Source organism: Stereum hirsutum (assembly GCF_000264905.1).
Source record: "Stereum hirsutum FP-91666 SS1 unplaced genomic scaffold STEHIscaffold_5, whole genome shotgun sequence".
NCBI lineage: Eukaryota > Fungi > Basidiomycota > Agaricomycetes > Russulales > Stereaceae > Stereum > Stereum hirsutum.
The window spans coordinates 1,036,847-2,014,035 of NW_006763135.1; the positions used below are offsets into that span (position 1 = coordinate 1,036,847).

The following is a 977,189-nucleotide window of genomic DNA, read 5'->3' on the forward strand; positions in this document are numbered from 1 at the left end:
ACCCCGACACCTTCGACTTCTTCGACTTCTTCGACTTCTTCTCTCCGTCACCATCCTCGTCCTCACTGTCGCCCTTATCTGCATATGCAGCCTCGACGCCTGCATCCCCAAATTCACCCTCACTTCCTGCATCCTCATCTTCGTCTTCGTCCGACTCATACGTCGCCACCTGCTTCGCCTGTCTCCTCCTCTTCTCTCCCGACGCATCCCCATCGCCAACTTCACTCTCCTCATCATCGTCCTTTCCACTCCTCCCCTTCGGCTCTGCACTATCGTCCACCTCCCCATCGTCGTCTCCAGCACCCGGGGCCCCATCCCCACTCGGCTTCTTTCCCTTCCCCAGCTCTGCCATCTGGCTCTTCAGATCTGCGTCCAACTTCTTCATCTCCGCCACGATCTCCTTCCTCAAAATCAACGGGAACATCGCGCTAAACACCGCCAAGACATCTTTCGGAGTAACGTCGTATTCCGTTGTGTATTCTGACGGAGGGAAAAACGCAAGGTCGATGGTGAAATGTTTCGTACGCGTAGTTCGGTCGTTGGGGTTCACGATCAACGATTCGGTGACGGTGACGACGTCGATGACTTGTGCGAGAGTCAACCGGGATGCTTTTTTGCAGAAGGAGTCGATGGTGGGAATGGGGATGGAGGCCGGGATGGTCATTGTCATTGAAGGGGTTTTGGGCTTTGTTGAGGCGGTCATGACAATTTCTCGGAGACGGGGGATACCGAGGGTGACGTTTGCTGCTCCGTGACCTGTTCATCGTGGCTTGGTGAGTATGTACACAGACGGAGAGACGGCGGAAGACTACAAACCGGCAAAATGGAAAGTGTTGAGTGTCATCTGGGTCGATGGCTCCCCAACACTGGACATGATAAGTGTCAGCGAAAAGAAAGCACGATAAGTGAAAACGTAAAATCGCATACCCTTGACCAGCCAATAAACCCACGGCCTCTCCGGGCTCTACCAGACTCCTCAGATACTTGAAAAGCATCAAGCTCTTCAAATGTTTCGGCGCTAATAGCGGATCTCTCCTCTTGATCTTTCTCTCTGCCGTCCCATCCTCCATCTCCGCATCCTCGTCCTCTTCCTCGTCTTCGTCGTCAGCGCCAGTCAATAACCCGTCAGGATTCGCCTTCATATACGCTTCCAACTTCTCCGCGAACTTCTCCGACGTAGCGCCCAAAAATAAGGCCGGGCTATACTTCTCCATCGGCGTCTCCAACGCGTCCCTCTTCGCCGGCGTGTCCTTATCCTTCCTCTCCGCCGACTTCTTCAACACTTTCCTCATATACTTCACTGCCTTCTTATCATCTATCACACCTTGTGGCCTATGGATCTGCAGCCTCTCGAGTAAAGACTTGAAGTTCTGCGCCATAAACGCGAACTGGTACAAATGCTTCTGCTTCGTCACGTCCAGCGCATCCCCTCCGTAATGGAACTGATAGACCGAATCGTCGCTCCCGCGCACAGTATTATCATAATGCACGCGAATGCCCTCCAAGTGCTTGATGAGCGACCGTTGGAGGTACCCAGACCTCGAAGTCTTGACAGCCGTATCGATGAGACCTTCCCGTCCAGCCATACAGTGGAAGAAAAACTCCTGGGGCTTCACGCCGGTCAAGAACCGACTGGCGACGTATCCACCCGCGATGGCCTTCGTTTCAAAAGGCTTGAACGAAGGGAGCGTTTTACCGCTCACCATCACCGGCACTCGACGACCCTCGAGCTCCTGCTGTCCGAGCGCGCACGAGATCTGCTGAGCATTCACCGCGCTACCTTTCGCTCCGGACTGGGTCATGGCCTGCATGTGGTTGTGCGGGAATTTGCGGGAGAGTCCGTTAGGCATGACGGCGTCTGCGATGGATTTGGTCAATTTCGCGAGCTTGGTCTTGACGGTCATATCGAGCCCGGCCATCTTGTTATCGTCGCGAAGAACGTCCCGGAGCAATCTCGTGAGCGCGGCATGTTTCTCGTGCGCAGGCGTATCCGCGAGCGAAGGGAAATTGTCCATCGCACCCTCCGTACCAAAGTTCGCTGCATTCCTGATCAACTCCGTTCGCTTCGCGTTACCCGCGTCCGTGAGCGTGAGATCGTCCATACGACAAGTAAAAGCGCGATGCTGCAAGAACTTGGTGAAGAGGCGGCTGAGGACACCGAGAAGACGGCCGGCGACGTCAGCTCCGTAGAGCTCGTAGACGGAATGCACGAGACCGTAGTCGCTCGCACCGAAGGCGGACTTGTCCAGTGTTCCGCAGAGGAGTTCGCCGTGCATGAAAATGACTTCGCCTTCCTGCGAGCCGGGTCCCCAGGCCGATTGAGGGACCTTGGCCTTGGCGGAGAGGTTGAGCCCTTGTGAGTGCGTCGGAGTGATGTTGAGCATGACGGTCGAGATCTATTTGACGGTAATGACAGTCCTTAAATGGTATTTGTAGAAAAAGTAAGAGGTAAACGCACAATTTGCTTTCCGGTCCACAAAGGCTTTGGCTTCCATATCGTCGGCGGCAAGGTCCTCAGCCTCCCACTCTCATGGAACGTATCGTCCTCAGGCCGTAGTGCTCCATAAAGGAGCTGAAAGTACTCTTCACGGGTGAAGAACGTCTCCTGGTTCGTCATCCAAAGACCGGCAACAACGTGATCCTGGATGAGACCACGGAGAGGCTTTCCCGAAGTCGGGACGAGGTACTGGTTGTCTGTGTTGGCAATGAGCATGGCCTCTGCTCGTGCGACCTCGTTCTGGGGGAAATGGATATTCATCTCTGCAGTGATATGTCAGAATGGGGCATATCATGAGGAAGATGAAGTGACGTACCATCACCATCGAAATCAGCTATGTAACCCCAATTCGCCAAAAGTCAGTCGCGTCCACATATACTAAGAGAACACGAACGCACCGTTATACGAGTTACTGCAATTACATACAAAGGCGTCAATACATGCCCAAGCTCAACAACACACACCCAATATAAAATCGCGAGCTCACCAATTAGCATAGTGCATTCGAATCGTTTTCTCGCCCTTCAACACCCTCGCCTTATGCGCCATCATACTCGGTTTATGCAACGTAGGCTGTCGGTTCAATATCAACATATCACCGTCCCTCAGATGACGATGGACCTTCTTGTTGACCGACGCTGTCCGCGTAGACAAGCCGAAGCCGGATCGACCGTTGGTGTTACCCTGTGGCGTCAAGAGCTGATTCGCGATGGCCGTTCTTTGCTCAACCGTCAGTTTATCCTGCACACCATCCGGTAAATATCATTAAGGTTTTTGTTTATCTCAGATATCCGAGTGAGAGGGAAAGGAGGGCAGACATACGAGGAACTGTTGGCTGCCGTCCTCATACTCGACTATCGAAGCGCCTGGGTATATCTTAGGCCCGTTGATGACGAGCTGCCGCATTTCGTGGATGTTGGCAGTGGTGACAGGTTCGGGGAATGTAAGTTTTCGAGCGAATACAGGTGGGATACCGATCTCGTTCGGCTCGATATTGACGTCCGGAGAGATGACGGATCGAGCAGCGTAGTTCACTCGTTTACCCTAAGATTTGATATTATCGAGACGGTCAGATCTTATTCTCATATTTTAGGGTGATAATAATGAAGGGCATACCATCATATGTTTTCGGAACAACCCCTCCTTCTTTTCCAACCCCTGCTTCACACCCTGAGGTGGCAATTTCCCCTGCTTCACCGGTGCCGGATTCTTACTGCTATCGATAAAACTGTTAACGTCGATCTGCAGCTGCACCAATGTCTCCAACAGGGTCCCCAATAATCTCCTCCTCTCCTCTTCGTTGAACGCCTCCTCCTTCACCGACGCCACCTTCAAACTCTCGTTCACGTCCCGCAGCCTATAAGTCGTATTCAGAACCTTGCCAAGCAGCTCGTTCTGTGAATGTTCGAAGATCGTATCGTTCATGATTGCTGGAGGACGGAAACGGGTAGGCGCAACGGGTACGACCTCCATGAAGAACATATCCGCGGAGGCCATAGATAGTCCTGCGGCATTGACGGGTGCAAGGGGCCCATGCCGTCCATAGAGCATAGCACACATCGTCGCCTCTTTATGGAACAGACGACGTAGATGGGCGCGGCATTCTGAAGGAGGCATGATGCGCTCGTTACGACCGCGGGCGCCTTTGATTTTACCATTGGCCGCTCGGGCCACACCTTCTACGCGGTCCTCCTGTTGTGCGGAATCGGATTCCTCGTCGTCGGAGAATGTAGCGTCGCCAGCACCTTCGTCTTCGGACATATCGACGTCCGGGTCTTCCACTGTAGAGGAGTCGGGTGCGGATGAATTTTTGGAGGTATGGATTTCGTGAAGAACGTTGGCACGTCGAAGACCAAGTGCGTCGTGCATAGCTTTTTGTTTTGGAGTGAGATCATACTCAATAATTTTCGTGTGGCCCTCCTTGCGGAAAGTATAACCGTGCCTAACCCAATGAAATTACCTGTCGGCTTTGGGGTAAGAACGACAGAAATGAAATCGGACTCACGCGCCACAGGGAGTGCACTTCTTCACAATGGCTGCCTTCAAGAATTCCATGATCAGGTCCTTCCGAGCTTGGAAGACCAGGCTGTCTTTGTACGCATCTCTCTTGCTTCCTGATGCGCGCGAGAGCGTGAGCCTGATGTAGAGTTCCAGGCGGGCTTCATACGCATCGACGGTTTCGCCAGGGGCGTCATCGTCCATTGCGTCTTCATCCGTCTTGGTAACGATGTTCATCTCGTCAATCATCTGGATAGCCTCCAACTGTCCTGCTTCAAGTAAGCGCAATTTTGCCTGGTATTTCAAAAGCTACTTTCCGGAAAGCAAAGTTAGGCTATCGCAGAGATGAAGAGAAGAGAGCACACGCACCGTTGGTCGGCTCATTTTAAATCTGTGACAGAAGAGACATGTGGCCCGGAGGAGGTTATACATGTTCATCATGAAGAGGGGGTGGAATACGGGATTGGGAAGTTCGATATGGCCGAAATGGCCTGGGCAGGCGAAGTAGTTCAGGTGGCATGTCGAGCACCTGGAAGTATCGAATGTAGGATGTAAGTAGACATTCAAAGCTCAAAAATATTGCGGTGCGCACAAATCCTCCTTTGAGGAAGGCCCAAGAGCAGGATCATAAAGACCGCCAAGGTTTGGTCTGTTCAGGTCATCGAGCAAGACGGGGTTGACTATTTGCTTGACTGAGATGCGGCGAATGTCTTCGGTGGTGAGGAAAGAAAAGGAAAGACTCGTGATGGTCGACGGGATGGGGCGTGAGATGTTCATGGCGTCGAAAACAAATATAGTTGACTAGAACATATAAAAAGACTGCAAAGACCAAGACTGAAGCCAGGGTACCGCGTCCGAGCGTGAGCGGGAGGAGGTGCAAACCAGAAAATTTCGCCAAGTTGGTGGGTCAGGAGAATCATTGGTCGGATCTAATCTTATCTTCGGATGGGTGGCACCAGCTCCGCATGATCTGTGAGAAGTGTGGCACCTTCTTTCGTTCAACTTCCACTGCATAAAGCCCAGCCGCTTCGCTTTTACCCCTGTTTGGGACCAACCAAAAGAATTATCTACCCCGCTGGTCCTTATAATTCCATGCATAATCGTAGATCAACTTTTTCTACTACTAGAGATTGATGATAATTACAGCTCAGAGATGACGATCGCGGGGACCCGGGATACAACTTGAAGGACTCGGAGCTCACTAGCGCTCACTACCCATACAAGGTACTCTCCTTGACTCTTCAGTTTCGTGGAGGATTATTAGTGAGATTCTCTGTCAAATGTGGAGGACACTTATACTGTTCTAGCAAACGCTCGTCAATGATTTGTCCGGCGTTCATACGTGTCGCCGACGCAGTAGCCTCCGTTGTCACCATTTCCCGATCATTTCAACTGCTGCACTTCCATCATCTCTTCCTCCACACTCGCTTCATATCAACCTTCCAACCTGCTTTTATATTGAAGATTATATCTTGCCAGTCACTCGTTAATTTACTTCCACGCTTGCAATGAGCAATGATTCCGAAACGGACCTGGATCATGAGCGTCTGCTCAAGCCTGAACTCGATCCCGTCTCCGACATGAACGATGCGGAGGATTCTCAACGAACTGACTTCTATAAGCCTGAGCTAGACAAGGTACAGAGACGTCTAGGTAGTACACATATCCAAATGTAGGCTATAGAGTAATCCTTTACATGTGGTTGACGCTTATCATTGTTTGCTGAACGTCTCAACAGGCTTGCGGTACGGAGTTCTTCTAGACACCCTTCGAAGCTCGCTTACAATGAGCCCTGAAAGATTGCTAGCGTTATAGGTACAGGGCTGTTTCTAGCCATTGGCAAGACGCTATCCTACACAGGACCTCTGGGCCTACTCATAGTCTTCGCTCATGTCGGCACAGTCGCTTTTGCGTGAGCAGAACAATTCTTTCGTTGACAAAAGCGCAAAGGGGTTCTTACATGCATGATTCTTGCAGCTCTCTGGCTTCCGTATCTGAGATGACCGCGTTTGCTCCGGTATCTGGCTCCTTCTCTCACTTCGGTGAGGGGTCTGGTTACCTTCCTTGACGTAGCGTTGCGCTGATAGAGTGGGTTTGAAAGCCGCACGATGGGTGGATCCTGCTCTTGGTTTTGCTGTGAGTGCGAATACAATAAACCCTTTTTCGACAGTATTACTACTGAGTACACCTATTACAGGTCGGATGGGTGAGTCCGCCTCAACACAATTACGACGGCAGCATCCATGACTTACATTTCTTCCATACCAGAATTACTTTTATGTGGGTTCAGACACCGCATCCTTACAACATAGTCATCCCATTAAATTGTTCTTGGGTTTACAGGCTTGTGCAATCACTCTTCCCGCAGAGATCTCCGCTGCTGCCGTACTTGTACGTTTCTGGGACAAAGATGTGAGTACTGTTTGTTTCCTCTTTCAACGTCCTGTATATTTTTTTGACGCAGTCTATACCCAGTCCAGTCATATGGCTGCCTACATTTCTCTCTTCGTCGTCATGGTCTTTATAGTGAACTTATTTGGTGCACGGTGAGCGTTGACCCGATGCCCTCTACTACTGAGTCGCTGATGAATCCACTACATGTTCGTAGGGCGTTTGCCAACAGTAAGGCACCCTGTATTCGACATGTCATTCCAAACTCATGTCGGTCAACTAGCTGAAATCGTCTTCTCCGCCCTCAAACGTGAGTTTGAATCTTCACATACAGTGCATGTTTCTGATAATGATCTATCCGAGCCCTCTAGTCTCTCTTATCGCGGGACTGGTACGCATTCTCGATGTGTTTACAATGATCAATTCAAGCACGGATGTTCTCCTCAAATAGATCATCGGAGGACTGATAATTGACCTCGGGGGTGGCCCGGACCAAACAAGGTATGCAATACACGATACCAACGTTCTCTAATAACAGAGTGACCTGTAAACTAACTCATGAGCCACAGCCACGGATTCGAGGTAAATAACTGGGACACGATATCATCCCATACACGACCTAACGTCCAGAAAGTATTGGCGTGATCCCGGACCCATGGTTTCCTGTAGGTCGCACTCGCTCAACGATACCTCGCATATGCTGACCCGTCCCTTTTCACTGGTAGCCCTCGAGCCCGGTGCCGCCGGTCGCTTCCTAGGTCTTCTATTAGCCACGACACCGGCCGCGTTCTCAATGGGAGGGATGGAGATCATCACCGTGTAAGCCGTCGCATACCTCAACATGACCTATCTCTTCTTGGTCATCATGCGTCGTTCTGACAGAGTTTCATCTGCAGAGCTGCAGCAGAGACAAAGAATCCGCGAAAGAATATCGTAACAGCGATGAAGACAGTTTTCTTTCGCATTTTCTTCTGCTATGTACGTGTCTATCCCACTACGACATTGATGATTTTACTATGTTGACTTTATGCCAAACATGTTTGTTTCCACAGATCCTCACAGCTTTCGTGATAGGACTACTCATTCCGTCCAACGACCCGGAACTCCTCAGGTATATTTTTCGACGAGCAGTAATAAGTTCCAATACGCGTACTAACTCGAACTGCTCTACTACACCGATAATAGCGTACACGAAGGCTCTGGCCAATCCCCCTTTGTCCTCGCATTCCATCGCGCGGGAGTGAAAGGTTGGACACTCGCTTTCCCGGAAACTTCATATCATTAACGCAATAATATACTGTCGCCCACTAGTCCTTCCCTCGATTATCAACGCCGTAGTCCTCTCGAGCGCATTCTCGAGCGCTAACGGCATGCTCTACAGCTCTTCCCGACTACTTTACGCGCTCGCTCTGCAAGGACAGGCTCCGAAATGGTTTGCTACTGTTACAGCCAGTGGTCTTCCGCTGAGGGCCACATTAGTTGCGGTGAGTCTGAGGCGCGGGCGTTGTCCATGGACGTGACGTTGGTAGATGATAAGATAACTCTGCAAACTACAAATCAGGGATCGTTTTCTGTTCTAGCATTCTTGAATGTCCAGACGGAGGCTGGGACTGTCTTCAGGTGATTTCTCCGCTGGGCAACGTGACATGCCACTAACAAATATATCCTAGTTGGTTTCTGAGCCTCTCAACTGTCGGAGGACTACTCAAGTACGTTCTCCTTTTGAAGCACTCAACATGCTCTGCAATTCAAAGCCTGACCGCTCCTTATCACACTAGCTGGTTAATGATTGGCGTCAGCTACTTGGCCTTCTGTGAGCTCTGCAACCTAGGTTCCTGCCTGATTTGTCGTCCAGACTTTCTAAATCGAAATCGTATCTGTACGTAGACAACGGCCTAAAGGCTCAGGGGATGGAAGGCGAGTTACGCGGCATCTATCGCTCTCGTTTTCAGCCTTACGCCGCAATATGGACTATTACCTGGTAAGCATTCACCACATCGCCGCCAGCACTGACATAACTTATCTGGTGAATTGGTCCTGCATCATCCTGTTACAAAAGGTCAACATTCTTCATCCTCGTTAGTGGCTTGTCCACAATCTGGACAGGAAGCACGTCCGACTTCGTAGCTGCATGTGAACCGATCCATCATTGTCCGTCTCCTTGAATTGAAAACTGACTGAAAGTGAATTATTCGCTATACAGACATCAACCTCCCAATATTTGCCGGCCTCTATTTCGGATGGAAGATCTACAAGGGAACGAGCATTGTGAGTCTTTGTTTATACATATACTAAACATTGAGAACTCTGACTTTGTGTACGTATCCGATAGGTATCTTTCTCAGAGATGGACTTCACGACGGTACGTGATGAACTTAGGCTCTTTATCGTCCTCTGACTTGTCAGGTCGTACCTCACTTTCAGGGTATTCCTGCCATGAGGGATATGGATTCAGAGGACACAAGCGATATGGGCCCTGCAGCGAACACTTGGAGAATGACGGAGTTACGATAGAACATGGAGTAAGTACGGCATTAGATGATAGTAGAGGATAGACGTCGGGGTTTCTTCAGTATTTTAGTCCAGCCAACATAATGCAAATCGATAGAAAACAAGAATTTATTTTCATATCGGCGTGCAGAAGAGCAGAGCAATAGTGGCGTGGGTCATTATCCTTGTGGCCCATCAGGCTGGCTACCCTTCGCTTGCGTTTTCTCCAAACACCACCTTCGAGCCCAGGCTGCCTCTCAGCTCGACGTGCTCATGGTCTCAGACAATTTATTGCCAGCGAAAGGCGGCATGAGCTATGCCGGCGTCTAGAGGACCTGACCACAGCTAATTATTTACCAGGATCTTCTTGCCAAGCGTGCCTCGCGCATTGACGGGCCTCAGTTTTTAGCTCATGTCGGAAAGCCGACAGTGGTATCTTCTGGTCAAATACTTGGTCGACCTATCAGACTCCTTCGTCGGCGGCTACGCTCACGGCGCTAAGCTTTCTTCCGTGATATAAAAGGCCAGGACACAAGGTAGGCGCGTCGTCTCCAGGTCCTTGAAGCTTGAAGTTCGGACGCTGGTGAGCTAGCACGGATTACCTCGAATTAGTGCATACCCCGACTTTCCTTCCTGTATAGAGTGTAGAGTGCATTGTCCTGATTAACGCAATTTCTTTAGCTGCAGGCCATTGAACAGCATCACTCACGCTCGCTCATAGATGCTATTCTCTTACTACGAACGCCCCGGGCTTCATTGGAGTCGACAACAAACTGTCACATTCGTCGACAAGCTCCGCGAGGTCGCCACACTCTCTTTCGGACTTACTTCCCCCGACCTTCTCCCGCAATACCAATGCCTCGTCTACGACGGCCTCAACGATAAAATCATCGTCGTAGCCAGCGACCCATCCGGTCACCTCCTTGGATTCCTCTCCTCCGTCCTCCTCCCTATACCCGGCCTCCAGCACCCAGTCATCCACATGGGGCTCATGTGTGCGCGCCCCGAAGCGCTGTCTCATGGCCTCACACAAAGACTGACCAGTCGGCTACTCCGAGGCTACCTGACAAACCACGTCGATGCCTTACTCGGCCTGCGCAAAATATGGTTCACGAATACTGCTTGTGTTTGTCGTACTTTGGGCGCTATAGCGCTCGAGCTGGACATGGTGTATCCTTCGCCCCAGTTCCCTCCATCAAACGGTCCACCGAGTAAAACACACGTACTCATCGCAGAAACGATCGCTACGTCCGACACTCTTCGCAGAGCGTTGTATATACCACCTTCTTCGGAGTATGATAAAACGACGAGCGTCTTTCGGGGAAGTGTGCCGGGGACGATATTCATGAAGGAGAAGGAAGACGAACGTTATCACCACCGCGACCCGGAAATCACCAAATTTTACCAGGAGTTGATGAATTGGGAGAATGGAGATGAGGTTTTACAGGTTGGAATGCTCAGCGTATGGGCTCTGGTGGCTCACTGGAAGAAGACTTTGGCGAAGTTATGACTGTCTGGCCGGGCAATATAATTTAGTCGACATAATGATGTAGCATTTATTTACACTGGCGTAGCTATCGAATGTTTTTATGCTTGGATGCCGCACTACTTTTACAATTGTAAAAAAAGCCGAGAAATGAATGCTATGTACGAGAGTCGGAATGGATGCTGCGTAGAAATCCTATTGTCCACTATGCCGATGACCACACCATCTATAGGATACCTGCTTCATCTAGCGCATCGAAGAGGGTACGCCACACAGCTAAGAAACCCCAACCCCACGAGAAAACTCCGGCAGATTCCTATGATACTCACAAGGCATCCTCCCAATCGCCATACCCTCTCCTGCATCCAATCTCTTCATCTTGGTCTCCGTCCTCCTCAACTCTACGTCGTCCGCTTCTCCATCCTCATCCCCATCCCCACGCATCCTTTTCCTACCCTTTCTACTTAGCCCAGTCCGAGAGGAAGAAGACCCAGAACCAACAGAAGAAGGTGGAGCAGGCACTCTGATCTTGACATAAAGACTCCCTGTATCTTCGTCCTCGAAGTGCCACGCGGCACAAACGCCTTCGCCGGGTGGATGAGGAAAGAATTCATCGTCGCTGATGGCGTGCCATGTTCCTTCGACCCCTCCCTCTTCATCATCTCCACCCTCTTCATTCTCTTCACCTTCACCCTCTGAATCCTCCTCACGCCTACTTGCCGCCCCACGACCCCTACGCCCAGAGGCCACATTGGCAGTAACAGTAGCAGGGCTAGCCGTAGCAACAGATGAAGGTAACGAAGAGCTCGGCGCTCCAGAATGTAATTCGGACTGCGTCGGAATGTATCGATACTCCCTCAAGAACGGATGATAAAGCGCATCCCTCGGGGTGATCCTCTTCGTCGAATCCGGATTCATAAGTTTCTTCAACAGATCCAACGCGTTGTCTATATCATCCTCGTACGCTGCTTGTTCTGGGTCTATCGATGGTGAGGACGAGGGAGCACGCGACGATGAAGCAACGGCATTATGCGGCTGACGTGACCGTGAGTTGGCTGAGGGAGGAGGTGGCGATGAGACGGTGACGGTCTTGTTTAATGTTCGTGGCAGACGGCGCGAGGAGGTGGATGGGGGTGCGGACATGGGTACTTGGAGCTGCCTCGATGAAGACGTTGTGGCAGTCGATGGAGAAGTTAACGTCCGAGGGGGACGACTGTCATTGTTGCGGTCGTGACTAGATTGTGAGGAAGAAAAGTTTTGATGGGAAGGTGCTATAGGTATACGTGTCACAGCAGGCTCAGAACGCGAGTGATATGGATAGAAGCGAGGATCGGCAGGACGTGGGATGCGTAGGTCGGGAGTCTGACGCTCAACAAAATCTTGCCAAGGCATGCCGTCTCTCTTGATCGTTGGAAGATTGGTGATGAAAGTCCGGCCTAAATTGTATCGTCAATCATCGTTGAGCGATGGAAGATGCGGTAAAAAATAGACTGACTGTGTAATGTTGCGACCTTCTCCATTTGCTTGTAACCAATGATAGTGGCGATTTCTACTAAGGCTTCCATATCGTCCTGGGATTGGAAAATGGGGAACTTCCCGGTGAGGAAGAAGAGCAGGATCATGCCTGCAGACCATACGTCGATAGCTAAGAGCAAATATACAACGTCAGCCACACTAAGATAACAAGAGAAGGATAGATCTTCGACGACAATCCCCACAAGGCAAAGAATTCTATGGTAAGAAAACAAAGTCACGTACCACCCGTTTGCTCGCCACACTTGAAGAGGACTTCAGGAGCGCGGAAGCCTCGCGTCCCTGCTCGATTGGCTTTAGAGTGTGGCCTACCTCATAATGCCAATTGAGACGTATATTGGGTGATCATCAGCTTTACATCATCTTAGATTCAGAAGGTTCGAACGCACCGATTGTCTTTGTCTGGATATCCCACTCTGTCTGCGGGCCATTTACTCCTCTGCCTCGCATCAAGTTGTCCCTCTTTGATTTTATCACGCACATCACGGCGAAATTCGGGTAGTTTACCGTGTGGGTGTTCTGGAGACGGAGGTCCATGAAGACAGACACCATATGTCTGATTCGTACTAGATGGCATTCGCTATGGTCGCAGAACAGTCAGATCCAAGACAGAGGTAGATGTATATATGCAGTGACAAGACTTACGCATGCCAGGCCAAAATCACATAGGGTCCCTACGCCAGTCTCGGGATCGAACAGGAAGTTTGCTGGCTTAACGTCTCGATGTATTATACGTCTCGAGTGTATGTCACGCAAGGCACGGAACATGCAGCGAAAATACGCTTTGACGCCTTCTAACGGTAGTACTTTGAAAAAGTCCTGCATCATGCGTATACAAGACAAAGGTCAGAAGTCATGACAAGAGCATATACGAACTGCCTGACGTACCCGAAAGTCTGCGTTCCGATGGTAAGGCATAACAGCGACGACCTGGTCCTCATGTCTGAACGCCGTGATGATCTGCGAGACATGCCTTGTGCCTCTACAATCCTCCAAGATCGAAATTTCATTCCGAATCCTCTCCGGATTGCTCGTCACGTAGATCCTCTTGATCGCCACAAAGACCTTCGCATCCTCCGGATGCGCCACACTTTGATAGTGGGCTGACGACTCTACAGGATGCCTGGCATGCCACGGCTTATTGTGCCACTTCTCATGATAGTGGAGGTCGATCGCCTTGTACACTGACGAGAACGTACCGGTTCCCAATCTGTCTACGATCTTGTAGTCGTTTGAGAGGCGAGGCATGGCTGCATGAAGGTCATCAATTTCTTGACGGATATTAGCCCGTTCTTCTGGGGGTTTAAGATGGATGGAGAGTTCTTCGTCGATAGAGGAAGAATCGGAGTCAGGGTCGGAGTCCTCGTCGTCGTCTCCAGATTGGCTCTCGTCGTCTTGCTCTTCGCACTCCTCCATCTTCTCGTCACCAGGAGCTCCGAAACCACCCAGGTCTTCCTCCTCTGCTTCTGCTTCTGCTTCTGCCTCTACTTCTGCCTCTGGCTCCGCATCTTCTGCCTCCATATCTTCCTCCTCTTCGCTCTCGTCCAGGTCGACCATTCGTGGTGGTTGGGGTTTCGGTTGATTAGTCACAGGAGCTCTGTCACAGACGATGTCGTACATTATAGGGATGAGACATTCCATTGTGAAAGAAAAGAAGAAAGGACGCACCGAATGACGGGGGCATCCGAGTCCACCACGCCTCGTTTAGCATTAGCTTTCCTATAAGAGCTCTTGTATGTCGCGTTCCGCGCGTCGGACGACGGGACCTCGAGCGGATTCGAAGAGTGATGCGATAGTGCCATAGCCATGATTATAACAAGTCGAGTTGAGTCGACAAAGTAGGAGCAAGGAGCGGTGATTATCGGTACGTCGTGGTCATAAATGAGGGAACATTTGCTAGAAATACTTTTGAAGTTTGAACCTACGCGTGGCGTCATGACACCGACGCGTCTTGCTAAAACATATCACGTGGTACGCGCTTGTGTCTTAGCGCCACACTGCCACAGTCAAGTTTTCAGCTTCCTCGCCACATTCCTCTAGGATCAACGATTGCGTGGAAGATGATCCATGAATCGTGTAGGTGGAAATTTGGGGTAACGAAACATGGACAAATAAAATCACAACCTCGCCCACAACGCCGCACTTTTCCTCCTTCTTCCCCTATCAGTATTCCTTTCCTCCTTCCCAACTCTCCTACCTTCCTTAATCCATCCGTCCGCCGCCAACACTGGGTCAACACCCTCCTTCTCACATGCCTCTCGCAGTTGTGGTACATGAAGAAGAGCCCAAGCTATTCGTTCATGCATCGAGGGTTGATTCGGAGCTTGGATGTCGAACGCTGGTGGGTGGCGATAGGCCTGCGCTGCTATGTGGATGAGGATCGCACTTATGGAACAAATATAAGGGTGTTATATTCGATGTGGTACGTGAGATAGAGGAGGGATGGGAGACGTACGAAGTCACGCCATAAACGGGTTTAACACCTCCCTGCTCCCTTCCAGTCAAAAACTGATGCATCCGTATATAATGCTCCTTATTCTCGTCACCGGTATCTTCTCCTTGCATTTCACCCTTTCCAACATGGCCATCATCTCTATCCTGATCCTGGATTCGACTCCCAACCCCAACACCACCGCCACAGTCATTGCTACACCGTCTCCTCGTCATAGCGTTCTTCCATCCACCGGATCCAGGTGGCCAAGCTAAATCACGATACGTATAATAGGACAGCTCGAACGAAGCCTGTTCTAGCTGCGTATCAGAGGCTTCCTCCCTAGCATCTTTCAGTGATGTTGATCCCGAGGCGGACGAGGCTGACGGCGTGGTGGAGGTGAAAGGTGCGGAAGTGGAGAGAAACGAAGCGAGTGGGTGAGAGAAGAGGGTGTGCACTTCGGGTGTGTTTAGAATGGGCTAGTCAAATAATGCGATTTGAGCATTGGAATATAGAGGAGATGGTGACGGAACAAAGAATTTACTCGGAGGGTGTTGTCAAGGATGAGAACGACTACTCTGAAACGGGATGTCAGTAAACGGCCCTATAAGTTCAAGGCTGAATGAAGCTGGCATACGGGGTCACGAGGATGTTGTTTCCAACCAGAAAGGGCTCCAAGACGCAAAGCAGCGGGACCTTATGCCTGTCTCTCGGCAAGCCGATCTGTATAGAGTAAATGCCATAGTATACTAACAAAATAACGATAATGGACGTACCTCTTCGAACGCTTCCCGTCTCTGAGAAACATTGAATGAATCAATACGAAATAAATGTAAAGCGAACACAAAATTGAGAACTCACAGCCGTATCCTCGATCGTCCTATCGTCTGGTTCGACTTTCCCTCCAGGTAGTGCTGTATCTCCGGCATACGACCTTAGGGTTTCCGCTCGTCTATTCTCCAGCAATACATTGACAATGCAGACGAATGATCACACGATTAGTTTGCATTTATGATGACACAGAGACACTGGGGAGTGAACGTACCTACCGACTCAGGAGGACGTAGAGGTCACCCATTCGGCCTGCACGCATGCAAACAAATGCAGTATCAAACGGAGAAAAGTCTCTAGCATTTCTCACAAGATACAAGACTGTTCATAGAGAGACGCTCACCTACGAATAATGCAACAAGTACCGCAGCGCACTGTGACCGTGGATAGAACGGTAACGGCGAACTTGGCCTCACCGAGCGACAGGACGCGAGGTTCCGTAGCGCACTGTGCACAATTATATCATGTAACCAGCAAGATGAATTAGTGTTAAATGCACAGGGAGAGTCTACAGAACACCCACTGCCTCGATTCGCGCTTGAGCGGATGCGGCGTATCGTGCAGGTTCAACTTCGGTCGATGAAATTTATACAAGTCTGAGGATTGTGTGCCCCGGCCGCTGGTGGGAGAAGATTTGGAGGTCGCTTTCTTGGACATTATTTACCGTGCAAATGAGTTTAGTTTGGTAGAATGTTTGAAGAGAGTGGATGACCTTGGTGTAGAGTTGACGTCCCCGTTGTTCGGTGAACGGAGGAGAGCAATGACGATCGTGTACCCCGCATTTCCGGTTACTTCAACGTGTTTGTTTGCCGGTGTGTGGCGTCGTTCTTGTGGCGTCGGTTCACCTCCAGCCTACCTGAGGCCGCATGTGTGGAATCCTGTCTTCAAGATCAACGGCAACGAGAACATAGCATGTCTTTAGCATATATATCACACTCCTGTGCATTGACAAGACCATAGGTTGCAGAGGGGCTCAAGGACGCGTGTATAGGGCGTGAGTGCCACCCGTTCTAAGTATAAGGCAGGTTATGAGCCGAGTTGACTGTACAAAACGAGGTAGTGGATCGAGCTGAAGAGATAAACACCAGGAGAAAAACATAAAACAAAGAGCCGGGTCAATACATACATAACCTCTGATCATAAAGGAGAAGGACATGACAATATACAAAGCTGAACTTGCTATACGAAGAAACGGAACACGAGACTACACAGTCCTGTCCACGGTCCAGACAACCTGCCAAGTCACCGACTCTGTACATTGCGTGAAGAGCAGGGCCGTATCCAAAGATAGCGTGTGCGAGAGCAGATACCTAAGCGTGTCTACGGTGAGAAGGTTAGGAGCGTGGCGAACGATTATGTTACAGACATGGATACCGAGGAAGAGAAGAAGGAAAGACAAGGGAAACGAGAAGTCCTGAATGGTGCAGTGCAGAGTGCCAAGATGGATGGTGCAGAAAGCGAGATAAGGTACAGGCCTGATATACACTCCTCGACCGACGTGATGTGCAAAATAAAGATGCCATCGACTAATGCGGAGGAATAACTTCGTCATCGACACCGGTCCAATCGTCACTGTCATCAGACCCAACTTCGAACTGCTCGTCGCCAACCTCAGTCGGAGCGCGCGACTCGGAAGACAACGAGAATACCTCATCATCGCTCAGCGCCGACTGGAACTCCATATCGCTCGGGAGATCATCCATCATGGACGGTGGCGACAAGAACAGATCCGTGCCTCCCATTGGGCTCATTGGGCTCGACATCCCGGCACGTTCGACGTCCGAGAAAGGTGACATGGCACCAGACCGGGGGGAGGTCGGGGAGAGGATATCATAGTTCGCCTCAGGAGAGAGTGCACGGTTAGGGGACGGTGAAGGCGAGGGTGCGATCGAGCGAGGGGCAGCAAGGGGCGTGAGATAGTTCGATGTGAGCATGGAAGAGGCGAGGAGGTCAGAGTCGGGTGTAGAAGAACGTGAAGGAATAGGTGAAGGAGCTAAGTACGTGAGATCCACGGCCAAAGGAGTCGAGGGGCTCGGAGTACGAACAGCTGGGAGATCGATAGGGCTGGACAAGGTGTCCGAGGATGTACTCGGTGGTGGAGATGGGTAGTTGAACCCTGGCTCGTCTGCGGTTGGAGTCGACAATGTCGAGGATGACTGCGCCCCAAATACCGGAGAGCTAGGGTAGTGGAACAGAACATCTCTATGTTCGCTGGTAGAGGGCTCAAGGGCGGGAGTCGATATTAAAGAGGTGGATTGCTGATAGCCGCCAGATCGTAAGAAACAATAGCTCTCTCGGATTCGACAAGGATTACGCACATCGTCGATAATATTAGGGCTAGACGCCGTCCGGCTTAGGGAACTGGGACCTCTACCATGCCTGAACCTAAGCCCGGACTGGTCCCCACCGATGTCGGCCCCACTCCTCCACTCGTCCATCTCCCTGGCAGCCAATTTCTCAAGCTCAATCGGGGAAGTCGAATATTCTGAGTCCAATGAGGACTTTCGACGCCTCCTCGTACTCTTCGCTTGACCCTCACCATTTCCTGAAGACGACGACGACGACCGCGAACTACTAGTCAGCGGCACAGCAATGGGCTGTCGGCCCCTGTTCCGTCGTTCCCTGAGACGAGCCTCCATAGTCTCCATCCAGGCATCCATCTTCGGACGAAGATGAGGTTCAAACACAAACTAGAGAACGTCATGGACGTTGTTTGACCAGATACCAGTAGGTCCATAAGTATACATCCTAGGATCCGATGACAGACGGATATAAACTGTGCGTACCTCCTTGAAAGCATAGGCCGCAGCAACTGTCCCAATAACGGCGACAATATATATCGCTGGCCCAGGCATATTTCTAGACTAAAGAGTGATTGACTCGGGAAAGAGGTGGGAGGGGAATATGGGACAAGCTGTGGTGCACGAAGTGGTGCGGGACAGCGAGCGTTCCTCCAGACATTCGTTCCGCAGGTTGCTTGCGTCCGTCCGCGGGCCGATCGCTCTCGCGGTCATCTTACTCGGCGTGGCACCACTCTAATCCCTCAGCAGTGGCACGACCACTGGCAGAATCCATAATCCACTTAGATTGCATAAATTCCTTCGACAGATTCCGATTCCTAAGTACTATTGCGACACGACGTCCGATATGCAGAAGTACGATGCAAAGGCGTCAACAAGAAGGACAACTAGAAAACGGTATGAAACAAGCATAAGACTAGAGTTACGACCGTTCGAACGTAAACTATCCATTGTCCAAACGAGCAGTACATCGAGTAGTAGAGAGCGGCGTCCGAGAGAGAAAGAAAGGGATAAAAGTTCTGCGCTGAAAAGAGAAGGATATACCATGAGATGGGGAGTGGAATATGGGACTTGGGGGGTTGTGGGGATGGAGAGAAAGTCCGAGCTATGATGAGTGTCTGAAAATGCAGGTGCGCGCGTAATTAAAGAGTGGACATAAACCAACGGAATGAACGAGCTAATGACGAAGGGGAATTATAGGGTCTGATGTCCATGACGGCACAGTCCATGCAAGTATACATTACGATACGATTCCATCAGAAGAGATGCGATGCCAGAGGAAGAGATGATAGGTGTGCGAGGGAGACAGCGTCAAGTTCGTACAAAGGCAAGAAGACTAGATGAAAGTGTCTCTACGCCTCGCGGAGGATCGCATCTATGGAGTCGTTCAGGAACTGTTTCCGTGGGGCCAGGTCCGCCTTCGGGAAACGAGCCATGATAGCCTCGCGTGCGGTTCTTGAAAAAAATCGAAGAAGTCAGTTTCGCCACTACTAGAGTCTCAGCATAAAGGCCACTCACTTCTTTGTAACGGTCATCAAGTCTTGGGTGCTGAGATAATTACGCAACGCCTGTGTCAACTCATCGTCCGTCGGATCCGTGCTGTTGCTAGGCCCTGCGAACGGATTCACCGAAGTCGCCAACGAGAACGTCGACATCCGCGGTTGCGCCATCCCACCCCCCATTGAAGGAGGAGCACCACCTGCAATTGACTGCCCTGAAGACATATTCCCCATTCCTGGAGCCATACCTCCGCCGAACGGATTTTGATTGAACGACATCATCGTATTCCTCGGCCCACCAGGTGGCATCATTCCGTAGACGCTTCCGGTCTGCTGGTAAGGCATACCCATCTGCATGTGGCCACCATAATCTGAACCCGCAGCGGACCCGGCGTAGCCCGTACCGAAAGGCATGAATGGCAGTTGAGGCATAGCACCGTACTGTGACATCGGCGGCTGCTGATGACCACCGTACTGAGACATACTGCCTTGCGACGGGTGGCTACGAAGGTCCTTCTTGGAGTCCATGACGTTTGTATCGCGGTAGAAATCGCCTGCTTGGGATCCGTACGGTGACTGTGCTCGAGACTGCGCTCTGGAATGAGGTGGAAGGTGCGACCCAGGCTTGCTGTACATGTCACCCTGGTGTGAACCTTCCCATGTCTCGGCTTCGTAATCTAAAGGAAACATAGTGAGGATGGAACAACCAAAACCAACGAACTAAAAGACGTACCGCTGAACTTCTTGAGCGGAATCATACTCTCGTGGAACACATCATCCTCGTTGACAATGACCTTCTTGTCCTTACCCTCGCCGACGATCAAACGTGTGCTACCCCAACCGAACTCGTCCATGCACCAGAAGGAGTACACTGGCAGCATGAAACTCCAGACAGGATAACTGTGGCCGAGGGGTCAGCGTCGAAAACATCTCAAGAAGCGAGAGGAAGGATACATACGACAACAGGTAAACAACCATCCACCCAACGAGCATGAACTCTCGCTTAATGATGAAGACCAAGGCCTGAAGACCGTAAACGGCGGCGATCATGATGATAGAGATGATGGGGATGGCCGCTCCGCCAATGGCGACAATGATGATCAGGTAGAGGAGCTGTGAGCCACCTATTAGCTTTGATTCAACCCGCTCAAACGGCAGTAAAGTCAACTTACGTAGACGACCGTAGCCGGAAGAATCTATAAAGTAACGACACTATCAGCCAAATTTCGTTACCGCACTGCATTGAACAAAAGTACTCACCAAAGTTCCCAAAAGATCAATGAAGACGAAGAACCTCATAGAGAAACAGCAGAAACCAAACAACTCAGGCAAAAACACCAGCTCGCAAAGATTATGAACCGTCGAGTTGATCCACCGACGCCTCTGGGACAGCAGCACACGCCAAGACTCAGGAGCGACAGTGTGCGCGACGGCATCCGGAGTGAACTTGGTCTTGAAAGTCGGGAAGTGCTTCATCATGAGCGTAGTGAGGTAACGATCTTCACCGAGGGAGAACAAGTTCTTCTTGTGGAGCGTGTCGACCAGGTTCTCCGAGTATTCATCGATGATACGACTGGAGATGATGACGGGACGACCCTTGTCGGCGGTACGGATACGGTACATGGAGAAACAACCGGGAAGACAGGTGACGGAGCCGAACAAACTCTCGAAGGCCTTGGACAAGTGGTGAGAGATGTAGTACTCGTATACCTGGAGAGTAAATTCAGAAAAAATGGGCAGAAGGACAAGAACGCTTATACGAACCTGAATCATGGTCCACCAAGAGCCTTCAGGGTTCTCCAATTTCGTCTCGCCACAGATACCGATGATACTCGAATCATCGGCGACCGACGCGACCAGACGATTCATAGAGTCGGGTGTAACCGTCTATATGGGGCAGCTCTTCGTCAGTCATGGCAAACAAGACAAAACACAACATGAACTTACAGTGTCCGCATCAACAGTGAAGATATACTCATAAAAGGCTGGATCTATCCCAATGACATTCCGCATCTGGTGGTAAATCTCAAGCTCCAAAGGTGCCATCGGGCTGTCGAAGTGGACCTTGTTGAGGTACGACATGAGAAGGATCTGACTGTCACGTTTCCCGCGGTTACCAGGCTTTTGACGTTCGCTCGGCTTGCCGACTTTGACGACCACCATGTATCTACAATACAATCAGTATGACAAAATATGTAGAACGAAGAGCAAAGAGAAAAGCTTACGGGACGACATGGCCCTCGAACTCATACAAACCGGAGTAAACCTTCCCGTAGTTCAGCTGCTTCGAACCTTCACCAATCGACCTGAACAGGAGAGGCTCAGGATCAAGCTTAGGGTCGACACCGAGAACATCTAGGACAATGCGAGGCGTAGTGCGGTCGTTGCCGCTACCAATGATATTTCCGTCGCAGATGATGAAGATGAGCTTTCGCTTGTCGTCGTAGTTCAGATTGGCGAGCGAGTCGATAGTACGACGGAGCGAATCTTCGCCTTCGGTATAACAGGGAACCTGGCACAGGACGAACTTGTCGAGCATCTCGGGATTGCGTTTGCCACCGAGCTGCAACGCGGCCAAGACTGAAATGAAAGGATAGAGATGGTCAGCACCAGTGATAATGGAGATGGAAAACAATCAGTAACTCACACTTGACCACCATGGAAGACGCTAGAATAATCGATGCCGCCAACAAGATGTAATTCTGGACCTGACACCTCGCCGACTTGCGGAAGTCGACCTCGCCGATATAGAACTTGTTGTTCAAGCAAGCCAAGTTTTGCGCGACGGTCGTGGCGTCCATCGATTCCATGACGCTGTTCAGCGTTTTCGTGATGTCATTGCCGGGCTGCTGTTGGAAGACGTCGGTGATTGAAGAATCGAGGAACTCATAGCTGGTCGTGGCAGAGTTCTGGTCGATGGTGTAGAAGTAGTCGGTCAGATCGTAGAGGTGATCGTTGTAGATGGCCCAAGTCCTATAGGCCACAAGAAAAGTCAAATGTGTTAGGATCCAACAGTAACGAACGAATGAAGGTGATACACTGACTTGGTGTCTGTCGAAGAAGAATCATCGTCGGAACTCGTAGCTTGCGATTCAATGGTCGATTTGGTGTACACCAAAGGTCCCTTGATATACTTCTTGATCACAGGCTGGAACGTCGATGTGTACCAATCACTATCCGAAAGCTTACTCGACGAATCCGTCGCCAAGGCGCCCGATGTATGTACCGCGGTAGTGACAGTGGCCGTAAAGTTGGCGTACGACAGCGTGAGCGTATCGTCGGAGACGAGGTCGGGGCAAGCGAGAATGAGTGGTGGAGGGAAATAGTTCGTAAGATCCTGCCCAGCCAATTCCTCAAGCGTGTCCGAATCGTTACTGTCCTCGCCGGAGATATCACTGTGCTGGCCTTTAACGAAGTTCGTGATATCGTAGACGTTGCCCTGGATCGCAACCCAATAATCGTTATCACCAGTGTGCTCGGCCACCTCGTCCACGTTCCACGCCTTGTCGGAATCGGGACAAAGCAAACGGCCGAACTCGACGATGTAGAAGATGATGAAACAGTTCAGGAGGAAGATGAGGAGGAAGATGGTGAACTTCTCGCGCCAGGCCAGCCGAACATCCGGGCGTTTCATCCGACCGATATACGTGAGCATGAACGTCGGAATCCACCAAGTCATGAGCCAGCACACCCGCAGCCACCACTTACGAGCAGTCGTGACAGGCGGGGTGTCGAGCGCCACCTCTTTAGGCACAAGCTCCTTCGTAGCCGCAGGCGTCGAGGGCATCTCATCGGTGAGACCCTTCTTGTCCGAGCCGTAGTCGTGCCATTGGCCGTCACCTTCATACTGGGGCGTAATGTTGACGTCCGAGTAGCCCACCGCCGCGTAGCCGGTCGCGGTGTTGGGAGCACGATACTGCGTGCCGTGGCTGCCAGTGCGCGCAAGAAGAAGGTCGTCGGCACTGTCACCATACTCTTCTCGTCGTGGTGTGGGTGGGTCCTGATGGTCATACTCGGTAGTGTCCTCCGGATATGCGCTCTCACTGTCGTCCACGCCCTCGCCCGACTCCTTCCTGTCCTTCTCCGAAGCCCGCAGAACATCCTCTACCGACTTCCAGGCGCCGTACGAGAGCCAAATCATCCTATGTCCGAGAACGTAATCCGTCCCTTCCTTCCACCCATTCGAAGACGCACATTGTCGAATTCGCTCCTCCTCGGACCCACGCATAGTGGGAACGTAACGGTCGCAGAACGCGAGTTGCTCATAGTCGGCGACATACTCCGTCTTGCGACGGGCGACGATGTCGGGAAGTAGGAGAGAGCGGATCTGAGCCTTCACTCGTCTCTTATCGAACGAATTGGAGGAACCAGAGTCGTTAGGCCGGATACACGAGACCGTCCATAGTCGTGTGCGGTCGAGAGTGGAGATGATCTCGGAAAGGTTGAAATTGAGCTGAGTCGTGACGGGGTAAACCTTCGTAGGGTCGAGATGGGGGTGCTCCTCCACTGTGGGAGAGCTCGAGCCGGAGGCAGGAACGGGGGTTGGATGACGCAACGGCCGCGAGGAGACCTGTGCCTGAACAATGGCGTTTTCGTCCTTGCTATGCTTCTCCGCGGCGAGTGACGGTCCGGAAAACAATTTGGAAACGAACGAATCGGATGAAGAGCGAAGGAGAGTGACGAAGGCGGAGTCCAGCATGTCCGTGTCCTTCTCCACGAAATCGGTGGTCTCGTAATTGCAGGGACCCGCGTAGTGATTGATACCAAACGTATTCGCGTCGGCACCGGTGCTGGCGACGAAGGATGCATGACCGCCGCACTTCGACACAATTTCCTGCAGCAGGTCCTCGTCCCTCTTGTCGCCGCTCTTGCCCGACTTGAACGACGAGCACGCCTTGTTCATCACCCCCAACATTCCCGCGGGCTTCTTGTGCGCCCGTTCATTAAGCTGAGCACCACGAATAAGCTCGATGCAGGCCGAGTTATCCATGACAGTGATGGCTGGAAGTGAGATGCCATCGCCAACGAGGTGTCCGTTGTAGCCCACACTATCTTCGAAGATATTCCGCACAACATAAGAATGAACCATCTCGTCTTGGAAGTTGATGCAGAACTCGTCGAACCCGTTCTGACCGTAGGCGTGGATGAGAGGAGCATTGAACATCATCGAAGCAGTCGAGGCGGGCCCACGGGATTGGAACCCAGGCTGGTCAAGGAGCACGACCTGAGTGTGCGGGGGCGGGTCCGAAGCGCTCGGGGCCACGCGGTGGTTGGCGGTCTCAACGACGAATGCGAATAGGATGGCGTACAAGTCGCGAACGAAATGATCTCGTTGTGCTGCGCTTTGTTGGGCGTTCATCAGAACGGTGTAGAGCTCCTTGCGGACGTAACTCGTCTTGTTTGTCAGCGTCTGGGCTAGGTCCTCCGAAGGCACACCGAGCAAACGGGCGGCGTGATCGAGGACGAGGACGTTCGCCACGTAGGCAGAGGCGTCCTTATAGTCGCCGTCACCGAACTGAAGGTTCCCGAGGAGGAGAATGGCGACAATGAGGCTGAAAACAGCGGAGATGTGCTTCGCCTTGAAACCCAACGTCCGCAACGCCACACGCAAATCCTCCATAGCGATTGAATCGTCGCTGAACGGCCCTGAAGGAAGACGATAGCAACCTGATGAAGCGAGGAGGGCATAGTCCGAAGGATCCTCCAGGTTGAACGCATCCCGCTCGGCAGGCGTGGCGCCCGCCAGGAGCTGGTAGAATATGTGGTACGTTCGCTCTTCGTGACTGAGCCTATTAAGGCGTGATTTGTCGAGACCATACGTGAGAACCTTCGCGCCACTGAGACGACCCCGCTCATTGAAGTGCAGCTCGAAGTATCGACCGTGGCGTGAGGCGTTCGGGTTGAGAAGGGTCTTGGCGTTGCCGAACGCATCGAGAACAGGAGCGAGAGCCCTGACCTGCTCTGCGAGCTTCAACTCGCGCTTGGAGTGTGTCGAGAGTCGAAGGATTTGGTTGATGAGCAGGTCACGACTGAATGACTTCCCGGAGCCTGTGATTCCTCTGAACGTGGCGGCATTAAGCCCGCTGGTTTCCAGTGGCCAAGGCGAGAAAGGAGACATACCGGAAAACGACCGCCTGAGACTCTGTCCGCCTCCGCATGAGCAAATACACTTTGGCCGCGAGATCATAGAGATGGGGTGGTAATGGTTGCGAGGAGCCAGTGAGTGGGAGGGAAGTGTCCTTGTAACACCGCTCCTCGTACTCTTGTGCGCTGACATCGTTGGTGTTCGCCAAAGCTTTGTAGGGGTTGACGACGACTAGGTGGGATGAGTTAAGTCTGCTATAAGGTAGGTCAGCTCTAAAGCGAGCCTGGAGAACGGCGAGAATGGCATCGTCGGAGGGGTAAACGGTCGCAGACGCGGAAGAAGAAACGAGGTCGACGAGGTCGCCAGAGTTGACGGCCGGAGACGACGACGAGGAAGAGGCCATGGCCGTCGAGAAGAAAGAAAGGAGAGAAGAGTGCGCCGGGCGCTGTCGAGGCTGGCAGCGACGAAGACCCTGGCTGGCTGGCTTGGGAAGAGAATCGAATCGGACGTGTGGGTGTGGTCCTTGCCCAACCCGTCATCCCCTCGCTCTCCCCACGCGGCATTCTCCGGTCGCTCTAAAGCTGCCGCAACGGCGACGGTCTCCCTTCCCGCATCGCAGTACTGCCCAGGAAACAACCATCACATTTCTTTTTCGGAAAAACAAACGGGTTCTAAGTGCTACATGCGTGGAACTTAGGGGTACGACGAAAACAGACACAGAAAGAAATGTCCCATGGATATCACATCGCACAAATCACGACTCCTCCTCATCCTCCTCAACAACCCCGTTCGGGACATTTTCTGACTCTGCTCCAGGTAGTCAGCGGGACATGGTTAGATATCATGACGGACAGGAGCAGTATCAATGTTGCGCACCTGCATGTGCGTCTCCGTTGATGGCGGGTGCCTCAACATGCACAGGCGAGTCCTGCTCGTCTGCCGCTGGCTCGTCGCCACCCTGCTCCTCACGCCTCAACGCCTCCTCCCAGCCCTCCTCGAACAGATCAGCCTGCTCGTCTGGCGACGCGATGGCAGCTGCAATCTTTGGGCGGTTCTTAGCCTTCAAGTCTCCGCGCCATGCTTCCACCACTCTCGGCACATGGCTGTGGTGCATCGATGTCAGCCATCAAATCAAGACACGCGGATTGAAACCAGGTTTTTGAAACGTACCTAGGGGCATAAGTACGCGCGAACATGGCTGCTTCAGGTATACGTTGTGTCTTCACCAAAATGTCAATGCAACCCTTCGTGTCCGCCAGCTGGAAGAGCGTAGCGAACGCGATGTTGTTCTGGCCCTTTTCGCCTATCCGGGGAGTAAATCATCAGTGTCAGAGGCGTGACAATGCGACGGCGCTGACGAGACACGTACTCGCTTTGGCGGCCAGGTCTTCCAGCCCGCTCCTGTCACCCGTTGAGAGCAGTAGCAGCATCAATGCGCCGAGATCGTTCGCCTTGTCAAAGCACTCCTTCGCGAGATCGAACCGCCACACAGCAAGCGCGCGATCTCCGACCGCCTTCCACTTGGACTCCGCCTCGGTCTCTGGTACCCCCCGCACAATCTCAAGCGCAGAGTCCAAATCATCCAACTGCAACGACAGGTCGAATTTGTGGTCCGGGTCGGTCGTCACCTGGAGCGCGAGCTCCTTGAGGTCTGTGGCGTGACGAAACTCATCAGTCAGCGGATCTGTGGCGCGTTCCAGTCAAGCGAGAACAGACCTCGGCCCTCAAGGAATCTTGCGACCTTGTTCCGTTGGTCCTTTGGAACCGTGGGCAAGATCTCAGCAGCCGCGTCCATGTCACCGCGCAGCACCGCCGTCTGGTACTCGATTACGCTCAAAGCCAGCGCGTAGCCATATACGTTCATGTCTTTGTCGGCAACATAAACTCGGTTGTGGGCAGGAATGTATCCGAGTAACGACATCGGCCTACACTCACGTTTAGCAGAAATAATCGTAGAGATGACAAAAACGCTTACCTGTCAAAGTTTGTGATGGAATACGACTCATTGCCAACGAAGTAGTTGAGGCGGTTGGCGGCATTGGTGTAGATGAAGCAGTCGCCAATCCACTTCGCGGTGCGGACGCTATGACCAGGTCAGAGAGTGAACGCAACAATTCAAAATAGTGAATACACACCTTTCGGGAACTTCAGCAATGACCTCGAACGCTTCCTCAACACCTTCATCACCAATATCCGCGCCTTCCTCAAGTTTAGCATTATACGCATCTCGGTCGAAACGAAGAATATAGAACGATTCTTCGGCCGCGACCGCCACAAGCGTGCCGGTACTCGACCAGTACAGCTAATCAAGAATAGCATGCCCGAATTAGATAGGATGCCACGCAGTCGATTTCTTGAGAACTCACGCTCTTCGACTCAACGTCGATCCTCCGCACAATCTCTCCACTCTCCCAATCCCAAAACAGAACGAACCCATTTCCGCGAGCCCCGAGCAAAGTCCCACCATGTAACGACTCGATGCCCCACGAGCCCGCGCCCTTCATGCCCGGCCCACCACGCTCCCTGAAGTTCTTGTACACCCTCACCTTCAGCTTACCCTCCAAAACGGCATACGTATTTGAGTCTCCTGCCCACGCGAAGGAACTTCCGTTGCCGAACGACTTGTTCCGCCACGCGAGAGCAGTGTAGTTGATGTATTCGCCGTCACCCACGACGGTAACGAACCGGCCGTTCGGAGAGTGCGTGAGAGATGTGGGGAATATTTCGGTGGAGCCCAGTTCCTTGATGGACAGGGATATGCGGGAACCTTCGGTGAAGCCCTCGTCCGAGACCGTTTGGAGGTTGGCAGAGAGGACGGAGTTATTGCGGGTGTATATGAGCTTTCCGGAGGGGTCCATCGAGAATGTTGGCTCGTCGCGACCAAGCTACACCGAGCGATTGAGAATTTGTTACTTGTACAATGCCATTGAAAGCAAACACATACCTTGATGACCACCGAACCCTCATCGAATCCGACGGCCACTTCGTTAGACTCCTTCCGCACGGCAATGCACCAAGCACGCTCTAAGCCGTAGCTCAGGGTGTTCTCCAAACGATATGTTCCACTGTTCCAGATCTTCACAGTCCCGTCCTCGCTACCACTGATGACAATAGGGAGGTTGGGATGGAACACGGCGAATGAGACGTTGTTCGTGTGGCTCTCCATAGTCTGCACGCAGCTCTTGCTGAGGTAGTCCCATATTTTGACCGTCTTGTCGTCGCCGGTAGTGACAAGGTATGGCTTGTCCGCACCAGGGTAGAACTCGACATAGTTGACGCCCTTGTCGTGCGCCTCCATGGTGAAGTTAGGAACAGGAGCGCCGAGAGACCAGATCTTGACGGTACGGTCGAGACATGCAGACGCGAAGGTATTGGCATCCTTCGGATTGATGGCAATGTTCATAATATAATGCGTATGGCCTTCATACGACTATAGCACCACCTTCATCAGTATACCGCAGTTTCGTGTGTGGCGATAGAAACTGAAATGGCAGACGCACCTGAATGCACTTCCATTGCTTATCCCAGTCCCAAGCCTTGATCGTCATATCATCACTCCCGGTGAGCACAATGCTCGCACTAGGATGCACCGTAAGGCATCGAATGTAGTCCGGGTGCGCTTCGAATGCGGTGACCTTTTCGTGCGTGTTGTAATTGAAGACGCGTAGCTGGAAGTCGTCCGAGCCCGCGACGAACCAGTTCTTCCGCGCAATGAAGCGACAGCACCGGACGGGAACCTCAGCAACCTCAAACGTCTTGACGAGGGCACCAGTTTCGTGGTTGTAAATGTTGACGGTGCCGTTGTAGAGACCTGCAAGGAGCCATGGTTCCGTAGGGTGGAAGTCGACGGCCTTGACGCGGTCTGACCGATTGAATTGTTTTCGCTGTGGGCACCGTGGTATTAGAATATTTGATGAGGATACGTTATATTCGACTCACTGTCACGTCCAGCAACATTAGGACAGCGCGGGCGGGGTATACTTTGTGGACGGGATGGATGAGGTCTGTTACTGCCACTCGGAAAGGAAAGCTTGTAAACGTGGCGTGGCCAGCTCGCGTTTCGCCACCGTCCCCCCTGCAACACGTCCATCACCATCTTCTATCTATATTCACCAAAAACTGTTCTGGATATTTGAGCCGCGTCTTTCAATATGTTATCCCACGATGAGCAGTCTGCCATTTCTGGGAACTTTATGGTACGCATCAACACGGGTCTAAGGCTAATAACCAGGATCCCTCCATAGCACTTTGCCTCTGTGCGCAAGGTTAGCTCAAGGTTAGCTGCTGTGTCTTCGGTCGTATGGAAGGCTGGAACATGAGCTTTGCATCTTGAAGAGACACACAGCAACACCTCACTATCTTCCTCATTCTGGGCTCGATCCCTCCTATGCTGTGTATCTACCACGCTTGTGATCATCCTGCTGGTCGCGCTCTTTTCATCTCAGGACGGACCGGATCAGGTCGACGACCAACAACTTTCAGGCAAGATTTCAACCACCCTATGACTTTGTAGTCAGTACGATGCGCGTTTTGTCAGTACACTGTGGGCTTTTTATCGTTGGAGGTTTTCTTCATGGACCTGTTCTCCAACTTCTTCTGGGTACCACTTTCCACTGCGCGAAGGATTGCATCTCGTGTAGAACACGCATTACTGATCACTTCGTATTCACTTCGTCACCACACGTGTATGTCGGCACCCTCTTCTTTGGAATGGAGTGCTCTCGTACTGTACCTCCATCTATGCCGGAAAGTAGAGGCGGCGCGCCTCAACGGTCATGCATCCTGCAGGCACCCCACTCCCTTGATAATGAGGCCTCGCTTTGCTCACTGCGCCCTCGTTCGTCTCTTCAGACTCCCATCTCATCACTTGCGCAGGCCTGGTGCTTCACCTCAGACAAACTCTTCACTTGATTTCTTTCTTTCACATTCCAACTTTTTGTCTATTCTATTCTGCCCGTCATGTCGGCCGACACTCGCAACCCAAGAACGTTCCGCTCTCGTATGGGCTCCGTAGGCTCTGTCCTACGACGAAGCTCTTCCTTTGGCTTCCCTCGACCCTCTTCACCCTCGAGAAGCTCCTCCGAGGCTGGATCCGTTAGGTCTTCCGTTGGTTCTTCTCTCAAGGTCGACTCGACCAACCTCGCCACCCCGGGCGTCAATGCCTCTCACACCATACCGAGCCCTGTACCAGAATCCCCTGCCGTCGATCCAAGCCCAGCGTCAAAGGCTTCTGCCGACAAGCCTGCTCCAGAGGCAGCTCCAGAGGCAGATCCAACTCCACCCTCACCTTCAGTCGAAGCCACCCCCAGACAGACGCAGCCCATTGACATCCCGAGCCCAAGAGAGCAGCCCGCTGAGGAGCACCCAGAACCTTTGACTTCAGAACATCCGATCTCAGAGACTCCTGCGCAGATGAGTCAGGCAACGAGCCCCACGAAGACTATTGAGGAGCAATCCCCGCCGGGCCCGGAAGTTCATGTCCAGCCCGCAACGGCAGAGCAAACACCCATGACCTCACCCATACCCCCGCAGTCCCAAGTACACGCGCCTTCCATGTCGTCAAGGGATACGTCGATGTCAAGTGTCGCTCGTGCAGCCGTCAATCCTCCCCGCGCCCAGCCTCCTGCCGAACCAAAGGCGCAGCCACAAGGCCAACCTCCCGCCGAAGGCCTACACGAGCGGCCCCTTGAGCATAATCCCTGGTCTTCGTCCGCCGCCAATAGTTCTGGCTACTTCGGCCAACAAGACTCGTCGTCCGCCAACGCGCCCACCAACGTTGACATTCCATCCACAAGCGACCTTGGACACGAGGAATTTACGAGTACTCAGACGACACCTCGTCAGAGCGACGAGCGCCACCCATATCCCAGTGTTCAGCAGGCTATGATAGGGAGGAGGTCTTCCGTCAGTGTGGGCAGGAAGCCGAGGGCCAGGGGCTCGACCGTGTCGTCTCAGGCAGGTCCAGTGCTGCCTCCTGGAATCAACGGTAGGGATTCTGCGAATGTTAGTCGGTCGTCGCTGGCGCTCTCGGAGGATCAGGATGCTAAGGACGACCAGGGCAAGCGTATTTTGATCGTCGAGCAGCGTGGTCGTGACCCTAGACCCTCGCGTGTTATGCGGTTGGTCATTTTCATTTCTTTCATCCGTTTCAAGGTTCCTCATACGGCTATGTAGCGTCTTCGGTCAAGATCCATTCGCAGACCCAGAGGACCCCGTCGTTGTGCTTCCGCGATCGGATAGTCCGGTGAACATGCCTGAGTACGCTTCTCGTCCCCCTGTTGTTGATTGCTCTGGATTAACACACACATCCTCGTAGACCGTCCGTGATTAACTCGCCGACTCACCCACCAGAACAAGCGAGTGCAACGGTTATGCCTAAGCCAAAGACGGAAGAGCCCGTGTTCTCAAGGTGAGTTTGATACAGGTTGCTTCTCGTCAACAGTCTATCTTTGACACCGTGCTAGGCCGTTTTTCAATGTAGCGGATAATGCTCCTCATCCACCAGAACAAGCGAGTGCAACGGTCATGCCTAAGCCAAAGACGGAAGAGCCCGTGTTCTCAAGGTAAGTTGATGCCGCTTGCTTCTCGTCAACAGTGCATATTTGACACTGTACCAGGCCTTTTTTCAATGTAGCGGATAATGCTCCAAGCACCGGCATTCCCCCTCCCACCATTCCCCCTCCTACTACGATGCCGGTCCCTGACAATGCCGGTTATGACACCGAGTGAGCAGACGTCCTCCCTTGCTCCCCGCCCGCATATATTGAAACTAATCGTGCCATAGCGAGACAAGGCCTCTTCTCGGTCGCTCATCCTCGACGATGGTTCCCGATTATGGTAAAGACCCTGAGCATGAACCTGCCCACCCCGTCACCGTCTACTTCCAACCCGGCAACAGCTCCATCTGGCCCACACCCGCTCGTAACTTCGAAGCGTTCGGATGGAAGGAGATTATGCTCCCCGATAGCAGCTTCTACTACTCTCACCCCGACTTGCACGTCACGACCGACATCGATATGAGGAACTACGTGAAGATGGAGGCGGTCACTGCGTATCTTGGGGGACGTGATACGGATGATCAAGGAGTTCTGCCTTCAGAGGGGTGGGAGTTGTGGCTGAAGGATGCGGCATTATCGAAGGATGAGTTCATTCCTGGGAGGGCTTGGGTGAACCACGCCAAGCGTGTCATTTCTCTTGAGAAGCCCGTTGTGGAGACGAGCGAGGTGCATGTCTTTGACGAGAGCCGTGAGTTCTATGTTGTTTCACTTTTGACTTCAAACCGATATAACTGAACGTCATAAACAAGGTCTCGACATGGAGCATCGATACTGGTCTTATATCGAAGCACACCCAGCCCATGCCCCTCTTCCCCCGAGTGCGGCGTCGGAGGCCATCAACATCTTACAATGGTCGTACGCAGGTCAGTATCATTCTCGTCGCGACTACCTGCTGTTTTCCTGACTTAGCGCTTGTCAGACCGTCTGCTTCCATCTTCCAAGCTTGCACTTCCGCCGTTCAGTCAAGAGGAATGCCAGGAATTAATGAGCTTGCTTCGGTCTCTTGAAGGTGCGCCGTGATCATTCCGCCACACTACTGTGTCGTGCTCATTCATGTATATACAGGTCCTGCGAATCAGTACGACATGCAGGCCGCCATTCGCACCCGCATGATAGCCAAGATCCTCCTCCGTATCAGTAAGTCGAATATCGGATTCCTCCCTATCCTTTGTTCATTGTCTATTCGAACAGCGGCGTGGCGTTTGGGCTCTCCCAGTTCCCCGAAGGATTCTTCAGCCGGCTCGTCGAAGACCAACGGGCATATCGAGCGCCGCATCCCTTTTCGAAGGACCATCCTTGACTTCGTAATCTCTATCGTATGCCTCGGCGTTCCCTACCTCTTCGTGGAACGTTCGCGTTACCACCGGGGTGACCACGAAAGCGGATCACGACCAAGCTCTGCTGGACCCATGCTCGTTATCGGAAGTTGTGCTTGTTTGATCGTGAGTGCAATAGTGCTTTTCCCTCTCGTTACGGCCAGATGTCTGACCCCAGTTCTCTTGCCTTCCAGGCTGCCGTCATCCTCAGCGCATCGGTCACGCTCATCTCACTGCCTGGGCTAGACGATTTCGCTCGTCTCGCAGGATTCATGGCCATCATCCTTTCGGCCTCGAGTATGTGCTCCTCCATCGTGGCCCTCCTGCGTTACAACTCCGACATCGGGCGCCACCACTCGACGTTCGTTGGAGAAGGCATGATCCTCGTCACGGTAAATAGCCTTTTCCTCTGTAACGAAGAGAAACTGACCTTCTTGATTTCTTTTTGTAGAGACGCAGCCTTTTGTTATCCCTTCCCCTCGTGTTCCTCATATGGGCAATCGTGGCATTCATCACCGGTATCACTTTGTACGCTTTCCGAGGGATGGACATCACCAACGTCGGCACCGTGGCTCGTCATTTCGAGCCTTATACGCGTTGGGCGGTGCTCGGTGTGATTGGAGGATTCGTATTCATCACGACTGTATTGTTGATTCGTTGGTAAACTTGACCCCGCCTCATCTGAACCATCTCCAGGGTTGACAAGGGTTGAGGGCTGTGCCCTGGAAGCGTTTTCTGCTTGCTATTTATGTGTACGACCGTATGTACTGCTGTCACCCATGCTCTCGTGTATGTTCTGCGGTATGCCCCTATTCTAGCGCCGTGTTAGATGTTGTATGTCGTTCTTTGTATGTCACTCTTTGCTCTGTCTGAATCTGATGAGCCACGCATACGCCACAACAGGGTTGCCTATAAACCTAACCCTGAACTGGGGTGTTTCTGACCTTGCAAGAAAGCTGCAATTGTCGTGGCCGACCACAGTATCCTTTGCCCTCTTCTGCCTTCGTGTACTAGTCTGTGCGTGGAGAACCTGGACGGGTCGTAGTTTCTATCTACCTCGGAATTGTCTTTGGTTGCATTGCTACTGCTAGCGCGTCTTACGGTCATTGGATTCAAATAAGACACCTGATGTCCAACTACCTCCGAGTCGGGACATTCAATAACCCTCCGTTGAGCATTGAGAAGGCTCACATTCTCAATGTTGCTTTCACGCTCGCCTATGTTGTCCCACTGTACCTCACAAAATACACCATGCCTGCATACTCTTCAAAGGAGCCAAATTGGCGTTGGAGAGACGATCCTAAGGTGATCAGAGCAAGAATGGCTTCGGTTACTTTGAGTACACTAGCTGTGTGTTCATACGTGTATCTCATCTTTCGCTCGAATGAGGTGGTGCATTCGGTGCGCAATGTCCACTCTGTTGATCTGTTACGCGACTGTGCTGATGATATGACCCGCGACCAATGCATAGGCTCCGGATTCAGCATGGACTTGGACTTACCCTCGACTGGGATTCATCTGGCATCCTAGCCTAATATGGCCTTGTCTTATTACACCAGCTCTATATCTCGGTCCTCTATATGCCCAATATCTCTCTAAGGAGCTGCCCCTTATGGCGCACTGGAGTTACCGAGAGCACATTGCGGACACGTTCTTCCATTGGAGAGGGTGTAGGAATTTCCTTGTGGTGCGTCTTATGCTCTTGTCCTTATTCTTCCAGCATCAAAGTAACGGAATTTCAGGGCCCCCTATCCGAAGAACTCGCGTGGAGGTCTTGCGTTATATGTGTATACCACCTCGCTGGGGCATCGACGAATTTCTTGATATTCTTCACGCCACTTTCGTTTGGAGCTGGTGAGCCCGATATCCAGTCTTCCGCGACTTTCTTTCCTCATCCTAATCTACGAACTTTCTCTAGCTCATCTTCACCATGCTTGGGAGGTATACAACCAATTCGGTCGAACATCACAAGCCCTGAAAAATGCGATTTTGTCTACGGGTTCGTCCACATTTCCGCATCTCATTCTGAAAGACCGTCCGAGCCGTCGTACTTAACCTCCTCTTTTGATGCCGCACAGTGTTCCAGTTCACCTACACAACACTCTTTGGTTTCCACTGCGCGTTTCTCTTCGTACGCTCAGGTTCCGTGATCCCACCACTCCTTGCGCATATATTCTGCAACGTCATGGGCGTGCCACAGTTACAGGCCGAGCTGAAGAGGCATGTCCATCACAGAACGCGTACGTCTTTGATGTCGATGGTCCTGGTGCTTTTATTCCGGTCGTTGATGTTTGACGTCGCGTGCTTTCAACAGATATAAAGATCGCCTATGGGCTGGGTATCGCGCTTTACATTTATACTATGCGGTACTGGACGCTTGTCAACGAAGGGGGGAATCTTTTCTGGCAAGCCAGCGCTCATGGCAAATGGTGAACCCTGTTGTTCGGCAGGATATAGACTTCAAATATGATGGTGGTGGCGTCCCACACTGCTGGGAATAGACCTTCGTCACTGGAACATCGCCTGTGTCATGGTAAGTTTGCCAAACATCCAAACGACGGTGATGCCTCACCACACAAGTATGGCTTTGTGGCTTCCATCAAGATATTCATAATGACCTGTCTGAAAGCTGGAGCCAGCTGTGCGTCGGCTGTTCTCAACACGTCCGCGCTGTCACGTCGATGCTGTCTATCTATCGACGCATGCTTCAGGTTCAAAATTCGTCCCCTTCTTTTTCTCGTACCAGCTAAAGTACGTTTGATCCTCGTATTCGAGTCACTTCAATTCTTTCCCCTGCAGATATTGGAGCTAATTGCTGATTATCATTCGAGTGTGCTCATTCTATGCGCGGGTGAAGTCGTCCTGTTGTTTTGAACATGTGCGCTCAGGACATCAGTCTATTGCTGCATGCAGCAGTCGCAAAAATGCTGGCTACCAACACCGTGACTTGCACAGAGCGTCTATATGTTTGACTGCGCGTCAAGCTCCGACGCTCTCCAAGTTCAACCTTACACTTTCCTCTTCCGATTGAAACTCAGAAGCTGAAGTAGAAAAAGATGGACTGCGCATCGGCCACTCAACAATACCGTCTCTTCGCTTTGCTTCCTTGACTTCCCGAACCCTCTCCTCGAGTCTCGCTCCCCTTGTGCACCCCGCCAGAAACATCAATGAATGATGGCCAATCCTGGCCAATCGCAGATGCAGCTCCGAACGATGTGCCTTTGCGCAGCGCCGTGCATACAAGATATCGGCGAAACGTCCTGACTCCATCGTCAATCGGAGAGCTCTTTATGGGACTGGCACAGTGCGCACTGTTCCATCAGGAAGGCTAACGGCTGGTTCACTGAGCAGCGATAGCAAGAGCGCCGTCTGATTCAAAATTTATTCTAGTCTTTGTCGTCTCAGCCACATTTCCTCCTTGAACACAGTTTCAATCGCGCCGTATGTACCGATCACCTGTGGCTGCCTAGTACCTCCTGACCCCCCATTCTATCATGTTTATAGCCACTCGTAGACCTCTATTGCTACAGCACGACACTAGCAATGTCCTCCGAGGACGTCGAATCGTCTTTCCTTGCTGTGCATTATTTGATCCCTTTTGTCCCGACTCCTTCGAAGACTATGCCAAGGCTAATACTCATGATATCGACCGACGTTAGTGGCTCTAATTGGAGCACACGGGCACGGGATGTCAGAGGAATACTATGTGGGCTTATGTGGGGTGGAGAACAAGTTACGCAGCAGTACTATTCGCGTACCCGGAAGATGTCGGATGGCCATAGCCTCGAGCTGTATTGGAGTCAATGTAACACGACGGGCACGGAGGACCGCGTCTGAGGGAGTTTCTGTGGTCATGGCTGGCTGTGTCTGGTTTTATGCGTTCAAAATATAGGGCCATAGTATCTGTATACAATGGCCGACTCGTTCAAGTTCGACATACTGGCCTCTGCGCAAAGCCTCATGAATGTTCGATCTGAGCCTCCAGATCGTCTGAAAGACCAGTCAACGATTGGTCAAAGAATGCACTCTTGTGCACTATGTTCCCGAATTTGGTCCAAAGCGCTTTCATTGCACAGCAGTGATGTCAGGCAGCAGCTATACTAGTCGTAGTAGGCGAGATGGGGTCCGATGCTGTCATGCATTGATGGACAGCGGGCTGCAGCCCTTATCAGGCCAGAGACAAAAACCCTGGAATATGTTCAACAATGTAGTAAGAATGATTTGCTCCGAAAGAAATTGTGTGCATTTCGCCCACCCGGATTGTGATAATTTCAAGGCAATTTACGATGCTAGAGTGCAAACGCGTGATCTTGGCAGAGCGTGGGAAAGCTATAGCATGAAAGTAGAAAGGCTGTGCATCAACTGACCTTGCCGCAAAGGCGCCCCGATTGAAGCAGTGAACGGGTCCAGATATAAAACGCCCACATCATTGCCTGCTCTCTCTTGTATCATTCCTTTTCACACCCACATACCACATTCAGTCCGCAGTATCTTGCACCTGCCTATAAACAGCGTCGAGTTCCCTCCAGGTATCCGTTACCCAGGCTACATCGAATTCATTCTCAGACGATATATATAAGCTGACCACAATCGAACGCGCGCTCCCACCCCCTGTTCTTCTCGACCCATCACCCCCTTTACCACAAGTCGAACGATGTCCTCTGCTGTAAACGGTGGCACTGACAGGAAGGACCGTCTTCCTTCTCCTACTGAGAGTACGTCTTCCCGAGGGAATGTCGTCGATCATTCAGCTCCGAATGGTTCGTCGCGCGAGGCTGACTTCGAACCTATCCTAACTGACGGACGTCTTTTCGAACCTTGGCGCTATACAGTGACTGACGATGTGGCCACCACTTCGCGTGCACCGGGAGAGCCTGGTAAGCATGTTATCAAGGTGCAGCCTTTGAAGAGGTCCGAGATGCAGGTAAGTACCAGAAGGACAGGAGCTCTTCAGTTCTTGTGTGAAATGATATCACGACACTCACGCTGGGCATCTACCGCTTTGTAGCCTTCGTATGCTCAAGACCTGGGTACCGGCGAGGTTACCCACGGTCTCTACGGCTCATGCTTGCAAGCACTCGGTGCCTGCGTTGGGGTCTGTGGTGCTATTCGTGAGTATCATGTTCTTACGCGGAATGTAGATTCTTTGGGATTTGACCTCTAACGCTCGTCTGGCCAATATCTAGCTTGCTGCCCGTTCCCCAACCCTTTCCGCGAAGTCAAGCAAGGTATATATTCCATCACATCAGATTCAAACAAGGATCGGATCACTGAAAAAGCATCCTTGATGTGCTACAGGCTCAGTCGGTTTGGTCTCCCGCTTTGGACAGTTCTACAAAGCCACAGACCCCGGCCTTGTGAACGTCAATGTCTGCACCGAATCTCTTCGAATCGTCGACGTAAAGATCCAAATATCGCCCATCGGTCGCCAGAGCGTCATCACGCGCGACAATGTCAACGTCGAAATGTTAGTATCTTGCCCCTTCCATACGAAGCATGGCTAATTATGTCTTGTGCCCCCGATTTTAGCGACTCGGTGATTTACTATCAGATCGTGAGCCCGTATCGTGCTGCATTCGGTATCACAGACTTGAAACAGGCCCTCATTGAGGTTAGTTTATCCCGCAACTTTTGCTCCCTGACCTGTCTCACACCTTATTATTTTTTTCTTTACAGCGAGCACAAACCACCCTCCGTCACGTCGTCGGTGCCCGCGCTGTCCAATCCGTCGTCACCGAGCGTGAAGCCATCGCCTTTGAGATAGCCGAAATCGTCGGCGACGTAGCCGACAAATGGGGTGTCGCAATCGAAGGCATCCTCATCAAAGACATCATATTCTCTGCCGAAGTCTCCGCCTCTCTCTCATCTGCCGCCCAGCAGAAGCGTCTCGGAGAATCCAAGGTCATCGCCGCACGCGCCGAGGTCGACTCTGCTCGGCTCATGCGCCAGGCAGCCGATATCCTCGCTAGTCCGGCCGCTATGCAGATCAGGCAGTTGGAGGCTTTGCAGCAGATGGCGAAGAGCGGGAACTCGAAGGTTATCTTCGTGCCGATGCAGTTGCAGAGTGATGTGGTAGGGCAATTGGCTCAGCAGAGTGCGGGAGCTGGGCCATCAGGGGCTACAATCAAGGATGCGGAAGGACAGGGCGTGGATTCGGTTGCAAGGGCAGGGCTGTTGAACAGCATGGCCGATATCTAGGAGGTCATTATCACTTGAATCAGTGCGACACCTTCGTGCTGCTGTATTCTTTTCTGTTTCATTCCATGCCTTGCCCTGCTCTTGCTTGTGTTTTGTCCTCGCCTTCTTTGTGGATCCTACCTTAATGATTCCCTGCGTCATATTCCCTTACTCTACCTTGTACTACCGTCTGTACGTTTGTTCTCCCTCATCCGTTTCTACGATGCCTTCGATTTAGCTACGACTTTTGACGTTTCTACCGACGTTTGTTACCCATGTTATGCTGGCTCATGTGTTTATTTGTACGACCATTCCTTGACCGGAAGCTGTGGAATCTAGTTCTTTGACTCCCAGATTTTTACCACGACTCGCTACTTGGCAAGGGCTGCGTCGAAGTCATCGGGACTTCTCCTCAGTCTTGACTATCGCAATGACTTGAATGAGGGCGTCACGTCGATCACTGAACTCGGGAGTCGTTGACAGTCTCGCGCAATCATGTAGATCCTTCTAGACGGGTAAAAATATCAGGGATGGGTCGGGTAAATTCGTTTGTGTATTCTCATCCATCCAACCAAGGATCCATCAACATGTACAAAATCTCGACACATTCCAATGGCCGAGCTACGTAAGCGGCCTTTGTTCTCAATCTACGCCCAGCCAACGTCTCGGCTCGGGAAAAGCCGCAGTGCGAGAAATATATATAGCATCCAAGCGTGCGAGTTGACCGACGTTTACACGCTCTACGCTGCGGTATGGCCGTCACCTCCCTTTGGTGGTCTAATCATCTGCAGAACCCATCTCAGTCAGTCTCGGTTCTTGAGGTATGTCTCCCAGAGGAACGCACCATCGTCACTACTATGGGATCCTTGTCCCATTGCGGATTCTTTTCTCCTACGGTGAACGTAGAAACAGCCTCGAATCCATGCGATTGATAGAATGGGACGTTAGTGACGCTGCTCGAGAATAACCAGGTATGTCTGTTATCCTTGTCGGCCTGGTCAAGGTGGTACCAGGAATGAAGTACGATCAGAAACATATACTGCGCCTCAACTCATCGGATAAAGCTCGATGGCGACTTACCTGCGAGACTACAGCACGAACGAGAGCTGAGCCGTATCCACGACCTTGAACCTCGGGGGCAGTACACAGACCATCTAGCGAGTAGAAGTGGTGGATATTGTCTCCTAATTGACTATTCAGGGTTCGAGCGATCTTTTCTGTGAGTTCGTTCCCGCGCTAAAGGAATACCCAAAAGGTTGGGTGCCTCCAAGAGCTAGAGAATAGGTAAGAAAGCAGACTCACTTCGATCTGATCGGGTGTGTATAGCCGTCTAATTATTTGATCTAGGAGGCGGTTTAGAATGTATAACAGGCCCTCCTGTGGTAGGAACTCATGGTTTCTGTTATGGATCATAGTTATATGTGTTAACTTCAGACGCCAATCCTGATGAGAACAGAGTCACCCACCCAAGAGCCCATGCGGCCCCATCCTCAACCGTCCATGCTACTGAGACTGGTCTTCTATATATGTTGTACAGGAGCTCCTTACGGATCCGGGTATTTCTGGAAAAGTCGGACAAAACCTTTCGCCATCCTGTTGCGTCCTGTGCCATTCAAAGATAGACAGTAATGTGAGATGGCCCGCGAACGGTTTTGGAGTGCCTACTTCAAGAGAAAATACATACCGGTGTATCTCGGATGTACTTCTGAAGTCCATCTGTCGCAAAGGCATCCTTCCAGGTTTGGACACCTCTAGGGATGTCGGCTGGATTATCTGACTCGTCAGATTCGTCTGTCTATAGATGATGTTAGGAAATGAAGCCTGCCACGAACCATAGCGCATTGGACGAGCTTTGACGGGCGGGTAGACATGTTCTTTCACAGGAAGAGGTTCATTATCATCCTTCAATACTGTACCACGTTCAAGGTCGAATTCAGGTAGCTGCATGTCGCGAGGGTATGGGTGGCGTATGCGTGGTGAAGGCGGCGGCTACAACTGGTACATCCCTTTTATGAGATTCTTGCACGCCACCGCAATTAGCGCAGCAGACAGTGGGTTAACAGGTACACAAGTTCTTCGAGTCATGGATTGTCCATACTTTGCTGAGCGTGAGCGCCGAGCACAACGAGATCCGGAGCTGCGCGTACGCAGTGCGCAAGCCTTATGGTATCGTACGGGCATGGCAGACGGCCACACCTACAGCATTAAAGGAGTCAAAAACATGTCATCCTCGAAATGACGGTTAAGCATCCAGCGTTGAAGTCTTGGCCCGGGAGGCGCTCCGCCGACGAGTTATATTTAGAGGGAATGTTTCGCAGGAGGAAGAGCTTGATGTTGACATTCCGCCTCTGTCATCTGATTAGCGCAGTGCCCACAAGAAACGAGAAATAACCCGAGCCTGAGAACAAAGCGTTCAAGACGAGTCGACACAACCTTGTCGCAGCATCGAAGAAAGATGCGGAGCCTCTGTTCACTCACTCGAGCGCGCAGCGCTAATGATATGAGTCAGCGACTCAGGAAATTCAACAGAAGAATCATTTTTGAAGCAGATACAACCGCACTTTGAGAATAGGAGGTACTGATCAAAACCCAAAGGCAACAAAAAACCCTGACTCCGAGTCTGTGAGCCCCAAATGCAATTGAAAACCACCAACCCAACCGCACCACGAGCTTTGTATGCTATACGACCCGCCTGAAAGACACGTGATTCAGCAAACAAACATTCGGAACCGAAAAGGATTCTGTTGCGTGGACATACCGATTCACCGACACTGAGCAAATCACCCAACCATAAACCGCCTAGTTGTCGCAAGTAACCAAGAAAGAACCTCCTGTGCCCTGCTCAGTGAGGCATGTATCCTCCGAGTCGTTATTGACTCTCTGGTCGTAAGGAGTGCCTTGGCAGTTCGCATCCGAGGCGAAGAGCTGAAGCGTACAGGCGTAACCGTCCGTGGAGAGCCACACGGAGGCGCCTTGCTGAGGGTAGCATGTCGATTGACCGGGAGTGAGGGCGAAGCTGGAAAGAGAACCGACACAGCTGGTACCGGTCGTTTCGCCGACGTAGGTGTTGGCGGCGAACGCAGTGGCGACGAGAGAGAGAAGGATGGCGGATCTCATGACGATAGTTGTGGCTGGTCTACGAAGAGTTGAGCGAGGTCAGCGAATCATATAGTTGCTACATGGGGCAGCAGGAATCTCGAGACTGATAGATGAAGTATGTACCGACCGGTGAGGACTTTGCAGGAAAGCAGGAGAGATGAGAGATTGCTTGGTTGAGAGAAGATGAGCTGTTGCAAGCTATATATGAGGGATCGGTTAATGGCCAAAACGGTCACTACTCTTCACTGCTCTGTAAGTACTCAGTGCTCGCATGAGCACGATGTCGATGGGCCTGGGTGCAATGCTCACCCGTCGGCGCTGTATGTGCGGGATACCTCGACTGCATGTAGCTTGGCAAAAAGCTGAAACATATCAGAAAATACCATACGGAGAGATTCTCGTGCTAACAAGCCTTCTGCACTACCGATAGATTTGAGCATATTCGGGCACAGGACACCGTTAGAAAGAGGAAGCGAGTGATGCGCTGACGGAACGGCGATGTGGAGTCAAAAACCTCTGTTTCACAGGAGAAAGACATGCACCAAGTCTCTATTCGCCGGGCAAAGAGACCCGCTGGATACGAGAAGAGAGCCTCGGTCACCGACAGCGCCCATAACTCTACCATCGCAAAGATCATCGCCTTCCGTAAAGCTGATGCTTACCTCTCTTCTTTTGACCAGTCCTGTTTTGGATCAATCATTCGGTCCTACGCAGAGTTGAATAGCTGAAATGTGTTCGAGCTTCACGCGTCATGAAGTCAAAGCTCGCTCATGTCTCGGACCAACGACAGTGAAGGCGTCTGAATGCGAGGTGGCCAAAGAGTAGGATATCCCTCGCAAGACAAACAAGTACTTACCGTGGCTAGTGTGATCGCATTCTAGGTATGGCGAAGACATATCGGAACTGCCGCGAGTCGTACATGTAAGGGCCCCTTCGGCAAGTCGAGTCGAGTCGGGTTGAGTTGAGTTGGATCGAGTTGTGCCTCGTGACCATGCGGAGTCACCTAGTGACAGTGTGTGATGGGGTCCAGGGTCACCCGGTAAAACAGGGGCCGGTCTACACCGTGCCTATCTTCCCTCATCGCCGCCCTCGATGAGCTCAACGATGGGGAAGGTGCTTTATTTGTAGAATTCTGTCCACCGAATGAAACTGAACGAGGCAAGTATCATGGAGAAGCCTCGATTATTCCACACATTTTGCTGTATTATTCAGATCTACAGTAAGTGCACCTTAGTGCCATCCGGAGATGGTGCCGGTGCGTGTGGGCTATCACGGACAATGCGCGGAAATGGTCGGGAAATCACGCAAAGCACGGACGACTCTTCCTGAAGTCCCCTCGGCTTCCTCCGTCCAAGAGTGACAACGGGCCTGTGATCCGACGGCAAGAGCAACTCGAGCTCCCACGAGAATTGGCGGGGAAGCCCAACTCAACCCAACTCGACTCGACTTGCCGAAGGGGCCCTAAGTGAGAGAAGCCAGCGACGAAAGGTAAATTACGATTTGTTCTCAACTTCTGTCAAGGTACATGGCACGTGGCCCAAGCAATTGGGCCACATCTCCTAAGAGGCCCTGCGCCACACAGTCTTTCTCCTTCATGATCAGACTCTCATGACGATGAGAATGACACACACTCCTGGTCATACTGTCTCACTCTCACCACAGAAACTGTAATGTAGGATTGCTCTTATAGCTACGCTTGCCTCCCATGCGCACTCTCACGAACCCACTCCGGCTGCTCACTCGCGGTATGGCCTCTTACGCGACTTCCATCGAGACGGGCATCCCGCCCGTCATCCATAAACCTGTCCTTACCGTCCCTGGAGCCAATCCGGAGTCTAAAGTGCTCCTGGAGAGTCTGCTCGAGAAGGACAGACAGGTGCATCACTGCTTTTGGGGTCGTGTAGGGTTCCACAACCACCTCAGTCACCAGTAAGTATGTTCTCGCCAGCTTCCCTTTCCAGAGACGCGAACTTGACTGGCTCGTTTCAAGCCTTCTAGCAGCCTATGACCTAGGTGCACCGCCTGCGCTACTTCAAGCAATATATGATACTGAGATAGTGGGGCTATCACCGGTGTTCAGTAAGGGAAGGAAGGACGCACCCATCAAACGGCAGGACGTCAAATTTGACCGAGGTAATTGGAAGCAGTACGTCGGACAGGAAAAGTAAGCATGCCTCTTTATAGATCCGGCCATATTTCTTTTCGTTGCTCCCGATATCACAACCCGTCTTGGACCTGGGACAAAATTTTACCCGCCCTTTTCCCGATATCTCACTCCCTTTCTCGATACAATGGTCAAAGCGAGCCATTATCAGGATACATTGGATGTGATAATTTCTAAACGCCATTGCTACAACCACAGTGAATGTCATGCCATCTTTCATCCACGCGACGGTGTTCAACGTCTTCGTTGCACCATCCAAGTGGTTGGTCCGCATAATGCTTTCTTAGTTCACCTTATTTGGCGTGAAGAGAACAGCCTATACCGTCAGGATGGTGCAGCCTACATACCGCTACTTCTCGCTACATTTGACGTTTAAACATCATATATATTGACCAACCCCCTCTGCTACCTTCTGTCACCAGATTCTACGCCAACTTCGTCGAGTTCTTCGCAGACGAGATCAAACAGACTGGTGCGGCCGCTACTCTCGAACACTACATCTTCTCGGAAGAGACAAACAGCGACCGGGGACTTATGATTGAACGGTTTGTCGGTGGAGCGTAAGTGTCGTTTCTTACTCTAGCATAGATTCACCAGTCTCAGCATGGCGATGGCTGATGGTGTTTCTTATATTGCAGGCTTCATCCGATGATTCAGATGGGGGTAAGTACGTGACACTTCCTCTGCGAAGGTGCATGCTGAACGGATGTTGGTCGGCAATAGTACGCCATAGCGTTTCAGAGCAATGCTATGGTCGCACAAGGTACGCAAATTGGAATATCTCAAAGCCCTTCACATGTTTTCGCTCAAAACCTTTCTCTTCGTTACTTTTATTTCTTGCATTGCGCATCTCTCCATACAGCTCTTGCCCAATGTGCTGTCCACGATGCCTTCGAACCATCCCTTTTCCCTTGGAACCCCGCCCCTTCGTCTACTGAACCGACGCCAACCGACTACCAGCCTTCATCACGTTCTTCCACTACGAAAACGAATGACACAACTGGTAGTATCGCTCATGCTAACCCTAACGTTTCCTCCCCTGAACCTCGCCTACCGTCGTCGGGTCATTCACTCTTATCCATCCTTCGCGAAATCTACGCCTCGGATATCCTTACGCCAGTCCTCCCTTACGACCCAGATGCGCTGTTGAGCCAGAGAAGGAAAGATGCGTTGACACCGAGGAGAATAAATGAGATCAGGAGGATATGTGGAATGTGGCATCCCGCCCTGGCCCCAGAGGCGTTCTCTCACTCTTCTGATTCCTCTGCGGCACTCTCGGAAATCGAGTCGAAAGACATGCTCGAACAGCTCGCGTTCTTTGCTACACTCCTCTTCGCCGGCACGTCTAAACCAAACCGTAAACCCCGCCTCGACTTCTTCCTCATGCACGTCCTCACGTCCTCCCTCTTCGTCGAACCATTGATGGGGGTGCTGAAAGAAGGAAGAAGTCGGAGGATGTTGCTTGCTGCGTATTTGCCGGTGGCAGTGGCGTATATGCTTATGAGGGGAAGGCCGAGGGTGGGATGTGAGGTGATCATGGGATATGAGGCGTACCCCGTGCCGAAGTCAGGGAGGTCTAATTCGAACGAGAAGGTCAATAGTACGCCGGCGGGAGTCCAAGAAGGAGCGAAGTTGCCCGGAGCTTTGGGCAACCCGATGAAGCGAGAGTATATGAATGCGTGGGCAGGAATGCTCCCGCATGTGTTGCCTGCCAAGGATTCGCATACCCTCAAGGCTTGGAGATCTCTTTATGTGTATGCGCAGAGGTTCGGAAGTGTGCCTCCTGGTGGTGTTATTGGCGCATTCTGCACGAAATTGGGCGGAGAGAGTCGGGCGGAAGTGGATAAGGGGTTGGAGGAGACTCTGCCTGGCGCATCGAAGTTGGATGGGAGCGTATTTGTGAGGGCGGCGGGTGTTTTGGTGGACACGATGGGATGGGTTGGACCGAAGGATATTGGTGGAGGAGACGAAGAAGGATCATGGGACAGGAGTGGATTGGGATGGGACGAGGCGTGGAAAGGAGAGGAATAGGAGCGTACAGAGTAGTGCAACGACGCGCTATGTGTTAGGTGGGTGGTAAGCGGTGAATAGTTGTGGTTAGGCCGAGCATATGTACGATAGGCTTATGCCAGTTGGTTTAAGTATCCAGTTTCGGTGTATGATTAAGGCGTATTACGACGAGGGCCATTCTGCATGTAATATCTCTTGTACTTGTACAGTATCTGAAACATGTACTTCAAAAAACCCGCTTTTCCCGACTCCCAATCTACGACTGGGAGATGCGAGAATGACCAGAGGAACGTCCCGAAGGGGTGGCTCGAAGAAAGATACTCGACTGCTCGGAATTCTCCGGCTTGATCCTTGTGGCGCACGACTGACTCGGACACGACCGTGGCACTGTCTCACAACTGAACCATCGTGACGACGAATGACTTGCGAATGAACAGAGCTCGGCCGAATTCCTAGCTTTCACCACCGGGAAAGCCTCACTGTCGTCCTTCTTGCTGGATCTGATTACACCTACGCTTTGCCCTTCGTTATTGCGTCCGAGTTTCTCGAGCTTTGAACTTGAAGTTGTTCCTTCTCCCGGCTCCCTAACCACCCTAGACTGAACCATAACACTGCAATCATGGCCCAACCTGAGCGAAAGCTGAGCCTTCAGGCCTTCCTCCAACTATTAACGTCCAATGGTTTACCAGTCAAAAGGTCTATGGCGGTCGCTGGAAAAATGTACGTGTGTCATGCTGTGCTCTCCCGCCATTCCCAGCTTTATCTTCAAGTTGCTGACCGGCAAAATGTGTGTGGTCCTCATCTTTATAGATACAAGGAAGTCAACACCCCGAACTCATTGGGAGAGCTAACAGATGTGAAGCTTGTCTCTCTTGGCGTTTCTGATAAGGAGGATCGTAAGCTCGTTCTGGGTGCCGTCTCCAAAGCAGGATATCGTGCGAAGGTCGTGGAGAAGGTGAAGACTGAGGAAGGACGGAAACGCCAAGCCTCAATTCCTTGTGCTTTACCACCTGGGAACGCCGAAGAAACGAAGTCATCGACGGCTACTGCTTCTGGGTCTTCCGTGGTGAGTACTGTACTCGTATCCGGGTCGCTGCTTGCGTACTACGGAAGGCATTCATGAATACACATCTATTCGTAGTCTTATCCTACTAAAAAGGCCGCCACGCCTCCTCCCACGAAGAAGCGCAAGGTTGCAAAGAAGAACGACCAGAACGAATTCCTTCCTGACAAAATTCACGAGCAAGGCGATGAAGTCGGCAGCCTCGAGTTCGATGAGATACTGGATGAGGAGGTCAGTGCTTGTCCTCCTTCTATGGTCGTATTGGTCTGAAATTTCTGAAACTATAGATGCTTAAAGGAAAATTCGTGGTCATCAATCGCGCGCCGATCATGATGGCCTGGTCATTCCTAGTCGCCGAACGAATGGGCTTCCAGCGCGAAGAAGCTTTGAGCATAGGTCCGTTTCCATTCCACTCATCGGCCCACCTTGCCCTTATCAGCACGGTGCTCATCCCTGTATCACTTCCCGTGCAGCCTCCGTCTACACAGAAATGAACGCCATCAGCAAAGGCGCCTCCCTCGGCATCTATCCCAAATCGTCCACTTACTCCCTCTCAGTTTTACCAAACGGCAAGGCTGCACCACACAATGGCGGAGCGCAACCGTATGTCGACCTAATGGGCCGCCGGATCCCACTCATCCAAATCTCCTCCGTCGACGGCTCACACGGTTCCGGCACCATCTCCACCTCTCCCTCCACTTCCAACGCTACATCTGGACCAGATGGCAATGAAGGACAAGGACAATGGCGCGCGCTCTCTCCAGAGAAGGGAATGCCCGTATCGCCCGCCTCGACATGCTCGTACATTACAAGATCGCTAAGACAGATGACACCGGCCATCATGGGCGCGATGAGATTATTGGCGGACAGTTATGCGAACGAGTTGAATAAGGTGGGATGGGAGTTGTATGCTGATTTTAGGCCAGAGGTGGATGGCTGGGGAAAGAGAGGGCAGGTTAGTTGTGACAGGATACTTGGTTTGAGGAAGAAACAGCGGCTGGCGAGTGGTAAAAAGGAGCAGATGAAGGAGGAGGGAGAAAGCGACTTGAGTTCTAAGGGGGGAGAGGCGAGAGGTGATGAAGATTCCGTCGATGAAGACAGACCCAAGAGTGATGCAATAGCAAACCCGCCAGAGCCCACAACGAGTGTTGAGGAGTACGAGGCAGCACTTGAGGACTTCGACGCGGACGAACTTAGTGCACTGCCGTAGTGTATACGAATGTTCTGATTGTGTGCATATGAGAAAATACAGTGTGACGATTACAGAAGATAGTTTGAGGGAACAAATGCGTGGCACAGATGCTATGTGCATGAGCAAGCAAAGAGAGCAGTACAGAAACGCGAGTGAAAATGTCCGTGCATGTAAGATGGAGCATAATAAGTCATGTAATAAAAGGGCAGTGGTTTGGGGTATAATATAGTGCGAAGGTGCGTATCCACAAAAGAAGGAAAAGGAAAATGTTCGTGCGTCGAATGCAATGCAAGATCATGGAAATGGATGCGGAGGGGAAAGTTGCAAAGAGAAAACAAATCAGAAAGCCCTCAACTTAGTCATGACCGCCTGAAATCTCTTCGACGCGCCCTGCTTGATGCTCTTCGTACTCCGCCTCACCCCAAGCGCCGGCCTCGCATTCCTCTGCTCGACGTCATCACCCAACGATTGCTCCGCAACCACACACGCTGGTGGAGTATCGGCGAACACAGGCGTTGCTGGAACGTCCCGACTGTCGACTGTAGTGCCGCGGGAGGAGGCCGTGAAGAGTGGTGTACCAGGAATGACTTGGCTACCTGTTCCGCGAGACGATTGCGAATACAACGACCCAGAGCTGTGGCTGTCCTCCTTCACCTCGTCGCGCTGAACCTCGACCTCGCGTTCGGCAGGTTGTGGCACCCACGGCGTCTGTTGTGCGGCGGCCGATTGGGCCACCCTATGCGGCGCGAGCGCAATCTCAACGTCCGTCATGAAAAACGTCTTGACGCCCATAATGTCTTTCTTCAACTGCGCGAGGCTGATGCGGCTCCAGGGGTTAACGCAAAGGGCGCGACGGAGGAGGACGTCGGCTTCGCGGGAGATGGGGAGCATGGAGCGGAGGTGGTTTGAGTTAGGGTCGAGGTAGCGGCGGAAGTGGTCGTCTTTCATGGAGGCGGTGCTCCAGGCGCAGAGTCCGGTGAGCATGTTGAGCATGACGACGCCGAGAGACCAGACGTCGTTGTGGGCGGGGGAGTAGGGGCCTGCAGCGTGTTCTTGACCTGCGATTGATTCTGTAGGGAGGAAGATCGTCAGCGAGTGCCGAACGAGGAAGAGTGGGAAGAACTACATACCTGGACTGATGTAGTATTGCGTTCCAACTCCGAACTGGAAGCTGACGGGATCCGTGGTAGCCAGACCAAAGTCGGCCAACAACACTTTCGAGCCGTCTTTCGAGCACAAGACGTTCTCCAACTTGATATCCCTAAAGAAGCAATATACATGAGGACAAGAACGATAGGGGCAAAAAGAGGACCGAGCGTACCTGTGATATACACCGAGGTTGTGGCAATACTCAATCGCGTCGACGAGCTGGATGAACGCGCGCCTCACCAACTCGTCGTTCTGCCAGAAAACGTGTCTCTCCGTGACAGCAGTCCACAGATCCCCTCCCGTGCACAACTCCATGACCAAGAACACGAAGTCCTCCGTCTCGATGACACGGTAAATGCTGAGAACGTTCGGGTGGGCGGCGACGGCGCAGTGCAGGTTGATCTCGTTGTCGCGCTGTGCTGAGTGCTGGACGTTTGAAAGACATTTGACGGCGTATTCGGCGTGAGGTTTGGGTGTGGAGAGGTCGACGGCGCGGTAGACGACTCCGGAGTGACCAGAACCGAGGATGTCGACGAAGAGAAGGCTGCCGTTGTCGAGGGCGGTGCCGACGAGGCTGGTGAATTGTGAAGTGGACATGATAGAAGGAGTTGAGGTGGATAGATGTATAGGGGGAGTGGATGCGAAGTATGGGGAGGCACGCAGTGAGGGATGAGGTTGATAATGCTTGGAATACGGAACTTAGCATGGCTTATATATACTCTTTGAACTTACGCTCGTCTTAGATGAGAGGAGAAAAAAAAAAGATAGGGGGACGGCACAGGCCATGTCAACTGCACTGCTTGGTTGTAAAGCCGTATTGTAGGAGTATTTTCTGCGGCTCGCGCGCATAAATGCGGAGGCATCACCAGAGACGACCGATCCCCGCGAAGTAAAGGCTGGCCCATCTAGGAGTCGACGAATGACTGGCACATCCGAGACACGGATGTTGCCGAACAGCGGCATGTTCTGCAAAAAATGGACTTGATTAGTGGATCTTTGGGATAACTCGGCGAGCAACGGTACCTACGAAGTGGTGTTAAGATATATAGGATCTTTGCAGCTTTACGCAGCGGTTAGATACTACGAAAAAAACATGATAGGCCTCCAGTACGAGGCATAGTCTAAGTGTAGAACGCAGCCCGGCCACTACCGACCAATCGGAAAGTTTCGGGAGTCCAGCCACTTCGGAGGTTTCAACTTGAACGTCAACTCCCGCGACGCGTAAAACGATGAGCCAGCGAAAATCAACAAAGAATGAGACATTCTGAGACAACAGACAGCGGAAAGGAATACGCGTCTAGGTCCAGGTCCTGGCGGGAGCAGATAAAATCAAGGAAACCCCGGTATAGATTGCATGTCCGGTCGAGACGGAAAACACCTCGATTGTATCGCAAAGTAGGGCTACAAGAAAGAGAACACATATAACCAATGTAAATGTCTACTTTTAGGCAAGGTTCTTGATGACGGCAGAGGTGAAGTCGGAAGTCGTGGCAGAACCTAAACCGCCGAGACAGGCGCAGAGAATGAGTGAGTGAGCACAGCAGTAAAGCGTCGTTGTCATCATCATTGACAATGAGTCAAGCGAGACAGAGACACGTACCGCCCATGTCGGCAGTGCGCACTTTGGTGGAGTTGATGACTTCGAAAGTGGCGCTAGCGATGTTGTTTGCGATGTGGTCAAGACTGGGCAACGCAATTGAGTGAGTGTGAGTCGAAAGATGGAATAATTCTAAAAACCATACCCAAGATGCCTGAGCATCATGGTGGCGGAGAGGATCATGGCAGCGGGGTTGGCCTTGTTGGTGCCCATGATGTCCTTCGCAACGTGACGACATCCAGGCTCAAAGAGGGCGTAATCCTAGAAGCAATATGATGGGATAAGTTGGACCGATAATATTTAGCAGAGCCACCCTACTTACCCTACCGACGTTGCAACCCGGGACGATGCCAGGACCACCGACGAGAGCAGCACCAATGTTGGAAACGATAGCACCGTAAAGGTTAGGCATGACCATAACGTCGAACTGCTTGGGCTTAGCCACGAGCTGCATGGAAGTGTTGTCGACAATCATGTCGTTGAACTCAATGCCAGACGACTTGTAGTCCTCAGCAACACGACGGAAGGTGTTCAGGAAGAGACCGTCGCCGAGCTTCATGATGTTGGCTTTGTGAACACAAGTGACTTTCTATAGAACACGAATTAGAGTATTTCTTTCAGAATATGGACGGAGTATAATGTCTGGACGGACGTACCTGGCGGCCATTCCTGAGGGCGAAGTCAAATGCGAAGCGACTGATGCGCTCGGCCTTTGCGCGGGTGGAAACCTTCAAACTCTCAACAACACCGGGGAAGCTCTGGTGCTCCAAACCGGAGTACTCTCCCTCCGTGTTCTCACGAATGATAGCAAAGTCGACATCCTTGTGGCGAGTGGGGAATCCAGGAAGAGACTTGCAGAGAACTACGGAAGCGTAGATGTCGAGTTGTTGACGCATGGCGACGTTCCACGAGATGTGGCCGGACTGGGAAATTGGAGTGAAGAGAATGCCTACCCGCCATATGTTTATCTTCACATTACGTTCTTAAGGCAGCAATGAATACGGAACGTACCCTTGAGGCCGACCTTGTTACGCTTCAAACTCTCCATAGCCTGCTTGAAGAGGTCCTCACCCTGCGAAGACATTCCAGAGACATTGTACTGGTCCCACTCAATGGGAGCATTTGCTGCCTCGAAGATCTCCTTGACAGAGTCGGTAATTTCGTTACCAATACCGTCACCGGGGATGAGGGTAACCTGAAGATCGAATAAAGAACGGGTTGGTTCTAGTCGTGGATCTGGAACGGTCTGGGGAAGAACTTGCAGTGTACACGCCACCGTACTTAGTGGGGAGCTGGGGTAATAGGGGTTTCGTTCAATTCCATTGAAAATTAGGACGAATAGAACAAGTTCTACGTACTCTCTCAGTGACTTTGGGGAAGCCGGCTGAAAGTGTGGTGGCCGTACGCTACATGTGATATATGAGACATAAAAACACGCAAAAAGATTGCAGAAAAGCGTACAGCCTGAGAGAAAGCCGGGCGCGCCGCTGCAGAGATCGCGTTGCGAATCATGGCCAGGACGAAGAGAGGGATGAGGAGGAGGAAGAGGAGAAGACGGATAGAAAACTGGAGCGTAGAGAACCGGCAGCTGTTCCGCTCGTCCCGAAAGCAGACCGTTCGCCACGTGCGGAATCGGCCGTTGAAGCTCTCAAAGATACTCCGTCAGGTGACCGCGGCTCTCTATTTCTGCTAACCATCTCCCTATCGTCCCCGCAGACTCGACTTAGACGGCGACCGTGTTCACGTCGAGTGGTAAGTCATGGTCGACCACAGCAAGGAAGAAAAGGCGGCACCTGCGCCTGCTCCCTGCATCTCAGAACTAGCCCACCCTCCTTTACCGCGCGATCTCTCGTTTTACATCGTGCTCTGCCTCACCGTTGTGCCTATCTGGAGCGTTGCGCCCCTGTCCTGGTTGTTCGTCGTCCACGCTTTCTGGACCGGTGCGGCACATTCATATACATGGCTTGGTACCCTTTGCTTAGCCTTTGCCAGTCTCGAAGTAAGCGTCTGTCCAGCTCATCGTATTCAACGACGTTGACCGAAACATCTACGTTAGGTTGTCTTCTCTATACACCACTTTTTCCTCGCTCGCCACGTCGATGGACCTTCGACTATCGGCTCTGGCAATCTAGGCGAACTGCAGAAAGCATTCGGTCGAGTCCTTCAAAGCGGACTGGCCAGTGACATATTTGGTGATACGGACGAGGAAACGCTGGATGTAAGCAGACCTTGTAGTCCGGAGGAGGCCATTGTCCAACTCGAAGCTCATGACCCTCGAGCTATCGACTTCCGGTGAGTACATCATGCGCGGTACCAGGACGTTCACTGATTCGTCCACTCAGTAATTATCTTCGAACATGGTAGGCGAGCAACGTAAACCATTTTACGTCCGTACCTCACCCCGTTCATCACTACAGGTTCCGTCAAATCCCTTGGTCTCATATCCACAAGTCCGACGTCGATGCATGGCTTTACTGGGCCATCTTCAACAGCAATATGCCGGAACCCCACGCCCTCCCAGAATCGCACCGCAATGTCCTCCAAGAAGCCCTCAAGATGGTTGAAAAGCGCGCCGGCAAGACCTTCCCTGAAGGATCCAACCCGCACGGTCGCCCTCTCCTCCTCAACATCGACCCCGTCAACGTCCACCAGCGTCCGTTCATTTGGTATGCCTTTGTCACGCTCGCTAACGTCATCCTCAAACGGTACTTCATGCACCGCTGGAACATGCGTTTCGGTTCCAAGGATGGTCTCGATTATCTCCTTCGCATCCCTGCAGGATGGAACTCGAAGACCGGGCCGAGACCTATCGTGTTCTTGCATGGCCTGGGACTCGGACTCCTGCAGTACAAGATGATTCTGTCCCGCATCCTACATAATTTCCCCGACCGTCCGTTGCTCGTCCCGCTCCAACCACACATCAGTCAGCAATTCTGGCATCCGAATTTCCTTCGGCCTATGAACCGGAGAGAGACGTCGCAGGTCATGCATGCACTTTTACGTGATCTCGGTTGGGCCGCGGAAGAGCGCCAGGTGACGAGTGATAGCGAGGATGAGAAGTCAGCCTTGGAGAATGAGAAGAGGATGATGGAGGAGAGGAAGGGTGTGACGATGGTCAGCCATTCGAATGGGTCGTATGCCCATGCGTGGTTCCTCAAGGCTTTCCCGAATAGCGTTACGCGTTCGTGTTTCGTTGATCCTGTCACGTTCTGTGGCTGGGAAGGACGTAAGTCTCGTTGAAATGCTCACGCTCAAGATGGCACGAACTAACACATATTTGGTAGACGTATGCTATAACTTCCTCTACAGACCAGCGACAACGGTATGCATTTCCCCTTCTCTATCTTTGCTTATTGTCTTGTTCTGTCAGTCCACTTATCGCCACTGTTGTTTCTTAGGGTATGCATCTCGTCATGCGGTACTTTGTCGGCAGCGAGTTAGGAGTCGCCAACGCCCTCCAACGCCACTTCGACTGGTCTTCAAACTCTCTCTGGTACGAAGAGATCCCCAACGCGAGAGATCCATCCCGGGCGACGTTCTTCCTGGGCGGTAAAGATTCCATCATCAACGCCGAGGTACGTCCCTTCCCTCCCCAGCAAGGATGAATGTCTGAGAACCCTGTGCTCATTGTTCTGTGGCATTTAATTTACAGCGCGTCCGTAAATACCTCACGGAGCACGGCGTCCGTAAAGGCCTGTTCTTCGACCCGGAAGGAAGACATGGCCAGGCGCTCCTCGCGGGTGGCGAAGGCTACAAACGGTTCATGTCTTGGCTGGCCGAACCCGCTGCGGATCCCTCACCATCGCCGTCCTCGCAGTAAAACATCTTCTATTCTATTCTATACATTTCTTCCTACGTCCCACTTTGGTCCATCCCGACCACCATCCATCGTCCACTGCCAACTTTACATTATCGTCATACGCAAACGCGCATAGGATTCTTCTTTATTCATCTTTTGCACTTTTTTTTAGATAGAAACTGCATTATACCCCCACACGACTACCAACTTTCGTTTTCGTCATCGCGACGTTGCACATATACATATTTTAAGTATTGCCAATCCCATTTGCGCGGACTCCTGGATCCTGAAGTCTTGAGGATCTCGTAGGTCTGATTGATTATGGTCCTGAGTCCGAAGCCGCCGTTATATGTCAGAATTGCTGAACCTCGTTAGTCCTTGGCCCGGACCATGTTCGTGTTCCCCTCTGACCGTCTCCTAGAGTCATTAGAGGTAGGGCGGGACTTTGCATGCATGCATAGATTTAGATGGTTGTTGTCGTTATCATTATACCGCCTTTTTAATGGTTACTTGTATGCTTTGAGCGAGGTGTGCTCATGTCTGCGTCTTCTAAGAATCAATCTTCGCGGCGATTCTCGCGGTTCAAAGCGTATGTGGCGCGCCACAGTGGCTTTGTGCCGGGATTCGGAAGGCTCGCCTTCGGCGGGCTTTCGCCCACTCTCGCTTATTTTATACTACACAAATACACTTGCTGTACCTCCCATATTTTGTGTGGTTCCAATATCGAACAAGACCAGAAGTTTCGACCTACTGAGCGTCGAGCACAGCAAGATCCATAAATTGGATTTATTTTGGTGTGGCACCAGCCTCGGCATTCGCCGCAGGTGAAGCACTCGAAATTCCATCAATGTCATTGACGAACATCACTTTGCCTCGAGTCTATCTTGCTTGGAGTACACCACCATGAATATCCGGCCAGCCACAGTCAGCATATTGTTCTTTTCATATACTTACGTGCTTGCTGACTCTTTTTGCACTAAGGTAGACGACCTCATGGGCATGCAGGCCTGCAATCTGCACAACCTTCCCGAGAACTACACCATGAAATACTGTCCGTACATACTACTCGACAATATTCATCCGACCTCCTAGTGAATCTGTCTGCATCTAGACCTGTATCATGCTCTGACCTGGCCATCTCTTTCCTACGTTGCGGTCGATCCCAAAGGACGAGTGGTTGGGTATATTCTGGCGAAGATGTACGTCAACCCAACCTTGATTCTCTCGTTCTCGACCAATATCGTGCTCGTGCAGGGAGGAAGACGTCGGTCCAGAGGATGAAATGCACGGACATGTTACGTCCATCTCTGTGCTACGATCATATCGACGGCTTGGTCTTGCGAAGAAACTTATGATCCAATCCCGTATGTCCCAATAAATCCTGACCCAACCACATATACTCATGTATCAATCTTGAAATATTATCTCAGAGGAAGCAATGGCGACAGTATACAAAGCTTCTTACGTCTCCCTCCACGTTCGCCGTTCGAACCGTGCAGCCTTAGGGCTTTACCGTGACACGCTTGGGTTCACGGTGAAGGATATTGAGAAGAAGTACTGTGCGTCTTATTTTTTCAACTCCTCACGGGAGAAATCGTTACATTGACGCCGAACACCTTCCTTTTCCGAATTTCCTTCAATAGACGCGGATGGCGAAGACGCGTACGCAATGCGACTCTCCCTAAAGTAACACACGGTCTCGCGATTCGACTTCGTCGTTCATCATGTGTGGAGTCGATCCCGTCGAAATCCGACAGTATCATCATACACTGTTGTACATACTCAATAAAATACACACATACAGCCTCCAGATCGAAAGACACGACTCCCTAGGACGTGTGTGGCATGTGGCACCCCTCCTCCAAATCAACGAAAAGGATTAAAATACAGATCGTCTACGTCTGTCGGCTGTGCTTTTTTCAATACATCATTCGAGGTCGCATCGTTGTCTCCCAGCGATATCAGATTAACTTCGTCGGCCAGTTGACCCGTATGCAGGTCTCCTTGCGTCTCTTCTTTCTCCTGTTGTGAATTATCATCACTCGGATAGGATGACCTGTCGCCTAGTCCTGGTTCACTCTTCCTGCTTATGTTTGCGTGCTCTTCGACCTGCCTCTTTTTCCAAGCATCCAACGCCCCTCTCACGATCTGCGCGACCTTCAGCCCCATCTCATAATATCCATCGTTCGTGGCGGCCTCGAACATTCCCATATGCGCCTGGACTTCGTCTGGTGCCGCTCCATTCCGCTGTTCGATGAAGTTGGTGCGGAAGTCATGGCTGTGGCGAGTCAGTGCCGACATGGACGGTGCAGTGGGAGGCACTGGCTGCGAGCTGGGTTTTGGTGGTGCTGGTGCCGGTGAAGAGGTACGAGACTGGGGTTGAGATCGAGAATGGGGGTTTGGTGAGGGAGTTGGAGACGGAGGAGATGGTTTGGTGGTCGGAGAGCGAGGAATGGTAGTCATAGCGCCAGGAGAATCAGAATGGGACGGGACCGAAGTCGATCGTGGTACCGGAGGTCGCTTCTGTGGCGCAGGAGGCAGGACAATGAAAGTGCGACGGCCGGGATAAGAAGGTTGGCGCGGTGGTAGAGCAGTGAAAAATCTGTTCCGTATAGATAGTTAGTCGTAGTCCCGTTTCGTAATAATACGAGCTCACGTCTTGAAAACAACACCGAGATCCTCTTCGGCTCTCGCAAGACCTTCCAGCCTGTCCCACATAGCCTTCTCATCCCACAGATTTCCAACATACTTCATATGATCCAATAATGCCACATATCCGCTACCTACGCCCTTAGCCACCGTCCCCACCCCTGTCGCGAGTTCCTGCTTCTTATAGTACGCAGTGCCAGCAGCGGCGCTCGCAAGCAGTGCACCACCTACTGCATACGCAGCAGGCGCCCATTTGCTCCAGCCCCCTGCAGATGAAGTCGAGACAGTCGAGGATGAGGGCGCGGGCAGGATAGCAAGCGGCGCCTTGTTGGAGGATGCGGAAGAGGTGGAGGATGTAACCGATGAGAACGTGGAAAATAACTCTGAAGCGGCTTTGTGAGCCGTTTGGATGTACTGCGACGCCTTGGTGGCACTGTTCTTGAAGACCTGGGGATGAAGGCCAAGATACTAACCACACATTACGTGAGTATAAGGGCCGGCGATAAAGCACCTTGAGACACTTGCGGGTGTATCAAAAGCAATGCACGCAATGATGTTTGGCCACAGAGGGGCTGATTTGTCTGGTCTCGTGTTGATGAACTCCAGGAGGCAGTCGGCAGCTAACAAACCACCCATGCTAGGGGGACAGATATGTGCTGTTAGAATGAACCAATATGACCGTGAAACAGATAGTGACCTCACGAACCTGTGACCACAGAGGACGACCTTTGCTTTGCCTGCTCCGCCTCCTGCACCGTTCGCTACCTCACGCTCCACGGTCAATGTAGTAAGCCAATCCGCAAGGCGGATGACAGCTTCAGTCTACATTCCGACATTAATTATGACAATCTTCTATAGTGAGGTGGAAACTATGCGCACTAGGTTTCCCTTCGTCTGAAGTGCATAACACATTTGTCAGAGTGATCGACAACTAAAACGAGATGGACGGGTACCTCATAAGCAGGAAATACGATGCATTCGACCTTGACATTATCAAGCGTCTCGGAGAGAATGTGCTGAAGGCGAGCCGGAAAGTTGAGAAACGTCAAATCCGTGCCTTTGAACCTATGTCCCAAGTTTCAGCTCGACGGATGTTTTGAAGTCAAACGCCAGTACTAGCGCTTACCCATGGATGAATACACAGAGCAGCACATCTGGAGGGTCAGAGCCGCCGTTCGCTGGATCACTTGTGACATACTGCGGGGCGATGGATTCTGTAGATTGGATATTCTGCCCTTCTTGTTTACTTCCTGGAGACTTTGCGGCAAGAGCCATGACGATCGTCGAGAACCAAGTGATGCTGGAATAATGAGATAAGATAAGATCCTTGAGCGAAGCAGTTGTTTGTCCTTGTTGAATTCAAAGGTCGTCGCCTTCCTGTGCCTCCGTCGGCTTCATCAGCTCTGATGTTTACCTTCCACAGCCATGGCTACCACGAGAACTACTGAGGCTGCTCGTGTGCTATTATATCTAGGCCTTCCATCTGACTACTCGCCCTCACCTTCTAATGAGCCTGTCTCATTTCTCTCGCTGCACATCCACCAACTACCGCCAGAGCTTCTCTCGGTTTTCTCGGCTCTAACCACCGCTCGCGAACGATCTACTGTTCCCGCTATACGAAACAGACGATTTCGCTACACACAATCAAAGCCATCTGAACTTAAAACCTCTAATGCCAAACGCTCATGGCCTGCTCTATGGGAAGGACCTCCAGAACCTCCAACCTCGGTAGGAAAGGACAGCGCGAGGGAAGAGCATGACTGGGTGGAGAGAAACTTCCTTGGCGGGAGCTCCACGAATTCTTCTGGAGAGAAGAGGCACCATGTGGGAAAGTTAGGCTCTCTTTTAGGAGGCTACGAAGAAGAAAGGGAACTAGAAAGGATTCGGGGACTTCGAAGGGACATGGCGGCGAAGGCAGCCGAAGAGTTCGTCCCCGAGGAGGATGAGAGCTCCGAAGAGGAAGAAGAGGCAGAAGTCCCGAGCAGAATGGAAGGACGCTCAAATTCTGGCGGCATACCACCGCAAAATGATTCAATAGAGGAGATGCAAGGTCTTTTTGACCGTCGTGTACGCGAGCAGTTTATCTATGGCCTTTTACAGGTATTTCTCCCGGCAGTTTCGTTATGGTTCCATGCTGACAACATCTGTCAATTATCATCTCATTTCGCGGACATCTACCCGGTTCCTCTTCAGTCTGACCTTTATGATGTCGTCGATTGGGACGAGCAGTGGGATGGAGACGGAGAAGACGCCCAGGACCGCTGGTTCGCCGATGATGACTGACGATATGACACCCTGAATTATATGTGTATGTTTTACTTTCGACTCAAGAGTGTATTCATAATGTACTAGTGAAACGTTACGCTTTCTGCGCCTCCAGCGGCATCGCACTACGCCACACCACAGCGGCTACGTGTTCAGACGGACTTTACTCATCAAGCGGGCCACTGTCACCGGCATTTCCTGGTGTACCTGAAGAGAACAACACCTTGCATAAAACCGTGAGTAGATATGCTGTTCTTGAATTCCTTGCTGACCAGCGTCGACTGACAGCAATCGCAACCGCGTAGAGAACAAAGGTCCTGCCCCGGAATCTGGACGGGAAAGGAAGTTCTCTCCGCTAGGCAGCGCCAGATTCTTCCGCAGGATCAGCGTCACTATCCTGTTCTGTTCGTTCATAGAAACGCACTGTTACACTTTCAAACCGCGTCCGCCGTGTGCCTCGCTTTGAATAAGCCACGAATACGGCACATAGCTCCTTGCCCTCACTTGGGCAAGGTCGTCCCAGGGGCCTGTCACTATCTAAACGGCAAGTCTTGATCTCACCTCGGATAGCAAACCCCCAGACGTGGTCTTTGGCAGGAATCAAATGCTTCTCATGAAGTTTGGTTGATGTACCCCGATCGTCGTTAAGCCCATGAAGCCTCGTAAGATGCTTTGTGACTGCCTGGTAAGGTCCTGTAGTGCGGTAAATCTGCATTCACGTACTACATGACTGATCATCATTCAGCTATACAGTCTGTCCATTCAACATCTGCCTTTAATTTTGGCTACACGGTACAGTTGTTGCTGGCCGATGTCTACGAGTGGATATGATTGTTAACGCCGTCTATTTTGGCACCAGGAAACACTGGGATAAGTATGCGTTCTCAAACACGCATCACCCGGTCACTCGGTTCGGCAGTGCCAGTTAAAGTACGTTGCATCACTGTATCACTGCAAGAACAGGGCCCTGTACCAGCCTCACTTCCGCGAACTTCACGGACCGCGTACTTGCGCGCCATGAATCTCCAGGTGCGAGGATCACCTTTGAACTCGTGTCGGCTCTGCTATCACGTACGGATGTGATTAGTCGTGTTGTCTTGAGCTTGGTTTATGCCGGTGGAGGTGGAAGTTGATCACTTCACCTAGCCACGTATGCACCTTTCCTCTGTGACACCTTCAGGTACATTTCACGTGCAGAGCCACACGCCCACTCCCTGTCTGTCACCAACGTGTCCATGCGGATTAGACAAGTAGATGTGATGTCAAAAGGAGAAAGCGCGCCTAGCTCTATATCTTCACCACAAAGAGTTCCAGGGGTGATCCAGTTACAGGCAATGCACTGTGAGTGTCTACAACCTATGCCTTTGCTTTCATGCAGATTTACTCAGTTAGTGCAACCGATATAGCGCATCGTGGCGGTTATGCGAACCTCCGATATCGTCTCGTCCGAGGATTCAAGTCAGTTTCGCTGAAATCTGATTCTTAGATTCCTAGTCAGGCTTGCACACGAAATTTCCGGGCCCGCATCCAGAAACCACACATGCAGCACACTGACAGTAAGCGGCCATCACATCCATGCGGACCGACTCCTCTCTCATGTCTCCATTTCAGATCATAGACAAGATATCCAAACAAAACTTCGTACAATAGCGTACGGCTTATTCTGAGCGCTCGTGGGACTATCGGAGAACGAGTTCCGTGACTTTGAGGAAGCGAAAAGGGGCGACGTCGTCACGGTCATCCTGTACATGCGTCTCTCAGAACGGCGGGCTCGGGCGTTTATCGCCGTTATTCAATCGAAGCTCTGGGAAAAGGTGATCTCCTCAACTCGCGCCTTTGCCTCGGTCACTTACAGCTCCGCGAGGGTTCGATGGCTTGGAGGCCGAACATCTACGCGCATGTGCAACGTGCACCGACGGCCTACAGAATGCCATTGTTCTTTCTCGGGAAGCTCGTTCGGGGTGAAAACGACCGTGTTCGATCCTTCATCATTCTTCGAGTTATACTGACCTCTTCGTCTGGGGATTAGTTGACCGACCAAGAGTCATCCCTGAGCCCAATGCGTCCACGACGGGCTTGCAGAAAAAGCACCGGACACCATATCGAGTCTCTGATCCTTGGAGCTGCTCTTTGTTCCCTCACAGGCTCACAGTGCTCAACTCAGTGATCAACTTCAGATCCATTCGAAGTCCCGACCATCTCAGGATGCTCATCAATGAAACGGTGCGCCAGCTTCTCTGCATCTGGCTGTCTTTGCCGACTCCAGACGACTGCCCACGTACGCTGTAGACACCGATGGGCATGAATCGCCTCTGGCTCGCCTGTCCTATCTCCCTCTTTTTTCCAATCATCGCTCTGACGTATGGGACTATCCCGCCGTGTTATAAAGGAGGCCGGGTCAGGAATTCTGAAAACCACAAGCACCCAGAGGCATCTTCTTAACACACCGACAGTGATCTGCCGTGTACTCGCTCGATGTCGACTATATACCATGTTGGTCCTCACTGGCGCGGATACGCTGGTCTCAAGAGGCTAGTCATCTTGTGAGTGACTCTATCCTCCCACACATATCGCACGACCTACTTCGCGCAGACATTATGCTGATGGCAGTGTTGATTTACCACGCTATTAGTGGTGACTCCTATAGCTACATCGGATATCACTCTCAAGCCCCACCCCCAACCGCCGCACGCCCCCTTGGTGTCAATTTTCCTGGAACGGTCGTCAACGAGCCCGGACAGCCAAATTGGGTGGGCCACCTCATCACCACCTACGCGCATGGCCAGTCCAATTTGCTCGTCTACGACTATGCAGTTCGCGGTAATGTGTTTCCGGCCTCTTAACAGGTTGTACTATAATCTGAACTTCGCTGCAGGTGATACTGCGCCTGGAGTCGCCCGGCAGATCAGGGAGCACTTTCTGCCCACCGTTGGGCGCAGACCGAATTGGGCTCGTTGGACTGCAAACGATACTTTATTCGTGGTAAGTACCTTATCGAATGCTCTTGCCAATCATAGACACCGCAAATCACTGATTTTTGACCCAGACTTGGATTGGCGTCCAAGACTGTAGGCTATTGTGAGTCCCTTGGTTACAGCCGTCATTCGTTTCATCTACCATGCCCAAAGCAAACAGCATTTGTGGTACAGTGTGGTTGAACGACGTCGACTCAGAGATCTATTGGTGATTGGGCGTCAGTTCGTGTCAACAGTCGCTGATGCTCAGCCCCCAGGTACACAAATGACAGGAGAGAAATAACCTACATCATCACTGCTCTATTCGCGGCACAAGAGGAACTATACACAGCTGGTGCACGAAACTTCCTCTTCGTCGACTGTCCCCCGATACACCGTTCACCGGTCGGTGAGTGGTTCAATAGCCCTGTGCTTTCAATGACTCGGTCCATGCTCACTTCGTGTTACATCAATCTCTTCTAGGTCCACCCGACGAGAATCCCGAGTCCGCACAGCCGTTCACGAATTGGAACCAAGAACTAGCCACAGCAGCCACCGCGTTCGCTCGCGCCCATCCCGATGCAACCGTACTCGTCTTCTCCGCCTGGGCCACATTCACTCGCATCCTGGATGACCCGCTCACTAATGGGTTCCCCTTGAACGCGAGGAGGGCCATGGGTGGTCCGATTTGGTTCGACCACCTCCATCCGACTAGTAGAGTGGCGAAGACCGTGGCGAGAGACATGGCAGGATTCCTCACTTCTATCCCGCCAAGCGGTTAGGCGGGCGGTGTGGATCCCCAATTCACATCGCCGTCGGTTCCGATGGACCACGGCCTTCACGGACGTGATATTTCAACATTTTTATCCTTCTGAATTAGAGTATTTTTCTTGTGCATTTCGAATACGGACTTTTCTTGATCTTCGTCTCCTACGTAGTACTTCCCCTTTCCTCGCCGGACGCTTGTTTATTCTGGGCTGTTTGGCGCCACCTTGGACATATTTCAGCCGTCCGTATATATGTTGATGGATAATGTCCTCCTGTAGCCATATATTCGATTTTAGCTTTCGCCCTTCTCGTGTCACATATATGTGTAGCTTCCTATAATGTGCATCTTTGATCCGTTCAAGTCTGTCTGACCGAATCTTTGATGAGAAACTCCGAAGTATCCTGATGCCTTCATCGTGGTCTTCGTGGTGGATGTAGGGAAGGGTCATCTTTTCTCATTGGCTCGTCTTTCCCGTCCAATAAGAGAAGAGAAAAGGCATTGAAAAGGAAGTGATTTTTCATGATCATTGCCGTGCCATAAGGGACATAATCTTCCGACAGAAAAGTTGCGCAGTCTGAACACTGGCACCTTTTTACTAGCAGGCAGTTCTTATTCCACAGCCGGAGAAGTGGTGGTAGCATCTTAAGATATAACCGATCCGATAACCTCACATCCGACCTCGTCTTACTTGCCTGATACCTGTAGATCCGCAAGGATCCAGGTGGTTTTTATTAGGACCCCACTCCCTCCCCTATCCAATCTACCGGGCCGCTCTGCTTTGGGACCTTCGATCTCAAAACCTGCCAATATCATCCCGTATTCCCTTTCATGGTCCAGACAAGATTAACCGATTTGGAAGCAAGATATTGATGGGTTTCTACGGGGATGATGGAGCTCAATCGCGCTGGAGCCGTGAGCCGTTGAATAACGTCGACCACTGGCACTTGCGAGGCTCATAAGCACATACATACGAGTACTCGGTGCCACGGGAATTATTTCAATGGTTGATCCGACCAGGACAGTGGATTCAGATGAGCAGTGTACGAACGCGCAACTGCGAGGAAGTGGAAAGCTCTATGACACCGTTGATGCGCCGGACAAGGCGAGTGTATCCTAACCTTTTTGGACTGTAGAGCACGGCGACAGCTCATATACGCACCACAGAGCCTTCGACCTTGAAGTTCTCCGTATAGGATCGCATTAATGAACGAAGAGAGCGCGCGTTGGGCGGTATAGATGACCATGACCGGCTTCGGCAATACAACAGGGAATCAAAAAAGTATTCGTGAGATAGCCCGACAGTTGACGGGCCTTGCTCTTTTTCCCTTCTAGAGTACAAAGGACGGATGGGAGTCGGATACCCATTGGTATAACTATGACGAACTGCGAACTGCGAACTGCAAGATGGCGCGTGCGCCACACGAGCCCCACGAGAATCTGAGAGCCAGAACTGTCTCCGCCCGGGTTCAAATTAATTCGAGCGATCCAGAGCGTTATATGCTGGTGGTGGATGGGATGGGTCAGAGTGGCGATGGCGAGGAGGATGAGAATAGGTAGATTCCTGTGTGATTTTTCGTCATGTACGGGAGGGTGGCGATACCTGGGATGTGTTTCAGTGATCAGAATAGCCTCCTCCATGGTTTGGGAGAAGAGTGTGGAAGGAGAACGTGGGACGATGCGCACCAGGATTACACCGTCCCCTCGCACAAACAGCATCGGTACTTTTCGTTTCGCCATCTAAAGCACGCGTGTCGTTTGGACGAAATCAGCTACAGGTACGCCGCGAAAGACAGTAGAATAAATAGAGAGAATGATGGACGTACGTTGACCACGCTCTGCGACGGTGGGACACCCTCTGGAGCATCAACGATCATGATGGTCTCTTCGACATCACTCAAGATGAGATTCATATGCCCATCATATGCCTAGTGTCACCAACGGTCATGCCATTGAAAGATTTCGGTGTGTGGACGACGGACGGTGGAGGCTCACGTACGTGCAGGATACCGGTGAGCTCTCTATCTCCCCGTAGTTTTACGAAGACGCGTTCGCTCAGGGACAGTCGAATGAGATCGAATGGTTCTTGGATGCCAGGTGCAGATGAATCCATGAGAGTGCCACAGTTTTAGTGCTGTATGATGGGAAGTGCCGAAATTACCACAGTTGAAGGCTCAACAGTCCGTAGAGCAAGAGCATTGACCAGAACGCGAGCGTACCTCAAAGTCTAAGTGAATGTTGTGCTGATGTGTGCCCGAAGTCTGTGGCGATGGAGGACGCGTAAGGAGAGAACAGGACGTCGACGTCTGCCTCGCCACCGCGAATCAGACCGGGGGTGATCGAACAAGGCGCCCGGCCCGCAGCTGGCCGCAACAACGCGTCGACCGCGCGACGCGCGTCATCGCTGTGCCAGGCAGCGTCGAAGGGTATCACAGAACCTCAAAAATTAGATGAGCGCTGCGTGTAAGCAATAAACGCCAGCACATCGCCACAATGCCACTTTGCCCGAGGTCGTAGGACTCGAATTCGAATCTGTGCGCTAGAGGAACCGCAAGGAGTTATACTGTCTATCGTCGTGGTGGCTGCCGCCTTAGCGCTAGGTGATCTTTACTGTTGACTTGATGGGGGTGATGGTTCTAAACTGGAGAAGTTCACCGTGTTTGTTGATCGGAAGCTCGCGTTGTTGCTGAAGGATGTGTGTGTCTAACGAAGGGCGGTGACCGACGTCGGGGACTTTGTTGACGTACGAACATGCTAAAATTTGCGGGTTTTGTGCACTTGTAAATACGTGGATTATCTGTTGAGTATATATATTTTCTGCACAGTGTCCAAAGATGAGTGGTGGACGGAAGAACCGAGTGCTACGGCGGAGTGGCGGGCGCAAAAGCTGTGCCACCGAAGAGGAAGTCGAAGGCTCGCCTCGTTACAGTCCCGCAAGCGAACCATAACAAGCGGGTCGCCGCGACAAGACCAAACAGCCAGCGAGCCAGCGACCGTCGCCCGTCTCTCCTTTCTTTCTCTTCCCCTCTCCATCGCTTAGAGTAGCTATGGATAACCGTCCCCCTCTTTCGTCCCAGAACTCCTCTAGCAGCCATAATGAACCCTATGGGGACCCCTTCGCGGACAGGCCTCGCGCCCTCCAGTTCAGCGAGCCGCAGCCCCAACCGTACGACTCCACCGTCTCTCTCCAACAGGACCGCTCTGGAAACTATTCAGATGAGGACTTTACTGAGAAACTCCCTCTGACGTCCGGACAAAACTTCTCTGGTGGTTTCTATCCTCCAGGGTGCGTTGCATTTCATTCATGCTGTCCGTTTGATGCCTCTCACACCACGACCACAGGCCTGTTGACCCCAATGAGTTCGGAGACCCCTACGGATCGCGCCCCATGTCGTCCGTGTCGTCCCTCTCGGGTGGTGTCGACACCGCTTGGCGTCGTCGGCAAACCATCAAGCGTGGTGTCACCAAGAAGGTCAAGCTTACGAACGGTAACTTCATCACAGAGTATGCCGTGCCCACCCCGGTGTACAGCGCTATCGAATCCAAATGGACCTCCAGTGTGAATACCACTGAGTTCTCGTCAGTGATAGATACCCCTCTCGCCCTCGTCGTCACAAAAACTGAGTCGCCCCTTTTGTCCTAAATATAGCCACATGCGTTATAGCGCAGCAACTGTTGATCCCGATGAGTTCAACGAGGCCAACGGTTGGTCTCTGCGGACGAAGATGTACAATCGCGAGACGGAGCTTCTCATCGCAGTCACGTCGTATAACGAGGACAAGACCCTTTACGCACGGACCTTGCACGGTGTCATGTTTGTGCCTCACTCTTCATTACGCGTGCCTTGTCGCTAAGCGTCCGTCACAGGTTAAACATCCGTGACATCTGCAAGACGAAGCAGTCCAAGTACTGGAGGAGGAGCGCAGAGGAGGGTGTCCCAGGTTGGCAGAGGATCACAGTCGCCCTCATCGTCGATGGTCTTGAGGCTATGGACAAAACCGTCCTCGATATCTTGGCGACGGTCGGTGTCTACCAGGATGGTGTAATGAAGAAGCAGGTCGACGGCAAGGACACCGTGGCTCACATCTTTGAGGTATATATTTATCATCTATCTGCATAGCCGCCGTTTAGAGACTGATGTCATCACCAACGTGTAGTACACAACTCAGCTCTCCGTTGATTCGACGCCGGCGCTCGTGCTTCCCCATGGCGATGACCCGAATAATTTGGTTCCGGTTCAGATCATTTTCGTCTTGAAGGCCAAGAACCAGAAGAAGATCAACTCTCACCGTTGGCTGTTCAATGCTATCGGCAAAATGCTCAACGTACGTTCGTTAGAATCTCTCAGGCCGTTTCGTCGTCTAATGGTAGCAAACAGCCGGAAATTTGCGTTCTTATTGACGCTGGAACAAAGCCAGGTAGGCTCGTCTCTGTCGACTTTCGGTTGCTGTGACTAAATCACCATTTCCAGGTCACAAGAGTATCTTCTACCTCTGGGTAAGCACCATATCCAGGTTTACGCAGTTGACCACGTTCAAATTTGACGTTTAAATCAGGATGCCTTCTACAACGATGCGAACCTTGGAGGATGTTGTGGAGAGATTCACGCTATGATCAATAAGGGCAGGAAGCTCCTGAACCCCCTCGTTGCTGCTCAGAATTTCGAGTACAAGATGTCCAACATTTTGGGTGAGCACATTCTCTCCATCTCATCCGACCAGCCGTACTAAAACACCTCCCTAGACAAACCTCTGGAAAGCAGTTTCGGTTATGTCTCTGTGTTGCCCGGTGCCTTCTCTGCATACCGTTTCCGTGCCATCCTTGGCCGTCCTCTCGAGCAATACTTCCATGGTGATCACTCATTGGCGGACCGTTTGGGAGCGAAGGGTATCTACGGAATGAACATTTTCACGAAAAACATGTTCTTGGCCGAAGATCGTATCCTTTGTTTCGAGCTCGTCGCCAAGGCTGGCGCTCGATGGACTCTGACATACGTCAAGCCATCGAAGGCAGAGACTGATGTACCAGAGACTGCCGCTGAACTCATCGGTCAGCGTCGTCGTTGGTTGAACGGTTCATTCGCTGCGTCTATCGTGAGCTTACCTCTTCATTCCCATAAAATTGGGATTACTAACACAGTGCCATAGTACTCCCTTGTGCACTTCTTCCGGTTATATCAGTCAGGTCACGGCATCATTCGCATGTTTTTCTTCCACGTTCAGGGCCTCGTCAGTATTTTCCTTTTCTCCATGGTCATGCGATGGATGGCTCACTGTGTCTGTATTTCTCAGTACAACGTTTTATCTCTGATCTTCACCTGGTTTTCGCTGGCGAACATCTGGTTGACTTTCAGTATCATCATCGACCTACTACCCGATCAAGGCATCGTCATTTTCGGCGGCAACAACAGCCTCGGCCAAGAAATCGTGAGTTTATACTGTCTTCCATGAGAAAACTACCGTGCTCAGACTTTCCCTATCTTTCAGACGCATTGGGTTAACCTAGCATTCAAATGGATCTATCTCGCTTTCCTCGCTTTACAAGTCAGTGTACCCTACTTCCTCTAGGCCGCGTAGTTCTGACGACTCGCACTCTCAGTTCGTTCTTGCTCTTGGCAATCGACCGAAAGGTGAACGAGCGACATACGCCATAACGCTCTGGTACGTCCCTGCGATCTTGCAACAAAGAACTCAACTGATCTGTTCCACAGGGTGTACGCTCTTCTGGCGGTTTACCTAATCGTCTGCTCCTGGGCGTTGACAATCAAGGCGTTTTTGGTGGGCAATCCGTTCTGTCCAATATTTCCTCTGGAGGTATACTGATCGGCAGCGTGTAGAATATTCCAAGTCAACTACAGAACAAGACGACGAGTGAGATCATCGCGACATTCTTCGAACCACCCGTTGGTGCTTTGATCGCCGCCATGGCGTCTACCTTGGGAATCTATCTCTTCGCGTCCTTCCTCTACGTGCGTTCCATTTTCAAATTGTTTGAGATTCATCTCTGAATCGCAGTGCACAGCGCGACCCGTGGCACATGTTCTCGAGTTTCTTCCAGTACTTGTGTCTCGCTCCCAGTTTCACGAACGTCCTCAACGTCTACGCCTTCTGTAACTTGCACGATGTGTAAGTCTCCGTTTTCGCTCGAGGTCTATTATTCTTATTGATCCACCATCGCATTTAGGTCTTGGGGTACCAAGGGTAGCGACAAGGCAGAAGCTCTGCCCTCAGTCTCGTCTTCCAAGCCCAAGACAGGCGACTCACCCGTCGTGGAAGACACCGCTCGTGTCCAAGAGGATCTCGATGCCGTGTTCAAGGAAACGGTCACCCGTGCTGTCACGAAGATCAACGTCGAGGAGGCTCCCGAGAAGCCGACCATGGACGATGAGAATAAGACTTTCCGTACTCGTTTGGTCGCAGCCTGGATGTTGAGTAACGCGGCATTGGCCGTCGCTATCGAGAACATCAACGGTCTGCAGGACGACACGACTACGGAGGGTATAGAAGAAGAGAACGAGTCGCTCCGCTCGAAGCAGAACATCTACTTCGCGGTCATCTTGTACTCGACATTCGGGCTTTCGCTGGTTCGATTCATCGGGGTGTGTGCTCTTCACTTTGCTTTCATTTGTCACGAACATGATGCTGACGGGTTCGTGTTGGGCAGTGTTTGTGGTACTTCTTCAGGCGAAACTTGTTCCGCCTGTGCAGGAGAGCTTGATGAGCATCTTTACGTACCTAATTCATACGTCCTGGGTCACGCTTTCTTCCCTCCTCTCTTTCATGGACGTTCACGTACAACGAGCTCTACACCATATCCCATCTTCCGCTATCCACTTGCCTCTGTGATTCCTCGGTATCGATACCATCTCTCTCATGACGGAGCATACGGAAACCTTTTCCTTCTTTCCTTTTTCCTTCCTTTTCTCTTCTCTTGAACTTTCACTTTTTCTTCTTCTTGCCTACTTACCGCCCTCTTACGTCTGAAAACCTGCCCGTTCGTCTTTCTTCTCCCGTTGCGGTGGCGATTCAGTATTCTCTAATCCGTTCCGTTCCTTGAATATGAACTTGACAAGTTAACTACATGAATTCGCACCATCCAACATCCAACCTTTTGCTCGCGCCTCTGTATGAATCACCACCACCACCCGCTTCTTCCCGGTCTCTTTCGTTCGCTCTCGTTGATTTTTTTTTCTGATCTGGTACTCCTCCCCTCTCCCCTCTTTTCGATCGACCTCGCTCTCTTTAATCGCGTGCATACTCAAATGGACAAAGAATGGACTCACTCAGACTAATCCGTGCTGCGTTGGTAGTACATACCACATACATGAATGACCTGGATCGAATCGTGTCGAGGGTTTCAAGCAAGCAAGCGTCCAATATCCAATTCCAAGCTCGGGGCTCAATAGGCAAGTAATTATCGAATAAATAAGGTGGGGAGGAGAGCACCACATCCAAATAAAAATCTAAGAATACATCCCCGCATATTCCCTCCTACCTTCCTCCTCACGTTCACGCCCCCCACCCACACCACCCGTCGACGACCCAAACATGAACCCAAAAGGCGAAGGACCCGCTCCTCCCTCCCCTGTTCCTCCACCAGAAAGATGAGCCTGGAGCTGTTCGAAGCTCAACCCGCCGCCCCCACCCCCACTGCCGAGAAAATCGAAAGCGGGCGCTGCACGGATCCGTTGGCGTTCTTCGCGGTAGGCGGCGAGGATGCGTTCCATCGCTTGGTCGTACGCGTCGTCTTCGTCGTCGGTTGGTGGGTCTGTGTTTGTTTGGGTTGGTGGGGATTCGGTGGTGGGGGCGGTGGCGGTGGTGGTGCGAGGAGGGGGGTCGATATCTCGGGATTTGAAGAATGAGGTGCGGCAGAGGGGACAGGAAGGGTGCTGTGTGATAGACATCATGCAGCATGGATCGTGAGTTCTAGTTAGGTCCCTTGTGAAGACGAAGGATGGACGATGATCGATGAAGCTCGAGACTCACGCCGTCTCGGATCCAAGTCAGGATACTACAATCGTCACGCGACGTCAGTCATACAAGAAGGATAGAGAAATAGGTGGATATGACCATAAACACTAATACTCAACTCTTTACGACAGAATAGATGGCCACAGGTACTGACGAGCCGCGTCACGCCGAGATCCTCCACGGGATGAGCGGGCGAGTCCATGACGAGAGCGACTGTACACGCAATGATCACGGCAATAGTGGGACGAATGGGATAATATGGGAATGTGTATGGCTGAGTGATGACCACCACCGTCAAAGACAGAGAACAAAGTTTCGTTTGGACGTACGTTCTTCCTCAGCGAGAGAAGCAAGGAATGTGTTCATGCAGATCGGGCATGATGATTCTAGTTCGATTCGAGCCAAACGCCAATACGATACGGGTTGAGCGAGAGCATGGATGAGTTACAGTTACAAGGCCGCGTAAGCATCAGCGTACCGTGATGTCCCAGGCTCTCTAATTGCTCCTCAGATAGCTTGGGCAACGTTGTAGTCAACTCCCGAATCTGCCTACGCAAAATCAAAATCAAAATCATGAGACGACACGACTCTCAGCAGGTATACACAAAAGTACAAGGATGCATATGCACTGACTGAGCCGTCAGACGTCCCCTCCCACCACCTTCCTGATGCTCAAGTATGGTCTGCAAGTCCCTCGTCATCTGTTCGTAGCTGTTACCGTCAAGACCGGCATTAGACATGCCTCTGCCAGCGGAAAGCCACGGAAGGTCTGAGATGTCCATCGTCAGTACGTGAGAGGATAAGATGGATGCACTTGTTGGGTGGGATGGTGAGTACGGCGTACGCGGATGACGCGGTTCCGGAGGACAGACGCGTGACGCAACTCCGAACGATGCAGGCGTGGGAAAGTCGGTTCATCCTAAGATGGCGGGGAAAAACAATCAAAAAGCTCAGGCTGACGCCGAGGTCGATTGACGAGACGAGATAGTACAAAGGAGGGGCATATATAGATGATGGTGGTGGATGGTGACGATGCTGGCGACGACGAAGGGAGAGGCTCAAAGCATAAATGGATAGCGAGATGGGCGGGAGCTTGTGCGACGAGGTGGAGGCGGAGGGGGGTAAGACGATCGTGAATAATAAAAAAAGGTCTGGTCATGAAGATGAAGATGAGCGACGCCTGCTCTATGTAATCGTACCAAAAACACCTTATACAAACTCCAGGAGGCGCAAATAAAAAGAATCTCCGAAGACTCCAAGAACAACAGTGATGGAAAATACAGCTCTATGGCGGCGTGTACATCGCATCGCATGCTGTTCGTCGGGGGTGCGTGAAGACAATAAATCGTAATGAGATTAGAAAGGATTGTCGTCTGTGTCCATCTTGTTCTGTGATGGTTCAACGGCGGGAGTCGGAAGATTTGATGAAGGTGCTGCCTCCGCGTCGTCGTCGTCGTCGTCGTCGTCGTCAGAGGACTCTGCACTGTCCTTCGCAGCGCTCAGAAGGTTACCCATTGGTTTGGCGGTACCCCTGAATGAGAGAGAAGCATAAGAATCGGCAGCCTCCATGAAAGGTAAAATGAAAGCGTACTTCGTGAAATGCTTCTTCTTTGCAGCGTCAAGCTTCTTGGTGCATGGTGTCAACATGTTGTCCGTAGGCGAGACATACGTTGGGTTTCTGTTCAAGTAGTTCAGCAATCGCCCAGCACACTGATACTTCTCAACAGAGGATACTCACTGTCCCTTAGCCATCCTCTTCGCAAGCAAGGCCCTCGCACCTGCTCCAGGCCCCATGTTCTTAGGACCATTGGTTGCGTTGCCCAACGGTGCTTGCGGGACAGCAACGCGTGCGCCGCCGTTAGGACGATGCAGAGGCTGCATGGGCGACTCGGTGGAAGAAGGCGTGGCAGACATTATGAAGGTGCGAATGTGAGTGAGCGTGCAGGTGAGTGCAGGTGGTGGGCTGGAAGAAACGAGAACAAAAGAACGCGTTTTCAATGTTCGGTTCTGAACATACCACGTGACCGTTGCTGCCCCACTACCGTGGGCAAGTGGCACAAGGTGGCACAGGCAATCGTAGTGGCCCGAGTTGGCCCTCGTCGCCTTCAGGCTTCACCTTAACTTCAAGGTCCTCAGGTCTTACCTCTTGACACCACCAGCGTCATTCATCATGTCTAAGCATGAAGGCACAACTGTGCCTGCAGTCTTCTTTGGGTAGCCTATGAACTGGTCTTGCCAAAGCCTATAACTCTGATAAATATATCCACAGACATTCCCTTTCTAACCCGCACTTCTCTCACAACGACGACATTAGCCTGCCCAACAGCAGACACGGAGATCCGGACATTCCTAGACAATCTTCTCTCGACATCCTCTCGACGCTACCCACTTCTGACGGTGGGAATAGACATCCTATACATTCTCGTGCTTGATTCAAAATCCTACTCGTTTATGTGAATCGTATCCGTCGCCAACGAACGTTCTAGCTTCCCCGTCGACCTCACCGGCGTCATACATGATACAACCGCCTCAAGGTCCCTCATATGATGATATCCGTGGCGAGATCGTGACGAGAAAATCCAAGCGCGCAGGAGTTCGGGAAAATTCTCCATCACATCACCTCGACGTCCGTCACGGTTTTCCTTCTTCCAGTCACCAACTCTCGCTCCGCACCTTACGCTTGGCCGACTTCTTCTCAGCTTCTGGCCGTCGACAGCCGTCGACTCTCTTGATGTCACAACCCCGAAATACTTACGCTCCGGCGCCACCCATGGCCAACTCTGCTTTCTTTGTCCTTGCGCACAGCTCTATTCGCTCGAGGGTGGCAGGCAAGGGCTCACCTTTAGGTATGGCCGGTGCTTCGTCGGAATATGCTATCGTCATTCATACTTCTTCCGACGTCGGCACCAGGGGGGACCGAAAGGTGATGTATCGTCATCCAGTCTCATCCAGTCATACTTGGTCTCCGCGCGGCAATGCAACGTTGGCGTGCCCTTCGCGACCTGAGACAGCTCGGGACTTGGGATTCGGATTCGTTCTTGGACATGTTGGCACGGCGGGCCCACCGCCGGCGGCAACATTTCTAGCTGTCCTTGTTGTCCATTTTTCAGGTGCATTGCTCATTGCTCGGGCGGATCCAGAGTTAAGTTACATATGTAGGTGGAGTCAAACTGCTCTTAACGTTGTTGCATTTCACTTGTGATACTCGAATATTCAATATTCAATAATTCCCCTTGCTGTTTCCTCAGGCCTCAGGGCGTACGCTTTGAGATCTACGATGCAACAAGCTCGAGTGTCGACAGGAGTACCGTGAATCGAGGGACACAGCGTAGCCGACCGGATCTCGTGCTACTGGCCATTCATTGGACAATTGGACGAAGTTCCGTGTGGTCGTTGGCTTGTGCAGGTCTCGTGGGGAACGGCGAAAATGAAAGATTGGTCGACGACAACGGCCGTTGGTAAGAAGGCAAGGCACTGGCACTCCGGTACGTACTGATGGTTTTCAATCACGCATCGAACAGAAACGAGTGGAGGGAAGATGGCGATAGAATAGTGGTATGGTGAGTCAAATATTAGTCGTCGTCCGTCACATGCTGAGAGTGGGCTCATCGAGCGACGAGGGCGCAGCGAGGACGGCAAAGGAAAAACGAATGCCGAGTTCCAGGAAGAGAAAGCGTGGACCGATGGAGAGATGGGGCGAAGGGGCCAGGTGATTCTAAATCCGATTATTAGGTAGTGCTAGCACTGTACGCGCTCGGGCGTGAAATTATCGATGGAATCAGACAGTAAAGAGGCACTCAGATGACACTAGTGAGCGACCGGTTGAGGAAGGTTGGAGCGTCGTCGGTGGGAGTGATGTGGCGGGTTATTAAATGAAGCAGGGCTGTCTCGTGGGCTGAAATTCCGGTGAATAAAGTGATCGTGTCGAGGACGTATTTGTGGGCGTCTGGCCAGATGGGATGGAGGGGTGGATGGAGGCCGGCGAGCCCGGACCGGGGTGTGGTGGCGGGTGGGGTGGATGGCGCAGGAATGCTGTAAACAATTTTATGGGTATGGAGAAAAGCTGGAGGATACGGGGAAACCGGCGGGTGTAATGAAAGAAGTGAACGTTGCTGCGGGAAGGCAGAATTTGAGTAGGCGGGGGGGTAAGCTGGCCCGGGCGCGGGCCCAGTAATTCGAATTGAAGTCGGTCGAACCGATCACCATAACACTGCTCACGCTCAGCTTATAACCGCCACTGCTGCATCCGCCGCCCCTCGCCCTCCCTTCCCTTCCTTCCTCTCTCCTTCCACGCCCCGCGACTTCACAAATGCCCGGCGACATCCTCAAAAAAAGAAAGATTGCCGTCCTCGGCTCGCGCTCGGTCGGTTCGTACGCTTCGTCCACTACGTCATCCTTCCTGAGCATTACAACCGTTCTCACAACACGCTCGCGTTTACCCAGGCAAATCCTCGCTCGTCGTCCAATTTATCGAAAACGAATTCGTCGAGTCGTATTATCCCACCATCGAGAGCACCTTCTCGAAGAGCATAAACTTCAAGGGCGTCGAGTACGACTGCGACATCATCGACACCGCTGGCCAGGCGAGTGTGCCCTCCTTCGGACTCACACGCCCGATGTCAACTCACCATAATCCCCAATTTACAGGACGAATACTCGATTCTCAATTCTAAGCATGCTATCGGTATCCACGGCTTCGTCCTCGTGTACTCCGTCACCTCGCGGAATTCGTTCGACATGATCCAGATCATATACGACAAGATCATCAACTTTTGTGGAATCAAGGAGATTCCGTGCGTTATCGTCGGTTCAAAGACGGACCTCCAACAACGGTAAGCATCTCATGCAGTCGACGTCGGAGCGGGCTATCGACCGCGCCTTCCCAAACCGTCTTCATGATTCCAACCTCATAGAATCAGCAGACAGGTGGACCCCAAGGAAGGACAGGCACTCGCCAATGAGATCCACGCAGCATGGGTGGAGACCAGCGCGAAGAATAACATCAACGTCGGTCAGTGTAATCCCCATTCATCTACAATCTCTCATGTCGCTTACGGCCACCTTCGCGTTATCGTTTCATTCGTTACAGCCAAAGTCTTCGAAACATGTTTGGGCGAAATCGAGCGGAACGCGCCACACAGCCAGGACGAGCCTCCAGTGAGCCGATGTTCGATTCAGTGACGAAAGTTTCCCGCTCTGGACTGTCGTTTCTTCCTTTTTGCAAAGTCATCCGTCTCTCGCCTCCCGCCTCCTCCGATATATGTCTCCCTATACAAACTACCCCCTCTTTTTTTGGGATCTTCGTTTTAGTATTTCCTTTATCCTTTCTTCTCCTTCTGCTCACTTATCGTCGCGCGGACTCGCATTGTCGCGGCTTTTGTTGCCTCCCTAGACTATCACCTTCTTCGTTTGTTGTTTTCGTCGCCCAATTCTCTTTCGTCCCGTGTATATCTTGTAACCTTTACTCATACAGTACTCCCTCCCCGGCGGCTCGTAATATCTCCTTCCGTCTCCGTCTCTGCCTGCATTTCCGCATCGAGCCTCGAACGCTGCCTCGCCGTGGTGTGTGCGACCGCAATATGAACGTGGAACGCCTGCAAGCACAACGTGTTGACAATGGACAAGCCGCGGTGATGCAATGTCCTCGTTCAAGTCCTCCCTATCGACGAATTATAACACGGCGTCTGTCACTACTGTCACCTCTAGTCACAACGCGGCCGCCTCACACTTATTTATGGGTATATGTGTACTCAACAGCACCACCAACCAACCACCAACCACCATCAATCATCATCATCGTCATCATCATATCACTACACCAAACCAAACCAAACCAGAAATTATGCCGTCTTGGCTATATCTGATCCTCTTTCACATTCACAAACGGCTTCTCGTCTCATCACAATTCGCGCGTTACTTCATAGCATAGCCAGCCGTTCCTTCTATCTCTATCTCTCTCCCTCGACCCCCTCGACCCTTAAGCTTACAGCCTTACAAGATACACGATCGATGCCAGCCCAGATAACCTAACCTCTAACCCTTTAACGCCCACATACGCCCACACGCTCACCGCCACCCACCTTTTTTTTCTTCTGGCTTCTAGCTTCTCGGTTCTCGCATCTCGCAGTTCAAGCTTCAAGCACTCCCATCTCCGAGGAACCGCGCCTTGACCTTCCTCCCACCCAACCCCACCGCCCTGATAATCTGGTCATCTCCCGGAACGAGGTCGATAGCCTGGTCGCTCCATTTGACCGCCTCGCCCTCGACGTCGAGCACGATTCCCTTGATGGGCCTCTCAGTCGATAGACAGAGAGACTCGCCGTCCTGCTGGGGAGTGATGGTGAGGCCTAGGTCTGAGACGGGCGGGAAGGTGAGGTATTTGAAGGGTTCTGGCCTGTTTTTTTTTGTGCGGGACGATAAGAGATAATCAGACAATCAGACGGTCAACAAAGGGAAGAACGAAAAAGGAAGGCAGGTGAGGAGGAGAAAACACAGTGATCCGCGCAGCGTTTTCGATCGCGGCTACGTCTGGGAACGGGCGCGATGGCAATGGCGGTGGCAGATTCGGACACACTTAGACAACGTGCTTACCAGTTCGAGTATCTGCTCAGGACGACACCGCTCTGTGGATCCATCAACCTCGCGCTCACGATAATCGGCCTTGGAACCTCGCTCTCCTTCGTCCTCACACCCTGGCCGGGCACATCACCCTTCCAGACCTCCGTACACGCGTTGGGCTCGAGCGTGATCTCCATCTCCCACCCATCGCGCCACGCTGTCTCATCCAGGTCGAACGACGTGACTTGGAGGGTGACTTGTTTGGCGGCGAGTGTGCTGTTGGTCGCCCAGATTTCGAGGACGGAGCGGATGGTGAAGAACGCTGCGGTGTGATTCGGAGTGTCGGCGTAGGTTTTGTGGTCTTTGCGCGTCATGCCGACGGTGTAGGGGAGGAGCTCGCGCGCGATGGAGAAGTAGGCTGGTTTGGGGCGGAGGAAGTAGTCTACGATGGCCCAGGAGGTGACTGGCCAACAGTCGTTGATCTATGTACGAATGCGCGGAGTTCAGCCGGTGATGAACGGATTACGGACTGTATAGGGCATATGCATGAGTGCTTACCTGCCAGACGAGCGCACCAGCTGTGTATTCCCTTCCTCTTCCCTTCCAGTTTCGTCTCCATAATCTGTATGCTGCTGCCAGCGTCTCGGCCTGCATTATCTGCGTGTAGTAGACATAACTTAACGAATCGAATTATCAGACCGATCAATCACGTCGCACGACAACGATAATAAGAATAAGACCGTGAACGGACCTCTCCATGTCAAAAGCATGCTTGAAATTCTCCACGAGGTATAATTCCAAACGGCGTTCAAAGCCAGATGCCTTGTTGTGGTTCACGGTCACTCTGTCATTGCGAAGATCAGGGACGGGAAATAAGGGGGGATACCCAGTGAATCGGGCACGTACCGCGACTGCGGGAACCGTTGGGACTTGTCGTCGCCAACCCAATAATCGACCGTCCGGATGTCAGGATACGCTTCCCTGCGGCAGACAATGGCGGTGCCGGAAGATGCATCAATACATATGTTCGTAGGGGTTCGGGACGTCTCCGAGAACAGAATAGAACAAACGCACATCCCGAATTCGGAAACGAATCGTCCCGCGAGGATATCCCAGTTATGCCATGGTTCCTGCGACCCATGCCAGACGTTCCACTGGTGCAGATCCCCGTATCTCTGGTCCGTCGTCGGCTTGCCACTCCCACTGTACGGCGAGCTGCGATGGTAATGGATGTCGGAATGTTTCTCCACGATGGACGGCAGGACCCGTTCATAGATATGCCGCGCTGGGAAGTTCGTCTTGCGGAAATCAGATTTCTCGTCGGAGTAATCCAGCTCGAGGTGAGAGGATTCGGCGAGCTGATAGTCTACATGAAGTTTCAGTGGAGCGCGACGTCAAGCCACGGTGTGTATGAGAGATAAGGCGCGAAAATGAAGCGGAAGTGAAAGACTGCTTGCCTTCATTGTTACCCGCTAAGGAACGATTGAAGCACCGGACGGTGAGTGAGTGGCCCCGAGGGCATTGACGAAGGCAGAGGCGCTACGTACCGAAGATAACGACTGACGGGTGATGTCTCAGTCTCTTGACGTTCTGTTCCGCCTCGACAGTGATGTTCTCAAGGAAAGAATTGTACGCCGGATACTAAGCCGCGATCTGTCAGTATGGCTGTGTAGCGTCAAGTAACTGCGAAAACACACTTGGCCACAGCCAAAGGCGAAGTCCTGCCAGACAAGGATCCCAAGCTCTAGGTAACGAAGTCAACGAAATGTCTGGCTAATAATAACGTGGAACACTCACCGTCACAGATCTCATAGAAAGCGTCGGCCTCGTAGATCCCACCACCCCACACACGGATCATATTTTGATTCCCGTCCACGAGCAGTTGGAGCCAAGCGCGGTATCGCTCAGGCGTCATGCTGCAGTGCGGGAGCGTTAGCATCTAAAACAGGATGCGGTAGACAAAGTCCTCGCGCACGTCGTCAGGAAACTATCTGCCGGTATCCAATTCGAACCTGCAGCGAAGTAGTCTGAATATCTCTGGCACTGTGGGTGACTAGCAACGAACGCGTACCTCCACAGAATATTCTGATATTATTGATCTCGAAGAGGAATGTAAGGCCTTCCTGGTCGGCAAGTGGCTCTTGCACCACCAACGCACGACGGAAGCCGATCTTCTGTGTCTGGGCTGCCGTCACTTGCCCGTGCTAGGATCCGCAGCCGAACGTGAGCACCGTCTATGAAGAACCTCGATTTGTGGATAGAGGACATACCGCGTCCTTGATCTGCACTCTGACTGAGTAAAGCGGTTGCTTGCCATACCCCACGGGATACCAAAGCTCCACTTCCTCCTTCTCCAGATGGAAGTGCTCTTTGATGTCTCCGTTACCTAGATCCACATCGTCCTTTTTCACTACAACCTTTCCAGACTCGTCTAGTAGTACGATGTCCGCCGCCCCAGAGAATGGGGTATCGAGCGAAATGCTGACATCGAGATCGACAGCCAAGTCGGAGTTGACATTTGAAGATATACGGATGTCCTTGATTCGTGTTGCATAAGAGTGCAGGTGGACAGGGCGCCATGGACCAGCGGTCATCAGGATGGGACCTGGTGAATATTATAGTCAGCGAGAGCAACGAATAAGGTGACTGCGCGCATACCCCAGTCCCAACCATAGCTAGAAACACAGTGGGTTTCTTTAGCAATGTGTGATGATAGTCAGGGGGCATCGATGTTCTTACTTATACTGAGCCTTCCGAACCTAGTATCCATTCCTTGGATTTAGCAAACATTTTCTCGGACGCGTCCTGAGACTCACGTGCAAACGGCTCGAGTCACCATTCCATAACTCGAGCTTTCCATGTTCCTCCTCCAACGCACGTCCCTACAGTCGACGAGTCCTGCTCAGAACTGCCAAGAGTGTAAACTGATAGAAGTAGGGACGTTACCTTCAAGAAGGCGCTGTCAAACGTCAGCAGGAGTTCGTTCGCCCCGACTTTGAGATGTTCCTTCACAGCAGCCCGGTACTGGACGAATTGATTCTCTGTGCTATGGAAGTCATCACCCCACACCCAATCTTAGTATGAACATGACGCTCTGAAAAGGATATCACTCACTCGAGGATCTTCTTCCCATTCTGTCCATAATAAAAGCGCGTGAGACTCCTTCTCCGTGGAAAGAGAAAACGAGGATGCGATAGTTGACAGTAGGGGAAGCGTAAAAGTGCTATAGGCCTACCAAGACGACGGTAGCAAAAGTGTCGAGGCCATCAAAGACGAGATCGACGTTCGGCAGAGCGAGCTCTTGCTCAGAGACGGAGAAGGAGCACTTGAAGGCCCATTCGACCTCTCCGATCCCTGTCATCGGCATAACCCATTTAACGCGGGTCGATCAGCCATCTTACCTCACTAGGACGGCCAACAGGCCAACAACGATAAATCCACTCACATTGCAGGTCCCACTCATGTAGCCCGACGAACTACATCACGGTTTTGTCAACAATCTACGCCAAGACAATAAGTGCGCTAACTCACCGGGTCAGGGATCCTCTTCAGCTTCAACAACTCCACATGAACCGTCGTCGGGAACTCAGAGACAGCCAACCATTCGCCGTTCTTAGTACCCTCCCCACCTCCCACCTGTGTGAACGACCAGCCGTCGTTCAGAGTACGGACTGAGCTAGTCATCCTTGACAGAGACTAGATTCGGTCTGGCTTATGGTAGAAGATAACCTGGGCGCAACCGCGTTATCGAAGAGACTGTAGGATATGACGTCTTTCTACAGGAAGACTTCAAGTCGCGCCAATGAAAGTTGTACGAGAGGGCGTGAGCGAGCAAGAGGATCGGAATCGAACGTTATATGGTACACCCTTTTATATGCCATTCGTGTCGAAGATTAGACAGGAGGTACTTTTAGATTGTCAGGTGTGCAGAGCACGTCCTCGAGGAATCTTCCGACCTTGCTCCGGGTTGCAAAAACCGGTTGAGATGCGCCACACGGAAGCGGCCCGCTGAGATAACCCCTGTGGCACCCTCATCCGAACCAACTTCAGTGACACTGACAGGAACACGATACAACACATAGGTGATATGTCGAAATTGGGAGCATTCGAGTCACGGCATTGTGCAGAACATTGGTATAACAATTGGGGGCATGCGTAAGTACTTCGGCGAGCGAAGTAGGTAATGGATCATGGAAATTCTAGACGGCTACAAACGGACAATATATGGTACATACGACGGCATTCAGATTGGGCAGGGATACAGTAACACGGGAAGTATTTATATTGAGTGATTGTGGTAGATGACGAGGAGATGGAATGGCGAGGTTGGTTAGCATAGATGGAAGACGACGGAAACATTGTACAGATGCAGAAATGGAGACGAGAAAGAAAGGCACGAGTTCACAGCAGCAGCCACACTGGCACAACACCTGAATCAACAGAAGTACATGACCTTGCCCGTGTTTGCATGCAACGGCTTGAATGCCGCACGGTATTGCTGGACCATCGAGTTCTGCTGGTCGATGTCCCCCAGCGAGTCGGACCCACCGGAGAAGTCCAAACCCTGCTGAGGATCGTAGTGGTGCTTCGCGCGAGAGCAAACGATGTCGGCGTCTAGCGTTGGAGGAATACCGTGGTGAATGAGCAATGTCAAAAATAAGAAGAAATCAGATTCTGGGAATGCTCACAGTAGACGGGTGCCGGAATAGACACGGAACGGGTCGCCCTCGCATAGACATGGCAGAGGGCAAAACTCAGGGACTGAATACCGTCGGCACTGTTGAATTAAAAAGCTCGCATGAGAAACTTTCTAGGTAATCTGACAGAGAGGGTTACAGACGTGAAATTGTTCTCATCATGAAGGACGTTGTAGTGCGATGGCCTGCTCGTACCCAACAGACCGCCGTGCGACTGAATGAAGCAAATACAGGTAATCGTCAGCAACGTACCTGGAAAGGAGAGGAGAAAAGCTAATATGCTTACCTGAAGGTAGAAATCGAACTCGACAGGGTTGGTGACCGCCTGGTCCACTACAAGCCCAGCAGGGCAGTTCCCACTCTTGTCGCCATCAGCCGGGTTCTTCGGGAAGAACCTGACATGGTGGCGCTTGCCGACGACGACAATCGTGATCTTGGGGTTGATCTTGAGCTCCGCGCAAGCAGCTAAAATATATTACGATGTAAGTGTGGCCCGAGGAAGGCCCGCAGTCCTAAAACAAAACTACACACCTTTGATGAGGGGGAGCTCTGTGGAAAAATTGGGGGGGAGTCAGTAATGGGTCAAGGAAGACACGTCGTCGTCGACTTACCGCGGTCGAGGACATGTTTGAACTGTCCCTCTGAGACTCCGTCTAGAAAATATAGGTAAGTACAAATAAGGTACGCAATGCTTCATCATTTTCTTACCGCGGTAGAGAATAATTCGCTTCGGAGCAGGGTTGGCTTTCTTCTCAACGACCTTGCGGTACGCCATGTACTTTTCCAAAATTTCCTGATGGTAGAAAGAATGACACGTCATGGATGTAGTCAGATTCGAAATTTCGAACCCTAACAATGTGGGACTGGAACATACCTTTACCATCCTCTGCATGGACAGGACGATCTCCTCACGCGAAGCCTGAACGTCGATGGTCGCCACGTACTTGGCTGTGTCACTGTCGATGTTTCCGACCACTGCGGTGAACGACGGTCGACCGTCCGAGCCAGGAGCGGGGTGCATAGCATCGACACCTGCGCCATACAGTCTCAGCGTTGTACTTTGTAGTGAACAAAATAAGATATATACGCACCCATCACGATGGTGGGCATCTGTGGAATCGATGATGAAACGAGGTATATAAGATAGAATCAAACACGGACAAACAGGTGGACGTACGTTAGGGTCGGAAAGGTCGACAACCGACCGAGGGTCAGGAATGGTGTTGATGCCCCCGAGCTTGGCATTCAACCTGAAAAGCCAAAGACAGTCAATTCGCCTATGTGAGTTTTGCCCTTCGATTCGAACTTACTTGAGGATCACGTTGCTGTAGTACTGATGCTATTGATCGTATGATCGTGAGTACATGTTGAGGATCTTGAGAGGATGAGGCACGTACATTTGCCCGGAAGCACTTCGCACTCTTCATACACTGCGTGGCTACGCCAGCCGAGATATCTCCAAAGCTGCACCACGAGCGGGTTAAAGACGAACTGTTTTATATAAGAAAGGGACGCACTGTTTGACGGCAGTGTATATGTCGTTGCCTACCTCGGGCAATACGACAATTATGAGCTGAGAGATGGTCAGGACTGAATACGACCTCATAGGCTGAAGGGAAACTCTACCTGAGGATGCTGCTTAGTCTTCTGGAAACAGGCCGCCCCCGAGGCTTTGAGAGCCTAACAAAACGGCCTCAGCATACTGGAATGATGACGAGAAAAAGGAACACAAATACCTGAACCTGTTCCGTAACCTGAAGAGCAGGACAATACCTGATATCAACGGGCCGCTTGGCCATGAACACCCCCAAAGCATTGCACGCGGAGGTGAAGCCAGCAATCATGTCCTCTACGGCCTGCATATTGAATCTTTGCTCCCTCTCGTAGATGACTACCACCCAACGATCGACTACAACCCCAGGCTTGTACACCTTCTTGTCTATCCTGTTTAATTTTTTTTTTATCAGCCTACGAAGAAAACGCCACAATGGAACGCGAACACCCACATGTTCCAACCACCGTTATTTGGTGTCTAGGGAAAGAATGATATCAGTAACGATTCGAGTCCAGAACACGGTAGAGACTCACGATCAAGGGTTGCTTGCTCTTTTCACCATACTTGAGCCTTGGAGGCTGAAGAACGCGAGCCTTGATGGACTCGATCTGCGGGGTCACCGTCATACCGAACTGGCGAACGTATTCGGATTGGCCGTAGGCAAGGACCTGGAAAGCACATTGTAAGCACTACTGGCTAACACGAGCGGAATATAGACAAAGGCTCACCCCAAGCCCGTTGCTGATGCTCTGCAAGCGTTGCTGAGGACGTTGGGTTGCGAACTCCAAGACACTCTTTGTCTTGGAGGCAGGAATTTGTTTCTTGATGATCTGACCGGGAGGGACATCACACAACTCCAGCGGGATGAGCGCGCCAGAGCTCAACTGAAGCAAGAAATAAGTCCTGGCGAAACTAATAGAGACGGGAAAAGGAGCTTAGGAAGAGCGTACCTCAGCGCATACGACATCGGGGTACTGAAGAGGCCGATTGAGGAGTTTCTTAAAGTACGCAGCAACCGTCATTTCTCCATCACTGCTCATGAACTTCATATCATTTGCACCATCGCGCGAGAGTTTGCGGACCATTCGAGACGGGCCTCCGGGTTTGCCGTACTTGGTGGTGATCTTTATGCCTGTGACGAACCGCTGGAGCTGCAACCGATTGCGATCAGTAAATTGTTGGTTGTGTCTCGGGGAAAGGTCGTTCGGTCGTCCGTCCTGTTTGTAGGACTCGACGCAAAGGGCTAGAAATGACCCGGCTGCATAGAAAGCGCCCGTACTGACCATAATATTCAGTACCGTTGGTCACACAAATATAAAGGTTTTTTTTTACCTTATATCGACGTTGATGAGCATCCTGCCGATCGACGGGCGAACCGACTGGAAGTACCCTCTCCAAAGCTGTGAAATGCGATTAGATTCGACGCTAACATCGACGAGAGTATCGCAGAGAGACGTACAATGATACCACCACCAATGTCTCGCGTCTCGTCCGGAGTGTAGAAGGACCGGATATTGAACGGATACGTGAGGTTCGGCTGGCGCGTCACCAATATTGAGGATGGATCATGCTTATGAAGATGTAGAGTATAGAGCGTACCTCCATGCGCACCGCGACGTTCAAGGCCTAGAGCGTTCACGGGAGAGACATAAGGACAAAGGAAGCAAATATGTAGAATGTCAGAACAAAGGAAGTGATGATGTAGAATGTTAGGACAGACCGTGATAGCAGTGAGAACATCGTTGTCGTGCGTTTGCTGACCACGAAGGAAGCGCGACAACGTCCTAGGAATATGATAAGCAATAGGCAAACGACTCTTGTGACCGTCTCAAGACACTCACTCTGGGTTGATCTCGGCGACATGGGTGAGCCTGATCTACAAAAGACATGAGTGACGAACAAACAACCGAGCTACGAGGCATAACCTACCTTGTAAACAGTTGGGCCCTTGCCTCCCGTGGACGGGGGTGGCTGAGCAGTCCGAGTGGCGAGACACACTGCGAACTGGAGCCACAATATTGAGGATACGGAAGAAAGGAAGGGGAACCGATTGAACTAACCTCCCCAGTGGCCCCAAACGAGAATCTGCTAGTCGAGAACATGTTCTTGCGGCCATCGTAGACACCGTGGGGAGTGAATACGTTCGGGGCGATGACGGTCTGCAAAGTTTTGATGATCTCGAAATTGAGAGCGGCGGGTAGAACCTTCTCGGAAGGGGAGATGACTGCGACAACGTTCAATCTCAACCCCAGAAAGAAAGAGAATGGAGAGAACACTGACCGACTATTCGCAGCGAAGCGAGATGAAAACGACTCGAGTCAGAAAGGGATGAAAGGGATGACACCAAATAGTGAAAGGGACAAACCGTCGTAATGGTGAATCGTAGCTTCCGGAATCGAACACGCAAAATGATTCGTGTTGACCTCGATCACCTTGCCCTGTACACCAAAGCCAGGCCTCTTGACTCCAATAGCTTCGACGTGCGACGCGATCTGTGAGGTCCCATTTGTGGGAGGTCCACCTCGCAGGGGCGCGCCACCCCGCACGGGCCCTCCAACCCCTCGTCCTCGTCCTCGACCGCGGAGACTGAGAGGGGATGCCATGAATATGATGTTGAATAAGGGAGGAGAAAGGTGTGTGAGAGTGGAATAGGCTGGAGAGAAGAGCGGACGGGAGAAAAGTAATGGGAGAGCACGAAGAGAGGACGCGCGAACTTTATACTTCCGTCGCGAGACGCGTCGAAGGTCCAAACGCCATGCACGTGGCCCTGTTCCGTGCTTCGATTGACGCGTCGTTGTCTGCTTTGAGCCACTTTCGCTTTGTTCCCATTTTGACGGGCGACGGCTGTTCGGCCACCTTCAAGCTCCGCGGCCCGGCCTTCACACCTTTCTTCTATCTGCTTCATCACAAAGCGTCCTACTCTTCCTCGAATATCGCGCCCAGTCCGAGTCGTCCAGCAGAAAGTCCGTCACAGCATCCGAGTCACTTGTAGGTCCAGAATTCTCAGGTGCTTCTCGTGCGCCTGAGAGCTCCGCTCGGTGTGAATTTAAATGCCGTTATAGCGAGGCGATCTGACCGCTGATAACCACCGACGCATCAACAGCTGATAGATTTCAGCAAAGTGTTCGAAGCGGTTGCAGGACGTACGCACCCTTAGATCTCGAGTCTTCTCGAGTTCCTTTTTACGAATATGGAATTCACGACCAGCCTTCTCTTCATCCTTCTTTGGCAGTGCCACCAGGTTGAAAGGTCCCCCAGGAGATGTGACGTGTCCATCACGACGAGACGCTTTGTTTCAACAGGGGCTGCTTTTGTTATACTGATATAGCTCGGATTCGCGATGTGATGGCCCTCGGGTTAATTTCCATTAGCGAAACAATGGACTTGGAAAGACAAATGAAGGTGAATGAAGATGGCAAGCCTGAGGCCGCAGATCTGCGGTAGTACCTCCCGATAACAGATTGCAGATATGTCTATTTTTGACTGTCTCTGTACTGTACGTGCCACTGCGTTTGCATGACCGTTTAAAGCGACGAGCGGCGGCTGAATCGAAACAGAACAAGCAGCAGCAAAAAAAGAACGCAAATAATTCAAACAAGATAATAAGGAGTAGGGGTTACATACACTGGGCTGGCTGGCATCATATACGCACAACAACATTTTTGTTCAACTTCAAGCTTCAACACGTACAACGGCCTTCGACTTTCGCTTTCGAATTTGGATTCCTTTCCGCACTTCTGTCTTCGCACCCGTCCCGTCGCTTTCGTCTTTTGGTTCGTGTTCTGATCCCTCTCCTCTCCTCTCCTTAACTTCACCCTTACCTCCAACCCCTAAATCCCCGCCGCGAGCCTAATCCTCACCGCATTCGCATGCGCTCCCAGTCCCTCACAATCCGCCAGCGTAGCGACGACCGGTCCGAGGTTCTTCAACCCCTGCGCGGTCAACTCCTGCGACGTGATATGTTTCTGGAACGAGAGCGTGTTGACGCCGCTGAATTGACGTGCGTATCCGTTCGTGGGCAGGGTATGATTCGTTCCCGAGGCGTAGTCTCCACAACTACAAGTGTTTGCACGAATGAGCACAAAAAAAACAGATAGAAACGAAACGAAAAGAAAAAAAAGAAAAAGAAAAAGCAAAAACGCACCTCTCAGGCGAATACGGCCCCACAAACACACTCCCCGCATTCTCCACCATGCGCACCCTCTCCCCCGCCCCCTCCAAATGTAAAATCAAATGCTCCGGCGCATACTCATTGCTGAACTTCATCGCCTCCTCCACGCTCTCCGTCCTTACGATGATCGACTTCGCGACGGACTGCCGCATGATGTCGAGCCTAGGCAGCGCGCGCGCCTGTGCGTCTACTTCGTGCTCGATTGCATCTAGGGTTGAAGGAGGGAGAGAGACGGAGACGAGGACGACTTGGGAGTCGATGCCGTGTTCGGCTTGTGAGAGGAGGTCGGCGGCGACGAATGCGGGGTTGCAGGTGTGATCCGCGATGACCTACACGTATGCAAATCAATAAAAAGGGTCAACATAGATGGACCCAAGACCGGTGCGAGAGAGAGACTGACGAGGACTTCAGACGGTCCAGCGGGCATATCGATCGACACCAACGCCGCCGTATCATTCTGCACCAACATCTTCGCCGCAGTCACCCACTGATTCCCCGGCCCAAAAATCTTATCCACCTTCGGCACCGTCTCCGTCCCATACGCCATCGCCGCCACCGCCTGTCCGCCGCCCGCCTTCAACACCGCCGACGCCCCGACCAAATGCGCGACATACATCACCTCTGGAGAGATACTCCCGTCGGGCCTCGGCGGCGTCGCGAGCACGATCTCCTTACATCCAGCCACTTGGGCTGGGATACCCAGCATGAGCGCCGTGGAGGGTAAGATCGCTGTCCCCCCAGGGACGTACAACCCCACCCTCGCGATCGGCCTCGCGAATCTCGAACACACAACACCCGGCATCGTCTCCACAACCAGCGCCGCGTCCTCCGCCTGGGCCGCATGGAACTTGTAAACATTAGCGTACGCGACGTCGATCGCCTGCCTCACAGAATCCTCGAGCACCATGCTTTCGGGCGGGTAAGGGGGGAAGAGGACGGTCGATTCGAGTTGCGCTTTGTCGAATTTGGCGGTCAGCGAGAGGAGGGCGGCGTCGCCACCGGTACGGACGCTGTCGACGATGGGCTTCACTTTGGCGATCATTTCGTCGAAGGCGAGAACGGGGCGGAGGAGGAGTTGAACGCGTTCGGAGGGGGTGACGGTGGACAAGTCGTAGGAACGCATGCGTATCGGGGCGTCGGGATCCTGAGGCGGGGTAGCAGTAGCTGCAGGAGGTGCGGGGAGTGGTTTATCTGCGTTAGAAGTAGAAGTAGACGTAGACGCAGCAGCAGCAGAGAACTGAGGCTTCGCGTTCCCCGGTCTACGCGTGACTTTCCTCGCCTTCGCCTCCAACGAGCTCTCGATATCCGCGATGCCTACCCCCGCCGCGACACACTTCGTCAGCGCGAAATAAATGAGATCCGCCGCCTCGAACGCGACGTCCTTCTTCGTCTCCGCTCTACAAAGCTCGTCCGCCTCCTCCATGATCTTCGACCTCAACAACCCCTCGTCCTCGAACAACCTCCTCGTATACGATCCCTCGGGCGCCTCCGCCCTCCTCGACCGCAACGTCTCCTCGAGCGCCGCCAGCCCGCCTATCTCCCCAAAACAGGACGTCCTTTCCAAATGACAGAATCCAGCTCCATGCTGCACGACGCTGAACTCTAGACAATCCTCATCGCAATCAAGCCGAATCCGCACGACGTCCTGCGTAGCCCCAGACGTCTCGCCCTTCCGCCATAGACCGTGTTTGCGCGACTGGTAGACTCCCCGACCGGTGATGATGCTCTCCTTGACAGATTCGGTTGAGGAATAGACGAGGCCGAGAGAACGGCCACTTTGGAGGTGCGAGGAGACGACGGTGGGGAAGAGGCCGTCTGGGCGGTCTGAAGTGACGGGTGCGAGGAACGCATCGGCAACATTCAAGTGTGTGGCGTCCGACGGCCCAATCGTGAGTTGGCTTGACGGAATGACGAGCGTCGCGCCCACTCCTTTAAGTCCCCTGATCGTCGACGGCGAAGGCAAGCCAGCAGAGATAGAGAGGACATGGATGGCCTTACCGGTGAAGAAGCGGGAGATGGATGATATCAGGTCGAGTTCGAGCGAGGGCGATTTGAGGAGCACGCCCGAGACGCCGTTCCGTACTTTTTCAGAGACGGCGCTAGCGGAGGCGACGTCGAGGAGGAGCAGGATGCGAGAGGCGGGGAGGAGGCCTATGAGTTCGCTCGCCCATGAGAGTGGGACGATCACTTTTTGGGCGCCGTGGTCGAGCCAGGCGATGAGCTGCTCGAGGTCAACAGACGTATCGTGGTCGAGGAGGATGTACCGGTTCGTGTACTCCGTGTGGGCATCGTCTGGTGTGTTGGGCAGACCAGGGATGGCGACGGGGCCTATGCGGGACAGCGCGGCGACGAGCTCGTCGTCGGCTTCGTTGTCGAGGAGAGGCAGAAAGACGGACATCTTGCCAGGATTACAGGAATTGTGGCAAACGAGCTCCGGCCTGAAAAGTGCTTCTGCTTTCGGAGTCGAGTCAAGAAAATTAATTTGCAATTGTGGCACCTTCTTCCGTTCGGGCCACATTCCTCTCTTCCTTGGACCATTATTTGACAACAAAATATGTAGTGCCATCGCTCACCGGGCGACAAGCCGTCCGTATATATATTCAAAGAAGAAGGGAAAAATCGTTCTCTCTATAGCACTAGCAATACGAAAGCCACGTTGCCCAAAGTATAGAATAAGTGAAAGAAAGTAACGGGGTCGGCGACGGGTAGACGGGTAGAGGCAGGCTTAGTTCGTCCGGTACAGAGCGCGCTTGGCGACCTTGACGATCAGTGGGGTGTCGGGGAAGGCGAGTGCCTCGAGGTTGGCGGCGTACTGGTTTGGTTACGATGTCGCGTCAGGATTTCATTCGTTGCAGTACGAGAGTAAAGGGAAGAAAGAACGTACGGGTGTGGGGATATCGGCACCGGTGACACGCTCGACTGGGGCATCCAGGTAGTCGAAAGCCTCGCTCTCAACGATCTGAGCGCAAATCTCAGAACCGACACCGAAAGCGGGGAATCCACCCTCGACGGTGACGAGACTAGACAACACTACATGAGCAATCGCCTACCTAAATAATCACAAAAAGAGGCTCACCGGTTGGTCTTCTTAACGGAAGCCTTGATGGTGTCGATGTCAAGTGGGCGGATAGAACGGAGGTTGATGACCTCGGCCTTGATGCCCTCCTTAGCGAGAATGTCGGCAGCCTCGAGACAGTGCGTGACCATCTTGCTGTGCGCGACGAGGGTGACGTCGGAACCTTCACGCTCGACTTTGGCTTTGCCGATGGGGAGGAGGAACTCGTCGGACATGGCCTCGGCAGACATGGGGAACGAAACACCGTAGAGCATCTCGTTCTCCAGGAACACGACGGGATTAGGATCACGAATGGCGGTCTGTCCGATGTAACGCGCCGTCAGTACGGACGAGGAAGAGTAGTGAGGACGCCACATACCTTGAGCAGACCTTTACAATCCTCCGCACTCCACGGGCTGACGACTTTCAAACCGGGAATCTGACCATACCACGACGCGTAGTCCTGCGAGTGCTGAGCGCCGACACCAGCGGCGGCACCGTTCGGACCACGGAAGACGACAGGGCAGGGGACGTTCCCGCCGGACATGTAGTATGTCTTTCCGGCCGAGTTCACGATCTGGTCAATGGCCTGCATGGCGAAGTTGAACGTCATGAACTCGCATCTGGTTGCACGAGGGGGTTACGAATAGAGAGAGATGATGAGAACGACGTGAAGACGGGTTGGTGAGATGGGGGGATGTGGCGTGCGTACATGGGACGGAGACCAGAGAGTGCGGCGCCAACTGCAATACCCGCGAAACCCATCTCGGTAATGGGCGTATCAACCACCCTCTTCTCACCGAACTTGTCGAGCAGGCCTTTCGTGACCTTACGAGCCAAAGTCCGATGAGTATTGTCCTGGCATGGCACAAGCCAGAGGACATACCTTGTACGCGCCGTTGTAGCGGGCAACCTCTTCACCGAGAATGAAAACCTTGTCGTCCCTGATCATCTCCTCCTCCATAGCAGTATTAAGAGCGTCTCGGACGGTCATCTGCAGACATTAGATTCGTAAGAATGTATGTATGTTTGTTTGTTGGATTTATTACTGACGGTATGCTGCTCTGCCTCTGAGGCGTACGACCGGGCAGCGAAACGGCGTGCAGCGGCGGACGGACCTGGCCTTGCATGTGAGAGCGCAGGAGCGAGACGAGAGAAAGCCCGTGCGGCCATTTTGCGAAAGTATGAGATGAGTGGGGGGGAGGAGGAGAGCTGGTCGACGTGGACGATACACCTAGCAAGGGCGCTGTCCTGATTTTTGGGGAGAACTCGCGGGTAGTTCCGACTCTGAACGCGTCCCGCGAAGGCCCGACGCGCTTTCTTCAGCGGCCGCAACGCCGTTGGCCAATCCGCGTTCAAGATGCCGCATCGTCCTCTCATCGCACTGACCGGCGCGTCAAGGTCGGTCGTTCATAATCAATCAGCGCCCTCGTTGGTTTTGATTAGCTGACGGATTTTGTCGTATGGTATCGTATCATTTCTATATTTCTATAGAGGGCTGGGTCTTGCCATCGCCAGAATATTGCTCGCTGATTTCAACGCGAACGTTCTCGCCGTCTCCCGCTCGCGCACTCCAGAGCTCGACGAACTCGCAAAGGCCTACCCCCAAGCTCTCACCATCGCCCAGTGCAGTGTGTCAGTCGCCATCCACCTAATCATATAATCCCCGCTCAAACTCTTCCTCTCCTCCTCCTCCTCCGCCACCAGCACCGACCAATCTGCTGTAACCCAAGCTCTCCTCCAGGCTGAACAGAAATACGATGCTCCTCTCGACGGCATCATCTTCAACGCCGGCACCCTCGATCCTCTCCGCCGCATCGACTCCCCCGAGAACACCGTAGACGCCTGGAAGTCCCACTTCGACATCAACCTCTTCTCCGTGTTCGCTACTCTGCAGGCCACCCTGCCCTCGCTGCGGAAAAGCGAGCGCGGGGGACGGGTCGTGTTTGTGAGCTCAGGCTCTGCTGTGGGCGCGACTCCGGCTTGGGCGGCTTATAATGGTTGGCCACTTACTGTTACATGGCGCTTGTTGTCTGTCGGTCATCAAGCTGATATCTCCGTCAGCTAGTAAAGCTGCGTTGAATAGTCTTTGCAGGACGTTTGCGCAAGAGGAACCGGGCATCGTCTCTGTCGCGTTGAGGCCAGGAAAGGTCGACACTGAGGTCTGTCTCTTATCCTTTCTGACTGCGCAACGATTCTCATATCGTCGTAGATGCAAAGTGCTCTACGAACCCAAGGAGCGGGCCACATGAGCAAGCAAGACTACGACATGTTCGTGCGCGAGCACGCCGAAGGTAAACTGAACAAACCCGAAGACCCAGGCTATGTCATCGCTTCGCTCGCGCTGAACGCTCCCAAAGCCATGTCAGGCTCGTTCGTCTCTTGGGACTCGGCGGAGTGTGCTGCGTTCAGGAGGAAGTAGGCGTGCCACGAATTGTAAGTGTATAGAAGAGTGTGCGGTTTGTACGGTTGTTGTATGAGAGTGCTGTAATACTACTACTTGACCTTGCGGCGAACTCGATCGATTCACGAAGATCCGCGTCCGTCCAGAAAAAGCCTTGCTATTTCGACATCATCTTCTCCGGTGATCTCCTTCGCTGCCGACCATGCCGGAAACTGATCCTCCACCACACGCTCTTCTCTCTTCAGTCCTCTCTCTTCTCTGTCTCTTCACCTTTCATCATCCATCTCATCCCATGTCTTCCACCCACACCCACCCCACACCCCCCGACCCCGGCCTCATCGACGTCCACCACCACTTCTTCCCCCCCAACTACACCCTCTTCAAACAAACCCTCTCCCACTCCCTCGGCTTCCGCACCCCACCCGAGAACTTCCCATGGTCCGCCTCGTCGTCTCTCCGCGCCATGGACACTCTCGGGATCGAGCTCGCTATACTTTCTACGCCGGCTGGGTATCCGCATCTGGAGGGCGAAGAGGGCAGGAAGAAGACAAGGGAGGCGAATGCACAGATGGGCGAGATATGTAAGTGTGAGGAGTGGAGGGGGAGGTTTCGGTTTTGGGGGTGTGTTGGGGATATGAGGGATACGCAAGGTTGGCTGTTCGGCCCTTTACGACTCTTTGAAAGTACGTTCTGAAGTGGCGTTTTATTTAGTGGCGCTGGAAATGATAAAATACTCGATGGACGAGCTGGGAGCGGTGGGAATCGCGGTCGCGTCGTGCTATGGGAATGGAAGCGACGCGAGTGAGTATTGAGTTATGTATCTACTCAAATCCTTCTTCGGACGCCCCTGTCCTTCTCTTCGCTGCCCTTGCCTGCCCTGAGAATTCAATGTCGATTCTATTCATTCTCCTTCGAGCGCTTCTTTTTCAACATCCTTCCATATCTGGGTATCTAGTCGCAGTCCTGTGCTGACTTCCTCTTTACGATTGTTCGCCTGAAGAGTACATCGGCGACGACATCTTCGATCCAATCTGGGAAGACCTCAACCGCCGAAGCGCGATCGTCTTCCTGCACGGCGCCCAAATCCCCTCCTCCACTCCCTGTCCAAACGAATTCCTCGGAGTCCCCGTCACAGAAGTCCCCAACGAAACAACAAAAGCCATCTCCCACCTCGTCACCTCCCTTAAAACGCTGCACTATCCCCAGCTCACCTTCCTCCTGTCCCATCTTGGCGGAACCCTCACCGCGCTCGCGCCGCGCGTTGCGGCGTTGGCGCGATATATGGGTTCGGAGATGAGTGAGGAGGCGATTTTGAGAGAGTTTGGGAGGTGCTGGTTGGATTGTGGGTTGAGTTGTGGGGAGGGGAGTTTGAGGGGGGTTGAGGCGATGACTGCGGGGGGAGGAGAGGGAGGAGGGTTGGGAAGGGTGGTGTACGGGAGCGATTATCCTGGTACGCGCGGTGTTGACTTTCATGGCAACGTTGACCATTCTAATTTTTTTCTATATAACAGCTGTGTCGATAAAAACGATCGAGTGGTTCAAAAAGAACCTGGTAGATTATTGTGGCGAGGACGAGCAGAAGCTCGACGGGGTCCGGCGGGGGAACGTCGTGAGGCTCTTCGAGTCCCATGGGATCGATATTCTCGCTTCTCGAGCATGACATTATGAACCGCCTGTACATAAGTACTCAGCTACACGTGTATGTATTCTAAGTTTTCAACAATCTTCCCTCTGGTGTCATTATTGCCCCTTTTCCTCTACATTTTCGTATTTGCACTCCTGATCCAACAAGCATAACGCACGCTGAAAGCGAGTGCTTATTCGCAAGCAGTCTTTTTTTTTTGGACTAGACTCCAGAAGGTCATCCTCATTGCGAGGCCCACTAAATAAAATAGTTACCACCCTGGCAGTGTTGGCGGGTTCAAAGACATCGCCAGGAGGCTTTTGTGATTGGGTTCAACGCTGAATAGTACTCATCAATTGCAGAGAAACGACCCGACCTTAATTTTGGTGGTTGAACATAGGGCGTACTTCCGACTTGAAGAGCTTGAAGTCTTGAACGCTTTGAACGTTGGGGTGCGGGTATGACGACGTCATGATCGTCGGAAACAGAGATCGACGTCCGCCACATCTCTCCGCCACAGGAGCTGGACAGGAGTGACGTGCGCCACAATGACATGACCCCTGTCGAGTACTTATAAATTCGACCTCAAAATTCAGCGACCGCGACAACGTTGACACCCCCAATACTTTCGCTTTTCGCTTTTCACTTTTCTTTCACCGACCTAACCGACTCGCATCCAATCTTTCCTCCTCCCCTTCTCTCTTTTCTCTATTCCATCCGAGTCACCGCGGTAACATTCTTCTCATATCCATTGACAGAACTATGTTGAAATCCGACGCCGAAGTCATCGAGGCCTTCAATGAACAGGTGAACATGAGCATCGAAGAGCTCGAGGCATGGCTTGATAGTCCAGAGAGCGAGAAAGCTGGTACAGGCGTCGGGCATGACAGCGGGCGGCGCATTGTCGAGATTTTGAAGAAGAACCCTGGGAAGGACCCGAAACAGTATGATGAGGTCCGTCTTAGCAGCATCGTCTAGTGTTTAAGAAACGGCACTCGCTGAGATGGTTGAACTTCAACAGGAGGACTTGCAGCATATGCATAAGGTGGTCGCGTACGTGTGCACGTACTTTCTGGAAGTGATGCTATGGAGGGCAGCGACTGAAAAGTATTTTCGGCCGAAATTTTCAGATACAATTCACGTCACCTCGCACAGGAAGACCATTTGAAGCAGACCAAGACGTTAGACGAGTTGGAGAAGACGAAGAGCACCATCAGGTAGTTCTCTCGCTCCGTAGTCGATAAGAGTCTCTTACTAATTCCCTGTCTCTTTCTAGCTTGCGGAACTGGGGACACGTAAGTGCATGATTCAGACCAACATACGCAGAGACGCTGAGCGGTATCCAGGACCCCGTGAAGGTAAAGAAACAAGAGGATGGCACTTCGAATACCAGAGACGACAGGGCTGCAAACAAGCAAACTGAGGAAACGCTAGAAGAGGAAGGAGAAGCGGACGGAGAGGGCGAGACCGATAGCGAAGTAGAAGGTGATCAGACTGGGGCCAAGCAGAATGAAGAAGTGAAAGCTGCAGGAGGAGACGAAGAGACAAATGGCGAGGAAGCCAACGGAGAAGTGGACCTCGAGGCCAAAAGTGGCGAGAATGAGGAGGTTGACATAGGGGACAAACGCAAGCGAGACAAAGCGGACGCGGACGCGGGAGCGAAGGACACGAAGAAACGTCAGACCGCGCCGAGCCGTAGAGCCAGAGGAAGCAAGATCCCAACAGCGACGACAAGGAAGACCAGGTCTTCTTCGAAGGCAGACGGTGACACCGAAGAATGATTTTTTTCCCCTTTCGAAAAATACTTAGACGGCCGTTCTTTTAACGGTGTACCTTGGTGGACGTCTTTTTGTATTCGTATGTATGAACACTATTCGGCCTAAGCATGGTCAACCGTCTTCAGCTGGCAGACATGCGGGAGTGAAAGCATCGGACGCACCTGGCTTTTTGTTCACGGTCCGAGAACAGGCTAAGACACGAGACCATGGCAAAGGGCACATAACTAGATTATGCCAACAGAGAGTGCGAACAGTGTAATACAAAGTAACATCTTGGACCGAAGTAATAGCACAGTGTGGAAGGAGAGAAAAGTGTGGTTAAAATGAAACAATCGGAGGCATACAGTTCAATTTTGACGGATTCAAGGTCCAGATCCGTGGAGGAGGTTCGATGAATAAACGAGATAGTTGAACATAAATGCACGGATAATAGAAGGAAGAAAGGGATCAAACGAGCTTGCAGCCTAGAATCCGGACTGTTCGAGCAAAACACGTTGTCAGTATCTGATTGAACAAAGTTGAACTCGTGAAGACGTACCAGTCCCGTCAGAGCTCCCGACACCGTAAAGCATCTCCATGGGATGGAAGGCAAGGGAGTTCGACCGAGGTATGAACCGCGAGGGGTATCCGCGCGTAGGCATGGCGGTCAACCCAGTAGGAACGTTGACCGTTGAGAGGGAGGCTGAATCCCGCGTGATAGGGTGGACAGTTGTGCGAATGTGTCTCCAATTTGTCGAGGATATCGCGGAAGACCTAAATGGAACGATAATAAATTCAAAAAGTCAGAGGAGAGCAGCCGTAGTCAAAGGAGAGGGGACGAACGTTGCAAACACACCCGTCCCTGGGTGGACAGAGAATGCTGACAGGCCAGTTGAGAACGGCTGCCAGCTCTCTACGACCCTTGTTGAGTTGCGAATATCCCAGAGCCTGATCTCTCCATCCAAGCTGCAAGTGCACGTCCCATGAATCAGCATTTGGATTTCTTGCCTTCAATGGGTGCAAGCGAAAAGCACGCACCTAGCTGAAAGGAACTGCTTCCCATGTGTCGGACTCCAACAGACATTCTGCACCCACGAGGCATGTCCACCGCAAAGATGAACCACGGCCTCGTCTTCCTCTAACCGTTTATCGAAGATTTTGACCATACCATCACCGAAACCAGATGCAAGCAGAGAGAGCGAGTTCAATTCCGTCGCCATAGCAGTGACAGGGCTGTCTGAGTCCGTTTGAAGATCCTATGTCTTGTGTGTCAGCGAAGTCCTCAAATCGATAGGAGAAAAGTGTGAACGAACCATGAGCTGCGACTCGGTGTGTGCGTCCCAGATCCTGATTGTCCGTGAATCGCCACCAAGATGTAGTTGCCCGCCCGCTTGTTTCCATTCGGCGACCACCCCACTTCCTCGCGGTGTTGAGATTAGGTGACCTAGGCCTCGGAACGAACTGACGAGCTGTACTGGTGTATTGCTTGTCGCCGGGTCGTAGTTTCGGTATAGGCGAACCATACCATCCGCTATCAAAACAAAATAGCGAGTCAATTCTGACTGTACGATACATCAGACGAATCGCCAGTCTGTCAAATGCGCACCGGAAGTGACCAAGATGATTCCGCCAACATCCTGGTTGATGATGTTCAACGAGGTGATCGATGCTGCTTTAGGATTGCCGTTGATAAATGAGGTTAGACGCTGTCGACGCGACCAGTCCCAAACCCTGTCACAGCCCATAATTGTTTAACACTACTCAAGCACGAGAAGGAGCGGAGATCGCGTACGTCACAGTATCAGTCTCGTTTGCCACCACAATATGGGGGTCGAACGAATGGAAGGCCATGAGCAGTGGTGTACCTGGGACATGGAAACTCGTAACCGGCCTGTCCCATCTCCGCTCGTCTTAAGGAGGAAGATTTAAGTGATGATCGTAAGTGCGTATTCTGCGTGAAGTCACGTACGAGCAATTTCCGCCTGAGCCTGGGTTTCAGCAATGACGTGCTCGTTCCGCTGCTGCCTCCAGGACTGGTAGTTGTATTCCACGCTCCCTGGTTCGTCTGCTTCCGCTTGCTGCATCATACACAGGTTACAAAGAGCGCCTTTATGAGACCTTGAAAATGTTGACTCACCCTCATCTGTGGTTCCTTGAAGTACTCACAACACCAATCGAAGAAATGGCTCTTCAGGGGTAATACATCCCGCACACCAGAACCCGTCCCCAAACCCAACATCACGCTACTTCCATTAGAACTATCCGAGAACGAACTCTCTGAAGGGCTCGGCAGTGCACCACTCGGCCCCAAACTCATAGTCATGCTCACCCCACCGCCTTGTCGTCGAGGATTCTGACCCGCCCGTCTCCGTGCTCGGAGCCGCTCCATATCCTCCTCGATAAGAGCTTCCATGACATTGGACGGTGAGAAGTTGGGTGCTGGCAGAGATTCCATAAGGGTGGAATGGGCGGACATGGTTGGTGAAGCCGGTGCACTGCGAGCGTACGCATAGCGTGAAGAGGAAGCATCGCCTTTTTCTTTCGACTCTCTTGACGATATCGAGCCAGTGTCGGAGGGAGGCAGGTATGGAGAGACGTATTGTGCAAGATTCAAATTAGGAGAAGGTGGTCTTGAAGGTTGGGTCTTGTCGGAGAGTGCGGGAGAGTTTGTAGGTTGGTGAGAGGAGGATGCCGGTTGGGGGTATGGTGACGATGGTCGACTCTCGTCCAGCGAAGGGAAGGCCATGCCTCCAAGGCTTTTGAGTGCGTTGGCGAATGAAGAGGTGCGTCTGATGGTGTTGGAAACTCCAGAAGAGATAGTGCTTGTCATTGTATCTGCGCGGCTGATATTGGGACGCGGTTGGGTGGGTGATGGAGGGCGTGTGAGTGCAGGTGAGGATTGGAGTGAAGAACGTCTGGAGCGTCCGCTGAATGATCCTCCCTCAAATTTGGGTGGAATGTTGAGAGATGAGTTCTCCAGCTTGGAGAAAGGTGATTCAAGCAGGAGGGCCATGACATAATCCACGATGGTCTTCGCATGGGTCGCTACCTCTTGGTATGGATCCACGTAAAGCTCGAGCAATGTCGACAGGATCATGAAGAACGAAGACAGCAAGATTCTGTTCTCGGCCTTGAGGTCCTCGTCATCTCCAAAGCCTTCCAACCATTCTTCCACTGCTAAACCTGTTGTGTCCTCCTCGTAAAGGGAGTTCCCACCCAAACTGCCCGACCTCCATCTCTTGTCCTCCTCCCAGTACAACCACGCACAAACGACGAAATAGCCTCTCCACTCCTTAACCAAGCAACTGATAATCACCAAGAGCTCCTTCCTCGCCATCGGACTTGCGTCTTCCTTGATTGCGAGGGTAGCACCGGTGACGACAGCGACCTCCATCCTACAATGCACTCTTTCGTCAAGATGCAGCATCGTCCCTGTCCCTCCGCCGCCCGACTTGCTATGATCAGTCGACCCGTTCGCGCCCATGAAGGTTCCCAGCGCAAATAACGCCGCTGTCCTCACTTCGGGTGAATCATCCGAGAGCAGCGCGATGAATTTATCTTGTGTTCCATGGTCGACTCCGAAGACCTTGATATCGTCATTCCCTGCCCACATCTGCGCGATACACAAGGCAGACCACTGGCGCAGGAGGAAGTCACCCTCGTCAAGACGCTCGAAACATGCGTGGAAAACCTTCTCCCGCCAGCAGGCGTTCTGGCCTTGTGCAAAGTCGCGGGCGATAGCGGAAAGAACGAAGGCACACATGGCTTTGTGTTCGGAGATATTGGGGATAGAGACGTGTTGTTGGTCGTCTTGCATGCAGAGGACGCTCGCGAAATACTTGTAACCTTGGTTGTTATACAGATCAAGTTGGCATGTCGGGTCGACGGCGAGGATGCGTGCCCAAATGAAGATGAGGACCGGGCGTAGATCCTGACCCGCGGCCTGTAGCAGCTTGGATATATAGGGGAATATGCCGATAGCCAGGGCGAGATGTACCGCCCATGGTCCTAAGTCAACGAACTGTGACAGAAGAATAAGTGCTCGCAGGCGATGAGGCTGCGACAGCAGGACCTGAAGGACGATGGGAAGCTGGTCTGGGGGTTTTCTCGGGACTAGGTGATGCTCGTTCTTGTCCAGATTGTAAATTGGCTGTGCGAGACCCAAACCTCCGTTGGCCGGTTCGCTATCGGCGTCTCCTTCGCCGAAGCTCGCGGGCAGGGACAGTGGCCCTCGCTTCGTGAGCGCAGACCCGCCACGAGAAATCCAAACCTCAAAGGCGGTCAATTGATCGGCGAAGAAACGACTAGGAACGTAGTTGTAGGGTCGTTCTCCTGGCGCACCTGCGCGAGGCACCGAGGCTTGAGCTTGAGCCTGCCTACGTGCTCGTATAGATGTGGCACCGGGGACGGAGCCAGGGTTCGGAACCGTATCGACGTGCTTTAGCAGCTCCGGAAGCTGTCGAAGACAAGCATCAACAGCGAGATCCCAGGATGCCCAAAGAGGATGCGTATTTGTTGGGGGAAGTGAGGGAGAGGTATGTGGCGTGCAGTGGTAGTTCTTCATGATACGTTCTGCGAGCAGGAAATTCCTGAATAGTGACGCCACGAGGAGATCTGAACGATATAGTCGTGTGAACAGCTCGCGCGAGAAGGACGTCCAAGCAATCGTGTCCGTGATGGCGGTGAATATCCAGTTGAGTTCTCCGAGAGGCGTCCGTCGATCCTTGAGGTCTCCCGGTAGCTGCATAGCCATATCTGCCGTGATGTTGTTCGGAAGTTGGTGATGCATGACGAAATAACGAAGAGCAATATCGATGGGGGAGGTCAAACAGGAAGTGAAGAGGTCGGCAGGGAGTTCGGGACAGGACGGCAACTGTTCGTTCGCTGCGCACGCTGCGAGCTGGATAGAATCGGTGAAGAGTCCTGAGTGTTCTGGCGCGTTTGCGTTGTCTTTGTCGCGTTTCTGCGCGAAAAGATTGAAGTTTAGAAGGAGGTTTCCTGCGGCGGAACAATCCCAAACGTAGACACATGGTGTTCCAACCCATAGTTGGACCTCAGCGAGTGAAACAGGAATGTACTGCGTGTAGTTTCGATTAAAACACCAGAGTTCACCACTTGCTGTAGGTTTCGGAACCCCATGACCGTTGTAGTAGAAAAGGATGGCGTCGTCCTTCGCCTGCTTGCGCAATGACGTGCAGAACCTTCGAAGGTCTTCGTAAGATGGGTCGAGAATGGGTTTGTACGGAATCTTGGGGCTCAAACTTTCGAACTGGTTTTGGAGATTCGTGCCAATGACCTCGAGAGCTTTGTGAGATGACATGGTGGAGGGGTCGACCCAGCATTCGAGCACAGCACATGGACTCGTCTTGACTATGTCCGGAGGGTCAACACCTATATTGAGACACAATACGAGAGCGGCGTTTGACGTCTTGAGTTTCCCGGGAGATGATCGCCAAGGGGTCATCTTGGGTGCCCATGGTGGCGGAGGAGTGGGTAAACCGGCCGTGATATGTCGCTTCGCGGACCAGTATGGCATGATGGGTACGGGGTCGGAGACGGTGATAGTGGACTCATTTCCATGACGGTCGAATTCTGAACTGCCATTTGCACCTGGTCCATCTCCGAGGGAGGTGCTGTTCACGTCGCGTTCGGTTTCCGAGTCGTCGTCCGAATGTGACCTGCCGTTCTGTCCTACATGATTATGATTCCAGCCATTTACGCCTATCTGGGGGAGTCAGCTGGAAGTATGGTCGAAGAATAACCAGGAGGTCAAACCAGAGTGGTTCTCCTGACGCTGAGCGGATCGCATGTACATTTCCCCTGAGGGTGTAGGGTGCAGTCTGCCCTAGACTTTGAAAGGTCAACGGTCAAACTAGAAACAAGCACAGAATTATTCACACCTTGTTACAGATACAATCCAAATCTCACCGTCTGATTTCTCTAACAGACAACACAGTGCTGAGGTTCTGCGTAAGTTCCGTGCTAGTACTTGCACTCCCGGAGCCTCTAAACGGAGCAACCCAGTTCAAGGGTTAGGGTCTGCAGTTGCTGTGGCGTAGGGCCACACGTATGGAGGTGGCCTGCGATCTTGCCTTTGACCCTCACACTCATGCTCACCTTCAAGCCATTGTCAGGTGCAGCGAAGTCAGACAGACTTGTTCCACTCGCGTATCTTCTTCAGGTCGATGACGTTCATATTTTACTCGATTGTGGCTCTCCAGACTGGTGTCCAGAGTTCGATGATGGCTTGAACGTGTCGGCCCACTGGGAGACATACTGCCAGTCTCTCAAAGAGTTCGTGTTCTCGCTATGTTCTCATAATACATGTTTACTCATTGGTTACATCTGTGCAGGGCTGCACCGACAATAGACCTTGTTCTTCTCTCTCATGGAGACCTTGCACATTCTGGTCTTTATCCCTACGCTTATGCACGATGGGGTCTGAAGGCTCCTGCGTATTCGACTTTGCCTGTCCAGGCTATGGCCCGAATTGCTGCTACCGAAGAATCAGAGAGTATTCGTGATGAGCAGGATGTAGACGCTGGATACCAATCAGACCAACCGCAAGATGGTGAGGACAAGGTAGAGGACTCAGGCGAGAGGGTGGACGAGAGCGGTCCCTCATCAGCCGTTCAACGGAAGGCCAAGTATGTTGCGACTCCTTCCGAGGTGCAGGAAGCTTTCGATTCCATCAACACACTCCGGTACTCTCAACCTACCCATCTTCAAGGTCTGTACTATGCACCCTTGGCTCTTCTATACTCAACTCTGCTCACGTCTCTCTTCACAGGCAAATGTCAAGGCGTGACCATTACTCCTTTCAACGCTGGCCATACTCTCGGCGGTACTATATGGAAAATACGTTCCCCTTCTGCTGGGACGATTATGTATGCGGTCAACATGAACCATATGCGCGAGCGACACCTCGATGGAACCGTGCTCATGCGCCAGGGAGGAGGAATAGCGCCCGGAGTATTTGAACCGCTTGCTAGGCCGGACTTGTTGATCACGGATGCGGCGAGGGCCGATGTGTTGAGCAGTCGACGGAAGGATCGGGATGCTTCACTGATTGGTGCGCAAGTCTGATTTCTCTGTACTTTCATGTACTCATCCATTCGGGATGTTCAATAGACACGATCACCGCGGCACTGTCCTCTCGTTCATCACTCCTTCTCCCTTGCGATGCTAGCACTCGGGTACTTGAACTCTTGGTTCTTCTCGACCAACATTGGTCCTTCGCGCGCCTCAAATATCCCATCTGCCTCCTCTCTCGTTCTGGACGCGAAATGCTCACATTCGTGAGAAGTATGATGGAATGGCTGGGCGGTACAGTTAGTAAGGAAGACGTAGGCGAGGAGGTCACGAGTGGTGGTAGAGATGGTGGCAAGAGAGGGAAAAAGAGGAAAAAGGACAACGACGAGGACGATGATGTTATCGGCGCTTTTGCGCTACGCTTCAAGTACGTTCACATCTACTTCTATAATTTTTGATTGTATTGATCTTACTGCATGATAATCCAGGCATCTCGAATTCTTCCTCAACCCACAAGCTCTTCAGCAGACTTATTCTTCCAAAGATCCCAAGCTGATTCTCGCAGTGCCTGCATCCCTCTCTCACGGCCCGTCTCGGTCACTATTCGCTGACTTTGCCTCTATACCCGATAATGTTGTCCTGCTCACCTCTCGGGGCGAAGAAGGAACGTTATCCCGTGTCCTGTTCGATAGATGGAACAACGCGCAGAGAGCGGAGGATAAATGGGACAAGGGAAAGATAGGGAGTAATGTGATGATGGATGGCTCGCTGTCAATCGAAGTCAGTCAACGCTACCCATACCTTCTCATCTCTACCTTTGGTCACTCGCTAAACAATGGCTCTTTGTGCCATATGCAGCTGCGATCGAAAGTCGCTTTACAGGGCACCGAGCTCGAGATCTTCCTGCAAAGAGAACGCGCCGCAAAAGAAAAACAGACCGCAGAACAGGCCGCTATGGCTCGCAACCGCCAGATGCTCGAAGCTGATGAAGACGACTCTGATGACTCTGAATCCGACTCCGATTCGGAGGACGAGGCGGAGGACGTGGAGCGCGCTCTTGGTGATGACGCTGGCGACGATGATGCTAATGGCATGCAAGTCGACAAACCTCCACCAGAAGTCAAGGCTCCACGACGACGAAGACAAAAAGGGTCATCGTTAGACGGCGACGGTCAGGACACTAATAAGGATTGGTCTCGCTCGTTGACTCTCGGGATGGACCTCGACGCCGCAGACGAGGGTGGGACTAGGCAGTTACTGTCGTTCGATATCTACCTCAAGGGGAATGTATCTAAAACGACTAGTTTCTTTAAAAGTGCAGGTGGAAAGGAAGGGGCACAGAGGTTTAGGATGTTTCCGTATGTGGAGAAAAGGAGGAAGGTCGACGAGTACGGAGAAGTGTTGGATGTTGGAATGTGGGTGAGGCGAGGAAAAATTCTAGAGGAGGACAGCAATGAAGATGCAAGAGAGGAGAAGGAGAAGGAAGAAGAGGCGAAGGTTGGTTTATGTTCTAGCCATGATTTTCTGCCGTGCCTTGACGTGACTATTTCTCTCAGAGGGCTCCGAGGGAACCACCATCGAAGTTTGTTTCGCGCATTGTGGAAGTACAGCTCGCCTGCCGACTTCTCTTTGTTGATTTGGAGGGCCTGAATGATGGACGAGCGACAAAGACGATCATCCCTCAGGTTAACCCCAGAAAGATGGTCAGTGAAGCTCTTCACGTCCTGCTTTTTCACGCTCATATTCTTGTAGATCATAGTACACGGTTCTCCGAGCGCCACCGAGGCCCTCATCGATAGCTGCTCAAATATTCGTGCCATGACGAAGGACGTCTTTGCGCCGTCAGTTGGAGAATCTGTGCAGATCGGCCAGAACACAAGCAGTTTCTCGATATCGCTCAGTGATGATTTGCTTGCGTCTATGAAAATGTCCCGAGTAAGCTATCCTCGAAGGTTTACCTGTTTCCAATGGGGCTTTCCCTGACCGTTGGCGTTTCCCAGTTCGAGGACAATGAAGTGGGGTACGTTACAGGGCGTATCGCCATCACCGCGAGTTCGACGGTGCCTATTCTCCAGCCCTTATCCAATGCTCCAACTTCGCCCTCTACCACCACATCAACATCTACAGTTCCTACTGTTCCCTCCACCAAACCCGAACAACCACAGGACGAGTCTTCACCTAGCCCAATGCCTCTCCGTACTCTTCCCGACCGTCCTCGCCCTATTGGCTCTCTGCCCACCCTCCGCCTCCCGCACTCAACAATGATCGGCGAACTGAAGCTTACAGCTCTGAAATCGAGACTCGCTTCCATTGGTATCCAGTCTGAGCTCGTCGGCGAGGGTGTTTTAATTTGTGGAACCAAGGGTGGAGGTGGATTGAGTCTCGGGGAGAGCTTGGGGGAGAGTGTTGCGGTCAGGAAGGTTGGGAGAGGTAGGGTTGAGTTGGAGGGAGGTGTGAGTGATGTCTATTTCAGGGTTAGGAAGGAGATTTACGGGTTGCATGCGCTTGTTGCTGCGTGAATGATGTGTCTTGGTCCTACTCTTGCCTTGTACCCGTGTAATCTATTTAGCTGAGCGTGCTCAGCACCGGACAGTGATAGACAGCTGTGCGCGATAGCTTATACCTGTAAGATTGTAACAGCTGTACTGCACCAACACTACGCTGACTTGCGTACCGTAGCGTGCAAGAACGCCACAAAATCGGGCAATTTGCTTCCGAGCCACGTGGGGACGGATCAGTCGGAAGCTAAAACCTTAAACTGCTGGAACAGTTCTGTTCGAGTCAACATCTTCTGTCAAGTACCATTCTGCCGCGCGAGTGTTGGAAGAGTTCGGGGCGTTGGTGCATACTTGTCAGTCACTTGATTATTCGGTTATCTGGATGAATGCATTGAAACATTTTCTGCAGCATCGTCCCTGACTTGGAGCTGGGTGAGAGCTGTGGCATGCCATCGCCACCGTCACGTACCGGTTCCAAGCCGAGTCAGCAGTTACAGTCTAGAGACGCCTCGCTGTTGGTTGGTGAGTTCAAGGCCCTTCAACTTCTACCACAGTACTGACATGGAATGACCTTACAAATAGGCTTGAATGGAGACTCGGCCCTACCTGTACAAGATGGCAACCCCGACGGCCGTGATCCTGCCACAAACATGAATGGCACGTTCGACTCTGGTCGCCGAGACTCAATCCAAAACCTTGCTACTAAACTTCCCCAGGACAAGACCCACGACATTGATGATGACCACGAATCCGCTGTATCCGACACTGGTGCCCTAACGATAATGCCTTACTGGATTGCCAAACGTCATACAAGCGCTGGACACCCAACTCCGCCACCTGCTTGGATGGCAAAGGCAACCCCTTGGCGTTCATCTCCAGTCAGACTCAGAACATCCCACGTCCTACTAGTTCAATGTTTAAAGATTGGTGCGCTGCCCCCCGACATCGTGCCCACGGATCCACGCGCCGTGCTGGAATGCTGGGTCGACCCTGCGTCTATCTTCGACTCCGAGTCGCAGAAGGCCCTCGAAATCATCAATGCTAAGTTAAGGGGACAATTCGACACTCTCAAGGCCAAGAATCAACAGCTTCAATATTGCGATCTTCCGGACCCGACTATGGCCTATCTTCGCCGTGTCTGTGTGACAGCCCGGCGCGAAGCTGGTCGCGATGCGATCGTATTCTACTACAACGGTCATGGCGTGCTTAAACCCACCATCGATGGGGAGCTATGGTGCTTCAACGAGGATCGTACTGAGTATAGTGCGGTCTCAATCTCGAAGCTGCAGTTGTGGCTAAATTCTCCTTGCGTGTATATTTGGGATTGTGCGGCGGCAGGACGGTTACTTTCTGGTTTCATTCACTCTGCACAGGAGAATGACAAAATAAACGCCACGGTACCAAACCCCCCACGCCCGTTTGCGGACTGCCTACAGCTGGCTGCTTGTGCCGCGGACGAACAGTTGCCCTCATGCCCAGAGCTTCCTGCCGACGTCCTCACGTCGTGCCTGACATCTCCGATACAGATGGCACTACATTATTTCATCCTCCGCAATAATCTCGTGCTTCCTGTTGGAGTTACGATAGATTCGGTCAAGGAGCTGCCTGGCGACGCCAGCAACCGACAAACGCCACTTGGAGAGCTCGAGTGGATATTCATCGCGATCACCGACGCTATTGCCTGGACCTCATTACCTCCTGACGTGTTTAATCGACTATATAGGGCTGACAAGATAGTCTCCTCTCTTTTCCGCAACTATCTGCTCGCGGAACGTATTCTAAAGGATTACGGATGCACGCCACATACCTATCCTCCCATCCCTTCGATGAATACACATCCTTTGTGGGATACATGGGACCTCGCCGTCGATGCATGCCTCCGTCAACTACCTGACCTTCTGAAGAACCCAGAAAGGACTCCCGACCCGTCGGCCATACCAAGAGACCCGTACAGTCGAGCGCAGTTGCGGGACGTGTTGTACCCACGTGCCGACTTGTACGAACCATACGAATACAAGCCCACTCGATTCTTCGCTGACACTCTTACCGCTTTTGAAGTATGGATCTCGCACGGCGGTATTGCGCCGAAGGCCCCATCTTTCCTCTCATCAACTCACCATACCTACAGTAACACAGACACTATTCTCGACCTTGGTTCTCGAACAGGCGATCTGTCTGTTCCTCTCATACCGCGCCCACCCGAACATCTTCCAATTGTCATGCAGGCTCTCATGACGCACCGACATCGTCTCCGCACTCTTATTCTGCTGGCGCAATTCATGGATCTCGGGTCATGGGCGGTTCATCACGTCCTTCGTGCGGGCTTCTTTGGCCCACTGATGAACCTTCTGAGACCTGTGACACCGAGGGAAGATCTACAGCCTGTACTTATATTCATCTGGGCCCGCATACTGGCCGTAGACCCAACCTGTCAAATGGATCTCTATAATGGCCAAGTAATCCGCTACTTTTCCAACGTTCTACGCATGCCAGACGACCAACTCCGGGCCATAATTCCTAATATTTCGGAGCACAAGGCGATGTGTGCGTTCATTCTAGCCGTCATCGCTCGGGGATTTCCACAAGGCCAAAACGCATGCTTCCGTGAACAGGTATTCCACGCATGCTTTCAGTGTCTCGACGCAAACGACTATCTGCTTCGTCAGTGGTCCGCGCTCTGTATTGCGCAACTATGGGCCACTAACGACGAGATCAAGGCATTCGGTGTGGACCACGGGACCCAGGATAAGCTCATCGCCTCGCTTTTGGACGATTCTCCGGAGGTACGGACGGCAGCGGCGTTTGCACTTGGAACATTTTTGGGCGCGTCAGGGTCTGCGCAATCGAGCCAGTGCGATAACGTCGGTACAGGGGCGATGCTTCATCTCGAGGAGAGGGTCCATTGTAGGATGGAGGTCGCTGTCGCCACGAGTGCAACGCTCGCAATCAAGGACGATGCAAGTCCAATGGCACGGAAGGAATTGGTTGTTCTCATAAGCTGCTTGGTGAACGAGTGGAAGGGGCATTTTGTCGTTTGTGCCTGGCTATATTGGGAGGAGGATAGGCGGTGGAGGTCGGTCAGTCCAGAAAAGAAGTCCTCTACTCGGAAGACTCTTTCGAAGTTTGCGGTGCAGGAGTGGTTAGAAGGTTGTGGGGATGATGAAATTTTACGAGAGGAAAATCGGGTCCTACTCTCATACATCTTTACCATCTTTTCGACGTTATTGGAGCTCTACGTCGACCCTTATCAAGAGGTAGCGACGCTCGCGAAGACCGTCGTGGACTATATCATGGCCCTTCTTCTCGACTCGCCCTTCACCAAACTAGAGACCTCGTCGCTCAAACCACCACCGAAACCGTATGATCGCCCCGCAAGTGGGTTAGGGAGACGTAACTCAGTACAATCACCGCAGTCGCTTGCACGTTCCTCTTCTCCATCCCTTTTACGCTCGACAACCGGCGTGCCTACCAGCAAGGAACCATCCAACTTGACCCAAGCACTCAGAAAGATGACGCTTCCAATAGTGACCACGGGCCGCTCTTCGCCAACACTTAGTAGCTCTTCTCGGTCTTCTCACTCGCCGCTTGGCTCCTATCCTCCGCCTCTTCGACCACCATCACCAAACTTCAACTTTACACGATACGTTTCGCCGTATGCGAACGATCCCGTATCTTCATCTTCGTCTGATCTCGACTCGGACTCTCCCCCCTCGCCGACATCCCCACTTCTTTCCTCCTCTCCACACACGCATTCACAGCCGCAGTTGTCCCCTTCGGATGTCATTGAAGCTCTCATCGAGGAGGATATAGAGAGACTGAGAACTCGGCGACGCAAAGGGCAGCGACACCAAACCTCACAGGGAACAAGCCCTTCAGAGAGTTCCTTTTCAGAGGGTTCAAATGCGAGTAGTGTGATACTGGGTCTTGGAACGGGGACAGGACTACGAGATATGCTACCCTTGAAGAGCACGTACTTTGAATCCTGCTGTGATTATTTCAGGGAACCTCAGATGAGAGTAAGCTTATATCTGTTTTATTGTCGTGGCAGGACTAACTCTTTCTTTGGCTTCTCGTGGTGCTTTTAGCAAGCGGAGGCCGACGAACCAGGCAGTATCGAGTATAATCATCAGTCGTGGCGTCTGCAGCGTAATGAACAGATGATTGCGCGAATTCCGGCCCAAGATGAGGTATCCAGTACGTCTATTCACGTCTCTAGCAGAGTTTCGTAGTGGTCTTACTGATGTGTGATGTCTAGCTGAGCACAAATGGGATAAAACCGTCACGAATTTCCGTGTGTCTGGCGCTCCGCTGCTTATGGCTTTTCATTCCTTTGATCCTCACATCGTAGTGGCCAACGGACCAGATGCTGTCAGGTACGATTGCTCGCGGTCTCGCTCAGTTCGGTGTGCTCATATCGATACCACTATCAGCGTCTGGGATTGGTCACGACGTCAACAACTGGCGTCCTTCATGAACGGCAATCCTCAAGGGACAGCCATCACCTCACTCCGCATTATCAACCAGGAGATTGGTGGCATCATCCTTGTGGCATCAGGTACGTCTCTCGTGGGCTCAGAATATACTGCATGTTTCACTGAATGTGACTTTCGTAGCGGATGGTATACTTCGGTTGTATCGCAACTATGACCCCGCCACCAGCAATGCACCGGTGCAACTTGTCAGCGCCTTCCGTGCGCTCAGCGAGATCGTCCGGCCTGTTCCTCACGGAGTCGGGACGATCGTAGACTGGCAACAGTTGACTGGCCATTTGCATGTCAGCGGAGATTCCCGTTTGATCAGAATATGGGATGCACACAATGAAATGCAAGTCATGGTATGTATCCTCTCGCTGCCTCATGTCCTTTTCCGATTCAGCTAGTGAGCTAATGACGATGCAAATAGGATCTGACAACGAGTTCGGGAAGTCCTGTTACCACGATAGCTTCCGAGAATCATCATCCGTCTCTCCTAGTCACTGGCTTCGGCGATGGCTCGATCAAAGTCTTTGACAAACGATTGAGAGAGGACAAAGCCGTTGTGCATGAATATATCCGCCACGCATCGTGGGTAGAAAACGCGCGATGGAGCCCTACGCATGACCGGCAGTTTCTTTCAGCCAGGTACGTCGTCCTTTCACCTCCCCGAACTGTTATCACAATGATGACCCAAATTTCATTAGTCTGGACGGTGCAGTACACTTATGGGATATCCGCCGTTCCGAGAAATCCGTAGGAACTTGGAACCCAGTTGCAGGTGGTCTCTCAGCATTTGATGTACATCCCAATTCTGGTGTATTCGCTGCGTGAGTGCTGGAGTCTTTGGATTACTGCATACTTGACGAACCAATTTCTCTTTCCTTTCAGGTCTTCTGTCGTCTCTCCCTCGAACAGGAGGAACATACGGACTGCTGTCCATGCAATCTCTTCCAAAACTATACCTCTTTCCAGTGTCACTATCCCTTCAGGCATATCGCCTATCACTAATCCGAGGTCTCTGCCGACATTTGGACCTCGAGCTCATTCTCTCGCTTTTCATCCTCTGGAAATGGTTTATGGCATCGGTAGTCCTGACGGGACCGGTACGTACAACCCCGTTCCTGGACAATTCTGATCTTGCTGACGTTGAACATGTTCTTCAGTGCATATTTTAGGTTGTAGGCTCAGTTAATTGAATGTCTTCTTATCCATAATATCTCTCTTGAATCCTTCACTACTCGCAATATCGTACATGCTCTATTTCTTTTATACACCGCTACGCACTCACCTCTTATGTTGTTTACCTATAATTGCCCTTTTGCTCTGCTACTGCTACTGCTTTGTCTTGTTGTCCACAGTCTGTGTTGTATCGGCTTACTCGAACGTACTATACTGCATCTTGTTAAGCCTCATTTTTAATACCATTATCTGTCGAAAGTACGGACTAGCCTGACCATCACAAGTGAGTATTCGATTTGGAAGCCCTTGTTGTACCAAAGCAACGACAAGTACATAGTTGAATCTACGGTTCATTCTATAATGCTGGAGCCACAGTTACGCAATGACCTCGAATCGTCACACAACAGGGGTGACGGCTTCCAAAATAAGGGGCAAAGAAGGCTTTCCATCCACTGTCGGAGATGCAATGATCGACATCGAAAATATGACCTTGGAGTGTCTGGGTGAGGGAGAGAAACGGAAGGCGCTGATGAGATCACACAGTACAGCCTCTGCAAGAGACAACATATTCATCAACGATTCGCAAATGCATGAAAAGATGAAGGCAGGCCCTTCCGACGATGACTATCGAGTCAACTTACTCATTTCGAACTGAGAGAACCTGAAACCCGGACAGGAGTTTTTTCCGGCACCGAATGTCATCCTGCAGTACCCCAAGTTTGTGAGAAACATGGCGACCGAAGTGAAGAAGGGAGCGTACAAATTCGAATATATGCCCGGTAACCGTGCGGATAACACACTCTCTGGTAGCTCCTCCATCCATCGCTCTGGCTTCCACTTCATCGCGTCCGGCCCCCAGAGCTTTGCACTCCGGTTCATGCTCGCGATACCGATGGTCAACACCGTGTCTTTCGGAATGAATATTTCATGGATCTCAGTACCATGAACGTCAGTTATGGGGGAATCAAGCGGCAAAACGGTGTCTTCGAGGGCCCTGCAGAAGAGTAAGTGAACCATTACGACGAGTTGTGGTCTCAGCGAAGCATTCAGGAGGGTTATACAGACCTTCTGTCGATATGAGGTGTCGGGGTATACCTGCGCGGCATATCAAAAGAGATGCGTCAACGTTCGCATCTTGCCAGCGTAGGACACGTCCAGTGGGGTGAAGTTCTAGATGAGCACTCACAATCGTAGTGTCTCCCGACAAACAGCATCCAAGAACTGCAATGCCTGTATCTCATCATGACTCAGATATCTGCTTTCCCCGCCCTCACAAATGTGCAGTGCCTTTACTATCTCTTCTCGCAGGCGTTCCTGAGCAGCAGGGTGTTCGGCGAGCAGGCTCAAGGTGCGACAGAGTGCCGAGGAGGTTGTATCAGTGGCGGCGAACACGAACGATCTGGGGCATGAGATTAATGTCTCGAGATATTTGATGATAGCAGAACAGAAGAGAAAAACTGACGAGATCTAGTAAGGATGATAACAGTGTCAGGACAGCCAGTGACTATCGACAGGGGAAGCATGGTCTAGATGGTGTTTGCATACCTGTGCCACAACCTCCTCGTCCTCCAACCGATCCTCTCCACTTGCGCTCATATTCGCACGCACTTTCAAGATAATGATGTATAAGGAAATGAACCGTCATATATTATGAAGATAACTCACTGAGCAGACTGATCAAATCCTTCTCCGCAACTTGCTGTAACGTGCTCTCGTCTCCCTTGGCCAGGGTTATCTTCTTTGCCTCATATATCTCCCTCGATGTTCTTTCAATCTCATCTACCATGTTCTTAGTCCTTCGAACATCTTGAAGTGGAAGCCGGTCGATTATATATTTCCAAGTTCGAGGTGTGCACATACGTGAAGCGAGGGGTAGGAGGTACTCCGCGCCTATCCGAAGGGAAGGTAACGAGAGAGCTGATCTACGTGGATAGAATGAACAAATTCCGGAGAGGGTAAGATCAGAGTTTTTTTTTGAGACAGAGAAGGCACTCACATCCCCTCCTTGATTGCAGTACCATAAGCACTTGACGTCTCTTCGATGGCCAACGAATCGAGTGTCTGCCCAACTCCTGCCTGTCCAATCATCTCTAATGCTGTCCTCGTGAGCCAGCTGAGCATGTCGACCTAGGTAGATGACAAACACGTCGATAACTTATAAGTATTTCCCTTGGTGTACGACCAACGTAGCAATATGAAAGGCTGCTCACTTCCACAGCGCCGTTAGTGGTCAATGAGCGTAAAGACTCCCGTAACTATAGAGGAAAAGGACCAGAGTGTTATCACGAGATATTGTAAACACAACAAGGCGACGGTCAAGCGTACCGTATGAGACACGCCGAAGAATATGGGCAACATTCTCTTGATGTTGCCCATACTGAACACGGGGTTCAGAAACTTACGCTGTTTTCGGTGTTTATGTCCTGTATAAGATGAAATTTCGGACGATAAATGTCAGTAAGCAACCTTATAATGAAGAGAGACACAATGGACTTACCTTCCGTAACGAGGACGCTGTGGGCCCCAAAGAGAATACGCTTGATGCTATTTACAGTCATGTCTCTTAGAGAGCACGGATCGATGTCGATCTTCAGCGAAATATGACGCACAGCATAAAACCTTCTCTCTCCTCAAATAGAGCCTCATCCTGACAAGAGTACCCCGAAATTGAACCATCGTACACGAAGTCAAGACGCCCAAATAGCATACCTTCTTGAAGATGGTATACAACGCAGAGGGGTCTGCCACGTAGATCATGTCATTGAACTAAGTGATGCAAGAACGGAGGTCAGGGTACGAAGTTTGGTTGAAATATCGCAGCAGTATGATCACTTACACCAATCGGGGTGGTAAGCCTGAAAACGCTGCAAGCTGCCATACAGGTTGCCCGGCATCGTCAGTCTATCTGTATCATGGACTGCATCTCCCACCAGTAAAATCAAGGCTTACCATCTTGTATGCTGTCGAGAAAAGGCCATCCGCGTTGAGGGTCGTATAACAAAGGCAGGTTCCCTGAATATTCACGTACGCCGACTTTATGAGAATTCGGGGACGGAAAATATAATTTCGATGGGATATACCGGTCCAGAATGAAACGGACTTCGGGGCGGGGATGTTCGCTATGCCCCTTTGTACTCGTCTACGCGACCAGATGAGATGCGCGACGTAGGACGCGATGATAAGTATAAGTGCAGTGAGTGCGTCTTGTAGTGGTACCATATTCGACGTTGTCGACTTGTCAGATCCGTACCCTACAGGCACAACTGCGATTGCCAGATACTTATACAAAAGTTCAGGAGTTGATATGGGAATCATGTCGCCCATGAAATGACTCGGGCAAGTCGCCGAATACAGCAGGGGACATGGCAAAGAAAGACCGGTCGGTTCTACTGCTGTCAACGTCTTGAATGCTTTCTTTTTGCGGTCCACCGAAGCTCAATTTACCTTGAAAACATCCATTAACGCAAAGTTATATGCGGCCTTGAGGACTGATCCAACTTACCTTAGGCTTTCAAGACCAGTTTACGGTCGACGCAGGTCACCTTTTGGCCTCGCCCCGTCACGCTCGAACCTTCCATGTTGACTTCGCCGGACCCGGAAAGGGCGTTCTCATACAAGGCAAGCACCGAAACTTGTTATGTTAGGTCCACCGTACCAGCGTGATTGAACGAGGCTGGAAGAGGTCGAAAAGTAACTTAATCAAGCTCGTCAACCACACGCAATAGATCTTCTTCGGTGCGGTCAACATCAGGCGACTCGAGGAACGAGGTAAGTCAGGCTACTCAAAGTTATATGAAGCATCGCAGAAGGACGAGAACTCACAGATATTCATTTCCTTCAGAATCTGTGGAGGTAGCAGATTGGTGGATTTGTGCTCTGTAAATTATTCTGGATCGGACGGGCAGAAATATAGCGGCGACCTCGTAGACATGCTCAGTTATTCTTATCCCCTCCCCAATCCTTTCTTTTCACGTAAATCTCGACCAACCTGTGTGGCACACCCATTGCGGATGTCTGGCGTCGACGTCAGGCCGTATGATCCTTGCTTGCCGGTTGAGATAGGGGCTACTCTGCTTTTAGGAGACTAGCGTCAACAACCGTCCTATCTATGAAGATAAGGGCCAACGAACCTCTCCGTGCAGTAATGATTTCGTCGACATGTATATGCACAATCTCGGCGAGCTGTGAGGGTCGCCTGAGGTCAGTGTGCGGGAGAATGTAAGAAAAAAGAAATCGCCTCATCGGACTATCCCGGCTCTGGATCGAATTCCGCGTCCCCAATATTCTCGGCGCTGCAATCGCCATGCCGCCTCGTTCTCTCCTTCGCCTCTCCTCCCCGAACCTTACATGACAAAACTCTCCAAAGCAGCACAGTAACGCATGCAAGACTCCCTCTGTCAGACAATGCACAATATAGTGCAGGGTTTTCTTTTCTCTAGCACCGAGACTAACAATGGGATCCGACCCCACCCGTCGAGGCGTCCCATAGACCTCAACGCACCCCGCACATCGAGAAAATGATCAAGAAGGGGAATGTGTGGGATCATAGTGGCGATAGCCTTATTACTCCGAACGCTGAAAGTGGGGATCGTGGACTAGTAGCGGGTCATTGGCGAGCCAGGGATGGTGGGGCACGGGGATTTGACCCACTCGTTACACCAGGCCCGGCTACCTTGACATATACATCTGTATTGCGGATACAGTTCACGGAATCTCAGTTGAGTATGTTGAGCATTTATCTCTGGAAAAGTGTCGCAATATAACATACTGTGCGCAAGTGAATCTGACTTGAATGTGGAATACATCCACCCTTGCAGACCCACAAGATCCTCGTTACCGAATGTAGATGTGGGTCACTGCCAAATGCAGACTTCTCATGGTCATGCCGCCACAGGAGGTCGAAAGGCATCTTGATCTTCATTTTCAGCTGCTATGACTTGTACTGAGTATGCGCACGCTTCTGCAGTCGAACAACGAATTAAAATGGCCATAAAGAAGTGGACCTAAATATGAAGAGATATATAAGCTCATGCACCTTGACCCATAAATGTTTCTCACAACTCCAAACCTTCATCCCAAGCATCCAGATAAACACCATGTCTGCTCCAACCACAATAACTCCCCAACTCCCCAAAACCTATTCTGCCCTCGTTGTTACCTCCACCTCCTCCCCTCTCATCGTCGAAACCCGTCCGCTTCCCACCGCCACACCAGGCAGCGCCCTCGTCCGCATCCTCTTCTCGCCCCTCATTTCCTACGCGGGCGAAGTCTACGCCGGAAAATGCGGCTATTCCTTCCCTACCCCCTTCGTCCCCGGCACTAGCGCCATAGGCCGCGTCGCCGCCGTCGGTCCCGACGCGACTCAACTCGAACCGGGAAAGCTGGTCTATGTGGATTGTTTCATTAGAGGAAGGGACGATCCTAGTGCGAGGATCTTGTTGGGGTTTAGTGAGGGCCTTGGGCGAGCGGGGGGAATGAAGAAGTTGATGAGTGGTGAGTGGAGGGACGGGACGTTGGCAGAGTATGCGAAGGTGCCATTGGAGAATTGTTTTGTGTTGGACGAGGCGAAGTTGACGCGTGGTGTGGGAGAGGGAGGGATGGGATACGACTTGGAGAGGTTGTCGTATCTGTCGACGTTGTTGGTGCCGTATGGAGGGTTGAGGGATGTTGGATTGCAGGCGGGGGAGACGGCCATTGTGGCGCCGGCGACGGGAGCGTATGGAGGTGCGGCGGTACAGGTGGCGTTGGCGATGGGTGCGGGGAAGGTGATCGCGATGGGTCGGAACCAAGAGAAACTAAAGAAGATCAAGAGCATCAGTAGACGAGTTGAGATCGTACCGATCATGGGCGATATCGAGAAGGAGACAGAAGCACTCGAACAATACGGCCCCGTCGACGTATTCTTCGATATTTCACCACCGGAGGCGAAGCTCTCGACGCATGTGAATAGTGGGATACGTGCGCTGAGGCATGGAGGGAGGGTGAGTCTGATGGGAGGGATTGGACGGGAGGTGCCGCTGCCGTTCTTTTGGATCGTGGCGCAGGATTTGCAGTTGAAGGGGAAATTGATGTACGAGAGGAAGGATATTGGGGCGTTCATTCAGTTGCTGAACTCCGGGGTGATGAGGCTGGATGGTGTGGAGATTGTGGCGAAGTTTGGGCTGAAGGAGTGGAAGAAGGCGTTCGAGGTAGCGAAGGAGAAAGCGGATATGGGGCAGGTGGTACTGATAGCTCCTTGACGAACGGTTAGACTTACGTACGCTCTGTGGACTCATTCCAATTGGGCTCATTGATCTATAGTCCACGTTAAAGAGCGTGTATTCAGTGTCGTATTGGTATTACAGATAGGTGCAGAGCTGTTCATGCTGTGTCCAGCTCCGAAGCTTCAGAGTGAGCACAAAGCTATAACCAGAAGTCGTGGAGAGGGTAGGGCATGGAGAACCTGACAAGAAAATTTGGCATCAGGAAGTATGGATATGGGACGGAAAATCGGAGAAGTTTGACCATAGCGCGGCAGACCCAAGAGATGATAATCAGAACTGTACCACGGAAGAGCCAGATGACACCATATCCAATGGGAGGCCGTTGGGCGGCTTGTGTCATGTTCGTTAACATAGCAGGGGCGGAAGAGCGAGATAGCGCTATCACGTTGAACGGGATATGTTTCGCACGTAGACAAGACAATGACAAGAGGTACGGTGCAAGGAGAAGGCGGGCGAGGACTCGGATGTTGGGGACCGGGAGGAAGAGACACTAAGAAGAATTTTGGGTCAGCCGAAGAGGCGTCATAGCATGGACCTGCCTGTGCAGATAGAACGATGTTTAGCTTTGGGTTGGGCGTCACCGAGTAATCCGAGCAACTGTGTATTCAGTGATAAATCGAGAGCAAGAGCTTACGGTATGGGCCGATCTCTGTGTGACAGACTAGCTATTCTAGCTGCGCTACGCAGCGTACATGAGCACGCATGCCCTTCAGCAGCCCAGGGGGGTCCGGCGACAATGACGGAATGTGTCTCGTACCCATAGTTAGGCCTCATGTGAATATTGTTTTTGCTGCGATTCAAAGGCGAGAAGAGAGAATTCTCCGGAATGCCCACAGGGAGCCGAGCAAAGACGCACGGGCAAATAGGGTGCATAATACCCCCTGAGTATTTTCGGAGCTGTGCTTGTACCGCAGGAAGGTCTAGAAAGAATCGAGGGCCTTGGGGACTCTACTAGAAGATGACGAGGCCTTGACGGTGACGATCTGCCAGCGTACATGTTGTCTTCTGAGCTGAGAAGGCCTGAAGTCTGAGTTTTGCGACCGCTATGATGAATCACCACCGGGCGAGCTGCATAGGAGTTAGGTGACGTTTCACCGAGTGCTTGGGTGAAGACATGGTCATGGTGAGTGTCGAGAGCATGAACCTGCATGAACGTGTCGCTTTCGCGATCGGCGAGCCAGGGTGAGCCGGGCACGCCACACCAGTCGCCACACATCGCGGGGTTCGACGCCGTTGTTATCTCTTCCGATGTTGCCGTCGAGCACAGGAACTGTCCTCGTTCGCGTGAGCAATTTGGAAGGAGCTCAGTCCGATCATGCCAAGGAAACATGAAATGTCAATGAACGCAATTGATGCGGTAAATTCAGGCCGTACCCGCTGTCTGCCGAAGTACTTCAAACGTCGAAAGCCCGGCGCTCTTTTCTTTCCTCCTCACGTCTCACGCCCGTTGTCCGTCTGAGCCCCGTCTCGCCCGTCCTCGACGCTTACACGTTCTTTCAACGTTCTTCACTCTTTCTCGCAGTCGTCGAGTGTTCTTCAGAAACTACTTTACCTCCTCAACTCTTTGACCTAGTCATACCCGCACTAACAACAATGCGTTCTGTCTTCGCCGCCCTCTCGCTCGCCGCTTCGGCTCTCGCCTACTCCATCAGCGAGCCCACTTCTACTCAGGATTGGACGACCTCAGGCCCCAACGTAGTCTCTTGGGAGCGTGTCGATACTGACGCGTCCAACTTCACCCTCGTCCTCGTCAACCAGGTGTGTGGCGTACTGAATCTATCACTTTTTTTGATCGTTGCTAAGTATGCTCCTCACATGTCAGGACACGAGCATCATGCCCTCGGGAAGCGAGGTCTTGGTTGCCTATGTCGACGGCACCGCTGGCACTGTCACCGCGAGTGCGCCCAGCGCAGGATGGCCTACCGGTAGCGGCTTCCAGGTCAACTTCGTCAAGGACACGACCAGCTTGAGTACTATCTACGCGCAGTCGAACCAATTCAACATTACGCAATCGACCTCGTCTGCTGCTTCCAGCACTTCCGCCTCTGCGTCTGCTTCGAAGTCCTCCGTGTAGGTTTTTAGAATTTATTATCTGACAAATGTATTGAATGCTCATTGTTCATCTTTCTAATAGCGCTTCCGGCTCTACCACTGGCACTTCCTCGAAGGCGACAGGCTCTGCTGCTTCCGCTAGCGGCTCCGCCACCTCCAGTGACGCTAGCCCCTCTGCTACCACCAGCAGCTCTGGTGCTGGCCGCGTCGAGGCTGGCTTGTTCTCCGTCTTCGCTGGTGCCCTTGCCATGCTCGCATTCTAAACGCACTATTCACCTAATTTCCTCACATATCTCATCCGTGTTCTTTTTAGTACGTACGAGAATTGTTTGAGGTCTAGTCTGTTTAGCCTTGATTCAGTAGACTTTCTTCCCGATGTGACGATCGCCGGACCTTGACGTACCTCCCTCCCCTCAGCACTATTCTTCCTTTCTTTTGGTTGGTTTCAGCTTCGCCTGTTGTTTTGTGTATGCCACTTCACTCTCTTAGTGCGTACGCGTTTTTTGGGTATTCAGTGATTTACGATACAGTCTCGACGCTCGTACTGGGTTGTTCGATGTATTGGACTTTGTTAGCGCGTCGTGTGTTATATACATACTTCTACGCCTATCTCCTCTCCCGTTACTCGGCGGTATGTTTACAAACATCATTATTTGAGTCCGATCATGTTGTTGAGTATACCACCAGCCCTTCGGACGCAGGGTCAAGGGCTAGAGGTGGTTGGACTGAAAGATGTCCATCTGTTTAGCAGTACGACAACAACCCTTTGCCAGCGCTAGAGCCATGTCTTCGTGTTCGCCTTGTTTTTCCTGAGTTGGCACAAATCAAAACGGTGGTTGGGTGTCATTGAACAGGACAATGGTAAGAACAATCGAGCCCATGGTCTGCTGTGTTCGTTATATTCAAAGAAAACAATTACAAGAAATTTCAGCGGCGAGTACTATGCGGGACCACGCATGATATTTAGTGAGATATTCACGTACAAGAAAGCCCCGTCGCGACTTGGTCGGGAGTGTTGAAAAGACAACGACCTAGCCCAAATAGGAATATTGGTTACGTAACTTACGCCACAGGGGCCGACAGTTTTTAATCAAGAAGGCCGAGATTAGATCTCGGATGGGCCTGTCTTATCTTTCCTTCAAGTTGTAAGCTTAGGTCGGGCTCTTCTCAGCTACCAGTACAGCTTGGTCGTACTTCGTTCTTTAGGTGCATCCCAGCCATGGCCTTATCTGCATACGAGCACCTACTTCCACCCTCTTGGAAAGCCCAAGTTACGGCATGGCTCGCTGAGGATACTCCTTCATTCGACTACGGTGGATTCGTCGTCGGTGAAGCTCATCGCGAGGCTTTCTTGCTCGGGAAAGGGTCGGAGACGGCTGTCCTGGCGGGCTCACCCTTCGTCACGGAGATCTTTGCTCAGCTGGGATGCGAGTGCGTATCATTCTGCCTATTTATCATTGCACGCCCTTCATATTGACTTGATTGTGAACGAACTCGCCGTGTCAGAGTAGAATGGCATGTGACGGAAGGTTCGACGTTTGAGCCTGTAAAGCATGTTGCCACTGTGCGCGGGAAGGCGAGGCATTTACTGCTTGGGGAGCGTGTGGCTTTGAACTTGCTCGCTCGATGCAGTGGAATTGCGACCAAGTACGTTGGTCCATAACTTGTTCAGTTGTTGACCAAAGAAGTGATGGAGGGGCGTCCATAGGTCGAAGAGGATCAGCGATATAGCGAGGGGGCATGGGTACAAGGGTATCATTGCTGGGACGAGGAAGACTACCCCCGGTACGTTTCAAGTGTGGCTGCTTTCTTTGATTTATCACCACAGTTGTTACGGAAGCTCAATTGTATTCACTCTAGGATTTCGGTTGGTCGAGAAATATGGCATGATTGTTGGTGGAATCGATCCACATCGGCATGATCTCTCGAGCATGATCATGCTCAAAGATAATCACATCTGGTCTTGCGGTTCGTGCACTCTTCCATCGTTCCCTCTTCAAGCAGCCGAATCCCTTCTCAACTCCAATGTCGCTCGGCCAATTATTCTCCTATAGGTTCCATCACTGCTGCAATTCAACAAGCCCGCTCCGTCGGTGGCTTCTCCCTCCTCCTCGACGTCGAAGTTCGCTCCGAAGCTGAAGCCGACGAAGCCATCGGCGCTGGCGCGGATGTCATCATGCTCGATAATATCGACGGCCCTGAGCTACAGGATGTAGCGAGGAGGCTGAAAAAGCGTTGGAGTGGAAAGAGGAAGTTTTTATTGGAGTCGAGCGGGAATATCACAGAGAGTAATTTGAACTATAGGGCTGTCGAAGGTGCGTTGTTCTTTCCCTTGTTTCCTCTGACTTTGTAGTATTGTTTGAGTGTAGAAGGTCGCGCTAACGCTTGGACTTGAATGCAGAGATCGACATCCTGAGCACGAGTGCGGTGCATCAATCCGTGCAGCATATCGATTTCAGTCTGAAGATCCAGATGCCGAAGACCACTTAACAAGACCGGGGTCGTTTATACTCTACGAGTTTTCCTTGATCCAGACGTAGATCGATTATGAAGAAATGGGGGAGGCTAGTGCTGTATTCATGACATTGGGGAGTTTTTATACATATGTAACTAAAATTGTTGTTATAGAGCTGTCGTAGCAGCGGTGAAGTCTTCTAACAATGCTAACAGAGGATCTTATATTGATGATTACTGCAGGCTAGACCCGCCTCCCGTTGCGCAGAGGTCTCGTGGGTGTCATAGCGTTGGGCCGTGGACAGCCAATTACTTCTAAAATGCTACTTCACTGCTCAACACATCCACGCGCAATGTTCATGAGTATTGGAGCAGCCAAATCAAAAAGCACGGATATATGTTCTCGTCACCGTCAAAGTCAGAAGTCCACGTTGCATGAAGATGAAGTATACAACGCACAACGACAGCCTAAGAGCTGCGGCTCAACTGCTCCTCCGCGTCCATCCATAAATCTCTCTGTGCCCACACTCCGACGACGGCTCCAACGATCATCCAACACGAGATCTCACTCATCCTCCCATCCTTCGATATCGCTCTTCCCTCTTTTTCTGTCTCATTGGTATCCTTCTTGTCCTTCTCGTCCGAGATGTCATTAGTCCGTGCGGCGTCGTCCTCTGACTCACGACGCTTCCGTTCGGCCTGGACGAATGATATACATGCCCGCGCTAGCGAACGAAGCCCGCTCACTTCGTCTGCAACACAAAAATCATCTACGCGCGCTAGAAGTGCGAATATCCAGCGTGCGTGTGCGTCCAATGGTGTATGTGCCGATGAAGACATCGGTGATTGGATATATAGATTGAGCCAATGTGTGAAATACATCAGGAGGTGAAGAGAAGTGCGCTATATGGACCGAGAAGCTCTCATCAGTTTTTTTTGGATACTTCGGAGGGAGAAAGAGCAAACGCCAGACGTACATGGTCGATCTGCCGAAGTAAACTGGGTGTCGGTTCCCGTGGTATCGAAGTTGGCGTATCGCTGACGGGTTTCGACATCGTGCCGTCACATTCTGGTGTTTGAGTGCCATTTTGTGGAGGAGGAGGTTTTGGAGGTGAAGGGAGAGCGGGAACGTCTCCACCCGTGACCACCCCGTCCATGAAGACCCCTATTTGCATCTGCACGGCCTCTTTCTTCACCTCAGAAACCCCATTCACAACATCGGCCTCTTCGTACGGGACATAGTCGCTCTGACCATATCCATACCCAGAACCAGCACTACCGTACCTACCCATCTTCTTAACCGCTTTAGGTTGCCGAGGAGGATCCCATACAGAAGCTGGAGCACCGGAGAGGAAGGACCACCACGCGTCGCGGTCTTTCTTTTCAGGCATCAATTTCTGACCATTGGCACTAGGGAGAGAGACGTTGATGGTCGGTTGTGCCATGTTCTGTGAATTTATATCATGGACAGCGTTATGATGAGTACTGGTCGCGAAGGCGAAGGGGACAAGTGGAAGTGCTGAACGGGGATGTACTTTACGAAAATTAACGAACCGTCGTTCGAACGTCTGCCTCCATTCTTCAGAAGGAAGTTTTGGATCGGAAGGTGGTGGTCGGTTCGGGTCGGCGGCTTCGACGTCAATAGAAGGAAATTTGTATGGATTGTCTACGCGTGTATGGTTGGGCAGTCGTCTGGCATCCCGTCTACGAAAGGCAGCAGAAAACGTTCAGGGGAATATTAGGCCATGAAGGCGTGGAGATACGCACCTGACGGTCCACAAATACTGCAACCCATCCTCAGGCTCGCCATTGAAGGTAGAGGGGAGGCTTGCTACAGGGAGAATCTGCTTCTGCATGGGCTCAGACTCCCCATTGTCGCCAGCTTCGCGCTTGCGTTTCTGCCCAGCTGGTGGCATAGTTATTCAAAGGATTGATGCGCGCGATGAAGAAAGAAGTGTTATGGTCGTGGTTTCCGACTTTACAGGTGACTCCACTGAGAGAGTTTGTGACTTGCTGAGAAAAGCCTTCGGTAAAGAACAACAAGCGATGAATTCCGAGTGGTTGTCAGATCAGGATAATAGCAGGCTCCTCTAGCGTTCAATCTATGTGAACGAAAATGGGTGATGAGAGGAAGGAGTACAGAATGAAGGCTTGAAGCAAGCTCGCGGTCATTGACCGCGTCGCGTTTCGAGCTGTGCATGTGTGGCGCGCCACATAGCCGTCGAGTTCAGCACAAGCCGACCTTTTCGTATCGCTTCAAAAGAAGAGTCTGACCGAGAATCCAGACATAAAGTTGCCCTTATAATGGCTTGAGGTCCATTCACCATACTCGCATCGGCATATGATACCAATTCAAGCCATTACACCACTGTTGTGGCAGTTCATCATGATGCAGGTATACAAACTTCACATTCTTCCGAATGTATATAAACATCCTCCGCCCTTATCCAAACCCAGACCATTCCCTCAATACTTCAAGCCATCCCACTGCCTCTTCTGGGAGGCGCTCGTCCCTTGCCCGTCTTCATTCTCTGAGCCTCTCCCACCAACTCTGCGATGAGGTTGTTATACGTCTCTGAGTCTTGCTGCAGTGCGTCTCGCGTTTGAAGCAGATGTGTGAGAAGGGCGGAGGTATTCGATGTCTGTGCGCGAAGGTTCGCCAGATGCTTTTCGAGTATTGGAAGAGGTAGCAGTGAGAGGTTATCTGCACAACGTTTGTTAGTCGATAAAATAGGAGTCAGGATTCCGAAGTCAGAGTAATAATCAACTGAGACGAACCTGGCCTGAGAGTCATCAATTCTGCTATCCTCGCCTCGTCTAACTTCGGCTTGGGACCGAGTGTGAGCTGGGCTGCAGCAGACGACCTGGTAGCAGACACGGGTGTCCCAGCCCTCGGAGTCCCTGCTCTCGAGTTGCTCGCCGACGCGTTGGATGCGTTAGCACCCCCAGGTGCAGGTCTCGGACCTGGGGGTGCAGACATCGGTCTCGTCGTGATCTGTAAGGCAGGCAACGCTTTCCCGTTCGCTCGCGGTAGGAACTCGTCTAGGTTTAGGGGGATGCCAAGCGTGAGGAGGTGCTGGCGTCGGATACGCGAACGCGTCCAATTTGGAGGTTGAGCGGATGGTGGTGTGGACGGGAAGAGAGTTTGGTATAAAGAGCGGCTGGAAATGTACGTGTGTCGCATCATGCCAAGGAAAGGAGGGAAAGAAGGAAGAACGCGATTAAGATATTCAGTCGTACACCGAGTATCCAAGGCAGAAAAACGCACAATTACCTCGCCGGTGTGATCAATATTTGATTTATACCTCCAACCTCCCTGATATCCTCATCCGTGAACACCTCATCCGGATTATCGTCTGCCCACAATGGGCTTAGGATCTCCTCGATCTGTTCTTCCAGCTCCGACCGCGACGGCATGTTATGCGGGTCGAGATGAAGTGGCTCCCAATCTCGGTATGTAGATGGTCCTGCCATCCGTACTTGTTCGTCGAACCCCACGTCGTCTGCGAACCCGCCTCCGAAAGCTCCACCATCCTCCAGTGCCACCGTCGATGAATCCTGCACATCTCCGAAGTCTCCAAAGTCCCCGAAATCGTCGTCTTGAGCCAGTGTTGGCTGGGTGGTGTCTGCTGGAGGACCAAAGTCGTCGAAGTCTTCAAACTGGTCGTTTTGTTCGGAGGATGTTGAAGAGGCTGGAGGAGGATGCAGTGGTGGTAGCGCGTCCTCGTGTGCGTGGGGTGAAAGCGTCATGGGCGCGGTGGCAGGAGTTGCCCATACGGACGAGCCAAAAGTGATATCCTCGTCCATGTTATACAGTATTTAAGGGTCTGAAGAACGAGAGCCTGACAAGCACGGACGGGGGACGATGAAGTAACGAACGAAGTGGCTTGAGGAGCGCGTAGCAAAGGCTATCGCCGCGTAAAGCAGTTGCCAAATAGCGTAACTCTGAAAACAGCACCAAGTTCGCGCGTCTTGCTCTACGCCTCGCGCAGACCGTCTCGATGTTCTCCGTTCGGAGCAGCTATAATCTGTTCCGGACATGCTTTTCAGCCCAGACACTATGCAACCCAGCCCATAACACTTTCCTGCGCCGGATGGCCACCGAGGTCCCTACCTCACTCGCCCCCACCGAAATCAACGCCGCCCTCCAGCGTTCCACCGCTCTTTTCAAAACATATAAACCCGTCACCCCAGGCATTCGCCATCTTCGTCGTCCTCTAAACCCACATCTTTGGCCAGGACGTCCAGTCCGTCTCCTCACCGTCCCACTACGAAAAAAAGGTGGCCGTAACGCGCACGGCAGAGTGACCATTCGTGGACGTGGCGGTGGTCATAAACGTCGAATCCGTATCGTCGACTTCGTCCGCGACGAACCCGGCATCCACGATGTCGTGCGCGTCGAATATGACCCCAACCGTTCCGCACATATCGCACTCGTTCGAAACCGGAATCCGGACGCGACGGGCAGGAAGAAGTGGAGTTATATTCTCGCTCCGGAGGGTATCAGGGCGGGAGCGCAGGTGGAGAGTTTCAGGCGTGGGTTTCCGGATGGGTTGGTGCCAGGTTTCGTGAACGACACGAGCAAGAAGGGCGTGGTTGCATCTACGAACGATACATCCGCATCATCGTCTTCGCTCACCATGGGTCTTCTCCGCGCACGCACTATCCGACCAGGCAATGTCCTTCCCCTCCGACTCATCCCCAACGGAACTATCATCCACGGTATTGCACTCCATCCAGACGGCCGTGGCATCCTCGTTCGCTCAGCCGGTACTTGGGGTCAGGTCATGGAGCCGGACGTGAACGGGAAGCACATGCGGGTGAGGTTGCAGAGTGGCGAAGTGCGCAGGATTCTGTTGGATTGTGTGGCGACCGTCGGGAAGGTCAGCAATCCTCTGTGGAAGGGTCGGATATTGGGTAAGGCTGGAAGGAACAGGTGGCTGGGAAACAGGCCGAAAGTCCGTGGTGTGGCTATGAACGCGTACGTTCCTCTCTTAGTCTCCTTTCCCAGATTTTCTGAATGTAGAAATCTTACATTGAAACCTTGTCTTTCTCTCCAGCAATGAACATCCTCACGGAGGTGGTCGTGGAAAGTCAAAATCGAACAAGCACCCGCGTTCACCCTGGGGTTGGAACACCAAGGGTAAACGTACGCGCAAACCTGGTCCTGACGGTCCCAAGAACAGCAACAAGATGGTCATTTCTGAGAGGCCAAGAGGAAGAGAGCGCAGAGGACAAGTTCTCATCACCTAGACACCCTCTACATATGCATCTGTCTTTGTTTTTTCCGTGGGCCACATTGCTCACATCCAGTTGTGATGTGAAATCATGACACCTTTTCCCTCAACTCACAACTCGAGCTCAATTGTCAGCGCCCTCTACTGAAATGAGGGTGTTAAAATTATTCATGACTGATCTCTGGCGTGCTTATTGTCCAGCATTGCATGAAATGCATTCAGAAAGATACTCTTTATTCCGGGTGAACGGGTTTGTTTGTTCGTGTTAGGATCGAAAGCTCTTGGCAAGACCCCGAATGCAAATAACTTGACTTCGACAGCGAAATTTCTTCGCGCAGCGCCACAACCATGGCAGAACCTCCGCACCTCCTCAAAACGCTACTGCAACTGCAGCTCGCCACAGATACCTCCGCCGTTCTACACATCCCGTGGATCGTACCTGCGCTTTCCCCAGCTTGCTTCACACCTTCACCTCATCTTCAAAAATGGACTACGCGAACCAACTCTCTCATACACTCGAAGGATCCAGGCGCGCGATGGGCTGGCCTGATACTTGCACTTCAGACAGCTGTATATTCGAGGGAAGTGATGATGGAGAATGCGCAGGGGTGGATAGGTGTCGCACTACCATCACTTTCAGTCTGTGTATCTATCCTACATTTCATGCTATACCAATCGTCCTCATAAAAAATGCTCGCTATATATTCTCGTCTGTGCCACAAAAGAAAGCGGAACCAGTACCTAATCTGAAAGCCGCACTTCGCCTGCTGTGTCATATATTCTCTGCGGCGACGGACATTCCTGAGTTCCAGCGACAACTGGCCACGCCGAACGTACCAAAGTTTAGTATTGCGGTTCTAACTTTGGCGGACAAACACCACGACCGAGAACTGCAAGTAAGTTGCTTTCCTATCGTATTTCCTTTCCATTGCGTAGAGTTTCTGATAATGGGCACACTCAAAGATATTGTCTATCAATACTCTCACCCACATCATCCCCCTCTTCCCGACCTTGCACCGCGCCCTGCACACCCAACTCTCCGCATTCTGCCTACGCTCCCTGAACGGCGCTACTCCAACACCCACCAGCACGAAATTCCTCGAAGCCTGCTCGCGTTTGTATGCCGTCCTTCCTGTCACGGGCGGAAAAGTCGGTGCTGCGGCTTTGTGGCGTAAGTCTGTGGACGAGACTGTTGCATTCACTTGGACCGCACTTGCGGCTCTCAGGACTACATTTCCCCTTGAAGGTCAGAACATTTTCAATTTGCGTATGTGGATGCCCTCTGAATTTTTTTTCAAAGGGCTCGGGAAAGTTGCGCAGCAGTTTCAACAGCCTTCGAACGAGGATCCGTTGGTCAATGTCCCTCTCAATGCCGACCGCCTGAGATGTGGCGTCACAGCACTCTCAGATCTTTTGAAGTATGACTTTTTCGCTTATTAGGACGTCATCTCAACGCTGATGGTATTTTTTATCTTAGGTTTTCGCACTCCCGACCGGTTACAGTCCCTGTAGGCTCTCTAGTGCAACTGTCGATCGCGCTCCTCAGTTGTACGAACGAAGATCAGGTACTCCCTGCTCCTATATCCTATCGAATTTTCTTTGTTCATTCAGAGGTATCTTTTTTTTTCAGAGAGACGGGCATGTGGATGTGGCGACACGAACCATGGAAGAATCAGTCTCGCCTGACATTTGCAGACTGGGCTGCGAACTGCTCATCAACATGTCGTCGTGGTATGTCTTCGGCCTTGGTTTCCATGTAAACTATATGCTGATTTTGGGGTATCAGCTCGAAACGCCACCTATCCGCCCATGCGCCGCGTGTTATGGCCATCGTCACGTATCATCTCGAACAACCGCTCACCCCGTAAGTGTCCTCTACAATTGCACCATCTCAGCGATCAAAAAGCTCATACAATACACACAGTACCCAACGTCTTCCTTTCCTCCGCCTCGCCACCACCATCCTCCAGTCTACCCTTCCCCTCCATCACCCGATCACCCCAACTCGCCTCACAAAAGCTCTCCTCTCCATCATCTCGGTCCTCCTTCCTAATCAGTTCGATATCTTTACGGACTCGTCTGCCGGTTCCGCTGGTACGGGTTCAACCAAGAGCAAGAAGGGAAAGAAGAGGGCCCGGACATATGAAGGGGATGAAGTGTTTAAGATTGCTAGTGAGGTGATCTGCCAGAGCGATGTGGAGGGAGAAGTTCTACTAGAAGCTCTTGACGGTAGGCCTCTACCTTACTAATTGGAAGTGAATGTATGTCCGGGCACTGATATTTGATCCTTCTTTTGCCATTTTCAGTCCTGAAGCTCATTCTCCACGACCCCTCCGTCTCACCGACAACCCACTCCATCGCCTCTCGAGTTCTGCTCTCCATCAACCTCTCCTTACCATTAGTGGCCCCCTCACACCTCTCTCCGGACCTTACGCTCTATACTTATGTCCGTGAGAAGATCCAAAAACTGTGCCTCGAGCTAGGTACCGGCACATCCAGCGCAATGAGCAAGAGTCTAAATCTAGTGCTCAATAGTGGAGATCTGTCCCATCTCGTGAGTCGCCTCGACATCACAACCTACTTTTCTGAGCTAGAGCATCGACTAACTATATGTCTGCACTAGGACGGTGCACAACGCACCATCGATCTACTACTGCATCCCCGAATCCCACCACTCGTCAGGACTCTCCCTCACGTTGAAACCTTATCACTCTTCAAAGCCGAAGAAAGCAACGAAGAAATTGAGGCCCGTACAGCTCTCAATATCGGATCTATGACTGATTCTCTCTCGGCCGCCGTACCTTCGATTGCGATGCAAGACGAACAAACATCATTATCAGCGCCTGCTCTGAGCTGGGGTCTCAATCATACTGGACAACAGACGGATCAAGCACTGAGGACATCGTCTACTGCGGGTGTTCCGGTCCCTTTCGCCGACACAGCGCCCCCGGTCGCCCATTCGTCAAGTACGACTACTACAGCCTTCATGACTCCATCTGCGCCAATAGGGTCGACAAACGTCTCAGTCCTTCCACCGCCTCCGGAGCCACTCCCTTCGGTCTCTTCTACCAGCCTTCAAAGGCCAAGTACATCAGTATCGTATAGTTCTGGTCCTGTGGTCACCCCGACCGTCGCCAGTGGAAGCGGAAGTGGTGGTGGTGTTGGCAAGAATTTTGCTCCGATGGACGAAGATGATGATGATGACGAGCCGATGCCGACTATTAATATGGATTCGGATTCAGATTGAGGGAGGTTGAGAGCGGTGGCTGAAAAAGTGATCGGTTAACGGGTGCGATGTATTTTCCGTTGAAATACACCATACCTAAAACACGTTGCTCTATGGCCGCTATGATCATCATGGAGCACTACGTGCGCATTCGTTTTCTGCGTTCGACTCCGGATGTCATCGTGCTCCCATGATCATCGTCCTCAGACTCATTCTCGTTCGGCTGTGCCTTCCGTCCCGGGGAATTATTGATTATATGGGGAAGCTAAGTAGATGCAGTAGAATGAAGATGAGTACCAAGACAATCATGGGTCGGCTTGCAAAGGGGTTAGAGTTCATTGTGGACTATACCTTGTCGAGGAAAGCTGACGCGACGACATTCCCGGGATCTAGAGCTTTTGCCCGCTCTAAATGAACTTGAGCGTCTCTTAGGCCGCTTGGGTCAAATAGTACTGGTATGAAAAGTCAGGGATACAAGCCAAAAATACGAAAAGCACGGTGAAAGAGCCATACCGGATGATGCACCATTAGAGGGCTGTGCGAGATAGAGGGAGAGCAAGCCTCGGTAGGTGTGGAGAACCGAATTATCTTGGTAGGGGAATGTCGTAAGCCATCTGAACAGAGCACAATATCAATCGTAATGATCGATCAACGGAACGCAAAAATGAATTCTTATGATTACAATTCGAGTTCCTCAAGAGCCTCCCTTTGGCGCTCCAAACTTATGAGCAACAACACAAGTTCCATCAGTATAGTCTCACACTACAAGGTACGCAGCGGGACAGTAGTTAGCACCGGAAACAGGAACGAACTGCGGCAGTCTAAGGGGCCCACCTCGCTAGGATGCTGCATTCTCATTTTTCTCAGATACTCGATTCTCGACTCTGAAGCCCGAGTATTGCCATTGCTTTCGCCAGTGTTATGGACGTCCGCTTGAGCATCCCCAAGCAGCAAAAGCCCGTATTTCCAAAGATCCTTCCAATCTATCTCCTTGCACCTTGCGAGGATACTCCATGCTCTTTTAGCTCTCGGGATGTCGTTCCGGAGGATACAAAGTTGGAGGATGTCGTACAGCCGCCGGATGTGCACTTTACGCGCTGTAGACCCTTGTTTGTCGCCGAGAGATGCGAAGAGGAAATTGTTCGAGTCGTCGGCCATGCCAGTCTGTCAGAGAGCGTAGGATTTTTTTTATGTCGCTGCTGCAGGATGCATGGCCTGAAAGCCTGAGGCTAGCGTGGAAACGACTGGTCAAGGTGGCGGTGGAGGCCGGAGAACATGAAACGTTCGAACCAGGGCGCAGCAGATCGCGGGAAATTTTGAACTCCGCGCTAGTACGAACTTGTGAGTGCCACCCGGGCGGGCATAGAGTGTGGCGCCCTACTCTACGGATCCAACACACATGTTAACAATTGTCTGAAAATACCAAGCAGTATATTGGAGACTACCTAAGTAAGCACTAGTAAGATGTCAAGGTAAGGAGGACTATCCCAGAAAGAGACATGTATTTTATTAGTAACCGCCAATATTGAAGCAGCTATAGCGAACGAAGTAAGAAGGAATATGGTAGGTGGTACGAGTTTTAAACCTAGGGTCGTATGATAAGCATGTCACTAAGCTCACTAAGTTAGAAATACATTGAGTGGAACTATGCCTGCAGAAAATAATGAAGATGATAGGATAGCAGAAGGGGAAATGCTAGCCTGTGCAGCCGCAAATATTTAAAGTTCGTCATCTTCCTCACGAGGCTTCAACACCACGATACCAGTCTCCTTGACCTGCTCTCTCCTCGACCCAAAGTAGCGAGGAGTCTCGAAACTCCAGACGAGATTACCGATGCACCAGTGTGCCATGCTGGAGATGTACAGGTGGGCGTCGGCATCGACCTTGGCCGAACCAAACGACCTCATCTTGGCTTTGTCGGCAACGAAACCATCCATAAACTGCTTGTACTGCTCTCCGACGTGGTCGCTGGCAGCCTGGAGGGTAAGTCCGTGAGTCTTGGTGAGGACGGTGATGATGTTGTTGCCCTCGAGACCTTTGGCCTGCTCCATGTTGTAGGAGTAGAGGTCCTATAGACACGTCGTGGTCAGGACCTTCGATGGCTTATCATATCACAGAAATGTGGACATACGTTAGACCAGCAGACCATATCAACACCGGCAAAGTTGATGCGTTCGAAGACAGGGTCCTCGACGACTTCGTCGGGCAGGTCGATGTGAAGGCAGTAGGGGATCAAGGCGAAACAGGTGAGTACTGCGCTGTTGTTACGACGGAGATCTTCGTAGGACTTTATGTCGAGGACCTCGTCACGCTCCCGGAGCCCAGCCTCCTCGACGACTGACGCAATGTAGTCGGTAGCGTACTTCACGAAACGGCGGTAGCTATTTGGCATTATCCCCGTAGAGGTCAAGCGATTCCTAACACTAAACAGACGGACAGGAAACAAGATTAATATCCCAATGGAGACACAATGTCATGATATCGATCACATACTCTTTGGTAAGCTTAGCGACTTTCGAGCCATCGTCCCAATTGGGGTCATTAAGGACGTTAATGAAGATCTGACCCGTCTGGCGTGCGCCGTCAGGGCCCTGGAGGTCGCTGATCTCGTCAATGACGAAAAGAAGGTTGACGAAGTCGCAGCAGGTGCGGTACTCCTCGTAGCCGGCGTATGGCCATGTGTGGGAAGCGAGGAGCTCGCTCTGCCCTTGGATGAAGAAGGCACGACGGCGGTCAGAGAAGACGTCGTAGCTGTTGACCCATGCCCTCGACTCTTCAGAGGCGCGTTTCCAGTGGGGGTTGAGCGCATCTGGGAAGGCAGATGACATAGAAATGAGGTCGGGAATGCGGAATTGGCGTTGAGCGACAGGCATTGTGGTAATCGATAGGATGGGGGTGTGTTACGGGTAGGGGTAGAATAAGTTGGGGGTGGGCGGTGGTAGCTCGAGGTCGAAAGTGCTGGTTGTTATGAGGATTGAAGCTAGACTGTGAAGCTCGAAATGGCTTAAGAATACCAGGAATAGGCAACTGGAGGAGAGGCTGGAAAGTGCGGTAGAACGGCTGTTGAGACGACTTTTGGTTGCTGTCCTCGGTCTTCATCCGTAGACCCTTTTATAATGTGCCACGGTCCCTCTGGGACGGTGTTCTGAAAATCTGACCTGATACAGGATCTGGACGCTCAAACGCGGATAGATCACAGGAGAGCGTGCCATACGGGCATCCATGGTCGTCTCAGTGGTGGTCGAAACGGATATTACTCAAGCCGACGCTTTACGACCTACACAGACAGAGTACATAGCATGAAGCGCACGAGGAAATTGGCGCCATTGGCGCTCTCCGTCGCCACTGCTCCAAGAGTCAACAGAGAGCGAAGGCGCTACGATGATGCCCGATGGCGCTGTGACTCTAAGATGATCAGACCTGCAAATTGTGCGTCGAAATGTCTGTGTTAGGTGTCGTCAAAATCATTTCGAGTCAAGGAGATATACGTCTCCACGGCCTGATCCTGGAGATGGTCATCCTCGGCGATGCCCTGATGACAGTCTGAGAAAATGCATGGAGATACAAAGTAGTACGCCTTGGTTAGGCGTTTTGGCGAAGAGCGCGTAGGGCGTTCACTACGCTAGGCGCGGGATACCACGGCGCTCAGCAGTACGGCACAGCGACAAGGCATTTCGGGGCAACGTGAAAGAGTCACTCGAGAAAGGCGACGTCCACCGACGCGGCGTCATAATAATGAAGCGCAGCTCGAACCCCTGCACTTTGACGCGCGGGGTCAAAAGTATTCACGGTCCGTAAGGGCCTTTACCTGCACTGTTGGTTAGACCACCGGTCGCTTGCGCAGATAACAGCATCCAGGCGATACATAATTGGGGCGGATGATATGGTGAGCGGAAAGGAGATACTGACTGTGTAACGTAAGGCTCATGGTGCCAGGAAACACTGAAAGGTCACAGCGGTCATCATATGAACATCGCATCGTGAACGATTCTATCCGCTCGGACCCGGATATCTTGCAGACCATCATTGCAAGACCAGATTCAAGAAAATCTTTCCACTTGCTTCGCCTAAAACGCTAAGTCGAAAACTTTAAAGGGAGTGCGTCGTCTGAGGCTGTTCGAGAGGGATAGCAACACAACGTGGCTAGTAACAAGTTACAGTCAATCCATTCTGATGGCTTGGTCTCCTGTAAATACACCGTGCCTTTGCGCGAGTTGCGATTTGAGGATCGCGGACCAAGAAAGATACCGCGTAAGGATGTGCCAGCTGCTGATAGGCTATCATATCGGGCTGACCAGAGTAGGGTGACTGGCTGCCAGTTACTGTGTAAAACAGGATCAAGCGACACTTACAGCAGACCATGCTCGATAGCAGTACCCCGTTTCTAAGGGGTATTCCCTGCCATGCCCGGGAAACACCGTTTGATTTGTAGCATTGTAAGAGCCATACCAGAATGGAGGAATTGTTGGGGTGTGACCGTAGGAAGAGAAATGATAGCGCCGCCACTCAACGCCTGAGAATTGTCGCACTTCTGCTTATGTAACGGACGCGTCCAAACTTCGTCGCCGCCACGGTCTGCCCTTGCAACTTGCCTTCACCTTCACCCCGCACCCCTTTTCTTCACCATGGTATGCTTCTAGCTTATATTTCTATGATGCTCAACCAAGTTCATGTTACAGGCACAAATTAGCACCGGGACTTCGGAGCTACGAGACATCACAAAGATGGAGCGCATAGGTAAACCCACGAATTCCGAAATGGCCACATTGTTTTCTCCCTCCCGTCGATTTGTCAAGAACTGAAACTGAAATCAAGATGAACAGGTGCCCATTCTCATATCCGCGGTTTAGGCTTGGATGACCGGCTCGAACCACGCGCAAATTCGCAAGGAATGGTCGGACAGGCAAAAGCGCGCAAGGCGGCCGGGATGATTCTGAAGATGGTGCAGGAGGGTAGGATTGCGGGACGAGCAATGTTATTCGCTGGGCCGCCTTCTACGGGAAAGACTGCTATAGCTCTAGGTATGGCCGTTTTATCATCCTTGGGCACGCGGTCGGCGAAACGGCTGTGGAAAAGTTGACATGAAAGGTGGCGCTTCTTCGCAGGCATGGCCCAGACGCTCGGGAACGACGTGCCCTTCACGATGATCGCTGCCTCCGAGGTGTTTTCTTTGTCCATGTCGAAAACAGAAGCCCTGACACAGGCGTTCCGGCGGAGTATTGGCGTCAGGATCAAGGAGGAGACCGAAATAATCGAGGGAGAAGTCGTTGAGGTACAGATTGACCGAAGCCTCACAGGCGTGCGTACTGTCTATGATATACTTCTGTTGTATCTTCATAATCTCACTATGCCTACAGGCGACAAAAACAGGAAAGCTGACTATCAAAACGACAGACATGGAGACAATATACGACTTGGGTACAAAGATGATCGACGCTCTCACCAAAGAAAAGGTCCTGGCTGGAGATGTCATTTCTATAGACAAGGCGTCTGGGAAGGTGTCAAAACTCGGGCGCTCGTTTACGCGGTCAAGAGACTACGACGCCATGGGCGCAGACGTAGGTCTTTCTTTTACCTCTTGATCCCGATCTAGCGCTTGACCACTCTTTCCCGATAGACAAAATTCGTCCAATGCCCAGAGGGCGAGATTCAAAAGCGCAAAGAAGTTGTACACACTGTCTCATTGCACGAGATAGACGTGATCAATAGCCGCACACAGGGCTTCCTTGCCCTCTTCGCTGGCGATACAGGCGAAATAAAACCCGAACTGCGTAACCAGATCAACACCAAGGTGGCGGAGTGGCGAGAAGAAGGCAAGGCCGAAATCATCCCCGGCGTACGTGGAGCTTTATTCTGAATTCAAAACTCATGCTAGCAGCTCACGTCCGTCATTGTGGGCGCTTAGGTCTTATTTATCGACGAGGTTCATATGCTGGATATCGAGTGTTTCTCTTTCCTGAACAGAGCGCTTGAAAATGACTTGTCACCGCTTGTGATTATGGCGTCAAATCGTGGCATGGCACGGATTCGTGGAACGAAATTCCGAAGCCCTCACGGACTGCCCGTTGACCTTTTGGACCGTGTGCTCATCGTCAGCACAAAAGCGTACGAGGAGGACGATGTCAAACAGATCATCGAGATTCGGTTAGTTTACCGCGTCTAGTTCCACCCGATTTCGGGTCTCGTAGCTGAAACTTATCTTTCGAACAGGTGTCAAGAGGAGGACGTTATCCTTACCTCGGAGGCGATGGCTGTTCTAACGTCTATGGCTCTTCAGACGACCCTTCGCTACGCACTCAATCTCATCTCTTGTGCACAGACTCTGGCAAGGAAGCGGAAGTCGGACAAAGTCGACGTTGAGGACCTACGAAGAGCGTACACATATTTTATGGACGAGAAGCGGAGCGTTCAGTGGTTGAAGGAACAGCAAGGCTTCCTCGTTTTCGAGGAGGTTGGCGATAGCGTCAATGAAATTATGGATATGGGTGCCTAATTTCTTGTAATACTTGTACTTTTCTTTTCTTGAGCATCTTCCAGCGCTCCATCGGTTGCGTCCATCTAAGGGATATGGCTCATGGAGACTGTAAAACGCTGTGCCATGACGAGATGATCTTAAACAGATCAAGGAGAGCTGATTGTCCTCGAACGTAAACTCCCGAAAAAGCGGCAAGCCATGGTGTCTAAACCCGTTTTGACAAGCGGCCGTGACGTAACGGAAACTTCGTACCGAGGACAGTACTGGTGCAACGAGTGCCCTTAGGCTATCCTTCTCGCCACTGGTGGGTACAAGCAGAGCAGCTGTATGTTATTCAAAGGCGATGTTAGCGTCTCCCTGGCAAATCCAGAGTCAGGAACGGGCCAACATACCGGTAAACTAAGAAGATATCCAAGGTGAGCCTCACTGAAAGCACTGCATGATGATGATGAGAGCTTACACGTAGTCATGGGCTCGTCAGCGGATCTAATTTGCAGCTGATAGAAATATGCTTGTCCATTGTCGCACTTCGGACAGGTCGCTTAATTGGCGCGTGTAAGCCCATGTCGAGGAAAAAGAAAAGGAAATAACAAAGTCAAGTGCTACCTGAAGTAGAGTCGGCGTCTTTCCAGGTATCAGCACCTCCGAGAACATCGTCAATTTCCTTGCGCTTTAGTCGTGTGCGTGATGTCATCTAGTATTTGACGGTGTGAAATACGAAAGGATTAAGCGACGTGGGCCACATAAGACCGAAAACCTGACCCACCTGTTTTGCGATAGGGAACTCGTAGGCGCAGGTATTACACGCCCATTTATTGTACCCTGTCTCAGATGAGATGACAAGAATATTGGCGCAGGTTGGGCAGAAGAGCATCGCGCGACGTGACGATCGTAAGTGGCAGGATCGTGCAGAGCGATGACACTCAGCGTGGCAAGTGAGAATGATAAACGGTGCCAGAGTCAAAGCTCTGGGGTCCTGGCAGAGGCCTCTAAATTCAACAAGCACAAACAACCTCGATCGAGAGCACGCGACCAACACACGGCAGTCTCCGACATTCTGCTTCACTTCACTACACGAACTGGCTGGGGACTTATACTACTTGAAGCCTTTGTCGCCTCAAATCTAGCCACATCATGGCTTCTGATTCTTCATCTGGTCTTGATTCTGCCGCTCAGGAAGCTTTGAAACTCCAAACATTCCAGGTACATGTCGAATTATCACTCGGTCTGACCTATCCGTAACCATTATGGTCATCAAGGGCAAATTCGACGTCAAAGAATTCATAGGACAATTTTCAGAGAAACTGATCACTCAGTCCAAAGAAGAGGCAGGTCGTACGTATACTGTTGTGCTGCGCACCAAGGATAGTTGCTCAGAATGTTGCCGGCAGCCTTCGATCCGAAGCCATTCATTCGGACGTTCGAGGCCTCCGTTGATCAACTTATCTCCTTGCGAAAAGACGTGCAGGCTAAGACGGAACAGATGGAGAAGAGCGTCCGAGTAGCTGAGCGTGAGTACTCGAAGAAAATGGCGGATCTGAACAGGGGTTTTGAGGTACGTCACCACAGCCCCAAGGCCGACATAACGCTGCAATCATTCCGTGCCGGCACAGGCTGTAGGGACATCGTTTGGCGGAATGGAAACGAAGATGAGTGAGGTTGGACGGACAGCTATCCGGATAGGTGCGGCATGCCAGTATTTCACTCGAATTAAGGAATTAAACGGTCACGCAGGTGAACAGTTGGAATCCGTTCATCTTCAGCGCCAGAGAGCGCAAGCTGCGTATGATCTAATAGATTACTACAACCAGTTCTCCAAGGATGATACAACACGACTAGACGCTCTGAAGAAGGAAGGAAAGGAGGGTCGACGACAGGTCGCTGTGTTGTTACGCCGTCTGAGCACTGTCGCTAAAGAAGTTGACCTCCCGACCGCAGAGAAGGTGCGTTCAACATCTAGGTTTTACTCATCGCCTGTCACTCATTTAAACTTCACTAGACCAAGGAGAATATTGATAAGTATTGCGAGAAGTTTGAGAAAGACATGCTTCACCTATTCGACCGGTGTTATCGCAAGGGCGACCCAAAGATGATGCATGTACGTGAGCGCTCAACGTTGAACATGGTCATTATACTGACAATTTTGTAGCATTGCGCTCAAACCCTGCTCGACTTCAACGGTGGCGCGTCTTGCGTCCAGGTCTACGTCAACCAGCATGACTTCTTCATTAACCGAGTCCCGGAGGAGACAGAGCAGGAGGATAAAACATTGTGCGTTTCAGACGTCGTTTTCCGCGCCTGTCTTTCCTCACGGCTGATGGTTGCAGGTGGGACTCGCTACCAGATCCGGACCAGATACCACCAAAGAACGAGTCCAGTTTGAAGGAACTCCTTGGCGAGATCCGCGCCACGGTCGGGCAAGAGGCCCAGATCGTGCAAGCTGTATTCCCAAATCCGCCATTCGTTATGCAGGTCTTCCTTCAGCGCGTCTTTGCACAATCTGTATGATATCGCTGTGGTCTTTTCTTCAAACACAGTCTCACGTTTCCTCGTTCTCTGGTCTAGATCCAAGAGCGCTTGGAAAAGCTGCTGACCCGCGCATCCGGAATTTCTGACCTCGCTTTCCTCAGGGTCCTACAACTGGTCCACATCCAGACATCTCTTCTCGTCGAGGACCTGAAAGCGTACGAAGTGCCTGCCATTAGTTCGCGGAGTAGCTCAGAGTTCTCGAGGTCACTGAGTGGCGCACCGACGGCAGGAGCTCCCTCCGCGACGGCGTCCATTAGCACAATCTTGGAGACAGCGATGGAAGAACTGTTCATACCATATACCGAAGGGCAGAGGTACCTCGAGAGGGAGAGTAAATGTCTTGGACAGCTCTACTCTAACTATCTCGCCACATTCACCAAATTTCATGTACGTCCATCAATCTCGTATTTCGTCCCGTTCGCTCACCGCTCGATCAATCACTCCTGCATTTAGGAGAAATCACATACAGTGAAAGCATCGATGTTTGACCGTATGATGAACCAACTCAACTCGACGGCAGCGGGGTCCTCTGGACCTTCGTCAACTGCTGCAGCTGCGTTCATGCGGTTCGGTGGTATCACAGGAGGAGATAAGAATGTTGAGAAACCTGCTGAGGAACAGCTAAGAGAGGAAGATGGACTTTTGAGTGTTGACTCGGCAGAAATCATGTTGAAGTGGCATGCAGAGGCTATCGGCAGATGCGTTGAATTAAGTCCGTCGAACGACGTGTGAGTCTAATCATTCTCCAGGTGTTGGGATTGTACTTATCAATATTCGATTAGACCCAAGAATGCATACGCCCTATTCCGAGTACTATCGGAAGCCATTGCAGAAGGTTATATGGAGACTGCTCTCGAAACGTGTGTATCTTTTCAGCCTTGCCAGGCTACCTTGGCTCCGTTACGCCGCACTCATCCGCTCTCATCAACAACACAGTGCACAATATCGTGTCGATGCCGTGGATCATACCAAGAACGAGCCCAACTTCCAATCACTTACTGTACTACGCTCCGTGGATCTCATCTGTCATCTCTGGCAGCAGTACGTCAACATCGCCCTCCTCCCGCTCGCCGCAAGTTCCGTGACTATCCGACGCGAGATGGTCGTATTCAACAATCAGGCTGTCAGCAAGATCGAGGGAACAGCAAACAGCTTGATGTCAAGGCTGACGGATGGTCCGTGCACTGGTTCAATATCGCTTGGCCTCATCACTGATCATATTGTGCTTTTTGGCCTGAAAATCAAATCTTATAGCTGTGCTCTCGTGGATCTCAACTCAACTCGCAAAGCAGAAGAAGACAGACTTCAAACCTCGTAATGATGACCTGTCGTTCGCGAGGGTGAATACAGAACCATGTATGGCGTGTTGCGACATTCTCGAGAAGGCTCGAGACGCGGCAAAGAAGAACTTGAGTGGCAAGAATCTCGAGGTTTTCCTTACTGAGATCGGCGTCTCGTTTCATGGGTATGTTCATTACTCTCGGTATTAGTGGACACGAGCGTTGACGGAGACATGTGCCTTGCGTATAGGTTGCTTTTGGACCATCTCAGGAAATTCCCCGTGAGCGCAACGGGAGGACTGATGCTAGCAAAGTATGTTTCTTACCTCATTTCCCCCTGTGCAACTCCCGTCATCTTAGCGTACCGGATGGCCGACTGAGTGTCTCATCTGCAGGGACCTCAAATCATATCAAGATACCATCGCTACCTTTGCCATTCCTGCACTCCACGAACGCTTCGAATTCATCCGCCAACTCGGCAACATCTTCCTCGTCCGACCCGAAATTCTCAAGTCCTACATCACAGAGAACTACCTCGGCCGGATCGACTCAGCCCTCCTGCGTCCATATCTCGCACAACGGTCCGATTGGGGTCAATTCGCCCAGGGTTTCGACGGACCAGGAGAATTAGTCCCTGCCGATGGCGCTGGCGCTGACGGTGTCAATGGTAATGGAGGCCTGAACGGCGGGGCGGGTGGCTTGGTTGCGACGAGCGAGGGCACGAAGGGCTTGAGAGACAGGTTCGGGATGGGGAGGTTGAGTATGATGATGAAGGATCTCGAAGGGCTGAGGCTGGGGAATATGGGAGAGGGCATGCAGATGCATATGCCGACTGGGATGGGGATGAATATGCCGAGTTTGCCGAGTGGGTTTTCAATCTCGACGAGGGCGTTTGGGAGGAGCGACACGCCGGTTTCGTGATTGTTTTGTTGTCTTCTTGTTCCTATATACCTGCGGGCCTGGTACGGACTATGACCGTGGTTGTGATTGTATTATGTATTGTACATTGGATGGATGCCACTTTGGCATGAGCATAATTGCCACCTTATTCATATAATACATGTCCTCCCAGATAAAGTCTCAACCGTTACTACGGGGTATACTGATGCTGCGTCAGTAATCACGCTGTTCATTCGCCCGTGAATGAAGGCAGTCTCTTCTCCTTGAAAGCCTGAAGCGCCTCTGTGCGATCCTTGCTCTTCAATAGAGGCTCGTATGCTGCGCGTTCAAAGTCCAGGCCTGTGATCATGACGAAGGTCATTGAGGTGCTTTGCAAGGTTTGTGAGCAAGATACGCACCAGTACCCAAAGCAAGCTCGGGCGCACGAGAGATAGCGAGCTTTGCCGAACGAAGGGCCAACGGAGCTAAATGATGATGATGCTCAGCAACGATTGCGACATGCAGGAGCAAGGAAGTCACCATTGACGGCTATTTGTTTGGCTAAGACCAATGCACGATCCATCCCTGTAGTTCCCTCATCAGCAACGTAGTTGAGGAGACCTGCACAGATAATACAGCGTTGATGAGCAATGTGGCACATGTAGGAAGGTAGCAGACAAACCCCATTCTTTCGCCTCCAATGCATCCAGTGAACGACCCGTAAAGATAAGATCTTTCGCTTTGGCTAGGCCTAGCAGACGAGTCGCTCGTTGAGTGCCACCCGCACCAGGGATGATTCCCAGCTTCGTCTCGGGCAGCCCTATGTGCGCTACAGTGCGTCCTGGTAGCAGGCACCAAAGATCAGCTCGACTCCGGGTTCATGACGCGAACATCTGTGTAGCCGACGATATTACCTGCTACGCGCAAATCACAAGCGAGCGCGAGTTCAAGCCCGCCGCCTAGAGCAGGGCCGTCAATGGCAGCGATGGTAGGCATGGGCAGATTCTCTAGCTTTCCAAGAGCGTCTCGAAGATCGATGAGGAATCTGGAGACCTGGAGTTGTGTCATGGAACGTCGTTCGATGAGGTCTGCACCAGCACAAAAGGAGCCCGGTACACTCGAGGCGAGAATAAGTACGCGGATGCTGCCAAATGTTCATGTTCATGTTCAGTACGCGAGGCGCCAACTGGTAAAGGCTTGGAAAAAGTAATGACCTATTGTCATAATGCACCTCTTCAAGACATTGAGTGAGTTCCTTCGGAGAGATATCAGTCCAAGTAATTGAACACGCTTTACATCCGTGCCCTACCTTCAGAAGTCGAGTCGAGATGGCATTCTTGCTCGCAGGGCGATTCAGAAGAAGAGCGGCGACGCCTGGGTGTGTGGCGACCGGACGCAGATATGCTTCTCCATGAGTAGGTTCATTCGATATAAATCTGTGTCCAAGCCCCGTTGTCCACGATTTTCTGCAAAGACTGGTAGAGGACCGTGCGACGGCGAACTTGAACATGACAGTTTCCCAACAAGGTGATGGTGACGAACGCCACGAGGCCGGCGCCACCTTTATGCCAGCCCCTAAACTGGCACTGGTACTCTCGTCCTGCCACAACAAGGTCAGAATGACCTTAGGAGCACCAAACAACATCGCACTCTCATCATACGATGAGTGTTGTATTTCTATTGCTCTCGCCACCAGCGCCTTGAAGGACCACCGTCCGGCAGGCGCGCCTAATAAATCAACAAATGTCTACGATAATGCCAATCGTATTCTACAGCACATCACCACACTCCTCACGACCGGGACGCTCGACGATCCATATGTTGCTCGTCTTGTAGCAGTCACTGCGAAGATCCAGCGTGAAATAATAGACACGCTCATCGTTACGAAGAACCCAACCTGGAAGGGACGCTCTGCTCTCGATCCCGGACATCCTTTGAGGCCCGAGTTGGACATCATTGAGCAAGCCGAGAATGACGAGCAGGTTCTAAAGAAGTGGGACAAACTCGAGTGCGTGCCTCTCATAGTTCTTTGTCTAGATGGTTCAGGGAGTTGACATCGTACAAACTCACTACTGTCAGTTATCCCACCTATTACCAGAATCTCTTCGCTATACTGGAAACGTTCCGCGATTCACCGATGTCCTCCACACCTCCCAGAGAGTTCGCTTTTCGCTGCGCTCGTTTCAAACTGTTTATTGTACTCCACGCTCAGCGAAAGATCGGTAGTCGCATAAACAATGGCCACAAGATCTGGAAACGTCATCCCATGGACACGCTTGCTGCTTATGATAAACAAATTCGTCCCAACGTCTGTTTGCCTAAGGACATCAAAATTGTTCAACGGGACGTGGCACAGTGGCTTCATGACGAGCATGCACTATCGCACTCGTCTTCCCAGGCTGGCTACGACTTTGTCTTTCGACTCACTACGGAAACCATCGGCTTATGGGTACAGGCCCTCACAGCTGCCTTTGCAGAACTCATGAACGCTTTGACTTATTTCGACCACGGAGGCTCCCCCCGGAAGAAATCAAGAAAGTAACCCTGTGGTTGTATAGGTTTCAGGGCCTATTGCAGTCTGGTATCGTCAATATATTATTGAAGGATAAAGATTTCGAGGAGGCGATGAACGCGAAGCCAGGCCATGGTACGTATCCATGCGTGCATCTGTTTGAGTGTGATCATTTATGCTAGGACGGCATGTAAAGGCAGTTTAGAGCACGCGTTCTTTGAAGATTCGTCTGTTCCGTCTTTACCCGTTGACTAATCAAGTGGCAATGTTTAGAGGATGAGGAAGAGGATGATGAAGAAAATGCATCAGACGAAAACGACGGTAAAGAGTCTGCCGACGATTTGCTCTATATTGTGGGTGTTGATTTCTGATTTAGTCTTTGCCAACGATCTCTCGTCATCACGGTCTCGCCATGCAATCGAACGCTACCTCAAGACGATTGTGTCTTGGATTGAAGCCGTCGACTCTCTGACCACGAGACCCTTGACGTACCGTATTCGCGCCCATGTTCTCCGCATGCATCACCCCGACTCCGAACGCGTCGACAATCACATCGAGAAGTTCATGGATCGTATTGTTCCTCCCTTCTGCGCGGAGGGTGCGATGGCGAACTTACGCAAGAAACTTCAAAATGCCGGCAACAGGGCACGCTGCACGCGGAGGCGACAATGATGGCTCTCGCACATTCCTTCTATTCTGACAAAATTGCGCAAGAAACCAGCAGAGCATGAGACATGAAAGCTAAGGATGAGGATGTGTTATTGAACATATTCTCGGTCCGTCGGCCTCTCTCTCTCAAATTGCGAATCTTGTTCCCCTATTTGACGACTTTGTTGCCTACCAATCTGAAAGGTCGATAAGCACTTCATCTCCGTTAACAAAAAATGTTGCTGGTGCTGCTGGAAGTTATATGAGCATCTTAACTTCAACCGCACGGCGGGTCGCCCCGACGAAGGACCTCCTCCGCCCGACCTTGTTCTTTTTGGCACTCACTTTACCATTTATCCATGGTACCCCCCTCCCTCTATCCCGGAAAACTTTCTTCAATCGCTGCGCGGGCAGCTAGAGTCTATGCTGGTCGGAAGACTGAAGGAGGAGTCATGGTATTCAGCAGGCAATTCGTCTGATCAGTCCTTTCCCTATGGCTCAATTGAAGATGGTCCCAGAGTGCCCGTCTTTGAGATAATGTGTAAGCTTCTTCGTATTATATACTTCCTGCTTTGTGCTGAATATATCTGCACAGTCGAACAGTAGAAGCCAATATCCAGATCTGACTGGTAACCTCACTTTGACCTCACTACTACATAAGTATCTCGTCCTTTTATATAAAGCACCCATATTTCCGTAATATATATATATCCTTTATTATCGACGCTGTTTGTGTATGTATACTCCAAGTTTGTCTTCGAACGCATACAATCCGTCCCTCGACAAGTGCGGCAGCTCGTGTCGGGGTTTTCATGACTTCCGGCGCGGTCCGAAGGTTCGGATTCCGTGCCACATTGACACCGCCACCTCCGCATCTCTTTCGTTCACACCATAACCTCCCGGTGGTATCCTCCTGCCGCTCTTGTTGCCCAGACTACTGTGTTACAGGACTGTATAGGGCGACTGTCTCAATGTATACTGGATGCTGCGTCTTTCTGCTCGACTGTTACTTCGTTCTCCAGGCGATCAAGATTTGTTTCCGATGGCCCGGTAGCTGCATCTCCCCTTTGAAGCTTATACTAGCGACATGCCTGAGGACACTCGTCGGGGTAGCTGGTGGTTTTGCTATGTCTCACAAAGCCTTTGCCGGAAGCTGGATGCCTGCTCACGGATGCTGCAGGGGGGGAACTCGCAAACCATCTTGGTCCTGACCGGCAGCTGAGGCAAGGTGAAACCTCCTCACTATGCGTATATAAAGCTAGTGTTTCCCCCTGAATTTCGTCCAGTGTTCAGCTCACCAAGATTATTGCTCTGTCACTTTAAGTCGTCTTGGTTCACTATGTTCGCATCTTCAGCCACGCCCGCTCACTCTGAGTTCGAAGCTTGTAACTACCGCCTCTGTCCGGACTTCTGTTTCTCCGACGGAAACATTATACTTGTCGCTCACACCACAGCCTTCAGAGTCCACCAAGGCCACCTCTCTCGCCACTCTGAATTCTTCAAGGGACTCTTCAACCTTCCACAGAACTTAATCAACCCCACAAACCTCCTCTTCGGCTGCCCGTCCGTCGAGCTCTTCGACGACCCGACCGACGTATATTTCCTGCTCAAAGCTATCTACGACGGCCTCCACTTCCGCAATCCCTTCCCAAAGGACTTCCCTTTCCTCGCTGGCGTCCTCCGTCTTTCAACCAAATACGTCCTCGATACCTTCCGGGACATATGCATCGCGCGGCTGCAGCGTGATTACCCTCCTACACTGGTAGGCTGGGACCAACGCGAACACGCGGCGACGGAGTACCGCCCTACTACAGGAGGCAACGGCAACACCGCCAGAGGTCGTTACATGCCTCGAGATGTGATCCCTAGTCCTATCGCGGTGATCAACCTCGCGAGGGAGCTAGGCATCGAATCGCTCCTCCCCGCAGCATTCTACGATCTAGCTCGATACAGTCCTTCCAAGACGGCCATTGGAATCCCCAAACCCACATTCCGCGACGAATCCCCGCCCTCTCCCACCCTCAGCAGTAGCAGTACCTCCTCCGACTCCGAGGACGGCCACCGAAAGATGCACACGAACCACATCTTCGTCTCTAACGCAGACCTCATCACGACTTTCCAGGGGCGCGAAACCGCCCAACGGTCCATCGCCTCCTTCCTCGCGCGCGAACTCGCAGACCGTGTGCCCACGCCGGGCACCTGCACCGCGACGGTGCACAAACACCGGCAGCACGAGACAGCATCGGCGGCGACGACGCGCTGCGCCGAGTCGTTCTACTTCATCCATCTGAACGTGCTGCGTTCGATAGGCGGGATCGCTGCGGGCAGGGACGCCGATCCGCTTTTCACGCTGCGGCAGGCGAAGGATATGTTGCACCGGACGGATTTCTCGGATCTGAGTGGCAGCGGGAAGGTGCAGGGGTTGAGGATGTGCGTGGGGTGTAAGAGGGAGTTTGGGGAGGTGGTTGAGAGGGCGAGGGAGGAGATGTGGAAGGAGGTTCCGGGGTGGTTTGGGTTTGAGAGGGGTTGGGAGGGCCTGTGGGGCGCGTCGGGGGAGGAGAGGGAGAGGGTTGAGAGGTGGTGCATTTGATGTATCTAGTCTCGGTAGATGCACGTCACAAATATATGCTCCATCTCTGTTACCCATTTAACATCTCTCTCAAACGAGAAGCGTGAATCGGCCGTCGTCTCTCCATATCGCCGCCAGAATAGAACAAGACACCTCAGGTTATATTGCGCCAATGAGAAAGTCCACTAAGCAATAATATAGGCTAAGAAATAAGAGGGGTAAACATATGTTGGGGAATAGAAATAGAAAGAAAGGAAACGAACGTATGCAATTTGCCACCAGACACCGAAAATCCGGCCAAAAATGTATATCATCCACCCGTCCAAAAAAAAAGTAGATACCTACGTAGAAATACGAACGCGCCACACGAACAGGCATGAAGAAAAGGGATGAAGACGGGAGAAACGAACGGCTAGCAATGACCCATAGGAAGCCTTGGCCAAGAATAAAAGGGACGAATGGAGAGCAAGGAGAGAGGAGATACAGCACCGGGGAAAGGCGGAGGAAATAAGGCAGTACCAGAGAAGGACGAAATAAAGCAAGGCCACGGCAAATGGGAGCATCAAGCCTGGAGAATATAAGCAAGAGGACGGAGATCAAGCAAAAGTCGATAGATCAACAGAGATAAGATGACGAAATAAAAACGCAGAAAAGAGCGACAGTCAGATAGATGAAGCTAGGATGTGAGAGAGCAAAACCAGAGACAGAAACAGGAACAGAACTGAGGGTAAAACAGGCGCGGACACTAGGCACGCAAACAGGGTAAACGTCCACACACAACAACAATGGAACAACAAGTCATTCCCCCCGGAGAAGAAATCTAAGCAAGCGGCGTAACCATAATCGACGCCCTCGCCGCCGCTCCCTTCTCCCTCTCTAAGAGACTTTGAAACCCTGTATTTCCACCAGAGCCAGAAACAGAACCAGAACTGACGCTTCCGCTGGCTCTCCCGTGGGTATATGGTCCATCCGAGGGAGTGACCGGAGGAGACATAGGTCTAGGTGCGTCGTCAACTTCTTCAGTAGAAAGAGCGTGAGTATCGGCAGCGGCGGTCGGGGTGGCGGTGTCAGCGGCTTTGGCGTTGACAGTGGTAGCGTTAGTGCGTTCACCGTCTTCAGCACTGCTGGGTGGCGAAGGGTATTTCTCGCCACTGCCGAGGAACAGCTCCACGAGGGACGACTCGATAGGAACTTGGGGCTGGGTATCGGCCTGCACATCTTTACTGACCGGCGCAGGAGGACTCTGCATAGTCGTCGAAGAGGCGGCGCCATGCGAAGACGTCTCCGTCCCCACAGGCGAATGAGACGCTGCAGACGCAGACCTCGCAGACGTAGGCGTTCCCACCGGTGTCGCCTGTTCTGTCGAGTTCGCAGTGGCAGAGGCAGGGGTAGTCGCAGCAGGAACCTTGATCCCCGCCCTGGCGAAAAACATATCCACCAACAACCTGCACTCGTCCGCGTTCGTCGCATTCCCCATCAATCTCCTCATATCCAACGCCATCTCCCTCGTCAACCCATTCGCAGGCGCACTCGGAACAACCACAGCCACCGCCTCCGCCCTCTTCGCGCTCGACGCCTGTGCAAGCCTGACCCCTTTCTCCGACGAGCCGGCCGAACCAGGTCTCGCGCCCCCTCCCTGTCGTGAACGCGAGCCCGGCCTCGAATGCGAGTGTGTGTGGCCAGACGACTTCGGCGCAATAGTAGAGGTTGCCGTGGTCGTTGTAGGTGAACCGTCCGCCTTGCCGCTATTACTGGTAATCGAAGGCTCATACATCGGTGGCTCCTTCCTCGCTATAACCCTCGGAAGCCCATTGCTCTGCACCTGTCCATTCGCCCCAGGCGACGGCGCCAACCGAGGCGAAGGCGTCGACCGCTCCCTAAGATCCCTCGTATCCGCCCTAGGCGGTGGCGGCCTCGACCTGAACGCATCGGCCATACTCACCAAATCGCCCTCGCTCGCCTTCGTCTTCAATTCCGATCCGTACGGACCAGGCATACTAGCCGGACTGAGTCTACGATGCTGATGCGAGACGGACTGGGACCGAGCCCTGAGACTGTCGAACCCTCCGTGCTGTGCGTGATGGGGAGGATCGTAGTCCCTCGAAGGAGACGCGGGTGGCGAGATCGGTGTCGCTATGGCTCCGGGGGGCGGCATCATGCGCGGTGGGGTAGGCTTGACGGCCATAGGGAGCGGGCCGAGGTTGTTGAACGAATGTTGGGAGCGCATGGAGGGCGTGTTGGGTGCGCTGATCGTGTTCGTGGAAGGCATACGACGGATGGAACGGCCGCTGCTGCCTACACTGCTGCCTCCGTCCTGATTCGCCTTATCACCACCCAGGCTCAACTTCGACATCATGCGCTGCAAACGACCTGAGCCCCTCTGTTTGGAGCTTTGAGAGGTCGAGAGGTCGTCGTGCATGGACATCGGAGGAGGAGACATCATTTCGGGCGGGGGTCCTTCAGAGAGGAAATCCATGAGTTCGCGCGTCGAAGCGGAGACTTTGACTCCGCCTGCGGTCGACCGGGGCGTAGCAGGCGGGCGCCCCATCGAGACCGGAGCAGAGGGAGGTCTGACGACGTCTTGGCCTTCGTCCTCATCCGAGCCGTTCATGATATCGTCCAGGTCCATATCGTCGATATTGCGCTGGATCCTCCGCTTACGGTTCGGCATCCCTCCGCCAAACACAGAATCGTCGTTCTTCGGCGGCACTCGAGGTTGCCTGTTCTGAAGAGGGGGCGGCATAGGAGCCGGTTTGTGCTGCATGGAAGCTTTGCGTAGAATCGTGTTCCCGCTGCGATTGTTGTTATTGCCGCTGGCATGAGAGGTGGACAGCGAACGGTTGCGACTAGGAGTCGGGGATGGAACGAAAGTTTGGTCGGACGCGTTTCGCCCGGAACGCGAGCTGGGAGAGGTGGTGAGGCTGTGGTTAGCGTGAGGTTTGCTCTTGGACTCTTCATATTCGTAGATAGAGTCGACCTCGCGGAACGACGTCTTGCGGACGCCATTGGGCGTCTTGGGTGTCGCTGCGACTGGGGAGAGACCGGATCCGTCGGTCGCGGGGAAACGTTCTGTCGAGTTCTTCAGGGCGGGTTGTCGCTTGCCTGCGCGGCCGTTCTTCTCTTGCTATTATTATTGTTGTAACAAAATCAAAAGTTGGAATCAGAACGGCGCCGATAGTATAACAAAGGGGTGGTAAAAGGACGCACGTCCATGGTCCTGAGTCTATCCGGTGTGAGGGACATTTTGACCGTATCACCCGCACGCATTCGGTTATCGAACTCGACAGACTCTTCGTCCTGATGAGGTTGGAAAACCCACGAACGGTGAGGGTGAGGACTCAGGAGGTCAAACATACGGAGACGCGGACAGGGACCAGAGCGAAGGAAAGGGTAGAGAGCAAGGAAAGAGAAAGGGGAACCAAAAAGGAAAAGGTACGGACCTCTCCATCCACGGACATCCCGCTATGGAAACTATCAGTTTGTCCACTCTGTCTCGGCGCGTCGGCGAATGACGGCCGGGATGACGGATCCGCCTGGGATTGGTCCCGATCGCTCGTGGTCCGACTGTGCGTCCTGAACAACTTTTTGGCTCGCGATTTGTCGAGGGAGGGTCTGCCAGATTGTTGTGGAGGTGCGTCGGAGGAGACCCTGGAGCGATTTGAGATGCCGGATGCGGTGGAGGAGACGTCGGGGATGGGTGAGGGAGCGTGCTCTGAAGGTGGGCCGGGTCTCGAGTTGGATTTGCTTAGACTCCTGCGAGGTTTTGACATCTTTGACAAAGTCTCGATCTGGTCATATACTGTGACAAGAGCGGAAGCATCGAGCAAAAGTCATGAGCAGGAACCGGAATGTTGAACCGTGCGGATAAACACTCACCCTTCATTGTTCTGAATAGGGAGAACATGGAATCATCCTCGCAGAGGGCCACGAAGAGATCCTCCAACGATGCCGTCGTCGTACTGCTGTCGCGGGTCGCGACGCGACCGACGTTAGAGAGGATGTGCCTAAAGAGGGCAATGAAGTCATAGGTCAGGACAATCTATCAGAAAAGCTACGCGTTCCATGAAGTGCTTACTCGCAGATGGACCTGGAACGTGCCCCGTATGCGATCAGTACCGTTGCCCGCTACCATCAACGAAACGAGAATGAGACGCACTCCAGCACCGCTGTCAGATACAGTGCCGCGGGGGCTACGAGGGCCGCTTTGCGCGGTGAAGGGCTCCCCAAACGAGCATTCAGACGTGCCTCAGTCTGCGGGTCCTCGTCCGAGTCGTTCAGTGTCGAGTAGGCCTCGCATTTGAGCCGCATCAACTGTATTTGATGGAGGGAAAACATGAGTCCTTAGCCGCGATAAAGAGAACATGTGCGGACGCACCTCGACGGCCCACTGAGCATTGAAGTCCTGGTCTGGCGCATTCTCGGCAGCCGTCTGCGCAGAGCCCGGTCTCGACGCGTTCGTGCGCTCCCAGTAGGCTCTCAGCTCGACCTCTGCCTCGAGCAGAGCCTCCTTGCCGAGCGTGGTGGGGAGGACCTTGAGGAGCCCGAGCTTGAGTCGTTCTGTGGTGAGCGCATGTGCTGCGACGATGATGGATGTGAGTATCTCGTCGAGGAGGACATTGAGGCAGCCGAGGGCCTCGATGTTGAATTTTATGGGACGTATGTCGGAGAGAATGACGTCTGCGGAACGAGGGGAGATGTACTTCGGCCCTGTTGTACGTGTGAAACACCGGAGGAAACGTCAGACGCTGCATGGACGGTGAGCCTAGGAAGGAAAGGAGCGCACCGATGCCAGCAGCCATGGTCGTTCGGGATGTTATGGACAGTGAGGAAGAGGGATAAGGAACGGATGCGGACGCTCAACCGCGAAGGCGATGGCGAAACGACCGTGAGCAATAAACTTGCGCGACATTATTTCGCCCGTTGCTAGCCCTAACCGAGAGCCCGCGGGGTCGGCGCACAACCTCCGGCGGACGCCGGCTACGCCAGCTGACAGCCTTCCTGCCCTTTTTCGCAGCGATATCAGGATGGAAAGCACCTTGGAAACAGCCCTTGGAGTTCTGTCCCTGCACCAGAAGCACGAACGTCAACGCTGGCCGTATGAAACACACGCTCCGGCACACCCACGATTTTCCCGCTGAATTAGAAGCCGAATGCACATGCACCCCGCCGGAAACGTCGATCCACTGACATGAAATGTGGCATGAAATTCAAAGCGTGTGAAAATCCAAAAGTTGCCGTAAAACTAGGTTCAGAAGGCGTACATGCAGGTACATACAGCGGATAGCAACGAGGACAGCAGATATGAACAGCATAGCATACAGTACAGGCACAACAGCGTTGACGACGCCCACCGCCCCTCCCCGACGTGCCCCTACGCTTTGAATGTGAACCAACAACAATCACGCGCTTTGAGCACCCAACGACTTCGAACGCAACCTTAAGGCTCTCAACCTACCCACGCTCGGCTAATCATTCATCCTCCCCCTCGCTACTTGCTCGTCGTCGGACTGACACTGGTGGAAAAAGACGGAGTTGAAAGATCAGGCCTAGGAGGAACCTTGAGCACGACCCGATGCGTCGGCGATCCTGATGTTATTGCTGATGATGGGCCCGCCACTGGTGCTGATCCTGATGCGGATGCAGTCGACCTCCAAGCTGATGATGGCAGCTTCAACGTCAACCTCCCATACCCGTTCTTCCGCCCCGGCACGTCCGAGAAAGAGTCGATTGGGTCGTCGTCCGATTCCAACTCATCGACCTCAATATCCACGTCTTCCTCTTCCTCACTTGTCACCTCGATATCCACATCCACATCCTCCTCTTCCTCTTCCTCCTCCTCTTCATCAGACCGCGCCACCTCCCACAGCCCATCATCCACATGCACCAAATCCTCGAACCCACCCACACTCCCACCTGCTCTCCTCGGCGTCCACTTATCCAAAAACTCGTACTGCTCCCCTAGTTTCAGCTTTAGATGGTCGACCGCGTTCGAAGCTGAATTCGAGTGCGCGCGCGGCAGCTCGTCGTCCGCCGACATCGCGCTGTTCTCGTCCGCCTGTGTTTGTAAGGAGGGATTATTCCGCCGGTAACTGCGTCGGATGGGCGACATGACGGGTCTTAAGGCCTCCCGACTGACCGATTCCATAGGGAACAGCTTCCTCAGCACCTACGCCAGTAACAACGACACGAACATCAGCACACAACCACACAGCGAACAACTCCTCGCCTGCACATAGCAAAAGGAAGGGGAAAAAAACACGCACCCAAGGCCCCAACGTCTCATGCCTCTCCTTCGATATCCTCGGCATGCCCACCCTCAACGTGACCGCCATAAAACTCGGCAACACCTCGCTCATCTCCGATAACGGCCGTCTCTGCAGGTCTGGCTTGATCAGTCGTTTCATGGATCTGCGCAGAGTGTCGCCGTTGGGGCGCTCAGCGCTCGGGAGGTGGTTGTGGCGATGGTGCGCGAGGAGGGCGGGGGCTTGGTCGAAGAAGTCGTCGCAGCCTGCGGGGAGGAGGATGAATAGAATGAGTGTTCTGTTTGGGTTATTGGTTTGGTGGGTATAGGGGATGTGTTGTGTATGGGGATTTCATTACCTTCGTATGCACAATAAAACCCGGAAGTGACATGTTCTCGGACATGCGCCTCGATCTTCGGAACTCTGTGTTCACAGCCGTTCCACTCACACGCGGAGCCCTGTCAACACCAAAGTAAAATCAGTAACCATCCCACCCAGTGCAACAGAATTTGTGGCAAGGGCGAACGAAACCTGGACAGGGAGTGAAACAGTGAAACTCACCATCTGTCCCTTCTCCGCCTTCGCCTTCTCCACATGCACGTCCTTCAAATGCTCCAACAGTTTCTCCTCCGAATCCACCACAACGCTACACTCGTGCCACTTACATGGCCTCAGCCTCAACCTCGACCTCGCCTGCCTCGCCGCCTTGTCTACACCCAGCGTCCGAAAGTTTTGAAAGTGGACGAGGTCACGTCGATTTTGGGGCGTGGCATGTCATGAAACAAGAAAATAATCATTGATAATCAGAACGCGTTCAACCAAGAGAATACAGATCTACTCCACTAAACAGACATACCGATAGCCTCTTCGTCCTCTCCGTCTACCTCTCGCACCTCCTCCATCACCTGTACATCCACCTCCCCCTCGTCGCTACTCTCCACCCTATTCATCCACCTCCCCTTCCTTTTCTTGACAGAAGCCTTCAAAGCCCTCTCCTTCTCCCTAGCCCTCTTGACATACTCCGGAGGCGATGGTATGAGCACGTACGCCTGTTTTCTAGCCTTGCCTTTGACTTTCTTCGACGTGGAGGTAGAGATGGTAGAGGAGATAGACCTCGGGACAGGAACAGCATCGGGTTGTAAGTCGTCAAAAGCGACGCTTGGACCCGCTTCTGCTTCTGCCTGGACCCGAGTGAAACGAGACATAAGGCCGGAACCGGAACCAGAAGCGGTGGGAGGGAGGGGAGCTGGCCGTGATACGGGCGGCCCGCCGAGCGTCGTCCATACTTTGTCTGAATCGTTCTGTACCGTATACGACGACGGACCCGAAATATTCGAATGTGGTTTCTTGGCGGAGGTAGACACCAGCAAGTCCGGTTTGTGCACGAAAGGCTCGTCGATATCCATTGGGGCGTCGCGAATTGGAGGCTGTGGGACGACTCTCGTGTCCACGGGATTTACTACCGCCGCCACATCCGCCACACCTTCTTCCTCTTCTTCCTCCTCCTCCTCCTCCTCCTCTTCCTCCTCAACGACGCCTTTGACCGTCTCAATATGAACCTCGGTCTGAGCTTCGTCCTCGATCACCTCCTCGATCCTAGGCCCCGACCCGTCGTCAACCGCACCACCAGGAATGAAGATCGCGTCTTGAAGGGGAAATATAAACGGCGGTACGTTGCCCATACCCATACCCATACCCATATCCATATCCAGATCCATATCCATACCCATCTGCGTCCCATCAGCTGTTTCCTCAGGCGGGTACGAAAGCTCGGGGATCATCGACGTCTCCCTCTCTTCTTCCTCTTCCTCTTCTTCTTCCTCGGGTCCGGTCGTTTCAATCACCCCATCGCTCTGCACGTGTAACTGCTCGACATCCTCCGTCAGATCAATCACATCCACCGAAGCCTTCTTCGCTCCCTGTCCCTGTCCCTGTCCTTGTCCCGACTGCAGTAGTGGCTCTGGCTCTCCACCCTCCGTCCTCATCCCATTCTCGTTCCCGACCTGCACGAGCGGCCCCCTCTCCCTCGACACAGACATCGAGTGCCTCTTCGCTTCTCTGCCATCGCCGCCTCTGCTGCCTACACTCGACCTGTCGTCTTCCTTCTCGTTTTCGTGTGACCGCTTACGTTTCTGGCCAGAATGATTCACAGTTGGAATCGTAGTCGAGGATGAAGCGGCGATAGCAGAGTTGGTAGTAGCGGCGGCGGGAGTAGGCGACCCTGACGTTTGTGGCGCGAGTGCTGGTGTAGAGACCGAGGGGGATGCGGAGGGTGTAGAACCCGACTTTGAACCTGCATTCGCGGCCTGCATGAGTTTGAGTGAGCGTAACAGCGAAGATGTGAACGTTGGTTTCGACTGAGGCGGCGATTGGGGCTGAAGGATTGATTTCTCCTGCACTGGCGCCGTTCCCTTCGATGGTGCAGTTGCAGCAGTGGCCGTCGGCTTCGACCATTGTGGTGCAGTGACAGGAACCGATTGGAAAGAGGAGGTATGTGGCGATGTGATGGGGACGGTAGTTGAAGAGGCGGACGGGGAGGATGTAAGGTACGGGCTGAGATGCGCGTTCGCATACGGCAGAGGCTTCGCCTGCACTGGCCCATCATAAGTCGCAAGCGAAGACGTTGAATCGCCATAGGGAGGCTGAGCGAGCGGGGGCTGAACGGTGGATGAAGTCCCCGAAGACGTAGTATCTCGATAGTGGGAGCTTGGTTGTGGACGAGAAGTACTTGACGATACTGCGGGAGCCGATGTAGGAGGATGCGAGAGCTGTACGCCATTCGATGAAGCTTGTACGTTCGGAGGGGTTTGTGCTTTCGTCTGAGCCGCCTGTGCTGTAGTAAGCATTTCTTGGAGTCGGCTTGGAGGTCGATTGAAGGTTGTGCTCGTTGGTCGAGATTGTGGGTTGGAGGATGACGGGGATGGTTGTTGAGCAGTGGATGTAGATGTCGGGGCAGTAGGCGTGGCTTGAGCCTGTGGCATGGGAATACCTGCAGCCGAAGCGTTTGCTTCTCCCAACAAGTTTTGTAAATACTCCTTATTGGACCCCGAGACGGAGGCAGAACCACCTTGAGCAGCGTTGGTAGATGAGTCGGGAGTGGCTATCCCATGTTCTTGCTTATATACCCGAATGATCGTCTCAAACCAATTCTGAGCGGTCTGCCGGGTGAGTGTCTTGCTCTCGATTTGCAGTTGAAGAACATTTGCAAGCTGCTCTCGAGCGCGTTCGTACCCATCAGACTGAAAAGACGGGTACGACAAAAAACGTGAGTAATGGATGATCGAAAAGGACGTGGGCTCTAGTTTATGGTGTCCCACCTTAGTACGGTCGTTGAATGCCTTCTGCAGACGGTCTGAGAAAAACAACGTAAGTTGACCGACAGGAGAAAGAGGTGATTCCATCCATCAAAATAGTCACTCACGAACAAGCTGAACGGAATCAGGGTTTGGTGCAGTGAAGGCTATCACACAAAGGATGTTCGGGAAATGTATTCTCAGGAAGGGTGATGGGAATGCGTACCTGTGGGTGCTTGAGCTGTAGGCAGGGTGCTAGGTCCTGCAACGGATGAACCAGCCTGCACTTGGTCTGGCGACGGCAGTCAACAAAAGAACGCGAACCAAGATGTAAGATAAAACGCACTCTGGAGATTTGAGAACTGCGCTGTTTGCATACTAGTCGTGTCCTGCGGCTGGTGTTGAGTAGGAGCTTGTGAGTTATAATGAGTCTGCGTGTTGACCGAAGATTGAGCGCTTGTCGACTGGTGTCGTCTTGGTACATATTGTGGTGCAGAAACTTGACCTGGGTTGCTCGTTGCCTGAGGAGCCCACTGGGACGTATGACGGTAGTGATCTTGCACTGGAGCCGGAGCTGCCTGACTCTGTATGGCGCTGTATGGCTGTTGACTTGGATGTGGCAAAGCGTTATAGTTGGCGGATGACTGGTGGGACCAACCGGTCACAGGCTGATTCTGATTCGCGCCACCACAGATGAGAAACGAAATGCACGACAGGGGTGATGAGTTCTGCAACGTACTTGGGTTGGGTATCGTGCAACCTCTGTCCCAACGGGAAGCTGTGGTGTAGCCTGACCTATCATTCCGTTCGAAGAGCTCGTGGCGTGTTCAAGCATCCTGATTGGAATATTCATCAATAAGTATTGCGCGGGATGGATCACCAAGACCAAACTCACTGGAGGTTACTCAGATGTATACTTTGTCTAAAAAAATCTCAACTGTCAGGGGTCAAACAAAATGTACAGCATAGCCAAAAGACTTACTGTGCCTGCTGTCCTTGGTAGAATGCTTGCTGGTAGAACCTCATCAATTCTTCCCGCGAAAAAGTGAAAGCCCCAGCCTGGGCCGGTGCAGATCTGTTCTGCACATTCCGCTGTCCATTCTGGTAGGGGTAATTAGGGTTTGGGGGCTGTCCGCCGTTGTTCATGGTGGTCAGGATGATGGAGGAGGCACCCAAGTACGCTCGAGACGGTCGTGATCGGCGAGCGGTCACTCAAGCGCGTTGGTCACAAGTGACACTCACGGTCACGTTATGGGGACGACAAATCAACGTCTTCATGTGGCCCATCGCATCCTTTGCGACAACTATCGAAATTGCCGGCTAACAGAATGCAGCACCTATCACGCCGTATACCCCAGTTCCGCTGCTCAACCAGGGCCTACGCATCACTCACTTCATCACCCATAAACCCCACTAGCGTCGGCCCCTTCCAAGTCTTCGACCGCAACGCCAAACGTATCCAAAAAGACCGAGCCGCTACTCGTAATGACGGTGAGGCTAGTCGGACGGTAGATTACGTGCGTGACGAGGTCGCAGAACGGATGATTGAACGATTCATGGTATGTCCGTACTTCCGTGTAGCTAGGACAAGGAGGTTGGAGAGCTGAATAGGGGCCATTGTATGGTCGGGTTGGTCTTGAAGGATGTGAAACGCAAGTTCTCGTCAGTCTTGGATATCGGATCCGGCTCTGGACATTTCTCGAAGCTTTTGGAGCAGGACCAGACGTCGAAGGTGACCATGCTGGATATGAGTGGTACGCAGGCTTCATTACCTTTCGTTCGAAACCATTGTCCTGACATGCTATCAGAGAAGATGTTACACAGAGATCCTGATTCAGAGTTTGAAGGTTCGAGCCGCCGTTCGCTCGCCCAGTTACGTGTGCAAGACTCATGAGTGCCTTCTAGTCCCTGTCGAACGTATGCACGCCGACGAAGAAAAACTCCTCGAGAACATCCCCCCAAACTCACAAGACGCCATTGTGTCCTGTCTCAGTTTACACTGGGTGAATGACCTCCCAGGTACGTCTATTCTTGATTCAAACCCCTTCAGTATCCCGTCTCACATAGCCCACCACACAGGCGTCCTCATCCAAATCAGAGAAGCCCTCAAACCCGACGGCGTCTTCATCGGTGCTCTCTTCGGCGGCGACACCCTCTTCGAACTCCGAACGTCCCTTCAGCTCGCAGAAATAGAGCGAGAAGGCGGTATCTCTCCGCACGTCTCTCCCATGGCCGGTACGCGCTTCCCCTACCATGTCTTCGTCATTGCCGTGATACTGAACGGCTCATGTTTGCTCAGATCCTCGAGATATGTCGAACCTCATGGGCCGAGCAGGATTCACGCTTCTTACCGTCGATGTCGACGAAGTCAAGGCGGGATACCCGTCTATGTGGGAGTTGCTTGATGATTTGAGGGATATGGGCGAGAGTAACGCCGTTGTCGGTCGGTGCGTATCGCCAATGTCGTTCATCCCCGGGCCACTGTGGCGCCACGCTATCACAGCAACGCAGAATAATGACTGAAAGTGCTTTCTTTAGCCGAAACGTCATTCACAGAGACACGCTCGCTGCTGCCTCCGCTATATACAAGGGTAAGTCAGGTATTTCTTGAGAATATATATGATCTGAAAACTGACTGCATTCTTTAGAGATGCACGGTGAAGAAAATGGGACAATACCAGCGACTTTCCAGGTCATCTTTATGGTACGTCCGATTGCGTAGCCAGCTAGGGCTCATACTCACGAGACAACAGATCGGCTGGAAACCTGCTCCTACACAACCCAAGCCCCTCGAGAGAGGCTCAGGCAAAACTAATCTGAAGGAAGTGCTCTAATAAGTTGTCGAAGATCACCACTGCATATAATATATGGACATCAAGCATCTGCCTCTCTTATACCATCATCCACGACACTCGTCTCTGCTCCTGCATCCACTCCCACCTCCGGCTCTAACACTGCTCCATCATCTGCCACTGAGCTCGTCAACCCCTTGGCCTCTACATCGCCGCTCTCGTCCCTGTCTTGTTCCTTGTCATCATATTCACCACCCTCACCTTCACCGTCCTCACCCCCATCATTGCTCTTCGCCCGCCCCGCTCCACCCTGCTGGAACTTGCGCTTCGGGATAACAGCATAAAACGCCTGCTCCCAATCCTTCGTCTCGACCCATTTTAGCAAGATCTCGAAGACTTGGTTGACCGTTAGAACTTTGCGGGTGGGCAAGTCGGTAAGGTAGCGACCAATTGGGAGACGTGCGGCGCGGATGCCGGAGGTGGTGGCTTTGTTCAGGCAGAGGTTCTGTATATGAATGTAAGCATGGATAGAGGTAAAGGAGGAGTGTTGCGACTTGGGATATATGGGTGGGCAGTGAGAGAGGGAACGTGCCTTGTAACGGTTGTGATCGCATATGCCACCGATGATGTATGTTTCGCCTTCTTTGAGCTCATTCAGCTCGTCCGACGAGTCGGCGGTGAGATATACGACGGTGTCTTTTGATGCAGAGCCTCTGGAGTTTACTTGCTTGTTCCCCTTCCTTCCTACCTTCTTCCCTGAAACAGGCGCTATCTTCGCTCCGTCTTGCGCAGCCGTTACAGCTTCCTCCCCGGTCACAGCGACCTCGTCTGATGCCACGGGAGTCTCGCGCCACAGATCTTCGTAGCTCTCAGTCCACCACTCCGTGCCCGTCCAACGCTTGTATCCTGCATCGTTCATGCTCTCAAGACGCGTTAATGTTCGGCCGTTGAGCGAAGTGTAGAGGATGTTGGAGAAGAAAGTGTCGGCATGTCGATTGGCGCTATACGTGTACGCGAGCTGAGAACAAAGCGAACTGACTTCCTACACACCACCCCACCAAACCACGACCACAGCCATATCCATAACAAACGAATGCATGCATGTAAATAACTACTTACACGCCTTGACCAGGAGGCTCCACGAATTGAAATGGGATATGGATATGGGAAATGCGAAGGGGGAGCAAGGGTCAACGAATAAAAAGCACCGCACCTTCTCGCTCATCTTATCGTCGAACCCCAGATCGACGACCACCCTCGCCCCGAATGCGTTCCTCGGAGCACCGTGACTGAGCTTGGCCCTCTTCTTCACCCTGCCATCGTCTTCAGCTGCAGTGTCGACGTCCTCCCCAGCAGCGATCCGCTCCGCACGCTCACGCTTCTTCTCTTTTTTCTTCTCCTTTTCGCGCGCGCGCCGCTCGAGCTTGCGTTCCGCGAGGAACTCTGCCTTGCGAAGTTTTTTCTGAGCCTTTTTGGAGAGGGGCTGGGGCTCGGATCGAGTCTGATATTCGGGTTGAGGCTCGTCAGTGCCCGTTAAGGACTGTTGAGCATTATTTTGAGGCTGATTTTCGGCGGTAGGTGGTGCGTCCACGTCAGGGGTCGGCAACTGTGAATTTGTAGTCGCCGTTGCCATAGCCAAGTGAGTGTGCGAGTGGGTCGGGTAACGGATGTGAGCGTGGTGGTCAGCGAAAGAAGAAGAAAGATGGATCGCTGCTGGTGGCGGAAAGTGAAGGCGTTCGTGCCAGTGACCGTTATGACTCTGGTTAGTAAACGTCCTCGGATCTCGCCCCAATCTCCTTTCGTTCTGCTCACTGGGTCTTGCTCGCCCTCCCCCTTCGCCTTCGTTTTTTCTTTTCTTATTCGCCTTTTGTACAGTTTGTTGCACGTCTATCTGTCTTCAGCGCTAAGAACGGTTTCGCTCGATTTATCTCGACCACGACGAAGACGATGCCGATCGCACCGCTTCAGAAATTGACGGTCGACGCACTGACGGATCATACGGCCACCGTCATCTTTGTCCACGTTCGTTGCAATCTCAGCGATGCGCTCTGTGCCTTTTAACCTGTTCGATCCGTCTAGGGTCTCGGCGACACCGGCCACGGATGGAAGCCAGTGGCGAACATGTTCCAAGCCGACCCGGGTCTAAGCCATGTTAAATGGGTGCTTCCCCATTCGTGAGTATTGTCCGTCCATGCCTTGGCTCACCGTGTACTTACTGACATCCCCTCACTCAGACCTTCAATCCCAGTGACTGCAAACTCAGGGATCGTAATGCCCTCCTGGTATGCCTTGCTCACCCACAAGCCCCTATTGTAACCCCTCCTCCAGCTCCATTCAACCTCTCTCCTCCTCCCCGTGCCCGTATTAGGTTCGACATCATTTCTTTCGGATTCGACTGCGACGAAGACGAAGCCGGCATCCTACGCTCCGTACACCAAATCGACAAACTCATCACCGACGAAATCGACTCGGGCACTCCTGCTGAACGGATCGTCCTCGGTGGCTTCAGTATGGGCGCCGCCATGAGTCTCACCGTCGGTCTTTCGAACGAGAGGAGGTTGGCCGGGATCGCGTCGCTGAGCGGATGGCTGCTCATGAGGAGGACGTTCAAAGCCGTGAGTACTTACCAAACCCCTGCTTCCTGTCGCTTTGCTTTGCTTCTCCGTCGAGATTCGCGCCGTTGCCGTTGCGGATCGAGTACATAACCAAGAAGAGTGGATGTTCGTGTTCTGGACGTACGACGAACGCCGTCATAACACATGGCGCTCCTGATCCGCTGCGTCCCAACTTCTCTGCGTTCCTCGATTTCATGCCATGCTTATGCACAAATTATTTATACATCCACTCGTCAACTTGCCCCATCCGCATTTAGATGGCCGGCCGCCACGCGAAGGAGCTCCCGATCTTCTGGGGACACGGCACGCACGACCCGCTCGTCAAGTACCACCTCGGCGTCGAGTCCGTCGCCGCGTTCAGGTCGCAGATCGGGATCGGGACGGCGTCGCTCGATGCGCCGGATGCGGAGGGGTTGAAGGGCATCTCGTTCAATTCGTATAGTGGCCTGGGGCATTCGACGACGGATAAGGAGTTGGACGATTTGAGGGGGTGGTTGAAGAAGGTGTTGCCGCAGGAGCAATAACAGGTGTTTAGATACGGTTTGGAGGGGAGGGGGAGGGTGTGCTAGGTGGTTCTTGTCTTTTCTTCCTCACACACGGTAAGACTTGCAACGTTTGGGACACTGTCGTACGCGCAGTACTGGCTAACGTGTTCACACTTGTCTCAGCATTTGTATTCTGACCTCATATGATCATACACGTCAACTTAGTATTTCTTGTCCTTTTACAACTTTTGGAATGTCTTGGGAGATCGTCAGGAGAGGAAAGTCATCACGAGCAAAGACCTGACCAACACAGATCTTGTGCCAAGAGTGTCATTGGTCCGCGGAGTCCACGAACCGTGCTGGGTAACTTCTACTTCCCCACCTTGCCTTACTTCATCTCCCTTGCGCCGCCACAAAATAGTATGGATTAGAAGGCATCTACAGACGAAGACCAGAGATGTGACCGACTGCGCGTTCGACCAGTCCGAGGAGTCCCACGAACACGACGCGGAGGAGGACGGAGTCGCTGAATCAAGCCCATTTTTCAGATCAGAATAGTACACGGATTCCCAGAGGTAACAGTCTATTATCATCATTCTACCTTCCCGTGTAGATCTGATTTTCCTCCAACAATAGGTTGGCAGACTAGAGTGTTTATATCTATTTATCGCAGTGTCAGAGTCGCTATCTTGTGTTGTAGCCGCTGTGTCACCGCACACTACAGCATGAGCTAGAAGAGTTCTCACTTCTGCAGATTTCGTGACAAACGAAAACTGACTAGCAAGCGCCTGAGAGCCCGAGGAGTCTCACGAACATGCAGAAGTCTTCACGCCATCTGCAGCGTGGTCCACCTCACTAAACCTCGCGTCGGAACAACACCCAGAGTCACTCGATAAAGCCAGGCTTTTGTTCTCATTCCTCTGAACAACGCTGACTCTATGTTTTCCATGCCGACAGGCTAGGCATTTGTTCGTTGTAGATGCTTCATGGACACCGTTCTTCGAAACATGCCCGCTTGAGAACTTGAAACCCGCTCTTAGCTGCGGTCTAACAGCCTAGCACGAACCTCCCATCTCACTCCATACCGGTTTCATACCCCATCCTCACACACTTCATCTCCTCTCCGTCCATTCACATCTCCCCGTATTCGTGTTCGTCCATCCACATCCCACAGCACCCGCGACGTACAGCCCCGTTCCGCCAATAAAGTCTAATAATTGCCTCGCCGTTCGCACGTTAGTGAGAACATCCGACCATACACACTACGGAGAAGTTTGAAAGCTTTCAGACGGCCTTCATGAAGTTTCATACGCAGGCCTAAATGGCGCAAGGGTCCTCCCACGAAGAGGCTTTCCATCCCGCACAGGCTCTACACTGAGCGAGAGTCCTTGTCGTCGGTGCAACCGCGATTGCCTCAGGTTTTCGATTGTGATCGCTAAGCAAGTCTTAGAACCCCAAGAACCCAAGACCCAACCGTCTGGTCCGTCTCCATCTTCATCACTGCGATGACAGGCTGTGTGTAGTGGGGCGAGGGGTGGGATGGTATATAAGCTGGATCGTGGGGGAGGAGAGGAGGAGGTCCCGACCACGAGAGTTCCTGCCCAGACCTTTTTTCTTCATCCGCATCTTTTCATTCGTCCTTGCTGAACCACATACAGCTCTGCCTGGTGCCAAGCTATAATCCTTTGAAGTCGTCGAATCTAAAAAATGCGTTTTGTCACCGTCGCGTCTGCTCTCTTGTCTCTCGTGTCTGTCGCGGTCGCACAGAATCAGACTGTATGTCCCCCGGTCCCTCTCTTACTCTCAATTTTACCTGCACTTTCACTAGCTGTTTCGTTATCCTCGAGCGTGGTTTGCTTAACATGTTGCTTGTCTGTAGATATCGGTCAACGTCGGAGGCTCTAATGGAGACCCCGAGTTCATCTTCTCGCCTAACAACTTGAACGCTTCTGAGGGCTCCGTCATAACCTTCATGTTCACCGGAGTGTGCGTGTTCTCTTTTCTCCTGTAAAAGTTATATAATAGCCGTGCATGCCACTGATCTGTGTTATTTCGTGTGTAGGCCTGGGAACCACACGATCACTCAGTCGACTTTCGCCGCACCTTGCCAGACGATGTCCGGTGGGTTTGACTCTGGGTGCGTATTCCTGGCCTAACTCATGCCCTTCACCGCCGTGAGCTAATGATGACTGGTGGTTCTGGACAATGTGTACAGCTTCGTGTTGATTCCCAGTGAACCTAGCATCACGCCTACATTCAACTTGACCATCACGAACGGGTCCGTGCGTGAGTACAAGCTTCTTCTACGTTAGATATCGACGCTCTAGTCACACCAGGCTAAATTGTCCACAATTAATATAGCGATCTGGTTCCATTGCAAGCAGCTCGCACCCTCGCCGCACTGCAACGCCGGAATGGTTGGGTGGGTGCCTCTCAAAATCGCCGACCTCTATATTATTTTTAATAGGAAGGACTGATTCGAATGTATTGTCAGTGCTATCAACGCACCCACCTCCGGAGCGAACACTTTCCAAAACTTCGTCACAGCCGCTTCTCAATCTCAAGGTCTCCCAGGCGTACGTTCTCTCCTCCTTCATCCACCCCCCATCCACCCCTTCTACCCACCCATCTCACTAATTAATTCATGTTTTCTTTTCGTACAACAGCAAGATGAAGGCGGTCTCGTCGGTGTCGGCGCCTCGGCCTCTACTGGACCAGGACCCTTCACCGACAGCGACACCGGACTCGGCGTGCCCACCGGAGCCAGCGCCCCCGCTGCTGCTTCTGGCACATCTTCGGCGAGCGCTTCGGCTAGTGCTAGTGCTTCTGCGAGCGGTGCGGTCGAGATGATGAAGGTGTCGATGACTGGGTTGGTTGTGGCTTTGGGCGTCGTTGTTGGTTCCGTTATTGCTTGAGTCTGGTGGGAAGGCGCATAGACGAACAGTTACTTCGCTTCGGGTACGCGTTAGTTACATATTATCGATCTTGCTTCTTTCTTTATGGACATGGACGGTGTACTCTCTCTGGCAGTGTCTTAGTAGTAGGAACCTGTGACACTTCTCTAATACGACGACCTTGTTCCTTGTTCACCTGTTTTCACATCGAGATGCGCTCGACATGTGAGTTTGTCCAGTCTATATCCGCCACGCTGATTGCAAGGATAGACGACCCCAACGGATAAAAATAGCGATAGGACGATACAACAAGAAAGCTTGCAGAGCAGCACGTATGTAGTACATACACACTACTTCACCTCCAACGACACCGCAATACCCATCGACGCCAGCTCCGCACAGAGATACCTAAACACATACGGAACCGCGACAATATCCAGATCCCCTCCCTTCCCTCCGCCATTACTGCCCAACACATGCTGTGACGGAATCGCCACCCTCACATCGTTTTTACCCACCCGTTCCGGGTTTTGCCCCGTCACGAGCGCTTTCCTCTCACGCTCTTCTTCCTGCTCTGCCGCCGCTCGACAGACGCGACAGTATTCGCCTTGTGGGCCCGAAGGTTTTGGTGCGTGTGAGTGTGAGGAAGGACCACCGAGGACGATTTCGCCGAGCTGGACGTCATCGTAGCCGAGGGTGATGAGAGAACCGCAGGTTCTGCAGACCCAGGCGGTAGAGTAATCGGAGCAGTTCATGAGACGGTCTTGGAGGAGGAAGGAGGTGCCGTGGGCGATGAGAGCGTCACGTTCCATTTCACCGAAACGGATACCACCAGCCCGTTTACGTCCCTGAATGACAGACATCCCAAATAAAAGACGAGCATGTTTGAGTGAGTTTGAGTGAGTGAAGCTAAACGGAGGATCGGAAGGGCGGAGTGGTCGTGGATCTCATCTGGAGAAATAAACGACGAACCTTCACGGGCTGACGCGTTAACGGGTCGACGGGTCCAGTCGTCCGCACTTGGAACTTATCGAGAACCATGTGTCGGAGTCGCTGGTAATAGACCACTCCAAAGTAGATGTCGGCAGCGAACTCCTGGCCAGTTATTCCAGAGTACATTGGCTCGCTTCCATGGTAGTTGTACCCAGCGGCGAGTAGCTGCTTTCCGAAATAATCAATCGCCGTGTCCTGTTCCGAGAATCTGGTATCGAAACAACGTCATCAGGAAAGGTACGAGTGTGTGCATGGGCGTAAAGACCAAAAGAGCCAGGAGTAGAAAATGACGCACGTAAATGGCGTGGCGTCCTGCGCAAGGCCGTGCATCGCGCCTGCTTTTCCCGCCATGCTCTCCACCAACATGCCGATAGTCATACGACTAGGGAAGGCATGTGGGTTGATAATAACGTCTGGCTGCATACCGCTCTCACTGAACGGCATATCGATGGCCGGCCATTTTTGCGAGCAGACACCTTTTTGACCGTGTCGAGACGAGAATTTGTCGCCGATGACGGGGGACCGAGTGATCCGTAGCGTGATATGGATCTTCTGCAGCTCAGCATCACCAGCGTCGGAACCTGCAGGTTTGGAAATATTAGTTGAAGACTACGGCCTCGGAGATGCTATGTCACATACCCAGAAGTCGAACTTCTTCGATATACGCAACCTCATCACCCTTGTACTTCACAAACTTGGTTCGTCCACCAGTTGTATCGTCCGTGTATGCAGCGATGGGATCTCCGGGATTCAATCTCGCGCCAATATTAGGCAGCCCATCGAGATCAAGAAATTCAACACAGCTGTGTTTCTTATCCCCTTCCGTCTTGATTTCGTACCCCAGTCCGAAATGAAGCGTGGGAGCACTGGTCGCTTTGATTGCACCCTTCTGTTCCTTCAGGTCGATGATCTGCGACTTGTAGACCGTACCGTAGGCGAAGCCTCGTTCGTGTGCCGACTTGTTGAGGATCATGGCGTCCTCCATGTCATACCCAGTATAAGAGATAACGGCGACGATGGCGTTGGTTCCGTTCGGGAAGGAGTCCATGCCGTAAGTGTTATGAAGGGCTGGGCGCACGACCGGACTTTGTCCACTCTGAAGTCGATAGAGCTTGTTGTCTGTTCGATGCCTCAACGCCGTCGCTGGTGTGCCCATGGTTTGCTTACCCATCTAGGATAGTATGATGAGGAAAAGAGGGGAGGAATGAGTTTGAGTTTCTTACCTGACATTGATAGATATTACGGGGACTCTGTTGGGTGACAAGTGAGAAGACGGAGACAAAAAATATGGCAAAAGTAGTTTGCCGCACCTGATTGAAGTCAGAGAATGGAGTCATATTCGCCAGGATAGACAGGAAATTCGTAGGCGAATGTTCGACATGCGACGAAACGCTAGGTTCGATCTCTTCTGGCGTGACGGCGATATCCATGTAGACCTGCTCGAACGAGCCGACTTGATCGTCCCGTCCGTTGGGTAGATACTTCACCGGCCGCATCATGCGGGCGCGAGACGAAAAGAGGAACAGGCCAGGATACTGTCCTCCTTCCGAGGCAGGTACGAAACCAATCTCTAGGTCCAATGGAACATTATGCTTTCCCTCTGTCTTCCATATTCGTAGGTTCGTTGCGAGAGTTTTGGCGACGAAAGGTCTTGCCCAGCCGATGACGCGGCCGTCGAGCTGGACGCAAAGGTTTTTACTACCGTCAACGGAGGTGGAGAACGCTTGTGTCATGCCGTGTTCAATGAGGAGGGAGGGAAGATGAGCAACAGCGAGAGGAGCAGTGACGATGCGACAAGTGCGGGAAAGGTGGTTTAGGAGACCGCAGGGAGAACCATCGGGGGTGTGCACAGGACAAAGAAAGCCTAGAAAGTGGATGCATAGTCAATCTAACGTCGTGGGGAAGAAGCATATGACATACCCCATGCTTCAGGAAGCAGTTTTCGAACTGTAGTAGTTTTGAGCTCGGCGAAGAATGCTCCACGGTGGATACACCTAAAATGACTGATGTATCTATGCCAGTTGAGCTTTTCGGCGACGATGGTAAAGCCAGAAGCCTGTTGAAGATCCAGACCTGTGGGTGACACAAGGTTGCCAGTGGCTAGGAAGTTCGACATCTTGGCGCCGATGTCGAAGTTCACTTTATTGATAATTTTGGTGATGTAACGGTCTATATGTGGATTTCAAATTAGCGTGAAAAAGTATCTCGTTTGGTCAAAACGAACCATTCTGAAAGTCCACCGAAGAATCTCCTCTCCTCACGTCAAGAGCGACTTGAGTACGAATCTGGTTCAATGCATCCTCGAGCTTTTCTTTGATGATCATGCCATAGAGTTGACCAGGGAGAAGAACTTCTTGGTGCTGAGGAGAATCGGGGTTGTCGACACAGCATGACTTGGAGACGATTGAGTACAATTTGCGTAGCATAAACCTACAGATGAAATGAGAAACATCCTCTCCGGAATTAGTCCCATTACTTACAGAAGCATCCTAAACTTCTCTCGGACATCGTCCAAGTGCACAAGCACCAATTTGTGGATGATCCATGCGCCAATGGCTTGGTTATTCCAGTCCTCCGGCAATCCGAGTACGACCCTGAACTTGTCGCCTAGATAGTCTAAGCACTGATCCCCGGTGTACAGACTGTACATTTTGAAACTGCGTAGGAGCAATTCGACGCGGTCGGTAAGGAAGGTATTGTCGTAATCCTGCATCATGACGCCTTCAAAGATCTCCATGTCCGACGCACTGACCAAAGCTTTGAGAATAAGCATGATTGGGATGACATATTCTTGTTTCCTCCAGCTGAAGCGGAACATTGCGCTGCCATTGGACAGGTAGTGTAAGGTGTTGGTAACAGCGGTTTGGTCCGGACGGACGCAACGAATCTGAACGGCGTAGGGAGTGTATGATGGTCCCCGGCCGACGAACGAAGGTCGAGAAAGAGCAACGACATGATTTCGTCGGGGAAGAATGAGATATCGAATGAGACGTTCGTTTCCATTGATGACGAAGTATCCGCCAAACTCCTCTGGCTCTTCGTGGTGCTTGACAAGTTCAGCAGACGACATCGAGCGAAGATTACACCGAACGGACTATTGAAAAGTGTAAAGTCAATTTCCACGCGAAGAGCCACAGTAGTATATCCGAAAGCTCAAAAAAGGTGTTCTTACCCGAACCATGATAGGGACCAGGCCACAATCCCGTGTGAGCGTACGCGGTTGTGGGTCAGAGTCCAGTTTCCAACATATTTTGATCGTCATACGACCACGGTACGATGTCAGTCGTTCTCTAGCCTAGTGTTTCAGGTCAGCGGCGGGAAATTCAGTGCTAGTTAGTGATTTAGGTCTTAGTGTGGCGTCGTGCGGTAGAAGGTACACACCTCGGTCGGAAATACCTTACGCTCCGTTGCTTGCCTGTCCTTGTCCGGAACCATCGGCCTCGCAATAGACACCTGTTCGATCCATACTTGGTTCCCGCATTGGAAAAGAGGAATGCGACAAAGCAGAGAAAGGCCGCTCACTGCTCATACGGTTACCCCATGAACCGGCTGCTGCTTTTGATGGATCTCGGTCAAACATGACCCGTTCTCCGATATCTTTCAGTCCCAAAGACAGAAGTCCATGGCCGTTACCGTCTCCCCAAGGCAAGCCTGAGTCGTCGAAGAGAGCATTGAAGGATTCGATGTGGGGTGCAACGAACTCCTGAAGGATAGGAACGGTATTGGATTTCGAAGGCGGCCTTCTGAAAGTCTTCTCCCGCTCGACGGTATTGAATGTATTCTTGTACGTAGATGTAGAGGGACCAGAGCCGTCGGGCATGGTGAATGATGCTGGACAAGCGAACCGTCGAGTGAGCAGGGAGTAAAGACAGGTAAAGACCGCCCTCGCCACACTCAAGTTTTTCGAAAATGTGGATTACGTAAGTAACGCGTTCGAACGCGTTTCAAACTCCGCTGGTCGGCAGCGTTCAACGATCTGCCCGCGCTCGTTGTCCGAGACAACATCCATCCCAATCCTTCCTCTTTCCCTCATGTTCGGAGCATCGTGGGGCAACCCACAGCAGAATCAACAGCAACCACAACAGCCACAGCAGCAGCAAACAGGTCTCTTTGGGCAGCCCGCTACTGCTGGGTTCGGAGCCGCTGGAGGAGGTGCGTACAATTGCTCACTTCGACTCGTCAAGACACGCGTATAAAACATCGCTCTTGCCGCGCAGCGTTCGGCGCAGGTGGGGCTTTTGGTCAACCACCACAACAACAACAGCAACAGCAAGCCCCTAATCCCATGTTTGGAGGCATTGGAGCGTCTACATCGACGGGCACAACCGGTGGGTTTGGTGCGTTCTCTCCCTTGTTCTCCTGTAATGGCCTTACTGACTTTTTCATCAGGTACCGGCGCATTTGGAGCTCCTGCAAATACTGGCGCTTCTGCATTCGGTGCGCCAAAACCTGCGACAGGATTTGGGGCCTTCGGTGGTGGTACTAGTGGTGGGGCTGGGGCGTTTGGCAGCGGCGGTGGTGGCACGTTTGGTGCCAACACCAACACGCAGCCTACCGGAGGAGGGCTTTTTGGACAGACCAACACCAACACAGGGAACGTGTTTGGCTCAGCAGGCGGATTGTTTGGGAATAAGCCAGCCGGAGCGTCTGCGTTTGGTTCACCAGGTGTGTATCTCTTCCATCAAGTCACTGCCATCAGCTCACCATTGGATTCAGGAGCAAATCCTCAGACTGGACAGTACGATGGTGTTCCTCCCGTTACGAGTGGTTCATCGAATCCCCCGTATCAGGTCTTCACCGAGAAGGATGGCGTAAATTCATCCGTGACTCTGCAGTATCAGAGCATCTCATGCATGCCACAGTATCGCGGCACATCATTCGAAGTGAGTCACTCTTACTGATCCAGTGTCTATCGTCCAACGCTGGACTGAGATAGGTGCTCAGCATCGGCTCCTTTCCGACTCGTGAAGACGATGGACGCACCACGTCACACCTGATCTAACATGATTTTGCATCGAACCAGGAACTCCGCGTACAAGACTATGCCCAAGGACGGAAAACAGCGGGCGCTGGCGTCGGAGCCTTTGGCCAGACTACCCCCTCCGGATTTGGCGCACCACAACAGCCAGCGACAGGTCTGTTCGGACAACCTGCTCAGAATCCCCAGCAACCTGCGGCTCCTGCCTTCGGTGCCTTCGGATCTACAGCTCCTTCAAACCCAGGCGGCGCATTCGGCTCGTTTGGCCAACCCAACCCAGCACCAGCTGCCGGTGCGAGCGGCTTCGGCGCGTTTGGCCAACCACAGCAGCAGCAGCAGCAGCCCCCACAACAACCCGCCTCGAGCTTCGGTGCGTTCGGCCAACCCCAGCAGCAGCAGCAGCAGCAGCAACAACAACAACAACAGCAACCTACTGCGAGCTTGTTCGGTGGCTCGTTCGGGGCAAATACCAACCAAAATCAGCAGAAGCCTTTTGGTGCCTTCGGTAAGATCATAATAAGGAGTTATATGTTGTACTGGCTGACCTCTATTGGCAGGATCTACCGGTACGAACACCAATGCTTTCGGTGGTGGTGGCGGCGGCTTGTTCGGCCAGAATACCCAACAGCAGCAACAACAACAACAACAGCCGGCCCCTACCACCGGTTTGTTTGGTCAACCTCAACAGACCACATCGACGTTCGGTAGTGCGTTCGGTAAGCTATCGTCCAATCATTCTTTTTCTTCGTGAACTAATAAATTCTGTCGTTCTGAATAGGAGCCAACAACAATGCTCCCAAGCCTGGTCTGTTCGGCCAGCCTGCTCAGAACACACAACCGTCTACTGGCTTCGGTGGTGGACTGTTCGGGAACACTCAGAATCAACAGAATCAACAGCAGCAGCCGCAGCAGCCTGCCGGTGGACTGTTTGGCGGGGGGTCAGCGTTTGGCCAGAATCCCCAGCAACAACAAAACCAACCCGCCCAGGGCGGAGGATGTACGTGTTTCCATCATTTATTTGTCGAGCAATACTGACGATCCACTTCGCAGTGTTTGGAAACTCTCAACCCACCCAGCAGCCCCAAGCGGGTGGCGGTTTGTTCGGCAACACCGGTGGAAGTCTGTTCGGTAACAACCAGCAACAGCAGCAGCAGCAGCAGCAGCAACCTGCTCAGAACAACTTTGGACTATTCGGTCAGAACAAGCCGGCCGCACCTGCGACAGGTGGGGGCCTCTTCGGCGGGGGATTCGGCCAGTCGACCACCAACACCAACCCTGCCCCTCAACAACAATCCACTGGGCTCTTCGGTAACTCTCTGGGCCAGTCGACGAATCAATCGACAGGCCTATTTGGCGGTGGCCTTTTCGGCGCGAAACCCGCGACTCAAACGCAACCACAATCACAACCACTAGGCGGTTCGCTATTCGGGAATTCGCTGGGTGTCTCCGCTCTCAATCCTCCCTCGGTTGGTGCTGGTGGTCAGGGTAGTCTCCAGGCGTCCATTGCGCAGCCTCAGTCCGCCAACTTGCCGATTTTCACCATGCTTCCCGCTACGGCCCCGAGCCTGCAACTCTCTCATTTGACTAGGAAGAAGACGCCATTCGACATACCAAACCGAGTACTGCCACCAAGGCCGCTCTCGTATGTACCCGGCGCCACAAAACTACGTGGCTATACCTCTATGTCCTCGAAGCCGGTATCTACCAATGGTTTCAATGGATCAAACAGCATTTTCGGGACATCTACTAGCGGGAAATCCGGATCCCTTGGCCTGAGCACGATGAACGGGCGTGCAGACGGGGCCGGTGCCAGCTCTGTGTTAGGCTCAGGGTCGCGCCGTAGCGTAAAGAAACTCATACTCGACAGGAAGGTCGACCCATCCGACTTGATGCGTCGTTCCAGCACGCCAGTATCCACCAGACCATCCAGCAAACCAACTTTCGTACCCGCTCTGGTTCACGCTGCCCTTCAACACGAGGCTCTGTCCACTCCTCCACCCGCTGCCACTCCTCCGCCTGCGACTCGTGGCAAAGGAACCCGTTTGATCGCGGACAATGTTACAGCGCCGCAGAACAGCGAGCCTCAGGAGGGCGAGTACTGGACGAGCCCACCCATTGACGTGCTCCAGGGCATGGGCCACCCCGAGCTCAGCGCGGTCTCCAATTTCGTCGTTGGGCGTGTCGGGTTCGGAGAGGTCCACTTCCTGGAACCCGTCGACCTCACGGCGTTTGGGAAGCTCAGCGATCTACTCGGGGATCAGGTTCGCTTCGATCCCATGGAATGCAGCGTCTATCCAGACACGAACGATGTCGACAAGCCACCTGTCGGCTCTGGTCTTAACGTGCCTACCAGGATCATGCTCTTCCGTTGTTGGCCAACAAACAAAGCCACTCGTGAGCCGATCAAGGACGAGTCGCATCCTGCGATGGCGAGGTACGTGAAGATGCTCAGCCATATGAAGGGCACGAACTTTGAGAGCTACGACGCGGAGAAAGGTACATGGACCTTTACTGTGGAACACTTTTGACGGAATATGATCATGTTGGTTTTTGGCAGCGATGATAGTGTTCTTCTTGTTTCTTTCTCGTCCCCTTTTTTCCTCGCAGTCGTTGTGGATGTGATTGTGATCTACTGCTCGTCACTTGCTTTGTTTCATATTCGCTTGTCTGTCATGTAATCGCCGCGGTATGGTCTATGCACAATTCAATATATTTTGGAAGCAGCGAACTCGAGAAGCATCTAAGCATAAGAGTAGTTTGCATATTGTCCAGGAAGGAAAGGTTCGTATATATACACAATAAGTACAACAAGAAAGTCCCGAGGAGAAATCGAAAGCCCCAACGGCGTTGAGCGTGTTCGTACGTTCGTTAATCATTCTAAAAGTCGCTAACGCTACCAAAGCAAAAGTCGATCAGTACTCCGACAAGCTTCGTGCTCTACACGATGAAGAAGTGTAAAAACTCACCTTCCCTTCACCTCCACGCAGAGATGCGCTCCGCATTCCCGGAGTCATCCCTGCATTCCCATTCAAAGCATCCCTTGCGCCGGCAGTGGCATGCGACCTCACTGTCCTCGCCGTTCCCGCCGAACTAGACGAAGGCAATGGTACCCTCGCCGCCGCAACCGATGTCGTCGTACCAGGCGTCCCGGGCAACCTTGCCCCTCCCGCAATCGGCGAACTTGGGTATTGAAGGCCTGGAGGCAAGTCTGCAACCGCGTAAGCCTGCCTCTTAGGCGTTTTCGCACCCTTGGAAGAAGAGGATGATTTCTTGCTCCTTGTTTTGCTGGAAGCAGTGGTCGGGGCACGACGAGCGTGGTGGGAGGGAGGAGGCGTGGTAAGAGTATCGTCGGAGCTTGCGATATCAGATCGAACGGCTATATCTTCGGAGTCGGACGAGCTTGGCTCGGGTCGTCCAAGGAGGCTCGGGGCAGGTACGACGACTGAGGATCTGGCGGTCGAGCTCGTAGATGGAACAGTCGGGTCAGATTCAAGCCGTGATTTGTTTCTCCTCGAACGGGTGCCCTGACCTGGTATATCGACATTTTCGCCTGGTATGACGGGCGCTGTAGGGTATGCCAGCGCTACTGGGGCTGTTGGAAACGCGACAGGGACTTGTGGCGTGCCCCAGCTGTTTTCGGACTGAGACTGATAGAGGGGTGACATCCCAGGCAAGTTGGTGGCGTTGGCCCTAGGTGAGTGTTGGGAGGGCGACGGGGCGCTGGGCATTGTTCCTCCGATCGGTATGAAACCAGGCGGCAGTTGCCCGTCTGCGGGCAAGGGTCGAGGTTCGGTGGATGGCGAGTAGGTGGAGTAAGACATGTGCGGGGCAGGACTTTTATCTACGGATGGCGTTTGACGGGGTGGTGCTGGATCGGGAGGTAAAGGCATTCGTGCAGCAGTCTCGGGGGTAAGGAATTCGCCCGTAAACGGAACAGGCGTTTGCTGTGGCGTCTGTGAAGAAGGGCGAGACTATAAATCGCAAATACCACGCAATCAGTTCTACCGCTTGTAAAAAGCCTAGGGCATTGAATGCCAATGTGTAGCTTACCGGCGGCTGAATTGTGATGTCCGGAACAGACGATGAACTTTTGCGGCGTAAGGTGCCGGAAGAACCTAACGGCGTCCGGGAAGGCGTCTCACTCTTGCGTGAAGAACTGGTAGAAGACATGCTTGGGCGACGATATATATGGTGGCTGTCTCGATCGTCAGAGTTTGCGAAAGTCGGTTGAGCTACTTGCGGAACCGGGACGTTCATCGGGACGGGATTAGGACTACCACGGCCTGACTGTAAGAAAGAGAAAAGAATGTTAAAAAGACCCAAATGTAGGATCAAAACTCTATACACGTACGCCTTGGGGTGCCACAGACCCTGGGCGAGAACTTGAGATGCTGCGAGTTCCGTACGCAGGGGTTGTATGGCTACTCATAGCCTCCGGAATAGGGCTTAGATGACTTCCACGCATCTGACTAGAAGAAGTCCCATAAGGCTCGCTAACCAACTCGAACTGAGAGATAGTGGTTGACCCTTGGCTCTCAGGGGAAGAGACGCGCGCAGGCCGGTGCTGACGGTGCTGGCGGTGTTCGCGACGAGCCTGTGGGTGTTGTTCAGGTGGGATAAAATAAGTTGAGGATCTACGAGATGCCGGATTGGGAACCATGAGTGGAGGGTCTTCCTCTGGGACAAGAGGACGGAGGGCTTCAGGCGTGGGAGGTGCCACCTGCATCTCGTGTGGTGGAGGAAGTCGAATTTGGCTGTCCTCATCGACACGGGGAATCCAGTTGTCAGGGGGGATCGCGTTTGCCGGGTGTCGGACCGGAGACATTATATTGTGTACCGGAGTAGGTTGTCTAGATGGCTGTTCGACAACGATTATCGGAGCGCGAGAAGAGCGGGGAGAGTCGTGAGGTGGCGGAGGTGGAGGACTAGGTGGTGTGGCGCGTTGTGGAGGAGGTGGTGGTGGTGGAAAATTGATCATGTCTTCTTCAATGGGAGTAAGGCCCTGATCTTCCTCTGGCTGGTCGATAGGTGGCTCATAGGGGGGTTCCTCTTCTAGCTGTTCGTCGTCCGCATAGACGGGACGACTGGTATCGCTCCGCGCCTGCTCATACCCCGCATAGCGTCCTGTGGTGAATCCAAGTTGTTGTCCTCTCGTGAGACCTTCCTGAAGGCCCAACCTCCTACCTTCCTCCCTGGCCAAGTCAATAAGTCTCTCCTCCTTGATTTGCCTAGCCGTGGTACGTGCTCTTGCTGCGCTGGCCTCAGCATCGAAGCGCTGCTCCTCGATAGAGTTCAATACCTCCTGGGCTCTATAGATCTCTTTCTGGGCATACTCGAGCTGAATCTTGTATAGTCGTAACTCTTCCGTTGCCCTTGCGGCGTCCTGTAGTGCGGCCACTCTGGCTTCATCTGCAGATTTGAATCGGAAGAGAGCCTCTCTGGCCCGTCTCTCGTTCTCATCTGCGCGCTGAGACTCTTCCTTCAACTGCTCAGTCACAGTGAGGACCATCTTCCGAAGCTCGTTTGCTTCACGCTCTCCGTTGACCAGCAAGCGTGCGAGGTCACGGCTAGAGGTCACATGAAGGTCCTTAGATTGAATGTCTGAAGAAGAACGTCGAGCCTTTCGTTGTCTGTCCACTGCTTCTCGACGAGTCGCGTGAGAGATGAGAGGTGATAGCGGAGGTGACTCGGAGTCCATCGTTCGAGATGAATCTAAATGTAGCTGTAAGCAGACCGTGGTTGCGCACACAATGAGTTTAAATGACACACCAAGTAGGTAGGTGCAGTGCTGATCGAGATATTAGGTCTGTTATAGAACATAAGTATCGATGAGAATACACATTGTCAGTAGGCCAGAATTTCGTACGTCGGCGTTGTTCAGCAAGGAAATCGATTATCCGGTCTCGTCTTCGGGTACCTCACAAGTCAATAGGTATAATACAGGTAAGAGTAACGAAGCTAGCCGAGGACAAAGCGAAAGATACCCCAACAACGAAGGCGTTTGGACAAGCGCTCTACGCGAAAGCCAGAGACGCGGTGGAAGGAGATGAACAGGAAATGAACGAGGCAGTCTCGTGAGCGCGTGGGATAGTGTGGCACGAGTTCGATTGACGGAAGCAATCCCAGTATTGTGGCGACTCGGACACCGTTGTTTTCCATACCCCCTCTTACTGAGAGACGGCAGGCATCGCGTCTATACACCGATACCGGCCTTCAGCAGACTTCAACGTGAGAGGCGTCTTGAGCCTTGGAGCCAAGGTAGTGTGCTTGAAGTGCCATTGACGATTTCTCTCATTATACTCCAAGATCGAGGACGCTGACTGATCTTTCGTGACATACGGAACTACATATATTTGTTGTGCTGTGAACTTCCATGGTCCTGTCTTGGGAGGTCCAAGAAGCGCATGGACATACGTACCGGGTTTGTGATTAATTCGCTCAGTTTTGTTTAGCGTACAATGTATACTTCACCGGTAGATTCACCTGCCGTTGATGCATATGCTGAGGGGTGGCTGACTGATAGACATGTCGCAAGGTTTCAGACATCGGGGTGCAGGTGTAGATCAACCCTCTTATAACGCAGATGTCTCCATTTCGTTTGGTTGTGTTTGCCGTTTTCATTTCTTTTTGAGGTGCTTTCTTGAGGTTCGAACTAAAATAGTCAGGTATTGCCATTCTGGCCAGTGCGCTAACGCACTTTGAAGGCATCGACGTTTATCCTGCAATTAAAGGTTAGTGCTTTCAAGCGACGACGGCGGTTAACCATTTTGGCCGTAAAGATTGCCCTCTTTTGGTGAGACCAGTCTGAGTTTCACACTGATCATCTCGCTTCTGTAGGCCGACTGTCCGATATATTTATTGACAAACGGGGCGTAGCTCCGGTAGGTCTTGTCACTTGAACACTTTTGCCTGAATTCACCATGTCTGAGACAATAGACCTTATATGTTTCAAGTTTACTTGAAACTCGTTGGCGGAAGATCTGTCCGATCCGCCAATGAGATTTCGCGAAAAGTTCCAAGTTTTCACTAACATATAAGCCCTAATATCGTCTCGCGGTTCTCCAGGACCGCCCTTGGTTCTTTTCCTTGCCCTGGCAATTGACACTGATATGCCGGTGATCTGAACACCAACGGGGAAACGAGATGAGATATGGCTCATACTCAGAACACTTGAGATTTTCCCTCGACCCTTACCTCGTGGCATAGTAGTCAGGCCCGGGGCATGGTCATCATACTTATAAGGTGCAGGAGAGGTTCAGGACTGGCGAAGGGAGCAGGGTTGCCTCTCGGTATGTTCTTCAGCTTCAGGGTAAAGGAGTGTGGCGATCATGAGCGCATAAGATCTTATAAGTATGTGATCTAGACGGATATTCGAACCTTGAGCGAGATTCCATGTACACTATGCATATTTATATCAGAATTCAGATATTTCACGGCTCGACTTAGGCTGAGTACTGCACAGGGTGCTCCGGCTCTGTTTATCCAACCCGAACTATGAGGCAATATCGAATTCATAGTGAGCAGCTGGATTCGAAGGCAACCTTGGAGAAGAGGCTAGTATACGGAGACATAGTGGAGTTTTTCCATGTTTTATGATTCATCTGCATAACCGCTTCTCGAAGTCCATAGGACAACATTTTGACAACCGGTGGGGGACCATCACACCATCATGTACCCATTTTCGTGAGAGCTAGATAAAACCGAGCGTTAGTGAGCAGTACAAAACCACGGTGACGAGGACGAGGACGAGGACGAGACGAGGACGCAAATGCTCAGGGGCAGGCCCATCACAGGAACAGACGTTTCTTGCCGCGGCGGCATTCATTAATCATCGGCCGGCAAGTAACGAAGTCGAATCGGGCACGAGCTTGAGTTGCCGGCGCTCGTCCGTGTCTGTTCGATATTGGACCCGCCGAATAAAAATGAGACGTACTAAGCTATACTCATGTTCTGTAGCCCAAATGAAAGTTGCAGTGGCAGCATCAGCACCGGAATCGGTCGAGTGGTTTGTTGTAGTGTACTTATCTGTGACACGGTCGAACATTGCACTACGAGAGGACTAGTTCCGATAGGACAAGTGCTGTGCTCATAAAAGATGCGAGCTCAACACAGAAGGGGCTGTTGCATTCTCGGGTAAGGCTTTCGCGACTGCGAAGCATCATGCGAACACGTAATACACGAGTGGCGATCTAACCTACTTCGATCACTAGCAATCACTAGTATTCGTACTGCCATTATCCCCTGCCAACAAATTGTGTCTCGCATCCGCGTCAGATGTCTTATATAGCCCATGCAAGGTGTTACGACCATGTCAACTTACGGTCTGGGTTTGAGAATCGACACATCTGCGCTCGGTCGTGTACCAGCCAAAATATTGCCAGCTTGAGGCGAGCGGCATTTCGGTGCTTTGCGTTCTCAACTTCCATCAATTGCGAGTCGGGAGCCGTCCGCGGTCCAGCTCAGGCACGATAACGCGCCGATCGAGCGGACAAGATATCACCTGGTGCGTGATATTCGTAATTTTGTGGTGCACTCGATAAGGTGCGGTCACGATTTGAGCGCACTCCTTCATCTTGAGGATATCATATAGTGGTCCGTGTATATCAGTCGGACAGGCGCGGTTCACGCAAGAAATTGGTGCTAGAAAGGTAGCGCGACTATACTTTCAAAGGGAGACCGATACTGACAGGCAACTGATCCATGTTGAGGCAGGTCGAACAGCCTGCTCGTCCGTGCCTCGACTCGTGAGTACAGAGGCATTCAATGATTCATTCATCGTGACATCCATCAGATCGTTGCGACTGAGTGTGGAACCCTGTGGAACCTCGGTATTTCGCCCAGTCATTTCTCCCGGCGGCAAGCCACGAAGCGAATTGAAAAGCCGTTGACCACAGCACCGTACTTGAACGGAAGCAAACCGGGGAAGGGGGAGGGGCTTTCGGAGAATCCCGAACGTACAAGCCTGTGGCCGGGCGGCCATGTACATATCTCTGCCGAACCATTTTGCTGCGATAGTAGATGTAAGTTTGAGTCCAACATGCATCTATTTATTGTCAGAATTAGGTGTCAATTACGTGGAGAGCTACTGACCGGGAGTTGATCCGCGCCGTCCCAACCCAAATCTGATGTGCGGGCGTGAGAAAAAGAATGGGCAGAAATGGGGTGGTGGACGAGAAATAGAACGCGGGAGCTAGCGAGACGAGAGTTTAGCGAAGTTGATGGAAGGAGATATTGGCTCTGAAGATCAGGAGAAGCCCCAGCACTCCCCGCCAGGCCGCCGGTTGCTCCATGGTTTATATCACAAAGTGAGAGTCCGACTACGGCATCAGTCCCGAGCCCGCAGATACATAACCAGGCGTCTTTCCCTCCCTTTGCTGAACGCCTACCCCCAGCGTCCCTGAGTTGTCCTCTAGACCCAAGCGCCGTTACAAAAACCGTTCAGACCTTCAAGTCACAGCTCTGGCCCTGCTCTCTTCAACGTTATCATGTCCTCCTCCTCCCGTTCCACCTCGCCTAGTTCGAATGTCAGACCCCTCCCCCTCACATCGCACCGTAGACAGTCATCCACCAATGCAACTGATGATTCACCTCTGCCACACTCGCCCACGCCATCAAACCTAGGCGGGTCACCTACGCCTAGCTCCGGCACGAGCAGTACACCCGGCACAAAAAAGCGTCATGTCTGCTCAGCCTGCCAAAAATCATTTACCACAAGTGGTCATCTCTCGCGGCACACACGCGTGCACACGGGAGAGCGTAACCACAAATGTCCTTTCCCTGGCTGCGAGACGCGTTGCTCGAGGCAAGACAATCTTCAACAACAGTGAGTGCCCGTTTTCAGTGTCGCGTCTCAGAGAATTGCTTCCGTGCGCAGGAAAGAATGGCGACTTTCCTGTTTGGTCATATTTAACCTTTCGAGCTTGTTCTGACATCCGTATTTTCATTGTTCCTCTCGTCACAGCTACCGCATTCACCTTTCTCCTGGCTCTCGTCGTACATCGGGTTCGTCAACTCGCTCCGCACTAGCGCGCGCGCAAGGCCCAGACGGCAACGGTGTCAAGAAGCGAGGCTCAAAGTATGCCGTCTTCACTCCCCCTCCTCCGCCTGAGTCCCCTCCATCTACGCCGCCGCCCCTAGAGCAGGCGTATCCCATTCTCTCTAAATCGCTCGATTTGCCTCCCCCTGTCACGACTTCGCATGTGGCCGTGCCCCTCTCCATACCTCCGGCGCATGATTTTCATTCCGACGGCTCCTCGTCATCTCCCGACAGTCGTTATGAGTCTGAATCCCCGCTTGTTCACCCTCACTCTGCCATCGACAGGCGGTCGACATCTTATACCGGATCCTTCGCTCCTGTGAATGGGCCCTCCTTCGAGCAGCCTTCTAGCGGCGAATACTCATACTATACGGAGTCGCACCCCGTGAGCCGAGGGACGTACCACAGCCAAAGCTACAATGGATACTCAACTTCGAACCTCGTTCCTGCTCCCGCCCCCGCCTCCGTCCCTAGCCAGAGAGGTTCCATCCACGGCAGCTCTGACGGCGAACAAGTCTTGTTACAGGCTACAAATAGTTCTTTCATCCCCTCACAGCACTACTCGCACCACCCGTCGTACCCCGCGTCGCATACTCCTTCTGACTCTCCCTCGCCCGCCTCCTCTCACTACTCGTCTTATGGCTCGACGCAGTCTTCCGCAGGGTACTCGATGCATGGTGCCATGAATCACAGCCCGCTCATGAACACTCGCGGAGTATATGATTCGTCGCACTACGGGCGTGTAGGTTATCCTACGGGAGCGCGTTATTCATCGCCAATGCCCGGTGTTTCCCATCTGCACGGTCACTACTCATCTATTCCGCCTTCGGAAATGGTCTAACTGAGTGGGTAAATATGGTTGTGAGATCTTTTTTTTCTCGTTATGCATATTGCCATTTACGCTAGTCGATATTGCTTCCATTCCATTTTCTTGTCCCCTCTCCTGTTTTTGGCAAGCGTTTGTCCCTTTGAATGACCCCCTTATGCGGGCCGCCTGTCTCCTTTTCATGACGCCTCACCTTGATTATGAATATGCACACATGCGTCGATGTAGAGACGGCCATCACGGACAATTCAACCATACCGTTCTTAGGTCTCTTCTTTCTCGTGCTATCCTCTTCTCTTCTCTTTTGTTCCTTCTTGGTTCGCTTCCGATCTTCGGTTCCTTGTCCTCTCGGGTCTACGTTCCTCCTTTCCTGCCCCTTGCTATATCTTTTGCTTGTCTTGCCTTGTCGTTCGTCGCATTATCGTGTTCACGTATTTATCAGTCAACTGTACGTTCTCGTTCTATATCTCTCCACTTTCGGCCGAGTCTGCCTGCGTGCCATGTATCTTTTGTGAACATTCTCGCCTCCTAGAAAGTTTGTCCAGTTGTCTTTTTCGTGTAATATGATGCAATGCTCGCTTCCCTTCGCCTCAAAGTCAGGTCCCCATCCCTCTGTGCAACCTACGAGCGCAAGCACGTCAGTTTGGATGAGAGTTTTAGTACATGGAGGCTGTCATCAAGTACGTACTCCGGGGGCTTTCCGGCGGCATGGCACGTTGACGGAAGCAGATCCAGTCTTCGGAGATCGCCGAGTGAGCGCCAAAGCGTATTACGTGATTCGACAGCTTGGTCTGCGTCGAGACCGCAAGACACGCGTCAGTTACGAACACAAGCAAACGTCCGAAAGAGCAAGGATGCCTAGCGACTTAGATAGGTGAGCGGCACAAACAGTCTGCGCTGTAGGTGGCCAATTGTCCAGGCATTCACTCAACTGATTGTTATCTTTATGTGATTGTGCCGGATAGGCAGATAGAACAGCTCGTCCAGTGCGAACCAATTTCAGAAGAGCAGGTCAAAAGACTGTGCATCAAGGCGCGTGAGATCCTCATTGAGGAGAGCAATGTGCAGGTCGTCGACTCCCCAGTAACTGTGCGTCCTCTAACACGTCTTTGACCATTGTTTGACGCGTTGTTCTGTGTGAGCTGATCGAATTTTGTGTAGATATGTGGCGATATCCATGGACAGTTCTTCGATTTGATGGAGTTGTTCAAGGTTGGGGGGACATGTCCTGAGACCAATTACATCTTCATGGGTATGTTTCATAGTGCCACTTCCATATCTCGCGCACTCATATTACCTGCACATACTCGCTTCCCCGTGTTTTCCACCCACCAAGGCGATTTCGTCGATCGAGGTTTTTACAGCGTGGAGACCTTTCTCCTTCTCCTCGCTCTCAAAGTCCGCCACCCAGACCGCATAACTCTCATCAGAGGAAACCATGAGTCGCGGCAGATTACGCAGGTGTATGGCTTCTACGACGAATGCCAACGGAAGTACGGCAGTAGTAACGTGTGGCGGTGGTGCTGTGAGGTGTTTGACTATCTCGCGCTTGGGGCGATCGTCGATGGAAGGGTGTTTTGTGTGCATGGTGGCCTGAGTCCGGCATTGAACAGGATTGATCAGGTACGTCCATGCTTACAGTTGCGTCAGTGGAGGGGTATCTCTTCGCGTTTAGGGGTGCAAGGCCGTCTGTTGAGATTGGCGGTCGCATTATCTCGGACATGGCACTAACATCTGTGCTCTTCGTTTGTAGATCCGAGCCATCGACAGGAAGCAAGAGGTCCCACATGATGGTCCGATGTGTGACCTCCTGTGGTCCGATCCAGATGGTATATCTTTCTTACTACACATCTCTCTGTATAACTTCTCCCTATCCGCGGCACTTATGCCATATGCTAAACTCACTTTTTTTGCATTCCTGCTCATATGAACTCTAGAAACACCTGACGGATGGGGCGTTTCTCCTCGTGGGGCGGGATACCTCTTCGGACCCAGTATCGCGAAGGGCTTTGCCCACAATAACGCGATTGACCTCATTGCCCGCGCACATCAGCTCGCTATGGAAGGCTACAAACTGATGTTCGATCAGACAATAGTCACTGTCTGGAGCGCACCTAATTATTGCTACCGGTACGTTTCTATCCGCTCCTCGGCACACGTTCAAATTCTCCTCCGTTTCTCTTGCGAGTCCAGACGACCGAGCTCCTGATAATGGTGTACGCGACATCATCTCGAGTTTTCTTCCTTTGCACTGCATTGTGCTGTGGTACACTGTCAATTACCGTGCCGTACTACGTAACTCTAACTTGGCTCAAACTCCCCGAAATCACCGTTCCTTGTTCTCAATTCCCGCAATCATGTTCCATCTTGCTGAATGAGTCAACTGATATACCATGGAAACATACAGATGCGGGAACGTAGCGTCCATACTGGAGCTCGACGAGCATCTAGCCCAAGAATATAAGGTTTTCCAGCATGCCCCATCCGTGAGTGGCAAGTCCATGGCTGCGTTCCATCTCCTTTCACAATGCAATGCGCTCGAAATATCCCGTCTTTCCCATCCCATCGGCGATCTCTAACCAATCGTATTATTATTATTGTTTCTCATTAATCACATTCGGGTGTCTCTTGACCCATTTGACATTTTCCACAATACTAACTAACTCGTGGGCTTATCTGTTTTCTTCCCGTCGTTCTTTTCAGGATGTCCGATCAGTCCCGCTCAAAAGACCGCCGTCAGATTATTTCCTATGAAGATGTTATGTTGCCAGACTACTGTGTTTCACGCCGCCCTTGTTGCTTCTACGACACTTTTCTATGCTCCTCGTCGCTGTCGTATGTTCTGCTTGATCCAAAACTGTAGCACTATTTCTCAGCACTCCGTGTTATTCGAGGGGTCCAGAGTGCTTTATCATTCACAGATCAAGATGAATACGGGACGAAGGAGTCCCAGGGAGGGAATCGATTTTCGAGTTACTGTTTTTCCGTAAGCACCGGGATCGGAGAGGAACTTCTAGAGGAGTTCCCGCCGCATGTAGAGCCATGACCTTCTCTCGCAGTATCATCTCCTTCGGAGTTCGAGTAACTCTCAGCTTTCACGATGGCGGTGAGTGATATATCTACTCTAGACATTATTGTTAAGTTGAATTGGCTTCCTGCTTCATTGTCCAGATTAATCCTGCTCTAACACCAACCATAGAACCGGCGCTGAAACTTGATTGAAGTCACCTGGACAACTCTAGCGACGTATGTATGAGCCCTACGGGTTTGCTGTTACAGCGAGGATCGCCGCAGAAGCCCGGATTGACTCACGCCCCATCCCGATTTAAACTCTTGCCAATTCACCCCTGTCTCCATTCCTTTCGTCGTGTTGCACGGATTTGATTGACCATGCAGGACTTTTCCGTCAGGTGGCGGCGGGGCGTTGCCTTGTTCCATTATCATGCTTGGACCAGACGCTTTCGTTTTGAAACGGACTTTTGCTCTATTATTCGTGAGATCGGCAATGCGTGCGATCACTCGTACAGAGCGCTCTATATGTCTGTATCTGAATCGCCAGCAGACCCCTCAGACTTCGAGTTCCGCATTCAATCTGGATTTCCCAATTCGAGCGAGGTTCTCCCTCGTCCTCTGCAGGCATGGGTACTCGAACAAACAAGGGCTTCCAGACAAACCGTGCTCGGGAGGTCGGGCACTGTATTCTAACTTAGCGTTTCACTGGGCGCTTTCTTTACGGCGATGCCCACTACCAGACCAGAAACGATGCTCCCAGCTCATGCATCTATTCTGCCTTAGAAACCCTCGTTCGCAGCTAGTCAGCGCTCCGCGAAGCGATTTAGTATGGCTGACAGGAGACAACTTTCTGCTGCCAACTATACTTGGAAACTCGCCGTATATACTAGCCATGCCAGTGATGTAGCCGTTTGAGCCAGGCCGCAAGGCCCCACGTCCTTCCCGTTGGGATTTTCTCGTAAATCACGAGAACTCAGACTTCTGTTCTCCATCTAGAAAGCCTGAGGCTTACTTGGAGGGACGTACCGTAACCAATCTGGCCTTTGTCTCGGCATGACGGTTTAGCCTTGTCATCTTGCTTTTTCTCGGAGCTTTCCAGAGTATATATGGCTTCGTGGTTTACGAACTGGTCTACGTGAGGCACTCGATTTCTCTAGAGGGTATCATGATCTTCCTTTATGATTAATCTTACCGGTGCTTACCAGTGGCACTCCGGATTCAGCCGACCAAAACCTAGTTTGAAAGCCCCGATCACCCGGACAATCCACTACAGTCCGACGCACTGGAAGTACCGTTGGCGATTATTATGGCCAAGCATATATCGCTGACTCTTCGCTGTCTAGCACAACACCACTCCATAAATGCCACCAACTACGCGCCTTCTCGTGCATGACCCATGCGATATTTCCGTTGGAGTGAACTGGAATCAAAGTTCCGGCTAGGTAACCTGCGTATGGGACTTTACCCCTCGAATATGACCCATAGAATGACCGCAAAAAGCTTGCTGTGTTAAGTACATGATAGCACATCTCTCTAGCCGTTGCTGACAATTCTAGCCGAGGCCGACCTTCTGACACGCTAATACCGTTTTGTGTTCCGCAATGCCGACTGAAAGATGATAAAGTGTTTCAGCTCAACATGGGATCGACTCCATTGATGAATGATATCGGTAGACTTTGTCCCACAGGACTATCAAAGGGGTGAGTTCTTCCCGAAATTGCTTTACCGTTTGTCATTAGAAATTTCACCTGCCAAAGGTGTTTTGCTGCCCACTAACCGTCCATCTTATAATAAAGAGGGAACCAACTGAAATGAATTCTAACGGGCCAGAGAACTCTGTGCGACGCAGACTCCTCAAGGTGTGTCTTTGAAGAGATGTGTGAAGGTGCGCACATCCGTCATCTACGTGTAGGTCCCATGTATCAACATCTCCGCCGGTTAGCCTTCGAGGTCACCATCGCTTTCTCAGAAAGGATATACTTCAGCTACCAGGTTGTCAATCATCATACTATCTGATACATTCGTGTGAACGATGCGGCGTTTACCTTCTGCACTCCTGTCATTTGGACCCCGTATCAGCCCGCCACCATCAGTGTTCCATCACGAGCAAGAAATTGTGGGTGCCATGACGGGCTCTCCGCCAGCCAGAACAGAGGTTTACAAGGCTCCCGACGTTCATCCCACAAAATGTGCATCATTTACCTTGTAATGCCTCCAGTACGGCAGCGTACGTATACGCAGCTGTTGCAATCATCACCGGCGCGAAATGATGAAAGCCACCGTACACCTTCCTCTTTTTGTCTGAAATTCGTCAGGTAGACTTACAAATCACTAGCTCTGAATAGACTTACTAGCAGGTTTTGTGGCTCATCAGAAATACCTAATAACCTTCCCGAAGAGTCTATTCTCTAGCTCAACGGCTTGTCCACCTAGGAGTTGGTGTCGTCGCTTCTGTGTATTCTTCTCCTCGTGTCTTCTGCCCCATATGAGCTTGCCGGTGGTATAGGTATCGTGGTCCAACAGGCCCGCGGCTACAGCGATCGACAAACTCAGCTTCCTCAGACTACTACGAGTAGAAGGGACCAACCAATAGGCGGTCAGATATCAACGCTTTGACGCATTAAGCCAAATTCACCTTCGTAACCGCATGAAGTCGCACTGCAATCTAAAACAATGGGGTCAAAGAATTCGCATGACGCCCTGCGTTTCATTTGCCATGCGGTTTAGTGTTGGGAAGGCCCCCTAGCTCGCCGGTTTCAACGGGTTGTGTGGCGTTGGTACCTACGACGTAAAGTTCGACTCGCACCGCACGATCAAGTCTTCTCACCACTAGCCCCCTTCTGTAGGGTCTGGGTGATTTGGGTAAATTATCGTGGAGGCTATCGACGACTACTTACACCTCGGCAGTTGACGGCCAGTACACGACATCGGTGACTTATCTGTTCTTCATCTGTATGGGTGGCGTTAGATGGACTGTGTCGTGAAAAATATGACGTTGAGGTTGACTAGAGCGTCCAACTCTTCGGCAAAGGTATCTCAATAGTTGGGCCCAGGACTTATGATCACCCCCACTTTCGGAATTGACGACAACGCGGAGGATGGATTATTATTCCTGAGGATGATCTTGATTTCGACCGTCGGATCGAAGAGGGCGCACCACAGGGTAGGTGAAAACAGGCGCGGACTCTACTTGAGTTCGGAGAAGGACAACCTGGGAGAGATTCCAACGCCCATGAAGACGATGTGGCTGACCAGGCTTGTAAGCCTTGAGGAAGGATAAGTACGTCGAATTGAGTAGACGAGAGGTGCGGCCACAGAACCTCATTACGCTTTCATCGTAGTCCTCGCCGTCCTCGCATGGTACGACGATCTATAAATCCTCGGCATTGTTCAGAAAGGAACTGAAAGCCGGACGATCGAAGACCTTATTGTGCTCTGGGTAGAGACCGACGATCGATAATGCCTTGAAGACAAACGGCTGCCAGGGGATCCAGAGAAGAGAGGAAGTCAGACAGGGTGTCCAGGATGGTAATTAAAGTGGCGTAGTATGGGTCGTGCCCATCATAAGTCGAGACCATCGCGCATCAAAGATGACTGTGAGAGTATAAAATTTCGAGGCTTGATACAAGCAAGAGAACGCGGTTTTGATCAATGGTTGCAACGATTTGTTGTAGTACTTGTCAGGAGTACATAGTCCTTCTGTTGATCATCATGATATATGTGAATAAGGAAAGAACTGACCACAGCAAACGAACTTCGGTCCCAGGTCGAACAACAGCGGAAAACACGGACCTTCAAAATTCCCATGCGTATCCATACATTGGACAATTCGTCGACCTTTGCTTTAGTATCGTTCTTGTTTGCAAACCCCTGAGGATGATAGGTTATCAAGTCATGCAGAGCTTTTCTGACAACACATATCATCGGCGGGACCCTTCGGCCACCCACTTCGTAAATCACCGCTCAGAGTTCAACATGCTCGGGGATCCAATCGAGAGGGAGACGAACCTGAGGAGTTTTCTCAAACATATAATGTTGACATCAGCATTTGTCTGTATTCGACACCGAGCGTAGAAGCAGTAAAAGTCACGTACGATCGGTGTAGCAGTTGTTCTTCACCATTGTTGTCTTCTGTCGCAAACCCTTATGGTTCAATGTTTGAGGACTAGCAAGACAGACTCCAACAAGACATGAAAAAAGTCCTTATCAAGGGACCATTACCGCACTGGTCTCAATGAACCATTCTTTCCAAAGAGAAAACCGACTAGGATACTGCGATGAGCTCGTGAGACACCGAATGGTCGAACAATGGTCTAGCAGACACACCTCCGGATGCTTCCGAACCTCTCCGAATGGCTCCTAACAAAAGTGGGGTGGCGTCCGTGTGGCACTGGCAGTCTGATTCGATCACGATCTCACCGTCGAATTGCCGTCGAAGCACAACATCCTCGTTATCAAAAGTCTGTATATAGTAATCCGGCAGCTCGTAAAGCAAAACATGGTAGCAAAGCAGGAGAGCGTGAAGGAAGGCACTTGTCATAGTAACTGGGACAGAAAGTGTTACAGGTGGTATCAAACTGGCACGGTGGGAAAAGGTAAACGATATACATTTGGACGAATTGCCGACTGAAGGATATTAGTACATCATGATACATGGTAGACAAACATTTGAGCATAAATAAGCCAGTACTACTGTACGGAACTGTGAAACATGTAACAGAATCGAGACTCATTTGGATAGCAATGGAGTAGCGCCAGCGCCGACATTCAGAGCGCATATACTTTGAGGACAACACATCTCAACGAGTGTCGCTCACCGATACGGATACATCGCTAGCTTCTCAGCGCTCGCGCTCGCCAGCCCTGAGATATCCAACGACTCGTTTGGATTGTAATGCTTATACGGACTTCCCGGCCTCATCGGCAACGATATATCCGACCCAAAGGGCGATCCACCCGCTGCCAGTGACATTCCCAGCCCTGGAACAGGGCTAGGTGACCTGCTCCCAAAACCAGACGGAGAAGCGCGTGGAGAGGGATACACGCCCGCAGCACCAATGACGGGTGAGATGGGCGCAGAGATGCGATTGATGTCAACCTTCTGTTTGCCCTTGTCCTTCTTCTTGTCCTTCTTACTCAAGCGACGGAAGATTCCACCCCCTTCCCTAGGAGGGCTAGAGTTAGAACTGGGATCGGGGTAGACGGACGATGAAGGTCCTGCTTGGCCAGAGTAGGGCACTGTTTGAGCGAGGCTGACAGCTGAGGCATTCCCAGGTACGGGTATTGGTAGGACAGGAGGTGCCGGACGAGGCGAGCGTCTAGGTGAAGGTGAGCGTGCCATCTGCCTTCTGGGTGAAGGGGGGGCCATAGTAGGTCCGCGATAGGGCGACCTGTGAACGGACGGCTCAGGGTGAGGGAGAGGAGCCTCACTGCCCGAACGAGAACGCGTCGAAGCAGATCGCGAAGGTTCTGAAACCTAAACACAATTGCATCAGTGTCAACAATCAGCACACTGCAATATACACACCACCTAGAAAATAGAACGCGAGCACGTACCTGCGCAGATCCCGGGCCCTGCGGAGCAGAATATATCGGATGACTCTGTGGCGGAGGCGGCCCTTGCGAGGCATAAGACACCGGTTGCTGTCCCGCCGGCATTCCATTCGCATTTGGTACCTGTGGATTCCCGCCATAAAATCTCGATGTCGATGCCCCCGCTCCCGATGCTGACAAATTCGAAGGCGAAGCTGCTCTCCGGCCTTCATTTGCGTTGCCATAATGAACCCTCCCGTCAGTCGAAGACGGACCCGTCATCGACCCTGCATATTGATGCGGACCCGGCTGCTGAGATGGGTGTGAACCCTGTGGCGGTATCTGATAACGCTGATGCTGACTTTGGCTTTGCGGTTGGCTTTGATGAGGTGCGTAAATATTGGGCGAAGATGGCCTGCCAGGTTGGGGTGGTCCAGGACCTGGAGGAGGCCTATCTTGCCGACTTCGAGAAGATGAAGGGGCGTAACCTGCAGCCCCGTTGTTACTGCTGTTTCCTACGGATCCCGCGTATTGCTGTGCAGAGTGATTGCTGGAGGAGGATACAGGAACCCGAGTAGGCTGGGAGTATTGTTGTGGGTATGGCTGCGATGATTGAGGTTGAGGAGCTTGGGAACGAGAGTTGGAACGGGAATGATGAGATGAGGAAGTCGATGGTGCAGGAACAAAGCCCGAGGGGTAAGAGCCTTGTTGAGAGAAACTCTGCTGGGACGGAGAATGTGGGGGCGGCACGCTTGAACCTGGTGCTGGTGCCTGCGAACCACCGTACCCATTCATGCCAGGACCGGGTTCGGCATAGAAAGGAGACCTAGGTCGGTTTCCTACATGGGACGAGCCCGATTTAGCCTTATAGCTTCCGGATCAATTACGAGCAGCAGAAACGATAAACGCACCCTCAGGCCTCCCAGTGCTCGAGCCAGACGGCGCATATTGCGCCTGCTGATGTTGGGGATACCCTCTCCCACTCATCGCACTCGAAGTCGATGCCGACCGAGAAACTTGGACAGGATTACCGTTCCCCGATGATGTCGCTTGAGGCACCGAATTTTGGCGTAGGTGTCCAGATGACCTCGATGGTTGGACCCGTTCTGGATACCGGGAACCAGAACCAGGACCATTGACACTCCCCGAATGGTTGCTGTAATTCGTGTTGTCCCCATTTTGACTCCCTGCGTACCCCCTCTCCCAACTCGGCACATCCGCACGAGAATCTCTCCGTTGACCAGGATTATTCCATGCACCATCACCCCTGCCACTACCATACGTTGAACCATCAGGAGTATGTGTTCTGAAACTCTGGTCCGGTCCTGCTCCAGCGAAGAATGTCGACGAAGACTCGTCGGGCCGCTGTGGGTACGGGTGCGAAAGAGCGGAGGGCGAACGGCCGGCCGTGGAGGAAGGCGTGGGTAGCTGTGGCGGTTTGTATTTTGAGGTGAGGTATTCCTCGTCGGCGTCGGAGTTCATCTGGGGTTGACTTGGTGTGGATCCGGACTGGTTGACGTATGTATTCGAAGACAAAGTGTCAGAAATGAAAAATGAACATATCAGAGAGGTTACATATAAGATGTGGGAAGTGGACAGAGTAGTGTGATCGAATGATGGTAAAGAGCGCAGAAAGAACGTACAGGAGTCTGAATCGCGATCGCGATAGGTTCAGTAGACTGCCCAGATCCCGGCGTCGCAGAAGCTTCTCCAGTGGGAGTCGTATACGGATTCCAACCATTATTCACGGAAGGCCGCCGGGAAGTCGACTGCATCGGTTGATGTTGTGGGGGCGGAACAAATTGTTGTTGCGGCGGTGGAACATATTGCTGTTGTGGTGGTGGAACGTACTGTTGCTGCGGTGGTGGGACGTACTGTTGCTGTGGTGGAGGAACGTACTGCTGTGGTGATGGAGGCACATACGGCTGTGGAGGCGGAGGCATCTGCTGTTGCACGGATGGTGGCGGAGCCCGTCGTTGTTGTGGCGGTGATGAAACCCCCATATGAGGCTGAGGGGCCGAGGGATGCCGTCGATGCGTATTCCAACTACCAGTCGACGACATAGACTGATTCCTTGAGCGGTGCTGAGTCTGTGGAGTCTCAGTCGCGCTACCGGAGTCTTGGCTAGGTGCGAGCGGTGCTGGTACGCTGAGTCTGACCGGACGGGGGCGCGGAGGACCAGTGCGTGGAGGAGAACGAGCGGCCTGTGAAATGCACAACGTCGGTTCAGTGAAGAATATCACGCAGAATAAGGTGACGAAAATGGGAACAGACCCTCGCAGCAGCTGCCCTCCTCTCTTCATTCGCTCCATCTCCTCGTATATAATCCGCAATATCCCTTCCATCGACTCTCCGCCCGCTCCTCGTTCTCCTCACAGACTCATCACCACTCAGATCTCCGCCATCACTGGCAGCAACTTCCGCATATTCACGACGGAGAGGAGCCATTCGTGGTCCCGGAGTAGAGCCAGCATTCGCTCGATCATTGACTACAACTGGAGGCGAAGAATGTGGCGGTGGCCCTCGTACATAACCACCTTCCTGATCATCATACCCAAACATGCTCTCTGGCGTTATCGGAACGGGTATAGGCTGCGATGAATCGGATGGTGCGGGAATAGAAGAAGCACCACGTTCAGAGCGGTGGGAACGGTGAGATTGATGTGAGCGTTGGGAGGATGTTCGGTGGACATTTACGCCATCATCGTCCACGAAACCGCTTCCGCGCCTCGACGGAGTTCTTGAGCTACTTGGTTCCGTGTTAACGACTTCGGGGATCACCGAAGGTATGTTGGGTGTCGGAATACGCGGGGCACGAGTCTGTGCGCTGAGATTATTGAGGTTGAAGTCTCTTGACGCGATAGGGAGCGTTGTCGTGGATGCACCAGACTCCGAACCAGACCCGGAAGCCCGACGACGAGGGCGATAGAGTTGGTGACGTGAGGGAGGGGTGTCAGGATGTATTTGTATTTCTTCGATGATTTCAGAGTCAGCAGGGCCGGGAACTGTAAGGTCGTTCTGGGATGGGATTTCTCGGTCGTTGAGACCTGGAGGGCCTGTTTCTTCTGGGACGGGGTCGTCATAGAGTGGATAGCCATCATATCTCTCCTCGAGCCCACCGCCTTCCACCATGACCAGTCCGTCGTCCTGAATGCTACGATCATCGTCAATCACCCGAAGAGGCCTCCGCCTCCGCTCTTCGTCATACCCTTCCTCCCGACCATTGTAAAACCCGACTCTCTTTCCCGCCCTGATCCCCTCGTTGAATCCTAATCTCCTACCCTCCTCTCTGGCTCGCCAAACCAGCCTTTCCTGCTCCAATTTCCTCGCCGTATCCCTTGCTCTGGCTGCCGCGGCCTCTGCATCCCTCCGCTGCTCCTCGTGAAGCTTCAGCCTCTCCTGAGCTCTATCAAGCTGCGCCTGGGCATTGGCCAACTGGACCTTGTACATCCCCAGCTCCTCTCGAGTCACTCCTCCCTGACGCGTGACAGATAACCGCTCATCGTCTGCCTCACGGGTCCGTTGTGTGAGTTCAAGGGCGAGGCGCTGAGCGCGGGTAGCACGAGCGCGAGAGTCCTCGAGCTGGTCCAGGGCGGCAGCCAGGACTTGACGCATGTCCTTCGAGTGCGATGAAACGGAGAGGAGGATGCGTTCATACTCTCGGTATTGTTTTTGTTTGGAGGATGAACTAGTGTGGCGCCGTCCGCTACGGCCGTGCTGGCCGCTCCCGCCACTTTGACGGTCATGGTTGGAGTCGTATGTGTGGCGACGACGCGGGCGGTCATGATCACGGTCGCGGTCTGAGCTGTGGTGATGTCCGTGAGGACGACTGAGTGATAGGGTGCTCACTGAGAGACGAAGGTCTGCAGGACCTCGAGGTGGGGAGGGCGGTGCGGAAGCAGATTCGCTTTGGGAATTTACTTCCGAGTGACGGTTGTGTTGGATGTGTTCGTCGGGGAGGCCTTTTGGGGGAGATTCGATGGGAGGCGATTGATGTGGTTTAGTATGTGCATCACTAGTGTGGGGTGTGCGTCGTGCAGGGAAGGGTATGCCTTTCGGATGGACGATGTCTTCCCGGATGGGGATGTCATCCAAACGTTCGTAGGAGGCTGCCGTAGAACGATCACTTGGGGATTCAGCTTGTATATGAATGTATGATTCACTAGATAACAGGCTATTGAGCGTTATATCAACGACGGAATATTAAGCAGCGCACTCAAGGTAGGAGCCGGAGGAACCGCTGTCAGGCATCGCGGCGGACGACGACGTTAGCCGATCTCAAGAGACTTTTCCGACAAAGTCAGAGCACTATACCACAGAGCAGTACAGACAAAACGAGAGCAGCGGGTGGCGCCTAACCAAGGACATGGGTGGGGATATATAAGGATCGCGGAGCGGTGTTCGGAAAGAGAACAAGACGGGCCACACACGAACCAAACGCGGAGTCCGCTTTGGGCACGCGCGGGGAGAAGTGGCGTGGGTTAGGGTCAGGCGTCAGAGCAAAGCGTGGGAGACCAAAACTTCGAGCCAGTCTCCAATCCCGAATTTATTTATCTGCATCGATTACTGCACGACCATCTTTCTGCCACTTCCCCCCACGGCCCTCACCCGTCCGACCGTTCTTCACCGTCTACGACCACAGCTCATCAGCACATATATAGAAGATGGCCCCCTCAGCCTCAAAGCAAAAGCGTCTCGCAGAAAAGGCCGCAAAGCAGGCCTCCAAGGGCACGGACGCCTCCACATCGACGTCTACACCCAATGGCTCGTCCTTCAATACCCCTCTGACCAGCATGTCTGCTGCCACCAGTCAGGAAGACCTGACAGGGATGGCCAAGCTGAAGATCTCCACCGATAGGTACCTTCGTTTTCGCCACATTTTGTATCAGAAAGTAAGAAACTGACGGATGATGGGCGGTTCACAGGAGTGCGTCCGGCGTGCTCGTATCCGACGCAAAGGGCCGTGACATTAAAATCGACTCCTACACCCTTTCTTTCCATGGCCGGCTACTCATCGAGAACGCTGAGATTGCTCTCAACTACGGTCAACGGTATGGTCTTCTCGGCGAGAACGGCTCTGGAAAAGTGCGTCATTTCGTCCTTTGCCCTCGACCCACATCTTCTGATCCATATCTACGTCCTGCATCACCAGTCTACATTCCTCCAGTCAATCGCCGAACAGGATATCGCTATCCCACCTCATATCGATATCTACCTTGTCAGCGGTGAAGCCGAGCCTTCCGACGTGAACGCCCTCGACTACATCGTCGCCTCCGCCAAAGCGAAGGTTGCGAAGCTCGAGGCCCGCATCGAAGAACTCTCCGTCGCAGACGACATCGATGAGCTCGCTCTCGAGGCCACCTATGAGGAGCTCGAAGAGATGGACCCCTCCACTTTCGAAGTCAAGGCGGGCTCCATCCTCCACGGTCTCGGTTTCAGTCAGACTATGATGAAGAAACCGACGAAGGACATGTCTGGTGGTTGGCGTATGCGTGTATCGCTCGCGAGGGCGCTGTTCGTCAAGCCGCATTTGCTGCTTATGGACGAGCCCACAAATCATTTGGATTTGGGCGCCGTCGTTTGGTTGGAGGCCTATCTTTCGACTTACAACCACATCTTGGTCATCACGTCGCATTCCCAGGATTTCATGGATAGCGTTTGCACGAACATCATGGATCTGACTATGAAGAAGAAGCTCGTCTACTATGCCGGTAACTACACAACCTACGTCCGGACCAAGGGCGAGAACGAGGTCAACCAGATGAAGGCGTACCACAAGCAGCAGGAGGAAATTCAACACATCAAGAAGTGAGCGCTTATCCTTGCTCCTCATTTGCTTGACATTAACCACCTATCTGCGCTACTAGATTTATTGCCTCTGCCGGTACATACGCCAATCTCGTCAGGCAGGCCAAGTCGAAGCAGAAGATCATCGACAAGATGGAGGCCGCCGGCCTTGTCGAGAAAATCGAGGTACCGAGACCTCTTCGATTCAACTTCGAGGATATCAGTAAACTCCCACCACCCATCATCGCCTTCGACAACGTCGCCTTCTCTTACTCGGGCAAGAAGGAGGATTACCTCTATGAGCACCTGTCTTTCGGTATCGAGTACGTGTCTCCTTTTGCCTCCTCATCCACCTTACTCATCAACATCCTTATTCTTCTAGCATGGACTCCCGCATAGCCATCCTCGGCGCCAACGGTACCGGGAAATCCACCCTTCTCAACCTCATCACCGGCGCCCTCCAACCCACCCAAGGCACCGTCTCCAAGCACGTCAGTCTCAAACTCGCAAAATACTCTCAACACTCCGCCGACCAACTGCCGTACGACAAATCGCCTCTGGAATACTTCCAAGCCAAATACGCCGAGAAGTTCCCGGAGAAGGACCTCCAGGCGTGGAGGGCGCAACTCGGCCGGTTCGGTCTGTCCGGGACTCATCAGACCTCGACGATCAAGCAGCTCTCGGACGGTCTGAGGAACCGGGTCGTGTTCTCGCAGATCGCGATGGAGCACCCGCATATCCTGCTCCTCGACGAGCCGACGAATCATTTGGATATGACGTCGATCGATGCGCTCGCCCGTGCGATTAAGGAGTTCGAGGGAGGGGTGGTCATCGTGTCCCATGACTTTAGGCTGATCTCGCAGGTTGGGGACGAGCTTTGGGAGGTCAAGGACAGGAAGATCAGGAATTTGACGAAGGAGGATATCTCGATCGTGACGTATAAGAAACAGCTGGCGCAGCAGAGTATGGCGGCCATCGAGAAGGCGAAGTTGTTCAGCAAGAATATGACCAAGTCGAAGGCTTGAGCGGGGTTGGGTGATTCGGGGCTAGGTGGTGCAGGTTTAGGTTTAGGTGTGGGTGAGGTGGGGTGAATTGAGTAGATGGTTGGTGTGTACTGGGCGCGTTGTAGGTTTGTAGGTCCGGAGAGATGAGATGGGTGTGTATGTGAGTAGTGTCCGATCATCGATTGAAGTCTATCGCCGCTGTATCATTACACGGACCACGGTTCGCTCGTTGCCTCGTTCATTGTTGTCGTTGTTCGTTGTATGTCGCATCCGCCGTCGTGTTTGTTTGTGTTATTACCCACATATACTTAGCATGATTTCGTGTGACGGCCAGTACATATCGCAGTTAGAGTTGAGCAGGTAGTTGTAGTAGTCGTAGTAAGTAGTCTTCCGTAGACCCAATATTCTTGTAGCTCCCTCTCCCGTCTTGTTACATGCATACCGATATCAGCCTCTTCCTTGTACACGTCCCATCCATGACCTCAACATCATTCTTCAGAGCAGCGGAGCATATCGTGTCGAGATAGAAAGATACATATTCAACGCTTCACCAAAAGCCACGACTGGAATACGCCGTCGAAAGAATGAAAGACCTCAATCAGGCAAAGAGCTCGGCCCAGACTACGTAGAAACTAATGTTGTCCATACAGTTATGTTGGTAAGCAGAGAACTTTCTATCGGCACGAATACGCTGACCGGCTGCGCCATCGAGTCGTTGAACGTTGAACGTTGACTCGTGTTGAGTCCGGGGCCAAAGCAGAAGGCGCTCGACGTTGATTTCGGCGCAATCTCCGTGGAGCGCTGATAGAGAATAAGAGTGAGAATAGAGACAAAGGAGGTTTTCCAACCATCGGTGTGGCGGCATGGAGAGGCTTTGTGTCTGAGCAATGCCTTGGAGTTGGAGAGGGGCCCACCGTCATAACCATACGGAGCTTACCCACTATTCTTCTATGTCGCCAGAGTCAACTAAATATATAGCCAGAGCTCCGAGAGAGACAGTCACGAGACGCCTTTATGATTCGAGCGCAAGAGTATCGGGCCCCCAGCCGAGTACCAAGCTGGCCATGACAGTGAAGCTGACTCGAGTCTTGCGGTCGATGACCTCCCCATGAGTGCAACGAAGACAGAAGTAGACACCACAAGACAAGGCATCCCAGAGCTCGAAGCAAGTCGACCAATATGTCCTCCTCCCGCTGCGCACGCGCTAACGTTGAGCGCCGACATTGTGTTACTGCAATGCGGAACCGATGTGAAGAGTCCGGGATGAAAACGAGATGAAACAGCCAGCAAAGAGATGGTATTATCGTGATCTGAAAGAGTAAAATATAGGTGCACGAGGGCTGTTATCGGGGATCATGATGAGGTCGTGTCTGTGTCGTGGTGGGCGTCTGGGAAGAGGACCGGGCGGCACGCCACAAGCTGCCACAAGTTCGTTGGAGGTTGCTGACATAAACAGACGCTGCATGCCTCTCGCACGGTGACCTCCTCACCGCTCTTCCCATCTCTTCCACCGACCGCCATCACCATCCCCGATGCCGGTAACGTTTAGTTCTCGTCCACCACGTCCGTCTTCGTCTCCAGAGCCTGCATTCACCAACGCCGACGACTCTATCGTCCTCTCCGACCTCGTTCGCTCCGGCGAAGCCTCCCGACTCCGCCGCCGAGGCGCTATCCGCGACGGCCCCCTTTCCTCCCATCGCCAAACTTCATCCATGTCTTCAGCACCAGTCTTCTCCCCACCAGCACCCACTTTTGCCGCTACTGCATCAAGATCAATATTCAGACCACTGTCTCCTGTCTGGCGAAATGACTTCCAGGAGTCGAGGGATCCAGACTTTCAGGGAGTGGATGATGATGTTTACCAGTATGACGATGATGAGGATGCGAATGGAGAGTGGCAGTGGGGAAGGACGCAGGGTGCGATGGACAGTGCTGGAAATGTAGAGAGGGAGGGTCGTCGACAGGCTCTTGAAGCAGACATCCGACTCGAAGACACTGATCATTCCTCTGGTTCTTTCATACTCCTCTGCGGCGCCGAAATTGCTCCCGACGCCCAGGATCTTTCGTCCCATTTCGCTTCGACTAGCAATGCACCGCGTAGGAAGCCCTCTGCATTCTGTCCCGTTTCGCCCGCTCAGCGTCCGCCCCGTCCACGACGGACCAATGGGTGTGGCGCCATAGTTCATCTCTCCGGTATACCACGGCGCCGTCATGGTGTCTGGATAGCTCGTGGTGCTGCGACACCGGATGTTGTTTCTATGCCCACCTCCTATTTCGACTGCACGGCAGTAGCCAAGATGATGAAGAGTGCGTGCGGTTGCGTGCGTGAGGGCGTAGGGTGTAGTGTTTGGTACGTCCACTAATCTTCGTGTCCACAGCCTCTATTCGCTACGCGTACCCTTTGTGTTCACCTCGCCTAAACCCCATACTTTCATGATACATAACGCCCCTCGGTTCTTCTTGATATGAATTCATTTTCTGATATCGCTTGCCTCGTGCATTATGCTACAGTGGGAATATTCTGGGCACTATCTACACTCCCTGTCAAGCCGCAGCCGACGGTCTCTTTACGCCTCCAACGCCCACTACCGCCCGACCCACAAGCGCAACCACAAATTCATCATCCACAAGGACGAATCACGCTCACTCACCATCCACGACAACTCCGGAACCTTCATTCTTCCCCTCTGGGCCGTCATACTGGCTCCCACCATCCCAGTCATCGAATAACCATCCTGCTCCTGCAACATCAGCATCCTCTTCATCAAAGAAATCGTCGAGTCCACCGCGGCTCGCAATCTACACCTTCTTCTCCACCCATGTCCGTTCTACAGTCCCCTATACTTTCCCTGCTGTTCCCACACCTCCGCCCTCTTCTTCCACACCTGCGCCGACACGTGCACCAGCACAAATATCGCAATACGATACTGCACTACCGGCAGCATCCTCCTCGTCATCGATATTGGCAGTGGGGTATGGCGCTGGCCCTCGGCCCTCTGTGTATCCGTACGGGGCACAGAGGCTGACGTCTAGCTCAAACATCTTCGGGCGCTCGAACGAGTCCCAACCGTCACGGTCTCAGTCGCTGTCTCTGTCTCAATCCCAGTCCCGCGCACAACTGCAGTCCCGACCGTCGTACCCTTACCCGTACCCGTCCCCTTATCCCTACGCGTCGCAGGCGCAATCACAGTCTCAGACAACGCTCGCATCGACGACTTCACTCGGGTCTGCTCCTGGGTCTACCGTGAATGTATCGGATCCGGCTCTGCCCACACCCCGCATGCCTGCTCCTCTACAGCGCCAGAACACGGTCACGAGCGAGAATGGTAGTGCAACCAATGGAGCCGAGCCCCTCCCAACACTGAGTTCCGCGTTTGATCCATCGCAACTCCAAACACAGACCCAAACACAAACACAGAATCAGACTCAGCAGACCCAATCATGGTCGAACTTATTCTCCAACGCCAGTTCTCCCCCACCTCCCCCGTCACTCCCACCTCCCTCTGCGGCTTCTCCAGCCCCACGATTCCCGCCTCTACGTCGGTGGACCTCATACGCTCTAGAGGACGTCTTACTCCCCTGGGACGCGTTCGAGAATATCCCCAACGGCAACGGCTCGTCTTCGGCGCGCAGTTCTCTAGAACAGCAAATGGAGGACAGGGAGAGGAATAGGGATACGGATCGGGAGAGGATAAGGTTGACGAGGAGGGGAAGGACGCGGATGCCGAGTTTTGCGGCGCCGCCTGCTTCGAGCGCTGTTTCGCCGATGGTGGGTGCTATTGGGGGTGTTGGTACGGGCACGGCGTCGGCGTCGGCGTCTACCGCGCAGTCGCAAACGCAGACGCAGACGCAGCTTACGGGGTGGGGCTCGACGTTGGGTGCGGATGTGCTTTTGGAAGTGGCGGCGAGGAGGAGCCAGAGGGAGAGGATTAGACAGGTGCGAACTGAGGATGAGAGGTGGAGGGAAGAAAGAGAGCGGCAGAGGGAGAGAGATAGGGAAGAGAGGATGAGACAGGTGCGATCTGAGAGTGATAGGTTCAGGGAAGAAAGAGAGCGGCAGAGGGAGATAGATAGGGAAGAAAGGGAACAGCAGAGGGCGAGAGATAGGGAGGAAAGAGAGCGTCAGAGGGAAAGAGACAGAGATGGAGACGTTGCTGATGAGGCTAGTGGTGGCGAGGGTGTGGCGGTGAATAATTTGGTGAATTTGAGCGCCATGTTTTCGGGGGCTGACGAGAATGGGGATGTGCGGGATGGGAGGGATAGTATGGAGGGGAGGGAGTACAGTTATGAGGAGATGAGGATGAGGGGCGCGAGTCCGGCGATGGATATGGAAGCTGAGATTGAGATGGTGGAAGATGAGGGTGTGCTCCTGGGAGATGAGGTAGTTTTGGATTCAGGTGTGTTCGATGCGGATGCGGGTGACGTGGGCGAGAAGCCGGAGGGTGCGTTGAGTCCTGGTGGTGGTGGTATGATGTGGGCGGAGCGGTAATTGGTGGGTTCTCTTTGTTTGTTAATGATGTTCATGACCATAGACACAATTCTCGTGCGTCGCTCTTCCTTTGGAATCGGGGTGTCGTGTTGGTTGTTGCCTCTTGTATAATTTTCTGTGGATTCCTATCACTTCGTCGTCCTTGCATCCAATCCCGTTCTTGATTTCATGATATTACATATCGTTGTCTACTACGGCGACGAGCACTCTCGCCCTCTCGCCATCTTCATTTTCCATGTTTATTAATGCTCGCCCCGGTCTTGTCACTAGTACTCCCATCCCCATCGATATCGCCCCTCCCCATGTGCATGTTTCATCTACTTATTTATTCGCTGCTCCGGTACTCACAACACGTGCATAGCTCTGAATCCCTTTCCCCCAAGTCCTCTCATCACCTCACCCGTCTGTTCTCTCTACCTATCCTGCTCGTCACTTCATGCGCATCCATATCTACATTCGTTAGTATTCTATGAAGTTTGAATCTCATAGTGTCACTGCGTTATTGGATGGCTGGGTCCACTGTAAGCAGAATGTCCTGCCCATTGACAGCCGGGTCCGAGTCCGACTGTACATGTGTCTGCCTCAGGTTCTTCGGTAGTTTGCCAATAAGCCTCTACTGCCAACAAACAATCCGCATGAAAGAGCTAGTACCACTCATCTGTTCTGGTTCCAACCTCTGAGTCCCTACGTCCAGTTATTCGTCCCTGTCCCAACGTCCTGTCTGCCCAGTACCACGCAGCCAGTTGAAACTTAGACTTGACCTCGAGAACCCATTTCGATATTCGGCACTCCTGTCATTTTCCGATGAAATGGTTTCGGTGGTGGCTTGTTGTGTACTCAAGTTAGAGGGAAATATCTGGGGTTAGTCGAGGCTCCTCCAGTACCGATCGCGATTCGTGACGGGCACCATAAACTCCGCATTCCTCGCCGCAACACTTTTGACGGCTCGAACCGCGTCAACATAACTCAAAAAAACTCACGCTGGCTGAAGGGCAAGGTAGAGTTCGCACGAAACCATGATCCATAATTGATAGTACTAGATGTCATATTCCCACTCCGAGGGAACCACGTAAAAGGACTCGAAAGATACAACAGAAAGAAAGGCTTCTCTTTATTTATCCAAGCAGATCACCTCCGACCGCATCATGCTCTACTTCCCCGCAGACTACCTCCATACCCCGCGTCGTCTACTGGTCGAGGATAGTGGTCTCGACGATGATGTCGGTGACACGGTACGGGTCTGCAACACAGTTAGAGGTCACGCGAGGCGAAAAAAAGGACGATGTCGTAGAAATGACGCGATGGTGATAGAATACGCACCGATGTTGGAAGCGGGACGCCTGTCCTCCAAGTATCCGTAGCCCTGCGCACCGACGTGCCTCGGGATACGGATCGACGCACCACGGTTGGCCACACCAGAGGAGAAAGCGCCGATATGGCCAGTCTCATGGCGACCGGTCAACCTGAGGTCGTTGTCCTCTCCGTACACGGCGATGTGCTCGTTATGCCTCTTCGACAACTTCTCGATAGCAGCGTCGATGGCCTTCATGCCTCCGGGCTCACGCATCTCCTTGGTCGAGTAGTTGGTGTGGCAGCCGGCACCGTTCCAGTCGCCCTGGAGGGGCTTGGGGTGGAAGGAGACCTTGACACCCCACTGCTCGGCGATGCGGACGAGGAGGTAGCGGGCCATCCAGAGGTGGTCGCCCATGGAGATACCCTCGCAAGGACCGACCTGGAACTCCCACTGAGAGGGCATGACTTCCGCGTTGATACCGCTGATGTTGACGCCGGCGTAGAGACAGGCACGGTAGTGAGCCTCGATGAGGTCACGGCCGAAAACCTTGCCAGTTCCTTGAATGGCGGAAGCGGATAGGTGTCAGAAAAAACCACCCCAAAGGAATGAATTAAGGGGTCACGTGAGAACAAAACGTACCAGCACCGCAGTAGTAAGGACCTTGAGGGCCGGGGAAACCACCCTTGGGCCAACCGAAGGGAGTGCCGTCAACGTCGAAGAGGGTGTACTCCTGCTCGATACCGAACCAGGGGACGACGTCCTTCGCGAGGTCCATGGTCTTCTTGGCGTGGTGACGGTAGTTGGTCATGTTGGGGGTGCCGTCGTTGTTGTAGCACTCTGCGAGGACGAGGATGTTGTCGCCCTTGCGGAAGGGGTCCTTGAAGATGGCAGCGGGGCGGAGGTAGATGTCGGAATCGTGGCCGGGGGCTTGGTTCGTGGAGGAACCGTCGAAGTCCCAGACGCGAAGTTGGCCGATATCGGTCACCTTCTTCTGGACGGTCTGTGGTGGGTGCGGATGAGCACCTCGCTCGAGCGAGCGAGGGGATCAAGCCAAAGTAAAGTAAGGCATACCGTGGTCTTCGAACGGAGACCGCCATCGCCATCAATCCAGACATCTGCAAGACGGCGAATTGAGATCAGCGTCGAGCACGGCCAAAATTGCGTCGCCGACAATAAAACGTACATTCTGCCTGAACCTTTTCGCCCTGGGGGAGCTCAAGGAAGGGGGCGAGGAGATCTGGGCGGTAGGTGAAGGCCATTTGTGTGGATGGATGGAGGTGATGGAAGGCGGAGAGGGAGTTTGATGGCTGCTGTCCATTCCGAGTCAATTTCTCTGAATCTAAAAGCGCTGTGTACGGCTGTTTACACCGGCGCTTTCGGGGGCCCCTCATTGGGCCGATAAGCCACGTGCCTTGCCGTCGCCCCCTTGCACTCTCCAGGCCCGCCTTCCGGCCCTCCTCCGTCCTTCACTATCCAATTATTTTCGCGGTATATCCGCCAGCAATCCAGTTCGTATCATTCTCAACAGCTCGAGCGAGACCCGGTCCATATCCGAGACTGCAGAGCAAATTTTACATTCTCCTCCTCGCCGCCATCTGATATGTTCCTGTCGTTCCTTGTCTTTCCCTTTTCTGTCAGCTGATCACCATCGCCACCCTCGACTATGACCATGCCGGCTCTCATACTGCCACCGTTCGAAGCTTTTGTGCCATCACAGAAGACTCCAGCCTCGGCTGACCATTGCCCAGAGCACCTCTGGCACTTGGACAAAGTTCATACCGTTCTGCACCATCGCAGACTTCTTGCAAATTGACAGTCGACGATTTGTCTGGGGTCCGTTCCGTTGTCCTGTCTGCCCACGGACCTCACATCGATGCTTGTCTATCGACAGCCCAAGACTGATCAAGAGAGATGCTTTCGCTCTCTAGGCCAAAACTAGGCCGGCTCTAGACCGGCGCAAAAGGTATACGGTAATACGCCACACGGCGGAGGCACAATCAAGAGAAGAGAGATAGTTCGGGCAATGCGAGCACTTTCACCGTCTCTTATTCTTTCTCTTCTTCCCATTCCCGTTCCCGTTTGCGCCTGCGGCCTTTACAGCACTCGCTCTCGCACCGCCGTTCGTTTCGGGCACGTCCGAGTCTAGCATGTCTGATTCGGTCTCGACGCCTGTGCTCTCGCCTTCGTCCCCCTCCGATGGTTCGGCCCGTCCGTTCGATTTCGGGTTAGGTGGAAAGAGGCGGGAGTAGGCTTTGTGGTAGAGCGAGGTAGCGAGGGTGATGAACCAGGTTCGTTTAAAGGATGGTGGGGTCGCGGTCGAAGCGTCAATGAGGATCATGTCGCCTCCGGGCTCGAGCTGTGAGTATTCTATCAGTAACACAAATGAGAGGGTCGACACGGCGCAATACGTACCATGTAGACGTGTCCCGTTCCTTGCACCGTCTCCACCACCATATCTATCGACTTCCCGAGCACGACATTCCCCGAGTCGTCCAATCTGGGTGGGCCACCCAAGTTCACCTTGACCTATAGACACATAACATATTCGATGAGCACAATATTCAATAGCAAATATGAACGACCAATCAAGGTGGAGGCTGACGCAAAGGTGAATGTAGAATTTGATGTGGAAGCAGAATCGACGAAGGTAGACTTACCTTCCTCCGCCCTTCAATAGGCACCATCTTCTGTCCCCACGCATTAAGCTTCGCCTCGCGGACGACGTGTTCTATACGAGCGGTATCCTTCTTGTAGTTCATACTCTGCACCATATATTGCAACACCGAGGTCAGCATGGTCAGGAATACCAACACGGTCTGTATATCAACAACGCAGGAAGGGGTTGTCGAATGTCGTGTGGCCCAATATCGTGGAGAGGTCACAGATGCAGGAAGGATCCATTCTAGTCAGCTATGATGTTGCTATATTGGATGTATGGAAGAGAAAAGTGCGCACCCCGAGACCAGGCCTGAAACGCGAGTAATAGTATCCCGTACCGCGCCAGCGCGGGACACCGTTCTTGTAGAAGAAGTCGTACCTGCAAACGATATATTGTTTGCAATGAGTGATGTTACGCGTATGAGGATATGGGCTGAAATGAAAGACGTACCGCTTCCGACCCTCCGTATTCCTCAGGATGGACGAAATGACGCCAAGCCTCGCGAACCGTTCATGAATACCCTTCACGCCAGGGTTCTTATCCGGGCTGTGACGCAGGAAGAAATCCGGGGCATGAATATTATATGGCGCGACATGCGACATGGGGGAAACAGCGAGAGGTACTGACTGGAGCAACATGCTCTTTTTACGGTACGCGCGGGCAATCTCTGCCGTCGTAGCGGTATCGGGGACGTCAAGCCATGAGTAGAACGTCGTTTTCTTTCCTATTTGTGCGACGAGTAAGAATATCATCGTCATAGTGGTGGTTAGTACGGTACGAATGAGGGTTCGAGCAGGAATTCGTGGCGTACCTTCTGCGGCCTCTAACTCGCTCACGAGGTCGAAGATCTCGTGGTCTTCCTGCAGATTGAGCGTGTACATGTCAGAAAGCTATGTAGGTATGGGCCATAATGTGGAATAATAGGTACCTTAGTCCATCTACAATCCCCGCATAACGTTCAGCATGCAATAAGTAAAGGCGCAACGGAGAGGAACATGTAAGTATACGCACGCAAGCACCGTCGTCGCCAACACCGCCAAGAGCCCAAAAAGAAGGAGGACCCTCATAAGTAGTCTATACTGAGCCTCAGATCAGCCCAAAGGAATGAAGATGGCTCGCAGCGCGCGATGGAAAAAAGCGAGCTGTAAGGAGACGTGAAGAGCCAGACGCGCTGTCACCGGCCGGAAGGATTATTCGAATTTGAAATTTCGTCGAGATCAAAGTTGGGTGCGGATGCGACGGGCCGAGAAGCCTTTGCCTTTTTGGACCACTCATTCTTCTTTGTATGGCACGTGTTTGTGTGTTCCTTCTCATCTTCCACCTCGATCGCCACTCGGTGGCGTAGTTGTGCTGCTATCGCTCGATACATTTATCCGGAAATTAGCGCACGGTTACTGATTTATATACAGCAGCCATGCCTCGTAAGTGCACGGTCTGCGGCTCGAAACAATGGCATAAAGAGCCGTCGAGCGGGCTCGTCATCTGTAGCGAGGGCCACATTCTCCAGGTATGTTACATTCTGCCCACAACCGTGTACTCTTTACTATTCTAGGCCCTGCAATCTCTTATGTTCTTCATCACGACTTTTCATGTTTAAAAAAATCGTTTTCGTACGCCGACTTGACCGCTTTTTTTAAATCTTCAAACGCAACAGAATTATAGAAACGAGACCCACGAAACACAAGAACTCGGGCCTCACACTCTACGTAAACGCAAAGTCCGCACAGGACGCAAAAAAGGCGAGAGGCAATCCAAAGCCGATCCCAAACGTTCGTTATCATTCCTCCCTTTTCGTATCATCGCTCTAACTCACGACTGATATTTGATATGATGGGACTCGTATGTTTTGTTGATGCAGTGTACCATGGCGCACGGGCACAGTACCACTATTTTCAGTGCTTGCAGCTGCTGTTAAGGAAACAGGTCGCGGCGCTGGTTAAGGCGTGGGATCTGCCACCTGAATTCGAGGTAAGTATCGCTCTGTCCTAACAAAATAAAACATCCTGACCGACGTTTCCTTCTTACTTTGGATTGTAGGTGATATGCAGGGACATATGGACGCTCTACCTATGTCTGCTTCCTTCACCGCCACCGCCAGAACCTCTGCTATACGAACAGGACATCGAGGGAAATAATCATAGAGAAGACTCTACGACACGCAGGGCACACTCTGCGGAGACGAAGACAAGTACGGCTAGAGACCACCAGGATGAAGAAACAAAGAAGAAACCCTCGGACGAGTCGGACCCAGAATCGGATGCCTGTTCAAATAAAGCCTCCTCTTCCGACTCAGACTCAGGCTCGGACACCGAATCGAACGACAACGACGATGACGATGCTGATGACAAACATCGCAAAAGTATCATGGACGAAGAAATGGCCTCTCTCCTCCGTGGACTCTCCGACTCTGAACCCGACTCCGATGACGAGCTCGAACCCGACCCCAATGCCCACGCAGGTCAAGGTGATAATACGCATGAGCATGAGCAAGATAGATCGAAGAGCAAGAAACGACAAGGTCATCGTGGTGGGAGGTACGAGAGCCCTACGTGCACGCTTGCGGTGTTGCTTGTGGCTTGTTGGACGATACGGGTGCCTGTTACGATTATGGATCTTATACGGTGGGTATCTCTGACCTTCATCACCATTTCTTCCTGGATATTTTTGTGGAATACGAAGCCCTTCGCTAACTTTTCGCGTCTTTATGCCCCTCTCTATATCCGACTGGCCGACCAATCGACCACCTGATTCCCCCGCCGATGATGGATGCTACACTCCCAGCCTAATCGACTCATACACTCTCCCCTACCTCGACCCGACGAACCATCTCCCTCCGGAAATGACACACCATCTGAACAAACACGCCCTGCAGGCGATCTCTCCGCCGGTCAGTCCAAGTTTCCCAATTTCCCAATTTCCCAATTTCCCAGTTCGCCTTTTATCCCCACTCCCCCCTTTTATTCGTTGAGCCCATACTTCACCGCACCGTGCAATATTTCGTCATTCCAATTTCATGGACACGTTCGTTTGTCTTTCTCTCCATGCACAAATTGGCGCTAGCTAGAGTGAAACGCCCAACACCCCATCCATCGAATGGTTCAGTGATAATTCCATTCATGCTGCGCTCTCGTCTGTTCCATGGTGCACTATTTGTGGTTCCATAGTTCCATGGTGCACTATTTGTGGTTCCATAGTTCCCTGGTGCACGAGCGGAGATATCTTTTTCGTTCCCTCGTTTCATCCTTCCATCGTTCCGTTGCAGCGACATGTCCATGTCCATCTTATTCGCCCGTCCCGTCATCATACGTGACCCACGTAACCCATCGACTATATGCACCCATCCTCGTCCCCATCCTAATTCTGACTACCCGATCCACTCGTCCGCTTGTCCCTCATCATTTGTCCCTCATCACGATCCACCAGACTCTTCCATCATACCTTTCGTCATCATCGGAACCTAGACCTAGTCAGCATCGCTCACTCCATTCACTACCTCCATTTCCTCCGAATTCACAATTAATTATTCAACCCGCCACACTCACACTGACAGTCCTCCAACCCGAAACAGCACGCCCCCTCCGCCCTCCTGCTACACGGCCTCGCCTCTCGCCTAGCGCGGCGCATGTACGCCACTTATGGCGTCTACACGCCCGAGCTTAATGCGGGTCCGTTGATGTGGCGTGTGGTTTGTGCGTTGGGGGGAACGCGTACGTTCCTCTCTCCTTCCCTGTATCCTATCCCCTATCTTACACAAACAAGAAAGAAAACGATATATTGCTCAAAACTAACCTACCCTACACTGATACATCCATGTGTACATCCAACAGCCGTCCTCTACACCCTAACAAAATCCCTCGCCCACCCCCTCTCGCTACCCCTCTCTCTCCACCCCCCCGGCCTCACACACGCCACACGACGCGAGCGAGCGGGTGCGTCGGACGATCCGGGGAGCTATAAGTTCGATGGGGCGCCGCCGGAGGTGGCGTTGATGGGTGTTGTGATCGTGGTGCTGAAGATGGTTTATGGATTGGATGGGGATGGAGAGGGAGAGGGAGATGCACGGAGGTGAGTGGGTTTTTTTTCGGGTTGTGGTCTTTCGTGGTTGGGTCGGTTGGTCGGTGTAATGCGAGGTAATGAGTCATGAGGAATGGACGGGGTGTTGCGGTTTGTGGAATGGGATGGGATGGAGAAATGGGATGGAGTATGCAAACAGGGGTTCGAGCGTGTCGAGGCTCTGAAGCATTGACGCGTCGAGAGCTAAGCGAATATGAACGGTGACGTCTGCTCTTACATTTACATTTGCTTTGGCATGGCAGGAACCAAGCAACAACGGCAACGGACGCGACGGATCCGGGATACGCATTACCTCGGCTGGAAGACCTACTCTCGTCGATCGCGAAGCTCGATAACGATCACGGACAAAGCCAAAGCGAAGAACATCTATTCTCGGCGCGGACGAACGTGTAAGTTTCGTTTGATGCATGCAATGCTTACTTACGATCCATCTTCACCGGTTTTGGGGTGCGGGCGGGCATTGCGGTGATTTGAGCTCGTGTTTGATATGAACGTTGGGACGTTTGGATGCACCGGCTGACTTGTGTTGTTCGTATGTTCATGTTTCGGATCGGATCGTATGGATGCGATGGATGGACAGGTCGACGGCGGAGATGGGAGATTCGGAGTTGGATTTATATTTAGGTTTTTGCGAGAGGGCGTTGTTGGGCGAGCACGAGCACGAGCACGAGCAGCGAGCAGCGGGGGAAAGAGAAGGTTCAGGTAAATGTGCCCACGCAACGCAACGCAACGCGCACGCGGCGAGTGGAGAAGCTGATACCGCTCTGTTTGCCTTTCGCAGAACGGAGGATCCTCGACGAGTACTTTCCCCTGAAGACGGGAGACCAAGACCGCAGGGTGGAGGGCGATCGACGACGAGCACAGGGACAGGAACTGGTGGTGGGGCGACGGAGGGCGATGACGATGACGGTGGAGGGACATGAGGAGGGTGAGAAGAACGAGGGACGCAAGGCTGGAGAAGGATATACGGTTTACAACACGCAAGACGTGCTAGGAACGGTGCCAGAGGACTATGCGCTGGTGGTTGGACGGGCAGCGCAGTGGACGGGGGTGGACGCAGAGTACATCTATGGGGTGGTCGAGCGGTACGAGCGGCGGCTTGTGCGGTGGTGGGACGGGATGCGACGACGGGGAAGGGTTTTGTGAGAGCGAGAGGTAGATGTAGATATTATATTATGTGATGTTGTGATGGGACGGGAGGGACAGGAACGAGGACGGGCATGTGCAGGGCTGAGTCAGCGCTGGCGGGAGAACAAGGTACAGGTTTGGCCGAGGATGAGCTCTGCTCTCAAAACACGTCTGACCATCGTCGCTCTTTTCGCCGTCTCTCTCCGATCTCCCCTCTTCATCCCTCCTCTGCTGCAAGAGCGTCTACGGCCTGTACAGACGCCGAAACCCGTCCAGTCCAGCGGCCTCTGTCCGGTTATGAGACTCTGACCGTGTCTACGCCCCTCTCATCCCTCATCCTCTAAACTATGCGTCGGATCGCCTCTGTCCTCGCCTCCAGGCGTGCAGACAAAGACAAGCAGTCGAAAGAAGACCCCAGCTCTTCTGCTGCCAGGCCACAGTCTTCTGCAAGGCCACAGCCCGCTCGCAAGGCTTCTCGTCTTCTCGCCGCTGTCTCCCGCTCCCGCATCACGGTTTCTACAGAGCAGCCTGTGCCACCACTCGACCAGGGTCTCTCCTCCTCCTCGTCTTGTGGCTCGAATTCTATCCAGACCCCGGACGACGACCGTGCAAGCCCCATCTTGCCACCCGACCCGGCAACACTTACCCCAGTGTCGAGAAAGGGTTGGAACCCGTGGGCGAACGCAAAGAAGGCTCCCACAGCACCTCCATCTTCCCTCCCACCGTCGTCCTTTCCCTCGTCGCGTTTGACCCCTCTTGCTCCCAACAACCGCAGTCCACGCGAGGCCCATCACGACACCGACGACGACGCCACCTCCGACTCCTCTTCCGAATCTGACGAGGCCGCACCTTCAAATCACAAACCACCTGTCACGCACGATCACGCGCTCTCCCCAATCGAGCACCTCACCTTCCTGACCAGCACCGGCCTTGTTCCCCCGTTCTCACCGTGTCCACTTCAACATGTTCGCGGCCAGCCTCTCTTCCCACGTTCGTGTAACCCCTCCCGTGCAGTTCTATTTCGGGAATCCCTCGAGTCCACAATGCACAGGTCCCGCCTGCTCCGCCGGCTAGAACGGGACAGCTCATCAGGCTCCCTGTCCAAGTCAGACAGACGCATGCTCGCCTCTTTCGGGCCCCGTCTTTCGCCTAGCCCGAAACGAACATTGCCACAGCCCGATGAGGGCGCATTTCCGGACGTCGCGGCGCTTGACCCCAGCGGTACCAGCCGCGGTCTCAGAGCCTGGCTCGCACGCGGTTATTTCGAGGAGAGGACGGTCGCATGGAAGCCTTCTCCTGACGGCTCTTCTGTCGCCTACTCCCCCGTCACTGGTTCTGGCTTCGGCGTGTGGGCCTTGGACGTTTCGAGAGCACTAGAGGAAATGGCTGGCGCTGAAGATCTAGAAGACGGTGACTGGCCTCTGCCCGTGCCCGTGCCCGTGCCCTCCAAATCCTCACCTCCACATTCGCCTGCTTCTGTACCGACATTTGTCCCAGACGCGCCATCTTCGCCATCCAGCAGCTCGTCTCAACGATCCAGTGAGTTCCCAATCCAGTGCTTTTCATAGCTTCTGCCGCATCGTGTTTTTGCGTTTCTGATCTTGATGCTTCCAGTCTCGCCACCAACACCCGTCACCGGGCGTCAAGCGCCTTATAAAGCTGCACCCTCGCCCCTGCGGACCGAGAGCGATCCTACCACCGGGACCGTCGTGAAACCGTCGCTCTCAGCACGATCCGTGACTGCGCCATCAGCCGTACCCATGCCGGAATCCCCCACGCCCGCCGCCGCCATCAATTCATCATCGAACCGCCGCGGTGTCCGGTTTGCCGAAGAAGAAGACGACAAAGAGGAGAACGTTCCGCTCGGTTACGTCCTCCGCCATAAGAAGAACAGGGAGGAGAAGGCGCAGTTCTTGCAGCGCCAGAAGGAGCTCCGGGCTCATGACGAGGAGAGACAGAAACATGAGGCGGAGCGAGCACGGTGGCAGAAGGAAAGAGAACAGTATAAGAGGGAGATGCAGGCGATTGAGGACGAGAAGAGGAAGAAGGCGTATGCGGAGGAGGTGATCGCGGCTAGGGCGAGGAGAGCGAGCTCGATGATGCATTTCCCTCCGTCGTCGTCGCCTGCGCTGCCGCAGGACGGAGACGGAGGTCGGGTCAACAAGTATCATCGTCCCGCATACGACCCGAAGAGTAAACCCGAGGAACATTCATCATCATCTCGTTCGCGTAACCAGTCTTCGTCGAGCTCAAGACCCGGAAGCACCTACTACTCGCCCAACAGCGGTACTACAGGCTCTCGTCCCGCTTCGACATATTCCGTCCACTCCTCGATGGAAGACGTCCGTCTCCGCGAAAACCGAACCAACAGTCGTCGAGGATCCATGGTCTCCGAAGCTGCCTCTCAGAACCACGCACGATCGTCGCTCTATGCTTATGGTTGGCCCAACGTCCCCGTGCCCGTTCCCCCGATACCCGCATTCCCAGTCAATGTGATACCCTCGATGCCCATCATGGCGATGCCGCAATATGTCATGGACATGCCGCTCTTACCGCCCAATCCTCCGTTTATGGGGGGACAACAATTTGGGAGAAGGTCGAGGTCGAGGGATTCGTCATCTTCGCCTGGGAGGAAGAGCGGGACGACTTCGGGGAGCCATACGAGTGCTAGTGGTGGGGGCAGCAAGGAACGACCAAGACAGTCTTCGTATAACAGTTCGCATGGGCACGGATCAAGGCAAGGTAGCAGCGGAGACGAACGCAATAGCCCGACGAGGACGGGGACGCCGTCTGCTGGTGGCCGTGAACAACATCGTTCGGGGAGGCCGACGACGAGGCTGCAGCAGACGGGGTCGTGGGGCGTGCAACCGCCGCCGTCGGCTATGAACATGTCCGTGGCGAATTTGTCTGCGCATTCGGGGTACAGTAATAGTGGTAATGCGAGGCCGTATCCTAGTCGGAGGATGACGGCGTTCTCGTGAGTGGGCGGGTTTGGGTTTGTGTCGGGCGTGTCATTGCATCTCGTATCGCATCGCTTTACATCGGACTAAAAACACTAGGACGTTCAACTTCGCTTTCAATTATTCTGATTCTGCATTTTCATGACATTTTAGTTCAGTTCTGTGTTCAAGTATCCCCACCCCCCGTCCTCCATGCCATGCCATCCATCGCCTCGCCCCATCATACGTACTTACTTATCGCTCCGCGCCGCTCACCTTACACTATACGCTCACACTCACACGTCCCTGAATTCTCGGAATTCTCGTTTTGCCCAAGTAGGGCACACACTCTTTTTAATACCAATCGTTATTTTCGTTGTTTTGTGTTCGTTGATCCTCATCTGTGTGCTTTTACTGTTTCTTCCTTTCTCTCACCTGAACTTTTTCTTTGGACGGTTAGCCGCTTGCGGATTCGCATTCCTCCGCCGTCACTGCTCACTGTCGGTCTGGGTTTCGTGTTGTGGTGTTTGTGTCATGGTTTCCCATCTCTATTATTCTTTTCCCCGCCCTTTGTCCCTTTCACCGTTTCGCCCGTTCTCCCGCATCTTTGCAGCAGTCCCTCTCATCTCCATCTCACTGGCTCGATTTTCACAGGCTTTCTTAAATATTACCCCCCTTCCTTTCCTCGTTCTTCCTTTCCTCGTTCCTCGTTCTTCATTCTTCATTCTTCATTCCTCGTTAACCTTACGCCCCTCCGCATTCACCTTCACTGCTCCGTTTCGTTTCTTGACGTCCGCAATTTTGGATCTTGGCCCGCACTTCACATGTGACATCACCATACCTCCGAGTCGAGTCAAAATTCGCCCTCAGTGCACAGCGCACACACAAACGTATCTTCACTCTTCAGGATTTCCGTGTATGTTTTTTTCTTGTTTTTTTCTTGTTCACTTTTTTCAGTTCAGCCTTTCTTGTTGTGAAATCTTGAATTCTTTATGACCACGGTTTCGTTTGCGTTTCGGTTTCGGTTTTTTATGGTTTCCCTACTTTTCGCTACATACTCTGTCTTTTTTGTTTTCGTTGCGCGTCATCCACCCATATTTGCTCCGTCCTACGCACGCGCTCGAGCCTACTGCTGCTGACATACATACATACCATTAACGATTAAACAAGCACCACCACCACCAGTCCCACACAGCACCGCCACCACAACACCAGTTCCGGTCCCGGTCCACCTACTGAATCCCTGAATCCCTGAACTTTGACTCTTACACTCTGAACTTTGAAATTTGAGGACTCGGAAGTACTCGATCGATCCCATCATTGACATGAACGGCTATCCAGCTATCCATCCATCCATCCATAATTATTAGTTTCTCTTTCGTTGGCGTTTTCGTTCTCGTTTCATTCTCGTTTCATTCTCGTACTCGTCTCGTCTGTAGAATTCTAGTCGTGATTGTCGGATCGAATGACTCGGAATTGGCCTGAATGGATCGTGAGTGTGACTAGAGACGTGGGTGTGGTTGTGATTCAGAATGAGTATTAGTGTAAGGCAAGGGTGGGTTGTGGTCCTGGACTGGGATGTGCATTGTGTGTGATCTTTCTGCTGGGTGTGTTGTATGTATACTTCCCGCGAGATGTGTCCCTTCAAAGACCGTGCCCACTTTCGTTACTACAAGCGCTGGCTTCCTGGAACAGGGTGTGTCACTCCGAGGCGCCGAATTGTCGGTCTCGAGTTGCTAGTCACGCCACGGAGCCACGGAAGCCTGGTTAAGCGCTGTGGCGTTCTCAGCAGCCTCTCATACTTGCACCCAACCACGAACGTTACGAACCTTTCTTTCTTTCTTACTCGCCGTTGAACATACGTTCTGCACAGGCAGGCGCGCCATGATCAACTATATTCTGCTCGTATCTCGGCAAGGTATTGACAATATCCTCTTCCTCCTCTTCCTGCCCTACGACCGGACTCAACTAACACCCTCCTTGCCCCCTCGCCCTCCTCTCCTTCCCGGGTCCATGTCCCTTGTTCATCATGACTTGACGTGAAACCGAAACTAGGCAAAGTCCGCCTCGCGAAATGGTTCACGACGATGCCTCCAAAGGCGAAAGCGAAGATCGTGAAGGACGTGACGCAGCTCGTGCTCGCTCGCCGGACGCGGATGTGTAACTTCTTGGAGTACAAGGGTGCGCCGCTACCGTCTCTTTCCACCCTTTCTCCCCTTTCGCCTCCGTTTGCAACATTGTCGTGAAATGGGAGGGAATTGGAGTGATTCGACGCAGGGTGCTGATAGTGGGTTGGGCTGAAATAGACACGAAGGTCGTCTACCGCCGATATGCCTCGCTCTTCTTCGTCTGTGGGATCGGTCAGATGGATAATGAGCTTATCACGCTCGAGATCGTGCATCGCTATGTTGAGGTGTTGGATCGGTACTTTGGAAACGTATGTCTTCCCCCCTCGCTTGTCTGGTCTCCTCCGCCCCTTGAAAACACAAACAAAATATTGAAAGCTGATGCGCACTGGATGGTATTCGGGGTGATAGGTTTGTGAATTGGACTTGTGAGTCGCTGTTTTGTTCGCATTTCGTTTTTGTCTGGATGGGATGGATGAGAGTTACTATGTAATTACTGAGATACGGGTGGGTATTGGACTTCATAGGATCTTCAACTTCCAAAAAGCATACGCTGTACGTCCCGTCCCAATCCTACTCACCAAACCCACACATACTTCCTCGCGTACTCAGACTAGACTCATTCGCGCTATCCTGTTTACAGATCCTCGACGAGCTCATCATCGCAGGCGAGCTCCAAGAGTCATCGAAGAAGTCTGTGCTCAGAGTCGTACGTCCCTCTCCTCCCTTTTCCCTCCTTCCTTCCTTCCTCAGTCACCACACCCCCCTCGTCCTATTCTAATCCATCCGGGCAACATCAGGTCACACAATCGGATAGCGTCGAGGAGCAGGAGAACAGCGAGGATACGATGGCCCGTCTTGGCTCGCGCGCACTCTCGTGATCCGACTCATACTTCGCCCTCGCACTATTACATTTTGGAGGACTTGATCCCTCAGTCGCTGGTTCTCCACGCGAGACCATGTCCGTTGGGTTTAGAGTTGGCGAATTCATGCGGTCGATACGTATATACTTACTTACACGCTGAGGACGGGGACGGGGATATTGTACGATTTTTACAGTATACATGGCTGATGGATGGATTGCGGGAAGCGTCATTTTATGGGATAAACTCAACTCAACACAACACAAGACTCAGAATGCGGAACTTCAGAACACAAGATGTCAGATTCAGAATACAGCGTACAACGAACTCGATAGCGATGCGGGACCACGACCCCACGACTCCACGAACGGACGGACGGATAAACAACACGGTGGTAAATCAAGACAGGGAAAGTACAGTACATATGTCCAGACGTGCATCAACCCCACGTATCGTCGAACAACGGCTGCCTCTTCTTCGGTTCTCCATCCCCTGTAGCTTTAACACCATGCGCCGGCGCCACCGCGCCCGTACTCCTCCCTCCCGCCCCCGTCCCCGATGATACTTGCGACCCAGCTGCCGCCCCCGATGGTACTTGCGACCCAGACCCAGACGCTGCTAATTTCTCACCAGCACCAGACGCCCCAGCCCGCAACTCCGGCGGCACCCCAGCGAGACTAAACGGCTTCGTCCTCTTGTTCAAAACAAAGAACTTGACGAGATCGAGGGTGGCGATGGAGTCTTCGATGGAGGAATGCCCGGAGGATCCGCCTCCGGATTGGATGGTGCGGTCGAGGTGTTCTCGGGTGCTATTCGTGGGGTGTCAGTCATCTAGTTGATTCTCCAAAGTCCGAAGTCCACAGAAAGGAAAGAAGGAAGGAGGGGGGAAGGAAGGAAGGAGCTGTGAGGGAGTAAGGGAAGCGGAGAGACGTACAGATCCCTCAACGCCCTCCGAAACGGCCACCCATTCCTATGCAAGAACAGAATCGCGGTATCCACACAACGATAATGCATCATCCTCAGCGTCTTCAGGTCATTATCGAGCGCGTGGCCGATGAGGATCGTGTGCGCGTTGATGTAGGCGTCTAGGGAGAGTCGGACGGCGTCGAGGGTGAGGACGGCGTTGGAGATGTAGTCTGCGGGGGAGATGCCGGAGAAGCGGGTGTTGAAGTCTCTGTGGGGTGTTCATTAGCGGAGTAGGATGAGAAGTAAGTGCGTAGATGGGGAACGAACATGACTTGGACGCCGTCGTCCATCTTCACCAGCTCATCAAACACTTTCCTCCCCTCGCCGTCCACGACGGACACGCGAGCGACACGGAACCCGCCCGTCGTGTACACCATCTCGCAGTCGAGCGCGACGAGATCGAGTGCCGTGTCCTTGTCCTTGTCGTCCTCCGAATCCGATGCGGGTCGGGTCGTCGTGAATGCATGGCGCGCATGCAGGTCGGAGTGTTCGGCTTCATAGAAGACGTGTGGTCCCCGGGAACAGCCTTCGCTCTCGGAGGTGAGCCGTGAGCAGCAGTTATATCTCCTATGCTTTTCGCCTGTACACCTCTAAAAGTGAGCGATCTGAACGGCCTTAAGTGAGCTGGGTAGTCGATTATAATGTGCACGTACCGTTCACTTTCGTGGTATAAGGTCTCCCCCAATGAAACGTGCACTCCTCGCCCGTGACGCCTCCTTCGCCCACAGGTTTCACGACATACACGACGTTGCATCTCTCGCATTTCACCCTCGTGTCCACCGCGCTCGGGCGATCTGAGCCCGGGCCCCATTCCTCCGGCACGTCGATGATGTAGCCCCAACGGACGAGTTCTTCACGGGTCAGTAGGAGGGGCTCTAGGTGTGCGGGGGTGAGAGTGAGGGAGGTGAGGGCTTTGGCGGCGGAGGCGCGCGTGGCGAGGTCGGAGGAGGTGCCTACGGAGGGGTGGGAGATGGAGGTTGGGGGAGCGCGGGATTTGAGGGATGCGATGGATGATATGACGGCCTTGTTATATGGGATAGTTAGAGGCATGGATGGATGGGAGAGGAGAGAGGTGAGGGGTCATACGTTGCGGTAGGTCGCTTTGGTGGTGCGTGCGTAGACCTCCTCTTCTTGACGGAGGGCATGTTCAGATGCGATGGACGGCTGCAGGGGGATAATGGCGTCATATAGGATAACGAAGTGTTCGTATAGCGACTTGAGTAGGGCCTGGGTTAGTAGAGAGACATACATTAATATCAATGATATGGTACAGGAATGGAGAGTCCATTGAAGTTTGTTTGAGTGCGGGTTATGGAGGAATGGTAAGAAGGAGGAAGTACCTGTCGAGTGGAGACGGGGACCTTAGACTGAGCAGCGTTGACTCTGAGGACGGGGGCCCCTGTCTGAAGAGGGACGTATAGGGGGTGGTCAGTCTCAGTGCCACTGCTGTAGGTATGTGTGGCGCACCGTCGAGGGTGCTGGCAGTGCTATCGGTCTGGCAGTTGTTGTACCAGTTTTCACGATCTTGCGTGGCGGTTCGGCTGAGACAGGTGTGGTACGTGCGGTACTCGGTGACGCAGATAGACCTGCTGGAGAATTAAGAGCGGGACGCTTTGCGGGGACGACCTGGCGTGGCTCAGCACTGCTGGATGGGCCTGCGACGGGCTGCTCATCGTAGGCGATGATTATCTGCTTCTCCTTGACGTGCTGGCTGTGCGAGAAGAGGCAGTTTGGACGAGCACAAGACCCACGGAGGGGACAGGGCGTGCTGTGGAAGAGGCCGAGGGGTGAAAACATGACCGGAACAGTTGCGAGGGCGCGCGTCCCTTCGCGTCGCGTCTTCTTCCTTTACCACGACCATGTCCTCCAAAACAAGCCGCAAAGGCAGAGGCCGTGCTGGCTCCCTCTCCGTCGAGTAACTATCCTCTCTCTTATTTTCTCGACAATATCACTCACATTCTACAGGACCGACGCAGGCCACCATCTCACAGGCCCCTTCCTGCCCCAGACGTACGCCCCTTCCCCACCAATTCACCCACCGGTGCTCACTGAATTTCACTGAAACAGGCCGCTCGGCACTCCCCCTCCCGTTAATGGCACCCGCCACTCTGCCTCCCCTTCCCCCTCCCTGCGTCCGCCCGCTCGTCGTCCAAAGTGGGCGGTTGGCATCCCTCAGACGAGGGGTTTCTGGGATGACATAAAGACCTCCCGTTGGGTCGTCGTCCCATGTCTGTCTCTTTCTCGCTTCAGTCCTGTCCCGGCACGCTGACACACACTTTTCAGCCTCCTCCTTCCGGTTACTCCTCGTCCCGATCGCCCTCCACCTCCAATGGACCTACCTCACCCCGCTCTTTATTGATGATCCACCTCCGAGCCCGTTCGCGCCCATGCTCTTCATATCTCACCCGACTCCGTCCCCGACCGATGATTCCGCCGACCCTCGCTATCGAAAAGGATATCTCGATCTTGTGTTCGTCGCGTACTATATCATCTTCTTCTCCTTCCTCCGCCAGAGCGTCACGTCCTACCTCTGTCGTCCCTTCGCTCAATACTTCGGCATACGCAAGGAAGCAAAACTCGCTCGTTTTGGCGAACAGGGCTATGCCGTCTTTTACTTCGTCATCTCGGGACTCTGGGGTCTGCATATCATGTCCCAGTTGCCCACATGGTTCTACCGTACGGAAGCATTCTGGATCGGTTCGTTTTTATTTTTATTTTTGTCATTGTCAGCTTTTAGACCGGTCGTGCAGAACTGACCGCCGTTCGTAGATTACCCCCATTGGCAGATGAAGCCCGATCTGAAACGGTACTACCTCATGCAGGCCGCATACTGGTGTCAACAGCTCATCGTCCTCCTCTTGGGGCTCGAGAAACCGAGGAAAGACTATCACGAGCTCGTCGCGCACCATTTCGTCACGCTCTGGCTCGTAGGGTATGTCGCAACTCGCATATTCAAGTTCTGCGCCGTAATGAGTACTGATGTTTCGTGTTGCTCAGTTGGAGCTACCTCATCAACCTCACGTACATAGGGAACGCCGTCTACATCTCGATGGACCTTCCCGATGTCGGCCTCGCGTTCTGTAAGGTATTGAACTACCTCCAGTTCGAACGCACGAAGAATATATCCTTTGGGATCTTCGTCGGCGTGTGGGCTTATTTCAGGCATTACCTCAATATCGTCATGCTTTATTCTGTGTACACACAGTTTGACCTCATGCCGTACGTCTCTCTCTCACCTCAAAAGCAATTGTGATTCTGATGTTTTTGCGGATTTGTTTTTGTTTTGTTTTTTTTGGGGGGATGGCAGTGAGACGAGCAAGCGCTGGGCACCGGAAGACGGGGTGTGGATGGAATGGTGGATGAAGTGGCAGATCTTCACGCCGCTTTTCCTCCTGCATTGTATCAATCTGTTCTGGTTCTACCTCATCCTGCGCATCCTCTATCGGTACGTTGTCATGCTTTCTCGCGCGTTCGACTCGACTCGATGATCTGACTTGTGCTTTACGCGCCACCTTCTTTTTCATATAATGTCAATAGCGCTATTACTGAGGTGGTAGTCGACGACGTGCGGTCGGACGACGAGGACGACGGAGACGAGAAGGAGGATTGAACTCGTTGAGATCATGCCGCTCTGACGCCCACTCACTCGGCTTTCTTTCATCAATCACCAGTCCACCGAGTGAGCAGAGCAGAGCAGAGCAGGGGCCGGGAAGAACGCGCGAAAAACGTTATTATGTATATATATATATGCAAAAGAACACAATTCGTCGGATACATACATCGCTAATCGATTTTTTTTCCTCTTTCTCTTTCTCTCCCTCTTCGCACTCTCTCTCGCTCTCTTCGCACCATTCCATTTCAAAGTTAACGACCTTCGAGATTCAAATTTTCGATTTCTTTTTAATTTGCATACTTCTCAGTCGCCGGATCAAAGCGACTGGGTTTTGGCTCTATTTATATATTTATCGTACCGTACCTTGAGGACGCAATGGAGGGGTGGGTGGGTACTGTACCAGTATATACCTCGAGTGTGAGAAGGGTCGAGTGGGGTTGGGGAAGGCGGATTGGAGTGTTCTTTGTTTATAATGGTGAAATAGATTGGCTGGATGTTTCGAGAACAATGACAGCAAAGCAGTAGCGAAAGGGAGCAGTGATAGATACATACAAGTACATGGACACGGTCATGATACTACAGCCCCAGGTTACATGCGTAGAACGGTAACGTACACGATACACGATACACGACTTGCGATATTTCTTCGATTCCGTTATGACTAGTGTTAGTCTGAGCCTTCTATAATACCTACACCGAACCACCGTCACGCAAATCCAAAGTTCAAACCCTCGTCTCCAACCAACCTACGCCGCACCCGTCCCCTCCTCCCCCTCCTGTCCCGCCTCCCCCTCCCCCTCCCCCTCCTGCCCAGGTTCATCCTCATCCTCATAATAACCCTCAAACTCATCCTCATCATCCGTCACGCTCGCGTTACTATCCACCTCGTACCTATTGAACTTGACCTTCACACCTTCGGCCCCGATGGCGCCAGCTGGGGTGTGGTCGGGCCAGCGGGCTTCGCGTTGGGCGTCGAGGGGGCCGGCTTCGGCCATGGAGCGGAATGCGAGGAAGGTGAACTGGGGATAGTATAGTCAGTTCAGTTCAGTTCAGTTCGGTTCGGTTCGGTTCTGTTCTCGTGGAGATAAAATAAACAAATATAGAAGGGAAATGGAGATGGAGATGGAGATGGAGATGGAGATGGAGATGGAGATGGAGTATTTGTGGTATGATGATAAGTAGGCACAGAGAGAGAGAGAGAGAGACGTACCCGTGCGTCATTCCCGGCGTTGTGGAGGTATTGCGTCGGGATCTGGAGGTGCCTGCACACCTGCTCGAGACCCTTCTTGTTCGCGCTTCCTTCGCCTTCTAGACCCGCGAAGAGGTCGGCCGTGTCGACGACGTAGAGGGCGGAGGGTTGGTCGTTGGAGGCGGATTCGCAGGAACTGGGGAGGAGGTAGGAGAGGCCGGTGAGGGGGGCGTTGACGTAGGCTGAGCGGAGGTATCTGGTCGGGAGTTCAGTGGGAGGTAAGTGAGTAAGAGATTGGGTGGAAGAGGGAGGGAGTAGAAGAGGACGGACTTGACGTCTTGGCTTTGGTCGTGGAAGATGAGGAAGAGGGGGCCGTTCTTTGAGAGTGTGTCGATCATGTCGTTTATTCGCTTTGCGAAGGCCTTCTTGGGTATAGTCTCGCTCTCGCCAAAGCTAAAGTTCTACGAGGGTGTGTGAAATGGTGAGCACGAATGACCGAAAGATACACTTACATCCCGGTTGCCCTGCACGAATCTCGTATTGATCAAATGTCGATTCTCTTTCACAATGAGATGTCCCGACTGCTCTTCCGGCTCGCCATTCACGAACGTCACGTAGCTCCAGCCGAACTCCGTCACCGTCATGTGTTCCCACTCGTACGCCTCAAAGTCCATGGCGCACCACGAGCCACGTTTCTCGGACCAGAGCGCACGGACGCGTTCGAAATTGAAACGCCGGTTCTGGAGTGAGGTGTCCAGTGCTGCGCCTTTCTTGAGTCGTTTGTTATTCTTGTCCATGACCTTCATATAGAAAGGAGCAAATGAAAGACGATTTACACGATCTGTTCAGGAAGTGCGCCCCGACTTGAGGTGACTTACCTTCAAGGCTTTCTTGAGTTCCGCCGCGGTCTTGTATTTGACAGGGGCCCAGTTTTGGAGGTTGGAGGACGTGAGCATGCAAGCTCTGTACGGAAGCGGTATCATCTCCTTCGTTAGACCTGTTTTGACGAGCCAGAGCCTGATATAGTCGATCTGGGCGGAGGAGTACAGCAGACGGGCCTCGCCGTTGTTCAAAGTGCCTGTACAATGTCATAACGCCACACAATTTCTCCAAATATCAGTCCGACCGTGACTTGGCGGTGAGAAATAGTGGTATGCAGCAGCGCACCGATGCTCAGCTCGATGCCATCGTGGCCTTTGCGTCGAAGTGGATGGTCTGGATGGACGAGGGTCTCGAACGCAAACATGGCTTTCATGGGCTCTTTCTGCTCCTCTGTCAAGACCTTTTCCCTAACGTCGCTTTTCAGAAGCATGTATCATTGAGGATACTGTTGAGGTACTCACCACTCCCACCAGATGTCAGTGAAGCGGTAGAACCCACTGATGGTCATAGTATCCACTCTGCTCATGGTGGTCGATGGGGGAGAGATGGAGATGTCCGCTTTGAGCAAAGGAAGAAACGCGGGGAACTTATCTGCGCCACTTCAATTGCCACGAGCGCCGCCACAGGCCGCCACTCGCGTTTTCGCACATCGATCACGTGGTCGCGTTTGACAGCCTCGCTAATGACTGCAATTCTCTCTCTCTCTCCGGTTGTTTGAGAGGTGTAAAGTTGCCACTTCTATAAAATCGTGCTCTCTAGAAACCAAACAGTCTGGTAAAAATAAGCAGACCATGGTGAAAGAAGCTTACAGCTGTGGCTCAAAGTTGATATACTCGTTATACGAGGAATAGCAAATATGCTTGAGCTGGAACCCACCAGGCGGGTGCCTCTTGTGGTGCCTCAGCTATAGGAGCCTCTCGACAAAATGATGGCATACGCAAAAGTAGGCAACCAGTGTCTACCAGCATAACTGGGGCTCACATTGAGCTTATGTTTACACCTAACATATATCTGTACAGACAAATATGTTCGTATCGAAGACTGGTCGAAATGTCTATGTCGGTCGGGCTCCCTGTATGTGACAAAATTGCAACACAAATACCACCTCCCATAGCATTTCATCATTTTCTGCAAAATACCCATGAGCATCACACAGAATATGCACAGTATGTAGTGTGGTATTCAGAAAAAAACAGCAGGATACAAGTACAAAAATCATATACCTCTAACCTACACGACTTCATATATGAGGCTTCTGCATACACTGAGTCACCGTTAAATTCGAACCCTCGTGTCCGTCGCGGCAGACGACCGAGCGTCGTGCGCACCACGACCAAGCGTACGCCGCACCCGTCCCCTCTTCCGCCTCTACCTACTCCCCCTCAGGCTCATCGGAATAGAAATGGTCAAAGAGTTCATCGTCATCTATCACACTCGCATTACTATCTGCCTCATACTTTCCCCACTCGACTTTCACAGCTTCAGCCGGTGTATGATTAGGCCAGCGGATTTCGCGCTGGGCGTCGAGAGGACCGCCTTCGGCCATAGACCTGAATGCGAGGAAAGTGAACTGTCGATGTTTGAGTGTGGTGTTGCGAGGAGCATTGGTTAATTCATGTTTGATAACACGGTCAATCAGTTCTCTCGGAGATAGGTGAACGTAGTAGAAATATAAATGGAGGTTTCTGATACGATACGTTTCTAGGGACGTACCCTTGCGTCGTTCCCGGCGTTGTGGAGGTATTGCGTCGGGATTTGGAGATGCCTGCATATCCGCTCGAGACCCTTTGTTTGCGTGCTCCCTTCGCCTTCCAAGCCAGCGAAGAGGTCGGCTGTGTCGACGACGTAGAGCGATGGTTGGCCGGCTTTGGCGCCGCTGGACGCTGATTCGCAGAAACTGGGGAGCTGGTAGGAGAGGCCGAGGAGGGCGGCGTTGACGTAGTTTGAGCGGAGGTATCTGGTCAGGAGTTAAAGGGGGAGGAGATATGATTTGCGAGCAGAAAATTGGGTGTGGAAGGCGGAGGTAGAAGAAGACTTACTTGACATCTTGGCTGTGGTCGTGGAAGATGAGGAAGACTGGGCCGTTCTTTGCGAGTGTGTCTATCATGTCGTTTATCCGCTTTGCGAAAGCCTTCTTGGGTATAGTCTCGCTCTCGCCAAAGCTATAGTTCTATAAGAGTTTGTGTATAGTGAGTATGATTATGCGACAGCCAAGATCTTAGCATGAGTACCCAAAATATACACTCACATCTCGATTGCCCTGCACCCATCTCGTATTGATCAGATGTCGATTCTCTTTCACGATCGAATGTCCCGACTGCTCGTCCGGCTCGCCATTCACGAACGTCACGTAGCTCCAGCCGAACTCCGTCACCGTCGTGTGCTCCCACTCGTACGCCTCAAAGTCCATGGCGCACCACGAGCCGCATTTCTCGGACCAGAGAGCACGGATGCGTTCGAAATTGAAACGACGGTTCTGGAGGGAGGTGGCTAGCGCGACGCCTTTTTTCAGTCGTTTGTTGTTCTTGTCGATATCCTTCACATGCAAAGGAGTATTGAGAGAGGAATTACACGATCTGTTCAGGAAGTACATCCTGACTTGAGATCACTTACTCTCGTGGCTTTCTTAAGTTCCGCTGCGGTCTTGAATATGGCAGGGGCACAGTTTTGGAGGTTAGAGGACGTGAGCATGCAAGCGTTGTACGGAAGCGGTATCATCTCCTTCGTCAGTCCTGTCTTGACGAGCCACAGCCTGATGTAGTCGATCTGGGCAGAGGAGTACAGCAGACGGGCTTCGCCGTTGTTCAAAGTGCCTGCACATATCATAACGCCACACGATCTCTTCAAATATCAGTCCGATGTATCTGGCTGGGAGAAATATGGTATGCAGCAGCGCACCGATGCTCAGTTCGATGCCATCACAACCGTTGCGTCGAAGCGGGTGGTCTGGATGGACGAGGGTCTCGAACGCAAACATGGCTTTCGTTGGCTCTTTCTGCTCCTCCGTCAAGACCTTTTCCCTAACGTCGCTTTCAGAAGCGTATCATTGATATTGTCGGAGCACGCACCACTCCAACCAGATGTCTGTGAAGCAATAGAACCCACTGATGGTCATAATATCCGCTCTGCTCATGGTGGTCGATGGGCGAGAGATGGAGATGTCCGCTTTGAGCAAGAAACGCGGGGAACTTTATCTGCGCCACTTCAATTGCCACGAGCTCGCGTTTTCGCACATTGATCACGTGGTCGCGTTTGTCTCAACTTTCTCCTGTGACTTGTCCTCCTTAGACATCTCTGGTTGTCTCTGCATTCTACACTCCCCCTCATCTCCTTCCCCCTCATATACTCTGTCCCTTTTTTCCATTTCCTTTCTGGAATTTTGATATCCCGCACAGGATGGCTCAAACCACACAGAAGAAGGTCAAGCGCAAACCCGGCCACAATTCTGACGAACACGATTCGAGTCCGCCTGCAAAACGCGCCAAGACCGGTACGGCGCGTAAATCCACGGGTGGGCGACCCCCCAAGGCTCGTGTATCGGCCGTATCAGACAGGGATGAGGACCGTGCAGAGGGACCATCACGTCGTGCGTCTTGTTCAGTGCTCTTCCCTGGGAAACAGAAGGAACTCATGCTTGTTGTTTTGATTGTGGCTCTATCTTCGGATGATGTGGGTATGTCTTTTTTTGGTATACTGTGTCGAAATGTGCAGGGAGATTGTCTGCGGCTACTGCAGCGGATGATTCACGGAAGAAGAAGAGGTTCAGGCCTGGGACTGTGGCGTTGAGGGAGATCAGGAAATACCAGAAGAGCACGGACTTGCTCCTGCGTAGACTTCCTTTTTCGCGAGTGGTACGTGTCTTTACTTACTTTTTTTATGTTCTTCATTGTATTCACGACGTTTGGCTCACTTCTCATGCGTAGGTACGCGAAATCGCGCTGGATATGACGACCGATCTCAACCAGTATGGCGACGCGGGTCTGAGGTGGCAGAGTACTGCTATCATGGCCCTGCAGGAAGCTGCTGAGGCGTATTTAGTGCATCTCTTCGAGGACGCGTGAGTCGAGTTTCACGCCCCACTACGTGCAAAAATACGAAATCCCGACTGATGCTGCTGCTGCCCTGTTTTGCGCACGATTAACAGAAATCTATGCGCCATTCACGCGAAACGAGTAACGATAATGACACGAGACATCGAACTCGCACGTCGCCTACGTGGTCGTTGGGGGTTCGATGCTTGACACCTCCTCTCCGCCTTTCCCCACATTCCCCACTTCGACTCCTGTTGAACTAGCCTTTCTTCCTCGTTCTCTCAGTGCTCTTTGACCATCTGTATTGCCATTTATTTACCGATCATCCGCAGCTCGTCTTTGTCTGTCCTTTCGCACGCTGTCGCTTTACTTACGCTCTTTCTTCCCTCATTTTGGTGCGATACCTCATCCTTTCAGACTTCCCACCGCGACACCCCATTTCCTCTCGCCCTTATCCCTCACCGTTTAATCGACAGACCCGACCGCTTTGCGAGTCATGTATGTAATGACACGATCTACCATGCATCTATGTGGTGATGTTACATGTTGCTTTGTCCGTCCGATAGTTCGCAAGTTCGCTGGTAGTTCGAGATAAACCTCATAGGTCAAAGGAAACACGTTGGCATAGGATATGAGGGCGTAAACGTCCGAGAAAACGAAGCCGCCATGCATAGTTTAAATCTAGTCTCTATTGCACGGTTAGCTATGAAACCACACTCGTATAGATACGCGTATGTACTCACTTTCGCAGCCGGTGAATTCCGAGTCAGACACATTCTCTCTCGCGTGCTAATCCTCTTTCTCGTTCTCGTCGCCATTGTTGTCACCTTCATCTTCATCGTCTGATCGGATGTCGGTGATTTTGACCTTGGTGAGAGCACTACATGGAGTTAGATTCCATGCAGGGGTTAGTATCTGCTAGACAAAAGTAGTGTGGGCCTGAGGAATGTGAACGTACCGATAGAGAACCCGAAGGATGAGGTAGAACCAAAAGATGTTGAGAGAGTGCAGAAGAAATAGAGGCGTGAATATCTGCCACTTCATCCACCAGACCATCCACACCCCGTCTTCGGGTGCCCAACGCTTGCTCGCCTCCCTGAATTCGACATAAAACAGTCAGCTATCGGAATGAGCCACAGAATTGAAAACAAAAGAAGACGCACGGAATGAGATTGAACTCGGAGTAGATAGACCAAAGTATGGCGATGTTCAAATAGTGGCGGAAGTAGGCCCAGATACCGATGAAGACCACGAAGCACGAGACTTTGGTGCGCTCGAGTTGGAGATAGTTGAGGATCGAGCAGAAGGCGAGGCCGATTTCTGGGATGTCCATGGATAAGTAGACGGCGTTACCGATGTAGGTGAGATTGAAAATGTAGCTCCAACTAGTCAAAGGGTGTAAGTAAATCGTGAGAGGAATAAACGGATAGCAGCATACCCAATAAGCCAGAGTGTAACGAAATGATGAACGACAAACTCATAATAGTCCTTCCTCGGTTTCTCAAGACCCAAAACGAGCACGACGAATTGTTGACACCAGAACGCAGCCTGCACGAGGTAATAGCGTTTCAGGTCAGCCTTCATCTGCCAATGGGGGTAATCTGAAAGCGGGCGTTAGCTCTGGACGTTCGGCCTAAGATTGAGAGCAGACGAACCAGTCCAGAAAGCATCCGTACGGTACCACCAAGTTGGCAGCTGCGACATGACATGCATACCCCACAAACTAGCAATGATGGCACAGAAGACAGCATATCCTTGTTCGCCGAACCGAGCGAGCTTTGCTTCCTTGTGGATACCGAAATGTTGGGCGAAAGGACGACAGAGATACAAAATAACGCTCTGTCGAAGAAAGGAAAAGAAGATGACATAGTAGGCGACGAAGACGATGTCGAGATATCCTTTCCGATAGTGTGGATCGTTGGGGTCATCGGTCGGGGACGGAGTAGGATGGGATATAAAAAGCATGGGGGCGAAAGGACTTGGAGGTGGATCATCAATAAATAGCGAGATAATATACGTCCATTGAAGGTGCAAGGCGATTGGTATGAGAAGCATACGAAGAGAGGAAGCTGCAAATGTCGAAGTCAGAGCTAAAAGTCATTATAACCAATAAGAATACATACTCGGAATGACGACCCATCTGGATGTCTTCAAATCATCCCAGAAGCCTCTAGATTTTGGAATCCCAACAGACCAATTCGAGCGGGAGGCTAGGGAGAATAAAGATGGCGAATGAGACACAGAGTTGCGGTGGCCCTTAGCAGGACTCTCGCGGGCTTTGGTGCCTACATGAGAGGCCATTTTGTCGCTGTGGTCGTAGTAATGAGTCCGTCGACATTCCTACCAACATAGTGTAGGCCAATATATATGTGTTCGTCTATTAGATCCATTCAACGCATGTGGATAGGGACACAATCCCAGTAAAGTCATTGTGGAATTTGATGGTCCCCATTGTTGGCCCCATTGCAAAAATGGGCTCGCATCTGATTCGTCCAAGATTCGTCACACCAGCAGGGCACCCTTGTGGTTTCTTCTTCGTGTCGGAAAAGCGAAACAACTCCTTACAAGCTAAACTGAAGTCCAACAGTAGTTCAGCACCCTCTAAGTTAGATAGGACACCGTGGAGTGTAGTCGAGATGCAGGTAGTTGTACACGAGAGGCGCTGTTGCGCGCTACGCCATGATCATGAACGCGCTACACGTGACAGTACATTCCCTTGTTTTTACCTGTTTTTACTGTAAGACGCGACTACGCGACACGCGGCCACCACCATCGTTCGTTCCAACCAACACAACAAAGCAGAATGTCTCAGCGTCCCCGCTCTGCGCGCACAGTGCGTCATTATATCTTTCCTACGACGATTTACCCTTCTAACTGCCTTGAAGTCTCAGCCTCCACGTCAGGTAGGCTCAAATTGACTTGGAGGCGACCGTTCACAGTCTCCTTTACAGACCTTTATAGTGATGACAATCGATCACTGTTCTAACGTTCACGGTCTGCCCGACACGATTAAAACCCGTATCGTGTCAACCCATACCATCAATGTGCGAGAAGGTTCAACCCCAACGATACTATAGACCCTTATGCCACCCATGTTCCTCGTACTCGTCTCCCCGTAAAACATAGTCCCGCCCCTTTCCTGTGCTCCACAGCGTAGTCGAAGAGTGGGCGGCTTCTGTAGACCCTTCCTATGTGCCCGAGTCTCAAGAACTACTCATGACCTTCCTGTCCGAAACAGGCGCGACCGAGGATACCCTTGGAGAGGCTATGGCAGCTCACAACCAGGAGATGATTGACAGATGCGGTGGCCGTTTGCAGATCAGTGGGGTGCGTAGCGCTAGTCTTATGACCATTTGCATAGCAGCTGATTAGTTGTTTCGCCAGCGTAACCCGGATGCAGATGACAGAAGCGTCATGTACTACGACATTCCAGACTCAGAACTCACGGTCCGTATCTGGGACGGCGGCGTGGATGACCTTGGGCATTACTGCCTTGACTTCTTTGACCCACGTGGTCATGGCAAAGCTGTCAACACTCTTAGGGCTTGGAAAATCACTTACGTCTCAACACCAGGTAATTTAATGCCTGGAAGACAGCTGGCTCCTTGGGAGAGGGCCTTCGGTGTCAGTCGTAGGGACACACCTCCGGGAGAAGAGAGGCACAGTGTCCCCGAGGGTTCGCGGCTCGCGCTCCTACGAGACGGACATCAGCCTCTCTATTTCCAGATCCCTACTAGAGCTCAGGGCAATATCACCTACCTTCAACCCCGACCTGCTCACCCCTAGACTGCCATGTTCCTCTTGACAGATCTATCTCCAGCAGTGACCTGCAAAAGAAAGTTGTCCACTCACACTTATTGACTCACTACATGTGTGCCTACTTCAATTCAAGTATTATTCAAATTCCCTGCTTTGCATATCCATCCCCTGTATGAGGGTTAATCGTCTTGGTAATCGCTTCTGTGCTCAACTATACAGGTAATCATCGTCTACGAGGAACACCTGCCTTGGATTCTACGGCCTTGCAGGTGTGGACAACGCCCACTTACATGACTTCTGCGTTCCAAGTCTCCTTCCTCCACTCCAAGTCCTGCGCACTCTGGTATAGTATGAGACATGTCTCGATACTGACTCAATGTTTCAGCATATGCGTCATACGAGGCTCGGAGGCAGAAAGGTGGTCAGGTTTCAGCTGCCGGCCTCATTCGTTAGTGAATAAATACAGCTTCATAGAGTGAGTTCTCCTCTAGTCCTTTTTGATTCCTCTCCACCATCACTTCGTCCGTTTTCCGGTCAAGAAAGCAAAGATGGCCCCATACACAGAAGAACAAATTCACGAGGAACGTTATACTCCAGATCCTTACGAAACACAACCTTTCTTCGCACGGCGCCCCTCCGACGCCCAAGCACTCACTGCCATGCCGTCCGACTCGTACTCGTTCGCATCGGGATCATCTGGTCTCCGTTCTCAGCCTCAGCCACGCCGTCCACTTAGACATAGTGTCTGGTCCCTCAAGATGGACTCCCAGCGCCGACCTAGCTTTCATATGGCCAGAAATAACAGCTATAGTTCGGAGCACACCTTGTCACCGATTGGCAGCGACGATGGTGATGACAGCGATAGAGATATCGTGGACGAGGAAGTCGGAGAAGAACCTCCAACAGAACTTCCGGTCTTTCAGGAGCAGAAGTCAAAGCTCGAGCGTGCGTACCTTACTCCCCGCTTTCCTACCTCCGGCACACACTCACAACGTCTCTCATTCAGTTGCATCCCAACGACGTTTATTCATTCGTTTCTTCGGCAAGGCTCTTCTCTGTGTTGGAGCACCGTCACACAGAATCGAGGCCCAGCTAAACAAGGCCGCCGAGACGATGAAAACAAAAACGTCCTTCGTCTACCTCCCTTCGATCATCATCCTCTCTTTCCACAACCTTTCCAGCAAAACGTCCGACCTCCACTTTGTCAAAGCCGGAGGGCGACTCTCACTATCTGCCCTTCACCGTGTACAAGACGTGTATGAGGCCGTTGTCAAAGAGAAAATCGGCGCCACCGCTGGTGTAGAACAGCTCGCCAGGATCATGAAGCGCGCTCCGATCTACCCAGTATGGCTTCGGTGCATGTTTGCCTTCATTTGTGGCGCAGTGATCTGTTTGCTGTCGTTTGGAGGGAGCTTTTTGGACATGTGGGTGGCCGGTGCTTGCGCATGCGCGTTGCAGTTCCTCAGCTTGCGTTTTGCGCCGCATAAGGAAGCGGCGAATATCTTCGAGTGGGTGTCTTAAGTGAACTCATAACAGTTTCACTAGCTGATCGGCGTCTTTTGTAGGATATCCATTGCAATGCTTATCTCCTTTCTGGCGAGAGGTCTGGCCACGATCCCTGGCCATTACTTCTGCTATTCCGCCATCTCATCCGCCGGCGTCGTTCTGATTCTGCCTGGTTTCGCCATCCGTGCGCTTCTTCTTCCTCTAGTATAATGACATGGATTTGATCGTTTCGTTCATAATAGTGATCAGTGCTCTTGAGCTTGCCTCGAGAAACATGTTCTGTGGCGCCGTCAGACTCGTCCACGCCATCATCTACACCTTCTTTCTCGTGAGTTCCCTTGCATAGCAGACTCTACATGCATGTTGACTAACACAATCGTTTTAGAACTTCGCCCTAACGTTGGGATCGGAACTCTTCATCGTCATCGTCCCTAGTGCGCAATACTCAATCTCCACTCCCGCTGGTCCCTCCGACATCATGCACGGCTATTTCGACACCGCCAATGGCACATCACCTCTCGACTTCACAGGCACTTGGACTTTTGCCACCGCCTCCACGAACCCCTCCCACGTCGCTAAGGGCTGCTACCACGATCCATCCTGGTCCTGGTACCGCCGTGGTATTCCCTGGTGGCTCGTCTTTGTCCTTGTCCCCATCTACTCCCTCTGCTCCTCGCTCCTCAACCTTCAAGCGTACAAATCATGGCGCCTCCTCGCCATGGTCGCCTTTTCCTGCGCGGCGTACACAGCCAACAAACTCGCCGGGATGTACCTTTTCGCGCGGTCGGACATCGCTTCTGGGGCTGGGGCTTTCGTGCTCGGGATCTTGGGAAATGTGTATGCGAAGTTCGTGAAGGGGGCGGCGTTCACGAGTATGATCACTGGCGTGCTTTTCCTCGTGCCGAGTGCGTTGAGTCAGACAGGCGCGCTGTTACAGCAGACGGAAGGGAGCTCGGCACAGCAGTATCTGAGCAGTTTCGCGCTTGGAGTCAGGATGGTGGAGGTTGCTATCGGAGTGACGGTAGGGCTGCTTGTCAGTCAGATGATAACAGGGAGCGGGATGCGCAAGGGCTTCTGATTTGTTCCGCCGTCTCTGCCTCCACTGTCTACTTTGTAGTCTGGCAATATAGCCTGCGGCGTAATAATTGCATACCAAGTTCACTGTTCTACGGTGTCTATGCTTGTTCATGCGGTTCCGACAGTATGGTGGTGTGACGGTGGCGGCATTCTACTCACAACTTCGCTCATGACGTCATCACAGAGTTCACCGTCTCGGGTTACAAACGCATCATCTCCACTCAATCGCCATTTCCATACTGACTCGCACCAACTTACCCCACCAAGTTATGCCGACTCTATCTCAGGAAGGTGGATGACTGCGGTGGGTGGTGACGATTTTATGACGACGAGTCTCCAAACCACGGCAGGAGTCCTTCCTACCGTGAATATTGGGTGTCCTTGTCAGTATATAAGGCTCCCTGTCCTGTTCGTTGACAGCACAACAAATTTCCCCACAACCCACTCATACCAACAAACACCTCCAACCCAAACTCACAACCACTTGAAATCACTATAATGCCTCTTTTCGGAAAGCACGACAACGTATGCTTCATCTTCTGACTGGGTGATCTCAATCTCAGCTGGGCTGACTTTTCCGTTGTAGACCACCACCGCCACCGACCATACCGGCCGCGACACCGCTCTAGGCGCCGGAACTGGCGGTATTGTGGGCCACGAAGGTCATAACGGTCGTGAGTATAGACATCTATCTCTCGTGTTCAAGTTTTTGACATACTGTTGCTTTGTATCTAGATACCGGCCGTGACGCTGCCGTTGGTGGTTTGGCAGGCAGAGAGCTTGGCCATCATGGCAATGGTACCGCGACAGGTATGTCCATCGATATACGCTCTTCCTGGTCGACACTGACGAGTTGCTTGATTTTACAGGGACTCACGGAAACCGTGACGGCCTAGTCGGAGCTGGTACTGGAGCTGCGATTGGTCACCATGGAGGCCGTAAGTTTCCTTTACTCCGGCTCTTGAGGTGAACGTCGTTTGACCTTGTTCTTCAACTGTAGACACCGGACGCGATGCTGCTATTGGCGGTGTCGGTGGCGAAGCGCTAGGTCGCCATCAGGGACACAACGCCCATGGTGCAGGTGCGACAACAGCCGGTACGGGAGCTGGCCTCGGCGCGACCGGTGCAGCTGGTCCAGGGGGCGCGACGTCGGGAGTCCACACATCTAACCCCAGTAAGGCACACGGGAAGCTCGAGGAGATTGGTGGAAAGATGGAGCGCGGTGTCGGTGAAGTGACCAGGAGCACCAACATGACGTGAGTTTGGTTCTTTCCCCCTTCACGCCACAACGCACTGATTATTCTTGGCCTTGCTCTAGTGTGAAAGGCGAGAACAAAATCATCGCTGGCCAGCGGGAGCAGCAAGCAGCTGCCGGTCACAGACAGGCTGATCTCCTGGAAAACCAGGCTGCTACCCACCGCAATCGTGCCGATGCTCTTCATCCGACTGGTGGGATCTGAGCGCTGCTTATGGATGATTGAGAAGTTATATTCCACCCCTCTGTATCAATAGTCATGACCGCTCGTTGTGTTTTGTTACCCCATGCCATATTCCCCAAGCACACGGTGTTTGTATAATATGATATTATGTTGCCTTGTACTTTCTCTTCCTGGAGAATAATATAAGCTTCAACGTCAAGAACATTCGAGTCGCACTATCCAGAATTGTCCGCCACATGTGGCCCGACGGCGATACTGTACTTGGCGACATAGGAAACATGTTCTCACGGGCCAGCCAAGCCCACCTCCTCCTCAGACCCACGTTCATCCCAAGATAACATCCTACCGCTGTCTACTCACTCTCATTATACTGCATCAATACCTGTGCTCCGAGGCGCTCTGTTCGGTGCGACCTGAGTTCCAAATCTTGAGCGTCCACACTGTCGGTGGCTAGGCGACCGTGGACAGCGAAGTTGGATAGCACATCGGAGTCGTGCAGCTCTTCTCATGGTACTTGGCACACGCGCAACATGATACAAATACCAATCTCAGGACTCGTAGTGCTTGTAGCTGGTCTCCTTTTCACCCCGTCTTTACGTTCTTCATCTTGTTCCTGTCGTCTTTGTCATCTCCGTCCTCCGCCGGCATCCTCGAATTCTTCTCCCGGGATTTGACCTCTCGTCAATAATCACACTGCAAAGCACGTTCGTTCCCAGCTACCTCCTCTTTTATGAACTAGCCTCGCCAGTTTTCCTCTCTCGAGCTCATCTACTGGCACATCGCGACCATGAAGGCGACCACACTCACTAATACCCTGCCACTCCTTTTCTTCGGGGCCAAAGCCTTCGCTGTTCCGGTTCTCGACGCTCGCATCAACGTCCTCCAGTCAGCCGTCCTCTTCGATGGCGCCGCATTTCAGTCTCCCTCGGATAGTAGCACCACCGTCGCACAATTGCAGGCCTTCGTCTACCTCCGCCAGATCGATATCTCCTCCCTCGTATCCGCCGCATCTTCGCTCTTCGCGGACACCTTCGGTCTCGACGTCTCTGACGGTGCCACGAATCTCGCAAGCCGTTTAGAGCTTTTTACGGCCATTGGGGAGTCGGGACAAAGTGTAGATTTGACGGTGACTGGGTGTGGGGATGTGGTGTTGGGCAAGACGGACGGACTGGGGAGTAATCTGGGAATGGTGGAGAGGAATGTGACGTTGGGGAGCTGTGATGGAAGCGATACTTTTGCTGCGACGGCGAGTGTGGCTTCTTTCGATAACAGAGACTTCAACACCACCATCTTCAACCATGCACCCACTGGATTTGGTGTCATCTCCGGTATATTCATCCTCTAATTTTGTTCTGGCCCTGGCGACTGTGCTTGCTCCCGATGGCGTTTACTCCGTACTCAAAAAATCTACCCACTCCAGATATCGACGACACTTTGAAAATCACAGGCGTCCTCGACACAGCAACGGCTCTCCAGAACACGTTCCTTAACGACCCGGAACCGATCGCCGGAATGCCCGACGTGCTCTCCTCTCTCCAATCCTCCCTCTCGGACCCCGCCGTCTTCTACATCTCTGGTTCCCCTTTCCAATTATACCCCTTTTTGCACGACTTTATCGACAGCACATACCCCGCCGGACCTATGTGCGTGACCTCGTTTCCCTTTCCGTTCATGATCAACGTTCACATGAACTGATACGCCTATCATGGATCATGGTCATGACAATCATCCATTCGCGGATCAGTTATTTGCAGAACCTGTCGTTCAGCGATATTTCGGGACTGGTTTCTTTCATCACGGACGACGACGAGATTTTCGACTACAAGCTGAGTCAGATCGACAATATCCAGGGGATGTACCCCGCGCGCACGTTCCTCACCATCGGAGACTCGACGCAGAAGGACCCAGAGACCTATGGCGCTGCGTGAGTGATTTCTTGAATTTCTTTTCTTTCAGGTGCAGCACGATGGTTGAATGTAACTGACTCAAATCGCCGTCCGTGCGTTTAGATTCCGTCTCTTCGGATCATCCTTCGTCTCGTGTATCTGGATCCACCTCGTCGACGGCGCGAACAACACTGATGCGCGGTTCGCGGCGGCATTCATTGATGTCCCAGCCACGAATTACAGGCTCTACACGGACGAGGATATAACGAACGGGACGTTGACTGGAATCGACGTCGCTGGGGGTAGTTGCTAGCACTCTCGTCTCACTTCTCCCTTTGTATCGGGTTCTCGTGACAGACTAGTCCCACTTGCTAGTGTCGTATTGGTTCAAAATGCTAAGGATACATACTCGTGTAGCAGTCTCTGGGTACGAATCAATTGTTTTTCTATGCGCACTCGAGGTGTATCAAAGCAACGGTCTGAACTTGTGCACGAGCAATGCACGACTTCGATTCGTCGCAGTCAAGTCACGGTGAGCAAACAATTGCTAGATTACAACCCGATCCAGATCGACGAAATAAAGAGATGCATGTGTGAAGTCAGAATGAGAGACAGGCCCGGTGGAACATACAAGCAATAGCAAAAGCGAAGAATCCAAGACCAGAGACGACAGGGGGAAGGGAGCAGGGGGAGAGATTCGAATCATTATTACGAGTTTGGATGTGAATCAGTATTTCAGGAGATGATTTATCAGGAGGTACCTTGTAACAGCATTGGGTGAGATGAGATAGAGAGAAAGTATTTGAACAGACGAGATATAGCAAGGGTATTTTGCGAGAAAGGTTCGAGATTGAATAAATAAGCGTTTCACAAACAGACAGAGACAGAGAGACACGCGATAGAGGCATAGAGATTCAAAGATCAGGAGAGAGGAGGTAGACTGGCTGAAAGAAGAAACCGAGTAAGGCAAGGACAAAAGCATGGTCATTCATAGGTAAGAGGCGACATTCAAGACATTCCCAATAGAGATACGTAGGTAAACAGAGATATACAGTAGATAGTTTCCAAGGACGTAAGTGCAATGAGCAATCGTCGAAATATGAGATTTTATACATATGATGGAGCTGTGAACGAAAACAGGAGAAACACATCACTCTGAGGACGTCGCCGAGCTCGAGGTAGGGGGAGCTGGCTGCTTCCTAGGCGAGGTGCCAGAGCCACCCAGGGTCTTCATGATACTCGATATCGCAGAACTTGCGATAACGGGTCGACTGCCCTGACGAGCATGTCGTACGGTCGGAGCAGCTGGCGGAGTGGATTGCGTACGTGCATGCTGCATGTTCGAGGTGTGAGGCGTGGAAGGACCGGATTTAAACGGTCTAGTCAGCGTTGGCCCTGGTGCTGGACGACCGAGAGTACGCGAGCGACCATGAGCGGGGTTGAACGAAGTGGTATTCGTGGAAGAAGAGACAACATCCCGAGCCTCCGCCTCTTTACGCTGCGAGAGCGCCTTGGGGGCGTGCATGGATGCTTCAAGCCCGGGTCTATCTGGAGCAAAGAGATCCTTTCGCGGTGGCCGCGCCGATCCTGTGGTCGACTTTGTGGCGCTGTCAGCAGACACAGGCTCCTTCACGGATGGCGATGTGGTAGCTGTAGCAGGATGTTTGGATTCCGTATTATTGCCTGTGAGAGCCGATGGCGACTCCGCCTTAGTCGGTTCAGGCTTCGGCGGAAGGGAGGGGTGAAGAGTGGTGCGAGAAGAGACGATTGTGGAGGGCGTGTGTGTGGACGCTGGAGACGGCTTGCTGGGATATCCATTGTTTACGGTCTTCGCCTGGGGAGTCCTTTCGGAGACACTTTCGATCGCTTTGGGAGGGTTGTCCTCATGTTTGACACCATTGTCTGCCTGCACGTTCGACTTCTCATCAGCAACGTCTGCCGGGAGTACCTTCGGAGAAAGCGCGGCCCCATTCACGGAAGGTGACTTGGACTTGTCGTCGTGTATGGGCAATTGTTTCAACGAGTCGTCCAGAATAGGAGACATCAGCCCCAGCATACCGGCCTCGCTCACGGTCGTCCCCAGTGTACCCGTGGAGTGGACTCCCCAGTCATCCAGGTCGGGTAGCGTATCGTCGTCGTCTCCTGCCCAGTCGATGTGGCTCCCGGGGGTGTGTGGGCGCTCCATGGCGATCGCACGAACGCGCTCGACGAGAGTATCGATGTTGGACTTGATGTCGAAGGTTTGGACGCTCGGACCAGCGGACAAATGAGGTGGCGCGTCCTTGACGAGGCCATGAGGAGATGGTGGGCCACTGGAGGCCTTGCGAGTCATCTGGGGTCTGAGTGCCGCCATAGCAGCCTCGATAGGGATAGGTTTCACGGACGAAGCGAGGGTAGGTTTCGGCTGGTGAGAACGTTTGCGACGAGGTGACTTGGCAGAGCCCAAAGACGCGGATGCAGGATGCCCATCGACGGGGGAAGCGGGTTCGATGTTCAGGGCGGGGGGTTTACGTGTAGAGTTCTGGTGGGAGATACGTCGGGAGGGAAGTTTGGGCTTTGAGGCTGCTGCGTCCGACGAGACGACAGGCCCATCGCTTGGTGCACCGTCTGACTTGGAGTTTGAAAACCCGCGCGGTGTGGTCTCAGAGATAGAGGTTCGCCCGCCACGAGTGCCACCCCGACCGCCTCGCCCTCTATCTCCTCCGCCTCTCCCACCTCGTCCCCTGCCCATCCCTCGAAAGGCCGACCCTTGGTCCGTGCCTCCGCCCCATCCCGCTCTTGGGGTGACGGTTGCCGTGGCTGTCTGTGGCGGACGCGAGGAAAGAGAGGCCATTATGTGGGCCTGGTAGAGCGACGAGATAGGGAGGAGACGGGGAGAAAAATAGTACTAGGAACGGTCGTGGCAGGTAGAGCGATATGGGCTGCTGGTTCAAGAAACGACACTTGTGGTAAACATCCGAGACGTTCCGAACCCGGCCCTTCGGAGAATTACTCACTGGCTTTGGTACAAAGTTACTTTGAAATATTCGAGAAAAAAAACAAGAGGAATAGAAGTTGTGGGTAGGAAGACTGGGCGAGTAATGGGGAAGGCTGTGGGGGGAGGGAAAGAGAGGAGCTGGACCGACACGAGACTTGCCAAAGCAGGTAAGCACGCGCCGCATTCTCGCTTCTTGCCCACGCTCGCGTCCTCCAAGCTCTCTTGCAGCCACCACCATCATGTCCAAAGCATCCCAGCCAGAGCTCAAAAAGGTGCTCATTTATCGTTATAATTTGCTCGCATGCAGAACTAATGTCTTCGCCCTTCAAAGTTTATGGACAAGAAGCTCTTTGTCCATCTACAGGGCGGCCGCAAGGTCAGTGGTACCCTCCGCGGTTACGATCTTTTCCTCAACCTCGTCATCGACGACGCGATTGAGGAGACAACTCCTGCACAAAAGCACCCTATTGGAACTGTCGTACGCCCCGCTATCTTTTCCCGCCGCGAACAATGCTGATCATGCTCTTATTCCTAGGTAATTCGCGGAAACAGCGTCACATCCATGGAAACGCTGGAAAGTCTCCGATAGCGATCTTCACATTCCTCGAATTCTACGATGCCCAAGAAAGACATTCCTGACAAAAGTGCTACCAGGCAATTGGACTGATGAGGGTCAGAGCGTTCGTTGCCCACATGTATATCTTCGCTTTGACAAGGAGCGTCCGAATAGCCATCGGTTTGTACGATTTATCACCCTGCTCCCTGCATTCTGGCAGCGCCGCGATGTCTCTGCACTTCATCTTGTTGTTTCTGCAGTATCACACTCCCGAAATCACTTCCATTCTGCAGTCATGCTCATAGTTTGTGGCGTGGATTCTACCGACGTGAAGTCTGCACAAGCGCTCGCGCCACCGGTACTGCTGGCCTCGCTCTCTCTGTCTCTGCCTTCACACTAGGACAACGGCCACAACCTCATGTCTGATTTTATGCTATCAGTCGGTCCTGACACCCTAGACGTGCTCTAAGTAATAGCTTCTGAACTCTCCGGATGCAACATTGTTGATGGCCGCGAACAGTCTTGTCTTTTGACCACCAAAAATAGCCTCGCAAAATCAACAGCCAGTGTCTTATGTTGCTCACGAAGATAACGGAGTCTCAACGGCTCAGGAAGAACAACTTTAATCTCCAGCTGCGCACTAGGATTCATTCTTTCGTAGCGTAACTCGTAAAAACATGCAAATAAAGTACATATCGGCAGTCCGACAAAACTAAAGTACAAGGTCGTGCGAAAGTAACCACCACAATCACGCACAAAACGTCCTAAATGATAAAAAAGAGCAACGTCCCCTCATCCACGTTATCACCGACTTCGATATCAGTAGGTGTAACGGACTGCACATTGCAAACAAATAACCGAGTCAGCAAAGAAGAGGCGGTCTCACCACAACTGTAAACACTCACAGTCCGGGTTTTCCTTGTCCGTCAGATCATCGAAGGCATGCCTATGCTCGATACGCTCTGCCGCCGGGTCTTCGCTCTCCGCCGCGAGCTGAGCCCGCCTCTTGAGCGCGTTGAGACGCATGAGACGGAGGCGGAGGAAGACGATGGTGACGAGCTGGACGCCGTAGACGACTATGTGGGCGATGAAGGCTTTGACGTAGCGCGGTGCATCGTTGCTTTGGAAGACTGGTTGAATGGAATGAGCGAATGAGTGAGTACACAGGAAGGACAGCCAAGGAGGGCCAGGGATATGACACTGACCTTGGGGTCCGACTGCATTTCCGACTGCCCAGGCACTAGACGGGATGAGAAGTAAATGAGTAATGCGTTAGATGTAGGAGAGGTCTGAGTCGCGTACATGAAGACCATAGACGAAACCATAACCTGCTTCGTACGACCGCCAATATTGTTCGACATAACGGCCAAATTGAGGACAGCGACCGCTCCAAAGCCTTGCGTGCAGCTATAGCCAAGCATAGCGAATCAGCCAGTCGTTCAAACGAACTGCAGTGAAGGATACAGGTACATACTAGAAGGCGATTAGAAGTCCGACTTTTGTGTGGTCATTCGTAGGGACGGCTAGAGGTTGCGGGTCAGAAGGACTACTTCCGAATGTATGATACACACTCACTTATGAACACAATCGTTCCTATAACATTCGGTATGGTATACAGCTACAATGGTAGTCAGACCACTAGCAGAAGACAGGACGACAGCCAGGATAGACTCACGAAGGCAAACATGAGCTTGTTCTTCTTGCAAAGATACGCTGCCGTGAACAAGAAGGTCATAATGACGCCGCCCTGGGCAATCGCGAGTAGATACGTCTGCAACGTTGTGTAGCCCTATGACATTTCATTGAAAGTTAGTCGTAATATGGATTGGGGCATGGGGATCCACGTACAAAGGCACTGATGATCAAGTTGGAAAAAGCACCCAGTCCTCCTGTGGGTAAGGCGTTCGTGAAGGAAATGAGGGTAACGGCCCATACGGTGGGATCAGTGAGAGCCTCAACTAGATAATAAAATACAGCACGTCAGGAATTTTGATATTCGAGAGGAATGGAGATGAGGAGCGCACTCATTTGGTATTTCTACGAGGGCGTGAATGTCAGAGCTGCATAGACATTGGCAATACAAACAGCATACCACATACCTTGAACGTCTTGTTCTGAATACCAGTCTCGTTCTTCCGCACCCGCTCAGTCATAAGTAATCGGTCCTCAAGCGAAAAGCAGCGAGCACGCATGGGAGAGTCGGGCAACCACCATAAGACAAAGCATCCCCAAACAACAGTGATAGCACCGAGAAGCTACGAAGAGTTGATCAGCCAGTGGCAGACAGCGGACAGAAATAAGTGTTGCATACCGTGAATAGTATCTGCCAGTTCTTGAGCACACCATGTTGGATGTGGTAGATCCCATATGCGATGAGACCGCCGACGCATTGTTGGAAGCCATTCATCGAGTAAAAAGCGCCGATGACCAGGGCCTGCTCTTCCCTCGTGTACCACATCGTTGACCTAGCCATTGTGTAAGGTATATGAGCATTATGAGACTGACAACGGAAGAGTGGAGTCACAAAGATGCACCCACATGAAAACGAAGGCAGGCTGGCAGACGCATTCGAAGATCCCCAGGAGTGTTCGGACGATAACGAGGCCAGTGAAGTTGTGGCATGCGGCGGTACAGGCTAGGACGGCACCCCAGGCGGTAATGCTGATGTTCAGATGGCCCCATAGATGAGCTCAATGCAACGTATTGAAGTTTAGAATAAGATACTGACTTGAACGCCAGTAGCTTCGCGATAGGAAGCCGTTGGATTAACCGATTGGCCGGAAATTCCCAGCAGAGGCTGTTGAGCAAAACAGTTCAGTATAGCACACTACACAACGTGCGAGTCATCACATACATTGCGATGTAGACTAGAATGACGGAGACCTTGTTGAGTTCGTAAAACATGAGAAGTCGAGAAAACGTCTACGTACCACATGTGGTCAGCCATGCATACTGCTGCCCGTGAAGCTTCGTGTCTTGTTGGATCCCCATGATGGAGGCAAAGTTCAAGGTCCTGTCTCAAAATGAGGGGTCTGCCATCGAAGTCGCAGAGGGTTATAACGTACCCCTTATCCAAGGTCTGTGCGAAGTACGTGACCACCATAACCACCAAGACGCGCTTATGGATCATCCACCTCAAGCGCCGATTCGTAGCGTCGTCGATAACAACGATGGGTTTGGTCACACCCGCCGCTGTCTCGTTGAAGAACTCAGCGATCTCTGCATCAATCCCTTTCATGGGTGCTGGCAAATAAGTAGCGGTCAGAACACTTCATCCCATGTTAGATAGGATGTCGAGGAGCTAACATACCTTCATCGACTCCTGGAGAACCGCTGCGGAAGGAGAACGTGTCTTTGCTGTCAACATTCTCCCTATGCACAGGGATCTCCGACTGATCCTTAGACTTGTCGAGGGAAGTCATAGTCGTGTTTTCGTGGTTTGAGGTCGTGAAAAATTGTGGGATACGTAGGAAAGAGACAGGAGTGACGTGCAGCTCGCGACGTGTCTGCGATGGAGGAGGATAGGACACCTGCAGAAGCCTCAACAAGCTCAAAACGCTCAGAAGACTCCCATCTTATAACTTGTCTTCTCAAAAGGTCCGCGAATGCCGACAAATTCTGACCAGTGTGACCCCGTGGGGCCCCACACGCGATCGTTCCTGGCACGGCCAATCAACAAAAAGTGAATCGCGGATGTTTACCATCCGGGCTCAGGTCGTTGAAGGTATGAAGCGAAGGAATAAAGTCCGCACAAAACCGGACCACCACGGATGATGAAAATATTAGCGCAGTTGAGTTGTTCCATATCATTGACATAGACGAACATAAGCAACTTAGACACAACCGCTTCGTAAAACGAGCTTCAAAATTCCTCCACTGGAAGCGCGGTCATCTGCCAGGAGAAAGACGACGTACAGAATAATGCCCCCACCTATGGCTCTCGCCTGTCACAACCTGCCAAGATTGTTTTCCCGAACACGAGTCCATTGCCTCACAACAATGCGGTCCGCGGCGGTCCGTCTCGCAGGGCAAACATGTTCTTGAGACGGTCATGTCTTCCAGGGGCCCTTGCTAGATAGCAAATTCCCGTACACTGAAATGAGGCGAGTATGAGGTGCATCAACGACATCGCCCAGATAGTAAGAGCAACCATCATCTCTGAACAGCCCTATTATCCGCGCCCGACTTCATAGTATCACACGAAACGCACCATGTCCGCAGCGAACATCAACCCGAAGAAAGTCGCACTGCTGAAGCAGATCAGAGGCCTCATCGACTGTTTAGTCAATATCAAGGATGAGACTGGAGAGTTCTTGATGACTCTGGAGGATGGCAGAGTCATCGACACGAAGGGTTGGAACGATTGGGAGGTGAGTAGCCCCTATTCACCTTCCAAACAGATCTCGTCTTTGACGCCACACCACTTTGTAGTGGACACATGGAGTAGGACTATACGGCCTCTTGAAGTTCCACGAGATCACAGGAGATGAAGAAGCGCTACGCATCTCCCTTCTCTGGTTCAAGGACCGTTTCGAGATCGGCACGACGAAGAACGTCAACACGATGTCTCCCCTGCTCACTGCAGCATACCTCCACGAAGCCAAGCATGCAGACTACCTCGCACATCTCGATTCATGGGCGGAGTGGGTCATGTACGACATGCCACGGACGGAAGAGGGAGGTCTGCAACACATCACGTACCTCGTCGACAACCACCAGCAACTATGGGACGATACGCTCATGATGACTGTCCTTCCCCTGACGAAGATCGGTCTCGTCTTGGGGCGACAGGAATACATCGAAGAGGCGAAGAGGCAGTTCTTGCTTCATATCAAGTATTTGGCTGACCCGCAGACCGGATTATGGTTCCATGGTACGTCTCCAAAAGCAGATTCGATACGTACAAACATCCTCATGCCCTGTTATGCAGGTTGGACGTTCGACGGCCGTCATCACTTCGGAAAGGCCCTGTGGGGGCGAGGGAACTGCTGGATCACAGTCTCCATCCCAGACTTCATCGAGCTCCTGAAACTACCACCAACGGATGGTGTTCGCCTCTTCCTCACTTCAGCCCTCAAAGCCCAGATCGACGCACTGGTGAAGTATCAAGACCAGTCGACCGGCCTCTGGCATACCATCCTCGACGACCCGACATCGTACCTAGAAGCATCCGCGACGGCCGGTTTTGCGTACGGAATCCTGAAGGCTCTGAGGATGCGTTTGATACCTAAGGAGGAGCGGTATCTGAAGGCGGCGGAGAAGGCGGTGAAGGGCGTGATGGATAATATTTCGGAGAAGGGAGAGTTACAGAAGGTGTCGTTCGGGACGCCGGTGTTTGATGATGCAGAGGAGTACAAGAAGATCCCGTTGACGTCGATGCCTTACGGGCAGTCGCTAGCATTACTGGCACTTACGGAATATTTGCGCACCTTTTTGTAGCTCTAGTCGTCGATTCAGCAGAGGACTTTACATCGTGATGTTTGCAGTGTGGCGCCTGGAGTTTGTATCCTGAATCGCATGGGCAGCTGGGTGCGGTAGAGATAGAATGAGATAGAGCACTGTGTTGCAGCTTTCCTGCCTCAATTATTCGAGTAGACTAAGCAGTAGTATGGAGATGGGCTGGAAAGTCCACCGACAGAGAACGAGGACAAACGGTTTAGAGCGGTGCCACGCTCGGATTTACTTACATGCTTATGTAATCAGCCCGTGCCACTCAACTGCTCTCGGTGAGCGCGACTGACTTGCGTCAGGCCTTTACCTCCTCGTTCTACCACGGCGACTTTGCTGCCATCCGCACCACTATGAGCGCCGCAGACGACTTCCTTGCTGACCTCGACGGTCTCTCTGACAATGATGACGAAGACCAGCCCGTCGAAGAAGGAGCCCTCGAAGACCTCGCCACACAGCCCACTGGCAGCAATGGCAACAACCCCCTCAAACGCAAGGCCTCAGGCTCTGACGCCGAAATGTCGGACGCAGACGATGGAGAAGCTCCAGACGAAGAGGCTGAGGGGAAGGCCAGAGGAGGAGGGTTGGTTTTGGATGGAGGTGTGAAGCCTGCGGAAGAACTGGATGCGGAGGATGTGCAGTTGATGGAGTTGGGGAGGGTCGAGGACGTGAAGGAGGTGGCGAAGTTGGAGGGGAGTAAGAGGATGAATGATATTTTGAAGGTATGTCTGTGCTACCTGCTACCGTCAAGAGTTCAGCGAAGTCTTGACCTTCGCGGCATGTCTAGGAAATCGAGAAGTACCAGGCCAACCCGTCTTCAATGGACACGATTTCATTGCCTATACACTCCAATCCAGAATACAATCTAATTGTCCAGGCGAATAACCTGTCAGTGGATGTAGACAACGAGATTCTTGTCGTTCACAAGGTGCGTTCTCCTGCCCTTCCCAACGAGTAAACAGATCACACATTGAAACCACGGTCTCCACAGTTCATCCGGGACCATTATGCTCCCAAATTCCCTGAGCTGGAACAGCTGGTCGCCGATCCTGCCATGTACATTCGCTCCGTGCGCGTCCTGGCTAACCACGAGGTGCGTCCAAATTCTTCTTGACCAAGGCACTCTTCAGCGAAACGAGACTGGAAGTAGCTAATGGTGTGTGTGCTCATCCAGGACCCAACGAAAGTCGAACTGCAAGGCGTCCTCCCTCCCGCAATTATCATGAGTGTCCTCGTCACCGCGACGACCACCTCCGGCCAGCCACTAGAGGAAGCCAACTGGAAGTCGGTCGAACGAGCCTGTGACCTGGCCGATCGACTGGAGGAGGCGCGCAAAAAGGTGTGTTCCTTCTGCATGCTGTTCCATGTCATAGTACACCGTCCAGCTTGGAATCGAAACACTCATATAATTGGACTTTGTTGCCGTGTTCGACGTGATAGATTTTCATGTACGTCAGTTCACGAATGAACGTTCTCGCACCGAACCTATCAGCCATCGTGGGCACAACTACAGCGGCCAAACTCCTCGGTGTCGCAGGCGGACTCAGCGGACTCGCTAAGATGCCCGCTTGTAACGTTCACGTATGTTTTCTCTCGTATCCCTCTCTCTCTCTCTCTCTCTCTCTCCTTCCCTCTCTATTTACCCACGCGATGCTGACACCCACGCGTACGACAGCTTCTGGGCGCACAGAGGAAGATCACCGCCGGTTTCTCGACGGCCACACAACGTCGGCACACCGGCTTCGTCTACCAGTCCGAACTCGTCCAACAAACGCCAGCAGAATACCAGCTCAAGCTCCAGCGCACAATCGGTGCCAAGGCCGTCCTGGCCGCTAGGATGGACCTGGAGAGGAACAAACGCGACGGCGAGTCCCCTTCTCTTCCTGCGCTGTGTCGTTTATGTTTACTAATGTACGTGATTTATATTTTTGGGGCCGGGGTATACAGGGAGCTACGGTGAAGAACTACGAGAGAAGATCGAGAAACGTTTGGATCGATTGACCGCGCCTCCACCCTCCAAAGTCGTCAAGGCCCTCCCACTGCCTAACGACGGCCCCAAGAAACGTCGTGGCGGTAAACGGTGCGTTTGAATCCCTCTCCTCTCTCCCTCCCTCCCTCTCCTCGACTTGCACCTCCCTCGAGTACTGATTTCTGCCCTCAGAGCACGCAAAGCGAAAGAAGCCTACGCGCAGACCGAGCTCCGCAAACTCTCGAACCGGATGGCGTTCGGCGAGGCCGAAGAAGAGGTCGGCGCGTTCGACGAGACGAAGGGACTGGGCATGATTGGGGTGTCTACGGGCAAAGTGCGCGCGAGCCAGGGCGAGACGAAGAGCAAGGGTGCGTTTTATATACTCTCCTCTCCTCTCCTCACTTCTCCTCACTTTCCTTCACTTCACGTCACTTCTCCTCACTTCACGTCACCTTTGTTTTGTCTCGCTCCATCCCGTGAAACTGAAACTGACTTGCATTTTCATTTTTATTCTTTCGTGGTCGTATGTAGCCAAAATGTCGAAAGCGAACAAGCTACGAACCGCGGCGCTCACCAGGGCCGCACAGGGCGCACAAACCTCGGGTACCGCGTCTTCCTTGGTCGTCACCCCCGTCCAAGGTAAGCTCACGATACAGCCCATCATCTCTGTCAAGTTCCGACCTCACACTTTTTGGGTCGATCTATTTTCAGGCTTCGAGCTTTCAAATCCTGCGGCGAGGGCGGCGCGCGTCAAAGAGGCGAACGAGCGTTGGTTCGGCGGCGGGACGTTCTCGTTCGTTGGGCAGAAGGGGTCTTGAGCCAATCATGAGCCAGACGGGTGTGCCCGGCGCGCCTTTCCGCTCGTCCGTTCGGGTTCGAGTTTTCGTTTGCTGTCTTCTCCTTTCGCTGTTGTTTCTTTGATGTGACGACTCGGATGCTTATGTTCACGCTTGTAATGTTATACGTGCTGATTCCTGATCGGAACCATGGAGAAACATGATGCATATAATGTAGCGGTGTAAAGTGCGGATGAAATGCTCGGTTATAATCGTACACAACGGATGGATAAAACGACCTCGTCAACAGCAACTCGACTCAAGAAGAACACAGCGGTATCATACTATGCGGACTAACACAACTGACGAGGCAAGAAAAAAAGAGACAAAGATGCGAGAAGGACGAAATTGGGTTTAGGCCTGCCCTGGGTGGGCGGTGGCGACGGTATCGCCGGTGACGACGCTCTGTGAGACATCGATGAAGCCCGCTGCTTTCTTCGGGTCCGACATCTTTGACCGCTTGGAGTGGTAATCCCTGATAGCGGCGCGGATTGCGTCTTCGGCCAACACTGCAATTTGAGATTATATAGTCAGTGACCATGCCCCCTAGCCCCTGAGAGGAGTGAGAAAGGATGAGAGAAAAGGAAACGCACTTGAACAATGGAGCTTGACTGGTGGGAGCGCGAGCTCTTTTGCGATCTCTGTGTTCTTGATTTTGCCGGCCTCCTCGAGGGAGAGGCCCTTGACGCGCTCGGTCATGTATGATGAGGATGCGATGGCGCTGCCACAGCCGAAGGTTTTAAACTTGACATCGGAGATGATGCCGTCCTCGTTGACGCGGATTTGGAGCTTCATAACGTCTCCGCATCTGTGGGACGAAGATGAGTCAGCGTGTGACGACAGGGGGAAAAAAGGAGAATGAAGTCGGGTGCGGTCGCTATCACACGCGAGAGATGGGGCTCCTTCAGCGAGGAATGTGTACTCACGCAGGTGCACCGACAAGACCGGTTCCAACGTCCTTGTCAGCCTTGGGTAATGAGCCAACCTGTGCGTACAAACGAGAGAGAGATTGTCAGATAACAGAGCTAGAAAGAGAGACGAGGGTGGATGACGCACGTTTCGTGGCTTCTCATAGTGTGAGATGACTTTTTCGTGGTATCCACGGGCGAGCGCAGGGCGGGCAGCTACTCTGCTTACAGCTGCAGCTGCAGAGGTAGAGGGGCGCGCAGACGCGCGAAGGACAGACTTTGCGACGGCAGAGCGAAACATTTGTGGGATGAATGCGGTGATGGCGGAGTGAGTTGGTGGTTGCGGTGGAAGAGACGGGAAAAAGGGCTGAGCTCGTTTGGGAGAACGTGATGGTATATAAGACGCGGCGGTGGAGCTCGGGCCAATCGCACGGCACCGGCACTCCCAGCCAATCACAGCGCGAGCGGAGGCTGCGAACGAGCGTTCCGCCTGCCTCTTTGGGACACAGCCAATGGGATGTGGGACGCTGTCCTGCCGAGAGTCGCCGTTATCTGATAAGTAACCACCGAAATCCGACGCGTTCGGTGCCCCTTGCCGCTCTTCAACGACGCGTATACTCGCGGCCAATCACTGCGCTCTCTGCTGAACAAAGGCTGGAACTGTTGCTTGTGTATTTGATTTCGACCTTCGCGTGTCAATCCGAACATAGTGTGGCCCATTTTCAGCTACTATCGTCAACCATGTCTCGAAACAACAACTCAGCCATGGACATCCCGCCGACTGCACGTGCAATCGCACTCCTCATTGCCTCCACCCCCGCAGTGCAAGACGCACAAATAGGCGTCCTGCAGCAGCTGCTAGAGTTTTCCCATCGTTACACATCCCAGGTGCTCTCTGACGCGTTGGTCTACGCGGATCATGCGGGACGATCAAATAAGATCGAGGCAGAGGACGTGAGCCTTGCGGTGCAGGCAAGGGTAGGCTGGGAGTTCGGAGGCAGAGTGCCGAAAGACGTTCGTATCCTTTCTCCATTCCTTTTGATGTCATCTGGGTTTCTCCTTTCTCTCCGAGCTATGCATGCGTTATACAACAATGCTAATTTAAATTGCGTGATAATAAACAGTTCATCACCTCCCTCGCAACCCAAACAAACGCCCAACCCCTCCCCTCCGTCCCCGAAACCTTCGGCCTCCGCCTCCCACCCTCCCCCGACTGCCTCACCTCCGTCGACTTCGACCTCCACCCCAACCGGCCCCCTCCCGCCATCAAACAATACGACGAGGAGATCGAGGAAATAGAGGAGTCAGGCTCGGAAGACGACGACGAGGACATGGAGCCTGCGCAGATTCCGTCGCATCCACACCCTCAATCTCAGGGGTATGGGTATGGCCAAGGTCAGGGGATGGGGATGGGAATGGGTCAGGCTCCACCGCAGATGCAGAGGCAGGATAGTGGGATTATGATGAATCCCGTGAGCGCGGTGCATACGCCCTCGGACGTTGATATGATCGGCGTGGAGGACGTGCTCGGTGGTGGGCGCAACGCCGGAGCAGTAGGGTTGGGCATAAGCGGCGTGCAGGCCATTCCGCAAGAAGCGGAGGAAGGAAGTGATGAAGAGGACGGGTTGTTCGGTGGTGAGGGTGGGGACGATGAGGAGAGTGGCGGTGAGGAGGGCTTGGAGGAGGTTCCGACGCCTGCGCCCGGTGGGGCACCGACTCCGAATGGGGTGAAGAGGAAATTGGTGGAGGATGATGATTATGATTGATCAAGTTCTTTGAGTCTGCGCTGTGTTGTGTTATTCTGTCGATGTTCGTGCTTGTACATTTATATATTTATCTTGCGGATTCGGCGCTCTAGGCCTTCAACTATCGACGACTCGTCAAGAAGACGGATCCATGTTGTAATATTTGAAAGGTCTATGATATATAAAACGCCGACCCCCGACCACAGGACCGAAAAGAAAAACAAAGCTACCCGAGCAGACAGCGATCCAAATAATAAAAATCCTTGCTCCCTGCAGTTCAAAGAACACCAGCAATATACATCTGCAACACAATCGCGAACAACACCGCAAATACACCCATAATCACGATCAACACCGTCGGCCAAGCTGCAAACGTCATACGTCAGCATTACGGCCAAATCACCAGGTAAAGGGCGTAGGAGAGAGCAAACGTACATGAATCCCCGAGTCCGTTCGGTATCGAGACTACGCGCACCGTGCTGTCCGCGCTTCCTGAGACGAGAAGACTCGAGCTTGGGTTGAAACGGAGCATTGTTGAGGGGAGTTCGTGGGCTTTGAGGATCGTTAGGAGAGGCTGGACAGAACGTTAAGTGTATCAGCTCGATAGAAATAGAAAGAGGAGTTGATTTATGGGAAGAGTACGCACGACTAGTGTCCAAGAGTCCAATACACCGACTGAACAATCCGACGAACCGAATGCTATCCATTTACCGTTCGGACTGTAATAAGGCATAGAACATCGGCCGTCAATAACTACTCACGCATGACCGTAACGTCGAACTTCCAAGGTAGAAGGAGTTGCATACCTGATATCAAACGACGCAACCCCCTTGTCTCCCACCTTCCTCACCCTATCCGCCTTCCACCCATCCGCATTCACATGCCACTTCACGATATACGCCCTCTTCGGTGCCGTCTTCACTCCCTTCTTCCTCGGTAATGTCGCGTTCAGGACGGTGTAGAATACGCGGGGCTCGAGAGGGTGAAAGGCGGAGGCGCGGAAGGAAGCGATGGCGTCGGGGCCGGCACCGGGGAGTTTGGGGGAGGCGATGGTGAGGAGGAGGGTGTAGGGTGCTGGGTCGGCGTCCGAGGAGGTGGAGGTTTCTTTGGATTTGCCTTTTTCGGAGTTTGATGAAGGAGGGGACGGAGATGAGGGGAGGGAGTAGACTAGAAGGTTGAGCTTTGTAGTGACTACGAGCTATGTGGTTGGAGGTGGATGGTCATTACGGTTGATGGATGGGGGCGAGGAGCAGGATGCGTCAATGGGACGTACTAAGGAATCTGAGAAGGAGACGTCGTAGATTTCGCCTTTGTCTAGGCGGATTGATGTAGGTTTGAGCTCAGGGAAGGTGAATACCGTCAACTGTGTAGTGTACGTATAAAGTCGACTTCGGTGAGCAGGAGTGACATCTGTGAGCGAAACAGAAGTCACGTACTTCTTGTGTACCCGCCACAGCGAGGTAACGACCATCTGGAGAGAATGCGGTGACACGCTGGGTGGAACCTCAGGCCAATCGTTAATGCACATATCTAGAAGACGAACATACTTGGTAGTCCTCCTCGTCTTTCATACTCAGTGTTCCGCGCATAGTGTCAAACTTCAACCTTCATTAGCAGAACATAAGTCATCCATCAGACAACGCTCACAAACCTAGAGCAGGTAGCAATATAATACGCACCTCATCCGCTCGATATTATAAAACCGACAGTTCTGATTCTCCCCCTTCTGGACCTTGTCCACCGCGCTATTCACGCCACACACCACTTTCCGTTCCTTCTCGACGCGTTAGAGACATTGCAGATCATAACTGTAGGATAACAGATGGTATATACCTCTGGATGTGCAGCCATGCTCATCGGCGCGTCCTCGCCACTCCCGAGTTCGGTCTCGTCTACGAGCTTCAGGTTGAGAGTCTCATCCATCGCGTAGAGCCTCTATCGCGTCATTCAAGCAACGTTAAACGGCACAGAATCAGCATCTGGACCATAGACACGTCAATGGAGTATGGAAGGGACCTACCAACTTATTCTTGATACCACTCTTCGTCGTACCACCTCCGCCGCCGAGAACGAGCTCATACGGCGAGAGAAACGCAGCGGAATAGACGGGGAAGCTCGCGAGCGCATGGGCTACATGTCGGGCGCGCATCTAGTTCAATAACCGATTATTCTGCACGAGAGCAGAGAGACTATGTTGCAGTTATGTGCAGAAGCGAAGGTTAGTGTTGTTGGCCTGTTGTTGTGAGGGAAGGCGCGTCCACGTCGTCGACGTCACGCTCGGCGAGTCGCGACGGACCAGAACATGATTCCCGATCGCCATGTTCCCGTCGTATGGCGTTGTTCTGTAAACGGAGGCAATGACGGTCATAATGTCATGGACCGGCTATTTGGCAGACGCAAACGTTCCTGCAACCGCGCTTTGCATGCTTGCTCCTCCGTTCCTGCCTCGGGTTATCTATCCTTCCCTTGTCCTTTCCCTGCAGTCTACATACCTATACCCGCTAGTCTACTCCGGTTATAGTCGAGCTCTTGTCCGAGCTCGTAGATTGACGAGCTACGATGTCGCCTCTTTCTAATGCTATGAACCTGATAATCGGCAATAGCAATAGCACTCGCGCTCCCTTCCCCGAACTAATGAACTCGACATCCTGGCACATTTTCTCGGGCCTGGAAGATATTGGCGCGGGATTCGGATTCCCTAATCTCTCTAGAAGCACCGTCGCGGGTATCAGTGCCGCAATCGCTGGCAATATGCTCATTAGTCTGGCGTTGAACCTACAGAAGCTGGCGCATCGGAGGTTGGAGAGGGAATGGGAGGAGCGGAACCCCTGGGCTGAGGAACATGCTAATGGGATGGAGCTAGATGGTGATGGTGAAGAAGATGAGGGTGACGGTGTGGATGGGGCTAGTGAGGGGAGTAGTGTGAGGACTGAAAGAGCTGTGAGGAGGGATGACGTTGATGATCGAGATAGGGCTGGGAATGAGGAGGAAGAGAGACGGAGTGTTGATGAGTTGTTGTTTAGAGAGTCGGAAGCTTGGAAGTCGCCACCTTCGACTGCATCGTTGACACTCTCACCGCTGCCGTCTCACCTTCAACCGGGCACTATAACGAATGCGGACGTCGACATCAATTCACAACCATTTCCTGCCGTTTCGGTCGTGCCTTCGCCCCTGGCCACGCCTCCCATTCAGCCCCAAAATGGACACCGCTCGTACGGTGCCATCGTCACTGAAGTTCCTACCGAAAATGTCAGTGTTGCGTCAAATGGTCATGATGCTGATGAAGGTGGAAGGGGACAGGCTAGGAAGGGATTGAGAACTTTGTTGAGGTGGAGGCCGACACGGAAAGTTAAAGCAGTGAATGGGAACGGAGAGACGCATGAGAGATTGAAGACGGTAGGTGAAGAGGATCCTCTGCTTGAGGATCATGAAGAGGAAGGTGAGAACGGGAATGTTATGAATGAGGAGGGTAGGGAATCAGAATCGAGATACCTAAAATCAAAGCTCTGGTATGTCTTTATTCTATCCCGTTCAAAGTACCGACTCTGTAATCTTATGTTAACTGTTCTGTGCGTGTCTAGGTGGTGCGGCTTCTTGCTCATGAACATTGGTGAATGTGGCAACTTCATCTCCTACGCGTACGCGCCTGCGTCTATCGTAGCCCCACTCGGAACAGTATGTGTTGAACATATAATGTTACCCATTCTTCAAAATCATGCTCTGATGCATCTTCTCGATAGTTCGCTCTGATAGCGAATTGCGTCTTCGCTCCTCTCATCCTCAAAGAACGTTTCCGTAAGGTACGGACTCTATTTTCCACCGTCCGCTCATAACTCCTGTCATAAGTTCACGTCTTACCTCCTTGAATCAAACTCGCGTACACAGCGCGACCTATTCGGCATAACTCTCGCCATAATCGGTGCAATCACGGTCGTCCTCTCCTCCAACACCTCCGAAACCCGCCTTTCACCTTCCGGCCTCATCAAAGCTATCTCTCAACGTGCATTCCTCGTATATTCCCTCGTATACGTCACGGCTGCGGTCGTCCTTGCTGGCCTGTCGAGGGGACGGTTAGGGAGGCAGTATGTGTTTGTGGACGTTGGATTGTGTGCTCTATTCGGTATGTCTAGTACTCGGGAGGCACTTTTGGTCTCTATGCATTTGACTGACTCGGTTGTGTATATATTTTGGTCATATTTGCACAGGTGGATTTACAGTATTGGCGACCAAGGGCGTATCGACACTGCTCACGATGGAGTGGATAAAAATCTTCACGGAATGGATAACGTATCCTATCCTTGCGGTATGCAAAACAACTATCATTTCAGCGAAGTTACTGAAAGATCTAAATATGGGTACGACACATTTGTAACAGGTCTTGATAGGTACTGGAGTCGGTCAAATCAAGTATCTTAATCGTGCACTCATGCGATTCGACGCGAAAGTGCGCACAATACTTCTCTAACACAATTTCACCCTCGTTCACTGAGTTGACCATTACTTTCTTTTCTGTGGAACTCCGTCTTACCCCCCCAAATTCATTAATTGCACATCCCGCACCACCGTATCACACTCATATCAACACCACACACCCACAGGTCGTCATCCCGATCCAATTCGTCCTCTTCAACCTCTCCGCGATAACAGGCTCCGCCATCCTCTACCGCGATTTCGAAAAAGCGCAGTTCCACCAGTTCGTGACGTTCGTCTACGGGTGTGGAGCCACCTTCGCCGGCGTGTGGGTCATCGCTTGGGACCCGAATTCGTCGTCGTCGTCGAGGAGCGCGTCAAATAATTCCAGATCGAGGACTGCGCCTGCTTCTGGAGCGGAAGACGGGGATCGACTGGCTGAGGAAGGGGGTGCGGAGTTGGAGATATCGATGGCCGTTGGAAGGGGGGCTGGGGCGGATGGTGGTGCGGGTGCGGGTGCGGGCGCAGGGCAAACCGCGCCTGGGAGCGTGGCGAGTAGCTATGGGAGGAGGCAGAGGACGGGAAGTATGGGGAGGAGGAAGGGGATTATGGGTGTGTTCGATTTGATGGAAGGGGAGGAACTCGATGTTGGAGCGGTCGGGAGTATGCCCGTGCTGAGGACGAGACATTCGGCGATCAGTTTGGTGGGAATTTCGCCTGCGCAGGTACGTTTTTTCACAGTTCGGTTCGAGTCTGTTTATTATCAGGGAGCTCGCTTTGTGATTGGCGGAGGCTTTGGTTCGCATCGCTACCAATGCTCCTCCTTCTTTGATCTATAATTGCCCGTTGCCATTTCACGGGACGTAGAGCTGACAGGTTCTGTTCGGTTCGTTTATTATAGCGGCTGCTCCTCGTACACACTCCTCCGCGGGACGACGACATTTGGTCATACTCCGGCTCCTCACCACACCAGGACGTCGAACGCGGGGTGACAGCCACTCCAAGCACGTCAGGCCAAGGGTTGGAGTCGCGAAGAAGGGCGGTTAGCTGGGTGGGAGAGGAACGGGGAGGGTCTAACAGCCCACATGCGTACGGACGACAGGGCGGCCGGAGGGCGCTTCGGTCGTCGTTACCTGCGCCTCCGGCTGGGATGAGGAACGCAACTGCGAGTGTTGGGAGCCCCGGTCAGCCTACGAGGACGCGGACGAGGTCTTCGACGAGAGAGAGGGCAGAAGGGAGCGAGGGTGGGAGTAGGCGCAGTAGTAGATCGAGGAGCTAGGACTTTCGTAGCGGCACAAGGACCTTGGAATGCATGATGTACTAGAGGTGTAGGAGTATAGTATGTTCCAGACGCAATACATTATTCACTACTGATCGTGGTGCTGCGTTACAGCAGTTGGTGCGAGTGTTCTCAATGGATGATGAGCTCATTCGGCTCGTCGTCGGGGGATGGGATCATTCTTCGAGGCATAACTTGGGCAGACACTGCTTACTCAGGAAATTGAGGCGCCTAGCGGAGCTGTGCGGTAGTTATGGATGTATGTCCAGGTCTTGCCTAGCGTTTGATCTTATGGAGTGCACATCAGTGGAGAGTTGGTGACGGATTTAGAGCACAAATTCGTCTGCTAAACACGTCCGGTAGGTGACAGAACGTATACCAAAAAGATGTCTGTGGAAGGTCAGTGGTTTTACTCCTGGAGATATGAAGGGCCTGAATGAAGTACTCAAGGGCAGAAGATGGACAGCGAGGGCAGGAACGACGAGGGATGGAGTGGACTCGGAGAGGGCCGAACGCGGCGAAGTGGAGATGACGTACGAAAAAATGACGTCAGTCGGAGGATGAAAAGGAGACAGGAACGCGGTCAGCCATCTTCTCAGAATCTTCCCGCACCGGCGCGCCTTCCCTCTGCCCACACCATCCTTCACGCACCTCATCCACAACCACCAGCCCGCCATGCCTCCCGGTACCGTCGTCGACGCCTTCAAGAGTGAGCACGCACCCTGCGCTCACCGTTCCTCTGTACACTCATCTTTACTCGCTTCAGACCTTATCCGCCATGGAAGGGCCCACAACCACAGACAAGACGAGTTTTCCGTACCCCCCTCGACGGTCTCTTCAACGCGAGATTCAACATCCTCACGCACATCGGCAGAGCCAACGCCGCGTACGAGTCAGTCTACACCGCAGTCGCAGACCCGCCAGCAGGACCGTGCTCAGGCTGAGAAAGTACAACAGCAGCAAGCCGCCAATGTTCCCGTCATTGCTGCGCAAAAGTCGTCCAGCACGGCTCAACAATACTCGAAAGAAATCGAACAAATAGTGCAGGAGGAACGCGCCGGAAAGGAGAAGATGCCGGTCTACAAGGGACTCGAGCGCTTCAAGCTCGTCGACAAGATGGGAGAGTACGTCCGCCCCATCCATCTCGATGACGACATGATCCTCATAGCTGACGTCCCTCTTCCAGCGGTGCATTTTCCAATGTCTACAAGGCCGTAGATGCTCAGACCGGAAAGAAAGTCGCCGGTATGCCCATTCTTCATTTTGCACTCTTCGATTAACGCTCACGCCTCCTGCTGCTACTAGTTAAGGTCGTTCGCAAGTACGAACTGACATCATCTCAGGTTAGCATTTGTTTCCTTGTCTCTTTCTCTTTTACTGTATATCTTCTTCCACGCTGATTCCGCTCCCCTTACTGTACGTCCCGTACTCGTACTATACGACATTACTCTATACAGGCTGGCGACAAACATCTAAATCCTCAGTTTAAGAAACGCCCCCGCGTCACAGAGGTGCAGTGCACTTCTTTTTTTCGTCGTTCTTTCTTTTTTTCTCGATTTTTAAACCTTTACCTCCTCGTCGGTTGCTGACGGGGTTTATCCTGTTTTTAGCGCGCAAATATCCTCAAAGGTTGAACCAGTTATCTCTTTTCCAGCAAGTGTGGTTGCTGACCACATTCGATACCTTTTTCAGAGGTTCAAATCATGCGCACAACAAGTCACCCGGGCATTGTCAAACTTATCTCGTTCTCAGAATCGCCAGAACACTACTTCCTCGTCCTTGAGCGTGAGTTGCCCGCTGGCAGAGTATCCAGCAGCTTCTGATTTTGTACCCTCCTGCTTAGTCATGGAAGGCGGCGAGCTATTCCACCAGATCGTTAAACTAACCTACTTCAGTGAGAACCTCGCACGGCACGTCATCCTGCAGGTGGCGCATGGTATCCGGTACCTCCATGAGGAGCGTGGCGTCGTTCACCGGTAGGTTGGATCAGCGCTCCACCGCTCAGTTCACACCTAATTTATGCTTGTAGCGACATCAAGCCCGAGAACCTGCTTTTCGACCGGATACCAATCATACCCTCTAAACACCCAGTACAGAGGCAATATGACGAGGAGAAGGAAGATGAGGGCGAGTTTATACCCGGCGTCGGAGGAGGAGGAATTGGCCGAGTCAAGATCGCAGATTTCGGCCTCTCCAAGGTCGTTTGGAATGAGGAGACAATGACGCCATGTGGGACGGTCGGCTACACCGCTCCAGAAATCGTCAAGGACGAGCGGTATTCGAAGAGCGTCGACATGTGGGCCATGGGTTGCGTTCTGTATACCCTTCTCTGCGGTTTCCCTCCCTTTTACGACGAAAGCATCAACGTCCTCACCGAGAAAGTTGCCCGTGGTTATTACACCTTCCTCAGTCCGTGGTGGGATGATATCAGCTCCACAGGTTTGTTCAGAATCTCGTTTCCTGTAGACTTCCACACTGACAATCGTATTTCAGCCAAGGACCTGATTACTCACCTACTCTGTGTGGATCCGGCCCAGCGATATACCATCGACGAGTTCCTCGCACACCCCTGGTGCAACGCCGCCCCAGCCCCACCGCCTCCTCCTACACCCCGCGCCGCTCCCTTGGACTCTCCTCTGTTGCAGGCCGCCCGAGGAGGTGGTCGCGACGTACGGTCACCCGGTATCGCTACGCTCAAGGAGGCGTTCGATATTACCTACGCTGTGCACAGGATGGAGGAAGAGGGCGCCCGGAGACGAGCATACAAGGGTCGTGGTGGGGCTGGTCAAGCTGGTTTCCTCCAGGGACTCAACGAAGAGGATGACGAGGATGACGAACTATCTGACCACGAGAATCATCAGCGTCAGCAACAACAGGCGGCGAGAAGTCAAGGACAGAATGAAGTGTACGATGGACGGGCCGGACAGCGCGATGCGCCGAAACGCACGCATGGAGGTGCTTTCGACTTGACGTTGGACGGTGCGACGTTGCTCGGAAGGCGACACAATAGGGGCGGGCCTAGGGGGCAGATGGAACCGAGTCCGTTGGCGAGGCAGGTCGTAAACAATGATACGATCGACGCGCCGCAAAGTCCGATGAGGATGTAAACCGTTGAGATTTCTTAGCTTATATGTTTCCTTACCCATCCTTGTTCACCTTTTTTCACTTTGGATCTCGTCGCAGCCGTCGTTGTTTTCCGACGAAGGAATTGAGGAACTCAGCCCTCTCTTTCGTTCAGAGTCGCTGCGCGGCTAAATACCGGTTGAGCTACAGGGAGCTAGCTCTCCTGGCCCATCATCTTCGTGCCATCTTCTCTCGGGCATCGCATTTCATATCTCACTCTTCCATTGTCTCCCCCTCGTCTCCCCGCTCCCATATGTTTCCATACTGTCCATACGGGCCATCCAATGTAGTAGGCCACCCAACGTCATGGACACCGACTTTACTGTTCCCTCTTCCTTGCTTCCTCCTGCGTTCTTACCTTTTTCCACTCCCCGCCTTCGGATCTTCGCCTTTCTCCCGTCCGTTCAAATAATTGTTATTCCCGCACGCACACGACATTTTTTCTTTTGGTTCTCGCTCATACACATCTTCGCTTCCGATCTCGTCCGTTTCGTCTCAGCTTCCAGTTTGAGTCGGTTCCTCCATGACCGACAAGTCCGGTCTTTCGTCCTTGTACTCGTGGTCTTACTTGTATATGAGTTGTGTATCATTCGTGTTTTGATAGCGCTATACGCAGTACCACATATTGTAGTCTGGATATCAGCCTTTCGATTGACAAGAAACGGCTGCGAATAACAAGAACATGATACTAGCAAAAGCGGATTCGAACACTTCCTCGAAGAAAATGGTATTTTTACGGCTATGCAACGGCGAGTATAGATGCTCCTCCGTCTGTCGTCACTCGCCTTCGGGTCGTCATCACGATGTATCCGCGGCCGATTTGAGCGATATCTTTGTTGGAATCCTTGTCCGAGGTCGAAGGGACTGTCACGAGGCCTGATGGCGCGAGGAGAATCGCTTCACCTGTCTGAATACGTAGATGTCGTGAGTCGAAGTTATCGTAACATGCAAACTTCGATAGGCTGTTGTGCACGAGCGGATGCTTACCTTCAAATTAACGACTCGATCGAACCCGTCTTGCTGTGAGAAGTCAGCAGAGACGTGTTTCGTGAGGTGTCCCCACCAAGTCGAAGAGGAGAACCGGTGTAGGATCACTACGCTACATAGGTCGATGAACACGGAAGGGATGACGGTGGGTTCTGTGAGCGTAAATTCAGTACGGACTCAATGGCGGCTAGGGTCCCTAATGAGAAACGTACCCTGTGTGCTGACGATGACGCGCATGGCCATATGTCGTTGTTGGCGGATAAGTGAGAGCAGGGCATTTGTCAGGCCCGAAGATGTTTTTGTCTGCGAGAGGTACTACAGCGATATCAGTTAAGTAACATAATGTCAGGAAATTTCGTGGAAGAAGTCAAACTAGAACATACTTTGTGCGCTTCATCCACGACAAGGACCTTTCCAGTGCCCACATCCGCACGCTCAAACAACCGGATGATGATCTCGAAAAGCCCACAAGCCGCAGCAGGATCAATGAACGGATCGGAGAGGTCGATGATGGTGATCTGCCCACCCGCGAAGCGAGCCTCTGCCGTTGGGCTTTTCTTCTTCTTTCGAGTGAAGGTCTGGAGCAGGTCTAACCTCTGTTTGAGGCTCCCTAATTGCGCGGGGTTCAGATCCTTCTTTTTGATCTCGAGCTCGTCCATGAAGGCTTTGTAGGTGTACTTTTCGCCCATGTTGCGTAGAATAGCCTGTGAAAATGGGGTTGAAATTAGCCACGAAGGCGTAAGTAGGGTGAAGGAGAACATACAAGTACGGTCTGCATATACAATGGCGCTGAGTCGGAGGAGCCGATGGCCATCATGGACAGAAACGCCTGTGCATCGAGCTCTGATTCGGAGAAGTAAAGAGGCTCCACCACGATTTGGCCTCCGAGACTGGCGTAGAGTCTTGTCATTTTATCCAAGGAAGAGGGAGAGACATATACGTGGATTTTGGGCGTTTGGACCTCCGGGAATGAGCTGATGGATAGAAACGCTGCTTCGCAGGGTTTGGCACAGGAACCTGTCTCGCCAAAGTGCAGTACGAGGCCAGATAAAGGGTTCGTGAGGGAGCCGACGGCGGGACAAGCGGGGATGAACATTGTCTCTAGCATTACTGAGACGGTGTGGGATTTCCCTGCGCCTTGGAGGCCACAGACGACGGCGGAGAAGGGCGTATTCTATCGCGGACTCAGTGCGGGCAGTTCAAGTTGGTGTGGAGAGATAAACTCACAGTGTTCAGATAGAACGAAGGGTCATCTGGAGTGGAGTAGACACCGCTGGCATGACTGGAATCGTAGTTAGCCCGACAATAAGTACAACCGGATAGGAACAGTCGAAGACTTGCTGCAGCTTCTGCATAGATCCGAGGACGCCATGTTGCCCGATTGCATCCTTCATGACACTGGTGTTGAAGGCCTCGCGCGAAAGAACTGGAGCTGTTCTGAGTTCGTGAACCCGATTATGGCCATCCTTAGGTTTATCGTTGAGCAAGTGCGTTTCATCCTACAGACAATGTTAGAGCTTGGTGGACGGAGAAAGGGAAGTTGAGCTCACATCAAGTGCGCCTAGGACTAGTGCGGAACCACGACCATTCACTTTTGGAGAAGTCAAGAAGGCCTAAAAAGAGTTCAGCAATGGATATCGACCAGATATAGGAGAGAAGGTGGCGCACGGCGGAAGGCATTTCGGGGGAGGTCGAGGTCCGTTGTGAACAACATGAAGGCGAGGGCCTTATTTATGGACGGCACTGGGACCCATATAAGTTCTGCAGATTATAATAAAATGCTCGTGCGATCCGCCATTTAACCTTCGATATGACTTTGACGCAGAGATCGAAAGGCGAAGTGAGGCAGTAATTCCATCAAAATAGTCCACGATGAGTTGATATTTCATAATCGACGGAGCCTAGAGGTAAACAAAAGCTCACAAAGGTGACACGAATACGCAGTAAAGGCATGTGAGCAAGGAGTTGAAGGAATGGGTAGTATTATTTCGGCACATCGAACGGGGAGGTGGTGACAGTTGAGGTGGCGGAGAAGTCGTGGCGTGAGAACCGTGGGATGAACCTCAGTCTGTCTTTGCTAACTTTGATTTCCTGTTTTGCTGAACACTATTACCTTGACTATGTCTTTCTTTGAGGTTCCTGGATGGTCTGTGCCCACCAAGCCTGCTCTAGACTCCAACTCGCGAAAACGCAAGCGGCCTCAGCCCGACGATGCAGACAAACTCCAAGGGGCGGAGGTCAACTTCGAAAAACTCATGAAGAAGCTGCACACGGACGATTCCAAGACATCAGACTCTCCTCGAACAAAGTCCAACAAGAAAAACAAGAGGGCACGAGGTGGTGACAAGGCTGACCATGGGAAGTCTGTCGCAAAGCAACAGACAGGGCATCAGGAAAAGGAGTCGCAGGAACGTCCACACGCTGCTGTATCCCCGCCGCCACAGAAAAACAAGTCCTCGAAGAAAGGCAAAGCTCCCGCCTCTTCGCCGACGAGCACACCTCCTACGCCTTCGAAAAAGAAGAATGCGCCACAGAAATCGAATGGAGGGTTGACAGCACTTCAAAGTAACATGAAGAGCGGTCTAGACGGTGCACGTTTCAGGTGAGTTACCTTTTATCTTGGTGTTACATTTTACCATGGTGTAGTTCCGCTGACAGCTGTGAGACAGATGGATCAACGAGGTGCTGTACAAGTCGGATAGTGAGAGCGCACACAAGATGATGAGAGAAGACAAGAACGTTTTCGACGAGGTGAGTTCATATGTATCATCCAGTCCCACTCAATATAACGTCTGCTCCATCAGTATCACAAGGGCTTTCGTCACCAAGTCGAATCTTGGCCTTCGAATCCTGTCTCACATTATATCGCGACATTGGCTTCGTATCCTCCGAAGAGCGTCATCGCAGACCTTGGGTGTGGTGATGCTGCACTAGCTCAAGCTCTCATCCCTCAAGGATTCACCGTCCTTTCTTTTGACCTTGTTGGCGACGGCGTCTTCGTCCTCGAGGCCGATATTTTTGGACGGCTCCCGTTACCTGGCTCGGAGGTCGCGGGTGATAACAGTGAGGTAAACAAAACCGAAGGACATGGCCATGTCTGTGACGTGGTCGTATGCGCTCTCAGTTTGATGGGCACGAACTGGCCAAACTGTATCCGGGAGGCCTGGAGGGTTCTTCGTCCTGAGTAAGCCTTTTTTTCTGCAAGGATCTAGCGTGTGGCTCACACTCCTCCGTGCAGTGGGGAACTCAAGATCGCCGAGGTCTCCAGCCGTTTCACTGATGTCGAGCGGTTCAAGTCATTTGTCTCGTCATTCGGGTTTCGTCTGAAAACTCATGTAGGTTTTTCGAACTCTATTCTTTCATCGTAAAAGCTGCATATGATCTGACCTTTAATCCGACATGGTTCTTCAGGATGATAGCAACTCTCATTTCACACTGTTCGACTTCAAGAAGATCGCCCGAAAACCGAAGCCAGATAGTGAATGGGAGAAGCTCCTCCAGCAAGGTCAGATCTTGAAGCCTTGCGAGTACAAACGACGGTAGCTTCTGTGCTTCTCACTATGCTCCCTCTGCCCGTTTTCGGGTTCCCTCTGCGAATGCATTGCACAATATATGTGGTCGACGAACCAACAGCGATATTTCTCCATGCCAATTGAAATGCATAAGCTGTTCGCACTGCAAGGTACCGGCACCGAACCTTTTCTATCTTTTTCGTCTGCCCCTTGCCATCAGGTATCATCCTTTAAGTTTATCACAGTTCTCATCAAAGGTCTACAGCATACACGAAGGCACGATGAATATCTTGCCCTGTTTCAGAGCCTCATGTGATCGAGACCGCCTACTTACAATACGAGATATCATCTCGGCGTTCTGTCGACATGCTCAGGACTGCTTTTTGTCAATCTTGCTGTGCTACCATGGCTGCATTCACCGAGCAGCTTCGTCGGTCAAAATACAATCTAACGCATACCGCACACATAGATACCCTGTGATAGAAAGTTCAGAAACTTACGGAGAGGACACGGGCGGCGGGATGAGTGGCCCTGGGGGCGCTTAGACTCGGCGCCCAGAGATAGGTGGAACCGTATCTTTTATGAACATATGTCCTTAAGGAAACATACCAGTCTTTGCTGCTTACCGTCCGCTGTAGGGATTTCGCCGATAGCTCAAAGAGAAGTTCCTTCCCTGCGATGACAGGGGTGCCAACGCTGTGCACTGGAAATAAAAGAGGGGTATGGGAAAGATCCCCCTGCGCTAAGACCCATCGACCTCTGACAACGTCAGCTCGCATGTCGGACTCGGAACTTAGTCTGCAGGAGCTGGTGTTGAGTTTCGAGACATCGTGAGTATGAATGTTTTTTTGTTGACTTATGGCCAGTACTTATTCGTTGATTCTTGGTACACAGCCAACTTGCCAATTACATCGTTCTGGCAGCCACTGGTGAGCACTAACCTGAACCTCCTTTGTTGATCCATGATTGCTAACGGTTCTGTCCTCGCCAGCGATATGGATATACGAATATAACCTCACGTTCTGGACGATGGAGATACCCATCGTCTGGCTTCAGCCATGGAACGTGATGTCGGTGTTGTATCTCGTCAACAGATACAGTTTTTTCTTCAGTTGTGTCGGTCAGACTATCATGCTGCTACTTCCCGGCCGGACTGAATCGTTGTAAGTGATTGGTTCGATCATACGTCTTCCTTAGGCATGCCATCCTCGTTGCTTACTTCCTGGCCACGCAGCTGCCATGACTTCTTCTACGCTCCCTTGACATTTCAGACTATTGCTTCGTTATGTACCTCTTGTGAGTTGTCTGACCATTCAGGCCGTATATGTCTTACGGTGAAAAGCTTACTCTTATCTGCCAACAGGCCTTTTCGTGTTTCGGGTGTACGTTCTATACGAGAGGTCATTGACGGTGCTCGTCGTACTAGTGGTGATCACCATCGGCGCACAGGTGCAATCCATAGTACGCCTCCTTCCCCACTTCCTCGTATGCTTTATTCATGCCTCGGACATTGTTAGTGGTCTTTGTCACTGGCTGTGGGCGTGGCCACAAACGATATACTCCAGACTGGGATTCCGGATGATACTGTATCGGTATGCGTCTTCGCTACAAGACTGGACTCGCAGCTCGAATTGTTTTCACGGTGCGTTCACAGCCATATGACATTCAATTTGTTTTACTAATACGTGTGCTGAGTTCAGAAGTAAGTATTCAAGGACATGATTGCGAGAACAGCAAGCTGAATTTGGGTGATATTTGTAGTACAGTTCACAGTCGTGGTGACGGAACTCCTGTTCGATGGTCTCATATTCGCCATGACGCTGAGGAAGACGTACCAGCATGCTCGCCAGATGCGATTGATGGGGGAGTCGAGTATCACCCACCTTCTGTTACGCGACGGTCAGTTCGATTCTCAACTTCTGCCACACTCTCTAATTACTCTACTATACAGGCACATTGTATTTCTTGTGGGTATCCCTATTCATCTTCCGGAACGGATGAGACTGAGGTGGCCCCGCGCGGTTAGCTTCTCGTTCTTGATTGCCATCGCTGTAACAGGAACACAATTGTATTCAATGACACACGATAATGCCGTAAGTGAATTATTCTACCTGCTGTTTTTTTTTGGCCTGTACTGATCTCGTTCGACGACACAGCCTACGGGATTAACGTCAAACTTCTTCCTGCTACTCACACCCCTATATAATGCGTACGTTCAACACCCGTCGAACCCCATCATCACTGACACTTGATTCCGTGCTCAGCACGTTGATCTTGCCAATTCTCATCTATTTTTACAGCCTTCCCAATATCCTCGTAAATCGTTTATACCTCAATCTCAAAGCCTGGCACACTGCCCCGGATCCGGACTCATCGTCTCGCCGAACAGGCCAACTCACCGGCATTGAGTTCGCTCCCGATAAGACTAGCAGGCTATTAGGAAATATCGGCGGCCCGCTACGGACTCTCGATGAAATTGGCCAATGGTCGGTCGATGAGAGTGGCTTTCGAGATAGTGAGGATACCGTGGGCAGTAACGGACCAGGAAACGGAACAGCGAATGCCTCGAGGATTGAAGCGGAAGTTGGGGACGAAGAGGCTGGAGTGCCACTGACCTCAAGAGAGAGTGCTTAGGCGTTACGGAGGATGGTTCACGAAGTGAGTTTTATAATTTGTGCTGTGCCTTGAGATGTGGCATCCTAACAGTGATCTTCCGCGAGATTAGGGTGTAGAGATGGTCCAGGGATCTTTCCGTCTTCTCGGTATTGAACCAACTCCCAGCGGTCTTCTCCCCTCTGTCGGATATCGCCATGTGTAGAAGGATGTACGATAGCTAGTTGCTTTACCAGTGTTGTGTTTGTTGGACTTGATCGAGAATAAGATAGAATAAAAATGTATTGCCGTTGTGGTCCAAGGCCGAGGCAACGGAATGTGGCGCGAATAATTGATCCAGTCCCGCTCCGCTTGGCCTAACTTTTCACTGATAACACTGAGTACTACAGATGTCTACATTCGGTCTCGAGTCAAGTCGTCGGACTTGTTGCGCTCGACGGCAGAGCCGACGACGGAAGACAGGCCGTAGGCGGGACGGTTCCCGCAAGGCGAATGACTTAAAACCCCTTGAGCGCTATTATGTTCAAAGTCTCCCTCTTATCGTCTCGCCACCCTACCCCCTACCACACTCCTCGCCTCGCCATCGCCTCGCATTTGACCGGGTGCTAGCCTATCCTATCTTCCACGTCGCCCACTTGTAACACAAACGGCCTTACAGTTTCAAAACTTTGAACTAAAACACTATGTCTAGCAAAGTCCATGTCCTCTCGCACCCGCTCGTGAGCGCCAGGTTGTCGAAGCTGAGGCTGACCTCGACATCGGCGAAAGAGTTTCGTGAGGTGCGTTCTTGCTTGACTTATAATCGGATCGTCATCTCATCGACGACTTGTCGGATATGTGTGTTTGTATAGGGCATCCATGCTATCGCTTCTATGCTAGGCTATGAGGCCAGCCGTGGACTCGAGACTGCTCCGTATGAAGGGGTACGTCTAGCTCATCGCACTAGCTCAGCGACGAAGTGTACTTACCACCGTCATGTTCAGAAATCACCTATCGCCACATTCACTGGCACGGTCATCACGCCCAGAATCGGCCTTACCCCTATCCTCCGTGCAGGTCTTGGTATGACTGAAGCCTTGTTGGAACTCTACCCGTGCGTATTTCGTAAAAAATTGTCCGGTCATGTCATTGACCTTCGTTGGCATATAAGTGATGCACCAGTCTACCACCTCGGCCTCTATCGCGAGAAAGTCACCCTCCAGCCCGTAGAATGTAAGTCCAAAGCTCAAGGCACCCGTCATCTTCATTGTAGCCATCAGGGATATGCTCATCCGGCGGACGCTTTCATAATAGACTACTCGAAGCTGCCCAGCGAGCCGCCTATCGATGAGTGTTGGATCTTGGATCCGTTGATCGCCACTGGAGGAACGGCACTGTCTGCGTTACACATGATTGTCGAATGGGGCGTTCCTCGTGCGTTCTTCCTTCTATTATGCAAAGAAATGTGTATGCTAATTTCCATTGCTTTACCAGTCTCAAAAATCAAGCTGTTGTGTGTGCTTGCCTCGGAGGACGGCCTGAAGCACGTCCAGGCGCAATTCCCAGACGTCGAGGTAAGCGTTCCGCTCGCTCAAGTAGGAGGTAGGAGATACTGACGGTCATTGTAGATCTGGGTCGCTGGGGTCGACCCGCTGTTGACTGAGCAAGGGTTGATTTCACCAGGGCTGGGTGACACTGTGCGTGTTTATTGCCTGTTCATGATATGATGATGGCTAATGGACGTTCCATAGGGTGACCGTCTCAACAACACGCTCCGGGACGCGTAATGATGACGAAGGCATGAGATTTCTTTTGGGGTAAATGTGGACTCTGTCTGTAGTGTATACACCTGCTGTAGCTTCAGATGTACTTGTGTGCTGTGAGTCGGCCGAGAATCAAGAAGATTGAGCAGATAGAATGAGTGGCGACTGGTGCCACACCCGCTCAGCGGCAATGCCCGTTCAAACACGAGGGAGGGCCGCGAAAGAATGGTGCAATCGACGGTCATCCTTCTCATTCCGAATTTTTCGTCGCTTTTTATCATCCAACCAAAAATGTCGAGTTTCTTCGTTTTCCTCTCCGACGACGACGATGGCCATCGAAAATCCTACCCCCTCTCCTAAATCTGATTTACGAAACGCACAGAAATCCCTGCACGCTGCGTCGGACATCGTCGAGCTCATCTCTTCCCGTTCGGCCACTGCCTCTGCCGTCTTCATTTATGACCTCGCATTGCAGGCAGGCTTCGGCTCCTTGACAGAGTCTTGGTCGCACTCCGATGACCAGACTGCACCTGTTGTATCTCTTCAGACCAGGGCAGGTGCTGGTCTTAGCTTGGTCGGCAGGCTTTCTCAGGTAGGTCTATAAATTTTCAAAATTTCATTTCCTCCGAAAATACAGGAAATTTATGCCTGGGTTGTTTATTGTAGAGCACCAGCAAGGATGCTGCCAATGGCTCAGTCCTCACATCCTACACAACTCCGACTGGGTTGGCGGGCATGATTCCATCGCTCATGTACCTGCCCGCACCGACGCCCACCAGCAGACTCATTATCCAGGTTCCTACCGTCACCCCTGTCGGGGAGAAATTTGCGCTCTCTTCCACCCTCGCGGCCCTGAACCCGTCGCTCTCTGTTCTTCCGGAGACCTTCACCGTTATTCTCTCCGCTACCCCTCAAGAATCCGTCGATTTAGCTGCGGCTGCCTACAAGCTCCCCACTCATGCCATCCATCTCTTTGACCACCATAGTTCCGCTCGCGAGCACGGCGAGCTCCAGGTTCCCGCCACACCTGCCAAAGGTGCCGTCGGTGCCAGCGTCCGGGATGTCCTGTCGGAGGCGGGCTACGAGTTCTTCGACTACAGCGGTGCCGAGGACGCGGAGACTGTTCTAGTCGCGTTGAACGGCCCGCTCTCTTTGGCGGCCAAGGCCATCGCAAAGCGTACCTCGGGATTGGGCGTGTTGACCGTTCGCGTTCTTCGCCCGTGGGATGAGGCTGCTTTCAAGGCAGTCCTCCCCTCTTCGGTCAAGCGCGTCCATGTTTTGGACGATGTGGCGAACGGCGGCCAAGGTTTCCTCCACTTTTCCGTCCTCAGTACCCTCTTCGATCCCATCAGCACGGGTCCGACCGTCCATACTCAACCGATCTCACCGGCCAACGCCTTGGAGTACGTGAACAAGCCCGCATCTTTCATCCAATTCCTCTCCAGCTTCGTCCCTGTGGTCCTTCCATCCGGGCCTTCGCTGGACGCGCCGAAGACGACAAAGCTCTTGTTCTTCAACTCCCCTGGCGCGGCTCTGTCCAACGTCTCTCAACTTGTGCAGAATACTTTTGCGGAGGCGTCCTCCATCTCAGCCCGCCTTCTCACAGAGCACGATGTCTTCTCTAGAGCAGGTGGCGTTACCGTGGATCGTATACTTCTTGCACCAAAGGACAGTGTCGCTGACTTCGTCCCACTACCAACCGCTCTACCCGTCACCCCGGGAAGCGAGGGCGTCTCCAACTTCCTGGCCGTTCTCGACCATAACTTGCTCAGATCTCATTCGGTCCTGGAGCATGCCAAACCTGGTTCACCCGTTCTAGTCGCTACGTCGTGGACCGCTCCGGAACTGATCTCCAACCTTCATTGGGACGTCGTCGCGCTCATCAAGGAACGAGGGCTTCGTTTCTGCATCATTAATACCAAGGAGGTCGCCACCCAGCTTCTTGGTGAAGGCGCTTCTACATTCGACAATTTGCAGAGCGTTGTCGTTCACCTCGCATTCCTTCGTTTGTACCTCGGTCAAGCGGCTACCCAGGCGGCGGTCGAGAAGGTTGCTCGTACTATCTACGGAGAGAACGTCCAGACAGTCGACCTGTCAAAGGTCAATGCCCATGCTTGGGCTGCTCTTGCTGAAGTTGACTTCTCCACCGCTACTGAATCCTCCGACGACACGCGCGAGTTGGACTTGAAGAACTTCGAGTTCAACGCCATCGCTGTCTCTACAGACGATGGAGACACGATCGTGAATGGTGCGAAGCTCGTCTCGTGGCACGATGCTGCGAAGCATTTGATGTTCTCCAATGCTTTCACTCCTCCTGCTCCTGATGCTGCCCCAGGCGAGGAGTACCCGCAAATACCCAACCTTCGCCCCGACCTCCCGGATCGCACATATCTCGTTACTTGCACCGTCAACCGTCGCCTCACTCCATTGGAATACGACCGAAACGTTTTCCACCTCGAGTTCGACACCTCCGGTACTGGGCTGAAGTACTCGATCGGCGAGGCGCTTGGTATTCACGGATGGAATGACGAACAGGAGGTTCTCGACTTCTGCTCTTGGTATGGCGTCGACCCCAACCGTCTCATCACCATCCCTGTCCTTGGCTCAGACACTCAGTACCACACACGTACCGTCTTCCAGGCCATGCAGCAACAGATCGACCTCTTCGGCAAACCTCCCAAGTCGTTCTACGCAGATCTCTCCGAACACGCCGCGCTGAAGACCGACAAGCTCGCCCTGCAGTTCATCGGTGCTCCCGAGGGCAACTCGACTTTCAAGAAGTTGTCGGAAAAGGACACGGTCACGTTTGCGGATGTTTTGAAGCGGTATGCGAGCGCGAGGCCCGGGATTGAGGTGCTTTGTGAGCTGATTGGGGATATCAAGCCGAGACATTACAGTATCGCTAGTGCGCAGAGCGTCGTGGGCGATCGTGTGGACTTGCTCATCGTGTCCGTCGACTGGGTGACGCCTTCTGGTACGTCGTCCCTTCTCCTTGAGCTGTATAGTCCTCTGACCTTGTCTCACATCCAGGCTCTCCTCGCTACGGTCAGTGTACTCGTTACCTTTCCGGCCTCAAGATTGGCCAGAAGGTCACTGTCTCTCTCAAGCCCAGTGTCATGAAGGTTCGTTCCGTCGTATCCATATTTTCCTATCCCCGGTACTGACCGTTCTTACAGTTGCCCCCGGATAACCTGCAACCCCTCATCATGGCCGGTCTTGGCACGGGTGCTGCACCCTTCCGCGCCTTCCTCCAACACCGAGCCATGCTCGTCACCCAAGGCGTTCCCGTCGGCCCCGTATACTACTATTTCGGTTCTAGGTACCAGTCGCAGGAATATCTCTACGGAGAGGAGGTAAGTCTACTTGATCCAACTTCGTTATCATACGTCCCTGCACTTTTATATGATGTGAACCATACCATGATTCCGAGCACATTATGCGGAAATCCATAAACAAAAATACTAAGAACAGCCAACTGATCCCTTTTTCTCTTTCTATATCCTCCTGACTCTCTTGCCCTTTGATCATACGCTGACCTCCATCGCTCCCTTTCATCCTAGCTCGAAGCCTTCATCGAAGATGGGGTCATCACCAAGGCTGGCCTCGCCTTCTCCCGTGACGGCCCGAAGAAAGTTTACATCCAACACAAGATGCTCGAAGACGCGGAAGACCTCGCCCGTATGCTTCGCAAGGAGGAGGGTGTGTTCTACCTCTGTGGTCCTACGTGGCCGGTGCCGGATGTGTACGAGGCGTTGGTGAACGCTTTGGTGAAGCATCATGATATGACGGCGGAGACTGCGGGTGAGTTCTTGGAGGGGTTGAAGGAGGAGGAGAGGTATGTGCTGGAGGTGTACTAGGCTATAGCGTGTGGTTTGCTAGTTTGTAAAGTTTTGTCGGGATTTATCGTTCGTTTTATCAGTTATTCTATGGATACGCTCTGCGTCTTATCGAGAGCACTTGCTTTGAAAGTATTCTCTCATCGAAGATGATCACGTATAGCATTACAAAAAGGCAATAGTGTCCATCAAGGTGCTTCGTAGCCAAATGTCTCGTAGCCCTTCCATTAGTAGGTGTGTATAGATGTCTACAACCACATCCTCGGAGCATCGTAGCCATTATACATGCTTTAGCTCGGTATAACACAACAAAACATTAAACAAAGCAAGTCGAGTAGTCATGATATGAAGACCAAAACATAGTTCATAAGTCCTCAACCAACCTTATTCCTCCTCCCGGCGATCAGTAAATACAGAGTCAACCCCACGATGACAAGTCCGACAACCCCAATGGCGACTCCCATCCCAACTTTCCCTTTCCACGATAGAGGCGGTATAGGACAAGGGAGCGCAGCGTCGCATGGCGAGCCTTTTGGCCGCGAGTAGGACCCGGCTGCGAGGGAGGTATAGAAGGGGTCCGAGGAGTCGTTGAGGACATGCCACGCTGCGAGGGTGAGCATGGGAGCGTTGTAGTCCAGCGCAACCTACAGTACCACCAATTAGAATAAGAAGAGGGCAGCATGGATGGATGAACATGGTGAAAGGACGTACTTCAGTCTCCACCCAATCACTTCGGATATCCCAGAACTTGTCTGAAGGATCAGGGCCGCCGACGACTGCTCCGTACAAGACATAGGCTTCTGTCTCAGGGTCTGTATCGATATTTGAGATGTCGTTGCCTCCGCTTGCCATCGCGCTGTGAGGATTCGCCGGCGCGTTCGGGTTCGTTCCGACAATGTAGGGAGCTGTGAGTGAAGGAAGTTGAGCGAAAGATATATCTAGACAGAGGTAAAAAGGTAGGGGATCGAACATACCGTTCATGGGATTCTTTCCGAGAACATAGTTCAGCTGTTGATTTGCAAAATTCTAGAGACATCGTTGAGATACACCTCATGAAGAAGAGTGCGCCCAAGCCACGCACCAGGTATGATGTCTTTTTGTCGTCTGTTGATGCAATTGGTGCATAACGCGCCAACAACATGGCTGCGTTCAACGCTGGGTTCAGAGACACCTCGTCCGAATCGCCAGGATACCATAGCAGACCACCTGAATATTAAAATCATCCGAGAAAAAGCTGTGTTCAGGCGCGAGTTCGTAATTCGATGAGACGGAAGCTTACCATCCGTCTGACTACTTCTTCCAGTTCCATTCACAATCGTATCAAAATAGCTCTCGGCCTCTGACTGCCACCCCGTCAGATTTCCCACTAGCCCCGGCTCTACTAACGACAACTGAGTCGCTAACACCGCAAACCCTGGACCCTTCGAGTCCCAGTTGAACACTTGATCCTGCCCGCTGAGGCCGTAATCTTGCCAATAACCCACCGCCTCTTCGTACCTGTCGCTCGAATTGGACGCCCATGCAAGCATGAGTGCAGAGATGGCGAGTTCGTCGCCGTAGGAAGATGAAGCGTAGGCTGTACCAGCTTCTGGGACGGAAGTTTGATAAGTTTGGAGGCCGGCAGTGGCGTTTGTCGCGAATTCGTGCAAGGCTTCGGCGTGCGAGAGGAGGAGTGTAGCATACGTTGAGTTTTGTAATGATGCAGGAGCGGAGAAAGGACTCGTGGTGGTGTTGGTAGTGTTGGAAGAAGTGCCACCCAATGCACGGTTGGCGTAGAGGGCGGAACAAGCGGAGAAAGCTGCTGCAGTCCCTGCAGCTGCGTCGGTACCTAGACAATGAGGATGGTCAACCAACGATTGGGTGGGTGGTACAGAAAATATAATGGCACCTGGGGCAGTGTCATTGATCTGGTAGGAAGGTCTTGGTGTAGGGATGCCTAGATCGCCACCCCAATACGCATCATCCAAGTTCCCTGTGAAGGTAGCGAAGTGTGTTGCGTCAGATAAAACGACACAGTCAACATGAATGGCCAAATTACCATCCGCTACTTGCACATAGAGTGTATTATTCGAGGGGTGAGCCTATAAGCGGTTGCATGAATGATGAATACTGCCTGTGAACGCTCATAGCTGACAAACCTTCATCAGCCAGTCCATAGTCCATCTGATCATGTCATCGAGGTAGGCAGTCTGGTTTGCTAAATCGTACCCTGAAAAAAATGTCAGCGCGAGCTTTGATCCATGCTTTGCAGCAGCTTGCCTTGGCCGAAATCGTTTGCACCCCAGCAAATTGACATGGCTGTGAAAGCCTAATTTCGTGTGAGTTGGTAATGGTGTCTTTTGAGGACGTGAACAGCGTACCAAAGGAAAAGTAGCTTTGATATAATCTTACAGGAAGAACCATCAGCATATAATACCTCTACAAAGTGGTTAACACCTTGTTCCATACCTCCAGCGTCATAATAACCACCGCTTAAATCGAGCCCGACGTCCTCTCCATCGTCGACCGCACTACTATTCCTCCATGACACTCGATTCGTGCTGGGTAATGTTCCGCTGCGTTGTTCTTCATAGAAATATATGAGATCTCCTAAGAGAGTTATCCATTGTGGGTTGGGAGACCTGTCTGTGGTCGATGGCACGGCACCGGAAGAAGCGTTCGGCGGCAGCCAAGGAGAACTTGGAAGAGAAAGCTGAGCGATAGCATTTTGTGGAACAAGAAGCACTATGACTAGGACATGAATAACATATGGGAGCATGTGTTTCACTCGAAGCACTAAAGAGCTGTGGTAGTAGAGGGTCGTGTACGTTGTGCAGAGGGTTGGAAGGAGAGAGCTTGCAAACTCGTGTTCGGCGAACGTGTGGGGTTGAACAGGGAACGCCAGTTTGGCTCGCGACCAACAAGGATTTGGGCTTGGCGCGGCGTAAGGTTCCCGCACCGGCGTCGATCATCGAAGGCCACCTGGGCTGATCTGGGCCACACTCTGCTCTCTCCGCCACACATCCCCGATAATTGCAATAGCAACATTGTATAAGAGTCAGCAGCTTCGTAAACCGAGTTCCTTTCGTTACTTTCTCCCCTACCGTCTCAGTCCAAACCATGTCTTCACCCGTCAAAACCTGTGTACTCGGCGTCGGCCTTGCTGGTCTCGCCTTCCACGTCCCCTTCATCCTCGCTCTACCTGAAGTCTTCACTCTCTACGCTGTTCTCGAACGCAACCCCACCTCGGAAGGTGGCAAGGTCAAGGAACGGTTTGGTGCTACCGTCAAGATTCACAGGTCTCTCGAGGATGTACTCGCCGATCCTGAGATCGAATTGATTATCGTGGGTACGCCCAACGAGACGCATTATGCTTTTGCGAAGGCAGCGTTGGAGGCCGGGAAGAATGGTCAGTGAATACACTCCCGTAACATTGGATTTTGGCGAGACTCACGCAGGGTGTAGTGCTAGTCGATAAGCCTATCACCTCCAATTTTAAAGAAGCACAGGAGCTCGGGGCTCTCGCAAAATCCAAAGGCCTTGTCATTTTCCCATTCCAAAATCGTCGCTACGACTCCGACTATCTCGCCCTTCGTAGTCTCCTCAGCCTCCCCAAATCTTCCCCAGAATCTCTTGGAGATCTTGTTGAGTTTGAGTCTCAGTAGGTCTTGTTTTCTTATCCGTCTCATGAGTTTCCTCTATACTAATTAGAAATCCGTACAAATGTAAAGTTTTGATCGCTACCGAGCCTCGCTCAAGGGTACGTGGAAAGACGAACCCAAGCCTGCAGCGGGACAGACATTCGACCTCGGTGCCCACCTCATCGATCAAGCCCTCACACTTTTTGGTAGACCGAAGTCCGTGACCGCTTTCATCGAGAACATCCGAGGCGTTGGAAACCCCGCCGTCGATGACTCTGTTCGTGATATTCTCCGTCATCTACCATAACATCTAGCTAACTACGACTTTGTGTTCCTTGACACAGTTCACTATCACTCTGCGCTACCCAGCCGGCGCCGTCTCCCCACACCCCTTCACCGCCATCCTCCGCGCACACATCCTCTCCGTCCGCACTTCTCAACCTCGTTTCATCGTTCGTGGCACCAAGGGTACCTACCTCAAATACGGCCTCGATAGGCAAGAAGACAGACTACGAGTCATGCCCAAAGCCGAATCCATCTTCGAGGCTGATTTCGGGGCCGAACCGGAATCGATGTGGGGCGAGTTACACAGTTTGAGGGAGGACGGGTCCGTTGTGAAATCTACGTGAGTATCCTTTTATCCGCTGCCAAGTTGATGACTGATCGCTGCCATTGTATCTGCGATCTTTACTTCACTTTTTGTCGCCGTAGGTGGCCGTCGAAAGAGCCAGGTGCATACGTGAATCTGTTCAAGAATCTCGCTGCTACGATCCGAGGGACCGCAGAGCAAGAGGTGAAGTGGGAGCAGTCTGCGGGTGCAATCGAAGTGATTGAGTTGGCGCATAAGAGTTCGAAGGAGGGAAGGACGATCGAGCTCTCCTGAGAACCTGGAATAAAGACCTTTGTCACGTACGAATAGAGGGATGGATAAAGCAGGGTGTAGAATATGTATAATGCTACACGGTTCATGCTGAGTGACTTGGGAAAGACGGGTGATCGTATTTGGCTCTCTTGTGAGCGTCTCTTCGGCTCGGTGTCATACAATCCCAACCCCTAGGTGAACATTAGAGTCTCTAATCGATCTACCAAATAGCCGTTTTAGCGGTGGCATTCGGGGGGTTCACTCCCTGCTTCGCGTATATGCATGCAGAGACACAGGACAGAATAGGCACTAATAGAGGGAAAAGTTCGTATTCACAAAACCGGTGGCACCAAGTGACACCAGCCCGCATACTTTTGAAGCCAGCATATACATCCGCCTATGTGCTCGTCTCGACAGCATCTCGTTAACCTGTCATATAACCACCTTCAGTTCCTCTTCGCAGCATTCTACGAGACTCGAGATTAGCACCCATCCGATACCGACAACCTCCAATAAATCTGGAGAGAAAGACTCACCAAGTACGACATCAACTGCCCATAATCTCCAGGAGGCGCACCCGCATTTCCATTAGGCGGCGGCGGATAGCTCATAGGTCCAGGCGGACCACCAGGCCCTCCACCTGGCGGCGGCATCCCATACCCTCCCGGCCCAGGCGGTCCTCCACCCATAGAAGAAGGCGGAGGTGGCATACCCTGTGCATGCGATGGACCCGAAGACCCTGGGTGTTGGGCTGCTTGAGCGTTCTGCAATAACGCCAGGAGGTTAGGAGGCAGGCCGGAGAGGGCTTGCGAGTTGGGAGGGCCACCGGGTAAGGGTGTTGCTCCATTCGAGGGGGGATGACCAGGACCAGGGAGCATAGATGGGTAGCCTCCCGGTACGGGAGGTGGACCAGAGCCGTAAGGTGGCATGCCGCCTGGTCCGGCAGAGTTGGGAGGTGTTGAGTAGTAGCCTGGGCCTGGAGGTCCTCCGTGGGGTGGTCCAGATGAGGGAGGTCCTCCTGGACCTCCTTGGGGTTGTTTCAGGGCTGCAAGGAGCTAGTGTAAGGGTGTAGTCAATGATCACGTCCTGCTGTAATGACTTAGAAGTGATCTTACTTGTTGGACTTTTCGTGCTTGGTCAAGACGTTCATCGACGGGCGGCTATACGAACGATGTCAGCTTCGATATAGTTCATCCAAGAGGTAGCCCAAGACTCACCGGAGCCATAGGAGGAGGCCCACCGTATGGTCCACCAGGACCGGGCGGAGGACCATAGCCGTCTCCACCACCGTAGCCACCACCGTTGCGACTATCGAATCTATCGCCGCCATAGCTTCCACGGCCTCCCCTCCCTCCTCCTCTATACTCCTCTTTATATCTCCTCGGAGGAGGCCGGTCCCTGTCTTCTTCCCAGTAACCACCACCGTCGCTTCCTCCCCGACGATCGTCATCGTAGCCGCCACCACCACCGTATCCGCCTCGGCCGCGGCCACGCCCACGCCCTCTGCCTCCTCGGAATCCACGATCGTCATAATCCTGGCCTCCTCTGAAGTTCTCTCGGTCGTCACGCCTGTATGGAGGCGTTCAGCAAGCGAGACGGTGAATAGTTGTAAGGCACTCACCGGCCACCACCGCCACCGCCACCGCCACCACCACCACTGTGAGGAACAGGATTCGCGGTTTCATCCCACGCCAGCATGATATCGACCGTCCCATCCTGCAGGCTTTGATGCCGTAACCGTCCGTAAGCTTCTTCCGCAGACTGGAGATCCAAAGCAGAGTTAGGCTCTGAGCAAGATAATGATCAAATATTTCGTGCATACCCTGATATCGAAGAATTCGACGTAGCATTGATCCGGACGGTCGCCGGCAGGCCTCACGGACTTGACATCGCCGAATTGCTGGAACTTGCGGCGAACTTCGCCTTCATCGATTGGTTGGCCAGAGGGAGAGTTGCGGAGGGTCACGAGGAGGGCGCCTTGCATTTCCTTGATGGGTGTTACGGCACTCAGTCACAGGAACAGTAGTCGGGGTAGCGAGAGCTTACTTGGTTTTGTGTGCCGCCCTTCTGCGAGTCGTCTCTGGGCAGCGAGTAGTGAACATCGATCTACGAACGTGTCAGCGCGACTCAAAGTCTACGCTATAGATACCATGGCGACTCACAGGTCTACCACTAATTTCGGATCCTTGTAACCGTTCCCTTGCCCTCTCGGCCGCGCGCAAATCGTACTAAAGGAAAGCTTTGAGTCGGTGACAGATCATGGCACTCAAAAACTTACGAATGTGACGAAGACCATACCACGGTTCGCAATCAGGTCAAAGAAGGTTTTAATCTGACCATGTTCCTCGAACTGTCTTCGGACCTCATCGCTGTTCGTCTCGTACTGCAAGCAATAAACACTTAGCTCGACCGGACTCAAAATGCGCGCCGACTCAAAGCGCTGTATTTCGAACTTGCCTTGATGTTACGTATGAACAGCGTGCGGCAGGGCCTCTCGCGTTGAATGCGTTCTTCGATTATCGAGTCATGCACTTTATCGTCTCTTTCTCGGCGTGGGCCGCGCCTTGGGGGGCGACTTCCGGGTGCGTTGTCATAGCCGGGACCTGATACAGTGGTGACGGAAACAATTCAGAATGGTGGATTTACGGAGATAGGATGAGATGATGAGGTTCAAAAACGTAAAAGGAAAAGACGCGTAACGGCAGATCATGTTGTCCACGGTGCGTCAATCCGTCACTGCTTCAAGAACTCAGTACGTCTTTTGCAATCTCAGGCCTCAGTGGAAAGCTGTATCACCGAGGTGAGGATTGAAAGTGCTTTCCTTTGACCCGTTCGCGCCAGACATGATTTCTCATTTAATGACCGAGAACCAGGGGACTGACAAGAGACGTTAATGGCGCGGAGCCGCCATGATGCTGAGAATTTAGTGAAAATTTATTGAAAAGCACTTCCTGACTGTGACGCACTTAAGCTGCTTAAGATCTTTATTGACATCAGGTGAACGATGAAAGCAACCATGGCGGGGCCGCGCGCGCGGGCAACTGAAGATGGCCTTCTCTGAATGTTCCAGACGAAGCATGAAAGTCAAGCGCCCAGGGCAAAGAAAGGAAGAAGATATTCGCTCTTTCATGCGAGATGGCCTCAAAATGTTCAAACTCAGTAGTCAAGCGTACCTTCATAACCATAGTTGCTTTGACTGTGTTCTCCGGGTGGGTACTGAGAGGAAGCTCCATAAGGTACGGTCTGATAATAGTCTTGACTAGGACCAGAGTCGTAATACGGCTCTCCCTGGGGAGGCGCTTGATCATATGCCGAGTGACCACCAGCATCATAACCACCGCCGTAGGAAGCACGACCTCTGCCACGTCCACCAAATCCTCTTCCTCGCGGGGGTCTTCCATCATAGCGGTGTGATCTGTCGGGGCCGGGACCGGAAAAATCACCTCTACGAGGCGGTGCATCATAGGGCGTCGCGTACGGATGATGGCGGCTCATGTTCGGTATTCACGTCTTAGCAAGAATCGTCGAGTGGTGGGAAGTGAAAACTTATTGACAGTGTGATCGAATAGTCTGAGGTAGAAGACTCCGTACAATCAGACAATGTCGATGAAGTGACGGCGCGAGTAGGCAGGTGCGTTTAGAGGGAGAATGTATGCTTGATTGCGCGATGGGGGATGAACGGGCGACACTAGGGAGGACGCGGTGGTGCGAAGAAGAGCAGGGGAAGCAACGTCGTGGCCGCGCAAAGGCAACGACCAAAATTGAAAGTCCGGCGCCAAAATACCGGGACTGACGCAACAGACCCGGACCTCGCCGGACCGGAGCGAACTTCCACGTAGCGTTGACGCGACTCCGATCCGCCACCCATTGTTCCCCCTCTTCTGCTCTCAGCCATTCTTTCAGTCCTTCACCGTCGCTCTCTCCATGTCGATCGTAGAGATCAGGGTAGAACTACCTACATACTCCCGCACTTTCCATGTTCACGTTTTGTCTTCTTGTACCGTGCTTGATGTGAAGCACGCTATCTTCTCTACCTGCCCAGGGGCTCCTCGTGTGGATGGTCAGCGGTTGCTCTGTCGAGGGAGGCTTCTGGCAGACCACGAACGCGTCGAGGATATTTGGAAGGTGCAATTTCTTCTACTAGCTTTGCTGACCTTCTCTAATCCACATTAATACGCACAGAACCCAAATGATATTCCTGTCGTTCTGCTCGCCGTGGGTCCCACGTCATGGACCACCAGTCCCACCGAACCGTCTTCTATACCGCAGAATTCTCCTGCTCCCTCTACTAGGCCTACTCTGCCGGGGCCTTCTCCCCTGCAATTCACGCGGAGAGCACAGAGCACTCCATCGCGACCATCTTGGGTCACTGTACTTCAAAGTTCATCTCGCTATGGTCAACCACCGATGATGCCCACATCTACCCCGTTACCCTATATCTCGATGAAACACCAGAATGCCCTCTCAGCACTTACCACAGGCCACATCTCCGCATCGGTGACCGCTGACTATCTCGAGTTCCTCAAGCAACAGGCCAAGGTCATACTCGCCCAGCACGGCTATTCGTGGCCTGCAATATTCGATGAATTGTGGCCCCCGCACCGTGAGAGTGATAAGGGCGTCACTTATCAACGAACTCGAATAGAGTACGTCTCACTATACCACGTCCAATTCCATGATCACTCAATTTCTCTCATAGTGGGCAGGATTATCTACAACTTGTCGATGATTCGGCTACCCCGACTCCACTTCAAGTGCACGCGCTCAATGTGCTATCCCATACCTTTCCGTTACTCTCGATTCCGTTCAACATTGTGCCCCCGCATTCGATTTCCCCACCATCACAATCCTTCCAAATGCCGCCTGGCATTCTCAACGCTCATCTCCAGCAACTCGGTCTTCCGCAATTACACGTCCAGCCAGAGCATGCTGCGATGCCCGAGATTCGTATGGTGCCCGAGATTCGTATCATCCCCCTGCGAGCGCTCCTCACACCGATGCTTGCCTTAGCATTCCGACTATCCTTCCTCATGCTCTTCTTCTCACCGTTCCAGAACCCAGTCATCAGCATCCTCCTCGGGCTGTATCTCATTCTCGATGCCGCTTTGACAATCTATAATGTCATTTTGAGGGATCCGGAGGAGAACGAGGGGCGTGATCGCGCAGCACGGGATGGTGCGAACGCTGATGGGGCGGGTGGGGCAGCAGGCTTCGGTAATGGAGACAGACAGGTGGCTCAGCAGGATAGGCTGAGAAGAGGTGGTGCTGGAAGGGCAGGCACGAGAGACTCTCCGTTCCATTGGTTACGGGAACAGTCGGATCCCATCGTTGACTATCTCGCAAAGATCAATCTGCGGAGCGAGGCGGCAGCATTAGATTCGAGGGGAACTCCAGCGACGAAGCCAACGATAGGGCACCGAGTAAGGTCTTTCTTCGTGCTGATGGCGTTGACTTTGTACCCGGAGATATGGAATCGGCGGAGGACTGCACTGAGGCAGCGAGAGGGGCGGATTAAGACTGAGGCAAATGCACGAGTGGCCCCACCGGCGTCTTCGCCTCAGAGCGAAGGTGGTGAAGGCGGCGAGGAAGATGTGCGGGCAGCGGCCAGAGAGAGGGCGAGGGTGGAGATAGTTGCTGCACACGACAGGCGTCCTGGGTGGGTGAAAGAGTACGTTGAGCGGGTCGTCGAGGGTGATTGGGTGGACGAATGAACTCGTTTGCTTAGTGTTCTTGCTTTCGTGAAAGGGTCGGAGTGTAGTAATTATTGTTTCATTCGGTGTATGTATCATTGCCCTTACCGCTTCGGAGTTCCATTGGACGGTCCATTTTACCGTTTTGGACGTGAAAGGACGCGGGATAATGGCGCTGTGGCTGAGCTACTTGGTTAGGTCTTCCTCTGACTCTATATATCTCCGTCCATGTCTGGCAGGAAGAAGATTGCAGCGCGCTCACGACCATCTCACGACCATTCATCGTCATCCAACGTCGAAAGCTGCTAGATAGCACAACAGCAACACTTCATAACACGCTAACCGCTTTCAGTCAAGATCATGTCCTCCACGTTTGAGGCTCTCATAGCGGACCTCACGAGGGACGCGACAAGGGTCCAGCCAAAAGACGCTCTCCAGTTCTGCTCGTCCTGGTTCCAATCCCGTCTCGAAGAGCAACGAGCTCGCCTTCGTGATACACTCGCCCGTCATCCTTCACTCCCTATCGACCATCTCGTCGACATCCCCATCAGCAGCAGCCTCAGCAATGGCTCTCTCCTCTCCAATCCTCACGGCAACGCCATATTCACCGACCCCTTCGAAGCCACCCGGCGAGCGTCTGTGCAACACGATCCTATCGCACCGAACACTTATAGTGCTCGCAGTGTGACCGGACGACCTATGTTCTCGAGCGATGGCATGCCCGACCCCACCACCGTCGTCGACGGGCCACTCCCAGCGTTCCAATTCGACGACGACCCCTTCCCGCCACACGATCGTGCTACACCAATGCAACCACCAGGTCCAGGTTCCTACCTCGCTCCTGCTGGCATCTTCGGTCGTCGTACGTCCATCAGCGCAGAGCCAATTGATGTCGACACCCCGTCAGGCAGCCCGCTCCCCGTCTTCCCAAAGACGGACGAGCAACTCTCACGGATCAGAGCCTCCATCCTTTCGAGACCGAACATTCTGTTTAGTGAGCTGGACGAAGAACAGGAGAGGGGAGCATTCGATGCCATGCGCGAGGTGCATGTCCCGAAGGGAGAGGTCATCATATTGCAGGGCGAGATGGGCGAATGGTTCTACGTCGTCGAGTCTGGTCTCTTCCATTGCTTCGTCCACCCCGAACCTCTGCCCGCCAACTTCGATCGAAGACCTCGCAAGATTGACGTGGACAATGCAGACATGTCCACGTTATTTGGGCCGCCGGTGGAGGTGGTGTACGAGCCTGGGGGTTCGTTCGGAGAGCTGGCATTGATGTACGGTGCACCCCGGGCGGCGAGCTTGGTGGCGATGGAGGACTCCACGGTCTGGTCACTCGACCGGGTTACCTTCCGGACCATCATCCTGAAGGCTGCCCATCGCAGACGGACGATGTACGAGCAGTTCCTGTCCTCGGTACCGCTGCTTTCGTCTCTATCGGACACGGAACGGAGCAAGGTTGCGGATGCTTTGGTTAGCGAGATATACCAGGACGGAGAACCGGTGGTGAGGGAAGGAGAAATGGGCCACACGTTCTTCTTTGTCGAGGAAGGGGCTGCTGTTGTCACGAAGGTTCAGCAGGATGGGGAAGATGGGGAGGTGAGACATGTTGAAGTCGGGACGCTTGCCCGAGGAGAGTACTTTGGAGGTCAGTATTTACCTTGGTAACCTTCCGGCTACGCGCTGCCGGTCCTTGGCACACGAACTAATACACTTTGTCCCCCAGAACTGGCTCTTTTAAAGCTCGCACCGCGTGCGGCGACGGTGAGCGCCGTGTATCGAGAGGATCAGACTTTGCCGAAGTTAAAGGTTGCGGCGTTGGACGCGCAGGCCTTCACTCGCTTGCTGGGACCATTGCGGGATATGATGGAGCGTCACGCTGGACAACGCTACTGAGAAGTTGATGTATTGCATACCATTGTCCGTATTTCCCCCGCTACTGTAGCCGTTCTGTTTTTCTTTTTATTCTTGGAGAATCCATTGTTTGACTGATTAGACACCGCCACACGGAGCGGGCATTGTGGACTTCGGGAGTGCCACATGGACGGACGCATTATCGGGGATGATCGGCGGCGACGGAGGCGACGGAAGAAGCACAATTGTTCCGGAGCACGTGTTCCTGCCAGCTGTTAGCCTCGTCATTGGCGGCGTTGCGTTGTCAACAAGACGCGGACAGAAGATGTCGGCCATATTGTCTTGCCCACTGGTGGAGTGGGAACACATCGGACCCTCCTTTCAACGCATGATCCCCTTTCCGACCCTTCTTTTATCCTCTTTCCCCAGTACCCTCACCAACTCACCCTCCGCATCCTCGTCCTCATCGCCACCCGCCATTGCGTTTCGGACATCCTCAAAACCTAGTCTCGGCGTAAGCTCGAGTTACACGTTCTTTAATCTCTTTTCTGTACTTGCACCCAATGGCCGTCCTTGACGTCGAACGCCGTGGACTCCTTGACGGCTGTGAGACTTCCTCCTTCCTTGCTTCGTTGAACACCGGAAGCTGACTTTTCTGTAGTGGGCTCTGCTCTCGATGGGTAAGGAGCACATCATCTCAGATGATTCGCAGACTGATATGAACGGATTTCTGCAGCGACGCCGGCTCAACGACCGCGACGACTACCAGCAGCAACGGGGGTCTGCTCAGTGGCCTCACGAGTGCCTTGAATCCTGTCACTAGCTCGACTGCGTCGACTACATCCTCGTAAGTTTCTCATTCCTCCGATGGTCGGTTGTAAATATTTGGCTGCTTTGATGGTTCTTACATTTCGCTGCACATGCTTTTTGACTTGTAGTGTTGCTACAACTACATCTACTACGTCGTCTACCACGTCTCTTACGACTGCCTCCACCACCTCCAGTTCATCGTCGAGTAGTACGCAGAGTACAACGTCCAGTACTTCATCGAGTAGCTCCTTGACCAGCTCCTCGAGTAGCACGTTGAGTAGCACGTCTACTACACCATCCACCTCTTCATCCCCATCTTCCACTGTGGCTGACTCCTCAGCCACTATCACCCCTACCGCTAGCCCGTCTTCCGAGTCGATCATCGTCACAAGCTCCCAGGGCCAAGTCGTTACCCTGACGTCCGTGGTTCAAGCGACGCCAACCGCCTCGAGCTCTCCGCAGGTCGCCACTTCTTTCCTCGAGAACAAATCCCTCTCGAGTGGTGTCTTCGCCGTCGTAGGTATCATCGGGTTCGTTATACTCGTCATCATCGGGACGATGTTTATTCGCCGTCGCAGCCGCAAACGGCTCGATAGGGAGATCGACGAAGTGGTCTCCTTCGAACCTACGACCGACCACTATGGAGAGAAGGACGGTACCACTGGTGGCGCTTGGCCCGCACGCTACAGTACCGGTAGCACTGCCCAGGGCTCTATCCACAATGGTAGCGACGGCACTCACGGTCAGCCTGGATATGGCGCTGCAATGCCCACCAACCGGTATTCCAACGGCCCCGCCTACGGTCAGCAGCAGCAAATGACCCAGAACGGCTACCCGGGCTATGGAGGAAACCAGGCGTATCAGGGGTACAACATTCCTGCCCAAAACCAAGCATATCCCGCTCCCGCTCCTCCCCGTTCTCCCGCTGTAGCATACGACCCCGCCCGCGCTGCATCCCCTCCCAACCCTATCGCTCCATACAGTGCTCCCGTGCTTCCCCAGTTGAACTTCGCGTCCACCGGCCCCCAATTCGTCAACATCGCGTCAGAGAAACCCCTCCCAGCCCCGGCTCTTTACCCGGGGCAGGCCCAGAGCAGCGAAGAGGCTTCTTACACGCCAGTTGAAAGGGCGCCCGCCGGTAACGCGAGCAGCGAGACTAGACATTCGCCCTCGAACTCTGTGGAACGCCAGCCCTCCACCCCCGTATTGGCGTACGCGGCTGCACCTGAGCAGGGATCTCGGCTTTCGAACGCTACGGCTTACGGTGGCGCACCCGCCAGCGTGGACGAACGTGCTGGTTATACCCCCGGTGGTCTGACGGTATGTGTCCCTCTGACCTTTACCTCTATCGTTGTCATCTGAGTCCTTGCTGATCGTCTTTCTTCCTCTCTTCCTCTACCCGCTTGATGCTTAGGTGGCCAATGCGTAACCGCGTTACATGTTGCCCGTCCACCTTTCCCCGTCATCGTCTCGGCCCCGATACCCCTTCTTCCCTTCACCCGCCTAATCCTACGTCAGGTCGTCGCCCCTTCGAGACCTCCTAATGAGATGTAGCCGCGTTCCCGCCTCTCAACTCTGTATTAGAGAACGTGACTTTTTATTATTGCTTTCCTTCGCATGTTTTACAGCTTGCTGCCTTACTCTTACCTTTGTATATACCCTGTTCTGAGGACTTACGTCTCGCCTTCGTTGTAGCATTCATACCATACCATCCGTTTTCGTCTGTCCTCATCCATGTCGTATTGATCTGCTGTGCACCTCTGACGAACATTTACTTACCTTCACGTTCCTTGTCTACCTTATTGCCGTCTACTCTTATTTCGGACTCTCGCCTAGTATCCCCGCTCTGCCTCCTCTTCCTGGTTCCCTCCCTCCCTCCTGCACCATTCCCTTCCCTTGAGACCTATTTTTGCTTTGGTTTTTTCTTTCTCTTCTTTGATATAGTTTATCAGGAAAGTAGAAGGTGGGGGTAGAGAAACTGTTCTTACGGCGGTTGAAGGTCGAGTGGAGAACGTGAGATCCACAAATTTGTATTTGTAGATTACGCCGCCGCTGTGTCCTTGCTTTTCTGCCTCCAGTGTGCGCATTATCGTTCAATTTGATCACTTTCGTGCAGTATGTGCACCGTATCCATTCGGAGGGAGGGGCGTGCGAAGAGAAGAGATGAACCCGCGGGTCCGGTTTTATGCGGATAGAGTTCACCATAAACCGAACGGTCATCATGGTGAGTCCAGAGTAGGTCAGGATATAACGCACTCAAGGTTTACTTTCGTTTTTAGACCGAGCGGAACTGCCTCACTCAGAACTTCTGCCTCTCGCATCTATTTATGACGAGATACTCACAGTACTGTGTCGGATGCGAATATCCTGGCGACAAGTCCCTCTCCCAGTGCGGCGTGGGCGGGACATGTATGTCACTCAGGCTCTTCGCACATCTCGCCTCACTGGCTCGTCCCTCCTTGGATACTTTGGCGAAGGAGCCACGAATTCCAAATGCTTCATCAGCTTGTCTGCCAAGCTCGCACCTTTACCTCACCTCTTCTTTTCAGCACAAGGCTGTTCTATGGGCCAAGGTGAGCTTGGGGTGCCGTGGAGACCATCCTGTGAATCTCTCCCGTAGGTTCTGGGAAAAAAGAGGAGGCAATGTCTCTTTCCCTTGAAAATCCTACGTTCCTGTTATTTCTGCATCCGCTCCTGGGATATTATGTGGATAAAGACGTAGACACGGACTCTCGGACGAAAACGAGCCTTGGCCCGCTGTGCATACGGTGTCCCGCAGATGCCTGTTCTCATAGCGCTCTATTGTCGTCTTTGACTCGCCAAGACTGCTCTTGACGATTCTCTTGCATCATTATGCTAGGAACCGCCGATAACGAGATGACTTCGGTGTCTCATAGTGGCAAGCACCATGCTCGATCTCTTAGATACCCGCCCGGTAAAATGTTCGCTCGGCTTTCTTACCAGAAGAGGGCGATTTTCAGCAGGACCCACCCAAGCGGAACGTTGGTGCTCTCCGACATTAGCTGAGCGCACTCTCAGGACGCAGTCAAAAAAGTTAACGTTGTCCCCACTGGATCAATACGACCAATGAGGGCCTCTTTCACTCTGCTACCTTTCGAACTTATGTCCCATTCGATCTCACGGTCGCAATACTTAAGCATTCCAACGACGTCCCTGGTACTCAGCACTGCCCAGTCGCACACAACATGATGTGGACAACCCTCCGCCGTGCCTTGCCTCTTGCTCTTCTCGGAGCTCGTCTCGCCATCGCTGAGCCGTCATGGACGTTTGAACTTCAAAACACGACGTCTGGTATCGTGGCATTGGAGGCCATAGTCGTCTCTCCTACTCTCGTTGTTTTCTTCGACAGGGCGAGCGATGACCCGCTGCAGATTGACAATCACTCGGCATGGGGCGCTCTGTGGGATCTCGAGACCAGCACGGTGCAGCCACTCAACGTTGTAACAAACTCCTTCTGCGCTTCTGGTGCTCTATTGAGCAACGGCACTATGGTGAGTTCTATTGACTGTCACTCGTATATATCCCTTATGCAGGAACCTGACCTTTTTCTGTGTTTGCTGCTCTGGACAGGCGAGTATTGGTGGTGATCCTCGTGGGTTCCCAGGTAACCCCACGATCGAAAATGGGACGACGGCCATTCGCATCTTCGAGCCGTGCGCAAGCCCCGACGGGACGGGATGTACTCTATTTGAGGATCCCCAGACTCTCAACCTCGCCGAACCGAGATGGTACCCTAGCTCCCTCCGCATCTTTGACGGTTCCCTGATGATCGTCGGTATGTCCGCTATATCTGGAACTTCCATTTCTCTCAAATTTGTCGCTCACTTACTTCGACCAGGTGGAACACACACGAACGCCGCTTTCTACAATGTCGACCCTGCTAACTCGTTCGAGTTCTTCCCACCGAAGGACAACGGTGTACCACGTCCGTCGGCTTTCTTAGAGAGGAGTCTGCCATCAAACCTCTTCCCAAGGTTGGTTGTTTTCTACGTCCCGGTCAGAAATGGTTTGACAATCATCGGATATAGAGTGTTCGCTCTTCCGGATGGCCGTGTCTTCATGGTCGGCGGCAACCAGTCTATCATCTACGATATCGAGGCTCAGACTGAGACCATCCTTCCCGATATCCCGAACGGCGTCCAAGGTACCTCTCAGGCTTCTTGACTTGCTTCCACATTCTGACTGCTGTATGTACCATTGTTTCCTCTTTGAAAAGTGACAAACCCAATGGACGGGAGTGCTATTCTCCTCCCTCTTTCCCCTCCGGACTTCGTCCCAGAGGTCCTCGTCTGCGGTGGATCACCCACTGACCCCGCCATCCAACCTGCCAACCTGTCTTCGCAGACTCCCGCTACGACACAGTGCAGCCGCATCATGTTGACGGACGAAGGCATCGCTGCTGGATGGCAAATTGAACATATGTTGGAGCCGAGGACGATGCCTGAGCTCGTCCATCTCCCCAATGGCCAGGTATACTTCATTTTCGCGAGGACCTTCAGTAATGCTTGTCGCTGAGCTTTCACACTCTGGTTTACTAGGTTCTGATCATCAATGGTGCTATGACTGGTTTCGCCGCACTCCACACCGTCGCAGACCCTATCGGTAACTCCAACTCTGACCACCCAGCGCTCACACCCTCAATCTACACGCCCGACCTCCCTCTTGGCCAACGCATCAGCAATGAAGGCATGCCCACCACAGACATCGCTCGTGTCTACCACTCCAGCGTCACATTGACGCCACAGGGCAATTTCTTGGTCGCGGGCAGCAACCCGAACGGGAACACAACACTTCCTGGCCCAGGCGTGAAATTCCCATCGGAATTCCGCGTTGAGATCTTGAACCCACCGTTCATGTTCGTGGAGAGGCCAACGATTGGAAGTTTGCCGGAAAAGCTGGCATTCGGGTCGTCAGTAACTGTGCCGGTGACGATCCCGTCGAACTTGACGGCGAGCTCGTTGCAAGGTCAGCATGCCCCATCGTCCATCGCGGATTCAATTTGCTTATCTATCGGCTGACTTGTGTTTGCTGGACAGTATCGTTGATGGACCTCGGATTTTCTAGCCATGCGTTCCATTCCAGTGCCCGCCTAGTTTTCATGAACGCCACGCTCTCAAGCGACCGCACCGAATTGACGTTCACGACTCCTCCGAACGGACGAGTTTACCCTCCTGGGCCCGCCACTATCTTCTTGACAGTGGACGATGTGTCTTCTCCAGTAAGCTCTCCGCTTGTTCAGTTGACTACGAAGAGGCTAACATGCGAATTTACAGGGTGTACGGGTCATGATGGGCAGTGGTGCGGCGCCGCCAGTGTCGGAGTGAACATTCCCTACTGCTGGGAGTTTTGTGTGGAGTAAGTTATATGGGCATGTCATGGGATTTGGATCAGAAGAACGGAACGAAGTTATATTTTTTTTGAAGGCTTTGTCACGTTATTCGAGCATCATCACACCATTCTGTTGGAAGTGAGGGAGTGGTCCAGCACGAGGTCAAGTAAACCGAACGCAATCGATGATTTTGGTGGACATGGGTTGAACATCAATAGTCAAAGAGTCGAACAAATATAGCGTTATTCTATTCGACGCGGCCGATATGCAGATGGAAGGAAGAAACATACATTTCGACTGGATGATCGTGTATGAGTCCACTTGATTGACAAAACGCAGTAGCGGAGGAAGCACAGCTGATGGCAGTTTGAGAGCGAGGCAGACGATAACATCAATAAGAGCGAAGCAAAGACCAAGATCAATCATTCTAAGGCCCATCCAATTCCCGACCCCATCCCCACACAAATCAACCCTCCTCTCGCGAGAATCTTGAGAGGAGGACGCCATCAGAGCTGTCCTAGCCCGTCCCTATTGAGTAACAAGGTAAGGTGTGCCGAACGGGCGATGTCACCGCCAGACCCGTCTCCTCCAGAGGAAGATTCGGGTCTGCGCTCATCGCTCTGCACTGCAACTTTCATCACTGGCGATTTTGATCGTGGAAGGATGAAGAAAAAAGTTACACGAAAATTCGCGTCGAGGGTAATGGTCAACGCTTATGTCATACTTTCCCAGACTTTTGGGCGATTCCGATGACGGAATCGACGCGTTGTGTGGCGAGCGCCACCGTCATCTTTCTCGGTCGGGATACATCACGAATTCAGGCTGTACTTTCCCACTTCGCAACTTATACTTGAACCACCGCATTGCATGTCTGCGCTGATTACTCGTCTTCTTTCTGTCTTCTCAGCTGCTCCCTACACCCCTCAGAACATCCACAAAGGCATCTCCAACCTGTCTACCATGTCCTCTACCACTCCCGAAGTTGCCACATTCGCGGCTGGGTGTTTCTGGGGCGTTGAACATATCTTCCTTAAGCAGTGGCCCATCAAGGATGATAAGGGCATTCTCAAGACTGCTGTAGGATACACAGGAGGCAAAGATGCGGAGGAACTGGGGGGCAAGGAGCCGGACTATAGGACTGTGTGCACTGGAGTGACGGGACATGCTGAGGCGCTGAGGATTGAATTTGATCCCAGCAAGGTATCGTATGATGAACTTGTCGGTGCGTAAACATCCTGATTTGGAGAAGTTGGTATGTAAGTGGACTGACATCTCTCCGCGACGTAGAATACTTTTACAGAACACACGATCCTACCACCGCCAACAGACAGGGAGCGGACACAGGCACGCGTAAGTACAAACACTCTCCTGTTCACATGTTTGCGTTGACACAAACGATCTTCAGAATATCGCTCCGCTATCTTCTTCAATACTCCGGAACAGGAGACCATCGCAAAACGTGTGACGGAGGAGGTCCAGAAGAAACACTTCGATCCTGTAGGCAAGAAGATCGTTACCAGCATCGAGCAGGCAAAGAAGTGGTACGATGCGGAGGATTATCACCAGGAGTACTTGTTCAAGAACCCAAGTGGGTACCAGTGCCCGACACACAGAGCGCACTGGTGAGAGGTTGATGTTCGACGAAGTTCTTTATTCTCTTTATTTCTCACCAGAGGGAAGGTCGAAGGGATTGTATGACTGAATTGTACAACAACGATCCGCACGAGTTATAGGATTTACAGTGGATGTCGGTTGTTTTGACGGTAATTGATCTAGCAAGGCTTGTCTTCGAAAGACTAGACAATATAAATATCCGTAGAAAGCTAAGCCAGGAGACGTGGATAACGAAATGACCTGGCATGATATGGGTGAAATTACAATAACGATACAGGGCGTGTGCGATGAATACAAACCAAGAGAATACAGCGTACAGCAGGATACATGATGCGTGGTAGACAGTTGGCCACGCAGGCCTCTATGTTGTCGCCTGTATTGTTGTAGCAGCTGTACCCGCAGGTAGCTGGAAGAGTGGAATAGTCCGTAGTTCGTTGGATGCGGGACCCTCGGCATCCATCTTTCGTCGTCCTCGATCTGTCTGCGAACATGCACAAGGGTGAAAGTAAACGATAGATCGATCAGGGAAGGGTGAAGTTTGGTACGTACGACCGCAACGTTCGCTAGCCCGCGCTCCAAGCCTTCGAGCAGTGTACAAGCTTTACAGAGGTCATTACTTGACATGTAGCCACATCGCTTGCATGTTTCTATTCCGTGTCCGCAGATAGTCAGTCGTCAGATCAAAAGATTTCGATCCAAATAATGGTTCACTGACGTTGAGCTTTCTGCGCCGCCTTCACCTCGTCCTTCACCTCAAAAGCCTCTCCTGAATGGATGATGTCAATAATAGCACTAGGTCGTGCAGCCTCGAGATCCTTTAGAAAAGCTCGTGCGTGTCCGCGATAAGCATCGGGGGAGTAGATGCATTCGGTGGAGAAGTAGTCGAGTTTCTTGAAGTACGCATACCTGGGTAGAATAGAACACGCAATATAATATGTGAACATGTTAGAGCTGATAGAAAGACGACGGAAATACGCACATAACAATCTCCTTCTCGTACGCGTACTTGAAAGGCTTTGACCGTTTGATAGTATCCTCCCCTTGAGTACATATCAACGTACACCGTCCCAGCCTTGCAATATCGCCTCTCATGACTATTGGTCGTTATATTAAACTTAAAACCATGACTGCAATGATGGAGCAACACAGGAAACTTACTGTTCATCAAGACTGTCTCCGCAATATCATCCGCATTGTGTCCCGTCACGATGTGATCCACATTGAGTGAAGACGCGCCCCGATCCAACGCTTGCCTCCTAAATACGCCACAGAACGTGCAGTTATTCTTCTTGCCTATTGTTGAGACGATTCTGTCCATTGTCCACCCATACAGCTCGTCATAGGAGAGGATCTTCAACGGCATGTCGTATTGCTGCTGATTGCGTTTAACGGTCTTCGAAGAGTTGGATGTGTGGCGTAAGTCGCTGGAACAATATGTATAAAAATGCGATATAGAGCGTACCTCTAGCGAGTCGTCTCGATAACCTGTGATGCCCTCGTCTATTGATAGAAGGAAAAGTTCAAGGCCGTAGTCATAGCGGTCGTTCAGTGTCTTCATCACATATGCCAAGACAGTGGAGTCTGAACATGTAATCCATTTCGTTTTAACAGACGCACTTCCCCGCATATGAAGTGAAAGAGACGCACCCTTCCCTCCTGAAGCACCGATTGCTACTTTGTCCCCGCGCTTGAACAAGCTAGCCTCGGTGATAGTATTATGCACCTCTGTCTCGAAGACATAGAAAAAGCAATCCTTGCATATCTGTTGGCCTGTCTTCGGCCTCTTCACAATAGCCCGCGCATTATTACAGAGCGCACAATTCCGTGGCGCCATGAGTATATGAGTGATTAGCAAGTAGAGATGTGGAGATGGAGGAGTGCGATGAGTGAGTTTGGGCCACAAAGCTGACAACTGAGTCGAAATTTCCGCGGGCCGGATCCCGGGGCCATTTTGGCTTTTCGATCGCTGACCGGAAAGGTCGTCCTTCCTTTTCCGTCAACTCTCTTTTCAAAAATTCCACTACTCCGCGTTCGTGTATTCTAATGCCACGCGAAAACAGGAAAAGAGGCAAGAAACATAAGAAACAGCCAGCCGAGGAACAAGTGGCTGCAGTCGAGGAAACCCAGTACGAAGAAGAACCCGAAGCTGGCCCCTCATGGATTGTTCCCGCAAACCGCGACGCACCGCAGGAGAACCCGGAAGCACCATTCGGATTTGTGGACGTGGATGTGAAGGCGTATTTCAGGACCGTGGATGTGCAGCTTAGGGAGTGGCAAGACAATGAGGAGCAGGCTGTGGAGGGTGATGAGGATGTGGACCCGAATGAGAGTACGTTCTTCCACTTGTTCAGTGTGGCGTTACGATTCTGACGGTCCTACGGTCGCTGGTTTCCTGTGGTTGGTTTATGAAGACAGGAGAATGTTTTTGCTTGCTTCGTTGCAGGAGATGACAGGGAAGGAACGAGAGCTGGCGACTGATCCAGATTGTTCGGGAGTCCTGGAGCGCATGACCTACTCCATGGATGACTTCGTGAGGAGAGTCTTCATGGACAGTTTGGCTGGTTCGTGAGTGATCCGTGCTTATAGACTTCATTGTTTTGTATTGTGTGACTTATGACGGGTGGATTAGTTACGAGCAGCTCGCGCGCCATCGCTTCGCCTCACATGTTGTGCAAACATTGTTAGATGTGGCCCAAGACACCATCTCGCGAGAAGTACGTCCCTAGATACACGTTCAAGCATAAATCTGCTAAAGAATTCACTACAGACAAGGGGCATTCTACCCGCAGTGGAAGACTCTCAAGACAAGGGTGAACTTCGTACATTAACACAGCTCGTACTCAGCTTCTGCGAGGTAGGTCACTGGCTACCGTCCAGTAACAAATCACCCCCAGCTCACACGTTCTTCGGTGTAGGAAATCCTTCCGTCAATATCCTCTCTAATCATGGATCAATTCGCATCCCACGTTATACGTTCGCTCCTCGTCCTTCTGTGCCCTGCCCTATTCACATCGGAGAAGTCCCAAAACACCGTCCGTTCGAAGAAGAGCACCGCATGGAAAGTGAAGCAGGGGCCCATGAAATCTGTCCTTACAGACGAGAAAGGAAGTCATGGTAAGGGGAAATTGTCGGAGTCCTCCAACACCAAGACGGCGACACCGAAGAAGTTTGGTGATGCTGCCAAAAAGATCGTCATGGCGGTGCGGAATGCCTTGGGAGAGAATGAGGTCAGAGCTTTGTCTGCCGACAAGGTGGCTAGTCCTGTGTTGCAGGTACGTATCTCCTATACTCTTCTATATATGCCCGCTTACTTATGAGTGGCCTTACCAATAAACCATTTTTTTAAAGATGTTGCTCGAGGTAGAAACCGACGCTGGTATGGCTGACGAGCCCGATTCCCTCATGGATCGTGTCCTAGTCGGTCTCATTACTCTTCATAGTACGCGTCTCGTTCATTCTGTATACTGTGATCAGGCATTTCCTCACCATCACGCACAGAGAACGATCTCACTGCCATCCCCGAACCTTCCGACTTCCTCTCCACTCTCCTTCGCGATCCCACCTCTTCTCATCTGCTCGAGACTCTCGTTCTTCGCTCTCCACCGCCCATCTTCAACATCCTCTGGTCAGTCTATTTCAAGGGCAACCTCGCGAAATTGGCCATTCATCCTGTGGCGAACTTCGTCGTCGCGAAAGCGATCGAGAGGGTCAGCGCAGAGCAGATGGCCGAGGTTATAGAAGAGCTGGGGGATGTATGGGGGAAGATCCGAGGTGAGGATTCGCCCTGGTTGGCGCACTCGGTCTTGAGTAAGAAAAGGCTCATATGACGTACCTTTTGTTTGGCAGCCTCGAGACCAGGTGTGCTGGTCGCAATGGTGGACCGTGCGGCAGTGTTGAACTCCATGGAGGCTGAGGTATGCAAGGTGAGATACTTTACCATCTTTCTCGATGCGTTTATCCTGAGCGCATACGACACAGGCAACCTGCGATGCATTCAGTCTCGTATCTCCAGAGGACCAGCTTTTAAGCGTGCCGTGCCTTCTACGCCTCATGACGCCTTCCGTGAGTCCTTGCAACATTCTGTATCGCCACTCCCGGCCACTGAATGTCACCATTCTCAGGAGTACAAGACAGCCCAATCCAAAGCAGAAGCAGCAACAGCCAACGAAATTTCCCCAGGCCAGCACCACCCCTCCGAGCCCCCCAAAAAGCGCTTCCGCAAAGACACAGCCCACTCCCCATACTCCCCCCTCGAACCCAAAACCGCCGGCTCCCTCCTCCTGCAATCTCTCCTCCGTCTCCCAGATCCGCACAATCAGCTCGTGCTCAACAGTCTCCAAAGCCTGCCCATAGAACAGACCATATCGCTCGCCCACAACCCCACCAGCTCCCGCGTTCTCGACGTGTTGCTCGATTCGCCAGCGGTGCCGTCGAAGGCGAAGAGAACGTTCTTGTTGGGTCTTGTGGGGCATTATCAGTCGCTCGTGGATGATAGGATCGGGAGTCGGGTGGGAGATAGGTGTTGGAAGGTCGCCGATCCGTATCTCAAGGTATGTTTTTTCTAGTCCAAAAATTTCACCTCACTCCTCCCCCCTCTTTTTGACGTGTATTGTATGCTGACGGTATTGTCATTTCACGAAAACACAGGAAAAAATCGCTCGCTCGCTCTTCGCGCACGAGTCGAAACTCGCGGGCTCGTTCTACGGAAAATACTTCGCGAGGAATCTGAACCTATACCTCCTCCAACGTCGCCCGGACGAGTGGAGGACACAACAGGCCCAGGCTCACGTACAGGCCAAAAGTGGAGCCAAACCCACCAACACCGCCACCACTGCCGCCGCACCTGCTCAGAAACGCAAGCGCGAGTCCGTGCGGGATGTGGCCACGAAAGAGGAGGAGGCGGTGGAGGAGGAGGAAAAGAATGTCGGGAAGAAACGTAAAAGGAGCGGGAAGGGTAAAGCGGACGATATCGACGAGTTGTTCGAGGTTGCGTTGGGGAAGAAGATGAAGAAAGGTTCATTGGCGGCTGTAAACGCTCCCGTTCCCTCCATGCACGATGACGTGGCTCTTGAGGCAGAAGATCAAGACGAGGGGGCAGAGCGCGCGGAGAAGAAGCGAAAGAAGGAGGAGAAGAAGGAAAAGAAAAAGAGGAAGAGGGATGGGGATGAGGGTGGTGGTGGCGGTGAGGATAAGACGCTCGAGGGTGTGTTGGGTGCGATCAAGGCGGCACCGAAGGGGCAGGAGAAAGGGAGGGGAAGAGTAAGAAGAACAAGGATCGGTGATCTTGCCTGAGCTGGCCGCTTCTGTTGGATAGATGCTGTCTCCTTGATTATGGCTGTTTTCCTTGGGCTTCCGTGCTTTACTGCGTGTTTGACGTCTAGATGCTTAGCTTGCCACAGTATGACTACGATCTCGTTCGTGCACGCGTACAACCAAGTTTTTATTCTCGCGCGGTGACCTCTTTCTGGAGCACGCAGCATCTTGAGAAAAAAGTTGGTCAAGCATGAACTGAGAAACGCGGGGCACGTCTCATGTCTGAGTTGCGCTGTAAGTGGGTGGCTCGTCACCCACAAGCCCAGTAAAATAGCACATGCAACCACAAAAGTCAACTAAGCAAAGAACCGCCACCACACAAAAAACACAACAAACTACCCTCGCCACCACCACAACTCCTCACGAAAGATCCATCGCCTCTCCTCCCACCGGCACCACCGCCTCCCCCCTCGCCACACTCGCCACAAGCTCCCTCCTCACCTCCGGCGAAATCTGCGGATGGGGATGGACCCTCGCTACATCCAACAGCGCGTCCTTCTGATCCGGCGTCATATCCGCCGCGTACCGCTGGCAGAACACGAGCAGGCTCTGATGCCAGAGTACCGGGAGCTTTTCTGGGGCGCGGGCGTGGGAGATGGTGGAGGAAGAGGTGGGGTGTTTGTGTGTGTTGGAGAGGCGGATGAAGTGGAAGACGAGGCCGTCGATTACTTTGTAGGGGAGGGCGTGTTTCTTGTCGAGCAGGACGCGGATGAAGAGGGAGTTGGGGCCTGGGGAATTGTTGTTAGATGGTGGATGGTGAATGGTGGGTGGTGAGCGGAGGAGTTAGTGTGGAATAGAAGGGGAGATAGGACGTACCGGTGTATTCCATACTCGCGATACGCAGAAGTGCGGCGGAGGAGTGCAATAGCGGTACTTTGACTTTGGCGAGCACGGAAGCGACGATGGCCGCTTCTTTCAACGTGCATCCGCTCTATCCAGGCGCGCACACAATCAATATCAGCGTCTCCATCAACCTACAAGTTCCAAGTTCAACTCACGTCAAGCATAGGGAACACAATCCCCTTGAAGAATGCCGCAGGCTTATACAACGCCCTCTTCAACGCATCATAATAATGCACATGCAGCTTCCTGTTATCCTTCTTGCCCTTATTGATCGGATTCGCGATATCTTCGCGGATCGCACCGAGCACGACACCCTCGAGGAACACGCGGGCCTGGGGAGGCTTCATGTTCGAGATGAATATTCGGGTGGCGGCGTGGCAGGCTTGGGGAGACCATTTTTCGGGGGAGGTGAGGGCGAGGATGCGGGCCCAGGCGGGGAGGGAGGGCACGATTTTGAAGGGTTTGGGGAGGGGGCCGGAGCGGTAGGATTGGAGGAGGAGGCCGACTCTGGTGTAGTTAGGTTAAGTTAGGGATACGAGCAAAGAGGGGAAGAAGGCGAACTTTTGGTATACTTCGACGACCTTGGGATCGAGGCCTTCTGCGGGATCTGGTGTGTGTGCACGACCGCCTAGCGCGAAGAAGTAAAGCGTCAGAGGTTACTTGAGGCTATGTTTGATTGGCGAATGAAACGGGAATGTGCACCTTCATGGGAAGAGTTTATTACGGCAGTATTGGATCCTGTCGGTGCCGCATCGAGTTTTGCAAAAATAAGATCTGCGAGTGTCTTTCGCTCGCCGGCATTGGAGGGCAGGAGTGAATCGAGTGCTCGGATATCACCGGAGTCGATTTGCTGTGCGCACGGTTAGACATAGAGGAGGAGGGGACAGGAGGGGCAGACGGACCAATTCATGCTCTTCATGATCGAGGTCAAGAAAACCCTCGTACTCCTCTGTGACTTCGTCCTCGTCCTCATCCTCCAGATCGTTCATGCGAGGTCTTGTGAATTCATCCTCGAAAGTATCATCGTCATCCGGCTGCTCCTGCAATTCCTCCTGCTGATCTCTTGCGAGTTCGAATATACGCTTTGAAGTTTTGGGATCGAGGATGACCTGTGGCGGTGTGGCGAGAAAAAAAAAGAAAACGGAGACAAGTTTCGGAAGAGATGAGACATGCACAAGAAGAGAGCACAGGTTTCGCACCTCATCATTTTCTTCGTCGCCGTGAGACCTCTTGGAGGCCTTTGAGCGTTTTGTGGGATTTGAGACTTTGCCGTATTTTGCGGTGACTTCGTCCTGCCTGAGCTGCACATGGAGGGGATCGTGTCTGGACTTTCCTGATGGCTTTGTTGCGCGGGGCATGTTCGGAAGGTGTTTGAGTAGTGGGCGATATGGAGGAGAATATTGTGTTAGGTGATTGGGTGTGGCGGAGGAAGGCCGACGAGGGAAGCGGAGATTGGCCGGATTGAGAAGGTATATAGCCGCATCTGGTCCCAGCTCGACGTTTGCGCAAATCAATTTTTGCCCTCTTTTTGACAGCGCCGAACCGTATAAATACCGCCGCCTCCATGTCGCGCCCCTCTGTCCACTCCCACTCCCACTCCTCCTCCGCAATCGTAAACATGTCTGTCCAGCCAAACCCCGAAGCAGTGAGTGCCCTCCATGCTGTCCGACCCGGTCCCGACGCGTGTTAGCCATCCTACTCACCATCCACCACAGATCAAGACCGTCGACAAGAACGGTAACGAGATCACAACCGTCGGCTTTGAGCGTTTCGGCTTTGACTGCGAGGTCCCCCTCGACGTCGTCCGTTCTCTCTATCTTCGTCCCCACTATGTCACCACCGCCAGCTCAAGCAAGACCGAGGAACTCGACGCAAAGGCAGACGAGGAGCACGCCCGCTTCACTCAGGGCCACGCAGCCTACCAGTCCAAGTCGATCTATCACCCAGACTCGCAGTCCATCTCCTACACCACCCTCACTCGCTTTCCCCCGGTCAAACTCCTCCCTCCCTCAAAGCGCAAGCGCGTCCTCGTTACCGGTGGCGCAGGTTTCGTCGGCTCTCATCTCGTCGACCGTCTCATGCTCCTGGGCCACGATGTCACTGTCATCGACAACTTCTTCACCGGGTCCAAGACCAGCTTGTCTCACTGGGTCGGTCACCCCAACTTTGAGATGGTCCGCCACGATGTCGTCGAGCCGTTCATGATCGAGTGCGATCGTACGTTCAGCCACTCTATCTACCTTTATCCGTGCCTTGACGCGTCTTTGCTTTGAATGCAGAAATCTACCACTTGGCCTGCCCCGCTTCTCCTCCCCACTACCAGTTCAATGCTGTTAAGACCATCAAGACCTCATTCATGGGCACCCTTAACATGCTCGGTCTCGCCAAGCGCACAAAAGCCCGTTTCCTTATCACCTCCACCTCTGGTGCGTCTTTACATCATCTTATTTGAGTGGCACAATGACTTATGCAACATATAGAGGTCTACGGTGATCCCGAGGTCCACCCTCAGCACGAAGAATAGTTCGTACCCTTCTATTACGTCCTTCCGACCACGGCTGACCCGCTTCTTCTTTTTATTTTTAGCTGGGGACATGTCAACCCCATCGGTCCTCGTGCTTGTTACGACGAGGGTAAGCGTGTTGCTGAAACCCTCACATACGGGTTCCAGCGACAAGATGGTGTTGACGTTCGCGTCGCCCGTATCTTCAACACCTATGGTCCCCGCAGTACGTTGCATCCAAGAACTGAATTAAAGGTTTTGTTCTAAGCCATTACATCATTAGTGAACCCCTTCGACGGCCGTGTGGTTTCAAACTTCATCGTCCAGGCTCTCCGTGGCGAAGACCTCACTGTCTACGGCGACGGCAAACAAACCCGTTCCTTCCAATACATCCACGATCTCATCGACGGTCTCATCGCGCTCATGAACTCCGACGAGACCCGGCCTACCAACATCGGTTCCTCGGACGAGTTCACGATCGGCGAGTTCGCGGAGCTCGTCAGGGATATCGTCGAGAAAGTGCAGGCGGAGGACGGCGTGCCGGACAAGGAGCGGAGGAGGGTCGAGGTGACTTATCACCCGATGCCGACCGACGACCCGCAGAAGAGGAGGGCGGACACGACGAGGGCGAAGGCCAGCTTGGATTGGCAGACGAGGTGGACGGTGAAGATGGGTTTGGAGGAGATGGTGAGGTATTATAAGGCGAAGATGGCAGAGGGGAGCTTGTAGATGCTCGCCGGGCCCCAGCCGTGTCATCCGTCGCCTCCGCGTTTCTCTTTTTTCTTTTTATTTCTCCCTATTCGGTCTTCTTTTCTCTTGGTATCTTGGATTGGCTTAACTTAAAATGTGGAGGATGGACGCGTCGGTAGGATGGTGTTTTCAGGCTTCTTCTCTGCCTTGTTTCAGTTGTTTTTTTGGGCTGTTGTTGTCGTCGCGTACGCGCTATTCCCCTAGATAATCCCATACATACAATTGCCTGTTGTTTCGCAACTGATTACATAGAGCACTATATATAGACTCGCAGTATTTGCTTGCAATTGCCGCTTCCTCCCTCTTCTGAAATGTGTCCGTATATACATCAATTACATAAAGCAGCGTAAAGTCTTGTCGAACACTCGCAATAAAACTCATCACCCTCTCGAGATTTTGACTGACGTGATGCATCCGTGCTGGGTTTTGTCGATCCATGATAATGCGGCGTCCTGGTGTCGAACTTCCGGGTATTCCAAGATGAGGAATTGTTCTCCGATGTGGTGTGGCATACAGCCCAAGAAATCAAAAGCGAAAGCGAATGCAATAAGCGAAAGTGAAAGTGAAAGTGAAAGTGTAAGGGATTTGAAGCTTTGAAGAGGGGGTATACTAGGTTTAAAAGATCAAAAAACGGCTATAGAGTACACACGAATTCCAAATGAATCGTCTACGTAGACCAAGGTTGAAAAAAAGGGATATATGTGCTTATTATCGTAGAGATCATGACGGTCGATGCCAGTGGACAAGAAACGAAAGATGAACGCGGTCGTATGTACAGTAACAAATGCAAGTTTGAGCGGTGTGTGTGTGTTCGTGTGGCGTGTGGCGTGAAAGAGTGGATGTGTGTGTATCTAAAGTTAAGTTATGTACGACGTAGACGTACGTGCGTGGAGAAATGACTGTGAGGATGGTATGAGCACGAATGTCCAAGCACGGTGAAGGAGCCAGGTAGGCGAACCGCAGCAGAAGGGAATGGCGGCCTGAAACAGAGTCCCGTATCGCATCTTATGCAACTCCCGCCACCAAGCTCTCGAGACTGATCCTGACTCCCCACTCCATCTCACTCTCATCATCAGGACCAACATCAATCAACAAATATAAATACTCCAGACCTCTCCCCATCAGACGCATGGGTGGTGGAACACACCGCTCAACCCACCCCTCTCCCGCCACCATTGCCTCCGCGAATAACACCGGCCACCGTCTTCCTCCTCGGAAGCATCAATCACCAGTGCATCCGAAAGAAAGACTCAGAAGAAGAAGAAGAAGAAACCGGACGCCATTTTTGATGAGTCCCCACTCAAGACTTGAGCAACTTCGTGAATGGCAATCCCGTCGCGCTCGCCACCCTGCTCACGCTCCCCTTGATCACCGTCCTCTCTACACTAGCGACCGTCTGCGGCGAGAACGCGATCCGCCTCGCCGCGTTATCCGTGATGAGCTCCTGGGACATCGTTTCTGGTGCATGGGCGCAGACGTCTGGACTGGCGAGGTCGTGTGCTCTTTCTTCGATAATGGGGATTTTGTTGCGGTGGGTAGGAGGTCTGAATTTTTCTGTGGGGTGGATGCGTGGCATCATTAGACAGTGTTGGCGCCGTTGGTAGAAGCGCACGCAAAAGGGAGACGAAGAAGGGGAAAGGCGGAGACGTACCGACGTAGGACCAGCCGTTTTGATCACCCGTGAACCAATGATCGTGTAGTCTCTCTGAGTATCTATGTTCGAGTAAACATTGTTCAGCTCGCAGAACTCTTTTACAATGGCTCACAGTCGAAAGAGAGAACAAAACTTACTTTCGCATAGGCCTTCCGTCCGAACCCAGCGGCGAGAAAGCCATACTTGCCCCAACAGCGACCCTCTTGATCATCTGCATCTGCGCCTTCTCCACCTCCCTCGTCACCCTCGAGAAGCTCATGGAGCTCCACGGGTTCCGATCCTTAAACCCATCCACGTCCTTCGCGAACTCTCCCAACTTGCGCAACGCGCGCTTCATTCGCTCGTCCGTGGGCTCCGCAGGCCTGCAGGAATCCTGGCGCTCGTGCCGGAACCGAGAGATCCATTTGTGTACGGTCTGGTTCGCGATGGACGCGGCGGAGGGGTCGACGGAGAGGTAGCCTGAGGCGCCTTTCATGATGTAGAGCATGGCACCGCCTTCGACGTTGATCAGGTCGTCTTTCATCTTCTTGGCAAAGTCGACGGGGTGTAGCTCATTCCGGTCGCCCTGTATGGGTTATACGACGACGCTCGCGCCTTAGCTGTGATGTTCGATGTAGAGAAGTGGTGTATGTGGAGGGACGTACGTGGATAAGAAGGGTTGGACATGTTATGGCTGCTAGCTCTTTGGGGGTGAGCGCTGTCCGCTTGAGAGGGAAAATGTTGTCAACTCTGGATGAGATTCGAACGAAACGGCACAGGAGCACTCACGTTCATGACGAGATTACTCATCTCTGCAATCTGAACCCTCTTCCAAGGAGGATAATGCATCTCCAGGTACCCTACCAACTGAGTAAACCAAAGAGAAGCAGGTCAGTAGCCATGAACTTCAAGCGAAGCATACCCGGACTTCGGGATATATACTTCAGAGAAGAACTTCCGTGCGTACCTCATCAAGAATATCGTCGTGGATGTCCTATTCGGGTCAGATCGCCCAAGTCAATATCATGCCATAAACCCCGAGACGACCAGGTGCAAAGTCCATAGGCGTGCGAAAGCCGAGAAAACGGTGCTCACGAAACCAATCAGGAGCTTCATTCCTTCCGCTAACGAGTGCTCGAGTGTATCCAGATCATCCGCAAACCCCCAGGTGTGAAGCAACTCCTCGAGACGGCCGAAGTATGCCGTCAGTCTGCCGGGAGGAAGAAAACAGAGTGGGGTAAAGCAGCCAACAGGACAGCACAACGGTTCGGGCACGATAAGCCATAGCTCGTTAGCGAATGTGTCATTGGAGCATTCAACATTGGACGGGGAACATCCGACGTCAACGGACTCACTCTGTCGGTGGCGGCACGGTCAAAATGACGAGACTTAGACACATTTCGGGGAAGCTAATGTGTCCGCGCGCCCGGTGCATGAGTTACGGAATGTGCGCATGCGTGAAGCGAGTGGAGTAAATAGACGTACAGTGCGGCAAGGCGAAGTGCGGTGTTCGTTGCGAAGGACTCTGAGGCCCATATGTGAGCGGGTGGCAACCACAAGGCCTGAAACGAATATGTACCGAGGGGTAAGACGAGGGAAGACAAAGTCGTGCGATTTTTGTGAGCTTTTCGGAAAGGAAGAAAGGTATAGGGAGAGAAGACGCACCTGGATGGCAAACGCCAAATCCGCAGCGTCCGTCCAGTGGTCATGCTTTCCATTTGGCCGCGAGTGGGTACGACCTGCGCAACGAGCATCGAACGCAATGATGTTGAAGTTGTGGTCTAGTCTTGGATCCTGGAGTTGGAGGTATAGCCATTCCGAGTCGAGGAAAATAGGGTGTAGCATGATGATGACTGGCTTGTCAGGGTCGAAGTCACCGACTGTCCCGCTGAGGCTGTTGGTGGTGTACCACAGCGAAGCATAGTCATCTTGTCCAGTCACGAGATCGACGTAGGGCATTTGGACGAGATATATAGACAAGCAGTTTCCTCACTGAGCATGTACAGCGAATGCAGAAAGGGAATATGGAGACGCTGGCAGTCGAAAGGCGGTTAATAATGGAGATGGGTGAGGAACATGAGAGTTAGGAGTGAGAAGAGAGAATGCGGATAAGCAGACGGGTCACCCCCGCGTCTCGGGCTAGTAGGCGCAGAATTGCTCAATTTTACAGTCAGACCCTGGAGTCAGGCGAGGTCGCCGCCTCTGCATGACGGAAGAAGCCCTGTGAGCATTTGATGGTACTCACGTTAACGTTACCGCGATTCTATTGAGGCAACGTACACCGATATACGGCGTGCTTTGACTGCAGGCTCGCACTCCCAAGCGTTCGACCGGTTCTGTTCAAAATTGGAGAGCAAAGTCGTGGGGCTATGAAGCTTCGGAAGCTCTCCATTCATTGGCCCCGCGATGGCCATCACCTCCGAGATATAAAAAGAGGAAACAGACAGAGACGGATAGCGCCGGAAGGAAGCATCTTCGTCGGCTTGTTGAAGCCCACGTGTACTCGTAAGCGAGGTACCTGCTTTATTACTCCCTTTACTTGCGGCGCCGGGTGCTCAGGCTGAGCACTTTTAAAAAGTGCTCACACCATACAGACACCGGCTGTATGGTCGGCCACGCCTGGACCCACAACAATTATGGCTATACGTATAATAGCCCGAGGTGGCCCATACTGTAACTCAACGCCAGAAATTCGTCGAGTGGTGGCTCTAAGAACTCACACAGCGCCCGCGGAGGAGCCATGTCGGATCGCTGGTGGTAGCCAAGGAAGCCTTGACAAGCTTTGACAGTGTAATGTTTGAACCAGCGAAGTCGAAGTCTCAGGCATCAGCTCTGCGGAGGGAAGGCGCCACATCCAAATCAAACCGACTCACAGGGGCTTGCTCCGTGAGTACAAACATCCCAGACTGGTCGTTTCAGCAGGTACAGGGTCAGCAGATACAGTCTTCCTATTGCAATGCAATCAATGATCGCCCTACACAAGAGGTCGAGAGCAGCCTCCACTTATCTGACAACAACTACTATTGTTGTGGGAGCGCAGCTGGCGCACGTGTAGTCCAAAAGTCGTTCGTCCAGAAGCCCGCGGAGTAGCTCGCTAGTTCAGAAGACGGCGGCATAGTCAAAGCAATAGTCAAAGCAAAGAACCCAGAACGGTCACGATCTCGGGCCTTCTGGCCAGTCAATACGAGCTAGAACATGTGCATGTCATATTAACAGAGTGTACATCCGCCCAGAGCTCCGGCAAATCAGATACAGATGATAATAAGTATAGAAAGAAAAGCAATAAGCACTATAGCACAAAGTGAGTCTATTAAGCTGACCTTGCCCCAGGCAGGGTAAATGAGTAGTATTATGTGGTTCTCCTCCGGCATAAACAACCATGCAAAGGGGTCCGTCCGGTCACTGCAAAAACTTGCTCAATGGCATTCCACTCGAAGCTACGACCTTGGAAAGAGAACCCGCGACGGCCGACCTGTCGACCCAGCTGGGGTCGAACTTCATCGGTTTCCGATTTGACTCCTTCACGAGATCGAGGGTAGGGAGATCTGAATGTCGTTTGTTGGAGCCTGACTGTGTTGATTTGTTGCCTGTCGCACCACGAGCGTCCAAAGTGGCCTCGCTGGCCACATGACCAGACACAGAAATGTTTCCTACGGTACGACGAATGTCTTAGTGTGCTGTACAAGGATTCAATCCAGGAACAAAGAGCAAAGGACAGGACGACTTCTTACCGGCATACGATGATCCGTCTGGTTCGGAATGGAACCAGTGCCCCATCTTCCGTTCTGAGAATCTAAGTCGCAACAAGATGGCGGGTCATAAGTATCGAAGTTATATAAATGTGCAGTGCCAAGGTGACATACTTTCGAACCGGTCGTCCATCCGGCCCCAGTGGCGAGAATGCGGTATTCTGTCCTCGATGGAAGGTCTTCAGGATATTACATTGGGATGTCTCGACGTCTAAGGAGACCATCGAGAAAGAGAGTGGTGACATCGCGTTTCTCTCCGCTATTGCGGGATTACCGACCAAATCAGCGAGCGTCTCGAGTGCAGCAGCCATCCGCGTCTCAGTTGATTTCCGTGGTCGGACCAGATCAGAACGAACACGAGGGAGCCGTTGGAGAAACTTGGTGAACGTTTGGACCAATATAGATGATGATGTGGAGAAGAGGCTGAGGTAGCCCTGGCAGCCTGCGCGACGAGTGAGTTGACTAAACAAAGCCGAGAAGAAGTAGGTCAACCTTTCATGATGAATACATGGGCACCGCCCTTCGCATTACGGAGTTTTGAAGCAAGGTCCTGGGCATATTTGACTGGATGCAAAGGGTTCTTGTCTCCCTGCGACGAAATCAGAAAGATCGTGACGGGAGAATCATCAATAACAACTCACATGGATGATCAGTACGGGCTGTGTGACTGCATCAAGCATATGAGACTGTAACGGCACTCTCTTTTTGAACACAGCGCATTAGAGTCCGCAGTTTCGGATATGACATGAGATAGGGAACTCACATTCATCAGCAGGTTGGCTAGCTCTACGAATCTTGAGCGTCGGAAGGGTGGGTAATTAGTTTGCCAATAGGCGACAATCTAATGGTCGCCATTCCGAGGTATTAATATCACGCAACGAACTTCGATGATACGAATCAAGAAGCACTCACAGAGTCTGACATGTCATCCTCGATGTCCTGATTGTGCCAAATGAGAACACAGGTCTCGGAATAGATGTCTGAGCATGAGACTCACCGAGCCAACAGTCAGTCCGAAAAACTCCATTACAGCATGCTCGAACGTGTCCAAGTCTTCCGCAAAGGACCACATGTTCATCATTTCGTCGAACGAAGCGAAATACGACTTGAGTCTGTGCACGGGTCAACAATCAATTTTGGGCCACAAAGGGCGCGTCAAAGAGATCTTACTCTGTTGGAGGAGCGACGGTGACGAGCGTTAGGCTGAGACACATCTCGGGGAACCTAGAGATACCGTCAAACACGAAAGTAAAATGGAGAAAAAGCGCGTCACGCACAGTATAGCGAAACGAAGGGCAACGTTTGTAGCCAGCGGCTCCTCAGCCCAAACATGCACAGAGGGTAATTGTAGACTCTATCATCCACCAAGCCCTTCGTGAGTTAGATTTAGTATAAGCAGCACCATTGGATACGCACCTGGCAAATAAAAGCCAAATCGGCAGCCTCCACCCAATGGTCCAACTTCCCACTCGGTCTACTATGCGACCTGCCCGCATATCGCGAGTCTATTGCGATGACGTTGTAATTGTCATTCAATCTGGGGTCGGCGAGCTGAGTAGTGAGCCACCTGGAGTCAAAGCCCATAGGATGCAACATCATGACAGTAGGCTTGTCGGCATCGAAGGAGCTGACATATTTCGTGAAGCTGTTAGTAGTGTACCAGATAGAGGCGTAGTCGTCTGTGGATACGAGGTCAACATAGGGCATGTGTAAAAGCCTCACGGGCAGGTAGGAGTGGGGAAGGAGGATGTGTAGGGGAGATGACGGTGGTCGGGAACTGAAAGCATGATGTTGAAGAGGAAGACAAGGTCCAGGTACCCACCGAGTTCACGTAAATGCCGATAACCGACGGTTAGACGCCCATGGGCCGTCCCCAAATGGCCTCATCCGCGTCAAAAATGCAGAATCGTTTATTCACGACACAAAAAGACCTCTCCTGTCAACAAAATTAGACTTTTTATGTCCCTCTTTCACGTCACCCAGAAACTTGCTCGGCATCATACTTCTATCCCTAGAAGGCTCTATGTATATACGCAGGAAAAAAAGGAGAGGTATTTGTTCGCGCAGTGAGGAAAACACCGGTCACAAAAGGGGAATAATTCGTGTCTGACTATTATTTGATGCGGTAAATCTTCTCCAAAACTCGATCAAACGCCGTCTAAGGACCGCATCTAAGATACCGACGTTAAACAAGCAGCTATTTACCAATCACCAATTTGCTCAGAGGGACTCAACACAGAGATAAGCTAGTGAGTCGAGACCGATTCGGCGACATTACGGGGAGGAAACGCTTTGAAGTGAGGGCAAAGCGTAAAAATGCGTAAGTAAGAGCTAACAGCTTCGACCGTGAATTCGAAGGTTAGGAGAACACCAACCGCTACTTCGAATGCCCGGCCAGAACGGGTTCTTAACCACGGGGTAGCGGGAGAGAGAGAAGATAGACACTCGTATCAAATTCGCTAGTAAACGACATTAGAACAGAATGTTCTACCAGGAAGAGTCAATATATCTTGAAATATAGCGAGCGTCCACATCATGGCATTCGACCACAACGACGAACGCCGTTGGAAGCATGGGCATCCTGACCAGTATCCAACTTCGAGCTGGAGAACAGTACGCACAAGCTTGAGTACCTGTGAGGAAGGCTTCAGTCACACAGAAATGGTCGTCTCTTCTCCTATCTATCATACCAAGTCGATCCCTCCTCTCGAGTGGGGCGCCTGTCAACCAGCAAGGCGAGGCGAGCTTCAAGCACCGTCATTCGATGTTGTCGCCACCAACAATGCCTTCTAGCACTCGCATGACCTTCTTCTGCTTCTGCAAAGAAAGAAAGGGTGACCGATTCGCTTTTAGTGCGTTAAGGAGATGTCGAAGACGCTACACACCTCCATATCAGACGTATTGCTGCCCACAAACATCGTCGGGACGGCGAGAACCTCGAGGGCCATCTGCTGTTTCGCGACCATACCATCCCACGCCACCAGTGCTCTTTCGACATCAAACTTGTGAAGTTCCTTGCGGAACGCGGTCGACATCATCTGAACAGATGTCCATTCAGTATAATCTCCGTATGACGCATGGCGGAACAGATATGATAGACGAATATACTTCGGCTTCATGTTTTGACAGGCCAGCGCCAATCATACTCGCTCTGCAAAAAAAGGAATCAAACAAAGCCATATTGGTGAGTATATATGGCTAGTACGCGGGCATGAATGAAAGGGGTTTTTTTTATTCACTTGGTCCTAGCTAACTTCACCTTCTCCTGATGTTTCCTCTGAATCTCCTGTCTCTCCTCCAACAATTGTCTCTCCAACTTATTCTGTTCTTCCTTCATCTATAGACACGTAAGAAGTAAACATGTCCAGTCTCCACAGTATAAAACAACCCTACCTTATTCACAGCATCAACAAACTCCGCATCTTCAGACATCTGGGCAAGACGCGGTAACGCCTGTTGGAACGACATCGCTCGAGCATCTTGTTTTCGTATGGGGGCCACCGATTCAGAAGAGGTCGACGAGGCCCGTGGTGGAGGGCTCGGGTTGGCTGTAATCACGGGTAAAGATGCATATGGAGGATGCACACGTACAGTCGTCGGGAAGCCTTCTGAACCAGGTGGTGATGGTGGTGGTGGTGCTGGCCGGCGCACCGCAGACGCCACAGCTGTCGAGGACTGCAGCTGAGACAACAAAGACGCCACAGAAGGATTCGAGCCCACGGCTTCGATCTCCTTTGACGTCGAGGCCAGAGAAGAATCTTCTGCTGAATGTGAGTGAGAGCCTGATACCTGGGACGAGGTCGAATTCGAGCTGGCCTCAGTACCAGTGACAGAATCGGTGAAAGCCTGTGACCGTCGGAGCGATTCAAGGAGGGCTTGTACCCCGGCGGGGTCCTACAATATTCAAAGACAAAACAAACCTTCTTCTCAACGTTCAGAAAAAATATGAACCAGGATGAGCCATACGTTAATCTTGGTGAAGTCCATGGCACAGCAGAATTCTAGAAGTAGGCTGACAGCCGCTTTACTTAGGAGCGATGAGCACGCTCTCCCTTTTTCATGTAAACCAAGCGGAGATACAAGCGAGTTGAGCAACGACGTCGAAAGGTGCACAAGGAGGATGTACGTTGAACTTCGGTGGTACAGGTCGTGGAGAAAAGAATTGATGTGGCGGTCAGTTCAGAATGTCCAGACGCCGAGAACTCGGCCGTGTATCAATAGCTCACGCCACATTCCTTCTCTGGCTGAGGCCGAGGTGCATTTCTGGTTTGCTCCTGCCGCACGGTCAGGTCATTACTTGTGATAATAAAAATGAATAGAATGAACCATCACAAATACTCGAAACTACGACTCTCTGAACCAGGCCGATAATACTCTGGCTCTACTCTGGCTCGAACGACCGTCGACGCCACAGATGTATGATCATGTAGCTCAACACCACTCAGAAATTATTATAACGAAAAGCGGTAACGTGTAAAGAGCCGTATGTATGAAAATGTATGCATGTACTACTAGGTATACACGAGTCGGTCGGATAATGAGGGGGGATCGGAATCCATCCAGGATAGGACGGAATGCGGTGGGATGGGAGTAGGAAGAGGGAGAGGGAGAGGAGATAGGTCTGAAATACAACAAAGCGAAGAGGAAGAGGATAGCGCATAGTGTTCATGTGTATGTAAGGTCGTAAATAGGGTCATTAAAAACATCTCGCATCTCGAAGGGCAACTCAACTAGAATCGCGATCCACCACCAACTCCACTTCCACCTCCTCAGACCGTACGAGGAATCACGCATAGCGTAAAGTAAGGGCCTGACAAAACAGGCCAAAAAAACGAGGAATCTATCCACACCATCTAGACGGGACTCGAGTAAAAAACAAGACAGACTACCTTCCCATCGCCACTCAAGAAACCAGTAATCGAGAACGGGCAAGATCATGATCATTGCGCCTTCTTCGATTCCTCCACAGGTGGCGCCCCGTTCGCCTCCTCCGGCATGCTCGGCACCTCTGAGACACCCTTCGATGCCAGCAGCGGAGGCGTCTTCAATTCAGGGACGTTCATCATGCCGTTGCCGTCCTTGCCTTCGAGCATGGGCGACACAGGCGTGGAAAGGTCATCGGGGATGATCGTGGGCGATGCGCCGGCGGAGCGAAGGTTTGCTTCGGCGAGCTCTTTGCGGAGCGCTTCGAGTTCGCGTTCGAATCTACGTGGTTGGCCAGTATAAGTATAAGATTAGGACTGGGATTGTGACTAGAACTAGAATGTGGAGGGAATGAAGGAATGGAGGGAGACGCACTTGCGACCGAAGACTTCGATGTAGAAACCTCCGCCGTTCCATGCGCTTACGGCGAAGATGAGAAGAAGGTAGGCGCTGCTCCAGAACGCGCTGTCGTACAGGAGAAAGACCGGGGGAATATCCGTAATCACGGCGTAGGCTAGAACATATCGAACAGTCAGTTGGTGAAGCAAAAGCATCATGAAATGGAAGGCTTGTACTCACCGAACTGGCCCGCCATGAAAGATTCTGGACGATACTCGGGCTTGATGGCAGCGAGGGCCCGCCCGATGAGCCCTCGTTTGTTGTTCAGGAGGAATGAAAGTGACGTCGTACGTTCGCCAGATTCGACCTTGGCGCGGCGGCTAACGTAGACGAACTACATGCCCAGAAATACAACATCAAGACGAAGAAAGAACATTTGATGAGGAAAGAGGACGCTTACCCTCCAGTACAGCAACTGCCAGACCAAGTCTGAAAAACCAGAGTATCAGTGAATTTCATGGGGATGTGGTGGTTGAACGTGGCATACAGATCAAACTAGACAGTAAAAGGGCTTTCCATGGGTTAAGATGCGGGAGTTCCTTGAGTGCAGGGAAACGCTCCGTTGCGCCAGGATAATAATGCCTGTACACCGATGTGAGCTCAGCCGTCCAGAATCAAGGAAAAGGACAGATCAAACGCACCTGATGACGGTAAAGACAAGTGGCGGGTACATATGCACGAACAGCGACGTGTTCTTATCTGAATCGTGGAAGACAAGACTATTCCGCCATGTAATCACCGCGCTCGCGACGGACCCATGTGATAAACAGTAGCACGCCACGAAGAGGGCAGGGCTCTGGGGGAGGATCCAGATGTAGACGAAGTTAAGGATGGTGACGTAGTAGCAGAGGTCGAAGAGGAAGTAGTGCCACATCCGCTTCTTGTATCTGTAGATGCGCAAGGGAAGGTGGAAGGCTGCTTGGACAGTGTAGGCGATGTGCATCCATCTGCGAGCAGAACAAGGGAGAAGGGACGTAAATAGGAAGCGGTCAATTATGTTGTAGGGAGTGAACTTACTCCGGTGCCATGCCGAAGAGGAGGGCAGTAAATAGCACGGTCATGACTCCGATAAAGAATGTGATCTTCTCCCTCGTTCGGACGATTCTGGCGGATTTCCAAGCTGTAGCCAAGGACGTCATCCGAAGTTGCATCTTTGCCACAAGACATGAGTACGAGCGAGTCGGAGAGCACGGACAGAGAGAGAGCCAACCTTGAGTTGCAACTTCTTGATCTCGCGGTCGATATTCTCCCTTGCAACATCGGCCTTCGGAGTCTTGATGGTGGTGAAATAGTCTCCGAGCACCTCAGCTCTTGACTTGAGCTTATCTGTTCGCTGGGAGAGCTTTCGTTGAAGGAGATCGATGCGGGAGTCCCAATAGGTTTCCATTGTGTCTGCAAACAAAAGTGGAGCGAGTTCGAGATCCGTCTTTTGTCCAAGAAGTGTAGTGTAGACTTTCACTCACCCAGCAAAGTGAAAGCGCTACTCATGTCTACGTTGTCGTCACGCACGAAGCGCTCGAACGGTTGTGTAAAATAGCCCATGGTGAAGAGGGTGTCAAAGCGGGACGTCGGAGAAGGCGGTCGTGAATTTGTGTCGTCGTCTGTGGCCATAGCAAAAAAACTGTTGAGATCAAGGCGGCAGACAAAGAGGTTGATCGGTATAGAGAAGAAAAGAAAAAGCTAGGACGGGCAAGCCGCGTCAATGCGTGGAGAGCTCTGTGTTACGGGGTGGGTGGTGAAAGCGGGGGAGGCAAGAACGACAGAGACGGAAGCAGGCTGGACCACTCACGTCAGGTCGCGTCGCGTCCACGCGAACGTTTGAAATTCAGAGCCTTGCTCCAGCCTCACGCGTGGCAATCGAGGGCCGTTGCTCGCTGTTCTCGACGACGACGACGACGACGGCAGGAGAGAAAGCTCCCCCCATCCCCCCCGCCGTTACTTTCTTTTCTTATACACACGATACGCCATCTCTCTCGCAATCGCTGCTTCGGACCGTTCTCAGCTGAGGCTCTCCACCGACTCACTCGCGAACGTGGCCACAGCGAGAGACACATCAGTCTGCCTCATCGTCTCTCCCCCGATCGAACGTGTTCGACTGATGCTCGCTGGTTCGCCTTTTCTCGACGCTCACGTTCGACTTTTCGCGCGCGCCTTTTAGTTTTTACTTCCTATCCCTGTCGTTCTCTGTTACCTCTCCTGCCACGAACTTCGAAAGCTTGACGAATAGAACGTCCCGCCGGTTTATCCACTTTGCGTTCTCTCAGCCTTAGGAGGAAGGTTCCATGATGGAGTAACACGGGTCACTATTTGTGTAACGGAATTGCATTCACACTTGGCCGGAATCGTTCGTTCCTCCAGAGCGGCACTAGTACTGTGGCCCACGGTCTCAGCTTTCCAGCCAAGGAACAGGTCCAAACTCCTCACGCCACATCAGCCACGTCTATTCCATGATGATCCAGCTCCGTGTTTTCTCCTTCTCCTCCACAGGTTTACCCCGACGACGAACGACGTGTCTCGTCTCGCAGTGCTACGTCCAACTCACTGACTCGTCAATGCAGTATGCACTAGCAACTAGTAGTAGTAGAAAGTCACCTATCCATCCGACTCCCCCCTCGTCAATCAATCTCAAATCTCAATTTCATCCACAACCCCACGAAACGGAACCCCACCGCACAATTGCAAGCTAACCTCAACAGGACTCCTACTCCTAAAAGCCTTATGTACCACTCGGAACCAGCCTCCGAGTCCCAGCACTCCGAAAATTTCACACCGCACAACGGTCGCCCATTCTTGACCTAAGTACCACTGTACCAGTGCGATCCATGCTACTGTACTGACAGCCGTTACTTAAAAGTTTTCATCAGCCGCTTCCCGTCGAAGGTCCTCTTCCGAAGTTTGTTCACTCTTGGGACTAGCTATAGGATAGACCGGGACATCGATTCACTGGACATCAAAGTAACCTCACTGTCTCTCGACGAGGCTTACTCATATCGACTCATCCATATACGCCAGCCACTCAACTTACTCAACACTCACTGAGAACATCAATCGCTACCGACTCTCGCTCCTTGACATACCACTTGAGCAAGTCAACAAACAGCATCCCATATATCCCACATGTCCCACGTATCTCACATATCCTTCGTATCCCAGGCATCTCACGTCTCACATCTCATGTATATATGCACGTATATCTGTATGTATGTATGCAATGAACATGAACATCATCATATCCCCTCGCCGTAACGCACCCCCGTGTATGTCTCAATGTGCGCGGCTGTACTAAGTAAAAAAAAAACGAAACTAAAACTAAAACTAAGACTTTAACTTTAGAGAGAGAGAGAGAGAGGGGGGTGAAAGAAGTAGTACAAAAAAGAAAAAAAGCGTACACATCTTTTGTTTTGTCGTGCCGTGCCGTGCCGTCTCATCTCGTCTGTCTCGTCTCGAATCAGAAGAATGAAGAAATGAAGAAATGAAGAGGGAAAGAAAACGCCACCTCTCGAAGTAAGGCAGTTCAGAGTCAGAGCGACCCGACATCGACATCCAAACGCCCATGCATCACCGTCCATGACCCCTAAGTACTGATCCAGATCCCCAGCCCTCCCTCAGCGCCCGATCAAGTCGATGACATCAGATGCGATCATTGTCCATGTCAATGTCAAAAACCCACGACCCATGGCCAGTGTGGCGTCCGCGTCCCGATGGGCGCAAGGTCGTGGCACTTCGGAATCCGTGGGGGAACGTCAGATGAATAAGACGGACGGACGAGACGCAACAAATGATGCATGAGCATGACGAGTGATCCGACGCAATCGTCCTCATACTACAAACGGCGATGAGGAGAATTTAAAGAAACAACGAAGCAATAAAAGTGACGATTTAGAAACGACAGCGTACACGGCACGGCAGGACGGGAGATTTCAGACGTGAAGCAGGTGCGAGCGGCGTAAAAGAACAAGGCTCGAAAGGGAAGCAGGCAGAAAGAAAAGGAAGAAAAAGCTACATGGGAAGATCGAGTCCATCGGGGTTCAGGGTCGCATAGGGGGCATGATATTTCTTGGATGTGTAGGCCATAGAGCGGCGTCGGACGGTACCACGCACAACGGAGTAGAGTATGGCATGCGAGGGGGTTGTGCAGTCAGGATGCTAAAGGACATACAAGAACGGTCGAAGCAGGGAGGGTACGACTCTTGTGTAATATATGAGTCGGCGGGGCTCGTTCTCGCCGGTGCGTGTATCGGACGGAACGAACAGTGCGTAGAAAAAACAACAACGAAAAAAAAAGTGAAGTAAAACTCAGAAAGCAAACGACAACGGGTGAATCAGTAGCCATATCCGCGATTGGACGCCGCGACGCCCTTCACCGCCGCGCTCGCTGGTGGTAAACTGACGTTGACGCTGACCGGCTGTGGTGGGTGCACGAGGGGTACACCACCCGGTGGTAGCATACCTGGGTTGACCGTCGCAGCCGCCGTCAGACGTGCGATCTCCTCGCGCGAGGCGACGAGGGCCTGCTGCAGCCTCTCGTTCTCCGCGCCGAGGAACTCGACCTTGGCTTGGAGCTGCGTGAGCCAAGCCTTTTTGCGCTGACGGCACTTGAGCGCGGCTGTATGGAGAACGTTGAATAGTGTACAGAGAGAAAAGGAGAAGGAAAGCATACCCTGCCGATTGCGTTCCAGGAAGTTCTTCCGTTTTTCCTCCTCCGTCTCTGGTTTCTTGTTTCCGTTCTTCTTCCCATTCTGTGCCTCCTCCTCCTCCTCCTCTTCGTCATCATCGTCGTCCATCGGAGAGGGCGGAGAGGCCGCGCTGCGCTTGGAGCCCCTGCCGTTGCTCGAGACAGTATTCGCCCTGGTGCGCTTCGTGCCTGCTGGTTTCGATTGGACGGATTGAGAGTCGGGACCTACAACGTTATTATCCTGCGGATTCCCAATGTCGTATGACTTGCGTTTCGTACCACGCTTGTTGTTGCCCCCACCCCCGTTCGGTGCGCCGCCCTGTCCCGCGCGCTGGGCCTCCTCGCGCTTGGTGAGCTCCTGATGGGCCTGGGAGAGGAGGAAGAGACCGTTCGCGGCGGAGTTTGCTGCATCGGCGGCATTGAGGGCGTAGTTCTGGGCACCGTCGCCGTTAGGGTGGCCGCCGTTGTGCTGCTGAGCCCCATTCGAGTACTGATTGTGGTTGGGCCGATCATAGTTGTTCTGCGGGACGTGGGAGATGGAGAGGGGATGGGGGGACTGGCCCGTCTGGCCGTGCGGGTTGTTGTTATTGAGGACGCCGGTGATGGCGCTGAGGGTGTTGGGTGTGATCGTGGCGGAGCCGCTGCCCGGGTTGTTCATCATGTGGAGGAAGGCTGCGGTGTTGGGGGAAGGAGGCGGGAAGGCGACAGGACCACCGAGGATAGGAGTGAGACCGGTGCCGGGGGTGAGACCGGTGCGGGGAGTGAGACCAGTGCGGAAGGTGGAGGGATCGAAAGTGATGGGTGGGTGGTCAGAGGGGTTTCCGTTGTTGGTGTTGCTGCTGTTGTGCTGGGGGCCGGCGAGCATGGCGGGGGAGAGGGGCCCGGAGCGGAGGGAGTTTGCGAGGGAATTGTTGTTGAAGCCCCATGTGAACTGGTCTGCAGGCGAGGAGAGGGAGGCGAGAGGCGGGAGGACGGGCTTTGGGGACGCGCTCCGGTCTGGATGGTTATGTCTCGTGGGCGACGGCGGAGAGCGGTTCTCTTGGTCGTGGCCGGACTGGGCGCTGTGTTCCGAGTCGCGGCGGCGGGGTTGTGACGAGCGCAGGTTGGACGTCGGGTTGGGCGGCCTCGCAAACGACTGCTCGAACGGGTTCGGCTCCTGGTCGAAGTTGGAGCGCTGTGAGCGGGGCTGGTTCGGTCTGGCGTTGGGACGGTCGTGGTGGTCGCTGGGGGTGTCGGTGGTGGAGGAGGGGGAGAGGGCTTGGTGCTTGACGTCAGGGGGCGGGGAGAGGCTGGCGGACATGGCGATGACGACGACGAGGAGCTGCCGTTTCGAGCATCGTGTTATGAGCAGCGGGCAGTCGTCATCACAAGCGAGGGACGGTCAACGGGCACTCACCTACCAAGGCGCGCTAACTCACAGGGCGACGATGACGGGGCTTCTGCAATGACGAGCTCTGACGTAGACCTCTCATATACCAGCGGACTTTCAATCCCCGGCTGCCAGCCACCGGCCTCTCCCCGTCCTCCGTCCCCGATGCTCATCTTGCTCGCATTCTAGTCCACAACGTGTACATACATCCATACATCTACTCTACTTCGGCCCTCGCACACCCATCCAGGTACTCCAGCAGTTCCTTCTCATACGACTCCTGCCTTTTGCGCCTGTGGTACAAAATAAAATAAAATAAAACACCTGGTCAGCTTCCACCCTGTCCATCCGAATCTCGCACGCCCCGAATCTTGGAAGCACCCCCTCCGTGTCCACATCTTACCAAGCCTCGCAATCCCCTTGCCGCTTGCTGCTCCACAGTTCAGTCCACGATGCCGCCGTCCGACGAATCAGAGTCGTCTTAGCAATTATCCCGAGGCTTGACTGTGAGATGAGATCGCGATCCTTATCCAGAACGCCATCTCCTTTGCGCCTCCCTCGCTTGCTTGCTTGTCCTCCCCTTCCCTCGTCCTTCCTCCCCATCATTCAAAGCAAACCGCAAACGAACGGCGATAAGCACCACAAACGAAAAAACACATCCACATCCGCCTCCCGCACACCGGATCAACGGATAAACCCCCCGGAGCGCAATACGGCGCTTGCGGTACTTTAATCGGCATATCGGACCCGCCCCGATAGCGTCATCTGAGATCCCGCATGCCACCAAAGGAGAGAAAAAAATCATTGCGAACAGGCCCCACCCGGCGGCATCACTATTTTCGACGACGGCAAACTGATCAGACTCGAGGAAGCCGCAACGCCGCGGGTCTCGAACGGTCTTTCTTTCTATGCAGAACAGGGACTTGAACGAGTAAGAACAAGCACTGCTCCCGTTACGCTCACCAAGGAGGACGTAGACACAGAGTTGGTCTCATGCACACAAAAGGGCGGACGGTTTCCAACAGAACCAACCGAAACAGCGTTGAAGGGTCCGAATCTCCCATTCGTGTGACATGAAAACCACCACCACCACCTTTGCGCACCCCTCGAAAAAATCATGTATCCACACAATACTTAGCTCGAGGTAGTAGATAAAAACGGCGAGGCTGGGGAGGCTAGGCAGAAGGCAGATGGCAAAGCGAGGCGAGGCAAACCAATGTAAAGCCGAATAGGCCACGAGGGCGTACCAGCTGCCGTTCCCCATCCTGCCCTGAACACCCCGGGCCTGAGCTCGCACACGTCCCCAAGCGATGAGAATTCAATGACCACCCTTCTGCCTGCGTCTGCGGATGGATGGTATGTAGATGTGCGATATGAAGGGACCTCTCTTCGACCTCGAGGTCGAGTCATTTCTCCCAGCTATGAATGCATGACGAGCCATACCTCCTGCAGGAAGCCTATCCCATATCCGTCTCGACGGATCACAAGCACACCGAAAATACCCCACAGAGACCACAGACCACCGAAAACCGCCCTTCATACTTCATGCCGAGGCCATGCACTGGTCAGACGACCAGAAGTCCAGTGCGCTCTTTGGAGCGACGGAACAGACATAACTTAGGCTCATAGGCTCACGGAACGTGAACGGAACAGGACTGTGTCCCAGCGCCTCAGGTCAACCCACAACGGTCAACCCACAACGGACTCCGAATCCAGAACCAAGCACCACCAAACCAAGTGACCAAGTGACCACCACCACCACCACCACCACCACCGCATCGAACCACCAAACCAAAACCGAAGTGAAGGAAAGAGCAAACAGAAAAATTCACTCACGCAGCAACCTCCCCCTTACTCCCCGCCAACCCCCTCACCGCTCCCGCCAACCGTCCCGGAACACCCCTCTCCCTCCCCAACTCCTCCATGCCCAGCGTATACACCCGGACGCTAAACACGATCGCGCCAGACTTGGGCAGTCGTCTCAGGGACTGTCGTTCGGTTCGCAGTCTTAGGTTCTCGATCTTTGTTGGGGAGGCGGAAGTTGAGGTCGACGGTGTGGGGGTGTGTGGCGTTTTCGCCCCCTGGGAGGAGGCGGAGGAGGAGGAAGCGGAAAGAGACGATTTGTAAGATGACGGAGGATGCTGGAACGCGTCTTCTGCTCCGACTTGCGTCGTCGCCCATGATAGCTCGGTCTGGTCGATAGAGCCTCTGTACCGCTCAGAATCGATATTCTGGATCGTCCAGTTGTTGCGCACGACGGGGGACGAGGGTGTGAGGCGGCGGAAGAAGCGCGTCATGGAGGGTTGGAGGTTTTCTTTGTCTTTTTGGTGTTTGTTGATGGTTAGTATGCGTGTCACGGTGGGAGAGGGGGACGAGAATTTACAGAGTGGGACTTCGCCTGTGTAATGGATTTCGTCGAGCGGCATCCCGATTTTATCGTCCAGACGCCACGTTCCTACGAAGGACCATCATAGTCAATAATCGGACGCAGGAGTCAAGGATCGTTCAGAGGCGGGACGTACCGGGAACGAGGATAGCCCCAGCCTGCAAATAATACTCCCCATCTTCTCCTTCAATCATGATCGCCATATCGTCCTGCGTCCTGCATCCCCATTTCCATTTCCATTAGTGCCACGAACACACATGTTATACGGCGTGCGCATGGGATATGTGAGAACGCACAATAGTCCAGCGACTTTCATCGGTTCGTCCTCGTCCAGATTATAAGGCACGCCCAGCGGCAAGATCGTGACCTCCTTGATGCGTCCATCGCCATACCACCCGTTCCCTTTCTCTGAACCAGGAGCGTGACGAGTAACAGAGTAGACCTTGGGATAGCGACGGCTCAGGAATTCAGCGAGTTCGTGCGCGAGTTCCTCCGCTACAGTCCGCAAAGCCCGAAAGAATGAGTACACAGCGAGATAATCATACAATCATACAAAAGGGAAGAGGGGAGAGAGGAGAGGAGAGAACGCACCGGCCTCAAAACCGCCCTTCACGACCCCGGGCCTATCAGGCAGAACTTGTACGACTTGCTCCTTGCGCTCGGCGACACGCTGTGTGCGGATGCGGTGGTACGTCGCGAGTTGGTCGTCTGGTTCGATCCATTCGTCGAAGGGCATTTTACGGATGCCCATGGTTATGCTGTGATTAGAATTAGGATTAGAATGGAGGGATGGGTTTGATAGAGAGTGGAGGGCGTGGGGAGGGTGATGTGGCGATGATGATCATGGCGGTAGTGAAGAGGGAGGGGGTGATGGAGTGTGGGAGCACGAACTGATATTCTCCCTCTTTGAAGGGTCGGTATGGACGTGGGGCCATGTCTTCTATATTCGTCTCGACGGGTGTGATGGAAGGATATTCGAACGGGTCCGGCGTCCATTCTATCGAGCACGGCCGACATGAACACACATTGAAACACAATAGAATGAACAGCATGGTTCGTTAGTCCAAATGAACGCAGACAGCGAAGACAGTGAAAGAGACGAACCTCCAAATGGACCCTGTGCGGCCCTGCTCTTCACTTTCGTCTCCTTCTCCGCCACTATCACCGCCTCCCCAGAAGGGGATAATACCCGCACCTGCTTGTTTCGACTAATCCACCATCTTCGCAACAAGAAACCGGAATAGCAAGCCGCGACGACGCCCAGCCCCACAACCTCGAGCGAAACCTCCGGGAGTGTCGAGAGCATAGTTGACTAGCTGGATACAAGACTCTCAAGCAGAGATGAGGAGCAGAGATGATGAGAGTTGCGAATCAAGGAGGACCAATGTTCACAGGACTGGTATAGACCCGAAACTTCGTGGTTCGGGCGTCAAGACGGTCAGGAAAGCGCCCGAGTAGACTACTTGCTGTACCCTGGGTATTTATTCTGGGAACCAACGCAAGCAAGCAAGCAGGAGGTGGGATACATACATAGCTCTCCGGCCCACGATATGTAAACGGAATGGAGGCGGATGCGGGAAGGCATTCTGTGTGTGTGATGTCGACGATAACGGACCGCTGCGTTGGCCATGGCCACCCCCATTGACATGTCAGTGACGGAAAAGAAAACGTGTGCCCCGTGTGTATAGGGTCGGCTTTGGTCACGATAGGGAACGACTTGGAGAGTGACGAGTGTTTAGGTGATATAACTCGACCGACGTCAGGGTACATGCAAGTATATGAGGTGGTGCCGACAAGACAAGAAGTTCGAAGGAGCAGTGAAGTAAAGTTCGGAACCCCTGTCGAGAATGAACCTGGTCTTGAGCAAGGTCAATATGCAGGAGGATTTCAGCAGGACAGACATACCTCGCCGGCCTCAACAGAGGAAGGAAGAAGATAGCTCCAAACTCAAGAAAGTCGTTGCGGACGCTGAACACGTCTTCCGCGCCACCATGACTTCAACGTCAACACGAGCGTCGGAAAAGGCAGGAGCGATCACTCGGCCATTGCCGCGACAGGCAAGCTCGTCCGAACCTCGAGACCAACGCCAACAACAAACCCGCTCGCTCTCTCCATACTTTCTCGTGAGATCCGACATATATTTTATCATGAACCGATAGTAATTTACTTACACTTTTTGCGCTCTATTCGTAGCGTGATGGCATCCAAGGCAGCCACGACAGCAGCGGTCGTAAGTGCCGTTTGTTTGTTGTTGCCGTATCCTCCCGGAGCTGTATCCCTTGACTGAACCTGCCCTCGTTTTACTAGGACTTCACCCGCATCTACTCCTCGCTCGGTCTTGGAAAAGGTTCTCTTTTTTGCCTCACAACCCTCTCCGCGTTTCTTCACCTCACATCACCCAACCTGACCACCTCTTCCTTCCCTTTCCCTGTCCACACGTACCCTCCACATCTATCCAGAGACCGTCGCGGCCCTCCAAGCCTTCCGCAAACGCCACTCCGATGCCCAGCGCATCAACGCGACATACGCCGCCCAACCCACAACGGTCGACATCGCGCACTACAAGTCCGTCTTGAAGAACCAGGAGATCGTCAATGAGGCCGAGAAGATCCTCGCGGACTTCAAGCCCGTCACTTACGATGTCAGCTCGCATGTGAAGGCCATCGAGACGTTCGAGGTCAAGGCGGTGAGTGTTGCTTATCCATTGTCTTTCTACCGTCTACCTCCATTGCGAGACGCGACTGATGGATTGGATGGTTGCGCGTTCCGGTTTTTTTTTCTGGGATATTCGTTGGGTGTGATGTGATGGTGTGAATAGGTTGCTAAAGCCAAGGAGACCGAGGCTCAGATCGACGTCGAGCTCAAGGAGCTTCAGGCTACCCTCGCCAACATCGAGGAGGCCCGTCCTTTCGAGGACCTCACCGTGCGTTTCGTCCCTACACTAGCCTACATCTTCAGCCTCGCGCCTTACTAACGTATGTATACATGTCGTACTCCTCGTACGCTACAGGCCGAAGACGTCGCGCAAGCCCACCCTCGCATTGTCGAGGCCGTCGAGACCATGCTCAAGAAGGGCAAGTGGACCGTGCCCGGTACGTGTTTTCCTTATTTCTGCTCTTGCTCCGTCCTCCACGGCCTCTTCCTGTACTCATGTTGCGTTTTTGTTCACGTGGGCCTACAGGCTACAAGGAGAAGTTCGGCGACCTCTCGATTATGTAGAAGGCGTGATCTTTCATGTTGTTGTCGGTGCTGTTGTCGCTGGATAGAAATAGAAAATATCGCGCTTGACGCGTCTGACCATGATTCTCTTTGCCGTTCACGATTGACGTCGAATTTTCTTGAGTCAGGAGTATAGTGTACAGTAAGTATCTTACCGTGGTCTTCTGCACAAAGACCATGGAAGTAGCAGTTCTTTGAAGTCCGTTGACTCTTCTTTTCTCAATCGACAAGCCAATCCACCCTCCATTCTACATTACCCTCGCTCCTCCCTCTCACCCCCTTATAAGGCTTATACGTCTCCCCCGTAACCTTCAGCTGGTCTACTTTCAAAGCTGAAAATAGGTGAGAGGATAATGCGAATGTTGTAAGAAGGGATCGCGAGGGTCGAGGACTTGACGCTCTGGATGCATTTTGGAGTAGACGAAGATGAGAGTCAGAATGCAGTAGGGGGAGACTGAGTAGAGAGAGGTGCGAACGACGATGTAAAGGTTCCCTGGAGGTTCCAACGACCAGATGAAGGATGGATGATGGGTATTGTCCAGCGCAGGACCTGTACAGGATCTAATGAGTAACAATAAAATAAAGGTAGTCTGGACGGAATGTAAAGCGGCTCACTTGTCTGGTCGGGATGTACGTCCATTCCGCACCTCCACCAACTGTACAGCTCGCACTCGTCGTACCCTCCCCGAGATAAACTTCCAGGACAAAATCATCTATCGTGCGTGTCGTAGCGCGAGACGTGACGGTGATATCGAGCGAGCCTACATCGTCGACGCCCTCGTTCAGTCACATACTCGTCGTGCATGTTCACTCAAAAATATCGACGCACCGCCATTATCATGTACTCTCAGGTTGGGCTTCACGATGAACGGGATCTGAACCTGAGTCTGCGCTTGCGCAGCGGCAGTAATAGGAATCGGCGCAGGTCCGGTAGTCGGGGTCGGTGCAGATGATCCTTTGGAACCGGAACTCTGTGATGCAGCGGACGGCGAATAGTGGTATTCCATGAGGGTAAAATGTCCGTCCGGAGGCACGAACGAAAGCACCTTGGACTGGGCGAAACGGGTGAGGCTGGTGTCCGTCTAGGCTCAGCGCTAGTGCGTACGGTACGAATAGGAACTGCGTACCGTATGCAAGGATGGAAAGCCGGCTCTGAGATGACATTCGGGTTTGTGAAGGTCAGGGAGAGGTCCGGTGTGCCTGGATATGCATATGAATATCAGGAACATGCCTGAGTGGCGTATGTGGCGGGTGTGGTGGATGGGCTCACCTGAGAGGTGACAGTTGGCTTCAACCTTGCCGAGGACAGTGCTGTTGATCACTGATCCAGTCCTGGTGAGCCCGATGAGGACGTAGGCGGAGACGACGCCTGAGACGGGTGCTCACTTGTTCGTGACCGCTTTCAGCACTTCGACGATGTCAAAATAGATCTCGTTACTGTTGTACCGGACGCCTGCCTTTCTCCATGGTATAGGACTAGCAAAAGCGCCCATGTTGTGTCCTCCCTGAGCTCCGGGCGTCGATAGACCGGCAACACCTGCCACGGAAAGGATCTTGTGGAGGAGTGAGGGCGGCAAGACGATGTCTTTGAGTGCGTTGGGCGACGTAGTGAGAGGATGCCCTCCGGAGTCCAACGTCTCTTCGAGGAGCTGGTAAACGACATCGAAGTTGTCCCTGATGGTAGGGCCGCTTATATTTCCAAAATAATCCTGGAGAATCTCGATGAAGGTCTGGAGGAACGCGAAGGCGTATAGCGGATCGACTGAACGAACAAACGGGAACTCAGCAGTCGAACAAGTTTGTGATTGTCAAAAACACAACGCACTGTCACCGCTAACGGGACACAAGAAAGTAAGGCCTCCGTGTTCGAGATGACAACATGCGCTGGGTGCATCGTTCTCAAAGGTGGGGACGAAGAGAACGGGGTCTACGTCCTGTCTGCGCTTTGCCTTGTCTACGGCGTGGATGAAGGCATCGATGTGGAGGAGAGGATATGCGGCCGAGAATGCGCGAAATGCGGTCTGGACGATAGGCCTGCCGGTGTTCTCGAGCACGATGAGGCCGTCGATGGCCATGCGTGTGGTCGAATGCTAAGGAGGGCTCCGGGTGCGCTCGCCGATCACGGTCTTTGTCGGTCCCCTGTCCGGATTTATCAAGTCGCTCAAATTCTTCCCTGCTTATATCCCCCACCCTCCACTTCTCCACTTCCCCATTCCCCACCCATGCCCCCCACAACCGCTCTCATGCACGCTAACCCTGCTAACTTCAAAGCCATCCTCGACGACATCGAGCAGCAGTTCGATCTCGACCAACATGCGCTCGATGTCATCACTAACAAGTTCCTCGAGGACTTCAATACCGGTCTAGGAAAATATGGCGAGCCGATGGCCATGATGTACGTGCGCTGATCTCCGATTCTTTTCTTGATCTGACCTACTGTCTGCATCACAGTCCAACTTTCGTCACCAGCGTACCAGATGGTACAGAGACTGGGTAATACTCCTTCCTAACACTCTTTCACCAAGGTCTCATAAGATGCCTTGATATAATCTACAGTACTTTCCTTGCACTTGATCTTGGAGGAACAAACCTGTACGCCATACTCTTTCTCTCTATCGGCCCTCAGTCTGACTTAACTTGTTCCTCTATAAAGCCGAGTGTGTGAGGTCACCCTCAACGGAGACAAGACCTTCAGCCTTCGCCAGCAAAAGTACAAGGTCTCCGAGGCACTCAAGACAGGAGAAGCCACCGTATTATTTGGTGAGCGTCTACTACCCTCCGACTAGTCGTTCGTTCGCTAACATCGCAATACAGACTACCTCGCCGACTCCGTCGATGCCTTCCTCACCTCCCTCGGCCCGTCCGCAAATTCCGACTCAGAAGCTACACACATCCCTCTCGGACTCACGTTCTCCTTCCCCGTCGAACAAACCGCCCTCGACGAGGGTGTGATTCTCACCTGGACCAAAGGTTTCGCTGCCAAGAACGCCATCGGCAATGACGTCGTCAAACTTCTTCAGGACGCCTTTGACCGGAAACACTTGCATGTCAAGTGCGTGGCGCTCGTCAACGACGTACGCATGCCTTTTCTGCTCACTGCATCCAACGCCCTCTGATAACCGTATCTATCGTTTCCCAATTAGACTGTTGGTGCGCTGTTATCCCGAGCTTACCAGGCCGGTGGATGCATTCTCGGATGCATCTTCGGTACGGGAACGAACGGCGCTTACGTCGAGCAGGTGAAGAACATCACCAAGCTGAAGAACTCCCCCGTCGCTGCCAAGGGCGGCGAAATGATCGTAAACACCGAATGGGGAGCATTCAACAACACCGTCAGTGTCCCTCCCCATCTCACTTCTCAACCTTTGGCTCATACTTACCCGCAAACCTGTAGCGCACCATCCTTCCCTCCACTCCGTTCGACAATAAAGTCGACCGAGAATCTATCAATCCTCGGTTCCAAGCCTTCGAGAAGTTCATCTCAGGGATGTACCTCGGCGAAATCACCCGCAACCTCCTGCTCGCCCTCATCGACTCCGCTCCCCATCCGATCCTCTTCGCCGGCAGAGCCAGTAAGATCATGAACACCCACTACGGCTTCGACACCGAATACATGTCCTTAATAGAGGCGGCCTGGGAGTCCGAGGAAGAACCATCCTCGGATCCAAGCGCATCTGGGCCGAAGCTCGCAGAGAAGAAGTTGTCGAACGGGAACCTGAAGACGATCGATGACGAGTCTTTGCTCGATTTCGAGAAACCGCTGACGGCGGAGACGATCAGGCCGATTACGCTCCATCGGTTGCAGAAGATTAGGGACGTGTTGGTCAAGAATGTGGGGTATGAGCCCGAACAGGTATCGTTGAGGGATGCGGCGATTGTGAGATGGGCCTGTGCGATTGTGGTGCAGAGGGCGGCGAGGTTGAGTGGGTGTGCGGTGGCGACGGTCATTAAGCAGATGGGCTTGGAGCATAGGCTGAAGGAGGAGCTTGAGCAAGGAGGCGGATGGATCTCTGTTGGTGTGGATGGAAGGTACGCAATCTCGATTCTTATTTTATTTTATTTTACGTTCCGTGGGCGCTTACCCACGACCGTTGTATAGTTTGATCCAACATTATCCGCGATTCGAGGAGAGGATGCGACACTCGTTGAGGATGCTTATCGGCGAGGATCTCGAGTCCAAAGTGGAGATCGGATTGGCGAAGGATGGAAGTGGTGTCGGTGGTAAGCGCAGTCCAGTCCTCTTCTCCATCCAACACCAGCGAACTGAATCCTCATTACAATATCACAGCCGCGTTGTGTGCGCTCGTCGCCACCAAGGAAGCCCTCGTCTCGAAGAAGGAGCTCAACTCATGATCTTTATCTCTATTTCGCGCAAGATAGTCGGAGGAAAGTATATTTGTATCCGAATCAAGAAAAGAAGAAGCAGAAGAAGAATTCGCCGCACTACAATGTTACTGTACTGTAATACTACTGTTGAGCCGTCTGTGATCCAACCACTCGTCACGCCACTCAATCATCCCTTACCCCTACCTCCACCTTCGCCACTATCCACTTTCGCCGCCCACTTTGTTTCAATCATCTATATTCGCCGGTGTCCCGTTATTGTTGTCTTCGTCGTTGTCGTCGCCACTGTTGTTTTATTCATAATTTTTGTTTAACTCTACGAGCGTGTGTAGCCCGTGCAGCCTTGCTCCAGCGGTCCCCCCAGCTGCTCTACCCCTCATCTCTACGATAAAGACATAGACTCGTGGTGGACCATAGTACATAGACCGAAAGGAATTCACGAATTAGAACGGATCCAGTATTTATCGAGGAAACACGCAGTAGTAAGTAGACTTCATTATGAAAATAGTGGATCTGTGGTGTACTGTCTGTCATTCGTGGTGTCCTATGTGTGGTACTAGCAGGCCTGGGGTGTTTCTCCCGTTTCAACACCCGTTGTCTGTCAGTCTGTAGAACCAACGACTCCGACTATCTGTCCTCCTGCATCAAAACTCTCGAACCTTGCACCACTGACGAGCCACCCCGCAAACGGCGCACCAGGACCAAGGAGGGCTTTGCGAGCCAACTGGTATGCACCGTCGGCGTCACGTTTGATGGTATGGTAGGTGTCGGAAGGACTGTTGATGATGGAAGAAGGTCAATGGAGATGCGAGATGGGGCAGAGGTACAGAAACGTACGAAGGTCTTGGAACATTTAGGGTTTTCAGTGTCAGAAGATGTAGATTCAGGAGCGATGTCTTGGACGTGAGGGGCCTTGAGGGGACGTCATATGAGCGAGTAGTACGAGTATTAGAAGAGTCAACGTCACGGCATATCGATAAGTCATGGGGCCCACCAGTATTTTGGGTTGGATCTATGTTTTGGTGCTACACCTCTTCGGAGACCATTGATAAGAACTTCGGGCGATTGTGGGTCGCCGTGGACATGGCAAAGAGCTGAAGAACGTTCCACCGTTCAGGTGCGCGCACGACTATGCATGGATGAAGGTGACGGCACGCACCGTCGTTCGAAGAGGTTGAGGCGCCCGGGATACTTGGTCGAGAGTGTATGAAAGGTCGGTCAGTGAAGCAAATCTCAGGACGAGAGATCCGATATTTTGTAGGTAGGCCTGTACAAATGTGAGCACGTCAACGCACTGAAAAGCAATTGAAGAGTGGGGAATAATGTCTACCGTTCAAGTCACCCAACCGGCCATAGAACGCCCTCCTGCAGTCCTCGCGAACAGCGGTTCTCATCTCCTCCGCAACCTCCCCGATGACGATCCCATCAACGTACACAGGCTCAAAGAGCCTGCTCATCAACGCTCCCTGCATCCCCAACACGTTCCATCTCGCGATTTTATCGCTGCAAGTCATGGATAACACAGGAGGTGCATCGGCACGTCCAGGTTTCGTACGAAGGACGCCCAGTCGGGAGTAGTCGTCGCGACCTCTAGAGGGGGCTTCTGAGGGGAGCGTAGGCCAGGAGTTTGCGTCCTTGAGAGAGGCCATGGTTGGATCTTGGAGTGAGGCTAAGAGGCGGGTAGAGGCATCTCCGCCTTCAGAACATACAGTCCGTGCAAGTTGGCAGGGGAAAATGACGGAAAACAGTCAAAAAAGTTCTCTGTTCGTACAGCGACCGAGCCTTACATGGAACAGTTGAGACGTAGAGGACGAGCTTGACACCGTCTCTGAGGCGGTACTTGCCTTTGCCACACGACTCTCTACAAATCCACGGCGACCGAGAACGACTCGTCGGCGTATCCTGAGAAGTATCAGAGGCCTCAGGCTGTTCATCCGCATCACAATCCCGCATAATCTCTTGCGCAAGCCAGCGTATAGCGCTCCTTCTGGCCAAGACCTCAGCATGAGAGTCATGCAGCGCGTCCCCAGAAGCCGGCAGCTTATCCCGGGGCAGACATTTAGACCCTGTCCCCAGCGACATGACTTGTATCCGTGTGGTCTCCGGTGGGCCCGTATGATGGACGAGGACGAAGGAGGCTAGGATGGTAAATTTTGTGGGTTGAGGGCGGAAGGAGAGTGCAGCGTAGGAAGCGAAGGTCGCAAGGACGATTTGATCCACGAGTTCCGGAGGAAGGGCTATAGTCATTGTGAGTTTCCTTGGGGAAAACTCTGTGCTCCACTCTATTCCCTGTCGGAGTGACTTTCTTCAGTACGAATCTCAAAAGAAACTTCAGCGACGTACAAGAGGGGTCTGGAGCGTATTGTGAGGCCTTGCCGCCCGGATTGAGATTAACCAGAGTAACACTGGGTATATTCACTGTTCGACTTTGGTGCCAAAGGCCGCTGCTGAGAGGTTGTGTGGTATCCACTGCTGCAAGTCCAGCTGTCAATGTTTTCGGCGGCGTCTAGAGAGGAGATACGGGCAAAGCATGTGAATGACTGAGTCATGTCCAATCGCTGGAGTTCATTCTCGCCTCAGCGGTTCTAGGGACAACGAATCATCAGCCCTGGGGCCTGCCTTTGACGTTGGATGGGGCGCAACAGGCGCAAGCCCGACTCGAAAGGAGATTGATCTCGTGACTTGGAAGCTTCTCAATTCGACAAGGCCAAACATAGGCAAACAACGCCTGTTGATTGAGAAATGAGCTCGGCGAGATCCGCAATTTGAACCACGTCATGAAAGTTGTGGCCACCCCTTCCGGTTGCTGTGGCGGCATGAACGCCATGTAGTACGTGCCCCTTGCAATTGCTGAAAACACTCTTTGCACAAACGTGTCTGATTATCCAAAGTAGTTTAGATCCATAAGTGTTGTACAAATGTACAATTGAGAAACTCGATGAGTTGTACCGACTCGAAATCGTGCGCGTTCTGGACTGTGTATATAGCAGTCCATAAGTGACTTGATATTTTCCAGTAAGATCAGAGAAATTCTTGGTCTACACATATGACCATAATGACTGTTTCCCGATCTGCAGAGTTCTGCCACGGGTAATCATGCGCAGAGCACCACTGGCCGCGCTGTACTAGGGCACGGCCTGTTATTGCTGTTAGGACGGTAAGTACCATTGGGAGAACAAAAGCCTTCTCATTTTGAAATTGATCTGACGTCGTCTCGTGACCGACGCGAAGCGCATTTTTCCTGTTGCTGCTTGTGTCTGCTCGCCGCGCGCTCGTCTACAGGCATCCACCGCCATCTTTCACTCATACAGAGCTTCCGTCTTGAAGCCAAGTACCGACTTTGAAGGTGTGTTATCTATTCTCTGCGGGCCTGATCGTGGACTCTTCTGTTCCCCTCGCTGTGACTCCTTCCCGAGCTCGCTCTTGTCGAAGTGAGCTCGCTTTGCATGTTGTCGATTGTATATGCGACACAACAGGGCCCCATGCAAGGAGCGTTGATCTGTCATATCCAGTAGCACTAGATTGTGTACTCAACGAGCCTAAACTCATCATCTACCTACACCTTCCAGATGACTCACCAACCCGAGTGCCCTCAATTCACTTTCTGCATGCCTACCTCTCTGTGTCTGCGCCGGCCTGCATCACCGGCAAGGCCTACTCGATCGACAACTTATGTTCCACATCGCGAGCGACATCCTCGCCCCCAGCATCGGACCACACGATACAAACGATCAACGACAAACGCTAAAATCCAGGATCGAGCGTACCTGCATGGCGAGGATCGAGAAATCTACCAATCAGTTCCACGAGGACCGCTTTTCTGGACGACTCACAAGAGGAGGATCATCATCGATATGGCAGGGAGCGGTTGGGGCGTGTTCATCGAGCGACGGCCATTCGTCAAGAGAAGACTGACGTACAGAGAGGATTTGATGGATGGATATGTGCGTACATGACACCATTCTAATTCTACCCGTAGATAACCAGAAATTGTCTGCCCTCAGTTTTCAACTACCATCGGGCTCTGGTCACCCCGCCACGACGAGGTATTCATCAGTCAACCGATCTTTCACCTCCGTTGGCTGACTCACCTACAGACTGTATCACACGACGTCGACATGACCGACGGATCATCTCAGGTAGCGGCCCCGCTCAATGTTGAGTCGACAGTCTCGTACAGTGGCCCTCAGCCGTGGGTAATGGCACACCAGCCTACGTTCCGATACCAGTCCCCCGTTCCTTCTACGATCAACGTCCAATCTTCTCACCACGATGTCCCTATGCTCGACATGGCCGAACAGTCTGATTCTTCCTTGCACCATTCGCTCGGGAATAACGACATACTCCCATATAATATTTTGTCTGCATCCCCCGAGCTGCACATATTTGCAGACATAGGCGACGACCAAGTCTTCTCCTCGCAAGCCTTGTCTGCCTCGCCCCTCCCTGAATCAAACGCATTGCCTCTGCAGGCCATCTGTGCATTGCGTATTTACCCCACTGAACCAGCGGCGTCGAAGCATGCTTTAGACCAGGCCTCAGATAGCTTGGCAGGTATTTCTGCGACGTCCGACGTCGCTATCTTGTCCGTTGCACCCGAACAAGAAGACCGTGCGTTCGAAATAGACCAGGTAGTCGCCATAGGACCCTCTGCTACTGGCACAGGTGCACCAACACCGAATCATCTTGCAGAGCAGGCTTTGTATAGCTTCTGGGATTCTCTTTCTCGACCCGCTCCATCTATTCCGTACGCCAGCACAGGAGAAATCGATCGCTCCCCCAGTGTAGACGAGGTCAACCTTGAACCAATAGGTAGCGAGGTGATAGATCTTCGACCCATGTCCGATATCGCTGTCCCGCCATCCACATTGGAACAAGAAGATGGTGGGCTTGAGCTTAACCAGGGAGCTGTCTCTCCCACCTCTGCGGTCCCAGATCTCGCCAGATTATCTGACGCTGACGACCAAGCACCCGACATGTGTCCGCCTCGACCAGCCGAGTCGGGGGAGGAGGAGGACGGGTTTCCCACTGCAGCTGCCGACCCCAGTCATGCTAGCGGCGAGGTCTCGTCTGTCGCCCAGGATAGTACCGACCCGGCGTGTATTGAACAAGAAAGCGAGGAACAGCCAAACGAGAATCAAGTCGAAAATGTCCTCGTAGATGATGAAGATGACCTCGACGGTCAGTCAACACTTCCCTTTGACCAGTGTACGCCGATCACTTACCAGGGAACTTGTTACTTTGCAGATTACGAGGATCCAGAAGCAGCCGCGACGGACGAACGAGTTCATGAAGATACTTCAGAGCCCGATGACGATGAGACCCTGCCCCCCGCTCCCCTGAACATCTTACACGGATTGTCCAGTCACAAACGACAGGAACTCCGTCAGGAGGCCCACGATTTCCTCCTCGACATCGTTGCCGACCTTGACCCATCGACCACATCTGACGAAGATGATGACCTGCTAGGTATCAGCTTCGACGTACTCGCGGTATGATAGCCTGGCAAGTTACTCCCGATCTGGCCTGCGCAAGTCTGGCGCTAGATGTCGCGTACCATGGATAATCGAATCCCCATAACGGACTCGCTGCTCGCAGATGACTTACGACACTCCCGATCTTATATTCACCTTGTGCTTTCCCCATATTTTCCCTATGCTTTCCTAGGACAGTCGCGTCCTATTTCTCTTCGCATTGATGTCTTTCTGCTCTGTAGCTCGTTGTCTTTGCTACCTCCACATTGTTATCGTCATTGCTTTTCTGCTGTAAATTTCTTCTCGAAGTTGGTCGTATCTGAACAGCAAATTTGTTGACATCCTCTTCTCTCTGAATAAGGAATTGTGAACATAGCGTAATCCTTGCGACGACCCAAAGATATTCGAGTTTGCGAGAGCGAGGGTCCAGAGTGGAATGGAATGCGGTGATAGGAACTATAACGACGAGCCGTCGAGGTGTTGAAAACACAGATCTAGTGTACACATATAGCTACAGAGATGTTGAACCCTGGGAGAAGTTCCATTGGAGTGTGCAGAGAATGAGAGGAATAGGTATGATGGAGGTTGAACCCAACGAGTGATAGCAAGCCCAGGATTTGTCAAGAAACTGTGATGCAGCCGTAAAAGAAGAAGAGGAAACAGAATGAGAGATAGAGGGGCGTAGATGTTGAACTTATCGTGTGAGATGTTACGTTCAACATGGCGCTGAGATTCTTTACACTCAATGGCTATAATCGTATCTTCAAAAAAGACGGTTGAGTAAGTGTCTCATCGGAAGATAGCAAAAGCATACTTCTTGTAGAAGGTCTCTGAATCGGACGGGAGAGCCTGCAAAACGACGTTAACGATTAGATATGAAGATGGATTGACACCCACGAGGTACGCACCTGATCACGTCTTGCGCCTCTAACCTTTCGTCCAGACTTCTCGAGCTCTGCTCTCTCCTTACGATCTTCCCTCAACCACTGGAGGGCGACCAGATACAATGACTGACTGTCATGGATTGCAGACGTGCCCCCGACAGGAACAAGAGGCCAAGGAGTCGGGTTCGTGACGAATGATCCAAAGCGCATGTGAGCGACGTGAGTTGGGAAGGAGGATAGTCCATCGAAGATGTGGGTCGCATCTGGAAAGCAAAAGTTAGTAGATATTGCCGTAGCCGTAATGTTGAGCACCTACAAAGGATCGTCGAACCCCGCGCCTCACTATCTTCTCTAAGAAATGTGAGAAGATCATCCCTGACTTGCACATCCAGGTCGACAGTGACCTAGAATAAGAATGTGTTAAGGGCCTGATTGTCGAGACAAGACAAAGGAATCACTTCGTCGAGCAGGAGCACATCCCACGGCGACATAAGGCCCATACACAATTGTACTCTCCTTCTCTCACCTGAATTGTACAAGAGTAGACCATACAGTTACTCACGGTGTTCTTGGAAACTACCAGCGCGATCGAAGGAGAACGCACCATCGGATATCTGGTGCATGCGCCAATCCAAATCCACATCGAGGATGTCGAGCAGATGATCCCTTCGTTCCTTATGTCTGTATCCACCGACACTATCCAGGAAATCTGAGACCAAGATATCGCCGCGAACAACAGGATTCATTGCCCTTCGCGCCAAATCCACCATATGAGAATCAGATATACCCAACAAGAACATGGAGCGTACCACTCTGTTCCAAGATGGGTAACACCTGGTGGGGTGTTCCTAAACACATCCCGCTCTTTAATGAACACCTTGGCCCCGTTGGCCGTCACAAGCTTCTTCCCAGCTAGGATCTGTAGAAGTGTAGATTTACCAGCTGTAGACCCGGATAGCATGAGCCCATCGACGTGAGCTACTCAGCGAACGGCAACTCACCGCCATTGGCACCAACGAGGATAGTCCTTGAGCCTGGCGGGAGGTGTATGGAAATGTCCTTGAGTGATGGTACAGTGGAGTTGTTATGATGATAAGTCAGGCCATCCACAAAGACGAGTGAATCATCTTCAAGTGTCATTTCGCCGAAAGTAGTTGACAGTAAACGAGGACGGAGGAAAGAGCGGACGGTAGACAGTAAGGAAGCAAGAGGCGCGGACGTTATACTCCCGACGCTGACTCGAACATCGATATTGCTCGCTTCCACAGGATCGCGTCATCATCCTCGAAGAACAGGTACGTTTGAATACGCCTTGATTATACACGAAGTATGGAATTTAATTACGTGATGTACAACTGTAAAATACAAGTGGGTGCGTGCGTATGTTGATATATGTGGAATGTCATCGAATTGAGTCGGAGCAAGAAATGTCAGGCGTCTGCTCAAGCAGAAGTGTCCCCAATCTTCTCATTCTGTAATCCTTGGAGCACACGCTTCATCTCATCTATATCCGCCTGGAATGCAGCACTACTAGCACCAGCCGGTCCGCGAGCACTGGCTGCGCCGTCTGCTAGAGTAAGCTTCCCGTCGTCCTGGGCCAACCACTTGTCCAACTGTGCCGTAATTGAGCGGGCTTTAAGACGGAAGTGGGTTCGGATGACGTCCCCGAAAGGCTCTGGAGGATTTCTGATGTTGCCCAACATCTATAATGGAGGGATGCCATGAGTGACGAGCTCTCAGCGTAAGAGCATGTGTACTGACCGCTGTACGGACCACCATCCTTCGCACATTTGCGGAATCTATAAATTGAGATGAGTTAACTAAGAATTAGATATAGCGTGCGGCAAACAGTAGAACGCACAAGCGATGGAAGGAGGTGTCCCAGCAGCGTTTGCCCAGCCCGGCTCGTTAAGATATGGTTCGTCGCACAAAATCATGGATTGGATGGATATGAGAACCTGACGAAGAAAGACGGTCAACGACAAAAAGAATGGGGATGAATTTAGACTTTACCTGCAGCAAAGTTGATTTTCCTGCAACCCATCCAGGACCTTGCCAGGTACCAAGCAGTGACAAGCATACTTTGCCATCCTGAAGAAGATGCGTGGGATAAAATTTTGTTGACTAGAATGCTTCAATTGTCAAACCACTTACCGCGTAAAGATTAGGATTGAACCGATACTTTCCCCCGTTCGTCTGCGAGGTGGAAATATGAACAGTGACATCGAGGATTGTTAGACATGAAAACTTACGGTCATATATTTGACAGAAGGCGGTGACTGGTTATAGCTGTTACCAAGGAAGATATCAAAAAGGTAGCTGTATCGAAGCAGACATGTTAGCCCTGCACCAGGCGAGGCCAAGGAAGCTACACTGACCAGCCGTTCTGATATCTGTATAGAAAGGCGATATAAACGTTGTTCGAACAAGACTTTCGCGAGGCGGACAGTACTTACGGTGTACCCTCTGGGCCTATGATCAATGCCTTGATGATATCGACCCGACTTTCGTCAACTCGAAGGAAAATCGATGAGTCCCACGCAACGGGCAAGTTTGTAGTGAGTACAGCGAGCTGAAACGCGGGCCAAGTCAGCTACGCTTCGCAAGATAAGCCTGTAGTGCTAGTTCGCACCTCCTTTGCAATCGCAAGTGAACGTTTGGGGATATCTGCAGACGCGAGCATCCTGGCTTCGTTGTTGAAATAAAACTTGTAATTTGGTGGCTCATCCGACGAGCGTCGGACATCGGATTCGGGTGCAGGTATTGAGAGGTCGCAATACTCGAATCGCACACGATTGGCCCATTCGACGTACGCCTTCTGTGTTGCCTCATCGGTTGCGTCCGCCTCAACATACACTTCTTCGCTTTTGTCCTCCGAGGCTCTGTGGATCCTTGGTAACGAGTCATGTAGGCGTTTCACGAAGCTGTCACCCTTGACTTCGCGCAGAGCACGGTCAATGGCGTTGGCAGTGGCTAGAATACGATTGCAGAAACTGAAGAGTTTCTCATTCTCTTCTGAAAGGGCAACGGCGGGGATCTCCTTGGTCTTGCCCTTCGTGTCGTTGGTCACCCGCTTCTGCTCTTCCGTCATTTCCGCAGGCTCAAGCTCAGCCTGCTTCGCGCCCTCCAAACCTTTGATAGCTGCTTGCGCTTGAATAACGATGGCTTCCAAGAGTTCTCGAGGGCCGGCACTGCCTTCATAGACAACTGCCTTTTCGCGGGGAGGTGGAGTACCATTGGCAGCCTTCTTCGGAGTGGTCTTTACAGATTGGACGACCATGATGGGCATGGCCATCATGCTCGCGAGAGCTTCGTGATTTGAAATTGTCTGCGAGAGTAGGATTGAGTATAGACACAAGAGCATAAAGGATTTGACTGACCTCTAGCCACTCGAACAATTCGAAATACACAGCAGATCGCTCGGACATATCAGTGAGAGAGTCGTTTCGAAGGAGAGAGCTGCAGATATTGTTGAAGCGTCGACGAAGATGAGCTAGTGCTGTGGGATGGACGAGATAATCACTGGCCTGTCCGCCACCATCTCGGTGGAGGTTAGGCAGATAGACTCGAATACGGGACATGAGGGCTCCGAGACTCTCATCCTTGGCTTTCTGCTGAGCCAAAGCTTCCGCCTGTCCAGTTGTCTGAAAGAGCCAGATCAGAAAATGGCCTACAGTGCGTATGAGAGCCTTACATCTTCTTTCATATCGCCAGCATAACCGATGCCACCCTTCGATTTCTTCACGACGCCAACGGGGAGTGGGTACGCATCGTCCTCGTCATCAAAATCCAAATTCGGAGGCAGGGAGACAGTCGGCGTAACCTTTCGTTTCTTGCTTTTTCGAGAGGCTTCATCTGACAACGTCGACACCTCGTTAAGTTGGTCATGATAGAGCTGTTCGAGCATTGCAAGGCCGATTCCGAGGGTGACTCCTTGGATATTCGAACAATGCAGTAAGTCGATATCCTCATCCGAGGGCGCTGATCGTCGGACTTTCTTATGATTGAACGGCTCGCCACAGGCTAGACAGAAGTCCTTCGAGCAGGTTCGACATTTAGCTCGGATGACGTCGCGTACATGTTCAATATATTCTGCGAAGGTAGGCTGAGACATGGTCTGTGAGTGTGATAAACAGAACGAACATAAACGCGGCACTCACATAAAGTGCGAAAAAGTCTGCCTTCTTGCGTGCGACACTCGTCCCACAACCGTGGGGACAAAGACAAGGCTCGTAGGATAGTTGATTGTAGAGACCGAACAAGTAGTTCTGCTCGCCACCTTCAGGACAACCTTTCATCCATTGACCTTGCGGCATGAGCTTGAGATTGGAGCTCGTCCCGGGGATATGATAAATCTCGAGTGGCTCTTCTACTTCAATGACTTCTTCTCGTCTGTCCTTCGAAAAGAATATACCTGTCCGGCGTTTAGATACAACAGCGAAAGCAGCCTAACAGGATGCACACCTGCATAGGGATCGCTGACCGCCCTAGAAGACTCGTTCGTGACTTTCACACCCTCATCCGAGTCGTAGTCCACATAGTCATCTGACCTCACAACAGCCTGGATTGAGCACCTGGTACAAGACTATCATGATAGAAACTGACCTTCATCCCCGTCGTCGTCGTCTTCATCATCGTCCTCCGCCATGTCGCCGGAGTCAGCAGGACCGTCTTCGTCTTCGTCGGGTGTCTGAAGGGTACGATGAACAGGATTCTCAGGGCAGCAATCCATTACTACACGCACCGCCAGACCGGACAACTTCACATCGCGCCCACTGGTCGAAGCACCGACAACAGACATCTGCGCGTCTCCATCCTCGTCTACGACATCATCGAAAGCGCCCTCAAAGATACGTTCAGCGGCCTGCATGACATCTTTGTATCGTTTGAGGGCAGCTCGCGCTTGGGCAGCGGTAGCCCCCTAATACTGTGTCAACAATAGTAAATGAATTGCGAGAGCACCGTAGACATACCATTTCTACGAGTTGATTCACCTCGCTCTCCATAATGATGTAGCTGAGATAAACAGAGCGTTTCGGGTGCGCGTTCAGAGAGGAGCAGCAGGTCAAATGGGAGTGTCAAAGAGCTATTGCGCGCGAAGGGCTTAAATGTGGTCGAAAGGAGCCTCGAGCTCATCGAAGAAACCAAGACGCTAGAAGCGGAGCCCGAAAGTGCCACTCAGTCTGAAAAAGTGGCGCATGACACCGTGGCTCTTTTGTGTGGCACCATTCGAACCTTCAAGGAGAGGCCGCCTCTGTATACGCAGCTGGGCATTTAATGCGTACTTAACAGCGTCTATGCATACCCTTCTAAACAACAGCTTGGAGCAATCCCGCAAGTAATCCATGATGAATCGTAATTACTACACGCGACCTGCAAGCTTTGGGGCGTTGTCTCACAGCGCGTAGTTCGGGACCACGGAGAGAAAATAGATCATTATACACATATAGACATAAATCACAGTACAGGTCCATTTCGTCAATAGGCGCTGTATCCTTCCACTCGATACAAATCTCACTTCCGCGTTGAAATCGGCTGCCCCAACCTGAGCCGAGCAGCCTTGCCCTTGAACATAAGCCAGACGACGGGGACGAAAAGAACCAGTCCAATCAATGCAAGCATTACGCTGAACAGGTGATACCCTAGGTTCTCCCCTCCTGTGCTGTAAAAAGGGAGGGATCAGCGATTAATGTGGGCCTGTATACGGTACACCAAAGCTACTCACATGGCCCAGAACCCAACTGATCCATGGCTGCGTCAGTATGGAGGAACGGTACCATTGCTTCTAGGCCACTCACCGGTCATACCCAACGTCTGACGTATGAAGTTGAATATCTGGGATATCTCTGAAGTCTGTGGTTTGTAGCCTGCCAAAATCGCAGTTAGGTACGTCCACCGGAGTGCAGCAAAGCATGGCTCACAATCTGTAGCGTAGCTGTAGACGACAGTCGTGACAATTCTGGAGAAGGTTGCAAGATCAGACATGACAGGCCGGGTATGCGCAGATCCAACTCACTGTAAGGCGAAGGACATGATACTGAAACCCATGGTGGGTCCGATCCATGGGGTATGGTAGTTTATCGTGAAGCCCCATATTAAAAGGCCGATCTAGTCAGTTCAAAGGGATCGATCAGTAGCGCTACGGCGGCTTCAAATGAGTGGAGGGCTTACTGGTTGGAGGGCAGCGCCTGCCCAAATCCCGTGTAACTTAACCTCTGGGACAATTTCAGCGTCGGGATGCCGTTTCCGGTGAATATACATGGTGCGATCCACGACGGTGCCGCCCAGCATCTCGCCCAGCGTCGTTCCGATCAAAGTGCCAACACCCAGTGCGAGTCCGACCTGGGAGGCAGTGAAATTGTATAACTCCGTAAAGATGGAGGCAGAGGTGACGGCCGGCAAGATTGAACTTATGGTGAACAAGAAGGCGTAGTACACGGCCAAGACGCTGACCGAAGGATATAGCAACCTACACCATAAAGGTAGGATGTTCAGTATACAAACACACCATGAAGTGTTATACTGGCCGCTCACATCTCGAATGGCCTCAAGAAATCCACTACCCTCAAATGGTGACCCTTCTGATGATAGCCCCACAACCTCATGCGCTTCAGGATAGGTCTTTTAGTCTCTACTGTAGTTGACCCGCGATGATAGAGGGTCTCCGGCAAGCAAAAGAGCATGATCGCGAACAGCGTGATATCACAAATGCCGGGAAGGTAGTAGCACCATCTGTAACTGACATACTGCCCGAGAAACTAGACAAAAAAACCCTGAGTCATGGAACAGAGGACAGGCAATGAAACACACGCACACCGCCAGGGATATAAGCGATGTTTGCTGAGTTTGTTAGACAGACGGTGAAAAGACCCATGGCTCGCCCCCTGAGGATAAATTGCATTCGACTTGAGCAGTCTCGTCATGAACCTGACAGATACGCACCTTTCATGAAGGAAGAAACAGTCCGATACCAGAGCCGCTCCAAGCGTGAAGAATGAACTGACGGCGAGGCCGTTGAACACCTGCAAGAATGTGAGTGGTAGAGCTACGTTACACCATGTAAATGAACGTACCCGGGAGACAATGAGTGTGCCCCAAGTCTCAGCTTTTCCAGAGCCTAGGCTAGAAGCTGCAGCGACCAAGGCAGTGAAAAGCATGACTGGTCGACGCCCATAGGCTGTACCAAAGATTTCTAGGTCAACTCTCTACGTCGTTATATGAAGAGACCAGAGCGCTAACTGTTTGCTAGGGGTACCCATAGAAATGCTCCCGATCCCGCGAAGGCGATGGCAATGGTAGTCTGATAACTGTAGAGAAACCCAAAGCATGATAAGTTATAGTAGGGGGCGGAAATAGAATATTCGCACCTCGCCGTCACCGTTGACACGTCGAAATGCTCGCCGAGAGGAACAAGGGCTAAAGTAGACTCAGGTCAGCTTTCCCATGTTTGAACGAGAATCGACCGAGAAATTACCTGGGTTAATTACTGCGGTATTAAACGGTCCCAGCAGTGCCATGACGGACGCTTGAATCAGGATGACGACCTTCAACCATTGAGGAAAGTTGAGAGGGTCGGAGGGATCGGAGGATGGCTGAGGCACTAAGGGCAACCCATTCTTGTCGAGCTTCTGTTCAATGCTCTCTTCACGGCCACTGCCACTCGCGTTATCGCCTATTGTCCACGAGTGTCAATCGTGCAGTCGACGAGGAACAAGAACGTTCTACGTACAATAGTCAGCCTCACCCTTGGGCTCTGGTAAAGACATCTTTCTGTGCAGCAGGCTAGGATGTCAGACTTCCCGCTGACCTACTGAACCGATAAAGTGGACATACCCGACAGAACGAGTTGGAAACTGAGAGGGATTGAAGAACCAAGGATCATGGGCGGCCGAGAGGCTCTAATTATAAGACACTCGCAAAAGAACACATCATCTGATTAATCCTGGCCGTCCGACCTCGCGCGCGCAAACCAGTAAGAAGTCACCAGCCCAGCTGTAAGGTGGTAGTGGATGAACACCGTGATTGGCGGTAGGCCTCGAGACCAGCCTGGTGATCTTGCTTCGTCCGCTGCGCAAAGTCTCACAGATTCTCACCTGTTGCGCTTCTAGAGGATCATAGATTAGATCGCATTAGAAAATCGGAATAAATCCCCAAAGCCTCTCGATGACGATTCTAACGGGCCCTGGGGGATTTCTTACCTTGTAGGGATATTGCCAGGTCGAAATATATCTTTGCACGGCCCAAAATCAGGGTTCATTGCGCTCCATACCTCGCATTTGCCTCGCATACGCACGGTGTAACGGACATAATTTATCCGCTTTCCCACCGCAACCTACTCGCGCTACGCGCCGCCAAACATAAGTTACGCATCGAACCTTTTGGTGGACGTCGGGCGTCCTCGTTGTAGGGTTGCTGTAAGCTCGGAAAGCAAGTAGAAGTCAGATTAGATCAGGGCGGCTGCAGCATTTGGATCTAATCCAATCTAATCTAATCTGACCCTCCACTCGGATGAGACTATGCGGCGAGCTCGAGTGGTGTCGTTTCGAACGCCCTAGCATGGATGTCAAAAAAAAGCTTAGTTTTGAAGAGTAGAGACACATATCGAACCAGAAATAGTGAATCCTTAATGGGGTAAAATATACGCACCTAACTTATCATCCTTCATTTTCTCACCGACCAAGATCGAATAACGCAACCTTAAACATAAATAGATACAAGGTACGCCGGCGATCTGGAAGAGGTATGCAAGCATCGTAAAAGCCCCACCGCTACCCACGGCGTTCCGAGTATGTGAGACTCGTCCGAGGGGATTCGAGCGCACGGACGGCGATGTTAGAGTCCTCAGAGATGGGTTGTGTCCTGGCCTACTTATCTCGGCTTCTCCTGATGCGCAGAACGGACTCTTCACAAGCAGGCTCCTTTGGGATTCCTAAGTTTCTCACCTCACCACGGTAGGCGTACCTTACTCCTGATCCTCTGGAGCGCGGGAGACGACGATCCTGCAGTTATGTGATGGGAAGATGGTCAATTGCGAAAGTGGTAGCCTTAGCACGAAGTAGAATCAGCAAAGGACAAACTGGATGCGGACGTAAATGTAAAAGAAAATAAGGCAGAATAAATGTACTCAGATGAAACAATGTGTGGCGATGGATGAGGCCGAGGCGAGACGATATGGATGATGCGACGAGGGTGATGTGGATTCTGAAGGCGATGAAGACACCTTGGATGCTAAGGATCGGGTCGATGACATGAGGAGAATGATGAGGGTGAGAGATGTGCAATTAGAGTCGAATAGTCGTGAGCATGAAGCAGATATGGGCTGAACGTGAAACATAAAATGTCAGTTAACGTGAAACTTCCAACCTCCCGCCCACCGACCATCACAACGAACAACAAACAACAACCGAAATCGAGCAAAACAACAACAACAAGGGGGAGAAGACACGACAACAACGCAGATGTATGTATGTTTCTATGTTCCTATGAATAGGTTGTTCAAGGCATGGCATGGAGGTGTTTTGAAAGGATGATGAATTCGGAGTCTGAATGCGCCGATAATCATGATGACGAGGCGAAGAGGATGGATGAATGAACGGAGAAGACGGGTGGATGGATGAACGGAGAAGATGGGTGGATGGATGATCGATGGAGGGTCGTGACGATGATGGGTGAATGGATGAAGTGAGGTATCATGCGCAAGGCTCGATCTACGAAAAGTGCGACGTCCTAGTCGGACTGCGCCCCCGCACGAGTAAGTACAAGAAGGCGAAGGCGAAGCAAGTCGGCCGTCGGACGACCGAGCAGATTCAAAGACGAGGAAGATTAGGAGGGGCAAGAGTAAATCAAAACCCACAGCATATATGCATTTTAGATGGAAGAGTCGAGCGAAGAAGAAAAAATCAACCATCCGCCCCCATCCCCCTCATAACCGCCTTCTTGCTAATCGCCCTCCTCGCCCTCACCTCGCTCCCCCTCCCATCCTCCAACGGCGTAAACCCAAGCCACGTCCTCTTCACCCCACTCGCACTCACTCCCGCACCCGCACCCGCTCCATTCACCCCCGCCACCTCCGCATCCGCCGGTGCCGGTGCCGCCAACCCACCAATAGGAATCGGTCGTTCATTTTCTGGAACCCATCCACCATTATCTCTTTCCCTCTCACTCTCCCTGTCCTGATCTGGTGCAGCAGCGGCGGCTCCGGGGACGGCGAGGTTGACCTGCGAAGACTCGAAGTTGCCCGAACGGACGGAAGGCGAGGGCGGGATGACGTCGAAGTCTTCGAAGCCCATGTTGGGTGACGTTGGGGTGTAGGTACCGGTATCGGGGTCAGCGTAGACGATAGGGATGGGTGCTTCGTAGGCCACGATGCCGAGCTCGCGACAATAGTATTGCACTGCTGCGTGGAAGGCCGTCTTTCGTGCGAGGCGGAGGCCCCAATCTTGCCATGTCCTACGTAAGTGTAACCAACCAAGGTTGAGAAGTGAAGAACGAAGGGAGAAAGAGAGAAGGGAAGAACGAAGGGAGAGAAAGAGAAGGAAAGACGTACCCGTTGTGGCCGATACCCATGGTGATCTCAAGATGCCTCTGGAACGTAATGTTCTGCAACATGATCGACGTGCTCGGCTGGAACCACCGGTTCTCGTCCTTCTGCAGCCACTCGTTGATGCACTTCTCGAGCTGGTCCAACTTCTCGATGGGCGTACGCCAGGAGAGTTGCATCGTAAGGTTCTCGAATGTTTTCTATACGTTCAAAGGAAACTGGGTCAGACGACGAGCAAGCCATAGCCATAAGGATCTTTGACTCACGTCGCTACGACGAGCGTTGGTACTGCAAGGTCGTGAAAGGAAGAATAGGGCACATCAATTAACGGGATGTGAGCAAAAGTGGATGCAATGCACGTACATGAACTTGTTGAACAGAATGCTGTTGAAATAATACGTCTCCGTTCCGTCTGCACGGGCGAAAATGGTCTGCAAGAAGCGTAATCAATGACATTGCATTGACCACGGCAGGGTATCAGATGCTTACCGCGAACAGACCCATCTTCTTGACAACCAGGTTCTCATCTAGGGAGGTCGTTCAGTCAGCGAGGTCAAAACTGGACAAGTCCGTGGGCAACTCACCATCGATGAAGACGCGATCACCGGTATCAAAAGGACTTGAACACAAAAACAAACGGTAAGTTAGCACACGTCACAACGAAAGTAGGCTGAGTGAAAGTAACATACTGTGTGACGAACAAAAACATGACCGAATCGAACGCATTACTCGCCGACGCACTAAATATGAAACTCGCCGCAATCCCAATCGTATACACACTCGTCAACGACTCCGTGAAATTCACTCCGAACACGCTCAACGAGATGAAGAACAGGATGATAGCGGCGAAGAAGAGGAGGATGCTGTCGAGAGTGTGTAGCGCGTTGCCGACATCGCGCATCGACCGTGAGAGGAATCGACGTTCCTTGTAGATCTTGAGTAGTGTGGTCTTGATCTCGGCGCGGGAAATGTCCCCGTTGTTGTCTGTGTCGAAGACGCGGAAGGCTTTTTGGGCTGCTTCGGGAGTGCCATATGCCGGCTCGAAGTCGGAGGGCAGAAGAAAACGACGTTTGCGATCTTTGAACGTGTTGTAGATCGACCTGGCCAGACGCTACAACCACAAATCAGTGTCAGTCCTCGGTAGGAGAGGCAGCAGCGAACGGAAAACAAACCTTAGCCTCATGCGCAGAAGTCACATCCCATACCAGTCCACCAGTCTCGCCCTCCTTACCCTGAATATTCCTCGCATCATGCAACACCGCGTTCTTCAACGCCTTCGCAGCCTGCATCACCACCATCTCATCGCTCCCATCCGACGTCCTTCTCTGTATACCGTCCGGCGACACCGGCGGATACCTATGCGGACTCGACGGACTGTCCATCGTACCTCTGGAATTCGCCATCGCCTCCGGATCAGGCGTCACCGTCCTAGTCGAGACCGCCGACATCCTATTCTTCTTATCCTTCGCTTTGCCCTTCCTCGCCTTACCCTTCCCGCCAGCGTCCTCGTCATCTGCGTCCAGGTGGTCTTCCTCGTCAGTTTGGCCCTGGGTGTGGCGAAGAGGTTCAGGCGTATCAGTACGGCTGCGCATGCCCCAGTTCATGTGATCTCGCTCGAAGGCGGGCGTCGTAAAGCCGAAAAAGTTGGGGGTACGTCCGCCACTGCGATGTTTGTGCTTTGGACGGTAGTCGCGCAGACGCTCGATCACGACGAGGGCCTCACGGAGGTAGTCTATACGGTCTTTGAATGCAGTTTGGTGGAATGCGAAAGCTATGGAGGTATGAAATGTCAAAACTTGAGGGGGAAAGAAATAGAACGGAATAACTCACCAATCATGTGGGACAACATTTTCTGAGCACACCAGACGAGAGCCAAGAAGAAGATGAACTCGATGACATCGAAAAGCTGAATAAAAGCAGAGGTCAGCAAGAGTTTCCTCGGGAGGACATAAAGCAAGACGTACTCGTTCAGTATAACTAGCTTGACTCTGCGAGGGATCGTCGCCGTCGTAGAGTTTGTATATGTGTTCGAAGAGGATTATCCAGCTAACCCAACCGCTAGCAGCATAAAAGAGAGGCTTGACGCTTCCCCTGACGGAGTTGTACATCTCGATGCGGGTTTTGATCTTCTCGGAGACATGACCCCAAGACAAAGCGACGATGCCGCGAAAGATGGCAGGGACGACGTCGATGATCATAGCGAGCCACCATGAGATGAGAACATTTGCGGCAGCCCAGAAGAGCCATGCCTCAATATTGTCCAGGATGTAGCGTCGATGAGCGGTCGGGTTCGGTTTGTACCAGAAGAAGTGGACAAGGATCGGTCCCGCCACAAGCAGGCCGGCAACGAACATTGATCCGATCAAGGAGCCGAACAGAAGGGTGAAGATCCTGTAACATCGCGATAGAAAATATCAGTACGTGTAAGTCGCGTAGTCGGAAACAGGGCACGGAGGGAGAGGTCGCTTCGGCGCGACGGGGGCATGTTCAATAAAACGACGGACCGTTTAGGGCCCCAGCCCTTGCGTTTCTGCTTGATGCCCATCTGACTCTCGAACTTTGCCTCCTCATCAACGAGATCTTCTTCGGCGCTCCAATCATAGTCCTCGTCATCATCTTCGCCGTCGTCGGATGTCGCATAGGACGGCTGCCTCGAATGCTGGAGCGGGAATGAGTTCGTGCGCGAGGGACCGCCCGCATACTCAGGAGCAGGACTGTTGGTATCCTGGTGGTAGTGCACTGTAGGTTTCGCGTTTTGCTGCTCGTTCGACGCGTCGTGCTGCTCTGGGAAGCGGCCCTTGTCGTCCAAGACGGGCTTCTCCATGAGGTCAATGGAAGAAGAGGAGCGATAGGGCGGAGTCGGTTGTGCGTCCGGCTTGAGATTGGATGTGCTGGGGACACGCTTGTAGGGGGGAGAAGGGAGAGGAGGAGCGAGGTCGTCTGTGTCAAAGAGACGGTCGGAGAGACGAAGGGGGCCGGGACGGGGATGTGACTGTTGGTTAGGAGGGAGATTTGACTGTGATTGACGATCAGCGGAGTGCGCAGGCTGGCCGTTCTGCTCAGCGGGGTCTAATGATAGACTGACTTCGGGTATCGGACTCGCATGGGAATTGTCCTCTGGCCTGCTCGTCATCGTGTCCGGCTTCTGTCGCTAGTGGGTCCCGTCCGTGCTCGCTGTGCCGCTCGATGCGAGGTCGCGTCAAGTGTTGATGTTGATGGTCGTGGACGAGGTCTACGACGAGGAAAATAAATGGGGATTTATGTCCGTGGACAGCGAGGGCTCAGGCACTGACCGTCGCAGCCTCGACGGGGTCGCTGCGTACATACTTGGCATTCCCCTCGAGCCGTCACCCCGATTCATGACAGCCACCCCCGCACTCCATATTTCATACCACCCTCATTGCTATCGTCTCCGACTCCATTTATCGCGGGATATGTGCTCTGTATCGCCGTTCCGACGTCTGTGGCGACAATTGAACGTGTGGCGACCGAGACATTCGGTCTCGGATGTAGTTGGCGACAACAGAAAAAAAATAGAACAGGAAGCGGTTTTTTTGTCTGCGCGTGACGTCATTGTGCATGTTCTCCGGGATATCTTCGTGGTTGGTGGCCCCGGCGCCAACAGCTGTCAACTAGCTGCAGCCACTCGCCACCTCGATCGACACTGACGCTGCGAGCAACGCTCCACTCACACCCTCGTCATCGTCCTCCAGACAGATAATTTAGGCTGCAACCCACCCGAGCACATTCACCCATCCATCCTTCACACCCCACTCACAAACTCTCACCACCACAATGTCTGTTTCCGACGACGCAAAGAGACTCGAAAAGGCCTTCGTCAAAGAAGCAAAGGCTGACGACAAGCAGGTCTCCGGCGCCATCAAGCATCTCAAAGCTGCCGAGAAGGCAGAGACTAAGGCCCACAAGGTATGTTCGAGGACCCTCTATTCTTCCCCTCCACCCATCCAACTGCGGCGAACTTTTATTCATTTCATACACAGGCCGTAGACCACGCCATCTCGACCGGCGAGAAAACAGAGAAGAAAGAGCACAAGACGGCTCAGAAGTTAAACGCGGCCGATCATGCCCACAACGTCGCCGTCCAGAACGCGCAGAAGGCGGAGAAAGAAATCAAGGTTTGTTCTCTCTCTCCCCTCACAAATATTGGCACAGTAAATGATATATATCCTGCGCACCTTGTCATTTGAATAGATGACCCATGAGCGAGAAGCACGTCTCCACCAGGAAACTCTCGCCAGGAAAACAGAGCTCGAACAGGTGCAGGAGCGTAAGGCCTCCGCCGACGTAGGTCACCTCCGTTGTCTTGTTTCGCTATCTTATGCTGATGGTCCGGTTTCGATCCCCGAATAGCTCCAGCGCAACAACACGCTGGATAAGGTGCTGCACCCCAAGAGCGCCGAAGAAGGAAACGCAATTTCGCCCACTCAGCCGACGACTGAGTCTCCTACTTCGATCTACCACCCTACTAACGGTGTGGCGTGATGCAGTGGATTTCCGTCTGCTACCTATGAAGTTTCTCTTTCTTTTTCTTTCTTCGACCGTGGAAGTATGACATCTTCAGCCTATTTCATCCTCTCTTATGCTTCATACCCACAATTCCGATTCCTTCCTCTCGAGTCCTCTTTCTTGGGGGTCTAATCCTGTTCGTGTACACATCTGCACTGTATCAAGGCAACCTTGTACTAGTATCGGTATCGATCACTGTCCTGTAGCTATTCTGTATTTTCTTCTGTCGCACCAATCGAATGAATGCGCAATGCGCAATGTCCAGAGTCTCCGCCGCGAATTTATCTATGAGGCAAGAAATCACTGTCCGCGTTCATCCGAAACGTTCACCTCAGAAGATTATATCAGTGCTTCTCACGAACTTACAGGTACTGTAAGCTACACACGCAAGACAGAATTCTATACATTTTTTGGCTTCTCCACCCACTCTCGCAGGACACCCGAGAGATAGTTAATACCAACAGCACGAACACCGCTCTATCCTCTCTAGACTTGACCGCCCGGACCAGGGTTCGCGGTCGAGGTGTTTGCGGCGTTCTCGACGGGCTTCATGGCGGGGAAGAGGAGAACTTCCTTGATGTCTATGTGATTTGAATCGGGTTAGTAATTGATTGCAAGATGTATGTAGACGTGTGGTTGTGGGGGGCAGTGAGATGAACAGAAGACGTACTGGTAGAGTCGGTGAGGAACATGACGAGACGGTCGATACCGATACCCCATCCACCGGTCGGGGGGAGACCGTGTTCCAGCCTGTATAGCGTCGACAAATAGAAGTCAAAAAAAAAAGATGGTCAGATCACTTGCGCATTCAGAGCCTTCAACAATGAAAGGGCAGGCAGGAGGGGCGCCAAAGATAGAGCAAGGTAAACAGCGAAAAACACGTACGCGTCTACGAACGTCTCATCAATATCCTGCGCCTCGTCGTCTCCCTGTGCCTTCTGCCTCACCTGCTCCTCGAACCTCGCACGCTGCTCAAAGGGATCGTTCAACTCCGTGTAGGCGTTGCAGATCTCCTTGCCGCAGAGGAAGCCCTCGAAACGTTCGCAGAGACCGGGGCGGGAGCGATGCCACTTGGCGAGAGGGGACATGACTTGAGGGTGGCCGACTGATAATGAAAGTTAAGGTAAGGTCAGATTGGTAAGGGGGTTGCGTGCCACGGATGAGTGAGACGTACCGATGAAGGCAGGTGAGATACAGAGTGGTTCAATATATTCGCCAACGAGCTAAGAGAAGATATTTTGAATTAAGGAGGAATCGAGTGCCTTTTCAGACTATACGGCATACCTTGTCAAGCAACCGTGCGTTCGTTCGGGGCTCGCTGCAATCAACGTTGTGCTGTCGAGTGAAGATCAGTCAGTATTATGTTCGGATCACAATTTAAGTAGATAAAACGTACCTTCTTGCACAAATCCCTCAAGAAGACATTGGTCTCATCGGTGTGAAGCTGGTCGCCCGCCGGGAACTTCACACCCAACTTCTCCTCCAACGTCTCAATCATGTCATACCGCTTCCACGGCCTCTTAAACTCCAACAAATACTCCTTCCCACCCTTCCCCTCCGGATGATATGTCAACGTCGTCTTGCCGTTCGTCAGGTACTTCACCATACCCTCGACCAAACACTCCGTCAAATCCATGACATCGTACATATCCGCATACGCCATATAGAACTCGCAGATCGTGAATTCCGGGTTATGCGTCATGTCGATACCCTCATTCCTAAAGACACGACCGATTTCGTATACACGGTCCAATCCACCGACGACGAGTTGCTTGAGATAGAGCTCGGGGGCGATACGAAGGTAGAGGTCGAGATCAAGGTCGTTGTGATGCGTGACGAACGGCTTAGCAGTCGCTCCGCCCGCAACCATGCTCGTTATCGGCGTCTCAACCTCCAAGAAACCAAGGTTATCGAAGTATCGGCGGATATAGTTGATGATGCGCGAACGAGTGACGAAGATACGACGGGTCTCTTCGGAGAGGATGAGGTCGAGGTAGCGCTTGCGGTAGCGGGTCTCGACGTCCTTGAGGCCGAAGTGGCCCGAGGGAAGCTGGTGAAGGTTGGGAGCGAGGAGAACCATTTTGGAGGGGGAGATGGAGAGTTCACCCTTCTTGGTACGAGAGGGAGTGCCCACGACACCGACGATGTCACCTCGACGGAAGATATCGTGCGTCTCGACGTAGGTGTCAGGGTTTTCCGCATCCCTTCACGTTAAGAGGAAAAAGTCAAACGAAGGTGGAAGACGGAAATAAATTTGTTGACGTACTGCAGGGTGGCCATGATCTGCACCTTCGTGCCCTCGCCGTGCAAGTCGTAGAAACGCAACTTCTGACCAGAAGCGCGTACGTTGTGTATACGACCAGCAAGAGCCTGCACCGTGCCTGCCAGCTTTTCTCCAGGCTTGATGATTGAATGTCTCGCCCTCACCGACGCCACACCCTTCTTGAGCAGCTCATCGCCGACCTTCTTCTCCTTCAACTCTGCGGCCACCTTCTCCTCCTCGGCCTTGACCTCCTCCTCGTTGAACCCGTAAAGTTCGACGTATTCGGTAAGAGAGATAGAGGGCTCAAACTTGTGAGGATATGGGTTTGGAGACTGAGTCTCTCGTAGCTTTTGGATTTGTCGAGACCGAAGCTCGAAGTATTGCTGTAACGAAGAGAAACCCACTGTCAGTATACACTCAGGAAACACCGCAGGCTTCATTTTCTGAATCGAGAAAAACACACGTTGGGGTTCAAGTCATCCTCGTTCGCAGCAGCGCTCTTAGATACGGCTGCTCCCTTCTTTTCCGGTGCAGGACCCTTGGCGGCCTTCTTGGCCTCCCTTTCACGTCTGTCCTTACGACGCTTCAACTCCCTATCACAGATCATACCGTTCAAAATGTCAGCCTCCACATCCATATATTCACCTGCCCATACCCTCACCGAAACAGAATATATAAAACAATAAAACAAGACATCACACGCACTGCTTGGACACCAGCTCGCCCGTAACCTCATCGAGGTGAGTCCCCGCTGCCGGAGGAGTTGCTTCTGCAGACATAGTGGCTCTGAAAGATCGGACGACGATTGGGGGGAAGCTAGGACGCTGGCGATTAAGACTAAGATGAGAGTGATAATGAGGGTTGTGGGTGTACGCCTGTAATCGAGTCAATCTTCTCAACATCCAAATCCGCCGAAGGCAGGTCAGACTTTTGTTCGGCAGATGCCGCTTCGCCGTTCACATGAATTTAAACTCGACGAAGTCAATACGCTTTGAAACGCCACCCTCAACGGTTACGACGATCCTTGTCTAATTTCATGTCAACACAGCTGATCTGGATGCTGGTATGAGCCGCTTGACTCAATCTATTACCACCAGTTCACCGACTCATGCATATCATGGATCATTAACGAAGTTAGTGATCTGGTGCCTCGTAACAGGGGCCACAATTCTCTGTTAGCAGGATTCGCCTCGATAATACCTACAAACCTGTTGTCCTGGCTGCGGCCTTCAAGTGTCTCTTCCAACCCACCAAGATAATGCCGTCAAAGGTGTCCAGCGAACAAGGCCATCATGATAGGGACATGGTACGTTTCGGGCGCGGGTCACTAAGAATTCATTGCAGCATTCATTCCTTCGCCACTTCTTTCGACGCTGCCTGCTCCTTCTCGCGCTTCTCCCGTCTTCGTTTGACATCGTAGTTGTACACCCTGGCCGTATTTACCTCCATCACCGTAATCTGCTCTCGAATAAACTCCAAGTCTTCTGTTGTGTTGTTGAGACTCGTCTGCGCCACCTGCAGCTTCGATTGTAGGAGCTCAATGGCCACTGGGATTTTGTAGGACAACATTACATTGGCCTAGATACATTCAGTAAGAATTATCAAGACATGACTGAATGTACGCACTCCTAGCCAGAGGTACACGGTGTCCGTCTCTTCCAGTTCAGCCTCCGCGTACAGAGTGTCGGCGAGCTCGAAGGTCGTCCGCAAAGCTTTAGGCTCTCCTTCGTCGGCTTCGTCTAAGTCATCATCCAGATCATCTTCATCCGTCTTCTCGGCCTTTTTGCCTTCCTACAGTAGCCGCGATCAGACGCTGTGATATGTAGCGGTCAAGGGAAAAGAGTCAGACGCACCCGTCTCTCTCTGAGATATTCCACCATGTTCAACGTCTTCTTGATATCCGGAATCTTCTCCTCCAAGCTTTGTCTTCGTTGACCGAGATTACCGTCCATATATCGGTACTTCCTGCATTATGATGAAGGGTGGCGAGGATCAGTGTAAGATCGCATGAGCAGAGCAGAGTGTACACACGCTATTGCTTCCTGGAATGCGGTCAGAACCTTTTCAATGTCGGCATCTGGACTCCCGAGATATTCCTCCACGTCGCTCTGAGTACAAGGTTGGGTATGTCAGTATGTGTTTTCGAAAGACATGGATCGTATACGCACGATGAATAGAGCTTTGGGGATTCCTCGAGGGTTTTTCTCCTCCTGCATCGTCTTCGCGGGCGTTGAGGATGCCATTTAGATCAGTCTGATACAGAAATTATGAGGATGGGAGCTCTTTGTAGGATAGTGATCGGAGGTACAAGCGAAGTGAAGTGTAATAAAACATCGTGACCTCATTTCACGTTCTGTTCAGCTTGCGGAAAACGCCGAGAGTACTTCAAACGCGAACCGCGACGAACGACGCGGTCTTATGAACTGCAGGTCCAACTGTCGTAAGCCATTTTTTGAGCCGGGCTCCTAGTATTGGTGGGTGAGAACTCTCTAGCCAACAGTATAACTACCGAGCAAGCTCACTCGTTGTCAAAATTTGTTTCGTTCATTTTCGTTACAGCTCTACAATTCCATGTTGAAGTCAGACCAGTAAGTCGTTGTACTTCTTCTCTCCATTGCAGATTGATCATTGACGATGTATATGTTTTGGTACTATCTTTAACGCGTCATCTTGGCCCTTCGTGCCCAATAGCTAGTTGCGCGTACACGATGGTACCACCACATTCCTAGTGTCGCGCATACGCTTCTTGCTGCACGGGACCGACTAGAACACAAGGTATATCGGAACCGAATCTCTTTGCCCCATGCGGCCGCCGTCTTCAGCTCTGATGCACCCAAAACATACATTTCTCGACAAGAATCTCAAGTCAGATACATGCCACAGCGGACGCTGTGCCTCGGTTATCAAAGTTATGTTGTATACAGAAACGTACGTCGTCCATTTACATTTCAATCCGCCCCGCATGAACTTGTCACGGCCTCCGGTCTCATCCAAGACGTCCCCACTTCAAATCGAAGGACGAAGTCAAGCAGACGTTCGACATGGTCTTGTTCAAAACGCACCTTCTCGGTCGTATGCACCAACCTGTCCGGCCGCCGTATTCTTCGTACTTGCGCTATTCCTGACCGTGGAGGTTGGTTCCGTGAGATTCAACTACCCATAGCAAACATCGATCCGTACGACGATGGTACTCGCCATGGCTAGTACTCTTCTCGGTCCTTTCCTCACGCACAAGCTCAATCCATGCTTCACATCGGTTCCATGGTGATAGTCCCGCTATGTACCACCAAAGGCCCCATCATCACGAGTCTCAACAGATCAGCATGGCGTATGTCACCATCTCAACCTACCTTAAACTACCGCTGGACCATACATTCCGCACGTACGTATGCATCTACCGCACGGTGCAGCGTTCCGTACCTCTCCACACTCTAAAGCTTCAAAGCTGTTCCGATCTAGGTCCTATCCATAGCTTTCTACCAATACGACACTCGTGCACGCCATCAGATCCACTCCCAGCTGCTAAGCACTTCTTTGCATATCGACTCGGACGCGCCACCAACCACACTTGACCGTGCCCATTTGACTTTGCAAAATGCAAATCTCGAGTTCATCCTCGCAACCCTCGCGAACACCGGAGTACTCTGGGTTACTTCACCGAGCCCAAGTCCGATACGGTCCCCGTCAAACGTTCTATCCTCCCACAGGATACAGGGCTAGCGTCGAAGGATTGCCTTATGCCAGAGATGACCCTGCCAGTATCATCATGGATGGATGTAAGTAAGAGCCCCGATGATCTTCAGTATCATATACTGCCGATCACTCCCGCCAGATCCTCCTCGAGCCCTGTCCATTTCTGTCTCGCTTAGAGACCCAAAGGGTCGACATCATAAAGATCTCATATGTATATTTATGAGCCCGATTATGAGCCCGATTTGCCCAAGGTTTTTGTGGCGCTGGAATACATATATTTTGTGGCGCTACGATATGTAATGGCATTGGAGATCTTCAGGGTGCCGGTGGTAAGTTCAAACGTGGCTCGTTCCTCTATAACTTACACCCTGCGATGTTTTTGCGGCGAAAAGAATCGGATTTTATGCTCCAGAAACAAGAAATAGGCATGACTGTACCTCATTCCCTCGCTCTCCCGCCGCCGAAACCTCTCGGAAAGACCAGGAAGGGAAACCACACATGTCTGGGCTTACGCTCCGTCCGGACTCATCGACATCTGTTGCTCCTTGCTCCTCGCCCCTCGCCGTGAATCGAGGTCTTGTCGCCCTTGGGTGGCAACCCTGGGGTCCTCCTCGCAGTTCCTAGGAACTTGAATCCTATTTATAAGTTAGGTTTTCATATTATTGACATCGACATGCCCTTTCCTGGCGCTCTTTCTGATACATACTCCTTCTTGACGTTGCGCGCGCAGTGCGTAGTAAGTTCCTTAGGGCGTCGTGCTCAGCTCTCAGTCCAGGTGAGACCGCGTCCAGGTCTTGGCCATCTGTGCGATTCATTTTTCGGGAGAGATCCTGTGATTCTACTTACGGTAATGGGCTGTCGAGTCGACTTCAGGTAATTGTTGCCTGCGCTTCAGTCTGCTGCCCGTGTCTGGAGTGGGAAAGATGGAGGAACTCCCCTTCCCTCTGGACGTTCCTACTTACTACTGTCACCTGACACCGTACCCGTCCCTTCCTCCCGACTTTCCCCATGTTTGGTCTACAGCATGTAGTATGTACCTAGCGACTCGTACATAAGTATGAAGTATGTGACCATCCCAGTTTGCAATCACGCCCAGATGTTTGATGTTCTTTTCATTGCCGTGTGTAAGTACTGTAACTAGTGCAACTACTTATAATGACTATCGCTCCAAGCTGCCAGACTGGCCGCGGCAGGCCTGCAACTTTCTCCGTGTAGTACGTATACGTATACGCCGTATCCTCCGAATCCGAGTCTATGCCGTAGACCGTAGACCGTAGACTATATGTCCTCGCATTTGCATATATGCATGAGGGATTCGAGGTCACGTCCAGGTCAACATCGTGCAACACAGACACATTGACACACATGTACAAGCGTATGGCTCACAAAACGAACGTGTGGCGCCCGACTGGGCTGCACCAAACAGTTCGGCTCCGCTCGCTGTGGCACATGTATGTTCGCTCGCTCTAGAGTCCAATGACTGTAAAGCTACTCACCACAAGTCCGAATGCACAACTGCATCGTAACCACCGCATCACCCCCCTCTTCCGGTAGAACCTTCCCTATCGTCAAGAGCTCGTACATCCTCCCCACGGGCCACGATTCGTGAGACCCAGGATTGGAGTGGTAATGTAAACTCGACCCCTTCTTTGATGGACCCTTAGATTGCCAGGGGTCCGAGTCTTTCATCTCTGTGCAGGTACATACATACATCCTGAGCTAGAGCTAAGTCCCCAACCCCACACCGGAGAAGAAGCCCACCCAGCCACCTTCCTTTCCGGGAACGCCCACCATCACGGCGCGGCGCGGCCACACGTGGCTCGCAACTCCGCCGCGCGTCGACTTGGACGCAAATTCGTCCAAGTCCCGCCGTGGCCCCAACGTGGCCCTGTCTGACTGCTCGTACTGTTGCTCTGAAGCTTTAGATACATATTGTAATGGATAAATATTACAAACTTAGAAGTAGCCGTGAGACGGCTTGCGCTTCTGCTTCACCTCAAGGTCTGCAGCATAAATCTCTCGCTTGGTATCCCAACCCTTGGTTCTCCCTACTTCTGCCGACAAATCTGCATCACGGGCAGTGCGTTTCACGGTCTTCTTTGGTGGCGTAGGTGGACGGGCCACACATATCTCTGGTACGGCATTGGTCTGGTGTTCAGCCTGAGCTTCGATTACGAGGCGCTTGAGCTGGGCGGCTAGGGCTTCAACATGTGTCAAGGCTACTTCGGCTCGGTGACGATCCTCATCATCTTTCTTGTTGAGGTGGGCGTACTGCAGCCTTTCGGCAATATCGAGTAGACGGGGGCCAACGCTCTCGAGGTCGTGGAACGTTCGGAGTAGTGCCTGCGCGTTCACAGCTGCTTGAGCGTCCCCAGCTCGGTGTTCATACACGGCGCTCGATCCCGTTCCCACCACCGTTTGATCACTCCCACGACCGTCATCTTTTTTCCCATCACAACGACGCTCGCTCTCCCCCACCTCTTCATCACTCCCACCACCATCTTCATCTCCACATTGGCCGTCGACCGCGCTCGAGTACTCTGAGATGTCCATGTCACTGGTGAGTTCGAGTCTTGACGGTATAGTAGGATCCGGGCATTCGTCGTCTGACAATAGTTCATCCTGGGAACCATCAAAGCCGCCCTCTTCCTCACGGTCGGAGCGTGCGTCTTCTCCCTCGTAGATTCCGTCTCCAACGTGAAGGAGGTCATCGACGACCTGAACTGCACGTATCAACGGCCCAGCTTGGCCATTAGCGGTCACCACAGCCTTCTCGACGCTGCGCGCCACACGCGTGGCCTCCAGAATTCGTGCGGCGTCGATGCTTGTCGGAATCGGAACATGTGGTACGTTCTTTCCCTGATCGCGTAGTGCATCCAAGCGTTTTAACGCCGCCCGTATGTGTTTGCAGGAACCGCCGCGTTGAGTGAAATCGCCACAAGAGCAGGTGGCAGCACCATCGACCTCCATCGTTATGGTGTAGACTGTGGGTAATACCTCGGCGTCCAAAGCAAAGGCCGAGTTACACTGGAAGGTAAGCCTCGCAGTCGGTTCACTGAAATCGAGTTCTGGCGCCCCGATCTGATTGCGCTCGAATAGAGCGGTGGCAGCGGCGTCTCGGGTCTCGTCAGGGCTGAGCCACGCTATTCCAGGACCTCGAAGGCTTGCGGTTCCAGAGCGTTTGATGAGATGCTCTGCCCCCGCACGCCGCAAGCGCGCTTCCCAGGCCCGCCGTTGTATCTGGTCGAGATTTCTCTGCTCGAAGATGGATGGGAGGACCTTGGTGATGAGAATGTTGACGAGTACATCGATCCGAACGCGACGACCGTTCCGCTGCCAACGGCGTAAGTGTTTGTTCTTCAAGAGATTGTTGAACGATTCAAGGTGATTGGTGGTCGGTAGGACCCAGTCGAATGAGCAGCCGAGGATACCGGCTGCGATATTTCGTCCGTGGTCCGACCAAGATTTCCAGATCTCGATTGTATTGATCCAGTGAACTGATAGGTAGTCCAAGTGTGCGATACCGCCGTCAGCTGCAAACACTGCCGTGGGATCAACAGTCTTCAGCTGCTCTAGCGTAGACCGCTCGGTAGCGACAAGAAGGAGGGCGTCCTCGTGTGACTTCGTGCGTATCAGCTCGTCTTCAAGTCGAGAAAGCCGGATGCGAACCTCACCAACGCCGGTGGCCGGTGAGTTCGTCTTGAGCAGCTGGCTTCGGTGATTCTTCCAGGCCTGACGAACGTGAAACTTGCAGAGAAGAAGCCAGATGTTAGGAAAGACCGCGAGGAGCGCATTGCGTTCTTTGAGATCTGTGTCGGTTATCGCAACAGGAGAGTGGAAGGCCGATCCATCACGAAGACCTAGTGATGACTTCCACTGTGAAAGCAGCTCGGTGAGGATTTCAGTGTCATATCCGGCGGGGGTGAACTTGTTTCCGGACGGAGCAGAGAACAGTAGAAAGGCAAGTGGTACACCTTTCTTCTCTTCGTCCAATCCCATGAGAATGAAGAGTAGAATTTTGCTGTTACAGACCCCGAATGTGCCGTCAAGAAGGATCTGTTGGTTATGTCCATACCGCCATGCCGCCTCCTTCATCTCCGGTGTCGCAATACATATCTTCAAGCGCTCCTCCGTTGACGCACGAGCCGAGTAGAAGAAAACTGCCTCTGCGAGGACGGGGTTATACTCGGGAGACGACGGGTTGAGCCAAGAGTCGATATTCCGGTGAGGCCTTTCGTTTACATCAACCCCCTCCTTCCGCTGCGCCTGACGATACAGCGAGCGCGAATCTTTTTTATTGAGCAGCCAACGATACGGCGAATAGGCCCAGTCCGCAGTCTGTCCTGGGTAAAGACACCCCAGTACGTACTTTCGATTCTTCGCCATGATTTCGCTCCACGTCGAACCATCCCCAAGTTGATCTAACGCGACCTTCCAGACGGCGGGGTGCACAGCGTGTGTGGGCTCGTTCGACATTTTTGCTGACCGGCAGGCTTCGTTATGGTCTAGGAAACCACGAATACGCAGGACCTTGAGAGAATCGAGCTCGTAGGTGACTTCGGCGTGAGCAAGACAGCCGGTATAAGGAAAGGTAACACGCCGAGTTTTGGTCCCCGCGCTCTCATCGTCATACCCGCATTTGCTGAACCATTACTGTGGTCAATGACCGTCCTTCTGATGTCGTAAGGAGCTGAATTCGGCGCACCATTGATACAGGACCCTCTCAAATCCACCCTTCTTCTTTCCTGTAGTATCCTTCCACTGTATACTCCAACGGCTGGGTAAGTCTCCTCTTGCCTCCATATCGAGGTCGTTGGCCGTGAGCTGATGTTTCGCCTCTGCTTGATTCTCAGCACTCTCGGGCAAATACAGAGAATCCTGTATTTTTCCATCACGGTATAGTGCTGCAACGGAGAGGGCCTGTTCATAGGATGTTACGAGGCGCTGTGTCGGGATAGTGGAAGCGATTGCACGGGCAGAGAGCCCTTTCGTTTTCTCGCCCTTTGCCTCGGCTTGCGAGTACACAACAAACTTTCCACGATTGGTGTTCTTGGATGTAGCATGGTGGGTCTATTCATCCCGCCCCAAGTCAAATTATCAGTCTGAGTGTGGTAGTAGAGAGACTTTGACTAGAACTCTACCTGATGCAGGCTGTTGAAGCCTCCTTTTGACCCGCCGAACTTGCTTGGAGACAAGTTGACGAAGGGATTTTCAGCGTTAGAATTACGGGTTGGAGCATTGTTTGATGGCGGCTGGATTGACTGCTCAAGGCTCATCGTGGGTCTCGGTGACTGGACGGGGGAGCTCGCTGTAGAAGACGGTCTCGAGGGCCGCTGTAATTATTTCACATATCGTAGCACGCAGTGTTGATTGACAGCTACGGTGCCGCCGAGGGTTGGCCGACGGCATTTCCATTGAGCAGGCTGTAGGGCTACTTATACAGATGGGATGTTTGGTATCATATATTCCTATCTATGTACTGTTCATATGAAAGAGCATGTAAAAGAGTTCGTCTAGAATGGCCGAGTATCAACGTGAAAGCACCAATGGTGCCACAGATTGAAGGGCCACGGCGGGACTTGGACGAATTTGCGTCCCAAGTCGACGCGCGGCGGAGTTGCGAGCCACGTGTGGCCGCGCCGCGCCGTGATGGTGGGCGTTCCCGGAAAGGAAGGTGGCTGGGTGGGCTTCTTCTCCCCCCACACCATCAACGCCCTGAAACACAGCTAAGGGCAAGTGCCTTGACGATTCACAGTGCACCTTAGACTCAGGCAGGGAAACGATTCCAAGAGTGAGTCTACTACTATCATTGACATTATAGGACATCGGACAGACAGAAGTTGTCGTCGGGACGGTACAGTAATACAAAACATATGTAAAATGCGTGCGCGTCATAATTTCCGTTTCCTTTCGACCGACACAAAAAAAAAAGGAAAATGCGACATTGAGCGCTGGCTGCTGCTATGTACCATGCGGTGAAGTGGGTAAGTATCCGAGTAGCTTCCGCTCGAGAGTGAGTACCAAAAACAAAGAAAAAGAAAAGGAAGAATGAGATCAGATATCGAACAGGAGAGAGGAGAGGTATCCGACCGTATCATGAAGAAGCAGAGAGAGGAATAGGAGCAGTACTGCGGGAGTGGGAATGAGGATTCAATGCAAGCGAATGAAGAAAACAGGATAAGATAATGCGTAAAACAGCGGTCATGAGAAGCAGGCAGGGATAACAGGGGCACAAACAAGCTCCAAGCACGGACGGAAACCAAAATGCAGCAGCGGGCGGCGGGGATGCAAAGCTTTATCGAATGGAGGGAATGAGAGAGAAAGAGAGGATCACAGGCCCAAAAAGGGGTAACACGGAGGGAGAGATACGATTTTGACAAAGCGAGAGCGAGCGTCTACAGCCAAGCCAGCTTATGCAGCCGTCTCCATAACCTCACCAATCAGATCCCAATCAATCATCTCGCCATCCACGTCGCTCGTATCCAGGCGACTCTCCGACGCCCACCCGTCCTCGCCGCCGTCCCCAAGTTTTCTCCGGTCGCTGGCAGCGAGAGATGTATCCTGAAGAGCGCTGCCGAGCGTCTCCGTCGAGAATGACGCCCTCCGAGGAAACATCGCGATCGGTGTCGTGCACTCGCTCGGGGGTCCCGGGGCGACGGGAAGAAGAGGCAGTGGACGCACTCGTGGTGCGCCTGTGGGCGTTGGTGTTGAGTCGGAGGAATGTGGAGAAGAGGGCTCGGAGTCGTAAGCGCCGGCCTCTTCGAAAGGCGGGGGCGGAGGTAATGGAAATGACGATAGTGAAATAGCCGAAGCGGGGGAGATCGTTGGTACAGATGACAGGGGTGAGTACGTTCGTTGTCCGGCGGGGACGGCGACCGGTGACTCGATGATCGGCGTCAAGAGGTCGATCTGTAATGGTCTTGACTTGACGTCGGAGTAGAAGGAGGAATCATCCTGAGTCGTGAGTGGAATGCAGAGCTTCGTGAAGGTGGGTATCGGAGGCGGTGAGGGCAGACGATAGATATTCTGCCGTGGGGAATATGGCGGTGCGGGCGTCGAAGGGGGCGCCGGGAACTCGGTCGTGGCTGGTGCGGTGGTTATTGGAGAGTGGACGTAGTGGATATCATCATGGGAGTGAGATCGTGGAAGGCGTGTGGGTCGTTGAGGAGAGGGGGCAATGGGAGATACCGTCGCATGCGGTGGGGGAGACATCGGAGGCACTGGTAGCGGACGCAGTTTCCGATGGGTTTGCGTCCGTGGTCTGAGGGTTGGGGTCAGATTGAGTGTATGAGATAAAGAAAGATGACGGAGAAGGACGTACGAGGGTGATGGAGCGATTGATGACGGTGGACTGGACAGAATTGATGGAGGGGGGTATGATGCGGATGAGGAGGCTGAGGAGGATGAGGAGGAGGTGGATTCAAACGACGACTCGGAGAACATTGAAGGGGTAAGAGTGCGTGTCCGTGTTCGAGAGCGTGTGGGGAGATCGAGTACAAATTGGTCTGCCATGGAGAAGGAGCTATCACGCTTTGAGCCGTAGTGGGCCAAGGACGAGAGGTCGGTTGTGCTCGGGAGGGCGCTGGGGGACGGGTGCTTGCGAGATGACTTGGAGTCCTTGCGGGGAGCGAAGGGGAGGAGGACTGCGTGGGATGTCGAGTAGGTCGACATTCGTGGGGGGCGTCAGGGGGAAGGGGGACGGGAGATGATGAAGGACGTGGAAGGGATAAGTAGTGGAACAGCAGCGCGAGGGGTGTTATGGGTCCTCCACCGAAGCGCTGATTGGCGCCAGTTGTGGATCCGGCGCTGGCCTGCAAGCACAACCGCGGGCCGCCATTCACGAATCTGCCTTTATAGCGCACCGGGGCACCCTCTCGGCGGTTCGCATGTGCAGCGCTTGTGCCTGCCCACATATCTCCAATCTCCGACTTGCAAGCCGCGGAAGATCCACATCTTACTATATTCGCCCGATATAATATCCCTAGTTGATAGCCTACGGCTGTACCAAGGAAATAGCGCATCTCTCTGCCGATGCTAGCACCTCTCGTTCACCAATGTGCATGCGGTGAACGAACAGATAAATAGTACGCACTCTAGTCTCAGCCTTCATATCCCGTGAGCGCCCGCTCTCGATCCCCGATTGCTATCGCATAATGCGCATAGGTGCAAAAGCCTGCGAGTCCGGAAGATGATGACAACAGGTGAGCAAGAGTGTCATCGACGAGTAAAAGTCAGGGTCGACGATCTCAACGTCGACCCAGACGATCGAGGGCCACATATCTTATCAGCCAGAGCCGATCTTTAATATTTCAAAGCGCGCCTCGTAGCCTCGCGCCACATCTACGCGTACTGCCCGTATTCGCGACAGCGAGCACACCGTCTCACGCACTAATACCACTACTCCCACCTGCTCTCGTTTTTATCAGCATGGCCATCGCACCCTCTTCAAGGGCTCCAAGCCCCACCTTGTCTGAGGAGGAAGCCCTTGATCTCGCCGATCCTCTCAGACATCTTCGTGGCTCTGATCATCCCCACTCGCAGTCCAAAAGCTCTTCCGATGATGCTACCTTTCTGCCAGAACAGCCACACTCGATACAGAACGAAACAATATCTTTGTCTTTCCCGGCTGGCTCAGGCAAAACTATATCTAATGGCGAGCCATCACGGCCCATTTCCATCAAACTTGCTGTGGATGCGAGTCCCGGGTGTGGCGGCATCGCCTGGCCTGCTGGGGAGGTTAGTCCACTTCGACCCATCAGCTCTGCCGCACGCATTCTTTCTCTATTGCCATTTGCGACCACAAAGTGCACCATGCGATGCTCTGCACGCTTAATGTTACTTGCCCCTATTTGAGCTTTGCCACATCATCAGTTCATTCGATCAGAGCGCGATTGACCCTGCATGATAATATCCTCTCGCTTTTCTCATCAAGCTGAGACTGCTCTCACCCCTTCTCCAACCCTCCGCTTTGACTCGCTTGCTAGAGCACCTAGGGCCACTTTGAAGTGCTCGCCGCAGCCTATGATTGGGGCAAGGGTGTCGTGATGAGTGTTCATGGAGCGTACACTAACACCACTGTTCATCAATCCATTGACAAAATACACAGGTTCTCGCACGTCATATAGCTCGACGAGCTGATCCCAGCAGCGATGGGGCCTCGTTCGGCTCGACGAAATCCCCGCTCGCGAATATAAACGTGCTGGAATTGGGAAGCGGGACAGGTCTGGTGGGACTCGTCGCTGCGTTGCTGGGAGCGAAACACGTATGGATTACGGATCAAACGTGCGCTGACATCCTCCCTCCCGCCTTGGATACGATGCGATTTGGTTGATTTTTGACGCATCTTCTGATTCGGTTCTGACTGGTCGACGATCGTCCAGGCCATTACTCCCAATCATGCAGCGAAATATCGAATTGAATGGCCTCCAGGATCGTGTAACCGCATCAGAGCTAAACTGGTATGGTCCCCTGTTTTCCAGGTCGACAACCTATCGAATAACTACTAATTTCATGCTGGTGTGTCATAGGGGCGAACCACTTCCTCCTAGCATTCCCCATCCACAGCTAATCCTGGCCGCAGATTGTGTATATTTCGAACCAGCATTCCCTCTGCTCGTCCAAACACTAGCATATCTTATTCCCGCGACAAAGCTCGAGCAAGGAGAGGATCCAGAAGTGCTCTTCTGCTACAAGAAACGACGAAAGGTGAAATATTGACCTTCGTTAAACGATCTTCAACTCTATACATCCCGTTCATATTTATTTCCGCTGCTGCTAGGCTGACAAGCGGTTTTTTGCCCTTCTCAAAAAACACTTCACCTGGAGCGACGTGCGTACTTTCTTTCACGAGTTCGTTATCTCCCTACATACCATCGTGTTCTTTCTTTCTTTCATTCCGCCTGCCGTTCCATTCATTCCTCCCACGAATTCCGAATTACATAAAATAAATCCCGCCCTCCACACATTCCCGTTCCGCATCGGTCTATCCCAACACTCCCACCACCACCACCACCACCCCCACACTGCTGCCCTCTTCCATCCATCCCGGCCGTACTCCGTATTCGTTCCTGACTCATCTCAGAAACGCAAACCATTGCACATTCCAAACAGGTCGAAGACCCCGAGCACGCCAACTACACCCGCGACTCCATCTCCCTCCTCCGTTTACACCGAAAACGGTAATACCGATCCCATTATTCCCTCCGACCTCGCCCACCGCTTCCGCTTCCGCTCCCGACCTGGAGCACCCTGTTCGATAAATTGCAGAATCATAACTCACACACACACACACACACACACACACACTCGGCGTATGGCGCCCAAAGCCAGCAAGCGAGGAATGCCGGACTCGGAAAATCGGGAGCGAAGATAACTGGGGACAGCTTCCGGAGGAAGCTCCGAGCTTGGCTTTGAAGCTTGAAGCCGCTTCGAGAGTTCCTTGCTTGGAACCTTGGCCGCGCATCGTGTTTTTCCTTCCTTCCTCTCCAGTTAGGCGCCCGCTCACCCGTTCGAGTTTGTCTGGTTCAAACGCCCGGTATTCTTATATTGAATCCGACAACACTTTCGTGAGCTGTTATGTAGACTCTAGAGTCGCGAGCTGAGTTGGATTGTGTCGTGAGTTTTGTGCGTCTGTGCCAGTCCAGGTTCCAGTGTGCCTCTCTTGTTCGTCTCGGTCGATGGTTCGTTGGGCGTCAAGCAGGTCTTGGCTTGGACTTGGTTGGCGTAGTCGGATGCGTTCGACGTGCGGGCTCGAGAGGGGCTTCTAGCCACCAGACGAGCCTCGAGGGCGTTTTAAGCAACCTTTTGTCCGATTGAAGGAGTATGGAAGCTGGGCTAGAGCAATTGCGTCTAAGGGTAAGTTACTCATGGCACCGTATGTACGGGCAGAGACGGTGGCAGTCACCAACTGTAGCGTTACGATAAGCAGGACATTTGGTGCGTATGTACATACTGCTTCCGCATTCAGGTCATAATGCATAATGGCCAGATGAACACACACACACACACACACAAACTCGAAGGATTCAGACGGCCGCCGTTTCGCCCATAGCGAGCCTGTTCGGAGGCCGTCCTTCCCACTGGGTATAATAAGCTCATATGCTTCCACGTCCGTCACCCTTAGACTTCCCTCGTCTCACAGCTGTTCTACTCGGTGTCGTCACCTAATATGTAAGTGTCACATACACACAGCAGTCAGTCCAAAGAAGCGCAAAAGATCCGCAAGCGCCCATAGCGACAGCAGTAGCATGCCACTGACGTTTGCTTCGAATTCTGAAGCCTGAAGCTTTGAACGGGCTGCGAAACGGCGCCGTCGTTTACCATATGTGTGCGTGTGCCCAAGAACCGTTTAGATTCAGAAGCTCCGAGAGGCGGCCTTGGGCGGGGCGCTATCTTTCCATAGACGGCTTCATGTCCATTGCCCACGCCCATTGCCCATTCCAAAACCCGTGTATGTTTCATGCTATGGCATTTGGAGCAGGGCATAATTGCCTTGGGACGGTACATGCGAAGAGAATTGGAGTAGTTTAGGTTAGGTTAGCATGTATGTATGTACTGCGCCACAGGAGGATGTGATTGGCCCGTGACCACAGTACATACATACCAGTTCAAGTGTTGTCTGTCTCTCTTTTTGATTCCGAGCACTGTGCAAAATGAAAATGCTGCTCCACCATCTGAGTCTGAGTCTCGTCGGGTGCGATGGAAGATGAAGACTTCCTTGAACGGCGAGCGCTCGAGCCCGGTCAGCGACGTCGATGCCGATCCTTCTCTCGCATCCACAGCCCAATGACTACAACAGTACAGTAGTCCTGCACGGCGACCCAGAAGAACCTCAGACAGGCTCGCAAGACAAGGCCTAGCATAGACCAGAAGACACCAAAAACAACACACACAGCTGAGCGCCAGACGGGCGTAGTATATAGAGCAAGAGAGTCACAGGCCGTACAGCCTGCTCACCTCGAGCCTTTGGGCGCCTGCTCGTCCGGTCTTCTAGATGGATGCCGGTGTACTCGCAGAGCGACTGGTGCCACCAAGTGCCTTGGGGTCCTGATCCCGGTGCGCTCCTCGGCTGATCAGTAGGTATGGCCGTGAGGATACGTCCCTCTGTGATGAGAGTGACGACGACTGTAGGAGAGAGTCAGAAGGGGTCTGACAGAAGATATTGTTGGTATTGTTGGTTGCTTGAGGATCAGACCGGTATTAGCGGTGTGGAGTATTGGCCGTGACGGCGAGGTGCAGTGGACCCCACGAATGAGAGACGAGGAGCCACTCGAGAGAAATTGTTGTCGGATTTAGTTCGCGATATGTTTAGTTGAGCTCCAGGATGAGATGGATAGACAACCGAGAACACCGCGGTGGAATGAAGACATATATTGGGTGTGTTGTCGCGCGGACCGTCCGTTCTGCGGCGAGAGATGTATGGCGTGGTACGCCCGTCACAATCGAGAGTGGCGTCGAGACTTGACAGCGGAGGTCGAAGGACGAAGGCCTCCGACATTTTGACGGATACTCGTGCATGTGCCACAAGAGCCACAATCGAGCGCCACCATCCGAAAAGACCGCAGCGCAGCGGCCTGCCGCTATTTTGCTGGCGAGCGTCTACAGCCAGAATAAAACACAGGTAAAACTGAAAAAGCGTTCAGCGTCAAAAAGTTTCTGGGGGCGAGCTCAGGCGAGTTCTCGAGACGTACGTCGTGTAGTCACCATCTCACCATCTGTTAATTAAAGGAACTTCTCGACAGCGCTCGACCAGCGCCACAACGGTAGATCCTCCTTAAGCGCCGATTATGACAAGGGGCAGCGCGCCGTTGACGCAAGTGCGGCATGCACATGCTCGCGGTGCGTAGACGGTTCCATGTGGAGGTCAAGTGGAGGTGCGAGGGCGTCGCAAAGTGAGCAATTGGCAGGCGCTGGCCTGAAGCGCTACCAGCGTCGGTTTGGAATACATGCTCTCCTGAAGTTGAGCATAATACGTAGGTCCTCGAGATGGACCAAGCAGGATCAGAAGATTTTCATCATTAACGGGCAGGTCATGAAAGACCGTCGAGGGAGTACGAGATGAGAGCTAGAAAAGTGAATGACATAGTGCATTGATGCTGGAACAATCATATCTGTCACAGGGCTTCACGATTACGGACACCAGCATGTCTATAACCAAAGGGAACAAGGGCGTCGGCTCGGTCCAAGATGACAGGAACCTATGAGTACGGAAAAGACATCACACTCACCGAATAGAGCACCCTGAGCGCATCCGATACCGATAGCACCGTGTTCGGGACTTGAGGCCTGAGGGTTGTGGCTATATAGCATAAGATCTGTCCGCCATAGGCGTCCAATCAACAATGCACAATGAACCGGTGATGTATGATGGGACATACAGGACATACGGCCGCCGACAGAGAGTTATAAGGGGTTTCGCTCCTATTGCAGGCTTGTCAGTCCTAAGGACCTCAGAGGTGAACGGAGGATGGCGAATCATGTCCGAACAAATCGTCGACGTTGACGATATCCTCGTAGCATCGTGTAGTCTGCACACCCCATGCGTCACTCTTCTAGGACTTTGCATTGTCCCAGCATTTCGCAGATGTGGGCAGAGAAATAGAACCAGAGGACTTAGAGGAAAAGATAATCAGAGCCTTCTCTTGATTCAGATCCACGTGTTCTTTTGCACTGGTACGTATTTCCCAAACAATAGAGTAGCCCAAAGTGGAACTCCTGGTTGACCAATGACCAACGACCATATCAGAACACGACGACAATGTGGAGCTCTCTTGAACTCTTCCGTAGGTGGTACCTTCGGTGCACGGACAGGCTCACACCGAGCGCTGTGCTGTGGATGTGCATCAAGCAGGGAAGCATGGCTACAATGAAATAGCGGTGTCTCAGACCCTCGTGAGCTCAGAAAATTGCACCGTGCACACCGGCTGTAAACAAGAACACCGATGTTGATGATCAATGGGAAGATCGGAGAGTATGGGAGCACACTGTGTCAAAGTGGTGAGTCGTTAATTGTGTCCTTCAGCATAGGAAACCGTGTCCTGGCGGAGGCGGAGTAGAACGACAAGGCAAGGATGAGTAGATGGCCAGCTAACATCGTAGAATATGGACGTACACGATATAAACAACGATATCGTGAGCCAGCGATGCTTATGGTAATCTGCAGGCAACGATACGGCCGTTGCCATCTTCGCGTTCTATTCTGTCCTACGAAGAGTTCAATCGCCGCCGGGCGCTGTTCATGAGAACAACATCCATCTTCATCGAGTGATGTGGAACTCGAAAGGCTACCGTGGAGGGTGCTTGGGGGCACCGAGAGCTAACGGACCGATGCCGATCCCGCATCACCCTAGAGTCCAATCCACCCGCATCGATGGCATCTATTTTTGAAGAGAGTTTGGCAGGAAGGATAACGCGTTGGAGTAGGAGCAAAGAAGACACCGGTGGGTTTATTTGTGTACTGTTGAATGTTACAAAGCAGAAGCAGACGGGAATGGCCGTCCAAAGATGGTGCACAACATCCAGTAGCTTCGTCAACATAGAAAAGTACGGCGTTGCGCCTATCGCAGACGACGTAGAGGTGAGCTAACATAGTCTGTCGGCATCAGGTATAGGGCATAAAGACCACCAGCTTTCCGGACGGAGTCTAGAGTACTAGCGCACCCATTTATAACACCACACATAGAGAAGGAGACTTTAACGGCACTCGAAAATTCCACAAAGGTCTTCTCTCAATGCTTGGCACAACGCTGTTGAAACGCTACGTAGTCGCTGTGTTCGCCGTAGCATTCCCAGGTGCGAGAAGCGGACGAGACTCTGAAACAAGAACAGAAACTCACAGTATCACGTAGTAGTTGAGAATCCATGGGGAACAAATCGTACAAATAGTGTAGGTCTAGCGGGTGTCTAATCGAAGGTCTGTCGGTCATTGGGGTATGGTTTTTAGCTGCAGTGCATGGTCAGCATCCTACGCCACCAATTGCAGAAGCTCATGAGACACGCACCTGCAGCCCATGTATCCCCTCAATCTCCTTCTTCAAAGTGTCGTTCACCATCCTATGTTGCTTTATCATAGGTATGCCTTTGAACGCTTCACTCTTTATTTGGATCGCGTAGAACGATCCGCAACCGCCTATCAACCAAGTTGAATGGCCATAAAGGGTTAACTTCGTCCTAAATTTAACCGACGATTGGGACGTACCAGAAACATCTTGCACGAGCAACTCAGAAGGATTGAACCGCTCTGTCAGCTTCTGGAATATTGCTTTTTCACCGTCATCCAGTCCTGTCGGTAGTGGTAAGGATGTTGCCGCGGCCGAGGAACGCCATGCACTGGAGTGTAACGGACGAGACCAAAGTACCGATGTCGAAGCTCTGCGAGAAAGTAGGGAGAACATAATATCTTTCGAAAAGTAACAGGGCGCGGAGGAGAAACGCGTCGCGACTTCGGAAGCGGGGGATTACTCATATCGGGCCCACGTGGATTTGTATTGGCCTGTGGCGTCATGGGGTTGTATGCCGATCATTGTGGCCCACACCCTAATTTAATGATTGCGAAGAGGACTCGGAGGACGTCCATGTGCAGTACGCCGAAGTCGAGATGTTTATATGCCCCAATAAATTTTACCATCGCCACGGACGGCCGTGCTCTGGAACGGAATGCCATGAAAAAGACGAAGGTCCCGTCGATATGCTATCAAGGTTGGACGCCGCGGCCGGAAAGTCGATGCAATCGCACCCCGCCGAAGTACATAACCTCTGAGCACCCTTCATCGTATCCCATCTTCGCCACTTGTATCTTTGCCCCATCACCTCCTCATCTCTACCTGCTTATCCACAAAATGCCCGGTCGTCTCCAATACAAGGTCAGACATACCTTGTTAACCATCTAAATCATACTCACACTAGCACTTCTTGACAGAGTGCTGTCATTACTGGTGCTGGATCGTAAGTCATCTTGAATGGCCTCCTGCATCATATGTCTTACATCTCCGCGGCCCCTCCAGTGGAATCGGTCTCGAAACCTCCATTCTCTTCGCTTCAGAAGGCGCCAATGTCATCCTCGCCGATATCAACTTTGAGGCCGCAGAGAAAGCAGCGGCGCTGATCTCGAAAAAGTCGCCAAACGTGAAGGCCATCGCTGTGAAGGCCGATGTCGGGAAGGAAGAGGATATCAAGGCCGCTGTGGATAAGGCCGTGCAGGAGTTTGGTCGTCTGGATGTCATAGTGCGTGCTACTATATTAATGTCCGAGTGGGACGGTAATTTGTGCTAATTTTATGCTCACGGTTCTACTTCTATAGTTCAACAACGCTGGTGAGCGACATGAACGGTGCTATTATTGGTGCTCGAACTGACTGGGTATATACTTGTTCTCGGTCTCGTGCAGGTATTATGCATCCAGCAGACGACAACGCCCTGAACACGGAAGAACGCATCTGGGACCTCACCATGCAAATCAACGTCAAGGGTGTCTGGTGGGGCTGCAAGTACGCCATCCTCGCCATGCGCCAGAACCCCACCGATGAGGCCAAGGGCCTGCATGTGGGAGGCAGCATCATCAACACCGCGAGTTTCGTTGGTTCAATGGGTGCCGCAACGCCACAACTCGCATGTATGTCGCTCTCTTGGCTGCTCACCTCTGTTCTCAAGCTAATTGTGGCGGGACCCTACAGATACATCGTCTAAGGTGAACTAGTTCGGCTGAATATTCAAATCAGGGGACGGCTTGTTGAATCTTATATAGGGTGCCGTCCTTGCGATGACCCGTGAATTGGCCATGATCCATGCTCGTGAAGGCATCCGCGTCAACTCCGTCAGCCCGTGCGTATTGTCACTCTTCTCCAGAGCTCCCTCACTAACTGTATGTATATCTGACATCTGTCTAGTGGTCCTCTGAAGACCCGTGAGTCTCTTCCATGGATGTTCTTGAACCGAGCGATTAACTGACTTCGCCTTCAGCCCTCCTGATGGACTTCCTTAACACACCCGAGAAGAAGGAGCGCCGCGTAGTCCATCTCCCCATGGGCAGATTTGGTGAGGCCGTCGAGATCGCCAAGGCTGCACTTTTCTGTACGTTCACCTTATTCCTTCTTCTTTCGCGCGGCGCTAAAGCCCTTTTGTCTACTCTCAGTGGGCACCGACGAGAGCAGCTACATGACGGTATGTTCCCACTTGTTGTTCGTGCGACTGCTTGCTCATTAACAATCATCTTTGCGCTCATAGGGTACCGACTTGAAGGTCGACGGTGGATTGACGTCAGCCTACGTTACCCCTCTGGGTGAACCCGTCCTGCCACCTCCTTCCAGCCTTGTTTAGAATTTGTTTGCTGGGATGAGTGGACGGAGAGAAGATAATGAGAACGACAGCCAAAATGTAGACGTGATCTTGTTCAATATATAGCTCGCCGGAGCACTTGTACGACTGTAATCCCAAGTCACCCAGTGTAGACGAAAGTGATTTCAGGGACCAGAACCGAGCAGTCTTCGACACGAAAGCTAGAGACTTGCTCGAAATCACAAACCGTACAAATAATCCTACAAATTACCAAGTCATAACGAGACCTCAAAAAAGCTCAATTACGAGGAGCCCTTTGGGAGCGACCGACTGGCGGAGATAGATATGTTCAACGGGGAGAAAGACAGCAACATCTTACAGCTCCTTCGCCTCCTGCGCTCGCCTCTTCTCGCCTTGCGCCTTCTTGAGAGCCGTAATCTCCTTTCCAATATCGTTCTTCAGGTCCCGATGTAGTTGAGGCTTGTATCCGACCTTGAAGAGCAACTCGAGATGAACGAAGAAGGGAGCAAGGACGAGGGCTATAACCGTGAAGGATACACCATCAGTCTCAGGGTATGAAATCTTGATTGATACTGCGTACCGCCAAGAAGATTGTCCAACAGGGCCGGTGCCCTCTTCTCCGCCACTCCGTGACCAATGAACTGCATAATCCACGAGAGAACGTTCAAGCCGGCTGCGATTTTGAAGTTGTCGGCATTTTTGGACGCTTGGACTGCCGTCAACACGAAGAGAACCATTTGTGGCGTGTAGATGAGCTGAACCACAACATCAGACTGTCAGCGCTCATCCTGAAGAAGAGGGAAATGATAGCTTACGGCGGCTAGTGGCTCAAGGGCGTAGTAGTACGCGAGATATAGTGCCATAGCGATAGTAGCCCAGTTGATTTCGAAGGACATGTAGTCGTTGAAAACATAGTGGAAGTCGGGGAAGAAGGAAGGGACCGGTAATAAGCTTCCAAGAACTTGGAAGGTCCTGTTATGATAGATCAGCGTGTGGAGAGGGTGCAACGAATAAGATATATACCAAAGTATGAGGGGTACGAAGCAGATATGGATAGCAATATTTGTCTTGTTCGAATGGTATGCACCATAGAACGTCAACTACATATTCCAAGCTTAGACCTGAGAGCGCAGAGATCGACAGCAGTATACGACGTACCTGATGCCTAATATTGAACAAATTAGAGGCTGACATGTGGATAGCGACGAGTATGGGTGTTGGGGTGTATTATTGGAGAGACAGCAAGCGAATGCACAGACTTTATGGCCCCTGTGGGGGGGCATGAAATTCGGGCCGGGTGAGTGGCCAGAAGTGACCGAGACCGTGGAATGGGACACGTGGGCCCGTATGCGGTCACTGCTTCGTTGTGTTCGCTGCACTCACCAAACCCCAACTCAGGTCCCTCTGGACACAGTGCACCATCATGGTTCGTTCAACCATCATAGTCCGAGCGTCAGATGCTCTTCCTCTCGCCGCCAGCGTCGACGACGAACAGGTGAGCCTCATGCTCAGCCGTAACACGGTCCCACGAAGGCTGAGCGAGACGGAGGATACGTAGACGGAGCATTCGCTTCAAGAGCACAAGCAGCAGGCGAAACTCATCTTTCGACGCATTACACCAAATTCTGAACCTCGCTTGTCAATAGAAAGCGCCGCGTATACCTTACAGTGCGTCACATTTGTTCGTCCTTATGCTTGCTGTCTGTGGAGCGCAATGTACTGACGGAATGTATACGTGGCTCAGCTACCTCATAGCGGATAATGTCGTATACCTCACCATAGCCGATAAATCCTATCCACGAAAGCTAGCTTTTTCATACCTCGATGAACTCTCCAAGGAGTTCGCCAACTCATACGGACCTAAGGTGGACGGAGTACGGAAACCATATGCGTTTGTCGGCTTCGGTGCGTCAAATGTCTTCTTTCCGTGCAGTCAGCCACTAATTCTGACACTCTCCATATAAAGATACTTTCATGTCAAAAACTGCGCGGTTATACAGTGATACGCGTACAGCAAACGCAGCCGGCAACGGTCTTGATAGGCTGAACGATGACTTGCAGGATGTGACGAGAATAATGACCAAGAACATGGAGGAACTGCTGTGGAGAGGCGATTCACTCGACAGTACGTCATGTTACCCACTTGACTACTCTATGGGATGCACTACGCAGATAGAGCACTGACGCCGCAAAACTTCTTCGTTCAGGAATGTCACATCTGTCAAGTTCGCTGCGTTCAGAGTCGGAAAAATACCGCAAGGCTGCAAGAAACATCAACTGGCAGGCTGCTCTGCGGCAATACGCACCAATTGGCGGTATCGTCCTCTTTCTCTTGATCTTCCTATGGTGGCGATTCTTCTAGAGTATTGTTTTTGCATACTATTCTGATCTCTCGGGCCGTGGACGTTACACTGTGCTTCTGTAAATATATATCTCGCACCTTGGACTCGTTGCAGACCGCTTCGCTTGCTTGAAAGTATTCACCGTGCCACCTTGTTCAATCATTCAATATTCAGGACCCGTTTCACCTCTCGCCCGCGCAATCTTGTGCATCTAATCTAATCTTAGTGCACGTCATGAGCATGATATATATTAGGAGATCGCTCGAAAGGAGCCGCACTTTGCTCCGAATGTATTGTGTGTGGTACTATCAGAAGCCATCTACACACGAGGCATCCGCTAGGCAGGGAGCCATCGCAGGCGTGCCCTCTTCTTTCATACCTCCACGACGAGTCTCTTGACTCCCTTCTCTTCATACCCACTCATTCCACAAACTCAAGAATCGTGATCCAGCCTTCGGAGGATTCAAAGCAATCATGGCGATGTATGGCGCTCCAAATGTCTACCCCAGCAGCCCCATCATGGCACCGTCGAGTCCTTTGATGATGTCGCAGCAGCAACCACAGCCTTTCTCACCTAACAATGGTCAGCCGATCCAGGCGGGGCAAATCACCTATACATCGACGACCACCCCTGAGGGCAGGATCATCTACCATCCTTTCAAGTCAGCACAATTCACTAGATTTTGTGCTTGTATTTGCCGTACTAACCGTCGTCGTACGATCGTTATCATATGTTCAGAGCTGTCCCAGCGAGGTATGGTGGGCCTGTGTTAGACGCCGTCGACGGAAGCTAATCTCGTCCGCGCAGCTATCAGACTCCGAATGGTGTCGTGACGGGCATCCAGTGGATCCCCGCGGAAGCAACTAGGTATGTTAGATTCTACGGCAAGCTTGCAGTGCTTTTGCTCACAACACCGTTCTTTGTAGTGTGGTCCCTCAAGGTGCTGTACCAGCGAACGCGGTAGCTATCACCCTCTTTCTTTGCGAATGGATTGAGCTGACGCACGTTTTAGGAATTCGAAGCCTCCTGGAGGGGTGGAAGTCATAGCAGACAAAGCGACAGGGCCCAGAGGGAATGGTTAGTACCCTCTGCCTTCGGGTAGGTGTATGTACTGACGTCATTACGTCACCACCAGGCAGAAGGACGAAGAGAGGCGCCGAAGGAAGGAGGAAAAAGAGGCAGCCAAACGAGTTGCTCAATGGGACAAGGAACGTCGAACCGACAGAGAAGACAGGGAATACCGCCGTGCTGGCCAGAGGCTCAGCGGGAATTATAGCGCCGTACCCGCGGTGGCTGGTTCCACTGGAAGTGGAGGCTACTCTAACCCCTACAGCACTGGTGAACTCGAATCGCGTCTCGACAATTTCGACGGTCTCGGACGCAGGGACTACCAACGTGAACGTAGGAACAGTGGCTATGGTCGCAACCGCCAGAGTGGTTCGTATGGCGTCGATGACCGCGGGGAGCCATACAGCGCCGTACCCTACAGCGCGAGTGCAGGTCCCTACACCTCTGCTGGCTACCCTGCTGGACAGCGCCCTGCCTCTCCTTACAGTATGCCGGGCAACTTTGGGCCTCCATCTCCTAGGGCGGCCTCTGCTCCCCTTGGATATCCCTCCTCGCCTTCGCGTGCGGCTACAGATATCTATCAGCGTTCTGCCTCGCCTTACCACGGACCCAGCACCATCCCCAGCGTCTATAACGATGGTGGTCAGCGCTCCAGAGCTCCGTCGCCCATGCCCATGCCAGGTGGTATAGGTGGTATAGGTGGTGGTATAGGTGGTGGCGGTTTCTCGCGTTCGCGTGCAGCCTCCCCCATCCCTGGTGCGGTCCCTTATGCTCGCTCCAGGGCTGCGTCACCCAACCCCGGCTATATTCCTCGCTCCAGAGCTGCCTCTCCCGTCCCAGGATACGGTGCTGGAGGATACGGCTCTGGGATGCCCCAGGCCACGATCCCCGGTCGTGGTCCCTCTCCTCGTCCCTCTCCTCGCATGGGCGGAAACGCCGCGTTGATGTCTTACCCGCAAGACACTCAACAACCACTTCGCCCTCCCGAGGGTTTCAACCGTCCACCTAACCTTGCCCAAGCCTATACCTGGTTCGACATCATGAAGATTCAAGACATGGACGACTTCTTCGATACTATGCCCAGGATGCCCCTCGTCTTGGTGCCACACGATGTGTACCACGAGGATTGGATCCGGTTCATGCAGGTTCGTCCTCGTTTCGTTCACCGCCAGAGCTAGAATATATGTATTGACAATGTGACATGTCGCTAGGATCTTGGTCTTGCCTGGGCTGGCAAGCTACCCACCGCCGATCCCGGCCGTGCGGGCCACAATCCCAGGCGCTCCAGGATGACCTCGGAGCTGATCGACCTGTGGAACACCTCGTTCTTCATCCAGCGTGGTGTCGAGGTCGTGCTCTTCAAAGGTCGCGAGCGTCGCTCCGGAACACACGCCGGCATCGTCGAGGCTCGTCTTCCTGGCTTCGACTCTGACGACGAAGATTCCTCCTCTGAGTCGTCCTCCGAGTCTGATTCTGATCTTTCAGACGATCGGTATGGTCGAGGCGTGGCGTCACCCTATGGCCCGTACGGCCGCCAACCGGACCCGTACTCTTCTGAGGTTCGGGATGCGAAGAGGAGGCGCCGCGAGAGGAAGCAGGAGAAGAAGCGTAGGCATAAGGAGAAGAAGGCGAAGAAGAAGGCCTTGGAGAGGGAAAAGAAGTATGCGTTGTACATCACCTGCGTTCCCCTCAGAGACGGCGGAGCAGTTTACTGAACGGTCCAGTGAGGAGCTTATGAAGTGATCCAGCACGATCTTGTACGTTTTCGTTCGTAACCTGCGTCGGCCAGCTATGATGTTGTTGTATATTATATGCCACTCGCTGCATGTCTTGCCCTACTGTTTGGTTTATCTATCCTCAGGACCTCTGTTGCTTCTCAATGTCTTGTATGCGCGGAATTGTACGGCTAGGATCGATGTACATATTAGAATTATGATTCATCTGGACAGTCATAGTGCAAGCAAACGGAAGCTTCCTCCATCAACAAAGTTGAGTCGTGCTATGAAGAGTCCACAAGGTAGTATACCACGAGGATGTGAATGACGATGGGGTCCGAGACATGATAAATACATCCTGAAGCCACGAAGATAGCATGAGGGCATAATTAGTAGTAACCGCCACGACCTCTGCCCCGTCCGGAGGAAGCACCATACGTGGACGATCCCCCACGGCCAGAGTAAGCTCCGTATCCAGATCCGTTGCTGCGATCGTTTGTGTAGCCACCGTAACCATCATGGTCGCTATATCCTCCTCCTCCTCCTCCGCTGTATCCCCCTCTCGGACCTCCTCGACCATACGAAGCACTTGACGAGCCACCATAAGCACCACCGTTGTACGAAGAGCCTCCCCTGCCTCCTCGAGCATTTTGATAGCCTCCATTGTAGGTCGACGCAGGTGGTCGAGAGTCGTAGTTTCCGTAACCGCCACGGTTTCCGTAGCTCTGAGGCAAAGGGTAGCCGCCGGAGGGTCGGGGAGTGTATGAAGGAGGACCTTGTTGGTACGTAGATGGCCCTCGAGAGTAGGAGCCGCCACCACCTCCGCCACGTGCTCCTTGTTGTCTAGCCGCACTGTACGAAGATGGCATAGAGCCGTAGTGCGCCTGGCTGGCAAATGTTGAAGCATGGCCACCAAAGTCGTTTCGGGGACCTCCCCGGCCACGGCCACGGCCGCCTCTTCTGGTGAGCTCAAGATCGTGAGACGTAAGAACTCGTGGAGGTCGTCGGGCACCAGAGAGCATAACAGAGCGATGTGGGGTTGCTTGCGAGGGGAAGATGTACAGGGCAGACAGAGTACGGTCATGAGGAATATCAGGCAGATTCTCGGAACTCAGCGGGCTGGTGTACGTCGACCCCGGGATACAGTCAGGATTTGGTAGGACGAAGCCGCTCATACCCTTGCTCGTGCTGGGATTCAAAGGGATTGGCTGAAAAAGAGAAGGGTGAGTTGTCAGCACTAAGCAATGGGCTTTCACTGACTCGAACTCACCTCCTGTGATTTCTTCTTCCCATACAAGGTCTCCAAGAATGGGTAGAGAGGATGCTCTTCCGACGTAAAGAGGACATCATGGCCCCACTGATTACGACGTACCTCGTCTTCACTGAGCTTGGGATAGTGCAACGCCATGGCGTCCAACAATCGAGCTTGGTCGATGAAAGGTAAGAGAGCAACACCTTGCCAGGCCATCCGCTTGCCGTTCATGTCAATGTCGAAGGTGAGAGGGTAGAAGTCGATGATGGGAGAGTCCTCTTCAGTCATTAATGGATGGAAGACCGAAGGAATGTGCTTCCGACTGTTACGTTGACAAGAATTAGTCTTTAAGCTATTTGTAGTACGATGAATCCGTACCTTGAGGTAGGGAACACTCCCATGAGTTGTTCGTATGGCTTGAACGGTTGACCTTTATCGAAGGTGATGGTCATGGATGCGACATCCTCGAAATCGGCCGCGAATGGCGCGAAGTGGAAAGGATAGTACCACTGCCACGAGGGCGTCTGACGATTTTATCTCAGTACCGATCATACCGGGGAGGGGGGTGTTGAGGAGCTCACCCCTTGGTAATAGTAACACAAAACCCATGCCAGTCCTTGGACGTAGCAATATGTCACCCTGGAAAACCGCGAAAGTCAGTCGTGATTTAGACAGGAAGATGTCGAGCTGGGACGCACTTTTTCCTAAACTCTAAGTCCGACCGGTCGACACCGAACTTTTGGAGATAATAACGCTCCTTATACCCGGGTTCCCAGAGCCTACAAGGCAATGTTCAGACGATGACGACAGTGGTAGATAGGCACAGCATGACTCACTTTACAGTGTCCTCCTGCTCGACCGTACCATCATTGTTCACTTTTAGGGCCAAAGCCTTCTTCGCCACCTCAGCGTCCTCTGGATTGTCCGGCTCATCGTCCGCATTCGCGATGTCCTCGTCGATGATATCGTCGGTAGCTTGTGTTTGATCCTGTTGTACCTCTTCGAAAGAGCGTTTCTTACCCACAACAGACAGATCGTCTTGATCCATAGGAGTATCCGTTCCAGTGTGCTCCGAACCAGCGTCATCGACGGACATAGGTTGCGCGCCTCCGAGACCAGACACGTCGCCCTGGACTGGCTCCAGTTTCACGAGAGGCAGTGAATCAGCGACAGGTTCAGATTTCGTGACAGGCGCGGGGAGAGAAGGGAGAGCAACCGCAGGCTTTGCCGGCAACGAAGGACGTTTTGCAGGCATCAAGTTGGCCATTTCGGCCTTCAATGTCTCAGCGGCGCTCATGTTAGCCAGCCGAATGGCTGCACGATTAGCAACGACATCGCTAGCCGAGCCAGCTAATGCCTGAGCTGCGCTTGATACATTGCGGGCCGCTTCCTCAGTCTTTGGGCCGCCAAGGCCAATGGAATCAGCCTTCGCAGCAAAATCTTCAGAAAGTACGACGGAGTTCGGGTTACTGGTCAGCTGTAGGTTGGGGGATGGTCCTTCGGTTCCAACATGTACGATCTTTGCCCGTTTCGTGGCTTGTTTCTGTCGTTCGCGCTCCTCATTGTTGGACTTCTGACGCTGCTCCGCTAACGTATCCAAGACGGACATTAGATCAGATGCCTGTAGGACAGTGAGTGATGTGCTTACCTTCACGGCGGCGGCGGAAAATTCCATCCTCTCGTCTTGCCAACGCTTCGAGTATGATCTCAGCGCGAGACAGAACGAGTTCTCCGTGATTGGTGACATATCCACCCATCCTGGGTAACTCATCCTTCCAAATCTCCAAAAGAGTGTCGATTGCCCCTTCACGAATTTCCAAAGAAGGCAGATGGGGCAGGAAGTCGTTTCCGACAAAGAAAATCAGAAGTACCCAATCATCGATCGCCATTTCCAAGTTGAATGGAAATGGCACCTGGGGGACGTTCAACTCTACTTCTAGGTATTCGCGCAAAATAGCGACGTCGAGGAAGATGAAAGGCTTCTTCTCCGGGGCCTTCTTTGCGACAGCGCCTGGCTTGGGTCCAGGACACTGAGCCGCATAATGACCGTCTTCGCCGCAGATGCGACACGCTTGACTGTTTGCTTGTGAGAATACGTCCTCGCGGAGGACTTTGAAATAAGGTTCGTGAGTAGCCAGGGCGAGCATAATCAAGTCCGCATCCTGAATAGAGGCTGCAGTTAGATTGTGTCGCTGTGTAGACGAGTGACAGCGTACCAGTCCATAGATGACGTGACGAGTGTTCGGATCGTGGCCCGCATGAGACCGTTGCCGCCTGATGTAGTCCATAATCTTGTGTTCACCTTCACCGGGAACACTAGCATCGGAGATGATGACTTCCAGCTAAACAACAGAAATCAGACTCATATCTAACGCGCCAAGTTTTCAGACTCGCCTGCTTCCACCCAGGATCATTATTCATCTTCTGAACGACCCAGTAACGCAAGGATGTCGCAAGGAAGTCCATGAACGGTGTACCGGGCGTGATGGCATTGGAATCCCAGGATTTCTTGTTCTTCTCTTCTTCGCTCAAAGTCTTGCCCATCGCTTCAAAGGTCAATAAATGCGTCAATATATGTCTAAAACAACTAGGGGCGCTTTTTTGTTGTTGCAAAAAATAGACGACTCACACTCCCATATAGCGATGGATTCCTTCCGAGCATCATCTTTGTCTTTAGCCTCCTGCGCAGAGCGGAATCGTCTCGACCTTTGCTGGTTCATCTTCGCACGAGGGGCGACACCATCTGATAGTACATTAACCGTTATGATGATAACAAGGATGCGGGGGAGAGCTTGAGACCGTACCAATTGCCATGAACAAGATTTTGCGTGGTCGGACCATGTTTACGACACGTTCTGTGTACTTGAACACCTCTACCATCATCTCGGCCTCAGTCTCCGGAGCAGGCTAGACGAAAGTAACATATATGTTGGCATGGACCGAGGAAGAACAGAGCTGCGCGCACAAACCTTGCCCTCCGGATGCGTGCATGGGTGAACCTGGGGACAAGCGCTGAAATGTCAGAACTAGCATCCGTGGAGACAAATAGCACGTACAATTCCGTTCATATCAAGGTATAGGTTGTCGTACTCCTCCTTGTTGGGATTCGGTTTCGTGATGTCGACAGGCACTGAGACCTCATTCCCGTCTTCGTCCATTATTTTCTCGTCGTCTTCCTCAGCTACCGGGAGAACTAGAGTACAAGTTTCATGAGTCCATATGAAAACTGTATTGAGGGCTTTAAACAGACCAATTTTGGGATATTTTTTGCTCAGCCATCTAAAGAGTGCGGGAACGCCCTGTAAAATGTAGGCTCAGCAACGAGACTCGAAAGCGCATCAATTGGAAACGCACCATGATGAATTACAGAGAGTTATGCAGATTAATACACAGCAGAAAGCAGCGCCAAATAAGTAGACTTTTAAAACGCTCGATTGTCAAAGAATGAAGAAAGAAGTTGAGAGACGATGGGTGTTCAAGCGCAAGGCTCGGACTGAGGCAAGCGGGAAATCTGACGTGATGCGTCCAGCCACGTGAGAGTTCCGTCCGAGTATGGTAACTGCTGTAAGTGACTCGAAAGCCGGAACAGAAAGTCAAGCATTTCTTGTCAACATCTCAGCTCTTCGAGGTACGCCGACTCAAAGTAAGTCGGTCAATGGCTTCTATGTCGCGATCTCTGTTTCTTATACCGATCTAGAATGTTGCTCGCACCCGTCTCGTCACCACTCCACACACCCCCTACCTCACATTCGCACACGAACGGTATGAATGGATCGAGCGGACTAAATGGCGCAGAAATTTCTGGCGAGCCCTCCATGTCTAAACCCATCTCTCAACATAATCTCTCCCATCCTCCACCCGCCAATAAATCGCAAAAGCAAATGACCAAAGCCGAACGAAGGGAAATGCAGGAAGCTCAGCGAGCAGCAAAAGCGGCGAAGACTGCTGCCGGCGGAGGAAGCCAGCAGGGAGGTGGAGGGAAGACTACAGGGGTAAAACAGGCACAACAACAACTATCAAATTCCAGTACAGCGCAGCAGAAGAAGGGTGGTAGGGGAGAGGGTGTAGGATCTACGAAGGGTGGCGTAGTTGTTACGGCCGCCACAACTGGTAAAATTGGGAAGGGAGAGTCTTCAAAGGCAGCGGCAGCTGGGTCGGAAATCGCTATAGGGCGCTCGCGCGGTCTACGGATCTTTTCACACTTTGCGCTTCAAAAGACTCAGTCGCATGTGCCAAAAGGCGATATACATCCTGCCATCGCGAGACTCGGCCTCAAGTTCGCGGAGTTTAAGATTTGTGGCGCAAATGCAAGGTGTATAGCGACGCTCTCTGCCTTCAAAGAGGTCAGCGTCTTTCGTCTTTTTTTTTTTCAGCTCACTTGGACGATCATAGCTGACCACTTCTTTCTGAATTAGGTCGTACAAGACTACGTTACGCCACAAAACAACACACTCTCGCGGCATCTCATGACGCATTTGTCTGCACAAATCAGTCATCTAGTTTCTGCTCGACCTATGTCGGTCACTATGGGCAATGCTATCCGACAACTGAAGTTAGAGATCAGCGGGTCGGACATAGACCTTCCAGAGCAAGATGTATGTACTCGTGATCGTAGATTATCATCCTCTATCATCGTTGACTGATGTCGCTCACGTACAGGCTAAAGACGAAATTTGCCTATGGATCGACAACTACATCAGGGATCGAATCATTATCGCAGATCAAGTAATCCAGGAAACTGCTGTGAAGAAAATCCACAACGGAGATGTTATATTAACTTACGCACGGTACGTCTTGCGAGCGCGCGCCTGTTCATACCACGCTAACGTATCGGTTTTGAACAGCTCATCAGTTGTTGAGAAAGTGCTCCTGGAAGCTTGGTCGGAGGGAACGCAGTTCTCTGTCGTCGTGGTCGATTCAAGACCTATGCTGGAAGGTATGCAACGTCGCTTCTCTCTCTATGGGATCCCACTCACGCAACACGTCAGGCAAACGTCTACTATCGGTACTCGCTTCTGCTGGCCTTCCTTGCTCTTATGTTCTCCTTCCCTCGCTGGGCTCCATCATCACGGAAGTTTCCACGGTATTCGTCGGTGCGCATTCAATAAATTCAAACGGAGCCGTGTACTCGCGAGCCGGGACCGCGCTGGTCGCTATGATGGCCAAACAACACTCCGTCCCGGTCGTTGTGTGCTGCGAGACGTACAAATTCAGTGAGGGTGTGCAATTGGACAGTTTCACGAAGAACGAGCTTGGTATGGTCGCTCCCGACTATCTCCGCGCAAACATATAATTAATCTCATACATTCATCCGTCCTCGATAGCTCCAGTTAGCGACATCTTTTCCTCTTTTCCCCTTAACAAATCGCCCGAGGCCCTCGTCCTTCACAACAGGCCGAACCTTGAAATTCTCAACCCACTATACGACCTCACCCCACCCTCAAGTATCACCGCTGTTGTTACCGAAGTCGGCGTCATTCCCCCGGATTCTATCAGCAGCATACCCCTCGCACTCGGCCGTCAGAGCATCTGATCCCGGCTCTGCTTGTATCTCGGCCTTTTTTATCTGCGCTATCTTCGTCATTCTTCCACAGAGTTCCTTTGCTTTCACGTTCTTCAATTACCAAAAGTTGTCCCCAATAGTAGTATAGTCAGAGCATCAAATTGTAGGAGTTGTATTCATCTTCAAGAGTTTGTTCGTGACATGTAACTTATCGCATTGTTGCAGTCGATAGTGTTGTTATAGCCGGTAGAAGTCTCTAAATGTATCTGATTGTAAACGACATCTGCCATCTGGCCTTCTATGGTAGTTTATAATGTAGCGCGCTAATCTCCCAGAATTCATCGTTTATATTAGCCTCGTTCAAAGTTGAGGTCGACGACATCAGCAAACGACTATTCGATAACTTTCGAAGAGCGTTTGATGGGAGCTCAAGAGCGCTTTTCGTGGAGATGCCGAAAAACAGCTCGATAACTCGCACGGCATCTCAAGCGCGGGCCTTGAGCCCACAACAAATGCTCTTAGACTCTTGTTCAGTAGTTATTCGACGGTCCACTTGAGCTTCAACTTTGAACGAGGCTTATTGCCAGCACTCAGCCTTGGTCCTTGCGCGCCACACTTCGGGATCTTCCGGAATCTTCAGTAGGTTCAACCTTACGCCACAGCGATCGCGAGCGCCACAGAACGCAAACAGAAAGGGTCAATATCGATATTGCACCTTGTCAAGGATGACCATACATTGATGAGATTCGACCACGTAAAAAGGTCCGTAAAACCCAGATAAGACATACACTAGACCCAAGCACGATACTTCACTAGAAACAAGTTCTCCCGCAAAGACTACATTGTAGTAAGGAAAGAAATTGAAGAATGACAGAAGATCAGGTCCTCTATGTCTCCTACTTGTAGACAGGCGTAGCTCAGGCGTTGAAGTGCCAGGTGATACCGTTGAGTACCCCAACGCTCTCGGGTTCAAATTCGGTAAAAACGGCCGGAGAAAGGTCTACAGAGCGGTATGATGAGGAGCCACCTTTGAAGCTTGCTAGTCTAGATTGATTAAAGGGCTCACCCAGGTCGTAGTAGCCGCAGCCAGGGCACGAGTAATAGTTAAAGGCCAGATTTACCGGGCTGTCTCGTCACCACTGAAGGACCCTGAAGGCGTCTGTCACGAGAAGAGGCCGTAGATGGGACAAGAGATAGAATTCTGTTATAGCACAGTGAGTATATGAACCGTAGATTTGTCCGAGTACATTACTCAAAACAAGTGGATCCAACAGCAACGAGAGGAGCGAATGCGTGGAGAATAACTGGTTCGTACCCAGGAGGAGAGACCATGGGAGCTACTAGGCGTCACTCCCAACCTAGATGATCATGACGAGCCATCAAATGCTGAAAGTCTGAAAATCCCGAGCTTAGCGTTGGCTTACTACAATGACCATAGAACCATCCAGATGACACTCGGCTTGGCATCGTTTCACCCCGAAGCTCAACCAAAACCTTCGAGCTTCGAAACCGGAGACCTTCAACCCGCTCATCAGGGAGGCGCGTTGTCTATGAAACTGCAAGGAGGGCATGAATAGTTGTTTGAACAGGCGCTATACGCGGGAAGCACTTCGGGATGGCATTTTCACTGGTCCGAACAAAATAAGATATGGTAAGGGTAGACAAACAACACGAGGGTCAACGAAAGTCTGGAAGTCTCCCTGGAGGCGCTCGGTCGCGGGTCATATTTCACAAAACAATCTCATCAGTAACATGAAGACATAGAATAGATTACTCATGAAAAGTTCTGCGGGTGTAGTCAAAGTATCCATATGTTCCGTGTTTCGCTGGCAGTCCTGATGCGCCGTCGGCTAGTCCAAGGGTAAAATCGACAGAGCTTTTACTATACGAACCGAATGTATTCTGGAGCAAGTCAAGTCGCAGACGTCTTGAAACTTTCCGATCAGTCCGCCTGACACGCCTCACAAATAGAACCGTCCTTACGCCACATGGCTAGGGACAAAACGCTGTATAATGACAAGAACGCGAACGGGCCTGAGATGGCACAATTCGGCGACTAGGATGCTATAACGCACTAGAATGACAATGTCAGAGATGGAAAAGTAGTGGGATGAGAAGGGGCTAAAGAATAAGAAGGAGAAACGTGTAAGTAGTACCGCGTCTGTGAAGACAAGAATCCAGAGTCAAAAGACGTGAGCCGAGTAGGAAAGAATAGGTCGCGTAAGAAGGCACATCCAGAACGAACGTACAACTAATCTGAGAGTAGATAGGGCAGGACAGGTCGAGACGGAGCAGGCCGCACCATAACTCAAACGCCGACCGATACAGGGGTCGCCTGAGTTTCTACCTCCAGTCTCCTTCGTTTCGCCGCTGGACCGTCTGAAGGTTCGGGATCATCGTCCACAACAAGAAGGGGGCTTGGTGGTGCTGGGTCCACGGGCACCTGAGCAGCGGCTGGTGTACCGGATGCTTGAGCAGGAATGTACTGAGGGGGTCTGCGCATAGGCAAAGGTACAGTTGTAAAAGGGCCTGACATCGGTATCCTGTCTTTGTCCCGTTCCCGTTTCACGCCCACTTTCGTATCACCGGGCCCGCTGGAAGCTTCTACGCCCTCCTTGACGGTTTTCACACCAGCGCCATTCTGGCCTGCCGCGCGCTTGCTTGCCTTGCCCTTGCCCTTGACCTTCCCATCCTTCGACTTGATCTTCTCCTTCAAATACTGCACGATGTGCCTGTGCAATATATCCAGAGCCTTCTGAGCGCCCAGTGCTTCGAGCTCTTTCAGCTGCTGGGGTGTAAGATGAGCGAAAATGGTCGGATCGAGGTAGAGCTGATTCTCGTGAAGGACAATCGGAGGAGTGGTAAGATGTGCCGACAATGAGCCTGAAGTCGAAGAGCCGCCAGTCGTTCCGGGAACCGGGCCGACGACGATGGGAAGAATGACAGAAGCGGGAATGGGCGGGATCCCGGTGGCAGAAGATGAATTTGTCGATGGTGAGGCATTGTTCGAAGAAACAGTTGCTGCTGCTGCTGCTGCTGCCGTCGAGAGGGTGTGCGGAACAGCAGGCGGCGGTGAAGAAGCTGCCGTTGACAATGATTCCGATGTGGATGCGGACGCAGAGTTCGCCGCTGGCGGTGCCTGTGGCGCTGAGGACAGATTGGGTGGCACACTGATGGGTTCTGTCTTGACCACGGGTTCCGTCTTCACGATAGGGGGTATCTGAGAAGGAGCAGGTCTGAACGCTAGGGGCGTCGAAGTTAAAGGCGGGGGGAGAGGTGCACCCTTCAAATCACCCTTAACACTCCGCTTCAAAGCAGGCTCGAGGTTCGAAGCTCCGCCCTTGGGTTTCTTCCCGCTGGTTTTCCCGGCTGTAGAGGACGTGCCAGAGTTTCCCGCAAGTGCCCGAGCCTCTTGCTCCTCGAATAAGCGTTCGCAATCCTCTGACACTGTCCAATAGTAGCCTTTGCCCCGTTCTCCAGCAGACCGCTCCTGCTTCGTAAACGCGCGATTCGAAGACAGGTTGTGTCGGACGGATTTCTATATGCGAGAGAAAAAAATCATTACATCGGGAAACGGTAAACATGTGATGAACAACGCACCTCCCAGGCTTTATCTTCGTTGAACCGATACCAATCGTAGTGGTCCTTGATCCAACTGAGAATGTCTTGCAGTGTTCCCTTGCCACCAAGAGTCTTGATAGCACGATAACAGAGCTGAGCGTAAGTGAATTGCGGCTTTGGTGGCATAACCTCGGGTTTTGGACGGGGTGGAGAGACATCTGCATCTGAGGCCTTGCGTTTCTTAGATGCCTGCTTCGACTTGCCAATGATGTTCGAATTAGGGAGTTGAGGAGGATCTGGTATGGGCGGAGCTTTGATTGGTGAAGCGGGCGTGTCGTGTACTGGAGGAGGTGACACGGAGGGAATGGAGGAAGGTGGCGAGAATGAAGTGATGTCCACGGATGGCGAGCGTGGACGGTTGAAGGAAGATGCATGAGATGACGGTGAGGGAGAGTCTTCCGGTATCGGTGGCGGCGGGAGCACAAAGTGGAATGTGCGGGATGCTATCTGTATCTGAGACCTGGCGTTATGGCCACAAATGAGTTGACTTGAGTCTTGGGCAAGTGAGGATAGTGACGTACCGTTCTCCCAAAGGAACCTTGCTGCCCTTCCCAGACCATGCGCCATCAACCCAAGCCCCGTTTCTTCCCAATACGGCGAGAACAAAACGTTCCTCATCCTCCTCATATTCAATCTTCGCGTGAAGCCTCGAGACGCTCTTCAAGGGACCCAGATCAACGTCCACCTGGGCTTGTTCGGAAGAGGAGGCAGTCGAGTTGGGAATGCATCGACGTCCGATGGTGACGGTCAGTGTCTGGAGGTAGTAGGTGAAGCTGGGAAAGACGAGACTGTAGTAGGCGCTGATCTTGTCTGGCATGATTTCTTGGCCTTCAAAGGGGGTGTCGCCAATGACAGCGGTGGCAGCAAGAGCGTCCGGGGGAGAGGCGGTGCGGGTATCCATTGTTGAGACGGGAACCTATGTGTTATAGGGCAGCTCTGTGGTGGTGGAGGGGAGCAAGTTCGTCAGTGGCGGACGAGAGACACAAATGACCGTTGACTCTACACGTTCGTCCCGAAACGGCGAGCACGTGAGCAAGTCCTGCCTCTTCCGTCCGCCTGCCGAACACAGGCGTCCCTTCTCCCTCCTCCGTCATGTCCACCTCCGAAGCTGTTTTTAACTCTGCGACAGACACAGTCAACGACCTTGCAGATCGCAATGTCGACAGTACTGAATCCGATGTACGACTCATAACTATACTCATTGGTTTTAAGTCCTGACCAGCTGCTTCAGGTCCGCTATGCCGCCTACGGTGCTCGGCTTCGTACCGCGTTGAGGGCCACCCACCGATACGTCGCATACGTTCGTACACTAATTCCTCCCATTATCCCTTGATCTTCACATCTCACTCACACTCAGACCAGTGATATCGGAGAGGCTTTCCGCCCCATCGTACCTCCTCGATTAGTCTCCGCTGCGTACGGAATCTCCTGGATGTACCTCATCGGGTCTGCTCCCTTTTCTTGCCTGCCGCCATCTCTGCCACTTATCGGTTCGACCTTTTCTCCAGAGATGTAAGCTACGAGTCTTGGAAGGCACGCAGACGAGGCCCTACTCCTCTCGAGGCTGTTCACTTTTCAGAACCAACACGCATAGGGATGGTCGCTGTGAAAAGAGCGGCATTCCAGAGTATTGCCTCCATGTAAGCGCCTACGTCATCACCGCATCATAGGATTTTTCTGACTGCACATCCATATAGGGCTCTTCCTGCCTTGACCATACACACTGCAGTGAAGCAGGCGAAGAAAGCCTTTGACAAATCCAAAAACACTCGACTCCGAGTCTGGGGTCCCACCTTCACCGGCCTCGCTATCGTCCCCGTCCTTCCGTATCTGTTTGACCACCCAGTTGAAGTAGCGACAGATCGTGCCTTCGAATGGATAGAGCGCAGGATCGCTGCACGTCAGGACGCGAAGGACGTCTGATCTACTCTGTTCTGGAGGCTAAAGTCTCCCTTAGACTTACCCAATCTTACAAGGACGGTTTTCAACACTTTCAGTGACTTTGTTTTACTAGAACCCAATACATCCCTGACATGCCGTGATCTCGACACAAGAGATCGTATTTCCGCTACGACTCCTTCTTCATCGTCTCAAACCTGATCGCGGTGTTTAAGGCGGCCGTCGACAATGCCGCTGGTCTAGCGGTAAGATGTTATCATGGTCTGAGCGCTTCATGCTTGCCACTTTTCCCACTGGGATCCCATCAACACCACACTCAAATGCATGAATTCCTTAATGCGCAGGAGAGATACAGGCCGCTCATTGACAATTCCTGCGAGGCAAATTGAAGAGGGACTCAGGTTCTCACAACGTTTGCATATTCAGAATGGTTGGGACCAATGCGGATACCAAAGCCAGATGGAATATCCCGACACATCAGCGTGAACCTTCGCAAATGATCAAACAGCCGTTTTCTTGCGCTATGCTCGGGGTAGAGGAATAGTGATTTTGTGACACAAATAAATTTAGCCGCTTGAGAACTGAACAAGCGCCACTGCAGGGCCACCGGGGTCTGCCGAAGGAAGTCGCGTTCGAGGACGTCCGACGACCGTTGCGCGGCAGCTCAACTGGTCGCTCCGTCACTATACCCTATTCTCAATTGCATACCCATTCTGCAAACCAAGATGACTCTGGTACAACAATATATGTATCCTTTGATGGATCCCATTGACATCATCGAATCCTTTGCCGACTGGAGCATCTCCATCACCCAACAACAACTCTCAAGACCCTCCGCCGACTTCGTCACCTACATTTACGCCGCGTGCGTCCGTCAAGTCACTGGAATACTGCAGGAGAATCTGGAAGAGGCGGTCACGAATGTACTGAGAGAAAGCGACGATCCCAATCCAGTACGTTCATGCTGAAGTTCTGACCAGCACATGTGGTAGAACTGACAATTATCTTCGTGAATTGCGAGTGTAGGACCTGTACGGGAGTGCTTTGAGCGCAAATCTCATGACATTCCACATGTCAGTCTTTCGAGGACTTCAAATCTGGCATGACCTGTTATTAACTGCTCAATCGTGGCAGAATGCGGCTGGCGGACGCTGCCAAGTTTCCGGACTTTACAGCAAAGGACCTCACCGCTCCCGATCCCTCTCGGACCCGCAACATCCTCTCAGCCTTTATCAACTTCATAAAGTTTACAGAACAACGCCAACCGTTCATTAACTCCCTACGAAACGAATCCGCACGTCTGGCAGAAGAACGGGCCACTGTGCAGAGACAGCTGGATATTACAAGGCGGGAACTGGCCGCAGCGAGGTAAAGACGACACACCGCCTTTTGAGTTTACAGAGTTCAGAATCTAATGTTTCATGCGTTTCTTGTCATTCAGGGCCAAATTGGCGGAGGACGCGCCTATGTGCGAGGCTCTGGAGAAGGAAAACGATGAAATGAGCGCCCAGATGATCTCGAAAAAGCAGATACAGGTGGCACTTATGAGCGACTGCAACTCGCTAAAGGAGGAGAAGAAGGCAATCATAAGAAGGAAGGCAAGTCCACTGTCCGGCCTATGTTATTCCTGCGCCGTTTTTACTCACGTTCACATTCCCACATCTTGTCCGGTTGTACTGGTCCAGGAAGTCATTCATAAAGAAAGCAAACTTGCGGCCGACGCCGTCAACCGCACGCGTCAGCGGATAGTGCAATCACCTGAGCGAATTAAGCGAACCATTACGACCATGGGTGCGACTGCGTCCGAAGACAAGAGAACTCTCGCAGCACAACAGGCGAAGGAGAATGATCTGCGATCAAAGAATAATGCGTTCCTCTCCATTGAGAAGGTAAGCGTCCTGTAACACTCTAACCATAGCTGCACACCTTCACCCAACTCAACTGAACGTCGACGCTAAACGATCTCTGTCACTTTCAGGACGTCGCATCATGTCTCGATCAGTTGAGGACCATGGAGAAAGATATCCAAGCGCTTGAGATCGCGAGGAAGAATCTTACGACGACTAAAGACCTCGTTGACCAGAAGAAGATTGAGCGAACAGAATTGGAACTTAGGATTGAGGTATGCAATCCGTTCTCTCTAGCCCTCCCGCACCTCACTGACCGCGAGTCAAAACTCTAAGCGCGTTCACAAGCAATTGTCGAATGCGCAGGAGAAGCTCGAGCGAGCTCAGAGGCACGCCGAGGATAAACGGACAGCGAGCCAGCAAACTATCGAGCGGCTACAACGTGAATACGAGGAAATGGTGTTGGAGCGTAGGGATAATGATAAGCAAGTCGAGGCTGTACGAGGAGAAGCGGATGATATTGAGCGCAAGGTATGCTCTATTCTTCACGGTCATTCTACTGCAGTCTCAGCTGACCGAATGATTCAAAATCGAACGCCAGATGGCCGCACATCTGAAAGAAAGTGAAACGGAGATCAACGGTCTGCTTGCTCAATACTGGAAGCTACGGCACGAGACAGGTTTGTTTCTTTCTTGCTGTCTACCTACTACAGTTTACTCAACTTTCGCCATTCTGCTACCGCAGAGGTCTACATGGAAACGCTCGCAAACAAGCTTGGGATCCAGGTCAGCGCTATTTGAGACACAGGTTCCTTGTTGCTCGTACTCTTGTATTTTAGGCTCTCTGCACTGTCTGTATTTGTTCGGTATACCCGCGCTTGCTCATTGTATTTCTCGTTACTCAACACTGGAGTCTGAAGTGCCATATCCACTTCGCTTCATTGGCATTTCAGAAGAACAGTCTTGTACCTTGAACCGCAGCCCTCACGCAAGATTTCTGTATGCGATGATACTTACATGATTCGCACTTCACGCCACTCTTTCGACCGCTTCACCCAGTCCAGACAGCAGGGCCAGCTGAGTACCAGTGGTTGAAGTTAATGGCTGGTAGACAATAAGACAGAAAGAACGAAACTTACGTGTGGAGTAACCGGTGAAATTAGACGGAAGGTCGTGGATGTCTAGAGGCTTGAGCTGAGTCGCGTTACATACAGTGATCCACCGGTCCTTTGGGCACCACTACTCCTTTGGGCAGTGTTGCTCCTGCCATGGGCCTTCATCCGGCCTACGACAAAATATAATAAAATTCAAAATCAAATCCGGAAGCATCGAAAGCTCCCCAAACATGTCCAATTTTACATGCATGCGGAATAAGAGGACGAGCCAAGAGGTGTGCGGAATTGGAATCGGGCACACAGCTCGGACATTCGGCTACAGGATTCTCACGAGGGGGGTTGTCGTAAACATGCCTCGGCTCCTTCTGAATTACCATTTTGGGCTGCGTGGCCGATCCGAGAGCGTCAATGTGGCCCGCGCCGTTCTGTGATATAACCATTGCTTCATGCAGAAATATCCTTCTAGGACTTCAATAGACCTTATATGTTTCAAGTTTACTTGAAACTCGTTGGCGGAAGATCTGTCCGATCTGCCAATGAGATTTCGCGAAAAATTCCAAGTTTTCACTAACATATAAGCCCTAATGTCGGTGTCTTACATCAAAATACATTGGTTCTGAAAAGTTAAATGAGCTGAAATACTCATGAGTGGCTCTCCAGACTTACAAACATCGCAGTGCCACTCGACTTCATGCGCGTCTGCCCCGCCGCTCGCATTGCGCAAAGCTGCCTTTTAGGGCAACGTTACGACAACCTCCCCCCCGTGGGAATCAAATAGCCGAAGACCTTCCCATGTCCGGGATTGCAATTCCGCACACCTCTTGGGACGAGCCATTGCGAAGGGGCTCTTTTCGGCATTCTCCGTTTTGGGCACTCTTTTTTACACTCTGCAGGTGGAAGAAATTGTTGTTGTCGTCCAGGTCAATAACAAAGTCGACTCTTAGGTTCATTTAGAGTAATTCAAATGAGAAGGAAATGGCTGAAAATGTTGTCTCGTGCGAGATGGAGGATGTTGCATTTTGCTGCCCAAAGGTCGCCGCCTCGCGAGTTTCGGTGCCGAGTCCCGTGACACGCGGCGACGTTACCTCAGTGCCACAAAGTCTTTTCACCATCTAATTTTCTTGCATACACGTCTCTGTGCTTTACCTGCTTGAATCTTGAACATGTCTACTACGGAAGTGCTGACGATACAGACCGCCGAAGTCCGTGTCAAGGACTCTACGCACAAGAAGAAACACGCTCGCACTGAAAAGTCATCCAAGACGCCACAGTCCGACCAGGATGGGCTAGGGCCTGAGGCGGAGAGGAAAAGGAAGAGAAAGAAAGAGAAGGATGCGGAGGCCGAAAATCCTGGACAGGAGAAGGATAGGAAGGCCAAAAAGCGGGCCAAACAGGAGGATAAGCAGCTTGGCGCGCAGACTGGTGAGCCCACTCAGGCTGAACAATCCGTCGGTGTGGATACGCCCGAACTCTCCAAAAAAGAGAAGAAGGGAAAGAAACACAGTGGGAGCGTGAAGTCAGACGCCGAAGAACATATTGTTCAGGAGGAGGACATTGGGGAGAGTCATGAGAGGGCTACCGAGAAGGAGCTGAAGCGTGCGAGGAAGGAGGCAAGGAGGCAAGAGAAAGCAGATCGTGTTGCGTCTAAAGATGCAGCGGCTGTAGATTCACCCGATTCCGTGGAGAAGAAGAAAAACAAGGATGAAAAGAAACGGAAACCCGAATCTGACGAAGCCGTCAAAAAACCCAAGAAACGGCGTACTAGTACTGGTGTGGCCCAGGATATCCCCAATCCCGAAGAAGATTCTGAGCTTCCCGAACAAGCTCGCAAAGGTGCGTTCTTTTTATCGTGTCTGGATTCACAATTAGGCAATACGTGATCGTTCTGATACTATGTACTGGATGATAGCGCTGTCGTATGCCTATGCTCAGTTCGCCGATGAGACAAACTGGAAGTTCAACAAGGCAAGACAAAACTGGCTGTTACGAAACTTGTGGGCAGAGAGTAACGTACGCGTTGTCCACCAATATTCCCTTCTCATACGCTCCAGTTTAATCTACATCATACTATGCAGATGCCGGACAAGTTCATGCCGCTCCTCAGCAAATATTTTGCGAAGGTCCAGGGTGGCGTCCGGGAGGCAAGTGCAATTCTCGAAATCCCTCCTCTATCTATCTCTACGCTGCCTTCTTCATCTGCTCACCCCAGAACTCTCGCAGAATCTTATTAAAACCTGCCAAGACCGCCTCGCCATGCCAGTCGCGGTGACCTCCTCGGAAGTCGATACCTCACCTACTGAGGCACCTCAAAATGTTACTGAACCAGCTTCGACCACTCTCTCTACAACATCGGAGGCAATGCACTCACGAGCGAGGACTATCTTGGAGGCCCTCGGTGTCAGCTAAATGTACCCATGCATCATGCATCTTTTGCACCTTCGGCCAAGCGTATAGCCATGATTATCATCTACGTCGATTCGGCTACAAATACGTTGAAGTTGTATACGTTCGGTCGATCCGTGAAGCAAAAGTCCGAGTCTGTGGTGTGAATCTCTGCCACTTGCTCCTCGTCACGATCCATTCTTGCATGTATGCCCCCACCGACTACTAGAGGACACGATAATTTCGACACTCCCTGCCTCACTTTTACCCAATGTGGTCCTCTTGAATCTGATAATGACCATAGGGCGACATCCGATGGGGCCTTCGCAAGAATGACAACCCAGAACATATCCTTCGTCTAGTCAAGTTCACGTCATCTAGTGCCGACAATGGAATATTGGAATAACGTACGAGTTCCCAGCCTGCAGGCCTGCCAACAGTGTCTGTTCTTGCGTCGGAATCTCTCTTGTGGGGCCTGCCCCACACCCAGATCTTGTCTTCAGTTACCTGAGGCATGTTACCTCTGCCTCGCTGCGAATCCTTGAATGCATCAATGAAGTGCTTGTTGAGCGTTAGCCATGCGGTATGAGGGAACCCGTCGACCCAGGCTTGACTGTTTGGTTGAGAACCGTGGATGGGCCCCATGTAGTGCGATTCGCCGTAATCTACATTGCCGACACGGTCAGCCGGACAGCAGCACATAAGCCAAGTGCGTGAAATGGGAACAAAGAACGCACCGTTCCAGGACAGAAGTTGGACAATGTCGATCTGCGAACGGCGGCTCAAAATGTACTCCCAACGGCGAACTAGTAGCCAATCGTCAGAATGATAGATCCACTGCATTCAGCCATTACAGTTTAGTAACAGCATAGAGAGAAGTCGCAGCAGTTAGACAGACGTTCTTGGTCCACGAGTCTTCTCCATAATGCTGTTTGCCAGTTAGCAGTCGCTACGCAGCCAGTCACTAAGTGTGCCACTTACTGTGAAGAACCATGGTGAGAGAGCGGCCATATAAGTTCGATCGCCAAGGTTAGCGAGGTGATAGTCGTCGCTATCTAGCTTAGGGCAATGAATATCCGACGGAGGAGAACGAGGCGATAGGTGTAAGGGCCATGAGCCATTCCACTAAAAGTATCACGATCAGAAGATGGCGACGACGAATACAATATGCGCAGAACTTCACATGGAATATTCCGTCGAGCTTCGAGAGACTGTGATATGTGGCGGGGTCGATGAAGAAGGCGGGGACGAAATGGATCTAATGAACGAGGATACATTTCAGTTGGATTTCGAGAAGTACGAGATAATACTTGTATACGGGGGTGATCTGTTTGAGGACGGAGAGAACATAACTCCAACCCTCTGCCATGGTATCGTGTCCGAACCTGATCCTACTGGTGAGCAACGCTTTATAAAATGTCGTGGAACACCCTTCTGACCTGCATTGATCCCCAGCAAACGTAGAAATCAATACCTTGCCTTTATATTTCATTTGGCAGGCATGACTTGCAAATCTCTTCACGTACTTCCGCAGAAGCTCGACGTCGTCAGCGGTGTGCCCTGGAATGGATCTGAACAAAAGACATCCATGGGGGCGACGTCGATAGCCTCCTCAACATTAAAGTCATCGTCGAGACATCAAAAGTGCACTTACGCCATGTCAAAGCTGAAGAATAGCTTGAAGGCCTCGCGGTCGGGCTGCATGAGTTTCTCAGCAGTGGCATAACAATCCGCCACGCGATCGAGTTGCCAATCTTCACTGCCAACGTTCAACGCAAAACCATCGCTAGAGCCGAGAGCAGACCTTGAGTAGACGGAGGGGACAATCGAAATGCCAGCCACTCACAAGCCATGGAAGCTCGCCAGCGAGATGTCCACCTCCCAATCCGCTTGTGTGTAGGTCTTGTACGAGGGACGATTGGCAACTTCATTGTGGGGCATTACACCGATGAATAAGGAGCGGAGCTCACGTATGTGTTCCCGACCATGAAACTGTAATTCAACCATGGTCAGGACTTCAGTAAATCACTTCAGGGCACCTGGAAGAGCGATGCTACGTGGTGGCCCACCAGTCCATACCACCCACCAGAAAGAAGAATACGTACTGGGCGACTACAAGTTTCTCTGTCAAGTTCAAGTTGGCGTTAATACTGGCAGTACGCAGCGGCGGTTTGTGACTTGTCGCTCTTATTCCCTTTGCTGGCCGTGCCAAGGAGTTCACAAGTGATGAAAACATCTTCAAGGTCGTGGTTGATATACTTCAAAGAGCCGGAGGTGAAGTGCTCATCGAAGTGGGTACCAGGACTGTCGCAGATTGAACGAACTTGGTCGGAGATCCGAACGGCGAAGTGTGCTCGATTATTGGCGGAGTTTTATGTAAATGTGTGTCCGCACGCCACTTCTTCCGATTCGCAGCGACAGCACCCAGTTCCTACCTATCGTTCTTGGACTGATTTTGGTGTGTAGAGCAAGCTATCAGACTAGACGAGATCGTCAACAGATGAGCAACGTGTATTGCAACGCCGCCACGACGAGTGGTACAACAAACGACTTCCTCCAAAATAAGTATATCCAAAAAGTCGACGCAACGGGAATGATGTCGGAAACAATGAACACCGTGCGTACGACATTGGAGAAAAAGCAACAGAACAACAAAATCGACGGTAACCAAGCAAGCAAACAATAAATGGACAGCGAACTGGAAGAAGGGACTTCACATTCAAGCCGTAGCCTCGACAGCGGTGGACGCGGGGACAACCAACTCCGGCTGCAACTCCCTGCGCGGCTGCGAAACAGCTGGACGAATGAGACCAAGTCCGACCTTCACCATCCTCGTCTGGTGCTGAGGCTCGACGACCGGGCCCAACAAGCCATCGAACTTGCTCCTCGCAACCCTAATCGCCCTCTGGTCCACCAACCTCATCTCACCCTCCCTCCTCGTCTTCGGCGTAACACCTCTCGTCAGACCCAATTGCTCATCGGACCAGATAGGCTCTACCGTCTCGTGAGACTCCATGCCAACGCCACATCGTCCACCGACAGCAGCCCAGTCGGCCTCCCGCTTGATACCAAGAGTGGCGAAGGTGTCATCGACGGCATCAATGACGTGTTCGAGCTGCTCAACAGTATGGCCGGGTGTGATGGTGAAACGAAGACGTTCCTCGCCACGGGCGACGGTCGGGTAGTTGATAGCCTGGACGTAGATGTTGTGGTGTTGAAGGAGATAGTCTGAAGCGTCCTTGGCCTGAGCGGCGTCGCCGATGAGCACTGGGACGATGTGACTGGGACCGGGGACGACGGGAATGCCACGGGCAGAGAAACGCTTCTTGACCTCACGAACATTCCACTGCATGAGCTGACGGTCGCCGTTGAACTCCTTTTGATAGACGATGGAAGCATGAGCGCCAGATACCGTGACGGGGGGAAGTGATGTGGTGAAGATGAAACCGGGAGCGTAAGAGCGGATCATGTCGACAAAACGGGTCGAGCCAGCAATGTAGCCGCCCACAGCGCCGTAAGCCTTGCCAAGAGTACCTGCATGAACGGTAAGCAAAATGTAAACAGAGGCAGTGGTCAGGCTGACGCTCACCGGTGATAATGTCGATGCGATCCATAACGGAACCGGGAATAGCCTCAGTAGATTGACCAGCAGCCTTGTGAGCCTCGTAATCGAGATGCTCAGCGACGCCAGCACCGCGAGGTCCATAAAGACCGACAGCGTGAACCTACATGTGGAAAGAATAGCGTCAGAGACGCCATCCACTTCATACGAGCTAGAGAAGGAGTAATGCGCACCTCATCCAAGAAAGTAATAGCACCGTATTTATCAGCCAGGTCACAAATCTCCTTGATGGGGCCAACGCTACCACACATCGAGTAGACGCTCTCGAATGCGATAATCTTGGGTGTCTCCTTAGGCCATTGCTGAAGTTTCGTCTCAAGGTCTTGCAGGTCGTTGTGTTTCCAGAGAACCTTCTTCGCACCCGAGTGACGAATGCCCTGGATCATCGAGGCGTGGTTGGACGAGTCGGAGAAGTAGACACAACCCGGGAGTTTGGATCCGAGAGTGGCGAGGGTAGCATCGTTCGCCACATAACAGGAAGAGAAGACAAGAGCAGCAGGCTTGCGGTGAAGAGCGGCCAACTCCTTCTCGAGATTGAGATGCCAGGAACCGTTGCCGGCGATGTTCCTAGTACCTCCAGCACCGTGACCGTACTTATCCAGAGTACGACTGTTGCGCAGCAGTTAGCTACGGATGAAGCAACGAAGAAGTGGGAACGGAAGAAGGAAACGGAGACGTACTGCATGGTCTCGAGGACGATAGGATTGTTGCCCATACCTAGATAGTCGTTCGCGCACCATACCTCCACCTCCGACTTGGGATTGGCGGTGTGGGCGACTGGGAATTTTGCGGCGAGGCGATTGATGTTGTTGAAGTAACGGTAAGAGCTGTCGTCGTGCTTCTTCTGCAGCTCAGCGGCGTAGAACTTCTCGTAGTCGAACCCTCCTCCGAGACGAGTGACAGGAGTAGGAGCCTTGGTAACGGGAGGAGCCGCCTTTGCAGGAGCGGCCGCATGGAAGGGGCAACCGGCGGCTTTGGCCGAGGACGCAGCGGAGGAAGAAGACGCACTGCTGCTAGTCTTTGCAGCCTTTCCAGCATCGGCGAGCTTCTTGGCTTGGGCGAGCTCCTCGGCCATCTTCGCTGCGGCGAGAGCCTTGCTGGCATGGGGGCACATCGAGACGTCGTTGGAGTTAATGATGACGCCCTTCTCCTGGTGGAACTTGTTGACGTCGATGTTACCGGCGACGCTAGCGTAGCCCGCGACCATCTGACCAGTGCGCTTGGCGAGAGCGGGGCCCATGACGGGGCATTCCGTAGCCTTCTCGGTGAGTTGGGTGAGGGTGGAGAAGCGGGGGGATGTGCTGGTCGACAGCGAGCGAAGAGTGTTGGACTGGGTGCGGCCGAGGAAGGGGCAAGAGGCCTTGAACCTGGCGAGAGAAGAAAGCTTGTCCATGGTGGACGAAACGACGAGGAACGAAGAAAGGGGGATGAAGTCAAGTGCCAACACTCTCCGAGCCCGGCCTCTTATATAGAATTTCTCAATTCGGAGTAGTGGTCACGCTATTCTCGGAATCATCGTGTTCTCATTGGCTATTACATAAGCTATTCCATCACCGACAGACAGCTCTCAATCACATCCACCGCTTGTCCTGCTTCGGCCTGGGTGATGTTCAAACTCGGTACCAGCCTCACACAGTCCTTCCCAGCGGTGAGCAACAGCACCCCTCGCTCCCGTGCGAGCTCGACGAGTCGTCCTGGGTCACCTTCCCTCTTGAACACCAGCCCGAGTATCATCCCCCTTCCGCGGATTTTCGGCGCCACCAGTTCCGGATACCAAGCTGACAGCTTCTCTAACCGCCCAAGCAGATACGTCGAGGTCTCCATCAAGTGAGAGACAAACGCTCGCTCACTCAGACGACTCAGGACGTGATATCCGACCGCACAGGCCAATGGGCCTCCTCCGAAAGTCGTCCCATGCGTACCTAATAAAAGTTACAGACCGTCCCACACAAGCGAATTGGTATCAGTAAACATACGCAGAACCCAACATCCTGTGAACAGAGTTACAACACTCACCCGCAGTCATAACTTCCGCAACGGCATCACGCATCATGACTGCTCCGATAGGGTATCCATTTGCAAGAGGCTTTGCCATGGTCACGATGTCAGGTTGGCAAGAGATTGGCCATGTCGAGTGGGCCCACAAGGAGCCGGTTCTGTAGAGCCCGCACTGTCGGATAAATTGTAGTCAGTAATCTGGACTGTAGCATTGGATGGCCCAGGCCCAGGGTACATTTCGAAGTTCGAGCATTCCAAACGTTCCACGTCAGTCGCACATAATGCAATGGTCACCGTGTACAACGGTCACCGTCGCCCATGCCTGCACCCACTGAAACCTCCATTGCAAGTACATGCACATACTCCGTCGGTCAATGTAGCGCTTTGAACATTCTTTAGCTGATACGGCTGTGTAACATCTTACTTAATAACACGGGTCTCATTGGTCCCCGACCGTGCGGGGCGGTGGAAGGAATGGATCGCCAGCGGGCGCAGAGCAAGTATCGCTCGAAGAAACGCCCATCACACAAAGCCGAACAGTCACTCACCTGGATCTCATCAAATATGACTATAGCCCCGACCTCCCGCGCGCGCGTAACCAATTTTTCCACCCAAGCTACATCAGCCGCGTTTACCCCACCCTCGCCCTGGATCGGTTCCAAGATGACAGCACAAGTGTTCTCATTCACAAGCTCTTCCAGCTCCGCGCCCGTGGTCTTGTTCACCTTACCCACCTTCACTCCAGGCAAGAGCGGCCTAAACGGGTCCTGATACTTCGCGTTGTTCGTAACGGAGAGCGAACCGAGCGTGCGACCGTGGAACGAGGATTCAAAGGATACGATCTCGGACTTGGACCCATCGGCAGGTCCTCGTGATTTTCCGACCTTGCGAGCAACTTTCAGTGCTCCTTCATTCGCTTCGGATCCACTATTCGCGAAGAAGACTTTGGCACCAGGTGCAGGAGAGGGCGCTGGGTTGTTGGCCGGGTAGCCAAGACCTCCCTCGGCCTGCGTGAGAGTAACGAGCAGGGACGCAAGCGGAGGAGCCCATTCGTTATGGTAGACGTTCGAGGCGTGTAGGATTTTGCTGGCTTGGGTGCGCATGACCTACACCAGAAATAACATAGCGTTAGTCCCTCAGTCATTCATTCCCTTGTAGAATATAGCATAAAGTAGTGCAACACGGTTTATTCACGTACCTCGACAACACCCTCGTCCCCATGCCCTAGTGCATTCACCGCAATGCCTGCGGTGAAGTCAAGGTACTTTTGTCCCGCGATATCCCACACCCATGCACCCTTTCCATGGTCCAGGACCATTGGTGGGCGCGCGTAGACGGGAAGAATGTACTTGTCGGCAGTCATGATCAGTTCCTTCGTGCGTATGTCAGTTTCCTCGAGGGGGATCATGCGGTGCGTTATCTCCTTATAGGATGTGCATGGTGTGTTCGGAATAGTTGATATGGGTTTGGGGTCCGACTATAGCAGCCCAATAGGGGATAGAGAAGATGGAATTACATGAGAGGTAAGCTTGGGATGAGCGAGAAACGCACCTCCGAATGGATCTCGGTGGACGTGGAATTATACCTCAGGAGGATGAGGCGCGAGCGTGGTAGACGCGCCAAACGAGAGGTTGTGCGAAGCATAGTGTACTTGATCCTGGGTACCTCCCAGACGAAGGTTTTTATAATGTAAAGCGAGTAGTATGTGTTCCGCTGCAAACGAATAGTGATACCGCAGAGTCAGTGAAGGGTAGCCCGACGAGCAAGGACTGGAAACAAGTTTCAAGACGCCTGAAGCATGCACCTGACTCCCCAACAAGAACCGAAACGTTTGCAAGAGCAAGTGCGAACGGCGCTTCAACCGTCAAGATGGGTAGAACGAACAGGAGTCGAGATGAAGCACTGTACATAAAGCGCCGGTGACTCTGACTGCAACTTTTGATGATAAGATCAAGAGATAAGATTGATAAGATAATTTTTCGACATTCTTTTACGTACGTGCCACCAGGTGCCGCCAGACACCAAGGGCACGAGCTTCTCGCTCACGACTGCATACATACGCGCAAAAAGAGGGAATCCATTACTGTCAACGGCGTGCTACACATCCAAAATATCTTCATCACAAACGTTAAATCTTCCTAACCAATTCTCTTCTGTGGGCTGCTTCGACGCTGCCAGTGACTACTTCAACTTCAAGTCCGACGTTTCAGTTTCCTCCGCTTTCGCTCCCCAAACTCTCATTGTGCTCGCATTGATTCTGCTCCACGCTTTCCCGCTCGCCATGACCTTCAACAGCTCCCAGGGCCATGTGAGATGGACGAGCACGAAGAACGGTATAGGGTCGTGAATATCCCAAACGGGGTCTGCTTCCGCACCCCGCGCATATTGCAAGAGGACATCGAGAGGTGAAGAATGTTTGGGCTGCGGTGATATCGTCGGATCGAGTGTTTGGGCTGTGGTAGAGGTAGATGAAAGGCAAGGATGAAGGATGCGGGCGAGACTTGTGGGCAGCAACAACGCAAGCGAGAGGGGTAAACTATGTGCGATCCACGATTGGGGAGGAGTCGTCGGTGATGGACGCGCGGTACCGGGTGTGGCACCGAGGTAATGAGAAGCCAGGCCCCGTACGGAAGAGAAGAGCGTGACGGCCGTATGCGCACGCTGCCAGACAAAATAGTCAGCCACGGTCACAAGTAGGACTGGAACGAACACACCGGGTTGCATTCGATAGGATACAACTTTCCATCCGCTTCATTCAAAATGAAATCCATGCAGAAATGGCCAGTGAGCTCGGTGGTGAACGAGGATTCTCCGTTTCCCGCCTCTTGCTGAAGTTTGGCTTTCCACCGCTGCAAGAATGTTTTGGTCCATTCCTCGGCCTGTACGCCGACCGCATACTCTTTCCGCCTCTCCTGCTCTGAACCCGCAGAAAATTGGGACTTCACGTCTACGTATCGCATGAGCATATCGCTACTACGACAGGTCACAAACGCGACTAGTTCCCCATCTCTGACGGCCGCATGAGTGCAGTACTCAGGGCCGTAAAGTAGGCGCTGAACGACATAGGTGTGGCGCTCGCTGATCGGCAATGGAAGCTTGTGAAGATGGTCTGCAGTTTGTTTGATGGTGGCGAGTGGGAGAGGCATCATGTCCGTTCTCGCCAAATCATCGAATGCGAGACATTTCGTGATGTACTGATTATTGCGGCGATGCGGGGTTGAGGAATGGAGGAACTCGGCCGCCTGACGTACTGATGAGACGAGTACGCTCTCAGGGACGACCATTCCCAACTCCGAACAGAGAGAGATAAAGTCATGCTTCCAGTGAAGGATGGATGTGAGGGTCGAATGGGGAATGAATGATGAGCATGCGGCTTTCGTTGTATTCCGGGCAATATCGAGAGCGACTTCGGCATCGAGGATGGTGTAACTCGGGCTGGAACACGGCAAGAAAAGTTCCACTTTCTCGCGATCGACGATGCACAAGATGGCAGACTTGTACGCTTCAGGGGAGTCTCCAGGGTCAGGAAGGCGGTAGTAGCTGTCGACGGAGCTGGAGAAGCGCGTCATGTTGAGGTGAAACCAGTCTGGCTCTTCAGCAACGACGACGCGGCACCCTTCGCGGTGAAATGCACGAGCTAGAAAAAGGCATTTCGTATTACGGGCTCCTGTGATGAGAACTGTCCTCCTGATGGGCGTCGGAGATATATGTGTGTGGATGAGAAAGCTATAGGTGCCAGCCAGTATTGTAAGAATGGCGGTGGCTGGTGCTGTGATCATCGATAGAGCGACCAAGAGAATTGTGCAGAGCGCAGACTGGATGTACGTCGGAGATGTCTGGTGCATGACGCCTGATTTGGAGGACGATTATTGGGGTGTCCTGGTCGGTTTGCCCGTCTAATACTCTGAATCAACCTCCTGACCCCTTCACCCCGCAAGCTAGAACGCGCCTCCGGATCGCACGTCGACTCGCCGTAAGCCCGTCTACAAACATAAATGGGGATGACGTCGAGGAAGATGAAGCGCATAGATTTCCTATATGGGCTGCTTACTACATGCCACTGCCAGAAGAAAGAAGGACCGAAGGGTTCATAGATGCTTCAAGGAGGGGCCGTGAGTTGACCGTGAGAGACAAGATTGTGATGGTTCGAGAAAGAACAGAATCAAACTCCGCAAACTGCTCTACAACACCCACTCGATTCCCACCACACCCTTGCTCATATGTCACTATCACCGCCATGACTCACTTCGCTCCGCTTTAGTCGTAATGGGCTTTTCCTGACAAGTCCTGTCGACCTCTTCATCATCTGGACTCAAGATCACGATGTCTGTCATGGGTAAAGCTGCGTTCCAAACTCGGCGAATGGCTTTTGGATCGTCACATTACAGTATGGGGCTCTATCCCAGCCCTCTTTTGTACCATTTGTATCTTCGTCAGTGCCTCGCCGAAGGGAGTGTTGGCTGAGACCTTTGATAGCGAGAAAGATGGCAATTTTAATGCGCGATCTTGGTACAAACATAAGGGCGTGGCAGAGGTACCAATAGCCGTCTTCGCTCTCCAGGACTACAACCATGTCTTCGTACCTGACCTGCACTGTCTCGCAAGCAAGAGAATTCAATGCTACTCTGCCTCACCATTTTGTCTCTTTGAACCAGTTGCTGGATGAAAGATCCGTCTCTCATCCTGATGTCGTCGTCGCTGGTTTCCCGGAATTGAGCGAATCCAAGGGATCATGGAATGTTTTAGAACTTAGTATGTTTTGAACCCTCTTCAATGTGATTAATCTAACGACAAGCACTGTTCCATAGCTTACTCTTCTCTCAGAGAAAGAGCCGACCAGCTCGCGACTTATTTCACCTTGTTTAGCGATCTCTCACAGCGCTCCCCTGAAGCTACTCAAGATAGAATTGTAGCCCTCATCTCTCCAAGTTGTGTCGACTTCCTGATCACGCTCTTCGCTCTCACTCGATTGGGCTACGGTGTACTCTTGATAGCGTGTGTATTTCGATTTTTCCTCTAGGTTTGAATATTAACTAACGACTGGTTTCACTTTACAGTCCCCAAAACACTCAAGATGCTATTGCACACTTATGCCGTAGCACATCATCCACTCATCTCATCTACCATCCCACTATGTCCCACAGGCGACGAGATGCCTTATCCGAGCTGAGCTTCGTCGAGATGCCAAGTCGTTCTATGTACTTTAACAGCTTTTGGCAACCTCTCGAGTACGCTCGCGACTTCAAAGAGGATGCTGATCGGACGGCAATAATCATGCATACCAGTGGCTCGACAAATATGCCCAAGGTGTGTCTCGCTTTTCTGAGCTGACCATACGGCGTTGACCTGTTGTCTACCCAGCCTATATACCAATCTCACAGGATATGGACCGAACCGCTTCCATGCATGCCCGGTCCGGCAGCTTTCACCACTACACCTCTCTTTCATGTGCGTATCAGGCTAGGTCATAAGTCGAAGGACTCGCCTTGACCCTCACATACAGGGCGGAATGTGCGATTTCTTGCGCTCATTCAATGCGATGTCCACGACATATTTCTACTCATCGCTATACTCCATTACCGCCAAGAACATTGTCCACTCCCTGAACGCTTGCAAGGACGTGGGCGGGTTTCTGTCCGTCCCATACATTCTCCAGCTTTTGAATGAAGACGATGCGGGCCGAGCTCTGTTGAAAGACATGAAAATTGTAAGTACGGGGGGAGCGCCATTGGGAAAAGATCTGGGAGACGATATGGTCCGTAGAGGCGTCAAGCTAGTTAGCCGATTGGGTTCAAGCGAGTGTAGCTGTAAGTGTGGGCTTGTTATTCATCGATTTTTTATGGTCACTAATCGTTGATATCCTTAGTCCTGATGAGTTCCGAGAGAGACTTTTCGGTCGATGAAGAATGGACTTGGCTAAGAAACAGCAGTCCCGTGGGATGGAAGCTACTTCGTTTTGAAGAGACAGGGGATTCCGGATTATTTGAGCTGGTTGTCGGCAAGGATTGGCCCACAAGGGTACGCATTTGCCACTCATACTATTGTATTCTCATCGTAATCCTCAATTACGGTCAAACAACTGTAGGTTGTGTCAAATCGCGAGGATGGAAGCTTCGCCACTGGCGATCTCTACACGAAGCACCCTACCGTTCAGCATGCGTGGCAGTATTTTGGTCGCTCTGATGACATGGTTGTCCTGGTTCGTTCAGTCGCTTAAATCTCCCTCGTCGTTGATGTTGATCACTTTTCCCCAAGACGAACGGCAAGAAAGTGCTGGCTGGACCCATAGAAGCTTCCCTTCGTTCTGCGCCTGCTATTGACGAAGCGATAGTTTTTGGTGCCTCGCGACCAACTTTGGGCGTCCTCGTCATCCCGTCCGCACTACCTCGGGTGGACCACAGTGCCATCATCCAAGCCGTACAAGAGTTAAACAAGATTAGCGCAAGTCACCAAGAAATACTGGATCAGATGATCGTTATTCTTCCAGTTGACTCCACCTTTCCAAAAGCCTCAAAGGGAACGGTGTTGCGCCCCAAGGCTTTGGACAAGTTCCGTGATGTTATTGAGGAGGTATACTCCCGTTTAGAATCTGGTCGAGTTCGAGGTGATGCCGGAGATGTCACTGTGGAAGACAATGACCTCACAGAATACGTCCGAAACGCGGTCAAGCATGGGTTACCGAATAGTGAGGATGAGATCAGGGATGACGATGACTTATTTGTCGCGGGAGTTACGTCGCTCAAAGCCTCGCAGATACGGGGGACGCTACACCAAGTGAGACGCCGCGTACACGTTTTCCTTCCGATGATGCCTCACAAGTCTATTCGTGACACAGGTGTTACCTCCGGGTGTGGCAGATTTGCCCCACAACGTAGTGTTCGAGTTCCCTTCCATCCGAAAGTAGGCTTTACTCCGCTCTTGGACCGTCCCATCACTTATGTTATAATTGCACAGGCTCACTGAGCTTTTGAGGCAACTCCGCTGCGGGAAGGGGACCAAAACCGCCAGTCAGGACGAGCTGAGACTCATGCGGAGGCTTGTGGCAAGCATAGGTACCTTTCCCGAGATTTCGGATCCCCTGGCCTTCAAGATCGACGATGCAAGCCGTCCCGTTGTCGTAAGCCGCCCGACCTATATTGAACTGGTCGGAAAACAAGCTCACGAGTCACTGATTAATCGAGTATAGGTCATTACTGGCGCCACTGGATCCCTCGGAGCGCATCTTGTGAACCAGTTCTTGATAGGAACCGAGTTCGACATAATAACGCTTGTGCGTGCGGAGAACGATGTTCATGCTATGGAACGTATGGACGATGCCCTTAAGAGTCGGGGCCTTGGAGGATTAAGCTCGAGCCAGTCACACTTACGCATTCAGTGCCTCGCTTCGCAATTATCGCAAGTCGAGCTTGGTTTGCAGGATAGGGTTTACCGCGAGGTTGCGAGCAAAGCAACCGTAATTATTCATGTATGTGAAGTCAGCTCCCCACCTCCCCTTTGAAGCTGAATTTCTTTACGTCAGTCAGCATGGTCCGTCAATTTTGTGGCGAGCTTGGAGAGCTTTGCGAACACACATCTTAGAGGCATGTACGCTCAGATGACCATTTGCTTCGCCCATCTCTAACCTCGTTGATCTGCAGGGCTCCGCAATCTCCTCGAATTTACCGCCAGATGCACTCGTCCAGCGCGATTCGTGTTCTGTTCATCGGTTGCCTCAGTCCTCAATGTTTCCGCATCTAGCCCAGACGGTGTAGTCCAATCGCCATTGGTGATCCCCGAGGCGATATCTCAAAATGCAGCGACAGCAAAGCCTATGGGATATGCCCGCTCCAAATGGGTAGCCGAACAGATCTGCACGAATGCGCACTCAAGTGGCTATCTCTCTGGGCGAGTTGCTGTGGCACGCATCGGCCAGTTATGTGGCGACACGGAGAAGGGCGTGTGGAACGAGAACGAGGGGTGGCCTATGCTCATCTCTACCGTCCGTGATGTTGCATGTTTGCCGATGGTAGACGAGGTCGGTGTTATCCACTTGTTGCATCTTTGGTGATTGACCTGTCCGACAACTAGCATCCATCCTGGCTTCCCGTGGATATAGCAGCTCGAGTCCTCGTCGAAATCTGTACTTCGGAAACTTGGAAATCCGAGAGTGCATCCGTTGATCCTTCCGTCTTCCACCTCGTCAACACTAACGTTTCCACCTCCTGGACCGACATCTTGGCTTACCTCAAAGAGTCGGGGCTCGAATTCACTTCTGTCTCGCCAGTAGAATGGTTGGAACGTCTCAACGGCATCGCTGACTCCTCCCTGAGTGTATCCGGTGGGAAGAATCTCAGGCTCTTGGATTTATGGAACAAACAGGTACATTATGGTCTCCCGAACCCCACTACTTATGTCTCGTGCTGAGTTTATTTCTCACTCGTGATGATGAAGTACGGCATAGTGAAGGTCGATGGCGAGCACGACGGAATCTCGGACAATGATGTCGTCTTCGATGCTTCGCGCGTGATGGAGGTATCGGACAGTATGAGGAACCTAACTCCGGTCAGTCTGGGTTTGGTGAAGAAGTGTGTGGGGTATTGGACATCTTGTGGATGCTTGTGAGATCGAGACTTTCTTAACAGCCTCTGTTGGATGTATAACATGTACATGGATATATTGACTTACTAGAAACGGAATGAAGGAAGGCGCAAGGATTGCTGAGAAAGTAACCAGCAAACCTCATACCAATGACCAAATCATCAAAAAAGCCAAAAAAAAGCCTGCATCGTTATGTCCTGTGTCCCTGGCTCTGTATTCGACATGCATTTACTTGGCTCATAGAACTGCTCGCTTCAAGCTGCACCAAATTTCGCGCGGACGGCCTTACTGATGATGTACGGTCAAAAAAGGCATATGTGAATACCTCGAGGAAATAAGCGGAGTCTAACGGCAGTGATGACCCGAACAAGATACAAAGCACAGCTGTAAGACACGGCACGGAACACGACTTCGCAAGCACGCGGGGACCAAAGGCTCAGCATGGAGGGTGCCTTTTCGCCTCTATTCACCCTTGCGTCTAATCAAAGTAACACCGTCTCGGATAGGCAGCAATACTTCCTCGACTCGGGCGTCGTTCCTGGTGAGGTTACATGGCGACGGCGTCAGTTACGAACAGCACTCGCCGAGCAAATAGGTACAGTCTTACCTGACGAACTGGTTGAATTCGTGTACGTCGCGGCCCATGGCGTACCTCTCAATATCGGGAGCCCAAGGTGTTGCTTTGAAAGTGGTATTATCAACTGCGATGAAACCGCCTGCTGCAAGAAGGTTAAGGTCCATGATGCGAGTGAAGTAATGCTTGTAGTTGGGTTTGTCCGCATCAATAAACACCTGAATGACAATCATCCATAACAAGCTCGATATGAGAATATAGGAGGCGCTGTACCATATCGAAGGTGGCCCCCTCTTTGGCGAGGATGTCGAGCGAAACCGTGGCGTCGCCGATCCGTACGTCGATCTTCTCCGACACTGTGGCCTCGTCGAAGTAAGGTCGATTATGCTTCTCGAGAAAAGCCTCGAGCTCGAGTGTCACGATTCTCTCAACGGTCGGCACGCTGGCAAGGGAAATGGTGGTTGTCCCCGTGAACATGCCAAGTTCAAGGATAGTTTTAGCCTATACAGACCGGTATTCAGCGAGAAATGGGGAGACAATGTGTACATACGGAACGCTCACCTTGGCCATACGAGCAAAATGGCAGAGAACGACTGCTTCGTAACCTCCGGCAGACATCTCTGGGATGAGGCGGAACTGAGTCTCTCCCTTCGCATGCAAATCGTCCCAATCAACCTCCATTCCGTGATCGACCATACGACGGACAATCGGGAGGGCGGGAGAGGAGTATGCAGTCAAATAAGTGTCATAACCGTCAACGATGCCTTTAGCCTCGTCTACGAGTTTCTGAAGAGTAGAATTAGACTGAAAATCTCCAAGTGGAAGAGAATGTATCTGATGATATAGATGAGTGATGATCTCGCAGAGGCGGTCATTAGGAGTCGCGGGAGGCTCTGAGACAGTGTCGGTCATGGCGGCAGGAATATCAGATGGTGGGGAAAGTGGGTACAGCTAGCTCAGACGCTTCAGTATACCTAAGCGAGCAATACATGAGTTTACCAACCGTCCTCTTCTGGAAAAGGGAGAATGTCCGTTCGTCAACGACCTCAGGCCTCGAGCTTCAAGGTCGATCTTTGCCTCAACTCATCCACCGTGTGGTGTTCAGTCGGGCCACGCTATAACCAGAAGCATGGCTACTTCTTGCGGGACGTATATAGAAAATGACACACCACAGAATACAAGAGATGTATCATGACCATGACCAGACTGACTCTCCAGTCGATGCCGAGCATCGCAGGTATGATGAAGGGAAATGGGACTGCGATGGATACGCTGACGAACTTGTTGTGGTCCCAGTACGGAAACAGCCGGCCCTCGCCTACGTTGGAGGACCTTCCGAGTTAGAATGAAGGCGTTCCAGGACCCCTGCATATGCGGAAGGAGGTCCCATCCTGGTGCGACAATTTTTGGCCCAAAAATCAGCCTTTGTCCGATCCATAGTGCGGACAAAAGCGCCTGGTCGCCCGCGAGGTACCATCGGCATGCGGACCAAATAGGGCTGCACATTTCCCGATATCGGTGGCGGCTGATGCCATTTATTTTCTTTTTTCGACGCGTTGCGTAGCCGACAGCATTGTTTTCGAGTTACATTCCGGCGGAGTGTACCTGCTGAGCTGTTTCTTTCAACAATGTCAAGCATTTCAGACCATAAATTAGGTTCTTTCATGAATTTGTCTATTCGCCAGCTCTCGCTGAGTGCAGTCCGAGAGTGTCCGAGTCTCTGTACCTGTACATGAGTTGGTTTGATCCTCGCGCCCGCCGGTTGAACCGATAGGCTACTCTGCTCAAGGAGACTAAGGTTGGTCGCTGATGGTCGCTGTTCAACGTTCAGCGTAGTCTCTGTTTACTCGGTCTGCCAGATTCTCTCGTTTCAATCCTCCAACCCATGCCCTCCTATCGCTAGCAATTTCGAAGGTCATCAGGCAGACAGACATCGACGTCGACACCTAAGGCCTTCCCATGACAATGAAACTGATACCTTAGGTATTGGCTTTGTTTCGGACCATATGCGCGCGTACGGGAGAAATCAACGATGTCGTTCGAGTCTTCATTGCAGTGCCACAGGGTGGCGCTGTGGCGCCACAAGAGGAGGATAGCTCGGAAATGGAAGAGGAGGTCGATTGGGGGCAAATTAAGGACGTACACCAGTATATGCAGTTCAATACCGGCTGGAGCAAATTTTCGTTGATTTTATATGAATATATGGAAGGAAAAAATGCGGATTTTGAGGTACCATCCCATCGTGCGGACCAAAAACGAAAATTTTGAGGTCCCATCCCGTTCTGCGGACCAAAATGGTCAAAATCCTGAGGTCCCATCGTCGTGCGGACAAAAAGGGGCCCAAAATCGTGCGACAAAAAGGGCAAAATTTGGGGATTTCGGATGGGACCTCCTCCGGCATATGCAGGGGTCCTGGCGTTCCCCTCTGTTCCTTTAGGTCTTCTGTATCCTTGGACATGATCAGACCTTGAAAATGTGCCGTCATCTATGAAAACTCATATTCGATCTTCGCCATAAAAACGATTTAGGTCTAGCAGACCCCTTGCTCGATCCCCAAAAGGATCTCTTCAATTGCCGTCTTTCTCCACCTGTGTCTCCCGAATCTTTTCGGACGCATCGAGGGTGTCTGCATTGGAGATGGTACTCCACAATCAATCGGAATGTAACATACGTGGGCCTTTTTGTATTCATTCAACCCCAATCAAGACCTTCGGTGGTTCGGCGCCCTGCCAGGATTGACCATCTATTTCCTAACAACTGCGACCATCGTCTCGTCCTGTCTCTGGACGAGAGCTTTGCGTTTGTACGAGTAAACATTGGTACCCTCGAATTTTGTTCTCGATGTAGTTGCCATAGGTTGCCAGCAAACTCGCACGAGGTTTGGCCGGACATATATCAATGGCGCGAACTTATGGATCAGTAGGCTTATTCCAACAACTACCTTCGTCCATTCTTCACCCTCATATTCATCATGAGCGAGCTCACCGCCGATATCACTACCACGAAGAATGGTTTTACTGTCGTTGGCAACGAGGAGATCAACTACGGTTTTTCTTATATCTATTGTCACGATTGTCCATTTACTCATAGTACCATGATTGACTTCATAGGGTTTCAATTCGTTGACAACATCTTCGATTCTAAGCACGACCATCTCGCGAAGATATACAAGCCATGGAAGCGGGTATTGCTCGTCACGGATACCAACGTCAACGAGCTTTACTCAAAGCAATGGTCCGCCTACTTTGCCCACCATGGTATCCCTCTGACCACGTTTATTATGAACGGTGGTGAGAAGAACAAGACCATGAACACCATGCTGTCCATCGTCGATGCGATGAACGCTTTTGGTCTGATTCGTAAGGAGGTTTGTTGCTTTATTTTATTGGTTCCCTTATATCGAACTCATCTCAATCCTTGTAGCCTGTTCTCGTGGTCGGTGGAGGTCTTTGTACCGATGTCACTGGCTACGCCTGCGCCTCCTACCGGCGCACCACGAACTTCATCCGCATTCCCACCACCTTGATAGGTTTAATTGATGCCTCGGTTTCGATCAAGGGTGAGTGATGGGTGTATCGTTCGACCACAGCAGTCTGATTACTTGTCTCAGTTGGTATAAACCATGGTGCTCTGAAGAACCGCTTGGGAGCATAGTATGTCGTTTCTTCCTGCCCGCGAGCTAATTCGACAGAGTTTACGCATACGCCATACAGTCATGCGCCATTGGTAACTTTCCTTGACTTCGACATGCTCAAGACCTTGCCTGAGGGCCAGGTCCGCAATGGCTTCGCTGGTTAGTGGGCGAGCCCACACTTCTCCTCTACAGATTTGGGAACTCATCCCCAAAACATGGGAACTCAACCCCACTGCAGAGTTGATGAAGATTACTTCCTGCGCTGATGCGCGTTCGTGGAAGTTGCTTGTCGACAACGGTCCTGCCTTGATTAAGACTCGCTTTGGTCGTGCTGATGGTAGCGACCCCGAGCTCAAGAAGATAGCCGACGAGATCACCTCCCGAGGTATCAAGGTCATGCTCGACGTCCGTATAACATTACTTATACACGTTTCAGCACGAACTCTAAGCCTTGCATTCTTATAGCTTGAGACTCCCAACCTTCACGAGATTCGCCTGGACAGAGTCATCGCATTCGGTCACAGCTGGTCACCGACGTTGGAGCTCGCTCCCGTCATCCCTCTTCGTCACGGCCATGCCATCAACATCGACATGGCGTACTTCGTTACTTTCGGATGGACTCGTGGATATCTCACGAAGACGGAGCGCGACGAGTACCACCGTCTCTCACACTCCGTCGGGTTGTCCATGGATCACGAGCTTTTCACTCGCGACATGATTGTACAGGCCACTGAGGCTATCATGTTCGTGGCTGCTTCGCTGCATCACCTTTACGATCTTGACATTTTTTCGAAGGAAAACTCGCGATGGGGCGCAACGGTTTGCTATCCCAAGGCCTTATGGATCATGCGTGTTCGTCAATGATGCTTCTTACGAAGAGCTTTACCATGCCCTCGACGTCCACAAGGCCCTCATCAAGGAGAAATACGGCAGCGGTGACGGAATCGAGGCAAGCATCTCTCTCTGCTTTGGCATGATACATGATCCTTACCACGTTGTTTTCCCAGGCGTTCGTCGACTACGGCGACCTCGGCATGGACCCTGCTCTTCTCAAGCAGGACGTGGCGAAGGCGAACGGCACGACCTCCAACGGACTGAATGGTACCAATGGTCACACCACTGGCACCCCAATCGCTGGGCCCCCCGTCGACATCGACATTCCTGCCCTTCCCAAGGTCGCGCCTGTTTCTGTGTGATTGTTTGTTCCTCAGGATGATGAGTTCGCGGTGAAGAGACCCTCATACAGGCATATACGTTACTGTATTGTGATGTACGATAGTGTAGATGATTTCCGATGTTGGCAGATTTATCGACCGAGCAAATTGTTGGGATGTCTTGTCTCTGATCCTCTACTGCGTGTTTCGGCTTCGGTACTTTGTGAGTTGTTCAACTTGGGAGGGCAAAGCAAAGCACAACAAACAAGCAAGGTGGATTCTCGGTCCAAACGACCGGCAAAATATTCCTACATCATCATAGCCGGAAACGAACTCAGACGGAGAATTTGGGAGCAGTTATTGATATCACGATCAGAGAAACATGCCATGTCCTAATCGCGGCTCCGGCTACGGGAATCGCTCCTGGAGCTGACACTCATGGAAGACGCTGAATCCGACCTCGCTCTCCTTCTGGGCGGTGATTGAGAGGGAGAACGGGAATCGCGGCCTCTCGATGCACTTCTTCCTCTCTTACTTCCATCAAGGCCGTCTTTGATATCGCGAGATGTCTTGTGCGGCGGTGCTGGGGAGCGGGCCCTCCTTGGAGGCGAATCGGACAAGGACCGCCCGCGGCGGGCGACGGGGGACCTGGAAGAGCGCGAAAGGGGAGATCGAGATCGAGAAATATCACGGCCACGGCGAGGCGGCGGCGAAGGCGACAACGGACGGCCAGGAGGCGAGCGTGAGCGTGAGTCACGACGTCGGTCTCGAGGAGGGGGAGAGCGAGAATCAATGCGGCGACGACGGGCTGGCGGTGAGGGTGATCGGCTGGGAAGGCGACGACGAGGTGGCTCGTCATCGTACTCGAGTGGAGGAGAGCGCCTACGAGGAGGAGGAGAGTCATCAAGGTCACGGCCACGGCGGGGAGGTGGGCTTCGGCTGCGACGACTGTAGCCAGAGTCCCTTGGTCTGTTTCGCCCGTAGGAAGGCGGTGGTGGTGGAGGCATTCTGCGACGGCCAGCATCATCGTCACGGGTCTTGCCTCCGACGCTTTCCATCTCTTTCCGCCTCCGATCTTCCTCGCGCCTTCGCAACCTGTCCTTCTCCTTTCTCTCCAGTTCCCACTTCTCCCTCTGCTCAGCGTATCTCTTCCTATCTTCGTCTCGCTTTCGGTCTCTCTCTTCGCGTTCCGCCATCCTCTTCATGCGATCCTGCTCCTGTTTCTCCTGGTTAAAAGAGTCTCCTTCCACATAATCGGAACGTGTCCCAAGAGCCATAGCCATTTTGTTCAACTCGGCCTTTTTGGCGGCCGCGAGGCCGTGAGTGTCTGATGGCTTGAGCGACTTCGCGTTTGTGGGAGGTGGAAGCATTGATGAAAGTTTTTCGCGCAGAGCAGCGACTTGTCGTTCAATCTCGTCCTCTTCGAACCTGAGTTGTCGAGCGCACTCGTAAGCGCCTGAATTGAGTTATAAAGTAAGCGAGACTCACTCCTTGTCTTCCAGTTCGAGTTGCAACTCCAGACACTTGACCTCTACCTTTCTTTTCGCTTCATGCTCCAAGATCCCTTGGTCCGGTTCCCTATGTTTTGGAGGTGCAACATCCCATGCGCTGGCACGGTCCTGGGCAGTGTCGCGAGAGCGAAGAGCAGAGAGGTTGCGAACGACGTAACCGTTTGTACCACTGAATAATCCGGTCAGCTACTATAGAGTATGTCCTGTACATTTACTTACCTTCCGCGAGGAGTCGTTAGTCCGATACCGTTGTACATCGTGCACTCTGTACTGGTTTGGTTGAGAAACACGGTTTGGCAGTGGAAACTCCGAACAGGATCGTTGGGAATTCGAACTCCCTTGAAGAAGCGCTTGTCGGAGCTTGAATTACTGTACGGGTGGCGCCCCAACGATGTGGCGTAGGATACGCAGAAGCTGAGTGTGTCTCCACCCAGGAAGTCTCCAATCTCATTCTTAAGTATTGTTTAATGGTTCTATATAATGAAGCAGACCTATGAAAGCGTAAACTACAATATCCAATAGGATTTCCCTCCTCAATCAGCACCGCTAAGGCCTCGACACCCACTGCGAGATCTATAAGGATATCGGTAGCAATAGTCGTGTCGACAAGGACTTCACGAGAGGCAGTAGATCGCTGGCACAGATTCAAGGATCTGAAAGCTCCGGCGCGTTGCCGATGGCGAGGGTCAGGGAAGATCCTGTTCTACTTGAATGAAAATACAATCTCTATATGTGGGCCTTTTCAACATGACGTTCCTCTACATCTAAGGCCTCTAGAGAGGTTCGTGCTGTTCTGCTTCACAGTTTCTGAGGGTGGAATGAAGGGTCGGATGCAAACTTCTTGTAGTCTGGTCGTTCAAGCGACTTGATGGCGACGAGTTTGTCGGTTTCGATGTCATCAATGAGAGCCTCTAGATAGTAAATCGACATATTTGGGTGAGATTTGGTCAGGAAGTCGGGAAAGAATATTCACCTCTGGACGTGTAGTCGAGTTCTGGGCGAATGTAACCGAGGACGATGGCCCGCATGTTATGCCCGTAGAAATCGGACTTGAACTCGTGCATGATATGGATTTCCTGGAGAAGCATTGGATATGAGCCACTATGCCTTGGTGACAGAGTTAAAGAGAAAGACGAACTTACAGCTGTCAAGCGTTCGTTCTTGTAGAACGGGTTCCACCCCAAGCTCATGACCATGGGCTGTACTTTAATGTCATCCTCGTGCAACACCGTCTGTTCATCATTAGATGGGGAGACTTGAGCGTATCCATAGTACACGCCGGTCTCGCAGACGCTGCTCATGGGAGCTATGGAGTCATCGGGCAGATTGGCTACAAGATAGTACGGTATGAAGATATGGATATGGATATGATTCATGCTTTCAGAAAGCTCACCAGTTGGACAACCAAGATCCTTTCCTCCTCTTCCAAATCCGCGTTGGACTGCACCAGACAGGTATATGGGGAATGGTTGCGTGGGGCTATCTGGACCGACAATAGGTGGACGGGATGCGCGAAATGTTTCTGTCCTTACAGGCGCATGTGGTCTCTCGGCAAGCATTTGCTCGGCCTCTGCAGTAGGGTGAGACATCACAGTATAAACTCGTGTATAGATACAGAAAGTAAAGAGCCGTCAGAAGTTAAGAATAAGTAACAGGAAGGAGGTACGATAAGAAGGTCTGTGAAGGTCTGTGATGGTCGGCGGAGTCAAGTTAGGTGTCGGTGGCGGAAGCAATACGGCGCGCCACAACTTGGCCACAAACGCTTCTTGAACCAGAACCACGATCATGTCCTCCACCTCTGGGCAAACGTATCCTCAGTCGTCCTCTTACGGCTCCTACTCGATGTCGTACGCTCATTATCCATCACAAACTCACTATCCAGCAGCAAATTACACGCAAATGCAGCCTGGTGTGGTCCCTTATACTGGCTACCCCGTTCCTCTGAAGACTTCTCCCGATCCGGAGCCCAGCGCGTCTGCTACCCCTACAGTCCCGGAAGTCACCCCTGATGTAGCATCGACTGCTCTGCGGCGACTGATCTCCTCTGAGCTACAGAATGAGGGATTTGATGCAGCAGAGCCTGCTGCGATGGGATGGCTTGAGAATGAGTTTGTGGCTTGTATGTGACTTCTACCATCGAAACCGTCTTAGAATTAACACGAGACTTTCTCTCTAGTCATTGACAATCTTCATCGTCGAGCTCAAGAGTACGCCAATCTTGCGAGTAGAGCTGCTCCTTTGGCCAAAGACGTTATCCTTGCTTGCGACGAGTTTGGACTCAACCGTGACGATCTGCGCACTTTGGCGGATGAAGAGAAAGAGAGGAAAAAATCAAGTGTGCTTCCTCTTTTGCCTACTTTCTGTGCAGTCCATAATTAAACCCACACCACAGAAAACGTTGTCCTCCCTAAACCGCTGACTGTTGTTCCTGCTCTTCCGGAGCCTCCTCTACCCGACCTTCTGCCATCAGACGACGAAGGCTCTATCCCTGTGATACCTGCTACGCTTCGTGCCATACCGCACTTCCATCCCGCCCTCCCGCCCAAACATACCTATCTTCGGACACCTGTACGTCTACTCCTTCATTCGGATATGCCGCTTCTAACATGATCCACCTCTATCAGCCTTCACCACCAAAGAAACAGGCACTTCCCTCCTTAGAGAAGAAGTTGAAGAACGCAAGTTTAGTCCAAGAGTCACTCAAGAACCTTTTACTTGCGACAGAAGACACGTCGGGCCCAGATGATGGCGAGTTGCTTGGTGCGATTGTCAATTGGGAAGCTCAAGGGCAACAGAGGAAGCGTTGGAAGTTGAGTGCCTAGTAGCTGCTTTCGATCTCTATGTGTTATTGTACTCCTCGCCTGCTGTGGTAGGCGAGATCTTGTATTTTTATTGCGGCATCTGCCCTCGCATTGCTATGCGTTACATACATATGACCATACAGCATCTTTTCGGATTAACACGATGCTGTTACTGGCTCCCAGCAAAGTGACAATGTATTCTCTGGGTATTCTACTCGACCGACGACAGGTCAGAGAGCTCGGTCATGTCGTGTTTGTTGCCACTAGACGGAGCCTCCGTCGAATTGAGATCGGACGCTGCAGTCCCTCGTACACCCCTCGAAGGTTGCCTACGAGTAGGTGCGGTGGCTGTTTTCCGTGGCGTTTTCCCCTTGCGTGGGGAAGGCGGTGAAGACGGTTGTTCAGCAACAACACTTCTGTCGTCAGCGTTCTGAGTGTCATCTAGAAGACAATCAGCATCGAATAGTTTACTTCAGTTCAGACAACATACCGTGGCTAGGCAATATGTCTGCAGAGCTACCTGTATTCGCAGAAAGTTCTGCCCCGCGTGAAGGGACTCGTCGTCGTTTAGGAGGCTCAGAGTTCGGAAGGATTGTTTCATCGGGGGCTGGCCGTTTTCGGGATTTTCGACCGGCCTTCGAAGTGTCTGCAGAGAGTGCAGTGGGGTTAAGCGAGGGAGGATCCGCTTTCTTCTTTCCCTTTGATTTAGAGGACCGAGGATGGGGCAGAACAATGGATTCTTCTTCATGCTGGGCCAGTGTACCAGTTTGTGGAGTAGCGAGCCCTTCGTCTGAATCTGCTCCCACGTGTGAGATGTTGGTAAAAACCGCTGGGTGTGGCGTCGCTTGGCTGGGCCCACCGTTATTGGACCCACCGGAAGGACCAGGTTGGGATACCTCAGACGGCTCTGCGACCTTCTTGCGGGGACGTGCACGAGGACGCGGGAGAGGGCGAGGAGGTACAACAGGTGGAGACGGATCTTCTGCTGATGCGACCTCGGGATCAGCAGTCTCAGGGATTGTGGCCTCGTCGGTGGGAGTATCGGGGACTGTGGCGTCAACTTGCTTCGGCCTGCGACGTCTGGCGCGAGGCTTAGAAGCGGCTTGTGTAGCAGGCTCAACCAACATGGTCGCAGATGAAGCGCCCACGGGAAGCGCTGCTCTTTTTTCCGCGAGCTCTGCGGCGGGGATTTTGTTGATTGGACGGGCGCGAGGTTTACGCTTGCGAACAGGAGGGGGTTCGTCACTGATTATGTCGACCTCAGAGGGACTTACGCCTGCCGCAGGCGCTTGCTGAGGAATGGCTGTCGATGTCGAGGCGATGTTGGGTGCTTCTGTAGTATTAGTATGCGGACTGGGCGTTTTTGCGTGTTCACCAGCGATAGACGTGGGTTTCTCTCTACGTTTCTTCGTTATTAGCTGATATCGATGGCGGCACTAGATTTCGCTTGTTAAGACGACAGACTGATCAGAACCAAGTTGCACATACCATATTATCTGTCCGACCAGTCCCAAGCTTTTCGCTGACAGCCTTCCAAGTAGCGTCTCCCAACTCCTCGACAGCGGCAAGCATTTTCGCATCTTCTTCCGGAGTCCATTTGCCCTTCGCGACATTCGGGTTAAGACGCTCGGACCACCTATCTCGGCATTGCTCGTTGTTGCGGCCTGGCATGACGGACGCAACGTCAACCCACGAGTTTCCGAAAAGAGCGACGGCTTGTCGTAAACGAGTATCCTCTTCGTCTACCCAATTACCCCGCCTGAGAGATGGATCAAGTGACCGATAATATCTATTTTGGCATTGTGCAGGGGTGACATCCTCGGATACCTGCCGGGCCACTGAGCACTTGTGCATTAGTTTCTGCGCAGAAGTACGGGGTGTAGAGCAACGGACCTAGGGACCAATTCTCCACTCCGTAGACCTTGACGGCGTCCAAGAGGCGTTCGTCAGCATCTCTGTCCCATACATGGACGGCCCTCGGAACTGCACGCCGCATAACATCCATTGCAGTGCGCTGGGTCTACACGACAGACGGTGAGTTGTGAAGCACGCCTGTAGCAGTAGGTATGTGCTCACTCCAAGCTGGTCTGCTATGTCAATCCAGTCGATTTGACCTCGAGGAATATCGGCAATGAGAGCCTTGGCCTTAGTCACCTCTTGAAACGTCCACTGGGTATGATTATACTGAGGGTGCCGATTTCCGAGCCATCGTATCTGGCATTCCAAGGCAGTCCGTGTACCGGTGGATCCAAGACTCGTGTTGACCTATCAGAAAGGAATCTAGTCGAGTAGACGCAGAATACAAAAGACGCGACATCTACCTTGTCTGCAACACGATCCCAATCAATCCCGTCCTTGTTCAATTCTAAATTTTGAGGCTGATCGTGTGCGCTGAAGAAAGGTGGTAATCCACTGTAAACCAATGTGTCAGAGCAACTCATTGTCGAATGTTTGATGCCTACTCACCGTCTTTGGGCCTCATAGGCGTACAAGCGATAGTTCTCCATGCGTATGGCCTCCGCCAACGCCTCATGTTCCTTGAGACTCACTGCCAAGATAAATAAGAGAGTAAGTGTGGCGCAGAGTGAAGAAGCTCACTAGGATGAGATTCGGTGGCCGTGAGGTATCGTTGGCGTCTAGCACTATCATCGTAGAATGGGGAGCTCTACAGCGAAATGTTAACGCTCATAGCTACAGGCCTTGTGCAAGGGGCATTTACCTCAGAAAGAAGTTCTGAAGCAGACAGAACGCCCAAGGGTCTTATTGCGCCTGGGATTTGAATCGAGCCTTGACCTTCAGGCTGATTGTCCTCTTCGGCTTCATCTTCCACATCTGCAAGTGCCTGTGAATATGAGCTGATGAAAAGACTCGAAGTGAAACAAAACGTACCAGGAATTTGTCAACTGTCTGAAGCTCAGCCTCTAATCGTTCCGTATAGACTTTGAGAGCGTACTGGTGATCCTTATTGTTCTGCAAGACCTTCTGCGCGACAGTCCTATCCTCAGTAGACATGCTATGATCGCATGTAAGATGGTGGCAAGAAAGGAGAATGAGTGGCGTTCTCACGCGAACGCGAACCTGTGTTGACAATCGGCCTCGCTCGTTGCTGTTCTCCACGTCAACCTTTGCGATGGCCAACGCATCCGCAAAACGCATTGGTGCGCTATGTTCGAAACGTTCTGTTCTCGCCCTAATGACTGTTACGCACAACAACAGCTTCACAAAATGAAACAGCACTTCAGAACCTGTTCTATGGGCAGACTGCTAGCGTCGTCCTTGCCTTCATTCTTCGTCTGCTCTTCGGGACACTTCTGAAAACCAAGAAAGGAATGTTTCTCTACACAACTACTGGAGTAGGTTCGCAGTATCTGTATACACGATTGAAATCCATGGGAACACCAAAGCGGGACGCAAGTGGTTCGATGATATCACCTGGAGAGGATCTCAATCAACCTGGAGTAACGGAATGGATGTTCGACGTTCTCTATATCTCATGTACGCTTTACCTTTCTCAACCCTTCCCTCAACCTCTAAATAGATCTTATTACCGCAACAGGGGCTGCTCAGGTTGGCAGCGCTCTCCTGGGTGAATGGTTGTGGTGGTTATACGCAGTGGTACGTCTGATCGTGACGCTTCGCTATATCTCAATCTTCATCTCGCGTGTATTGCCTCAGATACCCGCCTTTGTGATATATAAGTTCTGGGGTTTCATTGGACCCATGCTTGGCTTTGGAAGATCTTCGAGCAACGCAGAAGAGGCACCGGCTGCCCCAGAGTCCTTGAGCAAGAGACAGGAAAAGCTAAAGAAGCGAAGCGAACGAGGAGACCCCAGGGTAAAGATGCAGGCAAGACGATGAGGGGATGTAGTATATTGTGGACATCTCATGTTAGTTGTGCACAAATCCCATATTTATGTCCTGGTGCTCCGCGTACACCCGTCGTCAGGAGCCAGACTCGAATATCAATACTTCCTCGTCCATCAAGCGCCCTACAATGTCAAGCAGACTCGGCCCCAAGGATCACCTTTTCAAACGCCTCCCCGCAACCTTTCTCTTTCAACCAATCCTGCAACTCAGCCATCTCTCCTCGGTTACCCTTCTGTCCATGTCGAGTGATGGCCACCTCCTGCATATCTGCAAACTTCCTTGCAGTTGACGACGGGAGGCTTTGGCGCCATCGCTCGCTGACTTTCTTTTGACTGGCCGAGAGCGATGGCAGTTGTTATGGTTCAGTGAGCTACGAACGGGGATCACAAGTTATACGACGAGATGGGGTACGAACTATGACGGTATGTCGGCCCAGCTTCTCGTCTTGATGTCCTTCATGTAGTTGTCGATCTGTGTGGCCCCACCTTCCAAGCACAAGACGCCCGGTTTACCTGACATAAAAGTCTTTGAGATGAGTAGAACTGACAATGTGTTGTTCTCACCTGCGAGAACAAAGCCTGTCAGGCCATATTGGGGCTGTTAGATGATGCTAGTACGTCAATGTTTTGGTTGCGGTATGCGTAGTTCAGACGAACTCACGGCCCACTGTACAAGGTCTTTCCGCTTTTCTCTTGTGGATAGAGATGGAAAGTAGAACCAAACCCGGAAAAGGTTGTCTACTATATCTGCTGGAACGTCGGGTACACCCTCCGCCTCCAACAAAAGAAGAGCAGTGTCGCGGATTGTATCTATTGTGGCGTATATGTCCGTGTCTTCCAGCGGATGTCCATGAGGAATAGTCCCAGATGTAAGAGAATCCAGGGCAGATCGAGATAGATATGATGGTTTGCGAATTGATAGTGCAGGGGGCGGACTGTGGTCATGTTCTGTGGTGGGGTAGCGTAACGGTAGCCGTATATCGATTCGTAATGCTGAGGTGGCCCGAGGTGATTCAAGATCCAAAAACAGAGTAAGGTCCAGTGTGCTTGGGAGTGACTCTGCGGAGAGGGTGGACCTAAATTCCTCAATGTATTTTGGTATTGAAGGTTCGCAAATGAGTTCGCCTGGTAGGCAAAACATGGAGGAGAGAAGGTCGAATATCGAGAATTGCATCTCCAAGTGTTCCTCAGATAACGGCCCCATTTCGATGAAGAGATTGCCTGTTGGACTGCGAATGAATATGTCTCAGTGAACGAAGATCGAGATGAAAGCCAAAGCTATCCTGTCCGTCGATGAAATTTACTATACTGACATCAACTTGAAGAGATTCGTTGGCGAGCAGAGAATGTATTTGGATCAGAGGCCTAGGTAGTCTGGTAGATGCACACCGCCTTTTGACGATGGCATGGTGCCTCGACTCTGTAGGGAGTGGTTGTACCACACGAAAGCGGCCAACAATGGTCGTGACTGAGTATGTACCATGCCGCGGGGGAAATCGGAGCTCCTTCGGACAATCCGGAGCTCACAACTTGAAGCAGACAACATTCGCTCAGACTCGTCCAATATGATCCAAACGCCTTTGGTAGCTCTTCTCCGGTGCATTTCCAAGACTTATGAAGGTGCCAGATGTAAATAATTATCCGAAATAGCACTACATGTCTAGCATACAAATTCAGTTCTGGGTACAATTCTCCCAGCCTGACCAAGCGACAGAGTCCGATCAGGCCTGAGTAGCAAACCCGACTTGAGTGTTGCCGACGTCAAAGACTATCGTTTTCTGTTAGTGGATCAGCCGTTCGAAGAATGTATGGAAACACAAACCTGCGTAAACATTCTGCAAGAACACGTCTCCGGCGACCCAGACTATTGACAAGAAAATTTCAATTGAAAAATGATGGATCATGAAAGCAAAACCGACATACATGGAATACCATCTTCGCCGGTGATTCCGCCAACACAATCGGGGGAGCCGACAGCAACTTGGCCGAGGTTGAACGTGTCCGCGGAAATAGGAAACGCCGTCCCACCAAAAGTCAAGCTGACGTCTGGCACAGAAGCACATGGGACTAGTAGGAAGGGACTCTGAGCACGACTGTTAGATAAAATTAGATTTTGGAACATACATGTGAAGAAGCCAGCACCGAGGGTTTGTGAGGCGTCCTGGGAACCTGGGTAACAGTGATCAATTGACATCACTGTAAAGGTTCATGAGAAAACTGAAAACCTGGTACAGCAGCGTAGAAGGCCGCCACGTCGTCAGTGGGTCCGATGATCAGGGTAGTACCTATTCAGAACTTGAGCAGGAGACCACACAACAACAGAGAAATGGCCGTACCAGTATCAACAATAGTGGTTACGTCGGTGACAGCAGCTGTTCCGTCCGCTGACACAGCATCCATATTGACTTGCCAAAACCCCTATAAAACAAATTATGTGAGAAGCGGGAGCATATGTGGAAGGAGTAAAACATACGACGGGATTAACGGGGACGTTGGTGATGTCTCCAGTGAAGGCAGAAGTGTCAACGCCTCCCAAGAAGAGCTCAGAGCCCGTAGGTGCGAGTTTGACCCCGAATTCAGGAGCAGTGACAACGCCTTCTGCGACGAGCGTTTGGAAGAAGGGATTGTCGCCAAAGACAGATATTTCGGGGAAGCCCATACCCAAGAGACCGTCCGGGGGAAATTCATCGATTGCAAAACCCGCAGAGTACTGGCTGGAGTCGCCCACAGATTGACTGGTCGCCTGAAATTCGATATATTAGTGTTCAGTTATGCACCTTCGAGGTAGCAGATTATCTCACAGTTAGGCCCGCCACAGTTACTGTGTCGGTGAATACGTCTCCTTCAACCGTAGAGCCATCGCCGAATGCTAAGCTATATGGTTGGGCCTGGTCGGCTGCCGTAGCACTGGCAGAGGGATCGAACAAGGTGTGACCTTCACAGTTCACCGTACAGTCGACTCCTGGTAAGAACAGATCGCTACTACCTGATATGCATCGTCAGAACACTTTGGATTCTGGACACGAAAGAAGCCTTACCAGTGTCGAAATCAACTGAAATAGGTCTAACTCAGTCTCAGTGCTCTGTTAAAGTGGACAGTGACCGTACCAGTGAAACCGACAGGGGGCGTCCCAACGCTGATATCTCCTTGCCACAGTTCGCCCTCATCGTCAGTCAATGCGTCTGCGCCGGTGGCCCTTTTTGTAAGGCCCGCTATGTTGCTAGGATGAACGCTTCCTGTGTTTCGCTCAAACGCAGCGAAGCCCCGCTGAATCTTCCTCTGCACAGAAGATTTATGACGCTGGATGAAGGTCGTGTTCACTACACCACTGTCGTCCGCTAGATTGAAGCGACGTGACAACGGTATGACGGTGCCGACACGAGGAGCGGTACGTTCAGCCGCGGTTAAAAATGGAAGGGCCAAGACGAATGCAGCAAGCGCAGTGTTCATAATGGCTAGGCGGGAGGGGAATGGGGATGAAAACAGGGCCTGTGAGTAGACCGCCACCCTCTTTATGGCTGTAAACCCAGAGTCTGAATGCAACGCTGCGCGTCATGAGAAAGGAGTGATAATTGAGCACACCCTGGTAACACACCTCGGGTATGTAAATATATGCAACTTCCTCATGACGCGACTTAGGTATCCACGACTCGTCGAATAGAAAACGTCAGGACTCAGAGTGAGCATGGCGCTGTGAACGAAGATCCTAGTGGAGATCCATCGTAGGTGGCACGGGAAGGCGATGAAGGAGTCCTACCGTATCAACATGTGTCTGTATCTGGCGCAGTGGTACGTGTCGGTGTGAAGATGGGTACTTATGGTTATCGAGGGATGTGCCACAGTCCGGCAGAAAAAGTCACCTAATACTACGACGACTCCACTTCATCGTGGAACCAATGCGACCAACAGCATATCGAAAGTGAGCGAGCGAGCCCGGAGTGTCAAGTGACTTGCACTCGGTATTATAAAAGATATGACTGATGAGAGTGAGCAGCTGCGGTTTGCTATGTGTGGGACAAAATGCGAGTTCATGTTGCAGCTGTTGAACGAATGTTGACGTTGGGCATCAAGAACCCTTCCGGACACTGCCGATCCAACGACCCTATTTACGCCTTTCTGTTTCTTTCCCACGCACTCCATCTCCTTTTGACCGCCACGGTAACGTACAAAGCTCGCTACTCTCAAACGCATATATGAGCGACGACACTTCAGTACGTTTATTTGACCAGTCGTTATGCAGAAATGCTAAAATCCGTGTTTCTTAGCTCCTTGAACGGTGCGACGTGAGTCTCGAGAGACCGACCCGCATGGAAAGCGATCTATTGGGGGACCACGTCCAGGTATTCCCTTCTCGCAATCTCGTTCCGGCATGCTGCTCACAACGAGTCTCCTAAATCCCATGGAAGGACTTGGTGGATTCTGTGCATTCCTCCCGTCCCACAAGCATGGAACATAGAGTGAGTCTTCAGACCGTGCGGCCACGGTCCACGGTGGAGGCATGCTACCTTCTGGCCACAAGGCTACGTGCCGTCCATCATTTGGGCAATCATAGCGTGGCTGCACTATTTGAGGAAGGGAATAAATGGATAACTTGTCTCGTCTTCCCATCGTATCCACATTCCTCTGATGCATATGTTCATTGCTTAGAACGACTCCTACGTCGAGGATATCCCTTTCCGCGACTCTTCTCTCCAGGAAAGTGCGGAAGAACCTGACGAATCAATCGGGTCCTGGTTTGGAAGAACACTCGAGACCCGCCAACATGAACCGCATCCGAGCCCCTCTGTACCCTCGTCCTCTCCTCCACCGTGGGGTCTATCCAGTCCTCCTCGCGCAGTAGCAACGTCACCTCCGACCTCTCCACCTGATGCGCCAGTAGGGACGTCTAATACCATCAAAGAGGTGTGCTAGTTATGTTCGTGCTGTTTTAGGTGCATATATGCTCACTTTCACGATTGTCCAGACCCCCAGCTTAACGGATGAGTTCGACGGATCACTTCCCGTACCACATCGTCTGGAAGCTGATGATGCCCAGATAACAACGGTCAGTAGAAATAGCAATCTTCCAAGGTTATATGCTGAGGTATGTATCATCTTAAGGAGTCCGATGGAATCTCTCGGGATGGCCGCATATATCCTGACTTGACCGACTTTGCCGCTTGCCCCATCCCCTCTGCCTCTCAGTCTGCTCTCGCTGACGAAAAGTCCTTGCTTTCTGCTATGGCCACTGAGAGCACCAAGATACAAGGCCACTTTCTTACTCCGCCTCCTAACTCTCGTCTTGATGGCGGAGCAGAGGTTTCAGATCCTAAAGACAGCTCGAATCTCAATGATGTCCCTACTGCACTTGTTTCTCAGACGGCCAACCTTAGCAACTCCCCTCGCTTAGTTCATTCGCCTCGCCCACTGTTTCCCATTTCTCAAACATTCACAACTGCTCGCGATGAGGAGTCTACCATCCTGCCGCCTTCGAGTCCTTGTTACCCGGAGCCGTCTCATGCTCATGACCTACTACTTCCGCCTTCTTCCCTGCCTGGTTCTCCTATTTCTGAAGTTGCCCCGGACGCTTTTGATGAATCTTCTAGGACTCATTCCTCGCCACAGGCTGCTTCTTCCCCTCCTCCGGATCCTTTACCAGAGGTTCACAGTGATAGCATCCTTATGGATATCCCAGACGATGCCGATGACACATCTTCCTCGCGCATTCGATGCACAATGTCGAGCCCTGGACCTTCGATGCATCTCAATGAATGCCTACCTAGCTCTTCCCCTCCGCCTTTGTCACCTTCACAAGTTTCTCCCAGAAAGCGCGCCGTCAGCCTCACCGAAACCGACGCCGAAGAAATGGACGGACAGGCATCTAAACCTTCCAAACGCCAGGTTCGCTTCTTCTCACGCTCCGAGCCTATGTTCTCTCTCACAAATGTGTGACTTCATCCCTTTTCTCAGAGAATGGATGACGTCCGTTCTTCCCCACCTCGTAGCAGCACCCCGAATCCAAAGAGGCCGACCCTCGCTTCGCAGCTACGTTCCCACAAGAAACTGTCCACGCCGTTCCGCTCTCCTCTCACGAGCAAAACGGCCACAGCGGAACGCCAGGTCAAGCTCGAGGACGAATCGACTTCCACTCAATCCTCCGCTGGACCGTCACGCAAAACCCCCCTTCCGACGGTTCCAAATGTCAGGGCTACCATCGCAAAGCAAGCTCTTGCTTCTCGTGCCGCCAATCAGTTCAAGTCACCTCTCGCGCAGTCCAAGCCTTCTGATGGTTCACGTACGGTGATCTTGCCTACACCGAAGATACAGGCCCTGGAGCGGAGGATGACGCTTTTGAAACGTGCTGTGAAGATTCAGCGAGAGGGTGACGAGGACCATCTGGCGGAGTTGGCGAAGAAATGGAGGGATGCTGGCAGGGAGGCGGCGTACGAGCTATGGGAACTTGTCAGAGACATGACGAAGGGTGATGAAGGTGTCACCGGGGCTAACAAAGGTAGCCAGTGGGGATGGGGATGGGAAGAAGGGGTTAAGAAAGATGAGGAAGGCGATGAAAATATGAGCGTTGATAAAGTCGAGACGGAAGCTGAGAGTGAGGTGAAGGAGGAAGAGACACTTGGTCTCATGCTGAGGAGGCTCGGTATTGCACCTGAGACGTTGGGTTGGAATGAAGAGTCTGAGACGTTCGAGGAGTAGATGTCAAAGGGCTTCGTGGCGGATGTCTGCGTTCGATGACTTCTTGTTCTTCTTGTTGGAGCTGATAGCATTGGTGCTAAATAACAAAATTGAACCAGCTTGTTACAATGTCGGCATGTTTTCCGTCCGTGTACATTTAATAAGTTCAAGCGATGAAGCAAGTTGCAGCTAAGCAACTGGATCACTGTGCGGGCGAGATGATTTCGCCACCGTGTTCCTCGCCGCACGAATTCTTGTGGCGTTGCGCCTTCAACTTCCTCCGCTCTGTCCTCTCCACCAAATCTTTCTTCTGTTCCGCTGCATAGCGTATATACCGTCATGGCTGCTGGCCGAAAATCTACCATCCACGACCTCACCTCCCTCCGTCTACACCCAGACGGTCGTCGCGTAGCACCCAACCCTTTCGCACCAGGTCCCAGCAACACTCATGACAGCTCAAACTCCAAGGGAAAGGCGAAGGCCGTCTCTCAAGATCCCAAAGTGCCCGAAGACTTGCTCTACGTTCCCAGGCATGCACGCGGGCTCCATACGAAAAAGACGAAATACGTGGTGAAGGATGCGAGAGGGAATTGGATCGCGAGGGATGCTGTGGGTTTTGTCGGGGTACCGAGGGAGGTGAAGAAGCGGAGGAAGGGCGCAGAAGGGGATATCGAGGAGGCTGAGGAGTTCAATCCGGAAGCTATGGGGGAAGGAGAGGGAAGTTCACCTGAGTTGCAGACGGAAGGGGATGGTCGCAGAGCAAGAAAGAGACATAAAGGTCTTGTAGAGAAAGATTTCGATCTTCTTGGGTCTGGATATGAGAATGTGAATGTCGAAACCTCAGGTTCTGGCTCCGCTGGTACAAGTTTGCCTTTGCCGTCTTCCGTACGCATCTTTTCCTTGCTCCTCTTACTCCTCCAGTTCGAAAGAGGATGTGTACTCAAGCGATGTATTTACTTTGCGTCTTAGGATCTATTGAAATGCATCCACCATTTTGCAAGCGCGTACTACTCCTCACAGGGCCAACTCTTCAACGCTTCTGCCGAGGTCTGGCAGGAGAGAAAGGAAAGGAAGGCCAGGAGGCTACAGAGGCAGAATGAAGGCAAGGAGTCTGAAGAGGAAGAGGACACCGACGATGAGGAGGACGGTGCGACGATGAGGGATAGTGCGAAAGGGAAGGGAAAGGATAGCAAGAAAGAGATACGGAGAGATATGTATAAGAAGTTTGACGGGACGGCATTGATGGCTATTGGTACGTCACGTTTTGCCACTCGCCCACGAAGTACGTTTTCGAAATTGTCTTGTCTGCAGGCATGATACTTCAAGAGCATATGTCGCATATGTTGAAGGACAGTGTACCACCTCGGAGAGTCAAGAGGGTTGGTCCCAAGACACAACATGACGACGAGGAACAAGAAGAGTCCGGTAGAGGTGCAAGAAAAGAGGATATTGAGAGCGAAGACGAGGATGAGGACGGTGATGAGGGTGAGGGTGAGGGTGATCTAGAAACAGACTGAGGAGTCCCACTCAATGTCTTGACATACATCCACTCGCCGTACTATTATGGCTGGCTCCTCACAATCGTCTTGTTAGCCTACTGGTCCGGTGAAAGGATAGCAAGAGCGGATGGATAAGATGCCAACGACAACAAAGGAGAAAGCGAAAACAAGCTGGATGCTACCGCAGTGTGCCATCCTCCCACCGCTTCAAGATATTCTTCTGGAGCACACCCATATTGTCGTCCTCAAAAATCCGCAACCTTTCCAGCCTACGATCCCGTAGTTTGTTCTTCGGAAGCATGCCTGAAACCGCGTGGCGAATGATCTACATGGAGAGGTTCGAGGAAAAGACATGTTAACACCATAGGACTTGGCACGAAGAGGCAATGACAGACGCACCTCATCAGGTCTTCTCGCCATCATATTCTGGTACTTGACCTCCTTCAAGCCACCGGGAAACATAGTATGTGAACGAAAGACAAGCTGTTGCTCCTTCTTTCCGGTGACTTTGATTTTCTTGCAGTTGGTCACCAGGACGTAGTCGCCACAGTCAACTAAGTGTGTACGTACGTGTCAAAAGTGTCAGTAGTTCAACATATACTTGATAATTGACCGAACGCACCAGAAGGATCGTAGATGGGCTTATGTTTGCCCATCAGAACGATGGCAATTCGCTCAGCAAGTTTCCCAAGAATGCGGTCGCTGGCGTCGACATGATGCCAAACGCGTGCATACGCGAGCGCAGTCTAGTAAAATATAGCCTCAGGATCCTGCTGGTATATGTGATAGAAGAAAAAGGTACCTACGTTGCCAACGGCTTGAGACATGTCCAGTCAAGGTGCAATGCGCTCGATCGCGAGCCAGGAGGAACGCAAGCTGGTCGTACCACCGACACCTAACCCTATAGTTGGGTCTCAAGTCGTTCTCGCCACTCGTCGGCTCTTCAAGTTCTTCCTCTTCCTTTTGCCACAGTTCACCTCCTTTTCTGAGCTACTATCCAACGCAATATACTGCAATAGTCCACCAGGCTCTCCACAGAAATACTTCCAGCTATTCCGGCCTCGTATACAGCATCTTTACTGCACGAACGCGGTTCATCCTGGGTCATCAAAGGAGGGAACCAATGTCGGAAATTGCTCTGGGTCTTATCCACGACATCCTCACGCTCGAAGCCTGAGCTCGTAGATATGTCATGTGAACTGCTTGCGCATATAATGTCGACATCAAAATACTCGTTCTCTGGTGTTATTCGTCACTGTCCCTCGATAGTTCTGCATCGCACGCGGCCCATCACGTTTTCTCTTGTTGACAGGATATAATGGCTATCAGCGGTTCCAAAGAACCCTGAGATGGTATATATACCAAGAATGAGAAGGCAGAAGGACTTAGCATCATGGGCTTAAATGGCACCGACCTTGTCCCACTGGATCCCGAGGCATGGTGGGTAAAGGATGATGGACCCATCTTCCAGCAGGACGACATGACCGTCGGTAGAGGACAGCGTACCTTGGAGAACCTGGTAAGTCTAATTAGGCATAGCTATCCTTGTGGATCGCTCATGCCTTTCCTTTAGTCGCGGCAGGAGTCGAGTATCCAGCTGTTGTGGGATTTTGAAAGGCCAGTAGAGGTATAAGTGATTCTCCGGTACTTTGTCTCCTCGTGATTGAAATACAACATAGACGCGTCAGATCGTGCGGTCGCGATCGAGAGAGGCGCTCTATGAGGTAGACAGGCTGTGATGATTCGGGCGAGCATCTCCCTCTGAACTCATCATCGACTTTCTTGTTGTGCCCACCATGAACCGCGCAAATCCCTTCATCTTGATCTGCCCTGCGACCCGTGGTCTGTCTTTGGCCTTGACGAGGCATTACCTTCGTACAACCAACCTACCCGTCTATGCCACTCACCGTTCAGGCAAGCCCGAAGCCATCTCAAATGACATCCTCGCGCCTCTCAAACACGTTGATCCCAAGCGACTATCACTTCTACATCTAAACCTCGAGAACGAGCAAAGCATCTCATCCGCTGCTCAACAGCTCTCCGACTCACTTCCCAAAGACGCGGACTCGTTCCTACATACGGCCTTCTTCACCGGGGGTATCCTGCATCCTGAAAAACAGCCCGCCGACCTCGACGCCGCATCGCTTATCCAGGCATTCCAGATCAACGTCATCTCACATCTCCTCCTCATCAAGCACCTCTCGACGTTCCTCCCTACTTCGCATACCCTCGCTTCTGCTCCGAGTAACAGCCTGAACGGCGGGTTAGCACGCTGGGTCCACGTCTCAGCCCGCGTGGGCTCCGTCTTGGATAATAAAACCGGGGGATGGTACTCATACCGTGCGTCGAAGAGCGCGCTCAACCAGGTCGTAAAAACATTCGATCTGCAGCTGCAGATGAAGAAGATACCGGCGATGTGCGTGGGTGTGCACCCGGGCACGGTGAAGACGGATCTGAGTAAGAGGTATTGGGGTGGAGTACCGGAGGGGAAGCTGTTTGAGCCTGAGTATGCGGCTGAGAAGTTGAGTGGGGTGGTTGCAGGTTTGGAGGAGAAACAGAGGGGGAGAATATGGGACTGGGCTGGGAAGGAAATAGTGCCTTAGAGAACCACACGATGTACTTATCGATAAAAATTTTGATACCTGCAACAACACTGTGACTGTCAGCGCAGAAGAAGCCTTCATGACGGGAGGGAAAAGGTAAAATAAGAGACTCAAGATTCCCAGAGCGAGCTGAGGTCTGAAAAATTCGCAAGGTGACTTTGAGATGAGGCCTGTACACGGAATTTCCTAGTAAAAGGCGAGGAAATTGTCTGTTTGTATTGACCTCAGCCACCAAGTAACGTTGGAGCAAGGCCGCATCCCAACAGACAACTCTGAATTTTGCGTGGGAGACGGGTGCCAGTCTAAGAAGCGACGAGGCTGCCCCTGTTCGATCTCCGCGCGTCACTTGCCTCTCCTCCACATCGCAAGCATCATGTCTGAGGACCAGCTGAGGACTGTGGCGGCCTCGTCCATATTTTCTCTTGTATCATCAGCGAAGATATCTGCACCCATATCCTCCATCGACCTTCTCACTACCATCATCGCCGCAGGTACACCTCACGGCTTGCTCAGCTCTTCCCCCGCACCTTCTTTCCGTCTCACAGACTTGCCTCGTTTTGAGCGTATCCTCGACTGGCTCTCAACCCATTGGGACCAAGGCTCTCTCACTCTTTCTCGTGACGATGATGGTCTTACCGTCATGGACATTCATCTTGGCTCGGGCAGCAAGTTGGACGCTGCCGCCTTCGTAGCTGCGGGGAAGAAGCGCAAACGAGTGGTTGACGAGGATGCGGACTCAGCAGCAGGTAGCGGGGATGAGGCGGAGGAGTCTTACGAGGAAGTGAAAATGCCTGTGTCTGCACTTGAGAGCTTGACGAAGGATCTCAAGGAGGTCTATACCGTGCTTCAGAAGAGCACGGCTCGCGGGCGTCTACTTGCTGAGCAGGTCTGTCTCATTTCGGATCACTCTGGAAGCACTCAACTCATGGTTTATTCATGTTCAGTTCCGCTCAGCCAATCCTTCATTCGAACCCATATGCTCACATATCACCAAGTCAGACTGTCTGAAAGCGCGTTCTGCTGCGTTCTCCACCACCCCCGCCACCATCTGCGACCGCGTCCACTTCAGACCCCTCATTCGGCCCCATACTGACCCTGCCCTCGGACACTGCTCCTACCTAAATACCTGCTATTCGGAGCCCACATACGCTCAGTCACCGTCCATACCACCCCTACCGTCGTCGCAGAACCACATGAGCGCGCAGTGGCCCAAGCCGCAGCTTCCGTCAGGTCTGGGAGCTGGAGGCAGAGGGAAAGAGAAGGCTCCGTGCCGGTACCTGCATTACGAGGTGGACTGGGATGCGGGAGATGCAGGGAAGGGAGACGATGTGAAGAAGGATACGACCATGAGGAAGAAGCCTTATAGGTTGGGCATTGGTTTGGGACCCATGGGGAAGGGGCTGACCACGGTAAGTCACGATGCTTAATTCAAGCTGTCGTCACTGCAGTTAACGAACAACACTCGCGGTACAGCTTCCACCACAGTGGATCAATTGCGACCTTCGTCGGTTCGACTACTCTGTTCTTGGTAAATTCCATGTCATCATGGCAGATCCACCATGGGATATTCACATGAGCGTACGTCCTCCACGTTCTGTTGTCCTGACAATCCTCTGACCAAACATTTTCTCATAGTTGCCGTATGGAACCATGACGGACGATGAGATGAGAGCTATGCCCATCCCAGCTTTGCAGGATGAGGGATTGCTGTTCCTATGGGTGACAGGTCGCGCCATGGAAGTCGGACGCGAATGCCTGCGTGTATGGGGCTACACTCGGATAGACGAGGTCGTCTGGGTGAAAACCAACCAGGTAAGCTCGTTTTTGATCCATTCGATAATCGTCCGCATAGACCATTAGCTGAACAACTCGTTCAGCTTCAGCGCGTCATTCGCACAGGCCGTACGGGCCACTGGCTCAACCACACCAAGGAACACATGTTGGTGGGCATGAAGACGAATATCGACGCCGATGGAAACCTGAAGTTTCCGCCGTGGGTGAATCGGGGGCTCGATACGGATGTCATCGTTTCCGAGGTGAGGGAGACGAGCCGAAAGCCGGACGAGGCGTATGGATTGATTGAGAGGATGTGTCCTGGTGGGAGGAAGATTGAGATTTTCGGAAGGAAGCATAATGTGCGACCAGGGTGAGTCTGTGGTTGTTTATGAGATGTGGATTGAGGGAGGCTGACTTTTACTGGTGACTTCGGACTCTCCAGGTGGTTGACTTTGGGAAACCAATTGGGCGGAGACCAGATATTTGAGGAGGATCTGGCGACGAGGATCAGGACTAGGTGCGTTCTTGCTGGTATTTACATCATGACCAGTCTCTGAATGGCTAATACGGTTGATTCATCCAGGTATCCTGAGCGTGCGGTGAATGTATCTACTGTCCCCCAATATTCGTGACAAATGAGGCACGCATCCGTCCCTCCGTCTTGTTATCTGCTTTCTTGAACTGCACCTCGGACATTTGTCGATCATCTTGTGTAACTACCTGCTCCATCTCTGTATAATCATCACAGTCAACTCGAAATATTCGCAAGCTTTGGGCTCGCCACTGAGACTTCAACAGTTCAGCAATGTCGTTCGCAAGAAGTACCAGAATTATAGATGGGAGATAGATACAGAAGTTGAACATAGTAACTGATGAAGCACTGGTCGAAAGATACACGGATAGATCTCAAGTTCGCTGCCTCTTGGACAAATCTATTGTCAACCATCCATCCGTTCACCTTCAGCTTCGATTATCCTAGCGGTCAGCCATTGAAAGAACATACCGTCATAGCTCTCGTCATTTTCCCTCTTCGTACCTCTGTTTGCCACCCTGGGGTCCCGAGTGCGTTCGACAAATTGAGCGCCCGGAGGCGGGAATGGGAGAGCTCCATGATTACGAGTTCCTGGTCCTAATCCACCAAATAAATGAGTTCGAGAACGAGGGTGATTATAGTTTGCAAGCATTGAATTCTCACCTGGGCCATAGAGATCACGGGGGTGAAAGGCCCCTGGCCCGCCACGGGTGGTAGTATCACGCCGAGGCTGATTGTACCCAGTGATATCGCGTCTGGAGGGGTAGGAGTATCCTCCTGACGAGACAACAAAAGATACATGAGTACCAGTACAACACACCGTGGTAGAATCAACGAAACCTGGTCCTGAGTGTTGATGTTGTGCGTGAGGTATTCCGGGTGGGCGAGGGTATCCTTGAGCGCCGAGATTGTCATGCCCTGGCTCAGACTTGACAGTGTATGGGTATTCTGTACAGGATGATGACGTTCGACTTGGTACGAAGCTCATTCAGACGGCCTTGGACTTACGACGTGGGCCCGGTGGTGGTGGGTATAAGTTGTGTGGCTGATTAGGCTCGTGTTTCACGGGGGGATATCCTACTTAAAGAATCAATATGTTTATCACGACGAAATGAGTGAGGGAAAGGATCGTGAGACGAAGGCAGGCAACGCACCAGAGACGTTCGATGACGGGGCTGCTTGTGGGTTTTGATCTTGTCGCGCCGGAGGAATGCCAGGCTCTGGTTTGACCACAGGCTCAGTTTTCACAGCATTCGCCGCTGTTGAGGACGGCCCGGCTCCAGCTGAAAATTTGATATGAGATATGAGGCCAAACGACTCCATAACGTAGATGTACTCGATATACCTGAGTTCGTTGCAGGTGCAGATCCTCGCCATTGCAGGTAAGCTTCCAACAGAGCAGGAGAAGGTTTGTGCTCTGTACGAGAGTGAATTCGACGTCAAACGCTGTGACTAATCACTAAAGAGATTGCAATATACCCTCAGACGGTTCATCTTTGACGGATCCGCTTCCCGGCTCTCGTTTGACATGGTGATTAGAGCGAAGAGCCTGCAGAGAGGCCTCCTCTGGGGTGACTCGTTAATGAATGTTGCGCACGGGATGGCAAATAGAATGAAGTCACCTTGCTCGTATGGATCCATCTTCGACTTCAGTTTGGCTATTGCAAGGAACAGTAGCTGTGTCAGCCCTGGTTTGCAAAGCATGCCACCACACAGGCTCGAAGACTGACCTGATTGATCTTGGTGCTCTGCCTTGACGGTAGGAACGACGGACTTCACGTCCGCTTCAGTCTTCGGCTTAACATCTACTTCAGTCTTCGGCTTAACGTCTACTTCAGTCTTCGGCTTCGCGTCTCCTGGTGCTTCCGGTTTGACCACCGGTTCCGGAGTAGGGGAGCGCAACATATCTTGCGGCCACGGTAGAGCCCATCCCATCCTTTTAATCGGCTGTGATATCGTGTGACCCTTATACCTCTTAGGTCGAGGGTACGGTAAAGAAAAGGGTATCTTTGTGCCTTGTTTCAGTTCGTCCGGTATAGTCTCGGTCCAGCCATCTCCTGTATGAAGCAACGTTGACATTGTTAGTCGGGTTCAAATGGAAGACGTCGAGACCTACGGTTCGCCGGATTTCCCTTCGCCTTGTAGTCATAGAGGTAAACATTCGAAGGAGGCAAATTAGGCCTCGGCCCTATATGTTGTCCTAATACTGGAAGCGCGAACAAGTCATTGCCTTTGGGGATCTTGACAAGGACTTCATTTCTCTGTGGGCGATGTCAGCGATCCCAAAAGGTTCTCCGCATGCTATAAAACGTCATACCGTCCTCGTCCAATAAACGGCTTCAACGGGATCAAACTGTGTACCTAGCATGAATTTAAACCACGTTCCAAGCCGGGCGAAGCTCTGAGGGTCTGACGCCCTGTGGGCAGGCTGCGCCATGCCAATAGGATTCTCGACCACCAGGTAGTCAGAGTCCTCATCCTCTTTGTATGTTTTGACCATTAAGTTCAAGACGGTCAGAGACGCATGCACGTCGTCTCCAGACTACCAGACTAAGAGAAACACCGGAGCTGCTTACTCAAAACTCGCCACAAGATACGCTGAACGGTAAACAGGCCACAGCGCGATATCTACCAACCGAAGGACCCAGAAAATACGCAGTGAGCGGTTACGAACTTGAGCTGAAGCTAGTGATGCAGTCAAAGTAGCCTCGAGGCGGACCACAAAGCCGTCGATGATCGTGGCAGCGAAGCAGGAGTTGACGAACCTCACCGACGCCACACCATTTGGTGTACCCATTTCAAACTCCGCGCAATCGCAATTTCAAATCGCCACTCCGACGGTCGCGTTGGAGAAAACAAAATTTAATTCTACAGATAATGCATATTCATCTTGGGCATCCTGTGTATTTTATCCTGGGAACCTTAATGCATTTTCTCAGCCCCAAAGTCAACAGCTTGAGTGAGTATGGGAAGGGAAGCGAGAAAATGAATTAATTTAGAATGGCGGATTAAGGAGTGGGCCTACACTGTAGGTCGACGCCCGGCACGGCGGCAGCTAATGATTATCGTAGTGGGCCACACCAAAGTTCTGCCTACTCAGAGGCACATTATCTAGAGAATTCAAAACCTTCAGGCGGCAGAATTCAGACAGACTGAAAACCGCTAAAGCGTAGACCTAAAAGCATATTAAGTACAAGAGAGAACAAGACAACAACACATTCGTAGATTATAGAGTCCGAGTACACGTCCCAAGATGATCTAGCGATGAGAGACTCCCCACTATCCATACCACAACATGCGACAACCAGAGAAAAAGAAGGTGAAAGTCTTGGGACCATGGTTGAGCCAAACAGAGGAACGGGGCCCCTCAACGCTCTACCACGGTCTCCGACGACAGCGAGATGGAGGTACCGATCAATCACGATAGTCGAGTTCCTTCATGAGGAGCTTGTTGACGGCCTTCGCATTGTCGAGGTATACTACAAGGGGACAAAGAACCGGTGTGAGCTCTGGTGCACAGGGTATGGGGCAAACGAATGTGCGCTCTGGGTAGAGTAGGCGCAAGTATAGAACGCTAACGTACCATGGTGGCCAGCTCTGGGTACGATATACATCCTTCCATCCTCATTGCCAGCTGCGCGCATGTTATCTATGGACTGAACTCCGCCTTCTGGGTCCATCCAGTCATGCTCGCCGTCTATCGCCACGCAAAACGATCGAGAGTCAGTTTAGTTTAGATGCGCTTGCACTCCGAAATGAAATGAAAAGGCGGGGTCGAATCCGGTTAAGACCGGGGCTGAGATGTGCACAGGACTTACAAACGAAGGTGACTGGGATATCGAGTGCCGCGATTCGATCGACGAGAGGCATCCGAGCGTGAGCACCTGGTGCTAATATATGGGCTGCAAGGGAGTAGAGAAGGGCCGAAGTGACAGGTCCGTGTCAGTGATATGAGATATCGGTGAGAACAAGGCGAGCGAGGGAGTTGTGAGACGAAAAACGGAGCTGAAACTTACAAATGCAGTACTCCCCAGAACCCTTTGCCAATGTGATGTTCATAATGTAGTCATGCATCTCTCTCGTCTCCTCTTCGCTCAACGCCGAGAACCGTCGAGACGAGTACTGAGAATGACCATGGTTAATAGGGAGTCGAAAAATAAATGTTGGGTAAACTGAAATTACCTTGCCAACAAGCATGGGTCCCCAGAACAAAGTCGACCGTACAACCTGGAAAGGACTCCATCCTTCTTCCCATAGATAGGTGAACAATTTGGCCCTCGTACTCTCCTGTCTTTTCTGAGCCGCCTGCTCCTGCCTAACCTCGTTCACATTCCGTCTCGTCGCCGCTTCCGGCCCTTCAGAACCACTCATCTGCTCATCCGTCACCTCCCTCGAAGGCATCGTGGTATTATTCGGATCCCTCGGCACGCCCGCAGGCGAAAGCAAGACCAACTTGCTGACCCGAGTGGGATACTTCAACGCATAAACTACGCTGAGATATGCGCCAAGCGAGTGACCGACGAGTGTCATCTTCTCCAACCCCATTCGTTGCCGCCACTGCTCCAGAGAGTCGACGAAGAAAGACTCTGCCTCGGCGACCCTCCCCTCTATATCGTCGCGTCGAGCCTTGACGCGGAAGGGAACGCGAGCGGAGCGACCCATGCCGAGCCAGTCGAGAGCATAGGCGGGTGTACCTTGCTTAGACACCCACTGGGCCAAGGTTGGGAAGTTGAGGAAATAGAACCCGAGGCCGGCACCATATCCGTGAAGGAAGACTGGTGGTGGTGGTCCGTTGTGAGATGGGGAGGTGGGAGTGAAGGACACGGTGTTTAGGTAATGTTTAGGATTGTCGAGGGCGACCTGGGTACTCCGGGCGACGACCGGACCATCCTCGGAGAGAGACTGTTGTGAAGAAGACTTGAAGAATGGTAGGCGTCTGTTCATACATGAGTGCATGATAGATACGCTAGACAAAGTGAGGGACGCACCGTAGAAGACGCTCTTCACTATGTGCGCTCTGCTTCTCTCCAGCTGACCACCTGGATGGTCACCATTGGCGAGAAACTCTTTGGCGATACAAACAAGAGTGCGTACCAAGATTTGAACGATGCAGCGAACGTCGAGGGGATCTCGCGGGCTGGTGGAAGTGAGACTGTCGCACCGTCGCCGAGAGGGTCAGTAGCAGTAGCCATAAGTCTGAAGAGACGGGCGCGTGCAGCTGCTGAAGCCAGGAGGGGTGTTTAAGATAGTGGGAAGAGTGTGAAGGTAAATTGGGAGAGAAGGGAGGTGACGGAGGGAGAAAACGAGAAGGCAGCGAAAGAGGTGAAAGTGGGCCAAAGTGATATAGCGTGCCGGAGCGTGCGCAAAGCCGGCTGTGGCAATCGGCAGACGTCAGCGATTGATCGAGTTATGTAATCGTTAGATACAGCTTCGTGCCACCGCCACACCTCACCATCTTCAAACTGTCCTCAACACATTCTCTTGAGTCTCGACCCCGTCCATTCCCCAACACGTTGTCCTACTCCCCAGCATGCTGCATCTTGAACGGGTCAGGCGGCTCCTTGTGTAGAATAACAGTCATCGCGCTGATCCTCTTCACGTCCATTATCAGTGTCGCACCGTGGTCCCCATTCTTGTGTAGTGAACCTAGACTCACGACTCCAACGATGGGGATGAAAAGCTGCCCCAGTTTTGCATCAGGATTTCCAAAAGCCTGAGAACAGACCAGGCCAGAACATACCTCTACCGTCCTGCTCCTCGTACCACTTCGCATCGTACAGCAACAAGACTCCCTCATCTCCACCCATGTCCATTAACTTTCAAATCGCCGCCTCATGTCACTCTGTAATCCCAATCTTCCTATACGAGCATCACGTACGGCAATAGTGAAGCGCGCGCCAAGATGTTGTGGTGTTTGGAAGCGGCGACCATGCACGTCGAATCGTTCTCGTAGCAGTCAAAGCCAAAGGCCAACGGACTTCTGCTTCTCACTAGAGGTAATGCGTGCGAGAAAGAGAGGAGTCGGCGGAATACACAGAAGTGGCACCAGCAAGGATATTCGGCTCTTTCGCTTGAGAGGGACTTGAAGGAGGAGAGAGCGGCCAACTTTGTCTTGCGTTTCGTGATGGAGGTCAGTGCTTGGAGGAATTGGAGAGGATCGCATGTCGTGGAGATTTGTAGTTGGAAACAGTGTGTCATGACGTCGAAATCTTTGGCCGATCGCTGGACTGACGTCCTACCATAGAGAACGACCATAAGTTAACCGTGGGCGGTACCAAAAGAACCGACGACTCGTTCGTTGTGAATCAGGCTTAAGATTTCGAAGGCACGGTGAACGAAGCACCATACAAGAAGCAAAGCAAGGGATGAATATGACGGCCACTAAAATGCAAATAAACATAGAACGCAGAACGAGTCCTGCACCAAATAAACCAAAGGGGGGTCAGACCTCTCACAAAACGAACTCGAGCACAAGAAAAAATAACGCACAGAGGAAAAGACACCACACCCCTTCACAATCGCCTCGTCTTCTTCGCCCTCGTTCCACCAATCTTAATCGGCGTCTGGTCCGTCAGCCTATTCACCATCGGCCTCACCATCTCCCCCTCACTCGTCATCAACGCATTATACACCGCGTCCCTCCCGTCTCCGAACCCCTTGAACAAAATCTCGACCTTCAGGGTCGGTATCTTAATCTGCAAATCCTCCAGCCTCTTGAACGCCCTCACAACACACTGATACCCCGCCTCGTAGTCCCCCTTCTTCGAGCCCTTGAACCCGACCGAGCCCCCCGACCAACCCGACTTCGAAATCGGATTGCCCCGCTCGTTCGTGATCACAATCTGCGTGTTGTTAGGCCCGCTTTTGACGTACAGACGGTGTTGGACCACATTGGTCGCTTGTGCGCTGAGAGAGGTAGAGCCGGAGGACTGGGCGAGGGGATTGATGGGTATCGCGCCAGGAGGGGCTTCTGGCGGTCCTGCGTCCGAGGCCGGTAAAGCGCCTGTTGCTGTTGCTAAATGAAAGGCAAAGGGTGGGGTCGGTGCTGGTGGTGGAAGTGTAGAGGTAGACGTGGATGTAGAAGTCGAGGAAGAAGGGTACGCGGGTGTTTCCTGTCGTCGGTACAGCGAAGTCGAAAGCATCCGACGCGTCGTCGTCCTTGGTGTGATAGTGCGAGCCGACGCCCGCAGAGCAAACAACGACATGGCCCACCGCTTTTTGGTGTGAATTGAGTGAAAGGGTGAGTACTGAGCGAGCAGACGCGTCGGCCGGTTGAGATTTCGACTTGGTCAAAATCGCGAGGAAACCATTCGTCCGTTCGGGCTCCGCCGACTTCCCCATTTGGATGGGCACCTTCGGACGCGAGCGGAACGCAAGGACGAGCAACCTGAACCTCTTCACCGCACGCACGCACAACTAAAAGCCATGTCTGGGGTACGTTCTTTCTTCTGTTGTCCGTCGAACCTCTGTCACTGACATATAAACCATTTGATTAGCTCTCCAACGCGTTCTACAACGCTTTCGTCAAGCGAAACAGTGAGCCCCGCTAAAACCATAAATATACCAATCGCAAAGCCCTCACTCATCCTTCCCTTACCTTCTCAAACGAACAGGTGTCTACGTGAGCACTATCTTCGTCGGCGCATTCGCTTTCGGCGTCGGCTTTGACGTCGGCGTCACTAAACTCTGGGATACCTGGAACAAGGGGGTACGTCCACCTCTCCACCTCTCCACCCCTCCACCTCCCTCTGCCACCCCATCCCCCCCGACTACCACCCTCTCACTTCCCCGAACGAGCGGAACTTAACGCCCGAACGCCTATTCGGTTTTACAGAAACAATGGAAAGACATCCGCTCGAAATACATCACGGAGGAATGAGCGTCTGACTAGATTAGGCTCTGTTCGTCTCGTCTTGTATGTGGTCATGAGAATCCATTTTCTTTCTTTCTTTCTTTCTTCTTGGCATCGTTATGTCTTCCTTGTGAGCTCTGAGCAACACACATCCCGCGATCGCGACGAACCGAGCATATCGACCGACCACCACATCGACTTCAGCGCACCCTTCCCATCCCGGCAGACCAACTCCATCTCACCCACCCTACACATACCTCCAAGCCTTCGACCATCTATTGATGCCCAGCCCCTCAGCCTACGCAACCCTCCATCATCCAAGACGCAAGACGCAACCCAATGCCTTCTATTCAATAATTTAAGGAAAAGAAAAGAAAGAAACGAACACAGTCCCCAATATTACGTATGTATGTACATCCCGCCGTCAACAAACAAACAACCAACACCACGAATCGCAAATCGTTCGGAACGGCAGGATAAAACAAAAACAAAAACAAAAAAGCAAACTATTTCGGTGGACGGCCACCCTCCCAGGATCCCAATCAACCAAATAACCGCGAACCATGCACCATGCCCCGCCCACACACAGACAGAGAAAAATTCGAACCGTCTATACTGTAACAACCAAGATTTCAGACTGAGGGAATTTGAGACTTGGGCACTGAGTACTGAGATTGAGAAACAGAAAATATTTGGAGAGAGGAGAGAAGAGGAGAGACAGAAAGACAAGACAAGACACTGAGGCATGCATGCAACAATACTGGAAGAGAGAGATGGGAAAATGAGAGATAGGAAATAGGAAGAGAGGGTGAGAGAGAGAGAAATGACATTGGATTGAGCGAGACAATCGAGCAATGAGCGATAATGAGATGCGATTGGTAGAGAAATGAGAGAGAGAGAGAGATGCCAATGACGATCGAGCGCAAACAAAAACAAAATTAGAGTTATGCAAGTATGTATGTACATACGTGTGAGACACAGACGGTGAGGACTCGATCCGAGTGCGTCGAGTGAGACAAAACGAGGTAGGTGGGAAAGAAAGGAAAACGGATAGGGTGCCGCACGAGTTGAAACAACAGAAATAAAATGGTGAACAGAGAACGAGACGAGGAAAAAAAACAAGACGCAAAAAATAGAATCAGACAAGGCCAAAGCCATATGTGAGGAAGAACGAAGCCGCGAGCTGAGAGAGCCGAGAAAAGCAGGAAGAAGACCGACAAGAAGAGAAGTCACCACACTCAAGTCGACAACATCCCATCGTCCTCCTCCTCCCCCTCCTCCCCCCCACCCCCAAATATCTCATCAAAAATCTCCTTCCCCTGCACCTCCAACGCCGGCAACTGCTCCTTAACCACCTCCGGATCGTCCCTACTCTTCTTGATCCTCCTAATCCGCTCATCATTCCACATCTTCTCCAACGCCTCCGCCAGACTCTTCAGTCCAAACAAAAACCCCCGATCGGGTTCCTCCGGATAATGCGGCGGGAACCTCGCATAAATCAATCCCGTCTCCGGGTCGACCTCAGCATGGTACCCCTTCCCGCTCGTCATCTCCTGCACCGCGCGATGGTCGAAATCCGCCGGATAGCGCAGCCAGTCCCTGCCCGTCGTCATATGCGCAAAGTCGACGATCCGGATATTCACCTCCCCGCGCTTGCGTCTCCGTCCACAGCGCTGTGCGACGGGACCGCCGAGCAGGTCCTCCGAATGCGACCGCCGGAGCGTAGGCTTGTCCGATTTTTGCTCGGAGGCCGTACGGCGCGCCTGACGTTCGAGGGACTCACCGCGCTTGGTCCGAGAGGACGGGTGCTCCTGCATTGCGGAGCGGTACGCGTCCTGGACGTCGCCGTCGCCGTCGTAGATGAGGAGGAGACTGCAGCCGTAGAAGCGGAAGCCCTTCATGCGGTAGATGATGCGTGCGAGGGCGTAGAGCTTGGTGAGGATGACGGGGATGTGGTAGGCCATGAGCCGTTCGCCATTGTGCAGGAAGGACGCGAGCACGTTTGGGAATTCGTCTGGCTTGACCTCCCGTCCGCGATACTTGTCCTGCATCACATACGACTGGGTCTTCCGATTCCAGACCTAGAGGAAAGAAAGGAAAGGGATCATGGGTCAGTTTAGTCCACTGGTGTGCGAGAGGAAGCCGAAAGGAGGTAGATGGACGGAAAGAGAAAGAGACTTGCTTGCATCCCGCATATTCTCACGCCGAGCGCCCTGCTCGTCGTCTTGTCGCACTTCTTCCTCTGGCTTTTCTTCTTCGCGGGGGTCGCGTCCATGCCGTACTGTCTCGTCCCCATCTTGAGATCGAGCACACAGGAATGCTTTAGTCGACCGGTCAGGTCCTCCATCAGGATGAAGTGATTCTGGCGCGTGAACGGGTCCGCGCCGTCGTGCTCGTCCGGCGGATGCGGACGGGAGACGACGGGACCGAGTTTCGTGCGCCGTTCAGGTGAGCCATGTATCGACAAGCCGGCGCCCTTCATGTCCTCCAGAGACCGCGACCGACTCTTCCGTCGCCGAACCTTGTCCGTCTCACGAGCCCCGAACCGCTCCGGCGCATCCTCCTCCTCGAAATCAAACACTTCCCCGCCACCGCCACCTCTCCTCCTCCTCGCCTCCTCCCTCTCCCGTTCAAATTCCAACATCCTCATCTTCTCCGCACTCGCCATATTCTCCTCGCTCTGCACCCTCCTCAGCGGCTGTCCCAACAAGCCCCCACTCATCGCCGCCTCCTCCGCCTTGATCCTCTCCACCCTGCTCAACTTCTTCTGCCTCCTCCTCCTATGCAGATCTCCCCCAACTTTCAACACACCCCTCCCGTTCCCATTCCCATCACTGTCCGCCTCCCCGTCCGCCTCCGCATCCGCCACATCCCCCTCGTCCTCCGTCCTGACTCCGCCATTCCACCTCCCGCTCCTCCTCCTCCGGAACCTCTTCATGATCGTATTAAACACATGATCCTTCAATTTCGTATTCACCGTCGTCGACCCCAACCCCCCGAACCACCCGTTTCCTGTTCCATTCACCAGTGGCGACCCCGGAGCAGTCGGAACTTGAGGGTACGCAAAGTCCGAATGAAACGCCCTCATCGTCGGCCGTCCGTCCTCGTTCGTGGGCGACGTACTCGCCGTGGAGGACATGGCTAGGTTATTGAAAGTCGACGCACGGCCTGCGGCCAACCAGCGCGAAGGCACGTTCGGAGAGTTCGTCGGTGTGGTCGGTAACTCGCGATCTACCGCACGGACTTGAGTCGGCGTCGTGCTCGGATCCCCGAGATGCTGTGACCTAGAGAGCGGACTCGGACTCGGACTCGAACTTCCACCTCCACCACCACCCTCACCTCCCTGTCCCGCCGCATGACCACTCGAAGGCCCCGCCCGTCTTCCCCCTGGAGAACCCAACTCAGGACTACTCGCCGCCGCACCTAGGAAAGACCGCCTGAGCGGTCTCAGATGACGTCCATGATGGCTCGTCTGTCCTCCGTTCGTATTCGCAGAAGACTGCGACATCGCTCTGCTTCGCGACCCACGAAGCATCCACTCCGGAATAATATGCCTATTCCGATCCAGCGCGACTTCCGGGATCTCAGCAGCTTCTTCCTCCTGCTCGTCGTCCGCACGATCCGTATCGCCTCCACCACCTCCATCTTCGCCCTCACATTCCGCATCAGGTACGGGTGACAGTTCGTTATGTGCGAGTTGCGAGGGTGCTTTGGTGGTGGTACTGCGTGAATTATGCGCCGCGGCAGAGTCGGAGATGGCTTTGTGTAAGGGCGGACGTGCACGGCTGCGATCGGGAGGTTTTGAGGATTCGGTCGATTTAGGGGCGCGACGGTAGTTGACGAGCATGACGCCGAGGTAGCGCGGGATGAAGTCGAGGAGGGGAGGTGCTTCGCGTTCTACGGTTTCGTAGAAGAGGTTTTCGCGCGATACGAGAGGCTGCGAGTGATATGTATATAAGAGTGAGAGTGAGCAACACATTACGAACGGCAGTACTACACGATAGTGTTCGTCCATGAATATGAAAAGAAGAAGAAAAATTACCTTGCAGACGGCTCGCTTCGTGAACTTATAGATAGAGGTATGACCTCCGACTTGATTCCGAAAGGGCCTGAGCGGGACATGAGGCAGGTGTTCCTGCGAGAACGAAGGAAAGTAATCGTCCTCGACGAGTTCTCTCCCTTCCTCGCCCTCGAGCGGAAGATCGCCATCCTTAAAGACATCGTCGCCGAACGCGTGTTCTTCGTCTTCGTCGTGAGTCCAGGTGATCGCCGGGTCGGTCGGTGCGAGCGCTTGGGCGGGGGATACGGGGAGGGGTGAAGACGCTGAGGTGGTGGACGTGGTGGTCACGGAGGCGGTCTCCCAGTGGGATTCGTCGTCGTCTGTTGTGGACCATACGGAGAATGTTGAAGGTTCACGGGTCGAGGCGAGAAGACTGGGATCGACGGTATGCCGTACGGGAGTGGGTGAACGGGAATGCGATTCGCGGGGTGGGGTTTCATGAGGGGGAGAGAGGATGGTCGGTGGAGCGGGAGTAGGTGAAGGTTCGAGTTGCGCAGATGAAAGGGGTAGGGGAGGAATACTGGGTGAACGCGACGGGGACGTAGAGGAGGGAAATGTCTGAGAATGTGAGCTGAGGAAAGGTGTGGTGCTCTGCAAGTTGCGTAGGGAAGGTGTGGCAAAGTTATCTGGCTCGTCAGCTGTCGGCGACTGAACTTGGACGCCGGGGTCTTCTGACCACTGAGGTCTATCCCGCTGACGTCCACGAGAGTCCTGCTGCTTGATGACATCGTTGCGCCAGTGAACGAGGTCGTTCATGACGGAATCCCTGACGGACGACATCGTCCTGTCCTTCCTCCTCTGCTGTGGGGAAGACGACTCACGAACATCGTTGTCGTCCCAGATCTCTCTTGCGCTGCTCGCGCTTTCCCTCGTACGCACCCTCTCGAGTGCATTGGCGCTCTTGTCGCGCCGGATGGCAGCGGCCTCGCGCTCCCGTTCGGGCCAGTCTGAGCGTTTGACAAACTCGAATTCGGCTTGGCCGACCTGTTCTGGGGCGTGAAGGGAGCCTGCTCTACAGCGAGAAGGGGTTCCGACTCTGGGGAGCCCGAGGGGGTCGGCGTCCTCTGTTACGGGTGTGCCTGATACGGACTCTTTGAAGAGCTGGAGGGAGTCTGCGACCTTGCGACCTATGCCGGCCGGGGGATGCATGGGAGGGTGTGCGGGTGGAGTCGATGAGGAGGATGAGGAGGATGAGAGAGTGGACGATCTGGAAGAACGACGGGATAGAGTACGAAGTGACTTTCGAGAGTCTTGGATAGGGTCTGTTTGTAATGATTTGGATGAAGAGGGCATGGTCATGGAGCGATGTGTGGACGAGCGAGGGATGCGTTTTCGAGTGGATAACGAGGGCTGGAGACTGTCATTTCTGAGGTGAAACAAGAGACGATGAGTCAAAGCGAGGATGAATGAAAGGCAAACCACACACCCGTTGGCACTCGCCCGACGCACAAGAGTGGGTGAGGAGGAGAACTTATGGTCCGAGGGTTCCCAAAGAGGGCCAGAGTGCGAGCCAATGTTGAGCCTGAGAGAAGAAGAGGGGTGGGAGCTGGAGGAGGAGGGAGGAGGGGAGATGGGGAAGGGGTAGGAGGAGTTGCGAGCATCCTGGAGGGGGGCCATATAACGCAGGGGCCGCTGTGGCACGGCGGACGGTGATGAGGAAAGGAGTTGAGGGTGGGAAGCCGTGGCTATATCGTCGTTCGCCAGTGACGATGACTTGCCCAAAACAAAACGTTCGTCCTCCTCCCGACCCCCCGCCACCGACGGCCCGGCTATACCCGCCCACCCCGCCCCCCTTTGCAAATATTCTGGGCCACAGCCTTTGTTATCCATTTCCATCCAATTACCTCTCCATCGCCTCCAGCTCGACTCTCAGCAGTCCACTGAATATTCGAGCACACATATCTTCCCCAGCATCGTACCCGCCCCGGAGTTTGTCTCAGTGCAGCGTGGCTGTTTGCGTAATGCAAGACACATCGCACGTTCGTCTCCCCCTTTCTCCACTCCCTCTCTCGGCCTTTCCCTTCTTCTCTTCCTCGTATTTTTGGCCCTTGCAATCCTCCGACGACCACATCATCCCGTCGCCACCTCACTCATTTCTTCATCACCCGTCTATCCCCTTTCCACCTCCTTGCAGCGAATCACCACTTGCACGTCTCTCTTAGACTCTCCGCGTTCTACATCGCCACACACATTCCTTCATGTCCTCTTCGCAACTCTAACTGCGTCAACAACGCCCTCGATACCTCCGTCGTCTCCATCTCGGTAGCTTAGCTTCCCTCATCCGTCATATCTTCCTCTCATCGTCCACTCAATCACGCTTCTCTCCGGCGCAATCCCGCGGTCCCCTCCAGCCGCCCTTAACTTCACTTCCCACCCACTCATTCCTCTTCTTATCTCGCTGACACGCAATCATGAACGGATCGATAACGCCCTCTCCTGCGTCTGCCTCATTCTGTCGGCCTGGTTCCCTATTGCGTACCCATCCCGTTCAGAATCAACTCATCTCCGTTCGCTTTCAAGAAAGAATCGACGAGCCTCTCTACCTAAATAACCTTTGCGCACTCGTCACACCTACCACCCTATAGCTACTCTTGCGAAATGAAACTTCTGCGTAGCATCATACGCCAATGACATCTCTCGACTTGTGCTCGTCATTGACCACCATATATACCGCAAACAACCCACAGCCCCGATTCTTCCACACTCATTCTAAGAGCCCAAGTTCATAAAACACAACTCCCGCATCTGGCTACTCTATAAGCTTGCCACTCATCCACCTGATCAAAACCGCCGCTCTGTTGATCTGTTGAACGTGCTCCTCCTCACTGGCCGCACATACTTACTCTAGATCTCTCGCGCTCTAGTCTGGTCCTACCGACTCAACTCGACACGACTTCAATCTGGCAGATCCCGACCATCGCTGGGCTCCGTCGGCTTCAAAACACTTCAGTTTTTCCCCACACGCTCTCTGCACAGGATCTCGTTAGGGGGAGGACACGGTTCGCGTTAGAGTTATGTTCGTCCGAAGGCAAGGCAGTCGAAACTTTAACTGCTATCTGAACGTTACAGCAACTTGGGGTTCTTTTAAGGTTGTGGTATCGTAGTCGTGTGCTTTCCTTTTTCTTTGGCTTTGGCTTTTGATTTCGGTTTCTTTGCTTTTTCTTTTCTGTGTTATTTTGTTTTTGTTTTTGTTTTGGCATATCGGACATGGAGGATACAGACGCAGCGGCCCAAGTTGAAGCGATCGTACGCCCATTTTTCTCCTTCTCCCAGCAAGCAAGTCACTCACTTATCTGAATACCCCCTATCAACTGTAGCAGACGCTCGCACGTACATACGCTGCCGTATAGGACGCAAACCCCTCGCGAATCCCTCTGAGAAGCTGGAGAAGCCTTGGTGGATGATCAACGTTGACCATCCAGCGTCGAGCGTTTACCGCATACAGTGCACAACGTTTTGATAAAGTTCCAATTACCAAACCGAAACCCGATCCAGAAGAGGATACTACGATTTGAACCAAGAGTCCAGGTAAAACCGATTCTCCCCTCTCTCATCCTCTATCTTCTATCTTCTGACACTACGGCTGTCCTTGTCCTTGTCCTGTCCTATCTTTCTCTCAGCATATTTGTATCTTGTAGATACGGTGCCTAACGTCCAAGAAGTTCGAGTCGTGCGTTGACTTTACAACGGTCGAAGCGCTGCTGTTCATGTTGCATTACAGCTGCCACCTGTATACTCGAGTACGTATGTACACATTGGGGTTGAATGCAATATCAACTCGCTCCCCTCTGGCTCTGGCTCAACGCAGCTGCATAGTCCTAGGGTCGTCGGCACCTCTCACCCCTCACCTCAGCTCTCACGTCCAAGCTTAAGTTCTTCTTCTTCTTCGATCTGCGAAAGCCTAATCTCGACCAACAACATCCAAATTCCAACTTCCAACATCCAACTTGAACACTGGCATTGACAGATCCCGCGACTTTGTAAAATTTAACCTCATCCTTCTCACCCACACTAGAGACACTGTAAAACGCCATGCTCAGGCACTTTACGTATTATGGACCTACCTACACACACATATACGACCAAGTACAGCCAAGTACCTCTAAACATGCACGAAGTCCTTCGCTCGTGGTATGTAGGTAAATCATTCTTCTTCCACCTTCTCGATTCTCCTCGATTTCACCGCGCCGCCGGCTTGCTTATTGTGACTGTCTTTTCTGCAGATTTGGTTCGCACACGGGTTGTGTCGTGTCCGCCGGGATTATTATTATAATGGACCTGCATATAGCGGAAGCGAGAACCCGCCTGGACAGCTTCTCGTCTGGTTCAATCTCGTTGGTGGTAAGTGCAGAATCTTTCAGCCAGCCAAGGACTGGGACTGGGACGGACTCGACCCTACTAGACCACCACTGCTTCAACGTAGTACTAACTACAGGCTAATAGTGCAACGACGGCTTGTCTGTGCGGATCGTTAGCTTGAATGCTTTCACTTCTGGATCCAGCATGCGTCGTTCCGTTCGTCAGACGTCGTTGGACATATAACGAAGATAGACCAATAAACCGTTCAACTTCCAACCACCAGATATTCTAAACTCCTCACACCTTGGAAAAAAAAGACTAATCGCTTTATGTATCTTTAAACCAGGTACCTCTTCCTGATCTCGAACAAGTTTCTCGCCTGCCTCGTTCCGTTCTACTTATCGTCCACTGGCCGTAACCCCTCGTTCGCCTCTCCAACCTCTCCACCGGCAACCCGCGCGCCACTCTCCCATGGAGGCATGTACTACCAGGAAATACTTCGTGGCATCGACATCAACCAAGTTTCCCCGAAGTCTCTCCATTGTACCGAAAATCAACAAGGTTCACCCAATTCCAAATCGTGAGTCCTTCTCAGCCAGCAGATCTCCATCCATCCATCCATCCATAGCTCTATCTACCATCTATCTCTGGAACCCAATCGCAACTTTGTCCAAAGTCAAGTACTCCTTCTGCGCTGCGCGAACACTAACCACTAACTGCTTCCTCTATAGCTTCGCGGGCCGGTCCAGGGCCACTTAGTGCGACTTATCCGAGTCGTTCTCGCGTTCTCATGCTGCTTTTAGACTGCTAGGCCTAACCTGGAAGGAAGGAAGCTTTGTGGAATACAAATTTCTGGTGGATGGGGGTCTTGCTTTGAGTATGTTGGGTGCTAGTGAGTCGCGTGCGATGGTATCAGTGTCCGGGGTCTTGGAGGAGGATGGGGACGAGGATGGGCGCGGAGGATGTGGATGTGGATGTGGGTAGGTCCATCTTTTATTTGCTCGTGCTTCTGCTGCGCGAATCTGCAGCGCGGCCGGGAAGATGCACGAGGTCGTGGATGATGTGGGCATGGATGCAGATGTTGCAACTTGCCAGCCTATAATCCATGGCCGGGGATTGCTATCAGGTCCAACGTTCGCCCAGCAAGCGGGCGGGGAGGCAGGTGGGCAACGTTCTTCTCAGTCTTCCGCTGATGTTGACGTTGTCCTGTTCATAGGGGCTGACCAGCATGTCTTCATAGATTGCGCATCGTCGAAATTGATAGAGGGATGCTTAAGCTTACTTTCCCTATCTACCTATCTAGCTTACTGATTACTTGGTTTCGTCTTTGTAGGTTAAACCGATTGAATGAAACTGTAATGCTAAAGACTGAGTATGAGCTTGCCACTATAGTCACTCGGAGGCAAGACTCGACGGATCGCTCGCGCCACTGGCTTCTAATGAGGTAAGTATCCTGATCCCGAGTTTCGACCACTGCAATCTTGCCGCTGTCTCGACGAGACTGGGCAAATCGAGAGGAACCGCCTGGTTTTAATCGAACATGTATCTCCTTTTCCTGGGTTCAGAGGCATCTGCTTACTGCCGTTTGCATAGAAGACTGAACGCACCGTTTTTTTTCGCGCCGGGCGTCTGATCTCTACGTGACCGTGACGACGCGGTCCGTCGAGCGCCGACCATCTTTCTTGGGCCACAGTACGACTGCCGTTGTCGAGGCCGGTCAGTTTGTATGCCTAGTGAGGTAGGGAGCATGAGTTTAAGGACTCAAAAGCATAGAAAAGCTACTGGTTGCGTCGAAACCAATCAGACGAGATTACTTATATCCTTGTGGTTCGATACAGAGGTAAATTTCTACCAAAGTAACTGTGGCACCAATAGATTCAAGCCGACTCGCAACCGACTCGCATACTTACCAAGTCAACACGATGCCCTGAGATGCAGCAAATTATATTGTGATTGTCTGCATCTTGTATGACATTCCCCATCCCTCTGAAGTCGACACAGATGGCTCTGTAAATGGGCACGCTCTGAATTCTCATCACGGCACCCCCAATCTCGCCACATCACTCGGTGTCCTCGGACGGCGTTGTCACGGTCACAGAGCGCCAGGCACCGCGCGCACAAAAAAAGTGCGCGTTCAGTCTTCTATGCAAAGGGCAGTATTGGTACGCTTTAGTTCCGTAATCTCGGCACTGCTGTAGGTCCTCTGCAGCTACAGACTTTGCTCATGCTTCAAGCTATCTTCCTTAGAGCCACCTTCAGCACTACTCTGACCAGAACACTACTCACTCTGCCCTTATCGCCCTCAAAGCCGCCAGTCTAGATTGGCCCGGGAGAAATCTTCGAATTGTCACCGTTCCATCGCAATCCAACTCGTCTCTTCAACTTCCTTGTATCGTTGTTGACAGCGTCCGTTCTTCTGCAATATACCTCAAACCTAAACCTGAAACACTACCAGCTCAGCTCCTGAACTATAGCTATCCGCTGGCAGCCGACGCAGCCCTCGCACGTTCGACCCAGAGCTATACCCATCTGGCCTCTTCCACCAGATATTAGTGGCCTGATTAATTCAATTCGTTCGACCCACTTTTGTTCGTGTCACTCATCCTCGGTTGCTAATATACGCTCAGATCGGCGGGTGGACTCGGGGCTGGAATAACCTCTGAATCGCCATGTCTCGGAAAACTGCTCGAAGCGGAGAACGTTCGTCGTGGCGATGGCTACTACCGTGGCTACCTACCCACTCCTCAGGGGACCGTTCGCTCGCTCGTTTGACTGCTAACTTCTTTGCTCCGTCGTTGAAACTTGATGATCAGTTGCTACGGAAATGCTCTGACTCGGAGGGGCAGCATCAAATGCCACGAGCCTCGGACGCCACAAAGTTGCGAGTCTGCAGCACGTTCAACGAGTCGTCCAGATTCATCGCGTACTCACCCAAATTCCGCGTCGAGGTAGTTGTTCAGGAGCTTATCGTTCTAACTTGGTATTGTGATAGGATGATCCGGCGGGGAATTCGCGCACTCTGCTTATACTCAGGCTGACGGTGTGAATGGATGCCACAGCGTAGACTTGGTCCTGACAAGCTCTGGGGCCTTTATGGAGGTGGAAAGCAGGAACGTGCGGCGGAGGGTGGTTCAAGCGCGCAAGTAAGTCGGTTTTGTTTCTGCTCCTGTTCGCAGACGGCTCAATATATTGTTAATGGTCCGTGCGAGAGCCTCCTTGGGAGGCGACAATGTTGACCCGACTCCAGAGTAGTGCGTGTCTTCCAGTAGAGTGCGCTATGCATCAAGTCAGAATTGAACGTTATTGTGCTGGTATTTTCTGGCTGTGCACATCTGTGGCGGCTCATGGTTCCAACAGATGACCCATACATACTTATGCACTGGATTATCAGAGCCTAAGCGTCAGAGCTGTTCTGTCACACGCGTTAGAAGATCACGATAGCAGCACAATTGAGCATTCGATAAGTTCCGATGACAGTAAAAATTGTGATACATCATCGACAGTTACATAACTCGAAGACGACAACAACAATTTGAGACAACAACACGACAGAGCGCGTACAAGGACAGCGTCGCGATAGGAAAACAATAAGGAAAGAGCATAAAGAAGAACAAATACAAAGCGAGATATGTGAGACAGGAATGCATAGTGAGGAAACAGGTGTCGCGGTGAAGAGCGTGGGCAAGCAATACGAGAGCAACCAGAGAATATATGAGGATCCGCGAGTCCTAGGATGGCAGAGCGAACAGAGAGTAATCATCTTCATCCAGTGGCCGATGGTTCGTGCTTGAGGAAAGCCCTGACCTAGTAACGGTAGAGGCGCAGGAACTTCTTCGACGCATGCTCGGATACGTTGAGGATTTCGTGGAGAAGGAAGGCGCGGTGCGTCTCCTCGATGCGATCCCCTAAGGGAAACGGAATGCTTTCCCCATTCCAGGTGATGTGGGTCATTGACGTCGCTCCATCCCGAGCTTCTTTGGCGTTGTGGTTGCGCTCATCCTCGCAAAGTTTAAGCAATCGCTGGACAGGTGAGATAGGAACGAAGACCCGTCAGCAACGCACGAAACAAGACAAAGGGTGAACTCACCTTTCGTCCAGAGCTAGTCATGTAAACTCTCAAGGTCTGGGCCACCAAGAGAAAGGCTGTGCACGAATGCTAGAATTCAGACACAAGTAAGCCTCCGGAATGTCGTCGCCTCGAAAAGATAACATCTCATACCTGCCGGACGTCGAAGAGGGCGTTCAAGCTGCATTCGGGCTTACGATCGAGCCCGCGTTTGAAGGTCACCCTCTTTCCTTCTCGTTGCACGGCAATCGCCCACTGGAATCGACAGTCGAGGACTCAAGAACAGTGCATCATAAGTCCCAGCCATCGATACAAGGTACAAGAGAATGAGCGTACTTTGTCGTGCTTCAATGCGCGCGGCAGCTTTCCTAGCGCCGCAGAGGGCGAGGAGACTCCATTCGGTTTGTCTTCGCAACTCATTCTCATCGTCCGTGAGTGGCCGCTCACGCTTGGTTTCGTCGAAAATACTTAGTGATCGAGCATAGCGTATGTACCTTTCGGCATCTGGTCGCTCCATGGTCTTTTTCAGACCAATAGCGGAGACCTCGTCCAAAGGAACGGTCGGTAGGCTTTGCCATTCATTAGGGTAGAGGGACGCCGGTAGCAAGGACGTCGTGCTGGACACTGTGATCGTCTTGGGAATAGGTCGTAGTTGGATTTTCGGCGAGGCCGGAGAGGCTGGAATAGTGAGGTCTTTGCCAACGATACGCCCATCCGGGTGGTCGGATTGACCTGGAGGTCGCCGAACGGGCCTTGACAACGAGTCGGAATCATCTCTCTTCTACAGATAAAGATTCTCGTTCATATTTGTGTGGACAGACAAAATCATCGCCGATGAAATACTCACACGCTTGACGCCACGAAGGCCGGATTGCAAGAACGATGAAGCCTGTGAAAAGTAATGTTGGAATAGAGATCCGGACTGCGGAGAATAACATTGAAAGAGAGATGCGAGAATCCAACAGGGAGGATATGAGACATTCAGGGTCAGGAGAGTCGTAGTTCGGAAGACTGGATGAGGCCATATGTACTTACCATGGCTGGAGATTCTTAAATCTAGAAAATGATGTATAGATTGATCGATGATGAGGGAGAGAACAGAAAGCAGAGCGAGGGCTTCGGAAGAGACTCGCTCGTATATATACCCAGCGCTGGTCGGACCGGGTTTATGTCATAATATGAAAAAAGGACGTACCGTGAGACCTCACGCCACAGGCCACTGTACGACCTCTTGTCTTGATTCAGAAAATTGCCTGTTTTGGTAAGAATTGAGAAACACGAGGCCTGCTTCTGGAGCATACTGTCTCCAAGGACTGTAGTGGTTTGTGAGAGATATTATAGGTGACCATAATTCCGACTCAAAACGCTATGCATTGAAGACTGGGAGAGTCTCGCAAAGCGAGCGTAGGATTCCGTTAAAGGTGGTGGTCAAAGCCGCGTCCGTTTTGGGAACTGGTGCCTGGCCGGGATTATTCCGGCCAAGAGCCAAGAGGGCGCTGACCAAGCATGCTGACCATAAGCTGCAACGACTTGTTCCAGCTTGTTCAGCACCTTCACCAACCAAGTCACCCCCACCTACTCTCCACACGAAATGGGCCTCTCAGTCTCTTCATTATTCTCCTCGCTCTCTTCCTTGCTTAGCTGGAGCAAGGACCAGGACGTCCGTATACTCATGCTCGGGCTGGACTCAGCCGGAAAGGTGTGTACTTCTGTTCGCTGTCAGACGCGTGAGCCAGACGAGTGAGTGAACAGCGTTGCTGATGCGTTGTTCTTGGTAGACAACGATCCTGTACCGTCTACAGGTACGTATCACAGCATAGACGTATATCGGTCATGGAACCTCATAGAAGGGCTGCACGAGTAGATAGGCGAGGTTGTCTCAACAATTCCAAGTGCGTCCCCTGCGTCCTGTCATCTCTGAAGCGTGCTAAATCAGCCTTACAGCGATCGGCTTCAATGTCGAGACAGTACAGGTATGTCGACTTCCTTCTTCCTTCCTCATGCCTAGCTTCATCGTCGTCTACAGTACAAGAACATCAAGTTTCAGGTGTGGGATCTTGGTGGACAGTCATCCATTCGGTATGCCAAGCACACACACTCTTCATCCCTTGGATCCTCGGGCCTCATAACTTCAAACAACCCTCTGTGATCCAGACCATATTGGCGCTGTTACTTCCCTAACACCTCAGCAATCATTTATGTCATCGACTCATCCGACCACGACCGCCTTCAAACATCACGAACCGAGCTCCTCACGATGCTTTCAGAGGAGGAACTATCGGGCGTACCACTCCTCGTGTTCTGTAATAAACAAGACGTCGAGGGTGCACTAAAGCCGGAAGAGATCAGTGAACAGCTGGGACTAGCCGGTGGTGAGAAGGGCAGGGCTTGGAGTGTGAGAGGAAGTTGTGCTGTGAAGGGAGAGGGTCTGGAGGATGGTCTGGACTGGTGCGTTCCGTGTTCTTCGTCATGCTCCTCGTGATTAGTGGGAATATGAATGCTCATATCTGACTTGCTTCGGTTGGTCACAGGTTGGTGAACGCAATACAGAAAAAGTAACATAACTCGGATGCTGCCTAGGCATGTATACCCCACCCGTCGCATCTCCCAGTTTTGCACATCACAGACACAGACTCCACATATACATCTTTGTAATCCATAATCATTTCCATTGGTTCTTCCTGGGGCATTTCTCATATTCCTTGCTGACATTGACAGCGGTTCGCTGAACATCCAAGTCACATGGGCAATGATCAAGAATAACTATGCTACATAAGGATAATGCGTGTTAAAGACAAGATGAATGAATGCTCCACAAAACAGGCAAAGAACACTTTGCTACATCTAAAGTTCTGTCAATTTGCGCACGCCCAATCCCACTTCGCACTCTCCGGATCCTCTTCACACATTCTCTTTGCCTCGATATCAGGCCTCCAGACGCGCACCGTTCCATCGTCCGCACATGACGCAACACACCCATCTGCCCAATCCACCGCTCCCACCTCACCACTTTGGCCCCGCAACTCTACCGCTTTCGAATCATCCCCACCGCCACCAAGCGCAATACCAGGCCCACGACCGATCCTTCCAGTGTTTTCCACATCCCACAAGAATGCGCTTCCTCTTTGTCCTGCGCATCCACTCGCCAACCATCTTCCACAGGGACTAAGCCCCAGCCTCACGTAAAACGAATTACTCTGCATCCGCTCGTCCGAGAACGTGGTATTGTTGTGTGGGGATGGTGATGATGACGAGAGTGGGGATAGCGTAGGCAGGTGGTAGGTATAGATTTGCGAGTCTGTGCTGAGACCGAAGAGGAGGCCTGCGGTTGGTCCTGAGCCAGGAACGAGGGAAGCGAGGCCGCGAGGACGGCGGGATGTTTCGTTGAGTGCTGTAGGGTCGGTTTGGGAGACGAAGAGAGGTTCTTTGATTGATCGGGTGGTCTTTGCGCGACGGGATGGGGTAGGTTGGCGGAGATCCCAATAACGCAAAATGCTGCAATTGACGTCGAAGTCAGCGTGAAATTCTAGGACAGTGCAGGGGATGATACGCACCCATCGAATGAGCCTGAGCTAACAAGCCCGTACGGATGCTCCTCGCCGTACACTACGCTTGTGACTGTCCTGGCAGCAGGCACCGCGACTTTGAACTTTCTCTTCCCCTTGGGCGTTGCCTCCTTTCCGTGTGCTGCTTCGATCTTCATGACCGGATGCATCTCCCCGCCATCACCCGCTCTCAAATCCCAAACACAAATACCACCGTCCCTGCCGCCTGTGCTCAGCAAGGCCTCATTCGTAGGGTCCCAGGTGACGCACTTCACTGTGCTGGCGTGGCCGCGAAGAGTATGGAGTGGATTATTGATGGTGTGTGAGGGATCGAAAATGACAGTGGTATGGTCGCCTGACGCTGTGGCAATGTGGGTGTCCCGAGGAGACCATTGGACGTCGAAGATGCCGTTGGCGTGGAGAGGAAGAATCGCTCGTTGGGGTTCTGTAGATGTGTCGCGATGAGGAGGCTATCGAAGTTGGGAAAAGGAAAGGAATCACCGTAATCCCAGTCATTGCGTTTTGAGGTATCAAGGATGTGTACTGTTCCTTGCTCCGTCGCGACAGCTAAGACAGCTTTGCCTCCTCGTTTGGCAGCTAGAATACGCGAAAGTCAGGTTGCGGGAGTCAAAAAGCATAAGCAATGCATACGAACCGTGTGTATATGCACAAGCATATGGTGGTGTCAAATATGAGTCTTCGTCCTGTGATTGACACTTATACACGTCTGACTTATGCGAGGAGACGAAGGCCTGTAGAATTGGTCGCGTAGAGACTAAAAGGGCGTTGGTCACATAGCCAAACAACTAAGGCATTGCCACTCACAGTTCACTCTTTGTGATGATAACCCCGGTCTTCCCATCGCCCTCGCACCCATCATTCTCCAGGGTGTCCTCCGGCTCTGCTTCGAGGTGCTCGCGTCAACGTCCATCAAGTCAGCGTCTTCCTCCTCATCACTAGTCTCAACATCTGTATCCTCTTCCTCTTCGATCTCCTCGTCCAACTTGGCGCGTTTATTCGCGGTCTCCTTCGCGACAGCGGGTGCAGGACGTTTGCCTTTGCTGCCATCCTTCGAATTTGACGTGCTCGGACTGAAGAAGAACGACGAGACAGTGGTTTGAGTAGTATTCGTCCGGTTATTGAGCACAGCATGAGACGAGGCAAAACTAGAGTTAGGAGTAATAGCCATGGTGAGTGTCGTAGTGTTTTATGGTGAGCGTGGTAGCGAGAAGACAGCGACCGCGTCTGATCGCGGACGTAAATTGGGACGCGTCTGTGCCGTGGGACAGCAACAAACGACGCGACAGTCACGTGGAAAACGCGTCGCGAGCTCGTGCATTTTCGGCGCTTGGTCGGATTTCCGGTTCCTTCGGCTTTACTTGCTTGCAATTGACTAGAATTTAGTTATTGCTCTCATCCTCGACTTTCACTTGGTATAGACCTCTCGACTTCACAGAGGTAGTTCAGTCGACAACTGGTCATCATGGCATTCAGAGCACCACTCCGTTCGATGGCTACCGCTGCGCGGTCCTCTCTTAGAATTGGCTTGATTCCGGCCGATGGTATTGGGAAGGAGGTCATTCCGGTGCGTAATAAACATTCTATCTTGTTGAAAACGTACTGAGCAGTGTCGGAACGATATCATATAGGCAGCCCGAAAGGCCATCGAGGCTCTTGGCTCCGATGTTCCCAAGCTAGAGTTCTATGACCTTATGGCTGGATTCGAGCTCTTCACGAGGTCTGGAGAGGCTTTGCCAGAGGAGACGATAGAGTACGCTTTTCCTCCTTTCGCAATAACCACCCCAATGAACCGGATATCCAACCACTTAGAATCATGAAGAACGATTGTGATGCTGCTCTGTTCGGTGCAGTCAGGTAAGTTTTGTTTGTGCCGTTCCATCCACGCTGTGTGGCGTCAGGAATAATCATCTGGATAGTTCGCCATCTCGCAAGGTTGTGGGATACAGCTCTCCCATTGTTGCGCTGAGGAAGCACCTTGACCTGTATGCCAACATTCGTCCGGTTGCTGCGGTACGCTCACGCATCGTCCATGGTGTGATATCATTGAGCTTACTATGACGCATCGCAGGTCACCGCTAACCCAGAAGAAAAGTCCAACGTGGACATGGTTGTTGTTCGTGAAAACACAGAATGCTTGGTACGTCTACCCTCTTTGAATCTTATTCGGCGAAAGTTGAATCCCTGATCGACTTTCGTGACGCAGTATGTCAAGCAAGAAAATCTCACCATTGGCGAGAATGGCAAGGAAGCTCGCGCCACACGGCTCATCACAGAGCGTGCATCAAGACGTATAGGAAAGATGGCCTTCGAGACTGCTCTTGCACGGGACCGCAAAGTCCGTCTACTCCCCCTCTGTGTCTATATTTGTGGCAAGGCCCTAAATCTCGGTTTCAGTTGGTCACCATCATCCACAAATCCAACGTCCTTTCTGTTACCGACGGTCTTTTCCGGGAGACTGTTCGTGGAGTTCCCAATCTTCCGGAAGTCGCTGGAAAATACGACGGTGTGAAGGTCGCGGAACAGATCGTCGACAGTGCGGTATACCGGTGTGTTTCTTGCTTCTACTTCATGGAAGATGTTCACTTCGAGCTAAACCTTTCCCCGGGTGTCAGATTATTCCGGGAACCAGAGTATGCTTCGAGTCAATACTAAAGCCACGAATCAGCAGCTGATGGACTCCATACTTTTCAGAATCTACGACGTTCTGGTCGCTCCTAACCTTTACGGAGACATCTTGTCGTATGTTCCCCACATTTAGCTTCCGTTACGAAGATCTGAACTGAAGCAACATCACTAGGGATGCCGCTGCTGCGCTCGTCGGCTCACTTGGTTTAGTGCCCTCGGTAAACGCTGGCGACAACTTCGTCATGGGAGAACCGTGAGCCCTCTCTGACATATCGCCCTCGACGTATTTTCTGCCCCCATTTCTGACTCTATCTTTTCAGTGTCCACGGCTCCGCGCCTGACATTGAGGGCAAGGGAATCGCGAACCCTCTGGCTTCCATTCGTTCGGCTGCTCTGATGTTGCGTCATCTTGGGTACGAAAAGGGTGCTGATAGAATTGACACTGCGGTGAATGCGGTGATCAGGGAGGGCCAGGTGCTGACGCCTGACCTCGGTGGAAAGAGCAGCACGAACGATGTGGTGGACGCGGTTCTGAAGAGGATTTAAGGGTGTTTGTTTGAGCACTCTGCCTAGTCCATGTAGCACCTAGATTATATCTGAGAATCGAAATATGTGGAACATGAGGGTTGTGTGGCGATAGACGATAAATTTGGAAAAGAATGCCCACGCCAAGTGCTGTGGCCAACATTGAGCGCGTGGTTGAGGGTCGCACTCTTGCACTGCGCTCAGCAACCATCATCTGCCTCGCCACTGCCCAACCTCAATTGTCTCTTCTCACTGCTCACGAACCAGTCATGACACTCCCACCCTCACAGCCTGATTCTGCCGACACAAGCACCGCGAAGCGCCCGTCTACTCAAACTCGTTCCTCGAAGGAGAAGACACCACAGCCATCTGCACGAACCGTCTCCCGGCCCTCAGACTCTCACTCTTCGTCCGCACCTGCGACACAGTCCAAGAAAGATAACGCCAACAAAGACTTAGACTCCTCCATGCCGTCTGATCCACTTCAGTCGACTCTTGGCCCGTCTGCCCATGCTCAGGACTACAAGAAACTCGGCCGCAGGTCAAGCAAACCCATCATCGACTGGTTCCAGCGGAAGCTCGGAGGGACCGTTCGTGCTCGACGTGCCTCTGAAAGCGCTGCTCGTGCACGAGCCTCCAATGCTACTAATGCAAGCGGTGCCACATCCACCAGAGATAAGAAGAGGCCTCCCTTGCCGGACGGGTTCAAGGAGTTGACGAGGGTCAAGTCTACTCCTTCGAGGGGCCGAAAGAGCGCAGACAAAGAGGTGCGAAGGAGTGTTCAAGAGGATAACCGGTCGTCTCTTGCGCCTCCGCCTATCTCGCTAAACGGAGACGAACGCACCGCGTCGGACGATGGACACGAGGCTATTCAGGAAGGTGCGGCCTCGACATACAGGTCCTCTCTTGCCAGAGACTCGTTGTGGTCGCCCGCGAGCCACCTTGAGGCCGATGAAGATGCTTCCGTTCGTCCTTTGCCACCTAGCACCCCTCCTTCACCGTCCCCTTCGCGCTCGTCCTCGTCGTATCTCTCAGACCCGAGGACATTCAGGAGCATGGCCGCGAGCACGAAGCCCACCACTGTCCTTAGTATCGACTTGACTCCGAACGGCATGGCTCATATCGCTCAGGCTCCGCCGACGCCTATCACTGCTCCTCAAAGAGTACCTACGCACATGCGCTCCGGCTCAGGTGCTGCAGCTAGCTCTGGTCCTGCTTCCATAACCTTTTCAGCTCTCGCATCGTCGCCCGCCTCCTCGCGCCCTTCTTCCGTGCAGAATTCACCCAACGTCACCTCTCCTAGTCCCACCACTCCTAATCACCTGCATGTGACGACAGGCACTCAAGCGTCACATTATCCTCAGCATACCACTCATCATCCTCGTAACAACCCCCGTCCATCTTCGCCACCCAACGATGACGCCTCGCTGTTCACCCTCGCATCGTCCGCATTCGGTATCCCGGGCGCGCGCACGGCAATGCTCAACGGTGGCGCAGACTCCATGTCGGTATCCCATCAGTCGCATTTTGCAGGCTCTCGCATCCTCGGGGAGGATAGGTCGCTTCATTTCGCTCTGGACAATGATGGGGATCGGGATACAGATGCTGGGCACCTTGGAGACGGGGATATGGATCTGGACGGGGGAGCCGAGAGGGAAGTCGATGCTAGTGTGAGAGCATTGAGGCCCAGGAGCTCGAGGCGCGGTAGTTGGGAGAGCGAGGCCAGTGGCTGGAGTGCCCGTGTTCCGGGGGGCACTGGTGGTGCTGCTTCGAGCTTGATGGGTCTGCGTCCTGGGACACCGTCTGCGTGGAGGGATAGGAGTTTGTGGACTGGGACCAGTGTGAGGACAGGTGGTTGGTTGAGTGACCAGATGGACGCTGGTGATGTGAGCACGGATCCGCAATCGAAGGACGAGGGTGGTGCAGTGGAGAGCGATGGGTCGAGTTCAAACTCTGATGAGGCTAAGTCGGAGGACGGCACGCATGAAGGAGAACCGTCCCCTATCTCGTCCTCTGGACATCCACCGAACGCAACCACCGAGGATAAGGCGGATGTGCCCCCCGAGTCTACGGATGCTCCCGCCCCCTTGTCCGCTCTTGCCAAGCAGGAGAAGAAGGATGCAACCCCGACACGTATCGAGATGCCTGCTGCTATTGCTCACGGAGATGAACACGAAGCGCACAGTGCTGCTGGGACGGATGGTTTGACGGATGTTTGGCATTCTGCGCCATCGACGCCGATGTACTAGGCTGATTGCTTTTGGCCTTGGTGTGTACTGGTGTGTTTTTTTGGTGATCGTTCTCGCGTGGCTAACACAACGTCGTGTCGTCCTCTACAGTAGCTTCCTATGGATGTACACTTTCGTTTTATATTTTCTCCTGGTTATCTTCTTGGACCGTTTTGCTCGTGTCCTAATGACGCTCGTTCTTGTCTCCCCTGGTTATGAAACATTCCTTATGCCCCCCTCTCTTGCTTGTTTATCCGCGGATACCCTTCTGTGTAGTTTACTGATGACCGGTGTCATTCATAGTACATATCTGTATACTCACAGTCCGTGAAAGTTTGCCCTCGATATATGCCCTAATTCCAAACCGAACATTCTCCTCCCCGTCCTCAATTATCACAGTTACAGTCCGTGCAGGGTTCGGGAAATAAGGACCGATGACGTCGTTGGAGGACGCGGTCACGAGGGCTTCAACGCCCCGCCGTTTTACGCGTTTTTTGCTCTTCTCGTCCAAGTTCCACTGGCCTATCCACATCGAATCTTCGTGCAACTGCACATTTGCCTATACGCACCTCTTCGGAAACCTTTACCATGGCTATTTTTGTGCTCAATTCTTGAGGTCATTTGCAGTGTGACCAGATGAAAATCCTCGTTGGTGTACGTATCTTACTCGGTCCGGAAACGATATCGCACATGTGCGCGTATCAGCAGGCCCATTGCCCTCCCCTCTTGATGCGAACTGAACTGAAATTGGATTAATCTGGTTCGTAAATGATTTCCTTCGAATATCGGAAGTATTTAGAGATGATAAAAGGGCGCACCGCTCGACCCTCTCCTGAGAAGGACCAGGGTTCTTCGACTTCTGCGACTCACTCCTGCCGCGGTTCGACACGTCCCGGGCTAGTAGTGGTTGTTCATATCATTGTTCTCCCCGTTGTAGCTGCCTGCTTGTGTTACTTTGACGCCATGACGAAGATCGGGAGTGCGTTGAAGAAGGTTGGGTTGTTGGTTGGGGTCATAGGGACTGTGAGCGTTGCGGTGGTTCGAGCGGATTGTCCTGACTATTCAGACTATTCTTTGGTCAGTCTCTCGTTTCATCAGCTTGTTTGTCGTGTATTGATCTTAATTATGGGCGTGTGGCGATAGACTGCTCAAGGGAACCCGTCTTCGGGTCCCTTGGCTTTGCCCTACATGAGATTGAATGAGACGTGTCGTACGTTCAACAGTTCTGCTGTCGAGGTGAGTGGGGTCATTTCGCGACGGGTTCTGCATGGTGCGCACTGTGTTCTGATAGGATACGTTTTCTATAGCAAGTCATCTCAGATATGAGGTCTCGTTTGAAGGATCCGGATATTGCGAGATTGTTTGAGAACGCGTATCCGCTTACTCTCGGTAACTCAGATACTGCCTTCATCTACTGGAATTGGAGGAGCTGATGACGAGTCTATGTGGAACCTTTCAGATACTACCGTAAAATACTTCAACGACGTATGGCTATGATTCTTCGTAATGGATCCGCTTCAGTCTGACAATCGATCTTTCTTAGACAGAGAACTTAGCCTTCATCGTTACCGGTGTAAGTCTCTTGGTCGTCTGAACTACTCCGCAAACGCTAACTCTTCTCCCGGATCAGGACATCACGTTCGTGTGCTCTCTCCAGTGAATCAACTTCTCAGACACTAATTCATGGGTTTTAGCGCTCAATGGCTTCGTGACACTGCCAATCAGGTGTGCAAACCTTGATACACCTTCTTTGAGCAACTGGAGTTCTGACAACGGAGTAGCTCGCAGTGTATATGAGCCTCGTTTCGCAAGACTCTAATCTTCAATCACTCATCAAGGGCGTCATTAACAATGAAGCTCGTTATGTCTCTGCGTATCCCTACTGTGGTGCGTTCCAGCCTCCTCCCGAAAGTGGACTGGAGCCAAGCCACAACGACTACGCCGATCTCGTCACCGTTAATCCGTGAGTACTCTCTTGCTGGTGGCATGTTTTATTGTTGACCGGGAGATCCGTCAAAGGCCTGTCGACAATCAGACTGTGTTCGAGTGCAAAGTAAATTTCAAGCCTCCTTGAGCATCACCGACCACCACTGACATTTGCGCCGTTGTCTTCAGTACGAGCTTGACTCACTTTGTGGTTTCATCAAGCTTTCTCGGTCGTACTTCCAGAACACGAACGACTCAAGCATCATCAATGACAATTGTTCGTATTCCAGCCAATAACTGCATACCGTATGCCTAACATCCAGGCAACCTAACAGGGATAGCCGCCGTCGACCAAATATTCCAAGTCATCGAAGAGCAGTCCCAGGGTACCTTCGACGATGACTTCAACTTTATATCGTACTACAACTGGACGGGCACATCGGGTTCACTCTCCCCTCCCGTGAACAACGAAGGCAACGGAGAGCCTAAAGCGTACACTGGTCTGGTGGGAACACATCACAGGCCTTCTGACGACCTCAGTACTTTCGGTATGTACTGCATATTTGTTAGATGTTCATTCTCGTAACTCAAGCTGATGCATCCATGCGTGTGGCGTAGCATTCCTGACTCCTGCAAATGCGATGCTGAGCGTGGAATTGGGTTATCTTGCCGATATGTTGGACTCGACGGGACAGTTGGCGAATATCAGCTCGCTGGCGAGGAACTATAGTTCTGTGATCAGTAATGCTATCTGGAATACAACGGTACGCGTTCTGGGTCACGTTTACTGCTATGATTTCCAGGCTGACGGTTCTGCATATCTAGGTCGTCAACAATATCTTTGCCTACGAGACGAACGGATTTGGAGGTCGTTATGTGATGGATGATGCGAACGTTCCAGTAAGGATATCACGACCTTGCATCACATCCTAACTTTGTGCATGGCTGATATGTATACTTTGTTCAGTCGTTGCTCGCTCTCCCCTACATCGGCTTCCTCGAGAAGGATGATTCAGCTTACGTCGCCACCCGAAAGGTGCTCTTGTCCCGCCAAAACCCGTACTACGCTGCCGGCAGTAACTTCAGTGGAATTGGGTGAGTACCAGCTAACTTTTCCTATTACCTTATATTGCCCGTCTAATTAGCGCGATACTTCGTATAGTGGCCCACACGTCAATGCCTATTCCCCCTGGCCTATGTCCCAAATATCTGCTATTTTTGGTACGGATGATGACGATGAGATCACAAACAGCTTATACCTGATTGCCAATGTGAGCTTACCCATGATCATCATCCATGAAACCACATCTGACCATCCCTGTCTCTGTGGTACCACAGAATACGAACGGATTGGGTCTTATCCACGAATCTATCAACATCTACAACGGGTCGGATTATACTCGGCAGTGGTTCGCATGGGGTACGTTGCCACCTCTGCTTTGCTCCTGATTCAGCTGCAGATGCTGAGAAATCCTTGTCTTGTAGCGAATTCGTACTTCGCTGAGATGATGCTTGATCTGGCGGAGAGGAAGCCGTACTTGATCTTTACGAGCAATGAGAGCTATGTGCCAGGACAGTAGCCGCAGTCATACCTGTACATTTCGTTGATTCATGTGGGGAAAAATATGAGATCGGACTACACTACCCGGCATGGAAATGTTGATGCGGTATAAACGGCAAGGGAGCGTGTGGCGCCTATTAGCAAAGAGGTGCCACGGAGGGGTTATGGTTCCCGAAACGAGCTGTTCAAGGTGCGCGTCTTGGCATCGCGGCGGGCAGTGTCTTGTCTGGGACGCCTTTCATTCGTATATATACCCGTTCTCTCAGCTACTGCCACGTCCATAATTTCTTCTCGGATCTATGACTACAGAATCTCGCGAAATTGGTACTCTCATTGCAGTCATCCTCAAAGCTGTAAGCACGCGGCCTCATCCTCCCCCACCCCTCGAACAGGATGTACTCATTAGGCGAACGCTGCTTAGAGAAACCTTCCCAATAAAAGACACATCGGCAAACAGGCCCCTTATTGCACTGTCGTTCACAATGGGGAGACTCGCAGAACGAAGGCCATCAAGCGTGGTGGACAACATCCAGAATGGGACGAGGAGATCCGCTTCAACATCTATGAGGATGATGAAGATGAAGTAGCCCGTGCCGCCATCGCTGTTGGCTTAGAACCACCAGCCCCGCCACCTAAGAATGGAAAGGGACCAAAGAAGATCAAAGGAGGGAAAAATCTGGCACTAGCATGCTACGCAGATGATCCCAGGGAACCAGAGCTTATAGGCGAGGCGCTGGTGGACTTGACTGAGGTTTTGACGAAGGGCGAGACAGATGGTGCGCTCTCATATATATGTATTACTTTTGCATATCTAACCTAATCGCCATATAGAATGGTTTACTCTCCTTCATAAAGACAAGTACTGTGGCGAGGTCTATTTGGAGTTGACGTTTTGGTCCAATGTCAGTCCTGTTGGCAGCATTAGCGAACTACTTCGGCTGACCGTCTTCGCAGGAACGTCCTCCAGAGAAGAAGGCTGCCACGAAACAGCATAAACTCAGTAAACAATACGGCGGACCTGGATCCTTCGTACCATTAGCAGATTCGCCCTATGACGCCGACGGTCGACCTATGTCCGTGTCGGACAGCCAGTTGTCTATAGCCTCTCGGGACTCCGTACCAGCTTCTCTCCGGCCATCTGGTCTTAGCTCGAAGATTGATCTTTATGTGCCTCCTTACGAAAGCACAATCCGAGCACGGTCACAACAGCGTGAATCATCTGTCGAGGGCATAGCCAACGACTTCGGAGAATTAGGCATCCATCCACCAGGTCATCGTAGAGAAAGCTTTCCGGTATGCATTGCATTCCGCTTGTCACTACTAAATATCTACTCACGAAACTTCTTCAGCCCATTCATCACGCATACGGACGGTCCACGTCGTCTTCTGGGTCTTACATGACATCTTCTGTCTCATCCTCCCATGCCTATCCGGCGTCTGAGCATAGTTCGTGGACAGATACAGGACCGCCCTATACGGATGATCGTCCTCTGACGCCGCAACCTCCTGCGCCGCATCGATACCACTCGGATTCTGTCTCTTCCTCCCGGTCGTACCCTGCGCCTTCGAATTACCAACCACCGTATGAGTCTAATCAAGCGTTGGCACCAAGCTATTCGTATCAGTCTCCCGTACGACACAGTCGCTACAGCATACCGGCGTCCTCTTCTGGATTCGTGTCTATGCCTTCTGCATCTTCCTCCTCGAGCTTTTCTTCTCTACCATTCCCATCTTTTGCATCTGAACCATCTGGACTCGCGCCGCCTCCTGCGCACACCCCAATCCCTCCATCCGGGTATCAAGCACCATACCCACCGCCAACGCCAACGCCAGCCAACTACGCGCCGATGCCATCACATACCCCTGTTCCATCATCGTACATGACTGCGCCTCCCACTGCTGCGTATGGACAATACAACGGCTATGCACCCCCTCCACCGTCGTCAGCGCCTCCGGGCCATTATCCTCCACCTCCATCAACTTCCCCATTACCACCGCCGCCGCAGTCCGCTCCGCCTCAGTCATACCAAGGCTACCCTCCTGATGGGTACCAATCACAGGAGCCGCAACCCACGAACCCTCCGATGTCAAATATTCCACCAAGTAGTTCGTCGATGAGCACGAGTACCAGCTCAAGACCTCTACCCCAGCCCCAAGGATATGCACACAACGGTCTTCCAGCACCACCACCACCAGTTGCGCCCCAAAACTATGGCTATACGCAACCACCTGGCTCGCATTATGTTCCTCCACCACCGGGTCCTCCCTCACAGCAACCGAACTATGGCCAGCTCACCCAGCAAAGCCAGTCGAATACACCGCGTGATCCTCTCCCAACTCCTCCAGGCCCACCGGGACCTCTACAGCCAGGCTCCTATAGTCCACCACAACAAGGTGGCTCCACGCTGCCTCCTCCGCACGTGTACAACAATGTTCCACCACCTCCGCCGCTCCCGCACAATTCGTCATCGTCGTCAATTCCGTCTCAGGGCTACCATCAACAACAATTAACGAATAACGCGCCTACACCTAGTCCATCCGGTCCATTGAAGGTGCCGCCTCCGCCGCCTATACCTACGCAGAATTCGGGTCATACGCACCAACGTGTTGTGTCGCACAGGTCAAGCCTACCTTTGCCCCAACCTCCCGCCGGTTCACAAATCCAGCAGCCCATCTACCAACCCATCCCGCCACCGCCGATGCCCCCAGCGCTTCCAGTTTCCCATTCACAATCGCTACCTCAGGTCCCTACCCAGTCATCTATCACTCCCTCTCATAGTGGCTACTCGTTCAACCCGGGACCTCCGCCTCGTCCACCCATGCTCAACGGAGTACCGCCACCTCCACCGCCCCAACCTCAGAGCCCGTGGGTGACGCAGCCTCAGGCGTATTACCAGCATTGAAATGACGATTAGAAAAGCATGTGTTTGTATTCTCAAATTCATTTATTGACCTGCATTCATTCGTCTCGTTTCGTCGTCTCTCCCAAATATGTTCGCCCACCGTACTCATACGCCGTCGTTGACATTGTGCATTACTTGACTCAACTGTTGTTTCGTTATCTCCGTCTTCTTGTTCTCGACTCATTGCATACAAACATGGACATTCTCAATGTGATCCCTTGCCCAGCATTAATATATTTATTCTTTCCACATAGCACGTAGTCATATATACAGAACAAGCGTGTTGGCGAGGAAAGCGCGATGAGCACGAAAACAGACCGTGTATGATTACGTAGCGTCTAAAAAAGATGGCCGATTGGCTCATGGTGGCGTACTGGGTTCCTTCGTAGAAGCTGCCGCCACCAATGCCTCCTGTTCCTTCCTTGTCCTCCATTTCTCGATCTCTGTCTCGGTGGCCACCATGCCCTTACGTGCAAGATCTAGAGCTGCGGCTCGCCGTATTTCGCCCTCGGTGACTCTCTGACGTCTCTCGAATGCAAGAAGGGCATCGTCTGCGTATGTGACGAGACCAAAGACGGTGACTGCAAGGATGAAATAGGTGAGGTCTGAGAGGGTATTCGGCCGACAAAATAGGAGAGTACGAACATAGAGTTACCGCGAATCCCTTGATGGCGAGTGTCTGGCGCCTGGTTCGTTGGTGGAATTGGAGGGTTCATCGACTGATATAATACACCCTAGACGATATGAACGCACCGAAATGTGGGGAAGTAATAGTGCGATGCGGTTATCACACCGACGCCCAGTGCGAAGTACCGAGCTGCACCCTTCGTAAACGGGTCACAGGTTGAGGCCTCTAATTGTTTTTTTTTAAAAGACAGGGGTACTAAACGCACCATGAGGCCTGCTCTCGTTTGCAACTGGTGTGCATAGTCAATGTCCTCCTTCCGACGATTTTGCAAGCGAGACATCTATCGCTGAAAGTGAGCGCATTTCAGCTATTGCACTGTTATGGAACACTTACTTGTACGGGGCCAAAAAAGAATGGTGATTGAGGTGGTCAAGTTCGTCAACCCATTCAAGGTATTGAATGGCTCTAAGTGGCCTCAGTGCTTCCGTCTAGCTCCGTTCAGTCACAGCCACGACCACTGGAATTCCGAATTGAATGCCGTAGTCAAGACCGTTTGCTCTATAGGACAAGGAAATCTGTAGTAGTAGCGGACGGTGGAAGAGTTGTTGTGGTTAGTCGTTCGTCAATATTCAATGACGCAGGGCACTGTTTACCTCTGTTAGTCGGATCGGGATCGGGCCCGAGAAGGTGGGTAAAGCCCGTGCGGCGCCACAGAGTTCTGTGGTTCAACTTTCATCAAACTTTCATTTACTTATGGGATGGCTGTCTCTCGTTCATCTGTTGCTACGAGGAGCGATATCTACCTGTTTAATATCACACTAGGTATATTCAAAACGGGTTTATCTCTAAAAGACCTGAACAAGCTTCCAACAGGAAGACAAAGGCACTGCATGACATGACCTGTTCTGTTTCTGCGTCGCCACAGGGCCTGCAGGCTACCATCTCCAATACATCTTTGAGCCTTCGGTAGGCTTCCCTCGCTTGTCTATGTCTCTCAAGTCAAGAGAATCGACTCAATTGGCCGTCTAGCAATATGATAAGTATAGCGCCATCATACGAGCATGCCTTCGCATATTCTCCTGCCACTGGCGGCCGGAGTTTCAATGACCGAATATAGTCCTGCATGGCTGTCACTTCCTTTCAAATAGAACGGCGCATTTGTAGAAACCGTCCGCACACTCGGCGCGTGTGCGTCCAATGTACGTCAACTGTCTTCCTATTGTCCGTTCTTTTCAGCGTTAAAAGCACGCCGTTCGTGCTCCCCGCAATCGATGTTGATTATCTTCACCTGATCTTCTCCTATGCATTGACCATGATGCCCGGCAAGTACTTATACGCCCCGCCCGCACCTGTCGTGCACTCTCTCGCTTTTCATACTGCGAAAGTGGAAGAACCATGGATTGTTCTTTGCAAGTGAAGATTCCGACGTGCCAGGGACAATTGCTCCCTTTGCACCACTTTCTTGCCCGAGTGTGCATGACATACAGCTGTCTCTTTACGTCTGCTCGAAGGACTTTCGCTGCCTATCGCATATCCACAACTTTGCCGTCGGAGATCATCGATCAGGCCTTGAGATTCGAGCGAGGACGACCGCCCTAGATCATCTCGTTGTGAGAGCCTCCACACCTGCGTAGAGACCATTCTCAACCCGTGACCGTTGTCCGTCGCGATTATAGAAGTACCTCATTGCTATCCGCCGTTCTGCTGTGCCCAAACCGCACTATGAATGCTCCGAAGAATGGTCTTGGAGGCTTCAACTCGCTCAATTACTATCCGCCTGGCCACCGTGCCCTCTTCGCCTAACGAGAGCGCTGGCAAGAATACACATGCTTGTAATAGTCCCTCGCAGCAGCGTAGATCTTATCTACCTTTCTCTTCCCCGCTATGGGATATCCAGCACATCGTTATGGCTGGGTATACACACCCTGAAACTCCATAAATGAGCGTTTCAACTGTGGTTAATCCGACCATACGTCACCAATCGTGCGTCTAAACGAGCTTCAGAGAGCTCACACGAAGCACGCCGCCATGAGTTTCCTTGCCGCTCAATCGCCGCAGCCCTCAAACCAACCATGCCTCTCACAAACGAGCATCTCGCAAACTCCGACCTCCGAACTACCTTCCATCTAGATCATCTCAACAGAAGAATAGTGGATACGACATGTGCAATAGGTTCCATCCAGGCAGGCAGAAGAGGCATGTCGCACATCGACCCAGTCGACTGATTGACAAGGCTACTTACCCTCAGTTTGTGGGGCCAACATCCCCTCCCCACCTCGAGCCCTCCTCGCCCAAGTGTGAATTAAAAACAAGCCTGAAAAGGGCCGCAAGCCTTTTGTTATCGCTCACAGGCGATATGGAGAGGGCTTGTTCTGCTAGGACTGTATCGAGAAAAGACAATGCCGCCTTTATTTGGTCATGGCGTACCTGCATGCAACACGCCGTTCAGGCGTGTCTTATGTCTAAGAAATTGGCACAAGCCGTAGATGATCCGAGAGGGTGACCGGGCCTGAGAGTGATAGTTGTTCTGTCACCGCCACGAGATTAGATCTCTCTCAGAGCGTGAGTCTGTTTGTCGCTAGCTAACGGTGTATTCCCTGTGGCGAAAGGAACTGAAGCACCTTACACGGACGGGCTGTCTTCAGAAGCGTCGACGAGCGGCTGGAAGTAACACTCTCGATTTCTCCGTGCAACCCACGATAGAGCATTTGCAAAGGCTACACCGATAGCGCCGCGATCATGCAAAACGGACTCTGCGAGGCGCTTTCATGATACTCGGGTGCTCGGACGATGGAGCGAGAAGCCGATGGATGCTGCGAGGACGCTGTAGGAAATGGACTCTGGATACAGTGCTTAACGCACAAGACCTGTCTTCCGATTCACCGCAACAGACACAATTATTTTAAAGTCGGATCTCATGCATGCAGGCCTTGCTGACCGGGAAGACACGGGTCTCACACCAGGACGTTCCAAAGCCCGATCACGGGTCATTATCATGAGATCCATCCATGTATATTCTACAAAGCATGACGCAGAACGTTTCGGTCCGTATGAAGCACGTTGAAAGCAAACGAAAGCGACGGAGCAATTACCTTAGTCGCTCTTGGTCCAACCGCCGAGCTCGATGGCGAAGGCGACAGCGAGCTTAGAGAACTCAAGCATGTGAGTGAAGCTGAATTCGTCGGAAACGTCGATGCGGCTACAATGCTACGATGAGCACCTACAAGAGGAGATGGTACATCAAGGAACTTACTCGTTAGCCGAGTGGATGTTCTTGTTCGAGTTCTCAAAGGTGCTCTCTATAGAATAAGGTAAATCACAGTGACAAAGCAAACGGTGGACGATCACGAACCGATGGTGAAGGAGCTGGGGTATCCTGCCTTACCCCATGAGGCACTAGACAAAAAGCATTATCAAGCTATGATTATACGCCTTGATAACATGCACATACTGGTCACTGCAAGCATATCCACCTGGACCAAGTAATGAACGATTAGTGGAAATACTGGCGTGAGAAAAATATAGAACTGACATTTGGTCTGTAGGACGGGGTGGCGTCAGAACAAAATTAAAAACATATGTTATAGGCGAAGCGCACCTCGACGTAAGGGATCTCCAGGTACGAATCAACCAACTTCTTGTTGAAATCGGTCAAGCTAGAGAGAGAAGATCATCGCTCAGTCTATGTTCTACTGGATCGAATTTGAACTCCGCTGACCCCGAATCAACATAGTCAGTGATGATCCCCACTTCCTCTTTGGTACCGCGCTTGACCCACGCCGTCATGTCGAACTGGACAAATATATGTCTATCAGAAGGAGGAGCCTTGTCCTTGGGTGATAGCAGTAAGGCTTCGCACCTGACTCTGAGCGATCACATTAGCGGACCGCGCTTCGTAGTCTTTGGCGACAGCTTGGGATCCAAGAAGTCCACCTTCCTGTTTAAATGAAATCGTTCTCAGCGCTTCAGATCGGGAGCTGGGTTAGAGGGAGAAAGTGAAGGTGGGAATCAATACCTCGGCTGAATACCAGTGGAACTCAACGTGTTGCACGGGACGGAAGTCCGAAGTGATCAAAGCCCGATAGGCCTCGAGAATCGTGACTGTTCCAGAGCCTAAAACATATCTGGATGAAGAATGGATGTAGGATGAAAAGAACAAGATGAATCACCATCATCATCTGCACCTAATGCAGGAAGAAAAGTCAGTAATCGGAATCAGAGTTGAAAATGGAGAGCACCTGCTTACCCGGGGCAGGCAAGAAGGGCCACATATTGGTGCTGCGATACCGTAAGTGACCTGTGAAATGTACCCGATCGAAGAGAGCGTACCTGTCCTGGTGAGCTGAAGGAGATAGACCATTTATCAACCCAACGAATATTAATATTCATTGAAAAAAACCTACCAGAGATGATGACGATACCCTCATCGACCGGAGCAGAGCCATTGATACGGACAATCTGAGACGACAAGATGAGTATTAGGTAAACCAGGACAACACTGAGCTGACTGACGATGGAGTTCTGGCCCCAAGAATGAGAGAACTCAGTCTGGGTAATGAGATTCTGAAGGCTCTCGGGAGCACTAGCTTCGGTTATCTAAACTCTCGTTTAGCAACATAGAGAACGTTTCTGAGATGAAGGACGTGCCTTCGATATCTTCGAAGCTAGCCATTGTTGGCTTTGTCGACCCGTCTTTAAACCCCACTTCAGTAACTTATACATCTGGACGAGAAAGATCAGATGGTCGTACGTCACTGCGATAATCTACGGAGCGCATCAGCATGTATTGATTGCCGCAAAGAAGGAAGTGATATACATCTGGTACGGAAACTGGAGAACTTCTCAAGGTTCTCGATAGGCCCGTCGGTCGAAAGAGTCTTCAAGACGCCCTTGACCTGTTCGGTGGCGTTCGGGGTAGGGAAGCCTAATAAGACGTGTTATTAAGTAGGAACAACGTTCAAAGACAACGGCATGCGCACTCTGTTGCACCCGGAGACGAGCAGAAGAGCCTAAGTCGGGGGCATCGGTGCTACAACGCAGTTATGCATAAATAGTTGAGAATGGAGAACGAAGGGCACATGAGTTGTCACTGACATATCAAAGAACTTGAGCCCCTGTGCCTTGGTTTCAATCTGAATACGGAACGAGGGGCCGTTCAGTCAGTTGTGAGGGTACATGACCAGACATAATGCTCGCCTTATCCAACTCCGTCATCCAAACAGGAGGCTGGCCCTCCATTTGGACGAGCCTGCGGCTGCTGAGGTCGATGTCAAAGCCGTCGACATGGAAATCAGCATCTATAGGCTCATTCACAAGCAACGGAGACTGAGCTGGAATCGCGGCGACAGCACAGGCAAGAGAAACAAAGGCGAGTATGGACTTCATGGTGGTTACGAACAGGAGCCAGCAACGAGCAGGCAGCCTGAGCTCGCCGCGCGAGGACGCGTCGGCGCGCACGTGACGAGCGTCGCGTCGGACGTAAGAATTAGCGAGCGCTTGTGGAGGTCAACAGCAACGACGATGTCGAAGGGTGCGGCGAACGTAAAGGCGCAGGTCGTGGTGCGTCCCGTCCCATACTTCCAGCCGGCCGCTCTCTAATCCCAATATTGGCTGTCAGCGCATTCTCATCGCTGCGGGAAAGGCTGCCCCAACGCCTCCTGTGGGTCCTGCTCTTGGTGCTCGTGGTGTAAAGTCGATGGACTTCTGCAAAGAGTTCAACGCACGAACGGCCCACCTTCAACCTGGTATCCCGACCCCCACCCTCATTACCATACAGCCCGACCGAACCTTCTCTTTCGTCACAAAAACTCCGCCCGTCTCCTACTTCCTTAAACAAGCTGCCGGAGTTGAGAAGGGCACTAGCCGTCCCGGTCACGACATAGTCGGCACAGTCAGTCTCAAGCATGTGTATGAGATCGCAAAAATAAAGGCTACCGACCAACATCTCCAGCACCTCCCGCTGGAGGCTATCGCGAGCACTGTCGTTGGTTCAGCCCGTACTCTGGGTCTACAGGTCGTCCCATAATTTGTTCGCACTCCCTTCTATTGTGCGTCATTTGATCCCGCTCTTCGCAAATCGATTACAGGCTCACATATCTTTGTTCTTTCGGTCACGCAGCATCTTTCCCTTCGAGGACGCACTTTCGTGGGGCACCTTGACTCTTTCTGTCTTTAGGCTAGTCTGTACATATGGTTCACAGTAATTTCAGGTGTGTGCGGTATTGCCAGGCTCCAAGGCTCGTGGATGATCGCCAGCAGGATTGCAAGGGTCGGCCGTCGAGTCGGCCGTCGTATCGTCTCATTGGACTCGTCCGTCATTGCACAACATATCCTCGAGCCCGTTCTTTGAAATGTTGGCCGAAGAATGGCAGAGATCGCTCAATTTCCTTAGATCAAGATGATCGATTTGGTGGGTTTCAAAATTAAGCTTTTTCGTGACCTCGAGGCAGATGCGAGTACTGATGTCGAGCTCTGTCTCCTCTTTGCTAACCATTTTTCCGTGAGGGTGCTGCCTTTTTTTGCTCCCGTCCTCTACCCTCTGCTGACAGCGGACAGCCTGTGGCATGTATTTGTCAACGCAGCACCGGGCTTCAGAGCCGGGTCCAACCTACCCGTGGGCGAGCAAACAGCACCTTCCCTTATCGCTACCCGCTGCGTTGTGGAATGTGCTTCCCGCCACGCCGTTTACACGCACTGTCCAGGTGAGACGCAAACCGGGGGCATCGAGGGGCCACCTCCAAAATGTCGCTCCTGAAATTCCAAATTCAGGCGCTTCCACACCGCGTGGGGCATTGTCGATGGGCACCTCTCGCCTCCCCTTATTTCTCGATTGACCTGCTTGCGGATATATCCGTGCTTGTACTTTTGCGTGTTGCGGGATCTGGTGGGAGCTCGCGCCCATCGACTTCTCCGGCCTTTTATGTTTTGTTTTCCTTCTTTGACTCCATCCTTCACACCTGGAGGAGATTTTGAGCGCTTAGTTCTCCCTCGTGTCGTTGTCCGATCGAGCTGACCTCGACCTGGAGATGCCATCCGGATCCCTCCTCCGTTGAACAAGGCCTCCACGAAAACTTCGTCAAGGGCCACCTTCTCGTGCCGACACGCAGCGTTGCGTCCTCCTTTATCTGTCACCCCACGTTCACGTTCCCGATCGAACATTCACCATCAGGTGAAAACCAGAATGCCATCCCGGTCGCGGTATAAATGCGGGCTCGTTGTCTTGGACTAAGCAGCCCAAGCCCCCATCGGCCTCACCTCCCTCGACTCTTACCTGCCACTTCCGTCCGCCGTCATGTCTGCTGGTGCCAACGACGTTTTGTCCTGGACTGCTCAGGACCCCCGTCAGAGCCAACTCTTCAGCTCCTGGGGTGTGGTATACCGCTTCCATGTATGTCCTCCTTTACCCAAATCTACGTCGTTTCCCCCAGCGTATAAACTCTCGTGTTCGTAGACGGAAACAAATGGACAGGGCGTCAGCGTCACCACCGTGTGGCGAGCAATTCGTGCGAACAAAGAGGACCGTGTTGCCAAACTCGAATGGGCGCCCAACGGAGGTCTAGGACGCGCCGTCATCGGAAAGGTCTTGCTTTATTCTCGTTGAAACTCTATTATCAGCTGTTCTGACCCGAGTGCTTTGTCCACAGAATACCCTACCTATGGGTGACCTTGTCCGTAGAGAGCCACGCATCCCTGTATGTTTCTACCGCATTCGACACCATCTCCTTTTGACTTAAGCATCACCCACGCCTGCTCCCCCACTCCCCCACATTCTTCTTCCGTTCTCAGGACTGCAGAGTTTTCAACGGCCCGGACGGGTTCTTGTATCGTTGGAGGCCTAGTACAAATAATTCGGACACTGTGGTGAGTTTTCTGACTTCCGCTGTGGGAACTGAGAAGACTGGCCTTCGGATGTGGCGTCGACTTCTAATCTATACCCCTGCTATCGCCACCAGCTGCAAGACCCCAACGGCAGTATCATTGCTTTCATCCGCCCCACTCGACCTGTTTCATACCCCGGTTTCGGCGACGTTTACGCAGAGTTACACTACGTCCGTTCTGCAGGTGCAGGTGTTGTGGTACGCCTCATGTTCCATCGTTTGTCGTCATCACCCTCGCTTATCGTCTGCCCCGTGCCGCAGATGCATCCACCACTCATGGACACAGTCACCGTCACGGCCATGCTCTACCGATTCGCCCAGATGTACAACCTATGAGTTTCCTCGTCTTGACTTTTTTAGGGTCGTGGCACGAACGTTTCTCGCCATGAACCAGACGGAGGGCAGGCCCGCCGGTGACTGTAAGCTTGTACAGATCTCTCATTTGCTGTGGTGTCCGCGCATACTTCTTTCTCTGTCATCCATCCATCTCTCTCTCTCTCGCTATATCCATTCGCGCTGCTATTTGATTTGTGTACGTATGGGGGTGCATGTGTAAGAGTACGAGTACCAGTCTTGCTTGCTTGCGAAACACATCTTTTATCTCATCTGCCGGTCCTGGTCCAGGCGATTGCCATTGTTCGCGCCTTTTTGGATATCATCGCCATCATCGATCGCTTTCTTCGACGTAAACTGACGGGCGAAATTCCGTCAAGTCCGATAGTAAATTGAAAACACGCTTTGAAACATTATATGTCACGGCGCCTGGGAACGAAAGGACGGGTGGGTGCCGCATCGATATCTTGGTCGAAGTGGGGTGCCGGACACCTTCCGTTTACCGGAATCAAGAAGCATCAGGGTTTGGAAGGTTCTACACGTGTAAGTGGTAGACAGGAACTCATCCGGGCTCGAGCTCATAACTGGCCAGTGGTAGTACTGCTGACCGAGACATCTACACCATGGGTTCGCGTTGCAGGTGCAACTGCTGTTGGTCTTCCAGAAAGCGCTCGCGGAGCAGCAGTCGAATCTGAAAGAAGCGAATCTTAACGCCACCCAAGCATCGTGTCTGGCCTGTCGTGGCATCTGCAACTAAAGCAATACGTTATGGACGGATACATTCGACGAACGGTACACACATCTATATGGTCATCCGACCGTGAACAGTAGGTGTGGTCAATCCATATATCAGACCGAGGTCCGGAGAAGCCTTGCCAGGGTGTGCGATTCCTCAGAGCTTCGCGGACAACACGCCTTCACCTGCCTTTCCTCCTTCCTCTGCGGCTGGCTGTACGACGTCAAGGATCGAGTCAACGGTCCTGATGACCCACTCCGTCCCTTCGTCCGAGGACAACCATCTATCTTCATCGTTCAGGCCCTGCGCGTTCCGCGCTTTGAGAAGACCGAAAACGTGGCTGATGAGCTGGGGGCCGACTCTGCCCTCTGCGCGAAGACAGGCTGTACCGACGACCGAGCCAAGCGCACGGCTAAGATTTCCTTGCTCGCTTTCGCCACCAGGGAGAGGGGCGAGCACGGCGCCGTATGCTTGGATGATGAATGCTATAAAAAGGAGAGAATGAACGAATGAGAGGACAGTGGGATCAACGAATGGCCATCGCGCGAAGCCACCCGATGGCGTTGATTAACGCGATCGGTAGGGACGAGAGGATCGAGGGGCTTCGACTGGAGGTTCGATGGATGGACGAATGAAGGATGGGGAAGGAAGTGACCGGTAACTTACAGATGAAGTCTGGATGATAGGAACCGAGTTTGTCGTGCAGCTTCACCGCATGGGGCTCGTAGATGGACTTCCACAGCTCCTTACCGCGTGTCGTGACATTGTCGATATTCTCTGCGCTCGCAGCCCTATATGGGGTTCAAAAAGTAAGCACACGAGCAGGCGTTAGCATTCTGAAGAAAGCAGGCATCGCGGATCATGCGGGGGAACTGGAAGAACTTCGGAGCCTTTCCTTCAGACGACTTGCCTGTCCGGATGAGTTGTATTCCTGAGTTGGCCTTTCACATCGTCTTCAAGCGCTTCCATGAGACCCGCTAAGGAAAGAATCGTCTGAAGGCATCCATGCCGTTTCAAGATCAGCGTGTGGCCCAATGGCAGGAAAGATACAGACTCGCTTACCCGAGGCACGCCAACAAAGATAGAGCTCTTCACAGCAGCTTCGCGTATGAGAGCAGCCTTCTGCACCGCGCTGGCGACGCTCGTCCGTGAAGCAGCGTCCGCCGGATCAGTCCTCGTCGTGAATTTGTACAAATGTCCCATTGAGCTGGGTATATTCGACGTCAGGAGTGTGCAGGTCTGGCATGATTAGCCCACGGTCAGCATACGGCGAGGTCCACATCCATCAAGAATCATATCTGTCCCAAAGGAAGATAACGCATGATACGGCGAGAAGTAGAAGGAGCTGCTCACGCTAAGAACGAGCCATCCCGTCTCCGCTTGGCGTTGCTTTGCATCCGTAAAAGTCTTGTTGAGAACGCCATACAACCTACCAGCTGGCGGCCCAGCGAACGAGTTTGGATTGCGAAGCGTTAGGAGCTGTTTGACAGCTGGGGGAAGATGCTTGACCATGGTTGAGAACGTGAAAGGGAGAGGGCCGTGAGATTTCGTCTATATTGACATCTTGTGTTGAGTTTGCTTCTAGCTATGCGGCCTTCCGCATCTAACTTCAAGCGTCGCTTCGGACAACATCGGCCATGCGATGGATAGTTGACTTATCCCCACGACGGTCTCTAAACATCGCAGCTCACCGTACGCCGCGTTAGCATCTCGAGGGCATTTACAGAGGAAGCAAAAAGCAACACTCAAATTCTCAATTCCATACCACAAGAAAGTAAAGCAAAACCAACAATACCGCAAAACGAGAAAAACCCTCGGTGATATTTGATGATAGTACCCCGTACCATACATCGAAAACAGATGGGAAAACATCACCGGTGTCAAAGGGATTGCAAGAGAGTTATGTAAAAGTAAAGGATATCGGTGCAGTTCAAACGGTAATCCCCGACGCCCGCACAACAGGCCCCAGGATTGAGGGAGGGTATATATCGTAGGTAGGTTGAGGGTCGGAATGAGGAGCAGAGGGAGCGTGCAACAACGTATAAGACATCGTAAGTGTCCAAAGTGAGGGTGCAAAACGCGTTTAGTTATCGATGTAGTAGTAACCGAGGGAAGTGGGCAGGCCGCTGGACTCCATGAGGCGGTCAAGGTCGTTGACACCAGACATGTCGGTCATGACACCTAAAGAACAATGAGATGAATGTAAGACAGACTAACGAAAAATAAAAGACTAACCGAATGCGAAGTAGGCAGCAATCCACTCAGTCTCCTCCATCCACTGCTTCGTGGTCTGCATGAAGGTCCAGACATCGGCATCAGAGCACTGAGCACCACCGTTGAAGTTCTGTGCAGGCTCCTGTCAGAAAGTGCGAAAAAAGGACGAATGTGTGGGTCTTACCTGGCAAGCGTACTCAGTCACCCAGATATCCATGTTGAAAGCATCGTGGAAGCTGGTGACGTAGGTCTCGAAGGTGTCGGCACCGACGTCATACCAGTGGACAGCAACACCATCGAACTGCAGATTCAGGTTAGCTATCAACTTCTATTGGATCGCTTGACAAGGCAGATGTACGAACCGTGCAACCCGAGCAAGCGGCGAAGAAGTCCTTCATCCAGGTCATGCCGGAAGGTGCGGAAGAGGTGGCGGGGGAGATAAGCTTGTAGCCCTCGTTGGCCAAGGGCTGGATGTACGTTTGCCACATGCTAGCACCGGTAGCGGCGTCCATGTTGGATTGACCAGCCTCGTTAGGCCTAAAAATAGCGGAGAAATCTCAGAATCATCGCTATGGAGAGAAAAAGTGATACGTACTCGTTCATGCCCATAACGTACTCGGCGTAGCCAGCGACCACAGTGCTCTGGAACTCACTAACCTGGTTCCAACCCCAAAGCATGGGCATGAGGGTGAAGCCAAGTTCAGCGGCACCTGTGGGCATGGAGGGACTCCATGTGTAGAGGCTGCAAAAGTCGGGTTAGTATGGCGCAGCGACCGTAACATATACCAAGTGGACGTACTACTTGGTCTTGTCGGTCTTGAAGTTCGACAAGGACGAGTCATCTCCGAGGGCCCAGGCAATGCCGACTTTGCCACCGGAAGAGCTGGAAGCGGTGGAAGTGGCAACAGCTGCAGAAGTGCTGGTGGAGGTTGCGACCCAGGCGGAGGAGGAGGACCAAGCGGCGTCGGTGCTGGAGGTCCACGCAGCGTCGGAGGTTGACGTCCAGGTGGAAGCGTCGGAAGAGCTGGCGACGTAGGCGACGGCTGCGGAGGCAGTAGAGGACTCTGCGTCAGAAGAAGAGCGGACCTTGCAACGCTTAGCGTGAGGAGCGGAGTCGCGCCTCCTCTTCGCGATGCTGTCGTGGCCGCGGCGGGAGATGTGGTGCTCCTCGAGGGCGTTGACGGGAGAAGCGACAAGCGAGCAGGCGAGGACGGCAAGCGAGGCGACGGAGAGGAGGTTCGATAGTTTGTGGGAGACCATGATGAAGGCTTTGAGGGTAGGGGGAGAGAAAGAACGGGGATTCAAAGAGTGTCAGCGGCCGAGGCCAAGTTGGGGAACGAAGGCAAGAGGCGGGGGGAGGGAGGAAAAGTGTTCGTCGTCCTTGGCTACGACGGCGGCCTATATACCCCCGTACCTCAAATTATTACATAAGCCTCCACTTGGGCTTGGTCCATGCTGCCCACTCCGGGCTTGGCTCCCCTCAGCGTCCCTTTCCAGTACCTTGTTGTGCGCTTTATCTCATTATTCTCTGTGCACTTCCATACAGTACTTAGACATAAATCAGATATACAGGACAGCCCTCTGCGCGTAACGAACCCGCGCCTGCCGTGCGAAAGAAGGCAAGTACTGTAAAGGAACATGCCCGCCACGCGAGCGCTTAGCGGAGTTTGTTCGCGAGTAGAAAAGGGATGGGCGGTGCCCGAACGAGGCTTTCTCCTTAACCTCCAAGTTTGACACGCAGAAACCGGTTCATCAAGTTCATCCCCAAGTTCATCAAGCTCACATTCACCGCTCCCACCTCCTCAAAATGTCTGACGCCCCAGTCGCCCCCGTCGTCCAGGACGGCGAGCCTCCGGCTACGCAGGAGAAAGTCGTCGAAGAAACCCCTGGTTTCAAGGTCCGTTTCCACCCTCCTCCCTTTCTCCCTGCACGCCGCTCATCCCGCCCGCCCAAATCAGGTCTTCGCCGGCAATCTTGCGTACTCTACCACGGATGAAGGGCTGAAGACGTTTTTCGCGCCAGTCGCGAGCGACATGTGAGTCGTCCCCGCCAGTCGTCCTCGTGTTCCTTTCTCTTACGTCTCCCGCCTGCCTCGCAACAGCCTCACCGCGCAGGTCATCATGCGTGGCACAAGGTCTGCAGGCTACGGCTTTGTCGCTCTCAACAGCGCAGAGGCTGCACAACAGGCAGTCGAGGCTCTCAACAAGCAGGAACTCGACGGTCGTCCCATCATCGTCGAGGTCGCTAAGCCCGCCGAAGAAAAAGACAAGGAGAAGAAGGAGAAGAAGGCTCGTACCCGGCGTCCTGGCAGACGTGGTGCGAAGGCCGTTCCCGGCGAGGTCACCGAGGCTGAGGCCAACGGTGACGCTGACAAGGCTGACGGCACTCCCGCTGCTGGCGATGCTGAGAAGCCCAAGAAGAAGAAGAAGAAGGCCGCCGTGAGTCCCTTTGTTTCAGATCATCCCTTTCCATCATCATCATTCTCATCCACCTCTTTCCCATCATCTCAGAAGAAGCCAAAGCGTGCGACTGAAGGTGCCGAAGGAGAGGTCGCCGCTGACGGTGCCGCTGCCCCCACCACCACCGAGGGCGGTGAGACCACCAAGAAGCCTCGTCAGAAGAAGGCTCCCCGCCCAGCTCGTCCCGCGGGTGAGGACCCCTCTGGTGAACCCTCCAAGACGCTGCTCTTCGTCGCCAACCTTGGGTTCAACATCGACGACGCCGGTCTCGCCGCGTTGTTCACCGAGAGCGGCATCAAGGTTAACTCTGCTCGCATTGTTCGCAGGCGCTGGGGAAGGCCCCGCAAGAGCAAGGGCTACGGTTTCGTCGACGTCGGTGATGAGGAAGAGCAGAAAAAGGCCATCGAGGCTCTCGAGGGCAAGGACGTCGGTGGAAGGCCCATCGCCGTCAAGATCGCAGTAAACTCTCAGACGGAAGAAGAGGAGGAGAAGGCTGAGGGTGGCGAGGATGCTACTCCTGAGGCCGCTGTCGTTGCCTCTTAAATGTTGCCGTCCATCATCTCACGTAATTCGATAATCGCCCCACCCGTTCCACGACCCTGTTATGCCTTTGTTATCGTATTAAACCCCCCCTCCATCTCGTTAGGACGACTGTCCCATGTTTTCAAGTTCCACGCTCGTCCTTTCCGTCGGGCGGTAGCGCGTTCTCCAGTTCATAGTTCAGTTTGTGCGCTCTGCCCTCCGTTCATCGCCGCCCCCGCGCTATCATCGTAATGCGCGTTGTCCATACTGTTGATAACTTGTTATAGCCGTCGTTAGGTACACATTTTGGCAACGACGGTTTCGTTCATCGGTTTCATTCTTGTCTTGGAGCCTAAGTCTAAAGTCTCGTTCAAGAAGCAAAAGTAACCTTTTAGAGTGGCTTCGCACCCCGCAACGTCACCGTTCGAAGATGTCACGCGACTGGGGCGATCCTATATTTGATCTGAGAAAGGGTTTCATTTGAGCCCCGTAGAGGATTGAATCAAAGCAAAAAGTCATCTGCACGCGCTAAAGTAGTTCAGGATCGGACATGGCTTCGGACGACGAAGACGACTATCTGTCAGACAAGTTCCTCCTTCAAGCAACAGCAGCTGCTCCCTCCACTTCCCGCGCCAAGCCGACTACCTACTCCGATAAACGACGCGAAGCGCTGAGAAAGGCACAGTTGAAGAATGAACAGAATAGGACGAAGAGCAGGAGAGAGCGTGAGCTCGAGGCGAGGGAAGAGGGGCTCAGTAAGAGTTTGTTTGAGCGGGCGGAGGAGGAGCAGGCTTCAGGGAGTAATAAGGCTTTGGCTATGATGATGAAGATGGGGTTTAAGCCTGGACAGACTTTGGGGAATGTGGAGGACCGTGAGGAGGAGAAGGCGAAGGTGAAGGTAGAGAAGGAGGAAGAACCGAGTCCGACTCCCGTCACTGCTTTTGCCTCTGCGTCGCGCCGTTCGGTGTCGAGTACGCCTACGGGAGACGGTCGAGAATCTGTATCTGTGGAACCGCCAGATGGCAAGGTACGAGAGCATATTAAACATCTGGCAGAGCCGCTGCCTTTGAACGAGTGGGCAGGTGCGTCCTCGTCTCGACTGATTCAGAATGTTGGTAGCCCCTGAATGTACCCGTGTTGACATGCATATCACACACATTTCGTTGCATCAGGTCGTAAGGGCATAGGTCTGGGCAAACGTGCGGCCTCACCGACTGATCTCGAGCGACTTGCCAAAGCGGCGAAGGTAGACGAGGAGACGAGCAAGGAGTCGTTCAGGGATCGTACGCGGAGAGAGTTTGAGCAGAAACGGGCGGAGAATAGGTTGATTCCCGCTCAGAATACGTGTGTTACGCTGGATGAGAAGGTAGGGAAGCAGGTGCGTAGTTTACATTTACTTTCTTTCGTGAATACACACACTGAGACGACCTGGCGTTCATTTAGTTCAATGTCCTCTGGGTGAATGTGAACAAGCCCGAGTCGTTCCCAGAGGGTCTGCTCGAAGCACTGGCAGATTCGTCCGTCAATCTCGTCCCGTCATCAGACGATGGTACCATCCACGAACGGCTTCGAGCGCAGATGCAAGCAGACGCGCTACGGCCTCTCTCATCTCAACAAGATGCGGATGGAGAGCCTCAAGCGCCTCTGAAGGAGGCTCCGATAGATCCGGAGGTTGTCGAAGAGGTCGCTCGTTTTCTACGTTTGGGGGTAAGTCGCACGTTCGAATTGATCTTCTCGTCGGTTTGACTCACGGGACGATGGTAGCCTCAAGAACGACTCGGACGTGTGGTGGAGTATCTACGGGAGGAGTACTCGTATTGCTTCTGGTGTGGTACGCAATACGACGGTGCGGAAGAGATGGATGAACAGTGTCCGGGGCCGGACGAGGAGCAACATTGATTTGGGCTGATGAACTGGAACTTGGGGACGCGGTAGGGTACCTACTGGATGCTGACGGACTGAATGACAGAATGCAAAGGATATAAAGAGAATAAAACAAGTGTGAGAGAGGAGGGGGAGGAGGAATAAACATAAGGCAGGCGGAAGCAAATATGTCTAATAGTACACAGCACAGACAACAGGGGACCCAACCACGAAAACATGGCACACCGATGAACGAATAGATAGGTTGGGTGTAGAGCGAGTGTGGAAGATTATGCGAGGGTAAAGACTGGAAGTAATGTCCAGCATAATGATGGTGCAAGTCCGATGCGACGCGCAGATTGCGGTAGATGAAGGTAAGAGAGAGAAAGAACAATGTCCATTGAAACACACATCATGGTATCGAGACAGTGAGGGGAATATGTTACCGATGCGAATCTTGGGGAGTGGCTGAAATACGGGTGCCAGTACGGTGGTAGGATCTAGGGTCAATGTCCATAGAAAGGTGGGTCGACTCTGATGATGAATCTGTCGACGTGGGGGAAGCGAGAAGGAAGTGGGGTATGAGAGTGGGAAGGGCGGGTATTGCGACTGGAGCAGCGGGACTGTGGACGTCGGCGGGGAATACGAAGGATGTCGGTGAGGGAGAGGGACTTCGTGGCGACTTGCGTCGGACGAAAGTTGAAATAGGGGTTATGGCCGGGAGATCGGAGTCGATCCAAGGCTTCTGCCCTCGTCGCAAGGGTCTTTCAGATCGTGGAGCACGAGATGCCCGAGTTGAGCGTTGAGGGAAGACGGTGTCCAAGGGGGAATGAAGGGGAGAGGAAGAGGGAGCCTGACAGGGGCGTTATTATCACCTTCGCGACAAATGCAAAACATGGATACGGAGGAAATTAACATACCCGCGCCGGTTTGTCGAACGCCTCCACGGCGTCTAGAGATGGCATGCTCGCCTTTCGAGGAATCTGCATAACGAAAGGAGAACATGTCAGAGTAAGTTGGAGCATAAAATGTCAAGAAACACACGCTGGAGACGCCGTAGGGAGAGTATCTGCCCTTCCCACGGAGTTGGATACTCGGTTCGGTATCCAATTCCTTGCCGTAGTAGATGCGTTCATGATGAGAGGGAACCAGAAGGTATTTCCCGGCAGGATGAGTATTGTGGCGACGTCGAGGAGATCCAAGTTCATCGTCCGCATACGAAGAGGACGATGTGGTAGAGGAAAGGGAACTCGAGCGTGAGTGAGAGAACGGACCGGTCGCTCGCCTCTCGTCGGTGAGACCGAGAGACTGCATGAGCTCGACGAAGGAAGGAAGGGGAGTCCTAGCCATTGCTCGATAGCGCGACACTAAGGGTTCTGAAGAAGGGGCGGCAAGGGCGCAACATGGGTACGAAGGGGACAGATGATATATATACGAACGAGCGGTGGAGACAGACGCAGCGGTACGGGACGACGCGACGGGTGGCGATGCCCGTAGTTAATTGTCGTCAAGCCGATCCCTCCATACAAGAGCCGCTCGCTCGGGTCCGCGTGCCTGCGCCCACCATTTTACTGCTGCGTTCCGACTGCGAGCGTAAACAACCCTCGGCTCGGCCCCTGGCTTTCATTATGGAACGTCAGACAACCCCAGACCTCGTCATCGTAAAATCCACAGAGCGTATGTTCGCCGTCTCTCCTGTAGAATAAACACTGTGCATATTCTCCTTCGAGACACGCTACGCCCATCACAACACAGGCGCCAGAGAACGCGGGGCGCACGGAACCACGCCTCCAAGCCTCTCGGCGACCAGATCTAATCACCTGTACAACATAATCGATATCGTTCGACTCCTGCTGCATTGCATGGGAAAACCGCTCCGAACACAAGAAAAGCACGGTAGACATGTAACCTACCGACCGATAGCCGCCGGCGGTAGCAGAAGACAACCTCCCAGGGCACCAAGCAGCATTGTGGCTAGCCAATTAAAACTTCTTCAGGTTCATTATGCTCCGTGCAGCTGCACAACCAATGCACAGGATGTGCTCACACCAACGCCAAGGTAACCCTACGTGTTGTAGCATCAGACAGGAGGGACTGACACACTTCAGGATTTCATTGGTATCAGTTCCAACGTTGGTAGAGATCCCCTTGGAGAACTGATCTCCAAGCTTCTTGATGCTACTCAAGCCCGAGTCTACCTGTCGCTTCATCTCTGTATCACTCCTACAGAGAAGTCGAGAATGCCGGACCCGTATCTCCCGCGCACAACGCTTGAGCTTTACCGTATTGTCGGGAGTTGGAATAGGTTGGATTGCATCACTGCATCAGAGAAGGTGCCTCGATAACGACTGTGCTCATCTGACCACCGGTCTCCAAGAGATTGTTGTTTCGAAGACAGAAGACACGACACAAACGCCCCATGGGACACAAGCAGAAAGTGTGGTCAGCGTCGAAATAACCAAGGTGACCTTGTAACTCCAACACACCAGGAGCGTCGCGACCGCGAGATAACAGATGGTCGCAACAGCATCAGAAGGCAAGCGGAAGACGTGCTAGAAATATACACTCCATCCGTAGGAGGGTGCTAGTGAACTGCACCAGGTTACCAAGTCACTTCGGCGGGAGAATGAGTCATGAAAGCAATTCGTGCAACTGCCGGCCAAGAGATGTATATATCTGAGGCTAGATGCACAGTCAAATGTAGAACACGCATCTTTGTATTGAATATAACTCCGATGTGCCTCCAGCGAATCCCAGTGGGACGAAGGGGAAGTCCCTGAGTATAGCGGTCCGAAAATACCCCAGCAGCGTGGTATGTCGGTAACGATGGCTACCTTAAGCCAAAGCAGGTAGTTTTGATCGCAGAAAAGCCTCGTTCACAAGGTACAAGAATGATTGTCGAGGCACAGCATAAAATCCCGACTTGAGTGTGGGTGAGAGAAGTGCGTGTCACAGATCGTGGCTCGTCACTTTTCGTCACGTCTTCAATCGTCACACGCGTCCTGTCTTCTTACCACCATGAATAACCAAGGCGCCACAAACACGAACGGGTCGAATACGGGCTATATGGCCCCTCCAAGGCAGGATATGGAGTATCTTTGCGCTGGTCTGTGCACCTTTTCATGCTTTAGGTTCGTTTGTCTCATTCAAAAGTGATAGACTGTGGAGCCAAGAACGAAATCAAGTCCCGAGAGCCCATTCGGTGTCGAGAGTGTGGGCATCGTATCATGTATAAGAAGAGGACAAAACGAAGTACGTACCTTCATCTCTTGCCAAATAGTCAAGTCTAACATAATGGAATAGTGGTTCAATTTGAGGCGCGATGACGCGCTAAAAGAGTCGCCACACTCGTAAAATCTACACACCCGCACTCTCTACCACCCTCCTGCATGCGATCCGACGGTCCACAATCGATGTTTATCTGTCATAGAAATACATTCTCCCAGGCCGATATATCTGATTGGTCTATAGACCTCCTCCTCGGCTATGTGTCGATTCTCGTTATGGAGGTGACTATGAATCAGTTTGAGGCGGTAGGCTCGAGGGTGTGAAGATGGGAAGATGGGAAGTCATTGGGTGCCTTGGGGCTGGGTCGGTCTGTTCTTTCTGTACCTTTCTGCTGCGATTCGAAGAATCCATGTGTCTTTCGTCCTTGTGGCGTAAACGCCACCGTACCGCACGCCTGCTCCAATGCAACACCACTCATTGCTACCAGCATCAAGTTTCAAGGCTGCGAGTCTTTGACCAGATCCGCTACTCACTCCACGCTCACAACAGATCAATATAAATTTTCGAGGGGTCACTTCAACGGGAGCTTGCAATGTGTGCGGCTTACCGTCGCCCTTTGGTGTGCACTCATCACTGTCTACGGATTAGGCGTTCGCTCTACGATCATCTCTTTTTGCTTTCATGGTATGTCGATCTTCTATGCATTCAACGTGGTCATGGTTAGTGCAGACCATTGTGGCGGTATTCACAGGGCGTTTCCTCTCTAAGACCGGTTTTCTGACATGGACCACTATGATATTCTATCTGATGGCGTGTGTTCCAACTTGCATCCACTACCAAGCTATTCATCTCTGCTTTCGATGGATCAGATATCATACGTCAATCAGGGTATCGCGTGTATTTAGGGTGCGTGGATGGCCGATGTACACCGTCAAACAATAGCCGGAATTTGTACTCTGTTTCGCCACGATGATGATCTTCGACTACTTTCTTCCCATTACCGTGCTCCGCGAGTCCCAGGGTTTATTGCCTTTTCCCATAACGGACAGGCTGCACAGTCTCTTGCGGTTGTTATCCCGACATCTCGCACAAATCAAGTCTACGCGTGCAAACTGCCCATGCCGCCCATCGCGATGAAGGGAGCCACAAGGCATGAGATGAATGAATTAGTCGTTGTAAGGTACATGCAGTAAGTAGAGAGAATTAAGGTAGACAGACAGCAACGATGCAATACACGCTCGTACAAGCAAGTCGACCAACCCGCAGGTAATACAAAGGAGACACGAGTACACAGTAACACACTCCGCAAAAACGCGTAAGAAAACTGTCATCATATGATCGTGCAATCGTAAGAAATAGCCACCAAACGAGACACTGGCTCTACCACTGGCCCTGCCGGTTCATCCACGTATTGAGTAGGCAGGTCACGACGATTCGATCCAGGATGGGTTCGACCCGTTTTTCGACCCGTAGGGTGAGAGCGGTCTGGTTCCAAGACGCCACCGTTTTACCTCGAGAGTCAACGCACTGAATAGATATCATACATATCGGGAACCAACGGTAAACGTGGGACTGTACGGAGAAAGCGTGATGAGACGTACGAAAAGATCTTTGTTGTTGTCCGCCTTCTTCCACTTGTACTCCGAGCCAGATGCTTTGAAACGCCGGGACCTGGGAGCTCGATGCAGAAGGTTAATTGGGGAAAGGTCAGGAAATTTGGAAATGACTGACTTGCTATCCGCCTTCTTTGGTTTTCGAAGTTCTCTCATGGGTACCTGAGGTATGACGAGCATTGGTTCCCGGATGAGCGAGTTGAGATGTAAATAGACTCACCTCCTCAATCCCAAAGTGGGCAGTGGCGTTCGTTGCTGATGTCCAGTCAATCTCCCCCGCGGTCTCCCATTTTGCTGTGGCCATGTTCTTGCGGTGGAACGTTGTGGAGCCGAAAGTGAGTCCCGAATTCGGATGGTAGAACTGTCGGGAGAGAGCGATCGACAAACGTACAAACGCTATCCGGTCAGCGACCTCTGCAGGCATGCATGTACATATACGTGGACGACGTACCTTGTATAACTCGATGGGTCCAGATCCGTCGTCTGTTGGTCTGAACACGGTGAATGTTCGAGGATCTGGATTTGTCTCCGGCAGAGGAGAGACAAATAGAAGGACAAGTGCAGGTTGACTGTCTGGCATGGAGCGTAAAAGGCGGCCACGAGACGAAGCGAGAGAGGAGGGCAGGAATCCGAGGGTTCCTGAGGAGAATGGTGGCGCGAGCTCGAGGATGCTGGAACGGAGTGGATGTGATCTGGTACGCAAACATCGTAATATAAGAGATCCGGAACATCTCGCAAGGCGGCATCGCTCGTGCGCATTGTGGAGAGCGGAAAGCTCGGGGCAACAACCGAAGAGTCTCAGAGCCAGGAGATCCAGAAACATGAGGTAGATCTGCGCACACCTCGATCTCTGCAATCAGTTGAAAACGTATCTCCGAGCGTGCACCGGTTACGAAGGCGTGCGAGGAAAAAGAAGGATAAGAGTCTTCCCCAGGTTTGGTCAAGCACCGAATACTGAATCTTGGAAGACGAAAACGTTAGCCGAGCGGTTCAAAGCGTCCTCAGCTCAGCCAGCTGAGTGACGATGGGGACGTTGAGCGCCGAGGACTGGCGTAGAGTACCCACATATAGTGGGAGATGATATATCCACGGCCGAGTCATGTCATGAGGTCAACAGATGTATATTTTATGGACAGATAATGAGGAAGCAAAAGGATAAGTATGGAGCCAAGGGACGATTTGTATATACTGACGAGCAATTGGACCTGTTAGCGTTATCGATGGTCTTGCCGGGAGCGCGAGGGCCCTGCGATATGGTTCTGACGACATGGATGCGCCTGAGTCGAACGCAAAGTACGCTCAAATAGGTGCGACATAGATTTCGAGAACATCTAAATGGGCCACAAAAGTGAATTCGTCGGGAGGAGGAGAACGTAAAAATGCCGAAAGGACGCTTACACGGATGTGTCGATGATGTGTGCAACCAGACAACGTGAAGTGTCAGAGGTTCTAAAATGGGCCACAATCCAGGGACAAAGTCGATGCGACTGCGAGGAAAAATTGTTGTGGACAACGCCATAGAGATGAAACAGATAAAACGGGTCTAGCGTAGTCAGAACGTGTTTATGAAGCAGTGCAACTGTGGCATGGACTTACCGACCGTTGCGGATCGGGTGTGGCCCCTGTGAGGTTGTTGTGTTCCATCTCCGTAAGACGTAGATAGACTCGCCTCATGAAAAGGAGGCTGCGTAGTGCGCCTGAGGATATGTCGCGGATGTCATCGCAAAGAGTGTTACATATGTTTGAACCGCTGTGCGCCGCGATTTCGGAACAGGGCTTGCCGCGGTGCTGTTGCGTGGCACGCACAAAATAAGCTACGGACGAGGTACGAGATATCCTCAGCTGAGCTGAAGGACGTCAGAGCTTGCGAGCCAAGGGATACAAAAGAGGAGAGGGGGAGAAGGAAGGATATTACGTGAAAGTAGTCATAGAAGACGTCTGAAGGTTGAACAAAGTAAGTCGGACATTATTTACGGCTGTTTGCCTCGAAGCCGAGCCCATAAGCGGCACTGCCGAAATACGGGCTGAGCTGGCCTCCAGCCGAGCCGTGACCCACCGTGACCGTTGAAGGATATTCGCTGATATTCTTCTTCACGGTGAACTCCTCTGGGCGAGTCGTGTCTTTTGTCTATCTCCGAACAACCCGCGTCGTACAGTCACAGAAAATCGTAGCATAACTATGTCATCCCATGGTCGCGACCGAAGCGTGTCCGGCGAGATAGAGGTATTTGCCGAATATTCCTGAATATGCTGTCGTCAGCTCTCTGACTCAGGACCTGCAGGAGTCCGAGTTGGGCTCAGCTCACGAGAATGAAGGTTCACAGGAACCGTCATCTAGCAAACCAGGCCGCAAGAAAAATCCAAAGTCTGCTCTTCTTGCTTTGATTCTCCACTCATCTTACGTCCTGTCCCTGACCCCAAACCTTCGCGTTCACAGCTCACAGGCCGCACGGCGCGACCAGAACAGAATCGCCCAACGCGAGTTTCGTCTGCGCAAACAACAGCGTGTATGTCTGCCGTTTGCTCCATCACTGCGACCTCTCTATATCCATGGTTCGCGTCTTCTAGATCCGTGACCTCGAAGCTCGTGTCGAGATCCTTTCAGGAGGCAAAGATGAGGCTCTTGGAGAAATGAGGAAGATTCTCAAGGGTGCGTGCTTTTGTCTAGCTCGGTTCCTCTACTTTGTCGAACACCTCCCGTCAGATTTGATGGCTGAGAACCAGACACTCCGTAATCTCCTCCGGAGCCTCGGAGGGTTCATTGGTGATGGTGCTGGCGGGCTCCTCCCAAAACTCGGCTGGAACTTGCAGGATTTTGAGCATTTTATCAACAAGTCCGAAACCGACACAGCATTCGAAGGATACCAAGCACGTAAACAAGCTGCTACCGTCACTGGTTCGTCTGGATCAGGAAGTAACGCCAGGAAACGCACCTCTGAAGACGATGCTGGCGCGAGTAATGCGAAACGCTCTCGGGGACCAGGCGACCGAGATGATGGCAGTTTTCCCGCTATCATGCCCATGGATCCCGTCACCTCTGGAAGCGGCCTATATCCACCATCCACTCGTTCTCCGCATGAGAGCAGTCTTTTCACGGACCTGATGCGTGGTTCGAATGGATCACCCCTATTTACTCATTCTTCTTCCTCAACTTATGGGGGCACACCTCAACTACCTCCACCACCGGGCGTCTTTCCTCCGCCCTACATGGGCTCTGTCGGTCTGAACGTAGACGGCCCTATGGGGATGCCGTATTCCACTAGTGGCGCTCAACAGTCATCTCAGCGACTGTCTCCGCCCATACCTACCCCGGTTGAAGACGTGCGTGATTTGGACCCGAAACACGAGGAGGCTCAAAAGCTGATTTCGTGCGTATAACTTCGCGGATTGTGAGTCTGGACTGTGTTACGAGCTCACAGTTCGGGGTCACAGTTATCATCTGGACAATTACAAGCGCAACAGCGGTTACCACCTCCCGGCCTCTCTGCGTCCGACTTTGGTTCAGAGGTATGACCTTTCTGCCATTCATCATCAACGACCTGCTCACGCTAAATTCTCATGTGCTAGAACTGTTCCTCATGGTTAGTTGACATCGCTCTTCGTCGGCATACTTGGTGGCTGACGATATACATAGAGAGCGTTATCGACAGAATTGTGCATCCTGATTTGCGTGATAGACTGATACTTTTGCGAGGTAAGCATGTCATCCCGTTACGGACGTCGAGCGTCGAACTTACTTCAAATATCGCAGGACGCTTTAGTTTAGTGGATTGCATCCATGACTATGGCCTTGCAGTTACCATTCACGGAGATGACGTCCTTGCTCACGCAAACTGGGAAATCAACGAGTCGTGGTTGAAGAAATATGGGTTCGTACACTTCACTTACGGCCATATTATGTCGCGTCCAAGACGGTTTTACTAAGTGTCGTTATCGCCCATCTAGGTTTCTTCTCGAGCAAAATACGTTGAACATATGCAACAGATGGAGGAGAGACAGAGGTTTGCAGGAGTTGAGCCTCCGTGACATCGCTCCCAACGAATCTCAGGCGAGTATGTGAGAGTTACGCGGGACGTAGAACAGGCCCGTGGGGATCGTTATGTCTAGCGTTTATGGGTCACTGTGGGCTCGGGCAGCCTATGGGCTAAGTGTGATTTTGTACGGTATGTAAAGTCGGACTACTGTAGTACCAGCACGGACTGATAGAGAACAGTGAGATCGCAGGGGACGTCGATGGGTTTCGTAACGTACATACATATAAAACCATTATTGGGTTCTGGGATTATGTCCTTGCCTTTACCACGAGGCTTTCTTAACTCCAGGGATGAGGTTCTGACGTGCTTGGTCGCGGAATTTATGCTACGAGATTGGGAAAGAACGAATGAGGTTACTCCAGCATGAAGTCGAAGGCGACTAAGAGCATGACGTACCCTGCACAACGCGAATTCCCCAATAATACCTCTGCCTCTCCCTGTCTCTGCACACCTGTTCTTGACAACAGTAGGGTGCGTGTACCTGTCGAACGTGTTCAGCTGGAGTTGAGCCTGATACCGGACTTGAGGAGGGAGAGTTTGGTTGCGGGCCACGAAGAGGTAAGCGCGGCGGACGACTTCGGTATTGGCCACGCCTCTTCGTGCCTTCATATCGCGAGTAAGATGGACGTTCCACTTCATGGCTTGGGCACCGTGGGAGAAAACGAGTACGGCAGCAAGACGGTGGTGGTGGTGGTGGTGAACGACAGAGGTTTACGGTTGTGGCGGGCGCGTCTGCACTGAATTTGGCTATCGGAAGTCGCCGGACCATGGAGGCGCCGAAGGACAAGCCCGGCTGCAGCGAACACCCAACCAAAACTCCTCCTGGTCGTAAGCACCACCAACCCCTCCCTTCATTGCGAAGACTTACCCCCCAAAGGACATGGGCTATTAGGTATATATTTATATTGTCGAGGAAAGTTATTGTGGCTCATCGGTTGTGCACAGGCTGAGAATGGCATTGTCCAATACGCTACACCGTTTTACGAACCGCAACCATCGCTCTCTCACATCGTCCCTTTTCGGGCTCACATTCCTCGCTTCTATCATCACCGTCTCTGCTTCTGCAGTACTACCATGTCCCGTGCGTCCCGTACGAACCCGATTTGCGGACAACGGTGAACAGATCGGAGAAGACAAGGGGAAGGCATACTCTGCTGTGGTGGAGAAGAGGCCTAGGAGGTGGATAGAGGAGAAACCACCGAGCTCGTGGAGTTCATAGATGGCGAGGTCATCCGAGGTCAATAGGCTAGGGATGCTACCCAATAGATTTGTCTAATATCAGTGCGGTACGGCCAGGTACCTTCACCCTCCACATTTCGACCGTTAGCCGCATCAGGCAGCTGGAGTTCGTGCTATGCGCTGTGCTTGACTATCTTCTAATGCTTCTTTTGAAGTAGACCCTCTTGGAACAGCTCAGACTTGACGACTCTAGAATCATCCTGGGCTCTATCACTGGTGCAATTCGTGTGGTTTACACCTGTGGGACACTGCTCCCCACCCATACACTAGGAAAACAACAGCTGTCTGACGGGGCTACATGAATGTTTCGACAACAAAACATATAACATAATCGTCTCAATCTCTGCAAGTCCACACTAAATCGGAAAGCGCGTTCACGCCGTGTCATTTGCCTGGTTGCTCTCGTTTCTTCGGAACTGTGCCTCCTGTTCCTCGTGAGTACCCCTGGAAAGCAGCGGAACATGGAAGCCCTAGTCAGTGGCTTGAACAAGCATCGTGAGCAGACACATACGGCAATGGGTTCTCCTGTATCGGCACACAACATATTAACATCACCACACTTAACGCGGTTTGACAGATGAAGACGACGCGCAGAGCATCTGCATAGGAATCTATAGCTGCTTGGCGGTCGTATGGGTCTAATGTCGGTATCACCTCTGTTGAGTGTCTGTGTAACACACATATCGTCTCAGTATATAAAACAAGACTCGAGAATGACGACTCGAGAGGGGACATACCGGATGCTAGAGATTATCTACCGACGAGGATGTTCATCAGCATCTTCTTATACCATTAGGAAGTCGTTCCGACCGAAAACTTACTTCTCCAGCGTTAGGGCCAGTGATGCGCTCGCGAAGCTTCTGAAGCAGAACAGCCTGCAGGACAGTACCGCTGAGACTGACTCCGAGTACTTGTCCTGTCGTTCTGAACAGATACGTGATCCCTGTGGCGACCGCCAGATCACCTTTGGTGACCCCCGCAATCATAGCCTGTCATTCAAATAGCGAGCGTGTGAGCAGAACCTTCTCGTGCGCCAATAATGACGCTGGATAGACCCATACTGACTATGAGAGTGCTGGTGATGAGGCTTGCCATGCCGAATCCTTGTGGGACGATATCTAACCACAGGTGCCACTGTGGCGTGTCGTTGTTCCAAAGCGTGACGAGGATGTTTGCGAGGACGGAGAGCAGGGCGGATACAAGGGTAAGGGTATAAAGTTTCCCCGTTCGCCGCATCATCCTGTTGTGAGAGACCAGTACTGAGACGATAATATTTAGGGCATACTTGGATCATAAGACTTGCCATCCAGCGAATACACTGCCGGTTGAGAGAGCGATCTTCTCGGAGAAGATACCCATGGGGTAACTAATGTCAGCGATAGCTTTAACGCGGTTGGTATGAACGCCCGTACCGAGTGTGGAAGTAGATGCGAGCCTATATGAAGTGACTGTATTAGTACAGGGGAGGGACTATCTGAAACTGATGCTGCGTACCAGCATTTGCTGCAGTCGACAGTCTTACGGCGTTGAAGTACTATGCTCACCCGGTCAGCTTCGAGACGGGAATATAGCGTATGATGCTCACCAGTGGTACGTTGTAAAGCTGGAGAAACAATTAGCTGTGGTATGGAATGCAAGGAGTACGGTAACTTACCATGGAAAATGCAATCACACTGCCGAAGAAGTTTGTCAATGACACGGCGAGCGGAGTTCTCTGTGTAATAAGATGTAAGGGCATAACCGGATACGGTGCCCATCGCGACTCGACAAGCACGAAAAGAACACAGAAAACCGCGCTGGCGATGAACAGGCCATATATAAGTGGATTTGACCATGGTAGGTCCTCGGTCGTCTTAAGACTGAATCCCAACAACAGAGAACCGACAGTTCCGACAAGAGTGACTGAGCCGAAGAAGTCCATGCGCTTGATTCGATCGAACAGGCTTTGCTCTTGAACAGCAGCGGGCAGTGGTATGTCGACCTTTACTGCAACTAAAATGAAGGATATCACAAGGATCGGGATCTACAGGAAGCAGTATAATGAGTTGATGTCCGGAAGATGAGGGTGGTATATATTCCAGGATAGCATCGTTGCCAAACGAATACCAAGACTAACCTGGAACAGAAACGCCGATCGCCTGAGTACGTAGACAAAATGAGCGTTGAGGACGAGATCAATATCGAAGACTGGACTGCTTACCATCCAAAGGCATCATTCAACCATCCTCCAAGGGGTCCTCCGATACCCGCCCCCAAGCCGAATAATCTTTCACTAGCGTGAGCAAGAGGAAACAGCTGCGATGTCGAGTATATATAACTCACATATTTGCAAGCCCTTGATATAGCCCTCTCTGTTTGCTGTAAGACAAGGCATTAGACATCGCATGACACTGGACGTGTAAGCCGCAATAAGTTTGACTCACAGCGGTATAAGATCTGTCACAGCCACGCTTGACACTACGTATTGGGTCAGTAGACGCCTTTAAAAAACTTATGGCTATTACCTGTCATAACTCTAATACCAACCATCGTCAGTTGCTATTTCCATGGAAAGATCTGTGTTCGTCTACTGACCCACCTCCGCCCATGCCGGCGACTGCACGAGCAACGATTAATGCCTCCATGGAGGGTGCCAGGCCGCACATTGCAGTACCCAGGCCTGTACAAATGGTCTTAGTCATCCTATACACGGGTAGAACTACGAGACAAACCGAAGAAAGAGAGGCCCAGGAGCATCGCTCCTCGTCGGCCCAAAATGTCACAGAGGCGCCCTGTATGATCTGTAAGTCGGTATCCGTCTAAGAAAAGACATTGCGGTTGGTTACGTACCGTATAGAGGAGTAAAACAACACACGGACAATAGGAAACTAGTTCCGATATAAGATGCTTGGTTCGATTTGTGGAAATAGCTGCCAATGGGTGTCATGAGCGTGGCCACGATGGTCCCTGGATAGTGGTGGTTTAGCTTGTTAGAGTCGAAGACGTGTAGGAGGTACAAATTATTACCGTCGAGAGCTCCCAAGAATACAGCACTCCAGAGCCCGATGAGAATCCATGTCAGATCTGCTCGGGAGACTGGTTTTGTGGCAGGACCCGAAGACGGAGATTCCTCTTCGTGGTCCTCGAGGTCTACGGAGCCATCGACGGACTCGTATGTAGTTTGTGTTGCGTCCTTTAGCAAAGGCTGCGTCTCTGATGCAGATACAGCGAATGGAGATTGAGGTGACATAGCAGCCTGAGAGACGAAAAACGGGGAAGACAAGGAAGAACGCTCTGAGCAAGGAACTTCGGCCTAGCTTATAAAACGCTGCCCGGCGGTGGAGGCGTTCGCGATTGCTCTGATGAAGCTGTCGAGGTGGATTTTCCAATACTACTACAACGCGCTACTAGTCAGTTTGTCTTCGCAGGCACGACAGAGGGAAATACAGATTCCGAGGAAAGACTTCAAAAAGGCGATTGTCGATGTGCGTCATCCTCCGTACACTTCGGCGGATGTCTCCTGCCTCGAGCTCCTTCGGTTTTCCGTTGGTTTCCCATACAGTTTCTCCCAAATCGTCGAAACGCATATAAGATAGCTCTCACCGATACCAGTTCAACTGCGATATCCGGGTCGTCTCACGGATCTGGACAGACACATCCGAGTCGATTCCACGAGATTCCACGCTCGGCCACGGGTTCGCCACACGAAGACCAGATGACGCACACAGTGGCGGATATTTCGACTTTAGCACAAGACAAGGCTGCAGTAAACCACACCCGCGTTAGTTAGACCCAACGCCGTCCAGTCCAGGGTATGATCATGTCGTTACGAACGGTCCACATAGGTCCATACCAGTCTAGGACCAGTATCTCAATGCAGATAGAGGGCGATGATGGCCATGCAGCGCCACGCTTGCAGAACGTCAAGTTTCGCAGAACTCGCACCCAGTGTCCGAAGGCCCATGAACTTCTTTTCTTTCATGGAGATTTTCACAGATCAACGTAACTCACACCCTACTATTAGGCTCACAACTGCGCCCAGGCTGAACTTCGCCAACGCAAGGGCGCCAATGTTGCACGAAAGGGGAAGACAATCATCGTTCTTTATGACAAACTGGTACCCTATTGCACATAACCCCGTTATACGACGAGCGCAGTTGCACGATGAAAGCCTCTTTTGCGATGATCCGAACATATATGTGGTTGGTAAGTCATACCTGTAACCCATTCCTCGACCCACTCCATAAAACGATCTGATGTTATACTGGTTGGATGTAGGACGGATCTCGTTCAAACGGAATGCTGCGCTCACCCGCTGGGGCATTCGGGTCGTCTATCGCGCTATAATTGCATCTTACGCTCCGTAAAATCTCATCACGACTCGGTACCATTATGAAAGGTAATTCAGTAGGTCGTTCACGACGCTCAGCCACTCAAAGGTCCACTGCCTGTAGGAGAGGTAGCGTGTCAGATGGGTTCGAGAAACGTGCCGCGAGTCTCCTTTGAGTTGCGCGAATTTTTTTTACCCTCGGTCTGGTGATGGACATACAGACTTGCCATGATGGGCTCTTCACTGACCATGGTTCTGAAACAGTACGACAACATCATACGCTTACCCCTAACGAACAGACGGGCAGCAAGATGACCCTTCCGCACCCCGCTACCCCCACTCACACCAACACGACCTGTTCACGAGGACAGAACAGCGTCGGCCGCATCGTCACCGATATGCTCGAGGACCTAGACGTGTTCTGCGTCTCCGAGGAGTTCTTGCCTATTATTTGGGAACAAGGGTTTGTATCCGCATAGTATGGACCTGCAGAATAGGGAATTGTTGAACTTAGGCAAGTACCTCTGGCATCTGACTGGTACTACCATCCCTATTAGCTATGACTACTTTTCTGCAGCCTTACTGTCGCTGTTCAAAGAACGTTCACGTTGTTGTTTAGAACAACTTGCGTTCGTTTCTACTGCCTTCTTATTGTCACCTCAAACTAATTTGCTTCACTCGCAGATCGCCACCAGTCCACCGACATCATTATAAACAATAACGACCTTGTACTCGGGTCTGAAGGAGGACTTTATCTCATACCGAAAGGTATCGATTTCGAAACAGGTCTGTTCATGTAACGATGTTCCGCTTCGTACGGGTGTTAAGCGGTATACCTGCTCAGCATTGGCATTGACCATCTGATGTTCATCCTCAGCCAGTCGAACTAAAGGAGCATGGAAAGACGGCGTTTGAGCGGTTTATGTCTCCTTCGCTGTCCACCATTTCCTCCATACTCGTTCAGCCCGTCGTGCGAGAGAGCCGGCGGCTGGCCTATATAACCTGCTATGATTCCCGAATTATTATCTGCAACATTTCACCCGTCATGAGGGGATCACGAAGGGACCAAACGCGGGCTAGGTTCATCAAGTGTCGACGCCACTCCGAGGACTCTCGAGTTTTTCGCGAGCTACATTCATACCGTGGAAAGACGAAGGGGCTGAATGGAGCTTGGATGGACTTCGAAATCAAGGGGAAGACGGTTAGGCTTGAAGGTGCGGTTGACATCCTTCCGCTTTGCTATCAACTATTTTGAGCCACAAACTTCTTACCCAGCAATTCCAGCGTATGGAACCCTAAGTATTAAATAACGCACTCTCACTCGCACAGGTTGTCCGGTCAATTTCTGTATACTGCAAGGCGATTGAGAGACGATCACATCGCACAAGCTAACCTTTGCCGTGCCGTCTAACACTGCCCTCTCTCATGTCAATATTTCTCCAGCTTTCATTCTTCTACATCGCTAAAAGGCGAAGTCCTCGCGCACCTCTTCGCACGCTCTGCCGTGCGTTGAATCTATTTCAATGATACTCCAATGGGGTATCATTGACCTCTGTTATGCACGCTCTTCGCCGGGTTGAGCAATCACGGCGTCAACGACACTCCATTTGGGTCTCAGTCTTCTTAGACGTTCTGTTCACCGTGCCGCCGGTAAGGACGTATGATTTATGTTAGTGAGGTGTTGGTCCGATGCTTGGATGGCCTACATAACGATATAATTGGGTGCGGGAAACTATCTCTCAGCCGTACGGGTGGACATGACGACAACGCAACTCGAGCCCGTCTTTCTCACTCTCAAGGAACGCGGTTGTGAGAAAGCTCTGCATCGAGTCTCATTTAGTTTGACTTTGGGTAAGTCTGTCCAAAGCGGGGTTCTTTTTGGGACTTACGCTTCTTTGTCTATCTTAGGCCCGCTTGGTATTGCTTCCCGCCACGAAGCTGACATCTGCTTGTTTTCACGGTCATTGCCTTGGCCTTAGTGCCGAAGTTTCTTACAATAGACCTGTCTTAGTAAGTTCCTGTTAAGGTTACCCGTTTATACTCATAGCCTTCTTGAGAGAATCCAAGCAATGACGATAGTCCTATATATGGATGGAACACGCGGACTTTGAGAGCTGCCGACCTGTTCTACATAGTGCTTGGTGGAGGTGGCAGAATAATGCTTGGAGAAAATGTTCATCTAGTGATGGGGAATGCAAAAAAACACCGACGAGCGAATGCAAGTGAAGATGAGGAGGCCAGACGAGCCTGCGATGGTCCAGGATTCCAGAAGGGCTAATGGAGGTCGACGATGTCGATGAAGGCCTAGTGCCATATTTGTGGCGCTCATTTGAAGTGTACCGTAACGTTCCGATTTCATTGTGGGTGGCGAAGCGACGGAGAACGCCGGCCTCCCATCATCGCCGCTATTGCTCATGCTTACGAACAGCGTACTAAGCATGAAAAGAGTGTATACCGACCGAGAGCGTCGTCGAGAAAAATGTCAGCGAAAAAAGAGAGAGCAGAAAGCAAAGAAAGTCAATCGAGGTCGAGGACCAATTGGTCAGCTGGTGGCCGTTTTGGGTAAACGGGACTCCATAAGGATGGGTTCGACCGCGGCGGAAGAAGATGTAAAGTTACCGAGCTCACTGCTGCCCTGTCCCTTGCTCTCGACAACGACCGACGCCCGTAACTCTCGCCCTCGCCGTCGTCGACGTCGCCCACGCTCTCTCTTAGCCACCAATACCCCGCCCGAGCCGACCATGCCAGCGACCGCATCGCTCAAAAAGGGCCCCACGGCTTCTCCTGAAGGCACTCGGTCGCCTCCAAGCGGTCCCGCCTCTCCTACATCCCCAGGAGCTCCAAACTGGAAGTCCATATTTCGTATAGGGAATGGCTCGTCAAAGAAGCTCGTCATGAACGGCTCAGGCCCAGGGGGGTCCACTCTCACTCTCGAGACCGGCTTTGTCAACGGCGAATCCGTTCCTTCAACTCCCAATGCCTCACTTACACCCGCCTCTTTCGTCTCCATCGACCATGCCGAATCTTCCTCCTACTCGTACAACTCCTCCAGCTCTTCAGACTCGAACAATGGTCGCTCGCAAGCAACCCCAAGCACACCAGCTGCTTCCTCTCATACTTCCACCGACGCGTCAATGGCCGCTCCACAACCCCAGTCGCGGACAAGGACAAAGTCAGAGAAGGCCGGGCAAACAATAAAGGTCCAACGAGATCCTCCTGCAAGTGCATCAACTTCAGGCTTTCCTCGTCCGGCTCCGGCGACGACGTCGCGTTCGGGAGGCCCATTATCGCCTCGCTCGGTGGGCGCATCGGCTACTCGCTTCATCCGTCGTGTCGCATCAGCACCCAATGCCAAGGGCCTATTCAACCTGAAGCAGGGATCGGCCTCCACCACGAAGAATGGTTTCCTCGCTCCATCGAATGCAATGACTCCCGTTCCAGGAGGTGGCTTACCGACGACTGTGGCATCAGAGGCCGGAAACAACTCCATCGAGACCGTATCGTCTACATCTTCGCGTGGTGGACAAGCACCGCGCTACCTAAGCACCTCCGCATTATCAAAGGTATCGGAGGGTGCTTCTTCCCTGCAAGGACCGGGGAAGGTCGCGTTTCGTCGAACGTATTCCAGTAATTCTATCAAAGTCAAGTCCGTGAGTACCACAGCACTTCATCTCGGGCACCGCACTCTCCTTGATCTGTGTGATGTTACGGGTACGATGCTGGTATCGGGCCTGGGACTGATGTCCTCTTTCGCGTTAGGTGGAAGTGGGTCCCTCTAGCTTCCAAAAAATCAAGCTTCTCGGTCGTGGCGATGTGGGCAAGGTGTTCCTCGTGCGTGAGAAGAAAACCTCGAAGCTGTTTGCAATGAAGGGTGCGCGGATTTCATTCATTTTATCAGACCCTTGAACCTTGTTTTGCTACCATCCGATTGTTTCTGTGTTCGCTTATGTTCAACTTTCCACTAGTGTTATCGAAGAAAGAAATGATCCAGCGGAAGAAAATCAAACGCGCGTTGACGGAGCAGGACATCCTTGCCACCGCGAACCATCCGTTCATCGTTACACTACATCACTCGTTCCAGTCGGAAGAATACCTCTATTTCTGCATGGAGTACTGCATGGGCGGCGAATTCTTCCGTGCGCTGCAGTCGCGACCAGGAAAGTGTCTCCCGGAGGACGCAGCGCGGTTCTACGCCGCTGAGGTCGTCGCAGCACTAGAGTACTTGCATCTGATGGGTTTCATCTACCGAGACTTGAAGCCAGAGAGTGCGTATGGTCTTTTTGATCTGTGATTCGTGGAATGTCCCGGGGCATGTGTTTAGGAGCGTGAACGCTAATCGCCCATCTTTCCTTTGCATCAAAACACACACACAGACATCTTGCTGCATCATTCGGGCCACATCATGCTTTCTGATTTCGACCTTGCGAAACAGTCGGGCGTGTCTGGGGGAAGACCGGCCACGATTCATCAGTCAGAGCCAAACGGAGTGAGTAGTGGAGTATCTACCTACACACGCCCATCCATCCATCTATCTATCACCTGGAACGTCATCCTCACGCAAACACTTACTGATCTTGTTCGTTCGATCGAATTTTCAGATACCTATGATTGACACCAAGTCCTGTACGGCCGACTTTCGGACAAACTCGTTCGTGGGCACAGAAGGTTTGTAACGAGCTGTAGGCGCTTGCAGGTCCCGATCGCTCGTTGACGGTCCTTCTTTGCAGAATATATCGCACCTGAGGTGATCCAGAACTCTGGTCACACTTCGGCCGTTGATTGGTGGACACTTGGAATTCTCATTTACGAGATGATCGTGAGTTTTATCCGTTCACCTGCGTGTCTTGTGTTCACCATGATGACTGACGCCTTGTCCTCTGTCACGCAGTACGCCACCACACCGTTCAAGGGACGTGAGCGCAATGATACCTTTAACAACATCCTCAGTCTGCCTGTGCACTTCAAAGATACGCCGAAGGTATCACAGTGAGTGCATAAGCTCCTTGATCTACGTTTACCCGTCGAGCTCATGCTTCCTCGTGTCTGTTTTCTATCTGCCCTCGAAATCGCGTGAACTGCACAGGCCTGGAAAAGACATCATTGTGCGGCTGTTAGATAAAGAGGAGAACACTCGGCTAGGCAGCAAGAGCGGTGCGAGCGAGGTTAAGCAGGCCAAGTGGTTCGCCAAAATCAACTGGGGACTGCTGAGGAACACACAACCTCCGGTACGTTAGGCCCCTATTCTTGCCATGCTCCGAGCGAGCGTCGTGTGCTTCTCTGCCCCTCCCACGCGGCGAGTTCAAGGGCTTTGTGGCGTTGAGAAGCAGAGAATGCATGAAATGGCTGTCGGTTCTTACCGAGACCCATCTGATCTGGCTGCGAGACATTGAAACTTACTGATCGTGTGGTTCTTATTTTGTTTGCTTGCGTTCCCGTCCCTTTTTTGACACAGATCGTGCCGTCCTCGTCCAATGGCGTCGATGCAGTCAACTTTCGCAGGATGGAGGAGTCGAACTCGCTTCATCTCGAGAGCCAGTCTTCGCAGATCAAGGCTGTTGCGGGCGCTGGTGTACCGCAGACACCGGGTACGCCGGGCATGGACGATGGCATGGAGGCTGCGGCGGACGCGGATTTGTTCGGCGCGTTCTCGAGTATCACGCTGCACCATGACGGGGACAGTTAGTCTGCCCTGCCTCGTCTCGTTCGCTATCCATCTCGTCTGGATGGAAAGGTGCGCGGCCCTTCCTCACGAAAGACGGCCAGAGGTAGCTCTGACCGGGTGGAGTGGACCGCACGCGTTGTACTATTGACCCTATAGCCTTCTGAAATGCCCCTTTTGATGTTGTTCGTCCATACGCTCCTTCATTCTACTCTTTTCTTCCTCGAACCCCGGTGTAATGCTTTCCGTGACTGCTCACGCGTATGCGTACTGGATCTCCTTCGGCCCCGCTCTCTCCTCCCTTCTATTGTCCTCACTCGGAATCATTTGTTCGCTCATTGCATTCCTCTCCACTTTCCACTTCCCGTCCTGGGTCCTTTCCACTCCTCTCTCATTCCACAGGGTTGATTCCTGATTCCTTTCTGATGTCCCCACACTTGACCCTAACTAATCCGGCATCGTCTCGTCTTGTTTCTCCGTGTACCATCTTGCCTCATCCGGCTCCGTCCATGTTTCACCGTCCGTCCGTCCGTTCACGGTCTCACCGCATTCGTTTTCCTCTTTGATTCTTTTTCGTTCTATCTACACTCCAAGGCTACCTGACCTGAACTCGACTCGTCGCTCACACACATACATCTCCACCACCCCCACTCCACTCCAAGCAGCCAAAGACTTTGACCGTTTAGCTGCCCGGTTTTATGTTTCACCTGTTGCATGTTTGTCTGTCTCCGGTTCTCGTTCTCGTCAAGCTCTCTCTCGATTCGATTCGATTCATATTCCCCTTCATATTCATTCAATATACCGCTACCTACCGCATTATCTCATGGAACTTTTCTTTATTATTTTCACAGTTGCACCGATGCACTCACTCACCCCAGTCCACTCATTCCTCGTCACGCTCATTGCCTTGCCTCTATGTCTCTTTTCTCCCTCTGCCCCCACGTTCGTTTCACTCTTCGGGTGCCCGTGCCAGGGTTCGGGTCCTCGGATCGCGCTTCAGCTTAGACTTTTCCTTTCGTTGCGGTCGCTCGACAGACTTTCCTTGCCCCTCGTCCGTTGGTTTCGTTGCGTTTCCGGTCGGATTTTTACTCTTTTCATTTTGCATCCTGAATCTCCGTTCGTATCTCGTATATAAGTTACAGTACACAGGTATACATACAGCCAACCCTATTATTAACTCATCCATTCCAAACCACCACCACTGCATTGCGCTTCAGCCGCGGAGCCCTCGTCTGGTAAGTATGTATATGTAAACGTACGACGGACCAGAAAGAAACTGTGGAAAGAGTTGTGTAAGGTAAGGTAAGGTGAACAGGGGCTCGTTCGGTGTTTCTAGAAAAGTTGGGAGGCACGGAGGACAGTGGGAGGACTCGTCCGGATGTGGGGTTGTGAGCACGAGGTCACTACGTATACTTTTTTCTTCTTCTTTGACTGAGGAGGACAGTTGGCCTGCGGCCACGCGTTTTTGCGTGGTATTGTAAGACAAATACACGGAGAGGTAGCATGGTCTGGATCATTCGATGAGCGGTTTGATGTGGATGACGGTCTTGTTTTTCATCGGGTTTACGATTGGGTTAGAATGAGATAAGGGCGAGTAACGTTGTGTGTAGATGTACACATGTAACATAAGCCAGGGGCCATATGCCATGGCCAGCTGGAGAGGCGGAGGGAGCCTGAAAAGGGGGTTCGGAGGCCCAGATAGGCAGGTGGGGTTGTTGCGACTCGGAGGTGTATATTTGGGTATTGTTATAATTATGATTGTTTTATTGTCTGTATGTACGAACAACTTGAAGTCAGGGGAAAAAGAAGGTTGAGAGAACGTGGCGGCGTTGTGGGTCGTGCTGTATGACTCGAAGGGGCGAAGAAGACAGGCCCGGCGGAAAGAAGGGACGGCGGGGGGCGTCGCGTTCGTGAGGAAGCAAAGCGTCGAGGACGTGCTTGTACTTAGAAGATGGAATGGGCGATGTGCTGATCAATCGGGGGAACGGGGACGGGCAGCCACGCGGGGAAACGATCGCAGAAATGGGAATTGATGACGTGGGTAGGGCAAAAACAATTGACCGGTGAACCAAGAGGAGGGACCCCGGGAGTGGGCGGAGGAGAGGGTGAGGATCAGCGGGGGGTGGCCGAGTGTTGCGGCCGGGATGAATGGAAGGCTGATATCGAAAGCGGCTGGGGCACGGCTGGGGGCTCGCGTTACGGCAGCGGTGGATCTGCGATTTGGGGTGAGCTGGAAGGTTCGACGGAGGGCGATTGGGCGAGGGCGCGTAAGTTGCCGGCGGAGAGAGGCGAGCGACGGACAGGGTGATCGACCTCGGCGCCGAGGGTGGCGGACCAGTTAAAGGGCGCAGATGGTTCGGTAGATTAGCCTCCGTCGAGCCCTCTTAAACAACGCCTGCTCACGTCTTCCCTCAACAATGGCCGACTCGTACTACGCCCAGCGCAGCGCACCCACCCAGTACCAGCGCGACTACTCCCAGCAGCAGGTCGTCTATCCCCCCCAGCTCCTCTCCACCACCTCCTCCACCCGCTCCTCGCCGGAAGACGGCTCGCCCCACTCCCCCCCAAAATCTGACCAGCCGCCCCCCATGAACAAGTCCGACAGCAACGCCACAAAGCCCCAGGCCACCTTCCTCACAAAGCTCTACTCGTACGTCTTTTTTGTTTGTTTAACTCGCGTCCATTCACCAACCAGTCACACACCCAGCCTCCTCGAACGCCCCGAAAACCAGCACATGATTCGCTGGGACCCCGCCGGCGAGCACATCATCGTCGAGCGGCCAGAGCAGCTCGCGCTCCATGTCCTGCCCTCCATCTACCGCCAATCGCGCTTTGCGTCCTTCTCCCGGCAACTAAACGTCAGTCCTCCGTGCTTCGTGCTTCCTGCCCCTTCCGTCCGTGCTTACCTCCGTTCGTCCGCAGATCTATGGCTTCATGCGCAAAGTCAACCTCCGCAACGTCGACCCCGCCATCGACGATCCCGACGCCTCCACGTGGTGTCAGTCTTCTCTTGTCATTCTCGATGTCAGCCCAAAGTCCTGACAGCTTGCATGACAGCCCACCCCACCCTCAACCGGCACTCGCCCCCAGAGGTAGTCGCAAACTTTAAGCGTCGCGTCCCCCCTCGTCTCCCAAAGCCCAGAAAGCGCGTCGATGAGCAACAGATGCCCAACGCAGCTCCCCGCTCCGCCACTGGTCTTGGCTCAGGCGTCCCTCTCTCCATTCCCTCTGTCGACATGAACCAGTCCTACAAGGCCGGTGGTCGCAATCGCGGCTTTTCTGCCCCCGGCTCGTATACCCCTCTCCCGCAGCCGGGCAACTCCTGGGCCCCGAGCAATTACTCTCGTCAAGCTCTGCCACCGCTCACCGTCCCCTCCGACCCGCCGATGTCCCACGGCATGTACAGCAACTCGCCTCACTCGCTCCACCCCATACCCAGCGAGGAAAATGGTGGCCCCGGGTACAACTCCATTTCGTCGTACTCGACCTCGAGCCGCGATTTGATGGTCAACCCGGCCCAATACCCCTACGCCGAGCAGAACTCGTGGTCCTTCTCGCCCGTCAGCAGCGGCAGCTCGTCCGCGACCTCTGGCAGCCTTTCCTCCCTCCTCAACCCCAGCAGCTCGAATTATCCGCCCACCCGTCCGACCATCAACACCAACTACGCGCCTTCCTTCTCCTCCATGCCCCAGAGCGCGTCGTCTCTTTCGCCCGATAGTCGCCCCGCGACCGGCTACTCTGTCTCCTCCATGGGGTCCATCTCGTACGACGACACGACTCCGCACCATTACGACTCGCGGCCCGGGTCTGGCTACGCACGGCCGCTGACGCCCACCTCCTCCCGTCCATCGTCCTCCAAGGCGAACTACTCGACCACCACTGGCTCGCTTAGCATCCGGCGCCAAAGACGCCACAGCCAAGTCGTCGGACCATACCCCACTCCATACGACCACATCGATGACCGGGGGTCCTCATCGCCATCGGACCATATCGACGAGGAGCATTCCATGCACCGCTCGCGCAGTATGATTCAGCTCCCCTCCGTCGACCCATATGCCAACTTCAACTCGTCGCAGCCTGACTTTGCGTACACGGTCCCGTCCGGAGGAGGGTCGGGTGGCATGAGCTCGATGGAGGACGGGGCGTGGAACACTCGGTCAGTCAGGCCTTCGACGTCTGCAAGCTCAGTGTCCGCAGCCTCTCAATCGTCGTCCTCTCAGGCGCGAACCCCGCCGGTGATCGACGGATACGCAGAGGCGGACGTCCATCGTTGTGAGTTTCCTTCTATTCTGTGATTTGTCAGGCCGCTTCTCCACCCTCTCGGTGTACTTTTCATCCTCTCCTTTGCACCCAACCGACTTGAATGTGCTCACGACTGGGATGGCTTTGCTGACTTCCAGTCTATAAAACTCAGTCTCGCCCGACCTCGGCTACGTCTCCATGAGCGACCCGCTCGCGCACTACGCCGCGAAGGCCGGAGGGGACCCTTAGAGTGTTTACAGCATGCTCGCAATACCCGTCACCGTCACCGTCGTGATGCGTGATTTCTTTTGTCCTCCATCTTTGTCTTTTTCTTCTCCTGTTGCAATCTTTTTTCTCCTTTCTTTCCAGGACGCTTTTCTGTTATCTCGTCGATAAACTTACCACTTCCCTGGCTCTCCGTTCGTCGGCTACGGTTGCTTGTTTCCCCCCTTCATGCTGAGTTTGGACTCGTCCGCGTTACTGAACGGGTTGGGCTGTTGAAATGTCATGGAACGCGGCATGGTATATTTCCGTATTCAGGAGTTCAATTCCCAGGCCGTCGTCTGCGCCGTTTTTGCCTCGTCGCCCGTTGCTTTCCGTCCGTCCGTCCCCTTGTTCGTCGTCGTCGTCCCGTTGCCTTGGCCTTCCCATCGCCGACTCCACCGAGGCGGGGTTCCATCGAAGCAATTGTTATGTATATTTGTCGTCACACCCACCCCTCTCCTCTCTCCTCTCTTTGCTTTCGCTTTCCGGTTACCACTGCAATCCCAATCATACAATCGTCTCGCCGTGTAATATGGATCTCATCGTCTGCTCAACTCGCTCGCTTTTTTGCCTTCTACCTGTATGGGATAGTATACCTTTTTCCTGTCTGTGTGTGTCCAAAAAGATTTACCCTGTCAATTGTACTACCCGTTGCCCTTGCAAACACCCCGTCTGCCCTGCCTGACTGCCCCTGTCCCCTGACCCGCGTCTCGTCTCGCTCGTTCATACCCGCTCGCCGCCGACCAATAACGACCCGTCGCCCCAGTTTTTCCGTTCAAGGCTCGCGATGGTTATGGCTATGCGCACAGATACGATTGCACTTACTGCGATACGACACAGCTGGGCTACGCACCGACGTTCGGTCGTACGTGAACGCCGGTAAGTAAGCTGGCGAAACGGCCTATGATACATAGTAATGGTAATGGTAATGGAAATTTCGATGTGCCAGTGGCCATGCACATGCTCGTGCGTTCATATGTTCATGCTGCAGAGCTTCAAGCCTGTGATATTTACATACGTGGACTTGAGGCCAGACTCTCTCAATCCTCTGCGTGCGAGCGTGCGTCTTCGTTCCGTTCCCCGTTCCCTCGAATCGCCTCTGCTTAGCTAGAGGTAATTTGCATTCGAGATATCGACCCTGCATGCTTATGGAAAATGCAAATACGGGGACCTATGCGTATACCCTTAGTGCACGCGGTTTTTTGCGCTTGGACCGTTGACCGTTGGGCTTTCAAATTATTCGTCGACCATCGCGTCGCGTGCCGATGGCGATGGGCGATGGGCGATGGTCGGAAGGTCGATTTTGACTCTTTTTGCAAACAGAAAAACGGAGATTTGGGTATTTGAAAAGAACGGGTGGTTAGTTGATTGGTTGGACGGTCGGTGGAGGGAGAGGACAACGACGGTGACGGTGACGCATCATATCATCGAGACTAGCACAGACTGCTACTAGCACGGTTGTCCACGAGCAACGTTCACGTTCACGTCGACGACCGTCGACTGTAACTTTGCGACAGCTTTTGCGTACCGCTTTAACCGCTAAGCAGCTCAGCAGCACCGCAACGGTCACATAGAGCCCATAGCATAGCATAGCACGAACACCAACGCATCGACGGGCTCGGAAACACCATCCTGCCGGGGAGACAAACATCGCCTGAAACTCGAGACCCCTCCTTGCAATTGCAGACTTTTTTTTTCATGGATCACAAAACCGTGCTCTGGTCCGCCGTGTACGATATTATACCCGGAAATCGCCGGACCCACCTAAACGACTCGAAGCCCCCTCCCAATCCGGCAAAGAGTGGCTTGCAATTCCAGTTGATATGAAATGCAAAAAGTGGTTCCGTAATCCGTCTACGCACGCAGAGAGAGAGAGATATAACTTAAATTGCAAATTATGCTGGAACGTACGATCGAAGCTTCTCTTTTTACTTCCTGGCCCGATGGGATCTTGACGCGCTCGCCTGTCCAGCGTCCAATTTCCAAATTAAAAAATCTCGCGCGCATGTAAATCGTACGTAAGAAGCTTGGGATGTGGATGAGGGGGAATGACAGCTGTCGGTTTTGCGTTTGCCGAGGATGTGCCGGTGTTTGAATGAGGGGGGACCCCGGGGAGTCGATGTGCAGTTGTTTCGTTTTTGGATACACAGTTTGAATCAATATCAAGCTCGCGCACGATTGAATGTGCTGTCGGTCCGCGAAGAGCGAACGGGACTGTGATGTGATGGAGCTCAAGGTGGATGCACTTGCCTTTTGTTGACCGCGTACTTATGGAGGTGTTGGACGGGGTTCGGGAGGGAGGAGGGAGGATGGCGTCAGTGGATCGATAAGTTCACCATCAGTTTGAAGTCTCTGCGATACACTCAATATCACGGGAGGTCTGGAGCTCGCCGCTGCAAAGGGGATCACACACTTGCGCCCACCCCCATCCATCTGAAGACCCGACCACTACAGGTGTACTTACGCCACAAGTTACAGCAACTCACTGGGTAGCAGTGACTCCACCTCAATCGCCTATTTGCCTCAGACGATCCCAAGCCCATCTCGACATACGCATCTTCTCAATCTACATATGTTCTTCTGCCATCCATAAAGCCTCCTTTCCGAGATCAGATCAGCCTCGCGCGATTGACTCTCGAAGCTCGAAGCACCCACCCAAGACTCTCGAAGTCCCGTCTAATCAACCAACATTATCGCATTTCAAAGCATGCTCAAGTAGGTCACCGTGGAGGACAGATGGCATGGCGTAGCGTGGCGTAGTTCGAAGGCTTCGTGTGCGCCATTTGGTATTCCGCACGTTGACTCGCACTTGATCATGAGCAGACTAAACAATCGCACATGTCTGGATCATGCGTTCACCGATTGGACCGTATTGGATCCGGGACTGCGTTGCGACCCTGCTCGGTGTTACTCGCTGCGCTAGTACTGTCCTCGCCAGATAGGGGCTAGCAGACATCATCATACGGTTGGTCGGGTTGGGCCACCCTTTTGCAAAGCTTTAGCTCTGCATGAAGCGGATGAGCATGTGCGGCTCAATTGGTATTACTATATGTCCAACGGATTCATATGGCTCTACGACGTACGTAGCGAGTATCAGCGTGCGTCCTAAGGCTTGCGCCACACGCCACTGGCCTCCCTGCTGTCAGAAATTCGCATGCACGCATATGTACTTCACGACGCTCTTCACGGGTCACAAATCAGACTTCTGTGCGCTTTGAATTCGAACGGAATCCCCGCACGACGTGATGTATGATGCACGTCTAACGCTGCATGCTGCTACCTGAGCCGCCTTCCTGTGCATGACTGTCATTAGACGCATATGGACGCTCCATAGCGCCGCAGTGGTGTCGACGACGATCTCCTTCGGCGGATATCACGCCCCCAGCGTCAGATGGTGCCACCCGACAGTCCCTCGAAGTGTCATGCCATTGCATAGCCTACAGGACAAGTTCTTTACTTACCACGTCAAAGGTATACGTAGGTATGCGTAGAGGTTTCGAATTCCCCGAATGGTACAGTGATACAGTTGGCAGTGACGTATTTCAATTCCATGCTATATTCATGCGCTATGAAAGGATTTGTATTGAGCATTTGACAGGGGAAAGAAAGAGGATAAGGTAGACTGTGGTCAGTGATCACGATGGTACACAGTAGTGCAACATCCCTATATCCGTTTCCCCGCTTTTCAGGCATAATGCATGCTAACTTTACCTGCTAACTACAGTAGTACGTGGCCAAAGTCGTCAAACCATCATCAACGGTTGTATAGGGGTGCATAGAGCTGGCCCTCATAAAATTTTACTCGCCGTAAGAGCTCACAAGACTTAGTCGGTGGTGTTATTGCTCACGTACGTTACGCCGCGCCAGCGCCACACCACTTTGCGACGACAAAAAAAGTGGGGTGCAGGTCGTATCAGGATCCAATCATGGGTTCCACTTGAAAGCTAGCAAGTAGTAACAGCCAGCTGGCAGCCAAAGTCGAGGTACTGATGAAGGTTCTCGTTCAAACCTTCAAGTTGCTAGCATGCTCATGCTCACGATCATTGAACATTCGGGCAAAAGCCCAAACGTTTCAGCATCACGGTACGGTCCTACTACTCTGCGGTGGTCATTCATTCACGAGACCCCCGACGACCTACTGAACCATGAATGAGGGATGAAACCGTACTTGCAACATTGATTCTTCATCATGACGCGGCCGCGACTCGGTCAAATCAGTCGGGTTCGAAACAGATGGAGATGGTAAGTCGCGACGAAACTATTACCGGAACTCGATTGAGGAGAGCTATTAAGATAAGATACCCCAAGCAAAGAGAGTCCAAACAGATGACTAAAGTAAGGTTGGTTGAACGAGCGCGGTGAGCAGATGATCAAGTGAGCAGTGAAGGGGGTGAGAGAGCGAACGAAAAAGCGATAAAGCACCGAGTTGGTGGCAAATGTGCGACACTAGTGACTGCAACGCATCATCCCACCTATCCCGCGGACCACAGCCAAAGTGCATCGGGAATGGACCGTTCGTTAATGAACTCCGTCCGTGCGTAACGCTAACGCTGGCGGAAGAATGGAACGGCGAGTGCGAGGATGAATTGGGAAGGGATGATAATGACGGTGCGAAAAGTCGCAGTGAGAAGGAAAGATCCAGAAGACGGACGGTCCATAAAAGGTGTACTAAGTATAAGCATAAACAAGAGGGCGGCTCATCATCATTAACAAACGAATCCGAAAGTCCAAACGAATAGAAGGTCCATGCGGCGATAATCGCAACGCAGAAAAAAGGACGGGAGAGAGTAAATATACAATGCATGGAAGAGATTCGACTTCAAGACTTCATAACGCTATACCACATTTGCCAGCACGCACCCTCCTAGAACCGCATTCCGACCCCACGAACATCAACGCCCGACCAAAGACCTCGAAGGAGCAAACCAGAACAAATCGACGCCCACAATCACCCTCAGGCGTCCCCTCGGTACTCTCCCACGCCATCCCCGAGAGAAGAAGAAGATCCTCCACGGAAAGGCGAACACTCCCGGGTGCCAACAAGGATCGTCGGGGTCCCCGGCCGGAGTGGGACTTCCGCCATCAACGAAGCTCCAGGCCGAGCACCGAGAGCTTCGTTCACATCGTCCCAAGAACCATTGCGTTCGGCCAAAGGCGAAAGGAAAGCGATAGCTTCTTCGTCAGTGTGCGTGGGCAGCACTTCGTCGTCTTCCAATTCTTCGTCGACCGCTTTGCGAGCGACGTAGGACAGATAAATTAGGATCCCGACGCAGAGGACGATGCCACCGATAGTGGAGTAGTGTGCCAGCGCGCTTTCGTCTTCGGGTTCGACGAACTCGACCTCGCCTGAGCTGCCGTCTGGACGGGGTTTGACGTGGTGGTCGGCAAAGGAGTGGATGGAGGCACCGAGTGATGTGTGGATGATAACCTTGAACAAAGAGATAGCCGTACATGAAATGTACGTCCGCAGAGTCAACCTGAAGAACAAAGGAGTAAGATCACGAGTAAGCTAAACCATGTACCATACGCGTATACCAGGAATGACGTACGTCGGAGAAGCGCCCAAAAGGCAGTTCATGATGTTGTATGGATAGGGGGCAAGGCGGATTAAGAAAAGCAGCTTGGGTCGCTTCTCGATAGCGCGCACGACGCGCTTTACGGATGTGGCGCAAGAGAGCCAACTTGAGATTGTGTCTCGCAGAAGGTAGCGTGAAAGCAAGAACACAACGATGGCACCGGTTAGGGCAGCCCAGTAGGAGATAACGGCACCAGTCCAAGCGCCGTAGGTGTAACCCGAAAGGCCAATGAGTGTAGAATAGAGTGGTAGTGGAGCTGAAGAGACAGGAAATGTGTTCATGTCAGTCCTCCGGGGGGTTTTGCAAGTTAAGCTGTGAATACGTACGGAAACAAGTCAAGAAGATAAGGATGAATAAAACACAATAACCGAAGGATTCATCTTCCTTGAGCCATTTAGATAAGTCGTCCAGCCCTATGATACGTCGCCACATGTGCATCAGCATCTGAAAGCGGTGACTGCAGACTCTGATGGCCAGCAGAAGAAATGTATATGGTTGGGATGTACGCACCTCGGAAGACCTCTTCCTTCCAGAAAGCAATAGCCAAAAGAAATCCGAGAGATGTGCAGAGATACAGGATTAGAGGAAGCCAGGGCCTGAGTAACGAGTGTAGGCGCAATCGACGTGCGTGCGGGTGATTGCAATGAAGCGAGGGATGAGGCGAAGCGAACATGTTTGCCGAGTCTGGTGCTGAGAGACGCATTGCTGGTCTGCACGCAGGAGAATTGCGACGAGAAGATGATGGACGAGATGAAGACGGTTGGGAGAATGTCTGAGAGGGACTAGCGGATGATAGAGAGTCGAGTCGATTTGATCGTGAGCCAGAAAACTGATCATGGTTTGTCTCTCCGAGTCTTTGCTTCTCGCTGCTGCTCTGCTCGAAGTGGACATAGCGGAAGGGCGATTGTGAGTGCTGGTGTGGCGCTGGAGATGTTGAGACGGGACGCGCGGGTGCAGCTTGAGCAATGAGACGTGATGGACGACCTCTCGACGGTGGGAGATGTGGGGGAGCATCGGAATTATGTGTTGGAGGATTCATGGCAAAGTGAGGAGGGAATGTATGAAATGGCAAACCGGAAGCCAGTCAAACGAATTAGGATGAGATAAGTGAGCGAAATGTCGGTGCAGCGACAGCGTAAGAAGTCGCTATCGAAAGAAAGGGCGGGGGATCGCTGTGGAGGGGGAGCTCGAGGGGGAGAAGGAGAAAGAGGAGGGAGAGGACGGGAGGTATAGAAGAGAAAGTAGAATTTGAGATAGTTGACGTGCCAGCACTCGCGAATTGGGAGCCGAAAAGGCACTCCGCATCGCAGCTGGCTATCTTTCCCACGCCTCCTCCACGTTCCCCACAACTTATCTTGTCCTCCAGCTCGACGAGCCACCAACGTTCTCAATGTGAAGTCAGTCAGAGGAGGTCAATTCCGACAATCAGCTCTTGGTGCAACCAACTATTCTAGACACAGCACACAGGCTGAACCTCTTGTGCAGCGCTTGTCCAGGTTATCTGCCAGTTCGCCAACTCGCCCTTTACGTCATGACGTATCTACCTTTAACGGCTCGGACCCGCAGCCTGAGTGGGGAAGCCCTTCAAATATTTTCCTGCGATTGGTGTGGCCCTCGAGAGGAACAGCAGATGAATGCATTCCACAAAGTCTCGTGCCTAAAGTCATCAGGGGTACTAACGTACCAGCCATAATGCACGAGCTCTGACCCTCCAACGATATCAGCTTCGGAGGACCTGTAGCAAGGGGCATGAGATATGTCAAGGGACCCGCCACCGCCACCGATATGCTCGGAAACGGTCCGGCAGCGGACTGTCAATCGCGCCTAGACTTTGCCACATCCTGCAACTTGACAAGGAACATAGACCATGTTCAGCTCTCTTCCGCAGAGCCTCCGCTCCAGGCTAACATCTGCCACAATCACGTCGAGGAGGACTTTCAGAAATTCATCAACTCGATACAGCCAGCCACCACAACAGCATACTTCACATGCTCAGTTTTACTCTGACCTCCTCCCGGGTATGATTCCCGTCGCTCTGCTGGGTAGCGCAGTATACATGGTTCGTTCTCCTATTCTCTCGAACGCAGTCCTGTGATCAAACAAGAAAAAAACTACGGAAAAATAAAATTCAAAAATCATATGGTTGCTCATGCATTTGCTTCCGCCGCAGGGCCTGCAACTTCTTCAGTCACGCCTGTCCCACGAAAAGTATCTCGACGAGGCGCTCGTGCGCATTGACGAGCTCGAAGCCGAGCTTGCCACCCTGCGCACAGCCCGTAGTACTCCAGGAAGCATCGTCGCTGATCCTTCTCCGGCGCCAACATCGAACGGGTGGTTTGGGAGGTTTTGGTGAAGAAGACTCATCAGGCAGGGTGGCGTGTCCGATTCACTTGAGTTGCCGGAGAGATTCTCATGTCTCCAGATGGGATGGCTTGGCTCGACGAAAGGACACGGTTGTTTCTCCGGACGGTAGTACACGACTCAAGCAACGCATGTTGATGTTTGTTCGCCGGCAGCACTTCGTGATGCTTTCTATAGTGTATTAGCCTCCCAATGGGGACTTTCAGGCCTTCTTTTCACTCGGCGGCGGAACGTGTTGTACACCGGGTATCCAGATTCGAAAGAAGAGCATAGGGTAAGTAAGACGAAATAACAGAATCCTAAGATGGAGAGATCAAGCGCCAATGGAGAATGGGGACAGGAACAGGAACGAGAAGAGGAAGAGTCTAAGGGGAAGAACGCCGAGCAAGAAGTCAGATCTATCAACTCAGAAGCTCGACATCTTGGATTTGACAAGAACGTTATGGTGTCGATCATAGAGCTTCGCGGAGCTGTGAATCCGGTGAGTCAGTCTACACGCGGGACATGGAAGTGTTCATAGCGAGAACCAACCTGAGTGCCGCCGATGCCAGACCGGTGATGGCCTTAACGGAGTCACTGCCCCGCTTGATCTTGAACACATCGTATGCTGAGCGAATAGGTCATATGTCAGCACACAAGATTGAGGAAGGGAGATACAGGCAGCTTACAGACGAATATGAGATCCATCAACAGCTTCCATCGCTGGACCTGCAGCCAGTAATCCTGCCGTCTAAGTAGCTGCAATTCCTGCTCGTCTATCTTGGAATTGCGAGGAGTCGATTTGGCCGTAGCGCCCGTGACAGATTCAGTATACGCCCTATTCTCCACTGAAACTCGGTAGTAAGTCGCACAGAGGAGATTGTAAACCAAGGAAAGAGGGCATACCTTCACGTTGCGAGTTGACGATCATGCCTCGTTCGACTTGGTTCTCCACGAGATTCACCAGGGTACTCGTAAACCAGCACCAGTTGGCGAAGTTGCCAGCTCGCTCGCCTGTGCGCTTCCCGATAAGACCAAGCTTGGACAAGGTCGCAGTATCATCAGCAAAGCCGTTCATCAGCTCCAGCAGAACAGGGGGTGGCGCATGTAGAAATGTGTGAAGCAGAGGCTTTCCACTTGGCTTCGACATCTGTCTGCCATCACGAGGAGATATTGGGGCTGACGTCTCGGCCAATATTGAGGTCAGAGGAGTCAACCAGTTGAACATGATGAGGCATTTCCTGCAAAGCTCAGCTCAGCTCAGGACAGAATAAAAGACACTGACCACGAGCCTGAAGAGACAGACCTCGTCAGGGAGAGCCCGGCAGCAGTTGACTCCAGTCTCCTAACAGCCTCGGCCGCCCATGAAGAACCTGGAGCCTTCAAGGAAGAGCGTCGGGCCAAAGAATAATGGAAGACCAAGTACACGCGAATGGCGTACTGGATCAGTTTCTATTGTCGTCTCTTCATCAGTACTGAAGGATGATCTAGCACACAAAGTACCAATATATCTCACGAAGGCTTTGTCCCTGCCATTACTCGTCAAGACCATTTCCCGCCAGACATCCTCTCTCCGTACACGCTGCTTAGCCTTGGCCAAGGGAGAATTGTCTGAGTCATCAATCTCCTCTTCCAAGTCGACCGGTCTCTCTTCAAGTTCCTCCTTGCTCGTGAATACTTCAGAGTGGAATACCGTCGCATTTGGTGCCACAATAGAGGTTCGGGGTGTTCGTGGTGGGTGGGGAGACAATGGGTTTATTTGGAAGCCACCAGTGGACGATGACTCGAACGGCAGGTGGCTGTAGTATGGTCCATCCACCTCCGAAGAGGAAGACGATGGTGCACCTTGCGAGTATGACTGAGGAAATGAGACTGACGACATGGTGAACGTTATGTATGTACGCCGCCTGCAAGTTGTGGACAGGATCAAGCACGGACGAGAAGCGACGGTGGGTGGCGCTCACGTGGCTAGCGCGTCTTGAACAAACAAGATGCCAAACGAGTGCGGTGGCGACGACAACCGCGATGGCAGTCAACTCTCTCCTATTCCTCTTCACCACCACTTACTACAATGTCTAGCGGACTCCTTGCTGGAATGCGTTCACCCACTACCCCTCGCTCTGAATCGGCCCCTTCTCCACGGCCGAAGTTTGATTCAGAGCTGCTGAAGACTTATGTCAAGACATTGCTCTCCATGACTTTGCAGGGCGCGACCTGGCCAGAACCTCGAGAACGGGACAAGGTTCGGGCGTGGATGAAAGAGATAGGTGAGCGTGTTAAGGAGAGGATGATTGGTGCGTCTCTTTTTCATGTCCGTTGACTTCGTGTTCATGAATCGGCCTTTTTTCTTGCAGAGATCGAGCCTCGGGGCTTGTAAGTTTCTCGTTGAGTCTAGCTTGGATTTGTGTGGTGTCTGATTCACATCGATCTTCATCCATCCAGCAAGTATATCGTGCTAACACAAATCAACGAGAACTTGGGACAAGGTGGACGGTACGTTAATATTCACATGATACCATTACCCCTGTCTGATCATCCTGCTTGATCCACAGTGCGGACATGATATGCCATTGGGAAGATTCAGATACTGTTGTACAAGAGGTCCTCGTGAACGTACGTACATCCCCTTTTTGATCTTGCAATCTCAGTTCATCCGAGCTATCTGGTCTTTTTTTTTCAGGATTCCCTCATATGTATCTGCATTGCTTTCGCCGTCCGGACTGTGTAACATGTATCCCTCGCAAGGCTGACACACTATACCCGGTATTCATCACGCTATAATTCGCCCCGACTATACCCAACTCGACCTACATGCGATTCTAGTTGTTCGTCGATTAATGTCATTTGAACGCCCTCAAGGACCTATATGGATTTATTTCCACAGCCCGAGACTAACCTGATAAACGCGTCTCCTCAATCTCCGTGCAGCGCTTATGGCCCGGGTTCCATGGCTGGCTGATGACTCCAAATCTTGTCTATGTTCTCAATGTTCTCATGCAGCCTGCACTGGCCGCGGCCTTCCCCAATGAGAAAAGGCGGGGCTTCTCCTTCTGACTGGGTTCGCTCTTCTGCCGCCGGTGGAACAGATGTTCTGTTCAGATCCCACATCCCTCGGTCACGAGAGCCTTCTCCACTTTGTCACGAAACACGTCCCGTCCAATCCTCGCCAATCTCAGTCTAGACGCGTCTTTTCACTGACTTGCAAGTCCGCGCGCTCCGAGCTAGGTTCATCTACGCAGAGCGGAATGCAAGGCATGATGCATTATCTTCAGCTCCTCCCCTCGCGGACCATCCATATCGTCCTCATCGGAAAATCCAATCAGAGACTTGAGGGCGTTTCATGTAACTGGTATGGTATACGCGACTCTCAAGCCTCGACACGTAAAGCTCGCTACTCTACTAACTTTAGCTCATGCGACGTCTCATCAGAACTTCCATCTGTTCCGCTTTGGGTAAACCCTGTTCATTGGACCACCGTCGCTGCCGTGCGATCCCGAGGATGATGAAGGTTTCGAGCCATCCAATTCTATCCAAGAATGACAGTAACTTCAGCAGAGAGCGACACCGTCGTACCGGTTCTTCACAAAACTGATCCACCTCAGCTATACTTTCCCGAGGAGACTATGTGATATACGGAGCCGAATAATCTGCGCGTTGTGTCTATACCTCTTTTTGTGGTAGTCGGAGCCTGATGGCGGCAGATAGCATCCCAGTCCAAGCGCATCGTACGTACATCCCCCTAAAAACTGCTGTGAACAAAGCGCCTGGACTGACATACGATGGGCAAAAGGATCATGAGTGATTGCACGCCCTGAATGCTCAGCGATCTCGTTCACAGAGCCCCATCCGAGGTTTTGCACAGTGGTGTGGCTCGACGCGCAAAGCTGATGACGGTGGTCAATTCATTCTGTGAATATACACTCCAAGTACTGCTATGTTTAAACGAGGGCTTCTCTCTGCGAGACATGTCATCGAAAACGTTTCGCGACGATCAGGGTTGTTGTCTTCTGGAAGGGAAGTTTGAATGGATAGGAATCTGGACGGACGTCCGGCATTCAACAGGTATTGACGAGACCCATGACACCCTTGCTGAGGACGAACCGGAGATGAGCAGTCGAGGAGGAATGCTGCGTCCGAATGAAGCAGGCGTAGTATAACCTCTACCGAGCTAACCGTTTTCGGTCGACGGTCTTCTCATGGCGTCGTGGCGTTATCCGTCCGCTACATGCTCATCGACGCGGCATTCCGTATGGCATGATGAAGAGAGCCCTCTGCGCCTGTGATGTACAGAAAAGGATATAAAAAAAGTGTACCATGTCCATTCCATCTTGTTGGTGCATCATGACCGCGGGCGATGGATGATTGGCTCCGAGCCGGGCCTAGCCAACAGATTTCGTCCATCTTCCACAGAAAACAAGGAACAAGATGGCCTACATGATGTAGCGGTCAAAGATGTCAGTTAGGCCTACAGGCCAGTGCCAGAGCAGTGCTAGTATTCCATCGCTCGCCTGGGGCACATGCGTCGAGATCGATTGTGGAGTTATGTGGGCGAAAACTCGGACAGACCGCGATGCATAAAAATAAGCTCGCGCCCCCTACATCATCGACAAGGGTATTCACTGTATAGGTGCATTGTATGTTTAAGGCCTTCGAGACAAGTTATGACTCTAGCCGAACCATAAAGCACGATACCCTCTCGGCCGACCGCTGTGTATTCCTCCGCATCATCATCCTTGTGAAAATGCGCTTCCAAGCCGAGTGGCCCACTTCCACACAAACATCAGACGAGAGTTCGTAATGTCCTCCTGGATGAACAGTGTGTCGAAATCATCAGCAATCTGTTGATCAACCCAATTATTGGTACTCCACCGTACTTGACTGCTTATGGTGAGGGACTAAGCACCCTGTGAACAAGAACGGACCACACCTTGTTTCGCCAGGGCCTCCTGCTGTGATACTCTCTGTGTAGCACATTCAACGGATGTTTCCGTGCGTCGTTACCAGACGTTCGAGATACAGATGCCTAAAGCATGTCGAGACAGCGGCGGGGTTGCAAGCCTACGGATTGTTATCCCATTGATGCCGTACTTTGCCTCGGACCTATTCGGAGGCAGGTAAGTAAGGCCAAGAAACGCGCTCATGGTTGGGATAAACGTGATGCTAGATAGATAGAGGCCTATGCCTCTGCAGGGGCGCCCTAAACGTCAGTATCATAGCAAGTGGATGGCGAACTACCACCCACCACCGAGACCGTTCAAGCTGCTTTCGACGCGTTGTTTTAAGCCTAAGGCTCAAAGCGTTACCGTGACGTCGGACGCAGAGATTCTATACGGTATAGAAATCTCTGCGTCCCTTTGTCCGCTTGTCCTATGTTTGCTGGAGCGACCATCGGAGAGGTTGGCTCCCCTGAGTAAACTGTATTCACGGTCCAAGGTTGAAGCAGGCTCAAACCGTCGGATCCCGGCAAGGGTCCATGAGGGCGAAAGGGTTCTCTGGAGAAGGTCCCGGTGGATCGTGTGAGTAGGACCGTGAACGCTGGTCCTCGGGAATCGTAGGCACGCGCAGTGAACAACGTACTGTACTGATTGTTTGGTATGTGCTCATCGACACCAAGTTCAAGACTAATACAGAGGCTATTGCGAGATACTTGGTTGAGGTGTCGTGCTGGGCTGTTGCCTTGAGGCGTCTTGCACCAACTGAATCCGTCGTTCAGCAAGTCAGTGGTCTGGAGCGCAATACAAGCTTTAGGAGTCACTTACAACGTCATGAATTACTGAAAGAGAAAGTCAGCTGGATAACATGTAGCAGAGTGCCCCGTTATAGAAATATAGCGAACTGGAAGAAGTCGAACATCCGCGGGGTGGCCGGATAGGGTACGGTCACTCTACTCAGTAACATTTGGGGAATTAAAGCAAAGAGGTCAAGATGCGCGTGATCACCTTCACCGTTCGCTTGCCAGGGAGACTTTGTTCTAGACGTAGGCAAACTCTACAAGGGCTCAGGAACGAAAACATGATATTTGACATCTGGTGGACGAGACGAGAGCAGACAGGAGGTGTTTTCTCTGTCTGAGAAGAGCTCGGTAAGTGGTGCAGGTCCAAAAATCGACGTGATGAGTTACCTTTTGGGTAAGAGATTGCGTTGCTGGTCCGTAGATTTTATTCCTTCAGATACCCGACCATTCGGCCGCCTGACCTGCTCTGCTCAGTTGCAGTGTCGGACAATAGCGATAAGCCTTCCGTTCGTCAGCAGCGAACTCTGTGAGGCGGAGGATATGGCTAGCTTGTGGCAAGGTTCGCTCTCGTCGAACAAGGGGTATCACAATGGCAACCTGAGCGGCGAGTGTAGTCATCGGCGCCATGGACACGTAGCAGAGATTTCTAGGAGCCAGAGAGTGATGTTCCGCCATCAAGGACTAGCGCAGGGATGACTTTGGTAAGTTTAGGCCTTCCACCTCTCCGATTCGAACGCGAAAGCAGGTCAGCTATCTGTAGCCGAAGTGCAGACGACTGACGGCGCCATGGTCAGCTGGAGAGATAGATGTTTGCAGAACCAAACGTGTTGAGTTTCAACCACCTAGTTTTGGCTGCTGCATGATGCTCGTCCCGACACGTAGATTTGAAGTCGTCTGAGTCTCAGACTGAGGGCAGCTCTGACAGGCGAACCGTGACTACTGCCAGGGCCAAAGAACATGCCAACATAGCCAGATTATACGCGCGACAAAGACAGGTCATTATGGGGGGAATCTTGCGGCTAGCTGACTGGCCTGTTCTGTACCATTATGACTTGGCGAGGTATAAGAACGAAAATGAAGAATTGCTCGAGTGCCATGATCCTGGTCGCGTATAAGTAAGTGGTCCTGTGTAACGTATGGACCATTGAGACAAAACCATGGTCAAACGTAACGCTTGAGCATGCTAACCTCCTATCACCATGGATCAGGGTGTGTCTCGTGCGACCAGTAGCATGCAAGAGAAAAATATTGCCCGCACTCGGATTCGAAGGGGAAACATACGCTCCGAGTCCGTCGCGGTCCGAATGTCGTAAATTGGTAGTCACCGCAGTGATTGCTGCATACCCGTCGCAGTAGAGCCGTCCAGGGCGGACAGCAACGCCACGGTCAACTACGACAAACCAGATGCTGGACGGTGCGCGACTTGGTGATTGTGTTAGCGCGGATGTACACCGACGCTCTGTCCCAGGCTTCCCGATCTACGAACGGCCACGTGAGAGGCCTTTTACTCCCGCGAGCCGATCATGGCCATTCATGGCCTAAGATGACAGTCGTGCCTGCGCGGTCCCGGGTCTCGACTACGGAATCCGTTACTGCGTCGTTGCTCCACTTTTTCTCGCCTTTTCTACTACTCTTCAACTTCAACAACAGCCACGACCAGAACGGCCCACTAGGTGAGTGCTCTTCGGCACAAGGGGAGCTGAAGAGGGAACTGAACTGCTGACTCCCAGAGCATGGATTTGACTTCGTTCGGGCGACTATTCGCTGGGATGGCAAATGACGGCGTTAAAGGTGTCAGACGAGTGATCTCTGACATCCAAAACTCAGGCTGGGAGGAAGCATGGTGCGTACTTTACCTTCTCTGGATGTCTCCTGTACTCATTTGCGGTTAGGACGCGGGACCTCCCTCAGTATGACCCCGCAGAGGTACAGCCTCCGCTACGTGACCTCATTGTCTCTGGTGTCCTCGATTTGCCAAGAAATAGAGGAAAAGCATTAGTGCCAGGATGTGGGAGGGTGCGTGTTTAATATAATTTCGCTTGTATTCTGCCTTGCTGACACGCGACTGGTAAACAGGGCTACGACGCAATACATATAGCCAGCAGTCTTGGCCTGGATACGCTAGGAATCGACATTGCCTCCACCATCATTCTTGCTGCCAATGAGTGCGCTTTCGCACTAATTCATTCATATGTATTTGGGACCTTATTCTTCTCTCCACTCAAAGCCTTCTCTATTCAGCACCAGCTATTCGCGAGCCTGGCAAAGTCAATTTTCAAACACAAGACTTCTTCACCATGACTGTAGGGGACAAGGAGCGTTTCGACCTTATATACGACTACACGTGCGTGTTTTCTCTTTTCACACCTTTGCTTATGATTGAGTGGGTCTATCAGGTTCTTCACGTACATTAACCCCTCGCGAAGATTAGAGTGGGGCCGCCAAATCACTGCATTAACAAAACCTGGAGCGTTCTTGATCACCCTCATGTATCCATTAGGTCTATCACCAGACGAGCCAGGTCCCCCATACTACGTGACACCTGAGCATTATAACGAGCCGCTTGAAGGCTGGACGAGGATTATGGACCAGGTTCCGAGAGTTTCCTCACATGGTCATCTAGGGAGGGAGAGGATTGTAGTATGGCGAAAAAACACGGGCTGATACTCATTTCACATTGGTGAGTCATTGTCCGTTGCGCTTGCCAGTTTAACTTACCATCATCACAGTTCTATCGGGCACGGACGATCTTTCATATATACTACCCGAACATAATTTAGCGACGTCGATAGACATATGGATTGCGACGTGGGCCATTGTCGGGCTTTGGCCTCTCCATATGCATCTTCGGGGAGATTTATCTGGTATTGGGTTGATCATGTACGATATACCCTTTTGCTTCATTCACGGCATCATTTGTACATACAGCTTTGCCGCTGCACATACTTGGGCTTTGGCTTGTGTTCCTCTTCGTATTTTATTTGTGTCCACACATATTGTAGCACGGTGCCAAAATCTACTACATATTGCTTCTTGACTTCCTTAACACGACTTTATCTGGTTGGGCAATGTATGGTTCCTCGGGCCAAGGCAAACTCCTCTATGATGCGTATTCCTGTCAAGCACTTTGCGTCATCGTGTAGTATGTTACATAAGCTGCTGCGAACTTGTGCTAGCGCGACGAATCCTTGAGGCTTCCAGCAACCATTTCGTTTGACTGCGACCTCCCGATTTTTCGAGGGTGAGATGCGTTCGCTTGGCATACGCAAGTCAGATCCCGCTAACACCTTCGATTACACTTGGTTTCATTGTACGCTCGTTTTGTGCGGACTTATATATAGGCATCTCGATCAGATTACGCCCTGAACAATCTATCACAATGAACGGAAGACCATCCAATGCAGAGCAACGATATGCGGTCAAGAAGTTCGTCAAAGAACAAGGGGTGGATGGGTGGGAAGAGGCATGGTGCGTCTCGGCCTACGTGACTTTCAAGAACATATTTTTGTCCTCCGCCAAGTTCCTGAGTTTGACTTGTGGGTTTGTAGGAGGCGTGGTACGTTCACTCCATTTGGAAGAAACTCTGTTTTGTCCTGCTTATCTGGCTTTCTGATATTGCGGCCTCTTTATACGCAGGCATAACTCCTTGGGAGAATTTCGATGGGGCTCAACCTCCTTTGAGAGATCTAATTGTGTCTGCGAGGGTCCCGTTCAAGTCTCCCGGACGGGCTCTCGTACCCGGCTGTGGACGGGTGAGCAGTCCTCTGTCAACTTTCGCGATATTAGGCCAATGAAGGTAGTTTATAGGGCCTTGACGCCATTTACATAGCCTCGAGCTTGGGGGTTGATACCCTCGGGATCGATATTTCGCCAAGCGCTGTGGCGGCCGCGAAAGCGTAAGTATTTATTATTTTCCGTCAAATTGTCCTGCCCTCATGGTAGTTGTATGCAACTCAGACAATTATCGAGGCATCCTCAAGCGATTCGGGACCCGGGCAAGGTGACTTTTGAAGAACTTGACTTTTTCAAGCTTACGGTCCCGGAAGATGAACGCTTTGACATCGTCTACGATTATACGTGAGCCTTTATTATAATCTGCTGTTCAACTCCATACTCAAGATTTTTCTCAAAGATTCTTCTGTGCAATCCCACCGTCTCGACGGAAAGAATGGGGCCAACAGATAACGGCGTTGACCACGCCCGACGCCTATCTGGTGACGCTGCTATATCCACTCAGCGTGACTGCCGAGGATGGAGGACCACCATATCATATGCGCAGGGATCATTACAAGGATGCATTGCCTGGCTGGAAGAGGGCCATTGATGAACAGCCCAAGGCTAGCTCTCCAGGTCACGAAGGAGAGGAGCGATTGATGGTGTGGCGAAAGGTGGGCTTGAACAAGGAATCTGCGGATTGAAAGTTCAGAGCGGAATAGGATTTAGTCTCGATGATTTATACCCTTGTACAATGGCTACGCTTCTATCTGGGTTATATGACGTGGTATTTATTGGAATTGTCTATCTTCCTGACGGCTAGTTGTAGTTCTATGGAGTTGCTAGAAGATCCCGTCAAGTGCCACATCTGGTGCCACTCAAGATCGGGAACTCAGCTCACACGTGACGGACCGTTCCGCGATTTTTTGGTCTCGGACGAGAGCGCGTCGTGAAAGACGACGCCGACGCGGATGAGCGTCTGGTCTCCATGTCCAAACGAGCCATTCGAAATCTCAGGTTCAATAGGCCGCCATCAGCTTCATCCCTATACCCTTCACCTCATCGACATGTCCTACTCCCTTCGACATCGACCGCCACGGTGACCTCAGGCTCTCGCTCTCTGTCGACCTCTCTGTCTCTCAATGACTATATCTCGACTTTCTCATACTCCTCGCCGGAATCTGCTCCCAAAGATAGACTTCTGCTAGCTAAACAGCGAGAGCTTACCGACAGTCTTCGCGTGAAGGATCCTAAACCCTCGCGAGTTTGGGCCTACTACTTAGACCTTATCGACTTTATGGGCCACGAACAACTCCCTAAAGAAATTCACCAAGCCGTTCTTCGGAAATGCATACCCCCCATTGCCGACATTCGTTTTGCCATCTCGAAACCGAACCGCACATGGTATAATTCAACCGCTCCTCACGGCTATGAAAACCGGATGCGAGCCGTCATTCGTAACATCCGTGTGGGGGGCAATGTCCCGGACTTGGAGGACTACAACTTCATCCTGGAGCACTTCGCTGTAGTCGGTCACTATATGGGTGCGAGACAGGTGTTGAGGGAGATGGCATTTTTGGGTGTCGAGCCGAGGACGCGAACGTTTGGACTTGTCTTGCAGGCTTTGGCTCATAGGTTCACCTTTCCGTTCGCGAAGGATGCGAGGTCGTACTTGAGGGACGACGTGACGAGGGTATGCAGGGTGGTCATCAATTCTATGGGCAAGAACAACATCCCGTTTACTTCCGCGAACATGGATCTCGCGTTGCGGATTCTGAAGGAGACGGCGGATGTGGATGGGTTCCAGAGGTTACTGAAGTTTGGGTACGGGATCGACCTATCCTTTCCGGATAGTTCCCCTGCAGATGTGATAGGCGAGCGAGCCGATGCACTTGGTGACCAAAGTTATCAGCCCCTGTCTACCTCGTCTCTCAACTCCATCATCGACTTCTTGGGTTCTTCGGGTTCAATATCGAAGATGGTCACCGCCTTTGAAGTTTTGCTGCAACCCCTTCCACGAGAAAACGATCCTCGTTCCATTTTCGACGAAGATGACGAAGAGGATGTTTTCCCTCCTAGCTCTTCCTCTCAGCAGCCCCATGTGGCCGACGAATCATGGTCATCCAGTTCCAATGTCCAAAGCGAATCCGAACCCATTGCACCCGCCGAGCCACCCACTCCCAAAGGCCCTCAAACTCTACACCCCCCGCACCTCAAAGCTTACAGGCCGATGGATACCGGGACTGTCAGACCTAACATCACGACTTTCAATCTCATCATCCGCCACGCCTCCAAAGCAGGACACGCCACATTCGTTCGACACTACCTTCTTCATGCCGTATACTACGACCACGCCGAGGATAGCCAACTTCGCAAGAAGCTTCGCCTGCTAGCCGGCCGTCCTCCAGAGACTCTCGAGGCGCCACACATGAACATCAATCGAGGAACGCTGCTTGCAGCGTTCCACGAAGCTAACCATGACAAAAATGTGGAGCTTATGCGGTTTATACTGAAGATGACGAGCAGGGTTTTGAAGAGGAAGAAGGCAAAAGTGGCGTTCTATTCGAAGTGGAAGGCTGATTGGGAGAGGCGCGAGCGCATTGCGGCGATGGCGCGCGAAGAGGCCATACTGTCGGATTCTGTACCCGCTGACGAGGGCGGTGTCATGTCTGCCTCTGTAGAATCTTATGTCCAGGACACGGCCTCGACTTCTCCTCCAACCGAGGAGTCACCAGCCGACTCTGTCGTGTCCTCTTCCGACCAAGCTACCCAACCGTCCACTTTCTTCACGCAAGCTTCGGATCCGGCTAGCGACGAGACTCTATCGAGCTCAATATCGGATTCATCTCCTTCCTTGATCAAACGCCTCATCTTCCCTCCCGTTCCTCCTTCCTCCAGCTCATCTTCCGCCGCACCAACGTTGTCACAGGACCCATCCCCACCCCAAGCACCTCTGCAACTACCTCACGATGTCCCTGTTGCTTCTTCCTCGGCCTCCTCGTCCCAACCTTCTACAGTATCGAAAGCCCCACCACCCGAGGCACTCGACGTCGACATCGACGCTCCATTCTACACTCCTCCACCCCATAAACCGTTCTACATGAGCGAACACATCCGCATCCTTCGCCGTGATCTCGCCGAGCTCATGGACCTCGAACAGGTCATCGTCAATGCATTATCCAAGACACTATACAGGGTCAAGGAGAGGTTGGGTAGAAGGGTGTGGGGTGATAGGGACGTGTATCTCTCGGAGGTGCAGAGCAGAGTGAAGGTTGAGAGGGATGAGTGGAGACGGGTGGTTAGGTTTAAAGAGCCTAAAAGGGAGGAAGTAAGAGGGAGGTACACGTTAAGGGCGCCTAGGGGAGGAAATTCATTCCGGGGACGATGACCATGATGGTGAGTTGGCTGAGCTAGCACATCAACTCTGTCGACGTAAGGCTGATTCGGTTCAGGTATATTTATTCGGATCGTGCAATTAGAAGGTGGTGGTGGCTATGGCGGAGGCGTTGTGGCACCATCCTCCGCCGGGCTGCTGGGTTGCTTCATTAGTAGGTTCGTCTCGTGTCGTTGAATTCATATCTTTGATGATCGTTGACTGGCCGTTTAGTGCACGCCAAAATTATTCACACTGTTCTATACATTTTCTGAGATTAATTGCATTTGCATCTGCTCTCATTTCACCAAGTATCTTTTTGCTTTCGTGACCTTCAGCCCACCGGATGCATACGAAACTGAACCACAAGGCATATGGTATGGTATCGCTCGAAGCAAAGGTGATTCCAGTCGATCGCAGAAGAAAGGTGAACCCACATCCATGTATCCGCCCAAGCAAAACCATCAAGACAGAAGAAAGTCCTTGGAATATTATTAACACCTTGTTAGAAAATTCCGCCCCGACGCTTATTCGTCATCAAGTATCCTGCAGCCTATTCTCCCTTCTTTCCCTCCTCCTTCGAACCCATCGCCAAAAATACCTTCAAGGTAAGCCCCAACATCGCCTTCGGAAGATCCTCCGAACCATCTTCCCCCTCCTTCGGCCACATCATCGGCTCCATCGCCGGCCCAATATACCTGAACCCCCCAGCCAGTCCGCTCTTCGCGAAAGTGGTCTCGATGATCTCGCGCGTGAAACCCTGTTTGGCACGTTCGGTGATGATTTTCTTGATCTCGAGGTCGGAGGCTACATCGACAGGGATCGCGGTGGCGTCGGGTTCGGCGGGACAGTTGTCGACGATGATGAGGGTGCCGGTGGGTTTGAGATGGGAGGTGAGGATTTTCGTGCTCTCGAGGATGTCGGGGAAATGATGGTACGCCATGGTACACTGTTGGTGTTATGTTTGTTAGTCGTTGCTCTATAACGACTTAACCGAGCGACAGGGTTCAGCGATGCACTTACCAAGATGACGTCGAACTTCTCGTTCTGGAGCTCTCCTTCGTCGCCCTTGAGCAACTTGTGGATGGCGCGGAGGGTATCAGGCTCGAAGCCCTTCTCGACCGCACGAGCATTGAATATCTCAACCGCGGCCGGGCTTATATCCACCCCGAGGATGGACTTGACGTGCGGAGCGAGCTCGCGGGACACCAGGCCTACAATATTGCAATTTCAACGACGGCCACACAATGACATGGGCGAAGAAAGCGTACCGGTGCCACAGGCGTAGTCGAGCACCTTGGTGCTCTCTTTGTCGAAAGGATAAACCTTCGTGATGGTCTCGGCGAGATTCTTCCCGAATTTCTGGAAGAAAGGGTTGTTGTCGTATTTCTTCGCCTTCTCGGTGTCGTAGTGCTCGGCGTTGGCTTTCGCGAATGTGGCCTGCGCATCGTGCTGGTGCTGGTCACGGTCATGGCCAGAGTCGCCGTGTGGGTGATCATGGGTGTGAGACTGTGGCTGAGACATTGTGGTGAGAGCTTTGAAGCCGAGGTAGTGCTGGGGGTAGCGAGGAATGGATGTGAGGAGGCAGTTAGAGTGGATGAGGATGGTGAGGATGAGACTGGTGAACCGAGGCATGCTTTTATAGGGAAACCGAGGCTGCCGCTTTTATGGCGAGGGACCACTGTCATTGAGTATTGCTAGCGGTCACGGCAACCGTGTTGCGTGGCTTTGCAGTATGAATGCGAAGATGATAGATCATCTTGAACACGCCGCGTTACGTCGGGAGACGACCTTCCCAGTCATCACTCAAAAGTTGGCGCTGTGTCTGGATCGGGATCAGGAGAGTACCGCGCCAGTCATCGGTGAACCGAGGAAGACTGAGGATAGCCTTGTTTAGGAAGCTGACATAAGGTGAGTACCGCTCCGGTCGCGAGAACGTGGCCTCGCCGGTGTGCCAAATGACGGGTCACGGAGCAAGACAACGATATCGGCAATTCCGGTATGCGGTACTTACAAGTGCTGAAGAACGCAACAAGTAATAGACATTACTTGAATGTGCCATTATTTACACGACAAAGACTAATGCTACAAAAACTGCTGTATGCTGGTTGACGAATGATGGAGAAAAAATGCAGAGGAACCATAACGACAAAGAAACTCAGAGCAGAGGATGCAGGCATGCAGCTGCAGCTGGACAAACCATACGACACATCCACACACAACCCTCACTTCTCAAACCTCTTCACCTCCGCCTCCCTATTCTCCACCACCTTTTCCATAGCCCCCAACCACACCTCTACCCTTGTTCCGAGCCCCGCCATCCCCGTAAGGACGATCTGTGCTCCCCTCGACTTGCTCGTCCCGTTGACCCTTTGGGTGGGAGCTGGCGAGGGAGTGGTGGGTGGTGATGTGGCCATGGATTCGGAGACTGAGGAGGAAGCGGCCCGGGATTTTGCGGGGGGGACGTAACTAAGGCCGATGTACCGTGCATGAGCTAGGACGGGAAGACGTCGGAGGGATCGACCAGACATGCCTTGGTCCTGAAGAGAAGGCTACCTGGTCAGCACATCACGCAGAATATGAGTTCCATGGTCTGACGGTGAGGAAGACATACCCTACACTTCTGAGCCAATGTAAGCAAGCGTACGGATACTTGCCTCGCACGTTCTCGTGGCGAGATGGTGGATTGGTTTAGACTGGAATTAGAGGTGTTGACGTAGGAAAGTGCTTGATGAATCGGTGGAACATCCTGTGTCATATCAAATGGAAACAAAAAAGGTATTGGTTAGGACGTTGATTTGTAATGGTGCAAGGCAAAGGTTGAGAGGTGGATATATGCTATATTGGTGTAGCGACAAAGGAAGAAGTATATGAGTCGAAATGAGAAGAAACGCACGACAGGGGCTACTACGCCTTTGTTGATGAGCTCCAGCAGACATGAGCGGAGAATTTCGTATACCGCTTCTCGAGGTGGTAAATCAATATATTGTACGATGTCGGCTCGGTCGACAAAGGCCGTGTCTGCGTGAAGACAAAGAACAATTATTGTGATGAGAACGAAGTATACGTGAAAGTTAGGAGCGCATACCAATGGCTTTGGCAAGATTGCTGGTCGAGACTACGAGAACGTTCTTCTTGTACCGAAGTTTGTCTAATTGGGTGAGGAGAGCATTGACGACCTGAAGCAGAAACAGCGCTTTATGATGCAATGTCCATGCACGTAGACATCGGAGTAGCTTACTCTCAAAGCATCAGATGGTTCTGTTCCAGCCATGGCGCCAGCTCGAGCAGCAGTCAGAGACTCGACTTCATCTACGACAGCGACATACAAACATAACAGTTAGCTTCAAGATGCAATACGTGATGAAAAGACAATAAACCTATGAGCACCGTGACGAAAGTTTCTTCGTCTTCGACGAGATCCATGACACTGCTGAATAGGCCTTGGACAAGCTTTCCGGATTCCGAGAACCAGCGAGAGAAGAGCGAATGGGAGTTGATCTCGAGGAGGCGGGAGTGAGGGTATCTAAGTTAACATGACGTCAGACAAGATCTCCAGCTAGAATAGAGGAGGAAATAGATCACTTATGGGACAGTCGGATAGACAGCTTCTGAGCGAGTGCGCGACAAAGTGACGTCTTGCCTGTTCCCGGTGGGCCGTGTAAGAGTACTACTCGGTTCCAGGTAACAATATTGACTGTACAGAGGTATCAGCATCGAGCCGCGAAGGACAAAATGATACTCACAGTCAACGTCTGCATCACTGAACAAGACGGTAGCATATATGTAGTCCAACAGCCTCGACTTTGTGTCATCCGAAAAGATCAAACTATCCCAAAGCCCGTCCCACATCTTACTCGGCAATTCGCACACCGTGGCCGCCATGACCTCCTCGCCCTCCGCACCACCAGCGTTAGAGTATTCTTCTGGTGTATCATTTTCTGAGTATTGATAAACGTGAATCTGGAGAGCGATTTGCTCGATGGGAAGTGAGGTGGAGGGACAGGGAGATTCACAGGCGATGATGCGGTCAACGGAAGAGGAGAGGACGGAGTTGTCTTGCCAGCCTTCGAGAGTGGTGGGAAATGTGAGAGTTGAGTAGGACGACGTGATGTAAGTGTTGGCTGCGTTTCGGATGGTGTCGAAGCGGGTGACCACGTCGGGCTTGAGCCGGACCTCGACTGACAAAGGATGGTCAACGAAAAAGGGGTGGCATTATTCCAACGCGATACTCACTATGAAGGGGCCAAATGGCGTCAATGTTGCGGTCGTCTTCGCCGTCCATAGCGGTATCGTAGGTCAGTTGAGAGAGCAGAGCGTGGTGGCGAGGAGACGCGTCCCGAAATTACAGAACGCGTCAACAACGCGCTGCACCACGTGCTCGTGTCGCCAACAACGCCATTTCCTTGAACCTGTACGGACACCAAACGGACACACTGTTTTCACTGATTTCTCTGAGTGCTCGGAACTACTGTCATCTGGATGTACTACTTAGCGAATTATCGACATGGGTATTGAGAAATGCAGAACCCTAACCTTGAATTCGTTGCGCCATCCGCTGTGGCACGCCGCCATGCAGTACTTATGCACACTGGCTGGATCTAGTGACTTGTCTTACTATCATCACTACCATGGCCGCTACCAGTGATTGCGTCGACTGTGCACCCACTTCGAATCCTTTTGTTTCTTCGGAATCAAGCTCAGTTCCAACAACCTCTGACCAGTCCACGAAGCCTCACGACCCAATGGACCCGACAACATTTGTACCCCCTGGGCCCAGTGCTCCTGCTATCACGATCGAATTCTGTGATAGGGTGCGCTCATGCCTGGTTATCGTGGTTATGCAGAAAGCTTAAATTTCTCCTTTGTTCTTTTCCAGTGCCGCTGGTAAGCTTCGTTAGCCCCTAAACTCAGAGCCAGCATCTCGATTTGCTCAATATGCAATTGCCTCAGGCTGCACAGAGCCCAATGGGTTGCGACGGAGCTGTTCTTGACCTTCCCGTCTCCTGCTATCAAAAGCATCACTACCATCCCGCTCAACACGGATGAGACCGCTGGCCGATTTCGTGTTTGGCTAACGGTGGAAAGAGAGGCGCAACCGGTCCTGGTCTGGGATAGGAAGGTCGAAGGCGGATTCCCAGAGTTGAAGGTGCTTGTACGTGTCTGATTTTCAAGTTATACGTATAAGTATGTCGCTGATTGAGATGGGCTTTGTGCAGAAACAACGGATCCGGGACAAGATACAGCCTGGCAAGTCTCTTGGCCATTCGGACAAACACACGCAGGTAGCGGCATAGACCACACCTTGTAGAGAATTCCGTAGTTGTAGTATCGGCTGCCATGTCTGCATGCCTGTATTATTCGCAGCAATACTGTTTCTTTCTATTCTGCTTGTATGTGGACCTATATGGACCAATAAAATGGAAATGGCAAACTGACGAGTGGCGTGAAGACATGTGATCGGCCGTAGCCGAGCTGTGGGGAAGACTTTCAGCGCCCGAGCTTGTGCTTGTGGTCTCTCATCCGAACTTGTCTGCCATATGCAACGTCCCGACCACGTCTGTCTCTCAATCATCCCCTAACACTTCTTGCTCAAGACCGTCATGGACGACTCTCCCTATTCTGAGTTTATCCAGAAGATAAACAAGAACGGTAATGTCACATGCACACATAGCTCGCGCCGGCGGGTTCGTTTTCTGAACAGGTTGAACTGACGTCCGTGCGTCATATCTAGATGTTGACGCAAAAATCAATGGCGTCTCCAAGTTACAACAGCTCTTTGAGAGCGGCGTGGAAGTGCGTGATGCTCTTGTCATCCCAATCGAGCTTTTGTAGGCTTACCGATATCCATTTCAACGTACTGCAGGTCACGGACTCGGATCCAATCATTCAAGCCCTCAAAACATGCCTCCGCACATCGAACCAACATCTTCAGACCGCAACGCTCTCTGCTATACCCCCTTTCCTCTCTCTTATCTTGTCACATACCCTCAGCCGACCCTTGCCCACTTCCGGCCCCGCTTCTTCAACCGCATCCACATCTTCCGCTGGCTCATCTTCCATCGACACGCCAACTCTCCGTCAAATCCTTGCGGCATTCCTTCCTTCTCCTGGTATCATCGAGCGCCTGAGTGATGCGAAAGAGAAGAACAGAGACAAGGCGCGCGAGAGTCTAGTCGTCCTCGGCGGGTTCGCGTTTCGAACAGGCAGCTCTTCGTTGACGAAATCCGGAAGTGGAAAGGGGCAGGAGCCTCCTATGCTGATATTCGAAAGATATCTCAAAGAGAGTGGGCTTGGGAGTAAGGTTTGGAGAGTCCGCGAGCAGGTACGTTCTTCCTTAATCGTACTGGCCGTCGCTCGCTCGTTGACACTCCTCGTGATGCACTGCAGTCCATTCTGACTTTGGTTCATATCCGACGCAATCACCATATGTTCCCTCTTCGTCCTTATCTCTCGCTTCTGGTTGAGGCACTTGAAGATGGTGACAGTACTGTCCGCGAAGTTGCTCGTTCTTCTGTTGTAGAACTATTCACAGGACCCGGCGTGACCGACGCCGCACGTTCTGACCTCAAAAAGGAGCTCACCAAGAAAGGCGTCCGGAAAGCCATCATCGACGATGTTCTCGCTAAAGTGCTCGGCGGGCGGAGTGGAAATGGAAGTGAGATGGGATCGGAGAATGGAGACGCTCCTGCGCCGGCGAAGAAAGAATACATTCCGCCGAGCCTGGCTTTGCAGCAGAGGAAGAATCCGTCGTCTTCTTCGACGTCCACGTTGGAGAGGCCTGGCGGTGCGAGCGGTGGAATGTCGAGGTCGGTTAGTCAAGGGACCGGGTTATCGAGACCGCCCAGTAGGGCTGCTGCACTATCCTCGTCTACACCTGCAACTCCGGTGGGAGAGGGTAATTCAGACGTGCAGCCTGTTTATGTGAGTACAAACTTCATTGATATAGTATCCATGTCTGACACATTTCCCGCCAGATTGCTTCAAGCAAGGATCTAGAGAATGAGATCGAGAAACATTTTGGATCAGCATTTGAGGTGAGCGTCTTTGTGACAACATTGGTCTAACATATCTGACGAGTTCCAAAGGGCAAAGAAACCGAGCATAACTGGTCGGCCCGAGATCAAGCTGTCATTCGGGTACGAGGTATGCTCAAGGGTGAAGTTCACGTACACTTTCGAGAAACGTTTTTGTCACACTTGAAGCAGATAGCAGAGGCCTCGATTAAGACGGCAAGTACCGCTCTTTGGCCCTATGCTGCATTGACTGACATAGATTGTTGTAGCTGTTGAGTCTTCGAACCATCGTTGCCACAAGCACCTGCGCACTTTACACTGAGCTAGCCATTGCTCTTGGTCCGGCTCTTGACCCAGTCTGCGAAGTCATCCTCAGGAACCTGCTGAAGATGTCCGGTTTTACGAAGAAGATTGCTGCTCAATCCTCACAAGCCTGTGTTACCACTGTTCTGACTCACATATCTGCTCTACCCCGCGTGATCATCCCTCTCCTGGCTGAATTCACGAAGGAGAAGACAGCTCAAGCACGCCAATACGTGGCTGAACACCTCAATGTCTATATCACTACGCATGGCGCACGCTCGAAGTATCTTATTGAAGCGCACGGACTCGACAAACTCGACGAATCCCTGCGCAAGGTTCTTATAGATGCCAACCCGGGAGTTCGCACCAACGCTCGGATGGCCTTTTGGGCGTTCCAAGCTGTTTGGCCCGAACGAGGTGCTCTTATCATGGCAGCTCAGGATGCGACAAATCGCAAACAACTCGAGAAGGCCTGCCCGAACCCTGACATGCTCGAATCCGTCCCTCCTACTCCCGCTCCCGTGGCGAAGAAATCTGTGGCGCAGCAGATCGCGGCGACGAGGGCGAAGGCGAGGGTTATTAACCATGATCCTCCGTCATTGCGCCACCAGGCCACCTCAGCCGCACGGACGATATCTCCCCCTCAGAAACGCGCGATCTCGCCTTCGATGTCTTCCAAGAGCCTCAGCGAGCGCGCCCCGTCTCCCGTCTCAAGGCAGTCGACTGCTTCACCGTCGTCTCCTAGGCAGCGAATTGTGTCGAGCGGGAGTGCGACGATGAGCAAATCGAGGGTAGTGTCGCATTCGAGGACACCCTCGAGCGAGTCCGTTCCGTCCACGTTTTCTGTGCAGCGGCATCCTATCCCGACAATAACCCATCAACCTCCCCCTCCGATCTCTCCCCCACGAGCTTCCGTACTGAAAAGAGCGATGCTAACCGCCTTGCCCGCTTCGCCACCTTCTACCGTCCTCACACCGCCCACGCCGACACCTAGGAAGAATTTCGACATCCCTCCTATCGCTTCTCAAGAACCACCTCCCCGTCTCAATTTCAATATTCCCAGAGATTCTGATGCCATGGACTTCACCACCGAGCCATCGCTCCTCACCGCCATAGCTATTCCTCTACCCGAGGACGACAGTGACTCAGACATGGACCTGGACGACCCCAACCTCATCTCTTTCTCATCTCCCTTCGAGAAATATCCCCCTCCTTCAGGAGCTCATCCGCCTGTTCCTCTGTCTCCACAATCCCTGACGCGCTCCCGAAACAACTCGAACTCGCCACGTTCCACCGGCTCTAGACTCGGAATGTCGTCCCCTCCGGCCAGTGCTGGTCAACCTCTCGTGGAAGATGCCATGCGCGCACGAGCAGAGCAAGCCGAAAGCGCCGCCGAAAGGCTCCTCGAGCTCGTCGAACCCGACGAGACGATCAATCAAGAACCACAGCACTCCCTCCTGCTGAGCAGTAACTCGGCCACACAGAGGATGAAGCTGCAGCAGGTGACACCACCGAGGACGACGTCGGGGATGCAAGTGAGGCCGTTGACGACGACGGTGAGGGCGCCAGTGACGCCGCAGGGGAAGAGCACGATTTGGAAACAGGTGGCTGCGTTCCAGGATAGCCCGGCTTATAAAGGAGGGAAGGGCGCGCCTTCGCTGATGGGGGAGTTGAAGACCGCTGCGAGGTCGAAGAATGATAGTGCGTGGTGGAGGAAGAGGATGGCTTGTGAGTTCCCTCTTACGACCTATGCTGTTGCGATCCTCTGCACACGGCTTCTTGACTTTGATACTGACCGCTTGTGGCATTTTATTTCAGTGGTCACTCAGCGGAGGCCAACGAGATCTTCTGATCCGTTTAGCGAACTCCAAGGGTACATCTCTCAGCTGGAGCAAGGCACGGCAGATGTGGCCATGCTCCAGAAATTAGCGTTGTTCTGCAGCGCTCATCCCGCCACGGACCTCATCTCACCTCTCAGTTCGAATCTCTCCTTCCCATCCAGTCCTTCGCCCCTATCAAGCTCGCATCTGGGCAGCGGCAGTAGTTTGTCGAAGAAGGATGTGTGGTCCGCGAGCAAGAATTTCGATAGGCTGTTAAGCGGACTGGACAAGTTCATGGTACCGGAGCAGGTGAGTCGCGTTGTTCTCTTTGTTTGAACGAAGTTCCGAGGTTGATTTTTTTGGGGTTATGTGTAGCCTGACGAACTGTTGGAGTACGGCCTGATCGCACTTTGGGAGATGTTGGAGCATCAGCCTCTGCACGCTGAAGGACGCGAAGCCGACATCTTCACTATTCTCCTCCGGGTTCGATACTCCAACAAACAACTCGTAAGCACCGTCCGTCGTCCCAGTCTCATTCACAAAATTGATCATTCTCCCGAGCAGGTCATGGAAGCAACCAACACTATCCGGGACTCACTCGCCCAACAGATCGAGCCCGTCTACGGTCTAACGACGATGCATGCAGCCCTCCTCGCGTTCCAAGCCGAGCCGGCCCCCATCTCAGCTACGGCACCGGCGGAGACAAAGTCTGCGACGTATGCGTATGGGTTGATCGCACTGGGGAAGTTTATCTTGAGGCTGCCGGCTGAGATTTTGGAGGAGGAGCTGCCGAGGATGAAGATGACGCTTATCACGGTGCGTTTCTCCTCTCTCTTGCTCGCCTCATGGATGTGTTTGCTTACGTATATGTATATCGACTTGATCAGGCGCTGAATGATACCACCTCGCTCGTGGTGCGCGAGTCCGCCGCCGCCGTGCTCATCTCGGCACAGGTCGTCCTCAGGGACGAGACGCACCTCTTCGCGCTCCTGGATGGCCTGGCGGACGAGAAGAAGAACCTGTTGACTTATCTGTTCGATAAGCACGGGGCGAGGGGACAGGACGAGAACGGGAGCGGTAATGCGCATTCGCCGTATAATGGGCATGGGCACGGGCACGGGAATGGCGCGTTGGCGGCGGCGGGTGGGGTGGATAGGTTGGAGAGGGAGATGAGGAGGTTGGATGGGAGGACGAGTACGCCGCCGAGGGGGGTCGTTTGATCTTTCCTTCTACCCCGGCGGAGTGTATTGTATTTCTCTCGGTTCCGTTCCGTTCGTGCGCACGCATGCATTACAGATGTAAGTGACATTGTTTTTAGAAATATACCTCGCCTCTAGCGTTATGTTCGTTATATGTTTGCTTTGCCTCCTGTGTTCTTGTTCTTGATGATTATGCTTTTCTTTCTTCTTCTTGAAGTTTGCCAGTTTTGCCTACTACTACTAATACTTGGTAGCTTTCTTTTCTGATTCCCTTTGATAGCTGGCTCGCGCTTCGTCTGTGTATCGTTACCGTCCGGCTCGGCCGTCGACTACTCACTGTCTTTAAATGATACCTGAATTCGAGTCTCGTCTTCTTCAATCGAGCGAATAAAATCAGTTGAGATGGGAGTGTCGTGGATTAGATCAACCTCCACAAATAGCCGTCTCGTACTATCCCCCTAAGTCCTTGAAGCGCCCACCCGCCAACCCACCCCATCAAACCCTCAACCCCCTCATCTTCAACACAAAATACACCGCCCCGGCCACGACCCCCCCAATATGCGCCAACCCATCCGTATTCCCGATGCCCTTCTGGCCTTTACTCTCCCGCCAGGAATTATAGCCGTCGTAGGCGATGGTGCCGGCGACGACGCCCCAGGCGGGACAGGGCACGATGCCGAAGAGGAGGAAGGTGGTGCGGGGGGAGAGACAGGTGAAGAAGGAGATGATGGAGAAGATGGCGCCGGAGGCGCCGACGGAGGAGATTTGGTGGGTGGATTTGTAGGAAGATTGGGGGAGGGTGGAGAGGGTGTGGGAGAAGAGGGAGGAGAAGATTCCGCCTGGTTATGGAGTGGGGGTGGTGCAGAGGTTGTGAAGAGGGTTAATGAGGGCGAGTGGGAGAGGGTGGGAGGATGGATAGACGTACCGCCAAGGTAGAGGAAGAGGAAACTGGAGGTGCCGAGGATGCTGGCGACGGCGGGGGCCATAAAGTAGAAAGTCATGCCGTTGAAGAGGATGTGCGAGAAGCTCTGGTGTGAGAAGCAGGATGTCAATGCCGTCCACCTACATCACACCATGTTAGCATGATCAGGTACAGGTCAGAAAGGTGTTGCGGAGGTACTGACCAGCGGCCTGCTTCGTAATTCATCTTGCTCGACGTGAAATTCTCGGCCATGAACTTGTATAAAGTCTGATCTCTCGTTCGTTTCTGTGTAAAAGTACAATGTAAGCACATGAATATAGATATAAACAGGGTTTATACGGACCAGAGCGTCGATGGCGACCCACCACCCAGCAAAGACGATACCGTTGAGGGCCATGATGCCATAGACCACGAACGAAGGCGGGATACCGTCTAGGAACCTCCGAAGGGATGTGAAGAATCCAAGACCAGACCGTCTCGGAGGACGTGGGGGACCATTTTTTCCTGGTCTGTGATCACGGTGGGTTGCGTTGAGACGAGAGGAAAGACTGAAGGGCTTAGGGTGCAAGCCTAGTATCAAACGAGTCGGCTGCCGAGGGGTCTGGAAAGAGTTTGCAAGCAGACAAGACAGAATGGGGCTCGTTCTGGTGCTTATGAGCCGATATGGACGAAGAGAAAGAGGCGCTCTGGCGAGACGGAGAGGGTTGAGAGTAAGAGAGGCCATCGTCGTTGCACGCGGTCGGTGCCGCCACACACGCGTTTCTCATCTCCTGTGGCGGGAGCATCTCACGCCTTCAAGTTCAAGGTTCGCCACAACGGCCATCCTAACAGTTGTGTTCATCACAGACGACGACGATGTCCCACCATCTCTTCCTCCTTTCGCCATCCGACACTCCTCTCTACAGCCTCACCCACTTCTCTGCGAAACCGTCAGTGTCAGCGCCTTCGCCTCTGTCCTCAAATCTGCCGTCATGGTCGACCTCCGCGTTCGCAGGCACGCTCACGGCGCTCTCGGGCGCGTCCACGGTCACTCAGACGTCAGCGCAGGGAGGAGGGACGAGGATGGGAGGCGGACAGGACCGGCATGTGATACAGATGATAGCGAACGCGAGTCTGGACGTGATTGAGGACGTGGTGAAACGGAATACTGCGATGTCTGTATTTCTTTTTGCTGCGTTTCGTCCTGGAATGCACTGCGCACCTGTTGAACTTGGACTGCGCTGAATGGTTCTGTTATTGCGGCAGGTACCTCAAGTCTGTGGACAGGTTCAACGAGTGGACGGTCTCGGCGTTCGTTACCCCTGGCAGTAAGTACTAGTGCCACAGCTCCTGCAATTGCGAGCGTCGGTTGACGTGCGGCGGACAGACATGAAGTTTGTGCTGCTGCATGAGAGCAAGAACGACGAGGCGATCAGGCTGTTCTTCAACGATGTGTGGGAGCTGTACGTCAAGGTATGCTCTGCGCCACTCGTGGATGGCGGTGTATGGGGTGTACTCGGGCATGAACAGATAATAATGGATGTTTTTGTGGCAGACGATGTTGAACCCGTTCCACACGGCGCACACGCCCATCCGGAGCAGCGTGTTCGACAACAGGGTGCGAGCGAGTGCGAAGAAGTATCTGTAGCGTATTCAAGTTGTAGCATATTTGGGCCACAATTGCGGGGTGGTCGGGGTCATGGGGCACAGGGCCGGTGGCTGCGGTGGCAACGAGGGCAGACCCCGGAAGGGAGGCGAGCTGCTGGATGTGGACGGGGCACGGCTCTTGTCCTCAACTCTCACTCTCTCTCGCTTTCCTGGCTCTTTTTCTTTTCTTCTCTCTCCATATTCACATATTCTTGCCTAGCCGTGTCTCTGTCTCAGTCTCTGCCACAAATATCCATAAACATCTGAGTCCTGAGCTGATCTGCCTGGTTGGCGCGACGAAGTTGAGCGTTCATCGCAGCGGACCGAATATCGAAGGAGGAAGTGGGCCCTGCGGTAGCGGGAGGGTTGGCATAGTTGCGAACGCTCTGCTGTTGCTGTTGTTGCTGCTGCTGCTGCTGCTGCTGGCGTTGAGCCTGAGCGAGGAGCTCGGCCTGGTACTGCTGATTCTGCAGAGCCTGAGGCGTTGATGATGTAACGTTAGGCGCCGAAGGGCAGGGCAAAACATGAAAGAGAGGACGTACCTGCAACCGCATCATCTCCAGCTGGAGCATCTGCATCTGCAAGGCCTGCTGCTGAGCCTGAGCCTGAGCCTGAGCTTGCTGTGCCTGCCTCTGGGCCTCTGCCGCCTGCTGCATCCCGATCGTGTTGGGCATCGCCCTCGAGTACTGCTGCTGGGAGAATCTGTTGATGCCATCGACGGCAGCGGTCATCGGGGGCTGATGCATTCTCGGGGCAGCGGACTGGATGTACATGTTCTGGGTAAGCATGTCGGCGAGATCGTCGGACTCATCGGGGTAGTAGCTGTTGCTGTTGTTGTTGTAGGCCTGGGAGGCGAAGCGGGTGACGTTGAAGGACGCGCCGGGGGCAGCGGAGTGGGGGAAGTTGTGGGTGGGCCCGGAGGTGGAGCGGACGCCTCCTGTGCGAAGACCGGAGAGGAGGGAGGCGCGGGGGTTGGGTGCTGGAGTGGTGGCCATTGGGAAGGGGTTGAAGACGATTTGAATTAAGGGGAAAAGCTAAATGAAGACGACGATTTGTGATACAGCTGGGCTGGATGGGAGATCAGGGGTCGATGCTTATCGCAAAGATTGTAAGAATACGTACAAGAAACAATTTGGGTGCTTGTGGGCTGGCGGGAGTGCTCTCTGACGACTCTTCTGCTGTTCGATGGCTTTGGGGAAGAAAAGATGGGCTGAAGTGGAGACAATAGGACTATTAGAACGTGCTGTCAGAGGCGCTTTGATCTGCTCGGTCTCGCTAGCGACGAGCAGCACATGCCGAAGACAGCCGCCCTCAGCGGCAAGTTCGGCGTTCGCGGTACCGGCTATGGTAGCGACGAGGATTTCACGAGCAGCAACAGCAACAATGGCAGCAGGAATGGCGCATACCAAGTGCCGTCTGCCCACACCACCGTCATCTCCGGTGGTACGTCCCTTGGAACACCCACCGTCGCCAGTACTCCCATCCTCGGTGGCAACAACAGCAACAGCGGCTCTCCCGTCGTTGGACCCTCCAAGTCCGATGCCGCTGTGTCCTGGAGGCGCGGGGGAAACAACAACTCTGTCCTCAACGGCGCGAACAGGCCCAGCGTGAAGATCACCCCTCCGCCCTCGGACGCATCTTCCCCGCCTCCCTCGACCGCCGTCAGCCCGTTACGCACCCGTCCTCAGCCGCTCCATTTCTCCGCTGCGGTCTCGCAGCCCATGAGCAACGTCGCCATTGACGAGAGCGCAGACGAGGGAGACGAGTCTTCCGTTACCTCTTCGTCCAAGTCTGCCGCTTCGTCCGGACAGTCGCCCACGACACCCGACTCGGCCTCTTCCTCCACCGCGTCTGCCGATCAGCAGTCACTCTCGCCGCGCGAGGAGGCCGCGAAGAAGCTTTACGAGGGACTCGGGATCGGGAGGCCCCTTCCGGGAGGAGTGAACGGTGCGGGTGCAGGTGCGAGTGCGATGGGACGTTTGGGATCCGTGTCCGCTACGATTCAGAATGGTGCTGGCGCTACGCAGCGCGTGATGAGCAGCCAGCCGATGAGGCAGCCTCGAGGGCCGCCAAGCGGTGCGGACGAGCTGGGCCCGAGGAATTTCGCGACGAGGATCAGGAGGAAGGCGATTGGGGGTTTGGGAGCGCTCATGGCTAGCGCGAGGGAGAGGAGGGAGATTTCGATCGAGGCGTTCTGATCTGCTACGTTTCTTTCGTCTCTTCTTTCCCTTCTTGCGAACTTTTATGTGTTTTCGTTTTTCGGCCGGTGCGATTCTCTCGCTGTGCTTTGACACGCGCGACATGTCACCTTGCTGAGAGTGGGCACACAGTCAGTCGCGCTTTCCGTTACTCGTTCCGATCTCTCTCTCTCTTTCCTTCCTCTAACGATATGATCCATCATCATCGCTCCCTCGAGCGGACTCTTTCTCTTCCACTCTCTCGTTTTCTTAACCCTCTCCTGCTGGTCCTCTAGCGACCACCCCGCCTCTCCTCTCCACTTCTCCTGTTCCCTCACTTCAAATTCCAATTTCAACTTTCAATATAACTTTTCTTCTTGAAGAAAAAAGCCAGTCCGACGCTCGATCGACAACCCTCTTCGTTCCTTTACAAATTACAATCCACTTCTCACTTAAACCTGCCCTACTAGTGGGTGCAGTTTTAACCTTTATTTATCTGCCCTCCTTGTCTGTTTGCCTCGTCTCGTCTGTTTGCCTGCGTATCTCATATGTTTACCTGTCTGTCTGTTTTCTTTTCCTGTTGAGGTTGAGGTTTCCAAGTCCTGTTTACATAGTCTGATCTTTTTCTTCTCTGTCTTTTACTTTCCTTTTTCGTAGGTCAGGTCGGGTCGGGTGAAGCGGGTCGGATGAGTCGGATGGATGGATTTGGGATGGGTTTCGTTTGCGTAGACGTACCCGTATTGCGTATGCGTTCTCGTGCGTTTGTACGTTGTTGTTCAATAGGAAGGATTGGTTGATGACGATGGTGAGCGTGTGCGTGTGAGTAGGTGTGGGGTGGATGTGAATCCAAGTCTGCTATTGTTCGGGTAAGGAGAATAGAGTCCTCAGCGCAATTCATACTGTCATACTGTCAGGCATCTGTAAAGGCTGGGGCATCGATGTGCGGAGACGGCACAAGTATTCTTTGGTTGTTGTGTATATTTATGACAACAGCGACGAGGTCAAGAAACGAAAACATGAAATAGAAACGAACGCAAACAACTATTATGCAAACAGATACAGAGAAAAGAGTCCTCTGCCCTCTGACCGGAATCGATCCACAGCTCCTGCGTCGGTTTGCCGCGTTTTTACTTGCACCGTTGGCCGACGATGGCTTTTCCGTGTTCCTGCAAATTTCAACAGATAAATGATGAGTGTTAATGCGTTGAGTCAGAGCCGAACAGAAACGGGGTAGAAGGTAGTGAAGGACAGAACGAACCTGCCATTCCTCTTTGCTGATCCAAAGCTGGTGGAACGTGCCGAGGCTGGCGAGGATGCTTCCCCCGAGCCACCCGCCGTATCTTCTCTCCGCCGTATTCCCCGGTGCGTGGATCTTGACCTATTTTTGTTCATTCAAAAAGTCATCGGAGAAATCAGAAAGTCAGATCAGTTGATAAATTCCTTAGCCCATGATCAGCCAGACCGGAGCAAAATAAACACCATGAACGAGGCAAGAGAGAAGGGTGATATACCACGCGGAAAGGGGAAAGGGGAAGAGTCGGATGTGAAAACTGAAAACGCACATGAGGATAATGACGGCTGAGCTCAACGTTCAGTCTGTCCGCAAAACCGGAGAAGGAGGAGCCCCCGCCGGAGAGAACGACGTTGCCTGTGAGGACGCCGCGCATGTCGGGGTCGCAGGCGCTGAGAGCTTGGGCGATGAGACTGGGGATGGGTCGCGGGATGGTGGGGTTTGTTTCCTGTGGTTCGAGAAGTCAATGATGTGATACATGGAGTTCGAGAAGTCAGTTCTGTTGTAAGGAAAGGAGGTGCGAGTATGCGTACGAGTTCGCGACCATGGTTGAAGAAGAGCTCGCCGACCGCGAAGCGTTCTACGCCGAAATAGGTGTTGAAGCCCGTCGGGAATTCATACTGTTTTGGTGGATACGCTGCTGCTTGACTGTTATGCAGAACATTCCGACGTTAATCAACGCAGAAGGGTTTCACAGTCGAATTCAAGAAAGCGCACTGTTCGTTCCATCCCTGTTCCACTACCCCTGCAACACTCTGGATCCACTCGTCGACTTCGCGCGTCTCGTAGTATAGTCGGAGGCTGTCGGTCGTGTGGGGTATTCGGTCGTCGCGTGCGACGTAGCGCGGTGGTGCATTAGGTTCTACTGGCTGAAGTTCCAAGATATTTAGTGACTATATTTGGTGGAGCGAATGAGATAGAGGGTCATACTTCTTTGCTGGCGATGAGTTGGTAAGGGAGGAGCTCGATTGGTGGATGGTATTGTGCGGCGTTTGTGAGATGTTGGCGGGATCGTGCGTGGATTAGTTGGGGGAGGGTGGACCAGTGGAGGCCTGATAACATTATTGAAGTGATGGATAAAGAAATGAACATAGAAGCCCACCTTTTCGTAGAACGAATCCATCGACAACTGGAGTGACGCTTGCCTGCGACTGTCCAATATCTACGACCAGAGCGGAGCCCTTTCCAGAAGCAAACCTAGCCATAGACGCATCAAGCAGGCACAATAGACATGAGCTCGAAGAGATACCTACGCGTTCAATACGCTTGTGTTCGCGATGTAGAATGCAGGGACGTTGAACTCTTCAAACATGATCTCTGCCATCCTCTCACGGTTCGCGACAGTATTCCATGCCGGTTCTGTCACTAGAACTGGATGTTCCTCGAGATTTACGCGCATGACGTCCTCGAATGCGTGTCGGATGAGCGCAGGAATGGGCTTGAAATCATTTACTGACAAACACGAACCGACACAAGACTTATAAGTACTATACAGGGAGTGACAAGAAAGGAGACGCACTCAAGCCATCTTTCATAGGGTTTCCAATCTCCATGTTGGCCCTCCAAATCGAAGGTCCATGTTGCCCGATGAACAGTCTAGTCTCCTCCGCAGGAGCGGCGTCTTTTGGTGGCTGTTCACCGTTTTCTGCAGTCGCGTCGTCCATTGTTACATCTGGATTTGAACTTGCTGGTTGAGTGATGTAACCATATGAAGTAGGTATGATGGCCTTTGGGGCATCGTCCCCCGCATATCCAGCGCGCAGGGTAGACGTGCCAATATCGAGCACAAGCGCGGAGACTTCGTCTGTAGAACACCAAACACCCCAAGAAATCAGCGTAATACGCGTATAAATATGACATGTACAGACCGCCTCCATATTGGACCATGGTTTTGTGTCGGGGTGTGAGTGTGGTTGGATGAGTGGCTAAGAAAGGCAAGAGAGATCGAAGGAGGCGTTGAGTTTGCCCGATCGGATCTAAAGCTATTGGCTTTGAGCGTGGGAATCTCAAAAGTTCCTTCGAGCCCGACGCGACTTGGAAATTATTTGCCACTGTCTGCTCCGATCCCCTCTTTGCTTGGTCTTTACTTAAAATACCCCTCTTGGGTCATAGCTTGGGCATCTCCTTGCTTCATACATAGTCTCTCCATGGCTGTCGGTCTCGTTGCCAATGGCAAAAAGCGCAAGCAGGCGCCGGTAGAAGAACCTGTCGTCGAGGCTCTCCCTCAGGTTGGTCTGGATATGCACAGCGACGAGGAGGCGGAGGATGGGGTGGAAGGTTCGGATGATGAGGGTGTCGATGAGTTTCCGGAGATAGATGCGAGGAGTGATAGTGAGGGAGACGACGAAGGAGATGAGGAGGATGAAATCGAGGGAGAGGATGAGGAAGACAACGAAGGTCCCGAAGAGAGCGAAGAAGATGACGATACTTCGACGGATGACGATCTTCACATCTTCCCCAAATCTAAAACGGTGATATCAGACATCACTGGCCAACCAAAGAAGGTCTACCCGGAGATAGAGCCCGACTACGATTCAGACTCGTCCACAGAGGATGTGGGTATACACTGCCTCTTTTCCTAGCCAAGGTTTCTTATCACGCATTTTAGGCACCCAATCGTGTCGGTGACATTCCAATGCACTGGTATGACGACTTGCCGCATGTAGGGTATAGTATTGAGGGGAAGAAAGTGCTCAAACCAGCAAGAGGAGACGAACTCGACAAGTTCTTGCAGACAGTAGATGATCCCTCCGCATGGTACGTTTCTCCCGCTTTGTAGGCGAAATTAATCCACTAACTGTCCCTTTCAGGACTTCGGCGTTTGACAAGAATACGCAGATGGATAAACCCCTCACTGCGGAAGAACTCGACATCATCCGTCGTTTACAAGCACATGAAAACCCGGATGCGGAGTATGACCCTTATGAACCTACCGTCGAATGGTTTACGGGTAAGGGTAAAGAGGAGATTATGCCGTTGTCTGGCGCTCCTGAGCCCAAACGGAGATGGGTGGCCAGTAAATGGGAAAAGCAGAAGGTATGGTTGGTCTTCGTTTAGCTCGATGGGCCTCGGTCGTTTATGACGCGCAATTTACAGATCATGAAAATCGTGCGTGCGATCCGCCAAGGCCGTATTGTCCCCTCAAAACCAAAAACCGCATCCACCCAACCACAATTCTACGCCATCTGGAACGAAGCCCCGTCCGCACACGCTCCACCACTTCCTGCTCCCAAGCCTCGCCTACCTACCAATGCCGAATCATATAATCCCCCAGAAGAGTACTTACCCACCGAAGAAGAACGTAAGGAATGGGAAGCCACCGACAAAGAAGACCGTGAACGTGACTTCCTACCACAAAAGTACTCCTCGCTTCGACTCGTTCCCGGATACGACCAGTTCATACAAGAGCGGTTCAGTCGTCAGCTGGATCTCTACCTCGCACCCCGGATACAGCGTGCAAAACTCAACATTGATCCTAATAGTCTCATTCCGAAGTTGCCTAGCCCGAGTAGTCTGCGTCCTTTCCCTAATTACAGGAACTTGAGGTTTCCCCACACGAAGGGTCGTGTGAGGTGTCTGAGCGTTAGTCCCGACGGTGCATGGACTGTCAGCGCAGATGAGGAGGGCGTGGTCAGTTTATGGGAGGTGACGGTCGGCCGAGAACTCAAGCGGTGGAATATGGGTGAGATGGTTGGTGCGATTGAATGGTGTCCAAGGACAGACGTCAGCTACTTCGTCGTTGGAACGTACGTTTTCCACCTCATCATGGGATTAACATAGGCGCTGAATCTTCCTCTTCACAGTGACGAGAAACTGCATTTTATCATACCACCAAACGTGCCTCAGACAATTCTAACCGCCACCCAAAATCTCCTCGCACCAGCAACGCTGCCGCCAGCACCTGCAGCTCCATCACCAATCAAATGGACCAATCCTCCTTCCGCTTCTTCCATTTCCAGCGAGAAACCCATCTTGTCCGTCGGTCTCCCGCAATCGTCCGGAGTGCCCAAACAAATATCATGGCATCGTAAGGGCGATTACTTCGCCACAGTCTGTGAGTTATGCTATGTCCTGTTCTACTCAAAGTGTTCTCATGCGGAGTTGTTGGATCAGCGAACGGCGAGGGCGTCGGTGGCGTCTGGATTCACCAAATTTCCCGTCGCCATTCCCAAGCGCCTTTCAGAAAGGTCAAGGGAGCTGTACAGCTGGTATTATTCCATCCGACAAAACCTCAATTCTTCGTAGCCGTACGTTCCTCTTTCCTATCAGGTGCTGTGCGTGTTACTCATTATCTACGGTACCGATAGACCCAGCGTCATGTCCGGGTCTACAACCTCGCCGAGCAGAAGCTGCTGAAGACCCTGATGCCTGGCAGCCGATGGATCTCGTCAATGGACGTGCATCCCTCAGGAGACCATATTATTGTCGGTGGCTACGACCGCAAACTTTGCTGGTTCGATCTCGAGCTCAGCGACAAGCCTTACAAAATCATGCGGTATGGTCTTCGAGGTTCTACTATAGCCAACTCTTTTCTGACTTCGACTGGTCTCTTATATAGGTACCATTCGCGCGCAATCCGCTCCGTCCAATTCCACCCCACCTACCCATTATTCGCGTCCTCTTCAGACGATGGCTCCATCCAGATCTTCCACTCTCGAGTATACAACGACCTCATGACGGACCCGTTGATCGTGCCCTTGAAGATCTTGAGAGGGCATGAGGTTAAAGATAACCTTGGTGTTCTACAAATCAAGTGGGTCCCGAGGCAGCCTTGGCTGGTCAGTGCTGGGGCGGATAGCAATGTTGGCGTGTGGTGTAGTTAGGACCGTGAGTGGAACTGGGATTTGTTCGGATCCCAGTTATCTCTGGGAAGTGATGTTGTAGGGGGGAACATTTTGAATTCATCTGCCCTCTTTCCAAGCTTTACCCGAAGAGCTTGCTATCCTACTCACAAGTGCGCTGCTAATAGGTTAATTGCCACAGCCGTATGCAGCGAGCTTGAGCTTGAGTGATTGAGTCGTCGATGCCCGCTCGACTCGTTGTACGTACCTTTGCGATGAATTATTTCTCCTGTGCGAGTGAAATCCCCATTTTTGTCAGGATAACCGTCGTGTTTGCCACTCCGTGGGTGGCGGGTGGCCCGTCCACCGTAATAAATGTTTGTCACCATTCCGGACGTTTTCGTAATTGTTAATTTTGATCTCAGCGGCGACGAAGAAGCTTCCGATGGACTTGATCAAGGTGAATGGACAATTTGCCTCCGTGGCCTCCTCCGTCCTTGCACAGCAACGTCCATTCGTCCGGCGTCTTCATCCGTCTTGATGTGCGCTAAACGCTGTCCATCCGTCCATCCCGGTCAGCGTGTCCTGTTTTACATCACCTACTTCGTCTCTCATCCAAGTCATGTTTTCAATTCCATAGGACCCTCGCAACGCGCCGCAAGACTCGAGATTCACCCACGAGCATTGGCAGATGCTGAGAACAACCTATATTCGGTAAATGCCTTGTACTGAGAATGGAACCTCCTACGGTGCAACGGGACCGGTTCTCCACCTCACCTTTCGCTTGCGCCATATCACCGAGAATTCACACGGAGGCACAGGCTACACGGAGATGAGTCTTATAAGCTATCCCACTATCGTCAGTCTGTCGCTGCCTTGCGATGCGCTTGGAGATGTAGATGCGGGTATCTCTTCAGAGCGCCCTGGAGGACTGAAGATGCGGCTGCGACATCCGATATAAGGTAAGAGAAGTTACAGCGCGGGAACGAAGAAGTCCTGCAGGCCCTTTGTAGACAAAAAAGGAAGGGAGAGGGTGTGAGCTGGCGGGGAATGTCGAAGGGCCGGCGGTCAACGTCAGACTGCAAGATATATTACATCCTCATGTCATCCTAAACCCGTTTGGCGCTGCCCCCTCTCCTTTTGCCGTCGCACCCTTGTCAAAAGCGCTGTCCTTTCTCGAGCCTTCGTCGGTTCACCCCTTCCTCCCCGCCTCAGGCCGTCTTGTCAACTGCTGGCTCTCTCCCGATCCATCTCTTGGTCTTGAACCCACTTTCACGTTTCCAACATGACAGACTGGACTAGTGAAACCGAGCTTGCTACTGATGCCCGTATGTCAACGCGATCGTGGTGGGCTTGGTAGACGGTGTACACTGACCTTGGCATCTGCTCTACAGGCGCTTTCACCAAGATTTTGTTCACGTTCTTCGGCATCTATGTGTGGGAGCTATTCCAGACGAGTGACTTTGAAATATCTATTCTGCTTGGTCGTCGGAAGTTGCAATGGCCCATGGGTACGTTTTGACTGTGAAACTATATGTAGCTTGTGTCCTGACCCGCTCCGATGCAGTCTTCTTTTTCTTGTGTCGATATAGCATCTTGTGGTCACTCGTTGGATTGTAAGTTGTCTGCAACATCTCCGACGTGGACGAACCTAAACTCCCATTTGCATAGATTAATCGCATCGTCGGTTACGCAGCCCGTGAGTAACCATCCTCTGTCTGCTCAGCGCGTAGCTTTATCTGATGACCATATGCTGCAGATCCACTGTCATGTATGTCTCATGATTATCACCTGGCCTGAGCCTCGCAGGCTCGCTCATGACAGATTTCCTACAGGCACTCTATACCTTCACCACTGTACGTGATCTTCCGGTCTGCTCGAGTGACCCATTCCCTGACCCACCCCTAGATTGTAGGACAATTGGCGATCTTAACGGCTTCAACGTCATTAATGATTAGAACGTCGGTACCCTCGTGAAGCTTGATAACTCACTTTGCTCATAATGCTTTGTGTAGGTTCATTCTGTGGAAGAGAAAAATGTCTATCGTGATCCCGTTGACTGTGCTGTCTCTCGCACAATGGGGCCTTATCTGGCGTGGAATGTTCCTCGTCAACGGTAGTTGGAGCGACGATGTTCAAACTTGCACGGTGACGACCGTTAACTCGCAGTATCTCCAAGCCACCTTCTTTTATAGTGCGTTCATGCTGGTTCATACTGCTATCAATGACGATACTGATCATTGACCTCGCGTGTATAGCGATGGCTTTTGATTTCGTACTATTGGTTGCTGCTGGGTACCAGTTTCTCAGGCAAGCGGCCAGAGTCAGCATCTGGGACCTACTCTTCAGGGATGGCTTGATTTTCTTCATCGCTGCGTCTGCCTGTAACATTCTTCCTGCGGTGAGTCTTAGTTACGTGCTTCTACTTCGCTGTCGGCCAGTGCCTCATTGAGGATTCAAATGCTCTAGATATTCGCTATCTTGGACCTTAACTGTGAGTAAAATTTCCCTACATTAGTCTTTTTCGAGACTGACTCAAGCATGGAATACAGCTGTCATGAATGTGTGAGTCTGAAACAGCTCGTGGGCGTTCAAAATTTTGTTCCTCACCCCTGCCATCTGTCTTGCAACGAACTTTCTAGCATCACCGCCGTAAGCTCCTAATAGTCGCCTGCTTTACCTTTCTAAGTCTCACGAGCGCTTCCATTGTCCACATCCAGGTCCCCGCGGGTACAGTCTCGTAAGTCCTTCAAACGCCCTCGCTATCCTATTTCCCTCGGACTTCGACTCATTAACGCTCACCACGCAATTCTCCAGTGCCATCGCAGCTTGTCGCACAGTCATCCAGCTCAAAGACCTCCATGATGATATTTACACGCATACCGCCGCCATCATCGGAGGTGGGAACCGCAGGCCTACCCACTTCACTCGACCGGTGGTCAGCGTCAAGACTGAGCAGTTCGTCATGGATGACTTTGGGTTCGTCTTTTCATTTCACCTGTCTGGCAGCCTTCAATATTGATCTTACCGAACTTTCGACTGGTCTCGACGGAATGTCATGCAGGAAGCGACCGAATCAGCAAGACCATAGTCCTGCGAGCCGAAATTCGCTTGACTCCAGTCCTGGTGGTTTCAGCAACAAGGAGGCCCATGACACTTTGTGAATGCTCCCTTCGGCTTCAGGATTTATTTGCCTCCCCTTCCGACTCTCCCGCCGCCACGAAAACCGCCATATGCTACACGTTCTTCCTGGTTTTGGACTCTATCTGATTCGCCATACCTTACAAAAGTGGTATTGTTTTGGTTCTCAAGGTTGAATTGGATTGCCGACATCCATACCGTCCCGCTTCGTTCTTATTTCTCGCCATGTAGGACTCCAGTTAATGTGCAGCAGTGCCGCATAGAGTACAGTGGTTCATTTCCGAGTCGAGTCTCGGGTCTCGTCTCCATGCGTATTGATGTCTTCTTGCTTACCCCCCTCATTCCATCCGTGATTACGTTCACCCGTTCGATGTATTGTATAACTAAAACTACTTGCGAGGTCTTTTTGCCGTCTTGTATCTTGTCTTGATTTGGCGCGGTGCGCGCTACCCCTTACTCTCTCTTACCTTACGCTCCTTCGGCTTAAATTTTGTTGTGAATACCCAGTTCTTATGGTCGTATCCTTGCAATCGCGCAAGTAGTGTCAGTCAAAGGATAGGGTGGGTAAGCCCGACGACAGTATGATTGTATGCCATCAGATGCAAGAAAAAGCAGCGCCTACCAAGCCAAACATACAAGCTGGACACCAACTCCTACTCACCACCTGGTCGTTACAGACACGAAGAGCCAAAACCAGAGCCAATACAGAACGAAGCACTGCAAGGAAAGACAAATAAGAGGAAAGGAGGAAAGGAGTAAGAAAAAACGAATCGCGAGCCGTAGGCGGAAAATCCGACGTTTATCGCCTCCTATGCGACCTCCCCGACTTTCTCTTCGCAGCGACCGTCCCCTGTCTGTTCATACCCCTCGCCTTCGGTCTCGGTGCGAGGCCCTTCGAGGATCTCCACGATTCTCTCCGTGATTGTCTGGGTCCGTGTGTGGATACGCGTGTGGATTTTGATGAGGATGCGGCACCGTCCACATCCATGGTTTCTGAGAGTGGAAAGTATCGGAGGAGAAAAACGCATCGTCAGCCACAAGTAAAATTGAAGATGCTATGAGACTGAACGAGCAGAGAAAAAGAGATCGGAATGTGTGTGGGTATCGAAGTGTAGACATGTCGAAACCCTCTCAACTGCTGAAAGAAAAGCATGAGAGTAAGAGGGCATACGAAGCGCAAAAGCTCTTCAATGACAGCCCTTGGTCTGTGCTGAGCGCTTGATTCTGCGGCATTGCCCTGCTCCTAGGTCACCTTGACTAAAGGCAGGGTCACCAAGAGCGATAGCAGCCATAGACGTGAAAACCGACGAAGGGCCGCTCCCCAGAATGATTGAAGTCGCTGTCTGCGCCGTGACCCCACCATCTGCACGAAACCGCTCCATGACCTCAAGCGTAATATACTCCGGCCCCAACAGTCCAAAAGCCGGATAATCAAAGCCATCGTCGCAACCATCCCAGTCATTCGAATCTCGACACCAACCTTTTCCTTCTGTTTTCTCTCCGTCTACGCCCTCAGCGTCCGCATCCTCCATAACCTCGTCGCCTTCCGCATCTGCCCTCCCTTCCTCTCCTCCTTCCTCTACGTCTTCTTCAGTTGGAAGTGAGGCGACAGCTTTGAGTTTTGCGCTGAGACGGGCGAGACGTGCGGCTTCGATGGCTGCGTAGACGCCATCTTCACGCTTTTTGGCACGGTACGTGCGCTTGACTTTTGAGCGGGTGGATTTAGCCATAGTTTATTTGGGTGACGATGATGAACCGGAGAATGAGATCGGTGTAAGGGGTTCAGGTGGAAGGTGAGGATGAGGATGAGGAGCTCGAGTAGAGAAGAAAAGACTCGGAGTGAGTAAAAACGACAAGTGTGGCGTAATTCGCACTGCTTCAGCCGCACTGTGGCGCTGACTCCTGTGACCTTGGCCCACATTCGTTTTTTTTTCTGAGTCAATAATTTTTTAAGGTCACAGAGTGCTACAATACTGGGCTACATCATTTTGCGATAAATATCACAGAATTTATCGGTTTTACAAAGGCAAGTGAGAACATGATAACGAGCGACGGTAACGATAGTCCGAATGGTCATAAGGAGATGTCCGCTGGATCAAGCAAGTCAGAGCATAATAACGAGCAACGATAACAATGGTCCGAATGTCCACAAGAAAGAGTTCGCTGAATCAAGTCCAGCGGCTGCGGAAGTCTGTCAGATGCTACAAGCCGTCCCGTTCACCGTGTCCGTATATCCTGTGTACATGTCAATCGTCTTGATGTAGGTGTGGGTATCCTCGGTCGGGGGACCTGCGGACCACGTAGGGTTGCCGTTGCTCCAGACGTTCCAGATCCAGCCGCCTGGGTTCGTAGGGAGCTGTGTGGCGGGAATGAGAGGGCATGGGTAAGCACGCGGTACGGTAGGGGGAAATAATCGGAAAATGTGAGCAAGGATAAACGTACGTTGTCAGTCAGGCTTGCCACCTGGTTCCCATCAATGAAGAATGTTGAAGCAGCAGATGTCCACTGAATGAAGGTTTAGCCACCGTGACCGTGCGAAGAAATATGATCGTAGAACTTACGTCGATACGATACTCGTGGAAATCTTCAGAAGGATCAAACGAGAAGGGGATGATCTCGTATGTCTTGTTGCCTCCTTCAGTAGTGGCCTGGTTCGTTGCCCAAATCCCCATAGAAACATTCGGGCTGGATTTTAAGGCGGTCGTGGTCAGAATCTCGAAGTCGATTTCTTGATAATTGTTGACTAAAGCAAACACATTTTTGCATGAGCGAATGTCGTGACGGTAGTGGCGAATATGCGACTCACGATAGAAGAAGTTTCCCTCGACAATACCCTCAACGGGACTGGACTTGAGCATAGTCCTTACGCTGGCGTACTCAATCGAAACAGAGTCCGTGCCGACCGCGGCGCATATCACGTTCCCAGAAGTATACGCAGATACTTTCAAGTCCAACACGGTGAAGCCATCGACGGTAGATAGTGCGGCGTTGGCGGGGGTGAATGTGTGGTTGAGCGGGTCGTTGGGGACGGAGTAATCGCTAACATGCATTGAGTTGTTGCTACACGAAAACAATGAGTGTGAGTGTGAGGGTGAGGGTGAGGGTAAACACGCTAGATGGGAAAACTAACCCAAGGAATGCCGTAAGATTACCTCCAGCGGTGGCGGTAGTGAAGTCGGTGAAGTTCCTCATCGTGAAGCCGCCAGGTGTACCATTGAGGGTATACGTATCGCACTCTTGTCGAGATGCAAGGTGCGAGCGTGCCGGACTGGCCGAAGCAGCACCGAAAGAAGAGGCAGCGAAGGCAAGGAAAAGTGGGAGAGTTTGGTAAGAAGACATGATAAAGAAGATGGTGATGGCTCAAACACTGCGTCGAGGTCCCCTTCTTATACAAAAGATGAAGCCCGGATCCGCACGCTGACATAAAAGTATGCTGGCTCATCATTGGTTTATGACGCCTTTGCACTGCAAAAAAAAAAAACGGGTCTTGACTGAGTGGTGTAAAAACGTCATAAGCCAAGGATAATAATTTGGATCCGACTGTCTCATACAGGGCAAAAGCAGTTACGAGGGCGGACGGGCGAGACAACTAGATGGTAGATATTCTTCTCTATAGGAATTGCGGTAGCTAGCTAGCAGGGCAAGACTGATGGGCCAGTCATTCAGGCCAATTCCTGCACAGAAACAAGGCATATGGTTCCATAGTGAGGCTGTCTAGCATTTTACACCCAAGCTTTGTGGTGGTCTCGGAGGAAACCTGACGGTCAGGCTGACGCTCGCCCAGGCTGTCACAGCGCGGAAGGTCACAACCTGTCACGATCGGTCACGGTGACGCAGGAGCGCTTCGGATTCGGCGAGCTGGTGAAGAAATAATATCACATCAACTTTCTTTACTTCGCGATGGCCGACGACGCTGAATCCACGCCTGCACCAGACAATGTCGTCGATCCATCCATCGATGACAGCGAGGAGGCAGAGTCTAAGGTGCGTGCCCTTCGTGTTCACCCCTCTATATAGCGCTGACATGCTACGTCCTTGCCCGTCCTCCGCAACGCCCTTTCCCTATTCCCTACACCTTTTAACTATACATCACCGAATTTTGGACCAAAGGAGATCATGCTTATGAAACAACGGGTAGAAGAAATGGAGAGAGAGGCCATGAAATTGCGCGAGTTGCAGGCCGCTGCTGAGAGCGCGGACGGGAGTTCCGGACGGGAAGGAAGTGCTGGCGCCCCCATGGAAGGGGACGACGACAAGGCTCAGGCCGATAGTCGCAGTATATATGTCGGAAATGTATGTTTTAAACACCTTGACCACTTTACCTGTGTCGTTTCTCACGTGAAATCGACGCCAGGTCGACTATGCAGCCACGCCGGAAGACATCCAGGCCCACTTTCAAGCAGCTGGTACTATCAATCGGGTGACTATCCTCTGTGATAAGTTCACCGGCCATCCAAAAGGGTGGGTTCCATTGGTTTATCTTTTGCAACAATTTCTGAGCCGTCTGGAGTAGGTATGCGTACGTTGAGTTCGCTGAGCCCGAACATGTTGATGCTGCACTCGCGCTCGATAACTCCCTCTTCCATGGACGGTTAATCAAGGTATGATATTCGCTCTTCCTACGATCGTGTCACGTTGCTCATGATTCCTTTTCTCGATCGACCTCAGGTGACTGCGAAAAGGACAAATGTGCCAGGGTTCAACAGGGGGCGAGGACGGGGAGGTTATCGCGGTGGGCAGAGAGGTGGCTACCGAGGATACAGCCCGTACAGAGGCTCTCGGGGTCGGTGAGTAGCCAGCGGATTATGTCCAGGAATTATCCACTGACGTGCTTTATAGGGGACGAGGACGTGGTTTTTAGTGGTAAAAATACGGACTGTGGCCTCTATGTATTCTTCGCGTTCCTTGCCAGACAAACTTCGCACCGCGTATCTTGTTACCTCGCTCCTATCCGTATTTACTTATAAGCACTTGCTCTCTCTCTATGTTCTGAATGTATACAATATCTGCGCGTCCTCTACAGTGAAGAGCCGACCGTATAATCAACGAGACCGTGTTCGCGGTGCAGAATTGGGTTCAAATTATTGGCAAACTTACTCCGGCTGGTGCCGCGTCGAAGTCGCGAAGTCGACTTTGACGAGACGCGTCGAGCACTTGTACTTGGCCACCACCACTACCACCATGTTCAAGTTTTCTTCCTTGCCTCGTCAACTACAGCGGACATGTCGCTCATTATCCACCGCCGTATCCTACCCATATTCTTCGTCTGCTATCATCCCACCACCGCCCACCATGGCGCCCACTGAAGGCCTCCGGAAGGGCAAGGGCCTTATGGCTTACTTGCAAAAAACACTCCCAACAGCAGAGAAACAAACGCTCATCTCTACCTACTTCTCCAAGACGCATCCAAACCGACTACGGCCAGGGATGATCCTCACCGTCACGCTCGCGCACGCCCCGACGACGTTCTCCGGCGTCCTCATCTCCATGCGCCGACGTGGACCGGATACGTCTTTCGTTTTGCGGAACGTGGTGCAGAGGACGGGAGTGGAGATGCAGTTCTTTGTGAACTCGCCACATTTGAAGGATATCAAGGTGTTGAGGGCGAATGAGAAGAAGGCGGCAGCAGAGGGACAGAAGAAGGTGAAGGGACCGCGGTTGAACAAGTTGTTCTACTTGAGGGACTCGCCAGACAAGATGTCGGCGCTGTCGGCGGGGGTCAAGGTATAGACGTTGACATGGTATGTGGTCGTTCGTCTGCTATGTTTACAACGAAATTGATCTGACTTTACTGCCGTTCTTGACTGTTCTGCAGGTGCATGGTTCACTCTACTCTATAATACATTGCATCTCGAGCGTTCTGGAATGCTACCATATGACGTGATCCCCTTTGGAACTGTCCTTGACCGTGTCACAGATTTGGCCAATTGGGAGCGTCCCTGTTTGCAGCTGAATTTCGGTCATGCAATCAATTGTAAAGATGTCGCAGGGTGCTGTATGATGTTGTTGGCTGAAAGCTGGCAGATATGGGTCTATGGGTATATAACGAGGCTGCTCCCAACTGTGGCCAAGACCCTTCTGTAAATGCGGCTAAGACGAACGAACGTGAATTGAAAGAGAGCCGAGGGCGTGTCTTGCGGAGTGTCATAGATTACGGTAGCACGAGGCCGAAGCCGCGCTGAAGATATCGAAGGAGGTCTGATCACTACCGCCAACGTCTTTGCCTTTCCCTCATCTGTCCTCGTCCGTCGTCCGGACCCCTGCCATTCCTCAAGCTGGTCGTCTGATTTGCCCTTCAAAGCGTCGAAGCTTTGCTCTTATTACATTATCCGACCCCTAGGTTATTCAAGTCCCGAACAGTCAGGCTCATGCCGAAACCACGTTCACTGCGCTCGCTTGCCATCTCCACTAATCTCCCGAAACACAATGCGCCTCCAACTGGCAACGGACCCCCATCTCCTACGTTCTCGGACGCAACGAACGCTTCGGCCATGAATTTTGGTGAACATGGGCCGGCGAAGATCATTACGAGGATGGACCTGAAGGCTGGAATGCAGGCATACGAGAACGTGAGTCCGTTTCCACATGCTATCTCTGTCTCGGAAAGTGTGCATGGAGGAGTGGAAGCTGACGGTTGTGTTTGTATGATTTTGCTGGGTCTGTGATGGATGCTAGTTGCTCAATTGTTGTGCGAATTATCGGGCCACACTTATAACGATGTCGAGGGTTACTGCTGCTTTCGCAGATGCGATGGAGACTTGTGCAGGGTACGTCACTTTCGTTGTGTGGTTGTGGTATCCTTTGTCTCATCGTAAGGCCGTCATCACCCAGTCTGAAAGGTCCGACGTATGAGCAGGCCGCACGATTGCAGGCTGCGGGAGGCTTGCATTTCCTGATAGGGAACCATTGGCACGTCTTGGTATGCTGCTATTCGTCTCATTATTCGTGCGTTACATTGACAAAGAACCCATACTCCCTGAAAAACAAAGGCGGATACGCTGGACAAGAACTTCGAGAAGCCCCTTCGGCAACATCTAGAAACTTATCGGACGATAGTGAACGTGCGTCTACCCTGTCATTACATCTCTCGACCGTTCCTGAATTCTAGCATAGGATCGCTCTGCTGCATACGAACGAGCACTTCGTGAGAAGAGCAATATCATTCGCGACACGGAGAAGCGGAACATGAACAGAAAGGAGAGGAGTAAGTTATTTCACTCCCGAGGTCAGCTCCCTTGCCTGGATTAATGAGCTTCGGTAAGATTTGCAGAGCTTCCGAGAGGCGTTGAATGTCCTGCAGCGTCAGGTAGACGAGCTCGACGATTTGAAGGCACAGCATTATCAAGAGATCATCGAGCATGAGGAAGAGGTCTGGGACGTTGTGCAGGGCAAGGCGTGCGTAGTGGTGAGGTCAACATTGGACGTCTTCGATCGGTTCACTGCGAAAGCGTACGTCAACATACTTCCTGTCTTCGCCCATACTGCTGACCGGCATGATCCTACAGTTCAGACCCTGTAATCGAACCCATGTTACAATCCGTCCCAGACCCCTTCGATTCTTACGGCCAGCCATCGTCTGATGATCAAATCTTCAGCATACTCCCTCCATTTTCCATCATGGCCAACGTACCCTCCACATCCCCCAGCCCCATTACTGGCACACCACAAACCGAAACTGCCGACGTTTTTTCCACCACCAGCACCTCATGGACTCAACACACCCCTGAGTTCAACTCGCCAAATGGCTCCCCAGGCGGCCCTTACTATTCTGAACCCTCCTCAGACTGGGCAGATGCGACTTCTCCACCGACTTCCCCACCGCCATCGGGCTCAAATTCACCAACGCCACGCTCCCCTTCACCATCGAAAAAGCCGTCACGGCCTATCTCTCCCAATGGAGGGAGGCGAACGGAGAGCAAATTGCGAAGTGTGCTTTCAATAATCGATGAGGCTGCTGCCGGTGGTAGGACGGCTGGAACCTCAGCAGATGGCGGTGGTGGAGGTAGTAGTGGGAGTAATGGTCTAGATACTGCGGGCGCCTCGACAGTCGCGGAGAGAAGTTCGGGAACGAGTTGGGCATCGTTCCCGTTTGGAACGGGAACGCACTCCCAGGCTGGGACCCAACAGGATCATGACACCACCCCTCGAGTCTCGACGTTCTATGATATTGGGCTACCACCTCCTGAGATCCCGGAACGCAATCGAAGTCCACAGTCTGACGAGACGGCTATTCCTGCTTGAACGTTGAATGTTAAACGCTCACCTCACCCCACCCCCATTAGGCTTTTTTTCCCGCTTTCATTCCGCGACAGCTCAGCAACTCTTTCGCTGCCTAGCCTTCCCTCGGGTATTTCTGGTTTTCCTTCCTGCGTTCTTGGTTGTTCTCGGACCGTTCGTTTATTGATGTACACAGTACCCACTCACCCACCCAGCCCGTTCCGCACCGTTTTCTATCTTACTCTTCCACCTGCCATTCTCATCTTTGAATGCCACGCATCGTCCTGCTGCTCTAGTTTGTTCTGCTTTCATCCATCCAACCATCTTCTTTTCGTACTTTTCGCTACCGCTGAGACCTTCGCTCTCGCTCTTCATACATACACTTCCCAGACCCACCTTCACAGATCGACTCTTTTCAGTGACCTCCGTATGCGCTATTCCCACTCTCTGTCCTCCATTTCGCCTTTTTTATCGTCGGCCATTCACATGCTTGCCCTGCCTTTAGCGTCCTATCACATTCTGGATAGGCCTTGCACATATATGCACCGTTATTTAATGTAGCTTTGTATAAACATCCATCTTCTGTCTGTCTCCTGACCAACGGTGACCAGCCACTCAACATTACTGCACCCCCCGCTCGCCACACAAACATTCCAAGTATCTACAACCCTCGTCTTTTTCGGCGGATTGTCCCCACCTTCCGCATCAAGGATCCCTCCCACCAAATCCAAATCCCTACAACATCTCGATATTGTTGGGCCCCTCTTCACTAATCGAATGTCGCGAATGAAAAAGCTCGGGTTTGCGACTGTCGAACCCGAGGCTGAATGCCGTATTGTCGTAGCACGTCTTCACTGGCAACGGCCGCCGGGCTCTTGAACAGCAAGTCCGTGCCTGCACTCGTCTTTGGGAAGGCGATGACGTCCCGGATGGAGGTGGTCTTGCAGAGGATTGCCATCAGGCGGTCGAAGCCTAGAACACACATACACCACACATATAGAAAGAAAAGAAAGAAAAACATGACGGCCGGAAGGGGGATGGTGAGGCGGCGAGGATGTGGATACCGCAAAGGGGCAAAGAGACCAGAAGTTAGTATTGGGGATTGGGAATTGGGTATCCTGATTGGAAAGAACGAGAACGGGGGGCGTCGGGGTTTGAATAAAGAAAAAGGTAGGGGCGACGAATGGACGGAGTCGAAGGGCGAAGAGCGACGAGCGCAGAAAACAGACAAAGGTGGCTAGGGCTAGTGGAGAATCGAGAATACGCACCGAGAGCGATACCGCCGTGAGGAGGCGCGCCACATTTCAAGGCATGGAGGAGATGGTTGAATGTCGCCTTTTCTGTGTTATCGAGCTATTTATATTTATTGTTTTGAGTTCAATTTCGGAGGACCGGGGGTTCAGTGGCGAGCACCATGCCCGTCAGTATGCGGAGATGTGGCGCGTGCTAGGAGGAATATAGGATGAGGGCGGGAGCAGTGTAACTCTAACTCACTTTGAGTACGTTGGAGAATATGTGTTCTTGCATGGACGAGTCATGCACACGGACCGAGCCTCCACCGATCTCTACGCCGTTCAGGACGAGGTCGTAGTGCTGTCCACGGACCTATTCATAGGTATAGGCAGCAAACATAAGCATCGTTATTAAACTGGATAAGTAGACTCCTCTGCGCCCACGGCTCATCGCTGATGCGGTAGAGAAAGAACGAGGTAAAGGCCGTACCTCATCTACTCGCCCTGCATACAACTTATCGATGTCTTCCCACATAGGTGCGGTGAAAGGATGATGCGAGCTGCTCCATCTCCCTTTCGCGAGGAAGTCTTTGTCCTCATCCGCGTGCGTGAACAAGGGGAACTCGGTGATCCAGAGGAAGCACGGCGATATCGGAGGCACGTACGTCCCTGCCCACGAGAGCACAATCATATAAACACGGACATGCACACATCACAACAAGCAGGCAATCATGAGCGGGTATTTTTCTAGAATTGAACAGCATTTAGAGATAGTGGGCGTACCGGTGACTTGCGCTAAGTCGGCTACGCGCAATCGTTGGCGTCCCAGTGCGGTCGAGCCACCCTAGATACATTTTAGCCGTTCTGAGTTGGATGACACTGATAACCAAGAGTTACCTCTGGGCGTTGACGCCTTTTGGAGAGATATACGACATCTCCTGGGTCCACGGAGGGTGTCTGTAAGTCTGTTTGCAGGTTCTTCCCGGCCATATCCATGAACGTCCGACTCTCGGACAACCACGAAGATGGCGTCTGGTCTGTGATGAGGATCCGCTCCTGCACGACAGATGGATGGCGATGAGTGTTCGTGCATGAGCGGGCATCGATCGCAAGATGTATGAATAACTCACTACCGCATTTTCCAACGGACATTCGCGAGCCGCTTCAATGAATGGTGTATCTGCGGATTTGCGCACAACAAAACACTCCACAATCTCTGCCTTGGGAGAGGCAGGGGGCTGGTCGTGTTTGTTTGTACCGGTGATCTAGGGAAGAAGCCCAGACAGGACAACGTTGAGGTACATGCGATATGTTAGTGAGCATAAGACATGGCACAACTTTGCGCTGTGACAGAAAATAGACAAACCTCAAGGCCGAATCTCAAATCGGGCTTGTCGGACCCATACTGCCAGGATTGCACGTTTGGACAATGTTATGAGCAACGGCAAGGAGACAGACATGAAAAGGGAGTCACGCACACGAGACATCGCTTCGTTGTAGGTCATGACCCTGAACCTGTCGGGCAACTCAACGTCCTCAACCTTTGACCAAATAGCCCGAATAATGTCTTCCACCACCTCTCGAACCTCCTGACCACCGATTCGCCATCCATCTTCAGTATCCGGCTTGGCGCCCGACTCCGTGCCGTCATGATGGCGACGACCCCAGGAGACGAAGGCCATCTCGAGATCGATCTGCGTGAACTCAGGCTGCCTGTCCTTCCTCCCGTCTTCGTCGCGGAAACATCTGGCGAGCTGGTAGTAGCGATCGACCCCGCCCGAGCACATCAACAGCTGTTTCGGCTGTTGTGGCGACTGCGGCAAGGCGTAGAATAGAGGCACCTGAGCCTGCTCGGTCCCAACAGACGCTGGGCTGGCGTTTGCGTTTGCGTTCGGGTCGTCTGACGCTGACGGTGAGGATTTCGATAACCGGGTCGGGACGAGAAACTCTCTTGCGCCCTCTGGAGACGATTTGAGGAGAATCGGCGTCTCGATCTCAACGAAATCTGGACGGCCGCCGAAGGTAAGCCCGAAGGTTTCGATGATGAACAGTTGCAGTATTGGGCAGTGAGGATGCTCGGGACAGGGTCACAGGGGAAGTGGTGGGAAGTACCTCGGTCATCTAGAACTGAGCGCACGATATGGGCTACTCGGCTTCTTTTCCTAAGATTGCCGGAGAGCTCTGAGCGTCGAAGGTCAAGGTAACGATATTGGGCACGTAGGTCGTCGTTCGCCTAAAATAACATAGGAGCGCGTACGTACGATCGCCGCAGTGTCATCGAACTGAGATAAAGGAAAGGACACGTTCATGTTCGTTCGTGAACTCACCATATTTTGGGTGTCGGAGGGAAGGAAGGGCATGTTACGATCCGCGGGATTGAGCAGGGTGAAGCTCTTTACCTTGACCTCGATGTCACCTGCTGGCAGCTTTAAGGCAGCGGTGACAAATTGGCCGAGTCAAATAATGATACGAGATAAACATACTGGTCTTCTCTGGTTCTCGGGTCTCAAGGAGACCTGTCCCTGTATAAGGACAGTAGACTCCATTGGAACGTCGGATAGAGGCGCAAGAGGAGAAGGTTGGTCAGAGTTAGAGCCTCTGTACACAGTTAATTGAGTCTGGCCGAAAGAGTCCTTCAGCTGGAAGAAGGACATGGCTTTTGAGACCTTGCTTGGATGAAGATCAGGCCGAGTGGGTGGGCCACATAGTGTGGCAAAGGTTACCGTTCGGAGACAAGCCAGCCGGCCAAGACGACATTGGAGCCGACATCCTTGGAGGTTAGTGCGCCACAAGTATGAGTACGATTAGGGAAAGGCGCTATATTAACATGCAAGAGGTATCATGATGAATATTAGGAGGAGAGCAAAGAGCGAATGAGCACCCACCGGAATGAGCGCGTTGAATACTTGAACCGTGGGACTCGGATGTTGAGGCCAAGTGAGGCAGAGACGAAAGCGGTCGTGCGAACCTATTCAGGAGATAGCGGGCGTTCGGAACAATTGCACGAGCTGCAAGACGTAGGCTTGATGAAGATACGAGCAGGCTCATGGCCGACCCAAGCAAGAAGGACAGTCGCAGACGAGCGGAGAAAGAGAAGAGGGCGCGTGTACGTAATCAAATGAGCAAGTGTCGAGAATAGGACAGAGATGAAAAGAGTTGTGCCCTGATCTGTCTGTGTGCAGACTTTTGAGCGGTTGCTCTCAATCGGATGGGCTACTAGCCCTTTTCCTACTCTCTTTCTCCTTGGGGACCATCGCACGGCCTCGTTCCATATATACTCCTCCACTGCCAGCGCCAACCCGCTCGTTTATAACCCCTGCCACTCGCAGTCACCTCTTGTCATACCCATGTCTCTCCTCGCCCTCCCCGTCGAGCTCTTGAACGCCGTCTGCCAGCACCTCGAATCCGACGACCTCGTCGTACTCTCCCGCACATGTGCCACACTCTCCCCCATCGCTCAACGTCTGCTCTACCGCGTTCTTGCCATCTCCCATGCCACCCACAATCTCGATGTCGTCCTCACTCTCGCCGCTCGCCCCCATCTTGCTCTTTTTGTGCGCGAATTTTCGATCGTCATCGAAGCGAAGACGGTCGTCTTTAATTCCTACTACCGCGCTCTCGCCCATGCTCTTTCTCGCATGACCCAACTCACCTCCCTCAACATCCGCCTCGACACTCGCGTCAGCTGGATCCTCGGACTTACTCCGCCACAAAGACCACGTCTGCGCCACTTCGCCAGTTCCTTTCTTCTTGATTCATTCGTCGCCACATTTCTCCAACAAACCCCCGCTCTGGAAGAGCTTGAGCTAGACTCGTCCGCTCCACCCTCTGCCCATTCTGATACACTGTCATTGCCTTCGTCATCTCTCCCTCGCCTCATCCACTTCGTTGGGCCTACACAAGCCGCCAAGGTCATCGTGCCAGGTCGCCCAGTTCAGAGAATCCACGTTTGCGACGAGGGGATCACCGAACATGAAGTGGCGTGCTTCGCCCAGTCCACAGCTCCGATTGCTGTGCTTGACGCGATGACCACATCCCTCGTCGTCCCCCTCCTCCAGTCGCTTGCCCACCACCTCCCCTATCTCTCCTATCTGCGCGTCGCAGCACCATCACAATCGTCAGATGGTGGCTTCGCCCAGTCTCCACTACCAGACGCGGTACGTATTCTCGTAAAACCCGCTCCTGCCATCACTCTTCGCATCCAGGGATGATCATCCATGTGCTCATGACAGAACACGATGCTGATATCTGATCTTCTCATTTGCTTGTTTTTGTGTTTCGTGCAGACGTTCTACGAGCAGGTGTCCAGCGCGCTCACCATGCTGCCGGAGTTGTCAGAGTTCGAACTATCCGGTACGCACTGGGCGTCTCTTCCCGTGCACGAAAAGGGAGCCCACAAGGGCCCCGGACGCATGTGGCAACGACCCTCGTTCAGCCCGGCTCTGCCGCTCGTAGCGCCCAGAGACGAATATTTCGAGCACTTCTCCGACTTCGGTTTCAATGATTTCGCTTTTGGCTTTTGACTCGCATGTCAAGCTAGTGTCTTTGGATCGGGATCGGGACTGAGGAACCGCGAGCGACACTGTCAGCTGCTTACCGCTCTATTTTTTCTCCCCTTGCTCCACCTTCGTCTTCGTCCCGTCATGATGTTTCTTTTTTTTGTTTGTTACGGATGCTCTCTTTGCTTTGTAGCCTCTTCTGCTGTGAATATTCGTTCTGTCGTCTTCGCTTATTACTAACATACTTATTGCATCGCCTGCAGTATTTTATCACCGCTTTCGTATTCGCCTCTCCATACAGTATACCTCGTTCTCGTCGCACTAGTCTCTTCTTCCTCCACCATATTCCTATTTTTACTTACTTGTCCGATCCGCATGGCTTGTTCACATATACGAGGGCTTCTTGTCGATTGTATTGCTATTTTTTATTGCTCTGGGCTCTGGGAATCCATCCGTCTTATCTCTCCGGCTCTCGAACCGTACAATCTATATAGTAATCCGTAATACATTGATGTCCATCTGCCTTTCCTGAACAGACCCACCTTACGCCACCTAAACGGTACACTCTTCCCCCGTCAACGTCCTCACCGCCCTCCTCAAAAACATCCCCGCCTCAATCTCAACGACTTTACACCCTCCCTCTCCCTCTCCCTCCGAACCCACCGTCCTCGTCACAGTCTCCCCGTCCCCACCGGTGCACTGAGCCGCCACACCAACATACACCCCACTCCCCACCACCTCAACCTCAAACAGACTCACCTCCCAACCTCTAGGTACCTTCCCATCCACAGTGAACGTCCCATCGACCTTCTTCCCACCCCCACCACCACCCGAAGACCCCGCATCACCGACACCGACACCGACACCGACACTGGCACTAGAACTAGAATGGTTAACGCTAACGCATTCGATCCGAGCGAAATCGAAACCGAGCCCAAGTCCGAGCGCTTTCGTGTATGCTTCTTTGAGCGTCCAGATTTGGTAGAAGGTCTTTAGCGCTTCGTGTGTTGGCTTGGATGGATCGAGGAGGAAGGCGGATTCGGAGGGGGTCAGCTGGTTTGTGTGTTTTGTGTGTTTTGTGTGTTTGTGTGCACATTTCGTGGCGTGTCACGTCGGGAGTATGTATTGTCCGTGCCCGATCGACAGGTCGAGTGAATGAACCATAAAATTGATTGCGGTGGTTTTTGTGGGATGAAGAGTATGGTTAGTTGGTCTCTGTTTATGCGGGGCGTAGGGAGAGAGATGTGTGATGTGTGATGTGTGAAGGGAAGTGGGGAAGGAAGGAAGGAAGGAAGGAAGGAGTAGACTTGGCTGGATGGGGATAATGAAATCGGGCATAGATGCAGAAGATTGATGCAACGCTAATGCGAATGCGAATGCGATGCGATGGAACTCGGGGCCGACTAGCTCAGGCCGGTATTGGGTATGATACGATTTCAGGATTTCAGGATTTCAGGCCCGAAGCTCGGGGATAAGGGGGGTACGGGCGTCGCGGTAGAGATCAGGGGGCGACGAGGAAGTGAGGAATGAGAGTGTGAGTGGATCAGGGGGGGCAATAAGAAAGGTATGGTCGGAACGAATGGAACGATATCGGGAGGGTATGGCGTGGTTGGTGCGATATGCCCGAGTCAAGAAGGAGGTGTGAACGATTCAGAACGAGAATGAGACGAGCGCTTACCGCCTCTCCTACGGTGCGTACAAAGCTGCGAAAGGGCACTCGCAGCGGGAGTTGACACTTCATGATGTCGACGCCGAGACGACCGGCTCGCGCAGAATCGCCATCGCCATGCACGTCGGTATTCGAGTCCAGTGGGCCGAGGACCATGGCCACGAGTTCATTGTCATGAGATACGTTGAAGGCAAGGCGGGGGTTGAGATCTGGCGTTGTCTGTCGTACGGTGTAAATTTAGGGTTGGGTTGACAGCCAAGCAATTAGCGTTCACTTCATGAAGAAAGTTAAGACGTAGGTGTCTAGATGGTCGATAGGATGCGAGGCCCGAAGATCGAGGACGCACAAAGTACGGTTTGCCAGCGTCCGTTTTGTCGAATGTTATGGACTTGGCGGGGACGCCTCGCTCGCTGAGGAGCACTCGAGGGAGCAGTCTACCAATGAGGCAGCCTAGTGGTATTCTATATCGGTCACATGCTCTGTTCCATAAGTCTCCAGAGGCCACAAAAACGCACGACAAGAGTCCTCTCTGCGGAAGAACCGCTTAATGCGGGCCACAGAGTCATCATCCACCAAGCTAAGGCCGCGTTGGTAAAGCTGTCAGCAAACAGGGAGTCGATTTCAATCACTGCCAGATGCAAGACGGAGAACTTAAGTACGAACAGGTTCCGAGAGTTTCGTAGGATGGGTGACGACCCATACCTCCATGCTGGAGGATCCCAGCCTTGCTCCCGAGATGGTCAAGAACAAGCTTCGTAGCCGGCTGATTAGATTAGATCGTCGCTCAACTAAACATTTGATCGGTGCCTGTCGTCCTCGGTTATCTTATCTATAGCAGCAGTCATTTCATGGCCCTGGTCCTTCCGCCATGGCACTCAACTCCGTCCACTTTCCTCATTTCTTTTACTCACCTTCAAGTGGCCTGCATTAACTTCACCGCCACGTCCTAACACCCTCATTTATAGAACAGCAATGTCTTTCCGGGACTTTGTAACGCTTGGGTTATTCATCATCGATGAGTTCAAGTTCTTGGACGAGAATGGCGAGCCAACAGGACGAAAAGCTTCACCATCCGTACGATTTTATTGGAAGCTTGCTGCAACATCAGACGTACTACTTACTGCTACGATGGTTAGATTGGTGGTGGAGGCACATTTGCAGCTGTCGGCGCCCGTATATGGTACGCTCTTTCTGCTTCATCCCTGATCACAACTTAAACCCCTTTGCGCACATAGGTTACCTGCCGACCAAGTCGGCGGAATAGTAGACAAGGGTCATGATTTCCCCTCAGACGTAGACGCGCAACTCAAAACCTATGGAGAAGATATGTGGCTCTTCAGGGAGAATCTTGACAGACAGACGACGAGGGAGTTGAGCATTTACAGAGGAGAACATAGAGGGTCCGTCTCGCCATCTACACCTGAGGCACACGATATGCTGACAATGGAAACTTGCATGACATGATGTGCATTTCTGCAGCTACGAATATCTTTCCGGACCACGAATACAGCTAAGTCCACGAGATCTCATCGGGACAAGGATGGAACGCCCCAAAGCCTTGCACTTCTGCTGTTCGCCCGCACGAGCGAAGGACATCACGAGTCAGATCAAACTAGTCGAGGACTGGCACCCTACGACGATTTGGGAGCCTTTGCCCGTGAGTTGTTCACTCTGTTGATATGACCGCCAAGAGGCTGAATGAACGCTGTGGTTCCAGAATTTCTGTATACCAGAATATTTGCCTGCTCTCACCGAGGTATTACCTGCGATCTCCATCCTCAGGTGAGCCTGCTTTACTTTACCCACACCTCGACCTGGATCTACGCCTCCAGCTTTCGTTTCCGACCCGACATAAACTCGTCCGTCATTATTATAGCCCAAACGCCGAAGAGAGCTTCGAACTCCTCTCTCTACCATCCACTGTATCCAAATCCACCGTTGAGCACGCCGCTACCAAGCTCCTCGACCTCGGTGTCGGCGCCGACGGGACTGGCTGGGTGATCATACGTTCCGGAGGCTTGGGTGCGTATGTGGCGTCTAGGGGGCGTAAGGGAGAGTGGATTGAAGCATTTTGGAAGGATCAGAGCAAGGTGGTGGATGTGACAGGTGAGTTCAGAGACGCATCGTCATGCGGGTGGGAGGGAACTCTTTGAGATGAGTTGTTTTCGTGAAATAGGAGCGGGTAACAGTTTCCTCGGAGGGCTTGGTGCAGGGTTGGCATTGACGGGTGGGGATGTTGTTCAAGGTGCGTTCGTGACTGGTTTTGTATTTAATCACCAGGCCCAATGACGACCGCACGAAAAAAATGACAGCGACATTCCACGCCACGATATCAGCCGCATTCACCATCGAGCAACAAGGCCTTCCCCGCCTGACCTCTTCACCCTCATCCTCGTTCTCAGAAGAATCTTGGAACGACGACACTCCACGAAGGAGGCTCGAGGACCTCCGGGCGCACCATCCTCATCTGCTCTCACACTCGAACTGAGACCGAGCTACAGAAAGCTCGTGTACAACACTCAAGAGGCACACGTAGAATAATGATAACACGAATAATAAGCAAGAGGAGACAGGTATTACAAACGTACTGAAAGTGCAGGGGGCCATCTGGGCGGCTTGTCGGACGTATGCGGAATAGTGATACAGTAGGGTTTCAATCGCCGTGTGTAAGGCCAGCGGCGCAGCCTGAGGTTATGGAATGGTCCAATGCGAATGTCATGAGCGGAGTGGAAGGTCATTCGTCTATTCATCATTGCTGCGTTGACTGGAAGCGAGCACGACTTTGTGCGAAGAGGGCCTCTTGTTGAGCTAGTAGCTCTTCCTCTGTAAGCCCCGACTGCTCGAACTTCGAGACCTTCTTTTCCCGGTCCTGGATATGGGCGGTGTTAGAAGAGTATGCCGCATCATGCCTACAGTTTGGCAAGATATATTGACGCACCTTTTGCAGTTGTTTGTGGTCTTTCAGCACATCCTCCACCTCGTCCTTGAACTTGTCGAACCCCAGCCGCTGTATATTGACGTTCCATCGCAAAGATTATCTCGGTGACTTTGTAGCTGGAGAAGACAAACCTTGAGCGCGCCGATGATGTGTTCTGGTGCGATCGTTTTCTTCGACTCTTGTTCGCAGATCTCGTTTGCCTCGGAAGAGATCAAGTGAATGAACTCTGTATCAAGAACAACACAGAATTTGACTAGTCAGTGACGGTATGGAAAGGCGTTACGGCGGGGGAATGGCCTCTTCACCTACACAACACTCGATGACCAGATCACGCGTGTCCTTCGCGCATGTCACATCATTTGGCAAGAGTTCTAAGAGTTCGAGATGATTAGTTTACGAGGAAGTACCAACAAAAGAATGTGATATGATCAGCAAGCTGATATTCTGAGAAGGAGCGGGGTATTCAGACGCACCTGCAATCATCTTCGCGACAGTTGCCTTTGGTAGGGATAAATCATCGTCTGGCGGTGGACCGGAGTGCCCTTCGCGGTCGGACATGGCTCAACAACAAGAAAAGTATAGATATATATGATAGGACAAGGCTACTGTGCCGCGCGGGGGTGGAAATGGGAGGCCTTCACGGCCGAGGGGAAGGTTTATATAGGTTTATATCAGTATGCACCGAACGGGTCCCATTTCCAAAGTCCGCGCGCGCACGGCCGCACGTGGACGAGTTCTTCGTCTCGTACCTTCGTTTGCGACGTCCATCATGTCTGCCGTGCGTGTCTTCTTGCTGTTTTCTCTTCCAGTTCCTCTAAAGAAATCTGTGGACCGATATGATATATATACTGACGCGTACTCATTGGTGATTTTCGTCTTTTCGTTTAGGTCAACCCAGTCAACCCAAAACCTTTCATGCAGGAGCTGACGGGCAAGCCAGTGTTCGTCAAGCTGAAGTGGGGATTAGAGTACAAGGGCTTCTTGGTCAGCACAGATGGCTACATGAATCTTCAGGTGCGTCTTATTCTGCCTGAATCTTATGATGTAGCGTGAGCGCCTAATAATAGTGTGGCTCCTTAGCTTGCGAACACTGAGGAGTTCCAAAACGGGGAGTCGACGGGTACACTGGGCGAGGTATTCATTCGGTTCGTATATCTCTTTCTTCTCATGTCGTGGAAAACAAGGTCTCTAATTGTGGTTTTGGTATGTCTTTCTAGGTGTAATAACGTGTTATACATTATAAGTTTCCTATTTACTATCTTGCACGAGTGTAGCAACTAACATTCGTCTTCGTTTCTGCACAGGGAGGCACCAGCCGAGTAAACGCAGTGCATCGAATACTCATGCTAACGACTGCTCTCATGGTAGTCCACCTCACTTCGGCACGGCATGTCGAAGAGGCGAAAAGCGGATCGTCGAGATCTGGCGATGTATCAGTATACTTGGAGATGGTGAACGTGGTGTTGGCATGGATGTTCTCCCTGTATTCTTCCAATTGGTGAATCAACGCTTGCCCGTACGTCTCTGGTAACTTTCGTTTCCAACCGCTGGCCACCTACCGTGAAATTGCTCCCGCCAATCCTCCCGCCACACCAGCGTTCAAAGTACCCGCGTCGTGATCTGCCATCTTTCATATGCCCTTCCAGCGGGCCAATGTAGACGCCAAAAAGTCACTGGATCCATCGAAACACCGCTGGCTGACTGGACTGTGAACCCAACGCGCTTAACCATGACTTATCCCACTTGGCAGACTTTGTTTTTGGCATTCTGCCCTACTAGTGAGTACAATCTGGACGTTTCGTTGACATGTGCAGAGCGTCGGGCAGAAGAAAGACAGGAGAATGTTCCCAAGCCATCAAAGATTTCAAGATGCCACGTTGAACGCTTGGGTGCCATTCTCCGAACCGGCGTAGCCGGTGTGGATGAGACAAGATACGGCCTTGTGTTGGATCACTTATGGAGACGATACGCGCGGGTGAAATTGTGAGCACAATAGCATGGCGCTGGATGGAATGAGAGTTCGCTCGCAAGTGACGACCGTGAACCCAACAATTGCTCGCCACAATAAGGCCCGCGGAAAGGGGCAAATGGCGGTGTTGGGTACCATGGCACTATGACCACCTGAATATTCTGAGACCTGTGGTGACTTGTATATGGAGTGAGAATCGCAAGCGGCCAAATACGAGATATCTGAGCGTTAAATGTGGCTGTAGTACTAGTGTGTAGAGGGGTTGACTCGGATAAGTAGGCGGGCGGGCTGTGTGCCTTTCCTTTACTGCTCCCTCGCTCCGGCCACTCCGCGTGCACCGACCCATTATTTCTCGTCCCTATCCGTCCTTGTTCCCGACATCCACCACGACATCCCCATGGCCCACCAGACCAAGAAGAAGCGCGTCGACGACCAACAAGTCCCCGTCGACGTCGGCCAACGTCCAGTGCAGTTGCAGAGGAGAAGGGTTTGGAGAGCCTGCGAGAGTTGTAGGTGCGCATACCTTCGTCAGCCCTCTTATCCTACTCAGCTCAGTATCTGAACCTTGCCTACCCGGTTCTTAGGCGGAAGAAGATTAAGTGTGATGGAACCGAACCAGTTTGTTCTCAGTGCTCGGCTTCAAACTCTCAGTGCGTTTGGCTGCAGACCAAAGACAGGGCGGCTCTCAGTAGACAGTGCGCCTAAGTCCATCCTATTGTTTTCAGTGCCTGTCTCACACGAAATCCATCAGCTATGTCCAGGAGCTTGAGGCCCGTTTACTTCACATGGAGAACATCTTCAACCAGTTAGCCCCTGTCATTGGCGAGCTGGGACAGAACGCGGACGGTACTCCGGTTCTCTCTTTGCCTCAAGGTCTATCTATCTCCGCCGCCACAAACGCTGCCAGCACCTCTGTTGTTCACCAATCTACCGTCGACAACGACCGACAGTGTCAGCCAGCTGTTCAGACATCCAATTCTAATCCAGAATCTCCATCTTCTGTCAAGATCGAGGACGATGTTACTGATTCTCTTGGTCAACTCACCCTCGACGAGCATGGCCACATGCGATGGATAGGGGGTTCCTCGACGATGTCCCTCATACAGTCGTTCAGGGCGGCGACAGCTTCGTCCCAGTATCGTCTATCGCCTATGTCTGATAACGATCCCAGTACACCCGCGGGAAACGCAAATAAATTATACTTCCCGGCCTCTGTCTTCTTTGGCAAAGTCCGCGCGCTCCCTGGTCCTGAGGAAGTTGAATATCCTGAGCGAGATTTAGCGGATGCACTGGTACGTACGGCCACGAAATTCAGAGGGGAATGTAAATGCTCATATCCTCACAGGTTCAAGCTTACTTCTCCAAACTTCATTTCCTAATGCCAGTCCTCGACAAGCCGTCATTTATGCGGCAGTACGAATATCTTATGGACAGGACGACAGACCCCAACCTTGCTCGTACTGAAACTGCTTTCATCTCTCTTGTTTTTGCCGTATTCGCATGCGCCGCTCAACTCGTTGAGGACCCAAGGCTCAAGGGGGAGAGGCCAGACGACGGAGGCATGGGTATGCTATATTACGAACGGTTGGTCTGACCTATATTTGTCTTCTTACATTGACTTACATTACTTTGATAGAGCTCTCATCCTTCACTACATCAGTCATGCATCAATCCAAATGTCTCATGTTCAGTGTTTTGTTCTGATGGCCTCATTCTTGTGCTCTGTCAACTGTCTACCCCAAGCGTGGCTCTTGATAGGACAAGCCGTACGCATGGCTCAAGACCTAGGATACCACGTACGTGGTCCCTATACGAAGTGCTAACGTGATGCAGAGAAACTGATACTATGAACCAGCGATCTCCACGACGTCTTATGATCAGCTCAATCGAGAAGGAGACTAGACGTAAGCTTTGGTGGGGAGTATACACTCTCGACCGAATGCTTGCCCTTTCACTAGGCCGTCCATTAGGCATCGAGGACTGCGACTGTGATGTCGAGCTCCCGGTCAACGTCGACGACGGAAGCCTCCCCGACTATTTCGCAGGCGCACCAATGACCCAGGAGTCCGAAGAACTTTCGCTCATGACGGGCTTTATCTATCTCGGAACGTTATATGTGATCGCTGGGAGAGTCATGCGTCAGGTCTATAGCGTTAACTTGATGAGCACGGACAACCTGGAACCGGAAGGAAGGGCACAACTGCAGCGCGACGTCGAGATCCTAGATAAGGAGTTGACCAAGTGGCTGGACGATCTGCCCGTCGTGTTCAAGTCGAATCCGGTGAACGAGAGCCAGGTGTCCATGGGAGCCGTGCTATGTAGCCACTACTACTCCGTTCTGACTGCCCTGCATCGGAACCTCCTTCCCGTCAAACGCGATCAGCCTATCGCCCCGCGTTCCACGGCCAAAGCAGTATCCTCTGCCCGTGCATGCATCCGCCTCGCGCCGTTTATCAAGAGTGTCGTGCCTCCATCCCATCACCTGGCCTTCTTCATCCAGCATCTTTTCAGCTCCGCAGTCATCATCTTGCTGTACGCTATGCACGTTACAGATCCAAAGGCCGCAGATTTGGCCATGAACGAGGCTCAGAGTTGCCTGCCGGCTCTCGAATCATGGGAAGGCCATTGGCCTGGAGCTCGGAAGTGCAAGGAGTTGCTGGAAGAACTTATGGCCACCGCACGCGAGGCCATCCAGTCGGCGCAGATGAACCCGAATACCGAGGGATCTCGACAGTCCAATTCGCCGGCATCTCAACCTTCTTTCTCCGTACCTCGTAGTATGGAGGAACGCAGTCGCAAAGAGTCACTAACTGCACGGACCTCTTCGACCGGGCGGCCCATCAAGACTCCTGGAAAATTGAGTAGGAATCTGTCGCCCGATGCTGGACGTGCGTCCAGACAAGGCCAGCCTGCTTCTGCTCTACGATATCAGGGTAAGCCTAGTCCCATTCTCATGAACTGGGTTGCTATATTAACGCTATTTTTGCTGTGTACTCCCAGCTGGTCAGCGTGCACGCTCGACGTCTCGCAAACGTGGTCACGACGACCCCGAAGGACCCGATCAGCCTGGCCCTTCGAGTCCGTATGGCCTATCTTTCCCTCTTTCGTTCAACGGTGGGAAGACCCTGACCTCGCAAGAGTCGCCAACGTCTCAGACCTACCCATCGCCTCCTATGGCGCACATCGACACAGTTAATGATCATAACTCTGGGATGATGGCTGGACCGCCTCTGTTTGGCACCATGAACCCGCCATTATCGCCCATGTCGCGGGCCCCATCTGGCCACTCATCTTTTGAGTTCGACTTTTCAATACCCTCAACGGCGTCGAATCCAAATCCGTTCGCTCAACAGAATGCAGAAACTGTGCAGTGGAACGGTCAAGGTGGTCATTCCAATGGCACTAACGGCATGAGCATCTTTACGAATGGCGGACAGGGCAACGACAACATGTTCCAGCCCACAGCAGCGTATGATATTTCCTCCTCAGCCCTCGACTCTTCCTTCTTCCCGTACGATAACAACACATCCCAGCTTGGAGTCGGATTTCCTGGCATGGCGTCCATCGCACCTTCGACTCACTTCCCAGCACCAGGACTGCCGTTCCGTGGGCTCGATTTCATTCGGAACTTCGAGACCGGGAATGAGGGATATCAGGCGCAGGACTTGGGGCACGGATTTGATGCTGGTGCATTTAGGATGGACCCGGAGATTGGGTTCAGTCTGGCGGATTATACGAATTTTGACCAACCGAACGGACAGTAACAGTGACTTGTGTCGGGTATGTAATGAATCTATGGACCTTTCTGCGACCTTTGCTTCGTTTCGCTTTGTGAGGTGTTGTCCATAACACGCTAACGACCTATGCCTCGTCTCTTCGTTCTGTGCATGCGCATGGGTTTTGCGTTCTTACGCACAATCGTCACCCATGGACATTGCTGTTTTCTCTGCACTTCTACGTATATCTGTACTCGTATATGTATGCGGAAGTTTTATGTTGTTTTGCTGTCTTTGAGGGGGGAGAATGAATACATTGTACATTAGTTTTGTCAGTGTTCTTGTACGCGTTACTTCCACGGTTTTTTTCAGCCGGGGTATACGTTATTTAGAACTACCTTATAACCTTGCTTTTACTTCGTTTACTGTACTTCATACTTCTATGCCAGTTTCTCTTTTCGCACCTTGACTTGTGTAACTCCGTCATGCTCGTCGAGTGCTCAGCGCTCAGGCTCCAGCTAACAATCTGTGGGCCACAGTGGAGAAAGGCTCAGCGCGTGGCGAGAAACGGAAGCAACTGAAGACGCCGGCAACTTGTAGCCGAACCGGGGTATGCCACCGGAACCTGCTAAAGTGCGGGGTAGAGCACATTCAAGTTCGCCTTGTTCACAACCACGACCAGAATCTTTGCTTGAACACTTCGTAACTCACATTTATGGCCACCCACCCCGTCGCTCAGCTCACATCACCCGCTTCATGGGCTCTGGTGCGGCTCGTTCATGATTTTTCCATGAGTGTTGCTAAAGTGTAGAATGCCCTCGCCATGAATAGGTCGAGGACAAGTTCTCACCGTATGGCAAGGAGACACTTACGAAGCTCATCACATTCCTCGAAGTGCACATATTTCTTGACTCGCACGAGACGATGACATATACTGAAGCATTCTGGTTTTAGGAAGACGTCGAGCCTGCTGCCAAAGTCGCACGAGCACAGCTCCCAGCGGACCCCGTACAGCGATGGAAGACTGTTATTCCTGTCATCGAGGACTTGAAGGCGAAGGCTAAAAAGCTGGGGCTGTGGAACCTCTTCCTCAGCAAAACTCATTATCCAGAACATGGCGTACCCCTCACGAATTTGGAGGTAAGGATTATGGATATTATATTCGGAGTTGTTCTCTGACATCGGGTGGTAGTATGGTGTAATGGCTGAGTTACTGGGTCGTAGTGGACATATGGGTTCTGAGGCTGTCAACTGCGCTGCACCTGACACAGGGAATATGGGTGCGTTGCCATTCCTCACAGCGCAGAAGTTTTCAATATTCTCACCGGCCTTGACTTTGCAGAGGTTCTCGCACGTTACGGTAACGCGGAACAGCAGAAGAAATGGCTCCTCCCTCTGTTGAACGGGGAGACTCGCTCTGCATTCGCTATGACCGAACGGTTTGGTACGTTCAATCATGCGCATTCATATGAACCCGGCTTTAGCTCATGCCGGTCCTTCAGTCTCATCGTCGGACGCAACGAACATCCGAACCTCTATGGTTCAAGAGGGCGACGAGATCGTCATCAACGGCCACAAATGGTCTTGTACTTTCTCTCTTGAGGTATTCAGACATGTGCTTCTCTGACCCGGTGTTACCGTGAATTACAGGTGGATTAGCGGTGCAGGTGACCCCAGGACCAGACTTCATTTAGTCATGGGCAAAAGCGATCCGAAGAACAAGAACACGTATAACCAGCAGAGCGTTGTCATTGTCCCTGCAGATGCGCCCGGCGTGAAGATCATTCGTCCGATGAATGTCTTTGGGTACGATGATGCCCCAGAGGGCCATTGTGAGATCGTGTACGAGAATGTTCGAGTACCGGTGGGCAACCTTGTGCTCGGCTGGGGCAGGGGCTTCGAGGTGGGCTTGGAAATCTCACAGGAATTACCATACGACAACTAAACTCGTATACGATAGATCATCCAAGGTCGACTTGGGTACGCTCATTATCGGCGACTAGCTTGAATAGCATTGCTAAAATAACCGCCTTTATGTGCAGCCCTGGCCGTATTCATCACTGCATGCGGTCTATCGGTGCAGCTCAGTTTGCTCTCGACACCATGATTGAGCGGGTCACTGATCCTAGCCGGAAGACATTCGGAAAATTCTTGTACGAGCACGGTGAGTATACATTTTCAGTAAAGATACTCTGTTGCAAGGCTAAGCTATCGTCTGTAGGGACTGTCGTGGCCGATATCGCAAAGTCCAGAGCAGAGATCGAGGGCGCACGTCTCCTCGTACTGAGCGCTGCTCATCAAGTAAGCTGTATTCGTAGTATCTTCATCAACAGTTCGACTCATTTACTCTCCAAGATCGACAAAGCAAGGGCTAAGGGCGCTCTGAAGGAGATTGGCATTGCGAAGGTGACCATTCCGTTTTGTATTTCATGACATACGGGGTGCTGAAGTGAGATGTCATCTGTAGTTTGTGGTGCCATCTATGGCTCTGCAAGTCATCGACAGGGCCATTCAGTCTTTCGGTGCTGAAGGTGTCAGTCAAGACACTGAGCTTGCAAATCTATGGGCAGGCCTTCGCACATTGCGGATTGCAGACGTACGTCACTATCGCAGCTCAATTGGACCTCCACTGATAGCAAACCTGCGAATTCTTAGGGTCCTGATGCGGTATGACAACTTCTTTGAACTTGAATCCCTTGGAGAAAACCCTTTACTGACACCCAACTCACTTCACTGTCACAGGTCCACATCCAGCAAGTTGGACAACGGGAGCTCAAGAGAGCCCCAGAGCTGGCGAAAAAGGCCGCTGAAAAGAAGAAGAGGGAGACAGCATTGCTCCAGAAGTACAACATCAAGTTGTAATTTAGTGTAGGCATGCTGGTGGATTTCTAAGGGGATTTTGCGGACTGCTTTGTGTACTTTTATCATTAACACCCTCAACCCTGCTTGCTATCTTGTATTTAGCTATTCTCTGTGTATATGTCTATGGATTGGTGCTGGAGCATGAGATAAATTGCATGAGAAGAGTTGCACGCTGTGTTGTAAGTGTGGCCCACAACGATGAGTGCCACATCGCCACAAGCGCCGAAGACAGCAGTCGCGCTAATTTCAAGTCGCGCGAAGAAACGACCTCAACGGCGAACACCAACCATGTCCTTCTCCAAAGCCGCGTCCCGTAGCCTCCTCCGTCGAACGTCCACCCTCCGACGCTATGTCTCTTCCGAAGCGTCATCCTCATCCTCAACGCCTTCGTCGTCCTCCCCATCCACATCCGCTTCGACTCCCAATGCACCCGAATTCGCCCTGAGCGACGAACGCCTCCGCGCCCTCATCGCCCTCTACCACCGCTCCGACTCCTTCATCACACACGAAAACCTCTCCGACGCAATCGACGAAGCGTTCATCTGGGGGCCCTCACAGCATACTGCAACGCGCCAGAAGGACATGTCGTTCTTCGACCTTCTCAACCAGGTCAAGAAACAGAAGCTGGCGCCGAAGTTTGGCAGACCGGAGGGCGAGAGGCCGTTGAAGGTGAAGGATGAAAAGAATAGGAGGATAGAACAGGTCTTTCAGGCGCTGTATGGGACGGAGGCGGTGAGGAAGCCGGGGTTGGAAATTTTGCAGGAGAGGTGGGCGGAGGTGCAGGAGCGGTTGAGGCAGGAGCGTGAGATAGCTGAGGGTGAGGGTGAGGGTGAGGGAGGGAAGCATTGAGTGCGTAGTTTTCTCTTTTGTATGATACATCTCAGAAGCTGACGTTTGGGTGGCTGTTGGATAGTTCGAACCAGTCATCCTGCGCTTTCTTTCGGGGCTCTATGCTATTTTGCAATACCACCGCTATTCCAATCTGCTAGATATGATCGCCACGACCAGCAACTCCTACTACTCATACAGCGAATTATGCAGTCTTCGCGAGATACATCTCATAAACAGTCAATCTTGAAAGGAAAAGCTTTCGCAAGCGTCTTCTCGCATGGCCCCAGGAAGAGAAAATCCGCGGCCTCATCACCCTGACTACGTTCGAGATTGAACACGGCCACGCGTCCACCGTGGCTCTGGACTTCTTCAGCGTAGGCTGCAGCTGGATACACCTATGCATGACAGTGAGTCAGGGGGCTGGAGGAGCAGGGCAGCCTGGTATACTTACAGTCGAGGAAGTGCCTATGACGAGACAGAGATCGGCCTCTCCAACGAGCTTATCAATAGTCTCCAGATGCTTAGGTATTTCTTCAAACCATACGACCCCAGGACGCGCCAGGGACCCGCATTTCTTACACCGCGGAAGATCCTCGACCGGAATATCAGGCTCCATCTCTCCCGCCTCAACTAGGTCCTCCGTTCCCTGAAGCGCTTTAGCCACAGGAGACTCGAAGTTGAGCTCAGAGTGCCGACAATGTGCGGAAGTGCAGGTGAGCTCGAACAGTTTACCGTGCATCTCGAGTAGGCGGGGCTGTTCGCCAGGGGCGGGTTTGATGTCCATGCCGGACGCTTCGAAGGTGGCGCTGATGTCGGAAAGTGCCCGCTCACTCAGACCGTCAACGTTTTGCGTTATCAGTGTGAAGGTAGAACTAGGGGCTAGCTGATGCCGTAGGGGTGGGAGCGAGAGAAGTGTGAGTACTGTGTGTGCGTCGTTCGGGTTGGCGGATAATGCCCTGTGATATGAGATTGGTAAGTGAAGTCGGAGGACTTGAATGGAAGGATATGTACTTCTCGCGCCGATAGTGGTAGAATTGCCAGACTCTTGAGGGATTCGCGGCCTACTTGGGCGGACAAGTGAGTCCATGGTCAATATAGGGTATGCAGGAGGAGGGACAGGCACGCACGAAGGCCGTAGGGGTTGCGATGCTTATTGCATCGTATTTGCGCCACATGCCTCCAGCACCTCGGAAAGTAGGAATGCCTAAGAATTCACGAAGCGTTTGTCGATCCAACAGTGTCTATCAGAAGGAAGCTCGTTTCCTCTAAGAATATAATACTTACCAGATGCAGCAGATAGTCCTGCGCCTGCAACTGCGATGATGTGTTTCGAGGATGCGAGGACTTTCGCGAAAGCCTCCATATCTGAGGAAGGATGGTGTGAGGAGTCTTTGGACATAGTGTGAATAGTTTGTGAGGTTGAGTGAAGAGGTGTAGGTTGAAGTTGGGGAGGCAGATATGATTGGCGCCTAATGTTGGATGAGTTATTATAGGCAGGCGGCTCCCATGCTTGGACCTGCACAGGATTGCCCAGCCCACTCCAGAGTACTCGGACCTTCGAGCCTCAACGAGTCAGGAGCTGTTGGGCTTCATCTATGATGATGCAGTAAGGAAGGGAACTGTAATATGATATTAATGCTGGCTACGCATCCAACAGCAGTAACGAAGATTCCCATTCATGTAGTAGGAAAGCACGACACTTGGGATCCGTCTGACACTAGAATCTGTCACCGTCTATTCTGATTTGCCATCGTCCTTGGCAGTGATAGGCATGTTGAATCCAACGCGACGAGCGGTAGCTTCTATACGTTCCTCGCCTGTGAGGTCGATCAGAGGATTATATCGGTCTAGTAGAGTCTGTTCAGTTATTGGAGGGAGGATCAGCATGCATTGTCAACATGTAGATACTGAACACACGACACCTTGTACATTCTCTGTGATTCCAGAAATGTTATAGCGTTAGCCATGTCATATTCGAATGTTTTGGCCTTCGTGGCGCCTTGCTCGAAGATGGCACGGAAGTTGGTGGGGACGGTTTTGCTCCGTGTTTTCGGTGGCGAGATGGACTATGCGAGCAGGAAGATCATGAGATGAGTTGGTTTCGAGGGGATAGGTTAGACGAGTAGTTTACCGCTTTCGCGACCTCTCTGACGACCTTCCGGTAGGCCTGGATATGGGGGACGGTGGACATGGTGGACAAGACGAGTGTGGCAACGCGAGCTACTCCAGGCTGTTCCTTGTTAGCCGAGTGTGGCGTCGAAGTATTGACTGCTTCTGAGGCTCCTTTGCCACAGGCTTTCAGGTCTGCTCGTCTTGACCTTCTTTGACAGGTGGAAATCAATACAGCTGTGATGCTCATTATTTAATGATATAATAAAGGGCACACAGGGCGCGCACAAGGTCGGACGGAGGGCAGGTGGGGGGTCGGAAATATCCATCAAAACGCAGCCGGCACACGGACGGAGTGCTGACGGTGCTTGCAAGTTGACGGTCGATTGTCGAGCCGTCGTTCGTCTGTGCTCGCCTGCACATGGGATCTGTCTAAGATCACGCTCATTTCCCTTGTTCTAACCAGTCAGTTCTTTTGCTCTTGTCTGGATACCGCTATTCCAGAACATCGTTACTGAAGATGTTGCCAGCCGACAGCGAACACTGACCGAGCGTCATCACTATCCGACCGCACGATCGTCTTCAGCCGTGCTTCCTTTGAACGCGCTTGAGCGATCATGGCAAAGAGCGCTGCTTTGAACCCGACGTCGATGCCATTCTTCCCGGGCGGAATGCGCTCTGTAGACGACGACGGCGGCCCCACCATGGCCTTCGCCTCACCCACGGGCAATCACGACCAGGATCGTATCTCGCTCTCCATCTCTCCGACCGACTACCGCTCTCTTCGGTCCTCTCCTATCCCATCCTTCAACTCGGACGCTCCTAATGGCTCTCAGAACGCGGGCATTCGTTTCCAGCAGTCTCCGCCAGGTCCGGACTGGATGCAGGAGTCTCCCACACCTCGTTCGTTCGACAGCGACAAGGCTTTCCTACCACACGAAACACGTCTCGTCCGTGAATCGAGTCTTTCGAGCAGCGTCGACACCTTCTCTAGCGCGGAGGACAGGTTTTCTAACGCCAAGAGTGACGAGGGCTTCATGCCACGTACCGGTACCCCTCTGTTGCGCCAGGGCTCGGCCATGAACATCCGTAACACCTCACGGTCGCCTTATCCAGCTCATGTCATCGTGACTTCCTCCTCGCCGGTGTCGTCGTTGGATTCGGGTAGTCAGCCCGCTTCGAGCATCGAGCATTCGTCGGGTTTCGAGGCGCAGCTCAGGTCTTCCCCCCTAATTAATGAGTTGATGGACCGTCTCGCTCGTAGCGAGATGACTTCCAAGGAGATACAGAGGGAAGTAAGCGATCTACACGTCAAGATGGATTTTCTGGTGGAGCGAATATTGAATCAGGCGACTCAATCTCCTGCGCAACCCCTCTCTCAACCCGAGTTCAAGAACCCGTTCGCGCCATCTACACCTTCTATACCGCTCAATGGCTCCCGTCCATCGATCTCCCTGGCTCCCAATCAACCTTCGGACGATATCACGCAGATATCGCAGCGCCTCACTACGCTTACGAGCTCGGTCGGGCAACTCCTCGCTCTGCAGACTCAGCAACATATGCAAGCCAACAACGCCGGCCTCGGAGGTGGTCCTCTTTCTGCTCTCAGTCCTTCTCAGATCGACATTGCGCCGAATCAAATGCTGCCTCCCGCCTCGAATGCTATCATCGGCCACGGACTACCCAACCGGCCCGATCTTCGTGGACCGTCTAGGACTCCTAATCCTCCGGCACGCACTTGGTCTGCAGGCAGCCTCGATCTTCCCGTGCGGCCGCCTGATGGTGCGGGCTCCTTAGGTCGTCCCGACTCGCTATTGCGTGACAAACGTCGCTCCGTGTCCAATCTTATGCGACGGGATTCTGCCGGTGTACGTCTCTCCTCCCGTTCCGCCTTATTGGTCCACCATTTTAAAACCTTCTCTAGGTTGATGTCTTGTCGGGGTCTTCCCGTGAAGGCCCTGCACTATCAAAGTGGGACCAGCTTGCTCTCGCTCCTGAGCTACTTCACTCACTGACTAAGTTTGGGTTAGTCTTGTGATTTTTGTCATGGTCCATACGGTCGTTGAACCTTGATTCTCAACAGCGTAGGTCCTCCGAACAAGATTCAGCAACGCGCCCTTCCGTTTTTGCTCCGTGGAGCGGATATCATTGCGCAGGCACCACCGACACAGGAACGTATTGCCGCATATGTGATCCCAGCCATTCACGTCGCCCTCGTCAATACAACCGGCCGTCCGGCCCCTCGTGGACCCGTGGTGGTCATGGTGTCAACGACGGTGGACCAAGCTACCCAGGCTCAACGCATGATCCGCGATCTGGGAGGTCCTATCGGTATACGCTCGGCTCTTGGTGTCGGCTCGCCCTCTGCGGGCACTGATCTCACTCAAGAGTTACGCTTGCTCCAGCAAAATATGCCACATATTATCTGCGGCACACCACAGAAGCTCCACGCTCTCTTCACTGCGCCTGGAGGACTGGTCGGATCCCAGGTTCGGTTGCTCGTTCTGGATGAAGTTGATCAGCTTATTGCTCGTAACCTGCATGAATTCATCTTCAACATCGTCAAGCTTCTTCCCGCACCACGTAGTCGCCCACTTGGAAACCTGACTTCTTCGTCTCAGACTTCGCTGTCCTCAATGGACTCAAGTCCGTCGTCGTTGTCAGCTCCTTTCCCATCCAACGGACGCAGGTTTTCGGGCCTGAGCACCTCACCAAATCCATCCGAAGGAATTACCGGTCCATCGGGGACAATCGAAAGGCAGACCGCTCTGTTCTCGAACACTGTTCCTCAGGATGTTCTCAACCTCGCTACCGCTATCCAGCTCAGAGAACCTGTACGCGTTCTCGTTAGGCGCGACGGGAACGTCACACATGCGGACACAACCCAAGGGGCTCGTGGTCTTCGCCAATTTTATCTATACCTTGCTCTCACAGCAGGAGGTCGCTCGGATTCGGTCTCCTCGTCGTCCGGTAGTGGACTCGGGATTATCGGTTCCGGCCGTGGTTCGACGAACGCTGAAACTGTGCAAGCCCGCGAGTGGAAGCTTGACGCGTTGAGTGATTTGTTTGAAGATATCGAGGTAGGACAGGCGATCGTCCACGTAGGCGGTATGGCCGCGTTGGATGCTGTCGTCTATAGATTGGCGAGTCGGGGTTTGGATGCTATCCCGATGGTGCGTTTTTCTCTTCCGTGTGTCGTATGCGTGAGACTGAATTGAGTGGCGACAGCACGGTGATATGAACGCAGCTGCTAAGCTTACAGCCCTGAACAAGTTCCGTGGCACTGCGAGCGGTCTTATGCGTCCGCTTACGAGCAAGGCCCTCGTTGTCTACGACGTCCAGATCAAGAGCCCAGAGATTTCTCATATCCCACTCATCATTAACTATGGTCAGTTCACTTAGGCATGGTTCACCCTCACCTTTCAATCTAATGCATTGAATTCAAATAGATTTACCCAAGGCGGTTGAGGAGTACGCCCATCGGTATGTTCAACTATTGTGATGATACAATGGAACAGTTGCTGATCACCTTGTCCCAGTGTTGCGCCTGCGATCGCTCCTACCCATGCTCGTGCAGGGGTCATCGTGAACTTCGTCACCGCTACCGGTGGCGACGTTGAAATGCTTCGCTCCATAGAATGTTTCTATAAGTACGTCAATCGTCTTGTTGCACATTTGCGCGTTTCAAACTGACCTGATTTCCCATAGGATTAAATGCGTACGTTTTCAGATTAACCATCCTTAATCCCACACAAGCAGCTGACATGGTTTTCCCCTTGCAGCCTGAAGTTCCCATGAGTCTGCGCGATATCGTTTGAATGACTTTTCTTTCTTTGTCTCGATTCTTGTATCCCTAAAGCTGCTCTTGCTATCTCGTTTCTTCTCCGCTGCTGTTATATCACCCTGAGTCTCGTACATTCTGTGCTATACCCTCTTCCTGCTGCAACCCACAACATAACTAAACTCTGTCTCCTTACTCGCACCCAGCCCCCTTCCGGTCTCGCTACGAGATCGGGGGATGATATCGATCTCATCATCTGCCAATCCAATCTTGCTTGCTTGCTTCGCTCATACTGTATAATTTGTCCCTCCGCTTGCTTTCTCGATTGTCCGTCTGTCTTTTGTCTTTTGTCCTTGGATGCTCGTCTTGTTTCGTTTCCGAATTGTGTTTCGTTCGTCCCCTCCCACCCTTTTAACGCTCCCACGTATTAACGCCCACACCACACGCCACACCTCACCGCACCCTCTTCTCATCCTGCACGCGTCCCACCCCCCTCCCCAAATGATGGTGTTAGGTCCTCATTTTAATTCTCAACCTCTACCTAGCCGGATGCTTAGTATTCTCAATGTACCATCTTCACTACAGCTCGCCAAATGTCTCAATTCTTCGTTCTCACCCACGTCCGGCCGCCATGCCATCTGATAGATCTGGTCTATGTGCGCCATCCTGATAAAGCGTTGCCAGAGTTTCGTCAGAGGTGAAGTTAATAAGACGGTGCGAAGGTAAAAGAAGTGGGACAGGCGACGCACCCAGGGTTGACAATCGTCGAGAGCGTCCAGTTGGCTGGAGTGGCGCCCGTGTAGATATGGATGTGGCCCGTCTCGAGACCTACGGCAAGGACGCGTCTGAAAAACATACAAGCACAGTCAGCGAACACATAACAAACAACTAACGTGAGTTCCAAGTCAGACGCACTGGCTGTCGTGGTCCTTCCCAAATGCCACTGCCGTCGCCGCTTCCTTCAACTTGATTGTCGCCGTCGCCGTCCACTTTTCTGCGTCAGTGGTCTCTTTTAATGTCCATATCTTCACCTGTGGTACGTTTGTGAGTTAGTTTTGACATGGGTTTGACAGCCGATCGGAGTATGGGATGCGTACCGTTTTATCACGCGAAGCTGTTGCAAATATATCGCCTTGGGGAGACCACGAACAGTCCCAGATGATACGGGTGTGGGACTTGTCCGCGGCGACAGGGACGTATCCTGTCCAACAATACGAATATCACATAAGCTTTAACGTCTCCATGCTCTTTAAAGGGCAAGTTCGTACCCACGCCTTCCTCCTTGACTCTGAACAATCGCCACGTCCGGTCTCTCGAGACAGTCAGAACGTGTCTATCATCTGGGCTGAACGCGATCCGAGTTACGGTCAGAGCATGGCCTTCGAGAGGTTCGCCAACGCTGTGGAATTTCTCGGTGTCGTAGAGGCGGACGACGGCGTGTTTTGCGGTTGTGGCTCTGCAGGCTGTGGCCATGAGTTTGCGCGAGTTTGAGATGGAGACTGTGATTGACTGTTTAAGTTGGTCAAGGGTGATGAAGGAGGGGTCAGTAGTGTATCGAGAGGAAGGCGCTGAAGGGAGATAACATGCCTCGTAACCGTGTCCGAAGACCTTTTCAATCTCGGGCCATAGAGTCATGGCCGCTAATTCTCCTTCGAATGGGCGTCTGAGGTGTTCATCCTCGCCGTCAAAGGTAAAAGGCTGCGCGTTGGCTACAGAAAATATGAGTATTCCTGAGGATAGTCATTGAGGGAGGAAGCTCACTATCGTTGGTGGCCTTATTTGACAGCCCAAGAGGTGGGACGCTGGCTCCGACTGGCCGATCCGCCTGTGCCAAATCCCTCTTCAGTTTTTTCCGTATCCGCTACGAACAAACTATCTGCAGACAACGCATACCTCATCCACTCCAAGGTCAGCAACATCTAGACCCTTGACGGTCTTCACAAATGCTCTGGGACCTTCAAAAACGCGGGCTACTTTTTCATCCGCGACGCTAACGAGCTTGAGTACATCGATGAAGGCGACCCCGACGAGGTCGTATCCATGTACTTGAGGACGCGCGAGCTCGTGCCATGCTACTGCCTTCGTTCCAGCCGGTAGCAAGGAGGGAATAGCGCCGTGTATACGCGTCGTTTGGTCGATTCTACATGAAATATATAACCGATCAGCTCGTTACTCTCGTTTCGGTGAAACGAGTAAAACCATACCCAGTCGAAGCGAGATACTCTCCGTTTGGAGCCCACGATATGCCCCTAACAGGACCCGCATGTCCTGTAACCGCTCCAACCTCAGTCCACATCTCCGCCGCACCTCCTGCACCAGAAGATTCGTCGGCCCTCCATCTCCTCCACCCGCCCGCCCATCCCCACGCAAGTGCCTCCTTCCCACTCCTGGCCCAGATCCCACCGACGAAACCTCCCAATCGTTGACCGCCAACGTCTCCGAAACGTTGACGGTTGACCCAGATTGTCGTTGTTTCGGTTGGCTGATTTGGGGTGGTGAGGATGGGGGAGGGAGACCAGAGGATGAGGGATGAGTCTGTTGATGTGGACAGGAGAGTCAATGGGGGTGATGATCCGTTCGTAGATGATGAGGATGATAGGTCCGGTCGCCATGATAGAGAAGTTACACCAGCTTCATGGCCTACGAGGAGTGCATCGAAGGTGACTGAGAACTGCTGTGGACTGGGATCGTTGTTTGGTCGGTAATGCTTTCCCAGAGAAATAACGAGAATGGGACTGACCTCCCATCGTCGCCTGTGATGGTCAGTACATGCTTCTTCAACGAGATCTGTCTTCCACCCTCTTCGGCATTCGATTCACCCAACGACGCTTCGAAGGCATCAAGCAACTCATCCGTCAATTGAGGTTTTCCCTGGTTGTCGGGACGATCCGACTTTTGGGCTGAAAATGGTTCGATATTCCACAGACGGATGGTAGAATCTTGAGCACCGGAGGCGAGAATCAGAGGGTCTGACCGTACAGCAGAGTCTTGGGATGTCAATGGTGGTCGGAATGAGAGCGAACGGACCCAGTCTTCGTGGCCAGAAAGCGTCGCCGATAGAACGAACTATAGATTACTGTCAAGGATGTGATGAGCGGCAAATGAATGTGGGGTATACCTGATCCTCTGAACGAGTATAGATCTGGATGCTTGGGCTCGTTGTGCCGATAGCGAGTACTCTGGCTACACAATGAAGAGGTCAAAGGGTGCAGCTGAGTTACTCATGAACGGAGAGAGACGTACCTTTAGTACCAGGAAGGAAATCAAGCTCCACAGAGAGGGGATATTTATTCTTGAGTGAAATCGTTTGCACCTCCTTCAAGTCATCTACCCAATCATTTATTTTGTTATGTTTCAAAACAGCTACTGTGAAACGCAAAGAACGAACCATCAGGACCCAGTTGCCACACCTTGATTGAAGAATCTGAAGCCCCTGTCACCAAACATCCTTCGTGATATCCAAGTGCAGATATCGATTTCGAATGTGCTTGCACGTTCAGAGTAGATTTGAACTGGTTCCACGAACAGATGACAGGCGGGAACAGTGTAAAATTTCAGTACATGATTTGAACATATTTACAGTAAACGAGCATGCCTTGGTCCCCTCTCTTCTCCATATCCTAACATTTCCCGTGTCATCTGCACTGACAAGCCTACCCTGCGGACCATCGATAAATTTCAAGCAGGTTACGAGGCCAGTGTGGCCAACAAGAGTGGAGTAAACGCCCCGGTCGGAAGGATCCTATAGTAGCGTGTGTTATGATGAAAGGACTTTTGCGGTAAAATCACTGTTGATAATAAGCACACCTCAGTATCCCAGAGCGCAACAAACTTTCCAGAGCCATAGACGATGAGAGAGGACGAGTCATTAACTGCCGCATGATGAAATCTGTTCGCCGAGGCGGCGATGTATTCGACGGATGCCTCCGTCATGAGCGATGCGGAAAGAAATGGGTAAAGATGGTGGTATTTCAAGCAAGAATACAGAACAAAGACAGATGGAGTGGACTATGGCTGAGACAAAGTCTTCCTCTGATTCCTATGTACAAGTCGCGAGTGAACGCAGATCTCAAGACGCGTCAGAAAACACGATCAAAATGAGGTGCACGTGCTCTCAATCGGGCATCATCTGACTCGCCACTCAGTTTCTCTTGAGTCTGTTCGATGTGGCCTCACAGAGTTCAAGCAAGTGCTGGACGCACGAACGCACACTAGCTTCGTAGAATAATGTACCTTGCATGAGCCTTGGCACAAGGGTTGACGAGGTATATCTAGACGGGTTGAACGACGCCCTCTCGTATCTACGTACAATCCTCCTTGGACATTCAAAGTCTCTGAACCTGAGATGCAGTGCTTGAGGTGACGGACAGGGTAGTGATGGTATTCTCGTCACCGATAATGTATCATGATATCGGTGCGTCTGCGGTTCCACTAGGGCTCATAGCGACAGGATCTTCTTCAAAATCTTCTCGGGTCTTGTGCAAGGTAGCGCCTCCGTTATTCCCCCTAAACCTCTTCCTCATATCCAGCTAATTCAAACAGATAGTTTCCAAGCATGAGCACATACATCAATGTGTTGGAAACCCATTGGACGCACCATCCCCCGTTTGCACTCGAAGGTAGCCTGCCGTAGCTGGCGGCACTGCTCCGGAAGTTCGTTAATATGATTCTTCAAGCAATCCGATGGGAGTTTATTTTGTTTGAGGACGCAATCTGAGTGAAGAAGGCAGTCCTTGAGGGCTTGGACGAGTGGTTCGCAGTAGTTGGACATCGCGTTAAACGGTGAACAACGGTGGCCCCCTGCAGTTGCAGCGCCACGTCCGAGAGAGACCGGAACGGCGGGCCACGGAACGGCATGCCGGATGATGTCACCCGCCACTTCGCTGAGAAATCCAAGGCTGCTTGTTCGCCACCGTCGACAATGCCAACGACGCCAGCATCTGTTCGTTCGCTTATTCGTCGTACACCAACCTTAGCTCGTATCTCAAACAGAGCTGTTATATCTGTGTCGGGCTCACAGGCGTCTGAGTTTCTTAATGGCCTTCTCACAACGTCCGTGACTAATCCTCCCCATGGCCCTTTCTACTCTGCTTTTCTGCAAGCACAGGTGCGTTCTTCCTCGAAATTGCATGGTATTGTTGTATCTTATCATTCTTAACGGATAGGGACGCGTAATATACGATGTCTTTGTTCATACAACCCGCGATGCGAAGTCGCAACCGGCCTACCTCCTAGAATATTCTCCTCTTCCTCCATCCTCCACTGAGACAGACATCCCAGAGCTCTTGCCAATGTTGAAGCGTCATGTATTACGGTCAAAGGTTCGTATTCGGGACGTCACTCAGGAACATGATCTCTGGGCCGCATGGGGTGACTCCCATACCTGGGATAATCCCGCACGAAGATGGTCGTGGGCACGGAGTGGCGTCGCAGAACCATTATGGGAGACCGAGGAGTGGCCATGGGGCTCAGAAGATATGTTCATCAAAGACAGGAGAGCCCCTGGGATGGGAACACGAAGGCTGGTGAAGAAAGGCGAGAAACGTGAGCCCTTACTGTCATTGAATGAGTTCTGTTCAGGATCTTACTCAAGCAGCGCAGGAGTCTTCTTCGCATGACGAAGTGCCGTTCGAGGATTACACACTGCACCGTATAATTCACGGTGTGCCAGAGGGTCCGACAGATATTCCACCAGGACAGGCATTTCCTATGGACTCGAACATGGACTTTATGGGTGGAGGTATGTCTCGATGCTGCTGGACAATATACTCACGCAGCTGATCAAGACATGTGTTAGTTGACTTCAGGAAAGGCTGCTATCTTGGTCAAGAGCTGACCGTCCGCACTTATCATACTGGCGTCATTCGTAAACGAATACTGCCTGTTATACTTCATCGGTACGCTCATTCGTTCCGGTTCTCCTGCAGCACCAAGCTCACAAAGTCCTTATTTAGGCCATTATCCCCTGGTGATGTTCCCACCGATATTCCTACGTCATCCTCGACACCTTTCCCTTCAGGCCTCGACATTCATGCCTCCCTCACTCAGGCACCGACGGAAGGTCGTGTCGCTCGTCCTCGGGGCACCGGAAAACTTCTCAGTACAGTGGCGGATAAGGGTCTAGGACTTGCGTTGCTGAGATTAGAACATGTGGATGGCGTTATGAATGGAAGGTTAAAGTTCGAGTTACGTGACAAGACGGAGGAGGTGGCCGAGGAAAATAGATGGGGTGTCGTACCGTACTGGCCTGATTGGTGGCCTCAGAAGCCGCCAGAGGAGAGTGGGAGTTTGGATACGGAATGAATGATGGTGGTTCTTCATGCACCGGTCCTACAGGAGCTACATCAGTTAACATCCATATGCATGTCGTGAACTTTATGCTGTTCTTCACTCACACGAACTTCGGCGATTCTGTTAGTCTGCCGAATCAACCTGAACGAGGCTGAACCTATAACTGGTCTTCCCCATCATACCCTCTCAGCGAGTACGGTGGCGAAAATATATTCTCCATCGTGGCTCACAGATGCGTGCATCTTCATCACAGTGTTGTCCACAGGCTCGCCTCGGTCGACCTTCAACGGTCGATATTCCAGCACCGGTTTTAAGTTCGCGACGTCGTCATGTATCCTCAGGAACGTGAACTCTTTCCAAGTCGGTTTCATGACAGGATACACAGCTTTGTACGCTGCCTCCTTGATTGCCCACCTAGCATAGAATAAGAATAGAAAAGAATGACACGGTGCAAGAAAGGAGCCTCAGGAATCGGGAACACAGGTTCGATTGCCGGACAGACTTACCTGACTCCTAAGAATCGTAAGGAAGCATCTCTCTGGTCCTTAGAGTCATCGATCTCCTTCCAGTGGGCGAGTTCTTGCTGGCTAAGGATACGAGCTGCGAGGCGCGACGAACCGGATGTATGTCGGGAGGTCAACGAGACTAGACGTGGGAGGTGTAGGATGTCGACTCCAATGCCAATAATTCTGGTCATATGATGGCCTCAATCCTGCGGCACTGATCTGACTTGGGATCTGAAGCTATATTGCAGAGTCACCGGTACCAGTACTCGGAGGTCTTGTTGTGGTGCTTGTCGTGGTCACCAGTGCAGTCTTGGTATGTGGCGTCGACGAGAAAGTCAAGACTTTTGCCTCGGATGAGGCCAGCTGACCTCAGCGCGTGTGATTTTCAGGAGATCGTCTGGCCGTCGTTTAGGTTCTGTAAGTTGAACTTGAACGGCGACCTTTGTAGGATGTTCGCTTGCCAAAAAGGGCGCCACAAAGAGGGGTGGACGATCACGACCGTTACAGGTCGTTGTGCCACCCTTCCTCGACGCCACTTATTCTTCCAAAGATCTCTCTTCCCTTGGCAAGGCACGGGATGCATCGATGCCGCAACGTCCACCCCCCATACTCACAAGTTCAGAAACAGAAGCATCGACCATATGTTTCGCTTGTACCACCACGTTTCATTTTACCTCTACGTACGACCACCGTCATATCATGCTCCAACTTTCCGAATGTCGCATCTTCACGCTGCTTGTCTGACGGTCATGAGCCTGAGAGATGTTGTTGGATTATTCGGAAGGAAGGCCTTCCAGGGCCTTCCGATGATCTCCGTTTTTCCTTTCTTCCTTTCTGAAGTGACGACCGCCTGCAACTGGAGTCGGTTACCCACCTGCCGTCGTGCGCCACCGCAACATCTTTGCCAGGTATTGCATATTCGTCGTCGGAAGGGCTGTTGAAAGTTGGAGGGTTGTGCTCGGAATGGAAAGATTGTTCACATCGATGGTTAGAATTTCGAAACATTGACTCGGACGTGCGCGAAATAAGCTCAAATGGTCGAACAATAGCGCCCGTAGCTCCCCGTAGCCGCGGAAGAACGGGTCGTCCTATCTGCCCCTGAGCCACCCGTCAGACAATTGCAGGGATCGAGGAACGGACGTTGAACGAGCTCTTGCGAAAGTAGGGCACGATGCTACGCCAAATCTTCGATAGCGTGTGGCGCAGCGTCATGAAACATTCGTCTTCTCACACGAGTGAGCCACTACCGGTACTCCGGAGTAGTACATAGAAGATTCTATTCGTCTACGGCGTTTATAGCCGTGAGTCTTCTATTAAGACAAGGCATATGTTAACCGTGGAAGGCACACGGTGACGCAGTTGATGGTGGAAGACGAATCTCTATGGATGTCATTTTTGGAAGTATACGTCTGTAGTGGCTACAACTATCAGCTTAGTGTGTTCGCATCAACGACGACAAAATTTCTTTTTAGATACTGATACGGTGAAGGAAAAACGATGCGAGTATGGACGTATAGAGATGCGTGCGATGGTTTCTAATCATCGTCTTTGAAGTACGGGTATCGATATGCGGATTAGTGATGAAAAGGGTGGAGAAAGGCGACGGTATGAAAACAAATCGGAGATGCGGACACGGTACAAGATACATGAGCGACGAAACACTCCGGATAAAGAATACATTATATGGATACTGGAGAACACCATCTACGCAGGCGACGACGCTGACGGCAAGATGACGAACAGATCAGTTCCCGCCCCGACCAGAGTGCACACGGCTCGCGAGCCACGACTTTCCGTTCGGGCCATTCTCGCTGGGAGGAGAGCCGGTAGGAGAGCCGTTGCTGGACGAGTTCCTCGGAGAGGTACTGCCTGGCGAGCCAGAGACCTTCGTGGCGCCGAGCTTGGGAGAGCCTGTCGGCGAACCAGAAGGAGTGGCGAATGGAGAGGCATCGGGTGTGACGTGGGGGGACATGTGGCCGATGCTGTCGTAGAAGCGCTGCGAGTGAGAGTTGCGGCGAACCTTTGGACGAAGGTTTTCGGGCATAGAGGGAAGACCCATGAGACGTTGAGCGAGATCGTCGGCTCTGTAGAGAACAAAAAGAATGAGGTGTTTTCGTCAGTAAAAGAGGAGTGTACATAAAGTAAGATGACGTACTTCATGTCACCATATAGGAGGTCGTATACAGCCTCTGCGATCGGCGCCTTGACTTCGATGCGCTCCAGGAGCTCGTGAGCAGCCTTGACAGTTTCGACACCTTCAGCGGTAGATCCGAGGGTCTCGAGGATGTACTTGAGGTCCTCGCCCTGTCCAAGACGTCTTCCGACAGTGAAATTCCGCGAGTTCTCGGAGCCACACGTCATGAAAAGGTCACCCATGCCAGCCAGTGACAAGAACCTGTGCAACAAAAGCATCATGTTAGAACTATGAAAACGAGGCGGGAGAGCGGGAAGAGCCAACTTACGTCATTGGGTCAGCTTGGAATTGCTGGCCGATCATTTGCATCTCAGCGGACGCGCGAGTGACAAGGCCAGCGCGAGTGTTTTGACCAAAACCGAGACCAGTGGAGACGCCAGATGCGATGGCGTAAACATTCTTCAAGGCGCCGGCGAGCTCAACACCGATTGGGTCGGCAGAGGAGAATGTAAGGAAGTGGGGCTGGTGGAAGACCTCGCAGGCAAGCTCGGCATGAGTCGAAGAGAAGGACGCGATAGTAACTTGAGTGGGCATGCGCTGACAAACTAACAAGGAGAAAAGCCGTCAGTGGAGATTAGGATGACGACATAGAAAACACACCAACCTTCCTTGGCAAAACTGGGTCCCGAGAGGAAAGTCGAAGTACGGGCGACCTCCTTGCCCAATTCGCGCTCTACGGAAACGTCAGTAACAACTTATGATATCACCAGAAGAAGGACTGACCAATGATTTCGATGGGAAGGTAGCAAGAGCCAATCTCGATACCCTTGTTAGCGAAGACGAGCAGGGGCAGCCGCGAGTTCTCAGTCTGTTCGGCCTTGAACAAAGCCCCACATTTTTGGAGAATCCCACTGCGAGAAAATTAGTCTTGTTCTGAAGACCAGTATGTGGAAGAACGAACCCCATATGTTGCGTTGGGATGGCGAAGACAAGAACGTCAAATTTCTCGAGGTCTTCGAGAGGTGGGAAGTCAGGACCGACTGCCCGAAGGCGTTTCGAGAAGGCGTGATCCGTGAGATACTGAGCGGATACGAGGGGTCAATTTTAGTTACAGCGCCACGCTCAGAGCGGGAAGCCGCCATACCTTGTTGTTTCGGTTGTGGTTGTTGAAAGTGTCGACGGTCTCTTGACTTCTCGACCAGATACGCACGACGTGACCGACGTCCGCAAGATGGTCCGCAAGGCATGAACCGAAAGATCCTGACCCGAGGACGAGGATGCGTTTGAAGCCCACCGAAGGAATTGAGAGTCTGCGCTTGGGCGGAGTCGGACGGGGTGGTGCACCGTCGACCGGAGTCATTGCCATCTTTGCGAGAGAGGAAGCCATAGTGATAGAGTTAGACGGGATGTGGCGAAGGTGGTAGTACTAGTAGTGGTATTGGTGAAGGTGGTGGTCGAGAGAGAAGTTGCGTGCAAGGCGGTTGAAGTGAGAAGGAGAAAATAAGTGGGTGCTCGAGATATGAATGACGCTGAAGATAAAGGAGCGGACTCTCCACGTAAAAAATGTTGCTGGTGGCGCTGAAGAGTTGGCGGCCGACGGCGGCATGTGCATGTGTAGTTACGGCTTAGCAAATTAATGGACGTCGAGGGGCGTTGCGTTCGTTTGTCACGACGTCATCCAACCCCCGTAAAATATTTTCCTCGCTTTGTCCGCGCTCGGCAATCGTGTACAAAAAGGATCTGAGGTGCGGATGGATCGCGATCGGGTAAACGGATAGAGGCGCCTGCCCGAAGTGGAGACCTCAGCAAGTTGTCCGTAAAATAGATAATCAGTGTAGGTAAGGAAGTGGCGCCTGTGCTCCCCGAGCCATTTCCGCCCTCACGAGGCGCAGAAAGTTTCCTAGCGACCAGCGCGGAGAGCATGCAGCAGTAATTTTTCATTCGAGCCAGCTTGTGCGAGGAAGAAACGAGTTTGGGTACGGCAAGCGTTGTGGCGCAAGGCGGAGGTCACAGGCACCGAGCAGCTACGCGACACAGCCACGCATTTTGTCACCGGTGAGTCGAAAATCTCGGGACAGATTTGGACTGATGGGATCTTTGGCGCGCCCTCGGAGCGCTAAAAATGTTTATCTTGAGCAGCCGGAGAAGACCGCTCTCTTCCGCAAGGGTGTTTCGCCTGAGCCGCTCCAACGTCTCGTAAGCAGCGATGTCGTTCTACGTAGATTTGGGGTTCATTCGTGCCTGCAAAACAACTGTGACCACCATCTTGGCGAGCATCATCTATCTCCTGTTTTTTTTTCTGCCGTATTTATTACTAGAGCAGCGCCCCTTTTGACGTCCATTCATCTCATCTTCGCTCCACCTACTCAATATCTTCCAGTTTCGAGAAACAAGTAGAACTTGCCCTTTCTCTCTTTAACTGCTACTAAGAGCTGAGCATCATCCACCGAACCACCCCAACTCTCATCCCACCGATTAGACGCACTATCATGTCTTTCTTCAACTTCAACTCTCCAGTCACCTTCTGTCGCCAGCCAGCGGTCGCTGAGCTTGAGAAAAACCTTCTCAAGATCGTCGAGGCTCGCAAGTCGGGCGCCGTTGGTACGACGAAACCTCTTCCTAAAGCTGAGGACATCAAGCTTGTCCTCTCCGACGTTGACGGTACCCTCCTCGACGACGCTCACGACGTGAACCCGCGCACGTCCGACGCTATCCGCTTCCGTGAGTCCTTTACCGCATTCCAGACTCCTTTGTCTCCACCTTTGTCTGTTCGCTCAGTATAGTTGCTGACGTACGATTTTAGTCCGCCAAAACTACCCCCACATTCCATTCGTCCCAGTGACCGGAAAGCAGCGTGTCTCCTGCGAGTACGTCGCTCGGGTGTGCGGGCTGGAGGACATGCCCTCTGGCTGCTGCCACGGCTCCATCATCTATACGCCTGAGGGGAAGATCGAGTCGCAGACGGGTATCGGCCCTGAAGTCGTTTGCGCCGTCACCGACTTCCTCAAGGGGATCAACAAGTCGGTATTCATTTACGAGCACGACTCCGTCAACTGCGTCTACCTCGAGGATCATCCTTCGCTCGACTTCTACGCCATCACCCGCGGCTACGACCCATCAATCCGCGACATGCGTGGCACAAACTACATGGACCGTGTACGCAGTGGCGAGGTAGTTGTGACGAAGATGTGTAAGTGCTCATCCTCCTTTGTTGTTATTTGTTCGGGTTGCTTATCACTATCTTCCCTTTACCCTTAATTTTAGTCCTTCCGATGGAGGTCGCTCTTGTTAACGAACACATGGAGAAGATGAACGCTCACTTCAAGAACGGCGAGGACTACCGCATGACGCGCGCTCTCCCCGACATCATCGAGTTGATCCCCGCCACCATCGACAAGTCGGTCGCCCTCGCGTACTTCGCAAACAAGTACAACGTCAACCCCGAAAACATCATCACCTTCGGCGATGGGGAGAATGATGTTGGCATGGTTAGTCTCCTTCTTATATATTTTCCATAGCCGTTGGCTGACCTTTATTATTACTTCACAGTTCCGCGCCTCAGGCATGTCTGTGTCCATGGGCAACGCCATGCCGGTACCTACAGGCGCGTCTGACTACCAGACCCTCACCAACAACGAGGGCGGCGTCGGCGTCTTCCTTGATGCTATCTTCCGTCCCGAGTATGTGCCCAAGTCCGGCCACGACTCAGGCTATGCCACCCGTCAACACTCGCGTTCCCATTCTCCATCGCGGGCATGAACGTTGTCTTCGCAGTTTTTCCCTCTCTTCACCTACGCATATTTACGATTCCGGAGGCATAATGCCGACTTGCTTTATACTTTTAATGTTTGACGACGTTTCGACCACAAGAAGTTTGTAGTATTTATCCCTCCGCACACACTGCACCTACTTTTTCTCGCTCTCGCATACTTACCTACATGCACACCCCGCATCTACTGTCTCTCGTGTACGCCGCATTCCTTGTATGATCATCTACTAGAGGTTGGATTTGCACGATGCTGCATACAATGACGATACATTTTGTATATGCTCTCTCCCAATCCGCGTACCGCCACATGATCAACATCGATGGATGACGGCCTTCTGTCTTCGGCTTTGCCACATTCCTCGGGATTGGCGGACGACAACCGTGGGAACAAGTAACGAACTGTCCCAGAGTGGCACACCAGGCGTGGCAAGGCGTGGCAAGGCGCGCAACTTCGGCCTGTCCACTGACCTCCACTGGCTCTATACTGGTTCTGTCCTTAATCTCGTCGTAATAGTTCGAGTTCTGAAATGTCCTTAGCGTTGAGAGCGTTTCAACGACTGGCACGCTCGGTGCACACAGAAGCGCACCTCGCTTCGTCTACCGCGATATCTGTTGTCCCTCCAGCACCATTCTCCCCTTCGCAAACCGTCCACAGAGACGCTCACACATCTTCTTCCATCTCTGATCCCGCTACTTCTCCTTCCTCAAATGTCTCTGAACCACCTATGAACTCCTCGACGTCTACAAACGCTGAAATCTCTCTCACCCCACATCCCAATGATCCATCCCAACCCTCTGCAGCCGGATCCTCCACTTCGTCACCCTCGTCGCATTTACCGGTACCCCCCGACCATCCCCATCTTAATGGTGGTCGAAATACGAGGACGTCCGGACCGATATCACCCTCCACGTACCAGAGCCCTCCGTTTCATACCCATCAGTTCTTCAAGGTGCTCGAGGAGACATTCCCGACCGCCACAGCGCGAAGTCTGATGCGCGCGACGAGAGCTCTGCTTGTGGATCGTATTGGTCGCGTACAGCGTGAGGGTCTCACAAATAAGGACTTGGATAACGTGAGTTTTGATTCATATGATACCTGCATGTATGTGAACGTGACAATAATATTTGTACCTCTGGCGTTCACCGGACTGTCTTCTGCGGCCCACCCTTCGTGAAATTCACAGCAAGCGTACCTATTTCGTGCTGCTCTCTCAGAGGCGCGAACTGAGGTGACCATGCGTGCTCGTAGCGAGTCAGCCGGCATACAGACTCAGTCCTCTGCTCTACGGAGAGAGGTTGACGCGCTCGACGCGAAGATGAAAGAGGAACTGTCGACTCTCAGACACGAGTCCGTCTTTTCGCGAACTTTCTGCCTTTGTTGCTCATATCGTAATTCTCTCTTTGCTTCCGCTGAAATCTAGGATTCAAATGGATGTGGATAGTCGAAAGAATGAGGAGAAGAATGAAGAGAAGAAGCGAGACATAGCGATTGAGGTGAGTTCTTGGTACAGTCGAAAAGAGCAAAATTGTATTGAGGTCTGGTTATGGACTTGCAGGAAATCTTGAACAAGTCACTCGTTTCTCTCTATGAACTCCGCTCCGACATGGAAGAAGTGAGATGGGACAATATGCGCAAGTCTGTTGGTGAGTCATTCAATCCGTCGTTCGCTGTTTCTTACAAGAAGCCGTAACCAACTCCTTCGTTCCTTGCCAATAGCTGCATTATCTGCCTTCCTTGTCGTGATCATCCTGTCCATGGAACTTCGACCAAGGCCAAAGCCTGTGCCTCCGCAACTCGCTCAAGTTCCTCCCACCATGTATAATACTCAGCATAATCCTCAACCTCACTTCGAAGGCCTGGACAAGATGGACACGATGACATAACCTCTTGTTTATATGCCGAGGATGCGGGCATGCTCGGACAGTCCGGTTCTTTTTATGCTAGACCCGTGTGGACTTGGAATGTGGAAGACTATGTCCAGTGTATAGTAAAATGTCCTATAATCTTCTCGCCAACCCCCACTTCTTCCTGCCCACGCGATTGACGTCCACTCGCTTCACGAATTCTCCCGTCGCTCATTTGCTTAAATGATCACCCCCTCATCTGCATCCCACATACGTAGACCGTCGTCTACAATACTCCGAGTAATATCATGCTTATATATCCCTAGTCATACATAACAGACCCTGTATAACAGCCGTCTACACATCGCTCGCCTGTCCAGATTTTCCTTCCCATCCCGCATCAATTCATTGAACATCGAGCTTGCTCAACTTCTCTGCCACCGCATCCGCATCCGCCGAATCCGACTTGTCCTTCTCGCTTGTGTTTGGCGTATCCTGAGTATGAGCTGGACTAGCACTAGCACTGACGCTCTTGGCCCCCGACTCTCCTCTCGGCTTATCATCCTCATCGCTATCCCAGTTATCCCTGACCTGCTCATCATCATTCGTCTCTTTCTTCTTCTGCCTCCTCTTCTCGTTCTTCTTCTGTGCCTTGCTCAGAGCCTTGCCCTCACCACCCGCACCTCCACCTCCGCCTGACCCTCCAAGGCTAGGAAAGTCTCCTGCTCCTGGTACCCCGCGTGATGATGAAGATGAAGGCTTTTTGGAAGCGGAGGACGGAGGGACCCAGCCGGGGATATGGCCAGCTGGAAGGGCGCGAGACTCGATGGCTTGTTGACGAGTGGAGCGAAAACGCTGGACGTCTTCTTGTGGGGTATATCCCGGGCGTATCTTGAGTTGTTTACGCACACTGAGGACGTTTTATGTGCAAGTTAGATGCGAAGGCAGGAGTAGGGTTGATCATCGGCCGGACAAGTGGCGCGAACACGATGTGGCACCGAAAGAATATCGATAGTGGTATTGTGAAGTGAGATCGCCGTTTATAACAATAGAAGGCATGATTATAAGTTTGTGGATGTGTTTGGCTGGCGAGAACGAACAAAGGGGAGGATGATGTAGTGTTGGAAGTACCTGATCTCACCTTCCATCTGGGCGGCGTGATTCTGGGATGACACGCTCGAGTGTACGGGGATCGACAGCAATACCTGCTGTCGTCTTCTTCGGGTTGAGAGGTGGCAGAGACATTATATGACCTGTAGTGGATATTTGCAAGAGGTGCAAGCAGCGGCGGTGTGGTGGCTGGTGGTAGTTGCAGGTTGCTTACGTAAATTGCCCCTCAGCCACAATCTTCGCGCTCAGCTCTGCACGCTTGCTCCTCTCCATAACACAACCATCCTCTAAAAATGCGCTATGCAGTCTTCGTCACAGGCCCTGCCGGTGCAGGCAAATCGACATTCAGCACGGCCGTCATGACCCATCTACAAGCCTCAAAACGCACCGCCCACCTTGTTAACCTCGACCCCGCCGCCTCACCAGACAGCTTCGAGTATTCGCCGTCTATCGATATCAAAGACTTGATCTCGCTAGAAGATGTGATGAATGAGCTTGGTTATGGACCAAATGGTGGACTGGTGTACTGTTTCGAGTGAGTACGAGTGAGTGTCCTTTGGTTTGGATGTTTGGAGGAGCGAAAATGTGGCGCCGCCACTCTACTCTTGAATGCAAGAATGCGCAGAAGAAAAGACATTCTAGGTCCAAGTCATTCAAAATGGGATGGAACTGATTATGTGATATACCACCTGGCAAATAGGTATCTTTTACAAAATATGGATTGGTTCGAGGAAGAGCTCGGAGAGTACGAGGACGACTATCTCATAATAGACTGTCCTGGTACGCCCTGTTACACCCCCTTCTCGTCATCCTGCTACCTATAAGTCGTTCTAGGCTGATTTACGATGACCTTCTCTATTTGTAGGTCAGATCGAGCTCTACACACACCATCCATTTCTACCCACGTTTGTAAAAACGTTAAACCGCCTCGGAGTACGGACTTGTGCCGTGTACTTGCTCGAGTCGCAGTTCATGGAGGACAAATATAAGTTCTTCAGGTGAGCGTATTTTCAGTCATCTACATCATTCGATCTTGTTTCGGAGTTCTTCGTCCCTCCTTGCGTAAAACGCTATGCAAAATGTGCGGCTGCCTGCTGCGAAATTATTCTGAGAGAATCAGAACGGCCTGGCCTGCTCTTGAGCTTGCAGTATCTCTAGATAGGGCACCGGAAATGAATGTAACATTGTCGAGTCAGTCAATGTGCGGTAAACTGCCTGCCACAACACGACGTGCTTCCCCTTCTCTTCTTCTTGCCTCTGTTGCGGAAATCATCCTTCTCTAACACTTTCTAATGTGTAGCGGTGTTCTCTCAGCCATGTCCGCAATGGTCAACCTCGAAATCCCGTGGATCAACATCATGTCGAAGATGGATCTAGTTAGCGGAACCTCAGAAGATCCTGCAGGAGGTCGCAACGGGATCCGAACAAGACGAAACATTGCACGGTTCGTCCTCCCCTCCTTTTGGTCCCTACTTCTCTCCATCCCCATCTGCGCGCCTCTATATCTCACCAAAGTCAAGTATGGTATCTTGACGCCCGACGATCGCCTATTACCCACCCTCATTTCCGCCCGCTGGTCCAAACGCTCATCCAAAAATGTTGTTTGGGTTTGCCATTGGTCCATAGATATCTTGAGCCCGACCCTCTTCTGCTGGCAACACCACACGGGCAACGTGGCGAGGCCAACCCAGGCAACCCTCGATTCCATGCATTGAATCAAGCTATCGTCCAACTTGTAAGCATGTCTTCTCGTTTTCTCATCTTATCAAAAGTCGCGCCCCTCTAGTCCGTGAGAGGCGCCCTTCTGGTCTCAAACCATCTTCTCTTACGGGCATCTCAACTTGCGCTAGGCGTCATATGAGCGCCACATCAACATTTTGCATACGATGGGATGGTGTTAGTGGGGCACCCCTGCTTTCGACCTCGTCGGGTTGTGTAAACCTTGATATAATCAGTAGAATGCCCGGTGGTCTTGGTTGAATCGTTCGATCCCACCATCTGCGATAGAAAGGGCTCCTGATGCCTTTTCATTCGGGGCACAGCGCGCTCCTCTTTTCTATGCTCCCTTTCTTCTCTCCACTCAAAGTAATCTCCTCCGAGAAGAACGCTGATGAGTCCGCATCCTCCTTGCTCTCGCACTCCGTAACCTCACGCTGTCATGCAAACTATGGATTGGAACCGCCGGCATCCACGCATGACGTCGTTTTGTTCGTCCGTTCTGTGCATTCTCGCTCCCATCGCCTTCACCATCTACCCCTATCCACCATCCCATCTTTTCACAATTCTCCACAACCTCGTATCATCGTATCTTCGCTCCCGCCGCGCCGCAATCCCGGATACCCATCTTTTCGTTCTGTCCCTTTGCCATCGTCACACCACGTGCCATGAACATAGATTGAAGACCACCCACTAGTATCGTTCCTGCCCCTCGACCTGACGAACCCGGATTCGATAGAGATTGTACTGAGCAACATCGATTATACGATGCAGTATGGAGAGAGCGAGGAGCCGAAGGAGGTCCGTTTTACCACCATTCCCTTTTACCCGCGGTCATTTTGTGGTCTATGCTTTGTGTACATGAATGCTGACCTACAGCTGTCCTGGTCTTGTTACATTGCTGCCTCCGTCATCGCGTTCCTTTGCCACGCTTATATCGCGATGGATGACGGCTCTCCTGTCCTCCTCTTATCCTTTAACGCCTTCGTTCATTGGCCTTGGCCTACGACACCTCATCTCACACAACTCGTCACACTTCTGTCGATCGATCTCTGGTCTAATCCCATCCACACGCTTTACCGTTCTCCTTCGCCCATCCTAACTCTCGAACCTTCGAACGACCTCATGCAGCCCCATGATCTCGACGAAGGCGACTTTGCAGACCTCGAATAGGTTGGGCATACCCCTTCCGGCGATGCTAAATTGAATCGGGTTCTGTCGTCGGGGCATGGCAGAGGCGAGGCGTGGCGTGGCGTGGCGTGGCACCACGACAGCTGTCCTCTGCTGACTGTCGCTATGTGGGCGTCCGTTGGTGCGTGTGTGTGTACCTATAGTAGGGTTCAGTCGGTGCCTTTTTATAGCGCTACAGAAGAGATTGCAGCTGTATGTTTGATTAAATGAATGAGGTTTGGGTTCTAGGTTTTCCAATTGGTCATGGGCTGGTCGTGTGCCACTGTGGCGCCTGTTCTTAACCTGCACCTTCGGATTTGCGGCGCAAAGATTGACGGTGGCAAGGATAAGAATGTGCTGTGCGTAGTGTGACTGCACCTCGGGACTGGTAGAAGTGATGGTTGAGGAGTAACTGGAGCTTGGTACTGGTACCAAAGTGCCAAACCCGGGGATATGGACGGGCGGGACGGGCCACGGTACATGGGCTTCGTCGTCGAGGAGGCTGGAAAGGGATAGCTGGAAAGTCTTGTGCACATCGACGTGCGGAATGTGGTTTGGGTTCTGGAGCAGAAGTAGGCTAACGAACCAAATCCTGGTTCTTGATGAGAGTGAGACGGGAACGCAGGTCAAAGGACGGCGTACCTGGCTGAGGAGGTCTCTTTTGAGCGAAAGCCTACTGCGCGAGTTGTTGTAGTAGTGGCGTTGAGTTGTTGGTGGTGGTTGATGAATATGGTGATGTTGATGCTGGCGTTCTTGATGCGCGTGCTTGACGGGATGTTGGAGTCAAGTATTCACAGACTGGACAGGGGTTGGCCTGGCGTCAGGCGAAAGACTATGTGCAGAAACAGCCAGCAGAACGCATCCAGCCACCCAACTGCTTGAGCGTTCTTGATCCGGGTGCTTGACGGAAAGTTCGAGTCGAGTGTTCACAGGAAGGATAGGGGCTGGCCTGCTTTCGTCGGCGCGGGTTCACAACGGCCAACCTGGTACCAGGCGAAAGACTATGTGCAGGAACAACCCAGGAGAACGCATCCAGTAACAAAACTCACTGCTTGAGATAGTAGTGGGGGTACGGTGCGGAACGTTTGCAAGCCTGAGGAGGCCAACCCGATGCTTGACGAGACGGCCAATTCAGATCCTACTCCTATCCTCACCCGAAAGCCTTCAGTCAATTGAATCCGTAATCACCACCGCCTCAGAACGGGCGGCTCTATCAAAGGTTTGACGTCGACGACAAGCACAGCCTGGCACTGACGTATGCGATTTAAGGAGTACAAATAGGCGTAAAGAAACATCGAGTCATCTCGATAATGTGGGCTGTGAGTTACGGATGGACTTACCATTTGAATGTTCCGGGGGAGGCGGTGTAAGCCTCGGGACCCGTTGGGGTTTGAAAACGTCGGGGGGCATACGTCTCCGCTGCGACCCAATAGTCGAAACCGTCCATGTCAATACACGACCGTGAAGCGTTCCCGCTCTCCTTGGTGGGGTTGAGATGCATTGAGAAACTGAACAGATCAGCTAGAGTCACAATTCCTCAAGGGTATACGTGCTCACTACAAGGAGATGCGGCGAGCAAAGAGCTTCACCCCAAAGACAAGTGAAAGTGACACGCGACCGACTACAGTTCCGGCTAAGGCAATGCAGTGAGAAAACGTGTTCGCACCGGGAGTGAGCAGACCCGATGGGTATAGTTCCAGTTGGCCAGGTGGGGATGACCTGTAGTGAGCCGTAATCGGCGACAGCGCCGTATCGCTGAGTCGTTTGTCCCATCGGCGTCCAGTCAAGACCCAATATACATTGCGCGCCCTTACTCGCAGTCGAAGTTCTGAGCCCGTTGCAAAGCCGAGTAAGCTTGGAAGAGTAGCGCTGTGTCCATCGGAGGCAAAAGCGGAAGCGCACGGAGGCACGGCGCTTTGAACGGAAGTATACATCTTCATAAAGAATGGATCTGAGGACATGCGTGGAGAACATCGACCACTTGCAGGCTGGCAGATCCCCCCAAAAATTGGACGAGTAGAACATACTGCCTGCAGGGGACTTTCTGGCCCTTCGGGTTGAACCGAGATGGACCATGGTGCGAGGGTACATCGTCCGGATAGACGACTTTCATCGGAGGCCTGGATGCCTATGATTATTTGACCGAGTACAACATTGCGGGGTCGCCTCGATGCCCATCAATAAAAGCAGGGGGACGGTGCATATATGTCTTATGCACTGCCAGAGATGGTATTGTTGCAAAGGACCACGCAAGATAAACGCGTTTGCCTCCCGGAACAGATGCCCAACAAAGCAGATAACCTGTCCCGGGCCCGATACTTGTGATTATTTGTGAGGCCGGATCATTTGCATCAGTTTGATGCAGTGCTCCGTCGTCAATCATTCCCCGTATAAACACGCGGAAGAGGAGGACGCGACGGATTGAGTTCAATGAAAGGCGCTGCAGAATTCGTAAAATGTCGGCTGAAGAGCCCAAGCTAGAAAATTGAGAAGCTTCGAAGCGATACACAGCAGCTCCCAGAAAGTTTTCATTGCAAGGCGAAGAGTGCAGAGGCGGGGGGCGGTGTACGGGCTTGCGAGCACGAGGCACCGCCTGTCGTGCATTCTACACGAGGGAGCGCATTCCGAAAAACAATTTCGGGATCGGCTGACACAGCCCTGCAAGTGGGATGGCGGAGAGCAACGATGCGAAAAAAGACGAGAGCGTGGGCTGAGCACGACGTTGAACAATGAACGGGTGGGTTGACTGAGTGGCAGGTATATCAGAAAATTGGAGGGATGATGTGGGGAGACAAAGGAGGTGGGAAATGAAGGACAAGAAAGGAAGAGAAAAGGAAGAAGGCGATGTGAGGAACGGCGTGGGTCCCGGGAGATTGGTGGCGTTGAAATGGGAGGTTCTCCCTGGTTCTCCACGATTACGCCATGAGCCGCTTCTGCATATAAAGTCCTCGAGAACCCGTCGGCCGCCAATCTTATCCTCCTTTCCCCACATCCACCAACATGTACGCCCACAGCTCCCCCTCCCAACATCGCTCTTACTCTCGCTCACCGGGCTACTCGTACTCAACGGCCATGCACCGTTCGCCGTCGTACCAAGCTCCGTACCCGGGCAGCTCAAATCTTCAGTATTACCAACAAGCTCATAGCACACCTGGAGCCACATACTCCTCTCTCGATGGCGGCCATCGTCGCAACAACTCCTTCTCCGGTGGCACACATTATTATCCCACCAGCTCTTCTGCTCATGGTCACAGTCGTCACCGATCCGCATCGCACTCACACACCGGACACGCACCGACGTACTATGTGACACCGTCCACTCACCCAACTCACCACTCGAGTTCGAGCCGTCACCACAGACGCTCTCACAGCACAGGTGCACACGGGCACCGTTCTTCGTCTCGCGTACGTTCAGCTTTCCGTATCTGCTGTGTAATACACCACTGACACTTCTTGTCCGTGTCTTCAGTCAAGCAAACCAATCACTCGCAGCTACACTGCGAGCAAGTCGGCGATTCATAGCACTCATTATCGCCAGCCTTCTCTCGCTGAGCGCATCCGGCACTTCTTTGGCTTTGGCCACTCCAAGGAACGGTACGTGGACCCTCGCACCGGACGCGAAGTCGACCGCCATGGGAGGCCTGTCGTCCGCTACTGAGCAAGTCCTCCCTTTTGGCAGGCCCGAGCCACCGCTTCTCGTAAAGCGAGTGCGATTCCAGATCCCACATCCCACATAGTCCACCTTCTCCACCATCAGTTTCTGACTTCCTATTGCCCTCGACCCTCAAATCGACCCTGCATCTTCTTTTCGCGTCCGAACGACGAACCGAATTCGCACACGTACATCCTCATCCCCATGTGGAAGCAAATTGTCGCGTCTTCAACAACCTTCGGAGTGGGACGCGCCAACTTCCTCATCCCCTTTCGAGGACTCGCATCCCTCCATTCCGGTCATCACCCCCTATCTATTCTAATAACAGCTGGTGACCTTCACACCCGCCCGACCTTGTCCCGAAAGGTTGCGCCCTCGCACATAACGGAGAAGGAGGATCACGACGAGCTGGTCAAAAAGAGCATCTCGTTGTTCGTCATAGGTCTCAGGCCCGAGAAGTTTTGATAACGCTCTCTGGGGGCCGGGGCCTTCGCCTCGTGTTTTTCATATCATTGTCGTCCTGCTATTCCGTTACTCGAACCACCCCTACTGTCCAGTGTATTCCCCATCAAGCATCAATGTGCGTGTTGTTGTGTTGTTGTTGTTCTATTACCGTCGTGCCCCGTCTTCGCAGCCTTTTCCGCCATTCGTCGCATGCACGCCTTTCCCATTTCCGTCATCGCCGCCTTTACGTTGGTACTATTTAGTATGTATGCCTCACTTAGTACGCCTCCCTACGGACGGCTTCCTTTCCTTTCTCTTATTATGCTTATGAGTACGACGATGTGGACTAGGTCGCTTCGGTTTCTAGCCTTTCTCGCGTTAGTGGTGTTGTTGCTGATACTGACTCATGCTCCTACTTATGTACGCTCGCATGCTTCTGAATCGTCGTGGACCAGTCCAGTCCTTGTTCCTCCTTGGTTCCTACCCCTTGTACTACTACCAGCACTTACGCGTACTGTACTGCCCTACCTGATCGTCACGATGCCCGTGCTGTGCTTCATGCCTACATGACTTTAAATAACATACCCATCGAAACCTCGAAACTGTGTATCTGTAACTTACACACGCGCTCGGACACGGTCGCCTTGACCTCAAGCTGTTCGTTGCTTTGAAGGATGGGAAGTGCATCGACTGGATCAGCGCGATCACTCGAGGCTGCGTGGTGGGTTCACTACTACTGTGATTTGGTGGCTTGGCGTTACAGTGTTGAAGGTTCGGAAACGCTACAGTCAAGCTGTTCGTTGCTTTGAAGCATGGGAATCCATCGACTGGATCTGCCCGATCACGCAAGACTGCGTTGTGGGTTCACTACTAAGTACAGTGATCTGGTGACGAGTTCGAGATTCGGAAGCGTTACAGTGGGTATCTGCCTGCGCCCATAACCGTCCATAAGCGCCGAGTCTGGTCCTCCGGCCTTGTGAGCATTGGCTCCCCGGCCAGCACCCTAAATGCAACAACAACCTCAAGGCTCAAAACACAATCAAAACATGCACGTATTCATGACCTTCAAGAATGGATATTGGTATTGGTAGACAAGAGTAAAGTAAAAGCATTGATCAGCGCTTCCGTGGGACCAGTGTGGCTGAGCGCCACACTTGACAAAGAAAACCAGCAATGAGCAATGAGCCGAAGCTCGAAGTGAGTAATGTACTGCAGTGTGGATCTAGTGTAAGAACGACTCTATGAAGACGTTAGAACGAACTGAAGGCAGTAGTGTAATGGAAAAATCGCGACACCGGTGAGCAAGCGGACATATGGAAATGATGAAAGGAGAAAGTGTGGCGAAGAGCAAGAGAAGCGAGCAGGGGCAAGGGAGATCGGAAGATCCAAAGTCTAGATCATACAGCACCGTATGAATGTGACGAATCGGGTAGTATACAAGATAAGGTTAGAACGAAGTACGAGCACAAGAAGGAGGATAGGAGCGAAACTACGAGAAGATGAGTAGGGGCTATGGGAAGGGTGCAGGTAAAAAGGTATAGCAGAGAGCGTGCTCGTAGCCTCAAGCCTGGCCCAAGAGCGGGACAGGCCCTGGAACGGCTGGAGGACCTTCAATCTGTGCAGCGGAGGCGTCGCGCATATCTCTCGCCATGGACCAGAGCGAGAGCTGACGATTAATCTCCTCGATAGACTCTATAACTTCGGCGCGCGCAGATACTTGGCCGGCATCGTCTCGAACCCCTTCCCAAAGAACAGCAACACTGACTTCGACCTACACATGGATGACAAGTAGAAACATGAGTCATGACGGATGGACGACAAGTTGTGTCAGAACATAGCGAGGACATACCTTCTCAGCAAGATCGCGAAGAGAACCCTTCAAAGCGGCCCCGACGGATTCCGCGGCCTTAGAGAGACGTTCCATGACGGTGTCTGCACCGTCGTGGAAAATACCATCCTTGTTCTCAGCAATGAACTTGTGGAAAACGGCCTGAATGAATGAAACCAACACCGAATCCGTCAGGAAAAGAGACTCGAACACAGCCGATTCTTTGACAAACCTTCTGGCGTGCCACACTTCCTGTTCCACGTTCCTCCATAGCATCCTCATACCCTTCGACAAGCTGCTGCTGAACATGAGGTGCGATGCAACGCGACACTTCCTTCTGCTCGGCATTCATAGTGTCGCGAACGACATCGAGGATATTCTTGAGCGCGACGCGCGCTTCCTCCATACAGGCCTCGGCCTGCGTCTTGACACGATCCTTCAGCCCCGATGCGGCGGAGGACTCGATCTCCTTCAAAACCTTGGTGATAGTGGAATTTACGGAGGCATCGAAGGAAGCAAACAGATCGGCTTCGAAGACCTTTGACCAGGAGGCTGCGATGTTTCGAGTCATGGGGGAGATGAGCTCAACGTTCAGATCGCGACGGAACGATCCGTGGCGACGAAGGGCTGCAGAGCATGCGTGTAAGTGTTTGCGAGCTGGATTAGATGCGAGGCTCATAGAGGACGTACTGGCACGGTACGATGCCCAATGCATACTGCCAGCAAATTCATCGCTAGTTGCTGTTGCCATTTTTGAGGCCTGATCAGGACAGGTAGAGTTATCGTCAGCCAGTCAACAGCTATTCGAAGGGAAGTCAGGGGCATACCAATTCAGCGCTGGCTTCACATTTCTCCTGGAGGCCTTCCTTGAACTCTTCTTTCAGGTCTTGAACACATTTGTCCACGATAACCCCGAATTCCTGAGAGGAAGTCAATACACGGCCTTCAGTCATTTCGAGAGAAACATTACCTTGATGAGGCGGGGCGTTATCCCCACGGGCTGACCCCAGGCATCGACCTTGGGCGCACGGTCCTCCATGGTCAAGAGACCACGTCCGCCCAATCCATTCCCATAAACGCCGTTCGTCAGTGTCTGGAAGAAGTCGTTATCCATCCCGCCATCTGAACTATCATCCCAGCCTCCTCCACCGAGACCATACGGGTCTTCTTCATCCGAGTCGTAGCCGTCTTCACCGTTGCGGACATAGCCGCTCTCCCATTTCTCTTTCAGAGAGGCCCGGTCGGACTCAGTCACTTCGCCCGCGCATTCGATGTATTGGCGGACGGACTTGGCGAAGGCTTTGAGATGAGTGTGGAAGTTGCGTGCCGCACGCTCGCGGGACGAGACGGTAAGGGTCTGGCACCAGGTTTGAAGGGCGGGTATTCCTGTATCAGCGGCATTCGAGAAACATGTAGGGTCCCCATCGCCCTTGACTTGGCCTTTGAGCCTGACGTAGTCGCGAGAGCTACAGGTAAAAACTGGAAAACGTTTATCCCATTAATATGAGTGCTGTGAGGGAACGGAAAGTGGGACGTACCGGGAAGATCAATCGCAGCATAGTCGCGGAGATTCTGTGTGGGGTCAAAGCTATCGGGATCTCTCTGCTCGGCAGCGGCGTCTAGGACAGAATTGAGCTTCTCTTTCGTGAATCATCGAAAGGTACTAGGAAAAAACTAACCATCGAGCTCCTTGAGACCTTGACGGAAGTCCTCTTTGAGGACGTCACGAGAGAACTAGATGAAACCATCATTAGTAAAATACGAAGGCAGCAAGGGCGTAAGAGCCTACCTCCGAGCGCTTCAAGGAGCAAAAAGCGTTCTTGTCCCTCTGTGCCTTGACCTGCTTCTTCTTGAGATTGGAGAGCATATCGCTGGCCTCTTTCTTCGCCCTCCTTATCTCGTTGAGGCGCTCTCTCCCCGCCTTGATTGCTTCTTTCGTCTCGGTAATCTTCGCTTTCAGACTCTCCTCCGTCACTGGCTCATCAGCCTCCTCGTTCTCTTCGTCGTCATTCTCGGCATCAGATCCAGATTTCGAGGCGTCCGAGCCATCATCATCCTCACCCTTCTCGCTTTCGGAGTCGCTATTGTCCGAGGCGATGAAAGAGTCAAAGTCGTCGAAATCGTCCATGTCAGCATCTTCGTCTTCATGGTCGCTATCACCGCCTGTCTTGCGGCGCTTGGAAGATTTCTTGTCTCCATGGGTGTTCTTGCGTTTCGTACCAGCACTCGCCTTCTCTTTCTTGGAGGCTTTGCCAGTAAGACGGGGTGTGAACTCTTCACCGTTCTTGAGAGCCTTCAAGTGTTCTTCGTACTCCTTCCCCATGGCTCGGACTTGCTTCATCTGTTCCTCGATATCTGTAGATTCGGGTGTCAACATCATAGAAATGCGGTGCAGAGCGGCAGTGGACGTACCTTTGATCGTGTTCTTCGCTTCGGATTCCTTCGACTTCCATTCGCTCGTCTGCTCCTTACACTCGTCGATACGCTCTTCGATGGCCTCGAGCTCTGGCTCCTCGTCGAGTCCCAAAGCACCGATGACCTCAGAACAGGAGATGTCGTCGCACTTCGAGGCTATCAAGATACATAGGTCAGGACGGATCGAGAAATTTTCAAGAAAAGTATAATATACCAATGAATGTGATGGTGTGCGCATCGTAGCTGAAGAACGTGCGTTAGCATGTTTACACGGAGGCTTAATCGTGAGCAAAAGACACGTACTTTCCGTCTAAATCATTGGCAAAAGTGTCAAGGGCGATCAGAATTAGCATTACCTACTGTCAGCATCGACGACGTACCCACTACAAAGAAAGTCAGTACGCTGTAATTGAACATGAGATCTGAAATCACTCACTCATTAACTGAGACTTGAAGGCATCACCGAGGAGGTCTACGATGTGGGATGAATATGACAGCGTTGTGACGTTGTTCTGAAAGCCGACATACCTTTGGCCGTCTTGTCGTCTACGGCACGGGTGATCGGAGCCAAAATCCAAATACAGTTACATTTCTTCATGTAGTCTAGACAAATGCAAAGCATTAGCGGGAAATTTGGAGCAGTGACGATGTATAACGCACCTTTCGCAATGGAATTTCTTGCAGCATTTGCATCTGCCACACCAGGCAAGTCGACAAGTACCGCCCCGGTTGACAGCGCATGGGAGTTGCACCTTACGTTGACCTGACGAATAAGCGGCCAGAAGGCAGGACCCTCCGAATTGTCCTTGTCCTTCTTCGTCTTATCCTTCCCACCGCGGAGTGTATCCATAAGACTAGGACCCTCTTTGGCTTTCGCCTTCTCCTCGTCCTTCTTCTTCTTGTCCTTCTTGTCGCCCCGCTTCTGGTCTTTCGAGTCGATGTACTTAGCAATCTCGTGGGCGAAAGTCTTGGAGTCTTTGGCGACAATCTTCTTGGTAGTGCCTAAGATCTTAGCGATTCCTGGAGGGAGAATGAGATGTCGGAATCGAAGTTGATGTCGACAATAGACTTACTTGGATCACGAGCAATAATTTGGTCGACCGTCATGTTGCCGATTTGATCCTGAGTAATGGAAGGATATACTGCATGGACCTAACCAATACATTATTAGTGATCATTCATTTGCTTCATTCTGCATTCGTGCTCACCTTCGACCAGGCAATGCCTGCGTCGCTGTTCAAATTCGTTGTTCGCTTAATGCTGGAGGGAACTTAGCCTCCGAAACGATGTCATATGACGAATGTACGCACCTTCCGTCTTCGTCGACGAGGTCATCGAGAAGAACACCAAGCTCGTCGCGCCATTCCTTCAAACCGAGGAAGGCAACGTCAGCAGCGATGGTCTTCTCTTTATGGTAAGCAATCTCCGTCACGACGGCGGTACAAGCTGGATATATGCGTTTAAACAGTTGAGATTTCAGTGTCTCTCTAAGCTAGATATTGAGCGCACCTCTCATTCCACTGGTAGGGACGATGTTGTCTACGAAACCCTTGTCAGGAAGAACTTGCATGGTGAGTAAACAAAGACACATTACCATCCAAAATCGCGTTCAGGATAGAAGATTTCCCAGCGCCAGTAGCTGTGTGGAGACGATGGTTCTGTGTCATTAGATATCTAGACATGAAGTCGAAACAAAGCACGTACCTCCGCACACAGCGATCATAGTCGACGGCGCGCCTTGGCCCTGAAGACTGAAGGAGTGTCAGGCTCGCCACTTGGTCTAAGATCCTGGAATTACTTACCTCTCGATCTCGCGCAGCCAGACGTCCTTACGCATCTTGCTGCCTATCTCCATCTTCTTGACCTTGGACTTGAGATACTTGACCATACCAACACCCTCTCCTAACGCGTTCTCTGGGGTGTAGGGAATATCTTGAGCAGAAGCATATGAGGTATAGGTCTTGGGCTTGATGAGTTCAAGATTGGAGTGACTCCGTTCAAGGCCGGCCTTCGTAGGTTGAAGCGCATCGGCAGTCGGAAGAGTGTCCGACCGCTTTAAAGGTGCGCCAATGACACCCTGCATCATGATACTCAGTGTCGTCCGTCTCAGCACCAATAGAGCCTACTTACATCGCTGCCCTCGGGCTTCACGCGTCCGGCACCTGAGATGTTGCCTGTTGAATTCTGGCGCGTGGGTGAGCCTGCCAAAGGTATGGGCGCTTGGTCCTGTGGTTCCGGCTTGACGAAGGCATTCGCGCTCTGCTGTGAACGACCAACGCGACGCGTCTCGTTATCGGGATACGCGACATGGACAAATCGAAGCAACTCACGGTGGCGAAAGCGTTTTCTTTGGAGCCCATGGCTCTTGAAAGTCGCTATGAGGGGAAGTTGATAGAAATAGGTGTCGGTAAGCAAAGGAGACAAGACACTGTGGTGGTGTGGAAGCAAGAAGCGGAGTCAAGGTCACCGCGACGCGATACGCAATATCCGTAAATTAGGCGGGCGATGATTACGTACACCGACGCGCCTGTGGCTGAGGCGGATCACACCCAAACGCGGTCCGTGTACGGATCAACGTGTCAGTCCGTGTCAGACCCTGGGCCTTCGCCGTCGGTCCATGCACCGCGCATTTCCAGACTATGAATTTGAGAGAAAACTCACCGGTAAAGTGTAATATCACGCAAGAGAGGTCTTTCTGTGTCGATAAACACTCAGTAACGGAGCGGCTAAGGGGAATGAACAGGTCCTTCGACTCGGAAAAAGCTGGTTCCTTATATACCCTATTGAGGCTGCCATTGTTTGAGATTACAAGATGAGTACACCGTACCAGTGCGACGTGCCATCGATACAATAATTTATCCAGACAATGTAACGGCAATATCCGGCATTCGACAGTCAAAGCGAGACACCTCGACAAAGATACGACACAATAAGGATACGACGAACGACTGCAGGAGGTACTCGATAATCACAAGACAGAGAGCAACAAACCTGAAGAGAAAGAAATGTGTCAGATGAAACAATCATATCGTGCTGTAATATCTCTCCGCGTCGCAATCAGGTTCAACTTGAAGCTCAGATCATGATCTCTGAGGAAGCCAATGGTTTCTCAAAGATCGCGCAACATCCTCTTCAGCCCGCCAAACGCCCGCAGAGCGAGTACCACCCATCGCCAGAGTGTCACCACGAGACTCGCGGTCTAATCCCATTAAAAGTGCTCTTCCTTGTAAGCCCCACTGTCCTTCGTGCCCCTCCAGTGCCTCGGTTTCTGTATTATTGTTGTAAGCGTCAGGGATGTCTAGGAAATCCCCATGATCACTCCGCGAAGTCATCAAAGACTGTGTGAGCTGGAGATTTTCCTGTGGTGGAACGGTGTAGTTCTGGCCGTGGTCAGACATATAGTCCATGAATTCGACGCCATCATAGCCGCTTGCATCAAAATTATCGTCGACGCCTCCGGGCTGATAGTGATATTCGTCGTCGGAAACCACGGAGGAAAAGTGCTCATGGGCAGGGTAATCGTATTCAGTATGCATCCCCTGGTTTTCGATGTCGTCACGGAGGGAGTACGGTGTGAAATTGTCGTCTAGAAGGACCTCTGAGGCGTGCCCGGCTGAATCGTCCGGATAGATGGCGAGCAGATTCGATGGCATGAATTCGGCAGAGAGATAGGAGATAGGCAACGATGGAGAGACAGAACAGCGACTGATAGGTGAATATTGACGTCGATGATCCTGCAGGACATTGGCTGTGGATGAATTGTCATAGCGAAGCATACTCGAGAGAGATGTTTCCAAGCAAGGCTGATAGCCAGCAAGATCCGTGAGGGAGGTGAGGTCTCGCTCCAGAGAGTGGGACGACGAGCAAGCGCGCTGAATGAGTGGAGCTGCCATGGGGGAAGGTTGTCGTACAGAGTGCACATGATGGGTATGACCGTAGGAAGATAAAGAGCCTTTCTTGTCTTTGGAAGGTGTGGATATCAGGTTATTACGAGTTGGCTGTAATGACGTTGGTGGAAGATACGCCTGCTCATTGAAATGCTGTGACTGAATATTATGAGGCACTGTCTTCGACTCCACCAAGGGAGATTGATCTGTGAAAAACCTGGAACGCGTAGCCAGAGTAGCCCTTTGCTGTAGGGCATGCTGAAGGACCTGAGACGCAGATTCAGAGGGGCCTAGAGAAGAGTCGGACCGCACATGTTCTACGTGCAAAACCGCATTCTGAAGAGCGGTATCAGGAAGCTGAGGATCTTCGGAGAGTGTTTTTGGATGGAAAGGCGCAACAAGAGCATCAAGAGGATTTGAGCAAACGTGGTTCAACGGAGAGGGCGGAGCATTTCCAGTGTCTGAGTGATCGGCCGCATTAGCGCTTGCAACGGAGATGCCTGATCCCGAAGGCAAGAGACGGTCCTCTATCTCGATGTCCCAAACTTCAGAGGCTGTGTGACGACTTGGAGAGTGCTGAGGAGTGTGCTGAGGAGTGTGCGAGCCGGCGTGTCTCTTTGGAGCACTTGAGCTAAACTGAGAAGGCGGTCCTTTAGACACCCTAGCTTTCGGCGATGGTCTCGTGGCACGTGCGGAGGCTTTCTGCTTCACGACCCTGTGGGAAAAGAGAGGCGGGTCTGGATGTGTTGGTGAGCTGGAGGATGTCGTCGACGCGGAGTCGTTCGTCTCGTCTGAAGAAGGCTGGCGGCGTTTGCGAGAAGCAGATTGTCGAGTACCACGAAGAAATAGATCCTCGGAGAACCCATATTGATGATTTCCTGAAGCAAACTCAAGTCATTGATATGTAGACGGTGTTGCCCGAAATATGGACCATACCTTTGGAAAACGACTGCTTCCTGGCATCAGCCTTAGCAGATGCCTTGCCCCTCCCGAATACGCCCGGGGCAATTCTTGGATCGAGCTATGCGTTCAATCAGACCACAAGTGAGGGCAAACATATACTCTGTACAACGCACCGTAAGCCTATGTTTCCCTACATTGGTTGCCGAGAAACCATGCATAAGAGCAAGTCCTGCCGGCATCTTCGGAGCCTTGGCTTTGGTCTTCTTGCCCTTGGATTTCTTCAGAGTGATTCGCTCATCGTCGCCCTCGTCTACCCCTGTCTCGGATGGAGGTTGTGGAGCGGTTGGCTTCATGATCTCGCGCCTCGCACGTTTTCGCTCCCTTCGTTCAGTGAGATCTGTGTGGCGACGAAGGAGTATGAGCATGGCATAGCGGAATCGGGACGCGAAAAACATACGATGCGTTTGCTCGTCATCTGTGTCGTGCGCCGGGCGTTTCTTGAGTTCCTTCTCCGAGTTGCGCTTCTTGTTTGCTATGCGTTTGGGCGATAGGGCTGCTGGTCGTGATATGGCCTTCGCGGGTGGCGGAGATCGCGGCGGGGAGGTGCCCTTCTTTCTGCTCGTCTTCGTACTGATACGGGCGGTTTCTTCAGATTCTTTCACCTTCACCTGCGCAGCATTGATACGAGTACCGAGTTTGTCCTTTGGTTCGATGGTCCGAGCCTTTAGAACTGGCGTATCAAATCCAGACGTCCAGACAGAGGCAATAGGTGGGATAGGGGCGTTTGCTTTGCCCTGGGTCAGTTCGTTCGTGTCCCAGGATTCTCGAGCCTGACGACCTTCCGTAGCGTGAACTTTGGCAAAGCGAGCTTGTGATGTAAGATATGAATGTATATCTGGTCCCTTGTGTTGTCCGCACGAGCTCAGAGCGCGCAGATTCGGGGAGGTGAGCATGATGATGGCGGGTACTGTCTCGCAGCGGGCGTGAGATCCCTGACCTGTGGATAACATCGAAGGCAGATCAGTTCACACAAAAACAAAGTGTGTTTGGAATAGATGACTCACGAGAGAAATGAAGTGAATGTGAGTGCAATCAAGTAGTCGGACGCTGAAAGACCTCGCGCGGCGTGCGGTGAATGAGTCCCGCTGGGAGTTCTAAGCCGTTGTAGGGAAAGAGTACGAGTTTACCTCTTCAACAACAATACAGCTCAGTCCACCTTCAGTTTTACAGGAAGAAAGTGGCTTGTCGTAGCTGAGAGAGCAGCGATGAGTTCACTCGAAGATGATGGCGGGCGCACAGCGTGGGAATATACTGCCGAGAAACGTCACTTCATCATTGTGGCGCAGGATAGTCGTATCTGTGTGGCACTTGTATTTCATGCGGTCATGAGCATATTGTACATGCAGTCCAGTAAGCGAACCCTTTCAGGCAGTGTACACAAAGTATGGGTTCCTATGACATCCAAAGTTCAGATTGATTCCGTAGTAAATCAAGACGACCAAAGAAATCACTCACTGTCCATCCGTCAAATCCAAGAACGCATGTCTTTCGCGCTCCTTCTGTACATCTGCGTCCGTCCACCCATTACGCGCTTTCTCCGCTTCCAAAGCCGCGCGCTTCTTCTTGTTGAGGCGAAGGTTGATAAACCGAAGTAGGAAGCAGATGAAGAGCTGTACAGTGAGGAGGACCATGATGGCTACTTTGCCGGGAATGTAGGCAGGGGCATCCTTCGGCTGGAAGATTTCGGTACCGATGATATTACCGATGCTGAAAGTGAAGAGTGTCATGGCATTGATGGTTAACTGTAGGAGGAGATGAGCAACATTTAGACAGCGCATTTTCCGCGAGTACAGGAACAAACCTTCTTGGTGTATCCACTGGTATTGCTCGCATTATAAGCGTAGACAGTCGACAGAGCACTTCCAAACGTCTGAATTAGATATGTTGCTGATCTGAAGTTAGTATTTACATGCCTTACTGGATCCGAACGAGGACTTACCGAACAACAGCACGCCTTTCTTCCCCGAATTGTTGAGCCCGATAAGCATAGCTGTAAACACCGGGGTTAGTATATCGCCCTGCGCCGCATAACAATGTTCCCACTGACCAGTCCCAACGATGGTTGGTATAAGCGCAAACACGATTGGCAACATGCGCTCTCCCTGATGATTATGGGCGACGTCAGAAAAGGTTATACAAAGAGTTTTATAACGGGTCACTTACTCGTTTGTCAGAGTAATAGCCACACGCGAGGGTAGTTATAGCAGCGACTGCTCCACCCGGTGTGCTCAAGATTAGTGTTTGTTTGGAGCTATCGACGAGCGTCACAAACATCAGCAAGCGAACAGCTCAGGTTGCAGTGATGCTCACGTGTAGCCAAAGCTCTTGACAATGATGTTGCTGACTATACAGTGCTCAGCAGAATTCGTAAAATCAGGGTCGACACGCAAGACGTACAGTTACTCAGGGCTCCATTCGGTATACTCGCTGGAGAATGCAGCATCAGTCCTCTCATCGTCCCGAACAAACAGCGAAAAACAACGCACTCAACAACGTCGTCAGAACGATAAGCCACGTCCTGAGATCCGTCACAGCCTCCTTAATCTGCTCAAACTTCACCTTCTTATTCTCCGTCCCACCCTGATCATCACGAACGCGTTCAAGCACGGCGATCTTTTCTTCCTCGCTCAAGCGCTTCGCATGAACAGGAGAATCGGGCAGCCATAGTAGGATAGCGACGCCCACGAGGATTGCTAGTCCACCCAGGAGGAGGTATAGGATCTTATAGGGCGCGATATGCTTTCCGTCGTAGAAGGAGATGCCGTAGGCTACAAAGCCTCCGAATATTGCTGTGAGGCCGTTCTAGAGTAGACGATCAGCGCTCGATTAGAACGAAGTGATAAAAGTGGGCCATACCATCACGTAGAACCATGAAATACGGGAAGCCTACAAGTACATGCGTATAAGTAAATTATGAAGTTGCCACTTTGTGCGATGCGGAGGGAAACCACCGACCTGTTCGTCCTTCTTGTAGAACATCGATATAACAAGAATGAGAAGCGGAGCAACGCAAGACTCAAACATTCCTACATTGAACTCAGTCAGTCATGAAGCGGAAAGAGAGGCATGAATATTATGCGAGCGCACCAAGTAGGAACCTCAGGGCAAAGAACGAGCTGAACGAAGTCGCTGCGGCGTGCAGCATGAGCACGATGCCCCACAGTATGATGTTACCACCTGAATTAAGAGCTGCTTAGGACCGAAGCGCGACACAAGCGAAGAAGATTATACCGACCGAGATATTTCGCCAGTCGGAGTTTTTGGGAGATGTACACCGTGGGGAACTCCCAGACAAGGAAACCTACAGTAGGTCGCAACGTTGATCTGTCTATATAGTCTCGAAAGCTGGGACGTTGTTAGCACGAACCTAAGTAGAACCCCATCGAGATGAGGTTGTATTGCTAGAGCCATGGTCAGTCCGGGTCACTGCATCTTCAGAAAGTTTGGAGGCAGCAACATACCTGCCCGCTTATAGGGAAGTTCATAATGCTGTAGAAGAGCGTGAAGGTTGGCTCATGCATCCATAATGCAACCTATTTCCTACCTTGCATAGTTCAAAGAGGTCTTGTCCCTGCACATGTGTGAGTTGCTACGATACGTGACCAAAATCAAGTAACACTCACAGAAATTGCGTGAAGTAAACTGCTGCACACAGCGGTGGTATCCACCAATCCTACGGGAACGGACGTCAGCCTCCCGCCTTCAAGACGGTGTCAGGATCGAAGGCGCTCACCAGCTTCCTCCTCAGCTTCTTGTTGAACTCGTCACTAAACTCAGCCTGCCTCTCTCTTCCGACCAGCCTCAACGCCTCGTCCTGTTGACTCAGGTCCGACTGAGACTCGAGCACGGTCACATCCGCTTCATGTTTCTCATCCAACGATCCGTCCTTCGAATGCCCCCGCTTCTCTACTCCTGAAGAAACACCATGGTCAGCGAGAGAAGACATGATTCTTAGTCGGCGACGGGGTTCCGGGAGAGCGAGGAACGAGGAGCGCGAGAAGGAAGTGAATCGACTCACGGGACAGGAAACGAGGTCCTCAGGCTTTTAAGAACTCAAATCCTTCGTCGTCCATGCTATTCCGTCGTCAATGCTCCCACTCCTTCATAGATTGCACCCGTGATGACGTTCAGCGCTCAATCTTCAGATAACCTAGCTCTAAAGAATGGTGCTGCTTCTCACCAGGTACTTGTGTTTGATAACGCACGGCAGAAAGACGGCAGAGCGGAATATCAGCATGCGGTGTAGGTCCACCACTGAGAAGCTAGCATGTCCGGCCATGGGGAAGTGTTGATGTTCATCGAGCAAGGAGGTGTTCCGCGAACGATGCCGCATTCCGAGACGCTCTGATAAGGCGATGGAAGGACCGAGACGACCTTGCATGAATTATGAGCCGTGATCTTGGCATCGACGACAGTGTTCAACTGTTCCCATGCTTTGGAAACGAGAACGTCACAAATCGTGCAGAAAATGGCAATTAGACCATGCAAAGCATTAAATATTCCGGTGTATGAGCTCTATAAGAACAGGACGGACGACAGCGAAAAATACAGTAGTGAGCTTCTCCTTATTTTACAGCTTCTGGATAACGACAGCAGACGCGGCACCACCCTGTCGTAGAAGTGCGATTAGCAGGAGAATATGAAGGTAGAAGGCGGCAACATACCCCGTTGCAGATACCGGCAGCACCGTACTCGCCAGACTTCAGTGAGTGAACGAGGGAGACGATGATACGAGAACCGGAGTTTCCGATAGCATGACCGAGAGCGACAGCACCACTGAACAAGAGATACTGATTAGATTACGACAGACATCAAGATGATGTTCGACTCACCCGTTGACATTGATCTTCGCTGGATCAATCTGGAGAACCTTCTCTGCTACCCGAACGACGACGGAGAAGGCCTCGTTGATCTCCCACTGTGCGATGTCCTCTACAGAGAGGCCAGCGCGCTTGAGGGCAATGGGAAGGGCGTGTGTAGGTGCCTCGGGGAAGTCGATTGGGTCGACACCAGCATCGGCGTAAGCTGTACCGAGACGCTCAGCGATACGCTCCGATACTTTCGGAGATAACATTGAGACACGTACAGACGACCTTGGCCAAAGGCTTGATGCCGAGCTCCTTCGCCTTCTCTGCAGACATGAGGATAAGAGCGGATGCACCGTCGTTCAGGTTAGATGAGTTCGCAGCGGTGATGGTACCACCCTTCTTGAAGCTGGTGGCAAGGGTAGGGATCTTCTCGAAGATGACCTTCTTGTACTCCTCATCCTCCTTTACGATGGTGTCGCCCTTCTTGCCCTTGATGGTGACGGGTGCGATCTCAGCATCGAAAGCGCCAGCCTTCCATGCACGGTCGGCACGCTTGTACGACTCAATAGCGTGGGCATCCATGGCCTCGCGGGTAATGCCATGCTTCTCAGCGGTGTGCTCGCCACAGTTGCCCATAGCGAAGTTGTTGTAAACATCCCAGAGACCGTCAGACTCGACGGAGTCCTTGGTCTGGAATTTGCCGTACAAGGGGTTCTGGCGGGGGAGGAGGAAACTGAGACACGGAGGCAAACATAACAATAAGCCGAAGGCCATCGGATAAAGAGGAACAAGTACTGAGACTCACGGAGCGTTGCTCATGCTCTCCATACCACCTGCGACAACGACGTCCTTGTAGCCAGTAGAAATGGTCTGGGCGGCAAGCATGATCGATTTCATACCGCTAGCGCAGACCTTGTTGATTGTGGTCGCATCGGAGGTGGTCTTCAAGCCAGAAGCGAGGGCGACCTGACGGGCGGGAGACTGACCGACACCAGCCTGGACGACGTTTCCAAAGTAGACCTCCTGAACGACAGAGGGGTCGACCTTTGAAGTCTCGAAAGCATGCTTGAGGGCGATGGCGCCGAGTTGCGGTGCGGTCAGGGTCTTGAGAACGCCGTTGAGGGAGCCGACTGGCGTGCGGGACGCGGCGACGATGACAACTTCGGTGGACTGATATATTGATTGGAAATCAGCGAGTAGAGTATCTAATCTTTGGCCATACTCACCATGGTGCGGGCAAGAGAAAGTAGTTTGCGGGAGGAGGAACGAGGGGATGATGTGGCCAGGCGTAAGCTGAACATTCGTCTTTTATACGCGCGCGGGCGGCTATGACGCGAATAAACCGGTTCAACGATTGAAATGATACGATTCAGTATTGTGGTATGAACCAATCGTACGACTGCAACGCCCGGTTGAGCAGGAGTGCTGATATCGCCGCTGTAATCCGCTGGCTACCGCTGAACAACAAACGCAGTGCAAGCGGGGATGCCGCACCAGCTTTATACGCATCCCCATCCGGCGTCCGGTGACGCTCAACATGTGAATCGCCTCGCCTCTCCCTGCGGCCGTACGCGGTTCCATTTTCACAGACTCAATTCGACAAATTAGAACATTTCAGTCCACAGTGCGAGAGAAAGAACAGTTCGAATTTGTACTACGAATGCAGGTCGACCGTACTGCCCAATACCATAAACCAGACTTCCATCCATCTAACCATGCTGACCTCTTCTGACATCTCCTGCTCACTCATCGTGCTTTCTGAATTGATCTCCTCCGTCAGCTCGGCGATGGCCGAGGCCGTCTCGCAGGGATGAATATACCATGACGGCGTTCCCAGTGTCGGATGGTCACCCTGCGACAGGAGGGGCAAGTTCTGGTCGGGCAGGCTGAGGGCGAAGGACGTCGTGGCCGAATTCTCTGGAAACGAGTGGCGGCGAAAGAGGCTGGATTTCAGAATGTCGGCAAGGGGAAGTGGGGAGCCGGCTACATGGGGTTCAGCAAAATTTGTGATGTTGACCGAGGAGCAGAACATACTTGAATCATGAATAGTGAAGTAAAATGCAGGTACTTGAAACGTTGGCGAGAACACGACACTTTGATTGCAAACTAGGTGATCAAGCGCCGGAGACGCAGAGGATTCTGTGTCGTCGGGTTCCTCATCGGTTTCGGGCAGCAAGTCCTCGTCCGCGTCATCTAGGGCGCTATGTCGTGCGCGCGTAAAAAGGTGGACAGTTCGAAACATGTAGCCATATCCTGGTACGAGCTAACGCCAGCAGTCAGAAGTGGCACCACACCCAGCAGGAGAGTAATCGCACAGGATGATTTTTCCACTCCCATCCTCGGTGTTGAGCAGCAATCAGACCCGAAAGACCAGCAGCGTTGTATTTACAAATAAACGCCTTTGCAGCGAGCTCGAATTCCGGGCGAGTGAGCGTCGAGGAAGAGAACATCAAGGGTGAAGTGGCGTGGGAACTAAGCTTTACAGCTGGAGAAATAAGGTTCTCAGCCACCGCTGCCCAGGCTGGACGTTGCTGCTGCCGCCAACGCTCGCGCCGTCAAGCTACTCAAAACAAAAGCCCGTCCAAGTGCCGGCTCGCGGTTCCATCCTCACCGCAACACATTCCTTGACCCAGCATGGCTGTAGGAAAGGTACCGTGCTTTTTCCTACGTCGATAGGCCCAACCCTTACAGAGTTGTTGTCTCGTAGAACAAGCGCCTTTCCAAGGGCAAGAAGGGTATCAAGAAAAAGGTCGTGGACCCCTTCTCCCGAAAGGGTGCGTCTTGCTCGTTATCGAATTACCCATTGGTTCTCATTCACGAGCTCTTCAGACTGGTATGATATCAAGGCTCCTTCAATGTTCGAGGTCAAGAACGTGGGGAAGACCCTTGTTAACAGGTCGTCGGGTCTGAGTGCGTGGATCTCATCTTCTCATTCCCGTTCCATCGTCTAACCTCATCCGCTGTCTCCAGAGAACGCCAATGACTCGCTCAAGGGCCGTATCGTTGAGTTCTCTCTCGGTGACCTGAACAAGGATGAGGAGCAGTCTTTCCGCAAGGTCAAGCTGCGCATCGACGACGTCCAGGGCCGGAATTGCTTAACCAACTTCCACGGAATGTCCTTCACCTCCGACAAACTTCGTTCCCTCGTCCGCAAGTGGCAAACACTTATCGAGGCCCACGTCGACGTCCGGACGACCGACGGGTACCTTCTCCGTCTTTTCGCTATCGGCTTCACCAAGCGTCGCCAAACCCAGGTCCGCAAGACCACCTACGCCCAGTCAGCGCAGATCCGGGAGATCAGGAAGAAGATGTTCGAGATCATGACCCGGGAAGCGTCGAGCTGCGACTTGAAGGAGTTGGTCCTTAAGTTCGTTCCCGAGGCTATCGGTCGTGAGATCGAGAAGGCCGCACGTTCCATCTACCCCCTCCAGAATGTCTACGTCCACAAGGCGAAGATTCTGAAGGCTCCCAAGTTCGACGTGTCGAAACTCATGGAGCTTCACGGGGAGGTCACTGATGTGCGTGTTTGTTTTGTTATCATTTGCCTACTTTTGCTGACGTTCGCTGCAGGAGACTGGCACACGGGTGGCGAAGGACTTCAAGGAGCCGGAGGTTCTCGAGTCTGTTTAAAATCGTCGTCTTTTTGTGTTTCATCTGTATTGCATGCATCTTTCCTTTTCTTATGGCGGTAGTGTCCTTCTATGAGCAACCATGCGTATGACCATCGTCTCCTCCTCTTGCCCGCGTCATTAGTTCTTAAGCGGTCATACACTCCAACGAGCTCTGCACCTGTCCATCTGGCATCTGTGATGCGATATCCGACGCTGGTCGCAAAACTTTCAACGACATAAAATTGAGATCCCATATGTCCAGATCTGCGATCTTATCTGAATGGCAGTAATAGAGATCTGCAAAGATCTGCTAGACATCGGTTCGTATGCTACCTTTGCTTACCTCCTACCTACACCATGGCCGACATTGCATACTTGAAGAGCTTGTTGAGGCCATATCCCGACTTTCCTAAGAAGGTTAGAATTTCTGCCAGCCGTCCTAATCGTAAGGCGTCCTCACGAAAATACAGGGCATTGTTTTCCTCGACTTCCTCCCGCTCCTGCGAGACCCGATAGCTTTCGAAACACTGATCACAAACTTCGTCCACCACCTCACCTCGCACACCATCCCCAACTCTCCCAGCAAAAAGATTGATGTCGTCGTCGGTCTTGATGCGCGAGGATTTTTGCTTGGTCCGATTATTGCGCTGAGGCTTGGGGCGGCGTTCGTGCCGGTGAGGAAGCGGGGCAAGCTCCCGGGAGAGTGCATTCAAGCTGAGTATGAGAAGGAGTACGGTGTGGTGCGTATCATCCCTGTGATTTATTACGCTAAGCTACATATACTGAAAATTTTGAACGCTTTGATTACCCTTGTGTATAGGATGTTTTCGAGATGCAAGCCGATGCCATCGCAGCCGGACAAACCGTCATTGTCATCGACGATCTCATCGCTACTGGTGTGTTATATGACATCCTTCCTATACCCTCACGGAATTAATGGACATGAACAGGCGGCTCCGCGAAGGCCGCTGGTGAACTCATCACCAAGCAAGGGGCCACACTGCTCGAATCCCTCTTCATCATCGAGTTGACGTTCCTCCAAGGAACCAGCAAGCTCAACGGCCCCTCTTACTCGCTCATCAAACTAGACGACTGATATAGTTCTCTTCGTCATAAATTATCTGTACCATCCCTTATTTTCCGCTCACAGAGGCGAATGTAGAACCGCGGCGGCAGACAGCAGACAGCAGACGAGAATCGAGCCTATACCATTAGTCTTGTATTGAGTAACGGATGCCCGTTCAGATATAGAACACGATTAGAGTTCGGTGCAGTCGTCGATGATGACGTCGGTGTCGGAACCTCCTTCGTCGTACTCCCCCATCCGGCCGGCTGTGCATCTCCCGTCGACTCTAGAACGACCATTGGCTGCCCCAACCCATGCGTCTCCGCCAAATCCAGCATCGCGTTCAGTTCCTTCGAGTCCGCTCGCCGCAACACGGTGATGACCACATCGTCCAGCGTATCCCCGATAGCGTCTAGTTCGTCGTCGTCGGCGCCGGGGTTGATAGGTAGGTCTTCATCTGTAAGGACGACGACGCCAGACGCTCCCGCGAGCTGTGCGAACCGCAGCTTCTCGAGGAATGTGCAGTCACCGCGCTGGACGACGATAGCATCGTCCAAGTATTCCTGATCGTAGTGGTGACACCCTAGCGGGTTGCTTAGAGGAGCTCGTACGAGAGCGACGCCTTCTCCGTGCGCGAAGCGGAGTGGATAGCCGTTCGAGTCTACGGCGGAGAAGGGGTTTCCTCCGAACATGGCCGTGTGGCCCGTGATGAGCATATCTGTAGAGGCTCGGTGGACGGCGGGTTGGAGTTGTCGCTTGGGGTCTACGAAGTCGATGAAAAAGTGGAGGTCGACGTCAGGTAGACGAGGCTGAGATGTGGGTTGATCCTGCTTGTCCTTCGATGCGGCAAAAGTCAGGGCCGAGTCGTTGAGGTACACCAGCTGGCCAGTGTGGATCGTGTGAGGTCCCACTGTGGACAGAATCGTGGTGTATGTTAGTCTTGGGCGCGTGAAGAAAATGTGTGATTGACGAACGTTTTGTAACATCGTAGCCTTTGCCGTCGAGACGACTGACGATGCGCGCGCGGAGACCAGAGACGTTTTGGACGATGTAACCGTCAGACACAGGAGTGACTTTCTTCATGCTAGGACTGAGATCCTCAACCGTCGAACGACCGTCTGCCGATAATATGAAGTCATACGACTGTTTTCCAGACAAGAAAAGGTCATATGAGTCCCCAACCACGTCAAGCAGTCAAAGTGGCACTCACGAAGAGGTCGACTCCCGGCACGTCGCACCAGCCATTACTATGCCATGCGTACTCTTCATTCGCAAGGAATGGCGTCCCGATGAGATGCCTGACGTACTCCACGTCTGGGCGGGAGCCGATGCCAACCATTAGCCCGTTCTTTGCATCGACGCCAAAGAACATTGGTTGATATGCCGGGCATTGGTAGTTTTCTTTGCCGCGAAGCTTGCGGACCTTGGGAGAGACGGGCTTCAGATGTTCGTGGCCCAAGGTGAGGAGGTGACCCTCTGTCGTGAATACGTAGTTGGATCCATCCGAGTGGAGACTGTTCGATTCGTCAAATAATAAATAGAGATACTGTCGCACTTGTCAGTGCCCCCGTGCAGACATATAGTGGTAAGTTCAGCGAGATAGTCAGGGATGCCTACCTTTAGTGTTTCCGAAAGCACAAATGATTCCATTCGATCGTCGCGAGTGTTGTCTCGAAGGTCTTGAATCGAAGAAAGCCCGCAGTCCACTTTGGATCTGAGGGCAAAGTCGTGAAGGATCCGCTCCCCTATATCTAGGTATATGGTGTCGTGCGTTGCCTATACCGGGGAGTCTTAGTGATTGACTGTACGCTTTCGTGCCATCCGACGTACCCGATAGAGGTACCATGTGGACTCGATAAATTCTGCGAAACATCAAGTTGTCGATTCAAAAAGGAGTTTCCCGGAAAGGGGTGAGATAGCGAAAACTGACCTGGACGAAGTGGAAATTGTAATGAGGTGGCAACTCGGAAATTCATATCCCATATCTCTGGTAGCCCCGAATGTCGTTTCCAGAGATGCCAGTCTAGGGGGAAATACATGAACAATTACGACATTTCGCAAAATATACAACGACTTACAGGTCATGTGCGACTTGATAGCGTTTTCGATGTCTCCAGCAAGCACTTGTAGGCCAGGCCAAAACGCGGCCAGGGAGTCCATCGTGAAATACGCCACGTCACCGGTGTGTATGTTGACCCGACGATACTAACAGGCAAGTCAGGCAAGTTGATTCGCTAGAGTTTGGATGCTCTTACCCAGAATCCGTCTGCCGATCGCGCATATCTCATTATTGCGGCATACGAATCGTTCCAAACGTCGAGGAATTCGGGTTCACCTGGTGGAGCGTTAGCATGGAGACACGAAGACGATAAAGATGGGGCATACCACTCATAATATACCATTTCAGAGCATATTCGAAAAAGGAATCGATGCCAGCGCCGATTCCACTAACTTCTGGATATGTCCAAGCCTATGGAGGAACAAGTGGTCAGCGTCGATAGGTGAGGAAAAGAGATGATTATGAACCCCAGTCCAAATGTTGATAGTGTTCCCTACTAGTCCTATGTCCGACTTACGATTCCAGATGGCAAAGAAGGCCTTTTTGGCAGCCTTCTCAAATCTGTCATCGCCCGTAAGACGGCTTAAGGTGGCGAACTCGAGGATGAGGGAACCTGCCCCGGCGGTACCTGTTATGAAGATTTAAGATTATGGGCCACAGGCGAGTCGCTGAACACACTGACAACTCTCGATACTCTCGCCTCTTTGAAGGCCACTCCGCAGGTTTATCTACTTGTATCGATGAGGTGAGGTCCTATCCCTCGTAAGCACTAGGAGGACATACCCTTGCGAATGGAATGCCGGTCGGGGTGGCAAATGCTCTTAACAACCTTTCACCAAGATCCTTCGACATCGCCAGAAGTTCGCCTTGGTACCATGGTAGATGGAATGGTTGGCCCGTTTGGTTGGCGAAGATATGTGCAGAAAGAAGACCACCGAGGACACGGATGTTCGTTTCAAAGACTTGAGGTTTCGTGTTCACGTCGAAGGATACCCATTGGATTACCTTTTGGACGGCATCCTCGAACCCAGCCTTATCGTTGAGAACCACAAGCGTATCGAGTGAGTCAACAAGAGTGACAGAATAGTTGCCATCGACATCATTGTAGGCAATGTTCTCTCTGGGGCATCAGATAGGGTCAATATTTCGGGATACCGAGGTGAAGCACTGACCCACTCACGGAGAACGCCAATCAGGTCCGCGACCGCGACATGATAGGGGAGCAAGCTGACAGAGAGAGTCAGACCCATGCAATCATGGAAACGAGAACGCTAGGTACCTCATCCATCGGAAAGGCTTAAAGAGACATTTTAGATCGTGTACATGGAAAGAGTTGGAGAGCACGAACCATGCTTCATGTAATTATCGTATCCATGGTACCAGAGATCGCGAACTTGATTTCTATAGCCTCATTACATTCCGCGCAAAGGTTTAGTCTCTGAGACAACATACCGAGTATCCAACTTCCGTTGAGAGGTCCATTGGGCTGCATGAACTCCGATGCCACCGGTGAGAGGTGCGTTGCCAAATGTCCATCTATAGGCCTGGAGAGAGAGAAAAAATAAAACGAGAAACGTCTCTGGCCATCGCATGGGCGAGTACATGCAGTAGCAGTGCCAATAACAAGACGGTGAGGAACTGAACCAAGTTGTGTTCACGCTCACAAAGCAGATGGTTCAAGCAGACGTGGCATTGACAGACGCTGTGGCGGGGTGGCCAAGAACTCGCGTCGGACGCAATAACATTCATGACGCGCTCACGGCTTTTGCCATCTTTTCTGATTGGCTATACGCGGCGGACCAAGTATATTTAATCTCTCTGGCCGCCACCACCTTTGTCCCCCATCCACTCTCGATTCCATTCCACTTCAGCATCGCAGTCATGAGCAGAGTCATCAACGTCTCCAGCAAGCTGGGCGAGTACATGCTCCAGGGCTGGGTACGCCGTCTTGGTCAGATCCCAGACTGACTTTACTGACCTCAAGTCAGGTCCTAACCGACAAGTCTTGTCCAAAGTGCTCAATTCCATTGATGCGCTCACCGGATGGACGAACGCCACAGACGTGGTTCTGTGCTAACTGTGAAGGGAATGAAACTAGTGCGTGTATTGACTGCTCTTCCTCTGCCCTGTACTGACAGATAGTACAGCACACCACCGTACCCCGTCCAACTCTGAATCCGTTTCAAATTCGAGCGCGCATTATTCGCGACCGTCCACTCCTCCAACTGAAGTCTCTAGTACTCTGAGCTCCCCTACCTTTGCTCCCCCCATTGAGACCGCCGAGTCGATCCAGCGTCGCCAGCAATCTGACTTCGCCTCCAACGAGATCGGCAAACGACTACTCAAGGGATGGGCAATGTTAGCAGACGAATGTCCTGTATCCACTTGCTATGGCATCCCCTTGGTCCGCCCTCCGAAATCAGGCAGCGACAGGGATCCCAGAAAGGTGCGTCTCCTGTAATTTGAGACTTCGGTGTCGCTCAACAGTTCTGGCCCTTCAGGAATGCGTGGTTTGCGGGGGAATGTTCACCACTGAGAAAGATGCCCATGGTTTCGAAAGGCTTGTCCCCGGGGAGACCGCACCGACGGTCTCTGCTAAACGTCAACCCTCCACATCTGCTTCTGCTCTCATGGTCAACGGCTCACAAGATAAGGGAAAAGCCGCAGTGAGAGGTATCGCGTCACTGGTCCGTGTTCTGCCTCTCATGTTTAAATCCTCGGCTTATGCATAACTGCAGGATGCACCTTCGTCTCAGCCAACTGCAATATCCTCAGCTAACCCTTTACAAGTGCGTTCTCTCTCAAGTGTTCGCAGACTCTCTGACTCACGAGCTTGTCACCTAGGGCTCCCCTTATTCCTTCGACACCTCTCAAGCTACTGCTGTTCCTAATGCGTTCCGCGAAGTTCTAGAGGTATGCCATCACGCCTCTTGATGAATTCGAAGCACGTCTCATCACTTAGATTTCCAGTCCAAACCCACTGCCTCTTCACAGCCTGTGATTGATGCAACCACACGATCATTGGAATCAGCACTGGCAGTCTTGTCGAACAGGCTATCATGTCTCTCCGGTCAGTCAATCGTGGACCCAGGTCGTATAGCCGAGACCGCAGAAGCTATCGGAAAAGTGGCCCAAGCTTTGTCGATAGTGAAAAAAGTTCTATAGTATAAGTAGTGAGCATGCCATTGATCCCGTCCGTTCTTCGTTCCGTCCGTTTTCATCTATTTTTGTCAGAGATTGGCGTCCCGGGTTCTCCTGATGTTATTGCGGCTACGTTGTGTCCTCGTCTCTACACTATGGACATGTCCTTGTTTTCATCGACTCCTCAATTAATTTATCTCATCATAGTTGCGCCCTCATTAAATCAGCTCTATCTACAAACGGCTTTTCCACTACCTCGTGTGCCCCTCGAAGATATGGAGACGAACTTTGGAGTGCTTTATCCCCATTCTATCTCCCAGTATTTTGGCGCAGGCAGCGAGGCAATGCCCGAGATGATTTCCGGCACCGATCCGCGTGGGAGTCTCGTGCTCGCTTAGGCTTAGGCGCCAAACGCCAAAGTCCTTGTGTTGAAGTTTGTTATGCGTCAACCTACTCCTTGATAGCGCTTTCATATCCTCCCTACCCCTCGCCCTGAGCTCACGTCGACTTCAGATGGCTCGCTTCAGCATCTTCAGGTCAAGGAAGAACTCTAATGCGGATCCTGAAGACCGGAGCAGCGTTGTTGGAACGTACGATGAGATCGTACCACCGCCTGCGCGAAAACCCTCCTTGATGAAGCGTGTCCTCACTCGAAGACGAAAGGAAAAGGTGGCTCGTGCGCAGTGGAAGATCTACTCCAAAGACTTATGTCTATTATCTTGCAACTTCTTGTCAGGCTCCTTCTCAACGTGCTATCGAGGAACCAATCGAAGAACCTCCTCATGGTGGCCCTGACGAGGTTTGTGGCCCATCTTTGATTCGCCTTTTATTCGGCTACAGATGACTAAGAATGTCATATCTAGTGGCAAGTACTTGATCATCGTGGAGACAGTGTTCACGATGATGCGGGTAGTGATACACTTAACGAAGGATTGTCCAGAGCCAGGCATATCGTGCCATCAGACGGTTCGGATGACCAGGGTGCGATCCCAGTTGTACCAACTGTTCATCGCCAAGGTGTACAGTTGTATGACGCGCCTGTGCGCCGCTCATATGACCAGGCTAGCTCGATGCAAGGCGGGGCGTTATACGTCCCTCCACCTCGCAGTCGTGCCGACTCGCACGCACGACCTCCAAGGCAGCACGTCCGAACTCCTGCCAGTCGGACCCCTCAATCCCATAGTGCTGGTGCAAGGAGCAGAGCCGCTACGCTTCCTCGTCAGGAGTCCGCAGCTGCATCTAGGGCTGGAACTCTCCACCGTCAGGAGCAACCGCTCACTAGGACGGGGACGCTTCCCCGACAATCAGAGTTTGCTGCGACAGCGAGAACTCGCACTCGGCCGTCGCGGACTGCGAGTGTAGATCATACCATAAACAATCCAATGTCGCATAGGCCGACGACTGCTGGCAGAACTCGAAGCGTCTCACATGGAGGTCCTGCTCGTACAAGTTATACCTATGTCGGTATCTTGCTACCTCTCTCGCTTGGTGTTTGTTAGCCACTGACCCATGACGATATCACTTTGCAGGCCCCACAGCCTGCAAGTCCTGTGGACAGCATGTCCTCTGCTCGAGTGACATACATTTCAGAAGATGGTCGCCGTGTCCAGGCAAGTACTTTCTAGAAGGCGCAAAGTATCTATTCTGAGGAAACAAACATAAATATAGGTCCCAGCGGAATTCCGCGACGTTCACAATGGGCAGATAGGCGCTAGAAAAAGCACCTATTACATTGTTCCTCCCGGAATGGACGTCATCTTCCGAGACAAAAATGGAAACGAACTCACGCGGTACGTTGCCATGCTCGTCGTGCACAACTCGTCATTGAAGCATTGCACTAGCGTGGGGGAGTTTAGCAGGAATAGACCGCGGATCAAGTACCACGAAGCGCCTATCGTTGTTAAAGACGACATGGGGCGCACTGTTTACCGGTGGGCTTGACGATACTGGTACCTTGTTGAAAGGCCGTACTGACCTGTCGATACACAGGACCCATGGTTCCAGAGACTCAGGCTCACCTTACGACGCTTCCGATGTGGTTCATCTTGGAGATTTAGTACCGCCACAAGGGTCCATACCTTTCGCCCCCTCTATCGACATGGAAGTGATTAGTGTTGACGCCTGTTTGGTTAATAATCGTTTAGTACCTCTGCGCCAGTGACCGTGGATCTGGACTATCGAGGTTCTCATTCGTGAGTCTAAACAACTCAACTCAAACCCTTTCTACCGCTCACCATCCAACTCATCACAGTCGCCCAAGTGATGCTCGCAGCCAGCGCAGCCATCGCTCTCACAGGTGAGATTTTCTTATGCTCTCACTCTGCAGTTCCGCCGGCGTCACAGAAAGCTAAATGGTCGGTTGCAGGTATCCTGGGGACGAGGCACGAGTAATTAATATTTGAGTATTCTCAGCTCAATTTTGCCTCATTCCTCCTACATTATTAGAAGATTTTATGTATCCATTCTTATGTTGTCAGGTTACTATGTACGTCTCGGATTTAGGGGATCAATATACCCGTGCTCTCAATGACGCCAGTGCAATTGCAGACAGCAAGGGTCCAGGAAGGATAGCTAGCGATTTTGCGATGTGATACGGCGAAAAGTACCACAACTCCATTGCAGAGTTCACTACCTCGATCTTCCTCCACGACCTCTCCCTCTTCCCGATCCTCCCGATCCTCTCGAACCACGAGTCCCTCTTCCTGCGCCAGAGTCTTTCCTGCCATCAGATCCTGGTCCTCCAAACCCTCCTCCTCCTCGTCCACGCGCAGATCCCCTGCCACGACTGGACCCTCTGCCACGTCCTCTTCCGCGATCGAATCCTCCTGGTGGACCATTTATCGAATGAATCTCGTCCTTACTGAGCTTCAACATCCCTCCACTAAACTTGCCCACGCCCATCCTCATTCCCTTTTCTCGTTTCTTCGCCGGAGTGGGTTCAGAGGAGTCATCGAATAGCTTCTTGATCGTAGGGTGATAGTTTCCTGTATCCTTAGCCTAGCGAAAGCCATGAGTGCCGAGCTAACAGGGAGAGAACGAGTCAGAAAGGAGACGCGTACCTCTGCAAGCTGCTTTCCTCGTCTCTCAGCCTGCTTCTCCGCCATACCATCTCTAATCTGTTTCGATGCTCTGCTATGCTCCTTCGCGCGCACCGATTTCTCACCCTTTCCCAGTTTTGAATGTCCTGCTAACTCCTGTATTCGACCTGCGAGCGCTTTTTTGCGTTGTGCGGGTGTGAGGTTGAGCTCTGGGTTTGCTACACCAGACAGAAGTTGTGTGTGAACGAGTCGATGTAAGAGAGCGTCGTTCTGTGTGTTATTCCTGTCCAGGTGACGAATGTTGAGAGTTTATCCTAGAGATAGGAATGTGCGACACTTACCGCTCATCGTCGAGGTCACCGTCTGAATCTTTTGAGTTCCTGGCTGTACCTGTCACTTCTTCCCGTAATTTAGAGACTTTAGAGGACTGTGATGTTTGAGTAATAACAAGGCTGAGATATGAGACTGAGTTCTCACCATGAAAGCCTTGCCACTTATAGGATTTGAGGATGAAGTGGAGGGTTTAGACTCAGAAAAGACAACGACAGCGGGAGTTCTTATTGGAATAGAGCTACTAGCAGTGTACCCGTCGTCTGCACGAACAATTTAGCGGTTATCATTCGTGGTCAACGGAAGTACGACGCACCTTCAATCTCATCCCCAGAACCTGAAAATTCGTCGTCATCGACGCCCTCGTCCTTGCTTTCACCATCCTCATCCGTCTCTGCGTTGCCCTCGCCACCTTTCGAGCCGAAACCAGTCCATTCGTCCTCCTCGTCCTCATCTTGGCTTCCATCAGTAGCTTGAGCCTCCTCATAAACTATGCGAACTTTGGCCGAGTCAGTATGGTCATCCTTCGTGGCCCGTTTTCGTTTCTTGTTGCCAGTATGTGGAGGTTGAGAGAACGAGCTAAGGAAATTTTGTCCGTGAGCATTGAGAATGCTGAGCAGGTCAGATTCGTCAGGCATGTCTAGGATGACTTTTGCACTGTGTTTGCAGGGTGTGGAGGTGATTACAGTTGATCGCAGGCGTTAGGAGGTGGAAGGACTGGATAGGAATTTTGAGACGTGTTTCGCCAGATGAGTGGCCCACTTCCTCGCCACCTCACCACGACAAAATATTCCCACGTGTGTAGGTTCTAAGTACCGGCTGAGAACACGAGGTCGTTCCCCGCAATACTTGATCTTGGAGGTCCAGTTGGCTGAGTCTGATTCGACTACTTATTTGACTGTCCTAGATCCACACTATGCCTACGACACGATCAAATGCGAAAGCATCCTCTTCCAAAGCTCAGCTCGATGACAGGATCGTGGACCGAAGCGTCCATGAGGAAACTGAAGCTCCTGACTCAGATTTAGAGGTGCGTTGTCCTACCTTCCACGAACTAACTCTGTCGCTGCACCATCGATGAACCGTTCTTCTATAATAATCTTTCGTGCACGGCTCATACTGACATAGGCACTATCGCTTTGAATTTCAGGCACATATGAATGCCGTTGTAAAAGGCATCGATACTTACCGGCGAACCATTCATACACTTAAAAGGAAGAACAGCAAACTACAAGCTGAGCTCGATTCTCTGCATGAGGCTGAGGACGTCTCAATTCAACCACGGAAAGGAAAATCGGCTGGCCCAACCGTGGCTAACCTTCAAGCTCAAGTCAAAAGGCTGAAGCGGGAGAACAAAAAACTGGAGGAGGTAGGCCAATCCTTTTATTCTATTCACAAGTGGATGAGATTTCTGATAGTACTAATACCGGTGAACTTAGGCCCGAGAATTGGATAGGAGGAAGCTTCGAAAGGTGCCTACGCTTCCCATCTTCGTCGGTGCTTTGACCTTCATCAGACCATCTCAAACTTCCTTGTGTGACTTTCTTCTAGTACAGGATGAAGGAAGTGAAGGCTGATGCCGAAGAGCTGGGTAACGAGCTTTTCCATGGAGTCGTAGACACTTCGCACCATATGCTCAAAGTCTGCATCACTCCCACTGTTGTTTTGTTCCCACTAATTGCGACCGAATCAGATGCTACGGAGCTTCCAAGATACAATGGCGAAGGCCTGTCTGGAAGAGGATCAGGACTGTGCGATATGCTTGGAAAAAATGGTACTCGGTGAATGCCAAAGGTTCGCTCCTGACATCGTGACCCAATTCGCGCTATTTCTGATATCTTAGCAGCCTACCTTGCGAGCACATTTTCTGCACTGCTTGTTTGGTTCAGTACCAAGCAGGTTCTCCGGAACTTTCATGCCCCGGATGCAGAAAGCAATGTAAACGAGAAGATCTTGAGGTGGTCGATATGACAGCAACAGCACAATGGGATCATCTCTTATCACTGGCTCAAGACTTTGGCGTGATGGACAGTACTCGGGGCGCACAAGAAACTAGCGAGGAGGAGGCCGAGGAGGAGTTCATCGATGATGATCAGCCGGAGAATAGGCGAGTACCCGTTCCCGTCTTGTCAGGGTTTGGATTGCCGTCCTTGCGTGCTTACTTTATGACCCTTCAGCTCCACAATGTCAGCTGTTCCTGAGAGCGGACTTGCGGGTTCAGAACCAGAGGGAGAGCCTGAGGTTAACGAAGAGCTTCCACCAGCTGCACCCGCAGAGCAAGCAGATGATATTCCAGCGTCAGATGCGCCAGAGTCGAGTACTACAGCGTCGCAAGCTCAACCATTATCAGCGTCATATTCTCGATCTTCGTCGGCTTTGAAGCGGCAAAAGATGGAGGAACTAGCGGCTGAGCGTTTGCGGAAGAAGAGACGCTAGCATGGTAGAAGTACGATAGTTATCGGCCGGGTGTTGTACTACTATAGAGAACCCATGAATAGGAACCCGTAAACAGAACAATGCTAACTTCACGGGCGGGCCCGCCACTGCAAAAGGAGAAGGTGGCGAAGGACGTAAGTGGCTGGAGAAAGGAACGGTCACGTGGGAAAACGCGCTCGTTATGTTGAACAAAGGTCGCGTTGTCTTGTTGACTCTGCCTCTGCTTACGCTTAACACCCACCTCGAACGACGCGCCGCGCGCTCCCTTCATCTACCGAACATATCTACCGAGTCATCTGGAACACTTGCCCTCCGACCTCACCCACTCACCCCCACAAACTCACGGCCTCCCATTTGATCGCCACAATCGCCACTATAACCAGCCATGCCACTGTCAGAATCTCCACGGAAAGTTGTGCCACTGGCATTACCAAGCGATTCAGAACCATCGTCGCGCAGAACAACGACGACGAAGCGCATGTTCTTTTGTGGGGTCGTTGTAGAGAACGAGCCCGGCCAACCTTTGCCTGAGGGTGCGTCATTGATTCCGGCCACCCTGTGGTGTCGTATTGCTCAAACATCCTGTCCCAGACGTCCAAGAATTGGTCGCTTCCTTTGGAGATCGCATTTCAAGCTATTCAGATGGAGAAGTTCTTCCTGCTGCTCCGTCCGAGGCCGGCCCATCAATATCAGTGAGTTCTTTTCCTCCGCCAAGGTGGAGGAAGCTGCTCCCTCACAATCCGTTTCCTTATCTTCTCAAGATGGACCCACCCTGCGGACAAGACTCTCGGGGCTGACAGTTTGCGACTTTGCTCTTCTCCAGAATCCCAATACGCGCAAGCCAGTCACGACAGATGCTTCCCCGATACAGGACGTTATCAACGAACTCGTCTCAACAGAACGATCATATGTCAAGCGTCTACGAATACTCAAATACGATTATGCCGATCCTCTCCGATCCTTTGCACGGAGTAGAGACACTGCCATCATTCCCCCGTATGAAGCGAAGACCCTCTTCGGCAATGTCGACAATTTGCTTCCCGTCAACGAACGTTTCCTGGAAGATCTGGAGAAGATGGTTGCAGACGATGGGCCAGAAACTGTGGGATACGTTGGAGACGTAGCATTGCGGCATTTCAAGGAGCTTCGAGGATTTGACCAGTACAAGAATTACTATACAAAACGAGAAGAAGCCCAGGTTATATTTGAGCGGGAGATGGCTAAGAGAGGCTCGGGATTCGCTTCATATGTGGACGTACGTCTCTATGTCAGCCTATTTCCTAACAGCACCTTGATTTCCGCACTGTTCGTATAGCGCATCAAGTACTCCTCGACGGACTCCAAAAACCGAGTCGGTTTGCGCGAACTGCTCATGGATCCCGTCCAACGCATTCCCCGATACACATTGCTATTTCGTACGATGATCAAACGCATGCATCCTAACGACCCTCAGCTCGCCAAATTGCTAGAAGCAGACGAGATAGCCAGCAAGATTGCTTTGGCTGAGATGGACGTCTCGACCGTACGAGCTTCTGTCCTGTCTAGTCTAAGCACCACTATCGATGGCTTTCCACCAAATATCTACTCCAGTGGCCGCCAATTTATCGATTGCATCGACGTAGAGGACTTGTGCACGGACGGACTCACGCCAGGAACCTTGTCATCAGCGAACCCCCCGGATCCCCTTCCCTGCTCCCTATTCTTATTCGATGACAAAATAGCGATCGTCAAGCGTCCATCAGACAAGGGAGCAAAAGGTCTTGCTGGGTTAAATCAGCTGGACAGGGTGGTCCTCACACCAAGCACCCGATCGACTACTTCGAAGAAGACCGGCTTGTCTTACAAAGGCATATTTGGCATTACTCAAGTCGTTGCTACCGACGTCGGTAACGCTGGCGAGTAAAATTTCTTGACCGCTACTATCTTTTGAACGTGCTGACGCCACGCGCTCAGAATTCCACCTCTACCTCGAAAATCCTCCTCAAGACCAATCCGACCGATGGGCTGGCAGACCATTCCGTGCCTACACAGTCGCCATCCCCCCTGCTCCTGCCAATCTAGATCCTACACGCGCCCGATCTGTGAAGGAGAAGTTCTTGGAGAAGCTTTGGAACGCACAAGCCGTTCATCGAACAAAGCTGGGACAATCCGTCGTCCTGCTTGGCGCAGAGCGCGAAGTGGAGTCGCGAGGTGGACGCGTCACGAAAGCGCGGACATATTTCAACGTTTACGAGCGCACGCCATTCTTGAGGGAAGTGAACAAGGCAAGTCGCCAATCAGTCACTTTTAGACACCGTGCTAATGCTGCAGATTAGACGAAGGTCGTCGTCCATATCGATGTGACGGGTACCGCAGATCCCATCCCTTTCGGTATCGATGGCCCGCCCATGGTCGTAATTCGCGTACAGCCTATGGCTGGGGAAGTATCACGATACAGCGTTACTTCCTACGTTCCAAACGAGGAACCAGAGGATGAGGAGATCGTACATACGATGCGCATCCCTGAGCGTGTGGTCCATACAAGTGAGTTCGTCATGCGTGCTCGCCCTGCTTTGTTTTCTCACAAAGTCGTCGTGACAGTACACCAGTACGGACTGTTCAAATTTCAAACCGGCAAGAACTCTATCCCAACAACACCCACCGCCACTTCACGCTCCAAAGCAGCGATCTTCGGTCTTGACGTACTCTCGCGAAACCTCTGGCATGCGATTCCCGGGTCATCCAAGGGTGACATCTTCGGTGGTTCAGTCAACGGTCATCGACGAGCCAAATCTACCATCAGTCGCTCATCGATGTACACGCAATCGACCCAGACCACGGCCGACAGTTTGAGGTCCTCTGCACGATCAGCATCAACTGCAGGTACCAGCCTAGTTAGCGAAGACGGAGAGTCCATCGTCGAAAAGCCTTCAAGACGAACGCGGAACGTTCTAAGGCGACAGAGTCGAAGCAAATCACCTGGAGATACGATGAGCGAGCCCGAAACTTCCACTCCCAAGCGACCGACGCAGTCCCATGGGCGCTCGCAATCGTTCTCCGGTGAGGATTCCCTCTTCGATGACGAGACGACTGATCCAGGGCATTTGTACCGGCGAGAGGAAGAGGAGATGGATCAGTCAGAGTGGGATCTGACTCAACGTTTGGAGCTTGCGCGGCGAAATAGTCGGAATCAGCATGGTGAACCTCCACTATCTGCGACGTCTTGGGATAAACCGATAGAAGATACGATCTACGAAGGTTTGTGCTTTTGTATATCCTTGCGATCTAGCTTCTCATACGTTCAACAGAGGAGCCTCCACAAGCAAGTCTTCGACCGTTATCAAGAGCATCTGTTTTGCGTGTCTCTACACCAACACCACGACCCACGACACCTGACTTGGACACCGAAACTCCGCGCCGGCCCAGATCAGGCTCGCAATACTCGCTGGACGACCGGCCAAGAGGTCCACGAATTCCATCACCACTACCTCCTTCACTTTATTCTCGTCCCTCTTCCCAGGTCATTGAGACATCTGACGATGACGAAGGTGACGATGACGATTTACACTCTGCATTGGACCACACGCTGGTGAACATCAACAAACCTATCGTTGCGCCTGCTGCATCCCGGTCCAGGATCCCGCGACTCGGTCCTGATTCCTTCGACAACACACAGCAGACTTCGAGACCTCGTTCGCACACGTTCTCTCGGTACTCTAGCAGTGTTGTCGAGCCCCTTTCTATCAAGAAAAAGGGTTCCGTACGTGACTCGACTGATTCGTCCGTGCCGTCCTTACGGAGACCATATGTTCGAACATCACCAAAGGCTGCTTCATCGTCAAGATTAGTGACCGAGCGACGTGTATCGCCTCCTCAGATACGGCGTGCTCAGACGACCGGAGCGCAGCCCGAACTCGATCTCGACCTGGAGTCTGACTCTGAAGTTCCTTCCCAACCTGTCGAGTCCGTAACGTCTGTGGATGTCGAACGCTTGCTGAGTTTGTCTGGGACGGCGAAAGAAGACGTCAGTTGTGCCGCGAACGAAGCGTATTCGATATGCTTGCTGACTGTCGAGGTGTCTATTACTTATAGATGCTGTCGTCAAGGAAAGCCATGAAACGCATCAAAGCGGGCGCCGAGCGCATTCGCACCACCTCACCACTACCTGCTGGACCGTCAGACGATCGACCACAGTCTCCTGGCCTTCGACAAATGTCCCGTATTCCTCCTCCACGGCATAACCCACCCCCGGTACGTACCAGTCTACTAATTGGTCTGATATGATGCCCTGACTGTATGATTAGACAAAAGCTGCGCAAGAACGGCTGGAGGAGATGAGAAACCTCATCAGCAGACGTGTGGCTGGTGACGGCCCAAATCGTGCTCGGTCACGTAGTGTAGTAGAGTCTGCAGCACCGGCATCTACATCGTCTACATCACTAGATGAACAAGTGAAGCTCATAGACGACGCGGCTAACGAGGCAGAGAAGGATCTTCTCCGAGCCATCTCGAACCATGAAACACTCGAAACGGACTTGAGGCAGCTTGTCGAGGACTTCCGAGAGGTGAGTGCGTTCGGAACGGAAGAGGTAATACGACGCTGACTTTATAATTTAGCAAGCGACCCTTGTGGCCAGGCAGCAATTCGAACTTCGGGCTGCAGCGCGGCAGCGCGAACTTTTGAAAACCTTGCTCACGGACGTTACATTGGAAAAGGATATCACGTTCGATGTAAGGACTGCCCTCGAACACTCCATATCACGCATGAACTGATACACAAAACATATACTCCAGGCATTCAACGACGAGCTGGCTGGGTTTTTCGATCATGCTAACTTACCTGCAGACGAAGTATGGGACGCTATGGTTGAAGATCTTCAAAGAGCCATGGAACATCGGAACGCTGTCGATAAGGAAAACTTGTACGCTCCTACCTTTGTCCCCCTGCTGTAATTGGCTTACATTCCCACCTATATCCAGCCACCTAAGGCTACGACTCCAGGAGATGGAGTCAGAAAAAGAAGAGTAAGCTCACAATACCTATACCATGAGTGAATTCTCCTGCTAACGGCCCTTTAGGTGGGCTGCTCTTCTCCGGGAACACGGACTTATGTCCTAAATCTATATCTTTTCATGTTGTGTCAACATTTATGCGGACTATCATTCCTGGTCATTTTGTGCTGTATCATTGTTGCCTTGTTGTTGTGGTTTGTATATCTATATTCACTCACGTCTGCCGATCTATACCTGTGGGTTTCATTCTCTTCTGCTTTCCCCGTTCTCTTGACTCCGGGTACGATACCTTATAGCCTTACATTTACACAAGGTTCCTCGCGAGATATCGTGGCTTGGTCTTCTTCCTCTTTGAAGGCCATCGGTTAACCTTGTTCTCGCACATTTAGATGCTCTTTTTGACCCACTGTGTGGGCCTTTCCCATCCAGTCGCTTCCCAGCCCTTTTCCCGTAATACGTTTAGTGAAGACGGCCATGACTCAGTCTATTACCGAAACAGTTATACAAGTAGAGTAGCAGGCCAGATCGGAAGCAAAGAGCCAGAGAAGAACTAACGTACAATCGAGCGACCCGCGCAGATGAAGGGTATACACCACAAGAGACTCGACCCAAGAAGACAAGCAAAATGCCGATGCCAACGAACATCCAGATCACAAATGCGCGTCGTACCGACGCCACATCTCCTCAATCATCCGATGCCTCTTCACCGCCAGGTCGAAATCCCGCACTCCTTCCTCACCCTTCCAGAACGCCTCATACATCCTCCCGATGTTCCTCGCCGCCAACGGTAAATGTGCTAACTCGTCTTCGCCACAGTCCACCGTCTCGATCTTCCCCGTCTTGTGGTCGTGTAGTTCGATCTTCGTATCTGGATGGCCGACGTTCAGGAAGGGGGTTGGTGATGTCACTCTTAGCTCGCCGTCCTGCCCGAAGATACGCCACTCCATGATATGTTTGCCCGGTAGAGGTTTACCGTGGCGGAGGAAGAAGGTTACGACAGACCCGCGCTCTGTCTTCGCTTGGACAACGATCTGAGCGGGATCGTCTTGGTTGTGCGCGTCATCCCAGTCGAGTTTCCCATCGCGGTCAACGATGTCAACGAGAGGTTGGCCGTTCAGGAGCAAACTGTCGAAGGATGCGAATTCACCGAGCACTGCGACATCAAAACCGAACAACAATCAGAATCCGAGGAACGGCGTGAAAGAGAAGACAAAGCATACCGTATTGTATGTACTCGCTTGAATGTCCAAAGGTGGTAGTCAAGGGATTTGTGCCCACAGCTCTCTCCACGAAATACGAAACGTCGTCCTTCGCAGTTGGGACGTCGGTACCGACCGTAGCAAGATAAGAGCTGCTCAGCACCTTCCCGATTCGCCCGCTCCGTACAAGCTCCCTGAGTTTTTGAACAACAGGAGAGAATTTGCCCTGGAGGCCGACGAGGTTCTTCGCGTGGTGTTGTTTGGCCAACTCGGCCAGCTCTTCGGCTTCAGCAAGGTTGGAGCCTATTGGCCATTCAACGAATACGGCCTTGCCGGCGCGGAGAGATGGTGCGGCAGTGGGGAAGTGTCTCTCTACTCGAACGCTGGAGACGACGAGGTCAATATCAGGATCAGCGGCGACATCTGAAGGCAGAAAACATGTATTAGCGTCAAATTGGTCTGACAGGGTTGACGGGATCGAAGGCGTACCTTCGGGGTTGCCGTATGTCTTTGTGGTCTCGGGGAGGCCATGCAGCTTGACGGCTTCCTTGGCTCGTTCAACGGAAGTATTACACAAGGCGACGATCTCGTAGTGTTCCGAATTGAGTAAATATGGCAGGTGAGCGTTCGCAGTCCAAGCAGTTCCTTGCTGGCGCTCGGGTGCTGTTCCAGGCAGGCCGATCAATGCTACCCGGATAGGATGGGTGGGGGAGGACATGACTTGTGATTGTCGAGGGTTAGACGTGGATGAGTTGTAAGTTGGGGGCTGTAGATGGTTGCGCACCTGCGTCGTAGTCGTTGTGGGCCTTTATACCGCTGCGTACTAGAACGTGTAGACGCTCGGAAGGCAATCTAGGCTCGCATATACATCTTGCCCCGACGTGCGTGTGCGCGGCAACACAGGGGATAAGAGGAAACGATGGAGATGATTCGCTGACGGGGGTGTCCGGAGTGCAGATCCAAAAGTCGGGACGGTTCGGAATGTGGCGCTGATTGTTCATCAGCCAGACGAGCAGTGCTTGCTTTCTCCACACCTTCGCGGCATGTCAACAGTCCAGAACTGGCTAGAATACAGAGGCCGTTAGAATGAACCGTTGGGCATAGCGATGAGATAACTTACGTATTGACCCAGGCCGGAGCATGGTGTCCCCCAAAGCGAGTTGACAACGTTCACTCTGTATCACGACGCACGTCCTCGCACAGGCGTGCAGCCACCAGAACACGCTAAACTACTAAACAGGTGGTAGGGAGCATTCATAGAGGCTAGCGATATCATCCAGTACCCGCAAAGGCAACTCCGGAAGGCGCAACAGCCAGATCTCCTACATCTCGAGGCATGACAGGCCTTTGCAACGTACCGATAGCTCAGCACTTGCACCACTCCTTCGCTCATAAGTAGCCATCTAAGCGGGGGGAAAGAGTCCGGATCCATGATGAGAATTAACGGATAGTCAATTTCCAAGACACAGGTTATGATACTGGTAAGTTAGCTCGACGAAGACAAGAACTTGAAGCCGACTGGAGTTATTGTGATAGCTGTGGCAGTGTTTTGAGTGGCGCTGGTACAGCATAGTACGAGTAACATAGACAGCGATACTTCGATTATTGTTCGATGGAAACAATCAAGAAGGAGAGAGCGGCGCCACGCTGCTCGCAGAGCGCAAGAACAACAGCTTTGCAGAGCCACGTGCTCGGTGTTCGCTCTCCCAGAACGGAATGCTTTCTCATGTTGACCAGACTCGTGCTTTCGCTTGCTTTCCATTGACGAACCTGCAGCGCTTCCAACAAGTGCACAGAGTCATACCGTTCCTGGCCAATGCTATTGTAGTCTTCGTTGTATTTGTAGGCCGATAGCTTTCATTTCCTAAGATGCCGACCCTCAACCTCTCCATGATGCTTGCACACATCATCGACAAGGACGACCACCCTTGGCGGCCTAGCCCAATAATAAAGCACCGGATACCTCCAGAGTTTTGTCTTCCAGCAAACTTACCATCCACCAGTATGTCCTTACCTTACTCATGACTTCTCATGCCGACACGAGTTCAAGGATTTCTGCAGCGCGAAGCCGATAGCATTGCTCCGAAGTCACTATTGAAACAGTCACAACAAAGTCCTATACCACCAAGTCCTCACTTACTTGAAGATGCACTTTCAAGTTCCATTGTCGATGCATCTCCAATAAAGAGTCCATCATCACCTACTCTTTCCTCCATTAAGCAGGCAATGAGTCGTAAGGGGTCGACTAAGACTGTCCGGAAAGAGTGGAAGGAACCTGAGGTACGTCGAGCCACAGTATCTCGAAGCTTCTCTACTCACGCACTGTCTCCTATGTCGTGCGTAGTACTTTGAAGTTCTCAAAGCTATCGAGAAGAAGGATATAATGTATCTCATGGAGATACGAGACCGAGCATTTCATGTACGTCATTTTCACCTACCGAAACTAGTCACTTCTTCTGTCCAACTCATCTCCGTCCTCAGCTGCTTGTACGCCCATCAGGAGGCGTACCTCCTCTCGTACACGCAATGCGAATAGGCAAGTCGCACAACGAGGTAGCAATAGTTCTCCTTGGTGCTTTCTCTCGGTTCGTCAACCACCTGTCAGATGAGGATTTCCAGACAAAAGCGACGAAGGATTTGCTGAAGAGTCTTCGTGAGTAACTTTTGCCTATCCCGCTTTCATTTACCACTTGTTGATAGCTGTCCGCAGGAATATCACTCAAACAAGCCATTGACTTTGGTCTATACGTCGAACAGAGTGACTTGATAGCTTCTTTCATGCAGACGCTTATCATGAGCGAAGGAGACCAGTGGGTTGTCAATCAAGTGGCAGATGTTTCGCTTGCACTGCGGTCTGGAACAGCTGGAAAACCGGTATCTGTCGCGCAGAAGGCTGTGCGAAGGTTTGCAACTAAAGAACTTGGCAAAGCTAAATCTATTGCCGCACTGGAGGACTAGTAAGCACTATGTTGTTCTCCACGTTTATTTCCCTTCTCACGCAATTGTAGTGTGGCGAATGCTACAGCAGATTTACTGATGATGGGTGTGTGGCAAATCGCACTCGACACGATTGATGACGATGCATTACCGGTATGTGTCTGCCTCGCCTCAGAGGTGTCAGCTCATGACTCACGCACATCTAGTATTACTATTTTGCTCGCGATGATCGTGTTTATAAGGCGTTCATCGAGCGCTTGGACAGGCATAAGGGTGCTATACAACGTACGCTCAGCAGAAGAGCGAAGTGGCAAATCAGAGTGCTCAGAACAGGTTTGGAGGGTCGGAATACGACATGGAGGGTGAGTAACGAAGTGTCCGTATGATCCTTGTATGACTGAACGTCTGATATTTCTATCCACTCAGAGCAAGGTCGAACTCCTGGCTGCAGAACTCGATGAAGGTGCAGGCGTATAATACCACCACGGTCACTATGTGGACCACATACTCCTCTCGATCAAGGCACTCAGCACGTATCCCACTACCAGCTCTTCCTCCGTCGCTCCGCATTTATCCTCTCTCACTTGCATTATTTTCTGTGGCGGACCATCTTACTGTACTATTACTCACACGGACAATGGTTATCATTATCTCGGAAAGACATGACTGAGCACAGAATTCCCTGACATCCCCTACCCTATTGTTCACGCTCGTATAAGGTGCTACCCGGGTGCAAACCCACAACCCGTGTTGTAGCGTATCATCGAGCGAATATTCAAACTCTCGTGTAGCTCTCTGAAAAGAGACTATCGACCTTCCTGACCTCCTTCCATCATGCATCTGGCCTTTCATAGGCCGCTCTAATGTGATGGTGGCACTATTGATTGTTTTTATACTTTCCTTGGTCAGGAGACATTACGTTGTATATTATTCCTACGTGTTGGCACTTATTGTTATGTTCGGTCCGTCGTTTTCAATAAAATATAATTTCCTCGTCCAGATCAGTGAATACATCTCCGAGTCGAGAGAATCTAATTGAATGTGATCCGCAAACCCTTCAGATAGGTCCACATCCCGACCATAAACAAACTCAGAACCGCAGGGCCTAGTTCAAGCTGGACGATCGTGTACACCCAGATGGTGGCGAGTGGTGGGCTCTGGCAAGAACACGTTCAGTCAAGACCAGATTGTGAAATGCTTCTAAACGAGCCAACCTGTTCCATGTTCATCGTCCAGTTGCCTCGGTTCACTTGCCAGATCAGACGTCCACCACAAGCCAAGGAGAGCAAGAATAAGACGACCTGGGTACCTCGATTCTCCTTATGACGAGTGGCTAAGGAGTGCTATCAGCTCCATTTTCAGAGGGAGAACGAGAGGAATACGGACTATAGAAGATGAATATAGAAAGGACTGGTGAAAGAACTTGTCAGTGTGGCCCAACATGAAATATGCAGATCGACGTACTCGGGACTGCGCTCATCATCTTACCACCTATGACCCAATAGTCTGGTTGTTGTTTATACTGGAAGTTGATCATTCTATGCACAAGTATCAGTAAGGCATATCACATCCGGACAGGACATTCACCTACATGTTCATCAAAAGTAGCAGGAAGGAAAACGGTATGATGAGGGTAACTGCTCGAAACATCTCCTCCTCGAAGGGTGTAAGCGGACCATCCTCTTCAACAGCCACTTCCGGAGGAGATTTTGGAGGGATGACCCCGGTAGGATGCAAGTCAGATACTTTGTTCAGAACACCACTTTCTTGAATCAGACGCCACTGTTCGTCCTCAGGGATCTCGACTAGTGGTTTCGCCGGTGTTGGTCGTTGCTTAGGGCTTGTCCCCAAGCTACTGCCAGTAGCTTTGGCGTTACTTTTACCTTTTGCCATAGATGTAAAGAGGAGCGAGGATTTTAAGTCGAGTGAGCAGTGAAAGTAGTGGGAGAGTTGCGGCAGCACTAGCGTCCGCTCAGCGCTGCCGACGTGGTAAGGTGGCGAGATAGTGGGCCACTCATTCGGTGTGGCCCGTCAATGCATCACTTTTCGCCACCCAGCGCCGGGGTCAAATTGTGCGTGCGCGACTCACGATGACTCTGGAAAGTCCATGCTTTCTCGATGGTTTCCACATTCCACTCGCGACATAAGGACTCATAACGTTCACTTGTATACCATCTTTGCAAACCAAGCGCCATCGTACACTCCCCGACGTTTCTTCCGCCAGAAAATGCTCACAGGCGTGAACATCACCTTCCTTGGAACAGCGTCCGCTCAGCCCTCTTCCACCAGGAATCACTCAGCTTTGGCTCTGCGATTAAGCGGAGATGTCTGGTTGTTCGACTGCGGAGAGGCAACCCAGCATCAGATACAGAGGAGCAAAGTAAAGATGGGCAGGATTCAGAAGGTATTCATCACGCATACTCATGGTACCGTCCTTTTCGCCAAGTCTCTTGCACATCCTCGCGCTCATCGGCTGATTTTCGATACAATTCTCAGGAGATCATATATTTGGTATCTTGCCTTTGCTAGCCAGTCGCTTAAATGGGTCGGGCGGGATGGTAGACGACACAGACGACGTTCGCCTCGAAACTCCATTACAAGCTCAAGAGGTTCGTTGACTCGTTCACCACTCAGCCATCCCTAATCATTGCATAGCCTCTCGAGATATACGGCCCGCTCGGTACTCGAGCCTATATTCGTAATGGCCTGACCTACACCTATACCAACCTTGGATCCCCCTATGTCGTTCACGAACTTCGCTTCCCCACCGATCCTCAAGAGGGCGACTTCACCCTTCTCCCTGTTCACGCTTGCGAGCTTCCCACTGGCCGTAATATCACACAATCTCCCGATGGCGCATGGCACGACATATTCAAGAACGACGAAGTCTCCGTCTCTGCTGCGCCTATCTTACATTCCGTGCCATGCGTGGGGTACGTAGTGAATGAGGCTCCGGTCCCGGGGAAGATGGACCCCAAGAAGTATATCCCGCACATTGAGCGCACGAAGTCGCCGAGGTCTATCCTTAGTAGGTTACAGCGAGGGGACACCGTTCAGCTGGTTGACGGGACGGTGTTGGAGGGACCTGCGAAACGACCTGGTCGGAAACTGGGCATTCTCGGCGACACTTACGATCCGTCGCCCATCGCAGGCTTAGCGCAAGACTGTGACGTCCTCATACATGAATGTACGAACGCGTTCCTTCCTGGTCTGGACCCGAATACGAAGCAGGACGATACGTATGAGACGGTGGAGGAGAGGGCGAAATCCAGAGGACATTCGACGCCACAGATGGCTGGGGCGTTCGCGAGGAGGGTGGGTGCCAAGAGGCTGATTCTGAATCATTTTTCGGCGAGATATGCGGGGAACGATGATGTAGATGAGGAGGCGAGAACGATAATGGGGGCGATCAGAGCTTTGGCTGTAGAGCAGTACCAGGGAGATGTTGTCTGTGCACGAGATTTCATGAGCGTCGACGTAGAATACAATCAGAAAGCTTAAATTACAGGCCGCCGTCGATGTGTCATCAGAGAATGCAATCATCCCACCGAGATTTCAGTATACAACGATGAAAGAAAAGAGAACCAAGAAGTTTGAAAACAGGACTTGTGCGACCATTCAGCTCAGATATCATCGGGCAACTCTGACAGAGCGCTGCTCTCGTCACTGGCTTCTCCCTCTTCAAGTTCCTCCTCCCTGACCTTCTTCTGCTTCGCCTTCACCGGTTCCTCCGCGAGCTCACCCATCTCAATATCGTCGTCCGCGAGGGCTTTCGCATGGACCCTTCCACTCGAAAGAACAGATGCGGAAGATTGAGCTCTAAAAAGTGCTTGTACTGCGGGAGACCCGTGCCGGGATAGAATAATGGATTTTGCCCTGTTGAAGGCGGGATTATCCAGAGCACTAAGCGGGACATCGTCCGACGAAAGCTGGTCATCATCCTCCTCGCCCTCCTCCTTCTCCTCCTTCTCTTCCCCTTCCTCCTTGTCAAGGAAAGGATCGATCACAAGAGACGTAGATGCGGGTGTTGGCGATGGTGGTAGGCCAACGTCCGTCTCGCTTTGTGTAAGATCTAGGACAGGGGAGGTTTCTCGAGGCGTGTCGGTTTCCTTGCCCATGAGGCGAAGGGAGCCTAGGTCACCAATGATGGACATGAGGGCTGATTTTTGGGAATGTATGAGTCGCGTCTGGGTGTCATGTTCCGCACGGATGGCAGCCATGTCATTTTCGAGAAGAAGTATTGAGCTGAAAAAGGTGTGAATGAGTACGGAGAGAATTAGTTATTGGATGGGTGCGCACCGCCCGAGCTCCTGTCGACTAGGTAATGTGTTGATCTTCTCCGCCACCAGGTCATACTCTATCTTTTGTCTTCGTTCCATTTGAGCATGCTCAAGAGACGTCTTCAACTGCTCGATTTGGCCAACAAGAGAACCTCTCTCATCCTCTATCATGAAACACGTGAAGACCAAAGTCATAACGGATTGTGCCACGCGGACGCACCTATTCGCTGTCGTTCTCGGTGGTACACGTCCACTTGCCTCGCCTCTGCCTCGCAGACCATAACCGCCTTCTTCAACTGCAAGCTGAACGATGCTAACTCGACAAGAAATGCTTCTCGTGCATCTTCTATGGTTATAGATGATGTTGACGCGAGAGGCACAATGGGAGTGTGTGCGACGGAGGAATAGGTGTGGAACTTTTTGATTACACGCTTCAGAGTGCGTTCGTCGTTGGTAATACGAGAGTGAATGATAGCATCTAGTGCTGTGCATAAGAACAACGCGAATAATGTGGTCGAGCGTCCTCGTACCTTCTTCCTCAGCAGTGACTGGGGTCGGCTGTGGCGCAGGTGTCTCTGCTTTTGTTGGAGTGCTGGTCATTGTAGACAAAGTGCAGAAAGTCGAGCTGTTATGGAGCAAATATTGAGTACATAGTGCGACAACAAAATCAAGAGTACCACCTACCAACTAATAGAATGCAGTGGATGGACGATGGATGGTAAGTCGGAATACTGGAGCGTGAAGAAATTGGCAATGGGCCATGGCATTGACCTTTCAGTTGCACGTGATCGCACGTTCGATGGTCTCTGGACCCCGAGGGATGGCTCGGAGGATCCGCGGCGACCGCGAACGTTTATTGAAAAGAGTGTTTTTCAGAGCTCCTGACCGTCCTTCTTTTGCGCTCACCACCACCTCCTCCTTCGTCTAAACCCGACCTTTCCCTCCCCACCCAACATGTCTACCCAACCTCTTCTCCAACGCACGGCTCAGAAACGAATTGCACTCCCCGTCAGGGTCGAGCCGAAGGTATCATTTGCAAACGAGCGCACCTTCTTATCGTGGTTGCACTTCACCGTCATTCTCGGCGGGTTATCCGTCGGTCTTCTCAATTTTGGTGACAAAGTACGTCCTTTATATCTTTGGCTCTGGCCGGCCGACACGTACCTTGATTTCCATCATGTTCTTTCATGCTGATATACGGCCTTTCAGGTTGGGAAAATCAGCGCCGCTTTGTTCTCGATTGTCGGTTAGTGTTTCTCTAGACATGTAGTCCAATATCTGAATCTGCAGAAACCATCATATACCCCACGTCGATGCTCATCGTCCCGATATAGCTGTCATGATCATGGTCTACGCTCTGTATACGTTCCACTGGCGCGCCAACTCCATCCGCAAAGGAGGTAGAGGGCCGTACGATGACCGTCTTGGACCTGTGAGTCGCCTTTCTGTCTCACAAAGAAGCATCCGTGTTAACCCTAGTTGTTGTAGACGCTTCTCTGTATTGCACTGCTTGGTACGTCTGTTTGTCACTTCAGAGCATCAAAGGTGGCTGACGCTGATTTTGTTGTCCCTTCAGTCTCTGTTATCGTCAACTTCATTCTCCGGTTTTTGGAATAATTCGTAACCTACGCTGCCGAGTTCGTACCCCCGCCCACATGCTCACACCTCTACTCCCTTCCTTTCACACCCATACACCTGTACGCCTTCCCAACGGACTATTCCCTTTCAATGTATGATAAACTGGGTCCACGGACAGGATGAAAAAGTCCAACTCGCTCTAAAGCATGGATAACAAGCTTCCAAGCTATCTACCTCACTCTCTTCTTGGTGGCTGCCTTCCAGGCTGGTTTATCTTGGCGATTCAATTGATCATTATAGACGGATTTCGTTACCTCATTGCGATCAATCTCAAGGGCACTCGTGATTACATATCGCTCCTCCTGATCCATGAACGCTGTTCTTGTGGCTGTAGGTGTACGAGAACTTTGCGTCGGCTCAGGTTTCTAGAGCTCGAAGCTTTGTCAGATGGAGGACCTCCATGGGAACCAATCAGTTCACATTTACTGCTTCGAGGCGACGAGCCGTAATGTGGCGCAGAGCGTCCCATTCATTATTGCTGGGCCTCCCGCAAGATTTTCATCAGACGTACGGAACGAAAGCTCAGTGATCGTCTTGTGCCTCCAAGGCAAAGGATGCCAAAGTCTCAGACATGTGTATTGAACTGGTGCGTATACATTGACAAATCGTTTATACAATGTTCAGCCGAATATGGGCCGCTTGTCGTACGTTACCCGTGCTTCTCTGCTCACTCAGAGCTTCAGAGCATATAGGAAACCGTCGTACCCTTTTTGACCCGCCGTCCCCACCGTCGTCGCCTCCACCTCCTTGTCCTCCTTCAAATACGCGAGCAACTTCCTGACTCCCAAGTTTGGTTCCTCCACGTTCGTTGGGATACTGACGGTGCCGTTACGAACGACATTGTCGACGATCTATGTAAGACCGACACGAAACATGCATCGACATCAAAGGCAATCGACTAATCAGCACGACAAGTCTCTTGTGATGTTGGCTCGATGATGATGAAGGAAGAGGAATTACTAACGATGATGCCTCCCTTCCTGACCATTCGCTTCGCCTCGATGAAGTAGTAGACGTTGTTGACCTTGTCGGCGTCGATGAACGCCATGTCGAAGGGCTCGTCGGGCTGCAGAGCCGGAAGGGTGTCTCTGGCGGGTCCGACTAAGATCTTGACCTTGGAGTCAACGCCGGCGAGTTTCAGGTTCTCTTCAGCGACCTAGATAGCAGGTGAACGAAGGTATGTGGTCAGTATATCATGCCTGTTCGATGAGGTGCGCAGGTCGTGGAAAACATCCTACCTTGGCGTGCTTGGGCTCCAGCTCGCAAGTGACGACTTGGCCGTCTTCGGGCACCGCTCTCGCGAAACAAGTCGCAGAAAACCTGTAATTTGGGATACAACGACCGCCACATCGTCAGTCTCAGAGTCATGCTCGAATAGTGCGGCGAGTATCTAGAGGGGCGAAAGAGACGAACCCGCCGAGCGTCCCGACCTCCAGAACGCGTTTCGCATTGATCGTCCTCGCGAGGAGGTGCAAAAACTTGCCATGGGACCTGCTGACCTCGATATCGAGCAAGCCAGACGCGGCACTGTTCTTCATCGCGGCCTCGACGGCTTCGTCGCGAGGGATCAAGAAGGAGTTGTGGTATTCGTCGGAGCGGCACCAGTCCGCATAGGTGGTGGCGGGGAGGTCTCCAAAGCCCACGGACATGTTGAGAATGTGTTTGAAGCGTTAGTTGGTAGGTTAAAGGTGGATTGAAAGAGAAGATATGAGTCGCTGTGGTGCTGGATGATATTGGGGAGGTTAGATGTCTTTTTATACCAGATAAATGGTAGGCGCTTCTCAAAATGGTTTCTCCACCATGATCAAACAATCGAATTCTTTGGGAGTCATCACAGCGGCGCCGTGTACGACGTGTACTGCCGGCTGAGTCGTAGGTGTCGACTTTGTGAGGTGACTTGAAAGGTCCTCATCCGATCCAACGGTAATGAAAGTAAAGTGGCGCTCAGTAGTGATTCGAAGCCCCACTACAAAACCTTGTAGGTGGCCATTACAGTTACGCGGCCTCCGGCTGTAATGATCGAAGCACGATAAGTAATGACTCTAGCCCCGAGATGTAGTGCACTATCAAACTTTGCTAGTGCACCTTGTGAACGGAGTTGAAGGGTGTCAACGCCTCAGCGTAAGGATCTAAAGCGCAGCATGGAACGAGGGGCTTCTACGGTTTGTAGACCGTACAGAAGAGCTAGAAGTCGGACACTAGCAAGTCCCGAGCGTTTGTACGCAAAGCTACGTGCAATGTTGTAGTAGACGTCAAGGGTCCAATAGAACCCTACAAATGCACCCTATAAAGAAATGAAGCTGGTCAATGACTGAGTTCAACCCACTAGTACTAGTCCGCAGCTTCAGAGTCTGCCGAGCGATAGTAAGGTCGAGTCATTAGAAGTGATTGCAGCGGTACACGACCTTTCAAAGCGGGACTACTAGGAGTAAGAGCAGAGTGATAAGCACAGTTAGAAACGGAGAACTAGTGGAGCTACACTTGGAGAATAGAACGGGAACGTAAGGATCTACGTTCCGCCCGAAGCCAGGCTACAATGAGGTTGGTGTGGCGTAGTGGCGCTTCTACAACTACCCAAGGGCTAGCTACGCCACACCTCAATTGCAAGGCTTCTCTGAATTTCACCAAAGCAGACTCCTCGAGAACAGAACACTGGCGTACGTCAAGCCAGTATGATAATCAGGATTTGAAGAGGAGACACTCGGTTCATCTGTGTCAAGCCATCTAGAGTAGATGAGCAAATATTTCTCGGTGAATAATCGATCTCGAAGACAGCTGCACTTTTCACAGATCCATGTAATACTGCACCTCCATAGTCCACATACGCTCAGAGCGCAGGCGTATCGATGAAGGAAAGGTTGTTGAAATCACCAGGATACCTCTCACCCGGAGCCTCTTTATGAATAGTTTCCGCCAACGTCCTGAGCTCAGTGACCTCCTCCTCCGTCAAAGTCACGTCATTTGCGCCCAAGTTCTCCTCGAGATACTGTGATAAATAAGAGCAGGAATACGTGATAGAGAATGAGATAGAATACGGAGGCATACACATACCATGACCTTCTTGGTACCAGGAATAACGAAGACGTTGTCGCCCTGTGCAAGTAGCCAGGCGAGGACGGCTTGACCGGCTGTAGCACCGTGCTTAGCACCAACAGCTTTGAAATCGTCAGCGAGCCTGACGATCTTCGGGAAGTTGTCGGGGTTGAAGCGCGGTATATACTTTGCATAATGACCTATTCATGCATAACTGATATCAGCTCTGCTTGCTCAACCAAAAAAAAAATGAAAGAAGATGAGTCGCGCTGTAATACTCATACTCACCATCAGGCACATCCCCCGCGTTCCTAAAGCTGCCAGTGAGCAGACCACGACCGAGCGGCGAGTACGCAACGACCGCGATCCCGAGCTCCCTCGCAGTCCGGAGCAGCGCGAGCTTCTCGAACTCGATATCGAGCATGACGGACGAATACTCGACCTGGAGCGCGGCGATGGGATGCACTGCGTGCGCACGTCGGAGCGCAGACGCGGATATCTCAGAGACGCCGATGTGCTTCACTTTGCCCTTTTTGACGAGTTCGGCCATGGCGGCGATTGTCTTCTCGATGGGCACTTGGGGATCTCCTCTGTGGTGCAGGGAACACTTTTGTCAATAATGCGTTGTCCGAGAGGGAGTAAAGAAGGGAAGAGACCCACCGGTGGAGGTAATATAGATCGATATAGTCGGTCTGGAGTTTCTTCAGTGAATTTTTGATAGCAGTCTTGACGTAGGCTGGGTCGGCGTTGGGGAACCGCAACGGATCGGCGAGACCGAACTTAGTAGCGAGGAAGATATCTTTGCGCTTTCCAGTCCTCGCAAACCATTTTCCAATCAATTCCTCCTGCGTATCACATAACATATTAGCCTGTGGTGGGTCCTGAAACGCTGGACAGAACACAAACATTGTCTTGGTACGCGTCAGCGGTATCCCAGAACGTACTGCCGTGAGCATAAACCTCATCCAAAAACTGTATAAATTAATTCCAAAAGATTAGCATCAATGCGACCTGTGGGACGAGCCTGAGAAGAAACCACGATGAACCTTCAAACGCTCCTCTGTAGAACCCGTCTGGCCATAGCCCACCGACAGACCCATGGCGCCAAAGCCAATGGCCTGCACGGGGGTCCCGCCGATTTTTCGAATGAGACGAGACATTGTACATAGTCCTGTAAATGTGGGGAGCTAAGCCTAGATGTATCATGTAGTAATGCCTGCCAAGGAAGGACGAGCTGCAAAAGAAGCGATGATGAAAACATGTTGATCTCCCATAGCGCTTTTATACCTCGAAAAGCAGAGTGATCTGGTCGAGGCGATGGTTCACTCCGGTCAGCGACCGGAGAAAAGGTAAGGACGAAGAACAAGGCGCGCGCATATTTGACTGTCCTGCTCACTGAACAGGACAAGGAAACAACCAGACCCAGTCCGCCATCCACATCAAAGCGGAATTTGCTTAGTCAGCAATCGGAGGAGAGCTCGCTTTCCTTTCACTGACGGTGTTCTCTGACGAGAGCCTCAAAGTGTATGTTCCCAGAGACTCGGACAGTATTTTTTTAACTGCTGTTTCTATCATGATTTGTCCGAATTTAATGCTGCATATGCATGCCAACCAGCGCCACCAATGCGGTGAAACAATTGTGGCGTAGAATGGTTTCGGCATCTCCCGGCGAAGTTCTAAACGCCAGGGCCTTTGGCCGTGGACCATAGCGTTGCTCTCGTCCCCCCATCCTCCACATTTTGTGGATCGTCAGACAAACCATCAGTTGGGTTGGCTGGCCTGACCGTATGGTGATCCTTCCAGCGGAGGACGGATAAAAAAATGAACCGGTGTCATTTCGGGTGTAATTTCAGCCAGTCCTCCTGAATAAAATTTTCTTGCTTTCCTCCAGTTAGGATCAGGGGGAAAACAAAATGACACACCATTAAGACTAGCCCACCGTGGGGGTCGAACCCACAGCCTTCAGATTGCGTAACTGACAATCAACCCGCCAGGGAGACCGTAAGAGTCTGACGCTCTACCGATTGAGCTAGGCGGGCTTGACAAGAGGATGATAATTTGTGTCAAGTGTTGGACGTAGCTAGGTGAGCAGAAGCATGTTAAAGGAAAGAAAACGTCGAAGGACACCACACCGAACTTACCTCCGCACTCTTCTCGTTCTTCAACTTGTCCTTCTGCCAGTCACGGTTGTCGTTCAAATCCACGTCAAAGCGCACACGCAGGGGCTCCAAACCAAGCGGACATCACACGTCATCGTCATCGTCATCGTCATGCAAGCATGTATTCGGTCTCGGTCTCTCGTCGATGGTAGTATACATCATATATAGTTTAGAACTAGAACTTGTGCGGAAGCTTGCGGAGGGGTCAAAGGAGGACAACGGATTCAGAGGAAGGGACGAACGACGAAGCGAATTCGAAAACTTTGGATGATATGATGGAGGGCAATTGAACGAGGAATTGAGCAACTCGATAAAAAAGGGGGGATTCAAAAGAAAGGAAAAGAAGGGACATGCTGTCACGTCGGCATTTGTATTGTATTGTATTCGGTGAACAGTCAATTTGGGAGCAACCGCGAACCTGATTACGAGAACGGTCGGTTGGTCGAGGGGAAAACAAAAAACAAAAAATAAGTATGGCGGCCAGGGAGGTGAGGCGATATTGAGGAGATGTGTGCTGCAGGGAGACGTCACGAGGTTGTCGTTTGTGTGTCGGAGATGAGTTCGTTGGAAGATGGGTGCGTGAGAAAGGGAATAAACACAACAGACAACAAGGACGTCAAAACAGCAAGCATCATATGGACATGCGAGGTATGCGGATTGAATGAGAGGCGTGAACGGGTCGATATCAGAGTCAGGGACAATAAGCGTTGGATAACCAAAAGCAGAGCGCAAAATGACATAAGTGGGCGTAAGGTAACGTATAAGGGTCGGGAGGATGGACAGCACTAGTGTGAGCGAGGCAAGAGGGAGGTGAGATATAAACAGGGTAACCACCAAGGCGATAGACGTGGGAGAATTATGATGATTTCAACTCCGAGTATAGTGCCACTACGAGACCAGAAGAGAATGAGATATAAAATACGACGGCAAATATTGGAAGCAATTGAAGAGCAACGTGGAGTGGAAGAGATGAGGATGAACGAGACTGGGCAGACTTATAAAAATGTTTGGGTGTATGAGGGAGAAGAAGATAGCGACATCGAAGAATACCAAAAACACAAATGTCCGCCCCAGGAATATCCCCAGGATAAAGTGATGAAATACGAAGTGATGCAAAAGAAGCGATGGATCGAGAAGAGACTGTAAAGTGTGAATATTCATATAGACAAAACCGGTTCAAGACACTGATACATGCAAGGGATGGGTCATAGATAAGACGCTCATGCCGGCCTTCGACGTCTATGAGCTATCGTGCGAGAGGGCCGACATGGCGTTTGCGGAGGAATGCTGCTCGGGATCAGAAATGTAACTGCTTGCGTGGTTATGGTTATTGAAAGTGTTCGACTGCTCGGGTATAGTGGTGAGATGGTTATTGCCAATGGGGTTGAGTTGCGGAGATGGAGAGATGCCAAACGGTGAAAAAGTAGGGGTAGAAGACGAAGGGGACATGCTGCCCGTGGGTGAGGCCATGCCGAAGCTCTGGGCACCCATGGAGCGAGGGAACGCTCCAGGACCGAAAGAAGCATTGACCGGAGGCGGGGAGACGAAACGCGGAGGTGGTGGAGACATGCTGAACTGATATGAAGACGTCGGCGAGACCATCCCCGAGCCATCTCGCCGAGAACGAACGGACGTATCCAACTCAGCCAACGACTTTATCGGAACAGAGCCGTCAGTAGCGGGGGTGTTGGTCCCGTTAGACGCATTAGTCGGGGTGCGCACACCTAACGGGTTCTTCGAATACGACAGACGGATACCTCCGCCTTTAACGAGCCCGTTTAGTGTCGCTCCGTAAAGATCATTCAGAGCCCTGGTCGCGTAGGAAACGTCCGCGAACTGTAAATCAACGTCATTAGATAGGTCGAGCAAAAATCGAGGAGGGCATGCGTACCTCGACGAAACACATAGGCCCGTTGCTCTTCTGGCGGAAGCAGAGCTTGCGGAAGCCGGGTCTACGCTGAAAAAGCTCACGAAGGCTTTCCTCTAATTGATTGGGCGGCTGACCCGGCGGCGGGGGTGAACTAGGAAGATTCCCGACATATAGGGTGTTGATCTTTGAAACTCGTCAGATTGGACCGGGTAAAACACTTTAAAACGTGAATACTGACGGGTGGGTTTTGGTCGACCGCGCCACTTCGTGCTGAACTCGCTCCGGAATCGGGGCTACCCAGGGGTGGCGACGTCGACCCGAACCCATCAGCGATATTCCTCTCGGTGCTGATGGCCAACGAGGCAAGCGCGTCAGGCATCGACTCTTCACTACCGCCAAGTAGCGAATCGGCCACGCTTGAAGCACTAGAAGTGGGCATTGACCCAGACCCTTCCCCTTCCCGAACGGGAGAGATCTGTCGCGGCCGAGTGGGGAGCGAAGGATGCGGAAGAGGACCAGTCGAAGAGTTCGGAGAAAACGCGTCTACCGACGGGAAGATCGAAACGTCCTTGTTCGGAGGAGGGGATTGCTGATCTTTGCCCGGGGACAGTGGACGCGCGGGCAAACCGCTCGGGGCGGGGGCAGACATCTTGCGGAACCCGGGTAGACCGTTTTCGCGACTCACGGCCATGCTCCAAGGATTGGGAACGCTTCCTCGTGTCGCGAAGCCGTTGATACCACCGGGGCCACCAGGCATGGATGGGTTCTCGCCAGCAGTGGCGGCCAAAAGAGAGTTTCCGACGGGTTGCTGGGAAGAGGGAACGGAATGGAAAGCGTCGAAGGCCGACATGGGGTTGTTGGAGCGAAGACGAGCTGTTCGATCCGCCTCACTAGTTTCCTTCCGTTTACGCTCCTCCTCCTCCGCCCTCTCGCGCGCACCGCGAGTTCCAGACATTCCAAGCGCATTAGTTTTGCGCATATCGTTATCGTCCTCCCGGTTCTCCACTCGAGTGTCTCGACGCCCGTTCAGTCCCGTGAAGCCCATTGCACCTAGAGTACCTAGCTCTCGCTCCCTAGCTGCGAGTGGTTCACCACCTGGCATGGGCCCTCCGCCGTGCAACCCATGAATGCCCGGCAGACCGCTGAGAGCCTCAGGCGGAACCGTGCCGCCACCTGAGCCCATGATGTTGGAAAGCTGAGGAGGGAGAGGGCCGATCCCACGCTTGGTGTGCAAGTTCTTCTTCGCCATCTCGGCCTTCAGGACGGCACCCTTCTCGATGTCGACTCGGCGTCCCTGGAGGGTATCTCGAGCTTCCAGGGCTTCGGCTCGCGTCCGGAATTTAGCGAAGCCGATAATTTGCTTCCGGGTGGACAGATTGGCGTTTGCGCCCCCGGCGGAAGCGTTGGCCGTGAAGGATGCGAATGGTTGGTCATCGGCTGGTGGCCAGGAAGAGGTCGTGCCGTCCCTCCCGCCGTCGACAACAACACCGCCCTGGTTGATCGTAACGAGGTTGTACGGGTCGTTCGGCCCTCCGTGTACGTGAGGATACCCGAGAGGACCACTGGGACGAACGCTGCCGACTCCGGGGCCCGATGCTCCTGAGCCATAGGCCGTGAGCTCCTTGTTGGGAATCTTCAAAGTCGCCGCCTCGAAACCTGCAGAAAAAGTGAACATGTTCTGAAATTCGCGTTCCTATTATGGCAGATGATGACGACGTTAGCCTAAAACAGTAAACATTTCCCAGGAGAGTATGACGAGTCATACCTGCATGTCCTCGGGGAAACCAACGACAAAAATGGTGGAAATCTCCTCTTGCGCGGCCGCCTGGGTCGCGCCATTAGCGTGCGTGGCGTTACTCTGAGTGGGCGCAGGTGCCGATGGATTCGTAGCAGGAAGATGAGGACCATATGGCGTCTGAGATTGCATGGGCTGTTGCTGCTGCTGCTGAGGCTGCTGATGCTGAATGCCGTTCATGTAGGGCGCCTGCGGATTTGGATGGAAGCCGTTGAGCGGTGGCTGCGTCTGGGGACCCTGGACCTGCTGTTGCTGCTGGGAGCCAGGAGCGGGCATAATTCCATTCGGTTTGACGGTCTGGAGACCAGAGGTGCCGAATGGATCGACGTTGAAAACGGGCTTATTGTGACCAGCAGCAAAGCCTGATGGAGGAGAAAGTGCGCCCGGAGGAAAGTCGTAGCCACCCCGAGGCTGATGAATGACATCGAAAGAGTTGGGTTGGTTCTGATGGGGCAGTTGAGAGGGTGGTGGAGGCGCAGTGGAGTAAAGATCTACAGGGTAATGGTGAGATAAATTGGAGGTGTCGCGGAAGGTATGTGGGCCGGGAGCAGGTATGGAAGGCTGACGAGAGCGATTGTTGGGATATGCGTTGAATGGGGGCGACCTGAATGGGGCCGAAGAAGAATAGTCGCCGAGTTGGGCCTGCTTCTGTAGGTCGTATTCGGTGGGAGAAGCGAAGTCGGAAATGGAATGCATGTTATTGTACATCGAATTGAAGTTGTTGTCTTGGACGTGATGCTGCGGAGGAGAGTCTGGACGATGGGGAGCGTGCTGGAAGGGGAGATGGCGAATTGAAGACGTGGAGAGCGGCGAAAGGAAGTTGGAGGAATTTGCTTCAGAGTCTGAGGAAAGCGGCTCGGCGTCTGCCTGGGCGTCGAGAGAGTCTAGGAGAGAGCGATTGATGAAGTCCTCGTCCTGCGCACGGCGTGGGGGAGGGCCGTGCGAGAAGGGAGAGCGCGTCGAGACGAGAGATGACGCCAGGATGGGCAAAAGCGCTGGTGGAAAGGTGACGCGAGAGGAGACGAGAGCTTAGAGAGTGGACGCGAGAGAGCGAGAGGAGATGCTGCTGACGAACGCGGCTTTAATTCTTGGGAAGTGTGGCGGGGGACGTGGAGAGGTGGAAAGGGGGAGTTGGATGTGGTGGAGGAGCAAAGCAAGCGGAGCACGCAAGGGGCGGACGCGGCCGGTGCCAAGTCCCGCGTCCTGTCACACCCAGCCTGCACCGCAAAGTTCCCACGCACAGACCCTCAGTCAACGCGCAGCACGTGAGCACCAGCCAAAGAAATCACGTAAGCCCAAGCCAAGACCCAGACCCAGTCCCTTTGTCCGAGCAGTGTAGCCGAGCACGTCGTCACACACAATGAGCACACCCACAGACCACACGCCCCAGACAATAGCGTCTCTCGCGCCGCTTTTCAAGACAGGCGCAGCCATGCATATCCAGCCGTCGCCCCAGCGCAGAGACAATACACACCACCTACCAGCACAGCGTCGCTGAAGCCATTATCCGCCCAGCGACAGTAAGAGCCAGAAAGTGAGAATGCGAGAGTGAGACAACAGCGAGAAAAGCCAGCGGGAGAGACGGGGAAGAGGACGAGGGAGTGGTCGACGAAGAGTGCTTTGACAAGAGCCAGGCCGCGACGACCTTCGCAAGTGAAAGGGCTCGCTCTCGTGGCACCGGCCGGCTTCCCCGCGCATGCACCTCTTCCTACGCCCATCATTTTCGACCACACTCCGTCTCCGCCAGCTACAGCGACTCACCTCCAGCTCTTCGTTGTTGCCTCTACTGTCGACATCTCGACTGAACGGCATCGATGCAAAGTGGTCTTGACGACAACGACACAACGCCTCCTCTCCAAACGCTCGCCATTCGCGTCATCCCAAACGGAAACACTTGTCCCAATTCGACACCGTGCGTACCCGGATAGTGTGGTCCGTGCTCTTCCTGTTCAGCTGGCGACTCTGCTGTTCTATCGATGCCTGCAGGCTGTCACTTCCACTCTTCTCACCCCGGCCCAATCCCCCATTCTTATCCTGCGTTCGGACCCGGATTCTCCCACCTCAAACCCCTTCAAATACGGCCGTGTCTCTCGTCCTAAACCCCCCAGGCTCGCAGGCTATCGCCTTCGCGCCCACCTATCGATGAGCTATGGTGTCGAATGACCAATGTACGCTCGTTCGGACCGACTCGTGAGGATTGATGATACTTTTACGTGTGGTCATACACTGCGCCAGGTGCGTTTTCGTCTTGCATCTCTATCCATCCTTCTCTGTGTTTCGTTTTGCCCTGAGAACGTGCATCTGGTGTGGTCTTGGTCTGTTGTTCTCGTGTCTGGAATATGGCGTGTAGATGGAAAATTGCGGTTGGTCGATCCCCATCATTGTGGCGTATCATGTTGTCCCTCCCCATTCGTGTACAACGATGTACATAACTGCCATGGCCCTACGTCAATCTCCTTTCAACATATACCCTGTTCCAATGTGTCTTTGTTGAGGTCTTCCATGACTCTTCAAACGTTTGACCACCACGTGTCCCAGGACGAGACGCCAGTGCCACTGTGGCGTCTATGCTCACCAATTGTTTATCGAGTAGAGTACCCTCACAGTGGGTGTTAGCCCCTGTCCTCTGGGTGAGGGCGTGCAAGTGTATTGACAATACAATCATTCCCTTGTCTCCAACGGAGCAACATCTACAATGAGTTTGAACAAGTCAGTCCCTTCCGTACGTCGTTCATATGTCGGTGCCATGAGACTCTGAACCGCTAGGAGATTCGTTACTGAGACGCTGAGGTACAATAATGTCACCATCAAGATGCAACTCCCTATATCAGATAAGACCACCTCGGACCTCCTCCGACGGACATGTCTTTGCTCGTCTATCGTGGAGCTACATCCAAGTTCGCCATTGCACCACTTAGCTATATGGGGTTTGGGTCGCTCAAGCTCAAGGTCGAAGTCAAGACAGTTCCTAAGTGCTGTGTGGCTTTATTCCTGTTAGTGGTGTTCATGAAAATCTGGCCTCGTACGACATCCAATGTCGTTTCTGAGACTCTAAGTAGGAACGAATTCACGCCCCGATTAAACCTCCGAAGTTGAATTGCAATCACTTACTACGTTGATCCACACCACAAGATCATGATCCCATCCAGTTCAAAACGTTAACGTTCACCAGCTGGAAAGATCCTCCACCTTCTGCTTGACAACTGCTTTGATGGACTGTGGACTGGTTTGAACAAGCTAGTCATCGTGCGTGGACTATAAGTCGATGTAAGTGACGAAGTACTTATTCCTGCCTGTTCAAGTTCGGGCCAACTCGACGAGTCGTCATCGATGAAGAGAATGGTTATGCGGTCTCGTTCACACTGCAGCTTCGACCGTCTGGACCGCAATACTGCTTTTCAACGACCGTCTAACATATTGCTTCACTTTGCTTCCATCCGGGTACACCTGACACAATGATGGTTCTCCCCCTAGTCCTATTAATGGCCGGTATTCTTGCATTCTACCTATCTTCTCGTACCCCACATCGTGCACCGTGATTTAAAAGCGGCCCGGGAGCATCAGCCCGTCCTAGCGCCTGTTCCCACTATTCGTGATTAATGAATAGTAAATACGCATCGACGACCTAACACCGACTGCAACAAAAGCGATCCAATTCCCTATTTAAAGCTGATGGGAGCGTCGAAATATTCTTTGTCACTGCTCGGTTTATCAACGTTCGACGTCATGCAGGATCACCGCCGCGTAAACTCCTTCTCGTCAATGTCGGAGAGCACGGGTCAAGTGTGTGTGAGTGCGACGTTTGACTAATCGTCCCCATCACGTTGTTGATCCTGGCCTTGTCCCTTGCCCCATATAAGTAAACGGTGCTGCCAGTCGAAGCACAAAGAGCGCCCGCGCCGTCTTGTTTGGCTCTCGCCGACCAGGCACTGCCCGCGCGCACAATACATGATACATGCAACCTAAACACCCGTAGGTCGTCTTCCCCCTTTCTGTTTCCTCGCCTTCAATCTGATCCCCGACCTCCAGGCTGCCTGCGTCAACGCGCGAATGAGGGACAACAAGACGAACACGACTTCCCGTCCTACCTGCTCGAATTGTCGCAGGAAGAAAGTCGTTGAGTACCATCTCGTGTTTCTTCTTCCCGCCATGCCAATACAGCATACAACGTTTCCTGTCACTCTGACTCGAACTTACCCGGCTGATTCCCGCGATTTTTTTTTGTTCGTTCGTTCGTTCGTTCATGTGTGTAGCGCTGCGATGGTCAAACTCCTGAATGCGGACAATGCACGCGAAGACGACGACGCGATGGTCCAGCGTGCGATTATACTCCACCGGAGACCCCGATCGCCCCGGGCGAACTTCTGCAGAAAGGAGCGGCTTGTATCCCGTGCAGGTAAGTTAATCATTATCATAACTTCGTCCCGCTCATTTATCGGTCGAGAATCTAAATCTAAATCTGAATCGACAGAAAAAGCAAGAAGGTCAGCGAAAATGGGACTACTCATCCGCCGTTTCTTGTCCTCATTTTTTGTTTTTTTTTGTTTTTTTTTGGGGCTTGGTGACATAGAAATGCACGGCAGAGCATCCGATCTGTCAAACCTGCATTTCAGCACAGAAAGCCGATCAGTGCGCCTATGTCAAGCACGAGAAACCGCAGATCACGTTCGCCCCGTTCGAAGAATTCTATCCGCACACTGGCACAAACGGTCGTCTAAGACGGCTCGCACCACATCCTCCCCCTGCTCCCGATCCTGCACCTGCTCATGAGGTCTCCACTGCTTCATCCTCCTCGTCAGCGCACCCGCTACGGAGTGCTTCCATGTCCTCTGACGACGACTCACGGCACGGCACCTCCCGCACCACCACCACCACCACCGAGTCTTCGGTCTATTCTAGCAGCACGACGTCTGGATCGAGTTGTACGACACCTGACCTTTGCTCGTGGGCTGAAACGCCGCCAATTCCGCCTATATCTTCGCCTTCGATTTTCTGTCCGTGTCCGCCAGAACGCAGCTATGGGCGAGTACCTGACAGTGAGGTGGAATCGGTTACAGCGCACTGTTCGCCGTGTCAGCCCGGGCCTACGACGTTAACTTTCGTACAAGAATGTATTTCGGCCGGGGATGCCGCCCGAGTGGTGAAGGCGACGAAAACGTTAGCGCCGCCATCGGAATCACTGGCAGACCTGAATTATGCCCGTCAACTGTGAGTTCTTCGTCCTTCCCATTCCGAACGTCCCATTGACAAAGTGCGCCCTCTGACCTGACCAATAACGAAGACGCACTCGGTTCTTTGCACACGGCGTCAAGATGGGCGTACGGATGACTCAAGACAAGCTCGACGCAATAGCCCGCGGGGACCTCTCCGGCCAACTCGTCCATCCCGTCTTCGTGCACATCGCGCACCTCATCGGCTCCATATTCTATCACGGCGCCGAACATGGCGCTAGCAATCGTGCTCGAGAAGAAAGGGATTTGCGCATGGTGTTTCATGAAATCTCGAAGGAGGACGCGTTGCCCCGGTTTGCGTTTGTGCAGGTCAAGTCGCTTCTTGCGTACTACCACCTCTTCAAGAAGGACATTCCGAATGCGTGGGAGCGAATGCAGGAGGCCTCTGAATTCGTGCGGCGCCATGATATGCATATCGCCATTCATGAGCACGGTGCCGGTTCTGTACCAAAAGGTGATGGTCCGTTGACCGCTGCCGATGCGGCCGACGAGGAGGCCACTGCGCTTGTTCAGATGCTTTAGTATGTCCCTATCATCGTGGCGTAACTTCTTATACTGAAACGGCTGCAAAGTCGCGACAAGTGCAGTGGTATGATGATATCAGTTCCCTTGATGCCACCACAACATCTCGATGATGAGTTCCGAAATTGGACGGTGCGTCGCACTTCTTTGTTCAGATTGGACTAACGGACGCTCATCATCGTATTCTTATCTACAAAGTCAGCCAGTCTGGCGCAAGAGACGGACAATCTGATGATCACACGCACCATATGCGTCTCCCTTTTATTCGAGAGCAGAGCCTTCTTGCAGCAATGGGGAACCCAGCAGTCATTAACCCCAGGTGAGCTCCTTCTCGGCATTCGATAAAGTCCTAGTCAATACTGATGTATGTATGTGGATCTATCCGTGGCTGACTGACCCACCACAGAAAAGCAGCGCCCGTTGCCACCGATTCTATACGAGAATTGTTCGCATCTCATCCATCGCATCCAAGCGCAGCTCGCGCAGGTCTATCGCTCCTTGCAACCCAACATCGCCTCGAGCCCACTGCCAATGGATCGTCTAAGCACGCTCACGCGCAAAGGGTTGTGCATCATCTGCTGGACTGCGCTCATCAATATGTACAGCTTTTTGGGACATGGGATGGGTCATGAAGAGTCGAGGCGCAGGTTAGTCAAGGCTGCGACGGAGGTGGTACGCGTCTCGGATCCTCTGGCGGAGGCAGAGTATAATTTCTTGGATGCGATTATATTCGTGAGTGATTTGGTTTTTGGGATGGTCGTTCTCTGGTACTGACTGAGGGGGTTGTATAGATGTGCTGGAATATCGTCAGGGATGTCCTTCTGACGGAGTACAGTCTGAGAACGTTTGCTGGAACGGAAAGGTCCATCCAAGTACCCCTCGAAGCTGTCGACCTGCCACCACTGCTAGATAGTCTCCAGAGATATGCGCAGAAGCTGGCAAGTACAACACCTGGAGTGCCATCGGTCGACTAGATAGTTGGGGTCATTGGGTTGTCAATTGGTGCCACAAGTCGAACACTGACGTGTCGTGTTGGTAACTTGGTATCGTGTACATTTACTGTAATTTACCTATTTCTCGTCAATTGCATAATTCCAAAATAGCGTACCTCTATAATTACAATGACTCTTGCCAGCCAAAAGCTTTTGCTGCACTGAAATGTTCGTAGAAAAGCCATCGTCGAGATGAGCCTCGTGGACGAATCATGAAGGGACCATTTTGCTCGGGCCACAAACAGTCGCATTCGCCACCCAGAAGATTTGTCATGCAGACGTCGACGCCGCAAAGCTGAGGTTGGTCGTGCTCACTGCTCACCACCACCCAGACGTCGCTCGAACAGGCGCAAGCCAGGCCCACAAGACTTGCGGAACGGTCTCTGAGTCTGACAATCCCTATGCAGATCGATGTTCTCGTATTCTGATATTCTTCTGCATCCGCTTGTGCCCCAGATCGCGCCTTTGCTCATTCTCATTCTCGTCCCCCTTTTTATCCTCACTGGACAACGTCAGATCCTCGCTTGTATTGGCTGTCTGTCCTCCATGCTCCAAACACTGTCGTACGCGCTCCCATGGAACTGGGCATCATCTGGCCCGTCGAAGGCACCACGGTCTAAGCTGAGGAAGAAGCACGTCACCACTCGCGCTGCACAATTAGCAGCCAATGGACACGCCAACCAGAGTGCGTACTTCGTGCCGCCCATATCAAGAATGCATGCTTAATCTTCATAATTGAATCCTATATAGACGTTCAGGGAGAGGAGGGTTGGGATGTCTCGTCATGTTATCCTGGACTGGTCAACGTTTCTGGCACTTACTGCTTCATGAACTCGACGATGCAGGTAAGTCTGTCACATCTAACTCTCTTCATCTCCTTCATATGCCACCACACAGGCATTCGCTTCTCTCTGCTATCTACAACCTTATGTGGATGCTATACAAGCCAAAGCCGTGGCTCTTGACGTTCCAACACCCGTTACCGACGCGCTCCACGATCTCCTACACAGTGGGTATCTTGCTTTTCCATGATGAGTGTTTCGGCAACGGTGCGGTGCTAGTGGCAACGACGCACACACAATGTCTATGACTCCAAGTGCGCCTCTCGTTCGTCCACAACACTTCCCCGACGCCTGTCCAGTCTTCTCCTTGCTTATATTACGTTTTCTCATCTGTGTCCATAATGCATGCAGCTCTCAACAATCCGAAATCTAGCCCCTTCTCTTTCCGACCGCTCGCGATGATAGAAGCCTTATCGTACCCCGAGCCTGGCAAACGCAGCCCACTATTCTCCTCTCGAGAGCATCAAGATGCACAGGAGCTCTTCCAACTCGTCTCCGAATGCATCAAGAAGGAAGCGTCGGCCGTTGACAAAGAAAGCCTTCGTGACCGTGGCTTAGGAAAACTGCCCTCTCGAACTCTCCTGCTCGAGGCAGAACGCGGTCAGCTGACGAAGGGTGTTTTCGATGGGTTAACGGCGAATCGTCGGAGTTGTATGGAATGTGGGTACACGGAGGCGGTCATGCATTTTCCATTCGATAATTGGCAACTCAGCCTGCCGCGCTCTACGGTATGTCTCCTTTCGAGTGTCGGAGAAACACAGGTTTGATGGGTTATCTTCAGATATGCAGTCTGCAAGAGTGCTTGGGAGACTACACACGGCTCGAACCCCTGACGGACTGCATCTGTCGGAAGTGTTCCATGGTGGCCACACACGTCAAGTTGGATCAGGAGGCCCAGAGACTAACGGAACTGGCTGATTCAGATCCAAGTGCCTCGTCTTCGAAGAAAAAGAGGGCACGGGAGGCTCGGAAACTTGCCACGAGAGTGAAGGAAGCTCTGGAGCAGGGCAGAATAGAGGATGATATCAAAGGCGTGAAGATGGAGAAAGTCTTCAGCAAACTCTCTACTAAGCAAGCCATGATCGCTCGAGTAAGTATATCCCCAAAGCTGACGATACTGGGCGTGTTTATTGACTTTGTTTCTTACCAGCCACCTCCAGTTCTTGCCCTGCATATTAACCGGTCCATGCATTTTGGCAACTACGCATCGAAGAACAACACCTGTGTTCGCTTCCCCGAGATCCTTGATCTCACACCCTACACTACCTCTGGACAGCTCTCCACAGTCCCCTCCGTCCCTATTTCGACCCCAGAACCCTCCACTTCTCGTGCCGCGACACCCTCAATAGCATCATCATCATCGTTACCTTCCAGTCTCAGCGCAACCCCATCGCCGATGACATCGCCCTCACAAGTAGTGCTATACCGTCTCTCGGCCGTCGTCTGCCATTACGGACAACACTCCTTTGGCCATTACGTTTGCTACCGCCGCAAACCTCGACCACCAACATACTCGAACCGGTTTGCACCACCCACTGCACCTCATACATTCGATTGCCAGTGCGATAACTGCCGCAAATATGGCTGGGTGCGCGATGCTGATGAACCACAGCCGGGAAGGATGGGCACGGGCAGAGGCTGGTTGAGAATCAGCGATGCTTCGGTGAGCGAGTGCGGCGTTGAGGAGGCTCTGAATGAGGGTAGCGGAGCATTCATGCTTTACTACGAGAGGGTTGTGGAAGCGGGGGCGAGGCCGAGGCCGAGGATGTATTCTTTGGGTCCATCAGCGTCTCTGAGTTCGGAGGAGACGGTCAAACCTGACGGATCAAGGCTCAGTATTCTGCCAGACGGAAATGGTAGCGCAGGGCCTCCTGGCTTGGTTCACAATGATGGGTGGAGGGTAGGGGCAAGAATTGTAAGGAACGTTGCGGCAGGAGGATCCAGTACAAGGAGTCCATCTTCCCGCGATGTATCATCCCGGACGGAGGAGGACGTAAAGACCAGTGTAGCACCGCGAATACCACAATATGCGTCTTCCGCGTCGACAGGGTTCTCTGGCGATACCAATGTCGTGGAAGAACCTAAAGCTCTTCCAGCCTTTGTCAAGCCTCCACGACTATCAACGCCCTCGCCGTCATCACCCCCTCCTTTGCCGGCTCCAGTCGCTCAGCGACCGTCATCGTCATCACCATCGCCGAAACCCTCATCTTTCTCTGCTTCACGACCAGGCTCGACTACTACTCAGGGTCCACCGGCAACGCAGCAATCACCTCAGTCCAGCAGAGTAACGCGCTCGCATTCTAACTCAAGTCAGGTTCCTTCCGCGAGAATCATTGGACTTCGTGCTTAGACAGGTATCCAGGGTTGTTCTCGACTGTAGCCTGGGTGGATGTCGTCGTCACTGTTTCTTCTTGATTTATTCGCTTACATTACTTAGACTACATTTGGTTTTGACCGTATATGTACGATTTCGACACAGTCGTTCGCGTCCTGGAGAGCCACAAAATTAGCTTATAATTATGACGAGGGAGTGCCACCCACCGGCTATGTCCGCCCCTGTCTGGTTCTTGACGGTTCGATCGTGTTCCGATCGATTCGTTCCTGGCCGTTGATGAACGCCATGCCTTCCCAGCTGAGCTCACCATCTCGAACACCACCATCGTCCTCAAAGACACATCCACAAACATCTCATCTATCTCATATTCTCTTGTAAACATGGCTTTGAACTGGACAATGCTGAACCCTGACCGTACTCCGGTCCCACTTCTCGGGGAGACGACGGTGCTGACCATCGAATCCGGCGCTGAAGTGTCACTTACCATCCCAGATGCACCTCCGGGGACTGCTGATTCGGCTGGAGGGGTTGGTGGGACAAAGAAACTCAAGGCTACCGGGAAGCTGTGGGTGACCGAGAAGCGTGTACGTGTCGACCCTCTCCATCACATCTCATTAACCATCCGCTGACATGTTGTTCACAGCTTATCTTTGTGGCACCTCCCGTTCCCGCGGGAACAGTGGCTGCCTTCGAATCTCTCTCGGTGCCTCTTCACTGTCTGCTTTCGACCAATTATGAGCAACCACTGCTCGGGTCGAATTACCTGCTTGTGGAGATCAAGCCAACGGCTGACGGAGGGCTTACGGCTGGCACGAAGGCTGAGATCAGGTTGAAGGATCAGCCCCTGTTTCAGCTAGTGAGCGTGTTGAACAAGACGAGGGAAAGAGCCGTTTATATGCAGAGACAACCGATAGAGGAGGATGACCTCCGTGAGTGTTCTTTCCTGTTCTTCGACGCACGGCGCCTCTGTCCATCATTCATTATCTACCTTTCTTCTCTCTCACGCATTCGTACGCCGAACCTACTGTATTGACTTTATTTCTAACAGCGGCCTACGCGTCTCCTTCGGCCTCTACGCCCGCTGCATCCGCTTCACGTACACCGGTTGCGGAGACCCCCAGCGACGCTCCGCCAGGTTATGATGCGTGATCATGATATGGACCGTAGTAGAGAAGGTGTACGAGTGCATTTATTGCTATATCGTCCTTTGGCTTGGACGTATGTGTATCGATAGATTTACGTGATTCAGAACTAGTGCTCAGGGAGCTTCTCCCTTTCCACATTGTATCCTCTTCTTCCTGACCACCCATCATTGGGCGAAGGTTGACGAGTACTTGTTCTGTGCAGCTTCTACGCATGATAAGGAATGTTTTTCGTCATATCCCCTTCTCATAGCGCTCTATAGACCTTCAATCCGCGATCTCCAGGCTGTTCACCTCGCATCCTATCGTATCGCAAGCCTCGAGGCAAACGATAGAAGTGGCGAGCCTTCTTTATTTCGACCGGTGACCCTCACTCAAGGCTATCGGATAGTCAGCCAAGCGCAGAAGCACAAGCAGGGTTCCTTCCCACCGGTATCGAGATACATCGAATGGCTCAGGCCTTTGCTGTTAGAGACTCATGGATCTTTTAAGTTTTGTATAGTGCAGCCGTTGATTGTTGAGCCGCAGCAGGTATGACCGCGTAAGTTTACAATCGTCCCTTTCATCTTCCCTGATGGACCACATCTCCTGCAAGGGTATGTAACGATAGGTCCCACAAGCAGTATGTCGCCTGAATCCATACAGCGATCTCGAGTATTAGTAGAACCAGGGGTGGGCTATCACGACTGTTCAGTGGCACAATATTTAAATAAAAACATGTTGCCTAAAAATACGCTTGAATCTTCATGCTCACACAGCTGTTTCTATATTGTGGCTTCTGGGTCCTTTGAGCATGCAAACGCACATGAGCGCTGTGCGATTTTTACCATAAATAACCCTTTCTATTACTGTGCCCGGTGGTCTCTTCAGTTGGACAGATCCTCGATATCGTGCTTGGTATATGGCCGCCTTGCGATAGCTGGCCCCATACGTAGTTATTTGATGCGTGCATCGTCTATCTGGTTCAAGCTCACGCGATCTCGCTCGTCGGTAAACCCCGGTTGCTTGGGGGTGACTGCATGTACGTAGTACTTACCGCACGCTCACACTCTGAAGTAGTATAACTTGCGGAAGCGGCCTATCTTTCTGCGTTGATGTTCAACCACAACTTTTGCTTTCTCCTTGTCACTTCATCCGGGCCTCAGAACCTGATCCCCAGCCCGCTCTCGCAAGTCCGCTAGCGTGACCGTGAGGGTGTCTGCTCAGCGTTGCTGTCCACATAGCCAACCTGGAGGTGGCTCACAAGACCCGTGCTTATCATTGGATGATAGATGGGGTGCTTCACCGCCGAGCCATGCTCATAATAGTCATCGCTCTTGCGTGAGTTGTTTTCTACCACGCCGCTCACTGAAGTCGAAATAGAGCTCACTGCTGGAACCTAACAGATCGATCTCTGGAGTCAATGCAAGAGGAGCAGACGACGTGAGTGTCCTCACTCGTCAAACGTACATTGACCTATGGGTAACACGGTAAGTCGCATTTGCATGGAGGGTGACGTCGTAGCATTCGAATAGACAAAAACCGTGCTGACGTTCAGGATGACTGATGCAGTCTGTTCACCATTAGCGGGTATGGGCTGCTGGTCTTCGACTATCTCCTGACATTGTCAGACGAGGTCGCGTATATATGGCCGAGTCGATGGTCACCCGTCAAGATCATATACCTAGCCAATCGGTACGGCAATCTGTCTATGCTGGGGCTTATGACATGGCATATTGCTGGGGATTTATACTCTGAGGCCTCCTATGTGCGCTTGTTCCTTAGCTCCTTATTCCTCCACTGCTGAATACTTACACTATTGGTCGGCATACAGTTTTGTTTTGTTGCTACTCTTGTTACAAATATGGGCATGCTTCTTTCCTTCGCTTCTATCCGTGGTAAGCAGTTATTGCTCGTCGTCGGACAGTGGTCAATGAAACATATACATCTTGGAAACAGTCCTTATACTTCTCCGGGCTTGGGCTTTGTGGATACATCGACGACATGTCTTGGCTGCTATACTGGTTTTGTTCTTATCGTATAGCATCGTTTGTTCAGTCTTACTCTTGTGGGGTACCGTGACCGTATCCTACAGTTGTGAGTCACGACTCAGACTGCTCCTCTAGTAACTTGCTAACAATCATATCAGCGAACCCATATCCAATCGCCAATCTCGTTCGGACATGCGTTTCCCCTATTCCAGGTAGGTTGCTTTCTTTCTAGGACTTGATACATGTTGAATGCTGATAGTGTTTTGCCGAAGATTTTGGAGTACGTACTTTCCCTTTCGATCGTGCATTTTCGTACTGAGAGGCCCTTTCCTGTCCCAGTGGGTGCTGTGGCTTCCAAGGTAAATTCTGATTATTCAATAACTTTGTTCTTGGGCTCACCGTCATCCAGTATTCTTCTAGAGACAGCCCTTTTTGGCATCATACTTCGGACCATGCCGCAATACGGAGAGACTATCCTTGCGGGGGCCATTTATCGGGACGGTATGTGGCTTGCATATGCTGTAATGACTTCGGGCTTAACTCCGACACTTTTCGTACTCACTAGGTGCAATATACTTCGTTGTGAGCTCATATTTGTTCATATCATAGGCGCCATCACTAACATCATGTAGTGTTCTATGGGATGCAGTTTCTCTAATTTGATTCTATGGTGTGTAGCGCTCTCTGCATAAGCTTTTGAACGGCAGGTTCACCTCACTCCATCCGTCTCCTCCTTGCAGGGCAATCAGGCCAAATGTCGGTACAAGATCCGTTGCGCGTCTTCATCCCGATTGACTAAGTTTCGTACTCCAGAGCCCCCTAAACCTTCTGCCGTCCGTCGGCACACTTGCTGCCTTCAACATCGCTGGACAACGTTTGGTAGTTAGCCTTCGCAGGGTACACGCACGTCAACAGGATTTTTCCACTGGCCGTCTGGGTCAGATAGTGGGCGACATCGACGACACGACAACGGAAGGGGAAGAGTCGTATCATCACGACGGGCTGCAGCAGTTCGAACTGAGTCCAGTAGCGTCGGATAGACCACCACCGAGCGTATCCCCCGAGTCAGATAATCATCAGTCTATCACGGGTGTAGAACCGTAGCATGGAGTTGTGCTATCGTCTTGTTCACTCTTTCAATACCTTTCTGACAAAACCTACTGTATTATATATTGATCCTCTTGCGCGGTTGACGCAGCTCAGCGAGATGCTACACACTAGCCTCAATTGGCAGGTTCCATTGCGACTGTTGAAGGGGGAGCAATGGACCAACCACGGTATATCCGAGGTGCGTGTATATAAAAATGTCTAGATGTCCCCGCGATGAGTTGAACGCACTTTGTATGGGGAAGAGTGACTCATTAGCGGCACCTGTCAAAGGGATGGATATCTCAGTGATGCCCTTCATTCTCTCGGTGGGAACACACTGCTCCTTCTACCGTTAGTTTCGTTCCGTCATTGTTATGCGGGTCTTCCCCCGTAAGCCTTCCTTGACAAGAGTCTGAAGCGTCAAGATCGCTGTACCCTCGGCCAATAGCACGACGGTCAGCATGGTATAGGCTGAATGGTTGTCCCCGTCTATTGTTGCAATGTTGACTGCTTGGATCTTACAGCTCGCAAGCTACTGAACCCTATTGGGTTGCCCGTCATGAGGCGCCCTTATGACACCTTGAATGGCGCGCGACGCAGTATGGCCGTCCGGCCTAACAAAAGCGGGGTTAATCATTGCAAGCGTCACGCAAAGTGGCCCTTGCTCTATTGAAACGCGAAGCATAAAAAACTGTATCGGTGATATGGTGTGGGTCCGCTGGTATCTTGCCTCAGGTCGTGAGGTCACGATAGTATTCGATTTTCAGCAAAGAACATGATAGGCTACCGTCGGAGTTTCAAATCCCGACACTTCGTAGAAACGGACAGTGCCGCGGACTTTGAAGACACTCTTGATCTGGCACACAGGCTACATTCGAAGATGATGTCAGGCTCTCGCAGACCTCTCACTTGATTGAATCCGGGTCCTCTCTATAACAGTGCCCTTTTTGGCTATATGCCTCTTTTCGGCTTCGCGTTCGAAAGCGCTGTGTCAGCCCGCAGTCCGCTATACTGTACAGACCCCATGGCGCGGATCAGCAGCGCTCCACTCTGGTGCGTGACGGTCCATTTTCACCTGTCAAGATCCAAGACAGAATTCTGAATATCCGCGACTACTGACTGTATGAGCTCTTGATCTCTGGACAATGATACCCTCTATGGAGACAGCAATATGACACTCCCGGAGTAGTAATCAAGGCTTCGATGAACATCCGCGGACTCGTCCCCGATGTACGCCTTGTCTTCACTGCTTTACGGAGACAGAGCTGAACAGAACATGCGATACATAAGTTCTGATCCGTTTGGTTCCTACATGCCCTATTCACTTACCATATACCTGTTAGCGATAATGCTAGCTCTGTCGAGAGGTATCCATTCCTTAATCGATCCGCCCTTGCCTCCCCCAAACGAAATGCTCAAACAAGTCTATTCAATTTATGCTATACGCTCCCGCTCAACTTAGGGCATTTTTCTTTGCTTTCTGCTGTACGTCGTTCATATCGTTTGAGTGATCAGTATGCGCTTTGTTAACGTGCGGCATCATTGAAACACTTCCACCCCTATACGGTACGACCGGCGAACTATGCAGCCCTTTCTCTGTTGACTGCGAATCGGTGTATCCCCAACACCGAATAGTCATCAAGTGCACTATGATGCCCCTCTGGTGTTCACGAAATTCTCGCATCTTCTGTCAAACCTAACTTTGTCGTGTTTTCTCGAAATTCGCCACGGTTGACTCTGCGCTCGTCCTCAGCATTCCGCCTTCTCCCTCCTTCAAACAAGATGAGTATGCTCGCCTCGTTCCCGCACCCTCATTCCGTTTGGATGGCATGGTCAGAGTGTCTAACTCTCTCTACTAGGATTACATGACCGTTTCATCCTACATTCTCCAGCGAGGTATTGTATAAGAAGACCTAGCGAAGGATGTTGTTGTGCCATTCTCAGCGATTCCCTCGTATTCGCTTTCTCACTCAGCTTTTGCTCGCTTTCAATCACATCACTACCAACCCACCCACTTTCATAACTCGAGATGGCTGGCAGAGGTTTGTCCTGCAGCTCTTCCTGCTGGCTGCACAGATACTTACTGCCCGTGTCCAGACTGGATCAGGGATCTCAACAACTACTTGCAAAGTACTGGACAGTCTGCGGGGCTTTCTTGGGCCTTCACCCAGACCGGTCAGACCAACACAGCAATGCACTATGTTACTGCAAATTGTGAGTCCACTTCTGCCTTACCGTTCCTACCTCGTACCAACCCCGACTCTTTGTTTCACAGTGAACGGACATCCCATTGCTCGTGGAGAAGGAGTCACCAAGAGCGCTGCAAAGGCCATGGCGGCGCAGGAATATCTAACCAGTATTGGCCAAGGAAATTAAGCATGCACCTCAACGCTAGACTTCCGAAGTAAGTTGTCCAGCCTATAGGTCTCCGCTTAGTGACTTACAGTGCTTCCAGGATGCTTGTTGTATCCAGTCGCATAGCAGCAGCATTATGTTTCCCCCACAAGTCAGCCTGTATCATTAGAGATTGGTATTTGAATGTGTTCGATATAACTGTGTATTTATAGCGGTACCGCTTGGTCGATGTAGAAGAATCTGAGGCCCTGAGTTTTATCCCTATCCACATGCAAGAGAGTCTGGTCTAAGCTGTTCGAGAAAGCCGGCATTTGTCACCGTTGAATGTAGATGAACCAAGCTCGGCATTCGAAGTCCGCGAGACAGTGTCGAAACAGGTCAGTGGCCACAGAACGAAAGCCGTCTCGAAAGAATTCTTAGCGCTTACAAAGCGGATGGAGCGTACGATCCAATCATCATGAATTACGGTCCGCTGCAAGGGTCAACACGGGCATACGCAAGATAAACTCACGACCTGAGTCGACAGTGACTGAGCGAAGGAAGTGTATATAAAGAGCTCAATGTATACACGAACACACCTCCGAAGGTGTCGTGGAAGTGATCAGTAAGGCTTGAACTTTTTGGAAGCCCTTAGCTGCTCGACCTTCTCCTTGTCTTTCTCGAAGTTTGCTTTCAGATCCATAAGGTCTAGATGTCGCAAAATACGAACAATCAGTCAATATATCCATGGGGTTACCACAGATAACACTGGCAAAAGGCGTACCTTTCCTCTTCTTCTCGTGAACCTGGAAAGCGTAGAACGCCTCCTTTTCTTTCTTCCCCTTCTTCCGTTTTCTCGTACCACCGCTTTCGTCCTTTTTCTTCCCCGTACCGTCCATGAACTTTTTACTCGCCACTCCGACCCCACCGCCGACAGCCTGACCATAGGCCCCGCCTCTCGTGACCAGCGTGAAGCCATCCTCATCCACGATAGCCTCTCCCTTCCGGTACTTCGACTCCTTCTGTAGCGCACGTTTCCTCTTCTCGAGGTTGTAGTCGTACAGCTCTATCGAAGAATCTGCATGTAGACGAATGACATCCATAGGCGGCCGTGATACATCGTATAGAGCAGTATAATGCGCAAGACCGGATGGAGCTTCTGGGTCGAGGAGCCAAGGGCGAGGGTATGGTGGAGATGATGTCGATGCTGACTTCTTTTTTGGAGGTTGAGAGGAAAGTGAAAGGGCGCGCTCGAGGGATGAGGAGTCGAGGAAGACGACGTATGCGAAACGACCAGTCGGTCTGATTATGCGTAGAGGTGTGGATGGAAGGGGAAAGACCTGGGGCGCAGACAGGCGAGCACTCCGGCCGTCTTTGTCCAGTTTTCTGCGTTTAGAAGCTGGTCCTTTCATCGGCTCATCCTCTTCATCCTCCTCGACCTCCTCGTCATCCTCCATATCGGTGTCCTCGCTGCTCTCTCCGTCTCCTCCGTCGGCTGCGTCTGATTGTGGCGAACCGAAAACGACACGTTCTATTGTCCCACAAGATTTGAAGAGCAAAGTGATTTCACGCTCGGTAGCATCGGGAGGGGGGTTGACGATGAAGAGTGTCCGTCCAGAGGGAAGACTTTTAGCTTTTGCCTTAGCAGAGGAGCCGGGATTGTGCGCTCGAATGTAGAGAAAATGAAGGCATTCGTCCGAGTATGTGATAGGAAGAACGGTAAGATCGTTGATCTTTTGAGGGATCTTTTGAGCCGTCATAGCTACAGATACGAGCTTGAGCTTGGAGGCCTTTAGGAAGAAGAAGCAGACGCGAAGACAGGTGCAAAGCCCAAACGCGCTTCACTTCGAAAATGCGAAGTGGCACATATGACGGGAAATTCCCATCACGTGCCATGGACGCGCCTTTCAAATTGGGCCACAAAGGATTTCCTGTTTTATCCGTGTGGCTGACTTCGTCATTTTGCCCTTCAAAATATTCGGACTCATCTCAAGCGTCATCTTGAATATTCTTAATTTTGCAAAACTGTAAGCAGATCCAGCAATAACGAATCCGAATGCGTAAGTGGTACGGAACAGTAGTAAGAATACAGTCAGTCACGATGGTCCCAGGGGTGAGTATGCAGTTTCCGATGAACCAGAAAGATGTTAGGTATGATAGCAATAGGTGGGACAACAACAGCAATAAAAAGAAAGCATACAGAATAAATCATCACCACTTCGCCACATTGAGCACGAGATTTAATTCCTGAGTCGGATCCAACTCCTCTTCGATGTCGTCTTCGTCCTCACTGTCGGACTCCAAAAACCTTTCGATGCGTTTCATCTTCTCGATTTCTTCCTTTTCCTCCCTCTCTCGCCGTTCCCTTGTCTTCAAAACCCACGGAAACTCCTCGTCGGGCCAGTTAGGCACAGGTTCGGCTCGTGTTGCCCCATCCTTTCCGTTATGCCTCCCTCGTCTGCTCCTCTTCCCTGCCGATAACCCAATCATTTCCTGTACGTCCGTCGGCGGTTCGCCTCTCCGTTTCTTCGTTCGACGTTTCGAAGGTGACGACAGCTCTTCCTTCAACAACTCGGGTACACCCGTCCCGCTCAAATCCACCAACACTCGGCCCCTTCCCTCGAGTTCCACGGGTAGCAGCCTCTTCCTTCTTAATTCTGCCTGCTGTTCATCATCGAGCGGACCGCGCCTAAAAGCTTCCATTCTGCGTCGTCTTCGTAAGATCCTCTCGTCTGTAACATCTGCATCCGTCGCCACCTCGCTTCCCGAATCGACCGACGGCGTACTTTTCGATAGCCCGGAGGAAGGTAGACTTCCCCAAGATGTGGCGGAGGAGATCGGGAGTGAGCGGGGGACTTTCTGTGGATTTGTGTCGGTATGTTGTGTTTGTGGGTGTGATGGTGGTGCTTGTTGTGATTCTGATGGGGGGTGTGGGTGGGGTTCTGGGGGTACATTTTTTATGGGTGTGCTGCCATAGCCTCCGTATCCACCTGCGAACAACCTCTCCTCGAAGCTCTCGTCACTCGTCTCTTGTATCCATTCTAACCTCCGCTTTTTGACCGGCGAGTCAACGATGTTGAAGGTCATCGAGCGACGAGGTAGATGGGCAGATGATGAGGTTGGAGGGAATGAGGATCCCTACGCGAGACGCGCGCATTCGAGTTCGACTTTCAAACATCACGTGACCGTGTTCTCCGCGGTTCCGTGTCTGTGGCCCGGCCTTGCCTTTGTGGCGACAAACATCGATATCGGCTGCCTCGCAAAAGTTCTAGGTTCCTGTGGTCAACCATACCGGCGCCATATGGCCTTCACAAACGGCTCATCTCTGGATTCTCGGGGCTTGGGAAACAGCTCAGGCGTCAGGCACTCGGGTGCTAATAGATATAATCCGAAGTTGTAGCCTCCCGCACTCTTCTCTTGGCCTCGAAGTATGTTTCCAAGCGGAAGGTAGGAAACCACACGCTTCACTGCGGCTTGTCTGTTTGTCCAAGCTCCCGCTGTCGTTCCGTCTCAGCAATACCTGCTGTCTATTCGTTTAGTGTTGTCCGTTCTATATGGGTATTTTAGTGGGAACAAGGCACTCATTGAAACTCGAAGTTCCAGAGCAGCTGATCCGTCGTCCCCCTGCCACGCCTTTTCTCTTCCGACTCAAACCCGTCCGACATCAGATCTCTGTTGTCTCCCGCGTCCTTCGGTACGCCCGCGTGGGGATCTCCAAGTCTTGGCGTGCTATATAAACGGCGAGCTGGCATCAGACGGCGTCGGGCCACCGATCACTCCCTTGTAGCTGGCTAGTTGCTCGTCGACGTCTTGTGCTCACTGGCGAACGATGAACGCCATGCTGCTCGACTCTGGTCTTCCTATGGAGGTGCTTCTCGAGGCAATCCTGTATGGTACGCACAATCCGATCTGCAATCTATAATCTGTTCATGACGAGATGCGGATACTGCCAGGTGTCCACCTCGTCTGTTTCGTCACTGCGGTCTACTTTGTACAGTATGTTCAGCCTTACCTGACAATAGGTCTTCACTTACATCCTTCTTGTTCGTCAAGATACTTTTCCCTGCGGGGTTACACCACACTCCTTTGCACAATCACCCTTCCATTCGTTCTCTCGTCTTCACACCTCGTCAACAACATACGGATCTTACGCACCGAAGCGGAACTCGTCGCACATTTCGTGCCTCTAGAGGCCAGTCAAGTTGTCGCCGAATCCAGTCCTGCCGCTATCGCACAGATCTACTTCTTGGCTTTCAATGTGAGCTCAGATTCTCTTCGCCCGCCCAGGGACTATCTCTGATGATGATCACATCCTGACACCTTGACAGACCATATTCACGAGCTCCATCGTACTGTGGCGCGCCTCAACCAGTAAGACTGCAGCCCTGTCCGCCTGTCTCTCCGCTACTTTATTGTCTTTCACGGCCGGTACGCCAACTAGATTTTTTCCCACTGGAATGCAGCTCACCGAAATTGATCATCACCAGCCACGTCTCTCAGCCACGCATACGATTGCGCCTACACCGTAGAAGCATTCCATCATCCAGTCCCTCGCTTCTGGTCACATCGATACACCTCGTTATTGGCGATGTCATCCGACTATCTGGTCTTGCTGGCGAATGCCGTTGGGACTTGGGCAATTGTGCAACAGGGATGGTGAGCATATCGTTTTTTGTTTGCTGGCGTAAGTCGAGGGAGCTCCTTGGGCTCACTCTGAGATGCGACTATGTCGTGCCGGTGACACCTTCAGGTCTAGGGCGAGAGAGGATCGGAGAGGTATGCTTTGGTTGATGGCGGAGTCGGGAGGTGTGTTCACTGTGGCTCTGGTAAGTTCGAAATATGAACAATACTACACCGCCTCCCTTAAACGCTCCGTGCGTCCCTAATTTCTATATTCCTTCCCCAAGATCGCTTCGTCCATCCTTCGTCAGTACAACCATTACCTCAACACAGACGGCATCATGGTCCAACTGGCGGTATGTATCAGACGTCCTTCACATATCCCGAGACTATATCCAACTATCTGTTTCATTCACCTCACGCAGGGCATCTCATCCACCCTCATTCTCGCCACCTCGATCTACAAGCAATCTCCATTCGACATCCATCCTCATCTCGACCTCCCACGGTACTCAACCGTCACATGCACACACGCCACCCACTGTGTTCAGGTCCCAATCTACCCTTCAGCTTCCACCCCTGGCTGCATCGCAGCAAAGCAGCACCTCGACTTCGAGCCTGACACGAAGTCTGCACTCGAATGGAGATCGCAGCCCGAAAAATGGCCCGTGCATGAATGCTAGCAACTTCACTGACAACTCACGGCTCGGACCCGTCAGCAGTCAATCGAGATCGAGCCTCAAAGCTTATCAGTCGTTTAAATGAAAAGAACTCAGAAGACGGATGTACCTCGGACTCGAGAACTGACTCCACAACGTCAGCGCCGATGGATGACCATTGGCAGGTGTGTGCGTACTGTTTTTGAATACCTGACTATAGTCTATTTGTGTGGCATACCCTTATTGTCGGCGTAATCTTGGGACTCTGGGGATATTATTGGGACTTTGGTTCGTTTTCTTGTTTTGATTTCGGGAATACGTATGTAGGAAGTATAGTAATCTTATTCATTCGGTTTCGTGGCCCGGGCTGAAGCTGAATGCATGTTCAGAGCTCCCAAGTGTGGGCGTGTTAGTGTGGTGTGGTCCGGGACTGAGACGAGGATATGCCACGAGGCGCCACGTTCAAGTACGGTGATGTTGGACGGACGCAAGAAACAGTACAATTGCAAGAAAACAATGAGGCAGTCGGGAGGCAAGCTATGATACATGCGTGTGTGCTACAATACAAGAATGTGGATATGTTCTGTGATGTTGTCGTTTCAAGAAGCCGAAGAGGCGTGGTAGAATACAATAGCTCAAGGGTGTTCGAGGAGGTATCCGCCCTCAATGGCGACAGTCTAAAGGTGATAGAAAGGAGCATCAGTTCGTCGTCGATCACAGTTAATGGTGATGTAGGGAAACCCACCTGGCCATAGGCGTACTGATTGACGGCAAGCATCAACGCAGCCTGCGCCATATCTTCGTCTGAACCGGCACGACCTGCAGGAACGCCCTTCTCCTTCGCCCATCCTGCCTTGTCGATGTTCGACTTGTTGTACTCATCCGACTCGTCAGCTGTAGTAAGACAAGTGTGATAAGTGTCACTAATCATTCATTGACTCACCGGGGAAACAAATAAGTACGCACTAGTCATCTCAGACGGGAAGATACCGGGTGCGATGTTGTTGACGCGGACGTTCACACCGGGACGACGCAACTCCTGAGCGAGGAGGGTGGAGAGATGGATAGCGGCTCCCTTGGAGACGTTGTACTTGAAATGATGCTGCGATGTGCGAGTGATACCGCTCATGGATGTGATGTTGATGACCGCGGCAGAGTGGCCGGGCTTATAAGCAGCAGACAGGAGAGGGATGAGGGCGACGGTGGTGAAGAAGTGACTGACGAGCCAAATACTTAGGTCAGTGCATCGCTCGCAGAGACTTGACAAAAGAAAGACAAAAACATACCCAATAACATTCGTCCTATACACATCCTCCCACTCCTCAAACTTCTCACTCCAAAGCTCATCCCTCAACTTCCCCGCGCTCTCGTCCCCAATCTCCACACTGCTCGACCCCTGACTAATCCCCGAATTATTCACAAGAACGTCCACCCTCTTCTCCTTCCTCCCAATCTCCTCCGCCATCCTCTCCAGACTCTTCTTATCCGTGATATCGCACACGAGTGGTATGATCTTCCCGGACTTGTGTACGAGGTCCTTCCCGTGCGTTTCTGCGGTTTGTTTCAGCACGTCTTCGCGCCGGCCGAGGATGTAGACGCGTGCGCCGTTGTTGGCGAAGGCTTGGGCGATCATGAGGCCGATGCCGGTGCCGCCACCGGAGACGACGGCGACCCAATCCTCGACGTCGAAGAGTTTTTGGATGCTGAATTTCGCGTTGGACATCTTGAGTTTCGAAGAGTTTGGTGAAGATGAGAGATTCCTCCTAGTAGGACTAGTAAGGAGTGAAGCAAGTATAGGTCTCGAGTAAACAAGAGTTCTACGAGAGTGAGCTGAGAGAGTCAGAAAGGGGCGAACACAAGCTAGACGTGAAGACATTCGAGTTGGGGCGAGTCTGAAGAGGTTTAAGTACTCTGACCACAGACCATAGAGAGCGATAGAGTCGTCTGGATCGTTTTTAATGAAGCATACCGACGTCATTACGGGCAGAAGAGTGCATCATCCATGGGGAGCTGACGGACATGATGAGCGTATGAGTCGAGATCGTTGCCTCAAAGGATATCCCAGCCAAGATGCGAGTGGAGAACAAGCAAGTCCATCATTCTGTCATCCGGGCAATCCTCTGACGTGCCCTCCAGACGCTCGGCGCCACTGTGGCCCACCTCCAACCTAGAAATTGACAGCTCGGAGCTCAAACGAGCATGGCACTTCCACAGAACAAAATGACAACGTGATTGCAATTCATACTAATGATTAAACACAAAAAGAGAGGGAGGAAAACACACACACAGAATCTCTCGAAAACGAGGTACAACGACGACGACAAGGCAAAACGCCACGATAGCGAACAAAGTAAAGAGTTCGAAGGGGGAAAAAGCGGACGGGCAACGCAGAGTCTTTCTGCTACTTACGTGCCTAGCAACTGTGTACTTGTACTAATACTAAACTGAGCTGAGCTGAGCTGAACAGAACTGTCAATGATAAAACGAAGACAAAAGCGGTAAACCGACGACAAAGGTGATATTTCGGACTTGACTCTGAGTTTCTGGATGAGGACGAGTTATAGGCTGAGTTGAGCGAAGGAGAGAAAAAGAGAGAGAAGAGAGACATGGAGTAGCGGGGATCGCGAGAACTGACAGACTAAAACTTGAACATTTGGGAAACCATAGAGCGAGCGAGACACAAAAAAAGTGGAATATCGAGAGAAAACAGAACTTTGGAAACTGGGTAAGAGACATAGGAGGGACAGCAGACGACCAACGAGACTGGAATGTAGTAACTTGAACTAGAACTGGTACGGAGAGGAGAAAAGACAAAGTGATAATTGGATAGGAGGAGAACGTCGAAGATTCGATGAAGTTGCAGCACGAGCGTCATGATGGAGGTTTAAACATGGGTACAACAAACGATAGTAAACATGCGGGGGAAGAACAATCCCACAGTACTGCGCCACCGCCCGAGAAAGACGGGGACGAGCAAAGCGGTCGTCAATCAACCCCGATGCCAAAACAACGAACAGACTGATGCATGCGACAAGCGAAGCGGGAAATGGGAAACGCGGAGGAGAAACATAGACTGCTGCCAAACAGGAATAGCCAAACAAACAAAGTGACAGAAGGGACGGGAGGAAGAGGGAGCCGGCGGACGTTACTATGATAGTTTATTCCAAAGCAAACAAAACTTCAAAGCGAGGTCAATGAGACAGTGAAAGAAAGCTTCAACGCAGAAAAGAAAATACTCGTGTTATTTGTGTTATGTCTAGTCGTAATCATGACCAGGTTCAGGCTCCCCCGTGGACCTGTCCGTTCTCACCAGCGTGCCTCCAGGACGCGTGCTCGTTCAAGTCCAGGCTCGCGAGAGTCCCGTTGAGGTCGTGAATAGCATCGTGCTCGAAGTATTCTCCGCCGCGCGAGTCGCGGACGGGAGGCGAAGTCTGCCTCGGGATGGTCGATGACGGCGGGCGAGAGATGACGCCACTGCCGGTCGTCCTAGTAGACCCGTAGGTAGGGCCACTCTGCTCGAGGAACGACCCGAAACGCTGCGAAGCAGACGTGTTGGCAGGCCTGCCAGTGCCCGTGGGCGAAGTCTTCCTTTCGGCTCCCACACCGTTTTTATTCATCCCGTTGACATCTTGAGGTCCGAAGCCAGGGGCGTAGCTCCTCGAAGGATGAGGGAGCATCTCAGACTTCAGAGGCTGAGAGTCAGCGCGGGCCCTGGTCTCCTGGAAGCTGTTCGGGTCGGGGGAGAAAGGGGAGAATGACGACGGCAAGCTTGGTATACTGGAGCGGTGGTCGTGAAGGCTGCGGGGTTCGACCGACGCAGGCTGGCCGTTCTGAGCTAGGTAGGTGCTGGGAATGAAGCCTTCGTACGGGGCGGGTTCCGTCCTGTCAATACTTCCGCGGTGGACCATCAGAAGGTCTTGAAGCTCACTCTCGCTCAACGCCCTGATCTCGTTGGAGTCGTTGCCACCGTTCATGCCATCGTTCACACCACCGGCCTCACCGCCAGCGGGGCTGAGGAAACTCGTCAGGCCAAACTTCTGGAGGATTTGAAGAGCTTGTTCGGCGGTGATGGTCTGGCCAGACGAGGGAGGAGCTTGACTTTGAAGGTGAGCCTGGAGGGCGGCAGTCTGGGCGGCTTGCGCGGCCGCCTGTGCAGCCTTATCTGTGAGAGTACGTAGAGTAAATATCGGCGAAGGATAACGAGGTCGATATATGCACGTACATTGACTTCTACCCCAGCTCAATCTGATCCTACTCCCACCGATAGGGAAGCCTTGCATCTTCTCGATGGCTCGCTCAGCGTCAGCCTTGCGAACGAACTGCACGAAACCGCAGTGCTTGCCGACAGGGACCTTGACCTAATCAGTTCAGAATAAAGAAGGTCAGTCAACGACACTCGGGGACGTCACATATATACTCACGTAATGAATCTCTCCAAAGGGAGCGAAGAACGTCCTCAAAGTCTCCTCCGAGATGAGAGGAGACAAACCGCCGACGAAGACCGTAGTGTTGTACGGATCCGTAGAAGTGAGCTGCTCGCCATTCGGCCCAATAAGGTTCCCCAAGATCGCACGCGCCTGCTGCTGATGCTTCCACGACTCCTCAGTGACATTGAACTTGGAAGCGTTTGGATCTTGACCCCCAGCGAAAGCAGAGGTGATAGAGGGAGTGGAGCTGGCCACGCTCTTGGTGTTTCCGTTAGCGTACTGAGCGAGCTGCGAGAGAACGTTCGGCGGGATGTGGGCTAGGTCGTCTGCAGAGTTCGAGACGAGCGTGGTTGCGGATGCACTGGAGGACGGAAGTGACATCGAGGATCCGGAACCGTTACCAGAGCCGTGCATCGACCCAGTAGAGTTGGCTGAGGCGGCCTGAGGAGCCGCGACAGGAGAGGACACGCTCTTACTCGTCCCGTTGGCGGGCATAGGTATCGCAACGGTGATGGGTTGTCCGTCCATACCAGTCGACAAGCCAGGGATCTGAACTTGGGGAAGGTCGAGCGAGGGGGGAGGCTTGTACTTGGCAGTGGCGGGGGAGATGCGCACTGTGTGACATGTGAAAAAGGTGGATATATGCTATTAGAATTGAGACTTACTAGGTCGGGACAGACAATAGAGGCCATGCATCTCGATCAGGGCACGTTGCTGATCAGCCTCATCGGTGAAACTAGTGTAAGAAAATTTCAGGAAAATCAGGAACAATGGAAGTGTGTCACAAAAGGGGTGTCTACGCACCGAACGAATCCATAACCGCGAGACACGCCAGTGACAGGATCGAGCATGATCTTCGCGCTCTTACAACTCAGGAAGGGCCTGATGAACTTGGGCTCGCGGTCATTGCGAAGGCCGAGGACTGGGTTGCGGAAGACAGCGACGAGGTCGGAGTTAGACGCCTCGGGAGCCAAGTCGCCAACGAAGATGCTGTACTCCTTGGGGTACTGCTGCTGCTGAGCCGAGACACCTCCCGGCGGTGACAAAGACGGCGGGATGGGGGTGGATGACGCCCAGTTGAGAAGAAAGGGTTTCGTCGAGTTGGGCATAGTGATGGGGGTCCCGCTGTTGGTGGTGTTAATCTGATTGAGAACAGACGAGGCTTGGCCCTGGGTGGAGAATGTGAGGAAGCAATAGCCTGGATTGTTTGCTTGTTGACCAGTGACGGGGTCGGGAGCGGGATGAGGGACCTTGATGCTGAGGGGATCCCAGTTCATCAGACCACAGACTTGCTTTGCGTATTCTTCGTCCATCCAAGGTTCAAGTTCGCCCCACCAGAGAGTCGTGCGCGACGCAGAAGAAGCTGAGGTGAGAGGGTTGGCGGGTAGGGGAGCGTGCGTGAAGGTGGGCTGGTTAGGGGTGGACTGAGAGTGCCTGTTCGAGGAGCTAAAAGAGTCGCGTTCTTTGTAGGAGGGAGAAAAAGGACCGCTGGCGGCTGAGCCCAAGCCGATGTTCTGGAGAGAGTGAGGAGGGGAAGAGGCGGTGTTGGAGGAGAGATGGAGAGGGAGCTGGTGGTTGAACTGCTGGGAGAGTGGCGTGGGGGACCCGAGCGCTGTTTGGTGTCTGTTTGTGCTTGGGACGGATGCCCAGCCATCTCCGAGATTGTAATCGCGGTCGTGAATGGCGGCGGAGCGGGACATATTGGAGTGAGTTGGTGAAAGACTGAGTGCGCCGAGAGACGAGTAATGCGTGCCCGAAGGGAGTGCGCGGTCGGATAGGCCGTATCCGGTTAGCGAGCCGGCCTGATTCGGCTCGGTGTCGGCGTAGCCATTGGGGCGAGCCATGTTGAGCCCGGGAGGGTAGTCGTAGTCCTGCATATCGGCGCGCGACATCTCGGCGGACGGGCGGGAGTGCTGATGTGAAGTCGTGGATGGGGCGGACGGACGTGACGATCGATGGAGCTGATTATATGCTCGAAGTTCGTAGTAGCTTATTCTGTTTTTTTTTCTGATTGTATGCGGTGAATTGAGAGAAATGGGCAGCAGCAGGCAACGATGCAGGCCTGAATCACAAAAAAAAAGAGGAGCGAGTCGATAAGAGCGAAAAGCAATGGGCGATGGGGATTGAGCGAGGATAGGGCAGAGCGAAGGAAGCGACAGCGAGGAGAAAGGAAAAATACGAGGGAGATGGTGGTGGGGGGAAGAGAGGTGGGTGGTGCGGCGATGTCTTGAACTTATAGGAGGCGCAGTGAGGACTGTCGGGGGCGGAGAGGGCCTCGCGTCGTTCGGAGTTGGGAGAAAGGGCGGAGTCCGTATTGTCGACTAGCACGCCACTCGCTGTCGACGGCTTCTGCTAGGAAAAGGGACAATGCGGAGGCACGAGGCCCAAGTACTGTATCAGACACAATTGACTCCGTCCACACCGCCCTAAATCTGTCACTCGCAAAATCCGTGCCACCGCAGGCAGGCCCCGTGGCGAACTCTCTCAAGATCAACTTGCCCGCTTATCTTTCCTTGTGTCCTTAGCGTCTACATGGACCCACAAGTACAAATCAGCGCTTGCCGCCCCGGTCACGCCTCCTTCTCTCACGCGCCCTCAAACAGTACAAAGGCTTCCCGGCTCTCGCCCCGGACGTGCCAGTGCGTGTGGAGGGAGTCGCTTGAAAGCTGGCACTCGATATCGAGGCAAGACCAACACTAGTCTCCAAATGCAGACCTCACACAAGACAGACTAGACCAACGCTAGTGCGATCGGCTCAAACAGGACGCTTATCGTGCTCATTTTGCGAAGCTTAAATAATAGGCGATTAAGACGAAAACAAACTCGCCTCTGTCGCCGCCCTGCAAAGTTGCTGAGTCCACTGTCGCTGCTACAGCAACATTGCAGGCCCACCGCTGACAGTCGTGCATTTGTGGCCATGGTGACATCGCCGCCGTCGGTGGAAGAGCAGATGAAATATAAAGCCGCCTGGACCCTATAGCGCCTGACGTAAGCCGTAAAGACGCCCCCGTTGAGTGCATTGACTGCCGTGGGACATATCCCTTGCAGCGCCGTCTGCACTTGCTGTCTTTCCCCTCACGTCCTCTTCCTCACCCTTCATCTCTAACGTCCACGCCGTCGACCACAGCACCGCCTGTAGTCGGCTACGCATCTCTCATGGCCCCAGGACGCAGGCCATCTGCCTCCGTCGGCCATACCACATCTTCCACACCCGCAGCATCCTCATCTGCTGCCGTCAGAACACACAGGAGTAACGACTCGCAACATCACGCTTTTACTGCCCAGGCCACCCCGTATTCTTCCTCCTCCACCTCAGGCCTCTCCCATCAACAAAAGGTCATCCAGGTTCTTGTAAATAGACTCAAGAACAAGGTACGCGTCCGAGTACAGCCTTGTCCTTGCTCTGATTTCTGAAGCGACCCGTTGTTTCCTCAAGCTTCCCTGCCATTCAGGTCTCGAACTGCCGCTGATTGAGAACGACAGCGCAATAGAAGAGACCATCAGCTGCCTCGTTGAACTCTCCCGAGATTCTCTCGATGTCATCGCTCTCGCTCTCACCGAGCTTCTGGATAAGCTGCCCAAGGTACGTCGCGTTCAGCACCCCTCCACTTTCGCTCTAGCCAACCGTCGCCACAGCAAGCGGATGTCAATGTTCCGCGCACGATCGACGTCCTCCAATCCCAACTCTTCGTCCTCAAAGTCCTCTCCGTCGCCATGGCCTCGCGCTGGCACCGTTACGCGGACGAAGCACGTCTCAATAATAAAGGCAAATCCACCGCTCCTTTCTCCGCCCCAGAATCACCCATCCCCTCTACCGCCGGTCGTGCCAACTCGAGCTCCAACTCCAAAACCGGATCAGGCCGCCAGGCGACGTCCTCCGACCACCTCGCCTCGCCATCAGGATGGACGGAACCCCCACCGTTAGACGACAATTGCGCAAAATATATTCTCAGTCTTATGATCGTTCTCCTCCGACAGACCTCTCCACCAGAAGGACGTCTGATGTCCTCTGCTAATCTTTCTTTCGAGGCGACGTTCCATGACTTTGAGAGTATTGAGCTGGACGAGGTGCCGGCGCAACCTTCAGAATTCTTCGATGTCGATTTACCACCAGCGAACGCGGACGGTACCCCAGCTGAGCTGGAGGCGAACACCAATGGGAAAACCCCTCGTGCTCAGAAACCCATCGGAAATAACTCGTCCACTTCCGTGAACTCTGGCGGGTACAGCACGATGTCCATCCCCCAACTCAACGTCAAGTTCGAGAAGACCCACAAGATCCTTGCAAAGTCGTACTTCTCTCTCAACTCTCTCATCCTCAAGTTCGCGGGACGCATCGTCTACCACCTGTCTGCCTCCAACTGGCCCGTTGTCTTGCACAAGATCAAGTGGAAGATTGCTTTCTTGACGAATACGACGGAGGACAACCCGGACATTGTCGATTTGCATCTGATGAAGCATAGTGCACTCGACAAGACGCGACTCGTTCAGATTCTACAAGGTACGACTTGGTATATCCACAACTTGCGACCTAACCCAACATATTACTCTTCCTCTACCTCATCCATCCAGAACTCGGCTCCCAGCTGATCAACATGAAACGAGAAGCGAAAGTCGCCGTCGCCATACCTCTCAGAACGGCATGTTGGAACTGGATCGACCTTTTCCCAGTCGAGTTCAACGAAGCCCTTCGTTCTCTCAGACGTATGGACAGCGCACCGGAGCGTGTCTTTGATCTCCTTTGGGACCAGAGCGAGCCGACGACGGGGACTATCAACAACGCGAAAGCGGTGTGGCCGACTTTGGCTGTTCTCGGATGTATCTCGGCGGAAAGGATGCGGAACGAGTTTTCGAGTAATATCGTGGCTTCCGGACAGAGCAAGCACAACATAGCAAAGGTAGGTTGCTTTACGGTTCCCCGGTCTAGTTTTGTTTTCGCATTCTGACCTGTCTGTGGGCATTGTTTAGTTTATGTCTAGCTTGTTGAAGCATGGAGAGTCAAATTCGAAGCTGAAGGACGTGGCTATCGTGTGCTGCCTCGATGTCTGCAGAGGGGCGATACGTGTCCGTCCCGAGGGCGATCTTCCTATCATTTCACTAGCGTACGATATTATGCATGACGTCAAGGCAAGTGTCTCTACTTCTACTGTCACTTTGCCGTGCCAACATACTGATTTAAACACAACTTGACATGCGGTGCAACACAGAACATTGTGTTGAAGTACTATCAGAACAGACCGTTCTGGGAATCAACTGAAGAGATCGATGTGGCGCTGTTCGCAGATGCGCTTGTGGCTTTGTACCGATTCACACCGTTGGAGGATTCCATGGTGCTGCTCACGACGTGTTTAGAGCCCGAACGGTCTGATGCCGTTAAGCTTTGTGTGGTCAAGGCCCTGATCACTCTTACTACTGAAGTATGTGCTCCAAGCTCTTTTAGCTCCATATTTCAGTGTGCTGAACCATTTTTGCACCCTTCACCTCGTCAGGCCCGGGTGCTTCCATGGCAGAACCCCGTAGAACCATTGTACGCCCTAGCCCACCGTTTCCGAAACATCTTCAAAGTTCGTATCCTCATCCTCATCGTATTTTCATCTCACTGAGCGCATGCGAATACATCTCTTTTCGAACAGTTCGGCGGCGTACGTCGTACCGAGATCGACGCCAACGGCACGCTCCGACGAACAGCCTACCGTCCCAAAGCCAAACGCTTCACCGCCGAAACCGTCGCCGACCGCGAACTCCTCCTCATCGGGATCCTGCACCTCTGGAAAACCTCCGTCGCCTGGAGCTTCACGGACTTCACGATCGACGAAGTATCGGAATGGATGCCCATCGCCATGCGTGTCTGGGAGGAGCAGACGGACTCGAGCGTGCAGTACGCTATTTCGATGGCGTTGTTCCATGTGGGCAATCAGGTCGGGACGATCAAGAAGAGCGATCCGCTTTTTGACCTTGGGGTGGCGTGGCAGACGGTGGGACAGGCGGCGGCGTTGAGGACGGTGGCGTTGCAGATGTTGCATACGAGGATGGATCAGGAGAAGCAGAGGATGTGGGCGGAGATTGGGCATGCGTTGATATTGTTGTATATCCGTGATCTTCCCGTGCGTTTTCCATTCCTCCTTTTTCCTGTTTCTTTTTTTCTGTGGCCCTCCTTACAGACCGCGAACCATCTTTCGTTCTGACCATGTTTTCCTTCTCTAGGAGGATACAGTCTTTTACCAGACTAAGATGGCGGAGTCGCGCGTTCCCGCTCTCGCTCTGATGGAGATAGCGAGCGCCGTCTGTCTCGCCTCCGCCGATTCTGCCGTCTCTCGTCTTTCGGCGCACAATTTACGGGTCATAGCCTTGGCCGAGAGGATGGTGAATGTTAAGGTGCACGAGGCTTGGAGCGAAGAGGATCGTGTCAAGCGGTTCACTGCCTACGAACAGATAGGAGATCCTAAAATCATTGTCACAGGTAAGCAGTCTCCTCGCTCCTCCGCAGTGAGAGTGTCAATGAATCAATGTCTTTTTGTTTCCGGGGTATAGGTCGTGTGGCGTGGCAGAAAAGGCTCAGAAAGCATGTCCGGACGATGATATCGCCGACGCCGTTCACCGTTGCCATCTGGGAGGAGTGTTACTACCGCTGGTGTGCTCTGACGGAGCTCGTCATTCGAGCACCGTTGGATCCTCTCACTGCCGACGGGGTACAAGGAGGACACGTCCCGACTGGTGACAAGTCCTTGTCGCTCGAAGTACGTCTAGCATGATATATCACCACCAGTCAAGTCTAATGCTTTTTTTTTCTTCTCCTACAGGAACAACAGCATTCGTGGCAGAACCTGACGCTGATGCTCGCAGCCTGTGGGTCGGTGTGCTTAGAAGAGCAGCACGAGCCAGAATCGTTACAAGGAATCATCCCCGCCGAACTCTTACCCGACTCTATGCGTGTGCTCAGAGACCCGAGAGAACTGATCACCACTTTCGTAACCTACCTCATTGACTTATTGATCTCGGATTCGATCATGGCCAGGGAGATCTCGAAGGAGGCGTTGGGGACGGAGCTGAGTCCGAAGCTTTATGGGAAGCTGTTCAGGCATCTGGACGAGTAAGTTGTCCACATATGACTACGTGCTTTTCTGGTTGCATTGTGACAGTGTCATCTTTAGGGTCATTCAGGATATCACCCAAGGCAGCAATTTGGACTGGTCGGAACATTTCGCGATTTTTCTGGATCAGGTGCGTTTTGGCGCTTTTGCAAGTCATTCCATTGGGTTGCCGTTTAACCTTCTTTTCATGCAGTTCATTGCGGTCTTGAAGCTTTTGGTCGAGAACACTCAGGCGAGCGACGACCTTTTGGCCGTGGATATGACACCGACTTTGAATGCCCTCGCGGGCTTCATCACCCGGTTTGGCGATCCGGCGTCTTGGCGTGTAAGGCTCAAGTTCTGCCAGCTTTGCGATAGCGTGTATTCGAGAACGGATATGTTGGCACTGAGGAAGGAATCGACCACTCGCCAGCAGGTCCTCGATGTCGTCATGGACTGGATCCAAGACCCGCAAGCTGTGAGTATCTTCATTTACAATCCACGGAGTATGTTCACTAAGAGATCCTCTCGGCTGTGGACAAACGAAGACCGGCGACCCGGAGTTGGCAAGATTGCAGCATGAGGTGAACATCGCGAGTCTGAAGGCCGCGGTGCATTTCATGGATCGGCTGCAGTTGAGGCCGATGGATGGGTCTGGGAGTGATGAGTCGGGCCACGTCGTGTCGAGGTTGTTCATTCGGTATTCGAATCTCATCCTACGCCTGTTGGACTTTGCTCGTACCGATGCTGTGCGTTCCCTTTAGTTTACTCTGTTGTCGTTCGTTACTGATCCTTTCTCAATATATTAGCCTCAGGACGACGGTCTGTCCGAAGTGTCGTCCTTTTCGCATGTAAGTTCCTCTTCCTTCTTGGAGGGTTATTTAATACTGACAGCTCCTGATAGCGGACTCGTCTCTGGCAACGCGACGTCGAGTTACGGGACTTGGTCATCGAGGGTCTCGCTCGGCTCATCAGCGCGAACACCGAGAGTGGCGTCAAGCACAGTCTGCCGTTGGCGTACGACGGCGATACTTCGAAGAGGATCATCTTTGCGCACGTTTTTGCTCGGGTTATGGGACAGGGCGCTACCTTCGAGTCGGCGGAGAGCTCGGCTATTCTTGGGAGTCGGAGTCGGCTGTGCGAGGTATGTTTTGGAGTTTGTGCTTGTGGCTGTTGTGGATATATGCTGAGATTGCTTCATTTTGCTGTAGCTGGTGAAAGGTCCTGACGTATGTGTTGAAGCTTAGTTTATGTTTGGTCGTCCTTTGGTGGCTGATTCGTGTCTCGTAGATGGTCCTCGTTCTGGCAATCTGCGAAACTTGTCCTCCTGGAGAAATTGACCAGGTTATCCCTGTGCTGCTTAACATCTTCGACACTCGAACCTCCCTCATGAACTTGATGAAGGTCTTGGTCGACCGTGAAATCGCTCGTACAGGTACGTGTCTCGCCTACTTGCATTGACAGGTTTTTTTTTGATCTCAAATGCGTGCTTTTTATTATAGAGAACGAAGCTGAGCTCTTCCGTGGCAACTCGAGTTGCACTCGTCTGCTTTCTGCCTTTGCGCGCATACATGGTTACACATACCTCCGCAGCCTCCTCATTCCACTGATCAAGACTATGACCACTTTGCCGCCTGGGCGCGGTTACGAGCTCGATCCGTCGAAGGCTGGTGACCAGGATGTGAAACAGAACCAGAAGAACGTCGAGTTGGTCGCGTCGTCGTTCCTGGAGATCATCTCTGCGTCGGTGCCGGCTCTTCCTTCGTGAGTACACCCTTCTTTTGCGTCGACTGTTGCGTGTTTTCTGATGTACAATTTGGACAGGATGTTCCGCGAGCTTTGTGCGCATATAGGGAAAGCAGTGTAAGTGGCTCACGGTTGGATTCATCACCATTTTTTCTCTGAACATGGTGATTAGGAACCAAGTGTGGCCCGAAGCGAAGTTCGCTGCGTTGGGAGCATTCATCTTCTTACGGTGCGTTCAGTCGATCGCGACGAAACTAATCTTTGTGCTGATGTCATGCCCCAGGTTCATCTCACCTGCTGTGGTCGCGCCTGACATTGTCGATGTGGAGATACCGAAGGACGACGGTGGCATCATCCGTCGTGGGCTCATGGTCATTGCGAAGATCATCCAGAACCTTGCGAACAACATCTTCTTCGGCAAGGAGGCCTACATGGTTGCGTTGAATGACTTCCTCGGAAACAACATCATCAATGTGACTAGGTTCCTTAGCGAGCTCAATGCAAGTATCTATTTCCTACATATTGACGCTATCTTGTCGCTGAACGTGAATGAAATTTACCAGAAGTACAATCCTTTGCCAGGTGAGGAAGAGCCAGAGGAGTGGACTGGCCTCTCCTACGACGACACCGATACTATCGTCCTCCACCGGTTCTTCGAGAAACACGCGGACAAGGTTGGCAAGGAATTGCTCAGTCTCTCGAAGCCTTCGGCGGAAGGAGATTCGTCTGCGATCAAGGGACAGCAGGCGTGGGCATCTCTTTGCTCGGCGCTGGTCGACCTTGGCGCACCCATCGAGATTCCGCGACTTTCGATACTCTCTAGCTCGCAACATCGAGATTACCTTGAGCTTCTCAACAGGAACGACCGTCATAGTGTATCTTCTGTGCGAGAGATCTTCGTGGAGACTTTCACTGACAAGGTGAGATTCCTTATGTCGACCTGTCCCATTTCTGTGATGCTCAACGGTATGTTCAGGATGAGCCCGCCGTCTTCGTTCTGTTTGCATCGAAACTTGACGTGGAGACCGTGGACATCGAATTGCTACTGTATCACATCTTCAAGGTAGGCAATCGTGACCTGTTCACACCTCGACACGTACTCACACCTCTTTCACTGCAGACTTTGACAGCACCAGCGTACGAGAATCGGATGTTCGACATCATCATCGACTGGACTTCGTTCTCGTCGTCCTCGCAAGTACCCTTCCAGTGGCTGAAGTATTGCGTGGAGATGTTCCCAGCGGATGTTCGCTCACGTTTCCTTACGACGTATTTCCTCAATCCCAATGCGGCGGCGCATAAGTATTTGCGGAGGTTGTACAATATCACAGCCGGTACAGTGATTTTCCTCGCTATATTTTTTTTTTCGCTCTGCTTACATATAACCAGGTTTGAGCCTCTGTAGTGAAGTGCGAGCATGTTCGTCGACGGACGAGCTGCAGCATTATGTCCCTGCGACGTGTGTTGCACCGCTTGTCTACGCAAGTGAGTACCTGCATCATATATGCAATCCGTTTTTGAGTAGTAATTAACAGCAGAATATTTCAGCGAGCCTCGAGCAAGAATCCAATGAAGAGATCCCGCAGATCACGATGCGCCACTCGCATCATATACGGATCCCTGTGACGATGCACGTCGGGAATAGTCACATTCGTATCACCTCGGTAGGTCATGAATGAGCTTTCGTCCAAATGGATCCGCTGACCTTTCTGCGCAGGACAAAACTCAGCCCATCTCGCAGACGCTGGCATGCAAGACGGTCGAGATCATCCCTCTCTCGGAAGTCAGCGACGTTTACAACGTCTCCACAGGCCACGATCCATCGGAGTTTATCATTCGGAAGGCGAGAAATGCTGTTACCATGTACTTCTCCTCACCGGTGCGAGACCACATCGTCAAGGTGAGTTGTTCTGTGTAGGAATTGCATGACAGTGCTGACTGTTTCTTACAGTCGATCCGCGCTGCAAAGAGCCGCATGAGGCCTATGCCCTTCCCGGGAACCGAGCGATTCTCAAGGCTATCTAACGTCAGCGCGACTCTGCTCCACATTGCCTTCCTGAATATGGGTGTCGACGAGGACGAACTGAGAGGAGCTTCCTACGAGCTCCTTTCGGCCGTGGTCGAATCTTTCAACCTCGACCACAACCCGGTGTTGACTCTCAAAGGCGAGTCATATCATTGACCTCCCTTCGCTGTCTTCTGACAGTCCTTGTAGGTATCTGGGCTACAGGATCGACACTCCCCGTCCTTTCCCAGATGAGCGAGCGCATCTCCAATTTGGTCCCATATTTGACCCTCGATTTCATCACCGAAATCGTACGAGTCATGGAGAAGGCCGGACCCGCTCAGCGATTACACTGTCTGACGTACATGTGTCCCTGGCTCAAGAACTTATCCAACTTTGTCGACCCTACCCATCCGAACTATGATCACGCCAGCACGAAGCTTCGTGACTGTATACGCCTGCTCATCGAGGCGACGCTAAACGACGTTCAGGTGAGAAAAGTATGCAACCGTCTTTCGTCCTCAAGCTGATCAGCATGCACGAGTTCAGGGTCTGGCGGTGTCTCAGAAACTCATCTGGACGGAGATCGCAAAGGGTGACGCACAGTTGATATCCCTCGCTCTGGACGAGTTGATGCGAGCTGCGATCGATGGAGGTATCGGATCTTCGCGTTGTGAGAGCATCGCTCTCATTATGATGCCGCTCTCGTCGATCAATGTACGCGGTCAGATCCTGTCGAAGATGCGCAAGGTATGCATTGTTTCCAATTTTGCCCCGTCGGCTCCTGACTGCTTTGTGTAGGCGTTGGGCAAGACCTCCGTGAAGCCCACCAAGAACCTCGCCGACAACGCACATTGGAACGAAATCGCGTCACTGGCTCGGCTTGCACTGGTCGCGAGTCAGCAAGTCAAGCAGCCAGTCCTCAGCAACCTCTACGTCCCGGAAGTCATTCATATGGTCACCCTCATTGCGGCCACAGGGGACTCCTTGATTCGATGCACCGTCTGGGGCCTCGTCGTCGATCTCGTCAACTCCCAGTGGATCACGCGCCCAACGGATCCTGCAAGCCCAGAAATCCGTCTCTTGTTCGAAGAGTGTAGTGACCCGAAGACCCTCAAGCTTTTCGGTCTCCATCGCGCGTCCCGAACGAGCGAGCTCATTGCTCATGATCCGAAAAGTGATAAGGACCTATTGGACAACCAGGACGGCCTTACTCGTTTCCTACTTAGGATCATGGAATGCTGTGCGCAACCCAAAGGTAAGAACTGCAACATTGGAGATATGTACTCGAAGGAGGCTGACATGTGTTTGCGTAGGTTTGCTGAACGTGTGGCGCGCTCGTTGGATGAGTCTGGTTACTTCGACTGCCTTCCAAGTCTCTCCTGCCATACAATCTCGGGCATTTGTCGTTTTGGGCACGTTAGCGACGACGGAGGTGGACGATGACTTCTTCTACCAGATGCTCGTCGCGTTCAAGACCGCTTTGCAACAGTCCAGTGGTGAAGCAGACACTGCGTCGGTCGTCAGCATGTTACGATGCCTGCGCAACGTTGTCCCCGGACTGGTACCCGATTCTCGATATTTGGCCCAAGTATTCTGGCTGGCCGTCGCGCTCCTTCAATCCAGTTACATGGCGTTCTTCAACGAGGCCGCGCTTCTCCTCCGCGAGACGTTGGAGTCCTTGTACAAGCAGGGACTGTTACTCCGAGGAGTTTCTGTGACACTTCTCGACCACCGATCGCCTCTTGAAGAAGTGGCTTGCCAGCTGGATCAACTTTTAGGGGTTTCATTCGATTCCAGTTTCTCCTTCTCCCTCGCCGCGATCATTTTCAAGGGCCTTCGCCACCCTCCTCTACGGGATGCTGCCATCGAAGCTCTGAGGACGCTGCTCCGGGTCAGCGCACGAGCAGTACCGGAGTTTGAGGTTCAGAACGAAGGGGTGGGTTCAGCGATCGTCCCGGATGCTCTGGGATACTTCCTTGCTCTTTTGCCAGTATCCACGACCACGAGCAGTTTCCGCGAACTGCTGTCGGACGCGAATGCAGACGCGTATTGGCAAATCGAGGATGGTGTCACGCAACCGGACGATTCACGGGTTCCTCGTGTTCCGTTTGAGCTTCTCGGGATCACAGACCAGAACACGGCCGTTCTTTCCATCACTTTCATCGGCACCATGCTCGCAAATGCTCAAGGAGACGATGCGGAGACGGAGATCATCATGTCCTTGCTAGCGGATCTTGCTCTCAATTATCCTGAAATCGTGTCTCTGATGTGAGTTTTCTTTGCTTTATCATAATACACATGGAGGCTCAGACGAACTCTCTTTCTTTACACCCAGATATGAAGGGCTCCAGGACAAGATTCAAGACACTTTCGCCAACTCGTCCAAGCCAGCCATCCTTAGTGCGACTTCGAGCGTCTTCCACATGGTCATGCTTGATCCTACTCAAAGTAACCTCCGCGGCTCGGTTTCGACGCTGAGTACGGTCGATGAGACGGGTAACGGTAATCCAAGTCATAGTCGACACCTGATGTTGGCATTGGAGGAGCTGGGAATGGCTGGGCTGGCGAACAACTTCTCTTTCTTACCTTCTAATCGACCTCAAGCCACACGGAAAATCATCGACTGGATCTCTGAACTGGTTCTGCGCATCATAGAGTAGTCACCCCCCTTTCACGCTCACTTCTCATCGTCGTTTGTCTTCACGGATCTGGAATCATTCTTTGTTTTTATATATTTGCGGCTCTCTCTATTCCCTTGTGTCTCGATATTTGCTCATTCCCTCTTGACTTTTCGCCGAGGTTCTATTGCATATTTATAGGCTTCTGCTTTCGTTCTGTCTCTGTCCGTTGACCCTACTTTTCGTTAATTGAGGTGCTGTGTGTACATTAGACGTCCTTCATGTATCTACGATATCCTACTACCGTCGCTTTCAGCCTCCTTTTATTTTCTGCTCGTCCTGCGGGGCTGATCAACTCCCTGTCCTAATGTCGTGATCTGTGTTTCGTTTCGTTAGCCGGTTCGCTTCTGGCCTTCTTCGCGTCTGAGCTTACACCTGGGTCCTGCTCGCACCAAGCAGTTGAATGAATGAGGCATGCTCGGCCACGTGCTAGCGGAGGCTACTTCGGAGCGGACTTGAATGAAGGAGAGCTGAGCTCGCCACTAGTATATGTTCTCCACCACATCCACAACAATACTCAGCCCTAAGACCCTTCTTGAAAGCAACTGCTATATACTCATTGATATCCATCGTCGGCTGTTCTCACATTATATATGCATGAGCAACAAACATCGACGGACACCCTAACCCGGTCTCGCTCCACCAGTCCAGATTCGCCCTTAGCTAGCAGCTTATTCGACGCAACGGCAAATATCGATGACTTGACAAACTCCTTAGCCAACTTCTCTCGTGTAGATACACCTGAACCCGCCGCGGCCTTGACGTGTTGCTGTGGAAAGGAAGACTGCGAACACTTGAAGGCATGGCAGGCTTTCAAGGCTAAGCTCGAGAGTCGCTTGATCCTGAGTGCAGGTGCGTTCATTACGATATAACCCCGTCTACAATTCACCACAACTATCCCTGTGCTTTCAGAAGTAGGCCAGGCGCTATTACAGCGGCATGAGGCGTATGTTCGCAGAGTCCAGGTGCGTTCCACCATGAGTTTGCGATGACATTGGGGCTAAGGAGAGTAGCAGAGTTACAAACGCGAGCATCACCAAAACAAGTCTGGCGCCGCTGCCATCGAGAGCTTGCCGAGTGAACGAGTTCCATCCACCAAGGAAGAGCTGGAGATCCACGTTGCTGAACTTGTGAAAGAGAACGCTGTTCTTGAGAAGGTGTGCTTGTCCAGTAGATTTCTCCTTCTGGGCTGTTCGATACTAATTTGAGCATGAAGCGCTTCAATCAAGCGCTCCTGAATAGTGAGGTTGCCGAATCCTCTAACAAGACCTTAACACTTGAGCTTCAAGAAGTTCGAGACGCTGTTAGTCGGTTATCGACCGAGCATGCACGTTCTGTCGGATGGGAGACGCGGATGCGAAATCTCAGGCAAGAAAGGGACGATCTTCAGCAGGAACGTGACAACGAGGCTCAAAAGGCGAGGATAACAGAAGCTCGTTTGTCGGCTTTGAACGACAAGTGCGGTCAGTACCATTAGTGTCTTCGAATGAACAAACACGCTTATTGAGGCTGATAACTGGGAATCAAGCTCTTCTGCGGACACAGGTATCGAACCTGCAGGAGGAACTGGATCAGCAACAGCAGCATCGTACAGAGCTTTCTGAGGAGATACTGCAGGATGCACGGGGACGCTTGCAAGAGCTCAGTCTCTCGGTACGTTCACCCTTGGCATTTATACCTTTCATCGACAAACCTCCCCCTCAGCGGCACGGCCGGACTACATTAGATGATCATGACGAGGTCACCAAGATCATGGAGACGCTCGTCGCAGACAATGAGAGTCTGATGAAGAGTAACGCGGAGCTACAGCGTATGCTCGGCGAGTCTCGAGAGACTGTCAACAGTCTGCAGGAGGAGGCGGAGGAATACCGGGCATCTTTACGAACATCCATCGTACGAGGTCAGGCTTTGGCTTATGCTCGGTCAATACCTTCCTAACGGTCGTCACCACAGACGAAGCGTCTTTTGTGAGACACCGACGTACTCAAAGTAATCAGTCGATGTTCAGTACAATGCAGATGTCGTCTTCCTCTGCACAATCATCTCCGCATGGTACAGCATCTGGACCTGCATCTCCTGTAACGTTTGCATACCCACTCCATGGAAGACACCATTCGGTATCCGGGAGACGGCCGGCGAGCATCGAACCTCCGGGCCGTCGTCGTTATGTGTGTATCTGTACTGTCCAGTAACTATCATTACTGATCTTTCCTCAGCAGGAGCCTCTCACTCCTGAGACAACTCACCATCCGCTATTCCTCTCGCCTGATCACTCCATTTTACCGTCGAAAGCGGGCAGTCGCTCGCAGCCCGTATCACCCCACCTCAACCCAAACGATCTAGCGGACGACGACAAGAACTCAAGAAAACCTCGAATACAGAAACCCCTTCTCTTATTGACTCGGTCAAGAGGGGTTCAAACAGATCAATGGGCGGGCCTTCTTTCACCCCTTCCACCCCTTCCTTCCACTTTCGATCAAGCATCCTCGTCGGCGTCACCTCACGATGGTCAATCAGAATCATCTTCCCTGGCGGAAAACCCCTCCACTCTCAGCATTCTCCTAGAACGCATATCTGTGCTATTCAACCGTCTATCCCAAGCTGACGCGCTCACTCTCACGAACCGATTGAAACGGCAACACCTAGTTGGCGCAGATGTTAGCCATCTGTCACGTACCACCGTTGACGCCATCATCGCGGACGTGACCAACCTACGTACACATTTCCGGTCGTTCCTGGAGGACGAGAGGATTGTCACCACTTGCACGCGAAAGGATCTTCGGTCGCTCTTCAAGATCCTGCGGGAGGTGTTTCAGGAGATGGGCTCGATGAGAGTCACATTGAATGACGTCGTCCTTGATCCTTCTCTCGCTCCCAAGATTAGGGAGATCGCTTTGAACCCGTCGATGGCGGATACGACACCCCGTGTCGAGCGGGAAAACAATGCTAACTCGAATGCCGCAGGGTGGATGGCTCCTCTCACAAAGCTTTTTGGTGCTCCGGCAGCGCCGAAAGACAAGGGACCTTCCCCACTTATGCGATCTAACAGTCGTGGACAAGCACCATCACGATCCGCCAGACTCGTCCCAAAGATTGCTCCTGCAGCGTCAGCGTCCACGACCACCGTCAACGTAGAGTTTTCAGGGACTGGGCTCGGTCGTGCCGTAACAAGCACTTCCACACCCTCCGCAGCTACACTCACTACTCCAAGTATTGTTGCCCCTCGTCCTCAACCTGCTTTGCCTGGTCGAAAAGCCTCTCAGAATGTCATGGGCATCTTCCGTGGCGCTCCAACTCCTTCGGATTCCTCCACGGACCCCTGGGTCGTCATTCCTAACCGGAGAGCGAAAACACCAAGTGGACGACCTTCAAGATTGCCTAATGCGGCAGCTGGAACTAGGCCTACTGATGCGGCCGCCACGAGTCCAGTAAGGAGTAACATGGCGAGGATGTCGAGAAACGTCGAGGCGATGCTTGACCGCAAGGAAAACACCGGGTTCAACGCTACGTTACAACGGACGTTGCGCCCACGCGGCTTGTCAGACTCGTCGATACACACGACATACATGGCCCACGATAGTCCTACCGCAGACGAAGAGGGTGCAGGGAGAGAAGCACAGCCGATAGATGTTGGAGAGAACTCTGTTCTCCAGGCCCTAAGTCGCAAAGTTCAAGACTTCAAGACGGCCGCTGCCAACTCGTTCACTGGCTCGTCCACACCCTTCCCCACCTCGTCACCGCCTGTTCCATCGCACATCCGGAATCTGTCGTCCGGGTCGGGGAGTGGGACTCTACCACGAACGAGATCACCGAGACCGAGTGGGTTGCTTCCAGACTTGACGTCTTGGGCGACCGCTGGGGAGACATTGGACAGACCGGATGCCGAAAGGCCGTTCGTTGGCAGTCCAAGGACGAGGGAGAATACTGGGGAGTATCTTGGGAGACCCCTTTGAAGGGACATTCTCGTCCTTGTTGGAAACTCCGGCGAAGTCCCGCCACTGTAAGCTATGTATGTATTCATTATTGTGTGTTAGAATCGGGTTCGAGACAAGACAAAACATGATCCTTGTGTTCTTTATGGCTTCGCGATGTATGTCTTGGTTTTTTTCTCCTTCTTTTTTGTAGTGATATACCCTGTGGATTGCGATACATAGTGAATATACGCTTCTGGGAGGTGGATTGTGCAATCGTCTTGCGGTGTTGCCAGTTGTATCCACTGTGTGGAGGTGGAAGCTTCTGCATCACCAGTCGTTTGTAGATGGACACGGGTTCTTATCAATTACTTCCTGGGGAACCTGGTAGGATACCGCCCGTGCGGCATACGTATGCATCAGACTTCGAAACCACCGAGAAGAGTTCGGAACACCGGCTTATGCTCATAATGATAACCGTGGTATTGCAAGAATCCATCGTTACAAAAGGTCTCCCATCAACAATCCAGGGACCCCTATATTCCTTCGTCCAACCCCTCTCCTAGTGCTTGTGGATATGCCTCTCAACGTGATAACTGAAGTAGTCCAGCTGAAGCCTTCCAAGGCTTTCTTCGATAACCCCTCTCTATTCGAGACATTGCGCGAGGCCGTTCATGAGGGTGGAATTAACCACCAGTCATGGGCTCTGACTATCGAGGAGCCCAAGAAGCTGTACTGGCTTGTCCGTGAGTAGTAACTGAATATTGCTTACACTGATGCAAAGTTGAACTAACGAGAGATTTTGGGGCGTAGACCATGAATATGGTTTCAAGATCGAGGACTTCAAGTGGAATAAAGAGAAATACGGAGACATGCGCGAGAAACTCCTCGAGATCGCAGAAGAATACCCTGCAGCTGGATGGCTCCACCTGGAGGGCGATGTCTTTCCGGACGGTATCACCACAGCGCCCATTACCGACGTGGTAAAGTTTACCGCTCTTTGTGCTTCCTCACGAGCTCCTCCATGCAAGTATTGACGTCTGCACACAGGCAATCATACAGATGAAGGAGGGTTTCGATGAGGCGAAGTGGGCAGAGGTGATAAACTTCGCGATGGACGATGTTCGTACGGCGAAGGGGTTCCACAATGGTTGCTGGGCTGTGAGCAAAGGTGGTCAGACGTACGTGGTAGCTGGGTGGGACTCTGTGGAGGTGAGTGTTCGTGTGGATGAGGAAGTCTGAAAAAACGAACTGACAACCTTGCAGGATCATGAGGCCTATCTGAAGAGCGAAACGTCCCAGAAAGTGAACGAGAAAGTTATCCCTTTCGTCACCGCCGGAGGGGGAACAATCCACGGGAAGTTTGTAGACATTGTTCATGACAAGGCATAGGGATGTTTATAATCGTGTATGATCAATCAGGCTCGCAGCTTGCTCGCAGCAGTGGATGGCGAGGAAGAGTTGAAATTGATGTATGATGACAGTAGCGGAGAAAGTTGCGGAGGCCTGTGCCACACCGCCAACTGTGGCAAAGTCACTGTATATTGAAGACGTGTTCAAATAATTTCGAATATTGTGAGGTTATCCTCCAACCCCACTTGCAAGCTCCTACCGCTATGACACGCTGCTATCTGGACATCTGTATCGGTGATTCCGAAAAGTACACCAAAGCAAAGTCTTCTTACGATACAGCCTGCGCTCTTCTGTCTCAAAACGCAGCTACCTATGGCCTTCCTCCCACTCCCGAACAACTCTCTGAGGAACAGCGCCAGATATTGACTGAAATCGCCTCCAACCAACCTGCCTTAGAATCTACATCCAAATCATGGCTCTCCTCTGCGTTCTCTCGTAAACCAAAGGGATTGATCTTCCAATGTCCACCCTCGCTCCTCGCAGGCCGACTCGTGTTCGAGCTGAACTCGAATCCTGGCCTGGCGAAGACGACGGGAAACTTTGCCGCGCTTTGCACGGGAGAGAAAGGCGCGTGTAAAAACGCGCCGAAGAAGCAATTGTGGTACAAGGGATGTTCGGTGCACAGAATCGTGAAGGGATATGTCGCACAGGGAGGTGATATCACGAGGGGAGACGGCAGCGGTGGAGAGGTATGTGACGGTCTATCATTAACCTCCTACCTCGTGTATAGAAGGTCTGATTGTCTCCTCGTATAGTCCATCTATGGTGGAAAGTTCAATGACGAGAAGGAGGGCTTGAAAGTCAGGCCAGGTCGCGGATCACTAGCCATGGCGAATTCGGGCAAGAACAGCAACACTTCGCAGTTCTTCGTCATTCTCACCGATGCAGAGGCTCAGCTCGCCAAGATCAATGGCAAGTTCGTTGTCTTTGGACAACTCATTGACGGCTGGGAGGTGCTGGAACGCTTGGACCGGGTGGGCACAGGAGATGGGATGCCAAGAGAGCCGGTGTGGATCGAGGATTGTGGCCTTTACTGAAGGTGATTGTTCTTCGGACTTTGGGTTTGCGTGAAGTATCATCTTGGGTACGACACCCGACTGCTTGACTTATACGACGCTCTAATAATAAGGGAACCCGTTTGGCTACAGAATACCATTGTCAACGAGGTACAGAAACCTGGCAAGAACATCATGGGTATCGTTACGAGTCCGTCTGCTGCGCCCCTACATCCCGAGAAGTCTCAGGTTGCGATTCAAACCCTCCATCACGGATTGCACTTGCTTAAATCTCCTGACGCCACACTTGTCCGACTCGACGTGCTGCGTCAGCCCGCTAAGGCTCACGAAGTCTTCCTGACACCCAGGACAACAGTATATCCTGTCTTGATGCTTTGGGCTCTGGAGATGGGTGTTCAGGGAGTGAAGAGTTGCAAAGTTCTGCATAGGTGCGGTCCATCAGGATTGTGGCTCGCAAGCGACTTAGATGGAGGGGCTACTTACCCTATGGCACAAGAAGCACTCGTAGGCCGTGCCGTTCCACGACCTCTCCGTAGCCCACGACGACGTGGGTGCAGGTGGCTCATATGACCCTCCAGGCCATTGCAGCAGCCTCTGACGGTTCGTGATTACGTTGTGCCTATCCATATCTACCACCCTGCGATTAAGCATATCCCTCGTCGCCCCCGAAGGACATCTATTGGACTCGATGTGTGCGAAGAGGGCGGCCAGGTTGGGGAATCGCTGACTGCACTCGTCGAAGGGGCAGACTATGGTTCTGCCGGCATGGATGGAGGATTTGCGATGCGCGTCGTAATTATGCTGAGACGAGAAGAAACGCTGACAGTCTTCGCAGTACCACGTTCGTGTCAAGTGAGCCTGGCGCTGATGTTCGCTCAGGCCGATCTCGTTGTAGAAGACCTGAATTACAAAAAACCGTGGGAGGACCGTGAAGGGATACTCATCAGCACCCACGTTTCGTCGGATCGATAGGGGCTTGTAACTTGCGAAGTTACGACATTCAAAAAAGCAAGTAGGTCAACATACGTACCGTATCGCAATCAGGACATACAAAGTGTTCGTCAACGTCGTGATCGTCGAGATCCTCAGTGGAGGAGAAATGCTCGTCACAGCGGTCGCAGTAATTGTGGTATGGGCTCTGCTTCCAGTGTTCGATCAAGCCGTGGTGTGACGTGAAGTCTTTCCTATGCTGCCGGCAGTAGTGGTGCAAGCTGGAATTCTCGAGGTGCTGCTCTAAAGCATGGCTCGACGCAAACCAGCGGTCACAGCGCTGACAAGAGCTCATCTCGCAAAGACCAGGAGGACGAGTGACAGGTAGTCTCGGTCAAGGAAGACGGTGGCGGGTAGGCTCAGAGAACAGGGAGCGGGTGTGAGTAAAGAGAAAGGGAGCTCGAGCGAAGTCTGAGCCCTTGTCCCCTGCTTTATATGCCCGATAACGGACACGATGTGACGCGATCGGGGCGCGGTCATTTATCAAGTGGCTCCCGGGGTCCAGACGCTTGGCTCAACGGCATAGGAGCTCAGGAAAGTCTAAGGGTGGCACAGTGCAGGCTATCGAGTACCGGGGAATCACTTTGAATAAATACTGTCTTAGCTTGCAACCACATAGTCTCAGAGGGGCTCGGAGGGAAGATGCAGGGTGCAACGTGTAGGGCACAGTAGAGGCTATGGGTCTCAATTTCATTCTGTTCAGAATACATCGCGAGCCTGTAAGAGAGCTTGGACGGCCTTTGTCGTATTCTCCTTTTCCTCCTTGATAGCCCTCGCGAAGGATCTGAACTCGGGAGTGGAGGAATCACCTATCGTACAGGCGAGACGGTGCGAGAAATGTATACGATAACCGCTGATTAACGAAAAAAAGAGTCGTGCAAAACTCACGTTGTAGCTGGAAGAGCAAGCTTTCGCTTGTCGTAATCTGGGCCCCGGCCTGACGCATACGGGCGAGGGCGTACGGTACTTCCTCTTTGTTGCAACTGGAGACACCGTCAGCGAGGACATGGACGCCGTAGCCTTCTGCCAGGAGGTCCAGAGCGGACTGGAGAACGCAAACGTGCGACTGTAGAGCAAAGAACATGGTTCAGCCACGGTAAGACGCGGTTGTGGCGAGGAATGCGAACTTCGATGCCGAAAAGGACTATGGATCTGAACTGCTTCGCTCTGAGTAAGGAAGTCACCTCGGGCGTCATCATGGAGAACAGAGTCTTCTCGATTGTCCCGAGGTGCAAAGGACCTAGAGCCTCTGACGACAGTTCCGGTACTGTCGGACCCAAGGCTAGAGAAGGGCAATACATCTGAATTCGATGCAGAACGATTCAGATGTCGGGGCTTGAAGCATACCTTTTGGATTCTGCTCGGTGAAGATCACCGGGATCTCGAGGATCTAAGTAAAGGATGGAGACGGTTCGAGGTGCGCGTGTGTTGAAGATGCGAAGCTGCCTACCGTGGCAAGCTTGAGCATCTTTTGTGAAGTCAAGATGACCTCTTCAAAAGCGTGAATTGCGGTTCCTATGTAGTACGCCGCGGACGTGTCGCATTGAGTAATCTACCCTCGAATACTGGAGGCTTCAGGTGGAACAGGCATACGAAATTTCGTTTGCAAGTCGCACACAAAGAAAACTGTACGACCAGGGATGATCTTGACTACGGACTGAGCCATGATGGGACGAAGACAGACCGGAATACTGATGGAGAAAGGCAAGCAGCTGAGAGGGTTCCTGGCATCGGAAGGGCCTATCTACTCGATCCGGAAACCGGAGGATTAGCGGCAACGCCTCGGCGCGCTGGCTGCGTGGCAACCTCTGCTGCAGAGGAAATACATGCTCTGAATTTATGGAGAGTACAAGTCGACGAAGGAAAGGGAGAAGCTCTGATGAATCGAAGAAAGCGAGACAGTCTGACAAGGCGCGAGAAAAGATGGGGATGTGGGGACGGCTGCGGGAGGTGCCGGGCGGGGCGGGAAGAAAAAGGACGGGGTTCTGGTTCTGTTCACGGCTGGACGTCGCTCTGCTCAGCGCCATCATCCCACCCGTCGCTCCCAAAGGCGTTCCTTGCTCAACGGTCCACCCTTCCTCTCTTTAACCCCCCACGCTCACAAAGCACCACAGCTCTTTTATCGACTCTATACCAACACACCAATCAATCATGGACCACTCGCAAGTAGCTACCCAAAGGATCAGAGATGATGAGTTCGCCGCTGACAAGGCCAGGGTTCGTCTTATCTTTCATGACGCCCATTTCTCTATACCTCTTATACCAGCCGCTCATCGTTGTATTATATTACAGTTTGCATCCTTCCGGTTAGGCGCAGGCCTTCCCAATTCTCATTCCTCCCTGCCCAGCTCAAGACCATCGCATTCACGTTCTCACTCTCGCAACAACTCTGTTTCTACATCTCCCTCTCTTTCGTTCTCTGTTTCTAGTACCTCGACGAACGACATGTCTCTTTTATCTTCTTCTTCGTCATCCCATTCCATCCCACCCAACAACATCAGTGGCAGCAAGCGGCCGAACTCCCATCACCGCCGGCGCTCCTCAGTATCTACCCGCCGCGAATCCGCTGAAATCATGGGCGTTTCTCTTCCAGAGCTGCCCCCGTCTCACAGCGAGGATAACATCAACCTCGGTGACAAGGACTCAATCCGTCGTCGAGCCCTGTGGGCTCTCGAGGGAAAGTCAGATTCAGGGTCCTTCTCACGCGTGGAGATACCCGAGTTGAATACGCCAGAGCTCGAGAGACGGATTTCAGATTTCCGTGCGTATCGCCTTTTCGCCATTCCCCTGTGCCTGTCGCTCAGCGAGGTGTTCTCATCGTATAGCAAGCAAGCCATCTTTTCCTCCTGGGTTCGGCGGCAATTTCGGCTCGGGCCTGAACAGTTTGGCCGGCAAGCGCGACTCGTTCGGTAAACACCTTCCAACTTCCTCTTCCACCAAAGATCAGCTTCATACCCTCGTGGAAGAGGAGGAGGAAGAGGAAGAGCACGAAGAGGTGGCTTCGCCAATCGCTCTTGAGGCTCTACCGCGCAATGAGGCTCCTGTGTCGGCTCCCGGCCGTCATCGTCCCGTCGGACTTAACCTTCGCCCTCTCTCTCTGTTGCCAGAGACCTTGGGTTCTGCTGTCAACGGTGACCTGCCAACGCCCGATTACACCCCAAGCGTCAAATCTTCTGGGCTTCGGGAGCTGACTCTGGCTTCTTCGCCTAACCTGAGCTCATCGGCAGCTTCGAATGATACTAGTTTCACTGCGCCATCAACTCTTGCATCAAGACGCCAGTCCCTCATTCTCCCTACCAACGTTATTCCTTCCCAGGCTTTATTTCGCCGCTCTTCGCTGAACCTTCGCACCGACAGCCTTTCGTCCGTTTCCTCAGACGGATTCGAGTCCAAGAAGCGTAGCAGCATCTCTTATAAGCCTGCTGCCTACGGTACATCCTCTCAAGTCGTCGCAGGGCTACCCACTCCTGATTTGACGCCCACTTCTGAGCGTCGTACCTCCACTAGTTCATCCGATAGCGATTGGAGTGGAGGCCGTCCTTTTTCGAGTAGCGAGCAGTATTTTCTTCACAAGTCGCACGCCACACTCCTTGCTCGGATCACCGATCTGGAGCGCGCATTGTCCACCCGCCCAATCTCTCGCCCGGTCTCACAATCGTCCGATGCTACCATGCACTCCGAGCTTAGTGCCCCGGCCGAACCCAGTGACGAGATGCTGCAGCTCATAGCCGACCTTAAAGCGGAGCGCGACGAGCTGAAGAGGGATGTGGATGGGTGGCGTAACCGAGTCGCCGATCTTGAAAAGCAGGCCGGTAATCTCGCTCGGAGGGTCGACCAGGAGCGCAGAGAGGCATGGGTTGCTCGCGAACGTGTGGGCCTTCTTGAAGTCGAGAAACGCGCTCTCATCAAACTCGCTGAGGACAAGGCGCTCTTCGCCGAGGAGATGCACAACAAGTGTCAAGCCCTTCAGCAGGAATGTGCGCAAGTCACCGAAGACTACGAGAAGGTTCGAGAGGAGTTGGCGAGGGGTAAGGCGGCTGAAGAGGAGTGCATCCGTCTCCGCGCTGCACTCGCGGCGGAAACTCAGCGGAGGGAGGAGCTGGAGAGGGAGCTGGAGGGCGCTGGTCTGCTCGCCACCCCTACACCTGCTGCATTTCCTATCAAGCCCGTCCCCACTGTCATCAACCGTCGTCGGGGACTTGGCCTTCGTTCGATTGATTCCGAAGGTTCCTACACTGAAGTCGGGTCTGTCGACAGCATGAACAGCAAGACTGGTTTCGATCTCAGGGCCGTGACCGAGGAAGAGGAATACTCCGATGACGACGGCCTTGCTGGGTATGAGGATGAGCAGGACTCGGACGTGAGCTTCGGCTCCCCTAGTTGTTCATCTTCCGCCTCCATGGATGATCTTCCCCGCTCCATCTCCCACTTGGAGATCGATATTCCTGCCGACGCTCCTATGTCCGTCTCAGCTACGCCATCGCCACAGTCACCTTCTTCTCCCACCCACACCCGCGAAAACTCGCTGAGCAGAGCTTGGTCTTTCCCTGCCAAGGGTTCTGCACCTATCTCTGCCCCGCGTCGGGTTGAAGAAGTCGATCGATTTTTCGGCTGCTTGGAGGATTTGGAGGACTCGCCTCCTATCCCCTCGACTGAGAATCCTTTCTCGCGGAAGTTCTCCTTCGGTGACGATGAAGATGACGACGCACTCCCGCCCTTCGTACTTCCGGCTGACGTTGGGATCGAGGTTGAAGACTCACCGCGGATGTTGGATATTGTCGAAGAAGAGGAAGAACCCGAGGAAGATTCGTTCTCTGAGCCGGATGATGAATTTGTGGGCGAGGTCGACGATGGCGGAATCAAGTTCACTTTCAGCCTACCTGCTGACTTCGAAGTTTCCGAGCCAGAGCCTGTCAGCCCGTCCTCTCCTCGCTCTTCCCTCCACAGGAAACCCGTTCCGTTCTACGAACCACTCAGTGAGGATGAGGAACCTTTCTCTTTCTCGCAGAGCAGCACACCGGTCTCTATTCCTCCTACAACTCCGACCAGCTGTTCGCCTGTATCGAGACGGTCAGGAGACCGCTCTGTCTCTCCTTCCTCAATTCCCCGCGCCACATCTCTAAAGAGATTCGAAATGCCCACGAAAATTCCTGCTCCCCGGTTTACGCCCGAAGCAACAGCCAGTTCATTCACGACATCCTACACGACACGTGGCGCTTCTCGACCGTCTTTCATTCCACAACCCTCCGTGAAGGTCGTTGCCAGCCCTTCATCACCTTATACCAGTCCCAAACCGACTCCGCCCATGTTCCTACCTCAACCACAACGTAAATCATCGTCTCCCTCGTCTCAAGCCTCCACTGCCAACAGGATCAAACTCGGGCAAAGTGACGGTGTCCGTGCCGGTGTCACAGCCAATGGTTCGACCTCCTTTCAACCCAAATCGTCACCAAGTGCGCTCTAACGTTTTCAATTATTCCTCACGGATGGTTTTTCTCATGCAGGGCACACACTTAAACCCACATCCAGGTCTTTTGACGTTGTCGCGCTCGAATCAGAGCCTCTACTGAACGAAGAGGCGCCACAGCATGACGACGACAATACTGACACGACGATGACGAGTCCTTCCATGGCTGCACGACTTGCGTTCCAGAGTTTTACGAATATGATACCCAATCCCTTTTCTTGGTCTCCGCGTCTCGGGAGTCCAAGCGGGACCGGTACAGTTGCGGCCACCGCGGCTGCCTTGTGCATGATACCTGAGAGTCAGAGCTCGAGTACGATTATGTCTGGTGATAGTTTCGAAGATGGGTTTGGTAGAAGATCTTCCGAGGTGAAGGAGGTCAAGAGGGGCTATGTGCCGAAGGAGCGGCAGTTGGAGAAGCTGAGGTTGAGGATGCGGTCGGAAAGCGGTGAGCAGCTTGGACCAAGTATAGAGATGTCGTGCAAGCGGTGTAGAGAGGGCGTGATTCGTTTCTGAGGTGAGTAGGACGTCTTTCTCAACGAATTCCTGATGCTGATAATCTCCGCAGATACCTCACGCTCACTCCGCCCTTATGACTTCAATGACTTGTATCCTGCTAACTTGCCTTCCTTTTTCGCTTACTTCCTCTCCACTTGTTCGGCTTGTATTCCGTGCCACTGTTGTTGTTGAATCCCCCAAACCCCTCCACCCCTCCACATGTCTTGTTTCCAATTCTTCTTGACTTATTCCTTTGTGTTCCTTGTCATATAATGTTATTCTCTATTGGCATAGTGAGCTTGATGCTTCCTATTTCGTTTTCTGTTTCACTATGTTTGGTTCTTTTTTTTTTCTTACCCTTGTATATATCTCCCCCCCCCCCTCTCCCCTCCCCTTGATCAATTGACCACCGGCAGTGCCGACCACTCCTGATCCTCTGTGGTACATTTCATCAAAGCACTTTGTCAGTTGTATATGTACTCGCCTGGATTTGGACACTCTGCTAGGACGTTTTCCCCTCTCCCTCTCTGTCCTTCCCAAACCTCCCTCGCTTGAGGGTCTTTTACCGCCCGGAATCATTCGTTTGTTTTCGTCGACACGTTTGGTTCGGACAGTCATTGGTCGATTTTCACTACTAGCGTCCAACTCTCCTCTGTTTATCTGTCTCGCTCAGTTTTGTCGTTATACGTTTGCGATCTGCAATGGATCCAATATGATTATGTCTCATCACATGCTCTGCGCTGCCGTTGAGGAGGGCGCACGGTTGGCGTGATTCTGAATTCTTCAATTCTTGAGCTCGAACTCGGAACGCATGTGGCCAGTGTGGCCCAGACAGGTCGAGAGTGAACGGGAGAAATCGTGGGAATTGATCTGGCAAATTCCGGCGTTGGCGGGACGGCTCAGGCGTCTGGCACGCATAGACTGCACGAACACTCATTCACATCCACTCGCCATGGCTTTCCGCAAGACGTTCTTGAAGAACTGGTGGGCTATTGAGGTGTGTTTGATTTATATAGGTTTTTGGATTTGATGGTTGATCGCGGTATTTGTCGAGCAGGCCACCCCCATGTACGTTCCTACTCCTCCTTGCAACATATTCTCAGAGCTTTAATGAGAGTTCCGTCAACTACTTCAGTTTCGCCATTGTTGGCATGGTCGTCGCCGGTGGAGGCTGGTATCTCAGCCGACTTGCTACCGGCCCAGCTGGTGTGTAGATTATTTCTGCATGACTCGCCTTGCGATTCGCAGTAGCTGACGGCAGACGTGCGAAACTGTAGTCGTCTGGACCAAGGCCAACCCTACCCCGTGGAACAACGTCGAGCAGAATGAGCAGGTCAAGATGATGTCCGTCAACCAGCGTTTCGATAAACGGTACGTCCATCCTACAATCCTGTGTGGTTCTGAGCCTCCTGACCGGTGGTTTGTGTTGGCTCTTGGGATCACAGTTGGAACAGGGACAAGCTGTGAACGACGATCTGTATCTTCACGTAGACCTGATCCTATGTCCTTGCCTTTTTCTTACTTCCATTTGCGCCGTTGAATCCAACCAGCCTATATTATCCTTCCCTCTTGTAAGTTGTAAAGAGCTTCACCCTATTCGGCGTTGCCCCAGCGCTTGTCACGCCTCTGTTGTCATATCGTCACATATCAGCGCTAGCGTGATCGATTGAGCCATTGCAGCAACCACCACCTTCGTCCTTCCGTTTCTCCGTTTGACTTTTACTCGCAATGGTTGTTGCTCTCGGTTCACCTCAACCCGTGTTCACTGTTCCGCCGCTCGACACAATCCCAGATGGTTCAGACGACAAACCTCAACCCGGCCGTAATCTGGTCAGTCCCGACCCAACCTCCTATTTGCGCCCCCCTCCACTGCGCCCCCCCCACCCCTATCATCGTTCACGTTCTCATCGTCAGTGTTCTTTTTCTTTTTATCTCTAGGAGGTAGTTGGCCCTTTGAAAGTCTCGTCTTTGGTCTTTGGTGCGGCTGCATGGTCCCACTTTTATAATAATGACGCCTATTTGGCGAGTGATGTCCCCCTGCGTACCATCCGTCTCGCTCTTCGGTACGCAGGTAAAGCATCAGAGTACATGAAATTGGTCTAAATCCTTGAACTTGACAACGTGCGCAACAGATATGGCATCCGGACCTTCGACACCTCGCCCTATTATGGAGCGTCAGAAATCGTATTAGGCACTGCGCTCAAAGCGTTGGAACTCGAGTTTCCTCGGTCTTCATATCAACTGGTTATTCTATTTCGTCTAAACCTTGTGCACGCACGGTGTAGTATCTGACTCTGAAACATATGCGCTGTCATATCTTGACCTCAACAGATGACAAAATGTGGCCGATACGGATCCTCCGACTTCGATTATTCGCCGTCCACGATTCGGAAGAGTGTCGAACGTAGTCTATCTCGTTTGCATACGACGTACCTCGACACGGTTTATCTGCACGATGTGGAGTTCGTCGCGACGTCGGTCATGCCTCGTAAGGAGGGAAATCACATAGGGGCGTTGAGCGACGAGAGTGAGGTGTATGGGTTGAAAGAGGGGCAGGAGGGTACGATATGCGGGGAAGGGGATCAGAAGATTCTGGATGGGATTGCGGAGTTGAGGAAAATGAAGGAAGAGGGGCTGATCAAGAACATCGGGATCACAGGTGGGCAACACCCCCGCTTCTATGATTAATTGGCTGTGACGTATATTGTCTTTTTTTTCAGGCTTTCCCCTACCAGCACTCCTCCGCCTTGCCATCCTCGTAGCCAACACAGCACCCTACCGTCCCCTCGACGTCATCCTATCCTACTGCCACCTCACTCTCCAGAACAGCACCCTATTGGCCTTCCTCCCATCATTCCTCCAACGCGCCCGCGTCTCCCAAGTCCTGACCGCTTCTCCTCTGTCTATGGGACTCCTCACACCTACGATACCTGCTTGGCATCCCGCGCCACCAAAAGTGAAAGAAGCAGCTATAGTCGTAGTTTCGAAGTGTCAAGAGTTGGTAGATTCAGGAAAGGGAGGATTGCCGAACGTTGCTATTGGTTGGGCTGTGGAGAAGGCGGAGGAGGAGAAGATAGCGACGGTTGTGGGTTTGAGTAATCTGAGAGAGGTGCATCAGGCGGTTGGTGCATGGAGGGAGGTCAAGGAGGGTGGGAAACAGTATGAGCGGTTTGCGGCTCAGGCTATTCAGGCGTTCGAGGAGGCTGGAGTAAAGGATTGGTCATGGTCATGATACACAAGTTGCGAACGGGGATTTGTTACAATGACAGGTATCGCAGAGCGGGTAAGAATGTATTGATATGATGATACAGAGCATATGCAGTAAAAACAATTCCGCCACTCATCCGCAGTGGCAGCGTAGCAAATGACATGAATAATGCAAACAACACCCAGGAGAAGAAAAGTAATACTGAAAACACGGCAGCGATACATTCAGATCAAGGCTTCTTCATAACGTCCTCAACACGTCGATCATCCTCCCATCACCGCGTCTTGATGATACCAGCGTTGACGAGCTTCATGATCTTCTGGCGCACAGCGGGATTCTTCATATGGTCTTGCAGAGCACTTGGGTTACCCTGTGCCTGCTGAAGAATCGACTGCATGATGGGGTCGTTCATGATGCTCTGTAAGTCGAATCGAGGTAGAGATCAGTACACATTCGTCCTGAGGACCGGGAATGATGCAAAAATACATACTGCGACTTCAGGATCCCTCATAGCACGCTCAAGAGCCTGCTCGTCCGTCTCACCCGCTCGCTGCTGGTAGATGGCGTTCTGGATCTTGGTCATTTGTTGTTGGATCTCCGACGTGTGTTTGCCATCATCGTCCTGTTCGGTTGCTTCCTGGATGGCCTCGAGTGCCTTTTCGTAGTCGCGCATAGCGACGAGGATAGTGGCTTTGCGAATATAAGCCTTGACTATTCGGTAATAATGAGTTGTTAGCCAGGCGAAGAATACTCAACAAGGGAAACGAAGACGTACCGAACTTGGGGTCGACCTTGATAGCCTCGTTCGCATCCTTCAACGCCTCTGGGAAAGCTGCCAACTTCGTGTATACGAGCGCACGGTTATTGTACCCCCTTGCATCGCTAGGGTCACGCTTGATACTCTCCGTGTAGTGTTTCACGGCCGTCGGGAAGTCACCGTCCTTGAACGCCTTGTTGCCGTCCTCGCGGGCGAGCGCGCTCTTCTCAGGGTCGATGTAGGCCAAGCGGTCAGCTTCTGCCTTGGCCTTCTGGGTTTCGCGGAGCTTGTTGAGGATATCGGCCGTACGGTGCTCGGTGAGGGACTTCTCGTAGAACTTAACGGCGTTGGCGAGGTCACCTTTCTTTGAGTAGGAGGTACCAATGCGGCCGAGAGCTTTAGCGACGAGCTTGTAGTCTGCACGGAGCTGTCGAACAAGCCAAGTCAGAAAACTAAAAGTACACAATAATAGCACGATGAGACTGTAGAGGACGCTAGAAACTCACTTCACGGCCCTGGTCGACTGCCTTCTCAGCTTCCTCGATCGCCTTGTCGTAGTCGCCTTGCTCGAAGTACACCGCACTCAAGTTGGTGAGGAACGAGATATCCTTGGGCCACAAGTCCCACGCTTTCGAGAAATGCTTCCCGGCCGTCTCGAGGTCCTTCTTCTTGTAAGCTTCTGCACCGAGTTTCTTCTCCGCTTCTGCCTCCTTCTTCGCCTTAGCCTCCTCGTCATCAGTGTCCTCTGCGTCTTTCATTTCGACATCTGCGGGCTCGGCAGCGGGTTTTGGTGGTGGGGAAGATGTGGATGCGGATGGTTGAGGAGGTGGCGAGGCAGGACTGGACTTCGGTGGAGAGGTGGGGCGGGCTGAGAGGCCTTCTGGGAGATCTTCGGTGCCTTCAGGACGAGAAAAACCTTGCATATCGATACCCATGAGGGCACCGAGGACATCGATCATGCGAGGATCGCTGTTGAGGAGTGATTCAGCCATCTTAGGATTCTGCTGACAAAGTTGAATCTGCAGGAAAAAAATGTGAGCATAAGCACGAAAGGAATGAGAACGGCATAAGTATTCGTACGCGTTGAACGAAGGATGGGTCTGCGAGGTGCTTTTGGGTACGGGGATTTGCTGCGAGCTTTCCGAAGAGGTTGGGGTCGGTGAACATCTTGCCCAGACCAAGTCCCTCGGAAGCGGACTCAGAAGCTAATATGAACAAATTCGCTCAGTACAAAGTAGGAGACAAGCAAACTGACAGGCGATCATACCTTGTGCAGCCTTGACCTCCTCCAAACCTTTCCTAAGTGGCGCACTATCCTCTAACTTCAACCCACTCTCGTACGCCTCGATAGCGGGATCGAATCTCTTCAATCCATGCAGCGCAGCTCCCTTGCGCGCATAACCCTTTGCCCACGAAGGGTTCACTTTGATACACTAAACCAGACGATTATCAGGTCTCGCTACAACGGAAAAGGTGGCGCCGCCACATACTTGTTCGGCATCTTCGAGCGCTGCCTCGTACTGCTTCTTCCCAGCCTTTGCAGCGCTACGGTTAGACCAGAGCACATGGTTTGTTGGGTCGAGTTCGATCGCCTTCGAGAATATCTCGATGGCAGAGTCATAGTTCTTCGCCGCAAAGGCCTTGTTTCCCTCAGCTTTAAGTGCGTCTGCCTGTGCGGGTCACAGAAACATTTTGAGCGACTAGGTAAAGCTGGAAGAAAACATGAAGGTGAGACTTACGGAGGCCATTAGGGTATGAGTCTATGGAGTGGTGGACAGTTACTTACGCTGGTGGATGAGACGAACGCAGAGTTATAGTCGAGCTGCAGAGCGCTTGATTTCCCGCCTTTTCGAGAACGTTCCCTTAATCTAATCTCCGGCTGCCTTGATCTTGTAAACCCTTGCGAATTAAATAGGTTTGATACCAAATACATTTTAATCGGATATGGTGTAACGGCTAACATTGCCGCCTCTCACGCGGCAGCTCGGGGTTCGATTCCCCGTATCCGAATCATGAGCGAGAAATATTGCTTTTGCATGGTTTTTTTGCACCCGACTCTCACAGGCTCTTACTGGACTCGTCTGTAAGTCGACTTACTATGGCCCCGTCCAATTGTCCTAAGGCGACACATCCAGTTTCTCTGCCTTTCTGTGAGGCCTTACTGCATCGATCCGCATCCGACATGATTTTTTTCAATGGATCCGGTCACCTACTCAGGCTACTGTACTTCGTTCTGTTCTTCACATGCGATCTGCAGACGCTTTTCGCCATCATATCGCCGTGAGTAAGAGACCTGTTCACATCGTTGCCAGGCACTCGCAGCAAGGCTACGCTCTCCCTCTTGCACTAGACATGTTCTAGTTGTAGTGCTTCTGCTCGACGTCAATGATGTACTTATTCAAGGGTGAAAATTCTTGGCCACTGACCGACTGCCTTCGGTCAGAATTCACATAGACACTCCATTGACATCTCTTGCGGGAGTTGAGATGATTGGCTTAAAGAGAGCTCGGGTACAGTCCGCTTGCGTCGAATCTTCTTGAAAATCGGCATGGTAAGTAAGTAGTATTGATAGATACCTACTCCACTCCTACTCCTCCCTAGTTTCCCGCCAACTCTCCCCGAAGCTCGTCTCCTGTGCCTTCCATGACGACGTCTGTACCCAAGACCGTGCAGGGGATAGGACTTTGAAACTACCCTTCTATCATCGTGCCTCGGATCCTTCGTCGTACCTTCCGGGCATGTCTTTCCCATACTTAGCCGCGAGCAACAGAATGGACGCAAGGAACCTCCTATATTTCTTGGAGAGATTCACCAATGGGGGTTTCAGACAACTGGTCATGAGGATGATTGTCCTGATAGTTTTCTTGGCAGAAGATGAAGAGGCGAAATGCCCACCTTTCTGGGAACATCGCCGTCGAGGTTTTGCCTTATTGATACTTTCCGCAGAATTTCAGGCGTACCTTTTGCTGCTATATCGGACGAGCTTATTCTGATCCATCTCAAAGGCCTGTGCAGCACGCGACACAATAACCTATGGTTCAATTGGATCCCCATTTGATACCCACAGCACATCGTTCCACACTACACGACAGCAACTAAGTTGGTAAATCATGATCGTATTGCCAAGCATGCTGCTCTTTGCCTATCGAATATCCCATGGCAAGACGACAACCGTATAAGATGGCTGGGAGCAAGGCATGCGACTCGAATCATCACCCACCTCCAGGTCTCATCATGCTTTGCGACCTTGGACTAAAGCTCGTCGTAGCCCTTGGAGCTCTCAGTTTCCTCCAGAGCGTCTCCGGGACTCAGAATGCGACTCTCGAGACTAGAGCACCCACAGGATCGAACGGTGAGCTGTTCCTCGCAGATCTTACTCGTTGTGATACTGACAATTTTGAGGTTGCAGTTGTAATCATACAGGTTCGTAACACCGACGATATTAGAAACAGTGGTGCGAACTCATGCATGAGTCTACAGATGTTTGAATGGACCTGGGACTCTATTGCTGCTGAATGCAGTGACTTTATCGGTCCTGCTGGTAAGGGCGTGTGTGACTTTCAACTGACCAATGAGACTAATATACGCGTTAATGATTCCTTCAGGTTATGGTTTTGTACAAGGTATGCGCGCGGCTTTCATGCCCGCCACGAAACGACTCTTACCCTTGATTTTATCTAGTGAGCCCTGCTCAGGAGCATATCACCGGTCGGTACAAAGGTCCCTCTATCCATCAACAAATATTCAATATCTCATTGACAGGCACACAATGGTGGACGGATTACCAGCCGGTGTCTTACACCTTAACCTCCAAGCGCGGCAATCGCGCTCAATACCAGAACATGGTCAATGTAGGTCTTTTCTGGCGACCGAAGCCCGTATTTTGAGCTAAGCCTATTCTATATGGTCCCTAGACTTGTCATGCAGCAGGTGTAAGGTATGAATTCTGAGTGACCGAATAATGAAACCATATGAGGGGTCTTCTAACTATGTCATGCTTCGTCAGGGTTATCGCAGGTACGTTCTCGTTGTCATCCTTGACGGATCCGTTAATTCATGTGCGTCTCAAAAGACACAATCTTCAACCATATGACCGGAATCGATTCAGGTCAGTCTTTGACGCGTGCTATTCTTCCATCGAGTGCTGACACTGGTCTATGCTCCAGGTACTGGCACTGCGGGAAGTTGTACGTCCTCCCTACTGGGTTTACAGTGGCGTTCGCAAGAGCTAACGGATGGCACAGCTTTCACGCATTATAACTATCCGGGTATCTACCAAATACAGGTGCGTTCGTGTTTCTCGTGAGGCCAAATATTTAGTATTCACCATCAAATCACTGTTACTCGCAGGACTTCCACATGTGTGGATCCCCTGGTAACGATATCGACGACTTCAACAACGAAGAACAGGTCTGGGACTGTGAGCTCGTTAACTTGGCGGATCTTGCCACCGAGACAACCTACGTGCGAGGTCGATTGGCGGAATATGCCAATGATTTGATCAGCCTTGGTGTCGATGGTCTTCGTCTGGATGCAGCCAAAGATATCCCCCCTCAAGATATCGCAGCTATCTTGGCACAGTTCACTAAGACTGTATATATCACTCAGGAGGCGAGACCCATTTTCGTCACTATACGTGACCATTCATAACAGTCTGAGAACATCAGGTTATTTTCGGTGATGGCCAACCAGTCACTCCCGCTCTGTATACAGGAAATGGTATGCATATACAATTCTTGTCATGCTCACCTACCTATTGATTATATTCCTAATTTGTAGGAGACGTTATGGAGTGCGTAATGACTCCTGGGACCTGGATACAACATTAAACGAAGTCATCTGACGCATCTTTAGGTTCCGTTACACTACCGCCCTTCAGAGTGCATTCCTGGGCGGAGGCATTTCTTCGCTTCAGGACCTCGACAATCGAGGTGAACATTCCTTTCGTTCGTCTACGAACATTATCCACTAACACATACATTTGAAGGCTGGGTCGCAGGTACGGGAGCCAACGTTTTTGTCGCGGACCACGACACTGAGAGGGTACGACCTTGCATTTCGTCTGAGCTCATTCGTCATTTCTCATCGTCTGGGGGCAGAACGGTGGATCACTGAATGCCAACTCGCCTTCAAACACGTATACATTGGCCCATGTATTCTCTCTGTGAGTATACGTGCGTCTAGTGCTTAGACACTCCTCTCACTTGTCTGGCTACAGTGCACACCCATACGGCACGCCCACCGTCCTTTCGAGTTACACTGGGTTCACGAACACCGACCTGGGTGCGCCCAATGGTGGTAAGACCTCCTATATGCGTCGTTCAAACAGCATTCTGAGCCTTGAATTGGTCGCAACCGCTAGGTACCGGGACATGTTCAGGAAACACAGGGACTAACGGCTGGTACATCTACTCATGGGTTCCAAAACGCTCCATTACTGAAAAGGTTTCCTTTCACAGGTTATGTCAACATCGTTGGACGCCGATTGCTGGCATGGTTGGGTTCCGTAACAATGTCGGCTCGGCCGCTATAACGAACTTTGTGGCGCCCAGCTCCCAGCAGATCGCCTTCGGTAGAGGTGCTCTTGGATTTGTTGCTATCAACAACATCGGTTCGTTTATGACCTGCTCTTCTCACCGTACAGAGGGCGCAGCTAACGCCTTGGTATCGTAGACTCCGCTTGGACGACCACTTTCCAGACTTCTTTACCCGCTGGAAACTACTGCGACGTTACGACTGGGACAGCGTCTAATGGGGCCTGCAGCGGCGTCTCGTGAGTGGTTCAACCTACACACATCAAATCACGGCATTTGACTAATTTTGGAACGTGGCGTCAGGGTCACCGTCTCGTCTACGGGCACCTTCAGTGCGACCGTCCCTGCTCGTTCAGCACTTGGTTCGTGGGCTCGAATTTTGGTCAAAAATTTCAAGACTGATGATCTTGATTCGTTTTGCTTCTACTTCTACTATCAGGTATCCACACCGGCGCACTGGGGACAGGTTCAAGTTCGGGTGGCGGTGGCGGCACGACGCCACCTGCCTCTGGCACCGTCTCCGTCTTGTTCTCCGAAATTGCTCAGACGACATTTGGAGAGGTATGTCAAAGATCAAGTGCATAATTACCATGTTCTGACAGTCTTGAAATGAATACTCCCAGAATGTTTTCGTCGTTGGGAGCATTTCTCAATTGGGGACTTGGGACCCTGCCAGCTCTGTGCGTTGCCTCTTTTACCTCTTGATCCTTCCTAAATGCCAATATTTTGTTACAGATCCCGCTCTCTTCTGCTAACTTCCCGGACTGGGAGGTCACTGTCTCTCTGCCTGCCAATACTGCATTCCAGTATAAGTATATCCGCAAGGAGACTGACGGGAGTGTACGTCGGCCTGATCATCGTGCTCCCATGCTCTGCTATGAGTTGATATATTTATATTTCACACAGGTCGTATGGGAGTCTGACCCCAATCGTAGTGCGACAACCCCGAGCTCTGGGTCGTTGACTCTCGATGATACCTGGAGATAAACTAAGAGCACGGAGGAGTTCTGAGATAATAGCTGGTGGGACAGTCGTAGTTGTGTTCGAAGTTGTTGTGTATACCCGCTTTTCCTTGATGTCAGATCGCTTGAGCATTCGTTCATTTCGTGTAACGACGAATGATACGGGGAGATTCTGATCCTATAGTACAAGCCTAAGACAACGACGATAGAAGCTGAGATTTGTCGCACGCAAGCAAGTCGTTGAGAAATCTCATTCAGACGATGGTACGAGCACAGGTACACAGTTGAAATGTTCTGCCCCAATACGCACTGGAGTTGCATGAGTACAGAGAGGATATTATGTTTCTTCCGGAGACGATATATGTTACATTTGGCCACCCTGGCCTGCTGGAACTGATTTTCCCTGCCATCAAGACTTCAGCCGAGCTCTGCTGCAACGGAGCTTGACCTACAGACAAACCTTTGAATAAGCCAACAGAGGTGTACGAAGATAGAATATTTCAATCGTCCAAATCAAAGTCAGAGTCATCATCGTTTCTGTTCTGCTGGCGGAAGCGGCCCCTTCCAGAAACTGTGCTCGTCGCATGTTGGACAGTAGGCGCCACAGCAGGTTCCTTTTGTATAACATCTATGATGCATAATGGCGGTGAGAGCCGCATCAGCTCAACTGGAGGGATTGTAGACTCACCTGATTGCAGCAATCGGAGCTCGAGGGTGGCTGTTGCAAACTTGTCGCTGTTACCCAGCTCCTCGAAACCAACGATCCTTGTTGGAAGTCAGTGGACGAGCCCTGCTCCGAGGGCTAATATCGCTTACCTGTCTTTCGAAACGCCGTTCATGAAAGTTATAACGCATGGGAGGACTTTGATGCCTAGTTTCTCAACGAGGAACGGGACGTTCTCTACGAACACCCGTATGAAGAGCGTGTGAAAGTACTTCGGGGCGATCGCCTACCAGTAGCTCTCTCAATTCAGTAAGAATAGGGTAGTAAAACAACGAGTTGTGCGTACAGCTAGGTGTTTGTCCATGATCTGACATCGCTGAAAATTTGAGTGGTAGAAGTGGATAACGCAGCGTTCTTCGCGCCTGTAGCGGCGTAGAAAGACAGACCTGTTCAGCTTGACTTAGATGCGCGGTACACGAAGGAACTCACGCGCTGAGCTGTATTACTTCCTTCTCATCGGTGATCTCACTATACTTCCCGTGTTGATTCGCCTTCATTTCCTTCATATATTCGACCCTGAGGAAAGGTTATACTCGAGATTCAGTGCAGCACTCCATGAAGCCGAGATCGTACGCACTCTCGTCGCAGCTCCTTTATACCCTGCTCTCGGACCCATGCATCGTCATTCTCAATTTCTGCCTCCAACTCGGCGAAAATGTCTTCCTCGCCTAGCGCATCAGGGTCCGAACGAGGTTCAGAGGTAGAGGCGGCAGAGTTCAGGAGCTGAGCGCTGAGGAGCTCTACTTTGGGGTTGCGAGGGCCTGTGCTTCACGAGTGGAATACTCAGGGATCGTGATTCATGAGGGGAAAGGGCCGACTCACTATACTTCGTCGTCGGACATTTGGTTGGAGGTATGAATGAGGGTAAGGTTCAGCAAGGCGAAGGCGGTTGATGAGTGTGGCGCAAGGATGATTGAACTTGCAAGATGTGGCCCGGAACGACAGATTGTGAAGCCCAATCAGGCAGGCAAGGTTACTTTATCCCCACATTCACCATGAAGGTCGTTGGAAAGTTTATCGACAAAGAGAATCTCGTCAGTCTGTCGTTCCCTGCACATCATCGAAGACTCAAGTCTATGGTAGGGATATGTGACTGTCCGTCCAGAGGATGATGAGGATATGTGGCACCTCTACAACCTCATTCAAGAGGTGGGTTGCTTTACTTCTGCAGATGTTCCTTAGCTCACCATACTACAAATAGGGGGACAGAGTGCGAGCGCCTGCAATTCGGTGCGCAGGACTTATATTCTTGAACTTTGCTAGTATGCTCATGCAGAATACAGCCGTGTGCAGAATGTCTCCGCTACAGGCTCCACAGAATCTCATCGTATCCGTACAACCCTCACTCTCCAAGTAACCCGCGTCGAATTCTCTCCTTCCACAACAGCACCCTCGACAGAAACCACGTCAACCACCCCTCAAGTGCCCACAGCTTCACTACAGATTGCAGGGCGGGTAGCTGTGGAGAATCCGCATGTGAAGCTCGGTGCATTCCATACCCTCGACATTGAAGCCAACCGAGATGTTCGCATAGAGAAGCAAGAATGGGACAGCATATCTCTTGAACGCATCCAGGAAGCAAGCATTCCAGGCCGTGGTGCTGAGGTTGGCGCTATTGTGTGCGGCGAAGGCGTCGCTGCATTCTGTCTTCTCTCACAACACATGACCGTTGTTCGACAACGAATCGACGTACCGATCCCGAGGAAACGTACTGGGTCGGCAACCGCACACGAGAAAGGTCTGGCACGTTTCTATGACACTCTGTACCAAGCTTTCCTGCGACATATACCGTACGCAAACCCTTCGTTGCGTGCGATCGTTATTGCGAGTCCTGGCTGGGTTCGGGATGCGGTCTTTGATCATATAATGGCAGAGGCAGCACGGACTAGTAACAAGGCTTTGCTTGCGGCGAGGTCGAAGTTCGTGAGGGTACATGTCAATAGCCCCCATGTTCATAGTTTGGTCGAAGTACTCAAGAGTCCGGAGGTAAGCCATCCACATATACTTTTCTTCCAAAAACCGAATGCTCACTTCGAAACAGATCATATCTCAGCTGAAAGAGACGAAATTTGCGCGGGAAGGAATTATGTTGGACAGGTACGGTTTTTGATTTACTCTTTCCTATCGGCTATGTCTCACCTTTCTGCTCAGGTTTTTCAAGATGCTTGGCTCGGACGAACAGCGAGCATGGTATGGACCAGACCATGTCGCGCTTGCCATCGAACGAGGCGCTGTTGGTACCCTACTCATATCGGATGGACTCTTCCGAGCGAGCGATCCTACGGAGCGTAAGAAATATGTTTCGCTCGTTGAAGATGTCCGGGACAAGGGCGGAGAGGTCTTGATTTTCTCTAGCATGCACGAAAGCGGCCAACGTTAGTGTTCATTCTGTTTCTCTTGAGGTGCTTGACTCACCTCTCGCCCACTCAGAATTAAATCAAATTACCGGCATCGCTGCCATCCTCACTTTCCCCCTCGATGTGGAAGTTGTTGAGGCAGAAGAGCGTGAGGCGAAGGAAGAAGAAGCACGAAAGAAGCAAGAAGCAGAGATGGAGAGGAGTTGAAGTCTATCCATTGCAAAGGTTATTCAATCTGTGTATGAGTCGTCGACGCCTACTTGTAGAACACCACACACGCTGTATTCACTCCTGCGAATATGTATTCATCTCTATTAGAAGTTCTACCTCCCCGACGGCCGAAAGTTCTTGCCCAGCTTAAGCATGGCCCACAAAGGGTCATTACCTTGCAAAGAAAAAAAGCAGCATGATCCTACAAACATCGTACATCTAACGACCACTCTTACACCCCACATAAGAACCGCATTTCGAACACCGTTCGTCCCATTATTCCCGGGAAAACTGGGTCTCAGAACCCCATCGCCACTCTCCCTTCCTCGCACATAATATCTTCGGGCTTCCCAACACCCACATAATTCGCCTCCGGAGGCGACGCCGCGAAATCAGGAGGGGTGATCCCTTGAACGAACGCCTCCTTCTGTTTCTGAATGTAGGCTAAGTTCTGTGGCGTGGACGGGACGGCCGGGATATACATCACGGCGGAGTCACCGGGCCCATTATGATCTTTCTCGACGGCGTGCACGACGTCCTAATGATGAAGGAATAAAAGTAAGTCATAAGCTTCGATGAGGGGATTTCCGGGGAAGAGGAGACGCACAGAGTGCCAGAAGACAGTGTCTCCGGGGTTGACCTTGGGCACTGAGACCATGGTCTTCTCAAGCCTCATGTGCGGGTGCAACTCTGGACTAGGACGTGGGCCTGTGAAGCCCTGGTCTCGTGCATAGATTCCAGGGAAATCTGGGGTCGAGATGTCTATGCATTCTCATCGTCAGGAATTTCAGGCTTCTGATTAGGGAATAAAGCAGACGAACCGTATTCCCAGTTGTCAGCGCTGAGTGGATCATCGGAAACCGGCGTTGCCTTGGGACGGAAGAAAGGCCTGAGAATCATGTATGCGTTGGAGGCGATCACGTCTGGGAAGACTTGAAGCGTTCCTTCCTGAGGTCCAGTCTCGCTGATAGCCAGCCATCCTTGGAACGTGCGGAAGATGCTTGCCTGACGTTACAGTGGGTCTATTAGACACAGGCTGTACGGAAATAGTTGTATGTAATACGTAGGCGAGGAACTGACCTGGCCAGATCGACCGTAGATTGAGTGACGAGCCTTCATACGGCTGGACAGGTCGTAGGGATTGTGGTTTTTCCAATTGCCGTTGAGAATGTCGGCGAAGCATTTGCGGAAGGCTTCATCTTCCCATCTTTCAATGGCACCGCCTGATGCACCATACCGCATACACATCGATTGAGCGACATTGTAATGATCTGAGCTAAGGGCTCTTACCATCAACATGAGGAGGATGAAAAAGCCATGGGCCCGGGTGGCGAATACGAAAGCGGTCTGAGCAGGATGGGGAACCAAACACATGCGATGGCGTCATTAGTAGGCTACGTCTGGTGGTATAGAACATGCATACCCGCATAGGTGAGAGGAGTAGATAGTGTGACCCCATCGAGGCTGCCAGTATAGAGCTTGTTCAGCCACGCCGTCGCGGCTAACATGTTCGGGTGCGAACGAGCGAGGACTTGTTCTTTCGTCCAGCTGGGTTTCACTTGAGAACACATGACAGTATACTGGGCAATGTGACTACCTACTAGAGATGAAAGAACTGTTTGTCATTCTCCGGAAGACCTAGTTCAAAATCGTGAAGGTCAGTGCTCGTCTGTTGCGGAGAAACGTCGGAAGAACGGCGAACCTGGTACATCAGGATTGGCCTTAACAAAGTGCTCGAGAGAAGATTTCCAAGAGGCCGCCTCAGCATCATCTACCACATCGCGGATGACAACGGATCCCCGCTGTTTGATCAGGTCTATCTCCTCAGGCTTGAGTTTTCCCAGGTCCTCGAATCTGACTTGGGGAATGGTCTGATTTTTCAATGGATCAATAAGAAACCTGGCTTGTCTGTGGTAGAAGAGGGGTTTCGAGGAAGTGGGCGTGTCGTGTCGGTGTCTGTACTTACCTCCGAACCGGATTCGGCGACCTTGAGAGAGACGGCCTCGAGATGCTGAAGGATCTCGTTCCAGGCGGTGGTCACTCGGGCCTCAAAGTCAGGGTACGAGGAAGCGATTTCGTGTTTTAGGTCCACGAAACGAGCAGGCATGCGAGGATCGAGTTCCATAGACATTGCTGCAAACGAGCAATCAGTGAGCGTCTAGAGGGGGAAGGGGTGAGGGTAGGGTCTGTGCAGTTGATGAGAATTATTGCCTATAAATATTAGATTGCTTCGAACTTATCCTTAGGCCTCGGACCTCATGTCGAAAATGGGGCTGAGACTACGGATCCCCGCGGTAGACGTATCATGATCATGACCTCTCCAGTATTGTTCGAAGGTCAGGCGCGCATAGTCCGTGCCGAATGCTGGACATCGGATTGGAAGATAGGGGTTCACCGTAAGTAATTTCAGTTCAGCAATATCGAAGAACGCAGGGAAGGTAAGGTAGACCTTGAGTCAGAGTCTAGATTCTGAAAGCAGCCTGTCAATGAAATACACCATAATAAACACAGATTTTGCTTCACAACAACCATTTTACTTATTTCGTCAGGCCTGCTTGACCCTCTCCAGATATGCGTCCCACCCAGCCTTCCTATACCTCTCCGCCTGTTCCTGCACCTTCACCACATCCAGATTGTCCGCCTTCCCATATATGCCCCTACCCACGATAATCACGTCACATCCGGACTCAACGACAACCTGCCTCGGAGTCCTATACTGCTGTCCCATCGCATCACCCTTCACATCCAACCCCACACCGGGCGTCAGAACCAAGAAATCCTCCTCTTTCACTTCATCCGAAGAAAGTTCACCCTCCTTGAGGCCAACGCCGTTCATACGCCTCTGAGCGATGAATCCAATGACGAAGTCGCGGTGGGCACGGGCCATACGGACCGCTTCGTCGGTGTAGAAATCGCGTGCGAGACTTCCGGAGGTGGACATTTCGGCGAGGAGAAGAAGACCACGGCCGAGGGGTAGGCCGACGGAGGAGAGGCCGGAGATGGTGGAAGGGCCGGGGACGGGATGAGCATTGGTGATCTGAGACCAGGAGGCGATTTTGTGTACACCCGAAGAGTATTGAAGGGCTACGGTGTTGCCTGAGATTCGAGGTGGAGGGGTGGAGAGTGAAAAGAAGTCAGTTATGGAAAGTTGATTTAGAGAGAGCAAGGGGCTGGTCGTACCTATGTCGGCAAATTTGCGATCCTCAAAAATAAGGAAGTCATGCTTGCGACTGAGTTCGACCAACCGGTCAATGAGCGAGGTATCGAAATCCTCGATGATGTCTACATGAGTCTAGTCTTAAGCAGAACAAACACACCATCAGTACATACTCATTCATTCATTGTTACTCGTCACGTCGAACTGCGAAAAAAAGATGTAATGGGGAGGAAAAGATACGTGCCTTGACGAGACAAACATAGGGTCCACAGACATCGATCACGGCAAGAAAGTCAGAGGACTTGGAGACATCGACACTGACGCAGAGGTTCGATTGTTTTCGGACGATGGTCTCGAGGAGCTGCTTTGCCGCTGGATTGGTGAACTTCGAGGCGCGATGTTCGTATGTTTGCTTGTAGACACTCATGATGGGGGAACGAGAGAAGCAATTGAGATAAGATCGTGCCTTGGAGGGCCGATAAGATAGCATTTAAGAATCTTATCTATCCAGGTTAGGTACGTAGATCTCTTTCCTTCCTGTTTACTACAGTCAAGATTGAGTCAGTTAACGGCTTGTTCTCCGCGGTCATCGTCCACGTTGTCAAGCTCCCACTCTCTCAGTTTCTTCTGCCTATTCTCTTCTCTCAAAGCTCTCCGAGGAAGGTCAGTCTGCTAACCTGCGCTGATACTTTCAACATCTCAGGTTTCCCAGAAATATTCAAGACTCAGACTCAACGTCAACGCAACCGCTTCTTGTTCTTTGTACGCCACCCGCCATGATAATACTCAAAACCGCACATTGACCATCAGCTGCTTGCTCCTACAGTTTCCTTAAAACTCCTTTCTATATCTACACATATCGAAAAAATAAAAAATACACTTTTCTTGTACCAACGCAATGTCGTACTTTAACGATGATGATGACGGTGGGATGGTTTATGGCCAGGTGGACGATGCTACCTTGCAACAGGTAGAGGCCATCGTGAACGAGGATGTGGAGATGCTCGTCAGTCAATCTCTTCTCGCCCTTCGTTCCCGTGATTCAATCGTACTGATGTATATGTTCTCGCGTTATAGGCTCCTCCGGCGGATATGTTCTATCTCGTCCTAGATACGAACATCTTGATTCATTTCCTTGATACAATACAACAATTCGTCGCGGATGCAGAAGCGTTAAATCTACCCGTCATCGTTCTCATCCCCGGCGTCGTCGTCTCTGAACTCGACTGGTGAACCATCTCACTTTCGACCATCTCCGTCGGCTCAGTGGCTTTCAGTTCCTGCTCATCATTGTTGACCGCTTCTGTCATTCTAGGCAGAAAAACGCTCGTGGAGAGGAGAAGCGAGAGCAACTTGCCTGGGCTGCCCGTCGCGCTTCCACCTGGCTTTTAGAGAAAGTCAGGGGTAAAGATCCCAAGGACGCGCGTGAGAGGAGGTGGGTGAAGGGCCAGACCCATGAGGAGACGATGATGAACACGGGGAAGTGGAACATACGCGTTCCCGGTTACGTAGGTCCACTTTCGTCCATTGTCTTGGAAGATGAGAAGCTGAGTGTGGTGTCGGATTGTGCCCTCTGAACAGATGGAAGGAGCCTCGCGAGATCAAGTCAACGACGACTTAGTCCTTGACTGCTGCGACTATTATACGAGGATGATGTGCAATGGGTCTATCAGGAATGTGATTCTGTGCAGCCACGATACCAACATGTGTCTCATGGGGGCCAGTCGAGGTAGGCGAATATTTCAGCTTTTGGCCACGATTTCTGACATGAATTATCTCCATAGGATACACATTTGCTCGTCCTGAGGGACATTGGAGCAGTCGCAATATCGCCGATGTCATTTGGGGAGAAGATGTGTTGACACAGATGGGCATCTGGGAGTCATTCGACCAATATTCTACCAAGTTTGTCCGCCAAGCGGGCAGGAACAACATCCGGGTCGACTTGCCTCTCCCAGCCCCGGCTCACGACCCCGACGCCATGGACATTGACGAGACCGTACAAGACGTGGAGCCCACGAGCGCGTATCGGTCTACGGATCTCTTGAACGCGCTGCACGTCGAAGTTATCGACCATTTTACGGAGCGATTGCAAGAGCTCGTGCAACGTGTGGGAGGAACACAGATACCAGTCGAGAGGGTGTTTACGTCGATGCATGCTCCGTCATGGCAGAAGACGCTGCTGAAGTTCTGGACAGTGGGGGAGTGTATCAACTATCTCGTGAAGGAGAAGGGGTTAGTTAGAACCCCGCTAGTGGCGAAGCTGTACTCTTTCCTCCTCCGGCCGTACCAGAGGGACGAGCGGGGAGCTCGAACGGGACAGGACTGGCCTCGAGCGATGTGGAAAGACTGCGAGGACGCTCTACAGAGCATCGGGGAGAAATTCGAGGACGAGCCGATGCTGACGTCTGTGCAGCGACTAAGGCCGTACTCTGAGGAAATCTGGGGGAGACGCCAGCGGCCGGCGGGAATGTAGATGTACCTTTCTTTCGCACGAATATACCGACGTAAGCACGGTCCGAGGAAACCCTAGGATGGGTTTATGTGGATACGACCGAAAGCAGTAAGTTATAAGATTTCAGACGCGGCCTGCTTCGCGCAACAACAAGCCCTCCGTCCGTCCGCGCAGCCATGGCCTCCCGTCGCAGGACGTTCCAAATCATTCTCTCCATCCTCGCTCTCTTCCTGCTCGGCACCGTCGTCGTTCTCTCATCCATATCCTACTATTTATCTATCCCAGACGTAGCCTACATCACAGAGGACGAGCTCGATGCACCCTTCAACGAGCCCAAGTGGAACGCATCCGACCATGGAAAGGTAGAACGGATCCCGAAAATCCTTCACCAGACCTGGAAGTCAGAGACGCTCCCGCCGAAGTGGAAGGGCATCTCAGAGGAGTGCCGAGCGATGATGCCCGACTAGTATGTTTCATTTCACAGAGATATCACACTCGTGCTGACCCCAACGGTTTAGCGAGTACATGCTCTGGACGGACGCGAGCTCGCGCGAATTCATTGCAGAACAATACCCCTGGTTCTTGGATACCTTCGACTCTTACCCCTATCCCATCCAACGTGCAGATGCAATCCGCTACTTTATTCTTCACTACTATGGCGGCGTTTACCTCGACTTGGACATCGGTTGTCTCCGCCGTCTCGACCCTCTCCTCGTCTACCCTGTTATCCTTCCCCGCACCATCCCCGTCGGCGTCTCAAATGACCTCATGTTTGCCGAGAAAGGTCATCCCTTCATGGCACAGACCATCCACAACCTCGTTACCTTCAATCACAACTGGGTACTCAATTATCCCACCGTCATGTTCTCCACCGGTCCTATGTTCGTATCGGCACAGTACGGACTCTACACCGCCTCTCATCCCAATACCGACGAATATCCAGGCAGCGAAATCCGCATTCTTCCCAAGTCGCTCTACGGCAAGAACGCGAAGGCGGGCGAGGCTCCTCATTCGTTCTTCTCGCACTTCTATGGGAGCAGCTGGCACGCCGACGATGCTGCGTTCATCGGTTTCTTGGGCAAGTGGGGAAAGATCTTGATGTGGGTTGGTCTTGCCATCCTCATTATTGGAGTCTTGCGCATGTTCCTCATGTCGAGCAAGAAGAACAAGTATGGTGGTCTCAGCAGGAGGATGGGTGGAGCTTACGAGGTATTATTGCCCCGTTGGAACGAGCGGAATGGACGCTGGCGTCTCGACATAGGTTTCATCTCATTGCCCGGGCGCGTCACCCCTTCAGCGACCCCGAGCAGTCCAACATCCAGTACGAGCGACGACGAGGTGGCCTTACTCCCCCTTTCCATCGGCATGCGCCCATCATCGCCCGCACCATCAGAAGTCTCCACCGTCGATCAGAGTTACGGATCCTACAATCCAGCGTCTGGCATCGTCAGGAGGGTACGAGATGGCATCGCCTCTATCTTTGGAGCAGGATCAGAATCCTCCAGGTCCCGCTCTAGGACCTCCCGACGACGATCACGGCAGAGGGGCGTCCTCTTTTTCCTGCCCGCCTTTGCGACAGGCGGCGACATTTCCCTGTCAGCAGAAGAGGGTTCATCACGATACTCGCAAACCGCCCCTCTCGTCCCCTCCTTATCACGAAATAACTCCTATCCGGCGGACAAGCGCACATCACCGGATCATGCTGACGATGATATCGAGTCTGCACTTATGGGCGAAGACGCATCGTCGTCGTCCTCTGCGCCTCCTGCTGGTCTCCGTCTACCATCGTACGCCGAAGCTGCCGTATCGACATATAGGCCTCCGACGCCGGACGCAAGTAGTTCACGGAGACCATATTCTCACCAGAATGTGACGCCCTCGGGTTCATTATCGTAGTGGGCTCGCATCCTTGGTCGTAGGTTTTGGCAGTTAAAGGTGGAATACTTCATTTGGGCATCATGGGGAAATAGGATCATCGTTCAGGACAGTGGTTGAGTAGAAGCAGTAGCCGGACTTCAAGGACCCTGCTCTATTTAAGAAAGAAATTGGCCCGGCGCCGTATTGGAGCAGTGACAAGCTATCTTACCGTACGTACGCAACGCAACGCATCGTTATCGCTCCTTGAGAAATCGCGGTCTTTGTTTCCGTCTGCATCTGCACATCACATAGTTCATCAGAGTCGTCGAGCAGCACCAGAACCAAACAGAACTTTAACATTCATCCGCTCCTTGTTTCTTGTTTCCATCTCTAATCGTTTCTTGCAGCACTTATCTATCGCCAGCATAGAACAGACAGCATGAGACTTTCAACTATTTACAGCTTTCGCTTACAGCCTATCGTACTCCTTCCCGTTGCCTATTTTCCCTTCCTATTCTACACTTTCCCCTCTTGTTTTTCGTTCCAAGTCGCATGGCCCCTTCCAAGCACCTTTCCCCTATACATCATTGACCATTCTTCATCGGTTGCATGAGTGCGACGGCGCTCCGGATCCTAAGTGGGGCGCACACTTATACAGCTTTCCGTCCTTTCCCCCCGATTCATATTTGACGTTTCCGCCGGACCGTGGACAGCAATTCGCATTCACTCCCTCGCTGTCAATGGATCCGTACAGCCCCTGAACGGCACTACTTACGTTCATGTATTGAGTCATGTAGGAGCTCCTGTCAAAAATAAACACACACAAGGCCTGTGAAAGGCCCTGATACCCTTGTCATTTGGCTTTGACGATGCGCAGCTGGAGGCTCCAGCGGAGCGTAATGGTACAATTCCCTTCATCATGGACTCTAGTCCTGCCGATGCCGTGAACGTTCAAAGGCTCCTTTTGTTTGAATCGGGGCTGAACAGGAGAAGTGAACATTCGGACATGCATGGAACATGGAACAGCGGACTCGTGGACCCATTGACAGGCACGACATGAGTAGTTTCGTTTACAGTGTCCGCGCCACGAACCTCAAGGCAGCCCACTGCTTCTAGTGGTCGCTCAAAGCGCTGAAGAAGACATATCATGATCATGTATCACCGACGGCTTGCGCAAAGCTGCATTATCATGCCATAAGGGGCGGTGTTTGGATCACTGTGCAAGTGACGATGCCTTGTGTATTGCACGGCCCCTAGGGTGAATCGGTGCTAGCTCATGATGAGATTCTGTGGCTGAGTGCGATGGACAGATGGATCTATCGTGGGCCACGTACATTTGACGTGTCTTCGGGTTGTCTTCGGGCGTGATGCAAAAGTAGGAGACGCTGAAAGACTTAAGACGGTGTGAGAGAGTATCGAGAACTGGGAGCGGTGTATGCAGATTTAGATTGCCTGCAAAATCAATGTACATCATAAATATAGACGCCCCGAGAATAAAGAACGAGAACGCAAGGGCATGGACCGAGGGCTTCCGACGGACTGATGTCCCTCAAGCCACCCACTGTAAACCGGGCATCTTCCACTTCACTTCACTTCACTTCTACTCCGAGGTTGCACGCCCCCCGCATCGAACTCGATCGCACTGCTATATTACCGGCTACAAGCCTCGAGTGCTTACAATCCACGCCAGGAACGAGAGGAACTGATCATAATGACGCCGCCAACTTGCGCATGTTTATCGATAGGGCGAACATCAACGCCGCGCTGAGTGTATATGTCGTCGAGGGGCCGAAGGTCCAGTACGAGGCGCAGGCTGTAGAACAGGACCAGAACCGGTCGATGTTGGCCGGAGCGCAGCACGGTTGAAGAGGGGAAGGAACCGGAACGTCATGAGTATAATCCATGGATGGATAGCGGCAGGAATAACGGGAGGAAATCGGAGTGAAACGACAGGGTAGGAGCGTGATGTGATAGAGTGGGTAACGTAGGTTGATGGCCATATTATACAAGCAAGATGGAAGGAAGGAAATACGACATACCGAGCAAGGGTCCAATCGCACGGCCAAGTTGCCCTGATGACCTGAACTGTCCCAAGGCTTTTCCCTTCGCAAGTTCGGGATGTGTTGGTTCTTCAACCTTCTCCTTGATTGACTTTCCCTGGGCCTTCCCGTGCGACTTTCCATTCCCGTTCGCAGCGGCAGCTCCTTCAGCTGGCCCGCCTTCGTCACATTGTAACGATGCGTGTGCGGTTAGTGAATTGACCACAGTGGCGGATGTGAACGCCATACAGACGGCCGCTGCTTGGAGGAGCCGGAATGCGACTGTGGGATGAGTAGAAGTGAATTGTGGGAGGAAGGCGAGGCAAACGAGTCCCACGGCGCAGGAGGAGACACCACGGCGGGCCATATTAAGTTCGCCGACTTTGGAGAGAGCACGACGGACGTATCCGCCTTGGAGAAGTGCACTGACGATACCGATGGATCCTATGAGCTTTCCGTTTTGTGTGTTGTTCCAGTCGAATACTATACGAACGGAGACAAATAATGTTGTCAACACGGAAATCAGGGCGTATGGCACGAATGTGTGGCATTGATAAAAATACGCGCAAAGACTCACGGTCGAAGGTCAGGAACGTGAGTGTGAACTCAACTCCGGAAAAGAGGCCCAAGAATAAGAAATGCATTTTGCGAAGAGACTTCAGCAAACTCAATCTCTTCTCCACCGTCGTCGCACGGGAGGTCTTGAGAGCGTGGCCATTGGCAGCCGGCTTTGTGTCCTCGAGATCATCCAGATCCACTGCGGGGCCCTTTCCTCGAGTCTCCGGCAGAGCGATATGAAGGAAGGCTGTCTCAGCCAGAAGGAGGACGAGTGTCAGAATGGCTGGTGCGGCATAGACATTGAGTTCGATTCCTAGTGAGGATCCGAGCTCGACCGGTCGGGAGGCAAAGTAGGCGCCAATGGGTGGCCCAATCTGGAAGGCGAACATGACGTTCAGTCGAGATTCAGGTCAAAATGAAAGCCAGCCGGTACATACACAGAAGCAAATGGCAAAGGCAATGCCCACATGTGCCAGGGCTTTTCCTCGGTTGGCGGGGGTTGTGATGTCGGAAAGAATGGCGCTATAATAATACACCCTCAGCAATTTATCCAACTCGCGAAATGCACGAGTAGAGAACGAACATAGCAAGCTGGACGTTCCCTTCGCTCAAACCACCAATTACTCGCGACAACATGTAGGAAGCAAATGTCGTACTCTTGATCCATCTATTTCAGAGGCATTAAAAAACAACTCTTCCGGATACAGACTGAGACAAGAGGGATGAACACGTACACCAGAGCAGATAGTATATTACCGATCATGGTGATGAGCAGGATTCGTTTTCGGCCATATGTATCAGAAAGTGATCCAATGTACGGAGAGACGAAGAATTGGAGTGTGCTGAAGAATAAAGTGCAAGCTGAGTATGCAGGATGAACAAAGGCTGAGTTCGAGGTATGCTCACGAGAAGACGGATCCCATGAGACCGCCTATATAGATCCTAGTGGTAAGATGGAGAACATAGAGCAAGAGAGGTAAGAGAACATACCCAACAAAACTACATCCCATCTTTGGGGGTTGCCACTCGCTTTGGCGAAGAAGTATCCCCTAATGGCCGACACGAATCCTAACGTTCGTGATAGAAACCCGGTAGGGTCTGAAGACTCCCTCTAGTCATGTGCGCAGAAAGGTCAGACTACTGAGCGCCTTACAAGATCGTCGAACAAAAGACATGCCTGGGTGTACCACTCGATGATCCGAGGAAAGAGGGGCAATGGAATGGTGAAAGCTGGTTCGTTGAAGACAATAGTTCTGTGCGTCAGTGTTTACACGATGTGCCAGTTCATGAAGACTCGCACCGAACAAATCCAAAACCAGCGACAGAAATACGATGTGCTCGATTTTGGCCATCGTGCTAGCTGTTTAACAAACAAGTTGGACGAGCGGGATGGAAATATGGGCGCTTATGGACCTGCTCGTAGTGGGGATTATGCCAAACCGGTAGGCCTAAAGAGCGCTATGTATTGAGTCCTGGTATAGAGAATATAGATTAAGGATTGCTGGGTCGTCGTCCGTGAGCCAGCCGAGACGCGGTGAAGGGAACGGTTATAAGAAGAGTTCGAATAAAACATATTTCCGTGCGCAGACGAGTCGACAACAGCGTTTGTCGGTCTGTGCCAGTTGATTCCGACGGTTTGGCGAAGTGTTCATCTGGTGTGCACCATGGGTACTTTCGGCTCACGGTGGGTTTACACTGCTTTCTCAGGCTACGCGGCCAACCAGTCACCATCGTAGGAATGCGTACTCCTCGCACGCTTGCTTAGTGTGCGCACAGGACAGTATGGACACAATCTCAGGCGGCAACACCAACGTCGTGTTCAAACAGTACAGACGACGTGGCCACAACGTACATCTCCGCACAAGGAACGTACAAGATTTCTTATGCCTCGTCAGCTTCGCCCACAAGCTCAGCCTCTCCCACAGGCTCGGTTTCAACCGCATCCACGCTATCCACCACCATACTCTCATCAGCACCGGTACCAGCGCCACCTTCACCGCTGCCTCTAAATTGCTGATCTTGCGAGGCCTGTGTCAGTGCTGTCTGGAAGTGCGAGCTCGTCTCGGTCTTGGTGACCTCTCGAAGGGCCATAGTGGCGTATGCGGCCGTACCGAGCGTAAGTCTGATCTGAAGTGCGACGAATTTACCGTCCGGAACGATTGCAGGTGCGTCGTACCCGAGCAACTGGTCTTCATCTGACTGAGCCAGAGGGACGTCAGGGTCCGTGTATCGCAAGACAGACCACGAGAGCTCTTTTGGTAGGTGTAGGATTTTGCGATATGAGCCACTCAAGCTGTATTCCCTAAATACGCGAGGTAGGGGTGAGATTCATTTGCGGGAGAGGACAATATAGACTCACTTTTGACGGCGATGGAAGTTATCAGGATCGAGGCCATCCTTGCGCAGATACTCCTTGTACTTCTCGCCCAGTTCTCCACCGGGGAATGCTACGTCTTTACCAGGAAGAGGCATGACGATGTCGAAAATTGTGTACTTGTCGACGTCCTCTGCAGTAAGGACCTTGACCTTCGGGGCCTGCCAGGGTTTCCGATTCCTCCTTCCGCCCCTGGAGGGACCGTCATCGGCTGAGAGAACAGGTCAGTATTATGCTAGACAATATACTTTAGGAATGACGTGTACCATCCGCTTCGCCGTCTGAGCCAGCATCTATGTTAGATTCCTGAGGGGTATCGTCCATTACTAAGTCACCAGGAACTGGCTTGTCCGCTCCATACGTCCGCATACGCTCGGAGACGATCGCATTCCAGACGTACGACTGGTACGCATGAACATACATCAATCTCAAATTCCGAGGGATCTTCAAAGATAGCTCGGTCAACATGCGACCCAATGAGAATGGACGTGGTCGAAACATACCGTGGACAATGCTCCAAATGCATTACGAGTCTCACCATTCTGCTTTTTATAGCTCTCGAGGATACAGCGCTCAGCGACAACACGGCGAGGCATAAGTTCCAAAGCACGATCGAGGTCCTTGTCTTCTAGCCAAGCACGCCGAGCTTCCACGACCTCGGGATGTTCGCCAGGCCTGTTCCGCAGAATGAGAGAGACCGCACGGTGCCAGTCTTCTAGTAAGAGGGCGAGTCCGATTGAGTGGGTAGGGATCGATGCAGTACCAAATCGTTGCATGCCTGTAAAACGACGAGTTGTAAGTAGTCATAAGAGCCTTGAACTTTGAACGGGCACACCATAGTAGTTAATGAAACCATGGTCCTTGATAGAGTTCATGGCTTTGTCCAGAGTATCCATAGAGTCCACCTGTACATTTCTGCCTGGATATCAGTATCTTCCCGCTCAAAGACTTGATGAATCTCTTACCTCAAGGTGATAACGAATGCATTCCCTTTCAACATGCCCAAGTCCAACGCGGCCTTTCTGTAGTTGAAATCAGCGATGCGAACACCGCGCTCACCGCGTTCCTTCACTGCATCTTCTGCGGATTTTCGACCGGGCACGCCGTTCGCGAGTTTCCATACATCCTCCACTGTTTTGGCGCCACGGCGTAAAGCTACGCGCTGAACCGTCACGCCACGCTTGTCTTTCGTACCAGCAGTCGAGAGATCCTTTGTGGTGACATGCAGAGTACGAGCGAGGTACGCAAGTGCGTCTTGGGTGTCGCGGTTCGTCTTCTGGAGTGTGAAATGTATGTAGGGAGGGTAGTTCCCGCGTGCGGGTCGGTCACCCTTACTACCTACGAAAGTCAGAAAGAACACCAACTATCGGCAGTAGACGAGACTGCTCACCTCTGTCGCCACCGCCACGTCCACCACCGCGTCCACCGCCTCTGCCTCCACCCCGTTTAGACCATTTGACAACAATCCTCGATCCTTCATCATCAGCAGCAGGAGCAGATGTATCTGTCTCGCTATCGAGTTTGCCGCCGAAAAGCTCCCTCACGGCTTGATGGAACTCGGTTCGCTTGCTTTTTGATGCAATGGGCTGAATGAGACGAACAAGGAGGTGGAGATTGAGAAATTAGATTAAAATGAAAGAAAGGATGGGTGTCTAAGAGAATACAGACATCGGACACGACTTTTCGATGGTCTGCTCTCCCACCAGGCCTGCCACCGTTTCCCCCACCTCGTCCGCCCCTTCCACCCCTTCCACCCCTTCCGCCCCTATCTCTACCCCTCCCCCGGCCTTTGCCCTTCTCCTCTTTCGCGGGACTTTCCTTGACCTCTTCTTTGACTGTATCCTCAGTAGCAGCATTTCCATCAGCGCTCTCCCCTTCAGCCAGCTTCGAAGGCGCACGGCCGCCCCAGCCGGCGTCGGGAACAAAAGGTGGCTCAGGACCTTCCAAAAACATCTGCTTGAGTTGTGCTAGTTTCTCTTCAGACATGAAGGAAGAAAGTCGTTCTGTGAATGATTCCGGCCATGGTTCAGCAGGGGTGGCAGCTATGGCGGGGGTAGTGGCAGGAGCCTCGATGGATTCGGAAGGTAGGGTAACAGGAGCTGACTCCGAAGGCGCAGTGGCGTCGGCGGGCTCAGACACTAGAGCTGAAGAAGAGGCAGGAATATCAACTTTTTCTGGAGCCGCAGCCGGTTCAGCAGGGACAGCTTCGGTGTTGGGAGGTTCAGATGTAGCTGCCTCTTCCGAAGGTTTAGCGTTCTTCCCTGCAGACGTGGGCATCTCTAACGATTTGATGTGTACGACATTGTGGTCGAGGTCGACCTCATACACAAGAAAGTCTGTGAATCTGCATTGACGTTAGTCCAGCATCCAAGGTACTAGGAAGCCATGACACACCTCTGCTTGATGATGCCCTCAATTTTCGGGACATCCTTTGCGATGTACTCCGAGATGCCGACATCGGTCTCCATGATCTTTAGCATTGTCGCATCTTCCGAAGTAGCTGGTGGAGCTGTGCCAAGCAAGATATGGCTAGGGGGTAGTAGACTCTCAGTTTTTACTTGAGCTTTTTGGCCGTCGGAGGGTAGACTGGACGAAGCCTGAGTAGATGCAACTAGCTCCGTTTCGGTCACCATGGTCACGTCGGGAGTATCATCGAGTTTGACACGCTTCGCAGAGGGAGTAGGGTCGTGCTCGTCGGTGACATCGCGTTCGCGGACGCGAGGAGAGGTCGACATGAGAGTTTGAGTAGAGGTTGGGCTTTCTTGATTTTAGTGAATCGTCGCGATAAGATTCTCATAATCTAATCTCCCTGATCATGTTTGGCCACAAAGCAACCACAAAGTGGCGTGTATTTACTTCGTTCTTGAGGAAATCTCGAAAGAAAGTCGGACGATTGAAACGAAGAGCAAAGCTGCTCAAATTATGTGTGAGTGAGATATCGAGGCACCGAAACTGAACTACAATAGAGATATAATGATAATGTGTGCGTAACTGTATCCGCCTGGTCGTCGTACAACACCTCGCTGAGCGTACAATCCTCCCGTCTAAAAAGATGCGAACATGCACACCATAAAGCCAATATGCACACACAACCATCAGCCGACCGGCCTCGACGACGTGAGCCCTCCACCGAACCTATACCGAGACTGAAATCACAATCTTCTTCGACGGCGGGGGACCATCACCCCCTACTCCAGCGTTCCCACTCGTACCAACAGCACCATCGACACTGCTAATCTTTCGCTTCATGCCACCCGACCCCTTCGGTGAATCTGACTTCAGACGCGCAGGCACAGACGCCATTGATGATCTCGGAGGCGTCATACGCGACAAAGGCGCAGATGAAACCTCAGGTGTGACCGACCGACTCGGAGAATTGTTCGCGAACCCAAGGCGTAATTTAGCGGTGAGTGCGGTAGTTGAAGACAAAGCTTCAGCGCGACAGGTTGCATGGTATATCTGCAAAGAGAAGATCATATCAATACACCGGATGTGAAAGGGGGGAATGGCTAGGGAGACATACCCTTCCATCGACGTCGACGGCATTCTTCCACACCCACTCCTCCTCATCCTCCTGGAACTCCGACTTCAAAATTTCCTTACAGATTGGACAATCTACAGTCTTAGCCTCATCTCCGGGTGGAACGACAACAGATTGAGCACGCAGCTCTGCTTCTCGTTTCGCAGCGTCAGCTGTTGCCGCTGATTTGATATTCGATGGTCTCCATGGGCCTGCGGAGCTCTTGCCTTTGCCATTATTCTGAATCCAATCCTATGGGCACAAAAGGGTGACAGATCAGCTGGAGTGTAATGATGATGAAAGATAGCGTAGAAACGCACTTCGAGAGCGACAAACCAACTGCGACTATGGCCGCGACCAACGCTCTCATTAGCCTTACGGTTCTGCTTAAAATGCATGTCAAGATGTTCTTGCATGTTCTTTTTACCCATCACAGAATCCGCAAATCTGACGCCACACTGTTTACATTGAACAGGCAAACGACCATAAACATAAGAAATATCTGGACGACGTCTAAGGTGTGCGCGGTAGTCAGCGATGCTGCTAGAGAAAATCCAGAAGATGAGGACGTACCTATTTATGTCCGTAGAGTTGAGCTTGATACCCTGAGATAATATGGCATCCCTGTATACTCTGTCCTGCTCGCGACCGGAATCAACGCGATTGTTGACTTTGACATCCGTGATAGCTTCTTTGACATGCTCGGGCGTAACGGACTTTGATCCTGTTGAGGTACTACCGGGCGCGGAGACGACACCCGCTTTGATTAGAGTGTTGACGAGGCTGGTGATAGTGGGGATTGAAGGGACAGAAGCACTGGTGACGGTGGGCGGCGGCATTTGAGGTCCAGAGGGCGATGATCCTTCGAAGAACTCGGGAGACGAGGAAGACTGCTCTGACTGGGGCTGAGAGAGGACCGAAGGAGTAGAATGCTGACCAGAGGCCGCCTGGAGATGTACAGACGACGAAGATGTGTACTCATCAGCTGGGGCGGGTGTCACGGAGGACTGCGCTGATGAAGGTCGACTCATTGAACGAAGCTGAGTGAGAATTTGGCGAAGCTCTTCCTGGGAAACACCAGATTGCACTACAGCACGAAGCTAGGATAATTACCTTCGTCAATGTCGAGCCATAGTATTAAAAAGATGGGACATAAGACGAACCTGCTGAAGGACACTAGTATGATTTTGTGCCTGGCTGTCGTACGGATTGACATGTAGTGCATGATTCATTTGACCGAGAGCGACCTCAATCTCACTGATCACTTGAGACGGGGAGATGATGGTCACCGCCGCATTGAAAGAACTCTGATGCGGAGCCTTTGAACGGCGAGCGGACGTCGAATGGCGAGAGCTACGTACTTCGCCGCTCGATCCCGAGCCCCAGATAGTACGTTCGATAGCGAGCTGAGGACCGATACCAAAGAGTTCGCGCCTAGACGGAGAACCTGTGCGCCAAGTCAGGAGCATCTCCTCCATCTTACCGCGCGTATTCGGGTCAACTGAATCATAGCTCTCCAGAAAGAGAGAGGTAATAACAGAGGCGAACAGACGAGCGTAGGGTTCGTTGACGTTCTTCGAGATGGCGTCAAGGAGATACCACGCTGGAAGCTTCACCCAAGGTGGCACCTATGAATGCCACGATAATTTGAGTCAGTCATATATGGTCAATGCGAGTCGGATCAAGGGCCTTTGCTGCTCAACGACACAGGACACAGGTGCCAGTCCATGATCCGAGCTCACAGCGAAGAAACAAACTCATGAAAAGATAAAGAATCAGAAAAACTTACTCGCCGAATATGCTGCTCAACACATTGAACAACGATATCTGCATAACGCGAATAATCCTGGGCAATGGTTGAGAGAGACTGGATGATAGGTCTTGAGTTGACCGTTAACTCAGTCAGGCGTCCCGAGAAATCTTGGCGAAAAGCGTGTGGATTTAAAAGATATGTTGGTTGGACGGAGGGCACAGAGTAGGGATAGAGCGGCGGGAGAGAGACACGAGCTTGGGCATAAGCGTGCGATGGTGGAGTCACCTGCGGGTAGGTGGCAGTTTGAGAATACGACGACATTTTCGTTCTATGCTCAAGCTCTGCGAAAGACACTCAATTCACGATACGAAATGTTTAAACTAAAAAATTCTGCGACTGGGAATTGGGGCAGGTATCAGATCGAGGCGATGATGGTGGTTGAAGAACAAGATGAGTGGGGCGGGTCAGGCGCTGGTGACGAGTGACAGCGCTTTGTTATCCTAACTCAAGTGTTTGGCTTTATTTGTAGCCGAGGCCGGTGGCGCCAATTGGGCGGCAGAACTCAAACTATAGCGCAAAGCCCAGAAACCGCTGCCGCCGCCTCGTCCAGACAATAATCACTCAAGGTACGCCGTTTTGCTCACCTTACATGGATTCAGAGGCATCAGAGGAGGGTACAGAGACGTCTGAGAGGTTGTTTGGCGGAGAGATGGTTCTGAGGAGATGGATCGGGAGGGTGAAGTCAGGATGACATGCTGACTCTGGTCACTTTGCACAGATGCGGGACGTCCTCAAGACCGAAGAACTCGAGATCCCCGAAGGTGTCACTGTCGAAGTCAAGTCCCGTCTCATCAAGGTGGCGGGCCCAAGGGCGACACTCACCAAGAACGTCCGCCATGTCAACATGGACATCCGCCTCATCAAGGGCAAGGCGAACAAGGTCACTCTCGCCGTTTGGCAGGGCGGTCGCAAGCACGTTGCCTGTTTGCGTACCATCAAGAGCCTTATCCTTAACATGATTACTGGTGTTACCAAGGTGCGTCCCCGTATCCGCACTCTGTGCGTTCCTTGACTGACTTCATTGGCCTTCTCCAGGGTTTCCTGTACAAAATGAGGGCCGTCTACGCCCATTTCCCCATCAACTGCATCATCCAGGCAGACGGCCGGGCTGTCGAGATCCGGAATTTCTTGGGCGAGAAGGTGCGTCTTTGCTAAAGTCACGCAAGTCGGGCAGGGCTGAACTTCGAATTGCAATTGTAGACCGTTCGTCACGTCGACATGCTGTCGGGCGTCACCATCTCCGAGTCGAAGACGCAGAAGGATGAGTTGATTCTTGAGGGTGCTGATATCGACATGGTCTCGCAATCAGGTGCGTTTACCGTGTTACTAGCCCTCACACTCCTTGTTCATCATACTTCCTGTTTTTACAGCGGCATCTATCCAGGGCATCTGCCGAGTGAGGAACAAAGATATCCGAAAGTTCTTGGACGGTATCTACGTCTCGGACAAGACTACCGTCCTCCAGGAGTCGTGATTTGTTTCTCGGGGGGGCTCGCTGCATTTTACACACAAAACTCGCATGTCATCCGCCGTTCTGTTTTGGTACTCTCCTCTTATGACACCATATCCATGCGCCATGCTTTCATGCACTCAATCCTCGCTATCGCACACAAGAGTGAATCGCGAGATTCGACTGCACCCAATATGATGCGGTGGATCTGTATATTTATCACCCGACAAGAGGCATCATAGTGCCGACTCGTTTACGATATTCTACATATTGATCTCCGAAGAATTGCACCAGCGCCTTCTCTTCCGCTATGAAGCACTATTAGCCACCGCCGCGCAGACTTAGCATGGATAGTGGACGTACCTTCAACTCTGCGAGCAAAAAACCTCCACAGCAACACAAGGAATACAATGAAGGTTACTGTGTTCTGTAGGACCAGCTGCGTTCCTAGTGCCCAGTAAAAGAACCCTGCGTACGAAGGATGACGGAACCATCTGTAAAGCGATCAAAATTAAAAACAACTTAATGTACATATGGGCCTCACATACGCGTAAATACCGTCGGTCACTAGGCGGTGACCTTGTAACTTGCGAAACGCGACTGAATGGGAGAAATTGGTGGACGCGTGTATCATGGCTGCCGAGCGAACAGCCTGGCCAAGCACAACCATGAAGACTCCTGCACGCAAATGTCCTTGAGCAAGGAGAAGAAGGCGACCAAACAACACGAGCTACGGACCAACAAGAGAAACATATGGATATGATTTTGCGGAGGGTAGAAAGTAAAGCGTGAGGAGGTATTCGGAAAGGGCGATTCCATTAGCGATGTGGTACATTGCACCGTTGTCGAGCAAAAATGCTACATGAAATAGAGAAATTAGAGTTTGGTTCTACTGAGAGGAATAGTGAAACGTACAGTCGACGCTGCATTTCTCCCTGTTCCAACCTGCTGTAACCGCGAACTCTCCCCAATGAAAAGCAGCCCAAGCTGCGGCAAAGAACCCGAGCTGATAAGTTGACCACCAGAAGCGGTCAAAGCCTCCAGAGATAAATGTGAAGAGGCCGATAGCGAATGTGGATCCAAGCAAAAAGGAGATCGTAGACGCTGCCAAAGGGCTGTTCGGGATGGTTCCGTGAGGTTGCGGTATGTCCACTAGAGGAACGGTCTCGAGGCCATTCGTACGCTGAAAGGTTCGCTGGCGCAATCGCTGGTCAAATCCATCGGAGCTACTGTCTGAGGAGCTCATGTTGGGTAGAAAGAAAAGGACGGAGGGTGAGACGGAGAACAATAGCTTCGGTGTGGCGGTGGCATTACTTGGAGGTTTGTCCGCCAAGCCACGGGCGATCTTGTCTTGTTTGTCCTTGTTATTTTCAGAAGCCGTCGCCCACTTCGCGCTCACACCTCCTACCATTGCCCTATTGGGCCATGCCAATCTCCCCTCTCCTTCGAAGGCAGTTGCAACCCTTTTCGTGGCTCAAAACCAAAAGCTTTTGCAGATATGCATCGACATCCCGTCCTGATCCGTCAAAAACGCGTAACTTAGCTGTCGTAGCCCACATCGGTATGCCTGTGTCGTCCTTTGGCCATTCCCAAGAGCTGAACTGCAAGTCTGCCAGATTCTGGCAAAACCACTCTCACCGAGTCCATCCTGCTGGAGACCTCGTATCTCGCCTCGGCAGGATCCGTCGACACCGGCAGCACCACCACAGATTTCTTACCCGCAGAGCGTGAACGTGGAATCACTATTCAATCAGCAAGCATACCCGTTAAATGGAAAGACTGGAATATCAATCTCATCGATACACCAGGCCATGCAGACTTCGGAATGGAGGTTGAGAGTGCGAGCCGCGTCGTGGACGGAGCAATCGTCTTAATAGATTCTGTCGAAGGTGTAGAGGCTCAGACGAAGGGCGTCTGGCGACAGTTGGACAGGTAAGCAGGTGAGAACCTTCTGCATTTTTCCGTGTACTTCGAACTGACTCATGGTGGACAAGGTATGGCGTACCTACGCGGCTACTCTTTATGAATAAGCTCGACCGAGCCGGGGCGTCTTTTCATTCGTCCATGTTGTCTCTACTTTCACATCGCATTCACCCAAAACCTATGGCGCTTACTCTTCCCATCGCTTCGTTCAACCCCGAAGACTATACCCTAGCTGAACCCGGAGTAGAAGGGTTGGTCGACCTTGTCAAATGGGAACTGTGGAGATGGCATCCGGACGGTACCTCGACTAGGCATTCACTACCCACCGACGTCCAATCACTGGAGAAAACCGAGCTCTTTCCGCCTAATCATCCAATCATCCCTCATCTAACACCCGCACGGACAGAACTCATCGAGAACCTCTCCATGTTCTCTGAATCACTCATGGAGAAGTTACTTGACCTTCCTTCAACACCGTCGGCGTATCTCGGGCTCCCGTCCTCTCTCATTATTCCTCACCTTCGCGCCGCCACCTTACGTGCTGACATTCTTCCCATACTCTGCGGATCGGCTATGAAGCACATCGGTACAGAACTTGTTCTGAACTATGCGGGAGAGCTCTTAGCTAGTCCACTTGACGTTCCGCATGAAAAACAAAATCCAAAGTCGCCACTCGGACTCTTGGCGTGGAAGGTCACTTGGGACAAGAGAAGAGGTTGGATGACCTTTGTTCGTGTATATTCAGGTGTGTACACTTCTTAGATCTTGATCTGCTTACAAGAGGTAACGATGTGCCCAGGCACTCTGACCAAACAGAGTGTCCTCTTCAACTCAACCCGAAATCAGAAGGAAAGGGTCTCGAAGCTCATGCTCTTGTATGCCAATGAGGCTCAAGAAGTTGACGAGTTACCCTTTGGATCTGTCGGCGTCATCCTCGGTCTCAAACACACGCGTACGGGCGATCTCTTGGTGTCTACGAAGGGCTCCGCTACTTTCAAAAGCAACATCGCGGATATCACCCCTCCTCCAGCCGTCATGTCTGCCTCCGTCATCCCACAATCCCACGCCGACCTCGAAATTGTGGAGGAATCTCTACTAGCCTTGGCAAGGACAGATCCTTCCGTTCGAGTTGAGACCCAGGACGGACAACTGCTTGTTCATGGACTGGGAGCGCTACATCTCGAAATTGTCGAAGGTCGTCTTCGAGATGAGTGGAACGCGAAGTTCGAATTCGGACGGAGGAGGGTCAGCTATAGGGAAGCCCTTGGAGTAACTGAGGCGTCATCACTACCTTCCGACATATGGTCCACCACGATCGCTGGAAAGACTATGCAGGCTTCTGTGGCTTTCTCCATCCGTCCTCTGGATGACGATGAGACCGGAGACCCCATGTGGGATGGTAATGCTGTCTTGAAAAGCGATGGCATGCCTCTCGCTCTTCCTGATACCTTCATCGACCACAACGATCCACTACGCCACATATCCCAAGGCATCGCTAACACGCTCTCCAACTCGCCTAACTCGTCGCTTCCTCTTTCGCGCGCGCACATCACCGTCTCCACTTTTCAACATCCGCCCGAAGCCCCGACGTCCATCTTGGCAGGTGCCAGTGCAGTCATTCTGCGCAATGCGGTCAAGGCGAGAGGCATGGGTCAATTGATGGAGCCGTTCATCAACCTGCGGATCTCAGTAGGCGAAGATTCTCTGGGAAAAGTCGTCAAGGACTTGACTGAGCACGGAGGTGAAGTCCTTGACATGGAAGGGGCCAATGTCAACATGGACGGCGAAGAAGTCACATCGTATCCTCAAGAAGGACTTTACATTCCACCGAAATGGCTTTCCCCTTCCACGATGTCCGAGACGGGTCGGGACCGGCAAAGTGTGCGACAACGTCGATATATCCACGCTATCGCACCGCTCAGTCAAATGCTGGACTATTCAACACGCTTGCGTGCGCTTTCTGGTGGTCATGGATTGTTCGAGATGTCGGCTGCAGGTTTCCGCGTCGTGGCTGAAACTCGGAGGGTAGAAATTCTGAGGGAGATGGGTCGGGCTTGATGGACTATCGCGATGTACATAGATATGCTTCTACACGGACAGACTATCAAAGTTCCCTTTCCTCATCCGCATCCGCAAAGAACAATGCACCATCATATTCGTCGTCTTCCTCCACTCCGCCGTTCATAGTCCCTCCAGTTTTCAATACCTGACTGAACTCCATCATACCCCCGTCTTCGTCTGAATCATATTGACGTTCTTCCTCGGGTATATCGTTGAATAAAGGAACAGGTGGAAGCGTTCGCATCCTGCGAATGGAAGGGCCAGGTGTCTCCCCTCTGTCCTGATCATCGTCCGGTAAGAACAGGGGCGTTCTTTCCCTCCGAGCTGCGGCACCGCTGGGGACGAAATCGGGAGGAGCAATGCTAGGAGCACGAATCGTCGTCGACACCATGGGAGCGAGCGATGGCGCACGAGAAGCTGAACGTATAGGTGGCCAAGGCTCGACGACAACACAAAGACAATGTCCGTGGATTTGGAAGCCCTGATATTTGAGCTGAAGGGATAGTTTTGGTTTGGGCTCTTCGTCGTCTTCGATGTGGATTACTGTCTGGTGTGCTTGTGGCTTATTGCCAGCAACGGGTCTCTGCGTAGACGTCCCTGAGCCCTCGATGACCATGGCCTCTGTCTCTTCGTCTTTGATGGTGATAGATTCAGTGTCGATGTCGATACCTTCAGAAGGGTACGATGGTCCTTGTAACGCAGTAGTCCCAGTTTGAGCCGGTCCTGTTTCCTGTGTGATGATGTCCTCCTCAACATCCGCAGCTATGCCATCGGCCATATCGATATCATCCTCGTCTGTTTCCCGATAACTCGCTCCTATAGGTCTCCTAGCCCTTGTCGAGCGTCGAGGAGCTGCTGGTTGTGATTCTATTGCCTGTCCACCTTCGTCGATGTCTCGATCGTCCTCCGAGTCACTGAGGATCTCTATCTCTTCTTCACTCAGTTCCGCGGTCTTCCTCTTGCCTTGGACCTTCCTCTTTTTATTTGTGGTTTTCTTCGACGAGCGAGCGCCCTTACGTTTCTTCGGCTGAACTTGTGCATTTTCCGTTACTGACGGCGGAGGGGGTTTGGGAGGGTTTTTATCCAGGACGAAGTTCCTAGACTGAATAGGGGGTAAGAATAGAGACCACATTAAGGTACCACACTGCATCTCGCCTTCACAAGTACGGAGTGTGGCTCCGTGGCACGAAAGAAGTATGCGAACTGATATGTTTCTGAGCATACCAATTAGTGAATATACACACGACAGTGTCTTGGTTGGTTGTGAATTACTCACCTCCTCGGTGCACGTCAACAGTACCTTTCTTACCATGAGAGGAAGAAGCGCCGACAATGTAATCTGCATCTTGTTCAGCTTTCAGCTTAGGCATGATCCTGAGCAACCATATTATCAGAACAAAGTGCCCAAGATTTCGTCAATATACAGTGGTGTTAGTCGTACTTTGTTCGAAGATCTTCGAGTACATGCTGAAGTACGCGATCTGACATCCAGTTGATGTGCCGTTCATCGAGGTAGACCTATCATTGCACAGAGTAAACCGAGAAAGACAGCGTGAGGCCACGTTCGATTTAAGAAGCAATAGCAGAGTATAGCATAAGTTGCCGACATTACTGACATAGAGAGGCAGGATAGTGGAGGCAGATATTCGCAGGTAATACGCGTTGCGAGACTGAAACGGCATGTCACTGGAGGCGAAGGCGTGACTCGAACGCTGAGTAAATTTCGGATACTGTTAATCCCAGTTAACAGAGGCTGGGAGATGCTAGAGATTATTTAGCACAGAGTCGGACAGACCAACCACGGCGGCACGACGCGGTGTGTAACAACCAAGAAAGAACAACTTGAGCTCGAATGGGAGATCAGTTGAACGACTAGTGTCTCACGGTGCCACATGAGGTGCCACTGAGAGTCTCTTTCTCCAGAATCGGACGTTACTGTAACCCAGTCAACACGAACTGCGGAGAAAAGAGATAGAATGTGGTTTGAGAATATCCAGAGTACGCTGTCCGCGACAAGCAAATAGCACAACATCCGAGGACAAGTAGTAATACATCGAGAGACTACTTCGTCAGACGATTTCATTCTTCACCCCGTATCCAAACTTCCCACCATTTTTTTTACTTCCTTAGACGGCATCAACAGGGACATCGGGGCCTGATATGATCGCTTTGATCAACATCTTTCCGTCTCCTGTTTTTCCATTCCTCGTAGCCTGGAAGGCAGCAACGGCGTCCTTGAAAGGGAATCTGCGAGTTTATCGGTAAGAAGGAAGTAAGGATGCAAACAAAGAGAGAAATCGAACCTATGGGTGACCAGAGGCTTGAGGTCGAGTTTTCCCTGGGCGGCGAGCGCGATGGCCAATTTGTAGTCTCCGGGCTGGATGTAAAATGATCATGAGATAAAGGCTAAGAGGAGGCAAAACCTTAACAGCCGTACCCCATAACGGAACGAGCCCTTGTAAGTCATCTCCTTGGCCATGAGCATCGAAACGGGAATCTGGATGTCAGAGGCGCCCATTCCAACCTACACAACGGTGATGAGCACAAGTATGGCTTGGATACAGTGCAGACGTTCGTACCTGTACAAATGTGCCTCCGGTCTTGCCAATGCAGAAGCCGGTTTGAATGGAGACCTCGGCTCCACTGGCATCGATGACCAGGTCGATAGACTTTGCCCCTCGTTCAGTGATCCCAAGCTTCTCCTTCATCAGGGCGGCGTTCCTCTTTGAGTACACCATCTTTGATTCCCCTGGCTCTGGGGCAGGCGGCAGGTAGACATCCGTTGCAGCGTACGACTTTGCGAAGTCGAGGCGGCTTTGTACGATGTCCACAGCAACAATACGACGAGCACCAAATGCCTTGGCCACTGCCATGCAGAGAATTCCGACTGGGCCGCAGCCAAAGACGGCGATGGATTGGTTAGGCTTGAAGTCAGCCAACGTTGAAACCGAATGGACCGCGACCGATAAGGGCTCCATCTAGTCGGTATGATGAGAAAGTGCCATCGAAGCAAGCGTATAAGAACATACCATTGCGCCGTCCTCCAAAGTCATATTGTCGGGAAGTGCATAGCAGAGATCGGCCGGGAGTCGGTAGTAGCGTGCAAGAGTGCCGTCGTAGGGTGGGGTGGCCGCGAATTTCATTTCTTCACAGAGCTGCAATATTATAACACTTCTTCAGCATCGGGATCCAGGAGCAGGAGATTTGAAGACGAACATGGTACTTTCCACGTTTGCAATCTTCGCATGACCGACACGAGGCTCCAGGCTCCATAGCGACCCTATCCCCCTTTTTGAGGGACTTCACCTTCGATCCCACTGGACATAATGCATTCAGTCATAATACTAGTTGACGTGCAGGTGGAACTACCTTTGTTGATGACACCAGATGACTCATGACCCAGAACCTGAACATGCCAGATCGATTAAGAGAAGGAGTACCGATAGAAGAGGAGCAAAGTATACCATAGGATTGTCAACAATGAAGTCGCCAATGCGGCCATGGACAAGATAATGCACCTAGAATCCAGCCGAGTTAGTTAGGATGAACGCGATGGCTATATGCCTCAGACTGCCTACATCGGAGCCACAGATTCCTGTTGTTACAGTACAATGAGCAGGGGTAGCCAGAGTGACCTATCAAAAAGCTCACCTGTCTTCTTCACCTCGACCAAGACTTCATCGTCTCCAACTAGCGACATCCGGTCAGATTTGCCTCGATAGGGGCTGGAAGCTAAACGAACTTACTCTCAGGGATGGGACGTTCTTCGAAGGTAACCTTCTCAACAGCCTGGAGAATGAACGATGGATTATCAGACATTGTTAATGTTGTGGGGTAGAGATGGAGTGTTCACAGAGTCGACGGGAACTTGTCGGTCGAGGTGCTTAAATACCTTCCATGCTGGTTCCCAATAACATGACAGTCGGCGAACGGCCCGTTACCTGGATTTGTCTGGGCCGGTCTCCCGCAACGCTCCGGCGCACTGTCTTCCGGACTTTCCCCAAGCCCTCTCGCGGTTCACACAACTCAGTCACAAACTCTCCCATCATTCAGACTGACTGAAGATTGCTTGTCGAACCGTTCATGGTGCCTCAGCAATTATAGTTATCCTCATCGGGCTCGAGAATCGTCGGCAGACCAACAATACTTATGCTTCAGTGGCGACACACCCCGCTTCGCACTTATTTAACTCAGCACGGACAAGGTGGGTACATGTCAATAATGCATGCAGTTGCTTGCCTATTGGTCGGAGCTGTTGATTGCTCGCCATATCAAACTACTGGCCGGACATACATTTCGCCACTCTCGATCTAAAAGTGCCCGGAGTTTATGATATTGAGTTTTTGGGGGTCTGTATGCGTGGCACTCTGACGACGAGGAAACCATACAAGCGATCATATGGAGCCATGGCCAGATGTAGCCCCACTGGTAGCTGGTTAGGTGCCCGCTTCTTTTTCCCGGCGACCGGCGCCACCCAAGAATGTTCAACAAGTTGAAGTTGAGACAAGTCTCACAACGGATTGCCGAAGATGCTGACCTTGCTGGGGAAGAAACTCATTCCTGGTACTTGAACTTACTGGGCCGTGCCCACCATACGATGAAACGCGGTATTGGCCCACCTTGCGGTCTCTGACATCACTAGGAGTCTTAGCCGTTCCGTCGACTGCTGTCGGTCAAACATTGTCTCAGACTGCCAGCCTCAATTTGCTTTCTATGTGTTATAAACGTTCAGCTCATTGAAGCGTCCGTAGTCTAACACTCCTCTCAGCTCTCTCCTATTCTCCCTGCTATCCGTTTTGGACTCTGATTTTCAGCCGCGTCTATTCTACCTTCCAACGTTATGTCCTCTCGTGTATACGCAGACAATTCTGGTCGACGGGCCTCGGTAACGAATCATTCTCGCCAGCTTCCAGCTTCCGCCTCCAGCCCGGTCCCACCAACTACTGGTACTCCCAATCCAGGGCAATGGACATCCGAGTCTTCGTTTACATCGCCACTGCACGTCGACCTCGCTGTACCTCATCCCGTCGCAAGCCCACATCTTCGATCTACGACATGGCAGTCTCCCATGGCGAACCAGGAGCAGGACTACGCCAGTACATTCTCTCCACAACTCATGCAAGCTTCCAATCTGCCTACCATCGGAACTGCGAGGAACGACTCGCAACTTCAACTACGCAGGCGCAGGTCTCGACCAGAAGAAGAGGATGAAGACGAGCGTTCAGTCTATAGTTATGACAACGTCGCACTCCATCCAGAAGACAACAACTGCAAAGTCCGACGAGGAAACGAAGGCCCGGCTGTCGACGTGAGGGAGTTGAGCGACGACTCCCCAGGGTTCAGTCTGACCAATCTTTGGAAAGGCCTTGGGCCTTCGGACCATAACGATCCTGAGTATGGACGGAGGGCTAGTGGGCAGAGCGTCATAATGGGCAACGGCGAGGGTCAGGTAACGATGAGGAGAGAGTCATGGTGGAACGTCTTGAACGGCTGGACGCCGCAAGTACCAGCGGAGCCAAAGCCTCTAAATAGGAGGCAGCAGAGGCAACGAGGCAGGAAGGCGAAGGGGGCAATCGATGTCTGGGAGCTCACATATAATGAGCACGAAGATCGTCGCCTTCCGCATACGATCTCTGTGCATGCTACCAGTGAGTCACTCTTCGTGATTTCTCTTCAGTGATTTGCTAAACCTTGGGTTGATAGCCGTGCACTATCGACAAAAGTTCATAATCAAGCTCGCCAAGGCATTGATGACGTTTGGAGCGCCTTCACATCGTATCGAGAAGCAACTCCGAGAGATGTCGCGCACTCTAGAGCTTGAGCTCGAATGCATACACTTGCCGTCCGTCGTTCTGATATCGTTCAAAGACGATCATTGCCGGAGCACGGAAACATTCATGATACGTCAGGTGGGCGATTTCGCTTGCTCTTCTCCGCTCCTTTGTCTCACTATTCTCTCTGGCATCGCATGACAGCCTAGCGGCCTGGCTCTGGGAAACCTACACGAGGTTCATCAAATCTACCGAAATGTTCTGCACGACGAGATCGGCGCGAGGGAAGGTATCTGGCGCCTTGATGAGTTGATGGCCGGCAAACCAGCCTACAAGAACTGGGCACGGTGTTTCTTCGCATTCATGTTGTCCCTCTTGATTTGCCCACTCGCCTTCGGCGGGTCCTTCGTCGATATGTGGATCGCCGGACTTGGGTCCCTTATCCTTTGCACGTTGTCATTGACCGTGGTGCAAAAAAGCCAGCTATATGCCAACGTATTCGAGTAAGTCTTTGCCCTCATTCATTTCTCACCGCCTGCTAATCAGGTATACAGGATAACTATGACCATTGTGATATCCTTCGTTGCTCGAGCTTTGGGCAGTATACGCTCAGACATCTTCTGTTACGATGCCATCTCCTCCGCCGGTATCGTGTCTATATTACCTGGCTTCCTAATCCGTAAGTCGAGTGTTGTCTCCTGAACGGCGGCCTTTCACTGAGTATTTCCACAGTGAGCAGTTCGCTTGAGCTGGCGTCCAAGAACATCCTGTGCGGATCTGTCAAGATGGTTTATGCTCTCACGTATACCCTGTTCCTTGGCTTCGGTCTCCAAATCGGCTCAGATTTCTATCTACTGTTCGACCACGGTGCACGTACAAGGCTCGACATTCTCGCTGCCGCCGTTTCGAGTGCGACAACCTACTCAGCCAACCTCATAACCGACAACAGCACGATTTGGAACAGCACCTCCCCTCTTGTTGGCACATTCACCATCACGAATGCGAGTTACGTCCCCACCGAGCACATCATCGACGGTTGTATGCGCCCTCTTGATGCTCCGTGGTATCTCCAGCCTTTCCCGTGGTGGACGCAGTTCCTCATCGTGCCCCTTTTCGCGACTCTGAGTTCTCTGGCGAACTTGCAGCCTGTGGACCTGGAGTTAATTACGATGGTCGCAATCGCCTGCATCTCGTACTCGGCCAACAAACTTACAAACGTCTACATCCACAACCGGTCAGACATCGTTTCTGCCATCGGAGCGTTTACGGTCGGTGTTTTGGGAACAATTTACGGGAGGACTAAGCGTGGGACCCCCTTCACGGCAATGATCACTGGAATTTTGTTCCTCGTGCCGGTGAGTTTACCCTTTCCTCTTATTACACGCGGGTGAGACATGGATGAACTAATGCCTAGAATCTTCCTTTCTCAGTCGGGTCTTTCACAGGGAGGAATGATGACAAATGGCAACGGAATAGATATTGGCGGGGCCATGATTGCGGTCACGATTGGTATCACTGTTGGTATCTACCTCAGTCAGACGCTGGTGTATTTGTTTGGGGCGAAAAGGTCGTCGCAGTGGGGATTCTAGACGATAGTTTGGCTTGTTTTATAAATAATACTTGTCACGAAACGTGCCATTGACAGACGAGTCCCAGTTTGTACGTATCTGCCTGGAGATGCATGCATGTGAACCATATAATAGGCCGTTCAAAGCAAGGCCAAAAACGCTGATTTCCTAGCCCCGTACGTTAGCGTAAGTTTTGGTTTTGTCGATGGCGAGAGGCGGAAACGATGGTGCCATTTCACGCGAATTTCGTGCGGATCGATGCCGGCAAAGGCCGTTAGCGCTTGCGCCCCAGTATAACTTGACCCTTTCTTCGCTCTCCCGCTTTCCCCAACCCCCACCATCCCTTTTCTCTCTCTTCACCTTCGCTCTCTCAAGATGGTCGCTTCCAGTGTTCTTGGTTTCCCCCGCATCGGTAAATCTAATTTATCTTTCAGCGTGAACATCATCTGATGTCGAACCCCTCTCAGGTGCTAACCGTGAGGTCAAAAAGGCCGTCGAGGCGTATTGGGCGGGAAAAATTTCTGCCGACCAACTCACCCAGGCGGCGGCTGAAGTGAGGAAGACCAATTGGACTTCAGTGAAGTCCAAGGGTGTCGACTTTGTCCCCAGGTATGTCTGACTCCTTGTTATCGCCCTTCATCGATAACAGCTTCTGACGATGTTGTCGTTGCCGTCGTTGTCGTCGTCTTCAGCGGCGAGTTCTCTCTTTACGACCACGTTCTTGACCACTCGGCTGCCTTCAATGTCATCCCCAAGCGCTACGTCGGCCAGGGCCTTTCGCCCCTCGACGTTTATTTCGCCATGGGCCGTGGTCGTCAAGCTGATGGCGTCGATGTCCCGGCTTCTGAGATGAAGAAGTGGTATGTTTTATTGTTTATATCTATTTTTAATTTTCCCTGATTTCCTTTCCTTTTTAGGTTCGACTCCAACTACCACTTCGTCGTCCCGGAGTTCTCGGAGGAGACCGACTTCAAGTTGAACTTCAACAAGGCCGTTGAAGAGTACAAGGAGGCCAAGGCCCTCGGTGTCGAGACTCGCCCCGTCGTCTTGGGCCCCGTTTCTTTCCTCGTCCTCGGCAAGAACTCGAAGGAGGCCAAGGAGGGCTTCCAGCCCCTCTCCCTCCTCCCCGAGCTTCTTCCTGTCTACAAGCAGCTCTTGTCTGACCTCAAGGCTGCTGGTGCCGAGTGGGTCCAGGTTGATGAGCCGATTCTCGTCCTCGACAAGGCTTCCACCCTTGAGAAAGAGTTCGCCACGGCCTACGCCGAGCTTGCCCCCGTCGCGCCCAAGATCATCCTCACCACGTACTTCGGACGCCTCGACTCTAACCTCTCCTACGTCGCTAAGCTCCCTGTCGCTGGCCTTCACATCGATCTCGACCGTGCCCCTGGTCAGCTCGACGAGGTTATCGCCGCCGTCAAGCCCACGAACATCATCCTTTCTCTTGGCCTCGTCTCTGGCCGTAACATTTGGAAGACCGACTTCCAGGCCGCTATCAAGCAGGGACAGAAGGCTGTTGATGCCCTCGGCCAAGACCGCGTCGTCATCGCCACCTCGTCTTCGCTGCTTCACACCCCAGTCACCCTCGCCTCCGAGACCAAGCTCACCGCTGAGCAGAAGGACTGGTTCTCCTTCGCATTGGAGAAGTCCGCTGAGGTTGCCGTCATTGCCAAGGCCCTCTCCGGATCTCAGGACGCCGAGGTCACCAAGGCTATCGAGGAGAACAAGGCTTCCATCGCCAAGCGCCGTGAGTTCGAACGCACCTCCGACGACGCTGTTCGCAAGCGTGTCGCCGCTATCACGCCAGAGATGCTCGACCGCAAGAGCCCCTTCGCCGTTCGTAAGGAGATCCAGGCCAAGAAGTTGAACCTCCCCAAGTTCCCGACCACCACCATTGGTTCCTTCCCTGTAAGTTTGTCGATGTCTTGCTCCATCACCATATACTCATCCTTCTCGTCCACAGCAAACTAAGGAGATCCGTGCCGCTCGTGCTAAGTTCACCAAGGGTGAGATCACGGAGCAGGAGTACGAAGATTTCCTCAAGAAGGAGATCGAGAGCGTCGTTCGCTTCCAGGAGCGCGTTGGTCTCGACCTTCTCGTTCACGGCGAGCCCGAGCGTAACGACATGGTGCAGTATTTCGGCGAGCAGTTCAACGGCTTCGTCTTCACCCAGAACGCTTGGGTCCAGAGCTACGGTTCTCGGTATGTTTTATGGCTATTCTGTGCTCGTACTTACCTGATCTAATTGCTTTTGATAGTTACGTCCGTCCTCCCATCATCGTCTCCGACGTCAGCCGTCCCGGGCCTATCACTGTCAAGTGGAGTGCGTACGCCCAGAGCGTTACCAAGAGCCCCATGAAGGGTATGCTCACTGGGCCGGTCACTATCCTGAACTGGTCGTTCCCTCGTGCGGATGTCTCTCGCGAGCTCCAGTCCAAGCAGCTTGCCCTTGCCCTCCGCGACGAGGTCATTGATCTCGAGAAGGCCGGTATCTCCGCCATCCAGGTCGACGAGCCCGCTATTCGTGAAGGTCTCCCCCTTCGTCGCTCTGACTGGGACAGCTACCTCAAGTGGGCTGTCGATTCCTTCAAGCTCTCTACTGCTGGCGTTACCGATGCTCTCCAGACTCACTCTCACTTCTGCTACTCCGACTTCGACGACATCTTCCCCTCCATTCAGCGCCTCGACGCTGATGTCATCTCCATCGAGGCATCGAAGAGCGACATGAAGCTCTTGAACACCTTCAAGCAGTACGGCTACTCCAACCAGATCGGTCCTGGTGTTTACGACATCCACTCTCCTCGTGTCCCCGGCGACCAGGAGATTCGTGACCGCCTCCAGTCCATGCTCGACATCCTCCCTGACGGTCTCCTCTTCGTCAACCCCGACTGCGGTTTGAAGACTCGTGGCTGGAAGGAGACTGAGGGTATGCATCTTTGATTTCGCTCTGCTCAGTTCTCATCTGACATTCATCTGTCTTCAGCCTCTCTTATTAACCTTGTCTCGGCCGCTCGCTGGGCGCGCCAGACGCACGCTTGATTCAACATCTCACTGCGCTTCAACAGCGTCCACATAACGGTTAAGTTATGAGCTCTCAACAGCAGCTGCTCTGTTTTGACCTGGGTGGTAGTTGCGGCGAGATGATTATTATTTTGGTTCGCCCTTGCGGCGCTTGGGCGCACTGGGATTATGCTCTGCAGATGATGCAGTACATACGATAGGAGCGTGTGCCCTCCCTATGTGTCTTCATCTCATGGAGCATGTCGAGGGATGGTTATGGGCTCTTCGTGGAGGATGGTGGAAGCGTTATGTATGCGGTGTCGGCGGTAGTTACTGCTCTACGTTATGGATTTCAACAATCCCTGTCTTGGAATGATCAACTGCATTCCTCTTGAACAATTTTGTGCGTGAAACTGTGAACATCGGAATTGCTTGGATCGAAACCAAGTCAAAAAGTATGTGCGATTCCGACTTTGAGGTGATGCCATATACGTAGCACAAAGACGCCGACTTGCGGGTAGTGTTGCCACGGCTCGGCTCGGCTCAGCTTGGCTCGACTTGCAACGGCTTTTCCCACGCAGCGACTCAGCTCCGCTTGGCTGACGGTCTGAGCCGCGACTCAATTCTGCTCGTTGCCTAAGTGGGTTATGCATTCATACATGCGTACCCGCCCTCATAGGACACATTTTAAGCCATGTCGTATAACTGTATGGGTAAATACTGTCCTGCCGCTGTGTTTTTTGAGGGGATTATCGAGTCAGATCCAACAAACAAAGAGTCGTTTGCTGCTCATAATGATGTGGCGTAAATGTGGCGTGGGGTCGCGCGTCGGAAAAAGCCGTCACCGATACACAGATATCCATATTTGGAGTGGTCTGCAACTGTTTGCTGTCAAACATGAAGGCGAAAACCTCAAACACTCTACAACCTACGGCTTTGGAGGTTCTTCGATACATAGATCCTACTTGCAAGACAAATATTTGCATATAATGTTGTTCTGCAAGTGCGTAACGGCTTGAGCCGCTAGCTGCACAAAACCGTTGTAAGCCGTTGACGCGGCTCGGCTCGGCTTGCAAACGGCTCGGCTCGAGCGACTAGCGGTTTCTGAGCCGAGCCGTGGCAACACTACTTGCGGGGCACTGCTGCATATCCGCCACGTGCCATGACGGTTCCAACTTCCCATTCTGGTTCTGTGGCGTCGTGTAGTACTCCTCCACAGTTCAGTCTTGTCCGTCATGGTCGAATTATCTGCACTCGATCTCGATATCAGGCCAGGCGATGGTCTCGGCATGTTTAGTCTTGGTAGCCTATCTCCTTCATGATATGACAAACATTGCTCAACTTGCTGTCCTAGGTTCATCTTTATGGACGGTGCTCGACCTCCTGCGCACTCACCAGCATTCATTTCCCCACGTCGACGTCAAGTATGACCCAGATACCTCGCTCACGCCAGTTGTTCTCCATATACGTCCGCATCTCGACTTGCTTTTTTCTGCAACACATCAACGTCTTCACACCATATCTGTCCGTCGGCTGCGAGATCCTTCTCCGCCACTCACTCTCCGTTACAGAGACTCCGTCCTCTCATCCCCTCAAATCGAGCTTCGTCGAGTACAAGTCAATCTTTCTCTTGGTCCGACGTACGATGGCCAGGATTTGAGATATCCTGGGGTCTCATTCAGCTTCGACGAGGATCCGTTGAGCCACACTCATACGGAACGGATGAACTCACGGAAACCACCAGGTGGCACCGGTCAGGAGGATAGGATGCAGCAGGTTAAGCAGATCTTAATCTCACAGACGGCTCAAGATGGCGAAACTAGGGACGCATTGAGCGAGGTGGACGAGTGTAAAGCCATGTATGGCGAGCTCGCAGAGGCGATTGTGAAGGTAAGTCCAGTACTGACCTATCGCCACACTCCTTATGTATTAATTTATGTATCCTCCCGCCTGCGATTGGTCGTGCTGGGGATTTTAGGTTCATGATGGCGTCGTACTGCGATTCTACCCCACATCTTCGTCCGAGACCGTTCATGTCCGGCTTGGTGTAACGACTGCTCAAGACCTCATATGCGACTTGGGCCCGCCTCTGCGGACGTTTTACAAGGAGGACGATCGTATGACTATTCATTCTCGAAGCCGTAACGAGGTCAAAGGCCCTGAACCTTCATGTGCATATCATCAAGTTCTCTTCGCTGGCCCATTGTATGAGAGCGTACTCACCCTTCGTCATTTAGATTTCTATAACTACTTCCAGCACGGCATTGACTTCTTGATCTCGGAACACACTCACCTTGTGAAGAAGATCGTACTCCACTCTAACGTTGTATGTCTTCTTTTTCTATTTATCTATCTCATTTGTGCGTGCTATTTCACTGAACGCATACGGACTCTGCTTGTAGCCCGGTACGCCCCTATTTCAGCGATATCAGAGATGTCCCTGGCAAATTGAGGGACGCCCGGAGGATGACGAAGATGGTATGATGCGTCCTCAAGATAGACTCTCGTGTGTCGCTTACAACCTTTCATACTTGTTGCAGATTCTCCGCCCCGCGTCAAGTTTGAAGAACGAGTATGTTTCTGCCATCCTCCGCGACCTCTATCCGCACTGACCCAAAATATGAGCCTAGGTCGAGACTATCAGTCATTTTCTACACCCCGGCGAAGCTCCTCCGTCTATGCTCTACAATCGCACCGATGGGGAAGACGCGCTGACCTTACCTAGCCCTACTACACGTGAGCCTTCGTTGATCGTCATCCTCCGATATAGGGCTAACACTCCCGATGAAGGGTTGCTCGGCTTCGACGGCATTATCCTGGAAGCAACACAGACCGCCCAAGTTGTCTCAGTGACGTTGTTTTGAACCCTCCCGGGTTCTCCCTATTTATTTATGGCCGTTATATCGCATACCATCATCTTCGTACTCTTGTACTATCTGAGCCATCATTGCCGGCCTTACCTGGACCTTCTGTGGACAAAGCTTGGAGAAAGACTTATTTATATAACCAGACAGCCATTCACTAATCATGATTCCTCTACGACAAGCATCTAACGTTCGGTAGTACCGTGGTGTACAGTAGTTTAACCTTACAATGTATAGCAGTTATCAAGGCAAGGGGATGTTTATGTAGTACGGTCGATTCCAACGAGAACGCGAATACATCTGTATCAAAGCTATCCTCCGACTTGTACTCATGCGGTATTGCAACCGCACGCCTCAGCTCTCCTTTTGCTCTTGCACGAACAAATCTGGCCACACCTTCCTCAACTGCTGCAACTCACTCACCACCGCGATCTCGCCGACCTTCTGCGCCACTTTCTCTTCCGTTCTATCGTGTGGCAATGACGGAGTATCGTCGCCAATAGTCCGGAGCTTACCGCCTTCGACGGCCAGGAGGCCTGCTTCGCAGAAGTGAACGCATCGACCCCAGCCCTCGCTTTGTGCGGCTTTGACGTTTCCGAGGTTGTCGTCTATGAAGAGGATTTTGGAGGGATCGGTGACGCGGGCTTGTTTGAGGGCCTGTAGAAGCAGATTGATAATAGACGGATGAGGCATTGGTCGGCGTTAAGATATAAAAGGGAGTGAGTCCGAGATTGCCAAGAGGACGGTATTCAAATCTTGAACGTGTGACTCGGCAGCGAACAGGGAAAGAGCAAACATGCGCGAGACAAATAAACAACGAAAGAGGACGGAGACGAACCTGCTGGTAATATTCCGGCTCGGGTTTACAGGAGAAGTTGGGTTGAGAATAGTCACAGAATATCAAGCCGTCTATTTGATCATCTAAGCCCAGAATCCGCAGTACTCGTTGGGCGTGCTATACGGAGGTAATCAGTATGAGGCGTGGTAAGACGAGCAAGTAACGCCCGGGAGAGAGATTCAAGATGCTAAGAGGAAGACTAACAGTGCGGTACGCATTCGTGAGTGCCCATACTCGGACCTTTGAACGGTCGATGTCTTGGAAGAGCTGCCTGAGGGGTGGGTCATACTTGATCATCTGCTCGAGAGGCAGCGAGCCGTCACATTTGGCGTCGAAGTCTAGCGGGTCTGCAAGTCGTGGGTGTAGCGTTTTAGAAATACGTTGGACGTGGCATGGTAGAAGATAGATGCTTCACCTACGTTGTGATGCCGTGCAAGACCACGAAGAGCAAGGCCATACTGTGTATAGTACTTATGGTGCAGCTCGGTTGCTTCGTCGTCTGGTATTCCAAGACCTATGAAATATGCTGGAATGTCATTGATCACATTAGTACAACGTATTAGATTCGCAATGTGAGATTGATGTGCCCGTACTGTGTATACGTTCGCCCATAGCGTAAGAGATCTTCGAGCTTGCGGAGTAAAGGGTGTTGTCAATGTCGAAGAAGACTATGAGCCTGTCATCTGAAGCATGGGCCATCAGTTGTGTGGATCCACTTGAGTTATTGAGAGCCATACCTTGAGTCTGGTCGGCGGTCATATTGGATAGAAAATAAGCTGTGAGTAAGTAGCTGGCAAGATCTTGGTGGGCGTCCGGAAAGTGACTCTGCGGCCAGTGCGGCACTCTTCCGGAATTTCGGAAGGCCTACCCGGGCCGCCCTTCTACAAGTAGCTTGGGTGGCACATATGTGGCCCTAGCTTTCTCGGTCGATATTGTACCGGGATGAACATGAAAGCGGAAAATTATAAGGACTCGACTCAAAGAGAATTTGCATGTCTCTACAGGTCTTTTATACCATCTATTCATCGTAGTACTTATTAGATGGGCTACGTATGAGCGGGAGCTGACAAGACCAGCGAACGTTCACAGAAGAGAACTATACCGTACAATCTACCTGGTGCAGCGATTACGAATATCCATCCTATTAGTGCTCAGTACTGAGGCAATGTTCGACAATTGCAAGTAGGGAAACGAAAGAGAGCCGCTGCCCTGTGGCACCGGGGAATAGGCGCCACATCTGAGTCGCGTCAGCACGATGAGGTCACGGTGGCAGGGGCTCTCTGGCCGACTTGGGCGAACACAAGTCGCATCCACCAAATCCGCCGACCTCAAGAACAAAATCATAGAAGGTATGCCCCTCATTTCTATGATCAGTGGTGTCGTGGAGGAGGTTGTCTATGCTCTGGAACGTTTGACGGGGCTTCAGACGGAGAGAACGCGATGGATGGGTCTTGCTCTGTTCGGATGATACTGACTGACCGCCTACCTTCACTTATATGCAGATGGCCCGTAGCAAGGATATCGCGCCCGGCGTTGGACGCCTCTCCCGCTCCCAGGTCTTCGCCAAGCGTGGCCTCTTCAAGGGCCAGAAAAAATCAGAAAAGCCCGCCGCTGAGGAGAAGGCTGCTCACAAGGAGGTCGAGGTCGGCGGTGAGAAGAACGGCGGCAAGCGTCTCGTCCCCACTTCCAAAGCCCCCCGCTTCTACCCAGCAGAGGACGTTCGTCTTCCCAAGAAGTCCCGCAAGACTGCTAAACCCGCTTCCCTCCGTTCATCCATCACCCGCGGTACCGTCCTTATTCTGTTGGCTGGGAGGTTCAGGGGGAGGAGAGTGGTGTTCTTGAAGCAGTTGGACAGCGGGTTGTTGTTGGTTACGGGTCCTTTCAAGGTCAACGGTGTCCCTCTCCGTAGGGTGAACCAGGCCTATGTCATTGCTACTTCCACAAAAGTCGAGCTCGGCGACTTCCAGGTGTGTTTTTTTACAGCCTGCTCGTTGCGAGATCAGAAGTTCTAACTTTGTGGCTTTCACAATGAAGCTCGACGACAAGTTCACCGACGCTTACTTCGCCAAGTCCTCGAAGAAGTCTTCGACATCGGCTGAGGAGGAGTTCTTCTCTGAGGGCAAGCCCAAGGAGAAGGAGGCCTTCCCCGAAGCCAAGTCTGCCGACCAGAAGGACGTCGACAAGGCTGTCATCGAGGGCATCAAGAAGACCGAGAACCTCGCCAAATACCTCAAGGCATCTTGGGGTCTCTCGAAGGGCCAATACCCCCATCAGCTCAACTTCTAAGGGATGGATTAGGGGGCTTTGGGGCTTGGGTTCGCGGTGCTGAGGCGGGCGGCTGTCGGTCCTTTTTCATGCTTTCGGTCGGGAGGCAGAGAGGCGTATGGGGGAGCTAGCTGGGCTCATTCTATGATATGCTTTCATGTTTCATTCAACGCAATCCATTATGCGGCTTCCATGCGCGTTGTACGATTCTGAATCTTGAGACGCGTTGACCGCTCCGAAATACTTGACTGCACCAACTCGAGCTCGTTCGTGATTGGAAGGATGAGAAAATCTGGCCACAAAATTGTCCAGAACAGCACGTGATCGAACGAAGGTGGCGTGTGGCCGGCGCGTCGAACGTTGCGGAGAAAGTCGACTCGATGTTTGCGACGAGGACTACACGACTGAGGCTTACCCACAACCTCACTCGACTTCAGCATGCTCCAGTAAAAGGCTCGCGACGGAATATATCTTTTATACATGGCCTCTCCGAGGGGTTTCTCGACCTCGCACAGGCGCTTCCTCTTCCTCTGTCTCTTCCGCCGTACTCGACGACAATCATCTTGATTACCTTCGTCACTCGTCTGACCGTTACTGTTCCTTTTTCCATATGGGTGCGTATATACCTGAATCTGTAGTTGCATTTAATAATTCGCTCATTTTCAATCTCTTTACGCGTAGGCTAAGCGTCGAACATGGCGCATGGAGGAACTCGCTGTCCCGGAGCTCAAGGAAGCAAAACCTGAGGTCTCCAAGCAAGTCATCTCCCAGATGTCTGCCGAGGGACTAAAAGGCTCCCAAGAATTCTTGCGTGAAACATTCACCAAGCGTGCTACGAAAGCGGTATGGATTCATTCCTTCCCTTCTACATTCGCCCATTCTCCCTACATACCCTCTCCTTCCGACCCACGTCCTTTAGCCCAACCTGTTGTTTCTATCGTCTACTATGTTCTTACGTCCTGTCGATTATAGATGACGACTAAAAGGAACGAGCTCTTCCGCAAATACAAATGCACCCCCTTCGCCACAATGCTCATCCCCCCTCTCTCCCAACTCCCCCTCTTCGCCCTCACCTCAGTCACCCTCTCCCACGCCTGCCAAGCCCCCACAATCCTCGACTCCGAATCCTTCCTCACAATCACCTCGCTCTCGCATCCGGACCCCACCACCGCGCTTCCTATCGCACTTGGCCTGATATCGCTCGCGAACGTGGAGTCGGCGAAGTGGTGGGTCAGCGATGTGGCGAGGGAGAGGCTGGAGGTCGAGAGGAAGAAGAAGGAGGAGAATGAGAAGAGGGGGGTGAGGGAGATTAAGCCGAGGGAGTTGGTCCAGGGGGCGTTGAGGGCTTTGAGCGTGGGTAGGATATTGTTGGGGGCTTTGGTTCCTGGGGTAAGTCGTGCCGTGCCGTCCAATGTCCAATGGTGTTGGAAACGTGCTGACCACTTTTCTGGGGTGCTGGTAGGGTGTGTTGATCTACTGGGTTTCGTCGGCGGCATTTGGTCTGCTCCAGACATGGGCCTTTGATTATTGGGATTATAGGCGAGCACAGGCACGGCGACATCTAGAAGTCCAAGCTACGAAGACCTCGACTGCGAAGACATTGGCTCAGACTCCTCCACCAGCTCCCTTGCCGCCTAGGTCATTGTCGACCACTACGAAGCCATCAAATACCAAAGTATGGACGGTCCAGCCTCCGCGAGCCAAATCGTCGAAAGGGAAGAGACGGTAACAGCATGGGTGACTTGCTCTGAAGTAGTTGTGAGTGAACTTTCATTCTTTTCGCACTTGCGTGATTATAAAAAGTGGAAAGAGGGAACCGCCGCGTACGTTTAATCGTCGATAACGGCGGATGTCCGGTGACTTTTTTTCTTGATCTAATATGAATTTCTCTTTTTCACCTTTGGATGTTGAGAATCGACTTGCTGACTTCTCTTACCCGCTCTTTCGCCAGGTTCGTGGTGGTTATCGGTTATATTCATAGGCCTGATTCGCTATCGCACCGCTCATCTTTAATTCATCTCATTTTGCTTAACCTATACCTATATGTGCGAGTATGGTCGAGTCATGTCGGAAGTCTCAAAACGAGTCAAAGTTGACAGGAAGACGGATCGCACACAGTCGATATCAGAGCAGATGTGTTATATTTTAGCCCGACGCGAGTATACACGGTCAACGCCAAGAAGTATGGATTCCTTGAACCTCTATAGATACAGCAAGAAAGCGAGCCACGAGCGTGAGGAATAAATATGCGCAGTGGAGAGTAACTCTAGGTAAGTCGCCGTCTACGCCCAAGCGCGTGCACCAAAACCGTCCAAAGTGGATGATAAGCAAACTCAGCGATTTCACAGCAAAAAAGCGGTCTGAACGTTTTCAGTGATACAACCCACAACCCTAATGGGAGAAACCGACCGGAAAGAGACTTGCGGAACAACACAAGCTCTCGATCCACACACCCTCCCTTGTCCGCAGTACTCCTCAGCGTCTCACTCTCCCTTCTGTTCCTTCCGCCTCCTGCGCCCGAATATTCGGCCAACGTCGTAGCGCCAATCATATCATATAATCCTCCCGTCCCTTTTGTCAACATATCTCCCGAGACCGAGATGCCAAGCGACTCTCGGCGCCAACAACGACACCCCGAGGACCATAGTCAACCAAGACGTGCTGCTCCACATCTCGAAATGCCACCTCTCTTCGCCGAGAGCGTAGAGGGTGAGTACGAGATGAAGGACGTCTCCAATGAGGAGGGGCGTGAGGAGTGCGGAGACGATGTGTTCTTGCATCGCGGGATATTGATGAAGGTGTTTGCGGGCGGCGGAGAGGATGAAGAGATTGACGAGGCCGAGGAGGGCACAGACGTTGGCGAGTTGGATGATGGTCACGTTTGCGGCGAGGGGTAAAGAGTCGGGTGGTGGCGCGGAACGTGGCCAGGGTGCTTGCTGGTTGTACGTCTGGCAAGAATTACGGTTAGAGGGCGAGGAGGAAATCAGTACGAATATTTACTCGTTCCGGGTCTGATAGCGTGCCGACGAGCCCCGCGAAGGTGAGGAAAGGCTCATAGACTGCAAAGACAGCATAGTAGAAAGGAGGAATGGCGCTGAAACGAGAGAGGGACATGGCGGGAGACTCTAGAGGGTTGGGTTTCATTCAAAAGAGCAGCATGGACGACCGAGGGAGGGCGATTTTGTATGGATCAGAGCAGCGCTTATCACTCCCGCACCGCACATCAATGTTACCTTGACAGAGCAGCATGGGCCAAGGAAATGTCGAGTCAGCGCGAGCATCATAGCCACAAGCTGCACAGTCGGTGTCTTAGCCCCGCTACACGTTGTGCATTTGGCCCACGTATCGTTTCTAGAATTCTGTGTCTATTCTGAGAGTTTCGAATGACTGCAGTCGCCGAGAGGTCAGGAGCAGGATGTGTTCGGGAAGGAGGAGACGTGAGAGGACTGGCACGTTGGACGAGTCGGGCAACTTGCCCGGGTGCCACGCTCGCACCCAAGGCCTGCCCTAAACCACGCAGGGTACGCCCAGCCAGCGCCACACCCTCTCTTTTCTTTTCTCATCTTACATCACGGTCTTCTTTAACAGGGTAGCCTTTTCCACTCGCCTCCAGGATGAGCTACCCAATGGCGAAGACCAAGACAGACGATAGGGATGGATATAATGCTTGTACCGTACTGCCGCGGATTTCCTATCGGGTTTTTCGCTCGGGTCTGAGCTTCGCTTCCGTCCAACATTCTTTACTCTACGCTTTACGCTGTATTCGGGTCTTGCTTGGCCGCAATTCATCTATCACTTTGCCTTGCGCCACGGACCATTGCGTGATCATTCATCTCGGTCGAATATCGTATGTACGAAACCCAAATAAACACGAACACCCCCATCTATGGTATCCCTGGACATGGTTCAGTCGTCCTTGGGCGAGCTGCCTGGCCTCGGGACTGCAGATACGAAGAATCCCTTGGATTCCATCTCCTCTTGGTGCTTCTCCCTGTGAGCTATCACCGCCTTGTCGACACCTCTTCTCCAAAGTGGAAGGCCGATCTGTTCACGAGAACAGGACAGAAGATGGTCAACATGGTCCCCCTGATGTGCAGAGACGAATTCGGGACTCACCCAGCCTATCAGTCCAAAGATAAACTCCTTCAGCATGTTCGAGTTGTATGGAGTGCATCCTCGCGTGTTGGTCCGGAAGAGATGGGTGACGAGGGAGTCAGTAATATGGAAGTCGCCTCTTTGTAGACCTGGCGTGAGTAAGGATGTCCGTGGTGAGCTACAGTATAGGTACAAGGATGGTAGAGAAGATAGCGCGTACCACCATACAACCCTTCAGCTGCCTTCTCTGGTGAGAGCCCTTCATCTGCAGCTTCAAGTTCGAGTAAAAGTGGTGGTTTCGTCCGGTTCTCTTCGACATATCCGGGGCTGTGGATGGTCGCGGGGAAGTATATGTGGACGTCTACTGCATAGAGCAACATTTCTTGGCGCAAGGTATCCGCGAGGCCTGAACAACAAATCATCAGCTTCTTCAAGAAATAGACATGGAACGGCCAGACAAACCTCTTATGGCATGCTTGCCCGGAGTGTACGTCGAGTAACCGAACATGGACATATATCCCAGCACAGACGACACGAACACAATCTTGCCTTTCGTCCGAGTCTTCGCCATACGCTGTGAAGCTATCTTGGAGGGAGTGCTCAACTGCGTAGCCCATATTTCTCTACCGTCACACTCACCATAGCAGACCAAGCCGAGACCCAGTAGGTACTGTCCATCCCTCTCTTCATCGTCTCCGCATCCTGTTCCACAAAAAATCCTGGAGTTGCTTTACCGGCGCACAGGAAAACCGCGTCTGGACATTGACCACCGTGGGGGACGCAGGCGGCTTCCATGGCTCGTTCGGCGGCACCTGGATCATCGAGGGAGAAAGAGTATGATTTGAGGACTTGGTTAGGGGTTATCCGAGCTTCCTGTGGAGATTAAAGTGAGGTTGAGCTGATACGTGTTATGGTAAGTTAAAGTGAGACGCACCTCAAGCTTCTCTAGTGCTTTCTCTAGTTGTTCTTCATTGCGTGCTACGATGGATACATCTGCGCCCTTCTTCGTGAGCAATATGGCAAGAGCAAGGCCGAGTCCTGCTGATCCACCCGTCACGTAGCAGTGCTGGAGAGAGAAAGATAGATTCAGTCACAAGACTGCGATTGCGTGGAAAGATGTGATGTGGCGTACTCGGCCTCGAGGATTCCACTTGTTTTTAGACGTCGACGAGATCAAGAGCGTGATAGCGGCAACAGATAGGACAAGAACGGCCAGAGCAACAAACAGCATAGCGAGCGAGCGAGGCGTTGCACCGACAGACGCAGTGACCGTTTCGCAAACCCCGATAATTACAACGTCGATGTAGCCCAATAAGTTCGCCGACGGGTGGCACATATTTCAGAGGCTAAATATAGCACGACTACCCATGGCAAAGCTTCGCCCGGTTCTTGCTCCCCATCTGTCTTTTCCCTTTCTCCCTTGGCTCTGCTACATGGCTGCTGACCCACAGACTGTGGTGTCCGACCAAGCTGCCGTACAAAAGCCTAATGGCACATCTATACATTCCCAGTCTACACCGAGGCCCGCCACACGAACGCCTCCCCACGATGTCGAATCAGCACTTGAACACCATGGCAGTCTAACGGATGCAGAGTCGCTCGCGTCCATCGATAGGCCTCCCAGTCGAGGGGAGAAGGTGACCGCCCCGACAGCTAAAGTATATCCTCCGTTTCATCCGGAGGTCCTGGCTTTACTCGCTCCTGCAGCTGTGTTTGGGCTGCTTGCAAGGCTGGGACTGGATGCACTTGTGAAGTACGATGGGCAGGCTATATTTTCATTGGCGTATGCTCAGTCGATTGGCTGTCTCATCATGGGCTTTACACTACGACTGAAGGATCCTATTGGGAACTTGTGAGTCCTATGTCTACTTTGCTCGCGCAATATCTGTCTCATGCGTTGACTGTGGCGTAGCTACGGACCTCTTTACACTGCTATCACTACAGGTACCAAACCACGGCATCGAAGCCTGATGTCCCCTTTCTGACGCACCGTTAGGATTCTGCGGATCCCTCACGACTTTTTCGAGCTGGCAAATAGATGTATTCTTCTCGTGGATCAACGAGACTCACAGTCATCGTGACTGGCTTCGAGATGTATGGCGCCTCCCTTCGTTGGCGAGTATCACACAACTCACACCTTCCACAGGTTATCGACGGATGCTCCAAACTCTTCTTCACGCTCTCGATATCTTTGGGCTCTGTGACGTTCGGCGTATACCTCGGGTCCTTAGTCGCGCCACACATTCGCCCATTACGACCGCCACCGCGACTCTTCCGTTACAGCCTAGCGGTCCTGTCCATCCTCATATATTTCGCGACGTATCCTACCTACTTCCACCTCTCCTCCTCCTTCCGGCACCAAGCCACAGCCGCCCTCCTCTTCTGCTACCCTGGTGTCTTAACCCGTTACGTCCTCTCCATCAAGCTCAATCCCCTCCTCAAAGCTTTACCTCTCGGGACGTTCACGGCCAACATGTTCGGCACCGCTCTCCTCGCTATGCTTCATGTCCTCCAGGGCCTGCCGAGCCCAGTCTCGCCCAATGCGTGTGCGTTGTTGCAGGGGATCGGAGATGGGTATTGTGGGTGTTTGACGACCGTCAGCACGTTTGCGGTTGAGGTCACTACGTTGAAGGCTGGGAGAGCATGGGTTTATGCGGCGCTTTCCGTTGTATTGGGGCAACTGTTGGTGTTGGTGATCTGTGGTCCTTCGTTTTGGGCGGGACGCGTCAGTGCGCAGGGGAGCTGCACGTTTGCGGAATAATTCTGCGGGAGATATTATTGTTACAGTATACCATTTGTATTCTAATCCCCCTATTTAAAGTTTCGCACTCTAGCCCTAAGTAGATTATGCATACTGGTCGCTGGGCGTGCCGTGGAGTCATATGTGGTGAATTATCGTAGGTTGTATCCGGGCAGACGGCGAAGGACCAAGAACGATGATTGAACCGATCTGGAGCGGAGTGCGAAAAGCGTACGCTTTCCATGCGTCCGAGCGATAGAGACCGTACTTGATCAACAGCAGAGGAGCCCTCGCGATGGCAGACGATGCGATGAACATGGGCGAGGCCGATGCAGCAGAGGTGGGGACCGGTGCTGAGGAGGACGGAATGGAAGAGGCGGAAGAGGGCTACAGTAAGCTTTCAACGAGCTTTATGGCGCACACGGGTAACTAACACGAGGACGGTCCTCGTTCCCCTCTTCTCTCATTCTCTGCCGCGCACTTCCATTCGAATCCGCCGTTCCCGCACTCGTTTCACACTCGGTCTTTGGGCCCTTCCGTATTTCAATCTCGTCGTGTTTCAATCGCTCTCGCGTCTTGACGCCATCATCGTCCAACACGAAATCATCTGAACTCGAACCATCACCATGGACTCGCGCGACTCAGCGTCCTCGACGCCGACGTCTACTCTAACTTGGATAAGCTGGTTCTGTTCGCTCCCTGGACACGACTACTTTTGTGAAGTCGCGGAGGACTTCATCGAGGATGATTTCAACTTGACAGGGCTGAACTCTATGGTGCCGTTTTGGAAGGAGGCGATGGAGATGGTGTTGGATGTTGAGCCAGGTGCGTTTTAACTCTTCTCACTCCAAGTTCTCTCTCATTCATGTCGCGTGTTCTTGCATATCACCGCAGATGAGGATTCAGCAAAGATACCAGATGTGTCGATCGTGGAGGCGTCTGCAGAGTTGCTTTACGGACTGGTGCATCAACGCTACATTCTGACTCGGGCGGGGTTGCAGGCGATGGTGCGTGCTTTTGCATTCGTTCCGCTTGAAATGGTTACGAACAACTATCGGTGTATTAGGCAGAGAAATATGAGGCAGGGATATTTGGTTCGTGCCCTCGGGTGTACTGTCGAGGATGCAACGTCGTCCCGTGTGGACGGTCAGATCTTCCAGGACTGGACACCGTCAAACTGTACTGCCCCAACTGCAACGATTTGTATGTGCCACCAAGCAGTCGCTTCCAGGGTGTAGACGGTACGCATCACTTCGCCTCCTTTCTGTTTATTGTGCTTTTACTCCGGTCTCAATACCACATATCACTTCTATTGTTATTACAGGCGCTTTCTTCGGAACCACATTCGCCCATCTCTTCTTCCAGAGCTATCGCGAACTCCTCCCCGCCCCATTCTGGAAGCCACTTCCCGCCGACCCGATTGCACCAGGCCGATCTCCCCGAAGCACGACGGGCAGTAACTCCTCTACGACGCCACCCTTCGTGAACCCGAATCAGCACGGAGGACAGAAGCGCGCTGCGGGTCAGGTGTACGTACCGAAGATCTATGGATTCAAGGTCAGTGAGAAGGCCAAGAGCGGACCGAGGATGTTGTGGATGAGGTTGCGACCTGAGTCGCCGGAGGAGTTGGAGGATGTGGATTGGAAGGGAAGGTGGATCGATGATGAAGATGATCAGTATGATGACGACGAGGGCGAGATGGAAGATAGGCAGATGGAGGACTTTGATCCTGTAAGTTCATCACTCGTGGAATTTACTCTCCGACCATAATACTAACATATTTATTATAGGAAGTCGGCGAGGACGATGAAGACGAGGAGGAGGAAGAGGAAGAGGAGGATGCCCCTCCTGCGGGTAGCGCCCCTCCAGGCCGTCGCCACGCCGCACAGGCGCTTCCTCCACAGGAGCACACTCGGCCACCAGTGACCAGCGCCATCCTTTCCTCACTACCTATGTTCTCTTCAGGATCCAAAGTGAAGGTTGTGCGGCAGCAGCTGGGAGGCTCTCGTCCGATGATTGCTGTATGATTGTGTCGTTATTTACTGCGTGGTTTTTTGGGGTATTAATATTGAGCAAGAGACCAGCTGATGTACATTTTCCGAGTAGCTCTCTCTCTTGATTTCATTCGCTGTAAATAAGTTGCGAGTCAACGAATTAGATTCATGTACCCACACGAATATTGGTTCGGACGTTTGTGCCAAGGGTGGCGAAGTCGCATCGTGGGAATATCTGAAGAGCCAACTGTACAGGTGGTCAGCCACCGAATCGCGGCCCGTCACGCGTGACAGACCGAATACACCGCGCACCGTAAGTCTCGCCGACCGCCAAAAGTCGCCTCAAGATCAACGTCAGCCATGGCTAGAAACAGTGCGTACACGCCGTCTTTACCGTTGTCGAGCATAGACCTGATCTATGTTAACTCGTTGCGATTCTGTATGATAGACCTCCGTCGCGGCCTCAACCACGGCCACCCCACCACCCCCATCGAAAAGACCGTGCGTCCCAGCCAGCGCAAGGGCATCCAGTCCACCAAAACCAAGTTCGTGCGCTCGGTCGTCCGGGAGGTCGTTGGATTCTCGCCATATGAGCGTCGGGTCATGGAGCTGTTGAGGAACTCGAAGGTCCGTCGTGAAGTGCTGTCTTGAGTAGTAGCATGTTATATTGACCTCGGTTTGGGATGTTCTCAGGATAAGAAGGCCCGTAAGCTCACTAAGAAGCGGGTGCGTCTTGTTTCTTCATCCCTCCAGTCTCGATCCTACAGTTCCCTCGTCTGGCTTTATAAACTTGTTTCCTGACGCTTTGCGCATCGTTTCCTCCGTTCACTTAGCTCGGGACGCTCCTTCGCTCCAAGCGCAAGCTTGAGGAGCTCAGCACCATCATCCAGGAGAGCAGGAGGGCAGGCCACTAAATTCAATCTCCCCCTGCATCTTCTGTCTTGTTTCCACCGCTTTCTCGTCATTTCGTCGGCTTTTTGAAGATGGGCTATGCACCACGATATGTACCACTATGCCTCTCCGAATGCCACCCCATGCGCTCCTTTCATGGCCCTCTCTTTTGCATCTTGCTGCATGTTCGGGTCGTGCGTCTTTCTTCAAATGGAATTTGGCCTGGTCGAGCGACGGAGTGAGACGGATCGTGCTATCGTTCTCGATGAATGACTGACTCGTTTCTATCAATATCTGCGAGCTGATGTGGTTTCCCACAATCCTCTGGCTCTCCTCTAAGATTGTTGTGGTAGTTGTTCCGTAAACCTGAACGTGGCGCTCTTGTCTCGCGTTCTCGCATCTCGTTCTTGCTCTGATGTCCAATCTCATTTGCAGTACGGGCGAAGAACGAGGTGTGTTGCCTGTTAATCGCAAAATGAGTACCAGCAGCTAGCCCACTAGGAGGATTTCATTGCGAGTCAGAGGTATTTCCTCTGGCCGGACGCTACCATTCGAGATTCATCGAAATGCTACCACTACAAATACATGACGCTTTATTCAAGTGCAGCGACCGCTGCTTGTTGCAAACTAGGTGATCGCCGTTCAAGATGCAGAATCTACCGCTAAAGCGCTCGCGCAAGCCCTTCCATCTGCACAGACCATCCGTCTGCGGGGAATCCGGGTGCCACACCCGTGCTATTCTCCCAACCTGCCGCCATCATACCCACAGCAAGCAAAAGTGCGCCTGATGCTGGGAAGTACGGTGTAGGGACACGAACGCCACCTATGGGCATCCCGACGTCGTCGAACTGAAGAAGTGGATGGAGGAGCCACTCGATTGCTTGCTCGGGCTCTCCCAGACGTGCGGCCGACATTGCCAACATCGCGAAGTCCCATCTGGTCGAATTAGACAGGTAAGGAAGAGCGGTACGAGGGGCAGAGGACGTGGCTTACCCCCAAAAACCGCTCACGTTCCAACTGGCCCAGACTTTGTGTGTGGTCGCGTTCACGATATCGATGTCCAAGCCAGGCGTAGGCGGCAGCCATCCATACAACCCCGTCATCGCAGGATGATCGTTCGTAAACTCCGGATCCGTCCAGAAGTCCTCCGGGATACCCTCATACACCGCATATGTCCCATTCTGCACCGGCAATGGTGCCAATTTGCTGCTAACATCCTGCCACGCACCCCATACGCTATCATTCTCCCCCAACGCCTGCATCCATTCCGTGGCGAGGTTGAGACCCAGCCTCCAATATGCCAGTTCGAAAGCGGGGTTCATCGTGACGTTCGGGCTGGTGTCCTCGCTGACGACGTACATCGGAGGTCCGATATCGTACACGTTCGTAGTCGTATTCCAGAACGCGAAGACGGCCATCCAGTCAGCCGTCGCCTGTACGACATCTCTCCACCGCTCGAGGACGGCTCGCTCCTCTGCGGTACCTGGTACAGTAGCGCGTCGCTGGTAGGTGGCGAAGATGACCGGATGAGGTTGCTCCCAGATCAAGAGGTTGTTGATCTCGCCTGGTGCTGAGCGGCCTGAAGGGTCGGTCATTTTGGGCCAGCGGGCTCCGGATGGCCAGCCCTGTTCGACTTGAGCACGAGCGATGGAGGTTGGGAGAAAACGCTGGTAGACTGAAGTACAGGTGGAGAGAAGATCGGTGTTGGACCATAAGGCCCAGTGTGCGCAATGCCACCATATCTCTTCCATATGAAACTTCCCGTACTAAGGCAGGAAAAAATGAGCCGAAGAAATACGAGCAGGGTTTAGGATTTGAGGACGACATACCCAGCCGTTGTTGACGAGACCTGACTACAAGAGAAATACGTTAACGATGGGAATAAATGGTTCACAAGGACTGAACTTACCTCCTGTGGCGGCGTATCGGCACCAGCGTTGACCCTCATCAAGTATCGAGACAATATAATTCGTCTTTGGAGCTCATCCGCACGAGAGTCTGTTGAGTTGCTCACGACGTCCACGAATCCGTTACTCGTCCAAAATTCCTCCCATGTCGCCCTGGAGTCTTTGAAGACGGTCTCTACGGGCGAGACGCTTTCTGGCGGCTCTTGTGCGTAAGAAATGGAAAGGGAGAATGAAGACGCGTTGTTATTGACTGGGCGAGCAGTATAGTGATGCGTGCCGGGCGTGTCGAGACTGATGTTGAAAGCATCCCCTGCTATGGACGTGAAGAAAGTGACAGAATTCATGGTATGCGCGATTTGTGCTCGAATGTTGGTGCCGAGGTCACCGAGAGTGAGATTGGTCGTGTGGTTAGCAGTCATGTTGAACAACCCAACGAAAGGGTCCGAGAACTTGTTCGATCCATCGTTCCAAGGGAAATCGAAGAAGACACCCAGGCGCCCCTCAGACAAGAGTGTAGACTCGATACTGATTGCCACCGTGTCCTCGTCTGGCGCACAGAACGTATTGACGATGACCGGCTCGTTGTTAAGGATGAACTGACTGGTGATATTACCGGTCCATATATCGAGGGTTTGTGATGCGTTTACTATGTCGCCATCGGTAAGGTTCACCTCTGTTCTATCTGGGAGCAGTGATACAAGCCCGACGCGTCCCAGATTAACGCGGTTCGGATTCGCAATCAACCACTGCTCGAGCTCTGGCTCTCCTCCAAAGTCATACTCCACGAGCCTCCCATGGTTATACCAGCTCTCTCCGTGATAATTCTCGACATCCGCTTCTGTGCGATTAGCGGGCAAAGAATCGTTCTTGGATCCCCATGAAGACATGATGGAGAACGGCAGGATGGTTTGTAGGCCTGTCAAGTCAGCCCCAAACGCGAAGCGGCCGTTTCCGACCTGCATAGGGGTGGTGAAGTTGCTGACATCCCCGGAGCGAGAGGGATTATAGCGGGACACAACAGCGTGCCTGTCCAACGCGAGACCTTGCCTGGCACATAGGATGAACAATAGGAGAGAAAAGGTGAGAGTAGTTGGGAACATGAGTGCATGAAGTGGAAGAAATTGGTAGCATTTGGTTTTATACAAAATCACGGTACCAGCTGTGTTCGTCTTTGGCTCACCTGACCGCTCACGATGGTTCTGTGATAATTCTGGATGTAAGCTGCCATGTAACGGACCGCATCCATCGTCAATCACCAGTTGCTCTACCTCGTTGCCGGCCCGGGCAAAGTGAGGAAGAATAGCTTTCAAGCACAGCGGGTCTCTGACTGTCGCGAACTGCGAAAATATGTCGCCGTAGCGCAACCTTAACGATCGTGAAAAGGAAGCAGAAAGGCCTTAGGCCACATAAAAGCATGTAGTGAACATGGTACATGCAAACAAAGAATAACACGACACCTGGTGTCAATGACAGAGCCTTCATCCATCTACCTCCATGTCTTCGCCTGCATTTGACCTCTTCCGTTTTTTCTTCTCCTTCTTTTCTCGTTTCGAGACATCCGCGCTCTCCACCCCGTTGCCATCTACAAGCATCGCATCCTCCTCGGTCGCTGCTGCTCTCCGTTTGTGCTTGCGCTTCTCCTCCACTGTGGGTTCTGCAGTTTCCACTGGAGCAATGAAAGGCTCTGCACGTTCGGCGCGACGCTTTTCCGTCGTTTCCTCTTGCTGTACAGGTAAGAAAGATGAGCATGATGTATTTAACAGATGGGGGTCACAAAAAATGTACCTTTTGCTTTCGTTCCTTTTCTTCTCTCCGCTTCTTCTCATGGGGCTTGAGGAAGTACTCTCCGGACTCCAATTGCAAATCGACCTGGAAATATGCCACAATGCCACAATGCCCGAAATCAGCTCCTTTCACCGCAACCCATACTATACGCCAATCGATTAAAACATGCCAGCGTACCTTCCGCGGTTGTTGCGCTGGTGGGAACGGCGTGTACACTTTCTTCTCCTTCTTAGCCATCGCGCTTGGTGCCTTGTCTGGCTCCAATCCAGCGGCCTGGCGTGCATCGTTCTTCGTCTCCATCCGCTCGTTCTTTCGTGCAGTCTTTTCTGAAGTGGACAGATGCTTGCGTCGGAACTGTGGAAGGAAACGGTCCCAGGACTCAGTGGCAAGTTTAGGGTCTTTTGCGAGTTCGCGTTTTATCATGAGTTCCTGGATGGATTTTAGATTGAGAAAGCTGCAAAGGACGTAGAGTAAGAAATGGTATACTTTGATACGATAGATTGGATGTATGTTTTTCATACAATCCAGGACTATCCGCCGAACCTCCTTGAGAGACTTGTAAGGACCCATGACGCTAACAGTGCTTCCTTGTACCAAAACGTAACACTGGGTCAACAATTCAATGGCCTGTGAAGATATGACAGGTAAGCGAATGTGTCCGAGAGAAGTCCACTTCGGACACGCAGATGAGGGGACGACATCAGAGAACTAACAGACGAATGCGGCATGCACGGATACTTGATCGGAACATAGTAAATCAGTGCATACCTTCAACGTACTCCCATCCGGCCCAATAATTCTTTGTCTCCTCTTCACAAATCTCTCTTTGTTTCTCACAAGGTTTCCAATCTTGATGATGTCGCATGCAACGTTGTCGTCCAGAATCTTCACGGCCTGAGTCACGGCCACACCACGAGCGAGAAGTTTGATGAGATCGCGCGCCTTGAGGATCATGTATGGGTCGAAGGCTTTTCTTGTCGTTCGTACTGACATTGAACCGTGGATGAGGTCAAGAGTACAGGCGATACCCTGACAGTTCGGGGCCGGGGGAGATACACGCACATTGATGAGAACGAAAGACATTGGTGGGTAGAAGAACGGGATCCGATGAGATGAAACCGAGCAAAGAGATACGAGTAAACGTACATGTGGATCCAACGCTCTCGTCACAGCACTCCAAGCTTCTCTCAGATACTTTTCTCGGTACTTCGGAAAGAGGGTGGCGAAGGACGATTCCTCAGCGAAGGTGCCACCCTTGTTGTCGGCCGCGGTGAAAGCATCTACTTTCCACTAGCACGCCGTGGAAAAAAAGGATAGTCCGGATTGAGGTGTGATCCAACAGTGCACTCATGGCAGAAAGGTTCACTTACACTAGACGAAGCCGAGAGAAACATATGTGAGTACTCATGAAAAGCCAAAGCAGTGAGTGGTTGACTTCACGGAAAAACTCACTGGTCTATGTCATCTGTGTCCCATGCTGCATTCATAGCATACATTCAAGGGTAATGGGATCATGTTTAGTGCATCATCCTGGGGATAATGGCTTATGGGTAGGGAAACATACGTTTCTCCTTCCGAAAACGCTTATTGCTGTTCACGACAACAGTTTCTTCGCCCTCGGAAGCCATGATGGGTCAGAGTGTGTGTATTATACTTTTTGGCGTGAGATAAATGATGCAAAAAGAGAAAGCAGAGCAGGTATTGAGAGTGAACGTGAAGCCGAACAATGAGAGCAAACGAAACTTTGCGTACTTTCCCTGTACGGGTGCTATGGGCTGGCTCGGCGTTTGCCGTCCCATTCTTCTGGCCAAAGTCACGGTAAACTACCGAGCAGCTCTGAAGTCCTAACTTAGTATACAGGCATAACGGACCAAGGCAGTCGATATAATACAACAGGAGACTTCTGTTAATCGATATAACACAGATGACTGACAAGAAGTGACTAATCCGTCGCAGAAACTGGCGTTCGCTTCGTCTCATCATCCTTCGTACACTCGGTAGTACGGTGCCGTTTCCAGTCATTCTTCTGGCATGTGGAATTACAGTATCTGTTTAAATGAGCTCAGTAAACATGACGAGTGACTTCGAGCAAGAGCATCACGATCAATCCAAGCTCGTACTGACCTGACTTTATGGCAAACAGTGCATCGTTTCAAGACGGCGCTGGGAACCCCACACCAGGCGCAATGATATAATTGTGCCTCCCCATACTTATCCACCATCGGATCTGCGCCATTAAGCCGAATCCCTCGCTCAATATCTTCCATCGAGAGCGTTGCGTCGAGCCTGTCGAGAGCGGTGTCGACATTGGAAGGAATGGTTTGAGTGGTGTTTTTGGTCACATTTGGAACGTCAACTTGGGCAGATCCGTCGCAACGAGAGATGGCGTCGCCCCAGTCGGCCCAGGACTCCTTCATGCGATCCATGATTTTCTCGCAGACAGGGCGCTGGACGCAGCCGAGTAATGGTTTGCGTTTGAACATATGGTCGACATCGGCCGCAAGAGCAATTTTCTCTCTGTCGTCCTGCGGACGCAAGGTGGTTTAGTCACTGGGCATACTATGTTTGGATGCATATCTGCAGGGTTGTAACTTACAGAGAATTCTCCCAAGTCAGGACTGAGTTTATGACCGCGTCCCAAAAGCGTCATGGATATACGCAGATAAACCAGAATTGGCATGTTTTGACCATCAGGTGGGCAGTCAGCGAGGTAAAGCGTGGTGTCCGTTATGCCGTTGTTCACCAAAGATTCTATCTCAGTAGCTGCATTGAGGGTAGCACTCGTTGCCTGTGAGTAGCCTAGCAGCTTTAGGGACATGTTATGTGCCTTGAACGCGCATTGTCGAAGGAACCAGAGACGGAAGTATAAAGGGAGATCCGAACACTTGAGACCATCTTTCGCCAATCGGAGGGTAGCACGGTCGTCACTTTCAGATTCAGCCAGGACGAAGTAAAAAAAGGCGACCTGGGGGTTCCGCCGAAGAGCTTTTCTGGCCAGAGTGCAAGCCGCGAGGGTATGGTGGGTGGAGAGGAGGTATTCGATTTCGAGGATGTCCGCCTTGTCTTCGTTCGATGTGCCCCCGCGTTTACGTATGGCCTCCACACACAAAGGAATGGCATCGGCGAAGGTCGTGAGAGGTTTTCTGAAAGACGCCAACACAGCGGGATCGATACGGATTTCGGACGGAGAGTACTGCGAATCAGGATTCTGAGGACATCGTCGAAAGAACCGCTCGTTCTCCAACACCAGATGAACGAGTTTTGTGCCGAAATCGTAAAGATCGGGATCGCGTTGCGCCGCGAAGTCGTTCATGAGACCAAAGTAGGATTCTACAGTGCGTTTGTTCAAGACGCGTTCTGTACGGTGTCGCCCGTATGCATCAAGAGCTCGGCGAACATTTGGAGGCTCAGAGGTGGGAGTTATGAAAGGTACACCTTGAGCGTTTGGAGGAACCTCTACGTCTCTACGATAAAGATCATAGAGGGCGACTAGGGCAGAACGACGCCGTCGGATATCACTGCTGCGCGTGCATGCAACCATGAAGTCGACCGCGGTAGGCATGGATTTATAGATGTCGTGGCAAGAGTCGGTGGAGTTTTGGAAAAATAGGAGGATATGGAACAGAGTTTTCGATGCGTGCGTCTGCCGCATGACCATTAAGAAGAAGCGGATAAGCCGAGGTATGTGCACGCGGGGGAGCACATCTACTCTCAGACCTTGCTCGCCACCGGTAGCGAACATGGCGCTGTGCGAGAGCACGCACACCGTCTTATCCGCAAAAGTTATGTCGTCGATATTATTTTCTCCTGCTTGGAGGATGGTCGGAATCTGACGAGCGAGGGCCTCTAGGGCATCATCGGTGTTGTAGTGAGTGATGCTGCTGAGGCATCCCATAACGATGTTGCGACCGGACGAGCTTCTTGACAAAAGAGGAAGAGCGATGTCCAGGAAACCTATGCCCCAAAGGCAGGCGTGTCAGTAAAGTGCTCAGTAAATATAAAACATATCGGGCATGACTGACGAGCTTCGGCGAATATTCGACTTCTGAGTAATACGTCTTCCGCTAGACCTGCGTATATGGTGACGATGTTGCCTGATAGCAAGTCTAACCCTGGTAGTTCGTCGGCGCCGTAGCTAAACATCTGTATACGGTGCTGTACGGAAAAAGCCACAGCATTTAGGCGGGAGGAGATGGCGGTGAAGTCTGAATTGCACGTCTTCATTCCGCTTCGTGTCTTGTAGTCTGTCTGGACCGTCAGCCCAAACAACGCTAGGCCATGACCACAAAACGTACCTGGGACATGGATGAGGCGACAGGTCTCGTTGATGTAGTCGTGTCGCTCGCCACTAGAAAGCAGCTGAAGGAACGATACGACTATGGCACTCGCCTCTTCATCGGTTAGACTGTTTGGTGCACGACATTTTGAAGCCTTCTTACTGTGGCCCTTAGGCATCGTACTGAGCAGCTGGAGAGACTGCGCGGACTCTGGTGTTCGCGGACGTGGTGTGATCAGTGAGCGATACGCATGGATGGACGCAGATGCGATCAAACAGTCCGAAAGCGGGCGTTCACAGTGCTTTCGATTCTGATAAAAGTATCCTGTGAACTGACTACAATTGGTAAGTACTTCGACATGGATGGTGGGACTGTGGCCCCGGTAAGCTCCGACGTGTACACCAAGAAAGACGCCACACCTGCATAATTTGGCAAAGACATGATATGCTATATGGTCCTCATCCACGTCCAGTCAAGAAAGCGTCCAGCTCGTCGTCTAATTCCTGCTGGCTCTTCTTGGTAGGAGAGGCTCTCCCGGTACGCTCGCGGGGAGCCCGTTCAGGTGGAGAGTCTCTCCTAGCCCTTCTCGGTAGTCTCGCCACAATTCTATCAGCCAACGACGCCGAAGGATGACTCCGTAGCTCCGATGTTCTCTCCAAGAGACTCTTTGCCCTACCATGTCGTCCACCATCAAGGTAATCTGACCGCATCTTCGAAGGTGGCTCCTCGACCTCATCCTCGCTATCTGCCTTCAAAAAGCCCTCCAGCTCTCGGTCCAGCTCATCCTTCTTGTCCTTGTCCGTTTCAGTCCTCCGCCTCTTACTAGATACGTCTGTCCCACCGAGCCGAGACTCCAGCTCAGACCTGGGGTCTATCCGCGCCTCCAAGTCCTTATTTCTCTTCTCCGCTTCCTTCCCGGCATCCATTCCATATTTCCTGTAGAATGCGCTCTCCTCTTTCGCCCTCTTCTTCTTTACATCATCGATCCTGGCCCATCGCATAAGAATAGTGCCCTTCAAACCTTCACCTTTTCCTAGACTCGCGTTGATTCGTTCCTCTGCGGGCCAGAAAGCCATGGGAATACTTTTGGCCACAACGAAGCCCTCTTCATCTTCTGCTGGGAGTGAGTCCGGACCGACTTTAGTCTTCTGTAGTGACGAGTAGGCGATGCGCGCAGATGACGATGAAGGGAAGACGAGAATGCATGTTGTATCAGAGATCCATTCGAGACCTATGGGGTGGGTGTCGAAGTGGGTCGCGTAGGCAAAGATTCGAGCGGTAGGGAGATGGGTTATAGGTGATCCCTGTAGCAGTAGAGCATTTGCGCGTCTGTTGCTGTCTGCACAGATTGTTAAGCATCATTATGTATCAGGGGAAATAAGAGAAGCCTTGAGACTAACCCGCATCCATGTCCTCTTCGAGGCCTTCAGCCACATCTTCTGAAGCCGCTTCATCTCCTCTCTTCCTCTAACAATTTAAGTATTCCAAAATGTAATCCGTCATAAAATACACAAGTAGAAAACAGGTAGCCCCAACTGCTACATTAGAAACATGACCTCTCTGTTCGAGGACGTCAACGGGATCGAACTAACCTTGGAAGTCCTTGAAGTACTCGCTGATGCTGTGACATCTTCTAACAGATAGACTTTTCCCCTGCCTATGCGGTCCGCTAGAGACGGTCCATGTGGCTCAGTCGAAGACGACTCATCGAGGAATTCGGCCACGGACGTCGATTCTGATATAGTGGTTGGGATTTGTTCCGAATACGAAAGTGTGTCGTCATAGGAGAGCTCTGGAGTAGAGAAGAACGATGGGTCTGAGGCATCCATAACTGGTTTGGAAGCAAAAAGATAAACACCGTCCGAGTGGGCCTAAGTATAATCGAGCTGAAGCTTGCTGAATTGTGGTAAGGATGAACGAGACGAGCGCGGCCGGCAGACGCGAACTCGTGATCCGATAATAACAAATTCGGTGCCACTACAGTACGCCACCTTGTTTGTCTTTGCGTCAGAAACATTGCTCGATTCAGTCGTGACACTTGATTGCTTGCGAACCGTGCATACATACCACCAGGGACAATCGACTTTAACTTGTTCCACTGTTCAGTTACAATGGCACCACAGGCGGCCAGCTCTTCTCGTGCTCTGCAGGCTATTCTTCCCCTCATCGCGTCTGGACAAGCCTATGAAGCGCACCAGAAAGCGCGTACATTCGCTTCACGCTACCAGAAGTCATCGCAATACGACACCGCAATCGATGTGCTCTTCCAAAGTGCTCGGGAACTGCTCAAGGCAGGACAACAGGGTAGTGGCACGGATCTGACGGTCTTCTTGCTCGATGTATACGATGCGAAGGGAGAGAAGGTCGGCGAGGAGTCGAGAGGTACGTTTCCTTGTGTGGCCCAAGTGAGTTATGGTTCGCTGTCTGGTAGTAATGTTTCTGTATAGGCCGCTTGACCCAGTTGATTGCTCTGACTGGCTCTGAGGGCACATGGAGAAAGACTATCATCGACAAATCCGTTGTGTACGCCCCCATTACTCGTCGACACCTAGTGCCCTAACCCATTGCCCGAACCAATGCTAGATGGTCTGCGAAACACGGAATTTATCCCGCTGGAGATCCTGACCTCCATCATTACATTGGAGAGCTTTTATACAAAGGTTCGCACCGTGCCTGCTGCCTAGCCCCCACTCATCGGAAATAGCGGGACTAACATCATTTACTGCGCTTGATGCCCGCTGCTCTATTGAACCACGCTCTTCAACTAAAGAGGGCGTCGTTGATGCTACAGAAAGCCACCTGCTAGCGGCTGGAAAGCGAGACAGTGCTCGTGTATTGGCCCATGTGTACGTTGACTGGGCACAGTCAAGTACTGATGGAGTCGCCGCTCATGCTGGCTCGTTTGGGTTACGGGGAACGATACCGTGCGTTGACATATTTCTACACGATGCAGAACCCGTAACCTACGAAACCACTGACACGACTTTATACTGAAACCAGTTACCTCCTGAACGGAAACATCCTCGCTGCACGCATTTTCCTCGCCTCGTTTTTACAACTGCTTCCGCTTTCAAGTCCACCCCTTCAATCGCCCATCCAACCGGAGCCTCTTCCTATACCCTCACGTACTTCCACAGGCAAGACAGACGACGATGAGATCATTTTCACCAAGGATACAGCGCTGAACTTTGTTCAATTGGCGGTGAGAACGTGCCAAAGAGCCCAGGGGGATAAAAACAAGATCGCGAGAGAAGCGTGGGTTCGACTGTGCGGGACTTACCAGAGCCGTGGAGGAATCCTCGCCGCACCAGACGTTCGACAGGTACGCGCTCATCTTGCAAAATGATCCGCGATGCGTGGTATTCCTTCGCTTCCTCTTCTGCACGGCCTCTCGCTGCCGGCGTCGAACATTCTTTGAACCGCTTCTTAATTAATTTTATTTTCCATTCTATTTCATAGGCTTTGAACGAGATTGCAACCGTCTACTTTGCTATCCCTCCTCCACGCACGCAGCAGGCAAACCCATTCGGGGACATCATGTCGTCTCTATTCGGGGGTCCTCCAAGTGGCGTTGCTTCCGCGCCTACGAGAAGAGCCATCACACCGGGGGGTGCGAGTGGAGGGGCCATGTTGGACTGAACAAGGAACGGGCTCTTGTGGAATTTGACCTGGGCCTTTAATTTTCTGCTTCGGAATCCCGTTGGTAAATTGTATGATGAACGGTTGAATAGTTGTCCTTGGTACGAGCTATACGATCCATGTGAAAACGAATCAATTTTGAGCAGCCCAGCCTGAAGTTCATTACTTCGGAGCCATATGTGCCGAATAAGTCCCAGCATTTTCCACCAGTTTCTGCCTTGACATACCGAAACTACGCACCGAACAAGGCTGGCACAATACACTCCGCGGCCTCGCCGCATTCATACTCGGTAAAGTGTTCGCCTGGAAAGACCATGCTGAGATATTGAACGCGGACAGATCCATCGCGCAAGGTTGGTTATGTACGACAGGATGCCGCACAGTGCCTGCAGAGGTGCTCATGTCCGAAGTTGGAGCGTTGGCTTAGTTCCGCACACCCATCACGACAGGAAATTTGTAAATGCTATGGTTTACGTTGTACAAGCTGAAACATAACAATCCAAGGATCACGACGCGGTACTCCCGCTCCGTCGGGGAGGGCCTGGTGTATTCGTCGCCGTCGCTGCGGGTGACGATGGCAGGCTGTTAGCCGGATTGGTATCACCATTGATGATATCCTGAATAGAGGCCTCCAGTGCGTCCACACGACCAGACATCTGCATCACTGGAAAAAATATGACGAAAATGGAGGATCAGTCGGTATAATTAAACTGTGGGTGAGGCCGAGGAGTGCACAAAGGGACCGGTGTCTGTGGACGCGGAGATTACGCACTGCGGTCGAGGATCTGCGACGACATGTCGTCGAACTTGGCGTCGAGTTGCTCCAAGAGATTCTCCACCTAATTTGCAGGATTCCACAGGAAACAGATGTCAATGTACGAGGACCGGTCAGGCAGGTCCGATGCGGGGTAGAGGGAGGACGGATATGAGAGGGGATGCCGTACATAAGCAGTCAGTTCGTGAGGGCTAGATATATCAGAGGGGTCAGAGACCCCACTGGTCTGCTTGCCAACAGTCGATGCAGTTGCGGCGGGGGTAGTAGTACGCTCTGGCTTGGAAGGGGTTGATGTTACTTTGAGTGGTAAGGCAGCTGAAGACGCCATCCTGAGTTCAGTTGAGTGCCACAGAGAGTTGAGTGGTTGGAAGTTGCGGCTAGTTGCGGGCGGCAGGGCCACCTGGAACCAAATCCGGCGACTGTTTTCAAACTCAGCGCAACACGAAATTGCAAACACGAGGCTGAGCGAAAGCGAGCGACGAACGACATGCCTGCCCATGCCTCTGCTATAGTTTGGACCAAAAACACTTGGACGCTTGTTAAACGGTATTTGTTTTGTCAAAGCACTTACTGTTGTGGGTGAGTTCAATTGAATTTTGCACGGTTTCGCATCCTTACCGTACGTAGTGACGGTGGTGCTACCCGATTATTTACGCGGAATTCAGACTCCTCCAGCCCCTGTGTCAAGGCTGCCCTCAAGAAGCACGGCGCGGAGAGCGAGTACCGCGAAGGGCCACCCAAGCGGATGTCCGCGAATCAATACAAAGAGTGGGTTCTTCGACTACCGTAAAAGAGGGTATTTCTGCCAATATGCGATCATGCCGTCGGTGAGTTCACCGTCTCCATAATAGATCCCATGCATATGTGGCACTGCTAGCCACCCGCGAGCGTCATTCGCTCCAAAATCGTCGGCGGCCACATGGAGTGCCATCATTTCATGCCCTGATGTGATACCCAAGGAGTTGCAGTGTATCGGCCCACAGAGATGGCAAGGTTTGAGTGGTGCTCGCGAGCTGAAGAGTTCATTCTTCTACCGGTACATTTCCCAAGTTTATCCGTGGTCCAACCTTTAGGTGCCCTACAGGCAAGCCAAGTCTTATTGTCTTCCACTGGGCTCGAAGGGTCTCTTCTCCTTCTGTTCTTCAATTCTCTTCCTCCGGCATGGTATATGTCTATGCGCCAAGGAAGACTTGATCCAGTCTGATCCGCCGCGATTTCTGCGTTGCCGCTTTTCCTTACGTCGAATTGGTCGCGACAGAGAATGGCCTTCGTATGGAAATACCCCATGAAACGTGTTGAAAAGTTGCTTCACCGCTTGGTGACTCTGTTCCGAGTAGGTCTGGAACAGAATCATCAAACTATTTGTGTATCAGTCTGTGCCTTTTACGCAAGTCTTGCAGCTCATTACCTCTCGTAACCATGCCCGTCCGAGCTCAGTTTGTGCAGTGCTGAATCTGGTTGCGAATGCAGCTATGATGCCCTAGTCGGAAAAACCCACGGAATCTTGCTTCGATCTGAACCAACCCCCTAAATGAATGACGGCTTCGACTTTGCTTCTCTTCGGCCTCACAAGTAATCTGTGGACTGGGATCTTGCAACCAGTCCCGAATCCCACACACCACGCTCCAAATATTCGGAGGCTTTTCCTGGCCAATCCCCGTGGCGAACAGGCGCGAGCGCGGTGTATCCCCAAGTTGTCCAGATCTTGAATTTTTTTTTACCCCTCTGGGAAGATCCACCGTGTTTTGCCCAAAATGCTGGGCATGCGAGTCAGTGTCGTAGCCAGTGAGGCTGCACAGCGTTTGTGCAACCGACTGGGAATGATCGCCGCCAGAAGGTATAAAGGCAAAGCTTTAAGCACCGTCTAATCTACCGCGCCCATATAGTCTACTCTCTCCTGGAAAACCCCCCACACCATCTACTCGCCTCCCCTAATCCTACACCCTTAACTCGCCATGCCTCATTCCACCGTGCATTCACATACACTCATCTCCGACGACTCTGTTCTCCTTTTCCCTGATCTCATCTCATACTGTGCCTATCCTCTTCGTGTCAACCCATACGGCCGCTCGGTCGCAGATGATTCCGAACGATGGCTCCTCAATGGCGCACACCTCTCCGACAAGAAGCGCAAAGCCTTCCTACGCCTGAGGGCCGGTGACCTTGCCTCGATGTGCTACCCAGATGCTTCTGCCAAATCTCTACGTGTCGTCGCCGACTATATGAACTATCTGTTCAAGCTCGATGACTGGACGGACGAGTTCGAGGCTGAAGACGTCGACGGGATGCGTGACTGCGTTCTGGCGGCACTGCGAGACCCTCTTCACTACGAGACGGACAAAGCGGTGGGAAAGCTGGCCAAGTCGTGCGTGCAATTTATTATTAGCCCTCTATTCCCTAGTCTCTGAGTCATCATACTTGGTTGCATCGACAACTGTACTGATGACTGCCTTCCTATTCTCAGGTTCTTTGGACGTTTCGTTCAGCACGGCGGCCCACTTCGCACGAAAAGGTTCATCGACACCATGGTACTATTCTTCCGTGCCGTCCGGCAGCAAGCTCTGGATCGCACTTACGACGACATCCCTGATCTCGAATCGTACATCGCCCTTCGTAGGGACACCAGCGGGTGCAAACCGTGCTTCGCTCTCATCGAATTCGCAGGCGGATATGACCTCCCGGATGCCGTCGTCGAACATCCATCTATTCAGATCCTCCAAGATGCGACGAATGACTTAGTCACCTGGTCGAATGTGAGTAATCCAATGCCATCGTATACCCGGCATCCTCTTCAGGTCTGCAAGTCAAGGAGCATAGCTGACCCACTTCGTGTCCAGGATATCTTCTCTTATAACGTCGAGCAGTCGCGTGGGGACACACATAACATGGTCGTTGTCCTCATGCATGAACAAGGTCTCGCGGTCCAGGAGGCCATTGATGCCGTCGCGGATCTGTGTGAACGTAGCATCGACACCTTCGAACAGACCAGACGTTCGTTGCCCTCATGGGGTCCTATTGTTGATAGCAACGTGGAGTCCTACATCGACGGTCTTCAAAACTGGATCATCGGGTCTCTTCACTGGTCCTTTTTGACCGAACGGTCGGTTCCTCCATGGCGTCGTTGGTTACGTGATCGAAGCTGATGCCATTGCCTGCAGGTATTTTGGGAAGGACCGTCGGGACGTCAAGAGGAAATTGTTCGTCAAGTTGCTCGCGAAGAGGTGTTGAGCGATAGGTACGTCTTCTTTATTTTCGTTGCTGCCACCAAGCCTCTGACGAACAATGATGGTCTCAGCCTCGTCTTCTACCATAGTTCCTTAGTTTGCCTCCAGTCTCTCATACCAAACACTCCTTAATCCTCCATAGACTTATATCGTTGCTATAGTTCTTTAGCCCTCACACTCCTTACATAATTCTACCTTTCTATTACATCGGTCTCAAATGATCTTCGTTCTCTTCACAATGCTCCTCCCGTATGCTCTTTCTCCTCTTTCATTCTTCTTATTGGGGTCTGGCCATCACCTCTCCGCAAGGACCTTACATTCATACCTAATTCTTGTATCAATTTCTACGTCCTTAGTGACCTATGCCCTTTTGTAGCACTATTGTCGTATCTCGGTCTTCCTGCTTACTTGACTCGTTGAATGTTATACGCCCGTGTTTATTGCTTTGAGGCTTCGGTCCTAGGCTAAGCCTACTAATGTTTATACCCGGAGCTCTGCTGTTCTCCCACCCAGCTTCAATCACAGTGCTCTCCGCAGCGCTTCCGCATCGTGATGCACGCTCGTCAGTACACGCACGAACACGCACCGAAACATGCAACATCCTCAATGAGCTGGCCGCGAGATTTTACGCACAGGGGCAAAGTTTAGGTTGGCGTGGGGCTGTGACTGAGAAGTGAGGTTGTCTCCCAGGAACATCATATTCTCGTCAGATCCGAACAGTCAACAGCATCTTACATATACACGTAATCTTAACTCCTCAGCTCCCTCCACGTCTCGCCTGGACCATCCTCGCAAGTCAAGCAGAAGACCTAAAACTCTCACAGGATGCCACGCGAGAGGAGCACGACAGAATAAGCAATCAGGGTTTACCGCATCGGCTGGCGAGGTAGTCCCTTGCACGCTTTTGCTCTTGCCCTCCCACACCCTCGAGCTCTTCCGGGGTTTGCTCGTCTAGGTTCGTCTGCGCATAGTGCAACAATGAAAACGCGAGCAGTTGAGTGAAAAAAGTCCGGGTAAAGAGCACGAATGCATGAACAATAAGATAGGGTTCAAGAGAGAGGGAGGAAATACTTACACGGCTTCTGTCGGCCCCGGCTTCGACGAGCAGAGCCGCGGCCTCCGCATGGGCAGACTCCATCGCGAGGTGTAGAGGTGTGTTGCCTGTATTCCCCGGATAAACAAAGCAGGTTGAAACGAAGAGAGGCAGTTGGGCAGGAGTGAGAAATCCCGGCCCATCTCGCAAAACAAAGTACGAGAAATACACACCGAGGCGGTCTCCGGTGTTTAACCTTGGTTTCGGATGACCTTCACCGGGCGGATGCAGGAGAAGTGTGATAAAGCCGGTCGAACCGGTGGTGGCTGCACGATGGCTGCGTATGCGTGAGCGCGCAGAAATCACGGCCCCGCGATGCCAGCACAGAGCGTAGTAAAACGTATCACGGTGTAATCATCGGCGCCAGTAGACATAGTAACAAGGATGATGCACTTACAGGGGCAACTGATTCGCTTTGTCTCTGGCGTTGATCTAGCGATGCGAACCAAATAAGACCAGGTGAGTACGGGAAGGTTCACAAGATGCTCGCGAAGGAGAAGCCAACCACTGACGTCGGCTCCCCGCGAGATCAAGAACTTTCCGATCTGGATGTGTGGAAACATGTTTGAGAGCCGTTATTTTACATTGTCGAGCATGTGAGATGATGAGAGAAAAAGAAGGACCGACGTCGATTCGAGATTTGGAAGCTGCATAGTGTCTTCCAGGCAATCGAGGTTAGCGGTTATTCCCGGAGCAATACGTGAAAGAGATGCCTACAGTGGGGTGAGGCCTTTGTCGTTCCGCTTATTTACATCTGCACCTGCCCCGACGAGTTCTTTAGTTACATCCTCGTGGCCAGCGCTGACTGAAGGGACCAATGAAAAATAAGTATAGCGTCCGTCGTGTGAGATCAAGGCTAATGAATGGAGTCCATTGCACCTGCAATATGAAGAGCGCTCCACCCGCTCGCATCAACTTTGTCTATGTCCGCTTTTTGATCAACGAGGTACCTGGCAATGTCGACAGAGCCAGAGGATGCGGCCCAGTGTAAAGGTGTACGTCCATCCTAAAGTGGCACACATTGGTTGGCTGTGAAATTCAGTAGATTGGAGATATATAATGCTTACTGCATCTGCAGCATTGAGTAGACTTGGATTCTCAGAGACAAGAGACCGTAGCAGTGATAGTTGGTCTGTGGCGAACATCAATAACAGATCTAAGCCGTTATCGGACGTTACTTCACTTACTATTCTGCGCAGCTGTGTGAACCGAGAAAGAAGTCATGGTACTATTGACTGTAAGCAGTGGGTGTTAGGGAAAGTTTCCAAGCAGAACAAGGTGGGAGTTGCGGCAGTCAGAGCAAGAATACTAAGTGGCGAGACGCGTAAGTGCTGCTCTTCTGGCCAGTCTACCGGTCCCTCACGTGTGCCACGCGACGGTGTTCAAAGCGTGTTGCTCAAGACGGACTGCTGTATTCATCTGTCTCTGCCTCGCTTGCAAACATGCCTCGTCTTGACGCCGACCGCATCTAAGACATGCTGTAGCATGACCCACTACACCTGTTTGAATCCCGATACTCTCTAGACGTTTTAATCTACCTTGCTTCTCGTTGTGGCCTATCTCACGAACCAGACAGAAGGAAAGTTGGAAACATACTATCCGATCCCACCACCGGCTCACATCGCAACTACGACCTATACCCCGCATACCAATTACCTCTACCATCAGCACTCGTCACTAAGTTCATCATAATTTGGTCTGTGTTGGTCTCGACGTCTCTATCCATATACGACAAGCCATGACCGTACGACTCATCGACGAGCAAGATCCGCTCGACCGTCCACGCATCTTCCGAAGAGAGTGGAAGCCATCTAAACCAGTGAGTTCACACTCAATATCACTTAAACAAGTAATGCCTGGCTCATAGTGCACATATCTATCTGCTGTGGCAGCATCTTTCAAAGTCAACCTCCCTCCCAACGCTATTACTTGCCCCTCTGAATCGTCCTTTGTTCACCTGTCAGAACTGCGGGTCCTCCAACTCCTACGTTCCACTGTGTTTGTGGTGCACGTGGACATCTTCAGAAGTCTCACATGCATTCTGGCAACTGAGGCCTCGAGTACGCACGTTGAGCGCCCCCAGCAGAGAATTCAACCATACGACGTCTACACCGGATTCAACAAACCGTTCAAGCGACGATGACGTTAAAGAAGAAGAAGACGATGATCAGCGCACTATTGTTTTTTCGACTAATGTAAGTTTGTGCACATCAAATCATGGGGGCCCTCTGCTTTCGTCGCTTGCTCATGTTATTGCATGTGTACTTTCATCTAGACTTCTACTACAAATACCACGAAACGTACCTTTGTAGATTGTGATGACCGCCCTTGTTTTGGCACGTCTGTGAGGAAGCAACGTATTCGCCGAGTTCGACCATGTCAAGGTCGGTCCTTAACTTCACGCTCGTCACCCAGCTCTGCTGCGAGCGACGGCATGAGCCAAGTACAAGGCGCAGCAATGGACGTCGGTCCCGATTTCCCGTGCACAGTGGCGGACGCTCAGTCGCTCACCCTTCGTCATTGGCCTTCAGCGGACTGGGCTTCTTTCGAAACAAGGCCCACAAGCGCTCCCACACTTCACCAAAGTTGCAGTCAAGACTTTCTCTCACGAACCTCGTACTTCTCCTCCAATACCCTCGACAGCTCAACGCAAACCATCGCTCTATCTTCATCGAGTATACCAGGCGGTTCTGAACGTACGCTTCGACGGAAACAAAGAATGGTCGTCATGAAGAAGAAATCTTCCTGCTCTCTTCGAAGCCGTGCCTCCATCCCGACCATGTCCATTCCTCCCCAAACCCATGGACGTTCGGTCTCGGAGAACATCTCTTCCGCATCCATGTCTCGAACATCAGCTCCATCTGCCGTCGCCAATTGCAACTCTCAGTCTTCATTCGCTGAGCCAGACGTTCGCTTAGGACACCCCAGCCGGCCATACTATACTGCTATACGAAAGAATATGTCTCGCCCAAGCACGCCATTCGGGGATGGGCCCTTCCCCGTGACGCCGCCACGCACACCGGACCCCACCTCCGCCCGCTCATCTGTCTCTGTCCAACGACCAGCTATGAGTGCACTCAGCATAAACAGCGGAGAAAACTCGGACTGGCCGATGATGACAACAGGTAGAGACGGCCGTAAGAAGATGGCGAGGATCTCGCTGCCTGTGCCCTTGAAGTCGACAATGGGAGGAGGCTTCTCGATGAGTGGAGAGGTGGAACTGAGGATGGCGTTAGCGAGACGAAGGAGCGAGGAAGAACCCCACCGGATGCAAGAATATAAATTCCACGAGACGCCGAAGAAGGGTAGCGGGAGCGTGAAGGGTAGAGTGAGAAAGTTGGGGAAAGGACTGAAGGATTTCATGCTCGGACGAAGTTAATGAGGCATGATGAATACGGGACGATGTGACGGCGCTATGCGTTTTCTTTTTCTCGCCAGGTTTGGACTCATGACGATTTCCCCCCCACGAACTTGCACGACATCATATACATACCCCATGCTTATGCGAGTCTCCAAGTGCTCACCTTGCTCACACGTAACATAATACCCTTCATACCTCATACCTGCCTATGCTTTCTCTCTACTTACATCGCTGCTTTAATTTTTGCTTTCTGTACATCCTCCAACGTAGATACAGTCAAATTAATATTCGTTACTTTCGATGGTTCCAGCAAAAAGTCCAACTGATGCGCTGATGTGTGTGCTATACGAACAAGATACAGTAGACCGAAAGTGTTTGAAATAACAAGGATGTTCAGGTAACAATGAAGGGGGTAGAAGAAACCAAAAGTGTATGCAAAAGGACCGCGTGAAGAAAGCACGCTGCAAGGATATTCAGGAACAGAGAAAGAGGCTATAGATCGAATAGCGGAAACTAGGTAGACAGATAGCTCCACACATCCTCAATTGTAAACGAAAATACACCACACTATTTTTCAAATACACAGACTTCTTCACCTTCCCCGACCGCATATTCAACTCGGTCGCCCAGGTAACTTCTTCGGGGACGTCTCTTCTCTCAGGAGCTCTCGATATAACCACCATAATATCGCCCGTCATATTGGGAAGATAGTCGGAGCGGACGCGAGGTCTTCTGAACCTGTTCCGGAAATCTTCGTATCGAGGAGTTGCGGTAGTCACGGACAGGGGGCGGTAAATATGGGGTTACCGAGCGGAGATCGCTGATATGTTTTGCGACGAATAACTCTGGGGTTATGGTCCGCACGGCGACCATCGGCACGTTGGGATCGTCGAGTAGACTGAGCAGCAGCGACGCCTTCCAAAGCCAATGACTCGCTAGCGATGGAATGGGAAGAGGCCGACAATCTTCGTTCCAGCGGAGGTGTCGACGGGGTCCGGCCATGGGGGGAGACACATCAACCAGACTCAGAGCGTTATGATCTTTGGGAGGAAGCAAAGGAAGTAATGCCTTGCAGGACTCTGTGTGAGAAGTGGTAGAGAAGGTAATGGAGGTTCAAGAAGCGTCGACATGAACTAAGTACGAATGACTGTGTGACTGACTCGATATTGAAGCCGCGGTTCCTGCCTTTACAGTGATGAGTGTATATGACGAGTTGGAGGGGCCGAGCATCTATGGCATTGGTAGAAGACGAACCGAGGAGAGAAACGAGAGACAAAAAGGCTGTCCCAGGACGTCGTAGACGCTGGTGGTACAGTGGTGAACCAAACTTCGGCAGTATGAGGAGACTCTTGGAACGCACGGGAGCGACAATTCCAACTGTACTAATCTCCAGCATGCTGAATACTTCCGCCATGCCACCAAAAGTAGCCCACGAAGAAAGTGTGCAAGCCAGCTCCGAAGCAGACGCGTTCAGTGACCGAAGTAACTGGTGCGCTTCGAATGGTATCGCGAACTTCCAGGGTTGTGAGGCAATGTGACACAAGAGTATCCCAAGGAAGAGTCATACTCTCTGGCAAACGGGTCATTGACACTGACGTTGGAGAGTATAAGGAGCTGTTTGCGTTCGAAATGATGTGCAAAAAGTTCGGCGGTTACGTCCATCGCCCTCGTAATCATGTATTAATACCAAAGGACGAGACTTCGTCTGAGATAAGTATCATCTGGGTTCAGCAGCCAGCAGCACAGAGTATGCAAGACTATCATGATGGCGACGGGCGTGCAGATAATGAGCAACTATAGACGTCACGGTGTGGGACGGAGGCTGACGGAGGAGGCGACTCTGCCGCGGGCCAAGAACCCGGATCGGAACATTGATGGGGCCAGTTGCTTGGCTCTGTGGCACACACTGTGACAGACGGCAAACTTCGAAGACATGATATAAATAGACCTGGCATTCTACCCAAATCTTGTCACGAGCTTGGAATAAGCCTCAAGTTCTTCTACCTGGCCCATATACTACTTACACCATTCATACAAGGTGTGATAGCTCTGACCTGCACCTCCCGTCGGCTTAACGATGTTGTAGATGCCGATTGTATTATTGTGACCGGAAGCTAGCTAAAACTATAAGGCTGCCATATATAGACCGTGGACTTCCTCGGTAGGATGCAGTTCGAGATAAGACAACGCGGTAAAAGGGATGTGGCGGGTTGGTGGACAGAGTATAACTGGTTTGAAGAGTTGAAGAGGGGATCGTGGAAGAAAACCGTCTCTCACGTGCAGAAGAAAGCTCATATGGAAGTCGTAGACAGCGAAAAGGACGAAGGAGTTGTATCGAGGTCAGTCAAATGGAAAGAATGGATCGGCTGAGGTTGAGTGACAGTCGCTGAGGCGCACGATCCTATAAACAGATACGCTATGAGCAGCCCCTCCAATGAAGTCAGAATAGATACAGACCAACCTAAAATGATACACCTTGGCACATCCTCAAAACAAACGGAAAGTCGTCACGGCTTCCTTACTGATTTCCTCCTGTGTTTCCCCCGACCCGACCGTCACCGTCGATCGAGTCTTCCAAACGACTTCGTCGGCCACCTTTTTTCTCTCTCTCGTCCTCGGGAGCACCACCATCGCGTCGCACGATATATCGGGTAGGTAGTGAGAATCGTCGGAGAGCGAGTGAGACCCAGACGCGGGGCCACTTGACGATGCTTCAGCGAGTACCACGTCCATAAAGCGCGGTAAGTGGGCGAGCCGGCGATACGGGCTTTTCGAGAGTAAATCGGCGATACGTTTTGTGACCTGCGACTCTTGAGCTAAGGCCTGCGTAATGACTGACATCGCCATGTCGAACTCCTCGGCCGTTCTGGGACTAGATGGGAACAAGGAATCCCAAAATGAAGTGAGGTCCCTATGACCGCAGACTACCATCTTCAAGCTCGGTAGAGAGGTGAAGAAGGAACGACAATCTTCTTCCGTCCAGGACCAGTCCGGGAATGTCGATGGTAACCTTGTTGTTTTGGCTGAGGACTCGTCGGCCAAGATTAAGATACTGAGATCTTGGAAAGGAAGCGACGCGAGTAGAGCTTTGCAAAACTCGGTGGGAGAGGCGGCTGAATGGACAATGAACTTTAAACAGGTGCGATAACACGAGCTGGTGGCCAGTGAAGTTGCGTTGACTCGATAATGAAAGATGTTGTCCCCTTGTCTACACAGATGGGCATGTATGACAAGCCTGTGGAACTGAGCGCGAGGGGAGGCATCGACAAAAGACGAGTCTGGGAAGAGAGACTTCAATGTGTTGAAAAAACCGTCCCAAGCCGCCGTGGACAATACAGGGACGAAGGACTGTATTGTGAGACGTCGAAGGTTTGGTAGCACGAGGAGGCTTCCGAAACGGACGAAACTGGAGGTCGAAACCTTCCCAACATTCAGCACGGTGAGATTCGGGAGCTTGATAGTGCCACTGGTAGGCGTAGGACCCAAGAATGGCGTTGGACAGTTCTGAAGCCCAAGCGTTTGCAAGGAGGGCATGCGTTGCAAGGCTTGTAGCAGTTCCCGCAATTCAAAGGGTCGAGTCGTTTGTGAGTTCGGTTTCGAATAGCGAAGGCTCAAGGTGGTGAGGTGAGATAGTATGGGGGAGTTCCAAGGAGGAGTAACGTTCTCCAGAATGAGAGTTTTCAGGCGCGGAGCGCAGCCGGCGAGGAATGTGGCTGGTAGATGAACGATATACGGCAGGTTGTTATCTTCTGGAGCGGTTACATCGATTTCCAGACTTTGAAGCACAGGAGCAGGGCGGGCCATGGACAAGATGAGCGCGGCGCCCACATCGACGAGGTGGATGAATTGAACGCGGTCGAGGTGGTTTTCGAAGATATCGGTGGCTACAGCCTCATGTTTCTCGTATTCGTGCGTTATAGTCAAAGGACAAGACCTCGACCGGGATATCATCTCGCGGGCCCAAAACTCTCCCAAAAAGTCTATGCGTATATCGTCCCAAAGAGCTGAATCGGACAGTGCGACGTGCCGCCAATACTGACAGACATGGGTAAGGCGTATCCACCCGAGATATAACGGGTCCTCTCCCCCGTCGCATCTGCCATTTCTTGTGGTTGGGGGATCGATGCTCCGCGAGAAGTGTAGGATGATGGCAAGCAGTTCGGCGGGGAGGCGGTAGACCGGTCCATGAGTCACGACGCCGGTGTCTGCGGTGTCTGAGGCGGGAATGCGGCCTAAAAACGGATTCAGCAGCCAGGAGCCCAATGTAGACAATTCCATGATGGGTGGTCGGTGAGAGTGGACCAGGCGACCAAAGTCATGAACCAATTCGGCGAGTCATAGCACATCAATGGAGCCAGGTGTTCGGCTCTACTCGAGTAGCAAATCGAAGAAAGGCCCTTTGTGTTCTACGCGCTAAGGACTTACTGGAATAAAGGCTAAGTTGCATCTACACCGACAGGATCCCGCGCTGTGGGGCCAGCTGGTGTCACGATGAAATCCTGGATACACCACACGGTGTAATTACAATGGTCGACAAACATCTGAACAGTAACAAGCTATGTAAATTCTGGAAGGCGTCTGTAGTCTGTATATGTGAATCTATGACTGGGGCGACATGTTGGAGGTATTACAGTCTATAGATGATCGTGTACGAGCCTGAATGTCTATGGGTGTAAGTGGCAGGCGTTGTGAACTATGGGAGCAAGAGTCAGGGAAACCTCGAGCGCGAAACATACAAAAGTAAGTCAGAAGTAAAGACTGTTCATAAGAAGCTATAGAGAGTGCAAGAAGCCGGTGGGAGATGTCAATGATGAGTATTATAGAGTGGTCGTGTCGTGCTCAGCGAAAATCCCAAGGGTCGTGAGGGTGACGTGAATGTGAGAACCTATCAGTAGTGATAAACAAGATGAGATGGTACTATAAATGCGTGTGTAGTAAATAGTAATCCCAACGCGGGCGTGGGCAGAGGAGAGAGAAGCGAACAGGATGTAGAGCAGCATAAATAGAACAATATATAGACAGAATTGCTCGTGCATAGAACGTGATTGACATGAAATGCAAGAAAGATGGATGTAAATGCGTAGATGACGGATGAACAAGCGAACCAGGGGTAAAGGATAAACACAACCGCATACACGAGCGAGAGATAAAACAACAGACAACAAATCAAGACCAGACCACTCACGCTTCAGCCAACAACCCTAACAACGACCGTCCCCCCACCCTCCAACAACCCAGAAGACTTCCGTCCCCTCGTCTCACCCACAAACACCTCCGGCGTCCTCTCAAACGGCACCACCCTCCCCAGACCATAAACCTCTCCTTCAATACACCCCTCAGGCCTCAACCTCCTCCCTCCGCCCATCCCCTGTCCATCAAGCATGCCGACCAGCGCTCCCAAAGCATCCCTCACATCCGTCCCTTCGAAGTCAACATCCGCGACGCTCGGGACCCAGGTATACCCGACCTTCCTAGGCTTACGGACCTTCAGTCTCGGCTTCTTCGCCAGCTTCTTCCTATCCTTCTCGGATCCGACCCCTGATCCAGAGGAGCTGAGCTTCCTAGGCTGAGTGCCATGAATGTCACTGACGCCGAGCATACTCGACTCCAAACTCTCCCGGACCACGACCTCACTACTCGATCTCGCTGACCTCGAACCAGGTGATATGGGCGTCGACGACCCAGATCTCGAGAGCGGCGAAGTTGGTGACAAGGCGATCGGTGTTGTGGACAAGGGAGAAGAGGATGAAGGGACCATGGCACGTTTGAGGGAACGAACACCGGCGCGCCAATGGTCTTGAGTGCTGGGGAGTGCCTTTCCGGATCCTTTGTCGCCGACGACAGTGGTGAACTGAGCGTCCATCCATCCCGCGGAGTTGGAGTCGGATGGAGAGAGTTCAGAGATCGGTGATCGAGGGGATGAAGGCGTCTGAGGCTGGACAGCAGTCTGTGCGGGTTGAGGCCGCGAGAGTAATGCCTGGCCCGCTTCCCAGATCTCCCTACCTCCCACCGTGTCGAGAACAAAATCAAAGCCTCCACTCCGCAACGCTTCTTCGCTCTCCCCAGTCTCGCCAATCACTCCAGCCTCCATCTCAGCCTCAGCGACGTCGAGCCTCTCCTTCAAAACATTGATCACATCCACCGCCCTGCCGACACAGATCCCCGTAACGCCCCAAGCCCTCAGCCTCTCACAAATCTCGTCTAGCGCTCCGTCCCCTTCCCTCCCACTCCTCACATTGCCATCCGCGTCCTCCCACTCCAGCGCATCCCCACTCTCGAACACCAGCACATTCCCTTCACCCTCCTCGCCGTCCGAATCGTCCACTCCGACGATCGAAGCTTCCACCTGTACCCAGACCTCGGTTCCTTTATCAATAAGCAGTTGAGCAGCCATGCCGCCCACACCATCTTGTCCTCTCAGGATCAGAGCCCTTCCTCCGACCCCACGAGTTGTCGACGACGAATAGGACGGAGCCTCACCCTTGATCCCACCGCGTTCGACAGCGGCGAGGTAGGTTCGGAGAGCACGATAGGCCGGGACACCGATGAGGGGTAGAAGAGCGAGGGTCTGAAGCGAAGGACCAGAAGGTCGGGAAGGTAGGTTATGATGTGATTGTCTCGATGGAAAAAGTTGTGGAGTGGGCATGTAAGGTTGCGGCGCCCGGTGCAGTCGATGGCGTTCAAGTATCACAAACTCGGCAAGGGCACCGCACTGTATAATTGGACGAAATTATTAGCAGAGGAACAAGATACGACCCAAACGCACGACGTACCTTCTTCGGATCCACAATCCCAACGACCCAGTCTCCCCTCCGCGCAATCTCCTCTTTAACTTCCCAACCCACCTCCACAACTCTCCCCGCCACACTCCTCCCCGGGATGAACCCCGCCCCAGACGACCTCTTCACCTTATCGACCACGAGCTCCTTATCCAACCCCTCCAACGCAACCGCATGCACTTGTACAAGCACATGCGACGACGGACAATGCGAAGGTGGCGACAAATGCGACGTCAACGCCAAAGCGTCTGAAAGGCCACCCAGGCCCGAGCCTGCCTTCGTCAAATCGACCCTACTCGACGATCCGTTCCCAGCAAACAGCCAACTAGAGCGTTTTGCCGACGACCCGCTCCTCTTCAAGAGACCTCCCTTCCCACCAGGCAATGACTCTGCGACACCTCTGACGACCTCGATGCTCGCCATTGTCGTTTGGGCTTTACCCTCCCTCGCCAGATCGACCTTGCCGCCTCCTATCGTCCGCCAAGGATCGGCAGGCTTGTACGCCGCGCGTGGGAGCGTCATGGTCGTGTAACCAGACATGCTGGGTGCTGCCGTGGCGCCAAGGTCAGCTAACGCACCATCGTCGTTGTGGAGACCACTCGTCGTGGACGCAGGTGCGGGTACGGGCAAAGGAGTGGGTAGTGTGACGGTTCTCGAAGACATGGTATAGGGCGAACGGGTAGATGTGGATGTCGTGGCGCTCGCGACCGTCCGTACAGAAAGCGTCGCAGAACGTGAAGGTGGTGTCGAGCTTGTTCGGGGGCTGGTCGTGCTCTTGAGGCTATTGCTACGAGAGAGGGAAGGCGAGATGGAAGATTCTGAAATGGTGCGACTCCTCGCGCGAAGCTCAGATGTAAGTACGAGGGAATCGGAGAGAGCTTGGGTATGGCCGTGACTAGACGGAGGGTGCTGATGATGGTCGCTTATCGTCGTTCCGTCCTCGTCTTCCTCCCAAAGAGCCGTCATCTGCACCTTGGACCTCGGTCTAGCAGACGTTGTTCGGCTGCGTCCCTGACGCGGTCGACGGGGAGGCACGGGGAGGTCTGCATACTCGGAATCGTGGACGAGAGGTTTGTGCTTGTGTTTGTTAGCAGGTTTCGACGGCTTCAATGACGATGACGAGGTCGTGGAAGGGTCCAACCACCGGACCTCTTTCGCCCAGTCTTCGTCGGTGTACTTCAGACGAACTGGGGGCGGCGTCGGGACGGACGAGAACCTACGATGGGAACGTTGGTCCGACTGGGATATACGAGAGACAGCGGTGGAGATCATAGAGGACGAATGCACTGCGGAACGAGGTGCGGTGTTTGACGAAACAGGGATGGTCAACGATGGCTTGTCATTGACAGGATCAGGCTGTGAGCGCGGTTTTACGGCGATGTTAAGCTCGATAAGCTCGGGGGACACGCCATCGATGTCATCCACAGGAACGTTCTTGTGTTCCAGCTTGTCTTTAGCGGCGGATAGAGAATCATCCGAAGTAGGCGTGGTCGAGATAGAACCGTCCTCGGAATCGTTCGAGGAAGTGGATGAGGTGGATTCGCGTTGAACGTGGACGGGTCTCGGTGATGCGATTGGTGAGGGAAGGATGGAAGATATAGAGGCAGCGTCGATGACCATCGAGACGACGGGGGAGGTGAGAGGCGTATAGAACACGTCCGAAAGGGTATCGTCCTCGTCTAATTCTTGGTCTTCGTGCTTGTCTTGCCAGGAATGTTCCCGTGCTGCGCCGCTTGGAGATCGTCCGTCGTGACGATCAGGGTGAGTGTGATTTAGTTGTGGGTGAAGCAAGTGACGATCGGGGAGGGAAGGTAGCGCTCTAGCAGTCACCTCGGGATGTAATGGAAGAAGTGGTACGGGAGGAAGAGAGAGGAGAGGAGCCTGGGGCGGGTGGGAGTCGGAGGGAAGGTACGAATTTGAGATGAGGTCATTCTGTTTATTATAGGGATTATGCGCCTCTACTTGGAATTGGGGCCGAGGACGCGAAGCTGAGGGTACGATAAGCTCCGCGCGGGTGCTCTGTGTGGAGAACGGGTTAGGTATATTCTAGCTCGGATAAGCCCTTGATGGATGAATGATCGACTGAAACGCTCATAGCGCAGCAAAAAGAACGCAATTAAAGTGGACAAGACGACGACTCACATCGAGAGAACGCCGTGTGGATTGGTATTGCGACGGCCGTGCGCGCTCCTGCGTCGGCTCACTCGACGTGCTAGCACGACTGCTCGCTCGGCTAGATGATGAGGCTGAGCTCGCTGCTGCCCGGGCAAAGTCTTGCTTCGCCGAATGATAATCCTTCTCCGCGTAGTGTGCATACGACTGCGACGGCCGGTTCAACAGCGATTGTAGTAGGGTAGGTTTCGCCATCGTTGTTGTTGTCGTCGTCGGTTAGGATGGGCAGGAAAGAATAAAAAATGAGGAAGAGCAAAGGCGCAGTGCCTTGGCTGTCGTCGACGGCGCCCAGCAGTTTGTTGCAGTTTGTTGCACGCCGGCCGGGCTGTGTTTCGGATGCCGGCGTGATGTCATCGTCAAACATTTCTCCCGCTTCTTGGCTCAAACAAATCACTCTCCCGGCTAAAATCCTGGCTCCCGGGATCATTCGTTCCGAGCTTGCTATTTCAAAGCGCATAATGACAATGACTCTTCTATCGTGAACGTATATATAGCTGAGACAGCAAGCAAGCACAGAGCGCAACAGATCGCAAGATGGACTGTTCGAAAAGACTGCAGCAGTATACAATAAATCATCGGCAACGAAAACGGTATAGCACAAGGACAAGAGAATCAAGAAACAGTACTGTACACGAGATGAGGGATTCCGAGCAAAGCTTATCAACCGTGCTAACCCGCACTACAACGTCTATCAACGCACCTATCTGCGAGCGCAAGCCCACATCCTTTACCCACCCAAGAAACCAAGCACTGTACACAGGGAATCCACCCACCTCCGTCCAAGCAAGAAGAACATCCTTCACTGCGCCTCCTGGCGCGAGCACGACAACCAAGCGAACCACATCATGGCCTTCAACTGCAGCACATCCTCCTTCCACACCATTATCTGATTCTGTTCCCTGAACTCCTGCGTCAACTTCTCACACCTCGCCACGTTCTCCGGGCTCACGAAATCGATCGCTACCTTGATACAGTCCGCGAGGTTCGCAACCTACAATGTCCAACCATGTCAAACGGCCAATCGGTCAAACATGTTTCGAAGGATAAATGAGGAAAAAGCGCACCTGATGCGCACACCCAGCCGGGATAAACACCGCCTGCCCAGGTCTCTGATAAATCCTATGACTCTTCACCCCATACTCCTGGAACAGCTCCCTCCTCATCTCCCTGTCCAGATACACCTGCTGCCCATGAATCGGGTCGTTATTCGGCTGCCCTCCGTTCGGCACCCTCTTCCTCAAGAACTTCCTCAGCTTTTCAGAGTCGTCGGCGCGGAAGAGATCCCAGGCTGCGACGCCGGGCTTGCCGTCTGGGCCGTCCTCGGCGTGAAGCATGATGTTGATAGCGTCCGCCATGTCCATGTGAAGACGGGTAGAGCCTTTTGAGCCGGGGAGTTCAGTCGTTGCCATCGCGTTGTACATCTTAGGACCTGTATAGAACAGAATATCACTTAGTACAGGAAACGCAGAAATGAGAGCACGGAAAGAACGCACCAAGGTCAGGCGCAACCGCGTTCGCCGGGAAATGCGACGCGATGTTCAACGCCCCATCCCTCCTACAATACCTCGGCATCGGAACCGCCCTCTCGAAATCCTCATAAAGCTCCGGGAACGCCGTCTTGAAATCCATGCTCGGAGGCCAATCCTTCAACTTCCAGACCGCATCCTCTTTCTTCTTATTCCCGTTCGCATTCGTCTTTCCGTTCGTCTTCTCACTGCCATTCACCTTCCCGTTCGCCTGTCCCTCCTTCCCCTTCCCGCTCTGCGCACACACCATCTCCCTCCCCTCGTACTTCCCAAACATCTTGAAGAACTCGCCGACCGTCATCCTCTTGATCTGCTCCGTCTGACATTCCACGATCGAGCACGTCTGGCTCGCATACTTCTCCATGAAATACTCCGGCGTCCACTTCAACTCGAACTTGTCCAACAGACCCGTTACCATGAGCGGAATCCCCTGCGACCACACGGCGCGGAAGAGCTCCTCAGTGAGCTCGCCGTCGGTGAACCGATGGGTAGGGTAACATGGTATGTCTTCCGTGCCGGCTTGGGGGTCGTCGACCGGCGGGGGAATCAAGGGAGGCGACTGAGTAGATGTTGCTGCAGGTTCCGACGTAGTTAGCTGGACAGGAACAACAGGAGCCACCGAAGCGGACCCTCCAGCCTGCTCAACTACTTCAGTAGAACCAGAATCAGCATGAACTTCAGCCGCCTTCCCATTCCCCGTGTTCTCACCGGCATCAGCACCTTTCATCGATACATCTCCCTCAGCGTCCGCCTTGTTCGCCTTGTCCTCCACCTCCTTCAACAACTGCTTCATCTCTTTGATCGTACCAGCAAGCTCAGTCCTGTGGAACCGCGAAACGGCAGAGAAATCCTTATACGCGTGCTCGTTACGACGCGTGCAAGTAAGGAAGAAGGGGTTGGTGACAGCGTGCGATTCACGGCGAGCTTGAAGCGCCGCAAGCTCGTGCTGGGTGGCGTCCGGTCGAGGTTGAGTCAGCTCTCGGACTTTTTCAAAACACTCGGCGCACGTCTCGCGCCCGCACAGGCGGCACATCCACGACGAGGAGAAGATGGAGGTCATACAAGTATCTGTAACGTAAATTAATAATTGTTGAGCCAATGAAGAGGAGTGACGACACAAATAGGCACGTACCACAGGTTGCGCGCACGTCGCTTTCCCTCGGACGACGGATGATTTCCGGCGAGTTGAGATGCTCGAGCTCCTTCTGCAAAATCGGTAATAAAGCTCTCGCGACGGTGATCTGTTTCGCCATAAAACAATCACAACTCGTCAACATGACCCGTAACCTCACTACATCGTCGAAACGAAGAAATAGATGACGCACCTTCGTCTCCCTGATATGCGATTCCTCCAACCTCGTATTCCACGTAGTCGGGAAATTCATGTTCGGAGCGTCTGGCTTCTGATTCTCCACGAAGCTCACCCCAACGATGGTACCCTTCTGGTCCTTCAAGAAGAATCGTATTCCTTGGAAGCGACAGGTATCGCCTGCCCAACGGCGCGTGCACGAAACGCAGCGCGGGAACTGCTCGTGCTTATACCGGGAGGACATGCATCTGTGCAGCTGGAGTTCGGGAATGAGGCCAGCAGGAGGGGTATCCGCAAGAACTTTGGTGGTGCCTGTAAATAAACTGAGGACCAATTCTTCAGAGCGCTATGTGGCATGGACGCACCATCGGAAGGCCCTGTCTGCTTCACTTGTTCCGCACCCATCGGCGTATACCGCAGAGTACCTTGACTCTGCGCTGCGACCCCAAAACAAACCGTCAACGACACAGTCGATACCAGCGCAAACAAACTCAGAAACACACCATTCTGCATCGCCTCTTGCTTCTTCTTCTGGCTTGACCCTCTCCTCGAATTCGAAGCTACACCCACGTCCAGCGCCTGCATTCAATAAAAATGTCCATAGGGACCACTCATGGAGAAACGCACCTTCCGACGGAGGCGCCCTCGCCTTCTTCGCCTTTTTCTTCACACCATCGTCCTCCTCATCAGGCGGGGAAGCTCGCTTTTGACCCTGAGGCGCTGGTGGAGGGGGAAGAGGATGTCCAGGCGGCATATGCGGGTGCCCAGGCGGAGGGCCATACGCAATAGTAGCCCCATATGGGATATAGTAGGGGCCGTACATCTGAGGAGGCGCCAAGTTCGGGTCAGTAGTAGTTCGGGCCATGATACGCGTAGAAGCGCGTTCGGATGTTTGGTAAGCTATGTGAATTGTGAGCAATCATAGAACACGTCTAGGATATAGATTTGGATACAGACTAGCGGGATGGTGTGAAGGACGGGATTGTAACTGATGTGGAGAAGGTTGTTGTGGGTGAGGTGGCTGAGGCGGGGGAACATGTTGATGTTGGTGTGCATGATGTGGGGGACCATGTTGAGAAGGCGGTGGGGGTGGAGGCCCTACGTGTTGATGCGGAGGCGGATGGTGATGGACATGCGCATGAACAGGCTGAGGAGGATGTTGCGAATGATGATGCGATGACGAAGGACGTGATTGCGAATGGTGTTGTTGCTGTTGTTGTTGTTGCTGCTGTTGTTGATGTTGATGATGCTGATGTTGCAAATGTGAAGTGTGTGGGGAATGTTGGGGAGGATGTTGAGGATGTTGAGCGTAAGAAGAATGATGGGGCTGAGGGTGAGGATGTTGATGTTGATGTTGTGCAGCGTGAGCATGGGCCGAATGCGGTGAGGGTGTAGGTCCATGTTGATGATATGGGTCAGGATGAGGTCGATATCCATTCATATCAGTCCTATATGCCGCATGCGGAGGCGGAGGCGCATGAACATGATGCATAGGAGGAGGATACGGGTTCGAAGGCGGTGGCACTTCGCCTGGCGGTCCGGGTCCAGCTACTACACGTACGTAAACGACAAATGAAAGACCGCACTCCGCTCAACACCACTAGCCGTAAGAGAGTGAGAGAGAAGACGTACCTGCGCGTTCGTCAGAATAGGGAGTGGGCGGGACGGGGGGAGGACCGTAGGAAGGCCCGTCACTCGGGCTCGGGTGATTCCATGATGGAGGACCAGGATCCACAGGACCGGCGGGATGCGAATAACCACGGTCGTCCCTCTGTCTCGAGGGCGTTCTTGATGATGGGTCCGGATAGGAAGACGACGAGGAAGAAGATGGGGGTGGCGGGGGCGGTTGTGTCTGTGAGGCTGATGGAGGAGGCGGTGGCGGACCAGGATAAGGATGAGGGTAGGACATTGGGGCGGACGGAGGCTGTTGGTCATGCTTCTTCCGTTCGCTATCCCCGCCCTGATCCCAGCTGGCTGCACTGAGCTTGAAGGACCCCCCAGAGTGCTCCTCACGCTGTGGAGGCGGAGGAAGAGAGTGGTGGGGATGGAGTGCATAGTGAGGGGGGTCGTACGGGGCGGGCATAGTGCGGTGGTCGACTCTGTGAGCGGCGTGCGGGTGAGCAACGGGATTGAGGAGCTGGGGAATGGACGTCCGTCTTGTCTGTGTGTACGACTCTGGGGGATAGACGTTCACAGCCATAGAACGGCGCTTCGTGCGATGTCTTCTCCGCGCTGCAGACGACGACGACGACAGACGACAGACGACGTTGAGCTCAGAGTACGACGGCGAGCGATCAAGTGCCCTCGCGGAGTTCACACCAATTTCATCCTCCGACCAGCATGAACCCCACGTGTGACAGCCCGCGTACTCTCCGTGGCACGGCCCGCGCACCGCCTGCACGGCTCACATACACGCCTGTCACTGTGACTGACGCCCTGCGCTCATTCACGTCCCGCGCACATCACGCATGTAGAGGAAATCGTGTGTACTGCCTGTTATGCTGGGCAAACGGCAGAGAAAGCTATTGTAAAACGTGACACTGGCGACAGACAACGTATAGACAGGTACCGCAGAAGAAGAACGAAAAAAAAACGCGACAATGTACCTCCACGCTTATACAACACACCAGAGAAAAGGAACACCCATTGTACCCAAAAAGATGAATGCAAAATGTAAGCAAGAAATGAGTGAGAAACGACCCGAAGGAAAGACATGTGTATGTATATCACGAAAAGCAGACAAAAAAAAGAGGAAATAAGATCAAGTATGGAACAAGGTAAGGCAAAAAAAAGAGTGTATAGAAAGGCACGAGCAAAAAGTCTCAGCACGGCACAAGGAGCTCAAAACAACTTTCGAAACAACTCGGCGACCTTCGTATACCATGGGGTGAGCAACGGTGTAAAGAAGGGAGGAAATCTTCCGAAGGCCGCCCAATACCGTCATTGCGTCTCATCCGTCGTATGATGGCTTCGCCCGCTCGATGAAGACGTCGACGGGTTCGGACTCGAAGGCCCTTCACCCGTCCCGTTCACATCTGCAGCACTTGGCCGTTCTGCTTCCGGCTCCGTTGCTGGTGCCGATCCAGGCTCTGTCTCCGTCTCAGCCTCCACTTCCGTTTCCGGTGCAGAGTCGAGAGCAGGCGGGTCCGGGTCCAGCATCATAGCCATAGGCGAACGGGGCGACAACTCCTCCAGAGCAGTAACTGCCGTATTCGTATTCGTAGTCGCAGGCGAACGAGGCGATTGTTCTTCCAGCGCAGTCACAGGCGTCGTCGACTTCTCAGGCGAGGAAAACGACGGCGAAGGCAACGACTCGGCCGTTTCCTCCGTCCCAGATCGTTGTATTCGGGGAATCGGTGAAGGTGACGAATCTCCAGAATCTACTCGATGTATCCGGGAAGGAGGATCAAGCGAGTTTTTCCGGGAGGAATCTTCTGTGTGTACTTGCAAGGAAGTATCTATCGAAACGCTAACAGTCAGCATCCCAAACATCCACACAATGAAGCCAAAGCCTCACCTTCCCGCGAAGAAGGCCTCGGAAACTCAAAAGACGTCGGCGACTCCGAGATCTGCGCCAAATGATTCGCCAGCCCCTTCGCCAGCCCACTCGCAGGACTCGACGACGACGAACTCGAAGCCGCCAACGCCAACGCCGGCATCACAGGCACGCCACCACCACTGCTCGACTGCCTCACTTGCGAAGGACTCCTCGACGCCGACCGCGGACTTCCACCCGCAGGCGTCGCCCTCCCCTCCGGCACATGCAACTTCCTCGCCACATTCTGCGCCTGCTGACTCTGTCCCCTCACGACCTCCGGCCTGATATCGGCCCACATCTGCAGCGCCTTGATGGAGCCCCATTCGATGATCTTCGAGTTGAGCCAGATGAGCGAGACGGGTTTGGTCAGGAAGTCGTTGCAGCCTGCGGCTAGGGCGGCGACACGATCGGATTGGAGGGAGGAGGCGGTGAGGGCGACGATGATGACGGCGGAGCGGTATGGGGATGCTGAGATGCGGGATTCAGCATCGGAGGGGGTGCGGGCACCTTCGGATTGAGGAGTGGAGGGGAATCCGAGGGCGGCGTTGATCTTCTCGAGGCGGCGGATTTCTTTCGTGGCTGCGATTCCGTCCATGACAGGCATTTGAATGTCCATCTGTGGAATAAGGCGCATGTAAGGATTGGAAACATGGCCTTGTTTTAAAACTGGAACTCACCAGGATGAGGTGGAACCGTCCGCTCTTCCATTTCTCCACCGCCTCTTGACCGTTCTTGGCGACATCGTACTTGATCTTCTTCTTCTTCATAAACGTGGACAAGATCGTCTGGTTAATAGGGTTATCTGAATATAGCAACATCAGTCCAGTAACGATGAACACATAAAACAATGCACGACACTTACCATCAACCACCAGCACGCTAATCGGCGGTACAATAGTCGCCTCCTGTCCCCCTTTAGAACTCCCCACCCCGCCCACACCAAGCCCCGTCCCACCCTGCGCCCCCTTCTCCACCTGCTGCTTCATCTCATTACTCATCCCCCTCCTCGCACTCGCCCGCCTACTCATCGGCATCGAAGAAGTCGCACTCGCCGGCGTCGTCGGCGACACGTTCCTCGGACTATGCGGCGGCGACGTCGTCTTCCTCAAAGTATCCATCGTGTTCGACTTCCTCGGCGCAAGCAACCTCGGCGTCAACGGCTGCGGTTGCGGTGAATTCGAACTCTGACTTACAGAAGGTCCCGCCGGGATCGGGGTCGGCAATCCACTCGACGTGTCCGCGACAGGCGTATTAGGAGCCGGAGACGACAGTCTCCCCATCTTCGACGACGGCGGGCCTGACTTGCCCGCGTCCTCGGTCGAAGACTCGACGGGAACCAGCTGCACAGGGCTCCTCCGTGGCGTGGAAAGCTTGCTCGGTGCTGCAAGGTACGCAATCCCGACTCTTGTCCGGTCCCTATCCTCCGTCTCTGAAGTTCGTCTCGGAGATTCACTGGCCCTGTTCGACTTCTCGATACTGAAGAACTGCGGCTGACCTCCAGTGAATGACGATCTCTTCTCGCCGCCTGTCGTCCTGGCGCGCGCTTTGGGATGGAAGAAGATACCAGCGGGTTGACCATCAGGGCTCTGAATGACTAGCCCCGACGATGGCGAGGTACCCAACTTGACGGCGGCTTCGGAGAAATAGTCCATACCCTCCGACAGTCCCAGCGGTGAAGGAGGAGCGAGTCTCGCCTCAGTCTCCCCAGGGTGATCCTTCGGCGACCTCAACGATCTCTCTGAATTTGTCCTCGGGCTATTTGCCGGACGTCCGTGAGGTGACCTTGGACTGTTGCTGGGATAGGAAGGTGCCGACTGGACGGAAGGGCTCATGGGTGATGTGGCGATAGGGGAGAAGAATGGGTCGACGGTGGGCTTGGTCGCGGCGGTATGAAGGGCTGTCAATACCCGTCTTGGTCCTGCAGGCTTGGGAATGACGATAACTTCTGGCATTCGAACGATGGGAGAGCCATTGGGTCCAAGAGTCGTTTGAAGAATACCCTTCACAAGCTTGAAGTTCGCAAGGCTCGTAAAATGGATGATAACGCCCGTGTTCCGCGGTTGTGGCATCGCATTGAGACCCATTGCGCGAGCTACCTGTGGCGAAGAACGAGGACGGTGATGAGCCGAGAGGGATGGTCGCTTACGAGAACCAATGTGGAGAGGATATGGCTGTTGTTGTTCTGTCCTCATAGCACGCAACTGTGTCCGTAAGACCGAAACGTCATCGTCTATGAGGATGAAGGAAGGCTGTTGGAGATTTCCTTGACCTCCTGGGCTCGAGGCAGGACTCGAACCTGGGACAGGCCCCGCTTCTGGTAGTGTCTCCAACGCCGATCCAGAACCGAAAGACACCTCTGTCTTCATCGTTCCATTAGACAATTCCGGCGACTCTCTCGCGGCCTCTTCCTCTTCATCAACAGAATCCGAGGAGACGTGGCTCACATCTAAGCCCCACGCTGTCAGGTAGCTCGTAAGATGATGAGCGAATTCACCCTTCGAGCTGGCATAGAGTGAAGCCTTCTTTCCCCTCAACGTCTCGATGAATTGACCCAAATCTTCCAATGTAGGTTCACCCGCAATTTGGAACCCGGACAACGCCTGCATGAAAGGGTCGTCCTGCGCGACTACCACAGCTGGATTCACCACTGAGGGCGACCCACGATCCATAGTCAAGGTCAGCTTACACGTTCGAGTCGATGAGACGGCAGTCGAAGCCGGTTCCTCGAGTTCGAACAAAGCATCGATGTGCTTGAGCAAACGGGTGAGGATGAGTGAGTTCCACGAGGGTTGATCGCGATCTGACCAAGAGTCCACCAATGGATTTGATGAATCGAGGCGAGGAGGGAAGACGTGTGTGATGGTGAACGTGCAACGGAGGGGCATGTCCATATCGGGAGAGGTGGTGCCGCTGACTGGTTCTGTGTTATCCACATCGGCGTCCAAGGGTCTGTCTCGAGGAGGAGCGGCGATATAGAGCCCAATCTCAATACAGTCGCCACGGTGAGCTGTACTGATGATTTGTCGGATAATCTAACGTACGTGTCAGTAACGAGCGCGCATGCTAGTGTGAAGGCGGTAAGACGTACGTGGGAGAGCGTGTAGGATAGCCCGCTGTCGTCACCCCGGACTGCGATGTGCTTCATGCCGACGTCGCCATGAAAGAGTACAAGGTCTATGCCTGCTTCTGCAGCGATTCCGCTGACGGCGTCACCCACACTCTGTATGGCCTCGCCGATGTCAAAGTCGACGATCTGGACGGGTGTAAGGATGGACGCAGGGGAATGTGGCGGGGTAGGATCCTCGGGGTTGAGCTTCGGTCGTGGCGGTTGATGAGGCATGGAGAAAGAGGCGATATTGGCGGACATGTAATTGAGGTTCTTCATGGAGGTGAACATGGCTGTGATAGAAGGGGTAGGGATAGGGAGGGAGCATGCCGAGAACTGTTCCTTTGCAGGATCGAGGACTTGAGGAGGAGAAAGCTGGAGCAACATCTGAATGACCATCTGTACGGAGTCTGCGAGCTCTAGCGAGAGTTCGTGAAATTGGGAGAGCTCGGGAGAGAGCTCAATGGGACGCGGGGATGAGGGGTAATCGGCTTGCTCGGAGGTGGCGGTCGTTCTGCGGGGATTCTTGAGGTGGTCTACTTGGGAGGGAAGAGGGACGGAGAAGGCACGAGAGAGGCGGGGGAGAGGTGGAGGTGGCACTGCAGCCTGATCCATAGGGTTTTGCTCATTGTACAGACGGTTTGTGGGCGTGAAATCGGTCTCCTCGACATGGTCATCGGCACGTTTTCTTTTGACGACATCCTCCTTCTCGTCTGAGCTGTGCAGGAAGCCATTGCTTTCTGTCTCTGAGAGCCCAGACTCCTGGTCGGAAGAACTGAGGTCTGGTGGCCTGTCTGCGAGGACGGGAAGGGGGAAGGAAGCTGGAGGCTCTGATGGCCAGGCAAAGGAGAACTTGTTCGAGGGGGGTAACTCGACGACTACCGCCTCCTGGCCTTCGCTGTCGCCGTCTGCGTGGAGGACACTCGGGAGTCGGACGGCTGGAAGCTTGGACATGAGCAGCCGCTATCCGCACTTGGGTCGCGACGGAGAGGAGCGAACAGCCGAGCGCCTTGAGCGGCGCAGGGTGCGGTAGGAGAAGGGAGGGGGACGGCGCGGACGTCGAGGACGGTGGAGAGGGGCAGTTGGAGGACGGGAGGAACGGTGAGGGAGTGGCCAGGACAGCGAGTGGCTCAAACAGAGACAAATATCGCGCCTGTTCTTTGACGGCTCCTGTTCGTGTTGGGAGCTGCGCGGCTTACCCCCGTCTATTCTCGTCCTCGTGTGTGCTGCCTGCCAGCCCTTTGAAACGTATTTCTTTAAGCTCTTCTGACGAACCGGCTTCGCTTCGACGTCTTGCTGCTTCCCCACTGATCTTTTATATCTGGACACGATCATCCATATCAACCTATGGTAACCTCTGGCCCCAATGTTCCCAGAACGTGCAGTCACCCATCATCCAGAAACAGGGGCCACACAGCATGATGAACCCACTAGGGGCAAGACCTATCCCGTTTGCAGTCGCCGCTGTGACCCTGCCCCCCTTGAATTCCCATTACTCAAACCCTTCGCCACCCCAATCTTCACCTCGTCTGCTTTCTTTCCTTTCACGAGACGGCGCAACCTCAGCCTCAAGGATCATCTATGGTTTCGGGTATATGAATCTACACTACTGCCTCCATACCATAGCCCACGAACGAGTGCCGCGTGTATCACGAACTTACTCCAAGAAGTATTGAATACACACCGTGGTTCCTGTCGATGCGATCTCTCCACGGCCGAGTTGTGGCGAGACTCACCCGATCATACAACGGCTGTGTCGTACATACTTCAGTATGAGCTGTCTACTTACGAGAAGTTACGACCAGGCTCCAAGCACTCCAAGCTTTTCAGTTCGCCGCCAGATTCACAGCAACGGGTGAGCAGTGAGTAAAGAGCAAGATAACTAAATTGATCATTCGCCCGACGAAAAACCTCGCAAAAATGTACATACAAGAAAGTAAGAATACCACCTCAACGACGAGACCCGTTCCCAGCATGCGCATGTATCACAGGCAGACGAGAATATAGAGATGTCCCGCCTACCACAGACCGACAAACAAAGTACGTATCCACATTCAATACTGCAACTCCACATCCCCCTCCGCGACCAGATCCATATCATGATAGCTGACCTTCTTCCCCGCCGCAGCCCTCGGGTCCTCCTTCGCATCCGGCGGCGGAGGCGGCATAACCCCACCCACATCCGAACCTCTCCCGCCCCCACCGGCGCCCCCACCTCCACCTCCTCCACCCCTCTTCCTTCCGTTCCTCCTCCCTCCATCGTCCGGTAACGCCTGGTCCAATCCCGCCGGTTTCGCAGGTAAACCAGCAGACGGAGGCAACGTGCTCGGCAGACCACCAAGGTCCATGGAGCCATGACCATGAGAGTGTCCGTCGTAGCCAGGCGCATACCCACTGATGCGGTCACTCAGTCGTCGATGGTGGACGCCTTCGTCGCCGCGACGGGGTGGTGGGGGCATCGCGTAGCTTGGAGGACCGTAAGGATAAGCGTACGGGTCCCAGTAGCCTCCATTCGCGTAAGGTGGTGGTGGTGGAGGGTAGTACGAGCTGTAATACCCGCCACCGGCGACACTGGGAGCGTTACCTCGACCGTAGTCGCTGATGTGGCTGCCTGGAACGGCTTGGTGGCCATAGGCTTGTGGAGGGGGTGCTTGGTTCCCACCAGGGTTCGTCGTAGAGGGAGGGTGCGTGAACGGTTGGATGTGGTGCGGGTCGAGGGCGAAGTTGTTGAAGTAGTTGATATCCTATAGTAGAACACACGCAAGGGAAATTATTAAACATCAGAGCCTGAAGAGTAGTGGACTTGCGCTCACACTTACCAGGTCCAGATCCTTGATGACCTCACCATGTTTGTTCGCGATATGTTTCTCGACGAATGCAGTGGCCTTGAAGAGCTTCCCGCATTCCTTGCAACGATATTTGCCCTCGTCCTCCTGCTTGATATGAGGCTCGACGGCTTTGCTCAAGGCTCTATTCAAAGGGAAATTGATTAGTTAGATCCTGATCTCGGAGGAAAGTCGGAAGGTGACACGTACTCGTCGTAGCTTTTACCGCCGTACGCTCGAGGGTCCACTCCGTTCCTGTCAATCAGGAGCGCAACCTTGGAATCCAACCAGTCAAGCCAACGATCATCTTTTTGACAAATAAGTAAATCACGAGAATCTCACACAGGCTGGAAGGTTGATAAAAAAGAGCGTACCGTTTCTCCTCCAGTCCCTACTGACATCTCCCGTCCTCTCCTTCAACGTCACATCCCTCTTACTGTCCTTGTCCCTCTCCTGGTCGTCCTTCTCGGCCTTCTCGCCGCCATTTTGTTCGCCCTCCTTTTCTTCCTCTTGCTTGACTTCCTCTTCCTTCGAGTCCTCGTCCTTGACATCGTTAACCTTCCCGCTATCACCAGCACTAGCAGCTTTCGTGATATCTTCCTTCATAGCCTTCGTCAACGGCTTTCGAGCATGCATAATACATTTCCTCTGAAGTTCCTCCAGATGATCGGTAACAATCGCGCAGTAATAGCATGCGTGGAACGCCGCACGAAGATATGCCAAATACAGATCAAGCGCAATAGTCGTCTGTAAGCCCCGCGTCAACAACACCGTTCCCGAAAGAAACAGGACCAAAGACAAGGCAGAAGAATAGGCTCTCAGTGAAACGTCCCCACTCGCGGAAGTTGGATATAAACAAAGATGGAGACGCACCTTCTTAATACCAAACTCCACCTCGTCGTTGACATCGACAGTCCCAGACTCTTGCAACTCCTGTATGACCTTCTCAATCCTCTTCTCTACTGCCTCGGTGCCCCGCATCTTCGGCTCGGGATCCTCAGGGTCCTCCTCCACCTCACCATTGACGTCAGGCATTGCGACATCTTGCGACGGGGAAGGAGGCTCTACGTTGGCCTCACCGTTCTCGCCTGCGCCCTCAGTGTCGGTCTTCTCCTTCGGAGGGACGAAAGGAGGGATCCTTGTCTTGCGAAGCTCGTAATATTCTTCCTCCAAGATGTGAGCAAGGGCCTTAGCATTGACGAGGTCCTTCTCAAGACGGTCCGGTTTACTGGCGACTTCCGGAGCGTGGCGAACGCGGTTTTTGAAAGGATGGGTATTGTGAAGGACATGGAGCTTGAAACCGTCAATCTAGCACAGACTGTTAGAGTTTGCAAGGGTGTGAGGTGTGCTTGAAACGCACCTTCTTATCGTTTAGCTCGCTCATGACCGCGGTCATGTCGGTGTCCTCACGGAATTTGAGCCATCCAGCCCGGTAGTAATTCCTCTTCTGCAGAGGGTCTCCAAGAGCGAGGTAGACATATCCCGGGAGCCTGTCAAGAGCCTACATGGAACCACTCGTAAGTAACGAATTAAGTATTGAAGACGAGTGAATATACAAACACCGACGGTTTCCAGCTTGACCCGGCCGATATCGGGTGGGATGGTGCGGATCATGACTTGATGTCCCTCCGAATGTACGGAAATCTCCTCGCCACGATTCTTCTCTCTGCCATCCTGCCGGGCCCTGCCATTAGACTTGCCACCATCATTCTCGTCACCCTCATCATCATTTCCCAGGTTAACCTCTTCCTCCATCTTCATCGAGTCGTCAGCAACAGGCACAGCAGGAGCCATATCAGAATCAGCGTCCTCCGGCTTGACTTCCTTCTCCTCCTTCTTCGAGGTGTCATCCTTTTTCACGGTCGCGTTCTCCTTCACTGGGGAAGGGGGTGCTTCTGCGGGTGTGTGCTCCTGGAAATCAGGGTCGAACCGCCCAGACTCGAGATCGAAGAGGAAGGCGTTGAGACGTCCTTTCCACCCCTCCTTCCTCACACGTTTGCGTAAGTTGACGTATTCTGGAGAGGGGTCGTACTTTTCAGCGAACCAAGGCGACTTCTTGTGATGTTCGAACATTGATTGGAGCTGAAGGACAGTAAGAAGCAAACATCAGATTGAGACGCCAATGACAAAGGGATGTGAGCCAAGCGAAAAGTAAGAAATACCTGGTTTGCAGAGAACTCTTTCTTATATTTCTCCCAACGCGTTCTAATGCCGTTACGTGGCCTGCTGCCATCGCCAGCATCCTGCTCAGCAGCCTTGTCCGCGTTGTCTTCCTCAGCAGCTTGCTGAGGGTAATAGTAACGGAACCATTCGGCATATTGCTTCAAAGAGGAAGGATAATCAAAGGTATGGGGATCGGGAGGCGCTCTTCGAGTGGAGGCCGAGTAACTACGTCTGGGCGGTGATGAGCCGTATCCGTATCCTCTCGAATGGGCGTCTGACGGAGCCCGGTAACCGTGAGAACGCGAAACACAGTGCGAACCCCAACCGAACGTACCATAATCATCTGCGTATCTTGGGCGAGGATCGAACCGATCCCTGTCCCTGTCGTACGGGGAAGGAGAACGACGCCGTTTGCGAGCTGGGGAAACGTGGGAATAAGAGGTGGGCTCGTACGACAATAGAACGTGTGACTGGCATACCGTCGTCTCCTGGGCTGCGGCTTCGCCCTCTGCGTCCATAGTCATAGGCTGCTCTGTCTCGCTCGTAGTTCCATCTGTCCCTCTCGTACGCGTCCCATTCTGCACGGTAAGGGTCAGGCGCGTAGCTATCCGGACCCGACCTCGGGGGGTACGAACCTCCGCCTCCACCACCGCGGTATGGTGAACGAGACCGGGAGCGGCGAGGAGGAGGGTAGCCAGAGCCAGACCAAGAGGACATGATATGAAATGGGACGAAGAGAGGGAGTAAAGCTTAGGTGACTTCGAAGAAGAGGAGTGAGACTGAGGAGAAGAGAGAAGAAAACGGAAGACGGCTGATCAGAGCCATGGACGGAGAGAGAGAGCGATGCGTGAGTGAAGAACAGACCTCTTAAGATCGCGACACTGACACTGTCTGGCTGCTCGTCGTCGTGAACGACGGTGGATGAACAGCTCAGAAGACGTGATTCGTGTTCGCGACCAACGACTGGAACCGGCCAGCGACACCGCCGCCTCACACGCATGCGCCTTTCGGGCTCCGCTCTAATCCCCGGCAGCCGTCCCGCCACGCGCCACACCCCTCTTCGCTTGGAATTTTACAGTATCTCACCGCAATGCCTGCTGCAGACTCTCGCTTTTCTCTCGATGACCGCTTCGGCGAGGAATCTGCTGCAGAGTCTTCTACTCAGGCTCTTGAGCGCGAAGAGGCGTCTGACAGTCGTCACCCAGACTCTGGCGACGAAGAACAGCCAGAGGACGAGCAGGACGATGCACTGGGCGAAGGCATGGACCCCTCTGGCTTTGCTGGGCCAAAGGTTATCAAGCCATTGACTCCAGAAGCCCTCGCCGCCTTTCAAGCCGCTCAGAACAAAGCCGGTGTCATTTATATCTCTCGTATACCTCCAGGCATGCGGCCAATGAAGGTCAGGCATCTCATGAGCCAGTATGGCGATGTCGGACGAGTATATCTACAGCAAGAGGGTGCGTCTATCCTACGCCTATAGTTTTTGCTCGTTCTCAATCTGCCACATAGATGCTAAACGTGCCTACTTGCGCAAGAAGTATACCTCCACGAAGAAGGCCCATTACACTGAAGGCTGGGTCGAATTCAAGGACAAAAAAGTGGCGCGTTCTATCGCTGAGATGTTGAACGCACAACCCATCGGGGGGAAGAAGGGGACACGATGGAGAGACGATGTGTGGACAATGAAGTATCTTCCGAAGTTTAAGTGGAACATGCTCACGGAGCAAGTCGGTGCGTGGAATCCGTTTTTTCCCACTGTTGATACAAAATTGACACACCGTTGGCTTTTTCTCTAGCCCACGAAGCTGCAGTTCATACCGCTCGTCTACGCGTTGAAATCTCTCAGTCAAGGTCCGAACAACAGGAATACTTGAAGAACGTCGAGCTCGCTCGCGTGCTGGACAAGCGCGCGGAGAGAAAGCGGCAGGCTGGAAAGGACCCAGTTTTGAAGAGACCCGAGTCGAAGAAAAGGTCGGCAGAGGAGGATGTAGGACAAGGTGATAAGGAGAGGCGGTCGAAATCGAGGAGGAAGGAGACAGAGCCGCGCACTGAGGGTAATCATCCTGACAAGCAGCTACAGGGTGTGCTGGGCAGCATATTCTAGGTTGTGGTGGCGTTTACTGCGCCGGTGGATATGATGTTTTGACTATTCTAGCAGGTTTATTGCAATGCATCATTCTGGACAAGGTACCCGTCCTGCCCACTTGCCTTCAAAGCTTTCTCGATGTGCACTAGTCCCCCGGCCTCCCATTGGTGCGCGCCCAAAGGCGTTCCTGTAATATGGCTATCACCTGAGCCCTAAGTCACCATTTTCAGAATCTTGCGTTTAGAGCACCAAACATCCACAGTACTGTGAAAGTGATAGGTGCAGTGACCAAAGTGTATGTCTGCAGGGACATTTTGGAGGGCTTGATCTCCTGTCGCCACCGCCACACCGGCATCGTCGACGTAACGTGTGTCCATGACCATAGGCGCTCGGTTGACCTTGTCTTCCTACCACTACACGCTTGACCTTGGATTCTTAATGCACATTGTTCTCTCATAGGCAGAACTCTCTTGAACCTGCCTGATCAAGAACACGCTCAATTTCAACCCACAGGTTCACCATTGCTTTGAACCAAAGAGCTAGTAGTCGCACGTTTAGCTACTAGCCTGCAGACAGGAGTACCACTCACACGAGCTTGCTATGGCGTCCAAGAAGGCAATCACAAACAGCAATGACATTCACGAGCAAAAGAAGGAGTACAAGTATCAGCAGGAAATCTCACAAATGGTGTGTCCTTACTTTTTGTCCCACTATGGGCGCGTTTGTCTGACGCGTCGCGCGTAGATGTTTGTCTTTGGCGAAATTCAAGACCCGCAAATTGACACCGTCAATCTAGTGGAGGACATCATTCGCAGTCAGCTTGTTGAACTCGTATGCTACTAGTTCACTTCTAGTCCTGAGTATGTACTGACTCTATGGTGAAGATCGTACAGGCACGCGCCCAAGCGAACCGCCGTGGAGTACGCTATATCTCCGCCGAAGACCTGATATTCCTCATTCGCCACGACCGTGCCAAAGTCAACAGGCTGCGTACATATCTGTCTTGGAAAGACGTTCGGAAGCATGCCAAGGACTCGAACGCGGACGGAGGTGGTGGCGTGGAGGTGGAGAATCTGGAAGACGGTGCTGATGGTACGTTGTCCATCTCTATATATTCTTGGTGTTATGCTCAATGGCTGCAGACAAGCTCACGACGAAGGCTCAGAAGATTACCATCAAGCTTCCTTGGGAGATCACGACTATATATTCGGAAGTTTTGAGGCAAAGTGGACATCAGTCAGACGACGAAGAGGACGAGGACGATCTCGAGGCTCAAGAAGCGTCTCGCGAGCGCCTCAAAGTACGCCAGATTGCCATATCATCTTCAAACCTCTTGCTGATTGCGCTGGGATCGTTAGGAAGCGGACGACGTCACCAAACAAATGACTAGGGAAGAATACCAACATTATTCTGACTGTCGCCAAGCGTCCTTCTCTTACCGCAAAAGTGAGTCGCACATCAAGTTTCTCCCTGCCGGCGTCAACTCATCAATACGGAATGGCATCTGTCAGCCAAGCGATTTCGAGAATTCTTGAACCTCCCCTCCCATCTCGACCTGAAGTCCAACGATGACACAGTCGACATCGTAGGCTTCCTCGCCTTCGAAATGGTCCGGTCGCTTACCGTCGCGTCCTTGGAAGTCAAGAAGGCACTCGAAGAGTCTTACCTGCGTGAAGACCACAGCACATCACCCCTCCTAGGCAAACGCAAGGCCGGCATGGGCTTGGACTCGCCCAACAAACGTCGGCGAGAAGAGACACCGGACGACGACTCAGATACGCCGTTACCTGCGTGCTCGCTCTTCATGCAACCGCCGGAAGCGCGAACCGCGCTGAGGCCCGAGCATATTCAGGACGCGTTCGCCAGGCTGCAAGGAGATTGGTCTACGTCTCGTACTCGGGGTATGCGAAATTGGCGCGGCGGTCTTATCAGGACGAGTGTCAGTCTCATCTGAAGGTGCATCACTCGTCCTCAGCCCTGTGTATGTATCTATAGACGTGTATCTTTATAAGTTATTTCTGGATGTATTCTTCGGTATTGCTACATGTTACAAGTATTGTTGGTCCTTCTTTTGTACGGATTCAGGGAATGTTAAACAGCGGAATCAGAACAACAAAGACGCAGCGATCTCCACGTTCCCACCCGCGGCTTCCAAACTACGGATCGCAACCTCCCGTGAAGCACCCAACCCAATCAAAGTTTCTATAGCCTCCTCTGGAAACCTCGAAGCCCCGACACTAGGAGCACCTTGCCCTCTTCCTATCCCACCAGCAGGTCCAGCGCTAGGTGCAGCACCAAGAGTATGACCAGCACCGGTGAACGGTGCATTCGGTCGTGGTGTTGACGAGGAAGGGCCGGCGGTGGCGGTCGATGGACCAGCTTGCGGCTCGTCTCCATGCTGTCCGGCGTCGAACATACGCGCTTTATCGGGAAGTTCGTGCTCAGCGAGGAATTTGACTTCTCGTCCTTGGATGCGAAGAACATTCTTCTCAAGGTCAATGCATGCTTGGTGAGCCTTCAACATGTCGAGTCCCAAAAGGAGGTCGACGTCCCGGCCCTATTCCAGATACAATACCCAAAATCAGCCAACAGAAAACAAAAGGACGATGAACTTGACCAGACCTCCATGATTGTGAACGAACAGGGCAGATGGACGTCAGCCAGCTTCAGCTGTGCGCTGTGCACCCTGCCCAAGATTTTTGCGGTACCCACTCCACGAGCGATTCCGGCGAATCGTTTGTCGAGAAGACGCATGAGCCTAGACAAAGACCGATTAATGGATCTATAGGTAGCAAAGAGGCATGAAGACCTACCCGCATGATTCTGCGCATTCAGGGCTGACTAGAAAGTTCATGATAAGTCTCAACGAAATCCCTGCTCTGATAAATATGCGCTCACTGATGGTCTGTTGAGCACCACTATCCACGAAAGCCTTGACTTCTCTACCGTTCACCTCAACGGGAATACTGCGCCACAGAGGGTCAGCCTCTGAGCGCCAATCCCGTCAGACAATCCTAAACTCACTAGAGCATAGTAACGCGCCCGAAACTCTCGGGAGAGTACTCTAGCGCATGCTCTAAGTTCTCCATGACAGCCTGCTGACGGATGGCCTCCTCGATCCTCTGTTGAGCCTCGACATCATAAGGGTCCGCGTTCAGACGTTCAACCTCTCTATCTGCGTCCGTGTGGCGCTGGCTGGTATTGCGAAGAAGTTCTGCGAAGAGGGCGGGGTCGTTTTGTGCTGCTGCTGCGATCTCGGGTTGCGTCTGGATGAGGATTATAATAATGACCAGATATGGGCTCATGAGGACTAGGTTAGATCAAGGAAGGCGATGGTAGGTCGCACCTCGCGTAATTGGGCCATGAGTGCAGGATCCCCGAGCAACTGCAGGCGCATCATCTCCGAGTCTTGTTCAGCGGGACCGGGTCTACAGCAGCTCTTTCATTTCACAAACTGCATCTAGACAGATGGGAAGATACGCACTGTCCGGCTACATTGACCTTCCGTCTAAGCAAGAGCATAGCGTGTTCCCCCACACCGAGGTCTCTCATGGTGGCCTTCGGATTCGACAGATCCCGTCCCTCGAAAGTGATACTCTGCTCATGTACAGGAATATTTGACTATCAAAGTTGACAATTGAGAACGGGGCCGTATGAGCAAAGGAGAAACTAAATGAATGGATGTATCTCAGGAGTGGCTTGCCTCGGCCTCCAGCAGCGCCATCACGTTCTCCAATTCCATGTTAGGGTCGATTTCCACCACGAACGACTGCCCGAAATCGTTGACGAATGTGAGCTCCATGTTGGTCGATTTGGTGTTGGATGAGAAGGGGATGCGAGTTGAGGAATTCGAGTGAGTGGTCGGAACCAAAGTTAGAGTGGCTCCGAAGTCGAGATGCAGCGAAGTTGTGGCGTGTCAGACAAAGAAAGGGCTTTAGGGCGGCTCAATATGGTCTGGCAACAATGTGGAAGAAAGACAGGAATGGACCCAGGCTCGCTCTAGGATGCGCTCTGCTTTCATGGAGGACTATAGCTGGCGTACGTGGCCTGAAGCTCAGAAGGTGCTAGAATGCTCGCGGTCGTTAGACGCGCTGCTTACTACAGGGGCAACTGGGACGCGTATGTTTCACGACGCGTCCGTACTTGTTGCCAAATAAATGTGTGTAATATATCCGTCAGGCCATTGGCCACCCTCTAGTAAGTATCATACAAAGCCCCTACGTCCACATGAATGCACAACTCAATGATGACCACCCGCTCCTCTTCCCGTAAGATAACTCCTGGCCTGAGAGTAGCTCGATCTATGGATGAACGCGGTCAGTTATGATATCAAGGCTGACATGAGTAATAAACGAATTACAATCTCGACCCTTTGGAGAGTAACGCGCTCTCGAGAGCAGACGGAGACAAACTCGCATCTAATGAAGACGGGAAGTGAGCAAGATAACCGGCAGCAGAAACGATGCTACCCACCACTAATGTCGCTGAAGCTCGACGCAGACGACCCATGGTTGCTCCCCTTCTCGCTCGCCTTTCCGGTCATAACGAGCCCGTTCAAGCGCATATGCGAATGCCCTCGGACGTTGCGCGTAGATACCGAGGGAGGACTCCTGGACTTCCCTGGCGAGAAATGCCTACTCATAGGTGACTGAGAATCTGGCGGAGGCGAAGGCATGGATGGAATGGAACCTGGTGGAGAAGACGCGCTGGAAAGACTCTGTCGACTCGCACTGCTGCTCATTGTTCCATGTCGAGGCCTCTCTTGGATGATATCCCGACGAAGCGACGACGTCGAAGGAGTGCCAACACGTCCACGATCGACCTCCTTACCCTTACCCTTTGTCTTGCCACGAAGTGAACTGACCAGTCCCAGATTCTCATCCGTCATCATCTGCTCCAAAGCTTTGAGCTTATTATCCAACTCTTCCTGTTCTCCCAGCTGCCGTTCCGCTTCCTCTTCCTTATTTGCTATTTCATTCTCGTCCGACTCCGATCCAGACGAGAGCGGAGAAGTGGGACGAAACCCGCCGGACTCCTTGCGGTGGCCTTGGAGAGTGAGAATGGACGAAGACGACACCCTATTGAGACGAGCGGGCGAGTTTGTGCCTAAGGAGTTCAGTCGAGCTCGCACGCCGAGGGGAGCGCCCAGTCTACTGGGGGAGGAAATGGGAGATACGCCTCCACGAAGAGTCTGTCTGCGCAAGGATACGAGTCTGTCGGGAAGTCGAGGTGTTCCTTCGGTGATAGTTGTGTCGATGTGAAGGCTAGGTGGACTAAGAGCCCCTCCTATGTCCTGAAGGCCACGTAGGTCTTGTTCATACCGTGTCTGAGCGCGATAGAGAAGGTATGGAAGTGGCACGTCGAGACGAGAAGCCAAAGCTTTCCCTGGATATATGTGAGTCAGAATAGGAACGATAGTGCAGAAAGGAACGTACAATCCGGAGTAGCACTTTCGGTGGCGCGCGACCTCGCTATCACATCCCATAAATGATTCTCCTTCTCCGAATTCCAGACTATCTTACAAGGAATGAGTTCCGAATGCATTACAATAGCAGCTGAGCGGTAACTCACGGGAGGAGGGTCATGGGGAGACTGTTCGGTACGATTCGTTGGGATGCGGACAATGACTCTGACGGTGGGGGCATTCTGTGAGGCCATAACAAATCTCTAGTCAAGATGAAGTGTTGTAGACGCAGAGGTGATGAGTGAGTCGACTTCAGGACATGCACCTACAGCGCGATGAAGTGGTCAGCACAGGAGTGTCCTCGAGGGTTTGCGTTTAGCTCAAGCTGATGTACAATAGCCGCCGTAGTAGTCCGGTAAACCAAATACAGCACGAGCTCGTGCTGGCGCCGGCGGTGAGTCTAATTTGCAAAGGACTAGCGCCACAAAGACCCCTATCGACGGCTTCAAATCGAACACCTTCTGAGTTCCCCGTTGTGCAGTGCACTTCATCCTCGTCGAAAAAGACGCGCTCACGAAGGGATCCGAATCTGCTAGTGATGTGATTGCATGCAAGCTCTCTACCGTGAGTGAGAAGTGACTACGTAAAACAAACATGCATGGTATTCGTATGGATGGAATATTAATGCATATTCATATGATGTACAATAAAAAAAGACGACTGGAAAGCGCATGAACCGAGTCCGATGTGGCCAAAGCGAAATGTTGCCGGGTACAGAAATGTAGAACGGAGGCCTTTGCACGCCTACGGCCGATACCTGGACGCAGAAGGCCTTTTACTGGCTCGGATGGTGCTGTTGGTGGTGGTTGTCTATTAAACACGCTCAGTAAACTGATCATAACCAACAGGACAAGCTTGGGAAAATGGTAAATGTCTACTCACAAGGTGAAGGCGAAGTCTGCATGATGGGAACTTGCGGGTTGTCCGCAAAGTACTGCCAAAAGTCCATCCCAAGTCCTCGCCCATCGGCATTCGTCTGCAGAAAATCGAAGTCATCGAAACTCGGAAGAAATTCTGACCCCATCTGCGGTCCAAGAAGCGAGGGGGCAAGGAATGCTTGCGGCAGTTGAGCTGGCGTGGTCGAGGACGAAGCTGGCGACTGAGCCTGGCTGGGCACAATAGGATGTTCGTTTTGTTGTTTCTCGGGTGAAGAAGGAACGGTGGTGCTATTGCTGGCGTGTCGGCCATCCATCTTCGCCATATGATCATCCCACTTCCCTATGAACCCCTGGATGACCCTCGCACATCTCATGGCATGGTGGTCGGGGAAGAGTGCGACTTGCATCAGACGCTCGACAGTCTTGGCGAGAAGCTGATTTGTCGCGCCTGGGATCTGTCGTACGTCTCGAAGATGTAGCATGATGAACTTGAGGGCGATTATAAGAGCAGAGGCGAAGGAGATCATCCCGTAGAAGGAGTCTGGGGCAGTGGATAGCATGCTATCGTCAGGAAGTGAGAGAATAGTGACGAGGAGAGCCTCGGCTGAGGTGAGGGCGTCGCGAGCACCGTTCAGAGCGAAGTTCGTGCCGTTTCGCTTTAATCGCAGATGATCGACGACGTCGAGTTGAGAGGGGAATGTGGCACGTAGACCGTGCAGTGTGTGCATGAGGAAGAGCACTCGACAGACTACAACAGTTTCAGTTATGGCCACCACCAGTCAAGATACGAAACACGTACAGTAGTATGATGCAACCAACATATGGAAATAGAATGGTTCGTAGGACGTAACGACTATGTGGTGGAAATTGTGAGTGGCGAAAACTCGAATAAAAGTCGGTTGCGTTACTACGTACCTGGTAATGAGCGTACTTGTCTATGTAAGCCGTCCAAACGAAACAGGATCTCGGCGACATCTCGAAAATATCGATCCGATTGGTTGAGCTGATCAGGCACTACGATAGAATGAGCGCTGATCTGCACCGGGTGATGCGAACTACTAACTGTGTATCTGGAGACCAGCGTCCAAGAAGTCAAGTAGCCGAGCCTGCTGACCGAGCCTGCAGTCTCGGGCTTGAGCTACCGTGGTGAAGGCGTTTATTGGAAGCTTTCGGTTCTCGACTTTTGTGGCCAGCTTGGAAGAAACCGCTCGACCTGTGCCAAGACAAACTCTGCAGAAAGGTTAGCTAGCCGCAGATCGTCCGTTCTGATGAGACTTACAGAGATTCGATATTATGTAGGGAAACCCACAGCCGTTCCTTTTCCTCGGCATCTGCAAGTTCAATAAGATCTGCGTGCGATAACTCTTCACCTGTGGCTTTGCGTGCGTTGAATTGCTCTACGATTCGTGTCGCCTTGTCTATGCCAAGTGATGAACACATGTTGACAGCCGCGGCCGCGATTAGACGGCTATAAGGTAGAAGTCAGTATTGCTTTGCACTGCTCAAGATATGGCGGCAATCCCGACCTGTCGTGTGAGTCGGTGACACTAGGCCACAATGCCAGTATCATGAAAGCCCGAATCGTGGCCAGCGCAGGAGTAGAGTTGAATACGTGCTGCATCATGGATTCCTCGGTCAACCGGCGTAGTCCTGGTGCGACCGTTGAACGTGTAATTGGGTCCATATGCCGGCTAGCGACGGTGCAACGTACGAGATCGAGGATCCCGTCATCACGAAGAGAATGCGGTGGTAACGCAAGCCACGGAGCGTAATGTGTCTCGAAACTGAGAGACGGTTATGATGAGCCGCCTATTCTGGGAGATAGACGGACGAACGTACAATGCTAGCAGATGTTCTTTCTGTTCTGAGGAAATTACAGTCTCTATACTGAGAGACGGTCCCAGGTTTATCGACGGTGGCGTGGGACTTTGCTGTTTTGCGAGTTGACTCATAGCCAGCATCGGGACGGCGGTCCAGTCTGGTATACCTTCGACCTCAACGAAACTCCAGGGAGAATACGAATCACCGTTCGCCGAACAGGACTCTTTCACCGAAGGCATGGAGTCGAGGATTAACTCTCCCAAAGTCGATGCTCCTGTCGAATGGGATCGTCAAGTTTTGGGACATCTACATAGAAGCTTATCTTATACATACCAGGAGGGGGTGAATAAGTTCGCAAGTCTGTCATACCAGACGCAGAAGGATTGATGATATCCTTCTCGAAGGAGCATGGTATGGCGAGGACATCACATCTAGTGATTGTACGAAGACATACGGGCTCAGTCGCGGTAAAATGACGTGTAGAAAATCAAAATAAATTAACTGACCTATGGCATCTAAGGCGTAGAGGTGCAGTTGAGGAGGAGTGTGCATCTAGGAGCTCGCAGCGCGTCTTGTGTTTGCGACAAGAGGCGCATGCCTGACTGCTCTTTGGACGTTTATGCTTTCCGGTGGAGGAATCCGCTGGCTTCCCTCCGGCGGCAGAGTCGTCGCGCGAGCGCTTCATGGTAAAGAGATGATGGCGAGTGGAAAGAAGAAGTGGAAGGAAAGCACAGTGACCCACACCCAGTGCACAAGTAGATTAGAACCCAATTTCCAATTCCGATCCTCAACTTACCGGCCCGACATCGGTCCGCGGCACACATCCGCTGCCCGACTCGGAGCATCCGGCGGGCGGCGACGTGCGTCGAGCACACGGGCTCCGGACAATTTCACCGCTCGAACGAATTTGAGGTCCGTCGTCCATCTCATTCACTATCCATGTCCACCAGCTTTCCTTTTCGCTCTTCCTCGCCTTACGCCAAAGAGAAAAATGAAGATTCTTCGCTATCGGAACGTATAGACGACCTCATTGCTACGCTTGCTTCCTGTTCTGAAACCGAAGCTGTTGCTTCCGAGCTTGGGGGTGGGGCCATCTCTGCTGCGTCCTCCTCCCCAAGTTCTGATCGCTGGTCCCCGTGTATTCGGCAGTGCTTCAGTCGATCTACGGTGAAGAATCCATCCGGCCATGGCACCCTCCGGTCACTTCTACGAGAGTGCACGGAGACCACCCGCCTAACACAATACGTTATGAGGTCCATCTGAAGTGCGTCCCGTACCCCCTTTCGAGTGTGGCCCACCCATAGTGACAATCGCAGTTTCCCATCCCCACACGATGATGTCCTTCTGCGGATTTTGGTCTCGTTACCACCATCCTACCCGACAGAGTCACCTCCTCAGCTTCAACTCCTCTCACGTTATATTGGCAACTTCGGGGTCGACTCCGAGCTGTTTGGGTCTATCCTCAAAACTTTTATTTCCGTCAACGGCGTAGAATGGACACCGGATACGCCATGCGTTTTTGATGGATTAGAGGCTGTCAAAGAGCGCTGTCTCGCATGGTACGAGGAGCATCTCAGCTTGCAGAAAGCGGGTGAAATGCTCCGCGAAGACGCAAAAGAACACCATGCAGGCCAGAACAGTGCAGATCCTTCCGAGACGGTCTCAGTCAATGGTGCGAACCATGTCGATCGTACGCCTCCCACCCTCCCCGAGGGTATATCCCTCGTAGAAGCCCCTCCTATCATAGACCGAAAGAGCAGTTTTGTTGGACGTGCATGTCATATAACGGACCCAGCCCAGGTAATTACGTTTGCGGCTTCACTCCAATCAGGATCAGGATCGTCATGTTCACGAGATTCCTCATCAGGTTCCTCTGATATTGTCATACTTGCTTTCTGATCGTCGGATAGCAAAAGCTGCGCATCCTATCATAAACGCGTGGAGGGTCAAGGTTGGGGCCGTTCTCCATCAAGGTACGTCCGTAGCATCGAACAGATCATCGCGTACATGCCCTCTAAAATTATCATGTCAGACAATGATGATGACGGAGAAACAGCGGCTGGGGGACGATTGGCTCATCTTCTGCAAATATTGGTGTGTAACTCTCATATTCCATTGTTTGCTCGGTGTGATTGACGATAAACGCTGTTAGGACGTGAACGACGTCTTGGTGGTTGTCACTCGGTATTGGGGAGGCACCTTACTTGGCCCTGATCGTTTCAAACACATCAACCAAGCCGCGAGAGATGCTCTCGAAGCCGGCGGCTTCTTAAATACACCTGATACGAAGAGGCACGAAGGAAGAGGGAAAAGAAGTCACTAATATACGTAGTCAGCCTGCAGGTTGAACGCGCTCACAGGCTATCGAAACTGGGTTCCTGTCCCTCACCTCATCTACGTCAATCTAGGATGCTTTTCATGTGCTCATACTTTAATTATAAGTATAGACCAGTGTGATCGTTGCTAATGTTGATGCTTTCGAGCGTCGAATCGTAAGACTGTCAGTTCAAATATCTTGAGTGGCGCCATCGAGCCATTTTTGGCGACCTCTCAGGGCAATGCTCGAATATGAGGAAGCGCATAATGGTGCCACAAGAGTATGCTCTATGTGAGAAACCCCCGAGAGCACTTCCGCAACCTGAGGTCTGAAGAAAGTGAGATCTATGGTGCTCCCGTCGGCCCAAGGTAATAAATGATATTATTAAATGGATCGTCGAGGTCGATCAGGATCGTGTCACCCTAGCCCACGCGTTTATCTTATCTCTTCACGTAGAACCGTCGCCGCAATCTCCATGGTTGTTCGCTGATCTCCGTTTAGTTTGCCGAGGCGTTCTGTGGCGTGCAAACGGAACTGACGTCGAATGACGTTCCGCGTGTGGCCAACTCTTTCACTGGCCGGCGGTCACTCTTTCAGCACTTTCTTTCGGGATGCGGTTCCCAACCTCGACCCAGCTTTTCTCTCTACCCCTACGGTCGACAAAACCACCTTTTCTTCGGGCAAGCCTTGTTTACTCCAGAATGGCTAGCAGCTCTGCGGTTGGTGGATCATACCACATGAGAAACAAGGATGCCGGTTTAGCTGACCTTTGGAATCACGTTCCTTTCCATAGTTCCAAGCTTTGAAGGACTCGTCCTTGATAAAAACCCAGGGTTTCATCGACGGAAAGTGGATCGATGCGAAGGATGGTGGAAAGATCATTGTCACTAGTACGTCTATGCATAGTACTTTTCGCATCTACTCCAATACTGAGGATAATCGTGACTTCTCAGACCCATCCACCGATGAGGAGCTGGGAACGGTTCCAGAAATGGGAGTTGCTGAGACAAAAGAGGCCATAGAGGCTGCCTCCAAGGCCTTCAAGTCTTGGGGAAAGACCACAGCCAAGGTATGCTGCGTTTCTGGACAACATCTTGTGCTGGCTGTGAATGTGCGAGGAATCTACCAACGCTAACCGGACAACGTAGTACCGACATGACATCATGGTCAAGTTCTTCAACCTCATGACGGAAAATGCGGATGATCTGGCTCGCATCATTGTGAGTCCTCTTATCCGTTTGGCAGGGCATATGGGATGACCCTTCCGGTTCACACAGACGCTTGAGAACGGTAAAGCCTTCGCAGAGGCGAAGGGCGAAAACACATATAGCGCGTCCTTCATCGAGGTACGTTTATAGGGCTTGATCTCATAGGCCATATACTAATATTGTCCTTCAGTGGTTCGGTATGTCTTTTCGAGTGCGATTGCGACAGTGTGGAGACTGACTTGCCTTCCTTCAGCTGAGGAGGCTGTTCGAACATACGGAGGCAAGCCCCTTATACAAATCGTCGATCTGACGCCAAAGTTTGACCTAGAATTCCAGAACACATTCCCTGTGCCTTTCCTGGTGTGCGCAACGTCACAATTCAACAACCTGTTGGTGCGCATCCCTCTGTCAATAATCATCTATCTCTACTAATCCCTATCAATCCTCCAGGTGTTGTGTATGTTCAAAGGCGCCTCAATACCGCTTGAATGCACTAAGTGATATCCTTTAGCTCAATCCTTACTCCCTGGAACTTTCCTTCGGCCATGATCACTCGTAAAGTGGGAGCCGCTCTTGCCGCTGGATGTACGACCGTCATCAAACCACCGCCGGAGACTCCCTTCTCTGCACTGGCCTTGATAGAAGTTCGTACTCCCGTGTTCCACTTTCAACCGCAGTCCCTGACGAGTTGACTTACCCTCCTTCTATTCGACTGCCTAGCTGGCCAGGCGCGCAGGTGTCCCGGACGGAGTTATCAATGTCGTTACCACGCAAAAGAACGTCAGTGAGGTGGCCAAGGAGATGTGCGAGAATAAGATCGTCAAGAAGGTCTCGTTCACCGGCTCGACTCCCGTCGCTAAACTGTTGACCGGTATGGCTGCCCAAACACTGAAAAAGTACACCTTATCCTTTCTCTAGATATCTCTCATTCACATGTCCATACTAATCTGCGTCGTTTAGAGTGTCTATGGAGGCAGGTGGCAATGCTCCTTTCATTGTGTTCGACGACGCGGATATCGACCAGGCTATCGAAGGTTTGTTTTCCCCTATCAATCAAAATCGATAACCATTCTGACATGAAATCGCATTCGTGAATATAAGGTGCAATCGCTTGCAAGTTCCGTGGAACCGGGCAGACCTGCGTTTGCGCGAACCGTATCTACGTCCAGTCGGGTGTCTACGCCGAATTTGCCTCTCGTCTCGCTGACCGTGTCGCCCAATTCAAAGTCGGTGACGGTCTCACCGATGGAACGTAAGTCCACCATCTTGACCTGTTGTCCTCTCCGTATTGTACGTTTTCTTTAATTACAGCGCTGATGATTTCCTTTCCTTCCTTCTCATTGACTTCGCACCATCTTACAGAACACACGGCCCCCTGATTCACCACCGCGCCGTCGAAAAGGTCCAATCTCACATCAACGACGCCGTCTCAAAGGGTGCCCAAGTCCTCATCGGCGGCTCCAAACTCCCCCGCCCAGGCTCCTTCTTCGCACCCACAATCCTCTCCGACGTCCCCTCTACCGCCCTGCTCAACACCGAAGAAACCTTCGGCCCTCTCGCTGCTCTGACGAAGTTCGAGACCGAGGAGGAGGTGATCAAGTTGGCTAATGACACGGATTACGGACTCGCGGGGTACTTCTTCTCGAGGGATATCGGGAGGGTGTGGAGGGTTGCGGAGGCGTTGGAGGTGGGCATGGTGGGTACGAATACGGGGATGATTTCGCAGGCGCAGATTCCGTTTGGGGGTGTCAAGGAGAGTGGGCTTGGTATGTTGCATCCTTGATCTACATTTTAATCATCCTCGTTCGTTGTGCTGATTGGGTTGGGGTCATTTAGGACGTGAGGGCGCCCACGGCATTTCGGAGTACATGAACACCAAGTTTATCGCCTTCGGAGGGTTGTGATGGTGTATAAACTCAGACTGCTGAGTCGACCTCACTGGCCGAGAATGTGTTCACTGCTGTTGTCCTTGCTAATCTGAAGCACTTAAATTTGTATTTGTACATGTCCTCGCAGAATATGTTGAAATATATCCGCTGCTTCTTCTATCCAATCCAGATTGTACAAAATCATAAAACCAACACGGGTATGGACTCCAGAGCATACACACAATCACAGGCCTGTACCCTCTAAATGAACACCTCTTATAATAACGTGTGCAGATCAAAGCTTGGCGGACGCACCCTTGCCTTCCTCGACGAAAGTGTTGAAGAGGGAGCCGATGCCGCCGCCGATGGAGACGTTGATGTTGTCGCCGTGCTTGCAGTAGAGCGGGGGCTTCAACACGAAACCAACGCCTTTGGAATGATTGGCGAAAGGTGAGTTCGAGTTGGATACCTTTCGCGCGGTTGAGCTGTGAGTGAGACTTACCCTTTGGTGTGCCGGTCATGATTATGCTGCCCGGCAAGAGCGTCGTTCCTTGGCTGAGGAAGGAGACGGTCTGCTTGACGGTGAAGAGCTGATTACTGTTAACAAGAAGTCCATGAAAGGACAGGGTCGAAACTGTTAGGATCCTATACGTCAAAGAGTGGGCGAATCCGTACGATGTGTTCCCGTCCTGCATCGTCTTCTCGTTCAAAACGGTCTTGAGGGGCAAGTTCTGAGGATCACCGATTGCGTGAGCCGCAACTATGCAGGGTCCGATGGGTGTAGTGTCGTCTATTGGGGAGCACGTTGAACAAGGCGGGAAAGCTTATGAATCGAGACAGGCGATGCTCACCGAAACTCTTCGAAAAACTCCATTGCGAGACATTCATTTGATGGAAACGGAAAGAAACCTGTTAATGATTATGAAACGAATGAAACGGTTAGTGTCTGAATGAAGACAAAAGGACGGAGAACAGTTGATAAGAAGTGTTTACATCGTTGCCGACGGTGTAGCCCAGAACATAGTCAAGCGCCTCGTCCTCTGAGACGTTTTTTGTAGGTTTGCCGATGACGATGGTGAGCTCGACTTCATAGTCTGAACAGGTGAAGGTATAGATGTGAGCCCTTTTGTAAGATAAAAAGTTTACGGCGAATCTACCTGGCAACTGCTGGTCAACGGGCTGAGCTACCTTCGGAATGACAATCTTCGCCTCTGGTCCAATGATCGAGGTGGCCGGCTTGTAGAACAAAACGGGAGCACTGTGGAATGTGCTCAGAACGGAGGCGCTGTGTTCTGATGAGTGTATACGAACTTTGGCTTTGCCATCTTCGCCTCGGCCTACGCAAATCGAGAGAGTATTTGAGTCAGAATATCCATTTGTTAAATGCGCGACAAAGTCACGCACGGCATGGTCTGCGTAGTTAAGTCCTAAACAGCGCACAATACCGACTTGCTCGCGGGATAGAGGCGAGAGGATTTGTTTGACGGTGAGGACGTTCTGCGAGACCTGAGCGGCAGGGTCGAATACTGATCCTAGAATCTCGTACGCCTTGACGGGTTGGCCGTTGTGAATAGCAAGACCGACTGGGAATCGATTCTTAGCCTTAGGCAACAATATTTGATAGCATGGCACTGATAAGCCTACCATCGAGCGCCTTGTCGACAGGTTCACCGACGTGAACCTGCGAGGTCTCTGTAGCCACAAAGCGAATGAATCGGGTCCATGGCTGGGGGAGTTTGGGCCGCGATCAGTATGCGTCCACTTCAAAGACTTCTGAGAGCTCACTGTTATAATCGGAGACATGGTGGAAGTAAGGGAGGTTGACAAGGAGTTAGTGAGGACCACGGGAGAATATATACAGAGCTGATTGAGTCGATGGGAATGCTTTAAATCATCGACGAGAGGTACTCACGAGGGGTGTGCAAGAAAGTATATGAGCGGAAGACGGAACCCGGACGGAGAGCGCGTCACCCACGTGACCACGATCGCGTTGGTTGGCTTTGTTTCTGATTTTGGACAGTGTGGCGACCACCATTTCATGCACCGCGCGTCATGGCTGTCCCTTGCCCCTCGACCTCAACCCTCTTGTTGTCCTCCCGCCCCCACCGCTCGTATACGCACAGTAGACGCCGTCTTCTAGCGTGGATTCAATTAATTTCTTATACGCCTTGCGTGAAACACGTTGTCGCACGCTCTGCAGATAACGTCACTAAATTGGGCTCAAAGCAGCTCGCGCCCACAGTCCATTCCCCTCGTCGCGTCTCCTTCCCTTTTCAGAACTCAACATCGACCATCTTCATTTGCTCTACCTTTTGGTTTCCCCTTGATTTCTCCTCGCCGCGCTCTTATCCGATGGACGATTGGATATTCAGCATACCGAATATCCTTCAGAGCGTGCTAGACACAGTGAGCATTTCGCACTACCGTTGTCGTCGTCCTCATGTTGAACTTCCAGTGCGTGTCAGATTGTGTCCACTCGCTCTTCTGTGGCACGCCGGACGCGAGCCCTCTTGGAGCTTGAGCATCTCATAGCCAAGATCTTTACTGGATCGGATGCCGACGCGGTCGATGTATTTTGTTCGCTTCAGGATTCGTTCGAGTGCAACGGTCAGTGCTTTTCAACTACGTACTTCTTGAAGGGCTCATACAAACAAACAGCAATGATCAGTCCCATCAAGACTATTATTTTGGATGTCCGGCGCCACAGTCCGCCTGGAGTCTCTTCTCAACCGAGGGCGTAAGTCGCCCCTCTATACTTTTGTTTTTGTGTTCGTGGCCTAACGCGAAGGCTGTGCAGACGAAAAACAGGCAGAATTGTCCGCATTGTGTTCGCAACTGATGCAATGCTTGACAATAACACAAGGCGTGGTCCTTTCACACCAATCGAGCAAGGTTTTCATGGGAAGGAAATATCCTTTGGAGGTTTGCCATCCAGTCAGCTTTGTTCTCAAAATAGTGAATTGAACTCCATCCGGTACAGATTCTCCTAGATCTCCTCCTGGTTGCACGTCACATACCCGTCTCAAGTGATTCAGACGCCATATCGAGATCATCAACATCGAGCACACTCCCATCCGCATCCTCATCATCTGCCATACCACTAGCATCAGTCGTTCTTGATACATTGCTCTGCATACTTGTTGATGCGCCGGCTGCACTCCGAACATTCGAGGATGTCAATGGAGTGCAAGTGGCGGTCAAACTCCTCAAGCGCCCACATACCCCGAAAGAAGTCAAGTCAGTCAGCAGCCACTAATCGCCATATGCTCACGTCACTTACAGCGCTCATTTTGCAGGATGAAATGCCTCGAATTCTTTTACTTCTACCTGATGGACGAAACAACAGCGTCAAACAACATGACACAGATGCCGACGCCCGCACCACCGTCCGCACTTGCAACTACGCCTTCCGCAGTTCCCAATCCCCTCCTGCCATCTCCCTCTCTCTCAGAATCCAGGCAGAAGCCCCGCTACACCGGTCATGTCGCTCGCGAGGAGTCATCAGGCTCAGACGACTCGTATACCTCCGGAACATCACGATCATCATCATCCTCTACGACCTCCGCCTCCTCAGTTGCCTCATCTGCAACCACCCTCGTACCTCCCAGTCCCACCTCAACTCCCTTGCCCAAGACGCCACCTCACTCGCCCCCAGATACTCTGAACAGCGGAACCAAGCGGAGTCCTTCGTCTTTTTCCTCCTCGGGCCCGAGTGCGAAACCAAGATCCCTTCTTATGCTTCGGAAAGATGTAGACTTCGTACCACTCAGTCCAAAGAAGGGTAGCCCGCTCACAAGACTTGGTGTCGGTCATTCTCGGCTCAGCAGCATCACCAACATCAACACCACGCCCATGTCGACACCGAGAAGACAGAAACCTCTCAGCGCAGGAACTTCGAGCGAAAAGGAGGACGGAGACAGCGGAAACTCTACGTTCGCGCTCACATACGACGAGAACAGCTCTGTGGACGGGTCCGAGCCCGATTTGAATTCCTCGTCCAACTCCTCCGCTCCCTCTTCTGTGCCGCGGCGAGAGTATCGGCAGCAAGATGGCAATGGAAATGGGAACGTGTCGACGATTAGGACGACGGAGGAGAAGAAGAAGCTTCTGGGGACTATGTTGGGGAATGTGGACGCGCTGGTGGAAGGCGTGCGGAAGGCCGGCGTGTGGGGGTTGGGCTAGAGGGGAGCCGAGGCTAGAGATAAGTAACTTATTGAGTTGTGCGGTGCGTCAGTGTGTTGGTTGACGTCGTGTGTGAGCTCGTGTCTTCCTTGCCATGGTTTTAGGTCACTGTCAGGGTTTTGTTTGTAGTCGGTCTTCGATTTTGTTGTGTTCGTTGTTTGATACAGCATGGACTCTGTGTTATATTATATCTGTACCGTACCCAGTCAATTGTACGCAAGTTTGATCGAGATGACCATCGTGAAATTATTCAAAGCGGCAAGGTCAACACGCACGGGCTATAGGGCGGTAGATGATGACCAACAGGGTCTTTGCTGAATAGACCAAAGTATGTTCACGGTAGGTTCTTCGCCGACATTTATAGCGTGATTGCATAGCGTGAGAGCGAGGGTACACCGCGATACCCGATGACAACGGTCATGTTATGCGTCTTGAACAGATATCCACGGATTCACACCACGGAAGTATAACACAGAGAAGAAATATGTGCAAGGAAAATGCATTCCTTCTAGAGATCCGCAAAGTGATGAGGGCGGAGGTAGTGACATGGCGAAAGAAGCAATAAAGGCAATATGTAGATGAGAAAGACCGAAAATAGGAACGAACACAGAGAGCAAGGGAGAATCACAGCATTCAAGCACCGTAGAACCGCCATGCAAAGTAGGCAGCGAGGGCAGCAAGGGGTACGAAGTACATAGCACTGTACGAATGGGGAGACGTGACACGTCAGCAGAAGGACGACGGTGATGGAGAGCAGGGACGGACTTTGATGACTGTTCAACTGCGTTGTTAACGGCAGCGGAAGATGTGGTGGTCTTCGACTTTGCAAGCTGGAGGGGTCGGCGGCGGTAATTGATCAGAATGGTGTGTGTTGTGTGCGGCCGCACGGAATGGCTGGTGACGCACCGTAGACTTTTCAAACTCGCCGACAAGCATGTTGGGGAGCATGGCACGGGCCTCGTCAGAGTGTCCAACATCCTCGAACGCTTCTGTCGCATCCTTGCCTGTGAAACACCGCGCACCATCATAGTATGAGTGACATGTTAACACTGGGTTCAACGGATTGAACGCACCAGCTTCAGACAAGATGACCTCGTCTCCTCCAGGGTGCTAGAGACCGTCTATGTTCAGTATCCATGCCTTATTATAGACGGGTTCCAAATACCTCGTCGAGGAAACCGGCCACGTCGTAGACTGGAGAGGCGGCGGGTCAGCAAAATAGACGCGTGGTGATTGGCCGGCGACGCGTGCACACCTTTACCGTCGATGAGGAGCCACATGTTGGTCTTGTTGGTGTGCTCCTTGAGCTGGTCGAAAGTGATGAGAGACATGGCTAGCTAGCTGGTTCGTACGGTGAGGTCGTGGAAGAAGGGATGAGCGCCGAGCAAAGGGAGCGTGGGGGACGGTTCAGGCGGGTCGTGTAGAGCTCTATCGTTCGATAATTTATAGGTGAGATAAACCGGGCTTGTCCGGACGCGCGGTGACCCAACGCGGCTGACAGCATCCCTCTGTATCAGCCCGCGGCGTGAGACTCGGGCAGCGCTAGCGGCCAGTACGTATGTCTCCTGGGCCTCGTTACAACTCACATATCCCATCAGACCCTTACGACTGGGCTGGCGAGCAGATCTAGAAAAGTCCAATGGTCCAGCACGCATTGGATGGCTCGAAGCCCGCATCTCACGTAACCAGACCTGCTCAGATGTCGGATGTTTCCTTTCGAACTTCACGCAGGGCCCTGTTCAGATTCCGAAGTTGAACTCCTATGGTCGAACCGACGAGGGTGCGGCTTCAAAGCTTGCGATCACGGCGAGAAAAGCAGTAGAATGGTACTGTGCATTGCCCAACAAATATAACTAGCAAGTACATACATACAACGAGAAGAAATGTATACACAGTTTAGTACTCGAGTCACCACGCGAATAAAGGACCTCAAGTGTGGACCATGTAGCTCAGTTCGTCTTCCACGATACTAGTATGGAGACGAAGGCATTGTGAGCCGTGTCTCCAGGCAAAAGCGAGTGGGGATCAGTCAGAAAAATTCGTTGAAAATAATGCGAGCGTCAAGTACGGAGGAAACATCTTCCGTTCCCGTAACAAGAGCACACAGATTAGGGACCGAGTAAGCAACGTTCAGATGGGGACAAAGATTGAGAAGATACTGAGATGGCATGAATCACGAACAAGATGATGAGAGCTCTGACCTCCACCGAAGTCCGAGAGGAAAGACGCTCGGTTGATAATTTTCTTGCCTTTATTAGGATGCATTTTACACTCCGCGCGAAACTCCGCGAAGGTGGCGAAACGGGTGTCAAGGGCCGCAACATGCACGTGTAGATACCTCACCAGCTCATTTTACCATACAACGCAGCGTATGTTTCAGCACTCGTACTCACCGTTACTCTCGACGATTTCAACTTGACTAGACGACCATTCTAATGCAACGTGATTCCGAGACAGTCGCTCTATACAAAATAGACATGTCAATCACCAGGGCGCGCGATGGAGTGTACCCGTTCGCAATCTTCATGAGCACATGAGCGGCCAGGAGAAGATCGCCGAATATCACTGCTCCATCAGTATGCGAAATCCAATAGTACTGCAGCATATAACTGTCCATATGACGAGGAGTGGAAGTTGTGGAGTTTGCCCGAAATTCTGGTACCGCCGGCGCTACAAATTACCTTCAACAACCGATGTACAAGGAATAATGAGGGTGCCGAGGACAGATGATGTCTTCGTACCTATATATGCTTCGGTGTACTAGGTCAATTGACGAGTGCCATGATCGAACGGCCCGATTATGCTGGGATCATAGTACACGACCGTCGTGAAGGCGAAACAGTTACCTTGGGAGAGTGCTCGGTTCCAATGCGTATGAATCTCTAGCGGACAGTGCTGAGGACGATGCGTGAATATACGCATATTTTGGACGGTCTCTTTTGTGGTGCTTGTTGGGAAAAAGAGATTCGTACTCCGCCGAATAAATGCGGTGTGGCCACGCGACGTGCACGACACGATCGAAGGTCACCTCTGACACTTCGCGGCCACCCCTTTGACCGAACGCCCATCATCATACCCCCACCCACTGACTCCCCCTCATTGAACAAGTTTGTTCCAGCCCGCGCCTCTGCCACCGTTCCATGGCGAACGACTTTGACTCCTCAGACATCCTTGGCAGCTCTGTCCCGCTTGGTCGAGGCCGGGCGGAATCTTCGTCTTCTTCGTCATTCTTTTTCCTTGGGTTTCTAGCTTTCGCTGGTGTTGGGGTCTATTTCTGGTTCAAATTGCAGGGACACGTGCACTACGCGCGATGGAGGGAGAGAAAACGTAGACGGTTGAGTGATTTCTCATCATGCCCAAAGTCAAACATTCTTGCTGAGTATACTGCAGAGCGGCTCGTGAAAGATATGGCATCGACGCTGACGATACCCGCCCATTCGCGGTTGCTTACGCGCAGGCTCGTAAACAGAGGGATCAGGCTCGCTTGGATCGGGAGAGAGCTTCCCAGTCAGTGTATAGCTCGGGGCGTGACGAGACGCCGCCCCACCTACCGCAATTACGCAATAGGTTGACGAGTGGTATGTTCGAAACCCTTGTTGTTCTCTGAAACCCCACACTAACAATATCGCTATTCGGCCCTCTGAATAGTCTCTCCTGGCGTTCAATACAGCTATCGGCCCTCCTCATACCGTGATGTCAGCATTGACCGTCACCAGAAGTGAGTTTCCCTGTAATCGCTATTGCACAATAAAATTGATGGACACGGTATTGCTCAGCTTGGCGCCTCCGGAAGCGCCTATTGAAGTCCCTACAGAGGCTCCAGTAGAGTACGTTGATGACTTTCCGGAGACAGAAGAGGCGACAGAAGAGGCGACAGACGAACCCTCGCGATCATCTCCTGTGTCTCAAGGCGACCATGATAGCGGTTTCGGAGAAGAAGAGGGAAGTCCTGCTGTAATGGAGGGAATTGTCGAGCACGGGGCACGACGCACAAAACGTCTCGCGGATTCAGGCGAGGAAGGTGATTTGGAGTCTCTCCAAGGGCGCCGTCACGACAAACGTCGCAGGAAGACCTCGAACCGGACGCCCACACATCCTCCTATCGAAATCGTTCCTTCTACGGCCGACGAAGGAGAAGAAATGGAGGTCGATGCGATTGACGAGATGCCACCTGTTCGTCGTGGAAAGAAGCGTGACAGGGTAGAGGCTGGTTCCACGTTCGGAGGCGATGACGAGTCTGCCGTGGATGACGTGAACGACGAGCGATCGCGGCATCGTCGGAAGCGCAGGAATCGCAGGGATGGTGCTTCGCATCGTGGTCGCAAACGAGGCCGAGGTGTGGATACTTCGGAGAGCGAGAGTGAGGAGGGTAGTCGTCGTATTGCGGGTAAGGCTTCGCGCAGGCGACAGCATTACTCAGATGACTCAGAGGAAGATGTGCCGGTGGAAGGTGTACAAGTCCACAAGGATCCGAGATGTGGTGGTCGCCGAGTGGGTGAGGAATGGGAAGCTCCAGGAGCTAAGTACAAGGTCGGAAGGGATGGTCGACGGTTGATCCTGGCGCTAGTGAAAACCCATAGGCCATTATTCCCTATGGTGAGTTGTTTAGGACCTCATACCACATTTATATACTAACCAGTCATTTAGCCCAACGATTCCCAGCATCCGGATCGCGAGGTCAACGTCAGCGCCTTGGTCGAGAAGTGGTTAACGGACGAGGAGTACCAACTTGCAAAAGACCGACGCGAGTTGGCCTGGCAGGATCCTCCGCCTAGCATCACTATTCCTTCTGTAAGTTTGTTTCCTGATGCATGTTCACTGTAGCCCTCAAACCTCTTGCTAGCACCCCTCCATCATCGATGATCGACCAAGTTTCTGGAAATCTACGTCTGGACTAGGCGCTTCAGTAAGGAGACAATCGCTCCTCGCAAGCCCTGCAAGTTCGACCAGGAGCTTAAACCCTGAACCATCTCCCAGTCCTCAGCCAACACCTGAATCTTCGCCTCGCCGTCGGATATCATCGTTTCCAAGTCTCAGTAGTATGGGTAAATCCAAGTCACTGTCAAAATGGCAGAAGCAGGAGTTGGAAGCTACCTCGATGGATCGTATCAGAGCTAAGAACGAGGCAGAGCTTGCGAAGAGGGAGCAGTCAAAGCCGAAGGTCTCGTCCCCACTTGCGACTGCCCCTCCTACCTCGTCAATACCCGCATCGGCCCCCAGCCTCACTTTCCAAAAAGCACCCGAAAATCCTTCTGCAGGTGCTGTTGCCCCCGCTGTCCTTCCGGAGAAGAAAGACGAAGCGAAGCAGACCGAGTCCTCGAAGTCCACGTTCGCTTTCCCAAGCCTCCCGGCGAAACCAGGGGAGAAGGAGAATAGTCAGAGCTCTGCTCCGGCTCCATCTTTATCGTTCTCTGCTCCCAATCTTGCGCAGCCAGCAAAGAACACTCCAACTACCAGTGCACCGACAACTGCGAATATCCCAAATTTCTTCGGGAACAAAGGATCACAGACTCCTGCAGCTGCTCCCATGTTCCAGCCTACTCCGGCACAGAGCGCGACTGCTCCTGTGAACCCATCTCCGCTTGGATTGACCTCTCAATCGTCTTCGCAAACTGCTCCTACGCCATCCTTCTCGTTTGGTCCACCGAAACCCGCTCAGACCACGTCTGTCAACAATGCCGCAGGAAAGACCGAGGAGCCCAAATCTACGTTCCCGTTCGGAAGACCAGGACCGACTCCGGTCACCCAGCCATTTACCTCTGGGTCCACTTCACAACCCTCTGCAAACAGTTCAACGATGTTCTCATTCTCGAAACCAGCAGCGTCTTCTGCGGCCGCTTCGTCCGCTCCATCGTCGACACCGGCCGCTGGTGCGAGCGCCGACTCGGCAGCGAAGCCAAAATTCAGTTTCGGGATTGGGAAACCCTCGAGCCTGTCGCCTCCTGCTGCTTCGGGTACACCTGCGGCTCCCTCGACATCTCAAGACTCTGCTCCGAAGTTCTCGTTCGGACCAACCGTTGGTGGTGCAGGTGCTGGCCAAGCTCCTATGACGGGGACCTCGCCGTCTCCAGCTGCCCTTGCCAACCCCTTCGCTTTTGGAGCAAGCACCACGCCCAGAGCGCCTGAAGCCACGCCATCGCTGTTTGCCAACAATTCAGGTGCCAAATCCGAGGCCAACAAGTCTGCGTTCTCGTTCGGGCCATCGGGAGGTGCCAATCCTGGACCATTCAACTTCGGAGGAGCTTCAAATAATACTACTAACGCCCCACCTGCCGGTGCATCTTCCCCCTCCTTTGCCTCAAAACCCGCATTTTCCTTCGGTGCTTCGGGCACACAGCCTCCAGCCCCCGCACCTACAGCGAACTCGCCATTTACGTTTGGAATGCCTCCCGCGCAGGCCAATGCGAGCAACGCTGGAGTTGCAGCCGAGGCACCAAAACCCTCGGGAGGATTCAACTTTGCTTTTGGAGCTCAAAATAATTCGCCATTTGCGGCCGCTGGAAACTCGCAGTCTAATAACAACGCCCCAACTGGTGCGCCCCCTGCCGCACCATCATTCGGTGCCCCCGGTGGTGCGGCACCTAATCCGTTCGGTTTTGGATCTGGGAGTTCAAACAGTGGAGCGTTTTCGTTTGGACCGAAGAAGTGAACTTTTCGTATGTATGCAAGCCACTTCGCCAGCACCTATTATACGTACATAAACCCCTTTGCACCATTTATGATATGATGACCCTCTAGCATGCGGGAGGTGTATGTTTTATGCCAACAATTTACATTTCTTTCTGATCACATCGCCGATGTGTGTGGCCCTCCGTACCTACTACGCCACAACTGTATGCATGTGATAACACTATGCTTTCGATGAACGCTGTTGCTTGAAACGCACCCCAGTTGCGACCTGACAGTGACATCGAGCATTGCTACTCCCACTACATTCTACGTGCAACTGTGAAGTGTTGAACGGAATTCCTGCAAGTCCTGACAGCATTCTATCCGCGATTTGTGCAGCGGGATCTGCGAAGATGAATACCCCCCGAAGCTCAACGACTCCCCGCCCTCGACCGCCTGCTCAGAACCGTCGAACATCTTCCCTAAAACACAGCACTACTTCACCTCCACCGCCCTACACTCTTTCATTCCCGACCACTACCTCAGAGCAGGACTCTCTCGCATACAGTTCTCCGAACCCTTCCTTCCTCGGTTCGCCAATACGTGCGAGCGCCACAAGTTCCAGGAACATACGAGGCACACCAGGCTCTTCCAGCGATCTCAAAGTTCATGATGTCGACGATGCTTGGATGGATGCTCAGTCTCGCGAAGAGCTTTCGGGTCTTCTCATGATGGCTGACGGGGTCATCAAGGATCGGGAGCGAGGTAAGCACGGTATTTGATTTAATTTCTACCCCGTCTCGTCTTTTATTGCCCCCAAACTTCCTCTAATGTAGCCGAGCTGAACACGAGTTATGCTTTCCGTCTTCTCGCCTCCTCCATTTTTACCTTTTCAGTCCTCAGCATGACGTCCGAAGCCTGCAAAACTTTGTATAACGGGAACGTCGCGCTTCAGTCGAAACATCAGGCTTTGCTCGCTCGACTTCCCGCTGGACAGACGATGACGCCTAGTTCATCGAATACACCTGTTTCGTCCGCTGCACCGAGCCCTCATTTCTACACGAGCAATTTACCTAGGGATAGAACATCTTCGACGGTCTCGGTCGAACCACCTGTACCACCTCGTCATTTCCGTCGTATCTCGGTTTCGCCTTCGGATATCGCGCAGCTTGCGGACCAGAATGCGGAACTTATGCAAACGTTGCAGGAACTCGAAGCAGAGTCTTCGCATGCGGATCAGGCAGGCAAACGGAAGTTGAAGAGACTGGAGGAGGAAATACAGTTATTGCGGGGGGAGTTGGAGGCAGCGCAGACCCGGAGCGTAGAGCTGGAGCAGCAGGTCATCGTGGGGACTAAGGTTGAGAAAGGGAGTGAGGAGGCGGAGAAGAGGAGGTTGGAGAGAGAGGAGAAGTTAAGAGGGTTGAAGGCGAAAGTTGGTTCGGATGGTGAAGACGATGAAGATGCCATTCCCCGCGATTTTGCTCCGAGCAATCCTTTGGGGTTGAGCACATCCTCTCGCTCTTCTGGTAGTTCCACTGCGACATCGTTACAAAGTCCTCCGGCAACACCTTCCAAGGCTTCACCGTCTCTCATAACCCGGCTTGTCAACAAAATCGCGGAACTCGAACAAACCAACGACCAGATGAACGAACAGCACAGGGAGACAGAAGCACGACTACGTCAGGCGGAGATGGACGCGGAAACCATTCGGAAGTTATACTCTTTCCTAGACGACGATCCACAGGTGGAGGTCCAGGTTGTGGACGATGAAGATACTCCCGCCAACCTTTCGACCGATTCTCAAGACCACTCCGTGCATTTCCGGAGTCTTCGCCGATCACTACATCTGGATTCTGCTCGACTCTCGCTCGATTCCCGGTTCGATAGCGGCATCAAGAACGTCATGCAGAGCACACTTCGCAGCCACAGCAACCGTCTTCCCCTCAATGCTCCTCACAGAAATCGAAAAAGCGTCGTAGGCTTCTTCGGTTCTGCATCCCATTCGAGCACAGGTCTCCCTTCAGAAACGGGCTCCCCTTTCGTCTTTCCACCGTCGCCCCTGAAGGTAGAAACTGCCTCCTACGCACCCACAGAACCATCCGAATTCGGTGCATCTTCCCCTGCGTTGTCCACACTTGATCTACCGGCAAACAATTTTGGCCGTGGACATACACTCGGAAGCGAACTAGGTAGTCAGTACGGAGATGACTGGGCCGCTAACGCTGAAAATCACCATCTTCGAACAAGTAGCCTCTACGACCTCAGTAGTGTGACGGATGCCGCCCCTTCACCCCTCCTCTCACCCTCGTCTCCAACTGCTGAACATACCGCGTTCCCACCTATACCCCCTTCCATCGCCGTCCAGACCGCTACTCCGCCACATCCACAACCACAACCACAGGATTTCCTTTCCCAGTCCACGGATGCACATTTACAACTCACCCCGACCCCCGGTAGAATGGACCTTCCAGAAGCAGATGTCGATGAGACACCTAAATCGCTCGGGAGGTCAAATATGATTGAACGAAACCGAAGACTGTCGCAGACCGTCAGGTCGAGGACGACGCACTGGGTCGACAGACGGTTCAAGGATACGCTGAAGTCTCTGGGAGAAGACGTCGAGTCGGGCGATGTACCGTCGTCAGCCTCGTTGGACCTCGTTCTGTCTCCCACGAATCCGTTCATGTCACCGCCGGACGAGGTCCAGTCGCCGGTGGTGGGTGTCCACTCGACCGCGGAGGCTATCTCGGCGGCGACGGGTGTAGCGGCGCCTGCTGCTTTTACGAGGGTGTTGGATGCCGTGGACGCTGTGGTAGACCAGTTCGTCGGTGTCGCCTCGTCGTCTGCTAAGGGCGACAACCCACGGTCCCCATCCGTAGTCTCAAAAGACCTTTCTTCGTCAGCCTCTCCTGTCCTCAATCGCAGTATTCGCACACGGAAAGCATCACATGCAGATGTCGATGCGAGTCACCAGTCAAAAGTGAAGAAACAGGGCCTTGCTGCGGTGATGCTCGAGGTCTGGCTGTGGTTGCAGTTCGTGATCATCATTGTCGTGTTCCTGTGGGCTATGGCGAAGCGGGGACCCAAGGGCGTATTGAAGGATGCGGAGAGGAGAAGGGCGATGAGTGGGGCCTCGCGAAGATGATTCGATACTCTCCTTTATTCGTCAGATTGAAGGATGTGCCTGTGGTAGTGGCGAGGGTTGGGTGTTGGATTCGAACTTGTGGATGATCCTGGTTTCTTGGTTTGTTCTTCTTATTCGTTCCTTGACGTTGGTTCCAAGCTACGCACATCATTATACCTCCATTTGACTTGTCTGTGCATATCGCATACTACAGTACTACACACTGATATAATCGGCATTTGTTACACGTTGGATCTCGTTCTACCTACCGCGTCTTTCAACTTTTGTTCCGTTTTGTCAGTTCCATCGCGCCATCACACCAACGGTCTTTCCCTATCACTCTCATATCTTATCACCTTCCGCCTCCGATCACTGTCTTTTGCCACCTTGAGAATCTTTTTTTCACTGACTGTTTGTGACCTTTTTTCACGATTGAGCATTGCATGTACGGCTTCATGACCCTTCACGATATACTTACTGGGGCTACTGTTTCATACTACGTGCCCATTCATGCTGCATACCTATAATTATATATGTTAATGAATCAACTTGTTCTCGCCAGTTGTGGCCAGGCTATACTTGCGTGGTTGGGTGCCACAGTGACCGTGAACGCCGCGTGCTCGGAAAAGCCCCTATTGGAACATCGTCATTTGGTAGACAACAGGCGGCGATACAGTAGTTGCAGCAAGATGTCATTGAAGCTGTCGCCCACAGCTCTGTAGCGCGGGAACTTCCCTTAACGGCCATGTGAATCAGGAGTGGATCCTAATAAGCGGACGAGTATGGCAGCTATGACTTCACCGAGTTCTAACTTATGACCGAACTCACGATCGCGGAGGCAGAGAATAGAATATGGTCGCAAGACCACCGAGCTTTGCGCCCTAGGGAAACAATATAACGGGGAGTGGTGGACACGAGTCACGCAGAATAACCTTCAACTTCCCAACACCTCAACCCTATTCGCCCTCTGTTTGTGCATACCTCCCAAGTTGTCCTCCAGCTCTATCAACGCTCAGCGCTCAGACTCGAGGCAACATTCATAGTATAAGCCTACTAAGGCCAAAATCATGAAGGTTCGTCAACGTCCCTATTGCCACTCGACAAATGGCCGTACACTAACCCTCCTGCCCCGCCCTACATCCATACAGGTCGTCAGCAAAGAAAACATTCAAGACTATCAACGCGCCGTAGCCATAGGCGGTGCCAAAGGTTTTCTCGGCGGTGTAGCTGTGGCTTTGCCAGCGTCCTACCTCGCCCGCAACCGCTTCGCGTACTACCGCAATCTACCGCCTTCGCTGAGAGCGCTGGCGGGGATTATGGTCGTCGTCCCAGCGTTCGTAATCTCGGCGGAGACGGCGGGGCGAAGGTACGAGCAGGAGCATTGGTCAGTTTCTGTCTTCTTTACCGCGTTGGCGGCTATCCCCATCGGGTCCAGGCCACTGACTCGATTGGCAGGGAGGGCGCTGGCAAGGATGCATTGACACTGGAAGAGAAGAAAGAAATCACGAAATGGGAACATCTGTCGATGGGAGAGAAAATCGTCGACTATACCGCTCGCCACCAGTACAGCGTGATCGCAGGCGCTTGGGCCACTGGCATCGCTGGCGCTTTCGGTTACATGATGCGCGACCCGTAAGTCGTTCCACCGCCCCGAGGTCCCTTCAGTGCACCCCTCCAGAGTCCACTTCGTTCCCGGTGGCTTTGTCAGGCTGACTGGGAACCACCCTTGATTTTTGTATTTGATGGATCCGGATGTATGTAGGTTGCAGACTGTGCCACAGAAGGTAAGCAGCCGACTAGCGCGAATCAGGGCATACGTCGCCTTTTTTGTGATTAGGCGAGGGTTACGGTGGCTGACTCGAGGATTGGGCGTGGTGTGATTTTTGGCACGGATGTCGCGTTTTATATAGGTTGTTCAGGCGCGTGTGTTCGCGCAGGGGCTCACGCTGGCCACGGTGTTGACGGCGGCCTATGTTTCTCGTAATGGGCACCACTTCCCAGACGTTGAGGATGCAGCCAAGGTGCGTATTTCGGTTACGTTGTCAGGAGGTATACTGACAAAAGAGTACAGCCAAGGAACAATGACCATTCGTGGGAAGACATGCTGAAGATATACAAGGAGAAGAAGGACGCTGATCCCCAAGTGAGAATCTGAGTGGGACAGAATAGCATCCAGTGGCAGCGACGCAGTCAGTAGGTTCGGAGAGTGTACGAGTCCGCTGCTCGAAAGCAGCTTGTAACGATAGCAGATGTATGATGTAGTACTGTATACCGAGACTGTGTAGAGCTATGACCGGATCATGATAGTGGATGTCTTCCTCCGGTTAGGACGCTGCGTAGACCAGATACATGTCGTAGTTCGGCTGATGGCAGTCGTGACCTCCTCCTAGAGGACCCCTTTTCCAGACAGGCTGCCTCCCATTACCTATTAGGATGCAAGCCCTCACTAGCATCGCCCAAATGCCACGGTAAGAGCCACCAATAGTATGAAACAAGCGGAAGACTCAAGGAGATCTGACGAACAATAATCAGCCGCCGATGGAGAACTCCGAGAGGATGAGGAAAGACGCGGCTGACAGGAGAAAAACGTCAGGTCATGGGCGATGACACGATATTGTCGCTCGTACGATGCAACGTCGGGCGAATGCCTTCACGACGAGCGAGTGGAAAAGAAAGAGCAACTGGCACAGCGAAGGATCATGAGACGAGAACCCGAAGGCAATGAGCGGAGGGAGAGGCTGGACGGGGAGTGCCGAGGTGCCGAAGCGGCTTTGGAAGCGGGCGTGGTGAACGGAGTTGGACGGCGCGAAAGGACTCTCACCAATTCTGTTTCCTCCCGCTGACTAAAACATCCATTCACGGCCGACACAAATGGCCACCAGGCAAGTCCATCCTCTCTGCCACCACCATCTAGCAGCGTTAACCATGTTTCGCTGGTCCAGGACGGCTGCCCTTGCCATCGCTTGCCTCGGCGTTCTCACCAACTTCGCCCTCGCGATCCAGCTCTTCGCCCTCTGGCGCACATTCAGGTCTGACACGGAGAGTGAGTGGGAGGGCTCAATCGACCTCTGGGCCGTAAACGGATTCAAGCTTGTCGGCATTCTATCTGCCGCCTACTTCGTCACTGCTGCTGCTGCCAGCATCGCAGGGCTCGTAGGCATATTCAAGGTACGTCACCGCCCCTCTTAGTACAGTCTTCCACTCCCGCTGACTGTACACCGACTTCCCCCGACTCCTCTCGTGCACAGGGCATTCCGACATACGTTCGTTTCTATCGCGATTATTCCATCGCCGATTTCTCCTTCACCACCATCACAACACTCCTTGTTACATATGCCTCATTCCGTTACTCCGCCGTCCGTGCTGGCGTCTGCGAGGAGATTTCAAGACATCCAGACTTCATGAGGGAAATGCAGGAGATGGGCCTCAACCTAGAGAATTGCGAGCAGTGGTTCGAGAGGGCTGTCGTCGCCTTCGTCGTTCTCATGCTTATTGTCATAGTCGTTCGCGTAAGCCCCGCTGCCCGGCCGCCATCACCTACACATCTCGTTCTGATCAGCCGTTTCATCTTCTTTCTACAGCTTCATTTCGTATTGGCAATCTCGCATTACTACTCGCAGCTCACACGCCACCACGGCAGCAGTCTCCCAGTCTTCCTCAGGAGCCACCACAAGGACACCACTGGTCTCCAGCGCATCTACCTTCTCCCAAGTCCGACATCTGCAACCTCGTTCAATACGCAGGGCACGCAGCCCGAGATCGTATACGCACCAGTTCCGCTGCGAGACCTCTCCGAGCAGGATGCACGGGAGCTGAACGCTCGCGAAGCATGGATCCGTACATCCTCTTCACCTCAGCCACCACGCACACACCGACACAGCCGGTCGCATTCGCATCCCCACCGGCATCATACAACAGGGCGGATCGGCCTTCCCATCCGCCCTAACGAGGGACTACTCCCTGGCCACGAGAAGATCCTCAAAGATTGATTCTGCAACAACCGATCTTTTCTCCTCTTTTCGATGCCCTCGTTTTGTTAGCCATTAGTTGCCCTCTGCGCTGTCGTCCTTGCTTGGTTGCTCATCATGTTTATTTTTGTCACTGTGGCACCTCTTTTCCTTCTGCAGTCTAGTCTTGGCGTGGGTCTCTATCTCTTTTTCTATCTTTCGTTGTTTAGCATATCGTACTCGCTATGTTATTTGGTTGGGTCTCTTCTGCCTCTTCCAAACGTTTCTCTCCTGACGTCGACGTCCTGGTGGAGAATCTGATTCTGTCCTTACGCTCCTCCATCCACCTACCCGCGCGCCCCCTTCATCTTCTCCGTACCAGTACGAGAGGGTCACTTTCTCATGGTCTATCCATCGTGTTGTATTCTTCCTGGTCCACACCCCCTCATACTTAGAACATAGTCACGTACCGCATGTCTTTTTAACCCGTATATGTGTTTGCAGCTTTGCTTTGTCGCCTATAAATAGTGCCGCCGGCGGAGAGCTAAAGATGAGGAGGACCCGGTCGACCGTCATTTGACGAGCTATCGAGAGGCTGACCGGGGCGGGGGTAACGAGGACTTGACGATCTGTATTTCGGATAGTGGGCTCGCTACGAAATGCACCGTCGTCGGGCCATGTGAGAACGTGCGCCGACTCTTCTGGACTGAGTCTCGTCCGCGCTTGTGCGAACCTGGAACCCCCTGGCCAGGGATTTTTGAACTCTACTCTGGCCCAAAGACGATGGTCCAGAGTGGACAGCCGACTTGGGGCAGCTAGAGTGATGGCGATGGACGAAAAGGAGGCGTCGAGAGCAGAGCGCGTCGCTTCCCACATCCGTCCATCCATCTTCTCCCTACAAAACACCGTCCCTTTTCTCACCTGGGCCACTCCACTTCCTCCAACGGTTCTTCCCCCATCACTTCCCTTCTCTTCATTTACAGCTTCCTGAACCTGACCTCGGAACGGGATGCCCATGGCGACCATCCGCGCACGCTCCCCGGCCACCATCTCGCCCGCTAAGAAGCCAAAAATTGACTCTACTGTCCTCGAACAGCAGCAGCGGGCTAAAAGCGATGAGGCCACTGAGAGACATCAGGACCATATCTCGCTTTTTACGCCCAACCTTTTCGACCCGTCGAACATACACCGGTTGAACAATTACTATCACGCGTCTGAGCCCTATAAGTATGCGCTCGTCGAGAAACTCTTTCAGGACGATCTCCTGAAGAACGTGGTCGACGAGTGTCTGAGCGAGTTGCATTTCACGGAGAGGGAGACGGATATCTATAAGGTGAGCCTAGTTGCTCGCGCCCCAGTGTTAGGAAAATTTCTTCGTTGGGCAGACCACTTACTCTACTCCCTCATTGATCGATCTTTGCCTTTCTTTTTCTTGTAGGTCAACCAAACGGGCGACCTGGCCTCGTTGAACTACCTCTCGCAAGATCAAATCGCACTCCTGCCAAACCTCCTCAAGCTTCGCGATGCTCTGTACTCTCCTACTTTCCGTACCTTCATGCGCACCGTCACTGGCTGTGGACCGCTCTCGGGCGTCAAACAGGATATGTCGATCAATACGTACAAGAAAGGCTGTCATCTTCTCAACCACGACGACGTCATCGGCACTCGCCGTGTATCCTACATTCTCTATATGCCTCTCCCGCACTACCAGCTGTGGCAGAAGGAGTGGGGAGGCGCGCTCGAGCTTTATCCCGTCAAGATGAGTGAGGAGGGCGTCTTGGAGCCCGAGCCTGTGCCGACGAAGTCCATTCCGCCGAGCTGGAACCAGTTTATATTTTTCGAAGTGCAGCCGGGCAAGAGTTTCCATTCGGTGGAGGAGGTCGTTGTCGGTGAAGGCGAGGATGGCAGACAGAGGCTTTCGATCTCGGGTTGGTTCCATGCGGCACAGGAAGATGAGGATGGATATAGTCCGGAACCGGAACCGGAAGTAAAGAGTTCACGAGATCAACTTGTATGTACTCCTGTTGAAACTACAATTTCCCAAAAATCTGAAGTACGCGTTTGACCAGGCCTCTACCTCCACCTCTTTCCAATCGTATACGGAAGAGCCCCCATTGCCGGACGCCGCCCTCTCCGCCGACGATATCTCCTTCCTCTCCGAATTCCTGAACCCCGTCTATCTCCAACCCCGCACCATGAAAGCCCTCTCCGCCCGCTTCGTCCAAGAATCCTCTCTCGAACTGCACGACTTCCTCTCCGTCCCCATCGCCTCCACCCTCTCCCCCGGTCTCCGCTCCCTAGACGCCCAACAAGGTCTCGGCCCCAACCGTCCTTATCCCATTCCTCCCCACACAGCCGGTACCGGCCAAGGCTCCGGCTGGACGCTCAAAGGCCCACCACACAAATGGCGCTACTGCGTGCTCGAGAGCCCGCGAACGGAGGGTCCGGTCGAGGCGGCACTGCCGTTAGCGGTGCAGACACCGGAGAAGATCGTGAGGTCGTTGCAGGATCAGTTGTTTGGCTCGGAGGCGTTCAGGAGGTGGCTTGCGGTCGTGAGTAGGTTGAGCCCGATGAGGTATGCGGTTGAGGCGAGGAGGTTTTGTCCGGGGTTGGGATATACGTTGGCGACGAGCGAAGAGAATGAGGCGAGGTTGGATGTTGTGCTTGGGTTGACGCCGCAGGTTGAGGAGCAGGAGAGTGATGCGGAGAAGAAGAAGAAGAATCAGAACGGGAAGAGGAGGATAGAGGAGGAGGAGCCGACGAGGGGGTGGCAGATGGGGGAGTGGGGTGGCTGGGAGGTACGGAATTTACGCTGCTTCGTCCTTGTTTGGATACATGAAGCTGATTATATCTTTGTATTCTGTAGTGTTATATGGCTCCTCATGACGAGGAGGACGACCCGGCTGTTTACAGGTCGGGCCCGAGCCGTAAGGCGGCCAAGGCCGAACCTTCATCGCAAAAAACGAACGGTGCGAACGGCAGTGGCGCCAGCAACAGCAGCGGCGCCGAACACGGCGAAGAGAACGGAATGCATGATTCAGATGAAGACGCTGAAGGTGAGAGCGATGACGAAGTTCAGGCCGATGAAGAGGAAGAGGAGGAGGACGGGACTTTACTTACCGTGCAGCCTGGATTTAACCGTTTGCTGCTCGTGTTGAGGGACGAGAGGGTGATGCGCTTCGTTAAGTATGTCAGTGCGGCCGCGGAGGGCTCGCGCTGGGATGTGTGCGGCGAGTATGAGGTTGGCATGGTCGAGGAGGACGATGAAGATGATAATTAAGATGCCGATTATTTCGAGTATCTATCCCTGCGTTATGATAACATTCTTGTAGCTCTTGCTGTCTACTATATTCTTGTTGCTTCGGCCGCATGCTTCGGGTGTTTGTGAGAGTAGATATAATTGGTAATAGAAAATCAAAATACAGCATGATCACGATTTACACCATGAACATTACAGCCCAAAGAACGGCACAACATCGGTCAACCCCCTCAAAGCATCCAACAGCTCCTCGTCCTCAGCCGACATAACCTTCAAATCCTTCTTCCCGACAAATGGCAACTCATCAGGCTCACACACCGTGCCTTCCTCCGGAAGCGTCCCATTCACGAAATACGCCCTCACGGCCTTGGCCGTACAAATCGAAGGAGCCGCCAACGAACAATGCCCATGCGAGTGCTGCTCCAACAACCCAGCACCAACGTACCGCTCCTTCACCCTCAACGCATCGCTGAGCGGACAGACGGGATCGTACGTCGGGTTGATGATGAGGATCGGGTTGGACGTGTTCGCAGCGAGAGGGTCCGTATAGCGCCATTTCGACTTGATCTTCCATTCTAAGCACTGGAGCTTATGGACCGCCCAGATTGGCGCTGCAAAAGGTGACTTGGAGGTGAGGTTGCGGTAGTGAATCTCCATGTCGCCTGGGTTTTCGGATTGTGGACCGGCGTCGCCACATGCGATCGCGTAGAAGGCTTCGGTCTCCGCTTCCCAAGGTTCGGTCCCGGGACTGCACTCGCACTCGTAGGAAACGGTGCCGTTGACGATGGCCTCGAGCGCGGTTGCGTTGTGCGTCTCGATGGCGTGGAGTTCGTTTGCGAGGGGTGCGAACATGGTGAGAGGTTTGTAGAGAGCGCGGAAGAATCGGTGGTGCATGACGTCTTTCGTGATGAGTGCTGGGCCGGAGGGAGCGAATGGGACGGGGACGGGGGCGTCCATGAGAGAGACGAAGATATTGTCGATGCGAGCTTTGACTTCCTTGACGCTGGGTTCGTAGAGCGGGCATTTGGTAGGGCCGGCTAGGTAGCAGTACTCGTAGAAGGATTTCACGACGGTATCTGTGTCGTCCATATTGGTGGCCCAGGTGCCTTTAGCGTACTCCTCGCCGTCGTAAACACCGTCGATGATCACCCGGCCGACTTTGTCAGGATACATGGCGGAGAAGTATTGTCCCAGGACTGTACCGTAGCTCTGTGTGTGCGCCCTCAAAAATAAGCACTTTATCGAGGAGCGGGTTACGAGTATGACCTACAAAACCCCAATAAAGCATCTTATCCTGACCCAACTTTTCCATAATTTTGACCATATCCGTCGCAACGTACGGTGTGTTCATGAACTATCCAGAGAAATAATATAAGAATGAGCTATGTTACAGGATGAATCGTTAACTTACTCGTCCTGGACCCCATTCCGTCGCTGTGCCACCCAACTCCTCCTTTCCGTTCCCGCCCAGACTACGCTTACAGACCTCACCCACGACGGTCTCACGACTGCGAGCCAGGCCAAGGGAGTTGACAGTAGGCTCCATGAGCGTAAAAAGCGACTGCAGCGACCATTGCTTGTACTGCGTCTCCGATTCGAAACACTGCGCCGAAGGCGTTGTGGCGCCCGTCCCTCGAGGATCGAAACCGAGAAGGTCAAACTCTGGACCAACAATCTTCGCGATATCGTCACCCGCGCGTTTGAGCAGGCTTGTTCCGGAACCACCGGGACCTCCTGGGTTTAGAAAGATGGTGCCTTTGTGGTTAGCGGTGTCATTTCCCGGTAGGAGAAGGAGGGCGATCTCTGTCCTTGGGCCTTCGGGAGTGGTATAGTCGAGGGGGAGGCTGATGCGTGCACATTTGTACTTCCCGAGACAGTCGGTCCAGGTGATATTCTCCGAGGGTTTGAGCTGCGTGGTGGTAAGGTGATGAGTACATGACGCCACAGTAGATGAAGACAATCTTGATACATGCCTTGTACCAGTCAAAACCCTCGCTTGACAAGGGTGAGGACTGACTCGGGATGAACGAGTCCTCCTCAGAGTTATGATAAGGTCTCCAGAATGCCAGATACAGCGTAAGCGTGACAACGAATACTAGCCAGCCTGAGCGACGTCCTGAGCGAGTTGGATGTGGCTGCTCCCCCAAAACAGGGTGTGCCTTCTTGTCCTCGAAGGGGTTCGACATGACGAAGGAGTGCTGGGAGGAAGTCACAGGGGAGCTTGATGGATACTACTGTACACCCAATGACGAAATTAGACAGCCATGCGCCAGGAACAACGTTCAAAGTAATTCACATTGCTGCCGGTACGCTGGCCCAGTTTTTACGTGGTCAGCTTGCTGCAGGGAGGACTGTAAGAGGCTTCAATCTCAAATGAGCGACACCAACAAATCCTTGAGATTCAGCCTGGTCGCATCAAATCCAGCTGTCTCGAACTGCGTTTCAAAGCTTCAAGCTTCAAGTTCGAACGGAAACCAAACGGAACCCATGAGATATCGTTCACTCACAACACTGACTCTCCCCACCAGAGCGGGAGATTTTGTAACTTTTTCGAGATGCTTTGTAGGAAAGCTTTTCGAGGTTTCAATAGATGCACTGGTCCGGCTGCGACTTTGCGACTTGGTCGATTTCTAGTACTGCTCGACCGGTCGATAATGAACGGAGAACGATTGAACCGCCAACCAGCCGGACTTCCACTGGTCGATCCCGGGCCGCCTCCCCACGGAAAATCCCTCGAAAAGTCCGTGTTGGAAGTCGGACCGGAACTTCCGCAACCTCCAGTCGTTATACGTGCTCCCCGCAATAAAGTGACAGTGCTTTCGAAATGTCCGCCATTTCTTACCCCCTTTCCTCCTCTTCTTCTCTCCTTGGATTATACGGATCATATCTCCAGAGCGCACTGGAGTCCCCTGGGCATGTCGCGTCTCGCTAGTATGGGATTTGGACTCTTACGTTCTCGCCACGCCGATGGCTTTTTGGGTCGTGCTTCCTTCATTGAGTCTCGGTCACCGGGTCTGGTCGTCCTGCAGAAGAGAGGCCTTGGGAGTTTTCGACCAAAGGGTGGCCTTAGCAAGGGTAGAGATTATAGAACGCTCAACCGGTCCTCTGGACGGGTCGTACGACTACTCGCTATAGGATTAACGGCGTCTGCAGCGTCGTTACTTGGTCTCTTGGTGAGTAACTTCATTCAATCATGTTGCTCGTGTGAGATAGAAGGCAATGGTGCATGCGTGTAGGATAGTCGATACTCGCCATCTGTGAAAAGTCGGTTCTTGTAGAGGCAATGAAGCTTGTCTTTAGGCCCATTAAGCAATATTGTAGAGACTTGAACCTCGAACATTCTCAGAGCCTCGAGAGCCTCCTCGACTGCCAGCCTGGAGTTTTGATGCTTACACCTTCCTACATACAGGCCTTTCTTCACCCAATTCATCTCGACGACGAAAACTCCCACTCAAGGATGAACTCCGACGCACCCCAAGAACCTAAGGGGCGCCTTGTCTCCTGGGCTGAGCTTTCCGAGCACAATACTCGAAAGTCGGTCTGGGTCTTGATTGATGGAGAGGTGTACGACGCTACGGAGATAGTGGACATCCACCCAGGTGGTGTTGGTCCTTTGATGAAACAGGCTGGACAGGACGCGACGTGAGCTACTCTACTTACACCGCACCTCTTCTCCCTTCATATCGGTCTTGGTCTCTCTCACACCGAGAACTTGACCATTTTAAATAGCAAGGCATTCAAGCCCATCCACCCACCGGGCACATTAGCCATGCTACCGCCAGGAGCTCATATTGGTTCCATCGACCCCACAACAGTACCTAAGGACTTGACCGGTCCCTCAGAAGAAGACATCCGAATAGCGGAGGCTAGAGCAACATTGCCACCACCAAGCGCAGTGTTAAATCTGGCCGAGATGGAAGAACTCGCGAAGGGTGTTCTTACGTCTACTGCCTGGGGATACTACCGGTCTGCTGGTGATGATGAGAATAGTTGAGTGCCCCTATATCGGTCGACCACAGTCGTATGTGGCGTAGACAGTTGTTGACGATTACTATTCTAAATGTAGCTTTCTGGGAGAACCGTAATGCGTTCAAAAGGTTCTGGTTCCGGCCACGGGTGTAGGTCTTCTCCCATTTATAACACCGGCTGTGATATCGACCTCATAATTTGGTTAGACTCAACAAGATTTCACGCGTCTCAACATCCACGACTATGCTCGGCTTACCGACTACTCTGCCCATTTTGATTGCGCCCGCAGCTCTGGCACGCCTAGGCCATCCGGATGGTGAAATGAACCTCACACGAGCGGCTGGTGCGGAGGGAATTCTCCAGGGCGTACGTACTCAAACATGGTTTCGTATCACCGTTCAGTCTAAGCTCAACCAACTCTCGATTCAATAGATCAGTAGCAATTCCTCCTGTTCGCTCTCGGAGATCACATCTGTCCTTCTCCCAACTCAGCCCCTAATATTTCAACTCTACGTCAACCGTGATCGTTCAGCTACCGTCGAACATCTTCAGAAAGTCCGTCAAGCTGTTGGCCCCAGCGCTGCAAGCGCCTTCAAGGCATTGTTCGTCACAGTTGATGCTGCCGTGGCTGGTAAAAGGGAGCTAGATCAAAGAGCGAAAGGCGATTTTTCGGGGCCTGCGATGGGTGGAAAAGACAATGAGGGCGCAGGAGCTGGTGTGGCATTGGTGAGTTGGTGGCCCAGGTTGTGAACGTCTGCCTAACTGATATTGCGGACGAACAGGCTATTAGTGGGTATCAGGATCCGGATGTTTGCTGTGAGTTCTATGAGACACTTTGTTCTGTTTGTCCCTGCTCATATCCGCTCAATCACAGGGGACGACATTCCGTGGATACAGAAACACTGGGGTCTCCCTCTAGTTCTTAAAGGCATCCAATGTGTTGAGGTAAGGCCCTAATATACATCCGTACTCTAGTGCTGACGCGACTTCTCTTATTTCATGATAGGATGCGGAGATAGCCTACGACAAGTATAATGTTCAGGGTATCGTGCTCTCAAACCACGGTGGTAGAGAGTTAGACTAGTAAGAGCTTTTTCTAGCGGATATCATTTACCGTAAGTTATTGACATCCACCACCTAGCTCGCCAGCGCCCATCACCGTGCTGCACGAGCTGCGGCAACGTCGACCTGACATTCTGGACGATCCGAAATTCGAGGTGTACATTGACGGTGGCGTCACACGCGGGACGGATGTGTTGAAAGCTCTCTGTCTCGGCGCACGCGGTGTAGGACTCGGTCGAGCGTTCTTGTACGCAAATGCATTGTACGGGGAAGAGGGATGCCGGCGTGTCGTGCAAAGTCAGTCCTATTCTTTTCCTGCGTCGTTCCAGTGGCACCATTCCATTTTTATTCCATCTTTGCCATATGATCCGGTGAGCTGGCAATGGGTGCTAACCTCTTTTACTTGTTTGTTTGTTTGTTTGCTTGTTGGGGATTGGGGTTCCCGTTGCACAGTCCTGCGCGAAGAAATTGTAACAGGGATGCAGTTGATGGGTGTCACAAGCTTGGACCAGCTGAGGCCCGAACTTGTGAAGTACGCGGGTGATTCGGATAGGGGCGATTCAGCATGGGCACGTTCGCGGCTTTGAAACAGGATAACAGCGCCTACTTTCGACTCATCAATAAGCTTGAATGTTGTGGGAAAGCTAGCAAAGCTACTCTCGCACATGGGGATTTTTACGCGAGTCCATTGGACTACGCTATGGTCAGCGTTATCGAGAGATCTTCTTCTTCTGCTTCTGCTTAGGAGAGAGCGTGGGGCGCGGTGGATAAACTCGTGGAGGGGGCATGTACATAGCGATCTATAATCTATCGATGTCGATGAACGTTGTCGGGATGGGGTCCAATGTACAAGTCCATTCCGTCGAATATTCAAGTGATTTACGGTGAATTTAAAGACACTGTTCAGTGAACGGGCGGCAGGCAGAGAGAACACGTTGTTTGGCCGTTTCCTTGTGCTTGCTGTGATCGGACGATTGACATTTGGAGAGGACGCGGATTACGAATTGGACATTGGGTCACGTTGCAGACGCGCTTCTAGCTTTCCTCCGTACATACCCCTCAGCTCTCCTCCGCACTGGCTTTTCCCCTTGCTCGCCGTCGTCGCTAGCGACGATGAACTCGCTAAGCTATCTTTCTCGTCAGTTCGACGTCCTCGCCTCGGCAAAAACGCCGCCGTCGACACCGAGCTCAGAGCATCCGCCTCTTAAGATCTACAGCCTCCCCAACTCTCCGAAACATACCCCAGTCCCCAGCCCGTCCTCATCAGCCGAAGATCTCACCCGTCTCCACAATGAATCCCAAGGCTCTCGCAAAGATCGCATACGCAAGGGATCTCCTACTGCTTGGTCGCTGAAAGCACTCGTTGCTCCCCCACCAGTACCCCGTCGTACCCTTACCTCGCCGGCACGGATCCCCACACCGTCTTCCAAGGCGGGCACTTCGTCTTCGTCAACGGCTTCGTCATCTGAAACTTCCGCTTCCACCTCTTCACCGTCAACTTCATCGTCTCCAGTGGCCATGCCTTCACTTCAGCCATCACCTACTGTATTGCCACGACGACCAAAGCGATCTTCATCTATTCGAGCCAAGTCTCAGATACAGCGCCAGAGCCTATTCCATCGAATATTTTTCGTGAGGGTTATTTTGCTGCTTTGGAATAGCATATGCGCGGCAGCCGCCTCCGTGAAGGTTAGAATTAGAGCATGGCATGGTGATGGTCTGCGGGGAGGCCGGACTGCGCGAGGTGCACACGTCAGAGGAGGTGCGGACGGCGGTGACCCCAACGAGACCGAGAAGGAGAGTGAAGGCGAGGGTGAGGGAGATGAAGAGAAACAACCATTGATCATGATGCAACATGTGAACGACCCTTCACCGACAACAAACTCGTCGGTACCAAATTCGGGGCCACCTCACCCGCCACCCACAATACGCTCGCAAACAGACTCAACACTTGTCGAAGGTTTACCAGTTGCTGCACACTCGGATTCGCCCTTTCATTCAAACTCTCAGACTCTACTGCCACATCCGCTTGCATCTTCCCTGTTTCCCTTTTCACAGTCACAACAGTCCACAACACCTTCTCGTACACCTACTCCGACATCAATATCCCTTAACCCTGGCCTCCCCGCCACTCGTAAGACCACTCCCTTTCACATGCAGAAGACACTGGTCCTTGACCTTGACGAAACCCTCATACATTCCACCTCTCGTCCCTTGTATAATGCCTCCGGTTCTGGCGGGCTTCTCGGCGGGCTGGGACTGAGTGGGTTAGGATTGGGGAACAGCAGAAGAGCGAGCAAGAGCCACATGGTCGAGGTCGTCCTCGGAGGGCGTAGCACGTGTTATCACGTCTACAAAAGGCCTTATGTAGATTACTTCTTGAGAAAGGTGCGCCGAGCCGTGCTCTGACTTTGATTAGGTTGGCTAACGAATCCACATCTACAGGTGTCAGCTTGGTACACTCTGGTCATCTTCACTGCCTCGATGCAGGAGTACGCTGATCCGGTCATTGACTGGTTGGATGCCGGGCGTGGTATCCTCGGGCGTCGGTTCTTTCGAGAGGTGTGTATCCTGTGGCAGAGAGTCACGAGTGGCCCATGCTGACCATCGGATGGTACACCAGTCCTGTACGCTCATGCCAAACGGCTCGTACACGAAGGACTTGTCCATTATAGAGCAAGATCTTTCAAGAGTCTGTCTTATAGACAATTCTCCCGTTTGCTATGTCGTCAATGAAAGTAAGTGCAGCTACCCAGTAGCTAATCGGGCACAAAGCTAATGATGTCCGTTCATTCCGTGCAGCTAATGGAATCCCAATCGAAGGCTGGACGCATGACCCACACGACGAGGCATTACTCGATCTCCTACCCGTGCTCGACTCGCTGCGGTTTACAAGCGACGTACGACACGTCCTAGGCATCCGGGGCTTCACCTCATAGCACTTTCCTTGCTCGGCACGCAGACTCTTCTCGGTTTGTGCAATCGTTTGCCCTAGAGAACCCGTTTTTGTCTTGTTATTTGTTCGCTTTACGGACCTCGTTTTCATCTGTTTTTATATTATTCTGGTTCTTCTTCTGTCGTATCCTTGAAATCTTTTGTTATTCTGTTTCCAGCCCATTGTCACATATATTCGGTCCTCTTCCTCATGGTTCTTGCTTCTGGGATACTCAAGGTCCGTTTCTGTAGTCGTGAAGATAGTTGTTCCTTTGCAAGTCGATCGTCACCGTCCGCGCTCCCTCTCCCGTCAATACTTCCTTTCCTCATCCCATCTACCGACTTGATCCCGCACTCTTTCTATCCTCACCCGCTCCTTCCCACCCTCGCCTATCCTTGCCCCCTCATCTCCATCACTTTCAACATCAGCGAAATCTCCATCATACACATCATCTTACAATATTCTACCTTACATAAACAGACCTGCCAGTCAATCAACCAACCAACCAAACCAATACAAACCTTTGTTGTCTCGCCATCTTTTGGACTTGCGCTATGATGCAATTTTCGTCTGCGATTATGAGCCTACATAGTGATATTTGCTCTCCCCGTCTCAGTACTTCTACCCTTATGTCACCTGCAATTTCAACATTGCAATCTGTGCGCAAAGTTTTGAGGTCTTTATCTGCAATCTACTTGATAGTCCCTATTCAAAGCAAAACAAGTGGTCAGCTACACAAAACAAGTTACCAACTACCCCCGGCGAGACTCGAACTCGCAACCTCCAGATGCCTATAATGGTAGAAGTCTGACGTCATAACCATTAGACAACGAGGGCTCTGTTGTCTTTTCCTTTGCATGACTATAACGATGTGGACCTCAAAGAGGTGGAAGGCCCCCAAAGGTATGGCCCCATCCACAATATTTTGCTTTCCTGCTGATCGCGGCCGGTAACATATGTTACACCCAGTCATCACATTACATCCATGCTCAAATGCGACCGCGCAGCAGGCCCGTAGCAAGGAGTTGGGTGAAGACAGCTCCGTTCACCGGGAATACCCACCCTTGTACTTCGGCCCCCTGTCGTCTCGTCTACTACCGCTGTACCCACCGCTATACCCACCGTCACGATGGCCATAACGATCCCGATCTGCTCGCTCATACTCTCTGTCCCAATCCCTCCTTCTCTCCTTATCGCTCTCCCTGTCTCTCCTGTTGTCCCTATAGTACCCACGCTCGTCATCTCGATGATCATCGTACTTCCGCTTACTCGACGAAGAAGACGATGCGCCCCGTATCTTCAATTCGCCATCACCCTGCAGCCGCTCTACAAGGCTTGGCTTCCTCGACCGTCCTTCGTCCACATTCCTGCCATAGTCGCGCCCACGGCTCGAAGAGGATGAATCCGCCTGTTTCTGCCCAAAGTTGCCGAATGTCATCTTCTTTGCAGGTGCCGGGCCTTGCACAAATCCTCCAAATCCACCACCACCGCTCTTGCTGCGATCGCGAGGGCCTGAAGGTGCAGAAGGTGGTACGCCTCGACTCCTAGCGTTCCTAGGGTTGCCAAACCAGTCGTCACCTTCGTCTTCCTCGAGTTCCTGTGCACGCTGCGCCAGTCGGGCTCTGTTCTTGTCCTTCGCTTGTCTGCCAACGTTGTTAGGAGCGTTAGAGTCCCAGCGGTCCGGAATGGTGGTGTCGTTCTCCCAATCTCGAAGTTCGCGTCTATGGCGCTCGATCTGTGCGGGTGAGTCGGAGAAAGGCCCAGAAAGTGTGTTGTAGGAGCTGAACGCGGACGGCTCTATGGGGAAGTCGGGTGGATGTCGAAGGACCTCGCAGTCCTGAAAGATAACTAATATAAGTAACGACAGGAGAGGGGCAGAAGGGGAAAGGCTCACATCGCCTAGATGATTAGCGCTTCCACAATTGTAACACCAATCATCTCCCGCGATGTACCCTTCGCCACCCTGGCCGAGTCCTAGTGCTCGCATCTCTTCTCGCTGTCTCAAGATATCGTTTCGCTCGTTGTCGGTGACATAGACATATTGGCGCCACAAAGTTGGACATTCCTACATAAAATCGAACGCAAGGGGATAAATGACATTGAGCGATCACCGTGTATATGCACATAGCGGGGCTACCTACTTGTGTAGTATGGTTTTGCGACCCACAACGATCACAATCATGATATTTGTCCGCAGCCATGGAGTGTGCAATTGCGCGATTTGGACAATCCTGGAGCGCAAGTCCTGCCGTAAGCGGGTGGTAAGAAGATGGGCAAATTTCCACCGCTCACCCTGTTCAAATGCCCCTTCATATTACACGTGAAGCAAACTTTGCTAACCTGCAAAATGGACCATGAGATTTACCAGAAAGAAGAGAGATCCTTCACTGACCGGGCAGCCATAAGTTGAATGCTCGTCACGAGCCCCGCACGTCAAACACTGGTCAAAGAGTAACGAGATCAGCGCTGCTCAACTAGCGTGCAAATAGTGTGGCGCTGACGGGACACGCACAATTTGTGTTCGACACTCCCAAGTCTTGTGATCGTTCTTGACACCGCACTTCTTACATACGAAGCTCGTCGGCTTAGAGTCCTCGGCCTTCTGTTCATCAAAATATCGCTGTGCCTTTTGGCCAGGAGTCAGGTGGAAACCAATATCACAGCAAAGGAGGACTCACTGGACGATCATCGTAGTCAAGATGTTCTATATATGACTCAGTATCCGAGTCTTTTTCGGTGGGAAGAATGATGTCCACAGGTGCCGCAGAGTCGACACCAAAGTCAAGGTCCCATATAGTGACATGAGCAGGCAAAAGCAACTTGGAAGCGTCAGAGTCCGGTTTAGATGGTGCTCCCAAAAGTAATGTGTTTGTGGATGGCCCAGCGGTCTGATTCTCATCGACCCGAGGAACTGCGATAGGTTTTGTGTCGATAAAGAATAGCTGGTCGTCCGCGATTTCCAAGGCCTGTTCGTCTTCCCCGCTGCGGTGTTTCCTCTCTCTCTTCTTTGAACGACCAGACGCCTCCTCTTCGACTTCCCCTTCTTCTCTTCCACCTTGAGCCTCGCTTCCTTGATTGCCTATCTGCTCCGCTGACGACTTCTTCATCCGTCCCGATGCCTTGTCCTCTCGTTTCTCGTCCCGCCGCCCATCCTTCGCGTCACGCGCCCCGGCGCGTTCAACTCGGCGAGGTGATTCAGTAATAGTAGTCTTGCGCGATTTAGAAGCTTTACGCGATTTTTCCCTCTTGGACCGTGACTTGGACTTGTTCGGTGAGAGAGTATCAGGTTCCGGTAACGGTAGTTCATTGTCGGAATCGTCGATCGTGATTGGTTCGGGGGGCGGTGAATTGGTAAGGTCAATTATTTCAACACTGGTAGAAGTAGCCATAATGGCAGCAGTATACGTGTGGCGGGCACGTATGACTCTGAGCGTGAAGGGAGAGGAGATGGTGGAAGATGAGCGAAAGGTTGAGATGCGCGAAGTCCGAGCTTGGGCCAATGCGTCGGTAATCCGCTTTGAAATACCGAAGGCAGTTGGGCCACACGCTGCGCCACACAATTAGCCATTCATGCTCCTCGTAAATGTGTCTCTTCGTTAAGGAAATGCGTATTTCAGTTTGCTTAATTTATTGCTCTACGGCGGTGAGCTTTCGAGCCTTAGATGAGTACTCAGACCATGTTATTGATATTTCTGGTGAGAAGGGAAACGTAACATCTAATCCGCCACTTCAGACACAACCCGTAGCATTGTACAAAACTGATATTCAAATAACATATATTCAACTGAGCCCACAAAAAACAGCATGGAGCATGTGAAAGCACACACAGAGGATATAAACATTGCTTCTGTAGAAGGGCCGGGGCCTTATGAAGCTTTTGAATCCTTCTCGATTTTCGTGGCATGCTTTCCATAGTAATAAGTCTTCCGACTCACACCCACGAACCAGGCAATCCTGTGAAGCATACAGTAAATGTAACGGTCAAGATGTCTGATAGTGGCCACACTTACCTCATCCCCAGTAGGAAGACAACAAAGCTGATGTTGCCATGGGTCATTGGATTCCAAGAGGCAAAGTCATACTTGAGATCATCCGGCAAGCCTATGAAGCTCGCCATGATGCTAACAAAATGTCAGCGCAGTCAGCTACACAACTAAGCGGGAACACTCACTGAGTTACCTACAAGGTCGTTCATGGCATGTGGATGAGTCCACAAAGAGCGCAGTCAAGCTAGTAAACCCTCTTCTAAATGGTTAACTCACATCTGCAACAGCCATGGCAAATAGACTTGCACCGATGATACGTTCTTGTGCCTTTGGATTGTCTGGAAGAGCATCTTTCACAGCTCGGAAGCCCAAGGACTCGAGGAGCCCCAGGAGCATGTAACCTGCGAGAAACCGGTTATGTCCGACCAAATTTGATGCGAAGGCTGTTAAACCCACAGTTTACTAGCTGAAATATGGCCATAGTGGAGCGGGCGTCGAGGATACTAGGTACTGGCGCAGATGAAGGTATAAGCTGATGGTGGAACCATCGAACTCCCGGGAAGAACCAAGTCAAGAAAGCGGGGGCGACTGTCGATACTGTTCGACGAACAGAAACGTCAATAAATTCTTAGAAGGGACGAAAGTGAAAAAACACACCTGGTTCCAACCAAAGGAATAGGGCGCCGTACGCGCCTGGCAATACGTTGGGGGCCATGGTAGTTCAAGAGGTAAAGTCGTATGATACGGTCGCGGACACGGAACTATCACCACGTGAGAGTGTTTACCTTGCCCAAGATGCCGGCGCTCTAATGGCATGACATCACGCGCGCCAGGTTTCCGAGTCTGTTGTTCACGAACTTTAACCCGGGAAGTCCTTGCTAACACTCTTGAGCCGCCAACGAGCTGCCCTTGTGACTATCCACCCGGGCAGCAATATGCAGATACGTCGGAGTTACTCTCATGGATAGTCGTGGTCGGAGTCTCGAGTACCTTTTAAACTCGAGTCGTCCAGCCAGTCGCCAACTCTTCTCCCCAGCGAACTAGTACCCATCTGATACTGCGGCATTATTCTCACTTTGTGAAGCACTGGCATGTCTCCACAAGCCGAGCAGATAACCCCGGAGCGAGAGGCCGATGTCGAAGAAAAACGTTCTCCTTCGCCCTCAGTGAAGCAAGTCATCGATGACGATCCTGATGCAGAGTTTGGTGGGTATGAGGAGAGGAGGAAACTGGAGAGAAAGCTACTTTGGAAGCTCGATCTAAGGATGTTCATCCTTGTGATTGTCTACATCCTCAACTATGTATGTGGTCGATACATCCGTTCTCGTTTTTGGAAGAGAACAACTAACTGTGAGTCGTATTCGTGAATTTAGATAGATCGCAACAATGCGGCGTGCGTTAAGCCCTTATAATCTTAACCGTTTCTTCAATAATTTAATTATGCCGTATAGTGCCGCGAGGTTGAAGGGGCTCGAGTCCGACCTTCACCTGAAGGGTACAGAGTTTGCCACCTTGCTGTCTATCCTATATGTCGGCTATATTCTATGTCAGATACCTTCGTACGTCCCCGATATGTACTCTCTTCCTCATTCGCATCCTAATTACCATCTTCAACGATAGCAACATGTTTCTTAACTGGACAGGAAGGCCATCCATCTACCTGCCCTGTTGCATGATGATATGGGGAATGATATCTGTACGCTTGGTCCATGTCATCCTTGTCCAAACTATTTGCTCAGTCGTTTTAAAGTGCTTGACAGGAGTCACAACGAAGTATGTCGTAGATATATCAAATATATCAAACAAGTATCGTCTCTCATTCTCCATTTAGCTTCGTTGGTGCGCTTCTTACTCGGTTCTTCCTTGGTTTCGTCGAGGCCGCATTTTTCCCGGGCGCTCTATTTCTGCTTTCGAAATGGTATACAAAACAAGAGCTGGGAGTACGCACAGCTATTCTCTATAGCGGCAATATCATCAGTAATGCTTTTGGATCTCTCATGGCAAGCGGAATCCTGAGCAGAATGCAAGGTGCCCTGGGTCACGCTGCTTGGAGGTCAGCCCTCCTATTATCATGTGTCCCACTCTTCTAAATTTCCTTGATTATCCGTCCCATAGATGGCTCTTTTACATCGAAGGCGCGCTCACAATTTTCTTCGCCATCTGCGCCATCTTCATTCTCCCAGACTTCCCAACGACGACAAGATGGCTTAGCCCGCTCGAACGATCCTTGGCCCTCAAGCGCATGGCATCTGACTATGCAGGTATTGGTGACCAGGGAGAGACGGAGCACGAAGGTCATGGTTACGGATTGAGGCTTGCGATGACAGATTGGAAAGTCTATTGGCTCGCCTTGACTATGACAAGCAACGTCGTTGGCCTGTCCTTCAACGCCTTCTTCCCGACATTGAGCGCGACAATGGGTTTTGGGACGACTATAACACTGGTGCTGTGCGCGCCTCCGTTCATTGTAGCGGCTGTGGCAGCTTTGCTGCTGTCGAGGTGCGCCGAAACACCGGTCTACTCTTTACCAGGCACTCAGCTTAACAGTATTTTTTAAAGACATTCGGATAAGACAGGGGAGCGGTTCTGGCACATCAGTGGTTCGCTCGCCCTAGGGATCCTGGGATTTATCATCGCCATCGCCACCATGAACACCGCCGCACGATACGTTTCACTGTGAGTCATTCGAATCCTAGTCGTTCGATTGCTGCGCCCATTTCCTTATTGACTCGAATGATAGGTTTTTGATGGCACAGTCTTACGCGGGTTTCGTGTGTTTCTACGCCTGGCTGAGCAACTCGTTTCCGCGACCTCCATCGAAGCGCGCTGTGGCACTTGCGTTCATCAACGCGTTCTCGCAACTTGGAAACGTCGCTGGATCGTGAGTACCATTGTCTCGCTCTCCTGAAAAACTACAACCTCACGTCTCCTTGTTTCGCAAAGTTATGTTTGGCCTACCGGATGGGGACCAACATACCGCAATTCGTACGCGATATGCATCGCGTGCTTCGGTCTGACTATCGTGATGCTCTGGATATATCGGATGTATTTGAGCCACTTGAACAAGAAGCTGGAGGAAGAGGAATTGGAGAAGGGGATCACAGAGAAAGGCTTTAGGTACCTACTCTAATCACGGGTGGTACCAGGCAACATAACGATCCTCTATATACTCAGTCCTTCCATGTACGGTTCAATTATTCTGAAAAGAGATGGAAATCATGTACGCACTATTATTCGGCGAAGCAAAAACTAAGAATTGTGCTGAAGGAGGCTGAAGGAGGCTAAAGTGTGGCGCTGTGTCACTGGATAAAGTACTGTACGCGACCGTGAGAGTTATTAGCCATATCCGACTATCTCTATGCAGACCTGCGTCACCGGATTTGGCTTGCTCGCCCGAACACTCACAGACTCACGCTGCGGCACACAAAGCATTGACTCTTTCTGATTCATATAACTTGGCCTTACTCTCGCCCAGCTTCGTACAACCTCCCTGTGCTTTCACACCCTAATTATCCCTCGGGACTGGAAATGATGGCCTCTTTCATGAGCTACTTCGGTGGGAGACGCGATCCCAAGCAGTCAGCCCGAGATGCCATCGTCACGCTTCGGGAGCAGCTGCATATGATTGAGAAGAAGGAGGACTACCTACAGAAGAAGATCGATGAGGAGCTCAAGCGAGCAAAGACCAACGCCACTTCGAACAAGACCGGTAAGTGTTGTATTCCTCGCCACAAGCCCTACACCCCGTATACATGTCCGTCGCCTTGCACTCTGTATTACGGACGAATAGTTCTATATGGTAACCATCTTTATACAAAGGTGCTGACTGAACTACCACACGACAGCTGCGACAGCGGCATTGCGACGGAAGAAGATGCACGAGACCGAGCTGGATAAGCTGTCTGGTACGCGACTGCAACTTGAGACCCAGATCAACACCCTGGAGTCGGCAAACATCAATGCGGAGACGATGCAGGCCATGAAGAAGGGATCGGACGCTCTCAAGAGCATACATCGCGGCATGTGCGTAATACATTGCAACCAATATATAGCAGCCTTTCACTCACGATATTATTGTCAATTCGGTCGCGCTACGTTCAACTACATACAACACCTTCATCGATGATAGGAATATGGATACTGTGGATGCGACCATGAACGAGATCAATACTCAACGCGAATTGGCAAACGAAATTTCAGACGCAATTTCCAACCCTGCATTCGCTGGTCTCGAAGTCGACGAGGTATTTGTTCATTCATCTATCAACATATCTCCGCTCTCCTGTTATCTATGCATACCCATTGAACTGCCTTCTATACAGGATGAGTTGAAGGCGGAACTGGCGGAGCTGGAACAGGAGGATCTCAACGAGCGCCTCATGGGTGCAGATCATGTACCAGTGCATCAACCAGCAGGAGCAACCAGAATATCAGAAAGTACGTTTTCAAGTGTGCCAAACATTTTCTTTTCCTTCCGTACTCCGCGCATTCATCTTGATCAGAATTACCTTCATACGTCGACGTACTGAGACTGACTTGTCTTTTCCAGCTCCTGCAAGAACACAAGAAGAGGAAGAAGAAGCAGAGCTCAAAGAGCTCCAAGCAGCACTTGCCATGTAACGCCGTAGGCCTGCTGCCACCGTCCTGCGTTACATGGTCTCTGCTTTCCGTCAAGTTTGGTCTCTGCTGAGACTTGAAAGCTTGATGGTATATAGCCTCCGCGCGTCCGCTTTGGGTAGAAGTCCAGGGGCTTTGTTCCCCTCCTGTCGTAGTATCTCTGGTCCGATATCCCACTGTACTTAATCTATCGTTTTGTTCCTCTCTTCACTGTTATACTATCTCCATTCATTGTCAGCGCACGAGACCGCAACGTCATGTTACCCACCTTTGTCTATCGATCAACGTGGTCTTTATCCCTGGCAACTTCCAACCCGTATACTACAGTCCACCCATCTCGACGTCGGGCAACCGGGTGACGGTTCTTCTTTCTCGTTCTACCCTTCCATTTCCATATGTCTATACGACCCCTCTCATCCGGTTGTTTTACTTCGGTTTTTGTTCGAATACTGGTTTCCGTTCCATCCGCCCGACGAATATCACACGAATTCGTTCAATAATGCAAAGGTGTGATTGGGTAGTCAATTGTCCAAAAAAGGTCAACACGTATAAGTTATCACGGCTCGATCGGTAGCGCTCTGAACCAAATAAATCGCGGAGATGTTCGGGGAATGAAAATGGTAGTAGGAACGAATATAGATACAAAACATGGGCATAGTCTGGAGATAGTGGACCTATTGATACAGAGTTCGTGTGAAAGCGGAGAACGAAAAGAAAGATATAAATAAGAAAAAGTCCAAGTTCCGAGTCGTGCTAGTATGTGGCGAACATGAAAAGGGCCAGATTTGGAAGGAAGTAGTCGGTGATGGGCGACCAGGGCATGCTATTCCGAGACCCAATCAATTCTGGCTCTTCATCTTGGGCTCCGGGCGAGGCCTGAGAATCACCACGCGGGTATTCTCGATCTCCTCCCGTTTCTCCCTGAAGTACCTGTAACGATCAAAGCCAACAAATGTTAGAAGGGCAGGAGACCCCAGAGCTGTGGCTGTCAATGCTTACCTAGGCGTCTCGAACGACCAGGAAAGATTCCCGCGGGGCCAGTGGCGGACAGCATCGACGTAACGACGAACGTCAGCATCTACGGACGGTCCGAAAGATCGAAGGGCAGCTTGGTTGTCGAGGAAGAGGTCCATCAGGGCCTTGTACTGCTCGCCGACATAGTCGCTCGCATCCTGCATGGTCAGACCATGCATCTCCGTGAGTACAGTCATGATGTTGTTGCCTTCGAGGCCCTTGGCTTGTTCCATGTCGTAAGAGTAGATATCCTGTTAGCGTGACAATTAGTCGATGAGTGTGAGCCATGGCATACAGCAGGCAAGGCTTACATTGGCCCAGCAGACCATATCTACCGCCGCGAGGTTGAGCGCAGAGAAATTGGGATCATTGACGACCTCATCGGGCAGGTCAATACCAAGGATGTATCTTTGTGAAGATCAGATATCAGGTCGTCGGGTTGGACGGTAACGCGCAGACTTACGGGATAAGAGCGAAACAGGTAAGGACGGCGCTGTTGTTACGGCGGAGCTCGATGTAAGACTCGATGTCAAGGACTTCGCCGCGCTCTCGGAGCCCCGCCTCCTCGACGACAGATGCTATGTAGTCCCTACACATGTGCACGAGCCGACGGAAGGTATGAGGCTTGACGCCGGTAGAAACCACGCGGGCTCGGAGGCTAGACAGAACAGGTAGGGCGTCAGTCGATCGGGACAGAATAGCCTATCAAGTTTGCGCGGATCTGAATGAACGTACTCTCTCGTCATCTGCGCGACTTTGGAGCCGTCATCCCATTCGGGATCTTGAAGTACCTGGAGAAAGATGCGGCCTGTGGCCCAAGCACCATCTGCGGTCTGCTCGTCACTGATCTCGTCGAGGACGAAGAGGAGGTTGATGAAGTCGCAGCATGTGCGGAACTGTTCGTAGCCGGCGTAGGGGTAGGCATGAGAGCAGAGGAGCTCGCTCTGACCCTGCGTGAAGAAAGCACGGCGCTCCTCGTCGGAGAAGACGCGATAGCTGTTGACCCAGTCTCTAGACTCAGTACAGGCACGCTTCCAGTGTGGATTAGTGGCGTCCGGGAACGCGGAGGACAACGCGAAAAGGTCAGGGAGGATGAACTGTCTGATGATAGCAGGCATGGTGGAGGATAGTAATGAACTTGAGAGTGTAAGTGAGGAGTAGTTGCTTGTAGAGTGGATTGGATGCTGAGGGAAGGGTAGACGATGTCTCGCTCTCTTTTATAACTGGTACAGCTCACCCTCTGACTCTGCAAAGATCATGTCAGTAGTCCCTGAATGTACCGCTGGACTTAGGGCTGCGAGATCCCAAACAATCACATTTTTCCAGTGGCATACCGAGCGGCTCAGTTTCCGGACCATCATACAAGAGGGGAAGCAATTATGGAGCGGCTCAATCGCTCGAAACGCCGGGGAAAGCTCTCGGTATGGCCGAAAAGGGCAGTGTATAACTACCTGAGACTCCCGTAAAATATGAGTCCAGACATGGAGATACTGGGCCTCCTCCTGGTTGTAATCGTTTGAGGTATTGAAACATTTATTCGACTAGCCGAGACGCACCCATCCGTTAGAAAGACCAAAGATTCCCTGAGTTCGGTGGAGGGCGAGCTATGTGGAATCGGGGATGTGGCGGCGGCTTCTAGTGAACCAGAGCGCTTAAGAAAATACCTGTCGACGAACAAAGGCATGTTGCGGGCCTCTAAAAACTGATAGCCGCCCATGATGCCATGTATGTTACCGGCACTGAATGAAGCAAGAATGGACGACTTATCTTTGGCTTCGCTGCCGATGTGATACCGGAAATCTGGCGTTGATCTAAACATCGCGATGGATTGTTTGAAGCGGCAAGTATTGATGCGTATCCCGGGTTCCTTGAGCCCCTGGAACTGTAAGAATATTGCTAAGCATGTTGAATCGGTCAGTCGAATTATGACAGGCTAACCATACGCACTAAGTGTTATCGTTGAGTAAGTCAATTATACCCTTTCGATTCTTCATTCACAAGTCTACGCCATATTGGCTCACAGAAAGTGGTCATTGACGGTTAACTGTTTGTAGATGCATCCATCTAGAGATCCTTCCTATGCTTCAGGAACTGTTTGAGTGAGAGCTACTAGATGATAGACACAGAAACCCAAGCGGAGGCGGTTCCCTCGTGAAAAATTGTCGGACCATCGATATCTTCACTCGTGCACCGCCACTCATCGACCAGAGCTGTGAGCTTGCCTGTGTGGTGAAGACGCTAGTGACGATTTGTGCACCGAGAACAAAAGATTCCCTTCAGAGAGGAGTGCTCGATGTACCGCTTTTTACTAAGGGCCGCAAGCCAATAATCGTTCATACTGCGATTAAAATACAGAATTGATGCAATTCCATGGAATACCTGTCTGCACTAGTAGTCGCCACAGATTTGGAGTTCGTCAATCTTTAGATTCCAATGTTTGAACAATTGGATAGCCCAGGGGCCTTAAGGATGCCGGTTTTTGAGAGCAGACCTTGGGCTGTAGGAGTTTTACGTGTCCATCAGCGCAGAGCACTAGTACGCGGAAGGAAAGATACGAAGTACGGCTTTCACCCTGTAGAGTTCACTGGCCTCCTCGAAGACCGTACCATCTTATCTTCCGGAAGAAAGGGTACGTCCTACACGTGAGTGAACTTGACTGGCTCACAATGCAGCAGGTAGGCGTAACTCGACCGTTCCGACTCCTCGGCGCAGGTTCCAGCGAACTGTCGATACCTTGAACACCAACGAGCGCTGGCGGTCCATGGCAGACAGCTGAAACGAATTTTTCCGGATTGGTAGAACTACAACCGCATATCAACGTCGGCTGTTCGACTAAGTTAGGCAAGTTGAAAGACGAAACCAACCTTGCTGGCCGGATTCACGCCTTCGGGTTCTTTGCATCCGCAAGTAGCGACATAGACTTCGGGTCAGTGAGGAGCTTCACACTTTCATCGTCTTCGTACGCCTACCAGAGACAATTATTTCACAGTTATTCAAGATCATTGACACCTACAGTTCTGATATTTACCTATACAGATCCCGCATCTAAGTACAGGGGGGTTTGACCCGCCGGTGCCGCAACATCGATATTGAAATCCGGAATGGGAATGTAGTACGGATGGGCAGCTTCAGGGAGGCAATTTCAGCACGACACCAATGAAGTGTAAGACACGGCCGCACTGTGGAACGTAAATCTGAGACACTAAAAGTTTCGCGTTCGGTGAGGATCTCATTGCAGAAAGTGAACACAAAGAGCGTGCGCTTGGTCGTGGCGATGCAATCTTCAAACTAGACGCTGGAAAAGTCGAACATTGTTGAATCCTGCGGGCGGTGATGTACGTCGAGAGCAGTGAAGCTCAAGGATGCTTGGATGTCTTTGAAGCGCGTATTTCTTCGGCTCGAGGTGGGTCAATGCGCTTATACGCTCTGTAAGCCGGGTCTTTCGGCGGTTCGCTGGGTCCTTCGTGCATCTGAAGCTGGGAGGTATAGACTCCCATAAGGTCTCGCAGGGATAGTGGACGGAAGGAAGGAAGATATTATTTGAAAGACCAACGCGGGTCACCGGTTAGAGACAACGCGAAACCAAAGCCGGAGCAGACATGACGTCATAACTCACACCAAACTCGGGGTGGCGTATAGTAGATCAATTGTGGCCCACCACCCTCAGGAAGAATGTTACGATAATATCTCATCTTATGTTGACAGACTCGGAGGAACCACGTCTTTAGCAAGAACCACCCGTTCTCTCGAGCGGCTAATATTAGCCAAAATTTCATTCTCTTTTTAGTAAATCGCTCTAGGGCGCTTGAGAAACATAGAAGACATCACAGCACCGCACAGCATCTTTAGGCCTCGTAGATAGCGTTTACGCGAAGTCCGGTGCACGAGATATATCTCCTTCTAACAGAGCATGTCATGTCAAGGAATGTTGAAGAGACCTTCTCCCGACATTGCTCGTGAAGCGCATCGTATCGCCATGAACTTTTGAGCACTGGTTCATATGTGAGCGGTTCAAACCCACAAAAGCGAAACTCTCAAGAGTTTTGACCAGCGCTGTCCGAGGCGCGTCAAGCATAATTCTGCGCACGATGTACTCTATCCTTTCGCAGATCTCCCGCGAGACACGGTCTCCGGACGGCTTCTAGTTACAGCTTGAGTTCGACGTTGAAAGCCGAAGAATGACCCGGTCTGTCAAAGTCGGGACAACTCAGGACCTGTCAAGTTATGGGTTCCCAGCCTCCGTCACGCATCAGCAAACTATGCCTCTCGGGGAACAATGTACAACCTGAGGCCGCAACGTTGAAATCAGTTTATACTCATCGGCGTGGATGAATCTTGGCGCGGTCATCAGGAACTTGAACGTACCACTCGAAGCGTCGCCGGAAGCGATGACTAGCGCTCGCATTATGATTTACCATCAGTAGGAACAGTTAGGAACGTCCTCTTTCTTTTCCGAGTGTCCGTTCCTCGGTGGATTTCAGACCGAGCATGATGAGGGCGCATGTCCAAGATCCGTCGAGGTCCGCGGAGGATGATGACCCGCTGATGGTCCATGTGCGGACTATGTTATTTCAAAAACCACACAATAGAGGAGCTCCAGAATATATATCAGGAATAGTGCCTATTTGCAGAGATAAACTGATGATCATACACGGCTGGCATCCACTGCATGTATTCAAGTAGGCTACCTTACATACAGTCCAGTGCATGAAGCTGAGATACGACGCACCACAAAGAAAGTCGAAGAGAATTGGGCTTGCCCAGGGCGCCATACCTTGCACAGCGGTGAGCAAAGACGTTATGAGCGGGACGCCCTAGAGATTCTCAGGCTGGAAAGGAGTGACCACGGGCTCAGGTAAAGAGCAACCCGTATTCTTTGGGAAAAGAGATGGTCGGTATCTTCATTCATGTCGGGAGTATGAGGTTGACTGCAGGCTTCTATGTGATGGCGCATAGTATTAGGACATCGTAGGGACGAGAGCCGCTTCAAGAAACAACAGTTTCACAGGTACTAGTAGGAGGATCGGTATGCCGCGGACTCGGACTCCATGTCCGCTGTGGAGCACCTTGACACTGACACGATGCATGTTTCTAAAAGCAGTGAAAGGAATGACCATACATGTTGGAGTGTCGCACAGCTACGTACAATGAGGGCGAGTGCTCGCTCGCCCTCGTTAACTATATGACACGCTGTTGGCGGCCCCAAGTGCAAGAGTGGCCATGGTCAGCAAGTCTGAAAATTGAGGCGAATTTTCGAGAGATGACCCAGAGATGTAGAATGACTTCATACAAGGATGAAAAGACTTACTGTATGGTCGAAATGCTGAGTAGGGGTGTCGAAGTTCACCGTCACGGAAAGACTCGGATGAAGTGAGGACTTTATAGGTTCCCACGGGTCCACGTGAACAGGATCCAGTTGCAGTAAGTACGGCATCATAACTTGATCATAATCTCTTCTCCACGCCCGCCACCATGTCTTCATTCTTCGGCCTGTAAGAACCCTATGTTTTGTGCATCACCGAAAGCCGACTTACATTCTGCCCTGACTTACACAGAGGAAAGACTCGCACGTTCAAGCCCCGCAGAGATGTGCCGGAGGGTACGAAGCAGTACCAACTGAGGAAGTACGCGGAGGCCACTCTGGTCAGTCTCCGTTTGACCGAGATTTCACCTGGACTCATCTTTGTCTGCAACTATAATTCTCTCGGGCGTGATTGGGCGTTTGCATTGGTTGTCAATTGTGTCGGGACTTCGCTAGGGCTCGGGAAACTTGCGGTTAGCCGTGAAGCTGCCTGATGGCGAGGATCTTAACGAGTGGTTAGCTGTTCACGGTGCGTAGTCTCACTTCTCTTCGTCGATATCGGCCTGATGATTTTATATTGTCCTCGTGCTGATGGTAGCCGTTGATTTTTTTAACCACCTGAACATGCTGTACGGCACTGTGACCGAGTTCTGCACACCACAAGAGGTAAGATCGCGCATAGCGACCACTTCTCCTTTTCCTTCACTCTTACTTTTGACGTATATTGATATTTTGTTATAAATTTAATAAAGTGCCCTATAATGTCCGCTGGCCCGCGGTTAGTCTGCTGTGCACTTGCCACCACTCCATCATGTCCAATTATCCATTGATCACTCCTCCCTGTCATCCTTCATCCAGGTACGAATATCTTTGGGAAGACGGTGTCAAGTTCAAACGGCCAACCAAACTTCCTGCCCCAGAATACGTCGACGCACTCATGAACTGGGCTCAAAGTATCCTCGATGACGAGTCTACCTTCCCGAACAAAATTGGGGTCCCTTTTCCAAGAAACTTCAGGGACACTGTCAGAACGATTGTGAGGAGGTTATTCAGGGTTTATGCCCATATATATAGCAATCATTTCGATCAAATTTGTGCTTTGGGCATTGAAGGTATGTTTTTGGACATCGATCATCAACGCAGCTGCTCTGCTCGCCTAGCCTTACTATGGTCTTATTTGTTCCTATCGCTGTCCTCGACTGATGTGGTATTTTACAGCACATCTGAATACAAGCTATCGTCACTTCTTCCTCTTCATCAATGAGGTAAGTCTGTCCCGATCTTTCACCTTCACCTTCACCCACGCCACCTCATCGTCATTTCCTACAGTTCGATCTCGTAGATAAGAAAGAGCTCGCACCACTCGACGAATTGAACCAGGCGATTCTTGACGAGGAGAAGGGTCGGTGACCGTCTCGTCCTCGGTCTTTCCTCTTCGTTCCTCTCGCCACCTTTTTGGAAATCTCTTTCCCTCATCGCATTCGCCGTTCAACGTTCAGGTCTCGCATTAAACCCCTGTTTACGCCACTCATATCAGGGGTGCAAACTTTTTCCCTCTCGCATGACACGAAACCCAGATGTACAACCATTGTACATTACAAGGACGATACCCGGCCGTTCGTCGGAACTGATACGCCACTCGATCCCTTTCAATCCGCTGTGCTTTCGAATCATCTATTTTCCATACGAACATGACGAAATGCAATCTTTTCGCCCTTGCTTCTCTCCCGCGCCGTAGGAGAATTGCGGTTCCCCATGTTCGGTTACCTCGGAAAGTATCATGTCACCCAGTCAGAATTCTCGTGGTGTTCTCCTCCCTCTTCCATTCAGGTTCATAGACGTCATAAATCTCTGCTCCGCACTGCTCCAACCTCATCATTGACCCTGGTGTTGTACACAAGCGAGTGCCACAGTAAAGTCGAGGGCGACAGCTTCGGGTAGACTGCAGGCTGGCGCGCTGCCAGCTGCTTCAAATCTATATTGACAATTGTTTAGCTGACTTTTCCAAGGGCGCTGGACCATCGGACTGTTTTGAACCATTTAGCGAGTGCCACATAGCGCCGCAGAGTCAGTAATGATGGCCGTGATGTGGATTGGCCCTAACGAGCCGATTCAGACCATACAAACCGCGGACAGGACGTCCCCGCTTGGTGAGGAAATTCAATCCATATGATTGTGATAATGGTTTAGGCGAAGGGGCAGAGCTACTATAGTTTCAGAGTCGTCCCATCTCCCAGGTCCTCTAGTTCAAAACCCAATTTTTGGTGGTTTATAAACACACAGACGTTAGAGCAAGAGTTATCAATAGCTAGTCTACCTCGTAAAGCGTTCGGTCGGGCTCGTATCTCCGGAAGAGCAATGCTCTAAACTTTCTTTCCAACACCTACGCTTACCACAATTGACGACCATACAATTAAACAGGCACACATTGGGCTTGGCCTTATTACCCGTTCCCTGGCAGAGTCCGGTGTCGAACCTTGTCAAACTCAACATTAAGTGACACAGGGGCTTTGATTTCTCCTCTGAGGCTCGATACCGACCCTGAAGGCGTTCCACTAGTACTGGTTTATTTGTGGAATGTATAGATGATCTGAGCTCAGAGACCAGTTTCGTCGGAGGCTGGATCTGTCAATTCTGCCAGCAGCCGCCGTCAGTTGCTCTCAGGCGCAGTACGTTAATTAGACAGAAATTCGTGATAGAGCAGTTTGGCAACAGCGACAGGCTCGCAAGTCGGCACATTTACACTCAGACTGGCAGGTGCTTCGTAGGCGTCATGACGAAGAGTCGTCCTTCCGAAATGCTCCACGCATGTTTTATGTAGCACTTTTTAAGCTACCGCGATGTGTACATATTTGGACAACGTAGTACGCTCCAGTTTCCTCGGATTTTTTTGCTAGGAACACATCGGAGGATACGTGCTCGGCACGAATGCAGCTAGTAAGAGCGCGTAGCTGTGGGAAGTGCTGTTATTTTGAGGACAGAAAGCTGTCGGGCTGGAGTTGCTGAAAACGCTCTAGCCAGCTCTGACGGGGAAATAGCGCTTTGAATACAAAATGTAAATGAAACGGAACGGGACGATGATCGACATTTGTTATGTCGCAAGCATGATCGGGTCCCCGGATGTTAACTTGTTCGTGGCGCCTGCCATCGGAGGGTGAATCCCGCATTACTTATTGCATATCATAGGTTCCATTCTTTATTTGACACGTCTGAACGACCTCTTCAACGCTCAAGCTTCAATGCTCACCTACTCGGATGGAGAACACTGCAACTCGTACGGAGGTCCCCGATAGCACTGCTGCTGAACTAGCACAGGAACGTCGGAACGGTGAATTAGAGCTGTTTAAATTAGAGCCTGAGTCTAGTACCCACGCGTGAATCGGACAGTGTTTGAACTACGGAGGTGAAGTTCCCCGGTGAGCGAAACTTAGCGTTCCATCCACACTGATACCAGTTCGATACGCTCATGTGCATCGTTTGCGAGCTGGAGATGGTGCGTGATGGGCGGATATTGACCGGGATTCCCGTGCGCAATAATGCGCGACTTGGACGCCACAACTCAAGTTAGCAGTATAGTAGTGTAAGGACTGACGGGCGGAGGGTTATCACCATTCAGTCGTCCAGAAACGCAAAAAAGACGTGCGGCGTATAACCGTAAGACCGTGTCAAACTATGAAAGGAAACTTCACAAAGAGATGAGCGGCCGAGTAATGAATTCATGAAGATCCATCCGAGTCGTTCGACATGATGGTCTCAGAGTCGGCCACGGCTAGCCATACATACATTTGGCCTCCTACTAGACGGATTGGGAAGTGAATCCCCGACCGTTGCGATGGAGACATGCAGATCTTGATGAGGAGCTATCCTCTGATAGGGGTGTGCTGTATAGAGGAAGTGCGTGGTCCCATTCCTGCACAACGGTGACACGGCTGCGTATTTCGGCCGCAGTTACATAGGTAACGGTATTCAGCTGTAGCAGCTAAGGGATGGCAAACGGGGACCAAGACAGGGAAAAGTACAAGAGAATCAACGACCCTTGAACGGTGATGGAGTTGTAAGTGGACTCGGATTGGATGGTGGATGGGTGGACGAATATTATGGACGTCGGAAGTACGGCGGGACAGAAATTCGCCACGCTGAATATGTAGGGGCGAATTCTGGGAAAATATACAGTACGTATATGGTCTGAGGCGAGAAAGGAGGCAGGAGACTGAGACTGAGACAACGGATACGAGACAGGGAGATGAGGGATGATGCGAATGTCAATGCGTGTATGCGATAGAGGAAGAAAAGCGGGTATTGAACGAGGACACTGATGCTGTTATACAAATGATTTGGGAGACAAGAAGGACGGGATGCGAAAAAGAATAAGAACAACGTGAATGTCAAACAGACTATCAAGATAACGTGAATTTTGAGAATAAAAAGCGGAGGGTGGAGGTTCGAAAGTGAGATGGCCGAGGGTGCCTGTCACGGCGACGCTGAGCTGAGAACCTGCCACGAAAGGGTTACATGACGATATGTTAGGGGTTGAGACCAAGTATTGATACAATGGGAGTGGGCCCAATGGGAGGGCAACGCAACGTCATGATGGCGCGAAATATAGCGTTGAATGCGGATGGATGCTCCAAAAATGGCCAGGAGAGCGGCCCATCCTGCGTGTATGGGGAAGGGTGCGACTCCAATCATGGCCGATGGGGTAAATCTGTAGGCTGAAACAACTGAAAGACGAGAATGGGAGTAAGTTCCGGAGTGAAGTACGCCGTGAGGCCAGAGGTTGCGGGACTAATAATAGGGTCATATCGTTCTCTATAGGATCATATGAGCAACCACGCGGCGAAGATGGCTTGAAGGTCGAGCAAAGACTTACCTTTACTGTAGACCACTGGGCAACGAGGTCATTTATACGTTCCCGGAGGTGGAGTCTACACCGCTCGCAAGTGAGGTGATCCGCCAAGGGTGACAGAGCACTTCGTATTGTGCCAGTCGACAAATCTGGTGGCGAATGATGCTTGAGTAAGCACGAGAAGCATGTTCAGAAACGCGGAAAGGGCGGGGATCATACCTGGTCGTGCATCCCAAGCGAGGTAGGCAGAGGCAAGAGCCCACGCTCGAGTGACTCGTTTCTGATCAGACGAATCACATTCATATGTAGGTTCGTGAGGATTTGGTGGGGAGACGAGGAGGCGTTTAAGGGCGTCTATTCGGCCGAGATGCAGGAAGACCAGCCGCTTAAGGTAAACAGGACCTATCTTCGCGGCCATCTCGTCGGTCACGGAGTAGAGAGGGAGGGAGAGAAGATGCACGGAGACGGAGGCGGCGAGTTCGAAGAGGTCAAAGGAGGCGGCAAGAGCGTACATCTCGAGTGGAGAATGGGCCGCGTTGGCGAGGATAAGACAAAATAAGGGAGAGGACGGTGCGATATAGACTTTGATGGGGATGCCGTATCGAGCCATTGCAGTGACTGCATGTGTGATGGTATCGTGGGTGGGTGAATAATGAGAGACGGACATGGAGTAGAGTGTGTGAAGGAGGACGTTGAGGACCATGGAGTTTTCGGGTAGAGGAAGGACCTGATCAGGGTCGGAGCCTGCTACGCTAGATTTAACGTGCCGTCTGAGGAGCCCATCGAAGCCGGTATGGGATGCAGCGAGGAGCTTATGGGAGTGCACATAGAAGAAGACAGAGTCGGAGGAGAGGACGACGAGGTCTTCTGGTAGCGGCTCTAGGGCTGCGCCTGGAAAGAAGGTGGTGGAGACGGAGACAAGTGTGGCCTGACTCTGAGGGTCGGAGGAGTCGACGACAGGGCCCATGTCTACCGGGGACACAGCTGCCTGAGACATCTGTGGAAAGGGGCGAGCATTGGTTAGCAGGCCCAGCAGCGGCAATGCTAGAATCAACAGACTGGAGGAGTCGGCATCTGGGCATCCTCTGCAAACATATTCGCCGGCGCTGTCACAGACGATGATGGAGAGCTCGAGCTATCGCTGTCCATGGTGAGGGGATACGGAGAGAGAATGGGAGACGGAGGAGAGAAGATGGAGACAAATCGAGTCCGAGAGAATCACCAAATAGCTTTCGCTTCCCGCCGGGATGTCGCGGGGTCGCGGCCCTCCACGGCGTCATCGACTCTCTTCCCGCCGGTTCGCGAACGTACAGCTTGGAGCCGACGCTCCAGGGCCACCCCACTCATCCGTCTTTTAGCAGCTTTTAGCTCTACACGTGTGCGTACAGAAGTAACAGAACTTCGCCATCCCTCTACGTCTCCCGCTTTCGTTTCTGTATCTCCTCTCTCTTCCCAAATCGTGAATCATGTAGCTCCTACAAATAGCCAATACCAAGTCCACATCGTCCCACGTCGAAGGAGAAAATTAGACAAATTCCACGAAAATCGACTGTAAACACTGACCATATTCGCTAGGCGCTTCGCTGTGGATACCGCGTTCAGCTTTTCCAACACTTTCGACTCGGGCAGATCCATCTCGCTCAGCTTCGTTTCTATTTCCGAAACGAATACGTCAGTCCCTTTCCGCCTTCGTCATATCTCCACCTGAAACTTACTGATCCTATTCTCAATCTTATGCACCCTCTCCTCATCCCTCGCCCCGACAAAGCTGACCGAAACACCATCCCTCCCCGCTCTCGCCGTCCTTCCGACCCTATGCGTATACTCCTCCGGCTCCTCCGGTAAATCCCAATTCACAACCATCGCCACGTCCTCAATATCCAACCCTCGAGCCCCGACATCCGTGCACACCATCACCGGAACCACACACGATTTGAAAAGCTGCAGCGAATTCAGTCGTTCTCGCTGCGTCAGACGCGAGTGCAGTGCCGTCGTACGGATATTGAGCGTTTTGAGGAGGTTGGTCAGGTAGGCTGCCGTTCGCGTTCGCGCGCAGAAGATCATTGTTGGCGGTGGTTGTTCCTGTTCTTCAGCCTCGCCTGGCTTCGATTTTGACTTTGGTTTTGACTTGGCCTTTGGCTTGGACTTGCCAGTCCGCGATGGTTTCGTTGACTCTGGTGGAGCACGCCGGAGGCGGATCGTCGACTCTGGGGGATTGCACAGAAGGTGGTAAAGATAAGATTCTTTCACTTGTGAGGGCACGAGCATGTAGAACTGCTGCAGAGTTTCAACAGTCTCGGTGCTACATCATCTTGTCAGCTAGAGTAGAGACATAGGGCACCAATGAGACATACCCTGCGGTAATCTTATGAATAAACGGCTTTTGCTTTCCTGGTCTTGGAGTCGCATCAGCTATGGCGTCAATAGACGGTGTCCAGGTAGCGGTGAAGAGCGCTGTCTGCCGATCTCGAGGGAGAACCCCGAAGAGATGCGCAAGTTCTGGGGAGAACGTGGATGTGAGGAGCCTATCCGCCTCATCAAGCACCTATCACGATAACAGTCATACTAAGGTCAGTCCAAGGCGCAACGGGGGCAAATCAGACGGGTAGGGGCGCGTACCAAGAATTTGACCCGCGACAGATCCCACTCGCCGCTACTGCTCCTCAAATGATCGACGAGTCTGCCTGGGGTAGCGATTACCACATGCGGTCTCCGTCCAAGTTCAAGAGCCTGTGTCATCATGTCCATTCCCCCCACTATCACAGCCGTCCTTATGTTGAGATGAGCTCCGAGAACGGCGAATTGTTCAGAGATCTGAAATGCGAGCTCTCTGCGGAAAAAGCGGTGTTAGTGCGATCATTCTTGAGTTTGTTTGTATCGCGAATGTGAGAATTGAGGTAGAATGGGGAAGGTATGCGAACCTGGTGGGGGTGAGAACGAGAGCATAGATTCCATATGGGTCCATGGAGAGTTTTTGAAGTATCGGAAGGGCGAACGCGATAGTTTTTCCGGAACCAGTCTTTGCATTGCCTATACAATCTCTGCCTTCCAATAACGGAGTATCAGCACACCGTCCAGACAATTTCATGCTTCATTACATGGCGACGAAAACCGAACCACACCATAGTATCATCGGCGTAGGCAAGGAATCACCAAACCTTTGAGAAGAAACAATAAACCCACTCGCCTGCTAAAAGCGGTGGAATACACGCCAACTGAATCTCTGTAGGTGCTCGTATCGCCAGTTTAGAAAGCGCAGAGATGAGAGGCGGAGAGATGTCCAGAGAGGCGAATGTGGCGTTCTTTTGTGGCGAGGTCTTCAGGTTTTGTTGGTCGGGCAGACGAGACGTCGAAGACTTGGGCTTCAAGGCGATTCGGGATGTGAGGGTAGATTCTGCATCGAGAGACTTCCATGGTGCATGCGAGCTAGCGGCCTCCTCGTCGCTTTCGCCATCCTCGCTACTCTCTTCTTCCTCCTCGTCTTCTGAGTGACCCGGACCATCTTCCTTCCCTCTCGACGGCCTCCCACTCTGTACTTCGATCTCATCCTCATAGTCCTCACCATCGCCGAAAGAACCCGTGCTCATCTCTGCGTCCGCATCCTCGAGTTCTGTAGCTAAAGGAGGAGATGGTTTGCGCCTCTTCGCGGGATGTGCCTCCTGCCTTCGCATGAGTTCATCTGTCGTCAGAGCTTTCCGTTTCGGCCCAGCCATAGTAGTGTTTAAACCTTCTTTGAGCAAAGTAGCAGAGTGAAGAAAGACGTAGAGAGGAACCCAAAAATTAGAGCAAGACAAAGTTTCAGTCACATAATATCGGAAAACTCCGGGGCAGCCAAATTCCGCGACTGCGCCACACCACTTGCTCCATCGTACTTCCAAGGAGATCAGCCCAATCATTTGCGACGAGTAAGTATGAGATGGATACAGATTATCTTTATTTTTCGCGTACAGAAGGATGGAGGGTATGTGTAAGTAACGACAGGTAAGTATGCGCATGAGATCAACATCGCGAGCAGGCACCGGGCCACAATAACCAGACGGAGAAAGCGAAGCGAAGAGAAAGCGAAGCGAAGAGAACAGAAAAGTGAGAAAAGGGAGTGCAGGAACCTTTGTGCGAGCGCATGATCGGGGTACATATAAAGATACATAAAATGCTTGTGGAGACGATGACTAGGGCTACAGTAGTTTGGGGACAACGGCGAAGATGGAGATGGGAAGATGTAGAAAGAGAAAGTCGTAATTGGGGACAACACCATGAAACCTAATCCCTCTTGTCAGCCTTGGTCGCAATAACGTCTTCCGTGCGCCCATAAGATTCATAGTCGAACCCAAAGCTCACATCGCGACCGCATGAGCCGTAAGAATTCCCCATGGTGTTGAAAACGGGCATGAAATCACTGGATAAGCCCAACGGTTGGGGGACAGTGCTAGAGTGCCGAGCGGCTATGTAGGGCAGGCCGAACATGGTGGCGTGTGCCTGAGGATATTTGAACGCGGAAGGGCTGCCGTGGTAGATGGGAGCGGCGGTAGGAGCGAGCTCGTCCATTCCAAGCTGAGTGAAGAGAGGGTCCGGCATCATGGGCAAGCTAGGGATGGAAGAAGAGGTGTAGGGAAGACGGTCCATCTCATAGGGGGCTTGAGCCAAAAACATGGAGTCGTAGTTGACCGACGCGAGAGTCTGGAAAAGACGATGTGGATGTTATAAGGCGACATTTGGCAAGTATAGGAGGACAATCAAGACGTACCGCTTCAGTATCTGTCTTCTCGGGTGTAGAGATCCGTGAGACATATCGTTCATGCCCGTTAGATTGCAGAGCGCGAGGCGGGAGGCGGAGAGAAGAATGGATGAGAGGCGATGATCCATTGGACATGGTAGCATACTCCATTGCAGAGGCAGTGTGGCTCGAGGGGCGAATCGATGGTGTAGTGGGCAGGCTCCTGAACTCAGGCGAGATACGACCAAGAGTGGGGTATTTGCCAGGCTGCGCGATGGCGGACGCCGGGCGGCTGGGAGGGAGAGAGGGGGGAAGGATGGCGTCGGCGGCACGCCTCTTCTTTCTGGGAGACGAGGAATCCGCTTTGCGCTTGGGAGGTGTAGGCGCCTTCGTAGGTCCTTCGTATTCAGGGTAATACTGCCGGACAAGCTCTACGGCCATCTCCTGGGGGTTCTTCCCACCAACATCCTTTGTCTTCTTGGGTTTTGGCACTGGCTGGTACACGTAGCCCGGATTCTCGAGCAAATGCAACCTCGCCCTCTCCCGTGCCTTCTCCTTCCAAAAATTCCGCTCCCCCTCCGAAAAACTTCTCCACAACTCAGCCGCGATCCTGCTCAGGTTCTGCTGCCTGCATTCGACGTCTTTTGGGATCTTGAGGTTCTGAAGGAAGTGGGAACGATAGAGCATGAAGGAGTTGGGTGGACGCGGGGGCCCATTGTTCTTCCGACGAGCCTGGCGATTGGAAGCAATGCGAGCGCGGCTACTCGGGTGAACGGTGTCTTGCTGCGAAGAAGAGGTGGGTGAGGGTGTAGTACCTTGCACGCCTGCATACCGTGGTCGTTGTTTCGTGCTGCTGGCGGAACCGTCGACGGCCTCTGAAAGAGGACTAGTACTGGTAGGAGGAGTGGAGGAGATAAAGGCGGTCGTGGCTGAGGAGCCACCGAGGGTGCTGGTCCACAGGTCAGAAGAATTGGAGCTAGGCGAAGAGGTATCGTTGCTCATGATCATGGACGGGCTGTTTCCTGGGGTATAATACGGAGTAGGGGGCGCTGGTAATACATATCGATGAGTTCTGATACCAGACCACACGGAAGAAAGGAGATACACAAGAGAGGTGGACTCACAATAGTACTGCATCTTTTGTGCAAAGAGTGTTGTAAGGAGTCGTAGAAGGTATCAAGGCGTTACAATGGAGAGCGTGGCGAGAGCACTTTAGATGCGAAGAGGTAAAGAAAGCCTTGTGTACAGAGGAAAAGGCCTTATCGAAAGTCAGGGGGAAGTTGCGAATGGCTCCTCTCGAAGCATACCAAGTTGCTTTTAACCATTCGCTGCACCCATAGACACATTCTGCCACCCACAAATCGCGAATACTCTCATCGGAGATGCCTTTGAAGCAAGCATGAAGGCCACGAGGCACAGATGGCAGATCACTGGCATGCGCGAAATGAACGCGTACGCAGGCAAAAGAGGTGTGGTCGACCTTGATGATGGGCCCGCGCCATAGCCTTGGGATATCCACAAGCCTCGATGCAAGCTGAAAGGCGGGCCCGATGACGCTAGCGCTGGCCCTAGACGCAGCCGTTCAGAATTGATCTTGAGTGAACAATCTGACAAAGAAACTGAAGCCCAGCGAACTGGAGCAGAGTTGAAATTGAAGTCGTAGGACCAAGCGTGTAAATTTTCTTCGTCGCCTTGTTTCCGCTTGTATCGAGGTCATCCAGAGTGGTCGTATGTAGACTCTCATAGGCTTCCGTGTTCTCCCCGGCGAGGCCCGTTTGATGTCCTATACAGCAGGTGGTGGAAGAGCCTCCGATGGATTATGTGTACAACAAAAGAGACGATAAGAAGGACGGAGCGAGGTGTGTTCCCTTCAAGAACTTGGGACGGCGAATAGCCTGAGTGGATGGAAAAGGAAACAAGAACGATCTTGTAACAGGGACCCACACCCAGAAGCAAGCGTGAGAAAACTGACAGATCTGGAATGAGATGAGCCTTATAAGGCCAAACTCTACCTGGACTACGGCGCGACTCACGGCTCATTCATCGCCTTGCGACCCTCAGGGCGAAAACAAAAATTAAGTCGCTGACCTCACGCTGGAGACTTCAACTAAAAGTCTACCAAATGCTGTGGCTAACGCCCCCACATCAGGAAACAGTCACCCATTACGCTGTGGTGGCTCATATTGGGGTTGTTCACTGTATTACTGTAGTTTTTCGCGCACAAGTTCGTGTCCCGTGTCCCATGGGGGCCGCGAACGAACTTGTGCCGCGGGACAGTCCCACCCCATTGACGTGCACGGAACTTGTAAGTAGGACAAACCAAAATTTGACCCAAATTTGACGAAAATGTGAATATATTTTAGGCTCCTAAATTGACCTCAGGAAGTTGTCAGGAAGGCCTCCGAGACACACTTTGGGCTAGATTTTGCTACTGGGTGAGCTCTTCCACCCAAATTCAGAGGGTAAATGCCTGTTGAACGGGTACGAAAGGTCGTCTCCCTGCAAAAGCGTCGATGTTCACGAACATTGTCCCTTGTCCCGGTCTGCTTGCGAACCGGGACACGAATGGATTATGTCATCTCGGCAACGGCCGAGGGGCGGTGGCGTGAACTTGTGCGCGAAAAAGTACAGTATGCCAGGTTCTCCTCGGGCTTACACCCGAGTCACTAATTTGGAGATACTCTCAGACAATGGACATTCGAGGATCAGTCATTATAATTCGGAAAGCTTGAAAGGCGAATTTCCTGTAAGTTTCTCGACAAAAGTGCAACTCCGATGCCGCCGTCCGATTAAGTTGAAGTCACAGACTCGGAGTCGGTATGAGCCACTGAGACAGCTTTCGTTAACATCACGTCCGAGTCTGCGGACGGAGAGACCAGCACAAAGTAAACGACCCGTCTTCTAAAGAGATCTGTGGACAGGAAGCTCGGGCATGTTCAATGTGGCGCGAACAAGAAAGCAACGTCTCGGAGCGCTTCCCTGTGCTCCGAGCCCGCGTCCCAGCGTCCACAGCTCTAAATTGTTATTATAGCTTTCAACCCTCTTTGGGCAGTCGAGACAGTTATCTCCCATGAGGCAATTAAATCAAAGTAGGAGAATGGAGCCATTTCCTTGGGCTGACGAACTGCGGCCTAGTAAAGGAACGGAGGAGGCGGTCAAGGGGACAAAGCAAGTTGAAGACTTCCCGCTCGAGCCTCGAAATGAAGTGTACCCGGAATCCGAACCATAGGCGCGAGATCAAGCTTTTATGCATGCCAGATAGAGCCCCCGTTGGAGGGAACAAAAAGAACATGCATCATAGAGCTATCCATTTCGACTCTCCTGCAGCCTTTCGTACCCGATTCATCACCGCCAATCCTTCCTTTTCTTCTCCGATCTCTTCCACCAGGATCATATCTACACCCTTCTCGTCTAACGTCAATAGTCCATCGAATAACCGCTGTGCCGTCATCGCGGGATCGGCCACAGCACCTAGTGGATACAGCACCCACTCTATTGACTCCCTGTCCTGAGCAAATCGTAGGAGTTGCGAGTCGCTGGGCACCAATAACCCAATCTTGGTGATTATTGGGTGTGGCACAGGAGCTGATGAACCCAACGACGCGAAGAATTCGGTGGCGGAGACGACAGAGGCATGGGCAGGTGGAGGAGAGGTCGAAGACGAAGTATGCAAGAGGGTGACCGGAACAGAAGGCGAGTAATGTCGATACTTCATCCCGGGCGTCGTAGGTGCTTTCTCCATCGCCGCATCTTGGAAATCTCGCCTATGCACTAGGACGGCCGGCCTCGTCTCCTTACTCTCTATCTCTTCATCGAGAACGTTCTGCATGTCTTCCACAGTAACTCCGCCTGGCCTCAATACCCTGAGGTTTCCATCGTCTCTTAGCCCATCCACGACTGTACTCTCCAATCCAACCTCACATCTCCCTCCGTCGAGTATGACCTCCAACTTTCCACCCAGATCCCTCGCCACATGCTCTGCCCTCGTCGGACTTGGTTTTCCGCTAGAGTTCGCAGATGGCGCTGCTATTGGTGCATCCGCCAGGGCGATGAGTGCCCTCGCCACAGGATGCGACGGCATTCGGATCGCGACGGTAGGTTGACCGGCAGTGATGATGGACGGAACGATAGATGGCGAGGAAGGGAAGAGGAGCGTAAGTGGTCCTGGCCAGAACCGACGCATCAGGATTTCGTACATTGGAGGAATAATGTAGTCCACGGGAAGAAGTTGACGGAGCATCGAGAGCGAAGATACGTGGACGATGAGAGGGTTGTCTGCCGGACGGCCCTTGGTGGAGAATATTCGGGCTGCTGCTTCGGTTTTGAGAGCTAGGGCACCGAGTCCGTAGACGGTTTCTGTGGGGAAAGCGATGGGCTCGCCATTTGTGATGTGGCGTGCTGCGACGGTCAAGGACTCTAATGTCTCTGGATCGTCAATTTTGGGCGGGGGATCTGCGCCGTCAGAGGAGATGGGAAACGTGATAGAGGATGGGTCGCATTTCAGAACACGAGTGTGAATCTGAGTTGAGGTGGCCATGGTGCGCGGATGGAGGAGAAACGGCCGGGGGTTCAGTCTTTTAAGGAAGAGTGTTTTGTTGATAAAGATCAGTGCAGCAAAAAGCGGCATGCACTATCGCTGGTGACGACGATTTTCATATTTATCAGTATCAGTCTCTCCGTAGAAGCTACTAGTACTAGAGCTTACTATCAGTAATCTGAGTTGCGCAAGAGGGTGCTGAGGTCGAGGGACTAGTCATGACTGCAAGCCGCGACTGAAAGAAAAATGCTGCGCCGAAATTTGCCTCATCTGGCGGAAGAGGGCGAACACAAGCTCAAACAGACTCAAACAACACGCGCCAAGGTATATCATTGAGAGTTGAGCTTCAAACACACACACGAGGATCAGGGTATCACTTGCGGTCAATAAATACATTGACACTGACAGAGTGCAACGCACGGTGGGCTGATAACACCGCATAGGCGGGGTGGAGTATAGCTTCGAACATGAAGTCTAACAGAGCGGGAATCCCAAGAAACACAGACAGGAAAGAGTGAAAAGAAGAGAGCGTAGTCGAGACACAAGCGTAGGTAGCGATATAGACGAAATGTATAAACTTATGGTAACAAAACGCAGAGATGGTCTCGACAAACGAGCAAGTAAGGACACGAGGGGGTTATCAGAAAGGAAAGGTATGTAAATGAAGATGAAAGCGAGTGGAGAAGGTACTTTTACAATACCGGAGAAAATCAGTACATACATCCCTAAAGCCCAGTCAACGGACCAAAAAAGAAGGCAAAAGTACGAGCAAGTAAAGACAGTGAGCCACATTCGTCCGCTGGAAACATGAACAAACCAGGAATTAGGGGTGTTAAGGATGCACAAGCAGATAGGTGGACAGGTCATCAGGCGCAGAACTAGAAGCGCGGCGTCAAGTCAAGCATCAAGGTTGAGTCAACAGTTGTAGCTGGCACTCGAGAGCAGAAGTCGTATCGTACGTTTCATTACCAGGGTATCTGGATAGAGCTTGGTACACAATAATCACATTTACTTGCGATCAACTCCAAGCGGGTACGACGACAGATCGCTCGTCAACGCCAGCGTGTCAAGACTCGCCCTCTGTCTCCCGGCAACGGCGCTCGCTCCAGCCCCGCCATCGACACCGTCCTCTCCCGCATCGGCGACTTGACCGCTGGGACGGTCATCTGATGATGTTTCGATTTGGAAGGGGAAGGATCCCAGACCGGTCGACATGTTGGACATTTCGCTCCCAGTCGACATCCCGAGCATCTTCCGGTTTGGTGGCGCAATCATCCCACTATCCTCTTCCGAAGCTTGCTCGACGAAATCGGACAAAGTCTGCGAGTGAGAGGCGGCGAGGGGACTGCTTGCCTGTGCCGGGTTACTCTGGACCAAAGGCGATCTGGGAGGCGTGCGTATGGGCCTGTTCGAGATCGGGCTAGGAGGGACGAATGGGAAGGACTCAAGGATCGAATCAGCACCGTTGGAGGCGACGGTGGACATGGACATCCTCGAGTTGTCGCGATCTTCCATAGCCTGCGCCTTGACTGCCTTAGCTTCGGCTAGCGCACGAGCTTGTTGAGCTTCCAAGCCAGTAGGCATGGTGGAGACGTCAGTGCCGCCTGAGGTGGGAGTAACCAGTCTCCCACTAGTCATCCGGTAAGGACTGCGCTGGCTTGAGTTGAAAGCTGCGGAACTGCTGACGGGTGTTGCGGGGATGAATGGCGCCGAGTTGGGTTGAACGAAACCGAGATGAACACGGGTGGCGTCTCTGATGTCTGCACCAATGATACTGCCGGCTTGAGTGTCGAGGCTGATGGGACGACTGGAACCACGGCTCTGCCCCGCTGAATTTGTGGCAAATTGGGGAAGGGGAGTCCAGAGAGAACCGTTGTCCGAGACCGAGCCGAATGTGGCTGCGGAAGTGCGATTACCGCCTCCCGTGGTAGGCGCCGGAAGAGAGTTATGGTCGTCGAAAGGATCATTGGTGACATTGATCTCCTGAGAACGCTGGGATCGGCCGTCGTCTTGTTCAGATACGATATCGGTAGGACCAAACGCAGAGGTAGCAAGTGGTGAGCGGACGGGTGGCCTTGAAGCAACGGAAATGGTCTTCAAACTGTTGGCGCCCGAGCTGCCAGGCGCGTGTACAACTTCGGCCTTGACTGACCCCAGAACCTGCCTCTGGCTCTGGGTAACGATGATGGGAGCCTCGGTAAGTACATCGCTTGCGTAACTGGCACCACTAGCAGCCGACATGTACGAGTTCCGATTGATACCCGAATGAGGGGAAAGGTCCTGGCCGGAGTTGCTGGGCATGGTGTCCCGAGAGACGTTGAGGTGTTCGAGGTTGAGGTTGATATCGGGGGAGCGAAGAGGGCGAGAGGGAAGAGAGGTGGAAGAATCGGTTTGAGAAGGAGAAGAGAGTCGAGAGCCAACAGACCCAGGAGGAACGAGGGCGATAGGGATGACATTCGTGGACTGGCTGCCGGTCGAGGTTGTAACGATTGAGTGGCCATCTCCGAAGGGGTTGGGATCAGAGTCGCGGTAGGAATTACGCATATGGCCGCCATTGAGATGCATCGCTTGCTGGGAGTGGGGGTCCAAGTCGATGATAGAGTTAGAGCCGGTGGGATAGACCCTGACCGTCCCACGCTCTTCCTGAGGCTGACGAGGAGGAGACGGCTGGGAAGCGTGCTTCTCGATGGGATCAGGACGACTGAGAACCTTGTCCGCGGGGGCAGGGACATCCTTGGACCCCTCTGCGGCAGGCTGCTCTTTGTTCGCAGCCTGTTGCTTTTTCCTCCACCAGAAATAGAAGCCGAGGACGAGAGCGAAGAAGAGGACCGAACCGACTACTGCGCCTGCGACAGCACCTTTGCTGACCCCTCCGGACGAGCCTGAGCCCGAGCCTGAGCTGGATGCGACGCATTGGTTGGTGGTGCAGGTCTCACAGCTCCTGGAATGGTCGTGAGAAGGGGGGTTGAATTGGTCAGACGGAGAGGCCAGACAGACCTGCTGATTTGGATGCACTCTTCGCCATCAGCACAGTTGCAGGCCGGAATGTCGCCGCAAGCAACGCAATCGTCGCGGGCGAAAAGGAGGTTGTCGATTTGCATGTCAAGAAAGACGATAAAGAGAAAAGAGCGTGGTTACGAGCGCGATGGTGATAATGCTGTTAGGGGAGTGGAGAATATGCCCTGCGATGACCAGCAACGTCGGGTGCGGGACGACGGCTAAGGGCAGGCGCAAAATTGCTTGGAGTCCGGTACAGAGTACAGTCGTCGAGGGGGACGATGGACTGAGAGAGGGAACTGCGCGAGAGGGTGGTCGTCGAACAGGGACGAAACCAGGAAGGCTTGAAGCGGTTACGAGCGGCCCAGGCTGCTGTGCTCTTGACCTCTCCCACGCCGTACGTTCGGCCCGTCTTGGGCCACACCCGATCTCCTTTCCGTATCTCCTTCCTCTGCCAGCTAATATTTTATCAACTCCTCTCGTCCGTCTTTCTCACAGATAAACACTGGTCCACACTCGTCAGCTCTCTTCAGGATTTGCAGAAATACAAAGATATGGACCACTAGCGACTTGGACAACGCCCGTGAGCTGGCACATGCATCTATTGGCATGGCCACGTCTACCCCCTCCCATCTCTTCTGTCCCATACCTGGCCTTTTTTTACGCAGACCCAGCCGTACAGACCTCTCTTTGGCGACATACCTGCCCATATGTCGGTCCAAACTTCATCAGCTTGATGGTACCAACTCCCTATCTCCCCCCGCTCGTGCTTCTCAGCACACATCCAACATAAGATGGGTCCAGGCTTCAGACTGACCACCCACTCAGTGACACGCTATAGATATCACGTCCGGATGAGTCGCCCAAACAAGCAAGCTCCAGGGGCCGTCTCTGATCATGCAGGGGTTTCTGGAAGTCATTCTTGGCGCCTTACTCGACCTCTCTACAGAACTTCTCCCCTTACGACCTACGGAGGGACTCACTGCCACCTTTTGTGCCTATGGGATGAACCTCTTAGCTGGAAGTTCCTGTGTTATTTGCCCTTCCGATCCAACCAGGATCTGTAATCTGCCAAGCTGCTCTCAGACTTGGGAGTCGATCACATCTGAATCACATCTGCGCGAACCACATCATGAACAGACCACATTCAATTGAGCGACGGAACCTGATTGGAGGAATGAAGAACCGGAACCCATCTTGATCTCGGTGATCCGTACAGCAAACACCGTCAGCATTACTTAGATCATCTGGTTCGAAACGCACCTTCTGCTCCTACCTCCTTTTGCAGGCCTGGTCTACAATCCCTTCTTGCCACATCTGTGTCGACTCTCTACGCCCGCGATACCCTAGATCTTGATCCTTTCGCTCTCAATTATAATATATGGCTATCTCCTACCAAACCATTCCTATTTCCGACCTGACAGACATCTCGAACATCCCCATCGCAGACGAACCCGCCGATTCCATCGACTTTACCAAACGTATGTACACCTTCCCAGAGTCTCCGGCCCTTCAAACCTCCGCCCTTCTTTACCAAGAAAACAGCTTCCATGACACTAACGACGTGTGCCTTTCCAACTTTTGCATCGGCGGGTGGTAACAGAAACCGAAACGCCAGCAACGACCACAATACCACAAACGCGTTACGACCTTCGTTCCCGCCAAGGTCCCCGCTCCCGCATCGCCTCTACCAACTTGAGTGTCAACAACCCTAATAATAACCGAGAGAGCCCTCGTCCCTTGCGTATCGCCACTTCGGCTGCTCCGAGCTCTGACTCTCAGGAACCGACGCGTCCGCACAAGAGGCCCCGCACACGGACTCGCACTCGTACATGTTCATCAGGTTCAGGTTCAGGTTCGGGCGGTGTTCAGGTCCATGATGTCACCACCCTGCGGGATATCACGGGAAGAAATACGGACTTTAACTCTTGTTCGTCATGCAACCAGTGGTATGCCATGGTATATAGGAAGGTAGTGGCGCAGATGATAGACGTATTGGAGGAGAGAGAGGTGGAGAGGTTTCTTTGCGTTCAAGATGTTTACGAGGAGGATGCGAAAGATGTAGATGTTGTGATGATGGTATGTTTGTTTCGGACGCTCAGCGACTAGCAGCACACTCAACTGACCGACTGAACGCTTTGTAGGTTTATTCCTAATACCGCTCCTGTGAGCCGTTGTCTTCGACAGTCGCAATGTACTGTGCAATGTCCCACATTCCCAACTTCTAGCCTGGTCGTATCTTCCCAGACCCTTTTACAGGCTGGACCCTGTCCCTGATATCGCGATACCTGCCTTACTTGTGTCCCTTTTCAATAAATAATCGCGCTCGACCCCGTTTCCACGAGAGAACACATGGACAGACTTGCTAGGTGGTCAACGTTCAACCTCGACGACCAAATATATCACCATAACACAGTCTCACTCCACGCCAACGTGCAACACCAACAGCACCAGCACACACACTCAACAGCTAAGCAACCAGTACACTGTCCGTATATCAATAAGAATCAAAAGTCTATAGTCCATGCAGCAATCCGAGAAAAGCAGTAATCTGGAGCAAATGAAACCCGTACGTATGTAACAGGAAATAAGTAGGTTGGTAACCGATACACTCCAGAGCTGTAGATGCATATGGTATGATACATTAAACCGAGCATGGTATGGTAGTTTCCCTCTATATACGTGCGCTACTGCCGTGTTTGAGATATATATAGTCCGTCGTCGTAAGTGTCGTTAGCAGAAAAGCGGAAGGTCACTAGGGGGCCACGATGACGAGTTCGTTTACTCGCGCTTGAAATCCTGTTAGGACCACACATCCGGGTCAGCTGTTGAAGGGATAAGAGGAATGAGTGAATGGATGAACGTACCCTTGTGATTCCCCTCACGAGCCACTTCTTCCTCATATAATGCCAGATGCGCGTCAAGTCCGGAGCTATGAAGATCGGGACAACGATGGCCATGACCGGCAGCGCGATGATCCAGAATCTGTATCGAAAACGAGCACCAAACCTTCAGTATGTACCGCCTCGCAATTGGACGCCACGAAGGGTAAAGGAGGGGTAAGAACGTACACAAGATCGGTATGCCCGTGTTGAATGCTCCACATGGAGTCGAAGTTCATTCCCTGCGATCGGTGTCCGGGTGGTGAGTTTGAAGGTCCAGATAATGTGTGAGTGGGAATAGAGGAGACGTACGAAGTATCCGGTGAGCAGGGTGAGTGGCAAGAAGATGATAGTTGCCAGCGTGAGCCGCCGCCTGGGAACGGACGAGCGACAACACTTAGCTATGAACGCCTACTACGAAGGAAGAACGTAGCGGTACTTACATGACCTCATTCGTCTCATACGAAGCCATCTACCAGCAAGATACCAAAATCGTTAACTTCTGCCTCTGCAACAGACAGCCAATTGTGTAAGAACAAACACTCACATTGAATGTATAATTGATCAGATTCTCGCTCATCGCGGCGTACATGTCCAAGCTCGTCATCACATGGTCCATATGATCGTACACGTCCGCCAGATAGATCTTCGACTTGTGGCTCATGAACCCAACCACTCTCGGAGAAGGATTGGCGGCTGACGAGGACGAATCGTCGATGAGGGCTGCACAGCGGTCGACGTCGTACCGGCGGAGACCATATATGACGGTCTTGACGGGTCCAAGGGTGCGCTTGTAGAGGATCAGGTCACCGGAGAGGATGTGGACTATTGTGGCGTAGCGCCAAGGGGGTGCAGGAGGCAGACAAGTGAGCGATCCGAGGAAAAGGAAACTGACGGAGAGCGAAGAAGATACGCACGATCTCGGACGTTCTTGACCTTAGGTTTCATGAGGATCTCCCGTTCGAGCACGTTGATCTTGTCATGGTATTCATCGACGACTTCCAGAGCCTGATCGACAACTATGAACGTCATGGAGATGTCCATCAGTATCTGAGACAAGAGGGTAGGAGGAGACGTACTAAGATCCAGTAGACTTTCTACAAGTAACGATGCGTCTGCGGAGGAACGAAGAGTCGTGTCTCGTTGACGGATACGGGAAGAGATAGGCGAAGTGAAGTCAAGGTTCGGGTCGGGATGAATGGATATCACGGTTCCTGCATTATTATGCGAAGAATTCGTGAGTCGAGTCGGCATAACAACATATCCTGTCAGGTACTTACCGTCTCGGAATAGAAATACACACATCGGCGCAGTGCGTACATTCACTCGATCGCGCTTTTTCAGCTCGTCCAGAGTAAGAAGGGCAGTGTCATCCTTGCGCCGCCTTGCTGCCTGTACGAGGAAGACATCATCAGTGATATGCCAGGGAATAATAACGCTCCCCAAATGCACCATAAGAGGAGTCGACCATTTTCTACCAGCCTCAGCGTCACGCTTCTTAAACCTACCACCGAACCCTCTCCCAACTTTCTTCGGTTCATCGAAACGATCCATGTCATAGTCCATGGGATCATCACCACCGAAGCCATGACTAGCATCGTGGCCCTCAATACCGAGCTCATCATCTAGTGGCTCCGGTGATGAGGTCCGCAGGGGGTTGACCAAGGTTCCGTTCGAAGAAGCCGTGGAAAAGTTCTGTGTCTGTGACGAGGTGGACCGCGATAGCGAAAGGTCCTCGTTACGCGTAGCGCCAACGGTATGGCAGAGGACCCGGAGGAACAGGTGTTGGGGGAAGTAGTCTGCTTTGGAACGAGCATGGTGACGGTCGTGAAGGACGTCCTCGAGGGCAAGAGGGTGAAGGTCTGCCAACAATGCTGCACGTCAGCTATGCGATCCAAAACAAGAGCCATATGGGGCTAAGGAAACAGACATACCGTACTTGAGAGCTATAGCGCTAACAACGTCCCAGCTAACGCCGCCGACATTGATCCACCGCACCTTCACCCAAGGATCTCTCGCACTTGCTTCTGGGTTTTCCAAAAACTTGACGAACTCTCCATTCGTCATGCGACCAAAGCTGGCCCTCGTCGCGGAATAGTCTATTATATCAATCAAGCATTTCTAAAGTAAAGACGGTCAGCCATGCTAGACGATTGCCAGGTTTTCACTCGAACTCACCTGACGGATGTGACCATAGTTAATGTACGCGCTGTTCCTCCGTGGGTCGACACCAGGTTCAGCGCCTATCCTTCCGGTGGTCATGAAACTCGACATTCTCTTCATCTGTATGACCTTCTTTACACTCGACCTGAACCTATCCTTTGGAGTCATTTGGTGAGGCATTGGGGGACGCGTAGCCCGCGACGTCCGAGTGGGTTGACTCTTGTGGCTTTTGAGGCTCTTGCTGGGTGATGTGACGGAGATAGGTGATGCAACATGATGTGAAGACCGTGAAATGGATGTTACGAGGTTGGGGAGCGATTGTGGTGGGTTCTGGCGTATGGGTGAAGGACCTGGTGCGTCGAGAGCCTCTTGCATACTCGCGAAGTTCCGTTCCCGTTCGAGTTCGTCTTCGAGGTCGGGGGTGAGGGAGCGCGCTTCATCGTCGAAGCTATTTTCTCGAGGCATTGCTTCAAGCAGAAAAAGACGAGAAGATTAAAGAAAGTCGGTGCAGGTTGTTGCAGAGAAACCGGACGAAAGAGACGAAGTCAACGAGGGTGGCAAATCATCCGTGCTGGGTTCGCACAAGGAAAGCCTCCGTCCATCAATTTATGCCATCATTCCCGGCACCCTGGCTGTCGATCGAGATCGCCCATCCCCTTTCCTTGGGAGGACTCAGGATTTGCTCAAGATTAGAACTTGCCCAGTCCACTCCGCACTCATATATACACCTCGCCGCACGAAAAAGAGCTCGAAAATATATAGGAACTTAGACTCGAGTTTCCTAGACCGACAAATCCTATGTTGAAGCCCCACAGCCTTGGCGGCGCCGGTGCGTAGATGTGTATGGCTTGCAAGCGCTATGATTTGCAGGCGCTATGAATTGGTACTGAAAAATAAACCACCTCGAGTAGGGCAGAGGCATGCTCGTTGTTTCTTCGAATGCAGAGGGTGCCGTGTAGCATAGCGTAGTCCATACAACAAATCATACGTTCTCTCATGGGTGATCAAACGGAGCAATGAAAATGAAAACGGAGATGAGACTAAGAACGAGATCGTACACACAAACATTGGTCCAAACAACCTCCAAAACAAGCACGTACCGACAACTAACCTGCACCCTCTCGCCACACCACACCCACACACCACACATCCACCCACGCCACCCACATCCACCAGAGGATGCGATGACCACGCGAGGATGATGCCGCTGGGAGGCAACGTCCGCAACGAGCACGAGATCGAGGCCAGCACGCCACGAACGCCACAAACGGAGGCGCCGAAAGAGGAAGGCTGTCGCGAACCAAAATGGCAGGGGCGAGCGGGAGGGGCGGAAGCAAACGAGCAGGCGGTGGCGTCGGCTTGTGGTCCCTGCCACACTTGCCGTGGATGATGAACTTGGGCTTTTCCTCTCGGGAGGCGAAGGCAACTGGGATGAACTGGTCTTTGTCGAGCTCCGGGGTGTCGTTACTAGCAACAACGAGGCTAGCATCACCGACCTTCATGTCCAACCATGCCTCCTTCCCGAGTATCGATACCAGACAAATCAGCACAGCTGTTTGCTACCAGAGCGGAGAGCAGATCAATGACGAATGAGGGCGCAGGCGAGGCTGCAGCAAGGGTTCTGATAGGGCAGCTTTGAATGTGATGACTGGGAAGGGATGAAACCACAGACAACGCACTCATGTTTGACGAACAACAGCAAGTTCCATGGGTAAGATGTTGCCGTGATGATCTTGTGGCCGAAGGACATGATATCTTTGACCACTCCCTCGTCCATCAGGTGAGCGGTTCCCCCAACCTTGACATTGGCCTCATTCTTGCCGTCCGCCGATTGTATCTCTCAGATCATCAGTTCCTTCATTCTCTTCTCGGCCCAGGCACCTAACTCTCCGAAGTAACCCTCGGGGTCATCGCCTCGCCACTCACGCAGGGCTAACCAAAGATGCCGAACGTCCCTCCCAGCCTTGATTGCTTGAGCGTATTCCGGAGCTTGGATGTAGAGAGTCTGAAGAAAGATACGTAAGATTTAGCGCCGCGCAACTATGGAGAACATCAGGAGGCAGAACGAACGTCGAAGTAGCATTTCGCCCATCCCATGCACTGCGACCGATACTCTTCCGACGAGGCATCATGAATGCGGGAGATCGCCGGCTTCGCGTCCTCATCTACCACCAAATCAACTTCCACTGCCATGAGGGGATCTGAAAGAATGGCGGGCACGATACAACCCGTCTCCCAATCATACACAGAAGTGACCAAAGGATCTCCATCAACAGCTCTCACGATCGACATGTTATGGATACCCAAATCGCCGTGCTCCAAAACGAGGCGATACAGCGCGCTCTCAAACTGGTCGCTCCCGACGGGTAGGATATGGGGTAGGAGATGAAGCATTGAGCGTTTGGCGGCTGCAGCGATTGGTCCTACGACTTCGTTATCATCTTCCCAGCCGATCATGTCGCCTACGTTCTTGATCGTAGCTTCAATTTTGGACGTTAAGAGCGCGTGAGTAAAATCGCGAGTGGGAGCGACGGGGATAGGGAATGAATCGGGTCTTTGTGCGAAGAGCCGTTCGCGGAGCCAACGAGCGGCGAAGTCCATTGGGAGTCGAAATTTGAAAAGTGCGGCCCGCATATTGGCGCATTGTCCAAGTAAATTCATCTGTTGAAAAGAACCTAGAATGAAAATTGCATTCGCCATCCAGGCTAAGTGCCGGGAACTCGAGGCGAAAACCCACCTTCTGTCTAGAGTCGAGATCAGCCCATACATTGTTCTCTCCGTCCGCCTTTTCGAACACAAGCAGTCGTCGACCTTTGATGGTAGCTGGTATATCATTGCTCCTTCCAATGTCTAGCACTGGAACACGGTGATAAAGCAAGCGGGAGGGCAGAATGGTGGCCTCGGAACGTAATAGAGTATACGCTGCAGCCTCGAACTCGACCTCTGCCACTTGCTCCTCCACTGGAAAGCCATCAAAGTCTGGCATGTTGACGTCCCCTCGAGCGAGACGAGCCAGGATGCGCACTCCATTCTCCATCGTAATGTCGAAGCCCTGCGCGCCACCCATCACATCCACGTCAGCTTGAACGTCACCAGTGACAGCGAGCAACCGGCATACATAATTATTCGACCCCTTGAGGACGGAAGGGATATCAACGATCTTGGATCCAAGCTTCTCCTCTATCTCCCTAATGAGCAACTCGACATTCCAGGCGCTCCGAAAGGGACTACGACCGCTTCGAACGAGTTTGAGTAGCCCCTTGCCGTCGAAATCGATGCCATCCGGGTTCTTGGGCCAGTCGTCACGAAAGCTCATTGTTGAAGAAGAATGGAGGACTGTGGAGAACCGGGCAAGCGTCAATTGCTTCAAGCAGAGAAAGACAAGAAGATTAAAGAAAGTCGGTGCAGGTTGATGCAGAGAAACCGGGCTGAAGATACGAAGTCCACGAGGGTGGCAAATCATCCCTGCTGGGTTCGCACAAGGAAAGCCTCCGTTTGGCCTCCGTCCAGTAATATTTACAAGACCTACCGGAGCTACGCCCCGTTTGTCAATAAATATATCGGACAGTCGGCCTACAGAAGCGAGATGATCAGTGTGAAACTCAGACTGGTCTCACCAAAAGAGGGCAATCTTTACGGCCAAAATGGTTAACCGCCGTCGTCGCTTGAAAGCACTAACCTTTAATTGCAGGATAAACGTCGATGCCTTCAAAGTGCGTTAGCGCACTGGCCAGAATGGCAATACCTGACTATTTTAGTTCGAACCTCAAGAAAGCACCTCAAAAAGAAATGAAAACGGCAAACACAACCAAACGAAATGGAGACATCTGCGTTATAAGAGGGTTGATGCCATCAATCCCGGCAACCTGGCTCCCGATCGAGATCGCCTATCTGTTTTCCTTGGCTTTGAGGACTCTGACAAATCTCGCACCCACAAGACCAAAACAACTCAGTCCACTGCACTCATATCTCTGCATCTCGCCCCATCGAAAAGAGCTGGAGAATAAGTATATAGGCTTGAACTTGAACTTCTTAGACCGACAGATCCCATGTCGAAGCTCCACAGCCTTGGCGGCCCCGGTGCGGCCAGGGCGCACCTTTTTATCGCATGATGGCGTGGATGGAAATGCCTCGCAGGCGCTATGATTGGAACGGCAATCTCTGATTTTGATTGTTTCTATTCTAGGACCGTGCAGCCCAGACCTGCCCGCTGCGATGCGTCTTTCGCAGCTACTTACACTCGCGTCTGTTCCACAATCTGCTATACCCCACAACCCGCGTATCCTGTCCATTCCTTGTCCTTGTCCTTTTTCCTAGATATAGCCCTTCATGCCTCGCGAAAACAGCTTCACTGACTCCGATGGAGAGCGCTCACTGACTCCCGACCTCGACGACGAGCTCGAAAACGAGCGAGCATTCGCTGCCTCGCAAGCTAACCATGCCCAACCTCCTGCTTCCGCCGCGGCTGCAAACGGCGATGACATGGTTAGCAGCCCCGCTAGGAAGCAAACGCCTCTCATGGCCAATTTGGCGACCGCAGCTATGAAGTCTCAACAGTCCATTAAATCGGGCCCAAAGAGCCCCACGAAAAGCACCAAGACGCATCGTACGAATCGCACTCACCGCCAGCATCAGCAGAAGGTGATGACTCCGAAGGAGAGGTTTCGCAATGCAGCGCAGAAGATCATCCAGATGCGGAGGACGTCGACATTCATGGCGAGGGGCAAGATTGGTGCCGAACCAGGTATCGACGCGAAAAGCCACAGTGCGTTCATGAGCTATGGGCATATTCGCCAGGTGAGCTTTCTCGCCCTGAACCCTTTCCTGTCCGCTCTGCCCGAATACGCTGCAACTACACGTGCAAACGGCTGTGTGACATTGTACTGATGTGGCACCCTCCGCGTATTACAGAAATGTTTGATTGATATCATCGACTATTCTTCACTTCGCGTTTCACGGGGCAGCATGACCAATGGCGAACTCATCCAATTCCTGAAAAATCCGGAGGCAAGCGCGCGCGAGCCCTGGGCGAAGGTTCGATGGATCAACGTCGGTGGTCTGAGCTGGGACGTTATCAGTGCCCTTGCCCTCAAATACAGTACATTCATTTACCAAACATCAGGAAATGAAATTGACACTTACATCAACTTTAAATAACCGTCTCTAGACCTTCATCCTCTCGCTCTTGAAGATCTCCTTCACCAGCGCAGCCACGGCCGTTCCAAAGCTGATTACTATCCTCAACACCTCTTCCTCCGCGTCCTCTGCCATACCCTCGCTTCCGAGCCCACCACTCTCTCCGAGATTGGAGCAGTCGCCTCTTCAAGCTCTCCTCAGGCGTATTCGACTTGGAGCTCCGGAAAGACCATCACAAACCTTCCAAGGAGCTCTAGCCCGGTCTCGCTAGATGCTAACTTGGGTATCGCGGGTCACGATGCGAGTATGGATGATTATGGGGATGAGAAATTGGGAGAGAATGGGTTAGAGGTTGAGGATGATGGCGATCCGAATGGCAGGCAAAGGAAGTATAGGATGACCAGTGCGCTCACGGCGAACGATTTGGAAGCCAATGCAGGGAGGACCCCCTCTTTCATGGTACGTGTTTCGTGCTATAATTCCGCCATTTATACTAATTTTTGAGCGTACCCATTATTTCTCGAATTTAGGAGAGCAAGCGGAAGCGTGCGGCGGCTGCTATCACTATAGAGCAACTCAAGAAGGGCGAACGTGTCAACGTCCGTATCTCACCAATGTGCATCTTCTTGTTCCGAGACGGTAAGATCACCGTTTCCGCTACTGTTTATTACGGCTAAGCTGGTGTGCGCGTATTGTAGGCACTGTGATCACAATGCATCCAGACCCGAACCTCGACTTCACCCTTCCTATTACCCAACGTCTCTTCCGCTCGGACACTACTCTACGCAAGTCGGCTGATCCCTCGTTGCTGGTCGAAAGTCTCCTCGATCTTGGTACGGCATACTCCAGGTTCTCTAAAACACTGATTTTTAGTATTGACCTATGCTCTCGTAGTTGTCGACCAAGCTCTTGAAGTCGTCGATGAGTACCACGCCAAAATCCACAAGCTCGAGCGTGCCGTTCTCATCAAACCCCAGGTCAAGAACGTCAGAGACTGTAAGCATCCTACGTCTGCCCTCCCCTACCATCTACCACACGTCGATCTATGAAATTTCATCTCATCTCAACTCTTTTCAGTGCACGTTCTTTCTGGTGACCTGATCCTGCACAAGCGTACCCTCGGTCCCGTCCAAACCGTCATCTACGGTCTCCGTCGATACGACGTTGACAGGTGTGCCGCGCTCGTGGACACTACAGACGCGGACGCACCCATCAAGGTCGTAGGATATATGAGCCATAAGTCTAAGATCTACCTCGCGGATGTGCACGATCATATGGAGCATGTCATGACGAGTTTGGATATGTACACTGCGATGTCGGAGAACTTGATCAACTATACCTTCAACGTGTGTTGCATTCCCCTACGGCTCGAACAATCTAGCAATGAGCTGATCGTTGAATTAACAGATGGCGTCGTATGAGATGAACGAAGTTATGTACGTGCATCCCCTGTTGTCCAGTTAGGTCGAAAAGACTGACGAGATATGATAGGCGTCGTCTAACCCTCGCAACCATCGTCTTCCTCCCTCTCACACTTCTCACCGGTTACTTCGGGATGAACTTCGAGAACATGTGGTCTATCAACCATGACCACTCTGATCTTATGTGAGTCCATCGTTCCTTTTCTCCCCGTATCTATTCATGTTTCGTCTCTGACCCACGCCATTCTGCACACTCTGCAGCTTCTGGATCATCGCCCTGCCCATGATGGCTATTGTAGTCCCGCTGTTCACCGGCCCTGATATCATGCGTACCTTCCACTATATCAAGAAGAAGATGATCGCGAAGAAGGTCAAAAAGGTCTGCATGTTTTGCACTTGCCGTTGTTTCTGGGTGCGTAGTGCTGATACGGAATGTTTTTTGTGTCGTAGGAGATCAAGCGCGAGTAATCTGTCACTTTTCACCTCGGTACTCGGTCCACACGAACTATCAGCTCTTCCAGTTCACAATCCCCGCGATGCTATAAACCTCCTAGTCTTGTCGTCCTACTGTTACTCGGCCACACCAACCGATATCGATATACGCTCTTTAGTCAATCTATTTACATCCATCCATTCTTTCTTACTACATAGCCTTCATGGGCTTTCCCTTGCTATAGTCTGCCATATATACTGAACCATCTATCCCAACTCTCATATCTCATCTGCATGCGTATTTATTTAATTATTTCTGGTAGAGCGCATTGTGTCACAGTCGCGATCAGACTTCAGCGGTGATATATTTGTTCTCGATGTTTTTGACAATAGGGTATTCATGTTTTTGTTCTTATAAGTTCTCCTCGGTCATGGTGAGAGCCAACCTGAAGGTACTTGACTCGTTTAGAATTGAATCTCAGCCGGCATTCACCGTTCGCGCCCAAGGTGTGGCGTCGAAATAGTCTTGTCCAATTTGGGAGGTTTTGGCGGGGCGACCCCCAAAGACCATATATGGAAATTCATGATAACGCGGAAGCCCTGATCTCATCTAAGCGAAGCGATAACCGTGGGGGGGCGCAAGTTGGGCGCAAGAGGCGTTCACAGAGTTCGTGTCTTTGTCTCGACCCATGTCCATTCTTGTTCTTACTTTACTGTGAGGAAAGGTGCCCTTGTGTTTTCCCTAACCATGTACAGCTAGATCTCATATATTATGTCTCACTGCATACATTCTACAACAAATATCTAAGTAGTAAGATGGCGGCGGCCTCACTGCTAACTGCAACTCTCCCGAGCTCATACACTCAATGACATTCACCAAATCGCGCTCATGGTTTGCGCTGGATCACGGTAATCCTTTGAAAATAATATTTGGTGGCCTATCTGTAAGCGACGCTTGCGATTCACCTTCTTTCCGCCACTGTGGCCCCTGGCCCCTGATTATTGTGGCATCGCTCGTCCACCTCAGTTTGTGCCGGCCATTCGCTGACATCTGTCTTTCTGAGTCGAGAACACCTTGAGACGCAGGTTAATTTTCTTGGATGTCAGTTTACCAAGCTCTTTGTGGACGAGATTGTTGACGAGTTCCACTGATCAGGTGGGGGTGTGGCTTACCATGCAGATGTGCCGGTTTGAAAGCTATGTATCTTAGAGTGTTATGATCAAAAATTCGGTCCGACAAATACAGAGTAAAGATGCAGAATAAGATGGCAGAGAATCTGATACACACGGGCAGGAAGGATACAGGAGCAGAAACGAAAACCTACGCAACTTCGCTGTGCCACCCTTGCCGTGTGGCACCGAACTGAGAGATCCGACGCGACCCAGAAATTTCCTTATATGGTCTTTCGGGGTCGCCCCGCCAAAGTCCCAGAAATTGGAACAGACCTTATATAATGATTTCTTATATAAGGTCTGGTTAGAGACTAGCGTCGAAACATGATATTGGGTCGCACGGGCACCAGGAGAATTTGAACCAAAAATATGTGATGGAATGGGTCAATGGTATACAGGTATATATGAAGCATTGTACTTCGTTGTAACCTGACTCTGTGCTGTGGCTGGTATCGCTGGAGCTTGTAGAGACATTGCTATCTCGCTTTTGGTTTGCAGTCTTTCACTAAAGGATTTAGTATAAGATCTTGAACATACACTAGACGACCGGATCACCCGAATCCACTGACTTATCTTTGTTTCTGGCGCTGTCTTCGAGAAGTTCCCATCAAGCCTGACCCTTCAACGGATCACTGGACTTGAACATTCTATTTGATAGTCTCTCTGCTACACGTCTTGCTGTACATCGATCTTAAATCGCTCAAAGTAACATGGATATTGAACAGTAAGCATGACTGGCCTATGTAGCGAGCTAACTCTGACTCGACACGCTGAATTTTCAGATTTCGAAAGGCAGGCTATCAGGCCATCGACCGCATCTGCGACTATTATTACAGTTTACGCGAAAAACCTGTGGTAGCCCAGGTTGAACCGGGATACCTCAGAAAAGCTCTTCCGGGTCTGTTCACTTCGTTCTACTAACCATGTTCCAGATCTGATACAATAGATGCAGATCATGCTCCCGAGAAGGGCGAGCAGTGGGATGCTATCGCGGACGATTATCAGAGTCTTATTATACCTGGTTGGTACTCTGGCTTCTACTTTGGCCCCAGCTTTCTCCCCAGTACGATCGCACGGACTCGCTAAACTGACTGGCATATCCTCCTCTCCTTGATTCGTGTCGGGATCTTTGAACGCCGTAATATTTTGATACCGTTTGGTATGCAGGTCTCACGCACTGGCAACACCCCTCGTTCTTTGCCTACTTCCCTACTGGGTGTACGTTCGAGGGCATGCTGGCAGATCTGTATTCGAGTAGTGCGTGTAACCCGGGATTCAACGTGAGTCTATCACTCTCTAGTCTCCTTATCCTCGTCAAATTCACCTAGCCTTCAGTCTTACGGTCGAGCTGTGACTGATTAAAATCACTAATCTCAATAGTGGCTCGCAAGCCCAGCTTGCACTGAACTCGAGTCCGTCGTCATGGATTGGGCTGCTCGTATGCTTGGTCTGGAACGCACGTTCTGGAATATCAGCGAAGTAGGCGGAGGTGTCATTCAGGTACTTCCATCTCATTACTATAACTTGGATTCTACTTCCACTCACTATCAGTGCTCGAGAACTGACCTATTAATGCATATTATCTCTTTGCCAGACAACAGCCTCGGACTCAGCGCTTACTGCCGTTGTATGTGCCCGCACACGCTGCACAACTCTCAACCCGGACGTTCCACACTCGTCCCTTGTTATGTACGTCACCTCACATACGCACTCCTTCGGACTCAAGGCTGCTCGTATATTGGGTCTGAGAGTAAGGACTATCGATGTGGACGATGAGGTTGTAATGGGAAAGGATAGCGAGGAAGAAGTTGACGGGTGGGGGCTCGGAGTGAATAAATTGAAGGAAGCGTTGAAGGAGGATTTGGCGAATGGGATGAAACCTTTCATATTAGGTGAGCACCCTGACTCGAGTTAATCACTACAAAAGGACAGCTTTAATTGACCTTGAAGTATAGTGGCCACTGTAGGAACGACGAATTCAGGTGCAGTCGACAGAATAGATGAGATCGGAGAATATCGTGCGCTCTAATTCGTCCCTTTAACCAGGTCACGACTCTGATGCTATCCCTTACGTGCAGTCGCGAAAGAACACCCATCCATCTGGCTCCATGTCGACGCTGCCTGGGCTGGCGTCACCCTCGCATGCCCAGAATATCGTGACCGTGCTCAGTTGGCAGGTATAAATAAATGGGTCACGAGCCTTTGCGTGAACTTTCACAAAGTGAGTGTCTCTAATACTTTAGTTACAACCTACAGATGGTCAATTGACTGTTGTGTGACATTCGTAGTGGGGTCTGACGAACTTCGACGCATCTGCGTTATGGGTGCGGGATCGAAATCTCCTCATAGACGCGCTGGATGTAACTCCTGCGTACTTGAGGACGAAACATGGAGACGCTGGTTGGTAGATTGTCCTCGATTCGCCTTTTGGAGATCAAATTCTAATCACACCCTTTTGGTGCCTATGCTGACTGGTGTCTACCACATTTGGTATTATACAGGGACCGTCATCGACTATCGCAACTGGCACTTGTCTCTCGGCCGTAGGTTCCGCTCGCTGAAGCTCTGGTTCGTTCTGCGCAGCTTTGGTGTAGAGGGTTTCCAAACATATATTCGAAGGGTAAGTGTTTCTCCATTTCTTATACCTTCACCATTGTTCTGATTATGGTTATTTGGTGCAGTGCATCAAACTCAACGAGCTGTTCGCATCCCTCGTACGGAAATCGGACATATTCGAACTCGTCACTCGTCCATCCTTCGCGCTCACGGTCTTCAGGCTACGCCCTCGTTCCCAAGCTACTCAGAAAACCGTACTTTCCTCGACTGCAAATGCGGACCCTATGGATCCCAAACAAGAGGCTATTTTCGAACCGTCTACACTCGTGTCTACTTCTCCTCCTACCTCCAGCAGCATCACCGCCACCGCCCCTACCTCTGATAAGGAAGACCCGTCGTCTCTCGCGTTTTTGAATGCTCTCAACCGTGCTATGCACCACGAACTTCAAACGTCGCACACTCACGAGATGTTATTGACCCAGACTGAGATACGGGGCGTATTCTGTTTGAGGTTGGCGGTTGGAGCTGCGAGGACCGAAGAGCGGGACATTCTACGGGCTTGGGAGATTTTGAACGAAGTTGGGGAGCACGTTCTGGCGGAAGCTCAGAGCGGCGCTTGAGGCTGATACCCTACAGAAGATTGGAAGCCGAAAAGAGTAGACTGTATGAATAATGCTTGGATAGTTATGAGCATACTAAACTCGGCATACAGAGCTATAGGAATCATTATCTCTTCGGTGATGTGGTCGTAACCAGTGTGGATGTCTGTTCGTCAAGACAAACGACAAGGCTCAGGCGATCCACTACTTCCTGCATTGGTGACACTCGCAAAATTTCCCCTACTACTACCATAAAACTTACATCAATGACCATCACACCACGAACGCTTCCAAACTGCTCTTCGCAAAAATATCCTCAACCTCCCATCGTCGCTTGGATAGCCCTTGATTATGCGAATATTCGAGGAACTTGTCCAGCGTGCGTCGGTTCTGGTCTGTCAGACCATCTTGCCACCAGCGATTCTCACCGTCGCGACAAAGAGCAGCTTTCGTTTCCTCAACATGAAACTCGAGCCAAGGGAGGATATACCTACCAGAAGTAGTGGACTTAGTGATCAACACGTCACTGGGCGGCATACGTACGTACCGAAGAGCAGCTCTCTCATGAATGGCAGTATACGCATAGTCCAGCGAGCTTGCGAATGCCTTGGTCAATGTGCGTGCCACCCAAGGATGCGCCTTGATGATGGAGCGCTTGACCACGATAATATGCTATGGCAATGAGCAGATAAGTTAGCCATACACATTTGTTCGGCAGTGAGGCTAGCTTACCATGATGGGAAAGAGTCCAGTTCGCTTGAAATATTCTAACCCGAGGAGTATGAGTAAAACTGAATGTTGATAGCTAGATTGCATACCTTGCTCAACCTCCTTGGCGTTAGGGAACAAGCGTCCGACGTCTGGATGAGTACCGAAGGTAGATGGAGCTGTTCTAGCAAATTCGTTTAGGTGATATCAACATGACATGGTTATGCTATTCAAAGATGGTATACTGCTCACGCGCATTCTAAGGCATCAATTTCTCCATCAGCAAGCATCTGTGCGAGGCATTTGCCCTTTGCGATGGACTGTATCTTGACGCTATCCGCCAGCTTCAGTGGGACTTTCTCTTTTCGCTCCTGAGTACTTGGCTCGACGTTGCCAGTGTAATACTCAGGTGCGTCGTATTTCAGGCCATACTCGTCTTCTAGGATGCCACGCTCCCAAACAGGAGCCGTCATCTGGAATTCGGGCACTCCCACACGACGCCCAGCGAGTTCAGAGGGATGCTTGATACCTGCGCGAAGATTGACGTATATTGACTGGTGGCGGAAGAAGCGAGAAGGGAATACGGGGAGAGCAATGAAAGGAGGGTCTGGCTTCTCGAGAGTCAACTATGTGAGGAGACACATAGGATTAGTGATAGTCCAGGGCGCAAGATGGAGATGAGAGTATTGCGCACCACGTAGGAAGACAGGGACATCTCGCTGACATCAAACTCCTCGAAACGAAGTTGGCGAAAGAAACTGGTGACATCTTCAACGACAATCTGAGGGAATTCATAACAAATCCTTTTACTCACGTCTCCTCGACTCTAAATATCAATGGGGAATGCGACGTCAATTTGGGGCTCTTCTCGTAGAGATGACAGGTTATCTCACCTCAAGTTGAGGAAATTGAGCTCTATACCTTCAGCCTTGATGCGCCCATCTTCTAGGGCCTTGACTCGGTCATAATCCCAGCAAGCAAGTGAAAGACGAAGCGGGGCCATCGTAATGCTTAGGCGAAGGAGGACAAGGGGCAAGTGAAGCCTGACATGATCTTGAAGGTCCTGTTTTACTCGGTAGGTGTCGGATCCAACGAACCCCCAGTTACGCCATTGGTATGTCCCATGATAGGTACATCCTGACCGCAAAGCGTTAAGATAGTTCGGACGCCGGGAGAAGGACCTCTAGCAGTCATCTGCGAGAAGCCAACTTCCGTGTGTTTTGTCAGAGCGTAAGACCGCTACTACTTATATATAAGCGACTTGATATCGCAGTAACCAGTACCAGTATATAGTTCACTGACAGGGCCGATCGTGATAACGAGCCGGAGGATACATAGTAAAGAACTGGGTAGGGAGGAATGTAACATGAGCGGCCCGAGTACCAATTCCAACGACTCGGATCTCCACGCTCGCCACCATCGGGGTTTGAAATTTTGGTGAATGGCCGCACAGCCGCAGCCGCTGGCCGACACGGCACAATTCGAACACGATTGTGATGCTAGCTTTACACTCTTGAATTATGGTTATATTTCTTATCTACGTGCGCTATAGTGCTCTTCATCGCTTTCAGGCCCTGGAGAAGTTGCGCTGCCCCACACTACAGAACACTATGGATATTGCAGACTTCTAGTATCAGCAGACAGCCTTCTAGTAGCGCCATAATATTTGCTCATAACCTTTAAGAGTGGTTGATCTAGCACAATGCAGTTGACCCATAGACTGCTGCCATGGTGGCTTGCGCAGAAACCAGCTCTAAAATTGAATACAGTTAGTCACCGATTTTCTCTTCGAAGATGGCCAGTGACGGATATCTCATTATGGCACCTTAGGTGATGATGTGGCCCCGGTTTCCATCGTTGAATCCAGCATGAAGCTTGACCTACATGGGATGCCCTTGGTACCCCAGCCGTCTGACGACCCGTCCGACCCGTTGAACTTCGCTCAATGGCTGAAGATTGTCATCCTCCTCCAGCTATCCATCATGGCCCTCCTTGGACCATTGAACCAGGCAGTCATTAGTACCCTCACTCACACATATGGCATTAATCTCGAAATCCCGGGAGCTTACGTGCCTCCGGCCGCCGCCCTCGGTATTTCGACAGTGGAAGCAAGGTCCGTGATGTTTTACCTGACACGATCCCTCATATTTTCCTGAACACCCTAGTAGCTATCAGACCACTATTGCCATCGCATTCGCGGGAGTTGGGTCATTCCTATGGGTTCATTTGGCCAATAGTAAGTACGACGGACACCTTTTCTTGCCTAGACGTCTTGCTGATCGCGGTTGTTCCAGCTTATGGGCGACGTCCGGTCATGCTATTAACAACATTGATTGCGGCTGCATCAAGCTTAGGCTCAGGCAAAGCAAAAAAATGGAGCCAACTCATTGCAGCCAGGGTAAGACTCCTTCCTTGATTGGTGGTTGGTACATGCTGAGCTCTGTCCATCAGGTATTCAACGGCATAGGGACGAGTTCATTCTTCAAGTCAGGAGCAGGATTAGTCTCGGACTGCTTCTTCCTTCATGAAAGGTATGCTCAATTATTTGAGACTGCTATCGTCTGACGAAATGTTAACTCATGGTCAATTTAAAGAGGCCGTGCCATGGGTGTCTTTACTCTTTTTCTTACCAACTCGGCACATGTGGCTCCCATTCCCGGCGGAGTACGTACGCACGATGATTGTCATCCAAGCCATGCGACTCAAATTTACTTCCTATAGTTTCTCGGACAATACGTGAGCTATGAGTGGTGCTATTATCTCCCGGCCGTTCTGGATATTACTATGTTTGTGGTAATGCTCTTCTGCCTACCGGGACACTTTATCATCGCGAGCCAGTTCAAGTAAAAACGGATAGGCCTGTCCTCAGGCGCATGAGGATCTGGGGCCATCGAGCAAAGGGGCATTCATTTAAGATATTCCGATTTCTGGAGACCATTTCACATGTGAGCACTGTTACAATCCTTGTCAGCTTGCTTTGGCCAATCTTTCTCGTGACTTTTAGGCTTAAATATCCATCCGTCAGCACCACAGCAGTGTATTATTCGTACACGTTTGCTTTAGGCTCGATTCTTCCAGCTGTTACCTCGGCCACACTGTTTTCTCGTCTCTATAAGTTTACGCCCTCTCAAACTGGCCTCGCGTTTGGCGTAGGAACCTTGATCGGTTCGACAGTGGGTGAACTCCTTGGAGGTATTGTTGTGGACCGTAGCATGTATTTGAGCCGAAAGAGGCTGCCAGGCGCAGGTGTTGTGCCCGAGGTTAGGTTGCATGGGATCTGGTCGGGAGCTGCCCTTCATGCAGTGAGTGCTGGTTCTGTTTCAGTGCTGCCCGTTCTGAGCCACTTAACTCATTGAAATCTGTCCAGGCAGGTTTGCTGATCTGGGGATTTACCATCGCATGTCGTACACCGTGGATTGGTCCCACCATAGGCTTCAGTGTCATGTGCTTCGCCATCTAGTACGTGTATTTCTATTGAAACTTCTATCATCACTCGTGCTTACGGGATAACAACAGGATTATTTCAACCGTCATTTACAGTTATGCAGCCGACTGTGAGTGTCAGGCTTCCTATTCTCGCCCACCAATGTTGAGCCAATTTTCCTATATGACAGGCTACAGACCGCAGACCACCGAGATAGCACAAGTGTTCAACTTTGGTCGCCAGACGTTTGGTATGACCGGTACGCCTGTTCAGTGTCTTTATCATCTCTGCCTGGCCCGCTGATTATCTTCAAAAGTCGGGTTTTGGGCCATGTGAGCTTCCAACTTTTCTATTACATAGAATTCACTCTGACCAAGTTCTTGTTCTAGCATCGGTGGCGATAATTTAGGCTACTAGTGGCTTAGCGTCATGCTTTTTCTCATTAGCCTCGTGCTTTTTACACCGGTCGTTTGGCTTGTGTTTCGGGGCAAGCGGATTCGGGTGAAAATGGGACGGCCTTTTGTTGGCCATGTTCTTTGACCCAATTTATATGTGATCGCCTTGAATATTCATATATTATATAACTTTGAGTAATTTTGTGGCGACAACCATTGAGCGCCTAATAAAGGTTGTTAATGACGTCATGAAGCCTTTGTGCTCTTTCTCCACATTCGCCGCTCGACGACCGCATTGTGGACCATCAGAAAACCTGAACGGGCTTTTGTTCGTCTTGGCTCTCGTTGTTACTCCACCACAATGGGGCTCTGGGCACAGCATTTCAATGACGAAACCACGGTGAAGACACGATAAAAACGGCGTCGCAAGCCAGTACAGTCCCATTCATCTCACCCAACTCATTACTCCGTCCACACCGCTACTTACAACCCACAACCTACCATCTATCTTACCTGACTTCATCGACATGGGTCTCTTCGGACGATCGCACTATGATGACCATCGCGAGTACTCCCACCACCGCCGTCACCACCGCAAGGATCGCGACCGTGTGGCCGGGGGTTATAAGTATGTTCTCTACATGCCCAACTCGTATATTTCGTTCTAATCTTAGTGTTTATCATCACAGAGCTGCACTTGCCAATCCGAACACAACCAAAGAAGGACGCCAGCATGCGAAGTATGAGCTCGAGAGGATGGTATGTCGCGGAACGGTTCTTCATCCACACTGGTCGTGTCTTCTGCGAGGTTAATACTAACCGATCGTTCTCACAGGGCCGAGGAAGGGAGGCGCACGTTCCGCTTATGACCAAGATCAAGAGGGCTTTGGGCATTCGGAGTACGCCCCGTTCGAAACGCCGTCATGAACACTATGAGCGCAGCTCCCATCATCGGAGGAGGGAATACCACTGATGCGTCAGAGGCTGGATCCTCTAGATTTTTTCCATGGACCGCGCGGGATTGACACCATACCAAGTTATGCTATGATGTCTGCACAAGCTTGACTGTACTATATTAACTTACCCTTTTGTTCGCGCGAACCGCCACCATAATATGTACGAGCATGAGTGTGCAGGATTGGTTAAAATTGAGTCCCTTGTCACAGACAAACACTATTGATTGTAAACAATACTACCTTCGCAAGCCTCTCGACATCGTCCTGATTAGCGTAGTCGTACAAGAATACAGGAATAGGCGGCTTAAAATACCGCAAAAGCAAGTCTCCGGACCGTATCAGGAACACCAGAGGGACGTGCATGAAAGCCATAAGTAAATATCGTGAAATCAGGATAATCGACGAGCCCCAGATAGTCAGGATGTCGTTAATATAGGAGTCCAAGTACCGTACGAGGTCTCCTCAAGCCGGTGAAGAATGACACGGTCAAAGGCGATCGAGATGTAGTTAGACTACAGATACGACAAAGTTAGGATGCAACACGAGGAGGAGGGCAGGAAGACAGGAAGACGGACCGTGAGGAAGTGCTCCACTGATCGTGCGATGCGGCGAGCGAGACTTTGCAGGTGCACACGCCCGTCGAACCCACTGACCGGAATTTCGTAGGTCAACGAACGATAGCCAGCCCACTATTTCACGGTGGAAAAATATTGCGTCAGTACGAGCACGACGAAGAGTGCAGGCAGCCGCAGCGCTTACTCTGACTCTCAAAAGCATCCGTCCTGAACCATCCACGTTTAGATCATCGAAGGTGTAGTCACGAGCGTCGTCGAGTTTCACGCCGCCCAAAGCCTATGAGAGGAGATGAAAAAGGTATGTTGAGTTGCTGCGTTGTGATCTGGATATGAAGACCAGATGACATAGCTCACCTCGGCCAAGGAGACACCATTCCTCCATCCGTGGCGGACGCGGAACTTGATGGGCCTAGCGTACCCATCGATACCACCATAGGGGCCATGGGACGACGACCGCCCCATGAGTGACTTGGAGCTGTAGTGTGATGGGTAGGACGACAGTTGTTGTGGAGGGAGGACCATCATGCCGCCCGGTTGCGCAGGTGGGTAGTATCCAGCATTGCTCATCGACCTTGACCTCGTGAATGAATCCTCAACTGGATAGTAAGCATCTTGGAGCGGTGAGTCCTCGAAAGCTACATGACGAAGCAGGAAATAAAGGTGGGAGAAAGCATCAATGACGGGATTCGCCAATATCTATACGAGGGGGTTGGATGAGGGGATCGCTGCTCACGAGAATATTGACGCATTGAACGCATAGAGTTGCGTCGGCTTGGGAAAGGTGGGTAGCGTTCGTCGCCGAAAGACTGGGTGTTGTGTCGGCCGTCAAGCGCGCTAGCCTGGCGGGCAGGGGTGCCGCTTACCTCGTATCCGTGTCCAAATTGCTCGTAGGGATCATTGTAGCTGGGGAACGGGACTCCACCACCAAATGATGGACGGCGAGATATAGAAGCAGGTCCGTGGTACTCGTCGAAGTAAGCCATTGTTGACTATTTTGATGGGCGATGGGTTATGACAGGGTGACAGAGTGAGCGGGGGAGCAACCGAAGGATTGAAATCGACCGACCCGTGGAGTTTTTATATCTCTGAAGAAGTGCCCTAGGGGCGCAATCGACAACAATGGGGTGGAAGTGGCACGATTCGAAGGAGGCCTCGAGGTCGGAGACAATGGTTCTCGAAGTAGAACACGTCAAAGCACCGCTGAAGACTGTTACCGTCACGCTCCAGCGAGGTCGGTAAGCGGGGCAAATGAGATCCACGCTCATCCTCTGCTGACAAGGGTTTGTGGGAGCACAATCCAGCCGGAAGGAAAGCAAGAGATCATAGATAGTTGGACGCGATAGCACGTTGGTTATCCATAGCGCGGAAGCCCAGATGCCTTGTGAACTTACTGGTAGTAGGATGGTGGAGCGGGATAGGTATAGTACAGTGACAACCCAAAGGAAAGGTGGGACCTTGGCAGGATGTAAAGTCCGTGTGATGCTCAGCAAGTGCTAGCGTCTGTATATGGTGTGGAATGGGCGTAACCAGATGCAGGGGTCCTCATGTTAACCACGCTGTGCGTCTTACCACACACAGAAGCAGGAAAGTGTGCCGTCAGATGGTCAAAGCAGAGACCTAAGAGGACAATGATTGCCAAAATGCGACCGAGAAGATGAGATCTAGTTTTGTGAGACGCAACCGCACTTCTCAACCGCGAACTTGGATATGATCGCCTCTTCAAGCATGGAACATCCCGGGGCCAACTTTCATCGAAGTGTTACCTAGTCGTGCGGAATGGCGGCGCCATGCGAGGAGCTGGAGGAGGCCTTTAAGGTTGCCATTAAGACGATGTGTAAGTATATAACGGAATAGAGTAACAGAGCGATTCAACTCTGCGCAATTCACTCCATCCACCCTTCTCTCCCTCTATAACCTATCCCGATGACCCATTCGGTCAGGAACGAACCTCGCGTACGCATCGCTAACTTTGCTCCAATCCAGACATGTCCAAAAGTTCGCCAGGTAACGCTCTTTACCCCACACGCCGTAGCCGGACGCAACCCAATTATGCTCGTGCACGGAAACGCAAAAGAGGGGGTAGAGAACGTCGCCGAGATCTTCGAATTTGGTGGCGGTATTGTCTGCGAAAGCGGGGTTGAACGCCGAAGGGGATCTGGAAGCATGGTTGTGATGCCAAAGCGTTTTGGGTTGGACAGCGACGTCGTCATTTTGGCGTATAGCTGAGGTGTGAAGAGCGCGGGAAGGAGACGACGGGTGCATGGGAGAAGGTTGATGAGAAAGCCCGGATGCAGGGGATGTCGGTGAAGACGTCGACAAGGGAGCCGAAGGGTCAGGCCTGGCTTGCGACGAAGATGATGAAAACTTGATTTCCAGAGGGCTTTCTTTCTGAAGTCGCGCTCTAGTGAGCAGAGTCCCTGCACCATAGGTAGGGACCACGCCCAAATTTCCGTGGCTGTCGGTGACGAACCACACGTAGCCAGTCGAGATCATGCCCAGAACGGCTGCAGAGACGTTAGATCTCAGTTGCGCGATGGAACCTATGTGCGGTCGGATGGCCGAGCGAAGATAAACGCTGATCTCCCCTTCATGATTTGACGCGTTCTCCGGAGGAGGGGCCTATGTAATACGACGAAAGTCGGATGAGAAGACGAAACATGGGTGAGGTGAACTACTTACGAGATAGTCAAGGAAGAAGCCATTGTTCAAAGCCTCGCTGGCATAATTGAAAGCGAGAGACTGACTTGGTTCTGGCGCAGTCTCGATCACGATCTGTGCGACGGTTTTGCGTTCGTGTTGTGTACCTGCATCATACCGTTGCATTTAGCATGGAGAAACACGCGTCAAACTGATACTCAAGCACACACCAGCTATCTGCTCATTGAGCCTGTCCAAAAGCCCCTGTTGGTAGTCGATAGCGATCATCCTGAGGGCCTGGGGCGTCAGGAAGTCTCCCAAGCCATTATCGACATCGTATGGTAGCGGAGTTCGTGTATGTAGGTTCCTCCTCGGGGTCAACCGGGTTCGTTTTGTCTGGGAGAGTGAGGGTGTTGGAAAACGAGCGATTCTACGAGCACTGGACGAGGCCAGTCTCAGAGCTATGGAGGCCATGACGGGCAGACGGACGTAGACGACGCTGGCAAAGTGCAGCCAGTTGTTTTTCGCAGGACGCGAACGCGCGAACCTTTGCCAAATCCGTATCCCGGCAGCTCGGCCCGCCACCCACTGCGCGTACGAGCGCGTCCCAGGAAGACACGTCGACCACATCACTCTCTTGCAGTCAATCCAAATGGCACCAAAAGCAGCCCAACCAAAAGCCACTCCTTCATCACAGTCGTCAGCGACGACCAGCGCTGTCCAGTCTCTCTGGAGTGCATACCTCGACAACACTTCCTCCAGACTCAAATTCATCGATTCCTTCCTCGTCTTTCTCGTTCTGTCCGGAGTCCTTCAATTCACGTACTGCGTTCTCGTCACCAGCTTCCCTTTCAATGCTTTCCTTGCAGGGTGCGTCTATATACTAGGCTCCAACGAATTAACTACAGCTTATGCATTCATATCGCATGCAGCTTCGCCAGCAGTGTCGGACAGTTTGTGTTGACCGCTTCGTTGCGATCACAGGTCAACCCGGAGAACAAAGGTTTGTTCAAAGAGGTCTCGCCAGAAAGGTGCGATTATTTCTATCATATCTAACCCTTCCACGCTGATTATTAACTCTGTGGCATCGCAGGGCATTTGCTGACTTCGTTTTCGGATCGGTCGTACTACACTTCTTTGTGTTCAATTTCCTCGGATGATATCCCGTGCGCTGGTCTATACTTTGGAGGAATGGACGAAACTGCAAAACGATGTGCGTGTGAATTGAGGTGTGCTGCTACTAGTACATCTGGAGTGAAATGAAAGGATCAGCGACGAAGACTTAATGGGCGAGCAGCATGTGCGCCTCACAAGTTATATAAATAATGGTCCCGGTATGTGTATGCTCGAGGGCCCTCAGTGCTTTCTCTCGAACGATGCTGAACGTCCGAATATCACAACGGCAAAGCTGGAGATGCATGATGAGCAGAGGTTTCTGTGAGCGAGAGGACACGCAGGCGTACTCAAAAGCGTATTCGCCTGTCAAGTCATACTCATAAGTACCACTCAAGCGATCGACTAAGCTGTAGAAGGTGACATACCAAACTCAAGATATTGGCGCAAAATTTCTGAATGAATACAAGGATCAATCGTTACCCTAATGCTTGTACGATATAGCTCGCAGACTCACGTCGGATGTCCTTGTTTGGCACCTGGTGTAACGCAGGCCTACCATGACGACAGGTTGTAAGTGTCTTGAACCTATTCACGACGTGAATATACCAATGCTCACGTGAGACCAGTGTTGCGCTTGACTCCAGCGAGGAATGCGCTAATGATGATTGCGTCGATTCCGATATGAACGAGCTTCCCGAGCATGTTGAGGGATCAGGAACAAAGAGAACGAGAGGTCTGTGGAGGTTAAGTTATATAACGCGGTGTATTATTTAGAGCCTGTGTTGCACTTGTCGTCGAATTCGATGAGAGTCACGGATGTCGTATGCAGCTTCGAGTCCAAGTGTCAATACTAGTGGCGAGTGGTGGGAGAAAGAAAGAGTGCTTGTTTGGTGCACGTGGGGCGTGCCACCGCGACGCGTCTGCCCGCCGGGGGAAACTTCCGCGTTCTTTGGTTCCGCTCCACAATATGGACTACTTCCTTCCTTCCTTCCTCTTCCCTTGCTCAGCTGTCACTTCTTAAGAGTCCATCGGATGTCAAAATGCATCCCATGCTAGTCCATTATTAGGGTCTATGAACATCGTGTCACAGCTGGTCGCTCAGTGCATCCCAAGTCAGATTTGAGTCAAATTCAAGTCCCCTTCAACCACTCTAGTTCCACTTATTCAACACTCCGAAGATAAAGCTGCGTTGTGCGACAGCGCCAGATTGGGCGAATAATGACACCATACACACGAACCATTGGCCCCATCTAACAAAAGTAAGGTCCGTGTCGATCAGTTATGGGCAGCCCAGTCCGAGTTCCTCCTTCCCGTCAAAGTCCATTGCAGACCCTGTACTGTCGTGTGACGGGTTCTGCAATCGGGACGGGTTCTGCAATTTCTCGGATTTCTTTTTTTGTATTTTTTCCACCATTCCTCTTGGTGTTGAAAAAAATCATGCCACCATTTATCTACGTTATGGTCACAACGTAAAAGTTTGAAGGTTGAAAACGATGTGGAGGAGGATTGCACAAGGGTACGACTGTGTTTTGCAAGCCGGTCGTTCGGCCCGCGGAAGTTGGGTTGCAAACCGTCGCAAACGCAAGTCGACCGATTGCAAGTTTGCAATCAAGTACATCCCGCTTCTGAAAAAGGGTTTAAATATTCAGGGCATGTCTTTACATGCCATAGAACGTATCCCGAGCCTTCATAATTATTTTCGTGGGGGGAAATGTGTAAAGGGACAGGTTATGCAATCCGATTGCAGAACCCGTCACACGACAGTATCACGATATTTTTGTCGCTCGTCGCACTTCCATAGAGATGCTGCCAGGAATCGATCATCACATCAATGGAGCCGGGGGTCTGCAAAGTCCAAACCCAGGGTCAGCGTCAATTATCATCCGCACCACACGAATTGCAAGCAAGGTAAGTAAGGCATGGGGGATGAATTGGATTGGACATACACGAGGAGAGGCGAACGAATCCCCAATGTAGAGCAGCGCGGTGACTCCGTTGGTCGGGTTCGTCACGTTCGCCTCCAGGCCACAATAATAATCTGTGGCCTTACGCCATCCGGCCTCATCACTGGAATACGTCGCGCTGTCCGACGACATCCTGCTCAGAGCCTGTTACCGCACATCAGCCTGGGATTCTAACCAGATCAAGAAGAAATTGTACTCACTGGAGCGAAGAGAGGGCTGTCATCCGAGTATGCGTACCCGCACCAACTTTTACCGTTTGTTTGGTCCTGCGCGTTGTTCGAGCGATACCAAGAACCGATGCCGGACTCGGGTTTACCGGTGAAAGCACCCGTGAGCTGGTTCGACGTGAAGGAACGCTTGGTGAGAGTGACCTCGTCGGGAGTGGTGGGAGTGGGAGTGGCATTGCTGACGGTGGCGGCAGCAGCGAGGACAAAGACGAGGACTTTGGAGAACATGGTTGCTGAACAGATGTGATGAGAACGCTGTGGCGAAGAATTCTGAGTATCTAGGAGGATGATGTTTCCTGTCGTCCTTCGGAGGGGCCTTTATATGCGGTTTTTGGCTCTGGTTTTGTGGGACGTCATGACCGCTGGCTTTGTCGATACTCTGCATGTTGTTCGCAGCCGCACCTGTGTCTGTTTCGTCCTTCAGGTGACGGCCTATTCATTAGCATAGCCTGCTGGCACAATGCACATGTGGAGGGCGGCGATAGTATTCCTGGATGCCCGCCAGCTCACAAAGATGTGCATATGGTAGGGCGCATCAGCCAGCAACCTTCTACTCACCTAGGCGTTTCAGTGAAACTTCTACATAGCCTGTGAAGATAGATGACGCTCTGGACGATCAGAACTAGGGTGTGTTTCTCGACAATATTCGCTCCAGCGCACAAGTGAAGAATTAGCCTGGGGGCTGCGCAGATCACTGTGACAGATGCAGCACCTGCTGTTAAGATCGAAGGAAGCAGCGCCGTCCACGAGAGAACAAACGGGTCCTTTGTGGACATATGTACTCTCGAGGTGGTGCAAGATGTGCTAGAATTAGGAGTCGAGTCCGTATACAAGACCTGGACGACGCACATTCGAAGAAAGACAAGAATGTGTATTCAAGCCGCGACTGAATGCATATATTGTACAACCCTTGTATCTGTGGCGGTGAGCGTTTAATGTTTTCGAACATACGAGTTTTCTCCATCTGGATGCATCGTTATCCAAGCATATGGACAACGAACTCGTTGTCCCAAGGCTGAATGTTCGGCCAATATTGCAGTCAGCTAGTTATACGTACGTGCTGATCCCTGTGATTACACACCTTTGAAAACACGACACGCTCGTCGTCCATCCACAGCTCATCAGAGCCCTGCACTTTGCACTCGATCTCGCAGTACGGAAGCTCAGATTCAACATCGTCGAGAAAGATAAAACGGGCCGGTATGACGGTCTTCCTAGTGATCACTCTTTGTCTCCTCCCATTCGGAAGATGATAATCGACATCACCACTTTGAGCGTGCAATTTCCGAGTAGTATAAGTGTTGAAATCGCATAACCCCAAATGCCACGGTGGCATCACACGTTGGCCAAACGGTGCCCATTGTGCGTCTTCGAGGTCGACGGCGTCAAACCACCGAGTGCGTTTCGGGCCCCATTCGTGCCAATCACTGGTTATCACGTCTCCGGATTGTAGAGGGGGATCCCCGAATGGTATGGCGAGGATATAAGGGGAGAGTAGAGCAAGCAAAGCACGGCGGTGTGTGACGAACGTGAAGATGTCGCCGCCGTGAAGGTTGGGAAGGTGGGAAGGGGCATGGCCAACTTTGATAGTAAATCGGATGATGGCCTCGTCTGGGATGTCACGGAAGGGACTAATGGAATTGGTTGAAGGCTGATCGAACGCATTTGGGGAGCAGGCGCAACTGATATATACGACCTCTTTGTGCACACTAGCTTCCGGAAGCAACAATCTTCGTACAAGCGCCAGGTCAATGCCGATTGGTGACGATTTGATCTTGAAGATGAGGAGAGAATTTTCCTCTAAGTTCGGGAAAAGTATGATGTCTTGCCGTAGGAATACAAATCCTTCCACATTTGAGGTCCATGAGAAAGGTAATACGCAGGGCTACCTCGTATAGTCAGTAAGTGGTGTGCACTATAAGAGAGCGGCGCACATGTTTGGTCCCGGTCTGCCAATCCACCAACAGAAACGTACCAGGACGGGGTGAGAAGTCGTCGAGGCGGTTGTCAGGCGGGAGTAATACAGCGATGTACTCTCCAGCTATCTCCATCGTGGCAAAGTTAATGCTCGACCAATTGCTGTGCTCGTACAATGGTATGACCGATGATTTTGCTGCCGGGTGATATGTGTGATTCGACATGCTGAAGAGATGAAGCTCGAGCCTTTTCCTCCATGTCTCTTCACTCGAAGTAAAGGGCAGTCTGTAGATTCTGTCAGAATACACATATGTGCTTGAAGGAATTGCGTGCTTCTAGAGCATGCGAGCACGTATGAGCCAAAAAAAAAACGGAGACTAACATTATAACCATGGCCATAAGGTCGTTTTCGGCTCTCATCAATGGAAGTTGTGCTTCTGCAGAGGGAGTTGTTTGGATAGTGTCCCAATGTAGGGCATGCGATGTAGCATTCGACTGGTAGTTGGAAGGTAGAGCAGTGAGATATATAAGTCCGGTACCTTCCAACAAGACGAGATAATTGTCCACGATGTGGAAGGAGTGAGCGCGGAAAAGCTCAGCAGGACCCTGAATGCGAATGGTAGATCGCCATTCTAATTGTGCCCAGGCTCTTTGCCGCGTCCTCAACGCTTCCACTCGATCGGAAATGGACGTAGAAGACGACCAGTTCCCCACGTCCTCCACACCAGCTGTCGCCAATTCCAATATATACTGGAGGAGGTTAGATTCTTGCGCGATCTGCCGAAGAGTTTTGCAGGATCGCTGAACAGAAAGGATGTCTGTGGTCGTGGATAAGCAGCATAGAATTAAATGAAGTATTTCGTGAGGAAGTTTTAGAATGTTGATGGCCATGGAGGGCTGAGAACAACTATAGGCCCAACGTGCGGCTGGGCCGCGTGTCAATGTGAACGAGTTTGTGCTTGTTAGGATCGGAAGGCGATGGCTTCCAGGCGCGACGCGTCAGACTCGCTACACGAGACGCGCGGCCTCATACTTACCTTCTTCAATCCTCTGTCCTCCACCTATCGTTGGCTTCTAGCTACACCATGGTGCGTGTGCATGATACTAGTAGACAAATATATGCTGACAATTTCATGCCGCATTGCAGTTCCGTAACACTTACGATTCCGACAACACCGTCTTCTCGCCACAAGGCAGGCTGCACCAGGTCGAGTATGCACTCGAGGCCGTGAAGCAGGGCTCTGCCGCTGTCGGACTCAGATCCAAGACACATGCAATCTTACTTGCGCTGAAGGTCCGTCGATGGTTGATTCATTGAAGAATCACGTATTTACGAGCGCCATCCACGACCACCCGTTCCACCATGTTCTTCTTTCACTGTACCGCGAATCATCGTTGGATTACCCATAGCGCTCGACAGGAGAGCTTGCGTCGTACCAACAGAAGATGTATCGGATTGACGATCATGTCGGGATTGCCATTGCGGGATTGACTTCGGATGCGCGTGTGCTCAGGTGCGCTACGCCTCATCGTTATTTTGGTATATACAAATGCTCATTATGGCGATCGTGCATATCCTCCATCAGCAACTTCATGCGACAGCAAGCCATGTCGTCAAGAATGGTTTTTAACAGACCTGTTCCCGTAAACCGTCTCGTATCCGCCATCGCCGACAGTCCGTCTACGTTTCAATTCAACCAATTCATTGCCATGGCCCTGACCTCGAATCTCCTTCCTTCCTCCTTTGCTATACGTAGAGGCCCAGGTTAACACACAAGAATATGGTCGTCGTCCATATGGTGTCGGTTTCCTTGTCATCGGCACAGACCCCACAGGTCCCCATCTCTACGAATTCTCACCCTCCGGAACGTCGTTCGAATACTACGCGATCTCTATCGGTGCGAGAAGTCAAAGCGCAAAAACCTACCTGGAAAAGAATTATGAGAGCTTCGCGGACTGTGCGTTTCTCCTTTCTCTTCTGCCCCGCGCGGAAAGAAGAGACGCTGACGACTTTTGCATGGTTGACTGTGCTATCTCGTAATGGCGCATGCTTGTCTGTTCATCACGTCCTCAGCCACCCTCGAAGAACTCATCCGCCACGGCCTCCACGCACTGCGCGAGACTCTCCAACAAGACAAAGAACTCACCATCAACAACACCTCCATCGGTATTGTCGGCGCTGGTGGCGCTCACGAAACCGAAGTCTCGTCCGAGGGCTCATTCCGTATCCTTGAGGGCGAGCCTGTAAAGGTATATCTCGATAGCATGATACCGAAGGAAGCACCGGAGGGTACGGGAGCGTCGACGACCACTGGTCCCGCCGCTGGTGGGGACGAGGACGTTGCGATGGCCGAGTGAGTGAACAGAAGGTGGAGAATGTGGATGCGGGCGGACTTGTTTTGTTACGTAGTTGTTTTCTCTGTCTTGCTCTCTTATGTTGCATATCACACCGAAAAAGAAGAAGTTTCTAGTGTAATATGCGATTGTGTTGGATATGATCATGAGCGGTGGGGTGGGTACCAATGCAAGCAAGAACGGTGGAGTCGAAGTTGAGTAAATAAGTAATGCAGTATCGTCGGCTGCAAAGCGAATCCTGAAAGTGGAAAAGAAAACCATTCTAGCACCGTTGGCGAATAAATCATGCTCAAGCCTTCACCGAGCTCGTGACCGCCTCCCCAACCGGGACCTTGCCCACTCTCGTCGCAGCCCCAGCTCCTGCCGTCCTCGCAGCATTCGCACTCCTCCACGCAACCGCCGCCGCTCCCGGCCTCCTCAAAGCAATCAACAAATGTACCATTGCCGTCAACAGCGCCACACTCCCAGCCTGGTGTGCCGCCGCTAATGGTACGGGCACGAGGTAGAGAAGAGTGGAGATGCCGAGGATGACTTGGATGTTGGCCATCGCGAAGGCTGCGGTGGTGGCACGGAGGGCTAGTGGTGGGAGGGCGCGTCGGAGGGAAGGTGAGAGTTTGGTGTAGGCGTAGAGGGCGGTAGTGGAGAGATAAGTTGTGATTGCCTGTGAGTCATAAAGATTGGTGTTAGATGATATAATCTCGAGCGAATCAGGTTGAGAAGGGTAGAGAGAAGGAAGGTGAGACTTACGAGGACACGGTGGTCGAATTGGACCGTCGTTGGGTTCTCGAAGACGTTACGCCAGAGGCCGGAGGGCGTACTAGGGTCGGAGGCGTAAACTGGGTTGAGGAGCTCGTCAGACGGTGGTGCGAGTCGTCCACCCATTAGTGGGAATTCGTTGTACAGAAGACCAGCATCAAGACCGGCCACGAATGCACCTTTGAACACACACAACATGAGCACGGTCCTCTTACAAGCATTGTGAGCGAACAAACAAACATACGTACCGGAAAGAGCAGTAAGGAAGACCAGGCCAGTCAGAATGATACTCTGCGTCTTGAAGCTCTTCACCAATGGATTCCGCAAGACAGTTTCCCATGTCCTTCCGTCCGTCACACCTGCCCACACCCCATTTTTGGCAAACTTCCAGTCCTTCAACACCGAGATACCCGTCCAGAACATTCCGGCATAGAGAACCAATGCTGTCCCTAGATGTGCCGCAAGTCTGTATTGAGATACTCTCGGCACGGCTCCTGGAGTGTCCATCAAGGATTCCTCCAGGCCGGATTTAACCATGTACCACCCAAGGGCGCCTTGTGCGCCAATAAGCAGAGACATGCCGGTGAGTTGCCATGGAAGAGAGTGGGAGAGTTGCTTGCGGAAGATAAAGTAGATTGAGGGGAAGACGAAGGCGAGTCCGATGACGCGACCGAGGACACGGTGGCCCCATTCCATGTAGAAAATGGACTTGAACTGAGCGAGGTCGAAGGAGGAATTGAGACTTTGAAGAAACAGACACGAATGCATAAATGTCAGGAATATATGTGCAGCGTGACTGAGGAAAGACGTACAGCTTATACTCTGGTGTGGCCTTATACTTGTCGAACTCCTCTTCCCACTGAGCGTTCGTGAGAGGAGGTATCATGCCAGATACAGGTTTCCATTCCGTGATACTGAGGCCTGATTCTGTGAGACGGGTAACGCCTCCGACTACAATGACTGCAAAGACCAGAGCCGAGGAGAGAAGTAGCCAGCGGGCCACGGGTGGCGGAGAGAGTATGGGTAGGCTATTTCCCGGAAGTGATGGTTCCGCGGATGAAGGTGCTGCAGCTGCACCAGTCGAAGAGAAACGTGATTGGACTAGCCGCGAAATAGATGATGGATTGTAGACTTCTGTCCACCGAGGATTTCCAAGGACAAGATTGTGCCGGGGAGAAAATGCGCTGAAGAAACGAGTCGGTGTGCGCAAGACCCGGCTTCGACAAGGTGCGGAAATATTGAAACCCAGTTTTTGAACATTGATGCTAGCTGGCAGCCTTCGAGCCAACATCCTCGAGAGCACCATTATGAACGAGGACAAGCAACCAGTGAAGAAGAGTGTATTTGACGGTTTTATACAAGTTTCGTGTTGCTTGTCATTCGCCCGCAAGGTTGGTAGAGCCGAGGCGGACCTGGACGCGGCTGCTCACCCGGCTTTCGCCACTGTGGCCTGAATATGCATCTCACGGTTTTAACGGTGACCTATGGTTGCCTCTTCTCCCGTTTCATCGCGGTGGTTCCTGTACGAACCATTTATTGATATGTGTGCTATATACTTTGCTGGGTATCGCTGGCGAATATAGACAGTGATTTTTCTCGTCTGTCCCTAGCGGCTACACGGTTCGTTCCGAAAACGGAACGCCCAACGCCGCGCTCCACGTGTCCTAGGAGGCGGCGAGTCGATTCTCTCGGGAGGCGTCCTCATCGACCACTCCATTCATTGTTAGACTTTGTTCGAATCTTGTCACTCTCGTCTCTTTTTTCCACTAGAAACTTGCGTCTAGTTGCACGGAGACCGTCTGCAAGAGTCTTGGTACAGTTTCACTCCTTTTTAACCCTGATTTTCGTCCAATTGCTGATTCCGAGGACGCGTGCGTAGGTATACGGGCTTGTGTTTCAACTTTCCGACATGAACAAGAATCCGTTTGCTCAGGCGGCCTACAACCCCCAACCACCACTTCCGCCAGGTCCACCTCCACCCCAGCCAGCACAACCTGACTACTCTGCATATTGGGCAGCAGCAGCGGCTCACCAGCAGGCTCAAGCGCAGGCCCATGCTCAGGCTCATGTCGCCCAACCAGCCTATCCAGGCGCGTGGCCCGGTGCTCAGCAACCAGCCACTCCAGCAGCCACTCCTACAGCTGCAGCGAGTCAGGCTCCCGCTCGGCCCACTGCTGACCAGACGGCACTCTACGCAAACTACGGCTACGGCGGTCAACAAGGATACCAGCAGTGGCAGCCTCAGCAACAGCCCGCGCAACCCCAACACCAGCGTGCCCCGCATGCTCACCAGCAGCCTGCGTACCAGCAACCTCCGCCGCCGCAACCCCAGCCGCCGCCGCCCCAACAATACGCGTACCAGCCGCAACAGCCGGCAGCAGCGGCTCCGTATGCTCCACAATACTCTGCACCCGTTCCGCAGATGCAGGCGCCGCCCATGGTGCAGCAACCCTATCCTCCACAGCAACAACCACCTCCGCAACAGCAGCAACAACCAAATCGGTCATTTTATGGAAACCAGGGCCAGCGAGGTGGACGAGGCGGAGGCCAGGTCCATTATCGCAATCAAGGCGATCATCACGGCTCTCCCAATCATCCTCACCCAAACAAACGCCTGAGGACAGATGGCTCTGGCGGCGGGTACAAGCAGAACTACCAGCAGAGTTATCAACAACAGGCACCCCCTCCTCAATTCCAGCCTCCTCCCCCTCAGCCTGCTCCGGTGCAGAGTCAGATGATGCAGATGGCCCCGCCTCAGCAGATGGGTAGTCATGAAGGTGGGTATGGTGGAGGTGGGCGTGGTGGGAGAGGTGGCGGACAGCAGATGGGCAGAGGCGGTAGTCAGAGTGGACGTGGTGGAAGGGGCCGAGGAGGAAGCACGGGAAATGTCAGGGGTGGCAGCATGCGTGGCAGGGGTGGAAGTCAATACGGCGATAGCGGCAGAGGAAGGGGAGGAAGTCAGGGAGGGGGCTCGTTCAAAAATCCGGCCGCACGGGGCAACTACTCGAACAACAACCAGGATTACGGCAATCGCCGGGGTGGAGGATCGTTCTCCACTCGCGGAGGACGTGACGGAGGAGACAGGAAATACGATGGTGGAGGAGGCCATGGCGGATTCTACTCCCAGGGTAGTAACCCGCCCTATCGTGGGCGCGGACAAGGTCAAGGCTACTCTCAGAATTTCGGTGCACGTCGCGACCGTCAAGACGGCGGTCCTCACGGGAACTGGCACTACAACAGACACGAAAACAAGTCTATGTCCTCTAGCTTCGCGAGCGCTTCTGGTGGTGGTCACGGCGGTAAGAAGGAGGAGAGTCACCGTCGTACCTTTACTGATTTCAAGATCGCTGGTCTTGAGATTCGAGAGCTCTCTTGGACTTGGAGCAATTCGTCTGCGATCAGCCAACCCGCTGTCGCGAAGACCGACTCTGCCGATGCTGAGAAGCCTACGCCTTCCTTTGTAGAAGGCGGTGTTTCAGCGGAGAATAAAGATCCAAACGCTGCTCCTGCTAACGGCTCTGTCGTTGTGAAGAACGAGAGCGCTGATCACTCAGTTCCAAATGGCCAAAATGCTTCAGGTACAGACCGAGTGCCCCGTTATCGTCTTTCTGGTGTCCCTCTAATATTCTGCTTCTGCTCACAGAGGCCAAGTCCTTCACGGACATGCCGGCGCCAACGCCGCCTTCACGCATCAGAATCTATTTCCATACACCCGTCACAGACGCTGATTCCCGTCCTCTTTACGGCTCCTTTGCTGAGGCTAGGAAGGCTAAACGTAAATTCGCTGAGTCGGAGGATGGGGAGAACCATCTCTACCCGCCTCCTTCCAGTCACTCTGACTATGGTCACTTTGATCAGCGGGCGAGTACTGCCCCAAGTGTGGCGGAGACAACGAGCGAGGGCGATTGGCTTTTAGCAGCGATTGGCCAGGATGACGATGAGATTGATGGTGAAGACATGGGCCTTCATGTCAGTGAGGTCGGTCCTCATGATGAAGGCGAAGAGCACACATATGAGGAAGGCAACTGGGAGGGCGAGGATAACGAGAACGGCGGCTATGACGAGTCTGGTGAGTTGCGCTTCAGTCCTTGTGCAACTGGAAGCTGTCCTATCAGACGGATGCGTCGTTTCGCATTCTTAATACTCCTAGGGTTTACCCCTGCGTCCACACCGCTGACTTGTTTCGTGTTTTTTCTTCCCTCAAAGGCCATTATGAGGGAAATGAGAGCCAAGATATGGCTAGTGGCATGAATGGAGATGGACACTATGAAGCGCAGGAGGACGATGCCTCCGTTGCGGCCGCTCTTGCCGCTGATGACCCGGCCTTTGCTCAGGCAGAGGGCGGTGATGACACCCATGCTTCCGGCGCCGACGCCACTCTTTCTGCCAATGGGCTTCACGGTTCCAACGTCGCTGTGTCTTCCGAAGATTCCACTTCCATCGCTCCCTCGAACGGGATCGATGGAGCCTCTGTGCCTCCGCCGCCCGCTCCAGAGCATGCTCCTGTGTCTTCCTCAGATCCTTCCCTTCATCAGCCTCCCGCCTCTGACGTGCAGTCTACCGCACATGACCACGTCAACGCTTTGGAGCGTATGCAGACTCAATTGTCCTTTGACGATGGTGGTGAATCACAGATTCAGACCCAGGAAATTGAGGGCGCATCTCAAGTGTCTCTGTCTGCTGATGCGACGACTCTCATCACTGGCCTGTCCCAAACGGGAACGATATCTACGTATGGCGAGCTGAATGAACTGCCGATGCCTACGAAGACTGAGGCACTGTCGGGTGTACGACCTCCGTCGGCCAGCCGTTTCTTGGTTTCTTACGCCGCTGGGGCAAAGAGAATGGTCGTTAACGCCGAGATAGTCGAGAAACTAACAGTCTTCAGAGCTGAGGCTCGGATTGAGGTCTCGATTATCATTGATAAAGACGACGCGAACGGTGTCAAGGGGATGTTGGTCAGTACAGTCGTTGACTTGTTCATCACTTGTGCGGCGCCTTACTAATAACCCGTTTTCAGTTAGAGACATTGTCTGATGCGACCTCGTATGCGCCTCTCGAGGCATTTTCCCCCGCTCTGGAGGCCGACTCTACTGTTCCCCCTCTCGCAAGGCTTTCGACTCCAACGAGAATTACTCTCATCATCCATATCGACAAGGCACACCCGGTGTCAGAGCCACGTTGGGTCAAGACCGGTGACGTCCAAGATTGGCTCAAAAGTATGTTCGGTGGGCGATTCTGGGTGGCGGGCGATGCCGCTGAGGGATGGGAAAAGAAGATCGAAGTTGTTGATCCTGATCCTGTAGGCAGTCTTTATTACTCCCAGAATCTAATCTTGCCACAACCTCGCTGACTTTCTCATTCAATCTAACTTGCTAGGCTCCCACGATCTGGTCATTACTGGAGAATTGGACGACGCATTCGCCCGCGGGGTCCTTGACGGAACGCCAGCGGTTCCTCAGGACGCACATGACCGAAACCGACAACATCCTCGAAATCCTTCTACGACTCGTGAGAACCGAGAGGGCGTACGCTCAAACCACGCAAACGTCCACGGTATCGAATGTGTCTGGACCGTTGCTCAATGCGGTATCTCAAGGTTGGGCACACGCTGACCAGCAAAATCACATCTCACTCTCCGTCTTGTCTATCTTCCGGATGGCCTCGGAATATGCGAAGAAGGCCCTGGGCGATGAAAAGGGGAAGGTCGAGGTCGAGGAGCGCCTCGGAGAAATCATCCAGTGCCTTCCCTCCCACCTTTTCTACAAGAGTATGGATGGCATGTTCAAAGAGTGGAGAGCAGAACAAAAAGGGGGCAGATGATGAATAGGGCGATGCGGCCAACAAGGTGAAGCGGCAAGTTCTCCTTCTTTTTTCTTTCTTGTTCTACTTCGATCTGTTTCTTTTTCTCTTCGAAGCGTGAATAGCTTCTTCCATTCTTCTTTCTTTCGTCGGCACAACAAACGGACAGTTCCGATATGATTCGTTTTATGCACTCGCGTTGCGTTGCGCCTGTCGTGCATCGTATCGGGCCCCATGCGTTTTCATCTTTGTCCTGTGCGGTCGGCATTGTCTAGAATTGTTCTCCAACCTTGAGATAGACTCGTTCAAGAATGCGTTCAGGGTGCTTGGGCAGACGGAGAAATTTGGTGGCTCCAAAGTGTTCTCGACCTGGGCATGCATGATGCCATGATGCATACATATCCCCGACAAGATTAATACACGATGACCAATTTCAACTCATGGGCTCGAAGTACATCTTGGTTTGTCTTCTCATCAATGGGTGTACAAGGTCTGCGAACCAAAAAAAACACCTGGGCGTACAGGCGGAGCAGTGCACAACCCAGACCAATCACCACCCTCCATGCCCACTTTCCCGTGGACTTGTCTCGACCGCACAGGAGTTGACTGTACACGATCCTTCCGCAGGAGCACAAGCTCAACGCACCACATCACTAAAGCATCAACATGATGGGGATGAGGATCAGTACTTGTGCGAAAGCGTAAAGCTTATCGAGGACGTTAAGCATATCAGGCCATATACAAGAACGATGCTTCTCGAGCGTGAATTCTTCGCTTGACGATCCTGGGACAATCTGACGGTACATGGAGATCACGAACCTGACCGCTGCAAAGTTTAGTCTCCGAATAATTCCAATCGGTGGTATGAGTCAATCGCTTATGGATTCGATTGGCTGCTGCAATCCATTGAAAGGCCTCTGGGACAAGCCATGAACCGGCCTCTATTGGTATATTCAACTTCCCCGTCATGCGTTCTATACTCTTGCCATGTTCAGTGCGGAGCTCGTCCCCGTCCGATCCATGTTCAGCGCTCAGTACGGAAGCGATCCAAACACCACATTGTCGATGGCCCAGGCCACCTGAGTCGTGGTTTCCTCAATCTGTCTAGAGATTCATGCCACATCAAGAAGTCCCAGACATGTGCGAACGTGTCGCACAGTCAAATTGCAGTCGAACATGACGCTGCTCTAGTCAGGATAGGACAGCTCTTCAGTCTCGAGCTAAGAAGAGCAGGGCTCACTGTTTCCCTGATTATATAGATGTTCGTAGAGGGACGCGGAGCTTGAAAACAAATAGACGCCCATATGCCGCCAGCGTCCAATTGGCTGGTCATGCAATGGCGCGTCATGTTCGTTGTTTGCACGGTTCCGACCTGATTTTTCCTGCTCTGATCGCGGTCGGGCAAGAAGGCTATCAGGCTGTCGTGACGCCCACACCTCTCTTCATCCGCTGTGTATCGGAAGCGTTTCCTGTCTCACGGATAGGCAGTAACAGAAGAGGGCAAACCCGCCTCTCAGCATCATGTCCCGGATGGAATAGATCCTACCGAGAAACGACAGCCTTTGCACCCCACCTCGCCGCAATCGCGCTGTGATTCTGTAAGCCATCTATCCTTCGACGACCATAACTCCTGTCCCTAATCGAGCTAATGATTACGATGTATCTTATCCACAGCCGATTCTTCCCGCCAAACGAGCACTACGCACCTCTAATTTGGGCGATCAGGAAAGCGAGGGACGGGTGCATTTCAAATGGAAACATACCTATCTCAACGTGTCTTCCACGTCGTGTCCTTGTCGTGCCTCGGGGATTCGGAAGTGTTTCGTTCTGCTCAGTTATGTTGAAGCGGTACGCCTTTTGATCTCGACCGAAACGAGCCCTTGACATGTTCGAATTCATCCTGTCTTTCAGTCTCTAGCTTCCGTGGCCTCACTTCAGCTATCCCCTTCCGGTCGTAGACATCGCCGCAGGGATCCTCGGACACCCTTCCCTAAAGTTCAATGCGCCTCAATTTGGTTCATCATGAACTCGATATCTTGGTCGGTAAGTTTAATTTTGCATATGCAAAGGAACAAGTACTAGTTGTCGAATTTAGTTGAATAACAAGTTATCAGTGATACTTATCACCAGTTTTATTTGCTCTCTAACCATCACGATGCACCGATATGTTTTGCTATGGGGGGATTGAGTGATTTCCGTGGCTCTTTGCTTCAGCGCTGGTACTAGTCGTGTAGTTCAAGATCGGTGATGAAGACCTAGTTGATCACCAGGAATGTGGTACACCCAAGCAAAACCTAATCTTCGAACCTCATTTCAACCTTGTACGCTAACGGTAATTACTACGCATCGGGCTCTCTGTCCTGAGGATTTCCGTTTCCTTGCCTTCGGGGCCTGGAAGAACGCCTCTCCACAATGATGAGTCGCTGCGAGCACTGCAACTCTCGATTGCCCACGGCCTCTCTGCATGCATCAATCGTGAGTTGGAAGTACCGTACGACGCTGCGTCAGGCCGGCCGATCGGCAGACGTGCAGTTGGCTTCCGAGGTTCCAGGCGCCGTAGCTTCTGTGTGTGCATGCATCTATTTCGATAATGCTTCAATGATCACAGTCATCATGTCCCAGCTGGAGGGCGCAGCCTGCCGTGAGCAGCGAGCTCGAGCCTGTAGATCCTAGTCAAACGAATCCCCCAATTTCTGGCATAAGTGGGATGTGTGTGGGGGCCCGCCACCAGCCAAGGGTGCAGGACGCCGGCCTTGGTCGTGCCTTCATCGAGGATAAAAGGAAGCAGAGCGGAACTGTATTGTTCCCTTCCCCAACTCACCGGTCATCTCGAAGATTTGCCGACCCCTCAGTCTTGTTGTTCTACTTTCATCTAGGACTGTTTTTCGTCCATTGTCCTGTTCGCAACAGCTGCTGTTCAACTATATAACAGCTGCTACCTTTATTCCGACGTTCCACATCGACCTTTCGCTCTCTGCACTTCACCCTCGTACTCAGCATCTTCTCTTCGCCTCCACCTCATAATCACCATGGACCAAATGGTGGCTTTTGATGCTATCCTCTTCCCCTCTGACGGCCGCCCACCACATGTGGTACCACTTATGACCAGCCCTGCGTCCTTCGCGGACCCGAGGTCGCCACACGTCGGCTCTTCGACCGCTCGGGTCCCTCACCCCGAAGTCTACATGGACTACATTGCTGAGGGAATGGGTCAAAGAGCTTGGGGATACCAGGTTAGTCTCTCTCAGCCTCTTTCCATTCGTCGCGCACCGCAAACACCTCCGTTCTAACGCGTTCTGTCGGTTTCCATGACGTGCTTTAGCTCGTAGAGGCGCTCGACGGCATGAACAAGAAGTTTACAAACCCGTACATCATCTTCTATCCCGTCGTGTCCCGTGATGGCATGCCCTTCCCGCATAACAAGGTTTGTCCGAGTCCAACCTTATCTGAACTGGGTGTGCCGCAAACGGTGATCCACCAGCGGACCCAGCGCTCGACGGACGCTGATCGCGGGGATTAACTCTTTCAGGCTCTACGCGAAATTCAGGGGAACAAGTTCCGCGAGGACGCCGCCTGGCGCGGTAACATCGTGGTCGCGAAATATAGAGACAGCAGGTTCTCGGCGATGATGTCTGCGTCGATGGCAGACTTTCCGATACTGAAGAACTACATGTCGACCCACCCTTCACCAGTGAGTGTCCCTTGCCCCCTCCCCGTCTCCGTCTCCTTCTCTGAGCTCATTTGACAGTCCGCCCGTTTGACAGCAAACGTAAGGAGGCGGTAGTTGACACTGGCCGTCCGTGGATTTCTCCATACGCATGGCCTCTCATCCCTAGCATTTTCCTCCCTTTCTCCTCTTCCTTTATCGTTCCCAGGGACTTTCTGAACCATCGTGCTGCTCTCGCTCTCGCACCGCTTTCCATCTCGTCATTTCTCTGTTCTGGACCCTACTACATATGTACATACACGCAAACACATTCCAATCATCCCAAAAGTACCCTTATCATATAGCACACTGTAGATAGTCCCTAGCTCCCACATCACATGCATCCGGACGGACAACGCGTCTGACTCATTCACTATGTATCCAATACACACTCCTATCCTATCCTCTGTCCGTGGCGCCTCTGAGCTGAACCATCCATATCTTCTCTCGGGCGCCTCAACCGTGACTCAAACGTCGTTTGAACGTTCGACGCGTTCACAACTCCTCCCGCTTCTTCTTTTTCTCCTGTGACGACGACGAACCACCGTTACTCCCAGCACCACCGCCGGACTTTGAACCACCCTGGGGCCCCGCAAATTCCGCTGTCTTCTTCTTCCCATCCGCCGCCGAATCATCCTTCTTTGCCTCCTTCGGATTACAGTGCTCCGGAATCGGGCTCGCGGGGTCGATAGGCGGGTGCTGGACGCGTCCGATCTTGTGATAGCTCTTGTGATCTTTGAAGAAACTCTTCCAGTGATTCACGCCCTATCCACCGCAAAGAAAAAGGGTAAATAAGCGGTCAACAACCTCGCGGGACCTTTTAACGATCGCTGGGAACGTCGGCGAGAAAAAAAGACAAGGAGGACCGGCGGGGCTTACCCTCAGTTCACTCTCGGTTAGACCGCGGAGGTCGTGCGTCTGATGCGTCTGGAAACACCCCGTCCCGAACGCTCTCGCGGCATCTTTCCCAGCCCTGCAAATAACGGAATGGCCATGCCATACAGCGAGACCAAAGTGGTGTTCAGTACGTGAGCGCAATAGTATCCGAGTCTAATTTAGACCAGACGGTAACGAAAAATGGAAGAGGGTGGGATAGAGGATAAGATGAGGATAAGATGTATGTACGGTGGGCAAAAACAAGACTGACATGATGTGGTACGAGCCGCCGGGGCCATACACGCGTCGGTTATCCGACACGTCGAACACGTCTCCGTCGATCTTATTGTTTTGTTGTGTGTTGTTTTGTTTTGTGTTTAAGTTTATCGTCGCACGAGGGAATAGATAGCGGGCAAAACCGAAAGACGAGTGGTGTGAGCGATTGCGCCGCGGTGTATGCGCGTTTTTTGTATTTAAGGTTGAGGTTGAGTACGAATGACGAGAGAGGATGATGCAAATTTGAACGGACGTACGGCGAGGTAGAGAGGCTTCTCGGGATCCGATCCATCGAACTGAGCGAGGGTCCGCTCGGAGAAGAGGCGTTCATTGGACTATAATTAAGACAAGATCACGGCATTTTAGATACAGGATGATCAACAACCGCGACACGAGCATCCACAATAACATAAACGAAGACAGACTCGGGTCCGCCCCAAAGGAAAAAAGAGTATGGTAGACATGGACTGATTTGGGGCTGCTGGATGCGTGGTGGGAGGAAACAACAGACAAACTCATGGCCACTGGTGACCCGACCAGACGAAGAAGGGGAAAGGGAAAATCGCAACACTACGCACCGGCAAATAAGTATGAATATTCGTCCACTTGCCTCTATACCCCCACATAAAGTCCCCGGTGATGAACTTCCCACCGAGCGTGATAGCGAGCAAGACATAGACGAGGAACTTGACGATATCGCCGAGGCTGATCTCCCTCTCCTCCGTAGGATCACGCTCGGGTGGCCCGACCTTCTCCCCCCTCGCGATCTTCGCCTCGCGTTCCTTCTGGCGCTCTACCCACCCGTCGTGCAGCTGTCGTTGCTGTTCCCGATAATTTTTGTACCTGCACGGGGTCACCATGCCAAGTGTCAAACCAGAGTTTGCACCGTTTGATGGGGCCATACACAGTCGTGTGCGGAAAGAAACCAAATCCGGAAGAGCATAGCCCCACGGCGAGCCAAGAAACATGAGGAACACACGCAAATCAGAAAAATTCATCCTCTCCGGTGTTCAAGCTAAACAGCGACACGGTGGAAGGGTGGGTGGGTGGAGGGAGGACGTACGACAAGAAAGGTTTGTTCGCGTTCTTGGTTGACACCATACGATTCGGAATCGACGGATCCGCGACTTTGGGCGAGTCGTCCTTGAAGTTCGGATCCGGTTTTCCCTCCATGTTCGTTAGCCAGGACATGTTTCAACACTGTACAGTATGAACTGATGCTATTGCCACGCAAGAACGGTCGGACGCCCAGAGATGAGATGTGACAACAAGTGGTTTGATTGAAGCAAGTGCAGACGCGGCGATCAAGTCGGAAGCGTCAGAAATCGAACAACGAGGTAGTTAAGTTACTAGCGGTTGTCTGTCAACGAGCAAAGCAAGAGTCAAGAGACAAGATAGGCTGTGTAACAGTCGACTCCGCGGGCAGTGGATGGGAACAATTGGCCGCTTGCCACGTACGTCGTATGATTCAGATACGCCGTCGGTGTAACTTTTTGCTTCCGCGACCTACGGAGTTCGAGAACAAGGAAAGTGCAGTCCCGCGCTTGACACGTGACGTCAGCGGAGCCAATGCCCGGCGTCGACTTTGTCCTCCGCTGTGAACGTTTGAACGTCGAACGTCGATGACTGGAATGATGCGGGGATAGTAGTCAGGCTACAGGATTAGCTATAGTAGGTCGTTGACCACTAACTCGAAACGCGTCCTCATTCGTGTGGCGTAACAGATTGGATTGAAGGCTGCTTCGAAAATTCTCAAGTTCTCCAGGCACCTCGCCATTTATACACTCACGTAGTTGCGCCTTCCTTCCTCATAAAACGAATCAAGGAACACGCAGAATGCAGAACGCAGAACGAAGAGAAAAACGGACCCTCAAAACGAAACGAAGACGGGCCAAATTGCAAGATGATCTCAAACTTATCGTGTACAAGCAACGAGCTAAAATCGAGGAGGGTGCAGGATTCGAAACGGATGCATGCTGCTAGGAGGGTTTAACACAGGAGACTGAGACAGGAGCCACGGGCACGGGCACGGGAGAAGATGGGATTGGATTGAATTGGCATGGACGGATCGGATGCATGGATGTGTAACAAAATTCAGGAGATAGATGGATTGAATGGATCATGGATGGGTGGATGATTGTGCGAAGAGACGAAGAGAAGATAAGAGGAGAAATCGAGCGTCCACACCGTGGTCAAAATCGGGTTACAACACACAGGCGCAGAACGCATCAATCAGTATTAGTTCGGGACTCGGGATATCGCGCGTAACCACTCTCGGAGTGAAGGAGGCTACAGGCCGCGACGGGTAAGGTACTATAAGTGTTACATAACTTGGTATGGAAATTCGAGAGTGAGGAGAGACGAGCGTCAGGGAGACAGACAGAGTCGGAGAAGTAAGGAAACGGAGAAAGTGAAAGGATGTTGAGGAGGTTCCGTTGCATGCGATACACTCTTGAGAAACCAGTGCGGGGGATGCGGATGGAAGAGTCAAGAGGTCTTCGGCGGATGTACAGCAGGCGGGTAGTGTATATGCACAGATTGTGGAGAAGAAGAGAAAAGAGAACCCATAGATAAAGAAGGGGGAAGTAGTTAAAATGCACAGATTACGAAAGTGAAAAAGACTAAACCCCACAGGAGCGAGGAAACAAACAGCAAAATTGAAGGAAGTAATAAATGCACGATGCTGGGGGTCCGCGATAATGAATTGAGAAGACGGAGCAGCCTAGCCAAGAAGGAAGACAACCCACGACGCACTGAGCAGATAAGAAAATGAAGACGAAAAGATGGCGACTAGGACGGGAGATAAAAGACAACGACGAGTGGCGCCCGCCAGCAAGTACTATTAGGTAGAGGAGAGATGTGGTAACGTGCGTGGGGTAGCGTGAGCGTAAGCATGCATGCAAGTACAGTCCATCGAGATTTTGGCCAGCCAGACGAACGAAACCTGAACAAGGAAACCGCGACCAAGGGGAGAGAACGTTTATTATGACTTCTCTGACCAGTTCGCGTTTTCCCGTGGTGGCCGTGCGCGGGACTCGCTCGCCTGTTGGGAGACGGTCATGTACGCGCCACCAACCTCCTCAGATTCAGGGTCCAACCCAGGTGGTACTGATGGCGCCGCGTTCGACACGTACGGGATGTCACTATCCAGGAAATCGTACTCGTCGTTCTCTTGGCGCAGCTTCACGAAGCGCGGTGTCTTCGTGAACTACAGAGCGCGTATGTCAGAACAAGCAAGAGAGAGAGAGCAGAAACTAAACTGACCTTAGGAACGGAGTCAGTGGCCATCAGACGGAAAACGTGAGTCTGGATACGCCCGTAGAGCTGGATCAAGGTCTGCAGCTGGGTCGCGTTGAACGCGCTGAGCTGCTCCGGCTCGAGACGACCCTGGAAGGGAGCACCAGTGAGGCCGGTCATGACCTCGCTGAGGTAGCCCGACAGCTCATTCCGCAAACCGTGATCAATGTTCAACTCGCATTGACTCGAAGGCGCAAGGTACATCTGGTAAATGAGGAAGGCCTGGTGGATCAGCGCTTCGTGATGCTGCTCCATTGCGAGCTGGCCTGGAGTGTTCGGGTTCCCCTTCGCTGACGATTGTGGGCCGGCAGTAGGTGGGCGGGGAGCAGCCGACGACGCAGAAGAGGTGATGTTGAACTTGCGACGGAAGTCCTCGACCTCGAGGTAGAACGACAGATTCTCCTCGCAGAAATTATCCCGGAGGAAATCGCGGAAGAGGTGTCGAAGTGGAGGCTGGTCAATGATGAATCGCAGACGCTCCGTGTTGGACTCCTTGTTATGACGGTCGTGGGCGTTCATCTTCTCGGCCATGGAGATGCGACGGTGGAGCTTGGCTTCGTTGGGAGCAGCGGCGGCGGCATCCTTGTTGACGTCCGTCGATGAGCGCTCGGCGCCGGCCAGGTTCGCGGTGGAGCTGCTGGGCGAATCACGCTGACCGCCACGGCTGTCCCATCGTGCAACACGGACACCCTCCTCTGTGACCTTGTAAATGGCCTTGGCGGTGCAACGGAACTCACCGGTTTGCTACGGAAAGGAAAGGGAAGGAAGGGTTAGGAAAGCGTGAGAGCAGGGGTATGAGAGCCAAACTTACGGTCACGGGTGAGTTGCCTCCAGGAGCGGAGCCACGGACGGTGAAGATGATGGCAGAATCGTTGTTCTTCCTTTTGTCGCTGACGAGCGTGATGAGACCGAAGCGTACGAACTGGGCGGCCATCTCAGCAGCCTCTTCCCTACCGACGACGGAGGTAAAGTCGCAGAGCCACTCGAGGGCGGCAAGGGCGGCGAAGCAGTACTTGTGCACCGCTTGTTGCGAGCGCGAGGAGAGCTGAGAGCGGTCGGCGACGTCCATGAGCTGGATACCCTTTGAGCGATCGTGGTAGGCCTGGTTCGCCTCGACTGTGACCTGCGAGCTGGGCGCGTAGTTTGCCTGACGGCCGAGGAAGCGACGGAAGAGGGCGGTGATAACGGACTGGGAGACGATGATTTCGTCGTCAACGGAGCGTCGCTCGAGATGGAGGAGCTTCATGCAGATGGGCTGGGTCGCGAAAACGTGGGCGAGATGGTCGCCGTTGATACCGTTGCGGCTGATGAAGCGTTCGAGGACGTGGAGGCCTTTGGGGGTGAGGATGTACACGCCTCTGTCCTTGAAGAGATTAGAGGAGGGGTCTGCGGCGTTCTCGATGAGGCGTGCGTCCATGAAGTGCTGGGACATTGCCTTTGCCATTTCGCGGGTCATAGAGAAAGTCGTGGTTGTCGTGGTGGTGATAACGCGTGAGGGTTCTCTGGGGTCCGGCCCGCGATTGGATTGGGAGAATTTCAGCGACGCAAGGTTGAGTGCTGCCTCATCGCTGGGGGAAGAAAAAGAGAGAGAAGATAAGCGGGTAGACGTCAGCGGGAGGGGCGGGCGTGGGCGCACGTTGTAAACGAGTTTGGGAAAGACCGGAAAAACTGTTTGTGGGTCGTGAGCTGGAGGGATACAATTAATGTTGCGAAAAGGTCGAGGGTGTCCTAGAAGTAAAAAAGACAGGAAAGATGAGTGCGTGTCGGTAGCGGATAAGGAGGAAGGGACGGACTTTGAGAAAAGGACGACCGCGCTTTGTGGTCTTCATCATGTGCGATGAGGAGGCTGATGGAGCGTCCTGCTGGGGAGCCATTATTATGGATTAATGGAGGGAAGAAAGAGAGGGGAGGATAGGGATGGGGACGGGCGAGGGACGGGCGGGCGTGGAGGGGCAGAGGAGGGGCGATGGGAGGCGTTCGGGAGAGGAAGAAAAGAGAAAAGGCGCGGTAGCGTTGCCAACCGAACGCCGCCACGCCGGCTGCCCAAAACAGGAACAGGCCATGACCAATCAGCGCTCTGCTCCCGGCCCTTGTCCGACCTGCCTCGCCCCCGCCCCGAACGTCCTCTCCTCCGATCGCGCCCTCCTCCTCGACCGTTGCCCCCTCGCCCTGTCCCTCTCCCCATCTGCTCCCCTCGTAAGTATCCTCGTACCCCCAACATCCCATCCACACACACCGGCATTCATCCACAGCCTCCGGCGGAAGGACGCCGGCTGCGCTTCCCGATATCGCCAGGTTCCTTCATTTCCTGCCTCGCTTCACTCTGATCGAACTCCCCTTCCTCCATCCATCCTAGCCCCCTCTCCTCCTCCCTCCTCGCATATCCTCCTCCTCTCGATTCTAGACCTCCCGCTCGCTCCTCCTCTCTACGCTCCCGCCTCCACTCCATAGCCTCATCTTGACATCTACAAATTATGTAACGCACTAGCCTAATTCCGCCCTACGCACGCCCCTGGTTCTTCCCTTTTCAGGCGACGCCACAAATTGTATCCCTTCTCCAATCAGCCGCCCGGCTTCCTCCAATAAGTATCCTACTACAACTCGAACACATACCACATATGCACCTCTTCTTTCCAACCCGGTCACGAAATGCACCACCTTGTCTCTATTTCTGGTACACTCCTCGCTCCGCACTCGCTCCCCATCAGTGATACTTGTCTCAGATAGGCCTCTCTTCGGCCATCCTTGACATGTTCTCGGGGCATCCTTCAGCATTCGTCACAACGTCGCGCTCTGCTCATCCTCGTCCCGACTCGATCCGCCCTGTCGGTCCCTCTGGGGACCGATAAGTCCTCATCTTAAACCTTGAACCGGACTCTTTCTGCTTAGTCCTTCCGGTCCATTTCCTTAAGTGCGATATTCACGAACCCACTCTCCTCGGGTCCAAGCGTCGACTGTCGACGTCCAACTTGTCAACTCTTTGTTCTCTCTCTCGCCACACCCGATGTGCACTTCCTTCCTTGTACCGTACCCCACCCGGAACGCATCCCCACCGGAATCGACGTCTCCCTCCACGAGCCCCTCAGGGTCCAACGATCCTGTACATAATCCTCGCATAACTAAAAGCTCCCCAACCGCCCGATTCCCGACGCCCGATATCGTCGGCTTCGACTATGGTGCGAAGCACTTACTCACCGCATAAGTCGAACACCGGGAAGACCCGGTCACAGGAGGGTCAAATTCGCCTCTAAGACTTATCTGTCTTGTCAAAATGCTCCTTTTGATGAAAGGAAGAGATCCCCAAGACAGATTTCCAGAATAATTAAAACTGAGGGACTTTCAAAGTTCCCACCCACCAGATTTGGCGGGTTTCGATTTCTCCTGCCAAACAATTAATATTTAATAGAATTGTTTATTATTTATGAGAGTCCCGGGTTTTTTTAATATGCTCCAGGAATTTTCTTTCAATAAACTGGAATTTCGACCTCCCGGGCACAAATTTGGCGGTTGAATATTATATGCGGTGACTAAGTGCTTCGCACCATACGTAGTCCTCTTCCAATATCCCAATATCAAATTCTCGCTTCTTTTCTAACATCATGAAAGAGCACGCACGCATATTGATTGCATGGCCCAAAACTCCCGAATCGCGAGATGCAAACGGCTTCTTTCTCGGCGCCGCGTAAGCACATACTTACAGACGTTCCTGCATTTAAATTCGGCCGCAATTGCTGCTGCTGCTGCAGGAGGTGAAAGTGGACCCCCTGGATGCAAAGTTGCAAAGTCGGGGGCTGGGGAGAGTGATCGTACGGCGCATGTTCTTTAGCAGCGCCACCGGCATGCCTAGTGCCCGATTTCATCGTTTCCGTTCGTTCGTTCGGCCCATCGATAGGAGACTTTATCTTGACAGAATCGGATTTGTCTTTGTCCTTTGTTCGCTGTCGTTCTCGTTCTCTCTCCGACCCGGTCTTTGTGCGTTTGAAAGATTGAAAGCTTATTGGGCTCTCCGATTCCTTCCATCTCCGAGTAACTTACTTATTCGAGGACCCACAACTTGACCTACTGTACCAGGAAATATCTCGTACAACTTGAACACACTGCCATCGAACACGATACGTATACGACACGGGCCCTGTAACGTCACTTCAGGTCACCTTCTCCCGATCTTCAATATCCATCGACGATCGCACCCGCTTTTTTCCTTACATACAGCTACGCTTACCCCTGCTTACGGTACCCTGGACCCACCACACGCCCGATTTCTCGCAGGCGCCCAGTGACGCCAACCGAGCCCGCTGCCCGCCACAAACCAACCAACCACGTCCTCGCCCTCGTTCAGTGACCCAATGCTCACTGGCATTGTGGATGTACTGAATCATTTTCGTGCGTTTCACGGTCTCCAATACTCAAAATCTTTCTACTCGCCCGTTCTCCTCCGCTAAGTAAGTTACCAGCGACCACCGACCTGCACACACACACACACCCAGTCGATCGACCGTTTCAGCATCTGCACGCAGTCGTGTCGTGTCGTATGCGTACGTGCGTGCATGCGGTCGTCCGATATTTCGATGATCATGATTGCCGGCGTTGTTGCGTTGCGGTTATCACTGGCACAGCGCGTACCATGACATACGGCTGCGACGAAGTGCCGATGACGTGGTATGTGTGTAGTATGGAAGGGAAGCTCGAATGTTATGTTTGGATGCAGTATGACTCGGATGAAGAAGTCGGCCGCTTTGCGGTCTAATAATGGAGATGACTCGGACGGGTGACTGATGGAATGGGTGCTTGGAACTTGGGAGTGGGCAAGTTGACGTTGTGGTTGATGCCACTCAGCATTGAAAACCTGGAGGCGTCACCTTCGTGTTGGTACTGTCCACCTTTCAACTCCTGCACGCATACGTTCACCCAGCGAATCAGGCGTTCCCCTTGACACTAAGTACTGCAGTCCTCCTCCGTGATCGTTGTTTCATCGACACGCGATGCTTAAATTATACAGCATCATTACCCAACAAGGGGCATCTTCATGTTGCACCTTGATCGTCGATTCAAACGCGACCTGATTACCTTCTCCGTCGCGGTGTCGAGGCCTCGTCATCCGAGCGGTGGTGGTGCCCCTTCAGGAGGACCGTGACCGTGTTACAGGTTTAGTTACAGCATGTCTCTAAGGCCTGTAACTAACTGTACTTATCTCCGAGTCTGGTCGTTAACCGCGACGGCGTCGGTCCTGACTTGTCCTTGTTGGCGGCCTTGTTCTGAATCGTGTCGTGCGTCGGTGCTGTGTCAATGGACCCCCCGTTACAGAGCGATGTGTGACGGCAGTGGTCCAGGCTGAGCACATTATAGGAATTCATTGTTTCAAGTACACACACTACGGTAGGGAGGTCACGGTGAGTTCATATCTCAAGTCAAGTCGTCATGCCTACAGTGTACATACTTGCCTACATCTGAATCTTCAATATTAATTAACCGTCGTTATCCCCGAAGGACAAACCACTGGTCACGCCCCCTCCCCTCCCCGATCTCCTTCAAGCCATCCATGTCCGACCGACATACCATCGCCGGTAACATACAGTACTAAGTACACTACACTGGGCGTTGTTCCCCGTTCCGACTCTTGGTCGGTCACGGTCACGATAACTTAGTGGGGGCGCAATGTCCTTACGCCCGATGAAGCGCTCTTCAGCAATGCTGAGCACAACGAGGTTTCCGCATCATGCATCATCATCCAACTCATGTCCCTTCCTCCTTCTCCCTTCATTCATGTGCACCGACCGTTCCTCCACTCCGTAAGTGACATCCCGACGACTGTAACGGACTGATCCTCTCCTTTCATTTCAGTTTTCATCTAAGTAAGTAAGTTACGAGTGGGGTGCGTTCGAGGCTCAAGGTGTTGTCGTCGTCGTGAACCCCCGCTGTGATGTCTACAACTCAAAGTTACGAAGGCCGGGGCCAGACCCCCCGACGTTCAGCCTGGACGGTCATCGTCGTAACCAGTCGGACTGCGATGCTCTTTGAGCCCCTTTGAGCCCCTCACCATTCAGACAGCATCCGTAACTCGGCCTGTGGATTTTCCGTGGCACTGACCCGTTTGAACGCGGGAGATTTCATAGTTGTGGCGCACATATTATTCGTGAGTTCCATGCATGACGTTTGGAGCGAACGAACCCTCTAAGATTTTGAATTCAAGATCCGCTACGCTCACACCTGAGCTAGCACAATCTCAACAACTTGAGCCGTGTCACCTGTAGTAGGATGTGGCGTCCAGAACGGACATGCCAGTGTGGCGTAGAACGATTATCTACGTCCAGCCAATTTTGACCTTCCGATCCTGATCCCACTTTACGTCGTTATACGCAACACGCTGACTCCTCTTTCATATTTCCATAGGCCCATCTTCCTCCGGGCATCGTTCGTGGTCAAACACGTTACGCCACGGCCCGCCGCAAAAACTTGTTCAAGCCATCAAGCCTCGTTGTCTTCATCACCGCAACACGATGCGCAATTTGGCGTAGTGCCCTTCCAACGACTACTTTTTATAGTAAGGCATTGGTACTTGGTACGTCGACGCCGATCTCAAATGAATCCCGCCGCCGCCCGTAGAATCCTCAAACGTGTCAACACCCGTCGTGAGTGGCACTGGTCGGAAAATCAACCAGCTCAAGGGCACGTCGGCGTGCACCTGTTGGTATGGGTAACTTTGTACGGTGTTTGACTTTACGACAACATTCAACCTGAGTTTTTTCTGTTGTCCTGGTCACCGTCCCAGCCCAGCCAGGCCGCTCAAGTTTTTTTTTTCTTTATCCCATCAAGGTCCTCGCGGTGCGCAGTGCGGTGTCTCCGCGTTCATGCATCATGAACGGCTTCCCTTCGTTCTGCCTGGTAAATTTTCTTTCTCCCTCCAATTCTTTTCCCTTCTGATTCTTGATCTTCAGCTCTAGAGCTAACTCCTGAATGTGATGACCTTTGCATCCGTCTTCAATAAAAGGTCCGTCAGACGAGAAGCTACGGCTATAATATATCATGCCTGATTTAGGAGCCCCGTCTGGTCTTCGAGTCCCTTTCTCTAGTGTTTTCGACATGAATCCGTCAAGTTCCGATTCGGTCGTCCGCTGGGCCCTTTGTGCGTGTATGGGCATGAGGCGCGCGTAATTCAGGTATGCGCGTCCCCCCTCTATCCTCCAACCCCCTCAAACGCTGACACTATCCATTCGACCAAGCACCAGATCGACTTTATTTCGCCCTTGTCGGTGGCAGTGACAGTCTAGGCTTAATATCGCATGTTAGCCACGACGTCGATCTGCGTCGAGCTTTTTTCGTGGGCGAGTGACGGTTTACTAGACCTTATTACGGTAGGGCCCGTCCTCACTTCTAAACTTGATCAAAGATTGAAACTCCTGAAGAGGACCTCGCGATTTAGACCGCCTCTTCCTTCGCATGGTCTAGTTCTCATCGGTCACCGCTGCCTCGTCTACAGGAAAGGGCCCCAATCCTGGCCCCATCCCATTTGCTCGAACATGGGATGCTGGAATTTCCGAGGGCCCGGGAATGGTTTCTACTTGAGGTCGTCCCGGTTTTTTCATCGAAGATCTGCTCGTGCTCGCTTCGTCTTCGAAGCTTCATATAATCGCAATCGAGGTCACTCGATCTCGGGAGTGCCATCCATCGACGTCGACATCTCTCCCTCTCTCACTCTGTTTTGAAAGCCGAGGGCTTCTCGATTCTCATTCGCCGAAGCTCACTGTTGACAGTTCTATGCCATGATCCTCCTGGAGAAGACCGGTTTGTTCGCCATCGTCATCATGATGGATCATGGGAGCGCTATCGAATGTTTGGGCAAAGGGCTGAGGAGATTCACTTCGCGTGTCGTCTGTCAGCTCCCGGTCGCATATTGACGATCACACTCTCGTCCTCAAGCATGGACAAGTCCTATTCTGGATGGGACCAAGGTTATTAGTCTGCGATCTGCTTGGATGAACGTATGGGAGTTGGTATGCACGGTCATTGTCGGTCTTTCATCCATATCCTCGATCTTTAGGGTTTCCTCATGCTGATGATTCATTGTATCTCTCATCCTCTCTGCTTATAGTCGCTCCCGATGGATGTATTTTTGTCTCTTGCCTTGCTTTCCGCAGGAGAACCGAGTCATCCATGACGAAGAACCACGGAGGCCTTCGAGCTATGGAATCTCGCGTTCACAACAGGTCCATCTATCATACGTGAATGAGACCCGAGGTCCACACGATGGGGATTTGGATCAGCCCGACCTGAATTTTATGGCCCAACTCTCGGAGCGATGGGATTCTGCCGGTATGTGTCGGGCCACATCATTGCTTGAATTTTCCTCATAGACGTCACCGCTACTCCAACAACCAACCGCTTCCAAGTCACGACCGGTGAATATGGATAAGCCTTGCTGATCTCACGTACACAACTAAAGCTTCTCCATCGCGACTTTACCGCCACCTTCGCCGCCGGTACCGTCAGTGTTCCCGCTTCTCTTCCCGGCCTCTTTCGCACCTCTCTACTTCTTTCCTCGCCTAATTCGTCTTGACTAATTTCGCGCTTCGCAGTGTCCCAATTGACCATCCGGTGGAGCGAGACGGGGTCGGCTTTGAATACATAACATCAACTACGCACAGCCCATTCTCCCCCACACCCTGAAGTGACCCTGTAACTGATCAATCACGTCTCGACAGTCCGGCTTCTAGCCAGTTTATCTTTGTCCATCTTTACTCCCATTGAGCTCCACCGAAGGACCCACCATGCTTCGAGCCCGACCGGGACCGACGCTACTCAGCATGTTCTTCTCTCGCCTGTTTTGACGAACCCTCAGTTACGTGGATCATTATCCCTGTCGTGTTTCGTGTTCGTGTACAAGTAGCTCATATGCCTCGATACTGCGTTCACATCATGTTCACATCGCGGAGTTGTAACGGTGTTGGTCAATACGATTATGTCTTGATCCTCCACAGGGCGCCGGGCTGACCCACAGCCAAACCCTCCTCGATGAGTGTGTTTCGTCTGCCGCGTGAACTCCGTACAGTAATAAGCCCGCTCCCGAGAACGAACGAAGAAGGCGTTCCCCCCGATTCAAAGCCATCAAAGCGATGCATATGATCAGCAGTGATCCTTCCGAGCTCGAGGGAAAGAACGGGACAGGGCAAGGACAGGGCGCGACTTGCTACGGACTTCGTGTTCGAGGCTCCTCTTGGGTCCTTACGGAGATCCATAAATTAACTGACGCCTACAATGCACGGTACTTAGCCTTGATGATCCTGACCCGATCCGATATTATATACATAGAACGCGCCACACGTCTCGGCGGATGAGCCTTGCCACGCTATTTCATTCAAAAGCCGGATCGGTGTTTATACCTCCCACCCAGGGCGGGAGGTCGGAGATATATATGAGGTTCCAACACGGCAGGATCATACTCATAAGTAGCTTAGGGCTATCGATCCGTAGATTCCCGGTGTAGAACGACCTCACCGCACTGCACCCGCAACATGAGTTAGTTCAACAAACAAACAGATCGACATTCGACTTGAGGCCCGTTTCGCACGTTACATGTCATTCAATTAAAACCAACGATTGCGACCCAAAGAAAAGAAACGAAACCCATACACTCTTTCGTACACACGGATTTTGCCCAAAGTAGCCCTGTGATCCATAAGAGAGTCGATGTCAGTCAATGTAGTGTGAAAAAGCCCGAAACCTGAAGGGAAGGGGAGCAGAAAAACTTCACAGCATACGTTTTGTTCTTGTGTAAAAGCCCTCTCAGTATGTCCTCTCAAACGTAACTGACAGTAACGGAGGAAGACGTGGTCGAGACCGAAGTCAAAACCTTGTTGCTCTGCTCAATGTCGATGATCGTGGCGCCTGAGGGACCGACCGTGCCCGAGGAGGTAGTCGCCTCGGCGTTGGTGAACGTGACGGTACCGAAGTCGGCGAAGGGAACGAGAGAGCTGCCCTCCTCGTAGTCCTCGACGATCCACTCAGCGTTCTCCTCGCAGAGCGCAGCCGTAGAGGTGATAGACTTGGTGACCGTCTTGCCCTTGGTCACGTTCTCGATGACAGCAGTGCCAGCCTTGGTGCTGGTAGCCGTGACGGTGAGAGTGACGACGTCGCCGGCGCTGAACGTGATGCCGGAGAAGTCGTAGGCGTAGTCAGGGTACCACTCGTACCAGCCTGTGCAATATGAGATAGCGTGAATCAATCGATATGCTGCGACAGAGTGATCACTATGTAGTCTTACCATCGAAGGAGACTGAGCTGCCGGAGATGGTGAAGTCAACACCGGTCTGGAGGATGGCAGTGCCACACGTGTCGCCGTCGATACCGACCCAGGCGGAGGCAGAGTAGCTGCCCGAGCTGCTACCGGAAGGCTTCGAGGGAGTGGGGACAGTGAAGGTTCCGGTAACAGACTTGTAGGTGGCCTGAAAAAAAGAACGCCCCGCTAGATTAGTATCATTCTCCGACGGTTCAACTTCGGGAGAAAAGACGAACGGAGTTGGCGACTAAGACCGCGCCAGCCCAGTTAGAGCTGTAATCCACATGGGAGACGTTGCTGACGGTGGTGACCGGGTTTTCGATGAGTTGCTTGGGCTGCGACTGGTGCGTGCCGGCAGCACGACGACCGAGACGAGCTTGAAGACGCTCACTGCGGCTGGGAAGAGCAGCAGCGGCAGTGGCGAGGAGCACCGGGGCGATGAACGAAGTGATGGCAACCATGATTACTTGACGAGAACTGAGAGGACAGACGAACGTTGGCTCGAGAGGGGGTTGGGGATCAAGTAGAACCTTGAGCTGGAGAGAGAAGACAGAGTATTGTGACACTTTTATACCGTCCTGGGGAACCTGAGAAAGGCGAATGGACGGAGGTCAGCATGGTACACCCGCTTCTCGAAATCATGGCAGATGAGCATCGTGAACTCCCACATGTCAGTCACCCGCTCAGTATGCTAGATAACGGACCAAAGGGGATAGATTTCGGTGTATAGACACTCTAGCTACTAGCCCTTCGTCATCTATGGCGCCTTGTCGGGAGCCATCTGAGTCTCTTGTCAGAAGTTACAGAGCAACGTGAAAAGATTCCGTCGCAGTAACTAATACTGGCACCGGCGCAACCCTAAGATTTTCCACGGATTGCAAGATAGAACACAGCAACGAGAAACGACAGTTGTAATCCGGAGATGGCGAGCGCAAATCATTCTAGAGCATTCCTCAAAGCGTGGTTAGTCGGGAAGATGATCAGCTTCTGATAAGCGAGCCATGCGAAACGGGAGCTTCGAAGGCCAACTGCGCCCAGGAAGGTCTTCAGGCTGGTTGGTCTCGAGGCCGGAAGTCCTGGCACGCTATAGTGCCTTAAAGTGCTGCTCAGCGTCAGTGGAGTCGATCGGAATAGCACAGGAAAGTCATCCAAGGTAAGCGTCCGAGTTGGTAGATTCGTTTGGTAACGGTGATAATTTTATTTTTGAAGACAATGTATCATCAGCAAGTATTATTTATCGAAGACTTATACATCAGGCTCACCGACCCGTCTCAATCGCAAGTCTTCCCGAATGGTGCTCTGAAGAAGAAACATTCCCGGACCGGGTCTATTGTTCCCTTTAAAGTAAGAATCACCTGCCTATTGCGACACCGGAGTCGAGTTATCACCACAATTCCACATGACAATCTTCGTCAGGAGCATCGAAGTTCTCACCAGGCTCGCGTGGAATGTTGACATGTTGAACGTCGAAGGACGGAACATGTCTGATTAGAACGCAAGCCAACTCAAAATTCAAGGGAGATAACCTACTCTGTTTTTCTTTTTCTGAGGGACAAGAGGCGGAGGTAAGAAAATATGAAATAACGGCCAGGTCGTGAGTGATCTGCAGCTCGCAACGTAGCGATATCATCGGAGCTGTACTGTCCGCTGCAAGAAAGACTATGCCTCGTTGAGTGATAGAAGAATGGCAAGGAAAGAGGCCGCTGCTCACTTCCATATGCAAGAAACAAATGGCTGTCATACGTGCTGAACGACCATGCGCACAGGAACGCGATACAGAGGACACTAGATGGTTCGGATGTCCAAAGCTTTCAGAGTGGGCAATACTCTGCTCGAGGTGACCCAAAATGATTAGAGGTCCCGATAACGCAAGATGACGAGGTCGACAGGCTGGACTGAGTTGCGTCCTTCTCTGACGCAATGGAGAGGAATATGGCGACCATACAAAGGTGGTGGCCATGGAACCAGGAAGGGTCATGTTGTCCAGCGTGTGCATTCCAAAAACAGGCTCAGGCGGCCATGATCTCGCCTGAAAAATCGAATAAGTAGACAGAACATGGAAATGACACCAAGTTTCAGCAATTATGGTATTTGGCAAGATGGAAAACGGTCAGTTTGCTCCAGATTCCGTGGTGGATTGGAAAAAGTCGCTCGACTAGTACTTGTGGTCGTCTATCTATTGAGAGTAGGATTCGTCGGAGGCCAAAAAGCTAGAGTATCCAGGATGATGTCCAAGCCTTCTCGGTTGGTGCCGATAGCACTGAGTCTTCGTGATGAGTAGGAGCGCTGAGAGAAGACTACTTGTCATCTATCCCCTTCCAACATCTGCCGACAAGAAAGTCGAGAACACAGAGGTCGAATTCGTGATGGCGTCGCTGCCACATAGGTCACTATCGGAGAACTTCATAGGACGTCAAATCGTATCGCGTTGAAATTATTCAAGGAAGAGATATTACTGAGAGTATCGTTGTGAGGTCTACGTCGCCATTCGAGGCGCGCAATGTCCACGCGTATCGGAAGCACCAGCCACGGTGTCGCTTGTCAAGTCACTAATAATTCAGAAGTTACGAGAAGAGACAAGGGTCCCCAGCCAGCATGATGTCGGTCTCGAGGTGACTCTTTACTGCCTTGAGAGATATCAACGAGTTTAGGGCGAGTATATATTCATCTGGAAGTTAACAATTATAAAACCGTACGGGCACCAGGGAATACGAGCGCCGCAAGGTTGTCGGGAGAAGCTGGAAATACAAAGACGCAAAACCTGACCTGCGTGTCCATGGAAAACGGCGAAATACTTAGCATTGCATACCTGGACGGTCGACCATAAATGCGCGAAACGAAGGTGACAACCAAGGAATTGCACCAAGTAGAGAATTTTATCCTGCTCTGGCGGATAGGGTACTCGCACGGATGGATTCGTGGCCACACTACCTAAGGGCCACACCGATCCGTCCTGATTGCTGAGCGGCCCCCGTTTGTTGTGGCGAGTAGTACATACGGACGAATTCAAAAAGAAAAAGCTAGAGTTAATTATGTCGTTCCGGTGTGGGTCCCACATGCCATTGACGTAAGCTCAACAACCGACGAGAAGAAGTATCCAAATATAGGAACTCCCATATTTGGGCAAGTTCGCGACGTGGTCAGCCGACGACGCCCTCATCCCACGTTCCACCAAGTCGCTTTATTGTCTTTTTGTTCTCGCTCCCTCTTGAGAGATATAAGAACCTTCACTCAGCGAAACGGACCTGCAGTCAACGCCTTCTCGTCGCTCCTTGTCCCCCCCTGCCTGATGAAGTTGCTCAGTAGTCCAGAAAATGTCTATCCCCGGACGATTTCGAGGCTCGTCGCACGTAGGCCTCGTGCTTAGCCTCAGGCCCAGCCGAGTCTGCCGCCTCACCGAAAAAGGCAGTGTTTGAAAGGGTGCACTGATTCCGTCTAGCACGTCCCCCAGCGCTTCTTGAATCTTTGCGCACGGCACGATATATACATTCTGCTGGCTGTCGCCCTCTTCTCACCGTCTGTCTCTGCCCTTCTGCAAGACGACTACCGCGACACTCCAAGCTCGTCTCCCTGTCTGTTAAACTTCTGGTCGTTAGGACTTCTAGGAGACGACTGGTGATCCTGCATATTCAGTTGCATCCCTGACAGCGTAACTACAATGTGGACGAGTCTTTTCCCCACTGCTACCGCTGGCCCCAACGCGTTCGGCATGTTTGGACAGAACCCCAGGGATCAATTCGTGAGCATCACATCTCATTCTCGCTCTTGACGACAATCCGCTTCCATACGTGTGCTTGAGCTGATTTTGGGCCATAAGAACATGTACGCTGATCTCCGTCAAAGTATGGCTGGGCCATCGACATTACCATCGTCGCCCTCACCATCAAGACTTTCCACTCCCTCCACTCGACGCAGCAGCGTCGCTACCACCGATTCCTACGATTCTGACTCCGATCACGACGCAGACAGCATGGATGGTGCCACGATTGTGGGAAGTGTGGACGAGGACGCGAAGGAGGATGATAAAACGCCGCAGAAGCAACCTCAGGGTTCCAGCTTCCTGTCTGACTTCGACCTGGCGGACTGCTGGAGGAGATTGTTTGGCGGTATAAGCCTGTAAAGAGCATGGCATGACCACGAGTGAGTCGCGTTTCTGTTTTATCCCGATCACCTTCCCATCTCTCGATCGACTCCACCTCGCCGGTGCTCACCTTGCACCCTCTGAGTTACAGTCACATCAGAAACCATCCTTGCCCTCCGATTCAGCGCACAAATTCGTTGCCCTAAGCCGCGATATAGTTAAGATAACGCTCCGTCGCCACCTGTCACGGTCGTCGACCGAGTACCCCGCCTCCTCAGTACCCCATCATCATCTCGTCGACGGTGTTCATCTATCGCTCACCCGATCGACCAACAAACGAACACCCCCGCATATCTATAAACTGGCTATTCACACCGGGTGTGCTCACTTTCAATACCTACCAATCCGATACCCCGCTTTCCATTGCAAGCGGTCCCATTCGTTCCAACTTTGAAAACGAACACAGTCCTTTCCCATACTCCAAATATCAACCCTCCTTCTATCCTTTTTGCTTTTGTTTTTTTTAGTTCGTCTGTTTCGACGTCGCGCTCGTGCACCCACCCTCCCCACCCCCTCTCCACCAACTCGCTCTTAGTATCCTCTCTCGTCCCATCCCCATCTACTTCGCCGGCCAAAAACCGAGGACACTTGTCTCTATAACTCCCTTCGATTTTCTGAAAGCGTCATGCCTCTGCATTCGATGCTTATCGTTATATTATTCATTCGCATTCCTTTCCTATTTGCATTTGTGCTGTATCGTGTATCATTATCTCCTTCTGTTTGTGTACATCTTATCGTATCTTCGCTGTGCTCAATTATATGCCACACATCCACTCCATTCGTTTCGTGGGCCAGATCGTCTCATTGGAAAACGTTGTGGTGCTCCACAATGACGAACGCTTGGTGGGTACCCCACCACTGACTAGGTTCAGGTACTTATGTGTTCCTGGGGCCTCTTATGTGCCACACGATGAACGTCACCACATTTTTATTGCTACAACACCTCGAATGCTGTGGAGACGGTCCTCACTGCATGGAGTAGATGATATGCCATCTCCTCACGAACCTCGTACTATCGAAGTTTTACTTATGTCGACGTCTGCCCTGAGTTGAACTTCGCTACATATGACGTTCATGGGGTCGACTCCGACGACGTGTAAATCGAGCCAGTCGCGGAGACCCAATCCATAGCCATCACGTTAGTAGTGAGCTCTCTTGTGCCACACATAGTTCGGCCATAATATACGAGACTCAACAAAAGGATGTAGCATTGGTTGCCAGAAGAACTGTCGAGAAGCCAATCCAGCACCTCTGGAAGAGAAAAACAGCGTGATCTCTATGGTTCGAGAGTCTAGGGCCACCTGGGGAGAGAACTTATTAAGATCAAACAAAGATCGTGGCATCGTTCTTGCGCCACACGCTGAACCTGATTGACCGTCACTGCAGTTCAACTTCAACTATCTGTACCACGGAGCGGAACACCCCAAAACTGCAGCAATCAACCTCACAAGAACAGCGGGACGTGCCAGACAAATGATTGATGATATGAAGCTTTGAAGAACGAACAGAAGGTTTCCTTCCAGTAAACTCTCGAGTTGATGCATTGTTCAAGAGATTTCTCCGGGGGGATGTGGCCGAGGTCGGGGTGTGGTATTCCCGCTCCCCCGCACTGTACTCCAACATGTGAATCAATAAAAGTTCATTATGATGCTCGAACAGAAGGTTCCTTTCCAGTAAACTCTCCAGTTGACGTGATATCTCCGGGGGTATGTGACCGAGGTGTGGCACCCCTACACTCCCGCTCTCCCGCACTGTACTGGAACAGGTGAATCAACAAATGCTCGTCATGATGCAGACTGAGAGAATGAGCTCACTCCGAGGATGGGTCGTCTTCTCTTCCGCGGCCCACCGTCCAAGATGAAATAGACTTTCAGTCCAGTCAGAAGCCTGCCAGTCGTAAGGGTACCGTTCGAGGAAATCTGCTTGACAAAACGGATGGTTCCGCGGAGGAGAGGGTATCCTTCGATATAAGCATCATTGCCGGCCGTTCTTGTCGCCATCAACATCGCGACAGATCCCAGAAGCCTGGAATAATGGCATTAACGAAAGTTGGGGGTTGAAAACTAGTCAACGAGGGTAGACTGATGTTACGAGAGAATACTTTTTCTGGTCTCGATGGAACAGCAGAAACCAGATTGATTTTGCAGAGTCAAGACCGTCCGACCTATAACGACAGACAATAAGGTAGCGTCGGGTGTCCATGTCCTCCAAAGGTTGATCCGTGGCCATACGAAAAGCCGGACACACAACGGATGGTCTACCCAGAACTTCCGCAAAGTCAAGAGAATCCCGATGATCAATGATTCAACTCTTAATCGACGCGTCCGAGTACGATGCTTAAGCATATTGTCAATAAAGGACGGTGATACGGTGCGACCGGGGGTGTCATTGCTACAGTGCTTTGACCTGATCAGCGATTTTCGAAAGAGGAAGGTTGACAGATGGCTGACCGGGACCGCTTGAGAGTAGGAGCGGGACCACGAGGGTACTATGAGGAGAAGTAGAGCAGACCGCGGCCTGAGATGACATATTGACATGGTTCGGAAAGCTGAAGGACATTCGTCTGATGAAGTTTGAAAGGCGCAAAGCAAGTCTATCTGTACTAAGACGCACGACGGCCAGTATCCGAGATACCAGGGCCATGACAAAGAGAGACGAGTCGACGCAAGACAGGACCATATGCAAAGTATATTGATTAAAAGGGGGGCTTTTCAGAGGGTCGGAGCAGAGTAAGACGCCGTAGAGTCTCTGCCGCGGCTTCGTATTGGCAGGAGAGAGAGCGATTCATGAGATCGGTAGGAGACCGAGGGCCAACCGAGGGCGTAACGCAACCGAAGGCACACCCGCATGTATGCTGCCAGTTTGAAAATTGAATGGAAGGAGGGCGTCAAAAGCAATAACTGAAAGTACTCAAGTTTTTTTGCAGACTTTCGATGGTTTGAGCCCGAGGACACCGTCTGGAGAGACTATCAGAGCAAGTTCGATCTCGAGAAGCAGTTCAAATGATGAGAATCATGCGATATGATGCCTCGCGCGCACTTTGACTCGGACTCTGATTACCTTCTTGTGATCGCAACGAAAAGCAATGAAATATTGCGCTTTTGGTGGAACAAAAGAAACAGAAAACGTACAGCAGAGAGCAGATGACTCGGTCCCTGACTGGTGTGAAACTTGTCGGGCTGCACGAGGATCGAGCATGTTGTTGAAACGTACATCACAGCGGCCCATTACCGAACGTCGGAAGGTTTGCTAGAAAATTTCACCGTCCATTTGAGAGCGAGACGTTGCGGCTGCGATCGTACAATAAAAAAAGGGCGTATGAAGCCGAGAAGGTAAGTCTACTCACCACAAGTGGGATAAATTGCAGGCCAACTTCGAGCCATCGGCGTCTTCAACGGATGCAGATCCCGAAGAGAACGTCCGAACGCTTGTGTTTGCCTCGGTAAGCCGTCATATATGGACGAAAAGAGGCGAAAGTACTTATGCCGTATGCGGACTCGATATCGACGACGAATTGCGATTTTGGGCGGTGTATGTCCAGGTATGATGGAGTAGCTGCCTGATCCAGTCTCCATATGGGCCACAGGCGTAGAGACGCTTCCGGGATGGCGAAAACGTCGGACGTGAAGGGTGCGCCAGTGCGCCGGGACTGAATACAAGTCGTGGCGCTCGTTATTGGCTGGAGGTGTCGGAGGCATATCCCCTTCCTTTCTCGGCAAGAACGAACGCCCAACGGGACCGGGCGTTGGCGGGATGATCTGGCGAATCTCACAGTTGTATGCTTTTGTCGCCCGCAAGAGGAGCGCTGTCCCTCTCCTCCACCCATATATAAACGTCGGCAGCGTCATGGCTTTCTTCCCCCAGCGCGCCCCGCCCTCATCCCGCCCCACGCCAGTCCCTGCATTCCTTCTTGCTTCTTGAATGCCTTCCACTACCCGCCCTTGCTCGCCACCGCCACCTCGCATGGAATCCCCACAGCTGCTGCCAACACCTCTCCCATTACCCCACGTCGTTCACCGACAGAGGTCGCAACCACAGCTTCACGCTACAACATCTACCCCGCAGAGGCCTCCTAGGTCATCTCACAGAGCTATGCCTTCCATGGACGCGCTTCCTCGGGCCACAAAACTCAATTCTACCCTGTGGCCCGATTGCGGCGACTTTGGTACCAAGAACGAGAAAACATCTCCCCCTACACTTCCTGTCACTCCTCCACGCGAGCATATTCCCGGCAAGGGATACCACCGCCGCAATCTCTCCATCTCTATTTCACCAAAGGCTTTACCACCCGTACCCCGCTCACGCACTCGCTCGCGCTCGCCGCCTCCTCCGTTCTTGCGCGAGCCACCGCCACCGGTGCCTCCCATTCCTGCGTACCTGTTGAGCGCAGGGGGCAAGAAGACCATCCTTCTCCGACCCAAGTCGTCCAATAACCGCCCCGTACCTATCATCATCCCTCCACTCAACTTCTGCGACTCGGACTCTGACTCTGATGTCACACCACCCTCCTCGGCGCATAGATTACAAGCACCAGCTGTTCCTCGCGCCTCAAGTCAGGAGGCTATGACGTGCTTGAAGTTCTTCGCACTTCATAACTCCCAAGATCCGAAGGTCAATCCACTGTCGACGTAGGAGGGTTCGGTACAGGGGCGCGTGTCTACGCGTCAGGGCGCGTCGAAGGAGAGTAGCATTCGGATTCGGACCGGGACCACCACCTCCTCCTCACCTTCCCCATCAGTCGTCATTGCGTATCCAGCTCTTGATCATCGCTTCGAATCGCACGTTATCAAGTCGCATCTCATTTCCCCTCTGCACGGACTTCGTACTATCATTGATCACTTTCCCTTTTTACCTTACCATCCGGGGTTTGTTCGTCCCTTACTTTCACTCCTTTGTTTCAGTTTGTTTTTCCTACGGACGCTTGCTACGTATACCAGTACTTGCACGGCGCCGAGATGTTTCTGTCATTACCATTGCATGCACTGTAACACCATCTGCATAAAATTCTCTCGGACTCTTCTCTCTTTACCTTAGCATCTCGTGGTCCAGGACCATTGTTTGTCCTCGGACACATCATATTCGTCGCTCGTTCTCAAACGCAGCTTCGCACCCGCCACTCCTTCGTTCGTTTACTTTATTCTGTAATGTTTTAAATTATCATTCGCAGTATTATTTGCTCTCATCCGCTATGGCGCTTGTCGTCGGCATCACGAATTCCAATCGCTGTTGTTTGTACCTCATTCTCAAGCAGGGTCTGCCAGTACTCCGACGCATCACGGCAAACTTGACTCGGAAGTCCATCAATTCCGACCTCGAAGACTTGAACCCAAGCCTCGAGATCAAGCGCCTCTCCGGGTAGTGTTTGGCTTGGTAGCATACACTTGTCTAGATGCCGATGGATCTTGGCGTCGTACCGCATGGCGGCGCTTTATGAGATGTCGTTTGTCGGCGGTGTGGCGGTATATGTACTTTTGATTCAATAGTTGAACGAGGACGGATGCGGATCCTGAAGAAGCGACTCGGACATTTAGTTTTCAAGAATATTCAGTAAGCAGACCCGTAGCACGTTCAGCCACTAGTGATCGACCTCAAAGCGCTACATCGAAGGCAAAGAATTTGAGATAAAAAATTGAAGCATATGCAGTCACATCAGCTCGGCTTTCCGTCTGCTAGGGTGGGACGTTCACGCTTCTCATAGCCTCCAGGAGATGTCTCCAGGGACACCGTATATCGATTTCACTCTAAATCTTCCACGGCCCTGTATCTCCATCGCAAAAAAACGTCCACAAGATATCATTGCTCGCCGTCTCGCCGCGTCCAGGAAAGTCCTTGCGCGCTGTTTCACTTTTCACGAGCGGTCGGGAAAAAAAGTCACAAGGTGCAACGTGTTGTCGTCGGGATTCCGTAAGTTGACCGTCGCGTCGCACCGAGAAATGGTTTCGGAGGTCGCGACGAATGCGGTTAGGCTAGTCGCGTCGGTGCGGACTGGCCATGGAATATCAACATCGCAGAAAACGAAGGAGCGGAGCGTCGGTGGCGGGGAAGCGTGAAGTTATTATTTGTCGTGTGCTTGGTTAGGAAATTAGGTCGGGGCGCTTAGATTAGGTTGTCGATCTTTGACTCGAGTTATGGTGGTAATCCGACGGTAGCGGTGGTGGACGAATCATGGTGGCAGTAGTGGGAGGAGGGCGGAATAAAATCTGAGATGAAGAGGCTTGTGTCAGTTATCCTCTCGTTCTGGTCAAAATAATCAAACGTAGACGGGTCATAGTTGTTGCCATCGTCGTTCCACACAACTGTAGGGCGCGCTGGTTCCTAAATCGGTGAGTACGAACAGTTGTATGGGTGATGAGTCTGACGTACCCACTGTAACAACTCAGGCGAAATACGGAGTACCAACGGACAGCGGGTATAGAAGAACAGGAACATGTGGTGGCCGTGGAAGCTGTGCCCGATGCGGCGAGAAAGCGTTGAGTCACCGTTGTTTCATGCTATATATGTCGAACGGCTCCACAGTCACCACACTGAAACTTGGTCGACGGAGGCGATGAGCGGCGACGTTGAAGTTCAACGTTGAACTTGGTAACTTTCATACCACACCACAGTGAATGGCATCCATGAACCCACAGACCTGGAAACCGGGCGGGGTTCGGGCAAAGAAAATGCGCATACATGCCATGACGAAATCACGACCACAAATCTGCAGGGAAGATTGGCTGGAGATATTCGGGTAATGCGAGATTGCACAAGCTCCGCGTCTACCTCACCCGTTTTTACTGAAGTATCGACCGGCAGACATCGGAAAATGTCCGACCGTAGCATATATCTCGAGGACGGCTCATCGGGACGAATGTCCTCTAGAATTCTACCTGTTCGACGGAGTAATCAGTGGTCTATGTTGCACCGTAAGGGTTTTAGCATACGCACCGCGCCTAGTACAGGGCCGTCGAAAGGCCACCCGGTACAAGATCTAAAGGTAGCAGTGGCGTCAGCGTATGCCGCTAGAACCACTGGACCTGGAAGGAGCGCACAAGTTGGTGGAAATGAATAGATGGGTCGCTAGGGAATTAGCCTCTGAGATTGCGCGTCGGATGTCAGGTTACCTAGGGTACGGTTGCCCTGGTGTATCAGGTCTAATTTCAGGATTCGCTCTTCGGCTTGCGTCCTCGACCTTCGCAGGAACGTTGACAGGTTCTCGGGGTCCCAGATTACGTAATCGACGCGTGCCCTTTCGCGTGCCACTCGGGCCACACAAATGCTCTGCCGAGTTCCAGCTCCACTGTTTTTGGGGCTACACTCCCTCAGTAAAATAGTAGAAATACCGCAAAAATTTATGAAGGCTTGTACAATGATGTAGATAATTTGAGGGCTTGGTGCACAATTGTCCAACCTAATATAGGTTCATAAAACAGCCAAACACTGGTCTGTACTGCTGTACCACACTCAGAGCTCCTGCTGCTCATCTCTTTACAAACCAGAATGTGTGTTAGATATTGAGGGGAGCCATTCTGAGCCTCTTGAGTACAATGCCCCAGTGAAAACCACATCGACGTGTATCTATGAAAGCGCTCTCACGGGTCATTCCATAGA

The 977,189-nt window shown here is 52.2% G+C and overlaps 356 protein-coding genes and 3 non-coding genes across 359 annotated transcripts in view; 185 read left to right on the forward strand and 174 right to left on the reverse strand.

Moving 5' to 3' along the window:
• STEHIDRAFT_167408 (beta and beta-prime subunits of DNA dependent RNA-polymerase) overlaps positions 1-5,272 on the reverse strand; it is a gene marked incomplete at its 5' end in the record, with an annotated part of 6,300 nt that extends 1,028 nt beyond the window's left edge. Inside the window, 12 exons of the mRNA XM_007302682.1 lie at positions 1-756; positions 817-866; positions 928-2,396; positions 2,459-2,760; positions 2,814-2,831; positions 2,896-2,909; positions 2,985-3,238; positions 3,320-3,541; positions 3,614-4,439; positions 4,503-4,804; positions 4,865-5,024; positions 5,088-5,272. The exon at positions 1-756 is cut by the window's left edge and continues 104 nt beyond it. Coding sequence (XP_007302744.1) covers positions 1-756; positions 817-866; positions 928-2,396; positions 2,459-2,760; positions 2,814-2,831; positions 2,896-2,909; positions 2,985-3,238; positions 3,320-3,541; positions 3,614-4,439; positions 4,503-4,804; positions 4,865-5,024; positions 5,088-5,272 — 4,558 coding nt within the window. The remainder of the gene's footprint in view (positions 757-816; positions 867-927; positions 2,397-2,458; positions 2,761-2,813; positions 2,832-2,895; positions 2,910-2,984; positions 3,239-3,319; positions 3,542-3,613; positions 4,440-4,502; positions 4,805-4,864; positions 5,025-5,087) is intronic.
• Positions 5,273-5,555: 283 nt separating this feature from the next.
• On the forward strand, positions 5,556-9,400 carry STEHIDRAFT_138513 (general amino acid permease 1; the record flags this gene model as incomplete). Its single annotated transcript, XM_007302683.1, has 30 exons — positions 5,556-5,597; positions 5,647-5,719; positions 5,975-6,167; positions 6,234-6,240; positions 6,295-6,407; positions 6,473-6,537; positions 6,597-6,631; positions 6,693-6,701; positions 6,764-6,775; positions 6,839-6,907; positions 6,971-7,041; positions 7,104-7,117; positions 7,170-7,196; positions 7,258-7,277; positions 7,338-7,387; positions 7,456-7,468; positions 7,521-7,551; positions 7,612-7,705; positions 7,783-7,864; positions 7,939-7,997; positions 8,072-8,133; positions 8,198-8,370; positions 8,448-8,506; positions 8,557-8,595; positions 8,665-8,699; positions 8,774-8,867; positions 8,946-9,019; positions 9,090-9,154; positions 9,219-9,248; positions 9,293-9,400. Exons 3-30 carry the CDS (start codon positions 6,004-6,006, stop codon positions 9,398-9,400), a joined length of 1,674 nt encoding a protein of 557 aa, XP_007302745.1. The 5' UTR covers positions 5,556-5,597; positions 5,647-5,719; positions 5,975-6,003.
• A 697-nt stretch (positions 9,401-10,097) lies between these two features.
• On the forward strand, positions 10,098-10,896 carry STEHIDRAFT_138514 (uncharacterized protein; the record flags this gene model as incomplete). Its single annotated transcript, XM_007302684.1, has 1 exon — positions 10,098-10,896. One exon carries the CDS (start codon positions 10,098-10,100, stop codon positions 10,884-10,886), a length of 789 nt encoding a protein of 262 aa, XP_007302746.1. The 3' UTR covers positions 10,887-10,896.
• A 73-nt stretch (positions 10,897-10,969) lies between these two features.
• On the reverse strand, positions 10,970-14,203 carry STEHIDRAFT_167410 (kinase-like protein; the record flags this gene model as incomplete). Its single annotated transcript, XM_007302685.1, has 7 exons — positions 10,970-12,298; positions 12,358-12,507; positions 12,621-12,703; positions 12,785-12,975; positions 13,041-13,214; positions 13,284-13,992; positions 14,064-14,203. The coding sequence occupies 7 exons, from the start codon at positions 14,201-14,203 to the stop codon at positions 11,139-11,141; spliced, it is 2,607 nt and encodes an 868-aa protein (XP_007302747.1). The 3' UTR covers positions 10,970-11,138.
• A 309-nt stretch (positions 14,204-14,512) lies between these two features.
• On the reverse strand, positions 14,513-16,314 carry STEHIDRAFT_55559 (uncharacterized protein; the record flags this gene model as incomplete). Its single annotated transcript, XM_007302342.1, has 10 exons — positions 14,513-14,780; positions 14,851-14,988; positions 15,214-15,305; positions 15,371-15,404; positions 15,464-15,549; positions 15,603-15,623; positions 15,688-15,778; positions 15,876-15,909; positions 16,001-16,104; positions 16,181-16,314. 10 exons carry the CDS (start codon positions 16,312-16,314, stop codon positions 14,513-14,515), a joined length of 1,002 nt encoding a protein of 333 aa, XP_007302404.1.
• Positions 16,315-18,059: 1,745 nt separating this feature from the next.
• STEHIDRAFT_36112 (uncharacterized protein) lies at positions 18,060-18,512 on the reverse strand (the record flags this gene model as incomplete). Its single annotated transcript, XM_007302214.1, has 2 exons — positions 18,060-18,347; positions 18,444-18,512. Coding segments are annotated over 2 exons (357 nt in total), but the record flags the coding sequence as incomplete, so codon positions are not given.
• Positions 18,513-18,971: 459 nt separating this feature from the next.
• On the reverse strand, positions 18,972-26,127 carry STEHIDRAFT_167412 (uncharacterized protein). The gene is made up of 12 exons (XM_007302686.1): positions 25,577-26,127; positions 22,501-25,515; positions 22,104-22,429; positions 21,682-22,036; positions 21,404-21,623; positions 21,221-21,343; positions 20,717-21,166; positions 20,629-20,652; positions 20,415-20,569; positions 20,190-20,356; positions 19,476-20,133; positions 18,972-19,412 (listed from the first exon to the last, which is right to left on the reverse strand). The coding sequence occupies exons 1-12, from the start codon at positions 25,942-25,944 to the stop codon at positions 19,310-19,312; spliced, it is 5,964 nt and encodes a 1,987-aa protein (XP_007302748.1). The 5' UTR covers positions 25,945-26,127; the 3' UTR covers positions 18,972-19,309.
• A 160-nt stretch (positions 26,128-26,287) lies between these two features.
• Positions 26,288-29,525, reverse strand: STEHIDRAFT_120258 (coatomer protein). The gene is made up of 10 exons (XM_007302687.1): positions 29,481-29,525; positions 29,042-29,425; positions 28,486-28,971; positions 27,908-28,426; positions 27,677-27,843; positions 27,517-27,624; positions 27,258-27,466; positions 26,911-27,192; positions 26,712-26,844; positions 26,288-26,644 (listed from the first exon to the last, which is right to left on the reverse strand). Exons 1-10 carry the CDS (start codon positions 29,496-29,498, stop codon positions 26,404-26,406), a joined length of 2,547 nt encoding a protein of 848 aa, XP_007302749.1. The 5' UTR covers positions 29,499-29,525; the 3' UTR covers positions 26,288-26,403.
• Positions 29,526-30,500: 975 nt separating this feature from the next.
• Positions 30,501-31,857, forward strand: STEHIDRAFT_155407 (uncharacterized protein; the record flags this gene model as incomplete). The annotated part of the gene is made up of 2 exons (XM_007302688.1): positions 30,501-31,660; positions 31,716-31,857. The coding sequence occupies 2 exons, from the start codon at positions 30,501-30,503 to the stop codon at positions 31,855-31,857; spliced, it is 1,302 nt and encodes a 433-aa protein (XP_007302750.1).
• Positions 31,858-31,912: 55 nt separating this feature from the next.
• On the forward strand, positions 31,913-34,078 carry STEHIDRAFT_155408 (uncharacterized protein; the record flags this gene model as incomplete). Its single annotated transcript, XM_007302689.1, has 10 exons — positions 31,913-31,950; positions 32,006-32,104; positions 32,159-32,266; positions 32,326-32,786; positions 32,848-32,961; positions 33,018-33,107; positions 33,164-33,235; positions 33,290-33,540; positions 33,609-33,806; positions 33,866-34,078. 10 exons carry the CDS (start codon positions 31,913-31,915, stop codon positions 34,076-34,078), a joined length of 1,644 nt encoding a protein of 547 aa, XP_007302751.1.
• A 464-nt stretch (positions 34,079-34,542) lies between these two features.
• STEHIDRAFT_55231 (uncharacterized protein) lies at positions 34,543-35,734 on the forward strand (the record flags this gene model as incomplete). Its single annotated transcript, XM_007302320.1, has 5 exons — positions 34,543-34,803; positions 34,886-35,101; positions 35,157-35,268; positions 35,333-35,413; positions 35,493-35,734. 5 exons carry the CDS (start codon positions 34,543-34,545, stop codon positions 35,732-35,734), a joined length of 912 nt encoding a protein of 303 aa, XP_007302382.1.
• A 2,146-nt stretch (positions 35,735-37,880) lies between these two features.
• Positions 37,881-39,959, forward strand: STEHIDRAFT_94943 (uncharacterized protein). Its single transcript, XM_007302690.1, has 7 exons — positions 37,881-38,174; positions 38,247-38,338; positions 38,423-38,525; positions 38,601-38,642; positions 38,713-38,881; positions 38,944-39,025; positions 39,091-39,959. The coding sequence occupies exons 1-7, from the start codon at positions 38,069-38,071 to the stop codon at positions 39,610-39,612; spliced, it is 1,116 nt and encodes a 371-aa protein (XP_007302752.1). The 5' UTR covers positions 37,881-38,068; the 3' UTR covers positions 39,613-39,959.
• Positions 39,960-40,331: 372 nt separating this feature from the next.
• Positions 40,332-43,616, reverse strand: STEHIDRAFT_138518 (uncharacterized protein; the record flags this gene model as incomplete). The annotated part of the gene is made up of 12 exons (XM_007302691.1): positions 42,814-43,616; positions 42,350-42,727; positions 42,256-42,283; positions 42,070-42,083; positions 41,739-41,787; positions 41,424-41,501; positions 41,276-41,382; positions 41,058-41,194; positions 40,894-40,990; positions 40,672-40,827; positions 40,436-40,585; positions 40,332-40,376 (listed from the first exon to the last, which is right to left on the reverse strand). The coding sequence occupies exons 5-12, from the start codon at positions 41,770-41,772 to the stop codon at positions 40,332-40,334; spliced, it is 804 nt and encodes a 267-aa protein (XP_007302753.1). The 5' UTR covers positions 41,773-41,787; positions 42,070-42,083; positions 42,256-42,283; positions 42,350-42,727; positions 42,814-43,616.
• An 821-nt stretch (positions 43,617-44,437) lies between these two features.
• STEHIDRAFT_55395 (uncharacterized protein) lies at positions 44,438-46,885 on the forward strand (the record flags this gene model as incomplete). The annotated part of the gene is made up of 8 exons (XM_007302329.1): positions 44,438-44,619; positions 44,681-44,854; positions 45,277-45,414; positions 45,493-45,517; positions 45,578-45,617; positions 45,717-45,783; positions 45,862-46,404; positions 46,456-46,885. 8 exons carry the CDS (start codon positions 44,438-44,440, stop codon positions 46,883-46,885), a joined length of 1,599 nt encoding a protein of 532 aa, XP_007302391.1.
• Positions 46,886-47,362: 477 nt separating this feature from the next.
• On the forward strand, positions 47,363-49,177 carry STEHIDRAFT_167419 (uncharacterized protein). The gene is made up of 5 exons (XM_007302692.1): positions 47,363-47,584; positions 47,675-47,930; positions 48,006-48,158; positions 48,215-48,323; positions 48,401-49,177. Exons 1-5 carry the CDS (start codon positions 47,484-47,486, stop codon positions 49,135-49,137), a joined length of 1,356 nt encoding a protein of 451 aa, XP_007302754.1. The 5' UTR covers positions 47,363-47,483; the 3' UTR covers positions 49,138-49,177.
• Positions 49,178-49,458: 281 nt separating this feature from the next.
• Positions 49,459-50,865, reverse strand: STEHIDRAFT_54287 (kinase-like protein; the record flags this gene model as incomplete). The annotated part of the gene is made up of 3 exons (XM_007302259.1): positions 49,459-50,189; positions 50,250-50,380; positions 50,441-50,865. 3 exons carry the CDS (start codon positions 50,863-50,865, stop codon positions 49,459-49,461), a joined length of 1,287 nt encoding a protein of 428 aa, XP_007302321.1.
• A 731-nt stretch (positions 50,866-51,596) lies between these two features.
• Positions 51,597-53,455, reverse strand: STEHIDRAFT_146164 (uncharacterized protein). The gene is made up of 9 exons (XM_007302693.1): positions 53,327-53,455; positions 53,224-53,271; positions 53,128-53,157; positions 52,877-53,060; positions 52,522-52,814; positions 52,188-52,454; positions 52,011-52,126; positions 51,869-51,951; positions 51,597-51,765 (listed from the first exon to the last, which is right to left on the reverse strand). The coding sequence occupies exons 1-9, from the start codon at positions 53,375-53,377 to the stop codon at positions 51,713-51,715; spliced, it is 1,125 nt and encodes a 374-aa protein (XP_007302755.1). The 5' UTR covers positions 53,378-53,455; the 3' UTR covers positions 51,597-51,712.
• Positions 53,456-53,552: 97 nt separating this feature from the next.
• STEHIDRAFT_76757 (uncharacterized protein) lies at positions 53,553-55,863 on the forward strand. The gene is made up of 7 exons (XM_007302370.1): positions 53,553-53,864; positions 53,922-54,157; positions 54,208-54,225; positions 54,283-55,091; positions 55,150-55,187; positions 55,264-55,440; positions 55,518-55,863. The coding sequence occupies exons 1-7, from the start codon at positions 53,625-53,627 to the stop codon at positions 55,683-55,685; spliced, it is 1,686 nt and encodes a 561-aa protein (XP_007302432.1). The 5' UTR covers positions 53,553-53,624; the 3' UTR covers positions 55,686-55,863.
• A 676-nt stretch (positions 55,864-56,539) lies between these two features.
• Positions 56,540-58,034, forward strand: STEHIDRAFT_76759 (acyl-CoA N-acyltransferase). The gene is made up of 6 exons (XM_007302371.1): positions 56,540-56,588; positions 56,646-56,715; positions 56,776-56,863; positions 56,919-57,028; positions 57,095-57,223; positions 57,308-58,034. Exons 1-6 carry the CDS (start codon positions 56,568-56,570, stop codon positions 57,352-57,354), a joined length of 465 nt encoding a protein of 154 aa, XP_007302433.1. The 5' UTR covers positions 56,540-56,567; the 3' UTR covers positions 57,355-58,034.
• A 1,704-nt stretch (positions 58,035-59,738) lies between these two features.
• STEHIDRAFT_130033 (uncharacterized protein) lies at positions 59,739-60,596 on the forward strand (the record flags this gene model as incomplete). Its single annotated transcript, XM_007302694.1, has 2 exons — positions 59,739-60,413; positions 60,507-60,596. 2 exons carry the CDS (start codon positions 59,739-59,741, stop codon positions 60,594-60,596), a joined length of 765 nt encoding a protein of 254 aa, XP_007302756.1.
• A 2,457-nt stretch (positions 60,597-63,053) lies between these two features.
• On the forward strand, positions 63,054-64,314 carry STEHIDRAFT_55265 (uncharacterized protein; the record flags this gene model as incomplete). Its single annotated transcript, XM_007302323.1, has 6 exons — positions 63,054-63,121; positions 63,211-63,398; positions 63,454-63,560; positions 63,625-63,656; positions 63,826-63,941; positions 64,016-64,314. The coding sequence occupies 6 exons, from the start codon at positions 63,054-63,056 to the stop codon at positions 64,312-64,314; spliced, it is 810 nt and encodes a 269-aa protein (XP_007302385.1).
• A 1,271-nt stretch (positions 64,315-65,585) lies between these two features.
• Positions 65,586-66,542, reverse strand: STEHIDRAFT_94966 (like-Sm ribonucleoprotein). The gene is made up of 4 exons (XM_007302695.1): positions 66,298-66,542; positions 66,125-66,226; positions 65,985-66,038; positions 65,586-65,901 (listed from the first exon to the last, which is right to left on the reverse strand). The coding sequence occupies exons 1-4, from the start codon at positions 66,409-66,411 to the stop codon at positions 65,878-65,880; spliced, it is 294 nt and encodes a 97-aa protein (XP_007302757.1). The 5' UTR covers positions 66,412-66,542; the 3' UTR covers positions 65,586-65,877.
• Positions 66,543-67,268: 726 nt separating this feature from the next.
• Positions 67,269-71,507, forward strand: STEHIDRAFT_120278 (chitin synthase). Its single transcript, XM_007302696.1, has 18 exons — positions 67,269-67,584; positions 67,641-67,877; positions 67,948-68,112; positions 68,166-68,391; positions 68,456-68,623; positions 68,677-68,716; positions 68,770-68,795; positions 68,855-68,987; positions 69,042-69,391; positions 69,446-69,526; positions 69,590-69,724; positions 69,785-69,841; positions 69,897-69,958; positions 70,009-70,075; positions 70,135-70,266; positions 70,320-70,423; positions 70,482-70,896; positions 70,962-71,507. Exons 1-18 carry the CDS (start codon positions 67,346-67,348, stop codon positions 71,013-71,015), a joined length of 2,691 nt encoding a protein of 896 aa, XP_007302758.1. The 5' UTR covers positions 67,269-67,345; the 3' UTR covers positions 71,016-71,507.
• Positions 71,508-71,760: 253 nt separating this feature from the next.
• On the reverse strand, positions 71,761-73,090 carry STEHIDRAFT_167428 (uncharacterized protein; the record flags this gene model as incomplete). Its single annotated transcript, XM_007302697.1, has 6 exons — positions 72,902-73,090; positions 72,747-72,817; positions 72,598-72,654; positions 72,388-72,481; positions 72,284-72,308; positions 71,761-72,186 (listed from the first exon to the last, which is right to left on the reverse strand). Exons 1-6 carry the CDS (start codon positions 73,048-73,050, stop codon positions 71,761-71,763), a joined length of 822 nt encoding a protein of 273 aa, XP_007302759.1. The 5' UTR covers positions 73,051-73,090.
• Positions 73,091-73,216: 126 nt separating this feature from the next.
• On the reverse strand, positions 73,217-74,226 carry STEHIDRAFT_94973 (uncharacterized protein). Its single transcript, XM_007302698.1, has 3 exons — positions 74,007-74,226; positions 73,860-73,946; positions 73,217-73,799 (listed from the first exon to the last, which is right to left on the reverse strand). Exons 1-3 carry the CDS (start codon positions 74,180-74,182, stop codon positions 73,625-73,627), a joined length of 438 nt encoding a protein of 145 aa, XP_007302760.1. The 5' UTR covers positions 74,183-74,226; the 3' UTR covers positions 73,217-73,624.
• A 1,081-nt stretch (positions 74,227-75,307) lies between these two features.
• Positions 75,308-75,948, forward strand: STEHIDRAFT_120280 (uncharacterized protein; the record flags this gene model as incomplete). The annotated part of the gene is made up of 4 exons (XM_007302699.1): positions 75,308-75,423; positions 75,517-75,726; positions 75,790-75,828; positions 75,896-75,948. Coding segments are annotated over exons 1-2 (210 nt in total), but the record flags the coding sequence as incomplete, so codon positions are not given.
• Positions 75,949-76,526: 578 nt separating this feature from the next.
• On the forward strand, positions 76,527-77,913 carry STEHIDRAFT_94975 (uncharacterized protein). The gene is made up of 5 exons (XM_007302700.1): positions 76,527-76,635; positions 76,712-76,857; positions 76,916-77,100; positions 77,182-77,279; positions 77,358-77,913. The coding sequence occupies exons 1-5, from the start codon at positions 76,578-76,580 to the stop codon at positions 77,447-77,449; spliced, it is 579 nt and encodes a 192-aa protein (XP_007302762.1). The 5' UTR covers positions 76,527-76,577; the 3' UTR covers positions 77,450-77,913.
• An 82-nt stretch (positions 77,914-77,995) lies between these two features.
• STEHIDRAFT_120283 (beta-mannosidase) lies at positions 77,996-82,646 on the reverse strand. Its single transcript, XM_007302701.1, has 21 exons — positions 82,358-82,646; positions 82,272-82,302; positions 82,062-82,180; positions 81,941-81,960; positions 81,773-81,872; positions 81,643-81,708; positions 81,566-81,585; positions 81,485-81,501; positions 81,097-81,431; positions 80,898-81,030; positions 80,802-80,838; positions 80,624-80,742; positions 80,524-80,570; positions 80,374-80,467; positions 80,284-80,298; positions 79,901-80,192; positions 79,733-79,807; positions 79,578-79,670; positions 79,385-79,502; positions 78,860-79,308; positions 77,996-78,662 (listed from the first exon to the last, which is right to left on the reverse strand). Exons 1-21 carry the CDS (start codon positions 82,508-82,510, stop codon positions 78,404-78,406), a joined length of 2,592 nt encoding a protein of 863 aa, XP_007302763.1. The 5' UTR covers positions 82,511-82,646; the 3' UTR covers positions 77,996-78,403.
• A 615-nt stretch (positions 82,647-83,261) lies between these two features.
• STEHIDRAFT_155427 (argonaute-like protein) lies at positions 83,262-87,681 on the reverse strand (the record flags this gene model as incomplete). The annotated part of the gene is made up of 27 exons (XM_007302702.1): positions 83,262-83,440; positions 83,515-83,603; positions 83,667-83,737; positions 83,810-83,988; positions 84,055-84,072; positions 84,135-84,176; positions 84,232-84,316; positions 84,398-84,555; positions 84,615-84,633; positions 84,701-84,773; positions 84,834-84,862; positions 84,921-84,987; positions 85,041-85,096; positions 85,150-85,203; positions 85,260-85,467; positions 85,530-85,555; positions 85,612-85,746; positions 85,807-85,962; positions 86,029-86,356; positions 86,411-86,478; positions 86,538-86,615; positions 86,678-86,704; positions 86,799-86,862; positions 86,920-86,954; positions 87,008-87,082; positions 87,139-87,302; positions 87,444-87,681. The coding sequence occupies 27 exons, from the start codon at positions 87,679-87,681 to the stop codon at positions 83,262-83,264; spliced, it is 2,721 nt and encodes a 906-aa protein (XP_007302764.1).
• A 1,227-nt stretch (positions 87,682-88,908) lies between these two features.
• On the reverse strand, positions 88,909-91,647 carry STEHIDRAFT_55379 (histidine biosynthesis trifunctional-protein; the record flags this gene model as incomplete). The annotated part of the gene is made up of 3 exons (XM_007302327.1): positions 88,909-89,134; positions 89,223-89,578; positions 89,650-91,647. The coding sequence occupies 3 exons, from the start codon at positions 91,645-91,647 to the stop codon at positions 88,909-88,911; spliced, it is 2,580 nt and encodes an 859-aa protein (XP_007302389.1).
• A 327-nt stretch (positions 91,648-91,974) lies between these two features.
• On the reverse strand, positions 91,975-93,298 carry STEHIDRAFT_54086 (thiamine diphosphate-binding protein; the record flags this gene model as incomplete). Its single annotated transcript, XM_007302239.1, has 6 exons — positions 91,975-92,061; positions 92,134-92,269; positions 92,326-92,624; positions 92,684-92,927; positions 93,017-93,132; positions 93,191-93,298. 6 exons carry the CDS (start codon positions 93,296-93,298, stop codon positions 91,975-91,977), a joined length of 990 nt encoding a protein of 329 aa, XP_007302301.1.
• A 356-nt stretch (positions 93,299-93,654) lies between these two features.
• STEHIDRAFT_94987 (NAD-P-binding protein) lies at positions 93,655-94,827 on the forward strand. Its single transcript, XM_007302703.1, has 5 exons — positions 93,655-93,705; positions 93,799-93,939; positions 94,012-94,304; positions 94,369-94,466; positions 94,517-94,827. Exons 1-5 carry the CDS (start codon positions 93,665-93,667, stop codon positions 94,724-94,726), a joined length of 783 nt encoding a protein of 260 aa, XP_007302765.1. The 5' UTR covers positions 93,655-93,664; the 3' UTR covers positions 94,727-94,827.
• Positions 94,828-95,000: 173 nt separating this feature from the next.
• On the forward strand, positions 95,001-96,429 carry STEHIDRAFT_94989 (amidohydrolase 2; the record flags this gene model as incomplete). The annotated part of the gene is made up of 4 exons (XM_007302704.1): positions 95,001-95,358; positions 95,420-95,509; positions 95,709-96,158; positions 96,220-96,429. The coding sequence occupies 4 exons, from the start codon at positions 95,001-95,003 to the stop codon at positions 96,366-96,368; spliced, it is 1,047 nt and encodes a 348-aa protein (XP_007302766.1). The 3' UTR covers positions 96,369-96,429.
• A 665-nt stretch (positions 96,430-97,094) lies between these two features.
• STEHIDRAFT_155432 (uncharacterized protein) lies at positions 97,095-98,113 on the forward strand (the record flags this gene model as incomplete). The annotated part of the gene is made up of 5 exons (XM_007302705.1): positions 97,095-97,286; positions 97,354-97,385; positions 97,463-97,549; positions 97,609-97,627; positions 97,679-98,113. The coding sequence occupies 5 exons, from the start codon at positions 97,095-97,097 to the stop codon at positions 98,111-98,113; spliced, it is 765 nt and encodes a 254-aa protein (XP_007302767.1).
• Positions 98,114-98,329: 216 nt separating this feature from the next.
• On the reverse strand, positions 98,330-104,059 carry STEHIDRAFT_94991 (uncharacterized protein). The gene is made up of 11 exons (XM_007302706.1): positions 103,990-104,059; positions 103,865-103,939; positions 100,227-103,810; positions 100,059-100,167; positions 99,882-99,999; positions 99,696-99,820; positions 99,403-99,620; positions 99,128-99,345; positions 98,933-99,055; positions 98,649-98,863; positions 98,330-98,586 (listed from the first exon to the last, which is right to left on the reverse strand). Exons 2-11 carry the CDS (start codon positions 103,902-103,904, stop codon positions 98,558-98,560), a joined length of 4,779 nt encoding a protein of 1,592 aa, XP_007302768.1. The 5' UTR covers positions 103,905-103,939; positions 103,990-104,059; the 3' UTR covers positions 98,330-98,557.
• A 139-nt stretch (positions 104,060-104,198) lies between these two features.
• Positions 104,199-107,640, forward strand: STEHIDRAFT_94995 (uncharacterized protein; the record flags this gene model as incomplete). The annotated part of the gene is made up of 10 exons (XM_007302707.1): positions 104,199-104,383; positions 104,443-104,819; positions 104,880-105,161; positions 105,221-105,548; positions 105,610-105,901; positions 105,980-106,618; positions 106,678-106,824; positions 106,874-107,056; positions 107,122-107,247; positions 107,293-107,640. The coding sequence occupies 10 exons, from the start codon at positions 104,199-104,201 to the stop codon at positions 107,638-107,640; spliced, it is 2,907 nt and encodes a 968-aa protein (XP_007302769.1).
• A 418-nt stretch (positions 107,641-108,058) lies between these two features.
• Positions 108,059-113,358, forward strand: STEHIDRAFT_76800 (uncharacterized protein). Its single transcript, XM_007302372.1, has 10 exons — positions 108,059-108,141; positions 108,202-111,635; positions 111,705-111,813; positions 111,875-111,992; positions 112,050-112,174; positions 112,233-112,453; positions 112,522-112,739; positions 112,799-112,921; positions 112,983-113,197; positions 113,258-113,358. The coding sequence occupies exons 1-10, from the start codon at positions 108,066-108,068 to the stop codon at positions 113,284-113,286; spliced, it is 4,668 nt and encodes a 1,555-aa protein (XP_007302434.1). The 5' UTR covers positions 108,059-108,065; the 3' UTR covers positions 113,287-113,358.
• Positions 113,359-113,669: 311 nt separating this feature from the next.
• Positions 113,670-116,957, reverse strand: STEHIDRAFT_95000 (cytochrome P450; the record flags this gene model as incomplete). Its single annotated transcript, XM_007302708.1, has 17 exons — positions 116,776-116,957; positions 116,354-116,717; positions 116,223-116,285; positions 116,110-116,144; positions 115,983-116,039; positions 115,883-115,920; positions 115,771-115,817; positions 115,599-115,696; positions 115,484-115,528; positions 115,270-115,400; positions 114,939-115,195; positions 114,819-114,880; positions 114,460-114,686; positions 114,339-114,368; positions 114,034-114,267; positions 113,915-113,976; positions 113,670-113,824 (listed from the first exon to the last, which is right to left on the reverse strand). The coding sequence occupies exons 2-17, from the start codon at positions 116,595-116,597 to the stop codon at positions 113,670-113,672; spliced, it is 1,785 nt and encodes a 594-aa protein (XP_007302770.1). The 5' UTR covers positions 116,598-116,717; positions 116,776-116,957.
• A 1,412-nt stretch (positions 116,958-118,369) lies between these two features.
• STEHIDRAFT_54482 (GroES-like protein) lies at positions 118,370-119,512 on the forward strand (the record flags this gene model as incomplete). Its single annotated transcript, XM_007302273.1, has 1 exon — positions 118,370-119,512. One exon carries the CDS (start codon positions 118,370-118,372, stop codon positions 119,510-119,512), a length of 1,143 nt encoding a protein of 380 aa, XP_007302335.1.
• Positions 119,513-120,977: 1,465 nt separating this feature from the next.
• On the forward strand, positions 120,978-122,406 carry STEHIDRAFT_95003 (uncharacterized protein). Its single transcript, XM_007302709.1, has 3 exons — positions 120,978-121,294; positions 121,359-121,606; positions 121,671-122,406. The coding sequence occupies exons 1-3, from the start codon at positions 121,130-121,132 to the stop codon at positions 121,849-121,851; spliced, it is 594 nt and encodes a 197-aa protein (XP_007302771.1). The 5' UTR covers positions 120,978-121,129; the 3' UTR covers positions 121,852-122,406.
• A 369-nt stretch (positions 122,407-122,775) lies between these two features.
• On the forward strand, positions 122,776-124,256 carry STEHIDRAFT_167440 (nicotinate-nucleotide diphosphorylase). The gene is made up of 6 exons (XM_007302710.1): positions 122,776-123,019; positions 123,095-123,235; positions 123,297-123,373; positions 123,449-123,556; positions 123,643-123,903; positions 123,990-124,256. The coding sequence occupies exons 1-6, from the start codon at positions 122,808-122,810 to the stop codon at positions 124,076-124,078; spliced, it is 888 nt and encodes a 295-aa protein (XP_007302772.1). The 5' UTR covers positions 122,776-122,807; the 3' UTR covers positions 124,079-124,256.
• Positions 124,257-124,510: 254 nt separating this feature from the next.
• STEHIDRAFT_130051 (uncharacterized protein) lies at positions 124,511-125,958 on the reverse strand (the record flags this gene model as incomplete). Its single annotated transcript, XM_007302711.1, has 4 exons — positions 124,511-124,945; positions 125,020-125,490; positions 125,578-125,746; positions 125,810-125,958. 4 exons carry the CDS (start codon positions 125,956-125,958, stop codon positions 124,511-124,513), a joined length of 1,224 nt encoding a protein of 407 aa, XP_007302773.1.
• Positions 125,959-126,435: 477 nt separating this feature from the next.
• STEHIDRAFT_76813 (uncharacterized protein) lies at positions 126,436-127,889 on the reverse strand. Its single transcript, XM_007302373.1, has 3 exons — positions 127,317-127,889; positions 126,821-127,203; positions 126,436-126,746 (listed from the first exon to the last, which is right to left on the reverse strand). Exons 1-3 carry the CDS (start codon positions 127,847-127,849, stop codon positions 126,517-126,519), a joined length of 1,146 nt encoding a protein of 381 aa, XP_007302435.1. The 5' UTR covers positions 127,850-127,889; the 3' UTR covers positions 126,436-126,516.
• Positions 127,890-128,136: 247 nt separating this feature from the next.
• On the forward strand, positions 128,137-129,400 carry STEHIDRAFT_146184 (ribosomal protein L2; the record flags this gene model as incomplete). The annotated part of the gene is made up of 2 exons (XM_007302712.1): positions 128,137-129,023; positions 129,103-129,400. The coding sequence occupies 2 exons, from the start codon at positions 128,137-128,139 to the stop codon at positions 129,293-129,295; spliced, it is 1,080 nt and encodes a 359-aa protein (XP_007302774.1). The 3' UTR covers positions 129,296-129,400.
• Positions 129,401-129,627: 227 nt separating this feature from the next.
• Positions 129,628-132,526, forward strand: STEHIDRAFT_95014 (uncharacterized protein; the record flags this gene model as incomplete). The annotated part of the gene is made up of 11 exons (XM_007302713.1): positions 129,628-129,918; positions 130,005-130,175; positions 130,243-130,525; positions 130,580-130,697; positions 130,757-130,844; positions 130,910-131,010; positions 131,066-131,143; positions 131,204-131,508; positions 131,586-131,833; positions 131,903-132,365; positions 132,471-132,526. 11 exons carry the CDS (start codon positions 129,628-129,630, stop codon positions 132,524-132,526), a joined length of 2,202 nt encoding a protein of 733 aa, XP_007302775.1.
• Positions 132,527-132,644: 118 nt separating this feature from the next.
• Positions 132,645-133,663, reverse strand: STEHIDRAFT_130055 (uncharacterized protein; the record flags this gene model as incomplete). Its single annotated transcript, XM_007302714.1, has 5 exons — positions 132,645-132,770; positions 132,857-132,957; positions 133,019-133,119; positions 133,188-133,267; positions 133,340-133,663. The coding sequence occupies 5 exons, from the start codon at positions 133,661-133,663 to the stop codon at positions 132,645-132,647; spliced, it is 732 nt and encodes a 243-aa protein (XP_007302776.1).
• Positions 133,664-134,223: 560 nt separating this feature from the next.
• STEHIDRAFT_155443 (terpenoid synthase) lies at positions 134,224-135,378 on the reverse strand (the record flags this gene model as incomplete). Its single annotated transcript, XM_007302715.1, has 3 exons — positions 134,224-134,574; positions 134,637-134,928; positions 134,999-135,378. 3 exons carry the CDS (start codon positions 135,376-135,378, stop codon positions 134,224-134,226), a joined length of 1,023 nt encoding a protein of 340 aa, XP_007302777.1.
• A 1,726-nt stretch (positions 135,379-137,104) lies between these two features.
• STEHIDRAFT_120295 (DNA helicase) lies at positions 137,105-139,879 on the forward strand. Its single transcript, XM_007302716.1, has 11 exons — positions 137,105-137,133; positions 137,185-137,242; positions 137,329-137,526; positions 137,611-137,804; positions 137,863-138,063; positions 138,123-138,341; positions 138,411-138,649; positions 138,716-139,313; positions 139,441-139,521; positions 139,587-139,674; positions 139,747-139,879. Exons 1-8 carry the CDS (start codon positions 137,131-137,133, stop codon positions 138,996-138,998), a joined length of 1,395 nt encoding a protein of 464 aa, XP_007302778.1. The 5' UTR covers positions 137,105-137,130; the 3' UTR covers positions 138,999-139,313; positions 139,441-139,521; positions 139,587-139,674; positions 139,747-139,879.
• Positions 139,880-140,079: 200 nt separating this feature from the next.
• On the forward strand, positions 140,080-143,710 carry STEHIDRAFT_95024 (exocyst complex component Sec10; the record flags this gene model as incomplete). The annotated part of the gene is made up of 16 exons (XM_007302717.1): positions 140,080-140,183; positions 140,240-140,315; positions 140,372-140,535; positions 140,594-140,663; positions 140,715-140,923; positions 140,980-141,078; positions 141,130-141,251; positions 141,308-141,482; positions 141,546-141,896; positions 141,963-142,237; positions 142,292-142,369; positions 142,446-142,684; positions 142,764-142,974; positions 143,040-143,102; positions 143,185-143,456; positions 143,526-143,710. The coding sequence occupies exons 1-16, from the start codon at positions 140,115-140,117 to the stop codon at positions 143,708-143,710; spliced, it is 2,658 nt and encodes an 885-aa protein (XP_007302779.1). The 5' UTR covers positions 140,080-140,114.
• Positions 143,711-143,813: 103 nt separating this feature from the next.
• STEHIDRAFT_76830 (enoyl-CoA hydratase) lies at positions 143,814-145,181 on the reverse strand (the record flags this gene model as incomplete). Its single annotated transcript, XM_007302374.1, has 7 exons — positions 143,814-144,028; positions 144,088-144,153; positions 144,209-144,289; positions 144,351-144,509; positions 144,583-144,812; positions 144,883-144,923; positions 144,978-145,181. 7 exons carry the CDS (start codon positions 145,176-145,178, stop codon positions 143,919-143,921), a joined length of 888 nt encoding a protein of 295 aa, XP_007302436.1. The 3' UTR covers positions 143,814-143,918.
• Positions 145,182-145,890: 709 nt separating this feature from the next.
• On the forward strand, positions 145,891-146,573 carry STEHIDRAFT_120298 (uncharacterized protein). The gene is made up of 2 exons (XM_007302718.1): positions 145,891-146,315; positions 146,377-146,573. Exon 1 carries the CDS (start codon positions 145,935-145,937, stop codon positions 146,208-146,210), a length of 276 nt encoding a protein of 91 aa, XP_007302780.1. The 5' UTR covers positions 145,891-145,934; the 3' UTR covers positions 146,211-146,315; positions 146,377-146,573.
• A 1,594-nt stretch (positions 146,574-148,167) lies between these two features.
• STEHIDRAFT_155448 (uncharacterized protein) lies at positions 148,168-149,418 on the forward strand (the record flags this gene model as incomplete). The annotated part of the gene is made up of 1 exon (XM_007302719.1): positions 148,168-149,418. One exon carries the CDS (start codon positions 148,168-148,170, stop codon positions 149,416-149,418), a length of 1,251 nt encoding a protein of 416 aa, XP_007302781.1.
• Positions 149,419-149,615: 197 nt separating this feature from the next.
• STEHIDRAFT_167449 (uncharacterized protein) lies at positions 149,616-154,196 on the reverse strand (the record flags this gene model as incomplete). The annotated part of the gene is made up of 8 exons (XM_007302720.1): positions 149,616-152,521; positions 152,605-152,694; positions 152,838-153,196; positions 153,274-153,401; positions 153,473-153,484; positions 153,554-153,708; positions 153,773-154,104; positions 154,181-154,196. The coding sequence occupies 8 exons, from the start codon at positions 154,194-154,196 to the stop codon at positions 150,218-150,220; spliced, it is 3,396 nt and encodes a 1,131-aa protein (XP_007302782.1). The 3' UTR covers positions 149,616-150,217.
• Positions 154,197-154,885: 689 nt separating this feature from the next.
• STEHIDRAFT_130063 (uncharacterized protein) lies at positions 154,886-158,418 on the reverse strand (the record flags this gene model as incomplete). The annotated part of the gene is made up of 6 exons (XM_007302721.1): positions 154,886-155,563; positions 155,661-155,905; positions 155,998-156,097; positions 156,201-156,349; positions 156,496-158,192; positions 158,234-158,418. 6 exons carry the CDS (start codon positions 158,416-158,418, stop codon positions 154,886-154,888), a joined length of 3,054 nt encoding a protein of 1,017 aa, XP_007302783.1.
• A 1,816-nt stretch (positions 158,419-160,234) lies between these two features.
• Positions 160,235-162,907, forward strand: STEHIDRAFT_120302 (S-adenosyl-L-methionine-dependent methyltransferase). Its single transcript, XM_007302722.1, has 9 exons — positions 160,235-160,491; positions 160,575-160,686; positions 160,741-160,779; positions 160,838-160,951; positions 161,012-161,167; positions 161,232-161,379; positions 161,471-161,523; positions 161,581-161,636; positions 161,686-162,907. The coding sequence occupies exons 1-9, from the start codon at positions 160,261-160,263 to the stop codon at positions 161,764-161,766; spliced, it is 990 nt and encodes a 329-aa protein (XP_007302784.1). The 5' UTR covers positions 160,235-160,260; the 3' UTR covers positions 161,767-162,907.
• A 764-nt stretch (positions 162,908-163,671) lies between these two features.
• Positions 163,672-164,863, forward strand: STEHIDRAFT_55249 (Phospholipase/carboxylesterase; the record flags this gene model as incomplete). The annotated part of the gene is made up of 5 exons (XM_007302321.1): positions 163,672-163,746; positions 163,804-163,898; positions 163,959-164,006; positions 164,093-164,339; positions 164,597-164,863. The coding sequence occupies 5 exons, from the start codon at positions 163,672-163,674 to the stop codon at positions 164,861-164,863; spliced, it is 732 nt and encodes a 243-aa protein (XP_007302383.1).
• A 1,648-nt stretch (positions 164,864-166,511) lies between these two features.
• On the forward strand, positions 166,512-167,739 carry STEHIDRAFT_95035 (uncharacterized protein; the record flags this gene model as incomplete). The annotated part of the gene is made up of 7 exons (XM_007302723.1): positions 166,512-166,600; positions 166,704-166,810; positions 166,887-166,961; positions 167,040-167,110; positions 167,186-167,246; positions 167,319-167,400; positions 167,491-167,739. Exons 1-7 carry the CDS (start codon positions 166,532-166,534, stop codon positions 167,737-167,739), a joined length of 714 nt encoding a protein of 237 aa, XP_007302785.1. The 5' UTR covers positions 166,512-166,531.
• A 250-nt stretch (positions 167,740-167,989) lies between these two features.
• On the reverse strand, positions 167,990-172,553 carry STEHIDRAFT_167454 (DNA-directed RNA polymerase I polypeptide 2). The gene is made up of 12 exons (XM_007302724.1): positions 172,234-172,553; positions 172,093-172,178; positions 171,884-172,006; positions 171,192-171,805; positions 170,936-171,141; positions 170,632-170,880; positions 170,022-170,575; positions 169,935-169,961; positions 169,351-169,882; positions 169,007-169,292; positions 168,691-168,919; positions 167,990-168,566 (listed from the first exon to the last, which is right to left on the reverse strand). Exons 1-12 carry the CDS (start codon positions 172,529-172,531, stop codon positions 168,069-168,071), a joined length of 3,702 nt encoding a protein of 1,233 aa, XP_007302786.1. The 5' UTR covers positions 172,532-172,553; the 3' UTR covers positions 167,990-168,068.
• Positions 172,554-172,742: 189 nt separating this feature from the next.
• Positions 172,743-176,413, forward strand: STEHIDRAFT_167455 (uncharacterized protein; the record flags this gene model as incomplete). Its single annotated transcript, XM_007302725.1, has 8 exons — positions 172,743-172,863; positions 172,929-173,048; positions 173,101-173,376; positions 173,428-173,594; positions 173,735-174,194; positions 174,247-174,405; positions 174,468-174,686; positions 174,740-176,413. 8 exons carry the CDS (start codon positions 172,743-172,745, stop codon positions 176,215-176,217), a joined length of 3,000 nt encoding a protein of 999 aa, XP_007302787.1. The 3' UTR covers positions 176,218-176,413.
• A 153-nt stretch (positions 176,414-176,566) lies between these two features.
• On the reverse strand, positions 176,567-179,679 carry STEHIDRAFT_138546 (uncharacterized protein; the record flags this gene model as incomplete). The annotated part of the gene is made up of 6 exons (XM_007302726.1): positions 179,556-179,679; positions 179,459-179,495; positions 178,041-179,401; positions 177,740-177,976; positions 176,656-177,660; positions 176,567-176,626 (listed from the first exon to the last, which is right to left on the reverse strand). Exons 3-6 carry the CDS (start codon positions 179,385-179,387, stop codon positions 176,567-176,569), a joined length of 2,649 nt encoding a protein of 882 aa, XP_007302788.1. The 5' UTR covers positions 179,388-179,401; positions 179,459-179,495; positions 179,556-179,679.
• Positions 179,680-183,174: 3,495 nt separating this feature from the next.
• Positions 183,175-183,516, forward strand: STEHIDRAFT_53975 (uncharacterized protein; the record flags this gene model as incomplete). Its single annotated transcript, XM_007302229.1, has 1 exon — positions 183,175-183,516. One exon carries the CDS (start codon positions 183,175-183,177, stop codon positions 183,514-183,516), a length of 342 nt encoding a protein of 113 aa, XP_007302291.1.
• A 1,649-nt stretch (positions 183,517-185,165) lies between these two features.
• STEHIDRAFT_76843 (serine/threonine specific protein phosphatase) lies at positions 185,166-187,442 on the forward strand. Its single transcript, XM_007302375.1, has 9 exons — positions 185,166-185,231; positions 185,281-185,425; positions 185,517-185,640; positions 185,713-185,803; positions 185,888-186,174; positions 186,305-186,380; positions 186,489-186,681; positions 186,959-187,037; positions 187,255-187,442. Exons 2-9 carry the CDS (start codon positions 185,406-185,408, stop codon positions 187,303-187,305), a joined length of 921 nt encoding a protein of 306 aa, XP_007302437.1. The 5' UTR covers positions 185,166-185,231; positions 185,281-185,405; the 3' UTR covers positions 187,306-187,442.
• A 4,585-nt stretch (positions 187,443-192,027) lies between these two features.
• On the reverse strand, positions 192,028-197,346 carry STEHIDRAFT_167458 (uncharacterized protein; the record flags this gene model as incomplete). Its single annotated transcript, XM_007302727.1, has 6 exons — positions 192,028-193,039; positions 193,120-193,934; positions 194,007-194,604; positions 194,739-195,299; positions 195,370-197,257; positions 197,312-197,346. 6 exons carry the CDS (start codon positions 197,344-197,346, stop codon positions 192,377-192,379), a joined length of 4,560 nt encoding a protein of 1,519 aa, XP_007302789.1. The 3' UTR covers positions 192,028-192,376.
• A 345-nt stretch (positions 197,347-197,691) lies between these two features.
• STEHIDRAFT_95043 (P-loop containing nucleoside triphosphate hydrolase protein) lies at positions 197,692-200,384 on the forward strand. Its single transcript, XM_007302728.1, has 5 exons — positions 197,692-197,953; positions 198,021-198,180; positions 198,248-198,903; positions 198,963-199,205; positions 199,265-200,384. The coding sequence occupies exons 1-5, from the start codon at positions 197,760-197,762 to the stop codon at positions 199,905-199,907; spliced, it is 1,896 nt and encodes a 631-aa protein (XP_007302790.1). The 5' UTR covers positions 197,692-197,759; the 3' UTR covers positions 199,908-200,384.
• A 1,016-nt stretch (positions 200,385-201,400) lies between these two features.
• STEHIDRAFT_120309 (uncharacterized protein) lies at positions 201,401-204,808 on the forward strand. The gene is made up of 2 exons (XM_007302729.1): positions 201,401-202,236; positions 202,398-204,808. Exons 1-2 carry the CDS (start codon positions 201,419-201,421, stop codon positions 204,373-204,375), a joined length of 2,796 nt encoding a protein of 931 aa, XP_007302791.1. The 5' UTR covers positions 201,401-201,418; the 3' UTR covers positions 204,376-204,808.
• Positions 204,809-205,562: 754 nt separating this feature from the next.
• Positions 205,563-206,928, reverse strand: STEHIDRAFT_155462 (glutamine synthetase; the record flags this gene model as incomplete). Its single annotated transcript, XM_007302730.1, has 5 exons — positions 205,563-205,615; positions 205,696-206,226; positions 206,309-206,669; positions 206,741-206,784; positions 206,853-206,928. The coding sequence occupies 5 exons, from the start codon at positions 206,926-206,928 to the stop codon at positions 205,563-205,565; spliced, it is 1,065 nt and encodes a 354-aa protein (XP_007302792.1).
• Positions 206,929-207,527: 599 nt separating this feature from the next.
• On the reverse strand, positions 207,528-209,501 carry STEHIDRAFT_76849 (DnaJ-domain-containing protein). The gene is made up of 9 exons (XM_007302376.1): positions 209,340-209,501; positions 209,257-209,266; positions 209,140-209,188; positions 208,956-209,052; positions 208,779-208,874; positions 208,625-208,706; positions 208,327-208,485; positions 208,082-208,195; positions 207,528-208,025 (listed from the first exon to the last, which is right to left on the reverse strand). The coding sequence occupies exons 1-9, from the start codon at positions 209,393-209,395 to the stop codon at positions 207,705-207,707; spliced, it is 984 nt and encodes a 327-aa protein (XP_007302438.1). The 5' UTR covers positions 209,396-209,501; the 3' UTR covers positions 207,528-207,704.
• Positions 209,502-209,702: 201 nt separating this feature from the next.
• On the forward strand, positions 209,703-213,587 carry STEHIDRAFT_95050 (uncharacterized protein). Its single transcript, XM_007302731.1, has 10 exons — positions 209,703-209,835; positions 209,983-210,097; positions 210,187-210,296; positions 210,366-210,949; positions 211,110-211,215; positions 211,897-212,035; positions 212,156-212,393; positions 212,645-212,791; positions 212,983-213,104; positions 213,184-213,587. The coding sequence occupies exons 1-10, from the start codon at positions 209,743-209,745 to the stop codon at positions 213,546-213,548; spliced, it is 2,019 nt and encodes a 672-aa protein (XP_007302793.1). The 5' UTR covers positions 209,703-209,742; the 3' UTR covers positions 213,549-213,587.
• A 125-nt stretch (positions 213,588-213,712) lies between these two features.
• On the forward strand, positions 213,713-217,818 carry STEHIDRAFT_167463 (uncharacterized protein). Its single transcript, XM_007302732.1, has 2 exons — positions 213,713-215,069; positions 215,145-217,818. Exons 1-2 carry the CDS (start codon positions 213,878-213,880, stop codon positions 216,509-216,511), a joined length of 2,559 nt encoding a protein of 852 aa, XP_007302794.1. The 5' UTR covers positions 213,713-213,877; the 3' UTR covers positions 216,512-217,818.
• A 431-nt stretch (positions 217,819-218,249) lies between these two features.
• STEHIDRAFT_76856 (Adaptor protein complex sigma subunit) lies at positions 218,250-219,767 on the forward strand. The gene is made up of 7 exons (XM_007302377.1): positions 218,250-218,387; positions 218,525-218,650; positions 218,776-218,910; positions 219,011-219,023; positions 219,123-219,150; positions 219,239-219,304; positions 219,396-219,767. The coding sequence occupies exons 1-7, from the start codon at positions 218,354-218,356 to the stop codon at positions 219,474-219,476; spliced, it is 483 nt and encodes a 160-aa protein (XP_007302439.1). The 5' UTR covers positions 218,250-218,353; the 3' UTR covers positions 219,477-219,767.
• Positions 219,768-219,775: 8 nt separating this feature from the next.
• On the reverse strand, positions 219,776-222,221 carry STEHIDRAFT_167465 (uncharacterized protein; the record flags this gene model as incomplete). The annotated part of the gene is made up of 7 exons (XM_007302733.1): positions 219,776-220,267; positions 220,393-220,632; positions 220,692-221,004; positions 221,078-221,447; positions 221,511-221,651; positions 221,765-221,827; positions 221,892-222,221. 7 exons carry the CDS (start codon positions 222,219-222,221, stop codon positions 219,898-219,900), a joined length of 1,827 nt encoding a protein of 608 aa, XP_007302795.1. The 3' UTR covers positions 219,776-219,897.
• Positions 222,222-222,707: 486 nt separating this feature from the next.
• On the reverse strand, positions 222,708-226,651 carry STEHIDRAFT_76861 (uncharacterized protein). The gene is made up of 11 exons (XM_007302378.1): positions 226,570-226,651; positions 226,394-226,515; positions 226,105-226,304; positions 225,739-226,026; positions 225,557-225,687; positions 225,248-225,482; positions 223,962-225,056; positions 223,732-223,869; positions 223,422-223,643; positions 223,194-223,356; positions 222,708-223,121 (listed from the first exon to the last, which is right to left on the reverse strand). Exons 1-7 carry the CDS (start codon positions 226,632-226,634, stop codon positions 224,784-224,786), a joined length of 1,314 nt encoding a protein of 437 aa, XP_007302440.1. The 5' UTR covers positions 226,635-226,651; the 3' UTR covers positions 222,708-223,121; positions 223,194-223,356; positions 223,422-223,643; positions 223,732-223,869; positions 223,962-224,783.
• An 829-nt stretch (positions 226,652-227,480) lies between these two features.
• On the reverse strand, positions 227,481-229,258 carry STEHIDRAFT_138556 (uncharacterized protein; the record flags this gene model as incomplete). The annotated part of the gene is made up of 7 exons (XM_007302734.1): positions 229,177-229,258; positions 229,007-229,128; positions 228,722-228,921; positions 228,357-228,644; positions 228,148-228,278; positions 227,822-228,065; positions 227,481-227,678 (listed from the first exon to the last, which is right to left on the reverse strand). The coding sequence occupies exons 1-7, from the start codon at positions 229,239-229,241 to the stop codon at positions 227,481-227,483; spliced, it is 1,248 nt and encodes a 415-aa protein (XP_007302796.1). The 5' UTR covers positions 229,242-229,258.
• A 246-nt stretch (positions 229,259-229,504) lies between these two features.
• On the forward strand, positions 229,505-230,349 carry STEHIDRAFT_55156 (histone-fold-containing protein; the record flags this gene model as incomplete). The annotated part of the gene is made up of 4 exons (XM_007302312.1): positions 229,505-229,640; positions 229,820-229,959; positions 230,032-230,165; positions 230,253-230,349. The coding sequence occupies 4 exons, from the start codon at positions 229,505-229,507 to the stop codon at positions 230,347-230,349; spliced, it is 507 nt and encodes a 168-aa protein (XP_007302374.1).
• A 579-nt stretch (positions 230,350-230,928) lies between these two features.
• STEHIDRAFT_53905 (longevity assurance proteins LAG1/LAC1) lies at positions 230,929-232,194 on the reverse strand (the record flags this gene model as incomplete). The annotated part of the gene is made up of 5 exons (XM_007302225.1): positions 230,929-231,019; positions 231,098-231,235; positions 231,303-231,524; positions 231,578-231,740; positions 231,795-232,194. 5 exons carry the CDS (start codon positions 232,192-232,194, stop codon positions 230,929-230,931), a joined length of 1,014 nt encoding a protein of 337 aa, XP_007302287.1.
• Positions 232,195-233,427: 1,233 nt separating this feature from the next.
• On the forward strand, positions 233,428-233,925 carry STEHIDRAFT_130082 (uncharacterized protein; the record flags this gene model as incomplete). Its single annotated transcript, XM_007302735.1, has 2 exons — positions 233,428-233,466; positions 233,524-233,925. The coding sequence occupies 2 exons, from the start codon at positions 233,428-233,430 to the stop codon at positions 233,923-233,925; spliced, it is 441 nt and encodes a 146-aa protein (XP_007302797.1).
• A 521-nt stretch (positions 233,926-234,446) lies between these two features.
• Positions 234,447-236,482, forward strand: STEHIDRAFT_138559 (DUF1212-domain-containing protein; the record flags this gene model as incomplete). Its single annotated transcript, XM_007302736.1, has 5 exons — positions 234,447-234,843; positions 234,905-235,406; positions 235,464-235,588; positions 235,647-235,732; positions 235,790-236,482. 5 exons carry the CDS (start codon positions 234,447-234,449, stop codon positions 236,480-236,482), a joined length of 1,803 nt encoding a protein of 600 aa, XP_007302798.1.
• Positions 236,483-236,979: 497 nt separating this feature from the next.
• STEHIDRAFT_109933 (uncharacterized protein) lies at positions 236,980-237,941 on the forward strand (the record flags this gene model as incomplete). Its single annotated transcript, XM_007302737.1, has 6 exons — positions 236,980-237,006; positions 237,068-237,155; positions 237,217-237,291; positions 237,351-237,419; positions 237,482-237,737; positions 237,800-237,941. 6 exons carry the CDS (start codon positions 236,980-236,982, stop codon positions 237,939-237,941), a joined length of 657 nt encoding a protein of 218 aa, XP_007302799.1.
• A 726-nt stretch (positions 237,942-238,667) lies between these two features.
• On the forward strand, positions 238,668-240,259 carry STEHIDRAFT_95076 (uncharacterized protein). Its single transcript, XM_007302738.1, has 4 exons — positions 238,668-239,248; positions 239,341-239,563; positions 239,665-239,844; positions 239,930-240,259. Exons 1-4 carry the CDS (start codon positions 238,708-238,710, stop codon positions 240,117-240,119), a joined length of 1,134 nt encoding a protein of 377 aa, XP_007302800.1. The 5' UTR covers positions 238,668-238,707; the 3' UTR covers positions 240,120-240,259.
• A 697-nt stretch (positions 240,260-240,956) lies between these two features.
• On the reverse strand, positions 240,957-242,639 carry STEHIDRAFT_130085 (uncharacterized protein; the record flags this gene model as incomplete). The annotated part of the gene is made up of 1 exon (XM_007302739.1): positions 240,957-242,639. One exon carries the CDS (start codon positions 242,637-242,639, stop codon positions 240,957-240,959), a length of 1,683 nt encoding a protein of 560 aa, XP_007302801.1.
• A 380-nt stretch (positions 242,640-243,019) lies between these two features.
• Positions 243,020-243,628, forward strand: STEHIDRAFT_167472 (like-Sm ribonucleoprotein; the record flags this gene model as incomplete). The annotated part of the gene is made up of 3 exons (XM_007302740.1): positions 243,020-243,055; positions 243,115-243,261; positions 243,319-243,628. The coding sequence occupies 3 exons, from the start codon at positions 243,023-243,025 to the stop codon at positions 243,370-243,372; spliced, it is 234 nt and encodes a 77-aa protein (XP_007302802.1). The 3' UTR covers positions 243,373-243,628.
• Positions 243,629-243,970: 342 nt separating this feature from the next.
• STEHIDRAFT_167473 (MFS general substrate transporter) lies at positions 243,971-246,767 on the reverse strand. The gene is made up of 17 exons (XM_007302741.1): positions 246,650-246,767; positions 246,405-246,582; positions 246,270-246,352; positions 246,194-246,206; positions 246,068-246,136; positions 245,878-246,000; positions 245,651-245,804; positions 245,439-245,594; positions 245,364-245,376; positions 245,188-245,297; positions 245,015-245,128; positions 244,915-244,957; positions 244,814-244,862; positions 244,642-244,746; positions 244,545-244,579; positions 244,245-244,469; positions 243,971-244,175 (listed from the first exon to the last, which is right to left on the reverse strand). Exons 1-17 carry the CDS (start codon positions 246,759-246,761, stop codon positions 244,159-244,161), a joined length of 1,599 nt encoding a protein of 532 aa, XP_007302803.1. The 5' UTR covers positions 246,762-246,767; the 3' UTR covers positions 243,971-244,158.
• A 783-nt stretch (positions 246,768-247,550) lies between these two features.
• Positions 247,551-248,778, forward strand: STEHIDRAFT_55062 (glycoside hydrolase family 105 protein; the record flags this gene model as incomplete). Its single annotated transcript, XM_007302305.1, has 3 exons — positions 247,551-247,709; positions 247,771-248,212; positions 248,270-248,778. 3 exons carry the CDS (start codon positions 247,551-247,553, stop codon positions 248,776-248,778), a joined length of 1,110 nt encoding a protein of 369 aa, XP_007302367.1.
• Positions 248,779-249,140: 362 nt separating this feature from the next.
• STEHIDRAFT_55524 (Nop domain-containing protein) lies at positions 249,141-251,574 on the forward strand (the record flags this gene model as incomplete). Its single annotated transcript, XM_007302340.1, has 10 exons — positions 249,141-249,509; positions 249,575-249,715; positions 249,779-249,880; positions 249,962-250,126; positions 250,228-250,368; positions 250,463-250,656; positions 250,739-250,867; positions 250,949-251,124; positions 251,288-251,395; positions 251,468-251,574. The coding sequence occupies 10 exons, from the start codon at positions 249,141-249,143 to the stop codon at positions 251,572-251,574; spliced, it is 1,632 nt and encodes a 543-aa protein (XP_007302402.1).
• A 372-nt stretch (positions 251,575-251,946) lies between these two features.
• Positions 251,947-252,801, reverse strand: STEHIDRAFT_54747 (FeS cluster assembly scaffold IscU; the record flags this gene model as incomplete). Its single annotated transcript, XM_007302285.1, has 4 exons — positions 251,947-252,101; positions 252,186-252,400; positions 252,519-252,577; positions 252,649-252,801. 4 exons carry the CDS (start codon positions 252,799-252,801, stop codon positions 251,947-251,949), a joined length of 582 nt encoding a protein of 193 aa, XP_007302347.1.
• A 464-nt stretch (positions 252,802-253,265) lies between these two features.
• Positions 253,266-254,266, forward strand: STEHIDRAFT_54992 (TFIID-domain-containing protein; the record flags this gene model as incomplete). Its single annotated transcript, XM_007302302.1, has 3 exons — positions 253,266-253,514; positions 253,625-253,851; positions 254,110-254,266. The coding sequence occupies 3 exons, from the start codon at positions 253,266-253,268 to the stop codon at positions 254,264-254,266; spliced, it is 633 nt and encodes a 210-aa protein (XP_007302364.1).
• A 159-nt stretch (positions 254,267-254,425) lies between these two features.
• Positions 254,426-256,498, reverse strand: STEHIDRAFT_76896 (WD40 repeat-like protein). The gene is made up of 10 exons (XM_007302379.1): positions 256,266-256,498; positions 256,079-256,180; positions 255,925-256,019; positions 255,793-255,850; positions 255,682-255,738; positions 255,519-255,608; positions 255,052-255,443; positions 254,892-254,964; positions 254,681-254,819; positions 254,426-254,611 (listed from the first exon to the last, which is right to left on the reverse strand). The coding sequence occupies exons 1-10, from the start codon at positions 256,392-256,394 to the stop codon at positions 254,523-254,525; spliced, it is 1,224 nt and encodes a 407-aa protein (XP_007302441.1). The 5' UTR covers positions 256,395-256,498; the 3' UTR covers positions 254,426-254,522.
• A 217-nt stretch (positions 256,499-256,715) lies between these two features.
• On the forward strand, positions 256,716-260,005 carry STEHIDRAFT_167478 (DUF803-domain-containing protein). Its single transcript, XM_007302742.1, has 8 exons — positions 256,716-257,754; positions 257,827-257,920; positions 257,986-258,045; positions 258,131-258,365; positions 258,451-258,548; positions 258,621-258,689; positions 258,844-259,380; positions 259,557-260,005. Exons 1-8 carry the CDS (start codon positions 256,805-256,807, stop codon positions 259,932-259,934), a joined length of 2,421 nt encoding a protein of 806 aa, XP_007302804.1. The 5' UTR covers positions 256,716-256,804; the 3' UTR covers positions 259,935-260,005.
• Positions 260,006-260,574: 569 nt separating this feature from the next.
• STEHIDRAFT_95096 (Pkinase-domain-containing protein) lies at positions 260,575-265,103 on the forward strand. Its single transcript, XM_007302743.1, has 14 exons — positions 260,575-260,643; positions 260,701-261,058; positions 261,121-261,179; positions 261,240-261,277; positions 261,392-261,445; positions 261,545-261,563; positions 261,627-261,719; positions 261,778-261,910; positions 261,964-262,373; positions 262,428-263,964; positions 264,045-264,196; positions 264,257-264,359; positions 264,428-264,748; positions 264,808-265,103. Exons 1-10 carry the CDS (start codon positions 260,610-260,612, stop codon positions 263,039-263,041), a joined length of 1,812 nt encoding a protein of 603 aa, XP_007302805.1. The 5' UTR covers positions 260,575-260,609; the 3' UTR covers positions 263,042-263,964; positions 264,045-264,196; positions 264,257-264,359; positions 264,428-264,748; positions 264,808-265,103.
• A 1,061-nt stretch (positions 265,104-266,164) lies between these two features.
• STEHIDRAFT_130096 (uncharacterized protein) lies at positions 266,165-267,587 on the forward strand (the record flags this gene model as incomplete). The annotated part of the gene is made up of 5 exons (XM_007302744.1): positions 266,165-266,646; positions 266,714-266,795; positions 266,849-267,228; positions 267,283-267,379; positions 267,456-267,587. The coding sequence occupies 5 exons, from the start codon at positions 266,165-266,167 to the stop codon at positions 267,585-267,587; spliced, it is 1,173 nt and encodes a 390-aa protein (XP_007302806.1).
• A 735-nt stretch (positions 267,588-268,322) lies between these two features.
• STEHIDRAFT_167480 (uncharacterized protein) lies at positions 268,323-270,431 on the forward strand. Its single transcript, XM_007302745.1, has 12 exons — positions 268,323-268,386; positions 268,451-268,485; positions 268,548-268,719; positions 268,791-268,852; positions 268,920-269,017; positions 269,074-269,200; positions 269,318-269,455; positions 269,508-269,523; positions 269,583-269,649; positions 269,713-269,765; positions 269,857-270,214; positions 270,282-270,431. The coding sequence occupies exons 1-11, from the start codon at positions 268,334-268,336 to the stop codon at positions 270,188-270,190; spliced, it is 1,155 nt and encodes a 384-aa protein (XP_007302807.1). The 5' UTR covers positions 268,323-268,333; the 3' UTR covers positions 270,191-270,214; positions 270,282-270,431.
• A 421-nt stretch (positions 270,432-270,852) lies between these two features.
• On the forward strand, positions 270,853-271,935 carry STEHIDRAFT_55194 (UDP-N-acetylglucosamine 1-carboxyvinyltransferase; the record flags this gene model as incomplete). The annotated part of the gene is made up of 8 exons (XM_007302316.1): positions 270,853-270,948; positions 271,021-271,092; positions 271,153-271,262; positions 271,320-271,381; positions 271,463-271,582; positions 271,643-271,722; positions 271,777-271,845; positions 271,900-271,935. 8 exons carry the CDS (start codon positions 270,853-270,855, stop codon positions 271,933-271,935), a joined length of 645 nt encoding a protein of 214 aa, XP_007302378.1.
• Positions 271,936-272,232: 297 nt separating this feature from the next.
• STEHIDRAFT_95101 (assimilatory sulfite reductase) lies at positions 272,233-275,871 on the forward strand. Its single transcript, XM_007302746.1, has 5 exons — positions 272,233-272,503; positions 272,578-274,885; positions 274,942-275,033; positions 275,088-275,264; positions 275,472-275,871. Exons 1-5 carry the CDS (start codon positions 272,240-272,242, stop codon positions 275,766-275,768), a joined length of 3,138 nt encoding a protein of 1,045 aa, XP_007302808.1. The 5' UTR covers positions 272,233-272,239; the 3' UTR covers positions 275,769-275,871.
• An 88-nt stretch (positions 275,872-275,959) lies between these two features.
• STEHIDRAFT_95103 (family 9 glycosyl hydrolase) lies at positions 275,960-278,558 on the reverse strand. The gene is made up of 11 exons (XM_007302747.1): positions 278,196-278,558; positions 278,108-278,133; positions 278,007-278,055; positions 277,886-277,956; positions 277,786-277,828; positions 277,636-277,719; positions 277,027-277,575; positions 276,829-276,953; positions 276,722-276,773; positions 276,459-276,652; positions 275,960-276,391 (listed from the first exon to the last, which is right to left on the reverse strand). Exons 1-11 carry the CDS (start codon positions 278,503-278,505, stop codon positions 276,122-276,124), a joined length of 1,773 nt encoding a protein of 590 aa, XP_007302809.1. The 5' UTR covers positions 278,506-278,558; the 3' UTR covers positions 275,960-276,121.
• Positions 278,559-278,846: 288 nt separating this feature from the next.
• STEHIDRAFT_53814 (NAD-P-binding protein) lies at positions 278,847-280,250 on the forward strand (the record flags this gene model as incomplete). Its single annotated transcript, XM_007302218.1, has 5 exons — positions 278,847-279,135; positions 279,192-279,387; positions 279,458-279,644; positions 279,712-279,992; positions 280,079-280,250. 5 exons carry the CDS (start codon positions 278,847-278,849, stop codon positions 280,248-280,250), a joined length of 1,125 nt encoding a protein of 374 aa, XP_007302280.1.
• A 411-nt stretch (positions 280,251-280,661) lies between these two features.
• Positions 280,662-283,724, reverse strand: STEHIDRAFT_130101 (uncharacterized protein; the record flags this gene model as incomplete). Its single annotated transcript, XM_007302748.1, has 11 exons — positions 280,662-280,747; positions 280,855-281,284; positions 281,345-281,389; positions 281,447-281,772; positions 281,876-281,990; positions 282,052-282,216; positions 282,276-282,335; positions 282,392-282,457; positions 282,508-282,612; positions 282,687-282,832; positions 283,403-283,724. The coding sequence occupies 11 exons, from the start codon at positions 283,722-283,724 to the stop codon at positions 280,662-280,664; spliced, it is 1,866 nt and encodes a 621-aa protein (XP_007302810.1).
• A 390-nt stretch (positions 283,725-284,114) lies between these two features.
• On the forward strand, positions 284,115-286,057 carry STEHIDRAFT_120333 (uncharacterized protein). The gene is made up of 3 exons (XM_007302749.1): positions 284,115-284,354; positions 284,412-284,875; positions 284,929-286,057. The coding sequence occupies exons 1-3, from the start codon at positions 284,154-284,156 to the stop codon at positions 285,938-285,940; spliced, it is 1,677 nt and encodes a 558-aa protein (XP_007302811.1). The 5' UTR covers positions 284,115-284,153; the 3' UTR covers positions 285,941-286,057.
• Positions 286,058-286,224: 167 nt separating this feature from the next.
• Positions 286,225-287,898, forward strand: STEHIDRAFT_120334 (camp-dependent protein kinase regulatory subunit). Its single transcript, XM_007302750.1, has 2 exons — positions 286,225-287,567; positions 287,646-287,898. Exons 1-2 carry the CDS (start codon positions 286,280-286,282, stop codon positions 287,813-287,815), a joined length of 1,458 nt encoding a protein of 485 aa, XP_007302812.1. The 5' UTR covers positions 286,225-286,279; the 3' UTR covers positions 287,816-287,898.
• Positions 287,899-288,212: 314 nt separating this feature from the next.
• On the forward strand, positions 288,213-290,474 carry STEHIDRAFT_146223 (uncharacterized protein). The gene is made up of 5 exons (XM_007302751.1): positions 288,213-288,379; positions 288,435-288,453; positions 288,510-288,620; positions 288,712-289,903; positions 289,998-290,474. Exons 1-5 carry the CDS (start codon positions 288,337-288,339, stop codon positions 290,010-290,012), a joined length of 1,380 nt encoding a protein of 459 aa, XP_007302813.1. The 5' UTR covers positions 288,213-288,336; the 3' UTR covers positions 290,013-290,474.
• A 1,163-nt stretch (positions 290,475-291,637) lies between these two features.
• STEHIDRAFT_76915 (glyoxal oxidase precursor) lies at positions 291,638-294,174 on the forward strand. The gene is made up of 8 exons (XM_007302380.1): positions 291,638-292,095; positions 292,175-292,379; positions 292,443-292,578; positions 292,633-292,748; positions 292,821-293,074; positions 293,143-293,569; positions 293,641-293,822; positions 293,878-294,174. The coding sequence occupies exons 1-8, from the start codon at positions 291,790-291,792 to the stop codon at positions 293,926-293,928; spliced, it is 1,677 nt and encodes a 558-aa protein (XP_007302442.1). The 5' UTR covers positions 291,638-291,789; the 3' UTR covers positions 293,929-294,174.
• A 719-nt stretch (positions 294,175-294,893) lies between these two features.
• On the forward strand, positions 294,894-295,559 carry STEHIDRAFT_54217 (peptide methionine sulfoxide reductase; the record flags this gene model as incomplete). Its single annotated transcript, XM_007302254.1, has 3 exons — positions 294,894-295,155; positions 295,221-295,283; positions 295,339-295,559. The coding sequence occupies 3 exons, from the start codon at positions 294,894-294,896 to the stop codon at positions 295,557-295,559; spliced, it is 546 nt and encodes a 181-aa protein (XP_007302316.1).
• Positions 295,560-295,780: 221 nt separating this feature from the next.
• On the reverse strand, positions 295,781-297,416 carry STEHIDRAFT_120339 (uncharacterized protein). The gene is made up of 7 exons (XM_007302752.1): positions 297,195-297,416; positions 297,010-297,128; positions 296,706-296,940; positions 296,527-296,641; positions 296,263-296,453; positions 296,097-296,194; positions 295,781-296,028 (listed from the first exon to the last, which is right to left on the reverse strand). Exons 1-7 carry the CDS (start codon positions 297,379-297,381, stop codon positions 295,909-295,911), a joined length of 1,065 nt encoding a protein of 354 aa, XP_007302814.1. The 5' UTR covers positions 297,382-297,416; the 3' UTR covers positions 295,781-295,908.
• A 174-nt stretch (positions 297,417-297,590) lies between these two features.
• On the forward strand, positions 297,591-300,839 carry STEHIDRAFT_167490 (ARM repeat-containing protein; the record flags this gene model as incomplete). Its single annotated transcript, XM_007302753.1, has 11 exons — positions 297,591-297,876; positions 297,959-298,112; positions 298,177-298,261; positions 298,315-298,401; positions 298,463-298,819; positions 298,896-298,986; positions 299,046-299,318; positions 299,394-299,470; positions 299,526-299,609; positions 299,669-300,097; positions 300,195-300,839. The coding sequence occupies 11 exons, from the start codon at positions 297,591-297,593 to the stop codon at positions 300,837-300,839; spliced, it is 2,568 nt and encodes an 855-aa protein (XP_007302815.1).
• A 381-nt stretch (positions 300,840-301,220) lies between these two features.
• On the reverse strand, positions 301,221-303,061 carry STEHIDRAFT_54463 (Bystin-domain-containing protein; the record flags this gene model as incomplete). Its single annotated transcript, XM_007302270.1, has 7 exons — positions 301,221-301,588; positions 301,677-301,791; positions 301,859-302,210; positions 302,265-302,310; positions 302,406-302,553; positions 302,606-302,812; positions 302,903-303,061. The coding sequence occupies 7 exons, from the start codon at positions 303,059-303,061 to the stop codon at positions 301,221-301,223; spliced, it is 1,395 nt and encodes a 464-aa protein (XP_007302332.1).
• A 175-nt stretch (positions 303,062-303,236) lies between these two features.
• Positions 303,237-305,340, forward strand: STEHIDRAFT_120340 (UDP-xylose synthase). The gene is made up of 6 exons (XM_007302754.1): positions 303,237-303,348; positions 303,419-303,920; positions 303,983-304,129; positions 304,184-304,226; positions 304,290-304,432; positions 304,490-305,340. Exons 1-6 carry the CDS (start codon positions 303,322-303,324, stop codon positions 304,933-304,935), a joined length of 1,308 nt encoding a protein of 435 aa, XP_007302816.1. The 5' UTR covers positions 303,237-303,321; the 3' UTR covers positions 304,936-305,340.
• A 197-nt stretch (positions 305,341-305,537) lies between these two features.
• On the reverse strand, positions 305,538-308,766 carry STEHIDRAFT_120341 (alpha/beta-hydrolase). Its single transcript, XM_007302755.1, has 10 exons — positions 308,255-308,766; positions 308,075-308,151; positions 307,945-307,998; positions 307,685-307,799; positions 307,557-307,583; positions 307,379-307,456; positions 307,255-307,314; positions 306,748-307,175; positions 306,608-306,669; positions 305,538-306,510 (listed from the first exon to the last, which is right to left on the reverse strand). Exons 1-10 carry the CDS (start codon positions 308,546-308,548, stop codon positions 306,257-306,259), a joined length of 1,449 nt encoding a protein of 482 aa, XP_007302817.1. The 5' UTR covers positions 308,549-308,766; the 3' UTR covers positions 305,538-306,256.
• A 1,014-nt stretch (positions 308,767-309,780) lies between these two features.
• On the reverse strand, positions 309,781-312,096 carry STEHIDRAFT_120343 (alpha/beta-hydrolase). Its single transcript, XM_007302756.1, has 11 exons — positions 311,755-312,096; positions 311,616-311,692; positions 311,509-311,562; positions 311,336-311,450; positions 311,251-311,277; positions 311,102-311,179; positions 310,980-311,039; positions 310,831-310,927; positions 310,453-310,780; positions 310,321-310,382; positions 309,781-310,266 (listed from the first exon to the last, which is right to left on the reverse strand). Exons 1-11 carry the CDS (start codon positions 312,043-312,045, stop codon positions 310,259-310,261), a joined length of 1,197 nt encoding a protein of 398 aa, XP_007302818.1. The 5' UTR covers positions 312,046-312,096; the 3' UTR covers positions 309,781-310,258.
• A 999-nt stretch (positions 312,097-313,095) lies between these two features.
• On the reverse strand, positions 313,096-314,325 carry STEHIDRAFT_155506 (uncharacterized protein; the record flags this gene model as incomplete). Its single annotated transcript, XM_007302757.1, has 6 exons — positions 313,096-313,155; positions 313,224-313,376; positions 313,447-313,489; positions 313,578-313,675; positions 313,732-314,232; positions 314,305-314,325. The coding sequence occupies 6 exons, from the start codon at positions 314,323-314,325 to the stop codon at positions 313,096-313,098; spliced, it is 876 nt and encodes a 291-aa protein (XP_007302819.1).
• Positions 314,326-314,940: 615 nt separating this feature from the next.
• On the reverse strand, positions 314,941-317,379 carry STEHIDRAFT_138578 (uncharacterized protein). The gene is made up of 9 exons (XM_007302758.1): positions 317,124-317,379; positions 316,871-317,052; positions 316,678-316,811; positions 316,302-316,607; positions 316,148-316,242; positions 316,061-316,089; positions 315,841-315,994; positions 315,637-315,775; positions 314,941-315,543 (listed from the first exon to the last, which is right to left on the reverse strand). The coding sequence occupies exons 1-9, from the start codon at positions 317,269-317,271 to the stop codon at positions 315,279-315,281; spliced, it is 1,452 nt and encodes a 483-aa protein (XP_007302820.1). The 5' UTR covers positions 317,272-317,379; the 3' UTR covers positions 314,941-315,278.
• A 2,603-nt stretch (positions 317,380-319,982) lies between these two features.
• STEHIDRAFT_146233 (uncharacterized protein) lies at positions 319,983-321,758 on the reverse strand (the record flags this gene model as incomplete). The annotated part of the gene is made up of 2 exons (XM_007302759.1): positions 321,732-321,758; positions 319,983-321,656 (listed from the first exon to the last, which is right to left on the reverse strand). The coding sequence occupies exon 2, from the start codon at positions 321,633-321,635 to the stop codon at positions 319,983-319,985; it is 1,653 nt and encodes a 550-aa protein (XP_007302821.1). The 5' UTR covers positions 321,636-321,656; positions 321,732-321,758.
• Positions 321,759-321,906: 148 nt separating this feature from the next.
• On the reverse strand, positions 321,907-325,495 carry STEHIDRAFT_146234 (uncharacterized protein). The gene is made up of 8 exons (XM_007302760.1): positions 325,195-325,495; positions 324,982-325,087; positions 324,682-324,848; positions 324,387-324,585; positions 324,227-324,306; positions 324,088-324,159; positions 323,541-324,024; positions 321,907-321,997 (listed from the first exon to the last, which is right to left on the reverse strand). Exons 1-8 carry the CDS (start codon positions 325,394-325,396, stop codon positions 321,922-321,924), a joined length of 1,386 nt encoding a protein of 461 aa, XP_007302822.1. The 5' UTR covers positions 325,397-325,495; the 3' UTR covers positions 321,907-321,921.
• Positions 325,496-326,163: 668 nt separating this feature from the next.
• Positions 326,164-327,426, forward strand: STEHIDRAFT_120351 (mitochondrial ATP synthase). The gene is made up of 7 exons (XM_007302761.1): positions 326,164-326,213; positions 326,284-326,320; positions 326,398-326,437; positions 326,550-326,776; positions 326,909-327,013; positions 327,101-327,182; positions 327,272-327,426. The coding sequence occupies exons 2-7, from the start codon at positions 326,288-326,290 to the stop codon at positions 327,307-327,309; spliced, it is 525 nt and encodes a 174-aa protein (XP_007302823.1). The 5' UTR covers positions 326,164-326,213; positions 326,284-326,287; the 3' UTR covers positions 327,310-327,426.
• On the reverse strand, positions 327,402-329,384 carry STEHIDRAFT_95135 (clathrin adaptor mu subunit; the record flags this gene model as incomplete). Its single annotated transcript, XM_007302762.1, has 8 exons — positions 327,402-327,709; positions 327,786-327,859; positions 327,925-328,070; positions 328,139-328,380; positions 328,437-328,509; positions 328,580-328,641; positions 328,696-329,071; positions 329,135-329,384. 8 exons carry the CDS (start codon positions 329,382-329,384, stop codon positions 327,529-327,531), a joined length of 1,404 nt encoding a protein of 467 aa, XP_007302824.1. The 3' UTR covers positions 327,402-327,528.
• A 128-nt stretch (positions 329,385-329,512) lies between these two features.
• On the forward strand, positions 329,513-332,290 carry STEHIDRAFT_146237 (uncharacterized protein). Its single transcript, XM_007302763.1, has 9 exons — positions 329,513-329,704; positions 329,761-329,802; positions 329,866-329,901; positions 329,963-330,069; positions 330,124-330,383; positions 330,453-330,641; positions 330,704-331,338; positions 331,409-331,530; positions 331,598-332,290. The coding sequence occupies exons 1-9, from the start codon at positions 329,532-329,534 to the stop codon at positions 331,660-331,662; spliced, it is 1,629 nt and encodes a 542-aa protein (XP_007302825.1). The 5' UTR covers positions 329,513-329,531; the 3' UTR covers positions 331,663-332,290.
• On the reverse strand, positions 332,255-334,156 carry STEHIDRAFT_167501 (adenosine deaminase/editase; the record flags this gene model as incomplete). The annotated part of the gene is made up of 7 exons (XM_007302764.1): positions 333,997-334,156; positions 333,441-333,942; positions 332,984-333,349; positions 332,813-332,920; positions 332,648-332,747; positions 332,491-332,565; positions 332,255-332,429 (listed from the first exon to the last, which is right to left on the reverse strand). The coding sequence occupies exons 2-7, from the start codon at positions 333,898-333,900 to the stop codon at positions 332,255-332,257; spliced, it is 1,284 nt and encodes a 427-aa protein (XP_007302826.1). The 5' UTR covers positions 333,901-333,942; positions 333,997-334,156.
• Positions 334,157-335,507: 1,351 nt separating this feature from the next.
• Positions 335,508-337,151, forward strand: STEHIDRAFT_155515 (uncharacterized protein; the record flags this gene model as incomplete). Its single annotated transcript, XM_007302765.1, has 4 exons — positions 335,508-335,597; positions 335,658-335,699; positions 335,751-336,834; positions 336,901-337,151. 4 exons carry the CDS (start codon positions 335,508-335,510, stop codon positions 337,149-337,151), a joined length of 1,467 nt encoding a protein of 488 aa, XP_007302827.1.
• Positions 337,152-337,570: 419 nt separating this feature from the next.
• Positions 337,571-339,192, reverse strand: STEHIDRAFT_120358 (P-loop containing nucleoside triphosphate hydrolase protein). Its single transcript, XM_007302766.1, has 8 exons — positions 339,013-339,192; positions 338,821-338,953; positions 338,616-338,761; positions 338,470-338,537; positions 338,328-338,415; positions 338,036-338,274; positions 337,942-337,976; positions 337,571-337,888 (listed from the first exon to the last, which is right to left on the reverse strand). Exons 1-8 carry the CDS (start codon positions 339,149-339,151, stop codon positions 337,870-337,872), a joined length of 867 nt encoding a protein of 288 aa, XP_007302828.1. The 5' UTR covers positions 339,152-339,192; the 3' UTR covers positions 337,571-337,869.
• A 261-nt stretch (positions 339,193-339,453) lies between these two features.
• STEHIDRAFT_130123 (uncharacterized protein) lies at positions 339,454-343,017 on the reverse strand (the record flags this gene model as incomplete). The annotated part of the gene is made up of 15 exons (XM_007302767.1): positions 339,454-339,714; positions 339,773-339,810; positions 339,873-339,969; positions 340,025-340,102; positions 340,166-340,207; positions 340,264-340,330; positions 340,468-340,583; positions 340,644-341,339; positions 341,392-341,655; positions 341,706-342,116; positions 342,172-342,425; positions 342,476-342,556; positions 342,617-342,701; positions 342,756-342,932; positions 342,985-343,017. 15 exons carry the CDS (start codon positions 343,015-343,017, stop codon positions 339,454-339,456), a joined length of 2,700 nt encoding a protein of 899 aa, XP_007302829.1.
• Positions 343,018-343,473: 456 nt separating this feature from the next.
• On the reverse strand, positions 343,474-345,777 carry STEHIDRAFT_167504 (MFS general substrate transporter; the record flags this gene model as incomplete). Its single annotated transcript, XM_007302768.1, has 14 exons — positions 343,474-343,673; positions 343,737-343,752; positions 343,810-343,878; positions 343,933-343,970; positions 344,028-344,119; positions 344,183-344,480; positions 344,546-344,769; positions 344,826-344,895; positions 344,954-345,033; positions 345,085-345,188; positions 345,251-345,318; positions 345,379-345,427; positions 345,486-345,683; positions 345,741-345,777. The coding sequence occupies 14 exons, from the start codon at positions 345,775-345,777 to the stop codon at positions 343,526-343,528; spliced, it is 1,491 nt and encodes a 496-aa protein (XP_007302830.1). The 3' UTR covers positions 343,474-343,525.
• A 1,250-nt stretch (positions 345,778-347,027) lies between these two features.
• STEHIDRAFT_95148 (uncharacterized protein) lies at positions 347,028-351,444 on the reverse strand. The gene is made up of 11 exons (XM_007302769.1): positions 351,056-351,444; positions 350,516-350,942; positions 350,382-350,457; positions 349,724-350,322; positions 349,241-349,662; positions 349,136-349,170; positions 349,041-349,078; positions 348,915-348,982; positions 348,818-348,839; positions 348,558-348,751; positions 347,028-348,460 (listed from the first exon to the last, which is right to left on the reverse strand). The coding sequence occupies exons 1-11, from the start codon at positions 351,373-351,375 to the stop codon at positions 347,911-347,913; spliced, it is 2,751 nt and encodes a 916-aa protein (XP_007302831.1). The 5' UTR covers positions 351,376-351,444; the 3' UTR covers positions 347,028-347,910.
• An 823-nt stretch (positions 351,445-352,267) lies between these two features.
• On the forward strand, positions 352,268-353,291 carry STEHIDRAFT_120360 (uncharacterized protein). The gene is made up of 4 exons (XM_007302770.1): positions 352,268-352,478; positions 352,553-352,687; positions 352,764-352,856; positions 352,923-353,291. The coding sequence occupies exons 1-4, from the start codon at positions 352,347-352,349 to the stop codon at positions 353,052-353,054; spliced, it is 492 nt and encodes a 163-aa protein (XP_007302832.1). The 5' UTR covers positions 352,268-352,346; the 3' UTR covers positions 353,055-353,291.
• Positions 353,292-353,397: 106 nt separating this feature from the next.
• Positions 353,398-356,260, reverse strand: STEHIDRAFT_120361 (lysine-tRNA ligase). Its single transcript, XM_007302771.1, has 9 exons — positions 356,047-356,260; positions 355,805-355,934; positions 355,345-355,724; positions 354,475-355,282; positions 354,363-354,413; positions 354,253-354,301; positions 353,964-354,183; positions 353,749-353,828; positions 353,398-353,659 (listed from the first exon to the last, which is right to left on the reverse strand). The coding sequence occupies exons 1-9, from the start codon at positions 356,118-356,120 to the stop codon at positions 353,565-353,567; spliced, it is 1,887 nt and encodes a 628-aa protein (XP_007302833.1). The 5' UTR covers positions 356,121-356,260; the 3' UTR covers positions 353,398-353,564.
• A 330-nt stretch (positions 356,261-356,590) lies between these two features.
• STEHIDRAFT_76960 (prefoldin subunit) lies at positions 356,591-357,642 on the reverse strand. The gene is made up of 5 exons (XM_007302381.1): positions 357,510-357,642; positions 357,373-357,449; positions 357,195-357,306; positions 356,968-357,132; positions 356,591-356,919 (listed from the first exon to the last, which is right to left on the reverse strand). The coding sequence occupies exons 1-5, from the start codon at positions 357,582-357,584 to the stop codon at positions 356,689-356,691; spliced, it is 660 nt and encodes a 219-aa protein (XP_007302443.1). The 5' UTR covers positions 357,585-357,642; the 3' UTR covers positions 356,591-356,688.
• Positions 357,643-361,511: 3,869 nt separating this feature from the next.
• Positions 361,512-364,531, reverse strand: STEHIDRAFT_120371 (uncharacterized protein). The gene is made up of 10 exons (XM_007302772.1): positions 364,153-364,531; positions 363,888-364,098; positions 363,473-363,815; positions 363,313-363,395; positions 363,065-363,258; positions 362,789-362,995; positions 362,134-362,723; positions 361,946-362,068; positions 361,673-361,880; positions 361,512-361,594 (listed from the first exon to the last, which is right to left on the reverse strand). Exons 6-8 carry the CDS (start codon positions 362,826-362,828, stop codon positions 362,057-362,059), a joined length of 642 nt encoding a protein of 213 aa, XP_007302834.1. The 5' UTR covers positions 362,829-362,995; positions 363,065-363,258; positions 363,313-363,395; positions 363,473-363,815; positions 363,888-364,098; positions 364,153-364,531; the 3' UTR covers positions 361,512-361,594; positions 361,673-361,880; positions 361,946-362,056.
• Positions 364,532-364,830: 299 nt separating this feature from the next.
• On the reverse strand, positions 364,831-367,016 carry STEHIDRAFT_138588 (uncharacterized protein). The gene is made up of 2 exons (XM_007302773.1): positions 366,356-367,016; positions 364,831-366,295 (listed from the first exon to the last, which is right to left on the reverse strand). The coding sequence occupies exons 1-2, from the start codon at positions 366,703-366,705 to the stop codon at positions 365,446-365,448; spliced, it is 1,200 nt and encodes a 399-aa protein (XP_007302835.1). The 5' UTR covers positions 366,706-367,016; the 3' UTR covers positions 364,831-365,445.
• Positions 367,017-367,461: 445 nt separating this feature from the next.
• STEHIDRAFT_95156 (uncharacterized protein) lies at positions 367,462-369,232 on the forward strand (the record flags this gene model as incomplete). Its single annotated transcript, XM_007302774.1, has 6 exons — positions 367,462-367,770; positions 368,141-368,316; positions 368,415-368,492; positions 368,562-368,739; positions 368,813-368,863; positions 369,145-369,232. 6 exons carry the CDS (start codon positions 367,462-367,464, stop codon positions 369,214-369,216), a joined length of 864 nt encoding a protein of 287 aa, XP_007302836.1. The 3' UTR covers positions 369,217-369,232.
• Positions 369,233-371,356: 2,124 nt separating this feature from the next.
• On the forward strand, positions 371,357-372,236 carry STEHIDRAFT_109973 (uncharacterized protein; the record flags this gene model as incomplete). Its single annotated transcript, XM_007302775.1, has 5 exons — positions 371,357-371,459; positions 371,654-371,719; positions 371,775-371,871; positions 372,010-372,061; positions 372,153-372,236. The coding sequence occupies 5 exons, from the start codon at positions 371,357-371,359 to the stop codon at positions 372,234-372,236; spliced, it is 402 nt and encodes a 133-aa protein (XP_007302837.1).
• Positions 372,237-373,485: 1,249 nt separating this feature from the next.
• On the reverse strand, positions 373,486-374,438 carry STEHIDRAFT_120389 (bola-like protein). Its single transcript, XM_007302776.1, has 3 exons — positions 374,231-374,438; positions 374,034-374,161; positions 373,486-373,975 (listed from the first exon to the last, which is right to left on the reverse strand). The coding sequence occupies exons 1-3, from the start codon at positions 374,424-374,426 to the stop codon at positions 373,955-373,957; spliced, it is 345 nt and encodes a 114-aa protein (XP_007302838.1). The 5' UTR covers positions 374,427-374,438; the 3' UTR covers positions 373,486-373,954.
• A 193-nt stretch (positions 374,439-374,631) lies between these two features.
• STEHIDRAFT_120390 (short-chain dehydrogenase) lies at positions 374,632-376,454 on the forward strand. Its single transcript, XM_007302777.1, has 11 exons — positions 374,632-374,894; positions 374,951-374,976; positions 375,036-375,255; positions 375,332-375,344; positions 375,418-375,642; positions 375,704-375,717; positions 375,775-375,851; positions 375,917-375,933; positions 375,990-376,100; positions 376,162-376,190; positions 376,254-376,454. Exons 1-11 carry the CDS (start codon positions 374,871-374,873, stop codon positions 376,344-376,346), a joined length of 849 nt encoding a protein of 282 aa, XP_007302839.1. The 5' UTR covers positions 374,632-374,870; the 3' UTR covers positions 376,347-376,454.
• Positions 376,455-376,478: 24 nt separating this feature from the next.
• On the reverse strand, positions 376,479-377,543 carry STEHIDRAFT_167512 (DUF962-domain-containing protein). The gene is made up of 5 exons (XM_007302778.1): positions 377,484-377,543; positions 377,349-377,425; positions 377,141-377,297; positions 376,906-377,080; positions 376,479-376,843 (listed from the first exon to the last, which is right to left on the reverse strand). The coding sequence occupies exons 1-5, from the start codon at positions 377,517-377,519 to the stop codon at positions 376,680-376,682; spliced, it is 609 nt and encodes a 202-aa protein (XP_007302840.1). The 5' UTR covers positions 377,520-377,543; the 3' UTR covers positions 376,479-376,679.
• A 205-nt stretch (positions 377,544-377,748) lies between these two features.
• STEHIDRAFT_95168 (protein transport protein Sec22) lies at positions 377,749-379,076 on the forward strand (the record flags this gene model as incomplete). Its single annotated transcript, XM_007302779.1, has 5 exons — positions 377,749-377,820; positions 377,884-377,993; positions 378,070-378,230; positions 378,292-378,450; positions 378,533-379,076. 5 exons carry the CDS (start codon positions 377,749-377,751, stop codon positions 378,685-378,687), a joined length of 657 nt encoding a protein of 218 aa, XP_007302841.1. The 3' UTR covers positions 378,688-379,076.
• A 65-nt stretch (positions 379,077-379,141) lies between these two features.
• Positions 379,142-381,451, forward strand: STEHIDRAFT_130133 (uncharacterized protein; the record flags this gene model as incomplete). The annotated part of the gene is made up of 7 exons (XM_007302780.1): positions 379,142-379,189; positions 379,220-379,329; positions 379,476-379,535; positions 379,595-379,628; positions 379,681-379,745; positions 379,804-380,881; positions 380,948-381,451. 7 exons carry the CDS (start codon positions 379,142-379,144, stop codon positions 381,449-381,451), a joined length of 1,899 nt encoding a protein of 632 aa, XP_007302842.1.
• A 5,067-nt stretch (positions 381,452-386,518) lies between these two features.
• Positions 386,519-388,236, forward strand: STEHIDRAFT_109980 (IF-2B-domain-containing protein; the record flags this gene model as incomplete). Its single annotated transcript, XM_007302781.1, has 6 exons — positions 386,519-387,046; positions 387,119-387,298; positions 387,363-387,490; positions 387,548-387,639; positions 387,692-387,958; positions 388,028-388,236. 6 exons carry the CDS (start codon positions 386,519-386,521, stop codon positions 388,234-388,236), a joined length of 1,404 nt encoding a protein of 467 aa, XP_007302843.1.
• Positions 388,237-390,318: 2,082 nt separating this feature from the next.
• STEHIDRAFT_146251 (uncharacterized protein) lies at positions 390,319-392,790 on the reverse strand. The gene is made up of 3 exons (XM_007302782.1): positions 392,349-392,790; positions 391,807-392,287; positions 390,319-391,744 (listed from the first exon to the last, which is right to left on the reverse strand). Exons 1-3 carry the CDS (start codon positions 392,726-392,728, stop codon positions 390,515-390,517), a joined length of 2,091 nt encoding a protein of 696 aa, XP_007302844.1. The 5' UTR covers positions 392,729-392,790; the 3' UTR covers positions 390,319-390,514.
• A 126-nt stretch (positions 392,791-392,916) lies between these two features.
• STEHIDRAFT_95178 (uncharacterized protein) lies at positions 392,917-393,874 on the forward strand (the record flags this gene model as incomplete). Its single annotated transcript, XM_007302783.1, has 5 exons — positions 392,917-393,006; positions 393,059-393,127; positions 393,185-393,273; positions 393,336-393,467; positions 393,525-393,874. 5 exons carry the CDS (start codon positions 392,920-392,922, stop codon positions 393,748-393,750), a joined length of 603 nt encoding a protein of 200 aa, XP_007302845.1. The 3' UTR covers positions 393,751-393,874.
• Positions 393,875-394,472: 598 nt separating this feature from the next.
• Positions 394,473-396,374, forward strand: STEHIDRAFT_54114 (uncharacterized protein; the record flags this gene model as incomplete). Its single annotated transcript, XM_007302243.1, has 9 exons — positions 394,473-394,679; positions 394,753-394,799; positions 394,861-395,094; positions 395,168-395,328; positions 395,416-395,615; positions 395,705-395,848; positions 395,910-396,104; positions 396,175-396,253; positions 396,319-396,374. 9 exons carry the CDS (start codon positions 394,473-394,475, stop codon positions 396,372-396,374), a joined length of 1,323 nt encoding a protein of 440 aa, XP_007302305.1.
• Positions 396,375-397,828: 1,454 nt separating this feature from the next.
• On the forward strand, positions 397,829-399,094 carry STEHIDRAFT_138598 (uncharacterized protein; the record flags this gene model as incomplete). The annotated part of the gene is made up of 4 exons (XM_007302784.1): positions 397,829-398,521; positions 398,598-398,698; positions 398,764-398,833; positions 398,898-399,094. The coding sequence occupies exons 1-4, from the start codon at positions 397,852-397,854 to the stop codon at positions 399,092-399,094; spliced, it is 1,038 nt and encodes a 345-aa protein (XP_007302846.1). The 5' UTR covers positions 397,829-397,851.
• Positions 399,095-399,155: 61 nt separating this feature from the next.
• STEHIDRAFT_55322 (glycoside hydrolase) lies at positions 399,156-401,011 on the reverse strand (the record flags this gene model as incomplete). The annotated part of the gene is made up of 10 exons (XM_007302325.1): positions 399,156-399,428; positions 399,482-399,735; positions 399,808-399,907; positions 399,969-399,998; positions 400,052-400,195; positions 400,254-400,328; positions 400,389-400,455; positions 400,510-400,641; positions 400,725-400,856; positions 400,917-401,011. The coding sequence occupies 10 exons, from the start codon at positions 401,009-401,011 to the stop codon at positions 399,156-399,158; spliced, it is 1,302 nt and encodes a 433-aa protein (XP_007302387.1).
• A 547-nt stretch (positions 401,012-401,558) lies between these two features.
• STEHIDRAFT_120398 (5-aminolevulinate synthase) lies at positions 401,559-404,114 on the reverse strand. The gene is made up of 4 exons (XM_007302785.1): positions 403,373-404,114; positions 402,866-403,301; positions 402,660-402,795; positions 401,559-402,604 (listed from the first exon to the last, which is right to left on the reverse strand). The coding sequence occupies exons 1-4, from the start codon at positions 404,083-404,085 to the stop codon at positions 401,790-401,792; spliced, it is 2,100 nt and encodes a 699-aa protein (XP_007302847.1). The 5' UTR covers positions 404,086-404,114; the 3' UTR covers positions 401,559-401,789.
• A 120-nt stretch (positions 404,115-404,234) lies between these two features.
• STEHIDRAFT_54116 (acetylornithine aminotransferase) lies at positions 404,235-406,098 on the reverse strand (the record flags this gene model as incomplete). Its single annotated transcript, XM_007302244.1, has 4 exons — positions 404,235-404,614; positions 404,709-404,862; positions 405,239-405,796; positions 405,889-406,098. 4 exons carry the CDS (start codon positions 406,096-406,098, stop codon positions 404,235-404,237), a joined length of 1,302 nt encoding a protein of 433 aa, XP_007302306.1.
• A 664-nt stretch (positions 406,099-406,762) lies between these two features.
• STEHIDRAFT_120400 (uncharacterized protein) lies at positions 406,763-408,724 on the reverse strand. Its single transcript, XM_007302786.1, has 2 exons — positions 407,405-408,724; positions 406,763-407,351 (listed from the first exon to the last, which is right to left on the reverse strand). The coding sequence occupies exons 1-2, from the start codon at positions 408,467-408,469 to the stop codon at positions 406,872-406,874; spliced, it is 1,545 nt and encodes a 514-aa protein (XP_007302848.1). The 5' UTR covers positions 408,470-408,724; the 3' UTR covers positions 406,763-406,871.
• Positions 408,725-409,261: 537 nt separating this feature from the next.
• STEHIDRAFT_167522 (acetyl-CoA synthetase-like protein) lies at positions 409,262-413,306 on the forward strand (the record flags this gene model as incomplete). Its single annotated transcript, XM_007302787.1, has 15 exons — positions 409,262-409,442; positions 409,499-409,685; positions 409,748-409,997; positions 410,052-410,138; positions 410,194-410,497; positions 410,557-410,708; positions 410,776-410,889; positions 410,946-411,464; positions 411,526-411,590; positions 411,645-411,807; positions 411,877-412,155; positions 412,210-412,270; positions 412,328-412,704; positions 412,758-413,048; positions 413,121-413,306. 15 exons carry the CDS (start codon positions 409,262-409,264, stop codon positions 413,289-413,291), a joined length of 3,201 nt encoding a protein of 1,066 aa, XP_007302849.1. The 3' UTR covers positions 413,292-413,306.
• Positions 413,307-413,729: 423 nt separating this feature from the next.
• STEHIDRAFT_109988 (S-adenosyl-L-methionine-dependent methyltransferase) lies at positions 413,730-414,753 on the reverse strand (the record flags this gene model as incomplete). The annotated part of the gene is made up of 4 exons (XM_007302788.1): positions 413,730-413,805; positions 413,875-414,059; positions 414,115-414,342; positions 414,403-414,753. The coding sequence occupies 4 exons, from the start codon at positions 414,751-414,753 to the stop codon at positions 413,730-413,732; spliced, it is 840 nt and encodes a 279-aa protein (XP_007302850.1).
• Positions 414,754-416,570: 1,817 nt separating this feature from the next.
• Positions 416,571-418,786, forward strand: STEHIDRAFT_146260 (2-epi-5-epi-valiolone synthase). The gene is made up of 9 exons (XM_007302789.1): positions 416,571-416,888; positions 416,952-417,208; positions 417,265-417,400; positions 417,452-417,494; positions 417,555-417,634; positions 417,714-417,880; positions 417,941-418,218; positions 418,271-418,424; positions 418,483-418,786. Exons 1-9 carry the CDS (start codon positions 416,813-416,815, stop codon positions 418,669-418,671), a joined length of 1,380 nt encoding a protein of 459 aa, XP_007302851.1. The 5' UTR covers positions 416,571-416,812; the 3' UTR covers positions 418,672-418,786.
• A 122-nt stretch (positions 418,787-418,908) lies between these two features.
• On the reverse strand, positions 418,909-420,438 carry STEHIDRAFT_120404 (cwf21-domain-containing protein). Its single transcript, XM_007302790.1, has 3 exons — positions 420,360-420,438; positions 420,118-420,309; positions 418,909-420,057 (listed from the first exon to the last, which is right to left on the reverse strand). Exons 1-3 carry the CDS (start codon positions 420,395-420,397, stop codon positions 419,022-419,024), a joined length of 1,266 nt encoding a protein of 421 aa, XP_007302852.1. The 5' UTR covers positions 420,398-420,438; the 3' UTR covers positions 418,909-419,021.
• A 186-nt stretch (positions 420,439-420,624) lies between these two features.
• STEHIDRAFT_95194 (riboflavin kinase) lies at positions 420,625-421,830 on the reverse strand. The gene is made up of 4 exons (XM_007302791.1): positions 421,534-421,830; positions 421,283-421,470; positions 421,114-421,216; positions 420,625-421,051 (listed from the first exon to the last, which is right to left on the reverse strand). The coding sequence occupies exons 1-4, from the start codon at positions 421,727-421,729 to the stop codon at positions 420,939-420,941; spliced, it is 600 nt and encodes a 199-aa protein (XP_007302853.1). The 5' UTR covers positions 421,730-421,830; the 3' UTR covers positions 420,625-420,938.
• Positions 421,831-422,039: 209 nt separating this feature from the next.
• STEHIDRAFT_55516 (uncharacterized protein) lies at positions 422,040-422,962 on the forward strand (the record flags this gene model as incomplete). Its single annotated transcript, XM_007302338.1, has 4 exons — positions 422,040-422,259; positions 422,317-422,475; positions 422,533-422,708; positions 422,765-422,962. The coding sequence occupies 4 exons, from the start codon at positions 422,040-422,042 to the stop codon at positions 422,960-422,962; spliced, it is 753 nt and encodes a 250-aa protein (XP_007302400.1).
• A 55-nt stretch (positions 422,963-423,017) lies between these two features.
• STEHIDRAFT_167528 (uncharacterized protein) lies at positions 423,018-425,953 on the reverse strand (the record flags this gene model as incomplete). Its single annotated transcript, XM_007302792.1, has 10 exons — positions 423,018-423,382; positions 423,432-424,377; positions 424,430-424,779; positions 424,835-424,961; positions 425,018-425,206; positions 425,263-425,353; positions 425,408-425,489; positions 425,540-425,606; positions 425,661-425,783; positions 425,831-425,953. The coding sequence occupies 10 exons, from the start codon at positions 425,951-425,953 to the stop codon at positions 423,153-423,155; spliced, it is 2,328 nt and encodes a 775-aa protein (XP_007302854.1). The 3' UTR covers positions 423,018-423,152.
• A 120-nt stretch (positions 425,954-426,073) lies between these two features.
• Positions 426,074-428,247, reverse strand: STEHIDRAFT_77006 (uncharacterized protein). Its single transcript, XM_007302382.1, has 8 exons — positions 428,121-428,247; positions 427,469-428,036; positions 427,372-427,405; positions 427,224-427,320; positions 426,617-427,140; positions 426,498-426,556; positions 426,158-426,436; positions 426,074-426,099 (listed from the first exon to the last, which is right to left on the reverse strand). Exons 2-5 carry the CDS (start codon positions 428,009-428,011, stop codon positions 426,939-426,941), a joined length of 876 nt encoding a protein of 291 aa, XP_007302444.1. The 5' UTR covers positions 428,012-428,036; positions 428,121-428,247; the 3' UTR covers positions 426,074-426,099; positions 426,158-426,436; positions 426,498-426,556; positions 426,617-426,938.
• A 281-nt stretch (positions 428,248-428,528) lies between these two features.
• STEHIDRAFT_146264 (acid protease) lies at positions 428,529-430,258 on the reverse strand (the record flags this gene model as incomplete). The annotated part of the gene is made up of 10 exons (XM_007302793.1): positions 428,529-428,575; positions 428,630-428,671; positions 428,731-428,874; positions 428,932-428,976; positions 429,033-429,092; positions 429,144-429,225; positions 429,281-429,550; positions 429,609-429,793; positions 429,846-429,860; positions 429,916-430,258. The coding sequence occupies 10 exons, from the start codon at positions 430,256-430,258 to the stop codon at positions 428,529-428,531; spliced, it is 1,233 nt and encodes a 410-aa protein (XP_007302855.1).
• Positions 430,259-430,974: 716 nt separating this feature from the next.
• On the forward strand, positions 430,975-433,498 carry STEHIDRAFT_167530 (uncharacterized protein; the record flags this gene model as incomplete). The annotated part of the gene is made up of 7 exons (XM_007302794.1): positions 430,975-431,019; positions 431,074-431,148; positions 431,215-431,265; positions 431,456-431,710; positions 431,772-431,852; positions 431,909-432,688; positions 432,758-433,498. The coding sequence occupies exons 1-7, from the start codon at positions 431,002-431,004 to the stop codon at positions 433,496-433,498; spliced, it is 2,001 nt and encodes a 666-aa protein (XP_007302856.1). The 5' UTR covers positions 430,975-431,001.
• Positions 433,499-434,915: 1,417 nt separating this feature from the next.
• On the reverse strand, positions 434,916-435,811 carry STEHIDRAFT_95202 (60S ribosomal protein L23). Its single transcript, XM_007302795.1, has 4 exons — positions 435,783-435,811; positions 435,599-435,722; positions 435,376-435,530; positions 434,916-435,301 (listed from the first exon to the last, which is right to left on the reverse strand). Exons 1-4 carry the CDS (start codon positions 435,801-435,803, stop codon positions 435,155-435,157), a joined length of 447 nt encoding a protein of 148 aa, XP_007302857.1. The 5' UTR covers positions 435,804-435,811; the 3' UTR covers positions 434,916-435,154.
• Positions 435,812-436,369: 558 nt separating this feature from the next.
• Positions 436,370-436,609, forward strand: STEHIDRAFT_155550 (uncharacterized protein; the record flags this gene model as incomplete). Its single annotated transcript, XM_007302796.1, has 2 exons — positions 436,370-436,495; positions 436,550-436,609. 2 exons carry the CDS (start codon positions 436,370-436,372, stop codon positions 436,607-436,609), a joined length of 186 nt encoding a protein of 61 aa, XP_007302858.1.
• Positions 436,610-436,772: 163 nt separating this feature from the next.
• STEHIDRAFT_130153 (NAD-P-binding protein) lies at positions 436,773-437,579 on the forward strand (the record flags this gene model as incomplete). The annotated part of the gene is made up of 1 exon (XM_007302797.1): positions 436,773-437,579. One exon carries the CDS (start codon positions 436,773-436,775, stop codon positions 437,577-437,579), a length of 807 nt encoding a protein of 268 aa, XP_007302859.1.
• A 460-nt stretch (positions 437,580-438,039) lies between these two features.
• STEHIDRAFT_77013 (MT-A70-domain-containing protein) lies at positions 438,040-440,096 on the forward strand. Its single transcript, XM_007302383.1, has 7 exons — positions 438,040-438,465; positions 438,524-438,988; positions 439,053-439,157; positions 439,215-439,391; positions 439,457-439,725; positions 439,798-439,872; positions 439,939-440,096. Exons 1-7 carry the CDS (start codon positions 438,220-438,222, stop codon positions 439,985-439,987), a joined length of 1,386 nt encoding a protein of 461 aa, XP_007302445.1. The 5' UTR covers positions 438,040-438,219; the 3' UTR covers positions 439,988-440,096.
• Positions 440,097-440,315: 219 nt separating this feature from the next.
• STEHIDRAFT_138608 (uncharacterized protein) lies at positions 440,316-442,614 on the reverse strand (the record flags this gene model as incomplete). Its single annotated transcript, XM_007302798.1, has 12 exons — positions 442,205-442,614; positions 442,004-442,148; positions 441,618-441,944; positions 441,510-441,545; positions 441,367-441,453; positions 441,233-441,304; positions 441,042-441,170; positions 440,896-440,964; positions 440,708-440,835; positions 440,551-440,664; positions 440,392-440,484; positions 440,316-440,330 (listed from the first exon to the last, which is right to left on the reverse strand). The coding sequence occupies exons 1-12, from the start codon at positions 442,385-442,387 to the stop codon at positions 440,316-440,318; spliced, it is 1,398 nt and encodes a 465-aa protein (XP_007302860.1). The 5' UTR covers positions 442,388-442,614.
• Positions 442,615-442,864: 250 nt separating this feature from the next.
• STEHIDRAFT_77017 (alpha/beta-hydrolase) lies at positions 442,865-445,190 on the reverse strand. The gene is made up of 7 exons (XM_007302384.1): positions 444,982-445,190; positions 444,876-444,926; positions 444,070-444,823; positions 443,904-444,009; positions 443,706-443,789; positions 443,471-443,584; positions 442,865-443,366 (listed from the first exon to the last, which is right to left on the reverse strand). Exons 1-7 carry the CDS (start codon positions 445,077-445,079, stop codon positions 443,302-443,304), a joined length of 1,272 nt encoding a protein of 423 aa, XP_007302446.1. The 5' UTR covers positions 445,080-445,190; the 3' UTR covers positions 442,865-443,301.
• Positions 445,191-446,188: 998 nt separating this feature from the next.
• On the reverse strand, positions 446,189-447,141 carry STEHIDRAFT_77021 (translational machinery component). Its single transcript, XM_007302385.1, has 2 exons — positions 446,377-447,141; positions 446,189-446,304 (listed from the first exon to the last, which is right to left on the reverse strand). Exon 1 carries the CDS (start codon positions 447,090-447,092, stop codon positions 446,400-446,402), a length of 693 nt encoding a protein of 230 aa, XP_007302447.1. The 5' UTR covers positions 447,093-447,141; the 3' UTR covers positions 446,189-446,304; positions 446,377-446,399.
• A 171-nt stretch (positions 447,142-447,312) lies between these two features.
• Positions 447,313-447,694, forward strand: STEHIDRAFT_155556 (uncharacterized protein; the record flags this gene model as incomplete). Its single annotated transcript, XM_007302799.1, has 3 exons — positions 447,313-447,321; positions 447,384-447,423; positions 447,501-447,694. 3 exons carry the CDS (start codon positions 447,313-447,315, stop codon positions 447,692-447,694), a joined length of 243 nt encoding a protein of 80 aa, XP_007302861.1.
• A 551-nt stretch (positions 447,695-448,245) lies between these two features.
• Positions 448,246-453,456, reverse strand: STEHIDRAFT_146268 (uncharacterized protein). The gene is made up of 4 exons (XM_007302800.1): positions 453,226-453,456; positions 451,782-453,165; positions 449,922-451,676; positions 448,246-449,820 (listed from the first exon to the last, which is right to left on the reverse strand). The coding sequence occupies exons 1-4, from the start codon at positions 453,414-453,416 to the stop codon at positions 448,978-448,980; spliced, it is 4,173 nt and encodes a 1,390-aa protein (XP_007302862.1). The 5' UTR covers positions 453,417-453,456; the 3' UTR covers positions 448,246-448,977.
• Positions 453,457-456,829: 3,373 nt separating this feature from the next.
• STEHIDRAFT_120411 (uncharacterized protein) lies at positions 456,830-457,895 on the reverse strand (the record flags this gene model as incomplete). Its single annotated transcript, XM_007302801.1, has 3 exons — positions 457,692-457,895; positions 457,491-457,542; positions 456,830-457,074 (listed from the first exon to the last, which is right to left on the reverse strand). Coding segments are annotated over exons 1-3 (200 nt in total), but the record flags the coding sequence as incomplete, so codon positions are not given.
• A 2,007-nt stretch (positions 457,896-459,902) lies between these two features.
• On the reverse strand, positions 459,903-461,145 carry STEHIDRAFT_155558 (uncharacterized protein; the record flags this gene model as incomplete). Its single annotated transcript, XM_007302802.1, has 6 exons — positions 459,903-460,118; positions 460,186-460,254; positions 460,318-460,439; positions 460,501-460,945; positions 461,012-461,053; positions 461,128-461,145. The coding sequence occupies 6 exons, from the start codon at positions 461,143-461,145 to the stop codon at positions 459,903-459,905; spliced, it is 912 nt and encodes a 303-aa protein (XP_007302864.1).
• Positions 461,146-461,739: 594 nt separating this feature from the next.
• On the forward strand, positions 461,740-462,846 carry STEHIDRAFT_95216 (ARF/SAR). The gene is made up of 7 exons (XM_007302803.1): positions 461,740-461,863; positions 461,943-461,966; positions 462,029-462,056; positions 462,109-462,137; positions 462,191-462,243; positions 462,319-462,612; positions 462,696-462,846. Exons 1-7 carry the CDS (start codon positions 461,756-461,758, stop codon positions 462,721-462,723), a joined length of 564 nt encoding a protein of 187 aa, XP_007302865.1. The 5' UTR covers positions 461,740-461,755; the 3' UTR covers positions 462,724-462,846.
• Positions 462,847-462,951: 105 nt separating this feature from the next.
• Positions 462,952-464,869, reverse strand: STEHIDRAFT_95217 (WD40 repeat-like protein). The gene is made up of 5 exons (XM_007302804.1): positions 464,535-464,869; positions 464,365-464,484; positions 464,211-464,306; positions 463,719-464,154; positions 462,952-463,659 (listed from the first exon to the last, which is right to left on the reverse strand). The coding sequence occupies exons 1-5, from the start codon at positions 464,638-464,640 to the stop codon at positions 463,020-463,022; spliced, it is 1,398 nt and encodes a 465-aa protein (XP_007302866.1). The 5' UTR covers positions 464,641-464,869; the 3' UTR covers positions 462,952-463,019.
• A 260-nt stretch (positions 464,870-465,129) lies between these two features.
• Positions 465,130-466,976, forward strand: STEHIDRAFT_77028 (mitochondrial NAD-homo-isocitrate dehydrogenase LysB). The gene is made up of 11 exons (XM_007302386.1): positions 465,130-465,294; positions 465,359-465,480; positions 465,540-465,584; positions 465,647-465,740; positions 465,799-465,867; positions 465,934-466,065; positions 466,125-466,276; positions 466,343-466,360; positions 466,422-466,469; positions 466,528-466,608; positions 466,676-466,976. Exons 1-11 carry the CDS (start codon positions 465,193-465,195, stop codon positions 466,899-466,901), a joined length of 1,089 nt encoding a protein of 362 aa, XP_007302448.1. The 5' UTR covers positions 465,130-465,192; the 3' UTR covers positions 466,902-466,976.
• Positions 466,977-467,111: 135 nt separating this feature from the next.
• STEHIDRAFT_120415 (uncharacterized protein) lies at positions 467,112-469,486 on the forward strand. Its single transcript, XM_007302805.1, has 2 exons — positions 467,112-469,149; positions 469,220-469,486. The coding sequence occupies exon 1, from the start codon at positions 467,348-467,350 to the stop codon at positions 469,127-469,129; it is 1,782 nt and encodes a 593-aa protein (XP_007302867.1). The 5' UTR covers positions 467,112-467,347; the 3' UTR covers positions 469,130-469,149; positions 469,220-469,486.
• A 496-nt stretch (positions 469,487-469,982) lies between these two features.
• Positions 469,983-472,669, forward strand: STEHIDRAFT_95225 (uncharacterized protein). Its single transcript, XM_007302806.1, has 17 exons — positions 469,983-470,185; positions 470,252-470,344; positions 470,416-470,497; positions 470,568-470,593; positions 470,652-470,681; positions 470,739-470,746; positions 470,803-470,833; positions 470,890-471,071; positions 471,128-471,161; positions 471,224-471,311; positions 471,370-471,582; positions 471,653-471,798; positions 471,860-471,934; positions 472,002-472,129; positions 472,197-472,305; positions 472,373-472,454; positions 472,520-472,669. Exons 1-17 carry the CDS (start codon positions 470,072-470,074, stop codon positions 472,612-472,614), a joined length of 1,536 nt encoding a protein of 511 aa, XP_007302868.1. The 5' UTR covers positions 469,983-470,071; the 3' UTR covers positions 472,615-472,669.
• Positions 472,670-472,835: 166 nt separating this feature from the next.
• Positions 472,836-475,736, forward strand: STEHIDRAFT_146275 (uncharacterized protein). The gene is made up of 5 exons (XM_007302807.1): positions 472,836-472,948; positions 473,017-473,371; positions 473,427-473,497; positions 473,550-473,888; positions 473,945-475,736. The coding sequence occupies exons 1-5, from the start codon at positions 472,895-472,897 to the stop codon at positions 475,496-475,498; spliced, it is 2,373 nt and encodes a 790-aa protein (XP_007302869.1). The 5' UTR covers positions 472,836-472,894; the 3' UTR covers positions 475,499-475,736.
• On the reverse strand, positions 475,723-476,714 carry STEHIDRAFT_120419 (uncharacterized protein). The gene is made up of 5 exons (XM_007302808.1): positions 476,520-476,714; positions 476,392-476,466; positions 476,252-476,322; positions 476,144-476,184; positions 475,723-476,079 (listed from the first exon to the last, which is right to left on the reverse strand). Exons 2-5 carry the CDS (start codon positions 476,464-476,466, stop codon positions 475,859-475,861), a joined length of 408 nt encoding a protein of 135 aa, XP_007302870.1. The 5' UTR covers positions 476,520-476,714; the 3' UTR covers positions 475,723-475,858.
• Positions 476,715-479,091: 2,377 nt separating this feature from the next.
• On the reverse strand, positions 479,092-481,636 carry STEHIDRAFT_120421 (peptidase). The gene is made up of 20 exons (XM_007302809.1): positions 481,323-481,636; positions 481,221-481,258; positions 481,106-481,155; positions 480,943-481,050; positions 480,877-480,890; positions 480,774-480,818; positions 480,639-480,722; positions 480,530-480,584; positions 480,456-480,468; positions 480,373-480,404; positions 480,296-480,310; positions 480,142-480,239; positions 479,986-480,063; positions 479,845-479,918; positions 479,725-479,782; positions 479,659-479,665; positions 479,578-479,599; positions 479,479-479,522; positions 479,380-479,425; positions 479,092-479,325 (listed from the first exon to the last, which is right to left on the reverse strand). The coding sequence occupies exons 1-20, from the start codon at positions 481,509-481,511 to the stop codon at positions 479,220-479,222; spliced, it is 1,176 nt and encodes a 391-aa protein (XP_007302871.1). The 5' UTR covers positions 481,512-481,636; the 3' UTR covers positions 479,092-479,219.
• A 10-nt stretch (positions 481,637-481,646) lies between these two features.
• On the forward strand, positions 481,647-482,151 carry STEHIDRAFT_54550 (mitochondrial ribosomal protein L11; the record flags this gene model as incomplete). The annotated part of the gene is made up of 2 exons (XM_007302276.1): positions 481,647-481,685; positions 481,744-482,151. The coding sequence occupies 2 exons, from the start codon at positions 481,647-481,649 to the stop codon at positions 482,149-482,151; spliced, it is 447 nt and encodes a 148-aa protein (XP_007302338.1).
• A 1,217-nt stretch (positions 482,152-483,368) lies between these two features.
• On the forward strand, positions 483,369-484,608 carry STEHIDRAFT_120423 (uncharacterized protein). Its single transcript, XM_007302810.1, has 6 exons — positions 483,369-483,513; positions 483,577-483,705; positions 483,770-483,817; positions 483,912-483,986; positions 484,079-484,201; positions 484,265-484,608. The coding sequence occupies exons 1-6, from the start codon at positions 483,418-483,420 to the stop codon at positions 484,337-484,339; spliced, it is 546 nt and encodes a 181-aa protein (XP_007302872.1). The 5' UTR covers positions 483,369-483,417; the 3' UTR covers positions 484,340-484,608.
• Positions 484,609-485,070: 462 nt separating this feature from the next.
• On the reverse strand, positions 485,071-486,593 carry STEHIDRAFT_120424 (uncharacterized protein). The gene is made up of 5 exons (XM_007302811.1): positions 486,426-486,593; positions 486,135-486,311; positions 485,983-486,065; positions 485,739-485,863; positions 485,071-485,557 (listed from the first exon to the last, which is right to left on the reverse strand). The coding sequence occupies exons 1-5, from the start codon at positions 486,582-486,584 to the stop codon at positions 485,229-485,231; spliced, it is 873 nt and encodes a 290-aa protein (XP_007302873.1). The 5' UTR covers positions 486,585-486,593; the 3' UTR covers positions 485,071-485,228.
• A 562-nt stretch (positions 486,594-487,155) lies between these two features.
• STEHIDRAFT_110010 (uncharacterized protein) lies at positions 487,156-488,546 on the reverse strand (the record flags this gene model as incomplete). The annotated part of the gene is made up of 6 exons (XM_007302812.1): positions 487,156-487,253; positions 487,308-487,428; positions 487,471-487,587; positions 487,649-487,823; positions 487,882-488,028; positions 488,086-488,546. 6 exons carry the CDS (start codon positions 488,544-488,546, stop codon positions 487,156-487,158), a joined length of 1,119 nt encoding a protein of 372 aa, XP_007302874.1.
• A 547-nt stretch (positions 488,547-489,093) lies between these two features.
• Positions 489,094-490,288, forward strand: STEHIDRAFT_155570 (RNA-binding domain-containing protein; the record flags this gene model as incomplete). The annotated part of the gene is made up of 4 exons (XM_007302813.1): positions 489,094-489,183; positions 489,245-489,321; positions 489,388-489,724; positions 489,797-490,288. 4 exons carry the CDS (start codon positions 489,094-489,096, stop codon positions 490,286-490,288), a joined length of 996 nt encoding a protein of 331 aa, XP_007302875.1.
• A 529-nt stretch (positions 490,289-490,817) lies between these two features.
• On the forward strand, positions 490,818-492,166 carry STEHIDRAFT_110012 (uncharacterized protein; the record flags this gene model as incomplete). Its single annotated transcript, XM_007302814.1, has 4 exons — positions 490,818-491,349; positions 491,440-491,645; positions 491,711-491,974; positions 492,032-492,166. The coding sequence occupies 4 exons, from the start codon at positions 490,818-490,820 to the stop codon at positions 492,164-492,166; spliced, it is 1,137 nt and encodes a 378-aa protein (XP_007302876.1).
• Positions 492,167-492,572: 406 nt separating this feature from the next.
• STEHIDRAFT_155572 (uncharacterized protein) lies at positions 492,573-493,480 on the reverse strand (the record flags this gene model as incomplete). The annotated part of the gene is made up of 3 exons (XM_007302815.1): positions 492,573-492,983; positions 493,051-493,113; positions 493,175-493,480. The coding sequence occupies 3 exons, from the start codon at positions 493,478-493,480 to the stop codon at positions 492,573-492,575; spliced, it is 780 nt and encodes a 259-aa protein (XP_007302877.1).
• A 1,656-nt stretch (positions 493,481-495,136) lies between these two features.
• Positions 495,137-495,805, forward strand: STEHIDRAFT_95243 (DNA-directed RNA polymerase I). The gene is made up of 3 exons (XM_007302816.1): positions 495,137-495,236; positions 495,290-495,382; positions 495,434-495,805. Exons 1-3 carry the CDS (start codon positions 495,149-495,151, stop codon positions 495,454-495,456), a joined length of 204 nt encoding a protein of 67 aa, XP_007302878.1. The 5' UTR covers positions 495,137-495,148; the 3' UTR covers positions 495,457-495,805.
• Positions 495,806-496,738: 933 nt separating this feature from the next.
• Positions 496,739-497,551, reverse strand: STEHIDRAFT_155573 (uncharacterized protein; the record flags this gene model as incomplete). The annotated part of the gene is made up of 5 exons (XM_007302817.1): positions 496,739-496,885; positions 496,960-497,029; positions 497,090-497,133; positions 497,192-497,332; positions 497,423-497,551. 5 exons carry the CDS (start codon positions 497,549-497,551, stop codon positions 496,739-496,741), a joined length of 531 nt encoding a protein of 176 aa, XP_007302879.1.
• Positions 497,552-499,091: 1,540 nt separating this feature from the next.
• Positions 499,092-501,694, forward strand: STEHIDRAFT_120430 (uncharacterized protein). The gene is made up of 11 exons (XM_007302818.1): positions 499,092-499,195; positions 499,254-499,336; positions 499,409-499,478; positions 499,540-500,339; positions 500,404-500,478; positions 500,539-500,552; positions 500,606-500,665; positions 500,723-500,840; positions 500,917-501,170; positions 501,227-501,330; positions 501,402-501,694. The coding sequence occupies exons 1-9, from the start codon at positions 499,151-499,153 to the stop codon at positions 501,029-501,031; spliced, it is 1,380 nt and encodes a 459-aa protein (XP_007302880.1). The 5' UTR covers positions 499,092-499,150; the 3' UTR covers positions 501,032-501,170; positions 501,227-501,330; positions 501,402-501,694.
• A 263-nt stretch (positions 501,695-501,957) lies between these two features.
• On the forward strand, positions 501,958-502,224 carry STEHIDRAFT_55420 (uncharacterized protein; the record flags this gene model as incomplete). Its single annotated transcript, XM_007302330.1, has 1 exon — positions 501,958-502,224. The coding sequence occupies one exon, from the start codon at positions 501,958-501,960 to the stop codon at positions 502,222-502,224; it is 267 nt and encodes an 88-aa protein (XP_007302392.1).
• Positions 502,225-502,718: 494 nt separating this feature from the next.
• On the reverse strand, positions 502,719-505,473 carry STEHIDRAFT_54337 (MFS general substrate transporter; the record flags this gene model as incomplete). The annotated part of the gene is given in 14 exon segments (XM_007302262.1): positions 502,719-502,911; positions 503,055-503,233; positions 503,310-503,528; positions 503,544-503,582; positions 503,657-503,730; positions 503,889-504,267; positions 504,361-504,382; positions 504,445-504,510; positions 504,567-504,602; positions 504,668-504,724; positions 504,819-504,903; positions 504,956-505,015; positions 505,074-505,190; positions 505,251-505,473. 14 exon segments carry the CDS (start codon positions 505,471-505,473, stop codon positions 502,719-502,721), a joined length of 1,749 nt encoding a protein of 582 aa, XP_007302324.1.
• Positions 505,474-506,116: 643 nt separating this feature from the next.
• STEHIDRAFT_130175 (uncharacterized protein) lies at positions 506,117-506,590 on the forward strand (the record flags this gene model as incomplete). Its single annotated transcript, XM_007302819.1, has 2 exons — positions 506,117-506,429; positions 506,502-506,590. 2 exons carry the CDS (start codon positions 506,117-506,119, stop codon positions 506,588-506,590), a joined length of 402 nt encoding a protein of 133 aa, XP_007302881.1.
• Positions 506,591-509,687: 3,097 nt separating this feature from the next.
• STEHIDRAFT_55038 (Pkinase-domain-containing protein) lies at positions 509,688-512,236 on the forward strand (the record flags this gene model as incomplete). The annotated part of the gene is made up of 9 exons (XM_007302303.1): positions 509,688-510,203; positions 510,313-510,424; positions 510,519-510,818; positions 510,927-511,039; positions 511,152-511,218; positions 511,281-511,369; positions 511,442-511,539; positions 511,637-511,778; positions 512,006-512,236. 9 exons carry the CDS (start codon positions 509,688-509,690, stop codon positions 512,234-512,236), a joined length of 1,668 nt encoding a protein of 555 aa, XP_007302365.1.
• Positions 512,237-514,735: 2,499 nt separating this feature from the next.
• STEHIDRAFT_120439 (uncharacterized protein) lies at positions 514,736-517,385 on the forward strand. Its single transcript, XM_007302820.1, is given in 6 exon segments — positions 514,736-514,767; positions 514,783-514,862; positions 514,920-515,070; positions 515,135-515,210; positions 515,270-516,484; positions 516,627-517,385. The coding sequence occupies 5 exon segments, from the start codon at positions 514,801-514,803 to the stop codon at positions 516,701-516,703; spliced, it is 1,581 nt and encodes a 526-aa protein (XP_007302882.1). The 5' UTR covers positions 514,736-514,767; positions 514,783-514,800; the 3' UTR covers positions 516,704-517,385.
• A 3,677-nt stretch (positions 517,386-521,062) lies between these two features.
• On the reverse strand, positions 521,063-523,453 carry STEHIDRAFT_120442 (uncharacterized protein). The gene is made up of 4 exons (XM_007302821.1): positions 522,805-523,453; positions 522,621-522,707; positions 522,268-522,550; positions 521,063-522,195 (listed from the first exon to the last, which is right to left on the reverse strand). Exons 1-4 carry the CDS (start codon positions 523,331-523,333, stop codon positions 521,673-521,675), a joined length of 1,422 nt encoding a protein of 473 aa, XP_007302883.1. The 5' UTR covers positions 523,334-523,453; the 3' UTR covers positions 521,063-521,672.
• Positions 523,454-524,161: 708 nt separating this feature from the next.
• Positions 524,162-524,860, forward strand: STEHIDRAFT_95253 (uncharacterized protein; the record flags this gene model as incomplete). Its single annotated transcript, XM_007302822.1, has 2 exons — positions 524,162-524,353; positions 524,465-524,860. The coding sequence occupies 2 exons, from the start codon at positions 524,162-524,164 to the stop codon at positions 524,645-524,647; spliced, it is 375 nt and encodes a 124-aa protein (XP_007302884.1). The 3' UTR covers positions 524,648-524,860.
• Positions 524,861-524,898: 38 nt separating this feature from the next.
• Positions 524,899-526,516, reverse strand: STEHIDRAFT_95254 (uncharacterized protein; the record flags this gene model as incomplete). The annotated part of the gene is made up of 6 exons (XM_007302823.1): positions 524,899-525,125; positions 525,187-525,262; positions 525,324-525,482; positions 525,541-525,875; positions 525,941-526,086; positions 526,151-526,516. The coding sequence occupies 6 exons, from the start codon at positions 526,514-526,516 to the stop codon at positions 525,062-525,064; spliced, it is 1,146 nt and encodes a 381-aa protein (XP_007302885.1). The 3' UTR covers positions 524,899-525,061.
• Positions 526,517-526,667: 151 nt separating this feature from the next.
• STEHIDRAFT_120445 (uncharacterized protein) lies at positions 526,668-527,493 on the forward strand. Its single transcript, XM_007302824.1, has 5 exons — positions 526,668-526,928; positions 526,989-527,007; positions 527,077-527,127; positions 527,187-527,247; positions 527,315-527,493. The coding sequence occupies exons 1-5, from the start codon at positions 526,706-526,708 to the stop codon at positions 527,360-527,362; spliced, it is 402 nt and encodes a 133-aa protein (XP_007302886.1). The 5' UTR covers positions 526,668-526,705; the 3' UTR covers positions 527,363-527,493.
• Positions 527,494-529,431: 1,938 nt separating this feature from the next.
• On the forward strand, positions 529,432-530,506 carry STEHIDRAFT_110022 (uncharacterized protein; the record flags this gene model as incomplete). Its single annotated transcript, XM_007302825.1, has 5 exons — positions 529,432-529,450; positions 529,604-529,748; positions 529,851-530,030; positions 530,068-530,150; positions 530,190-530,506. The coding sequence occupies 5 exons, from the start codon at positions 529,432-529,434 to the stop codon at positions 530,504-530,506; spliced, it is 744 nt and encodes a 247-aa protein (XP_007302887.1).
• Positions 530,507-531,922: 1,416 nt separating this feature from the next.
• Positions 531,923-533,464, forward strand: STEHIDRAFT_95263 (S-adenosyl-L-methionine-dependent methyltransferase). Its single transcript, XM_007302826.1, has 7 exons — positions 531,923-532,041; positions 532,099-532,211; positions 532,261-532,384; positions 532,445-532,533; positions 532,596-532,712; positions 532,765-533,048; positions 533,098-533,464. The coding sequence occupies exons 2-6, from the start codon at positions 532,102-532,104 to the stop codon at positions 533,030-533,032; spliced, it is 708 nt and encodes a 235-aa protein (XP_007302888.1). The 5' UTR covers positions 531,923-532,041; positions 532,099-532,101; the 3' UTR covers positions 533,033-533,048; positions 533,098-533,464.
• A 246-nt stretch (positions 533,465-533,710) lies between these two features.
• STEHIDRAFT_77075 (S-adenosyl-L-methionine-dependent methyltransferase) lies at positions 533,711-534,886 on the forward strand. Its single transcript, XM_007302387.1, has 6 exons — positions 533,711-533,836; positions 533,917-533,924; positions 534,005-534,120; positions 534,176-534,264; positions 534,326-534,445; positions 534,501-534,886. The coding sequence occupies exons 1-6, from the start codon at positions 533,748-533,750 to the stop codon at positions 534,784-534,786; spliced, it is 708 nt and encodes a 235-aa protein (XP_007302449.1). The 5' UTR covers positions 533,711-533,747; the 3' UTR covers positions 534,787-534,886.
• Positions 534,887-535,070: 184 nt separating this feature from the next.
• On the forward strand, positions 535,071-537,763 carry STEHIDRAFT_167559 (uncharacterized protein; the record flags this gene model as incomplete). The annotated part of the gene is made up of 3 exons (XM_007302827.1): positions 535,071-537,478; positions 537,535-537,634; positions 537,690-537,763. One exon carries the CDS (start codon positions 535,071-535,073, stop codon positions 537,468-537,470), a length of 2,400 nt encoding a protein of 799 aa, XP_007302889.1. The 3' UTR covers positions 537,471-537,478; positions 537,535-537,634; positions 537,690-537,763.
• A 542-nt stretch (positions 537,764-538,305) lies between these two features.
• Positions 538,306-538,979, reverse strand: STEHIDRAFT_44262 (S-adenosyl-L-methionine-dependent methyltransferase; the record flags this gene model as incomplete). The annotated part of the gene is made up of 3 exons (XM_007302216.1): positions 538,306-538,404; positions 538,479-538,669; positions 538,727-538,979. Coding segments are annotated over 3 exons (543 nt in total), but the record flags the coding sequence as incomplete, so codon positions are not given.
• Positions 538,980-539,518: 539 nt separating this feature from the next.
• STEHIDRAFT_146295 (thyroid receptor-interacting protein 13) lies at positions 539,519-541,740 on the reverse strand (the record flags this gene model as incomplete). Its single annotated transcript, XM_007302828.1, has 9 exons — positions 539,519-539,995; positions 540,070-540,204; positions 540,352-540,476; positions 540,544-540,634; positions 540,697-540,767; positions 540,836-540,981; positions 541,041-541,152; positions 541,202-541,636; positions 541,692-541,740. 9 exons carry the CDS (start codon positions 541,738-541,740, stop codon positions 539,681-539,683), a joined length of 1,479 nt encoding a protein of 492 aa, XP_007302890.1. The 3' UTR covers positions 539,519-539,680.
• Positions 541,741-542,132: 392 nt separating this feature from the next.
• Positions 542,133-542,886, forward strand: STEHIDRAFT_77080 (uncharacterized protein). The gene is made up of 4 exons (XM_007302388.1): positions 542,133-542,269; positions 542,335-542,342; positions 542,409-542,610; positions 542,675-542,886. The coding sequence occupies exons 1-4, from the start codon at positions 542,201-542,203 to the stop codon at positions 542,750-542,752; spliced, it is 357 nt and encodes a 118-aa protein (XP_007302450.1). The 5' UTR covers positions 542,133-542,200; the 3' UTR covers positions 542,753-542,886.
• A 172-nt stretch (positions 542,887-543,058) lies between these two features.
• On the forward strand, positions 543,059-548,162 carry STEHIDRAFT_167562 (uncharacterized protein; the record flags this gene model as incomplete). Its single annotated transcript, XM_007302829.1, has 11 exons — positions 543,059-543,107; positions 543,190-543,251; positions 543,322-543,780; positions 543,846-544,379; positions 544,433-544,492; positions 544,544-544,687; positions 544,741-546,502; positions 546,593-546,903; positions 546,970-547,101; positions 547,159-547,410; positions 547,482-548,162. The coding sequence occupies 11 exons, from the start codon at positions 543,059-543,061 to the stop codon at positions 547,812-547,814; spliced, it is 4,098 nt and encodes a 1,365-aa protein (XP_007302891.1). The 3' UTR covers positions 547,815-548,162.
• Positions 548,163-548,288: 126 nt separating this feature from the next.
• On the reverse strand, positions 548,289-549,439 carry STEHIDRAFT_55110 (rhomboid-domain-containing protein; the record flags this gene model as incomplete). The annotated part of the gene is made up of 4 exons (XM_007302310.1): positions 548,289-548,632; positions 548,719-548,855; positions 548,918-549,000; positions 549,059-549,439. The coding sequence occupies 4 exons, from the start codon at positions 549,437-549,439 to the stop codon at positions 548,289-548,291; spliced, it is 945 nt and encodes a 314-aa protein (XP_007302372.1).
• Positions 549,440-549,570: 131 nt separating this feature from the next.
• On the forward strand, positions 549,571-550,342 carry STEHIDRAFT_54073 (transport protein particle complex subunit; the record flags this gene model as incomplete). Its single annotated transcript, XM_007302237.1, has 4 exons — positions 549,571-549,869; positions 549,961-550,022; positions 550,082-550,167; positions 550,250-550,342. The coding sequence occupies 4 exons, from the start codon at positions 549,571-549,573 to the stop codon at positions 550,340-550,342; spliced, it is 540 nt and encodes a 179-aa protein (XP_007302299.1).
• A 232-nt stretch (positions 550,343-550,574) lies between these two features.
• On the reverse strand, positions 550,575-551,336 carry STEHIDRAFT_155591 (uncharacterized protein; the record flags this gene model as incomplete). Its single annotated transcript, XM_007302830.1, has 2 exons — positions 550,575-550,817; positions 550,884-551,336. The coding sequence occupies 2 exons, from the start codon at positions 551,334-551,336 to the stop codon at positions 550,575-550,577; spliced, it is 696 nt and encodes a 231-aa protein (XP_007302892.1).
• Positions 551,337-551,633: 297 nt separating this feature from the next.
• STEHIDRAFT_110029 (uncharacterized protein) lies at positions 551,634-552,539 on the forward strand (the record flags this gene model as incomplete). Its single annotated transcript, XM_007302831.1, has 1 exon — positions 551,634-552,539. One exon carries the CDS (start codon positions 551,634-551,636, stop codon positions 552,537-552,539), a length of 906 nt encoding a protein of 301 aa, XP_007302893.1.
• A 916-nt stretch (positions 552,540-553,455) lies between these two features.
• On the reverse strand, positions 553,456-555,713 carry STEHIDRAFT_138630 (brg1-associated factor b). The gene is made up of 10 exons (XM_007302832.1): positions 555,678-555,713; positions 555,329-555,613; positions 555,063-555,261; positions 554,912-555,006; positions 554,740-554,861; positions 554,527-554,678; positions 554,343-554,457; positions 554,081-554,257; positions 553,777-553,896; positions 553,456-553,684 (listed from the first exon to the last, which is right to left on the reverse strand). The coding sequence occupies exons 1-10, from the start codon at positions 555,694-555,696 to the stop codon at positions 553,646-553,648; spliced, it is 1,323 nt and encodes a 440-aa protein (XP_007302894.1). The 5' UTR covers positions 555,697-555,713; the 3' UTR covers positions 553,456-553,645.
• A 243-nt stretch (positions 555,714-555,956) lies between these two features.
• Positions 555,957-558,632, forward strand: STEHIDRAFT_110031 (BOP1NT-domain-containing protein; the record flags this gene model as incomplete). The annotated part of the gene is made up of 8 exons (XM_007302833.1): positions 555,957-556,364; positions 556,418-556,566; positions 556,620-556,845; positions 556,906-557,555; positions 557,613-557,863; positions 557,896-558,056; positions 558,117-558,304; positions 558,368-558,632. 8 exons carry the CDS (start codon positions 555,957-555,959, stop codon positions 558,630-558,632), a joined length of 2,298 nt encoding a protein of 765 aa, XP_007302895.1.
• Positions 558,633-559,875: 1,243 nt separating this feature from the next.
• STEHIDRAFT_155595 (uncharacterized protein) lies at positions 559,876-561,754 on the forward strand (the record flags this gene model as incomplete). Its single annotated transcript, XM_007302834.1, has 14 exons — positions 559,876-559,918; positions 559,985-560,101; positions 560,158-560,206; positions 560,262-560,289; positions 560,350-560,361; positions 560,426-560,446; positions 560,499-560,551; positions 560,606-560,784; positions 560,849-560,991; positions 561,060-561,084; positions 561,143-561,153; positions 561,233-561,330; positions 561,408-561,569; positions 561,655-561,754. The coding sequence occupies 14 exons, from the start codon at positions 559,876-559,878 to the stop codon at positions 561,752-561,754; spliced, it is 1,041 nt and encodes a 346-aa protein (XP_007302896.1).
• Positions 561,755-562,291: 537 nt separating this feature from the next.
• Positions 562,292-563,503, reverse strand: STEHIDRAFT_95279 (uncharacterized protein). The gene is made up of 2 exons (XM_007302835.1): positions 563,212-563,503; positions 562,292-562,724 (listed from the first exon to the last, which is right to left on the reverse strand). The coding sequence occupies exons 1-2, from the start codon at positions 563,459-563,461 to the stop codon at positions 562,531-562,533; spliced, it is 444 nt and encodes a 147-aa protein (XP_007302897.1). The 5' UTR covers positions 563,462-563,503; the 3' UTR covers positions 562,292-562,530.
• Positions 563,504-563,673: 170 nt separating this feature from the next.
• Positions 563,674-565,070, reverse strand: STEHIDRAFT_95281 (concanavalin A-like lectin/glucanase; the record flags this gene model as incomplete). The annotated part of the gene is made up of 5 exons (XM_007302836.1): positions 563,674-564,087; positions 564,174-564,236; positions 564,293-564,474; positions 564,538-564,791; positions 564,862-565,070. The coding sequence occupies 5 exons, from the start codon at positions 565,068-565,070 to the stop codon at positions 563,926-563,928; spliced, it is 870 nt and encodes a 289-aa protein (XP_007302898.1). The 3' UTR covers positions 563,674-563,925.
• Positions 565,071-565,631: 561 nt separating this feature from the next.
• Positions 565,632-567,461, forward strand: STEHIDRAFT_155598 (uncharacterized protein; the record flags this gene model as incomplete). The annotated part of the gene is made up of 7 exons (XM_007302837.1): positions 565,632-565,715; positions 565,842-566,024; positions 566,086-566,192; positions 566,245-566,332; positions 566,428-566,518; positions 566,571-566,684; positions 566,755-567,461. The coding sequence occupies 7 exons, from the start codon at positions 565,632-565,634 to the stop codon at positions 567,459-567,461; spliced, it is 1,374 nt and encodes a 457-aa protein (XP_007302899.1).
• A 527-nt stretch (positions 567,462-567,988) lies between these two features.
• On the forward strand, positions 567,989-570,334 carry STEHIDRAFT_167570 (uncharacterized protein). Its single transcript, XM_007302838.1, has 7 exons — positions 567,989-568,300; positions 568,407-568,498; positions 568,563-568,650; positions 568,721-568,792; positions 568,845-568,935; positions 568,994-569,180; positions 569,237-570,334. Exons 1-7 carry the CDS (start codon positions 568,100-568,102, stop codon positions 569,970-569,972), a joined length of 1,467 nt encoding a protein of 488 aa, XP_007302900.1. The 5' UTR covers positions 567,989-568,099; the 3' UTR covers positions 569,973-570,334.
• Positions 570,335-570,444: 110 nt separating this feature from the next.
• On the reverse strand, positions 570,445-574,230 carry STEHIDRAFT_120456 (uncharacterized protein; the record flags this gene model as incomplete). Its single annotated transcript, XM_007302839.1, has 14 exons — positions 570,445-570,920; positions 571,217-571,301; positions 571,443-571,553; positions 571,671-571,849; positions 571,964-572,024; positions 572,078-572,236; positions 572,311-572,445; positions 572,547-572,585; positions 572,659-573,185; positions 573,293-573,413; positions 573,508-573,606; positions 573,664-573,850; positions 573,904-573,997; positions 574,066-574,230. Coding segments are annotated over 14 exons (2,165 nt in total), but the record flags the coding sequence as incomplete, so codon positions are not given.
• Positions 574,231-574,409: 179 nt separating this feature from the next.
• STEHIDRAFT_120457 (uncharacterized protein) lies at positions 574,410-576,014 on the forward strand. The gene is made up of 2 exons (XM_007302840.1): positions 574,410-575,337; positions 575,467-576,014. The coding sequence occupies exons 1-2, from the start codon at positions 574,528-574,530 to the stop codon at positions 575,701-575,703; spliced, it is 1,047 nt and encodes a 348-aa protein (XP_007302902.1). The 5' UTR covers positions 574,410-574,527; the 3' UTR covers positions 575,704-576,014.
• A 217-nt stretch (positions 576,015-576,231) lies between these two features.
• Positions 576,232-578,069, reverse strand: STEHIDRAFT_95292 (4'-phosphopantetheinyl transferase; the record flags this gene model as incomplete). Its single annotated transcript, XM_007302841.1, has 6 exons — positions 578,012-578,069; positions 577,864-577,945; positions 577,695-577,798; positions 577,358-577,567; positions 576,577-576,732; positions 576,232-576,486 (listed from the first exon to the last, which is right to left on the reverse strand). Exons 1-6 carry the CDS (start codon positions 578,054-578,056, stop codon positions 576,232-576,234), a joined length of 852 nt encoding a protein of 283 aa, XP_007302903.1. The 5' UTR covers positions 578,057-578,069.
• Positions 578,070-578,293: 224 nt separating this feature from the next.
• STEHIDRAFT_77104 (Ribokinase-like protein) lies at positions 578,294-580,904 on the forward strand. The gene is made up of 12 exons (XM_007302389.1): positions 578,294-578,422; positions 578,485-578,528; positions 578,584-578,748; positions 578,828-579,005; positions 579,066-579,130; positions 579,225-579,454; positions 579,525-579,593; positions 579,661-580,217; positions 580,287-580,355; positions 580,418-580,512; positions 580,592-580,657; positions 580,760-580,904. Exons 1-8 carry the CDS (start codon positions 578,321-578,323, stop codon positions 579,834-579,836), a joined length of 1,029 nt encoding a protein of 342 aa, XP_007302451.1. The 5' UTR covers positions 578,294-578,320; the 3' UTR covers positions 579,837-580,217; positions 580,287-580,355; positions 580,418-580,512; positions 580,592-580,657; positions 580,760-580,904.
• A 270-nt stretch (positions 580,905-581,174) lies between these two features.
• STEHIDRAFT_54222 (small nuclear ribonucleoprotein SmF) lies at positions 581,175-581,567 on the forward strand (the record flags this gene model as incomplete). Its single annotated transcript, XM_007302255.1, has 3 exons — positions 581,175-581,300; positions 581,367-581,431; positions 581,504-581,567. Coding segments are annotated over 3 exons (255 nt in total), but the record flags the coding sequence as incomplete, so codon positions are not given.
• Positions 581,568-582,438: 871 nt separating this feature from the next.
• STEHIDRAFT_77109 (uncharacterized protein) lies at positions 582,439-586,433 on the forward strand. Its single transcript, XM_007302390.1, has 7 exons — positions 582,439-582,768; positions 582,840-582,950; positions 583,007-583,547; positions 583,601-583,839; positions 583,892-584,051; positions 584,111-585,188; positions 585,256-586,433. Exons 1-7 carry the CDS (start codon positions 582,653-582,655, stop codon positions 586,017-586,019), a joined length of 3,009 nt encoding a protein of 1,002 aa, XP_007302452.1. The 5' UTR covers positions 582,439-582,652; the 3' UTR covers positions 586,020-586,433.
• Positions 586,434-586,640: 207 nt separating this feature from the next.
• Positions 586,641-588,973, forward strand: STEHIDRAFT_77113 (acyl-CoA dehydrogenase NM domain-like protein). The gene is made up of 14 exons (XM_007302391.1): positions 586,641-586,737; positions 586,803-586,865; positions 586,926-587,111; positions 587,164-587,251; positions 587,314-587,415; positions 587,474-587,552; positions 587,622-587,874; positions 587,932-587,951; positions 588,014-588,135; positions 588,193-588,272; positions 588,327-588,377; positions 588,439-588,567; positions 588,627-588,638; positions 588,714-588,973. The coding sequence occupies exons 1-14, from the start codon at positions 586,687-586,689 to the stop codon at positions 588,831-588,833; spliced, it is 1,356 nt and encodes a 451-aa protein (XP_007302453.1). The 5' UTR covers positions 586,641-586,686; the 3' UTR covers positions 588,834-588,973.
• Positions 588,959-591,063, reverse strand: STEHIDRAFT_138639 (sirtuin 5; the record flags this gene model as incomplete). Its single annotated transcript, XM_007302842.1, has 6 exons — positions 588,959-589,682; positions 589,747-590,059; positions 590,116-590,620; positions 590,676-590,725; positions 590,792-590,868; positions 590,949-591,063. The coding sequence occupies 5 exons, from the start codon at positions 591,061-591,063 to the stop codon at positions 589,892-589,894; spliced, it is 915 nt and encodes a 304-aa protein (XP_007302904.1). The 3' UTR covers positions 588,959-589,682; positions 589,747-589,891.
• Positions 591,064-591,398: 335 nt separating this feature from the next.
• STEHIDRAFT_54150 (uncharacterized protein) lies at positions 591,399-591,658 on the reverse strand (the record flags this gene model as incomplete). The annotated part of the gene is made up of 2 exons (XM_007302249.1): positions 591,399-591,521; positions 591,587-591,658. Coding segments are annotated over 2 exons (195 nt in total), but the record flags the coding sequence as incomplete, so codon positions are not given.
• Positions 591,659-592,168: 510 nt separating this feature from the next.
• Positions 592,169-599,594, reverse strand: STEHIDRAFT_146311 (WD40 repeat-like protein). Its single transcript, XM_007302843.1, has 23 exons — positions 599,362-599,594; positions 599,150-599,296; positions 598,943-599,066; positions 598,798-598,881; positions 598,673-598,737; positions 598,295-598,620; positions 597,759-598,235; positions 597,448-597,694; positions 597,316-597,379; positions 597,142-597,263; positions 596,823-597,063; positions 596,652-596,755; positions 596,470-596,585; positions 596,304-596,399; positions 595,556-596,220; positions 595,482-595,491; positions 595,313-595,423; positions 595,223-595,256; positions 595,002-595,161; positions 593,857-594,946; positions 593,698-593,798; positions 592,304-593,641; positions 592,169-592,238 (listed from the first exon to the last, which is right to left on the reverse strand). The coding sequence occupies exons 1-15, from the start codon at positions 599,485-599,487 to the stop codon at positions 596,085-596,087; spliced, it is 2,475 nt and encodes an 824-aa protein (XP_007302905.1). The 5' UTR covers positions 599,488-599,594; the 3' UTR covers positions 592,169-592,238; positions 592,304-593,641; positions 593,698-593,798; positions 593,857-594,946; positions 595,002-595,161; positions 595,223-595,256; positions 595,313-595,423; positions 595,482-595,491; positions 595,556-596,084.
• A 250-nt stretch (positions 599,595-599,844) lies between these two features.
• Positions 599,845-600,325, reverse strand: STEHIDRAFT_167580 (uncharacterized protein; the record flags this gene model as incomplete). Its single annotated transcript, XM_007302844.1, has 2 exons — positions 599,845-600,083; positions 600,152-600,325. The coding sequence occupies 2 exons, from the start codon at positions 600,323-600,325 to the stop codon at positions 599,958-599,960; spliced, it is 300 nt and encodes a 99-aa protein (XP_007302906.1). The 3' UTR covers positions 599,845-599,957.
• Positions 600,326-600,475: 150 nt separating this feature from the next.
• STEHIDRAFT_130210 (Aminomethyltransferase folate-binding domain-containing protein) lies at positions 600,476-601,857 on the forward strand (the record flags this gene model as incomplete). The annotated part of the gene is made up of 5 exons (XM_007302845.1): positions 600,476-600,661; positions 600,720-601,098; positions 601,151-601,294; positions 601,352-601,451; positions 601,509-601,857. 5 exons carry the CDS (start codon positions 600,476-600,478, stop codon positions 601,855-601,857), a joined length of 1,158 nt encoding a protein of 385 aa, XP_007302907.1.
• Positions 601,858-602,021: 164 nt separating this feature from the next.
• Positions 602,022-602,542, reverse strand: STEHIDRAFT_55492 (uncharacterized protein; the record flags this gene model as incomplete). Its single annotated transcript, XM_007302337.1, has 2 exons — positions 602,022-602,308; positions 602,464-602,542. The coding sequence occupies 2 exons, from the start codon at positions 602,540-602,542 to the stop codon at positions 602,022-602,024; spliced, it is 366 nt and encodes a 121-aa protein (XP_007302399.1).
• Positions 602,543-603,846: 1,304 nt separating this feature from the next.
• On the reverse strand, positions 603,847-605,937 carry STEHIDRAFT_95313 (uncharacterized protein). Its single transcript, XM_007302846.1, has 7 exons — positions 605,630-605,937; positions 605,447-605,565; positions 605,269-605,396; positions 605,150-605,218; positions 604,814-605,090; positions 604,507-604,746; positions 603,847-604,435 (listed from the first exon to the last, which is right to left on the reverse strand). The coding sequence occupies exons 1-7, from the start codon at positions 605,870-605,872 to the stop codon at positions 604,096-604,098; spliced, it is 1,416 nt and encodes a 471-aa protein (XP_007302908.1). The 5' UTR covers positions 605,873-605,937; the 3' UTR covers positions 603,847-604,095.
• A 1,037-nt stretch (positions 605,938-606,974) lies between these two features.
• Positions 606,975-608,244, forward strand: STEHIDRAFT_155617 (HAD-like protein; the record flags this gene model as incomplete). The annotated part of the gene is made up of 4 exons (XM_007302847.1): positions 606,975-607,206; positions 607,289-607,675; positions 607,750-607,973; positions 608,035-608,244. 4 exons carry the CDS (start codon positions 606,975-606,977, stop codon positions 608,242-608,244), a joined length of 1,053 nt encoding a protein of 350 aa, XP_007302909.1.
• A 660-nt stretch (positions 608,245-608,904) lies between these two features.
• Positions 608,905-611,372, forward strand: STEHIDRAFT_77126 (uncharacterized protein). The gene is made up of 6 exons (XM_007302392.1): positions 608,905-609,327; positions 609,439-609,602; positions 609,676-609,748; positions 609,811-609,898; positions 609,972-611,009; positions 611,241-611,372. Exons 1-5 carry the CDS (start codon positions 608,980-608,982, stop codon positions 610,136-610,138), a joined length of 840 nt encoding a protein of 279 aa, XP_007302454.1. The 5' UTR covers positions 608,905-608,979; the 3' UTR covers positions 610,139-611,009; positions 611,241-611,372.
• Positions 611,373-611,502: 130 nt separating this feature from the next.
• On the forward strand, positions 611,503-614,324 carry STEHIDRAFT_77129 (ATP-binding protein Fet5; the record flags this gene model as incomplete). The annotated part of the gene is made up of 7 exons (XM_007302393.1): positions 611,503-611,744; positions 611,910-611,989; positions 612,075-612,207; positions 612,510-612,653; positions 612,836-612,944; positions 613,604-613,726; positions 614,057-614,324. 7 exons carry the CDS (start codon positions 611,503-611,505, stop codon positions 614,096-614,098), a joined length of 873 nt encoding a protein of 290 aa, XP_007302455.1. The 3' UTR covers positions 614,099-614,324.
• On the reverse strand, positions 614,289-615,596 carry STEHIDRAFT_155621 (uncharacterized protein; the record flags this gene model as incomplete). The annotated part of the gene is made up of 4 exons (XM_007302848.1): positions 614,289-614,306; positions 614,405-614,687; positions 614,738-614,860; positions 615,436-615,596. The coding sequence occupies 4 exons, from the start codon at positions 615,594-615,596 to the stop codon at positions 614,289-614,291; spliced, it is 585 nt and encodes a 194-aa protein (XP_007302910.1).
• A 1,504-nt stretch (positions 615,597-617,100) lies between these two features.
• STEHIDRAFT_120468 (uncharacterized protein) lies at positions 617,101-618,787 on the forward strand. The gene is made up of 2 exons (XM_007302849.1): positions 617,101-617,500; positions 617,565-618,787. Exons 1-2 carry the CDS (start codon positions 617,168-617,170, stop codon positions 617,751-617,753), a joined length of 522 nt encoding a protein of 173 aa, XP_007302911.1. The 5' UTR covers positions 617,101-617,167; the 3' UTR covers positions 617,754-618,787.
• A 965-nt stretch (positions 618,788-619,752) lies between these two features.
• Positions 619,753-624,517, reverse strand: STEHIDRAFT_55587 (uncharacterized protein; the record flags this gene model as incomplete). Its single annotated transcript, XM_007302344.1, has 22 exons — positions 619,753-619,962; positions 620,041-620,181; positions 620,252-620,646; positions 620,710-620,779; positions 620,847-620,939; positions 620,990-621,162; positions 621,214-621,498; positions 621,558-621,638; positions 621,699-621,753; positions 621,809-622,374; positions 622,432-622,590; positions 622,649-622,677; positions 622,867-622,906; positions 622,963-623,037; positions 623,095-623,454; positions 623,508-623,586; positions 623,643-623,694; positions 623,745-623,880; positions 623,944-623,973; positions 624,029-624,073; positions 624,139-624,185; positions 624,237-624,517. The coding sequence occupies 22 exons, from the start codon at positions 624,515-624,517 to the stop codon at positions 619,753-619,755; spliced, it is 3,402 nt and encodes a 1,133-aa protein (XP_007302406.1).
• A 997-nt stretch (positions 624,518-625,514) lies between these two features.
• Positions 625,515-628,177, reverse strand: STEHIDRAFT_167587 (uncharacterized protein; the record flags this gene model as incomplete). The annotated part of the gene is made up of 4 exons (XM_007302850.1): positions 625,515-627,199; positions 627,258-627,342; positions 627,398-627,621; positions 627,682-628,177. 4 exons carry the CDS (start codon positions 628,175-628,177, stop codon positions 625,515-625,517), a joined length of 2,490 nt encoding a protein of 829 aa, XP_007302912.1.
• Positions 628,178-628,648: 471 nt separating this feature from the next.
• STEHIDRAFT_167588 (MFS general substrate transporter) lies at positions 628,649-631,230 on the reverse strand (the record flags this gene model as incomplete). Its single annotated transcript, XM_007302851.1, has 18 exons — positions 628,649-628,676; positions 628,740-629,026; positions 629,086-629,171; positions 629,224-629,274; positions 629,332-629,386; positions 629,448-629,535; positions 629,595-629,628; positions 629,682-629,711; positions 629,771-630,086; positions 630,141-630,170; positions 630,240-630,310; positions 630,372-630,461; positions 630,520-630,585; positions 630,652-630,685; positions 630,746-630,773; positions 630,829-630,855; positions 630,908-630,957; positions 631,018-631,230. 18 exons carry the CDS (start codon positions 631,228-631,230, stop codon positions 628,649-628,651), a joined length of 1,584 nt encoding a protein of 527 aa, XP_007302913.1.
• Positions 631,231-631,742: 512 nt separating this feature from the next.
• On the reverse strand, positions 631,743-633,509 carry STEHIDRAFT_120469 (thiolase). The gene is made up of 6 exons (XM_007302852.1): positions 633,319-633,509; positions 632,898-633,262; positions 632,371-632,825; positions 632,117-632,309; positions 631,949-632,060; positions 631,743-631,893 (listed from the first exon to the last, which is right to left on the reverse strand). The coding sequence occupies exons 1-6, from the start codon at positions 633,319-633,321 to the stop codon at positions 631,855-631,857; spliced, it is 1,167 nt and encodes a 388-aa protein (XP_007302914.1). The 5' UTR covers positions 633,322-633,509; the 3' UTR covers positions 631,743-631,854.
• Positions 633,510-633,718: 209 nt separating this feature from the next.
• On the reverse strand, positions 633,719-634,516 carry STEHIDRAFT_95331 (uncharacterized protein). The gene is made up of 3 exons (XM_007302853.1): positions 634,408-634,516; positions 634,127-634,355; positions 633,719-634,075 (listed from the first exon to the last, which is right to left on the reverse strand). The coding sequence occupies exons 2-3, from the start codon at positions 634,332-634,334 to the stop codon at positions 633,747-633,749; spliced, it is 537 nt and encodes a 178-aa protein (XP_007302915.1). The 5' UTR covers positions 634,335-634,355; positions 634,408-634,516; the 3' UTR covers positions 633,719-633,746.
• Positions 634,517-634,726: 210 nt separating this feature from the next.
• Positions 634,727-635,722, forward strand: STEHIDRAFT_155627 (S-phase-specific ribosomal protein cyc07; the record flags this gene model as incomplete). Its single annotated transcript, XM_007302854.1, has 5 exons — positions 634,727-634,741; positions 634,800-634,866; positions 634,922-635,002; positions 635,063-635,610; positions 635,663-635,722. The coding sequence occupies 5 exons, from the start codon at positions 634,727-634,729 to the stop codon at positions 635,720-635,722; spliced, it is 771 nt and encodes a 256-aa protein (XP_007302916.1).
• A 331-nt stretch (positions 635,723-636,053) lies between these two features.
• STEHIDRAFT_77144 (alpha-mannosidase) lies at positions 636,054-640,514 on the reverse strand. Its single transcript, XM_007302394.1, has 19 exons — positions 640,281-640,514; positions 640,177-640,229; positions 640,108-640,124; positions 640,009-640,055; positions 639,612-639,948; positions 639,511-639,556; positions 639,296-639,456; positions 639,155-639,239; positions 639,025-639,104; positions 638,848-638,974; positions 638,700-638,792; positions 638,600-638,631; positions 638,387-638,545; positions 637,980-638,315; positions 637,744-637,912; positions 636,654-637,679; positions 636,524-636,599; positions 636,172-636,443; positions 636,054-636,118 (listed from the first exon to the last, which is right to left on the reverse strand). The coding sequence occupies exons 1-16, from the start codon at positions 640,430-640,432 to the stop codon at positions 636,907-636,909; spliced, it is 2,667 nt and encodes an 888-aa protein (XP_007302456.1). The 5' UTR covers positions 640,433-640,514; the 3' UTR covers positions 636,054-636,118; positions 636,172-636,443; positions 636,524-636,599; positions 636,654-636,906.
• A 159-nt stretch (positions 640,515-640,673) lies between these two features.
• On the forward strand, positions 640,674-642,184 carry STEHIDRAFT_95335 (uncharacterized protein). Its single transcript, XM_007302855.1, has 7 exons — positions 640,674-640,766; positions 640,817-640,925; positions 640,976-641,274; positions 641,330-641,515; positions 641,567-641,617; positions 641,673-641,741; positions 641,799-642,184. Exons 1-7 carry the CDS (start codon positions 640,710-640,712, stop codon positions 641,991-641,993), a joined length of 966 nt encoding a protein of 321 aa, XP_007302917.1. The 5' UTR covers positions 640,674-640,709; the 3' UTR covers positions 641,994-642,184.
• Positions 642,185-644,467: 2,283 nt separating this feature from the next.
• STEHIDRAFT_110056 (uncharacterized protein) lies at positions 644,468-645,975 on the reverse strand (the record flags this gene model as incomplete). Its single annotated transcript, XM_007302856.1, has 6 exons — positions 644,468-644,775; positions 644,831-644,966; positions 645,029-645,290; positions 645,349-645,434; positions 645,485-645,600; positions 645,654-645,975. 6 exons carry the CDS (start codon positions 645,973-645,975, stop codon positions 644,468-644,470), a joined length of 1,230 nt encoding a protein of 409 aa, XP_007302918.1.
• A 241-nt stretch (positions 645,976-646,216) lies between these two features.
• Positions 646,217-647,840, forward strand: STEHIDRAFT_167593 (uncharacterized protein). The gene is made up of 7 exons (XM_007302857.1): positions 646,217-646,367; positions 646,488-646,706; positions 646,777-646,809; positions 646,889-646,978; positions 647,031-647,131; positions 647,184-647,444; positions 647,515-647,840. The coding sequence occupies exons 1-7, from the start codon at positions 646,254-646,256 to the stop codon at positions 647,771-647,773; spliced, it is 1,077 nt and encodes a 358-aa protein (XP_007302919.1). The 5' UTR covers positions 646,217-646,253; the 3' UTR covers positions 647,774-647,840.
• Positions 647,841-648,108: 268 nt separating this feature from the next.
• Positions 648,109-653,247, forward strand: STEHIDRAFT_167594 (uncharacterized protein). Its single transcript, XM_007302858.1, has 14 exons — positions 648,109-648,306; positions 648,365-648,465; positions 648,597-649,028; positions 649,089-649,659; positions 649,727-650,037; positions 650,089-650,296; positions 650,354-651,010; positions 651,061-651,776; positions 651,845-652,003; positions 652,057-652,317; positions 652,370-652,483; positions 652,547-652,674; positions 652,733-652,777; positions 652,832-653,247. Exons 1-14 carry the CDS (start codon positions 648,159-648,161, stop codon positions 652,869-652,871), a joined length of 3,891 nt encoding a protein of 1,296 aa, XP_007302920.1. The 5' UTR covers positions 648,109-648,158; the 3' UTR covers positions 652,872-653,247.
• On the reverse strand, positions 653,228-654,682 carry STEHIDRAFT_138650 (oxidoreductase; the record flags this gene model as incomplete). Its single annotated transcript, XM_007302859.1, has 3 exons — positions 653,228-653,918; positions 653,986-654,387; positions 654,454-654,682. 3 exons carry the CDS (start codon positions 654,680-654,682, stop codon positions 653,416-653,418), a joined length of 1,134 nt encoding a protein of 377 aa, XP_007302921.1. The 3' UTR covers positions 653,228-653,415.
• A 1,313-nt stretch (positions 654,683-655,995) lies between these two features.
• On the forward strand, positions 655,996-657,378 carry STEHIDRAFT_110059 (uncharacterized protein; the record flags this gene model as incomplete). The annotated part of the gene is made up of 7 exons (XM_007302860.1): positions 655,996-656,244; positions 656,309-656,383; positions 656,446-656,617; positions 656,675-656,921; positions 656,973-657,054; positions 657,108-657,263; positions 657,328-657,378. The coding sequence occupies 7 exons, from the start codon at positions 655,996-655,998 to the stop codon at positions 657,376-657,378; spliced, it is 1,032 nt and encodes a 343-aa protein (XP_007302922.1).
• Positions 657,379-657,932: 554 nt separating this feature from the next.
• STEHIDRAFT_138652 (uncharacterized protein) lies at positions 657,933-658,841 on the reverse strand (the record flags this gene model as incomplete). The annotated part of the gene is made up of 5 exons (XM_007302861.1): positions 658,493-658,841; positions 658,366-658,439; positions 658,288-658,311; positions 658,116-658,234; positions 657,933-658,058 (listed from the first exon to the last, which is right to left on the reverse strand). The coding sequence occupies exons 1-5, from the start codon at positions 658,792-658,794 to the stop codon at positions 657,933-657,935; spliced, it is 645 nt and encodes a 214-aa protein (XP_007302923.1). The 5' UTR covers positions 658,795-658,841.
• A 287-nt stretch (positions 658,842-659,128) lies between these two features.
• STEHIDRAFT_155637 (Metallo-hydrolase/oxidoreductase) lies at positions 659,129-660,402 on the forward strand (the record flags this gene model as incomplete). The annotated part of the gene is made up of 3 exons (XM_007302862.1): positions 659,129-659,327; positions 659,398-659,510; positions 659,557-660,402. The coding sequence occupies 3 exons, from the start codon at positions 659,129-659,131 to the stop codon at positions 660,400-660,402; spliced, it is 1,158 nt and encodes a 385-aa protein (XP_007302924.1).
• A 122-nt stretch (positions 660,403-660,524) lies between these two features.
• STEHIDRAFT_130228 (uncharacterized protein) lies at positions 660,525-661,781 on the reverse strand (the record flags this gene model as incomplete). Its single annotated transcript, XM_007302863.1, has 4 exons — positions 660,525-661,146; positions 661,201-661,345; positions 661,402-661,659; positions 661,712-661,781. 4 exons carry the CDS (start codon positions 661,779-661,781, stop codon positions 660,525-660,527), a joined length of 1,095 nt encoding a protein of 364 aa, XP_007302925.1.
• Positions 661,782-662,086: 305 nt separating this feature from the next.
• On the forward strand, positions 662,087-662,986 carry STEHIDRAFT_95354 (uncharacterized protein). The gene is made up of 5 exons (XM_007302864.1): positions 662,087-662,303; positions 662,391-662,427; positions 662,516-662,613; positions 662,670-662,694; positions 662,758-662,986. Exons 1-5 carry the CDS (start codon positions 662,136-662,138, stop codon positions 662,796-662,798), a joined length of 369 nt encoding a protein of 122 aa, XP_007302926.1. The 5' UTR covers positions 662,087-662,135; the 3' UTR covers positions 662,799-662,986.
• A 456-nt stretch (positions 662,987-663,442) lies between these two features.
• STEHIDRAFT_95356 (O-methyltransferase family 3 protein) lies at positions 663,443-664,468 on the reverse strand (the record flags this gene model as incomplete). Its single annotated transcript, XM_007302865.1, has 4 exons — positions 663,443-663,670; positions 663,784-663,975; positions 664,058-664,139; positions 664,233-664,468. The coding sequence occupies 4 exons, from the start codon at positions 664,466-664,468 to the stop codon at positions 663,491-663,493; spliced, it is 690 nt and encodes a 229-aa protein (XP_007302927.1). The 3' UTR covers positions 663,443-663,490.
• A 1,103-nt stretch (positions 664,469-665,571) lies between these two features.
• Positions 665,572-667,129, reverse strand: STEHIDRAFT_95360 (Aldo/keto reductase). The gene is made up of 6 exons (XM_007302866.1): positions 666,899-667,129; positions 666,759-666,824; positions 666,513-666,697; positions 666,141-666,442; positions 665,871-666,052; positions 665,572-665,805 (listed from the first exon to the last, which is right to left on the reverse strand). The coding sequence occupies exons 1-6, from the start codon at positions 667,010-667,012 to the stop codon at positions 665,647-665,649; spliced, it is 1,008 nt and encodes a 335-aa protein (XP_007302928.1). The 5' UTR covers positions 667,013-667,129; the 3' UTR covers positions 665,572-665,646.
• A 655-nt stretch (positions 667,130-667,784) lies between these two features.
• Positions 667,785-667,891, reverse strand: STEHIDRAFT_t123. Its single transcript has one exon. It is a non-coding gene; the product is annotated as a tRNA-Lys (tRNA).
• Positions 667,892-668,215: 324 nt separating this feature from the next.
• Positions 668,216-673,397, reverse strand: STEHIDRAFT_167602 (uncharacterized protein; the record flags this gene model as incomplete). Its single annotated transcript, XM_007302867.1, has 5 exons — positions 668,216-669,847; positions 669,903-670,064; positions 670,120-671,574; positions 671,647-672,704; positions 673,151-673,397. The coding sequence occupies 5 exons, from the start codon at positions 673,395-673,397 to the stop codon at positions 669,251-669,253; spliced, it is 3,519 nt and encodes a 1,172-aa protein (XP_007302929.1). The 3' UTR covers positions 668,216-669,250.
• Positions 673,398-675,961: 2,564 nt separating this feature from the next.
• STEHIDRAFT_155643 (uncharacterized protein) lies at positions 675,962-678,403 on the forward strand (the record flags this gene model as incomplete). The annotated part of the gene is made up of 8 exons (XM_007302868.1): positions 675,962-676,072; positions 676,148-676,160; positions 676,290-676,884; positions 676,958-677,428; positions 677,480-677,561; positions 677,628-677,748; positions 677,836-678,161; positions 678,221-678,403. The coding sequence occupies 8 exons, from the start codon at positions 675,962-675,964 to the stop codon at positions 678,401-678,403; spliced, it is 1,902 nt and encodes a 633-aa protein (XP_007302930.1).
• A 564-nt stretch (positions 678,404-678,967) lies between these two features.
• STEHIDRAFT_155644 (cysteine proteinase) lies at positions 678,968-681,613 on the forward strand (the record flags this gene model as incomplete). The annotated part of the gene is made up of 6 exons (XM_007302869.1): positions 678,968-679,106; positions 679,172-679,266; positions 679,319-679,430; positions 679,615-679,991; positions 680,045-680,353; positions 680,414-681,613. The coding sequence occupies 6 exons, from the start codon at positions 678,968-678,970 to the stop codon at positions 681,611-681,613; spliced, it is 2,232 nt and encodes a 743-aa protein (XP_007302931.1).
• A 283-nt stretch (positions 681,614-681,896) lies between these two features.
• STEHIDRAFT_77178 (uncharacterized protein) lies at positions 681,897-682,973 on the forward strand. The gene is made up of 3 exons (XM_007302395.1): positions 681,897-682,182; positions 682,242-682,527; positions 682,647-682,973. Exons 1-3 carry the CDS (start codon positions 681,979-681,981, stop codon positions 682,745-682,747), a joined length of 591 nt encoding a protein of 196 aa, XP_007302457.1. The 5' UTR covers positions 681,897-681,978; the 3' UTR covers positions 682,748-682,973.
• A 912-nt stretch (positions 682,974-683,885) lies between these two features.
• Positions 683,886-685,917, forward strand: STEHIDRAFT_120484 (uncharacterized protein). Its single transcript, XM_007302870.1, has 13 exons — positions 683,886-684,060; positions 684,126-684,209; positions 684,292-684,487; positions 684,554-684,617; positions 684,679-684,816; positions 684,869-684,922; positions 684,983-684,990; positions 685,050-685,069; positions 685,120-685,211; positions 685,276-685,292; positions 685,343-685,380; positions 685,451-685,466; positions 685,524-685,917. Exons 1-13 carry the CDS (start codon positions 684,035-684,037, stop codon positions 685,812-685,814), a joined length of 1,044 nt encoding a protein of 347 aa, XP_007302932.1. The 5' UTR covers positions 683,886-684,034; the 3' UTR covers positions 685,815-685,917.
• A 1,911-nt stretch (positions 685,918-687,828) lies between these two features.
• Positions 687,829-688,175, forward strand: STEHIDRAFT_155647 (uncharacterized protein; the record flags this gene model as incomplete). The annotated part of the gene is made up of 3 exons (XM_007302871.1): positions 687,829-687,841; positions 687,897-688,013; positions 688,075-688,175. 3 exons carry the CDS (start codon positions 687,829-687,831, stop codon positions 688,173-688,175), a joined length of 231 nt encoding a protein of 76 aa, XP_007302933.1.
• Positions 688,176-688,755: 580 nt separating this feature from the next.
• On the reverse strand, positions 688,756-689,963 carry STEHIDRAFT_95369 (uncharacterized protein; the record flags this gene model as incomplete). Its single annotated transcript, XM_007302872.1, has 2 exons — positions 688,918-689,963; positions 688,756-688,841 (listed from the first exon to the last, which is right to left on the reverse strand). Exons 1-2 carry the CDS (start codon positions 689,891-689,893, stop codon positions 688,756-688,758), a joined length of 1,062 nt encoding a protein of 353 aa, XP_007302934.1. The 5' UTR covers positions 689,894-689,963.
• Positions 689,964-690,199: 236 nt separating this feature from the next.
• On the reverse strand, positions 690,200-691,220 carry STEHIDRAFT_138660 (uncharacterized protein; the record flags this gene model as incomplete). Its single annotated transcript, XM_007302873.1, has 1 exon — positions 690,200-691,220. The coding sequence occupies one exon, from the start codon at positions 691,218-691,220 to the stop codon at positions 690,345-690,347; it is 876 nt and encodes a 291-aa protein (XP_007302935.1). The 3' UTR covers positions 690,200-690,344.
• Positions 691,221-691,606: 386 nt separating this feature from the next.
• On the forward strand, positions 691,607-693,815 carry STEHIDRAFT_138661 (uncharacterized protein). The gene is made up of 8 exons (XM_007302874.1): positions 691,607-692,026; positions 692,087-692,129; positions 692,187-692,391; positions 692,462-692,561; positions 692,621-692,789; positions 692,884-692,959; positions 693,041-693,109; positions 693,179-693,815. The coding sequence occupies exons 1-8, from the start codon at positions 691,963-691,965 to the stop codon at positions 693,434-693,436; spliced, it is 984 nt and encodes a 327-aa protein (XP_007302936.1). The 5' UTR covers positions 691,607-691,962; the 3' UTR covers positions 693,437-693,815.
• A 232-nt stretch (positions 693,816-694,047) lies between these two features.
• STEHIDRAFT_55068 (NAD-P-binding protein) lies at positions 694,048-695,135 on the reverse strand (the record flags this gene model as incomplete). The annotated part of the gene is made up of 4 exons (XM_007302306.1): positions 694,048-694,089; positions 694,158-694,306; positions 694,379-694,629; positions 694,699-695,135. The coding sequence occupies 4 exons, from the start codon at positions 695,133-695,135 to the stop codon at positions 694,048-694,050; spliced, it is 879 nt and encodes a 292-aa protein (XP_007302368.1).
• Positions 695,136-695,684: 549 nt separating this feature from the next.
• Positions 695,685-700,051, reverse strand: STEHIDRAFT_95374 (uncharacterized protein). The gene is made up of 5 exons (XM_007302875.1): positions 698,644-700,051; positions 698,505-698,575; positions 697,834-698,453; positions 697,635-697,770; positions 695,685-697,574 (listed from the first exon to the last, which is right to left on the reverse strand). Exons 1-5 carry the CDS (start codon positions 699,729-699,731, stop codon positions 696,691-696,693), a joined length of 2,799 nt encoding a protein of 932 aa, XP_007302937.1. The 5' UTR covers positions 699,732-700,051; the 3' UTR covers positions 695,685-696,690.
• Positions 700,052-700,952: 901 nt separating this feature from the next.
• On the forward strand, positions 700,953-711,663 carry STEHIDRAFT_77189 (uncharacterized protein). Its single transcript, XM_007302396.1, has 34 exons — positions 700,953-701,211; positions 701,276-701,422; positions 701,476-702,340; positions 702,412-702,737; positions 702,808-702,966; positions 703,047-703,256; positions 703,329-703,403; positions 703,473-703,943; positions 704,044-704,299; positions 704,371-704,576; positions 704,640-704,929; positions 704,991-705,060; positions 705,124-705,387; positions 705,458-705,658; positions 705,719-705,760; positions 705,814-706,053; positions 706,121-706,138; positions 706,200-706,344; positions 706,412-706,673; positions 706,734-706,772; positions 706,828-706,884; positions 706,939-707,155; positions 707,219-707,575; positions 707,632-707,718; positions 707,776-707,989; positions 708,045-708,140; positions 708,204-708,319; positions 708,373-708,555; positions 708,607-708,820; positions 708,871-709,151; positions 709,210-709,410; positions 709,462-709,918; positions 709,977-710,931; positions 710,999-711,663. The coding sequence occupies exons 1-34, from the start codon at positions 700,996-700,998 to the stop codon at positions 711,321-711,323; spliced, it is 8,262 nt and encodes a 2,753-aa protein (XP_007302458.1). The 5' UTR covers positions 700,953-700,995; the 3' UTR covers positions 711,324-711,663.
• A 271-nt stretch (positions 711,664-711,934) lies between these two features.
• STEHIDRAFT_146338 (uncharacterized protein) lies at positions 711,935-715,497 on the forward strand (the record flags this gene model as incomplete). The annotated part of the gene is made up of 8 exons (XM_007302876.1): positions 711,935-712,193; positions 712,254-712,306; positions 712,355-712,498; positions 712,558-712,804; positions 712,870-712,994; positions 713,046-713,241; positions 713,295-713,509; positions 713,561-715,497. The coding sequence occupies 8 exons, from the start codon at positions 711,935-711,937 to the stop codon at positions 715,292-715,294; spliced, it is 2,973 nt and encodes a 990-aa protein (XP_007302938.1). The 3' UTR covers positions 715,295-715,497.
• Positions 715,498-715,799: 302 nt separating this feature from the next.
• Positions 715,800-716,844, forward strand: STEHIDRAFT_146339 (uncharacterized protein). The gene is made up of 4 exons (XM_007302877.1): positions 715,800-715,998; positions 716,066-716,235; positions 716,303-716,464; positions 716,519-716,844. Exons 1-4 carry the CDS (start codon positions 715,830-715,832, stop codon positions 716,642-716,644), a joined length of 627 nt encoding a protein of 208 aa, XP_007302939.1. The 5' UTR covers positions 715,800-715,829; the 3' UTR covers positions 716,645-716,844.
• A 78-nt stretch (positions 716,845-716,922) lies between these two features.
• Positions 716,923-719,045, reverse strand: STEHIDRAFT_77195 (uncharacterized protein). The gene is made up of 5 exons (XM_007302397.1): positions 718,712-719,045; positions 718,165-718,581; positions 717,814-718,101; positions 717,421-717,749; positions 716,923-717,354 (listed from the first exon to the last, which is right to left on the reverse strand). The coding sequence occupies exons 1-3, from the start codon at positions 718,964-718,966 to the stop codon at positions 717,889-717,891; spliced, it is 885 nt and encodes a 294-aa protein (XP_007302459.1). The 5' UTR covers positions 718,967-719,045; the 3' UTR covers positions 716,923-717,354; positions 717,421-717,749; positions 717,814-717,888.
• A 325-nt stretch (positions 719,046-719,370) lies between these two features.
• Positions 719,371-720,337, reverse strand: STEHIDRAFT_55227 (Isochorismatase hydrolase; the record flags this gene model as incomplete). Its single annotated transcript, XM_007302319.1, has 6 exons — positions 719,371-719,524; positions 719,556-719,737; positions 719,799-719,953; positions 720,019-720,061; positions 720,122-720,186; positions 720,265-720,337. 6 exons carry the CDS (start codon positions 720,335-720,337, stop codon positions 719,371-719,373), a joined length of 672 nt encoding a protein of 223 aa, XP_007302381.1.
• Positions 720,338-720,746: 409 nt separating this feature from the next.
• Positions 720,747-725,355, forward strand: STEHIDRAFT_120493 (uncharacterized protein). Its single transcript, XM_007302878.1, has 5 exons — positions 720,747-720,888; positions 720,964-721,432; positions 721,497-724,091; positions 724,176-724,652; positions 724,704-725,355. Exons 1-4 carry the CDS (start codon positions 720,823-720,825, stop codon positions 724,649-724,651), a joined length of 3,606 nt encoding a protein of 1,201 aa, XP_007302940.1. The 5' UTR covers positions 720,747-720,822; the 3' UTR covers position 724,652; positions 724,704-725,355.
• A 203-nt stretch (positions 725,356-725,558) lies between these two features.
• STEHIDRAFT_167618 (uncharacterized protein) lies at positions 725,559-726,273 on the forward strand. The gene is made up of 5 exons (XM_007302879.1): positions 725,559-725,630; positions 725,691-725,701; positions 725,769-725,839; positions 725,911-726,004; positions 726,079-726,273. Exons 1-5 carry the CDS (start codon positions 725,586-725,588, stop codon positions 726,098-726,100), a joined length of 243 nt encoding a protein of 80 aa, XP_007302941.1. The 5' UTR covers positions 725,559-725,585; the 3' UTR covers positions 726,101-726,273.
• An 88-nt stretch (positions 726,274-726,361) lies between these two features.
• Positions 726,362-727,865, forward strand: STEHIDRAFT_130248 (Aldo/keto reductase; the record flags this gene model as incomplete). Its single annotated transcript, XM_007302880.1, has 5 exons — positions 726,362-726,463; positions 726,572-726,696; positions 726,766-726,877; positions 726,965-727,292; positions 727,354-727,865. 5 exons carry the CDS (start codon positions 726,362-726,364, stop codon positions 727,863-727,865), a joined length of 1,179 nt encoding a protein of 392 aa, XP_007302942.1.
• Positions 727,866-730,536: 2,671 nt separating this feature from the next.
• Positions 730,537-730,608, forward strand: STEHIDRAFT_t120. Its single transcript has one exon. It is a non-coding gene; the product is annotated as a tRNA-Glu (tRNA).
• Positions 730,609-731,820: 1,212 nt separating this feature from the next.
• Positions 731,821-735,212, forward strand: STEHIDRAFT_95395 (glycoside hydrolase). Its single transcript, XM_007302881.1, has 26 exons — positions 731,821-731,950; positions 732,008-732,021; positions 732,079-732,139; positions 732,204-732,221; positions 732,280-732,306; positions 732,361-732,449; positions 732,513-732,535; positions 732,605-732,615; positions 732,671-732,706; positions 732,765-732,785; positions 732,843-732,883; positions 732,949-733,224; positions 733,266-733,317; positions 733,378-733,390; positions 733,453-733,529; positions 733,586-733,641; positions 733,698-733,762; positions 733,817-733,896; positions 733,961-734,000; positions 734,058-734,209; positions 734,272-734,371; positions 734,436-734,494; positions 734,572-734,693; positions 734,756-734,812; positions 734,868-734,972; positions 735,039-735,212. Exons 1-26 carry the CDS (start codon positions 731,833-731,835, stop codon positions 735,117-735,119), a joined length of 1,794 nt encoding a protein of 597 aa, XP_007302943.1. The 5' UTR covers positions 731,821-731,832; the 3' UTR covers positions 735,120-735,212.
• Positions 735,213-735,594: 382 nt separating this feature from the next.
• On the reverse strand, positions 735,595-736,660 carry STEHIDRAFT_110079 (thioredoxin-like protein; the record flags this gene model as incomplete). Its single annotated transcript, XM_007302882.1, has 7 exons — positions 735,595-735,722; positions 735,783-735,859; positions 735,911-736,044; positions 736,105-736,180; positions 736,248-736,334; positions 736,396-736,584; positions 736,641-736,660. The coding sequence occupies 7 exons, from the start codon at positions 736,658-736,660 to the stop codon at positions 735,595-735,597; spliced, it is 711 nt and encodes a 236-aa protein (XP_007302944.1).
• A 622-nt stretch (positions 736,661-737,282) lies between these two features.
• Positions 737,283-740,559, reverse strand: STEHIDRAFT_77211 (DUF1479-domain-containing protein). Its single transcript, XM_007302398.1, has 12 exons — positions 740,352-740,559; positions 740,088-740,256; positions 739,987-740,023; positions 739,809-739,933; positions 739,676-739,732; positions 739,466-739,608; positions 739,207-739,390; positions 738,993-739,147; positions 738,249-738,923; positions 737,970-738,193; positions 737,858-737,915; positions 737,283-737,802 (listed from the first exon to the last, which is right to left on the reverse strand). Exons 1-9 carry the CDS (start codon positions 740,514-740,516, stop codon positions 738,684-738,686), a joined length of 1,275 nt encoding a protein of 424 aa, XP_007302460.1. The 5' UTR covers positions 740,517-740,559; the 3' UTR covers positions 737,283-737,802; positions 737,858-737,915; positions 737,970-738,193; positions 738,249-738,683.
• Positions 740,560-740,930: 371 nt separating this feature from the next.
• On the reverse strand, positions 740,931-741,969 carry STEHIDRAFT_110082 (orotidine-5'-monophosphate decarboxylase; the record flags this gene model as incomplete). Its single annotated transcript, XM_007302883.1, has 2 exons — positions 740,931-741,667; positions 741,783-741,969. The coding sequence occupies 2 exons, from the start codon at positions 741,967-741,969 to the stop codon at positions 740,931-740,933; spliced, it is 924 nt and encodes a 307-aa protein (XP_007302945.1).
• Positions 741,970-742,123: 154 nt separating this feature from the next.
• On the forward strand, positions 742,124-744,049 carry STEHIDRAFT_120500 (uncharacterized protein). Its single transcript, XM_007302884.1, has 6 exons — positions 742,124-742,304; positions 742,369-742,548; positions 742,620-742,771; positions 742,858-743,050; positions 743,124-743,271; positions 743,327-744,049. The coding sequence occupies exons 2-6, from the start codon at positions 742,441-742,443 to the stop codon at positions 744,016-744,018; spliced, it is 1,293 nt and encodes a 430-aa protein (XP_007302946.1). The 5' UTR covers positions 742,124-742,304; positions 742,369-742,440; the 3' UTR covers positions 744,019-744,049.
• A 124-nt stretch (positions 744,050-744,173) lies between these two features.
• STEHIDRAFT_95404 (uncharacterized protein) lies at positions 744,174-746,666 on the forward strand (the record flags this gene model as incomplete). Its single annotated transcript, XM_007302885.1, has 2 exons — positions 744,174-744,463; positions 744,516-746,666. 2 exons carry the CDS (start codon positions 744,174-744,176, stop codon positions 745,891-745,893), a joined length of 1,668 nt encoding a protein of 555 aa, XP_007302947.1. The 3' UTR covers positions 745,894-746,666.
• Positions 746,667-747,282: 616 nt separating this feature from the next.
• Positions 747,283-750,034, reverse strand: STEHIDRAFT_95405 (MFS DHA1 sub-family). Its single transcript, XM_007302886.1, has 10 exons — positions 749,752-750,034; positions 749,629-749,681; positions 749,442-749,562; positions 749,358-749,382; positions 749,186-749,293; positions 749,035-749,118; positions 748,889-748,973; positions 748,471-748,825; positions 747,894-748,376; positions 747,283-747,667 (listed from the first exon to the last, which is right to left on the reverse strand). The coding sequence occupies exons 1-10, from the start codon at positions 749,801-749,803 to the stop codon at positions 747,561-747,563; spliced, it is 1,473 nt and encodes a 490-aa protein (XP_007302948.1). The 5' UTR covers positions 749,804-750,034; the 3' UTR covers positions 747,283-747,560.
• A 217-nt stretch (positions 750,035-750,251) lies between these two features.
• STEHIDRAFT_146350 (tRNA pseudouridine synthase D) lies at positions 750,252-753,497 on the reverse strand. Its single transcript, XM_007302887.1, has 9 exons — positions 753,220-753,497; positions 752,494-753,169; positions 752,216-752,411; positions 751,791-752,163; positions 751,661-751,740; positions 751,329-751,603; positions 751,092-751,269; positions 750,811-751,036; positions 750,252-750,753 (listed from the first exon to the last, which is right to left on the reverse strand). Exons 1-9 carry the CDS (start codon positions 753,456-753,458, stop codon positions 750,333-750,335), a joined length of 2,664 nt encoding a protein of 887 aa, XP_007302949.1. The 5' UTR covers positions 753,459-753,497; the 3' UTR covers positions 750,252-750,332.
• A 256-nt stretch (positions 753,498-753,753) lies between these two features.
• Positions 753,754-756,074, reverse strand: STEHIDRAFT_167626 (uncharacterized protein; the record flags this gene model as incomplete). The annotated part of the gene is made up of 6 exons (XM_007302888.1): positions 753,754-754,284; positions 754,349-754,597; positions 754,666-754,858; positions 754,919-755,445; positions 755,509-755,973; positions 756,054-756,074. The coding sequence occupies 6 exons, from the start codon at positions 756,072-756,074 to the stop codon at positions 753,961-753,963; spliced, it is 1,779 nt and encodes a 592-aa protein (XP_007302950.1). The 3' UTR covers positions 753,754-753,960.
• An 802-nt stretch (positions 756,075-756,876) lies between these two features.
• On the forward strand, positions 756,877-757,632 carry STEHIDRAFT_54125 (ribosomal protein L6; the record flags this gene model as incomplete). Its single annotated transcript, XM_007302245.1, has 4 exons — positions 756,877-757,134; positions 757,194-757,298; positions 757,359-757,467; positions 757,529-757,632. 4 exons carry the CDS (start codon positions 756,877-756,879, stop codon positions 757,630-757,632), a joined length of 576 nt encoding a protein of 191 aa, XP_007302307.1.
• Positions 757,633-757,827: 195 nt separating this feature from the next.
• STEHIDRAFT_53867 (ICMT-domain-containing protein) lies at positions 757,828-758,854 on the reverse strand (the record flags this gene model as incomplete). Its single annotated transcript, XM_007302222.1, has 5 exons — positions 757,828-757,916; positions 757,972-758,102; positions 758,157-758,286; positions 758,347-758,466; positions 758,524-758,854. 5 exons carry the CDS (start codon positions 758,852-758,854, stop codon positions 757,828-757,830), a joined length of 801 nt encoding a protein of 266 aa, XP_007302284.1.
• A 179-nt stretch (positions 758,855-759,033) lies between these two features.
• Positions 759,034-762,059, forward strand: STEHIDRAFT_146353 (translation elongation factor 2; the record flags this gene model as incomplete). The annotated part of the gene is made up of 4 exons (XM_007302889.1): positions 759,034-759,169; positions 759,225-759,540; positions 759,603-760,276; positions 760,331-762,059. The coding sequence occupies 4 exons, from the start codon at positions 759,034-759,036 to the stop codon at positions 761,587-761,589; spliced, it is 2,385 nt and encodes a 794-aa protein (XP_007302951.1). The 3' UTR covers positions 761,590-762,059.
• A 1,493-nt stretch (positions 762,060-763,552) lies between these two features.
• STEHIDRAFT_77236 (xylitol dehydrogenase) lies at positions 763,553-765,445 on the reverse strand. The gene is made up of 11 exons (XM_007302399.1): positions 765,339-765,445; positions 765,244-765,282; positions 765,171-765,187; positions 765,057-765,110; positions 764,962-764,998; positions 764,809-764,909; positions 764,622-764,747; positions 764,172-764,570; positions 764,030-764,116; positions 763,896-763,969; positions 763,553-763,839 (listed from the first exon to the last, which is right to left on the reverse strand). Exons 1-11 carry the CDS (start codon positions 765,409-765,411, stop codon positions 763,719-763,721), a joined length of 1,128 nt encoding a protein of 375 aa, XP_007302461.1. The 5' UTR covers positions 765,412-765,445; the 3' UTR covers positions 763,553-763,718.
• Positions 765,446-767,309: 1,864 nt separating this feature from the next.
• On the forward strand, positions 767,310-768,952 carry STEHIDRAFT_95425 (DUF1212-domain-containing protein; the record flags this gene model as incomplete). The annotated part of the gene is made up of 6 exons (XM_007302890.1): positions 767,310-767,501; positions 767,568-767,866; positions 767,918-768,042; positions 768,096-768,219; positions 768,370-768,718; positions 768,794-768,952. The coding sequence occupies exons 1-6, from the start codon at positions 767,343-767,345 to the stop codon at positions 768,950-768,952; spliced, it is 1,215 nt and encodes a 404-aa protein (XP_007302952.1). The 5' UTR covers positions 767,310-767,342.
• Positions 768,953-769,263: 311 nt separating this feature from the next.
• Positions 769,264-772,329, forward strand: STEHIDRAFT_146356 (cobalamin-independent methionine synthase). The gene is made up of 7 exons (XM_007302891.1): positions 769,264-769,343; positions 769,399-769,540; positions 769,624-769,791; positions 769,849-770,836; positions 770,892-771,130; positions 771,187-771,854; positions 771,912-772,329. The coding sequence occupies exons 1-7, from the start codon at positions 769,307-769,309 to the stop codon at positions 771,965-771,967; spliced, it is 2,298 nt and encodes a 765-aa protein (XP_007302953.1). The 5' UTR covers positions 769,264-769,306; the 3' UTR covers positions 771,968-772,329.
• An 824-nt stretch (positions 772,330-773,153) lies between these two features.
• STEHIDRAFT_120509 (UPF0183-domain-containing protein) lies at positions 773,154-774,936 on the forward strand. Its single transcript, XM_007302892.1, has 8 exons — positions 773,154-773,230; positions 773,283-773,818; positions 773,907-774,099; positions 774,166-774,254; positions 774,331-774,406; positions 774,469-774,500; positions 774,559-774,664; positions 774,719-774,936. Exons 1-8 carry the CDS (start codon positions 773,164-773,166, stop codon positions 774,790-774,792), a joined length of 1,173 nt encoding a protein of 390 aa, XP_007302954.1. The 5' UTR covers positions 773,154-773,163; the 3' UTR covers positions 774,793-774,936.
• On the reverse strand, positions 774,932-776,389 carry STEHIDRAFT_167633 (pyrimidine 5-nucleotidase; the record flags this gene model as incomplete). Its single annotated transcript, XM_007302893.1, has 6 exons — positions 774,932-775,449; positions 775,631-775,747; positions 775,835-775,977; positions 776,046-776,156; positions 776,224-776,313; positions 776,368-776,389. The coding sequence occupies 6 exons, from the start codon at positions 776,387-776,389 to the stop codon at positions 775,147-775,149; spliced, it is 786 nt and encodes a 261-aa protein (XP_007302955.1). The 3' UTR covers positions 774,932-775,146.
• Positions 776,390-777,132: 743 nt separating this feature from the next.
• Positions 777,133-777,916, forward strand: STEHIDRAFT_55205 (uncharacterized protein; the record flags this gene model as incomplete). The annotated part of the gene is made up of 2 exons (XM_007302317.1): positions 777,133-777,597; positions 777,665-777,916. 2 exons carry the CDS (start codon positions 777,133-777,135, stop codon positions 777,914-777,916), a joined length of 717 nt encoding a protein of 238 aa, XP_007302379.1.
• A 951-nt stretch (positions 777,917-778,867) lies between these two features.
• STEHIDRAFT_55480 (uncharacterized protein) lies at positions 778,868-779,624 on the forward strand (the record flags this gene model as incomplete). Its single annotated transcript, XM_007302336.1, has 2 exons — positions 778,868-779,284; positions 779,358-779,624. The coding sequence occupies 2 exons, from the start codon at positions 778,868-778,870 to the stop codon at positions 779,622-779,624; spliced, it is 684 nt and encodes a 227-aa protein (XP_007302398.1).
• A 399-nt stretch (positions 779,625-780,023) lies between these two features.
• Positions 780,024-781,009, reverse strand: STEHIDRAFT_95442 (uncharacterized protein; the record flags this gene model as incomplete). Its single annotated transcript, XM_007302894.1, has 2 exons — positions 780,024-780,843; positions 780,896-781,009. 2 exons carry the CDS (start codon positions 781,007-781,009, stop codon positions 780,448-780,450), a joined length of 510 nt encoding a protein of 169 aa, XP_007302956.1. The 3' UTR covers positions 780,024-780,447.
• A 765-nt stretch (positions 781,010-781,774) lies between these two features.
• On the reverse strand, positions 781,775-783,248 carry STEHIDRAFT_167637 (oxidoreductase). The gene is made up of 7 exons (XM_007302895.1): positions 783,123-783,248; positions 782,925-783,056; positions 782,630-782,863; positions 782,453-782,576; positions 782,211-782,396; positions 782,012-782,139; positions 781,775-781,939 (listed from the first exon to the last, which is right to left on the reverse strand). The coding sequence occupies exons 1-7, from the start codon at positions 783,219-783,221 to the stop codon at positions 781,802-781,804; spliced, it is 1,041 nt and encodes a 346-aa protein (XP_007302957.1). The 5' UTR covers positions 783,222-783,248; the 3' UTR covers positions 781,775-781,801.
• A 170-nt stretch (positions 783,249-783,418) lies between these two features.
• STEHIDRAFT_95448 (uncharacterized protein) lies at positions 783,419-784,751 on the forward strand (the record flags this gene model as incomplete). Its single annotated transcript, XM_007302896.1, has 4 exons — positions 783,419-783,842; positions 783,903-783,934; positions 783,987-784,084; positions 784,137-784,751. Exons 1-4 carry the CDS (start codon positions 783,424-783,426, stop codon positions 784,749-784,751), a joined length of 1,164 nt encoding a protein of 387 aa, XP_007302958.1. The 5' UTR covers positions 783,419-783,423.
• A 605-nt stretch (positions 784,752-785,356) lies between these two features.
• STEHIDRAFT_54080 (uncharacterized protein) lies at positions 785,357-786,757 on the forward strand (the record flags this gene model as incomplete). The annotated part of the gene is made up of 5 exons (XM_007302238.1): positions 785,357-785,555; positions 785,625-785,737; positions 785,797-785,971; positions 786,055-786,476; positions 786,521-786,757. 5 exons carry the CDS (start codon positions 785,357-785,359, stop codon positions 786,755-786,757), a joined length of 1,146 nt encoding a protein of 381 aa, XP_007302300.1.
• A 290-nt stretch (positions 786,758-787,047) lies between these two features.
• Positions 787,048-787,847, forward strand: STEHIDRAFT_95455 (ribosomal protein L36e). Its single transcript, XM_007302897.1, has 4 exons — positions 787,048-787,097; positions 787,173-787,351; positions 787,418-787,450; positions 787,558-787,847. Exons 1-4 carry the CDS (start codon positions 787,085-787,087, stop codon positions 787,636-787,638), a joined length of 306 nt encoding a protein of 101 aa, XP_007302959.1. The 5' UTR covers positions 787,048-787,084; the 3' UTR covers positions 787,639-787,847.
• A 430-nt stretch (positions 787,848-788,277) lies between these two features.
• STEHIDRAFT_155688 (uncharacterized protein) lies at positions 788,278-790,622 on the reverse strand (the record flags this gene model as incomplete). The annotated part of the gene is made up of 4 exons (XM_007302898.1): positions 788,278-788,551; positions 788,609-789,381; positions 789,445-789,468; positions 789,525-790,622. 4 exons carry the CDS (start codon positions 790,620-790,622, stop codon positions 788,278-788,280), a joined length of 2,169 nt encoding a protein of 722 aa, XP_007302960.1.
• A 378-nt stretch (positions 790,623-791,000) lies between these two features.
• On the reverse strand, positions 791,001-792,935 carry STEHIDRAFT_54294 (ribosomal RNA assembly protein mis3; the record flags this gene model as incomplete). Its single annotated transcript, XM_007302260.1, has 9 exons — positions 791,001-791,246; positions 791,308-791,391; positions 791,485-791,736; positions 791,794-791,934; positions 792,076-792,336; positions 792,454-792,597; position 792,678; positions 792,760-792,784; positions 792,872-792,935. 9 exons carry the CDS (start codon positions 792,933-792,935, stop codon positions 791,001-791,003), a joined length of 1,218 nt encoding a protein of 405 aa, XP_007302322.1.
• Positions 792,936-794,245: 1,310 nt separating this feature from the next.
• Positions 794,246-794,713, reverse strand: STEHIDRAFT_27299 (uncharacterized protein; the record flags this gene model as incomplete). The annotated part of the gene is made up of 1 exon (XM_007302206.1): positions 794,246-794,713. A coding segment is annotated over one exon (468 nt), but the record flags the coding sequence as incomplete, so codon positions are not given.
• A 1,106-nt stretch (positions 794,714-795,819) lies between these two features.
• On the reverse strand, positions 795,820-797,428 carry STEHIDRAFT_146366 (uncharacterized protein). The gene is made up of 3 exons (XM_007302899.1): positions 797,177-797,428; positions 796,985-797,051; positions 795,820-796,923 (listed from the first exon to the last, which is right to left on the reverse strand). Exons 1-3 carry the CDS (start codon positions 797,411-797,413, stop codon positions 796,043-796,045), a joined length of 1,185 nt encoding a protein of 394 aa, XP_007302961.1. The 5' UTR covers positions 797,414-797,428; the 3' UTR covers positions 795,820-796,042.
• A 215-nt stretch (positions 797,429-797,643) lies between these two features.
• STEHIDRAFT_95466 (cytoplasmic protein) lies at positions 797,644-799,371 on the forward strand. Its single transcript, XM_007302900.1, has 6 exons — positions 797,644-797,966; positions 798,032-798,107; positions 798,168-798,244; positions 798,355-798,508; positions 798,585-798,906; positions 799,044-799,371. The coding sequence occupies exons 1-6, from the start codon at positions 797,696-797,698 to the stop codon at positions 799,221-799,223; spliced, it is 1,080 nt and encodes a 359-aa protein (XP_007302962.1). The 5' UTR covers positions 797,644-797,695; the 3' UTR covers positions 799,224-799,371.
• A 301-nt stretch (positions 799,372-799,672) lies between these two features.
• On the reverse strand, positions 799,673-800,354 carry STEHIDRAFT_95469 (uncharacterized protein). The gene is made up of 3 exons (XM_007302901.1): positions 800,168-800,354; positions 799,996-800,062; positions 799,673-799,887 (listed from the first exon to the last, which is right to left on the reverse strand). Exons 1-3 carry the CDS (start codon positions 800,324-800,326, stop codon positions 799,730-799,732), a joined length of 384 nt encoding a protein of 127 aa, XP_007302963.1. The 5' UTR covers positions 800,327-800,354; the 3' UTR covers positions 799,673-799,729.
• A 574-nt stretch (positions 800,355-800,928) lies between these two features.
• STEHIDRAFT_130278 (uncharacterized protein) lies at positions 800,929-801,285 on the reverse strand (the record flags this gene model as incomplete). Its single annotated transcript, XM_007302902.1, has 1 exon — positions 800,929-801,285. The coding sequence occupies one exon, from the start codon at positions 801,283-801,285 to the stop codon at positions 800,929-800,931; it is 357 nt and encodes a 118-aa protein (XP_007302964.1).
• A 668-nt stretch (positions 801,286-801,953) lies between these two features.
• On the forward strand, positions 801,954-803,354 carry STEHIDRAFT_167646 (terpene synthase; the record flags this gene model as incomplete). Its single annotated transcript, XM_007302903.1, has 5 exons — positions 801,954-802,363; positions 802,463-802,751; positions 802,836-803,098; positions 803,157-803,233; positions 803,294-803,354. 4 exons carry the CDS (start codon positions 801,954-801,956, stop codon positions 803,224-803,226), a joined length of 1,032 nt encoding a protein of 343 aa, XP_007302965.1. The 3' UTR covers positions 803,227-803,233; positions 803,294-803,354.
• Positions 803,355-804,081: 727 nt separating this feature from the next.
• On the reverse strand, positions 804,082-804,975 carry STEHIDRAFT_54043 (ankyrin; the record flags this gene model as incomplete). The annotated part of the gene is made up of 6 exons (XM_007302234.1): positions 804,082-804,183; positions 804,298-804,383; positions 804,489-804,592; positions 804,713-804,747; positions 804,828-804,860; positions 804,943-804,975. Coding segments are annotated over 6 exons (393 nt in total), but the record flags the coding sequence as incomplete, so codon positions are not given.
• A 53-nt stretch (positions 804,976-805,028) lies between these two features.
• STEHIDRAFT_54894 (ankyrin) lies at positions 805,029-805,291 on the reverse strand (the record flags this gene model as incomplete). Its single annotated transcript, XM_007302297.1, has 2 exons — positions 805,029-805,120; positions 805,195-805,291. Coding segments are annotated over 2 exons (189 nt in total), but the record flags the coding sequence as incomplete, so codon positions are not given.
• A 487-nt stretch (positions 805,292-805,778) lies between these two features.
• On the reverse strand, positions 805,779-806,134 carry STEHIDRAFT_120522 (uncharacterized protein; the record flags this gene model as incomplete). Its single annotated transcript, XM_007302904.1, has 1 exon — positions 805,779-806,134. A coding segment is annotated over one exon (192 nt), but the record flags the coding sequence as incomplete, so codon positions are not given.
• A 109-nt stretch (positions 806,135-806,243) lies between these two features.
• Positions 806,244-807,922, forward strand: STEHIDRAFT_167648 (uncharacterized protein). The gene is made up of 2 exons (XM_007302905.1): positions 806,244-806,510; positions 806,591-807,922. The coding sequence occupies exon 2, from the start codon at positions 806,750-806,752 to the stop codon at positions 807,692-807,694; it is 945 nt and encodes a 314-aa protein (XP_007302967.1). The 5' UTR covers positions 806,244-806,510; positions 806,591-806,749; the 3' UTR covers positions 807,695-807,922.
• Positions 807,923-809,880: 1,958 nt separating this feature from the next.
• On the reverse strand, positions 809,881-811,959 carry STEHIDRAFT_146370 (uncharacterized protein). Its single transcript, XM_007302906.1, has 2 exons — positions 810,138-811,959; positions 809,881-810,077 (listed from the first exon to the last, which is right to left on the reverse strand). The coding sequence occupies exon 1, from the start codon at positions 811,952-811,954 to the stop codon at positions 810,164-810,166; it is 1,791 nt and encodes a 596-aa protein (XP_007302968.1). The 5' UTR covers positions 811,955-811,959; the 3' UTR covers positions 809,881-810,077; positions 810,138-810,163.
• Positions 811,960-812,249: 290 nt separating this feature from the next.
• On the reverse strand, positions 812,250-816,843 carry STEHIDRAFT_167650 (uncharacterized protein). Its single transcript, XM_007302907.1, has 3 exons — positions 816,598-816,843; positions 814,450-816,474; positions 812,250-814,388 (listed from the first exon to the last, which is right to left on the reverse strand). Exons 1-3 carry the CDS (start codon positions 816,820-816,822, stop codon positions 812,865-812,867), a joined length of 3,774 nt encoding a protein of 1,257 aa, XP_007302969.1. The 5' UTR covers positions 816,823-816,843; the 3' UTR covers positions 812,250-812,864.
• A 236-nt stretch (positions 816,844-817,079) lies between these two features.
• Positions 817,080-821,621, reverse strand: STEHIDRAFT_146372 (uncharacterized protein). The gene is made up of 10 exons (XM_007302908.1): positions 821,095-821,621; positions 820,420-821,013; positions 820,090-820,362; positions 819,966-820,022; positions 819,828-819,899; positions 819,479-819,774; positions 819,286-819,394; positions 818,121-819,221; positions 817,692-818,056; positions 817,080-817,618 (listed from the first exon to the last, which is right to left on the reverse strand). The coding sequence occupies exons 1-10, from the start codon at positions 821,543-821,545 to the stop codon at positions 817,427-817,429; spliced, it is 3,510 nt and encodes a 1,169-aa protein (XP_007302970.1). The 5' UTR covers positions 821,546-821,621; the 3' UTR covers positions 817,080-817,426.
• Positions 821,622-821,945: 324 nt separating this feature from the next.
• On the reverse strand, positions 821,946-827,133 carry STEHIDRAFT_167652 (uncharacterized protein). The gene is made up of 5 exons (XM_007302909.1): positions 826,089-827,133; positions 823,863-826,032; positions 823,678-823,802; positions 822,980-823,616; positions 821,946-822,920 (listed from the first exon to the last, which is right to left on the reverse strand). The coding sequence occupies exons 1-5, from the start codon at positions 827,058-827,060 to the stop codon at positions 822,403-822,405; spliced, it is 4,422 nt and encodes a 1,473-aa protein (XP_007302971.1). The 5' UTR covers positions 827,061-827,133; the 3' UTR covers positions 821,946-822,402.
• Positions 827,134-828,160: 1,027 nt separating this feature from the next.
• On the reverse strand, positions 828,161-831,811 carry STEHIDRAFT_130284 (uncharacterized protein; the record flags this gene model as incomplete). Its single annotated transcript, XM_007302910.1, has 10 exons — positions 828,161-828,850; positions 828,926-829,076; positions 829,142-829,238; positions 829,306-829,678; positions 829,805-830,239; positions 830,292-830,432; positions 830,492-831,013; positions 831,094-831,368; positions 831,429-831,512; positions 831,574-831,811. 10 exons carry the CDS (start codon positions 831,809-831,811, stop codon positions 828,161-828,163), a joined length of 3,006 nt encoding a protein of 1,001 aa, XP_007302972.1.
• A 393-nt stretch (positions 831,812-832,204) lies between these two features.
• Positions 832,205-833,292, forward strand: STEHIDRAFT_146375 (uncharacterized protein). Its single transcript, XM_007302911.1, has 3 exons — positions 832,205-832,551; positions 832,604-832,825; positions 832,891-833,292. The coding sequence occupies exons 1-3, from the start codon at positions 832,356-832,358 to the stop codon at positions 833,196-833,198; spliced, it is 726 nt and encodes a 241-aa protein (XP_007302973.1). The 5' UTR covers positions 832,205-832,355; the 3' UTR covers positions 833,199-833,292.
• Positions 833,293-833,924: 632 nt separating this feature from the next.
• STEHIDRAFT_130286 (TFIID-domain-containing protein) lies at positions 833,925-835,134 on the forward strand (the record flags this gene model as incomplete). Its single annotated transcript, XM_007302912.1, has 5 exons — positions 833,925-834,011; positions 834,065-834,272; positions 834,323-834,480; positions 834,539-834,626; positions 834,692-835,134. 5 exons carry the CDS (start codon positions 833,925-833,927, stop codon positions 835,132-835,134), a joined length of 984 nt encoding a protein of 327 aa, XP_007302974.1.
• A 2,209-nt stretch (positions 835,135-837,343) lies between these two features.
• Positions 837,344-838,934, reverse strand: STEHIDRAFT_120530 (uncharacterized protein). The gene is made up of 5 exons (XM_007302913.1): positions 838,752-838,934; positions 838,616-838,697; positions 837,654-838,565; positions 837,541-837,598; positions 837,344-837,481 (listed from the first exon to the last, which is right to left on the reverse strand). Exons 1-5 carry the CDS (start codon positions 838,836-838,838, stop codon positions 837,421-837,423), a joined length of 1,200 nt encoding a protein of 399 aa, XP_007302975.1. The 5' UTR covers positions 838,839-838,934; the 3' UTR covers positions 837,344-837,420.
• Positions 838,935-839,419: 485 nt separating this feature from the next.
• STEHIDRAFT_155705 (uncharacterized protein) lies at positions 839,420-842,028 on the reverse strand (the record flags this gene model as incomplete). Its single annotated transcript, XM_007302914.1, has 10 exons — positions 839,420-839,454; positions 839,527-840,270; positions 840,322-840,375; positions 840,438-840,536; positions 840,586-840,752; positions 840,802-840,990; positions 841,049-841,306; positions 841,362-841,617; positions 841,677-841,774; positions 841,850-842,028. The coding sequence occupies 10 exons, from the start codon at positions 842,026-842,028 to the stop codon at positions 839,420-839,422; spliced, it is 2,079 nt and encodes a 692-aa protein (XP_007302976.1).
• Positions 842,029-842,282: 254 nt separating this feature from the next.
• STEHIDRAFT_167657 (UPF0029-domain-containing protein) lies at positions 842,283-843,714 on the forward strand (the record flags this gene model as incomplete). The annotated part of the gene is made up of 6 exons (XM_007302915.1): positions 842,283-842,427; positions 842,493-842,607; positions 842,660-843,143; positions 843,211-843,316; positions 843,376-843,437; positions 843,496-843,714. 6 exons carry the CDS (start codon positions 842,283-842,285, stop codon positions 843,664-843,666), a joined length of 1,083 nt encoding a protein of 360 aa, XP_007302977.1. The 3' UTR covers positions 843,667-843,714.
• Positions 843,715-844,250: 536 nt separating this feature from the next.
• On the forward strand, positions 844,251-848,551 carry STEHIDRAFT_95494 (succinic semialdehyde dehydrogenase). The gene is made up of 25 exons (XM_007302916.1): positions 844,251-844,379; positions 844,454-844,550; positions 844,614-844,729; positions 844,809-844,880; positions 844,938-845,006; positions 845,059-845,065; positions 845,122-845,148; positions 845,205-845,261; positions 845,319-845,325; positions 845,380-845,512; positions 845,589-845,764; positions 845,829-845,902; positions 845,970-846,120; positions 846,231-846,634; positions 846,705-846,988; positions 847,052-847,165; positions 847,239-847,333; positions 847,412-847,526; positions 847,588-847,645; positions 847,730-847,830; positions 847,894-847,994; positions 848,048-848,073; positions 848,141-848,319; positions 848,381-848,462; positions 848,522-848,551. The coding sequence occupies exons 1-15, from the start codon at positions 844,272-844,274 to the stop codon at positions 846,770-846,772; spliced, it is 1,566 nt and encodes a 521-aa protein (XP_007302978.1). The 5' UTR covers positions 844,251-844,271; the 3' UTR covers positions 846,773-846,988; positions 847,052-847,165; positions 847,239-847,333; positions 847,412-847,526; positions 847,588-847,645; positions 847,730-847,830; positions 847,894-847,994; positions 848,048-848,073; positions 848,141-848,319; positions 848,381-848,462; positions 848,522-848,551.
• Positions 848,552-848,842: 291 nt separating this feature from the next.
• On the forward strand, positions 848,843-851,145 carry STEHIDRAFT_138693 (CDC14-domain-containing protein). The gene is made up of 6 exons (XM_007302917.1): positions 848,843-849,142; positions 849,202-849,343; positions 849,405-849,473; positions 849,534-849,658; positions 849,717-849,973; positions 850,033-851,145. Exons 1-6 carry the CDS (start codon positions 849,089-849,091, stop codon positions 850,916-850,918), a joined length of 1,533 nt encoding a protein of 510 aa, XP_007302979.1. The 5' UTR covers positions 848,843-849,088; the 3' UTR covers positions 850,919-851,145.
• Positions 851,146-851,205: 60 nt separating this feature from the next.
• STEHIDRAFT_120535 (cytochrome b5) lies at positions 851,206-852,344 on the reverse strand. The gene is made up of 6 exons (XM_007302918.1): positions 852,174-852,344; positions 852,084-852,112; positions 851,992-852,028; positions 851,825-851,922; positions 851,684-851,748; positions 851,206-851,618 (listed from the first exon to the last, which is right to left on the reverse strand). Exons 1-6 carry the CDS (start codon positions 852,247-852,249, stop codon positions 851,552-851,554), a joined length of 372 nt encoding a protein of 123 aa, XP_007302980.1. The 5' UTR covers positions 852,250-852,344; the 3' UTR covers positions 851,206-851,551.
• A 1,639-nt stretch (positions 852,345-853,983) lies between these two features.
• On the forward strand, positions 853,984-861,113 carry STEHIDRAFT_138695 (uncharacterized protein). The gene is made up of 9 exons (XM_007302919.1): positions 853,984-854,252; positions 854,309-854,496; positions 854,567-854,636; positions 854,695-855,514; positions 855,566-855,709; positions 855,762-857,490; positions 857,657-857,668; positions 857,927-858,292; positions 858,424-861,113. Exons 1-9 carry the CDS (start codon positions 854,059-854,061, stop codon positions 860,670-860,672), a joined length of 5,772 nt encoding a protein of 1,923 aa, XP_007302981.1. The 5' UTR covers positions 853,984-854,058; the 3' UTR covers positions 860,673-861,113.
• A 483-nt stretch (positions 861,114-861,596) lies between these two features.
• STEHIDRAFT_77315 (uncharacterized protein) lies at positions 861,597-863,290 on the forward strand. The gene is made up of 7 exons (XM_007302400.1): positions 861,597-861,724; positions 861,800-862,035; positions 862,107-862,283; positions 862,414-862,435; positions 862,562-862,672; positions 862,723-863,165; positions 863,229-863,290. Exons 1-6 carry the CDS (start codon positions 861,719-861,721, stop codon positions 862,804-862,806), a joined length of 636 nt encoding a protein of 211 aa, XP_007302462.1. The 5' UTR covers positions 861,597-861,718; the 3' UTR covers positions 862,807-863,165; positions 863,229-863,290.
• A 265-nt stretch (positions 863,291-863,555) lies between these two features.
• Positions 863,556-865,115, forward strand: STEHIDRAFT_120538 (uncharacterized protein). The gene is made up of 3 exons (XM_007302920.1): positions 863,556-863,819; positions 863,900-864,160; positions 864,233-865,115. The coding sequence occupies exons 1-3, from the start codon at positions 863,577-863,579 to the stop codon at positions 864,638-864,640; spliced, it is 912 nt and encodes a 303-aa protein (XP_007302982.1). The 5' UTR covers positions 863,556-863,576; the 3' UTR covers positions 864,641-865,115.
• Positions 865,116-865,554: 439 nt separating this feature from the next.
• STEHIDRAFT_120539 (uncharacterized protein) lies at positions 865,555-870,559 on the forward strand. The gene is made up of 9 exons (XM_007302921.1): positions 865,555-865,931; positions 866,037-866,609; positions 866,668-867,396; positions 867,465-869,066; positions 869,128-869,211; positions 869,269-869,766; positions 869,831-870,091; positions 870,154-870,208; positions 870,365-870,559. The coding sequence occupies exons 1-4, from the start codon at positions 865,608-865,610 to the stop codon at positions 867,876-867,878; spliced, it is 2,040 nt and encodes a 679-aa protein (XP_007302983.1). The 5' UTR covers positions 865,555-865,607; the 3' UTR covers positions 867,879-869,066; positions 869,128-869,211; positions 869,269-869,766; positions 869,831-870,091; positions 870,154-870,208; positions 870,365-870,559.
• A 244-nt stretch (positions 870,560-870,803) lies between these two features.
• STEHIDRAFT_95507 (uncharacterized protein) lies at positions 870,804-873,667 on the forward strand. The gene is made up of 11 exons (XM_007302922.1): positions 870,804-871,030; positions 871,267-871,499; positions 871,587-871,846; positions 871,924-871,975; positions 872,033-872,192; positions 872,259-872,552; positions 872,609-872,642; positions 872,701-872,771; positions 872,833-872,909; positions 872,968-873,185; positions 873,342-873,667. The coding sequence occupies exons 2-11, from the start codon at positions 871,315-871,317 to the stop codon at positions 873,473-873,475; spliced, it is 1,485 nt and encodes a 494-aa protein (XP_007302984.1). The 5' UTR covers positions 870,804-871,030; positions 871,267-871,314; the 3' UTR covers positions 873,476-873,667.
• A 1,528-nt stretch (positions 873,668-875,195) lies between these two features.
• STEHIDRAFT_54802 (NLI interacting factor) lies at positions 875,196-875,827 on the forward strand (the record flags this gene model as incomplete). Its single annotated transcript, XM_007302289.1, has 4 exons — positions 875,196-875,276; positions 875,334-875,450; positions 875,512-875,626; positions 875,691-875,827. 4 exons carry the CDS (start codon positions 875,196-875,198, stop codon positions 875,825-875,827), a joined length of 450 nt encoding a protein of 149 aa, XP_007302351.1.
• A 687-nt stretch (positions 875,828-876,514) lies between these two features.
• On the reverse strand, positions 876,515-879,224 carry STEHIDRAFT_138700 (uncharacterized protein; the record flags this gene model as incomplete). Its single annotated transcript, XM_007302923.1, has 8 exons — positions 878,502-879,224; positions 878,336-878,449; positions 878,216-878,263; positions 878,116-878,163; positions 877,965-878,054; positions 877,718-877,888; positions 876,886-877,660; positions 876,515-876,528 (listed from the first exon to the last, which is right to left on the reverse strand). The coding sequence occupies exons 1-8, from the start codon at positions 879,210-879,212 to the stop codon at positions 876,515-876,517; spliced, it is 1,971 nt and encodes a 656-aa protein (XP_007302985.1). The 5' UTR covers positions 879,213-879,224.
• STEHIDRAFT_t122 lies at positions 876,577-876,660 on the reverse strand. Its single transcript has one exon. It is a non-coding gene; the product is annotated as a tRNA-Arg (tRNA).
• A 354-nt stretch (positions 879,225-879,578) lies between the features above and the next one.
• Positions 879,579-880,524, reverse strand: STEHIDRAFT_167669 (uncharacterized protein; the record flags this gene model as incomplete). The annotated part of the gene is made up of 6 exons (XM_007302924.1): positions 879,579-879,777; positions 879,834-879,944; positions 879,995-880,002; positions 880,086-880,210; positions 880,266-880,406; positions 880,467-880,524. The coding sequence occupies 6 exons, from the start codon at positions 880,522-880,524 to the stop codon at positions 879,690-879,692; spliced, it is 531 nt and encodes a 176-aa protein (XP_007302986.1). The 3' UTR covers positions 879,579-879,689.
• A 336-nt stretch (positions 880,525-880,860) lies between these two features.
• Positions 880,861-883,076, forward strand: STEHIDRAFT_77331 (sugar transporter). Its single transcript, XM_007302401.1, has 10 exons — positions 880,861-881,110; positions 881,183-881,202; positions 881,261-881,368; positions 881,430-881,505; positions 881,560-881,582; positions 881,641-881,862; positions 881,925-882,308; positions 882,369-882,485; positions 882,550-882,690; positions 882,753-883,076. Exons 1-10 carry the CDS (start codon positions 880,901-880,903, stop codon positions 882,937-882,939), a joined length of 1,488 nt encoding a protein of 495 aa, XP_007302463.1. The 5' UTR covers positions 880,861-880,900; the 3' UTR covers positions 882,940-883,076.
• A 133-nt stretch (positions 883,077-883,209) lies between these two features.
• On the forward strand, positions 883,210-884,879 carry STEHIDRAFT_146389 (vacuolar-sorting protein SNF7). The gene is made up of 5 exons (XM_007302925.1): positions 883,210-883,518; positions 883,655-883,832; positions 883,939-884,053; positions 884,132-884,246; positions 884,359-884,879. Exons 1-5 carry the CDS (start codon positions 883,338-883,340, stop codon positions 884,427-884,429), a joined length of 660 nt encoding a protein of 219 aa, XP_007302987.1. The 5' UTR covers positions 883,210-883,337; the 3' UTR covers positions 884,430-884,879.
• Positions 884,880-884,966: 87 nt separating this feature from the next.
• Positions 884,967-886,558, reverse strand: STEHIDRAFT_146390 (terpenoid synthase; the record flags this gene model as incomplete). Its single annotated transcript, XM_007302926.1, has 5 exons — positions 884,967-885,356; positions 885,426-885,691; positions 885,752-885,848; positions 885,904-886,098; positions 886,176-886,558. The coding sequence occupies 5 exons, from the start codon at positions 886,556-886,558 to the stop codon at positions 885,266-885,268; spliced, it is 1,032 nt and encodes a 343-aa protein (XP_007302988.1). The 3' UTR covers positions 884,967-885,265.
• A 4,348-nt stretch (positions 886,559-890,906) lies between these two features.
• On the forward strand, positions 890,907-892,455 carry STEHIDRAFT_167673 (mps one binder kinase activator-like 1). Its single transcript, XM_007302927.1, has 8 exons — positions 890,907-890,932; positions 890,996-891,083; positions 891,199-891,271; positions 891,341-891,408; positions 891,495-891,520; positions 891,601-891,854; positions 891,961-892,007; positions 892,072-892,455. The coding sequence occupies exons 1-8, from the start codon at positions 890,913-890,915 to the stop codon at positions 892,150-892,152; spliced, it is 657 nt and encodes a 218-aa protein (XP_007302989.1). The 5' UTR covers positions 890,907-890,912; the 3' UTR covers positions 892,153-892,455.
• A 2,872-nt stretch (positions 892,456-895,327) lies between these two features.
• On the reverse strand, positions 895,328-896,555 carry STEHIDRAFT_54739 (uncharacterized protein; the record flags this gene model as incomplete). The annotated part of the gene is made up of 2 exons (XM_007302284.1): positions 895,328-895,737; positions 895,808-896,555. 2 exons carry the CDS (start codon positions 896,553-896,555, stop codon positions 895,328-895,330), a joined length of 1,158 nt encoding a protein of 385 aa, XP_007302346.1.
• A 445-nt stretch (positions 896,556-897,000) lies between these two features.
• STEHIDRAFT_54363 (DEAD-domain-containing protein) lies at positions 897,001-899,175 on the reverse strand (the record flags this gene model as incomplete). The annotated part of the gene is made up of 7 exons (XM_007302263.1): positions 897,001-897,063; positions 897,152-897,240; positions 897,304-897,890; positions 897,943-898,133; positions 898,208-898,418; positions 898,510-898,629; positions 898,772-899,175. 7 exons carry the CDS (start codon positions 899,173-899,175, stop codon positions 897,001-897,003), a joined length of 1,665 nt encoding a protein of 554 aa, XP_007302325.1.
• A 631-nt stretch (positions 899,176-899,806) lies between these two features.
• On the reverse strand, positions 899,807-900,266 carry STEHIDRAFT_120546 (uncharacterized protein). Its single transcript, XM_007302928.1, has one exon. The coding sequence runs from the start codon at positions 900,236-900,238 to the stop codon at positions 899,849-899,851; it is 390 nt and encodes a 129-aa protein (XP_007302990.1). The 5' UTR covers positions 900,239-900,266; the 3' UTR covers positions 899,807-899,848.
• A 528-nt stretch (positions 900,267-900,794) lies between these two features.
• On the reverse strand, positions 900,795-901,019 carry STEHIDRAFT_22961 (uncharacterized protein; the record flags this gene model as incomplete). The annotated part of the gene is made up of 1 exon (XM_007302201.1): positions 900,795-901,019. A coding segment is annotated over one exon (225 nt), but the record flags the coding sequence as incomplete, so codon positions are not given.
• Positions 901,020-903,533: 2,514 nt separating this feature from the next.
• Positions 903,534-904,860, reverse strand: STEHIDRAFT_120547 (translation factor). Its single transcript, XM_007302929.1, has one exon. The coding sequence runs from the start codon at positions 904,837-904,839 to the stop codon at positions 903,598-903,600; it is 1,242 nt and encodes a 413-aa protein (XP_007302991.1). The 5' UTR covers positions 904,840-904,860; the 3' UTR covers positions 903,534-903,597.
• Positions 904,861-905,221: 361 nt separating this feature from the next.
• Positions 905,222-908,154, reverse strand: STEHIDRAFT_167678 (uncharacterized protein). Its single transcript, XM_007302930.1, has 2 exons — positions 907,837-908,154; positions 905,222-907,780 (listed from the first exon to the last, which is right to left on the reverse strand). The coding sequence occupies exons 1-2, from the start codon at positions 907,938-907,940 to the stop codon at positions 905,848-905,850; spliced, it is 2,037 nt and encodes a 678-aa protein (XP_007302992.1). The 5' UTR covers positions 907,941-908,154; the 3' UTR covers positions 905,222-905,847.
• Positions 908,155-909,217: 1,063 nt separating this feature from the next.
• Positions 909,218-910,167, forward strand: STEHIDRAFT_167679 (uncharacterized protein; the record flags this gene model as incomplete). Its single annotated transcript, XM_007302931.1, has 3 exons — positions 909,218-909,317; positions 909,440-909,915; positions 909,981-910,167. 3 exons carry the CDS (start codon positions 909,218-909,220, stop codon positions 909,990-909,992), a joined length of 588 nt encoding a protein of 195 aa, XP_007302993.1. The 3' UTR covers positions 909,993-910,167.
• A 42-nt stretch (positions 910,168-910,209) lies between these two features.
• Positions 910,210-913,409, reverse strand: STEHIDRAFT_77354 (uncharacterized protein). The gene is made up of 11 exons (XM_007302402.1): positions 912,897-913,409; positions 912,653-912,839; positions 911,999-912,580; positions 911,798-911,932; positions 911,636-911,737; positions 911,266-911,543; positions 911,162-911,190; positions 911,031-911,091; positions 910,908-910,960; positions 910,704-910,821; positions 910,210-910,635 (listed from the first exon to the last, which is right to left on the reverse strand). The coding sequence occupies exons 1-11, from the start codon at positions 913,344-913,346 to the stop codon at positions 910,618-910,620; spliced, it is 2,013 nt and encodes a 670-aa protein (XP_007302464.1). The 5' UTR covers positions 913,347-913,409; the 3' UTR covers positions 910,210-910,617.
• Positions 913,410-914,721: 1,312 nt separating this feature from the next.
• On the reverse strand, positions 914,722-916,197 carry STEHIDRAFT_130312 (uncharacterized protein; the record flags this gene model as incomplete). Its single annotated transcript, XM_007302932.1, has 4 exons — positions 914,722-914,886; positions 914,952-915,542; positions 915,619-915,933; positions 916,000-916,197. The coding sequence occupies 4 exons, from the start codon at positions 916,195-916,197 to the stop codon at positions 914,722-914,724; spliced, it is 1,269 nt and encodes a 422-aa protein (XP_007302994.1).
• A 644-nt stretch (positions 916,198-916,841) lies between these two features.
• Positions 916,842-920,290, forward strand: STEHIDRAFT_95544 (uncharacterized protein). The gene is made up of 11 exons (XM_007302933.1): positions 916,842-917,678; positions 917,793-917,979; positions 918,049-918,476; positions 918,548-918,656; positions 918,716-918,850; positions 918,912-919,013; positions 919,095-919,363; positions 919,425-919,453; positions 919,509-919,622; positions 919,700-919,817; positions 919,889-920,290. Exons 1-11 carry the CDS (start codon positions 917,211-917,213, stop codon positions 919,904-919,906), a joined length of 1,977 nt encoding a protein of 658 aa, XP_007302995.1. The 5' UTR covers positions 916,842-917,210; the 3' UTR covers positions 919,907-920,290.
• Positions 920,291-921,474: 1,184 nt separating this feature from the next.
• STEHIDRAFT_95546 (uncharacterized protein) lies at positions 921,475-924,219 on the forward strand (the record flags this gene model as incomplete). Its single annotated transcript, XM_007302934.1, has 12 exons — positions 921,475-921,767; positions 921,826-921,941; positions 921,996-922,064; positions 922,211-922,323; positions 922,424-922,543; positions 922,638-922,935; positions 922,999-923,061; positions 923,122-923,264; positions 923,332-923,443; positions 923,545-923,663; positions 923,725-923,830; positions 923,900-924,219. The coding sequence occupies exons 1-12, from the start codon at positions 921,754-921,756 to the stop codon at positions 924,217-924,219; spliced, it is 1,593 nt and encodes a 530-aa protein (XP_007302996.1). The 5' UTR covers positions 921,475-921,753.
• Positions 924,220-924,394: 175 nt separating this feature from the next.
• On the reverse strand, positions 924,395-925,909 carry STEHIDRAFT_167683 (4,5-dihydroxyphthalate decarboxylase; the record flags this gene model as incomplete). The annotated part of the gene is made up of 8 exons (XM_007302935.1): positions 924,395-924,688; positions 924,746-924,870; positions 924,931-924,965; positions 925,017-925,090; positions 925,159-925,532; positions 925,601-925,664; positions 925,721-925,732; positions 925,800-925,909. 8 exons carry the CDS (start codon positions 925,907-925,909, stop codon positions 924,472-924,474), a joined length of 1,011 nt encoding a protein of 336 aa, XP_007302997.1. The 3' UTR covers positions 924,395-924,471.
• An 865-nt stretch (positions 925,910-926,774) lies between these two features.
• STEHIDRAFT_110127 (MFS general substrate transporter) lies at positions 926,775-928,747 on the forward strand (the record flags this gene model as incomplete). The annotated part of the gene is made up of 12 exons (XM_007302936.1): positions 926,775-927,019; positions 927,075-927,142; positions 927,201-927,304; positions 927,358-927,437; positions 927,501-927,570; positions 927,628-927,749; positions 927,911-928,208; positions 928,274-928,365; positions 928,447-928,460; positions 928,521-928,589; positions 928,647-928,662; positions 928,720-928,747. The coding sequence occupies 12 exons, from the start codon at positions 926,775-926,777 to the stop codon at positions 928,745-928,747; spliced, it is 1,206 nt and encodes a 401-aa protein (XP_007302998.1).
• A 452-nt stretch (positions 928,748-929,199) lies between these two features.
• STEHIDRAFT_167684 (uncharacterized protein) lies at positions 929,200-929,811 on the forward strand. Its single transcript, XM_007302937.1, has 3 exons — positions 929,200-929,353; positions 929,415-929,484; positions 929,561-929,811. The coding sequence occupies exons 1-3, from the start codon at positions 929,253-929,255 to the stop codon at positions 929,696-929,698; spliced, it is 309 nt and encodes a 102-aa protein (XP_007302999.1). The 5' UTR covers positions 929,200-929,252; the 3' UTR covers positions 929,699-929,811.
• Positions 929,812-930,097: 286 nt separating this feature from the next.
• Positions 930,098-930,718, reverse strand: STEHIDRAFT_54892 (uncharacterized protein; the record flags this gene model as incomplete). The annotated part of the gene is made up of 4 exons (XM_007302296.1): positions 930,098-930,193; positions 930,257-930,370; positions 930,441-930,533; positions 930,611-930,718. The coding sequence occupies 4 exons, from the start codon at positions 930,716-930,718 to the stop codon at positions 930,098-930,100; spliced, it is 411 nt and encodes a 136-aa protein (XP_007302358.1).
• A 1,334-nt stretch (positions 930,719-932,052) lies between these two features.
• On the reverse strand, positions 932,053-933,400 carry STEHIDRAFT_77366 (uncharacterized protein). The gene is made up of 3 exons (XM_007302403.1): positions 933,124-933,400; positions 932,936-933,060; positions 932,053-932,875 (listed from the first exon to the last, which is right to left on the reverse strand). The coding sequence occupies exons 1-3, from the start codon at positions 933,365-933,367 to the stop codon at positions 932,165-932,167; spliced, it is 1,080 nt and encodes a 359-aa protein (XP_007302465.1). The 5' UTR covers positions 933,368-933,400; the 3' UTR covers positions 932,053-932,164.
• Positions 933,401-933,545: 145 nt separating this feature from the next.
• On the forward strand, positions 933,546-934,053 carry STEHIDRAFT_54812 (defender against cell death 1; the record flags this gene model as incomplete). The annotated part of the gene is made up of 3 exons (XM_007302291.1): positions 933,546-933,763; positions 933,826-933,924; positions 933,987-934,053. The coding sequence occupies 3 exons, from the start codon at positions 933,546-933,548 to the stop codon at positions 934,051-934,053; spliced, it is 384 nt and encodes a 127-aa protein (XP_007302353.1).
• Positions 934,054-934,249: 196 nt separating this feature from the next.
• On the reverse strand, positions 934,250-934,711 carry STEHIDRAFT_155739 (DUF1748-domain-containing protein; the record flags this gene model as incomplete). The annotated part of the gene is made up of 5 exons (XM_007302938.1): positions 934,250-934,301; positions 934,357-934,372; positions 934,435-934,461; positions 934,524-934,561; positions 934,626-934,711. The coding sequence occupies 5 exons, from the start codon at positions 934,709-934,711 to the stop codon at positions 934,250-934,252; spliced, it is 219 nt and encodes a 72-aa protein (XP_007303000.1).
• Positions 934,712-935,652: 941 nt separating this feature from the next.
• Positions 935,653-936,428, reverse strand: STEHIDRAFT_167688 (uncharacterized protein; the record flags this gene model as incomplete). The annotated part of the gene is made up of 3 exons (XM_007302939.1): positions 935,653-935,854; positions 935,956-936,117; positions 936,174-936,428. The coding sequence occupies 3 exons, from the start codon at positions 936,426-936,428 to the stop codon at positions 935,738-935,740; spliced, it is 534 nt and encodes a 177-aa protein (XP_007303001.1). The 3' UTR covers positions 935,653-935,737.
• Positions 936,429-936,515: 87 nt separating this feature from the next.
• Positions 936,516-936,984, reverse strand: STEHIDRAFT_146404 (uncharacterized protein). Its single transcript, XM_007302940.1, has one exon. It carries the CDS (start codon positions 936,974-936,976, stop codon positions 936,755-936,757), a length of 222 nt encoding a protein of 73 aa, XP_007303002.1. The 5' UTR covers positions 936,977-936,984; the 3' UTR covers positions 936,516-936,754.
• A 192-nt stretch (positions 936,985-937,176) lies between these two features.
• Positions 937,177-939,008, reverse strand: STEHIDRAFT_167689 (uncharacterized protein; the record flags this gene model as incomplete). The annotated part of the gene is made up of 4 exons (XM_007302941.1): positions 937,177-937,215; positions 937,282-938,085; positions 938,135-938,402; positions 938,500-939,008. 4 exons carry the CDS (start codon positions 939,006-939,008, stop codon positions 937,177-937,179), a joined length of 1,620 nt encoding a protein of 539 aa, XP_007303003.1.
• A 129-nt stretch (positions 939,009-939,137) lies between these two features.
• STEHIDRAFT_95557 (20S proteasome subunit) lies at positions 939,138-942,583 on the forward strand. Its single transcript, XM_007302942.1, has 9 exons — positions 939,138-939,205; positions 939,265-939,411; positions 939,528-939,631; positions 939,704-939,792; positions 939,875-940,075; positions 940,192-941,133; positions 941,220-941,407; positions 941,477-941,970; positions 942,041-942,583. Exons 1-6 carry the CDS (start codon positions 939,203-939,205, stop codon positions 940,473-940,475), a joined length of 828 nt encoding a protein of 275 aa, XP_007303004.1. The 5' UTR covers positions 939,138-939,202; the 3' UTR covers positions 940,476-941,133; positions 941,220-941,407; positions 941,477-941,970; positions 942,041-942,583.
• Positions 942,584-942,737: 154 nt separating this feature from the next.
• On the forward strand, positions 942,738-947,529 carry STEHIDRAFT_120563 (uncharacterized protein). Its single transcript, XM_007302943.1, has 6 exons — positions 942,738-943,041; positions 943,108-944,806; positions 944,872-945,302; positions 945,422-946,186; positions 946,249-946,530; positions 946,608-947,529. The coding sequence occupies exons 2-6, from the start codon at positions 943,138-943,140 to the stop codon at positions 947,049-947,051; spliced, it is 3,591 nt and encodes a 1,196-aa protein (XP_007303005.1). The 5' UTR covers positions 942,738-943,041; positions 943,108-943,137; the 3' UTR covers positions 947,052-947,529.
• A 2,530-nt stretch (positions 947,530-950,059) lies between these two features.
• On the forward strand, positions 950,060-950,814 carry STEHIDRAFT_155745 (uncharacterized protein; the record flags this gene model as incomplete). The annotated part of the gene is made up of 4 exons (XM_007302944.1): positions 950,060-950,263; positions 950,353-950,454; positions 950,560-950,721; positions 950,779-950,814. 4 exons carry the CDS (start codon positions 950,060-950,062, stop codon positions 950,812-950,814), a joined length of 504 nt encoding a protein of 167 aa, XP_007303006.1.
• On the reverse strand, positions 950,795-953,293 carry STEHIDRAFT_120568 (cytochrome b5). The gene is made up of 6 exons (XM_007302945.1): positions 952,952-953,293; positions 952,467-952,731; positions 952,146-952,223; positions 951,884-951,954; positions 951,616-951,709; positions 950,795-951,501 (listed from the first exon to the last, which is right to left on the reverse strand). Exons 1-6 carry the CDS (start codon positions 953,077-953,079, stop codon positions 951,232-951,234), a joined length of 906 nt encoding a protein of 301 aa, XP_007303007.1. The 5' UTR covers positions 953,080-953,293; the 3' UTR covers positions 950,795-951,231.
• Positions 953,294-953,881: 588 nt separating this feature from the next.
• Positions 953,882-957,153, reverse strand: STEHIDRAFT_95563 (regulator of G protein signaling). The gene is made up of 5 exons (XM_007302946.1): positions 956,979-957,153; positions 956,822-956,913; positions 955,997-956,753; positions 955,153-955,929; positions 953,882-955,096 (listed from the first exon to the last, which is right to left on the reverse strand). Exons 1-5 carry the CDS (start codon positions 957,057-957,059, stop codon positions 954,872-954,874), a joined length of 1,932 nt encoding a protein of 643 aa, XP_007303008.1. The 5' UTR covers positions 957,060-957,153; the 3' UTR covers positions 953,882-954,871.
• A 3,767-nt stretch (positions 957,154-960,920) lies between these two features.
• On the forward strand, positions 960,921-963,595 carry STEHIDRAFT_110137 (uncharacterized protein; the record flags this gene model as incomplete). Its single annotated transcript, XM_007302947.1, has 11 exons — positions 960,921-960,974; positions 961,027-961,037; positions 961,234-961,318; positions 961,576-961,744; positions 961,789-961,814; positions 962,256-962,342; positions 962,632-962,736; positions 962,937-963,057; positions 963,103-963,176; positions 963,321-963,495; positions 963,537-963,595. 11 exons carry the CDS (start codon positions 960,921-960,923, stop codon positions 963,593-963,595), a joined length of 966 nt encoding a protein of 321 aa, XP_007303009.1.
• Positions 963,596-964,552: 957 nt separating this feature from the next.
• STEHIDRAFT_138720 (uncharacterized protein) lies at positions 964,553-965,970 on the reverse strand. The gene is made up of 4 exons (XM_007302948.1): positions 965,695-965,970; positions 965,444-965,624; positions 964,941-965,376; positions 964,553-964,848 (listed from the first exon to the last, which is right to left on the reverse strand). Exons 1-3 carry the CDS (start codon positions 965,917-965,919, stop codon positions 964,979-964,981), a joined length of 804 nt encoding a protein of 267 aa, XP_007303010.1. The 5' UTR covers positions 965,920-965,970; the 3' UTR covers positions 964,553-964,848; positions 964,941-964,978.
• A 3,146-nt stretch (positions 965,971-969,116) lies between these two features.
• On the forward strand, positions 969,117-969,578 carry STEHIDRAFT_155750 (uncharacterized protein; the record flags this gene model as incomplete). The annotated part of the gene is made up of 2 exons (XM_007302949.1): positions 969,117-969,197; positions 969,276-969,578. The coding sequence occupies 2 exons, from the start codon at positions 969,117-969,119 to the stop codon at positions 969,576-969,578; spliced, it is 384 nt and encodes a 127-aa protein (XP_007303011.1).
• Positions 969,579-973,520: 3,942 nt separating this feature from the next.
• Positions 973,521-974,822, forward strand: STEHIDRAFT_167696 (uncharacterized protein; the record flags this gene model as incomplete). The annotated part of the gene is made up of 1 exon (XM_007302950.1): positions 973,521-974,822. The coding sequence occupies one exon, from the start codon at positions 973,521-973,523 to the stop codon at positions 974,229-974,231; it is 711 nt and encodes a 236-aa protein (XP_007303012.1). The 3' UTR covers positions 974,232-974,822.
• Between the last annotated feature and the right edge of the window lie 2,367 nt (positions 974,823-977,189).

Bases quoted from the DNA above. Each gene is read 5' to 3' on its own strand.
- STEHIDRAFT_167412 (XM_007302686.1), bottom strand. From the start codon at position 25,944: ATGGCCTCTTCCTCGTCGTCGTCTCCGGCCGTCAACTCTGGCGACCTC. The intron at 22,037-22,103 runs GTGAGTTACTGA...CTTTCATTTCAG, and splicing joins GTCTTCCATGGTGGTCAAGT to TCTTGGCCGCGTTGCAGCTC. The intron at 21,167-21,220 runs GTTCGTATAAGC...TTTACTCTCCAG, and splicing joins CTTGGTGGACCATGATTCAG to GTATACGAGTACTACATCTC.
- STEHIDRAFT_120258 (XM_007302687.1), bottom strand. The intron at 28,972-29,041 runs GTGCGTCTGCCA...GTGGTGCTATAG, and splicing joins AGCAATGGAAGTGCATTCAG to TCGTATGAAGGCCATACGCA. The intron at 27,193-27,257 runs GTCTGTTCTCGC...GTCACGCCACAG, and splicing joins AAGATTCCTTGAGGGCCGAG to ACCTCAAGGAGCTCGCGCTC.
- STEHIDRAFT_94943 (XM_007302690.1), top strand. From the start codon at position 38,069: ATGTCCTCTGCTGTAAACGGTGGCACTGACAGGAAGGACCGTCTTCCT. The intron at 38,339-38,422 runs GTAAGTACCAGA...ACCGCTTTGTAG, and splicing joins TGAAGAGGTCCGAGATGCAG to CCTTCGTATGCTCAAGACCT. The intron at 39,026-39,090 runs GTTAGTTTATCC...TTTTCTTTACAG, and splicing joins TGAAACAGGCCCTCATTGAG to CGAGCACAAACCACCCTCCG.
- STEHIDRAFT_167419 (XM_007302692.1), top strand. From the start codon at position 47,484: ATGGCCCAACCTGAGCGAAAGCTGAGCCTTCAGGCCTTCCTCCAACTA. The intron at 47,585-47,674 runs GTACGTGTGTCA...TCATCTTTATAG, and splicing joins ATGGCGGTCGCTGGAAAAAT to ATACAAGGAAGTCAACACCC. The intron at 47,931-48,005 runs GTGAGTACTGTA...ATCTATTCGTAG, and splicing joins CTGCTTCTGGGTCTTCCGTG to TCTTATCCTACTAAAAAGGC.
- STEHIDRAFT_146164 (XM_007302693.1), bottom strand. From the start codon at position 53,377: ATGATTCGCAACGCGATCTCTGCAGCGGCGCGCCCGGCTTTCTCTCAG. The intron at 52,455-52,521 runs GTACGTCCGTCC...CGTGTTCTATAG, and splicing joins CCCTCAGGAATGGCCGCCAG to AAAGTCACTTGTGTTCACAA. The intron at 52,127-52,187 runs GTAAGTAGGGTG...TATTGCTTCTAG, and splicing joins CGGGTTGCAACGTCGGTAGG to GATTACGCCCTCTTTGAGCC.
- STEHIDRAFT_76757 (XM_007302370.1), top strand. From the start codon at position 53,625: ATGGTCGACCACAGCAAGGAAGAAAAGGCGGCACCTGCGCCTGCTCCC. The intron at 55,188-55,263 runs GTATGCATTTCC...GTTGTTTCTTAG, and splicing joins TCTACAGACCAGCGACAACG to GGTATGCATCTCGTCATGCG. The intron at 55,441-55,517 runs GTACGTCCCTTC...TTTAATTTACAG, and splicing joins ATTCCATCATCAACGCCGAG to CGCGTCCGTAAATACCTCAC.
- STEHIDRAFT_76759 (XM_007302371.1), top strand. From the start codon at position 56,568: ATGAATATCCGGCCAGCCACA. The intron at 56,864-56,918 runs GTACGTCAACCC...GTGCTCGTGCAG, and splicing joins GGGTATATTCTGGCGAAGAT to GGAGGAAGACGTCGGTCCAG. The intron at 57,029-57,094 runs GTATGTCCCAAT...ATATTATCTCAG, and splicing joins GAAACTTATGATCCAATCCC to AGGAAGCAATGGCGACAGTA.
- STEHIDRAFT_94966 (XM_007302695.1), bottom strand. From the start codon at position 66,411: ATGGATTCATCTGCACCTGGCATCCAAGAACCATTCGATCTCATTCGA. The intron at 66,227-66,297 runs GTACGTGAGCCT...TGGTGACACTAG, and splicing joins AGCTCACCGGTATCCTGCAC to GCATATGATGGGCATATGAA. The intron at 65,902-65,984 runs GTGCGCATCGTC...AACACATCCCAG, and splicing joins GAGGGGACGGTGTAATCCTG to GTATCGCCACCCTCCCGTAC.
- STEHIDRAFT_120278 (XM_007302696.1), top strand. From the start codon at position 67,346: ATGGATAACCGTCCCCCTCTTTCGTCCCAGAACTCCTCTAGCAGCCAT. The intron at 69,392-69,445 runs GTGAGCTTACCT...ACAGTGCCATAG, and splicing joins GTTCATTCGCTGCGTCTATC to TACTCCCTTGTGCACTTCTT. The intron at 70,897-70,961 runs GTGTGTGCTCTT...CGTGTTGGGCAG, and splicing joins CGCTGGTTCGATTCATCGGG to TGTTTGTGGTACTTCTTCAG.
- STEHIDRAFT_94973 (XM_007302698.1), bottom strand. From the start codon at position 74,182: ATGTCTGCCACGCCTTCTTCCACCGAGTCGCCCATGCAGCCTCTGCAT. The intron at 73,947-74,006 runs GTGAGTATCCTC...CTACTTGAACAG, and splicing joins AAGAGGATGGCTAAGGGACA to AAACCCAACGTATGTCTCGC. The intron at 73,800-73,859 runs GTACGCTTTCAT...TCTCTCATTCAG, and splicing joins AAGAAGAAGCATTTCACGAA to GGGTACCGCCAAACCAATGG.
- STEHIDRAFT_94975 (XM_007302700.1), top strand. From the start codon at position 76,578: ATGCCCGGCGACATCCTCAAAAAAAGAAAGATTGCCGTCCTCGGCTCG. The intron at 76,636-76,711 runs GTTCGTACGCTT...GCGTTTACCCAG, and splicing joins CCTCGGCTCGCGCTCGGTCG to GCAAATCCTCGCTCGTCGTC. The intron at 76,858-76,915 runs GTGCCCTCCTTC...CCCAATTTACAG, and splicing joins ACACCGCTGGCCAGGCGAGT to GACGAATACTCGATTCTCAA.
- STEHIDRAFT_120283 (XM_007302701.1), bottom strand. From the start codon at position 82,510: ATGACTAGCTCAGTCCGTACTCTGAACGACGGCTGGTCGTTCACACAG. The intron at 82,181-82,271 runs GTGAGTGGATTT...TGCCGATGACAG, and splicing joins ACATGAGTGGGACCTGCAAT to GGATCGGAGAGGTCGAATGG. The intron at 79,309-79,384 runs GTAAGCACTCAT...ATTCGTACATAG, and splicing joins CTGGTGCGCTCGTCTGGCAG to ATCAACGACTGTTGGCCAGT.
- STEHIDRAFT_94987 (XM_007302703.1), top strand. From the start codon at position 93,665: ATGCCGCATCGTCCTCTCATCGCACTGACCGGCGCGTCAAG. The intron at 93,706-93,798 runs GTCGGTCGTTCA...ATATTTCTATAG, and splicing joins GCACTGACCGGCGCGTCAAG to AGGGCTGGGTCTTGCCATCG. The intron at 94,305-94,368 runs GTTGGCCACTTA...TATCTCCGTCAG, and splicing joins GGCTTGGGCGGCTTATAATG to CTAGTAAAGCTGCGTTGAAT.
- STEHIDRAFT_94991 (XM_007302706.1), bottom strand. From the start codon at position 103,904: ATGTACATGCGATCCGCTCAGCGTCAGGAGAACCACTCTG. The intron at 103,811-103,864 runs GTTTGACCTCCT...TCCCCCAGATAG, and splicing joins GCGTCAGGAGAACCACTCTG to GCGTAAATGGCTGGAATCAT. The intron at 99,056-99,127 runs GTGCGTGCTTTT...GTGCACTTGCAG, and splicing joins AAGCAGTTCCTTTCAGCTAG to CTTGGATGGAGAGATCAGGC.
- STEHIDRAFT_76800 (XM_007302372.1), top strand. From the start codon at position 108,066: ATGCCATCGCCACCGTCACGTACCGGTTCCAAGCCGAGTCAGCAGTTA. The intron at 108,142-108,201 runs GTGAGTTCAAGG...CCTTACAAATAG, and splicing joins AGACGCCTCGCTGTTGGTTG to GCTTGAATGGAGACTCGGCC. The intron at 111,993-112,049 runs GTACGATTGCTC...TACCACTATCAG, and splicing joins AACGGACCAGATGCTGTCAG to CGTCTGGGATTGGTCACGAC.
- STEHIDRAFT_95003 (XM_007302709.1), top strand. From the start codon at position 121,130: ATGCGTTCTGTCTTCGCCGCCCTCTCGCTCGCCGCTTCGGCTCTCGCC. The intron at 121,295-121,358 runs GTGTGTGGCGTA...CTCACATGTCAG, and splicing joins CCCTCGTCCTCGTCAACCAG to GACACGAGCATCATGCCCTC. The intron at 121,607-121,670 runs GTAGGTTTTTAG...TCTTTCTAATAG, and splicing joins TCTGCTTCGAAGTCCTCCGT to CGCTTCCGGCTCTACCACTG.
- STEHIDRAFT_167440 (XM_007302710.1), top strand. From the start codon at position 122,808: ATGGCCTTATCTGCATACGAGCACCTACTTCCACCCTCTTGGAAAGCC. The intron at 123,236-123,296 runs GTACGTTGGTCC...GGGCGTCCATAG, and splicing joins TGCAGTGGAATTGCGACCAA to GTCGAAGAGGATCAGCGATA. The intron at 123,374-123,448 runs GTACGTTTCAAG...TATTCACTCTAG, and splicing joins GACGAGGAAGACTACCCCCG to GATTTCGGTTGGTCGAGAAA.
- STEHIDRAFT_76813 (XM_007302373.1), bottom strand. From the start codon at position 127,849: ATGGACGAGGATATCACTTTTGGCTCGTCCGTATGGGCAACTCCTGCC. The intron at 127,204-127,316 runs GTAATTGTGCGT...GTACATTTCCAG, and splicing joins ATATTGATCACACCGGCGAG to CCGCTCTTTATACCAAACTC. The intron at 126,747-126,820 runs GTTCGTCTCAGT...AACGTTGTGCAG, and splicing joins ATTGATGACTCTCAGGCCAG to ATAACCTCTCACTGCTACCT.
- STEHIDRAFT_120295 (XM_007302716.1), top strand. The intron at 137,243-137,328 runs GTAAACCCACGA...CAAGATGAACAG, and splicing joins CACAAAGATGGAGCGCATAG to GTGCCCATTCTCATATCCGC. The intron at 138,650-138,715 runs GTTAGTTTACCG...TCTTTCGAACAG, and splicing joins AAACAGATCATCGAGATTCG to GTGTCAAGAGGAGGACGTTA.
- STEHIDRAFT_120298 (XM_007302718.1), top strand. From the start codon at position 145,935: ATGGACACGCTTGCTGCTTATGATAAACAAATTCGTCCCAACGTCTGT.
- STEHIDRAFT_120302 (XM_007302722.1), top strand. From the start codon at position 160,261: ATGCAGCACCTATCACGCCGTATACCCCAGTTCCGCTGCTCAACCAGG. The intron at 160,780-160,837 runs GTTCGAGCCGCC...AGTGCCTTCTAG, and splicing joins TCCTGATTCAGAGTTTGAAG to TCCCTGTCGAACGTATGCAC. The intron at 161,637-161,685 runs GTACGTCCGATT...ACGAGACAACAG, and splicing joins CTTTCCAGGTCATCTTTATG to ATCGGCTGGAAACCTGCTCC.
- STEHIDRAFT_167454 (XM_007302724.1), bottom strand. From the start codon at position 172,531: ATGCCCGACGGCTCTGGTCCCTCTACATCTACGTACAAGAATACATTC. The intron at 170,881-170,935 runs GTTCGTTTTGAC...ATCCACATATAG, and splicing joins TTCGGTGGACTTTCAGAATG to ACCGTTACATCACCAAAATT. The intron at 168,567-168,690 runs GTTCGTCGTTTA...TCTGTCATTCAG, and splicing joins TAACGCGTCAGCCCGTGAAG to GGACGTAAACGGGCTGGTGG.
- STEHIDRAFT_76843 (XM_007302375.1), top strand. From the start codon at position 185,406: ATGCCTAGCGACTTAGATAG. The intron at 186,175-186,304 runs GTACGTCCATGC...CTTCGTTTGTAG, and splicing joins CATTGAACAGGATTGATCAG to ATCCGAGCCATCGACAGGAA. The intron at 186,682-186,958 runs GTACGTTTCTAT...GGAAACATACAG, and splicing joins GCACCTAATTATTGCTACCG to ATGCGGGAACGTAGCGTCCA.
- STEHIDRAFT_95043 (XM_007302728.1), top strand. From the start codon at position 197,760: ATGGCCCCCTCAGCCTCAAAGCAAAAGCGTCTCGCAGAAAAGGCCGCA. The intron at 197,954-198,020 runs GTACCTTCGTTT...GGCGGTTCACAG, and splicing joins CTGAAGATCTCCACCGATAG to GAGTGCGTCCGGCGTGCTCG. The intron at 198,904-198,962 runs GTGAGCGCTTAT...CTGCGCTACTAG, and splicing joins GAAATTCAACACATCAAGAA to ATTTATTGCCTCTGCCGGTA.
- STEHIDRAFT_120309 (XM_007302729.1), top strand. From the start codon at position 201,419: ATGCCGGTAACGTTTAGTTCTCGTCCACCACGTCCGTCTTCGTCTCCA. The intron at 202,237-202,397 runs GTACGTCCACTA...ATTATGCTACAG, and splicing joins GGCGTAGGGTGTAGTGTTTG to TGGGAATATTCTGGGCACTA.
- STEHIDRAFT_76849 (XM_007302376.1), bottom strand. From the start codon at position 209,395: ATGAGGGTCCTCCTTCTTTTTGGGCTCTTGGCGGTGTTGGCGACGACG. The intron at 208,875-208,955 runs GTCAGTACCTCT...CCTGCGTCACAG, and splicing joins AAAAAGAGCATGTTGCTCCA to CCCGGATAAGAACCCTGGCG. The intron at 208,026-208,081 runs GTACGTATTGCG...GAATACTCACAG, and splicing joins GAACGGGACACGTCTACATG to CTCGAGCCCGGAGGCGACAT.
- STEHIDRAFT_95050 (XM_007302731.1), top strand. From the start codon at position 209,743: ATGCCTCGTAAGTGCACGGTCTGCGGCTCGAAACAATGGCATAAAGAG. The intron at 212,394-212,644 runs GTGAGTGGGTTT...TTGGCATGGCAG, and splicing joins GGAGAGGGAGATGCACGGAG to GAACCAAGCAACAACGGCAA. The intron at 213,105-213,183 runs GTAAATGTGCCC...TGCCTTTCGCAG, and splicing joins GGGGGAAAGAGAAGGTTCAG to AACGGAGGATCCTCGACGAG.
- STEHIDRAFT_167463 (XM_007302732.1), top strand. From the start codon at position 213,878: ATGCGTCGGATCGCCTCTGTCCTCGCCTCCAGGCGTGCAGACAAAGAC. The intron at 215,070-215,144 runs GTGAGTTCCCAA...TGATGCTTCCAG, and splicing joins CAGCTCGTCTCAACGATCCA to TCTCGCCACCAACACCCGTC.
- STEHIDRAFT_76856 (XM_007302377.1), top strand. From the start codon at position 218,354: ATGATCAACTATATTCTGCTCGTATCTCGGCAAG. The intron at 218,388-218,524 runs GTATTGACAATA...AACCGAAACTAG, and splicing joins TCTGCTCGTATCTCGGCAAG to GCAAAGTCCGCCTCGCGAAA. The intron at 218,651-218,775 runs GTGCGCCGCTAC...GGGCTGAAATAG, and splicing joins TAACTTCTTGGAGTACAAGG to ACACGAAGGTCGTCTACCGC.
- STEHIDRAFT_76861 (XM_007302378.1), bottom strand. From the start codon at position 226,634: ATGAGCAGAGTGGATACTATGACCATCAGTGGGTTCTACCGCTTCACT. The intron at 226,027-226,104 runs GTAAGTCACCTC...TTCTATATGAAG, and splicing joins AACTCAAGAAAGCCTTGAAG to GTCATGGACAAGAATAACAA. The intron at 225,057-225,247 runs GTACGTCTCTCT...TACTATCCCCAG, and splicing joins ACGCCGGGAATGACGCACGG to TTCACCTTCCTCGCATTCCG.
- STEHIDRAFT_95076 (XM_007302738.1), top strand. From the start codon at position 238,708: ATGAAGGCGACCACACTCACTAATACCCTGCCACTCCTTTTCTTCGGG. The intron at 239,249-239,340 runs GTATATTCATCC...TACCCACTCCAG, and splicing joins TGGATTTGGTGTCATCTCCG to ATATCGACGACACTTTGAAA. The intron at 239,564-239,664 runs GTGCGTGACCTC...TTCGCGGATCAG, and splicing joins ACATACCCCGCCGGACCTAT to TTATTTGCAGAACCTGTCGT.
- STEHIDRAFT_167473 (XM_007302741.1), bottom strand. From the start codon at position 246,761: ATGACTTCCCTCGACAAGTCTAAGGATCAGTCGGAGATCCCTGTGCAT. The intron at 246,353-246,404 runs GTACGTTATAAC...ATTTTGAGACAG, and splicing joins GCACAGACCTTGGATAAGGG to GACCTTGAACTTTGCCTCCA. The intron at 245,595-245,650 runs GTATGCAACACT...AACTCTTCGTAG, and splicing joins ACTGGCAGATACTATTCACG to CTTCTCGGTGCTATCACTGT.
- STEHIDRAFT_76896 (XM_007302379.1), bottom strand. From the start codon at position 256,394: ATGCGCGCCCGACATGTAGCCCATGCGCTCGCGAGCTTCCCCGTCTAT. The intron at 254,965-255,051 runs GTATGCAACTCC...GCCTTATTACAG, and splicing joins GTTGCGTCGTTTGATATCAG to TCCGAACGGTAAATGGATAG. The intron at 254,820-254,891 runs GTGCGTACTCTT...CGTTCTGTCCAG, and splicing joins TGGACTCTTGGACACTAGTC to CCTCTCCTAACGATCCTCAA.
- STEHIDRAFT_167478 (XM_007302742.1), top strand. From the start codon at position 256,805: ATGTCGCCTCTTTCTAATGCTATGAACCTGATAATCGGCAATAGCAAT. The intron at 257,921-257,985 runs GTATGTGTTGAA...TCTTCTCGATAG, and splicing joins TCGTAGCCCCACTCGGAACA to TTCGCTCTGATAGCGAATTG. The intron at 258,046-258,130 runs GTACGGACTCTA...TCGCGTACACAG, and splicing joins TCAAAGAACGTTTCCGTAAG to CGCGACCTATTCGGCATAAC.
- STEHIDRAFT_95096 (XM_007302743.1), top strand. From the start codon at position 260,610: ATGCCTCCCGGTACCGTCGTCGACGCCTTCAAGA. The intron at 261,059-261,120 runs GTACGTCCGCCC...TCCCTCTTCCAG, and splicing joins CTCGTCGACAAGATGGGAGA to CGGTGCATTTTCCAATGTCT. The intron at 261,720-261,777 runs GTGAGTTGCCCG...CCTCCTGCTTAG, and splicing joins CTACTTCCTCGTCCTTGAGC to TCATGGAAGGCGGCGAGCTA.
- STEHIDRAFT_167480 (XM_007302745.1), top strand. From the start codon at position 268,334: ATGTCGGACTCGGAACTTAGTCTGCAGGAGCTGGTGTTGAGTTTCGAG. The intron at 268,387-268,450 runs GTGAGTATGAAT...CTTGGTACACAG, and splicing joins GTGTTGAGTTTCGAGACATC to CCAACTTGCCAATTACATCG. The intron at 269,018-269,073 runs GTACGCCTCCTT...GGACATTGTTAG, and splicing joins GCGCACAGGTGCAATCCATA to TGGTCTTTGTCACTGGCTGT.
- STEHIDRAFT_95101 (XM_007302746.1), top strand. From the start codon at position 272,240: ATGGCCATCGAAAATCCTACCCCCTCTCCTAAATCTGATTTACGAAAC. The intron at 272,504-272,577 runs GTAGGTCTATAA...TGTTTATTGTAG, and splicing joins TGGTCGGCAGGCTTTCTCAG to AGCACCAGCAAGGATGCTGC. The intron at 274,886-274,941 runs GTACGTCGTCCC...TCTCACATCCAG, and splicing joins CGACTGGGTGACGCCTTCTG to GCTCTCCTCGCTACGGTCAG.
- STEHIDRAFT_95103 (XM_007302747.1), bottom strand. From the start codon at position 278,505: ATGCTCCCATATGTTATTCATGTCCTAGTCATAGTGCTTCTTGTTCCA. The intron at 276,774-276,828 runs GTGCGTGGCTTG...CGATGTCTCTAG, and splicing joins ACAAAAAGACATCATACCTG to AATTTTGCAAATCAACAGCT. The intron at 276,392-276,458 runs GTACGTCCTTTC...GTGGTACTGTAG, and splicing joins GTGATTGGGTGGAGACTGAA to GTTGCGCTGGACTACAACGC.
- STEHIDRAFT_120333 (XM_007302749.1), top strand. From the start codon at position 284,154: ATGTCGATCGTAGAGATCAGGGTAGAACTACCTACATACTCCCGCACT. The intron at 284,355-284,411 runs GTGCAATTTCTT...TAATACGCACAG, and splicing joins GCGTCGAGGATATTTGGAAG to AACCCAAATGATATTCCTGT. The intron at 284,876-284,928 runs GTACGTCTCACT...TTTCTCTCATAG, and splicing joins TATCAACGAACTCGAATAGA to TGGGCAGGATTATCTACAAC.
- STEHIDRAFT_120334 (XM_007302750.1), top strand. From the start codon at position 286,280: ATGTCCTCCACGTTTGAGGCTCTCATAGCGGACCTCACGAGGGACGCG. The intron at 287,568-287,645 runs GTCAGTATTTAC...TTTGTCCCCCAG, and splicing joins CCGAGGAGAGTACTTTGGAG to AACTGGCTCTTTTAAAGCTC.
- STEHIDRAFT_146223 (XM_007302751.1), top strand. From the start codon at position 288,337: ATGGCCGTCCTTGACGTCGAACGCCGTGGACTCCTTGACGGCT. The intron at 288,621-288,711 runs GTAAGTTTCTCA...TTTGACTTGTAG, and splicing joins ACTGCGTCGACTACATCCTC to TGTTGCTACAACTACATCTA.
- STEHIDRAFT_76915 (XM_007302380.1), top strand. From the start codon at position 291,790: ATGATGTGGACAACCCTCCGCCGTGCCTTGCCTCTTGCTCTTCTCGGA. The intron at 292,380-292,442 runs GTATGTCCGCTA...TACTTCGACCAG, and splicing joins CGGTTCCCTGATGATCGTCG to GTGGAACACACACGAACGCC. The intron at 292,749-292,820 runs GTACCTCTCAGG...CTCTTTGAAAAG, and splicing joins TATCCCGAACGGCGTCCAAG to TGACAAACCCAATGGACGGG.
- STEHIDRAFT_120339 (XM_007302752.1), bottom strand. From the start codon at position 297,381: ATGGCGCCACGGAATTGTGCGCTCTGTAATAATGCGCGGGCTATTGTG. The intron at 297,129-297,194 runs GTGCGTCTCTTT...TTACATGTTCAG, and splicing joins CGGTGCTTCAGGAGGGAAGG to ACTCCACTGTCTTGGCATAT. The intron at 296,454-296,526 runs GTGCGTATTTCC...TATTCTACCCAG, and splicing joins TACGAGAAGGAGATTGTTAT to GTATGCGTACTTCAAGAAAC.
- STEHIDRAFT_120340 (XM_007302754.1), top strand. From the start codon at position 303,322: ATGTCTGTCCAGCCAAACCCCGAAGCA. The intron at 303,349-303,418 runs GTGAGTGCCCTC...CATCCACCACAG, and splicing joins TCCAGCCAAACCCCGAAGCA to ATCAAGACCGTCGACAAGAA. The intron at 304,130-304,183 runs GTGCGTCTTTAC...TGCAACATATAG, and splicing joins CCTTATCACCTCCACCTCTG to AGGTCTACGGTGATCCCGAG.
- STEHIDRAFT_120341 (XM_007302755.1), bottom strand. From the start codon at position 308,548: ATGCCCTACGTCGATCTCGTGACTGGACAAGATGACTATGCTTCGCTG. The intron at 307,800-307,944 runs GTGAGTCCGTTG...TCCTCCCGGCAG, and splicing joins ACCGTGCCGCCACCGACAGA to ACTGACGGCATACTTCGGCC. The intron at 307,584-307,684 runs GTGAGCACCGTT...TGACCCGAATAG, and splicing joins TGAAGCTCCTGATTGGTTTC to GACATCCACGACGATATTCT.
- STEHIDRAFT_120343 (XM_007302756.1), bottom strand. From the start codon at position 312,045: ATGCCCTATGTTGACCTCGTATCCACAGACGACTACGCCTCTATCTGG. The intron at 311,451-311,508 runs GTAAGATCTCTT...ACCCGTGCACAG, and splicing joins ACCGTCGCTCCTCCAACAGA to ACTCAAGTCGTATTTCGCTT. The intron at 310,928-310,979 runs GTGAGTTGTTAT...ATTTCGTCGCAG, and splicing joins AGCCCGTACTGATCATCCAT to GGAGACAAGAACCCTTTGCA.
- STEHIDRAFT_138578 (XM_007302758.1), bottom strand. From the start codon at position 317,271: ATGGCCACAGACGACGACACAAATTCACGACCGCCTTCTCCGACGTCC. The intron at 316,090-316,147 runs GTATGCCACGTT...CTGGTTTTTCAG, and splicing joins TTTACTGTCTAGTTTGATCT to ACTTGGTCTGGCAGTTGCTG. The intron at 315,544-315,636 runs GTGCGTCTCCCT...CCAACCACGTAG, and splicing joins ATCGAAGTCTTCGGTCGCAA to ATTCGAACGCGAACTCGAAG.
- STEHIDRAFT_146234 (XM_007302760.1), bottom strand. From the start codon at position 325,396: ATGCTCTCGACACTCCCGGAGGTTTCGCTCGAGGTTGTGGGGCTGGGC. The intron at 324,307-324,386 runs GTGCGTTCTCAC...ATGGGGATGCAG, and splicing joins ATGAAAGTCGCTGGACTATT to GACGCAGGACGATATGGCGA. The intron at 324,025-324,087 runs GTAAATTCTCGT...AACACCAAAAAG, and splicing joins CACAGGCGAAGTCCCACTCT to ACAAAGAAAACCTCCAACCC.
- STEHIDRAFT_120351 (XM_007302761.1), top strand. From the start codon at position 326,288: ATGGCATCCAAGGCAGCCACGACAGCAGCGGTC. The intron at 327,014-327,100 runs GTGCGTTTCGTC...CGTACGCTACAG, and splicing joins GTCCTTTCGAGGACCTCACC to GCCGAAGACGTCGCGCAAGC. The intron at 327,183-327,271 runs GTACGTGTTTTC...GTGGGCCTACAG, and splicing joins GGGCAAGTGGACCGTGCCCG to GCTACAAGGAGAAGTTCGGC.
- STEHIDRAFT_146237 (XM_007302763.1), top strand. From the start codon at position 329,532: ATGCCCCCCACAACCGCTCTCATGCACGCTAACCCTGCTAACTTCAAA. The intron at 329,705-329,760 runs GTACGTGCGCTG...TCTGCATCACAG, and splicing joins GGCGAGCCGATGGCCATGAT to TCCAACTTTCGTCACCAGCG. The intron at 331,339-331,408 runs GTACGCAATCTC...ACCGTTGTATAG, and splicing joins TCTGTTGGTGTGGATGGAAG to TTTGATCCAACATTATCCGC.
- STEHIDRAFT_120358 (XM_007302766.1), bottom strand. From the start codon at position 339,151: ATGACACTTGAAGATGATTCACTCGTCTTTGTGGATGGCCTGACTTAT. The intron at 338,538-338,615 runs GTGCGTTCTCCT...TGTACAATTCAG, and splicing joins CATGCACCAGATATCCGATG to GTGAGAGAAGGAGAGTACAA. The intron at 338,416-338,469 runs GTGATTCCTTTG...TTCTTATTCTAG, and splicing joins ATGTGCTCCTGCTCGACGAA to GTCACTGTCGACCTGGATGT.
- STEHIDRAFT_95148 (XM_007302769.1), bottom strand. From the start codon at position 351,375: ATGGAGAAGCCCGTCTTGGACGACAAGGGCCGCTTCCCAGAGCAGCAC. The intron at 349,171-349,240 runs GTATGTTACTTT...TTTGTGTTCAAG, and splicing joins ATGTTTTTGTTCGTCACACA to TCCTTTTGATACCGGTGATC. The intron at 348,461-348,557 runs GTACGTCTTTCC...ACACTTACGTAG, and splicing joins ATGGGTATCGGCCACAACGG to GACATGGCAAGATTGGGGCC.
- STEHIDRAFT_120360 (XM_007302770.1), top strand. From the start codon at position 352,347: ATGTCTGTTTCCGACGACGCAAAGAGACTCGAAAAGGCCTTCGTCAAA. The intron at 352,479-352,552 runs GTATGTTCGAGG...TTTCATACACAG, and splicing joins CAGAGACTAAGGCCCACAAG to GCCGTAGACCACGCCATCTC. The intron at 352,857-352,922 runs GTAGGTCACCTC...ATCCCCGAATAG, and splicing joins AGCGTAAGGCCTCCGCCGAC to CTCCAGCGCAACAACACGCT.
- STEHIDRAFT_120361 (XM_007302771.1), bottom strand. From the start codon at position 356,120: ATGTCTGCAGAAGCAACTCCTCCGGCAGCGGGGACTCACCTCGATGAG. The intron at 354,414-354,474 runs GTACGTTTTATC...TTCACTCGACAG, and splicing joins TGAGGGATTTGTGCAAGAAG to CACAACGTTGATTGCAGCGA. The intron at 353,829-353,963 runs GTACGTGTTTTT...GACGCTATACAG, and splicing joins GATGAGACGTTCGTAGACGC to GCTGGAACACGGTCTCCCCC.
- STEHIDRAFT_76960 (XM_007302381.1), bottom strand. From the start codon at position 357,584: ATGGCATCCTCAACGCCCGCGAAGACGATGCAGGAGGAGAAAAACCCT. The intron at 357,450-357,509 runs GTGCGTATACGA...CCTTGTACTCAG, and splicing joins TCCCCAAAGCTCTATTCATC to AGCGACGTGGAGGAATATCT. The intron at 357,307-357,372 runs GTGTGTACACTC...ATCATAATGCAG, and splicing joins GCATTCCAGGAAGCAATAGC to GAAGTACCGATATATGGACG.
- STEHIDRAFT_120371 (XM_007302772.1), bottom strand. From the start codon at position 362,828: ATGCGCTCCTCGCGGTCTTTCCTAACATCTGGCTTCTTCT. The intron at 362,724-362,788 runs CTGCAAGTTTCA...AGACGAACTCAC, and splicing joins CCTAACATCTGGCTTCTTCT to CGGCCACCGGCGTTGGTGAG.
- STEHIDRAFT_138588 (XM_007302773.1), bottom strand. From the start codon at position 366,705: ATGTCGACCTACTCGACATCCCACGCAGTCCTCCTCCCCTTCGCTCCC. The intron at 366,296-366,355 runs GTACGTCCTTCT...CCCAACCCTCAG, and splicing joins TCAATCGCTCCATCACCCTC to ACCACGGACGCAAACCCATC.
- STEHIDRAFT_120389 (XM_007302776.1), bottom strand. From the start codon at position 374,426: ATGTTCTCCCTACTTTCTCGCAGAGCTTCGACATCGGTACTTTGGTCT. The intron at 374,162-374,230 runs GTACGTCCCAAT...CTTGGTTGATAG, and splicing joins GCTCGTGCAAGATGTTTCTG to GCGGTTGCGGATCGTTCTAC. The intron at 373,976-374,033 runs GTGCGTGTCTCA...CATGCACTGCAG, and splicing joins AGGGGATACATGGGCTGCAG to CTAAAAACCATACCCCAATG.
- STEHIDRAFT_120390 (XM_007302777.1), top strand. From the start codon at position 374,871: ATGCCCGGTCGTCTCCAATACAAG. The intron at 374,977-375,035 runs GTAAGTCATCTT...CGGCCCCTCCAG, and splicing joins GTCATTACTGGTGCTGGATC to TGGAATCGGTCTCGAAACCT. The intron at 376,101-376,161 runs GTACGTTCACCT...GTCTACTCTCAG, and splicing joins CGCCAAGGCTGCACTTTTCT to TGGGCACCGACGAGAGCAGC.
- STEHIDRAFT_167512 (XM_007302778.1), bottom strand. From the start codon at position 377,519: ATGTCAGCCTCTAATTTGTTCAATATTAGGCATCAG. The intron at 377,298-377,348 runs GTATATATCTTA...CTATCATAACAG, and splicing joins TTCGTACCCCTCATACTTTG to GACCTTCCAAGTTCTTGGAA. The intron at 377,081-377,140 runs GTAAGCTATCAT...GTTGTGGTTCAG, and splicing joins CCCTTGAGCCACTAGCCGCC to CTCATCTACACGCCACAAAT.
- STEHIDRAFT_146251 (XM_007302782.1), bottom strand. From the start codon at position 392,728: ATGGATACCCGCACCGCCTCTCCCCCGGACGCTCTTGCTGCCACCGCT. The intron at 392,288-392,348 runs GTACGTCACTAT...CCATAACGCCAG, and splicing joins AAGGTTCCTTTGGGAGAACG to GTCTCAGATACAGATAGCAT. The intron at 391,745-391,806 runs GTGCGTTGTTCA...TCTCGCATATAG, and splicing joins ACGAAGATAAAGCCTGGGAG to AAATCCGTCCGACACAACCT.
- STEHIDRAFT_120398 (XM_007302785.1), bottom strand. From the start codon at position 404,085: ATGGACAAGCTTTCTTCTCTCGCCAGGTTCAAGGCCTCTTGCCCCTTC. The intron at 403,302-403,372 runs GTACGTCTCCGT...GCTGCGCAACAG, and splicing joins ATCGTCCTCGAGACCATGCA to TCGTACTCTGGATAAGTACG. The intron at 402,605-402,659 runs GTGAGCGTCAGC...CCGTTCATGCAG, and splicing joins TCGCATCGACATTATCACCG to GTACTCTTGGCAAGGCTTAC.
- STEHIDRAFT_120400 (XM_007302786.1), bottom strand. From the start codon at position 408,469: ATGATCACAGCACCAGCCACCGCCATTCTTACAATACTGGCTGGCACC. The intron at 407,352-407,404 runs GTGTGTTCGTTC...TTTGTCTGGCAG, and splicing joins ATCCTATCGAATGCAACCCG to CGTGCGCATACGGCCGTCAC.
- STEHIDRAFT_146260 (XM_007302789.1), top strand. From the start codon at position 416,813: ATGAGCGAGCTCACCGCCGATATCACTACCACGAAGAATGGTTTTACT. The intron at 417,401-417,451 runs GTGAGTGATGGG...TACTTGTCTCAG, and splicing joins TGCCTCGGTTTCGATCAAGG to TTGGTATAAACCATGGTGCT. The intron at 417,635-417,713 runs GTTAGTGGGCGA...ACCCCACTGCAG, and splicing joins GGTCCGCAATGGCTTCGCTG to AGTTGATGAAGATTACTTCC.
- STEHIDRAFT_120404 (XM_007302790.1), bottom strand. From the start codon at position 420,397: ATGTACAACGGTATCGGACTAACGACTCCTCGCGGAAG. The intron at 420,310-420,359 runs GTAAGTAAATGT...CGGATTATTCAG, and splicing joins CTAACGACTCCTCGCGGAAG to TGGTACAAACGGTTACGTCG. The intron at 420,058-420,117 runs GTGAGTCTCGCT...TCGACAACTCAG, and splicing joins CTCGAACTGGAAGACAAGGA to GTTCGAAGAGGACGAGATTG.
- STEHIDRAFT_95194 (XM_007302791.1), bottom strand. From the start codon at position 421,729: ATGTCTCACCCTACTGCAGAGGCCGAGCAAATGCTTGCCGAGAGACCA. The intron at 421,471-421,533 runs GTGAGCTTTCTG...ACTATCTTGTAG, and splicing joins GGATCTTGGTTGTCCAACTG to CCAATCTGCCCGATGACTCC. The intron at 421,217-421,282 runs GTAAGTTCGTCT...ATGCTTCTCCAG, and splicing joins AGAACGAACGCTTGACAGCT to GAAATCCATATCATGCACGA.
- STEHIDRAFT_77006 (XM_007302382.1), bottom strand. From the start codon at position 428,011: ATGGGGCCGTTATCTGAGGAACACTTGGAGATGCAATTCTCGATATTC. The intron at 427,321-427,371 runs GTGAGAACAACA...CTTTTATGTCAG, and splicing joins GACAGGCTTTGTTCTCGCAG to GTAAACCGGGCGTCTTGTGC. The intron at 427,141-427,223 runs GTTCGTACCCCA...GCTCTCGGCCAG, and splicing joins TGGGCCGACATACCGTCATA to TCAAAAGAAAGTCAGCGAGC.
- STEHIDRAFT_95202 (XM_007302795.1), bottom strand. From the start codon at position 435,803: ATGTCTCAAGCCGTTGGCAAC. The intron at 435,723-435,782 runs GTAGGTACCTTT...ATATTTTACTAG, and splicing joins TGTCTCAAGCCGTTGGCAAC to ACTGCGCTCGCGTATGCACG. The intron at 435,531-435,598 runs GTGCGTTCGGTC...GTACACACTTAG, and splicing joins GCCCATCTACGATCCTTCTG to TTGACTGTGGCGACTACGTC.
- STEHIDRAFT_77013 (XM_007302383.1), top strand. From the start codon at position 438,220: ATGGACATTCATCTTGGCTCGGGCAGCAAGTTGGACGCTGCCGCCTTC. The intron at 439,392-439,456 runs GTAAGCTCGTTT...CAACTCGTTCAG, and splicing joins TCTGGGTGAAAACCAACCAG to CTTCAGCGCGTCATTCGCAC. The intron at 439,873-439,938 runs GTGCGTTCTTGC...TGATTCATCCAG, and splicing joins GCGACGAGGATCAGGACTAG to GTATCCTGAGCGTGCGGTGA.
- STEHIDRAFT_77017 (XM_007302384.1), bottom strand. From the start codon at position 445,079: ATGGCTACTGCTACTGACCCTCTCGGCGACGGTGCGACAGTCTCACTT. The intron at 443,790-443,903 runs GTAAGTTTCAGC...ACTCCCTTGCAG, and splicing joins TTCTGGGGAGTACTGCATTT to CCCATATATTAGCACCAGGT. The intron at 443,585-443,705 runs GTAAGTCCTGTG...GCGTGGCGATAG, and splicing joins TATCCCAGTCACCTTCGTTT to ACGGCGAGCATGACTGGATG.
- STEHIDRAFT_77021 (XM_007302385.1), bottom strand. From the start codon at position 447,092: ATGTCGTTGTTTGCTCTGCGGGCGTCGGCTCGCACTATCACACCAAGG.
- STEHIDRAFT_146268 (XM_007302800.1), bottom strand. From the start codon at position 453,416: ATGGCCCCCCTCCAGGATGCTCGCAACTCCTCCTACCCCTTCCCCATC. The intron at 453,166-453,225 runs GTGTGTGGTTTG...GTTTCACCTCAG, and splicing joins CGTCGGGCGAGTGCCAACGG to AAATGACAGTCTCCAGCCCT. The intron at 451,677-451,781 runs GTAATTTTTCTT...TATCACTCGCAG, and splicing joins CGAAGCGAGCCGTCTGCAAG to CCTCTCGTATCGCGCGAAAA.
- STEHIDRAFT_95216 (XM_007302803.1), top strand. From the start codon at position 461,756: ATGGGCCTCTCAGTCTCTTCATTATTCTCCTCGCTCTCTTCCTTGCTT. The intron at 461,864-461,942 runs GTGTGTACTTCT...TGTTCTTGGTAG, and splicing joins GGCTGGACTCAGCCGGAAAG to ACAACGATCCTGTACCGTCT. The intron at 462,613-462,695 runs GTGCGTTCCGTG...GGTTGGTCACAG, and splicing joins CTGGAGGATGGTCTGGACTG to GTTGGTGAACGCAATACAGA.
- STEHIDRAFT_95217 (XM_007302804.1), bottom strand. From the start codon at position 464,640: ATGGACGTTGACGCGAGCACCTCGAAGCAGAGCCGGAGGACACCCTGG. The intron at 464,307-464,364 runs GTTCGTATGCAT...CGCGTATTCTAG, and splicing joins TGCTTGTGCATATACACACG to CTGCCAAACGAGGAGGCAAA. The intron at 463,660-463,718 runs GTGCGTATCATC...CGTCAATTGCAG, and splicing joins AGCTCAGGCTCATTCGATGG to CATTTTGCGTTATTGGGATC.
- STEHIDRAFT_77028 (XM_007302386.1), top strand. From the start codon at position 465,193: ATGGCATTCAGAGCACCACTCCGTTCGATGGCTACCGCTGCGCGGTCC. The intron at 465,295-465,358 runs GTGCGTAATAAA...GATATCATATAG, and splicing joins TTGGGAAGGAGGTCATTCCG to GCAGCCCGAAAGGCCATCGA. The intron at 465,868-465,933 runs GTACGTCTACCC...TTCGTGACGCAG, and splicing joins GTGAAAACACAGAATGCTTG to TATGTCAAGCAAGAAAATCT.
- STEHIDRAFT_120415 (XM_007302805.1), top strand. From the start codon at position 467,348: ATGCCGTCTGATCCACTTCAGTCGACTCTTGGCCCGTCTGCCCATGCT.
- STEHIDRAFT_95225 (XM_007302806.1), top strand. From the start codon at position 470,072: ATGACGAAGATCGGGAGTGCGTTGAAGAAGGTTGGGTTGTTGGTTGGG. The intron at 471,162-471,223 runs GTAAATTTCAAG...CGTTGTCTTCAG, and splicing joins AGACTGTGTTCGAGTGCAAA to TACGAGCTTGACTCACTTTG. The intron at 472,130-472,196 runs GTGAGTACCAGC...TACTTCGTATAG, and splicing joins AGTAACTTCAGTGGAATTGG to TGGCCCACACGTCAATGCCT.
- STEHIDRAFT_146275 (XM_007302807.1), top strand. From the start codon at position 472,895: ATGACTACAGAATCTCGCGAAATTGGTACTCTCATTGCAGTCATCCTC. The intron at 472,949-473,016 runs GTAAGCACGCGG...AACGCTGCTTAG, and splicing joins TTGCAGTCATCCTCAAAGCT to AGAAACCTTCCCAATAAAAG. The intron at 473,889-473,944 runs GTATGCATTGCA...AAACTTCTTCAG, and splicing joins ATCGTAGAGAAAGCTTTCCG to CCCATTCATCACGCATACGG.
- STEHIDRAFT_120419 (XM_007302808.1), bottom strand. From the start codon at position 476,466: ATGTCTCGCTTGCAAAATCGTCGGAAGGAGGACATTGACTATGCACAC. The intron at 476,185-476,251 runs GTGCGTTCATAT...CCAACGAACCAG, and splicing joins TATTACTTCCCCACATTTCG to GCGCCAGACACTCGCCATCA. The intron at 476,080-476,143 runs GTTCGTACTCTC...TCATCCTTGCAG, and splicing joins GGGATTCGCGGTAACTCTAT to TCACCGTCTTTGGTCTCGTC.
- STEHIDRAFT_120421 (XM_007302809.1), bottom strand. From the start codon at position 481,511: ATGAAGTCCATACTCGCCTTTGTTTCTCTTGCCTGTGCTGTCGCCGCG. The intron at 481,259-481,322 runs GCGAGCATTATG...TTCCGTATTCAG, and splicing joins GGATGACGGAGTTGGATAAG to ATTGAAACCAAGGCACAGGG. The intron at 479,326-479,379 runs GTAAGTTCCTTG...GTAGCATTGTAG, and splicing joins AACATCCACTCGGCTAACGA to CCGCATCGACGTTTCCGACG.
- STEHIDRAFT_120423 (XM_007302810.1), top strand. From the start codon at position 483,418: ATGTCTGCTGGTGCCAACGACGTTTTGTCCTGGACTGCTCAGGACCCC. The intron at 483,514-483,576 runs GTATGTCCTCCT...TCGTGTTCGTAG, and splicing joins GTGTGGTATACCGCTTCCAT to ACGGAAACAAATGGACAGGG. The intron at 483,987-484,078 runs GTGAGTTTTCTG...TATCGCCACCAG, and splicing joins CAAATAATTCGGACACTGTG to CTGCAAGACCCCAACGGCAG.
- STEHIDRAFT_120424 (XM_007302811.1), bottom strand. From the start codon at position 486,584: ATGGTCAAGCATCTTCCCCCAGCTGTCAAACAGCTCCTAACGCTTCGC. The intron at 486,312-486,425 runs GTGAGCAGCTCC...TAATCATGCCAG, and splicing joins CGGGATGGCTCGTTCTTAGC to ACCTGCACACTCCTGACGTC. The intron at 485,864-485,982 runs GCAAGTCGTCTG...AACCCCATATAG, and splicing joins AATACAACTCATCCGGACAG to GGCTGCGAGCGCAGAGAATA.
- STEHIDRAFT_95243 (XM_007302816.1), top strand. From the start codon at position 495,149: ATGAATAACCAAGGCGCCACAAACACGAACGGGTCGAATACGGGCTAT. The intron at 495,237-495,289 runs GTCTGTGCACCT...CAAAAGTGATAG, and splicing joins TATGGAGTATCTTTGCGCTG to ACTGTGGAGCCAAGAACGAA. The intron at 495,383-495,433 runs GTACGTACCTTC...ATAATGGAATAG, and splicing joins TAAGAAGAGGACAAAACGAA to TGGTTCAATTTGAGGCGCGA.
- STEHIDRAFT_120430 (XM_007302818.1), top strand. From the start codon at position 499,151: ATGTCATCCCATGGTCGCGACCGAAGCGTGTCCGGCGAGATAGAG. The intron at 500,340-500,403 runs GTGCGTATAACT...TCGGGGTCACAG, and splicing joins GAGGCTCAAAAGCTGATTTC to TTATCATCTGGACAATTACA. The intron at 500,841-500,916 runs GTTCGTACACTT...TCGCCCATCTAG, and splicing joins TCGTGGTTGAAGAAATATGG to GTTTCTTCTCGAGCAAAATA.
- STEHIDRAFT_120439 (XM_007302820.1), top strand. From the start codon at position 514,801: ATGAACAAGTCCGACAGCAACGCCACAAAGCCCCAGGCCACCTTCCTC. The intron at 515,211-515,269 runs GTCAGTCTTCTC...CTTGCATGACAG, and splicing joins TCCCGACGCCTCCACGTGGT to CCCACCCCACCCTCAACCGG. The intron at 516,485-516,626 runs GTGAGTTTCCTT...TATAAAACTCAG, and splicing joins AGAGGCGGACGTCCATCGTT to TCTCGCCCGACCTCGGCTAC.
- STEHIDRAFT_120442 (XM_007302821.1), bottom strand. From the start codon at position 523,333: ATGAATCCTCCAACACATAATTCCGATGCTCCCCCACATCTCCCACCG. The intron at 522,551-522,620 runs GTACGTATTCAC...CTGTCTCTTCAG, and splicing joins TATCTTCTTGACTTGTTTCC to CTCCACTACCACTCTATTCT. The intron at 522,196-522,267 runs GTACGTCATTCC...TTTGTTCTTCAG, and splicing joins CTTTTGGGCGCTTCTCCGAC to GTTGACTCTGCGGACGTACA.
- STEHIDRAFT_120445 (XM_007302824.1), top strand. From the start codon at position 526,706: ATGTCTAGCGGACTCCTTGCTGGAATGCGTTCACCCACTACCCCTCGC. The intron at 527,128-527,186 runs GTACGTTAATAT...CTTGATCCACAG, and splicing joins AACTTGGGACAAGGTGGACG to TGCGGACATGATATGCCATT. The intron at 527,248-527,314 runs GTACGTACATCC...TTTTTTTTTCAG, and splicing joins TACAAGAGGTCCTCGTGAAC to GATTCCCTCATATGTATCTG.
- STEHIDRAFT_95263 (XM_007302826.1), top strand. From the start codon at position 532,102: ATGGATTTGACTTCGTTCGGGCGACTATTCGCTGGGATGGCAAATGAC. The intron at 532,385-532,444 runs GTGCGTGTTTAA...ACTGGTAAACAG, and splicing joins TAGTGCCAGGATGTGGGAGG to GGCTACGACGCAATACATAT. The intron at 532,713-532,764 runs GTGCGTGTTTTC...TGGGTCTATCAG, and splicing joins GACCTTATATACGACTACAC to GTTCTTCACGTACATTAACC.
- STEHIDRAFT_77075 (XM_007302387.1), top strand. From the start codon at position 533,748: ATGAACGGAAGACCATCCAATGCAGAGCAACGATATGCGGTCAAGAAG. The intron at 534,121-534,175 runs GTGAGCAGTCCT...GGTAGTTTATAG, and splicing joins TCGTACCCGGCTGTGGACGG to GGCCTTGACGCCATTTACAT. The intron at 534,446-534,500 runs GTGAGCCTTTAT...TTTTTCTCAAAG, and splicing joins GACATCGTCTACGATTATAC to ATTCTTCTGTGCAATCCCAC.
- STEHIDRAFT_77080 (XM_007302388.1), top strand. From the start codon at position 542,201: ATGGACCCGACAACATTTGTACCCCCTGGGCCCAGTGCTCCTGCTATC. The intron at 542,611-542,674 runs GTACGTGTCTGA...GGCTTTGTGCAG, and splicing joins TCCCAGAGTTGAAGGTGCTT to AAACAACGGATCCGGGACAA.
- STEHIDRAFT_138630 (XM_007302832.1), bottom strand. The intron at 555,262-555,328 runs GTGCGTCTCCTT...CGTGTTTGTCAG, and splicing joins CCCTATGAAAGATGGCTTGA to TAAATGATTTCAAGCCCATT. The intron at 554,258-554,342 runs GTACGCATACTC...CTCGAACCACAG, and splicing joins TCAACCATGGTCGCGAACTC to GAAACAAACCCCACCATCCC.
- STEHIDRAFT_95279 (XM_007302835.1), bottom strand. From the start codon at position 563,461: ATGGCTAAATCCACCCGCTCAAAAGTCAAGCGCACGTACCGTGCCAAA. The intron at 562,725-563,211 runs GTTGGTGTCGAG...TTCCACTCTCAG, and splicing joins AGAGAAAACAGAAGGAAAAG to AAACCATGGATGTGGACGGT.
- STEHIDRAFT_167570 (XM_007302838.1), top strand. From the start codon at position 568,100: ATGCCGAAACCACGTTCACTGCGCTCGCTTGCCATCTCCACTAATCTC. The intron at 568,499-568,562 runs GTACGTCACTTT...GTCATCACCCAG, and splicing joins GCGATGGAGACTTGTGCAGG to TCTGAAAGGTCCGACGTATG. The intron at 568,651-568,720 runs GTATGCTGCTAT...TGAAAAACAAAG, and splicing joins GGAACCATTGGCACGTCTTG to GCGGATACGCTGGACAAGAA.
- STEHIDRAFT_120457 (XM_007302840.1), top strand. From the start codon at position 574,528: ATGTCTCTCCTCGCCCTCCCCGTCGAGCTCTTGAACGCCGTCTGCCAG. The intron at 575,338-575,466 runs GTACGTATTCTC...TGTTTCGTGCAG, and splicing joins AGTCTCCACTACCAGACGCG to ACGTTCTACGAGCAGGTGTC.
- STEHIDRAFT_77104 (XM_007302389.1), top strand. From the start codon at position 578,321: ATGTCTTTCCGGGACTTTGTAACGCTTGGGTTATTCATCATCGATGAG. The intron at 578,749-578,827 runs GTCCGTCTCGCC...GCATTTCTGCAG, and splicing joins TACAGAGGAGAACATAGAGG to CTACGAATATCTTTCCGGAC. The intron at 579,455-579,524 runs GTGAGTTCAGAG...TTCGTGAAATAG, and splicing joins CAAGGTGGTGGATGTGACAG to GAGCGGGTAACAGTTTCCTC.
- STEHIDRAFT_77109 (XM_007302390.1), top strand. From the start codon at position 582,653: ATGGCCCACCAGACCAAGAAGAAGCGCGTCGACGACCAACAAGTCCCC. The intron at 582,769-582,839 runs GTGCGCATACCT...CCCGGTTCTTAG, and splicing joins AGAGCCTGCGAGAGTTGTAG to GCGGAAGAAGATTAAGTGTG. The intron at 582,951-583,006 runs GTGCGCCTAAGT...GAAATCCATCAG, and splicing joins AGGGCGGCTCTCAGTAGACA to CTATGTCCAGGAGCTTGAGG.
- STEHIDRAFT_77113 (XM_007302391.1), top strand. From the start codon at position 586,687: ATGGCCACCCACCCCGTCGCTCAGCTCACATCACCCGCTTCATGGGCT. The intron at 586,738-586,802 runs GTGCGGCTCGTT...CGCCATGAATAG, and splicing joins CACCCGCTTCATGGGCTCTG to GTCGAGGACAAGTTCTCACC. The intron at 587,112-587,163 runs GTAAGGATTATG...ATCGGGTGGTAG, and splicing joins TACCCCTCACGAATTTGGAG to TATGGTGTAATGGCTGAGTT.
- STEHIDRAFT_146311 (XM_007302843.1), bottom strand. From the start codon at position 599,487: ATGACGGAGGCATCCGTCGAATACATCGCCGCCTCGGCGAACAGATTT. The intron at 597,264-597,315 runs GTGAGCTTCCTC...TATTTTCTGTAG, and splicing joins AAATAAGGCCACCAACGATA to CCAACGCGCAGCCTTTTACC. The intron at 597,064-597,141 runs GCATGTTATCTC...CAACTTAAACAG, and splicing joins TCTTCGGACACGGTTACGAG to TCAATCACAGTCTCCATCTC.
- STEHIDRAFT_95313 (XM_007302846.1), bottom strand. From the start codon at position 605,872: ATGGCTTCCTCTCTCGCAAAGATGGCAATGACTCCGGTCGACGGTGCA. The intron at 605,566-605,629 runs GTATGGCGGCTT...GTATCCGCTCAG, and splicing joins ACCACAACCGAAACAACAAG to TATCTCACGGATCACGCCTT. The intron at 605,397-605,446 runs GTTCGTTCTTCC...ATTTTCTCGCAG, and splicing joins ATCCCAACGCAACATATGGG to TGGGATTCTCCAAAAATGTG.
- STEHIDRAFT_77126 (XM_007302392.1), top strand. From the start codon at position 608,980: ATGAACTCCTCGACGTCTACAAACGCTGAAATCTCTCTCACCCCACAT. The intron at 609,328-609,438 runs GTGAGTTTTGAT...TGAAATTCACAG, and splicing joins CAAATAAGGACTTGGATAAC to CAAGCGTACCTATTTCGTGC. The intron at 609,749-609,810 runs GTGAGTTCTTGG...ATGGACTTGCAG, and splicing joins AGCGAGACATAGCGATTGAG to GAAATCTTGAACAAGTCACT.
- STEHIDRAFT_120468 (XM_007302849.1), top strand. From the start codon at position 617,168: ATGCACCGTTCGCCGTCGTACCAAGCTCCGTACCCGGGCAGCTCAAAT. The intron at 617,501-617,564 runs GTACGTTCAGCT...CCGTGTCTTCAG, and splicing joins GGCACCGTTCTTCGTCTCGC to TCAAGCAAACCAATCACTCG.
- STEHIDRAFT_120469 (XM_007302852.1), bottom strand. The intron at 632,826-632,897 runs GTGAGTCTCAGT...TCCGTGTCTCAG, and splicing joins GAGAGCATGAGCAACGCTCC to TTTCCTCCTCCCCCGCCAGA. The intron at 632,310-632,370 runs GTACGTGTCTCA...GTCTCGGTACAG, and splicing joins GCCTTTGGCCAAGGTCGTCT to CTTACGCCGATGCTGGTGTC.
- STEHIDRAFT_95331 (XM_007302853.1), bottom strand. From the start codon at position 634,334: ATGTTTCGAACTGTCCACCTTTTTACGCGCGCACGACATAGCGCCCTA. The intron at 634,076-634,126 runs GTATGTTCTGCT...AACCCCATGTAG, and splicing joins CTTCACTATTCATGATTCAA to CCGGCTCCCCACTTCCCCTT.
- STEHIDRAFT_77144 (XM_007302394.1), bottom strand. From the start codon at position 640,432: ATGTACTCGCCCATGCGATGGCCAGAGACGTTTCTCGTTTTATTTTTT. The intron at 639,557-639,611 runs GTATGTCCTCCT...CGATACAAGTAG, and splicing joins CCGGCATTCCATTCGCAAGG to ATAAACCTGCGGAGTGGCCT. The intron at 638,793-638,847 runs GTAAGTCGTTGT...ATTTCCCCCTAG, and splicing joins TATCAAGTCGCACATGACCT to ACTGGCATCTCTGGAAACGA.
- STEHIDRAFT_95335 (XM_007302855.1), top strand. From the start codon at position 640,710: ATGAGCAGAGTCATCAACGTCTCCAGCAAGCTGGGCGAGTACATGCTC. The intron at 640,767-640,816 runs GTACGCCGTCTT...ACCTCAAGTCAG, and splicing joins AGTACATGCTCCAGGGCTGG to GTCCTAACCGACAAGTCTTG. The intron at 641,742-641,798 runs GTATGCCATCAC...TTAGATTTCCAG, and splicing joins CGTTCCGCGAAGTTCTAGAG to TCCAAACCCACTGCCTCTTC.
- STEHIDRAFT_167593 (XM_007302857.1), top strand. From the start codon at position 646,254: ATGCCTACGACACGATCAAATGCGAAAGCATCCTCTTCCAAAGCTCAG. The intron at 647,132-647,183 runs GTTCGCTCCTGA...ATATCTTAGCAG, and splicing joins GTACTCGGTGAATGCCAAAG to CCTACCTTGCGAGCACATTT. The intron at 647,445-647,514 runs GCGAGTACCCGT...ATGACCCTTCAG, and splicing joins GATGATCAGCCGGAGAATAG to CTCCACAATGTCAGCTGTTC.
- STEHIDRAFT_167594 (XM_007302858.1), top strand. From the start codon at position 648,159: ATGCCACTGTCAGAATCTCCACGGAAAGTTGTGCCACTGGCATTACCA. The intron at 649,029-649,088 runs GTACGTCTCTAT...CTGTTCGTATAG, and splicing joins GATTCGCTTCATATGTGGAC to CGCATCAAGTACTCCTCGAC. The intron at 649,660-649,726 runs GTAACGCTGGCG...CCACGCGCTCAG, and splicing joins AGTCGTTGCTACCGACGTCG to AATTCCACCTCTACCTCGAA.
- STEHIDRAFT_95354 (XM_007302864.1), top strand. From the start codon at position 662,136: ATGTCTACCCAACCTCTTCTCCAACGCACGGCTCAGAAACGAATTGCA. The intron at 662,304-662,390 runs GTACGTCCTTTA...ACGGCCTTTCAG, and splicing joins TTCTCAATTTTGGTGACAAA to GTTGGGAAAATCAGCGCCGC. The intron at 662,614-662,669 runs GTGAGTCGCCTT...TAGTTGTTGTAG, and splicing joins ACGATGACCGTCTTGGACCT to ACGCTTCTCTGTATTGCACT.
- STEHIDRAFT_95360 (XM_007302866.1), bottom strand. From the start codon at position 667,012: ATGTCTCGTCTCATTCGAAAAATCGGCGGGACCCCCGTGCAGGCCATT. The intron at 666,698-666,758 runs GTTTGTGTTCTG...TGTGATACGCAG, and splicing joins CTGACGCGTACCAAGACAAT to GAGGAATTGATTGGAAAATG. The intron at 665,806-665,870 runs GTATGTGTATGC...TATTTATCACAG, and splicing joins CTGGTACCAAGAAGGTCATG to TATCTCGAGGAGAACTTGGG.
- STEHIDRAFT_77178 (XM_007302395.1), top strand. From the start codon at position 681,979: ATGGCTTTGAACTGGACAATGCTGAACCCTGACCGTACTCCGGTCCCA. The intron at 682,183-682,241 runs GTACGTGTCGAC...TGTTGTTCACAG, and splicing joins TGTGGGTGACCGAGAAGCGT to CTTATCTTTGTGGCACCTCC. The intron at 682,528-682,646 runs GTGAGTGTTCTT...TATTTCTAACAG, and splicing joins GATAGAGGAGGATGACCTCC to CGGCCTACGCGTCTCCTTCG.
- STEHIDRAFT_120484 (XM_007302870.1), top strand. From the start codon at position 684,035: ATGCTCATAATAGTCATCGCTCTTGC. The intron at 684,210-684,291 runs GTAAGTCGCATT...TGACTGATGCAG, and splicing joins ATTGACCTATGGGTAACACG to TCTGTTCACCATTAGCGGGT. The intron at 684,618-684,678 runs GTAAGCAGTTAT...TCTTGGAAACAG, and splicing joins TTCCTTCGCTTCTATCCGTG to TCCTTATACTTCTCCGGGCT.
- STEHIDRAFT_138661 (XM_007302874.1), top strand. From the start codon at position 691,963: ATGAACGCCATGCTGCTCGACTCTGGTCTTCCTATGGAGGTGCTTCTC. The intron at 692,130-692,186 runs GTATGTTCAGCC...TTGTTCGTCAAG, and splicing joins ACTGCGGTCTACTTTGTACA to ATACTTTTCCCTGCGGGGTT. The intron at 692,960-693,040 runs GTAAGTTCGAAA...TCCTTCCCCAAG, and splicing joins GTGTGTTCACTGTGGCTCTG to ATCGCTTCGTCCATCCTTCG.
- STEHIDRAFT_95374 (XM_007302875.1), bottom strand. From the start codon at position 699,731: ATGTCGCGCGCCGATATGCAGGACTACGACTACCCTCCCGGGCTCAAC. The intron at 698,454-698,504 runs GTAAGTCTCAAT...CATGTCACACAG, and splicing joins CTATTGTCTGTCCCGACCTA to TGCGCATCTCCCCCGCCACT. The intron at 697,575-697,634 runs GTACGTGCATAT...GTACTCTCACAG, and splicing joins GAGCTGGGGTAGAAGTCAAT to ATAAGGCTGCACAGGCGGCC.
- STEHIDRAFT_77189 (XM_007302396.1), top strand. From the start codon at position 700,996: ATGGCCCCAGGACGCAGGCCATCTGCCTCCGTCGGCCATACCACATCT. The intron at 703,944-704,043 runs GTGCGTTTTCCA...TTCCTTCTCTAG, and splicing joins TGTATATCCGTGATCTTCCC to GAGGATACAGTCTTTTACCA. The intron at 708,141-708,203 runs GTGAGTACCTGC...AGAATATTTCAG, and splicing joins TGCACCGCTTGTCTACGCAA to CGAGCCTCGAGCAAGAATCC.
- STEHIDRAFT_146339 (XM_007302877.1), top strand. From the start codon at position 715,830: ATGCCTCTCAACGTGATAACTGAAGTAGTCCAGCTGAAGCCTTCCAAG. The intron at 715,999-716,065 runs GTGAGTAGTAAC...TTTGGGGCGTAG, and splicing joins GAAGCTGTACTGGCTTGTCC to ACCATGAATATGGTTTCAAG. The intron at 716,236-716,302 runs GTAAAGTTTACC...GTCTGCACACAG, and splicing joins CAGCGCCCATTACCGACGTG to GCAATCATACAGATGAAGGA.
- STEHIDRAFT_77195 (XM_007302397.1), bottom strand. From the start codon at position 718,966: ATGAGCTCTTGTCAGCGCTGTGACCGCTGGTTTGCGTCGAGCCATGCT. The intron at 718,582-718,711 runs GTACGTATGTTG...TTTGTAATTCAG, and splicing joins TATGTCCTGATTGCGATACG to GTCTTCTACAACGAGATCGG. The intron at 718,102-718,164 runs GTAAGTAGCCCC...GCACCTATGCAG, and splicing joins AGTGCTTCTTGTGCCATAGG to AACTTTGCAACTCTTCACTC.
- STEHIDRAFT_120493 (XM_007302878.1), top strand. From the start codon at position 720,823: ATGGACCACTCGCAAGTAGCTACCCAAAGGATCAGAGATGATGAGTTC. The intron at 720,889-720,963 runs GTTCGTCTTATC...ATTATATTACAG, and splicing joins TCGCCGCTGACAAGGCCAGG to TTTGCATCCTTCCGGTTAGG. The intron at 721,433-721,496 runs GTGCGTATCGCC...CTCATCGTATAG, and splicing joins GAGACGGATTTCAGATTTCC to CAAGCAAGCCATCTTTTCCT.
- STEHIDRAFT_167618 (XM_007302879.1), top strand. From the start codon at position 725,586: ATGGCTTTCCGCAAGACGTTCTTGAAGAACTGGTGGGCTATTGAG. The intron at 725,840-725,910 runs GTGTGTAGATTA...GCGAAACTGTAG, and splicing joins ACTTGCTACCGGCCCAGCTG to TCGTCTGGACCAAGGCCAAC. The intron at 726,005-726,078 runs GTACGTCCATCC...TTGGGATCACAG, and splicing joins AACCAGCGTTTCGATAAACG to TTGGAACAGGGACAAGCTGT.
- STEHIDRAFT_95395 (XM_007302881.1), top strand. From the start codon at position 731,833: ATGCTTTGCGACCTTGGACTAAAGCTCGTCGTAGCCCTTGGAGCTCTC. The intron at 733,530-733,585 runs GTGAACATTCCT...ATACATTTGAAG, and splicing joins TCAGGACCTCGACAATCGAG to GCTGGGTCGCAGGTACGGGA. The intron at 733,642-733,697 runs GTACGACCTTGC...GTCTGGGGGCAG, and splicing joins CGGACCACGACACTGAGAGG to AACGGTGGATCACTGAATGC.
- STEHIDRAFT_77211 (XM_007302398.1), bottom strand. From the start codon at position 740,516: ATGTCTATGGAACTCGATCCTCGCATGCCTGCTCGTTTCGTGGACCTA. The intron at 739,391-739,465 runs GTCAGTTCCTCG...CTGTAACGTCAG, and splicing joins TCTACGGTCGATCTGGCCAG to GCAAGCATCTTCCGCACGTT. The intron at 739,148-739,206 runs GTTCGTCTGCTT...GAGAATGCATAG, and splicing joins CGCTGACAACTGGGAATACG to ACATCTCGACCCCAGATTTC.
- STEHIDRAFT_120500 (XM_007302884.1), top strand. From the start codon at position 742,441: ATGTCGTACTTTAACGATGATGATGACGGTGGGATGGTTTATGGCCAG. The intron at 742,549-742,619 runs GTCAGTCAATCT...CTCGCGTTATAG, and splicing joins ACGAGGATGTGGAGATGCTC to GCTCCTCCGGCGGATATGTT. The intron at 743,272-743,326 runs GTAGGCGAATAT...TTATCTCCATAG, and splicing joins TCTCATGGGGGCCAGTCGAG to GATACACATTTGCTCGTCCT.
- STEHIDRAFT_95405 (XM_007302886.1), bottom strand. From the start codon at position 749,803: ATGGCCAAAATCGAGCACATCGTATTTCTGTCGCTGGTTTTGGATTTG. The intron at 749,563-749,628 runs GCATGTCTTTTG...GCACATGACTAG, and splicing joins TCATCGAGTGGTACACCCAG to AGGGAGTCTTCAGACCCTAC. The intron at 748,377-748,470 runs GTGAGTCTTTGC...CCGTTCGTATAG, and splicing joins CACGTTCCTGACCTTCGACC to TATTCGACTGGAACAACACA.
- STEHIDRAFT_146350 (XM_007302887.1), bottom strand. From the start codon at position 753,458: ATGGTGACCGAAACGGAGCTAGTTGCATCTACTCAGGCTTCGTCCAGT. The intron at 752,164-752,215 runs GTGAGCAGTCTC...TGACTTTCGTAG, and splicing joins ACGTGGCGGTGGCGACAGAG to GTAGTAAGGGTGACCGACCC. The intron at 751,037-751,091 runs GTACACGTCATT...CTGTTCTCTCAG, and splicing joins CTCAGACGGCGAAGCGGATG to CCGATGACGGTCCCTCCAGG.
- STEHIDRAFT_77236 (XM_007302399.1), bottom strand. From the start codon at position 765,411: ATGTCTGATAATCCATCGTTCATTCTCCAGGCTGTTGAGAAGGTTACC. The intron at 763,970-764,029 runs GTACGGCTGTTA...TTTTACATCCAG, and splicing joins AGGGCTCGTTCCGTTATGGG to CCCGGAGACTACAAATTGGC. The intron at 763,840-763,895 runs GTTCGATTTCTC...ATAAACTCGCAG, and splicing joins AAGCCTCTGGTCACCCATAG to ATTCCCTTTCAAGGACGCCG.
- STEHIDRAFT_146356 (XM_007302891.1), top strand. From the start codon at position 769,307: ATGGTCGCTTCCAGTGTTCTTGGTTTCCCCCGCATCG. The intron at 769,792-769,848 runs GTATGTTTTATT...TTTCCTTTTTAG, and splicing joins GCTTCTGAGATGAAGAAGTG to GTTCGACTCCAACTACCACT. The intron at 771,855-771,911 runs GTATGCATCTTT...ATCTGTCTTCAG, and splicing joins TGGCTGGAAGGAGACTGAGG to CCTCTCTTATTAACCTTGTC.
- STEHIDRAFT_120509 (XM_007302892.1), top strand. From the start codon at position 773,164: ATGGTCGAATTATCTGCACTCGATCTCGATATCAGGCCAGGCGATGGT. The intron at 773,819-773,906 runs GTAAGTCCAGTA...TGGGGATTTTAG, and splicing joins TCGCAGAGGCGATTGTGAAG to GTTCATGATGGCGTCGTACT. The intron at 774,501-774,558 runs GTATGTTTCTGC...ATATGAGCCTAG, and splicing joins GCGTCAAGTTTGAAGAACGA to GTCGAGACTATCAGTCATTT.
- STEHIDRAFT_167637 (XM_007302895.1), bottom strand. From the start codon at position 783,221: ATGCTGTTTGTTGCTCTGGCCGTTCTTGTCCTATCTGTTGCCGCTATC. The intron at 783,057-783,122 runs GTACGCCACATC...TTCTCTCTCCAG, and splicing joins AGTGGAATCCTCGAGGCCGA to CACTGCTACGTGACGGGTGG. The intron at 781,940-782,011 runs GTGAGTCCCGAA...TCTCGTGAACAG, and splicing joins TCTTTGGACTGATAGGCTGG to ATCGGCCTTCCACTTTGGAG.
- STEHIDRAFT_95455 (XM_007302897.1), top strand. The intron at 787,352-787,417 runs GTCCGTCGTGAA...GGATGTTCTCAG, and splicing joins AGCTGTTGAGGAACTCGAAG to GATAAGAAGGCCCGTAAGCT. The intron at 787,451-787,557 runs GTGCGTCTTGTT...CCGTTCACTTAG, and splicing joins GTAAGCTCACTAAGAAGCGG to CTCGGGACGCTCCTTCGCTC.
- STEHIDRAFT_146366 (XM_007302899.1), bottom strand. From the start codon at position 797,413: ATGGATGCCTCAGACCCATCGTTCTTCTCTACTCCAGAGCTCTCCTAT. The intron at 797,052-797,176 runs GTTAGTTCGATC...TTAAATTGTTAG, and splicing joins GTACTTCAAGGACTTCCAAG to AGGAAGAGAGGAGATGAAGC. The intron at 796,924-796,984 runs GTTAGTCTCAAG...CAATCTGTGCAG, and splicing joins CGAAGAGGACATGGATGCGG to ACAGCAACAGACGCGCAAAT.
- STEHIDRAFT_95466 (XM_007302900.1), top strand. From the start codon at position 797,696: ATGGCACCACAGGCGGCCAGCTCTTCTCGTGCTCTGCAGGCTATTCTT. The intron at 798,509-798,584 runs GTGCGTTGACAT...TACTGAAACCAG, and splicing joins GGGTTACGGGGAACGATACC to TTACCTCCTGAACGGAAACA. The intron at 798,907-799,043 runs GTACGCGCTCAT...TCTATTTCATAG, and splicing joins CCGCACCAGACGTTCGACAG to GCTTTGAACGAGATTGCAAC.
- STEHIDRAFT_95469 (XM_007302901.1), bottom strand. From the start codon at position 800,326: ATGGCGTCTTCAGCTGCCTTACCACTCAAAGTAACATCAACCCCTTCC. The intron at 800,063-800,167 runs GTACGGCATCCC...CCTGCAAATTAG, and splicing joins CTCACGAACTGACTGCTTAT to GTGGAGAATCTCTTGGAGCA. The intron at 799,888-799,995 runs GTGCGTAATCTC...TATTTTTTCCAG, and splicing joins GTCGCAGATCCTCGACCGCA to TGATGCAGATGTCTGGTCGT.
- STEHIDRAFT_167648 (XM_007302905.1), top strand. From the start codon at position 806,750: ATGAGCCAAGTACAAGGCGCAGCAATGGACGTCGGTCCCGATTTCCCG.
- STEHIDRAFT_146370 (XM_007302906.1), bottom strand. From the start codon at position 811,954: ATGGAATTGTCTACATTGGGCTCCTGGCTGCTGAATCCGTTTTTAGGC.
- STEHIDRAFT_167650 (XM_007302907.1), bottom strand. From the start codon at position 816,822: ATGGCGAAACCTACCCTACTACAATCGCTGTTGAACCGGCCGTCGCAG. The intron at 816,475-816,597 runs GTGAGTCGTCGT...TTCTCCACACAG, and splicing joins CCACACGGCGTTCTCTCGAT to AGCACCCGCGCGGAGCTTAT. The intron at 814,389-814,449 runs GTACGTCGTGCG...CCAATTATACAG, and splicing joins GGATTGTGGATCCGAAGAAG to TGCGGTGCCCTTGCCGAGTT.
- STEHIDRAFT_146372 (XM_007302908.1), bottom strand. From the start codon at position 821,545: ATGCCCGCCCCGTACGACCCCCCTCACTATGCACTCCATCCCCACCAC. The intron at 820,363-820,419 runs GTCTGTATCCAA...CAATTCACATAG, and splicing joins TCCTTCACACCATCCCGCTA to CTTACCAAACATCCGAACGC. The intron at 818,057-818,120 runs GTGCGTTCTTTC...TGTTCTATACAG, and splicing joins CGCGGTTGCGCCTGACCTTG to GTCCTAAGATGTACAACGCG.
- STEHIDRAFT_167652 (XM_007302909.1), bottom strand. From the start codon at position 827,060: ATGTCCAAGCTTCCAGCCGTCCGACTCCCGAGTGTCCTCCACGCAGAC. The intron at 823,803-823,862 runs GTAAGTGTCGTG...TGCTATATTCAG, and splicing joins TAGCGTGCTGGTGGTTGATG to ATAACCCTATTAACCAGACG. The intron at 822,921-822,979 runs GTGAGGCTTTGG...GCGTTTCGATAG, and splicing joins GAGGCCTTCTTCGCGGGAAG to ATACTTCCTTGCAAGTACAC.
- STEHIDRAFT_146375 (XM_007302911.1), top strand. From the start codon at position 832,356: ATGGACCCCTCTGGCTTTGCTGGGCCAAAGGTTATCAAGCCATTGACT. The intron at 832,552-832,603 runs GTGCGTCTATCC...TCTGCCACATAG, and splicing joins AGTATATCTACAGCAAGAGG to ATGCTAAACGTGCCTACTTG. The intron at 832,826-832,890 runs GTGCGTGGAATC...CTTTTTCTCTAG, and splicing joins CATGCTCACGGAGCAAGTCG to CCCACGAAGCTGCAGTTCAT.
- STEHIDRAFT_120530 (XM_007302913.1), bottom strand. From the start codon at position 838,838: ATGGCCTCACAGAATGCCCCCACCGTCAGAGTCATTGTCCGCATCCCA. The intron at 837,599-837,653 runs GTGGGTAGCATC...CGTCTTCATTAG, and splicing joins GAGCTTCAGCGACATTAGTG to ATGCGAGTTTGTCTCCGTCT. The intron at 837,482-837,540 runs GTAATTCGTTTA...GTTCATCCATAG, and splicing joins CTCTCCAAAGGGTCGAGATT to ATCGAGCTACTCTCAGGCCA.
- STEHIDRAFT_95494 (XM_007302916.1), top strand. From the start codon at position 844,272: ATGCGGTTCCCAACCTCGACCCAGCTTTTCTCTCTACCCCTACGGTCG. The intron at 844,551-844,613 runs GTACGTCTATGC...GTGACTTCTCAG, and splicing joins TGGAAAGATCATTGTCACTA to ACCCATCCACCGATGAGGAG. The intron at 844,730-844,808 runs GTATGCTGCGTT...CGGACAACGTAG, and splicing joins GGGGAAAGACCACAGCCAAG to TACCGACATGACATCATGGT.
- STEHIDRAFT_138693 (XM_007302917.1), top strand. From the start codon at position 849,089: ATGGACGATTGGATATTCAGCATACCGAATATCCTTCAGAGCGTGCTA. The intron at 849,344-849,404 runs GTCAGTGCTTTT...AGCAATGATCAG, and splicing joins GGATTCGTTCGAGTGCAACG to TCCCATCAAGACTATTATTT. The intron at 849,659-849,716 runs GTTTGCCATCCA...CATCCGGTACAG, and splicing joins GAAGGAAATATCCTTTGGAG to ATTCTCCTAGATCTCCTCCT.
- STEHIDRAFT_120535 (XM_007302918.1), bottom strand. From the start codon at position 852,249: ATGTCTCTCATCACTTTCGACCAGCTCAAGGAGCACACCAACAAGACC. The intron at 851,923-851,991 runs GTGCGTTCAATC...GGTGTTTCACAG, and splicing joins GGTCATCTTGTCTGAAGCTG to GCAAGGATGCGACAGAAGCG. The intron at 851,749-851,824 runs GTGCGTCACCAG...CGACCCCTCCAG, and splicing joins GCGAGTTTGAAAAGTCTACG to CTTGCAAAGTCGAAGACCAC.
- STEHIDRAFT_138695 (XM_007302919.1), top strand. From the start codon at position 854,059: ATGGCGAACGACTTTGACTCCTCAGACATCCTTGGCAGCTCTGTCCCG. The intron at 854,637-854,694 runs GTGAGTTTCCCT...GGTATTGCTCAG, and splicing joins AGCATTGACCGTCACCAGAA to CTTGGCGCCTCCGGAAGCGC. The intron at 855,515-855,565 runs GTGAGTTGTTTA...CCAGTCATTTAG, and splicing joins ATAGGCCATTATTCCCTATG to CCCAACGATTCCCAGCATCC.
- STEHIDRAFT_77315 (XM_007302400.1), top strand. The intron at 862,284-862,413 runs GTAAGTCGTTCC...GGATGTATGTAG, and splicing joins GGTTACATGATGCGCGACCC to GTTGCAGACTGTGCCACAGA. The intron at 862,436-862,561 runs GTAAGCAGCCGA...CGTTTTATATAG, and splicing joins TGCAGACTGTGCCACAGAAG to GTTGTTCAGGCGCGTGTGTT.
- STEHIDRAFT_120538 (XM_007302920.1), top strand. From the start codon at position 863,577: ATGTTTCGCTGGTCCAGGACGGCTGCCCTTGCCATCGCTTGCCTCGGC. The intron at 863,820-863,899 runs GTACGTCACCGC...TCTCGTGCACAG, and splicing joins GGCTCGTAGGCATATTCAAG to GGCATTCCGACATACGTTCG. The intron at 864,161-864,232 runs GTAAGCCCCGCT...TTCTTTCTACAG, and splicing joins TTATTGTCATAGTCGTTCGC to CTTCATTTCGTATTGGCAAT.
- STEHIDRAFT_120539 (XM_007302921.1), top strand. From the start codon at position 865,608: ATGCCCATGGCGACCATCCGCGCACGCTCCCCGGCCACCATCTCGCCC. The intron at 865,932-866,036 runs GTGAGCCTAGTT...TTTTTCTTGTAG, and splicing joins GGGAGACGGATATCTATAAG to GTCAACCAAACGGGCGACCT. The intron at 866,610-866,667 runs GTATGTACTCCT...GCGTTTGACCAG, and splicing joins AGAGTTCACGAGATCAACTT to GCCTCTACCTCCACCTCTTT.
- STEHIDRAFT_95507 (XM_007302922.1), top strand. From the start codon at position 871,315: ATGAACTCCGACGCACCCCAAGAACCTAAGGGGCGCCTTGTCTCCTGG. The intron at 872,643-872,700 runs GTGAGTTCTATG...GCTCAATCACAG, and splicing joins TCAGGATCCGGATGTTTGCT to GGGACGACATTCCGTGGATA. The intron at 872,910-872,967 runs GTAAGAGCTTTT...TCCACCACCTAG, and splicing joins GGTGGTAGAGAGTTAGACTA to CTCGCCAGCGCCCATCACCG.
- STEHIDRAFT_77331 (XM_007302401.1), top strand. From the start codon at position 880,901: ATGTCTCCACAAGCCGAGCAGATAACCCCGGAGCGAGAGGCCGATGTC. The intron at 881,506-881,559 runs GTACGCTTGGTC...GTCGTTTTAAAG, and splicing joins TGATATGGGGAATGATATCT to TGCTTGACAGGAGTCACAAC. The intron at 882,309-882,368 runs GTGCGCCGAAAC...TATTTTTTAAAG, and splicing joins GCAGCTTTGCTGCTGTCGAG to ACATTCGGATAAGACAGGGG.
- STEHIDRAFT_146389 (XM_007302925.1), top strand. From the start codon at position 883,338: ATGATGGCCTCTTTCATGAGCTACTTCGGTGGGAGACGCGATCCCAAG. The intron at 883,833-883,938 runs GTGCGTAATACA...CATCGATGATAG, and splicing joins AAGAGCATACATCGCGGCAT to GAATATGGATACTGTGGATG. The intron at 884,247-884,358 runs GTACGTTTTCAA...TGTCTTTTCCAG, and splicing joins AGCAACCAGAATATCAGAAA to CTCCTGCAAGAACACAAGAA.
- STEHIDRAFT_167673 (XM_007302927.1), top strand. From the start codon at position 890,913: ATGTCTTCATTCTTCGGCCT. The intron at 891,521-891,600 runs GTTAGTCTGCTG...TCCTTCATCCAG, and splicing joins ATAATGTCCGCTGGCCCGCG to GTACGAATATCTTTGGGAAG. The intron at 892,008-892,071 runs GTAAGTCTGTCC...CATTTCCTACAG, and splicing joins TCTTCCTCTTCATCAATGAG to TTCGATCTCGTAGATAAGAA.
- STEHIDRAFT_120546 (XM_007302928.1), bottom strand. From the start codon at position 900,238: ATGTTTTTGGCTCAAGCCCCCTATGAGATGGACCGTCTTCCCTACACC.
- STEHIDRAFT_120547 (XM_007302929.1), bottom strand. From the start codon at position 904,839: ATGGCCACCTCAACTCAGATTCACACTCGTGTTCTGAAATGCGACCCA.
- STEHIDRAFT_167678 (XM_007302930.1), bottom strand. From the start codon at position 907,940: ATGCAAATCGACAACCTCCTTTTCGCCCGCGACGATTGCGTTGCTTGC. The intron at 907,781-907,836 runs GTCTGTCTGGCC...CGACCATTCCAG, and splicing joins GAGTGCATCCAAATCAGCAG to GAGCTGTGAGACCTGCACCA.
- STEHIDRAFT_77354 (XM_007302402.1), bottom strand. From the start codon at position 913,346: ATGCCTCGAGAAAATAGCTTCGACGATGAAGCGCGCTCCCTCACCCCC. The intron at 911,092-911,161 runs GTAAGTACCGCT...GTCCGTTCCCAG, and splicing joins TATGAGACGAATGAGGTCAT to GCGGCGGCTCACGCTGGCAA. The intron at 910,961-911,030 runs GTACGTCTCCTC...CACCGATCGCAG, and splicing joins CCCTGCTCACCGGATACTTC to GGAATGAACTTCGACTCCAT.
- STEHIDRAFT_95544 (XM_007302933.1), top strand. From the start codon at position 917,211: ATGCCTCGCGAAAACAGCTTCACTGACTCCGATGGAGAGCGCTCACTG. The intron at 918,657-918,715 runs GTAAGATCACCG...CGCGTATTGTAG, and splicing joins CATCTTCTTGTTCCGAGACG to GCACTGTGATCACAATGCAT. The intron at 918,851-918,911 runs GTACGGCATACT...ATGCTCTCGTAG, and splicing joins CGAAAGTCTCCTCGATCTTG to TTGTCGACCAAGCTCTTGAA.
- STEHIDRAFT_167684 (XM_007302937.1), top strand. From the start codon at position 929,253: ATGGGTCTCTTCGGACGATCGCACTATGATGACCATCGCGAGTACTCC. The intron at 929,354-929,414 runs GTATGTTCTCTA...TTATCATCACAG, and splicing joins CGTGTGGCCGGGGGTTATAA to AGCTGCACTTGCCAATCCGA. The intron at 929,485-929,560 runs GTATGTCGCGGA...TCGTTCTCACAG, and splicing joins AGTATGAGCTCGAGAGGATG to GGCCGAGGAAGGGAGGCGCA.
- STEHIDRAFT_77366 (XM_007302403.1), bottom strand. From the start codon at position 933,367: ATGGCCTCCATAGCTCTGAGACTGGCCTCGTCCAGTGCTCGTAGAATC. The intron at 933,061-933,123 runs GTGTGTGCTTGA...GGTATGATGCAG, and splicing joins GCTCAATGAGCAGATAGCTG to GTACACAACACGAACGCAAA. The intron at 932,876-932,935 runs GTAAGTAGTTCA...CGTATTACATAG, and splicing joins GCTTCTTCCTTGACTATCTC to GCCCCTCCTCCGGAGAACGC.
- STEHIDRAFT_146404 (XM_007302940.1), bottom strand. From the start codon at position 936,976: ATGTCCACAAAGGACCCGTTTGTTCTCTCGTGGACGGCGCTGCTTCCT.
- STEHIDRAFT_95557 (XM_007302942.1), top strand. The intron at 939,412-939,527 runs GTCCGTCGATGG...GATTACCCATAG, and splicing joins CAATCTTACTTGCGCTGAAG to CGCTCGACAGGAGAGCTTGC. The intron at 939,793-939,874 runs GTCCGTCTACGT...TGCTATACGTAG, and splicing joins CGTATCCGCCATCGCCGACA to AGGCCCAGGTTAACACACAA.
- STEHIDRAFT_120563 (XM_007302943.1), top strand. From the start codon at position 943,138: ATGAACAAGAATCCGTTTGCTCAGGCGGCCTACAACCCCCAACCACCA. The intron at 945,303-945,421 runs TTGCGCTTCAGT...TTTCGTGTTTTT, and splicing joins GCTATGACGAGTCTGGTGAG to TCTTCCCTCAAAGGCCATTA. The intron at 946,187-946,248 runs GTCAGTACAGTC...ACCCGTTTTCAG, and splicing joins ACGGTGTCAAGGGGATGTTG to TTAGAGACATTGTCTGATGC.
- STEHIDRAFT_120568 (XM_007302945.1), bottom strand. From the start codon at position 953,079: ATGTCCTGGCTAACGAACATGGAGGGAAAACCGGATCCGAACTTCAAG. The intron at 952,224-952,466 runs GTGCGTAGTGTT...TCTTAATTATAG, and splicing joins ATATTCATACTTATTTGCCG to TCCAATGAACGCCTCTTCTC. The intron at 951,502-951,615 runs GTAAGCCCCGCC...TGCGGTGGATAG, and splicing joins TAACCGAGAGTGAACTGAGG to GGCGTGAATCACTGGAAGAG.
- STEHIDRAFT_95563 (XM_007302946.1), bottom strand. From the start codon at position 957,059: ATGGCTCCCCAGCAGGACGCTCCATCAGCCTCCTCATCGCACATGATG. The intron at 956,914-956,978 runs GTCCGTCCCTTC...TTTTACTTCTAG, and splicing joins GCGGTCGTCCTTTTCTCAAA to GACACCCTCGACCTTTTCGC. The intron at 955,097-955,152 runs GTCAGTTTAGTT...CGCGCTCTGTAG, and splicing joins CCACTGACTCCGTTCCTAAG to TTCACGAAGACACCGCGCTT.
- STEHIDRAFT_138720 (XM_007302948.1), bottom strand. From the start codon at position 965,919: ATGGTTGCCATCACTTCGTTCATCGCCCCGGTGCTCCTCGCCACTGCC. The intron at 965,625-965,694 runs GTTCGTCTTTTC...TCTTTTTTTCAG, and splicing joins CGGTCTTAGTCGCCAACTCC to GCCACCTACAAGTCTGTTAC. The intron at 965,377-965,443 runs GTAAGACTACAT...CATATTGCACAG, and splicing joins CAGCTCAGTCTCCTTCGATG to GCTGGTACGAGTGGTACCCT.